Source organism: Elephas maximus, chromosome 15, assembly GCF_024166365.1.
Source record: "Elephas maximus indicus isolate mEleMax1 chromosome 15, mEleMax1 primary haplotype, whole genome shotgun sequence".
Lineage (NCBI taxonomy): Eukaryota > Metazoa > Chordata > Mammalia > Proboscidea > Elephantidae > Elephas > Elephas maximus.
Genome location: NC_064833.1, coordinates 44,556,986 through 45,602,778, shown reverse-complemented (window position 1 = coordinate 45,602,778; position 1,045,793 = coordinate 44,556,986). Strand labels below are relative to the sequence as shown.

Genomic DNA, 1,045,793 nt, shown 5'->3' with positions numbered 1-1,045,793 from the left:
CAAACCACAGGAAATGAGGTCTGTTGGCCTTTATAAGAAAAAAGGAAAAGAAAAAAATTGAGACTGAAGAACCAAAACATTGCATTTTCATGTCTAAAGCATACACAATAGCCTTAATTACAGTGTTGAACTCCAGGCAGGGTTTATATAACGATGATCCCTACTGGAAATCTGGACTATAAACCTTACTGTTCCACTTGCCTGAGAAAGAGCTGCTCTGGCTCATTCTCGTCGATCTGACTGCATACATCATGGACTGATTAGGTATTTTACGGGTTTGACCTGGGAAGGACTTAAGAACAATCTCCATCTTTAAAAATGTTTAGAATTCTCCACCTTCTCTTGTTGTTAGGTGCCATTGAGTGGATTCTGGCTCATAGCAACCCCACGTGACAGAGTAGAACTGTTCCATACAGTTTCCTGGGCTGAAATCTTTATGTGAAAAGATCACCAGGTCTCTCTTCCACGTAGCCACTGGCTGGGTTTGAACTGCCAGTGTTTCGGTTACCAACTGAGCGCTTAACCGTTGTGCCACCGGTGCTCTTTCCATCTTAAGAGTGGAGAGAATCCAGAGCAGAGGAGATAAAAGTTCAACATGACAACTGCTCAGAAGTCCCAGACAAACGCATTTGAATACTGGGGTCCTTTGAAAGACCCCTCTCAGAACTCCTCCCCCTCTCGTCCCTGATGGCTCCTCCCTGACTCCTTAGCTGGCTTTGCTACTGAGCCAAGCACCCGGAGTGGCATTTCCAAATCCAAGGGAAAGGGCGTCACTGAGACCCTCCCCACTCTATACCCAGTGATGTATTACATACGTTCCACTTGAATCCTGTGAGTTTGCAAGTGTTAGCCTCATTTTACAAAAACGTGAAGCATGGGGAGGTTGAGTACTTGACCCAACATCATGCAGCCAGTAGGTGGCCGCCATGTCAGCACAGAGCCTAACGTTCTTTCTCCCGGTCCAGGCTCCTTGATTCAGTACTTGTGCACACACTTTTTTCCCCATTACCAGATCAGTGCCACCATGTATCTCCACTAACCTGGCTCCCAGCCAGCCTCCAGTTAACCAGTTGCTGTCAAGTCAGTCCCAACTCATGGCAACCCCATGTGTATCAGAGTGGAGCTGTGCTCCATAGGGTTTTCAGTGGATGATTTTTCAGAAGTAAATCGCCCGGCCTTTCTTCTGAGGCACCTCTGGGTGGACTCAAACTTCCAACCTTTTGGTATTGGCACCACCCAGGGACTCCCCTGGCCAGCCTCAGCAGCTGTTAAATGGATGGTGAAGAGCCGGTCCCTAGGTGGCGGCTCCGTTTGTGTGTCCCACTCTCCCTTTAAAGGAAACCCACCTGACTCAGATCTCAGGCTCCCACTTCATTAGAGAGGGCTGGACCTCCACACCCCTCTCCAGAGGTTAGTTCCACACATGATTGGCTGGCCGCACCCTCTGTGGAAGGCATAACTGACGTCAGCCCTTGGTGCCTCTCATGTCTTGCGACTGGAAGGACTCTGGCCTCAACATCCCTTTTTTTTTCCTGCAACCTCCTACAATGAGTCAAGATGCCATCCCTTGAAGCTGGGTCCCTGCTCTCCATTTGGGTTCTCTTCCTGGTGTGCTGATGTAGTCTGCAAATTGTTGGAAGGCAATTCCTCTTGCTTGTAGCAGCTCCCCCTGCCCTCAGGAATCTGATTTACGATTTGGTGAGGCCATAAACCTCTGCTCCTCACTTCTGAAAAACAGCAAAGTATGGGAAAGAATGTAAATTGTAAATACCGAATTCTTATGGTCAGCAATAATGTAATGGCCTGGGTTTTCCTTTTTAATATGTTATGCATATGGTTTTAATTTCTAAGGGGTTGGGTACCCTCCCCCCATATTTCTAGGCAGAACAGATAACAGTGAAATGTTCTGCTGAGATAGTGTTTTTCCAAAATGAGAAATAGCCTTTTTCTGATGACTCACTGGCCAAAATACTTTGAAATGCCACTCTTCACAGAGAGGGATGGGACACTAGGTGATAGTGACATTCCTGGAGTCACTCTACCCCAAACCAACCCCCATGTTCTGTTCTCACTTAGCAAAATCCTCAATTTTAACTTCCTAAGACGAAGTTTTCCTGTAAGGTTTTTAAAATTCTCTTCCTGTCCCTCTTATCAGTCAAGGTTCTGCTGACTAACTGGGAGCAGCTTCTTACTGCCGCTGCAAGCAGTAAGGACAGCCGCAAAGTCATCCTGAAGACCAAAAAAGGTGGCGTAAGTTGGAATTTTCGTTCCAGAAGTGGGTCAGCTCCAGGCTTAGATTTCACAAACTGAGCAGAAGCAGCGCCCTCGCTCTGCTGGGCAGGAAGGAAGGAGCCACTGGCCGCCAGTGAGAATTCCCGCCGCTGTTCTTTTCAGACCACAGAATCCCAAGCTTGGTATTGTTGTGATGGTGTTCAGCATTTTTCCCCTTAAACCCAACCTCACCCCAGTTCATAATGATGGGGGAAAGCTGAAAAACCACCCTGGGCCTCAAAGTTCCCAAGCTATTGTTAGTGCAGCCCAAGGCTGCCAGAGTTTTAACTAAAGTCAGTAGGGTTGTGTTGTTCTTTGTGTGGCCAGAAGTATACAGACGATGGAGCCACATGCACATAGCGCATTCGAATATGACGCTTAAAATCACAAACGTGTCCACCCACAGAAATATACAATCTCGCCAACACCTATTCACTCACACACGCCCAACCCTTCATGACTTCCTGTCATTTTCTTTGGACCACCCTGTACTCACAAAATGCTGGGCTCAGAAGAAGTGGGGGGATGGCCAGACCACACATACATAGGGCATGCTGGAGAGGGTGAAGGGTCTCAGACATGTCCAGGTGGATGTGTTTGGTCCGGCCACCTGGATAACCTCAGCTGTAGGCCCACTCCTCAATGCTGTCTCTGCCAGAAGTTTCTGTTTATGCACATCTAAGTCATTTCAACAGAAAGAGGAGAGAAGCCCATCAGCGATACCCACAGAAAATGTATACATCAGCTTTGTATTTAGACTGGGATCTGTAAGTTAAATTTACAAAGGGATATGACGAAATCAGTTCTTGAGTAATGACAGGTCCAAAATGTAATTGCTGACATGTAAATTAACTTGTAGCGTCACTGTTTTGTAGTGTGAACGGCACAATTGCTTTCAAGTTTAGAACAATGGTACAAACACAACTTCTGGTATGCTGCTTCAGAGCTGACCAGTGTCATGAAATCTCACCCAAAATGGGTGCAATAAATACAAGTGGCCTGAGAACAACACCAAACACCTATGTCATATGCTAGACTCACTGCCTTAACTTTTCCCATTTGTCCTATTCCAACTCTTGATTTTTCATAAAATTATTGCCAACATTTAAAGTCAACCTGTGAAAGCCAGAACCCATGTCAGACAGAAACCTGTCAGAGAAGGAAAACTCAGATATTTTCCACTAAAACAAGTGATAGAATAATGGTAAGACTGTACCCTGTCAAAGTCAGAAACCTTGTGAAACCTGGAAAAACAAGGCAGTCCCATCGAGTCTCCTGCCCTCCCAGGTTTCACTGTGTCTTGTTTGAGGAAACTGTAAATGTCCAGCTGCTTGGACCGGGAGAGAGAAAAGGAATATTTAGGTGTTCAAATAAATTTCTTTATGTGATGTGTTGACATCACCTCTCTGCTGTTGAGGTGCCAATATGACTAGTGAGTGGTGCTTTTTGCCCTATTTGGCAAAGTGATTAATACTAAAAGCTGACACTTACTCAGGCTAACCATGTGCCAGGACTAAGGGCTTTCTGTGGATGATCTACCGAACCTATTCCTCACAAGAGCCTCATTGGAGTTGCCTGTTTCACAGACAGGGAAACAAGGTTTAAAGAGGTTAAGAGACTCAGGTGATCTAATTTCAGAATGCAAATTGTGATCCCTCTGCCTAAAAGGCAATAACATAAGAACTCTGGCTCACATGGCAGACTTCCCCAGTTCAAATCCTGCCCCCACCGCTTAGAAGTTGTATGATTACGGGCCAGTAATTTAATCTCTTAGTTTCATCCTCTATAAGATGGGAATGATAAAATCTCATGGAGTTGTTACCAAGACTTAATAAGTTTGTTCTTGTAAACGCACTTAGGACAGTACTCAGCCTACAGTAAGTCCTTGATAAACATAAACTGTTATCAGTGTTAGCCCTAGCGTCCCAGTGGTTAAGAGCTCAGCCACTAACAAAAGGTCTGAAGTTCGAATCCATTAGCCACTCCTTTGAAACCCTATGGGGCAGTTCTCCTCTGTCCTATAGAATCAACTCCATGGCAACAGGTTTGTTTGTTTGTTTATCAATGTTACAAGGAACCCTGGTGGTGCAACAGTTAAGTGCTCGGCTGCCAACCAAAAGATTGGCAGTTCAAACCCACCCAGTGGCTCCATGGGAGAAAGACCTGGCAATCTGCTCCTGTGAAGATTACATAGTCTAGAAAACCCTATGGGGCAGTTCTGCTCTTTCTACTCTCCTAAATCTGTCTGTTGTGAATCAGAATGGACTCAATGGCACCTAACAACAACACATCAATGTATATTGATGGCCTCTTTAGAGGCAGGGGCACATTTAGGAGGTGACTGCAATAATCTAGGCAGGAACTAGGGAGGACCTGAACTAGGGCAGCCTTAGGATGGAGAGGAGGCTATAGTCCCAAGAGACCTTACAGAGAGAAACAGTGGGACTTGATCCCGATGAGAGAGAGGAATCCAGGATAAAACCCACACTCCTTGGCATGTCAAGAGATCGCCATGATCTGACCCAGCCATGTGTCCAGCATCATCTGTTGATCCCCTGCACCCCCCTCACCCCCCGCCCCTACCAAGTACACCACACTTTTGGGCTCCTCAGTGTCTCTGACATGCCTGATGTCTGCCCCTGGCATCTGCCCAGCCAGCTTCATACATCCTGCAAATCTCAGCTGAAACGCTCTAAACTCTGGGTTGTTGTTGTTTGAGGATGCTATCAAGTCAATTTTGACTCATAGTGACCCCATGGGACAGAGTAGAACTGCCCCATAGGGTTTTCTAGGCTATAATCTTTCCGGGGGAAGACTGCCAGGCCTTTCTCCCATGGAGCTGCTGGGCGAGTGTGAACTGCCAACCTTTTGGTTAGCAGCCGAGCGGTTAACTGCTAATCCCTGATGCACGCAGAAGTGCTCCTTGCCCTGTGCTCTGCTGTTCATCTTTTTGATAGCAGCACACCTCCCCACTCAGACCGTTCATCCCCCGTACCTAGCACACCACGTGTGTTCAGGGAATGCTCTCTGAATGAGTGAATGGGCCAGTGGTTTGATGGACAGAGGCCACAGGTGCACCCTTCCAGGACATGACACTTTGTGGATTGCTCTGGTTCCCCTGGATTCTGCAGAAATCCTATACAGGGTCTTCTGGCCCAGGCTCACCTTGGCAGTGGGTCCTGCTGCCTCCACTTCTTTACCTGGCACACTTTCCTGGCTCCTTGGGGCCCACACTCTGGTAGTTCAGAGGGCTGCTGTGCTTACTTGTTTCCTGTTAGACTGTCACTAACAGTGGAAATTGATAGACTGCTCTTTGGGGTGTTAATCAGAATATACCTTATAATAGTTTCTTAGAACACTCTTCGTTCTTTGAAGGCAATGACTAGGAGCCACTTTTTACTCATCAGTGCTATGGCTGGGGCAGGTGTCAAGACCGTCTACTTCCCTCCCTTCCATACCTATTGTGATATTGCCAGATCCTAAAGGATGCTACTACTTTCTCCCTCCACCTGCTGGCCTGTAGTCTAGTTAATGGCTGTAACTCAAACTACAGGTTTTATGGGGCCCTCCAACTGGCATTCACAATTCTGAAAGTCCATTCTAAGAAAAATAATATAAAAATGTCTTACTCCTGAAAAGTTTACAAAAACAAATGGTATGTGGCCCCACTGCTGGGCTACCTCCCAGAGTCTTGGATGAAGCCCATGCAAGTGAAGGGAACTCAAAAGCTTAAGGTTCATTAACTTCCTGGTAAATCCGCCTCTAACAGAACCAGTATAACTCACTTCACCAGCCTGGGGTTCTAATAAGCCATATCTCGTGTTTTCCCAAGTAATTGTTCAAATCCCAAGATGCCATTATCAGCGAGCCAGAAGTATAGCATTTCTCCCTCTCCCCCAAGGCCATCTTCTGTCCCACCCAAACTCTAAGAAGGCTAAGATTTATTCCCTCCGTTGGGGTCAGAGAACTGGAAAGCCCCACCAACCCTGGAGCACTGGGACTCAGACTCTGCCTCCTGGCTCTGCCCAGGGTGGTGAACATGTCCGCTCTGCCATGACATTTATTTCCAGCCCCAATCCCACAGTAGCAGTGTCTCAGCTTGGCCAGTGTCTCCGTTTCCCAGGGCTTCCATAACAAAATACCATAAAGTCAGTGGCTTTGAAGAGAAATGTATTTTCCCACAGTTCTGCAGGCTAGAAGTCCAAATCAGGTATTGGCCATGTTGACTCCTTTCGAGGGCTGTGAGGGAGAAGCTGTTCTATTCCTCTCTCCCAGCTTCTGGTTTCTGTTGACAATCCTTGACATTCCTTTGCTGCTTGCAGAGGTATCTTCACATGGCATCTTCCCCTGCATGACTCTGTGACCACTCAGAAGGGATTAAGACCCACCCTACTCCAGTATGGCCCTGTTGATTTAAATGGTAACATTTTCGAAGAGAGATTCCATTTCCAAACAAGGTCATGTTCCCAGGTACAGGGATTAGGACTTTAATATATCTTTTTTGGGATTGACACAATTCATAAAAGGTGGCTAGGTGACACCATGCACAGATGTCATTCCCAAAACACTGTGCAAGGGTGGGGAGTCCACTGGAGGTTCAAACCTCAAACATCGTCAGCTCCAGGCCCAGCCTGTCTTCATTTCCTGGTGCTGTTAGAACAGAAATACCACAGGTGGGTGGCTTTAAAGAACAGATATTTATTTTCTCACCATTCTGGAGGCTAAACATCCAAATCAGGATCTCAGCCACGTCTATGCCTTCCTATGCCCTAGGAGTTCTATGGTGATCCTCACATGGCATCTGTTTTCCCCAGCATGTGCGTGCGTGCGTGCGTGTATGTGTGTGTGTTCCTGTGTCTATGCTGCTCTTTATACAACTAGAAGTGATTACATTTAGGATCCACTGTCCGCTCATATGACCTCAACTTTTTGGCTATGTTACATTAGCTTGTACAGTGGAAGGTGATTACATGAGATTAGATTAGATTACAACCACAGGTATAGGGGCTAGGATTCCAACACATATTTTAGGAGGACCATAATTCAGTCCATAACGGGGAGTCTGTTGGAGGTTCAAACCACAAACACAGTCTGCTCCAGACCCAGCCTTTCCTGCACATAGAGCCCAATTTGCCAGCCCAGTCTCCCCCTTCCTTCACGATGAGTACTCGTTGAGGACTTCTGTAGCCATTCCAAGGAGCCCTAGTGGTACAGTGGTTATGCACACAGCTGCTAACCAAAAGATTGGTTCAAACCCATCAGCTGCTCTGCGGGAGAAAGATGTGGCAGTTGGCTTCTGTAAAGATTACAGCCTTGGAAATGCTATGGGGCAGTTCTACTCTGTCCTATAGGATTGCTATGAGTCAGAATTGACCCAAGGCAACAGGTTTGATTTTGGGGTTTCTTTTTTTTTTTTTATCCATCCCTATCACAGCGATCCTAATCCATTCAGGAGACTCCCATAAGGGCTGCCTCAAGAGCAAAGAGGTGGCACTCTTAATTTCTTTCCTCCTCTGACAGCCTCTGGCCTCGGTGGATTTGTCTACCTCCTCCCTGGAACAGCTTGCTTCTAGGGGTGTGGCAAGTGGGTGCCTCGCAGGCCACAAAAGCAGAGAGGGCTAAAAGTGCTGCTGCAGCAGACCCCCTATCTCCCAGTTTTATGGTTCTTTCCTCCCAAGACGCTGGCTGGACCCACTTCATAGGATTTGATAGTTTACAGAAGAGTTCCTGCCCCCCATATAAGCTGCTTCCTTCCTGCCAGGCTCTCAGCCCTCTGGTTTTCAGCTGGTGACAGCAGTGTTTGTGGGGGATCTTTCGGAGCTTTGCTGAGCCACAGGGTTTGGGCTGCCAGGGGCCACGTCTGCTGTGTATCTAGAGAAGATTTTCTTCCTTACGTATCTTGTGAGGCCTGGTTACCACTTTAATGAGAAAAGAGCTCCAAAGAAAAGGCACTTCCACTGGTGACTCCCCCCAAGTGAATTATCTTTCATCCTGCTAACTTTATCCTGCTGTGGCCAGTTTAGTTCAGGGAAGCGATTTTTTGCTTTTGAACGCAAATGATTTTTTTTTTCCCTCTTGCATCTGCTCACCATAAGCTTTCCAGACGAGCAAGGATGGACCATGCTCCTCCCCTGGATAAAACACTTACATGGTTTTGAAAACACATCTCTCCCAGAAAGCCACCCCCACATGCAACATCCTCATTTTCTGAACAAGTGTCTGTTAATCTGATTTCTCTCTGGGGTTAAGCGAGCCAACAACTAATTACTTACTTGGCTGCAGGGAGAGGCCGACCTGAAGTTCTGCAAGATTTCAATCCCGTAATCAGCCTACGGATCCCTTATGCTGATTGAAGCCATAAGTCTGGGCTGTATGAAAAGATGGCTGAGGAAATGAAACATAATAACACATTTTCACTCCCTTTCCTAAGCCAAAGAGAGTTGCTCCCAGATGTTGCTTCTACAGTTCAGCTTCTGACTCTCCAGCCATTCAAGAGGGAGGTTGTGGCCTGGATGGCAAAGAGCCCTGCATGACATAATCATCCTATTGCAATACGCACACTTGCAGACAGAAGAAACAAGGAATCATGAGAAGTTTGGAGGAGGACGGGCCCAGGGTCAGCCTATGGTTGAACCCCTACATCTCATAAGTCAAGACACTGGCCAGGCTCACACAGCTGGCTGTACCAGAGGCAGGGTTCAGGCTGCCTCCAGATGCCCACTCTAACGTGCCTGTCCTTGGACCCCATGTCCACCCACAAGCCACCAAAGATGAGCCCTGTGTTGCTTGCCAGCCTGGGCGGCTTCATGCATTTGGGAATTTGTCCTTTCTACCAAACAAGTTTTCCCTTCCCCATCACTGCACGTTTCTCACCTTCGGAACCCAGCTCCATTCTCTGAAGCCTTCTATCACTGCCTAACACATTCAGAGCTTTAAAGGGCATATACAAAAATAGAGAGCACATAACCAAGGAGGCTTATAAAAAAAAATGTGGCAGAAACACCGTGAAAGTTGAATATCAGGAGTGGACAAGGGCCTGGAGTGATTTGAGGTTTTTGGAAAATGCTAAGGACAATTTTTAAAAAAGGAGGTGAGGAATGCTTTTGAAAGCCCTACATAGGACAAGGGAAAAGAACAGAATGGGCATCCACTGTTTGGACAAAGCATGGTGGTCCAATCTGATTATGTCTTTTCCTGTTTCAGGTCCTTCTGTGATTTCTCTTGGATCTTTCCCATAGCTCAACTGTCCACCTCTGGGCCTCCGGCGGACCCCCCAGCCTCTTCTGTAGCTCTCTCCACCTCATCTCTGTACTCCAGCCATCCTGGCCTATTTTGATTACTTCATCAGGGTCTTTCGCGTCACAACCCACCCCCTAGTATACTCTTAGTAAAGTCATTTGTTGTTAGTTGCTGCCTACTCAGCTCAAACTCATGGTGACCCCATGTACAACAGAAGGAAGCATTATCTGGCTGTGCACCATCTTCACCGTTGTTGGTATGCTCAAGGCCATTGTTGCAGCCACTGCATATTTTAGTGCCTTCCAACCTTGGTGGCTCATATTCCAGTACTATATCAGACAAAATTCTGGGATGCTGCATGCATTTTCGTTGACTAATTTTTGAAAGTAGATCGCCAGGCCTTTCTTTCCATTCTTAGGCTAGAAGTTCTGTTGTAACCTGTCCACCATGGGTGACCCTGCTGGTATAGCTTCCAGCATCATTGTAACATGCAAGCCACCACAGTACCGCAAACTGGCAGATAGGTGGAGGAATAAACTCATACTCATCTTTAGCGCTCAATTGGAAGGAACATCACTTCTGTAGAAAGACCTTCATTGATACCCAGACTAGCTCATCACCTCGCAGCACTATCCATCTCTTTTTGTAACCCTAGCTCCTGCTCAGTGCCTATCTTCCCTGCTACATTTCTAAATCCAAGACTGTAGTTTGGTTTTTTCACTCTCAGATACCCAAAACCTAGCACAGTGCATGATACACAGTAGGTACTCAGCAAATACGTGTTGGGTGAATGAATTAGTGCATAGAAAATAGAGAAAAGTCAATACATGCGTAGCAAATGAATAAACAAAGAGAAAGATGTTAGTCAAAGAAGACTTGAATGAAATGAGAGATCAGCCAGCTGAGTCTAGAAGGAAATGAATACAAATTAGCAAAGAGAAGTCAGGAAGGCAATGGGAAGCAGTGGGAGCAGCATGAAAGTCAGGGTCAGTTAGGAATCTGTCTTGACCATTGAGGCTGAATTATTTAGATTTTGCTTATATGTTTTCCATCGAGAAGAATGATATTGAAACTGGAAGGCAGCACTACATTGGTAGGTGGAAACGGAAGCCCAAGGCAGCCCCTGAGTTAAAAATGTCAAATGGCTCCTGGTACAGTAAATATCATGGTGCTGAATTTCAGAGTCATTTGCGGGTTAAATCCTGAGAAACAAGAAAGTGTCGAATCAGGGGAGATGGAGGAAGAGGTGGATTTTGAAAATTGCACATCTAGAATTTACTGTGGATTGGTATTAATCCACAGTAAATTCTACAGCAGATTATTAAAGGGTGCTCTGTGACCATTGAAGAAAACATTGATCACTTACAGAAGAAAACATTGATCACTACGCATTAACAGAGGTTCGCTAAGAACAGTCTTGCAAGGGTAATGTCATGTCCTTTTTTCACAGGGCTGTCAGGTTGGAAGATCAAGATAATAATGCAAACCAATAACCTCAGAGCCCAAATCCCACCTAAACAAAAACAAAACAAAACTAGACCAAAAAAAAAAAAAAAACCCTCAACCGTGAGGGGGAGTTTGAGAAACTCGGTATGCAATAGTTTGCTCTTTGAGATTCACAGCACAAATTAGCACATTAAAGGCCCTGAGAAGTCCTGCACCAAAGAAACTTGTTGGACATTATTCAATTGAACTAGTGTTCCACAGAGTACAATTTGAGAAAGGATGTTTTGGACATATTTCAGCAATGCATTTTGCAAAGGCTTTTATTATACAAACTGTGAAAGAAGTGGAGAAATGTGGGGTTAAAAATAGCTCACTGGAATCACAGCTGGGTAGACAGCTGTACCTAAAGAGCATTAATTAATCGATTAACAACCCCCCATGAGAGGTTTCTAGTGGGACGTCTCAAGGCTCTGCCCTTGGTCCTGGTATGTTCAACATTCATATCAGTGACTTGTACCACAACGTAGAAGACCCGCTTTTAAAATTTTTAAATACCTTAAAGCCAGAGAGGCAGCTAATATGCTATAAAACAAACTGAAATACTATCTCAAAACCAGCAAATGAATGCAACAGAGATTCATTATAATCAGTGGTATAGGTAAAGGATAGATGAAGCCTGATTTAAAACTAAAAAAAAAAAAAAAAACTAGCTTGTTAAAAAAAAGAGACCTGGGTTTGTAGTTACACAAGATTCAAAAAATCTGTTTCTGTTGATTTGGGCTCAATGTGACCCCATTTGTGTCAGAATAGAACTGTGCTCCATAAGGTTTTCAATGGCTGATTTGCTGGAAATAGATTGCCAGGCCTTTCTTCTGAAGAGCCTGTGGGTGGACAGAAAGCTCCAACCTTTTAAGTTGGCAGCTGAGGGCATTAACTGTTTACACCACCCAGGTAATCCCACCAGGATCACCCCAGCCCAAGTGTGTGATAAGGGCTCCTTTGAAAGCTCAGCGAAGTCATCCTAGGCAGGCAAGAGGTCCTGACCACTGCACTGGTCCAGCCACACTGGGCATGGTATTCTGCTCTAAGATGCTGCATTTTGAGAGGGACATTGACAAATGAGAGCATGATGATCTCCAGCATATCAGAAGAATTCTGGAGAGCATGTCTCCTGAGCAGAAAAGTCTGAAGTAACCAGGGATATACAGATGGTGTGTAACAGAAAAAGTATGGGGGCTTGTTGATGATAACTAGCTTTAGGGGGCAGTGTGTTATTGTTGTTGTTAGCTGCCATCAAGTTGGCCCCTGACTCACGGTGACCTCGTACACAATGGAACAAAACACTGCCTGATTCTGCACCATCCCCATGATTGATAGCAGATCAGACCACTGTTATCCATAGGGTTTTAATTGACATTTTTGGAAGTAGATCACCAGGCCTTTCTTCCTAGTCTGTCTTAGTCTGGGGGCAGTGTGGTATAATAAAAAAGAGGTGAGTTTGTGCTCAAATCTCTGCGCCAGCACTTTTAGGCTGTGTGATCTTGCTGGACAAGTTACTTAACTCCTCTTAGCTTCAATGTCCTTAGCTGAGAAATCATGACTGCTATTTAGCAGGGTAAGTGGTCAAGACCACAGGAGCTAAAATATGACCTTGAGTATGTTGTTGTTGTTAGGTGCCGTCGAGTCGGTTCCAACTCACAGCAACCCTACGCACAACAGAACGAAACACTGCCCGGTCCTGCGCCATCCTTACAATCGTTGTTATGCTTGAGCTCATTGTTGCAGCCACTGTGTCAATCCACCTCGTTGCGGGTCTTCCTCTTTTCCGCTGACCCTGTACTCTGCCAAGCATGATGTCCTTCTCCAGAGACTGATCCTTCCTGACAACATGTCCAAAGTATGTAAGACGCAGTCTCGCCATCCTTGCTTCTAAGGATGGTTCTGGTTGTACTTCTTCTAAGACAGATTTGTTTGTTCTTTTGGCAGTCCGTGGCATATTCAATATTCTTCGCCAACACCACAATTCAAAGACGTCAATTCTTCTTGGGTCTTCCTTATTCATTGTCCAGCTTTCACATGCATATGACACGACTGAAAATACCATGCATGGCTTGGGTCAGGCACACCTTAGTCTTCAGGGCGACATCTTTGCTCTTCAACACTTTGAAGAGGTCCTTTGCAGCAGATTTGCCCAATGCAATGCGTCTTTTGATTTCTTGACTGCTGCTTCCATGGCTGTTGATTGTGGATCCAAGTAAAAGGAAATCCTTGACAACTTCAATCTTTTCTCCGTTTATCATGATGTTGCTCATTGGTCCAGTTGTGAAGATTTTTGTTTTCTTTATGTTGAGGTGTAATCCATACTGAAGGCTGTGGTCTTTGATCTTCATTATTAAGTGCTTCAAGTCCTCTTTACTTTCAGCAAGCAAGGTGGAAGAAAGGTGGAAATTATAGAACAATATCATTAATATCACACACAAGCAAAATTCTGCTGAAGATCATTCAAAAATGGCTGCAGCAGTATATCGACAGGGAACTGCCAGAAATCCAGGCCAGTTTCAGAAGAGGACGTGGAACCAGGGATATCATTGCTGATGTCAGATGGATCCTGGCTGAAAGCAGAGAATACCAGAAGGATGTTTACCTGTGTTTTATTGATTATGCAAAGGCATTTGATTGTGTGGATCATAACAAACTATGGATAACACTGCGAAGAATGGGAATTCCAGAACACTTAATTGTGCTCATGAGGAACCTTTACATAGATCAAGAGGCAGTTGTTCGGACAGAACAAGGGGATACTGATTGGTTTAAAGTCAGGAAAGGTGTGATACTGATTGGTTTAAAGTCAGGAAAGGTGTGCTCCAGGGCTGTATCCTCTTACCATACCTATTCAATCTGTATGCTGAACAAATAATCCGAGAAACTGGACTATATGAAGAAGAATGGGGCATCAAGATTGGAGGAAGACTCATTAACAACCTGCGTTATGCAGATGACCTTGAGTATATCCCACCTGAATTTGAAGGTCATCTCAAGAATAGATTTGACACATTGAACACTAATGACTGAAGACCAGACAAGTTGTGGAAGGACATCCTACATGAAGAAAGCAAAAGGTCATTAAAAAGAAAGAAAACACCAAAATGGATGTTAGAAGAGACTCCAAAACTTAAGAGCGGAACAGAAAATTCCAAAGGCAGCTCGAGAAGACAAAGCAAAATATAAGGAAATCTGCAAAGACCTGGAGTTAGAAAACCAAAAGGGAAGAACACCCTCGGTATTTCTCAAGCTGAAAGAACTGAAGAAAAAATCCAAGCCTAGAGTTGCAATTTTGAAGGATTCTATGGGCAAAATATTGAGTGGTGCAGGAAGCATCAAAAGCAGATATAAGGAATACACAGAGTCACTGTACCAAAAAGAATTGGTCGACGTTCAGCCATTTCAGGAGGTAGCATATGATTAAGAACCGATGGTACTGAAGCAAAAAGTTTAAGAAGCACTGAAGGCATTGGTGAAAAACAAGTCTCCAGGAATTGACAGAAATACCAGTTGAGATGTTTCAACAAAGGGATGCAGCATTGGAGGTGCTCACTCCTCTATGCTAAGAAATTTGTAAGGCAGCTACCTAGCCAACTAACTGGAAAACCAAAAAAAAAAAAACCCAAACCCACCGCTGTTGAGTTGATTCCGACTCATAGCAACCCTACAGGACAGAGTAGAACTGCACCATAGAGATTCTAAGGAGCACCTGGTAGATTCGAACTGCCGACCTCTTGGTTAGCAGCCGTAGCACTTAACCACTACGCCGCCAGGGTTTCCAACCAACTGGAAGGGATCCATATTTGTGCCCATTCCAAAGAAAGATGATCCGACAGAATGCAGAAATTATTGAACAAATAAAATTTTGATGAAGATCATTCAAAAACGGTTGCAGCAGTACATTGACAGAGAACTGCCAGAAATTCAAGCCAGATTCAGTACAGGATGTGAACGAGGAATATCATTGCTGATGTCAGATGGATCCTGGCTGAAAGCAGAGACTACCAGAAAAATGTTTACCTGTGTTTTATTGACTATGCAAAGGCATTCAACTGTATGAATCATAACAAATTATGGATAACATTTTGAAGGATGGAAATTCCAGAACACTTAATTGTGCTCATGTGGAGAGGCAGTCATTTGAATAGAACAAGGGGATGCTGCATGGTTTAAAATCAAGAAAGGTGTGTGTCAGAGTTGTATCCTTTCACCATACTTATTCAATATGTATGCTGAGCAGATAATCTGAGAAGCTGGACTATATGAGGAAGAATGGGGCATCAGGATTGGTGGAAGACTCATTAACAACTTGCGATATACAGATGACACAATCTTGCTTGCTGAAGGTGAAGAGGACTTGAAGCAGTTATTGATGAAGTTCAAAGACCGTAGCCTTCAGTATGAATTCCACCTCAACATAGAGAAAACAGGAGGGACAAGTCCCTAGAGAAAAACATAAAGTAGAAGGTCTGTGAAAAAATCAACTAAATGGATTGACATAGGGCTGCAACAATGGGCTCAAACATAGCAACAATTGTGAGGATGGTATAGGACCGGGCAGTGTTTCGTTCTATTGTACATAGGGTTGCTGTGAGTTGGAACTGACTTGACAGCACCTAACAACTACTAACAACAAGGTGATCAACACATGCTTTTCTTGCATTTCTCCATGTGAAGGATAATCATTGAGATAAAGGAGACCATCTATTTTGTGTAGATCCAGGGGAAAAAAACTGGGACCAGTGGAAGAATTCTCCAAAGGGAGGTAGATTTGACTGATGGAAAGTAGGAACTTTGTAATAATCAAGAGCTGGAAACAAAGGAATGGGCTCAGGGATTTATAGATAAGATCTCTGCTTTGGGTGGGAGGTGGGATTAGATGACTCCTAAATCCCTTCCAACTCTGAGATTTCATGATTCAAAGATTTAGCTAGACTGTTTATTGTCCTCATCCGTATGTAGTCAACTCACATATACATTTAACCCTCATTCACATATGCTGAAGCAATACTTGTACTTATTTAAAATTATTCTTTTATCATTCCTTATTTTTTTTTATATATCACTTTTTGCTCCCCTATTTTGAGATTTTCCTCATTATAGCCTAGTTCAGGGATTTGTCCACAGTGCACCTTTAAAAATGTTGATGAACTAGTAAGAGATATCTATGTGATCTAATGTCTACATGCTCCCACTTTGGACTCATAAAGACATGTGTTCAAATTCTAGCTCTACTTCTTGGCAAGTACTTGGGCACATTATTTAACCTTTCTAGGCCTCCATTTCCTTATCCATAAAATGAAGAGAGTAATAATAGCTTTATGAGATAAAATTTAATAGCATACTTTTAAGTCATTGGAAAAATAGTAAGTGTACAATAAATGGCAGATATTTTTATAGTTGTTGTCAGAGTGAACTTAAATCTACTTAATACTTACATACGGATTTTCTGGCTATGCAGCAAGAGGCTTAGGGATGATTTGGTTCTTCCTGCACCTACTTATTTCAAAATATTTTTTCCTAAAAAGTGTTTTTGCTTATCATTCCCCAACGCCTACCTAGGTCTACTCCCTTGGTTCTTGAAGCATTTACGGTGGGGGAAAAAGAGGAATTAACTGAAAATGAACAAAAGGGAGACCCTGAAGTGGTGGCAATTTGGGCCTGACCAGAAAATCTATGACAAGACCAGAGCTGGTCTGAAACTCCCTCACCTGGCATGCAGTCTGCCCATGCTGGGGACCAACAGAGCCTCCAGCTGTGGCCACTTGGGGAGTTGTTGTGCTCTATAGAACAGGGCCAGTGTCCAAATGGGCACACCCTGGTGGGCCCTGTGAGCTCCTCTGGACAGGGTCTACACCGTGGTTAGTGCCTAGCCCAGCTCAGCCATGGCCTGGACTTATAGATACTTGACCAGGAAGGAAGGGAGGTACAGAACGAGGAAGGAAGAAAGAATAGAGAAGAGATACTTTTTTAATGACACAGGAATTAAGAATACGGAAGAATGAAGGAGGATATTTGGGGACACGAATGTATAAGACAAAGAAGCAACTCAAAAAAAAAAAAAAAGAAGAAGACTTATGCCCATCAATGCTGGTCTTGAAAGGAGACCAGTGACCAGCTGACAAAAAAATTGTTAGTCATGGATCCTTGAGCTGCAAAAAACAGAACTCACTCAAATTAGCTTAAAAGAAGAGAGGAACTTAATAAAAGAACACAGGGGTGTCTCATGGCACCCAAGGCTAGGCCTCAGGAAAGACCGGAACCAGAAATGGGGGTCAGGAACCAAAATTCCTCCGTTCTCTCTACAGAACCCGCGTTCCTTCTGTCAACAGCAGCCACAGTTCTAGACTGTTTTACCCTAGTAGGATGATTAATAAGCAGTTAAATAAACAAGAAATTTCTAAAGCAAATTGTAATGGATTGAATTGTGTCCCCCTAAAATATGTGTCAACTTGGTTAGGCTATGTGTGGTTGTCCTCTGTTTTGTGATTGTAATTTTATGTTAAAGAGGATTAGGGTGGGATTGCAACACCCTTACTAAGGTCACATCACTGATCCAATGTAAAGGGAGTTTCCCCAGGGGTGTGGCCTGCACCACCTTTTATCTTATCTTACAGGAGATAAAAGGAAAGAGAAGCAAGCAGAGAGTGGGGGAGCTCACACCACCAAGAAAGTAGTGCCAGGAGCAGAGCCTGTCCTTTGTTTGCATCTGGGGTCCCTGCATGGAGAAGCTCCTAGCCCTGGGGAAGATTGATGAGAAGGCCGTCAGAGAGAGAGAGTCTTCCCCTGGAGCTGACACCCTGAATTTGGACTTTTAGTCTACTTTACCATGAAGAAAGAAATTTCTCTTTGTTAAAGCTTGTGTTATTTCTGTTATAGCAGCACTAGATGACCAGGACACAAATGTTGTGAGAAAGACTATAACGGCAGTGGGAAGTGGGGCTGGAACCCAGTTTTGTACAGGTTGGTCACTGATTACTCCTCTGAGGAGGCAACACTGCAACTGCAACTGGAAGGACGGGGAAGACGCCAGCCGTGTGAAACCGCAGAGGAGCGTTCCAGGCGGAGGAAGTGGGGTGTTTGAGGAAGTGGGAGGAGGTCCCTGAGACGGGGAGGAGGTGAGTGAAGGGGGCGTAGTGGTTGGGAAGGAGGGCAGGCACCAGATAGGGCAGGGCATTGTTGGCCATGGAGAGAAATTTGGATTATTTTCAAGTGCAATGGAAATCCACTGACCAGTTTGAAACTAGGGAGTGACACTATTTGATTTACATTTCCAAACGATCCTTCTAGTGGTCAGGTGGAGAGTAGACTGGAGAACGAGAAGAATGGAAGAGGAAGACCAAGTGAGAGTCTTATAGGTGGTGGGTTAGGCCAAGGTAGAGACAGTGAAGGTGGAGAGAAGACATACTTGGGAGGTAGGGTTGACAGCATCTGTTGCAGGTTGGGAGGAGGAGGAGGATGCTCTGGTCCCTACTGCTCTGTGCATTTGCTTCATTCCCCTTTCTCTCTGGAGCTGGGCTTCTCTATTGGCTTTCTCTCCACACAAGGAGAACAGTGGCTGTCCTGGGGCTCACTCTGTGCTCCATCCAGCTCCGGGGCTTATCCAGTTGGAGTTTCTGTAATTCAATCTCAAGTCCCCAGGAGAGTGTTGGTCAGTGCCAGGGAAGCAGAGTTGTCTAGTCTTTGCAGCCGGGTCCCCCTTAGCAGGGCTGTGCAGAATGAGCAGTCCTGCTCCTCACATGTTGTTGTTAGGCACCGTTGAGCTGATTCCGTTTCCTAGTGACCCTATATGATGGAGTAGAACAGCCTAGGATTCCCTAGGTTGTAATCTTTACAGGAGCAGATCGCCAGGTCTTTTCTCTCAAGGAGCCACTGGTGGGTTGGAACCATCTACCTTTTTGTTAGCTGCCAAGTACTTTAACCATTACTTCACATGGGCTCCTTTCATATGTAATAGATGTTTTTTTCCAGAGTTTTTAGATAGAACCAGCATTTAATGTGCACTGTCCATGTGCCACATACCATGTCAGCTGCTTTCACAGCCCTAACCCCATTTAATCTCTTATCTCCATGGTATGCGCTGACTACAAGAAAACATTCTCCATTGGTCTCAACTTGTGGTGTATGCATAAAGTCACGTCAAGGCCACAACTGGTAAAATCATCTACCCGAGGGTAGGAAGAGGCCTCCTTGAAATGGGATTATCAGCCACACAGTCTGGTTACTAGAAGGCAGTGTTTTAACTCACCAAAAACACAGGACTCACAGTTACTGGTTGCTGAGCTGTGTTAGCCAATAGAGAGATGCTTCTGGAAAGTGCTTTAAAAACAGTCTGAGAGGAAGAAAATCTGTTACAAAAAGCAATTGGGGTCCTAAACATAGGTAATCTGTAAATTCCCTATTTAAACATTCTCCCTGCCCTTTGGTTATCCAACACTGCCCTTTAGAAAGAATGACTTAGCTTAGTGCTTGCACATAAAGGCGGGGGGATGAGACTCAAGGAACATCCATATTCTTTAACTCAATCAGCATTTGTGGAGTAGACAGAATCCAAATCCAAACCATATTTTCCAAAAAAATTTCCCCTCTTAATTCTTAAATCCATGTGTATTATGAGAAATCTAATCCGTATGTTTCTTACTCATTTACACATAACTCATCAAAGCATTTCCTCTGAAGAACTATTTGATGTCCAAGGAGACTTTAGAGTCTTTTTGCTTTTAACAAGCCTTTATTCTTAGAAATAAAGAAGGTGCTGAAGTTGTATAATCAAAGAATAAACGAACTTGAACCCCATAAAGGTTAAACTTTGTTTCAAGTAAGTTCTATATTTGGAAGGAAAAACTTTGGGAATGAGCTTTTTTCTTTTTAATTTGTAAATATTTTGGCGGGGCGGGGAATGCAAATTAATGCTTGGATTTTCATGCCAAAACAATTTGTTCTTTAGCTCTTGGTAAAAAAGCACTGTTAAACCAAAAAACCCAAACCCATTGCCATCAAGTTGATCCTATAGGACAGAGTAGAACTGCCTCATAGGGTTTCCAAGGAGCAGCTGGTGGCTTCGAACTGCTGATCTTTTGGTTAGCAGCCAAGCTCTTAACCATTGCACCACCAGGGCTCTAGTAGGCACTGTTAGGGGGAGAAAATCCATCTCTTTAATTCACATGGAGGTGGTCTTCAACTTTTCAGTCAGCAGAGACCCCACCTAATTTTGACCACTATCTGAGAATCTGTGGCAAAAGAGCCCTTCTTCTGAGATTCCATCATGTGCATTGGCAAGAACAAAACTTCTTGATGGAAGGAGGGAACCACCGGTTGGCAACCTCACCTGGCCCCTCAATCAGGACCATGTCTGAGCCAGCTCAGAAAGCTTATAACCTCTCTCATTCCCCATATTCTGAAATTTCTTCAACTTGCTAGCATTTATCTCTATCCTTCATTCATGTAATGTATTTTATTGTGCATCTCTGTCTTAGTCATCCAGTGCTGTTATAACAGAAATACCACAAGTGGATGGCTTCAACAAACAGAAGTTTATTCTCTCATAGTCTAGTAGGCTGGCTACAAGTCCAAATTCAGGGTATCAGCTCCAGAGGAAGGCTTTCTCTTCTCTGTCAGCTCTGGTGGAAGGTCCTTGTCATCGATCTTTCCCTGGTTTAGAAGCTTCTCAACGCAGGAACCTCAGGTCCCTCTGCTCCTGGCACTGCTTTCTTGGTGATATGAGGCCCACATGTCTCTCTGCTCCCTTCTCTCTTTTATATCTCAAATGAGATTGGCTTAAGACAAAATCTAATCTTGTAGATTGAGTCCTGCCTCATTAACATAACTGCCACTAATCCCATCTCATTAACATCATAGAGACAAGATTTACAACACATAGGAAAGTCACTTCAGATGACAAAATGGTAGATAATCACATGGCCTAGCCAAACTGCTACACATATTTTTTGGTGACACAATTCAATGCATGACAATCTCGTAGTACAGCTTTGTCGAGGGGCTGTGAGGGGAAGAAAGAGGTAGAAGACGCTGCCCCCACCCCTGCCCCTAAGAGTTTCATAATTTCACTGGGAGGCAAAGCAGCCCAAGTGAGGTGTTCATCAGATGTGTGCTTGGTGGTTATTCTAGGATTCCCAAGAAGAGAAGGACTGATCCCAGAGCAGGTGAGTGAACTTGTCCTGATCTCTGAAGGATCCTGGGGTCTGGGTACAATGGCCTAAGTAATGATGTAGCCAAACCCAGAGGAAGGCACAAAGCACCCTGGATTGGCGTCAATTTGATCCTCCTTCAGATTGATGTGTTCAAAATATTTGCTTGATCCACTCCTAGGAATATACCCAAAAGAACTTGCAAGAAGCAAAACAGGGATTCAAACAGGTACTTGTACACTAATGTTCAAATCAGCATTATCCACAATAGTCAAAAGGCAAAAACAACCCAAGGGTCTGTCCACTAAACAGCATCTATACCCGTTAAAGAAACCCCAGTGGCATAGTGGTTGAGAGCTACCGCTAACCAAGAGATGGCAGTTCAAATCCACCAGGTGCTCCTCGGAAACTCTCTGGGGCAGTTCTACACTATCCTATAGGGTCACTGTGAGTCGAAATTGACTCAATGGCAATGGGTTTTTTTCTTATACCCATTAAACAAGGAGCCCTGGTGCCTCAGTGGTTAAGCGCTCAGCTGCTAACTCAAAGGCCAGCGGTTTGAGCCCACTAGCCACTCCACAGTAGAAAGATGTGGTGGTCTTCTTCTGTAAAGATTACAGCCTTGTAAACTCTATGGGGAGGTTCTACTCTGTCCTATAGGGTTGCTACTAGTCGGAATCAACTCAATGGCAACTTTTTTTTTTTAAATATCCGTTAAACGGATGAATGGATCAACAAAATATGGTCTATCATACAGTGGAATATATATGTATATAAACATATAAACCCAAAAAAAACCAAACCCGTTGCCATTGAGTCGATTCCAACTCATAGCGACCCTATAGGACAGAGTAGAACTGCCCCATAGGGTTTCCAAGGAATGCCTGGTGGATTTGAACTGCCGACCTTTAGGTTAGCAGCCGAGCCATAGCACTTGACCACTACGCCACCAGGGTTTCCTATAAACATATATAAGTGATATAATGGCTAGTGGCTACCGTGTTGTACAGCAAAGATCTAGATAATAGCTAACACTTGTTGAGCAGACCTTAAGTGCCACGCACCGCTGAGGGTACTTTACGTGGAATGATTCTGTCAATCCTCACAACAGCCCTCTGAGATAAACCAGTAACCAGTTGCCGTGAAGTCAACTTCAACTCATGGCAACCCCACATGTGTCAAAGAAGAACTGTGCTCCATCGAGTTTTCAATGGCTAATTTTTCGGAAGTAGGTTGCTAGGCCTTTCTTCCAAGGTGTCTCTGGGTGGACTTCTACTGCCAACCTTTTTGTTATCAACCAAGTGTGTCAGCTGTTTACACTACTCAGGGCAATTATCGTCCTTGTTACACATGAGGAAACTGAGGCACAGAGAGTTTGAGTTGTGTGCCTGAGGTCTCAAACTGTCGAGGGGTTGAGTGGAGAGATGAACCCAGATGTTCTAGATCCAGAGCCAGTGCCTTAACTACTACGTTATGGGAACCTTATGTAAGACTTTTCATTAGGACTTCTTTTCTGGCCAGCAGAGGGTTTGCACAGCTCTCTTCCCAAGGGGAGGCTAAGAACTTGCTTCCATAGGCCCAGGCTGGCAAAGGCCTGGCCAGGCAGGCTTTTGGGCAGCAGGAACCTGGCTGCCACACCAGGGAGCCATTTAGTCTTGTCTTTCCCACCAATTCCTGAGGAGCATGATAGAGCAGGGCTTCACTGCCCAGTTCAGTCATGGTTGATGAAGCAAAATCACACCACGATAACTGGAATGGGAAAAATTACAGATTGAAGCCCTACTAGGAACTTAATCTCCTTTTTAGAAAACAGGGCAGCATCTGAGTTGCATAGCAACCAAAAACCTTGCCCACTGGATTTTGAGCACAGGTGGAAACACTGATGCCCCACTCAAAGATGGCAGCTGCCCATGCCACATTGAATGTGTGTCGCTCTCCACAGTTCTGCCAATAATCCAATCAGACTCCTGAAAGGGCCCACGACAGCTCTTCTGAGTCTCCCATTCCAGAGCTTTGACCCATAATTTTTCCTGTTCTGGTTATCGTTCCAAGTAAAAACCCAAACCCATTGCCATCAAGTCAATTCTGACTCATAGTGACTCTATAGGACAGAATAGAACTGCCCTATAGGGTTGCCAAGGAGTGGCTGGTTGATTCAAACTGCCAGCCTTTTGGTTAGTAGCCTGAGCTCTTAACCACTGTACAAACAGAGCTCCTGGTTATCATTTCGGTTCACCCAAATTTTGGAAAATTTGGTTCTCTTCCAGTTTCATTTCATCAGCTATGACTGAACCAGCTCGATCCAGTTCAAAGCCCTGTGATAGAGGTATTGACAAACCCTTCTGAGTGGCAGAAAGAAACCTGTGTTTGATTTCCAGCCCCCTGCAACACCCTGGTGGCATAGTGGTTAAGAACTTGGCTGCTAACCAAAAGGTTGGCAGTTCGAATCCACCAGTTTCTCCTTGGAAACCCTATGGGGCAGTTCTACTCTGCCCTATAGGGTCACTATGAGTCAGAATCAACTTAGTGGCAACAGGTTTGGTTTTGGTTTGGCAATACTGTCTGTATTTCCATGAGGAGAGGTAATGGGCCTGGGCCAATCAAGACAAACCACAGATGGAGCAGAAAGACTCTGCCCCAACACACACATCTACTAAGGACTGGTGCTACCAGGACCTTGCTGGTGAATTGTGCACATTCCTATACATTTTTCTCCTGGGTTTTCCTTAATAAAGATAGATTTCTTCATTTCCTGGGGCTTCCTCAAGATTATACTGACAACTCCTTCATTAATGATCAAATTATGCCCCATCACAAAGTGATTACATTTGCTTCCTATCTAAACACCTCTCCTCATTTATGAAAAGTCTCATTTAAACGAACATGCTTTTAACTCGCTTAATTTCAACACCTCCATAGAGCCTACTAATGAGCTGATGCTTTGCCCAGCTGGTTCCTTGGCCCCTCCTTGAGTTCTCTGTTCCAAGACCAATTTAGATCTTGCAATATAGGGAAGAGGAGGACTTGCCCTTTGGATCAGATGCTTGGAAGAAGCCATTTTGAGTGATGTGTCAACATAAACAACTGACCTTGAGACTGAGCCCCCACAAAAGTGAGACTCCACTTGCTGCTTCAAGAAACATGAAAATTACCGAAGACTGGAGCCATGGGAGCAAAATAGCCTCCAGTTTCGACTGGGCAGCTTAATGAATAAGATAATTATACTGAGATTCCCTTTACAGGAGCCTCTTTATTATTATTTAATAAAGAGATGATTCCAGCCTGTAACCCGCAAGGCTGGTGGCATTATAACCATGGAGCTGAAGATGTGCTTCCCCCCAGATGTTGTCCTTCTCTGGCAGGGAGACAAAGATATTTTGAAAGGGCCTCTCAGCCCTGTTTTATGGAGAACATCATGTGCAAACAACTCTCCTTGGCTCTGTCTTCTCTGGGGTGTCAGATGGGTCACTTAACTGGAGTGCTGTGAATCAGGTCAGTCTGTTCCTCTGATTAAGCCTGATCTCATTCTATTGGCAGCAGGCAGTAGCCTGAGGCCCTGCTGCCTTCCGAAGGCTGTCCACTCGTGCCAGGGCTACTGGGAACAGGAAGAGATGACAAAGCACACACCATGAGCCAGGCTCTTTCTAAGTGCTCTCAACGCATTGTCTCTTTAAGTTTTCATTATACCCCTCTCTCCATTTTACAGGTCAAGAAACTGAGGCTCACTTGGCTATGTACTTTATTTGAGGTCATACTAATAATTGGGAGAGCTGGGATTTGAACCCACGTCTCTCTGACTCCAGAGCTTGAGGACTTAATTCTGTACTATACTGCTAGGGCTAGCTGAGCAGTGAGAACATTGTTTGGACTATATTTCAATGGTCAGCACTTTAGTGGATTTTCTAAGGGCCTCCACTTTCATCAATATTGATGGAGCATTATGCTATGATCCATGCCCAGTGGCATATACAGACAATCATGGTGCCCCATTCTCTGTCCCAGTCATAGTGATTAGACCAGGGATTGGCCCGTTATTCAAGCCAGACCAATAGGAGGCTTCCCCTAGGATTTTTCAAATTGAAAAAAAAAAAAGAGGGGCCTTTCCCACCCTCGTGGTGTAACTGGGTTGATGGGCGCCCCAAGCAGCCACAGGTCATGGTCCAACCTTATAGAGAAGAATGGAGAGATAATTAGGGACAGTAGAAAGGGAGAATTTCAATGATATTTGAGCCCCTGATTAAAAACCCTGGAGTGCAACTCTTGTAGTTCCTACAATGAGGTTATGTAAGCCAATAAATTTCTCCTTTCACCCAAGCTCGTTCTACTTAGGTTTCTATCACTTACAATCGAAACAGTTCTAATACACCATGCTGTGGAATTTAGTCTACTAAGGCCAATGGGGAATCTCTAGAGGATTTTAAGTAGAGTATAAACAAACTCTAATTTGTACTTTAGAAAGGTAGCAGAGAGAGTGACACTGGAAGTAGGAAGACCAGCAAGAAGTTTCTTGCAGTGTGGGCTGTGGCAATGGTCCAAAGAAGAGATGATGAGGGTTGGAGGCAAGGCAGTGGCAATAGGGATGGAGTCAAGAGATATTTAGTTAGCAGAAGTTTTTAGACTTGATGGCTAATTAAAATTGGGGAAATGATATTGGAAGCATCCAACTATCTCCAGTGATTCCCAAGTAGAGGGCAATACCATTAGCAGAATAGGAAACACAGGTGGCAGAGCAGGGTCAGAAGTGAGTGAAGGAGCAATAGGTAGTAAGCTTGGCCATGGACAGTAAACTGGTGTCCAGCTGGGTATGGCTCCTTTGAGTTGACACAGTATGTTCCAGTGCTATGGTAGCGGTGTGCTTTGGCAATAAGCCACTGTTCACCACCCTAGTCCTGAACCACTCATCCTAACCAGCTCCTCACACCCCTTCCCATCCTGCTGTCAGCTCTCCTAGCTGCCAGGTTGTCTTATTTTTGTCATTGCATCACTCTACACTTTTGTCAGGACTGGTATTGTCTTCCTGGTAGACTTTGGGCTCCTTTCCATGGGATTCTGCTCCTTCCTGCTGCTCAACTGAATTGAGCTACATTGGCTACCTCTCTCCCTGGAGTGGCAGGAGAGGATGGCTAGCACTGTTAAAAACAAGCAAGGAACCATGATGCAGAAAACTGACTCCATCCAATTTGGCTGCTTAGAATTATTAGGTTCTTTTTTCAGAATATCTATAGGTTACCACAGTTAAAAGGAGATAAGGATTATAGATCTCCTCTACCATGACCTCTAAGAGGTAGTCATACATTGCAATGGAAGCAAGACTCAGACTGAATTCTGCTATACATACATTTACTAGTAAGCAAGCACTATAGCCATACACACGCTTTTCTTCTAAGCTTGATAAAATCTTTGCTCTCCGTTCGACACACATCTTGCATGAAAGGTTCACTTGAAGCAGATTGAACAGTACTCTAGGGGAAGAATTCAGTTGATCTATAGTCAGAATCAGGCAACAAAACCACCTGTTAGGTAGCCACACCTAGGACTAGATGGAGTCTTAGGCTTGGGGGCCATTATGAAGAGTGTAAGTTGCCAAATTCTTACACTTTGTTCATGCAAGCAAGGAAGGCCATATCGTACTTATAGCCATCCACATATCTTGTGCACCACTCATTTCATGAATGAGAAATCATATCTAAAACCATTATACAAATTAACAAACCCTCTAGTGCTAATGGAAGATAAAGATCACTGAATCTCTTGGAGAAGCTGCCTTGGAAGTGTAGATTCCAGTTAGAGACTTTCAAAGCTAACTAAGCACTCTGGAGGGTGTATTCCTGACCATGGTACTTCAGATGTCAACAAATCACTCCTAGAGTGTAGGTTAAGACTAACACACATATCTCTTGGTCTACGCTGAAGTATTTTAAAATAAATTACATGCAATATAATTCATGCCATGCTCTTGCCTCAGAACCTTTGCATGAGCTGTTTCCTGCATGGGATGTATTCATCAGCTTCTCACCCATTTGCCTGAGGAACTCTTTTTCAATATTCAGGACTTAGCATGGCTGTCACCACCTTCAGGGAGCCTTCCTTGGCCCTCCTTGCATCAAGGCTGAGCTGAGTGTTGAGCTTGCCAAATTCTTACACTCTGTTCATGCAAGCATTGAAGGCCCATATCATATTTCTAGCCACCCACATATCGTAAGCACTACTCATTTCCCCAGTGGAATGCTTTTTGGTGATGGATGTTCTTATAGCATATTGTGCTTACTTCTCATCGGGTGTGTAATTCCCAGTGCCTGTATCCCTGTGGCACCAAGCAGAATACCTGTCCATTAATAGGTGCTCTACTTATTTGTCAAACTGAATTCAACTCAAAGGAGACCAGCTTTGTTTCCTTCTTCCATGCTTCCCACCCATGTATTGGAAGAGGAATCAACAATCTGTGTGGCTGGCCAAAGATGTATAGCTGATGAGAAGGGGACGAGACACAGCCCTGGATAGATCATAAGTATCAGAATAATTGGAAAGTGACCAAATGTAGAAACATTTTTAGTTTGTTTTCTCTTTAAACGCTCCAAGTCTCAAATGATTTTGCTCTTTGGCGAAGCTCTGGAACTGGAGTAGTGACAAGGGTCTTCTGTACTGGCTGATCTATGATATTTATCCTGGAGAGAAGAAAGCAACCAGGTGCTTTAGTTGCCTGATGTTTCCCTATGAGTCGTGCAATCCCTAGTGGAGGGAAGGTCAGCAAGGTTTTGGCAGCCAGACAGGAAGCCCATCCGGAGGCCGCGAGCCTCGTATTGTCCACCGCCGTCCAAATACACAGGCTTGGGACTGACATTTGTCAAAGCGTGTCTAAACAAGTGGCGGTGAAATAATGCTCCACCCATTCAACTCCACGTCACCGTGGCTGAATGGAGTTTTCAATGCTAGAAGATAGACTCAGCAGGAATACTGAGATAGGTCATTTATTCGGAGGTACTTTCCTTTGCAGCTCTGAATCCACAATTTTAAAATAAGACCAGGCCTTTGTCTCATTGAGCACTAAGTCACATTTAAATAAATAATGATGAAGGAAGAGAAGATGGTGTGAAATTTAAGCATTCAAAATATGTAATATTCATGGTTTTGGATTTTGCCAAAAATACTGTGAGCACATGATTGCGGTCCCCAGGGGTTCTAGGAAAGGAGTGGAGGCCGGGGAGGGCCATGATTCCCGTTTCTCTTCCATATCTTTAGCCACAGTCCTGACATCCTCCCTCACCCCCAGCCCCTTAGTCCTGTAGCCACAACACCACAAAGTCACACCAAAATCAGCATTCTGAGGCATGGATAACAATGCAGGAAAGTTCTATAGCACAGAGTTGAAAACCATAGTTCTAGGAAATAGACCGGGCTTCTAAGAATGCCCATTAGAGCTCCAGGCATGTATGGCCCAGGGCTTGTTATTCTTCCTCAAAGATGAACAAGGGATCCTCTGAAAAGTTCTTGGATAAAGGTTCTTTAAAGGAAGGTCACTGTAAATTAAATCTGGAGTGTTTGTATTCTTTGCTCTGGGAAACTGCAAAAATGGTTAGAAATAATCAGGAAAGGCCCACAGCCCTCATGGGGGGGAGGTGGGCACTTGTGTTCTAGAACTCAGAAGCTTTCTAACTGTAGAAAGGCAGCACAACAGTTAACTAACTCCCCAGTGGAGTCTGAGGCAGCACCCCAATAAGTCATCACATCAACATTTCCGCAGTACATGCGTGACTATTCATCCTAAGTGAGGCTACCATGATGACTACACTCACATCAGTTCTGGTCAGGCCAGGTTCTGCCACCAAATGAATTACGAGAAATCTTTTGGTATGCAGAACTGAAATTCAGAGTTCCTGGAAAAGAGAACAGGTACTTGTAATAGTATTTTCCTTACGGGCTATTGCCCAGCTCGGTTTTTTTGAGAAGAAATGTTACGATCTCCACTTGCCCACTTAGGAAGCCCCAAACCGGCCTGCAGCTTCGGGCTCAGAAGCCTGATACCTCCAGGTGAAATGGTAGAAATTGCCAGCCCCCAGAAGTTCCTTCCCAGATATTGTATGGCTCTCTGTGTGTTTTCATTTTTTTATTTCTTTCTGCATACCGCTTAAGGGAGTGTTAGCTTCATCCCTCCCATTGATGCCCAAGATGGTAAAAAAAAAAAAAGGAAGAATAGTTAAGGGCAAAAGCTTGTGGTCAGAGGGAGCTTGGTTTAAATTAGCTGTTTGTTGAATTCTGGGAAGCTGCTTAACTTCTCTGAACCTCAGCTTATGCAGCTATAAATTCTCTTGCAGGGTTGTCATAAATTCTCTTGCAGGGTTGTCATGAGACTATAAAAATTGTTGGCATTTATGGCATGATTGCTCTGCACCAAGAACTGTGTTAAGAGTTTTGCATAAAGGATTATTTTACCATCCCTATTTTATAGATGGGGAAGCTGAGGCTTTGAAATGTTAAGTAACTGGAGCCATATTGCTATTATGTGGAAAAGCTTGTATTCAATGCCACTTGGTCTAACTGAGCTACCTTTGAGTTGGAGGGAGAGGGGCACGGTGCTCTAGGCCCTGCCCATCCGGGGACAGAACAGTATTTATTTAGTATATTTACTAGACAAGTGCTAATATTTGATTAGATGTGAAGGATTCAGGAAGTCATTCCAAGAACAAATCAACATCACAGCTCTCAAGTTCTCTGATCCAGTCTATCATCGCCCCCACCCTGAATGCCAAAGGCTGAATGCCTTACTTTCCTTCATTATCTACCTTTCAGATATGCTCCCTAAGTCTTCTCTAAGCGCCTTTTATGTTACTGCATATCCCAGGAATTCACTCTTGGTATTATCTCTAGTGACTTCTCCCTCTTCCCTTCTTCCAGTTCCATATTGTTTGTTCATAACTGTCATGTCTCCGTTTATAACTATCAGAATTTCTCCCCATTCTCAATCCCTTCTTGCCTTTGAGAATTAACTCCTCACCTCTTGACCATGATGACCTTCTGGCCTCAGCTCCTCCTACCTTAGGTGTCAGGATCAGTGGTGGTGGTGTCAACAGTGAAGAGTGACTTCAGAGTGGTTCTAGGAAGTTGTGGGGATGTACTGGATGCTTGGTTGAAGGGCAAGAGACCTTCAGAGTGGAGGACTGAAAGGCAACCACCCGCTTCTAAAAATCACCTGTGTGAAGGAATAGAAAGACACAATGGTAGATCACAGATTGCTACTTTGCCAGGGATTTAGCTCCTACAATATCCCATAGGAAATTAAAAAAAAAAAAACCCTATTAATACCACACTTAGTCCTCCAAGGTTGGCAGTGGAAGAGGAGCCTCTATTTGGATAAGGTACCCAGTTCTCAAGGCCCTGACTCCTGGGGGAGTAACTGCCTCTTTGACCTTCCTGCCCAAATCCTGCCCATAATTCCTCTGTGTCCAATTCATCTAGTGGAACAATGTTGGAGAACAGACTCCCCTTAACTGTAGCATTTAGACTCCCAGAAGCCTGGATTCTCCTGCTGTGCGGCCCATAGCACCAGTACCTCCCCATTCAAGGCTCTCACCACCAAGAGTGTAAGTGGCTATTGCAGGTCTGCCTTCCCTGGACTGTTATCTGTGTCATTTTTCTCCATATTCCAGATCATAGCTCACTAACTGCCACAGGATAAAAAAAAATAAAACCAAACTTATTGCCATTGAGTTAATTCTGACTATAGTGACCCTACAGGACAGAGTAGAGCTGCCCCATAGAGTTTCCAAGGCTGTAATCTTTGTGGAAGCAGACTGCCACATCTTTCTACCATGAAGCAGCTGGTGGGAGCCACTGACCTTTCGTTAGCAGCTAAGTGCTTAACCACTGCACCACCAGAGTTCCTTTGCCACTGGATAGGACTCAGTAAATTTTTGTTGCATGAATGAATGAATAAACTTTGCTTAAGTCTCAGGGATAGCAATAGGGAAACCAGACCCAGAGACCTAATTGTAACTAAGGAATTCAGCTTACAAACTTAAATTTACTCATCTTCAGCTTGTGTTCCTCTCCTGTCTAGCTCTTGGGATATCTCCACATCTGCCTCTACGCACCTGGTGGTACTCCAACATGGCTAGACTTCCCAAGACAGACTTGAAGATGAGAGAAGCTCAGGTGATCCCTCCCAAGATAGTCTAAGGGCAGGGGTGGATTAGCTAATAGGCAAGGTAAGCACAGTGTTTACCTTGCTTACCAGATCATCTGTAGTGAACAATTTCACATTTTTTCACCACATCAGAGATTCTGCTTCTAAGTATGGCTGACATCTGACCCTCTCCCAACCCCACAGCACTTTCCTACAGAATCAAAGCCTCTTTTCAAATTTATAATCCCTGACAGAGGAGAATGACCTAGTAAGCAAGGTAAGCACAGGCTTTCTCACACTTATTCACTGCATCAGGTCATTATAGATTAGTAAGTAAGCACAAGTTAAGACTGTGCTTACCTTGCTTACTGGGTAATCTGACCCTGTTTAAGGTTCACTCTTTAGGTTCCAAATTTCTATATGAAGTGCTATATCTTCCTTGGGTAATAAATTCTGAGAATGTCCACCTCTCTAAAAGTGTGGTCTAAATCTAGGTCAAAAGAGCAAATAGCTTTCATTTCCCTTGCCAATGTTGGTCAGTTTCTTCCTAAAGTACTCTACCAAGAATTAGCAGGGAAGAAAAGGTGGGCAATTAGCAGGGAAGAAAAGGTGGCACTGTCTTAGTTATCTAGTGCTGCTGTAACAGAAATACCCCAAGTGAATGGCTTTAACAAAAAGAAATTTACTTTCTCATAGTCTAGTAGGATAGAAGTCCAAATTCAGGGCGTCAGCTCCAGGGGAAGGCTTTTTGTCTCCTTCAGCTCTGAAGGAACGTTCTCCTCATCAATTTTCCCCTGGACTAGGAGCCTCTCCTCGAAGGAACCCCAGGTCCAAAGGAAGTGCTCTGTACCTAGTGTTGCTTTCTTGGTGGTATGAGGTTGCCAGTTCTCTGCTCACTTCCCTTTCATCTCTTGAGGCCACACCCCAGGAAAACTCCCTTTACATTGGATCAGGGACGTGACCTGGGTTAAGGGTGTTACATCCCACCCTAATCCTCTCCAACATAATCCAATCTTGCCTTGCTAACCACACAGGCAGAGATTAGGATTTACAACATACAGGAAAATTATATCAATCACAAAATGGAGGACAACCACACAATACTGGGAATCATGGCCTAACTATGTCAACACATATTTTGGGGGGACACAATTCAATCCATGACAGGCACAAACAGTTAAGCATTCAACTACCAGCCAAAAGGTTGGCAGTTTGAACCCACCCAGAAGCACCTTGAAAGACAGGTCTGGTGATCTTCTGAAAGGTCACAGCCTTGAAAACCCTATGGAGCACCTCTACTCTGCACATATGGGGTCACCACGAGTTGGAATCAGCTCGACAGCAATTAACAACAACAACCATGGGTGTGGGAGGGAGAAAATATAGCGTTTATGGAGTGTAATTTGCCTGTGACATATCTAAAACTGTGACTTATTTTAAAGCAACTGTTTGAAAATTATCAGAAACAGGAGCAGATACAGACAGGCTCCCAACTTTCAAATACGGAAAGAAAGGATTTCTCCCTGACTCAATAATGTGACCTGTTCATCAAAACAAAGCAAACTTCAATACATCACCTTGCTCAAATGTCTTATCTTCCTGCAGGGTCTTCAGCTGTTTATCAGATTTAGGTTTTTTTTTTTTTTAATCTTTCACTATCTCAATGGATAGTATAACTGATCTGAAGGCAAAGAGCAGCCTACTGTTCAACAGGAAAAGATTGAATAACTAGGAAGTATTTATTTTATTACTATTAAAGGGATGAAAACCCTGATGTGGTAGTGGTTAAGAGCTATGGCTGCTAACCAAAAGGTCAGCAACTTGAATCCCTCAGGCACACCTTAGAACCCCATGGGGAAGTTCTACTCTGTCCTATAGGGCCGTTATGAGTTGGAATTGACTCGAGGGCAGTGGGGTTTTTTTTTTTTTTTTTGTATTAAAGGAATATGTTTTGCAAAAAATATTCATATTCTTTGTTTTACAGCAATTTTCAGGGTTAGTGGAGTAGTTTATTCATGTATCCATTTATTGATGCTAGTTTTTCTCAGTGGGAGCAGATAAAGATCTGCAGTATTACTACCCAATAGCACTACAACTCCCCAGGGGATTTTGGGAAATTCGTGGAGATGTTTCTGGTTGTCACCATGACTGAGGGGAAGACTACTGATATTTATCTAGTAAGAGGGCCCCAGGGGTCCTAGGCATCCTGCAATATAGAGATGAGCCTGCAGAACAAAGAATTGATCCATGTCCCACATGGCTTCCTAGTGTCCCACTGGATATTCAAGTAGATTTTTAAAAAAGATAAAAAAAAAAAAAAAAAAAAAGAAGTTCTTCATAAGTATCTGAGCCTACAACCCAATTTCTCTTTACATATAAACACAAAAGAGTTTTTGCTGAGCTCTTATATGTACTGGATTTTCCAGGAATGCACCAGCTGTATAGATTAAGGGAAGATCGTACATTGTTTTGTTCACAATTTTACCAAGAGTTGTTGACCATTTCAGGAGGGGGAAGGGCATTTCAATTACTAATAGAACACACCTGTTTTTAACTGCATTTAAGGCCATCGCCTTCACATGATTCTCCACATTGGAATAAACATCCCATGTGTCCTTGCGTGGACATGCCTGAGAATTTATGTAATGGAAATCACAACACTTTATTATAAATTATTTTTCTTTTATTTCTCTTTTATGACAGGGCATTATATTTGTGGCAGAAACCGAAAAGATGCACACCAAAATCCATGCTCCTCTCTCTCCTGGGTCTCCAATTAGGCTATTTCCCAGGCAACCTTGCAGTTAGTTGTGGCCATGTGATGAATTCCAGGCAACAGACCCTGAGCAGATGTGAGGTGTGCCACTTCCAGACCCGCTCCATGAGAACCTCCCTCGTACACTTCTCTATGTCCACTTGTCCCCACTGATTACTTATCTGCTCAGTCCTGTTATAGGAGCGAGAAATAAACTTCTACAGTGTTTAAGCCATTAAACATATTAGGGTCTTTTATTATAGCAAATAGCTTAGCCTAACTGGAACGGTAGGTGCAACAATAGACTCAAACACACTAACGATAAAGAAGATGACGCAAGACTGGGCAATGTTTCATTCTGTTATACATAAGGTCGCCATGAGAGCTGACTTGACGGCAACTAACAACAACTAGTACAATGGGATTTTTTAAAAATTATGTATGAATTTCATTTTAAGATAGTAAGAAGAACATTACAAAATATTAGTTATAAAAGGGGACTTGGGTCTGATATCAATGGATAAGCACTTGGCTGTTTGAACCCACTCAGCAGCTCTGTGGGAGAAAGACCTGACGATCTGCTCCTGTAAAGGTTCTGTTGCTGTCCAGTGGATTCTGACTCACAGCGACATCACTATAGGACAGAGGAGAACTGCCCCATAGGGTTTCCAAGGCTGTAAATCTTTATGGAAGCAGACCGCCACATCTTTCTTCCACAGAACAGCTGGTGGGTTCAAACCACTGATCTTTTGGTTAGCAGCCCAGCACTTAGCCACTGTGCCACCAGGGCTCCTACTATAAAGAATACAGGCTGGAAAACCCTACAGGGCAGTTCTACTTGATAGCGCCTAACAACAACAGATCTGATAGGTTGAGAACTGCTGACTCAGGCTGTGGAAGGTGCTGTAAGGACTATAAAGAACAAGTGATAAGTAATTTGATAGGCGGGTGAGTGAGGCCCCTGGTGTGCCAGCCAGTCTCAAGGGGCTCTGCCCTTTACAGGGTCTTCTTGTAAAGGTCAAAAGACCACCCCCCTTCATACACACCCCACGTTCCCCACCATCTTCACACACCTGGGCCTGGTCATGGATGGAGGCAGTATTTCTGGGGCGAGCTCACCTGCCTTCTCTGACACGTGACAGTTACTCTTCCTAGAGCACCCCCCTTGGCTAGGTGCCAGGGCTTTCTCCTAAGTAGGTAACCCCTGAGAGAGCCTTGCGCCAGGGGGCAGCAATCCTGACATTCCCTTGGGAAACCAGGAAAGGTGGATGGTGCTGCTCTCCCTCTGACCTGCCTCTGTGTACACAGCCAGAGGACAACAGGTTGACTTGGTCTCAATGTCTTCAGAGCCAGGCCTCTAGTCTCCTAAGGCCTTTCTCCTTCAGCAGTTATGCCTTCTTGTGGAGAAGTCCCCTGTGGCCAGGAAGCTTGGCTACTGCCTACCTCAAAGGGCACATCCCAGGGGAGGTGGACTTTCCTCTTAAAAGACAGAAGCAATTCCACCCGCCTTCTTGTTTTCCAACAGGCACCCTTGGGTTTCTGGCTAACTCACATTTTCCTGTTGGACTCCTGTGCTGCCTCTGAGGCAGAAATGGGGCCTAGGTAGCCTCAGGCACCACACATCTGATTTTGGGAATAAGGCAAGGTGGGAGCTGGGTGTTTTACTCCAGGAAGGAGCGGGTTGTTGCTTGGAGAGGATGTCACCTCTGGCCATGGAGAGTGTTTGGGGTCAGAGCGACCTATTTGGGTCCAGTGTGAAGAATCTGTCCAGGCAAGACCATAGTCAAACCTAGTTGAAAAGCTGAGGTTTTTTTTGGAGGTTGGGCCATGCAAGTTTGTGTCAGGCCAAATACCTGAACATTGGAGTTGGATTCTGGTTGGGCCTGAGTCCTGGCCTGGCATTTGCCACCTAGGGGCCCCTAAGCCATCATCTTCAGTTCTCTGAGCCAGTGCTTTATCTATCACCTTTAAGATATTGATCATCATGACAGAGACCTCACTTTGGAGACCACTAGCCTAACCAGAAGTCCCCTATGGGCTCAGAGGAGGGAAGGGTTACTGTTAGATGTGACCAGCTAATGCTGAATAAGGGGACCAGTGTTCCAGATGAAAGATATTACAGGAGTATTGAAATGGAGACAGACGCCTGAATAGTGTTAGGAGACAGTGAATAAACCAAGGCAGCTAGAAGTGACAGAGATTCTGAGCCTCAATGTCAGGAATAATGACGGAAGTAAGGTCTCCAGGAGAGAAAACCACTCTCGGGAATAAAGATTAATGATTTAGCACGAAGAGAGGACGTCCAAGTGGAGCTAACCTTGGATGAGGTAAGCACAATGATAACTGGGTTGTATTTATTGCCAGCATGGGCAAAAAACAAGACAAGATTTGGATAGGTGCCACTTAAGACTGACCTTACAAGCCAGATGTGGTGTAGTTCACAGAGAACATGTCAGAAGTTCTTGCTCAAAATATCTCCTTGACTACCTATCACAGGGTCTCAAATTTCTCCTTTGGAAAGTAATTCCTTTAGATAAGGGACTGAAGGGCCCTATTAAAATGCAATTACCCTTAAGAGAAGTAACATCTTAATTTCTTTTAAGTTAATACAGTAAGTCCCCAGGTAATGAGCATCCCACTTACAGACAAATCATATTTGCCCTTTAATGTTATGTAAATTTGTCCTCACTTTGAAACCACTGAAACAGTCCCTACTCACAACAAAGTCTTGATCACAATCACTCTCACTTGCTGCACGTGCAGCTTTTAAATCATTGAAAAGGCTTTGAGCCTTTTCTTGCGCTAAGTAAGGCTAACTAAGAACCTTATGCACCTGTTCTGACTTCCCTACAAATTTGACTTAAAGACACAGTTAGGAATGGATCTTGTTCCTAACCTGGGAATTGCCTGTACTTCAAAGAGGGCAAGTTGCTGAGAGGAAAGTCCTATAAAAATATAGTGGAGAAATTCACCCACCTATGGTCAGCTGATCTTTGACAAACAGCCAAAGTCCATTAAATGGGAAAAAGATAGTTTCTTCAACAAACGGTGCTGGCAAAACAGGACGTCCACCTGTAAAAAAATGAGAGGAAACCCATACCTCACACTATACACAAAAACTAACTCAAAATATATAAAAGACCTAAACCTAAAACTATAAAGGTCATGGAAATAAAAATAGGGACAATACTAGGGGCCCTAATATACAGCATAATATGCACAAACACCAGAAGATAAACAGATAACTGGGATCTCCTAAAAATTAAGCACTTATGCTCATCAAAAGACTTCACCAAAAGAGTAAAATGAGGACCTATAGGCTGGAAAAAATTTTTTAGCTATGACATATCTGACAAGGATCTAATCTCTAAAATCTATAAGATACTGCAACACTGCACCAATAAAAAGACAAATAATCCAATTAAGAAGTGGGCAAATGATACCAACAGACACTTCACCAAAGAAGACAACAGACACATGAGGAAATGCTCTAGATTTTTAGTCATTAGAGAAATGCAGATCAAAACTACAATAAGCAAGTGTAATCCTCCCACATACCAGAAGGAGATGGGCACTAAAGTCTCTACCACATTAAGGTTAATGATATGATTGACAAATTGCTTTTCTACAGAGTTATACCAATATGCGTGACTATCAATTTGCATAAGAAAGTTCTTTTTACTACTCTCATTGGATATTGTTCCTGTTGTTCACTGCCATCACATCGCCCCCCAACTCACCGTGACGCCAGGCACAAAAGAACAAAACACTGCCCAGTCCTGTGCCATCCCCAAGATAGGTTGCTGACTTTTAGATCACCAGGCCTTTCTTCCTGCACTGGATATTACTCTTAAAAAAAATACATTTGCTAGAGTGATGGGCAAAAATACTTAATTTTCATTCTTTTGATTACCTTGATATTGGCTTTTGTGCAGAGCCACCTAACTAGTTCCGACCAGTGGGTTATGAGCAGAGCTGGCATGTGTCACTCCTGGGCTGAAGCATTTAAGAGCCTTCTTCTGAAGGTGGTCAGAAAGACCCTAACTGCAATGGCAGAGCCAAAAGACTGAACAGCTTGAAAAGCCAAGTCACCCCATGGAAGACAGCAGCTCCAAAGAGTAACCTGAACCCCAAACTGATTTGCATGAGTAAGAAGTCAACTTTTGTTTTGTTAGGTCATGGAGACATTGAAGCTGCTCATTACCATAGCACACCTAGCCTATTCTCATTAATATACTTACTTAATTCTTCCAGTGAATATTTATTGAACTAAGCACTTACTATAAAACAGACTCCAACATTCCATTTATGAGGAATAAGGAAATAGTTCTAAGTATGGAAAAACTGTTTACACACAAAGATGCTCACTGTAGGGTTATTTTGAAAACCAGCATTCCCACAACAGAATAGTTAATTGCTAAAAGAATCCATAACAATTCACTTAGTGGATATTTATAAAGAAGATGTAATAACATGAGAAAATATTTATGACTGTCATCCCCATAAACTTCCTATACACACGAAAGAAAGACTGAAAGGAAAAATACCAACATATTAGAAAGTGGTTCCGTTTGGGTAATTTTTCCTTCTTATTTCTTCCTACAGTTTTGAATTCCTCAAATCTGTAAAAATAAATTGGTACCAACATTTATAATAAAAGCAATGCTTCTCTCTCAGGCAATCTTTTTTTTTTTAAAAAAAAGAAACATCAAACAGGTCATTTTATTATCTTATTGGTAAGATGTTTTCTTAATCTTTTCCAAATTGCTTCAAAATCCAGGTGATGGATAATCTTTATGTTTTTTGCAGCTTTTTTTTTCTTTGTACACATCCAGAAAATACAAATTTTAAATAAGGTATTTTTATCCCTTCCTCTCTTTTAAAGAAAGGCATTGCAAACTACCTGTTGATGTTTTAAAATAGGGAGACTCTGATGTTCAACAAGGCCCTCCCCGGTCTCGAGCCCATTGTCCTTATCTGAACAATGAAGGGTTGAGTCTAATGATCTCTAAGACCCCTTCAAGCTCTAATACTCTGTGATTTTATGTTCAAATGGAACAAGAAGGTAAGAACTTCTTATGTCAGAAGTGTCATTCAGCCAGGTCTTGGGAAACACTTGTCTCATTAGTTATTTGTGAGCAGGTATCTATGGAAACAACTTATATTTACACTCAAGAGAGATAATCATTTAAGAATTTATCTCTGTACAACCTTCACAAAGCTAAGTTGTGCCCAGGCTGGCTTCTTGGTGTATCTTCGCCACGAAGATGCAGTTTTACATGCTTCTTAGTAAATCAAGTAAAAATCATCCTGACAAACCGAGATACTACCAGAGTTTCAGAAACTGGAGGGTGTATCTTGAAAATATATTGTAGGGATTAGGAGAGTCACAGTGCTCAGCAGACACAATTTTAGAAAGTTTGAGGAAAACGTACTGGGATGATGGAAGAACTAGCCAAGTAATCACGCACAGCAGGAGAGAGAAATTAGATGCAAGCAGCTTCATTTTTTAGTCAACCTGGGTCAATTTTTCCAATCATTCCGGGAATGACCAGCTTGTTACCTAATTAGCTGCTTCTCCTTTCCGAGCTTGAGCTTCTGCATGTATAAAATGAACATTGACTAAATGATGACCAGATGATATCTAAGATTAGATGATATCTAAGGTCCCTCACTGGAAACCCTGGTGGCGTAATGGTTAAGTGCTACGGCTGCTAACCAAGAGGTTGGCAGTTCAAATCCACCAGGCGCTCCTTGGAAACTCTATGGGGCAGTTCTACTTTGTCCTATAGGGTCACTATGGGTTGGAATCGACTTGACAGCAGGGGGTTTGGTTTGGTGTTTTTTGGAAGGTCCCTCGAGGAAACCGTGGTGGCGTAGTGGTTAAGTGCTATGGCTGCTAACCAAAGTGTCGGCAGTTCGAATCTGCCAGGTGCTTCCTGGAAACTCTGTGGGGCAGTTCTACTGTGTCCTGTAGGGTTGCTATGAGTCAGAATCAACTTGACGGTACTGAGTTTGGTTTGGTTTTGGAAGGTCCCTCGCAGCTCCAATAATAAGATGATTGAACTAGTGTTAATTTTTGCTATTATTTGATATCCTTCAGCACCAACTTTAAAAAAATAACAAACCAAAACAGGTGTCTGTGTGCAAGTAGGCACTTTTGTGTCTTGATATTGTTCTCATCTCTCAGGACTGATAAGCAGAACTGATTTCCTCCAGCTAACCATTTTCACCACTCCACCCTAGCTGCATTGAGTACAGCCTAGCTTAAGTAGAAAGGGAGGCACCGACTCACATAACCAAATCACTGGACGGGTGTGGATTCAGATGGTCAGAGGACAATGGATTCAGGGACTCAAACGCTGTGAGGACTCTCCATACTCTTGTCTTGATGTTAAGGGCTCAGACCAGTTTCACCACGTGGTGGTGAGCACGCTTGTGGGCAGCTCTGGACTCGCTTTCCTGCAGCTTATGGGCAGGGAGGAAAATGAGCACTCTTCCTCAAGTTCAAGTTTGAAAATTCACAGGTAAGGCCACTTGTTGTGCTGCCGTGTGTCACATGCCCAACCCCAGAACCCATGCTCAGAGGCATGAGATATGATGATTTGCCAGTTTGGTCACATGCCCAATCTCTATTGTCAAGAAGATTTGAGTATATTATCAAAAATGTGCAGGGAAAGTGTGCTAAGCAGGGAAACAGAACAGCTGCTTTATTATGTTTCTACCGCTGTGTAACAAATTACCACAGACTTAGTGGCTTAAAACAACACCCATTTATTAGTTCACAGTGCTGTAGGTCAGAAGTCCAGGAGCAGCACGACTGGGTTCTTTGCTCAGGATCTCACAAGGCTAAAACCAAAATGTTGGCTGGGTTGCATTCTCATCTGGAGCTTGGAGTTATCTTCCAATCTCACGTGGTTATGGCAGTACTCCGTTCTTTGTTGTAGGACTGAGGTCCTCGTTTTCCTGCTGTCAGCCGGGGACTGTTCTCAACTTCTAGGGGCCGCTCACATTCCTTGGCACATGGCCCTCTCCATCTTCAAAGCCAGATATGGAGAATTCCCCTGTTTGACTCTGTATCACATTTCAAACCTCTTTTAAAAGGAAGAGCATAGTTCCTTTTAAGGGTTCACTCGATTAGGTCAGTCCCATCTCCACCCCCAGAATAATTTCCCTGTCTTAAGGTCAGCTATTTTGGCACCTAATTGTATCTGCAAAATTCCTTCACAACAGTACCTATCTTAGTGTTTGACTGAGTATCTGGGAGAAGGCGTGTGTGGGAGGGGTGCTGATGAGAGGAGATATTGGATACCATTTTAGAATTCTGCCCAACACAGCTGCTATACTAGCCATAACCAAATCCATTGTCTTCAAGTGATTCCAACTCATAGCAACCCTATAAAATAGAATAGAATGCCCCATAGGGCTTCTAAGGCTGTAATGCCAGGCTTTTTTCTCCATGGAGCAGCCGATATGTTTAAGCTGCTTGTCTTTCGGTTAGCACCCAAACACTAACCACTGCATCAGGAGGGCTCCTTTATACTAGCTTAAACCCACTGCCATTGAGTCAATTCTGACTAATAGTGACCCTATAGGACAGAGTAAAACTGCTGCTTAGGGTTTCCAAGGAGCAGCTAGTGTATTTTGAACTGCTGACGTTTTGGTTAGCAGCCAAACTCTTAACCACTATGCGACCAGGGCTCCTCCTAAACTAGCTATATACACTAGCTCAGGAAGTTTAAATTGCCAGATATTCAAGCTGGATTCAGAAGAGGATGTGGAATGAGGGATATCATTGCTGATGTCAGATGGATCTTGGCTGAAAGCAGAGAACACCAGAAGGATGTTTACCTGTGGTTTATCGACTATACAAAAGCATTCAGTTGTGTGGATCATAACAAATTATGGATGATATTGCAAAGGATGGAAATTCCAGAATGCTTAATTGTGCTCATGTGGAACCTGTACATAGACCAAGAGGCAGTCATTTCAACAGAACAAGGGGATACCACGTGGCTTAAAATAGAAAATTTGTGTGTCAGCCTTGTATCATTTTACCATACTTATTCAATCTGCATGTTGAGCAAATAATCCAAGAAGCTGGACTATATGAAGAAGAATGGGGCATCAAGATTGGAGGAAGATTCATTAACAACCTTCAATATGCAGATGACACAACATTGCCTGCTGAAAGTGAAGAGGACTTGAAGCACTTATGGATGAAGATCAAAGACTATTATTACCTTCAGTATGGATTACACTGCAACATAAAGAAATCAAAAATCCCCACAACTGGACCAATAAGCAACATCATGATAAATGAAGAAAAGATTGAAGTTGTCCTCAAAAAAGGCAAAGCCATAGAATCTTCTTAGATACATCCAAACTCCCCGAGGAACCGAATTACTGGACTGAGGGCTTAAGACCAGGTCTCAGGGACATCTAGCTCAATTGGCATAATGTAGATTATAAAGAAAATGTTCTACAGCTTACTTTGATAAGTAGCATCTGTGGTCTTAAAAACTTGTGAGTAGCCATCTAAGATACTCACTGACCCACCCAGTTTGGCACAAGGGAGAATGAAGAAAACCAAAGACACAAGAGAAAACTAGTCCAAAGGACTAATGGACCACAACTACCACAGCCTCCACCAAACTGAGTCTAGCACAACTAGATGGTGCACAGCTACCACCACCAACGGCTCTGACGGGATCACGATAGAGGGTTCCGGACAGAGCTGGAGAAAAATGCAGAACAAAATTCTATCTCACACGCATAAAAAAGTCCAGACTGCTGGTCTGAGAGTGACTGGAGAAATCCCAGGAGTATGGCCCCCGGACAGCCTTTTAACTCAGTACTGAGGTCATTCCTGAGGTTCACCCTTCAGCCAAAGATTAGACAGGCCCATAAAACAAACAATAATACACGTAGCTCAACCATGTATACGATACTAAATTGGCACATCAGCCCAGAAACAAGGATGAGAAGGCAGGAGGGGACAGGAAAGCTTAATGAATGGAAATGGGGAACCCAAGGTCAAGAAGGAAATAGAGTGTTAACAGGTCATGGGGTTAATAACCAATGTCACAAAACAATATGTGTATTAATTGTTTAATGAGAAACTAATTTGCTCTATAAACCTTCATATAAAGCACAATAAACAAATAAATCATGATTTAAAAAAAAAGACTGAAGTTGTCAAGGATTTTATTTTACTTGGATCCACAAACAATGCCCATGGAAGCAGCAATCAAGGAATCAAATGACATATTGCACTGGGCAAATCGGCTGTAAAAGACGTCTTTAGAATGTTAAAAAGCAAAGATGTCACCTTGAGGACTAAGGTGCACCTGACCCAAGCCATAATATTTTCAATCGCCTCATATGCATGTGAAAGCTGGACAATGAATGAGGAAGACTAAAGAAGAACTGATGCATTTGAATTATGGTGTTGGCAAAGAATGTTGAATATACCATGAGCTGCCAGAAGAATGAATAAATCTGTTTTGGAAAAAGTACAGCCAGAATATTCCTTAGAAGGGAGTGTGGCAAGACTTCCTCTCACATACTTTGGACATGTTCCTAGGAGGGACCAGTCCCTGGAGGACATCATACTTGGTAAAGTAGATGGCCACTGAAAAAGAGGAAGACTCAATGAGATCAACTGACACAGTGGCTGCAACAATGGGCTCAGACCTAGCAAGGATTGTGAGGATGGCGCAGGACCAGGCGCTGCTTCATTCTGTTGTACACAGGGTCCCTATGGGTTGGAAGCCACTCACTAGCACCTAACAACAACAGGAAGTTTAAATAAGTCTAGAGCAGATGTATTTTAAAAGGTCAGTCATCTCAAGACTATACCTAACTCTTGAGCAATTACTGTGTCTATCTATCTACCTATTTATTATTCTGTTTATCTCTTATCTATTTATTTAACTGGTTGCTTGACTCATGTAATCCTGATAAACTGATTCAAAACATTTTCTTTATTATTGTGAAAATGAATGCACCAGAACATACACCAATTCGACATTTTCTACATGTACAATTTGGTGACATTGATCTCATTTTTCAAGTTGTGCAACTATTCTCAGCACCCTTTTCTGAATCACTCCACCACCATTAACATAAACGCACTGCTCCCTAAGCAAAAACTTGCCCTTTCCCCTCCTTCTACCTCTGGTAAAAAAAAAAAAAAAAGGGTAACCACTATTAATTTTTCATTTCCATATATTTGGTTATTTCAGATAAATGAGATTATAGTGTTTGTCCTTTTGCAACTGACTTATTTCACTCAGCATAATGTTTTCAAGGTTCATCCATGTCTTGGCATGTGAATACATTTTTTATTATTAATCTGATCTTACTTTCAGGAAGATAGAGTATAATCTAAAAGTCAGAGCTCCCTGTGCTGAGGGCAGTGTCACCACACAGTAGGTGTTCAGTCAAAGTGGAAGGAAAGGAGGCAAGACGGTAAGAAGAAAGGGAGGGCACCATGCTAACTAAGCCTTTCAAAATATCTTATCTGGCTTGTGTCGTTTCGACTTGATTAAAGCAGACGAACGTTTCTCAGCATTATAATCCCAAGAAAAATTGTATAAGGTGATTTAATGATTTCAAAATTGTTATTGAAAACTCTGAAAGCTTATGGAGCACAGTGGGCAAAGGGCTCGCACACCAAAGGCCGGCATTCACTGCACCCAGAGAGCGTATATTTGGCTGGGTTCCGTGACAAAGGACTGGCTGCCTGGTGCTGATCTCTGAGATTTTTTTTTTTTATCTCTGCACAGTCACCTGGCCACTTCAGGGCTCAGTCTTCACAAGTGAAGTGTGCTTGGATTCAGCCACTCCTGTAGAAAAGCAAATACACTCATCTCCAGGCCTGCGTGAGACTTTAAAAGCAGACAGGCTGGAAGACAACCCTGATTCACAGACCTGGGACTGACTACATCGTTGTTAGCTTCCATGAAGTCGGCTCCAACGCATGTACAATAGAACGAAATGTTGCCAGGTCCTGTGTCATCTCCATGATTGTTGGTATGCTTGAGTCCATTGTTGCAGCAACTGTGTATTTTGAGTGCCTTCATACCTAGGGGAAACCCTGGTAGCAGAGTGGTTAAGTGGTATGGCCACTAACCAAAAAGGTCAGCAGTCGGAATCCACTAGGTGCTCCTAGGAAACTCTATGGGGCAGTTCTACTCTGTCCTATAGGGTTGCTGAGTCAGAATCGACTCGATGGCAATGAGGTTTTTTTTGGTCATATCTAGGGGCTCATCTGGTACTATATTGGACAAAATTCCGTTGTGACCTATAGAGTTTTCTTTTTAAAAAAACTGTTGTAAAGATATATATATATTTGCCAATTCAACATTTTTCACATGGTCAGTTTAGTGCACTTAATTGTTCTCATGAGGACCCTGTACATAGACTAAGAGGCAGTCATTGGAACAGAAGAAGGGGATACTGCATGGTTTAAAATCAGGAAAGGTGTGCGTCAGGGTTGTATCCTTTCACCATACTTATCTGTATGCTGAGCAAATAATCTGAGAAGCTGTACTATACGAATAAGAACGGTGCATCAGGATTGGAGGAAGTTTCATTAACAACCTGTGATATGCAGATGACATAACCTTGCTTGCTGAAAGTGAAAAGGACTTGAAGCACTTACTGATGAAGATCGAAGACTATAGCCCTCGGAATGAATTAAATACACCTCAATATGAAAAAAACAAAAATCTTCACAACTGGACCAATAAGTAACATCCTGATAGATGGAGAAAATATTGAAGTTGTCAAGGATTTCGTTTTACTTGTATCCACAATGAATGCCCATGGAAGAAGCAGTCAAGAAATCAAAAGATTTTGCATTGGGCAAATCTGCTGCAAAAGACCCCTTTAATATGTTGAAAAGCAAGGATGTCACCTTGAAGACTAAGGTGTCCCTGACTCAAGCCATGGTATTTTCAATTGCCTCATATGCATGCGAAAGCTGGACACTGAAGAAAGAAGACCAAAGCATTGATGCATTTGAATTACGGTGTCGGCAAAGAATATTGAATATACAATGGCCTCCAGAAGAATGAAAAAATCTGTCTTGGAAGAAGTACAGGTAGAATGCTCCTTAGAAGCAAGGATAGCAAGACTTGGTCTCATGTGCTTTGGACATGTTATCAGGAGGGATCAGTCCTTGGAGGACATAACACTTGGTAAAGTAGTGGGTCAGTGAAAAAGAGAAGACCCTCAATGAGATGGACTGACACAGTGGTTGCAACAATGGGTTCAAGCATAACAACAATTGTGAGGATGGCACAGTACCAGGCAGTGTTTTGTCCTATTGTATTTAGGGTCGCTATGAGTCAGAATTGACTCAGCAGCACCTAACATCAACAACAATTTAGTGACACAAATTATATCAATCATGTTGTACAACCATCACCTATAACCACTGCCAAATTTTCCATCACCATAAACAGAAACTCAATGCTTCCTAAACAATGATTCCCTTTTTCTCTTCCTCCTGCCCCTGGTACCCACTATTAAACTTTGATTTCTATTCATTTCCCTCTTCTAGTTGGAATTGACTAGGCGGCAGTGGGTTTGGTTTTGGTTTTGATAGGTATTTCATATAAGTGAGATAATACAAAAAACCAAACCAAACCCATTGCTGTTGAGTCCATTCTGACTCGTAGCAACCCTATAGGACAGAGTAGAACTGCCCCATATGGTTTCCAAGGAGCAGCTGGTGGATTCAAGCTACTGACCTTTTGGTTAGCAGTTCAACGCTTAGCCACTGTGCCACGAAGGCTCCAAGACAATATAATATTTGTCATTTTGTGATTGACTTACTTCACTCAGCATACTGTCTTCAATGTTCACCCACGTCGTAGCATGTATCAGGACTTCATTTCTTTTAATGGCCGAGTGATATTCCATTGTACGTATATACCACATTTTGTTTATCCATTCATCTGTTAATGGGCAGTCAGGTTGTTTCCACCCTTTGGCTATTGTGAATATTGCTTCATTGGCTAATTTCCTCAAGTAGATTGCCAGGCTTTTCTTGTTAGTCTGTCTTAGCTCTGCTGGAACCAGTCCACTGTTGGTATTTGAAATATCTATGACATAGCTCCCAGCATCATCACAACATACAAGCCACTGTGGTACAACAGACTGACCGACACATGATGGGGGACTAAGTATAGGAAAGGAGATTTCTTAGAATGTCTGGGGGATCAATAATTACTTACATGTTAACTATACCACTGACCCTGGGATTCTAGCTTTGGAGAAGGGCTCAAGCAGTGATACCCCTCAAAGAAAAAAAAAATGTATTCTAGGTCCAAAATGGTGGTAAAAATTTAGACTATCATCTCTGAAGGAAATTTAGGAAATATCTTCCAGGGCATTGTAAATGGCACCGTGTTGGTCTTCCCTGCCAGTTCCTTCTCAACCTCCTCTCTCCCCCACCCTGGCCTTGATTGTAACCTCAGCTATCTCTTAACCTTCTAATTGAAAGTGTGAACCATTATAAGTATGTCCTCCTACCTAAGTGATGGTACTGGCCTCCTTCTTCTTTCTCTGATGCATCAATGGCTGCAGGAGGAAGATATTCAAAGACCCTGGATCGAGTCAGTGGTGGGGAGATACAACTGGGGAAAAAGTGTTTTGAAAGCTAGTTCCACCTAAATGTTGCCCAATCCCAGTCCTTTCTCTCTCATCACTTGCTTATATCACTGCACCTAATTGTTCACGTGATGACAGATTCTCTCACTTAACGGCAGCTCTTCATCTTTGCTAACCACAGGTACCTGAATGTATAAATGCTTATTACATGTTTGTTAAACCTCAAATTCTGTTTTAAGGGGTTTGGGTGTGATCAGGCAATGGGAACCAGTGAGAGTTTTTGAATGGAGGAGCTGTGTATTCTTAAGAAATGATTTACTTTGTACAACCTCAGATTTCTGGTAAGTGGGATTAGACTGCACCAGGATGAAAAGATGTGAATGTTCTTTGAACAGCATAATTCATGGCCCAAATGTAGGACACAGCCGTGGGATTTAACGTGCCCCTCTGCGTTCCACTCAAGGGAAGGTGACCTGCTAAAAGACCACTCTATGAAGTGCTAACTCTGTTTTTGTTTATTTACAGTAACCTTGTGACCGAGTGATTCTTCCTAACTCTGTGCTATTGCAGCCTAGGAAGGGAAAGTGTCCAAATATGGAGCAGATTTTAAATCCTTTATTATGGGAAAAAGGAGCCCTGGTGGTACAGTGGTTAAGCACTTGGCTGCTAACCAAAGGTTTGCAGTTCACACCCACCAGCTGCTCTGAGGGAGATAGATGTCGCAGTCTGCTTCCATAAAGATGACAGCCTTAGTTGGAAACTCTATGGGGTAGTTCTACTCTATTCTGTAGGGTTGCTATGAGTCAGAAGAAACTCTATGGTAACAGGTTTGGGGTTTTGGGGGGATATTAAGGGAAAAATCTCCTATTATGCCTTTTAAGTTGACTTCTAGGCAAATAAAGATTCCTTTTCAAACACTTACAATTCACTTTGCTATCCAAGAACTACTGAAGTGATAAAAAAACAAATAAACTAACAACAACAAAAAACCCTTGGGTTTAAACAACTTGTCTAGTATGCTCTGGCAGCTATAAAGATTATTTACACACACGCATACACACACACATACACACACACTGTTTGCTGTTGCTGTCATTTCATCCTTAGGATTACTTAGCTTATAAAGACCACCATCGGTAACCACTTCCTATAAAATGCCCTAGCCGGGGAGTTAGCAATGTAATAAAGATTTCCATATATGGGAGTGTGACCAAGAGCTGAAAGAAAATGTGGCAGTGCAAATCTTGGATAATTCCCCGGAGGGGGTGGGGGCAGGATAACAAAACCTGTGGTGCACAGGAAATGCCTGGCTAACATAACGGCTGAGGACATTTGTGTGAGAAAGTGTACAGGCTCCTGGTGGAAAGATGCCCTTTAAAATGCACTCTCCCTATTTTTACCCTTTTCAGATGCCTAAGAGCTTCTGCAGGGACTTTTGAAAAAGAACTTGGCACTTTAGGCCAGGACATTTTGAACAGCCTTTCTCACAGGCTTAGCTCTATGTTCTTTGCAAACTGCTAAATCCCTCAAACTCTAAATTTTGTTCTGAAGTAATAAACTTCTCTCCAGGCTTCTTGGTTTTCAGAAATCAGCACAGCATGTTTCATTTGTGAACAACTGGAAGAAAGTGACTTTACAGCCAAACTAAAAAAAAAAAAAAAAAATGTTTTTTTAAACTTTCATTGGATTTTAATTTTACATGAAGTTATACACTGTCTGCCAGATGTAGTTAAGGCCAGTAGAATTAAAGGAGTTTAATCCCCGGAATTGCACTGCTATCATAGGCCAAAAATATCTTTAACAGGCTGAAATGTTGGGCTGAATTAACAAAATGTAAATTAGAAGAGATGAATGTAATGTCCCTGCTTAGCTTCAAAAAGTCAGCAGCACAAGTGCATGTTGGGGGTGATCTACTTGAAAGTCTTGTGGTCCTTGCTCCATTTCCATTCTGCCACCTCCAGCCCACATTGGTGACACTGGTGAGGTAGCATCAGATGGACCTGGGTGACAGTCCCAGCCTTGCTCCTTACATAGGCATGTATTTTGGGGCAAGTCACTTAATTTTGCTGAGCCTCAGTTCAGGGTCCTCACTGGTGTGATGGTCAATGTTATGTGTCAGCATGGCTAGGCTATGATTCTCAGTGGTTTGACAGACATGGGACTGATTGTTTTTCCATAATGTAATATGTAATTACCTCCATGATGAGATCTAATATAATGTAGCCACCTCCATGATGTGATCTGCTATGAGCAGCCAATCAGTTGAAAGGGGAGTTTCTTGGGGGGGGCGTGGTCTGCCTGCACTACATAAATGGATGTTTCAGCAAGGCTCACTCTGGATCTGGATCCTGCATCTGACTCCTCATCATCTGACCTCCAGTTCTTGGGTTGTAAGCCAGTAACTTGCCATCAGACCTGCTGATTTTGGGTTTGTCAGCCCCTGCAACTACATGAGTGAGGAGAAGCTTCCAGCCTGACACCTGACCCATGGATTTGGGACTCACCAGCCTCCACAACTGTGTGAGCCATTTCCTTGAATTAAATCTTTCTATATTTTTTATGTATATTTATATATATTTACAAAGCCCTCGTGGTGCAATTGTTAAGCATTCAGCTGCTAACCAAAGAGATGGCAGTTTGAATCCATGAGCCACTCCTTGGAAACACTATGGGGTAGTTCTACTCTGTCCTATACGGTCACAATGAGTAGGAATTGACTTATACATATTGCTTATACATATACATTTCACTAGTTTTGCTCCTAGAGAACCCTGCCTGAGACACTTGGAAAGTGAAGATAATAGGAAGCCTCTACTCAGAGACAGGTGAGGATTAAATGAGATGACAAATGTGCAGCATATCATAGTGCCTGGAGCATCTCAAGCCCTCACTAAATAAAATTTTATTGTTATTAGGGTTTTTTGCCTCTGTCTGGGACCCACTTTAGAGGACAAATTCATCTGTAGGTTCCACCAGTTTTTGAGATTTTTTATATAAATCAAAGGAGCCCTGGCGGTGCAGTGGTTAAATGCTCAGCAGCTAAGCAGAATGTCAGTAGTCCAAACCCACCAGCTACTCTGCTGGAGAAGGATGTGGCAATCTGTTTCCATAAAGATTACAACCTTGGAAAAAATATGGAACAGTTAAAAACTACAATCTGAAGAACTTTGAAATCATCTACATGGCAATCATTGACTACATATATGTTTAATACACCAGTCAATACCCTCCATCATCCTCTCTGTGTTGGCCCTTTGTTCTCTCTTGACGAGTCTCAAGTTGAATCTGAGTCTCCACCCACACTGGTAGGTGTGTGACTAGAGGCAGCTAACTGCCCAGGTAGAGTTGCTATTATGGGTTGAATAGTGTTCCCCCCAAACATGTGTTGGAATCCTAATTCCTATACTGGCAGGTGTAATCTAATCTAACGTAATCACTTTCCATAATACAATCTAATGCAATGTAATCAATCAATCAGTTGGGGTCACAGAAGTATAGGGTGGATCTTAAACCTAATTACTTCTAAGTTATATAAAAAAACAGCATGAGCACAAAGACGGACACAGAGGGAAGATAGATGCCATCTGAGGATTGCTAAGGAACCAGGGAATGCCCAGGACTACTGACAAGGAAGCAATCAACACAGCTGAGACCCTCGTTTGGACTTTTAGCCTCCATTAAAAACAAATGAACAAACCAAACCCATTGGCATCAAATTGGCATCAAGCCGATTCCAACTCATGATGACCCCATGTGTTATAGAGTCGAACTGAACTCCACAGGGTTTTCTTGGCTGTAATCTTTATGGAAGCAGATAGCCAGGGGCCTTTTTTCCACAGCATTGGTAGGTGGTTTTAAACCACCAACCTTCAGGTTAGTGTAGCTGAGTGCAAACTGTGCCACTGAGGGCCTTTGGCTCCCAGAACAGTGAGAAAATAAATTTCTGTTCTTTAAGGCCACCTACTTTTTTTTTTTACTTTGTGCTATTTGTGCGACAGCAACACTAGGAAACTAAGACAGTTGCTCTTACGTTGGTGCGGTGTTCCTTGGCTACAAATCCTCCTCTTAAATGCCCCTTCATGTCTGTTTTCTCCTTCCTGTTTCTGTTAATTCATATTTCTTTTCTTTCTTTTCCGGGTTCTCTCTCTCTCTTCTTTTTGAGTATCAGACACATTAAGATTTCAGACTAATGCTACTACTACTGCACTTCCTCCTTAACTAACAAATCCTCTGTTAAACCACTTTACCTCTCTGTTCCTCCATTTTCCCAGCTGTAAAATGAGTGTAGTAATAGTCCATCCGCCTAAGTTTGTTATGAGAATTAAGCAAGTTACTATGTGTAATGCGCTGAAGATAGCTCCTGGCTCCTACTGGGTGATACAGAAGTCCTGGCTATCATTCTGCCTCCCTGTGCAGCACCCACGCTCATATGTCAGCCTCATCCTGTTGCCCTGGACTTGGTCTGCTCTCGGTGTCTGTCGAATGACAGAAATCAGGAAATGAAATCTATTTTCTGGGGTGAGTTTCTTCTACTCTTTACTTTTCCCACAGGAAGAACTTATGTATCTGTCTTTCAGGAAACCCAAGAAAATACCAGCTTCCTGACAATGTCAGGAAGGGCGATCTGTTTATGCTATGCCCAAAGGCTGGGTGCTGCAGTAGAAAGAGTAAGAGTTTTGGACTGAGAGAGGGCTTGGGTTCAAATCTTAGCTCAACCAATTTCTAGCTGTGTGGCTGTGAGCAGTTACTTTATGTCCCTTGGCCTATTTCCTCATGTGTAACACCAAGTGGCAGGCTCTGCTGTTGTGTGCCTCATGTCCATTCTCCCATGTGTCTTTACTAAGAAAACTTCAGTTTTCTTTGGAGCTGACACGTGCCTAAGTGAAAAATTTCATCTTGATACAGTTCTGGCCAATGAGATAAAAGTAGAAATCACTAGGTACCACTGGTAGGAAGCCTGGTGTTTTTTTTTTTTTTTTTTAAAGGACAGCCTGGGCTGACATAAACTTCTTCCTTTCCATTTTTTGCTTCTTTCCCACCCCTCCCCCACAATGAAACTTGGACATGATGTCTGAAGGGGCAGCAGCCATTCGATAACCACGAGGTGACAAACCTGAAGATGAAAGTCTACATGCTAAGAATGGCAGAAAAGAACAAGGGAAAGACCTGGTTTCTGATGGACACACAGAGCTCAGTGCAAGCACTGGGTTGCCTACACCCAGACTTCTTGTTTTGCAAGAAAATTCACCCCTATCTTTTAAGCCTTTATTAGTCATGTTGTCTGTTATCTACAGCCAAGCTCATTCCAAACAAATTCACATGGGAACTAAAATAATACCTCCTAGGGCCCTTTGTGAAGCAAAAAGACATTAGGTATGTGAAATAATTAGCTTGACCCCTGACACAGAGCAGACTTCCAAAAAATGCTAATTCCTTTCCTTTTCTGTCTTCGCAACAATGAATCCTCCTTGCTACAAATAAATACCAGGAGTTTTGCTGGTCGCCTCAGATATTTTGATTTGAATGTGTATTAATCCTTAAGTGTGGGCTGCCAACTTGATGTGACTTCAGTCCTATGTGACTTACCAAAGCAAATGTATTTGTAGACTGCTGCTTAGAGCAGAGTCACAGGAGAAGGGGACTACTGGCCACTAGTATGGGGCATTACAAGGTTTATGTTGAATTTTGATCCCACATTTCAGGGCTAACATCCCTACCTAGAAAAGGGTCTGGAAACTACTGTCATATTGGCTACCATTTCCTGTTTCGCTTAGAGGAGAGAAAATTTAACGTGAAAGTGGCAGCTTTCTTCAAATATCACTTGGGACCCTGGGGAGGCTTTGCCAACTACTAGCTGTGTGGTCTTGGAAATAGCAGCATCTGAAACTCCTTCCAGTTCTAGTTGAGGTGCTTTGTGGGCCATGATCTTTGACAGGCTGGTCATGATATATTCTCAACAAATATTTAGTGACTTGGTTAATTAATTAAAGACCTTAATGTTTAGCTCTAATGCTTTTTTCCACCATCCATTTGTCACTTTGTCGTGTTGTGGTTGCTTGTGTGTTGCTATGATGCTGGAAACTATGTCACCAGTATTTCAAATGCCAGCAGGGTCACCCATGGTGGACAAGTTTCAGCTCAGCCTCCAGACTAAGACAGACTAGGGAAGAAGGCCTGGCAATCTACTTCTGAAAATTAGCCAATAAAATCCTTATGCATAACAACAAAACATTGTATCTAGGTATTGCATTGGGTGAATCTGCTGCAAAAGCCCTCTTTAAGGTTCTAAAAAGCAAAGGTGTTACTTTGATGACTACGGTGCATCTCACCCCAGTCATGGTCTTTTCAATTGTGCCTCATATGCATGTGAGAGCTGGACAATGAAAAAGGAAGACAGAAGAATTGGTATATCTAAACTGCTGCATGTGAGAGCTGGACAATGAAAAAGGAAGACAGAAGAATTGGTATATCTAAACTGCTGCATGTGAGAGCTGGACAATGAAAAAGGAAGACAGAAGAATTGATGTATTTAAACTGTGGTGCTGGTGAAGAATATTAAATATACTATGGACTTCCAGAAGAATGAACAAATCAGTCTTAGAAGAAATACAACCCAGAATGCTTCTAAGAAGTGAGAATGGCAAGATTTTGACTCACTTACTTTGGACACAGTATCAGGAAAGACCAATTGCTAGAAAAGGATATCATGGTCAATAAAGGGTCAGTGACAATGAGGGAAACCCTCAATGAGATGGGCTGACACAATAGCCCAAACAATGGACTAAAACATACCAACAATCATGAAGATGGTGAGGGCCAGGCAAGGTTTCATTCTGTTGTTTATAGGGTTACCATGAGTCAGAATTGACTCAACAGCACCTAAGAACAACAATGCTCCTTTGGGTAAAGAATGTTGGAAGTTATGCTACCCAATACCCAACTTACTGGTAAGAACATTACCTTGTGAAATGGGGTCATGTGATTTTGGGGTCATCTAAAATCCAGCTTTACCTTTCTCTTCCTGAAGATCCCCTTTCTGGGAATGTCCAGGAAAGACTACTTTAAGAGGCACAACCTGCCCCACGCCCAATTCCAAAAGCAACGGCTATACAACTAGAATTGCTAAGGCCAGAAGAATTGGTTTATGCAAAAATCATTTTTATGAGCATCTTGTTTTATTTTGACTGAGTTAGCACCACCCATGTTTGGCAGCTCCTCCAAGAGGTCTATCAGTCTGCCAGATGCATGCGAAATGGAGCCTGAGCTTTTGGCAATGGCATGTTGACTCTATTTGATGTTATTAAATCTTGAAAGAGTGGGAAAAAAATGTCATAATGCTACCAGTGGAAAAGAGAAAGCATGCACAAAATCTACTAATGTGAAGACAATATGTTGGGAAATGAAGCAAAAGGGAATTTTTCATTGCTTGTATCTGGGTTTTACGTTATAGTAAAAAGTATCTGGCTACTATAGCTTGTTTTATGTACACCTAGTCTATAATACCTAAGCACCCCATTGGGCTAAAATTCAATCAAATATTATGGTTTCTAGTTAGTAGGTTTGTGGCAAGCATCAATGATAAAAAGAAACAAAACAAACAAAAAAATCACCACCTGAAGTATTCCCACCTTAGATTTAATAAATGTTCCCTGCTCAAAGTCAGGTTGAAAAGAAGAAATTCTTTGATGGAGACCAGGGAATGAGTTCTCTCACTTTCTATTTTTCAACTTACTTAGACAACACATTCATTTTATTGGGGACTCTTGGCATTAAATTTGAAGTTTCAAAGCATTGAAACTCATTTTTGAGGTGTTATTGGAAAACAACATCACATCATTTTAATGAGTTTTTTCCACTATCAATAAAAGTCGGCTGAAAGTTTTCCCCTCTTTCTTCACTCCTACACCCTGCCCAACCTTACCTTTCTATTCAAATCTACCAAATTTCAAGTAAAATCCTCCTTTCCAAATTATGAGAAATTTTTACAAATGAAATTAAGCCACACGACTTTGGCCATAAGGGAAAAGATGGGGTCTACTTGCATACTTTCATTATGGCTTATCTGGATCATATAAAAAGCCCTATGTTTTTATATCTGTTATTTATTTAAACCCTGTACGAATAGACAACATTTGAGAGCCTTTGAGGAAGGCAGGAGGAAGCCTTGTAAAAATTAATTCTTCAAGTGCACAGCTGGAGCCTTCTGCCAGCCTAGCAGGGTCTGTAACCTAAGTTTCCTGGCTATGCAAGTAGAGCAGTGGAAAGTTCAGATGAAGGAGGAACTGGTTGCCTTGATAAGTTCCCCCTCTCATTCTGCTCTGGCTACACTGGACTTCTTCCTATCCTTCACACCATTCACATTCTTTCCACCTCAGGGCCTAGAATGCTCTTCCATCCCCTCAGGAAGTCAGGTTGCCCATCACTCTCTCTCTCTCTCAGAGCTCTGTTTCCATTCCTCCATGACACTTATCTCCACTCACAGTTACATATTTGTGTAATTATTTCACCAAAGTCTGTCACAAAACTATAAGCATCTTGAGGGTTTTGCTCTGTGCTCGTTTCCAGCATCCAGCACAGGATCTGCCATTTAGTAGGTGCTCAAAAAATATGCACTGAAGGAATAAATGGCTTTGTAGGGACATTTTCAGAATAGATTTTTATGTGGCTTAGAATAGAAGGTGGGACTAAACTTTTTCCAAGATCCCTTCCTTCCTATGCAATGATAAAGAATAACAGTGATCCCACAAAACATCTCATGATGTGGATAAATTTGGAGGACATTATGCTGAGTGAAATAAGTCAATCACAAAAGGACAAATATTGTATGAAACCACTATTATAAAGAAACAAGAAAAGGTTTACACACAGAACAAAAAAATTCTTTGATGGTTACCAGGGATGGGAGGGGAAGGAAGGGAAAATTACTAAATAGAAGGCATGTGTTAATATTGGTGAAGGGAAAGGCAATATGCAACATGTGGGAAGTCAGCAAAACATGACCAAGGGTATGGGAGGACATTGAGAGGAACATAAGAACAAATGGCAACAATGGTAATTACTATAGCATAGACAATTCTGCAACAATAATATTAACAAATGCTAATTTACAAATGGATACACAGGTTGATAGGTATGCCCAGAGGTGTGGGAGGGTGTGAGGGAACACACCCACCTGCAGATATAGGTTTGGCGGTAGATATTTCCACACACATAACTATAGGTGCTGTTAGATATTAATATAGACAATAGAGCACACAAGGGCCATGGTCAGGTCAACTTCTTAGACATAATCCAGCACCTCATGGGACAAAGTTCCTAGGCTCAAAGGTGAAGGACCATAGACTTGGGGAACATCTATATCAATATAGTTCACAACATATTTCATAAAGACAAAGTTCTGCATCCTGCTTTGATGAGTAACATTTGGGGTCTTAAAAGCTTGTAAGCAGCCATCTAAGTTACAACTATTGGTCTCCTCTTGTCTGGAGCAAAGAAGAGTGAAAAAAACCAAAGACTTAAGAGAGTAATTAGTCCTTAAGAGAGTTATTAGTCCAAAGGACTAATGGACTACATGAACCACAGCCTACATGACCCTGAGACCAAAGAACTAGGTGGTACACAGCTACCACCACTCTGATTGGGATCACAACAGAGGGTCATGGACAGAGCAGGATAAAAACTGTAGAACAAAAAATCAAATTCACAAAAAAGACCAGACTTACGGCCCTGACAGAGACTGGAGGAACCCCCGAGACTATGGCCCTAAGGCACTCTTCTGAACTGGAACTGAAGCCATTCCTGGAAGCCACCTTTCAGCCAAACCATAGACAGGCCCATAAAATAAACAAAAACACCCAAAAGGAACAAGCTCCTTTGAAAAATCAATTATATGATCAAAAGGGCAACATTTGACCAAAGCAAAGATGAGAAGGCAGGGAGGAGCGGAAAATCAGGACAAAAGGAAATGTGGAACCTAGGACAGAAATGGAGAGAGAGCTGACACATTGTGGGGGAATGAAACCAATGTCGTGGAACAGTTTATGTCAAAACTATCAAACGGGAAATTAATTTGACCTGTAAACTTTCACCTAATTCACAATAAAAAAATTTTTTTTAAAAGATCATTTCCTTCTCTGGGATTGGATGATTCTATGCTTCTTGCATATCCCTCTGGCCTACTCCCTACTCCAGGGACATCCTACTACTTAGAAGAGGTGACGGGAGCCTTTCAAAACATTTCTTGTGGTCTTATAAACAAATTGTGTCCAAGAAGCAGAAAAGGAACCTTGAACTGAGTACTGTGCAAATTCCCACCCTGACATTATCTTTACCTCCTATTATAAATTGAATTGCATCCCCCAAATAGCTATGCTGAAATCCTAACCCCTGGTACCTGCGAACATGACCTTGTTTGGAAACAGGGTCTTTAAAGATGCTATCAGTTAACATGAGATCATACTGGAGTAGGGTAGGTCCTAATCCAAACTGAGTGTTGTCCTTATGAAAAAGAACAGGTGTGGAGAGAAATACAGGCCGAAGGTGGCCATGTGAAGGTTTATCTATAAGCCAAGGAACACCAAGAAATGCCCGGGGTTACCAGAAGCTGGAGGAGACAAGGAAGAATCTTCCCCTGGAGCAGACAGAGCATGGCCCTGCAGATAATCAAAATTTGGACTCCTACCCTCCCTACATGAGTAAGGAAGACTGAAAAAGAATTGATGCCTTTGAATTACAGTGTTGGCAAAGAATATTGAATATACCATGGGCTGCCAGAAGAACAAACAAATCTGTCTTGGAAGAAGTACAGCCGGAATGCTCCTTGGAAGCGAGGATGGCAAGACTTCGTCTCACTTACTTTGGACATGTTATCAGGAAGGACCAGTTCCTGGGGAAGGACATCATGCTTGTAAAGTAGAGGGTCAGTGAAAAAGAGGAAGACCCTCAATGAGCTGGATTCACACAGTGGCTGCAACAATGGGTCCAAGCATAACAACGATGGTGAGGATGGCACAGGACTAGGCCGTGTTTCGTTCTGTTGTACACAGGATAGCTATCAGTCGGAACCAACTCGACAGCATCGAGCAACAACGCAACCGTCCCTACAGTACATTTTTGTTCTTATAAACTACTCAATTTGTGATATTTTGTCATGGTAGCTCTAGGAAAATAATACACTTTCCCACACAAAGACAGACGCTTACTAAGGATGTGATTTAGGACAGATTAACATCTCTGAGTCTCTTTCTTTATTAAAAAAATTATTAGCATTAGTGGACAGTTCAGCTAAAATGCTGGATATAAGTTCAACATACGCAAAATAAAATTACATTTCTTTACACCAGCAACAAATAGTTTGAAACATAACTTCAAAAGATGTTATACATAATAACAGTGTGAAATATAAGGTATCTATGAATAAGCATAACAAAAGCTATATAAGATCTTTTTGAAGAAAATGCTAAAGCTTTATGAAAAAACATTTAAAAAGAGGACTTAAATAGATTATATATTTATGGACCAGAATACTTGATTTTCTTCAAATTAATCTATAAGCTCAATGTAATTCCAATCAAATTCCTGTCATGCATTTTGATAAGCTGGTTCTGGAAGTCAGATGTAAGAGCAGTGGACCCAAAGTAACCCAGATGATTTTGAATAAGAATCAGGAGGTGGTAGGATAGAGCAAACTGGGCGCCCTTAATTGCCTATAGCAATTAAGATAAAGTGGTAGTGGCATAGGGAGAGACAAACAGAGCAATACAAAAGAACTGCAAGCTCACAAATAGACTCTCACATATATGGAAATAATATCTGACAGAATTAAAATTAAAGATCAAAGAGGAAAGGATGTTCTAATCAATAAAACTATGCTGGAATAATTGGTTATCAGTGTGGGGGAAAAAAACAATGAAAATAGATTCCCACTTCACTCATACCCTAAAAGTAATTCCATACAGATTAAAAGTAAAAAGCAAAACTTTGAAAATTTTAGAAGGAAATATAGAATAAATATTTTTATGAATGATTTCTAAAACATGGCACAAAATTCAATGCATAAAAGAAAAGACAGATAAATTTGCATTAAAATCTCAAACACTATTTAAAACTGAAGAGATAAGTTATGAGAAAAAAGTGTCTTCATGGTGAATATTCACAATATATGCAAATCCGTATGAATAAATAGAAAAAGACAAACAAGGAAATTAATGACCAAAGGCTATGAGCAGACCTTTCACAGAAGAGAAGAGCCAAATGGCCAATAAATATGTACAAAAATGCTCAAGCTGACTAGTTACCAGGGAGCTGTAAATTAATGCTTCAATAAGATATCGTTTCACATCCATCATATTGACAAAAATTAAAATGTCTGACAATATTAAATGTGGCCAGAATATGTTGGTAGGAGTACAAATTGGTATCAAGCACTTTAGACAGTATTCTGATAGTATTTTCTGAAGTTGAAGATGGCCAGACCCTATGACTCAGAATGTCTGTTCCTACGTAGACATCCTAGAGAAACTCTTGCACTCCTGCCCAGCACAAAGCAGTGATTAACACAACAAACAAGCAAAAACATAATAACCCAATTCCAACTGTTCATCAACAGAAATATGAGTCAATAATTCTATTATAGTTATACAACGGCACATACTAGAGCAATATAATAAATAAATAAATAATCCAGAACTAACCAAAATTAATACAAGCAAGTCTTAGAAGGATATATACCATAAAAAAAAACATACAACACACACACACAAAAACCCAGTTGCTGTCCAGTCAACTCTGACTCCTGGCAACCCCATGTGTGTAAGAGTAGAACTGTGATCCATAGAGTTTGCAACAGTTGATTTTTTTAAAAGTAGATCAGGCCTTTCTTCCAAGGTGCCTCTGGGTGGACTGGAACCTCCAACCTTTGAGTTAGCAGCCAAGCACATTAACGGTTTGCACCACCCAGGGACTCCAAGTATATTTTCTATAATCCCATTTAAATAATTTTTTCAAATAAGGGAAACAATAAGGTGTGTTGTGTAGATAAGTTGTGTTTAAGATGTTTACTTTATCTTATAAAAATAGATGTAATAAAATTATGACACTGTCTAAACATCAAACCAGTTCAGCAGCTACCTACAGAATAGAGGAAGGACAATGTGATCTGCGAATGGTACAAGGAGCATTCAGCCATCATGGTAATATCTTATTTCTTAAGACAGATGGTTGGTAAATTGCTATTCATTATAGTAATCTCTCTACCTTTTTGTATATGTGAATTACTTCATAGTAAAAACTTTTAAAGAGTATATTTGGAGTGGATGATCCCATCACCACAGCAGCAGCAGCCAAATAGGGCCCTGGTGGTGCAGTGGTTATTAAGTGCTCGGCTATTAATCAAAAGGTAGGTAGTTCAATCCTACCCAGTGGCTCTGCAGGAGAAAAGACCTATGGATCTGCTCCCTTAAAGCTAACAGCCTCAGAAACCCTATGGGGCAGTTCTACTCTGTACTATAGGGTCACTATGAGTCAGAATTGGCACACAGCAACAACAATAACTGTACATAAGCTAAACGTATGCTAAAATTCGGTTTTCTCTCCCCACTCTGGGCTCAAAAGTCATTCAAATTCTGGGCATCCTAGCTGGGCCTCCAGTTCCCCTACCTCTCTTAGCATAGTCTCAATAAACCCTAATAAGCATTCAGGCAAAAAAAAAAAAAGATGTCTTGCTGTTAGCCCTGGGCTCCAGGAGGAACTTTAAAACTCCCGTAGGGAGCTACCAGGAGAAAGGACTGAAAACACAAAAACCGAGCAAATAGCCCCAAACTTTAGCTCTAAGGTAGGCATTGTTGTAGATTAACTTTTACTATTCTGGCCAGAAGGAACACCAGGGCTTTTGGTGTTTACATGAGGCATGCAAATAAAACCAATTTACACACTCCACCCCAGGAGACCAGCGGGCAAAAGCTGCATTGCCTTTTATTTCCCATCCACACCATATACAATGCACCTGTCTTTCAGCATCTGCCAAGGGGGAGGGAATGTCATCATAAATCACCTGGGCATTTTATTTGCCTCTTGATAAAAAAAAAAAAAAATTTTTTTTTTTCTTGATGTCAAGCTGTATAATAAGATGTCAACATAAGGTCTACTTCTGAAATCTACCACCACCTCGGTGACCTGCTCCTTCTAAGGAAGAATGCAGACAAATTATGGAGTCACCCTGCACAAGAATAGCTGCTACGCAGGCATGGCTAATAAAGAAAACAAGCATAAGCCAGTGACAGGAGGAGAATGACCTTAGAGTTGCCAAGCCAGCCCTGGAAGGTGCTGCTGGCAGGAAATTTGTTGAGCTTCTCTCAATTTGAACCCCACACCCAACCAGCATCCCTTATAGATAAACCTCAGCTGCTCTGGTCTCCTCACCATTCTGACTTTAACACCTAACACTACACGGGTCAAATCTATTCCTACATTTTGGCAAGTCAAGACCAAGGCTTGGTTAGGATGCCCTTAGCTTGGCTGGTTTCTCCTTCGGTGCCAAGGTTGCAGGAGCCCATTGTTTGGAGTGGGAGGCAGGGGCTGCAGGCCTGACTTAGATGAATCACAGTGAGAAACAAAGGAGAGGGAGGCCAAGATATTTAGTGGACAGTGTGGAAGGCACTCTCCTCTATTACTTGGTTTCTATCTTTTTTGGGCCCCCTAGCTGTTACACTTCTGATTTTGGGGCACTATCTCTTCAAGCTTCCAATAAAGTTTGTGTCTTCTAGGTTACAACAATTCTAAGATGATGCAGGGTTTCCAGCCTGTTCTTGAAACTGAGACCACCAGTCCTTACAAAACTTTAGACCAGATAGGGAGAGATTTCTACTGTATCAGGCAGGACAGCACCCATTTGCCAGCATGAAGAAGTTACAGAAGAGACCTTCACTCACGTTCCCTTTAAGAATAAAGAGTATGAAACCTCTCAAGGGGGATTGAGACAGATAGGCTTAACTGTGCGGGTGGCTGAACAAAAGAGCTTTTAAAAGATCATCATCTAGAAGTTGGGTAAACAGGAAACACACCCTATCATGAGATAGATAGGGTTAACTGTGCTGGTGGAACAGAAGAGCTTTTAAAAAGATTACCACCTAGAAGTTGGGTAAACAAGAACACACCCTGTGAACATGAGGTAGGATGGGGGCAGCCTGTCAATTACTACCTCCTTCTTAGTGTCTTTCTAGTCCCCTCCTTTGCAGGCTCCGCACGCGCAGAGGACCAGAGGGTGACTGCTGTTTGACCTTCCTCAGCCCTCCGAAGATGGTGATGTAGTGGCGGAGATTAAGTGTGCTCATGCTATATCCCATAATAAGTGATGCCAAGGGCTGCCGAGAGGACTCCATCTTGAATATTGGCAGGTTCCATCTTAGATTCCAGATGCACGAGCAACCTAATTAACAAACACCACCATTCTGAGAAGTACCCACCCCTTGAAAGAAGCCCACTAAATATTCATTACTCTATTGTCTCCCCCGAACCCATATAAGCCCTAGCCTTGCTTCCCTTTTTGAGTCAGTCTTTTGGAGAGGCTTAGATTCCCCCTGACTCCTTTTGCTTGACTCAAGCAAAATAAAGCTTGCTGAAGATAAAGTTCATCTTTCGCATGTGTTCTTACTCGAGAAAAGACAAGGAAGGACCCTTTGTGTCAGATTGACAATTGGTAACGACAGTAGTTATAAGGTTCATCACCTAGGCCCGGTTTCTGCCCTGACATTGTATGACCTGTAAAAAAATAGTAACTCACAGGGAGATTCACCCAAAGCCTGTGCTAGTAAGAGTTTTCTTCTCATTCACTGTCTCAGGCAGTCCCAACTCAGAGGTGAGAGGATCAGAAGGAGTTTGAAAGTCAAAGTGAAATAGAAAGTGGAAAGGGTGGGGGGGAGGGTGCTGGGGAATGAGGAGGGGGCAGAAACAGCTGCTCTGCTGCTGCTGCAGGAGGCAGGAGGTTAGCTCAGCTCCCTCTCAGGCCTGTGTGGCCAGGCCCAGGGAGAAGCAACCTTGCCCAAGACCCTCACTATGTGGGAGGGCTTACACTTTCTCTTTCTGTCTCTCTCACATGCATATACCCTCCCTCACACATACACACGTACACACACACCTCTCACACACACATCTCTGACACATATACACACCTCTCACACACATGCACACACGCACAAACATCTCATATACACAAACTCTCCCACACAAGTACACACATCTCTCCCTTTATCTTTCTTTTCTCACACACATACAAGCACACACACACCCCTCACACATGTACACACTCATACATCTCATATACACAATCTCTGTCACACACACCTACCTCTCTCTCACACACGCGTCTCTCTGTCACTCTCTTTCACACACACACACAGCTCATATAGGAGCATGGGATCTGGCGCCACATTGCCTGGATTTGGATCCTGGCTTTGCCACTTACCATCTTGAAGACCTCAGGAAAGTTATTAGGCCATTGGATGCCTCAGTTTCTTCTTTCCACAAAAAGAATGATAATAGAAATGATGGTACCTGCCTCAGGGCTTGTCAGGAGGATGAAATAAGTTAATACAAGAAAAGTCCTTACAAGAGTACTTGGCACAGAGTACCTGACATCATTGTTGCTTAACCAATCACTGAGGTATCTGACTCCTCATCCTCTCCCCACTTGTGCTGCCTCAACCCTGTCCCAGTAAAACTCCCAAATAGCCAGGTGCCTGCAGGCTGCTTTACCCACCTCTCCCCAAGGCCCGGAGAAAGGTGGGTGGGCTGGGGGTCAACTACCCCTACCTTCACAACCAAGGTTAAAAACCATCTTGCCAGAGGAGGAAGGCTCAAGACTCTCCCACTCTGCCTCAGTCACCAGGTTTCTCTACATTTTACTTAGGAGAACTGAGTGTGAGGGAGACATGGTAGCCTTTGACCATTGCCTGTTAGCCTGTACCCTCTTGTTCCCATACCCCACATTTGGGAGAGGGCAGGTTGGGATCGTCCCTGTTCCCTCTTACTAGTACTAGGATGAAATTTCAGAAATGGCTGTGTCTGACACTCTATCTCTTCCCTGCAGTCTTGATCGGGGCCCTTGCCCCATTTCCCCCAGAAACGTGGCTAACGCTTATGGAGTGATTAATATGCTCTGGCCCTGTGCTAAACATTTGACATTTTTATTATCTCTTTTAATCCTTCCATGAACCCCATAGTACTATACCCATCTCATAAATGAGGCAAATACGGCTTAGGGAGTTTAAGTGACACAGCAAGGTTTTACCTCCTCTTATACCTATTTTTTTTTTTTTTTATACCTATGGAACTTGCTTGAAGCTGTTGTCCCTTGTTGGTTATGCAGGTCACTCTAAGAGGGTATGGTTGTTTTCCATTTCCCTTCTATTTGTCTTGGCTTCCTGACAGCGTGTAAACTGTTTAACACACAGCCCAGTATATAGCAACGTTAGCTATTGCTAGTATAGAACACTTATTGAATATACTCTATTGGACACTGGGGGTGGGCAAAGAACAGAAGACACAATTCCTCCCCTCCAAGTGCTTATATCTTAGTATCAGGGTGAATGAGATGTGAAAAAGAAACTTACACAAGAGCACATTGCAAATGTATCCAATAACTGCTAAAATAGAACAGCTGGAGAAGAGATACTCAGGGGCTGACGTGGTCCAGGAGACTCCCGGAGGAAGTGGGGAGGATGGGGAAGATTTCAGAGAGATGGTGATTGTCTGCAACAGAGTACATGAGAGATGAAGGCATTTCCCATGAGGGCCTCTGTTCTCAGAGCCTCAGCAAGTCCCGGCGGGTTAGAGCTAGAGCAGAGAGGGCATCCCAGAACTGTGATCGAGCAGTGTTGTCCCTGTGTGCCAGGCCTAATGACAGCACGAGGCAGCACTTGGCTGTGCTAGGGGGCAGGGCTTTGGAGTCAGTCTACCTGGTTTACAAATGTGATATTTATTGGCTGCATTTCATCACGTAGATGCCCCAGTATATTTAACCATTCATTTTTATTGCGCTTTTAGGTCGTTTCTCAATTTTTATCAACTATTATAAATAATGGACCAAGGTAGAATGATAAGAAGTATTAATTTGACAGTCAAAGAGGCTTGGGTTTGGGTTTCCTCTTGGCCATAAACAAGTGTTGTGACCACAGGTGCCTCAGAAGAAAGACAGGGCGATCTGCTTCTGAAAAAAAACAGCCATTGAAAACCCTATGGAGCACAGTTTACTCTGACATATTAAAAAAAAAAAAAAAAGTTGCTGTTGAGTCGATTCCTGTTCATAGCGACCCTATAGGACAGAGTAGAACTGCCCCATAGAGTTTCCAAGGAGGGCCTGGTAGATTCGAACTGCTGATTTTTTGGTTAGTAGCCGTAGCTCTTAACCACTACACCATCAGTGTTTCCAACATAGAATATATAAGCAGTCATATATATTTAACTGCTTATTATATGTCACTGTTCTAAGAGCATTACATTTTAATACGTATGATTTTCCACCATTAAACCAGTTGCTATGGACCTGACTCTGACTTATGGCCACCCTATGTGTGTCGGAGTAGAACTATGCTCCACAGGCTTTTCAGTGGCTGACTTTTTGGAAGTAAATTGAGGCACCTCTGGGTGGACTCAAATCTCAAGACTTTTACTTAGCAGCCGAGGGCGTTAACCATTTGCACCACCCAGGGACACCGTATGATCCTCAAGGCTACCTTATTGAGAAGATACTCTTACTAATACCCTCACGATCAATGTAAGGGAGTACTTCAGGGACTTGCCCTAGGTCACTAGCCAGAATGAGGACAGATTTAAACACAGGAGCCAAGGTGGCACAGTGGTTATCAAGAGCTTGGCTGCTAACCAAAAGGCCAGCAGCTGAATCCACCAGCCCCTCCTTGGAAACCCTTTGGGGCAGTTCTGCTCTATCCTATAGGGTCATTATGACTCAATCAACTCTACAGAAATGGGTTTGATTTTTGGTTTTAATCAGGCCCCAGATTCCACATTCTTCACCACTCTTCCACGTGGCCTGTTGTCTGGCACAGAGAAAGCACTCAGAAAGTGCTAGTTGTTACTGCTGCTACTATTCTTATGTTATTACTGGCATTGTGACATGGTCTTTCTAGTCCATTTCTGTTTTTTTAAGCTGTTGGCATAAATGAGGAAATGCCAAAACAGGGTAACAAAAATGTTGTTGCCGTTGTTAGGGGCCATCAAGTTGGTTCCTACTCATAGTGAACAGAACAAAACACTGTCTGGTCCTGCACCATCCTCACAATTGTTGCTATGTTTGAGCCCGTTGTTGCAGCCACTCTGTCGGTCTATCTCATCAAGGGTCTTCTTTTTCACTGACCCTCTAATTTACGAAGTGTGATGTCCTTCTCCAGGGACCAGTCCCTCCTGATAATATGTCCAAAGTACGTGAGATGAAGTCTCCCCACCCTCTCTTCTAAGAGTGTTCTGCCTATACATCTCCCAAGACAGATTTGTTCATTCTTCTGGCAGTCCATGGTATATTCAATATTCTTCACCAACACCATAATTCAAAGGCATCAATTCTTCTTTGGTCTTCTTTATTCATTGTCCATTTTTCACATGCATATGAGGTAATTGAAAATACCGTGGCTTAGGTCAGACACACTTTAGTCCTCAGAGTGATATCTTTGCTTTTTAACACTTTAAAGAGGTCTTTTGCAGCAGATTTGCCCAATGCAATACTTGGTTTGATTTCTTGACTGCTGTTTCCATGGGCTTTGACTGTGGATTCATGTAAAATGTAGCCCTTGACAGTTTCAATCTGTTCTTCCTTTATCATGATGTTGCTTATTGGTACAGTTGTGAATATTTCTTTTCTTTCTTTCTTTCTTTCTTTTTTTTTTAGCAAATGTTTATTTAAAAATATGTCTTCAGGAACAATAGCCATGAGAGATAAGCCACTGGCTGAGTTTCCCACTGGAGGCTGCTCCGTAACTCCTACCCCCTCGCCACACATATCCCTAGGATTTTATCTAGGGGAAGAGCAGCTTTGAGGCCAAGGGCTTGGATGGGAGGTGGGAAGCTCACCTTAGAGCTATGGAATATGAGTCAGTCTTCTGCAAGCTGGTTTGAGAGAGAGTATGAGAATGACTGGTCGGACTTGGCATGCAGAGTAAATGCTGACCATTCATAGTGTGAACATAACATTTTACCATCCTGGAAATAATGCCACCATTTAATTACAAATGCACACTCATCTAGCTGGCTGTTATTTAAAAATTTTTGAGCAGCTGCCCATCTTATTTGTTCTTGGGTACAATGCTAAAACCACTACCACCTCTCCCAGCTCTTTCCAAATGAGGGCACAGAATAGAAAATAGTAATCATTGATTGGGCACATCCTATATGCAAAGTCTTGTGCTTGGGGCTGTTTGTAACAAGCTATTTTCTGAGCACACATTCTGCTCCAGGGTAGGCTTAGTGCTTCCCATACATAATTTTTATTAAACCTCACAACAACCCTATGAGGCCAGTATATTATCATCATCACCATTTTATAGAGGTGAAAATTGAGGCTCTAAGAGGAGATCTATCAGAATCTAGGTCTGCTGAAATTTTGTTCGGTATCTGCTCCTTTTAAAATTGCCCATGTTGATGGGGCAGGTCAAACTGTCTCTTTATAATTGACTTTTTTTCATCTGTAAAATGGGAGAATTAGACCAGATTATTTCTAAGGTCCTTTCAAAGTTCTAACTTCCTCTCTATCAGAGGAGTAGTAATTTCATATAAAGTAGAAGTTTGTCTTTCAAGTTATACTTTCCCACAGACTTCTATTTTTCTAACTTTTGTAGAAGTTTACAACCTACATAGAGGAAATCGTATACATCTTGGTGAGTGAACAAAATGAACGCCCACATGTAACCAGCAGCTACATCAAGAAACAGAACCACAGTCCTTTCTTTTAGCTTCACAGATATGTTCCCATTAGTTGATTTGGTCATTTAACTAATACTTTTGTAGTCTACACTGTGCTACAAAAAGGATGTAGAGGAAAAGTCAACAGTAGGAGACAGTGGTTCTATCTAGCCTTATCACTCTGAGACCTGGGACAAAGTACTTAATCCTTTCTGGAAAACAAAGAAATAAGGTGATAAAACACACGCCTCTTTTAGCTCTAGATAGCATATAATAAGAATTATATTCAGGAACTTGAATCATTCCACAAAGCATTGTGTCTTTGTCAACCTGAATCCTCTTTATATTTAATTTTCCTCTGTGACTATGTCAGGAGAAGTGAATCAGATTGTAATTATATCGTACGACCTTTCTACAATTGTTAAGGTACAGGGAGCGCAGATTCCAAACAAAATCGTGAAGGAAGCAAACATCTCCTTGTTGCCCTCAGGTTCTTGTTTTTTTCTCTTTTCTTTTTTCCTTTTTACCACTTCTATCTCCTGGGAGCCTTGTACTCTTTCCTCCTGCTTTATAAAAGCCTGCTGGTCAGGAAGGAGTCCCTGGGTGGTGCAAACAGTTAACATGCTCGGCTGCTAATTGAAAGGTTGGCAATTCGAGGCCACTCAGAGGTGCCTCAGAAGAAAATACTGGTGACCTACTTCAAAAAAATCAGCTACTGAAAAGCTTATGGAGCACTGTTCTACTCTGACACACATGGGGTCAACATGAGGAGAACTCGATGGGACAGCAACAGGAAAACTATTAGGAGAGGCACTTTGTGGTCATCCTTGACAGCCTGTCTCTGGCTGTGAGGAACCAATATGGCTCCTGGGTATGCCCTGATGGGCTCAGACTGGGCTCTTTAGCAGTACCAGTTGTATGGGTATCTGTTTCCATGTCTCGCTCTATAACTGGACTCTAAGTTCCTTCACAACAGCAGCCATTATTTACTCTGAGCTGAGACTCAGTTTGTAATTTTGAATAAACCATTTCACATCAAAGTGTTCTTTGCTGATGAAGCCTATTTTGTTAGCCTTCTCTGAAGTATTTGTGCTTTATGAGGCAAAAAGTTCTCAATCTCTTTATGGAGACCTTCAGACCATCATAAACAAGTGGGTTTATTCAGTCAAAAAACAAGGTAGAGGGAGTGCCCGGTCCTGGTATCCCTGAGATCATGCTCTCCCCTGTGTCCACAGTTAAAAACATTCCTCACAATTGTCCCTGGTACATTTTTCAGAAAGTAAAAACAGTCCCCAGGTGTCTGATTGCTTTCTAGCCTATGATGTTACTATGGGAACTCTAAACTTCATAGTAAAGTAAAAGTTAATTGTTTTCAACATTTAAACTCTATTTTAAAAATCATTAGTAATTTTTTTTCTTAATTTTATTGTGCTTTAGGTAAAAGCTTACAGCTCAAGTTAGTTTCTCATTCAAAAATTTATACACATATTGTTTTATGACATTGGTTGCAATGCCCACAATGTGACAGGATTCTCCCTCTTTCCGGCCTGGCTCCCTGTGTCCATTCGTCCAGTTTGTGTCCTTTCCTGTCTTCTTGTCTTGATTTTGGGTAGGAGTTGCCATTTAGTCTCAGATATTTGATTGAACTAACAAGCACATTCCTCAGGTGGTGTGTTGAAGCCTCCTACTATTATTGCTGAACTGTCTATTTCTCATTCCAATGCTGTTAGAGTTTGTCTGATGTGTTTTGGAGCCTCAACCAGGGGAAGATTGGTGATGGGGTTCTTCCTCCAGCCAACAGAGAGAAAAGGCTTTCCCCTGGAGCTGACACCCTGAATTTAGACTTACAGCCTACAAGGCTGTGAGAGAATAAATTTCTCTTTGTTAAAGCCATCTACTTGTGGTATTTCTGTTACAGCAGCACTAGATGACTAAGACAGGTCTCCTCTGTAGGTGACTTTTTTGTTTTTCCCTAGGTGCTGTCAGGATTCTTTCTTTGTCTTTGGTTGGTAAGTTTGATTATGATTCGTCTTGGTGACTTTCTTTTGGGGTCTATCCTGTATGGGGTTCATTGTGCTTCTTGGATGGATATCTTCTCATCTTTCATGATATTAGAGAAGTTTTCTGCTATCAAATCTTCCAACAATTCTCTCTGTGCTTTCCATTATTCACCCCTGTTCTGAAACTCTGATCACTTAACAGGTTTTTCCTCTTGATACTATCCCATATGCTTTTCTTCATTCTTTTTTCTGATTTTTTTCCTCAAATAATTTGGTGTCAAGGGATTTGTCTTCAATCTCACTAATTCTGTCTTCCATTGTCTCAATTCTGCTCTGATGCCCTTCTATTGAGTTGTCTAATTCTGAAATTTTATTGTTAATCGTTCAAATTTCTAGTTGCTCTTTTTGTATGGTTTCTATTTATTCTGTCATTTTGTTCTTGTATTGTTTTCCTGAAATCTTCTATTGTTTTGTCTGTGTGTTCCTTGGTTTTGTCTGTGTTTTCCCTGATCTCTTTCTTGATTTCTTGGAGAGCTCTGTATATTAGTCTTTTGAATTCTTTATCAGGTAGTTACACTGCCTTATCTTACTCCAGAAGGATTTCCATTTCTTTAGTCTGGTTGCTTGCTGGAGCCATCTTGTCCTGCTGCTTTATGTGATTTGATATTGACTGTTGTCTCAGAGGTATCAAGAAGTTACTATATTTATTTATTTATTGTATATTTGTTTACTGCATCCTGAATTTTTTATTTGTTTTGTTTTCACGTATCTGAGAAGACTGGGTGTATGTGCTTCTCTGATTGCTAATCTGGCCATGCTGAAGCTCTCACCTCTTGTCTCCAGGTACGCAGAGTAGCTACTAGTTATGTGACCATGGAACTCTGTTCACTGTTCGTGCAGAGCTGCGTTTTTGGGAAGGAGATGTATCTGTTCTGCTGGTCATCTGGCCATGGGTGCAAGGGGTGTTCTCCCTGGTCTTTGGGTTGGATGGTGTGTGTGCAGTCTGCCATTTGCCAGATGATCAGGGTGAAGGTACCCAGGTCGCCAGTCACCAAGTATGTCACATTGAGACCGTCTCCTACAGTCCTAGGTGGGCAGGGCTCCATGGGTGTATTTGAGCAGGAACAAGTCTCTGGTTACTGTGGGGAGCAAAGTGGGGGGCAGGCATGGGGCTGTTGCCTGCCTCCACGTGCCCAATTAGAAGGTGTGCACCTGTCTGCTAGAACGTGTAGTGGGGGGATAGGGGTAGTACAGCCAGTCAGTGGGCACCCAGTGCTGTTGGATAGCAGGATTGGGGGACTTCAATGATCCTCAGGCCCCCATCATGGGTGGCTGGATAGAGTAGGCAGTACCACCAGCCCTCAGGCCCCTGGCATGGGTGGATGAATACCCTTCTTAGGGGGTGGGGTGGTGGTGAATGCCACATGTCTGCAGCTCCCACTTGGCTGCTGCAAGTGGGCTTCAGTTGGGAGCCCTGCCCACCCTGTCTTAATGAACACATGCTATGCCAGCTTGGCCAGCAAGGCACTGGTATGGGTGATTGGAGGGGGAGGAGGGTGCTACAAGCCTGTGGACCCCCTGCATCAGTGGCTGGGTGAAGGGACAGCCACCTCCAGACTGGGGGCATGAGTTCCTGGCTTAGTGGGTGTGGTGATGTTGAATGGCGCTGGATTGGTGTCTGAGTGGGGAGTGGGATGGATGAGGAGGAGCAAGTGCTCCTCAGGGAGCTGTGGTGTGTGTGATGGGTTGGGTGCATGCACTTAACTTTCACAGATCTGGTATCACTCCTGTTTGACTCTGGCAGGCAGAGTCACTCCCACTTAGCTGCACCAGATGGGGTGGGTTTGACTTGGGATAGTGCTGCTTGTCTCAATATATCCACGCTGTGCAAGTTTGGCTAACAGGATGCCAGTGATCTGGTGATCTGTAATTCTCCATTTCCACTGTTTTTGTTTTATTTATTTCTTATTGTGATTTAGGTGAAAGCTTGCATAGCAGATTAGTTTCTCATTAAATAGTTAATACACAGATTGTTTTGTGACATTGGTTGCGAACCCCACAATGTCAATACTCTCCCCTTCTCCATCCTAGGTTCCTGTTTCCATTTGTACAGTTTTCCTGTCCCTTCCTGCCGTCTTGTCTTTGCTTTTGGGTTGGTGTGACCATTAGTCTTGTATACATGATTGACCTGTGAAGCTCATTGGCCTTACAGAGCTGTCCGATCTTTGGCTGAAGGGTGAACCTCAAGAGTGCCTTCAGTGCTGAGTTAAAAGTGTGTCCAGGAGTCATACTCTCAGGATTTCTCCATCTTCTGTTTTGGAATTGTCTCTCCTTCCACATGTCACTCAGTCCGATCCTTCAGCTTTAACTTTGATGCTTAGGGCTCCTAGATTGTTGTATATATCAGATTCACTTGTTTTCTTGGGTCTTTGTTGTAAGACGGACGACACAAAGAGTTTGACTATTACACCATCTTGGCCCTGCCTCCTGAGTAATTGGTTTTTTAAAGAACTTATTATGAGAAAAACTAAACAACCTTCAAGTATACAACACTCGAAATTTGGAGTCTTTATTAAAGATTAAAATACAATTAAGTATTAAAATGTAAATTGTATGAAAGCTCCATAACTCATTGTTGTTGTTGTTAGGTGCCGTTGAGTCAGTTCCAACTCATAGTTTCCCTGTGTACAACAGAGCAAAACACTCCCCGGTCCTGCATCCTCACAGTCGTGGCTATGTTTGAACCTTTTGTTGCAGCCACTGTGTCAGTCCATCTAGTTAAGGGTCTTCCTCTTTTTTTGCTGACATTCTGCTTTACCAAGCACAATGTCCTTCTCCAGGTATTGGTCCCTTCTGATAACGTGTCCAAAGTATGTGAGATGAAGTCTTGCCACCCTCACTTCTAAGAAGCATTCTGCCTGTACTTCTTCCAAGCTAGATTTGTTCATTCTTCTGGCAGGCCGTGGTACATTCAATATTCTTCGCCAGCACCATAATTCAATTCTTCCATCTTCCTTATTCATTGTCCAGCTTTCACATGCATATGAAGCAATTGAAAATACTATGGCTTGGGTCAGTTGCACCTTAGCCCTCAAAGTAGCATCTTTGCTTTTTAACACTTTAAAAAGGTTTTTCCTAGCAGATTTGCCCAATGCAATAATGCTGCTTCCATGGGCATCAATTGTGGATCCAAGTAGAACGAAATCCTTGAAACTTCACTATTTCCTTCACTTATCATGATTTTGCTTATTGGTCCAGTTGTGAGGATTTTTGTTTTCTTTGCATTAAAGTATAATCCATACTGAAGGCTGTGGTCTTTGATCTTCATCAGTAAGTGCTTCAAGTCCTCTTCACCTTCAGCAACCAAGGTTGTGCCATGTGCATACCACAAGTTGTTAATTAGTTTTCTTCCAATCCTGATGCCACATTCTTCTTCATTTAGTCCAGCTTCTCAGATTATTTGCTTAGTCATACAGATTTAAATAAGTATGGTGAAAGGATACAATCCTAAGGCACACCTTTCCTGGTTTTAAAGCATGCAGTATCTCCTTGTTCTGTTTGAGCGACTGCCCCTTGATCTATGTACAGGTTCCTCATGAGCACAATTAAGTGTTCTGGAATTCCCATTCTGCACAATATTATCCATAATTTGTTATGATCCACACACTCAATTGCCTTTGCATAGTCAATAAAACACAGGCAAACATCTTTCTGACATTCTCTGCTTTCAACCAAGATCCATCTGATAGCAATGATACCCCTCATTCCACGTCCTCTTCTGAATCCGGCTTGAATTTCTGGCAGTTTCCTGTTGATGTACTATCCAACTGTTTTTTAATCATCTTCAGCAAAATTTTGCTTGCATGTGATATTAATGATATTGTTCAATAATTTCCACATTCAGTTGAATCACCTTTCTTTGGAATGGGCACTAATATAGATCTCTTCCAGTCACTTGGCTAAGTAGCTGTCTTTCAAATTTCTTGGGATAGACAAGACTATGAGGTAGACCATTATAACCTTATTTTACAGATGTGGAAACTGAGGAGGTTAAATCCACGTTAAGAAAAAGGCAGAGCCAAGATTCCATACTGGGGGTGTCTGGCCCCAGTGACACTGCCTCTGGCTCACTGGTGATGTACCCTGGCTCCATGGAACTGAATGTCTCATAGGCAGGAGCTTGTGCCATTTCTGTAAACATTTCCTAGAAGCCACCAGCTACAAAACTAGGATGTAGACTCAGCTTCACAAGAGTTCCAAATTACTTTTTCAGTGACCTTTCCCCAAATATTCTGCTGAGAGAGTAAAAGTCTCCTTGCTACTTATTAAGGACAGCACAGCTATGCAGGAGAGCATTTTAAGTTTCCATGAGAACTTAGGCAAATCTTTCTTTTCTGAAAGTGCATGGAATTGATCTAACACACTCACTCCCCTTGACTTTTTATTCTAGAGATTCTGTAAGCAGCCATCTAGGAGTATAGGAGCTAACTGAGCCCCTGGGGGTTCATGACATTCACAGAGTATAGAGTTGCAAAAGCTGCAGTTTCTTTTATGTTTTGTTTCAGCAGTGCAGAAGCAAGATGGACCGATAAATGCCTTTTATTGAGAAGCCCAGTGATATAAACCAGACTCCCTGCTCAAATGGGTTGAATGGCCTGTAAAATGATTTTTCTGTGCCAATCTTGGAGCACACTATCTCCATGTCTGTGTTCACACTGTTCTTCTTGTCTAGATTCTCACCTCCTTCCTCACCATCCATCATCACCCACTGAGCACCTAATACGTGCAAGGCATTGGGCTAGGTAATGCTCACACAAAGGTAACTGTCTAAGTTTCCCCCCAACGGTGAAACCAAAAGTTTGGTGATAGAAAAAGACAAGTTTATTACAATACTCTTAACCAGTAAAAGCTATTCATTCCTTCATTCATGGAACGAATATTTATTGAGTACCTACCATGTGCCAGGCATTAAGGAAGTAAAAAATAAAAAGGCATCTAACACAGACTAGGAGAGAGAGGGCAGGTAGCTAATGCTTCTAGAGGTGCTACACATTTTGCTTAATCTGAAAGATGAATGGGCATTAGCTAGACAGAGTTAGGAGAAGGCTTTCCAGGCAGTGGAGTAGCTCTGTACAGCTGGGTCTGAGGGAACCAGGTGAGTGCCTATAGATGAGGCTGGGGAGTTAGGGCCAGAACTTGAAGGGGCTTGAAGGCCACATAAAGAATTCCAGACTTCATCTCAAGCAGGAAAAGAAGCTCTTGAAAGATTTTTTTTCCTTTTTTATAAAGAAAAGTTTATTTTCATCGTGGAGTCCCTGCGTGGTGTGGACAGTTAATGCGCTCAGCTGCTAACTGAAAGATTTGAGGTTTGAGTCCACCCACAGGTGCCATGGAAGAAAGGCCAGGTGATCTATTACAAAAAATCAGCCATTGAAAACCCTTTGGAGCACAGTTCTGTTGAGACACACATGAGGTCACCATGAGTTTGAATTGACTCAACCTAACCAGTATTTTCATCACAAGAAGCACATGGATTTTATAGAATAGAAGTGAAAAAGTGCATTAAATGCATCCTGTAAGTTCACGGTACGAGAGTTCTTACCTTTTAAACATACATATATTTAATATAAAAAGAAAGAAAACAAAAATTTTTTAAAAACTGATGTGAACTGTATCAATATCAATTTCCTGGTTATGAAATTGTATTGTAGTTATATGTTACCATTGGGGAGAGCCAAAGGACAAGTATTATTAGTATTATTTCTTACAACAGCATGTAAGTCTACATTATTTCAAAACAAAAGTTTTTTTAAAGTACATGCCCACACACAGAAAATAAAGCCAGAGAGATGTGCACAAAAACATTGATATGGCAGCTTCTGAAAATCAAAGACAGCTGGTCATCTTGTGGAGGTTTGCGCATGACTGGAGGCTCAATGGTGGGTTTGTAATCTGTATTTCATTGCAAAATGGTGGGGCGCACTCAGGAAAGAAAAATAGAATGACTCAGATGGTAATGAAATTCTGTTAGAGAAAAGTGTGTGATTGGGGGAATGGGTGGTTGCTGGGCTGTGGTTCAGAGGTAGGTCTGAACTTGCCTATCCTCGCTTACTAGCAAATAACATTATGTTCTTTCATTGGTTATCATGGTATGTTGTACCAGCCAGTGTTTTCCTCACCTGCAGGAAGTGCCAATGCTGTTTCTAGCAATGCTCCTTGGATACTTACAAACACACAAATAAACTTGTATACTAGAATAAACAAATCTGGAGTCGGCATGCTCAGGCCCTAATATTCAATTCATAAGATAAAGCTTGCAATGAGAAAAAATTAGAGTTTAATACAGGCAGTCCCCAGGTTACGAGCGAGATCGGTTCCTGAGTGTGTCTTTAAGAATTTGTAGGTAAGTCAGAACAGGGGCATATGGTTCTTATTTAGCTAGCCTTACTTTAGTGCAAGAAAAGGCTCGGAGGCTCGAAGAGTTTTCAATGATTTAAAATCTGCACATGCAACAAGTGAAGTTGATTGTAAGGAAGAATTTGTCGCAAGTAGGGGTTGGTTCAATTGTTTCAAAGTGAGGGCAAATTTACATAACATTAAAGGGCAAGTAGGAGTTGTCAGTAAGTGGGACATTCATAACCCAGGGGCTGCCTGTAGTTTCTTGAAAGGTTTTTAACAATGAGTGTGAAACTGATCAAATTTGTCATTTAGAAGATTCTTCTGGCAGCAGTATGGGCAATTTATTGAGGGAGGTAAAGAGTCGTAACAGAAACAGTAAGAACTTTTCCCTAAGGTGATGGAGAGAAGGTGCATTTCCGAATTATTAAATAGAAGAAAATCACTATCTTAATCAACCATAAGAGACCCCAGTATAGCTTGGCCCCTGAATCTGTTAGAATTGAATTTGGCTGTGGGAACAGAAAACCTAAAACAACAATAGTTTCAACAGGATTCAAAGTTTATTTCTCTCTTATAAAAAGAAGTCCAGAGACAACATTTCAGGTCTGGTATGGTGGCTCCAGAGTCATCTTGTCTTTCTGATCTACCACCTTAGCACATAGCTTCCAACCTTAAAGTCATCTCATAGTCCAAGATGGCTGTCAGAGCTCATCCATCATGTCCACATTCCAGATAGCAGAAAGGAGGAAGGGAGAAAGGGTGAATTAAGAACTTACTTCCTCACTTTTTTTTTTCTCCTCACTGAGCTAGCAACTATTTTTGTTTTATTGAGGCAAAAATATATATAACAAAATATTTACCAATTCAACATTTTTTACATGTTTAATTCAGTAACATTGGCTACATATTGATCATGTTGTACAACCATCACCACTATCCATTTCCAAATTATTCTACTGCCATGAACAGAAACTTAGAGCACCCTAAGTGATGGCTCATCCTTCCCTCTCCTTCCTATCCCTGGTAACCACTAATAACTTTGCTTTCTATACATTTGCCTATTGCATATAAGTGGGATCATACAATATTTGTCCTTTTGTGAGCCAGCAACTTTTAAAATGCCTTCCCAGAACTCCCACACAACATTGTTGCTTATATCTCATTGGCCAAAATACTTGGCCACATCTAGTAACAAGGAAGGCTGGAAAATAAAATATTTTAGCTGGGTGCTTTGCTATTCCCATTGCAAAATCCGAGAGGGATATCTGATGGATAATTAGCAGTCTCTGTCTCAGCCACCTATCCAGTGAGGCACACAGGAGGTAAGAATATCCTAGTACTCCTTGCATGAGTCAAGCCTTCACTGTGAGCCCCTTCAGGGACTGCTCAGCTGCAGAAAGCCTCCTCACCCAAGCACATACCCCTACCCTAGATAAGCCACATTCAATGACTGTTGATGTGGAGAATGTAAATGCCTGGCCCTCTTGACCCAGGTGAGGACAATCCTGAGGAACCATTTTGATTCCAGAGTTTCCCATGGAATTGCCAAGGCTTTTGTTGGGCCACATCGCAGCTTGACTTGTCCCTCTGCCCACTCCTGCTTCCTCCCCGTCCTGTTCACATATTGATCTTGTGGTTACTCTTTAATAAAAATCCTGTATGACAACCAAAATGTTCTTTAGAAGCAAGGATGGTGAGACTTTGGCTCGTTTACTTTGGACACATCATCAGGAAAGACCAATCGTTAGAAATAAACATCATGTTTGGTAAAGTAGAGGGCCGGCAAAAATGAAGCAAAACCTTAAATAAGATGGATTGACACAATAACCAAAGAATGAACTCAAACATACCAGCAATCATAAAGATGTCACAAGACTGGGCAATGTTTCATTCTGCTATACATAGGGTTGCCATGAGTCAGACCCAACTCAATGGCAACTAACAACATCAATGCTAAACTCCATCTCAAAGTCTGCTTCCCAGGCAAATAAACCTGTGATGAAAAGGGGGAGTATATCTAACTGGAATCAGGTGTCAGAATCTCCAGGAGGAGGGGAAATGTTCATATTTATCAAAAGAGGATTGGGATGAAAACATGGAGAAACACCACTACATGTGCATTTCTGTTTTTCTATCTCCTGCTTGCCTATCGTGACTGTCACCTTGCCTGTCAACAAGCATCCTCTATGTCCCTTAAAATCAGGAATGCTGTGCATCAAGGTTGTATCCTTTCACCATACTTATTCAATCTGTGTGCTGAGCAAATAATCCAAGAAGCTGGACTATATAAAGAATGCCACATCAAGATTGGAGGAAAAGTCATTAACAACCTGCAATATGCAGATAACATGACCTTGGTTGCTGAAAGTGAAGAGGGCTTGAAGCACTTACTGATGAAGATCCAAGACCACAGCCTTCAGTACAGATTACACCTCAGCATAAAGACAACGAAAATCCTCACAACTGGACCAATAAGCAACATGATAAACAGAGGAAATATTGAAGTGGTCAAGTCTTTCATTTTACTTGGATCCACAATCAATGCCCATGCAAGCAGCAGTCAAGCCATCAAACAACATTTTGCGTTGGGCAAATCTGCTGCAAAAAACTTCTTAAAGTGTTAAAAAGCAAAGCTGTCACTTTGAGAACTAAGGTGTGCCTGACCCAAGCCATGATATTTTCAATCGCCTCATATACATGCGAAATCTGGACAATGAATAAGAAAGGCTGAAGAAGAATTGATGCATTTGAATTATGGTGTTGTTGAATTATGAACTGCCAGGAGAATGAACAAGTCTGTCTTGGAAGAAGTACAGCCAGAGTGCTCCTTGGAATGCTGAGACTTCGTCTCACATACTTCAGTCATGTTATCAGGAGTGACCAGTCCCTGGAGAAGGACATCATGCTTGGTAAAGCAGAGGGTCAGCGAAAAAGGGAAAGACTCTCAATGAGATGGATGGACACAGTGGCTGCAACAATGTGCTCAAACATAGCAACAATTATGAGGATGGCGCAGGACCAGGCAATGTTTCATTCTGTTGTACATACGGTCGCTATGAGTCAGAACCAACTCATCAGCACCTAACAACAAAAACAACATGTTCCTTCCAATGAACTACTACCCATCTGTTGCGGGTTTGGAAACCAGATACTCAAACTTCTTAAAACTGTGTGTAAAGAAAAGAAAACTGGTGTTGGATGAGAGCTGTGTCTTCCTAAGTATGAGTGCCCATGCCATTGAACTACCCTTTCAAGCTATGCTTAGAGGCCTTTTTGGTTTCTTTCTTGGTTCTTGGCTTGGCTCCAGATAGGTGAGATGTGACCTTAAATGCAATGAGTTAAGAGGGAGGAAATTCCTCTAATTTAATGGCATTTGTTGTTCTAACTTAGAAGCCAATTTTCCCTGCTCTTCCCGGTGCTTACAGAATTTAGCCTCATGACAACCTCTCTTCATAGACACCCTGTCCTTTGCCACACCATCTGCACAATTTTGAAAAGCTTGTCCACATAAATGTTCACTCGGGATAGAAAGAAATCACCTGACTCCTAGGTCGGGGGTGAGGGGTATCCTTGACACAAGGATGTACCAGGACTATATCACCCAACTTGCAGACTGGCAGGCTTTCTCACACAGCAGTGCCTCCTGCAATAACCCGCAAACATTCAACTGCACTAAACAGTTAATTATTAGGAATGGTTTTTCAACATTTCCATGTCTCAGAGAAAACTATTTATATAGTATCTGTGAATACACCCAGTTCTGAGGGCAGAGAGGGGAAGAGAGAAAGAAATCTGTGGCATCCAATTCTTTGAGGATTTCATATTCTGGGTTTGTGAGCAGCACATGCTAGTGACACAAGCCTGCAAGCTATGTGACTTTTGAAGCTTTCCTGTTCACGGATCCTTTGGCTTTTCTTACTTGTCTCTGTCAAAAATTGACACTGCAGTCTTTATTCACCTGGATTTTAAAAAATTGAATATGTGATAGCACCTTTATCACAAAAGCATCTGTCAAGGCAGATATGCCAAGGGGCAAAGTGAAGCAAGCAGTCTATAGCAGCTTTCTCCTGGTTTATTTTAGGGGAAAAAAATACAAGGAAAAAAAAATCATCTTCATTCAAAAAAATTAACTAAACTCTCATAAGTCTGTGAATACATCAACACAGTGACTTCTCTTCATTTTTGAGTCTTCTAGTGCCTGCCAGCGGGAGTATGGCAGGTACAAAGAATTTATTGGATCAAGGAATGAGTGAGTGAGTGAATGAATGAATGAAGTGAGGAAGTGAATAATTAAATTACTTAGTGAATAATTGGACATGGGCTCAAGAAGCTCACTGATGGGAGGATAAAATAAGTGCACAAAAGATATAATACAAGAAAAACTGGATGTTATAAGAAGGTGGGAAGGAAGGATCACACCAGATTAGGTCATTGGTTCTCAATGCTGGCTGCATGTTAGAGCCACCTGGGGAGCTTTAAAAATCCCAGTGCCCAGGATGCACCCCAGACCTATTGAATCAGAGTCTTTAGAGTGGAGCCAGGCACTGATATTTCAGCTCCTCAGGAGATTCCAATATGCAGCCAGGGCAGAGAACCACTGGGACAGAAGGATCAGGGAAGGATTCATAAGGGAGATGGTTTTTGTGAACACCCTTTAAAGATGGTGCTATGGACTGAACTGTGTCCCTCCAAAATATGCGTCGAAGTCCCAAACCCCTGTACCTATGTAAATATGACCCTGTCTGGAAACAGGGTTTCTTATGTTAACAAGGCCATACCAGAGTATGGTAGGAAATAAACCTAATTTCCTACACCATGCGAGGACTGTCTACAAGCAAAGGAATGCCAAGGAACTCCTGGGGCTACTGACAAGGAAGGACCCTCCCGTAGACCCAATGTCTTGATTTGTACTTCTAGCCTCCAAAGCTGTGAGACAATAAACTCCTCTTCTTTATAGCCAACCACTTATGGCGTTTGTGTTACAGCAACACTATGTAACTAAGCTCTCATGCATCTGTCAGTTTGTTGTACTGTGGGGGCTTGTGTGTTGCTGGAAGCTATGCCACCTGTATTCAAATATCGGCAGGGTCACCCAAGGCGGACAGGTTTTAGCTGAGCTTCCAGACTAAGACAGACTAGGAAGAAGGACCTGGTAGTCTACTTCTGAAAAGAATTAGGCAGTGAAAACCTTGTGAAAAGCAGCGGAACACTATCTGATATAGTGCTGGAAGATGAGTGCCTCAGGCTGGATGGCACTCAAAATATGCCTGGGGAAGAGCCGCCTCCTCCAATTAGAGTCGACCTTAATGACGTAGTTGGAGTCAAGCTTTTGGAACCTTCATTTGCTGATGTGGCATGACTCAAAAGGAGATGAAACAGCTGCAAACATCCATTAATAATCAGAACATGGAAAGTATGAAGCATGAATCTAGGAAAACTGGAGATCATCAAAAATGGAATGGAACACATAAAAATTGATATCCTGAAATGGACTGGTATTTATCATTGTGAATTTGACAATCATGTGGTTTACTATGCTGGGAATGACAACTTGAAGAGGAATGGCGTTGCATTCATTGTCAAAAAGAACATTTCAACATCTATCCTGAAGTACAATGCTGTCAGTGATAGGATAATACCCTAACACCTATAAGGAAGACCAGTTAATATGACTATTATTCAAATTTATGCACCAACCACTAAGGCCAAAGATGAAGAAATTGAAGACTTTTACCAACTTCTTCAATCTGAAATTGATCGACTATATAATCAGGATGCACTGATGATTACTGGTGATTAGAATGTGAAAGTTGGGAACAAAGAAGGATAGGTAGCTTGTAAAATATGGCCTTGGTGATAGAAACAATGCTGGAGGTTGCATGATTGAATTTTGCAGGACGAATGACTTCTTCAGTGCAAATACCTTTTTTTCACATACATAAATGGTGACTATACACGTGGACCTCACCAGATGGAACACACAGGAGTCAAACTGACTACGTCTGTGGAAAGAAACGATGGAAAAGCTCAATATCATCAGTCAGAACAAGGCCAGGGGCCGACTGTAGATCAGATCATCAAGTACCCGTATGCAATTTCAAGCTGAAACTGAAGAAAATTAGAACAAGTCCACGAGAGCCAAAGTACGACCTTTTGAGTATATCTCACCTGAATTTAGAGGCCATCTCATGAATAGATTTGATGAGTTGAACACTAATGACTGAAGGCCAGATAAGTTGTGGAATGACATCAATGACATCATCCATGAAGAAACCAAGAGATCATTAAAAAGACAGGGGAGAAAGAGAAGACCTAAATGGATGTCAGAAGAGGCTCTGAAGCTTGCTCTTGAATGTAGAGTAGCTAAAGCAAAAGGAAAAAATGATGAAGTAAAAGAGCTGAACAGAACATTTCAAAGGGTGGCTCGAGAAGACAAAATAAAGTATTATGATGACATGCACAAAGACCTGGAGATAGTAAACCAAAAGAGAAGACCACAGCCTTCAGTATGGGATGCACCTCAACGTAAAGAAAACAAAAATCCTCACAACTGGACCAATGGGCAACATCATGATAAAAGGAGAAAAGATTGAAGTTGTCAAGGATTTCATTTTACTTGGATCCACAATCTACAGCCATGGAAGCAGCAGTCAAGAAATCAAAAGACACGGTGCATTGGGTAAATCTGCTGCAAAGGACCTCTTTAAAGTGTTGAAGAGCAAAGATGTCACCTTGAAGGCTAAGGTGGGCCTGACCCAAGTCATGGTATTTTCAATCACATTATATGCGTGTGAAAGCTGGACAATGAATAAGGAAGACCGAAGAAGAATTGACACCTTTGAGTTGTGGTGTTGGTGAAGAATATTGAATACACCATGGACTGCCAAAAGAATGAACAAATCTGTCTTGGAAGAAGAACAACCAGAATGCTCTTTGGAAGCAAGGATGATGGTAAGACTGTGTCTTACATACTTTGGACATGTTGTCAGGGGGTATCAGTCCCTGGAGAAGGACATCATGCTTGGCAGAGTACAGGGTCAGTGGAAAAGAGGAAGACCCTCAAGGAGGTGGATTGACACAGTGGCTGCAATAATGAGCTCAAGCATAACAACGATTGTGAGGATGGCTCAGAACCGGGCAGTGTTTCATTCTGTTGTGCACAGGGTTGCTGTGAGTCAGAACCGACTAGACGGCACTTAACAACAACAGCCTCATAAATTGTGAAAAAATAAATTTCTGTTTGTTAAAGTTACCCACTTGTGATATTTCCTTTATAGTTGCACTAGACAGCTAAGAGAAGAGAAAAATTATTTAATTGATTTTGGTAATAAAATCTATAAAACATCGAGGAATTTTGAAGTACAGAACTATGTGGTAAAAATTATGAAAAAAAGAATGAAACAAAATCTGACCAAATTTTAACACCATGCAATTGGTTTGGAAGAGTCGATATCATAAAAAATTTTATTCTTCCCCAAAATATAAATGTACTGCAATTTCAATTATAATCCCAACAGGCTCTTCCAAGTTAATTTTGTATTGAAACATAATTTAAATACGTTAAAATGCACAAACCATAAATGTGCTCATGTAACTATATGCCCAATAAAGAAATACAACACAATTACCACCCAGAAGCTCTCCTCATTCCCCCTTCCAGTTCCTACCTGTTTTGCCTCCAACAGGTTATATTTTTTAATTGACTAAAATGTACTTAAAATTTACATGCAGGAATAAATATCTAGAAAAGAAAAATACATATATGAATAAAGGATAATAGTGAAGAAGGCTGAATTATCAGATATCAGATCACTACAAAAAGCCATTGTAATGAAATCACTGTCTATTAGTACAGCTCAGGAACAGACCAACAGATGAGTGGAAGAGAAAAGAGAATGAAAAAACACAACCCAGCACATGTGAGCATGTAATATATGGCAGAATTCATAATGCAAATTGTTACCAAGCCTGAGAAGGTGGGTCCTTGCCTGGCACGCTCAGACCTGCCAATAATCTGGACACCAGTCTTTGAGAAAGAGGAAGTAACTTTATTGCAATGTACAGAGCAAGGAGCCAGCAGGAAGTTCCTCAGATCCGACTCCCCGAGCTATGGGGAAGTAGAGCTTATATGTTATTTGGGCAGCAAGATGACAACTGTGGAGGTGTACTAGGAAGGGAATTTCTAGAAGGCAGCCAGGAAACAGGAGGTGATGTGGCTCTTGTCAGACCTCTCGCTTTGGAATAGGGTCCAAGCGATGATTTTCCTTCTGATTTGTTCCACCTGTTGCTGTGTCTGCTGCTGAGGTCAATTAGTGGTCACAGCTGGCCCTTCCACACATGCAGGGAGGGCCAAATCAGGCTTGGGCTAGTTTAAGGACTAATGGAAATTTACTGGCATTCATAGGGTCAGGTTACAAAATCAGTATGGAAAGGATGATACTGGCTTAACTTACTATCTTCTGGAAGAAAAAATTGGACCCCATCTTATGCCATATATACAAGAACAAATTCTAGATAAATAGCTTAGAAAAAAGTGTAGGTAACTATGGGTTGGGGAGACATCTTTATCAGAACAGGAAATTCAGAACCTCTGGGGAAAAAAAAGGCATTTTATTTATTAAAACTGATAATGCTTAGCAAAGATAATAAGTGATAGATTTGAAAAAAATGGTTGTAGTACAAATAACAGATAAATGATAAACATCAATAATATAAAAAGAGCCCCTATAAATTGACGAAGGAAACTATAATAACCCAGTAGAAAAATGGGCAAAGATTATGAAGACATAATTCTCAGAAAAGAAAATCCAAATGTCCAACAAACAATTGAAAAAATGCTCAAGCTCACCAGTAATCAGCAAATCGCAAATTAAATTTGCAATGAAATATCACTTTGTGATGATCAGAATGGAAAAAATCAAAACAAGAGTGATAGCAACTGTCGCTAGTAGGGATGTGGTTAAAAAATACTCTTCAAATTTTATGGCTGAAAATATACGTTTCAGTCCTTTTGAAAGCAATCTGGACATATCTAATAAATTAAAAAATATACATCGCTTTCAACCCTGGGAATCCATTTGGTATAAGTAAGAGCACCAATATTAAAGAATTATGAACAAGAACGCTTATTGCTTTATTGTTTGTAAGGCAGAAGCTTAAAACAAAGGAAGTACCCATCAATAGAAAAATGATTGGATAAATTATGAAAGAGCCTCATCATGGATTATTATGTAGCCAATACAAAAAACTAGAGCAGTACCAGGTGACTGAGAGGAATTTCCATGGGGTAGTTTTGGGAAGATACAGAGAATGTATGATCCAATTTTTCCAAAGCAAACAATGAGCCTCCCCAAACCCTAAATATGTGGAAATATTTATGTTTATGCATGTATAGATAACTGCATATCATTAGACAAGCATGGAAAAAGTTAAAAGGCATCTGGTTATCTGGGGGAGGGGAGAAGAGGCCTGGGGGAGAGAGATGGGGTGGACACTTGAGAAGGCAAAGAGACAGGAAATTTCAGAGTGTTTGGAAGACAGTGAGTAGTTCAACTTGCCTGAGAAATATTTCTGGAGTTCTGGGTATACGCCAAAACTGTCATCTTCCACGCAGGAGACCTAAGTTTGATTCCCAGCCAATACACCTTGTGCGTAGCCACTACCTGTCAGTGGAGGCTCATGTGCTGCCCTGAACCTTCTAGACTAAGATGGACTAGGAAGATAGCTTCTAGACTCAGACAGACTAGGAAGGTTTACTTTCGAAAATCAGCCAATGAAAACCCTATGGATCACAACAGTATGATCCACAACTTGCCATAAGGATGGCAAGAGGACCAGGCAGCATTTCGTTCATTTGTACATGGGGTCACCATGAGTCAGGGTCTACTCAAGAGGCGGGTAATAACAAGATTACACCCAAAGCTCACATTCTAAGGTTGCTGGTGGGCCCTCTCTCTGAGGATCTTCAGGCCAGAACTCTCCTTAGAGGATGTGGATACAGGACATATCACAGAGTGTGCCTTCCCTCCTGCCTCACATATGAAAAAAATATATATATATATATTTTTTTTTTTCATGTGACCCAGGGGAAATTAGATTATTATGAACATCAAGGGCATTGCAGGGAACCATAATCAGGAGAAGTGCAGGGCCTGAGGGTGAGGTGGATGAGGTGCTCCTGTCTCCTACCCCGGGGGACACTGGGGTAATCACGGGATGTGTGTGGAATCCAAATAAACGCCAGGGCCCACATGCCTCAGTTTTGGTAGGAATGACACCTACCGAAGGCTACAAGTCAAAAGTTATTAAGAATAAACCCCAGTGTTCACATACATCTCTTGAAAAACATTAAGAGATCCAGCTCCTAAACCACATCAGCACATTTTAAAACACCCTTTCTCTCATAGCCTAAAACTACTTGTGTATCTTATTTTCAACCCTACCAAAAGCGCTCCTCAAAGCCCCAGCCCACTAGCCCTTGTGCATTTAGTTCCTCTCTCTACTCCCTCCTGTGCTTCTCGTTCTGCCTCTCTGTACCCATTCTCCTTATCCTGCATCTCAAAATCCCAGGAGGTGGGTTGGCAAACATGGAGTTCTCCATGTGGGCAAGAAAAGAGGGAAGCTAAGTGGGAAAAAGACATGTTTTCCTTTAACAGGTGGTGGGGATGGGAAAGGTGAAGGCTGGTGTTACTCATGAATAAATTCTGCTCCTTCCGCTTATGTGAGTCTAAGGTATTTTTTGGGCCCTCCGCCCCCAGCAGGCTGTGCCTTCCCCCACACTGAGTCACTGCCCTGTCCTGCCACAACAGCTGTTCTTGGCCCCCCAAGCCCAAGGGCCTGTGGCTGGGAGCCCCTGAGACTGAATTACTGTTGAATAAGGCCAGGGTATCTCTCACTGATGTGTTCACTCTCCCCTTACCCTGCTGAAGTCCCCTCCAGACCTCCTTCTGCAGACTCTGGGGAAGGTAGGGAGGGGTGGGAGAGCTTGATGCTTGCCAGCACCCAGTCTTGCAGAACAGGTGGTTTTGTTTATTTTTCTCCATTAGATTGACAAAATTGTACCCTTTACTAAAACAGCCTCAGGGCTCAAGCACAACAAGTACAGGCACAATGAGATGACATTTAATTAAAATACAGAAATATAAGCAGCAGACATCACGATGGAGCAGCAGAAATTGCTGCAAAATAAACATTCAAGCAGCCACCGCCATTTGGCTGCTCAGCAACTGAGAGAACAAGTGTCTCCTGCTTGGCACTTCTCCCTGCTCACCTACAAGATGGCAGGAAGGCCAGCAATGGGGCTAGCTTGTAGTGGTTGGACCCTGAAGGGTCCAAAATACCCCTCCCCCACAAATGTATACACCATAGACTCTACTGCCCTCCACTGTTCTGGGTCGTGTTGCTTAGGACCACAATCCGCCCTCTGACTTTTAATAAGGGCGGATTTCCCTGGTTTTTTTTTTTTTTTTACTCTGATAGAATCATGACCTGTCAGTTTGTCATGCTATGGTGACTTGCATGTTGCTACAATGCTGGAAGCTATGCCACTGGTATTTCAAATACCAACAGAATCACCCATGGTAGGCAGGTTTCAGTGGAGCTTCTAGACTAAGACAGACTAGGAAGAAAGGCCTAGAGATCTACTTCCAAAAATTAGCCAATGAAAACCTTATGGATCACAACAGAATATTGTCCAATTCATTTGCTTTGGGCACATCATCAGGAAAAATCAATCACTAGAGAAGAACATTATGTTTGGTGAAATAGAGAGCCAGCAAGGGCATGGGAGGCCCTTGATGAGTTGGGTTGGCACAGTAACCAAAACAACGGACTCCAACATGCAGGCGGTTGTGAGAATGATGCAGAACTGAGCAACATTTTGTTCTTTTATACATAAGGTCACCACAAATTGGAGTCGATTTGATGGTGGCTAACAACAACAACAACATTCTGATAGGATCACCTTGTTTCAGAGAATCAATCTACTTGTATCAAAGAAAACTTCTGGAAGTCACTATGGTACAATAGAAAGACTAAAAAGCTTTTGAGTCAAATAGATCTGGGTTCAAATTCTGGCTCTGTCACTTACCAGCTATGCTAACCTTATAAAAAAAAAATACACACACGTAAATCTTAGGCTTTGATTTGCTCATCTTTCAGGCAAGCTTGTTGGTCATAATGATATAATTGATTTATTGGGAGTCTCAACTCAGTGAAGCACAAACATGAAATGTTTTTATATTTTCTGTAACTGTCCCCAAACTGTGCTCATGCCAAATTCCCATTTCTCACTGGGTATGAGTCCTTTTAATGACCTATCAGCCCACTACCACAACTTTTCAGTCACTTTTTGCTGTTAAACAGTTAGTTACTTTTGGTACTTAACCCTCAAGCCTATTCAGTGAAAATTTTCAATTTCATTTCCATTTCAAATATGTTTCCTCCCCTCCTATTAACTGCCAGACAAACTAGAGAAAGTCCAATGAAATTAGCATTTTAGATGAACAAATAATTTTTTGGTATAAGTATGTCTAATATAATATTTTTATTTGTATTTATTAAATCTGGCAATTTTATACCCTCCCCTAAGTGCAGGCTACTCCTTTGGCTTTAGAGAAGTGGCTTTCCACCCTGGCTGCTCATTAAATATTGGAATGCCCTGGTTCCACCCAAGAGGGGTTAAATCAGAGGATCTAGGCATATCAAGATTTTTTTTTTTTTAAAGTTCCCCAGGTGATTCTAACATGCAGCCAGGATTGAGGTTACTGCTAGGGTCTTGGAGGATGGTCTGGCTTCCTCTCATTCTATCAATACTTCCTCCTTGCCAGCATGCATTGCTTTGGTGTTGCGGGTTGGGGGAGGAGAAAGGGAGGCAAGTCTCATTTCACTTGACTGCCTGCTGTAAGTTTGTAATCCTCTCTGTTGGTCACCATAACTCCTCCATTTGACACCACCAGGCCATTTGTTCCCAGTGTATGGCAGGTGTCCAAACATGGGCTGTCCTGTGAAATACATTTGTTAGTTCTTCAGAAGGCCCTGTCAGGGTCTTCCTCCTGCCTAGTCCCTGGTGTGATTAGCCTTCAGCTTACCCAACTCGGCCCTCTGCAAGAGGTAATCCACCCAACAGCCTCTTGGTGCTGATGGTCCCCTCCCAAACTAGGCACGCTTCCAGGGAAATACGGGCAAGATAGCTGAAGCCATGTCACCTTCTGCAGGGCTCAGTTGACCACTAGGACCTTCAGGTTTCCTGGTATACCCAAGTTTGGAAGAAGGACTATACTCATTCAGGTCCCTCATCTCTCTCTCTCCCCTTTCTCTGCACTCTAGCAGTTTTAGAACCTCTGCTGGCAACTTTCCCATGACACTTGTGCTGTTACCATCGAGTCTGTTCCAACTCTTAGTGACTCCATGTACAACAGAACAAAACAGTGTGTGGTCCTGTGCCATCCTTGTGATCATTGGCATGTTTGAGCCCATTGACGAGTGCCTTCTAATCTAAGGGGCTCCAGCACTATATTGGGCAACATTCTTTGTAACCCATAAGGTTTCCATTGGATTTTCAGAAGTAGGTAACTAGGTTTTTCTTCCTAGTCTTAGTCTGGAAGCGCCACTGAAGCTTTTCCACCATGGGTGACTCTGCTGGTATTTGAAATACTGGTGGCTTTAGGCATCATAGCAACATGCCAGCCACCACAGTACGAAAAACTGACAGATGGGTGGTGGGACAGACAATTGTTGTCCCCAAATTAGTATAGGCAGGGGTTCAGTACAGATGCCTCTCCCCCCTTTAGGAGTAAATTACACATTCCCGCCTTGCTCCTCTACCTCACAGAGACATGGGCAGAGGAAAAATCTACTCTTTGCAAAAACACAGAAACCTTTCTCCTTAATCCCAGTCTACCTGGAGAAGACAGCTGGGAGGGGAGGCAGGGTTTGTGGAGCTGAAATTGGAGTTTCTCAGCAAGCCCTGGAGGGACCCAGACAAAAAAGCCAAACCTGTCGCCTTCGAGTCAATTCAGACTCATAGCAATCCTTATAAGACAGAGTAGAACTGCCCCATGTGGTTTCCAAGGAGCAGCTAGTGGATTCAAACTGCAGACCTTTTGGTTAGCAGCCAAGCTTTTAATCACTGTGCCACCAGGGCTTCTGCAGGGACCCAGTTGTCCTCAAACCCCATAGTTTTCTGAACTTCTAATATGAGTTACTAACAAAAAACCAAACCCATTGCCATTGAGTCAATTCCAACTCATAGTGACCCTAGAGAACACAGTAGACCTTCCCCATAGGGTTTCCAAGGAGCTTGAGGTGCTAACCACCTCTTATTCTTAGGCAAGGGCCTTAGTTCCTTTTTTTTTTTTTCTTATAGGGTCGCTATGAGTCAGAATTGACTCAGTGGCAATGGGTTTGGTTTTTTTTGGTTTTCTCTCTACTCACCACCATGTTACACCCATAATAACTATTGTTTGTTGAAATTTTCTATGTGTCAAGGCACCATGCTCAGCTATTTCATATACTACCTCCTTTAATCCTCAAACAGGGCATGGAGAGAGGAATCATTTTCCTTCTTGTTGGATAAGCAAATTTTGGTCAAGAGAGTTTAAGTAGTAATTTGCTGAAGGTCACATGACAAATAAGATCAGCGAAGACTTAACTCTAAAGACCTTGCTTTTGCCATTATAATTTATAATACTTCCTCCCTCTGTGATATAATTTATGAATGAAACTTATCTTGGTGTCTAGTACACAGCGGGAATTCAACAAATATTAGCTTTCTTCCAAGATAACTCTCAAATTGGAAAATTATCAATAAGAAAATTTTATCATGTTCCATCCAAGTTACTCAGAAACAATTTAATGCCTTTGTTTCATCATCCCCATGTGTTAATCTATTAACCAATTCACTCTTTCAAAACACCAAATATGTCCGAGGCACTGTGCTACTTAAAGATAAAAGATTTTAAAAATTGTACTAGTTTTCTAAGGCTACCATAACAAATTACCACGAACTGCTTGGCTTAAAACAACAGAAATTTATTCTCTCATAGTTCTGGAGGCCAGAAGTCCCAAATCAAGCATGCAGCAGAGCCATGCTCCTTCTGAAGTCTCTAGAGAGGAATCTTACCCTGCCTCTTCCAGCTTCTGGTGGCTCCTGGCATTCCTTGTCTTGTAGCTGCATAACTCTAACCTCTGCTTCTATCTTCACTGGTCTACTTCTCTATGTCCATCTTCTCCCTTTATATATATATATATATATATATATATATATATATTTTTTTTTTTTTTTTAATAGTATTTTATTGTATTTAAGGTGAAAGTTTGAGGAGCCCTGGTGGTGCAGTGATTAAGAGTTCAGCTGCTATGGTCTTGGGGGACATCTAGCTCAACTGGCATAATATAGATTATAAAGAAAATGTTCTATATCCTACTTTGGTGAGTAGCATCTGGGGTCTTAAAAGCTTGTGAGCAGCCATCTAAGATACTCCATTGGTCTCACCCGTCTGGAGCAAGAGAGAATGAAGAAAACCAAAGACATAAGGGAAAGATTAGTCCAAAGGATTAAAGGAACACAACTACCATGGCCTCCACCAGACTGAGACCAGCACAACTAGATGGTGCCTGCCTACCACCACCGACTGCTCTGACAGGGATCACAATACAGGGTTCCAGACAGAGCTGGAGAAAAATGCAGAAGAAAATTCTAACTCAAATAAATAAATAAATAAGACCAGGCTTACTGGTCTGACAGAGGCTGGAGAAATCCTGCAAGTATGGCCCCTGGGCACCCTTTAACTCTGTAATGAAGTCACTCCCGAGGTTCACCCTTCAGCCAAAGATTAGACAGGCCCATAAAACAAAATGAGACTAAATGGACACACCAGCCCAGGGGCAAGGGTATCGGTTACATATTTTACAATGTGTCATCATTCTCATTCATTCCATTCTGGTTGTACCATTTCCAGGACTGTAGATTCTGTGCCCCCTTACCTTCTCATCTTTGCCTTAGAGTAATTTTTGACCATTCGGTCTCATATAGATGATTTTTTAAATGAGCTTATTACTCATGGGTAATATTCTTTATTTTATGAGTCAATCTGTTATTTAGCTAAAAGGTGACTTCAATGGATAATTTCAGTTTAAGGGTTGAAGAGTATCTCAGGGTGATAGTCTTGGGGAATCCTCTATTCTCAACCGGTCCAATAAGTCTGGGCTAAGAATTTGAGCTCTGTTCCACATATTTATCCCGTTTTTATCAGAATGCATCTATTGTGGCCCTGATCCGAACGGTTGGTAGTGGTAGCCGGGCACCATCTAGTTCTACTGGTCTCAGGGTAGATGAGGTCCCCTTCTGTCTTTTATAAAGACACTGGTCATTGAATTTAGGGTCCACTCAGATAATCCACAATAATCTCATTGCCTGATTTAATTACATCTGCAAAAACTCTTTTCCCAAATAAGGTCACATTCACAGGTTCTGGGGGTCAGGACATGGAGAGGGCCTGATTATCCAATAAGCAAGGTACACAATAGCCCAATTGTGCCTTCCCACCAATCTGCAGTGCACAATTTCACCTATCCCCCACCACAGCCAAGACATGGTGAAACCCGTGTGAAATTAATTACCAAAGATTATCAAGTAAATACAATTAAGCCTGTACCTTGCTCAATGCAAGCTGGTGCATATCATGCTTACTGGTTAATCCTCCCCTTGCCATAGTCATGAAGCCCTGGTGGTGCAGTGGTTAAGAGCTCAGGCTGCTAACCAAAAGGTCGGCTAGTTCAAATCCACCAGCTGCTCCTTGAAAACTCTACAGGGCAGTTCCACTCTGTCCTATAGGGCTGCTGTTAGTTGAAATCTAATTGACGGCAGTGGGTTTGGTTTTTGATATGGGCATATCTTTTGGGGGGCCACTGTTTAACCTACTACAAAGACATAGAATGAAGTGTTGCAAAGAGCCTGAGTTTGGCCTTCAGAGTCAAAAGACATGGGCTCAAATCCCACCACTGTTACAAACTCTCTTGGACATGTCTTCAAATTTTCTGATGTGTCAGTTCAGATCCTTCGAGAAGCAGACATCACAACTGGATTAGATGTACAAGAGATTTATTGGAGGAAAGGCCTGAACTTCTTAGATTTCATAGACCAGTAATAATAATAATAGTAGTAAATAAATTTAATAAATCTAAAACTAATGCTATTATTATTATTTTGAGGCCCAACATTGAACTGCCAACTTCTTGTTTTTCAAATAAGGATTTTTTTTAAAGATTTTTTAAGATTCCTATTATTTTATTTTGAATAAAACATATTTCCACACCAAAAAAATATGAAGGACATAGTGTCAGAATAGAGGTGAGTTCATTATTTTAAATAAATTTAGACTTATGGAGACACTTACTGGAGTGTCCCTGTTTTTACTTTGTCCTGTAGAGTGGTAAAAATGTCATTAGCATGTATAGAGTGACAATGGGAAACTACAGTCTAGGAAGAATCAAAGGTGGCCTGAACAAGAGCTGCAGAGTGGGGCGGAATAGGACAGTAGGGCCTCAATTTGAGAGGTTTCTCTGATGTAGAATCAACAGGGTATAATGGCTGACAGGATATGGATCTTGTAATGGATTGAATTGTGTCACCCCAAAATATGTGTCAACTTGGTTAGGCCACGTGTGGTTGTCCTCCATTTTGTGATTTTCCTATGTGTTATAAATCATAATCTCTGCCTGTGGTTAAAGAGGACTAGGGTGGGATATAACACTCTTGATGAGGCCACATCCCTGATTCAATGTAAAGGGAGTTTCCCAGGGGTATGGCCTGCATCACCTTTGATCTTACAAGAGATAAAAGGGAAGGGAAGCAAGCAGAGAGCTGGGAACCTCATACCACCAAGAAAGCAGAGCCGGGAGCAGAGCACATCCTTTGGACCTGAGGTTCCTGTGCTGAGATACCCCCAGACCAAGGGAAGACTGATGACAAGGACCTTCCTCTAAAGCCAACGGAGAGAAAGCCTTCCCCTGGAGCCGGCGCCCTGAATTTGGACTTTTAGCTTACTGGACTGTGAGAGAATAAACTTCTTTTGTTAAAGCCATCCACTTGTGGTATTTCTGTTACAGCAGCACTAGATAACTAAGAGAGGTCTCAAAGGCAGGGAAAACATCTAGGATAATGTCTAAGTTTCTGTTTGGATGATAGGGCAGATGGTATTATCTTTAATAGAGCAAAACAGAGAAAAGAAAAACGTTCAAAAAGCTAGAATCTCTCTCTTAAGGAGCAAAGGGGTTTGTGTTTCAAAAACATCTTGATCCATTAATTGGGGATGGAAAATGAAACATAGGAAGGAGAGGACACGGCAAAGGAAGGCTCAACTAGTTTGCAAAGGAAATGAGAATGTCTTGGGTTTGCAGAAAAACCAGACAGGAAAAGGACGAGAGACCCAAGAAGATGGGGGAAATAAAGAAGATGCAAGAAAATTGGGGTCCGAGCAAGGGTCATTGAGGATGATGGTGGAAGCTGCCACCTCAGGGGAAAAGAGCCAGACTGGAGGAGTAGAAGAGAGAAGAACAGGCTGTCTTACACTGTCTGCTGTTCTGTGTGGTATATAACCACCTCCACTATCCTCAACTTTCAGTAAACATGTGCCACATACTCTGCCTGGTGTTACTGGTTCTTTGGGAAGGTAAGTCTGAGAAAAAGAGTATCTTGTTCATCTAGTGCTGCAATTACAGAAATACCACAAGTGGATGGCTTTAACCAAAGAGAAATTTATTTTCTCACAGTCTAGGGAGCTAGAAGTTCAAATTCAGGGAGTCAGCTGCAGCAGAAGGCTTTCTCTCTCTCTGGGCTCTGGCAGAAGGTCCTTGTCATCAGTGTTCCCGGGTGGAGGATCTTCTTGGTGCAGGGATCCTGGGTCCAAAGGATGCGCTATTTTCTTGACTCTTTTTTCTTGGTGGTATGAGGTCCCCATGTTTCTCTGCTTGTTTTTGTCTTCTATATCTCAAAACAGATTGGTTTAAAACACAATTTAATCTTGTAGTTTGAGTTCTGCCTCATTAACATAACTGCCGCTAATCCCATCTCATCAACATTATAGAGACAGGATTTACAACACACTGGAAAATCATATCAGATGACAAAATGGTGGACGATCACACAACACCGGCAATCATGGCCTAGCCAAATTGACACACGTATTTTGGGGGATACAATTCAATCCTTAACAAAGAGATTGAGTACCTTTATAGACTCAAGGTAGGGAGGAGAATGGTAAGTGAGATGCAAGAGAACTCTTTCCCAACTCTTAAAATCTTGTACTTTGCAAGATTGAAAATTATGAACCATGCCTGTGGCCAGAGGAAAGCAAAGTGCTGATGGGCTCAGGCCTTGGTCACTCCCAAGCTTCAAAACACTCACTGTGACAAAGAAGGGAGGTTACACTGACACCAATCTGGACAGCCTTGAGGTTGGAGTTGGAGTCAGCCCCTCTCAAATCAACAGCTTCTACACAGAAGGAAGGCGAGTGCATGAATGCTGGGGAGACCACCAGTGTTCACTACAAGAGTTTGAGCCAGTTTTTACAATATTAAAGGCTGAGAGCGCTGGGGATACCCAGGATGCTGATACTTAGGTTATACAAGGAGGAAATACTAAAATCCAGTAAAAGGGGGAAAAAAAAATGCATATTGGCTTGATGGTCTTTGATGATAGTGTTTGGGCATTTTCCAAACATCCTAATTGCCACATACAATCGCAGACTGCCTGGGTTCAAAGCTCAGCTCTACCTCTTACTAGACCTATGGCCTTAGACTAGTTATTTAATCTGTGACTCAGTTTGCTCATTTGTAAAATGAGGGTAATAATAATTCCTGCCTCATAGGATTGACAGGAAAATTAAGTGACTTAATATCTATAAAACTCTCGGAAAAGTGTCTAACATACGATGTTGGTTAAATTAGAGAAAAAAAAATTAACTAAAAGCATCTGGGATCTCTAATGGTCTCCAAAATTTTATCCCCCTTCTCAGACATTCATCTGCCTCCTTCCTCTCCTGAAACATATCAGAGTCTACCAAAATAGGAAATGCAATCAGTTGACCCTCCCTAATCTCCACAAAATAGATTTGTCTCTGGGGACTAAAAATAAATAATTGGCCTGGTATTGATTAGGCTTTGGAGTCACTCTTTCTTTCCAGTAACTAAGTTGTTCTATTTAGAACACTAAGCAGTCAGTGGTTTATAAAATGGTTTTCCAGTCTTGAAAAGAAGAAATATTCTCTATAAAACAGCAAAGTTAATAGAACAGCAATCTTTTTATATATATAATTTATTTTCTTCTGTTGTTGTTGAGAATATACACAGCAGAACAAGCACTAATTCAACGGTTCTTATGTGTACAATTAAGTGACACTAATTGACATTGATTACATTCTTTGAGTTGTGCGCCTTTCTCACCCTCCTTTTCCGAGTTGTTCCTTCCCTGTTAACACAAATTCACTGCCCCCTAAGTTTCCTATCTAATCTTTTGAGTTGCTGTTGTCAATTTGATCCCATATAGATCGATCTTAAAAGAGCACAAGGCTGAAAGAAGACATTGTTTTCTAGTTAAGCTAAATTATTGTTTAATTTTAAGACTTCAGGGAATATTTTTGGTTTAAAGTTGAAGGTTTCAAGATTATCTCAGGGCAGTAGTTTCAGGGGTTCATCAGCCTCTATGGCTTCCTTGAGAAATTCTGGATTCCTTGAGAATTTGAAATTCTGTTCTGCATTTTCCCTCTTTTGGTCAGGATTCTTCCATACAAGTTTTGCTAGGCAGAATCTTCTAGGTTATTCCAAACATTTAAAATCACATCTAATGAATCTGTCTTAAATGCTTGGTTGAAACATTTTTCTTAATCAAAAATTCAGACAATGTACTATGTTGTTTAGTACAATGTAGTTTATAATAATGAAAAACTGGAAATGACTTAAATGTCTAATAATAGGGGTCTGGTAAATAAATTATGGTACAGCCATATGATTAAATATTACAGCCACCAAAAATCATATTTTCAAAGAACTTGTAGTGATAATTCAATGTTTATGGTACAATGTTAAATGAAAAGAGCAGGATACACAATTGCATAAACTGCAGGGTCTCAACTTTGTTAGAAATATACATACTGTCTTAGTTATCTAGTGCTGCTATAACAGAAATGCCACAAGTGGATGTCTTCTACAAATAAAAGCTTATTCTCTCACAGACTAGTAGGCTAGAAGCCCAAATTCAGGGTGCCTGCTCCAGGAAAGGCTTTCTTTCTCTGTCAGCTCTGGGGGTAGGTCCTTGTCATCAATCTTCCCCTGGTCTAGGAGCTTCTTGTTGCAGGGACTCCGGGTCCAAAAGACATGCACTCCTGGCTCTTGTAGCTTGGTGGTAATGAGGTCCCCATGTCTCTCTGCTTGCTTCTCTCTTTTATATCTCAAAAAAGACTGGCTTAAGACACAACCTACTTGTAGATTGAGTCCTATATCATTCACATAACTGCCGCTAATCCCGCCTCATTAACACCATAGAGGTAAGATTTACCACACAGAGGAAAATCACTTCAGATGACAAAATGGTGGACAATCACACAACACTGGGAATCATGGCCTAGGCAAGTTGACACGTATTTGGGGGGGACACAATAAAGTCCATGACACATACTTATTACACACATTTATAGGAAAAAATGTCCGGAAGAATATGTATCAAAAGCATAACAATGATTGTCTCTGGGAAATAAGATATTGGGTAGTTTTAATTTTCTTCTTTATATTTTCCAAGTTTTCTATAATTCACATGAGGGAGCTATTCCCCCCCCCCCCCATTAAACATTTTTCTAAATTAACAGAAAATCTCTCTTTCTTTCTCTGACTGTAGGTAAGTGGTACTATGAATCAAACACCTCTAGAGGTTTGCAATTACCCTGGTTGCAACCCTCTGGACCACAGCCCTCTACAAAGAAGGTCCACAGGTTCCTGCTGCTAAGATCCCCGAGCTGTTTTGGATTCTTTACACCGTCGTTCTGGTCTTCAAACTCTCCATCTATTTTGTATGACTCCCTTGTCTCCACCCAGTAATTTTCTCTTTTTGTTCAAGAGGGAAAAGCTGGTTTCTGTTGCTTACAAATAAAAGAACCTTAATTAATGTTGTTGTTGTTAGATGCCATCGAGTCAGTTCCAACTCATAATGACCTTATGTATAACAGAACAAAACGTGGCCCAGTCTTGTGCTATCCTCACAATAGGTGCTGTGTTTGAGCCCATATTGTTGCAGCCACTGTGTCAATTCATCTCATTGAGGTTCTTCCTCTTTTTCAATGACCCTCTACTTTACCAAGCATGATGAGCTTCTCCAGGGACTGATCCCTTCTGATAACATGTCCAAAGTACGTGAGACAAAGTCTCGCCACCCTTGCTTCTAAGGGGCATTCCGGCTGTACTTCTTCCAAGGCAGATTTGTTCATTTTTCTGTCAGTTCATGGTATATTTAATATTCCTCACCAACATTGTAATTCAAATACATCAATTCTTCTTCAGTATTCCTTTTTAATTGTCCAGCTTTTGCAAGCAAATGAGGCAATTGAAAAGACCATGGCTTGCTTGGGTCAGGGTCACCTTAGTCCTCATCTTTGCTTTTTAGCACCTTAAAGAGGTCTTTTGCAGCAGATTTGCCCAATGCAATCAGTCATTGATTTCTTGAGTGCTGCTTACATGGGTGTTGATCATTGATCCAAGTAAAATGAAATCCTTGACAACTTCAAAATTTTCTGTTTATCATGATGTTGCTTATTGGTCTAGTTGTGACGATTTCTGTTTTCTTCATGCTGAGGTGTAATTCAAACTGAAGGCTATAGTCTTTGATCTTTATCAGTAAGTAAGTAACACCTTCAAAAGCCAGATCCTGTATAAGGAGGAACCTATCAGAGAAGGAAAACTCAAATATTTTTCACTAAAACGAGCGATAGAGGAGTGGTATGACTGCACCCTGTCAAAGGCGGAAAACTTGTGAGACCCAGAAAAACAAAGCAGTCCAGTTGAGTTCCAGCTCTCACAAGTTTCACTGTACTTCAAGTTCTCTTCACTTTCACCAAGCAAGATTGTGTCACCTACTTATCGCAGGTTGCTAATGAGTCTTCCTCCATCCCTAATGCCGCATTTTTCTTCATATAGTACATCTTCTTGGATTATTTGCTCAGCATACAGGTTAAATAAGCTGAAAAGATACAACCCTGGCACACACCTTTTCCAATTTTAAACCACACAGTATCCCCTTGTTCTGTCTAAACGACTGCCTTTTGGTCTATGTATAGGTTCTGCATGAGCACAATTAAGTGTTGTGGAATTCCTTTATTAATACTATACACTAATGGACTCACATACATAAATTTTATAACCTCAACTAAATTGTAAGATTTTTGAAGCTAAGGACTATGTCTTTTACTTTTCTCTATATCCTTCAGAGCAGAACTAGTAAGCCAGTTCTAGGTCCATTCAAAACCAACCAAGCGTCGAGTCGATTCCAACTCATAGTAACCTTGCCCCATAGGGTTTCCAAGGCTGTAAATCTTTACAGAAGCAGACCGCCACATCTTTCCCCTGCAGAGCAGAGCAGCTGGTGGGTTCAAACTGCCGATCTTTTGGTTAGCCCAGCGCTTTAACTATTACACCACCAGGGCACTCTAGGTAAATAGGAACTCAAATACATGGATTTCCCTCAAATAGGTGGGGAGGCCAAAGAGGCCTATAACAACTCCAGAACAATACAGGTCACTAAGAGGCCTAAGGTGTGGTGAAGGTGATATAAAATCTCCTATCTAATCAGCAGTGGAGGCACGTGACTAGGGCTTTTCAAGAGCAGAGCTAGCTTTTAGGAAAAGAAAGTCTACAAGTGCCAATCCTTTTATAAAAATCATTCTCTTCACTGCTAGTCATTAACCTACAGGCCCTGGAGAGAGAGAGAGAGAGAAAGAACAAGCAGTGGAACCTAGCTGCGGAACCCTCCCCAATCTGATTAGAAACCAACTAACTGAGGCTGAGTTTGGCATAAACAAAGGTCCTGAGGACATTTCAAGGGATCTTTCATACTAAAACCTTGTGGCCAGGTGTTTTTTTTTTTTTTGGTAATCAAACAATTTCATAGATGATGCCTATTTCATGTACTGAGTTTTTTGCAAGCATTATGCAATGTCCACCCCGCCAAGAAGGAAATTTAGGTGAGGGTAAACCTCGCTGCCTCTACACTGTGCTTGGTGGTATGCCCCTGGGGTCTGCCCCTGAGGTCAGTGTGTCGCTCTCTGCTTGTCTTTCCCCCATTCCCTTTTGGGTCTTGGCCCTGCTCCTTTTACCAGGATTAACCAACCAGGTGCCGTGGAGTCGATTCTAACTTATGGCAACCTCATGAGTGTCAAGTACAACTGTGCTCCATAGGGTTTTCAATGGCCAATTTTTCAGAAGCAGATTGTCAGGTCTTTCTTCCAAGGTGCCTCTGGGTAGACTCCAACCTCCAATCTTTTGGTTAGCAGCCAAGCAACCGACTGTACCACCCAGAAATTACTATGCCCATATTCCTTCCTGCCATCACCTGCTAAGACCTACCTCCTCTTCTGCTTAGGTACCACAGAACCTTCTCTGATCCTACTCCTAACCCCTATACTACCTTCACTCCCTCCCCCACTCCAAGACTGGGTAATAGGCTCCTCCTGTGTGTTTCCTTAGCACCCTGCTCACATGTTTGTGGGGTGAAGATGAATGTGGTCACTTTGAACCCCAGCATCATCACAGAGAGGTACTATAGCTTAGAGAGGTGGGGCTCGCCCTTTTACCATGTGGTGCAGGTATAGGAGGATGAGGACATGTGGTGCTGCCGCCTATGCAGCAACATGGACAAGCTCACCTGAGTCAGGTGCACGCTGGATCACTGAGCCGCCACAGGCCGTGTACTACTTCCCCCGAAGTACTTGGTCAACACATTGCACCAGCAGCCCAGCTCAGGTGTGTGTGCCAAGCTTATCAGCACCAGCCTCATCCTGGCCATGGTGGGGTCAATATCTTTGAGAAGGTGTGCCTCTTCAGTTTCTCAGCCTTCCCCATGAGCCCTTCCAAGTTCTACATCACTCACCACTACGATGACAATGTCAAGTCCAACCTGGCTTCCATGCTATGCCCTCTGAGACTCTGCAGCAGCAGGAACAGCATGTACAAAGGATCTGAGGCAGGTGGCATTATAGTGCATTGGGGGACCTGGCTGGATGTAGAGAGCAACAGGGACACAGAGGTTGAGGGGCGGGCTGGAGAGGTTGGTAGTCGATGACTGTTGGATGAATCAATGGATCAATGAATAAGCAGCACAGGACTCATTGAGTGAGGTGTGGCCTCAATGGGCATTTGCCACACTGGGTGGGGATGGTGTCTTCTTCAAGCAGGCATAAGTCTCCTTGCTCTCAGTGTTTGTTTCCTCTACCAACTTGCTGATATTTGCTGATTTATTCCAGTTGAAGGGATAGTTCATGGATGTGGTCCCCTGGGGCCTGGCCCCATCCCACGATCTCTTTCACGTGCACAAGTAACAGGCTCCTTCCTCACACCTGTGGTGTTCTGCTGCCTCCTGAATCCCCTTGTCACATACGCTGCAATACAGAGTGACATCAGGGAGCCGGGATCTGTGAAGATGCATGCAGGAAGCTTGATCCATATTTGTTATGCTACAACAACAAACCCTTTTGTTATTAAAATCTCTTCCCTTATGAAAAACTAAAAAACTCTCTTTAGTATGACAACACAAATTTTTCCTTGAAGGAGTTAATGTAATGCTTCTGAAACCTATCTTGTACTTGTTGGAAGAAATCAGGGAGCTTTTTACCTTGTTTCTCTGTTTTAAATGTCTGTTTTACATATCAAAGAATGTCTAGGTGCTGGAATGTTGCTGTTGTTAGGTTCACTGCCTGGTCCTGCACCATCCTCACAATCATTGTTATGCTTAAGCATATTGTTGCAGCCACTGTGTCACTGAGGGTCTTCCTCTTTTTTACTGACCCTCTACTTCACCAAGCATGATGTTTTTCTCCAGGGAATGATCCCTCCTGATAACATGTCCAAAGTATGTGGGACGAGCTCTTGCCATACTTGCTTCTAAGGAGCATTCTGGTTTTACTTCTTCCAAGACAGTTTTGTTCGTTCTTTTGGCAGTCCATGGTATATTCAATATTCTTCACCAACACCACAATTCAGAGGCATCAATTTTTCTTTGGTCTTTCTTATTGATTATCTAGCTTCCACATGCATATGAGGTGATTGAAAACACATGGCTTGGGTCAGTCGCACCTTAGTCCTCAAGGTAGCGTCTTTGCTTTTAAACACTTTAAAGAAGTCTTTTGCAGCAGATTTGCCCACTGCAATGAGTCTTTCTATTTCTTGACTACTACCTCATGGGTGTTGATTCTGGATCCAAGTAGAGCAAAATCCCTGAACCATCAATATTTTCTCTGTTTATCATGTTGCTTATTGGTCTAGTTGTGAGGATTCTGGTTTTCTTTAAGTTGAGGTGTAATCCATACTGAAGGCTGTGGTCTTTGATCTTTATCATTAAGTGCTTCAAGTCCTCTTCACTTCCAGCAAGCAAGGTTGTGTCATCTGCATAAAAAAAAATGCAGGTTGTTAATGAGTCTTCCTCCAATTCTGATGCCTTGTTCTTCTTCATATAGTTCAGCTTCTCTGATTATTTGCTCAGCATACAGACTGAATAGGTATGGTGAAAGGATACAACCCTGACGCACACCTTTCCTGACTTTAAACCATGCAGTATCCCCTTGTTCTGTTCCAACAACTGCCTCTTGATCTATGTGCAGGTTCCTCATGAGCACAATTAAGTGTTCTGGAATTCCCATTCTTCACAATGTTATCCATATAATTTGTTACGATCCATACAGTCGAACACCTTTGCATAGTCAATAAAACACAGGTAAACATCTTTCTGGTATTCTCTGCTTTCAGGCAGGATCCATCTGACATCAGCAATGATATCCCTGGTTCCAAGTCCTTATCTGAATCTGGCTTGAATTTCTGGCAGTTCCCTGTCAATATACTGCTGCAGTCACTTCTGAATGATCTTCCGTAAAATTTTACTTGTGTGTGGTATTAATGATATTGTCTGATAATTCCCACATTCAGTTGGATCATCTTTCTTTGGAATAGGCATAAATATAGATTTATGGCCAGCCAGTTGGCCAGGTAGTTGTCTTCCAAATTTCTTGACATAGACAAGTGAGCACTTCCAGTGCTTCATCCATTTGTTGAAACATCTCATTTGGTATTCTGTCAATTCCTGAAGCCTCGTTTTCTTCACCAAGGCCTTCAGTGCAGCTTGGATAGCCTTCTTCAGTACCATCGGCTCTTGATCATACGCTACCTCTTGAAATGATTGCATGCTGACCAGTTCTTTTTGGTACAGTGACTCTGTATTCCTTCCATCTTCTTTTGATGCTTCCTGCGTTGTTTAGTATTTTCCGCATAGAATCCCTCAATATTGCAACTCGAGGCTTGAATTTTTATTCAGTTCTTTCAGCTTGAGAAATACCAAGCGTGTTCTTCTCTTTTGGTTTTCCTGTCTCCAGGTCCACACAAATTTTATTATAATACTTTATTTTGCCTTCTGGAGCCGCCCTTTGAAATACTTCTTTTCTTCCTTTCTCTTTAGCTACTTGCTGTTCAAGTGCAAGTTTCAGAGTCTCTTCTGACATCGATTTTGGTCTTTCCTTTCTTTCCTGTCTTTCTAATGACCTCTTGCTTTCTTCATGTATGATGTCCTTGATGTCATTCCACAACTCTTCTGGTCTTTGGTCATTAGTGTTCAATGCCTTAAATCTATTCTTGAGATAGGCTCTAAATTCACTTGGGATATACTCAAGGTCATACTTTGGCTCTCGTGGGCTTGTTCTGATTTTCTTCAGTTTCAACTTGAACTTGCATATGAGCAATTGATGGTCTGTTCCACAGTAAGCCCCTGGCCTTGTTCTGCCTGATGATATTGAGCTTTTCCATCATCTTTCTCCACAGATGTAGTCAATTTGATTCCTGTGTGTTCAATCTGGTGAGGTCCATGTGTATAGTCACCTTCTATGTTGTTGAAAAAAGATATTTGCAAGGAAGAAGTTGTTGGTCTTGCAAAGTTCTATCATGAGATCTCCGGCATCATTTCTATCACCAAGGCCATATTTTCCAATTACCAATCCTTCTTTGTTGCTAGCTTTCACATTCTGATCACCAGTGATTATGACTGCATCCTGATTGCATGTTTAATCAAGTTCAGAGTGGAGAAGTTGGTAAAAATCTTCATCTTTGGCCTCAGTGGTTGCTGTGTAAATACTGAAAATTAATTGTGTTAATTGGTCTTCCTTGTGGGCATATGGATATTATCCTATCACTGTCAGTGTTGTACTTCAGGATAGATCGTGAAACGTTCTTTTTGACTATGAATGCAACATCATTCCTCTTCAAGTTCTCATTCCCAGCATAGTAGACCACATGATTGTCCAATTCAAAATGGCAATACTAGTTGATTTCAGCTCACTAATGCTTGGGAAATCAATCTTTACGCATTCCATTCCATTTTGGATGATTTCCAATTGCCCTAGATTCATACTTCATACATTCCACTCCACTTTCCTATTATGTGATTTAATATTGACTGTTGTCTCTGAGCCATCTATAGGTTATTGTATTATTTTATTTTTTTGTTGTTGTTTGTTTTATTTTATGTTTGCTTACTGTGTCCTTTTTTTTTTTTTTTTGGATATGCCCAAATAGGCTACTTGAGTGAGCTAGCTTGATTATTTGCACCTTTGAATCTCTAACGTCCTGTCACCAGATGGCTAGAGCTGTTACCAGGTATATGAGCCTAGGAGTCCATTCACTTTTCTTGTATGGATTCAGCTCAAGTGTCCAGGTAGTTGGTAACCAAGTTTGTGGTGCAGGCTCTCACCTACAATCTTAGAGGAGCTGGGGTGATTGGTATAGGCACAGGCATGTGGTTGCAGCAGGGGGTCACACTGTGAGCAAGGCAGGGGGCTGACAACTGTCCCCCAAGTGTCTATGATGAAAGTGCATCCCTGTTCCCTAAAGCACACAGGTAGGCAGGCTCTGCAGCTTGACCATGGGTACTCAATGCTTTTGGCTGTAAGGACTGGAAGGCACCATTTATACTTGGGCCCCTGTTGCAGGTGTCTAGGTGGTGTGGGTGGAGCCACCAGTCCTCAGGCCCCTGATGTGAGTAGGTGAGGACCCTGTTTAGTAGGCAGAGTGGTGTCAAACATCAAAAACCCATCTCTCCACCACACAGGTGAAGTCAGACCTCAGGCACATATACCATTGTACTCTGCCAACAAGGGCCTAAGCTTCCCAAATGGGCCCACACGGGTCCATGCAGGGGCGAAAGGCATTCAAAGCCCTAGCCACTTCTACCCTGTGTTCCCAGCTTAAGGGAGCCAGCAGATTACTCTTTCCCCATTTGTTAATTTGTTCCTTCTCCAGGGCTAGAAGAATGGCTCAGAGCATGCAGCAGGACCTATCTCAGGCCCAGCAAAATTGACAGCCACTGAAACTGAATTGGGGGCTCGGGCAGACAGAGGAGGGATCAGATAAATGGGAGAGAGTTCTTTTGCAAGAATTGCTTTTTGATTCACATGGTAAATTAGACACAAGCACTTATCTTTTGCTGAGAGCACTGTTCTTTATTGATTCTGGAGGCATGAATAGACTCTGTGGGGCTCACTCTTTCTCCCTGAGGAAACTGTGTCCCGAACGCTACCACCAGCCCCACCACAGTCTTGCCAGGGGATCATGCTTGAGGGGCGCCAGTTCCTGCTGAGTCAGGTCTGGCAACTCCTCACCGCTTCTGAACCATCTCTCCCTTCCCCTGCCACTCGGTCTGATGTCTAACTTTGCCTTTGATGTTCAGGGCTCCTAGCTTGTTATATATATAATCGATTCACTTGATTTTTTTTTTTTTTTTTTTTGGTCTTTGTTGTAAGAGGGATCACTGGAAGCATCTGACTACTCTGCCATCTTGGCCCTGCCTCACCACTTTCCTGTTATTAATGGATGTTTGCAGCTGTTTCTTCACATTTTGAGTCATGCCACATTACCAGATGAAGGTCCTGAAAGCTTGACTCTATTCACGTCATTAAGGTCAACTCTAATTTGAGGAGTCAGCTTTTCCCTAGTCACATTTTGAGTGCCTTTCAACCTGAGGGGCTCATCTCTTGGCACAATATCAGACAGTGTTCTGCTGCTATGCATAAGGTTTTCACTGGCTAATTCTTTTCAGAAGTAGACCGCTGGGTCCTTCTTTCTAGTCTGTCATAGTCTGGAAGCTCAGCTAAAACCTGTCCACCATGGATGACCCTGCTGGTATTTGAATACCAGTGGCATAGCTTCCAGCATAACAGCACACACAAGCCCCCATAGTAAGACAAGCTGACAGATGTGTGGAGGCAGTGCTAGAATAGGCTCTAGTTATTTCTTTGCTCTTCCTTTCAGACTCACAGGCTCGTGGTAGTGGAACAATTCACACAGGAGTGTATGATCCCTCACTCCTCACCATCTCTGAAGTTCAGGAAGAGGTAACAGAGGACAGTAAAGAAAGCAACAGCAATCTGAACACAAAAGAGAAAGAGATTAGTGTGACAACAAAGATTAAGAAGTTATAGATCAAAATGCACAGCAAACAGAACGCAACTGGGTAGTGAGGAATGAACGTGCCTGGGCCAACACCCTTTGAGCACCAGAAAGGTTGCTTCTGCTACAGATGGCTACAAGGTGGGACACTGATCAAGTGATGACTGGGCAAAGATGAGATGGCTCCAATCTAGGTTGTGTTTGAAAGCAGAGTCAGGAAAATCATGGATATTGGACATTAAGAGATGCAGACACTGAATGATGACGAGAGAGCATGACTTTCTCAAACGGGAGACATTTCTAAGAACTTGCCTACCAATGGATTTCCACTAAGGTATCCTAGGTCTTCAAGAAGATACTTGGTAATTAGAGACCAGGCTAAAATGGAACGGCTGAACAGACTGGTGTCTTCATTTTTATTTTTAAAGGTATTTTTCTGATTATAAAAAATGGCATATACAGAAAAGCATAAAGATGAAAATAATCTAATCCCATCACCCAGAAAGTACATTAAAAGACCCTTTGGGCATTTCTTTAAGTCCTTTGTTGTATCTGTGCATATATTATGTGTATATAAGCATGCCCGAACTTTTTTTTACCCAAAGTAGGGAAGAATATAGCATATTCCATTTGTAACCTGTTTTTCTCACTTAAACACAGTTTCATATCATTTTAGTGACTAGATTAGTATTCAATCATATGTTCATAGACTATTTAATTCTCTATGGGTTAAAATTTATCTCTTTTCATTTTTTAAATCATTATAAATAATATTACAATAAATATCTTTGATGATAAAGCTCAGTACAAAGCCAGGATAATTATTTTAGGATAAATTCCTAGAAGTAGAATAGCTGGAACAAATGGCATGCATGTTTTTAGAGAATGTGGATAGTATTCCAAATTCCATTTCATAAAGGTCATGCCCGTTCATACTCCTGGGTCCTACGAGCAGCGTATAAGGGTTTCCATCTTCTCACATTCTCAGTAAAATGTGACCTTATAAGATATTCCACCACCTGTCTGTCAGTTGACCGTATTGTGATGGTTTGTGTGTTGCTGTGATGCTGGAAACTATGCAATCAGTGTTTCAAATACCAGCAGGGTCACCTATGGTGGACGGGTTTCAGCAGAGCTTCCAGACTAAGACAAACTAGGAAGAAAGACCCGTCAATCTACTTCAGAATATTAGCCAATGGAAACCTTATAGATCATAACAGAGCATTATAAAACTTGCTTGCTTTGGACATATCATCAGGAAGGATCAACAAAGGAGAACATCATGTTTGGTAAAATAGAGGGCCAGTGAGGGTGTGGGAGACCTCAGCAGGATGGACAGGCACAATAGTGGCAAGGATGGACTTGAACATGCTAGCAATTGTGAGGACGATGCAGGACCAGGCAATGTTTCATCCTGTTGTACATTAGGCTGCCATGAGTCAGAGTCAACTTAATGGCAGCTATCTATCTATCTAAGGAGCCCTGGTGGTGCAGTGGTTAAGCAGCTTGGGTGTTAACTGAAAGGTTGGTGGTTCAAACACAATAGCCACCCCGCAGGAGAAAAGACCCGGTGATCTACTCCTGTGAAGATCACAGCCAAGAAACCCTCCGCGGCAACTCTATTTTATCACATAGGGTTGCTGTGAGTTGGAATTTACTTGACAGCAACAGAGTTTTTTTTTTAAATCTATTTGTCTATCCATCTATCTAACTGTCTCTCTGCCTGCCTATCTATCTATCTAAGGTATTGATTCAGGGAAACACGAACTATGCTAATTATGCAGATTTGAAGGGAAACATACATCAAAACTTTATCATTCCAGTTTTCTTCCATAGCCCTTCTCACACTCCCCTGCTTTCTTCCCTTGTTTTCTCCTTGGCGTTATTTGGGTATCCATCTATCTCTCGTTTTAAAGTCTTAGCTAGTTTGAGGGTAGGGAAGATGTCTGATTCCATTTTATATTCTTCTATACCCCTTAGGACCTAGAACAGAGCTTCATTTGTGGTGGATTTGTTCAATATTTATTAAAGAAAGTAAATTAACTCAAATTAAATATTCAAATGTATAATTTAGACTCAGAGTAACTTGGGAGGTAGAATGTGACACAGTGTAGAAAAATAGCATTATGTAAATCATGAAGAGAATAGAAATGACTGCTTTGTTTTGAAGTCCGAAATCTTCTTAGCAAGAGTCCTTACCCTCAGGTTCCAAACAAAATCCTTGCCAGCATTGTCCATGGTCAATGCACTCATTTAATTATTCATTCATTTATTCAAACTCTTATTAGGAGTCTATTGAACACCAAGCACATTAGTGAAATAAAACACGGTTGTTGCACTTAATGATTTTATGATGGAATTGGAGAGATGAAACAAACACTGTGATTCAGCAACATTTAATAATCACTCACGAACTGCCAGGACCCAAGAATATAGAAACAAGTAATATCTAGTCTGTGACCTCTAGGAGCTTACGATCCTACAGAGAAGATTCTATATCCTTTAGACAATTTCGCCATAGAGTGGTTAGTGCTACGTATGTCACAGTACTGTGCAAAGCAGAAGTACCACAGTGTGGTAGAAAAAGAGTGGGCTTCAGAATCAGGCAGACCTGGGTTTGAATTTATTATTTTCTGCTTTCTAGCTCTGTGACCCTGCAGGCCAAATCAAACTTCAGTTTCCTTATACCAGATGTAATGTGCAAATTAATGAAATAAGGTATGCAAAGGGCCCTCAATACGTATAGATTCTCAGTGAATGGTTGTTGTCAGAGGGGCATGGTCGAGGAAGAATTCGCAGAGGAGGAGATGCTGGAACTGGACCATGAGAGAAAATGTGACATTACTGGGCACATAACATCAAGAAGGGCATTCCAAGCAAGGGGAACAGCACACGCAAAGGTTTGGGGGCATCAAAACTACTTGGCCTATCTGGAAAATGATGGGAGTTATGTGAGGTTGTAGCACAGAAAAGGAATAGGGAAGGGCAGGAGACAAGGAGCAAGAGGGAGGCAAAGACAGTTCAATAGAGGGCTTTGCAAATCATGGTGAGGGGCATGGACACAATTCTCTACAGCTAGCTCTCTAAATGGAAGCCCTGGTGGCTTAGTGGTTAAGAGCTATGGCTGCTAACCAAAGGTTGGCGTTTGAATCCACCAGCCACTCCTTGGAAACTCTATGAGGCAGTCCTACTCTGACACACACAGGGTTGCCATGAGTCGGAATTGACTGGATGACAATTGGTTTGCCTTTTTTTGTTGTTTTTCTAATCCAGGAACCCTTGTGCATAAGAATATGGGGCAGCATGGTAGTGATGAAGAGGGCTGTAATACACCACTGAGGACATTAATTAACAGTAACAAATCACCCCTATATGCTGCTTTGTTTTGTAAATGTCACATGCTTCAAGAGGACCTGGGCAGTGACTGGGGTGACAGAGTCAGGGGCCATTCTGCAAGGACCAGCAAGGAAGGCTGACCTCTTCCCATCCTGTGCTGAGGGGCAGCTCTGCTCTGGAGTGTCCCCGTTTCATTTCACATCAGGAAAGTGATTAAACTAATTGCTTGCAACCAGTTCTGCATTTCATGTGCATAATACCCATAATTTGGGGTTTGAATACAATTGCAGTAAATTATACTAATCACAGGAAAACTTCATTAAACTAATAGAGATTTATTCAAAAGTGTAGTTTTAAGCAATCAGTATTCCCCAGTTGAAATGGTATCTTATTTTGTAATAAAAATACCGCATACTTCAAAATTCTATTAATTGGGAGTCCATTTTTTTCTAGTCTTTACTGTTTTAAAATAATGGGAGATTTTAGAAAATGTTACCCCCTTTGGAGCTATGGTCACTTTTTAAACCCTGGGCCATAATGTTAGAAAAACAAAACAAAACAAAAAACTTAGAAGCAATCTTAAGTAGAAAGAGTCTTTAGAACTTAACTCTCTATTCTGAATATTTCTGGACTTCTAGGACAGGGCAAAGTTTAATTTATGCACTTCAAATTACCTTAAATAACATGAGCTGGGGCAGAGAAAATATCTACCACTTGCTACACAATGTCAAATACACACACACACAAATATGCACACCTACATGGTTTATGGAGGAATCAGTGGCACACTCAAGTAGGGTAGTTGAGGATTGTTTAATAAAATGATCATTTACAATAGTGTAAAAAAAATAGTGTAGGTAGCAGTCTGGGCTGAGCAATAAACCCGAACCAAACCTGTTGCTGTGGAGTCGATCTGACTCATAGTGACCCTATAGGACGAGTGTAGAACTAACTGCCCCATAGAGTTTTCAAGGAACGCCTGGTGGATCTGAGCTGCCAATCTTTTGGTTAAGCAGCAAATTCTTAACCACTACGCCAGCAGGGTTTCTGGGCTGAGCGATTGCTGGGAGCTATTAACACTTAGGGCAGAAGGGGGAAGGGGAGAGGACACTTACTGAAACTCTGAGAGGGTAGCTGCAAGAGAAGCCTGACCATCAGGAGCTTTGGTTTCTGGAAAAGGGATGCAGCCAATTTACAATGACCTGGCAGGAGGAGTTGACAGAATAAAAATCCCAGTTCACTCTCCTTCCTCCCTCTCTTCTTTTATGGTACCTCCTATTGGCCAAACCCAAGAGGAAGCCAGAGGGTAAGGGAGCCTATTGCTGCAGTCCATTCAGGGGAACTTCCCAGGACACAAAGCAAGGTAGACAAGGGTGGAGAGTGGATCCAGAGGAGCAAATGGAAAATGCCCAGCACTCACTTCCGAACATATACACAGTTATACACAAACACATATCTTAACATTTTGAAACATCTTCAGTTAGTAAGTACTTTAGAATATTTTTCAAATATACACCTGGTCCATAGCAAGCACTCAATATATATTTATTGAATATATCAGTGAAACATTATCTGCAAATGAACTAATTTGTTATTCTCGAGAATTAGATTTCTTTATAAATTTATTTTATTTTTAAGTGACAGGCTTCTTTTGTATCCAAAGACTTGTGGAAGGTGAATGGTATGTAAACGTAATAAAACAAACTTGTTGACCTCGAGTCAATTCTAACTCATAGCGACTCTATAGGACAGAGTAGAACTGCCCCATAGGGTTTCCAAGGAGCTGCTGGTGAATTCAAACTGCTGATGTTTTGGTTAGCAGCCAAGCTCTTAAACACTACCAGGGCTCCAAATGATAAGTAAGATCAATTAAATGGTACGAAAATTTTCTTAATAGTTAAGGTTAAAGAAAAAAAGATCAATATGAGTCTATCTAAAGAAACAGTGAAACCAGTAGTTAATTCAAATATTACTTGAAGAATACTTGAGGAAATCACTTCCTATTGACCAACTTGATTGATCATATTGTCCAGGAAGTTGATCAATTTTTCACTTCAGTTTGCCTATGGAGGTGCCAATGCCCTGATGGCATATCCTTCCTTCTCAAATGATGAAATAAACATTTTCAACACCCAAGCTTTGCCAATAAAGCCAAAATAAATTTCCAAAACATTTTGAGCAAGTGTGATTTCACAGTCTCAGTTCACTTATTAATGGCAGATGTGAATTCTAGTCCTGGTTCTGCTATTCACTAGTTGCATGGATGCAGGCAGGCAATCTGGGCCCCCTTATCTATAAAACAAGGAGGCTGCACTTTGATCCCCAAGGCCTCTGGCAGCTCTAACGTCCCCATGACTCTAGGCTCTGCCTGCAAACCTCTGAACCCTTCACTGGGAAACACTCTCAGTCAAAGTACATCAAATATCTAAACACACAGTGTTTACCCTTCTGATCAAATGGCCAGTGTGTAATTTGACCCTTTCAACAAATCATAGAGATGAGAGTCAATGTTCTGTGCATGTAAAGCACAGTTGGGGACAGTTGTCATTTGAAGAAACAAGGAAACAAGATTCACTTACTGAGATAGTTTTCAAGGGGAATTTTTAAGTAGATGGAGAGGCTAGTTCTGACCAATTGCCAGGAGTACGGTTTTCCACTTTGGAGCTGGTAGACTGGCTCTGATCCATCCCGACTCTGCCACCTGGTTTCCTTGGTAACCAAGGGCCTAGATCTGTGAGATGTTTGCAGGACATCTGGCAGGATTAAGGTAAAGATTATTGCTATCAGAGATCAAGTCCATAAGCTTGGCCTTTGTAGACCCCACGCTAATTAAAAGTCACCAGGCAGGGACATGGAACAACCAAAAACTGCTGGTGAGTCAGGTTAGCACAGTGATTGAGAAATGTAGACTCTGGAACCAGACTGCTTGAGATCAAATAGCAGCTCTGTCCCTTGCTAGTGGCAGAGCCTCAGGCAATTTAATTTGCCTTGCCTCTCTGGGCCTTGATTTCCTCTTCTGCAACGTAAGTTTAATAAAAGTACCTTTCAATCACAGTTGTTGACAGGATGAAATGCACTAAAATACTGAAGTATACAGAGCCGTGCACAGCTACCTCTCAATGTGAATTAGCCAGTAGTAGTAATAATATGATGATTATGTAACACATAAAAAAGAAAAATAGAGATTTTCAAGAATATCACACATAGCATTGTTTTAGGGGAGATCCACCACTCGTCTGTCTATGGAAGCTTACATGTCGCTATGATGCTGAACAGATTTCAGCGGAGCTTACAGACTCAGACTAGGAAGAAAGACCTGGTGATTTACTTCCAAATTAGCCAGTGAAAACCCCAAGGATCACAACAGTCTGATCCTGTTGTAAATGGGGTCACCATGAGTCAGGGGCTGACTTGATGGCAGCTAACAACAACAACAGCAAAGATGGTGGGACTTTAAAAACGTGGTTTGAAAATCCTCCCCTATGTTCCCATGAAAAGTATGCAAAGTTAGACTCTCAGGGGCAGGGCTTGAGCAGCAGCAAAAGATTGTGAAGGTTAAAATTATGGGCTTCAGCATCAGGCAGATCTGAGTTGGAATCCTAGCTCTGCAGATTAGTAGTTGTGTGAACTTGAGTAAATTAACCTAAGTCTTATTTTCCCCTAAATGTACAATGGGGATAATAGCAGAATTAGCCTCAACGGTTATGGTGATGATTAAATAGACAAAGCTGAAAAAGTTCTCAGAACACTGCCTGGAACATAGTGAACCATCAATAAATATTAACGACCATTAGTAGTTCCGATCATGCCCCATATGGCCTGTTTTCTCCAGTATCCCTAGGTTTATTCAATTGCTCTTTTATTTCATCTGTCAAACATGTGCCCTGTGCTAGCTTTGGGTCTATACCAAATTGGATATCAGGGAATTCAAAAGAATCAGGAGATGAGGTTCATGCCTGTCTTAGTTTCCTAGTGCTGCCAGAGCAGAAATACCACACCTGGTGGCTTTAAAGAACGGGAATTTACTTTCTTTCAGTTTAAGAAGCTAGAAGTCTGAATTCAGGTCATGGATCTAGGGGGATGCCCTTCTTTGTCTGTTTCAGCTTCTAGTAGCTGCCAGCTTCCTGGGCTTAGACATGCACCTGTCTCTGTCGTCTCTCCCCACCTCCCCACCCAGCCGTGTGGGTCGCCATGCCTATTCTACTCTTTTCTAAACTCAGAAGTGATTAGGTTTAGGATCCACCCTGCTCTGGCATGGCCTCATTAATATAGCAAAAGAAAACACCTATTTCCAAACATGGTCACACTTACGGGGTGAGGATTTCAACACATATTTGGAGGGGGGCACAAAATTCAATCCATCATAGTGTCCCTAAGTATTTGACAGTCTAGCCTGGAGATGAATCACAGATACACCAGTAGGAGAGCCTCCACAGAGCGGCCCATGCTCAGGTGGGAGATTATAAAGAGGGGAGCAGTGGGAGGCAGCGAGGCCGTTCAGGTCTGAAAGAGACGATTGGAAGATGGTCTTGACGGCTGAGGAGAGGTTGTGTGGTTTAGTGGTGAGAGATACAGACCCAACAGATACCCCACATTCACAGTCTCTGATCTGCCACTATCTGGCTCACGTGATTTTGATTAAGTCACTTCACCCCTCTGTGCCTCAGATTCCTTAGCTATAAACTGAAGAAAATAAAAATACTTACCTCACAGAGTTAAAACATTGAACAGCGGCTGGCTCAGTAAAAGTTATGGTGTGGGTATGAAAAAGGGTGATTTTTCAGGGAGGCAAGCTATCAGGCATGCCGGCCATTGTGAGGATGATGCAGCACCAGGCACGTTTCATTGTGTTGTACATGAGGTCACCATAAGTTGGGGCCAACTTGATGGCATGTATGTATATATGTATGTATATACAAGTTATCAGGAGCTTTTGTTTTAAACCAGAGATGCCCATGTTACCTGCCACTGTGCCCTTCAAAGGCTAGAAAGGTAGATGCTCTTAGCCTATCCCCAAGAAGGGCCAATCTTACGCATGGCTTATCAGAAACACAAGCTGGTCTAAGTATTTCTTTACTCTTCCATTTGGGCTGCGTTTCAGCTGGTGCTGACTCAATATTACGTGGAGCACAGAAATCTTTTCTTCTTGGCCTCCTGACCTCCTACCTTCTCCATTCTCATCTTGCCAGGGTCCCAGTTTCATCCTGTCATTGCCCCTGGACTGGAGCTGGTGGGTCCCATCTCTCAGGGGCCCCATGATTCCTTGACTGACATCCTATTTGGCTGTGTTTTCAAACTCGCCTACCACATAAGCCAACCTTTCTTGCTAAAATGATCACCTTCCATAACATAATTTCTATATATTTTATGCCAAATTACCACCTCCGTACTAAGATAGAACCAAATCCACTACTGTTGAATTGATTCAGACTCATAGTGACCCTATAGGACAGAGTATAACTGCCCCACAGCATTTTCAAGGCTGTTTTTTTTTTAATCTTTATGGAAGCAGACTGCCACATCTTTCCCCCTTGGAGTGGCTGCTGGGTTCAAATCACCAACCTTTCAGTTAGCAGCCAAGTGCTTTGACCACTGCACCACCAGGGCTCCTTTCAGACAGACCAGGGAGGGATAATTGGAGTGAATACAGCATCCAACCTACAGAAAATATATTCAGGAATTTTCTACTTAATTCCCCCCCTCCGAGGTCTGGCATACTGAACATTTCCTGGTTTTCTTTATAAGGTCAGCCAACACCAGGCTAAGCCCCTGGGGCTAATTTAGGAGGGATAAGAAGAATTGATGCCTTTGAATCACGGTGTTAGTGAGGAATATTGAATATACCACAGACTGCCAGAAGAATGAACAAATCTGTCCTGGAAGAAGTACAGCCAGAGTGCTCCTTAGGAGAGAGGATGGAGAGATTTCATCTCATGTGCTTCGGACTTGTTATGAGAAGGGACCTATCCCTGGAGAAGGACGCCATGCTTGATAAAGTAGAGGGTCAGCAAAAAGAGGAAGACCCTCAATAAGATGAATTAACACGCTGGCTGCAACAATGGGCTCAAACGTAGCAACGATTGTTTGGATAGCGCAGAACCCAGCAGTGTTTCGTTCTGTTGTATACACAGGGTCACTATGAGTCGGAACCAACTGAATGGCACCTAAAAACAACAACAAGGGTTTAACAGGATTCACATTGCCTACGGCCAGCTGGATAAAAGCATCATCCCCTCCCCCACTGGGATTCTGATTCCAAGAGCGTAGAAAGTCCCATCATCTCCTGACTCAGGCCCTGGAAATGCTCAGCAGTGACTCTGAGCATCCGGGCTCACAGTGAGTGTCACCACGACTCTCATCACTAGATGCATTTGGCTTAGCTGCCATATGGCGATTCGGAAGAGCTCTTTTGTAGTTTGATGGTCTGGAAACGACTGAGGCTGTCTTTACATTCTGTGTTGCTGGCTCATTTCTGTTTAGGAAGAGAGGAGACTGCTGGGGCATACCTTAACCTTGATGCCGCAGAAGGAAGCCTTATGAACAGACTTTTTTCATAACTCAAGCTGGAATATTGTGTTAAGGTAGGTGGGTAAGGATCAGTAGTTTATAAGCATTTAGCAATTAGCAAACAATATTTTTTGAACAACTAATGATCCAGCAGCTGTTAGCTGCTGGGGATACAGGGACACATGAGACAAATGGCTCAGTCTAGTAGGAGAAAGAGATGAGGAAAATAGCCACGATAACAGAGTGGGAGGAGACATAAGAGAGAGATATGTGGGAAGTCATGGGAGATGAGAGCCAGAAATAGTTTCCAGAAAAAAGCTCAAGCTGTAAAAGAAGAGTATATTTTACTGAGCAATTAATAAGCCCAGGTTCTATGCTGGATACTTTACTTGTGTTATTTTAATTAATTCTCTCTCCAAAGTCACACAGCTAATAAGTAGTAGAGCTGAGGTTTGAATCTAGGTCAGTTTTAACCAAAACTCATGCCATTCTAGTCAACTCCATTCCAGTCCATTCCACTAGGCAGGTCTGGGCAGGTGGATGCAGGAACGGAGATTTCAGGCCAAGAGAATAGCCTGCATGGTGGAAAGAAACAACCCAGTCTGGTGCTGAAATTTCACTATTACCTATAGGGGAACACTTGTTGACTCCCCAAAATCCAGACTCCAAAATGGCACTGAAAGCTTAGCAAGAAGTGCTCAAAATTGGGCCTCTGCACTGAAAACATAACTGCTGAACAGATTCACACCAGCCGCTTGCTTTGTTCTCTTTAATTAACGCGTTCTGAATGGCGTTAAGGAGAAATGTTAAATGCTGCCCAACTTTGGTAGAAGACATTTGTGTTAGCTTGAACTAACCTGGAACATTACTCTGATCCAGTCAGAACTTTAATTAGAAAAACCTGCAGTGTTTTCTGCCTCAACAGTTTCTGAGCGCTTGGCTGATGTTTGACGCCCAACTGGATTAATCTCCATATCCCATAAAGAGGAACAAGTATTTCTCAGGTAGGTTTTTTGATGGCTGCAATATCTTTGTAATATCCTTCCAGGGGCTCCTATGGGCTTCAATATATGATATTCAAAATAGTAATATGTACATGAATTTCTATCCATTTCATTGAGGGAGTTGTTTTTTTCCATTTGTGATCTTTTTTTTTATGATTTGATTCTTCTTGTGGAAGCGGAAGTAGGAAGCGCATTCAGGCCATCTTTGTGACCTTGGGATCCACTCTCTGTGATGAAACTGGAAGGAAATCCCAGATGAGAACCTCAGTTGTTCCAGAAGAACAGTGCAGAGCCCAGTGCTCCTGACCAAGTTGTCACACACACAGCAGAACCTTCAATGGGAGCAGTACAACACCTGTTGCCTGGGTAACTATTAATCCACTAAGCCAGCCCTGAGTCATGAATGGTGTAGGTCTGCCAGGGATAGAGGCAGTACAAATACTTCTCAACCTGCCCCACCTCCAGATGTGGCCTAAGACTGCCAAACAAGGCTGATAGAAGTCAGACCCCTATGGGCCTAGAAGGCCCTCCTTTCTTCAGCCTTCATCCAAGGATTCTTAGACCTCCACTAGTCTTATCACAAAACTACCTCGAATTCTTACCATTGCTTAGGCTTAGCAGCACTACTCAAAAGACCAGTCCGCTGACTGGTACCAAATTGTTCACATCATCATCTGGTTCCTGGACCACACTTTTAGTAGTACTGGACTAGAGTACCTGCTCCTTAGAACTGCTGTGCAGCCCATCAGGGCTCACACGCTTACCTGGACTTGCACGTGGGACTGCAGTGATGGGAAAACCTAGTATGTCTTCTCTTTTCGAGTATCCCATCCCATCCAAGACGCTACACACAAATTTAGAGAGAAAAAGCAATAAACAGGTCTTCATTGACCAACTCTCTTCCAGTTCTCTAAAAACACTTTTTATTTAAAGAGTAGTACAAAAAAATTTACAAAAAAGAAAACATTGGACCCAGCACCCCAAACCAAATACTATTGGCATTATGTTGTAGTTTATTTTCCTTAGTAATAATTTATAGCGTATATTTAACTCACATTTTATTTTTAAACTTAATATTATTCCCAAAGATTTAGCTATTTTACATATACTTCATGAGCTTAAATTACTGGTAAAATTCTCTTGATATGTATATTTTTAATAGCTTTTTAATATTATTGCACTAGTTTATACTGGAATCCACAATGTATGAAAACATTTATTTCATCTACATCCTTGCCAGTGTTGACTAGCATTAACTAGTCTCCTAAAAAGGATAAAAAAGTATTACAAGATTGTTTTAATTGTATTTTACTTGATTGTTAGTAAGGTTGTCACTTTACCATTTTTTTTTTTTTTTTTTTTGAAATAGCAAATAAACTTTTGTAGAGACTTTGAAGCTTTGTCTTCATTCAAGTAGATAGTAGCTATTCATCATTGTTCTGGAGGGAAGATGATTTAAAAGACTATACTAGACATGAGCTGTGTTATCTTATGCTGTTGTTGTTGCCCTCAAGTTGATTCCGATTCATGGCGACCCCATGTGTACAGAGTAGAACTGCGCCCTAGGGTTTTCAAGGCTGTGACCTTTGAAAGCAAATTGGCAGGCCTATCTTTTGAGGTGCCTCTGAATGGGTTCAAACTGCCAATCTTTTGGCTCGTATTCGGGCCCTTAAAGGTTTGTGCCACTCAGGAGCTCCGTATCTCATGCTAAAACAAACAAAAAACCAAACCCATTGCCATCAAGTCAATTCCAACTCATAGTGACCCTATAGGACAGAGTAGAGCTGCTCCACAGGGTTTTCAAGGAGCAGCTCGTGGATTCACACTGCTGACTTTTTGGCTAGCAGCCAAGCCCTTAACCACTGCACCACCAGGGCTCCAAATCTTTATGGAAGCAGACTGCCCCATCTTTCTTCTGTGGAGCCACTGGTGGTTTTGAACTGCTGACCTTTTGGTTAGCAGTCAATAGTTTTACCCACTGCGCCACCAGGGCCCCTTATCTTACACTAAAAAACTAGCCACAGTTTAATTCCTCATCTTCAAAGCGGGAATAATATCTTTTTTTTAATTTTATTTTAGTTTTAGTGAACATATACATAGTAAAACCTCCTCCCATTCCACAATTTCTAGACATAATTATCAATGAAACAGTCTCCTTATTTCTGTTCTAGTTGGGTCACTTCCATTTAGTTGATATCCTTGCTTCCTAACCTTCTCATCTATGCTTTAAAGTAGCTATTGATCTGTTGGTCCTATGTAGATTTTTTTTTTTTAAAGAAATGCAATGCTCAAGAGTGACAATCTTTACTCTTTGGGTTAAACTGTTGCTTAATTTAAAGGTGTTTCAGAGAATAGTTTCAGTTCAAGGTTTGAAGGGTAACTCAGGGCCATAGTCTTTAGGACTCCTACAGCCTCAATAGATCCATTAAGTCTGGATTCTTTAAGGGTAGTAATATCTCGATACTTGGCTGAAGCCTATGAGGATCAATAATGTATGGGAAGGCTTTTCATAAACTGTAGCACTATATAAATGCTAAGAATTACTATCTAGTATCAGTGAATGCATGATTGTGAAATGATAAATATGCATTGTATTTCATCAATATTAAAATTTTTTCTTTTAAAAAATCATTTAAAATAATGAAAGGATAAGCCACAGATTGGGAAAATATTTGCAGAGAATAAATTTGATAAAAGATATATATATATATATATATATATATATATATATATATATACACACCTACTGTCATCGAGTCAATTCTGACTCATAGCAACCATATAGGACAGAGTAGAACTGCCCCATAAGGTTTCCAAGGCTGTAAATCTTGACAGAAGCAGACTGCCACATCTTTCTCTCATGGAGCAGCTGGTGGGTTTGAACCGCTGACCTTTTGGTTAACAGCCGAGCACTTAACCACTGTGCTACAGGGCTCCTGAAGGATATTATATGTATTTAAAACCAAAAACCAAACCCACTGCCGTCAAGTCGATTCCAGCTCATACAGAGTAGAATTGCCCCCAAGGGTCTCCAAGGAGCACCTGGTGGATTCAAACTGCTGACCTTTTGGTTAACAGTCATAGCTGTTAACCACTATGCCACCAGGGTTTCCAAAACCTGTTGCCATTGAGTCAATTCCAACTCATAGTGACCCTATAGGACAGAGTAGAACTGCCCCATAGAGTTTCCAAGGAATGCCTGGTGGATTCAAACTGCTGACCTTTTGGTTAGCAGCCATAGCGCTTAACCACTATGCCACCAGGGTTTCCATGTATCGAATACATGATATAATATATATCATGTATATTTGTGTCTCTATAAAGGAGCCTTGGTTGTGCAAAGGGATATTACATATATATATATATATATATCATGTGTATGTGTGGACTATATGAAGAAGACTATACGACTATATGTGGACTATATGAAGCAGAATAGGGCATCAGGATTGGAGGAAGACTCATTAACAACCTGTGTTATGCAGATGACACAACCTTGCTTGCTGAAAGTGAAAAAAACTTGAAGCACTTACTAATGAAGATCAAAGACCACAGCCTTCAGGATGGACTGCACCTCAACATAAAGAAAACAAAAATCCTCACAACTGGACCAATGGGCAACATCATGATAAATGGAGAGAAGATTGAAGTTGTCAAGGATTTAATTTTACTTGGATCCATAATCAACACCCATGGAAGCAGCAGTTGAGAAACCAAAAGATGCGTTGCATTGGGTAAATCTGCTGCAAAGGACCTCTTTAAAGTGTTGAAGAGCAAAGATGTCACCTTGAAGACTAAGGTGCACCTGACCTAAGCCATGGAATTTTCAATCGCATCATATGCATGTGAGAGCTGGACAATGAATAAGGAAGACTAAAGAGCTGACGCCTTTGAATTATGGTGTTGGCGAAGAATATTGAATATACCATGGACTGCCAAAAGAACAAACAAATCTGTCTCAGAAGAAGTACAGCCAGAATGCTCCTTAGAAGCAAGGATGGCGAGACTGTGTCTTACATACTTTGGACATGTTATCAGGAGGGATCAGTCCCTGGAGAAGGACATCATGGCTGGCAAAGTACAGGGTCAGCAGAAAAGAGGAAGACCCTTAACGAGGTGGACTGACACAGTGGCTGCAAGAATGAGCTCAAGCATAACGATTGTAAGGATGGCGCAGGACCGGGCAGTATTTCGTTCTGTTGTGTACAGGGTCGCTATGAGTCGGAACAGACTCGACGGCACCTAACAACAACAACGTGTGTCTCTATAAAGGAGCCTTGGTTGTGCAAAGGGATATTACATATATATATATGCATGTATGTCTCCTTTATATACACATATATGTGATATATATTATATGATTTATTTGATTATATATATCAAAATCCAATAACAATAAAACCTAAAGGACAAAAGGTTTGAACAGACACTTCACCAAGGAATATATAGATGACAAATAAGCACATGAAAGGATGCTCAACATTATCAGGCATTAGGAAAATGCGAATTAAAACACATGCATGTACACATACATGCACACGCACAAATAGTATAATACAGATATAAGCAGCTTGTCTCTAATCATTAGGATGAAATTAAAAAAAAAGGATGAAATAGTTGAGAATAATCTAAATTTACAACTCTACATCAAAAAGGAAGAAAAATATTTGGAGATGGGTTCTTACTGGGGAGAAAAAAGTGTAATAAGGGAAATTTTAGGAGTAAAAATTTCTAAAAAAAAAAAAAAAAAACCCCAAACCCGTTGCTGTCGAGTCAATTCCGACTCACAGTGACCCTATAGGATAGAGTAGAACTGCTCCATAGGGTTTCCAAGGAGCGCCTGGTAGATTTGAACTGCCAACCTTTGGGTTAGCAGCTGTGCCTCTTAACCACTATGACACCAGGGTTTCTGAAAAAAAAAAAAAAAAGCTTTGTTTATATATTGGGATTTTTGTGTGTATTTATTTTCAAAATTTTTAATTTTATTTATTTTGTCATTGCTTTGTTGATAATATACACCAATTCAACAGTTTCTACATGTATAACTCAGTGACATTGATTACATTTTTTGTGTTGTGTAACCATTTTCACTGTCTTTTTCTGAGTTACTCCTTCCCTAGTAACATAAACTGACTCCTCCCTAATTTTTCGAGTTGCTGTTGTCAATTTGATCCCATATAGACAGTTCTTAAAAGAGCATAATGCTCAAGGCTGACATTTTTTAACTAGTTAAGCTGAACAATTATTTGGTTTTAAGAAGACATCAGGGGATATTTTTGGTTTAAGGTTTAAAGAAGATCTCAAGGCAACACTGTCAGAGGTTTGTTCAGCCTCCATGGCTCCAAAGACTCTAGAGTCTATGAGAATTTGAAATTCTGTTCTGCAGTTCCCCCCTTTTGATCAGGATTCTTCTATAGAACCTTTGATCAAAATGTTCAGTAGTGGTAGCCGGCACCATCTAGTTCTGGTCTCATGGCAAAGGAGGCAGTTGTTCATGGAGGCAATTAGCCACACATTCTATATCCTTCTCCTATTCCTGGCTCTCTTTCTTCTGCTGCTGCTGCAGGTGAATAGAGACTAATTGCTGTGCACTGGGATTTTAACATTGTACAAAATTATGTCAGGCAGAAACAGTCACTGAATCAGTGAAGCCCACCAGAACATAATGTTTTACATTCAGCCTGGACTGGATTAAGTTTTTTTCTCACTGATTTTTTCCCTTCCTACCTTTCCAGTATCATTTTTTGCTGCCTTCCCTTCCCCGACCCCACCCTGCACTTCATGCTTTAATAGCAGAACATTGAACAGATTTACCTTTCTGCCTCTTGCTTCTGTGCCTTTGCTCATATCATATTGTTTGCCAAGATGGTCCCATCATTTGCCCCCACCCCACCCTGGTTAACTCCTACTTGTTCTTTATACCTCAGCTCTGATACCACCTCTTCCATAAAGACCTCTCTGAAGAAGGAGAATACTTAAAGATCCATCCCTTAAAATCCAAGGCACAACAATTGGTCTCTATTTACCTAGAGCAACAGAGAAAGAAGGAAAGTCAGGAATAGGAGGAGGATATGGAATGTGTAGCTAATTGCATCTGTGAACAACTGCTTCCCTTGCCATTAAACTAGAAGAACTGGATGGTACCTGGCTACCATTACTGAATATTTTGATCAAAGATTCCATAGAAGAATCCTGACCAAAAAGGGGAAAATGCAGAACAGAATCACAAAACATCATAGACTCCAGGCTTCCTGGAACTATGGAGGGTGGATGAACCTCTGAAACGACTGTCCTGAGATAATCTTTAAGCCTTAAATCAAAAACATACCCTGAAGTCATCTTAAAACTGAACAATAGTCCTGGTAGCAAAATGGTTAAAGTGCTCTGCTGCTAACTGGAAGGTCAATGGTTCAAATCCACCAGTAGGTCCAAGGGAGAAAAGACATAGTGGTCTCCTCCCATAAAGACTGTAGCCTAGAAAACCCTAGGGGCAGTTCTACTCTGTCACATAGGGTTGCCACAATAGCACCTAATAACAACAACAACAGTATAAAATGTCAGCCTTTAACATTATTCTCTTTTAAGAACTATCTATATGGGATCAAATTGACAAAAGCAACTTGAAAGATTAGATAGGCACCTTAGGGGGCAGTGAGTTTATGTTAATGAAGGAGGAATAACTCAGAAAGAGGGTGAGAGTGGTTGCACAACTCAAATGCAATCAGTACACTAAATTATATGTGTAGAAACTGTTGAATTGGTGTATGTTTTGCTGTGTATATTCTCATCAACAACAAAATAAAATTTAGAAAAGAAACAAAAATCCATATTTGTAAACTCAGGATGCTTACTGCTTTTTGGCCTTGTCTTTGGGTGTTCAGGGAAGGCTTTCTCTTTTGATTGCTACTTAATTCTGGAGCACAGGCCTGAATGAGACTGAAATGTTTTCTATAATTTCTGAGACTTTGTGGAACTGTTGGCGTCCTCTGTTGTCATTATTCCACAGGAAGCAGATTTGAAAGACTGTAGCAAATGGGTGTTCGTTTCTCGTGGGTACTCCAGGAAACACTAAGGAAGCCTTTAGAAAACAAAACTCCAAACCGTGGCAGGTGGTGTTATTCCAGAGATGGACTTAGGGTTTAACAAGGATGGTAACGCTAGAACCAGATGTGTATCTCCGCTCCGTGTTGGCGAGCTGCTGGGAGGATGCCAGGGTATTGCATGGACTCATCTTAGATTCTCTACATAACATGGAATTGGATCCCAAGAGGCTCTTTAAGGCCAGGTGAGGTTTGCTAGCCATAAAGCTCTTCACTAGAAGTGAAAAACCATGTAAATGTTGATTCTCCCTGGAGCTCGCTATGGTAGAGGATGGAGAGAGAGCAAAGGCTTTAACAGAATTTAACCTGGCAGCTGGGCAGCCATATGTGGTGTGAGTCCTTATGACGAGGCATTAAAACTATCCTTTGAGACAAGAACTCTTGAACTGAATACTGTCCTGCTTAAATGAAACGAACGATAGCAGAAGGCTGTGTTTGATAAGATATTAAGTGAAAATTAAAGTAAGCAATAGAATACTATATTTAATGTCACCTTGTCTTTGTTATTTAAAAATTGGATAAATGCTGCTGACCAAAAAACGCTGTGAGAAGAGTCATCAACATTTTCACAGTGGTTATCTATGGGTGAAGGAGCCCTGGTGGTGCAATGGTTAAGCGCTCGTCTGCTAACCAAATGGTCAGTGGTTTAAACTCACCAGCTGTTTTGCGGGAGAAAGATGTAACAGTCTGCTTCTGTAAAGATTACAGCCTCGGAAACCCTTCGGGCAGCTGTACTCTGTCCTGTAGAGTTGCTATGACTCGGAATTAACTCAACAGCAACGGGTTTGGTTTTTTTATCCATGAGTTTTGCTTCTTTGCAGTTTTTGGTATTTTATATATTTTCTATGTTGTTGTAAGCTGCAATCAACTCAGCTCCCAACTCATGGAGTTATCATGCACAATGGGATTGGATTGTTGTGATCCAGAGGGTGTTTACTGGCTGGTTTTCTGAAGGAGATCGCCCTTCTGTCTAGTCCATCTTAGTCTGGATGCTCCACTGAAACTTGTTCAGTGTCATAGCAAGATGCAAGCCTCCATTACTAGATGACTAATTGCTGTGTTTGAGGTGCTTGGCTGGGAATTGAACCCAGTCTCCTGCATAAAAAAAAAATACTGAACTCGTATTATTGCTTTTAAAATGGAAAAAGTAGTAAACTTGATAATAGTAAATTAACAATAGCAAAGTAAAACAGGAGATTGTGTGGGACAGGAAGAGGGCACTGGCTAGACCCGGGGCACTGGGATTAGTCCAGTCAAGCTGTGAACTTGCAGAGTGAGGGCATGAACAAGGTCATTTCTTATTTTCTGCCAATTTGATAAATAAAAGACAGCATATAAAAGACAGCATCTCAGCATTGTTCAATTCTTATTTCTTTGGATGCCAGTGCGGCTGAACAATTTTCTTTAGGAGAAAGCACTCAGACATGTGCCATCCTAAGAATGCCTCATCACCTCAGCAAAATTCCTAATAATATCATTAAGTGGAACAACCTCAGAGTTCTCTGCACACTCAAAAGTCACACTTTCTAGCCTTGATGAACCTAAAAACTGTGGATGAACTGCCAGTGAACAAGTAAGTAAGGTTTGTGAAAGCCTGCATTCCACTAGAGAATTATTAGCCTCATGTAGGAAATTTTACCTCAGAGCAGTTCTGTGGGGGGGCAGGGAAGGGGGTAAGCTTTCGAGAAAACTGTGATAACACAAAGGATGGAAGGTGGTCAGTGGGTATACATGCCACACATAATTGAGGTCCTGGGTACCTCCAGCCAGCCTTTATTGTTCCTCCACTCGACCAGGCCCAGCCGGCTACCGGGCCACCGGGTACCCGGTAGCCAGCAGTGCCCAGGTTTCAGAAACAGGGTCAGCCACTGATGAGGAGTCAGAATTTGATTAGAAAGTGACAAGTAAAAGGAGATGCACCAAGCCTCACAGCATTATTTCTGTGGCTTTCACTCTCCTGTGCAGACCTATTGAGAGCCCTCCCATGAAGCAAAAAGAATCCTTCAGTCCTTCAAAGTTACATTGATGTGTCACTCTGGACATGCACAGGATATCCTTACCACATTTTGAGCCATGACTTGCTGACTTTCATGCCAAGGAGAGGAGTTACTGTTAATGATGTCTGTTAGGCTCTTCCTACACGAATGAACCATTGAGAAAGGCTTTGAAATTTCGGAACGCTGCTATCATAATTAGCATCATCATCATCATCATCATTGCCATCATTATCACCTGCAAGTAAATTGACTGTGCAATCTTCAAAGCATTTGTTAGCTGTCGTTTGCTGAACTAATTTTCTGAACAAAATCTCCCTAGTCTGACCACAGGATTAAATGAGATTTCAGAACCCAGCAAAGGACAGTTGGCATGAACTCAGTGGGAGGTTTATTAGAGTAGGGGAAGTGAACACTAGAAATACAAAAAATAATTAGAGACCAATCAAGGACAACTGTTATTTATATAATAGACATTCAATGATATCAACATTTCTTATATCAATAACCAGTTTTTTATTTTATTTTATTTTTTAAATTACCATAAAGTAAAATTGACTTTTTTTGGCATACACTGCTATGAATTTTAACATGTGTGGATTCGTGTAACCACTCCCACAATCGGGATGAAGAACAATTCCATCTCCCCAGAAAACTCCCTCATGCTGCCCCTTGCAGTCACACCCTGCTCTCATCCCTAACCCCGGTCACTGGTAAGTTCACCATCTCTATAGTTTTGTCAAGTCCCTGGGTAAAACAAACAGTAAGCACTTGGCTACTAATCAGAAGGTTGGCAGTTCAAATCCAGTTGGAAGAAAGGCCTGGTGATCTACTTCCAAAGATCACAGCCATTGAAAACCCTGTGGAACACAGTTCTACCCTGAAACACTTGGGGTCGCCGTGAGTTGGAATCAACTCAACAACTGTTATTTATACCGTTAGTTTTTTTTTTAGAGAATGCCATATAAATGAAATCACACAATAGGTAATCGTTTGAGATTGACTTCTTTTACTTGTATAATGTCTTTGAGAGTCACCCAAGTTGTTGCATATATTAATAGTTTTGCTCCTTTTCGTTGTCGAGTAGTATTCCATTGTACACATATGCCACAGTTTATGCATTCATCTCTTGAAGGGCATCTAGATTGTTTTCAGTTTTTGGTGATTGAAAATAGAGCTGCCATAAATATTTTTGTGTGAACACAGGTTTTCATTTTTCCAGGGTAAATACGCAGGAGTGGGCTTGCTGAATCATATGGTAAGTCTATATGTAACTTTATAGAAAACTACCAGAGTGACTGTACTATCTTCCATTCCCATTAGCTATGTATGAGAGTTCCGGTTGCTCTTCATCCTATCAGCACTTGGTATTGTTAGTATTCATTTCACCCACTTTGTTAGCTGTCTAGTAGTGTTTCATTGTGATTTCAATTTGCATTTCCTTAATGGTTAACGATGTTGAACATCTTTTCATGTGCTCATTTGCCATCTTTATATCCTCTTGGGTGAAGTATCTGTTCAATTCTTTTGTGTTTTTTAATTGAGTTGTTTTCTTACTGTTGAGTTTTGAGAGTTCTTACATATTCTAGATATAAGTCCTTTGTTTAATATTTGATTTGCAAATATTACCTTCCACTCTATAGCTTATCTCTTCCTTCTCTTAACAGTGTCTTTCACAGACGAAAGCTTTTAATTTTGATTAAGTCTAATGTATCGATTTTTTTCTTCTATGGGTCATGCTTATGTGGTGTAATGTCTGAGAACTAACAAATATTTTCATTAATTTACAAATATTTTCTCCTGTGTTTTCTTCTCAAAGTTTTGTGATTTTAAGTTTTACATTTAGAGCTATGATCTATTTTGAGTTAAGTTTTGTATAAGGTGTGAAGTAACGTCAAGGTTCCTTTTTTTTTTTTTTTTGCCTATTGATGTCCAATTGTTCCAACATCAATTGTTGAAAAGACTACCTTTTCTCCACTGAATTGCTTCTGCACCTTTGTCAGAATAAACTGGCCATACATATGTGGGGCTATTTCTAGACTATTCTGTTGCATTGATCTACGTTTCTATATTCCTTTGCCAATTCCTCACTATTGTGATTACTGCAGGTTTATAAACAAACTAACAAAACCCAAACGCATTGCCATTGAGCCGATTCCAACTCATAGTGACCCTATAGGACAGAACAGAACTACCCCATAGGGTTTCCAAGGAGCAGCTGGTGGATTTGAACTGTTGACCTTTTGGTTCACAGCTGAACATTTAACCACTGTGCCACCAGGGCTCTTCATATAGCAAGTCTTAAAGTTGAGCAGTATGAGTCCTTCAAGTTTATTCTTTCTCAAAATTTCAACAACTAATTTTTAGCGAACTTTTGCTGTAAACTCAACACAATGTCAAACACTTTACATGAATTATTTCATTTAACCTTCATGACAATGCTTTGAAGGTATGTGTAGTTCATGTCTTCCAAGAAGCAGATGTCAAGGGGGAATTAGAAGTGCGATTGATTTATTAAGGGAAATACCTGTGAAGGATGAAGAGGAGGGGGAGCAAAAGTAAGCAGATTGTGATGCCGGTCTGACACCTGTGAGGTGGGTGGGCAGGAAGAAGGCCTGAGTAGGAGAAGACTCAAACTGTAGTGTAGATCTGAGAAAATCTCAGCCAGGGTGATGGGGAACCTTACCGCAAAGCTTGCCTGCTACAGGAGTTGCATGTAGAGCAGGAATCACCAGGCTCCAGTGGCCCCACCATGCACAGTTGCTGGCCAGAAGCAGCCTGGGGAAACTGCCGCCTTGGCATGAATACTACAAAAGACTTGAAATCCAGAGCTATCTCACGCTAACCGTTGTTATTATTTCCCCAAATGTAAATTTCATCTCATGGCTAAATTTATTTCTAATATTACAATCATATAATTTGAACCCTCCTCTGCTTAAAAAAGACTATCTCAACATTGATTGAGTTAGAATCATTAGAGCGGTTTTCAGCTCTGGTGAGACCCACATTTTAGCAGAGTTCAATGTAGTACTTTATATGTCCATTTCCCTGGACAGAGCTAGGGAACTGGACTTAGAATCTATTTCTTGCCCTGGCTTCCTGTTCATTGATGTTTCTTCCCTTAATATTGTTGCTCCCTTTCCTTCTCCCTCTCTTATTCCTCTACAAACTTCTTCAGAGATGAACATCACTATCCACTCATTTTCTCCTCCTTGCATACGGAGGCCTGCTGTCTTCTGCTCTGTTAAGACATCACAGTTAGTATCTCTTTAATTGATGCTCCCATTTAGCATTTGTAATAAAGTGCTAAAAATGAGGAGGCCTCTGTGCAGTGGTGGTGCAGTGGTTCAGTACTTGGCTGCTAACCAAAAGGCTGGCGGTTCAAACTCACCAGCTGCTCCACAGGAGAAAGATGTTTCAGTCTGTTTCTGTAAAGATTTACAGCCTTGGAAACCCTGAAGGGCAGTTCTACTCTGTCCTATAGGGTCACTAGGAGTTGGCATCAACTCGATGGCAATGGGTTCGGTTTTTGATTCTATGCAATGTCTATAATGACTGGGAAACCAATCACTGGACTTTTATACTCTAGGTGTGTCCCCCTTGAACATTTTAGAGCATCTCAGCTTGTTTGAGATGTTTTTAGTGTGTAATTAAACGTGCCTATTGACAAGCAGCTGGCATATCGAGAACTTTTTCTCGATGGATTTTCCACTGATCTTTCTAATCTTTCTAAGAAACTGTGACAAATTTAACAGGTATTCTTTGTAGCAATAACAATGATAGCATCAACTTAAATGCATACAGTTCTCTTTATTTTGGAATGTGCTTTCTACTTTTAATACTTAAATATTTCTGGGAGGGGGGAAGGGAGGGACATCGAGCGATATCACTCCCATTTTACAAATGAGAAGTGTGTCCTAGAAAGCTGAAGCGACATCCAAGGCAGAGCTGTAATGAAAATCTAAGTTTTATAACTTGAATCACATGCTCCCTTCTCTACACATGAAAGTCTGTTCACAGCATCATAATATGTAAACATAGAAGATATACAAACCTTTAAAAAAAAGTAAATAGTTGACAGAAGGTTTGCAGTGTTTGTGAACACGGTACATGCCAGGCATACACATGTTTATGTACGAACCCAGTCACTCATGCTAATGAGACAGTGACTCAGAGAAGGGTCAGAGACAGTTGAATGAATGAATGAAGAATGAGGGCCTGCTCCAGCCCCAGGCACAGCAGTCGCTGCCACATAGAGACTCTGAGGGTAACCACAGGGTTCCGCCTCTCCAGAACATCTCCTCCTGTGTCATGATGTCACATTTCCCTCCCTCTTGCTCTGACAGAAGTGCAGTGGTTAAGTGCTCAGCTGCTAACTGAAAGGTCGGTGGTTTGAACCCACCAGCCGCTCCATGGGAGAAAGATGTGGCAGTCTGCTTCTGTAAAGACTGCAGTCTTGGAAACCCTATGAGGCAGTTCTACTCTGTCCTATAGGGTTGCTGTGAGTTAAGAGTCAACTTGAGGACAATGGGTTTGGTTTGGGGCTTTTGCCCTGAAAGCCCTGCCACGCAGCCTCTGGAAAGAGTCAGACAGCCAGGGTAGACTTTTTTCCCCAACCCTGGGTAAAATGCACTTTCATGATTTGGGAGGAAATGGAAATGGTGGGTTAGTCCTTGCCAGTTAGCAGATTTATACCCATTCAGTTCATTCAGAAAATATATGTATTCTCCTCCCACCATCACCACCTCATCATTTAACTTACCGCACTATGTCTATCTCCTCTGTTACTGTGTAAGCAACATGATGTTGGCAATGTGTTCACTCACTCTAAAGTGCCTATTACAGTTCCCTGTATAGTTGCCACTCATTAAGTGATTGTCCAAATGAGTGCTCAGCATCAGGTCTAGGTTTTCTTGCATTTAGGTGATGACGATGATGATATTAGTTAACATTTATCAGTACTTATTACAGTACTTTTACACACACAATCTTCTTTAATCCTCATACCAACCCTTATGAGGGAGGAATTTTCACTAGTCGCTGTGAAATAGCAGTAGTGGCAGCGTCAGAACCTGTCCAACTGCAGGGAGGATAATGAGAATCAAGATCAGCACAAAGCTGATTCCCATGAGGTGAAGGTCAGACATACCTCCACTCTCCAACCTTTTTACCAGTTTTGACACCGGCCATCCCTCTCATTGCACTCTACTTTTCTTCTGGGTTCGAGAATTCATTGTAATGGTCCACAGAGCTCCCAGACCACACTTACAGTTAAGTGGTTTATTAAAGAGGGAACAGGCTACAGCTCAGGATCAGGATCAGAAAGTATACATAGGTAAAGTCTGGAAGGTTCCCCCAAAGTAGAGAGCACGTCCCTCCCTCCCTTTAGTGCAAGACAGCTCTCTCAGCTCCTCTAGGCCATGGCATTCTCTCTGCCATGCATGCCCCCTCTTAGCTGTGCAGGCCTTCTCTCAGCCCCGAGGACAGGCTTCCCCTCAGCCCCATGAGGACAGGCTTCCCCTCAGCCCCCTGAGGACAGGCTTCCCCCCAGCCCCCTGAGGACAGGCTTCCCCTCAGCCCCCTGAGGACAGGCTTCCCCCCAGCCCCCTGAGGACAGGCTTCCCCCCAGCCCCCTGAGGACAGGCTTCCCCCCAGCCCCCTGAGGACAGGCTTCCCCTCAGCCCCCTGAGGACAGGCTTCCCCTCAGCCCCCTGAGGACAGGCTTCCCCTCAGCCCCCTGAGGACAGGCTTCCCCTCAGCCCCCTGAGGACAGGCTTCCCCTCAGCCCCCTGAGGACAGGCTTCCCCTCAGCCCCCTGAGGACAGGCTTCCCCTCAGCCCCCTGAGGACAGGCTTCCCCTCAGCCCCCTGAGGACAGGCTTCCCCTCAGCCCCCTGAGGACAGGCTTCCTCTCAGCCCCTCGGGACAGGCCTCTCTTCTTCCCACCTCTCCACTGGGAACTGACCCAGTTTATAGCCAGTGGAGCAGTTTTCTTCAGCTTTCTTAGCTGTATTCCTAGCAGCAGGTTTCTGCCATCACCGCCGGCTGCTGCAGGGTCCCTTCAAGGGCCTGTTGCTGTCTTCAGTATCACAGCCCTTGACCTATGTTATAGCTCTTTTAGGAGGCTCCGTATCTCCTCTCTCTCTGCCTCTTCTCTCTTCTTTATTCTTTCTGCTTCTGTCTGCCAAGCTCTGTGGGGTTGGCTGCATATATAAGCAAACTGCTGACAATTTCAAGGCATGGCCCTCCCACCAGGGCCACGAACTGACCAATACCCTCTTGGTAGGCCACAGTCACTTCATATGGATAGTCTATGGACCAATCTCTGCAACCTATTGCCACCGAGTTGATTCCAACTCACAGCGACACTGTAGGACAGAGTAGCACTGCCCTACATTGTTTATAAGGAGCAGCTGGTGGATTAGAACTGCCGACCTCTTGGTTAGCAGCCATAGCTTTTAACCATTGCACCAGCAGGGCTCTAGTTCCTGCAAGGTGCATATTAATCACAGGTCAGTCTGCAGTCCAGAGCCAGACAAAAAGTATTAAACTGCAAACTGTTTACAGTTTACCCAGGAAATGTCAACCAAACTGGACAAAAGTAACAAACCCTCTGGGGTAGAAAAGTAGGTCAGAGGTAACTCCTCAGGGTTTGGGGAAAAATCTCAATCTGTTTTTCCAAAGAACCAAGGCAAAAGGACATATTAAGGAATTTATTTCACAACAGTCACAAGCAGATTAGGAAATCGAGGCCTAGTAGGGTTAAATAATCTGCCTAAGACCACACGGTGAGTATGTGGCAGAATCATGACTGTCAGACTTCAGAGTGAATTGTCTTAACTTCTGAACTATTCCGCTGGCCATACCACCTAAGCCAGGAAGCCAATGCATGGTCCAGACCCTGGTCTTTGAAAGAGGATAGAACAGATTCCCTGGAAAATCTGGAAACCAAGTTGCCTTAGCTATGGGGAAAATGTAGAAGCAGAATTCCTTCTTCAAGGAGCTTACAACTGTAATAAGGAGGTGAGACCGACACACGTGAATGAGAGAGTAACCAGACACACAAAACTGTCTAGACAGCCACTCATTCATTCATGCCATACCTCCACCAGTTGGTGACTGTGTGCTATGTGCTCCACACTATGCTAAGTGCTTTACACCTGTTGTCTTAATCATTCTTCTTGGCTGCTAATCAAAAAGTTGGTGATTCAAATCCACCCAGCAGCTCCATGGTACTATTGAGACAGGACTAGGCTGGAGCAGGGCCGGTTGCGCCCACCTCCCACACGAACATAGGCCGGGAAGAAGTCGAACAGGACAGAGAGTGGAATAAACAACATGGTGCAACCATAACGCACCTCCAGGAGAGTAGAAGAGAACGCACAGGCCCTGTAGGGCAAAATGTTCCTGCTGTGGCGTGGAACAAACTGAAATGTTGCAAAGAAACTGCTAATGCAGATCTTGCAGGACTCCACAGGTACAGAGCAGACACAAAAGAAGTAAAAGGGACCACTGTTTGTCCTTCCCGTGCCCGCCAGAGGGGGCAATGTGACAAGGAGAACTAGTGCGCCTGCGTCACATCCCATAATGAGTTATGTCAAGGGGAACCAAAGGACTTCCATCCTGAAGAAATCCTGCCTGTGTTTCTGCATTTGCATAACCCAACCCCTTTTCAGAAATCTCTGCCCTCCCCCCAAACCTCATGAATAAATATCAAGACCCCACCTTGTTGAAATCCTTAAATACTTGGCTCTTAGGCAAATCGGAGAGACAGTCTCTCTGAAGGTTCTAGCCCTTACTGTCTCCTTTTGCTAGCGACTGACAAAATAAATTTTCTTGTGTGACTCCAGGCTGCCTCAATAGTCTTATGGGGCGGCGTGAATCCAGTTGGGTTCAGCCGAGGAAGGGGCCCTCGGTAACACTATGGCTATACAAATGTCATAACTCACATTCATTCATTTAGCAAACATTTACTTGCCACCTACTGTGAACTGCTGTGCAAGAGAGAAATGATCCTCTGTTGTGTTTTAGCCATTTTACATTTTGGCGTCAGTTCATTATTGGGATCTAGGCTACCCCAACTAATAGAACTAAGTTTGAGAATGAAACTTTGAATGTGAGCCACAAAAGGTAGGTTACTAAAGGGCAAGGTGTCTTCTGTCCAGCAGATTCCTTGTTACTTAGGTTAGATCATCTGTTATGCTTTCAGAATCTAGGAGCCTTCTCAACAGAAGGAGAGCCCCGCAGGTTCAGCCTCTCCCCACCTTTTTTTCCCTCCACCTCCCATTAACCCTCCCCACCAACTGCATTCTAACTGAAATGGCACATTCAGGTATTTAGAGGATAGTTGAATCGAAGCATGCATGAATGCGAACATAAGGCAAATAAATAAATAAATAAGGCTTCACTAGTACTTTTCCCACATATTTTGGTGCGCCATATACAAAAAACAAATCTACAAAAAAATCAACAGGAAATATGGGTAATAAAGGGTTTCAATATAAGATATAAAGCTAAAGTTGGCATTAGAAGACCCAAAATAATACTCATTACTCTGAAGATTTTTTATCTGCCTCATGCTGAAGAACAGAACACAATTTTATAGCTGTGTTATGATTACACAAAGCTTTTGAGTCTATTATCTCCAGTAGAAGACCTATAATTTATACCTTTTAGCTATTAAAAAGATGTTTTTCAGCTTTAACAACAACAACAAAAAAGTCTGTTTCAAGAGCCAGTCTAGGTCAGAAAGAGTTGTTTTATCACCATAAAATTAATGAAGCTTGGATTTTTATTAAAAAAAAAAAGACTATAGTGCTTCACTTTTATGTATTCACCCTGCAGAAACATTGGCAAATGTATACAAGGTTGTATGAACAAAGATGTTTATTGGAATGTTATTTATATAAAAAATAGAAATGTTCTAAACATCCAACAATAGGAAAATGGTTATATGGACACCTCATTAAATCCTCATGACTGGCTATTAGGTTGTTCGCTGTCAACAAATACAGGTTGAATGAATGAATACTACATTAACTAAACTGGGAATTGCCTTTATTTAACTTAACGATATGGTTGGAGATATTTCAAGGTGAGGACACAGTGACCTACTACATTCTTTTAAATGGACACACATTATTCTGTAGTCTGGATACCCACCCCACTGCTGTCGAGTCGATTCTGACTCATAGCGACCCTATAGGACAGAATAGAACTGCCCAGTAGTCTGGATATACCCTGATTTATATAGTGAAACCTGTGGATTGATATCCTCTTGTGTAAATTGTGAATAAGACCAGTACCTAACTCATCAGTTATTAGGATGATGAAACGTGTTTAAGTGAAGGGCTTATAACAGTGCCTGGCATATACTATAGAAGTATTAGCTATTATTGTGGTTACTCTTAATTATTATCACCTAAACCATGATTAGTCCATACTGGCAAACCCTGTGTTTCAGTTATAATCCATGCAGATTTCTGCCCAGTAGGCCCTCACCCCAAACTGTGGGCTGTCCCTGGACTGGCTGTATTTCAGTTAATTTTGCTCCAGAAGGCTCCCCGAATTCTGGAAACACAACGTTGATTCCTGTACCCATCTGAATCAGAAGGTGCTGGTGCCCCACCCAGACCCCTTGAAATCCCTTTTGCCTGTTTGTTGGTGTTAGGGGCCGAATGGTATCTCCCAAAAAGATATGATGAAGTTCTAACTCCTGGTAGCTGTGGTGGTGACCTTGTTTGGAAGCAGGGTCTGTGAAGATATTATCAGGTAAGTTTAACACGAGGTCATAGTGGAGTGGGATGAACCCTATTCCAATAGGACTGCTGTCCTTATAAGAAGAGAAGACACAAAGCAAATGGTCCTGTGACCACAGAGGCAGAGATTGGAGTTATGCTGCCACAAAACAAGGAACACCTGGGGCTACCAGAAGCCGGAAGAGGCAAGAAAGGATTCTTCCCTAGAGCCCCAGAGGGAGCCTAGCCCTCCCCGGACCTTGGTTTCTGACTTTTAGCCTCCAGAACTGGGAGAGGATAAATTTCTGTTGTTTCGAGCCATTCTAGGTTGTGGTACTTTGTTATGGCCGCCCTGGGAAACTAACACAGTTGGTTTGCTTCCTCCCCACCTCCAGCTTCTGTAGCTGCCTTGGCTGATGGCTCCTCCCTGCAGTCTCCTCCAAAGGATTGCCCTTGGGCAATGGAAGCCACTTTGCCCAGATTAAAATCCCTCATCCATGGCCTGAGTTCCTGAGTCATGCAAACTGTTAATACCCTCGGCTGCTAACTCTCACACGTCAGTCTACCCAGGGGCACCCTGGAAGAAAGGCCTGGAGATCTACTTCTGAAAAACCAGCCACTGAAAAGCCTATGGAGCACAATTCTACTCTAATACACATGGGGTCACCATGAGTTGGAGTGGACTTAATGGCAATTGGGTTTTGGTCACCCATGTTCAATAAACCCCTGGACTAGGGTAGGAAAGTCCCGTTCCTTTGTCTCAAAGCAGGACAGAGTACTCTACAATTTATGCTCCAGAGTACAAGAGGATGCAGTGGACGCCACATCATTCTTCCCTGTCCTGCTGCCTTTATTACCTACAGGTTTTTCCTGAAAAAACACCCTCCATATATCACGAGCACACACAGTCTGGTGTTACAATCTGTTTCTAGGGAGCCTGAGCTAAAACATGGTCTCAGTACAAAAGACACACAGTGCGGGCTGTTTAGGGTGCAGGTTAGGAGGCCTGGGACATGCCTATAGAGCCGTGGAATTGCAGAGGAAGGAGAGGTTTGGGCTGGAGGGCGCAGGGAAGGCCCTCGGAATGGGCTGAGCCCACATTCAGCCTGCAGGCACCTAATCAAAAAAGCATACGTTTAGGTTGAGCTTTGTTCTACCAGCCACCTTCAGATGTCATTGAGTGCTGTGCACACAGAATGTGTAATGTGTAGTTGTCAGAAAGTCAATTTTTTTTTCCTCAAAAGCAATAATATTTCTACCCCTTAAGGCCTCCTTATGTCCTAGATCTTAAAAGTACAAACTTAAAAGCTCAAATTTTTGGCGCACCTAGAAACTGAATAAAAAGTTTCTAAGGCACAATTATGTTTGTAGTTTTCCCTTAAAAGATTAAAAAGAAAAGATCAAATAAACCATTAGATTTTGAAACATCTCAGCAATCCATACTATTATTTTTTTGTTTTATCTTCCCTTTAGGGGATATACTGCTTAATATGTAAGCATTTATCACTAGAGTGTCTCAGTATTTTGATTTTTACTTCATTACAGTTTCCGTAGTTTTCCTGTTTATGTTCCTTTCTGACTTCCCCACTGCCCAAGACAAGCCCTACCGTGTTTAAATTCTCTCTCACAGCAATCATACAGCCACCTTTTTAAAAACAAAAGAACTATGGCCACTGGCAAGCTACCCTGGGAGCTATGGGAACATCATTTGGAGTCACTGAAAAAGACACTATTTGCTCCATGGAGCCCTGGTGGCAAAGTGGTTATGAGCTCGGCTGTGAACCAAAAGGTCGGCAGTTTGAATCCACCAGCCACTCCTTGGAAACCCTGTGGGGCAATCTGTCCTATAGAGCCGCTATGAGTTGGAATCAACCTGACAACAATGGGTTTGGGTTTTTTGTTTTTGTTTTTAGCATTTATATGCTCCATGGAGTCCCTGGGTGGCATAAACAGCGTGCACTGCTGATGGAAATGTTGGTGGTTTGAGTTCACCCAGAAGCACCTCAGAAGAAAGGCCTGGGGATCTATTTCTGAAAGGTCACAGCCATTGAAAAGTCTGTGGAGCATAGTTCTACTCTGACACACATAGGGTCGCCATGAGTTGGAATTGACTCTACGGCAACTGGATTGGTTTGGTTTGGTTTTTTTGATATCTCCCATAGAGGACGGAGGAAATAAAGGTGAAGCACAGCGTCCTCCCCAGAACGTAAAAGTGTTCAATGAAAGGAGCAGCCAACAATGACCAATCATTTGAGGCTGCATAGGACAAGAAAAGGATAATCAGTGACTCTCCACGCCCATTTGCTGCTTTATCTCCTTCCTTCTTATCCATTCTCTTTTCATTTTTCCTGGTGCTAGAAACCAAGCATGAACCAAAGTGTACTGTGGGAGCTGATTCAGGGAGCAAGGCTCTCCCAGCCCTGCTGGCTGACTGGAGACTATAGGCCTGTCCAGAGAGGCAGGGTTAGACAAGTCCCACTGGAAAGGCCGCAGGTCCTCCCCTGGACCAGAGGTGCTTGCACATCAAAGTTAAAACTTTGAAGGGAAAGAACGAGAAGGTACTCTTTACCTGGTCCCTCTGTTGACTTCTCACTTAGAAATATGCTGGCTCTTTCACATACAGAGATTACAATGTAATTCTCTGATTTTTGCTTTTTTAGAGTATAAAGTTAAAACTTGGAAGGAAAAGTCAGAGAAGATACTTTCACTCCTTCATCTCATTCTTTCTTAATAATACACAGCCGTATATACTTTGATACTTTCATATAGAATGTCTTTTCTATAATCTTTTTTAGTTCGAAACCAAGAATAGTGACAGACCCGAACCCAGATGTCCTATTGATTACTTCAAGGTGAAATGAGGAATCATGCTAGTAAACACAGCACATAGTAGCTAATGGCATTGAAGTATTTTTATTTCTCACAAAAGCCTTGTAAAGTCTGTTGGTAATCTCCATTTAACAGTTAACAAAAACATGAAAACAGAATGATTTGCTCAACATTCATCAAGTTTCTGGAAGACAAAATGCAAGAAATCAAAAACTCTTTGATCTGAAACCAAAAGAGCTTGTATAGCTTCTAGTTCAGTAGAGGGAAAAGTTGTGAGTAAACATCTTTGAATACAAAACAAAAACAGAAATAAAACTTCCAGTCAATTTACTTATTCCCAAAGAAGACAGTCTCCAGTTTTTAGAGTTTAAGTCTATTTCAACGTCTGAATGGTTTCAGAACCAGCTTCAATTAAGCCTTTGTTTAGATTGCTTTAAGCAATGTTAACATATAATTTTTTTAACTAAATAGAAATTAAATAGTTATATATCTTCTCCCTGTCCCAACCCCTAAATGTGCATTGCTATCCCCTATTGTACATAAAAACAATAAAGCCATCATCAACAACTTCTGCCTAAAACTGATGTATGTCTTTGTGAGTTATCTCTTAGATATCTATCTTGAGATCACCAAGGTTGTACAGAAGAACCATAACTCAAACTCTACTCTTAAAAAAAGAAATATTCCTAAGCCTATGACAAAAGATCTACAACAAGAATGTCAAAGGCAAGCAAATACAGAGGTATCAAGAACAAAAATTTTCCAAGGAAGATCATCAGAATATAGTAAGAAGAGGTAAAATAATTTATGGCCCTCACAATTATCATGTTAGGGTATGAGTCCATAAAAACTTTTACCAGCCTAGAAAGCATTTGCCTCTCTTCTTGACCATGTCATAGCATTGCTGTGCTGATGGTGGGGATCACTAATAACATCAGGAAGTACTGGCGGTTGCTTTTTCTCTAACTGAAAAATACTGCATTCAGTTAATTTTATGTGAGTCCAATTCAGTTAGTTTGTATTTTATTATTTTTTTAGCCCTGTAGGGCAGAGTAGAACTGTTCATAGGATTTCTAAGGAGCAGCTGTGCCTTATTTTTTCTTTAATACTTTACAAATAAGAAGACCATTAGCTCTTCTACTACTGGATAAAAGAACTATCTAAAAGTGTAATCATGTATTTGAATTATAAGAAGGCCTTTCTTGTTTTTCCATTTTCATGTAATTTTTGCCTTTTTTCCCATTATCTAAAGAAGTTTAAAGTGGGATGCAGACCTCAAATTCTCATAAAAAGACCAGAGTTAATGGTCTGATTGAGACTAGAAGGACCCCAGAGGTCATGGTCCCCAAACTTTCTGTTAGCCCAAGACTGGAAACATTCCCAAAGCCAGCTCTTCAGAAAGGGGTTGGACTGGACTATGAGACAGAAAATGATACTGGTGAGGAGTGAGCTTCTTGGCTCAAGCAGACACATGAGACTATGTAGGCAGCTCCAGTCTGGAGGGGAGAAGGCAGAGAGGGGCAGGAGCTGGCTGAATGGACACAGGGAATACAGGGTGGAGAGGAGGAATGTGCTGTTTCATTAGTGGGAAGGCAGCTAGGGGTACATAAAAGCAAGGTGTATATAAGGTTTTATATGAGAGACTGACTTGATTTGTAAACTTTAACTTAAAGCACAACAAAAAAAAAAGAAGTTTAAAAAAAACTGATAATTAAATTTGTTTGTCATGCATCTTTGTTGTTGCTGCTGTTATTATTTAAAACAATTATACTTTCTAACTCCATCAGTATATTTATTCCCTTCCCCTAGTTTCACCGGAGCCCTGACGGTACTGTGGTTAAGAGCATGGCTGCTAACCAAAAGGTAGTCAGTTCAAATCCACAGCTGCTCCTTAGAAACCCTATGGAACAGTTCTACTCTGTCCTACAGAGCTAAAAAAAATAATAAAATAAAAACAAACTGAATGGGACTTACATAAAATTAACTGAATGCAATACTTTTCAATTAAGGAAAAAACAACCACCGATACTTCTTAATGTTATTAATGATCCCTACCATCAGCACGGTCAAGAAGAGAAGAAAATGTTTTCTAGGCTGGCAAAAGTTTTTATGGACTCCAGTTTAAAACCTATATCTGCAATGCTAATTTAAACTAATTTGGGCTTATGATCTTCAGGGAGAGTTGTGATCCACCTACAAATTATTATTACAATAAATGATTTTCCAAAAGGAGTCAGTACAAAGGAAGTAAGCATGATTCTATGGGTAGGCAGAGGGGAGACTTCCTAACAGAAACAAACAAGGGTTGGAATAAGAAATCCTTTCTTAGAAATAGCTTAAAATGAGTCAGTCACTTATTTATCTTGAGTGATTTAGTTGCAACTTCTTTGGAGGCTGGATGATGCATTATGTAACTCTAGAGGCTCTTCTCATCCCTACAATCCAGTGATAAATCTTTCGGTACTACTTTAGACTAGTGTTATCACAAATAAGTGACATAGCCTTCTCCCTCTTGACACCAATGGAAAAAATATATATGCCTTTAGACATTTTCTTCTTAAGCTCTCTGTCACTCTGCTTACCTGAAGGCAATGATAGTTTCACCTTGGCAAGAGCTCTATGATCAGGCAATTGAAAAAGCAAGTCTTTACACCTTCTAAGTCCAGTGTACACGTTGCTTTTACTGCAGTTTTTATGAACCAGTGAGTTAACTATACTTTATAAAACATTTTCCTTCCTATTTCTTTTTCAAACAGGAAAAAACTAATATGAACTTCCGAAGCACACCCTTGCTCCACAACAAACCAAATCCTGGACAGGACATACTCCGAGACATCTCTAGTTGCCAAAAAGGATGAGAGATCAACAGGTACCTACTCACTTTCCCTAAAAAATAAGCTATATATATGTATATACTGGGCCCAGAGCCAGAGTCCTCAAGCCTGGGGTTCAGCCTAAAGCCAGGGAAGGATTTGGGGCTGGTGTGTCTGGAGTGGAGACCTCCGAGGTTGGGAACCTGGTCTAGATTAGAAGAAAGTCAGAACAGCAGGGAGCCTGCCTGGACCTGCAGACAGCCAAGAGGAGTAGGATTCCTTTAGGGTCAGATTCATAGGGCAACACTGCCGTGGAGTTACTCAACCTTGAAGGAGTTGGGAATCTAGACCCCAAACTTTTACAAGAGGCAGAATTGGTCTAGGTTTGACCATGTTCCCAGGCTACTGGAAGACGTAGCCTCTGTATGGGAAAATTTACCAAGTTAGGCACACAGCAGTCCCAGGTGATAAGATCAAGTAATGAGCTCATAGACAAAGATTACAAACACACCAGAAGGCAATCCACTTTTGAGTGAGAATCAGCAGAAACAGAAAATAATACAGACCCCCAAGAAAGGCAGACACTGGAACTGCCAAATACAGAACATAGAATCGCTATGTAAAAAAATCAGAAAAAATAAGAAATGCAATTCCAAAGATGTGTATACAACAGAGGTTGACAAACATTTTCTGTATATGGCCAAATAGTAAATATTTTAGGTTTTGCAAACCACATGTGGTCTCTTTAACATGTTCTAGGAACCCTGGTGGCACAGTGGTTAAGCGATGGACTGCCAACTGAAAGGTCTATGGTCTGAATCCACCAGACACACTGTGGGAGAAAGATGTGGCAGTCTGCTTCCATAAAGATTTACAGCCTTGGAAGTCCTGTAGGGCACTTCTACTCTGTCCTACAGTGTTGCTATGAGTCAGAATTGACTCAATGGCAGTGTGCAGGAACATATTCTTCTTTGTTTCTTGTTTTTGTTTTTGTTTCAATCCTTTAAAAATGAAAAATCATGTTACTGCAAATTGCAGATTCAAGCCGCCGCCACAAAGCCAATACCGAGACAGGAGGAGGTAAGCAGCAAGAGGGCTTTATTGAATACTGGTATCCAAGAGACAGACGGGGTTAAATTTCTCCTAAATTCTAATTCTAAAGAGCTAGCCGGTGAGTTTTATAGGGGGAAGGTCAGGGTTACCGAATGTTTTTGAGCACATAGCCCACAGATGGTCTCATACATCACAAAACAACTACAAGAAACTTTTTATTAAACTAAAGATATGCATGTCAGACATCTGGACTCTAATCAGTATATTTGTAACAGGCTGAAAAAAAAACTCACATAAGAATCTCTCGGCTAGTGGAACTGTTCTGCCAAGTCCACTCTGGCTGAGATAGGGAGCAAAAAAGAAGGTTGCAGATTAAAAATGTCAGGAGCCTTTCTGCTGTTTTGCAGGCTGGAAGCCATTTCTCAAGAGAACAAAAAAGAGAACAGAGACCAAGGCCACCGGAGCTGAGAGAGTTCCACACCCCTTTGGTAGAGACCGGTGTAGCTGGTACAATAAAAAAATGTTTAGAGATTACTTACAGCATCGTTATGGCATTAGTTATGTCAAGCTCTCAATCACTCATTTTGAATAGGAGAAAACATGTTGTAAGGTATTAGGGTGTTTGTTATGTTTAAGAGAGGAACAGGCTGCTCAGCTATATCTTGAACAGAACCTGTGCCATTTTCAAAAACTAGAGATTAATCACAGCTTTACAGCTATACTAAAAAAAAAAAAACTAGAAAACATATTCCCTCTACTTTAATATTTAAAACACTAGAGAAAATGTATTTTCTCTACTTCAAACATTCCCAGTTCACAGGCCATACTAAAATGAGTTTCAGGCTGGATTTGACCAGTGGAATATAGTTCTCTGACTCCTGGCCTAAAATAAGGAATAAGCATATTTAAAAAAAAATAGAACTTCTAGATATAAAAATATTAATTTGAATGGGTAAAACAGCACATCAGACACAGGTAAAGAGAGGATTCATAAACTGGAATCTATAGCCAAAATTTTTTGACAGAATACAACAAAAAGAAACAAGAAATCAGAAAAAATGGAAATGAAATGTGAAAAGAGATTAAGACATAGTGATGATAAAATGAGGGGATGTAATATACATCTAATTTGAGTTTCAAAAAAAGACAATAGAAAGCATGGAGAAAAGGCAATACTTAAAGATACAATGTCTGCAAATTTTCTGGAACTGACAAAAATATGCATCCAAAGATCCAAGAAGTACAATGTATCCCAGGAAGAAAAAGTAAAAAATAAACCACTTTCAGATATTTCATTGTGAAACTGAAGAACATCAAAAAGAGCTTGAAAGTACCCAGAGCAAAAAGTCACAGATATAATAGAGTAACATCTGACTTCTCAAAAGCAAAAACAAAAGCCAGAATTCAGTGGAATAATACCTACATTTTTTTTTTTAGTGTTAGAGAAAATAAGTGTCAACCTAAAAATGTGCTCTCATAAAAACTATCTTTAAAGAATACAGTCAAAATAGGTATTTGCAGATAAAAACTGAGGGAGCTTACCACCAAACCATCTGTTCTAAGGAAACTTCTAAAGGATGTTCTAAGAAAAAGTAATTCCATAAAGATGATCTTAATTGCAAGAAAAATGATAAACAAATAAAATGACAAATATTGTAGACAAAGCCAAACACACTGTCTTTATTAGAAATGTGTTTATTTGTGGGGTTTTTAAAAGATAGAACAAAAAAATATCAGATAACAGTAATAGGTAACTTAGTAGGGAAAAGGTTAGAACTAAAGTGTTCTACTGTTCTTAGATTGTTCAGAAGTGCAGTCAAGATATCACTTAATTTTAGACTTGGTTAAATGAAATGTAAGTGACAAAATTTGAGTTTAACCATTAAAATAACAGAAAGAGAATGAATAACTTCTAAACTAGTAGAGTAGAAACAGAGGGGTAAGAAAAAAAAATAGTAATAACTACAACAAAAAGCAATAAAAAAGTCAAAAAAGGAGAAAATAATTTAAAAAGCAAGACAAATAGAAGTAATAAAAATAAGATGTTTTAATCAAATCAAAATATTTCAATATCTACTATATGTGTAAATGGACCCAAACTCAAGAGGTAAAAGACAGATATTGTCAGATTGTAATTTTTTAAATTTAGCTATCATGTTTATAAGAAACACATCTAAAGCATAAATAGTTGGAAAATTTGAAAGCTTTTTAAAAGGATAGAAAAATATATATATATCAGGCAAATGCTGACTCTTACCCTCCTCCCAAAAAAGCTCCTGTGACTGCATTAATACCAGACAAACTAGACTATAAAACAAAAACATCAATAGACATGATCACAACATAATAATATAAGTTTAAATTCACCAAGAAGATATAAAAATTGTAAGCATATATGCATCTGCTACTGTACATAAAACAAAAGTTGGTAGAGCTATGAGGGAAAAATGGCAAATCCGTTATCATAGTGAGATATTTTAACACGCTCTTCAATTATTGATATGTGAAGGAGACAAAAATTAACAAAGATACACACAATTTTAATAACATAACAAGCTTGGATGACAATTAGAGAGTACATATTTTTCTTAAGTAGATATTGAACATTTACAAAAACAGATTGTGTACAAGGTGAATAAGAAAATCTCAAGGAATTCCAGAAAGAGAGCATTATATAGACCAATGAATCTCTTATCACAATAAATTCAGTTAGAAGACAATTTTTGAAAGAAATGATAACTTTAAAAGTCTCTATATTTGGAAACTGAAGAGTACACTTCTAAATAACTCATGGGTCAGAGGAAAATCTTAATGGAAAAAAATTTTTTAATGCTTAGAAATGAATGATAATGAAAATACTACATGGCCAAACTTGTGGGAAATAGAGAAAATGGGGATACTTCAAAGGAAATGAATACCTTAAATGTTTATATATAAAGAGAGAAAAAAAAATCACTTAATGAAATGTCTAACTTGAGAAGCTAGGAAAATTACAACTAAATGAAGACAAAAAAAAAAAGGTAGAAGGAAAAATATATTAAGGGCTGAAATTAACGAAATAGTAAGCAAACAGAAAGATTTAGAGCAACAGATGAGTGAGAGGACAATGGCAAAAGCTGGGTTTTTGACAAGACTAACAAAACAGTTAAATGAGATTAATTAAGGAAAAAAAAGAGAAGACACAAATAAATAATATTCTGAAAGAAGGACATAAATACAGAGCAAGATTTAAAAGATATGAAAGAATATTATCAACTGCTTTGTGACAACAAATTTAAAACTTAGAGGAAATGAACAGATATCAAAAACATTTAATTTACCAAAGCTCACTCAAGAAAAACAGAAGAAAACACCTGAGCCAGGTGGTTTTATAGAAAAATTCCACCAAATTTTCAAGGAGCAGATCGCTTAAATTATTCAAATTCTTCCAGACAACAGAAAAAATGCATATTCCTGACTCATTGTATGAGGCCAATATTACCTTGACACCAAAACCTTACACAGATAGAAGAAAGAAAAAAGCCGTATGTCTCATTTATATATGATGATAGGGTCGCTATGAGTCGGAATTGACTCGATGACAGTGTGTTTGCCTTTTCGGTTTTAAAGACAATACACTATAAACTATAAACAAGTTAAAATGAGTGAATGATTTAATATTAGAAAAACTATGAATATGACCTTATAAAGAAGAAAATACATATGATCATCTGGACAGATGAAGAAGAAGCATTTGGTAAAATTCAACATTCATTCTTGATTTAAAAATTAAAACCTTTCGTAAAATAGGAATAGAAAAGAATTTTCTTAAACAGATAAAGGTCAGCTACCAAAAATCTACAATAAATATTTTAAATGGGAAAACATTAGGAAGATTCCTTTAAAAACAAAACAAAAAAAACAGGTAGTGCACTATCACCACCTCAAGCCATCCTTGTACCGGAACTGGAATACTTGTTTATTGTGTCAGACTGTTGGCATTGAGCCCCATTCCTTCCCCCTTCTATGCTCTTCTCCGTATTGAGAAGGTTAGAAGTCTGAGAATTAATTTCCCAGAATCACTTGCCAGGAGGGTTCCAGTTTAGATTACATTAAATAAAAAGGTATTCACGGGAGATTTGGAAAGTTGAAGGCTTCCTGCAGTGAAATGCAGACTCATGGGTTCAGGAAGATGTGAGATTTTGCAAGGTCTCTGGACATTTCCTTGGAAATCAACCACTTCTGAGTTCCAGGCAGTTGTGATCACTGATGCTAGTTTCTGGCAATTTCCAACTTGGGAATTGCCAGAACAACTGTAATTCTGTAGCAACTATAATTCTTTGTATTAAATCCCTTTGTGCTCAAAATACCTAGAGTTTTTGTTTCCCTGATCATACTCTGACAGATACAGTTATTTATTAAAAAAGAAATTGAGTTCCTACCACATACCAAATCTGTCTTGGAGGAACTACAACCAGAATGATTCTTAGGAGCAAGGATGGCGAGACTGCATCTCACATATTTGAACATGTTATCAGGAGGGATCAGTCCCTGGAGAAGGACATCATGCTTGGTAAAGTAGACAGTTAGTGAAAAAGAGGTAGACCTCAACAAGGTGGACTGAAACAGTGGCTGCAACAATGGGCTCAAGCATAACAATTGTGAGGATGGCGCAGGACCAGACAGTGTTTTGTCCTGTTGTGCACAGGGTCACTTTGAGTCGGAACCGACTCGATGGCACCTAACGACAACCACACACCAAACACAGAATCAATTCTAAATGGATTAAGGAGTTAAATGTCAAATGCAAAAATTTAGAACTTCTAGGGCTCTTATGTGAACATCTTTCTGAACATGTATCTTTTAAACAATATATCTTTAAAATAAAAGATTAATAAATCCTCTGCTCATCGAAAGAGACTTCAAAAAGTCAAAAGATAAATCACAAACTGAAAGGAAGCATTTTTAACACATATAATGATGACTTATTATCAAAGTATATAAAGAATGCCTTTAAGTTAATAAGAAAAAGACAAATAATCCAACAGAAAAATAAAACCCGTTGTTGTAGAGTCAATTCCGACTCACAGTGACCTTATAAGACAGAGTAAAACTGCCCCATAGAGTTTCCAAGGACTGCATGGTAGATCTGAACTGCTGACTTTTTGGTTAGCAGCCTTAGCTTTTAACCACTACGCCACCAGGTTTTCCAACAGAAAAATAGGCAAAAGAAATAAACAGGCATTTCACAGAAGAGGTAACACACACTGGCAAAAAACATTTGAAGAGGTGCTCAGACTTATTAGTAAACATGGAAATAAAAATCCACACCACAATGACATACCATTTTATACCTACGTGTCATGGATTGAATTGTGTTCCCCCAAAATATGTCAACTTGGCTGGGCCATGATTCCATACTGTGTGATTGTCCACCATTTTGTCATCTGATGTGATTTTCCTATGTGTGGTAAATGCTATCTCTATGATGTTGATGAGATAGGATTAGTGGCAGTTATGTTAATAAGGCAGGTTTAAATCTATAAGATTATGTTGCGTTTTAAGTCAATTTCTTTTGAGATATAAAAAAGAGAAGTGAGCAGAGAGACATGGTACCTCATACCACCAAGAAACAAGAGCCAGGAGAATAGCATGTTCTTTGGACCCACGGTTCAGGACAACTCTCATGTTCTCCTTGGAGAGTCCTTTCTCCAGATTGAACATCTCAATTCCTTCAGTAATTCCTAAACATTGGTTTTAGTGCCTACTCTCTATTATCGTTAGTTTCTCTGACTTTATTCCAGTTGATATAGCCTTCACTAAAAGCTCCCTGACCAGGGGAAGATTAATGACAAGGACCTTCCCTCCAGAGAGGGAAAGCTTTCCCTGGAGCTGACACCCTGAATTTGGACTTGTAGCCTACTAGACTGTAAGTGAATAAATTTCTCTTTGCTAAAACCATCCACTTGTGGTATTTCTGTTATAGCAGCACTAGATAACTAAGACACCATTCAATTGGCAAAAACTAAGGAAGCTAACAATACTAACTATTGGAAAGTATGTGAATCAACAAGATCACTTCTACATTGCAGGTAGGACTGTATATTGTTATATTCACTTTGGAAAACAATTTGCATTATACTGCAAAGTGGAACATTCCCAGATCCCATGACCCAACAATTCTACTCCTAGACATGTATTTATACACTACCTGAACATTCATATTGTGGGGAATAGCAAAAAACTGTATGTCCACATTAGGAGAATTATTATTTTGTGGTACATTTCTATAATGGAAGGAATGAACTATAATGGCCCACAACATGGATGAGTTTTAGTAACATATTGAATGAGAAAAGCAAGTCCAAGATATAGAATAAGCAAAAATAAACAACATATTGGTTGCACATATATTTTAAAAAACAGTTTAAGTACAAAATTCAGGATGGGGTAGTTTCTTGGGTTAAGAAAGACAATGCATAGGTAAGGTTAAGTCTTGGGATAGTTCTAGCTTTTTTTAGCTCTTGGGTCGCATGGCAGGTTTGCAGTTTTCATTAAATAATTAAACAAAAACAAATGAACAAATAAACTAATGAAAAGGTAATATTCTTTATAGACAGTGTTTTGTGAATCAAGGATTATGATTAACCAGATTCTGCACCTGAATCTGCAAATAATCAATAATAACTAGTGCTTTCACAATTGGTTCATTTGTGGTTTTATAATATACCAAGGATTGCAAAGTATTTTACAAATCTAAATTCATAGATTCCATACAATCTAAAGTCTCCCCCCCCCCCCCCCCGCCTTCTGTCTCTTCTTACAGCTTTTGCTTTTTGGCTCATAGTTGCAGAAAAAGATAAAAAAGACAATGTGTAAATGTTTTTCTCAAAAATCAGTAGTAAGCCTAGAAAATATGACTTCCTTGGCTTTTATCTCTACACCCAGTAATTCACCAGTGCACACTTCACACTAATAGCAGCAAATGACATGCATAGTTCTTTGAGCTCTTCCTTTTTGCCCGTGGGGCTACTTGGATTTCAGCTTGTTTCCTCCAGGCTCCGACATTTACTATACCACTGCAAATCAAAACGGTCTCTGAAAGGGGAACTGTTGGGGCAAGTAGCTTCAGAATCCTGTGTGGTAAGTGAGTGCAGCTTGGCTCAGACCAGCCTTTCTGAGGATTGTTGGGGTCCTCAACTTCGCAGTTCTGATGTTGCCAGTGTACAGTCCATGAACCTCCAGCAATGGATGTAAAAGCAAGCACCAACCAGGCCTGATTCATAAATGCAAGGAAAACCCCTCTTGATGAATGACCTAGGCAAGGACACCTTTGCAAGGAGCTGAATAGTCCTGTGTCAGCAGGGGGCTAAGTGCAGTTGCAATTTGGGCACTATCTTTAATGTGACCATATGAATAGTCACAAGCTGGTGAAGTTTACCACTGCCATTGACTCTGCAACCCTATAGGACAAGGTAGAACTGCACCATAGGGTTTCCAAGGCTGTGTAAGACTGTCCACATCTTCCTCTCGTGCAGGAGCTGGTGGGTTCAAACTGCCAACCTTATGGTTAGCAGTCAAGTACGTAACCACTGTACCACCAGGGCTCCAGTGAAGTTAGGAGATCCTAATTGTAATCTGTTGTACCAAGATCTGTTCTGTAAGTTTTTTTTCTCATTTAAACTTTTACTTTGAGATATTTGCAGATTCAGGTGTAGTTGTAAAATGTAATATAGAAAGATTCTGTGCTCCTTTTACTCAATTTCCTCTAATAGTAACATCTTACAAAAATATAGTACAATATCACAATGAGCATATTGACATTGATAAATTTGATATTGATAATCTGCAACCTTATGCAGATTTCCCCAGTTTTACTTGTACTCTTGTGTGTGAGTGTGTTTTAGTTTTGATTTATTGGATGCACTTTTAAAGTCTGGAGTCAAATATTAGAAATCTAATTGCTTATCCTTCTGACAGTTCTGCTAATGTGGACAACTCTCATGTTCTCCTTGGAAAGTCCTTTCTCCAGACTGAACATCTCAATTCCTTCAGTAATTCCCAAACACTGATTTTAGCGTCCACTCGACGGCACTGGGTTTTGAGTTTTGGGTTCTCTGTTATCATTAGTTTCTCTGACTTTATTCCAGTTGATACAGCCTTCACTAAAAGCATGTCACCCACACTTGTACAACATATTTCAAAAGTGGCTACAATGGAACATGGTGGGGTTATCACCTTCCTTAATTCAGAGACAATGTTTGTTAACATAGCCTGGATCTCATTAGCACCACTAATGGCCCTACTACACTAGTGATGAAAACTTTTCATTCTATTCTCTCGTGTGTTGTGCCTACATTATACTTCTCTTATTACATGCTGGTATGCTTGTTGTTGTTGTTGTCGTTAGGTGCCATCAAGTTGGTTCTGACTCATAGTGACCTTGTGTACAATAGAATGAAATACTGCCTGATCCTGCACCATCCTCACAATCTTCTTCCTTTCCTGATGTCCTTTGAAGTAATACAATATTTTTAATTATTCCATTTTAATTTTTAGTGGGATTTTTAGCTATTCTTCTTCTTCTTTTTTTTTTTTTTTTTTTTAGTGTTTGCTTTGAGGTAAGGTGATAAACCCTCCTGGGAAACACACAAGTCTCAGGACAGGAAAATCATAAGACTTGGTCACCCTCAGATCACAATACGCATTCTTACCTTATTGAAATCGAATTCAAATTAATGTTGTAACACTTCAATAACTGTAAGAACCTTACAAAAGCATAATGGTACTTATTACCCCCTCCATTCTTTTGCTATTGTTCTCATAGATTTCACTTCCACATAAATGATAAACCCCACACTAAAAATGTAATTACTTTTGCTTAAAATACATTTTTTAAATTAAAAAAAAACATTTGAAAATATTTATACATAGTCACTATTTACATTGTTCTGCATTCCTGCCTGTAGATTTGAGTTTCCATTTGCCAGCATTTCCATTTATCCCTAAGTACTTCCTTTAATATTTCTAGTAGTGCATGAATTCTCTCAGCTTTTGCTTATTGGAAAATGTCTATTTCCTCCTCGTTTTTCAAAAATATTTTCACTAGATATAGAATTCTGAATTGACAGGTTTCTTTTTTCCCCTCTATCACTTTAAAGATCATTTTCTACTGTTTTCTGGCTCCCAAAACTGCAGAAAAGAAGTCAGATGATACTGTCATTCCACGGTGCCCAATGTATCATTTATTTTTGGCTTTTTAAAGATTTTCTCGTTATGTTAATTTTTATCAGTTTGACTATGATGTGTCTAAGCGTAGGTTTCCTTGTATGTATGTGGTATTTGCTGAACTAGAAAGACCAAAACAATCAGATAACCTTCCGGTAGAAGAAAAGGCAGTGGAACTACCTGATATGGAATTCAAAAGACTAATATTTAGGGCTCTCCAAGAGATTAGGAAAGAGATCAAGGAAAATACAGACAAAACAAAGGAAAAAACAGGCAAACCATGAAAACTACAGACAAGACCAACAAAAACAGTCAGAATCAAGGAAAACACAAACAAAGCAATAGAAGAATTCAAGAAAATAATACCAGAACAAAACATCAAAATAAACAAACAATTAGAAATTGTACAAAAAAGCAACTAGAAACCCCAAAAATAAACAAAAAAATTTGAGAAAGGACAATGCAATAGAAGGTTTTAGGATGCAAATTTGAAACAACGGAAGACAGAATCAGCGAAACTGAAGATAAATCCATGAACGCCACTTTGAGGATAAATCAGAGAGAAGAAAGAAGAAAATGTAAGAATTACGGGGGACATAACCAAGAGCAAAATTTTGCATGTGTTTGGAGTTCCACAACAGGGGAAGAAAATGGAAAACACAGAGAAGATTATTGGAGATTTTCTAGCAGAAAACTCAGATATCCTGAAAGACTAACAGCTGACCATCCAAGAATTCATTGAATCCCATGTAGGATAGACCCCAATAGAAAGTCACCAAGACATATCATAATCACACTTCCCAAAACCAAAGACAAAGACAGAATCCTGAAAGCAGCTTGAGAAAAATGAAAAATCACTTACAAGGGGAAAACAATAAGACTAAGCTTGGATTACTTGGCAAGAACTATGCAGAGAAGAAGGCAACATATATAAAACCTTAAAAGGAAAAAAAAAAGCCAACCAAGAAACTCTCTCTCAAATATGATGATGAAATAAGGACATTTCCAGATAAACAAAAATTAAGAAAATTTGTAAAAACCAAACTAAACTTACAAGATATACTAAAGGGAGCCTTTTGATTAGACAGCCAGCAACATCAGACAACAACCAGAGTCTAGGACACAGAACAGCACCAATGAGATACCAACCTAGGTAAAGAACTCTCAGTAATAAAGCAAAGCAAAAAACCTAAAACAGGAGAACACACATGTCAATCTATAAATGACAACAACATCAGAACAATAAAAAGAGGGATAAATGGCATAGGTCTAAAACTTTCAAATGAAGAGGAACTCAAGGGGATATCAAATAAAATATTGGTTCAAACTTAGGAAGGGTAAATTTCAAGGTAACCACAAAGAACATTAACAAACATATTCATCCAAATAAAAAGGAAGAAAAACACAAAGACTCAGTAAACACAAAATCTATAATAACAAAAGAAATGAAAGAAAATCCACAAACAAAAGAAACTCCAAATAGGAAAATAAGAGAAATAAAGAAAATGCCAGCACCATAAAAAAAAAAACAAACAGCAATAAATTCAAACCTATTGATAATCACACTGAATGTAAATGGCTTAAATGTACCCATAAAGAGACAGAGAGTGGCAGAATGGATTAAAAAAGAAAAAGCAACCCATCAATATGCTGTCTACAAGAGACAGACCACAGACGCAAAGACATAAATATACTAAAAATCCAAGGATGGAAAAAAAATATATCAAGCAAACAACCAAAAAACAGCAGGCATGGCGATACTAATCACAGATAAAATAGGCCCTAAAACAAAACCCACCGTAAAAGAAAAGGAAGGACATTATGTAATGGATAATGGGACAGTCCACCAAGAAGAGATAACCTTAATAAATACCTACGCACCCAACAAGAGGGCTCCAAAATACGTAAAAGAAACTCTAACAGCACTGAAAAGAGAAATAGACAGTTCCACAATAATAGTAGAGACTTCAACACACCACTATCAGTAAAGAACAGAACATCTAGAAAGAAATTCAATGAAGACATAGAAAATCTAAAGGCCACAATCAACCAACTTGACCTCATAGACATATATAGAACACTCCACCCAACAGCAGCAAAGTATACATTCTTTTCCAATGCACAGTGAACACTTTCCAGAATAGATCACATCTTAGGTCAAAAAACAACACCTTGATAAATCCAAAACATTTAAAATAATGCAAAGCAATCTCTCTGATCTCAACACCATAAAAATTGAAATCAGTAACAGGAAGATCAGGGGAAAAAATCAAATAACACCTTGCTTAAAAACAACTGGATAATAGAAGAAATCAAGGATAGAATAAACAATTCCTGAAATCAACTGAGAATGAAAACACATAACACCCAAACCTTTACGACACAGTAAAGGCAGTGCTCAGAGGTCAATTTATAGCAATAAGCACACACACCTAAAAAGAAGAACGGGCCAAAATCAAAACATTAGCCCTACAACTTGAACAAATAGAAAGAGAACAGGAAAAGAAGCCCACAGGCTCCAGAAGAAAGGAATTCATAAAGACTGTTTTTGTTATTAGGTGCCGTCTAGTCACTTCCGACACATAGTGGACCCATGTACAAAAGAATGGACACTGCCTGGTCCTGCACCATCCTCACAATCATTGTTATGCTTGAGCCCATCGTTGCAGCCACTGTGTCAATCCACCTTGTTGAGGGTCTTCCTCTTGTTTGCTGACCCTCTACTCTACCAATTCCCCAGTCATCTTTTGAGTATCTTCTAATCATAAAGATTAAAGTGGAAATAAATGAAATAAAGAATAGAAAAACAATAGAATCAACAAAACCAAAAGCTGGTTCTTTGAAAAGATCAATAAAACTGACAAATAGGTGGCAAAACTGACAGAAGAAAAACAGGAGAGGAAGCAAACAACCCAAATAAAAAGTGAGATGGGGGATGTTACAATAGACCCAAAGAAATAAAAAAAGTTCATAACAAAACACTATGAAAAATTGTACACCAACAAATTTGAGAACCTAGAGGAAATGGGCAAATTTCTAGAAAACTCTACCTACCTAAGTTAACACAAACTAAGATAGAAAATCTGAATGGACCCATAACAAGAGATTGAAAAGGTTAAAAAAACAAACAAACAACAACAACAACAAACTCCCCCCCCCCCAAAAAAAAAGCCCTGGCCTATACGGCTTCACTGAAGAATTCTACCAAACATTCAGAGAAGAGCTCATATCAGTACTATTCAAATGATTTCAAAGCATAGAAAAGGAAGGGATACTCCCAGACTCATTCTATGAAGCCAGCATAACCCTGATACCAAAGCCAGACAAATACACCACCAAAAAAAAAAAAAAAAAAATTACAGACCAATATCTCTTATGAATATAGATACAAAAATTCTCAACAAAATTCTAGCCAATAGAATTCAGCATCATATCAAAAAATGATACACCACAACCAAGTGGGATTCACACCATGTATGCAAGGATAGTGCAACATTAGAAAATCAATGAATGTAATCCACCACATAACCAGATCAAAAGAATCACATGATCATTTCAATTGACAGGGAAAAGGAATCTGATGAAGTCCAACACCCATTCCTGATAAAAGCTGTCAATAAAATGGGAATACAAGGGAAAGTCCTCAACATAATAAAGGGCATCTATATGAAACCACAATATTCCCTTGTTGTGTTCCAATGACTGCCTCTTGGTCTATGTACAGATTCCTCATGAGCACAATTAAGTGTTCTGGAATTCCTGTTCTTTACAATGTTATCCATAATTTGTTATGATCCACACAGTCCAATGCCTTTGCATACTCAATAAAACATAGGTAAACATCTTTCTGGTACTCTCTGCTTTCAGCCATGATCCACCTGACATCAGCAATGATATTGCTTGTTCCATGTCCTCTTCTGAATTCAGCTTAAGTTTCTCGCAGTTCACTGCCCATGTACTGCTGCAACGGTTTTTGAATAATCTTCAGCAAAATTTTACTTGTGTGTGATATTAATGATAATGTTCAATAATTTCTGCATTCTGTTGAATCAGCTATCTTTGGAATGGGCACAAACATGGATCTCTTTCAGCTGGTTGGCCAAGGAGCTGTCCTCCAAATTTCTTGGCATAGACGAGTGAGCGCTTCCAGCTCTGCATTCATTTGTTGAAACATCTCAATTGGTATTCAGTCAATTCCTGGTGTCTTGTTTTCCATCAATGTCTTCAGGGCAGCTTGAAGCACCAGTTCCTGATCATATGCTACCTCCTGTAATGACTGAGCATTGACCAATTCTTTCTGGGACAGCGACTCTGTATATTCCTTCCATCTTCTTCTGATGCTTCCTGTGTCTTTTAATGTTTTCCCCACAGAATCCTTCAATATTGCAATCCGAGGCTTGAATTTTTTCTTCAGTTTTTTCAGCCTGAGTAATGCTGAGCGTGTTCTTCCCTTTTGATTTTCTATCTCCAGGTCTTTGCAACATTTCATTATAATACCTTACTTTGTCTTCTCGAGCCGCCTTTTGAAATCTTCTGTTCAGTTCTTTTATTGCACCGTTTCTTCCATTCACTTTAGGTACTCGATGTTCAAAAGCAAATTTCAGATTCTCTTCTGACATCCATTTTGGTCTTTTCTTTCTTTCCTATATTTTTAATGACCTCTTGCTATCTTCATGTATGATGTCCTTGATGTCATTCCATAACTCGTCTGGTCTTCGGTCATTAGTGTTCAATGCATCAAAGCCATTGTTGAGATGATCTCTAAATTCAGGTGGGATATATTCAAGGTGGAGCCCTTGTGGCACAGTGGTTAAGAGCTCAGCTTCTAACCAAAAGGTCAGCAGTTCGAATCCACCAGCTGTTCTTTGGAAACCCTGTGGGGCAGGTCTACTCTGTCCTATAGGGTCACTATGAGTTGGAATTGATTTGACAGCATCAAGTTTGGCTTTTTTGAGAGTTTTTTTATACTCAGGGTTGTACTTCAACTCTTGTGGATTTGTTCTAATTTTCTTCAACTTCAATCTGAACTCGCATATTAGCAACTGATGGTCTGTTCCACAGTTGGCCCCTGACCTTGTTCTGACTGATATTGAGCTTCTCCATCATCTCTCTCCAAAGATGTAGTCGATTTGATTCCTTTGTATTCCATCGGTGAGGTCCACGCATAAATAGTCGCTGTTTATGTTGGTGAAAAAAAGTATTTGCAATGAAGAAGTCATTGGTCTGGCAAAGTTCTATCATGCTATCTCTGGCATCATTTCTGTCACTAAAGCCATACTTTCCAACTAGCAGTCCTTCTTTTTTTCCTCCAGCTTTTGCATTCCAATCCTCAGTAATTATCAACGCATCTTGATTGCATCTTTGATCAATTTTATACTGCAGAAGTTGGTAAGAATCTTGAATTTCTTCATCTTTGGCATTAGTGGATGGTGCGTAAATTTGAATAATAAGTTGTATTAACTGGTCTTATGAGTAGGCATATGGGTATTACCCTGTCACTGACAGCACTGTTTTTTAGGATAGATCTTGAAATGTTCATTTTGACAATGAACGCAACCACCATTCCTCTTCAGTTTGTCATTCCCAGCATAGTAGACCAGAACAAGAAAATACCGTGTGGTTTAAAGTCAAGAAGGGTGCTCGTCAGGGTTGTATCCTGTCACCATACTCATTCAATCTGTATGCTGAGCAACCAATTTGAGAAGCTGGACTATATGAAGAAGAATGAGGCATCAGGATTGGAGGAAGACTCATGAATAATCCATGATATGCAGATGATACAACCTTGCTAGCTGAGAGTGAAGAGAATTCAAAGCACTTACTAATATAGATGAAAGAGCACAGCCTTCAGTATGGATTACACCTCAACATAGAGAAAACAAAAATCCTCACAACTGCACTAATAAGCAACTTCATGATAAATGGCGAGTAGACTGACGTTGTCAAGGATTTCGTTTTACTTGAATCCACAATCAACGGGCATGGAAGTAACAGTCAAGAAATCAAATGATGCATTGCATTGGGCAAATCTTCTGCAAAAGATCTCTTTAAAGTGTTAAAAAGCAAAGATGTCACTTTAAGGACTAAGGTGTGCCTGATCCAAGCAATGGTGTTTTCAATCGCCTCATATACATGTGAAAGCTGGACAATGAACAAGGAACACTGAAGAAGAATTGATGCTTTTGAATTATGATGCTGGAGAAGAATACTGAATATGCTATGGACTGCCAGAAGAATGAACAAATCGGTCTTGGAAGAAGTACAACCAGAAGGCTCATTAGAAGCAAGGATGGCGACACTTCATCTCACACACTTTGGACATGTTATTGGTAGGTACCAACACCTGGAGAAGGGCACTAAAAAAAAAAAAAAACCAAACCCACTGCTGTCGAGTTGATTCCAACTCATAGCAACCCTAGAGGACAGAGTAGAACTGTCCCACAGGGCTTCCAAGGAGCACCTGGTGGATTTGAACTGCCAACCTTTGGTTACCAGCCATAGCTCTTAACCACTACACCACCAGGGTTTCCTGGAGAAGGACATTATGCTTGGTAAAGTATAGGATCATCAAAAAAGAGGAAGACCCTCAACGAGATGGATTGACACAGTGGCTGCAACAGTAGGCTCAAGCATAACAATAATTGTGAGGATGGGGCAGAGACCAGATAGTATTTCATTATGTTGTACATAGGTTCGCTATGAGTCGGAAGTGACTCGATTGCACCTAATAACAACAACAACAATACAAAACCAACAGGCAACATCATTCTCAACAGAGAGAGGCTGAAAGCATTCCCCCTGAGAATGGAAACAAGACGAGGATGCTTTATCATCATTCCTATTTAACACTGTGCTGGAAGCCTCAGCTAGAGAGGTAAGGTAAGAAAAAGAAATAAAGAGCATCCAAATTGAAAAGGAACAAGTAGAACAATTCATATTTACAGATGATATAATGCATAGAGAACCTCAAAGAACCCACAAGAAAACTACTGGAACTAATAGAAAGATTCAGCAGAGTAGCAGGATACAAGATCAACATACAAAAATCTGTTAGACTATACCTCTCTCCACGCACAAAAACTAACTCAAAATGGATCAAAGACTTAAATATAAAATCTAAAATGATAAAGATCATGGAAGAAAAAACAGGGACAACGTTAGGAGCCCTAATACATGGCATAAACAGTACAGAAAACATTATAAAGAATGTAGAAGAAAAACTAGATTAACTGGGAGCTCCTAAAAATCAAACACTTATGCTCATCCAAAGACTTCACCAAAAGAGTAAAAAGACTACCTACAGATTAGGAAAAACTTTTTAGCTATGACATTTCTGATCAGCACCTGATCTCTAAAATCTACATAATACTGCAAAAACTTAACTGCAAAAAGACAACCCAATTAAAAAATGGACAAAAGATATGAATAGACACTTCACTAAAGAAGACATTCAGGTAGCTAAAAGATATATGAGGAAATGTTCACGATCATTAGCCATTAGAGAAATGCAGATCAAAACTACAATGGGATTTCATCTCACTCCAACAAGGCTGGCATTAATCCAAAAAACACAAAATAATAAATGTTGGAGAGGCTGTGGAGAGATTGGAACACTTCTACACTGCTGGTGGGAATGTCAAATGGTACAACCACTTTGGAAATCGATTTGGCACTTCCTTAAAAAGCTAGAAATAGAACTACCATACGATCCAGCAATCCCACTCCTTGGAATATATCCTAGAGAAATAAGAGCCTTTACATGAACAGATATATGCACACCCATATTTATTGCAGCACTGTTTACAATAGCAAAAACATGGAAGCAACCAAGGTGCCCATCAATGGATGACTGGATAAATAAATTATGGTATGTTCACACAATGGAATACTACGCATCGATAAAGAACAGTGAGGAATCTGTGAAACATTTCATAACATGGAGGAACCTGGAAGGCATTATGCTGAGTGAAACTTGTCAGTTGCAAAAGGACAAATATTGTATAAGATCACTATTATAAGAACTTGAGAAATAGTTTAAACTGAGAAGAAAACATTCTTTTGTGGTCACGAGACGGGGGAGAGAGGGAGGGTGGGAGGGGGCATTCACTAATTAGATAGTAGAAAAGAACTACTTTAGGTGAAGGGAAAGACAGCACACAGTACAGGGGAGGTCAGCACAAGTGGACTAAACCAAAAGCAAAGAAGTTTCCTGAATAAACTGAAATGCTTCCAAGGCCAGTGTAGCAGGGGCAGGGGTCTGGGGACCATGGTTTCAGGGGACACCTGAGTCAATTGGCATAATAAAATCTATTAAGAAAACATTCTGCATCCCACTTTGAAGAGTGGCGTCTGGGGTCTTAAATGCTAGCAAGCAGCCATTTAAGATGCATCAACTGGTCTCAACCCACCTGGATCAAAGGAGAATGAAGAACACCAAGGACACAAGGTGATTACGAGCCCAAGAAACAGAAAGGGCCACATGAACCAGCAACTACATCATCCTGAGACCAGAAGAACTAGATGGTGCCCAGCTACAACTGATGACCACCCTGACAGGGAACACAACAGAGAACCCCTGAGGGAGCAGGAGAGCAGTGGGATGTAGACCCCAAATTCTCAGAAGACCAGACTTAATGGTCTGACTGAGACTGGAGGTGGTCATGGCCCCCAGACTTTCTGCTGGCCCAGGACAGGAACCATTCCTGAAGCCAACTCTTCAGACACGGATTGGACTGGACAATGGGCTGGAGAGGGATGCTGGTGAGGAGTGAGCTTCTTAGATCAGGTGGACACTTGAGACTATGTTGGCATCTCCTGCCTGGAGGGGAGATGAGAGGGTGGAGGGGGTAAGAAGCTGGCGAAAAGGACAGGAAAAGAGAGAGTGGAGGGAGAGAGCAGGCTGTCTCATTAGGGGGAGAGTAATTGGGAGTGTGTAGCAAGGTGTATATGGGTTTTTGGGTGAGAGACTGACTTGATTTGTAAACTTTCACTTAAAGCACGATAAAAATTATTTAAAAAAAAAAAGAATCTGTTAGACTGCTATACACCAACAAAGAGAACATTGAAAAGGAAATCAGGAAAACAATACCATTTACAATAGCCCCTAAAAGGATAAAATACATAGGAATATATGTAAGCAGGACAAAAAAGATCTACACAAAGAAAACTACAAAACACTACTTCAAGAAGCCAACAGAGACATACATAAATGGAAAAATATACCGTGTTCATTAATAGGAAGACTCAACATTGTGAACATGTCAATTCTATCCAAAGCGATCTACGGATATAATGCAATCTGGATCCAAATACCAATAGCTTTTTTTAATGAGATGCAAAAACTAATCAGCAACTTTCTCTGCAAAGGAAAGAAGCCCGGATTAGCAAAACATTACTGAAGAAAAAGAACAAAGTACGAGGCCTCACGCTACCTGATCTCAGAACCTACCATACAGCCGCGGTGGTCAAAACAACCTTGTACTGGTACAACAACAAACACCTAGAAAAATGGAAGGGAATCAAGCACTCAGATGTAAATCCACCCATGTATGGTCAGCTATGAGTCAGAATGAATTCGATAGCAATGGGTTTAGTTTGGATGTTCAGCTGATCTTTGACAAAGGACTAAATTCCATTAAATGGGAAAAAGACAGTCTTTTTATCAAATGATGCTGGCAAAACTAGACGTTCATCTGTAAAAAAATGATATAGGACCCACACCTCATACCAGACACAAAAACTAATTCAAAATGGACAGAAAATCTAAATATAAGGCTAAAATGATAAAGAACATGGAAGAAAAAATAGGGACAATGCTAGGGGCCCACTACATGGCACAAATAGAATACAAACCATAACTAACAATGCACAAACACCAAAAGATAAACTAGATAACTGGGAGCTCCTAAAACTTAAACTCTTAAACGCTCATCAAAAGACTTCATCAAAAGAGTAAAAAGAGAGCCTACAGACTGGGAAAAAGTTTTGGGCTACAAATATCTGATAAGGGTCTAATTTCTAAAGTCTGTAAAATATTTTAACACCTCAAGGACAAAAAGAGAAATGATTCGATTTAAAAAATGGGCAAAGGATATGAACAGGTACTTCACCAAAGAAGACATTCAGTCAGCTAACAGACACACGAATAAGCTAGAGATCATTAGCCATTCACCCACTGCCAATGAGTCGATTCCGACTCATAGTGACTCTGCAGAACAGAACAGAAGTGCTCCATACGGTTTCCGAGGCTCTAGTCTTTATGAAAGCAGACTGCCACACCTTCCTCCTGTGGAGTAGCTGGTGAGTTCAAACAGCTGACATTTTGTTAGCAGCCTAGCGGTTTTAACCACTGCATCACCAGGGCTCCATCATTAGCCATTATAAACCCATTGTGGTTGAGTTGTTTCTGACTCATAGCAACCCTATAGGACAGAGTAGAGCTTTCACATAGGGTTTCCAAGGAGTGTCTGGACCCGGAGATTCCTAGCACCAATCAAAAAAGCAGAAAAATAATAGATGTTGAACAGGTTGCAGGGAGATTAGAACTCTTATGCTCTGCTGGTGGGAATATAAAATGATACAACTACTATAGAAAATGATATGGTGCTTTCTTAGAAAGCTAGAAATTGAAATACTACGATCCAGCAGTCCCACCCCTAGGAATATATTCTAGAGAAATAAGAGCCACCACACCAATAAACATATGCACACCCATGTTCATTGCAAATTACAACAGCAAAAAGATGGAAACAACCGAAGTACCCATCAACTGATGAACATATAAACAAATTATGGTACATACACACAATGAAATACTACCCAATGATAAAGAAAAATGACCAATCTGTGAAACATCTCATAACATGAAAGGATCTGGAGGGCATTATGCTGAGTGACATAAGTCAGTCACAAAAGAACAAATACTTTATGACAGCAGTATCCTAAAAACTCAAGGAAAGGTTTACACACAGAAAGAAACAATCTTTGATGGGAGGGGAAGGGTGTGGAAATAGCAGACAAGCATTAACTTTTGTGAAGGAAAAGATAACACTCAATATGGGAGAAGTCAGCACAACCTGACCAAGCAAAGTCATGGAAACCTCCCAGATACTCGGTCCCTATCTTCCTTGAGGGACATAGTTGCTGGAGCTGAGGGCTGGGGACCATGGTCTCGGGGGACATCTAGGTCAATTGGTATAACACAGTTCATAAAGAAAACATTCTACATTCTACTTTGGTGAGTAGCATTGAAGCCACAGCCAAGGCTTTCCCCGCTCCGCTGTAGTTCCCCCCTCCTAGCCCACCAAGCCCTGGTTTCTAACTGTGGCTTGGCCCGACCATGTGGTGGGCCCTAAACACTGTTTGAATTTGGTGCCGAAATCCCGCACAGGTGCAAACTCAGATCTCAGTGCATGCGCAGGACATGAAGAGCCGTGGCCCATAAATTAACCCTAGATCTGAACTTCACAGGACAGGGAGATGTTTTCCAGCACACAGCTAAACCACAGGCCATTTGCAAAGCAAAAGTTCCCTTCTTTTGCAAGTGACTCAGTACCTGGACCTCCAAATATGGACATGGGAGGGACCAGGGTGTCGGATTTTGGGCATCAATCCTGCCCCTTGGGGACTAGAGGGCATAAAAGCTCAAAGCTCCCCTGGGGCAGGGAGCACATGGTCTTGTGGCTGCTAGGCCCCACGTTGTTCCTTGTTTGCACAGGCAATAAATTTTCACTTTCTGTTTCCCTTGCAACTGGTGGGGTGGCATCCGTCTTATTTCAATCGGCTAATAGGACAGGACAAGAACTCTTGTTCAGTTACAGGGTCTGGGGTCTTAAAAGCTTGAGAGTGGTCATCTAAGACACATCTGTTGGTCCCATCCTGTCCGGAGCAAGGGAGGATGAAAAAAACCGAAGACACAAGGAAAATATTAGTCCAAAGGACTAAAGGACCACATGAACCACAGTCTTTACCAGAAGAAATACATGGTGCTCAGCTACCACCACCAACCACTCTGACAGTGATCATAATATAAGGTCTTGGACAGAGTAGGGGATAAATGTAGAACAAAAGTCAAATTCACAAAAAAAGACCAGACTTACTGGTCTGACACAGACTGGAAGAACCCCCGAGACTATGGCCTCTGGACACCCTGCTAACTCAGAACTGAAGCCACTCCCAAAGACCACCTTTCAGCCAAAGATTAGACATGTCTATAAAACAAACAACAACACATAGAAGGAACATGTTTTTTAGTTCAATCACGTGTATGAGACCAAATGGGCAACTCCTGCCCAAAAGCAAAAAAGAGAAGAAGGCAGGAAGTGACAGGGAAACTGGACAAATGGACAGGGACAACACATCGAGGGGATTGCAACCAATGTCACAAAACATTTGTGTATGAATTTTTGAATGAGAAACTTATTTGTGCTATAAACTTTCACCTAAAGTACAATAAAATTAAAAAAAAAAAAAAACAACTGGAAACCCCCTCAGTGAGGTATTGATGAAATTTGCTTAAGCCTTTAAAAATGTAACAGGTATCAAATGCCTCCTATTCCTGACCCAAGGAGAATTTATGGAACAGATTTCAGAAGACTTTTAAAAGCTCCAGACACACTGGGCTGGGAATTTTGGATTTAAAGCTTACTAGTTGGGTCAGTTTGGGCAAATAATGGAAACTTCTGAGCCATGGTTTCTAATCTGTCAAATGCAGACATTTCTTAGTCTGTCGGAAGTTTTCCCTGAGATGTTCACCTTGCAAAAAAAACTGCTATTGAAACCTTCTCTATTCTGACTTAATGAACTTCAAACTGACTTCTGTCTGTTTGACTGCATAGGCTTTTCCAGCCACTCTATCATACATAGTTCATTAAAATATTTACTTTTAGAAAATACAAAACAAATAATAGCTTAGGAGGGCCTACAATAGTGCTAGTTTTGAGTATTCCTCCCTATCATGTACACCCTTTCAGGGTGAACCCAGAAGAGAAACGTGGGCCACGGAGTACATGTGAAAACAGAGGGCACTGCTAAGTCTTCCTGATGCTCTGTGCAAAGACCAAGAGTTGCCAAGTCTTCCTGCCCTTGAGACTGGGGACCAGCGGAGAGGGAGGCTTCCTTCAGGTGACTCAGCAGGGAGGCAAGAGAGCCCATGGTAAGCCTACCTATCCACACAGGAACACCTGAACAGATACCCTGTGCCTTCTACCTCCTGTGGATTCCCTTTGTAAAGACACTCCATCAATTACATCTGAGACCAAAAGAGCTGAGTAAGAAATGTAACACTCCATCTGACGACACTGAGCAGCCAGAGAGACAAAGAACAGGGAGAACAATTGGAACACACATCCGGGGAAATGAAACAGAGAAGAGGAGACAGACGAAAACAGAAGTAAAAAACAAAAACAAAACAAAAAACCCAAGCACTTAAAAAGCCCGAGTGCATCTGCAAAACACGCACACGTGCGCGCGGACACACACACGATTTCCTAATTAAAAAAATCCAAAACGTGAATTAAAGGAGAGGATGGTCACTGCTGTTAAGATCTGATTCAGTGATCTGGAAATTAAACTTTGCATGCAAAAACTTGAGAAGATAAAAATCTTGACAGAAAAGATAAAAGATTTAGAGAATACATTCAGGACATTTAACCGACAAACAGTAAGAGTTCTGGAAAGGGGAGGGGAATGATGGACAGGAAACAATTCAAAAAGAAGAAAAAAATACAAACAAGAAACCTTCTAATAAGGAGAAAGACCTGAGTCTGCAGATAGAAAGGTCCACTGAGGAGAAATAGTAAGTGCACAGGCACATCCTAGTAAAACCCCTAAATGCTAAGAATAATTGGAAGATCTTACAAGCTCCTGAGCAGAAAGAACAAATTACCTACAGGGAAAAATACATAGCCTTAAATGCTTGTACTGTTAAAGAACCAAAACCAAACCAAACACGTTGCCGCGGAGTTGATTCCGACTCATTGTTGCTCTACAGGACAGAATGGAACTGTCCCCAACAGGGTTTCCAAAGCTGTAATCTTTACAGGGAGCCCTGGTGGTGCAATGGTTAAGTGTTGAGCTGCTAGCCAAAAGGTTGGCAGTTTGAATCCACCAGCCACTCCGTGCAAATCCTATGAGGCAGTTCTGCTCTGTCACTGTGAGTTGGAATTGACTTGACAGCAGTGGGTTTAATCTTTAAGGAAGCAGGCTGCCACCTATTTCTCCTTCGGAGCAACTGGTAGGTTGAAACAGCCAAACTTTTGATTAGCAGCTGAGCATTTAACCACTGTGCCACCAGGGCTCCTACTATTAAACAACAACAAAAAAACCTTGCCATCGAGTTAATTGCAACTTATAGCGAACTTAGAATTTCATTTAATAAAGTATAAAGAGATCAGTTTAAAAAAAAAACCAAGGTATAGGAGAGAATTAACAAAAATAAAAGAGAAAGTAAGCCCCAAAAGAGTAAAGATAAATATATATAAAAGCTTCTTCAAAAAAGCTTAATAATAGTGGCAAATCGCTCAAGGAATCTGATTCCAAAGAAGTGAAAGACAAAGAGGTAAGGTGAGGTAGGAGAAAAGAAACAATCAAGATGGGCCCCCCAAAAAAACCCAGTGCCGTCGAGTCGATTCCGACTCATAGCGACCCTATGGGACAGAGTAGAATTGCCCCCTAGAGTTTCCAAGGAGCACCTGGTGGCTTCGAACTGCCAACCCTTTGGTTGGCAGCCGTGGCACTTAACCACTACACCACCACCGTTTCCAATCAAGATGGAGGAAAGATTTTAAAAACCATAAGAGAATACTAAAAGCAAATTTATGACAACTAATTTGAAAACCTAGAAGATAATGATTTTCTTGTAAATTACAAATAAAATTGACTCAAGAAGAAACAGTAAACTTGAAAAGTCGAACTATGACAGGAGAAATAGTGGAGAGCTACCACAGGCACAAAGACCAAATGGGTCTCTAGAGTGGGTGCTCACATCTAAAAAAAAAAAAAACATCTAAAGAACTGATCATTTCAATGTTACTCAATTAAGTCCAGGTCAGAAAAAAAATATAAAAAGCTCCCCAATTCATTTTACGTAGCACAATTCTAATATCACAGCCTGATTTAGTATAAAACGGATTGCGAAAATTACAAACCTAATATCACTTTCAAGAAGGAGCCCTGGTGGCTCAGGGGTTAAATGCTTGGCTACTAACAGAAAGGTTGTTGGTTCGAAACCACCCAACAGGTCCCAGAGAGAAAGACCTAGAGATCTGCTCCCATAAAGATTATAGCCTAAAAAAAAACCCTATGGGGCAGTTCTCTTCTGCCACCTGGGGTCACTATGAGTAGAAATCGATTTAACGGCATCTTAACAACAACAACGTATCACTTTCAAGTAAGATGTAAAACAAAAATTTAAATAAAACTTTAGCAAATGGATTTCAGCAAAGTCTCAAAAAAAAAAAAAAAAGATGCACTAAGATCAAACAAGTCTTACTTAAGGAATGCAGAAGTGGCTTGCTATCAGACAAGCACTCTCAGAAAACATCGACACGATGTATTACATTAATAAAATAAAAAATAAAAACCAATAAGATCTTATCAATAGATGCTGAAAGGGCTTTGAGAAAACTCAACAACCATTTCTAGTAAAAATAAAATAAATAATGAAACATTTTTGATCAACTAAGGACGATCATCCAAACCAATCACAACTAGCATTCTAAATGATAAAACATAATACAGTAAACCATTCCCATTAAAATCAGGAAATAGATTGGTATGCCTTGTTGTCATCATTGTTGTTCAACATTTCTGTTGTTAAATAACTGGCGTGGACAGAAAAGATACTAAAAATACCTTTTTTGCTGATGATATAATTGCATATCTTGAAATCCAAGACACTCTAGACTAAAGAATTTGGTAAGGGGACATATACAAAATAAATATTAAAAAGTGGACAGTTTTTTCTACTCTTGCAAAAAGTTCCTAAATGAAAATAGGGGAAATTCTATTTATAATAGCAACACAATCTATATAAATCATGGGAATATATTTAACAAGGAGTTCACAGGATCAATAGAAAAACTACAAAATCTCATGAAAAGACATGTAAAAAAAGATCTGAACAAACTTAAACAGAACACTTTCTGGTGTGAGATGACTTAATACCACAAAAATGTCAATTGTCCCCAAACCAGTATATAAATTTAGTGCAGCTCCAAACAGAATCCTAAAATGGTTTGTTTGAATTGTCTTAAATATCCTTAGAATTTATATAGAATAATAAATGCCAAAAAATAGCCACAAAAAGTGTAAAAAAAAATAAGTGTGTGTGTTAGTAGGGAGGGGTAAGGGCAACAGAGGAATTGGCTTTGCAGATATCAGAAGGTACAACAATATGGTATGACATGGGAACAGACAAATAGATCGGTGGATAGGCTACAGCCTTGGAAACGTTCTTGTTGTTGTTAGGTGCTGTCTAGTTGGTTCCGACTCATAACGACCCTACAGCAGAAGGAAACACTGCCCAGTCCTGCGTCATCCTCCAACCTGAGGGGCTCATCTTCCAAGCACTTATCAAACAATGTTCCGCTGCTAATCATAAGGTTTTCACTGACCTTTTTTTTTTTTTTTTTTTTCAGAAGAGATCTCTGTTAGTCTGAAGGCTCTGCTGAAACCTGTCCACCATGGGTGACCCTGCTGGGATTTGGAAAACTGGTAGCATAGCTTCTGGCATCACAGGAACATGTAAGCCACCACAGCACGACAAACTGATAGATGAGTGGTGGAGGCTTGGAAATAGATACTGGTATATTTGAGTCTAGGAAACCCTGGAGGCATAGTGGTTAAGAGTTTGCCTGCTAACTAAAAGGTGGGCAATTCAAATCCCCCAAGCACTTCTCGGATACCCTATGGGACATGTCCTGTAGGGTTGCTATGAGTCGGAATCTACTCAACAGCAATATTTTTTTTTTTTAAATATATGAGCCTGGAGTCCTAGTGGTGCAGTGATTAAGAGCTCAGCTGTTAACCAAAAGGTTCGAGTCTACCAACCGCTCCAACTCTGGGGCAGTTCTACTCTGTCCTATAGGGCCGCTATGAGTTGGAATCGGCTTGACAGCCGTGCTTTTTGCTAATATATGAGACTATATGTGAGAAGGATTAATAGCATAATAATATTAATAACAGCCATACAGGAGCTTTTACAAGAAAAAGGGCCTATTACTCTGTAGAAAAATGGGGAAAGGATATGAACAGACAATTCACAAAAGACCAACTCCAAATATCACAAACATATGAAAAGATAGCAATGAGCTATCATTTTATACTTATCAAACTGGCAGAGAAGAAAGCGAGCACCTGTCACACTGGCCAGGATGTGGAGGAAGGAAAAAGATACTCTCAAACATCTTGTGGAAAACAGTCAAGCACCACCTAATAAAATTTCAACTGTTTATACCTTTATACCCTATAACCCAACAATCACACTCCTGGGAATCTATCCCATAAAAAGAAAATCACCAGGAATTAAGGAAATGTGGAGAAGGATATTTCCTGCAGTGTTATTTGTAGTGGGGAAAAAAAAGACTGGAAACAAAGTGAATGCCCATTACAAAGACTGGATGAAGTATTAAATATCCACGCCAATGGATAATATGCAGCTGTTAAAAATAAAAGTTCTCCCAGGTGACTTGGAGTGATTTCTACAAGACAAAGAAAGGGTTTAATGCGATACCATTTTTGTAAAATAAGAGGAAAAAGAGAAAAAAAAAATTTTTTTTTAAATAAGAAGGACCACAAAAAAGGAAGAAAGGAAAGAAAGAGAAGGGAGGGAGGGAGGGAGGGAGGGAGGAAGGAAGGAAGGAAGGAAGGAAGGAAGGAAGGAAGGAAGGAAGGAAGGAAGGAAGGAAGGAAGGAAGGAAAAGAAAGAAGAGAAGCCCTTGTGTGTATGTATGTGTGTATCCATATAGGGTTATATGACTAAGAAGGGGAAAAAAAGTGGGACAATCACATAAGTCACCTTCGGGTGTTGAGGCGTGCCCAAGGTGAGTAGGAGCAGGACAGGCTTTTACAGTGCAACATCCTGGAATGCAATCTGCAGAGAATTCCCGTTCCTTTGTCATCTGTGTTACTAATATTAAGCAACAAGAAAAAGAAGAGCAAAAGCGGATTTTAAGTTCTGATGCCAGGATAGATTGTAATTTTTTTTACTTCCTGGAAACAGCATTTTCCTTATTTCTTCCTGAATTCAAAGCGGTGATATTTAAAAAAAAAATTCAATTATCTTTAATTTTATTTCATAACTTGCAATTTTATATTCTTTCTCTGGGCTTTTATTTGGGTTTAAAATTGTTACGGTGCATATTTTTTAAAAGATAGAATGACGTGCATTCTTGTTTCCACTGCTCTTCCTAATGCTATTCAGCTTTTTGTTTGTCCTTTTAGCCACGACAGATCATGCTTCAAATTCTAAGTAAATGTTATAATGACTCAAATACTGTATCTTACGTATAATTAAAGGAACCCTGGTGGCAAAATGATTAAGCGCTAGGCTGCTAACCAAAAGGTCGGTGGTTTGAATCCAGGAGCGGCTCCGCAGGAGAAAAAACCTGGCGATTACACCTAGGAAACTCTGTAGGGCAATTCTACTCTGTCACACGGAGTCATTCACCATGAGTCCAAAATCAACTCGATGGCACCTAACAACAGCGAAAACAAAGGTATAATTAGTAGGTGAGAATTAAATATATTAAAGCTCTGTTATCTAGTCTAGGGGGGTGGTAAGGTTTCCTGGAGGACGTGTACAGCACGTAGTAGGCACGCAAATATTTGCTAATGAGGTCAAACTGACATTTAAAGGGCAAGGAGGAGTTAGCCAGTCAAAGGGGGTTGGGAGAGGAGATAGGTTATTCCACGCAGAGGAAATACTAATTATGGAATTTATTGAAAGTTCGCTGTGTGCAAGGCAACTTGCTAAGTACTTTTTACATGCACTTTTTTTTTTTTAGCTCATAGACTCCATGCATTAACCCTATTCTCTCCAATCTACAGATGAGGAAACCGAGGCTCAGAGAGTGGTAGAATCCCGCTCCACTGTCAAGGCTTCTTACAACACAGGAAAAGGTAGGGCTGGTATGCAAGCCTCAGTTTGTCTGTTGGCAGAGCCTTGAGCTTCCAGCCACTACTGCACAGCCTCCCCTAACTGCAGGTGGAAGCTGCTGCATTATGCCTCCTTAGAATACTGGGTTACATAACAACTGAGGTGTGACCTTCTACCTGCTTCACATTTATTACCTGAAATAATTTAGTAACATTTTCACACCTGGACATTTGATTGTGCACTCTGTCTTCTAGACTTTTTAAGGAAATGTTTGATTAAACAATTTCCAGCCTTAACCTGTATGTGAGCCCTATATTAACATTATTTTATTCCCCTTTTAAAGTTTGTAAGGTACAATTCTATTGACCATGGGAAACATCTTCCCCATCCCCAAGGTAATTCAATATTTAAAGCAAATTTTTCTTTAATTTTTTTTTTTGAAAATCTAAATAATTTTTGTATTAGTTTGCCTTCACTAAGACTGTTCTTTGACTATACATACTTCATAAAAAATGGCAAGGATTCCATCCTATTCAGAGTCAAGATAAGGTAATCAAAATTTTTGCCTCATTTCCATCTCTGTCTTCTTCTGGAGTCATTTGTCAGTAACAGAACCTTTCTTAAATTATCTAAAGAAAAATGAGGATTTTACCTTAAGGATACCAGAGTATCTCACAGATCCTAAAGGAAGAAAGTCGATCTGGGTCTCAAAGGAAGTGAAAAAAATCAGGAACCAACGTTATTCTGGAGCCACATGTCCTCTATTTCTGCTTCTTTTTGTTCACCTGCTGTATTCTTTCCATTGTAGTTCAACCTTTTGAATTTCAGCACTCAAGGACCCCTCTGAAGCTTTGGATGACTCCCAAGTCAATGCACAATAGAGCTGGACTCGAGTTCCTTGGTTCAAACGATGTGAAGAGTCTGACTGGCTACTGATTCACTAATATACTGCCTCCCCCACATCAGTTGTCCAGTCCTGGTCCACATAACTGTGAACAAGAAGGTGTGGGACCATTCGGTCTGTAGGGCTCCCCTCTAGGGCCTTGGGATAGAATGGCTCTCTAAGAATAGGGAATGGGGTTGAGGCTAACTGCCATGAAAGGAGCAGCCAACAGGGAGTTTGTGAGGCATTGGTGGTTCAGTGGTAGAATCCTCGCCTTCCGTGTGGGCAATTCCAGTCACTTTTTTTTTTTTATACCTTATGTGCAGCCACCACCTGACTGTTACTGGTAGATTGAGTTTTGCTATGATGCTGAACAGATTTCAGTGGAGTTTCCAGACTAAGACAAACTAGGAAGAAAAGCCTGGTGATCTGAAAGTAGCCAAAGAAAATCCTATGGATCCGTGTTATGTGGGGTTCCTGTGAGTTGGTGGCCAATTCCATGGCAGCTAACAATAACAACACAGAGAGTAGGAAATAAGAATAGTACCATTTTACATAAAATCAGCCAAAAATAGGTTTTCCTGCCTAATGGTATATACACAAGTACAATGCAGGTAACTTGAAGATACCTCTGTGATTCCTTCCTAAAATCATATATCCAAGTATGTCTCTTAAGAAAATATTATGTGAGGACTAGGAATAATATTAATATCACATTCAAGCAAAATTTTGCTGAAGATCATTCAAAAGTGGCTGCAGCAGTATATCGACAGGGAACTGTTAGAAATTCAGGCTGGATTCAGAAGAGGACATGGAACCAGGGACATCATGGCTGGTGCCAGATAGATCCTGGCTGAAAGCAGAGAATACCAAAAAGATGTTTACTTGTGTCTTATTGACTATGCAAAGGCATTCAACTGTGTGGATCATAACAAATTGTGGATAACGTTGAGAAGAATGAGAATTCTAGAACTCTTAATTGTGCTCATTTGGTATCTGTACATAGACCCAGAGGCAGTTGTTTCAACAGAACAAGGGAATACTATGTGGTTTAAAGTCAAGAAAGGTGTGCGTCAGGGTTGTATCCTTCCAGCATACATATTCAATTTGTATGCTGAGCAAATAATCTGAGAAGCTAGACTATATGAAAAAGAACCTGGCATCAGGATTGAAGGAAGGCTCATTAGCAACCTGCGATATGCAGATGACACAACCTTGCTTGCTGAAAGTGAAGAGGACTTGAAGTACTTACTGATGAAGATCAAAGACCACAGCCTTCAGTATGGATTACACCTCAACAGAAAGGTGAGGTGTAATCCATAAGAAAACAAAAATCCTCACAAATGGACCAATGAGTAACATCATGATAAACGGAGAAAGACTGAAGTTGTCAAGGGTTTCATTTTACTTGGACCCCCAATCAACACCCATGGAAACCGCAGTCAAGGATTGCATTGGGCAAATCTGCTGCAAAAGACCTCTTTCCAGTGTTAAAAAGCAAAGGTTTCACCTTGAAGACTAAGGTGCACCTGACCCAAGCCATGGTATTTTCAATCACATCATATGCATGCGAAAGCTGGACAATGAATAAGGAAGACGGGCATTTCTCAAGCTGAAAGAACAGACTCCTTTGAATTGTGGTACTGGAGAAGAATATTTAATATACCATGGACTTCCAAAAGAACAAACAAATCTGTCTTAGAAGAAGTACAACCAGAATAGTCCCTAGAAGCAAGGATGGTGAGACTAGGTCTTACATACTTTCTACATGTTATCAGGAGGGGTCAGTTCCTGGAGCAGGACACCACACTTGATAAAGGACAGGGTCAGCAAAAAAGAGGAAGACCCTCAGCGAGATGGACTGACACAATAGCTGCAACAAGGGGCACAAGCATAGCAATTGTGAGCATGGCGCAGGACCGGACAGTGTTTTGCTCTGTAGTACATAGGGTTGCTATGAGTCTGAACCAATTTGATGGCACCTAACAACAACAACGTAGAAAAAAAAAAGTTTTTTTTTGTTTTTGTTTTTCTTTAAGATTTTGTATCTGATTTTAAGATGAAATTAGCCATGTACCTTAGTCACAGTCTTATGACTTGAAAACAACTCTTCATTTAAGAATGTATAAAATCAGATGTGTTTCAAGAAAATTCATGTGCCTACCCAGTGAGTAAGGAGCCCTGGTGGCAGAATGGTTAAAGCTCCCAGCTGCCAACCAAAAGGTCAGCGGTTCAAACCCACCAGCCATTCCGCCAGAGAAAGATATGGCAGCCTGCTTCTGTAAAGATTTACAGCCTGGGAAACCCTATGGGGGAAGTTCTACTCTGTCCTACAGGGTCACTATGAGTCGGAATGGACTCGACAGTAATAGGTTTGGTTTTGAACTCAACGAGTTACCTGACAAGTGGCAGGCCAACCATATATGTTTGTTGAATGAATGAATGTCAAGTTTCTCCAGCCTTTCAAGGAGCCCTGGTGGTGCAGCGGTCAAAGTGCTCGACTGCTAGCCCAAAGGTCAGCAGTTTGAACCCCCAAGCCATTCCACGGGAGAAAGAGGTGTCAAATTGCTCCCATAAAGATCACAGCCTTGGAAACCCTATGGGGCAGTTTTATTCTGTCCTATAGGGTCACTACGAGCCGAAATCGACTCAAAGGCAATGCGTCTGGTTTTTCAAGAATCATACCATTCTACTTGGGAAACCTACATAAGCATTTTGATTCCTGTTTTATTCAGGGGATAATTTATATATTATACAGCTCCTTGACTTTCCTGCTATGCAAAATGTGGCATTTATTCCAAAACATTAGCACTGTATCAAATTATGAAAATAAGGGAGCCAAAACGCAAATCAGTCAAATCCCCTTGACAGAGGTAAGTGAAGAGAACAGTTCAAAGTTTGAGGCTAAAAACAGATTTTTGGATTGCCTGTAGATTTTCACCATGGCCTTGGCTCACTTGACATTTATCATTAGCATGGGTAATTAATATCTGGCTGGCTGGATTTCCTCATACTCTCAGGTTCTACCATCTTTCCAGCGAATTTAGTCAGGGTTAATGCTACCAAATGAATTTCTTGCCTATACCCCTGCTAACATTGCAGGGAGTGGCAATGGAAGATCAACTGAGAAAAATGAAGTGGCTTCTTTTCACCACTGCAGTTTCCCCTACTGACACCTTGGAACAAACCACCTGTTTTGCCCACGTCTATTTTTTATAAAGTGATATCATCAGATTCCGTGACAGGAGAGTCCAATATGTCTGCTTAGGTTTAAAAAAAAAATCAGAAAATAGCTGTCTTCAGTAGCTTCTATTTTCATTTTTCCTGATTTCTCTGTAATTCCCATTTTTTCACATTTCTGCATCTTAGTCTCTGTATTTCTGTTCATTTTTAGTATTCAGAGATTCTTCAGGTAGGGTATTTGTTCTTTTATCAATTGCTGATTTGTGAAGTGATTGGTTAAGCTATTTTGCTTGGCATGTCCATCAAATCACAGCCCTCAAACTAGATAGCCTGAAAACATGTGTTAGCAAGAGACCTTTAGGCTCTAGCCACAAATATATTAGATGTACTCTACAAAATTCTACAGAATTTTAGTTCCCACCCACTAACAAAAACAACAAAAAATAAGTCCAATTAGCAAAACAGACAAAAAGGTCTTTGTTGTCTCCAGGTTTAGACATACTCCTGACAAACACTAGCAGACATTTCCTGCCCTCGAATCCCACCCCTACTCAGCACAGATTATCATTTTTGCCACACCTGCCATTAATGCCTCTGAACACAAGTCCTTGCACAGTTATGTGCTATCTATACCAAAATCTGAGATTATATGACTCTCAAAATCGTACCTTACTTTCGATTTGTCACGCTGCATTATCATCTTAAAAACAAACAAGTCACTGGGAATCTCATAAACGCCAAGGGCCCTGGAGTATGTCATCAGGTGAACAGACAACCAGATCCCTTCAACAGATGTATCTGATTAATTCATTTTTACCATTGCCTGCCCAAGCTGAATCAGAGAGCGGTCACCTTGCTCCTTGCTAGGTGAATGCCCCAATAAAAAGCAATCGTCATGGGAACCAGTGAATGAGTGCATTTTCCCATTTTATTGGAATTCTAACTTATTTGATGGATTTCTGACTGTTGGGAATAATGGGAGTGTGGCTTTGTCTGAAGGCTGAAGAGCCAACTAGGTCCCTTTTGGGAGCAGAGGTGACATTTTATGGTTCTTTCCGTTCCTCCCACATTGCTCATCTTCCCCTGAAGCCCCCTCTCAGAAGCCTCCCCATCTTGTGAAACTCATCAACTTACGAAGAATCCATCTTAAAAATACGGCCATAGTTCACTCATTCAAAACCAAGTGGAGCTCACATTGGGCACAGGTGCGAGCTCAGTTTCTGTGGGATCAGAATTATTCAATACTACAACTTCCAGCCTTGTCTGCCCCCCACTTTTCTTTCTTCTTTGTCTACTCTCTTATTTCTACATATTACTTTTTAGTCTGCCAAAGCCTTAAATTTACTCACAGGCATGTGTAACTTGGTAATTGGCACTCAAAACTCTCTGACTTTGAGTTGTAAATCTCTAGTTCTTCACATTTCTTTCTTTGAGACTTATTATGGTGATGTGTTACAAAGACGTTGCAACACTCATTTAGGGTATATTTTACTTTAAGACTATGTTCAAAATTACTGTGGGTGGCATAAATGGCTTGTACTCGACTACTAATCAAAAGGTTGCTGGTTCAAACCCACCCAAAGGCACTGCAGGAGAAGGGTCTGGCACTCTGCATCCTAAAGGTTACAACCAAGAAAACCCTACAGAAGCCCCCATGGAGCAGTTCTACTCTGTAACACCGGGGGTTGCAGCAACCAGTTAATTTTTTTTTTTTTTTTTTTAGTATCTATGTATCTTAAAGGCTCAGAACTCTTATGTGGTAGAGGCTGAGTTTTAGAGCAAAATTTACACAAGAAATATTTATTGTGTGTCCTTTATGTGCCAGGAGTGGGAATACAGGGTGAACAACACCGAAGGGTCTCCTGTAGTGGCATTCTAGAAACATAATGGTTCTATATTTCCTTTTCTCCATAAATCACAGAGAAAGATAGTGGTAGCAACTGGAAGGGAATATACATCTGCCAAGTTGCATAGGAGACCACAGACATTGAACTGAAAGGAAAAAAAATAACTTCACAACAAAATATTTCATATCAGTTGCTTCCATTCAGGAAATACACGCTCATTATTTTCTTCAAACTAGAAATTACTTTATCCCTCTTCTCTTTGAAGTTCTCTTATATCTGTTATTATTCAAGGTCTCTATCCAATTTCTCATCAAACTGCCCTATTTGTAGCTTCCAAACGTTGACATCTCTGTGCTGAAACGGAGCCTATAAAATGCCTTAGGGCTTAAACTGTGTGAGGTAGAAGTGGTATTTAAGCACTTAATGAAATTATGAGCTTTGAAATGGTTGCATTTTGGGTTTATAGGAGCCTTCTTCCACTTCTTTTTTTTTTGGGGGGGTGCCGCTGGGGGGTAAAGGGGTGGTGAGGATGGGGGTGTGGATGTAGGGGACGGGTTGTGAGTGGCTGGGGCTGGAGTAGGTGGGAAATACTCAATGCACATTTATTTTCTTCTCTTTTAAAATAGAATTTTAATGAATTCGCGATTTATGAACACTTAACATTGCCTGGAGGCATCTGTGAACTTTTTTTTTTTTTTAACTCTTAAAGCGGTTTTCTTTCTACTGGTCTAATTCTCGCAGGCAGGCGGAAAGTTAAATATGCCTCTCATTTCTTTCATCGATCTTTCTAAAGAAAGACAGAAGTGAAGAAAAAGAAAAATAGAGAAGAAAAGAGCGTTGAGGTAGAAAGAGGAAAAGCGGAGATAAGGGGAAAGAGGGAGCCCTGGTTTGTGGAGGAACAGACCTTCAGCAGGCACAGCGCAGAGCCGCCGGCGCCTACTGGTCCTCGGAGCTGCCAATCGGAACGTAATCCTGTAGGAATTTCTCCCGGGTTTAACTGGGAGTCACACTGCCGTCTTCTCTCACCCAGACGCCCGGAGGAGCCCGGAGAAGCAGGCTCGGGAGGGAGGGAGGCAGGGGGAGCGAAAGAGGAGGAGGAGGAGGAGGAGGACCCGGGAAGGGAGGCGGCGGCGGCGCGAGGAGGAGGGGCACAGCCGCGGAGCCACTAGCCAGGGTCGGACGCGCATCTCTCCAGATACTCCGGGAGCTCCGGCCGGGCAGACAGGGCGCCCCAACCGCTCTGCCCCCAAACTTCAGCTCCATCCGTATTTCAAGCCATCGAATCTATTCCTTGAAATCAGAAACTAAACCGCGATCCGAGGAAGGAGTCCGCGGAGGAATAAAACAACAGCAGAGAAAGGGCTACAAATACCAATCTCCCTAGAGCCACAACTCCGCGTCAGAACTCTAGAAACCAACAAGTGAGAAGGCGCCGCGTTCCGGGGCGCAGCCGCGGGCGGCAGGATCAGGCGCAGGAGGAGGAAGCGAGCGCCCTCGAGCCTCGAGCCCCAAGACCTCGCCGCGCTCGTTGCGGCTGCTGGGCTCCGGATCCTTGTGCGCGTTCTGCGCCGATCACCGGGCAGGAGCCTTCATTTCACCCTGGTTGCAAGCGGCGGCTGTGAGCAGCTGGTCCCCGGGGAATATGCGGCGCGCGTGGATCCTGCTCACCTTGGGCTTGGTGGCCTGCGTGTCGGCGGAATCGGTGAGTGGGCCAGGCGGGGGACGAGCGCGGCGTTCAAGGTGCTCGGGGCCTCAAGGAGAGCCCGCGGCGTCCCCGGGGAATCGGGACGCGCCACCTGGGGGATCCCACCCCTAGACGCCGCGCTCGGTCTTCGGGGAACTGCTGGAACAAATGCGCTCGCTCCTGCACTGCTTTCCTCCTTTCCCTTGCCTCGGAAAAGCTTCGCTCGCTTGCACTGCCCTGAGGTCCCCGGGAATGGGGGGGCGGAAGTCTCAGTTTTGTCCAGTTGTGGAGGCCCCAGAAGTCATTCCCAGCTTCTTTGGCCTCGGGGGTGGGGGTCTTGCTGCGTGGCCCGAGAAGGACCGAGGCGGAGGAGACTGGAGTTCGAGTAGGGCCCGCGAGGAAACGGGTTCGCTTCTCGCTCTCCCCGAGACCTAGGGAAGAGCTGGAAACTTTGGGGTTCCTTCCTCCGCACCCCCAGTCAGCTTGCCTGCTCTACTGAGTGCAGGTTCTCGGGAAATGGGGCCCAGATTGAAGAAACCCTCAAGTGCCCGGAGAGGAAAGTTTGCAAAAGTTCTTTTGTTTGATTTTCCCTCTGTCTGGGGTGAAGTAGCCGACACTACGTGGACACGCTGCCCTCGGAGGCGCAGTCCGCGGTCCTGCTGCGGGACGCTGGGTTGGGGGTGGTGGTGGTGCGCGTAACGCGCCGGAAAATGCCGGGGCGCTCGCGTCTGCAATCCGAGTCCTGTGGAGACCACCTCCCCCTTTGAGGGGCGGAGGGCGGTTCGCTGTGCCTTAGGGGCTGGAGGACATTTTAATACAAATTGCCTTGGAGTGTCGAATGATGAAAGGAGGCGGGGTGCGTGTGAAACTTTGCTTGGCCTTCTGGTCTTCTGTCGTTCGCGAAGGGCCACGCTGACTCTCTTGGGCCATGGAGGGGGCGCTTCCCGCACCCGGAGAGGTCTTCTCGGGCCGGGGCCCGGTGCGGGCATCGAGCCTTCCTATCAGGCTCCGGCAGTGGGAACTTGATTTCTCCTCGGTTCGAGTAGCGTTTCTGGAGCTGGATCTTGTTTCCCTACGTCGCCCAATAAGCGCTCCCTAAAGGGAACTGCCTTCTTGTTGTCCCATCGTCGGTGGTGGCCCCTACCTGGGATGCCGACCTGAGTTTGGCCAAGCGGAAGCCCCAGCGCCCCAGTTGCTCCTGTAGCCTCAGTGCCGCCCGGGGTCTCGGTTAGGGAGTGCTGCTGTTACGGTCTCTTCTAGTTGCCCATGTCCTTTCTCTTTGCCCATTTCTAGTTAACTGAACTCTCTCTCTCTAGAAAAATTACATCACCATGAGGTGGTTTTGTGAGCTTTTCACCGTCTTCCCCGTTTTTGAGCAGAGGCAATGTAGGCTTGGGAAACCTCTTAGCAGCAGATGGGCGTTTTTGATGAGCGTTGGGACCTCTGTGTGTGCTAGCAGGTCCTCAAACGTTACCGGGGTTGGAGAGCACGTAAAATTGTAAACTGTACAGAACAGATGAGTATTTGGGTGTTCAGGCTGTGAACTAGAGCTCTGAGCCTTATCAGTATTTCTCTTTAGCAAACGATGGTTTAACTCGCCCAGCGAATTATGAACTTTGGCATGTTGTACATAAAAAGTGAGGGATTGCACATCTTGTTGCCAAACAGGGCAGAGGGAGAGCATCATCTGAAGGTGTCAAGAGAAGTCTGCCTAAAAAGCCGTGCTGGGCTGAGGACCTTGCCGCTGAGTCCTGTTCAGTGAGGTTTTGGGAGTTTGTTAGGAAATGTTACTGTTAGGGGATTCTAAAGAAACAATGTCTCTGTCGTGTGTTACCCTGGGTTTTTGTATAAATCAACATTTCTCCTTCAGGAACCTTTTTGGCTGAATTGTATCTGTCCAACTCCCTGGTGACAGCTTTCCTCTGAAATCTATGTCTTTGGTGTTTTCATATTTATTAATATGTTCTATTTATTCAAATCAAAATTGGATGCTGTCGGAGTGAGCTGCTTCATTGTGATGGACTCTGTTTACAGTAATTGGGATAACATCCAAGAGGGTGATTAGAGACTTAAAATGTCAATTTTGGGATTCTAGCAGAGTCTTTGTTGGGAAATGAGTTGGTCTTACAGAAGCTGTTTCAAAGCCCAGGTTGTCTAATAGTCTATTTAAATTATTCTTCAGTCCATAATTGTTTCATGTATGTAGACATAAATATAAACAGAGTTGAAACTCTTCACTAAAAAAAATTTAGCCATATAGCACATTATTTTGAGCACCTTGCATTTTAATTTGAAAACTGCAGCTATTTCCTGGTATCTAGCAGTAGTGATCAGCAGAGCTTAAAACCTCTTTAAAAGGAAGAAAGGAAAAAAAAAGTCTGCAGTTAGTGAAGTCTTGAGTTTTATACCTCGTTGGGGGCGGGGAGGAGGGAAGATTCCCAGGAACTAAGTGTCAAGCGGTCTGTGAAAAGGACCTGGTGGCCCTTCCTTTACGGATGCTAGGGGAAGAGCTGTGAGGGCTTTGTCAGGGAAAGCCTATTCGTGGTGATGCATTCATAGTTTCCACCGGCAGCTAGGACTTTCACTGCTGGAACATGGTGTAAGGGAAAAGATGGACTGAGTGTGGCGGTAGTGATATGCTGCTGTTTCTCTACCCACTTTTTTTATATGACTGTTTATCTTTAGAAATAATATATTGCAGACTGCTATAAACACGCAATTTGCACTGGAAATATGTTTAAGAAAAGGAAATGTTTTGAACTAGTGGAATTTTATACACATGTTTGGATGTCTGTAAATTAAAAGAAACTGTGAAGGCATTTGGACCCATGCATTACCTCTCAGTGTATTGTGAAGTGCAGGCTTTGAAAAGTTTGCATTAGAAGGAAAAATAAAATTGTCATCATGCATCCTTTGGCAGTTCTTTAAAAGATAAATATTTTGGCTGTTAGAGAAGAGCAAAACAGTTTACTTTTCCTAGGGATTTTATGCAAACAAGGGCTCTTCCTCTGTCAAATGGATATTAGCAGGAGGTAGCTGTCATTTAAGAAGGAAGGAAAGCTCTCCTAAGGTCAAGTTTGCAGAAGGTGGGTGTCCAAGAGGGAATTTGAGCATGCTCCCAACTCCCACTTCTGGGACCTAGTACAGCAGTTTTGAAGGTGCTTACCATTCAAATGGCAGCCTGCCAGGGACTGTATAACATGATCACTCAAATGGCACCTTGGATAATCATTAGTTTGGGAGGGATTTCAGAAGATGTTTTAGTTTTTCCCAGGGTGGAACTACTTTTAAACTTTATACAAAACCAGATTGTGTGTGTGCCTGTGTTCATGTGCGTGGTTTTATCTCACTTAACTATTTGAAAGCATGACAAGTCTCATATAAATTATCAACTCTCCAGGAGCCCCCAGTGTCCCGACTGGCCAGTTGGAGGTGGAGTGTCTTCAGGTTGGCAAGGCCCCTGAGGCTGACTCAGCCACACAGAGACCAACCAGCTCTGTCCTTAAGGTTTATAGGGAGTCCAGTCAAACCACTGTGCCACTGGCATGTCTGCTGGCAATGGTCCAGTAGGTCCGGTGAGAAATGTCATCTGAGTTTAGAGCCTCAGTGGATTTTCGCTCCTTCATTGCTAAAGATCAAACTAAAAAATCTCACCCATCCTTCTTTCCAAGTAAGAAGACCTGCTACTCATGCTACTGTCAACAGTATGTTCCAGTGTCTCAAAATCACCTAATTCTTCCACAGACTAGAAGCCAAAATAAAGTTTTAGAGAAAAGCAAAAAGTAATGGAGAAGAGCCTTCTCTGAAAATAAGATATTATTATGTTGCTTTTTTGGTCAGCTGTGCCAGCAGTGTCATCTTAATGCTAGTCCTTTGACCTTGAATCTTGAAATCCTTGACTCATTCCTCTTTGTTGACTTCCAACACCTCCTAGGTGCTTGGGATCTACCAGTTGCCCTAGAGTTGATTCTGACTCACGGCAACCCCGTGTGTGTCAGAGTAGAGCTGTGCTCCATATGGTTTTCAGTGGCTGTGACATATCAGAAGTAGATCACCAGGCGTTTTTTCCAAAGTGCCTCTGGTTGGATCTGAACTGCCAACCTTTCGGTTAGTAGCTGAGCATGTAACCATTTGCACCACCCAAGGACTCCTACTCAGGACCTAGCAGTGAGCAAATCAGGCAAACTCCCTGCCTTCTTGGCGTTTACGTTCTAGTGATCCAGATAGTATTCCCTGCAGATTTCCATTTTTTAGCTTTGCTAGCTCATGCCTGTGTTATGTCAGCAGCCTTGTAGTTGCCTTTCCTGGGCCGAGATGCCTGCCTGCTGTTTGGTTTATGCTCTGCCACTTTGATCATGTTCCCCATGGTCCAGAAACTTTGTGCTTCCTTGTTATCATGCTGTGGAGTGTACATACATGTATCTGCCAGATTTATAAGATAGTCTGTGACAGGGCTCCTTCCTAGTTATCATCTACCAGTTGATGTTGAGTTGACTTCGACTCATGGCAACCACATGTGTGTCAGTATAGAATTGTGCTCCGTAAGATTTTTAGTGGCCGATATTTGGAAATAGATGGCAAGGTCTTTCCTCTGAGGTGCTTCTGGGTGGTCTTGAGCCTCCAGCTTTTTGGTTAGCAGTGGAGCACATAACCATTTGCACCACCCAGGGCCTCCCCTTTCCTAGTCATCCCCACTTTATTAGCCACCTCGTCAGTATTTCTACTTTTAAATTCTGTTGATATAAGTCCAAGCTCTGGTTAGCTTTTCATGACTGATCCAGCCCTTGTTTTTATCCTTCTGTAAATAGTAAGGTGTCCTGATGACCAGAGTCACCTGGGAAGCATATAAAAATAAGGATTTCAGGGCTTCATCCCAGACCTATTCAATCAGAAGCCTGGAAGTGGAGATGGGGAATCTGTGTTTTTAAAAATCATCTCAGATGATTTCAGTGAACCAGCCATATTTGGGAACCATAGGTCTAGATACACTTTAACCCTTAATTACATGCTATTTTGTGTTACAACGAAAGCTCTCAGCAGTAGGTGTGTGACCCTGGGGACCAAGGGTAGAGCATAGAGAGCTTGGGTGGTAGACAAATCTGGGTTCAATGCTGGAACTTTGCCACTTAATGTCAGACCATAAACAAGGTACTGAAATGCTGAGTCATTTAAAAAGTGTGTGTGTGTGTGTGTGTGTGTGTAAAATGGACCTAAGAATACCATTATAACATGACTATTGTGAGGATAAAATGAGGGGATGGTGCTTGAGGCACAGAAGGCGTTGTTTCCCTTCAGCCCGTGCCTTTTCTTTTTGTTGGCCTCTGTTTTCTTGGCTATGAAATGAGGAACTAGGTAAATGGTTCTGTAAGGATAAATTGCTCTTGAAGTCTTCGGAGCCCTGGGGGACACAACAGTTAAGTGCTCAGCTCCATACCGAAAGGTTGGTGGTTCAAACCCACCCAGTGGCCCTGCCGAGAAAGACTTGGTGATCTGCTCCTGTGAACATTATAGCCCAGAAAACCCTGTGGGGCAGTTCCACTCCGTCACATGGGGTTGCTATGTCGAAAATCAGCGCCTAACAACAACAACTCCTGTTTCGCCTCTGGCATTTTAGAAAGCTGAATCTTTTCTCCCATGCCTATCTGAGGGGAGGGAGGGGTGTGTTTTCACACTTTCAACACCGCACAGTGCTGAGCCCACTGGAGCTTGGTAAACACTTATTGATGCTTGGTATTAAGTGCAGGTGCCCTTGGGCCAGGACAATCTAGAGCCTAGGGTAGATCAGTACTCAAGCTGAAGCTCGGTTTTGCACCGGCCACTGGAGGCAGTGTGGTACTGGGTCAACTGAATACAAGAGACCAGAGTGAATCTGGGCTAGTTTGTCAGCTTTGACTTTTCTAGACAAGACATTGATGTAAAGTCCCGGCACGATGTTAGTGTACATTAAGGTTGCCTACTGTTCCCCTTTGGCTGGATTGAAATCCCAACACCCTGGATGGTCTGTTGAATACTCTCAGGCTGCTGGTCATCTGGAATGAGGAGGCAGGGTTGGTGAATGAATGTTAGGGGAGATGGAGAGAAAAGAAGTATTTTTGTTAAAAGATAAAAATGCATGAAATTTCCTCCTTTTGGCAATTTGAGCTTCGGTTCTTACTATTAAGAATCTCAGTTGCATTTTGACAAGTCTGTTTTTAAGACAGCTTTAGCTTTTGCAAGAGGGCTCGAGGGTGGCTCTGCCGCTGAATAAGAAAGGACACTATTGAAATAGAATGGTGAGTGTCGGTTTTTTTCAGGTATCTCAAGGAATTGTTAGGACAGGGAAAGGGAGAGAAGACTTGAAGTCTGGAGATTTCCCACTTGAATTTTTTTTTTTAAATTGTGCTTTAGGTAAAAGTTTACAGCTCAAGTTAGTTTCTCCTGCACAAATTTATACACACATTGTTATGTGACCTAGCTGCTATCCCTATAATGTGAATGTATGTTCCTCCTTTCCATCCCGGATTTCCCGTGTCCGTTCAACCAGCTCCTGTCCCCTTTCTGCCTTTTCATCTCGCCTCTGGGCAGGAGCTGCCCATTTAGTCTCGTGAATCTACTTGAACTAAGAAGCACACTCTTCATGAGTATCATTTTATATGTTATAGTCCGGTCTATTCTTTGTCTGAAGGGTTGGCTTCAGTAATGGCTCCCACTTGAATTTCACATCAGCAGAGCAAAGCTATCTAGTATGTGATGGCCAAGATAGGTTTTTGCTTTTTTTACCTTTGATGTTGAATCTGACTTATGAAAAATGTTGCAAAGGTGCAGTAAATGTGCCCTTTACAAAGCATTTTGATGTTTATTTTCCTATGATTATACAGGTGTATTAAATATAAAAAGTACTGATAATTTATGGAGCATGGAATTGTAGTAGAGAGTATTTCTTTATATAACTTAGTTTTATGGTAAGAGTGACACGTGGAACAAGACATCCAATTATTAAAGGAAAAATGTTTTTTTAAGTTCTTACCCCAAAAAGGGAAATAGTTAAATATGTGTTTTTGTATAATTTGTTATTAGATATAAAAAATATATATATAAAAAATGTTTAAATACCTGTAAATATATTTTTATAGGAGGTATAAATATGTTAATATTTAAAATACATAAATACAGGAAATGATATAAATATATTAATTGTATTAAAATGAATATTAAATATAAATTTAGTACCATATTAAATATATTAAAATACAACATTTTGGGTTGGGGCAAAAGTGAGACTTGGCACACATATCATTAACTATCTTAATCCCCGTGGGACTTCAGTTTCTCCATCTATAAAATAATGGAGTTTAGAGGAAATTTCTGTCTTTAGTATTTATTTTGTTTGTGCTTCAAGGTGTGACTGAAGAAAATTTAAGATTAGCCTAATTAATCAGTTATTATTAAGCTCCTCTGAAATGTTTCTTATTTTATTATTGAAGCAAGGACCTCATTCGCATTATAGAAAGGTAAGTCATTTCTGATAGCTGTTGGTAACCGTTTAACTTCCACTGAGTGTTAGGATTATATACATTACTCTGAATATTCAGGATCTTAATGTCTGATGTTTTTTCACACATTTTCTAATATAAGCTGGTGTAGCATCAAGACCAGTCGATATGGTGGAATCTACCTTCATTTTAGGTGGAAGACAACATGACCTTTTGATATAATTTAGGCAGCTTTTTAAGGCATGTATCACTGAACCATCTCCTGCTCCTCATTTGGTTTCTGGCCTGGACCTGCATTCCAGAGAAGAGCCTGTAACTGGTGCATTTCATTTGGTTCTACCCATAGGATTGACAGTCTAAGTGCTGTGGAGAATGTAAATGAGCAGGCAGTATAGTAGAGTGGTCCTTAGCACGGGCTGTGGAGTTAAGACTGCCTAGGTTTGAGTCCACTTACCAACTGTATAACCTTGGGCAAGTTTCCTAACCTCTCTGTGCTTAGTTTTCTTATTTGTAAAATGGGGGATCCTAAAATAGATTCTTAGGATGATGTGAGACAAAATAGGCAAGAGCATTTAGCACAGTGGCATGTCCATGTCCTATGTCAAATGTTAGTCTTTGTTATTCTAATTCCTAGTTTCCTGCCTCCCTAAAGCACCATAGTGGGGACTTGGCACATGACATGGGCTCACCTGAGAAGCTCCAGACCAGAGAATGTCCTAGCACATACATGGTAACATCTGTCTTTTCATAGCTGTGCTCCCTGCCTTGTCTTGGGGATATGGTTTTGGTCAGCTTTTCCTCTAAATGTGGGTGATGTGAGAGATTGTTTCCGGCTGGGGAAAAGTTCCTTCCAGGGACTGGATGAATCCATAAGCGGCAAGATGTAGAAAGCCCATCTTGTCTAGCATATTACCTCGAGGAATCTACCCAAAGGAAATAATCATAGCCAGGTAAATATTTTTCACAAATGTATTTATTGAAGCCTTATGTGTAACAATTGAAAAATGGAAACAACCAGAATATACAGTAATAGAGGAGTGGTTAAATAAAAGTAATTCATACGTTAATAATCATACAGCTGTTGAAATGTATTTGAAGGATATCTATAACTTGGAAAATGTTTATAATGGACAAAAAGCAGGATATAGAACTATAGTAAGATCTTGGTTATATAAAATACATTTTTGTGTGTGTGCGTTTACACATAGACACAGAGAGAGAGAAAAACCCACTGCCATCAAGTCGGTTCTGACTCACAGCGACCCTATAGGTCAGAGTAGAACTGTCCCATAGAGTTTCCAAGGAGCACCTGGCGGATTTGAACTGCCGACCTCTTGGTTAGCAGCCGTAGCACTTAACCACTACGCCACCAGGTTTCCAGAGACTTGAGGAAAATTATAAATGAAAGCCGCGATTATTTCTGATTTGTAAGGTTCTGAATGATTCTCATTGCCTTCTTAGCACTTTTTTATATTAAGTTTTCAACAATGAACATAACTTTTTGGGATTACGAATGTGTTGATTAGAAAATAAATGAATTAAACTTTTAATTATAGATGTTAGAAGAAGAGTGAAATAAATTCAAAGAAAATAGAAGAAACTTAGCATAAGTGTATGTTAATGAAATAGAAAACTAGAGTGTCTGTCCAGAACTGATGATCATAAAAACCAAATCTGATCTTTTGAAAAGATGAATAAAATAGATGAATCTTTAGCTAGTATAATCATAAAAAAGCAGTTGCAAATAAGCTACATTAAAAATAATGGAAGTAATTAAGTTGCAGAGGAGATTAAAAATTATGATAATATATACTGCTTTGTGTCAGCACATTTTAAATCAAGTTGAAATGGATTTTTTTTTTTTTTTTTTTTAGGAAAAATATAAATTACCAAACTGGCTCAAGAAGTAAAAAAATCTGAGTAGGAATGACCAGAAAAAACAATGAAAAAGGAGTCAAGAGATTTATGCTTAAAAATGGCACTGGATTCATAAAAGAAAAAATTGATAAATTGGGTCACATCAAAATTTTAAATTTTAATGAGATCCAGTTTATTGATACCAGAGAGTGAAAAGTTACGGATTGGGAGAACATACTCACAAACCACATGTCTGACAATATTTAGAATATATGAAGAACTCTCAAAATGCAACAGAAAACAAACGGTCCAATTAGGAAATGGGCAAAAGACATGAAGAGAGATTTCACTGAACGGGATCTACAGATGGTAAATAAGCACATGAAAAGATGTTCAGCATCATTAGCCATCAGGGAAATGCTAATTAAAACTACAATGAGATAGCATTATATACCTATCAGAATAGCTAAAATAGTGACACCAGCAGCTTCGTGTTGCTGGTGAGAGTGTGGAGAAATTGGATCACTGATGGGGAGGTAGACTGGTACAGTTACTCTGGTAAACTGTTGGATACTTTTTTTATAAAACTAAACACGCAGTTACCATATGACTTAGCAATTACAGATTTTTTGGGCACTTATCCCAGAGAAATGAAAACATGTTCACAAAAACCTGTACACTAAAATTCATAGCTTTATTCATAATAGCTCAAACGGGATACAGCTTGGATGCCCTTCAGGGGGTGAACGGTTAAACAAACTCTGGTATAACCGTACCATGGAATACTGCTCCACAAGAAAAAGGAAGGCATAGTTGACACAATAACCAGGGAATTACACTGAGTGAAAAAAGCCAATCTCAAAAGGTTGCCTACTGTATGAGTCCATTTATATAACATTCTTGAAATGATAAAAGTATGGAAATGGAGAACAGATTAGTAGTTACCGGGGATTAGGGGATGGGTGGTGGGGGAATGACAATAGGGATGTGGACGTGGTTATTAAAGGGCAACAGGAGGGAGCCTTGTGATTGAATGATTCTGTATCTTGACTGTGGTGGTTGATACACAAACCTTAACATATGATAAAATTGTATAGAACTAAGTGTACATACTATATATATGTATGCATGTGTACACACACACACACACATGCACACACACAGATGAGTACAAGTAAAACTGAGGAGTTCTGAATAAGATGGGTGGGTTGTACCAACGTCAATATCTTGGTGTAGTGGTAGGGTAGTATAGTTTTACAAAGTGTTACCATTAGGGGAAACTGGGTAAAGGACAATAAGAGGTCTTGTTAGTGTTTCTTATAATTGCATGTGAATCTACATTTATCTCAATAAAAAAATGGCACCAGGCCCAGATGGTTTACAAGTAAATTTTGCTAATCCTTCAAAGAACAGATAGTTGTTGCTCTAGAGCTTAGAGAACAATATAAGACTGTCCATTTCATTTTATGAGGTTAGCACTACTCTTTGTCAAACCTAGAGAAAGAGAGCACCTAAAAACAAATCTATAGGCCAGTATCACTTACGATCTTACGTGCCTAAATTTTAAAGAGAATACTGTCAAACTGAGTAAAGCAGCTTATTAGAAGTATAACGGTGAGCACAAGTAGGGTTGATGGAAGGAATGCTTCAACATCAGAAAAGCAGTGCATTTATTAATAGTTTAAGGGAGATAACAATATGATCATCTCAACAGAGGCAGAGAAAGCATTTGATAAAAGTATATACAAATACCAAGATAAAGGTCCTTAAATTCTGGTTAACTGAAGGTTTACTATATTAAGGTTACTACATCTGTGCTAAGGGCTCAATTCACTTGATGTGTTTAGGAACCAAAAGGCTAGTGTTTACTGAGTTGTTAGGCAACAGTCTCCAGTTACATGGGTAACAGGTGTGTGGCAGTGCAATAAAGTATGGGTCGTAGCATATATAGATTGTAATTCATATGGAGATGTGGTTCTGGCGTTGCCAATGTTCAGTTGTATGCTATCCCAAATTAAGTTACTGTAAGGAGATGATCTTGAATGTTTTGGAATCAGATAAATAGAGGTTTAGTTTCTGGTATTACTACTTTAAAAGCCCTGAGACCTTGGAGAAGCTTCTTATCATCTCTGAGCCTGTTTTTTCAATGTAAAATTCGGGATTATGATTTTTTCTTTTTGGTTATTTCAAAGATTAGCCTCAATAATGACTGAAAACTTCTGAAAAAAATTGACCCATAGTAGTATTTAGCCACATTTGTTTGTGTTTCCTTTCAGCTTTAGGTTTTGTGATTCTGGGATATATTATGTGTGTGTATGCATACGTTTCTTGTTTCTCACTTGCATTCTTATCCTTAACACCAAGGGACATATGTTTTCATACATACAAAAGATGACCAGTTTATTTTTTACCAGGCAGGGGTGATGCTGAATTACACTTTTTCTTTCCCCCGTCCTCCACGTCTCCTGAATAAACACTCAACTAAAGCTCAGAATAGACTTGCTTAATTTGGAAATTAAGTTAAGAATTAAAAATCTATGGTAGTGCTTGGGATTGTAATTTTAAAATGCTTAAAGAACGCCAGCATTGAAACCTTAAATTGTAAACACTGCCAACTGTTAAGTTTACTAACGAATTAAAACCTTAACTTGATTTATGCTCCCACTTCTGAATTTATTTAGGTATTAGAATGATAAGTATTTTGATTTGATTATATTTTGTAATTGTCCTGATTAGATATTGAATTAAGTTTTACATTTGGTAAGTCAGTCAGATAACATATATTGCTACGTGTCTACCAAGGAGAAAGTTCTTTGCTGGTCTTGAAAGTTAAAGAGAAATTATGACATGATGCCTGCCTTCAAGCAACTATTACCTTTAGACTACTTAGGGTAATTGAAGATGATTTGGGCATGTATTTAACATATGCATTAAATGAAAAGTAAACATCACCTTGTTTTTGTCTCAATCTGGTCAGATATTTCTAGCAATCAGAACGGCCAAAGAACTAAAATTAAGAAGGATAAGAAGAGCCCCTTGTGGGACCATGGTCTTGGGGAATATCTAGCTCAATTAGCATAACATAGTTTATAAAGAAAATGTTCTACATTCTGCTTTGGTGAGTAGCGTATGGGGTCTTAAAACCCTGTGAGCCTCGGCCATCCAGGATACTCCACTGATCTCACCCCTTTGAGAGCAAGGAATAAAGAAGAAAACTAAAGATATAAGGGGCAGATTAGACCAGAGGACTAATGGACCACATCTACCATGGCTTCCACCAGACTAAGTCCAGTATAACTAGATGGTGCCCTTCTACCACTACTGACTGCTCTGACAAGGATCACAATAGAGGGTCCCGGACAGAGCTGGAGAAAAATATAGAACAAAATTCTAACTCAAAAAGAAAGACCAGGCTTGCTGGCCTGACAGAGGTTGGAGAAACCCTGAGAGTATGACCCCCAGACACCCTTTCAGCTCAGTAATGAGGTCACTCCTGAGGTTCACCCTTCAGCCAAGATTGAACAGGCCCATGGAACAAAACAAGACTAAAGGGGCGCACCAGCCCTGGGGCCAGGGGCTGGAAGGCAGGAGAGACCAGGAATGCTGGTAATAGGGAACGCAGGTTTGAGAAGAGAGAGTGTTGACACGTCATGGGGTTGTTAACCAATGTCATAGAACAATGTGTGTACTGACTGTTTGTTGAGAAACTAATTTGTTCTGTAAACTTTCATCTAAGGTACAATAAAAAAAAAAGAAAAGAAGAGCCCCTAATGGAAGAGAAGTCCACTGCTTTCCTGGAAAAAAAAAAAAAAGCAAAAATAAATCAAACAAAAACCTTCCACAAAGTGTCACAGTGTGTTGGTAGAAAATCAGAATTCTGTTGATGATTGTAGGACACTTGGTTTTCTTATTTTCTCCTCTGTCCCACCTACCCTGCAAAGGACAAACTTCTGAATAGTAAGATGTACGAAAGACACAATCAGTGAGAAATGGTGTAAGATCTGAATAATCAGTCAATGTTTATACTAGGGGGGAAAGAAACCTTACATTTCATCCAGCCTAATTCTCCATACTCCAATGATTTGCATTTAAGCTTTGGACTCTTAAAGGTAAGACTGGAGCTTACATGATGTGTTCAGTTAAGATCAAATAGCTCATGAATGAAAGGAGTACGAAAGCACTGGGATGATTCTCATTGTGTTCTTTTAGATTCTGCTTCTGCAGTCGGTATGTAAAATTGGATTTTTGAGCTGGAATTGACTTTAAAAAAGGAAACGCATCTACAGAGACAAAGTGATTTGTCCAAGATCACATAGCTAATTAGTGGCAGAATAAATAACTTGAGTCTAGGCCATCTCGTTTATTAGTAGTTTTTTCTTCCCATGAAACATTGCCTTTCTGGCTCCTTCTCCCTCATTCCCCATATCAGTGATTAGCACTGAGTACACTGACTTCTTGTACGTGTTTGTTGAATAAATGAAATAATAAATGGAATATACTTTATGTGTTACACACTGTGTCGTGTGATTAATGGAATGTATGTTTGTGCAAAATGAATAAGGTGATGTTTAAATAATGCCTCAGTTTCCATCAAAAACTATGCTCAAGGTATTCTTTTACTTGTGAACCGTCTGGCTAATTACGGAAGGAAAGCTGAGAGCACTGGGATTTGGAAGACCCAGAGAGATCAGGGACTGATATGAAGTTGATTTGTAAATTTTAGAAGGTCACTGGGAGGCATAAACTTTGCACTTGTCTACTAACCTGAAGGTTGGTGGTTCAAACTCACCTAACAGTGCCATGGAAGAAAGGTCTGGTGACCTGCTTCCATAAAGACTACAGCTGAGAAAACTCTGTGGAGCAGTTCTACTCTGTAACACATGTAGGCACCATGAGCCTGAATCTACTCAACAGCAATGAGTATAAATCTAAGGAAGATTTTGGCGATTTGTAGGCAGAAAAGGAGATAAAAGCTTCCAGGAGATAAGAATCTGGACCTAGACACAAAACCTGCCAAAGAACTACAACTGGGACTGGGGTCATGATACTACACTCTTGAAAGAGATCAGTAAAAGTGTTTAAATGTATCATGCTTTTTAATATATCCTGATGGATGCAGCCCTGAATAATGAAGTATCAGATCCTTTATTTGCATTGCTTGACGCACAACTCTGGCCCACTGATACTCTGATTTCTTTACCAAAGTTTAACATATTGCTTTGATGGATTTGCTCCACGAATACCAATCTGGTAATGGAAGAGCTAAGGGGTAGAATTGATGGGAACCTTAAAATCTCAGCTGTGCTGATTTCTGGCTGTGTGACTTTGAGCAGGTTACTTAGCCTCTCCATGCCTGAGGCTTCTCATCTGTAAAAAAGGAGATTAGTTATCCAGTAAAGCTTGTGAAAACCAGAACCTGTGTAAGGCAGAAACCTGTCAGAGAAGGAAAACTCAAACATTTTTCACCAGTAGAGAGTGATAGAAAAGTGATAAGACTGTACCCTGTCAAAGATGGAAAACTTGGAAGACCAGGAGAAACAAGACAGCCCCATCGAGTTCTAGCTCTCACAGGTTTCACTGCAGTAGCTGCCTTATAGAGATGCTGTGAGGGTTGTTGAGTTAATGCATGTCAAACGCTTAAAACAGTGCCTGATACCCCTTTGAAGATCCAGTTACTTTCTGCTTTGAATTCTTTGTTGATACCATGTGTTCTCATTAATGGAAGGCATGCTGAATCAAGGAGCATTTCTGAAACTTTGTTACAAAATGTGGATTTTGGTACATGTTTTGTGGGGCACATATGTCCCAAAAAACATTAAAATTTTCAACATACACATTTGGTTACATTGGGCATCTCAAGTTTTGCAAGTATGACACACACGCCCACAAACAAACCCACCAGGGCTCCCTAGCTATCACTCGAAGCCATAAATATGCTTACAAGGGTTATTTAACTATACGAAAGCCAAAAGAAACAAAAGTTTGATCTAATTGCGTTTCCTGCGTGTACTACCTTGTACCTAAGCCTTTTGTGTATTTTCGCCAAAGAACGTTTCTTTGATTTTTCACTGTTACACAAGCCCCCACTGGAAGGCAGCATGTACTTTTAGTGGGACACACGGACTCCCAAGAAACCTGAGAAGCTGAAAATAGCGGATGCATTCAGTCCCAAGAACTATGAAAGGGTTAGGGTCAACACTAGCATCCTGATGATGGTGATGATTGAATTAGACAGCCAGTTGGATTTTCTCCTCAAAGAAGGGGTTGTCTTTTGAAGCTTTTGAACCTGACAGTAAGGAGAATGATGGGAAAGTCAAAAGGAGGATTTGAAGTTTTCCATTTCTTCTTGTGGTGGTTGTGTTTTGGTGAAAGAAGGAGGCATTTTAGCCTCTCTAGCTCTTATTCCTTGTCTGTAGTTCTAGATCAGCGGTTCTCAAGCCTTTCTGCACATTAAATCACCTGGGAGCTTTTAAATGTAAATAATATCTATGTCTGGGCCCCACCCCAGTTGAATTAAATCAGAATATCTGGGGTTGTGGCCCAGATGCCTGTCTTTTGTAAAAGCCCCTCAGGTGAGTCTCATGTCCAGAAGGTTTGGGAATCACTACTCTAGATTACTTCTAGGTTCCCTCCAGGCTATAGGAATGCATAGGAGGTAGACTTTGTATTCGTAAAGCTTGTGTGCTGTTGTTTGTGACCAAGCCCCATGGGCTGCGATGGCTTTACAGGCTTTACATCTGATTGTCACAGTCTAAATCTGTGTAGAATTGGAAAATGCTTGCTCCTGTCCAATATCCCCCACTTTTACCCTTCACTTCTTTTTTTGCGGGCTCATACTTTTCTGGTAATTGTGTTGGTTTATGATACATTTAAGAGCCCTTCAGACAAAAGATTATATAGGTATAAGTTAAGTTTACCCAAGGATGTCTTAAAAAAATCGAAACATTTCCCTTTCCAAAGGAAAGCTTTCCTAAGTGCAGCAAAGCCTTGTCCTCTTGGTCTAGTTGCAGAAAAGCATGTTTGATCAGCTTATTAGATTTGCTTGAGTTGATGCTTTGAATAGAGAAATCCTGTGTTTTACTGATTGGAAATGTATCCTAGGACTTGTCTGAATTTACTGATCATGTATAAGCTTTACACACGTGTCTTAATGATGGCCCTCTTGTCTTAACAGAACTTAAGTTCAGTAACTTGGATCTGTGTCAACTCACATTAATTCCATGGAACTATATTTTTTTTTTCTGATTGAAGTAGGGAAGAGAGAGTGCTTTAGGCTGTCCTGTGAATAAGACATCTGAGTTGTCTTTAGTTCTTGCAAAAGCAAAAAAGCAGCAGCCCATTATCTAGTCTATTCATAGTTTACTTTGTTCAGATATCTAATTTGGGAGCACGTTTGCCCTCACTCAACTCTGAAACACAATTTTCTGTCCGTTGAATGAAAGGGGGTATCTTTAATTGACTTGGGGAAAAAAACCTTGTTTAAGAATCCTAGATTTTGCAAAGCTTTTAAAAAATGCTCTGCGGGATAACATTAAAATGCTGACCTTTTGGAAACTGTCACTCAACATGTATCTGTTCTACCATAGAGTTGGAAAAAGAATTATTCTTAGAAAACTGCAAAAATGAGCCATTTACTAGGATTCATAGACTTTTAAACCCAGTAAGTCTATACTACCTATTGAAGTTGTCAAGGATTTCATATTTTACCTGGATTCACAGTCAACAACCCTGGGAGCAGCAGTCAAGAAATCCAACGATGTATTGCATTGGGCAAATCGGCTGCAACAGAGCTCTTTAACGTGTTGAAAAGCAAAAATGTCACCTTGAGGTCTAAGGTGCGCCTGACCCAAGCCGTGGCGTTTTCAGTCACCTCATATGCATGCAAAAGCTGGACAGTGAAAAAGGAAGACCAAAGAAGAATTAATGCATTTGAGTTATGGTGTTGGCAGAGAAGAGTGAATATACCATGGACTGCCAGAAGAATGAACAAATCTGTCTTGGAAGAAGTACAACCAGAATATTCCTTAGAAGCAAGGGTAAATGAGACTTCCTCTCATGTACTTTGGACATGTTATCAAGAGGAACCAGTCCCTGGAGAAGGACATGATACTTGGTAAAGCAGAGCGTCAGTGAAAAAGAGAAAGACCTTCAGTGAGATGGATTGAGACAGTGGCTGCAACAATGGGCTCAAACAGCAATGATAGTGAGGATGGTTCAGGACTAGGCAGTGTTTCATTCTCTTAAACAAAAGGTCACTGTGAGTCGGAACTGGCTTGAGGGTACCTAACAGCAACATCTAGAAGAAAATTCATCATTAATGTTTACTATTACAGCAAATGTGTCTTAACAAAGCATCAGGTATTTCCTTGGAATAATCTTAGAATTTAAAAGTATAAATGTGAATTCTCCCCCTAACCTCCAGTGTATCCCAGATAGATGTTCTAGAGCACTGATGTATTACAATTTGTGGATAGAAGTATTCTTTCTCAGTGAAAATTGGTCCTATTACAAGGAGTCAGTAACTTTAGCATCAGTCCGGTGCTTCTCTTAAGTGTGGTCCCCAATCAGCACCCATCTAAATCACCTGGGAACTTGTTAGAAATGCAGGGTGTCACCCTTACGAGAGACCAGCTGCACCAGAAACTCTGGGGGTGGAGCCCATCAATCTTAAGTTACAAAGCCCTCCAGGTGGTACTGTGCAGGCTAGAGTTTGGGTACCGCTGTAGCACTACCTAGAGCATTGGTTCCTATCTCTGGCTTCAAGGAACAGTTGAACAAAAATCTCTGGTTGTGGGGCCCAGATATCCGTATATGTATATTTTATAGCCCTATAAGTGATTCTTATATGCAGTTGGGCTTGCAGGCCTGCTTTTGGACAACCTTGCTACTCAAAACGTGGATCCACACCAGCATAGGCCTCACCTAGGAACTTACTATGTAAATGGAGAATCTCGAAATTCACCCAAGACTCCCCGAATCATACTTTGCGTTTTAACCAGATTCCCAAGCACATGAAAGTTTGTGAAACACTGCTTTATAGAAACAGTGACTGTCTTCATAGAAGTCAGTCCGTAGAATACCCTTAATTTAAAAAGTTCTGTGAGGAGCCAGAACAGCTGCTTTGGCCTGTGCTGGACAGTGACTCAGAGAAGCAACCGTAGTGGGGAGAAAAGAATGGCTCCAACAGCTACTGGGGAGAAGACCTGAGGCCATCAGGCGTAAGAGTAGCATGTAAGCCATCGTCAAGTGAAGGATATCAGCTGAGACCCTTCCAGTAGTCAATTAAAAAAAAAATGTCACCTCAGATTGGAGTCAGCAATAAAAAGGAACTTTTTGGCTCAGATAACGGAAAAGCCCCTGAGTGGCACTGTCTTCAGGCCTGGCTGCATCTAGAGGCTTAAATGATGTTATCAGGCTTCATGTTTGTATCTGTCTCAGCTCAACTGTCTTTTTAGATTCACCCTCAGGTTTTTCAGGCTCTATATTAATTAACAGTGAAACTGCTGTTAAAAAGAGATTCCTAAATATAGTGGCCTGAAAATAGAGGTTTTATTTCCCTTTGGCATAGCAGTCCAAAGACAGGGTTGGTGAAATAAATAGCTCTGCCATGCTCCTGTCCAGCTCTCATCTGTGGGTCCAACATGGCTGTCTCCACCAGACAGGAGAAAGGGGGAAGGTCAAGGGAAGGCTGTACCCATTCCTTTTAGGGCCACAAACTGGAAAAGGAACACATCATTTCCCCTTACATTCCATTGGTCAGGACTTAGTCATTTGGCCATAGCACATTGCAATGCAGACTGGGAAATGTAGTCTCTGGATAGATGGCTGTATGCCCAGCTAAAATCTGGGTTATTTTATTAAAGAAGGGAAGATTTTAGATATTGATGACAACCAGGAGAGTCTCTCCCCTAGTGTGGCAAGATGCAGACTGGCAACTCCAGGTTAATAGTCTTTCTCTTAGCAATTGCAGTAGAAAGAGCTTTCCAGAATAAGCCTCTCATTGACTGTTGATTGGCCTGGGTCACATACATCATCCCTGTAACTACAAGTGCAGGAAGCTTCAGCCGAATCACATGGAAGTGGTTGCCTCCCCAAAGAGAAATGGAGGGGCTTTTACTGGAGGGAGGAGAAATGTCAAGGCCAGGTCGATTTTCCTTCCTTCCGCCTGTGCTCTGGCTACCACTTTGTGACTTTTCCCTTTCAGATCGTACCTTAACTTTACCTGATTTTGACAGTATAAAATGTTTGGCACACTCAACAATTTGTGTCAGGTCCCACACTCATCATTTTAGATACGGGTTCAAGCATCACTGTGTATCCATGTAAAAGCTGTTCTATATGTGTATATGGTTTGGTGACAGATTAAATAGTAGGTATAGTGGGCTGAGTTTAACCTCACTCATGTTACTTGGCGTTTGGTCCTAGAAAAGAAAGGAAGTGGAGAACTTGGGGATGCTAAACCAAAGGCTGGTCTACTTACTGTCAGCCTCACTGAAGGGGGAGGTGGTGGTTCAGTGGTAGGATTCTCAGCGCCTTTTTTTTGCGGGAGACCCACGTTTGATTCCCGGCCAGTGTACCTCATGTGCACCAACCACCCATCTGTCAACGGAGGCTTTTTTATTGCTATGATGCTGAACAAATTTCAGTGGAGCTTCCAAACTCAGATGGACTAGGAAGAAAAGGCCTGGTGATCTACAATGGAAGTCCTATGGATCAAAACGTCCCATTGTGCATAGCGCCGACTCAGTGTCAGTAAACCACAGTAACAGCAACTTAGTTGAATGTAAAATATTTGAAGATTATCAGCATATTAGACAAAAAATATTTAGGAGAAAATTAATTTGATGTATTTAATAAGTATAAGAGACTGTAGACTGTTTTGTGTGTCTGTGTGTGTGTATGTATGTATAGTGAAAATACACCAAAACATTCACCAGCAAAACTTCCATATTTACATTTCCATGAGCAATGCACTTTTGACCTTTTATCTTAATGGTTGGTAAATTGGAACAAAGGGAAAGATACATTTGCTTATCTTTGATTAGTAATGTTAGTAATGCCTTTTTTTTTTTTTTGACATTCCAAATTAGATGGTTTGGATTTTTAACTGCTAAAGATTGTATAAATAGAGGCCATTAGCCCATTAAATAATGGTTAAGTGTTACAAAATTGTGAATTGTGCTTGTGCCAGCTTTCTAGTTCTCAAGGTTTTGTTTCCTTTAATGTAGTTTTTTTATACCTTACTTATTGCACAAAGAATTTGAGGTGATCTTCCAAAAAAAGTTTTGACAGTCTTAAATGGTGAAAAATAATACACAGTATTGAAAATCGCCTGAGATTCCCAAGCCTCTCAGCTGAATGCTTACTGTCCTTTTAATAAGAATGTGGATTGCAGGCTTATCTGATGTAAATGAATTAAAATTTCATTTTGCGCAGAGCATTGTACATTGCATTTAATAATGAGATTTACCCAAAACACTGTTGTTGGCTTAATAAATATTAAGAGAGCATTTGTGAGATGCCTCCAAGCATTTGGTTTTTCTCTCCTTGGGCATTAACTGCTCTTGTGGCTCTTTACCAGGCTGCTTTTGTTGTTTTGTGCCTCGAGGTATGTGTAGAGACAGACAACCCAGAAGATTCAAGCAGATTCCATACCATAAATTACTTACAGATGGTGTTTGGTATTCACTCAGTCGAGCATTTTAGTTTATTTTAATATAAAACTCTTTTCTATTAGCATTCTGCGTGGTTAGGAGTTCAATTTTTGTTTTACTGGAAATTTAAAAAACAGCAATAAAAAGGTCTCCTGGAAGTATCATTATCCAGTAACCACTGAAAGATATAATGTAATGAGTTTCATCTTACTGGTAGTCTTCCTGGATCTCATATTCTTCTGGACAGTCAGGAATGAAGGGGGTAGAAGCTTCCAAGAAGACAGATTTTGACTGAATAGGAGGAAAGCAGTCAAAGATGCAATAGGCCACCTCAGAAAAAGTGAGGGCCCATGTTTGGAGTTAAGCAAGCATGTGTTTGGTTGGCCATTTATTTGGGATTTTTAGGGAGGAGATTTAAGAATCAGCTTGCTGGGGAGATTAGCTGACCTTTAAAGCTTTCTCCAGGAGCACTGGTAGCACAGTGTTTAAGCACTCAGCTGCTAATTGAAAGATTAGCAGTTGGAACCCACCAGCTATTTTGCAGGAGAAAGATGTGGCAGTTAGCTTCTGTAAAGGTTTAGCACCTTGGAAATCCTTTGGGGCAGTTCTACTCTGTCCTATAGGGTTGGTATGAATTGGTATCCACTCTTTTCTATGGCAATGGGTTTGGTTTTTTTTTTTTTTTGGCTTAAAGCTTTCTTCTAACATTGTTAGTGGGTGGAAACCCCAGGCTTTTGCTTGACGTGACCTGTGTTGGCCAATAAACGAGAGATCAAGGTGGGAGAACAGGAAAGCCACCTTTATTTTGTCGTATAAGATAAAGGAGTCAATTGGAGCTGCTGCCGCCAAGATTGCTCGCCAAGGGCAGGCAGTCAAGTTACTTTTAAAGGAGTTTACAAGTAGAGGGAAACCCTGGTGGTGTAGTAGTTAAGTGCTATGGCTGCTAACCAAGAGGTTGGCAGTTCAAACACACCAGGTGCTCCTTGCAAACTCCATGGGCAGTTCTGTTCTGTCCTGTAGGGTCGCTATGAGTCGGAATCGACTGGACAGCAGAGGGTTTGGTTTTTACAAGTAGAGAGTTCATACAAGTTATGTCAGCAACATTCTTAATCATGCTAAGCAGGCTCAATGGGCTTTACATATAACCTCCAAGCAAAGCAGGATTCAAATGCAAAGCTGGGGTAGGGGGAGGAGTCCAGCAAAGGAAAAGATTTTTCAATACAGCATTGTAGAGGAGGAAGCCAGGTAAAGAATACAGCACTGTGGGGGCCCTGCCTCTACATTAGGTAATATGGTTCTTATAGTATCTGGAAGTTAGGCTCTGGGCAACTTAAAATTTAATTTTATTTCCTTTTCTCACAACTCGATTTGACTGACTAGACATCTTTTGTTGGCCTTAGTTGAAACAGTATGGTATCCTGGGACCAACTTTCTGTTAACATAATGATAAAATCCTTGATTTACCAAATTTAGGGGACAAAGTAACCATTGAAATCTGACAGTGCCTCAAATTTCAAGTGATTCTGACAGTTACTTTATCAGGTGGAATATCCCAGTGGACTGTCTAATGTGAGCCAGAGAGGTGTGCACCTGGGAGATCAGATAAAAACAAGAAACAGTGTGTTCCAACGCATATGGAAGGACTTGGGGCAGAAAGAGAGCCACCACAGGTGCAGAGACAGAGGGTGCAAGCCAACACGAAGAGTAAAAAGGGAAAGGCGGCCACTCTCCCAACCTGCTGAGTGTGAGGGAGGTACTCTTAGCTTCCCAGGTGTTCACTGCACCCCTTTGCTGCATGGACCAAGTAGCTTAGACTGACTGGGTGAAGGCAGACATGCTGTGTCATGATGCATGGTCATAGTTCAAAGCTTGCCTCTTGAGGCTTATGTGACCAGTGTGAAAAACACCATTGAAACAAATGGTGCACTGAGGGAGTCCAGGTTATAAACCATTTTTCTATGTCTTGTCTTTACCCAAAATAGCACCCACTTCCATGTGTCCTTTATTCTGGGTGAGGCAAGAAAATTCTGGGCAGGTAACCAGAAGACCTGAGTTCTTAGAGACTGACCTTTCTCTGACACTCAACAGCTGTGACCTCCAGCAAATGAATGAACTTCTTTTACCTCACTTTCCCCATTTATAAAATTATTTGATCTCTGTAATCAGGCATTGTGTGGCTCTGTGATGACTACATGTATATGTATATGTGTGTGTATATATATACATGAAACCCTTTTTCTGCTCTCTCCTTCCTGCCTTGGGGGATAAAGTTTTTAATATTCCAGCCCAGACTTTAAAATTGTGCTCTCTTCTCCTCTCCTTTGCCAGCCAAAATAAATTGGTTACAGTTGTCATTTAGAATGCAGTAATCTTTCATGACTAAACCATTTCCTCTCTTAAAGATGTCACTTCATCTAGCTGCTGTAGCTCAGGTTTCTTCCTCCCAGATAGGAGGATGGAGTTTGCTTTTAAGCATGGGAAATAAAAGTTGGAATAGGAGGTGAAGTTCTCACAGCAGGGGAAAAATGTTGTCCACCTGTTATAGGAAACAACTGGGGTGTGAAAGCCAGCTGTCCATGTTCTGTGGATAACAATCCCCAGCAGATATTTTTCTGTATTTTAGGCTCAGAGTATTACACGCTGGATACGTGGTGGTGTTTTCCTGAAGTCTAACAGTTTCTCTTAAAAGCTGGGCAAGCTAATGTTTCTGAGAAAAGGTCATGAGGCTGCAAATGGCTCAACTGTTGTATCCTGTGGGCCCCAAGGAACTGAAGAACCTTGTCTTCTGAAGGCTAAAATTTCACCTAACATGATCTATCCAGAAATTTTTAAATTGGAAAATCTCCTGAATGCCTATTAAGTTGATGGCAAGAATTATTATGGGGCAGATAAAAACGCTGCCCAGATGTGATTAAGACACACCCACCAACTTACAACTCATTAGCACCAGGACTGCATGAAGACCCCAGTGCTGCCCTGGAAAAGGAGTGTTTCCAGACTCCTGGGTCTCCATACACCACGTGTTGTTCTCACACTGCCTGTGTCAGAGTCATTTTGGTGGGGCAGGGAGAGGAGGAGATTTTTTAAAAATGCATATTCTTGGGAATCATCCTAGACCCTGAATTTTAAACAAGTTCCCCACCCATTCCCACAGAGTAGATTCCAACTCATAGTGACTCTGTAGGACAGAGTAGAACTGCCCCATAGGGTTTCAAAGGCTGTAATCTTTGCTGGAGCAGACCGCCAGGTCTCTTCTCCCACTTAGCAACTTGTGAGTTTGAACCACTGACATTTTGGTTAGCAGCTGAGTGCTTGACCACTGCGCCACTGGGATTCCTTCACAATTTCCCTAGGTGTGTCTAAATATACTCAGGTTATAGAATCACTGCTTTAGGCTGAGAGACAGGAAATCTTGGAATCACTTTCTGTGGACCACACCTCTTTGTTAACCTTTTGGCATTTTTTTAAAATTCCACCCCTAAGGGAATGCAAAATTCGACACTGAACTTGGGATCAAAACATACCTAGAATTATTTGTAAGTTACTTATTTTAAAAAACAGAGTAGTTTATTTGGTCACACAGTAAGTTAACTCAGGCAATGTTGTTCCTTTTATGCTACTTGTAGTTGATGTACATATATATACATACTCTTAACAGCTTTGTTCAGACACGATTCACATACCATAAAATCAATCTGTTTAAAGTGTACAGTTCTTATATTCACCAAAAAATGAAATTTATAGAGAAAATAAAGTGTATAGTTTAGTGGGTTTTACTACAGGGTTGTGCAACAGTCTCCACAATCCAATTTTAGAACATTTTCATCACCCCCAAAAGAAACTCTACCCATTAGCAGTGAGTACTCCCCCTCGTCCCCAAACCCTGAACCAAAAACCAAACTCGTTGCTGTTGAGCGGATTCCAGCTCACAGCGACTGTATAGGACAGAGTAGAACTGCCCCATAGGATTTCCAAGGCTGTAAATCTCTAGAGAAGCAAATTGCCACAGCTTTCTCCTGTGGAGCAGCTGGTGTGTTGGAACCACCAACCTTTCGATTAGCAGCTGAGTGAGTGCTTTAACCACTGTGCCACCGGTGCTCCTTCCCCAAGCCCAGGGCAACCACTAATCTACTTTCTGTCTCTGTAGATTTACCTCTTCTGGACATTTCATGTAAATGAAATCATGCAATGTATGATCATTTGTCTGGCTTTTTTCACTTAACATAATGTTTTCTAGGTTCGTCTATGTTGTGGCATGTTTCATACTTTATTTCTCTTTATTGCTAAATAATATTCCATGGTATGGACAGATCACATTTTGTTTATCCGTTTGTCAGTTGATGAATGTGTAGGTTGTTGCCACCCTTTCGCTATTAGGAATAATGCTGCTATGAATATTAGTGTACAAGTTTTTGTATGGACAGATGTTTTTCTTTTCTCTTGGGTATATACATAGGAGTGCCATTGATGGGCCATGTGGTAGCTGTGTATAACATTCTGAGGAACGACTAAGCTGTTTTCCAAAGTGGCTGTACCATTTTACATTCCCACCAGCAGTGTATGAGGGCTTCCATTTCTGTACATCCCGGCTAATACTAGTTAATGTGCAGTTTTGGTTATAGTGATTTTGATGGATGTGAAGTGTTAATCACATTGTAGATCTGAGACTTTGTCTCACATATATGTTATCCGGAGGAACGAGTCCCTGGAAAAGGACATCATGCTTGGTAGAGGGTCATCAAAAAAGAGGAAGACTCTCAGCAAGATGGATTGACACTGTTGCTGCAACAGTGGGCTCAAACATAGAATGATTGTGAGGTTGGTGCAGGACTGGGTAGCGTTTTGTTCTGTTGTACGTAGGGTTGCTATGAACTGACTGGATGGTACCTAACAACGAGGAGTAGAGATGTTGAGCACCTTTGCATATTCTTGTTGAAAATTGGCTCATCTTCTTTGGAGCAATCTCTATTCAAATCCTATGATCATTTTTATGTTGGGTTGTCTTTTTATTTTTTAAGAGTTCTTTCGATGTTCTGAATACAAGTCTTTTATCAGATACGTGATTTGTATTTTCTCCCATTTTGTAGGTTATCTTTTCACTTTCTTGATAGTGTCCTTTGAAGCACAGTAGTTTTTAATTTTGATGAATTCCAACGTATCTGTCTTTTATTGCTTGTGCTTTTGGTGTCATATACGAGAATCCGTTGCCTAACTCACGTTCACAAAGGTATACTCTTATGTTTTCTTCTAAGAGTTTTATAATTTTGGTTCTTAATTTAGGGCTATGATCCATTTCGAATTAGTTTTTGTGCGTGTTGTGAGTAGGGGTCCAACTTCAATTTTTTTATTTTCTTTTTTTTGCATCCACTATCCAGTTGTCCCAACACCTTTTGTTAAAAAGACTGTTTTTTCCTGATGGAATTATCATGGCACACTTATTGAATATCAGTTAACCATAAATGTAATGATTTATTTCTGGCTTCTCAATTCTGTTCCATTGATTGATGTGTCTGCCCTTGTATATAGTATGTGTACATATTTGTGTACACAAATATGTGTATATACATAGAAAACCAAACCCACTGCTGTTGAGTCGATTCCAACCCATAGCGACCCTGTAGAGCTGCCCGATAGAATTTCCAAGGAGTGCCTGGCAGATTTGAACTGCTGACCTCTTGGTTAGCAGCTGTAGCGCTTAACCACTACGCCACCAGGGTTTCCATATACATAGAAAGGAATCGTAAAAACAATTTTTGGTTTTGGTCTATATTTCTCCTTTGGCCTTAGTTTGTGTGGTTAGGAAAATGGGACAGGTTAAAAGGTAGGAATTTAAGAAGTTATTGGAAAGTGGAAATAGCCATTAGCAATATCAGGAGTTTTGGCCGTGAAGTCCTTTCTGCCTTAGTTGAACCCACGTGCCAAGGGTACAAAGAGTAGCTGTTAGATTTTTTTTTTTCCCTTCATCTCCGAGCTGGAATGCGTTGTGGAATCTTTTGGAGTGGAGCATATTTTTGTTCCCGGTCCTTGGCTCTTGCCCTGCCAGTAAGGACTTGGCTAAGTGACCTTCATGAGCTCCGAATGACCTCTACCCTGCATGTAGATTCTCTGGGCCCAAGTTTCTTAAGCTTTAAGATGAAGCATCGTGTATAAATTATTTCCAGTGCCTTCCCCCAGTCAGCTCAAAATTGTATGATTCTTAGTTGTATTAACTTCAGTTGGTAAAATTCATAAGCACATAGAAAAACACAGACTTGGCTATGACACTGTGTGCTTCTGCTTTGTAGATATAGACAGCCTTAGCCTGGGAGTTGTTGACTACCGGATAAATAGCTAAAATTGCCTTCTCAAATGTCTTAATTTTATTTTAGGGTCTTTGGGAATCTAGAGAGATAGGTTCTTAATTGTTCACAGCTAGAGTGGTAATAATGATTAGTAATAATATGGTTCACCTCTTAAGCTGTTAGCTTTAAATGTCTTTGATCTGAAGTTTGGCAGAGTCTTCGAGTGGAACCATTTGGAAGAGGTCCATCCTAGTTTGTGGTCAGCTAGTGTAAGGCTGCCTTGTCTTGCTAGTTTTCTTACAATGATGTTAATGATCTTAATACCTCCCACCTAAAAACACACATACACACACACAGGAAATCAGCCCAACCCATGCCAACCTACTGCCATTGAGTCAATTCCAATTCATAGTGACCCTATAGGACAGAGTAGAACTGCCCCATATGTTTTTCAAGGCTGTAATCTTTACAGAGCAGACTGCCACATCTTTCTCCTGTGGAGCAGCTGGTAGGTTCAAATCACCAAACTTTCAGTTCGCAGCTGAGCGCTTTAACCACTGTGCCACCAGGGCGTCTTGAAACCAGCCCACACTCAGTGAAATCCATACAGACATCCTCGCTACACAGCACTTGAGCAGAAGTAACATGGATACTAAGCCCGTATCAGATGTTTAGAGCAGAGGTGGTACATCATATAGTAAACTGTATCCAGTGTGTACAGAGAGCTTGCAGCCTCTTTTACGTTTCTCTGCAGTTGTCAGGTAGGATTCCTACCTGTTAGGAGAGACCTTTTGCTTAAGGCTGTTGTGAATGGAGGTGGGACCAAAGTGCCACTCACTGCTTTTTTGGGATAAAAATCATAAAGCTGATTTTTAAAGCTATCACTTTGCTTTTTGTAAAGTTCTCAGAACCCGAGGTAGCAATAAAATGTATTGGTAACCTGCGTGACACAACGATTTACAATTGGCTGCTCACCTAAAGGTTGGCGCTTTGAACCCACCCAGTGGTTCCGTGGAAGAAGGGCCTGGCAAAATGCTTCCGTAAAGATTACAGCCAAGAAAACCCTATGGAGCAATTCTATTTTGTAATACATGGGGGTCACCACGAGTCAGAATCAACTCGATGGCAACGGGTGTATTAGTAGAGTTTACTTTCTATGGTTTCTTCATCTTCATAATAAAGAGAAAATTTTCAAAATGTTTCAAAATGGGAGATTTTTGTTAGAGAATAGTATGAAAAGAGAATGAGTGTTCTTACTCTTGAAGAGTACTTTGGATGGAGGTTGTATTCTGGGGAGCTTTTAGTAACAACAAAATAGGTGTGGTATGAGAACATGTAATGACAGAACATTATTAAAAGAGCCTTTTTTTACCTTGGAAAATCCTAAATTTACATTTCAAATTTGAAAACAAAATTTTTAATCTCAATTAAATTTACTATTTTTAAAAAAGTATAAAACCAATTGTATGCATAGGTTGATAGCTTCTTATAGCTTATGCTGGCCACGCATTTGGCTAATTTAGTAAACAGTCATTATTTGGAATTATGTGATTCTTACAATACATCATCTTCACCTTTATCACAAGAATTTCTGGAACAAGATTACTCTTTCCGGGTACTTATAGTTCATAGAAGAATCCAGCCAAGAAAACTTCCTAATGACAACCTTTTTACTTTTAAAAGTACACATGGTAGAAAGCGCTCTTGAGTCTATAAATAGAATCCATTTTACTAAAGTTAAGCTATTAGTCACATTATATTTCCAAGAAAACAAGGTATAAATTGTTTTCACTTTAGGAGTCCAGTGAATTGAAGGTAAGAGAGGCTGTGACTAAATGGAAACAGTAGTCCGTATTAGAAATTAGTGTGACATCCACATATTTCACAGTTCCTGAATTTGTGGTTTTTGCTGCCTTATTTTTAATATTTCATGAACACACTAGTTTCTCAAAGTGGATACAGGAGGAATAATAATTCCATGAACAGGGAATCCTACATCCCTGCCCCTCAAAGAGCCTTTTTTCCCATCCCGATCTGTCCATGTATGATGTTCAATGTGTGGACATTGTGCATGCTTATGTTTTAAGTATTTACTTCTGGAGAGCCAGCTTGAGAAAGCAAAACAGAAAAAGCCGTTGGCATTTTGAGAATTAAATCCACAGAAGATGTTGTTTGCAATGTGCCGAAAACATAAGGTCCAAACAGCCGGAACAGGCCTGGTGCCAGGCCGTTTCACTGCAAGAGAAAGAGGAGTTCTGAAGCAGTCCTCTAAGGATTATCTCCAGCTCTGCAGCTGCTGTCTGAGTGCGATTGTGCACTTTCTGCTCTGGGAGACCTGCATTAACCCGAGGGCCCCTGGGGCACCTCAGGGCTGTCTTTTAAACAAAAGACTCTTCCCAGGGACACCCAAGGGCAAAAGCCAAAACAAAGTGGAGGTTAAAAGAACGCGGAGCTCTTGGAGGTTGGATTGGAGAGAACAATCTAGGAAGGAAACTAACTGGTAGCTGCCAGTGACTTCTTATAGATGGGGAAGCTAAGGCCCAGAGATGTTAAGTGTCTTGCCCAAAGAGAAACAGCCAGAATCATATAGAACAACTAAGAACCAGCCAGAACTGAAATCTAGGTTAGAGCTGTTTCATATAGAGCTACATGCCTGATGACATGATGATTCTCACGTCAATGTAAATAATATGTTGTGTTTTTTTGTCTGTTTTTAAAAAGAGCCCTGGTGGCGCAGTGGTGAAGTGATACAGCTGCTAACCAGAAGGTCAGCAGTTCAAATCCACCAGCCGCTCCTTGGAAACCCTACAGGGCAGTTGTACTCTGTCCTCTGGGGTTGCTGTGGGACAGAATAGATTTGATGGCAACGATTTTTTTTTTTTTTTTTAATTGAGCTGAGAGATAAGAAACTTAAAGCATTTTGGAATTATGTGTGAACCACCTTTTATAGACTGTTCAGACATACTCCCATTTTTCTTTTAAGGGATAGCATTTTGTTGTTATTAGTTGCCATCAAGTTGATTCCGACTTATGGCGACCACATGTATGCAGAGTAGCACTGCTCAACAGGGTTTTTAAGACTGGACTCTTTCAGAAGCAGATAACCACTAGGCCTGTCTTCTGAGGTGCCTTTGGGTGGGTTCAAACCACCAACCTTTCAGATGATAGTCGAGCAGTTAACCGTTTGCCACCTAGGGACTAGTAGCATTTTATGAGTGTGAAAATCTTAAGGAGTGACCAGTAAGTTCCATGTATGATTCTTAAAGGCAGAAAAGGCATATTGTGGAAGTATTGGAAGGGAAAGCTTGAATCTAGCAACACTACTCTGAAAACCAGGAAGGATGTTTATGTAAGAAACACTTTTGTTCAACTGTGTCTGGAACAGGGCTGCAGGGTCTGAGGATTTATGGCCTCCAGTCTGGAGAGGGTAGGTGGGCTCACATTATCTGTGTTGAAGAATGTGTGTGGGGTCTTTAAGCCTAAAGCCATCCACATAACAAAAGGCTTTGTCAAAGAAGATGGCTATCTGGAGTTCTTTGAGAGTAATGTGTTCTGTGTATTTCACATCTGTGTTGGGTATTGAGAAATTTTCCCTGCTTTGTGGCTGTAACAAGATCTCCAGTTTTTTTCTTTTCAAAGCTTGGGAAGCTAATTTCTTGGAGGAAATAACACATTAAATCCAAGGATATCATTAAAACGTGGGTGCTTTTTCTTCTTGCCCAATTAAAGGATTTAGCAGTTAGGGTTTTGTTTGATATAATGGAACTATTTACCATTGTTGACCTAAAGGGTTTTGACTAAGCAAGAGAGAAAAATTAGGATGGACTTATTCATTGAAATTCTAAGGGGACTTGGAATCTATTTTTATACTTCATAGTGGGATTTTTAATTGCTTTATTCGTTTGCAAAGGTTATGTTGAGTGTGTATTTTTTTCCTGTGGCCCTACCATCCTTTCTCTAGAGCTCGAAAGAAAATGCTGTGTTTAGGATACTCTTTTGGGATACAGTGGAATGTCTTTCTTTGTTTGCATTTATTCTTTTGCTAAAATTTTGGTGATACATATAAAGGGAAGAGGGGGGCTGGAATGATAAACCTGTAAAACCAAACCCATTGCCCTCAAGTCGATTTTGACTCATAGCGACCCTATAGGGCAGGGTAGAACTGCCCTATAGGGTTTCCAAGTAGGGCCTGATGGATTCAAACTGCTCACCTTTTGGTTAGCAGACATAGCTCTTAACCACTACGCCAGCAGGGTTTCCAGAGTGATAGATGAGATGTCCCAAATAGGAAGACCTAAGAGGCTTCTCTTTCAGAGCTATGCCTTGGGAAATGTTTTTTTATTGAGTGGTCTCATCAGGACATGATCATGCCTATTTACTGCTTTATTTATTGATTGATTTGAAGTACCTGTTGCCTGAAAGTGAATTTTTCAAGTGGTTACCTGATTTTTTCCTCTAGCTGGAGAAAAGTTAAGGCAGGTGGGAAAGCTATATATTATTTTTGTTGATCTTTACCGAAGACACAGGTTTGGGTACTTTGGAAAAAGAACCCACCCCACCCCACTGCTGTGGAGTCAGTTGTGACTCCTAGTGACCCTATAGGAAAGAGAAGGTATCCCAAAGTTGTTAATTTTCTCCTCCTTTGTTTCTGTTAATTGATAGTAGTGGCTCTTCACCCCATTGAGAAGCACTCTCTTAATGGTATTATTATGCTGTAAGATGTCAAAGGAGGCAGCTGAAGTGATTTTCTTTGTAGGCAATTAGTTTGTATGATGTATTGTAAAACTTGGGGGAAAACTGTTTTGAATTCTAAGGTAAGAGAAATAGCTTAAAAGGATGTCTGATCTATAGTTGAAATAGTTATTTAGCTATCTAACTGGATTTTTGGAGAGCAAAATGAATAGTTTCAGGATGTAACATGTAAGATAAGTCCTATATATGTACCACTTCCAAATTGTCACCCTGACCAGAAGTAACATTCCCCTGGTGGTAGCTTTATCTAGGAAGGAGATATGTTTATTTTTTCTGGATGACTCTTACACAAATAAAGTGTTATTTCCCACCTGCTGCTTTTTTTTTTTTTTTTAGCTTTTGCCTGGGGTTAGGATTTTTCCTTTTCATTGCTTGTCCCTTGGTGTTTGGATAGAACTGTGTCCTTCTTTCTGAGAGCCAGAAGATTCCGTGTAACTCATCAAGAAAAATTGCTTCAAGGAGTCATTGATTCAGTTGTTCCGTAGTAAATAGCTCACACTGCATGATAAATTTGATCTCTCTTTAAAAAATTTTTTTTCGGAAAAATTGCAAGCAGCGGCTTTTCTAGGCAGCTAAAATCCTATGTTGAATAGCACTGTCATTCTTCGTAACTCCTTTTTAGAGGATTTGGTGGTGTTTTGGCACTTAAACTAAACCACGTTAACATGAAGTTCAGGCTTTTGAACTATAGAAGTAGTTCAGGAATCATAACGGGGGATCCCTTAGGTTTTCTTAAAGAAGGAAGATGAATGCATGGTAAATATATGAGAATATAACATGGTTGAAAATGTTAATTATGAATTTTGTGTGTGAGTTAAGCTTGACCCTGGTGGACTGGGCCTCTTCCAGGATAGCACTGAGTCCTGGGTTGTTGGAGAGGAAACTTCCGTTCTCTCCATTCTGGGAGAGATTTACATCTTTAAGCTGGATAAAAATACATGAAAAGGTGATTAGTTTAATTGGCCTTCTATTATAGTTATTCGGTAGGAGGTGACTGTGGGACAGCTATTAAAGCGCAAAGTGCCTGGTAAGAAAAGGCAGGAGATTCATTGAAAAGAGCAGCAACACTATAAAACCTTGGTTTAAACATGCATTTAATAACAAATTACCCTGGCACTTGAAGAAGTGCGGAGGAATTCTTAACTATCTGGTACAAGAATCCATGCCAAAAAAAAAAAAAATGCAGTGGGATCCCCCCCCCCCGATAATAATAGTGGAAAATTCTACTAATTAACTTCTCTTCCCTTAAAATATTATATGAGGTAACAGAATTTAGGTCGATGTAAACTCACTCAAAGTGTTTGTAGTTTTAAGAATGTCTGTTCTAAAGTTGTTGCTGCGGGCACGCAGGGTGGCCGCAATGGTGATGAGGTGTTTGCTGCTTTCAAAAAAGCAGTCCGGTTGAGGCTAATGTTGTAAAGTGGAGTATTTTTCTCTCACATCAAAGGGCAGAGAATGTTACACAGGCGGTGAGCTAAGAAGTAGGAAGCAGGCATTTTGGTGCTTGCTTTGGGAAACTATGTGTGGAATGTAATCGTTCATGGACCAGAGACCCTGAAGTGAATCCAGGTGCCTGCACTGTGCTAAGTTTTCCCAGAGTGAAATGACTGGAGGCAGAAATTGCAGCCAGATGGATGAAAAACAAAATTGATGGCTTTATTGGACATTCTTTTCATGAAATTTAACTTTCTAATGTGCACATATATTACTCTGGGGATGTCATTATAAACGGCTGACCTTTTGTTCAGGGGAGCTGCAGCTCGCTGTCTGTACAGCTAGACTCAGCTCGGCTTTGATTCTGTCCCACATCTGTTGAGCATGTGATATATATGTGTGTGTGTGTGTGCAAATATATACATATACGTGTAAGTATATATATATGTATAGCCTCTGAAGCGCACTGGCAAATGGCTAAAAAGATTTAGTGAAAATCAGTCAGAACTAATTTCAGTTAGATATTCCAGTTCAGGATGTCAGCTCTTTCGGATTCAGATGTAGAAGTTACGGCTTGCGAAAAGTCTTTGTGGAAGGCAGCATCAGGAAGTCTCCTTGGGCAAGAGCCTTGGTTTCTTTGTCTCAGCTACCCTCACTGCTGCCCGGGGTTAATGACTGCAGAGTGCTTGGGAATAATGAACCAATGCTGCAAAGCTTGTAGTCAACATGCTCAAGTAATATTTAAAAATAATTCCTCCTCCCTGTTCCTTCTTCCTACTAGAAGTCAGAACACTGCTGTGATTATGCCTAATAAATACTGCAGACTTCATTGGGCTGCTTAATGCAGCTTAATGTCGAGTCATTGTGCACTTCAGTGGGTGGTTCTTATTTTTGTGCTGTCTACTGACTGCTCAGTCTCAGTCTTGCCATGATGTGAGATTTGAGGACTTTCCAACAATTATGGATGGTCTCTTAAGGAATGAGAATTTATGTGAGACGAGACTTTGGCCATTGTTTAACAGGTAACATAGATTGCCATATGGGCTTTGGAAACACCAGAGGAACTGGGTCACAATTATGACAGCTGTAGTACTCTATGCTTAGAACTAACTCCAGAGACATTATTGGAAGCCTTGCCCTCCTTCTCCTCTTCCTTCAAATCCCAGTCATGATTTCAGCCTCTGCCCAAGTATTCCTGAGTGTTCAGGGCTCTCCATTCCCCCCACCCCATGGTATTCTTATCTTTTGACAACTTGGAGGGAAGAAATGGTGACACTTCTGGCAGTGTGTGATATCACATAGTGCGGGACATGCTATTCTCTCGATCCTGGTTATCCTGGAGAAGCTTCTGCCCTCACCTCGGAAAACCACCCTTCTTGGTGTGGCTGTAGCTTCCTTTCCATTCTTCCAACTGCTGGCCTCCTTCATGTGTTGATTGCATTGGGAGGCCTTGTTCCCTATAGCACTGGAGGTAGTAACCTTAGGTCCATTGGACAAGTTTCTTCTAGTTTGAGTGAGCCTGCACCCCATCCAGAGTGCAATGTGATTCAGTGGTAGAATTCTTGCCTCCCATGTGGGAGATCTGGGTGTGATTCTTGGCCAGTGTACCTCAAGTGGAGCCACCACTTGTTTGTCATTGGAGGCTTGCGTGTTGCTATGATGCTGAACGAGTTTCTGAGGTACTTCCAGACTTAGATGGAGTAGGAAGAAAGCCCTGGCAATCTACTTGTAAAAATCAGCCAGTAAAAACCCTATAACTCACAACAGTCCAATCTGAAATTGATAATGGGGATGATGCGAAACTGGGCAATGTTTCATTCAGTTATGTATGGGGGTTGCCGTGAGTCAGGGGCCAACTAAGTGGCAGTTAATAACAAGCATCCCATCCAGTCATTCAGCAGCCTTGGTGGGCTACCCTTGCTCATGAACAGTTTAGGGGCAGGGAGAAGGTTCTGTCCCTGGGGGCTGGGAGTCAGGCCCCATTTCTCCAGTCTTTATCTACCCCTTAAAGCTCACTTGTGACAAACCCTTCCTCAGCTAGTCTAATTTCCAGGCAGGTTAGTTGAACTCAGGTAAGAAAACTAGTGCTTGGAAGGGTTAGAGGACTTGTCTAACACAATACCTTACTGGCAGGCTGGACTCCCAAGTCTCTATTGATTTCTGAGCGCTTTCCCTTGATTTGTTGTGTTCCCCCCAACCCCCACCGACCCCGCTCCCACCCCGGAAGAAGCACTGCTTGGCCTCAGTTTCTCCACAGGTAAAATCAGGATAAGACCACTAACTCATGGAACCGATGGTCTCCTGAGGAAGAAAGGGTCTGGTATGTTTGCGTAGCACTTTATAATTTATAGAGCATGTTCCACATTATCAAGTACAAGTTCTCAAAGTAAACCTGTGGGGTAGGTATTATCGACCTCACTGTGCAGGTGAGGAAAGTGAGGCCCAGAGAGATTAAAGGGGACACATCTCAAAACTGAGCATTCCATGTGAAGTTTGTTAAGCATCAAATGATGTAAATAGTCCTGGCTTTGGACTTGACTGTCAGGCAGTGGTAGGTATGCCTTAAAAACATATTCCCTGATGTTTTGGTCCAGTAGGCCTTCCCGAGTGATTTTGTATCTATTTATGTTATGGGCTGTGGTTCAAGGAGGTTATAATTCTGTGACTGTACTAATTATTTGTGATTATGGATTTAACAAAGGAATGTTTAAAGGTAATGCCAATTTTAAGTTTTGTAGAAGACACAATATCAAAAATAATTTTATATAGGCAAAAGAGAAAAGTTGAAATTGACGCTTGATATAGAGAGCTGATTTCCCTAAAGCAGTTGATAAAAACCAGTTATATAATAACTTTTGTTTCTTGTTATGTGGCATATTATTAGTAAATGGAATGACTAAATACTTTACAGTTAACAAAAATTTCTTCTCTTCTTTCCTTGAGGTTAAAAAGGTAGAACAGATATTTCTAAACCACTTTTCAGTGAGATAGAGGAAGGCCTTTCTAGATTTCAGGAGTGCCAAGGGGAGTGGGTTCTGGCCCTGAGGGGTCGAGTGAGGGAACCAAGAGCTGGGTCTGTGTTGACCACCTGTGTAGCAGTGGTCAGGACTCCTGATTTCCCTCTGTATCTGTTGCTCCGTCTATAAAACAAGGGCAGTGTTTCTGATGCCTAGTGCCTTGAGGAAGACTCACGAGTGCCCTAGAACCTGGGATGGGGAGGCTGAGATCTGTAGGGGAGGTAAGGGGCCTTCCACAGGGCCTGGAGTGGGGAGGCAGGGGCCCTCTGGGAAAATACTTGCTGGTGACTCCGTACAACATTCTCCTGATGTCTGGGGTCACTCTATTTCCCAGGATTCAGCTCTGTTTTGTGGATGTCAGATACATACTCTTATTCATTCTCCATGTCTCATGCTGATTTTTGGCACTGACCCATTTAGGATTTATTTCAGCAGCTAGCACAGTGCCAGACCCATAGTGGGTGCTCAGTTAATATTTGTTGAATGATTACACACCTCAGGGGGAAAAGGAGAGGTGCATCCTGCCTATCGGCAGGATGGGGAGAGAGACCATGCTCTGGGAGAGGTTGGTGAGCTTCATTAATTCTGCCTCTGGAGTGTTTGAATGCGTCCTCTGTAGCAGTAAGATCAGTACTGAAGTATCATAAATACCACTTAAATCATTCTTTGTTCTTTATCACCCCTGTCATTGTCACTACTCTTCCAGAACAGATACTGCAGCAGACTCCTGACTCTTTTCCCTGCCTCTTTCCAGTACTTTTATACTAACCTGCCTTAAAACTCTCATGGTATCTCTCTAAAGGAGAAATCTGATTGTGTCACTCTCCTATTTAAATGTCCTCAGTGGCTCCCCATTGCCTTCAGTAAAGTTCATACTCATCACAGCATGGCACACAGGTTTCTGTGTGATCAGCCTCTGCTCGCCTGTTATGTCAAATCCCAGGGCGCCATGTGGGGCTCTGCAGGCTGCTCAAGTCGAGGATCATGATCTACCAGTTGGAGTTTGATTTGTCGTTGGATTTCAAAAGAAGACTGCTTTGAGTTGAGTCTCCAAATAAGTGGAGACTCAACATAATATTTGGGAGAGCCTTTAGGATGCATTTTTTAAAAGGACATCGAATGTTTGGAATAATGTGTTAAATAACCAGAAAAAAAACAAGGTATTAAGGGATGTTTGCATATGTTGTTGTTAGGAGCTGTTGTTAGCTTCCAAGTCATAGCAACCGTGTGTACAACAGAATGAAACACTGCCCAGTCCTGCATCGTCTTCACAATCATTGCTATCTTTGAGCCCATTGTTGTAGCCAGTGGATTAATCCATCTCGTTGAGTCTTCCTGTTTTTTGCTGATCCTCTACTTTACCAAGCCTGGTTTCCTTCTCCAGGAACTGGTCCCTCCTGATGACGTGACAAAGTCTTACCATCCTTCCTTCTAAGGAGCATTCTGGCTATACTTCTTCCTAGACAAATTTGTGCATTCTTTTGGCAGTCCATGGTATATTGAATATTCTTCACCAACACCATAATTCAGATGCATCAGTTCTTCTTCTGACTTATTCATTGTTCAGCTTTCGAATGTATATGAGGCGATTGAAAATACTGTGGCTTGGGTCAGGCACATCTTAGTCCTCAAAGTGACATCTGTGCTCTTTAACACTTTAAAGAGGTCCTTTGCACAGATTTGCCCAGTGCAATATATTGTTTGATTTCTTGACTGGTGATTCCATGGGCAATGATTGTGGATCCAAGTAAAATGAAATCCCTAACAACTTCTTTATTTTCTCTGTTTATCATGATATTGCTTATTGGTCCAGTTGTGAGGATTTGTGTTTTCTTTTTATCGAGGTATAATCCATACTGAAGGCTGTGTGGTCTTTGTTCTTCATCAGTATGTGCTTCAAGTCCTCTTTGCTTTCAGCAAGCAAGGTTGGGTCATCTGTACATTGCAGGCTGTTAATGCATCTTCTTCAATCCTGATATGCCACTTTCTTCATGCAGTCCTCAAAAATCATCAATTTAACCAAAATTCCATTTTTCAACTGATACTGTAATTCATCCGGAAGAATAAATATATATTTTTTTTAATTTCAGAAAAGAAAAAGAATGGGTAAGAGCTTAAAACGTATTATAAAGCTGTGATAATAAAAAGGATGATGTGGGTATAAAATATACAAAAAATTGAACAAAATAGAATCTCTTAAATATTTTCAGTGTATAGACTAGCTTCATTATGTGGTAAATTATTGGGGAAGAGACAGGTTATTTGGTAAAGAGGCTGTAAAATTGATAATTAAAAAAAATCAATCAGATCCTTGCCTCAGGTCATATGGCAAAATATCATTCATGTGGATTGGAGTTAAATACATTTTTTTAAACCCTAAACTAAAAGAAAAATTAGAAGCTATTTGATCTCCAAAACAGCCTAAAAGCAAGAAGCTGTAAATGGTTGCTCATCTTAAGTACACAAAATTTTTCATTTTACTGAAGAGCTATAAATGACTAATAATGATCACAAGAATAAAAAAATGCAAACCCAAATAAGTATTCATTTTTCTGTCATCAAATTAGGAAAGATTTATAAAATGCAAGTACTCGTAAGGATTTGGTTAGACAGTCTTTCTAGAAAGGAATGTGATTTAAATATAAATTATAAATAAAATCTTTTCAAGTGATTTGGTTCTTTTTACATATACTGGGGCAGCTGGGTGGGGCAACTTACTATTTAAAAGCTGGAGTGAATTATTTCAAAGTGAAAATTTCTCCAATTTTAGTTTCGTAACTTTGGTTTTTAATCTTTGTTTTTTTTTTTAAACAAACTTTTAGTCTTTGGGATTGTCAAAGAGATAGTTGTAATTTACTAACCTTCATCATATACTTCTCCATATAAAAAATAGCAAGAGAGATAAAGTAAAAACATGCCCTCTAAAGGAGTTTTAAGGAACCCTGGTGGTACAGTGATTAAGCCCTGGTGGTGCAGTGGTTAAGCCCAGTGGGAAGATCGGTAGTTTGCACCCACCATCCAGTCTACCGGAGAAGGATGTGGCAGTCTGTGTCTGTAAACATTTACAGCCTTGGCCATCATCATGGGACAGTTCTACACTGTCCTATAGGGTCACTATGAGTTGGAATCGACTCGATGGCAATGGGTAAAGGGGTTCTGTGGTCCTCAGTATCCTGGAAGAAGACTATGTTAAGGCATCCTATGTGAAAGAGAAGTCATACTAGACTCCAGTTCCCGAAGTGCTCAGATTCTGCTTAACGTAACATCACTAATTCAGTTGTGTGACCTTGCACAAGATACTTCACCTCTCTGGGTCTCAATGTTATCATCTGTAAAATGGAAGGGTTGGATTAGATCACAGTTTCCCAACTAGGATGTCCTGGCACAGCTGTACCAAGAGAACAACGCTCCTCAACCCTCATGCAGCCAGGCAGAGCCTGGGGCGGAGGCCCTAGGTTGATCACCTCTAGCCAAGAATAGACCAAGTGAGCAGTGGACCAGGTGAACTGTACAGGTACTACCACATGACACTTAACACACAAAACCTGTATGCAAAGAGCTGTTTCACTCTTAAATACGAGAGGTTAAAGCTAGGTGGACAAGGAGATTAAAATGTCGGCTACCACAATGAACCGCTCATCTTTCTACTCAGTATTCAATAACTGTTAAAAAATGAATGGAAAAACATATCAAATATTATCAGTGATGATCTTTGGTGGTGGGCTTATGGGCAATTTTAATATTCTTATAATTTTTGTATCTTTCAAATTTACTATGTTAAGAATGTCCCAATTTTAAATTAAGAAAAGTTGTTATAAACCAATGGCATTACTTGTCCCCATCTTTACATTCCAAAACTCCATGAGTACAAGTGGCCCGTGCCTGTCGGAGTTGAGAATGTAACAAAAAATGAAACACCAAATGGAACAGAGTTGAGATTTCTTGTTATGTAAGTCTCCTGGCGCATTTTGATCCCAGGATTTTTTGCCCAGTGTTTTATTTTCTATACTAGTTTAAGGCATGAGAGATAACCTTTAGGCCAAATGCCCTGTCTATAGAATGTGTTAGAGGCTTTTCTCCTGACTGGGGGTAATTTATACCAAAAGCTGCCCTCTCCTCATCACGCTACCTTAATGCTTTCTTCCCTCTCTTTTCCCTTCCTTATGATCTCTGGAATCACTGAGTAATTCTTTCCTTTCTTTGTTCTTCTCGATCCCCTGTGTGTATATATAGTTAGATTTCCCTTGTGCCTGCTGAGCTAAGCGATGGAGATTCTGTTTTTAACGTGTCCCTCATGCCAGTCCCTCTTGTTCCATGGTCATTATTGTTTTTCCTCTTCTAACTCCCTCCTGCTTGTTTACAACTTTCTGATAATGAGATGCCTAGAACTTTCCAACCTATTAGTTTGAAGCAGATTTAAAAAACAGTTTTTTTCCCTGCCCTTTCTTTTCTTTTTTTTAATTGTGCCTCAGGTGAAAGTTTACAGTTCAAGTTAATTTCTTATATAAAAATTTATACACATATCGCTATATGACACTAGTTACAATCCCTGTAATGTGACAGCACACCTCCCCGCTTCCACTCTGGGTTTCGCGTGTCTACCCAACCAGCTCCTGTCCCTTCCTGCCTTCTCATCCTGCCTCTGGAGAGGAGCAGCCCTTTTGGTCTACTGTATCTGCTTGAACTAAGAAGCACACTCTTCACAAGTATTATTTTATGTTTTATAAACCCGTTGCTGTCGAGCTGATTCTGACTCATAGCTGCCCTACTATAGGACAGAGTAGAACTGCCCCATAGAGTTTCCAAGGAGCATCTGGCAGATTTGAACTGCCGACCTTTAGGTTAGCAGCTGTAGCACTTAACCACTGTGGCACCAGAGTTTCCTTATGTTTTATAGTCCACTCTAATCTTTGTCTGAAGAGTGGGCTTCAGGAATGATTTCGGTTTTGGGTTAACAGGACGTCTAGGGGCCGTGGCTTTGGGGACTCCTCCAGTCCTGGACCATTAAGTCTGCTCTTTTTATGTGAATTTGAGTTCTGCTCCATACATTTTTCCTGTTCCATCAGAAACTCTGGTGTGTTCCCTGTCAGAGCAGTCATTGGTGGTAGCTGAGTACCATTTAGTTCTTCTAGTCTCAGTCTGATGGAGTCTCTCGTTGATGTGGCCCTTTTGTCTCTTGGGCTAATATTTTCCTTGTGTCTTTGGTGTTCTTCATTTTCCTTTGCTCCAAGTGGGTTGGGACCAATTGATGCATCTTAGATGGCTGTTTGCAAGCTTTTAAGACCCCAGACGTCACGCACCAAATCCTGCCCTCTCTTGATTTTGCTTTACTTTGAGGAATAAAAGCCATACACATTAAAACCCTATTTTCTTTGACTCCTCACATTTCAATTTTCTGCAAAGTGTGATTGTTTTGTCTATACGGTGGAGGTAGAGTTGGAGGGCACATGGGGAATTAGGAGAAGTACCATTATAATGCTTCATCAAATTTTTAGAATCATTAATAGCTGGGTTAGCATGTCATGTAATAATTACTTATAAAAATTATGGTATGTTACAGTATCTAATTTATACTGAGTATAAAACCACCACCAACAAATATAAATGAGGGTCCCTTGGAGGTACAAATGGTTTGCACTCGACTGCGGAAGATTGGTAGTTTGAGCCCACCCAGTGGTACTGCAGAGGATAGGCCTGGTGATCTGTTTCCGTAAAGATTACAGCCAAGAAAACCCTATGGAGCAGTTCTATGGTATAACACATGGGGTTGTCATGAGTTGAAATCGACTCCACAACAGGTTTGGTTTTTTGGTTTAAATATAAATTAGTTTTATAACACTTCAGGATCCCACAGTATGCATCAACCTTTTGACATGGATAATAAATTAAGATATTAAAAAATAGAAATTTCCACTGGACAGAATGCCAGTAAACAACCTTGTAATATACATTTAATTTTAAAAGTAGTGTTGATTTCTTACAGTGATGCCTTTAATATTTGCCATTTCAATTTGAGCCATGGTAACAGATTTTTGAGTGCCTACTAATTATAAGTCAGGCAGATGATAGAACCATATTCTGCAATGAGTGAAATCTCACAAAGACCTGTCATCTTAGAGTTACAAAATGTCAGAGCTAGAATGGACCTTGAGGTTACCTAATCTAGTGTTTCCCAACCATTTTCATATCATGGAACACAGAGAAAAAGGTAGTATTTGCACAGTTCGCTGGGTCTGCTCAATGGACCTTGAGGCCACCTAATCCAGTGTTTCCCAACCACTTTCATATCACGGAACACAGAGAAAAAGGTAGTATTTGCACAGTTTTCTGGGTCTGCCCTTGGCTGGAGGCAATGGACCTGGAACCTCCCGGGCTCTGTTCAGCTGTCCTGAGGACTAAGGGACGTCAGAATTTTCGCACAACTGTGCAGGGGCATCCCAGCTGAGAACAGTGATAGAATCCAGCCCTCCCATTTTATAGATGAGAACATCAGGACCTAAAGAGGTCAAGTACCTTGTTCAGGGTCACATAGTGAGTTAGTGTAGTGTTGCGGTAAATAGAATTGAAGCATTTCAGAAACTGGAGTCCAGTACTCTTTTACATAGAATGGTGCCTCATTATGACCTTCTTCCAGGATATTAAGATATTATAGATAAGTTTTTCCAAAAGGTTTATATCTTTGCCATCTCTTAAATGCAGAAGTCTATAATTAAGAGGTCCTACCCTACTTTGCGAATCTCAGACCTTTTATAAAAATAGCAGTTGCCTAACAGATTTCTTGGGGCACCAAGGGCATGACTATTGCCAGAAGCCCTGAGTCTCTGCCTACTAAAGTGGCTTGTGTCTGGCTTTCTTCTTTGGGGGAAAAAGAAAATGATGGTGATAGCCTACCTCCTGGAACATGGATAAAATACTGTTTTTTGCCTTAGTTCCTATTAAATTCTGGTCATCTTTTGCAGAAATGTCATGGACCAGAACGGAGGAACAAAGACTCCAACTTTTGGCTTTCCTAGGCTGCATGTAATGAATACATGCAGACAGCATGGTGCTTTCTCAGTCTTGTGCCCCCAAAAAGTGTGAGGAAACAAGCAAGAGCTTTGAATTCAGGCAATCTGGGTTAGGATCCTTGCCCACCACTTAGTGGCTGGATCCATTCCTGGGCAATGCCTTTAACTTCTCCCATCACGCTAAAGATTGAGCCACCTTATAGTGGTGGTGTAAGCGTGCCAGGAGTATTGTGTAAGAGACTAGCCAGGTGCCTGGAACACACACTGTGCACCTAAGTGTGTGTTCCCTTTTCTGAGTAAGCTTTGCCAAAGTGATTTTTTTTTTTAAAGTTGGAGAGAATTATTTTGCTTCATATTTGGGGCAATTTCCTGTGTGGTGGCCCATGTTAAGCTGTTTCTAGCCAGTTGCCTTTTCAGAGTGACTTTAGATTAATGATTTTCAGGTTCCTTCCCCTCCCCCACAGACTCAGATAAACACTAAATAATTTTTACCATAAGTTTGCACCATGTAATATTTAGGACAGATAATTTTTTTGTGTAAGTATGCCCCATGCAGTATTTGGGATGTACTGATGCTAAAAAGTATTTGTTGTTTGTCTGAAATTCAAATTTAATTGTGTGTGCTGTATTTTTATTTGTAATTCTGACAGTCCTATGAATATCCCTACCAGTTATACTGTTGTAACTTTTATCCGCCCGGCAGCATAATTTTAGCCTTAGGAATGCCAAGGAGAATAAGAGAGGGTTTCCAGGTACTTGCTAAGGTCTTGTTTTGACTAACTTAACCCTTTCTCAAACCAGTTATTTTCTGCTTTGAATACATTGTTGATACCATGTGTTTTCATTAATGGAAGCATGCCCAGTCACTGAATGTGTCTGAATTTTTGGTAGGTAGTATGGATTTTAGTTGTTGTTGTTGCCCCTTTCTACAAGCTTACCCTAAGTGTGTAGTGGTATATATGAAATACCACCAATTATAACCCAGTGTCCCTACTGGGGTCTGTTGGTACATATGTGTAACAAATTAAAAATTTTCGAAATTTTTATTTTTCTTACCAAACATTCAGACACCTCATACAATACTCTGTAAAAACAGTAATTTACGGTACATGCCCATCTCTTCGGTTTCCAACAGTCGTAGAGGCTCTGCCTTATGGCAGCATGGTGGAGCAGCAGAAAGAGGCAGAAAAAGTACTTGGTCCCTAGAGGTACCTGTGAGCATGAAAGGGTTAAAAAGAAAATGCTTGCAGGTTAATAGGAGATTCTGACAATTAGTGGGGAATTCTGTGATTTTGGGGCAGGAGACATGAAACTACTTTGATTTGAGAGATCACGTAGCAAATGGAAGGGTGTCTGTATTTTACCATTACGGTATTTTTCCCCCAGACTTTGTTCTGCATTTGAAACAGCAGTAATAGTATTTGAGCATCGCCTGAAGTCCCAGCAGTTCCATGAGGCACAAGTAACACTTGAAGATGTATTTTCAAAAAGTAGTATGTGTCTTTGGTACTTTGTAGCCACTTAGCTGAAATGCACCTGGGCACTTAACTTTTGATAAGAGAAATAGACAAGGCTTACGCAAGCGATGTGCAATTAACAACTAACCTAAAGGTTGGTGGTTTGAACCCGCCCAGCAGGAGCACGGAAGAAAGGCCTGGTGAACTGTTCCCATAAAAATTACAGCCAAGAAAACTGTAAGGAGCAGTTCTACTCTGTAATGCATAGGGTCACCATGAGTTGGGGGCCAACTTAACAGAAGCTCACAAAAGCAGCAGTAATACTCAAAAGTTTACTATCTTATAGATGAGAAGGCAGGAAAGGACAGGAAAACTAGATGAAAGGCTGTGGAGAACCCAGGGTGGAAAGGGAAAGGGGAGAGTGCTGACACATCGTGGGGATTGCAACCAACATCACAAAACAATTTATATATAAACTTCTGAATGAGAAACTGATTTGTGCTGTAAACTTTCACTTGAAACACAATAAAAAAAATTTTTTTAAAGTTTACCATCTTGTAACACGTGGGTGTCAGTCAGTGAAAGCTTTGCTGGCCCAACCAGGATGGACATGGGCTATAAAAAACTGGTGTTAATGCATACCAGCTAAATGTTAGCCCTGGAAGTAGGTGAAAGTTAACAGTTTTTTATCCATCTGCCCCTTCCACCTCAATTCAAAACTTTGGAAAATCTCATCTTGTATACATAATTCACAATCCTAGTGATCAGACATTAAGCAAACAGAGCAGAAAGTCGGCCTTGGAGGATGCTGTCAATGAGTTTTCAGGATCCGGACTTGAGATGTGATATAAAAAGATGATCCTTCACCAGTTAAGTATTATATTAGGCAGTTTGAAAAAAATAGAATGGCTTTTTCATGCCTCTCAGAGGCATGATGTTAAAGGGGAAAAACCAAAGAAAAATGATTTGTGTTTGTCAGCCCAATAACATTTATGGAAATGCCCATGGGTAATACTGAAGTAATCAGATGACATGGATTTACTCCTCAAGGAATTTAATTTATGGGTGAGAAATTTGAAAGTAGAATGGCTTATACTCGATGTTCTTTTTCTTCCTTTTGTTTTTCTTTTAATATTTCTCTCCTGAGAGACAGAAATAGGTCTGCCACGCTGTGGATAGAGATATCAAGTGAAGGTTAATAATAGCACAGATATTCTCAGGTAGAGGTGGCACACATGGTTCGGTATTTTTTATTGAGTACCTTCTGTATGTAGATCATCATTTATTTGACAAATATTTATTGAGTGTTTTTTTGTACCCCCACGGGATTCTAGGAGCTGGAGATGCAGCAATGAATGAGACAGGCATAGTTCTGACTTGTGTTCTATCATGGTGGGTAAATTGAGAAATATAAAGCTATATCAGATGGGGAGGGGATCCTGGCCTCTAGGTGATGTCTTAGAGTTACTACCCGTGCTCTTTCCCTCTGTGGTGATTAGAGAAACAGTCTGGGTACCTGAAGATGTCGTGCATTGTTGTTTGGAAAATCCAGAATACTGGATACCTGGCAGATGACTGTGCAGTATTGTTTGAAAAGCTCATCAGAACTTCTCAGACCCCAACCAATTTCATAAAATAATATGTGTACTAAATGTTTAATGAGAAATAGTTTGTTCTCTAAACCTTCATCTAAAGTACAGTAAAATAAAATAAAATTATTTCTGAGACCCCTCATAACTATGGTAATTTGATCTGAGAATCACATAGCAAATGCAAGGGTGTCTGTATTTTACCCGTAGACTATTTTTTTTTTTTTTCTCTGAAGATCTTATTCTGTATTTGAAAGAGTAGTGGTAGTATTTGAGCATTTCCTAAAGTTTAAGTTACATGAAGCCACTGTTGAGGCAGCTCTTTGAGGAGCCTTATGCCAGAATCTTCAGTAGTCAGTCCAAGCTGATAATGCAGACTTTAATAAAAATAGATAATCAACCAGCCTATCTGTCTAATCAATTGATCAGTCAGTATCTGTCTTATCTGTCTACCCATCTACCCATCTGTCCGTCTATCTACTTACCTATCCATCTGTCCGATTTATCTTATCTATTCAAGCCTAATGAAAGCATATCCCATCTCATGTAAGATAGAATGCCTTCTAATATTTGGGCATTATCAGTGCCTTTGCCTGGATTTGGAGGACATCTACCAATGTGAAAAACAGTAGAACTTGATTAATTCTAATGGCATTTTGATAAATTTTGGGAGGGTAAAAGATTGTACTATGACAGTAACATTTTTTTTTCTCCTCCCTTACCAAAAGAATTTATAAATGGCATTAATAAAGAATATAAGTAGAAGAATAAAAAAAGTTTAGTGGTTTTGGCAGTTCTGATTTTCTGTTTTAATAATAAGAGAAAAATTAAATTTTAAAGTCTCTTGGAGTTTAGACTATCTTGCCTGAGTTCTAAAAATGTCGAGTTGGTTGGGATTCCCAACGGGAAGTTTGCAAAATCTCGATGTCTCAGTATCTCAGAGCTGTCACACAATTCTCAGAAAATGGTAAAACCAGTGTACCCTTTAGTTTACCCTAAGAACAAATGCATGCCGTAGAGTACTCTTTAGAGATAGCAGAGTTTTCTGTTGGGGAAAATAACAAATCAGGCAGTAACCATGTCAAAGAGGCTACATAGAAATCAGTGGCTTTGTATATTCCAGGAGGTTAAAAGGAATTAATGACTTTTCTCATTTCATATTTTTCTTTGGAATATTTTGGTTATTTTTACTGGTTTCAAATACCATTTCAATAAGCCCAGTATTTTGTAGTGTGGGACCATAGCATACAGCCATGAATTTTAATGACAGCTTAGAAAAAAGTGGTCGTTCTTGCATTCTTAAGGACTAATGCACCTAAGAATATCTGTCAGTTTTGTCCTTGAAATCTTTTTATTTACAAGTGACCCCTGACTTCAGTCCTAATTGATGCCTGAGCATATAGTTTTGAGGCATGACCCCAGACAGGCCTTTTTTTTCCCTCTGGACTGTGTGCTATATAAAGCCTATCTTACATATTGGGCTTGCATTCATGGAAGCCTGTTTGATAATATAAAAATACCAGAGTGGGTACGAAAATATGTCAGAAACACAAATACACATTTTTTACAAATATTCATTAAATAATTCAAACCAACAATAATAATAATAATAAAACTTTGTTGTAGATGTTAACTTTTGGGCATTTTTTTCTGCATAGGCTGAATTAACTGAAGTTTGTAAGAGTCTAATGCTAAATCTCCCTAAAGAAAGCGTAGGTGTTTTTTCCCACTGTTCCAAGGACTTTAAATTTTTGTTAAAAAGTTAAGGTTACCTGATTCAAATTCTGTTGCCTATTAAAAGTAGAGAAATGACATAAAATTTCTTAAGTGCTAAGAGTTGAAGGAGGGGCAGTCTCCATGGCAACTTCTTTAGCCTTCTTGTGTTCTCTTATTTCAGAAGGATCTTCTTTGCTGAGCTGTGAAGGAAATATGGAGAATTCAATCCAGTCTTCAGGATATGAAGAGCATTGCTATAGAAATTCATTTTCCCCAAGCACAGTTAGCTAAGTCTGTACTGTCTCCAACTGACTCAGCCTTGCTGGTCCACTGAACAAGATGTTTACTTTGGGCAAAATATACATAGAGATCCACATCAAGGAAATGGCGCATCCAGTTGTAGAGGCTGAAATGTCCCAAGTCTGTGGGTCAGGATAGAGGCCTCTACTGATTCATGTAGTTACAGGGGCTGGTGAAACCAAGGTCTTCAGGTCAGGGAGCAGGGCACTTGCTCACAGGCTTCTAAGATTGATGAATCCCAAAATCAGCAGGCAAGACTGCAGACAAGCTGCTAGCTCAAGTCCCAAGAACTGGAGGCCAGAGGAGCAGGAGCCAGCTGTAGGATCCAGAGCGAGCAAAAACACATGAGCCTTGTCAGAATGTCCACTTATATTCAATGCAGGCCACATGCCCAAGGAAACTCCCTTTGAACTGACTGGCTATTCACAACAGATCCCATCATGGAGATGACCACATTGTATCAAATCTCATCATGGAAGTGTCCACAACATCATACGACTGCCAAACCACTGAGAATCATGGCCCAACTGAGTTGGAATACAATCTTAAGCATCGTAATCCACTCTCTGTCAACTTGGCACCTGTGCACATCTCCTTAAACTATACATAATCTCTGAATAAAGACAAGTATAAAGTTACACTTGCACCAAACATGATACAACTAACACACATACAACCAAAAATGCACTAGCCCTGTTTACATGGTATATTTTATAAGTGAAGAAAACAAAAATATTTGATGCACACATATAACAATTACAGTCCCAGTTTGTGCAACTGGTCACGTGGTTGTAACTAGTATTTAGAACTACCTTCTTCCACCACCCATTCCGTATTCCCTTTGCCCTCAGCAAGGACCTCCGCTGGTTGTGGTTCTTTGCGTGGTGGGGTGATCCAACCCATCACTCCTGAAGGGTCTGGGTCATTAGTAGTCATGTCGGAATTGGGCTGCTGTAGTTTTCCATTGACTTTAATCACAGGGCATGGCACTACTAAGAGATGCCCTAAGAGATCTGCATTCCAGATACACTCTTCTTTATCTTCATTATGAAATATCAATCCTATTTCCTCTTGGTAATCAAGATCAGGAAACCCTGGCGGTGTAGTGGTTAAGTGCTACGGCTGCTAACCAAAGGGTTGGCAGTTCGAATCTGCCAGGCGCTCCCTGGAAACCCTATGGGGCAGTTCTACTCTGTCCTGTAGGGTCGCTGTGAGTCAGAATCGACTTGACGGCACTGGGTTTGGTTTGATTTTTTTGATAATCAGGATCAATCACACCAGCCACCAGTATGGTAACTCCCTCTTTGCCTGTTGATCCAGAGGCATAAAGGAGCCCAAAGTGGCCAGGTGGCTTTCCTAGCTTCCAGTTCAATGGAATCAGTGATTTGTCTCCAGGTGGGAGCATTCCTCCCTTTGGAACTAAGACCTCTAGACCTGCAGAGCATAGGGTCATGGGGACAGGAAGCAAAAATCTTGCAAGTGGGTCACTAGGGATAATAGTGAGTGGTGCCGCTCCCATTTCCACCTTTTGATTCTTGGACCCGTGAATTCTGGCTATAGGAGAAACAGCACCATGTATTGGTTGCTGGTTTAGAGCATATACAGCCTCCTGGAGAATATAGCCCCAACTCTGCAAGGTATTGCCACCTAGCTGGCACTGTAATTGTGTCTTTAGAAGGCCATGCCATTGTTCTACCAAGCCAGCTGCTTCAGGATGAAGGGAAATAAGGTAAAACCAGTGAATTCCATGAGCATGGGCCCACTGCTGTACTTCATTTGCTGTGAAGTGAGTTCTTGATCTGAGGCAATGCTGTGTGGGGTACCATGACGGTGGATAAGGCATTCTGTAAGTCCATGGATGGTAGTTCTGGCAGAAGCGTTGCATGCAGGGAAGGCAAATCCATATTCAGAGTAAGAACAAAACGCTGCCCTTTCCATGACGGAAGTGGTTCAGTGTAATCAACTTGCCACCAGATTGCTGGCTCATCACATCAAGGGATGGTGCCATATTTGAGACTCATTGTTGGTCTGTGCTGCTGGCAGATTGGGCACTCAGCAGTGGCTGTAGCCAAGTCAGCCTTTTTGAGTGGAAGTCCATGTTGCTGAGCCCATGTATAACCTTCGTCCCTGCCACCATGGCCACTTTGTTCATGAGGCCATTGAGTGATGACGGGAATAGCTGGGAAAGAAGATTAGTGGTTTCCACTGAATGCGTCATCCTATCCACTTGATTGTTAAAATCTTCCTCTACCAAGGTCATCCTTTGGTGAGCATTCACATAAGACACAAACATCTTCACTTCTTTGGCCCATTCAGAGAGGTCTGTCCACATACCTCTTCCTTATACCTCCTTGACTCCAATTTTCCAATCATGTTCTTTCCAAGTCTCTGATCATCCAGCCAAATCATTGGCCACAGCCTAAGGAAACTTCTTTCAACTGGCTGATTACTCACAGTAGATCCCATCATGGAGGTGATCACATTATATCAGATCTCATCATGGAAGCGATTACAATATCATGTGGCTGCCACAACACTGAGAATCATGGCCCAGCCAAGTTGACACACAACCTTAACCATCACAGTGGGTTTTGGTCAATCCTGTGAGGATCTTATGAGAAGCAATAGCAAGTTAAGCTATCATTGGGTGGGGATTGCTGTCTGCATATTATTAGGGTTATTGGTGGTGGTGTTATCTGCCTTCAAGTCAGCTCCAACTTATGGTCATCCCATCTACAACAGAATGAAATTTTGCTGGGTCCTGCACCATCCCCCTGATTGGTTGTGGATTGGACTACTGTGATCCATAAGATTTTCACTGGCTGATTTTCAGAAGTAGATTGCTAAGCCTTTCTCCCTAGTCCATCTTTGTCTGGAAGCTTCACTAAAACCTGTCCATCATGGGTGACCCTACAGGTACTTGAAATACCAGTGCATAGTTTCTGGCATTGTAGTAACACCCAAGCCACCACAGTATGACAAACTGACAGGTGGTGAATCATGAGGATATGGTCCTTTAATCTGTATGTGTTTAGAAGTGATTTTTTTTTTCTTTTTTTGCTTGTTTCAAGAAATTAAGAAAAATACAAAATTCAGCCCTAAGACCAAGTTTAGGCTATAATCATTTTGTGTTTTTTCTTTTAAATAAGAGATACAACAGGCCCTGGCATTATCTCATAGTAACCAATACTGACCATACAATTTTGTATGTCTGAGCCTACATGAGCCATTGGAGTTCCTCCAGAAATGACATTAAAGGAAGATCTTTTATCTCCCATGTTTTCAAAGATGAAACACATCTAAGCATGAATGAGATGATACAGAAGTATTTTCTTCAAACATTACTGGGTACTTAGTTTTTTTTACTGGTCCTTTTGACTACATTTTGTGCTTTGTAGCAGGGCTTTGAACCTGTTCGGTCCAGCTTGAACCCCTTCTGAGAATTTGCATCTCTAACAAGTTCCCAAGAACTTATATGAAAGAATCACCTGGGGGTCTGCTTAAGTTGTAGGTTCTGATTCCGTATATCTGGGGTGGAAATGCATTCTTAGCAGGAATTTGAACTGGAACGAACGGGTTTGAAGTCCTACTTTGTAGGATCGCATATGTGGTAAAACACTTAAATATTTCTGGATTCATGATATGTCAACTCTGATTTATTTTCCAGTTGAATTTATATTTAAAAAAATTGGATTATATTAAGAAATGCAACAACAATCTTGTATTATTGCTAATAGTCAAGTAAGTATCAATTTATACACATCAGCATGTATTGAGTATCTGCTATTTGCCTTAGCACTCTGCTGCAATACAAATGTTTGACATAATCCTTGCTCCCTTTAAGTTGCCTGGTCTGATTCCCTGACCACGTTCAGGTACTTTAAAATAAATAGTTAAAAAGCAGTATGACATGAGTTTAACTAGGTTTTTACTACCACTCAGCCTGCTCACATTTTTTCCATTCATTCTGTTTTCTTAGATTACACTTCTAGGATTCTTAGTCTTGGCGGCCACTCTTCTACACAGGTTTTCTAATTTTGTAAGGTACAATTTCTGGATGCAGGTATAATTTAACCCTTTTCTACCCTTAGGACATCATATGATAGAAATTAACAGAAGCAGTTTCAGCCACTTGGTTGGAAAAATGGGGCCTTGTTAACAGGAAGAGTTGACCAAAGAGATTCTTTTAAAGCATTATATTTAGCTTTATTAAGATAATTAGATCAAGTTCCAAAAAAAAGTACAGTGTTTGTTAATGTGGTTATTCCTTTCTGATGTCTGTTCAGAATCCCTAGATTCAGGTAGGAAGGAAAATGAAGTCCCTACATGTATAGTGGAATTCCTGAGTGGTGTAGATGGTTAATGTGCTGGGCTGCTAACAGAAAGGATGCAAGTTGTAGTCTACCCAGAGGCTCCTTGGAAGAAAGGCCTGGCAGTCTACTTCCAAAAAATCAGCCATTGAATACTCTATGGAGCACAGTTCTGTGACAGACATGAGGTCGCCATGAGTCAGAGTCAGCTGGGGGGCATTTTTGGGAGGTCGGCATTGTGGAGACTGTGGCTACCCAGAGACCACCCTCTCCTCACACTTTTTTCTTAAGACTTCTGTGGATTATGGAAGTCAGGATTTGAAAAGACTCAGCAATGTTTATTCATTCAGTCGTGGCTTTCTCTTTCCTGTTGAAGAGGCTATTCTCTTGGCCTTCATGAAAATAGGTTTTACTTTACAATACTGAAACGGAAGCATTAAATACAAGCTGATGAAAGCAAGGCAGTTACCAGAAGAATCTCAGTTCACACAGGCCAAGTTGGTTATTGAGTCCTGCATTCGCCGAGTGGTAGAAAATAGAAGAGAGCCTGAGGGGGGGTGGTTCTTAGTATTGTCAAAATTATCGATGTTCTGCAGTTACAACCAAGTTGTTTGCTTGTTTAATTGCCACCTCATCTGTTTCTTTAAGAATTTTTGAATATTCTAATCCAAGAAAGAGACTTGAAATTCTCTCAAATTTTAAAAAGGTTTTCTTTGTTCTTGTGTTCTATCTAGTCTGTTAAGTATAGTTACTTCATTGATTCAAAAGCTATTTATTGACTACTTTTTTTTGGTGCTGATTATAGTGCAGTTACTGACACAAAGCCCTGCTCCTCTGCCTGAGGGAACTTACTGGTGAGTGAAGGGTGAGGGCAGAGTGCTGTAGGGGTAGAGAACAAAGGGTCATGCCGCTGTAGTTAAGGGTGCTTCAGTCCTAAATTCAGGTGAACCTGAACCTCGCCCTGAAAAAGGACCGGAAATGGCTCCATTTGTAATTCTCACTTCTGCTCAGCTCACTCACCTTCCGCCCTTACAGCTTCTAGCACTGCTGCATTGCTGCATTCCAAGGCCAGTGGGTGCAGTGGTTGAGAGCAACGGCGTGCTATGGCTGCTAACCAAAAGGTCAGCAGTTCAAATTCACCAGCTGTTCCTTGGAAACCCTATGGGGCAGTTCTACTCTGTCCTATAGAGTCACTGTGAGTCGGAATCCACTTGATGGCAATGGGTTTGGTTTGGTTTTGGCTATTTCTTTAACTAGTTTGCCTTCTACTGTTTTCCTAAATCCAGCTTTGCTCTTCTTCGTTGGCCTGCGCTTTCAGATTCCTTATTTGATGTGTGTGTTTCTACCATTTTCTAGCCCACATCATTTTCCATTTTGGACTGTGAATCCAGAGAGGATGTGGGCAATGCACTTGGACCTTTGTGGTACCCAGCCCAGTAAACCGTACTTAATGAATGTTTTGGATGAGGATGAGCCTCTGAATTTGGAAGCTGGCGTTGCTAATGCCTATTTAATTGAAGGTTGTTAATGACTCTTTAGTGGTGAAGGATAGTCTGTTTACAGCAGAAAACTAACAAGCCCTCAAGCTCCTTTCAGTGGTGCTGAAGAATTGTCAGTCAAGTATTGTCCCGGGAGATACTGACCTGGACCTAGTGTCCCCGAAAGAACACAGAAACAGTTGGGGCCGCTTCCCTTGGAAGAGAAAGGTCTTCTCGTCTTTGTGCATGGTTCAAAGACAGGAGTTCAGGGCTGGGATAGGTCAGAATATTTGTGTAATAGTTCAGCTTATTGAATAAGAGATTTTCCTTCTCTTCCTTAGTGAATGGACTTTTCCTTCTTTCCAGCCAGGCTAACAGTAAATAGGGTAACCATATGTTCCAGTTTGTACCTGTTTTCCTGGTGTAATTATTAATAGATCACTCTTTTACTCTGAAAAGTGCCTTGGTTTGGATGATATATGTATCTCTCTCTCTATATATGATATGTATTTGCTACCATATTTATATATGATATATACATATTTGCTGCCATAGTTGTTGGGGGAACATATATATATTTGCTATATATGTCATATATATATGATATGTATATTTGCTGCCATAGTTATTAGGGGGAACATAGAGATAATCAGGTGTAAGAGGGAGGTGGGAAGAAAGAGGAAGGGAAACAGAGGCTGCTAGAAATTCTGGAATTTGAGAAGTAGCCCTGTAGTCTTTGGATGGAAGAAAAATTATTTGACCTTTAAATTGTAACCATGCTAATCTGTTAGTTTGAAAGTATTGAGGACTGCATGGGATCAGAGGAAGATTTTACTTAGTTGTAGTATAGGATCTTTTAGTGCATGTTAATAGGTCAATATGTTTAAAGCATTAGCTTCAAACATTTTGATGGCTATTGGTAAAAGAGTTCATTCTAATACACATGTGTATGTATCTGGCATTTGTTTCTTTAGCTATGAAAAGGAATTTTGGTCTGTTAAAATTCTGTTTTGTATGAGCATGTGTTCAATTTAGATAATCACATAGTAGGCACTCAGTATTCATGGGCCTTCCAAAAAAAACAAACCTACTGCTGTCAGGTCGGTTCTGACTCATACTCTAGAGGACAGAGTAGAGCTGCCCCATATAATTTGAAAATCTGTAATCTTTATGGAAACCCTGGTGGTATAGTGGTTGAGACCTTCGGTAGCTAACCAAAAGGATGGCAGTTCAAATCCTCCCAGCACTACTTGGAAATCCTGTGGGACAGTTTTGCTTTGTCCTTTAGGGTCACTATGAGTCGGAACTGACTCAGTGGCAACGGGTTTGGTTTTTTGGGGGTTTGTAATTGACTCCACGGCACTGGGTTTTTTAATCTTTACGGAACAGATTGCCACGTCTTTCTCCTGCGGAGCAACTGATGGGTTTGAACCGCCGACCTTTGGGGTATAGCAGCCTAGCACTTAACCATTGCACCACCAGGGCTCCTTAAACATTAAGAAAAGCCAAGGAAATTGGGTAGTACCAGTATTAATTTCTTCGTATTTGTTAAGGGAACATCATATATAATTGGGAAAATAAGTGTTTTATTCAAATATCATTTAGGAATTTTTATGTTGCAAGCTTCAGTTTAGACCAGTTTGAGTGATTTTCTGTTAAAGGGATTTATCAGTTTAAGTAAACAGAAAGCCTAGATGTAGGGTGCTTTCAGGGTTGGGTAATCCAGCAGCCTAACAATCTGTCACAATCCTGTTCTTTTTCATTTCCCTGTTCTGACACTGCTGGTGTTTACTTCCACCTGAGCCTAGCTCCCCTTGCTCTAGAGAACCATCAAATTGTTTGAATTTCTCATTGTGATAATATGTGTGTGAGTGTATATTGTGTTTGTGCTTCTGTGTAATTTATGTACATAAAAATAAATTTTAAAAAATATTTCCAAAACTTATTTGGTAATTCAAAGCCACTGCCATCAAATCAATTCTGACTCAGAGGGACTGTATAGGACAGAGTAGAACTGCCCCATAGGGTTTCCAAGGCTGTAAATCTTTACAGAAGCAGATTGCCGCATCTTTCTCCTGAAGGGTGGCTGGTGGGTTCAAACCACCGAACTTTCAGTTAGCAGCCTAGTGCTATAACCACTGCACCACCAGGGCTCCCTTATCTGGTAATACTGCCTTATTTTGAAGGAGCTTTATGGTTTTATAAAGGACCTTCACATACATCCCAGCAAACAGTCTTACACGGTAGAGAAATTACCGTTTTTATTTTGCATGTGAAGAAACAGAAATGTAAGTGATTTACTCAACTCAAAGTGTTATAGCTGGTGGGACAAATGTAGACCCAAACCCATGTCTTCATGCTCTGTGTCCATTGCTCTGTCCGTGATGTATCCCCTTACTTCTTCTTACCTCGTCTTGCCTAGGAATTTGTCAGTATATTTCAGAAAGAATTTTTATTTTCAAGTTTCTTTTTCATTTAGTCCAGTTTGAGATTGTGCCACACTATTCCTTGTTAGGAAACAAAGAATTCTGGTGCCTTTGTCCTAATTCGACATGGTTTGCCCATCAACAAGGTGACCTTAAAAGTGGTTGTTATTGTTAGGTGCTGTAGGCTGTTTCCAACTCTACATACAACAAAATGAAAACTGTGTGATCCTGCATCATCCTCATAATTGTTTCTGTGTTTGAGCCCATTGTTGCAGCCAGTGTGTCGATCTGTCTCCTTGAGGGCCTGGTGCAGAATTATGGTACTGATGAGTAATTATTGACACCCTACGGTTATAACCAGGACAGGTGAGGGGTTTCAGTTCAGACTCATTTGACAACTCTGACTCTTATATTCCTGTAATAGTATGCAAAACCAAGCCAAACCCATTGCTGTCGAGTCGATTTCTACTCATAGCAACCCTATAGGACAGAATAGAACTGTCTCATAGGGTTTCCAAGGCTGTAATCTTTACGGAAGCAAATTGCCACATCTTTCTCCCGTGGAGCAGCTAATGGTTAGCAGCCGGGCAATTAACCACTTCGCCACCAGGTCTCCTTTAGCGTAGTACACAGGGGCATTCTTCCATCCTTTCTTAGTTCTTGCCTTTCCTACTTGCTAATAAAAAAGTAAAAAAAACTTTTTTATTAGCTAATACATTCTATTTATTCTAGCTTTCACTTCACAGACTTCTGCTCAGGTTTCAGAAACCAGGTGAAATTTGGCCACCTTAATGATGTTTTCTCTATTTCTTCTAATAATTCTTCCCATTTTAAGTTCCTGTAGTACCTTGAATTTCCCTTATTCTTATCACACATTACCTTATAGCTATTTGTCTACATTATGTTCCTCCCTATGAGACTGTGGTGAGCCCCTCAAGGTGTCACCTCAACGTTTAGTGCCATTTCTCTAGTAACAGTGCAGTTAATTTTTTGATAAATGAATAGGTTTAGGTTTGGTTATGCCTACTTATAAGCTATGAGGCAGTTGCAAATCTTTAAGGCACGTTAATATTGTAGGGAACCTTATCTTGGTATAATTGTCACCTGGTTTGTACATAATTAAAAATGTAATTGTATATTTGTATGCAGTAGTTTATCATGTACTGTTATAAGCCTGAACTACTTTTTGTGGGCTACCGTTAATTACATTGAATAGGTGCTTTGGAGAATACTGCTGTGAAGAAGGGGGAGGGAAGGTGTAGAGGTGAGATCCTTTTTTGAAGCTCAGTGAGCTGGCTTCTTTTGCTATTGGTATATCCTGTTAGGCTAAGCTGTGGCACAGCTGTTCCCACTTGACTAGCTCGTCTTTTGCATTGCATTAGCGGAGAGAACAGGTTTTATGATTTTAACTCTTCTCTGCCTAGCCTGGTTTTAGAAATATCTGAGAGGATTTTTGGGAAGACTCAGTAGACAGGGATTTTGGTGGTTTGGGGAGTTCCCTCTGTCTTCTATGTACTGTTGGGGTACAGCCCCAGCAAGGAAAGACCCTGTCTGTGCGTCCTGGCAGATAATCTGCAGAACTGACACACAGCCCTTTCGAGATTCATGTGTTCAGGAAAACTTACTGACACGGGCAGCAGCTGCTCTCCAGTGGCGGCCAGCTGGAGTATTTTCTGCTACCACCTAGCAAGGGACCCAAGCTTATATACCATTCCACCTGGGACCAAGGCTCATCGTTTTTCCCCCACGTCCTTGGGCAGTCAGTGTTCCCAGGGACTTCATGTCCAGGCCCAGATGTTTTCCTTCTTGTTGCCAAGGCATTCTTCGGCCTTGGCTGCTGGCCTGGTCATGCCCTACTCCTGGCCTTGTACCTTAGCCTGAGTCCATCCCAAATTCATCCCCAGCACGCTTTGGGGAAGAGCAAAGCTGATTCCATTAGAGAGGAGATGCATATAGCTGAATACCATTACCCTACATGTACCTTTTTTTTTTTTTCTTAAATGTTTATATTTCACTCCAGGTTCTTCCAATTCAGTAGATCTTGGATCAGCCCAGGAATTGACATTTTTAAGAAGCCTACCCCTCACCAAAGTAATTCAGCATGTATTGTCGGAGAAAAATTCACTTTGAAGAGACACCAGAATAGATCAGTACTGGAGGAATGAAGGACTTTGAGGTCTTCCAAAATGGATAAGATTTAGGCAGGTGGAGAGGAGATTATTTCCATGTAGGGGTAAACAAAGTCTAAGGGTGAGAATGAGTACCTAAAATTGGAGGAAAGAACAAGGAGGATCCTGACCAGGCTTTAATGGAAGATAAAATCCAGTGGGTCTGAAACTGTGGGTGTAAGAAGCGTCCAGTGAGCTTGTTAAGCATTCTCATATCTGATTCTACCCCTCCCTTGAAATTCTGTCAGTTTGGGTTGTTCTATAGCTTTAGGATGAAGCTTGGCATCTGGCTGGAACTTGAACCCACTGAAGTGATGAAACCCCTGTATATGCAGTAAGAGAGGATAAGCTGATAGGTTAGCAGGGGCATCATTTTGGAGTCATTACATTTTAGGGTTTAAGTAAGGGAGACTAGGGCTGTAACAGGGAGATCACTTAGAAGGCTAAGAAATTGCAGAGAAACCCTCCACTTACATAATCTGTTAAAAATTTTTAGAAACATAACCTTTTGAATCCACCTTTCTAAAGAAGTGACTCACAGCCAACCAAAGTGGCCAAAGGCCAGAGATTGGTCTAGTCTGTCAGCCCTGGATGGATTTAAGGGCTTAGGGAACCAATTCCCTAAAAAAAACCTGTAGAATTCTGTGATGGTCTCAGTTTACTGGGGAGAGTCCATAGTCTTGATGGCATTCTCAAAAGAGGCCTTGCTTGGCTGATTAGCTGGCTAGCTTTCTCTCTGTGCTGTCTTTCTCTCCCTCTCTGCTTCTGTCTCTGTCTCTCATCTCTCTCTGTCCTCTCTTTTTAAAAAAAAAAATTTGAAGGCCAGACCAAATTCCCATTAGTGAAAAAAATAGCAGGAAGAACAAGGAAGGCCCCAGCCCATATGATGATGGAGACTTTGACTTTTCTACAGAAAGAAAACCCTACTCTTGTTTTCAGGTTGGGTGGGTTTGCTATCATTGATAATAAACTGGGGGGTGGAGCTGGGGCAAAGAGAATGGGGAGCTCTTTGCAGAATGTATGATGAATTTTTCTGTCCCTTTTGGAGCAGTTTCAGTGATCTGAGCTGAACTACAAAGAGAAAAAAAAAAAAAACAGGGACTGTTTAATGGTGGGCAAGGAGGTGAATTACTAGTTGTTACTATCAAGTTTGGAGCTGAGGAAAAAGCTGGTGTGTGAAACAGGGCTACGTGTGAGTGGATTTCTCAAGTCTTTCGTTAAAGATTTGTCAGAACAGTTAGCCTTCTAACCATTCTGCAGTCTCTGGCTTCTGATCCCTTGGTTGGAATTAAAAAATGCTTTTGGGAAGAGGGGCTAAACAAGCTTCTTGTTTGAATTTCCATATATTGATGGATAGACCCAGCAGAGCCTCCTGCTGTGAATTCCCTCTGCTGATAGTAACCATCACAATGAGCAAAGCTTCTCCGAACTTGCACTTTCCTTGAAGCCTGTAGAGTCTCTTTTGGGTGTGACAATTTTTAAAAAGCCACAGGGCTGGAATGAAAATGGGCCATTTCTAAATGGCCTACTGATTTGCAAAACCTTTTTGTGTCATGTTGAATGGTCTCATATCTTGAGTTAAGGGAAAAGATGCAGGCTGTTTTCAACTTATTATTGTATTTTAAAGGTTGAGTCAACAACATTTCTGTGATGATGATTGTCTCCTGTTTGAAGGTCTGCTTGTATCTGGTTCGTTAACTTATACTCTAAAAGACTTCTGCAGCTCCCCTGTGAGTCACAGTTAGTAAATATGGCTCTAGAAGGGCTAATTATGACTCAAGCTCCCCCATAAACTTGGGGACCATCTCCCCACCAACGCTCTCCACTGGGCTATTTATGGAGGAAGCCACCTAGGAATTGTTAGATGGCTCAGCGTGCCTGGAGGACAAGATCTGTATTCATTTGCCTCATCATAGTGTTCAGTGTTGAGGCTAGTTTGGTCTCTCCATGAGAGTTACCAATACAAACATCAGTTGCCATCGAGTCAACTCTAACTCCTGGTGACCCCATGATTTTCAGGGTCACCAATGGCTGATTTTTTCAGAAGTAGAACCAGGCCTATCTTCCTAGGTACCTCTGGGTGGACTGGAACCTCCAACCTTTAGGTTAGCAGAGGAGCACGCTGTTTGCAATACCCAGGGACTCCATAAGAGCTACCAAACTAAAAACCCCTTGCTATACAGTCCATTACAACTCATAGCGACCCTATAGGACCGAGTAGAACGGCCCCATAGGGTTTCCAAGGAGCTGCTCATGGATTCAAACTGCCGACCGTTTGCTTACCAGCAGTAGCTCTTAACCACTGCACCACCAGGACTCCTGTAAGAGCTACAGTTGGCAATAAAACATGTCTGGGTATACCTGGTAGAGTATATTTTTATGGGCCGATGTTGGATATCAGGGTGACTCTGGGTGAAGGCTCTGAAAATATGGATAAGCTATGTGAAAGTGTGAGATCTGGGTTTAAAGGATGTTTTTTCTTTGTCGTAATACCTGGACTGCCTTGGTATGCGTTCTGATTCATTTTTTGAACCATCTAATACAGATTTTGTAGATGTTTACTACTTCCAGTAATAATAATAGTAAAAGGCTTCCAAGAAGTCTGTTCTTTGCTGGGTATTTCCTCCAACACAAAGGGTGAAGGAGAAAGAAAGAAAGCTCTTAAGAATCGCAGATGCTTTTTGCTGCAGATATGTGCTGTTGTACGTAGGGTCGCTATGAGTTGGAACTGATTTGATGTCACCTAACAGCAACAACAACAGTGTGATGTGACTCATCTTGATGGAGGAATTCTCATCTTCAGAGACTGGGATGAGCAAGGTGCCACCCTTTTAACCTGTTTTTAGCCTGTTTACCCCATCACTTCAGTGCCTTCTTTTTTCTTCCTGATGTGGCATGAATGTTAGTGGAAGGTGCGAAGCTGCAGGAAGTAGTTATGACTGGATATGGACCAGTGAAATTCCTGGTCCGAGTCGTCCATTTGAATTCCCAGTTGTAACATTGAGAATCTGCTTTGCAGTGAACATGAAATGATGAATTATCAGCTTTGAGGACTGCCCACTTCACCGTCTTGATGGCAGTTTTGGTGGTAAGGAGGGACCACAGCAGTAAAATAGCTCTGATCACAATTCTACGTTGGAGCCAGAACTTCCTAGAGCGTCCTAGAAAACCTTTAATGAGTTTTTGCAACATAATATATGTTGTGCAAAATTCCCTCTTAACCCGTGTTCTAGTAAATTGAACTCAAATGTGGCTGTGTACCTTTTATCTTTTGTATGGCAAATTATATCTGTCACAAACATTTCTTGGGTCATCTAAGTGTAGGAATCTAAAAACTGAGCATTCAACAGAACACTTTTGCACTAAAAGTGAGATTCCTACTTCCTCAGGAAAACACGTTATTTAAAAATAATCTTGGTCATTTCCAAACTTTTCCCCTGTGTTTCCTCCCGGAAATCTTGGCTTGGGGAAAAACAAACAAAGTGTTTGTTTTCCAGCATTTACCTGTGTTTCCTACTTTTGCTTTGCAGTCATCTCTGAGTCACTCTGGTGTTATCAAGGTTCTCCTGCAGGGTGTGGGACAGACAGACAGTGACTGGCAAAAATCTTTGTTGTACTGTGATGGCTTGTGTGTTGCTATGATGCTGGAAGCTATGTTACCAGTATTTCAAATACCAGCAGTGTCACACATGGTGGACAGGAAGAAAGGCCTGGCAATCTACTGAAAATTAGTCAACGAAACACTGTGGGTCACAACAGAGTATTGTCTGATACAGTGCTGGAAGGTGAGGGGAGCCCCCTAGGTTGGAAGGCACTACACAATAGTCCCAACAATGAACTCAATTCAACAATCATGAAGATGGTGTAGGCCCAGGCATCCTTTCATTCTATTGTATATAAGGTCGTCATGAGTCATAACTGACTTTACAGGAACTAACAACAGCAACAATAATTATGTATCACTTTCTTACTTTGTACCCAAGGTACCTATTCTAAGTATTCTACCTATATTAAATCATTCAAAGCTCGCAACTGTCTTATGAGGCAGGTACTATTATCAGCCCCAGTTGACAGGTGAGGAAACCAGAGGGTCATAGAGTAGCTAAGTAACTTGCCCAACGTCACCAGGCTGGTGGATCCAGGCATAAACCCAGCCCATCTGGCTTCAGGGCCCTGCTCTTAACTTTTCTTCACCAAGTGCATGAAAAAGAATCCACCTCGTTCAGGGTGGTTAATTTTTGAGTCTGATGGGCTTTTCAGGTGATTGTGTTTGATCAGTTATGAGAGCCAACCCAAACCAAATCCACTGTCATCGAGTTGATTGACTCATAGTAACTCCACAGGGTTTCCAAGGTCGTAAATCTTTACGCAAACAGACTGTCACGTCTTTTCTTGTTATGAGAGCAGACACGTCCTTTTCTGAAAATGCAGAGAAGATATATCAAGGAAGAGACCTCACTACCTCAGTGCTTTTGGCAAGCCCAAGAACTCTGGAACTTTCTCTGCCTCCCGTATGACTCCACCAGCCCATTAACTTGGGCTCCAAGCCCTCTGCTGCCCATTTCTTTCTTCTTGGAATAGTTTTCCTCATATCTCTCCACCCTCCTTCGAATCTGTCCTTCCTCCTTCCTTTCCCGTAAACAAGATCAACCTGTGTTTACTCTTGGAGGCAGGGTATGTATATTCAGGAGTCAGGGACTTGATTGGCAGGAGAAAGGTGCCAGTTCCTGTGACCTTGCTGTAAGACAGGGAGCAAAGGCCCTGAGATCGGAGGGTGCCTGTTTGAGAAGTAGCTAAGAGACTGGTGTGATTGGAGGAGAAATAGACTATACTATCAGGGAGGTAAGAGGGGGTTGAGAATAGGACCTGGAGACTTAGTAAGACAAGGAACAGATGGGCCCCCAGAGTAACAAGAAATAAGCCAGGGCACAGAAACAAAGCCCTTTTCCAGAACAATGGGGCAGGGTATCTAAAAATAGCCCACAAACTTCTTTAAAGTTGCTTTTCAGAAGCAGCTGGAGAAAACCAGGCTCAGGGACTTCGCAGAGCATCCACCTGTGACCGCTGTGTGACCTTCCACCAGGGGCAGTGAGGGACTACAGCCCCAGCCGGGGAATCGAACCCAGAAGAGTGGGAGACTGTGCAGGCGTGACACCCCATAATAAGTCTGCTACGAATCCCAGAGGCCTCCAGGACAGGAGCCATCTTGGAAAGCTACTGCTCGTGCACCTTAGTTAACAACATATCCCCGCCTGTGCCTACGAATAAACATGAATCGTTTCCCAAGAACTTTTAAAAACTCAGGCCAGTCTTTAGTTCTTTGAGTTGAGGGTGTTGCTCTAGGCCCTCCTCCTCTCGGCTTGCAAGCCTCTTCAGTAAGGCTTTGCTCCTGTGGAAAACTATGTGCCTTACCTGCTCATTCTTGACCAGTGAGAGGCAAGAACTTTAATTCTGCTAACAGCTGGACTGCAAGAACGTCCCATTCGGGGACAGTAACAAATCACATTGTTGAACAGAAGGGGCAGGTTGATGTGTATTTGGCTCACCTCTGATTCGATGTTGCCCTTCTCTCACTAGGCTTGGCCAAAACCCCTGCTTTATGAAAATCTTGTTCGAGTTAATGTCTGAGCCTCCAGGTGAAATGAGGAATGAAACAGATTTTAGTATCTAATATAAAACTGTAACTTGTTTGTACTCTGAGCTCCGTCTTGGGACTATATTTTACCCAGAGGCTCTGAGGGGCTGCTTTCCCTCTTTTGTTTTGATATATTAAAGTTCTTGAATTATATCACATATTATTGATCTTGGCAAATGTGGGTTTCACAATTGAGTGAGAAGTGAATGGTGCGGTGTTGTAACCTTATATACGGCTGTATTCTAGCTTCTAGAGGAAAGAGATTGTGTCAAGCCACCCCTCTTTTTAGCATAAAATTAGTTTTTGCTTGCCTTTTTAAAAATTGATTGATCCATTCAATAAATCTGGTGACTTTATTCTGATTCAGTATCATTGTGAGGTTCTAAAGTTTACTTCAATTTATTTTTTTTAATAGCCCACTTATAGTCTTTCCCTGCAATCAAGACTGAAGGGACGAAAAAGGAGTTTTTTTTAATTTGTTGGTAATTTATTGTAAGTAGTAGTTTTATACTATTTTGAAGACTCTCAGTTTTGTTTCTTGGTTATCTTGTTCTTTATAAGAAATAACTTTATGATTTTTTACATACTTTGTATACATAAATATGTAGTTAACTTTTCACAGAAGTATCCTTCCCCACACATGTGAGAGGACTGAATGATGAAAATTCCTTCGGTGTCATGAAGGATCTCAGCTTTGTTAGGGCTTAATGTTTCTCCAATTCATTAAGCTCATAAGAGTTTTCTGGTGTTGAATGAAAAAGAATTGTAGGTATTTCAGGAATGCCAAATAGCTATTTTATAATCAGACTGAAGAAAAGAAAGCAGTTCGGGGGCAAGTTTTAAATTTTGTAAAAATATGACACCCTTATTTTGCAAACTGCCCTTTTATATTGAATGAGGAATTGCTAAAAGGTAAAAAGTTTCATTGCATAAATATTTGAAAGAGAAATGTGTTTTGAATAGCATCACTTTTTAAATAGACTCAAGCCTGGTAAGCCATTATTTCTATTGGTACTCACTTCAGAAAAGATTAATTACAGACGGTCAGCTTTGATGGCTAATCTGTAAATACTCTATCTACTCTGGTTGTATATGAAAAGAATGTAGTTTTACCACTATTTTTATTGTTTTGATATTGTAAGTAATTTTTGAAGGTACCTGCAGTGTATTGTAAATGATCTACAAGTTGTATATGTTTTTAAAATAGCCTAGTGAGCTTGTGGTGGTGGTGGTGTTTGTTGTCTCCTGAGTCCTTACTCAGTAGTGATGCTAAGTTTGATTGCTTTAGTATCTTCCTTTTAGGAGGAGATAAGAGTAGTGGGAAGCTGTAAAGAGAGGCTAGCCTTATGCCAACAGCAGTTTTAGAACAGCTTGCTCTTTGTTGTTTACTGTAATTTTTTTAGTAGCAAAAACTGCACACATGAATTATATAGCAGATAATACAGCCATTTATCTATTAAAAAAACACAAGTATATTCTCTTCTTTCTGCTTTATTACTTTACTTCAAAATACACTTATGCTTCAACTTATTTAATTTTATACAAAGATAGATTTAATCTGTCTGGCTTGGCTCTAACCTGCCTATATTATAAGGAAATTGATTGATGACATACATTTCTGGATTTATGCCAGGGATGCTTTTTTCTAAGAAGGTTTATTTGGTGATTAGTTAAAATATAAGATTCTGGTGTATTGAAATATGTATTTGAGCAGCCTGCCATCTGTAAAGTGTTACAATCCAGGTTAACTTCTGAATTTTAAAGTCTCGAATTTTGTGAAAATCATTCCCTTTGATGAAGCTCAATTATTAGGATATTACTCTTTTTGAACTATTCAGTCTTTGAGCGTGTGTTTCTTAATTTGCCTTTGGTTTTAAAAGGAAAAAGTAGGTTTTACACAGGTCGTGGTTTATGTTCCAGCATTTAATAAAAATTAAAAAAAAAACTGTAATCTTAGAGTGCTGTTAATTTGCCAAACATTTTATCTTTACAAAGCGATTTCACATCCTTTAATATAATTCATTCCTTACAATGACGATTGAGATAGATGGAAGAGATTGTGCCCAAGGCTGTATAGCATCCACCAGTGTAGAACCAGAATTTGGGACTTGGGTTCAAGTTTTCTGATTTAAGGTCCATTCTGCTGTCTACTGTGTCACACGAAAGTTTTTATTTTCCTTTTCTTAAATTGTAGTTGCATATATATAACAGGAAATGTAAAACATAAAATTTTCCATTTGAACCATTTTAAGTGTACGGTTCAATTATGTTAATTATATTCACTACAGTTGTCCCTCAGTATCCTCAGGGGATCAGTTCCAGGATCCCCGCAGACACCAAAATCTCAGGATGCTGAAGTCCCTTATATAAAATGGCGTAGTATTTACACATAACCTATGCACATCCTCTGATATACTTTAAATCATCTCAAGGTTACTTACAATATCTAATATAATGTAAATGCTATGTAAATAGCTTTTAGGTAAGTAGTGTGGAGTAGATAGATACGCAAACATGGGTTTCAATGCTGTGTAAACAGAATTTTCTCCCTCCCCCCCCACCCAAATATTTTCGATTCATGGTTGGTTGAATCCCATACAGAGGGCCAACTGTGCGTTGTACAGCAGTTACCACTATTATTTCCAAAAGTTTTTCATCACCCAAACAAAAATTCCGTACTCATTAAGCAGTAACTCCCCATTCCCTGCCCTAACCTCAGTATGTGTGTATGTATCAGAACTTCCTTTCTCTTGGTGGCTGAGCAATACTCCATTGTGTGTATGTACCATGTTTCGTTTATCCACTATCTCTTGATGGACACCTGGATTGTTTCTGCCTTTTAGCTGTTGTGAATAATGCTGCAGTGAGCTTTGGTGTACATGTCTGCTTGAGACCCTGCTTTCAGGTCTTTTGGGTATATACCTAGGAGTGGAACTGCTGGGCCGTATGGTAATTCCATGTTTAACTTTTTGAGGAACTGCAAGCGTGTTTTGCATCCCACGAGCAATGCCTGAGAGTTCCAGTTTCTCTATATCCTTACCAACACCTGTTTTCCATTTTTCTGTTAACAGCCATCCTAGTGGGTGTGAAGACATATCTTGTGGTGATTTTGATTTTTCTTCTTTTTAAATATTAAGGTAATAACAAAATCCTTAAAAAGGCCTACAGGTTGCCCCAGGTCTGGCTGATACCTACTTCTCCACTGCCATCTCACCTCACGTTGCCTTCACCCCCTGCCATTCAGCAGCGCTAGCTGCTTTTGCATTTTTCCTGCGGTGTCAACTTTCTTCCTCCAAGGGCTTTTGCATAAACTGCTATTTCTGCATGCAACTCTCTTCCTTCCTTGCCCCTGTTCCTTCCTTTCCTTCTTCTCCTAGTTAAGTCCTAGTCATTTTTCAGACCACAGCCCAAGTCTTTCTTGACCCACTTTCTCTCTCCCTCCCCACACACTATACAGTTTCATAACTCTACTTACCTTTCGTGAAAGCACTTATATCTATAGGTTATTTTTATGATAACCCGATTGTCTTTCTCATTAGATCATTGTCCAGTTTTGCACCCCATTCGTTTTCTCAGCCCCATGGTGCCTCGGCAAAAAGATGTGGCAGTAAGTTTATGTGAAGATTTATAGCCTCAGAAACCCTAATGGGGCAGTTCTACTCTGTCCTGTAGGGTCATTATCAGTTGGAATAGACTCAGTGGCAATGATTTTGGTAAAATGGTAGTGGTTGGAGCCCTGGTGGCAGAACGGTTAAGTGCTCGGCTGCTGACCTTAAGGCTGGTGGTTCAAACCCGCCCAGCGGCTCTGCAGGAGAAAGACCTGCTCCTGTAAAGATTACAGCCTACCCTGTGGGGCAGTTCCACTCTGTCAGATGGCGTCACTGTGAGTCTAAATTGACTTGACAGCAGCTAACAGCTTGGTGCCTTACACATAAGAGGTACCCATGTATTAGGTGAACGACCGAATGATGCAAAGACTCAGCAGTTATACAGACTTTGTCTCCATTCTTACATCGTGAGAATCATGGGGATTCAGTCCATTAAGGGTAGCTGGTACAGCTCTTAGCTGGATTTGAACAAAGTAACAATACTTCATTTTTTTTCAGTTCCAGCTTCAATCAATTAATCGATATTTATTTAGCACAAGGCAGGGCCTCAGAATCTGTAGCTCTGTCGTTTTATTTCTCCATCTTAGAGTTTCTGCGTGTTTACCTCATCATTCAAGTAGCTGTTTGCTAGCCACTAGGTAAAAGTGTGCAGATGATAAATAACAGTATCATGAGAGCTACGCAGACATTTAAACACAAATGGTATGTCTGTCATTGGTGGCATTTAATGAACTAGGTTAGGTATAAAAATTTTCTCTTTGGTGTATAATACCTCACAGTTTTGAAAGTGTTTTAAAAAACGGGGCTATTTCTTGATTACTCCTTACAAAACTTTTACCTGAGATTTAATAGTGTTTTCTGCACCAAAGTCCTTTCTTTGTCTCTCAAACTCCCTGGAAGTTGAGGCAAAACTTACAAATCCATGTACTTAAAACTTATTTGCCTGCTATAGGGAAGGTTTGGGGTAGGGTACATTTTCTCTTGGTCTAAAAGTAGTATATTTCCAGCTTGAGCTATGTAGTAAGTTGTTAAACTTGGTGAAGACTAGAGATCTCAACTTCCTCTTGAGCTAGATGGTTAAAATGTAATTTATTTGGAGTAAATTCTCAGAATATCACATATACACACGGGCAAAGTGGTTAAATGGCATACTTGAAAGTCAAAATTTAAACTGAAAAAGTTTACGGTTTGGATTATTTTTGTAATGTTATTTCAGATTCCCCACCTAGATGTTCTCCTCTTTGGGGCTGATAATTGAGAGGTTAACTACATATAAACAAACCAGCTTTAGTAATACTGTAATTTTATTAGGTTTAAAAGAAAAAGAAACCAAACATAAGAATTATTCTTTCTCCTTGGCCTCCCCCACCCCCCGCCCCAACCACGTCATATTTTGGAATTGCATCAATTAAATATTTTGCTGTATGTCTAGACTGTTGATGTTTTTATATAAGAACAGTGCTGTTTCTTGAACAATATTTTTATCTTTTTGTCACCTTGCACCTAACCCAAGAATGCAGTAGTATAGTAGGATGGTCCTCGAAGCCAAGGCTAAGGATTTTTTTTTTTTTTTTTTTAAAGAAGATACATAAGTACAGGAGAAACACAAGTATATTTAACTGATCCTAAGGATAAATCTGTTAGGGCGTGTCCAAATTGTGTCTACATTTGGTGTACTTTGTAAATAAAGCCCGTAATTGGTCTGCATGAGTAGTTAGAGCAGTTCTAATTGTATGAAACTCGTCTGAGAGAAGGATTCATTCTGTTCTTGGTGGTTGAGGAGATTATAAGTGTAGGGTAGAACTGTGTGTCCTTTAGAGATGGTTTGCTAGGGTTCAGGCAGGCTTTTCTGGTGGGTGGAGATGGGATGAGGGGAATTTGCTCTGGTTTTGGGGATAGTTGAGAAGGGGAGTGGTGATTCTCGTTTGACATTTGAGTGACCAGGAACAATGCTTAAGCAAAGGCAGTGGATAATAGAAGCTATATGGCAAGCAACCAATAGGATTTCTTTGATAGATACGTTGCTGTGTAGGTGCTTGTGTTGGTTGTTGTCTGTAGTTACACTCTTGACATATAGTGAGGAAATGTTTTCAAGGTAAACATCAAAGAATTTCTGGATTTCACCTCTTGATACTAGCTTAGTAGGTGTCTAGAAATTTTTGCTTAATGAATTCATGAATGTGATTTTTAAATGATGTAAGTCTGTGTAAATCAAATATCTATTTCTGAAGCATTTTAACAAAACAAAGCTTTGGAGAACCGGTTATTTACCGTGTATGATCGTGTTATAGTGAACTAAGTGATATACATTATTAGTAAAGTACCTCAGTGAAAAACTCTTATCAGACAGTATCTTAAAAGTCACACGTAAGGATAATTTCTAGATTATTTCATAGATTACCAGTGGAGAAACTGGCTTATTTTTAGACTGTTTTTGCATGACTTACTGAAATTGGGTGGTAAAATGAATTTTTTTTTAATTACAGAAACTTCAAGTAAGTTATCTACTTTATGCTCTGTTCTGGGCTAGATGCTTGCTAGGTGGACCCTCCCCAAGGAATAATGGTGGAAACAAGGTTGCGATGTTTGACACAAGGGGAAATAGAGACTAGGTGGAATGTGATGATGTAAAAAAGGAGCATCAGGGCAGGAATGGCCAAGAAGGAGGTGAAATTTTAGATGGGGCTTGAAAGATGTAGAATTATGACAGCTAGATCATAGAGGAGGCAAGAAGGGATTACTGGAGAATCTCCATTAACTTGGAGATGGAGCAGAGTATGGAACTTGCCTGTTGGTAAAAGGTGGAATAAGGTAGAATTGGCCAGGTAGAGGAGTTGAGATTTAATAAAATAAGTAATAGGAAGCCATTAATGATTTCTGGAGAGGAGTAGAAGAATGAATTCACGTTGAAGGAAGCTTGATTTGCTGAGTTCTTTTGTACTTCTTGTGACATTAGAATAATTTGCTGTTCATGTAATCGTATACTAGATGTTGCCTGTAGTAAGTATTCCCTCTAACCTTTTAGCTTAAAGTGATTAAATCGGAATGATTTATTCATTAAACTCTTGCAAGCATTTCAGTTTTTATACCTTTCTAAGTTAGAGTGCAAGTAAGTATTATAACCCCCATTCTACAGAAGGGGAATGGAACTCAGGGGTTTATCACCAAGTCTGAATTCATCCAGGAATAGCAAACCAACTTGCCTATTCCACTTACAACTCAACTTCCTAACGTTAAATGAATTGTAAATACTTGGGGAAACAAGAACATCTAGATTTATATGAATCATAAAGGGCTTCATATAGAACAAATGTTACCTTTTGAATTGGTATTAATTTTGATCTTAAAGATGTCAAAATACCAAAAATTAATTTTTTCCTTCAATTCCAGTTGATATATTTAAGCAGCTCTATTGTGATATAATTCACACACCATAGAGTTCATCCATTTAAACTGTGTACAATTCAGTGGTCTTTAGTCTGTTTACAGAGTTATACAACTATTACCACAATCTAATTTTAGAACTTTTTCATCGCTCCCTCCCCGGAAAAAACTTGTATTCATTAGCAGTTACTCCCTGTCCCCACTGCCTTGCCATTCCTCCCTCTCCCTCCTAAGCTCTAGGCAACCAACCACTCATTTAATTTCTGGCTTTGTAGTCCAATTGGTTTTGTTTTTTTTTTTTTAATCGTAGTGAAAATGTATACACCAAAATGTTCACAATTGGTACTTTTTTAAACTAGTATTTTATAGAATTTTACCATGGATTTGGTCAACAGAAGAATAAGTACTATGAACTTGAGAAAATTTTTTAACTTTATATAGCCTGTTTCCATATTTCTAAAACATGGATAATATCTACTTCACAACTTGTTTGTGAAGATTAAAGGATATTTATTTAGAAGTGTTTTGTTAAGTGTTATAAGAGTTAATTGTTCCACAGGGACTATAACTAAATAACTTTATTATAGGATTTCAAATATTAATTCCTTAAAATAGTGGAACATATTAGAATGCATAAAAATGTTTGGGTATGAAAGGACAGACTTTATGCTTTAAGGCCATGGTTTTATTATTTATGAGACTTTAGGGTTTGACTTTTAATATGGAAGGAATTTTCTGGATCTTTCTGTGGAATCTAGTACAGTAGTACTTATGTTATTTTTGGATTATAAACCCATTTGAGAGTCTCATGAAATCTATACCCATACACTTGATTTTATGAAAAATATCAGAAGGTTCATAGATCCCTTAAACCGTTCCTACACTCCCTATATCTCAGGAAGTACCCCTTGATCTAAAAAGAGATTAAAGAGCTCTTCAAAGCTGGGGTGAGTGGCTCCACATATTGTTAGAGAAACACAGCCATCAGCATGAAGTGTGTTTATTTACCCTCCAGTTTTTAATATCCGTGTAAAGCGTGCCCAGTGTACTTACCTAAGCAAGGTAAATTTTCTTGTAGGTATAAAAAGGTACTTGCATCTCACAAAGAGAAGAAAGGAAGCATAGTACCTTTGAAAGGCAGAGGTGGTAAGAGGAAGAACAAGCACACAGAGTACCTTTCATATTGAAAGTAGTACCCCTTGGGCTTTTACATTTTAGAACCCTTATATAAACAGGCACTGGATTCCCAAAGCACCTGGGGAGATGGGAATTCACCACAGCCCTACCGTACAGGGTATGTGGGATGGCCTTGACTGAGTTTATTCTCTAGAGAGCTGTTACACACAGGCCACTTGATACCATTGTTGTTTGTCACATAGATGCCCAGCAGTGTGACATCCCTCAGTAGGTTTAACAAAGATGTTCCTGCCCTTTTTAACAAGCAGATTTCTTTTTTACCAAATCTATTTTCCCAGTTACTTCCCCTAATTTAAGATGCATTATTGTGGGAAATACTTGAGTAACAGTGGCAAAGGAATCTAAGAACAAAGCCCAGAGAGTTGGGAAAGGGAGACAAGATGAGGTGACATTCAAATAAATACCGGTAAACACGGAGTGCCATCACCCATCTGTCACTTTGAAGTACTGTGGTGGCTTGCATGCTGTGTTGCTGGAAGCTTTGCTGCTGATATTTCAAATACCAGCAGGGTCACCCTGGTGGACAGGTTTCAGTGGAGCTTCTAGACTAAGACTAGGAAGAAAGGCCTGGCAATCTACTTCTGAAAATTACCCAGTGAAAACTCTGTGAATCACAACAGAATACTTACTGAAATGGTGCTGGAAGATGAGCCCCCTAGGTTGGAAGGCAGCAATGGAATCAAGCATGCTGAGATCATGAGGATGGCTCAGGACTGGGCAGTGTTTTGTTCTGTTGCGTATGGGGTCGCCATGAGTCGAAGCTGACTCAGTGGCAGCTAACAACAACAAACACAGAGTGAGTGGATTGACCCCTCCAGGAAGAGGGAAGTCAACATGCCACACAACCTTTTAGTGACTTAAACAGAAAGGGGCATCTTTCTTTGGAGCTGCCTCCCTTGCTTGCCCTAGGCAGGAATTTTTGAAGACGATGGTCAGCCTGGGAAGTCAGGATGGCAGGGAGGAGGCATGGAGGGGACTCCCTGGAGGTCTTGGTAGCTTCTGAGGAAAGGACTCCTTGCTATCAGAGCAAAAGTGAGAGGCATTGTACTAGTGAAATAACAATGAGCCCTTTCCTCATTTTCTCCATTTCTGCAGGCTCCTCATCCCTAAATTCGGTTGTTCTGCCTCAAACCTCTGCTGAGAATTTGCATTTCTAACAAGCTCCCTGCTGAGACTTTGCATTTCAACCCCAAATATATGGAATCCGAATCCATAGTTTTAACAAGATTCCCGGGTGATTCTCCTGGATAATAAATTTTGAGACCCACTGCTCCACTAGGGGTTCTCAGAGTTAGTCCCTAACCAGCTGCATCAGTGTTGTCCGGGAACTTGCAAATTCTCAGCAGGGGTTTGAAGCTCAAGGAACCCATTTGAAGCCCTGAGTAGATCTGGGATGGACCCTGAGAGTTTACATTCCTAAAAAGTATCCAGGTAGTGGTGATGCTGATGCTGCTGGCCCAGGGACCTCACCTTGAGAATCACTTTTCTATGCAGTTTTCAAAGCCAGTGTGGACGTATCATGGTCCATAATTAAACATTTTGGTTACAAGATAAATTTAATTCAGGAGGCTTTCAGTTATTCAGGAGCCCTGGTGGCACAGTGGTTAAGAACCCGGCTGCTGAGCAAAAGGTCAGCAGTTTGAAACCACCAGATGCTCGTTGGAAACTGCTCGGGGTAGTTCTGTTCTGCCCTGTAGGGTCACTGTGGGCCAGAATCAACACCACAGCAACAGGTTTGGGCTTTTTTGTTTGTTTGTGTTTGTTTCAGTTATTCAAACCTGTGCATTTGAGTTTATGTACAACATTGAGTTATGTTGTACTTAACATTATGTTTTGGACTTAAAAAAAAATATTTTGAGCTCCTACTTGTGCTAAGTGACAAGCCCTTTGTAAAAGCACTGTTGAATTGAGGATTCAACTTCTGTCGCTCTCCACATATTGGATGAGGACACTTGCCGTATTGAGATGCGGGCCCTGGATGGCTACGCTCTGTCATTACAGACCAACAAGTCCTACAGCCAGTCAACTGCCAGTTACCAAACTACAGACCTATGTATATTCTGAAGGTGGTTTAGCCAAGCTTACGCCAGCATCTCGCTTGTTTCTTCTCTTACCAGGCCACAGGCATAGCCTTGTAACTTGGTAATTATGTCTTTTTAAAAACTCAGCTGTCTCCAGTTGTACTGGTGAGAAGGTATTACCTTTTAGTCTTGCTGTTGAATGTATGGGCTGTTCCCTTGCCTCATTCAAAATGGAAGCATACGCCACCTGTACAGTCAGTGGTGCTAGGGAAGGAGGGGTGGGAAGGGGCTGTAGCTATATAGTCTTTTAAAGGCACTTTAGTACTTTGGGGGACCTTGCGTGGCACAAATGTTTTAGTGCTCAACTGCTGACCGAAAGGTTGGCAGTTCAAACCCACTCAGAGGCATCTCAGAAGAAAGGCTTGGCGATCTGCTTCTGAAAGACCACAGCTTCGAAACCCATACGGGGTGCAGTTCTACTCTGGAACACGTGGGGTCACCATGAGCGAGAATCAACTCAGCAGCAATAGGTTTGGCTTGGTTTTTTGGTTTAGTTACTTTGAATTTGCAAGGGGATGTCTGAGGGCGAGTGCCATTTGAGTAGGGCAGTTGGAACTCCGTAGACAGTAATCAGTACCTAGTCACAGATTTTCTCTGCTCTTTGAAGTTGCGTTCTGCTGGTCTGGACTGTAGCCTTTTGAGGGTAGAGCTGCATGTGTTGGTTGCGTGTAACCTACTGTTGCACAGAGAGGTAAGGAACCTCTGTTTAAATGGGGTTTCTCTCTTGAAGGATTCTAAAGTGAAGGCTTGAACAGCAGCCTCCGCTGGCGAATGTACCGAAGATGTTTGCTTTCCACATCTCTCTGGTCTTTTGATATCTGACCTGAGATAAATCTTTCCAAGGAAATGCCTTGAAATTCCAGGTTTCTTTCTTCACTTCATCTTATAAGTTTTATTACCTTCCGTGGGTAAGTGATTAAGTCAGCCCAGGCAATGCTTTGGGTAAACGCCTTGACCATTGTTTTGGGAATCAGACTTCCGTTCCTTTAGAAAATGAGCTTACTTGTCTGCTGTCACATTTTCGTCATTCTCGGTGCACTCTTCGCTGTGCTTCATAAACTTTGATGAGTTAGCAGTGGAGACTATCCCTTCTTGACAGGTGTGTTTATTCTTTAAAAATTGTACATTGAGGAAAGGAAAACAACTTTTAGGAAAATTGCAATGTGTTAATCATATGCATCGTTGTTAGGTGCCATCAAGTTGGTTCTGATTTATAGAGACCCTGTGTACAATAGAGTGAAACATTGCCCGGTCCTGCACCATCATCACAATCATGGCTATGTTTGAGCCCATTGTTGCAGCCACTGTCAATCCATCTTGTTAAGCGTCTTCCCCTTTCTCACTGACCATCTACTTTACCAAGCATGATGTCCTTCTCCAGGGACTGGTCCCTCCTGATAACATGTCCAAAGCACACAAAGACAGACTCTCCATCCTCGCTTCAAAGGAGCATTCTGGTTGTACTTCTTCAGGACAGACTTGTTCATTCTTCTGGTAGTCCATGGTATATTCAATATTCAAACACCGTAATTTAAAGGCATCAATTCTTTGGTCTTCCTTATTCATTGTCCATCTTTCACATGCATATGAGGCAATTGAAAATACCATGGCTTGAGTCAGATGCACCTTCGTCCTCAGAGTCACGTCTTTGCTTTTGAACACTTTAAAGAGGTCTTTTGCAGCAGATTTGCCCAGTGCAACGCTTTGATTTCTTGACTGCCGCTTCCATGTAAAATGAAATCCTTGACAACTTCAATATTTTCTCCATTTATCATGATGTTGCTTTGTGGTCTAGTTGTGAATATTTTTTAATTATATTATGAAATATATCAAGTATTTTAGTTTATTACGAGAGTGAATACAGCAAACTACTATGAAGTTTGTTTTGGAAATGGGATGTCTTTTATTAAAAAGTCTGCTTAAGTCAATCTGTATTTACTGTTTATGAATTATCAATTTTTTTTTAAATTAAAACCTGTTTTTTTCTAGAGGTGAAAGTTTTTAAAAACATGATAAAAACATATTAGTCCAGTCTCTAATTTTTATAGGTATTTTATAGATAAGTACACTGCGATCCTGATACTTGCATGCTGTTCTCTGAAACCATACTGAATCTGATTTAATCCTTAATTCAGGAGGTATCTCAGTGTTTATAGGGTTATCATACTAAAAAAAATCTTCCTTGTTTAATAGTCTGTATGCTGAACAAATGAATTTAAGTCATGCCTTCATTCAATAGGATTTTGGATAAGTAAAGTTTAACATGCAGAAATCTTAATATTATATACAAATATGTTCTCGTCTGTTAGGGTATGGTTGAGGTGGAATGTGGATGGGGCAGAGTAGGGATGGGAGTACAGGACTGAAAAAGTGACACCAAGTAGCATTGCTTCTCTAGCTATAGTGTTTAGAAGGTAGCCTTTGTGGCCCTGTCTCCATTTTCCCTGACACTGGTCATATATATGTCACACACAGATTGAGAAAGACTGCTTTTCTTCCCTCAGCCCTAGAAATGTCTGACTGGGAAGGCTGCATAGGTCATTGCAATACAGAAATTGGATATATTGAGTATAATGGCATTACCCCAGGGGTTGGAGGTGAAAGGCCCAGGAATAGGATAGATGGAGTAATCAGCATCCTGAAAGTTGAGGAGTTGGAGCTGGGCAGCCATTTGAAGTCTCTGGGTGGATGTTACCCCACAGAGGATTCACAATGTAGTGAAGAACTACCGTGGACCTGCCACTCAGAAGACCTGGGGTTGGGTCTTCCTTCTTTCCCCACCCCCTTACGCCGCCACCTAGTAGCTGTGTGATCTTGGGCAAGGCCTTCAATTCACAGTCCTTTTTACTACCTGTAAAATATTGTTGATGATGACCACAGCCTGGTGCAGTGAGCACTAACTACTGGAAGGATGTGTGAAAGTGCTTCATAGAGGTAAAGCAGCAAACCAAAGTGTCTGGTTGTTTATCATGATTATTGTACTTGTTGGCTGACTTCTTCGTGGGTTTCTCAGATGTTTCCCTGGGAGAAACTTGAGATTTTAATTTAAAAATGCACTTCATATCAGAACATTGGAGTTGACTTTGCTAATTTTATGACTTGAAACATTTAAACTCTCTCATGGCCTTTAAATATTTCTTGATTACTTAGGAGTGTTTAATTCATCCTAATGCAATGGATGTATACAACCATTAATGGCTTTATAGCTCTGAAAGCAAAGATGACAGCTAATTCATTAGAATGATAAGGAATATTGTGTAAGGGTTTTCAAGCATTCTTCTCACAACATTTCTAGGAAAATAAACTATGAAACATAATAGTACTATCTGAAATTCAACTAGCAAGCATATATACTATACCAAGAAATATTTTTGCAGCTTGTTCTTATTTCTTTTCCAAAGTCATTCTGACCTTGTAATTTGAAAACATGGGCACTATTTATACTTTAATTCCATTGTAAACATTTATATTTAGCAAGGGGTATATGTGTGTGTACTCGAGTATATCTTTGTTTTTTAAAGTTTACACAAGTGATGACTTATCAGCCCTAATGGCTGTAACAGTTTCTATCGAATGCCATTACGGCCTGACTCCAAGAGTCCTGGCAGCAAAAAGAGAGAGAAGAATGCTCATTTCTCAGTTGCAGTTGGAGGAGAAAATGGCATATTCTGCCGTCCTTAATCTGATTGAGAGGTCACAAGAATCATTTAGTTGCTATACGTAGTTTTTTCTAAACTTTTTTTTTAAACCATAAAAGCCTCATTGCTCACGTGTATTCTCAGAAATGGAGTGGAAGTAATATTTACTTAGCAAGTACTATGTGCCAGGTGGAGCCCTGGTGACTTAGCAAGTACTGTGTGCCAGGTGGAGCCCTGGAGCCCTGGTGGCACAGTGGTTAAGTACTGGGCTGCAACCTAAAAGATCAATGGCTCGAACCCACCAGCTGCATCACGGGAGAAAGATGTGGCAATCTGCTTCTGTAAAAGTCATAACCTTAGAAACCATATGGGGCAGTTCTACTCTGTCCTATAGGATTGCTATGAGTTGGTATTGACTAGACAACAATGAGTTTTTGGTTTGGATGTGCCAGGAACTATTAGACACTTTATATGTAAGCAGTCATTATAACCACTAGAAAAAGTAGTGGTATTATTTTCAGTTTTTAGAAGAGGAAATTCCTATAAAGTGGTGTCATTGAAACCCAGGTCTGCGGAACATGGGGAAAGTCCATGTTTCTCTCACTGTTACCTTATAGAGGTATAGTTACTGGCTCTTTACCTATTATGCAGCAGTGAAGCTTATTTCTGTGTTCTGTCTTTGATAAACTTGAAGGAGAATTGCTTCAGTTTTCTTTGTTTTGCGTTACAAAGTTAACACAAGGTATGAGCCAGGTAGACCCTGTGTCGGCAGCACAGCCTGTGGGTTTTTTCTGTCTCAGAAGTTCTTAATTACCCTTGGCACATCTTGTGGTGAAGGAATACATCTTGTGGGGGTGGAAAATGAAACGTTAGCTGTAGTAAAATTGTTGGCCAACTCAAAGAGTTGGTTTAAAAAATGGGCAGGGAACAACTTGAATGAATTTGCTTTTTATAATGTACCTTTAAAATATAACCCAAACTGTTGGAGATACTAAAGAACTTGCCAGTCACTAAAATGGTTATATTAGTGCCTGGTGGTAGAGACTTGAAGCTCTGTCTGCATTAGCTAGACAGGCAAGGTAGCTAGTTGAGTGTGGGTCAGAGAGGTTCGCTGACTTGCCTAGGGGAAAACCTGTGGTTGGCACTCTTGCTTGGAGTTCTTGATTCATGGTTGGAAATAAATACCACAGAGACAGCTAGTACCATCCTTTCTTGTAGCTGCAGGTTTGTAGACTGTGAACTGATTAGATACAGTAAATTGAGCATGGGTCTGCCGAAACCAGGAGCTGGTTACTACAGCACTGGTCTAAGACCATATCTCAGGCTGCCATTTTGCAAGTGTGGGTGTTTAGTCATAAGGGAAGCTAGAGGAAGAGTGAATTCATTCAGTGAACATTTATAGAACATTTTCTGTGCTTATTGGTGGTGAAATAGATGAATAGGAGAACTCTCCATGTGCTTGGGGGAGAGTCAGATGGTAATGCAAGTAAAAGGTATAAGCTTCATATAATAGAGGTAATGAACAAAATTTTTTGGAGCAGTCACCCATGCCTGGGGGAGTCAGAAGTCTGCAGGAGAACAGGATGTTTCTCCTAGGGCTAAATGATGTATAGTTTTCTAGGCAGAAAGAGGAAGAAAGCCTTTTTGGGCAAAGAGAACAGAATGAAATAGACCCACACATAAATGCTTAATTCATTTTTCAACAAAGGTCTCCAGGCATTTCAGTGGGGGGGAAAGCAGGTCTTTTTAATAATGTTATATTACCTGGATACCCATGTGGGGAGAAAATGGACCTTGACCCCTACCTCATACCCGTTGCTGTTGATAGTACGGCCCCATCGAGTTCCTAAGACTATAATCTTTGTGGAAGTAGACTGCCATATATTTCTCCTGTGGAGCAGCTGGTGGGTTCAAACAACCGGTCCCCTGGTTAGCAGCCGAGCACTTAACCACTGTACCATCAGGGCTCCTTTACCCTGTGTACCACACAAAAATTAATTTGAGGTGGATCATAGACCTAAATATGAAAGATAAAACTGTTAAGCTTCTAGAACAAAACATAAGAGAATACCTTCATGACCTTGGGTTGGGCAAAGGTCTTTCAAACAGGACACAAAAAGTAAACACTAATAAATTGGACTTCATAAAAAAAAACTTATGCCCCTCCAGAGCCACGATTGAGAAGCCAAAAAGTCAAACTGCAGGTTGGGAGATAATATTTACAATGCATGAATGTGACAAAGGACTTATATCTGGCAAAGTACTTACATCAATTAAACAAAAAAAAATCCGTTGTTATCAAGTCGATTCCGACTGACCCTGTAGGACAGAGTGGAACTGCCCCATAGGGTTTCCAGGGAGCGCCTGTTAGATTCAAACTGCCAGCCTTTTGGTTCACAGCAATAGCTCTTCAAAACTACGTCACCAGGGTTTCCTACTTACATCAATAAGACATATATATATATACACACACACGTAATTTCTATTGTTGTTGGTTGTTAGGTGCCATCAAGTCAGTTCTGACTCATAGCAGCCCTGGGTACAATGGAATGAAACACTCCCTGATCCTGCCCGATCCTCGCAATCGTTTTTATGCTCGAGCCCCTTGTTGCAGCCACATCAGTCCATCTCGTTAAGGGTCTTCCTCTTTTTCGCTGACCCTCTGCTTTACTGAGCATGATGTCTTTCTCCAGGGACTGATGCATCTTGATAACACGTCCAAAGTATGTGAGACGTGGTCTTACCATCCTTGTTTCTAAGGAGCATTCTGGTTGTACTTTTTGCAAGACAGATTAGTTTGTTCTTTTGGCAGTCCGTGGTATATTTAATCTTCTTCACTGACACCTCAATTCAAAGACATTAGTTCTTCTTCGATTATCCTTATTCATCGTCCAGCTTTCACATGCAACATAGTTCCTATGCTCAATAAAAAAAAAGACGAACTACCCAGTATTTGGAAACCCCTGTGTTGTGGTTAAGAGCTATAGCTGCTAACCAGAAGGTCGGCAGTTTGAATCCACCAGGCGCTCCTTGGAAACTGTATGGGGCAGTTCTACTCTGTCTTACAGGGTCGCTATGAGTTGGAATTGACAGCAACAGAAACAGGACCCAGTATTTTAAAAATGGGCAAAAGGCAAGTACAAAGGCATGGAATAAAGAAAAGTCATTACGTAATCAGGAAATGGCAAGAAGTTTCACGTGGCTGGTGCTTGGGTTAGAATGGTAGAACTTTCTTTCCTGCTCATCCTTCTTCTTCCTTCTTGTAGTCTTAGCCTAGATGTCCTTTCCTCCATGAAATCCCTTCCCCAACCCCCACCCCAGGAGTGGGTTAGATTTGGCTGTGTGATTCTAGCACAGTGTACAGCCCTTATCAGAACATCTAACCCCTGGATTATAACTGGCTCTTACCTGTTTCTGCTCTCTGACTATAAGCTTTTATAAGAGGAAGAGCCATATAGACACAATGCCCAGCACAAAGTCGGTGATTAAATATTTGCCAAATGAATTAAAATGAAGCTATTAAAATATGCTAAATGAAAGAAGTCAGTCACCAAGGACCATATATTTCCATTGATTCCATTTCCATGAAATGCCCAGAATAAGTAAGTGAACATATAGAGACAGAAGGGCCCCCCTGCTGGTTGGCACAGTGGTTTACAGTCAACTGCTAACCTAAAGTTTGGCTGTTTGAACACCCAGTCGCGCTGCCAAAAAAAAAAAAAGCCTAGCAACCTGCTTCCATAAAGGTTAAAAAACCAAACCCACTGCCGTTGAGTCAGTTCCGTAAAGATTATAGCCAAGAAAGCACTGTGGAGCAGTTCTACTCTGGAACACATGGGATTGCCATGACTTGGAATTGATTTGACAGCAACGAGATAGAGACAGAAAATAGATTAGTGGTTGCCTGGAGCCTGGGGCGGGGAGGAATGAGGGTCATGGCTAAGGGGCATGGGGCTACTTTATTGTGGTTATGAAGATGTTCTAAAATTGTGGTGATGGCTGCACAACTGTGTGAATTATACTGAGCCATTGAATTGTACACTTAAAATGCGGGGATTGTGTAGTGTATGAATTGTATTGCAATAAAGCTGTTTAAGAAATGAAGCTATAAAGGTAGATTGGAGTTCAGTTGTGGAGGGCCCTGTGATAATAAGATATTTATTGAGTGCTTACTGTTTGCCAGGCACTGTGAAAATTGTTTTGTACGCATTGACTCATTTCATTTTCTCAACAACCCAAAAGGTTGCTACTCCATTTTAGGGATGAAGAGCCCAAGGCACATGGAGTTCAGTGTCTTCTCAAAGGTCTCACAGCTGGTAAGTGGCCAGAGCCCAGGCTAAACCACAGCAGTGTGAGCTGGAGGCTTGCTCTCACTCACATGGTGCCCTGCCTCTTACTCGCTGGGTTTAGACTTGCTTCTGGAGGCAGTGGAGGTTGTTTGTGCTGTAAGCAGGTGTGTGTGTGTGTGTGTGTGTGTGTGTGCGCGCACACACACATGTCCTCTGGTAAAGTAGTCCTGGCATTACTTTGAACTGTGCAAAGAAGAGAGATGCCTGAAGCAGTGTAAAGCCATGGCTGAAGCGGCACTGGCAAAAACATTACTGTGATTTGTTGATCATACAAGCACACAGAGCGCTGTGTGCCAAGCACTCTCTCAGTGCTTTATAAGTAATACCTGATTTAATGTTCATGGCTACCCTGTGAGATAGGCACTATTACTGCCGTCCCCATTTTATAGATGAAGAGTCTGAGGCTCAGAGAGGTCCCACAGCTGGTGAGTGGCAGAGCCAGGCAGGTGTGGTTCCAGGCTCTTCACCATTTTATCATTCTGCCGCTTAGTCTTGTGCACAAACAATTGCTAGCAGTCTCCGGTGAGATTTCCATTCCAGACAGTGCAGAATATCAGTGATCTTCTGTGGAGCACATCCCCCCATTTCCAAAAACATCTGCTTTAAAAACATGCCTAGCCCATATTTCTGTAACTGTACCCTATTTAGTATAAGTTTGGTTTAAAATGGAAAAAAAGGCCCTACCCTTGGAGTGCTTGGATTGTGCTGGGAGGAGATAGAAAAACATGCAGGTACATAAAGAAAAAGATGATTTCAGATACAGAAAGGTGAATGAAGAAAATAAAACAAGGTAATATAATAGACCTGGTGGTGCAGTGGTTAAGAGCTCGGCTGCTAACAAAAAGATCAGCAGTTGGAATCCAGCAGCCACTCCTTGGAAACCCTATGAGGCAGTTCCACTCTGTTCTGTAGAGTTGCTGTGAGTTAGAATCGACTCGAGGGCAATAGGTTTGCTTTTTTTTGGAATGTAGTAGACCTGAGCTGTCCAGTACAGTAGCCACTGGCCATATGTGGCTTTCGAGCACTTGAAATGTGGCCAGTCCAAATAGAGATGTGCTCTAAGTGTCAAATACACACGAAAATTTGAAGACTTAGTATTAAAGTATAAAAATCTTACTAATAATTTTATATTGGCTACATGCTGAAACTATTTCACATCTATTGTCTTAAATAAAATTATTAAAATGAATTTCACCTTTTTGGCTCACATTGTATTTCTTTTGGACTCTTATGGGACAGAGAGTGATGACAAGAAAGGCCTCTCTAAGGAGGCCCCATTTGAGTCCTATGAAATGGGAAGGAACTGATTACACAGAGGCTTGAGAGAAGAGTTTTAGGGAGAGAAACTGTGCAAAGGCCCAGAGGTAAGAACAAGTTTGCATGTTTCAGAAACTGAACTGTTGAACAAGGGGGAGATGGAGTGAGACAAAGATAGACACGGGGCAGGGCCCAGATCATGCAGGGTCTTAATGGACTATGGCGAAGAGTTGGATATTTCTCTTGCCCAGCATTATACTTGGAAGTAGAAAGACAGCAATAAAAAATGCAAATTTCTGTATAGGTTGAACCATATGAAATTATTGATATTTTTGACCTACAAAATGGCGATTTTCATATGATTCAACCTAGTTTTTGTTTGTCGTTTTGGGATTTAATAATTTCACCAGTGATTGGTTGGCCTACTAGCAAAGAAAGCACCTCCTTGTTTTCTAATGGTTCCTTGGTGAGTACCTCAGAGACAGCACCATGTCCTGTTGGCCCACATGCCCTGCGGCTAGCACAATACTTGATAACGAATCTTTGTTGAAACGGAAGCCAACCTAACTGGCGACAAACTAAAACTGTCACAAATAATAAAAAACCCTGAAGCAGTACCTTGACCATTTCCTATTTTATAATAAACCTTGTCTTTGTCAGCTTGGTGGCTTTTTGGAACCCAGAGGGAGAGAGAATTGTATCCTTAACACCTTCGGATCTTGGCTCTGTCAAGTCAGTGGGGGCATTTATTATTATTGCACAGGTAGACTTTTCCTTTTGGAAAGGTCTTGGCTCAGGACAAGTAAATTGAGGGGTTGGCTTTCTCAGCAGGGAAGGGTCGTTAGCATTTGTTTATATATTAAAGGCCATCAGCAGCTGGATCAGGTAGGCTCAGTAGGCTTATGGCCATGACTGCGACCGCATTCTATTTCTCCAGTCTGCTTTGCTGGCCTTCCCTGGGTTAGGGGCCAGGGAGAGTGAAGGCGACCCCACAGGAGGTGCTGCGGAACAAGTATTTTTCTTAATGGTTTTTGACTCCAGAGTCCCTGGTGGGAAATGTTTGTTCTTATTAAAGGGAAAGATGGTTAATGCCTAGAATTTTTCATTTTGTGAAAATATTTTCTGGGCTTTGAAACATGTTGGGCCACCTGCTGAGGACCAGTGAGTCCAGCCAGCAATGATGATTACTGCCTCATGCTCTGGTTCTTTTGTGGAGATACTCAGCATCATATTTGAAATCCTTGAAAAATGGTTTCAGTGGCTCTCAGGATCTCAGGTGGTATGAGTAGAGAGGTGTCTGCCTTTTCCCCAAGCTGTTTTGAGCTTAAAGGTTGACTGGATACTTTGTGTTCTCCAAGGATTACTAGATATCATTTCCTGATAGCCTAGGTGCAGTGTAAGATAATTTTCTAAAAACAATAAAGGCCTGTTCTGCCTCTCCACCCACACCCCCCTCCCGCCCTCATTGTGTAATTATTGATACCCGAGCCACAAACCAGAAATCTATGCCCAAAAACCATCATGAAATTTCTAAAAGATTTCTCAGCTGTGTACATATTATGGTTCATTTCTGTGGGGTCCCTGTTGTGTCATCTGTTTACTATCAGTCAACTAATGTAAGTCATTAATGACATTAATTGAATACTCGTAATCTGGTACGAAACTCCTCATTTCGGTAGGTTTATATGGAAGAGCGCAAGGAGCCCTGGTGGCTCAATGGTCAAGTGCTTGGCTCTAACCGAAAGGCTGGCAGTTAGAACCCAACCAGCAGCTCTTCGGGAGAAAGACCTGTTGATCTGCTTCCATAAAAATTACAGCCTAGAAAAACCCTATGGGGCAGTTCTCTGTCACATGGTGTTCCTATGAGCCAGAATTGATTCAAGGGTTGTTTTTGTTGTTAGGTGCCTTCAAGTCGGTTCTGACTCATAGCAACCCCAGGTACCACAGGATGAAACACTGCCCGGTCCTTCGCCATGCTCACAGTCGTTGTTATACTTAAGCCCATTGTTGCAGACACTGTGTCAGTCCATCTCGTTGGGGTCTTCCTCTTTTTTGCTCACCCTGTCCTCTGCCAAGCATGATATCCTTCACCAGGGACTGATCCTTTCTGACAGCATGTCCAAAGTATGTAAGATGTAGTCTCGCCATCCTTGCTGCTAAGGAGCATTCTGGTTGTACTTTTTCCAAGACAGATTTGTTCATTCTTTTGGCAGTTCGTGGTACATTTCATGTTTTTCACTAATACCACAATTCAAAGGCATCAATTCTTCTTCTTTGGTCTTCCTTATTCATTGTCCAGCTTTCGCATGCCTAAGATGCGATTGAAAATACCACGGCTTGGGTCAGGCACACCTGAGTCTTCCAGGTGACATCTTTGCTTTTCAACACTTTAAAGAGGTCTTTCCCAGCAGATTTGTCCAACACAGTGTGTCTCTTGGTTTCTTGACTGCTGCTTTCATGGCTGTTGGTTGTGGATCCAAGTAAAATGAAACCCGTGACAACTTTAATCCTTTCTCTGTTTATCATGATGTTGCTTATTAGTCCAGTTGTGAGAAGTTTTATTTTATACAAATAAAGGTACAATCCATACTGAAGGCTGTGCTCTTTGATCTTCATCAGTAAGTACTTCAAGTCCTCTTCACTTTCAGCAAGCAAGGTTGTATCATCTGCATAATGGAGGTTATTAATGAGTCTTCCTCTAATCCTGATGCCCGTTTTTCTTCATACAGTCCAGCCTCTTGAATTATCTGCTCAGCATATAGATTAAACAGGTATGTATGAAAAAAGGATACAACCCTGACGCAAACCTTTCCTGACTTTAGACCAATCAGTATTCCCTTGTTCTGTTTGAACAACTGCCTCATGATCTATGTACAGATTCCTCACAAGCACAATTAAGTGTTCTGGAATTCCCATTCTTTGCAACGTTATCCATAATTGGTTATGAGCCGCACAATTGAATGCCTTTGCATAGTCAATAAAACACAGGTAAACATCCTTCTGGTATTCTCTGCTTTCAACCAGGATCCATCTGACAATCAGCAATGATGTCCCTGGTTCCGTGTCCTCTTCTGAATCCAGCCTGAATTTCTGGCAGTTCCCTGTCAATATACTGCTACAGTCACTTTTAAATGATCTTCAGCAAAATTTTATTTGTGTAAAATTAATGATATTGTTCGATAATTTCTGCATTCAGTTGGATCACCTTTCTTGGGAATGGGCATAAATATGGATCTCTTCCACTTGATTGGCCAGGTAGCTGTCTTCCAAATCTCCTGGCATAGACAAGTGAGTATTTCCAGCACTGCATCCATTTGTTGAAACACCTCGACTGGTATTCTTTCAGCTCCTGGAGCCTTGTTTTTCCAAATGCCTTCAGTGCAGCTTGGACTTCTTCCTTCAGTACCATCGGTTTCTGATCATATGACTGAAGAGTACCTAACAACAATATATGAAAGTGGGATTAGATTTAGACTTAGCAACAGTTCCTTTCTTCATCTGTTTTTCAGCCCTGAGCAGCTTCTTTTGTTTGTTTGTTTGTTTTGTGTTGTTCATGTCAAGATTAGCCAGATCACTGTGACTTCCTGGCCTAGTTATAACACAGACTGAGAAAGCTGTGTGAACAGGGCCCCTCCACCAGGTGGCTTGAGTTCAGCGAACACTTTTTTTTTTTTTAAACGTAGCACCCTACCTTGCTAAAAGTGTGAATTGTTTTACACAAATATAATTATTTTTATAGTTTTTTAAAGTTTATATTAGCTGTTTTACACATTTCATCTTTTTTAATCTCCATATGGACCCTGGGAGATCGGTATGACTATTTTTCTTGTTTTTACAGATAAGGAAACTCAATCTCAGAGTTTAAATTCAGATGTGTTGGCTTCAGGTCAGATTCTCTTTTCACCATACCTCCCAACTACCGTGTTGCCTAACCTTCCACCAAGTGGCCAAAAGGACTACAAAAATCAAATCATTTGACATACGTGTGGGAAACTGTCATCTGCCAATTATCATTTCTGAGTCTTACTTTAGTAACTCCTGTTGGCACATCCTTCTTGCTCATTCTTCAAGCTCCTCATGTCTCAAGCACAGTTTACTGTCTCAGCCTGACCAACATGCTTCTCCTGTATTTGTGAGGTCAGTCAATTTCCTTGCTCCCACTGAGGGGCCCAAATCAGAAAACCTGGGTGCTGTTCTTAGATGGGAGCCCGGCTAGCACAGTGGTAAAGAGATTAGCTGCTAACCAAAAGTTCAAATCCACCAGCCTCCTTGGAAACCCTATGAGGCAGTTCTTCTCTATCCTATAGGGTCACTGTGAGTTGGAATGAATGACAACAGGTTTGGGGTTTTTTTGTTTGTTTGTTTTTTATTCTTATACTTACTATATGGGTAATGGCAGGCAAACCACATGACCTCTAAGGTTCAGGTTCCACAGCTGTAAAATGGGGATAATAATGATACTCATTGGATAGAAGTATGTTAGGAGTTCCTGGGGGGTGTAAACAGCACACTTGGCTGCTACCGGAAAGGTTGGAAGTTTGAGTCCAACCAGAGATACCTCAGAAGAAAGGCCTGGCAATCTACTTCCCCAAAATCAGACATTGAAAACCCTAAAGAGCACAGTTCTGCTGTGACACCCATGGAGTTTCCATGAGTTGGAATCAACTAAATTACAGCTGGTAAATGGTATCTCTATGTTATAGTCATTTCTTTGGAAGTGCAAGGAAACCCAGAAAACTTATGCATTAAATGTGTGCTCTAACTAGAAAGGCAAGCCTTTCTCCTTCTTGAAAACCATGGAGGTTGGCTTTGCTCCCATAACATGATAACCTTGTTAGATACATTTTGAGAGTGAGTGGTGACATCTCTTTGACATTCGTGCTCAGATACACAAGTAAATGCGGATCTGTATACCGTGGCTAGGGGTAAGGGTTTGTTCTCTAAAACTCGGCTTAGTCTCTTTTTGTTTGTTTATTTTAGTCAACTTTTTACTGAGTATAACACAGTCAGAAAAGTGCGCAAATCCTACGTGTGCAACTTGAATTTTCAAGTTGCTTTCAATGTGTTAATATATATTAGATTAATATTTTAGGATTTGAGGCTACCTTCAGTATCTTGTTTAATTAAGGGTGGGTGAGGCTGGAGATAGGAGTGAAGTTCTGAATTCTCCTAACACTGTTTAATAATCTTCTCCTTACTCAAGGAGGCAAAGTTTTGTTAATATTTGGGCCACTCATAACCTGTAACTTTCACCTTTAATCGGTTTCTTTAGCCTTTTAAATACATACATGAATTCTACTAAAGCCACCCGTATGTACTTATTTATCCAATGAAAGATGCCGAAGAGTTTAATTCCGTACGTTGTTCTGATACAGAAGCTCCTCACCATGATTGCCTCTCTTGCCAACCCTTACTTACATCTTCCCCCTTTTTGTCTTCAGAGGTGGAAACACTTTCCCTTTAGGGCACTGGCCTGTCTGCCAAGTTCATAGCTGTCATTTCTTTTGGAAGAAAATTATCTGATCACTTCTGTGCTAACCTCAGTGGCACCAGTTAGTTTAAACCAACAGGCACAGGCTGATAGAAATTTTTAATGAAGTTCAGCTCACTTTTCCGCCTGGTACGGAAACAGAGCTTTCTTGTCCAATTAGTGTTGAACTATTTGCCTATGATTAGCTTCAGTGTCACTTGAAATTTTTCTCCTGGACTTTTTCTCCCCCAACTTTTTAATTATGAAAATTCTCAAATACACAGAAGAGTCCAAAAGAGTAGTACAATAAATAACCATTTATCTTCCACCTAAATTCAACAGTAATCATATTTGCTTTATTCTCAAATAGATAAATTTTTTAAATTTTGGCCATCATAACACTCCAACCCTGGGTACTTTAGCATTCAGCATCTGTCCCCTATGAATAAGGACAATACCTTACATAAACACAACCTCACCTAAGAATATTAATAATAATTCCATAATGTTTTCTTCTAATACCAGTCTGTACTCAGATTTCTCCAGTTGCCCCAAAATGTCTTTTTTTTTTTTTTTTACACCCAGGATCTACTAGTGTTTTTGTCCCCACAATTTATTAATGCATCGGAAAATATCCCAACAATTGTGATGGCTAAGTGGATGGAACTCATGGTGCAGCATCGTTACTTGACGCATGTAGACAAATGATCCATTTTCCCAGGAGGAGAGTGTGCTTTCCTATCTTCTTTTGATAGTTCCCTTTCTTGCTTGATGCAACAGTGTAGGCAAGAATGAATGAACGGGAGTGAATGCATAACACTTGTACTGGGTTGAATAGTGTCCTCCAAAAATTGGCATCCACAGTGAAGGGAAATTCAAGACATAAAACAAAGAAAAGATGATGAGTTTGAAGGTAAAGCAGAGCTAGGGACTTGAGCAGACATCTGGTTTAACCCCCCAATTAGGTGGTGGTAGGAGAGCAGGGGGTGGTAGATGAGTGGGTGGGTGAGGGGATGGGTAGGTAATTTCACGGAACCTGTGAGTGTGACCTGATTTGGAAACAGTGTCTTTGTAGATGGAATCAAGTTAAGACGAGGACATTCTGGATGAAGGCGGGTCCCACATGCAGAATGACAGATATTCTCATAAGAAGAGGGAATTTGGACACAGAGACACGTAGGCAAAGCTCCATGTGACAATGGAGTAACATGCCTACAAACCAAGGAACGCCAAGGATTGTCAGCAACACCCAGAAGCTTCCCTAGAGTTTTCACAGGGAGCTTGGCCTTGCAGGCACCTTGCTTTCAGACTTCTAGCCTGAAAACTGTGAGGTAGTTAAGTTTCTGTTGTTTTAAGCCACCCAGCTTTGTTACTGCAGCCCTAGGAAGCTATACAACATCCATTACAACTGTGAATGAGCTTCTTACAATGTCTACCAGTCCAGGAATGCATCATTTATTCAGTGAAGTTAACTGAGTTTGATGCCACAGTGAGCCAGCCAGATAAACTCATTGCCAGCAACCAGGAACTATTTATTGTGTGCTGGTTTGCCAAAAACCCGTGTGGTGTAGTGGTTAAGAGCAACGGCTGCTAACCAAAAAGGTGAGCAGTTCTAATCCACCAAATGCTTCTTAGAAGCTCTTTGGGGCAGTTCTGCTCCTAAAGGGTCTCAATGAGTCAGAATCGACTCGAAGACAATGGGTTTGGTTTGGTGTTTTAGTTTTTAACACTCCAGAAGGAAGGGAGCAGAGCCCAGGGCAGGATATATGGGCTCGCCTAGTGAGTTCTCCAGGGATTTGAACTTCATGTGGTTCAGGATAGTGATTTGCTTACTCAGATTTGGTGACCCAAGATTTCTTCCCCCTCCGCCTTTTGTTTTAAACTTTTAAATAAATGACGGAACATTTCAGCACATAGGAGGTATTTGATAAGGTGCTTGTTAAATGACCTAGCCACTTCTAATCCTTAATTTTTCTGACAGGTGTGAAGTGGTAAGGGAGAGCCCTGATGGAAAATGCGATGAAGCTGTTAAGCACTGACTTCTGCTGATGTGCAGGAGAGCGCATTTGGCCCCCCACAGTGCTTAGCCCAGCAGAGGTAGATGGCTTTGATGTGCCCAGGCTTCCAACGATGATTTGAGAATTCTCTCTGGAACAGCACTGTTCAATATGGTAGCTACAAGTCACATGCATATACAGTATATGCCAGTTGCCATCAAGTCCGTTCCAACTCATAGCAACTCTACATGTGTCAGAGTAGAACTGTGCTCCACAGGGTTTTCAGTGGCTGCTTTTGCCATGCCTTTCTTCTGAGGTACCTCTAGGTAAACTGAAACCACCAGCCTTTCGGTTAGCAGCCAAGCATGTTAACGATTTGCACCACCCAGGGATTGTCACATGACTATTTTAATTTAAATCGATGAGAAATAAAAAAAATTAAAAATTCAGTTTCTCTTTTTCACTCACCACATCTCAGTTGCATGTTAGACACGCGTGGCTAGGGATTAGGGGCTTGCATTTTGGGCAGCACAGATAGAAAACATTAACATCATGGCAGAAAGTTTTGCTGGACAGCCCTGATCTCTGGAGCATTCAAAACACAGAAGGTTAGTTTACTATTCTGATTCTAGTTTCTCTTTAATGCTTAGCTATTTTGTGCTGCAACAGTTTTACAATGGAAGAGATGAAGCCTAGCACAGAGATGTATTTGTTGGCAAAAAGTTGCTTAAAATAACTTACGGGGGATAAAAAGACTACCCAGGCCAGTGGGGCTGTGAAACCTGCCAAGTGTGACAGCCCCAGGAGGTACGATTTGACAAAGATGGAGGCCCTTGATCAGCTAATGTTAAGGAGTTTTACAGAGCTCTCTCAGTCTTTGCTTATTTAGGCTGATAAAAAAAAGCAGGGGCCCTGTCTAATTTGAGGGGCTGGGGTAGGTGTGGAGAGGGAGTTAAATTCCTCAACTAATACGTGTACAAATTGTACACCCATCACTTCAGTAGACTCCTTTGGTTGTTGGAGGCCAGGAGCATGGAACATGGATAAATATCACGAGTCGTAGCCCACGCCCCTGAAGTGGAAATTATTCTTATTTGCAGCAAAGCAAATAGAAGTTAAGTTTTTTTTGCCCTTTTTTTTTTTTCGCCAGCTCTTTGGACATGACCAGATTTAATTTCATCCATGTGTTAGATATCCACCCTGACACAAAGTATTATGGGCTGTCAGTCTACATGGCTTTTGGTTCTGTATTAATTTTATGTATGGCATTTTAATAAAGTCTTTTTATTTTTTTCTTCTAAACAGAGGTGCAGATAACAGACATTATGTTAAATTGTGCTTTTCCTTAATGTCTAACCTGGAAATTGGCTGTTGACGCTGGTGAGGATTTTTAATGTGATTTTTAAATGAAAATGCTAAATTGCTTTGTCTGCACATTGTAGCTTTAAATACTGACTTTCCACCTTTAGAAATATTTCGGTTTTAAGAGGAAAATTTGACAGAATAATACATCTACCGTAGTTGCTGTGAAAAGACTTAAAATGTTCTGGTATTTGAAAGTTCAGTCAGAATGTGAGCGTTTGGAACCATGATAGGAGTATATGCAAAGGCTCAGATTGATAGCTTTCTTTAAGAATAGGCACTGAGAGAACGGCATATTACCTTGCAAGTTAAGAACTGGAAACGCCAGATCTCACATGAAGACAGATTTCCCTTCCATCTTTAACCTAGTGTCACCTGCTCCACAGCTCTTACAAGAATTGCTGATGTTTAATCAGCGTTGAATAATTATTGAATTTGTTCAGCCGACTTTTGTTTCAAAAACAAACATGTCCTAATATGAAAGGCAGAATAACAGGTGGGTTTCATATATCAGCCTGTGGTTTTTATTTAATTTAAAAAACATTAATATAGATACTGTTTCATGTTAGCAAAGTCTAGAAAAATTGATTGTTTCTTAGCATGCAATCGTTTCTTAGCGTGGAATTTTTTCCTGAAAGCCGTGAAAGGGAAAAGAATCAATATTGGGGCTTTCCGAGTGGCAGATTTTTACAGAGCCCCCCAGCACGATTGATTACAGCTGCTTTTGTAAAGGATTTAAAAAGAACAATCTGTATTAAAAACATCATTCTTTGGTATGAGCTTGAACAGTTCCAAATGGGTTTGTTTCCATGGGGGCTGCCCTGCAATGTGACCACTTGAAAGGATTGCAGTGATCACCAGTGGGCCAGGGCAGCGAGGCAGAGGAAAGGCTATTAGATGAGGAGTTGTAGCCATGCATGCCAAAGAGATTGCCCTGGCAGCTGCAGTCACTTAGCTGCATTCCTCAGACTCCCAAGGAGGAGGAGCGAAAAGCAAGTGATTTTTCTACAAGGCATGTGTGAGGTGAAACAGCAGGAAGGGAGAGTCCGAAGTCTGTCTTTGTTACAGAGCATTGGCCAAAGGCAGGTAGGTCCAGTCGAGTTTGGGGTAATAGAAGCTGATAGCTCCGCAGTCTGGGGATCCTCAATTATTGTCTTGAGGCCTAGGAGGAATGGACATGTCTTCATTTGGCATCTTCCACATGAACACCATGACCAAGCTACTGTCCAGCTGCATGCTGATCTTATACCAATTAAACGATAAACTCCACTCTGTAGGCAGAGGCACTGTCTGGAGGCGGGTGTGCCTGGAGCAGTTAAATGTGTTAGAAACTGGTCCCATCATCCAAGGCATGTGACAGAACCCAAGTGAGAGACCATTAATATGGACAGGGCTCCCTGAGTTTAATTCTCTGTAAGACTCTGCAATTTCTAGGAAATTAAAATATAACAGGTAACCAAGGTGGTTTTCATCCTGAAAGGGGGCTTTTTAGATAGACCTTGCCCTGATTGATTTAGAGAAGCCCTAGTAAGAATAGGATGGCCCAGTAATTTGGGAGGAAATGAAGATCCTGGGGCAAGTAGAAATTTGAAGAAAATAATGTTAAGTTTAGCATCATCGATTTTTATTTAGCATCCTTGGTACTAAATAGCCACAGAGGCATTTGGTACAGCTTGCTTCAGCACTAGTGAAATCAGCTGGTAAATTTTTTTATTACCGAACTACTTGGAGAAGAAAGTTTTTTGGGACGGTTTAATAAGTATTTGTTCTTCATCTGCCATATTTTTAGAAAACTAAGTTCTGTGTCTCTTATGAAATGATGCTCATGAAAATGTGTGTTCCAGCTGAGACTTTTAATTATCACTAGTGAATTACCATAAATGAGCCTCATTTGGTGACAAAAAAAGTCATAACAGTATATACTCTGTTCAATATATTCTCAAAAGCACTTCTTATATATTACTATTTTTAAATTATTCATCTTGTGAGTTCCTCATCCTCCTTGACCCTCATATCATACCAGTAAGAGTCAAGGATTCCATCAGCAGGATTTCAGAATGTCCTCATATGTAGATGCTGATGGAGGTAGATCAGAAAGCCAGAAGGCAGCGCAGGAATGGGTTAGATTACCTTTTGGGGTTTTTAAGGCCTTGGCCACATGTTGGTTTGCACAGCTGGTAAAGTATTTGATCATCATTAGTGGGGAAAATATTTCTGTTCCTAATTCTCCTTTGCTCCTCGTCTGACAAGACTGTTAATGTTATCTGGGGATAAAGTACTTATATGCAATATGGTAGCATACCAACAGGAGCTCTTCCTACGCTGTGCTTGCTTAGAGATGGTGCTGAAGGCTATAAATAAATAAATACCCTCCCTGTAAAGCAGATAAATGAGACTGGGAGCAGCTTGTGGGAAGCTCCATTTTGGGGGGAATTACTTCATGAAGAGTCCACGATGGATTTCATAATGGACTGTGGTACCTTTAAATCTTTTCCTGGTTTCTCTATCAAGGAAACCATTTATTTAAAAACTGTTTGGCACTCATGGTTTATTTTACTTGGTTAAAAAATTTGGTCAAGAACAGTTCCTTTATATAGAAAAAGAAATACAAGGCCTGGGTGATGAGTTTTGGGCAGAATCAGGGTGTTTTTACAGTGGCTAAAAGGAATGTGGATGTGGGTAATCTTTTCAATATATTGTATTTGATATACAGTGACTTGATAGAAGATATTAAAGCCAGCCAGCCAGTTGCTGTCAAGTTGATTCCAACTGATGGCAACCCCACGTGTGTCAGAGGAGAACTGTGCTCCATAGGGTCTTCAGTATCTGGTTTTTTGGAAGTAGATTGCCAGGCCTTTCTGATTAGCAGCTGAATATATTAACTGTGCACTGCTCAGGGACTCCAGGTACTAAAAGACCCTCACAATCGCAAAAAAAGCCTTCCATTTGGAATAGTTTTTTAAACTCCAATTTTGAAATCACTGTTCTTTACAACGTTGGGTTTATCCCCTCCATTCTAGTTTTATTGCTTTTATTTGGATAAGTGTTGGCACATTTTCCGTCTTCCAGTATAAGGAACCAGCTGCAAATGTCATCTTTTTCATTTTAAAAGCCCTCCTAGGTCAGGTAGTCCTTTCCTGTAATCAGCAGCCACGGAGCGGCAGAACGAGAGGCTCCCATTACACCCTACAAGTGTAATAGAACAGATGGATAAAACCAGGGAGCAATACTAAACATTTGTGGGGCTAGTTGGCCTTTCAGCCCTGCAGATCTGTTAGGGGCACAGCCCTCCAAGGTCAGGTATTGGCTCATGTTGATCTGAGCCAAGCTGGTAGGGAGCTTGTTCACTGGGCAACTGAGTGAATTACCTTGACCATTCTTCAAAGCATCACAGGGAGTAGATTCCTAGCTTTAAATAACCCAGGAACAAAGAGTAGCTAATGAAATGGGTAATTAGACCCAGGAAATTTTAGAACCTGGAACGATGCAATTAAATATCCATTTTTACTAGACTTTCTGCCTGGTGCCCGCAGATGGAATGGAACTGGAATAGCCCAAGCGCTGGACTGTGATTCTGTGGCTTTTTAAACGCTTATCACTTAAACACCCCATTCTTGCATCAGGCTTTCTTCAGAGCCTTTATAGATACCTATATGAATATGTTTGAATATATTCCCTATGAAACAATAAATACGTTTGTTTCAGAAGCTCATTTGTCCAGTTGATGTTCGGAAGCTTCACCCCTGGCTATCTGTGACCATGACTCATTGGTCTTGTGCTTTCTATGCTGTTGTTGTTGTTAGGTGCCTTCGAGTCGATTTTTGACTCATAGCGACCCCATGTGACAGAGTAGAACTGCCTGGTAGGGTTTCCTGGGCTGTAATCTTAATGAGAGCAGATCACCAGCTCTTCCTCCCTTAGAGCTGCTGGGTGGGTTCAAACTGCTGATCCTTCGGTTAACAGCCGAGCATTTAACTGTTGTGCCACCAGGGCTCCTTTCTGTGCATTTAACACCTTACAAATATATGTACTTACTGCAAAAATGTAACAGTAGTGTCAATTGGGAAAGAAATCAACCACAAACCTATCACCCTAACCAGTTAATTCTCTTCTTTTTCCATTTCTCCTTCTAATGCTTGGCCAAAGTATTTGACATTTTTATATAGTTGTAATACTAGAAGAAGAAAAAAAAAAACACACCTTTTAAATTTAATGTGTTGTCATAAACACTTTTCCTTGTTGCTATTGGTCTATAATTTTTAATGGTGATGTTGAGTATATTAACGTGTCATATGTTGTTATACGTATTTACTCCCCTGTAGTTGGCGTTTAGGCTGTCTCAGTGATTTTGCTTTAATGCTGTAGTAAACACCCCAGCTTTTCTCCTTTTTAGACCATTTCCTTAACATAATTCCTAAGGGGAGAAATATCTGTCAGATGGTATAAAAGATTTTTATGGCCTCTGAAAACACATTACCAAAAGGACTGTGTCAATTTCTGTTAGTTGTTGTTAGGTGCTATTGAGTCGGTTCCCACTCATAGCAACCCTGTGTACAACAGAACTAAACACTGCCTGGTCCTGCACCATCCTCACAGTCATTATGCTTAAGCACATTGTTGTTGTCACTGTGTCAGTCCCATCTCATTGATGGTCTTCGTCTTTTTCACTGACCCTCTACTTTACCAAGCATGATGTCCTTCTCCAGGGAGTGATCCCTCCTAAATTACATGTCCAAAGTATGTGAGATGTAGTCTCACCGTCCTTGCTTCTAAGGAGCGCTCTGGTTGTACTTCTTCCAAGACAGATTTGTTCATTCTTTTGGCGGTCCGTGGTGTATTCAACATTCTCTGCCAACACCACAATTCAGAGCCTTCAATTCTTCTTCCGTCTTTTTCATCGTCCAGCTTTCACATGCATATGAGGTGATTGAAAACACCTTGGCTTGGGTCAGGAGCACCTTAGTCTTCAAGATGGCATCTTTGCTTTCTAATGATTTAAAGAAGTCCTTTGTAGCAGATTTGCCCAATGCAATATGTTGTTTGATGTCTTGACTGCAGCTTCCATGGGTGTTGATTGTGGGTCCAAGTAAAATAAAATCCTTGACAACTTCAGTCTTTTCTCCGCTTATCATGATGTTGCTTTTTGGTCCAGTTGTGAGGATTTTTGTTTTCTTTATGTTGAGGTGTAATCTATACTGAAGGCCGTGGTCTTTGATCTTCATCAGTAAGTGCTTCAAGTCCTCTTTACTTTGAGTGAGTAGGGTTATCTGCATAAGGCAGGTTGTCAATGAGTCTTCCTCCAGTCCTGATTCATGGTTCTGTTAGCTTCTTTTAAATAGTTAAGGCTTCTCTTTACAAGCCAACAGTAGTGTCCCATACTCTTTTTAACATTCATACTCAATTCTAATTAAAACAAACAAACCCCATTGCTGTCTAATCAGTTCCAACTCATGGCTACCCCTTGTGTCACAGAATAGAACTGAGCTCTGTAGGGTTTTCTTGGCTGTAATCTTTATGGAAGCTAATTGCCAAGTCTTTTTTCTTCAGTGCCGCTAGGTGGTTTCAAACCACCAACTTTTAGGTTAGTAGTCCAGTGCAAACCGTTTGCACCACCCAGGGACATAGTTCCATTTTAGGCCGCTGAAATACAGGCTGACTTAGAAATTCCATCCATCAACTATGACAAGCCACAGAGCCCAGCTTCTTGCTCTGGCATCAGCTGGAGTGAGCGTGGCTGACGTGGCCGTTGAGAGCATGATCGGCCCTTTGGACCTGTGGACTTTCCTGTTTTCCTGTCCCATATGCTTCCTATAGCATATATGTGGTTGTACCTTGGGGCTTAGAATTGTAGTGGTTAAAAAACCCTTAGAGCAAATTATTAAATTTAAACCAGAGTCTTTGGTTTTCTGTGCTTGACTTGGAGCCTGTTCCATTTTGTTAGTTTTTTAAAAAACGCTTCTGAATAACAAATAAATTCCAAATATCTTTTCCCCTGTTTCCTGCCAAACTATACCAGGAAACAGAATCTTGATGCTTTAGTTAGAATATATTAATGCTGTCCATTTCCAGCACTTGGAACTTTTCAGGTTAGGCTCACACAGCTTCTATTTTTACTCTAGTGTAAACTGTGGTCATACGGATAGCAAAATAAATACTGGCATATTCTAGTTTGGGAGAGGTTGAGCCCGCAGAGCTTATAATAACATGGCTACAAACGTACTCTTGCTTCCCTGTTTGATATTCCAAAAAAGGAAGAAAACACGGGTTGGAACACATCTGTAACTGATGAACATTTTCTTTTTGTGTGTCATGCATATTCAGCATAATCCCACTCAAAGGCTTAGGCGTTGTTTTAATATACATTGCTTCATAAACCAAACCAAACTCACTGCTGTCAAGTTGGTTCTGACTCAGAGCGACCCTACAGGAACAGAGTAGATCTGCCTCATAGGGTTCCCAAGGCTGTAAATCTTTACGGAAGCAGACTGCTACATCTATTTCCTGTGGACAATCTGGTGGGACCTTCAATATTTTCTCCATTTATCACGCTTATTGGTCTAGTTGCAAGAATTTTTGTTTTCTTTATGTTGAGGTATAATCCGTACTGAAGGCTGTAGCTTAATTAGTAAAGAACATCTGCCTTGAGCGTTGTGCTCTTTCAAGAACTATGTGAGATAACATTAACAATAGCAACTTGAAAGATTAGATAGGAAACCCAGGGGCAGTGACTTTATGTTAGTGGAGGAGGAACTGTTCGGAAAGGGAGGATGAGAATGGTTACACAACTTGAAGAATGCAGTCAGTGTCACTGAATTGTACATGTAGAAATTGAATTGTTGGATGTTCTGCTGTGTATATTCTCAACACCAGCTACAAGAAATAAATTTTAAAAAAAAGAAAAAGGAAGAAAGAAAACCCCGTAGAGCACAGTTCTACTCTGACGCGTATGGGTAATTGTGAGTCATAGTAAACTCCACGGCAGTTGGTACTGGTTACTTATAACTTGTGTTTATTTGGTCATCATGCTTGTGTGGGAGACATGTGCATCATTCCATTAAATAAGCATACAAGATCTTTTTGGGTCATCATGTGTGAGATGCTGTTGTAAATTTACCCAACAAACCACTTTTTTTTTTTTTTTTAATTTTTATTGTGCTTTAAGTGAAAGCTTACAAATCAAGTCAGACTCTCATACAAAACTGTATAAACACCTTGCTATATACTCCTAATTGCTCTCCCCCGGATGAGACAGCACACTCCTTCCTTCCTCTATTTCTTCTTGTGTCCATTCGGCCAGCTTCTGACCCTCTTATCTCCCGTTCAGACGGGAGATGCCAATGTAGTCTCATGTGTCTACTTGATCCAAGAAGCTCATTCTTCACCAGTATCATTGTCTATCCCATAGTCTAGTCCAATCCCTGTCTGAAGAGTTGGCTTTAGGAATGGTTCCTGTCTTGGGCTAACAGAAGGTCTGGGGACCATGACCTCCGGGGTCACTCTAGTCTCAGTCAGACCATAAAGTCTGGTCTTTTTACGAGAACATTCTGCATCCCACTGCTCTCCTGCTCCCTCAGGTGTTCTCTGTTGTGTTCCCTGTCAGGGCAGTCATCGGTTGTAGCCAGGCACCATCTAGTTCTTCTGGTCTCAGGCTGATGTAGTCTCTGGTTTATGTGGCCCTTTCTGTCTCTTGGGCTCATAATTATCCTGTGTCTTTGGTGTTCTTCATTCTCCTTTGCTCCAGGTAGGTTGAGACCAATTGGTGCATCTTAGATGGCCGCTTGCTAGCGTTTAAGACCCCAGAGGCCACTCTCCAAAGTGGGATGCAGAATGTTAATAGATTTTATTATGCCAGTTGGCTTAGATGTCCCTTGAAACCATGGTCCCCAAACCCCTGCCCCTCCTACGCTGGCCTTCAAAGCTTTCAGTTTATTTGGGAAACTTCTTTGCTTTTGGTTTAGTCCAGTTGTGCTGACCTCTCCTGTATTGTGTGTTGTCTTTCCCTTCATCTAAAATAGTTCTTATCTACTGTCTAATTAGTGAAAACCCCTCTCTCTTCTTCCCTCCCTCCCTCTTCCCCTCCCTTCCCCCTCCCTCCCTCCACCCTCTCATAACCATCAAAGAATATTCTGTTCTCTAACCACTTTTTGAGCCAAGTACTGTTCTGTAGAATCAGTAGACAAACGCTGTAGGAAAAATAATTTTCCAGTACCGGGTACACAAACGTACACACAGTGAGGCACCTTTTCTGGAAATGATATTGATTATATTGAATCATAAATATAAATTTAAATGAGCCAAGTAGTCCTCAGGCAAATATATGTATATATTTTAATGTGATGTGCCAATTTTTGAGTTGAGCACTTTATTAAACAAAGATTTTATTTAAGCTTTGTTGGCCAGGAAATCTTACCTGCCTTGAATCAAGTTCAGTTCTTTTTAAACAAAGAGCAATATTTCCACTCTTAATTGCTCTAACTCGGTGTTACTTTTTAAAATGCTTTTCAGCCATTTAAATGTTCTCCAAATTCTAGTGCTCTGCCTGGTTTGATGGAGGCATTCTTCATGAGTTGGCAGTTTCTTCTGAGGTCACGCTTACCTCTCCTGGCAGTTCTCCTCACAAGTGTAAGACTGAATTCCAGCTTGCACCTTTTAAAGAGACCAGTTAAGAGAACACTGACGGATCTTTCCCAGATGTAGTGTAACTAGGTAGCTCCTTTAGAAGGCATAATTGTTCCTTTCACCAAATGGTTTAAAGCTTGGTTTCAACCCTTCAGAAAAATTTGACCTCTTCTACTGTTTGTTGTTGGGGAGCCTTGGTGTCACAGTGATTAAGTGCTTGGCTGCTAACTGAAAGAGAAGTAGACAGTTCTAACCCACAGGCTGCTTTGCAGGGGAGAGATGTGGCATTCTGCTTCTGTAAAGATCTACAGTCTTGTTTGAACCTTATCAATCAGTTTTACCCTGTCCTATAGGGTTGTTATAAGAGCTCAGCTGGTAACTAAAAGGTTGGTGGTTCAAATCCACCAGGCACTTCTTGGAAACCCTGTGGGGTAGTTCTGCTCTGTCCTGTAGGGTCGCTGTGAGTTGGAATAGACTGGAAGAAAACTGGTTTGGCTTTGGTTTGGTATGGAGTTGCTAAGAGTCAGAGTTGATCTATGGCAATGGGTTTGGTTTTTATTGTTTTGTTTGTTTTTTAACTATTTGTTGAAGGAGCACAACAGCTAAGCATTTGACTGCTAACAGAAGGTTTGGTGGTTCAAACCCACCCACTGGCTCCGTGGGAGAAAAGACCTGCTTCTCTACTCCAGTAAAGATTGCAGCCTAGGAAACCCTAAATCCTGTGGAGCAATTCTACTCAATTACATGGGGTCTCTGTGTGCTGGAATCAACTGTGATGGCACCCAACAACAGCAACTGTTTGTGGAGCCTTTATCATATGCTGGTTCCTAGAGCGCTATGATATATGAGTTGAAATCGACTCGATGGCAATGGGTTTGTCTTTTTTGTTGTTGTTGGTAGAGCACGATAATAGACATGTTAGGGAATGGAGAAAATGTATCAGACCTGGTGCTGATTCCTGGACCTGGCACAGGAGGTATATTCTAAGTGATGAGATAAGACTCCCATTCTGTACTGGACATCCGGCAGGAAAATCCAACTGCAGTTGTAGTTCCAAGTGAGTGGTTCAAACTTTAAGGATTATAAATAAATACAGTAGAAGGTCTGTCATCTCCCAGGCTTTCATTTGTTTCAGAAGCTTCATGGAACCAGTCAGGTTACTCAGGAGTTCTTAAGTAAGGGACTGAAGGATTTTCTCTTATGTGTGACCTTACCTTTGACCTCGTGGCTTTTTTCCATGAATGGTTTGTATATACATGCCAGTTCATAGGGTAAGCCTGGACAATTGTTAGGTACCAGCTAGTTTTCTGTAAACACACCCTTGAAATAAGTGCTTGTAGATACAACAGTATGTGCTTATAAACTCACATAACTCAGTCATATTTCATACATTCAAGGACAACATATTTTTTTTTCAACAATAAACATACGATTCTTTTGTTACATTTTTAATTTGAGTGGGGCACCTGATTGTTGGAGATGAAGGTATTACTAAAAATGAATGAAGGAGATCAGCTCGACTGGACCAAAAGCAAAGAAGTTTCCGGGATAAACTGAATGCTTCAAAGGTCAGCAGAGCAAGGGCGGGGGTTTGGGGACCATGGTTTAAGGGAACTTCTAAGTCAATTGGCAGAATATTCTATTATGAAAACATTCTGCATCCCACTTTGAAATGTGGCATCTGGGGTCTTAAATGCTAACAAGCGGCCATCTAAGATGCATCAATTGGTCTCAACCCACCTGGAGCAAAGGAGAATGAAGAACACCAAGGTCACACGACAACTGAGAGCCCAAGAGACAGAAAGGGCCGCATGAACCAGAGACTTAAATCATCCTCAGACCAGAAGAACTAGTTGGTGCCCGGCCACAATCAATGACTGCCCTGACAGGGAGCACAACAGAGAACCCCTGAGGGAGCTGGAGATCAGTGGGATGCAGACCCCAAATTCTCATAAAAAGACCAGACTTAATGGTCTGACTGAGACTAAAGGAATCCCGGCGGTCATGGTCTGCAAACCTTCTGTTGGCCCAGGACAGGAACCATCCCCGAAGACAACTCATCAGACATGAAAGGGACTGGACAGTGGGTAGGAGAGAGATGCTGATGAAGAGTGAGCTAATTATATCAGGTGGACACTTGAGAGTGTGTTGGCATCTCCTGTCTGGAGGGGGGATGAGAGGATAGAGAGAGTTGGAAGCTGGCAAAATTGTCACGAAAGGAGAGACCGGAAGGGCTGACTCATTAGGGGGAGAGCAAGTGGGAGTACGGAGTAAGGTGTATATAAATTTATATGTGACAGTTTGACTTGATTTGTAAACGTTCACTTGAAGCTCAATAAAAGTTAATAAAAAAAAAATGAATGAAGGACTATTGGTGTGTATGGCAGCAAAACTTACAGAACATGAGGCAGAGAAGAAACTGGTAAGCTAGAATTCTAAACCCAACACAGTTTTTTCCCAATCCGTGATGCCTATAACACTAGTTCTGGAAGATGTTAATAAGTACAGTAAAACCTATGAAAGCCGGAAGCTGTGTGAGGTAGAAACCTGTCAGATGGAAAACACAAATATTTTCCGCTAAACAGAGAGTGATTGAAAAGTGATGACTGCACCCAAAGGAATGAAGCTTGTGAGACCCGGAAAAACAAGGCATTCCCACCGAGTTCCAGCTCTCACAGATTTCACTGTATTTTGGGGGAAGAATTTCTATAGCCAAAATTTGAAGATGGTAGAATAAACCAAGTTTTTCATGATCCTTCATTGCAGTTCTTCCCAGGGCCTTTTAATGTGATTACAACTGAATCACAAAAAAGAGGAGGTGAGGTAGACACAGGTCTCTGGGTGGTGCAAAGGGTTTGCACTCAACAACTAACCTAAAGGTTGGTGGTTCAAACCTACCTGGTGGTGCTGTGGAAGAAAGGCCTGGTGATCTATTTCTGTAAAGATTACAGCCCAAAAAGTCCTATGGTGCAGTTCTACTCCATAACACGTGGGGTTGTGTGAGTTGGAATTGACTTGACAGCAACAGGTACGGGAGGTGGATATAGCACAGTGAACATTCTCAATAAGCACAGACTCCAGAGTCCCCACTGCTTGGCTGTGTGACTTGGGACAAGCCTTTCTTCATCTGCAATGGAATTTGTGTTGTGATGATTAAATGAGCTGGTGCATATAAAATGCTTAGCATGAATGCTGTTGAATAATAAACTCTTAACAGCTACGACAAATCCTTTTGAATTTGAGGCCGATCGATTCTGTTGTCCTTCATGTCGCGGGCATTATGGTGCAGCAAAAAGGGCTCAGAATTAGGTATTGGGAGCGTTGGGCATCAGTTTAGCCATCAACTGCACAGGATGGTTTTGAGCTACTTTGCCACTATGGTGTTCTTTGTACTCATTTTTGAAAAAAGTCAGTCATCGTGGCACCTATAACATCCAGTCGGATTCTAAAATTAATACAATCTTTTGGGGTCTACCTAGGCCAGAATTTGCAAGTTCATTTTAAGGTCAGCTGTATCATCTCTGAACGACTATGCTGGAGAAATTTTTAGCTCATTATTGTTTCATTTACATGTGTGTCAGCTAGTAATAAAATAGTTTACTAAATCACCTATGGAAAGATAAGCTAAAATGACAGCCAATTTGGCACTTTGTAATCATCATAAAAGTTAATATGCATTTGAGTCTCAATTAGGGCTGGATGAGTGAGCCTTTATCCTCGAACTAAGGTGGCATCATCTTGGTGTTTATTTTCTGTGGCATGGCACAGAAATGTAATACCAGGCCATATAGACACTTTCATGTCCAAAGTTGATTTTCTGAGTGTTGGGTCTGGGGCTGTGTAGTGTCCTTAAAATTTACTTTCTCACATTAGTTATCAACCTAAATTTAAACTACAAAGTGAGGTTAACTCTCACTGCCTTGAGCTTTAATGATCTTGACCATTGTTTTTTGCATTACTTTAATGTATTTGGAGGGCATTTACCTAGTAGGTAAGGCAGTGAATGTTTCTAGGAAGGCCTCAGATTTCTAAATAACAGATTTCCACACTGGTGGTTTGAAACATGGTATTTGTTTAATGGCTTTATTTACCTGAGAAAAACCAAACAAGTAGGTGTGTTCAGTTGCCATCCCACAGATTTTTTTAGTTGAGAAAATGGACGGGTTTGTGATGTTTCTCACTGAAACCAAAAATGGTGCACTTATTTGGGGGTCTTTTATGCATTGAATCAACATTTTTTTCTTGTTGTTTTCTCTACGAACACCACATAAGTTTGAGCTGAATCGTTTTATCAAAATTTAGTTTTTATTGTTATTAAATATGTAAGGCCTAGATCACCATTACTTCCCACAGTTTTCCATCTTTAAAGCAATTTACTTCCTCTCAAGGGTTTTATATAAAGGAAATTAGTGTCATCAGATCTCTTAAACCATTGCGGTCAAGTTGATTCCCACTCACAGCGACCCCATAGGACAGAGTAAAACTGCCCCAAAGGGTTTCCTAGGCTGTGATCTTTACAGAAGCAGACTGCCACATCTTTCTCCCACGGAGCAGCTGGTGGGTTCGAACCACCAACCTTTCACTTAGCAGCTGAGAGCTTTAACCACTTTGGCACCTGGTCTCCTCCCAGATCTCTTAGTAGTGTCTTTTGTCCTGGAGCCTGGGGTTTGGGTAGAGTAAGTGGCAGCAGCAAACACTGGAAATACAGGCGAGGCCTTTTGGAAAAATAACTTCCATTCAGACTTAATGGTCTAAGACTGGAGGAGCCCCCAAAGCCACGGCCCCCAGATGCTCTGTTAACCCAAAACTGAAATCATTCCTGAAGACCACTCTTCCGACAAAGATTAGAGTGGACTATAAGGAATCAACTCGATGGCAGTGGGTTTGGTTTTTTGGTTTTATAAAACATAAGGAAACCCTGGTGGCATAGTGGTTAAGTGCTACGGTTGCTAATCAAGAGGTCGGGAGTTTGAATCCGCCAGGCGCTCCTTGGAAGCTCTATCGGGCAGTTCTGCTCTGTCCTATAGGGTCACTATGAGTCTGAATCAACTTGACGGCAGTGAGTGAGTGAAAGGGTTTTCATGGACTCATTTTTGGAAGCAGATCACCAGGCTTTTCTTCCTCATCTGTCTTGGTTTCGAAGCTTCACTGAAACCTGTTCAGCATCACAGCAACTCATAAGTCTCCACTGACAGACAAGTGGTGGTCAAGGTCAGGAATCGAAACTGGGTCTCACACGTGGAAGGCGAGACTTCTACCTCTGAGTCACCACTGCCCTCTATGGGATTTAATGAAGGCAATTTGGTGCTCAGGTTCATGGTGTAAAGCCAGAACCTCCATCTATCTGCAGTAGATTGTCCTCTTCATCGTACCCGGTTGCTTTCCACAACTTCCCTTTGCTCTCATATATTCACATCTTGCATCAGCCAAGGGGGAAAAGGTCTGAAAGACCAGCTTTGTTTTTCTTCCAACTTGTACTCTGAACCCTGTTAGCCAACGGTACTGGCGCTGCCTCACAGAAATAGTCCCAAATTAAACAGCCCAGTTATAAAATCCTACAGTCAGGCTGCAGTTTTGGGTTTTTGGTCCGTGCCTCTGCACATTTCCTCCCAGCCACTTTTGTCCAGTGGCTCTGTCCCATTGAGCAAGTGAGAGCACTCTGAGTATGGCCATGGGTTTTCTGTTCCACGAGACAGACTTCATTTGGCTAGGGTGTAAAATCAGTAGTATAGAGATACACAGGTCCCCAGAGAATGTTGGTGTATAATTCATTTCCCTCTCCAAGCATGTTAACTTGCAAAAATCTTTTCAACAGAGAGCGGAGTCTTCAGAAAAGGAATTTATCATATTTGGAAAGCTTTTGTTTTACGGTAGACAGTGGAGGTATTCTTTGAGCGTTATCTGCTACAGCGAAAAGAACCCTGCTGATTAAATTGGACTCTGTGGAAGGACTTGGTAATTCTTCTGATGCACTTGTTAGTTGCCCTTGAGTTAGCTCCGACTGATAGCAACCCCATGTATACAACAGAACGAAAGCCGCCTGCTCTCCCACCATCCTCATGATCACCAACATGGTTGAATCTATTGTTGCCTTCTAACCTAGGGGACTGATCTTCCAGCACTGTATCGGACAATATTCATTTGTGATCCATAAGGTTTCCATTGGCTGATTTTTGCAGGTAAATCACCAGACCTTTCTTCCTAGTCTGTCTTAGCCTGGAAGCTCCAGTGAAAACTGTCCACCATGGATGACCGTGCTGGTATTTGAAATACCAGAGGCATAGCTTCCAGCATCATAGCAACATGCAAGCCTCCACAGGACAACAAACCGATAGATAGGTCCAATGTACTTGGTGTCCCAGATATCAGAGTGGGAGATAACTTCTAGTTTGATGTCAAAATAATGTGCACCACCATGGATGACAGAGAAACATGTACTTTTAGCCATCCTTAAGCACATGAAGGAACACCCTGGTGGTGTAGTGGTTAAGAGCTACGGCTGCTAACCAAAAGACTGGCAGTTCAGATCCACCAGGCACTCCTTGGAAACCCTATGGGGCAGTTCTACTCTGTCCCGTAGGGTCTCTCTGAGTTGGAATCAACTTGATGGCAACGGGTTTGGTTTTTTTTTTTTTTTTTTGGAAGCATGTGAAAACATCCTGTCAGCCTCGGAACCACCCTGGAGCCCTGCAGACCTCAAGTGACCGAGGGCAAGCCAACTCTTCAGATACACCCTCATCTCCACCAAAGTCTCGTAGTTATACAGACCTGACAGTTTCTTCCTAAGGAGTCGATTTTCCTGGGGCAGTCGGTTGTCAGACTGCCCGGGGCAGTTGAACTGTGAGGTGGCCAGAATTCTCTGGGAGACATTGTTGGCCCATCTGCATGTTAAGGTGAGAGATATGTCAGTCTGGACAACTGGGTTATCTAATGAATAGAAATCCAGTTTACACATAGGGATTAAGTACCTTAATGTTACTCTTGCCTCATCAAACTTCTTTGACAGCGCGAAGAGGAAAATGAAAGTCATTTCAGTGTTAAGAAAAGGAAGACAGGTTTTTAAATATGTAAAAAGATCTTTTCCTTGCTTTTAAAACTCTAGGTCACTTAGCGGATACGAAGGATGGTATAGGAGGTTGCGGGCAGATGGTCTCTAGGCTTGAAATTTAGAAATTTTTAATGGTGGTGATCCTGGTGGTGTTGTGACATGTGTGAACTCTGAAACCCGAGTCACAGGCCAGTTTGTTTAAGTAATCTCAGTTGACAAATACTTACTGAGTCCCTACAGCATGCCAAGCACTTGGAGCAAGGCAGGGCATACAATCAAGACCCACCTTCAATGAGTTGCACTGTGCTGAGGGACAAGACAAACATATATGAAACCACTGAAGATAACAGTGTTTATGTCTTAAACTGTTCATGTGGTACAAAATCCAAAACAAGGGGATGTAAAAGGGCTGGAGAAGTCAGAGCTAGTTTCCTAGTAGACAGGATTGGAGAAGGGAAGTGAGAGGGTGCTCTAGATGAAGTGAATAGGACAGTTTAATACAAGCAGGACAGAGAGTGGTTTTTATGTGGGAGCACAAATAGGTCAGCCTGTTGATATTGTTTAGCCCAAGCAACATTTACTGAGCGCTTACCACATGCCAGGCACTATTATGGGCGAAGATGGGAAGATTAAAGATGGATAAGATGTGGCCTTGGAGCTCGAAGGAGCTGAGCCTAATACCCATTGCCGTCAAGTCGGTTACGACTCACAGGAGCCAGTTAAGGTTGATGGTAAGGAGTCCCTGGGTGGTACAAAGTCAAGCTCTTGACTGCTAACTGGAAAGGTTGGCGGTTTGAACCCACCCAGAGGCACCTCAGAAGAAAGGCCTGGTGAGCTACTTCTGAAAGGTCACAGCCATTGAAAACGCTATGGAGCACTGTTCTGCTCTGCAACCCATGGGATCACCATGAGTCAGAATTGACGCGACAGCAACTGGAAAAAGGTTGATTGTAGAACTATGGAATGCAGGGCTCCCGATGCGGTTCACAGGCTTTGGGAATTAGGCCTGGAATGGTGAGAGCCTTGGGAACGGGTGTCACGCAGGACTGCCTCAGATTGCAGAGTTAAGCTCCAACCATTCTGGCAGAAAGTTCCAGCATGTTGTTGGCTCAAGGTTGTTACTCGATGCCTGAAAGCCAGGCCACTAGAAAACCAATCCCTCAGGTTTCAGTCCTGAGAATCTGCCAGTGTGATAGCTCACACAAAATGGGTTCCCATACTTTGGCACTGCAGCCCGGTGGGGAATGTGGGATCAGGTTTGCAATGCGTCAGCCTCTCTAGCCAGCTGCTGAAACTTGAGAGAATAAAGTGGCACTGTTACAGAGGACTGTACCTGTCTGTCCTCCTGGAAGGTCCCCATCACAGTGACTATTGGAACAGAAAGTTTTATTCTGAGAGGAAATCTGATGAAAGCCAATGTGGTAAGGGAAAAATTTTTTATAACGCCTGTTAGGAACAAATATTCAACTTGATTTTTAAAAATAGGACAATAATAAGTGCTGCCCATTTCCGAACAAAAGTCATTTAAGAGTTGGCAGTCTGCTTTGTTTCTGAGCTTTCATATAATAAAAAAGAAAAAAATACTAGCGGTAAAACATCAATTTTCTGAAACCATTTTTTAAGATAATATATTTCCACTCTGCCTGCAATTCATATGGGTTACACTTGGCAGGATTAGGTTGAATTTTAATACTAAAACTCCTACACTGAATAGCTAAGGAGCTGTGGAACTGGTATACTTAGTGAATGATCCTTCTCTGCATTAAGTGTGGGCTTTGCTGTTACCAAGTGCTAGTAATACAATAAGAATGTGCTTGTGTGGGTATATCTGTGTTTGTCATTAAGGCTCTGCTAAGCCAGTGAGCCCCAGAAGCAGGTGCACAGTGGGCCTTAGCCCTTGTCCGATGAGCAGCAAAGCTATTGCTCCAAGCAGGGTGCCATGCCTGGCATTGGCTTGGATGCGGGCTGTGGTAGAAAGCTCTGGAATGCTGAGACAACTGGGGGCTCTTGTCTGTAGTGATAAAGCTTCCAAGCATGGCCAGGCCTGCAAAGCATTTGGTGGGCCTTGATGGGTCCCTGGTTGATTATTTAGTCTAAGCACCACAAAAAATAAAAACAAACTAGTTGCTGTTGAGTCGATTCTGATTTGTGATGGACCCCATTTGTTTCAGAGTAGGACTTCTGCATAGGGTTTTCAAGGCTGTGACCTTTCAGAAGCAGATCACTAGGCCTTTTTTCCAAGGCAACTCTGGGTGGGTTTGAACCACCAACTGTTTGGTTAGTAGCCAAGTGCTTAGCCATTTACACCACCCGTAGACTCCTTAAGCATCATAATATCTTTGTATATATCCCCAAGAAATGATTATTTTTTATTATGCTCTCGAAAGTTTACAGCTCAACTTAATTTCTCACACAAAAATTTATACACGTTATTGTTATGTGACATTATACTTGCAATCCCTGTAACGTGACAGCACATTCCCCCTTTCTACCCTGGGCTTCTTATGCCCATTCAACCAGTCCCTGTCCCTTCCGGCCTTCTCATCCTGCCCCTGGACAGGAGCAGCCCATTTGGTCTCGTGTATCTGACTGAACTAAAAGCACGCTTTTCGTGAGTATTATTTTGTTTCATAGTCCAGTCTAGTCTTTGTCTCAAGAGTGGGCTTCGGGAGTAGTTTTAGTTCTGGGTTAACAGAGTGTCCGGGGGCCATAGTTTGGGGAGTTCCTCCAGTCTCTGTCAAACCATTAAGTCTGGTCCTTTTATGTGAACTTGGGTTCTGCTCTGCACTTTTCTCCTGCTCCATCCAGGACTCTCTGTTGTGTTTCCTGTCAGGGTAGTCATTGGTGGTAGCTGGGCACCATCTACTTCTTCTGGTCTTAGGCTGATGGAGTCTGGTTTATGTGGACCTTTTGTCTCTTGGGCTAGTATTTTCCTGTGTCTTTGGCATTCTTCACTCTCCTTTGCTCCAAGTGGGTTGGGACCAATGCATGCATCTTAGATGGCTGCTCTCAAGCTTTTTTTTTTAATGTATAATTGTGCTTTAAGTAAAACTTTACAAATCAAGTCAGTCTCTCACACAAAAACCCATATACACCTTGCTACACACTTCCAATTACTCTCCCCCTTCCGACTTGACAGCACTGTTTTTTTTTCGGGGTTTAGTGAGACAGCTTGCTCTCTCCCTCCACTCTCTATTTTCGTGTCCGTTTCACCAGCTTCTAACCCCCTCCACCCTCTCATCTCCTTTCCAGGCAGGAGATGCCAACATAGTCTCAAGTGTCCACCTGATCCAAGAAGCTCACTCCTTACCAGCATCCCTCTCCAACCCATTGTCCAATCCAATCCATGTCTGAGGAGTTGGCTTCGGGAATGGTTCCCGTCCTGGGCCAACAGAAGTTCTGGAGGCCATGACCACCGGGATCCTTCTAGTCTAAGTCAGACCGTTAAGTCTGGCCTTTTTATGAGAATTTAGGTCTGTATCCCACTGCTCTCCTGCTCCCTCAGGGGTTCTCTGTTGTGTTCCCTGTCAGGGCAGTCATCGGTTGTAGCCAGGCACCATCCAGTTCTTCTGGTCTCAGGCTAATGTAGTCTTTGGTTCATGTGGCCCTTTCTGTCTCTTGGGCTCATAATCGTCCTTGGTGTTCTTCATTCTCCTTTGATCCAGGTGGGTTGAGACTAGTTGATACATCTTTGATGGCTGCTTGCTAGCGTTTAAGACCCCAGATGCCACTCTTCAAAGTGGGATGCAGAATGTTTTCTTAGTAGATTTTATTATACCAATTGACTTAGATGTCCTCTGAAACCATGGTCCCCAGACCGCTGCCCCTGCTACGCCGGCCTTGGAAGCATTTCAGTTTATTCAGGAAACTTCTTTGCTTTTGGTTTAGTCCAGCTGTGCCGACCTCCCCTGTATGATGTGCTATCTTTCCCTTCACCTAAAGTAGTTCCTATCTACTATCTAATTAGTGAATGCCCCTCTCCCACCCTCCCTCCCTCCCCCCTCTCATAACCACAAAAGAATGTTTTCTCAGTTTAAACTATTTCTCAAGTTCTTATAATAGTGCTCTTACACAATATTTGTCCTTGTGCAACTGACAAATTTCACTCAGCATAATGCCTTCCAGGTTCCTCCATGTTATGAAATGTTTCACAGATTCCTCACTGTTCTTTATTGATGCGTAGTATTCCATTGTGTGAATATACCATAATTTATTTATCCATTCATCTGTTGATGGACACCTTGGTTGTTTCCATCTTTTTGCTATTGTAAACAGTGCTGCAATAAACATGGGTGTGCATATATCTGTTCATGTAAAGGCTCTTATTTCTCTAGGATATATTCCAAGGAGTGGGATTGCTGGATTGTATGGTAGTTCTATTTCTAGCTTTTTAAGGAAGCGCCAAGTGGATTTCCAAAGTGGTTGTACCATTTGACATTCCCACCAGCAGTGTAGAAGTGTTCCAGTCTCTCCACAGCCTCTCCAACATTTATTATTTTGTGTTTTTTCGATGAATGCCACTCTGTTGGAGTGAGATGAAATCTCATTGTAGTTTTGATCTGCATTTCTCTAATGGCTAATGATCGTGAACATTTCCTCACGTATCTGTTAGCTACCTGAATGTCTTCTTTAGTGAAGTGTTTATTCGTATCTTTTGCCCATTTTTTAATTGGATTATTTGTCTTTTTGTTTTTGAGTTTTTGCAGTATCATGTAGGTTTTAAAGATCAGGCGCTGATCAGAAATGTCATAGCTAAAAGTTTTCCCAGTCTGTAGGTAGTCTTTTTACTCTTCTGCTGAAGTCTTTGAATGAGCATAGGTGTTTGATTTTTAGGAGCTCCCAGTTATCTAGTTTTTCTTCTACATTCTTAATAATGTTTTATGTACTGTTTATGCCATATATTAGGGCTCCTAATGTTGTCCCTACTTTTTCTTCCGTGATCTTTATCGTTTCAGATCTTACATTTAGGTCTTTGATCCATTTTGAGTTAGTTTTTGTGCATGGAGTGAGGTATGGGTCTTGTTTCATTTTTTTGCAGATGGGTATCCAGTTATGCCAGCACCATTTGTTAAAAAGACTGTCTTTCCCCTATTTAACTGTTTTGGGGCCTTTGTCAAATATCAACTGCTCATATGTGGATGGATTTATGTCTGGATTCTCAGTTCTGTTCCATTGGTCCATGTATCTGTTGTACCAGTAGCAGGCTGTTTTGACTACTGTGGCGGTATAATAGGTTCTAAAATCAGGTAAAGTAAGGCCTCCCACTTTGTTCTTTTTCGGTAATGCCTTATTTATCTGGGGCCTCTTTCCCTTCCATATGAAGTTGGTGATTTGTTTTTCCATCTCATTAAAGAATGTTGTTGGGATTTGGTTCGGAATTGTATTAAATGTATAGATCGCTTTTGGTAGAATAGATATTTTTATAATGCTGAGTCTTCCTATCCACGAGCAAGGTATGTTTTTCCACTTATGTAAGTCTCTTTTAGTTTCTTGCAGAAGTGTACTGTAGTTTTCTTTGTATAAGTCTTTTACATTTCTGGTAAGATTTATTACTAAGTATTTTATCTTCTTGGGGGCTACTGTAAATGGCATTGATTTGATGATTTCCTCCTCGGTGTTCTTTTTGCTGGTGTAGAGGAATCCGACTGCTTTTTTATGTTTATCTTGTATCCCGATACGCTGCTGAACTTTTCTATAAGTTTCAGTAGTTTTCTGGAGGATTCCTTAGGGTTTTCTGTGTATAAGATCATGTCATCTGCAAAGAGAGATACTTTTACTTCTTCCTTGCAATCTGGATGCCCTTTATTTCTTTATCTAGCCTAATTCCTCTGGCTAGGACCTCCAACCCAGTGTTCAGTAAGAGCGGTGATAAAGGGCATCCTTGTCTGGTTTCAGATCTCAATGGGAGTGCTTTCAAGGCTCTCTCCATTTAGGGTGATGTTGTCTGTTGGCTTTGTATAAATGCCCTTTATTATGTTGAGGATTTTTCCTTCTATTCCTATTTTGCTGAGAGTTTTTATCATGAATGAGTGTTGAACTTTGTCAAATGCCTTTTCTGCATCAATTGATAAAATCATGTGATTCTTTTGTTTTATTTATGTGGTGGATTACATTAATTATTTTTCTAATGTTGAACCATCCCTGCATACCTGGTATGAATCCCACTTGGTCATGGTGGGTTATTTTTTTGATATGTTGCTGAATTCTATTGGCTAGAATTTTGTTGAGGATTTTTGCATCTACGTTCATGAGGGATATAGGTCTATAATTTTCTTGTGGTGTCTTTACCTGGTTTTGGTATGATGGATATGGTGGCTTCATAGAATGAGTTTGGGAGTATTCCGTCCTTTTCTATGCTCTGAAATACCTTTAGTAGTGGTGGTGTTAACTCTTCTCTGAAAGTTTGGTAGAACTCTGCAGTGAAGCCATCCGGACTTTTTTTTGTTGTTGGGAGTTTTTTCATTACCTTTTCAATCTCTTCTTCTGTTATGGGTCTATTTAGTTGTTCTACCTCTGTTTGTGTTAGTTTAGGTAGGTAGTGTGTTTCTAGGAATTCATCCATTTCTTCTAGGTTTTCAGATTTGTTGGAGTACAGCTTTTCATAGTAATTAATTTTAATTTCAGTTGGGTCTGTTGTAATATCACTCCTCTCATTTTTTATTCAGGTTATTTGCTTCCTCTCCTGTTTTTCTTTTGTCAGTTTGGCTAGTGGTTTATCAATTTTGTTGATTTTTTCCAAAAACTCAGCTTTTGATCCTATTCTTTCAATTGTTTTTCTGTTCTCTATTTCATTTAGTTCAGCTCTAATTTTTATTATTTGTTTCCTTCTGGTGCCTGTGGGTTTCCTTTGTTGCTCTCTTTCTGTTTGTTCAAGTTGTAGGGATATCTCTTTGCTTTTGGCCCTTTCTTCTTTTTGGATGTGTGCATTTATTGATATAAACTGGCCTCTAACCACAGCTTTTGCTCTGTCCCAAAGGTTCTGATAGGAAGTGTTTTCATTCTGATTGCATTCTGTGAATTTCTTTATTCCATCCTTAATGTCTCTATAATCCAGTCTTTTTTGAGCAGGGTATTGTTCAGTTTCCAAGTGTTTGATTTCTTTTCCCTGCTTTTCCTGTTATTGATTTCCACTTTTATGGCCTTATTGTCAGAGGAGATGCTTTGTAATATTTCGATGTTTTGGATTCTGCTAAGGCTTGCTTTATGATCTAATATGTGGTCTATTCCAGAGAATGTTCCATGTGCACTAGAAAAGAAAGTATACTTGGTTGTTGCTGGGTAGAGTGTTCTGTGTATGTCTATGAGGTCAAGTTGGTTGATTGTGGCATTTAGATCTTCCGTGTCTTTATTGATCTTCTCTCTGGATGTCCTTACCTTCCCCGAAAGTGACGTGTTGAAGTCTCTTACTGCTATTGTGGAGCTGTCTTATCTCACTTTTCAATGCTGATAGAGTTTGTTTTATGTATCTTGCAGCCCAGTCATTGGGTGCATAAATATTTAATATGGTTATATCTTCTTGGTGTATTGTCCCTTTAATCATTATATAGTGTCCTTTCTTATCCTTTCTGATGGATTTAACTTGAAAGTCTATTTTGTCAGAAATTAATATTGCCACTCCTCTTTTTTGATTGTTGTTTGCTTGATATATTTTTTTCCATCCTTTGAGTTTTAGTTTGTTTGTGTCTCTGAGTCTAAGGTGTGTCTCTTGTAGGCAGCATATAGACGGATCTTGTTTTTGAATCCATCCTGCCACTCTCTGTCTCTTTATTGGTGCATTTAGTCCATTTACATTCAGGGTAATTATGGATAGGTGTGAGTTTAGTGCTATCATTTTGATGTCTTTTTTTGTGTGTTGTTGACAGTTTCTTTTTCCCACTTAATTTCATCTAGTGAGTAGATTTTCTTTATGTATTGTCCTTTCCTCATATTGGTTGTCGTTGATTTTGTTTCTGCTGAGTCTGTATTTTACCCTCGTATTTTATTTTGATGAGTAGGGTAGTTTGTCTCCTTTTTGGTTACCTTATTATTTACCCCTATTTTTCTAAATTTAAAACTAACTTTTATTTCTTTGTATCATCGTATCTTCCTCTCCAAGTGTATGATTACATTTCTTAGTCCCTCTTTATTATTTTAATGTTGTTTTCTTTTATAGAATAACATTGCCGTTACACTGTTTGGGGCTTTTATATATATATATACACACACACACATATATACATATATATACACACACACACACACACACACACAATCTTGCCTTTTTTTTTTTGATTTCCCTGCCAGGGTTGACTTCTGGCTGCTCTGCCCAGTGTTCTAGTCTTGGGTTGATACCTGATATTATTGATTTTCTAACCAAAGAACTCCCTTTAGTATTTCTTGTAGTTTTGTTTTGATTTTTACAAATTCCCTAAACTTGTGTTTATCTGGAAATGTCTTAATTTCACCTTCATATTTAAGAGAGTTTTGCTCGATATATGATTCTTGGCAGGCAATTTTTTTCCTTCAATTTTTTAAATATGTCATCCCATTGCCTTCTTGCCTGCATGGCTTCTGCCCAGTAGTCCAAGCTTATTCTTATTGGCCCTCCTTTGTAGGTGACTTTTCATTTATCCCTCACTGCTCTTATAATTCTCTCTTTATCTTTGATTTTGGCAAGTTTGATTATAATATGTCTTGGTGACTTTCTTTTCGGATCTACCTTATGTGGAGTTCGATGAGCATCTTGGATAGATATCTTCTCATCTTTCCCAATATCAGGGAAGTTTTCTGCCAACAAATCGTCAACAATTTTCTCTGTATTTTCTGTTATCCCTCCCTGTTCTGGTACTCCAATCAGTTGTAGGTTATTTCTCTTGATAGAGTCCCGCATGATTCTTAAGTTTTCTTCATTTTTTTTAATTCTTTTATCTGATTTTTCTTCACATGTGTTAGTGCCAAGTGATTTATCTTCGAGTTCCAAAATTCTGTTCTGCTCCTCTATTGAGTTGTCTAATTCTGTAATTTTATTGTTAATCTTCTGAATTTCTGATTGCTGTCTGTCTATGGACTTTTCCATCTTATTAAACTTTTCATTATGTTCCTGAATAATCTTTGTAATTTGTCCAATTCCTTTATCTGTGTATTCCTTGGCTTGTTCTGCATATTGCCTCATTTCCTTCCTGATGTCATGAAAGGTTTTGTATATTAAACTTTTGTATTCTGCAATTCCAGGGATGCACTTTCATCTAGAAGATCCCTGGATTCTTTGTTTTGAGAGCCTGTTGAGGTGATAATGGTCTGTTTCTTTATATGACTTGATATTGACCGGTGTCTCCGAGCCATCTGTAAGTTATTGTATTAGTTTATGCTTGCTTACTATATCATGGCTACTTGCTTTGTTTTGTTTTGGTATTCCCCTATGGGTTGCTTGAGTGAGCTAGCTTGATTGTTTTCACCTTTGGAGCTCTGGTGTCCTGTGTCCCCAGCTGGCTAGAGCTGTTGTCAGGTATATTAGTCCACGAATCCATTCAGTTTTCTAGTATGAATTGAGCCCAGGTTTCCAGGTAACTGATCAAGTGTGTGGTACAGGCTCTGTCCTACAGTCTTAGAGGGGCAGGGGTGATTGGGGTATATACCGGTATCTGATTGCAGCAGGGGTCACGCTCTGCACAAGGCAGGGGGCTGAGAACCAACCCCCGAGTGTCTCTGAGGAAAACGCATCCCTGCTCCCTAGAGCGTGCTGGTGGGTGGGTTCTGTAGATGGACCATGGGCACCCAAAGTTTTTGGTTGTAAGGACTGGGAGGTACCAGTTATCTTTGGACCCCTGTCGCGGGTGACTGGGTGACCTGAGGGGAGCTACCAATCCTTAGGTCCCTAATGTGGGTAGGTGAGGACCTTGTTTAATAGGCAAAGCAATGTCAAACATCAAACACCCACCTCCCCACCGCACAGCTGAAGTGGTTGGAATTCGCCAACAAGGACCTATTCTCCCAAAATAGGCCCACACAGGTCCATGCAGAAGGGAAAGGTGCTCAAGGTCGATGGACATTTTATGCCTGGACAGGAGCTGCTTCTGTCCTGAGCTCTCCTGGTTAATGGAGCTAGCATATTATCTTTTCCCCCAGTTGCAATTTTTTTCTTTCCCCTAGGCTGGTAGGATGGCTCTAGGTGCTCAACAGGGCCTGTCTCAGGCCCAGAAATTCAGCCGCTGAAACCAGCTTGGGGGTAGGGGGGGTTTGGTAAAATATACGCAAGTACTTAGCTTTTGCCTAGAGCGCCGTTATTCTCAGGTTCTGGAGGTGTGAGTAGGCTGTGCGGCTGGCTGCTTCTCCCTGAGGAAACTGCGGCTGAATGCTAGTACCAACCGCTGCCACTGCTGCTCCGGGAATGGTGCCTGAGGGCTCCCTGCAATTCAGGTCTGGTAACTCCTTTCCACTCCTGAGCGGCCTCTTTCTCCCCCTGCCCCTTCAGTTCATTGTCTAAGCTTGCCTTTAATGCTCAGGGTTCCCAGCTTGTCACAAATGTACTCATTTCACTTGTTTTTTCGGGTCTTTGTTGTAAAGAGGGCTCGCCAGAAGAGTCTGTCTATTCCGCCATCTTGGTTCCGCCTCCTGTTCCCAAGCTTTTAAGACCCCAACTGCCGCTCACCAACGTAGGATGTAGAATGTTTTCTTAATAAACTTTGTTACGCCAATTGACCTGTATATCCCGCGAAACTGTGGTCCTCAGACCCATGAAATTCTTAAGTGATTTGGAAGTCTGTAGCATTTCCATTACGGAAATCTCACAGTGACTTAGTGACAAAGAAAATGCCTGCTGTGGTTTATCACTAGTATTGGGGGGATTGAAATGCAGGCAGGTTTAGTGGGATGTAACACAATAAGCCCATGATGGGCACTGCATCTCCGAGCTGTCTTTATCCTACTGGGTTAGGCTGTGTAGGCTCCCCTCGGGGGAATTAGCCTGTGATCAGCCCTTGACTTAATTCCAACTGTCAAAGTGTCCCGAGGAAGGGTAGGGCTAGAAATAGGGACTTAGAGGAACAGAGGAGTAGGCAGGATCAGTCACATGGTGTAAACCTGAACAGTAAGGTACATAAGCGTGTTTCTTAATCTCTTACCATCCTGAATTCCCTCTCCTCCTCTTCTCAGAGAGCAGAGCTGACATCTGATAAAGACATGTACCTTGACAACAGCTCTGTTGAAGAAGCTTCAGGAGTGTATCCTATTGATGACGATGACTACGCGTCTGCCTCAGGCTCAGGTAAGGCTACCTCCTTCTGAACACTCGCCTCCATTCTCCATGTACACGCATGCATACTTTACTGGAATTTACTTCAAGGAGACAGGCAGGATGCACAGTGATTGATAGCATGTCTTTTGGAGTCAGAGTCAAAGTTTGGGTACAAATTCCAGCTCTACCACTTAACAGCTGTGAAATCTTGAAGAATTTATAACTTCACTGAGCCTCAGTTTCCTCATTTGTAAAATGGAGGTGGGTAATAGCACCTGCCACATAGGGCTGTTGTGAGAATTTAAGGAGTTGGGGCTTGGCACATAGTTAGTGCTCTTCAACATTAGCTTTTAATTTTATTATCAAACCTATCAACGAGTGTCATGGAAACCAGCCTTAAAGAAATCTCTCAAACGCTAGCTTCATAAAAACCCCTTGTCTTTGGTAAAGATTATATGTAAGAGCAAGAAGAGTTTTCCTTTCTTACTCCTAGCCCCAAGCCCATTGCCATCGAGTCGATTCCAACTCACAGCAACCCTAAGGGCAGAGTAGAACTGCCCCATAGGGCTTCCAAGGAGCACCTAGTGGATTTGAACTGCCAACCCTTTGGTTGGCGGCTGTAGCACTTAACGACTACACCACCAGTGTTTCCCTTGCTCCTAGAGTATTGCTCAAAAGTAGGAGGGAAGATGTAGCAGCCAAGTAAAAAGATTATATAGTGATGTCCCCAACTCCCCTGGTGTATCAGCTATCTATTACTACGGTAATGCTGTATGACAAACCACCCCAAAACTTAGCTGCTTAAAACAACAACCATTTTTTTAACTAATCCTGCAGGTTGGCAGTTAAGGCAGGACTTAGTGGGCTCTCCCACAGGGATCAGCTGTAGGATGGATGTGCAGCTTTGCTGATCTTGGCTGGGCTCTGTCCTAACTCTGGGGTAACTGGGCTACCTTGGCTCCGGTCCTGTCATCCTTGGCTCCGACAATCTGTCATCCTCTAGTAGGCCAGTCATTGGTTAACAAGGATTAGACAGAGATCCCGAGCAAGTAAGCAGAAGTATGCAAAGCCTCCTAACACTTAGGCTCAGAACTGGTGCATCATTACTTCTACCACATTTTATTGGCCAAAGCAAGTCAAAAGGCCTGCCTAGACTCCATATCTTAATGGAAGGAGCTATAAAGTCAAGTTACAGAAGATGTGTATGCAATGGGGAATAAAGGATTCTAGCCGTTTTTGTAACCTACCATATTTGGTAAATGTTTCTCCTGTGCCAGGAGTGGCCCCTGAGAAGCTGAGAGTGAGGAAGTACCTATATTTAATTAATGGTTGGGTCAGGAATATGTTGTCAACAGAATGCTAGAAAAGTCTTCTTCAGAACTTTCTTGCTTAGGGTTTTCATTGTAGATTCAACAGATGTGAAAAGTTATGCTGACTGTAGAAACATGGTTGATGTCTGATGATCAGATTGGCCTGGGCTTCAGAGTGACCCAGAAACAAATTAAAGTCAGTTGTGTCTTTGGTAGATCTCTAGCCATGTAAGAGTGAGTGTTTTAAGTCGGAAAACAGCAAATCTAAGAAAGACAAGAGAGGTGGTGGTTGACCTAGTAACGGTAAGCCTACAATGCAATCCTAATGTAAAAATAACCCTAGTTATTCTTGGGAGAGTGATATATATCGCACACACAGAATGAGTGTGAAAAGAGTTGTTCTCCGTAGCCACAAGTCTATTAATATCTTTCATGCATGGTGCCTTTTTTTTTTTTTTTCAGCACCTCAAAATTGCTTTGTAATTGTCATTGTCAAAGAGCCTCAGGAAATAATAAATATGGACACTTTCTTGTCCCCATGTCACAGATCTTAGGATCCAGAAGTTGGAGGGCATCTGTAGAGGTTGGCCAAGTCATCTTGCTGACTTCTGCCAAGATTGTCCTTAAGTTTAACTTAAAAAAAAAAAAAAAAAACAGGTGCACAGTCCTGCTCCCCTGTCTTCCCTCCTCATCTAGAGGAATGAGGGTTGGTGTGGCTCACTTGAAATCCTAACCCACTAATTAGAGAGATCAAGCTGAGGCTTAAACGTGGGCCCACGCAGCTTCAGTCTTGGTTCTACACTTGATCTGATTATTGCTAAAAAATGGAAGAGCATCATTCTTGACTTTGGAAATTCCCTTGCACTGCACAGGGGCATTTTTCAACTTAAAGGTAGTAGTAGCTGTGACTAAAATACGTGAAGCACTTACTGTATATCAGGCACTGTTCTCATTCTTATAACTTCCCTGTAAAGATAGGTTCTATCACTAGCTCCGTTTTTCAAATGAGAAAAACTGAGGCACAGAGAGGGTGAGTAACTCACCCTAGATCACAGTTAGGAAGTGATACAGGTGGGATAGGGACCAGGGAGTCAGACTTGAGAGAGCATTCTCTTTCAATCCATTGTAGTACTGCCTCCTGTGTCATAAAACTCTGTTCTGGAATTAAAAACTGATGCCCTGTCCTAGCTGGAGGCACTGGGATTCCCCGCAATTTTGGCCAGTGTTCCCTCTGTCCTAGCTACCATGAAGCCATCCAGTAAAATACCATTCCAGGGAAATGACAAGGCCCAGAGGCTACTTCAGAGGCAGGAAGATGGCACCATGTTACATATGTGAACTTCAGTGTGAGCATTAGTGAAATGAAAACCTCTAGCCATTCACTTAAACATTCCATAGGCATTCGCTGTGAGCCAGGCACTGTATGTTCTTAGGACATAGAGATGAGAAGGCCTTGGTCCCTGTCCTCAAGGGACCGGGATTCTGTTGAGAAAAATGCAGAAATGAGAAAATGTAACTGAAACACAGTGTAAAAGGAACGCTTACGGTACTTTTCACATTGTGTTACAATTACTTTTTCTCATTTCTACATTTTTCTCGTCAGAATCTTGGTCCCTTGAGGGCAGAAACCAAGTATTTCTCATCTCTTTGTCTCTCATCTCTGTGTCCCAAGAACATGGGCAGCACCTGACAACAACAGCAAACACAATGTGATGGGTGCCGTAACAGAGGAATACTGCTGTACAACAAAAATTTAAGAGTTAAATATAGGCTTTTGGTTAAAGAAGACGGATTAAACATACATACCTTCTAAAAAAACTAAATTGACAATAAAGGAATGGTCATAAACTCATAAGGACAAACAGAACAGAAGAGGAGGGCAAAGCCACAAAGTTTTAAAAGATGGAAAGCAGAGAGGCTAGTAGTAACAGGCTGAGCAGACATGACAAGGCTGAGTTAGCCAGCAGTGGGGAAAGCAAGAAGCAACCTGATTAACATAGCAGAATCCCCTTTGTACCTGGGAATTGGTGGCACCAAACAGAGTGTAAAAGTGGACACTAAGTGCAAGAGTATTGGTTGAAAGTTTGTTTAAGAAACAATTATAGTCCCAAATTCTTTCTCTGTTTCATGCAGCAAAGAAAGGGACTGATGCTCCTCAACCTCAGAGGAAAAGTGAGGGTTTAATATATCTGGAGAGGGTAAAACAGAGGGTCTCTGGGTTGCCGAGTACCAGGCACAGATGGGCCTGGGGTCTCCATATTGAAAACAAGGGGAATGAGTTCTTAGATTAAGTATTATTTAATGCTGAGGTGTCCCCCCAACCTGTTTTCTATCAGTCAGTTCCCAGAAAACTGGCACTCTGGCCTTTATCCCCTGAGTAGGGGATTGGGAGGCTTGTCTCTGGGGAACTGGACTAACTCGATAGAAAAAACTGAAAGATACTAGCAATGAGAGTTCTCTAACAAAACACACAGCTGTATCTTAACTGATGATGCCCACATTTGACAAAACTTCTCCCACGTACTCAGAGCGTCTAGTCAGCTTTTGGTATTTCCCTCCAAGATATCAAAGGACAACCAAGGTTTCCCAGACATTCATGAAAAACTTACAACAGGAAAGACAGAAACTCAGAAATGGGGAGAGGGGAGAGATGTACAGGGAGAAGAGAACTTATAGAAAAACTTGGAGAGATAAGAAAAGATGCTTTAACTATGAAACAAGAACAGGATGCTATGAAAAAGGAACATTCTAAGAGCACAAGAGAGCTCTTGGAGAGTGAACTATCATGTCAAAAATGAAAAATTTATTAGAAGGTGAGAAGATAAAGAACGTATTTATTCAACAGATATTCATTAACACTCACTACACGAGGGAACAGGTACCTTTCTAAGTGCTAGGAACACTTCAGTAAATAAAATAGGCAAAAATACAGTAATGCTTTCTCTGGTAGTAGGATAATTTATTTCTTTGTGTATTTTTATATCTCCAGATTTCACATATGAATGTGTATTTTTTTAAACATGTATTCTCTTTGTAAATAGAAGAAAATGTTATAAAAGAAGAGGTACAATGAGCAGTGGGAACATAGGAAGAAACAGCTCTGTATGGAGAGATCAAGGATGGCTTCACAGAGAGGGGAGGATGGCATTGATGCTGGACAAAATAGCATTAAACAGGAGTTTTCCAGGTGGATTGAGTAGGATATTTCAGGCAAAGAGAATGGTGTGATCCAAAAGTCAGGGATGAGGAAGAGGTACTTAAGGGGCTCCCAGCTTTCTGGTTTGGACAAATGAACTAATCTTTTTTATAAAGATAGTTGAAACAGTAGGAAGAGCCATTTTGGGGAAGTAGATTACTCATTTGTCTCTAACTTAAGAAGTACTAGCTTGAGAGAGAATTTTTCCACTTTACAAATTTCTTTGCTCTCGCAACAAATTCTCCACACCCATGGTTTGATGACTCGTATCTGTCACTATTGTGCACAAGGGGGTCTTGCAGGCCCTTAATTGAAATTTTTATTTCTCATTGATTTTATTCCTTGTGAAAGAATGATTCATTTTAGGAAGAAATCAAGCATAGTTAAAATATGTAACAGTTAAATATATGTTAATAATGTATGTCAAACTTTGATAGAAAATCAGGCAGGCTAATATAAAAGAGTAATGTATTTCTGGAGCTGTCCTTATTTATGAGTTACATTTACATAACTTTTGGTGTACAGAATGCTTTTAAATAGATATCACATTTGAGACTCTTAAGAGCTCAAATGTGACATATTATTATAACATACTATTATTCCCATTTTACAGATGAAGAAACTAAAATTCAAGCATTACTAGCTCAAGATCACAGAGCTAATGAGTGCCAGAACCAGTACTAAGTTTGTTTGGGTTTTTTGAATACCAAATCCTGTATTTATTCCAATATACCCCACCATTTCTTCTCTGTGTAATAAGTATATATGTTCTGAAGTTAAAGGAGATAGTTGGCATATTAAAAAATGGACCAAAGTAATATAGCCATTGCACTATTTCAATCATGTTACCTCTTAACTTTCTAAACCGCATATTATATTAGTATGATTCTGTGAAAAATACTTTCTTTTAGTTGAGGAATTTGCAAGTAATTCTTCTAAGGTAATCAGAAGGACTTGGAGAAAACAGGTTAGTTTAACTTATAGAACTTAAACTTGAATTGTTATACATTTGATGAATGATCAGCTTTAAAATAACATTTAAGTGTCAGAAATTCTTAAATGTTACTCTGGTAAAAAAAAAAAATAGTACTCAGGTGGAAAGTTGGTAGTAGTCACTTACTGAACAAATACCAAATCAGTCTGTTGTGTGCTAGCCACTGTGTTAGGTGCTCAGGGAGCAAAACAGATGAAATCCTTTTCTTAAGGATCTTCCAGTCTAGTAGGGGAGACTTTAGTCTGTAGTTACACAAAGAACACATAATCTCAAACTTGTGATAAAAACCATTAGAGAAAGAAGGATGGTATTAAAAAAACATTTAAAAAAGGACTCTGACCTAACATATTTAGGACCAGAGGTGATCTTCTTCACGATATGACCTTTGTTGAGGTCTGGAGGCAGGTTAGGAATTAACTAGGTTAGGGCTTCTGGCAGAGGGATCAGGAGACCATGGCTGAAGCACAGGGAATAATAGGGAAAATAGGGCTCAAGGAAGCTGGAAAGGTAGGCTGAGGCCAGACCATGTAGGGCTAGGCTGAGGCATTTTATATTTATCCCAAGAGCAGAGGGGCATTGTAAGTGTTGTAAGCAGGGTGTGGGAACCACAGCTAATTTGTGGACCAAGGAGTGACACGGGCTATTAGGAAGAAGGCAGTTATAATAGTTCATGTGACAGTGGTTTAATTTAGGGTGGTCACCCTTAGAGGTGGTGGCTTGGATTCAGGTGTTAGAATGCAGGATAACAGGATATTAAGAAGATAAAATCAGCGGCACTTGGTGATGGATTCAATATGGAAGTGAGGAAGAGAAAGTTTTGGTATGTAGGAATGCAAGATGCAAGAATACAAGAGCATAGTGAGAAGACCAGGTCTGTGAAGAGAAGGGAGGCCAATATCATGAGCTCCATTTTGGACATGTTAGGTTTGTATAGTGCCTTTGAGACATTAAAGTGAAAATGTCAAGTAGGCCATTGATACGTGGGTCTCAATTTCAGAGGGTGATACCATCTATATTTAGATTGTAATTGATGGGTGTGGATGAGGCAGAAAGTGTGCAGCAAGAAGAGGCCTACGGCTGAACCTTAAGAAGCTCTTCATATTGTTTGTCCAGATAGAGGAGGATGAACCTGCAAAGAAGACAGAAATAGCCAGAGAGGAGAGGAGAAAGCCAGGAAATCATAGAAGCCCAAAGAAAGAGGGCATTATCAAAGGAGATGGTAGTAGACAGTGCCCAGTGGTGCTAGTTTCGGTTAGAGGAGGAGCACTCTGAAAAATGCCTTTGGATTTGGCATCTCGGAGGACATTGGTGACCTTCACAAGACAGTACCAGTGGTGTGATGACAGTGTCAAAGAGTGAAAAAGTGGCTCTGTAAAAGTAAAAACAGAGTTTCATTGAGGGTGAGAGAGAAAGTTCGAACCGGGAAACACAGAGTACAGATCAAAGTACCAAGTGTCCTAACATACCAGAGAGAGGCGAGCCTTTTATACAGAAAAGTGGGGGAGAGAGTGTGTGACCACAGTCATGGGGGCTTGGGGTCACACATGGTAGCAGGACAATAGCAAGCTGAAATTTTATAAAGTTAGCTAATCCAACTTCTAACATAGGCTTTCTGAAGTCAACCTAGTAAATGATTTTCTGAAACACTTACATGTACATTCTCCCTGGGGTATGTTGCTTTTCCTGAGACTATCTTGACAAACCTTTCTTGACAAACATTTCTTCACAAATTACATATTTGCCCTTTCTACTGTTTGCTGAGGGTGGTTAAAGTTTCACAGGAGGTTACACAGTTTCCATTCTTAGAAAGGGGAACTTAGGAGAGACAGGCTAAAAGTGTAATTCAGAGAATGGAGCTCACAGTGGGTTTCTCAGGGAAGTATCTAGGCAGCAAATTTCTAGTGACTAATTATGTAACTGAAAAAGAAGAAAAACAACAAAATGGAGCTTGAGCTAAAGTAACCATCAGCCATTTTAGTCATGTTAAGCTAGAGTTTCAATACTCCTTGTCAACAGGGAGAGTCCGATTGGAAGAAGAGCAGAAAGTCGAGTAGAGGGTGAGGAAAGCATGAATTAAAGGTTCAGCTATAGGAGAGTTTTCTTTTTTGTTGATTGTTTTAATGTGTTTTTTTGTTATGTTAATAGTTTTGTTTGTTATGTTGTGTTTTTGTTTGTGTGGAGAATGGAGCATGCTCCCGTGTAGATAGGAGGAAATCTTACTAAGCAGGACAGATTGAACATATAAGTGAAAGAAGAGCAGATTGAGAGTGTTTAGACTAATAATATTGTAGAAAAATCACCAGGCTACGCAGAGATCCCCTTTGAAATTATTTTTGCATCTCAGTGAAGACTGAAGGAAAGTTTGTGCTTGAATTCTCAAGGAGCAGATAAATGTGGAAAGAACATGGCTTCTGCCGGTATCAACATTAGACAGTATTGTCAGATAATGTAGAAATCTGCGTCGTGATTCTTGTTCTCAGCTCATCTTTGCTTATTTTTCCAGGAGCTGATGAGGACGTAGAGAGGCCAGAGATGACAACATCTCGAACACTTCCAAAGATACCGTTCACTAGTGTTGCCCCAAGAGTGGAAACCACGACATTGAAAATTCAGGACAAGATACCTGCTCAGACAAAGGTGTGTTTCGTTTTGTATTATATTATCAGGTTATTGTAAATGCTTTTCAGGTTATATTTTACAAAATAGTCCTTTTAAAAGATTCCGTTTTAAATTATGGAAGGACAAATAGTCTTTTCCTTATGTTATTGTAAATGACTTTTCCTTATTCTTTATGATCGTTTTGACTAATTTACCTACCTGGTACTTTTATCACGCCAAACCTACCTTATATACAATTATTTTTGACACTGTGTTCCTTCTTAAGGAACTCACAACCCAGTTAAGAAACAAAATCTTTTCAGTTTATTAAGCTTAAGCCGAGAAAATTTATTTTTATTTCATAAAGGAGGTTTTAAGTTAAAACCATTGTGAACTTTACGTACTCCACAGGTTCCAGGATAAGGAGATTCCAAGTCACGTCTTGAGCTGGAAATAGTCTCACTTAGTCTTTTCTTTGAGTCTCCTCACGTCTACCATCAGTAGGATGTAAACTTTGAACTCTTTTAATGATAATGATGAATCTAGGTGCATCTGGAGGCACAGTGGTTAAGTGCTCAGCAAGGTCTATGATTTGAACCCACTAGCTCCTCTGCAGGAGAAAGATGTGGCAGTCTGCGTCTGTAAAGATTTTCAGCCTCAGAAACCTTATGAGGCAGTTCTACTCTGTCCCGTAAGATTGCTATGAGTCGGAATCAACTCAGCAGCAGTGACTTTGGATTTTTGTGTTTGTTGGGTGTATCTGTTTGAGAGCTGACTTATAGGTCTTTGGTCTTAGAACAAAGCAAAGCTACCAGCTAATGAAAAATATGAGACTCATGATTTTGGGCTTGTTAACATAATATTGCAATTAGCTGACCATCCACTAATAGGTAAGCTATTTAAGTTAGAAAATGCCTTAGTCTGAAAAAGACCTAGGTTGCAAATCCTGGAGCTGGTCAAGTTTCTCAGCTTCTCTGTATCCATTCCTTATGGGCCGTTGAAAAGATTAAACATGACAGCATGTAACACAGCACCTGAGACCTAGTAAGCATTCCATAAGCCTTACTTGAATTTGGTGGAGCGGTAGAGGCCAAACCACTTCACCTGTGTTCAGTGAGCCTGTGTAATACCTGCAGTGGTAGACTTTGTAGATGGTTGAAGGGTAGCACACTGCCTGAGAAACTTAGAAGTGTCCCTTTTAACAGAGCTTACCCCCATCTGTTGATTAGAAACCAGATGCTGCCAAGCCTTAGCAGCAGAAAGGATGTGGAAAGTTATGTCATGAATATAGTGAAAGGTCTCCTCTGGAGGAAGAAGCATCTCTGTAGACAGGAGCACATGTGGGCTTCCTGCTCTTTCTTCCCTACCCTTATCAGAATGCCTTTCTTCTTCCTCTTCCTCCTGGTCAGTCTTTCTAGTGCATGGGACCAAGATGCTGGGTTTCTGCAGATTTGGAGCAGCCAAGAGGTCACCCCTCTCCAGACTGGTGTGCTAAGAAGAGTCAATTAGTGTTAAGGATAGATTGACTTCACAGGCCAGGCGGTAGGAAGGAAAAGAGAAGCTCCAAGAACTGAGGCAGACATACTTAGCATGTGCTGACTCCATGTGTGGTAGCCACTCCGTAAATGTATAAGTTGAGTAAATGAAGGGAGAAGGGGAGCAATGAAAAGTAGATGTAATTGGTGGTAGGTTGTCTGAGTGCCTCACTGTGTTTGTGACACAGTTACCCAGTGTAGCTTTTGAGAGCTGTGTTTGGCTTTTGCCACATTTTATCTGACTCCCTATCATGGCTGAAGCTCCTGAAGTCAGTAACTGCTAGGACTTGGTTGCTTGAGGCAAGAAGCTCTCCTGGGTAAATTTTTGTCTTTAGTGATAAAGAATTGTATCCTAAGCAAAACCTAATTTGACGTCGAGTTCTGGTCTGGTGAAAACAACGTATTGAAAATTGATTTAAGGTTTTTAAAAATTGCCTTGAGGGAGTAATTGCATCAGTTCATGATGAAGAAGATAGGCATTTGGCAGATGAGCGTCTATTCAGGAGAGATTAAGTGCCACTGAATGTCGCACACTGTTCTAGGTACTGACAATGATAATATTGATCACCAATAGCATTTACTAATAATAGTGATTAAATTTTCCATTTTGCAGTTACATGCTACAGTTGAATTAAACATTGCCTCTAGGTTAACATTAGTGTAGGTTTTGCTTTTGAGTAAGTCTCACAGTGACATTAATGTCACTGCTGAAGATATTCTAACTTGTAAATTTATGTGACAAAAAAAGAGAATGGTTATTTGTTCAAGCAGCACGTTGTTCATAACCTGTTCCCTCCGTTACATTCCCATGGCATCCAAACAAGCAGACATGTTGTGGCATTTTTAATTGGCTTCATTAAATCATTCCTGTTGCCATTTTGTAATTTCATGTTACATATGTATACAAGAGTTAAGGTATTTCATATTAGCTCTTTACTGTAGAATGATTTTTCTTTTAGTCAAACCCCTGCTTCTGTACAAGAAAACTTCAGTTTAAAAAATGAATGTGCCTTTCAGAGTGCCTTGAAGCTTGTGCTGGGTTTATGCACCAAGCCTATTGTGGATCATTCATCTAAGGGCATGGTGGGCTCAGCTCTGTGGAGACCTTCTGTGTCCAAACTCCCAGACCCCTGGAATTCAAGCTTCTGCCTCCTGCTGGATCAGAAACTGAATTAAAGGGAACTGAACAATGTCAAGAACTCTCTCAGATGATTTTAGGGACTCAGGAAACCTGAAGTGAAATCACGTGACTTGCCATAATATGGGATGAAGATGACATGGATAAACTTGATCTCTAATATCACAATAGCTGTTTATGTCTATCTCCTTCCCCGCCAGAACTTGTTTACCTCTCTCTAGTCACCAGCCTGAATGTCCAGTTCTTTGAGTTTCCTCTTCCCTTTCCGGACCTCTGATAACAGTTCTGGGGCCCTGGTGGTGCAGTGATTAAGAGCTCAGCCTACTAACCAAAAGTTTAGCAGTTCGAATCCACCAGCTGCTCATTAGAAACCCCTATGGGGCAGTTCTACTCTGTCCTATAGGATCACTATGAGTCGGAATTGACTCGACGGCAATGGGTTTGGGGTTTTTTTGATAACAGTTCTAATGAGCAATGAAAAGATTCCTAGACTAGAACCTGGATAATCCATTCTCTGATCTGTTGAGTTGTCTGTCATTCTACCAATTACTGATGGACTTCGCATGAGAAGAATGGGAAAAGCTCAGACAAAATACTGCCAATGAGTTTTCTCTCTTGTGCTTCGCTTTGGTACATGAAGGCCTGGAAAGACCTTTCTTATTTTCTTTCTATCACATTAATGTAGACAACAGTGCATTTGGGGTATATGTTGTATAAGATAATTCCTCTGTGGCCTGCTGCTTCTTGTAAACCATGTCAGATTGAGGTTTAAGGCAGTACAGGGTTTCTTGGGGCTAAAGAAAATGAGACAATTATTCTTTATCACACTTTATTACATATAGTCTTCAGTTGCAGCCTAGTATTCTGTTCATTGAGGCAGAGACCCAGCATACCCTGGAGTTCATATGGATCTACCTGGTTTAGCTTGTAGTACTTCTAGAAACAAGAGAGTCCTTAAGGCACCGCCTGGAGGTGAGGTTTTTCCTTCTTAAATTTAACTCTCTAGGCTGCCATTTTGAATGAACCCCAGCCTTCAGAAAGCAATCAATAATGGTCCCATAGTGCAATAGACTTTATAGAGTCCTAGGAGCCCTGGTGGGGCAGTGCTTAAGCACTAGACTGCTTCTGTAAAGATTTATAGCCTTGGAAATTGTATGGGGCAGTTTTACTCTGTCCTGTAGGGTCACTATGAGCCAGAAACGACTCAGAGGAAGTGGGTTTGGTTTAGTTTTTTGTTTGGTTTAGTGGGGGTGGTTACATGTTCTTAGGGAGAGCAGTAGAGCTAAAAAGGATTGTCGTCTAATGGAGTTGGCAGTGTTTTTCATCAATAGTGTTGGCCAAGAAGAACTTCAGTCTGATAGAGAATAGTCGATTCATTTGAACTGAACTTCTCTAACCCAGTGGTTCTCAAACCATAGAATTGTCTGGAGAACTTTAAATAAACAACAACAATAATCAATGTCAGATTCCACCCTAGACCAACTGAAATAAACTCTCTAGTGGTAGGGCCCATATGTATTTATTTTTAAGCTTTCTAGTCAGAGTTGGAAATCCATTGCTGTAACCTTGTGTCACTGACCCAAGGTGGTTAGCATTAGTGATGAATATTAGAAAGGCAGTGGATGATGTATGTGTTGGTCTGGTAGACTAAAAAGTATTCTGGGGGTTTGGAGAGGTGAACAATCAGGGAGAGCTTTATTAAGGACAAATGGGCAATGAAAGAAGTGAGTTATTTGGATTGGGGTTAGGAAACTTTCATGAACCAAGGCACAGATGTTAAGAGCCATCTTTGTTAAGTAATAGGCAGTGTGAACATGACCTGGCAGGGTTTTTTACTGGGATGTTAGAGGTGGGTTGGGGTGGGTGGGATTGGAAGCCAGCAAACACATGCAGTTACGAGGTTGTTGCAGGAACTTCGGTGTAATGTGATCAAGACCTGGAAATGAGAATCCAAGGAAGGAACTTAATTTGAGAAAAATGGGGAAAGATAGCAGTACCATTAATGGAAATAGAAAAGTGGATCGATATGATTTGGTGGTGAATTACCTTTTAAATTTGACATGTAGTGTTAAAGGTGCTACAGCCAAGAGTTACTATCCTGTAGTAGACCACTGGCTGGGTTGGCATGATGCTGACTGGAGATGAGTTATTACTGTAGATTTATACTTTAGAATTGTAGAATGCCCAAGAACCTTAAAGTGCCCTCGGTTGCCAGATGAGGAAACCGAGGTCCGGAAACATGCCATGACTTGGTCAGGGTCCCAGAGGTCTTAACTGCAGAACCCAGGCCCCCAGAAGAAGCCCTAGCCCAGGATTCTCTGAAGGTGTGAGAGTGAGTAAGCAGAGTGAAAAATTACCAAGTAGGCCTGAGCAAGAGTACTCCCTACACAGTAAGAGGAGGGAGGAGCAGTCAGGTGTGGGGAATACCCTGAAAGGAAGCGGTTATCAGCGGTGCCATGTGTAGCAAAGTGACAAAGGCATAAGGGGAACTGGGGCAATACTTTTGGATTGAAGCAGTCAGAGGAAGATGGTGGCCTGAAGTCAGAAGCTGTTGTTGGTTGCCACTGAGGTGATTCCAACTCACGTGACCCCGCGTATGCAGAGTGGAACTGCTCCATGGGGTTTTCAAGGCTGTGACCTTTCCCTAGCGGAGCGCTAGCCCTGTGTTCTGAGGCGCTGCTTAAGGGGTTGGAACCGCCTACCTTTCAGCTAGTAATTGAGCACTTAACTCTTTGCATCACCCAGAGACTCCCTGAAGTCAGAAGAGTGATGAGAAAAGAGAGATCTTATGAAGTAGTGACTGAGCCTAACCGTGTCATTAGGATTATTGTGCACTCATTAAATATCCACCTTGCATACACATTTAATGAAGTGATATACAAAACCAGGAACTACATAAATCCGTCATGGAACTCAGTTCGCTGGTATAAACTTCACCCAAAGTAATGGTTCCAGTTTATTTCCTAAATTCATGGTATGAAGAAAAGGAATGTTGGAGTATACTCATCTTATTATGTCTGCTTCCCAATACATTTTTTTTATCTATGTAATCTTTCCCCGTTTCCCATACCAGTCATACGAAGAAATCGATAAGGAGAATGTTCAAGTGTCAGACTCAGAAAGGAAAATGGATCCAGCAGAAGAGGATACAAATGTGTATACTGAGAAGCACTCAGACAATCTGTTTAAACGAAAAGAAGTCCTGGCAGGTGAGTAGCAGGGTGGGGCTCAGGTGGGGAGGTGGTCCTTACCTGGGCCTCTAAAGTGTTACTCAGGTGTGTGTAGGCAAAGCTTGCTGAATGTCACCTTCCTACTGAAGGCAGTCTTTACAACCCTTCTCATTCCAGAATGAGGGGCAGGAGGTTAGCAAGCATTGGCTTTATTTTCTGCCAGTCCTCTGGGCCTGTTCTTTGGCCAGCCCTTAAGTGGGGTTGGTGTGGTGATGGCCTGGAAGAGGAAAGTTAAGATCTGAATTGGTCCTAGACAGTTTGGCTGGGAAGGGTGTGGGTAGAGAAAGGTGTGTGTGAAGAGCCATCAGTCTTGCTCCAAGCCATCCCTGATTTCAAGGGAAACTTAAGAAAAGGAAAAGATCTTTTGTGGGGAGGGGAAGGGGAGGGGAGGGAAGGCATACTTTACACATATAAGCCCATGGCTGTAAGAATGTAGTCTCTAATTGTAACTTATCTAATGGGCGCATTAGCATTTGATTTTAAGGGGGAAGATTTGTAAAATTTAAGAGCACCTGATTTTTTTTCCACTTTCTTTATGATTTTTTTAAATCATTTAATTTTTTGTTGTTATTGTTGAAAATGTACACAGCAGAACATTCACCAATTCAACTGTTCGTACATGTACAATTCAGTGACAATGATTAAATTCTTTAAGTTGTACAAACATTCGCAACCTCCTTTTCTGAATTGTTCCTCCTCCGTTAACATAAACTCACTGCCCCCTAGACTTCTTATCTAATCTCTCAAGTTGCTGTTGTCAGTTTGACTCCATATAGATAGTTTCTTAAAACACGATGCTTAAGGCAGATATTCGTTATTAATAAAGCTAAACTACTATATTTGGTTTTCAGGAGACTTTGGGGTGATATCTTTGGTTTAAAGTCTATCTCATAGAATAGCTTTGGGGGTTCATCTAGCCTCAGTGGCTCCAGAAATACTGGATTCCAAGAGAAGAAATTCTGTTCCATATTTTGCCCCCTTTTGATCAGGATTCTTCTATGGAATCTTTGGTCAAAATGTTCAGTAATGGTAGCCAGGCACCATCCAGTTCTTCTGGTCTCATGGCAATGGAGGCAGTTGGTTCATGGAGGCGATTAGACATACATTCCATTTCCTCCACCTGTTCCGGACTCTCCTTCCTCTGTTGCTCCAGGCAAATAGAGACCAATTGTTGTTCCTTGAATAGCTACTAGAGTGCCTAATTCTTGATAGTCTTGAATCTAAGACTAGAAAGTTGCATGTTTTTTCATATTTATGCTTAAAAATTTTAAGTCAATTAAATCATGTTTTATGTTTGCACTGAAAAAGCAATTAGAAGATTAGAAAATGAAATGTGAGTACTGAAAAGACTAAAGTATTTTAAAGTATGGAATTAGTTGCGGTCACAGCCAGATTTTTCTTGCTGAGGCTTTGGGTGACATTATTAATACCAATCAAAGAAAGTATTGTACCTTCCTGAAGAATGTCAAATTTGCATAATTACCTGGTTGCTTCATTGAATCCAGTTTTTTTTAAGTGAGGGTTTTCAAATTAAGCCTTTTATAAAAGCATAAGTGGATTGAGCTTGACAAAGCGAATTTCTGTAACCCTGGAATCCTTTCTAAAAGCAAGCTTCCTTTTGGTGTGTTTCAGCTGTCATTGCTGGTGGAGTTATTGGCTTTCTCTTTGCAATTTTCCTTATCCTGCTGTTGGTGTATCGCATGAGAAAGAAGGATGAAGGAAGCTATGACCTCGGGGAACGCAAACCATCCAGTGCTGCGTATCAGAAGGCACCTACTAAGGAGTTCTATGCATAAAACTCCCACTTAGTGTCTCTATTTATGAGATCACTGAACTTTTAAAAATAAAGCTTTTGCATAGAATAATGAAGAGCTTTGTTTTTTGTTTTTTCATTAAAGAGCCATTCTGGCACCTTAATGATAAAATCCCATTGTATTTAAATTTTTTCATGTATTTCTTTAGAACCACGTAAAATTAAAACTTAACATCTGCAGTGTTCTGTGAATAGCAGTGGCAAAATATTATGTTATGAAAACCCTTGATTTTCATGGAATCGTTTGAAACCTTATGCGCAAATACGAAGTCATTGTTTTTATCCTAAGGTTCGAGGATAAAAGCTGTTTAATTTTTGTCGGCATGTCTCAGATTGACCCTACCAAGCTGGTTGTCATTAATTTATCTGTTGCTTCCCTCTTCTCTGTCCCCCTCCCTTTATGTCCCCTTCAAAACAAAGCAAAACTCTATGCCTTTTGTAGCTCTCATGGTGCAATTTGTCTTTGGATAATTCAGATAATGGTAAATTTAGTGTATATGTGATTTTCAAGTATGTAAACTTTAACCTCCACTTTGTATAAACTTTTAAGTGTCAGACTTTCCATTTTACACTTGCTTTTTCATTACCTGTAGCTTTGGGCAAATTTGCAACAGCAAATTAATGTGTAAAATTGGATTATTACCACAAAACTGTTTAGTCGTATCTATCTAATCAGATCTTCTTCTGGGAGGATTTGATGTGAGTTAACTGAGAAGCCTCAGCAAACCCAAAGATGCTAACAGTATTTTGAGAAGTTGCTACAGATACCTTTGGCCACTGTATTTGTTAATTTCTTGCAATTTGAAGGTACAAGTAGGGGTTTAAGGAAAAATCAGTTTTTGTTCTTAAAAATGCATTTAAGTTGTAAACGTCTTTTTAAGCCTTTGAAGTGCCTATGATTCTATGTAACTCGTCGCAGACTGGTGTTAATGAGTATATATAACAGTTTAAAAAAAAAGTTCATATTTTATAAGCACAGACAAATCTAATGGTAACTTTTGTAGTCTTATAAATAGACATAAATTGTTAATTTGGGAACATAAAAACTACTGAATAAATCATGTGGCCTAATATTGAAAATGTCACTGTTATAAATTCTATACATTTTCGGTCAAATGTACATCTCCCCTTTGCTAATGATTGACTGGTCTCAAGGACGCCATGGATTTGATTTCTGACTGTTCCACAGTGTCTGTAAATCAAGACCAAAGAGACTGTGGATAAGGCTGTTTATTACCAGATTTGCTTCTGAATTGGCCAGAGGAAATCTGGATGTATTGTATTTGTGTGTGTGGGTTCAGGTTCTGGAAGGCTGCCAGGGAATTGCAAAGTTTGCAACCTTGATGGGATAGCTGATGGCAATATTGAGACAGATGCCCACTTTTGCAAATAAATTATAAGACTATAAATTCCAAAGAACTGAAGGGGCTTTCCAGAAGTAGGTATCTAAAGCTTAATCCTATAGATTGATTTACCTTTGAAACTTCACTCCAAATCTTCTGAAGCTTAACGGAAGAACAAATGGATGGAATACCATAATTCATACCACAGGGAGGGAGTGAGGGTAGGGCAGGAGCGGCTCTGCATCAGGAGGGCCTCCCTGCTTACAATGGAAGTTGCTCGAAAGCAGTAATGCCTAAGGAGGATGTAGAGGCAGGCAAAGACCTGGCTAGGTACTTCCTTCTGCCCAAGTATTGTTCTCTTTTTACCATCAGAGTCTCTGGATGGTGCAAATGGTTAATGCGCTCAGCTGCTTATCGAAAGGTTGGAAGTTTGAGTTCACCCAGAGGCCCTTGGAAGAAAGGCCTGGCAGTCTACTTCCGAAAAATCAGCCATTGAAATTCCCACGGAGCACAGTTCTACTCTGAAACACATGAGGTGGCCATAAGTGGGAATAAACTTGATGGCAACAGGGTTTTGTTTTTTTAAACTGTGAGTTGCCAAAGTAGGAAGAAAACAGCAAAAAGGAAACTTTCCCAACATATAATTTAATAAAATATAAATGCTTCATTTAGAGAACATTCCCTGGAATTGTCACAGAACTGCTTTAAATTTTTTTTTTTTAAGCGATGTTTGGAACCATGTTTACTTAAATGCTTAATGGCCTTAGTTCTCGAATTCCTTTCCCATCACTTGCAGAATCAGTCCACTTTTGAGTGATTAAAAGGAAGTAATAGCACCTTCTAAAGTCACACCATATCCCTCAATCACAGAGGTTCAGAATGTAGTGGGTATACCTCTAACTGTGCAAAGCATAGTGAAATTCAATTCAGAGAACTGCTTGGAATATCTGTGCCAGGAAAAGAAAATTTCTGGCAAATATTTTGTCACTGCTGTAAAGCAAAATATCTGTTAAAGTGCCAAAATAAAGTCTGTCATGCCGAAAGAGAAAATTCCTTGTGTAGACTGACATCCAGTTTTCTTCAGCTGTATGTTTTCTCCTTAGTTTTTTCTTTTTTTTAAGATACAGCAAATACTATAAAAAGTGTTAGTGATGTTACTCACTTCAGGAAATTTTTAGTAAAGTGTAAATATTAAAGCTGATGAGAAAATTTCCTGTTTCTTTAACCACATGTAAATGATTTCCTTTGTGTGAATATGGTGTTTGAGACTTGGCAATGTATTTGAACTGTCCCATATTCAGCATATGGGGGGAAATGGGATGAGTTCACTTTTTTTTTAAGATTTAGCCGCAGGTACTTAGTACTTAGAACGTCAGAATTATCGTGGTGGTGGTGGTGTGCCGTCAAGTCGATTCTGACATAGTGACCCTATAGGACAGAGTAGAACTGCCCCATAGGGTTTTCTAGGCTGCAGTCTTTTAGTCTTTACGGAAACAGATTGCCAGGTCTTTTCTCCTGCAGAGCTGCTGGTTGGTTCAAACCACTAACCTTTTGGCTACCAGTTGAGCACTTAACCATTGCACCACCAGGCCTCCTTACCTCAAAATTAGGACCTGGTTAATAAAACTGAAGAAGATTGTAAAAATTACCACCTATTCATGTTAAAAATTGATAAAGTTTTATGTCAAACATTTAATGACTTGGTCTCTTGTTAATATGCTCCTTTTTTGCAGATTAGGTAAAATTTTCTTGCTTATTGAAGATGTAATCTGCTTAATATAAGGGCTAGGAGAATAAGCTAAATACGGAGAACATAGCTACCGTATCCCAGTGACCTTAAAGAACTAATATGTCCTACAAAGGGTGTTGATTCCTGCAGGAACAGGCATGATAATAACTTTGTACTTTTTAGGAGTTTATTTCTTCAATATCTTAAACATTTTGAAACCTCCCGGAAAATTTGTAAGTCAGAAGCAAAAGTATAAAATTTAAAAATGTACTGCATTGCAGGGTTCTTTTTGGAAGCAAGATTTTCTTTAAAGCTCTATGATAAAGTATCAGTGGGGTGGTTCTAGAAAAAAAAATTTAATATATTCGGTTTAAAAAGGCAATGACTTGAAGCAACACTAAATCTCCAACATGAGTTTATAAGCTCTAAGCCTCTGGCAGACAACAGTGAGACCTAAAAGGCTTTCAATTAAAATTAATCAAACCAGATGATAAATGGACTAGTCCGAGTTGAATAATCACTGAAGTTCTTTTCAGTGCTGATATTTTATGACAATAGTGAAATGTGAGACTAGGCTATTTCTGGGAAATGAGATTGAACGGCCACAGAAAACTTTAAAAAAGGCTAGAACAACATCCGTCTGCCTTTTAGCGGTAAAACAGTATCAAAATGAGTTCTGTCTCACTCTGTCTCAACTCTGGGTGACTTGAACTACGATTTATGGTTCTAAGGTTCATTTCTTTTTTATCTGCTATATATGGTCTTTAGCAGAGCCTGTTCTGACCAAGGAATCCTGGTGGCTTTGGGAGAAATTTGGTTTCCTGTGAATTAGCTGGATGCATGTAACCCAAGTCATAGTTCCAACCCACAAATAGGAGAGTGAAGCTTTAGGCATTGGTGCTTTAGATGCACTGAGCACAAGACACATTTATTCCAGTTTCTTTGGCAAAGTAGCATTCACACAACAAATACTTGTATGTGCAAAGCAAAAGGGGTTCAATGAACAAGTATTTGCATACTGACTAAGCACCAGACACTCTTCTAGGAGCTCTGGGTAATAGTGGTGAAAGAGATAGAAGAAGACCCTTCTCTCCTGGTACATGGAGCTTCTTGGGGGAGCAGTAGGGCAAGGTACATGGAGCTTCTTGGGGGAGCAGTAGGGCAAGGTACATGGAGCTTCTTGGGGGAGCAGTAGGGCAAGGACATAGTGGAAACAAAACTAACAATTCGGATTTATCAGGGAGTGATTTCCATGCTGGGCATGACAAAGGTTGATGTAGGAGACCAAAGGACTGTATCAGGATAGGCTAAGTGTGCTGCAGTAATCACAAGATCTCAGCAACTTACATCACAAAGATTTATTTCTTGCTCACACTTACATGGGCTGGTGGAAGGTTCTCAGAATAATTGTCATCCTCCAGCTCAGGCAAGAGTAGCCACTATCTGGAACACTGCCAGCCATAGTAGTAGAAGGGAAAGAATGGCAAAGCACAGAACAGCTCTGAAAGCTTCCACCCATTGGCGACGTGTCACTTCCACCCACATTTCATTGGCCGAAGCAAGTCACATGGCCACATTGAACTTCCAAGGGGCGGAGAGGTCCAATCGTACCTTGTGCCTAGGAGATGATATTTATGAACAGCTATAATGACTACAGGAACCCCTGGTGGTGTAGTGGTTAACAACTGTGGGTGCTAACCAAAAGATCGGCAGTTCAAATCCACCAGCTGCTCCTTGGAAACCCTATGTGGCAGTTCTACTCTGTCCGATAGGGTCGCTATGAGTCAGAATTGACGGCAACGGTTTTTTTATTATTATTATTATTTATAATAACTACAACAGCATGGTCAGTAAACATCTCAGAGATATGCAGCCATTTCTGTGACAATCTGGGTAAGATCATCCCAGGCTATGGAAGGCCCTCAAGAGGGAACAAGCTTGGAATGTTGGAGGAATAGCGAGAAGGCCAAGTGGCTGCTGGGCAAGGGGAGAGAAGTGGAAGAAGAGATCTGAGAAGAGTGTAATTGCTTCCAAACTGGTCTTCCTTCCTTTACTTTCGTCCCTTCAAAATTTATTCTTAATGAGGCAGCTAGACTGATCTCTTTAAGATATAGTTTGTTGCTGTCTTGCTTAAAACCCTTCAATGGCTCTTACAGCACTAAGAATAAAGTCTCTGCTCCTTACTTTTGCCGTTAAAGCCTATAGGACCTGACCCAGGACAAATGCGTAGTAAGGGGATACGGTGGAATTAGCATGGCCAGTTAAAAAAGGGGATTATTGTTATCTAGGGGAAAAATGGAAACCCTGGTAGTGTAGTGGTTAAGAGCTACATCCGCTAACCAAAAGGTCAGTAGTTTGAATCCATCAGGCGCTCCTTGGAAGCTATGGGGCTATTCTACCCTGTCCTAGAGGGCCACTATGAGTCAGAATTGACTCGATGGCAACGGGTTTGTTTGTTTGGTTTTATAGTTATCTAGGGGAGAAATAGTGGCTTGGCTAAGGGAGTAATGATGAAGACGGAGTGGTGTGGAGAGGACTTGTTTTTGGACATAGAATCAACGGGTCTTGCTAAGTGATTGGAAGTTGGGTATAGGGAGTAAGGAAAACATGGAATCAAAGATGGCATCTATGTATTCTGCTGACCATGAGTCAATCATGTACTGAGAAAGTGAATACTAGGTGCAAAGGGGTGGGGGGTGGGCTGGTAAATCAAGGGTTCTTTTTGGATCACATTAAGCTAGCGAGGACTATTAGACACCCAAGTGGAGGTGTCAGGTAAGAATTTGAGTATAAGACTTCGGAGCTCAGAGAAGAGGTCTGAGCTATTAATTTGGGAGTTGAGTTCGTTATTTTCATTTTAGCACTCTGATTCATTTCCTGCTCTTCCCTGCTCTGCTCTATATGGAAGGGAGGGAGTAGTTGATCCATGCAAACTACATTTCCCAAGCTTCCTTGCCAACTGGCTTCTAGGAAGGTTTGGCTAATGGAAGGCACTGGCAGGAGCTGGCTGGTTAGGAGAAGGAGAAAAGCCAGAGTATTTTTTTCCTCTCTTTCTCTGCTTTGGGCATCATTTCTAGCAGTAGTGCATCTCCTCTGTGGTTTGAACTCCCACTAGGCAGGCCCCCCTCCATCGTCCCAGCTCCCACTATTCTTAAACTGTCATAACCCCACTTTCTCCTTTATTTTCGCCAGCCCTAGGGAGTGTAGCAGCTGTCCTGCTATGGCTATTCTCTGGGTAATCTTATCCTTCCCAGATTGCCTTTATAGTTCTCGAGCATCTTTGTAACAAATTCCCTGAATTCAGTTCCCTTGGATATGTTACCTGTTATGAGTTCTAATTTCCTTCTTGTATACCAACTGATGACACAGGAGCGAACAGCATATAGATAGTATCAAAAAGCCATGGGACTAGATGAGATTGTCTGGAAAGACAGTGGCTCTTCCAGCCAAGTCTGACTATGTCTTGGATGAATCACTACCAGATTCAGTCTTTAACACTGGTCACTGGATTGGGTGCCATTTTGGCAGATGCTTATCAGGGAACACAATCTTTACGTGCAAGTAGAAAAAAATCCCTGTAATGCATCATGGAAAGCTCGTTTTTGAGAAAATTAATAAGCGTGTTAAAGTATCCACTTCTACCAGATCATTATTAACACACAATATTAACTGATTTTATACTGAAAAAAAAAAAGTAACCGGGCAAAAGAGTAAGAGCTATTTGAATATTCAGGAAATATCTCTATTAACTGTGTGTACAATAGGAAAACATCAGCAAACAAAACAGTGTGTAATCATCCCACTTGTAACCTTGTCCTGGGGCCACTGAAAGCAGGATTTTTGCCTCCTTAATTACATTCTGCTTAGGTGAATACCTCTGTCCAGGCCAATTGCAGGAAAAGGTAGTAAAAATGTTTAAAAATGTAGATGGATTTGACTTTACCGAGACCAGAACTGGAAATCGTGTATTTTCCTTTTCTGATAATCTCACGTCTCGGTCCTTTGCTTTTTTTCACTATCTGTTACTGTTTTTTTTTTTTTTTACTTAGCTAATTTTTTCATGTGTAAAATAAAGATGACAATAATAATTGGCTTGTTATGGGAGTTCAATGAAAAAATAAAGGTGAAGTGCTTAGAACCTATCTGGCATCTAGTAGGCCTTCAATACAGGATAGTTTCTTCATTGCTTTAACACGTGTCCTGAGCACTCACTATGTGCTAGGCATAGTTCTAACCACCCCCCCCCCCAAAAAAAACCCCAGCGCCCTCGGAATACTGGAGCCAACAAAACAAAGCCCTGCTCTCATAGAACTTAACATCCCAGTGGAAAGAGATAGATAATAACAAATATGTAATGTATTAGCAAGAAGGTGACATTGGAGCAGAGACAAAGGTGGTTTGGGATTGATGAAGCTATGGTGTGGGAAGCCTGGAGGGCTGGGGAGCATTCCAGGCAGATGAACAGCAAGTGCCAAGGCCTCGAGTGTAGCAAGTGAGCTAGAAAGTAGAGTCCTGGGCATCGGTGAAGTATCCACGAGCCAGATGGTGTGTGCACGGTCTTGCAGCTGTTGTAATGACTTTGGAGAGCCATGGCAGGATTTTGAGCCAAGGAGTGAAGTGATCTGGTATACTTAAACCTGGTTCTCAAACCTTAGGAGGCATCAGAATGCCCTGGAGGACTTGTTACAACCCAGATTTCAGGGCTCCACCCTCAGAGTTTCTGATTCACTAGGTGGATAGAACCTGAGAATGCGCATGCCCTAGAAATTTCACAGGTGCCGCTGCTGGTGCTCTTCCAGGGACTCCAGCTTGAGAACCAGGGCTTCAGAGAGATCACTCTGATGGCTGTGCTGACAATAACTGGTCGGTGGGGGCAGCGTATGTGGGCAAAAACACAAGCTGGGAGACTCGTGAGGCGATTGCAGTACTCAAGGTGGTGGAGATAGGGAAAACTGGTTGGATCTGGAGAGTCAGGTGGCCAAGAAGTCTGGAAACTTAGGTTTATTGATATTATATTAGAATACATGATAACATAACACCCATGTCTCCCTACTTTATGGCCATCTCATATTTTAAAAATACAGCCAACAAGATTTGCTAATAGGATGACACTTTCTTTTCCAGATATCCACAAGCTCTGGACTCCTCCATTCTCCTGTGACATCAGGAACCATTGGCATTATCCAGTCCCCCAATCAAACTCACTCTCTTCATTCCTATAACTCTCAGCATATACCTTTTTCTGGCCTATTGTTATATATACCTGCTTCTCCCTTCAGTTCTATGCACATTGAGGACATTACTAAGGTCTGGTTCATTTTGTCCCCCCTCTTACTACCTAGCCCAGTTCCTAGCCTTGAATGATGGGTAAATGCATTTATGAACAGATTTCTGTGTTACTAGCCTCAGACTCAATTCCTCTGTAAAATTTGGTTAAGGCCCTATACAGTCGAGGACCTTCAGCCAAAAAAAACAAAAACAAAAAAACCTACATTATGTCAAAAGTCTAAAACAAAATTGATGCAGCTAGCTGTTCACAGATATTTGTTAAAATCTTGGGCTTGGGTTTCACCTACTTAAAACACAGAAAGGGCTCTGATGGGTTGATGGTTTTCTTGCAGCTAGATTTTAGTATTTTGCAGATGAATATATAGCATTTACACAAGGAGCTGATTAGTGTTTCCTGCCTTTGTTCTTTCAGTATTTCAGTTATTGTGTCACGTAATTACCATGCTGTCCTGAGATCAAAACCTACCCTTTTTATGACCCTCTCTCCCATTTCTGTGAAGGAGGCTGGGTTGTAAACACGGTATGAAAAAAATTCTTATATGCCATCTTGATTGCTAACATCTGTTCGAATTTCCATTCATAAATTTAAAATTCAGGCTCCTGCAGCCATCTGTTTTCTCGCAACAATCTGAAAAGAAGAAAAGCCCAAGGCAGATGTGTAGGTGGGAGAAAAGCGGCCGCCTGGCTTAGCCAACTTTCCTGAGTTTTTACTTGGCTTTCTTTTTTCTCCCTTGCAGAACAGGCATGACTTTTCTTCCTTCAGGGTGGGACTTCAGTCCCCGTGTCTCAGTTTCCTGTTGTACAGGAGAAGAGACTAGGAAATGGCCAGAGTCATTTTTCTCCTCACTGCTCATTTTAGTTTATGTAGTCATGTTAACCCTGTCTTCTGTACAACTTAGAATTTTATTGCTCATTTTAGTTTTGCTTCCAGCTCTCTCTCTACCTCCACCCCATCTGTCAGTCTTCTCCTACACACTCACGCACACTAAATATGAGCATCACTGAAATTGTTCTACTGACTTCTTCAAAGATACCTGGAAATCTCGGTGATGCTGGAGAACTGGAACCCGCTGCTTCGACGATCACAGGCAATTTTCTAGCATGTTGGGCCACTCGGCCTCTCATTGGGAATTTCTCCATGGATTATTTTGGCATGGTTAATGGATATGATTTGGCAGCTGCAGGACCCAGATGCCAAGCTGGGCAACGGCCCTCTTTTATTTTGCTCTTGGCAGTGTCATCTATGTCTAAGAGACTGGGCTGCTTCTAAAGCTGCTTGGCTTTGTTCCAACGGTGCTGTTAACAGCAACTGCAAAATGCCTTCAAAAGCTGACATGACGTTTGGGGGCCTGCTGGGCTATAGTCCTCTCTGAAATGTGACCAACTTGGGACTCACTTTTAGCTTTACATACATATATGTGTGATATATATATATATATTTTTTTTTTTTTTTCCCCTCCCTGGTTTATCTTGAGAAGCAAGACCTCAGCAAACCACATGCAAAGTCTATTTTGCATCTTAAAGACCTTCTCTGTAAACCTCGGCAGCATGAGCGAGGATCCACCCATCCCAAACCTTTGTTTAACAGTCCTGTACATAAGCTGGTGGTTTGTGGGATCATCTTGCTGGGTTATGTGTGCTCATTTTCATTCTACTCTGACATTGCTTTTATATATAACTCATGACTGGTTTTCTGGGCATCACTGTGGGACCTGGAATGAGTCATTTAACCATTCTGGGCCCAAGTTCTCTAAATGCCAAGGGAGTAGGAGATGTCAATGTCTTACCTTCCTTATACTTGCTGCTGTGTGGATCATTGGGGTGATGTTTGCAACCTGTGAGGAAGGGCTTGGCAGACATTGCTTACACAGGAATGCTCGACTTATAAATTACCCATACTTACGAGCAGCTGTTATCGCCTCTCAGAGCCGTCCCAACCATTGATTTCACCAGGCCCTCCCACACTGTCACTGAAGCCTCTACTCGGTTTCTGCCCCGTCTCTCTGCTCTCAGAACCCCTGGCATGCTCCCTTCCCTCACTCCCTGGACTTTTCAGGCTCAAGATCAAGGGGTACTCAGAGATTAGGTGGCAAGTCTTAGTTTATAGCTTAATGCCAGGGTTTAAAAGGATGCAGTGCAGTGGTTAAGTGCTCAGCTGCTAACCAAAAGGTCAGCAAGTCAAACGCATCACCCGCTCCATGGGAGAAAGACGTGGCAGTCTGCTTCCGTAAAGATTTACAGCCTTGGAAATGCTATGAGGCAGTTCTACTCTGTCCTATAGGGCCGCTATGAATGGGAATCAATTCGACAGCAATGGGTTTGGTTTGGGGGTTTTGGTATGAAGATGGGGAGGGAGCCCCTAGTAGTGCAAATAGTTAACATGCTCAGCTGCAAATGAAAAGGTTGGAAGTTCAGTTCCACCCAGAGGTGCCTTGGAAGAAACCCCTGGCGATCTACTTTCAAAAAATCAGCCATTGAAAACCCTGTGGAGCACAGTTCTACTCTGACATACATGGGGTCGCCATGAGTCAAGTTGACTCAACGGCAACTGGTTTCAGATGGGAGGTGGCAAATATCTGGCTTTGGGGCCTCTCTTACTGCTTCTCCACTCATGGCAGACATCATTAATTGATCCTAGTACACTTATCCTGCTCAGGCCAACCTCAGGATTCTCCTCCAGATGGTGCTCCATGCAGCCACTACTAATCTACAGAAATTGGTTGGGAGATGAAACCTATTCACCATCCTTTGCCTAGAGGGATGCTGGCCTTGAAGCCATAGCTGTTCTTAATCAACTATGTTGTGAGTTGAATAGGTTTGGACTATTTAAATAGGTTTGCATAAGAACCGAACTTCATTTGTAGTAATGCTTGGGGGGAAATGCATTTGGAACTTGAAAAATTAGCTTCCAAGTGGACTTTTGGGAAGCAATGTGTACATAAATTGGAGTTTGCCTGTATTTGGTTATGTGATTGATTGTTAACAGCGGCAGCATGGGTTGAGCTAGAGAGCATGGCTTCTGAACCAGACAGCCTGGTTCTAATTCTGGCCCCACTTCTTACTAGCTCTGTGACTTTAGGCAAGTTAATTAACCTTTCTGGGGCTCACTTCCCTCAACTATAACATAGGGAGAATAATAATTGTTACCTCCTATGATTAAAAATTTATTATTTATAAAGCACTTAGAGCAGTGTATGGCATACAGAAGGTATAATATAAGCATTTATGAATGAAAATAAATATTAAGTTCCAATCTGAACTGGGAGACTCTTCATGAAATAAATAGAGATGATCACAAATTTTTTATTTATGTAAGTGTTGTGCTGCTGGTATTTATTATTTATTCAACACTTTTCAGGTATATTGATTCATTTAGTCCTCCAGTAACCCCCTGAGACAGGGTATTATCCCCATTTTACAGGTGAGATAACTGAGGCATTTCTATGTGGTATTAAAATTACTGATCCAGCCATACAAGCCCCTAAGGCAAATTTGGTTTTTAAAAAATCATTTTTTACTAGTATATAAACAGGGGCACATGCATTGTCACATACGAGAAAATAAAGACAAGCAAAAATGAGAAAATAAAGACAAGCAAAAATAAGAAAATAAATTTTTTTTCTTCACTCAGCAAGTACCAGTGTTAACAAGGATGGTACACATCCTTGAGATCTTTAGTTGTATTTCTGCTTTTTAGCCAAAAATGAGACTACATGATGCATGCTGTTGTCCTATACCTGCTTTTCTTCTTCAGTCAATGATCTCCACTTCTCCATTTCAGCACGTAGTTTTCAGTATATATAGATAGATAACATTAAGAAGCATAAATGTAAAAGTGTTAAAGTGCACACACACGCACGAGCTCTGTTTACTGAGAGGCGACACCATAACAGCATTGAACATACTGAGGGCCTAGATTTGTGTTTCTAAATGTCATTCTCCAATAAAAGGCACCAGGGATCCTTGGATAAATGGTTGATTCCAGAGCTGAGGCAGGGGAAGTATGAGTTTGAGACCTTTTTTTTTTTCAAACAGAAAATAAGAAAGTTCTCAAGTAATTTAGAGATGTATCACATCAAAAAAAGACACAGGAGCCAGCATGAAGGGACTCCTACTGGCCAAAAATATGGAACAATGTAAGTACTGAAGATAAATAATGATAGTAATGGATTATAGCCCACTGAGTATAATAGAAATCCTTGAGCCTATACTGATATGAATAAATAAATGAACAAGTCAAATGTATGATGAGGAACAGGGTATTTACATAGTCTCAAAGTACCTCCCCACAAAATACAAGTTACAAAGGGCAAGAAGCCTGGAAGACTCCACGGTAGTCAAAATTTAATGTTAACATCATCATCAGTAATCAGACAAATAAACATCTTATCCTGATAAAATGCAATAAGAAGAATATAGCACCAGTTCTGTGCTTTGCCAGTGATGTGTAACCTGAATCTAATCATGAAGATACATCAGTCAAATCTAAATTGAGGGACAGTCTACAAAATAACTAGACTCTAATTTCCACAAGCGGAAACCCTGGTGGCTTAGTGGTTAAGTGCTACGGCTGCTAACCAAAAGGTCGGCTGTTCAAATCCACCAGGCGCTCCTTGGAAAACCTATGGGGCAGTTCTACTCTGTCCTATAGGGTCGCTATGAGTCAGAATTGACAGCAACGGGTTTGGTTGGTTTGGTTTTAATCTCCACAAGTGTCAAGGTCATGAACATCAAGGAAAGATAAAGTAATGTTCTGTATTGAAAGAGACTAAAGATACATGACAACAAAACTGAACAGGTTATTCTGGACTGACTCCTTCTGCTAAAGGACATTCTTGGGGTTTGCTACGGGGCTCACTCCAAGAGACAAAACGAATCAGTGGTCCTTGCTTTCAAAGAGATGTCAAGTTCCAGGGGTCCTGGGATAGGTGCAGAGATGGGAGACACTGGCCCATGGGGTAAAGAGGATGCTTTGTTGCTGTTAGTTGCCCTTGAGCTAACTCCAACTCATGGCAATCCCATGCAATCCCATGTGTGCAGAGTAGAACTGCTCCATAGGGTTTTCAAGGCTGTGACCTTTCAGAAGCAAATTGCCAGGCCTTTCTTCTGAGACACCCTGAGTGAATTCACACTACCAGCCTTTCAGCTAACAGTTGACTGCTTAACTGTTTGTACCACCCAGGGACTCCCAAAGAGGGCACAGCTCAGGGTTTTTGAAGACACTACATTCAGAGTGAAACTGAAATACAAGTCCAGGCTTGATGTACCATGAGCTGTCAATCTAAAGATCTCTAGGTACCAGGCCACGGGAGAGGATAGAGATAAGGAACCAGAGCAAGAGTTTCTGAAGTGGGAAGTACAAAGTGGAACCTGGAGCAATTTTCTGAGCCACTAGGATGTAACTATTGGTGTTTTTTATAGGTCTTCAACCGTGGGTGATGAGGTAGCTGTCAGGATAACCAGACCAATTCTCAGGCACTCCATATAGTCAGAACTCATTAGGAAGCAGATTTCAGAAATTTTAACTCAAATAAGCCTAAATTAAAAAAAAAAAAAAAAGTGTGTGTGTGTGTTGGGGGAGGGGGAGGGTTTATTGATACATATAAATGAAAAGCAGTGAAATCTAGCATCAGCACAAGTAGATTTGGGGCTTATCATCGGCACCCTCCATCTGCTTTCAGCTCAACTCTGCCTCCTTCTTTGGGTTGTCTGCATTCTTTCCCTACTTAATGACTTTTCTGGGGCTGGGAAAGATACCTGTAAATAGGACAACTTCCATTGTCCTTCACATGTCCAGAAGAATCCATCTTCTCTTTTCTACTGTCCATATTGAATTTTGATTCTCCTACGAGTCGGTCAGTTTATCATACTGTGCGGGCTTGTGTGTTGCTGTGATGCTGGAAGCCATTCCACTGGCATTTGAATACCAGCAGGGTCACCCATGGTGGACAGGTTTCAGCTAAGCTTCCAGACTCAGACAGACTAGGAAGGAGGACGCAGCGGTCAAATATGCATTGCATTGGGCAAATTGGCTGCAAGAGATTTCTTTAAAATGTTGAAAAGTAAAGATGTCACCTTGAGGGCTAAGGTGCACCTGGCCCAAGCCATAGTGTTTTCAATCACCTCATATGCATGTGAAAGCTGGACAATGAATAAGGAAAATCAGAGAAGAATTGACACCTTTGAATTTAGGTGTTGGTGAAGAATATTGAATACACCATGGACTGCCAAAAGAATGAACAAACCCGTCTTGGAAGAAGTACAACCAGAATGCTCCTTAGAAGCAAGGATGGCAAGAGTGCATCTCATATACTTTGGATGTGTTATCAGGAGAGATCAGTCCCTGGAGAAGGACATCATGCTTTGTAAAGCACAGGGTCAACGAAAAAGAGGAAGACCCTCAACAAGATGGATTGACACAGTGGTTGCAACAATGGTCTTAAGCATAGCAACAATTGTGAGGATGGTGCAGGACTGGGCAGTGTTTCATTCTGTTGTGCATAGGGTCGCTATGAGTCAGAACTGACTCAACGGCACCTAACAAAGCCGACAACAGCAGTGGTTATGAAATTATGTTTTGACCAAGGTAGTGTGAGCTGAGAAATGCAGACAATTCCCAGGTCGTGTTGTTTAAAGAATCTCCCTGTTCTCAATTCTTTTTAACCCCTTCCTATAAATTTTTTTTTTTTTATAGACTGGAACAAGCAGACATGCTGGAGGTCCAGTTTCAACCACAAGATAAGAACTACTCTCTAGGAGCCTTTCTCAACTGGAGTTCCTGTAAGAAAATTCACCCCTACAGAAACTGATTTGAGTAGCTTTTATCACTATTATTCCAAAAATGGTACAAAGTTCTACCATTCTAGATACATCAGGTAAAAGTTAATTTATTACCACAATGGATGCTTTAAGGCACTAAAGCTTAATTCTTTTCAGAAACCTTCACTGAGAAGGTCTGTTAGAAGATCTTGGAGCAACAAGAGAGAAGGCGCCTAGCTTCCTCGGATGTCCTCATGGACCATAGCCTCCAACTCATTATAAATGACTTCCTGCCTACCTCTGAACTATGTGAGAGAGAAATGAATGTCTGTCTTATTGAAGCCACTGCATTTTATTCATTAAAAACCCTAGGAAACACAGTTCTACTCTGACACATATGGGTCACCATGAGTCAGAATTGACTCAATGGCAACTGATTATATACAGCAGATTAGCCTGTTGCCTATCTGTTGTTGTCGTTAGGTGACATTCAGTTGGTTCTGACTCATAGCAACCCTATGCACAACAGAACAAAACACTGACCGGTCCTGTGCCATGCGTACAATCGTTGTTATGCTTGAGCCCATTGCTTCAGGCACTGTGTCAATCCATTTCGTTGAGGGTCTTCCTCTTTTTCATTGACCCTGTACTTTATGAAGCATGATATCCTCTCCAGGGACTGATCTCTCCTGACAGCATGTCCAAAGTATGTGAGACGTAGTCTCGCCATCCTTGTTTCTAATGAGCATTCTGATTGTACTTCCTCCAAGACAGATTTGATTGTTCTTTTGGCAGTCCATGGTGTATTCAATATTCTTCGCCAACACCAAAATTCAAAGGCATCAATTCCTCTTTGGTCTTCCTTATTCATTGTCAAGCTTTCACATGCATATGATGCTATTGAAAATACCATGGCTTGGTTTTTGGGTCAGGGGAAAACTTAGTCTTCAAGGTGACATCTTTGCTCTTCAACACCTTAAAGAGGACTTTTGCAGCAGATTTGCCCAATGCAATGCATCTTTTGATTTCTTAACTGCTGCTTCCACGGGTGTTAATTGTGGATCCAAGTAAAATGAAATCCTTGACAACTTCAATCTTTTCTCCATTTATCATGATGTTGCTTATTGGTCCAGTTGTGAGGATTTTTGTTTTCTTTATGCTGAGGTGCAATCCATACTGAAGACTGTGGTCTTTGATCTTCATCAGCAAGAGCTTCAAGTCCTCTTCACTTTTAGCAAGCAAGTTTGTGTCATCTGCATAAGGCAGGTTGTTAATGAGTCTTCCTCCAATCCTGATGACCCGGTTCTTCTTCATATAGTCAGCTTCTCAGATTATCTCCTCAGCATACAAATTGAATGGGTATGGTGAAAGAATACAACCCTGATGAACACCTTTCTTGACCTTAAGCCATGCAGTATCCCCTTGTCCTGTCCAAACAACTGCTCTTTATCTATGTACAGGTTCCTCATGAGCACAATTAAGTGTTCTGGAATTCCCATTCTTTGCAATGTTATCCATAATTTGTTATGATTCTCACAGTCTAATGCCTTTGTATAGTCAATAAAACACAGGTAAACATCTTTCTGGTATTCTCTGCTTTCAGCCAGGATCCACCTGACATCAGCAATGATATCCCTGGTTGCATGTCCTCTTCTGAATCTGGCTTGAATTTCTGGCAGTTCCCTGTAGATGTACTGCTGCAGCTGCTTTTGAATGATCTTCACCACAATTTTACTTGCATGTGATGTTATTGTTATTGTTCGATAATTTCCACATTCGATTGGATCACCTTTCTTGGGAATAGGCATAAATATGAATCTCCTCCAGTTGGTTGACCAGGTATCTGTCTTCCAAATTTGTTGGCATAGATGTCTGAGCACTTCTAGCACTGTATCCGTTTGTTCAAACATATCAGTTGGTACTCCATCAATTCCTGGAGCCTTGTTTTTCACCAGTGTATTTTCCCCAGGTGTCTGTCAGTTTGTCACACTGTGGGGGCTTGAGTGTTGCTGTGTTGCTGGAAGCTATGCCACCGTTATTCAGATACCAGCAAGGTCACCCATGACAGACAGATTTCAAAAAAAAAAAAAAAAAAAAATTTTTTTTTTCTTCCAGATTAAGACAGACTAGGAAGAAGAAGACAGCAGTCTACTTCTGAAAAGAATTAGCCAGTTGCCTATATGATTTATACCAATAGAAGAAAGAACATTGCCATCAGACTCAAGAGGCGTGGACTCAAAAAATCTGTGTGATGTTGGGCAAGTTGGTCTTAATCTGAGAAGACAAATAGGAGACTTTTGGCATGGTGTTTGGCATAATCCTATAGCCAAGAGAGGTCACATGGACAGAGCAACAGCTGCAGACTTGGAGAGAACATCTCTGAAGCAATGCCAGAGGGCACTATGTCTATTTGCTTTCTGCCCAGCTTTGTCCCTGAACTTCCTGGGGTAAATATCTCTCTTATCCATGAACCAAAAATTTAAGCTACCAAGGAACAAAGTGGATGTAGAAAAGAACTCTCAGACCAAAGACATATTAACAGGTGGTTTACTTCTCTTCTGGGAGATACAAAAGCTGCAGTTGCAACCAGAGGAGATGTTAATACACAGTCCCTTTGTGCATACAGACATTCTGGTGAACACTATACTCTGAATCCTATTGGGTTTTTGTTTCTTTCCAATACGGTGACTTCGGTGACTTAGCAGCACCAAAATACAACCATTGCTCTCCCTCCCCATGGCTCTTACTAATAGAATCAAGGCACGTTGTGTATAACTAGTAGTCAGAGGGTCCTAACTAGCATTAGCACTCTGGCACAGTGAAAAGTCCATGAAAAATATTACATGCAATTCCTATAATCACTTAGAAGGTGGGAAGATGTCAATTTAGATTTTATAGATGAGAAAACTGTTGTCTTAAGGTTTAAATAACTCATGAAAGGTCACAGAGTTATTAAGTGACAGTGATTATTATGTGATAGTCTATCTAGCTCCACAGCTGATACCCTATTATGCTATGAAGTTTCTGAGTACTGAGGAAAAATGACCTCTGTTAGATTTAATTGTTGCCCCAGTTTTTCACCTCTCCCAGTATCCATACATTTTACAAATGAATCTGTAGTACCTTTCACTAGAGGCGGAATGTACTTCCCTGCCTCTTGTCTTCGGACTTAGCTATGTGACTTGCTTTGGCCAATGGAATGTGGATGGAAGTCACCACATGCCCATTCTAAGCCTAGGCCTTAAGTGGCATCATGGTTTCTGCTTGCTCTTTTACACTTCTGCCATTGCCATGAGAAGAAAATGTCCAGATAGTCAACAGGTCCAAGAAGGATAATAAGAATGCCCCTTAGGTAGCTCCTGCCCCTTTAGCGTGAGCCCCAGAATGAACACACATGAGCTAACCTGAGTCCAATCTTTGGCAAGGAACTGAAACCAGACAGGCATGCAGACTGAAGCAGAGCAACCCAGCCAAGGCCAGCCTAGATTAGCCCTGACCAACCTGCAGACATGTGAGCAAGAATAAATGAACATTGTTTTAAGACACTGAGTTCTGGGGTGGTGTGTTATGCGCCAATTGCTGGCTGAGACAACTTCTTGAACACTTTTCAACCAACTGTGGAAATATCATTGCACTGTTCTGAAACTGGGCTGGGAAAGATCATGTCACTCTTCTTCTTATAATTTTTGAATGCTCTTTATAGCTTTTATGTTAAAGTCTAGACTCTAATTGATCTCTAAACGCTCCTTGGATCTGACACCTACCTAACTGTATAGTTCAGCAACTCCCCTACATGTCCACTTCCCTTCGGCTACATTGCATTACTGTGGGTTGCCAGACAGGTCGTGCTGTTTTACACCTCCATGTCTTTGTGTACTGAGTTCTGTCTGCCTGGAATGCCTTCCCTCCTTCTCTGTCTAATTAGTTCTAATCATTCTTCAAGATGAAGCTAAAATGTCATCTAACCCAGGAAGTTCTTTCTGTTCTCCAGTGTGATGTCCCTTAGATCTGTGTGGTGGCACAGTGGTGAAAAGGTCGGTATTTCAAATTCATCAGCTGCTCCTTGAAATCCTTATGGGGCAGTTCTATTATGTCTTACAGGGTCCGAATGAATCAGAATTGACTCGACAGCAAGGGTTTTTTGGTTTAGATGTGCTTACCTTTAGCCTACTCTCAGGGACTGATTCTTTGATGTGGTGAAAAACTGGTGAAATTGTGCACCACAGATTAGTAAGTAAGCACAAGTATACCCGTGCATACCTTGCTTACTATAAGCCTGTGCATACCTTGCTTAGTGGTTAATTCACCCCGCCTACTCTTTATGACACCATATTAAAACTACTGTTTACATGGCTGTTTCTTTCACCCCCCTGTAGGCTCCTTAAGGCACAGTGTTTAATTTATCTTTGATTCCTGGCATCCAGTGCAGTGCCTGGCACAGGACAAACCTAGTAATGTATGCTAAACAAAGCATAACATAACAAGCTATTACTTAAAGCCTTCTCAAACTTAGAAATCCATCTGCACCTTTTCTTTACTCCAAGAAAAGACTCTTTTCTCTTAATAAAAGAAAGGGTTTAACTATGCCCAGTCCCCCCTCACCCCATCTTCTTTGCCTACCAACTATTTAAGGGCTGTCCCTGGGTGACACAAACAGTTAAGAACTTGACTACTAGGTTGGTGGTTTGAACCAACTCAGAGACACCTCAGAGGACTGCTTCTGAAAGGTCGCAGCCTTGAAAAACCTATGGAACAGTTCTACTCTGCACACATGGGGTTGCCATGAGTCAGAATCGACTAGACAGCAACAGGCAATAACAACAACACTATGTCTCAAATTGGTTCTTATTTGGATTTATGGCATATTATCCATAGAAAATTTTGAAAGGAAGAAGAGTAATGAAAATAAGCATTTGTTTGTTCGACCAGGACCTAACTGAAATCATTTGCAGAGATTATAATGAGAATCATACAACATGCTTAAAACAAACAAAACACCTGTCGCAGGCTGGGTTTCCCAGGAAGTATGTATTTTTTTTAATGAAGCATTTCTTAGGTCCTTTATTTGCTAATGCACGTCATGGATCTCCAAGAGAAACTTCTAGTATACTCTTCCCAAGCTATTTTTTCCCCTACAGACTGTTACTTTGAAGCAAACTCATTCTTCAGCGAACATCTTTAGAAAGAAGACTTTAAGATAAACATTAATAATGCAGAAAGATTATAAGGAGCATTAGTGAGATCAGCACCTATGGAAATAAAGGGAAAGGAAGTAAGCAGGGTTAGATGGAAGCTTGGGGAGCCCTAAAGCTGGGATGGCTTTTCAGAGTTGTCCTACCTTGGAGGGTGGTCTTGGAGGGGGCAAATTTTTTCAACTGAGGCAATACCTGAAAAAGCTGATGGTTGAGGGCTATCTGTCAGCAACACTCCCAGCAACTGGGAGGAATAAGCCCTTCAGCCCTGAAAGGGGATCTGAGTAACACACCCCAGTGTCCATTACAGTCTACCTTCGTGCAGCTCAGATCCGCTTCTTTGTGTAAGTTATGGGAGCACCTCCTTCAAGATTCCTCTTTTCCTGGGAGAAACTTATAAGTGGAAGGTTAGTGGGATAAAGTATAACCCCTTGCAACTGTAGTTGGTCTTGGAGATACAATTAATATACATCATCTCCTTCCTCTACTCTCTATTCTAGACTTCTTACAACTCTTGGTGCTAAGATCTGTATATTGTACCTACTGGGCCATTAATTTAGAGTATATACTGCATCCTGCAGGATGATGCCCCATCTTCACAAGGTATTGCCTCCAAGCTTCAGGTGTGTATTTAACAGGCTGTTTCACTGCTCTTCTGGATGGAGAGGTAGGTAGTATAAACGATGGTGTCCTAGCATGGACTTATAACATGAAACTTGCCTCCAAAAATTGAGGGTGCTGAGAGACCAAAGAAAGAGGTGGGCAGGTCCAGGGTGGCAGCAAAGGAGTTTATTAGGGAGACTTGCATATGAGACGGGTCCTGGGTGGCAGCAGGACTGAACAGATCTCTGTGCCCCACAATAGGAGGACAGAGGTTTTATAGTGGAGGTCAACAATAGTGGCTACATGCCAGGGAGGCTTCTAGGCTTACATAATAAGTCCGTCTCAGAAAGAATTAAAGAATGACATGGCAAACAGCGGGAGTTAGCGAACAGCATGAGGGAGCTCAAGTTTGGCCTTCCAAAGCCTGCTTCCCTTTCAAACAGATTGCATGGTTTTGTGCCACTTCCATACTACCTTTGATATCAAGTAGGTCCCTGGATCTGACACAGTGATAGTGTAATCCCACGCCAGTGAATTAAACATTCTGTAACCTTTGGATAGTGGTTCTGGTGAAGGCTTTGTGGGAAAGAAAGACAAATTCATACCTGTAATATGTATATTCCTGTCAAAATAGAGCACTTCTCCTTCTGTGATTGTAGGGGCCCAATGTGGTCAATTCACTATCAAGGGGTTGCTTTGTTCTTGAAGAGATGGTGCCATATTGGAGATATAGTGTGGCAGAGTGGGCATTTAGGAGTGGCAGTGGCCCAGTCAGCCTTGGCAAGTGGGATTCTATGCTTTTGGGCCCATACATAGCCTCAATCCCTGCCAATATGGGTTTGCTCATGTGTCCACTATGCCAGCGCTGGGGTCCTGATGACATAGGCTGGCTGATACCAGTTGGCCAGGCCATTTTGTTTGCCTAGTTGCTTAGTCCTCTTCTGTGACAAATGTTTTCTGGAGGGCATTAACATAAAATATGAAAATCTTCCCACTTCCAGCTCACGTTCATATGTCCATCTACATGCCTCTACCACAAACTTCCTTGTGATGAATTTTACAATCTTCTTTCTTCTAGGCTCCTAACAAACTGGACAAGCCATTTGCCACTGCCCATGAATACACATATATTCTGATTTTGGACCACTTGTCTTGCAGACAAAGTGGATTACCAGATGCACTGCCTGTTCTGGTTATCTAAAAAAAAAAAAAAAATCTGGTTATCTACTAACACATAAAACTTAGTGGCATAAACAACGACAAACATTTTATTAATATCTCTCTCAGTTCTGGAGGGTTTCAGCTCAGCTAGGCAGTTCTGGCTCTGGACCTCTCATGTGGTTGCGATTACACAATTCCAGGGAGTCATCTTGAAGGCTTCCTTGTTCACTATCTGGCGGCTGATATTGTTTATAGGCAGGAGATCAGCACTGTCAGCTGAAACACCTGTATGTGACTTCTCCATGTGGCATGGCTTTCTCACAGCATAGTAATTGGTTTCTAAGTGTAAGAAAACCAGATGAAATCTGTGTTCCTTTTTATGTCCTGAACTTGGAAGTCACTTAGCACTTCTGCTGTAGTCACAGGTCCACCCAGATTGAAGGGAAGGAAGCATAGACCCTACTCCTCAAAGGGAGGAGTGTCAAGAGCATATGGGGTTGAGAGGTCTTGAAGCCATCTCGGAAAATACAATTTGCAATGCTACATTATGCTATGCCCATTGGGAAGAACTTCCCTTACTGGAGTCCTTCAGGGCCACCCCTGAGTAGGGCTGTACTGTAGCGACAGTCAATTTTTGAATCACACTAACACACCAAACTGGCAATCTGAACAAAACTTGGGCTTTTCCTCTTCCATCAGCTGGTCTTTTAGGATTCCTCATGTAGCAATGGATGTGAGCTGAGGGAGAGGTGCTGGTGCAAAAAAGTGGTAGATGGGTCTGGAATGGCTACTTGTGCCCCTTCTTTTACCATACAGCCATGTTCATGCTCGATTTTGAATGCACCATGCCTATCTTGTGACAGGTTGTTGCTGGGATCTCTAGACCTTATAACTTGGTGCATCTGGAAAGCCCAGCTAATAAGAGGCAGCTCTGGCTACATGTTTACTTGGTGTAGGCTATGGTCAGGCATTCCATATTTACCAGAACCCAGAAGCATACTAGAGCCACTTTTTAAAACATGTATTATATTTTGCTGCAGATGGCATGGACTTGCTCCAGAATCCTAGGGGACTAAATTGTGATTCTTCCATTGGGGCTTGCCATAAATTCTATAAAGTGCATTTTTTCACCACTGATGTCTGCTGAGTTATGTGGCCCAACTTCAGGGCTGCCACTCAAACCTAGCAGTCTTTTGCATCACTTAGTATACAGGTTAAAGTGGAATTTCCAGGTGTGGAAATCCTAACTCCAGAAACCAAAGAGGCCCACCCAGCATTGTGCTTTTTCTTTGTGATGGAAAGTGCAAGATTTAATGACTTTTATTTTGGAGGGATGTCCCAGCGTTCCCCAGACCACGCATCCCTAAATATTTTACTTACATAATGGGACATTTCACATTAGTTTGGTTTATCTGCCACTCTCTGGAGCTCATCATGTATCTTATTGCTACTTCCTTTGTTTGCTCATTCATTCTAATTAGCATCGTGTAATCAAAATAGTTAGGAGCCCCAGTGGTGCAGTGGTTAAGTGCTTGGCTGATAGCTGGAAGGTTGGTGGTTTGAACTCACCAGCTGCTCAGCAGGAGAAAGATGTAGCAGTTCGCTTCCATAAAGATTATAGCCTTGGAAACTGTACAAGGCATTTCTACTTTGTCCTATGGGTTGTTATGAGATGGAATTGACTCAACAGCAATAGATTTGGTTTTGTGGTTTAATCAATATAGTGGACCACTGTAATGTTCTGTGGGCTATCCAGGTGGCCCAGGTTTCTTTGCACTATGTTGATAGAGGGCAGGAGAGTTCACATAGGCTTTGGGCAAGATAGTCCATTCCAAGTGAATGTGAATTGTTTCTGATCATCCTTTCTAATAGGAATGGAAAAAAAAATTTACCAGCTAGGTGGCTGTGTACTATGTGCCTGAGGACATGTTAATCTGCTCTAGCAAATGTACCACCACATGGACCAGCAGCTGCACCTGGGACTACTACTACAGGTAGTCCCTGTCTTACGGCAGGGCTCTGTTCTTATTACTCTGTTGTAAGTTGGTGCAGACAGAAGTTGAATACCTCATTTTTTTTAGTTTTCATTAGTATTGCCTTTTATTATCAGTATCTTTGTAAGTCTGATCTTTATTTGCTTTTAGGGGTTGGAGACATGAGATATATACATATACATACATAAAAAATACACAAATCAGAAAAATTTACTCTGATGACGAAGAAGAGTTGGCTGATGTTAGCATTTTGTCAGTTGTGGTAATAACTCCACTTGTGGAAGGTTCTGGATCATCTGGATTATCCCTGGGAATGGAGATGTCGTTTATAGTCAGAAGACGAGTGAGAGTTTTCTGTATGGCCCTTCTTTTTTTTTTCTCCATTATTAGCAAAGAGGTCAGCATTTGGTTCCATGTTTCCAAGCAACTGAATTAGTTTAGAAAAAGCTCCAGCTAATCCTTTCACTGTAATTTTTTTTTTTTTTTTTTACAACTTCTCTCCTTCCTCTTCCCCATTATTTCTTTCTTCTTCAGCGTTTTTTTTCCTTTTCAAAATTCACCAAGTCTTGATCTGTCAGTTCTCCTCCTTCATGGTCTATGAGTTGTTCCACATCGGCGACAACAAGTTCTAAAGTCAGTGGTCTTACCACATGGACGATTTTCTCACCGGTCTCTTCCATCATGTTATCCTGATCAAATGCTTGGAGTGTGTTCATGTAACTTAGCAATTTTTTCCATATCCCCTGCATATATTTTCCCATAACTTCCTCCCAGGAAGATGTACTAACAATAATATGTATTTTTTTTTTTTTAAAAAAACAAAACTACGTTCACTTAAAGCTCAATAAAAATTATTAAACAAAAAAACTGATGGTCCTAAGTATGGCTCGTTGTAACTCGATATGTCATAAGTCGGGGACTACCTGTATTAGGTTTAGTTCATCTAACTTCTAAGCTATGTTTGTTTTTTGGGAGGGGTCCAGACTGGTAAATTCAGATATGATAGAGGCCACCGCTCATGCATCCTATAGATCTTTAAATGTCATTCTGATCTTTCTCTTACCATTGTTACATTGCAATACTTGTACCCACCTTCTGACATTCCATCACTGCTGCCTGGTCTCTATTATTTTGATACTCTATCATCCCTACTTAAAAAAAAAAAAAAAAAACCGAACCTATTGCTGTCGAATCAATTCTGACTCATAGTGACCCTGTGGGACAGAGTGGAACTGCCCCATACAGTTTCCAAAGAGCATCTGGCAGGTTCAAACTGACAGTCTTTTGGTTAGCAGCCATAGCTGTTAACCACTACGCCACCAGGGTTTCCATCATCCCTACAGCACTCCCTACCATCAGCACTGGCCCAGAGTGGACAGTTATCTCTGAGCTTCGCATGATGCTAATGCCTCTCACTTGTGCATCCTTAGTGCTTTGGTAAGTGGAGGGTTCCCTGGGCCCTCCCATGGTTGGTTGATGGGTTTTCTAGCCTTAGCTAATCTATCTCTTCTTGTTTCCCCATCTCTCTGAACCTTTTTATATCTCTCTCTACCATCTGCCAGGAAAGTTCTGGCATTTGTACTTCATTTAGTGTGGTGGTATCACTTTTTCCAATTTTCCAAAAGAGCTAACTTAGCGGCATATTAGCATCATCTTCTGAGGTCCTTGCCAGGGTGTGAAATCCTGTATCAGGGGGAATGTGCACCCTTATTCAAATTTCCCCATATTCAACTCCTTGATCTTGCACCTTTAGAGACAGACCCATAAGGCTTTCCAAGCTCCTGCTGGTACATGTTAGCCAGACCCTGCAGCAATTTTGGGTTATTATCCCCTTTTGGCCTCTTCAAACCCAGTACAGCCTCAACCAGAGCCCTAACCTTGGCACAGCAGATTTACCCAGGTTGAGAATTTTACCTTTTTTGAAGCTCTACTCTAATGATTAAGGAAGGCCCTCTGCTTTTTTTCTGTCCTCCTGCTGCAAGAGATGAAAAGCTCTTTATGTGTCACCAAGGAAGCCTTCTGGCTTTCATAGTTAGCTTTTGATTGCCCATTAATCAGCCTAAGCTGCTGTTGATTGCCTGAGCACAGCCACTCAATTTCAGTGTTCTTATAGCTTTGATTTTTCCCATGTTCCTCTAATGCACCACACCCTTTATTTTGTGCCAAAGAGCAAGGAAGTACTCAATGAATGAGGCAACCCTTCAACAAAGGAAATTTCAGAAGAGGGCTAACAGCTGAGGGCTGGCTATCTGCCTGCCAGCAGTGCTCCAAGGAGTTAGTAAAATAAAGGCAGGGAGGCATGAAATACTATGGCATGGTGGAGGAGTATAAGCAGTTTAGAATTGGGCTAAAGCTGGATCCACATAGTCAGCTGCTAGGTGGTAGTAGAGTCAGAGCCCATGTCATCTCTGTGTTAGTCCAGTTATTTTACTGTAACAAGCCACCTCTCTGAGGCCAAATAGTGTCCTTGTTGATACTGAGGAAAAGCCATTTGCCTCTTCTGGTTTCTAATACCACCACCCTTTATCACAAAGAGGTACAGGATAGGGGTCTTGGCAGCATACTCACGTAGTTGTTAGGTGCTGTGGAGCTGATTTCTACTCATAGAGGCTCTGTGTAACAGAGTAGAACTGCCCCATAGGGTTCCCTAGGCTGTAATCTTTATGGGAGCAAATAGCCAGGTCTTTCTCCTGCAGAGCCACAGGGTGGGTTTGAACCACCAACCTTTCAGTTAGTAGCCTAGCACTTAGCCATTATGCCACCAGGGCTCCTTAGCATACTCATATTCCAACATTTTGGGGATCTTTCAGCATGAATCATTCATTGATGCTTCCTTGATGCCCTATCCACTCCCTACCCCACTCCATTCCAGGTTCCTATACTAGCCAGTCTTTCAGGGAGACAAGAATGATGTCACTGACTAGTGACTTCTCCTCTCATCACCTCTTTTAAGAGATTCAGAGGACACAAGGAAGCCCTACCTTCCATTTCTAGAATCATCACTACTTATCTTCTAACAGAGACACGACATTATTAAAGGGTTTACTCAAACTTTGAAATGATTCTAAAAGACACTCTGTTTGAGGAATTTAATTTTTTTTTCAATGTAAAAGTAACCTTTAGAAAATTCGAAATTTCATACAAGGAGAAAGAAGAAATAAACACATTCATCCCACCACACAAAGACAACCACTATTAACATTCTGGTACATTTAATTCCCATGCTTTCTATGATTTTTTTTAATGCAATTATCGTATAAGCATTTTCCTGCTTTAGAGTTTAATATTATATCAGTAGCATTCTTCCAATGTTTTAATCTCTGTGAACGTAATATAAAATGGAATATTATGCAACCATCTATAATTATTACTAAATGATTCTCTTGTTGGGTAGATAAATGATATATATGACGAATATGTACATTTGTATAATTAAAACACTATAAATATGGTTCTGTATTCTGCTTTTTATTTTAAATTACATGCTAGTATTTTTCACGTTGTGAGAAATTATTTGTAAGCCTAATTTTGAATTATTGCATTATACCTCACTATTTTTTATGTGGATGCACCAACACTTATGAAATAGCCCTGTATTTTCAGTTATCTGAGGTATTGCCAATATTTTGTTATTCTAAATTAACCTGCTGTGTTTATGATAATTTCCTTAGAATGAATTCTAAGGAATCGCAATCACTAGGTTAAAGAGTATGACAGAGACTGCTAGTTGTTCAGCAAATTTGTTGCCTTTTCTTCCTGGACACACAACTAGACTACATTTCCCAGTCCCCCTTGCTAGCCAAATGAATGTGAGCTACGTCCAAGCTTGCCCCATTAAAACTTCACGTGCAAACTCCTCTGTACTCTTTCCACTTCTGCTGACACGATGCACATACCCACCATGACCCTGGACATCTCTACTGAAAATGGACAAGGTTCCTGAATGACTGTATAGAGCAGAGTGTATGTGCGTGAGTGAACGTGTGCACACATACCCGTGAGACCTGAAACAGTTTAGGACAATTATATGAGGAAGAAACAAACTTCTTTTTTTTTTTTTCTGAGCCGTTATGCATTTTTGGGTCAATGTTTTAGCAGCTAGTGCTACCCTAACAAATAAAAATATTACGTATTTTAAAATTTCTCTATACATACGTTTCTGTTATTTTTTGTATTGTATTTTTTTGTAAACTACAGTCTAGAAAGGTATTGCTAATGTATAGTCCCATTTGCAATGCATGAGAAGCCCACACCATCATCAGAATTAAAAATATTTTTGCCACCTTGCATGAAGAGATTTCTCATCTTTAAATTTGGCTTTATTGATTACTAGTGAAGTTGAATATTTTTCTGTTTATCAGTCATTTGCATTTCATGATGTGTTTTTCAAATATGAAAGTTGTATAATTTTTTTGAAAAAGCATTCAAATATATCTCTTCTTATGTGATGCATTTCATTGTTCTAACTCTACATGCTTACAAACACTTTGAAATTAATACTCCATTGACCTGAAAATTCAGATTTAATTTTTTTGGCTACTATTTTAGAGGATCCCAAACCATCATTGCATTTTAAAGGTATAGTAATATCTCTGGAAACATTAGACAAAAAAAGCTGGTTTTGGTCTCGCAATTCTGTAAAAACTAAACTGTTAATTGGAGAATTGCAGAATAGCACATTCAAAATAAATACCAAGCAATTCCTTTGAAACTCTGGTGTTGGAAAACAGGGCCACCACCTGGAAGATTCTATATTTATTTGGTTTTGGAGAGTGTAATTTGGCTGTAATTCATTATAATTAGGAACAGTATTATGTCGTTGTTGTGTGTGGTCGAGTCGATTCCTGACTCATAGCGACCCTGTAGGACAGAGTAGAAGTGCTCCATAGGGTTTCCTAGCCTGTAAGCTTTAAGGGAGCAGATTACCAGGTATTTTCTCCCACAAAGAGTATTACAATGGGGTTTATATCAACTCATATAATGGCTTTGAATTAGGTGACATATGTTGCCATCTTGGGTTTGTTACATGAGCTGAAAGTTTTATTCCAAATGTAATTTTCCTAGTGCTATTCTCAGCTGGGAAGGGAGTTGGGGAATGGATGGTGACCAGTTTTCTGCCAGTCCATTCCTCTATATTTACTTTTAGCTCTCTCTTCTCATATGGCTCTGCAAGTTACTTTTATTTTATCCTCATAGCCATTCTGGTTAGCTCAGCTTCAACTATTATCAGGAACTGTACTGTAAATATCTACTGGATGCCTACTATGTGTCAGACATTGCCCTAGATGCTGGAAATATAGTAGATGAACAAGGAAAAAGCTAACATCCCTGCCCTTGGGGAACTTACAGACACTATACAATAAACAAAACAAATAAGTACTATTACATAGTACGAAACCCTGGCGGCGTAGTGGTTAAGTACTACAGCTGCTAACCAAAAGGTCAGCAGTTCAAATCCACCAGGTGCCCCTTGGAAACTCCGTGGGGCAGTTCTCCTCTGTCCTATAAGGTTGTTATGAGTCGGAATCGACTTGACGGCAATGGATTTTTTTTTTTAATTACGTAGTATGTTGAAAAATGATAAGTGCTATGCAAAAAAAAAAAAAAATTAGAACAGGGTAAGGGTGGTTAGAGTACTAGGGTGGAGTGCAAGGGCTGGTTACAATATTAAATAACTAATTTTTTTTTTAGTCAAGTTTGGCTACACGGAGAAGATGTATCTTGAGCATGGACTTGAGGAAGTGAGAAAGAAGAGTTAGTAAATCATATGTCTAGGGAAGAGGAATAGCCAGGACAAAGGTCCTATGGTAGGAATGTCTGTGGAGTGTTTAGGAAACAGCAAGAAGGGAGATCAGATGATAATGAGCTGAATATGTGATCCGGAGCAGAGCAAAAGCCAGTGAGCTTTGCCAGAAAGTCCATATATATTAGATGCAGACTACACCCCCAAGGAAACTCCCTTTCCTCTGATTGGCTGCTCGTAGCAGATCTTATCATAGAGGTGATTACATCATTACATAACTGGCAGAATGATCATGGGGAAGAGAGATGGAGATGGAGGCTAGATCATGTAGCATCTTGTGGACAATTATAAGGACTTTGGCTTCTACTTTGGGTACAGTGGGAACCATTGGAGGATTTTGAACAGAGGAATGACAAGATCTGACTTTCACTTAATAGGATCTGTTCCAGGTATCTATTGATGAGGAACAAATCACAAACCTTAGTGACTGTGATGGTTAAAGAAGTGTGTCAACTTGGCTGGGCCATGATTCTCAGTGGCTTGGCAGTTATGATGTAGTCTGGCGGTTATATAATGATGTAATTACCTCTATGATAAGATCTGTTATGAGCAGCCAATCAGATGAAAGGGCGTTTCCTTGGGGGTGTGGTCTGCATCCAATATATACGGACTTTCTGGCAAAGCTCACTGGCTTTTGCTCTGCTCTGGATCATGCATTCAGCTCATCACCAACTGATCTCTGGGTTCTTGGGACGTGAGCCAGTAGCCTGCTGTCTGACTTGCTAATCTTGGGTGTGTCGGCCCCTAAAGCTGTGTGAGTCAGGAGAAGCCTCCAGCCTAAAGCCTGATATGGACTTGGGACTTTCCAGCATCTACAACTGTTTGAGCCATTTCCTTGATATAGATCTCTCTCTCTACATATATATGTTTCACTGGTTTTGCTTCTCTAGGGAACCCAGCCTAAGACAGTGACTTAAAACAATTTTTTATTATCTCATAGTTCTGTGAATTGAATTGACTGGACTCAGCTGGACAGTTCTATTTTTGTTTGTTTTTTTAACTGGTTGGTAAACATTTACTAGCACACCACTGTGTCCCTCGTATATTTTCCTAACACTCTATACACCTTTTTTCTATACACCATTTTTTTCATGCAGTCACTGAAAGTTTACTGACTGCCTACCATGTGTCAGGCACTGTACTATGTGCTGAGGATATAAAGGTAGGCAAGTAAGAACCCTGCCCTCATGGAGCTTACCACTGATTTGAGGAGATTGACCTTAGTCACATATTCACACAAATAAAATATAAAATGATAATTGTTATGAACTAAAAATATTTTAACAACGCATAATTGTGTTATTTAGCCAGGTCTAGCAGGGTTTTCCTGAGTGAAGATTTGTAAGGGTGATTTTGAGTTAAGGAGGGAACAAAATGAAGGAATGGCATTCCGGGCTGAGGGAATAAGATCTTCTGTTGTCAGAAGGAACATGACTCCCAGGAGCAAAGGAAAGAAGACAAGTGTGTGGAAGGAGCTGGGAAGCTTAGTGGGAGATGCAGTTGGAGAGTTAAAGATTGATTTAATTAATAAATTTATTATGGTTAAGAGGAATTGCTCTGTTTCACAAAGATAACTGTTTATATTTGATAATGGTTTGGTTAAGCAAACTAACTTAAATTTATCAAAACAAAAAACGCTGGAAATACGTGAGCACATACTTTGTGGTCAGAAAGGCATGCCACTTGTTGAGGTAAGTGACCCCAGATAACCAGATGAGTCTCCTTTCTTTTTGGGCACTCTTATCCGGGAGCAGATTACCTAAGAAACAAGGTAAGTACAGGTTTACTTGTGCTTAGTTCCTAAACTGTAGTGAGTAATTCCACATGAGTTTCACTGGGTAATCTATCCCTGTCAGGGAAGGTAATTTGAAAAGAGGCTTTGATTCTGTAGGAAGGTGCTGTGGGGTTGAGAGAGAGACAGATGCCAGCCATACCTCAAAGCAGAATCTTTGATGTGGTGAAAAAATGTGAAATGGTTCACTACGGATGATGTGGTAAATGAGGTAAGCACCGTGCTTACCTTGCCTATTAAATAATCCACCCTGTTTGGGTCACCCCTCCGTCTTCCATCATCATTGCTTTTCTAACAACTGCAAGGGCAAAATGGGAAAATAAGGGTTTAATAATCGCTACACGTGGGTGGTGTCTGACAGCTCACGAAGCATAGTTTCAAAAGACGCCCTGCTTTGAGGACCAGCTGCCTTTGGCCAGGTTCAGAGACAGACCAAAACTTTTCACGTTTTCTTTTCAGCTTCACAATCTCGTTCTCCCCTACCTGCTCTGCCACTACACTCTTTAAAGCATATGGCACCTCTGACTACTCTTCATCTTCTCATGCTCCTGCTGCAGGCCAGACTGGAGGCTGCAGCTTCTGAAATACACCGTGGCCAGAAGCCAGGCCGTGAGGACTAGGGGTCTGACGCCGACGTCCGAGTCTCTTCGCCCCTATTTAAAGAGGCCAGGTCAACTGGCCCAGGACCCTGGGTGTGACACTAACAGAAACTAGAACCCAGAAGGTGAGGAGCCATCCGGTCGACCAGTGGCCCTAAGGTCGCCCAAGTCTGGGTGAGGCCCCGACGCCCCGCCTCCAGCTCGGGCATCCGACCTCTCAGTCGGGCCTTCCCTGCGGGGCTTCTCAGCCGGCTGCGCCGAAGGGAGTGGCGGGGGCAGGGCCGCGGTCGCCAGGCGGAGCGAGGGCGCGGGCCACTTCCAGGGTGTGGCCGCCGCCCCGTTAAGGCCGGGCCGCGCGCCTCCCCTCGGGCGCTGCCTGCGCGGTCACCGCCACCGCCACCGCCACCTCCTGAGCGCCGGACCAGGTGCGTTCCCGAAGCCGGGCGGCCCCGCGGTGGCTGAGCCGAGGCCCCGAAGCCTCCTTGTGGGCGGGCGGGCGGGCTGAGGCCGGTGCCGGCCTGGGGACGTACTTCCTGCGGCGCTCATTTGTGGGAGCGATTGATAGACGGGGCTGCGAAGCCACTAGGAGACGGGCAGGGCCTGCGCGGCTCCCGTGACAAGGCCCCAGAAACGGGGAGGCCGTGCTCGCCGCGCTCCGCCGGGAGTCGGAGGATGCTGCGATACAGCTGCTCGGCCTTTATCCGCCCTTCGCCAGGAATGCGGCTCCCCTTCCCACTTCGTCGCCAGGGCCCAGTCCAAGCCCCCAAGAAGCTTCCCTCATCCCCCATGTGGAAACAATGCCTCCTTCCGCTGAGCCTCCATGGCGCTTTATCTGGGGCTTTTTTGAGACTCCTTTAGTTTTTACCTTATACTTCTGCTTTCTGTGTGCAAGGCTAGGCTCCCCTTCTAGACTTTAAATTGCGTGAGGGCGGTGCCCGCGTGTGACTCGTCACTCACGCGGTAGTATTCAATAAGTAATTGAATGAGCACATATGAAGTAGAGCTGAATGAACGAACACATGAATGGATATAAATACATGTGAAGTGGGGGCAGTGGAGACACAGGGTTACAACTCTTATCTACTGTCCGGTAGTTTTCCAAAAAGTTGTATAAATGTTAAAAACCAAACCAAACACAGTGCCGTCGAGTCTATTCCGACTCATAGCGACCCTATAGGGCAGAGTAGAACTGCCCCATAGAGTTTCCAAGGAGCGCCTGGCGGATTCGTACTGCCGACCCTTTGGTTAGCAGCCGTAGCACTTAACCACGACGCCACCAGGATTTCCCATATAAATGTTACACCTTTGCAAATGGAATGATTCTGATTGTGGCCACTTAAAAGGTGTTCTAGTCTATGCTCTTGTTAAAGAAACTAATCACCAGAAACACTGCCTTTTATTTCCACTTTGGATATTTTATAAATGTACATTTTTCATGTATGGGTTTGCTTCATTCAAAATATACTTGTGGCTTTTTCTTGTTATACTTTGTTCTTTCCTACTTTGGACTCAAAAAGCCATTATCACCATAATATTATTTAGTGTATCTCTGAAAGGTAAGGGTGAATCTAGTCCCTGAGTGGTGCACTCATCTCCTAAAAGTTGATGGTTTGAACCCACCAAACCACACCATGGAAAAAAGGTCTGGCGATCTGCTTCCATAAAGGTTGCAGCCAAGATCACCCTTTGTAGCAGTTCTACTCTGTAACACATGGGTCACCATGAGTCAGAATTGACTTCAGAGCACGAATTTGGTTTCGGTTTTTAAGGGTGAATCTAAAGGCACACCCACATGACTGGGCATTGGTAACTTTTTTGTGGAACCCGGCATTTCTCTTGAATTCAAGACTGTGAAGAATACTGCCTGTTTTCCTCAGACAGGTGCTGGCTGACTTGTAAGACTGGTTATGGTCCACAGAAGAAGAGAGACATTTATCTGTGTGTGAACACTTTGGAAGATACCTAGGTTGAGACTGCTTATAAAAGTTGGTCATTGCAGCAGTTCTAGATATACAGACCCAGGTTCCGGAAAAGCCGATGACCTTGGACTTGTCACATGTTCTCCTTAGGTCTCAGTTTCTAGTGAAGAAGTTTAGCTGTGGCCCCTTCTTGAATTAAACTTCTGGGATTCTATCAGGGTTAGAGGTTAAATTTTAGATGATTTCATGGAGTTCTGTTCACTTAAGCTGCTCTGCTTAGGATTCTGTAAAGAGTCTTGTCCCTACTTTCTTCTCCGCAAATTATATAGCTTATCCCCTTTCCTCTACACATTTGCTATAAGAGGACCTAGGAGCCTGAGATGAGAATTACGGGCTGTGGGCTGGCGGGTGGAGAGGAGGGCAAGAATTTACTCTGCATTGCCCCAGGCTTCTGGATGTGGGTCTAACTTGTTTCAGTGCAACCCAGTCTGACAATACCATATATTTCCAGTATATCTGGGGAATTTTATATCACTATTAATTTACATACATTTGAGATTAGTTACCATAAATCAAACATTTTGAATCAAGAAGGGCCTTAGAGACTTTTTACAGGCACTTAAAAAATCACTTTGCATACATATTAAAAAATTTTTTTCATGCTACATTTAACAAACACAAAGTCCCAAACAAGTAAAATAAAACTAGTGTTACCTACTTCAGTTATTTCAGGTCTGTTGGGAGAAGTGGAGCCAATGTGGTGCTTGGTGAAAAAGCCTGACTTGGACTCTTTTCCCAAAGAACCAGTTTTGGGGTTATGGGTGGTTCATGCATGGAATGTGACAAAGCTGATAGTTATGGGGCACTGACCACATACCAGTAGCCCTGATGGCACAATGGTTAAAGCACTGAGCTACTAACTGAAAGGTCGGTAGTTTGAATCCACTAGCTGCTTGGTGGGAGAAAGATGTGGCAGCCTGCTCCCATAAAGATTTACAGCTTTGGAAACCCTATGAGTTGGAGTCAACTTGATGACAAGAAGTTTGACCACATACCAAACACTGTTATATTTAATGTTGTTACTTAGATTGCCCCACTTAATATATAAACCTAAGAGTTTGGTACTATTGTAATTCGTATTCCTAAATAGAAACAATGCTTAACAAATGTGAAGGTCAGGTAGTCAAAACACAGGCAGATGGACGCAGGGTTTCTCAAGTAAACATAGACAGTTTCTGCCAGGAAAATCTTTGTGACCTGGGAGAATGTCATGTCTGTGTGTGTTCCAGGATGTATATAGACTCTGGAGCATTGCGGCTAAGAGATTTAGGATAGGAGCCCAGGGATAGAACGATTAAGACTGAATTACAGAGAGATTGTTGTTTTATCATTTTGAGAATTATTGATTACCATCGGGATACTAGTAAACTCTGATACTTTGACCTACATGCACGTATATCATAAATTTAAACATGTTCAGACTTAACAATTTAGGGGGTTTGGAATGGCTGACATCAAGAGCTGTCATTAGTGAATGATACTTAAAGGCTTTGTCTTTAAATGTCTGTGAACAGTGAGGACCAGCTGTGTTGTTTCTTGGGCTAATTTCATGTCCTTGGTAGGGTGCTGCCTGCCAACCTCCTTTGTGAGAATGACAACTCTTAGTGCAGGCATACTACAACACCTGCATCCCTGTAAATCCAGGGTCAAGAACACAGGATGAGTTTCCAGGACCTTATAATTAATTGACGAGAGAAAAAGAGAGGCCCATAAAGTAAGTGGAAAGTTATTTTGTTTCTTTTTTGTCAGCCAAGTTTAGCCCCACTGAAGGCAGAGACCAATTGCTGCCTCCCAGAGAAACTGAGAGCTGATGCCAGTTTGATCTAGCTCAGGAGGCTGAAACATTCTGCCCTAAAGGCTGGTGTGATGGAATAGACCTTCCCATTGCTCACCATATTATGAAAAAACATTAAAGCAACAATTTTTATTACTTGCCCTGGAGCTAGAGCTTTAAAATGTACTTTCTTCTCCTCCCACCCTCCCTAAACCACTTAACTTTTAAAAACAACAACCCATTCATGTGTTTGCTACAGTCAGATTATTATTTCTCTCCCTTTTTCCCTGGGTCCTGTTTCTTTAGACAAGGAGTAGGACAGGTGTACTTCTCAGTCTCTGCAATTTTTCTTTAGTTACTATTTTATTAAGCAAATATTAATTTTAATAACCATTTACTGAGTGTGTACTATGTGTCAGGTAAAGATGAATGAGCTAATCAGTTTAAGTAGCCTATCTAGGAGAGTGACCCTTCCACAGATAATTGCACTACAGGGTGACGTGGAAATAGTAGCCGCTCATTCTCTTGGGACATGGCTGACGTTGGAGTTTAGGAAGACTTCACAGAGCAGGTGAATTTTGAACTGGGGTTTGAAGATGGAAGGCCAAGAGGAGGGAGAAAGGTATTCCAAGCAGGGGAAACTGCAGGGGCAGGGAAAAGGAGGTGAGAATGAAAGTGGCATTCCCAGGGAGAGATTGGGGCGGGGGGTGGTTCAGTGTGGCTGCAGTGGAGAGGTCTTGTGAGGTTGGGGTGAGATAGTGGCGGTCCTTAGATACCATGGAATTTAGACTTTATCATAGCCTATATAACATTTTCTGGAGTTTTGTAAGTTGAAATTGGTAGGTAGAAGAGTGATGTGATTGGCTTTTCTTTAGGAAATAGCTCCAGCAATAATGTGGTGAAGGAATTGGAGAGGGGAGAGCCAGGAAATCAGAAGAAAATAAGGAGGCTATTGTTCAAATGAAATAGGAAAACGGTCTAAACTAAGATAGGCTTTAGAGATATTTAGAAAGTAGAGAGGGCAGGATTTAATGACTGGCTGGATATGGGAAATAAGGTTGAAAATAATTTCGAGGTTTCAGAATTGCTTGACTTGGTGAATAGAGGTGCAATTAATGAGTATAATAAATATGAGATGAGAAAGAAGTTTTGGGAGAAAGACAGTGAGTAGAGGTAACTGTGGAATATCCAGGTGGAGATTCCCAGGATACAGCTTTGACTGTCGCTGTACTGTGATGCCAGGTAGTCGGTACCTCTCCCAAACATTACGACTGGTCCTCAGTCTAAAAAGACAATTCAATTTAACAACTTGCTTAAAAAGAAGAAAAAAGATAACAAAAGTACAACAACAACAACAAAAACAACACATTAGACTTGGATAATGACCATTGCATCATATTTCAGGCAAGACCTTAGAAGCCTAAATCTTACATAGTTTCCATTGAGGGAAAAAAGACTGGGGAGACCCAAACAATGAAGAGTTATTACAGGTCCCCTAAATAGAAAAACACAGACAGAAGGGGTTCAAAAGATCATCAAAGATAAGCAAATGGCAGGAGTATAGCAGAAAGCAGGGACTGTTAAAAGCAGAGTTATAGGCAGATTTGCAGTACAGAGAAGAAATTGGAACTGATATTCCAAATAACTGGACTTCTTTAATGGTAAGAATATCACAAGCTTTGATTTCTCATCTTATTCATTGTCAGGAACAGACAAGTAAAAAAAAAAAAAAAAAGGTCGTTAAAAGGTGTGGGGGCAGAGAAAACGGATTGATCTTATTTTGCAGAGAAAAGTGTTGGAAGACTTTGAACTGAGAGAAGAATAACAGGGAGAATAAGATAAAAATGAAAAGGATAATGATTTAGAGGAATTTTTTAGAACAGTTAACAAATTCTATGACAAATAGTTGGTAACAAAGAAAAAGGCAGGTGGATGCAGTGTTCTCTTAGAGCTGCGATACTAAGCTTCCTTGGGAAAAAAGTATGCTAGCATAGCGCCTTATATTTAAAAAGCTCTTGCTTTGCCTTGGAACTTGACCTTTTGCAAGGTGCCCCCCCACATCCCACCACGGTTTCACATTACATTAAAGTGGAACAGATGATATTTGAAGGCAATAGAGCCAAGATCTCTGTGGAGAGAGGCAGTGATGGAAAGGATTCTTAGCATCAACTTTGCTATGCGTAGTAGGAATGTTCACGAGGGGTTGACTAGAGAAAATGTGTGGACATCAAATGACACTTTGAATGCAACGGGAGAGTCTACAGTACAAAACAATCTTGTGATTAAATTTTCTATGAGGTATATAAATCCTATATAAAGTGAACAATCAGTCATTCCTTAATATGTTTTATGTGCCACCAAGTCAGTTCCAACTCATAGTGACTCTGTACGACAGAACGAAACACTGCCCAGTCCTGTGCCACCTTCACAATCGTTGTTATGCTTGAGCCCATTGTTGGAGCAACTGTGCCATTGTTGCAGCAACAGTATCGATCCATCTCGTCAAGGGCATTCCTCTTGTTTGTTGATGCTGTACTTTACTAAGCATGATGTACTTCTGCAGGAACTGGCGCCTCCTGATAACATGTCCATAGTTCGTGAGATGAAGTTTCACCATGCTCACTTCCAAGGAGCACTCTGGCTGTATTTCTTCCAAGATAGGCTTGTTCGTTCTTCTGGCAATCCATGGTGTATTCGATATTCTTTGCCAGCACCATAATTCAAAGGCATCAATTCTTCTTCGGTCTTCCTTATTCAATGTCCGGTTTTCTCATGCATATACCAAAACTAAACCCGTCTCCCTGGAGTCAGTTCCAACACACAGTGACCCTATAGAACAGAGCAGAACTGCCCAATGTTGTTTCCAAGGAGTGGCTGGTGGATGTGAACTGCTGACCTTTTGATTAGCAGCCATGCTGTTAACCACTGTGCTTCTAGGGCTCCAACTTATGAGGCAGTTGAAAATATCATGGTTTGGGTCATGCACACCTTAGTCCTCAAAATAACATCTTGCTTTTCAGCACTTTAAAGAGGTCTTTGGCAGCACATTTGCCCATTGGTTGATTTCTTGATTGCTACTTCCATGGGCATTGATTATAGATCGAAGTAAAATGAAACCCTTGACAATGCCAGTCTTTTCTCCGTTTATCATGAGATTGCTTATTGGCCCAGTTATAAGGATTTGTGTGTTGTTTATGTTGAGGCGTAATCCATATTGAAGGGTATAGTCTTTGATCTTCATCAGTAAGTGCTTTAAGTCCTCTTTGATTTTAGCAAGCAAGGTTAGGTCATCTGCACAGTTAAGGAGCCTTCCACCAATCCTGTTGCCACATGCTTCTTCATATAGTCCAGCTGCTTGGATTTATTTGCTCAGCATACAGATTGAATAAGTACAGTGAAAGAATACAACCCTAATGCATAACTTTCTTGACTGTAAACCATACATTATCCCCTTGTTATGTTCAAATGACTGCCTCTTGGTCTGTGTACAGGTTCTGCATGAGCACAATTAAGTGTTCTGGAATTCCCATTCTTCGCAATGTTACCCATAATTTGTCATGATCCACACAGTTGAATGCCTTTGTATAGTCAATAAAACACACGTAAACATCTTTCTGGTATTTTCCACTTTCAGCCAAGATCCATCTGACTTCAGCAATGATATGCCTCTTTCCACATCCTTTTCTAAATCAAGGTTGACTTTCTGGCAGTTCCTTGTCAATGTACAGCTGCAACCGCTTTTGAATGATCTTCAGCAAAATTTTACTTGTGTGTGATATTAATGATGTTCAATAATTTCTGCATTCTTTTGAATCACCTTTCTTTGGAATGAGAACAAATATGGATCTCTTCTAGTTGATTGGCCAAGTAGCTGTCTTTGAAATCTCTTGGCATAGACCAGTGAGCACCTCCACCATTGCATCCGTTTGTTAATTAAAACATTTCAGTTAGTATTTATAATTTCATTATAATACTTTACTTTCTCTTCTTTAGCTGCCCTTTGAAATCTCCTGTTCAGCTCTTTTACTTCATCATTTCTTCCTTTTGCTTTAGCTACTCTATATTCAAGAGCAAGTTTCAGAGTCTCATCTGACATCCATTTTGGTCTTTTCTTGCCTGTCCTTTTAATGACCTTTTGCTTTCTTCATGTGTTACATCCTTGATGTCATCCTACAGCTTGTCCGGTGTTTGGTCATTAGTGTTCAATGTGTCAGATCTATTCTTGAGATGGTAGCTAATTCAGGTGGGAGATACTCAAGGTTGTACTTTGGCTCCTGCAGACTTGTTTTAATTTTATTCAGGTTCATTTTGATCTTGCATATGAGGAACTGATGGTCTGTTCTGCAGTCTGTGCCTGGTCTTGTTCTGACTGATGATATTGAGCTTTTCCATCTTCTCTTTCCACAGATGTAGTTGATTTGATTCCTTTGTATTCCATCTGGCAGGTGCATGTGTATAGTTGTTGTTTATGTTGGTGAAAAAAGGTGTTTGCACTGAATAAGTTTTTGGTCTTGCAAAATTCTGTTATACGATCCCTGACATCACTTCTGTCACCAAGGCCATATTTTCCAAATGCTGATCCTTTTCTTTGTTTTTAACTTTTGCATTCTAATCACCAGTAATTATCAATACATCTTGATTGCATGTCTGATTGATTTCAGGCTGCAGAAATTGGTAAAAAAATCTTCAATTTCCTCACCTTTTGCATTAGTGGTTGGTGCGTAAATTTGGATAATAGTCGTATTAACTGGTCTTTGTTGTAGGTGTAGGGATGTTATCTTACTGCTGTCCTTCATATACAGTCTGAATAAATCAAGACTTTATTATATGTGAAGACTTTTATAACCATTCTTGGGTATTGAATATGAAGATGGGGATCTGGAGCTGGATTCCTTATGTATTGGAGGCCATTTGAAACATATTGAACGTAATGATTTGCTGTTAAATCCATCTAGCTACTTTTACACTTACAAATAGTGCATTGGTTGGGGTGAGGCACAGCTGGGAGATGGAGAGACAAGCCCAGCCTCAGTCTTTTGGTGGGACCCACAAGACGTGGTCATGAATGTAAATCCATCAATGTAGAGGGCTTGGGTGGGGAAACCAATCACTCTTAGGGTTTTTGAGTTTTACTTCAGGATTAAAATGAAACCAAGTGTTGTTCAAAGCAAAGAACATTATTACCAGATCCAGAGTTTTTTGTATTGACAAAAGATAAAATCTATAAGGAAGATAGGGTAGCCGTGACTATGGGTTGAACATTTAAAAATATACATCTTCAAAATCTATAAAACAAATGAATAGCTACAGGGTCTGCTTATGTACAACCAAACACCTCATGGGATTTGGTTTCTTGGTTTGGACATTTGGGTCATGGTTTCATGGGGCATCCCAGTTAATTGGCCAAGTGGTTCTGTTCTACCTCCTAGTTCCTTATGTAGTGCTTGGTGTCTTAAAAGCTTGCAAGTGCCACCCAACACACAACAGTTGGTCTCTATTTGCCTGGAGCAACAGAAGAAAAAGGAGAGTCAGGAATAGGGGAAGAAAATGAAATGTGTGGCAAATTGCCTCCATGAACAATTACCTCCTTTGCCATGAGACCAGAAGAACTGGATGGTACCCAGCTACTGTTACTGAAAATTTTAATGAAAGGTTTTATAGAAGAATCCTGATCAAAAGGGGGTAGAATGTACAAGGAATTTAAAATTCTCGTGGGATCTGAATTTTCTGGAGCCATGGAGACTGGATGAATGCCCAAAAGTATTGCTCTAAGATAATCTTTAAACATTAAACCAAAAATATCAAGGTCTTCATAAAATAGAATAGAATAGAAAAAATAAAATATAAAACCAGAACAATTCTTTAACTAGTAAAGAATGTCTGCGTTGAGTACTGTGAACACCTACTGCCATAGAGTCGATTCTGACTCATAGCAACCCTATAGGACAAAACAAAACTGTCATAGGGTTTCCAAGGCTGTACTCCTGTGGAGTGCCTAGTGGTTTCTATCATAGAGTAAGAATGCTCACTCTGTTAAAGTAAAAACAGAGATTTATTGAGGATAATACACTTGGCATATTGGAGAGACCCAGGTGAGTGAGGAATCTACCAAGTGCCCCAACATTCCTAGGGCGAGGCGTGCTTTTATAGTAAAGATGAGGAAGGTGAGTGAGTGATCGTCTCGTGGTTACAAAGTGGGTACATCATCGGCAATTCTGTTTTCAACTACCTTCTTCCTGGAATATTTTGAGTAAAGTCATTCTCCTACAACCACATTCCTGACCCCCACTTTTATTTACTGTTGTGTTAGGTGTCATCGAGTCAATTCAGACTCATAGTGACACTATGTACAACAGAACAAAACACCGCCAGGTCCTGCGCAATCCTTACAATAGTTGTTATGCTTGAGCCCATTGTTGCAGCCACTCTGTCAATCCACCTAGTTGAGTGGCTTCCTCTTTTTCACTGACCCTCTACTTTACCAAGCATGATGTCCCTCTCTAGGGATTGGTCCCTCCGGATAACATCTCCAAAGTATATTAGACGAAGTCTCTCCATCCTTGCTTCCAAGGAGCATTCTGGCTGTACTTCCATGACAGAATTGTTCATTCTTCTGGAAGTCTATGGTGTATTCAGTATTCTTTGCCAACATCATAATTGAAAGGCATCAATTCTTCTTTGGTCTTCCTTATTCATTGCCCCATTTTCACATGCATATGAAGTGATTGATAACATCATGGCTTGAGTCAGATGAACCTTAATCCTCACAATGACATCTTTGCTTTCTAATGATTTAAAGAGCTCTTTTGCAGCAGATTTGCCCGATAAAATACATCATTTAATTTCTTGACTGCTGCTCCCAGGGGCTTTGATTGTGGATCCAAGCAAAATGAAATCCTTGACAACTTCAATATTTTCTCTATCACCCTTATTTTTGAGGAGCCCTGGTGGTACAGTGGTTAAGAGCTCGGCTCTTAACCAAAAGGCCAACAGTTCAAATCCACCAACTGCTCTTTGGGAACCCTATGGGGCAGTTCTACTCTGTCCTACTGGGTCACTGTGAGTTGGAATCAACTCGAAGGCAATGAGTTCTTATCGCCTTTATTTAGTCCAAGCCCAAGCCCGTTCTTGACCCCTCCACCCTTATTCGCTAAGAGTGGCTTGGGGCAAGAGTGAGGCCGGTTAAAGAAGGTGAATGATAGGGGGCCTGAGTCTTCTGGTCCTACCCAGCTAGAGGCCCAAGGCCGTATGCATATGAATGGGAAGAAGTCAAGGTTACATTCTCAGTAATGCAGAAGCAGGAGCTTAGAACAAAATGGAGTTTTGATTCAGTCCTTATGTCAGCCATTTTATTATGCCAAGTGCCTCACTTTTAGAGGTTTGCTATCACAGTTCGAACCATTGACCTTTTGTCTTTGGTGTTGGCAAGTTTGATTATAATATGTTTTGGTGACTTCCTTTTAAGATCTACCTTATATGGAGCTTGATGAGCATCTTGGATAGATATCTTCTCATCTTTCATGGTATCAGGGAAGTTTTCTGCCAACAAATCTTCAACAATTCTCTCTGTATTTTCTGTTATCCCTCCATGTTCTGGTACTCCAATTACTCGTAGATTATTTCTCTTGATAGAATCCCACATGATTCTTAAGTTTCTTTATTTTTTTGAATTCTTTTATCTGATTTTTCTTCAAATATATTGGTGCCAAGTGCTTTATTTTCAAGGTCACTAATTCTGCCTTCCACTTGCTCAATTCTGTTCCTCTGACTTTCTATCGAGTTGTCTAATTCTGTAATTTTATTGTTAATCTTCTGAATTTCTGATTGTTGTCTCTCCATGGACTCTTGCAGCTTATTAAGTTTTTCCTTATGTTCTTGAATAACCTTTTTAATTTCTTCAGCTGTTTTATCTGTGTGTTCCTTGGCTTGTTCTATGTATTGCCTGATCGCCTTTCTGATGTCTTGAAGAGTTCTGTATATTAATCTTTTGTATTCTGCATCTGGTAATTCCAGGAAGGCACCTTCATCCAGAAGATCCTTTCATTCTCTGTGTTGAGAGCTTGTCGAAGCAATCATGGTCTGTTTCTTTATGTGGTTTGATATTGACTGTTGTCTCTGAGCCATCTATAAGTTATTATATTAGTTTATTTTATGTTTGCTTACTGTATCCTAGTTTCTTGCTTTGTTTTGTTTTGATTTGCCCAAATGGGTTGCTTGAGTGAGCTAGCTTGATTATTTTCGCCTTTGGAGCTCTGACGTCCTGTTACCAGATGGCTAGAGCTGTATCAGGTGTATGAGCTTATGAGTTCACTCACTTTTCTTGTGTGGATTCAGCTCAGGTGTCCAGGTAGCTGGTCATCAAGTGTGTGATACAGTCTCTGTTGTACAGTCTTAGAGGGGCACGAGTGTTTGGTGTAGGTACCGGTATCTGATTGCAGCAGAGAGTCATGCTCTGAACAAGGCAGGGGGCTGAGAACCATCCCCTGAGTGTCTCTGAGCAAAGGGCATCCCTGTTCCCTAGAGCATACAGGTAGGTGGGTTCTGCAGACGGGCACCCAATGCTTTTGGTTGTAGGGGCTGGGAGGTACCAGTTATCCCTGGACTCCTGTTGCGTGTGGGTGGGTGACCTGAATGGAGCCACCAGACCTTAGGCCCCTAATGTGAGTAGGTGAGGACCCTATTTAATGGGCAAAGCGGTGTGAGATATCAAACACCCGCCTCTCCACAGCACAGCTTAAACAGTTGTAGTCTGCCAGCGAGGACCTATTCTCCTGAAATAGGCCCACACAGGTCCATGCAGGGGGGGAAGGTATTCAAAGTCCACAGACCGCTTATGCCTAGACAGGAGCCACTTCTGTCCTGAGCTCCCCTGGTTAGTGGAGCTGGCAAATTATCTTTTCCCTGTGATGTGCATTTATTCCTTCTCCAAGGCTGGGAGCATGGCTCAGGGCACTCAAATGGGCCCATCTCAGGCCCATGGAAATCAACAGCCACTGAAGCCGCTTTGGGGGCGGGGGGTGCGGTAAAATATACGCAAGCACTTAGCTTTTGCTGAGAGCGCCGTTCTTCTCTGGTTCCAGACGTGTAAGTAGGCTGTGCAGCTGACTGCTTCTCCCTGAGGAAACTGCTGCCAAATGCTACTACTGGCCCACTGGAGCCACTCCTGGGAGTAATGCCTGAGGGCTCCCAGCGATTCAGGTCCGGCAACTCCTCTCTGCTTCTAAACCGCCTCTCTCTTCCCCTGCCGCTCAGTGCATTTGCTAACTTTGCCTTTGATGTTCAGGGCTCCTAGCTTGTAATAAATATAATCATTTCGCTTGATTTTTCGGGTCTTTGTTGTAAGAGGGAGTGTCTGTCTATTTTGCCATCTTAGCCCCACCTCTCCCCATCGACCCTTTGGTTAACAGCTGAGCTCTAAACCACTGTGCCACCAGGGCTCCTTATAAGGGTGGATAGGAATCTCTGAGTTATTTAGTGTTGCTATAACAAATACCACAAGTGAGTGGCTTTAACTAACAGAAATTTATTTTCTCACAGTTTAGGTGGCTAGAAGTCCAAATTCAGGGTGCCAGCTCTAAGTGAAAGCTCGTTCTCTCTGTCTGCTCTGGGGGAAGGCCCTTGTCTCTTTTCAGCTTCTATTCCTAGGTTCTTTGATGATCATGTGGCATGTATCTTTGTCTCTGTCTGTGCTTGCTTGCTTGCTTAATCTGCTCTTTTGTGTCTCAAGAGATTGATTTAAGACACAACCTATACTAATACTACCTCATTAGCAGAGCAGCAAACCCATTCCCAAATGGACTTACAACCACAGGTTAGGATTTATAACACATTTTTGGGGGATGGAATTTAATCCATAACAAGGTATATAGAAAGTTTTGATAACATAAAAATTTGATGTTAAATAGTGCAGTTGTTTATATTGAATATGTACGCACATATGGCCATGTGCATATATATATATACATATGCACATAAATGTACTTGTGAATATGTATGTGTATTATTTAATTATATATGTACATGTGAACATATGTGTATATACATCACACACTTGTACATTAATGAAAGATTGATTGTAAAAAAAGTCAAAGATTTTAGTGATTCCAGGACCCTTTTGCTCTTACTGGCCCAATGCCTCAGTCTTCTGGTTAATTCCATATATTCAGCTAGCTTTGCAATAGTTTTAAGTGATAAAAAAAAAAGGAAATTTTTGTTGTTTCATGAAGCTGTCAAGAGACTCATATAATTTATCTTCCACCTTCATATGCATATATCCTTTTATGCCTAGAGCATGATTTTGAAATTCTTTTCCATCATCAAAATAAATTGAATCTACTTAATGACTAATCTGAAGCTATATTTGTTACATTTGATTAAGTGTTCTAAATCACTAATGCCATGTGTGTTGAAAAACTTACTGTCCAAAACATCTGGTTGTTCTCTCATAGGATTTTTTTCCTTGGTTTTTCTTATCTGAAGCTTAAAGAAAACCAGGGGACTATAGGAAAGCTAGAAATTGAATAGCAGTATCACAAAACCCAATTAAGTTCACTTGAGAAGCAGATGGCAAATCGTGAAAATCAGCACTATTCTGACTTCATTTAATTGCCTACTCAGTCCAAATTTTAGAGTTTACAATTTAAACTGAACGCATACTAGCACACTATGTTCTCTGTAGTTCAGTGGTTAAGAACATGAGCTTTGACTCCAGCTTCCTGGGTTCAAATCTCAGCTCTGCCACTACCACCTCTGTGACCTTGGGCCAATTACAGAGCCTCTCTGTGACTCAATTTTTTCATCTGTAAAGTGGGGAAATAATTATAACTGCCTGTGGTAGGCAGAATAATGCCCCTCCTCCCCTCCCCCCCATGGTGTCCATGTCCTAGTCCTCAGAACCTGTAAATATGTTAGATTACATGGCAAAGGGAAATTAATGTTGCAGATGAAATTAAGATTGCTAATCATCTGCCCTTAAAATAGAGAAATTATCCTGTTTTATCTGGGTATGTCAATGTAATCACAAAAAATAAAAAAAAAACCCAAACCCGTTGCCTTCGAGTCGATTCTGACTTGTAGTGACCCTATATGTAATCACAAGGGCCCTTAAAAAATGGAAGAGGGAGGCAGAAGAAGGAGTCAGAGAGTCAGGGAGATGTGGCTATGAAAGAATGGTAGAGAGATGGAATGTTGCTGGCTTTGAAGATGGAGGAAGAGGAAATCAAGGAATGTGGGCAACCTCTAGAAGCTGCACGGGCGAGGAAACATGTTCTGCCCTGGAGCCTCCAGAATGGAATGCAGCCCTGCCAACACCTTGATTTTACCCAGTGAGTCCACTGTCAGACTTCTGACCTATAACACTGTAAGATAAATTTGTATTGCTTAAGCCACCAACTTTGTGGTAATTAGTTATAGCAGCAATAGAAACTAACATACTTCTCTGTAGAATTGTTGTAAGGCTAAGTGCTCAGTCAGTATTGTTGTTGTTAGGGGCAGTTGAGTCAGCCCTTGACTCATGATGACCCCGTGCACAGCTGTTGCCCGATTCTGTGCCATCCCCATGAGTGATTGCCGATCGGACTGTTATGATCCATAGGGCTTTCATGAGCTGATATTTTCAGAAGAGATTGCGAGGCTTTCTTCCTAGTCTGTCTTAGTCTTGAAGCTCTGCTGAAACCTGTTCAGCATCATAGCAACACGCAAGCCTCCACTGATAGACAGGTGGTGTCTTTGCATGAGGTGCACTGTCTAGGAATGGAACCCGGGTCCTCTGCATGGAAGGTGAGAATTCTACTACTGAACCAACACTGCCTTCCCGTCAATGTTAGGTGCTATTATTATTCATTGGTATTTTAGTTTCAGTTTTGCCCTTGCCCCTTTGCTCATAGTGGTTACCTAAAAGTGAGGGGACCCCTCCAAGACTGTGGCCCTAGGAGTTTATAACTCTCGTGGTAGTCCACACTCAGCCTCCAGCAGTTTTCCAAAATTACCGTGTAAGTGTTCCTACTAGTTTATGGCTCCAGGTAAGATCTCAGATTTGACTCTGGATTTGCCTCTTTCCAGATCTTGGGGTGGCAGTTTGCCCTGCAGCCTCAGTTGTCTGATGAGTCCAAGGCCAGTCATTGATTTTCAATTTGTTCAGGGTTTTTGTTGTTGCTGTAAAGACAGGAGAGATGACTTCCAAACTCTACATGCTGGAGCTAAAATTGGAAGTGAGGGCAATTCCTTTCCCCCTTGGCTTTAAGGATCTCCTGTTCACTGATGAGATCATCATCTCTACATTTGACTTCTTTCTGGTTTCTATTCTTTGGTTTCCAACTCATTCCAATTTCATTCCCAAATATGCTTTTTTTTTTTTGGTTTCTATTTTGGTCAATGGCATCTCAATCTATGGTATAGTAAGTGATGTGATGCGTTTGGAAGATGGGGTGCAAACCAGGCTTAAAACCTGGGAGGTTATCTTTAACTCTCTGCTTTCCCTCATCCTCCAAAATTAAGAAATGTCCAAGTGTTGTTTTGCTTACCTGTGATCACTTCTGAAATTTTCTTTTTTTCCCATCCTTCAGTCAGTCATTTGCCCTAGTTCTACTCCTTATTGTTTCTTGCCTCGCCCTGGCAAACCCAAAAACCCATTGCCATCGAGTGTGTTCCAACTCAAAGTGACCCAATAGGACAGAGCAGAACTGTCCCATAGGGTTTCCAAGGCTGTAAATCTTTATGGAATCATACTACCACATCTTTCTTCTGTATAACAGCTGGTGGGTTTTAACCACCGACTTTTCTGTTAGCAGCTGAGTGCTTTAACCACTGTGCCACCAGGGCTCCTTCTTGGCCTGGAAGAATCTTTTAAATCATTTCATTATCTACATTGCATTAAGAGTTGGGCCATAGGCTGGATCAGCTACTTCCCTTCTCAAAAGACCTGAATTTTGAGAAATTACCTGTAGAATAAAGTCTAAACACATAATATGACATTTAAGGTTAAGGATCTGGTATTAAAATATATTTTTAGGTGAATTTACCTACTATATCCCTCCATGTATTCTACGCTTTTGGTTGCACATCAGATCATCTGAGAAGCTTTTCAAAAATACTGATTCCTGAGTCCCATCCAGCTCCCGGGAGGTTCTGCATCGTTAGGTCTGAAATAGGGTGGGGATATGTTTGAGGTGTGTATGTGTGTGTGTTTAAACTTCTCCTTAATGCCTTACAACATCCCGGCTTCCCTAGACACTTTACCATTTCTGGAACATATTATAAATGTTCATACCTTTGCTCATGGAAATAGCCTTCTTGTCATACAAATATGGAAATTCATTCACCCTGCAAGGATGAGCTGAAGTACTGTCTTCTTTGTTGTTTCTTCCTTATTCTTTCCAGATTTAATCCTGCAGTATTTTATCATGACTTTATTATAAGTACTTATGGATTTATTTCCTTTTGCTTTGTATAATAGTTATTTGCCTTTCTCTTTCACTAGCTTCCTGAGGCCAAGGCTGACATACTGTTTATTTCTGTATATCTGAAGCAGTGTAGTCTCTCTGAACATAGTTGATAATTAATAACTGTAACATTAATAAATGAATAAACCCATTAATAAATGCTATTAATTTTCTTATGGCATTTTATACAGTGGAGACCAGCAGATTAAAAAAAAGCTTACCAAATGTAAAAAGATAGGCAACACTTTTATTTATGAATCTTTTCTTGAATTAAGTATCCTTAACATGAATCATGAGCAATGTTGTTACTGTACACTTCCAATTTAGGACTTTCTGCATTTTAAAATTTCTTTTGGAGACGTTATGTGATAATAAGAGAAGGACAAAGTGAGGGCATCATAATTTGTGATAATGGGCTCTTTCTCTGTGTTGCATTTTTCAAGGCAGAGTATTGATGGCCCAATTCTTAAAGATGACTGGATTCTCCAGTGTCCATCTGTAATATATCCTTGTTTACCCTCCGAATCAAGAACTATTTCCTTATATCTGATATATTAAGATGGACTTGTTTATTAGCTGAGCTAATAAGCTACATCCTCCTAGGTCGATGAGTAACAAAAATGACTCTTGAAATCATTAACCAAGGTCCAGTTTCTGAGCAGGGACCTGGGGCTTTCCAAAAGCTACTAAAACTTTCTAGAGATGGAGTAATCACCTCTCAAGTTGTTTCTCCAAAGGGTTTTCTGAACCAGGGCAGGCAGTAACAGAGATTGACAGGGGACAGACTGATGTCTACTCACGAGGGAAGAAGGATTGTACTTTGAAAACACATTTGAGCTTTTGGATGTGGAAATTTACAAGGCTCGGGGAAGCCTGAAACATCTTTCAAAGCTGAGCCCAGCAGAATAATGGGAGGCTGTGTGCTGGCTTGGCATGGGCGCCTGTCTGGCACAAACTACACTGTAAACAACTCCTCAGACATTTGCATCTGCATCCATGACATTAGATTCTCAAAATGTCCAATTAAACACTTGTCAATGGAAGAAATGTTTGTTTCCTCAGCTAACCGGGTGTCAGCTCTGGCCTGTCTGGTGGGCAAGTGCTTCAGCCTATACTGTTGCATGCTCTTCCTTTCTGGGTTCGATCTTGTCTCTCTTGTTCAGACAAAATTCCTCTTGAAAGCTACAGAGGCTGTGCTAAGCTGTGGACCATGGGATTAGGTTAGGTAGCTAAAGAAAAGTCTCCAGGCTGTGAGTGCTTTTGAAAACCAAGAAAATCTACTCAGAGTTTTAGTTTTTTTTTGCACAGTCCTCAACAGCTAAGTGTCTGGAAAATTACAAAAGTGACAGCAGCTGAGAAAAACAGCAAAGGGCAATGTTGGTATTTTTTTAAAACATACTTCGAAGGATTGAATTCATTTTTTCAACATTTTAACAAACATTTATTGAACAAGTATTAATAGTAGTGTTGTGTGTGTTCCCATCCTAGTTGACAAAGAAACAACCAATTATAAGTCCCTGATTGCAACAGTAATGATGATTTTGACAATTTTTAAAAGAATTGTGCTTTAAATGAAGATTTACAGAGCAATTTAGTTTCTCATTAAACAATTAAAACACATACTGTTTTGCGACATTGGTTGCCAACCCCATTACCAGCTTTCCTATCCCCTCCTGCCTTCTCGTCCTTGTCCCTGCGTTGGTGTGCCCATTTAGTTTCGTTTTGTCTTATGAGCCTGTCTAATCTTTGGCTGAAGGGTGAACCTCAAGAGTGACTTCAGTACTGAGTTAAAAGGGTGTCCGGGGCCATACTCTCGGGGTTTCTCCAGTCTCTGTCAGATCAGTAAGTCTGGTCTTTTTTTGTAAGTTAGAATTTTGTTCTACATTTTTCTCCAGCTCTGTCCGTGACCCTCTATTGTGATCCCTGTTAGAGCAGTCAATGGTGGTAGCCGGTACCATCTAGTCATGCTGGACTCGGTCTGGTGGAGGCTGTGGTAGTTGTGGTCCATTAGTCTTTTGGACTAATCTTTCTCTTGTGTCTTTGGGTTTCTTTATTCTCACTTGCTCCAGAAAGGGTAGGACCAGTGGAGTATCCTAGGTGGCCACTCACAAGCTTTTAAGACCCCAGATACTACTCACCAAAGTAGGATTGAGACAGTGAAATAGGACTAGGCTGGAGCAGAGCCAGGTCCTCCCCTCTCCCACCAACCCTCCACCCCGCCCCCGGCCCCGTGCTAAGAAAGACTGTATGGATAAAAGGGATAGAGAAATTTTGTGATGAGGATGGAGAAAGCCAAGGCATCTCATGGCCATAATATTGTTCCCTTGGTTATATAGAAGAGGAGAGATTTTACTGAGCATGAGGGGAGTAAGGGTGGAATTTGGGGCTTACGGAGAGTGGAAAAATTTTGTAGCAGCTGCTGTGGGGAATTTGATAGGGGTCAACTGAAGATAAATATAAGGGTTGCCCAGAAATGCAAGGACCCAGCCGAGGTCAGATAGCTTTAATGTATAGTGGAAACATTTGGCATGATTATTTAAATGTGGATGGTGGTATTCTGCACCCTGGAGCAAATACACAGAAATTCGAAATTAGTATTGAGGAATAGGCAAGGAGGTAAGGAAAAAAGGCAAAGACAGCCTAAGGTGCTAATGAAAACATTGTTTAAATCATTAACTACGAAGTATGGTTGCTAGCCAAGATTAATCTGAAATGGTGAGTTGGACAGGTAGAATTTCGGACAGACTGGAGGTGGGGAGGCCCTTCATTTATACAGCCAATATCAATCTAGCTGCTACTCTATGCCACACATGTGGTGAGTGATGGGGATACTAAACATGAAGGAAACACAATTCACTTTATCAGTTCAAAAGCGTTCATTAAGTTCCTGCTATATACTAGTCAGATGATCCCTATGACATTGATCTTTCCCTTGAAAAGTTTTAAGCCTAGTGACATAATTTGGATAATTTTAATTCAGATTGTGATAAACTTTGAAAGAGGTAAGTAAAAAAAAAAAAAAAAAAATTATAAAAGATGTTAGGAAATCATAGAGAGGACATTCAACACAACCTGTGGGAAGAAAGGGCCAGACCACAAAAAGTATCCTGGAAGAGATCTTGCCTGAGCTTTATAAAGAAGATTGAGTAGGAGAGTAGGGTAAAGAATGGCAAAAGGGGAAAGGAACACGCAGAACAAGGGGATTGATTTGGCCAGGGCATATAAAGAAAAATTTCAGAGAGAAGGTGATTATTGAAATGAGTTAGATATGATACTATTGCTAAGTGTGAGAGAGAAGGAAAACTGGAATTGAAGCAGTGAAAATTTTATTGGTAGGGAGAGAAGAAAGAAATATGAGGAGGATAGAATGATGAGATTTAGTGACTGACTGAATATGTGGAGGAATGAATAGATGATTTTGCATTTTTAGGCTGAGTGACAGGGATAGTTATGCTGTTAACTGAAAGAGCAAAACCCTGAGTTAGAGATTTGGGAAGGTGATGACTTTGAAGATGTTGAATCAAAACATTTGGTTGAAAGTGAATGTAATCCAACTGTTATGGATTGATTTGTGTCCCCCTAAACTACGTGTACTCATTCATCTCATAGCGACCCTATAGGACAGAGTAGAACTGCCCTATAGAGTTTCCAAGGAGCGTCTGGCGGACTCCACAGCAGTGGGTTTTTTTAAACTATGTGTTGTAAATTCTAACCCCTTTATCTGTGGTTATAATCCCATTTGGGAATGGGTTTTCTTTATCATGTTAATGAGGTAGTATTAGTGTAGGGTGTGTCTTAAAACAGTCTCTTGAGATATAAAAGAGCAGATTAAACAAGCAAGCATGGATGGAAGGGAAGATACACGCCATGTGATTGTCAAGGAACCTAAGAATAGAAGCTGAAAAGAGACAAGGACCTGCCCCCAGAGTGAATGGAGAAAGAGAGCCTTCCCTTAGAGCTAGCACCCTGATTTTGGACTTCTAGCTTCATAAACTGTGAGAAAACAAATTCCTGTTTGTTAAAGCTACCCACTTGTGGTATTTGTTATAGCAGCACTAGATAACTAAGGCACCAATTAAAATAAGATTAAAACAAATGAGGTACTTTGTAACTTTCATAATTGGAGAGTTCAAAGGTACAGCAGGCTTTAGGCTTTGCTGGATGCAGGGATCAAATGATGTGATATGGCTCTATTGCTATCCCTGTTATCTTCTTCTTGGCTCAGCTCGTACTGCATAGTTTCATTCTACAGACAGATCTCAGCATATGGTAGGCAAGATGGGTACCTAAAGCTCTAGATTTACATTTTAGCAGAACTTTTCTTTGCAACATCCAGGTATCAATACCAGGGAATATTATTGTGGTGGGCTTTACTTGAGTCATCCCATCTCTATAGTTTGGATGTAGGGTATGGGGTGAGGGATGATACTGTGATTGACAGCTAACTTAGACCGGGCTATGGGGCTCAGGGTGCAGCACCTTAAAGAAAAAGAAAGCAGGAGGTGGGAAAGTATGTTGGGAAGCCAAAAACTATAGCTACGATCGTCTATTACAGGTGCCTGGAGCCATCTTGGATGAGCTGACCAGGTTGCAGTTCAAATGTAGTTGTAGATGTTTAGACTCCAGTGAGGTTAAGGATTACTGTTTTAACAGCCCTTATTGCACAACATTCACTGCTTGTTGCCTGGCTTGATACCTTTCTTTTGTCCTGTGCTTCTACAAGCCTAGAGGATATAGTTCCTGAAACTCAGTGTTCAAAAACAAAATTATCGTTATTGTTTTCCAGTTCACTTGACTAGGTAGCAATGTTTTCCTCAGTGCCTACAATAGAAGCCCTAGCTTTCTCTTTTGACTCCTTTCCTCCCATCTCTATTAAGTCATCTATCTTCTTTTGAGATATCGCCCAGATTTACTTCTTCCTCACTCATATTCACTGCTGCCTTTTTAGTTAGGATCCTAACCACCTCTCTAGTCTCTTCTTTCCAGCCCATTTTTCTTAACATTGCCAGGTTTATATCACTGGGGAAAATCATGTTTCTTCTCTCAAAAAAATAGTTATTCGTAACATTACAGAGAGAGAGAGGATGGTGTGTACATAGCACAAGGGTGAGAGTCTAAAGACCTATATTCAAGTCACTTCAGGTTCCTCCTCTGCATTTCATCAGAGATATTTAGAGATAAATGAGATAATGCGTGTTCGAAAGCCCTTTGTAAACTGTGTTGTAGTTCAGATGATGGTGATTTCTTGATTTCTCATTCAATGACATCAATTCCAAACTTTAATGTTCAGCCTTATCTCTTATTGCTATGTGAATTCCTTTGTTCTCACACTTACGACAAATTTGTTTCTATCCTTGCATCTTTCTATATTATCCCCAATCCTGAAATGCCCTTGTTTTTGCTCTCGTCTTTGCCTAACTAAATCTTAACCATCCTTCCAAGCCTGCCAGAAGTCCTGTTTCTTTCATGAAGTGCCCTGTGATTACCCGGTCACTAATATTCTCTCCTTTTTTCCTTATACTTCAGTTTTACTCACTGTTTATACTATACCATACAACATTTGATTATTTACTCTTTGATTTTTGCTTATCTTTTATTCTCCACAATATGTGTTATACTTCTGAGGGCGGGACATCCTAATTTTCACATCTTTTGTACTGTGCATGGGCCTGGGCATACAGTTTTAAATAAATAATTGATTAATTGTTGATTTGGAAAAAAACACTAATCCTCAGTAATTGCACTTTGGATATATTTGTGAGCATCTCTTCCCCATGGCAACAAATAATTGTGGATTGACTAGGCTGACAGATGTTGAAACAATTCAGTTCTATTGAACAAATCCTTACTGAGTTCTGGAACATATGGCTAAGGACTGAGTAGATGTTAATTTGTTTATTTATTTAGCTAACAAATATTTATTCAGTGCCCATTATGTATCCTGTATTATGTGAGTAATAATATTTATTATTAGTCATTTAGATGTTCAGAATTCACATATGAATCCAACATGGTCCTCATTCTCAGTCTCCTTCTCTTATAAAAGCAATGGTGAGACCGTTGGATGATGATAAAGCATTACAGAAGAGTAAATTATGTGCTATGGACACATAAAGGAAGGAGTAATTCATTCTGACGTAGGTGATTCAGGAAAGGATTTACAGAAGAGATGACATTTGGGCAAAAGTGAAGCATGCAGGGAGGTAGCATTGACACTAATGCTTACTTTGGGAACATTTTGTACTTTATACAGTGTGCTCTTAAAAATTAGCATGTCAGAGAGCTTTTGCTTCCGGGAGATGGCATAGACATACTTTTTCCTGTTCCTCCCACCAGGTATAACTAAAATATGATTACCTTGGTTTGTGATATTGTACTATAGTTTTGCAAGATATTGGGGGAAACTCAGTAAAGAGTATGTGGGATCTTCCTGTATTATTTCTTACAATTGCATGTGAATCTACAATTAGCTCAAAATAAGAAGTATAATTAAAAAGTTAGTGTGCCTTAGTGTAGCTTCTGGAATGAGATTTCTAGACATTCCTTCCATCCCTGTGGTTGACAGTATTAGAGCAAATCTTTCTGTCAACCAGTGAAACACTGGTCTGCAAATATTTATTCTGAGTTTCTGCTTTGCACCCAGCATTATGCTGACTGGAAATATTAAGAATACAATTATAGAAGCATAAGATTTGGAGTGCATACAAACTAAAATGTATGTGTGGGTCTGTGTGTGTGCAAAGCATGTGCTGGTATGTCTGGGAAAGTGGATATAACTCCTGTCTTTCAATGTTTCTAATGTTTCATTGTAAATTGTAAGAGCTACAGTGTAAAGTGGCATCTGTAATCCTATTCAACTCTTAACTTGCCAAGAAGAATATCCTCTCTCAGGATACATAGCTTCACTACAGTACCAACCATTGTGTTGTCAAATCCATATGAATTATGAAAAACAAAAGGAAAACAAATGGCCTTGCTAAGGTTTGGCAGCTGCAACAAGGAACTTATCGACTTGAGGTGTGCTGTAATGTGTTACATTTAAAAGAATATTCCTCTAAGTAATCACAGTGCTTGGAACGAATGAAGAATTGTATGAAGAATCAGCAACTTATTTCCAAAAGTTTGAAGAAAAAATTCTTTTCAACTTTTCCTTGGTTTGTATTTATGAAACATATGAAAGTTTAACAGTTTAAATTCTTTCCTAATTGTCAATGAATGTGTGTACAGAATCTCTCCTAAGAAACGATTTTCACAGTTCTCTGAATTTGAGGAAAAAATTTAAAACTTGAGACAACCAAGAATAGTGTTTAGCTTGAGTGATAGTTCACTAATATGGTTTTCAAGGGGTTTGGCAGAAAAATACTAGATCTCCTGGTTTAGAGGAATTCTTACAGATTTAGGTGAAATTGATAAGGGTTTCCGCTTTTACAGAATCAAGTATTCTCTCTATGCTGTACCTAAAACCAAAAAAACCAAACCCGTTGCCATCAAGTTGATTCTGACTGTACCTGTCACCTGCTTATTACATATGAAAAACGAAACCATAAAGGCAAAATGGAGTAAAAAAAGAAATCTCCTTGGACTCCTTAGAGCATTTGTGATGGCTGCTGTATTACAGATCACCAGGCAGGTAGTCAGCAAACACTGAGACACTGACAGGGGTGCATCACTCCAGGGCCATGTGGATGGTGTCGTCTGGAGCTGTGTTTGTGCAAGCCTGCCAGACTCTGTGCCTGACCTACTGTATGCCCTAGCAGTGTTCTAGGGGCTAGAACTACAGTAGTGAACAAAACAGACAAGAATCCCTGCCTTCATGGAATTTCCATTCTAGACTGGAGTTATGGACAGTAAGCTAAATAGGTTAAGTTACTGCTATAGCATGTGCAGGTGACACGTTCTATGGAGAAAAACAGAGCATTGAAGGAGGAGTGGGATTACTGGGATGAGGGGGTTGTTGCAATTTTAAATACGGTTGTCAAGGAAAGACTCACAGAGAAGGTGAAATTTGAGCAAAGACTTGATAGTTCTGTGTTCCCCCTGGGGGCAGTATTCCAAGCAGAGGAAGCAGTTATTGCAGAAATTCTGAGGTGGGGAGATGGTACTTCAGCGAGGAGGCCAGAGTGGCTGGAGCAGAGGGAGGAACTGGTAGAGATGCGGCCTGAATGTAGCAGGGGCCTCCTCAGCCGTGTTAAAGGCTTTAGCTTTTACTCCGAGGTGGAGAGCAGCTTGAGGGCTCTAAGCAGGGAAGTGACATCATCTAACTAGATAGAAAGCAGTTCAAATACATTGAAGCAGTTCCAATGAAATGCTAAAATTAGGGCTGCAACTGGGGAAAAAAGTCGTTACTAAAACCAAACCCGTTGCTATTGAGTCACTTCCGACTCATAGCAACCCTATAGAGTAGAACTGCCCCACAGGTTTCCAAGGCTGTAAATCTTTACAGGAGCAGACAGCCATACCTTTCTCCCGGCGGAGCGGCTGGTGGGTTCGAATCACGGACCTTTTGGTTAGCAGCAGAGCGCTTAACCGCTGTGCCACCAGGGTTCCTAAAAAAGTGGTTAGAATGGGAAAAGAATACAAAAAAAATTGACAAGACTTCCTGTTACTTTGAAGAGACTAGAAATAGAGGAATGGGGAGATACTGGCTTGTAATAAAAATGTATACTTTTTTCTAAAAAAGTAGTTGTTCAAATAGAAACAATGAACTAGCCACAGATCTTTTTCAGGAGGTAATGCAATACGTCAACCATTATCATGGCTTCTGAAAATTTTCAACATTGGCAAAATACTCAAAGCTGGCATTACGGTTTGGATTCCTCCCAGTGAAAAAAACAGTTGGAAACAGAAAAGATTCTGAAGAGGAAGATAGTCTGAGAGGCAGAAGGAACCGAAATATGTGTATTTTTTTTGAACTTTTTATCCTTTTCTTAATGGTAGCTTGAGGCTCTAAGCAGGGAAGTGATATCATCTAACCAGATAGAAAGCAGTTCAAATACATTGAAGCAGTTCCAATGAAATGCTAAAATTAGGTCTGCAACTGGGGAAAAAAGTCGTTACTAAAACCAAAGCCGTTGCTATTGAGTCAATTCCGACTCATAGCAGCCCTGCAGAGTAGGTACATTCATTTTTAATAGGTACATTCATTTACATATCATTAATGTTATATCTGCATGGCTGAATAGCATAGTTTTTAAATTTGTAATGTCCAAGACTTTATAAGCTAAGTAAACTTTTGTATTGCCCCGAATTCGTGTTTTTAGGGATATCAGTTTCCATAATGCTTGAGGGACCTTTAAGATAATGAAAAATCCCTAACTCACCTGGCTAAGAATCATTGTGTTACATTCACATTTCTCTAGATAAAGGTCTGTCAGCACATCCATTCCAGCCACATATTTTCAGGTTGAAACTTGGCCCAGCAGTTCTAAAGAGGAAAGAGATTGAAACAAAACGTGAACAGAATCTTCCTTTCTCTTCTTTTGTTTGAAGAAGGAGACATTCCCTTCTTGCACTGATCTAGCTACATCTTACAAAACTTTGGGAATCTTGGTTTTTATTTGTGCTTTTGGTAAAATAAGAAATGCCTTTGAAAAATGGTTTATCTTTGCATGTAAAGGTAGAGAGAAACCTTTTGATGTTTGGCAACAGTTTTGCTTAAGAACAGGAATGATTTACAGGCTTTTAAAAAAAGAACCAGTGTTGTCTTTTTTTTTTTTTTCTCCTACAGATCATCATCACACAGAAAATTGAAACACTGATACCTTTAAGGGCTAAATTTATCATGCCTGTCCCCGGAACAAAACAAGAATACCCACAAATATGACACCCTCTTTGGGCGGATAGACGCTAAGTGCGTATTTGTTGAGAATTTGAGAAGATACCTGAGTCTGATAAAAGAAACTATATAAAAAAGCCTTTAAATTTTTTAAAAATAGTTTTTTGGTAATATATGCAAGTGGAACACAACTCAAAAAGAGGATATAGAGTAATGTAAGCTTCCCTCTTCATTCTTGCTCTGAGCCACTGGGCTGCCCTCCACAGAGGCAGTGTTACCAGTGCGTATCCTTCAAGAGAGCATATTCACACACAAGTGTGTGTATAGGAGATTATATATATATTCTTTTTTCTTTTTAGTTAAATGGTAGCTTACTATATATTTTGTTCTGCACCTTGGTTTGGTCTCCTGACATTACATCTTGGTGGCTGTTCAATATTTGTCCATAGAGAACCACTTCATTCTTTTTAATGGCCTCATGGTCTACCTTACCTATTATATGTGGACATTTAGGCTTTTCCAAACTTTTGCTGAAATGGCAGCAGTGGTTCAGTGGAAGATTTCTTGCCTTCCATGTGGCAGACTTGGTTTGATACCAGCCAGTACATCCCAAGCACAACCATCACTTGCTTGTCACTGGAGGCTTGTGTGTTGCTATGATGCTGAACAGGTTTCAGCAGAGTTTCCAGACTAAGACAGACTAGGAAGATAGGGCTGGCAATCTACTTCCAAAGAATTAGCCGATCTGATCCTGTTATACATGGTTTTAGTTCTGTCATCATATCTTCTTTTGCTGTTGCTGTTATTGTTAAATTCACGGTATAAGCTATATTTCTGCTTTGTTGGGTGGGGCATGTGCATTTTCTGATAATTCGGAAGATTTGCATTTTTGTTTTGGCAGTTACCTATAGAACTCTATGTAGATCTTTCTGCTGCCTCCAATGAGCACTGATGGAGTTGGCAATTTTCATGTCCTTCACCTTCCTCCACCCAAAGATCGATGATATAATTTCTTCTTCATGTTTACCTCTTTACATTTATATATATATATGTATTTGTGTTGCTTGGTTTATCAATTTTAAGCAATCCCTTTTGACCTCTAGTATATCAGAATATTTTCATCAGCAAGTAACTGAAAACCCATCTAATGGTTGCTGAATTAAGAAAGACACTTGTTATCTCAATAGTAAGAAGTCCAGAGGTAGAGTTGGTCTAGCATCTCAACCTTGTCATTAGGACCCAGGTTCTTCCGTCTTCTCACTCTGCGATCCTCAACATGTACGTAGGCTTTAATCATCATGGTGTGTCTTCGTGGTTATATTTAGAGGCATTAACTTACCATAAATATGTGGCAGGAGAGCACATTTCGCATTTCTTCATTAGAGCAAAGAAACACAGGTCCCCTCATGTCCCACTGGCCAGAGCTGAACCACATGTGCATGCTAATATCAGTCATTGTCAACGGAGACGGGTTTACCAAGACTGGCTCACAGGGTTGTCACCTGGAACTGGGGAGAGGCCTCTCCTAGGGCGTCCTTTGGCCCGGGGGTTCCTGCTTGGAGAAGCTTCTGGGGGAAGATTGATGAGAGGGCCAACAGAGACAGACTTCCCCTGGAACTGACACCCTGCATTTGGATTTATAGCCTACTTTACTGTGAGGGAATAAACTTCTCTTTGTTAAAGCCATCCTCCTGTGGTATTTCTGTTATAGTAGCATGAGATGACTAAGACACATATAGTTTCGGGGGACCCCAATTCAGCCCACTATACTGGTGTTTCTTTTTTGTGTTACCCCTTCTCATACATTTGACAGATGTTTACAGAGCACTGTCTTTGTGAATAACAGTGTTCCACAGTAGGGACTGTCTTGTCCAAGAGATGTTTATAATTTAATTGAGGACTCAAGAACTACATTTGAAAAATTACGAGTTAAAACAAAAAACAAAGTGGAGTCATCTTGACTATAGGTGTGAGGATTCCTTTGCTGGGAAATAAGCCTCTCTTGAGAAGATGCTTTGATAAGCTTGGGTAGAAATTAGCTCCAGGGCCTGGATGGTTCTCAGATTTCTGAAAGAAGAGGGAACTTAAAGGATGGGAGGGTTACTGATAGTGGTATGAAGGTGGCTTTAGGGAGCAGCAAGCTTAATGGAGACTTTTTATGTGAAATGCTGTGTTCTGTGCAATGTGGCCCTTCCACTTTATGGTACAGATATCAATAAAACCATAGAAATCACAATGAAGATTGGTTGAGTGGATTCCCTCTGGAAAACAGTGAAGGAGCTGGGCTTTATTAAAACACATGATTACACATGATTAAATGCAAGACGGTAATACTTTTAAGTCCTGTAATTTTGCAGAAAGCCAAAGTCTCTATGATTGGAGTTGTCTCTGGAAAATGGGTCTTGAGCTGAGTCTTAAAGGCTAGGTAGGATATTATTGAGTGAGAGAGAATTCCATGCAGTGAGAATGACATTACTAACAGGATGAATGTGCCTAGAGTGAACTTGAGACAGCAAGTGGGTGGTCTTGTCTGGTGGGACTGCTGTAGAATTTGGGTAGAAGCACAAGATTGTGAAGTCAGTTTTTGCTTGTAAGTAATAGAAATACTCTCAATAAAGTCGTAGATCTTAATAAAGGGTAAGACTTCTATAGCCTTCGAGTCTTTATCATCCTCCACAGTTAGGATCACCACTCATTTGGTAGTGCCACTTGCTTTAAAAACACTTGGATTAAAGGAAGGAAGGAGCCAGGGAAGAGCCTGTGAAGAGTACAGAGAAAGAGCCACCAGTGGTCGATTGATGCCATTGAAGCCAAAGTAGGAGAACATTTTGAGAAGCATGGTTTGATCAATCAAACCAAACACTCCAGAGAGGTCAAAGAGCAGGTCCATTTGGTAACTGGGAGTCGCTGTGAATGTTAATAACACATTCAGCACTGTGGATATGTGATTGGCTAGGGAACACTGAAAGTTACATTGCAGAGAATTGAGCAGGAGGGGAGTGATGAGGAAATGGAGACATATTGAAATGTATGGTAATAAGTGCAAGGAAGTTACTAGTTATTTGAACAGGCAAGCCAGTCAAGTAACTGTGTTACCAGGTGAGAAAGATTTGTACCTACTGGGTGAGAGAGGGGAAGGAAGCAATTGAGAGACAGGGACTAGAGATGCAAGTGTGAGCAGGGCCATGATATTGGAGGAGGTGGGCAGGATCTGGACCACTTGTCAGGAGGAGAGACATTCTCCTTCAGGTTCTGTGAATAATAGGGCCAGGGAAGGGGAGAGCAGAGCCTGGACCCCCAAAACCAGCAGTTACGGGTTCAGGGTTTTCTGTACTCTGATATACAGGAGAGGTTTAATTTTCGAGGAGATGTGAATTCTGGCAAAAAATAGAGACTGAGCAATATATTAAGGGATTAAATGGGTTGGATATATTTTGATTACTAAAGCTCTGAGGTAGGAATAATTGAGTAAAAAAGCATTTGCTGAGGCAGTAGGCAAAGAAGAGATGCCATGAAAGGGATAATCAACAAAGGCCTGATGAATTGGCAATTATTACAAAATTTTTAAGATGCTGTGTGGCTAAAACAAAAATGCCCATCGGCAATCTTGGCCCCTGGAATACCAGTTTACAACCCCTGTTAAAAGAGGGCTGAGAAAGCCTTTCGCATGGTCACTTGGCCTTTTGATGGCTGGCTTTTATTTGGAATTGCCACTTATGATGGAGAGTAGGTACATTTCTCTTCATCAGTTTCAATCTGAATGATGTTTTTTCTGACTCACTGACAAATTGACAACATTGAAATAGAGTTTTCACTGAATTGTTGGACTTTGGAAGTCTTTTGAAATAATTCAGAACCACTGTTTCATGTTTATACTTCACTAATGGTACTTATGGGATAATTAGGCAGAATTTATGTTACCATGTATTGACCCAGACTTTTCCTGTTACCTTGGGATTGGTGGTTAGAGCCCAAGATGAGGAGAGAGTCATTGATGCTAAAATTAGCTGCAGCTAACCTCCCTCAAAGCTCAGTAAGAGGTGATCAAACTGTTTTACTACTTTAAACTATCATTCCCAACCTCCCAATTTATGAGAAGATACAGGGTAGAGAGGAGAAAGAAGAAGACAATGTTACAATCATGAGTTGTGGGCCAAATGGTCAATGTTGGGCTTTTACTTCCCTTCCCCTGGGTGCTGCCTGCCTACCTCAAAGCCATGTGAAAGGTGGATTACAAGAGAAGAGCCTGGGGTTGTCAGCTGGATACCGGCAGCTCACTCTTGGCTAGATATTGGTTAAGATGAGGCCTCAGAGGCCCTGCTTGGTCATAATCATTAGCATGGAGTAGAGCTCAGTGAGGTGAGGGAAGGGGAGAGATTGGCATGGGTCCGTGATGTGTTAGGGCATTTGTGAACTTCAAAAACTGGTGCCCACTTCTTGTTGAGGGATCCTGCCAAAGCCAATAGAGAAGTGACCACAGGATGAGGTGTCTGAGAAGAGAGAGGAAATACCCTACCCTGCCTGGAAGGCCTGGAAGAGGATTATAGTGGTTCCCATGGCTTCACAGAGGAAGTATGGATTGTAGAAGGCAAGTCATGAGTTTTGGGGTAGATCAGGTTGCATCTAGTAAGGAGATGCTCCATTTGAAGAGAAGATTGGGGGCATGGATCATGGCAGAGACAAAATGGAGACATAGTTTGCCCCTTCTCTGAGAGCATTTTCAGCCATGGTCTGAGCTGGAGTGAAGTTGAACATCTTTCCAAGTCAACTGAATGCACCATTGCCATTGAGTCAATTCCAGTTCATAGAGACCCTTTAGGACAGAGTACAACTGCCCCATAGGGTTTTCAAGGCTGTAATCTTTATGGAAGCAGACTGCTACACCTTTCTCCCATGGAGCGGCTGGGAGGTTCAAACTGCTGACCTTTTGTTTAGCAGCCGAGTGCCACGAGGACTCCTTTACCTTCTGTGTAAAGGAGTCCTCGTGGAAACCATCAGCAGTTGAGAGAGCCAGACCTAGCTAGGATGGAAACTTGAATGCATAGCCAGCCAGCTTCATAAGACAACCCCCCTACTCCTTGGATTTCACCCTCCCTGCTCCAATGCACTGGGGAACTTAAAGTCTGGAAGAGGAAGGAGGGAGGAGGTGTACTAGTCAGAGAGTATATCTCCTGTAGTGGGATGAATAATGCCACCCCCTCACCCCCATCCTGACCAAATTCATGTCCACCCAGAACCTCAGCGTATTGCTTTATTTGGAAATAGGGTCTTTGCAGGTGTGATTAAAGATCTTGAGATAAAACCATTCTGGATTAGGCTGGGCCTTAAATCCAATGACTAGTGTCTTTATAAGAGAAAGGAGAGGAAGATTTAGACATAGAGAAACAAAAACACACAGGGAAGAAGACCATGTGATGAAGGAAGCAGAGATTGGAGTGATGCAGCTACAAGCCATGGAGTGCCAAGGATTGTTGGCAACCACCAGAAGCTAGGAGAGAGGCATGGAATAGATTCTCCAGAAAGAGCCAACCCTGCCAACTTCTTGATTTTGGACTTCCAGCCTCCTGAACTGTGAGGGGATAATTTTTGTTGTGTTAAGCCAATCTGTTTAATTTGTTACGCAGCCCCCGAATACTAATAAACCTCCTTTCCACTTGAGGTGGGGAGGAGGAGAAGAAAAGACCCATCCACCTGATCCCTCCAAGTCCCAACCCAGAGCCCTGCTGGCCTTGGGGAGAGGGAAGGGGAAGAACTTTACATTGGTTGTGAAAATGGAATTTAAAAAATTACTGGGATTGAGTCTTAATTACTGGAATGACACTCTTCTAATAACTGAAAGTGATTTGAAAGCTCTGGAATCAGCCCAGATGTTATTAAGGAATAGTAAAGTATGATTCAATGTAGCACAGCTGGCAGCCATGATTGGAGAAAATAAAAACATTTCAAGTTCATATACCACTGAGGGCATACCATTTAATAACCCGGTTATATATAATAGAGTGGAAAGAATATAGATATTAAAGTCAGATTGACTTGGGTTTGAATCCTTTCCACATGATATTTAGCAAATTACTTCCCCCCGAGTTTCCTTAACTATAAAATGGGAATGGGTGGTAACATCAACCTTCTAGGGATTTTGGGAGGATGAAATTGAAACACGGATCAAGGAGTCTAAGGCACCATGCATCTGTCAGTTTGTTGTACTGTGGTGGCTTGCCTGTTGCTGTGATGCTGGAAGCTATGCCACCAGTATTTCAAATACCAACAGGGTCACCCATGATGGGCAGATTTTAGTGGAGCTTCCAGACTAAGACAGACTAGGAAGAAAGATCTGGTAGTCTACTTCTGAAAAAACTTGGTGAGTGAAAACCTTATGAATAGCAGCACAACTCTGTCTGATACAGTGCTGGAAGATGAGCCCGCCAGGTTGGAAGGCGCTCAAAATACAACTGGGGAAGAGCTGCCTCCTCAAAGTAGAGTCGACCTTAATGATGTGGATGGGGTCAAGCTTTTGGGACCTTCATTTGCTGATGTGGCATGACTCAAAATGAGAGGAAACAGCTGCAAACATCCATTAATAATTGGAATATGGAATGTATGAAATAGGAACCTAGGAAAATTTGAAGTTGTCAAAAAAAACACATAAAGATCGATACTATGGTATTAGTGAGTTGAAATGGACTGGTATTAGCCATTTTGAATCAGACAGTCATATGGCCTCCTATACCAGGGATGACAGCTTGAAGAGGAATGACATTGCATTCATCATCAAAAAAGAACATTTTAAAATCTCCTGAAGTACCGTGCTGTCAGTGATAGGATAATATCCATATGCCTACAAGGAAGACCAGTTAATACACCTATTCACATTTATGCACCAACCACTAATACCAAAGATGAAAAAATTGAAGCTTTTTTTTTTAACCAACTTCTGCAGTCTGAAATTCATCAAACATGCAATCAGGATGTCTTGATAATTGCTGGTGATTAGAATGCAAAAGTTGGAAACAAAGAAAAAAGACCTGTAGTTGGAAAATATGACCTTGGTGATAGAAATGATGCCAGAGATCGCATGATAGAATTTTTTAAGACCAATAACATATTCATTGCAAATACCTTTTTTTCAATAAATAAATGGCAATTATACATGTGGACCTCACCAGATGGAAAACACAGTAATCACCTCAGTTACATCTGTGGAAAGAGAAGATGGAAAAGCTCAATATCATTGGTCAGAACAAGGCCAGGGGCCGACTGCAGAGCAGACCATCAATTGCTCATATGCAAATTCAAGTCGAAGCTGAAGAAAGTTAAAACAAGTCCACGAGAGCCAAAATATGACCTTGAGTATATCCCACCTGAATTCAGAGACCATCTCAAGAATATATTTGAAGCATTGAACACTAATGACCAAAGACCAGATGAATTTTGGGATGACATCAAGGACATCAAACATAAAGAAAGCAAAAGGTTATTAAAAAGATAGGAAAGAAAGAAAAGACCAAAATGATGTCAGAAGAAACCCTGAGACTTGATCCTGAATGTACAGTAGCTGAAGCAAATAGAAGAAATGATGAGGTAAAAGAGCTGAACAGAAGATTTCAAAGGGTGGCTCTAGAAGACAAAATAAAGACCTGGAGTTAGAAAACCAAGAGGGAAGAACATGCTCAGCATTTCTCAAGCTGAACGAATTAAAGAAAAAATGGAAGCCTACAGTTGCAATTTTGAAGGATTCGATGGACAAATATCAAAGGATGCAGAAGCATCAAAAGAAGATGGAAGGAATACACAGAGTCACTGTACCAAAAAGAATTGGTCAATATTCAACCATTTCAGGAGATTGAATATGATCAATAACCAATGGTACTGAAGGAAGCGGTCCAAGCTGCATTGAAGGCATTGGCAAAAACCAAGGCTCCAGGGATTGGTGGAGTGCCAACTGAGATGTCTCAACAAATGGATGCAGTGTTGGAGGTGCTCTCTCGTCTATGTCAAGAAATTTGGAAGACAGCTACCTGGCCAGCTGACTGGGAGAGATCCATATTTGTGCCCGTTCCAAAGAAAGGTAATCCAACAGAATGTGGGAATTATCAAACAATATCATTAATACCAAACACAAGTTAAGTTTTGCTGAAGATAATTTAAAAAACGTTTGCAGCAGTGCATTGACAGGGATCTGTCAGAAATTCAAGCTGGATTCAGAAGAGGACGTGGAACCAGGGATATCATTGCTGACGTCAGATGGATCTTGGCTGAAAGCAGAGAATACCAGAAAGATGTTTACCTATGTTTTATTGACTGTGCAAAGGCATTTAACTGTGTGAATCATAACGAATTATGGATAACATTGGGAAGAATAAGAATTCCAGAACACTCAATTGTGCTCATGCAGAACCTGTGCATAGACCAAAAGGCAGTCATTCGAACAGAGCAAGGGACTACTGGTTTAAAATCAGGATAGGTGTGCATCAGGGTTGTATCCTTTCACCATACTTATTCAATCTATGGCGAGCAAATAACCTGAGAAGCTAGACTATATGAAAAAGAACATGGCATCAGGACTGGAGGAAGACTCATTAACAACCTGCAATAGGCAGATGACAACCTTGCTTGCTGAAAGTGAAGAGGACTTAAACACTTACTGATGAAGGCCAAAGACCACAACCTTCAGTGTGGATTACAGCTCAACATAAAGAAAGCAGCAGTCCTCACAACTGGACCAGTAAGAAAAATCATGATAAATGGAGAAAATATTGAAGTTGTCAAGAATTTCATTTTACTTGGATCCACAATCCAGGCCCATGGAAGCAGCAATCGAGAAATCAAAGGACGCGTTACATTGGGCAAATCTGCTGCAGAAGACCTCTTTAAAGTGTTAAAAAGCAGAGATGTCACTTTGAGGACTAAGGTGTGCCTGACCCAAGCCATGGTATTTTCCATCGCCTCATATGCATGCGAAAGCTGGACAAAGAGTGAGGAAGACCGAAGGAGAATTCACTCATTTGAATTATGGTGTTGGTGAGTAAATATTGAATATACCATTGACTGCCAGAAGAAGGAACAAATCTGTCTTGGATGACGTACAGCCAGAGTGCTTCTTGGAAGTGAGGATGGTAAAATTTTATCTCATGTACTTTGGACATGTCATCAGGAGAGACCAGTACCTGGAGAAGGACATTATGGTTAGTAAGGTAGAGGATCAATGAAAAAGAAGACCCTTGATGAGGTGGCTGCAAGGATGGGCTCAAACATAGCAACGATTGTGAGGATGGCGCAGGACTGGGGAGTGTTTAGTTGTGTTGTACATTGGGTTGCTATGAGTTGGAACTGATTTGAAGGTACCTAACAACGACAAATGAAATTAATTCTAGGATGTGCCTCATGATTCCTGTAGCATAGATCTTTGACAGGGGAAGTGATTATTTTTACAACTGAAGTTAGATTTTGTAAATGAAGTACTAATGGCCAACGTAGCTATCAAATAGAGTTTGTTGTAGTTAGATGTGTCGAATCGTGTAAGTACTTGATGTTTTCTAAATCCCAAACCATCTTTTTCAATAAACTCAAGTACATTGTACACTTTCAAAGTGTTTTGCTGCTTAATTTGAATGTTTAAATGTGTCTAACTGGAAGCTGGTGCTATGAAAACCATGAGAAAGACAGAAAAAGGGCTTCTTGTTCTGATCAGAAAGATGAGGAAGCTCTGAAGAGAAGATCTGAGGCAAGGCTACCGCCAGCCTCAAAATGTGCCACTCACATTTCACTGGGAAGACCCTCTGAATAACATACTCTTGACCATGGGAGCCCATTCCTTGGCAACCCTGGCCCTGTGAGTTTGGCAGGGGGCAGTTTTCGTGTTGCCAGCTAAAGCTCTGCCACTCTGGGCTGGCTTAGTGTCTGCTCCCGACCCCTTCCCCATCCCCAGCTGAAGGAACTTTTGTTTGTATAATAACCATTGTATCTCATGTCTTCTCACTGGCTATGGCCCTGACTTCCTCTCCTATTCTCCAGTTCAGACATGTAGGAGGGAGATTGGCTTTGAGAAGACCCCAGCTTTAGCATAGCTAGTTACTCATCTGGTCCTAATCTTTCTCTTTCACTTTGTCCAGAGACTATTACTCTACATTTTAAGAAATATGTGATTGAACCTGGGAATCAATATTTTCTTTCTTTATAAGTAAGCCATAAGACCTTGTAACAAGTGTAGCAACCAAGTTTTTCCAAGTTGATTTCTAGATGATTACATAATATTTGTTGAACACTGGCTATTGAGATTTTTGGAATGGAATTTTACATAGTTTGCTGTATAAATTGTTTGTTGTCATTAGTTGCCATCAAGTCAATTTTGACTCATGACGACCCCATGTGTTACAGAGTAGAACTACTCCAGAAAGTTTTCTTAGCCCTAATCTTTATGGAAACATATCACCAGGCCTTTTCTTCCATGGTACTGCTGGATTGGTTCAAATCGTCAACCTTTAGTTTAGCAGTTGAACACGAACCATTTGGGACACCTTGGAATCTTATATATTGTTTAGTTTCCCTTAATTTTGCCTGATAAGATTAAGGTTCATCTGTGTCGTATGAATGGGGCCCTGGTGGTGCGGTGGTTAAGTGCTTGGCTGCTGACTGAAACGTCGGTGGTTTGAAACCACTAGCAGTCTGCTCCTGTAAAGCAGGGCTTTGAATAAATTAGTTCCGTTTCCGACCCCTGCTGAGAATTTGCATTTCTAATAAGTTACCAGGAAATTATACATAATGACACCTGGGGGATCTTGTTAAAATATAGATTCTGATTCAGTATATCTGGGGTGGAAATTCAAATTCTCAGCAGGGGATTGAAGTGGAATGAAATCTTATGAGGCAGTTCTACTCTGTCCTATAGGGTTCTTATGGGTTGCATTCAACTGGACAACAATGTGTACAATGTTGTATGAGAGTGAATTGTTTAGTTATCAAGAGCACTTTGATAAACAGGTTATCAGCCACTTGTGTGGGTACTCTATACTCTGTTATCTGTAGTGAAGATAAGAAGTCAAGAATTAAGGGTTTTTTGTTGTTAGGTGCCGTCGAGTTGGTTCCGACTCATAGCGACCCTATGCACAACAGAACGAAACACTGCCCGGTCCTGCACCATCCTTACAATCGTTGTTATGCTTGAGCTCATTGTTGCAGCCACTGTGTCAGTCCACCTTGTTGAGGGTCTTCCTCTTTTCCACTGACCCTACCAAGCATGATGTCCTTCTCCAGGGACTGATCCCTCCTGACAACATGTCCAAAGTATGTAAGACGCAGTCTCGCCATCCTTGCCTCTAAGGAGTATTCTGGCCGTACTTCTTCTAAGACAGATTTGTTTGTTCTTTTGGCAGTCCATGGTATATTCAATATTCTTCGCCAACACCATAATTCAAAGGTGTCAACTCTTCTTCGGTCTTCTTTATTCATTGTCCAGCTTTCACATGCATTTGATGTGATTGAAAATACACCTTAGTCTTCAGGGTGACATCTCTGCTCTTCAACACTTTGAAGAGGTCCTTTGCAGCAGATTTTCCCAATGCAATGCATCTTTTGATTTCTTGACTGCTGCTTCCATGGCTGTTGATTGTGGATCCAAGTAAAATGAAATCCTTGACAACTTCAATCTTTTCTCCATTTACCATGATGTTGCTCATTGGTCCAGTTGTGAGGATTTTTGTTTTCTTTATGTTGAGGTGTAATCCATACTGAAGGCTGTGGTCTTTGATCTTCATTATTAAGTGCTTCAAGTCCTCTTTACTTTCAGCAAGCAAGGTTGTGTCATCTGCATAACGCAGCTTGTTAATGAGTCTTCCTCCAATCCTGATGCCCCGGTTCTTCTTCCTATAGTTCAGCTTCTCATATTATTTGTTCAGCATACAGATTAAATAGGTATGGTGAAAGAATACAACCCTGATGCACACCTTTCCTGACTTTAAACCAATCAGTATCCCCTTGTTCTCTCCGAATAACTGCCTCTTGATCTATGTAAATGTTCCTCATGAGCACAATAGATTTGACGCATTGAACACTAGTGACCGAAGACCAAACGAGTTGTAGAATGACATTAAGGACATCATCCATGAAGAAAGCAAGAGATCATTGAAAAGACAGGAAAGAAAGAAAAGACCAAGATGGATGTCAGAGGAGACTCTGAAACTTGCTCTCGAACATTGAGCAGCTAAAGCAAAAGGAAGAATTGATGAAGTAAAAGAACTGAACAGAAGATTTCACAGGGCCTCTCAAGAAGACAAAGTAAAGTATTATAATGACATGTGCAAAGAGCTGGAGATGGAAAACCAAAAGGGAAGAACATGCTTGGCATTTCTCAAGCTGAAAGAACTGAGGAAAAAATTCAAGCCTCGAGCTGCAATAGCAAAGGATTCCATGGGGAAAATATTAAATGACGCAGGAAGCATCAAAAGAAGATGGAAGAAATACACAGAGTCATTATACCAAAAAGAATTAGTCGATGTTCAACCGTCTCAAGAGGTGGCATATGATCAGGAACTGATGATACTGAAGGAAGGAGTCCAAGCTGCTCTGAAGGCATTGGCAAAAAACAAGGCTCCAGGAATTGATGGAATATCAATTGAGGTGTTTCAACAAACAGATGCATCGCTGGAGGTGCTCACTCATCTATGCCAAGAAGTATGGAAGACAGCTTCCTGGCCAACTGACTGGAAGAGATCCGTATTTATGCCTATTCCCAAGAAGGGTGATCCAACCGAATGTGGAAATTATTTAACAATATCATTAATATCACATGCAAGCAAAATTTTACTGAAGATCATTCAAAAACGGCTACCGCAGTATATTGACAGGGAACTGCCAGAAATTCAGGCTGGTTTCAGAAGAGGACGTGGAACCAGGGATATCATTGCTGATGTCAGATGGATCCTGACTGAAAGCAGAGAATACCAGAAGGTTGTTTACCTGTGTTTTATTGACTAGGCAAAGACATTCGACTGTGTGGATCATAACAAACTACGGATAACGTTGCGAAGAATGGGACTTCCAGAACACTTAATTGTGCTTATGAGGAACCTAAATTAAGGGTTTAGAGAAGTAGATTCTGTGAGGGGACTCTGATCCAGAAAAGATTTTATATATGCCTGGGGACCTATAGAAGTTGATATTTTTGTTTGTTTATTTAACAAATATTTTGAAGATGTACTATGGATATCGTTTATAATAAAATAGACATGATTTACTCAGGATTTAATAATATTCTTGCAGAATTAGTACCTTTCTTCACCATTTTCTCTTCTGGAATTCATTATTCCATATCGTATATTTTTATCTTTGGTAATGTGGTTCCCGTAGCCTCTTAGATAATAGATCCAATGATAATGTGACCAGTTTGTGAAGGTCAATGGACCTTCCTCTCCTCCCCATCATTCCACATCCTGCTGGGTGCCTCTGCTAAGTTAGGCTGCTATCCTTGTGTTTGGAGATTCGTTCTTTTTTCTGGGCTGAGGCAAAAAAGAAAAAAAAAAAATTGAAATATTACGGCTTTTGCTGTCAGCTGCTGATCCAATCCTTGTTGTGTGGATTCTGCTTTAATTCATGACCTTTCCTGCCCAAATTTTCTTTTTTCCTGGACTTACTCTTTGTTCCTGACCTGTAGATTTTTATGCTTACTTGAACTGTGGAATTTTTCTTGTCTCTGGTTTTGAACCAATGACTCTGTTATTTTAAGACAGGTACTTTTGTTTCAGCCTGTGTCTATTACCTTTTGTGCAGCCTGTTATATTTCACATCTTCAAGTGACTGGCTGACTGGGCATTTTGTTAGCTTTGGGGAAGAAAAGCATCATTATAACCTGCACGTGACTGGGGATGAGTGGGGCTTAGCTCAGTGTTGGGGGTGGATACGTGGAAGGAATCAAGATTGGAGAGTCAAATCATGCCTTTTGTCTAGGTGACATAGGACTAAGTTGGAGGAAGACTTTCAACCAAGGAAACCTCAGTGATTTCAAATCAAGGTGAAAATGAAGTTCTGTCTACCTGAGCAAAGATCAGTTTTTAAAACATTTGAAGGCATACATTTGAAATGACAGCTTAATGTTAAAAGGGGAAGTTATGATTCACAAACAGTAGTATAATTTTGAGTATCATGACCTTATTCCTTGAGACTAACTGCTTTACATCTTCAAGTTTCTTTGTATTAATACTGTGAATAAAACCCAGGAAGGTTATAGAGGAGGAAATTATTTAGAGTTTTTATTCAATAGCCATTACTTCTATCCTTTTACATTTTTGCAAATTTTAAGTTGCAGTAATGATCTTGCTATTTAGTTTTCATGTTTCTTACAACTATAACCCTCTGGAATAGCCACAAATACAGGAGTAAGCTGAAGTAAAAAGCCTTTGAGCTCAATGAAAAGACTTTCTACAAAACCCACGGCTTGACTCAGTAAAGCCAGTATAGCATCTCTTTTCTTGTATCAGGCCCAGAGCTTATTTGATTTAGTTTTAACTTGACATTTTATTTATTTCCTCCTGGAAACACATAGCATTTACTTTGTTCTAGAAAAGAAAAGGAGACTTGGAGCTACAAAAATAGCCCCATACAAAGTAATAGGCCCTAAGGCATAATTAAAGAGAGATACTGAAGAAATCAGTGCTGTCCAATGGAAATATCTGTGATGATGGAAATGTTTGCAGCGTTCAGTACAGTAGCTGCTAGTCGTAGGCGGCTATTGAGCACTGCAAATGTGATTATTGTAACTGAAAAACTGAATTTTAAATTTCATTTAATTTTAATTAGCTTAAATAATCATGTGTGGCTAGTGGTTACCATGTTGGATAACACAGTTCTTGGTCATTGTATTAGCATCCTATTGCTACTATATCAAATTACCACAAACTTAGTGGCTTAAACAACAAAATTTATTATCCTACAGTTCTTTAGATTAGAAGTCTGATATGGGTCTCCCTGGGCTAAAATTAAGGTGTTGGTAGGGCAGCTTTCCTTTCTGGAGGCTCTAGGGGAGAATTCGTTTCTTTGTCCCCTTTAGCTTCTAGTGGCTGACCACATTCCTTGGCTAATGGCCCCTCCTTTCATTTTCAAAGCCTGCAATGTTGTATCTCTCTGGGCCTTTCTTCCATAGTAACGTCTTTCTCTAACTCTCTTATTCTGCCCCTTCTAGCCACTTTTAAGGACCTTTGTGATTACATTGGACCCACTTGGATCATCTAGGATAGCGTCGCTATCCTGAGATCAGTTGGTTAGGGACCTTAGTTTTATCTGCAACCTTACTTCCCCCTTGCCATGTAATATATCATATTCACAGGTTCCAGGAATTAGAATTTGGACATCTGTGGGGTGCCATTATTCTGTCTGCCACGTCATCTTCCAAATCTGGGACCATTTAGTGAAAAGGCAGGCTAAACCTTATACATCCTTCTCACATTATTTGTTGAAATACTATCCCTGTATTTTGTTCAGCTCGGTAATGGGGATCTCATAGTGACTCAAGAACATTAGAGTTTTAACTTTAAAAGAGGACTTATATTTTACCTCGTCTCCTAACCCATACAGTATTATTCTCTTCTGTGGAATCTTTTATAAAACCTAGAGTTCATTTAGTTTCTGTCAGTAGTTTCCTGTGAAGGGTACTCCTTACTTAGTGACAAAGTCAGATAAATTTTTATGCAACTCTGATTGTTCTAAGTGATCCTATCGTCTGGCTCTTTATAAGTGCAACACAGTGGCCCTCTGATTTGGACTTTTAGAATAATGTAAACCTGTTTATCTCACTAAACGGTACCACCACCGCCCAATTGTCTGAACAAACTTTTTGGGAATCACCTCTACTTTATCACCCATATCCATTTACCAGTGTTGAATGTCCTAAATATATAACCCTTAAAATATCCCTGAGGTCTACCAACTTCTTTCATTTTAGTTATTGTACTTTTCAGTCTCAGAATCTCAATTTGGTTCTTTTTTACAGTTTGTTTCTCTGCTGAAATTATGATTTGTTTATTAACACCATGTTTTTCTTTAAATTAGAAGTAAATAGACAAGAAGGTTTTTTTTTTTTTAAATAAAAAAATTCACAAGTATTTTCTTTTAAAATTAGGATCCACTGGTTGTTTAAAATTTGATTTCATTTTAAACATTTAGTTGACAAAATATGGTTATCATGCAAATTAAATGAAATACTGCAGTTTTTTTCAATCTTCCATTTTACTATTGAAAAATAACATGCAAAAGTGTTTTAAATAAGAGGATTTTTTTCCCCCATGATGTGGCCATTTGATGTTTAGAGCAATGTTGTGGGTCAGGTCCTCATATCAGATAAATACTGCGGTGTTTTGAATGCCATAAAAGGATCTCCTTGACACAAGAGGATATTTTATGAACCTTTACATGTCCAGTGGCACTGGGTTTTTGTTACATGTAGAGTGAAAACTTATCCTATCAATAGGGTGTCATGATTTAGAGTGGTGGCTTTTAAGCCCCCACATCTTTTGTTTTAAGCGATAGAGCCCTTTCAGCAGATGAAATCTTAGGGGGAAGTTCAATTTATGAAACACATAAAAGGGAGGTGCTGTGGTTGAAGAGAGCTGGTTTTGGAATCAATCTTTCTTTTACTACCCCCATTTCTTTTTCCTTAAATGGACACCTTTGAAAATAATTGGTTTCTACTGGATCAGAGTTTGAATTTTAGAATCACAGATTTTAGCACTCAAAGGGGATTTAGGGATCATTCTGCTATTATTTAGTAGGTGTTGGTTAGAAGCCTTGGAAGTACAGGATAACAAACAACTTCTGTGCCAGATCTTCTAAAGAAGTTTGGGACTCCCCCCGTAGCTCTAAAGTCCTGAACATGTTATTTATTCCCAAGAGAACTTTTATGTGGGGGAAGACCATATTTCAAAGGGCATTTTCAGGATCTGTAGTTTTCAATTTAATTTTATTATTTTAATTTTTGATAACATAGTAAGTGCTCAAGAACCTATCACCTAAAACAAAAGTGAGGACGCTGACAGTTATCCATTTTTATACCTGACCAAGCTATCCCCTTTTCTACCACTACCAGAGTTAACATACTTCTTAATTTTATGTTCATGTTTCATTGCTTTTTTAAAATATAGTTATATTGTCTCTACATGTACCCCCTTTTCCCCCAATTATTTTTAACTTAAAAATAGGGCACCATGATATTTGTAATCTTTTGGGATTACTTTTTACTTTTCAAATTCTGTATTATATTGCTAAGAATATTGTTGCATATCATAGTCATTCATTCATTTTGACTTCTCCGTAATATTCTATTGTGTAAAGCTTATTCATCCACTCTCCTCTTGGTAGAAATTTGGGGTGTTTCTAGGTTCTTGTTCTTGTTAACAGTGTTGGCTATGAATGTCCTTGTACATGTCTTTTTGTACATGTGAAATAGTTTCTTTTGAATATGTATCTAGGAAGTGAATAACTGAGTCAGGGGTGGATTTACCAGTACGCAAGGTACACACTGGCTTATATTAAGCAAGGTACACATTAGCTTCCTTGTGTTTACTTACTAATCTGTAGTGCACAGTTTCACCACAATTTCAACGATGTAGTTAAAAAAAAAAACAGGTGAGATCGTGCACTACAGATTAGTAAGTAAACACAAGTAAGCCCATGCGCACCTTGCTTTATTGGGTAATCCATCCCTGAACTGAGTCATAGGGAATGTAAGCTTTCTACTTTAGGAGGTAATGCCAAACTGTTTCCTATCCCTTTAGCCAGTATATGAAGGAAGCAACGGTAATTATTTCACTCTTCTCATGAAATAACAGCTATTTATGACTGCCTCTACAATTTCCATTCCCTTTCTTCTGCTGGGACCTGGATAAAAATACTTCCGAGGTCGTCTAATTTTGGAAACAAGTATGATTCATCACCTGCTTTCACTTTTGGGGTATCCTCTGTCTGGTTAGCAGTTCCTGCTCCTGACATAAGGTATAAAAACGCTGTCATTGCCTCTGAGGCTTAGTCTCAGTCCTCTGTTTGGTGGTGCTGCCATCTTGATTTTCCTAGCTTCTTGAGACCTCACAGTTCTTTCACATCTCACCTAGCTTTCTGGTTGCAAGATCCTTAGCTGAGGAAATGTAACTCTAAGGACTCACTGACTTTAAGACCCCTGGTCTTCTTCTCGCCTTTGGCAGCTGAACGATCCTTAAACCAGGATGACACATTCAAATGTCTAATTGGCCAGAATGGGAACACTAAGGACTGACGGAGGATTAGTATAATACAATAGGGAGTAGTTGCGACTGTAGCCTCTTCTCAGGTAAATCATTATCTTTATGTGAACTCTTCTGACTCTTTAGTGTCAATAATTGATTTGACATTTGGAAAAACACTGTTCAGTTCAAACAAGATATATCTGACCTGGATTCAGTTCACGGATCACTCGTTTATGGCCTTTGGTTTAAACTTTGGCTTGTTGTCAGGGATTGAATTATGTCCCCCCCAAAAATGTGTGTATCAGTTTGGCTGGGCCATGATTCCTTGTATTGTGTGATTTTCCTATATGTTGTAAATCCTGCCTCTATGATGTTAATGAGGGAGAATGGGCAGCAGTTAGTGAAGCAGGACTCGACCTACAAGATTGGATTGTCTTGAGGCAACCTCTTGAGATGTAAAAGAAAGAAGTGAGCAGAGAGACTGGGGGACCTCATACCACCAAGAAAGCAGTGCCAGGAGCAGAGCACATCCTTTGGACCCGGGGTTCCTGTGCAAAGAAGCTCCCAGTCCGGGGGAAGATTGTTGAGAAGGCCGACAGAGAGAGAAGGCCTTCCCCTGGAGCTGACACCCTGAATTTGGACTTTTAGCCTACTTTACTGTGAGAAAATAGACTTCTCTTTGTTAAAGCCATCCACTTGTGGTATTTCTATTACAGCAACACTAGATGACTAAGACACTTGTCTACTGTTTGCTTTGGCTATTGCCTAGTCTCTGCCCACGTGTGGCTGTTTCTACCGTGGTGTCATCCATTCTCTGGGGTGACAGTTCACTGAGAGTTCTGTCAGGTTGTCTTTGACTTCCAAGTGATCTGCTACTGAGAGCAGGCAGGGCAGTGTCTGATTACTTAGCCTTTCCCTCACCGCTTGCTTTAAGAGCTTCTACCAAATGCTCGTGCTTGGGAGGCCTGATTTGTTTTGATCATTTTAGTCGAAGAGAAATGTTATATGGAAGGTATTTTTTCTAAAACTGTTGAAAAAGTAAGTATGACAAAAGTTTAGCATTTTATTCTTCAGTGGCTCTGAAATCTGTTTGTACTTTAGGGTTTCTCTTGTTATTCTTGCTCAAATCAGGTGACCCCAACTTTATTGGAAGCTATATCTTTTTTTTTTTTTCTTATCCCAATAGGCTGGTGGGCTAAAACAATAGTCAAGGTCAGTTTTTTGTTTGTTTGTTTTTTGTAAATACATGTAACAAATTGTCATTTCAACATTCTTCATATGTACAATTCAATGACATTAGGTAAGTTTATCATGTTGTTCAACCATTACTGTTATCCACTTCGAAATTTTCCCATCAAGACTTAGTTTTTTGATCAAGAAAAAAAAAAAGGTCTTTGACTTTCCCACCATCTTAGAAATGTTTACCACCTTTTGATGTGCAGGTTCTAGGCTTTTGAGCATTTTGAGCGTAGCCTTCTTGAAACAGACAACCTTTTTTTGCTGGGGATGATTTGGCACGTTGTAAGGTGAATGTGGTCAGTATCAAGTCGGTAAACCAAGAAATCACTTCATAAATCACACGGTTTTCTCTGCATTTGGGTCAGTATCAGACATAGATGTTTTCTGAGCCAGTCTTGCTGGTCTGCCAGGTGTCGCATTCTAGATGTGGTTTCTAAGATTGAGCTTTTGGGGTTAGTTAGAGCAAGGTGATAATGAACACAAGATCTGTTAACTTAGCCCAAGGAGGGACTCCTGGCTCAGCCATTCTGGAAGATGTATGGTATTAGACCCAAGGAGCATTAGATTAGAAAGTGAACAAACCTCTCATCATTAGCAGAAAAATGAACACAGAGCACCTGTTCTTTGGATGTGATAGGTGACGTCACTTGTGGGTGGAGTCAGTACGTATATTACCTACATATAGGGAGAATATTTTTGCCCCATGAATCTCCCAACATATGTAATTACAGGTGCACTAGTTGGAAACTCTGGTGGTTTTCAGAAAAATCTGGCAGAACTGGGGGAGTCTTATTGTTTGCGGAGCTGGGATAGAACCTCCAAGGCCAAGTTGAAACTCCATAACTGTGCCAAAGAGCTTTGTGTGAATTCTTGTTTGGTATGCAGCCATGCTCATGGACCCCAAGACAACACTCTCTTCCTGTGGAAGATGGTAAAAGGGCAGAGAGAATTGTGTGTGGGCCTGGGGTTATAGATACTTGTCCTGTTGGCTGCCTTATGTACCTGTATATTTGCCCACTCTGGTTTCACATTTCTTGAGTATTTTCCTATAGAAATCTTCATTATAGGAAGGCCAGTATTTTCCAGCTGTATCTATTTTTCAAGGATGAGGTTTAAAAATTTTTATGAAAATTTTCAAAGTAACGGGAATAGTATGATGAACATCCATATACACATTATCTGAACTTAATAGTTATCAACATTTTGCATGTTTACATCATCATTTTTTTTGTTAGTGTAATGTCACTCTAAATATTTCTCTAATAAATAGCAATCTCACACAAAATCACAATACTATTATCACTCCTGTTAAAAATAATGATAATTCCTTAATATCATCTAATACTTGGTTCATGTTCAAATTTCCCAATTGTCCCCAAAGTATCTTTTGCAAGTGGTTTGTTCAGTTCAGGATACAGTCAAGGACAATGCATTTCATTTGGTTATTAACATCTCCTTAGCCACTTTTAATTTAGACCAGTCCTTCCTCACCCCGGCTTTTTTTTTTTTAGGATTTATTTTATTTTATTGTGCTTTAAATGAAGGTTTACAGAGCAAATTAGTTTCTCATTAAACAATACAGATTTTTTTTTGTGACATTGGTTGCCAACCCCACAACGTGTCAACTCTCTGTCCTTCTCAACCTTGGGTTCCCCATTGCCAACTTTCCTATCCCCTCCTGCCTTCTCATCCTTGCCCCTGGGCTCGTGTGCCCATTTAGTCTCGTTTTGCTTTATGAGCCTGTCTAATCCTTTGGCTGAAGGGTGAACCTCAGGAGTGACTCCAGTACTAATTTAAAAAGGTATCTGGGGGCCATACTTTCAGAGTTTCTCCAGTCTCTGTCAGGCCAGTAAGTCTGGTCTTTTTTTGTGAGTTAGAATCTTGTTCTACATTTTTCTCCAGCTCTGTTCGGGACCCTCTGTTGTGATCCCTGTCAGAGCAGTTGGTGGTGGTAGCGGGGTACCATCTAGTTGTGCTGGACTTAGTCTGGTGGAAGTTGTGGTAGTAGATGGTCCTTTAGTTCTTTAGGCTAATCTGTCCCTTGTGTCCTTGGTTTTCTTCATTCTCCCTTGCTCCAGATGGGGTAGAACTAGTAGAGTATCTTAGATTGCTGCTTTTTTTTTTTTTTTTTTTGTGGACATGTGACTTTGATTTGTTGAACCGTCTGGCTAATTATCTTGTACCATCTCTCAACTTCTGGATTTGTCTGATTTTTAAGGATGAGTTTTTTTGAATGCTTTGCATTTAGTATGGAAAATGGCCTTGGGGCTGGGAGACCCTGTACATAGAGGGCCTCCAGTAGTGATGGAGTAAACATCAGTAACGGCAGTGGAGTGTTCCATGTTCCTGTGTCCTCTTCCTGGGGGGGGGGGGCTGACAGACACAGACTCACGTGGCCATAGTCCACAGGGCTTGAGGATATAATGATACTATTGAAAATGTATTTTGAATAGTGTATCCTGAATAAAGCAAGATAAAAACCAAGAGAGAAAAAGGAAACTAAAACTATGAGAAGGTCATAGCAATTTTCAGTGGCTTGACGACTTGAGTTTGTTCTTGTTTCCTGAAGTCTATTCATCTCTCTTGAGGGTAGAGAGAACCCAAAGTTGAAATAAACAAATGCTGAGAACCAAGTGTCTGGGGAGATGATGGCAGACATTAAGGGTAAGACTTGGGAAGAAGACAGAAGTAGAAGGGAGGGCTGCAGACAATAAATTGGCGGGTCCAGGTCATCTCTTTTCTCCTTCTCTCCAGAAGACTTGGGGTTGTTAGGAAGCCTGCGAAATCCTTTCTGGTCAAAAACCTTTAAAGGTTTTTGGAAGATTAACTCTATCATTAGCATTCTTAACCTGGAGCAGGATACTGGAACTTGAATGCACATTGGAATCACCTGGGGAGCTTTAAAAAATACTGATGCCTGGGTCCTACTCTCAGAAATTCTGAATATGTTGTCTGGGGTGTGATTTGAACAAAAAGATTTTTGATAACTCCCCACATGATTCTAAGATGCATCTAAGTTTGACAACCACTGTCACAGAGTAATGATTTCCAAGTCTTTTTATTTTTTATTTTTAAGATGCCTCTCCCACCACTCTCTGATTAAACCTTATGGAAGCCTAATGCATAAAAAAGATAAAGGTTGAGGTGCTTTAGCTAAGAGGTCCTGAAACCTTGCCCACTGGGTACAATTTACGACCTTCCATCCCCCATTTTTTTCCAATTCTCTCATTTCCTCCCTGTAGCAGCCTCTTCATTGAACTAGGCTCCTGAAGAGGACCATTTGAAAAACCATTGGTCTAGAGTTTACTGGATTTTAACCATCCAGACCTGGGTTTGAGCCCTGGCTCTGTCACTTACCTTATTCGCTATGTGGTTTTTGGGCAACTATACCTAAATTCTCTGGGCCTCAGTTTCCCTGTCTCTTAGTTGGGGGTGATACTTATTTCATAGGTTGTAATGAAGACTACCCCCACACGTCTGTCATTTTGTCGTACTGTGGGGGCTTGCGTGTTGCTGTGATGCTGGAAGCTATGCCACCGGTATTCAGATACCAGCAGGGTCACCCATGGAGGACAGGTTTCAGCTGAGCTTCCAGACTAAGACAGACTAGGAAGAAGAACCCGGCAGTCTACTTCTGAAAAGCATTAGCCAGTGAAAACCTTATGAATAGCAGCGGAACATTGTCTGATATAGTGCTGGAAGATGAGCCCCCCAGGTTGGGAGGCACTCAAAAGATGACTGGGGAAGAGCTGCCTTCTCAAAGTAGAGTCGACCTTCATTTGCTGATGTGGCACGACTCAAAATGAGAAGAAACAGCTGTAAACATCCATTAATAATCAGAACCTGGAATGTACGAAGTATGAATCTAGGAAAACGGGAAATCGTCGAAAATGAAGTGGAACACATAAACATCGATATCCTAGGCATTAGTGAGCTGAAATGGACTGGTATTGACCATTTTGAATTGGACGATCATATCGTCCACTGTGCTGGGAATGACAGCTTGAAGAGGAATGGTGTTGCATTCATCGTCAAAAAGAGCATTTCAAAAACACAATGCTGTCAGTGATAGGATAATATCCATATGCCTACAGGGAAGACTAGTTAATATGACTATTATTCAAATATACACAGCAACCACTAAGGCCAAGGATGAAGAAATAGAAGATTTTTATCAGCTGCTGCAGTCTGAAATTGATCAAACATGTAATGAAGATGCATTGATAATTACTGGCGATTGGAATGCAAAAGTTGGAAACAAAGAAGAAGGATCCATAGTTGGAAAATATGGCCTTGGTGAGAGAAACAATGCCGGAGATCGAATGACAGAATTTTGCAAGACCAACGACTTCTTCATTGCAAATACCTTCTTTCACCAACATAAACGCCAACTATACACATGGACCTTGCCAGATGGAACACACAGAAATCAAATTGACTACATCTGTGCAAAGAGACAATGCAAAAGCTCAATATCATCAGTCAGAACAAGGCCAGGGGCCGACTGTGGAACAGACCATCAATTGCTCATATGCAAGTTCAAGCTGAAACTGAAGAAAATCAGAGCAAGTCCACGAGAGCCAAAATATGACCTTGAGTATACCCTACCTGAGTTTAGAGACCATCTGAAGAATAGGTTTAACGCATTGAACACTAGTGACCGAAGACTAGACGAGTTGTGGAATGACGTCAAGGACATCATACATGAAGAAAGCAAGAGGTCATTGAAAAGACAGGAAAGAAAGAAAAGACCAAGATGGATGTCAGAGGAGACTCTGACTTGCTTTTGAGCCTCGAGCAGCTAAAGCAAAAGGAAGAATTGATGAAGTGAAAGAGCTGAATAGAAGATTTCAAAGGGCATCTCAAGAAGACAAAGTATTATAATGACATGCGCAAAGAGCTGGAGATGGAAAACCAAAAGGGAAGAACACACTCAGTGTTTCTCAAGCTGAAAGAACCGAAGAAACAATTCAAGCCTGGTGTTGCCATATTGAAGAGTTCGACGGGGAAAATATTAAACTATGCAGGAAGCATCAAAAGAGGTTGGAAGGAATACATAGAGTCACTATATGAAAAAGAATTTGTCGACATTCAGCCATTTCAGGAGGTAGCATATGATGAGGAACCGATGATACTTAAGGAAGAAGTCCAAGCTGCACTGAAGGCATTGGCAAGAAACAAGGCTGCAGGTATTGACTGATTACCAACTGAGATGTTTCAACAAACTGAAGCAGCACTGGTAATTTTCACTCTTCTATGCCAAGCAATTTGGAAGATAGCTACCTGGCCAACCGACTGGAAGAGATACCATATTTATGCCTATTCCCAAGAAAGGTGATCCAACCAAATGTGGAAATTATAGAACAGTATCATTAATATCACACCCAAACAAAATTTTCCTGAAGATCATGCAAAAACAGCTGCAGCAGTATATCGACAGGGAACTGCCAGAAATTCAGGCCGGTTTCAGAAGAGGATGTGGAACCAGGGATATCATTGCTGATGTCAGATGGATCCTGGCTGAAAGCAGAGAATACCAGAAGCATGTTTACCTGTGTTTAATTGACTAGGCAAAGGCATTCTACTCTGTGGATCATAACAAATTATGGATAACATTGTGAAGAATGGGAATTCCGGAACACTTAATTGTGCTCATGAGGAACCTTTACATAGATCAAGAGGCAGTTGTTCGGAGAGAACAAGGGGATACTGATTGGTTTAAAGTCAAGAAAGGTGTGCGTCAGGGTTGTATTCTTTCACCATACCTATTCAATCTGTATGCTGAGCAAATAATCCAAGAAGCTGGACTATATGAAGAAGAATGGGCCATCAGGATTGGAAGAAGATTCATTAACAACCTGAGTCATGCAGATGACACAACCTTGCTTGCTGAAAGTGAAGAGGACTTGAAGCACTTACTAATGAAGATCAAAGACCACAGGCTTCAGTATGGATTGCACCTCAACACAAAACAAAAATCCTCACAACTGGACCAATGAGCAACATCATGATAAAACAGAGAAAAGATTGAAGTTGTAAAGGATTTCATTTTACTTGAATCCACAATCAACAGCCATGGAAGCAGCAGTCAAGAAATCAAAAGATGCATTGCGTTGGGTAAATCTGCTGTGAAGGACCTCTTTAAAGTGTCGAAGAGCAGAGATGTCACCTTGAAGACTAAAATGCACCTGACTCAAGCCATGGTATTTTCAATGGCATCATATGCATGTGAAAGCTGGACAATGAATAAGGAAGACCGAAGAAGAACTGACGCCTTTAAATTGTGGTGTTGGCAAAGAATATCGAATATACCATGGACTGCCAAAAGAACGAACAAATCTGTCTTAGAAGTAGAGCCAAAATGCTCCTTAGAGGCAAGGATGGCGAGACTGCGTCTTACATACTTTGGACATGTTGTCAGGAGGGATCAGTCCCTGGAGAAGGACATCATGCTTGGTAGTGTCAGTGGAAAAGAGGAAGACCCTCAACAAGGTGGATTGACACAGTGGCTGCAACAATGAGCTCAAGCATAACGATTGTAAGGATGGCTCAGGACCGGGCAGTGTTTCGTTCTGTTGTGCACGGGGTCGCTATGAGTCGGAACTGACTTGACGGCACCTAACAATAACAACAGTGGAGACTAAACTTGAGTATAAGGAAGCGTATAGTGGACTTTCAGTTGAGCTTAGCTCCATGGAGAGTTCAGGTTTTCCTTGAGGCCACTACAAGCGTTTGGGTCTGTTCTGGGATGGAACTGATTAATTGGTTTGATTTGAGAACCTTTGGGTGCTTTCATATTGTACTCTAGGGCAATCAAAGATTTCCTTTACCCATGTAGAGGGAATCTGTGACTACCCAAGAGTACAATATGATTGTTTCAGGAATTTTAGGAGGAAATAGGGTAAGGGAGGGAGGTTGTTGTTCACCACTGAGTGATGAGAGAGAGACCAGGAGCGTCTGTGAAAAGCCTTGGAAAATGCTGTTGTAACTCAGATGAATTGTGAAATTCACAAGAGGGAACCAGGCAAAAGGCCATTTCCATGAGAAGGAATGTAGGAAAGAGTATAAAGGTCAATAATGGTGGTGGGGCAGGGGCTAGGATTTGAGGTGCGAAGGCATTATCTGTGGACCATAGGAACAGGTTCATGAATGAGAAGTTTTTTTTTTTTTTTTAAGGATAATGGTATTTTAAGTAGGCATGAATAAACACGAACATATTCCTTCGCATTTTGGTGTTCCAATATGGTTAAACAAAACTCCCAGATAAAGCAGAAACCTCACTTTTCCCTTATTAATAATTTAACTACCGGTGTTGTTAAATCAAGTTTACTTGACTGGTATGACTTTAACTTCCTTCTTCTTCCTGTTTCTACCCAGACATTAGTAAGTAGTAAAATAGCTAGAAAAGTTAGAGGCTTGGAGAATTATAAAGCTAGGTGATCGGTAATTGAATAATGTTGAGTAGAATACACAAATCAAATGTGATCTAGAATCTAATAAAGGAAAACTCCTTTGGATCTGGCCTGTGATTCAAGTGTAAACATGGCGATAAGTGGTATTTCCTGTTTATCTTTTACAAAGCTGGCATCAATTTCCATATCATGTTCTTTTTTAGGTTCTGCACACCCCAGCCTCTACAGAATAAAAATGTTTTTTTTAGTTACCACAGCATTCACAAGGAGGAGCATTCAGAGAAACCTTTTTTTTTTTTTCTTTCAGGTGTCTGGGTAAATGGAGAAAGAACACTGAGGGGTATGTGTTTGGAACAGTTAGAATGTTCGGTGAGCTCAGTGGGAATGATACATAGTCTTTAAAGACTTTTTTTTGGAATTATCTTATTCATATGTGATTACCCAAAATACCTTCACTGTCGGTTTAGTTCCTACTCTACTCTAATGTAGTAGCTGTACTTTTTTATTTTCATTCTTAATTTTTTTTTTTTAATAGACAGATGAAAAAACAACAAAACTCCCAAGAAATAAAAAGTGATTGTCGTAGTTATCTAGTGCTGCTATAACAGAAATACCACAAGTAGATGGCTTTAATGAACAGAAATGTATTTTCTCACAGTTTAGGAAGCTAGAAATTTGAATTCAGGGCTCTGGCTCTAGAGGAAGGTTTTCTGTGTCTGTCAGCTGTAGGCAAAGGTCCTTGTCTCTTTAGCATCTGTTTACTGGTTCCTTGGAGATCTCTATGTGGCTTGGCATCTATCTTCCGCCATCATTGCTAGCTCCCTTGCTTGTCTAACCTCGTCTATATTTCAAAAGAAATTGATTCAAGACACATCCTACACTAATTCTGCTTTATTAACACAACAAAGAGAGCCTGTTCCCAAATAGGATTATAACCACAGGCATACCCTTTGCCACTGAGTTGATTCCAACTCATAGCAACCCTATAGGACAGAGTAGGAGTGCCCCATAGGGTTTCCAGGGGGCAGCTGGTGGATTTGAACTGCTGACCTTTTGGCTAGCAGCCCAGCTGTTAACCACAGTGCATGTTGTTGTTAGGTGCCTTTGAGTCTGTTCTGACTCATAGTGACCCTGTGTACAACACAACGAAACACTGCCCTGTGTCATCCTCACAATCATCATGCTTGAGCCCATTGTTGCAGCCACTGTGTCAGTCCATTTTGTTGACGGTCTTCCTCTTTTTCACTGACCCTCTACATTACCAAGCATGATGTCCTCTAGGGACTGGTCCCTCCTGATAACATGTCCAAAGTACTCAAGATGAAGTTTCGCCATCCTTGCTTCCAAGGAGCACTCTGGCTGTACTTCTTCCAAGACAGATTTGTTCGTTCTTCTGGCAGTCCATGGTATATGCAGTGTTTTTTGTCAATGCCATAACTCAAGTGTGTCAGCTGTTTGGCCTTTCTTATTCATTGTCCAGCTTTCACATGCTTATGAAAGGTGATTGAATATACCGTGGCTTGGGTCAGGAGCACCTTAGTCCTCAAAGTGACATCTTTGCTTTTTAACACTTTAAAGAGGTCTTTTTTTTTTTTTTTGCAGCAGATTTGCCCAATGCAGTACATCTTTTGATTTATTGACTGCTGCCTCCATGAGCGTTGATTGTGGGTTCAAGTAAAATGAAATCCTTGGCAACTTCTTTATTTTCTCCATTTATCATTGTTTCGCTTATTGGTCTAGTTGTGAGGATTTTTGTTTTCTTTATTTTGAAATGTAATCCATACTGAAGACTGTAGTCTTTGATCTTCATCAGTCAGTGCTTCAAGTTCTCTTCATTTTCAGCAAGCAAGGTTGTGTTATCTGCATATCACAGGTTGTTTATGAGTCTTCCTCCAATCCTGATACCTCATTCTTCCTCATATAGTCCAGCTTCTCGAATTATTTGCTCAGCATGCAGATTGAATAATTATGGTGAAAGGATACAGCCCTGACACACACCTTTTCTGACTTTAAACCAAGCAGTATCCCTTTGTTCTGTTTGAATGACTGGTTCTTGGCCTATGTACAGGTTCTGCACGAGCGTAATTAAGTGTTCTGGAATTCCCATTCTTCGAAATGTTATCCATAATTTGTTAGGGTCCACATAATTGAATGCCTTTGCATAGTTAATAACACAGGTAAACATGTTTCTGGTATTCTCTTCTTTCAGCCAGGATCCATCTGACATCAGCAGTGATATCTCTCGATCCACATCCTCTTCTGAATCTCGCTTGAATTTCTGGCAGTTCCCTGTCAGTGTGCTACTGCAACCACCTTTGAATGATTTTCAGCGTAATTTTACTTGTGCATGATATTAATGACATCGTTCAATAATTTCTGCATTCTATTGGGTCACCTTTCTTTGTAATGGGCACAAATATGGATTTCTTCCGGTCAGTTGGCCAGGCAGCTGTCCTCCAAATTTCTTGGCATAGATGAATGTGCACCTTTAGTGCTGCATCCATTCATTGAAACATCTAATTGATATTCCATCAGTTCCTGAAACCTTGTTTTTTGCCAATGCCTTCAGTGCCTCATGGACTTCTTCCTTTAGTACAGTTGGTTCTTGATCATGTGCTACCTCCTGAAATGGTTGAATGTCAACCAGCTCTTTTGGGTATAATGACTCTGTGTATTCCTTCCATCTTCTTTTGATGGTTCCTGCTTTGTTCAATATTTCCCCTGTAGAATCCTTCAGTATTGTGACTTGAGGCTTCAATTTTTTCTTCAATTCTTTCTTTCAGCTTGGGAATTGCTGAGTGTGTTCTCCTGTTTTGGTTTTCTAACTCCAGGTCTTTGCACATTTCATTATGATACTTTGTCTTCTTGAGCTGCCCTTTGAAATCTTCTCTTTAACTCTTTTACTTCATCATTTCTTCCTTTTGCTTTAGCTACTCTGCGTTCAAGAGCAAGTTTCAGAGTCTTTCCTGACATCCATTTTGGTCTTTTCTTTCTTTTTTATTTCCTATGTTTTTAATAACTTCTTGCTTTCTTCATGTATGATGTCCTTAATGTCATTCCACAACTTGTCTGGTTTTCAGTCATTAGTGTTCAACGCATCAAATCTATTCTTGAGATGGTCTCCAAATTCAGGTGGGATATACTGAAGATCATATTTTGGCTCTCATGGACTTGTTCTAATTTTCCTCAGCTTCAACTTGAACTTGCTACCATAGGCGTAGAAGTTAGGAATTGCAACGCATATTTTGGGGGGATACAATTCTGTCCTTAACAATGATACTTATTTGGGATAATGCATCTCTTCTTACAATTTGAAATTGAGACCAAGGCAATTTCCACACAAAATTGTTGCGCTTTCTCTACTGCTGCCTCTTTCCTATATTATTGTCCTACTGTCTAGTACACCTGCATTCACATCCAGGTGCTAACCAAGGCCCCCAAGTGGCTCAGTAGTCATCAGAGTTTGTTTGTCTACAATGTCCCATTAAGAGCCCCACTCCCCCCAAGTCTATACCCAAAAATTAAAATTTAGCATCTTCCTGTTTTCTCATACCCCAAGAGCCTTTGCCTTCAATTAACAAGTGAGTTGTCTGAGGAAAGAATTAGTTAAAAATAGTTTAGATCAAGGTATGTAGAAACTAACCAATGACTGGACTCAAGATATTATCCTATATAGGAATATATACATTTCAAAAGGGGTTCCCTAAAAACCTCAACTATTTCTCATCTGTTAACAAAGGTGTTTTCAGGTATAGATTTGATGGGCAGACTGATGCATAGAGTCTTTTAATAGACCCTTCTCAATTTTTTTTTTTTTCCCTCAAATATCAACTCATAACTTCTATTTCAAACCTTTTGTAAAGACAGGCCCTATTTAAGTTTTACCTTAACATCGCTGAATTCCCTTTTTCTTATACACCCCCCCTTCCCCAGGACATTGAAACCCTGTGCTGCTAACCAAAAGGCTGGCAGTAACAACCTGCCAGCTGCTCTGTGGGAGAAAGATGTGGCAATCTGCTTCTGTAAAGATTACAGCCTTGAAAACCCTATGAGGGGGGCGTGGGGACAGTTCTGCTCTATCCTACAGGATCGCTATGAGTCAGAATTGACTAGATGGTAATGGGTTTGGGTTTCGTTTCATTCTTACCAAAGATCAGACATAGTGACATCTCAACTCCAGCAAAAAAATCCTGCCAGATTGTGACTTAATTTTCAGTATTGGTGAATAGGTGGAATTTGTGGAGTAGGGATTTCAGTCCCTCACTTTGCATTCAGTTAACAAATGACTTCATTTATTATGACTCTGACTTTTTCATTTCAAGGCATGTCTTTATTTCCTTTTCACCAGTTTTAACAATGAACTTTTTCAAGTTATTTAATAAAGACATGGTTAATAATGAAGACGTGGTTCAGTTATTTCTTAGAACAAATGGCCCTATCCAATAGAAATATGCCAGTCCCATATGCAATTTTAAAATTTCTAGTAACCGCATTTCAAAAAAAAAAAAGAAACACATGAAATTAATTTTAATAATATATTTTTATTTAACCTAATATCTCAAATATGATACTTTCAATATGTAATCAGTATAATTTATTAATGAGTTATTTCATAGTCTTTTTTTTTTTTTTCCCCTGCAGTTAGTAAAATGGGAAACCCTGGTGGTCTAGTGGTTAAGTGTTTGGCTGGTAACCAAAAGGTTGGCAGTTCGAGCCCACCGGCCTCTCTTTGGAAACTCTATGGGGCAGTTCTACTCTGTCCTATAGGGTCGCAATGCATGGGAATCGACTTGTTGGCAACGGGTAGTGGTTTCGTGAAATCAGGTGTGTTTTATACTCCAAGCATACCTAATTTTCAAGTAGGCACATTCCAAGTGCTCAATAGCTAAATGAATAGCTAAACCATATTCAGTGCAGACTTAGAAAGTTTCTAAGTAAGAAGAGTATAGAGTCATGAGCCTGTACTTAGTTTTAATTAGACTGCCTTCTTTATGAAAAATGTTAAAATTAAACTAATAATTTTTCTCCATAAATCTGCTTCTCCTCTAGTGTTTTCCGATTCAGTAATTGTCACTGATAGGCCTGCCATATATGGTTTTGTAGGTAGGACATCGCAGACCCCTAAGAGGTGGTGTTTTCAATGTGTACGGCTGTATGCTGGGGTGCTGTTTCAATAATACTACCTAGTTGTCCCTGCGAGGAAGGGAATTATTTATAACAGTTCATCTCCTTCATCCCCAACCCTATCTTCTCCAATCCTGACTCACTGAATTCTGTTGTTTCTACACCCAAAGTATATTTGGAATCAGACCATGTCCCTCAATCTCTGCTACCCTGTCTTTACTACAGGCTGCCACCACCTGGATTACTGCAATAGCTTCTACCTGGCTCCCCACCTCCACTCTGCCTGGTCTCTAGTTCATTCTTCATGCTGTAACCTGCATTTTAAAAGGCAAATCCTAGCAGTTTACTCTGAAGGATTTCATAAATTTCACCTAAAGGATTTTATAAATTCTCTTATTTAGTTTTTAATATCTATTGCATCTGTAGTTCTGTCTTTTTTTTTTTTTTTGTAGTATTATTTGTCTTTCTTTTTTTCTCATTCTCTCTTGCCAAAGGTGTGTTAATTTTATTGGTTTTTACAAAGAACCAATATTTGGCTTTGTTGTTTCCCTTTATTGTATATTTACTTTCTATTTTATATCTGCTTTTATCTTTATTATTTCCTTCTCAATTTTTTATGTTTATTTAGGTATTCTTTTACTAATTTATTAAGTTGGATTCTTAGCTTATTAATTTTTCAACCTTTCTTATCTCCACTTATAAGTATTTAAGACTATAAATCTGCCTCTAGCTGCATCCCACAAGTTTTGATTAATAGTATCTTTTTTATCTTTCAGTTCTAAGTATTTTGTAATTTCCATTCTTTTACAACCTATATGTAATTTAGAATTATGTTTTGAATTTTTCAAATATATAATTTTTAATAGTTCTTTTTGCTGCTGATTTCTAATTTAACTATTGTTGTCAGATAATGTAGTATCTGACAAGAGAGATGCATTTCAGAGATGCTCACTCTATAATTTGTTAAGATATATTCTATGGCTTGGAATGTGGTTAATTTTCATAAATATTTCATGTGTGCTTGAAAAAAATGTACATTATCAAGTTGTTAGATGCATTGTTTTATAGATATATATTGGATCAAGTTTACTGTGTTGTTCAAATTTTTATCTACTTGCTGATTTTTTTTTTTTTTTGGTTGTTTGAAATGTCAGCTACTAAGGAGGTGTGTTAAACTCTTTTATTATGTGGGTTTACCAATTTCGCGGTAGTTCAAACTTTATCTATATTTGAATCTATGTTATTAAGTGCATATATATGTAAAATTGTTGTATCTTGCTGGTAAGTTGAGCTTTTTATGTAGTGATCTTTTTTATATCTAGTTGTCCTTTTGCCTTTAAGTTTATTTTGTCTGATATTGATACATCCTTAGTAGTATTTTGAGTAGTATTTTCTTAATATGTCTTTTATCACATTCAGTTTTTGTGTTTTAAGCTTTAAATGTGTCTTTTGCAAATAACTTGGGTTGTATATTATTTTAAAATCCAATCAGTGGTATTTGTCTTTTAGCCAGATAATCTAGCCTATTTACATTGGTTAGGATTAATGTTATATTTGGATTCATTCTTCCATCTTGTAGTAGTTTGGATTAAGGTGTCGATCTGGATTGTTTCACATCCCTGGGTTGGAAGATGTCCCAACCATTGAATCACCCAGTCACTCATCCATAGCCCATTACATTGGACTATCCCTATGGCACTCAACAGTGTCATGGTTTGGGATTAAATGGCCCCATAAAATGTTGTGAGAACTAGAGATAGATAGCAGGGTAAAGAGCAGTGTCAGGAAGGAAAAAGCTCAGCAGCATCACATATTTGAAGGACTATCATATGCATATAAACGGGGGATTAAAAATTTAGCAGCAAATGATAGTGCTAGAACAAATGGGTAGAATGATACTTTCTTCATCAAGGAACTGTTACGAGCCAGGTAAATTTCTAAGTACTTTTCACATATAGCTTAATTCACATAATAAATAGAGGTAGGAGTTTATTATCCTCATTTTAAAAAATACACTTTATTTCTTAGAGTTGCTTTAGGTTTACAGAAAAATTACACAGAAAGTACAAGGATTTTCTATATACCTCCTTCCATCCCTCACAGTTTCCCCTACTATTAGCATTTTGCATTCATGTGGTATATTTGTTTCAATTAATGAGCCAATATCGCTATATTATGGCTAACTATAATTTGTAGTTTACGTTAGGGCTCATTCTCTGTGTTGTACAGTTCTATGGATTTTAACAAATGCCCAATGTCATGCATCTACCATTACAGTTCCATGTAAAGTAATTTCACTGCTCTTAAAATGCCCTGTGCTTCACCTATTCATTCCTCCCTCTTTCCCCCTGAACCCTGAAGATATTTTTGAAAAGGTCTTCTTTGTGGTAAAATACATATAACAACAATTTTGCCATTTTAATAATTTTTAAGTGACAATTTAATGACATTAATTATATTCACCATGTTATGCAACTGTCACCACTTTCTATTTCCAAGAGTTTTTCATCTCCCCAAACAAAAACTCAGTACCTTTAAGCAACGTCTCCACATTTTCCCCTCTTCTAGCCCCTGTAACCACTAATAAACTCTATGCATGTCTATTCTAGATATTTCGTACAATTGGAATCATACAATATTTGTCCGTTTGTGTCTGACTTATTTAACTGAACTAACATAATGTTTTTAAGATTCATCCATGTTGTAGCATGTATCAGAACTTCATTTCTCTTCAGGGTTGAAGAGTATTTCATTGTATATATATAAAAAATAAATGTATATACCACATTTTATTTGTCCATTCATCTGTTGATGGATCCTTGATTTTTTTTCTACCTGTTGTCTATTGTGAATAATGCTGCAATGAACAATGGCGTACAAGTGTGTGTTTGAGTCCCTGCTTTCAAGTCTTTTGAGCATATACCTCGGAATGGAATTGTTGGATCATATGGTAATTCTATGTTTAACTTCTTTTTGAAGAATATTATCCTCATTTTTATAGGTGAGGAAACTGAGGCTCAGAGACTTTAAAGAAGATACTCGAGGTCATACAACTAGTAAGTGACAGAATTGGGAATCCTACTTAATTCTGTCTGACTCTAAAACCCTTGTTCTTTTTGCTGACTTATATCACATGGAAGAGAACTGGTAAATAAATAAAGGAAGAACTCTCTAATAATTAAAATTGTTAAAAAATGTAGGAACTATCATTTGAGTTACTGCGCATCACATCACTGGATGTTTCCAAACAGAGACAAGGTGGTCATATGTCAAGAGTATTATAGGGAAAGTTTTATTTTGAGTAGGAAGTTGTACTTTATAACAGATACTTAGATTAGATAATCATTAAGGTCTATTTCAGTTTCCATCAGCGTATTGAAACCATGCCAAAGCTTAACAAGTGTATGCCTTTCACAGCTCTCCCTGCTTTCTGAAAGTAGCCGCAATATGAACTTATCCTTTCTTTACCCAGTTTCCTTAGTGCAGGGTTACATGATGTGCACATGTGGAGCTTAATAAAATGCTATTTGATGATGATGTGATGATGGTCTGTTTAGATAGGAGAGAAACAAGTCATGTGTGTTTTACAGAGTGAAAACACAAGTGCAGCTTAAGGTTAGTTAATTTGAAGTGCTGGAGCCGAGAAATGCAAAAGCTGAGAGACTCCATTTACTATCAACATGCCACATATTAAAAACCTTACTTAACAATAAATTTGTGCCTAATTTTAAGTATATACAATGTTTTAAAATGAAATATTATTTTAGAGCTAGGTGAGAGCATTTAGAAGGTATCCAGAATTCAATGGAAAAATAAAAATTTTATCCTTTGTGTCTTGCTTTGTTGGCACATTATGTCTTGTGAAGGTCAAGAGCCCATAAAAATAAAAAATTTGTTCTGTCAGCAGTCTCTTTAGGCTAGCTCCGTGTAGACCTGCTTCTGTCCATCTTATTTTTTTTATCCATACTATCATTCCATCAGCAACCACTGCCCCCTCTTTAAAAGCCCAGCCAAAAGCATATTTCTTCCAGAAGCTTCTGTTGATTTATACCTCACTCTGCAGGTATTCAGTAGTGGCAGCTGAAGCATACAAAGAAGGATTTCACACATTCCTTACTTTCAGGTAGTCCTTTTAATCCTTGTAAAAGCAGTTTCACGACTAACTGCTTCCTACGTCTCTCTGAGGTGAAGGGGAGAAATCTCATTATAGCTTTTTGACGTATGAAGAAACAGGCATAAGGAGATTGTGATTTGCTAAGTAGTCAGTGGTAGAGTTTTAGCATCCTTCAGCTCCACAACTCTAATAGTCAAATGTTGTGTTCCAACATATTTCGCAGGGGTTTCTGACTCTTGGGTTATAAGTTATATGACATGGCTAATACCTGGAAATTGGCATTTTGCGTTTAACTGGGCTCATTATTTGAATGGACCAATAAAGTGCTGCCCAGTGCATAGAAAGAAGAATGAATTTTAAAAGCTACTAGAGTGTGAACAAATATAGAGAAAGGCCTTCAGCGAATGTGACGTCACCTGCTATGTGAGGCCAACAAAACACCCAAGAAAAATTCTTGCTTTCAGAATTGGGCCATGTGTCTCTATTGATTGGTTATTCTGGTTTCATCTTGCTGGACTCAAGTTGATTCTGGGTTGTTTGGGAAGTCAGAGCAGTATAGTGTAAAGATTACCAGTACTGGGGATTAGGAGCTCAAGGTTTAATTCTGGAACTGCTCGAGATTAGAGTCATTGCTTTTATCTTCCTGGCTGTTTTCTTATCTGACACTTGAGGGACTTGCACTAGATCAGTGATTCTCAGAATACAGTCATTGGATCACATGCATCAAAAGCAGCAGTAAAGTTTGGTAAAAATCTGGTTTCCTGGACTCCACCCAAACCTCTTGAATAGGAATCTCCCAGGGTGGGACTCAGGTACCTACCTTTTAAAAATCTAAGTGATTTTTGTGTGCACTAATTTGAGCCTCTCTGGATGAGGTAAACTCTAAGGTTCTTTCTACCTCTGATGTCCTATGATTTTCTGAGTGAGAGAGATGAAGGGAGACAGCAATTACGGATTTCATTTTGGCAGAGATTTCTTTATTCTTCTTCTTTGATGTCAGAGCCTATAATGGGCTTAAATTTGCCAGAAATGAACTAATTAGCATGTGATGACAATATACTATTTTCATTAGCTGTGTCTGCTTCTCCTAGCTTATCTGTTTTGGTCCAGTTTTGTTTCCTGCATTACTACAGTTACTTCAGTCTCTTCTCAGTCAGGTCCATCCTTTATGCAGTCATCAGTTGTTTGTTTTTGGTCTATAAAACAACAAACACACATACAAAATTCCACACACAATTGATATGTTATTTCTTTGCGTTAAAAAGCCCCTAATTTCTTAGCGGAGCTTTTTAGGCCTTTCCAAGTATTGCATCGTAGTTTATCTTTATAGTTTTATCTCCTAAATTTCCACCCTCATTCACCCAGGCATCCTTTGGTTCTCAAACTGCTTTAGGTAGCCGATTACCTAGCGTTATTTATTTTTTTTGTTTGTTTTTTAAATATAATATAGCTTTTATTTTACTCCATTGAATGATGTAGGGACAATCTTATTCATAAAAAAAAAGATGAAACCATAAGCATGTATTAATAAAAAAAACAAGCACTGAATTTAGTTTGCCCCTTTCTGTGTTTTCCCTTAATGTATTTATTTTTTATTGTTTGCTAATAATTCTTGTTATTAGAAAAGTGAAAACAAATATCAAAGAAATATTTGTGTAAGAATTACTTAAAATTAAGAAAATTTTGTATATTACTTTTTCAAAAACAGATTTGCCACAGAATGCATCAACTTGCCATTATGTGACTTGAACAGGAAAAAGCCTTGATTCAGTTTGTGGAACACCCAGTGTTTTCTGTAAGCGGCAAAGTAACAGGGCCTATGTCCTTGTGGTTCTCTCTGTCTCGAATGCCTCCAAAACTTCATCTTCTGAAAAACTACTTATTTTTCAAGACCCAGTGGACTTGTCACCCTCTCTGAGAAGCCTTCTCTGACCCCAACAGAATCAACTACTCTTTCCTTTGATGTTCCATGTTACTTGGTACATTTGTCTATACTTTAAAAAATAATTCATATTGAACATAATAATAACAACACCAATAATAACAACAATAATAATATCAATAACATCAGTAGTTATTATTATGTTTTTGCCTTTCTTGCTGGGTTATGTCTCATTCAGTTTTATATCAAAGTGCCTGTGTGGGGCCAGACACAAAGTTGATGTTCAATAATTGATGTTAAATCAAAGTCTTGTTTTGACTAAGATATTTGTTCCTCAAGAACCTTATCCTCCTTACTTTCTTCTGTAGTCCTTAAAAAAAAAATTTTTTTTATTTTTTATTTTTTAGTACTTAGGACACAGAATATTATGTGTTCCTATTTAGTGATGACAGGCTGGCCAAGTGATCTGACTACCCTCCCTGCTCTGGGAAGCTAGTTCAACACTGTCAAAAAGCAGCCAAGAAAAACTCATCTGTTGAGAATGATGTGTGGATGGTTATTTGAAAAGCTTGCAACTGTCTTTTTGGATTAATAGATTTGTGCCTGTCCAAAATCTGGATTAGGGCCAATGCTTTGATCTTTCAGTCAGCAAGGATCAGAGCTCAGGAATTCCCAGTCTTCTATTCTGATCTGAAAATTGTTGAAATGGTTTGTCAATAAACAACAAAGACCTTTTAGGGCTAGATGTCAAAGAGAGGGAAGGAGCCTGTCGCTTGAAAGGAGTGCTCTTCTCCAACCTGAGACTGGGGACTGTGAAAAAGCCTTAGCTCAAAGAACTAAGAACTTAGCAGGCAAAGAACTTGTTAAGTAGGGAAATGCAAGGGCACAGTAGTCAAGGAGGTACCACAGTACTGGGTGCTGTCTAGGGTCTGAGAAAGCAGACGCTTGACACTATTGGTGAGGAAGATAGAAGTGTAAATTAGTACACCTTTCCTGGAGTAGAGTTTTGCGGTGCATGTTAAAATGTTAAAGGTGATTTAGACTTTCTTTTCCTACTAATTTCACTTCTAAGAATTTTTCTTAAGGATATAATCTGACAAGTGTACCAAAATGTTTGTATGAGGGTATTTATCTGGAATCAATCTAAAAGTCCAAAAACAGGGCACTAATCAAACAAATTGTCTGTATAACAAAGTGTCATGCAGGCATTGAAATAATGATATAGAGATACATGTATGAAAAAGGACAGAGACACATGATACATTGTCAGATTTTTAAAAAAGCAATCTATGAAACCATAGGTAAATTATGACTAATTTTGGTAAAACATATATATGTATATATGCACCAATTACTGAGAATTATACACTGAGCCGTTTTTCTTTGATTTGTCTTTATGCTCCAAATTTTGTATAAAAAAACCCAAAATCTTGCCGTTGAGTCGATTCTGACTCATAGCAACCCTATAGGACAGAGTAGAACTGCTCCACAGGGTTTCCAAGGAGTGCCTTGTGAATTTGAACTGCTAACCTTTTGGTTGGCAGTCGAACTCTTAGCCACTACACCACCAGAGTTCCCAAATTTTGTATAGAGACCATGTAAAACTTAAATTATAAAGAAATAATAATGTTTTTCAAAATTATTAGCTCTATAAAGAATGGAACACTGGTGGTGCAGTGAGGAGCCCTGGTGGTGCAGTGGTTAAGAGCTCAGTTGCTAACAGAAAGGTCAGCAGTTTGAATCCACCAGCTGCTACTTGGAAATCCTATGATGCAGTTCTACTCTGTCCAGTAGGGTCGCTATGAGTCAGAATCTACTCGACAGCAACAGGTTTTTTGAACAAAGGATAATTCCTTCGGACTGGAAATCTCAAGGTTGAACAACAGGTGGAACAGAGTAAATGTGCCACATGTGTTTGCAAATTTAATGATCAAATAGGCAGACAATGTTACCACACACTTGGTGCTATTAGGTAATATTGGGCAGAGATTTTGAACTTTACCCATTTGTCATCTTCCGTTAGAACTGCTTTTGGGGGATAGCTGCTTTTTGATACCTGAGATCTTTTCTCGCCTTTTTCACTTTTCAGACAATGTGGCATGAGATTAGTAGTCCCTTCCTTGGTATGAGGTTGTGTCCCTTCCTTCGTTGGAGTGCTGCTGGTATATTTCCGATTGCTCATTGTTTGTGCTCGTTTAGTTAGGGTCTTGAGAGTCAGGTGTCATGATCCAGTGCCATTCCACCATTTTATCCTGCCAGCCCTCCCAGTGCTATTATGTTTAGAATATTCTTCCTTTCAAAAATTTGACAAATATTTACCTATTCTACTATAAAAATATATTTTCATTTAATTCTGGAATTCATTTTTTGTATCTTGTAAGGTGAGACTATCACTAATTTTTTTTTCCTTCCAAAATACTTAGTTTTACACTTAACTGTTCATCGAGCTCTCCATTTTTTTCGTTTTGACTAGTGGTGTGTACTTTCCTATATGTTAAGTTATAATGTACACAAGGGTATGTTTCAGGCCTCTTTTGTTGCGTTGATCTGATGATTGATTCTCACACCAGCATGATACTGTTTTAATTACTAAAGAATTAAAATACAGTTTAATATCTATTTTGTGTACATTTCCCCTCATTTTGGTTTATTTTTTTAAATTTAGCTATTCTCACGCACAGTGTTTGTCGAAACGTACTTGGCACTACATCAAAAATATATTTTGGGAATAATTGACGTTTTCTATTATTTAGCCTTCCCCTCCAGCAACATATTTTATGTTTTTCTTCAAGTTTTCTTCTGTGTTTTGCAGTAAAGTAAGATCTCTCAAGATTTTGCTTAAGTAATTTTATAGTTTGTTGGGACTGTGAGTTGGATTTTCCCTATCATTACATTTTCTAACTGGCTATTGCTACTATACAGGAAAGGAATACATGTTTTAGAATTAGGTGTTTTACGGAGTTTATTATTAGTTTTAATAGTTTTTTTGGTTCGTTCTCTTATATTTTCTAGAAAAACAATCATATCATCTTATATGAAGAATTACAATTTCTATCCTCTTTTTTTTTCTTGCAGGTTAGTATTGATTCTGGACATCCTTACCTTCCTTTTATTTTAAGGAGTGTGGCTTTAGAATTTTGCTGTTAAGAGGTGTTGGGAATTGGTCTAAGAAAGATTAGGAAATATGCTTTTCTTCCTAGTTCACTAGGAGACTTAAAAATAAAAATGATTTTTGTGTTTTCTGATAATTATATGCTCTTTCTTATTTCACCTAATGATGTGCTGCGTTATATTAATCTATTTTCTAGTAATCCTTGCATTTCTGAGATAATTTGTACTGGATCCTGCAGGCTTATTATTTCAATATATTTTGACTTCATTTCACTGGTTCCTTATTTAGGATTTTCACAACTATATTCATAAATTTGACTGGAATAGCATTTTTTTAAGTGTATTTTAAGAAGGAATATTATGAGAAAAAACCAAAGTGGTTCCTTGGTCAAGTATATTTGGAAAAAAAGGTGAATTAAAACATTTTAACAAATTTCATTGCTCTTTTTTTTTTAGTCTCTCAGAAACCTTATTATGCTAACTAATGCATGCTGTAAATCTCTGAGACGGTGTTTCCCAAACTAATCCACAATAGACTTTTCCCTTACAGAAAGTGACACTAATTTCCACAGATGGGAAAATATTAGTCATTGTCAGAGTTTGGTATCAGGGTAATACTAACCTCATAAAGTGAGTTGGGATAAAAAAAAGCTTTCTCTAATTTCATATGCTCTGGAATAGATGATGCAATATGGATGTTATCAGTTTCTTGAAAACTTGAAAGGCTTTGCCCATAACATTGTCTGGTCTTGGAACCACTTTTATCATTCCTTGATAGCATTTGCAGTGTCTTCCATGATTATTAGTCTATTCAGCTTTCCTATTCCATCAAATCAATTTTATTAATTTACAGTCCCAGAAAATTATTCAGTTTTTTGTGATTTTTAAATTAAAAAAAAAATAATTATGGATAGAACGCTCTTAAATTCTTAAAATACATATTACCTATCTGTTAATAAATAGAATCAAATGAGATGATCTATGCCAAATGCTTGAAACCTAAAAAAAAAAAAAAAAAAAAATGCGTGGCTCTTAGTAAATAAGGATGGCTTTTAGCTCTTATTTCCTATCTTTTTTCTAATTTTGTTTCTTTTCTATTTAGACTTGTCAGAGGTTCACTGATTTTTAAAACTTTTTTTGAAGAACCACCTCTTCTTTCTTTTCCCTTCCCTTCCTTCCTTTCTTCCATCCACTCATTCATCTGTCCGTCTATTAATTTTATTGTTTTAAAATTGTTAGCTTTCTGCTTAGATCTTTATTATTCCTGCTGTCCTTGCAGTTGTTTTTTCTTTCTTTTCTAGCTTATTGTGTTGATTGAATAGTTCATTTAAAGCAACATTTTTGGTTAGTAATGAAAATATTTAAGTCTATCAATTTGATGTAAAAATAGTTTTGTATTTTGTGGCCCTTTATGCACATGACACAAAATTTTAAGTACACAAAGAGAAAAGTAAGTCTGCTTCCTTCCCCTGCCTCAGTTTTCTAGTTCCTCACCAGGAGGTAACCAAAGTTACCAGCTGTGTATGTTTTCTTCCAGAGCTATTAAAGGTGGATTTTGCTTTTGAGTATAGTTTTGTCAGGAATCCATACAATTTTACTTACTTATCATTTGCATTATTTTAAAGGAGCTTTTACTTATAATTTAGATTTCCTATTTGATACTTTTATTAGGAGAATGGTTTTAAAATCCTTGTTTGTAGAATACTAAATTATTTTGTTATTAATTTCTAATTTTATTGTATTACGATTGGACAATGCAGTCTACAATTTCTACGCTTTGGAAAGAACTGAGATTTATCATGTGATCAATTACATACATGGTTAATTTTTATAAATATTTCATAGATATTTTAAAAATATATAGCCTCCATAGGGTACAAAGTATATTAATTCAAAATAATTTTTGTTTTTGTGGTTTATTTAATTTTTTATAGAGAATGGTAAATAAGTTTTCTTCTAAAATTGAATTTTTCTCAATTTCTATATATGTATTTCTGTGTGTTGCAGTGAATTACTTAATATGGCCCTTCTAGCTATATAGCCTTTGTAACTCCCACTGGTTGAGAACTATGCAAATGAGGTGCCATGGCTCACCAAGGGGATTGGATAGCTTGCTAATATAAATAAGGTGCATAGTGCGCTTGTGGGATTGGACCAGGCAATGTATGAAATCCTAACAAGGGGATTAGTCAATTTTGCCATCCTGCTAGGCTTAAATGAGAGTCAACCCCAGAGCTAAGAGGGACCTACTACTACCAAAAAAGAAAAACTAGGAATGGAGAACATCCATTGGAGCCGGGATCCCTGTGCTGAGACCTCCTAGACCCAGGAGACAGACAGAGAGCTGTAACATCGGAGACAGCGAGAGATGGCGAGAAGCAGCAGCAGAGAAATGGTGGCAGCAGAGGCAGCTGAACCAGGAGACTGTCAGGATACGGCATGGTGGGCTTTCTAGCCCATGGAGAAAGGTGGTTACAGTGGGTGTGCTGACCCACAGAGCGAGAGAGCTGAGTGCTTTCAGGCGGGAGGCTTCCTGGTGAAGTTGAATGCTTCCGGGTACTTGGCGGGAGAGCTAGGCTCAAAGCAAGAGAGCTGAGTGCCTTTGGGCTGAGGCTTGCTGGTGGATTGGGATGCCTTTGGACTCTTACTGGTGGAGCAAAAAGAGCTTCATAACACTTGTCTGAGCAGGGCACAGGCCAGGCTGAGGGGCCGAGGAACCTAAGGGCCAAGAAGAGGTCCGCCTGTGGCACAGCTGAGAAGAGGCTGTCCTGATGGAACAACTGTATCCTGAGTATTTCCTGAACCTAAATTGTAACCTGTTACTTCCCTAATAAACCCCATAACTGTGAGTATGGTCTGTGAGTTCTGTGTGGCCGTTGCAATGAATTATGGAACCCAGCAAAGAAGTAGAGAGTACAGTGGGAGGGACAGTTGGAATCAGAATTAGTACAAAAAAGCTGTTGGAGAGAGGAGGCATGTTTGACCTTCAACTTATAGCAATCAGCCCTGGGCTGTTGAAGCTGATAATGGTTCTTCTTCCTTGTGAAGTTAGAGGAGGTTAGATGATGCTTCTGTGCCGTTTTTACATTCTGATAAATTTTTTGTTTGATATCTTATGCCATTATATTTGGCACATGAAGTTTAATGGTTTTCATTCCATATTTCTGGATTGTAAGTTTTAGTTCTTAAATACAAAATCCTAGAAGTAATACCGTACATGAAAAGTAAAATCTTTCTTCAGACTTCCCTCCTCCAATCTCATGCTTCAGTGGTAATTGCTTTTGAACACTTTTCACTATTTTTATTTCTTTTGGTAGTTACCTCTGTAACTCTAAATAGTATGTTTGTATCTTTCATTCTTAGTTTATTAACTGTAAACAGTACCTATTGATTCTTCAATATGAAAGGTTAATATTTAACTTAAACTACCCTTACCTAGGAAGCCCTGGTGGCGTAGTGGTTAAGAGCTATGACTGCTGACCAAAAGGCTGGCAGTTCGAATCCACCAGGCACTCCTTGGAATTCTACTCTGTCCTGTAAGGTGGCTATGAGTTGGAATCAACTTGATGGCCCTGGGTTTGGTTTTTTTGGTTTACCCTTACCTCTCCTTTTCAAATTTCTCCCAGTTTTCACTTTTTGTTCTTATATAAGTGACTTTTATAATTTGTAAAAATACTTAAATCTCAGCTTCTTGATTCATCAACTTTAAACATTTTTGACCCTTTGTTATTTTAAGATATTCCTGAACCAACCTCTATCTACCTTCAAACTTTTTTTCCGCAGCTTCCTCACCTTTCTCGGTCTTCATAGAATCGAAGAGAGTTAGGGCCTACTTTGGATTAGGCTTTGGCTTAAGGGAAATCATCCAGACCACTAAAACTTTCTCCGTATCTGCAATAAGGCTATTTTGCTTTCTAATCATTCATGTGTTCACTGGAGTAGCACTTTTAATTTCCTTCAAGAACTTTTCCTTTGTGTTTACAACTTGGTTAACTGTTTGGCACAAGAGGACTAGCTTTCAGCCAATCTTGGCTTTCAACATGCCTTCCTCACTAAACTTAATCATTTCTAGCTTTTGATTTAAAGTGAGAGACGGGGGACTCTTCCTTTCACTTGAACACTTAGAGGCCATTGTAGGGTTATTAATGGGCCTAATTTCAATATTGGCACCTCTCAGGGATTTTGAGGGCGGGGAGAGAGAGAGAGAGAGAGAGAAACGGGGGAATGGCTGGTCAGTGGAGCAGTCAAAACACGCACAACATTATTTGGGCGTGGTTCGTGGTGCCCCAAAACAGTTACAATAGTAACATCAAAGATCACTGATCCAGAACACCGTAACAGACATAATAATAATGAAAAAGTCTGAAATATTGTGAGAATTACCAAAATGTGACACAGAGACAAAGTGAGCATATGCTGTTGGAAAAGTGACACCAATAGATTTGCTTGACTCAGGGTTGACTCAGGGTTGATACAAACCTTCAACTTGTGAAAAATGCAATATCTGCGAAGCACAAAAAGTGAAGCACAATAAAATGAGGTATTCAGTGGTTAAGGGCTCGGCTGCTAACAAAAAGGTCAGCAGTTCGAATACACCAGCTGCTCCTTGGAAACCCTACAGGGCAGTTCTCTGTCCTATAGGGTTGTTATGGGTTGAAATCAACTTGGAAATGGGTTATGTCTGTATTTGTACTCATTCCAAAGAAAGGTTATCCACTAGAACGTGGAAATTATTGAACAGTGTTATTAATATCACATGCAAGTAAAATTTTATTGAAGTTCATTCAAAAGTGGTTGCAGCAGTACATCAACAAGGAACTTGCAGAAATTCAAGCCAGATTCAGAAGAGGATGTGGAATGAGGGATATCATTGCTGATGTCAGGGGAATCTTGGCTAAACACAGAGAATACCAGAAAGATGTTTCCTGTGTTTTATTGACTTTGCAAAGGTATTCGACTGTATGGATCATAACAAATTATGGATAACACTGCAAAGAGTGGGAATTCCAGAACACTTAATTGTGCTCATGTGCAACCTGTGTATTGACCTAGAGGCAGTTGTTGGAATAGAAAGAGGGGATACTGTGGGGTTTAAAATCAGGAAAGGTGTGCGTCAGGTTATATCCTTTCACCGTACTCATTCAATCTGTATGCTGAACAAGTAATCAGAGAAAATGGACTATATGAAGAAGGACATAGTATCAAGATTGGAGGTGGACTCATTAACAACCTGTGATACGCAGATGACACAACCTTGCTTGCTGAAAGTGAAGAGGGCTTGAAGCACTTACTGATGAAGATCAAAGACTGTAGCCTTTAGTATGGATTACACCTCAACAAAAAGAAAACAAAATCCTCACAACTGGACCAATAAGCAATATCATGATAAAGGGAGAAAATATTGAAGTTGTCAAAGATTTCATTTTACTTGGATCCACAATCAACACCCATGGAAGCAGCAATCAAGAAATCAAAGGACGTATTGCATTGGGCAAATCAGCTGCAAAAGACCTCTTTAAAGTGTTAAAAAAGCAACGATGTCACTTTGAGGACTAAGGTACTCCTCACCCAAGCCATGATGTTTTCAGTTGCCTCATATGCATGCAAAAGCTGCACAATGAATAAAGAAGACTGAAGAAGAATCGATGCCTTCAGATTGTGGTATTAACAGAGAATATTGAATGTACCATGGACTGCCAAAATAACGAACGAATCTGTCTTGGAAGAAGTACAGCCAGAATGCTCCTTAGAAGCAAGGATGATGAGACTTCACCTTACATCCTTTGATATGTTATCAGGAGGGACCAGTACCTGGATAAGGAAACCATGCTCAGTAAAGTAGAGGGTCAGGGAAAAAGAGGAAGACCCTCTGTGAGATGGATTGACACAGTGGCTGCAACAATGGATTCAAACATAGCAATGATTGTGAGGGTGGTGCAGGGCTGGGCAGTGTTTTGTTCTGTTGTACATAGGGTCGCTATGCGTTAGAACCAACTTGATGGCACCTAACAACAGTTAATATACTCTTAATACGACTTTTAAAATGTTTGAAACTATAGGGTTACGAGCAGTTTGCAATTATTTAATTAGTGTAAAGTGTTAACAATACTCTCTGCCCTCCTAGAATGTGAGTTCCTGTGGTCTTTGCTCCAATTTATGAAGCTTTTTATTAAAAACTGCTTCCACTCATACTCATTTTCTTGCTAAATTTGGAAAGCTGAGGTCTCTTAAGCAAAAGTAGGGTGAGTAGAGCTCATGGGACTGGAAGACTTGTGCGTAGAAGCCCATGACTGGTAGAAAGAGAGTTCCCATGAAACTGGATAATGTTCACTATATTTCTGACCACTGCAGCCCCAGTTTCCTCAAGTTCGTTTGCCTACATTCTTTGAGACCATCCATTCTGTTCTTGTTGTGAGGATAAAGCATGTGATGTACAGTCTAAGAATGCACTTTCTAATCCTTTCCCACTGATGCTGTATTAAATGGAATTCGTACCCCCACAGTGAACTATCCTACCCTCTGATCTTTGACTTTTTGTACTTTGCCAGTGGTTGTGTGTTTTTGTGTTTGCATGGTTTGTATAATGAGAAATGAGGACCAACCCTATCATGCCCATCCAGCCTGCTACCATATGAAGAAATCCAACAGTTAGTTGGTTACTGATTTTTAATGTGCTAAGTGTATCAAGAAGTCCCTGGATGGTGCAAGTGTTTAATTGCTAGACTACTAGCTGATAGGTTGTTGGTTCAAACCCATCCAGAGATGCCTCGGAAAACAGACCTGGTGATCCGCTTTTGAAAGGTCATGGCCTTGAAAACCCTATAGAGCAGTTCTAGTCTGCACGTGTGGGATCACCATGAGGGGAATTCAATTTGACGGCAATTCGACAACTAACAACAAAAAGCGTGTCAAGTGGCCTTTTTGTTTTTCTCTTTAGTTATTTTAATTTTTGCTTTTCATGTTTTGTCTTTATTTTTGTGTTTTTAATTCTTACTAGGGAATTGAAATCTCTCTCGCTAAACTCATCTTGGGTACTCTCCCAATCATTTTACCCCTGAGTTCCTTTATGAATCTTCTTATTGCTACCACATTCTGGTTTATCCCTTGCATCGATAATTCTCTCTGGTACTGTATCACCACTTAGATTGTGAGACACTTTCTTGAAGGTGGAAGCCAAACCTTACTCCTTATATTCCCCATATAATAGATGTTGAATGCATATCTACTGATGCTGGTCAGCTTCGTGAAGGAGAGAGGAGTCAGCTCTAACTCTTCTTTTTTCTACCAGTGCAAAATCTTGGAAAAGGAAAGGATTTGAGTTCTATTTTTCAAGGAGGACTTTGAACCCAAGTGTTTACTGAGGAGACCTCATTCCCTGGTTTCTTGGTCTCTTGGCAGGGGAAATAATGTGCTACCTAGTCTTGTCTCCTGGGACTATGCCAGCAAACGTCCTCCTTGAGGCCTCTCCAGGATGGAACCACTCATCTTGCTCCATCCCTGCCCTGTTCTTTATCTGCTTTTGGGTGCTCAACTTATTCTCGTCTCTGCTTTCTTCCCTTCCTTGTAAACCTCCAATGAGAGAAGAAGGGATTTTAGTATTAGGAAAATGGGCTGTTGAATACCAAAGTCAGAAACAGACCACATAAATATGTATGAAGCATTAAAACCCTTCTTTGTGATTTTCAGGTTAATGGATGCTTCTGGGTTGATATATATATATATATATATATATATATTATTATTTTTTTTTTTTGTACTCGGTTAAGCCCCATTAAGACTAACTTGCTTTTTAGATGAACTTTAAGAACCTTATCATTAGCATTTGTATAATATTTTGTATTGTAATAGTAATAAAAACCCATTGTTGTGGAGTCAATTCCGATTTATAGTGACCCTATAGGACAGAGTAGAACTGTCCCATAGGGTTTCCAAGACTGTAATCTTTACGGAAGCAGACTGCTACATCTTTCATGCATGGAGTGGCTGGTGGGTTTGAACTGCTGACCTTTCGGTTAGCAGCTGAGTGCTTAAACCACTGCACTACTAGAGCTCCTTTGTAATTACAATGCCTTTTAAAATTTCTGGACTATAACTTCCATTGAGTGCTTTTATAACCATTATTTTATTTGATACTCCCAACAGTGCCATGAAAAATGTTGGGAGTATTAATATCATTCCTATTTTATAGATAAGGAGGCTGAGGTGCGAGCATTTTAGTGACTTATCCAAGGTCATGCAATAAGTAAGGTGGCTGCATATTGACTAGGAGCCATGTCTTGGTTAGTATGGGAAGGGCATGTTGCCTATCATTATTGCTAACGGTAATTAACGGTTGCTTACAGTGAGTATTTACAATCTGCCAGTTACTGGGCTAGGCCCTTGAAATGCCCTAAAAGAAGGGACAAAGTGGGTAAACGCCACTTTTGCCATGGACTGTGCGGCAAGGATCAGGATGAATCTAATTCCCGGCTGGAAATGGATCCAGGCCTCACCTTCCCACATCTTCATTCTGTGTCACCAGCCACTTCACATGACATTTTCTCTCTGACCCTAACCACCCAGAGTTAGGTCAGACTTCATCCCTGGCACCCAGGATCAGGTCATTGTGTACCAGCCATAAGTTCAGGAGTCTTCACAACTCCTTGCGCTTCAGACCACCTGACCCCTATTTCTCTCTCTAGTCCTCTGGGAACAGGTCACATGCTAGAAGGACTGTATCCTTTTTCATCAACTGCCCATGCAGCCTGTCTCTATCACCCAGCCACCTAGAGCTGAGTCTTCAGCCCTGCTGGCTCATTGCTAACTGTAGGTTCGTTAATTCTCTGTAACAGCTCACAAAATTCATGGAGGCTATTACCTATACTTATACTTAACCATTTATTATAACCAGAAAGGATACAAGCAAAGAGACACATCGGGCAATGTCTGGGAAGGGCCTAGGTAAGAAACTTCCATTGTCCCTGAGGACTTGATACGCCCTTTCCCATGCATAGATGTTCTCACCACTCCAGGAAGCACCAAACGAAGAAGCTCCAAGGTCTAGGTCCCTTAGTCATTGGGACCTCAGTGAATATGCCAGACTGGGGCCTTAATGCATAGTTAATGATCAACCCAGTCAATGAATATGCATGACTGCATCATGCCCTTTCTCTTCCTGAAGTTAGTTTGCCAGGTGTGGGGTCTGCGTAGCCTACATGCTTGGCTATTTTGGAAAACAAAGTCATCTTCATTGCTTGGGTTATATTCAGGAACCAGAGACAAAAGGCCATGCTTAGTTCTTTATCCCACAGCCCTTTATGTACATTTTATCATTTAACACTCTATTTTTTTTTATAACCCTAAGAAAAAAGGCCTGGCAACCTACTTCCAAAAATTAACCAGTGACACCCTATGGATCACAACAGTCCGATCTGAAACTGATCGAAGGGGTGGTGCAGGACCAGGCAGCATTTTGTTCCTTTGTGCATGGGGCCCGCTGTGAGTCAGGGCCCTCTCAGTGGGCAGCTAACAACAACAACAACACTATATGCCCAGTGACTGTTACAAATCTGCCTTTCAAAAACTCTGTGAGTCTAGTATTATCATTCCTACTTTGTAGAGGAAGGAAGGCAGGTTTGAAGAGGTGAAGAAATTTGTTCAAGCTTGTAAATGGAGGAGTCAGGATTTTTATCCTGGTCTATCAAACACTAAAGCCTATAAAAAAAATCTCCTATATGCCTCAGTAGCACCCAGCTTCAAGGCAGTGTTACAAGGGCTAATGAGAAGGGGCAATGTTGTTAGGGGTCTAAGGAGACTTCAATAAACGGAGATGAATTTAGGCCCTGCCGGTTATAAAGCATTATAACTGGTACATTGGTGCCCCATAAAGAATGTACAGGCAATCCCTAAGTTACGAACATCCAATTTATGGTCAACAAATACTTAAGAATGGACTGCCATAAAATCTGTTATATTAAAAATTTGAGTTAAATACAATGGTTCATAATAATGAGCACACATTCTGCTTTGTAATGATCATGAAAATATTGCATGGTTTGGAAGTGTTTCTTAAGTATTTTATATACGTAGAAAGGTAAAATATATACTTTATAGTAAGACAAAACATGTGGCCTTGATGACAGAAATAATGCTGGAGATCACATGATAGAATTTTGCAAGACCAACGACTTCTTCATTGCAAATACCTTTTTTCACCAACATAAATGGCGAATATACACATGGACCTGGTCAGATGGAATACACAGGAATCAAAATGACTACATCTGTGGAAAGAGACGATGGAAAAGCTCAATATCATCAGCCAGAACAAGGCCGGGGCCAACTATGGAACAGACCATCAATTGCTCATAGGTAAGTTGGAGATGAAATTAAGAAAATGAGAACAAGTCCACAAGAGCCAAAGTACAAGCTTGAGCATATCCCACCTGAATTCAGAGACCATCTCAAGAATAGATTTGATGCATTGAACACTAATGACCTAAGACCACATGAGTTGTGGAATGACATCAAGGGCATCATACATGCAGAAAGCAAGAGGTCATTAAAAAGACAGGAAAGAAAGAAAAGACCAAAGCGGATGTCAGAGTAGACACTGAAACTTGCTCTTGATTGTCGAGTAGCTAAAGTGAAAGGAAGAAATGGTGAAATAAAAGAGCTGAACAGATGATTTCAAAGGGCGGCTCAAGAAGACAAAGTATTATCATGACATGTGCAAAGACCTGGAGATAGAAAACCAAAAGTGAAGAGCACACTCAGCATTTCTCAATCTGAAAGGAACTGAAGAAAAAAATCAAGCTGGGTGTTGCCATATTGAAGAGTTTGATGGGGAAAATATTCAACTATGCAGGAAGCATCAAAAGAGGATGGAAGGAATACATAGAGTCACTATATGAAAAAGAATTTGTCGACATTCAGCCATTTCAGGAGGTAGCATATGATGAGGAACCGATGGTACTTAAGGAAGAAGTCCAAGCTGCACTGAAGGCATCGGCAAGAAACAAGGCTGCAGGTATTGACTGCATACCAATTGAGATGTTTCAACAAACTGAAGCAGCACTGGTAGTTTTCACTCTTCTATGCCAAGCAATTTGGAAGACAGCTATCTGGCCAACCGACTGGAAGAGATCCATATTTATGCCTATTCCAAAGAAAAGTGAACCAGTCGAGTGTGGTTCAATGATATTGAACAATATCATTAATATCGCATGCAAGCAAAATTTTGCTGAAGATCCTCAAAAGCAGCTGCAGCAGTATATTAACCGGGCACTGCCAGAAATTCAAGTCGGATTTAGAAGAGGACGTGGAACCAGGGATATCATTGCTCATGTCAGATGGATCCTGGCTGAAAGCAGAGAATATCAGAAAGGTGTTTACATGTATTTATTGACTATGCAAAGGCATTCTACTGTGCGGATCATGTATCACAAAGAATGAAAATTCCAGAACACTTAATTGTGCTCATGAGGAACTTGTACATAGATCAAGAGGCAGTCATTTGAACAGAACAAGGGGATACTGCATGGTTTAAAATCAGGAAAGGCGTGCGTCAGGGTTGTATTCTTTCACGATACCTATTCAATCTGTATGCTGAGCAAATAATTCGAGAAACTGGACTATGTGAAGAATAACACGGCATCAGGAGTGGAGGAAGGCTCATTAACAACCTGTGATATGCAGATGACACAACCTTACTTATTGAAAGTGAAGACGAAGCACTTATGGATGAAGATCAAAGACCATAGCCTTCAGTATGGATTACACCTCAACATAAAGAAAATAAAAATCTTCGCAACTGGACCAATAAGCAACATCATGATAAATGGAGAAAAGACTAAAGTTGTCAGATTTCATTTTACTTAGATCCACAGCACCTGTGCAAGCAGCAGTAAAGAAATCCAGAAATGCATTGCATTGGGCAAATCTGCAAAAGACCTCTTTAAAGTGTTGAAAAGCAAAGATTTCACCTTGAAGGCTATGGTGCTCTGGAACCAAGCCATGGTGTTTCAATCACCTCAGATGCGTGTGAAAGCTGGGCGATGAATAAGGAAGACTAGCATTTCTCAAGCTAAAAGGATTGACCTCTTTGAATTGTGGTATTGACAGAGAATATTGAATATACCATGGACTGCCAAAAGAATGAACAGATCTGTCTTGGAAGAAGTACAGCCAGAATGTTACTTAGAAGGAAGGATGATGAGACTATATCATCATACTTTGGATATGTTATCAGGAGGGATTAGTTCCTGGAGAAGGACATCATACTTGGTAGAGAGCCAGCAAAAAAAAGGAAGACGCTCAACCAGAGGGACTGACACAGTGGCTGCAACAATGGCCTTGAGCATGACAATGATTGTGAGAATGGTGCAGGACTGGGCAGTGTTTCGTTCTGTTGTGCACAGGGTGGCTATGAGTCGAAGCCTACTACAGGGCACCTAACAACAACAAGACAAACATTTGACTAACTGACGCTAAATAAGAATGCTATGTACCTGTTTCGACTTACCTCCAAATTCAACTTAAGGACAGACTTAGGGTCGGATCTCGTTCATAACCCTGGGACTGCCTGTAATGAAGCAACTCATAAGAGAACCCAAAGAGAAGAAAAACTATGGCAAGTTTTAGGCTACATTGCTGAGCTTGTATCATGATGCCAGCAGGTCTTTGAGTGAAAAACACAGGAAACTGGAATTTAACTAGCAAAAGCACATTGGTAAACATCATAATGACACACACATTTAGGAAAATGGTGTTTTTAATTTTAAATGCTATGCAGCCTTGCCTTATATAGTCAATGTTGGGAAGTTGTGGTATACCAGGAAATGATTTACATTTTAGCCTTAGGGCAAAAATATGGAACTTGTAATTATGTCAGAGAGAGGCAAAATCTCCTAACTGGAGAAACTGAAACTGTAAAAGTCTCAGGATGTTTCTCCATTAAACTGGTATGTGGCTGAACATTTTGCCTGAAATTTCATAGGGAACGAGCTAATAATGAGTTTCAGGTAAAAATCTCTCTTCTAAATCTTCAAAGTGCTATTGCCAGAATAGTTGTGTAGAAGTGCAGAACTCGTGGGTAACAAGCATTTTCCTTTTCCTTCTAAGGCTTTCCTTGCCCAAGGTGGTTTTGAGCCCAGAAGACTGGCCCAGCTGGTTTTTGGCTTGTGGGAGGAAAGCTATACATCTGCCCCTGAAGCACACAAGTTGTTCTGAACTCAGTGATGCTGATCAGATACAGATAAGCTGCCATGGCCCCAAGCTGCCTTGCTAATGGGACTCTGCTGCCTCCGGGGCCAGGGCTTTCCTGCACCTGTGATCCAAGCACCCCTGTTTTCTTTCTCTGGAAGCCCTGTTTTGACTTCTGCTCTCTAATGGGGAGCTCCCTCTGAAGGGTCAACCAGGTTGACTAGGGAGTGTTTGCCCTGCAGCAGGGAATGAGAGTGGGAGTTACAAGGGTAGAGAGTGGGGGGTTACATGGTAGAAAGTTTTACAGTTTTTCTTTGCTCTTTCTCTCCTTAAGAGAGACGATAGGATACAGGGTAGTGAAAAGAACCAGCTCTGCAGGCACAGATCTGGGTGTAAATTGTGGCTCTGCCCCTCATTATGCTGAGAAATTGACACCATCATTTATCCTTTCTAAGCCTCTTTCTGCATCTTAATTGTGGTAATGTTTTCCTGGATGTAAACCTATGTCAAAATTTATCAACTTGTGTATTTTAAATATGTGTAACTTATTGTATGTTAATTATACCTCAATAAAGTGGTTAAAAAGTGATTGAAAACTTTTGGACCAGTCGTACGATGAATCAAAGAAAAAATACAAGAGTATTAGCTAATCAGTTTTCAGGCCCATTAGAATTTCTGTTATCCCAACGGCATTTGAGGGGCTTTTTTTTTTTTTTTAATTGTGCTCTAAGTGCAGGTTTGCAAATCAAGTCAGTCTCTCATATAAAAACTTAGACACACTTTGCTATATACTCCTAAGTGCTCTCCCCCTAATGAGACAGCAGACTCCTCCTCTCTACCGTGTATTCCCCATGTCCATTCAACCAGCTCCTGTCCCCTCTGCCTTCTCATCTTGCCTCCAGACAGGAGCTGCCCACATAGTCTCATGTGTCAGCTTGAGCCAAGAAGCCCACCCCTCACCAGTATCATTTTCTGTCTTATAACCCATAAAACCCATTGCCGTCAAGTCAATTCCGACTCATAGTGACAGTATAGGACAGGGTAGAACTGCCCCATAGGGTTTCCAAGGAGTGCCTGGTGGATTTGAACTGCTGACCTTTTGGTTAGCAGCCATAGCTCTTAACAACTACACCACCAGGGTTTCCTTCTGTCTTGTAGTCCAGTTCAATCGCTGTCTGAAGAGTTAGCTTTGGGAATGGTTCCAGTCCTGGGCTAACAGAGGGTTTGGGGACCATGACCTCTGGGGTCCTTCCAGTCTCAGTCAGACCACCAAGTCTGGTCTTTTTATGAGAATTTGAGGTCTGCATCCCACTGTTCTCCTGCCCTGTTGGAGATTTTCTGTTGTGTTCCTTGTCAGGGCAGTCATCAGTGGTAGCCGGGCAGCATCTGAGGGGCTGTTTTTCTTGTATACTTCAGGAAGTGTCCAATCCAGGAAGCCAGAAGACTGAGTAGAGACACTTCACAGTGTTGGTAGCTCTAAAATACATTGCAGAGCCATACAACTGCCAAGGCAAATTGAGAAAGGTTGAATTTTTTTCATAGGGTTCAGTACCTTTGAATTAAATGTATGCTCAACTTTGGTTCTAGTTGCTAGAGGCTACTTTTTTCAAGTGCACTGTTTAGCGCCAAAGGGTATTGAATTCAGTAAAACTAGCCCTTGGACATGCCTTTGTTAGAGCCTATACCTAAAAAAAAAAAATTTTTTTTTTTTTTTTATACCTAGATGTGTTTGGAACAAGAGAGCAAAGTAACTAGAAGCAGATTCACTGCAGTCTGGACTTAGTTGTTTGGCTGACTTTTTGGTGGTTTTCTGGGTTGATTAGACTTTACTAGTTGACAGTATTTCAGGGGTGATAGTTCAGGCAGCCGCCCTGCTCTGGACTTGGACTTAGTACAAACATTCCTGGTGGTCAAGTCATGCATTTTCTACTTTGGAAACATGCATTGGAATGGAATTGCTGTTAACAGGATTGCAGGGTTCTCTGGTGCAGAAACTATAATACTTCCAAAAACAGGGGCTAAGGTAATTTGACTCTCTTTTCATTCTCATCTCTAAAAGAAAGAACTCATCAAACTTCAGAGCATCTTAAACATTTTGATGTTGTGACACTGTTGGACTCTGAGGGTGAAAACAGGGCTTACCAATCAGTGCTGCTTGTTACTAAAAGGAAAAAAATCTGGAAAAAACCTATAGTCAAACATTTCAGCCCAACATTCATTCTCAACCAGGGAATAGCGAGTACTGTATAGTCACTTGCATTTAAATGCCCTGTTTTACAAGCCCATAACCATGTTCCACATAGTAGCACTGGTACCATGGAGACTCTACAGTAGGGTGTTGAAAGTAGGGCAAGCTTAGTCTTCTTACCATTCCTTTTCATTTCACTAAGCATTTGGCTAAATTAAAATTCTCAGCAGTATTAGAGACGGTATGAACTCATTGGCTATCATTTCTTGCCCAGCATTCCTCAAGCACACCTAGGCCATGCATTGTACTTAGCATTGAGGGATACGGAGGTGAGAGAGTCTCTGCCTTTAAAGAGCCTTCAGGTTAGAGGAGGAGACTGAGCAATAAACCAGCAATTATAATGCAGAACGATACGTACTTTTAAGAAAGTAGGTAGAACAGAATAGTACTGGGACTTATAGGACCACCCAGCCCAAACTGTGGGGGTCAGGCAAGGCTTCTTCCAGGATGAGTCAGTGTTACCCTGGGAACAAGGTAGGGCAAAGGCAACTACCTCTTCCTACCTAAGTGACAATAAGCCAATCACTTAGGCTCTTTGAGCCTCCATTTCAGAAGTAATAATATCACTCATTGGTTGCTTATGAGGATTAAATCAGATGACATATATGAAAACACTTAGTCACTTGCTAGCAGCAAACTCAGTATTGGTTATCTTCCTTCCCCTCTCCCTCCCCTTCTGCCTCCATCAAATGAGGAGTGTGACTTCCAAAGCCAACTACTCAGAGGTAACATTTGGAGGATTTTCAGTCGTCGTCTCTGTGACTTGGTGTTTATCGTCTTATTTCCAGTTCGTTAGGGTCTTGTCCCTCTGTTGCTGGTATGGGTCATGCTCATGTACAGCACGGGGTCTTTCATGTGCTGCCTGGGACACTTCATTAGGGGAAGCGGCTGCCCTCTAAGCAAGTGACAGAGGCAGAGGGAAGATGGGAAACAAATGCAGCTTCCGTAGGGTCACGTTGACCAGAAGACCAGCATGGCCCTGTGTGTGTGAGGGGCAAGTAGCTTCCCTCATCTGTCCCCGGGCCACGTGTGTGGGGAGCTGTGAGGGAAGTTTGCGTTAGCAACTGAGTGGAGAGAAGCAGAAGGCGGAAAGCATTCTCTCAGGGGAGGACAGATAGAGAAGAGAATCATCTCCAAGGATGTTGTGGTTAGCTGCCACCTAGCGGGCCCCCAACTCCTGGCGACAGTTGGATCCATTGCACGTGGGGTCGCCATGAGTCATCTTCAAAGATAGCTCAAGTTTACTCTGTGTCCATACATCTTGTAAATACCACGTTATTCCTAATCTAGGCCAGCCCTGACTGCTATAAAAGTGAATGGTGTCACTGTGTTTTGGAGGTGTTTTGACTGACCAGAAGGTGTTTCCCATGCAGGGATCCAGTGCAGCAAACCACGCAGCAAGCTGGACACACTTTGCTCTCTACCATCCTGTGTTTCCTTTTGTTCACTTTTCTGTACTCTCTCCTCCCTAAGAAGACTTAGTGTTTTCTAAACCCAAATCACCTTCTCATGTTGCAAGTCTACCTAACCTTCAGACTGTTTTTCCTGCACAGCTGTCACAACAAACTTCCCTCATCTGCTACTAAATGTATCAGACGCTGTTGTGCAGGCTGCAAGTTGCCAACTCATTACCCGAGGGCTTTCCAATAGAATCTGATGTTATCCAAAACTTCTCATCTGTTTCAAAGGGTACAATTTCCTGCATTCTCTGGAGGGAAATCAAACGCTCTACATTGAGGAAATAGGCCGATCCTTCACAGATGTAGTAGACCTCTAGGCAATTATGGGTGATTATTCCAAACTTAGTGTTTCCTCACCTCATTTCCCATAACAGTGACTTGAGTGACCTGACTCTGGGCTTTTCATCTTTCCAGTGAGACATTGGGAAATAAATCACAAAAACTGAGAAAAGCAATGGTACCTTTGATTTCTCTCTGCCCTTCTCCCAACCTGTTTTGTCTCTCCCTGGAGGTAACCAGTTCTGTTTTCTTTTTGTTCTGCAGTCTCTACCAGGGATCCAAGAATCATCTTCTTTAAGCCCATCTTCATAATCCCTTAAATCATATCCCTAGCCTCCCAATAAATGTAATTCTCCTTCTACAATAGGGTCGCTATGAGTCGGAATCGACTCGACGGCACTGGGTTTGGTTTTTTTGTCCTTCTAGAAATGACTTTTGGATTTAGAAATTACCCGTTGAATTATTTAGAAATTACCCTCTCTCTAGTTTTTCTCCTTCCCTGATTTTTGTTCTACACTCCATACTCCTCTCTCTCCAAGCATCTCCCTAATTCTTTTTTTTTTTTTTCTTTAAATTTTTAGGTTACCTTCTAATTTCCTGCTGTCAAACATCTGCTGTCTTACCTTGCTCCCTCTATCTCCTAGAATGCTTGTTTGGTGAATGTTCTGTCTCCTCAGTATAATTTGGCTCGCTGTGCACTGAGGTAGTGCTACAGTGGTTTTATTTTACATTGAGTGATTAAACACTTTGAATAATTGTTTCAGCTCCATTATTGTGAATCTCTTTGGCTTAATACTTTCCCTTTGCCACCTTTGATAAATGTCTGACCTTTGGAACAGGGAGGAGCTAGCTCATTAACTTCCCCTTGCCAATGAAAAGTGCTCTTTTTCCAGGGCAAGAGCCTGAAGCAACAGATGCTCAGAGCACCTCTTTGCAGCAGGAGGGGACATGCAGTGTTGCAGAGTAAGCCTGTGTGTGTATGCTCGCAGCCAGTGTTTGCTAATGCTGCTGTGTGGCAGCCGTTTCACCGCAGAGAGCAAATGCTAGGATTAAGGGAAAAGTGTACTGGCCTATCAGATTTTTGAAACGGAATGGCGAATCTCTGTAGAGTTAACAGGGTGTAGCTGGATGGTATTTTCTTTTTAAGCTCACGAAACCTAACAGCTGTTTCATGAAGCATTCTTTTCATCTATGTCTGACAGGTTTAGTAGCAAATTTTCTAGTAAATGACATGCTGAACAGGCCTCCCTGGCTTAGGCTGTAACAGGAACTGTGTTTACAGCAAGATTCGATGGGGGTCTTTCTGCTTTTGTGTTTGGGAGGTGGGTGAGCCAGGCTAAAGTGAGGGAAATGGAAAGGTACAATCCAAAGGAATTTACTCGTATCTCTACTAGAATGTTCCTCGGAACTTGTTCTTAACCAGTTCAGGGGAAGACACATGGGGGAAACATGCTGTTTAGCAATAAAAACCCATTAGTACAGTCAACTTACTGAAACCCTAGAGTGGCAAGTGGTAATTAAATCTATATATCTCCAGCTTTATAGTTTTCTGCAGCTGAATCTCTGGAAGCCTCCTGTACTTTGTCTGATTCAAGGAAGCCCATATTCTCTCCCCTGCCTCTGGAAACTTGCAATAGCTTTTTAATATTGCCAGATCGAAGACAAATGCTTCGCTAACTTTATTGGCAGAAATAAAGTACTTCCTATTACTTTTGGGGTTTTTTTTTTTTTTTTGGTATTACTCTTGTATTGGGGAGTCCAAGTCCTAGGAAACTAGGACTTTATGAGGCTGTAATCCTATTTCCTTTCTTCGGTTCTTTCAGATCATGGGACCTCAGGATGGGTAGTGCCTAGAGTTACCCACTTAGTACTTGGACCCAAAGTGTATAAACTGCATTCTTGATGATTTAGCTGTGATTTTATTGACTGTGTGTGCTTGGCATGTGCACATGTGACAGAATCACAGATCATAGACCCCAGCTCTCAAGGATAGGCACCTTGTGGTCAGCCCGGCATCCTCAGCTAACAAAGGAACTATGGGCTGTCTCACATTCTCTTTGGATTTCAGCGAAGATTTTGCAAGCCAAGAATACAAAATGTGCCCTAGAGCTCGTGGTCAAATTTCATTTATTGGAATTTTAATCATAATGTTTCACTTAAGCAGCATGTAACGTAGCCTCATATTTATTTAGCTCAGTCCGATCTTGATGTAGGTCCAAAGCCAGTTACGATCAACTCCATAACAGCCTATTTTTGAACAGTAGGAATTTAAGCTTCTTTGTTTTATACATTCAAGAACCTTGAACAGGATAAGGAAATCTTAATTTTCTAAGAAGGCAAACTCAAAACTGCTCACTTGTAAACAGTAAAATGTCAGGGACACAAAATGAGTCAGGTTGCTGACTCATGCTGGTGGGATGAGGAGGGAGGAAAGAGGAGGTCACTTGCTAGCAGCAGGGAGTGGGGCCACGAGTGATTCAGTGTGGCTAGTGGGGAGGAGAGGAGTCTACTGGTGGACCTCTCCCAGCAGGCTATTAGCCCCACACCTCTGACCTAGCTTCTGGGATTCTCTCTGGGAAGGGCACTGAGAGTATACAATCTGCCTTGCTGTCATCACTATTGTGCTAATTCTTGAACCTGTGGGAGGAGAAAGGGAAATGTCACAAACTGGCCTCTCTACCCAGCTGTTAGGATTCTCCTCTCTTCATTCAACCCTCCTTCCCTTTTGTCTCTACAATTCCCATTCCTTATTCAGGATGTTGTGTTCAGTGGCAAAGCTATTTGAAATGAAGCCTCCTTATCACGACTCTTAGGTGAAGTTATTGGACACAGGTGAATACTAGTCCAGAATGGTAGGAGAGATGGGTCTGGGACAGTTCTCTCCCTATCCTGGAATCTAATAAGTAGGGACATATAAGGAGGAAAATGTGATAGAGCATAATAAGAGATATTCATAGAGGTATGAGTAAGGTATGTGGGAGCACATGGGAAGTGCAGCTGACTCAGACCAGGGAAGTCCAGCAGAGGCTCTCAGAGGAGATGAAAGCTAAACTGATGAGTCTAGGATTGCAAAGGGTGTCTTAGGAACTCTAAGACAAAGGATCAGCTGGAGAAGGGTATTCAGGCAAAGAGATCAGCACATATTAAGGTTCTGAAACTTAAGAAAGAGCATCATTTTTGGGGAACTTTGGGTTCATCTTGGCTGGACTATAGTATATAGGATAAAGAGGCCTAAAATATGAACCTGGGAAAAGAGACAAGGGCTTGAATGCCAGGAAAAGAGTTGGGCTTTATCCGGAAGGCAGTAGGGAGCTGCCAGTAGGGATTTGAGCAGAAGAGAAAAGTGACCAAATTTCTTTTGAAGAAACATAACTGCTGTAGAAAAGAGAAGGTATGGGGGAAGAGGAGGCTGGAGACAGAGAAAACAGGAGATTGTTAAGGTCATTCAACTTAAGGTAATATGACCTGAACCAAGGTGGTGAGGAAGCCCCAGGGGAGAAGGGATGGCTTTGCGAACTAGTTAGAAGTTTAATTTGACAGTATTGATGATTAATTGGCTGAGAGGTTTAAAAGAGAGAGAGAAGTATTCCTAGTCCTAGATGATGGGGTGGTGGAAATGAACCAAGAATAGGAATTCAGGGAAAAGAGCAGCTCTGGAGAAAAAGCATGAGAAAACTTTGGATATGTTGAATTCTAGTTGCCTATGGGACATCCAAACTGAGAAAGCTCATCAACCTATAGATGGTAAATGAAGCCTTGAAGTGGATACATCGCCAGGAAGAGTGTGTAGTAGTGGGTCAAGAAGAGAACCCTAGGCGACAATAAAACTTAAAGGATGAGTGAAGGAAAGAGACCCTACAGAAGAGATAGGGAAGGAGAGTAGAGGTATAGGAAGACAAGTGTTTCGAAAAGGAGAGGCCATCAACAATGTCAAATGTTTCAGGTGTCAAGTATGATAGGAATTAAAATGTTTTCATTGGATTTAGGGATAAGAATGTCCGGAATGACCTTCATGAGTTTATTTTCAGTTGCCTGATGGAAGCAGAAACTATAACCACAGATTGAGTACTGATTTTATATATGAAATAATTAAAAGTTTGTTATAAGGTGATTTAGTCAAGTGCCAACATGGAGTGTAAAGAAAAGTATGATTGATATTAAATATTTAAGGAAACCCACAATAGAATGTTAGAGCTGATATCTAATCCCTTATTTTATATGTAAAGAGACCCTTCACAGAAATTGTTCAAGGTCACACAACTAAAGAAGGACAGCCAGGAACAAACCCCAGGTCTCTTGGCTCCTTTTATAAAAAGAAGTTGCAAATGTGCTATAGTTTGAAAGAGCAAACTAATGTCTGATGCAGGAAAAGTAATCATTAAAGTGATGAATCAGAACAGTATACTTCTATTGTAAAATATAACTACTTGTTCAATGAATTTATTCATTTATTCTATAAATGTTTATTGATAGGTGTTGTGCTATTTGTTTGGTATATGAAGACAAATAAAACACATTCCTTGCTGAGAGCAGACTTTGTGAATAGTATAAAAGTAAAATATTTTATAAAAGTGACGTATAGCCTAACAGGGTGACAGACACAGAAACATTAGTATACAGTGTGCTCTTGAAGAGGCAGTGAATGGTTCTGCCTAGGAGTTGGTGACAGATAAGCTGGACCTCGCGTGATGGTCATGACTTCGCCAAATGGAGGAAGAATGAAAGGGCATTTTCGGCAGAAGGAACTGCGTGAGCAAAACCAGAGAAGTGTAAAGAGCATTCCATAAAGTCCATTACTGGTAAAGAGCCTGGTGGGGCTGGAATGTAAGGGGAGTGGGGAATGACAGGGAATGATTGTGAAGACTAGAAGCCACAGATTTTAAGTCAAGTAGTCATTCGATTTGGGTTTAAGATAAATCTGCTGGCAATATGGAAGATAGGTTGGTAAGGGACCTGGGTTTAAGGCAGGGAGATGTGTGAGGAAGTGGTTCAAACAAGCGATGGTAGGTTCTAAACTAGGGCAGAAATGGCAAGGGCAGATAGCAGGGGAGTTAGGAAAGAATTTGGAAGTGGAATTACAGGCAGGATTTGCCAGCTGTTCACCTGTTCTCCCTGAAGGAGAAGGCTGAATCCAATAAAATGTTACAGTTTCTAACTTACTGACTCTGGTGGGGAGTAAAGGAGGAACAGGTTTGGAAGGGAAGATTCTGAGTTTGGTGTTGGATATTTAGGATTTTAGGCATGTGAGAAATCTAGGTACGCTATACATGAGTTCCTAGGTCTTGCTTGTGTTAATTAATATAAGCAATATATCTAATTATGGACCCCCAAGAAGCCCCTAAAAGTAGTGTATCAGTTAGGAATATATTCACAGGTGCAAGTAAAAGAAAATCTAATGACCAGTGGCCAAAACAAATGGAGTTTATTTTTTCACTAATAGTGAAGTTGGTGATGCTGGCGTTGGTTCAGCAGCTCAGGGCTGCTGCTCAGGGCTGATTCTCTTGGGCTTTCCCCCATGGTTATGGAATAATTGATGCAGTTCTAGAATCGTGCTCATCTCCTTGCCAGCTGCTTCTGTTTGGGTCTCTGGGTAGAACTGAATCACAGGGCCTCCCCTAGGTGAAAGGGAGGCCCCAAAAGTGAGGAAGAGAAATATCAGATTCACTTAAACCAATAGTTCCCCTAGCCTATTATTTTCTCCTATTTTTATAATGCTTACTTTATTATCTTTAAATAAAAATCATAGCTAACCTACTTGTGCACATTTTCAAAGAAAAGAGTATGCTATTCTAAATGTAATATAAAGGGGCAATTAAAGGAAAGTAATTTATAATAAAATATTTTAAAATGTAAATTCCCAGCTGTGAGTGCACTAGATAACATAATGAATTAGGGAGATGATTTTGTGGTAGATCTGACAGCAGCAAATGCAGATGGCACAGAGGTACAAAAATGGTGCCTCCAAGACCATAAGCAGCATAGTCATTGGTGTTTTTACTGGAATGGTGACCAACTCTTCTTTGTAAAGTTCTGAACAAAACAAAGTACACTCTTCCCTTCATAGACATAGTAGTTGCTTCCTGAAAAAGCCAGTGTGCACTGAAACTGTAGAAAGACTATTTTGTATTTATATGTACAAGAGAATAAAGTTCAAGTCTTAGATAAGTTATTTACATTTTAAAAACTGTATGGAAGGTAGGACAGTTCTTGGTACATAGAAACGACACCCATACAGCAGTATGTTGATTGTCCTGGGTCTATGCCAACTAATTAACCAGTTAAAAAAAAAAAATCGTTGCCTTTGAGTTGATTCCGACTCATAGCGACCCTGTAGAACAGAGTAGAATAGCCCCATAAGGTTTTCAAAGAGAGGCTGGTGGCTTTGAACTGCTGACCTTTTGGTTAGTAGCAGAGCTTTTAACCACTATGCCACCAGGGCTCCAAAAATAACTTGACCTGTTGCTGTTGAGTCGATTTTGACTCATAATAACCCTATAGGACAGAGTAGAACTGCCTTGTGGGGTTTCCAGGGGGCAGCTGGTGGATTTGAATTGCTGACCTTTTGGTTAGCAGCCAAGCTCTTAACCACTGCGTCACAGAGGCACCCACAAACTTTATTACAACCAAAAATGCTCCCCCCACCACATGTTCAAAACACCCCCTTGGGGTAGTACTGCTCATATTGAGAACAACTCACTTAGATTAATGGGCACTTTGTACTCCAAACGAAACTGAGGTTCGGTTAGCAGGGAAAAGAGGGAATGGATGTTGAACAGGTAATTAACAGTGTCTGTTAAAAGTAGGAACTGGGTCTTGGTTTTTTTTGTATCTTCCTTAATTTTTGCACAATTCCCAGCATAAAGGAAGTATTCAAAAGCTTTCTTAAGTGACTGAATGAATAATTGGAATATAAGCCATGGGAAGTGGAAACTCAGTATTATTTGCACTTTGAGCTTAATAAAGGCAAGTATCTTCCCTAAGATGGTTAAAGGGATAATTATTATAAATCCAGGAATACTAGCAGAAGTTGGAAGTGAACTTCAATGTGCCAGTGTCTATGCTAGGATTTAGCATTTCTGATCTTTTTATCTGTACAGGCTCTGGGCTGAAGTCTTTGAGAGTTAAATGTATATCAGTAAATGCTGTTCAGCAATGGAAGGTTTAGGGGAAACAGTTAAGTTTTCATGTATGTAGTATATTCTGTCTTTAGAAGAAAAAAGTAAATGGCAAAATAAAAATCAATAAAAATTTCAACCCTTGAATCTTCTTTCAACATATTCTGGTTTCATTGTGCCCTTTTGCACTTCAGTTAGTCTATTCATTCTGGCATTTTTATCCTAGCCTGAGATATTTTCAAACAATAGTATTTTAGGAAAAATATTTAGAAATAGAAGTAAAGGTTTTTTTAATTTCCTCAAAATATAAACCTATTCTTAGAATATAATTCACAGTAGGAGAGTAGTTGGTTTTGCTTTAGTTTGCTTCCAGATTTCCCAGTAGAAAAGAATGAAAATGATATTATAAAGAAATTTATCTTTTGTGTGTATGTGTGTGTGTGAAAAAGATAATCTATAACTATGGATTGTATATGAAAAGCAAATCTGTTTCAAACAGCGCTCCAAAGTTGCCTTTGAATATATAACTTTATGAATTCAAAGGCATGATACAGCATAGTTCTTAAAAATAGTTGTTTAACGTTTTGAAAGGTGTAACATTTAATATTTCCATAGTTTGAATTCAGCTATGAATGATGACTTCAACCTTTTGTGTATAAGAATAAAGAACATTTTAAAAAAATGTGCAGTGTAAGTTTAGACATTTTAAATGGTCCTACAATTGCTTGAGAGAGCTCTAGACTTTTTCGTGTCAATCAAGTTATTAATATTTTAAGCATTTTAAGTGGAAGAGTATCATGAACGTGTAAATGAATTGTTTCACTCATGCGTCTTTTGTAGCACAGGTTAGTTTTCCAGCATTATTTTCATTCCTCTTGAAAAATTCATGGAATAATGAGATCTGTAACAAGTAGTGGCTTATTCTGGACACATCTGGTTTGAAGATGTTGAGGAACTTCATATGCTGTCCTTGTCCAACTGTGGTATCTGGGTGGATTCTTTGTGCTGAAGAGACAAAAGACAGTGAAGATCAGAGAAGGGTGATCTTTCCTTCTCCCAGCTGTATGAGGGGGTGGGGAACTTTCATTCTGTCTTCTGTCACAGCAATCCAATAGCATTTTTGTAGTGGATATGTTGGAGCTCCATACAGTAGACAGTTTCAGGCAAACCCTGGGTAATAATTCCTTTCTGTTGCTGTGATGTCTTCCGCCATTCTTACCCACTCACCATGCAGCTATTTGCCGTTCCAGCATAGGCCATGTTTTGTAAAGCTTCTAAGTCTTTGTGCAGGTTGTTTTCTCTGTTTAAGCTACCTTTTCTCCAGGGCCACCCCCATCTTCTACACATGCCCATCAGTAACTCCTGCTTATCCTTTAAATCTTAACTCAAACGTTATGTCTTGCAAATCCCCCCTCCTCTCTTTTCCAACAGAACCTTGTAACTGTGTCTATTACAGGGGTTTTCACATGGTCTGTTTTTCTGCTATACACAGTAGCTCTTTGAGGGTATACATATTATCCTGTATATTTGTGTCTTCAATGCTTGGTTGTTGTTGTTAGCTGCCATTGAGTTGGCCCCCAACTCATAGCGACTGTACGCATAACTGAATGAAATGCTGCCCGGTCCTGTGCCGTCCCCATGATTGGTTGTGATCCATAGGATTTTCAGACCATTGTGATCCATAGAATTTTCATTGGCTGCTTGTTAGAAGCAGATCACCAGACCTTTCTTTCCAGTCCATCTTTGTCTGGAAGCTGTGCTGAAACCTGCTTAGTATCATATCATCACGCAGGCCTCCACTAATGATGGGTAGTAGCCAATGCTTGAGTTGCACTGGGTGGAAATTGAACTCAGGTTGCCTGCATGAAATGCAAGAATTAAATTTCTGTTGAATGAGTGGAGAGAGAAAGTTATGAGCCAACACAAAACAGAACACCTTTTACAACTGAATGGAGAGAAAATGTTTGAGATGAGTAATACTATTTGTCTTTGTTGATCATATTCACCGTGGAATTATTTTCTCCCTTTGCAGACTGTGGAAAAATACCATTGTAGCTTGCTTAATTTTATTCTACTGAAATGTATTTCTGAACTAGGACAGAATAATAGTCTTTCAGATCAGGATATCCTCCTAGAAATACTGTAGAGAGCTTTACTTGGGTCAGTGTGGTTCCAGTGCTTTGTGGTATATCTGAAAGGGTAAGACTTCCAATGACTGCTCATTCATAATTTTTTCCTCAGTTTCTCTTTTAGGTAAATGAATTCCATCACTTTATCATTCACTGTGTGAAGTTGTACATTTTGATTTTCCTAAAATTAGCTCTGTACAGTAAAATATATCTGCTTTTGGCCTGTGTCTTTTCACACTAAGGAGGGCTAATGTTTTTAGGCCCTTCATGCAAATAAGCTGCCCCCTGCCTTTGATCATCTCCTTTGGACCGACTTCAGTTCTAGAACAAATTTCATGATTTATAGTGACTCTAAATCTGTGTTTTAGGAGAGAATTTCTTCAAGTTGTCCTTGATTATAGGCTTTTATTCGGGCTGTATAATTCAGTATTTTAATTTTTATGATACATCTTTATTTCTTGTTTAGAATATATAAATTATGTATCTAATTGTAGTCCCTGTGTTTTAAAATTGCATCTTACCAGGGTTTTCTCAAGTGGAATATGATCTGTAAATATCCTGTTCCACTTTTGTTACCTCTCCAAATGTAAACAGTTAGTAATTATTATTATTTTCTACTATTTATTAATAAAAAGCATCCGAGTTGGACTAATGTGCCCTTTTAAAAACAATAATAATAAAAGATTCTAGTAGTGCTCTATTGGAGAGATATATAATTATTTGTTCTAGCCAAGAATTACATGAGTAATTTTTAGATTATGTTCTAGGGAAAACCAGATTTAGAATCAACTAAGATGTGTTTAGTGTTTACTTATGTCAAGCTTTCTATGTGATTTTATATGCAGTACATTATCTTGCGCTTTTGGTCTCAGTAAACCTTCTAAAATGCTGATGTTACACTCAGGCAAAAACTGATCCACTGAAAGATGACAAACCAGCATCTTTTAAATACGGCTACTTTTAAAAATAAGTGTTATATTTATGAGATTTGCAGATACACTCTAGCTAAGGTAATCAGAATAAGGTAGCCACTGGTTTTTTTTTAAAGTAATTATATCATTTCTCAGTGTGAAAAATCAATTTAACTGACAGGAGGCATTGAGTATTATTATCACAAAATGGCACATTATCTAGTAATGCTATTGACATACATGCAGAAAGATGCAAAAAGGTACCGCTGTTGTCTGGACTTATCTTTTCACTAGAAGGTGGAGGTAAGCATGGTGTTTCAGCGGTTGCACTGGCAGGTTGCGATTCCCTCCCCTCTGCCCACGGAGCTGTTCCTGGAGACCCTCTTCAGAAGTTATGTCTTCTCTGCGGTGTTTCCTGACCCCTGCGTTCTTCCTCGTTCCCGTGATACCCTTCATGAGTCTACTTGAGTACACGTATTGTGTTACAGTTACTTGCTTCTCAGACTGCATTTGGTTATCCTTCACTGGGTTTCAATTTTATGTAAAAGCGTACAGTTCCTATGAGAAAACCGTCTGTGATCCTCTGGGAAGCCTGTGCCAGTCCATTCGGTTACCTGGTTGATTGTAGTTGCTGGGGCTTATATGCTGCGTGGGGATTACAAAACAGGCCTCAATGAACTTTCTGCAAAACAAGGGTATGAACTGGGGATCCCTAAACTTTCCGGAATCTCCACAGTGCTGTCATTATATGATTCTAATCCATCACCAGAAATGTATTGTGAAATAGTTAATTAATGTTTGCAGAATGCTTAGAAATTTTTTTTCAATTGTGCTTTAGATGAAGGTTTGCAGAGCAAATTAGTTTCTCATTAAGCAATTAATGCACTTCTTGTTTTTTGACATCGGTTGCCAACCCCAAGATATGGCAACCCTCTCCCCTTCTGGACCTTGAGTTCTCCACTACCACCTTTCCTGTCCCCTCTTGCTTTCTCATTCTTGTCCCTGGGCTGGTGTGCCCATTTAGTCTTCTTTTATTTTATGGGTAGAATTTTTTTTTTTTTTTTGCACTTTAAGTGAAAGTTTACAATTCAGATCAGTTTCTCATACAAAAACTTATACACACATTGTTATGTGACCCTAGTTGCTCTCCCTACAATGTGACAGCATACTCTTTCTCTCCACCCTGTATTTCCCATGTCCATTCAGCCAGCTCCTGTCTCCCTCTGCCTTCTCATCTCACCTCCAGACAGGAGTTGCCCGCATAGTCTCATGTGTCTACCTGAGCTAAGAAGCACATTCCTTGTCAGTATCATTTTGTGTCTTATAGCCAGTCTAATTTTTGTCTGAAATGTTGGCTTTGAGAATGGTTTTAGTTTTGGGCTAATAGAGAGTCTGGGGGCCATTAAGTCTGGTCTTTTTACTAGAATTTGAGGTCTGGATCCCACTTTTCTCCTGCTCCATCAGGGATTCGCTGTTGAGTTCCCTGTCAGGGGAGTCATTGGTGGTAGCCGGGTACCATCTAGTTCTTACGGTCTCAGGCTGATGGAGTCTCTGGTTTATGTAGCCCTTTCTTTCTCTTGGGCTCATATTTTCCTTGTGTCTTTGTTGTTCTTCATGCTACTTTGCTCCAGGTGGATTGAGACAAATTAATGGATCTTATATGGCTGCTTGCTAGCTTTTAAGACCCCAGACACCACTCACCAAAGTGGGATGCAGAACATTTTGTTAGTATACTTTGTTATGCCAGTTGACCTAGATATCCTCTGAAACCATGGTTCCCAGGCCCCCACCCCTGCTACTCTGTCCCTCGAAGTGTTTGGATTAGTCCAGTTGTGCTGACTTCCCCTGTATTGTATGTTGTCGTTCCCTTCACCTAAAATAATTCTTGTCTACTATCTAATTAGTGAATACCCGTTTCCCTCCCTCCCTTCCCACCTTCATAACCACCAAAGAATGTTTTCTTCTGTGTTTAAACCTTTTCTTGAGTTCTTATAATAGTGGTCTCATACAATATTTGTCCTTTTTCAAGTGACTAATTCCACTCAGCATAATGCCTTCCAGATTCCTCCATGTTAAGATATGTTTCACGGTGGGTAGAAAATTTTTAATGAAGAGTAGGTACTTGTGGTTACTATTAATGAATTGATCAACTGTGAACCTTTTTTTCCCACCAAAACATATTGGAAAAATATACTTTCAAAATAAATTGGAATCTGATAAAATATTTTGATTGGTTTAAAACATTTAGCTTTTTCAAAACAAGCATCGTTATGCTGGGTATAGAAAACAAGAGCCTCTCTAAGAAAATAGTTTTAACAAAAAAGACAGTAGCAGTAATATATGGTTTTCATAATTCTTCAAAATATGTTAAATATGACAGAAGATTTTTATTCCTACAGATTCTTTCAGAAGGAGACAAGACAGATACTTTCATACCCCAGCAAGGGAAGACGTAGAATGGTTAAAAGCTCATTCATTCCTTAAATAAAAATGTATTGAGTGCATATGTATGTGTATATATATGAATATGTATAAGGAGCTTTGGTGGCTCAATGGTTAAGCACTTGGCTGCTAACCCAAAGGTTGGTGGTTTGAACCCACCAGCGGCTCCACTGAAAACTCCTGGCCATCTGCTAATATAAAGATTACATCCTAGGAAACAGTATAGGGCAGTTCTACTCTTTCCTACAGTGTCACTATGAGTCAGAATCAACTCAATGGCACCCAACGACAACAACAACATATATGTGTATGAATATGGATTGAGAGTGCAGTGATGAACAATTTACTTGCCCTCAAGGATAGGGGAGATAGATTCATAAACAAATACACTGACTGAACAATGTTGGCTCTCAAAGGCTGAGTGGAGGCATTTGCTAGAAGAAGGGGGGCAGGGTGAGAAGGATTTTGCAGTAAAAGGGAATGAACATATGTAGAGACACAGAGTTATGAAGGGGTCTGGGTATTTGAAGAATAGTGTGAAGTTCAGTGCAGCTAGAATACACTGTCCAACAGAAATATAAGGCAAGCCACATACGTAATTTTAAATTTTCTAGTAGCCACATTAAAAAAGTAAAAAGAAACAAGTGAAATTAATGATAATATATTTTATTTAATCCAATATATATAAAATATCTATGTTCTTTTTTTATACAAAGTCTTGAAAATCAGATGTATTTTACACTTCTAACAATCTCAATTGGGCTAGCCACATTTAAAGTGTTCACTATGTAGAAGCTTAGGGGTGTGTATGTGTGTGTGTGCAAGAGAGAAAGAGATAGAGGGAGAATGAAAACATATGTGCACTCTAGAGAAATGAAGTGATTGGTGGAGCTATATTTTGAAAGGCCATTTCTGCCAGGCTGAATTTGAAATTTATCCTTATAATATAGTAGTTTATGATTGTGCTTCTCAAATGATCAGTAGGGAAGGATCAGTTCTGAAATTTCTAATTTGTTGCAGGCTGATACCTTTTCAAAATACAATACAAGTGAATTAGAAGAAAAATGAAAAGACCTACAAAATGAATACCATTTTTATTATCGTTAGATTTGACAGATGTGCCATAACTCTGCCAGTCGTCCATAGAAGTGTCTAAACCAGTGCTGTCCGATAGAATGTAGTGTGTTCATGGAAATGGCTGTGCTGCCCAAGATGATAGCTACTGGCTGCATGTGACAATTGAACATTTGAAATGTGGCTGGTGTGACTGAGAAATTGCATTTTAAATTTTATTTACTTTTAATTAATTTAAATTTAAGTATCATACGAGGCTATTGGCTACTGCATTGGACAGCACTGGATACATTCACTCTCAATCTTTGTATTTATCCACCTCAGTTTCGTAAAAAACTTTGCAGACTAGCATTGGTCTGTAATCCATACTTTGAACAGCACTATTTAGAACATGGTCTCTAGAGCTAGAAAGCTTTGTGTCTTGGGCAAATTACTTCATCTCTTGGCTCCCCAGTTTCCTCATTTGTAAAAAGGAGAAAATATAGGTAGTCCCTGACTTGTAATGGGGTCCTGTTCTGATGACTTCATGGTAAGTCAGTTCTGATATACGTCAAGTACCTCTTTTTTTTTTTTTTTTTTAGTTTTCGTTATTATTTGCATTTTATTATTAGTATTTTTATAAATCCGATCTTTACTTGTCTTTGGGGGCTGGAAACATTACATATAAACTTACAAATATATTTTAATACATACATAAAAAATACACACATCCATAAAAATATGCACAACGTTAGCATTTAATCAGTTGCGGTAATAACTCTACTTGTGGAAGGTTCTGGATCATTTGGATTATCCTTGGGATTACAGATGGTGTTTTTAGTCAGAAAATTAGTGTGAGTTGTTTGTATGGTCCTTTTACACTCTGCAACATTGTATGTAGTACATATTACTAATGATAATAGCACCAAAAAAAACCCCAAAAAACTGAGACGGTAATAAGTGCAGTTCATTGTAACTCCTCCAGTACATCGTTAGTCGGGGACTACCTGTAATAAGAAACTGCCTCACAAAATTATTGTGAAGATTAAATGAGCTAATGAATGTAATATACTAAGAACAAGGTCTGGCACTATATGAACAAACAAGTAGCTGGCTCCTGTATTTCTTATTGTTATTATTATTTTCAGTATTGTCTTGTAAACAATGAGGTGTCACACAGATAGATGGTAACAGAGCCCAATCTTTTTGTTATTAATTCTCTGCTTTTTTGTAGTAGCTTAGATTTTTTCCTTCTAATAACCCACTGAAATCCCTGACATATAGTAAGCTTTCAGTAAAACACCTTTTGAACATAAGCATAAAATACTCTTGGGGCACAGATGAAGAAATACTTCTTTTCAGTGGAAGGGGGGTTAGGGAAAGCCTTTTAGAAAAGACAGCATCTGAGAGGGCCTCAAAGGACAAGTTCAATAGGCAGAGAAGAGGAAAGAGCATACCAGGCAGCAGGGACACTGAAACCCCTTTGGACCTACCCTAAGAGGGCAGTGCAGCAGATTCCACTGCCTTGACCCTATCACAAGGAGCCCTGATGGCACGGTAGCTAAGCGCTCGGCTGCTAAGTGAAAGGTTGGTGGTTCAAACCCACCATCCGCTTCATGGGAGAAAGATGTGGTGGGTGGTCTGCTTCCATAAAGATTACAGCCTTGGAAACCCTGTTGGGCAGTTCTCCTCTGTCCTATAGGGTCTCTGTGAGTCAGAATCTACTAGATGGCAATGAGTTTGGGTTTTTTATTTTAACCCTATCACAGGAGCCCTGGTGGTGCAACAGTTAAGTGCTCAGCTGCCAACCAAAAGGTTAGGGGTTTGAGCCTACCAACTGGCTCTGCAGGAAGAAAGGCCTGACGATCTGCTCTTTTAAAGATCATAACCTAGAAAACCCTATGGGACAGTTATGCTCTGTCACATGGGCTTCCTATGTGTCAAAATTGACTAGATGGCACCCAACAACAACGACTGTATCACAGTTGTCGCTACTGCCACCACTACTTCTCCTTTTCCTGGTCTTCTTCTTCTTTTAATCTTTTGGCGTTTTTAAACAGAATTATTAGATAACATATGATTTTGTGGTTTTAATAAATACGGTATCTTCAATATGGCCAACCACTGTCTCTTTACTTGTCCATTCCTGGAAGTGATGATTACTGAATTTGATGGTGGAGGTTGGGGAATGGTCCAGAAGGGGAGTGCAGCTGCCCTTGCAGCACAAACAGCAACCCCTGTGTTGTGGGAAGATGGCTGTGACATTTCCTCACCCTAAAACATAAATGGTTTCTTATGTTGATTATTTTAGGAAGAACCAACTGGAAAAAAAAGAAAAAAAAAAAATGAAGTTCCTTTTCTTCACATTTGTTGTCGTCGTTCACCTTTTTTGCCTGAGCTCTGGGAAAGCTATATACAGAAATGATGTCTCTCAGAGCGCTTTTCAAGAAATAAAAGAAGAAATAGCCAGCTATGGAGATGTTGCTAAAGCCATCATCAACCATGCTGTTTATGGTAAGGCCCAGAACAGATCCTATGAGCGATTGGCACTTCTGGTTTACGCTGTTGGACCCAGACTAAGCGGCTCCAAGAACCTAGAAAAAGCCATCCAAATCATGTACCAAAACTTACGGGAAGATGGGCTGGAGAATGTCCACCTGGAGCCAGTCAAAATACCCCACTGGGAAAGGGGAGAAGAGTCTGCTGTGATGTTGGAACCGAGAATTCAAAAGATGGCTATTTTGGGCCTTGGCAGTAGCATTGGGACCCCCCCAGAAGGTATTGTTTGTCTTTTCAAGTCAATTTTCTATATACTTTATAAAACTAAGATCACTTAGCACAATCAATTACAATATGCGTGATTTACATTATAATTTGGATGATAAAAGGAAAACATAATAATTTCTTATTCCACTTCTTAATGAGTTCTCTACTCTTAGTTTTTCTTCTTTCTTTCTTTTTTTAAAAAAGATTGTGTGGTGTAACTTTTAAAAGGGACAACCTATAGCTATTGGTCAATGACACTTAGCCTTATTACTTTAGTTTCTCTGTGGAGAATTAAAATATATGTAACTAGGATGCAAAAACTATCTTCTTCCAAGTGGCCTCGATGTGCAGAATTTTTTGAATTAATGAAACAGGGAACACAACTTTGCACACTGAATTGACTTAATTATTTTTATAAAACCCAAGGCCTCTAATCCATGAAATTTTATGCTGGAGTTATGCTTTTATTTATTAGCGTTGTGACTCAACTTCATCAGACAACATAAATGTTTACAGCTGGAATTTATAGCCAGTCAACAGTGAGCTAACAGTCAGTCTTGAATGTATTCATGGACTAATCTCCTATGGCAGAGAAACAAATTTCTCTTCTTTTGTTCTTCTCTAATGCCAGGAGGAACACCCAGCAGAGAAGGGACAGCCAGTTTATTTTAAAACATCTTTGTAGAGATAAAATTTATATACTACAAAATTCCCAAAATTGAAACGTACAATTCTGTAGTTTTTAGTATATTTACACAGTTGTGCAAACATCAACCAATCTAAACTATTTTCATCATCCCTAAAAGACACCCTGTACCCATTATCAATCACTTCCCATCCCCACCCCCATAGCTCCAGGTCAAAGCCCTAGGCAACCACTAATATACTTTCTTTCTTTATGGATTTGCCTATTCTGGAGATCTCATATACATGCAATCATACAATGTATGATATTTTGTTACTGGCTTCTTTTATTTAGCGTAATATTTTCCAGGCTAATTCATGTTGTAGCATGTATCGGTCCTCCATTCTTATTTATGACTGAATAATATTCCACTGTATGGGTATACTTTTTGTTTATCCATTCATCAGTTGATGAACATTTGAGTTTTTTCTGCCTCTTGGCTATTATGAAAAATTTTGCTATAAACATTAATGTTCAAATTTTTGTGTGGACATTTGTTTTCATTTTTCTTGGGTATATACCTAGGAATGGAATTGCTGGGCCAAATAGGAACTTTAACAGTTTGAGAAAATGCCAAACTGTCTTCTAAATTGGCTGTACTATTTTACGGTGTTATAAGCAATGTGTAAGATTTTCAATGTTACCACGTCCTCTCTAGCACTTGCTATTGCCTGTCTTTTTGATTAGTACCATTGTAGTGGGTGTGAACCCTGGTAGTGAAATAGTTAAGTGCTCAGTTGCTAACCGAATGATCAGCAGTTTGAACGCACCAGCAGCTCCTCAGGAGAAATCCCAGGAGACCTGTTCCCACTATGAGATGGAAATTGATTCAGTGACACACAACAACAATAGGTGTGAAGTGGTGCCTCATTGTGGTTTTGATTTGCATTTCCCTTATGACTAATGATGTTGAGCATTTTTTTCATGTGCTTATTGGCCATTTGCATATCTTCTTTAGAGAAATGTCTATTCAATTTTTTTGCCACCTCTGTTGAGTCTTTTATGGCCATGGCACAATGGTCTGCACTCGTCTACTAACCGAAAGGTAGGTGGTTCGAACCCACTCAGTACCACCATGGAAGAAAGGGCTGGTGATCTGCTTTTGTGAAGATTACAGCCAAGAAAACCCTATGGAGCAATTCTACTTGGTAGCATGTGGGGGTGCCATAAGGCAGAATCCACTTGACGGCCATGGGTTTGGTATTGAGCATTCTAATGAATTTTTTATTTCCATTATTGTACTTTTCAACTCCAGAATTTCCATTTTGTCTTTTTTATAGTTTCTCTTTATCAATATTTTCTATTTGATGATACATTGTTGTCACACTTTCTTTAATTCTTTAAGTATAATTTCCTTTAGTTCCTTGAATGTATCTATAATAGTTGCTTTGAACTCTGCTATGTTCAACATCTGGGCCCCTTCAGAAGCAGTTTCTATTGCCTGCTTTTTTTTTGGTGTATAAGTTACAATTTCCTGTTTCTTTTTATGTCTCACATATATATATGCATATATATATTTATATTGCTTTTTTTTAAATTGAACTTTAGATGAAGGTTTACAGAACTAGTTTCTCATCAAACAGTTAGTACACACATTTGTATGACATTGGGTAACAACCCTGCGACATGTCAGCATTCTCCCTTCTTAACCCTGGGTTCCCTATTACTAGCTTTTCTTGTTCCCTCCTGCCTTCCAATCCCTGCCCCAGGGCCGGTGCGCCCCTTTAGTCTGTTTTTTTTTTTTTTTTCCCATGGGTCTGTTCAATCTTTGGCTGAAGGGTGAACCTCAGGAGTGGCCTCATTTCTGAGCTGAAAGGGTATCTGGTGACCATACTCTCAGGGTGTCTCCAGTCTCTGTCAGTCCAGCAAGTCTGATCTTTCTTTTTCAGTTAGAATTTTGTTCTACATTTTTCTCCAGCTCTGTCTGGGACCCTCTATTATGATCCTTGTCAGAGCAGTCAGTGGTGGTAACCAGGCACCATCTCATTGTAATGAACTCAGTCTGGTGGAGGCCATGGTAGATGTGGTCCATCAGTCCTTGGGACAAATCTTTCCCTTGTGTCTTTAGTGTTCTTCATTCTTCCTTGTTGCCGAAGGGGTGAGACCAGTGGAATATTCTAGGTGGCCGCTCACAGGCTTTTAAGACCCCAGACGCTACTCACCAAAGTAGAATGTAGAACATTTTCTTTATAAACTCTGTTATGCCAATTGAGCTAGATGTTCCTTGAGACCATGGTCCCTATAGCCCTCAGCCCAGCAATTCGGTCCCTCAGGGAGTTTGGATGTGTCTATGAAGCTACCATGGCCTTGCCTTGTACAGGTTGTGCTGGCTTCCCCAGTATTGTGTACTGTCTTACCTTTCACAAGTTACTGCTTATCTATTGTCTATTCGGTGTTTTTCCATCCCCACCCCTCCCCTCCCTCGTAACCATCAAATATTGTTTCTTTTTGTATGTAAAGCTTTTCATGAGTTTTTACAGTAGTGGTTTCATACCATATTTGTCCTTTTGTGATTGACTTATTTCACTCAGCATAATGTCCTGTGCTGAGTTCCTTTTGTTTGTGGATTTCTTTTGTTTTTATTGAGATTTTATGTTTTTTTCTTTATTTTGATGTGTAGGTTTGTTTACTTTTTTGTAGTTACCCTGAAATTTACTCTTGTCTTCCTAGGTTTGAACCAGTCTATTATTACTTGGTATTGCCTTGCCTTCCTCGGTATAGGTATATACCTATACTGGTTATTCCCTCTTTTATTGTTCTAACGTTGTTGTCATTTACAGATTAACCTCTCTGGTTCCCGGGTGCAATTGTTTTGGTTTTGGATAGTCCTTCAGAGTTCATTACCTATGTTGGTATCTGGCTGGTACAACCTTGTGTCCTAGGTTCAGGCTGTGGTCTGATGTTGTTTGTTCTTAGACCGAAGGACTCCCTTTAATAATTCTCGTAAGTTTCGTTTGGTTTTTACATATTCCCTTCATTTCTGTTTATCTGGAAATGCCCTAATTTCACCATCATATTTGAACTAAAGTTTTGTAGGATACATTATTCTTGGTTGGCAATTTTTTTCTTTCAATGTTTTATGAATGTCATCCCATTGCCTTCTTTTCTGCATGGTTTCTGCTTAGTCTTATTGTTTCTCTTCTCTATGTGACTTTTTTTTCTCGAGCTGCTTGCAGGATTTTTTGTCTTTGGTTTTGGCAAGTGTAATTATGATATGCCTTGGTGTTTTTCTTTTGGGATCTATCTTATATGGGGTTCGTTGAGCTTCTTGGATGGTCAGCTTTTCATCATTCATGATATTAGGGAAGTTTTCTGTCAGCAATTATTCAGTGATCCTCTCTGTGTTTTCTGTTTTCTCTCCCTGTTCTGGGACTCCAGTCACTCGCACATTTTTGCTTTTGATTGTATCCCACATAATTCTCAGGGTTTCTTCATTCTTTTTTCTGACTTTCCCTCAGAGTTGTGGCCAAATGTTTGTCTTCAATTTTGCTAATTCTGTCTTCCATTGTTTCAGACCTGCTCCTCAGCCCTTCTATGACACTGTCCATTTCTGAAATCTTGTTGTTTATCTTTTGGATTTCTAATTGTTGTTTTTGTATGATTTCTAGTTGTGATTTTAATTTGGCATTTTGTTCTGGTATTACTTTCCTGAATTGTTCCATTTTTTTGTCTGTATTTCCCATGAATTTGTCTGCTTTTTCCAAAAATGTCTTTTCTTCCCTCATTTTTGTTTGCTTTTTACTTCAACTCTTGGATTGCTCTGAATATTAGAGATTTGAATTCCCTGTCAGGTAGTTCTAGTGCCTTTTCTTATACTGGAAAGTGAACTGGTTCTTTTATTTTGGACACCTACTGGACCCATCCTGTCTTGTTTTTTATGTGTTGATATTGTCTCCTGTCTCTGGGGCATTCAGTAGGTATTTTCTTCATTTCTTGATTGTAGATCCGTTTGTTCTGTTCTGCTTTTTTGTTTTATTTGGTTATGTCTGAGCAGGTGGGCTGTGCATTCTTTGTTGTTTGCTCCTCTGTAGTCACAATATTTTTCACCTCCTTGTCCAATGGGCAGGGCCAGCTGAAAGGGAGGGGCTGGGATGGATTGTTTGTGGTACCTACTAAGGCCAATAGGGCCAGCCAGGAATCAGTGCTGGGCAGGTTCCAGTAGGCCATGCCTGTGCTGCTCGGGGGTGTGATGTTCAGTGCACGGTTTAGGTAGGCAGGAAAGAGGGGGTAGGTTGTGCTGTGTGGAGCTAATAGGGGTGTAGGAAAGAGCAGAGAGAGGAGAGAAAAACAGGCGCCAAAAACAAACAAGCAAACAAAGAAAGAGAAAAAAAAAATAGTGCTAAGGGAGCTTGCCTTTGGAGTGGAGAGATGAGAAACCAAGAAACGGAGAAAAGCAAAAAAAGAAAAAAACTAGATAAAAATTTGGAACCAAAAAAAAAAAAATTCCTCAGGAGTCCCACAGTCGCACCCGTGGGGCTGCTAAGACCGGGGAAGGGGCTCTCAGGCTGCTCAGTATAGCCTGGCTAGAGGGGGTATAGATGTCACACAGCACCAGGTATTCAGGAGAGAGGAAAAGAAGGTAAGTGTAGCAAGACGAGAACTGAGAAATGAAGATAGAAAGGGAAAAAGAGAGAGAGAAGAAAAAAAGAAATGCCCCCAGGGATCCTACCTCGGTGGCTGCGCAGATTGGGTGAGTGGCTCCTATGCCATGCAGTGCAGCTCGGCTAGAAGGGGGTCCCAAGCTAGGAAAAGAAAAACAAAATAAAACAGAACAAAGCAAAACAAGGGGAAAACAAAGCCCCAGGGATCCCAGCAGCATGGTGTTGCAGGCAGGGGGAGTGGTTCCCCAGTTGAGCATGGCTTCACAGCCTTTCAAGAAGAAGCAAAGATAGCACATGGAGCCAAGTGTTCCAGAGAACGGAAGGGGAGGCTGTAGGAGGCACAGAAGAAAGCAAAAGAGATGGAAACAACCAACACCAGCTCAGGGGCCCCGCCAGTGTGGGCAGGGCAAATCCAAGCAGCCTGAGGCCAAAGTGTTGCCTCCTGGCCAAGAGACTGGCTGGTGGAAAGCAGAGGAGGTCAAAGGTGGGGGGAAAAAGGAGGGGGGGCTAGGAAAGTGTATATTGCTAATTACCGGGTGCTCTGTCTCCTGCTGGGAACCTTGTGAAGCTGCTTTCCCATACTCCCTGTCTGCCGATCTCTGATGTGGGTGGGGTGAATTCAAGCAGCCCAGACACTGTACTTCCTGGCCAGCCAAGCCACCACAGCCAGCCTGGAAGCTTGGAGGTAGAGAGCAGGGGGGAGAGAATGGGGGGATGGGAAAGCATGTATTGCTGGTTACTGGGTTCTCTGTCTCCTGCTGGGAGTTTCGTGACGCTGCTTTCCCGTGGTCCCTGTCTGCTGATGCCCGACTGGAGTCCAAGATAGCGGATCCGTGTTAGCTGATGGGGCCATCTGCATGTCTCTCTCCTCGTTCTCCATCCTCTGTCAGTTTCTTATTCCATTAGGTGCTTGGCTGAGTTCTCTATCTCTTCATTTGGTACTTCAGGTTCTAGGAATAATGTTTGTCTCTGTTTTACTTACTTTTTCAGGTCTTTGCTGTGGAGGGACGGCGTAGTGCTTCTGTCTATGGCGCCATGTTGGCCGGAAGTCTGTATATGTATTTTTTTATTTTGAAAATTGAACATTTTAAATAATATATTCTAGCAATTCTGTATTACTGATTCTTCCTCCTACCTCCACTGGGGGCTGATGTTTTTGTTCTTTGCTTGGTCACTTTTTTTTTTTTCCAGTAACTTGGCTAGGCTCCATGAAGTCTGTTTATCCTACAGTGTGCAGGTTCTGATGTCCCTGCTTAGATTTAAAAAAAAAAAAAAAAATCTTATTTTTAGATTCTAGCCTGGCTACTTAGGGGTCACCCTTGGGTCAGCATAAGCTACTTATTGGTCAAAGATTGTGCTTTACCCCCTTAGCCGGTTAGATTTTTACCCTCCATCATTGCATAGCGTCACTGTGAGTCCGAATAAGTTCAGAGGCAACGGGTTGGGTTACCATTGCATGCTTGTGTGGCATGGAGTCTCTTAATCACAGTTCAGGGAGTTTATGTTTTTGTTCCATGTTCAGCCAGGGACTAGTAGCTTGAAAGTTTCCTCTTCACTCACTCTTGAGAGGGTGAAGCTTTGAATATGCAGTCTTCCCGACAGCCAAGATGCATGTGATTTTATTCTTAAGCTTGACTTAATAGTAGTTGCCCCTACATCAAAGTAGCTTATTTTTCAGCCGATGTTTGGTCAGAGGCTATGCTTAAGCCTGTTGTGCTAGTGAGGCTTTTGCCCTTTGTTGGAGGATCTGTATGTGGGGATGTTTTCAAACCTGAACCATGTCTTCTGCTAATTGCTCCTGAGTGAGTTCAGCCCAGCGCATGTGCATAGGCTTTCCGATCCCAGTTTACTGTGATCCCAGGAGGGCTCTTCTTGGCTGTTTCTTTCTCTGTTAAACTTCTGGCTGCTCTGCCATTTTGCTTGCTTTCGTCGGTGTCCTGGACTACCAGTACCCTCACAGTTACTCTCTACCAAGATCTCCAGCGTGTTCAAAAACACCTTTGGGCTTGGATTCTGTATTCTGTCTTCCAAATAAAGTCAGTTTCCTCAGGAAGAGCTGCAGAGCTGTTTATCCCTATGGCCTGGGCAGGCAGCCTGTACCACTGCATAGGAGATAGGCATGCTTCTCTCAGAGTGACACCTCTCCCCTATGAGCAGGCAGGTGCTAGGGAGTAGGGAGCTGGTAGCCTGTGGTCTCCTCAGCTTGGCCCCTCAGCATGGAGTCTCCGTCTTACAAGCAAGCTGGGGCAGGAGCCATGGAAGCTCCATTATTATTGGTGCCTGTTCCTGGGGCAGAGTTTCTGCCCTGTTAGTTGGTTCTGAGTGGGAGAATGGGACCTCACTTCTGTCAACTAAGCTTGCCTGGAATACAGCTTTTGCAATAAGGGGATGCAAGGGGGATGAGAAAAACCAGTGGCTTGCCCCTGCCAGGGTGAAACTATACCCCTAGACTGAGCGCTAAAGGCAGCTCCCCTCTTCTTGGCTACACCCATCCAGAGTAGCCAGAATAGAGTTTCTGCAACACAGAGTTGGGGGCAGGAGAAGAGAGCAGGTCGTGGCTTCAGTGCCATAGACTGTTGCTGTTCTTACTGATATTTTGTAGGTTTTCTTGAACGAATATTTCTCTGCTGCATGCCCTTAGGACAATTTTGAGAGACTTTCAATAATTAAAAAAAAAATTTTTTTTCCAGCAGTTGAATAGTTGTTTTGCTGTGGAGAGGATCTTCCGACCTCCCCAATCTTCTATTCCAGAACACTCACCGGGATGGTCAGTTTTGATTGCTCTGATGATGGCTGAATCTAAGGTAGTAGGGAGCCCCTCAGCCCAGATTCTGTGGTGTCAGGTGGGAGTTTTGTTTAATTCCTTTCTGTTAAGCACTATGACACACCAGCTTTTGACAAGCATTATCATTTTAAGTCCTCCTAACTAAAAAAGAGCTGAAAACTGGTCCTTTTTCACAAATGAGAGAAACCAGACTCCAAGAGGTTAAGTAGTCTGCCCAGGGTTACATAGCTAGTAAGAGACCAAGTTTGGAAATGATCAAACTTTAAAATTCCAGAGTTGTGCTTTTAGTCACTAGGCTACACTCCTCCATATATTGGATATTTTTCTGGTACTTTTATTTATAAGATTCTTCTTTTTAGCATTTGCCTGAAAGAGATCTGTTTCAAAAGCTGCTGATACCTATACTGTGATGGCAGAATATATTGATTTCTGCATCTTCTTTTTGGATCTGTTTTCTCATTCCGCTTTCTTTCTTATCCTCATGTCTCATTCTGTAGCTGGGCCTGCTCATCCCTGGATATATGCCTGGTATTGCAAACTAAGCCAACTTACTGATTGCTCCTGGGGCCTTTAAAACCCAGGGGAAGTGAGTTTTACTCACTGGAATCTATTTTGGTGTTCCAAGACCACTTTCACACCATCCTTCATTCCATGGGGCTCAAAGCAGATAAACAATTGTCTGGCAACTGGGCTATTTTAAGCTCTGAGGAGACTAGAGAGTTGGGTTGGACCAGGTGTGAAAAAATTCCCACAGGAAATAGTGTGAAGTCAGCATGAAAGGATCTCTAGATGCAGGTAGAGTGGTGCAGAGTTCCATCTCCTAGCCTCTGTCCCAGGAAGCCCGTGTACTCACCCTGGCTTAGCCACTTACTAGTTGTGCTACCTTGATCCAACCATTAAATTTCAAAGGGCCTTAATGCCATGACCTGTAAAATGAGAGAGGGCAGAATATGAATCTGTAAGTTCTCTTCCAGACTGAAAAGTGTGATTTTGAGGATTATACACAAGGGACCAGTGAAGCTAGAGTTCATGAGAGCAGGGTTCTCCCAGGCATATGCTATGGAGTAGATTCCTTATATAACCATCAAAACCAAAACCAAACCCAGTGCCATTGAGTCGATTCCGACTCATAGCGACCCTATAGGACAGAGTAGAACTGCCCCATACAGTTTCCAAGGAGCGCCTGGTGGATTTGAACTGCTGAACCTTTGGTTAGCAGCCATAGCACTTAACCATAGGTGATTTTTTTTTAACTTTCCAATTCTAGACTTGAATATTACAATATGTGTTAGCACCGTGAGGTCTCTGGAGCTGTAACTGCAAAGTCGAAGGAAAGCACATATATGGGCAGGCTGAGCAAGATGAGATGCCGAACAAAACTTTGTTTCAGAAGTAAGACGAGAGGAAATATAACCTTCAACCAATCCTGGGATAACACAGCACACTTTAGATTTGAATGGACCAAGTGCAAGGATGAGAATCAGCAGTCAAACCCAGGACAGGCTGACATATGGGCAAGAAAGAGGACCTTGGACAGAATGTTGTGGCTCTTCCTCAACAGACACAACTTTGTGGGTCTTTGTGGTGTGGTCTCTAAACCCAGCACAGTAGATCATTGGGTACTAATCAATCGTCCATGGAGACTAACATCTCCTTAGAGATACTGGGCTTTCCCAAAGTATAAGTTATATGTATGTTTTCTACTAGTTTGGGAGCTCCTGAATGAGGACTAGATTGAATCTTGTCCGTCTCTCTACCCTCAGTACCTAGCACCATTCTCTTAGTACATGGTAGTTACATATTCAGTATTTGAAGAACAATGAATTTCTTTTATGTAGCTCATTTCTCTGGGCATTATTTGCTTGTAATAGAACAAAAATGCTTCCTTCTACATAATGATGATGTTATTGATCTGTCTTCATTTGCCTAGAATTTTTTTTGCTTATAAAATTAATACTTGCTCATTATAGAAAACATACATAAATATAAAAATAATAAAAACCATCTGTTATCTTTTCAACTGGAGTTATTACTAACATTTTAATTTTTTCCTCTAATCTTTCCATATGTATGTATGTATGTATATGTATATATATTTTATAAGTTTGAGTTCACACTGCATATAGTTTTGTTCTTTTTATCCATATATCATAAACATTTACTCCTTAAAAATAAGTTGTAGTTGTTCCACAATTCAGATATATAATAATTAACATAACTAAGGTTCTCTTACTAAAATCTAGATTATTTCTGTCCTTTTTTTCCCCCATTTTAAATAGCATGGCTATAAAAACCCATTAATATAGAGTTAGATTAGTGTAGAATTTAATATAGAATAGATTTTTAAAAGGGAAGTTCTTATATTTTTGATAAATAAGATAAAAAAGGAAATAATTGGGATATTTTAGGAAGACTTAGGAAGGTAGCAAAAAATAGTTTGTAAACTGCTCCTATGGTTGTAAAAAAATGCTATAAAATCTAGAAGTATTTTTCTGTTAATATTTTTGAATTAAAAAAATATAAAATGTTATATATGATACAACATAAACTATAATATAATACAATATGTACTATGTTTTAACCTTTTAAAATATTAATATAAATATTGATATTTTTAGGCTCTTGATAATTTTTCCCAGAAGAATAGTACACATTTATCCTCCTATCAATAATGTCTTAACGTTCTAATCCCTGCACCTTCATTTCTTTGGGTATTTTTTTCCTAATCTTTGCCAATTTTGATGAGCAAAATGTGCTATTTCACTATTATTTTAATTTGCATTACTTTGCTTATTGGTGAGGTTGACATTTTCATGTTTATCGGCCATTTGAGTTTTTCTTTTTTAAATTACCTTCGCCCTTTTCTATTGGTGCTTTAATCATTTTCTAATGATGTGTAAGAGTTCATTGCATAGTGTTGTGTGCCGTCAAGTTGATTCCAACTCATAGTGACCCTATAGGACAGAGTAGAACTGCCCCATAGTGCTTCCTAGGCTGTAATCTTTATGGAAGCAGATCACCAGGCCTTTTCTCCTGCAGAACAGCTGGTGGGTTCAAGCTGCCAACTTTTCGATTAGCAGCCACACTCTTAACCATTGTGCCATCAGGGCTTCTCATTACATAGTAAGGGTTTTAATTTGATTATCATATTTGATTCAGAATGAATTTTTAAAAAATAAATGTTAAGATGGTAATTAGCATTGATCCATCACCCTCTCTTTTATTTCCTCTAAACATTATCTATTTCTCATATTTGTAGGATGGCTGGCTGGCCTTGGCATGTGCTTAAGAGGCTGCAGAACAGCCAACTTGACTAATATACCCTTCCTCTGCCCTATAAAGTGCTCTAGGAGACTGTGAGCAATTTTGCTCAGTTTACCTTGTCTTTGGAACAGTAACCTCATTGTTTGCAGAGTGGAGGGCGTCAGGCCCTTGAAACTGCACTTAGAAACTTAAGGTCCCAGGCTTGGCTGGATTTGGATTTTGAGCTTTGTGTATTTATTGGTACTTTTGTTGGTGCATTTCAAAGTATGTGTACCTACCTCATGGCTTTTCTTTATGGGAGTAATTTAGGAATGGAAAAAATAGGCAGAGAGAGAGAGCGCTAGACTGGGTTTACTGCATAGAGTTGACTGGCTAGTTAACGTTCAGTTGCAGAGAATAGAATCTAGTTTAGCTGACTTCAACAGACATAGGTATATTGCAAGGTTTTAAATGCTTATAGAATCATTGGGAAGGTTGAGGATGCAGACTCTTGGCTGAGTTTTTCAGGAATGAATTTGGAAACTGTTCGGTAGAGCCAGGCTACGAAGGTTGCTACTGCCTTTCCTAGATTAAATAATGGCCTTTACCAGAAAGCTGCTGTACAAAATTCAGGCATTCCCACAATGATGCTTGCTTTGAAACAGTAGAAATAGCAGAAAGCATTCTACCTAACTCTGCTTTCCAGATATTGCTCTAGTGGAAAAAATTGATGATGCTTTAAATTACTTCTAGAACTCTAGCTGCAGGACAGTCCTAGAAATGTTGTTCTTAGGTGTTCAGACTTTACAGACCAACACATTTTCAGGAAGTCAGAATGGGTGTTGAAAGCGAATTGTCCACATCAAACATGGTGCTCATTTCATTATGCGTCCTAATCAACAATATGATATGAACTTATTTTTGTTTACTAAATAAACAAGTAAGAAAGATATCAGCCGTTGGTTATATAGTACACCACTAGTAGCATTTTGGTCCTCTATAGCTAATGGGTTATAGTGGATTTGATGAGACTAAAAGAAATGTAGAGAAAGTAATCATAAAATGAAAGAACAGATCTCCCTAGTCATCCTGACAGACTGGAGAGAAATTGTTCTAGGCTGTTTGTTAAGTTTGCCAAATAAGTTTAAGTGTGTTCTCTTTCACCTTTTCTACTGTTCTCCCCCTGTCTATTTTGCATGCTTGTTTTTCATGGACCTCATCTAAAATTTTGATGTTCTCAAAGGTTTTTATCTTCTGCCTGTAAACATTCTTCTTAAGAGATATGATCAAGTCCCATTGCTTTAAGTACCACCTATATATTTATGACTTCTAAGTGTGTGTATATATGTGTCCCTGACTTCTATCTGTGCATTTCCAAGTACCTTCTAGATGCCCTACAAGCCCCCAAAACTTAGTGCCCTGCTTCTCCTGTGTTTCTCACCTTGGTCAATGACATTGCCATCCACCCAGCTAGAAGCCTCAGAGTTATAATGTCTGTTATGGTAGCTTGCTTTAATGTTTTGACCCTTTGCCTGGAATGCCCATATTTAATGATTCAGCTCAATGTCTCCTCCTCTGTGGAGCTTTTTAGCTTGCTTATCCCCAAGAAGTATCGCCACTTTCTCCTTTCTGCATCCCTGTACATGATTCTCTCCTAAGCATTTTTTTTTGCTAAATAATAAGGTTGATTTTGCTCCCAGGGGAAATTTGACCATACCTGGAGACATTCTGATTGTCATGACATGGGGGTGGTGCTACTTGCACCTAGTGGGTAAAGGCCCAAAATGGTGCTAAATATCCTACAGTGCATAAGACAGCCCCACAACAAAGGAGTGATCCAGTCTAAAATGTCAGTGGGTGACCCTGCTGGTACGTGAATACTGGTAGCATAGTTTCCAGCGTCACAGCAACACAGTATGACAAACTGACAGACATGTGGGGGAAGAGCTGACTTCTCAATGTAGAGTTGACCTAAATAACGTGGATGGAGTCAAGCTTTCAGGACCTTCATTTGCTAATGTGGCACAACTCAAAATGAGAAGAAATAGCTACAAACATCCATTAATAATCAGAAGGTGGAATGTATAATGTATGAATCTAGGAAAATTGGAAATCATCAAAAATGAAATGGAATGCATAAAGATTGATATCCTAGGCACTAGTGAGTGGAAATGATCTGACATTGGTCATTTTGAATTGGACAGTCATATGGTCTACTATGCTAGGAATGACAACTTGAAGAGGAATGGCATTGCATTCATCGTCAAAAAGAACATTTCAAGATCTCTCCTGAAGTACAGCACTGTCAATGATAAGATAATATCCGTATGTCTACAAGGAAGACAAGTTAATATGACTATTATTCAAATGTATACACCAACCACTAGGGCCAAAGATGAAGAAATTGAAGATTTTTACCAACTACTCCACTCTGAAATTGATTGAACATGCAATCAGGATGCATTGATAATTACTGGTGATTGAAATGTGAAAGTTGGAAACAAGGAAGAAGGATCTGTAGTTGGGAAATATGGCCTTGGTGATAGAAATGATGCCGGAGATCTCATGGTTGAATTTTGCAAGACCAACGACTCCCTCATTGCAAATACCTTTTTTCACCAATGTAAATGACTGCTATAGACATGGACCTCGCCAGATGGGATACACAGGAATCAAATCAAGTACATCTGTGGAAAGACACAATGGAAAAGCTCAATATCATCAGTCAGAACAAGGCCAGGGGTTGACTTTGGATCAGACCATCAATCACTCATATGCACATTCAAGTTGAAACTGAAGAAAATTAGAACAAGTCCATGAGAGCCAAAGTATGACCTTGAGTATATCCCACCTGACTTTAGATACCATCTTGAGATTAGATTTGATTCTTTGAACACTAATGATTGAGGACCAGCTGAGTTGTGAAATGACATCAGGGACATCATACATGAAGAAAGCAAGAAATGATTAAAAACACAGGAGAGAAAGAAAAGACCTAAATGAATGTCAGAAGAGACTCTGAAACTTGCTTCTGAACTTCGAGTAGCTAAAGCAAAAGGAAAAAATGATGAAGTAAAAGAGCTGAACAGAAGATTTCAAAGGGTAGCTCAAAAATACAGAGTAAAGGATTATTATGACACGTGCAAAGACCTGGAGATAGAAAACCAAAAGGGAAGAACACGCTCGGCATTTCTCAAGCTGAAAGAACTGAAGAAAAAATTCAAGCCTCGGGTTGCAATAGCGAAGGATTCTATGGGGAAAATATTAAATGATGCAGGAAACATCAAAAGAAGATGGAAGGAATACATAGAGTCACTATACCAAAAAGAATTGGTCGATGTTCAACCATTTCAGGAGGAAACATATGATCAGGAACCAGATGGTACTGAAGGAAGAAGTCCAGGCTGCACTGACGACATGTATGAAAAACAAGGCTCTTGGAATTGACTGAGTACCAACTGAGATGTTTCAACAAGCAGATGTAGTGCTGTAAGTGCTCACTTGTCTAGGCCAAGAAATTTGGAAGACAACTACCTGGCCAATTGACTGGAAAAGATCTATATTTATACCTATTCCCAAGAAAGGTGATCCAACCGAATGCAGAAATTATGGAACAATATCATTAATGTCACACACAAGCAAAATATTGCTGAAGATAATTCAAAAGCGGCTCCAGCAGTATATTTACAAGGAACTGCCAGAAATTCATCCCCGGGTTTAGAAGAGGATGTGGAACCAGGGATATCATTGCTGATGTCAGATGGATCCTGTCTGAGAGCAGAGAATACCAGAAGGATGTTTACCTGTGTTTTATTGACAATGGTATTCTAAGGCATTTGACTGCATGGACCATAACAAATTATGGATTACATTGCAGAGAATGGGAATTCCAGAACACTTAATCGTGCTCATGAGGAATCCGTACATGGATCAAGAGGTAGTCATGCCAACAGAACAAGAGCATACTACGTGGTTTAAAGTCAGGAAAGGTGTCCATCAGGGTTATATCCTTTCACCATACCTATTCAATCTGTATGCTGAGCAAATAATTTGAGAAGCTGGACTATATGAAGAATGGGGCATCAGGATTGGAGGAAAACTCATTAACAGCCTGCGTTATGCAGATGATACAACCTTGCTTACTGAAAGTGAAAAGGACTTGAGGCACTTACTGATGAAGATCAAAGACCACAGCTTTCAGTATGGATTACACCTCAACACAAAGAAAACAAAAATCCTCACAACTGGATCAATAAGCAACATCATGATGAATGGAGAAATGATTGAGGTTGTCAAGGATTTCATTTTACTTGCATCCACAATCAACTCCCATGGAAACAGCAGTCAAGAAATCAAAAGATGCGTTGCATCAGGCAAATCGGTTGCAAAAGACCTCTTTAAAGTGTTGAAAAGCAAAGTTGTCACCTTGAGGACCAAGGTGCGCCTGACCCAAACCATGGTGTTTCCAATCACCACATTGTATGCGGGAGCTGGACAGTGAATAAGGAAGACTGAAGAAGAGTTTTGTGATTGTAATTTTATGTTAAGAAGATTAGGGTGGGATTGTAACGCCACCCTCACTCAGGTCACTTCCCTGATCCAAGGTAAAGGGAGTTTCCCTGGATTGTGTCCTGCGCCACCTTTTATCTCTCAAGAGATAAAAGGAAAGGGAAGCAAGCAGAGAGTTGGGGACCTCATACCACGAAGAAAGAAGCACCGGGAGCAGAGCGCATCTTTTAGACCCGGAGTTCCTGCTCGGAGAAGCTCCTAGTCCAGGGGAAGATTGACAAGAAAGACCTTCCTCCAGAGCCAGCAGAGAGAGAAAGACTTCCCCTGGAACTGACACTCTGAATTTGAACTTTTAGCCTAATTTACTGTGAGAAAAACTTCTCATTGTTAACCACTGTACCACTTCTGTTATAGCAGCACTAGATGACTAAGACAACGAACAGTCTTGGAAGAAGTACAACCAGAATGCTTCTTAGGAGCAAGGATGGTGAGACTACATCTCACATACTTTGGATGTGTTATCAGGAGGGATCAGTCCCGGGAGAAGGACATGATGCTTGGTAATGTAGAGGGTCAGCGAAAAAGAGGAAGATCCTCAGTAAGATGGATTGACAGTGGCTGCAAGAATGGGCACAAGCATAGTAACAATTGTGAGGATGGTGCAGGATGGGGCAATGTTTTGTTCTGTTGTGCATAGGATCGCTATGAGCCAGAATCAACTCGACGGCACCTAACAACAAAATGTCAATGGTGCCAAGATTGCGAAATTCTGCCCTAGCCCTTATTACAGTATCTAACACATAGAAAAGTTTTAAGAGGTATTTGTTGAATAAATCTTCCCATTTATCTTAACTCCAACATTCAGTTGGTCACCAAACCTTGACCATTCTATATCTTAAGTGTCATATATGACTCCATTCTCCCATCCTTGCTCTCACTTCAGGGTTCAGGACCTAACACCTCCTGCCTATAGTGTTATAATTAGCTCCTAACTGATCTCCCTGACCGCAGTCTCATTTCAGTGTGTTGATATGCTGGTACCTTAATTCTCTTTGTAAAATATGAATCTAATTATGCCACTTCCTTTCTTAAAATAATTTTATTGTTCAGCATATATTTTAAATTATTACGACCTTTTTTTTTTTTTTTCAAAAAGTGACCAGGCTGTGTTTCTGGGCTTATGTCTAGTTCCTATACCCTGTGCCATATACCTAGCTGTATACCTTGTGCTTCAGTCACATGGGCCTAACTGCTCTTCACTCAACATGTCCTTACCTCCTTGCCTTAAGAGCTGCTTCCTGGCTATCTGGCTAACCTAACTCTAACCCTTACCCTAACCCTAATATTACCTCTAACCCGAACTCAACCCAAATCCTTTCTGCCTAGTAAATTCCTACTCATTTTTCAAACTCCCTTAAGGTGAATCTTTTCTCTGACATCTTGCTTGAACCCAAACCCAGATAAACTTAGGTGTTCTTGTGCTTCTACTGTCGTCTGTGCTCTTTATAGCACATTGTTTGCCTGTATTATAGAAATGATCACACTTTATGGTAGTTGATTAATCACATGATTAACTTTGAGAAACTATGTCCTCCTCCATGGTAAATGCCATGTCTGACTTATCCTTATATCTTCTCAGCACTAGGCTCAGTGCCCGGTATGTAATAGATACATATTCAACATCTGCTGATTAAATAATGAAATGATTGTGAGAAAGAGCACAGATTTAAAAAGGTAATTGAAAGTTCATTCATACTCAAACAAGCTTCCTTTAGCGCTATGTGATTTCCATAGGTATTTAACGTCCTGGCCATATCCAAATAACAGTGAATTTAAGTTGGCATCCAAGGCAAAGACAAATAGGACAGAGGAGGATAAATAAGTATCATAGCATCAAGTCAGATAATGATTAGGTTGTTTGCCACAGTTTATTCTTTTGGAATACTTAAGCAGTATGGATCAGAAAGTCTGGAAAGCTACAGCTAAATTTTATTTCCAAACTTTGTATTCATTTTGTAGGAACCTAAAATAGCTTTCCTGCATACTCCTCACACATCCACCAAAGGAAGATGTTCTACAGCCAATACTTTCAATCCATTTCTTAACAAGGTGCTAACTAATTTAGTCACAAGGTCCCACCACCAGATAATTAGTTATTTACACCTGCTGGCTTCTCTTCTTTTGGTCTCATCAGGGAAACAGCACTTTCATTGTTTTTTCAGGGCTTAATCTCTGTCTGATAGCTAATTGAAGTATGAGCAGAAGTGCCATGGAGACCCTGTCACCACAGTTGATGCTCTGAATTTGAGGGGACAGGGTCAGCTGAAGGATCTGATTCTAAAGTGTCAATGGTTGGAAATTCTGTCTGTGTCAAGTCGGGGGTGAGAATAAGGAGGAAAAAGGCAAGGGAACTCACATTTATTGAGTGCATTTTTTTTTGTGTGTGTGTAGTATGTGGAAGCCATTTTGTAGATTCCTTTGCCTACATTGTCTTTTGGGGTAGGTATTGCTTTGCAGATGGCAGGTTTTTAACTTTGGGAGGTTAAGCACCTGTGTGAGGTAACATAACTAATAAGTGTCAGACTCTTGCCTCAAGGTCATGCCTTTCCAGTAGCCCGTGATACCTTCCCTCTTTCCCTTGACGCATGGGGGAGTCTTTCTGCACACATCTTTCAGGTATTTCCATCGTCTTCTTGGCTGTTTCTCTAAGAATGGTGCCACAACACCAATCTCATATGCTCCTTAGTACTCTCACACAAACACAACCTAAAAAGTGAATTTGATTGCATCAGAATTAAGAATTTCTGTTCAACAAAGAATACCATGGACAAAGCTATAGATGGTAAAATGGAAGAAAATATTAACACTGTATAAAATTGTTGGTAGATTAATATGCAGGCTAGAAAACTACTGCAAGCCATCAAGTAAAAGGCAGTAATCCTAATAGAAAAATAAACAAAAGCTTTGGGTAGGAAATTTAAAGAAGAGGAAGTCTAAAAGCCAACAAGCATATAAACAGATGTTCAACCCATTAGTAATCAGAACAATAAAAATTAAAAAAGGAGATTATTTTATAGCGGGGATATAAAATGTGTTGACAAGGCAATGAGGACGTAAGAATCGTCATGCACTGATCAGTGGGTGGGAAATATCATGTCACCGTTCTGGAGAGCAATCAGTTAGTACTTAGTCGAATTAAATATATTTGTATGCTCTATTTTTTTTTATGACTCAGCAATTCCCTTCCTCGGTTTATTTTCCTAAGAAATTGTCGCACAGGTTCCTGTACCAGGGTATGTGTACAAGGATAGTTGTTACACCCTGTAGGTGGGGGCAGAATCCATCTGGGAGTTCATCACTGTAAAATGTAGTGAATGTTCCCCATGGAGTATCACGCAGCAGTTGAAAACAACAGACAAATTATGTGTATAACAATAAGGATGGGTTAAAAAAAAAAAAAACAGAATAATACAAGTGCATATATATAAATAAAATTTTACATGCATACAGAGTAATGTTTCACACTTTGCAAGAAGATACGTAAACAAAAGTTTCACATTAAGCATTAAGGTTGCCTATTTAGGGCATGGTGGAGAGAGAAGTGTGAAAAACTCCATGAAGAATAGGACAAGTAAATATAGTAAATAATAAATAAATCAAGAAACTCTGGTTGAGCAGTGGTTCAGTACTTGGCTGCTAACTGAAAGGTTGGAGGTCCGAACCCACCATTTGCTCCGTAGGAGAAAAGACCTGGCAGTCTGCTCCCCTAAAGATTATAGCCTAGGAAACCCTATGGGGCAGTTCTACTCTGTCCTATAGATTCGCTATGAGTCGAAATTAACTTGGTGGCACACATCAGCAAATAAATTTTAAAAACAAGTGAATAAGATAAAGAGATTGGTCTTGCACGAGCTGATAGGATGGTGTGCTATGAATTAAGAGATAACTAACTGAACACTCTGCATCTGATATTAAAAAAGAAAAAAAAAATCCACTTGCCCATGGGCGATGAGGCTACAGTAGGAATTTGGGCTAATTTTTAAATTTTCTCTGAGAGGAAAGGAGACCACCTCTCTTTTACGTCTCTCTTTAACATTGGCCCAGTTCCCTCTTCACTCACCATCTTGTGACTTTTGCTTATACTATGTAAATTCTTTACTTTTTATTTGTTTTTAGAGTTTTCCGTGTTATGTATAGCTTTATCAGTGTCGTCTTCTTAGTTTCAAAGCTTCTGGGGGCAGGGTTGATATCTCTTTTTTTTTCTTTTGTTTTTTATAGTTCTTAATGTAGACAAATCTTTAGATCACATTAGTGTTAATTCCAAAGTTTAATTGTGGAAAATCTTCGAGGTGGTGGTTTTCTTTTTGAACTTCGACAAGTGTGGATAATGCTCCCAGGGGATGTGATGATGAAATAATGTAGGCTGATGGCACTCAGGCATCCTTCTTAATAAACACCCCTATTCCAGGCTGTCCTCATCCCCACCTTCCCACCATCTCTTTGACTCCTTTTTCCTGCCAGAAAATGTCATTGAAAAATAGCTATGGATTATTAATAACTTCTGTTGTGGGTGGATTTAAGCAATAAAGTTAATAATTAGGGGGATACAATAAGTTTATTTTTTAAAAAATTATTGTATATTATATAAAAAACATATAATAAAAATATTTAAAGTTTGCCATTTTAACCATTTTTAATTGTACAATTCAGTGGCATTAATTATATTCACCATGTTGTGCAACTGTCACCACTATCCATTTCTAAAAGGTTTTTTTATCGCCCTAAACAGAAACTCAGTGCCTCTTAAGCAATAACTCCCCATTCCTCCCTCTACCCCCAGCCTCTGATAACCACTAGTAAACTTTTGTCTCTATGCATTTGCCTATTCTAGGTATTTCATATAAGTGAGATCATAAATATTTGTTTTGTTGTGTCTGACTTATTTTAATATAATGTTTTCAAGGTTTATCATGTCGTAGCATGTATCAGAACTTCATTTCTTTTTATGACTGTATAATATTCCATTCTATGGCTATGGCACATTTTGTTTATCCATTCATCTGTTGATGGACATTGGGGTCGTTTCAACCTCTTGACTAGTGTGAGCAATGCTGCAGTGAACATTGGGGTACAAGTATCTGTTTGAGTGCCTGCTTTCAAGTCTTTTGGTTATATACCTAGGGGTGGAATTGCTGGGTAATATGGTGTCTCTGGAAGCCCTGGTGGTATAGTGGTTAAGAGATCGGCTGCTAACCAAAAGGTTGGCAGTTCAAATCCACCAGGCGCTCCCTGGAAACCCCATGGGAAGTTTTACTCTGTCCTATAGAGTCATTATGAGTTGGAATCAACTCAATGGCAATGGGTTTGGTTTTATTTTGGTTTTATGGTAACTCTATGTTTAACCTTTTGAGGAGCCATCAAAATGTTTTCCACAGTGGTTGCACCATTTACATTCCCACCAGAAACACCAAATACACCAGAGTTTCAATTTCTTTGCATCCTCCGTAACACTTGTTATTTCCATTTTTCTGATAATAGCCATATTATTATTATTAATTACCGTCAAGTCATTTCTGACTCCTGGCAACCCCAAGTGTGTCAGAGAGAACTGTACTCCATGGGTTTTCAAGGATGTGACGTTTCAGAAGTAGACCACCAGGCCTGTCTTCCAAGGCGCCTCTGTGGATTTGAACCACCACCATTTCAGCTAGTAGTAGAGTGCTTGACTGTTGGTGCTGCTTAGGGACTCTTTATGGTGATCCTAGTGGGTGTGAAGCAGGATCTCATTGTGGTTTTGATTTGCAGTTGCCTAATGACTAGTGAGGAGCCCTCTTGGCACGGTGGTTAAGTGCTCAGCTGCTGATTGAAAGATTGACAATTAGAACCCACCAGCGGCTCCACAGGAAAAAAGACTTGATGATCTGCTCATATAAAGATTACAGCCTGGGAACCATATGGGGTAGTTATACTCTGTCCTATAGGGTCATTATGAATCGGAATTGACTCAATGGCACACAGCAACGACTAATGACGTTAAGTATCTTTTCAGATACGTGTTGGCCATTTGTATATTTTCTTTGGAGGAATGTCTCTTCAAGTCCTTTGCCTGTATTTGAATTGGCCGTTGAGTTGTAGGAGTTCTTTATATGTTCTGGGTATTAAACTCATATATATGTTTATAAAATATTTTCTCCAATTCTGTAGGTTGTCTCTTCACTTTCTTGATAAAGTCCTTTGGTGTACAAAATTTTCTTATTTGGATGAAGTCCAATTTATCTGTTTGTTGCTTATGCTTTTGGTGTCATATCTAAGAATCCATTTTCAAAAACAAGGTCTTGAAGCTTTACCCTTAAGTTTTTTTCTAAGAGTTTTGTGGTATTTGTTCAAATATTTATTCACTGATCCACTTCAGTTAATTTTTGTATATCGTGTGAGGTATGGGTCCAACTTCATTCTTTTGCATGTGGCTATCCAGTTGTCCCAGTACCATTTGTTGAAGAGACTATTCTTTCCCCATTGAAGGAACTTGGTACCCTCATCAAAAATCAATTGGCGGGGGGCGGGGCCAAGATGGCGGACTAGGCAGACGCTAACTTGGGGCCCTCTTACAACAAAGACACGGAAAAACAAGTGAATCGATCACATACATAACAATCTACGAACCCTGAACAACAAACACAGATTTAGAGACGGAGAACGAACTAATACGGGGAAGCAGCGATTGTTTTCAGAGCCTGGAGCCAGCATACCAGTCAGGTACGGCACAAGCACAGAGAGCTGCTCCAACCCCCTGAACTAACCCCGGGAGGGGGACCAGCCAGTTCCGCGGGCGGCGTGGGACGCAGCTGGTAGAAGAAGTCCCCGGGAGGCAGTGACTGGTCTTGGAACGAGGAGAGCAGCGTCCCAGCCAGGGAACCATCCTGCCGGGATTTGGACTGGACGCAGGTACGGCATAAACACGGAGAGCTGCTCCACCCCCCTGAACTAACCCCGGGAGGGGGCCCAGTTGGGTCGCGCGGGCGGCGTGGGACGCAGCCGATAGGAGAAGTCCCCGGGAGGCAGCGACTGGTATTGGAGCAGGGAGAACAGCATCCCAGCCGGGACACTCGGTCACGGCACAAGCACGGGGAGCTGCTCCACCCATCTGAACTAACCCCGGGAGGCGGCCCAACTGGTTCGCGGCGGCGGCACAGCAATGCGGCTGGAGGGACGAGAAGTCCCCGGGAGGCAGCGACTGATTTTGGAGTCGAGAGTGCACCGTCCCAGTAGGGGAGCCTTGACATTGGGCGTGGGGCTGGAAGCGGAGGATCTGACCTTGACTCCAGCGGGCCAGACCCCCCGGGGGCAATCTCCACACAGCCAGCACACACAGGCGACGCGCCCCGCGGGAATCTCAGATATAATAGTCATTCCAAGCAAGACAAGCAACTCTGGCTATATTCTGAGGTGCTACTCTCCTATCTCTCTGTTCCCTCCCACACCCTCCCCAGGCGGCTTCATTAACATCCGAATAGCCTGAGCCAGAGGGAGAACTCTGATAGGGATCTGACTGCATTTTTTTTTTAGCGGATTTTCTGGAAAAACTAGTTTCCCAGTGATGGCTCGGAGACAGCAGTCCATATCAAACCACTTAAAGAAGCAGACCATGACAGCTTCTCCAACCCCCCAAACAAAAGAATCAAAATCTTTCCCAAATGAAGATACAATCCTGGAATTATCAGATACAGAATATAAAAAACTAATTTACAGAATGCTTCAAGACATCACAAATGAAATAAGGCAAACTGCAGAAAAAGCCAAGGAACACACTGATAAAACTGTTGAAGAACTCAAAAAGATAATTCAAGAACATACTGGAAAAATTAATAAGTTGCAAGAATCCATAGAGAGACAGCATGTAGAAATCCAAAAGATTAACAATAAAATTACAGAATTAGACAACGCAATAGGAAGTCAGAGGAGCAGACTCGAGCAATTAGAATGCAGACTGGGACATCTGGAGGACCAGGGAATCAACACCAACATAGCTGAAAAAAAATCAGATAAAAGAATTTAAAAAAATGAAGAAACCCTAAGAATCATGTGGGACTCTATCAAGAAGGATAACCTGCGGGTGATTGGAGTCCCAGAACAGGGAGGGGGGACAGAAAACACAGAGAAAATAGTTGAAGAACTCCTGACACAAAACTTCCCTGACATCATGAAAGACGAAAGGATATCTATCCAAGATGCTCATCGAACCCCATTTAAGCTTGATCCAAAAAGAAAAACACCAAGACATATTATCATCAAACTCACCAAAACCAAAGATAAACAGAAAATTTTAAAAGCAGCCAGGGAGAAAGGAAAGGTTTCCTTCAAGGGAGAATCAATAAGAGTAAGTTCAGACTACTCAGCAGAAACCATGCAGGCAAGAAGGGAATGGGACGACATATACAGAACACTGAAGGAGAAAAACTGCCAGCCAAGGATCATATATCCAGCAAAACTCTCTCTGAAATATGAAGGCGAAATTAAGATATTTACAGATAAACACAAGTTTAGAGAATTTGCAAAAACCAAACCAAAGCTACAAGAAATACTAAAGGATATTGTTTGGTCAGAGAACCAATAATCTCAGATATCAGCACAACACAAGGTCACAAAACAGAACGTCCTGATATCAACTCAAATAGGGAAATCACAAAAACAAACAAATTAAGATTAATTAAAAAAAAAATACACATAACAGGGAATCGTGGAAGTCAATAGGTAAAAGATCACAATAATCAAAAAGAGGGACTAAATACAGGAGGCATTGAACTGCCACATGGAGAGTGATACAAGGTGATATAGAACGATACAAGTTAGGTTTTTACTTAGAAAAATAGGGGTAAATAATAAGGTAACCACAAAAAGTATAACAACTCTATAACTCAAGATAAAAGCCAAGAAAAACGTAACGACTCAACTAACAAAGTCAAACACTATGAAAATGAGGATCTCACAATTTACTAAGAAAAACGCCTCAGCACAAAAAAGTATGTGGAAAAATGAAATTGTCGACAACACACATAAAAAGGCATCAAAATGACAGCACTAAAAACTTATTTATCTATAATTACGCTGAATGTAAATGGACTAAATGCACCAATAAAGAGACAGAGAGTCACAGACTGGGTAAAGAAACACGATCCATCTATATGCTGCCTCCAAGAGACACACCTTAGACTTAGAGACACAAACAAACTAAAACTCAAAGGATGGAAAAAAATATATCAAGCAAACAATAAGCAAAAAAGAAGAGGAGTAGCAATATTAATTTCTGACAAAATAGACTTTAGACTTAAATCCACCACAAAGGATAAAGAAGGACACTATATAATGATAAAAGGGACAATTGATCAGGAAGACATAACCATATTAAATATTTATGCACCCAATGACAGGGCTGCAAGATACATAAATTTTAACAGAATTGAAAAGTGAGATAGATACCTCCACAATTATAGTAGGAGACTTCAACACACCACTTTCGGAGAAGGACAGGACATCCAGTAAGAAGCTCAATAGAGACACGGAAGATCTAATTACAACAATCAACCAACTTCACCTCATTGACTTATACAGAACTCTCCACCCAACTGCTGCAAAATATACTTTTTTTTCTAGCGCACATGGAACATTCTCTAGAATAGACCACATATTAGGTCATAAAACAAACCTTTGCAGAGTCCAAAACATCGAAATATTACAAAGCATCTTCTCAGACCACAAGGCAATAAAACTAGAACTCAATAACAGAAAAACTAGGGAAAAGAAATCAAATACTTGGAAAATGAACAATACCCTCCTGAAAAAAGACTGGGTTATAGAAGACATCAAGGAGGGAATAAGGAGATTCTTAAAGAAAGCAACGAGAATGAAAATACTTCCTATCAAAACCTCTGGGACACAGCAAAAGCAGTGCTCAGAGGCCAATTTATATCGATAAATGCACACATACAAAAAGAAGAAAGAGCGAAAATCAGAGAACTGTCCCTACAACTTGAACAAATAGAAACTGAGCAACAAAAGAATCCATCAGGCACCAGAAGAAAACAAATAATAAAAATTAGAGCTGAACTAAATGAATTAGAGAACAGAAAAACAATTGAAAGAATTAACAAAGCCAAAAGCTGGTTCTTTGAAAAAATTAACAAAATTGATAAACCATTGGCTAGACTGACTAAAGAAATACAGGAAAGGAAACAACCCGAATAAGAAACGAGAAGGACCACATCACAACAGAACCAAATGAAATTAAAAGAATCATTTCAGATTATTATGAAAAATTGTACTCTAACAAATTTGAAAACCTAGAAGAAATGGATGAATTCCTGGAAAAACACTACCTACCTAAACTAACACATTCAGAAGTAGAACAACTAAATAGACCCATAACAAAAAAAGAGATTGAAACGGTAATCAAAAAACTCCCAACAAAAAAAAGCCCTGGCCCGGACAGCTTCACTGCAGAGTTCTACCAAACTTTCAGAGAAGAGTTAACACCACTACTTCTGAAGGTATTCCAAAGCATAGAAAATGACGGAATACTACCCAACTCATTCTATGAAGCCACCATCTCCCTGATACCAAAACCAGGTAGAGACATTACAAAAAAAGAAAATTATAGACCTATATCCCTCATGAACATAGATGCAAAAATCCTCAACAAAACTCTAGCCAATAGAATCCAACAACACATCAAAAAAATAATTCACCCTGATCAAGTGGGATTTATACCAGGTATGCAAGGCTGGTTTAATATCAGAAAAACCATTAATGTAATCCATCACATAAATAAAACAAAAGACAAAAACCACATGATCTTATCAATTGATGCAGAAAAGGCATTTGACAAAGTCCAACACCCATTTATGATAAAAACTCTTACCAAAATAGGAATTGAAGGAAAATTCCTCAACATAATAAAGGGCATCTATGCAAAGCCAACAGCCAATATCACTCTAAATGGAGAGAACCTGAAAGCATTTCCCTTGAGAACGGGAACCAGACAAGGATGCCCTTTATCATTGCTCTTATTCAACATCGTGCTGGAAGTCCTAACCAGGGCAATTAGGCTAGACAAAGAAATACAAGGTATCCGGATTGGCAAGGAAGAAGTAAAGTTATCACTATTTGCAGATGACATGATTATATACACAGAAAACCCTAAGGAATCCTCCAGAAAACTACTGAAACTAATAGAAGAGTTTGGCAGAGTCTCAGGTTATAAAATAAACATACAAAAATCACTTGGATTCCTCTACATCAACAAAAAGAACACCGAAGAGGAAACCACCAAATCAGTACCATTCACAGTAGCCCCCAAGAAGATAAGATACTTAGGAATAAATCTTACCAAGGATGTAAAAGACCTATACAAAGAAAACTACAAAGCTCTACTACAAGAAATTCAAAAGGACATACTTAAGTGGAAAAACATACCTTGCTCATGGATAGGAAGACTTAACATAGTAAAAATGTCTATTCTACCAAAAGCCATCTATACATTTAACGCACTTCCGATCCAAATTCCAATGTCATATTTTAAGGGGATAGAGAAACAAATCACCAATTTCATATGGAAGGGAAAGAAGCCCCGGATAAGCAAAGCACTACTGAAAAAGAAGAAGAAAGTGGGAGGCCTCACTTTACCTGATTTCAGAACCTATTATACAGCCACAGTAGTCAAAACAGCCTGGTACTGGTACAACAACAGGCACATAGACCAATGGAACAGAATTGAGAACCCAGACATAGATCCATCCACGTATGAGCAGCTGATATTTGATAAAGGACCAGTGTCAATTAATTGGGGAAAAGAAAGCCTTTTTAACAAATGGTGCTGGCATAACTGGATATTCATTTGCAAAAAAATGAAACAGGACCCATACCTTACACCATGCACAAAAACTAGCTCCAAGTGGATCAAAGACCTAAACATAAAGACTAAAACGATAAAGATCATGGAAGAAAAAATTGGGACAACCCTAGGAGCCCTAATACAAGGCATAAACAGAATACAAAACATTACCAAAAATGACGAAGAGAAACCCGATAACTGGGAGCTCCTAAAAATCAAACACCTGTGCTCATCTAAAGACTTCACCAAAAGAGTAAAAAGACCACCTACAGACTGGGAAAGAATTTTCAGCTATGACATCTCCGACCAGCGCCTGATCTCTAAAATCTACATGATTCTGTCAAAACTCAACCACAAAAAGACAAACAACCCAATCAAAAAGTGGGCAAAGGATATGAACACACATTTCACTAAAGAAGATATTCAGGCAGCCAACAGATACATGAGAAAATGCTCCCGATCATTAGCCATTAGAGAAATGCGAATTAAAACTACAATGAGGTTCCATCTCACACCAGCAAGACTGGCATTAATCCAAAAGACACAAAATAATAAATGTTGGAGAGGCTGCGGAGAGATTGGAACTCTCATACACTGCTGGTGGGAATGTCAAATGGTACAACCACTTTGGAAATCTATCTGGCATTATCTTAAACAGTTAGAAATAGAACTACCATACAACCCAGAAATCCCACTCCTCGGAATATACCCTAGAGATACAAGAGCCTTCATACAAACAGATAGATGCACACCCATGTTTATTGCAGCTCTGTTTACAATAGCAAAAAGTTGGAAGCAACCAAGGTGTCCATCAACGGATGAATGGGTAAATAAATTGTGGTATATTCACACAATGGAATACTACGCATCAATAAAGAACAGTGACGAATCTGTGAAACATTTCATAACATGGAGGAACCTGGAAGGCATTATGCTGAGCGAAATTAGTCAGAGGCAAAAGGACAAATATTGTATAAGACCACTATTATAAGATCTTGAGTAATAGTAAACCTGAGAAGAACACATACTTTTGTGGTTACGAGGGGGGGAGGGAGGGAGGGTGGGAGAGGGTTTTTTATTGATTAATCAGTAGATAAGAAATGCTTTAGGTGAAGGGAAAGACAACACTCAATACATGGAAGGTCAGCTCAATTAGACTGGACCAAAAGCAAAGAAGTTTCCGGGATAAAATGAATGCTTCAAAGGTCAGCGGAGCAAGGGCGGGGGTCTGGGGAACATGGTTTGCGGGGACTTCTAAGTCAATTGGCAAAATAATTCTATCATGAAATCATTCTGCATCCCACTTTGAAATGTGGCGTCTGGGGTCTTAAATGCTAACAAGCGGCCATCTAAGATGCATCAATTGGTCTCAACCCACCTGGTGCAAAGGAAAATGAAGAACACCAAGGTCACACGGCAACTAAGAGCCCAAGAGACAGAAAGGGCCACATGAACCAGAGACCTACATCATCCTGAGACCAGGAGAACTAGTTGGTGCGCGGCCACAATCGATGACTGCCCTGACAGGGAGCACAGCAGAGGACCCCTGAGGGAGCAGGAGATCAGTGGGATACAGACCCCAAATTCTCATGAAAAGACCAAACTTAATGGTCTGACTGAGACTAGAGGAATCCCGGCAGCCATGGTCCCCAGACCTTCTGTTGGCACAGGACGGGAACCATCCCTGAAGACAACTCATCAGACATGAAAGGGACTGGTCAGCGGGTGGGAGAGAGACGCTGATGAAGAGTGAGCTAATTATATCAGGTGGACACTTGAGACTGTGTTGGCAACTCTTGTCTGGAGGGGGGATGGGAGGATAGAGAGAGAGAGAAGCCGGCAAAATTGTCACAAAAGGAGAGACTGAAAGGGCTGACTCAAGAAGGGGAGAGCAAGTGGGAGTAGGGAGTGAGATGTATGTAAACTTATATGTGACAGACTGATTGGATTTGTAAACGTTCACTTGAAGCTTAATAAAAGTTAATAAAAAAAAAAATCAATTGGCCGTAGATGTGTAAGTTTATTTCTGGCTTCTCAGTTCTATTCTATTCATTTAGATGTCTACCTTTGTAGAAGTACCAGACTGTTTTCATTACTGCAGGTTTATAGTACATTTTGAAATTGGGAAGTGCAAATTCTTCTTTTTCAAGATTGTTTTAGCTATTTGAGAGCCCTTGCAATTGTGTATAACTTTAGGATCAGCTATTCATTTCTGCAAAACAAGCTGTAGAAATTTTGGTAGGAATTGCATTGAATGTGTAGATATTCTGTTTATTTATGTCTTCTTAATTTTTTCAGCAATGTTTTATAGTTTTCAATGTACAAATCATTCACCTACCTGGTGAAGTTTATTGCTAAGTATTTTACTCTTAGGTGTTATTGTAAATGGAATTGTTTTCTTAAATTGCTTTTCAGATGCTAATTTATGGTGTATAGAAGCACAACTGATTTTTGTGTGTTGATCTTGTACCCTGCAACTTTGCTGAATTTGTTTATTAATTCTAGTAGTTTTCTTGTGGATTCTTTGGAATTTGCTATATATAGGATCATGTCTTCTGCAAATAGAGATAGTTTTATTTCTTTTCTGATTTGGATGCCTTTTATTTCTTAATCTTGTTTAATTGGTCTGGCTGGAATTTCTAGTATGATGTAGAATACCAAAAACCAAACCAAACCCATTGCAGTCGAATTGATTTTGACTCATAGTGACCCTACAGGACAGAATAGAACTGCCCCATAGGGTTTCTAAGGAGTGGCTGGTGGATTCCAACTGCTGAACTCTTAACCACTGTACCACAAGGGCTCACAATGTAGACTAGCAGGGATGAAAGTAGGTATCCTTGTCTTATTTCTGATCTTAGGGAGAAAACTTTCAGTCTTTCCCCATTAAGTATGATGTTAGCTATGATTTTTTCATAAATACCCTTTATCATGTTGAGGAGTTTTCCTTCTACTCCTAGTTTGCTGTGTGTTTTTATCATTAAAAGGTGTTGAGTTTTGTGAAATGCGTTTTTGCGTCAATCGAGATGAGCATGTGGTTCTTATCCTTTGTTCTATTATTGCTGTGTATTACATTGATATTTTTATGTTGACCCACTCTTGCATTCATGGAATAAATCCCGTTTTGTCATGGCATATAAGCCAATTTTTTTTTAACAGTTTCTACATGTACCGTTTAATGACATTGATTACATTCTTTGAGCTGCGCAACCATTCTCACCTTCCTTTTCTGAGTTGTTCCTCCCGCATTAACATAGATGCATTGCCCCCTAAGGTTTCTATCTAATCTTTTGAGTTGCTGTTATTAATTTGATCCCGAATAGATAGTTCTTAAAAGATCATAATGCTGAAGGCAGACATTTTTTGCTAGTTAAGCTAAACTATTGTTTGGCTTTAAGAAGACTGCAGGGGATATTTTGGTTTAAGGTAAGCCTTTTAATATGCTGTTGCACTGTAAGTTTTGAATTTAATCATGTAGAACTAAGAAATTTAGCTATTTCTTTTTGACAGTTGTGATTCTCTATATCTCTGTCTTTCTGTTTTTCCCTTTGTTATTTACTCTGCTTTCTCTTTTTCTTTCTACCTCTCTCTACTTACCATATCTTTCTGTCTCTGTTTTTTTTGCCCTTTCCTTCATTCTCTCTTGTCTCTTTGTTTTAGATTCTGTCTCTCTCTCTCTCTCTTTTTTTTTTTTTTTTTGATCTCTTTTTGTTTTCTACCTCCTAGTTTCAGGTTCACGGTCTCACCAGCAGTGTAATCCAATACCAATGTATTTGCAGCTATGTCCAGGCTCTTGCTCTAGATCTAAGTAGAAACTTCTGTCTGGTTTTTAATCGATAAAAGTCCTGTTTTACAGCCTTATTGCAGTTTAGAATTACAATTATTTAAGCTGGTGAGTACATACTTTGTACTTTTACAACAGAAAAGAAAAATTTTGTGATACATTTTACATTGGAAGTGGGTTCCTGAGAGTCAATGCCATTTAGAAGGTGCCTGGAAAAATGCATTAGTAATATTAATTAGCTGAAGGCATTTTGATTCTCCAGGAGAGTGGAATAGGCTAAGTCCTTATAGTACATCTTACATTCTTGATTTTCTTTTTCTTGAAAACTTGTATGCAAAATTTTCAGGAAGTTTGAGAACTTTGTGTCATCAAATTGAAGCATTTTGCTGAGAAAAAACATTAAGAAAACATGTCTTCTTTAGAAATAGATGGCTCAGACTGTTTGGATCAACTACTGGGTGGAAAGTATCAACGTATTGGATGTTCAAGGCTTTTTTAACAAAGTAGTTGGTAGATAAACCATTGAGACCAGATGACATCCACCCAGTATTTATATTTTTGGCCATAGAGAATTTAGATTTATTTATGATGTATCACTGTAACTTTTAATTTGTTTTTGTTGCCATCGAGTTGATTTTGACTCATGGTGACCCCATTTGTGCAGAGTAGAACAGTGCTCCATAGGGTTTTCAAGGCCGTGACCTTTGGAAGCACATTGCTAGTCCTGTCTTTTGAGGCACCTCTGTGTGGCTTCAAACCACCAACCTTTCAGTTAGTAGTCGAGTGCTTAACTGTTTGCACCATCCAGGGACTCCTAATTTTTCATTTAGACATGCACATTTTTAATGTTTTCCGGGTTCATCCATGTAGTAGCATGCATCAGAACTTTATCGCTTTTATGGCTGAATAATTTTCCACTGTATGTATGTGCCACATTTTATTTATCCATTCATCTGTTGATGGATGTTTGGGCCATTTCCACCTTTTGGCTATTGTGAATAATGCTGCAGTGAACATTGGTGTACGCCCAGTATTTTTGAAGTAACTTGAGAATGAAATTTTCGAAACTTGGTTAAATTGTGCCAACCTTTGTCAATTGCCACTGTGCCCGTGAATTCTCAGATTTTCCATAGGACTACCTTCCATGGAAATTCTGTCAAAAAGGTCTTGAGAAGTGTATTTTTTGGTGAGCCTCACCTCTTTATTTCATTTCTTTATCCGTGACAATGAGTAGGGTATTTCTGAAAATGTGTATACAAGACATGTGGGAGGGAAGATGGCACCTGAATAATGGTCGAAACAAGACAGAGCGAGATCTGATTTATAGTCAGTGGGAATTATTACACGCTTATAAATAGGGGAATGTTTAGATAAACTTTTTTGAGAAAGCATTTTCTTATCTCTGTGACAAATGGTTTTTAGTAGAAAAACCATAATGATATTATAGAGTGAAAGAGGACAGTTAGGGAGGAAACTTATTGAAGACAGTGGATAATAAGTTTAGTTTTAGAAACACTGACTTTTTGAGGTTAATGCCTTAGAAAGCAGTCAGTCATGTTGTCTTATACAAATGCCCCCAAATGCCACAAAATGATAAAAATGGACAAGAGTGATGACTGATCCTACCCCTGTGGCATCTTTTATTTTCTTCAGTTAAATTCTGCAAACTATTGAGTCTTCTGCTGACACCACCACAACAGTGATTCCTGCTTACTTTTCTGTCCGGTCAGGATTGATTGAGACAAGGGCTGCCTGTAACCTCTGTATCTCTAGCTCCTAAGGTGGCACACACCATGGGAAGGTACTTAGTAATTGGTTATTGCATTGGCATCCACTGAATGCCCTACATAGGGTTAGGTGGCGAGAATATATAGATGAACCAGACGGGGACCTAGCACTGGTGTAAGTAATGTGAAAATATGGAGGAGGGTGGGATTAATTCTGTGTGGGGGTTCAACAAACATTAAAAGGGACATGACCTTGAAGGATGAAGGATTCACTGGGACCGAAAAGGGAGAAAGGATTTTTTGGGACAGGAAATAAGAAGAACAAAGGAATGAGGGTGTGAGACTGAATGATATGTTTGCCTAGTGACTGGGAGAGTAAGGCCATGGTGTGGAGAAATAAGTGGATGGTGATAGGACTGGAAAGGTAGAAGGGTAGACTGTAATGAAGCCTTGCTAAGGCCGTCTTATGTATTCTTACATTTCTTAGGATGGAAATTATTTCTAGAGTAAGGAAAGAAGAGGAGGGAGATTACATGGTAACCTAATTTGATATCTTTTAATAGAAGGGTAAGGAACTAGGATTAAAGAGTTTTGAGTTTTAATCTTTGCTGCTAACTAATGTGACTGTGACAAAGTTATTAAAATTCTCTGAACTCTCTGGGCTTAGTTTCTATGGGACTTATAAAAACTATTATAATTTGTATTTGATATGGAAATTCCTGAAAGCTTCCCCCTCCCATCTTTTAGCAATATCTCTAGCTTTTATATTTTTTAAAAAATCTAATCAACCAAACTACTGTTCATACTCTGTTTATCACACAGGCATTAATGAAATAATTTCCAGTCTTGTCTTCACAGGCGGCTCTGAAATAAAGAGGTGAGGCTCACCAAAAAATACGCTTCTCAAGACCTTTTTGAGAGAATTTCCATGGAAGGTAGTCCCGTGGAAAATCTGCAGTAAACTATCTGTCCATGTCAGTCTTATTATGATCCAAATGACTCTAAAGCTAATGCGGCTTTTAGTAAAAGAACTAATTATTTGCAAAATGTCTTTTTCTTCCTTTTTTTTTTTGTATTCAGGCTGCCATATAGTGCTACTCCTGAACCTTAGCTTTCAAGCGTATTTTCTATACTAATTTGGGGAAATTACCACAAAACATCCAGTGCTTTGTTTTCTGAGAAGGTTCTCGTCTCTGTCCCTCAGTTCATGGAACAGGACATTTGCCCTCAGACTGTGTTATTTTCATCCTGAAGAGCATTTATTAAGCACTTACTTTTGGGCAAGATGGGTTGCTACACCTGGTCTGAACAAATAGCTAATGATGTGAAAGCAGAAAGTATAAGTTCCGTACAGTCTTTAAAAATGGTATTTTTCGTGATTATAAAAGTAATACATTTCCAAAGTAGAAATTTGAAAAATACAGAAAAGCACACTTGGGGGAAAAAAAATCACACAAAACCCTATTGCCCAAAGGTAAAGCTATGAACGTTTGGGTATATCTGCTTCTTCTCTTTTGTTGTATGTGTTTGAAGACTCATATACATTGGCAATATACTGCAAACATTTCCCCTCTTTTTTGCTGAGAATACAGTATAGTTGTTTAGAACTTGGCTATGAGGTTGAAATCTGATGCAATCACTAATTGGCAATGTGACCTTCATCAAATTATTTAACCTTTTAAAGGTTCTGTTTTGTTTTCTGCAAAATGGGGATAATCATAGTGTCTACCTCATAGGGCTGGAGTGAGTTAAAGCACTCAGTGCCTGGTACATAACAAACAAGTGTTAGCCTTGTTATTCCATTGTAGGAATATAATAGTTTATCAGGTTAATCATTCCCTCATTATTGGATATTTTAGTTATTTCTGGGTTTTTTTTTCTTCTGTGTGTAATGTTTGCTAAGTTATGCACAGTCACTTCCATCAAAATCATTATCATTCAGCTATTGACCTGTGTGTCAAGCTCAATTTAAAAAAGAAGTGCTGAGTCAGACTTCCCTGAGTGAAAATTTTTCCACTGGTTTCTGAAACTCATATGAATTTAGTCTCATAAAAGACCTCACTTTATTGCTGTCAGGTTTATTTCTGTAAACAGTCTCTCACATGCCCTCTACAGTAAGACTTGGTGGGAACAAAGAAACCTGGCTGGAGAAGGTTGGTTATCAGAATTTGGTGAGTCTAGAGTCTGAATGAGAGTCCCCTCTGGCCACGGGGTCAGCAGTAGGATTTCTTGTTAGTGGTCGATACATTGCTTTTAAGCAGAAAGAACCAGGGGGCTGAACTCTGGGGACAGAACCACGTTGGGATTTAGGGTGGGGAGTTAGATGTCACCAGCATGTGGTAGGGCAGATGAGGGGGGATGAGGCAGGAGCCACTTTAATGAGTTCTGCTGCTTTTTTACCTGATGGTATTGACTCAGCAGCACATTTGTCTTCTAGTGTCTTGGTGATGCCTTAGACACTCACACTACTTCCATCCCCCAACTTATTTATTAAAACATAGTAAAAATTATAAAATATTTAAGTTTAAGAGAAATTTAAAAGTTTGACTCTAGCAAAATGTGGAGGAGCAGGACTCTTAAGTGCTACTGGGAGTATGAGCAGTTGTTACAATAGCTTTGGAGAGATGCTAAATGCAAGTGAGCACATCCTGACACACACCCCTAAGTAAACCCTCACACCATATTTAAAGGGACAGATATAAGAATATTTATTGCAATGTTGTTTATACTAATAAATTATTATTACAGGAGAGTGGATAAATAATTTGGGGCAGATTTACATTACACGAAGCCCTAGTGGCACAGTGATTAAGGGTATGACTGCTAGCCAAAAGGTTGGTGGTTCGAATCTACCAGCCACTCCTTGGAAACCCTATGGGGCAGTTCTGCTCTGTCCTGTAGGGTCACTATGAGTCAGAATGGACTGTACAGCAGCTGGTTTGGTTCTTTTGGTTTTACATTACACAGTCAAATATTAGATAGCAGTTAAAATGGATGAGCTAGAGCTGTATGTATCAACCTGAATTAATTTAACAAATGATGTTGAATTTTAAAGAAGTGAGTTGACGAATTATATGTATAGTATTATGCAATTTATGTGAAATTAAAGAACATGTAAAATAATACTGTAAATGATTTACAGTTACATTTATCTGTAATGAAAGTGTAAATACATGCATATGTCAACACCAAATTTAGATAATAAGTCTTTTTGCTGGAGAAGGCAGAGAATGTGATGGGGGAAATAAACATCATGTATTTGTATTCTATGTATATTTACTTGAGAAGAAAAGAACTGAAGCAATATGATAAACTATTAAAAGTTAAGGTGGTTGAGATATGTTCTATACTATCTCTTTTTCATATAACCAATATATTTTATGATTTTTTGAAACGGAGATGGGGAATAGAAGAAATTAATATATGACCACAGTAAGAGAAATTCTAGCAGCGTGAGGGAAAGTAAGTCTTCATCCCATTCCTGATCCCTGGCCCCCTTGTTTCCCTTGCCAGAGAAACCACTCTTAAGGGTTTCCCATATGTCTTTCCAGGGATAGTCTATGATATAACCATAGCGTCTCTAAAGTTCAAATGTGAAATCACTGATCTGGAATATATAAGATCAGTTTTGGATACTAAGTTGTGAAGAAAGGCTGTGCTCAGACCCAGACCAACCTTGAAAACAAAATATGTCAATGTTCATATTTGAAAGGCTCTTTGGCCATTTCAGTTTGTCAAGCAGTTGGCCATATTAAGCCTAGGACCAGAGACAGTGTCAGGGTGAGCATAGATAGGAGAGGGGGTCACACCACTCAGAGGAAGGCACACCCTTCACCCTTCACGGCCTTGGGCGAAGCTGCGATTCTGTGCTGTTGCTGCTTTTACAACTCATCTTCTGAGACCACAACTGCACCTTGGGGCTGTGGTTGAATCCAGACAATGCTAATTTTGTCCTTGTTTGTATTCCATTCTGTTCTAGCAAACAATGTTTATTAGTTGGTGATTTTAGGAAGGTTGTTAAGATTGTGACAATATAGCTATGTTTTATGGAAAGTGGAAGAAACATTCCCTTTAAAATACCTAAGGCTTTTTCTGAGAGAAAGAAAGAAAAATAAAATCCTTGAAGTAGTGAAGTGGGACTTGGTAGTTGAGCTGTAGCTGCCAGGTAGCTGGGCTGGCTCTGGGGAGAGCTTGTTATGGGATCGCAATGACCGTGGCTACACAGAGCGTGAAAAGTCCCTGATCCTTGTCATCACAGAGCTTGGCTTATAGCTCTCTCCTCTCAAAGATGGAGGCTTCTGGCATTTCTGATATTGTTTTCTCTACCTGTCACTCTGTAGAGAGAAATCCGATGCGTTTTTGTTAAAATTCTCTAGAGTTGAATTTGGGAACATCAGGGGAAAGGCTTCTCATAAAAGGCCTGTGGGAGGAAAGGTAACTTCTTTATCACTCTGATTATATTTAAAGTATGCTCTTCACCCACCTGTTTACTCCTTTGTGGTGCCCATAAGACACGGAAAGGCAGGCGCTTCAGAAGTTCTGGGTAGTATGCTTTTGCAGGGCCTCACAGTGTACACGTTTCTTAACTTCTTTGGGCCTTGGTTTCCTCATCTTCAAATGCGGCCAATAGTACCTACTTGAGGAGATGATATTCAAAGTATCTGACAGTCAGTGTGGCCTGGCTGTCAGCTAATCAGAACAGATACTGTAAGTACCTGGTGAGGTTGTCCCTGACACTTCCAGCTGATTGTTCACCACACCTATTTTGCAGAGTTGCTGGAAGGGTAAAATGAGATCATGCCTGTGAATGTGGTTTGAAAATTGTAAAACAAACAAAAACCTGAATCCGTGGCCGTCGAGTTGATTGTGACTCATAGCAACCCTACAGGACACAGTAGAACTGCCCCATAGGGTTTCCAAGGGGCAGCTGGTGGATTTGAACTGCCAACCTTTTGCTTAGCAGCCGTAGCACTTAACCATTATGCTACCAGGCTTTCCATGAAAAAATAGAAAATCTAATTTTGAAAAAGAAGAGAGAAACATTCTATCGTAAATCAAAATAGTTCTTCTTTATAGTTTATATATTTCTCTTTAAGCTTTTTAATATTGTGGTGGGTATATATATATAACAAAAATTTTGCTGTTTCAATAATTTTTCCATGTACAATTCAGTGACATTAACTATGTTTATCGTGTATAAGCATCACCACTACCCAGTTTTTCAGCCTCATCTCTTACATTGAGTGAGCACTGGTCTCTAGTAACACTGAACTCTAAGCAGCTGTCGTGGATTGCATTATGTCCCCTCAAATATGTGTGTATCAACTTGGTTAGGCCATAATTCCCAGTATTCTGTGGTTGTCCTCCATTCTGTGATTGTAATTTTATGTTAAAAGGATTAGGGTGGGATTGTAACACCACCCTTACTCAGGTCACCTCCCTGATGCACAGTAAAGGGAGTTTCCCTGGGGTGTGGCCTGCACCACCTTTTATCTCTCAAGAGATAAAAGGAAAGGGAAGCAAGCAGAGAGTTGGGGACCTCATACTGCCAAGAAAGCAGCACCAAGAGCAGAGCATGGCCTTTGGACCCAGGGTCCCGGCACCTGAGAAGCTCCTCAACCGGGGGAGTTTGAGGACAAGGACCTTCCTCAGAGCTGACAGAGAGAGAAAGCCTTCCCCTGGAGCAGATGTCCTGAATTTGGACTTGTAACTTACTAGACTGTGAGAAAATAAATTTCACTTTGTTAAAGCCATCCACTCACGGTATTTCTATTGTGGCAGCACTAGATGACTAAGACAGCAGCCTTCCATACGCACTGTATTTTTTTTCTCTTTGCTATCATTTTCTTATGCTGCACGCTTGCCTGGAATAGCTCCCTCTTTTTTTTGTGTGTGTGCTTTAGGTGAAACTTTATCCACCAAATTAGTTTCTCATTCAACAATTTATACACAAATTGTTTTGTGGCACTGGTTGCAGTCCCCACAATATGTCAACACCCTGGTTCCCCATTTTCAACCGTACATTTTTCCTGTCCCCTCCTGCCTTCTCATCTTTGCTTTTGGGCAGGTGTTGCTCATTTGGTCTCATATACTTGATTGAACTAAGAAGTGCTTTTTCATACGAGTTATTGTTTGTTTTATAGACCTGTCTAATCTTTGGCTAAAGGGCGAACATAGGGAGTGGCTTCAGTTCTGAGTTAAAAGGGTGTCCAGGGGACATAGTCTTGGGGGTTTCTCCAGTCTCCGTCAGACTAGTAAGTCTGGTCTTTTTTTGTGTTTGTGTGTGAATTTGAATTTTGTTCTACATTTTTCTCTTGCTCTGTCTGGGACCCTCTATTGTGATCCCTGTCAGAGCTGCTGGTGGTAGCCAGGCCATCTTATTGTTCTGGGCTTAGGCTGTTGGAGGCTGTGGTACTTGCAGTCCACTAGTCCCTTGGACTGATATTTCCCTCGTGTCTTTGGTTTTCTTCATTCTGCTTTGCTCCGGATGGGATGGAACCAGTAGCTGCTTGCAAGCTTTTAAGACCCCAGACGTTACTCACCAAAGTTGGATGTAGAATATTTTCTTTATGAAGTGTGTTTTGTCAATTGACCCAGATGATCTCCGTGACCATGGTCTCCAGCCCTCAGCCCCAGTAACTCAGTCCTGCAGGATATTTGGATGTGTCTATGAAGTTTCACTTTGCCTTGGTGAAGTTGCACTGACTTTCCCTATATTGTGTACTGTCTTTCCCTTCACCGAAATTAACACCTAACTACTATCTAGTTAGTGATTTCCCATCCCCACCCCTCCCCTCCCTTGTACCCATTAAAGATAATTTCTTTCTGTGTGTAAACCTTTTCTTGAATTTTTATAATAGTGGTCTCGTACAGTATTTGTCTTTTGTGATTGATTATTTCACTCACCATAATGCCCTCCAGATTTGGCCATGTTGTGAGGTATTTTGAATTTTCATCATTGTTCTTTATTGTTGCATAGTATTCCATTGTGTGTATATATCATAGTGGGCTTATCCATTTATCTGTTGATGGACAGTTAGGTTTTTTCCGTTTTTTTTTTTTTTTTTTGCTATTGTGAATAATGCTGCAATGAACATGGGTGTGAATGTGTCTATTCATGTGATAGCTCTTATTTCTCTAGAATATATTCCTAGGACTGGGATTGCTGGATCATATGGCATTTCTATTTCTAGCTTTTTAAGGAAGCATCATGTCATTTTCCATAGTTATACCATTTTACATTTCCACCAGCAGTGCATAAGAGTTCAGATCTCCCTGCAACTTCTCCAGCATTTGTTATTTTTGGTTTTTTTGATTTGTGACAGTAATGTCGGGGTAAGATGATATCTCGCCATAGTTTTGATTGCCATTTTTCTAATGGCTGATGATCCTGAGCATTTCCTCTTGTGTCTGTTAGTCACCTGAATGTCTTCTTTGGTGAAGTGTCTGTTCATATCCTTCTCCCATTTTTTAGTTGGATTATTTGTCTTTTTGTTGTTGAGGTGTTGCAATGTCTTACAGATTTTAGAGATGAGACCTTGTCAGATATGTCATAAAAAAAATACCCAATTTTTTTTTCTCAGCCTGTAGGTTCCCTTTTTACTCTTTTGGTGAAGTCTATTGATGAGCATTAGTGTTCAATTTTTAGGAGCTCCCAGTTCTCTAGTTTATCTTCTGGTATTTGTGTATTGTTAGTTATGATTTCTACCCTATTTTTGTCCCCATTGTCCCTATTTTTTTCTTCCGTGATCTTTATAGTTGTAGTTACAGTTTTTGTGTATGGGTCCTGTTTCATTTTTTTACAGATGGACATCCAGTTTTGCCAGTACCATTTGTTAAAGAGTCTTGTCATTTCCTCATTTAATGGACTTTGGGACTTTGTCAAAGATCAGCTCACCAGAGGTAGATGGATTTATGCCTGCATTCTCAACTGGAATAGCTCCCTCTTCTGTCCTCTCCTGAGACTTCTGCTTCCTCCCTCCCTCACCTGGCTAACTCCTTAGTCTTGAAGATTCAGTTTGGGGTTGACCTTTTCCAGGAGGCTTTCCTTAACTTCTCCCCACTCCATGCACTTTGGGGTACCTTTATGTATCCCTGTGCAATCTTCATCACTACACTTGCCAGGTTACATGATAATGATCTCTTTTTGGGTCTGTCTTCCCTGAAAGACTATATTCATCTAGAGGTTAGGTACCACATCTTACGCATCTTTTTACCCCTAATTCCAGTGCATTATCGGTGGTCAATAAATGTGGAATGAGTGAATGCAAGTGGCTCAGGGAATGGTGATGAGGCAGTGTGAAATTGTAGAAAGAAGAGAAGGAAGGGAAGATTGGATCCCAATCTGTCATAGTGGTTAGAGTTACTTTGGATAGGCTGTGTAATGCATCAACCTCAGCTTTCAGATAGAAAATGAGGGAAATAGTCCTATCTACCAGATAGGATAACTGTGAGATATAAATAAAGTGTATGTGAAAGCACTCTGTATATGATAATGCAGTGTGCATACATTAGTTATTACTATACCGTTGGAAAAGTATAATTTCTCTTTTTTTATGATATAGTGATGCAGAACCAGATGAAAAATACTGACACATTCCACCTTCAACTGTTTAAGCATAGCCTTAGCATTGCCGTGTTTATCTTACTCCTTAATGGCAATTAGTTAAAATGTTTTTTTCTGCTTGTGAGAAACATCTATAGTCTTATGAAATCAATCCCACTTTTTTTTTTTCTCACTGAAGCAATTGCTAACCAGTCTATAAAATTTTCAAAGACATGGACCTTGTCTGTGGATCTGCTACAGTATATAATACAGTACCTTGTGCTCAGCAATATCTGCTATTTGTTAAAGTAGTAAAACACATCCTGCCCTGTAAAAGTGGCAAACCAAGTAGATCTTAACCAGAAGTCTAGATAAATGGAATACAGTTTTCTTTAAGAAGGCTAAATTTGAAAATCAAGTTTTAATTGCATCTCATTTTCAGAGTCTGTTAGAATAACTTTGGGTCAACAAATAAACTTTGCAAGCTTAAGCTAATAAAAATATCTCGGCTCTTTGGAAGTCTACCGATGTCTTTATTTAGAGCTTTCTGGGACTAAAGAATTTCACTGTATCAAAGATTCATCGTTCACAGGTCTTAAAATCTGAGTGACAGCATATTATCTTTGTGGCATTTATACTCACATTTCATAGGCATTTTATCTTACAAAAATAAATATTTTCCCTTCGTTATAAAAAGGAATGCAGTCTACAGGAATGCCCTGTTTTTAGGTAATAGAGGAAAAGCTAGCCCTTGACCTGCTCTGATTGGCTCTATTCATCATTATTTTTAGTTTCTACTAACTTCTTTGATTTTATTTGGCACAAAGTAGAAAACCTCATTAGTTGTATAAATTTTGAACATTCAAATTTGTTTATCACAATAATGTAGATAAAGTGACTATTTCAGACTGATTAAAAACAAATGAAATCAACAAAGAAATGTGAGATACTGAAATATTTCACTGGTATATAGTATTCATGCAAACATTTAAATTTATGAGATAGAATTACAATAGAAAGCAAAAGAATCCTCTATTATAGCAATTTTTAGTAAGTGAATTCCTCATTTAAGGTGATACAAACCTATATTTTAATCTTAGTAAGAATTTAAAAATAATTTGCTGACTTAATTGATTTAACCTTTCAAGCAATATGCTAAAGGCTACTAACTTCTTGCAGCATGTATAGATAAATATTTGAATGTGTTTTTGGTTAGGATATAAAAATATTTGGGGAATAAATCCAATACTTATGTCCATTTACTTTGCATAAATTGGAGTTTCCCATGAGTGACTTTATAAATTGGAGAATGTGGAAAGAACTTGAAAACAAACCAGTTGTTTGTTTATGAGCTTTATTTAGAAATCCACATTAGTGACTCTTACAGCTGAGATATTGACCCAATAATTCCTTTTCTTTGTGGATTATTGTTTTATATACAATTATATATTCTTATGAGGAAATTCTCTTTGGAGCATCCAGAAGAGAAATACTATATTTTTACCAAATGAGTTCTTTCCAAGGGTCTAATCCAGAGCTCTTTGCATTTAACAAAACTACTTTATTCCAGTATAGCTTTTTCTACACAGGCATTTTCCTGTTCACCCTCTGTACTCCCCCACCCGCAGATGAGCAGCATCATGACGTCTCAGACATTTGTTTTCTTTGGAGATTGTTTGGTGCCCATACTGGGTTATCCTGCCATAGCAAAGGTGTTTCCCAGCCACTCATCTTTAATTACATTTGAATTTAACATTAATTTTTAAAAAGCTTAAGACTACCTTCAAAAATGTTATGCCTATCCACTAAGCAGCAAGTATTAATTTATAGGACTGCTTATTAAAAAAAGTGCTATTCGACGTCTCTTGCCTCATGTATAATAAGGAACTTCTCATTTGAAAGTAATTGCTGTAAAATGTTGCTGGACGGATCAGAAATTAGTGTGATTGGGAGGACATGCTCTGTAACTTTGCCCTGAGGCAGGCTGTTTTGAGTGTTTTAGGTGTAAACATAAAATTGGATAAGAAGAGTTGAAGTAGCAGAATGATAGAGTGGTTTGAAAAGATCTTTAGATCATGAAGTCCTTAATAACAGGGGTCTCCCCAGTCTTTTGTCAAAATCCTTGCAGTGCCTGGTACAGCTGCATTCACATAGGAGAAAAGGATGATATTAATACTATAACAACTAAGAGATAAATAAGGTTGATGTTAGGAAATGCCGAGCCCCTCTGAAGGGTTTTCCCTCAAGCTGAACTGGTGTTTGGCTTTCTTGATAATATGTTATTTCTTCCTTTTATAAAGAAGGATCAGCATTCCCGTTTCAAAGAAAGCTAAAATGCTTGTCATCAAGCCTGTCCTGGTTTGAAGAGAGCACCCTCCCTCCAAGAGAGTGAGAGACTTCTTCCTGTGATTTTGGTCCTGTGGGGTTAAAAAAAAAAAAAAAAAAAAAAAATTTTTTTTTTTGGGGGTGTTAGGTCAGAGGGTTGTGGTTATAAGATAAACAGTGATTTTATTTTTTTTTGTATTCTACTGAGAAACCTTCAGTGTTCCTCCCTTCCTCATAGTGACTATATGAAAAGGCCCAAACACCTCAATGTGGCAGGTGAAGGCCTTCTAGAATTTGGCTCCAGTGTAAACATAAATTTTACCACTTTCCAACTTGAACCTCAGCTCTAGCAGAAGGAAGGAGCAAGCTAAAGCTGGAGGGGTGAGGCTTAGGGAACGCTAACAGGGGCTAGTAGCCAGATCATTAAGTTCAGAGGGGCTTAGAGAACTCCAGTACTTTCCACACGGTTGTTCTAAGATGTCTTTCCAAGGTGAGGGAACAGTGCCTGTATAGATGGCTGTGTTCAAAGAAAGTGACATTTCTTGATGCCAGACTGCCATTTCACTCACAGATTTAGGACACGTTCTGTGAGCTGATGTATTGGATTCTGGAAGGATGAGTCAATCTCAAGTGACAGGTAGGAATTAGATGAGTAACTCAGGATACCAGACCATCAGTCTGATGTTCAGGGCTGGACTTGAGGAAGTTACCATGAAAACCAGGGCTTGAAGGATATGTAGTCAGACTGGTTTCAGAAAGTGAGGGATGTGGGTAAGGCAGGATCCCCCTTCTTTGGGTTCTTTTAACATGTTTTAGAATTATAATTCTTAGAGCATGGTAGCCTCTTTATGGTATTTGGGTGGCAATATAAAGTGCATAAAATTGTTTCATCTCTCCCGGTTAATTTGTTATTTCAGACTAAGAAATGTTTTATATTCATTCTTAAATTCTCATTACATCTTATCTAAGTATTAAGCACTTTTTGGATAATAACATTTTTGGGCATTATTTCTATCAACTTATTGAAACCGAGAACAAGACTAAACAGTAAACCCAAGTTCATATAACTTAGTTTTTAAATTTTTTTAGTGGAAAGAAAATAATATTTGGTTTCCTTAAAAGTGCGTGGACTTGCACGCTCTCTCTGTCCTTTCTTCCCCCCGTCAACGGATCACAGAACTACAGGGACTCTTATCGTTTAGAACTAGGATTGTGCATGCTGTGAAAGGCAACTAAGTGCTCTTTTTTTCTGATTATTTTAGAAACAACAAATTTCTCACTAGAAAGATTAGAAGCTGGAAAGTCGGGGAATTTTGGCACAAAACTGAAGGGAACCTGGATGAGGAATGTTCCAGGGAGCTTTCATTCCAGAAGAAATTCAGTACACAGTGAAGGAAACAATCTATTCATCTTGATAAAAAATCAGTTTAGGCAGTTAATAGTACTGTCTATGGGTCAATTAGTAAAATGTACTAATTTGAATCTAGATGTTTACATTTCTCTAAGTCTTGTCCCCGGCATATATATTATTTCAATAAAGGATTATTGAACCTCTCTCATTGTTTCATCCATTCAGTGGACTTCTACTGCACACCTCCTATATGCCAGTTGGGATGCAGGTGCTGTTGACAGAGAAGTGAGTAAGACACAGCTGCTGACCCCAGGAGGCTCATGGTCCTTGCTGGCATCATGTGAGTGCACTGCAGGGAACACAAAGATGAGTTCTTAAGCACACCCAGTGTCCATCAACTCATGAATTGAAAAACAAAATGTGGTATATTCCTATAATGGAGTACTATTCAGCAATGAAAAAGAATAAAGTTCATGAAAAACACCACAACATGGATGAAACTCAAACATTACACTGGGCTGGAGGATGGAAAGGAACAAGGAATGATTGCTAATGGGGACAAGGGTTTTCTTGGGGTGATGAAAATGTTCTAAAATTAGATAATGGTGATGGTTTCATAATGTTATAGATATACTAAAAACCGCTTAGTTGTACATGTTAAAAGAGGTGAATTTTATAGTATATGAATTATATAGAGATGTTATATATATTTTTAAAAGGAAATGGAAGACGTAAATAGCTCTCAAGAAAATTTCCAATGATGGGAAAAAGGGAAAGAGAAGATGGTAAAAGGAATTTATTTCTATTTTGCATATTTTATTTACATGATAGATGATAGGTAGGTAGGTAGGTAGATAGCTTCCATTGAGTCATGTCCAACTCATGGAGGCATACTGTACAACAGAATGAACTGTTTCCTTGTCCTGTGTCATCCTCATGAACACTGGCACGTTTAAGTCTTTCTTTCTTTGATCCTATTGTGCCAAGCCATCTCTTCTCCTTCATCCTTCTTGGCCCTCTACTTCACCAAACATGATGCTCTCCTTAAACTACTGATTCCGCCATGTGTCAGACATTGTACTGTTGTGATCCATAAGGTTTTCATTGTCTAATTTTCGGAAGTAGATCACCAGGTCTTTCTTCCTAGTCTGTCTTAGTCTGGAAGCTCCGCTGAAACCTGACCACCATGGGTGACCCTGGTGGTATTTGAAATATCTATGGCAGAGCTTCCAGTCTCACAGCAACACGCAGGCCACCACGGTATAACAAACTGACAAACAGGTGGTGGAATTTATACAATAGTTTCTGTGGATTTGTTATGTATGATTATCTATTATATAGATAAAGGAACTGAAGCTTTTAGAGCTCGAGCAACTTGCCAAAGGACACACAGCTTAATAAAAGCAGATTGAAGAATAAAACTCTCAAGTTAAAGGGTTGACTCAGAATGGAAGGATGTAAATCCACTGAGGTTGGAGGGAAGGAAGAAAGATAAATATTGATGAAGGTATAGACACTTTGGATTATTTGAATTCCAGAAGCTCTTATATTCCAAATCACACACTTCAGCACTGCTTTCTTTTATCCTTTTGTAGGCTAGTGAATTAAGCCAAGTAAATTATTTACATTTTTAAATCCCTTAAGCATAAGAAAATGTCCACTCATTTGCCTGTGTTGCCCAACTCTATTCTGAGGAAAATCGAGCTCTGCCGCATACTTAATTGGCTACCAATCAGTGTAAGTATGGTGGACATGGATTTGGACATGTGTCCTCATTAGCTGTCTTAATTTTGCAAGAGGATATCTGCTGTCTTGTGCATATGAATTGACAACACAGAATGTATTTTCTCTCCAAGTTTTTGACAGAGAATTCACCCTCGATCTCTTTGTTATTCAAGTTTCATCAAATGTTTCATCCTTCTTCCTTCTTTCTCATTGCACTTCCCCTCCCTGCCCTGATATAAAATCACTCAGCAGGATTCTCTCTCTAAAATATGTTGAAAATTTATCCATTTCTTTTTTTCTCTGCTGCCAGGTCAGGCCAGGCCACCATCATCTTTGTCCAAGTCTTTTTTCCCCATTGGTCTCATTGCTTCAAGTCTTGCCTTCCTCTGCTCCTTACTGTAAGACCTATCTTCTTAATATGCAAATTCTACCACATGGTTCTCCTCCAGGTCCTTCTGCCTAGAAAAATTATCTTCACACAGAGTTATCTTTTAAAATACACAACAATTCACCCAGCAAATATTTGAGGGCCTACTATTTGCCAGAGTGTTCTTTCATTGACTATAGAACAAATTGTAACTCCTTACCGTGACCCACAGGCCCTCCAGGACCCAGTCCCTGCCTTTCTTTCAAACTTTATCTCATGTTCCTCTTTCCCTTTGCTCCCTACACCCCAGGCATAATGGTGTTACTTCAGTTCCTCAGAAAAGTTTTCCTGCCTTAGGTTCTTTGTATATGCAGTGACCTCTGCAAGGAGCTCATGTCTCTACTCTTCTCAGGGGGGATAGCTCCTTAGCATCACCTTTCAGTTCTCAGCTTAAATGTCTCCTTGGGAGAGGTCTTCCCTGATCACCAGATCCAAATGAGGTGTCTACCCCCTTTGTTCCTCAGTTAGTTATGAATGAGAGAAAACCCCAAAATAACATTGGCTTAACAAGTTTCTTTCTCTAAAACTTAAAATCCTAGATAAATATACGGTATAGGGACCCATAGTCTTTCTGCTGAGATGTTCCTTTCTAGGTCTACCTCATGGCCCAAGATGGCTCTTCTAGATCCTGTCATCACATCTGTACTTGAGCCATCAGGAAGGAGAAAGAGGAGGATAAGGACATGCCTCCCATATTAAGTAGCATGGCCACACCTAGCTATGGAGAAGCTGGAAAATGAAGTCTTTTTTTTCCCTAGGCAGTCATTTTCCCTGCAAAATTAAAATGTTCTATAACTGAGAAAGGAGAGAGGAGGGGATGGATATAAGGGAAGAGGAATTATGTCCTTACATGCAGTACTTATGATAGGGATGGAGTCTTATCCATTATATTACGTAACATTTTCTTTAAGATGACCCCCCGAATAACTCTTATGGTTCTCATTACCAGGAAATTTGTGTTTTTCCTGAGCAACTGCTTTGTTTTCCTATTATGGACACTGTTAATCTTATGCTTGATTATGTTTCCCTCTTTGCTTATTTGCTAGGCAGTTCTTAGTTAAATTTATGGTCCTCTTTAGGAACTGCGCTAACCATAAGGCATGTATTTTTTTTCTTTAGCGTTAACCTTGAAATTATTTTATTTTACTATTCCTATTTTCTTTACTGCCTTTCCTTGTTTATTTATTTAGTTAGATATACTTTTGCAAGTGTCCTTAAACTCTTTTGGTAATAAGTCAGGAAATAAGTAAAATACATTATAAATAAATAAAATATCCTGTATTAAATAAGGATAATAAAACTACCTACGTCATAGGGTTGTTGAGAGAATCAAATGAGTTAATATATTTAGAAGAGTGTCTGACTTATTGTAAGAGCTATATAAATGTTAGCTTAGTATTAATTTTTGTAATTAAATCTTTACTGACATGACCAGTAAATAAGCCTGCTTGAAGAAATAGTCTTACTAACACTCATGAACTGTGTTAAATGAAGAGGGAAAAGATAAAATCATGCATTTAAGGTCCACTCATCAACAGTTATTCTGTGTCTGCAGATTATAATCTATGTAGCAGCTAGCAAATGCATAGTGCTATATAAGATAATATGCTAAAAATCTCAGTAGAGATAGCCTCCAAGACATTTGATGCATTTAGTACTTAGGCATCTTGTGGATAAAGCATGTAGGTGACTAACTGGATCTAATCACCAGAAGAACTGTTGCCCTTTCTCTACCTTTTTTCGTGTTAGCAATAGTTGGTCTCTATCAGATTTTTGGTCTCTATTTTTTTTTTTTATCAGATAGGCCTGGGTTTGAATCTTAGATCTATAACTAACAAAACTAGGTCAGGTCTCAATTTTCATGTCAGTAAACAGGGGCAGCAATTGTACCTACCACATAGGGACATAGAGATTACAGGGAATAATGCATGTAAATGGCTTTGGTACAGAGTATGCATATCATTGTTATTCTAGTTGTCATGAGTTTCATGCAAATCTTTTCAACTAAAGAATGATTACCTTTTTACCTCTTGGATTTACCTGATATTTTTCTTTAAAACTCTGCCTTTCAATCTGATAGAAATTCTACAGGTGCCAAATTTTTACTTTTTTCATCATGAGCTTATATAGAATAGTTGTTTTGCAATTATGGTTCAGGAATCACAAATGGTCCACATGGATTTTTGGGAACTGTGTCAGCTCCGGACTCTCGTAGCATTAATGTTTCTATTACCATAGCATTTATGCTTAAGTTTCTGGTATGGATTAATAAACTATTAGTGGTATTAAGCAGATGTCTGGTTTTCATTAATTGGTAGCTCATCAAAAGCTCATCCAAAATTTCCTGTTCATTTTGTTGAGTTCACGTGGTTGAGGGTAAATGGCCTAAGGATTTTTGCCCTGACAAAGCAGATCATGAACAGTAGGGTCAGTTTAATTCAATTTAACACATATATCCTGAATTCAGAATATGGGGAAAGTGCTGTGCTGCATATCGAGGCAATATCAAGGGGTGGTGGCCATCTGCTGCTTGCTACCCAACATCCACATCATTTCCATCCAGGAACTGCAGACTTTGCCAGGTCCCAGCAATGTGGTTTGCATGCGATTGACCTTGTATTCAAGTCTAGGGATTGGCCTTAATTGGCTTAAGGTAGTCAGTACATCCCATCCCAGTGATCTTAGTGCTGGATTCAAGAGTGGTCATATGACCCAATCAGAAACCATGAGTCTTGAGCAGATGTTTGGTGGGATTCCTGGGAAAATGAAGCTTCCTGTCTTTCTTGTGGGAACTGCTGGAAGAGACACTCTCTTCTTTCCCCGGGCAGTGCAGTTAGGATGTGAGGTCTGGGAGAATCTGGAGATGTGAGGGAGCAGAGCACCCCATAGACATGAAGATGACACTAATGCCATGGAGGGCAGTACCAGGAATCAGGAGCTGCCTGAAGCCAGCCCTACCACTGGTCACGTGAGCCAATACATTTCCTTAAACCAGTTGGAGTGGGGTTTTGTATCACGTGCAAGTGTGTGAATCAACATGTTCTTTGATCAGTAATTAGAAGAGAATTTATGATAGCCATAACTCAATTGTTTCTATATTCTAGAACACTGATTCATATCTGTAATAAAGCTTGACCCAGAGATTAATATTATTTTGGAACAGAATTAACCAATGACAAAGTATTTATTTGAAAGGCCTTGAGAGAAGGGATGATATCTGTCTTAGTTACTGTTGAGTCTGTTAGGGTCATCCCTAGCACATAGTTAAGCTCTCAGTATATGATGATTTGATATGTCAGCTCAACCTTATTCTTGTTGTTGTGTTAGTTGCCATGAGCCGATTCTTACTCATGGTGACCTCAAAGGTGCAGAGTAGAACAGCACTCCACAGGATTTTCAAGGCTATGACTTTTCCAACACAGGTTGCCAGGGCTTACTTCCAAGGCTCCTCTGGGCGGGTTTGAACTGCCAGCCTTTCGGTTAGTAGTCCAGTGCTTAACCATCTGTACCATCCAAGGACTCCTAAACCTTATGCTAGGTTCTGTGTTTCCCATGTACAGGAGATGTTCCCCATGGGGCATTCCTGATGACAGGCTTTAGTGGATTAAGCCGCAATTTTTTTGAACAACTTATATATTTCCTAAATTGCAAAATAAGTTGTGTGTGTCTGTAGTAATATCGCGTTGTGCTTTGTTCACTGGAGGACAAGATATAGGATGCATGGAAAGTGCAGCACCCCCTGTGCCCCAATTCCCTCAAATGGAGTGAATTGTTAAATATCTCAAATTTAACAGAAAAGTATCCTCCACCCAGATTTAATGAATGTTGAATTTTGATTATATTTGCTACGTGCATACACACATTTATGATTTTTTTTAAAGAACTTAGTTATTACTTACACAGTTGAATCTCCCTTTGGCCTTTTCACAAATTGTATTGCCTTTCCTTTCTCCCTTCTGGTTAGTAACGACTCTGAAGTTGTTATGTATCTCTCTTCTGCATTTTTTAAAATTTACTTCTACTGTGTATGTATGTGTCATGAACTATATGTAGTATTGTATTCTGTGTGTTTTTAAATGCCACAGAAGTAGAATTTTTTTTTTTTTTGGCTTAACTTCAGTTTTTTTTGTAGGTTTACAAAGCAAATTAGTTTCTCATTAAGCAATTAATACACATATTGTTTTGTGACATTGGTTGCCAACCCCACTGCATGTCAACTCTCCCCTGTTCGACCTTGGGTTCCCCATTACCAGCTTTTCTGTCCCCTCCTGCCTTCTTGTCCTTGCGTTTGAGCTGGTGTGCCCATTTAGTCTCCTTTTGATTTATGAGCCTGTCTAATTTTTGGCTGAAGGGTGAACCTCAGGAGTGATTTCAGTACTGAGTTAAAAGTGTGTCCGGGGGCCTTACTTTCAGGTTTTCTCCAGTCTCTGTCAGATCAGTAAGCCTGATCTTTTTATGTGAATTAGAATTTCATTCTACATATTTCTCCAGCTTTGTCTGGGACCCTCTGTTGTGATCCCTATCAAAGCAGTCAGTGGTGGTAGCTGGGCACCATCTAGTTGTGCTGGACTCAGTCTGGTGGAGGCTGTGGTAGTTGTGGTCCATTAGTCCTTTGGACTAATCTTTCACTTGTGTCTTTGGTTTTCTTCATTCTCCCTTGCTCCAGAATGCCTGGGACCAGTGGAGTATCTTAGATGACCGCTCACAAGCTTTTAGGACCCTGGACGTTAAGATTAGTAGAATTTTAATGCACAAATTGTTCTGAAAATTCCCGTTGTTTTTATGATTTATCCATGTTGATACATATGAATCTAGTTCATTCATTTCAATAACTGTGTTCTTTTGAACTAATATATAATAATTTATGTATTCTTTTCCTATTGATGAACATTTAAGTCATTTCAAGTTTTATTCAATTAAAAACAATACTGCAACAAACATCTTTTATACATTTCTATGGTGCATATATGGAAAGTTTCTTTAAGACAATGTATCAGTATCAAATTGTTGAATAGGACATCTTTAACTTTATTTGATATTGGTAAATTTCTCTCTCTTTTGTTTGTACCAATTTATATACTACCACTAGCCAACCCTTGGTATTGTCAGACTTTAATTTTTCTTTAGTTTAATGGGTGTCAAATGTTATTTCACTTTGGAGTAATTAGAGGTTAAAACTTTTTATTTATTGGTCCTTTGGGTTTCTACTTCTGTCAGTTTCCTGTTTATATGTGCTGACCATTTTTTTACTTGGACTATTTTTTTTTTTAATTGATTGCCAGGATTTCCTTACATAGTTTGGATTGTTGTTGTTAGTTGCTGCTGAGTTGATTCTGACTCGTGGTGACCCCGTGAGTAGACGGCTCCATAGGGTTTTCAAGGCTGTGATCTTTTGGAAGCAGATCGCTAGGCCTGTCTCCCTAGGTGCCTCTAGGTGTATTTGAACTGCCAGCCTTTCATCTGGTAGTTAAGCGTTTAACCATTTGTACCACCCAGGGACTCATAATTTGGATACAAATTCTTTACGAGTTGTATGAAGAGCAACTATCTTGTCCCAGTCTGTGACATCTTAACATTGTTTGTTAGATGTTTTTTTCAAACGAAAGTTTTTATATTATTACATTTCACTGTAATCAGATTTAACAAACTTTTCATTGTGTTTCGTGTTTTTTGTGTCTTAGAGAAGAGTTTGCTTCCATACCTTGAGATTATCAATATCTGTTCCTATAGTTTCAATATATTTCTATAGTTCCTATAAATGGGTTTTTGGTTTTAGATATCTATAGTATGATTCAGAGCCCTGGTGGCACAGTGATCAAGAGCTATGGCTGTTAACCAAAAGGTCAGCCATTCGAATCCACCAGCCACTCCTTGGAAACCCTCTTTCATATAGAGTCGCTATGAGTTAGAATCGACTGGCTGTCAATGAGTGTTTTTTTTTAATAGTTTCTCTAACAACTTTTAAAGCTTTGCTTTTATTGTGACTTTAATTTGCCTGGAATTAATTTTTCTGTATGTTAGAAGGTAGGAATCAAGTTTTATATTTTCCTGGGATCAGTCATTGTGAATTTATCATTTCCCCATTTGTCTGGAATGCCACCATTATCATGTACCAAGTTTTCATATATGGGTGGGCCTATTTCTGAACTCTATTCTTTTCCATTTATTTTTTTGTCTTTTCATGCAGTGATACCATACTTCTTTTGTTATTAAAGCTCTAAATAAGTGCTGCTAGCTGGTAGTGCCCTCTCTGTTTTAGTATTTGTTATTGTTGGTGATATATCCCTGGCTCCCTTTGGCCCTCTATCTATGAACTCAAGGTCAATTTTTTAATACTGTATTTCCTAACTTTTTAAAGTTAACTGATGGTTTCTGTTGCTATTAATAATGGAACCCTGGGGCAGCAAGTTTGTGTTAATGGTGGAAAAATAATTTGGAAAATGATATCAGGAAAGGTGGTACTACTTGAGGAAGGTAACCAGTGCCACCTGAATTGTACATGTAGAAATTGTTGAATTGGTATATGTTTTGCTGTATCTATCTCACCAATAAATAAATAAATGAAATCAATGATGTGATACATGGATAAATATTTTTCTGGAAATCTATTTTTATTAATGAGAATTTTGAAATAAAATACCTTTTCATGCAAAAAAAAAAGTGATGGAATCTTCTTCTTGATTACATTTTCTAACCAGAGTTTTCCTGGTATATGGGGACATTTTGATTTTTGTAATACTGGTAGTTTATAATCAACATAACTGGGTTCTCCTACTTCTCAGATATCTTCTCTGCATATTTTCTTGGATTACCTACCTAATCATGTCATCTACAAGTAAGGACAACTTGTCTCTTTCTTTCCAGTCCTTAAGTATTTTATTTCTTTTCCTTGTTTTAGTCCCCATGAGTCAGAATCAACTTGCCGGCAACTACCAACAACAATAACTGTATTGGTTAAGACTTTTAGTACAATGGTTAATGAGGTAATAGTGAACAACCTTTTCTTCTTCTGAGTTAATGCTTGAAACATAAAATTACAACACCACTGTCATCTTGAGTGAAGTCCTGTAAAATCTTTAAAAACTTAAGGTGGGTTATGAGTCCTCCCACTAAAAACCTTCTAGTTGTTTCCAATTGCCTGTTAGATAAATACCACAATTCCTTTAAGTGACTTATAATGTCCTGACTAAACTGGCCCCTCCCTACCTTGCCATCGTCATCTGGCATCACTCTCCCACTCTACCTTGACTTTCATTCAGTTCCTTGGAGTTAATTCCACCTCAGGGATTTTACATGTGCTATTTATTCTGCCTGGAATATTATATATCTCCCCTCCTTCATCTGCTGCAACTAGTTAAATTCTACCCATTCCTCAGGTTCTTTTTTTTTTTTTGCATTATTTTTTTCTGCGTTTTTTTTTTTGTTACTAATTTTTATTAAGCTTCAAGTGAACGTTTACAAATCCAATCAGTCTGTCACATATAAGTTTACATACATCTCACTCCCTACTCCCACTTGCTCTCCCCTTCTTGAGTGAGCCCTTTCAGTCTCTCCTTTCGTGACAATTTTGCCGGCTTCTCTCTCTCTCTATCTTCCCATCCCCCCTCCAGACAAGAGTTGCCAACACAATCTCAAGTGTCCACCTGATATAATTAGCTCACTCTTCATCAGCGTCTCTCTCCCACCCGCTGACCAGTCCCTTAATGTCTGATGAGTTGTCTTCGGGGATGGTTCCTGTCCTGTGCCAACAGAAGGTCTGGGGACCATGGCTGCCGGGATTCCTCCAGTCTCAGTCAGACCATTAAGTTTGGTCTTTTTATGAGAATTTGGGGTCTGTATCCCACTGATCTCCTGCTCCCTCAGGGGTCCTCTGCTGTGCTCCCTGTCAGGGCAGTCATCGATTGTGGCCGCGCACCAACTAGTTCTCCTGGTCTCAGGATGATGTAGGTCTCTGGTTCATGTGGCCCTTTCTGTCTCTTGGGCTCTTAGTTGTCGTGTGGCCTTGGTGTTCTTCATTTTCCTTTGCTCCAGGTGGGTTGAGACCAATTGCTGCATCTTAGATGGCCGCTTGTTAGCATTTAAGACCCCAGACGCCACATTTCAAAGTGGGATGCAGAATGATTTCATAATAGAATTATTTTGCCAATTGACTTAGAAGTCCCCGCAAACCATGTTCCCCAGACCCCCGCCCTTGCTCCGCTGACCTTTGAAGCATTCATTTTATCCCGGAAACTTCTTTGCTTTTGGTCCAGTCCAATTGAGCTGACCTTCCATGTATTGAGTGTTGTCTTTCCCTTCACCTAAAGCATTTCTTATCTACTGATTAATCAATAAAAAACCCTCTCCCACCCTCCCTCCCTCCCCCCCTCGTAACCACAAAAGTATGTGTTCTTCTCAGGTTTACTATTACTCAAGATCTTATAATAGTGGTCTTATACAATATTTGTCCTTTTGCCTCTGACTCATTTTGCTCAGCATAATGCCTTCCAGGTTCCTCCATGTTATGAAATGTTTCACAGATTCGTCACTGTTCTTTATCGATGCGTAGTATTCCATTGTGTGAATATACCACAATTTATTTACCCATTCATCCGTTGATGGACACCTTGGTTGCTTCCAACTTTTTGCTATTGTAAACAGAGCTGCAATAAACATGGGTGTGCATCTATCTGTTTGTATGAAGGCTCTTGTATCTCTAGGGTATATTCCGAGGAGTGGGATTTCAGGGTTGTATGGTAGTTCTATTTCTAACTGTTTAAGATAACGCCAGATAGATTTCCAAAGTGGTTGTACCATTTTACATTCCCACCAGCAGTGTATGAGAGTTCCAATCTCTCCGCAGCCTCTCCAACATTTATTATTTTGTGTTTTTTGGATTAATGCCAGCCTTGCTGGTGTGAGATGGAATCTCATCGTAGTTTTAATTTGCATTTCTCTAATGGCTAATGATCGGGAGCATTTTCTCATGTATCTGTTGGCTGCCTGAATATCTTCTTTAGTGAAATGTGTGTTCATATCCTTTGCCCACTTCTTGATTGGGTTGTTTGTCTTTTTGTGGTTGAGTTTTGACAGAATCATGTAGATTTTAGAGATCAGGCGCTGGTCGGAGATGTCATAGCTGAAAATTCTTTCCCAGTCTGTAGGTGGTCTTTTTACTCTTTTGGTGAAGTCTTTAGATGAGCATAGGTGTTTGATTTTTAGGAGCTCCCAGTTATCGGGTTTCTCTTGATCATTTTTGGTAATGTTTTGTATTCTGTTTATGCCTTGTATTAGGGCTCCTAGGGTTGTCCCAATTTTTTCTTCCATGATCTTTATCGTTTTAGTCTTTATGTTTAGGTCTTTGATCCACTTGGAGTTAGTTTTTGTGCATGGTGTAAGGTATGGGTCCTGTTTCATTTTTTTGCAAATGAATATCCAGTTATGCCAGCACCATTTGTTAAAAAGGCTTTCTTTTCCCCAATTAATTGACACTGGTCCTTTGTCAAATATCAGCTGCTCATACGTGGATGGATCTATGTCTGGGTTCTCAATTCTGTTCCATTGGTCTATGTGCCTGTTGTTGTACCAGTACCAGGCTGTTTTGACTACTGTGGCTGTATAATAGGTTCTGAAATCAGGTAAAGTGAGGCCTCCCACTTTCTTCTTCTTTTTCAGTAGTGCTTTGCTTATCCGGGGCTTCTTTCCCTTCCATATGAAATTGGTGATTTGTTTCTCTATCCCCTTAAAATATGACATTGGAATTTGGATCGGAAGTGCGTTAAATGTATAGATGGCTTTTGGTAGAATAGACATTTTTACTATGTTAAGTCTTCCTATCCATGAGCAAGGTATGTTTTTCCACTTAAGTATGTCCTTTTGAATTTCTTGTAGTAGAGCTTTGTAGTTTTCTTTGTATAGGTCTTTTACATCCTTGGTAAGATTTATTCCTAAGTATCTTATCTTCTTGGGGGCTACTGTGAATGGTATTGATTTGGTGATTTCCTCTTCGGTGTTCTTTTTGTTGATATAGAGGAATCCAAGTGATTTTTGTATGTTTATTTTATAACCTGAGACTCTGCCAAACTCTTCTATTAGTTTCAGTAGTTTTCTGGAGGATTCCTTAGGGTTTTCTGTGTATATAATCATGTCATCTGCAAATAGTGATAACTTTACTTCTTCCTTGCCAATCCGGATACCTTGTATTTCTTTGTCTAGCCTAATTGCCCTGGTTAGGACTTCCAGCACGATGTTGAATAAGAGCATAATAAAGGGCATCCTTGTCTGGTTCCCGTTCTCAAGGGAAATGCTTTCAGGTTCTCTCCATTTAGAGTGATATTGGCTGTTGGCTTTGCATAGATGCCCTTTATTATGTTGAGGAATTTTCCTTCAATTCCTATTTTGGTAAGAGTTTTTATCATAAATGGGTGTTGGACTTTGTCAAATGCCTTTTCTGCATCAATTGATAAGATCATGTGGTTTTTGTCTTTTGTTTTATTTATGTGATGGATTACATTAATGGTTTTTCTGATATTAAACCAGCCTTGCATACCTGGTATAAATCCCACTTGATCAGGGTGAATTATTTTTTTGATGTGTTGTTGGATTCTATTGGCTAGAATTTTGTTGAGGATTTTTGCATCTATGTTCATGAGGGATATAGGTCTATAATTTTCTTTTTTTGTAATGTCTTTACCTGGTTTTGGTATCAGGGAGATGGTTGCTTCATAGAATGAGTTGGGTAGTATTCCGTCATTTTCTATGCTTTGGAATACCTTCAGAAGTAGTGGTGTTAACTCTTCTCTGAAAGTTTGGTAGAACTCTGCAGTGAAGCTGTCCGGGCCAGGGCTTTTTTTTGTTGGGAGTTTTTTGATTACCGTTTCAATCTCTTTTTTTGTTACGGGTCTATTTAGTTGTTCTACTTCTGAATGTGTTAGTTTAGGTAGGTAGTGTTTTTCCAGGAATTCATCCATTTCTTCTAGGTTTTCAAATTTGTTAGAGTACAATTTTTCATAATAATCTGAAATGATTCTTTTAATTTCATTTGGTTCTGTTGTGATGTGGTCCTTCTCGTTTCTTATTCGAGTTATTTGTTTCCTTTCCTGTATTTCTTTAGTCAGTCTAGCCAATGGTTTATCAATTTTGTTAATTTTTTCAAAGAACCAGCTTTTGGCTTTGTTAATTCTTTGAAATTGTTTTTCTGTTCTCTAATTCATTTAGTTCAGCTCTAATTTTTATTATTTGTTTTCTTCTGGTGCCTGATGGATTCTTTTGTTGCTCACTTTCTATTTGTTCAAGTTGTAGGGACAGTTCTCTGATTTTGGCTCTTTCTTCTTTTTGTATGTGTGCGTTTATCGATATAAATTGGCCTCTGAGCACTGCTTTTGCTGTGTCCCAGAGGTTTTGATAGGAAGTATTTTCATTCTCGTTGCTTTCTTTAAGAATTTCCTTATTTCCTCCTTGATGTCTTCTATAACCCAGTCTTTTTTCAGGAGGGTATTGTTCATTTTCCAAGTATTTGATTTCTTTTCCCTAGTTTTTCTGTTATTGAGTTCTAGTTTTATTGCCTTGTGGTCTGAGAAGATGCTTTGTAATATTTCGATGTTTTGGACTCTGCAAAGGTTTGTTTTATGACCTAATATGTGGTCTATTCTAGAGAATGTTCCATGTGCGCTAGAAAAAAAGTATATTTTGCAGCAGTTGGGTGGAGAGTTCTGTATAAGTCAATGAGGTGAAGTTGGTTGATTGTTGTAATTAGATCTTCCGTGTCTCTATTGAGCTTCTTACTGGATGTCCTGTCCTTCTCCGAAAGTGGTGTGTTGAAGTCTCCTACTATAATTGTGGAGGTATCTATCTCCCTTTTCAATTCTGTTAAAATTTGATTTATGTATCTTGCAGCCCTGTCATTGGGTGCATAAATATTTAATATGGTTATGTCTTCCTGATCAATTGTCCCTTTTATCATTATATAGTGTCCTTCTTTATCCTTTGTGGTGGATTTAAGTCTAAAGTCTATTTTGTCAGAAATTAATATTGCTATTCCTCTTCTTTTTTGCTTATTGTTTGCTTGATATATTTTTTTCCATCCTTTGAGTTTTAGTTTGTTTGTGTCTCTAAGTCGGCAGCATATAGATGGATCGTGTTTCTTTATCCAGTCCGTGACTCTCTGTCTCTTTATTGGTGCATTTAGTCCATTTACATTCAGCGTAATTATAGATAAATAAGTTTTTAGTGCTGTCATTTTGATGCCTTTTCATGTGTGTTGTTGACAATTTCATTTTTCCACATACTTTTTTGTGCTGAGGCGTTTTTCTTAATAAATTGTGAGATCCTCATTTTCATAGTGTTGACTTTATGTTAGTTGAGTCGTTACTTTTTTCTTGGCTTTTATCTTGAGTTATAGAGTTGTTATACTTTTTGTGGTTACCTTATTATTTACCCCTATTTTTCTAAGTAAAAACGTAACTTGTATCGTTCTATATCACCTTGTATCACTCTCCATGTGGCAGTTCAATGCCTCCTGTATTTAGTCCCTCTTTTTGATTATTGTGATCTTTTACCTATTGACTTCCACGATTCCCTGTTATGTGTATTTTTTTTTTAATTAATCTTAATTTGTTTGTTTTTGTGATTTCCCTATTTGAGTTGATATCAGGATGTTCTGTTTTGTGACCTTGTGTTGTGCTGATATCTGAGATTATTGGTTCTCTGACCAAACAATATCCTTTAGTATTTCTTGTAGCTTTGGTTTGGTTTTTGCAAATTCTCTAAACTTGTGTTTATCTGTAAATATCTTAATTTCGCCTTCATATTTCAGAGAGAGTTTTGCTGCATATATGATCCTTGGCTGGCAGTTTTTCTCCTTCAGTGTTCTGTATATGTCGTCCCATTCCCTTCTTGCCTGCATGGTTTCTGCTGAGTAGTCTGAACTTATTCTTATTGATTCTCCCTTGAAGGAAACCTTTCCTTTCTCCCTGGCTGCTTTTAAAATTTTCTGTTTATCTTTGGTTTTGGTGAGTTTGATGATAATATGTCTTGGTGTTTTTCTTTTTGGATCAAGCTTAAATGGGGTTCGATGAGCATCTTGGATAGATATCCTTTCGTCTTTCATGATGTCAGGGAAGTTTTGTGTCAGGAGTTCTTCAACTATTTTCTCTGTGTTTTCTGTCCCCCCTCCCTGTTCTGGGACTCCAATCACACGCAAGTTATCCTTCTTGATAGAGTCCCACATGATTCTTAGGGTTTCTTCATTTTTTTTAATTCTTTTATCTGATTTTTTTTCAGCTATGTTGGTGTTGATTCCCTGGTCCTCCAGATGTCCCAGTCTGCTTTCTAATTGCTCGAGTCTGCTCCTCTGACTTCCTATTGCGTTGTCTAATTCTGTAATTTTATCGTTAATCTTTTGGATTTCTACATGCTGTCTCTCTATGGATTCTTGCAACTTATTAATTTTTCCAGTATGTTCTTGAATAATCTTTTTGAGTTCTTCAACAGTTTTATCAGTGTGTTCCTTGGCTTTTTCTGCAGTTTGCCTTATTTCATTTGTGATGTCTTGAAGCATTCTGTAAATTAGTTTTTTATATTCTGTATCTGATAATTCCAGGATTGTATCTTCATTTGGGAAAGATTTTGATTCTTTTGTTTGGGGGGTTGGAGAAGCTGTCATGGTCTGCTTCTTTAAGTGGTTTGATATGGATTGTTGTCTCCGAGCCATCACTGGGAAACTAGTTTTTCCAGAAAATCCGCTAAAAAAAAAATGCAGTCAGATCCCTATCAGAGTTTCCCTCTGGCTCAGGCTATTCGGATGTTAATGAAGCCGCCTGGGGAGGGTGGGGGAGGGAACAGAGAGATAGGAGAGTAGCACCTCAGAATATAGCCAGAGTTGCTTGTCTTGCTTGGAATGACTATTATATCTGAAATTCCCGTGGGGCGCGTCGCCTGTGTGTGCTGGCTGTGTGGAGATTGCCCCCGGGGGGTCTGGCCCGCTGGAGTCAAGGTCAGATCCTCCGCTTCCAGCCCCACGCCCAGTGTCAAGGCTCCCCTACTGGGACGGTGCACTCTCGACTCCAAAATCAGTCGCTGCCTTCCGGGGACTTCTCGTCCCTCCAGCCGCGTTGCCGTGCCGCCTCCGTGAACCAGTTGGGTCTCCTCCCGGGGTTAGTTCAGGTGGGTGGAGCAGCTCCCCGTGCTTGTGCCGTGACCAAGTGTCCCAGCTGGGACGCTGTTCTTCCTGCTCCAATACCAGTTGCTGCCTCCTGGGGACTTCTACCAGCTGCGTCCTACGCCGCCCGCGCGACCCGGCTGGGCCCCCTCCTGAGTTTAGTTCAGGGGGGTGGAGCAGCTCTCCGTGTTTATGCTGTACCTGTGTCCAGTCCAGATCCCAGCGGGATGGTTCCCTGGCTGGGACGCTGCTGTCCCCGTTCCAAGACCAGTCACTGCCTCCCGGGGACTTCTGCTACCGGCTGCGTCCCACGCTGCCCGCGGAAACGGCTGGTCCCCCTCCCGGGGTTAGTTCAGGGGGTTGGAGCAGCTCTCTGTGCTTGTGCCGTACCTGACTGGTACGCTGGCTCCAGGCTCTGAAAACAATTGCTGTTTCCCTGTATTAGTTCGTTCTCTGTCTCTAAATCTGTGTTTGTTGTTCAGGGTTCGTAGATTGTTATGTATGTGATCGATTCACTTGTTTTTCCGTGTCTTTGTTGTAAGAGGGCTCCGAGGTAGCGTCTGCCTAGTCGGCCATCTTGGCTTCGCCTCCTCTTCCTCAGGTTCTTAATGTTTCTTTCTCTTGGAAGATTTCCAAGACTCTGTCAGACTAGATCAAGTTCCAAGTATTCTAGTTTTAGAACATCATGTATTTCACTTACTACTGATTATTGTTGTTGTTAACTGCCATTGAGTCAGCTTCGACTTCTGGTGACCTTATGTATAACAGAATAAAATATTGCCTGGTCTGCGCCATCCTCATAATTGTTGGTATATTTTCTTTTCAGCCATAAGTGCTGACCTTCCAGCACTGTATCAGACAGTATTTTGTTGTAATACATAAGGTATTCGTTAGCTAATTTTTGGATGTAGATTGCCAGGTCTTTCTTCCTAGTCTTTCTTAGTGTGAAAGCTCTGCTGAAACCTGTCCACCATGGATGACCTTGCTGTTATTTGAAATATTGGTGGCATAGCTTCCAGCATCATAGTAACACTCAAACCACCACAGTATGACAAACTGACAGATGGGTGGTGGATTAGAGACTGTAGATATATATTAATATGTTTACGGTTTTTGATTGATATCTGTACTCCTCACTAGAATGTAATCTTCATTAGTGAAATGACTCTATCAATTTTTTTAACTCTACTATATCCCTAGGACTTTGGACAGGCCTGGCATATTGGAAGGGCTCAAAAATTTGTTAATAAATAATAATTTTAGGTGAAAATCTCTTTTAAAATGGAAATACCACCACACAACCCCACTTTAATGTCAATTATTTTAGCTGAATCTAGACTGAACTACAGTAAGTTGAATCAAATAGATATTTGGCTGAGACTAGAGGGATGGGATGTTTATAGAATGGCTAGGGCCCAGGGATAGAAGAGAGGAAGCAGGGGATAAGCGGCTTTGCATATCCTGATACAAGGCCATGGCCTCTGAATATTTGAAAAGTTCAGTAAATGATACTTACTCATTGTGAAGCTTTAGAACGTCTTTGCCCTTCCTTTCCACTTTCTGAATCCAGGATTTGTGGAATAAGACAGGATGTCTGGCTCCTGTGAACATCATTGGCTACCCGAGGAAAGAGTACTGGAAGTCATGAGTACATGCTGAAATATGTTAACTAGGAGGGGAGCTATATGGGATGAGACAAGGAGAGCATGAATTTGGAGTCAGTCAGACCTGGATTTAAATCCAAGCACTTTCCTGTGCCTCAGTTTTCTCCCCTATAAAGTGTAGCTAATGCCCTTACTCCCTCCTCTTTAAACTATATGGTGTTGGCTTTTAATTGTAATAAGGTTAACATCAATATTTGGATTTGTTTCCTTCCAGTCAATGGGGTTTAGTACTATGATATCAAGGAAATGTTTGTGTAAGTCATATGGTTCTGATATTTCCATCATGTCTCTAAAATCTTCTGGTGGCAAATTATGTGTCAGACTGAATCGTGAAACTGAGCCATGTTTCTTATTATTTGGGGGTAGATATTCTGTTTTGTTACAGTATTTCCCTCTAAGTTATACTTTTCGAAGAAGTACATAGGACATTTCACATTTCAAAACATAGCTAAATAATAATAATAAAAAAAAACATTTTAGAATGCCAAGCTGTCATAGAGTTATTTTATCTCTCTGATATAAAACTGTAGTAACATTACTTTGTACTTGACACAAACATAAGCATACCATTTCTGTAATTTTTGGCCTTGGCTTTTGAAGATGAAATTTAGAGAGAAAATACATTTGGAGGTGAAATATTGAAATTTACTGAAAGTGTATAGAATTATTTAACATTACCACAGGGCTGTTCATTTATTTTTGGAATGACAATGGGGTGGGTTTGCTAACTGAAGCTGCCAAAACTCTGTATTTTAATGATCTCTAGGGTGTTTATCTCCTACTTAAAATTCTTTGCTATTTAGTGTGCATGTGTTAAATCACTAACACTTCCTAAATTCTCATATTTGTTTGTTTTCTGCTGTTTGGTGTTCATCATTTGATCACTTTGATGTGTGATAGGAGGAGAAAAGTATTTATTTACTTTTCACTAAACAATCTTCCTGGAAGGTATCCAATATATTTATTCTATGTCTGATCTCCACCACTTGTCTGTCAGTTTGTTGTACTGTGGTGGCTTGCCTGTTGCTATGATGCTGGAAGCTATGCCGCCACGATTTCAAATACCAGCAGTGTTACCCATGGTGGACAGGTTTCAGCAGAACTTCCAGACTAAGACAGGAAGAAGGACCTGGCAGTCTACTCTTGAAAAATTGGCCAGTGAAAACCTTATGAGTAGCAGCAGAACATTGTCTGATATAGTGTCAGAAGATCAGCCCCTCAGGTTGGAAGGCACTCAAACTACGACTGGAGAAGAGCTACCTCCTCAAAGTAGAGTCAGCCCTAATGACGTGGATGGAGTAAAGCTTTCGAGACCTATATTTGCTGATGTGGCACAGCTCAAAATGAGAAGAAACAGCTACAAACATTGATTAATAATCAGAACATGGAATGTATGAAATATGAATCTAAGAAAATTGGAAGTCATCAAAAATGAAATGGAATGCACAAAAATCGATATACTAGGCTTTAGTGAGCTAAAGTGGACTGGTATTGGCCATTTTGAAAAAGACAGTCATATGGTCTACTATGCCAGCAATGACAAATTGAAGAGGAATGGTGTCACATCCATCATCAAAAAGAACATTTCAAGTTCTGTCCTGAAGTACGCTGTCAGTAATAGAGTAATATCCATATGCCTACAAGGAGGACCAGTTAATGCGACTTCTATTCAAATTTACACATCAAAAATTATGCCAAAGATGAAAAAATGGAAGATTTTTACCAACTTCTGTGGTCTGACATTGACCAAACATGCAATCAAGATGCACTGATAATTACCAGTGATTGGAAAGCAAAAGTTGGAAACAAAGAAGGGGGATTGGTAGTTCCAAAATACAGCCTTGGTGATGGAAACAACTCTGGAGATCGCTTGATAGAATTTTGCAAGACCAATGACTTATTAGTTGCAAATACCTTTTTCAATAATATAAATGGTGACTGTATATGTGGACCTCAGCAGATGGAAAGCACAGGAATCTAATTGACTACCTCTGTGGAAAGAGATGATGGAAAGACTCAATATCATCAGTCAGAACAAGGTCAGGGACTGACTGCAGAATAGACCATCAGTTGCTCCTATGCAAGTTCAAGTTGAAGCTGAAGAAAATTAGAACAAGTCCATGAGAGCCAAAGTATGACCTTGAGTATATCCCACCTGAATTTGGACACCATCTAAAGAATAGATTTGACGTGCTGAACACTAAAGACTGAAGACCAGATAAGTTGTGAGATGACATCAAGAACATACATGAAGAAAGCAAAAGGTCATTAAAAAGATCTGAAAGGAAGAAAAGACCAAAATAGATGGCAGAAGAGACTCTAAAACTTTCTCTTGAATGTAGGGTTGCTGTTGTTAGGTGCTGTCGAGTCTGTTCCAAATCATAGCGACCCTATGTACCACAGAATGAAAACACTGCCCGGTCCTGCACCATCCTTACAGTCATTGATATGCTTGAGCCCAATGTAGAGTTGCTAAAGTGAATAGAAGAAATGATGAAGTAAAAGAGCTGAACAGAAGATTTCAAAGAGTGGCTGGAGAAAACAAAGTAAAGAATTATAATGAAATGTGCAAAGACCTGGAGTTAGAAAACCAGAAGGGAAGAACATGCGTAGCATTCTCAAGCTGAAAGAACTGAAGAAAAAGTCAAGCCTGAAGTTGCAATTTTGAATGACGCAGAATATTGAACAATGCAGGAGCATCAAAAGAAGATGGAAGGGATACACAGAGTCACTGTACCAAGAAGAATTGGTCGATGTGCAACCATTTCAGGAGGTAGCATATGATTAAGAACCAATGATATAAGGAAGGAAGAACTGAAGGAAGAAGTCCAAGCTGCACTGAAGGAATGGACAAAAAACAAGGATCCAGGAATTGATGGAGTACCGATTGAGATGTTTCAACAAAAGAATGCAGCATTGAAGGCACTCACTTATCTTTTGCAAGAAATTTGGAATACAGTTACATGGCCAACCAAATGGAAGAGATCCATATTGTGTCTGTTCCAAACAATGGTGATCCAACAGAAGGTAGAAATCATCGAACAATGTCATTAATATCACACAGAAGTTAAGTTTTGATGAAGACAATTAAAAAAGTTTGCAGCAGTACATCATCGGGGAACTGTCAGAAATTCAACCTGGATTCAGAAGAGGACATGGAACAAGGGATATCATGGCTGATGTCAGATGGATCTTGGCTGAAACAGAGAATACCAGAAAGATGTCTACCTGTGTTTTATTGACTATGCAAAGACATTTAACTGTGTAGATCATAGTAAATTATGGATAACGTTGCAAAGAATAGGAATTTCAGAACACTGAATTGTGTTCCTGTGGAATCTGTACATGGACCAAGAGGCAGCTGTTCAAACAGAATAAAGGGATACCGTGTGGTTTAAAATCAGGATAGGAGTGCGTCAGTGTTGTATCCTTTCACCATACTTATTCAGTCAGTATGCTGAGCAAATAATCTGAGATGCCATACTATATGAAGGATTCAGCATTAGGACTGGAGAAAGACTCATTAACAACCTGTGATATGTAGATGAGAATTTGAAGCACTTACTGATGAAGGTCAAAAACTACAGCCTACAGTGTGGTTTACAACTTAATATAAAGAAAACAAAAATCCTCACAAGTAGACCAATAAGCAACATCATGATAAATGGAGAAATGATTGATGTTGTCAAGGATTTCATTTTCCTTGGATCCACAATCAACGCCCAATTGAAGTAGCAGTCACCGACATATTGCATTGGACAAATCTGCTGCAAAAAATGTCTTTAAACTGTTAAAAAGCAAAGATACCACTTTAAGGACTAAAGTGCACCTGACCCAAGCCATGGTATTTTCAGTCGCTTCATATGAATGCAAAAGCTGGGCAATGAATAAGGAAGACTGAAGAAACATTGATGCCTTTGAATTATGGTGTTGGTGAAGAATATTGAATATACCATGGACTGCCAGAAGAATAAACACGTTTGTTTTGGAAGAAGTACAGCCAGAATCCTCCTTAGAAGTGAGGATGGCAAGACTTCATCTCTCATACTTTATGCATGTTATCAGGAGAGCCAGTCCCTGGAGAAGGACATCATGCTTGGTAGAGTAGAGGTTCAGTGAAAAAGAGAAAGACTCTCTGCCACAGATGGATTGACAGAGTGGCTGTAGCAGTGGGTTCAAACATAGCAAAGATTGTGAGGATGGCTCAGGACTAGGCGGTGTTTCTTTCTGTTGTACATGGAGTTGCTATGAGTTGGAACCAAGTCAGCAGCACCTAATAACAGCAACATACTTGATCTGTTGTCGGCCACAGATTGTGAAATCCTATGCAGTAAAAAAAAACTGAAAATCTAACCCATTGCTGTTGAGTTGATTCTGACTCATAGTGACTCTATATAGGACAGAGCAGAACTGCCCCATATGATTTCCAAGGCAGTAATCTTTATGGAAGTGGACTTCTACCTGTGTAGTGGCTGGTGGGTTCGAACCACTGACCTTGGCAGTAGCAGCTGAGAGCTTAACTGCTGTGCCAGCAGGGCTCCTTTGGAAACGGTATAATAGAAACTATAAATTCGGGGCCCTTTCTTTAGGCAGCTCTCACTCATCAATGCTGTGGTAATAAATAACCCCCCAAATTTTAGAGGTTTAGAATCACAAAAATTTATTTTTTGTTCATTTTATATGTATTGACTTCCTGTTTATAGTGCCTTTACTCCTGCCTCAGGTATCTTTTTCATTCCAGGACCCAGGCTGAAGAAGCAGCTCCTATCTGGGAGGTGACATTCTCATCCCTGAGGGAAAGAGCTCTTAAGAGGCAAAACCAAAACTTGGAATGGCTCTTAAAGCCCCTGCTCAACTGCGACCACACTCATCATGCCTGTTCGCATTCCGTTGGTCAGAGCAAGTCATGTGGCCAAGCTCAGTGTCAAGGGCAAGGGATTCTGTTCTTCCCACAGAAGTATTTCAGTCTACAAGACAGTTGGCAGGGATGTGTTATCCTTTTGTAAGGAAGGGGAGAGGGAATGACAGAATATAACACAGGTCTGTTTGCACACATGAATCGCCATGAATGAGGATTAACTTGAAGGCCACTAGCAACAACATATTTTATATAAGGCCAGCATCATCTGTCATCTTTTTTCTCATCTGCCCTGTTCTGCTGCTCTTTTTTCTCCAAAAAGGCCCTTCCCTCCTATTGTGGATTTAAATTGTTTCCCTCCAAAATATGTGTTGGAATCCTAATCCCTGTATCTGTGGGTATATTCCTGTTTGAATATAGGGTGTTCATGAAATCTGCTCAGCTTCTCTTCCCAGCTTGATTTGGGGTCCTTATGGTGATTAAGTTATTGTTTTAGTAAAAACTAACAAGAATTAAGCCAGCCTCTAGAGGTAACTGATGTAGTAAGGAATAGCTCTGGCCTGAGCCAAGTAGGCTGGATATTTGCTGAAGTCATATTCATTCTTCTTTTTGTTTTAATCTTAGTAATTTGGCTTGAAGTAGAATTTTAAATAAAATAAGATAATTACTGCTTATACTTGTTCAATATATGTCCAGAACCTTACATACTTTAAACTTACTATCTTTCGGTACTTTATAATGTACAGAACAATTTTACCGCTACCATCTCATTTGATGCTCAAAGAAGCCCGGTGGTGCCAATATTATTGTGATTCCCACTTTACAGGCTGGGAGAAGTTAAGCAACTTATTCAGGATCAAAAGGCTAGTGAGTTAATAGCCGGTATACATGCCAGGGTATGAACTGATGAATACTTCTTGTTATTGATGTAGAAATACCCTGTTTTAACCATATCTTCAAGAATGTATAATACAAAAAATTACCTTTTTGTAAAAAAAAAAAAAAATGTTATGGAGTAAGATGGCTGCTTGTTTCACCAAAAGGATACACCATAAAAAAATTTCAAATGTCTTCTTCATTTTGAATGATCCAATTGGTAAGTTTCAGTTCATATACAGCTTTCCCTAGGAAAACAATCATTATGTAGATTGAGCAATAGTTATTAAAGTACAAAACTTCATGCCACCAGTTTTTGCATTGCAGTAAATGGTATGCCATCCATTCTTTTGCTCAAAGTGGTCCACCCTGCTTTATCTCCATTGCCCTGCTCAGGTATAACTACCATCACCTCTCACCTAGAATATCTTGTAAATAGTCCCTCATACCTTGTCTTCCCTCCTTTAAACTTTTTGCTACACTAAGCCTAGTGGTATTTTCAAAAGGTTAGATTAGACTTACTGGTCTGACAGAAACTGGAGGGACTCCCATGATTGTGGCCCCCAGACGCCCTGCTAACTCGGAGCTGAAGCCACTCCTGAAGTTCACCATTCAGCGAAAGATTAGACAGATCAATAAAACAGACAATAACACACATGAGGAACATGTTTCTTAGTTCTGTCATGTATATCAGACCAAATGGAGAACTGCTGCCCAAAAGCAAAGACAAGAAGGCAGGAACGAGCAAGAAAAATGGATGGATGGAAATGGGGAACCTGGGGTGGGGAAAGAGAGTGTGTTGACACATTGTGGAGATTGAAACCAGTATCACACAACAATTTGTACATGAACTGATGAATGAGAAACTCATTTGCTCTGTAAACTTTCACCTAAAGCACAATTTAAAAAAAAAAAAAAAAAAGGTTAGTCTGAGTTTGCTTGACTTCTGTATCTCCACCCAAATTTCCTATAAAGCTGTAGGGCTGCCATGTGATCTCACCCACAAACTTTGCCAGCCTCGTCTCACATTGTTTTCTCCCATCCTCTTCCTCCTCTCCCTCCCTGCCAGTGTCCCCTAGTCCATTAGCATTCACTTTTCAGATTCCATCTTCCCAGGAAAGCTGGCGGTGAACCCCAGACAAGGATAAAAAACTAGTTGCCTTTGAGTAGATTCTCGCTCATAGTGACCCCATGTATGTCACAGTGGAACTGTGGTCTATAGGTTTTCAGTGGGTGATTTTTCAGGAGATCACCTAGCCTTTCTTCCATGGTGCCTCTGGGTAGACTCGAACCTCCAGCCTTTCGGTTCACAGCTAAACTTATTAACCATTTGTACCACCCAGGGACTGAAACAGAACAAAACAAAAAAAATCAAACCCATTGCCATCAGGTCAATTCCGACTCATAGTGACCCTATAGGATAGAGTAGAACTGCCCCATATGGTCTCCAAGGAGCAGCTGGTGGACTCGAACTGCTGACCTTTTGGTTAGAAGCTGAGCTCTTAACTACTGTACCATCAGGACTCTGGCAATGGACCCATGGATTAGACCATGATAATTACCCCTGATTTATTCTACTGTAGCCGGAAACTCAACGGACACCCTTTAAACATTTCTTTTCCCAACCTTTGTCTCCCACCTATCACTGAGACCTGTGGATTTTACTCCTTAAATACTGCTGGAAGCTGAGTGATGTGGGTAGTACCTTTCTGGTGCTCACTTTAATAGATACGTTAGATGACCATGGTTTTTGTGAAAGTGCTTGCTCACCAACGCCAGTCATCATTATAAGGAAATACTTAGTGGCTGAGGAGAAAGCAGCCGTGTTCAACCATGGTTCAAAAACAATCGAGAGTACATACACTTCATGTTTTAGAGTATAAATGCTTCTTGTGATAATTACTAAAAGTAATAATAATAAAAAAACCCAAAACCAAACCCATTGTTGTCAAGTCAATTCTGACTCATAGCAACCTTATGGGACAAAATAGACCTGTCCCACAGGGTTTCCAAGGATTCGAACTGGTGGATTTTAACTACCAACATTTTGATTAGCAGCCGTAGCACTTAACCACTACACCACCAGGGTTTCCAAAAAAAAAAAAAGCAATCAAGGTAGTACCCAAAAGTCATCGTGCTCATGCTGCAGCAATACCAGCAGAAGCAGTTTGAAATCTGAGGTCATCAACTTCCTGAGGACAAGTCTGGGCTCTAGGTTTAGTGCTGCCACATGTTGCTGAGTTGGATCCCTGTAAAGCTTGAGTGTCTTACGTTACATGTTAAGTCAAATATAACGGTCCTGTGGTAGGTGCCTCCCCATTAAACAACAAAGGTCTCTCTGTAAGTTCTTCATTTTAGAGGTCAGAGTAGATGAGTTACTTCACTTGCGGCTTGTCCTTAGGTATCAGTATGATGTGATGGCTTGTGGCACACTGTTCCATGGGGCTGACAGCTGCCTCTCTAGAGATGATGATTATTTACTGCATCGTGGAATTTGGTGCAGTTGTGTCTGGGCTCACTCGCAAGGCTGACAGTCCAGGTTTATTTGGAGCCAGCTCCCTGGAGACTTGGAAAGATGGGTCATATGCCTCTTGCCAACATTCAGAGTTGTGCTTTGCTCCTTGCTCTTGTAACTTTCATTCAACTAATAGCTGAGTTTTGAAATTTTTCCTGCAAATTGCATCAAGGACAATGTTTACCTTCCATTCCTGGAATTTGTATAATGAGGACGGGGTCCATAAACGTCATAGTTATTAATTGGAGGATTTTAGGGAGTTTCACTGTCTGTTTTAGGACTTGGCAGGAATCTGAGTATTTGCTGTAAATGACAATAGTTGTTTCATCTATTTTTGTCTTTGTTCTTTGCCTGGGAATGCCCTTTTCCTCATTTTCAGGCTACTGAAATCCTTCAAGGCCCACTTAAAGTTTCCTCTCACAGGGAATTTCATGGGTTTCTCCCAGTCAGAGTTAATGTCAATTTATATTACCCTTTCATAACATTTTGCTTTGTATCTTCATTTGGTACCTATGACATTCTGCATTCCTTTTGAAGTTATTGTTTACCTTTTTTTCTCCCCAGATAATGATCCGATGGGTAGGACTGGATCTTGTTCATCTTCTTAATGTCCCCAGTGCCCAGCATGAAGCCAGGACCAGTGGGAGGGCTGTAAATGTGGTGAATTATTTTGAATCTTTAAGGCTTATACTTCCATGAAAAGAACATTGCAGTTATAATACTCTCCCCAAACTAATGAACCCTTGGAAAGGACTGCTATGATGTTCTTTTATCTGTCTTGCCATGAATTTTCAATTTCCTTACCACTTTAGGCCAAAACACTTGAGTTGCCAAGAACAACTGTTTCCCCTTCTCCATGACTATGAGTTCAGGAAAAGGCAGTCATTCCATCCATCCTAGTTATATAGTACATGCAGGTGATGTAAGACTAAGTGGGAAGAATAAGATGCTAGGGCCTCCTTCTGGCTAGGGGCTGGAGTATTTCCTATTTGGGGGGGTTAAGTCTTCAACTGAAACCAGAATCAATTTCCGAAAACATACCACATTAAATTGAGACCCAGAGACAGTTTTTCTGTCTGTAGTCTCTTTTCTATTCAATAATAGAAAACATTGTAAAATTCTCACTTCACGTTCTTCCCTGTCTTAGCTGTCCTTGGGAGGAATAATGGCAGAAGAGTTTGTAACTGAAGTCTGTCAGGTCCTCCGTAGAATATGTGATATGAGCCAAGCCACAGCAGTTAGCATCTGCTGTCTCCTTGAGGAGACAGCAGCAGTAATTACACACAGGCAAGTTGCTCAAAAAATAAATTGATCAGTTTTGAAAATTAGATATGGAGGATAAAAAGAAACCTGAGGATTTTAATGCTATTTTGTGTGGTATAATAGGTTGTAGTCAAAAGAGAGTCACTTTGTAATATGAGTATATTTAGCTTCAGTCCCACATTCTCTTCAGAATTAACTCCCTTAATCCTTTTCATTACTCAGAGTCTGATGACTTTTGTCCTAGAGTGAAGCACCCCTCCCAGAACCCTTAGTAACTGATTGGAACTGAATGTGATAGCAGCACCCTGATTGCTGAGGAATGTCCTGGTTAGACTAAGGAAAATAACTGATAACTTGTTGTTAGGTGTCAACGAGTCAGTTCATTACAACAGAACAAAACACTGCTCGGTCCTGTGGCATCCTCACAATCCTTGCTGTGTTTGAGCCCATTGTTGCAGCTACTGTGTCAATCCATCTCGTTAAGGGTCTTCCTCTTTTTCGCTAACCTTCTACTTTACCAAGCATAGTATCCTTCTCCAGGGACTGGTCCCTCCTGATAACATGACCAAAGTATATGAGATGAAGTCTCACCATCCTCACTTCAAAGGAGCATTCTGGCTATACTTCTTCCAAGATATATCTGTTCGTTCTTCTGGAACTCTATGGTATAATCAATCTTCTTTGCCAACACCATAATTCAAAGGTACCAATTCTTTGGTTTTCCTTATTTATTGTCCATCTTTCACATGCATTTGAGATGATTGAAAGTACCATTGCTTGGGTGAGGCGGACCTTAGTCTTCAAAGTAACATCTTTGCTTTCTAACACTTTAAACAGGTCTTCTGCAGCAGATTTGCCCAATGCAATGTGTCATTTGATTTATTTCTTGACTGCTGCTTCCATGGGCATTGATTGTGGATCCCAGTAAAATGAAATCTTTGACATTGTCAGTCTTTTCTCCTTTTATCATGATGCTGTGTATTGGTCCAGTTGTGAGGATTTTTGTTTTCTTTATTTTGAGGTGCAATCCATACTGAAGGCTGTGGTCTTTGATCTTCATTAGTAAGTGCTTCCAGTCCTCTTCACTTTGAGCAAGCAAGATTGTGTTATCTGCATAACACAGGTTGTTAATGAGTCTTCCTCTGATCCTGATGCTGTGCTCTTCATATACTCCGGCTTCATGGAGTATTTCCGTAGCATACTGATTGAATGAGTATGGTGGAAGGATACAACTCTGATGCACACTTTTTCTGATTTTAAACCACACAGTATCCCCTTGTTTTGTTCAAACAACTGCCTCTTGGTCCATGTGCACATTCTGCAGGAGCACAATTAAGTGTTCTGAAATTCCAGTTGTTTGCAGTATTACCAGTAATTTGTTATGATCCACACAGTCCAATGCCTTTGCATAGTCAATAAAACACAGGTAGACATCTTTCTGGTATTGTCTGCTTTCAGCCAAGATGCGTTTGACATCAGCAAGGTTATCCCTCTTTCCGTGTCCTTTTCTGAATCTGGCTTGAATTTCTGGCAGTTCCCTGTTGATGTACTGCTGCAACTGCTTTTGAATAATCTTCAGTAAAAGTTTACTTGTGTATGATATTAATGATATTTTTTGATAATTTCCGCATTCTGTCGGATCAGCTTTCTTTGAAATGGGCACAAATATGGATCTCTTCCAGCCAATTGCCCAGGTAGCTGTCTTCCAAATTTTTTGGCATAGAAGAGTGAGAACCTCCAGCGCTGCATCCATTCGTTAAAACATCTCAATTGGTGTTCCATCAATTCCTGGAGCCTTGCTTTTCATTAATTCCTTCAGTGCTGCTTGGACTTCTTCCTTCAGTACCATCAGTTCTTGATAATATGCTGCTTCCTGAAATGGTTGAACATTGACCAATTCTTTTTGGTACAGCGAATCTGTGTATTCCTTCCATCTTCTTTTGATGTTTCCTGCGTCGTTCAATTATTTTGCCCATAGAATCCTTCAATATTGCAACTCGAGACTTTAATTTTTTCTTTAGTTCTTTCACCGTGAGAAATACTGAGCATGTTCTTCCCTTTTGGTTTTGTAACTCCAGGTCTTTGCATATTTTGTTATAATACTTTGTCTTCTTGAGCTGCCCTTCGAAATCGTCTGTTCAGCTCTTTTACTTGATCATTTAGGCACACTTTTATATGCCTATTTATTTTTCCTTCTTATTCCTCTTAAAATGGAAGTCTTGAGGTTTCGTTTTGATATATTTTGCGTTTGTGAAAGAAGATAGCAATGCATTTAATAGGAAGAACATGAACCCCGGATTCAGACAACCTATGCTTCAGATCTCAGCTTCAGCACTTAGTAGTTGTGTGAACTTATTTCACTGAACCTCATTTTTCTTGTAACTGCTTTGCATTGTAGCTGTGAACATTAGTGTAAAAAATAGACACTCAAATGTAGCTATTATTACAATAAAACCTGGAAAAGCTAGAATCTGTGTAAGGCAGAAACCTGTCATGGAAGGAAAACTCAAACATTTTCCACTAAAATGAGTGATAGAAATTGGTGAGACTGCAACTTGTCAAAGGCGGAATACTTGTGAGACCAGAAAAATGAGGCAGTACCCTGGAGCTCCGGCTCTCACAGATTTCACTATATTATCAATTATTCTGTCCTACAGAAACATGTAAGTCCTTGGAAGTGTACATTTTTTAGAGGGTAATTAAGGATAGGGTTGTTGTTGTTAGGTCCCATCAAGTTTGTTCTGATTCATAGTGACCCTGTGTACAATAGACCAAAACACTGCCCAGGCCTGCACCATCCTCACAATCATTGTTATGCTTGAGCCCGTTATTGCAGCCACTGTGTCAATCCATCTCATTGAGAGTCTTCTTCTTTTTTACTGACCCTGAACTTTACCAAGCTGATATCCCTCTCAAGGGCACTATGGATGGAGTACTAAATATTTATTTTGGTTTCCCTTTATTCTGTGTGTGTGTGTGTGTGTGTACGGACATACACACACACATATATATTCATGCACGTATCTAATAGTATACACTAAATAGTATATGTAGTGTGAATAGTATACATTGAATAGTATGTGATATATATATATATTTATTATCATACATATGTATATATAAAAAGCCAAAGCCACACCCACTACAGTCAAGTCGATTCCGACTCATAGCAACCATATAGGACAGAGTAGAACTGACCCGTAGAGTTTCCAAGGCTGTAAATCTTTACAGAAGCAGAGTGCCACCAGTGGAGCAGCTGGAGGGTTTGAACTGCCAGCCTTTTGGTTAGCAGCTGTGCATTTTAGCTGCTCTACCACCAGGTCTCATGTATCTGCATATATATATAAAAAAAAAAATTTTTTTTTTTTATGTGGGTTATACATTACACATACTATACATCAGATAATATTTCAGCAGGTACTTGGATAACATTAGTGACTAAAACAGATAAAAAAATTCTACCCCCATGGAGCTTATATTACTATAGGAGGAGACAGTTAGTTGGAAGCTGATAAATGCTGTGGAAAAATGAAGAAAGATGAGAGGATAGGAGGAAGGGAGTGGATTGCAATTTTAAATAGGGAGGGCAGAGCTGGCCTTATTTTGAAGATAACACTGGTTTTCTCTTATTAGCTTGCACTATCTTCTGGCATGGGAGGATGGGAGAAGGAAGATGAGAGCAGAAAAAAGAATGGGAGCCTGCTGATTTGAAGGCGAGCATGGGAATTCTCTTTGGTGTAACACGTGCCAACATAGAAACTAATTTAGAAGAGTGAAGCTTTCCAGATGACCTTGTTTTATTTTGTTCAATTTCAGCAAAAATCTTCCTAAAGTGTTTGTACACACCCTGCCTTCCTGAATGTTGGATATTGAGTACAGTCTCCTGGCCTGTGACTAACGCAGGAGTCATCACCATACGGTCCCATCTGTTACTGGGCTGTCATGGAGCACAGTCCTTAGGGCCACTTTCAGCTGTGTGCCCTTACATGCTGGCCTGAACCTGAGTGATTGTGAGTTCTTTATAGTAGCCACTATACACAAATAGCTGTTTAAATCTAAACCTAAATTAATTTAAATAACATTAAAAATTCAGTTTCTCCATCATACTAGTCACATTTCAAATGCTCAGTGGCCACATATGGGTAAGGGCTACTATGTTACCACAGACAGAACATTTTCATCATTGTAGAAAGCTCTGTTAATATTTGTTATTTTATGGTGTTTCTGTCATTTATTATACATACATACATATACATACATGTATACCTTTATGTATAATTTTTGTGTGTGTGGTGCTCCCATCAACTTTCTGGCTTATCTTCTCCTTTTGATTTGTTGTTTCTCATAGTTTACAAGTTTAGGCACCAGTTTAAAATTTTATATAAAAGAGGGCCAGAAGAGCCTTCATATAAATCAGATACCTGAACTTTAGTACTTGGAATTTATATTTATGTTCTCATCGCATGAAGGCCTTTTGTTCTTGGCTATTGCTTTGCAGCTGTGCTCTGGGTTGGTAAGAGAATCAGACCACTGAGTTACTGTGGGAGAAGTGCTATCAAACTTTAAAGGTAAAATTGCACATCCGAGGAAATGCTTTAGATCCAGTCAATGATCCCTTATTTAGAGCAATGGCATTCAATGAGTATTTATTGACTAACTGCCTAAACGGAGGCCAAGCACTGTGTTAGGCCCTGGGGATACAAACAAAAATGGACATGGCCCTAAGCCCTGAGAAGATCATAATTGCGAGGGTGAAGAGAGCCATAAACAGGTAGAGTTTCACTTATTTAGTGTGAAGGAAGGCCCAACAGGGTGCCCTGAAATTCCAGAGGAGGGTAGTGCGTGACCTAGCCTGACTGGGAGTGGGCTAGGGGGATGGGACATGAGGCAAGGGGCCAGGGTACACTTCCCAAAGAAGTGGTTCTTGAGTGGAATGCTAAGGGATAAATATGTGGTGTTAGGTACATGATAGGAGTCCCTGGGTAGCACAGACAGTTAAGTGCTCAGCTACTCACTAAAAGGGTGACGGTTAAACCCACACAGAGGCACCTTGGAAGAAGGGCCTGGCAATCGGCTTCTGAAAGGTCACAGCCATTGAAAACCCTATGGAGCATAGTACTACTGTACAACACATTGGGCCGCCTTGAGTTGAAATCACTGGACTGCAACTTTTTTTTTTTTTTTAAGTCATATGATGAAGTTGGGAGAATGTCAGCAAGACATGATATACCATAGTGTACAAAGACACTGAGGGGTGAAATAGCATGCATGGTGTTGAGGGGGACCATTAAAGTTTAGTAAGGTTGAAGTTTAAAATAAAAGGGATCCAGTGTCTATAGAGTTAGATAAGCCTGAGTGGTACGTTGAAGTGTTGGATTTTCTGCAGAGGTAGGAGTGAGAAGGTGGTGACATAGGCAGATCTGACCTTCCAGTAGTTCAAGTAGATCACTCTGGAAGCACTATGGAGATTAAACTGGGGGAGCTGGGCTTGTGGCTGGGATATCAGTGGTGATAGTGTTACAGGAAGGGACTTGCAACCATCCAAAAGAGAGGTAATGAGGGCCCCATTTGAGATAGTGTAATGGGATAGAATGGGAATGTGGTTCAATCAATGTTTAAGGGTAAAATCAGCAGCATTTGGGCATTGATTAGATGTGCAGGATAAAGGAAAGAGAGGAATCAAATATCACTCTAAGGTTTCAGGAAGAAAAATAATTTGAGCTCCTCTTCCAAGTTCATGGTGGTAAGTTTTTACCTGTCAGTGCTACTGGTGACTGTCACTGGCAACTGTGGTCTCTAGGTTAGGGCTTGGCTCTGCAGGACTCCATCCCTCTCTCATTTATTAAAAGAACTTGATTTGAAGCTAGACCTTAGTGAGGTACCAGCCTCGTATGCCGTTAATTTTGCAGTGGCCTATGAAAATTTATAGAAGTATGGCTTTATTTTTAGTGGCTCCAATCTAGATGCCAAAATTATCCCATCACTGGGACATCCCTTGGGTGGACCACTGAACGTGTTATTCATTAAGAACAGCTGACAGCCATCAGAAAAATTCCCATACTATGCCAACAATAACCCCAGTCAAATTTCAAGGTAACTTCAGGTATCAGAAAGTTACGAATCTCAAAATCTGTCTAGCCAAATCCTTATTTGTATTTTTACACACGCGTCTCATGGGAAAAAGATAGTGCCTTTCTTACTTTCTATAATTGCAAATTACCTTTTTTGAGATTATAAATTAAGTTTTGAGTTCTGAATTTTGGTGGAGACATGCTTATAGATCTGTAGCCAATCACTTTAAAGTAAAAGTACAAATTCAGTATGAGGAGGTGGAACCAGAAAGAAGTAGGAGAGGAGCTAGTCCAAAGGTCTGTTATGGTGGAGCTAATACTGAAACCAAGAATTCTTTCATACTTGTTACACATTTAAAAAGGATTTTCAACATAACAGTTAACATTTTTATTACATTCGATAAACTTTCAGAATTCTTCTCTAGTTTGTGAGATTAAGGAAGTAATACCAAATATGTGTCGATGTTTTGGTTTTTACTGATGTATTTCATGGCTGCATGGCTGAAGCCACGAAACAGCAGGTGCCTATAACTTTGTTTTAGATCGTTACATTTAGCTACTGCATCAGGCCTTTGTTGCTAAATATTTTTTACTTGTCATTTTAACTACTCTATCAAATTGGATTTTCGGTGGCCTGTCAGTTGTTGAATGACTTCTTGGAAGATGTGAAACCCTGCTCCCTAATCTAGAAGATCTGGGCAAGTCTTCTGGTGCAGAAAGATAGCGTATTTTTTCTAAGTGAGACAGCAGGATTATAGGATATTTACACAACGTCTTCAAAATATTTTTATTTGAAAAATGGTGATGTGTTTGGTGATGAATGAGTAGTCATGTGTCACTTAACGTCCACAATACTTTGTGTGAGATAAGACATTATGTGATTTGGATGTTGTGTAAACACCATGTTATATACAGGCAGTCCCTGGATAATGAATGAGTTCTGTTCCTAAATCTGCTTTTAATCAAATTTGTACATAAATTGTACATAAACGTTGCAAAGTAGCTCCCATTTTTTATTACAAACCATTGTATATGCCTCAAATTTTAAATATAATAGACTTTATGGGGGTTGGTTTGTAACTATGAGTTGCTTGTAAATTGGTTGTTCATAACCCTGGGACTGTCTGCCTAACCTTATGGGACCACAGACTGTATTGATGGTATTGTAAATTGAGAAGCTTGAGAAGTTTCCATGTCTTTAAGAGTGTTTTGTACAAAGAAGAAGAGAAAACAAACTCTTTTTGTGGCTCTTTGGAGAGGTTACGTTAATTATTTGCTAAAAGTTGTATTTATGAAAAATGTTGGCTTTGAAGAGCATTCTTCACAGACTGCCATCCTTTGTGTTATGTCAGTGTAGGTTGTTTAGCAACATGTTAAACTAGTTTTATGAAAAGATAAATATGTGTTTAATTAATCCCAAGGGGAGCTTTCTGAAATGCATTTTCTTTATAAATAATTACTGTCATTCTGTGAAATTCATGACTTTTTAGGGTGGGAAAGAAGAAGAGAAAAACATTGTCTCTTCAAACAATTTGTGATTTAATACCAGCTGGTCAAGTGAGTTGAAAAACCTTATGAATCATATGTTATATTATCTTGAATGCTTTTTCTGCCTCTTGGGAAACTGGGTAACCTCTACAATCTTTCTCCCATGATTCTAAAACTTTGATCTTCTAAAACCAGTTTGCCAGATGTGGCGAATAGAACACGTGTGACCTTTTGTGTGCCAATTTAACCTGGCTGATCGGAAGCCATAAATTAATCTTGTATGACTTTTATTTCTAGGCATTACAGCAGAAGTTCTGGTGGTGACCTCTTTCGATGAACTGCAAAGAAGGGCCCCAGAAGCCAGAGGGAAGATTGTTGTTTATAACCAACCTTACGTCAACTACTCGAGCACGGTGCTGTACCGAGTTCGAGGAGCAGTGGAAGCTGCCAGACTGGGGGCTGTGGCATCCCTCATCCGATCAGTGACTCCCTTCTCCATCTACAGGTTAGTCATGCTGTTCATTTGAACTCCTTCCAAAAAAAACCAGGATTGTCCATGAAAGAGAAGCCTTAAGAAATAAAAGACCATTCAAATGAAAATATTGATTGTGCATGGAATTTTCCCCGTTCCACATTTGGTCACTTGTTTATAATATCTTCCTTAGCCTTTTCAGGATTCCAAACAACATTTTTACCTTCCTTTAAAAAAATTTCTACATCCATGATGATCCCATAACATTCCTTATTTAACGAATATGTTATATATTTTCATGGAGAGAGAATTAAATTCACGTCTGTGTTTCATCAAATATTCCTAATGGCTTCAGAGGAAGCCAGACTATTTTCCATTGTTGTGAGAGAAGTGAAATAAAAATAGAGTAGGTAAAACGATTGGGGGTGGGGGTTGGAGAGTGTCTATAGTGTGATGGAGAGAGTTTAGGGATCAGAGGTCCTGGGATATATAGACCTCAGTCTGCCACCAAACAGCTATGTGGTCTTGGGAAAGTTTCTTAAACTCTGTGGACTTCAGCTTTCTCATCTGTTAACCGGTGATGAGGAAGAATAATAAATATACACAATTGTTTTAAGAATAAATGAGATAAATTCATGAAAGATAATTAACTACAAAGGTCTGTATAAAGGTTTGGTAGTGTTGCTTGCCACCATGTGTCTGTCAGTTTGTTGTACTATGGTGGCTTGCATGTTGCTGTGATGCTAGAAGCTATGCTACTGGTATCTCAAATACTAGTAGGGTGACCCGTGGTTGGCAGGTTTCAGCAGAGCTTCCAGACTAACACAGGCTAGGAAAAAGGTCCTAGCAGTCTACTTCTGAAAAAAATTGGCTGGTGAAAACCTTATGGATAGCAGCAGAACATTATCTGATATAGTGCTGAAAGATGAGCCCCTCAGGTTGGAAGGCACTCAGAGTATGACTGTGGAAGAGCTACTTTATCAAAGTAGACTCGACCTTAATTACATGGATGGAGTTAAGCTTCTAAGACCTTTATTTGCTGAGGTGGCATGACTCAAAATGAGAAGAAACAACTGCAAACATCCATTAATTGAAATGTGGAATTACAAAGTATGAATCTGGGAAAATTGGAAATTGTCAAAAATGAAATGGAACATAGAAAGATTGATAATCTAGGCATTAGTGAGGTGAAATGGACTGGTATTGACCATTTTGAATCAGACAATCAGATTGTCTACCATGTCAGGAATGACAAATTGAAGAGGAATTCATCATCAAAAAGAACATTTCAAAATCTATCCTGAAGTACAACACTGTCAGTGATAGGATAATAACCACATCATACAAGGAAGACCACTTTAATAGTACATTAATACTATTATTCAAATTTATACACCAAACAAACCAAAACCCAAACCCGTTGCCATCAAGTCAATTCCAACTCATAGTGACCTTATAGGAACTGCCTCATAGGGTTCCCAAGGAACACCTGGTAGATTCGAACTGCTGGCCTTTTGATTAGCTACCAAGCTCTTAGCTACTGTACCACCAGGGCTCCTCACATGTTATACTGAAAAAAAAAAAAAAGCCCCATTGCTGTCAAGTAGATTCCGACTCACAGCTACCTACAGAACAGAATAGAACTGCCCCGTACGGTTTCCAAGGAGCCTGGTGGATTCAAACTGCTGACCTTTTGGTTAGCAGCCGTAGCTCTTAACCATTACACCACCAGGGGTTCATACACCAACCACTAATGACAAAGATGAGGAAACCGAAGATTTTTACCAACTTCTGCAGTCTCAAATTGATCAAACATGCAATTAAGATGCATTGATAATTACTGGCAATTGGAATGCAAAAGTTGGAAATACAGAAGGATCTGAAGTTGGAAAATATGGCCTTGGTGATAGAAATGATGCCAGAGATCACATGGTAGAATTTCACAAGACCAACAAATCATTCATTGCAAATACCTTTTTTCAATGACATAAATGGTGACTATGTATGTGGACCTCACTGGATGGAAAACATAGGAATCAAATCGACTACATCTGTGGAAAGAGAAGATGGAAAAGCTCAATATCATCAATGAGAACAAGGCCAGGGGCCAACTGTGGAACAGAACATCAGTTGCTCATGTGCAACTTTAAGTTGAAGCTGAAGAAAATTAAAGAAGTCCATGAGAAAGAGACCATCTCAAGATAGATTTGATGCATTAAACACTAATGACTGAAGACAAGATGAGGTGTGGGATGACATCAAGGGCATCAAACATAAAGAAAACAAAAGGTCATTAAAAAGACATGAAACAAAAAAAGACCAAAATGGACATCAGAAGAGACTCTGAAGCTTGCTCTTGAACGTAGAGTAGCTAAAGTGGATGAAAGAAATAATGAAGTAAAAGAGCTGAACAGAAGATTTCAAAGGGCAGCTTGAGAAGACAAAGTAAAGTATTATAATGAAATATGCGAAGACTTGAAGCTAGAAAACCAAAAGAGAACACACTTGGCACTCTCAGGTAGGTTGAAAGAACTGAAAAAAAAAAAAATCAAGCCTAGAGTTGCAATATATTGAAGGATTCTATGGGGAAAATATTGATTGACACAGGAAGCATCAAAAGAAGGAAGGAATACACAGAGTCATTGTACCAAAAAAAAGTAGTTTACTTTCATTCATTTCAGGAGCTAGCATATGATCAAGAACTGATGGTACTGAAAGAAGTCCAAGCTGCACTGAAGGCACTGGTGAAAAACAAGGCTTCAGGAATTGACGGAATACCAATTGAGATGTTTCAACAAATGGATATAGCACTGGAGGTGCTCACTGGTCTGTGCCAAGACATTTGGAAGACAGCTCCGTGGCAGCTGACTAGAAAGTTCCGTATTTGTGCCCATTCCAAAGGAAGGTGATCCAACAGAATGTGGAAATTATGGAAAAATCGTTAACATCACAGCCAAGTTTTGCCGAAGATCATTCACAAGTGGTTGGAGCGGTACATTGACAGGGAGCTGCCAGAAATTCAAGCTAGATTTAGAAGAGGATGTGGCACAAGATGACTAAGACAGAGGGATATCATTGCTGATGTCAGATGATCTTGGCTGAAAGCAGAGGATACTAGAAAGTTGTTTGCCTGTGTTTTATTGACATTTAAAGGCATTTGACTGTGTGGATCACCTGCTTTGGACATGTTATTAGGAGGAATCAGTCCCTGGAGAAGGACATTATGCTTGGTAAAGTAGAGAGCCAGTGAAAAAGAGGAAGACCCTCGACAAGATGGATTGACACAGTGGCTGCAACAATGGGCTGAAACAGCAATGATTGTGACAATGGCGCAGGACTGGGTAGTGTTTTGTTCTGCTGTATATAGAGTCACAATGAGTCAGAATTGACTTGATGGCACTTAACAGCAAGTATTGTTTGAGGACATTGTAAAGTTTGTTTTATTCTTTGTTATTCTGATTTTGGTAATGCCTCAGTGCTTTACTGATTGCCATTCTGAAGATGAAATTCAGTATCTCAGTGTATAAAAAAAATCTAAAATTTGACCTGCAGACATTCAACCTAGTTTAATAGCAATATATGGTTTTATCACATATTAAAGATAAAATATTTGAGGAACATGGATGAAAAGCACCATCTAGAGTTAGAGGCGTTAACCAAGAGGCTGGCAGTTCGAATCCACCAGGAGCTCCTTGGAAACCATATGGGGCAGCTCTACTCTGTCCAATAGGGTCGCTATGAATGGGAATCAACTCGACAGCAGTAGGTTTGGTTTTTTTTGATTTTTGTGTCGTAGCCTGGTTTCTCTGAGATAAATATATATATATATACATATATATATATATATGCAAAAATATTTGAAGATAGAGTTTACTTGGGTCTCAAGATTGGATTTTTTAGTATCTATTGTGAAGGGGAAAAGGAGCCTTGGTGGTGCAGTGAGTAAAGGGATCAACTGCTAACCAAAAGCTTAGAGGTTCTAAACCACCAGTGGCTGTGCAGGAGAAAGATGTTGCAGTCTGCTTCTGTAGAAATCTATAGCCTCGGGAACCCTATGAGATTGGTATGAGTCAAAATTGACTTGACAGCAGTGGTTTTTTTTTTTTTTCTTTTCTTTTTAATTGTGAAGGGAAGTTTATTTATTCTGCACAATTGCTGTTTGGAACTGGAGACACAGCTGCTTGACCTTAATTAGCACCCTGCGCCATTTTTTTAAATTGTGCTTTAAGTGAAAGTTTACAAATCAAGTCAGTCTATCATAAAGAAATTTATACATACCTTGCTATGTACTCCTAGCTGCTTTCCCATAATGAGACAGCACATTCCTCCTCTCCACCCTGTATTCCCTATGTCCATTCAACCAGCTTCTGTCCCCCGCTGCCTTTTCATCTCATCTCCAGACAGGAGTTGCCCACATAGTCTCATGTACCTACTTGAGCCAAGAAGTTCTGTCTTATAGTCCAGTCCAATCCCCGTCTGAAGAGTTGGCTTTGAGAATGGTTCTAGTCTTGGGCTAACAAAGGGTCCGGGGACCATGACCTCCAGGGTTCTTCTAGTCTCAGTCAGACCACTAGGTCTGGTCTTTTTATGAGAATTTGATATCTTCATCTTATTGTTGACCTGCTCCATCAGGGGTTCTCTGTTGTGTTCCCTGTCAGGGCAGTGACCAGTGGTGCTGGGCATCATCTAGTTCTTCCGGTCTCAGGCTGATGTTTTCCCTGGTTTATGTGAGCTGTTCTGTTTCTTGGGCTCATCTTTACCATATGTCTTTGGTGTTCTTCATTCTCCTTTGCCCCAGGTGGGTTGAGACCAAGTGATGTGTCTTAGATGGGCACTAGCTAGTGTTTGTGACCCCAGACGCCTCTTACCAAAGTGGGATGCAAAATGTTTTCTTAATACATTTTGTTATGCCAGTTGACCTAGGGAAACCCTGGTGACATAGTGGTTAAATGCTGGTAGCCAAATGTCAGCACTTTGAATCCACCACATACTCCTTGGAAACTCTATGGGGCAGTTCTACTCTGTCCGATAGGGTCGCTATGAGTAGAAAATGACTCGACAGCAGTGGGTTTTGTTTTCCTTTTTTTTAAAATTGACCTAGATATCCCCTGAAACCATGGTCCCCATACCCCTGTCCCTGCTACTCTGGCCTTTGAAGCATTTGATTATATTCAGGAAACTTCTTTGCTTTTGGTTTAGTCCAGTTAGCACCCTGCACTTTTGAAAGTAAAATGACTGAGGAGGAGACATCAACAACTAGGAAACCCAGACAGGCGGAGTTGTCCAAAGTGCAGAAAAAAGGAGAGAGACATTTTTCTTTTATAAGGATAAGATGTCTTCCCATGGGAGGAAGATGGGGCATGCTAAAACCACTTGTTAGAAGTTTTATGAGAGAAAAACTCATTACACTGATGTCATAGTGCAAAAAATAACGTTCTTTGTAGTCTTCAAAGGTTTCATGACTGGTGAAACAATGGTTGGACCATATTCCTTTGGATGGTTGACTCTTTCCAGAAGGGAAGTCCTAAAATGGTTAACTTACTTCCCAGAATACCTCACTTACCCTTTGGTATAACAGACCCAGCAAGCTGTGGCCATTCGCCGTGATTTCACTGTCATGAGATCTAAATTATAGAGTTAGTCTGTTGTTTGGTGAAACTGGGTGACTGCCAGAAATCTTTAGTTAAGAACTACCACTCATAAAGACTGATAAATTCTCAGATGACTTAATGTACAGTGATCTGCCAGCGTTTGTTGGCTTTTTTTTCCCCCCTCACTGGCCTAATGAAGATTAAAAAAAAAAAAAATTTTTTTTTTTTTTTTTTAATGAAGATATCTGGAAACTCAAGCCACAACCTGGGAGCACCAGAAGCATTTTTTCCAACATAAACCCAAACCCAAACCCAAACCCATTGCCGTCGAACTGATTCCGACTCATAGCGATCCTATAAGGACAGAGTAGAACTGCCCCATAGGGTTTCCAAGGCTATAAATCTTTACTGAAGCAGACTGCCACGTCTTTCTCCCATGGAGTGGCTGGTGGGTTCAAACCACCAACCTTTTGCTTAGCAGTGGAGCCGAGGTCTTTAAGCACTGTGCCACCAGTGTAGGACTTAAAAATTTGTTATCTGCTAAGGTTTTGTGGTCAGCAACTTGTGCTGTATATTAAATGGACATTTTTCTTAATATTTCTAGTCCTAGACTAATTTTTTTCTTTGATTTTATAGCCAACCATTTTTCACTGGACTCTTAACTTTTGTAACTCCATTCTTTCAACATGTATATATATAAAATAACATTGTCCTTTTCAATCTTTTACATATGTTATGCTAATTTGTTTTGAAAACAACCCAATAGGCCAAGTAGAAGGGTCACGATAGGGAAATAGAGAACTAGAATGAGCAACTCAATGTATCAACATATTTAAGTCTTTTATGTTGAAAAATAAAAAAACAAAATGAAACAAATTCTGTCTCTTTGACCTCTTTTAGCTAATTGTTTTTACAGCCAAGTTTCCTTAAAGAACATTCTATATTTCTATCTCTACTTCCTTGTTCTCATTCATTCTGCAGCTCATTTTAACCTAGCTTTTGCCAATACTGAAATGGAAATTGTTAAGGTTACAAATAGCTGCCTAGTTGTCAGGTATGATGGATGCTTTTCAGGACGTCATCTTACTTGATCTTTTTGAAGCAATTGTCATTATTGACTGCTTTCTCAATTTTGAATCCCTCTTTGGTTTCCACGAATCGTTTCTTATAGTCGCTTTTGTTCTCTCATTTCTCTCTTTCCCCTTCTCTCTCTTTCTCCCCTTCCCTATTTCTCTGATTCTTACTCCGATTATTCTGTGTGAGCAATCCCACCTGCTTATGGTTTCAGTTGCCATCTGTACCACGGCAGTTTTCAGACCCAGCTCTCCCGTTCACACCACGGCCGTGAGCTCCAGGACCGTGTCCCTAACTGCATACTGCTGCTTCTCTTGGATGTCTCATAGTGACCTCGGTTTCAGTTTGAAACTGAATTCATCTCATCCTTCCATGTATTTCTTCTGCATTTGCTATCTCAATGAAAGTGATGCCCTCTCTTCTGCCTTCTAAGTCAGATGGCCTTTGATTGTTTTTTCTCTTCCTTTATCTGTCATTTTTAGAGTTACTAAGTCTCTTAAGTTCCACTCTTTATCAGTCATTACAACAAGCACACATTGAGCAGTTCCATTTCTCAACATCCTCCATATTCCAGTAGTCAGGAATCACACTCCCTCAGTGTACTACACTTCCTAAGAGTTCCATGACTGCGTATGATTTCTCATCTACTGCTCTCCATTCCCTTCCTCACCATCACACACTATCCTTCAAAGTTCATCTCACGTATTTCTTCTGAGGAGGCCTCCCTGATACGCTGCTCCTGTCCAGGCGAGCTTTGGTAATCCAATGGCATCTGTGCATACTCTGTATCACAATGATTGGAGTTCGTTTTGGTTCATGCTTCGGTAGGGTAGACTAACTGCTGTAACAACCTCAAATCTCAGTCACTTAACAGAATATGAGCGTTCTGCATGCATTTCACTGTCTTGTTCACATTGTAGTTTCAGGGGAGTATTTAGCAGATGGCCTTCCACACAATAATTCAGGGACCCAGACTCCTTCCATCTTGTGGCTCCATTAACCCTAAGACCTTGGAGTCCTCTGCAGGGTCCTCTGCATTTAGCTAGAATACAAGGAGTGGGGGAGAAAGAGGGAGAATATGAATATGAATGATCAAGAGGAAGATTTTTCATGGCCTGGATATGGAAAACATCACTTCTGCTCGCATTCCACTGGCCAGAATGCAGTCATGTGGAGGCTAGGAAATTGGTCTGTCTTTATGTTCCTGGTGAAAACGTTATGGGTTGGATGAAAAACTGGGCAGTCTGCCCCAGTTGCCTACCTCCACACTCTACTATAAGTTCCAGAAAGGTATGGATTATATATATATTTTTTACCTCTGTATCCCTATCATCTAATACAATGTTTGATATACAGTAGTCACTCAGGAAATGTCTGTTGAAGGAATGAACTTGTCTGAGGTTGTATAGTAAATTGTGACAGAATTCTTATGATTAACCAAGTGGCCTGATTGCACTCATGATCAAATGCTGTAGTCTGTGTATATTAAGTTCAAAACCACTTTCAGTTTAAGGGCATTTTGCTCTGTATTTGAAGGAAAAATAAGGAGGACTGGTATCACAGTGGTTAAGCACTAGGCTGCTAACCAAAAGGTTGGTGGTTTGAACTCACCAACTGCTCTACAGAAGAAAAATGTGGCAATCTGCTTCTGTAAAGATTTCAGCCTTGGAAACCCTATGGGGCAGTTCCACTCTGCCCTATACGGTGTGTATGAGGAGGAATTGACTTGACGGCAACATGTTTGATTTGGTTTTTTGTTTGGAGGAAAATATCCAGATGTCTAATATGCCAGATTATGTATTTTTTTCTGCTATGGCATTCATGAACAATGATGTTTTGAGTTACTAACTGAAGAAAATAGCTCCCTTCTCGGACAGGCATTTCACCCATAGCTCTATGAAAATGGGTGATATTGAGTTCTATGTAGGAATGTTGTACAAGTCACAAACATTAGCTAACAGAACATATATTTTAAGTTGTTACTGCTTGGCTTCAAAATTAGAGACTCCCGTAGAGGGTAGGAAATGGGTTTTACAGCTTGATAATTGTCAGTGTAATTATCAGTGTTTGTTAGCCATTCTGGAAGCACAACAGTCACACGGGCATATGACCAAAGGCCGTTGCGGTTGAGTTGATTCTGACTCGGAGTAGAGCTGCTCGGAAACAGACTGCCACATCTGTGTCCCGCGGACCGGCTGGTGGGACAGATACTGCTTGTTGCCAGCATCATCCCCAGGTTCATCGTTATTATTTCTCTGTATTGCCAATATTAATGTTCTTGTGTTCAGATTTACTTCAAACACTTTTTCTTTATCGATGCTTTTATAATGGCCCTTCTTTTGTTCACCATCGATTATCAACTGTGACCACCGTTAGATCTTTTTCAGTTTTTTTCGAATGTAAAATGAGGATAATGGCATTAAAAAAAATTTTATTGTGCTTTAGGTGAAAGTTTATACAGCAAATTAGTTTCCTATTCAACAATTAATATACAAATTATTCCCTGACATTGGTTGCTATCTCCGCAATGTGTCAGCACTCTCCCTACTTCCACCGTGGCGTCCACGTTTTCATCCCTCCAGTTTCCCTACCCCTCCTTGCCTTCTCATCTTTGCTTTTGGGCAAATGTTGCCCATTTGGTCTCATTTAGCTGATTGTTCTAAGGAGTACATTCCTTACGATTGTTATTGTTTGTTTTATAGGCCAATCTATTATTTGGCTGAAGTGTGACTTCTGGAAGTGGCTTCAGTTTCAGGTTGAAAGGGTTTCTTAGGGTGCTGGTTTTGGGGGTTCTTCCAGTCTCTATCATTTCAGTAAGCCCAGTCCTTTTTTTTTTGTGAATTTGTGTTTTATTCTACATTTTTTTCTCTCATTCTAACTGGAACTTTCTGTTGTGTCCCTAGTCAGAACAGTCAGAAGTAGTAGCCAGGCACCATCTAGTTCTTCTGGTCTCGGGTTAGAGGAGGCTGTGGTTCGTGTAGGCCATTAGTCCTGTGGACCAATTTCTTCCTTGAGTCTTTGGTTTCCTTCACTCTCCTTTGCTCCAGACAGGAAGAGACCAAGAGTTGTAACGCAGATGGCCGTTTGCAAGCTTTTAAGACCCAGGTGCTACTCACCAAACTAGGGTGTAGAACATTATCTTTATGAACTCTGTTATGTCAGTTGAGCTAGATGTCCCATGAGACTATAGCCCTTATCCTTCATGCCTAGTAACTCAGTCCCACAAGGTGTTTGAATATATCTAAGAAGTTTCTATAACTGTGCCCACTATGTGTTCTATTATATATTTAAATACGTATGCAGCATATACAAATATGTATATACAATTACTCACAACTAACCCATGTAAGGAACCCTGGTGGGGCAATGGTTAAAGTGATCGGCTGCTAACCAAAAGGTTGTTGGTTTGAAACCACCAGCGGCTCTGTGGGAGGAAGATGCGGCAGACTGCTTCTGTAAAGACAGCCTTGGAAACCCTATGGAGTTGGAATCCACTCGATGACAGTGGGTTGGCTTATATGCATGTATGCATACACATGCACTCCCTTATGCCCTTCCACCTTTCTATAGCGTGTATATCTACCTGTGTAACAACACACAGATTTTAGGTTGTTATCACTATTGTTACAGAATTGTATATAGTATGTATAGTTGTTACCATAAAAAAAAAAATAATATAGTTGTCCTTTATTCTTGCTTACCTCTCAGTGTCTTCATTTGCTTTGGTCACATTATGTTGATTTCCCCCATAATGTGTATACTCTTTCCCTTCACCAGAGTTGACACGTGTCAACGATCTAGTAAGTGATTTTCTCTCCCTCCCCCTCTCATCCCTTGTAACCATCAAAGAACGTTGCTTTTTGCGTGTAAACCTGTTCTTAACTGTTTATAAAAGTGGTATCATACAATATTTGTCCTTTTGTGATTGACTTATTTCACTCAGCATACTGTCCTCCAGGTTCATCCATGATGTAAGATGTTTCACGGACTCATCATTATTTATTATTGTTGCATAGTATTCCATCATATGTATGTACCACATTCATACAATGAATTCAGGAGTATTCCTTCCTTTTCTACACTCTGGAATAGTTTGAATAGAATTAGTGGCAACTCTTCTGTGAATGTTTGGTAGAACTCTCCACGAAGCTATCTTGTCATTTGGTGCTGCTATAACAGAAATACCACAAGTGGATGGCTTTAACAAACAGAAATTTATTCGCTCACAATCTAGGAGGCTGGAAGTCAGAATTCAAGGTGCCAGCTCCAGAGGAAGGCTTTCTCTGTCTATCGACTCTGGGGGATGATCCCTGTCATCAATCTTCCCCTGGTCTAGGAGCTTCTCAGCACAGAGAACCTGGGTCCAAAGAACGCTGTAAGCTCCCAGCACTTCTTTCTTGGTGGTATGAAGTTCCTCTCCTCTCTGCTTGCTTCTCTCTTTTATATCTCAAGAGATTGACTCAAGACACAACCTATTCTTGTAGATGGAGTCCTGCGTTACTAGCATAACTTCCTCTAATCCTGCCTCATTAACATCATAGAGATAGATTTACAACACATAGGAAAGTTACATCAGATGACAAAATGCCCTAGCCAAGTTGACATACATTTTTGGGAGACACAATTCAACCATGACGGAAGCCATCCGGGCTGGGGTTTTTTGTTGTTGTTGGGAGTTTGTTTTTTTTTTTTTTAATAACATCTTCAGTTTCTTCTTTTGTTATGAGTCTACTTAAGTTTTCTGCCTCTGCTTGTGTTAAAAATTTAGGTAGATAATGTGTTTCTAGAAATCTGTCCATTTCTTCTAGGTTTTCAAATTTGTTAGAGTACAATTTTTCATAATATTCTGTAATAATCCTCTTTATCTTGGTTGGTTCTGTTGTAATGTCATCCATTTCATTTCTTATTTTGTTTATTTGCATCTTTTCATTTTTTTCCTTTGTCAGTTTGACCAGTGGTTTGTCAATTTTATTGATCTTCTCAAAGAACCAACTCCTAGTTTTGCTGATTCTTTCTATTGTTTTTCTGTTCTATATTTCATTTATTTCTGCTCTAACCTTTATTATTTCCTTTCTTCTGGTGACTATGAACTTCTTTTGCAGTTCCTTTTCTGTTTGTTCAAATTATTGGGGTAAGTTATAGATTTTGAACCTTTCTTCCTTTTTTGATGTGTTTATTGCTATGAATTTTCCTCTGAGCACTGCTTTTGCTGTGTCTCAGAGGTTTTGCTATATTGTATCTTCATTTTCACTTGATTCTCAGAATTTTTTAATTTTGTTTTTGATTTCTTCTGTGACCCAGTTTTTGAGTATGTTGTTAATCAATTTCCATGCACTTAATTTTTTTTCCCTTACAGTTTCTTTACTAATTTCTACTTTTATAGTGTTATGTTTAGAGAAGATGCTTTGTATTATGTCAGTGTTTTTGTACTTTTTGAGGCTTGCTTTGTGGCCTAGAATTTGGTCTGTTCTGGAGAATGATCTGTGTGCGTTGGAGAAGAACGTGTACTGTGCTGCTCTTGGGTGGTGTGTTCTGTATATGCCTATGAGGTCCAGTTGGTTGATCACATTATTTAGATCTTCTGTATCTTTATTCAGTTTCTTTCTAGTTGTTCCCATCCATTGTCAAGAGTGGTATGTTAAAGTCTCCTACTATTGCAGGACTGTTTATTTCACTTTTCTATTCTGTTCGAGTTTGTTTTATGTATTTTGGAGCTCTGCCATTGAGTGCATAGTTGTTTATTATTGTTAGGTATTCTTGGTGGATTGATCCTTTAATCATTGTATAATGCCCTTTTTTATCTCTTATGATGAATTTTGATCTAAAGTCTATTTTATCTGAAATTACTAGAGTCTTTTTGTATATGTATTTTCTTTTCCTATATATTGTTGTTATTCTTGTGTTTACTGAGTCTTTTTGTTTTTCTTCTTTATTTTCGTGAGTAGATTTATTAATTTTTTGTGCGTATTTACCCTGGAGTTTACCTTAGTCCTCTTAAAATTAAAAGAACCTGTTATGTCTTGAAATCGTGTTGATTTTGTCCCTGTATGGAAGTTCTATAACTACATCCTTTATTCCTCCTTTCTGTTTTGATGTTGTCCTTCATAGCTTAATTCCTCTGGTTCCCTGTAGTTGGTTTTTAGCTTTATCTTGCTTTTGTGAAGTCTTTATCTGGGTTGGTATCTGGGTGTTATTGTTGTTTATCTTTATTTCAGGTTATTTTCTGATGTTGTTGGTTCTCTATCTGAAGGACTCCCTTTAACATTCCTTATAAGGCTGATCTGGTTGTTAAAAATTTCCTTAGTTTCTATTTATCTGGGAATGTCTTAGTTTTGCCATAGTTTTTGAAAGACAGGTTTGCTGGGTATATGATGATTGGTTGCCAGTTCTTTTCCTCCAAGATTTTATATATGTCATCCTGTTACCTTCTTGCCTGTACAGTTTTTGCTGCGAAATCAGCACTTAGTCTTATTGGTGCCCATTTGTAAGTGATATTTCATTTTTCATGAGTTGCTTTCAGAATTTTTCTTTTTTTGGGGGAAAGCTTGGTTATGATATGTCTTGGTGATTTTTTTAGGGGGGTATCTATCCTGTATATGGAGCCTTGGTGGTGCAGTGGTTAAGAGCTCAGCTGCTAACCAAAAAGGTTGACAGTTTGAATCCACCAGCTGCTCCTTATAAACCTTATGGGGCAGTTCTTTCTGTCCCATAGGGTCACTATGAGTTGGAATCAAGCCTATGGCAATGGGTTTTTTGGGTTATCCTGTATGAAGTTCTACGAGCTTCTTGGATAGTAACCTTCTCACCCTTCATGATATTTGGGAAGTTGTCAGACAATATATCTTCAAAGATCCTTTTTATACTTTTCTTTTTTTCTTCCTCTTGTGGAATTCCTATTACATGTAAATTATTCCTCTTAATGGTGTCCCACATAGCTCTTAAAAAAAAAAAAAAAAATAGGGTTTCTTTATTCTTTTTTTCTGGTTGTTCCTCAAACAGATTAGTATCTAGGGATTTGTCCTCTGTTTTGCTGACTCTTTCTTCCATTGATTCAATTCTACTTTTGTGTCATTCCATTGAGTTATGTATTTCTGATATTTTATTATTAATCTGGATTTTAATTGTTTTTGTATGGCTTCTATTTTGTCATTTTATTCTTGTATTGTTTTCCTTAAATTTTCTAGGGTTTTGTCTATGTTTTCCTCAGTTTTGTCGTGTTTTCCTTGATCTCTTTGAAGATCCTGTACATAAGTCTTTTGAATTCCTTATCAGGTGGTTCTATTACCATTTCTTACTCAGGAAGGTTTTCTGCTTCTTTATTTTGGTAATTTATTTCAGCGACCTTATCCTGTTTCTTCGTACAATTTCTTACTGTCTGTTGTCTCTGAGGCATAAAGGTATTATTTTATTTACTGATTGTATGTTTGTTTCATCCTGATTTTTTGTTTTGTTTTGCTATATCCGAGTGGGTGGGTTAGGCATACTTTGCTGATTGCTTGTCTGGCGGTACAGAAGCACTTACCCTGTCTCCAGGTGGGCAGAGTAGTGGTAGGTAGGGCGAGCTCACCTTACTGTTCAATGAGTGTGCGAGACGGCTGAGGGTGAGATGGGTGGGTGCTGGCCACTGTTTGTTATTGGTCCAGCAGCATGGGGACACCCACAGTTGCTCACTGGGTGGGCGGGGCAGTGGCTGGGGTGGGTGTGGTGGGTGGCTGGGAGCACCAGAGTGCTCTATTGCCATGTGGAAGTTCAGAGGGGTGGGGTGGTGGATGGATGAATGGGTGTACTGGGACACTCTGATGCCACTCAGTGGGTAGTGGGCAGGTGGCAGCTGGGCATGCTGGATGCTCTCAAGCCTTTTGGTGGATCAGTGGGGGGTGTGGTGGATGGGTAGATGGACATATCAGAGCACTCTTGCACCACTCGGTGGGTCAGCGATGTGGGGTGGTGGCTAGATGGCTGGGATTGCTGGAGTACTCTCACTCCACTCCACTCCACAAGTTGGTGGGGTGGGTGGAGGCTGGGCATACTGTGGTGCTTTCATACTGCTTTGCAGGTTGGTGGGGGGATGGCAGCTGGGTGAGTAGGCATGTCAGAGCACTTTTGCACCAATCAGTGGCTTGGCAGAGCGAGTGGTGGACAGGAGTGCCAGAGGGCTCTTGTACAGCTTAGTGCGTTGGTGGTGGAGAGTAGCAGGCATGTCAGAGTACTCACACTATTCAGTGGTCTGGAGGGAGTTGTGGTGAACTGGAGCACTGAAGTGCCACTTGGCAGCTTGGTGGTGGTGGTGGATGGGCTGTTGGCCATGCCATAGCACTGTTGTGCTGCTTGGTGGGTTGGTGGGGGATGGTAGATGGAGCTGGGTGCAGGGGGAGAGGTACTGTGTGCTTGTACTCTGGCCCCCCACAATCGAGGCTTCAGGAATGGGGGAGTTTGTGCTGCTAATCACTGAGAGAATGGGAGAGGAGAAGCGTATTTCTCTGGTCACCAGGCGAGGGTCTTTGAGAATTTCCTGTTGGCTGCAGCCAGCAATTGGGACCTGTCATCAATTAAGTGTGGGGGGGGTGCTGTCCATAGTCGGGTTAGGTGGGGAGCCTCCTGTTGATACTCTACAGGTCTATTACTGAGTGTGTGCCACCCACCCCACTGGACCAGGACCGCCTCTGGTGAGTAGCCCTGCCTCTGGGTCCTAGCTCTATCCATGCTCTGTGGCCACCATGATCCCTGGAGTTTTCACCATCGTTCCTGTGCCTTTTCTCCTTAGATCTGGTTCATGTCCTTGCTTCACTCCGGTTATGTCTACACAGTTTCTCTGCTTTCCTGTGCTTCTCACCTGGGATTGGTGCTGGGTTTGTCTCATAATGACCCTGCTGTCAGGGCATCTCCACTTCATATATCTCCTTACTTACTTTCCATTGTTTTCTTCATCCAGTTGGGGTTTGATCTAGTTCTTTATCATTTCATTTGTTGCTCAGGGTTCCAGGATTGTGATCTGTATCTGTTGCACTTGGTTTCTTGGGTCTTTGCTGTAGAGGGATGGCATGGTATGTCTGACTAAGCTGCCATCTTGGCTCTCCCCCTTGGATAATGGCCCTTTGCTAAGTGCCTTTGTCATGGGAGATTTTTAAGTTTTAAGCATAAATATAATTATTAAGAGGTTTAAGTTCTGCAGAGGAAAGCTTCTCTATGGAACCGATTTGTCTTACATCGTTTCTCAAATTAATCATATTTTTAGTAAATATTTGTTGAGAGCTTACTACTTGCTTAGAAGTTATGAAGATGATTTAGGGTTAGGAAGATGATTTAGACATGTTTTTTTGCTCTTCAGAAATACTCTTTCTAGCTAAAAGAGACAGGGGTAAGCTTAAAATAAAAATGACTAGTATATTTTATATTTAGTGCTAAATAAACTAGCCCTGGTGGTGCAGTGGTTAAAGCTTTCAGCTGTTATCCAAAAGGTCAGAGGGTCGAGGCCACCAGTGACTCCATGGGAGAAGAGTCCTGGTGTTCTGCTCCCCTGAAGATTTATAGCCTAAAAAACCCCATGGGGCAGTTCTACAGTGTCCTATAGGTCACTATGAGTCAGAATTGACTCTATGGCACACAAAAACAACAGTGCTAACTGCGTGATTAGGAGAAAGGGATGAAGGAAATTAACATTTATTAAGCACTTACTTTGTACCACACTTGTCTAGAGGCCTCAGTGGTTTCTTTCAATTAATTCTTTATGCAGGCAGTGGGGGCAGATACTGGTAACTGTCTGTTACTGAAGGAGAAGCAGATTCAGAATAGTTAAATGGCTAGTCAAGTTGCACAGTGGAAGAATTAGGATTCAAACTCAGTAGTCTCTCACTCCAAAGTCTATGCTCTTTAGATTGTATCAAGCAGCCAAGCAACCTGGAGAACTAATGTTATAGGAGCCTAAGGGAGATAACAGAAGTCTGATTGAGTCTGGTTTCATTGAAGATGTGGGCCTTGAGCTGTAATCAATGAAAAGGTGGAAGTTGAACAAGAGAAAGAAGGCGAAAAGATATTCTATGCGTGATCAAGGCATAAAGATGGGAATGATCCATGATTAGATCAATTTGGCTAGAGCCAGAAGGTTCCATAAGGGAGCAGAGAAATGTAATTTTGGAGTGAGGGGAAGAGATCACGTTATAAAGAATCCAGAGTACCAGACTGAGAAGTTTTGAGTTTAATGTGCAGGAAATGGAGAACCATAGAGTGTGTTAGTACTGTGTGGTGATGTTTCAAAACAGTGATTTTCTATGTGTGGTCTCTGGAACAGCATCACCTGGGAGACTGTTGATACGCAAATTATCAGGCTCCAACTGAGACCAGCTGGGTCAGAAACTCTGGATGTGGGGCCCGCCAATATGTGTTTTAACAAGCCCTCCAGGTGATTCTGATGCATGCTAATATTTGAGAACTACAGTTTTAAAAGGATGAATCTAGTGTTTGTGCATACTGTGCATTGGAGAAAGAAAGACAGGATATTGCTATAATAGAGAAGAGATGAAATAATGAGGACATAGAAATTTGCAGTGGGAATGGGAAGAGACAGTGGGAGGGATAGTATGAAAAAAAGTTATCAGAACTTGGAAACTGTTAGATTTGAAGGGAGGAGGAGTCAATGTTGACAGTGAGAGAGCTTTTGCTGAGGGTGGCACTGATTTTATGTTAATGGTGGTGTCATTTTATGTTAATCAAAAACTTTGTGATGAATCTGCATTTAGCCCAATATTTAAAAATCATGAGTTATATAAAAAATAGGGGTTTGGTCTGGGGACCATGGTTTCAGGGGACATCTAAGGCATGATAAAATCTATTAAGGAAACATTCTGCATCCCAATTTGAAGAGTGGCATCTGGGGTCTTAAACGCTAGCAAGCAGCCATCTAAGATGCATCAATTGGTCTTAACCCACCTGGATCAAAGGAGAATGAAGAACGCCAAGGACACAAGGCAATTATGAGCCCAAGAGACAGAAAGGGCCACATGAACCAGAGACTACATCATCCTGAGACCAGAAGAACTAGATGGTGCCCAGCTACAACTGATGACTGCCCTGACAGGGAACACAACAGAGAACCCCTGAGGGACAGGAGAGCAGTGGGATGCAGACCCCAAATTCTCCTAAGGCCAGACTTAATGGTCTGACTGAGACTGGAAGGACCCTGGTGGTCATGGCCCCCAGACCTTCTGTTGGCCCGGGACAGGAACCATTCCTGAAGCCAACTCCTCAGACATGGATTGGACTGGACAATGTGTTGGAGAGGGACGCTGGTGAGGAGTGAGCTGCTTAGATCAGGTGGACACTTGAGACTATGTTGGCACCTCCTGCCTGGAGGGGAGATGAGAGGGTGGAGGGGGGGTTAGAAGCTGGTGAAAAGAACACGAAAAGAGTGAGTGGAGGGAGAGAGCAGGCTGTCTCATTAGGGGGAGGGTAATTGGGAGTGTGCAGCAAGGTGTATATGGGTTTTTGCGTCTGAGAGACGGACTTGGACTTGATTTGTAAACTTTCACTTAAAGCACAATAAAAATTATATATTCAAAAAAATAGGGGTTTGTAGTTTTTAAAGAAAATCCAGATTTGATGACATCTGCTATGTTCCTTAAGGCAAATCTCAGCCACAGTGGATCAGCCACCAGGTCCTTTTGGTTGATGGGATGTACACTCTTCAGTTTTCCACAGTGTTCCCCCACTCCTTTTATTCTTCATTCATGTATGTTATCTGCCTGAGTGCCATTGGCATTTGACCTCATGACCCCTTCTCTTAGGCTCTGAGCTTGGAAACTGGAGAATGATGACAAATGTAGAAATTGGGCAAGGGAGCTGGTTTGGAGGTATAAATGACCACTTTGACTTTCAGACATCTTGCGTTTGAGGAGACTGTGAGATAGTCCCATAAATCTGGTTTTTATATTGTGTAAGAAAGAGAATTAGTTAGGACTTTCCTGTCTCTATTATCCACTTTTTTAGATCACCGAAACCAAAAACAAACAAACCAAACCCATTGCTGTTGAGTTGATTCCGACTCAACAGCAATGGGTTTGACCTTATAGGACAGGGTAGAATTGCGTCATAGGGTTTCCAAGGAGCAGCTGGTAGATTCAAACTGCTGACCTTTTGGTTAGCAATTGAGCGTTTAACCATTCTAGGCTGACTTCTTTTGCAGTACAGTACACCTTGGGACTTCCACCTCTTGCTTTCTCAACCTGCAAGCTCAAGAATGCAAAGTCATTTTTATATTAGCCCGAGGAAAATATGGTTCAGACGGAAAATCTACTGAGGTCATAGTTGTCTATTGTACTCCCACTGCCAAATATACATTTTTTCCTAGTTATTTTATCCATTACCCAGATAATTGAATACAGATTCTAAGTTTCAATCAGCTACAGAAGCTAAAGGCTCTTCTTTACTGTGAAAATTGCATCACCGCACTGGTAAGAATCCATTGAGGTGGGAATGAGTTGTTGATAGCACTTGGCTTTGTAAACACTTCTGGCTCATTTTATGTCACTTGTCCTTTGTGTACTGTGTTGCTAGAGTACGGTGAAGAGGAGGAAGAGGAGCAATTGTGTTTGAGGATGACTAAGATCTGATTAAGCATTCAGCTGGGGAGAGAGATAAGTGAATCCAGGTGATGTTTATGGAGTGTCAGAGAGGGAGAATGCTGTACCATCTGGTGAGGGAGATGTGAAAAAGTATATAAATCAATCTCTATAATGATACTTAATCAATACAGAGTCAATAAATGATATAATTGAAGCCCTGGTTGAGCTACATCATACAGTTAAAGAGCTTCAAAGAAGGCCCTGATTAAAGCCATTACAATTTATAAAACATTCTGCATCTTAAGGAAGCATCTTGATGAGATTTAACATGAACATTTTTGTAATCAGAGGGCCAGCTTAAAACCTTCAGAGCAGAGATGAAATATCTTAAGAGGTCTATTTTGGATGATTTTTGAAAGCCGGTTATTCTCAGAAAGTAAAAAAACTCATCCTCCCCTCCCCTTTTTTTTTTTAAACGGGGAAAAAAATGAATACCGTGTAGTTCATACTTAGACTGTCTTGGATTTTTGATGTAACGGTGGTTTGGTTCTTTGGTGTGACCTTAGGATAATTAGCTATCAAGCTTGATTTAAATTGTTTTGAAACAGTGTTGCAATTTGGGGGGGGGCAGCACATGTGCCTGCCGTTGATTTAAAAATTAAGGAAAATACCACCGTGATGCAAAACGATGCAACTGGGCTAGTGTTGATTAGTAGGCTCTTTTCCTCCTTTATTTTGTTTTTGCTTAATTCACTCTGAGGACCATAACAGATGCACAGTAATCAAGCAGAATGCCAATTTTCATCATTTATGCAGGTGGAGGGCCACTGTGTTCCCAAGGGGGGAAACCAGAGAAGACCTGCATTGAACATTACATTTTTTTCTTCTCATCATCCATTTCTTACCCCTTCTCTGATATTTGAAAAGCAGATTCTTTGTTTAGAAGGCCTTTGTTAGAAATTCTGAAACATTCTTTAATCACTGAATTCTCCTTCTTGCTTCAGGTAGTGTGATATGCATCCTACCTTGAAATGAATAGAGCCAGGCAACATACTTGGAGCTGGGGTTCTGTAGCTGCAGTGCCTGGGTCTTTGTTCAGCAACTTGCCAGATATGTGACCTTCGCAAACTGTGGCACTGCTGTGTACCTCAGTTTCGTCTGTACCATGGGGGAAATAATTGTACCTTTCTTCTGGAGTTTGGGAGGATGAAATGAGATGATGTTATTATAGCCTGGTGCATAGTAAGTTTTAAATGCATGGAAAGTGCTTTCATTATATGGTCTTGCTAAATAATGGCCAGATATACTTATTGGATAAAAAAGGAAGGGAAGGAGGATGAGGGAGGGAGAAGGAGAGGGGAAGGAAAGAAGAATTTAATTAATTAAATTTATTTAATCTCACTATTTTTTTTTTTTTTAATCAGGGGTAGTGGCAGTTCAGTGGTAGAATTCTCACCTTCCATGTGGAAGACCCAGTTTTCATTCCCAGCCAGTGCACCTCATGAGCAGCCAACACCCATCTGTCAGTGGAGTGTTGCTATGCTAAACAGGTTTCAACAGAGCTTCCAGACTAAGACAGTCTAGGAAGAAAGGCCTGGAGCTCTACTTCTGAAAACCAGCCAGTGAAAATCCTATGGATCACTAGAGTGTGATCCTGTTGTACGTGGTGTAGCCATGAGTCAGGGGCCAACCCAAAGACGGCTGACACCACCACCAACATCACTATTATAACTGGTGAGTTATAATTGCGATTATCTGTTTAGGAGATAAACCCTCATATCATATTACCAGCTTGTTTCTCTCTGTTTAGTTTGTCCAGACTCTGCTGGGGTTGTTTCCTTGTCTGTTTCCCTGTCTGGATTGGAAGTTTTCTTGGGGACACATTGTGTGTCTTCTTCATCTTGGTGTCCCCAGGGCTGTGCACAAGGCCTGGCAAATGTAGGGATGGAATGAGTGAGTACAAAGAATCGGGGGCAGGCTGGTCTGGTTTGCTAACATGTAAATTCAAGGTGTCACCATTTCACATTCATAGAAGCTGAATAATAATAATATAGATGAGGTGACTAACCTTTTGAATTGCTACTTATCAAAAACAGAATCTCTGAAATCTGAGACTATATAGTTATGTAAATTTTGGTAAAGTATTTCAAACAGCATATTACTCTAGTGCTTTTCGGGGCTGCTATAATTAATGGTCTGTTTGCATGTCTAGTACGGACTGTCATTTTTCATCAGCTTATGTAAAAATTTATTCTTGATATAAAAATTTATTCTTGGCTGCTATTTTGCATTCATAATTTTAAAATATATATAAGTGTTCACCTTCTATTTCTCAGCCTTCTGATTATCGAAAGCACAAGCTTAAGAATCATATCACCATGGCATGTTTTTCAGAATCTCTAGTAGTAAAAAGGAATTGATGCATTTTGAATTCAGATTTCAGGATTATGACAATATTGTTTGCTTATACAGTACCCTTTGAAAAATGTCTAGGGTGGCATATGAACCAAAAGAGTCTTTAGTAACCTCAAGCCAGTCTTTTACTATTGCATATGCTTTTGTTCTCTCTCTCTCTCACTCTCATTCTCATCAAAGTAAAGAGAACTCTTACTCTTAAAGTGCTCTGGCATTCAAATGACCCTTTTGGCTTTCCATAGAAAGTACCAACCAGAAGGCCCTACCAGGGAGATTGGGAGATTACCAAAGGTAGCAATACAGAAAGTGGGAGTGGGATCAGATAGACTTGGATTGGAATGCTGGCTCTGCCACTTAGAAACTGTGGGACCTTGTGCACATTACTTAACCACTTTGAGCCTATCTTCTCAACTCTAACATTGAGGGGAAGACTGCTTACCTTGTAGAGTTGTTGAGAGAATTAAATGAGATTCAGCACTTGACACAGAACCTGACACAATACAATCAGTAAATCGTAGTTGCCATCTTTTCTTGATCACGGTCATTGTTTTAGGCTGGGCCCTCAAGAGGAGCAAAAACAGTGAAGGATATATATAAATATATATGGAAAAATTTATTTCAAGGAAATGGCTCATGCAGTTGTGGAGGTTGGCAAGTCCCAAATCTGTAGGTGAGCTGTCAGGCTGGAGGCTTCTCCTGACTCATGGTGTTGCACTTGGCAAATCCAAAATGTGCAGGTCAGATGACTGGCTAAAGGCTTCCCCAAGAACTGGAGGTCAGACTACAAGTATAGGATTGAGAGAAAGAGAGTGAGATTTGTCAGAGCATGCATATATATTTCATGCAGGCCACACCCTCATGGAAACTCCCCTTCCAACTAATTGGCTGCTTACATCAGATCACAAAATGGAGGATGATTACATAATATCTGCCAAACCACTGAGAATCATGGCCTAGCCAAGTTGACACATAACATTAACCATCACAGTCATTATCATCAGATAATGATACAACTAAGTAGTTAGGTTGACATGAGGTGACTTATCTTACAAATCAGCATCTCAGGACTCTCTTCAATGTGGGCTCCAGTTCATTGGTTCTGTTTACCTCATGACTCTAGGTACCCGTTCTCCTAACTCTCCCTCAGACTTTGCTTCAAACTGTGTTCCTTTGTCCTTTCCACCCTTTTGGCCTCATGGTGAATGCTGGTTGCTGATTTTGTGCATGCCGTGAGTTGGAATCAACTGAACGACAGTGTGTTTTTTTTCTGGTTTTAGTACCGAAGATGTGGTGACCTAGACCAGTGATCGGTGGTCAGCTGACTAAGATGCAGCAACTTTTCTATTTTAAACAATATTTAAATTTCTTTCTACTTCTGGCCTCTCAACTCATTGTTGCTTCTGTCTGGAATGCTATTTCCCTAGCTTTTTGCATGGCTGACTCCCTTTCAATCTTCAGATCTCCACCAAAAGTTTAACTTTTCTGAAAGGCCTTTCTTGACTATCCTAAATAGAGTAGCACTCTACCTCAAATTTGCATTCATAGCACCTTCCCTGTATGTTCAGAATTCTAATAATAGCTGGTAACTTCATCTGTCTGTCTATCTATCATCTCTCTCTCTCTTTCTCTCTCTTTTTCTGTGTATCTGCCTAGCTATCTATCTACCTATATACTTGTCTGCTGTTTTGTATCTATCTCCCCATGAGAATGTAAATTCCATGAGGTCTTTCTTGTACACCACTGTTATGGATTGAATGGTATCCCCCCAAAACATGTGTTGTAAATCCTAATCCCTATACCTGTGGGTATAATTCTATTTAGGAATGGGTGTTCTTTGTTATGTTATGAGGCCATATCAGTGTAGGGTGTGTTTTAAGCCAGTCACCTTTGAGATATAAAAAGAGCAGATTCTTACAGAGAAGGAAGCAGAGATGGGGAAAGATAGATGCTGAGCCACATGGAAATCACCAAGGAACTGAGAATCAGATGAGGACCTAGAGCTATCACCTTCAATTCAGACTTCTAGCCTCCTAAGCTGTGAGAAAATAAATTTCCGTTTGTTAAAGCCACCCATTTATGGTATTTCTGTTAACAACAGCACTAGGTAACTAAGAAAACCACTATATTCTCAACACTAAAGAGATTGCCTATTACATGCAGATGCTCAATAAATATTTGTTAAATGAATATTTATTCAAAAAATCCTTTAAGATCAAAGAATTGAAAGAGACAACTCTAAATGGATACATATTGAATCTTGGCTAGTTTTTGAGGCCACGTTCTAAAGTACGACAGATTTTTCCCCACATTTTTTTTTTTTTTTTTGCAAAAATACCAATTTATGGTAAAGCTGGAAGAATAGCAAATGACTCATGTACTCTTTATAAAAAAAATTGCTTTATCTTTTTCCATAGGGCTTGTACCATTTTACAGTCCTACCAGCCATTTGCGAGACCTCAGGCTGCTCCACATGCTTACGTAAATTTTGTGTTGTTGGTCTTTTTAATTTTGGCCATTCTGGTAGGTGTGTCTGTATCTCACTGAAGTTTTGATTTGCATTTCCTTGATAACTAATGATGTTGAACACACTTTCATGTGCTGACTGGACATTCCTGTACCTTCTGTTGAAAACAGCCTGTTGAAGGCTTTTGCCCATTTTTAAAATTGGATTGTCTTTTTATTATTGTATAGTACGAGTTCTTTATATATTCTAGACCCAAGTCTGTTGTCATGTATGTTTTATAAATATTTTCTCCTAGTTAGTGGCTTGCCTATTTGCTTTGCTTAATAAGTGCCTTTTGATGAGTGGAAGTTTTAAATTTTGATGGAGCATAACTTAATCAAATTTTTATTTTGTGGTTGTTACTTTCTGTGTTCACCCAGAGACCCTTCATCTAGATTCACTATTTAACATTTTGCCATATTTGCTTGCTCTCTCTCTGTCTCTTTTTCCCCTCCTCTTCCTCTGTTTCTCTTCTTCCCTCCCTTGTTTTCTGAGTCATCTGAAAGTAAGGTACAGACCTGTTGACGCTTCACCCATAAATACATTAACATGTATTTTACAAAAACTAGGACCATCTCTGTCATAACTGTAATATTATTGTACAACCTAAGAAATTTAGCATTGTTATAAAAGTATTATATAATGTGAAGGCCAAATATCCCCAGTTGTCCCTCCCAATTAATGCCCCTGCAATTTTCTTTTTTTAAATTCTAGGATCCAGTCAAGGACCTGCATTACATTTAGTTGTCTGTAGCTTTAGTCTTTGTTTTAGTTATCTAGTGCTGCTATAACAGGCATAACTTGTGGATGGCTTTAGCAAACAGAAATGTATTCTCTCACAGTTTAGGGGGCTAAAAGTCTGAATGCAGAGCACCAGATCCTGGGGAAGCCTTTCTTTCTCTGCTGGCTCTGGGAGAAGGACCTTGTCATCAGTCTTCTCCAGGATCTAGGAGTTTCTCAGTGCAGGTCCCAAGGATACACTCCGCTCCCAGCTCTTCTTTCTTGGTGGTCGGAGGTCCTGCTCTCTCTGCTCACTTCTCTTTCCTTTTATCTCTTGTAAGATAAAAGGTGATGCAGGCCACACACCAGGGAAACTCCTCTCACTTAGGATCAGGGCTATGACCTAAGTGTGTCGTCCTATGTGTTATAAATCCTAATCCTCTTTAATGTAACCTAATCTCGCCTCATTAACCACAGATAGAAGTTAGGATTTGTAACACATGGGACAATGACATCCACTCACAAAATGCAGGACAACCACAAAATACTGGGAATCATGGACAAAATACATATTTTGGGGGGACACAATTCAATCCATGAGAGCCTCCTTTAATTTGGAATTGTTCTCTAGCAGTTTTAGTATTTTATTACACCGACATTTTTGAAGAATCTAGAGCAGCTGCTTTGCAGAATGTCCCTCAACTTGAAGCTGTTGACTGTTGCCTCATTATTAGATTTAGTTTAAATATTTTTGGTAAAAACTACATATGGATAATATTTTGTCTCACCTATTGTATTAACAATGGCAGGGGGTTTGGTTTTTTTGTTGTATTACATAAGGGGCAAATACTGTTAGTTTTCCTAATTTGTCAGACTATGATCACTTGTCTAAGGCAGTATTTGCTGAATTTCTTCACAGAAAAAGTACCTCTTCACTTTTGTGGAGGGAATATATTGTAGCTAATATACAATATGCTTGAATTAAAAGTGTGGAAAGGAATTCACTTTTTTTTTTTTTTTAATCCAAAAGGATCCCAAACTACCCCCAGATAAGTCAGCTAATTAGCAGTATGTAATCAATACCATTTCCTCTGAACTTTCTCATTAACAGCATGAGCTTTAGGGTAATAAGTCCTGAAGTTATTTTTAGAGTTAACCATTATCAGTGTATACTGTGTAAGCCATATGCAAATGAAGATTCTTCACCCCATACATAATTGCTGTTCATTGTTTAAATGACAGTACAAAAATCTCAAATCCAGAAATTGCTTCTGTGTTTCTCTAGAATTTTTTTTTTTTTTTTTTTGCTGTGTAGTCCTGATGTTGAGAAGAATGTGTTTTCAAAGGGCCATTTGTTTGTCTAGAATTTTTTTTTTTCTATGTAGTGATGATGTTGAAGAAGAGTGTGTTTTCAAAGGGCTGTTTCCAGGAGGATCTCAGTGTGGGTTTATGAAAATGTTTCTTTGGTGTGAGTGTCCTTCGCATATACAGTGTAGTATAAAAAAGAATACATTACCCACCTCTCTCTGCTACTGAGTCGACAGTAATGGTGTAATATCCTCCGCCATTCGTCATATGGAAAGGCCGGCTGATGTTAAAAGAAGCTGGGTGAACCTCTGTTGCTGTACTGGTTGTTGTTCTATAAATTAAATATTTGAGATCTTGGAGAAGAATTTAATTTTTAACATTTTTCAAATTCATTTATTCATTTAATATATGTATTGTTTATTAAAACAATAAAATTACTGTCTTCTATATTCCAGGCCAGGGAAGGACTCAAATTTTGTAGGGCTTGATGCTTGTGTAATTTTGGGGCCTGCTTTAGGAAAAAGAGTACAAAACTACAAATACAAGTTTAGACATAAAGCCAACGTTTATTTAGGATAGGAAAGAAATGATAAATTACAAATATGAGAAAGCTGCCAAATGCTATAAACTTTACAAAATTGAGAAAAAATATAATATTTTTCTTAAATAACTCCCTATTGAGCTTCTATATGTTTCTACATTTTTCAGTTGCATACTCCTTTTTTTAAACAATATTTTATTGTGTTTTCAGTGATGGTTTACACAGCAGTTTCAGTTCCCATTCAAGAATTTCTATATAAATTGTTCAGTGACGTTGTTTACATTCTTTACAGTTCCTGAACATTCTCAGTATTTCCGTTCTGATTGTTCCACTTCCATTAATCCAGTTTCCTTGCCCACTTACAGTCTTACGTTTGTTTTAGAGCAATTGTTGACCATTTGGTCTCACATAGATTGTTCTTTTAAAGAAGCACAGTACTTCTGGGTGATATTCTTTATTTTGCGAGCTAATCTGTTATGTCGCTACAAGGCGACCTCAGGGGCGAATTTCAGATCGAGGTTTAAAGAGTATCTCAGGGCAATAGTCTTGGGAGTCCTCCTGTCTCAACTGGTCCAGTAAGCCTTTTTTTTTTTTAGGAATTTGAGGTTCTGGTCTACATTTTTTCACGGTCCATCTATTGTAGCCTTGATCAGAATGGTCTGTAGCCGGACACCATATAGTTCTTCTCGTCTCAGAGTAGATGAGGCTGTCATTTGTGTAGACGATTAGTTCTGCAGACTAGTATCTTCTTTGAGTCTTTGGTTTCCTTTTTTCTCTTTTGCTCCAGATTATTAGAGACCAATAGTTGTATCTTAGATGGCTGCTTGCAAACTTTTGAGACCCCAGACACTACATACTAAGCTGGGGATAGAGAAGATAAACTTTACCAACTATATTATGCCAAATGACTGAACTGTCCCACAAGTCTATGGTCCTAGTCCTTCAAACCCAGGAAACCAATCTCGCAAGATGTTTGGTGGTTGCATACTCTTTGATTGCTCTTTACATGAGAATGCTTTTGTATTATGTTTTCTAAAGACGGAAGAGGAAGAGAATTCAGTCTTTTCGTCTAGTTTGGTCAAAATTCAGTTTTTTTATTGGTAGTTTGGAAAAGTTTAGGCCTTCCAACTTTTTATTAGTAATAAATCATATATATTTTTAGGACTGTTACCAAATTTCAGAAAGCTGTTACCAAGTTTCTTTCATGTATGAGCTGTAAGATCTGAGGGCATCAGAAGCTTTCTTGTGCAGTGATTTTGAATTGACAACATTCAAGCCAGTTTGTTGTCTATATCCTCGTTTTAGTGGTGTATTATCCTTTATGTTACCTTTGTATTTGTCAGTATTTTGTGTCAAATCAACAGGAAATTTAAATCTTTTTCCAAGGTGATCTGTTGTTTTTAGGTGCCTTTGAGTCAGTTCCGACTCATAGTGACCCCATGTGCAACAGAAAGAAACACTGCCCGGCCCTGTGCCATACTCACAGTTCTTGCTGTGCTTGAGCCCATTGTTGCAGCCACCGTGTTAGTCCACCTTGTTGAAGGCCTTCCTCTTTTTCACTGACTGTCTACTTTACCAAGCATTATGTCCTTCTCCAGGGATGATCCCTCCTGATAACATGTCCGAAGTATGTGAAATGTAGTCTCGCCATCCTTGCTTCTAAGGAGCATTCTGGTTGTACTTTTTCCAAGACAGATTTGTTTGTTCTTTGGCAGTCCATGGTATATTCAATATTGTTTGCCAACACCATTATTCAAAGGCATCAATTCTTCTTTGGTTTTCCTTACTCATTGTCCAGCTTTCACATGCACGTGAGGCAAGGTGATCTGCTCTTCATTATTTGGATTATTAAATAATCTAATTGACTTTCCATCATGAAGACTCAAAGTACATCTCTTCTCAATAAATTGTTATTTTTGGTATGCCTCTTGCCTGGAATTGCTAGACTTTGTCAGAATAACATGTGTTATATATGCTAACATGCAATCCAACATGTTGAGATGAATAAACCTGTAACTTCATACATAGATGCATTCGCCTTTTATAGTGCTTTGTGTCCTGCAGACGCAGGGATTTTAATAAATTCCATTTTTCATGATTTCCCCCCAAAAGAAAAATAAAATACAAAATTAGAGGTTGTGCTAGCAAGAACTTAACTCTACATGGAAACAACTGTAAGCATACATTACCCTAAACCCAAACTAGAAGTCCCTGGTGGTGCAAATGGTTAACTCTCTGGGCTGATAACTAAAAGGTTGGAAGTTTGAGTCCACCCAGAGGTACCTTGAAGAAAGACCTGGTGATCTACTTCTGAAAAGCAGCCATTGAAAACCCTGTAGAGTACAGTTCTACTCTGACACTCACGGGGTCACCATGAGTTGGAGTTGACGGGACAGGCAACTGGTTAAACCCAAACTAATATATCCCAAACTCAATTTATTCTTAGCTGAATCCTCAAAATGCCTGAAGTCATTCTAGTTTTATTCAATACAGTGGGGAGTAGGCTAGAGAGGAAGTCAGAACAGATTAAGAGCTGACACGTGTAAAGTGCTTGGATCAGTTCTATACTCCTAGTAAGGCATCCATAGCTGTTTTAGTTGATAGTATCATTCCCATCCTCCCCATCATCATTTCTACACATCTTTTTAGTACAGTCTTTTTTTTTTTTTAGTACAGCCCATAGCATATGGCCTTGACTAGTTTTTGGTGATTTGGCTCTTGAAATTCTTGATAAGTAGTTTCTTCCTATTTGTACTTCCTTTTGCTTTTAGAATCTAGATTTCCAAAATGTTAGAGCTGGATGAGCCCTTAGAGAACATCTGTTCCATGCCTTCATTTTACAGGAATTTGGGGTACTGAATAAAGAAGAGGAGGATGGGAACAAGGACTGGCAGAAACAAATGGTCGCCACAGAAATACAACCAAATTGGGGGTGAAGGCCACTCAGCCAGTTAGTGGAAGAACAAGGACACACGTCTTTTAGTCTTGATACCATGTTTCTTTTCTCTAAAGTCTCATGGGTAGATCTGTATCAGACTACACCCAGCCTCCCAGGATTAAGTGTAAATTAGTTTAGGCTTGCATTATTTAATCTCTGTGGATTTTTTTTTCCACGATTGATATTTTTAAGGGCTGGAACATTCAGTGGGCTTCTAAAATGCCATATAATAGTATTACTTTGCTTATTGTGGTAGGACTTTTTGCAAAGTGAGCCATAGCATGAACACTTCCTCAGGAAATGGAGACTCACCTTGTGAAAAGGTAAGCTTTCATCAGACTTTGTGTTTTTCTTTCCTCAGCAGGGGAAGAGCATATGTGTCAGCTGCCTAGCCTTTCTCTGGGGATTGGTTTTTAATCTCCAGGGAGGCCAGGCAGACAAAATGTCATCTCTTCGCCTGCTAAGGAAAGAAGCTGTGAAATAAATCTTCGTTGCTTACGTGCCTCAAGTTGCTTAGCACCGGCTGTGTGCATAGCACCATGGTGTGTTTAAAATACTGCTCTATTGGAATAATTTTTAAAGAGACTTTGATGCTCATAAATGCCTCATAAAGAGGCATTATGATGTTACACCAATTTTTATCTCTAATTGGATTTGTTCCCCTTCAAATCTTAAGTTTACAGATGTATGCCTAAATATTGCCCAAGCTCCATATTTGGTAGTTCATTGATCTGGATTTTTCTGCTATAAATTCTAGGAATCTCTTAATTCAAAGAAGGGAAAAAGAAGAAGAAGAAGAAGAAAACCCTATTATAAACTCAACAGCTTCTAAGTATTGGGTACTTTGTAAATAGCATCTCAGTTGATTCCTTACAATCCAGTGCTACTTGAGAGACAGGAAGCTTTAGGCACATTTACATTTGAGTAACATCAAGATTCTATCCTAGGACATTTTGAAAAACATGTTTAGATTATTTGTTTTCCAACTTCAGAACTGATAGTCTTGACATGACTAAATTGGAAATAAAGGAAAAAATACTGATATAAACAAAGTTCTTTGTCAGATCACTTTACTAATGGTTGCATAAGAGACCAAACAGTATGTTCCAATTGAGCAGACCAGGTATTTGGAATAAAGGGAGGAAAACTGCGAACAAATTCACTAATACCAGCAGATTTGAAGAGGCTTCTACAGTCTTGGGCCCCTTTTTTGGGAATTTCTTTTTGAGGATTTTGAAAGACGTGTTTGGTTGTATTTTCTGTGGCGACCATTCGTTTCTGCCAGTCCTTGTTCCCATCCTCCTCTCCTTTATTCAGTACCTCCCTGTGGCAAATAACAGTTACTAAATTAGTTAGAGTCTCTGTTACCTTCCAACTTGAAAGGCAAAGGCCCAGGCTGTACCCTCCTGGCAATTATTTATGATATCTTTCCTTCCAGAGATCTGCCCTGTGGCAGCTTCTATCCATTATTATCACTTCTTTTGCCCACATTGGCAGCTTCCCAAGACCGAGGGAGGAAAAAGCAGATCTACAGATATGCAAACCTGAGAATCAAGATTTAGTTAATGAAATCACCCCTCTGCCTGCCCTTGCCTGTTACTGAATCCTGTTCCAGCTGGGATGGAAAAAGAGCATTGGTCATACTGTCAAAAGCAGATCAGATTTCTCCATTGCTATTTCCTACTTCTTAAAACAAAACAAAACACTGCACCACAAACAGACCAAAAAAAAAAAAAAAAGGCACTAGATGAGGGTGAAGGTGGTTTGTACTATTTTCATATTTCGTGTGTTCAATCATATTTCCCTTAGCAAATATGGCTGGAAGTGGTGTTTTTCTTTCCTTTCCCACCTTCTAGCATTAGATTTGTAGGTAAATATAAAAATACACTGAGCCCTCCAAGAAAGCAGTCTTTCTGCTTTGCGTGCATACCTCCTTCTTGCCCTCTTCCTCCTGCTCATCTCTCTCTTTCTCCCTCTCTGCTCCCCTCCCCCTACTTCCTCAATTCAGGGCTTAGAAAAATCTTTAACTCTTCTTTTGAGAGGTGTTGTATAGACAGTACCAGCTCATTTATGCTGAACTAAATTTGTTCAGGAGAACAGCAATTTGGATGACAAGTGCCAGGACACACCAGATGGCACGACTTATCAGACTCCCTGCTCACGTTCCAGGTGGCCACTCTGTCTCTCTCTTTCTCCCCTGTTCTTATTTGTTCTCAGTTGACCCAATGGAGACCTTGAAATACAAATGAAGTTCCTCTTGGAAGATGCCGAAAAAAAAGTTGATAGTGACTCAGCATAAGATGCTCACATTCCTTGAAAAGAATAGCCAGGACTTACTACTGGCACTTTCCAGACCCATTTGGGTACACATATGAAGAAGCCTCAATTTTGAGCCTTGCTAGTTATTTAATGAACAGATCTGTTACCTAAGCTACAAAAAATTTGACATTTTGGATAGTCCCCGACTCCGGCCAAGGCCTGGCAGTTCTCACCATCGTATGAACAGAAGTATCTTCAAGCATTTTTCCACACTTGTCACACAGCCTGATTTTGTTGGCTCTCCTTTGCTGAGGCATTGGTGAGGTGGATTAGCTTCCAAGCCATGGAAATCATTCATACGATCATTCTTTCAATTTTTCATTCAGGCCTCCACTCAAATATTTCTTCCTCAGAGAAGCTTTCCCTAAACACTATCTAAAGTCATCCTCTCAGTTTTTCTCACTCATTCATTCATTACCAAAAAATTTATTTAAGGCCTGCCCTGTGAAAGCCCTAGGGACTCCACAGTGACCCTGATAATGGACAACATTCCTATCCTCGTGCTTCTTACACACTAGTGGGGGCAACCAGAAAATAAATAAGGTAATTTCAGATAGTGATAAATGCTATAAAAATAAAATGGAGCAATGTAGTATAATGTTGACATGGGGAGAGGGAGTGGTTACTCTAGCTAGACTGGTCACAGAAGAACTATCTAGAAGATCATATGATCAGCTTGGATTTGAATGGTGAGAAGGAACTGTCCATTCAGATATCTAGGGAAAGAGCCTCTTGGGCAAAGATAACAACTGGAGTGAAGGCTCAGCAGAGAGAGCCATTCCCACCGTTCGAGGAACTAGATGAGAGCTGATGTGGCTGAAACAGGTAGTCAGAGAGGTTGGCAGGGCCAGATCTTCATAGAAGGTTGTATTAGGCCTTGGTTCGGAGCTTACATTATATCTTAATGGAAACAGGTCTTAAGTAGAGGAGTGATGTAGTCTGATTTATTGTGAGGAAGATCACTGACAGCTGGGTAGGACAGAGATTGTGGGGAGCAGGAGTAGGAGAAGACCAGACATTTAGGAGACCGTTGCAGGAGTCCAGGTGAGAAATGATGATGGCTGGATTAGGGATGTAGCAATGAAGACCACGGGCAATGTTTAGATTTGGCCTTTTGTAGGCAGAGCCTTCAGAATATGTTGATAGATTGGATATGGAGAATAAGGGAAATAAAGGATTCAAGGGTAACTCCTAGGTTTTATTTTCCTAATAGGACTTACTTTCATTTGAAATTATTTATTTACTTGTGTACTTGTTTTCTGCCTGTCTCCTCCCATCAGGCTGTAGGTACAGTGAGAGAAGTAACCTTGCTTATCACGTTCACTGCCTTATCCTCAGTGTCTAGAACAATGCGGTGCCTTGGATGTGTGGATATATAGTATATTTACTGAGTACTTAGCATGGACCAGGCTTGTGCCAATGCTGAGATACAAAGGAGAGCAAGACAGAAAGGACCCCTACCAAGGTCATGGAGCCTACATTCTAGTGGAGCAGGTAGACAATCAACATGTCAACAAAGTTGCTTCGTATTTTGATATATGCTGTGTTATAAAAGGATAAATATGGTGTGGTTAAGGGAAACATCTCCTCTGGTTGTTCTGTTGTTCTGCATGTGCTCAGTAGATCATAACTTCTCTGAAAGCAAGGACTAGATCTCACATTCTTTGTACAGTGCTAAGCAGATCATATATGCCCAGGCGATTCAAGTGGGTGGTCATACCTAGAAGCCATGCTTCCTGGTGCACTTTCCATACTTGTTTTGGCTTCTGTGTGATGTGACCTAGGAATATTGACCAAGCCCCTCTTTTCTCACATAGGTTGGCCATGAGTAAACCTGTGGGCCCACGTTGGGCCAGCCTATAATTTAACTGCCTCCCTGGCCATGGGTGTTAATAGGCATGGACAGCCCACCTATGGATTTGTGTACCCACACATAGCCTTCCTGCAAATTTAGCAGCAGATAGTGCCTCAGGGTCACTGGGGAAGAATTAAATCTGCTGTAAGGGGAATAAATTTAGGCCAGGAAGCAAGGGGTGTCAGAAAGCAGTGCCCAGATGGGTCTGAGGAGCACTGAATTTTTATTAAACAACAAAAAACTGCCTCCTCCTCCTCGACTTAAGGAACACATTTAGACATCCTCTTATGAAGTCATTTCTTCCACGGCATCTGGTTTGAACAGAAGATTTTCAAAAGAACTTTGTTTCCACTTAAGCAGTTTTATTCTCGGATGAGGATGAACGATCAGGGGGAAAATTTCACGGAGTTGTTGGTCAAAATGAAAAAAATCTTCCCTCACTGGAGTAAATTTGGGATGATTTGGTAGCACAGCAGTTTTCAGTTGTCCTTATGAAACTACTGTACACATTTTAACCAGAAGAGACTTTTTGGTTGTCAGGTAGTCAGTCAATGAATATTTATTGCATGCTTCCTGTAATTTTTTTTTTTTTCCCGTATACTGGGACTCCACTGGGAACTATTCCTCAAGTTTTGCCTGCTTGTTAACCTTTCTTCTCCCTGTGTTCCCCATAGATCAAGACCCTGATCCATTTATCACCTTTAGGAGGAAAAGGAAAGCAGAAAGCAGACTGGAAGAGACGAGTCTTGACAACATTTTTGCTGGGAAAGACTGAGTTTAGTACCTAGCATGATACTAAGCAGATAGTAGATACTCAATTAATAATTCAAAACTGATTGTTTCAGTGAATGGTGCCCTGCAATGTAGGTGCCAGTCCATTTTCTTGCTGATAAGTCCCATAGCCAGTGGTCTCTTCAATTTGGATTATATTACAACTGTATGTAGACTGGTTGCTATGTGAGGGTACTCTATTAGAAGCAGGATTGGATACTGAGATACACCCAACACAGTTCTGTCCCCTGGGGGCTAAGCGGTAAGTGAGGCTTGAGAAGAGGTGTACAAGAAAGCTGTATCTCAAGGCAGAATGTACTAAGATTAACAAGAGAAATATGAGGTCCTGTGAGGACGCAGGAGAAAGAGATACTAATACTCTTTGGAGGAATCCAGGCTTTACTGGGGATCCTTCTGCACCCTTTTGTCCAGATCCTAACTTTGAGCATTCCTCTTGAATTACTAATTTTCTCTGTTCTGTGGCAGGCCTCATTGAGATTGGTAGCACGTATGCCTGCCATTTTTTTTTTTTTATAACTTTTATTAAGCTTCAAGTGAACGTTTACAAATCCAATCAGTCTGTCACATATAAGTTTACATACATCTCACTCCCTACTCCCACTTGCTCTCCCCCTCTTGAGTCAGCCCTTTCAGTCTCTCCTTTCTTGACAATTTTGCCGGCTTCCCTCTCTCTCTATCCTCCCATCCCCCCTCCAGACAAGAGTTGCCAACACAATCTCAAGTGTCCACCTGATATAATTAGCTCACTCTTCATCAGCGTCTCTCTCCCTCCCGCTGACCAGTCCCTTTCATGTCTGATGAGTTGTCTTCGGGGATGGTTCCTGTCCTGTGCCAACAGAAGGTCTGGGGACCATGGCCGCCGGGATTCTTCTAGTCTCAGTTAGACCATTAAGTTTGGTCTTTTTATGAGAATTTGGGGTCTGTATCCCACTGATCTCCTGCTCCCTCAGGGGTCCTCTGCTGTGCTCCCTGTCAGGGCAGTCATCGATTGTGGCCGCGCACCAACTAGTTCTTCTGGTCTCAGGATGATGTAGGTCTCTGGTTCATGTGGCCCTTTCTGTCTCTTGGGCTCTTAGTTGTCGTGTGGCTTTGGTGTTCTTCATTTTCCTTTGCTCCAGGTGGGTTGAGACCAATTGCTGCATCTTAGATGGCCGCTTGTTAGCATTTAAGACCCCAGACGCCGCATTTCAAAGTGGGATGCAGAATGATTTCATAATAGAATTATTTTGCCAATTGACTTAGAAGTCCCTGCAAACCATGTTCCCCAGACCCCCGCGCTTGCTCCGCTGACCTTTGAAGCATTCATTTTATCCCGGAAACTTCTTTGCTTTTGGTCCAGTCCAATTGAGCTGACCTTCCATGTATTGAGTGTTGTCTTTCCCTTCACCTAAAGCAGTTCTTATCTACTGGTTAATCAATAAAAAACCCTCTCCCACCCTCCCTCCCTCCCCTCCTCATAACCACAAAAGTATGTGTTCTTCTCAGGTTTACTATTTCTCAAGATCTTATAATAGTGGTCTTATACAATATTTGTCCTTTTGCCTCTGACTAATTTCGCTCAGCATAATGCCTTCCAGGTTCCTCCATGTTATGAAATGTTTCACAGATTCGTCACTGTTCTTTATCGATGCGTAGCATTCCATTGTGTGAATATACCACAATTTATTTACCCATTCATCCGTTGATGGACACCTTGGTTGCTTCCAACTTTTTGCTATTGTAAACAGAGCTGCAATAAACATGGGTGTGCATATATCTGTTTGTATGAAGGCTCTTGTATCTCTAGGGTATATTCCCAGGAGTGAGATTTCTGGGTTGTATGGTAGTTCTATTTCTAACTGTTTAAGATAACGCCAGATAGATTTCCAAAGTGGTTGTACCATTTTACATTCCCACCAGCAGTGTATGAGAGTTCCAATCTCTCCGCAGCCTCTCCAACATTTATTATTTTGTGTTTTTTGGATTAATGCCAGCCTTGCTGGTGTGAGATGAAATCTCATCATAGTTTTAATTTGCATTTCTCTAATCTGCCATTTGTTTTTATCGGATTACCTTCTGCCTACTTTGAGTTTATGCTTTGCTTTATGTTTCTCTAATTCCTTGTTTAATTTCTAAGTTCTTTTGCACAATAATGTCAAATGTTGTGATAGTTACTCCTTTGGTTTTTTCCCCCTGCTGAATAATCACGAATATAAAACTTGTGTTAACAAAATGGGTATGATTAAAATCACCACTGCTGGGGTAGTTAATGAGCAGAGATTCCCCACTCCCTCTACTCCCACTGGCCTCTCTCTTTCTCTCTTGTCTTCTCCAAGTCAAATGGGGTGCTGGCTCTCTAATCTCCCAGCTGTTGCAGTCAGTGCCTCCTTTCCTCCGATGCGGAAAGCTATGTGTATCTCCCTACCTCCAAGGTGATGAGCCATTTAACTAGTTTTGATAGTTAATTACTTAAAAAAAATTGTTTTTTAAAAGGTAAATATTTCCCTTGACTATCCCCTACTGCTCTGTTTCAGTCAGTATCCTCAGATGTAACCACCAATATGAGTTTGAGTATATTTTCAAAATCTTTTTCTATGCATTGACATATGAAGGTATGTACATATATAGATGTGCAGCTTTGTATTTTCTTTCCCTAACAACTCAACTTAGAAATCTTTTTATATCAGAATAAATAGTGCTATTTCATTGTTTTTGCTTTTTGCTTTTGTCCTTTTGGTTGTCAATCATGTATTTCTAACTTTTCTTATGCCTCGTAATTTTTTTGAGTTCTGAACATTGTTTTAAAAAGCTGTAAAATCTCCACAGTTTCACTTTTCTTCTGCTAGGCAGGTCAAGTAGAGGGACTGATCACCTTAATCAAATCACAGACTAAGTTACATCAGTATAGGTTACAATTTTATTAAGACTTAGGCTACTGGACCTCCCTATTACTGGATCATGGCTCTCCAGGGCTTTCATTTGAGAGCCTGGTAGGTCTTTATCTGGTCAACACTGGGAGATTATAGAATCTCTGCTGTGCTTTTGAGAGATTTTGGCTTAGCTCTTTAGCCTTTTGCCCGGTACAGCTTCAGAACTTGGCAAATAACTTGATGGGAAGCCATCTCTGTGTTTAAGCTCCCTCAAATCTCTGGTTTTATCCCTGAAAAAGAGTTGCCATTGAGTCAGTACTGATTCATGGTGACCCATGACCCACAAACTAATCTCAGGAAGTTTACTTTCTTTAGTCCTATTTCTTCAATAGTTCTCTAATGTCTTTAACTATATAATTTTTATAGTTTATTCAATAGCAGTGTTGGCCTTCCATGAATGACTTCATTCTACCAAAGTAGAATTTGTGCCTCATTGTTTTTAGTCCCTGTAAATTATTCCATTGCATGATATACCATGTACTATAGTTTGGCCAATAACTGAAAGGTTAGGGGTTCAAGTCCACCCAGAGGAGCCTTGGAAGAAAAGCCTGTTGATCTACTTCTGAAAAATCAGCCATTAAAGACCCTATGGAGTACAGTTCTACTGTGACACACATGGGGTCCCCATGAGTCGGTATCCATTCAATGGCAACTATTTTTTAATAGTTTATTTAGCCATCTCCCTGTTTATAGACATGATGATTGTTTCCAATTTGTCATTGTTACAATCTTGCAATGAAAATTCAAGTACATGCATCTTTTTGCACATTTTTCATGACATTTACTAGTATCTGGAATTTCTGGATTAAAAAATAAGCATTTTAAATTTTAATAGAGACTGCCAAATTGTTCTCCAAAAAGGCTTAAATTTAAATCTCAGCATTGTGCTCTCCTTTCATCTGGGCCAATACTTTTTAGGTCTGTGCCTGATCTAGTCATTTGACACTAATACTGCATAGTTCTACCAGGGGAGGCCTGTTTGTTAAGTGTTCGAAAGGTTGGCCATTCAAAACCATCTGCTGCTCAGTGGGAGAAAGATGTGGCAGTCTGCTTCTGTACAGATTACAGCCTTGAAAACCCTCTAGGACAGTCCTATTCTGTCATACGGGGTTGCTATGAATAGAAATCAAAGGTTATTAACTTTTTCAGGGGGCATTGGTGGTTCAGTGGTAGAACACATCTACCACCCATATATCAGTGGAGGCTTGTGTGCTGCTATGATGCCGAACAGGTTTCAGCAGAGCTTCCAGACTGAGACAAACTAAGAAGAAAAGCCTTGTGATCTACTTCCTAAAAATCAGCCAATGAAAATCTTATTGGTAGCAGTGAGATCCTGTTGTGCATGGGGTTCCCATGAGTCAGGGCCAGCTTGGTGTCTGCTAACAACAACATTAACTCTTCATCGACTCTGGGACACACCGAGGGCTTATCTGCTCTTTTGCCCCTGCTGCCTTCCTAAGGGCACATTTACTATCTTTACAAAGTGTTAAATGATCATTCAATGGGTTAAGAGTTTAACACATTCTCTCAGACACCGCGGGAATGATGTAGACACTGAGGAGACATTAAGTAGAAAATAACAAATTCACCAAGAATAGCATATTTTCAATACAGGCAATTTCCCAGTTGAAAAGGTTAGATATTCTTGCATTGAAAGAATGCTGGCTATACCTTCAAAGCTGTGGGGCCTGCTCTTTATTCATATCAGTGATTTTCCCATGTGCTTGCTATAAAATCAGTCCTTTGGATGGTTTGCTCAGTGTATTTGAATACCTTTCAGTTTCTTTCAGGCTTCTTGGCCTGAAAGCAGTTACTTTTCTTGCCAGGCCACGGGGAGTGGGAAGGTAGCTTTTTCTAGGTAGTCATTTATTGGTATTGAGCAGTGGGAAGGGCTGGAGCCTGTGAACATGGGGTGTAAAAATGCATTCAGCTATAGAACTTCTTTTAGTTCTTAGGGCGAATCTGGTAGAATAGTTGTCTTGAGTCTCCTTTCACTCTGGGGTAGAATTAAGCTCTTGGCTGAATAGGTAGGTGGTAGGATAACTCTTAGGCCTCTGGACACTTAACCTAACATCCTAAAGTAAAATTCCTTATTTCTCTTTTCCTTTGTAGTCACTTAGCTTTAGGCAGCATTAATATAATCTCTATCCTACTGAAACAAGAAACTATAGTGCTTATTTTTAAAACTAGTAAATGGATTTCCAGTGTGAGTGTCCTGGTAGTAAACACTGATTTATTCTGAATTTTGATTTTGTGCTGCCAATTTCACCCTGAAATATAACGGGGGAAAGAGTTAGAAACAAAGCAGTCTTTCTTCTGGACTCATTCATTTATTCTGTCTTCATTAAGCAGTTGTTAAATCCCTACTATGCGTTAGACATTAGACTTTGCACTAGTGACAGAAAAATGAGTAAGAATATGATACCTTGTTGTTGTTGATTCACATAAATTGTCTAGATTGCAATTCTGAACCAGAATGAGCATTTTAGAATATAGTAAATAGAAATCAAACAAAAATCCTCCAGTTAGGAGTAAAATTGTATGGCCAGTTGTATGAGAAAGTACTTTGCTTTTTTTTTTAACTAGTAATTTATAATCTTATGACAAAGACTAAGCAGAAAATTGCGAAGAGCAGTGGAAAGGGCAAGAAGTTAATGGAATGAGGTCAGAGCTGAGAGGACAAAATTTGAACAGAAGGAGGAAAAGCAACAACAAGGATTGAGGAAGGTTATTCAGATCACTAAGTGTACAAAGATCTTCTGTTTCCCAGTGAGTACGTTGTGGCCCTGATGGCGTAAGTACATGATGAGGACATCACTGGGGTGTGACAAATTCTTCATGTTCTCACTTCCCTTTACTAATTCTGGCATCATAACTTGTTACAGAGCACATGCTCAACAGTGAGTGGAGATATATCTAAAATAGGTGTGCCTATTCTTAAGCAAACTTGATATGTTTAAATTCAGATTTATTCACTCAGCAAAAACTAGATTACTACCTAAATGCCTGACACCCCATGCTAACAAAGTGGAGAGGCACATGACAAGCATACAGGTTTCTTTCAGAATCAGCAGCATAGCATGAGGGCAGGCTGGGTAGAGCCAACCATGATATATATATATATATATATAAAAACCCAAATGGGATACAGTATAAGTGAAACCTGAAAGGGAATACAGACAAAATATTGTGGGTACTCAGAGGGGGAAAAGTACTTCTTGCTGTTGGAGGCAGGGGTAGAAGAAAGGGCAAACATATCAGAGAAGCTTTCATGAAGGAGAGAGTATTTTTTTTTTTTTTATTGTGGTTTAAGTGAAAGTTTACAAATCAAGGCAGTCTCTCATACAAAAATTTATATACACCTTGCTATATACTCGTAGTTGCTCTCCCCCTAATGAGACAGCACACTCCTTCTCTCCACCCTGACTTTCCATGTCGATTAAGCCAGCTTCTGCCCCCCTCTGCCTTTTTATCTTGCCTCCAGACAGGAGCTGCCCACATAGTCGCATGTGTCTACTTGATCCAAGAAGCTCACTCCTCATTAGTATCATTTTCTATCTCATAGTCCAGTCCATTCCCTGTCTGAAGAGTTGACTTTCAGAATGGTTCCTGTCTTGGGCTAACAGAAGGTCCAGGGACCATAACCTCTGGGGTCCTTCTAGTCTCAGTCAGACCATTAAGTCTGATCTTTTTACTAGAATTTGAGGTCTGCATCTCACTGTTCTCCTGCTCTTTCAGGGATTTTCTGTTGTGTTCTCTGGGAGAGAGTATTTTTTAAGAAAATAAATGTATTGATTTTCTTTCTCATTTTAATTTCCTTTCTTTCGTTATTGTTGTTAACTGCCTTCGAATTGATCCTGACTCATGGTGACTCCATATGTGCAGAGTGGAACTGCTCCAAAGAGTTTTCAAGGCTGTGACCTTTCAGAAGCAGATTGCCAGGCCTTTCTTCTGAGATGCCTCTAGGTGGGTTAGAACCACCAACTTTTCGGTTAGCAGTTGAGCACTTAACCGTTTGTACCACCCATGGTGATATTTTAACAGATCATGGAAGTTGGTTTGAATGTTAACAAATGATGGGATCTCAATAGGGAGGGAAGAGACAGGCATTGTGGGTGAGTTAGCAACACTAAGCAAAGCCATGGAAAGAGGGAGCTCGTTTGATGACTGGCAGTGTGTTACCTGGGGTTGGGCACACAGAAAAACGTTGCACTTTGGGATCGTGCAGATGTGCCTTCAAATCCCAAATGTTTCACTTATAAATATGGTACTGTTCTCAGATTATTTAACTTTTCCAAATATCAGCTCCTATTCTTTAAGATAGGGAAAATAATATTGATTTTACATTTTTTTCTGTGTGTGTGTGAAGATAGGTCAGAATCTATGTAAACCCTCTGGTGCTTAATAAATGGATGCAATTATGGTAAGTAGTTAGACTGTCTCAGTTTTGGACAACAGTATTAGATAAGACTAGCAAAGTAGTTTGTGATCAAATTTTGGATGGTCTTAGGATCTAGTTAAGGAATATGAACTTTCTTTTATGCCACTGGAGAGCCATTGAAAATTTTTGACTGGGTAGTGATATGATTAAGGCTTAGAAATGGAAATTTTTTTCTGATAACGGTGCAGGTGCCAGATTCATTGCAGAGATTAAATTTAATGGATTGGAAATTTTTTTCTGATAACGGTGCAGGTGCCAGATTCATTGCAGAGATTAAATTTAATGGATTACAGGAATTAGATATGGAGCATGGTGTCAAACACTGCTAGTGATACCCAAGTATCTATTCTTTCCCCTTTCATAGTAATAAATCCCCTGATTCTTAGCTATAAACATGGTCATCTAAAATAAAGACTATATTTCCCTACTTCTCTTGCAGCTAAATATGATCATGTGACTATGTTCTGGCCAGAAGTATCATGTGACTTAAAAGATGGCTAGCACACATCCTTTACGTCTTTCTTCTTTGTCATTTCCTCCTCCCTCCATCCTGCTAGATGATCTGCCATCTTGCTTTAGGTCTGGATGCTAATTTGAACCCTAGGAATAGTGGAGGGGTGAGCTGGAAGGACCCTGAGTCACAAAGGACTTCATGGAGTAGAATTGTCTTACCAGCTCTAGACTAAATTCCACCAGACTTCTACACAAGAGAGGAATAAACTACCTTGCCCTAGCCACTGGGGTATTGGAATTCTATTACTTGTAGTAGAATGTAATCTTAACCAATTCAAGGATGGAGGAAATACATAAGTAGTTTAGTTTCTAGGATGTTAAACCAGTAACAGTTATAGGAATATAAAGGAAACATGCCTGGATCAGGAGAAGAATGATTTTGGTTTGAGTGGAAAAGTCAGGTGACTGGAAACCCATGATAGGAGCCTGGAGGAGAGGTCTAGACTCAGATGGGGAGCAGGCCTCTAATGGCTTGATAGTTGAATGTATGGGAGGAGATGAAATTTCTGAGAGAGAGAGAAAGACTGTAGTAAACAGAGTGCAAAGTCTGAAGGCTGAGTGGAAGAGTTTGGTGGTTCCTCAAAAAAAAAAAAAAAAAAAAGTTAAATAGAATTACCAAGTTGTTGTTCTATGCCGTCGAGTTGATTCTGGCTCGTAGTGACCCTACAGGACAGAGTAGAACTGCCCCACAGATTTTCCTAGTCTGTAATCTTTATGGGAACACGTAGAAGATGTGTACCCAGGGATCTCATTCCTCGTGCCAGACCAGCTCAGCAGGATCCTTCCTGGTGTCTGTGGTCCCTAGGTGACCCTGTAGACGGGTGGCCGTTTATTGAATTCCTATTCACTCAACTTGAGTTCATTTCATCTTGAAGGGTTTGCAACATGCTCCTGTTTCTTAAGCTGAGCTTTCTCTGAAGTTGGTGTGTGACTGATTCTTTGTTAGACTTAGTTAGAAATTTAGATGATATTGATTTTAAATAGACCCATGGAGTTTGAGAGCAGTTAGAGCTCAGACAAGAAGGAGGGGTTAAATTTTTCCTAAACTGAAGTCGTCAGTATTAAACCCATCATCCCCCAGTGATGGACATAATAATGGAAGTAATAATCCATCTTTTTCATTCATTCGTCAAACATTTATGAAGAGCCCCCTGGGTACTGGGCTATATACTATGTGCTGGAAATATAGAGATAAATGCATAAACAATGCCTGACCCAGGGAGTGGGTTGGAGAGTGTGAGGGTGGCATTCCCACTAGTCTGGAAAATAATTATTCAACAAGCTTTTGTTAATAAAGTGATTTTTTTCCACAAGGGAATAGGAACAGCATTTGTTTTGTTTATGGATATAGCCTATCTTCAAAGCCTGGCACAGAACTTGGATCAACCAAGTTCCCAGTAGATTTTACTTGAATCGACTTAGTATTTCTAATTACATTATCAAGTGGCCACAATGGGTTAATTTAACCAGTGAGTCCTTTTAAGTCTCTTTTGTGGGCTAGGAAATTTTGGTTGCCAAAATCAACCTGTTAGCCAAATGTTTAAATTCTGGTATTGATGAATGTGCTTAGTCACAGGTTTTATGAGTGATTTATTTTTAATAAAAGCAGTAGGCTCATGACAGGCTCAGCAAGTCTGTTGGCGGTTTTAAGGAGTTACACCAGGTAGCTTAGGAAAATTTCTCAGCAAATGAGACCTTTTAGATTATATAATGCTCCTCCAAGGCAACTAGGAAAATAACACTAAACCTTACATCTATTTTGCTATTTAAAAGCAACAATTACCTGGAAAGGGAGCAGATTATGGGGAATTAATTAGATACTTGATTTTTTTTTTTTAATGATTCAGAAACAGGTATAGATGTTAATCACAAAAGTTGAATTATAATTCTAAAAGTAGAAATGATCATTTCCATTTGATTATTGATTTTTTTACGGTTGAATTTCATCTGTATTTTGATGTTTTACCTCAACATACCATAACCAAAAACCAAACCCATTGCCATCAAGTTGATTCTGACTCATAGCGGCCCCATAGGAAGGAATAGAACGCCTCATAGGGTTTCCAAGGCTGTAAATCTTTATGGAAGCAGACTGCCACATCAGTCTCCTGTGGAGCAGCTGGTGGGTTCAGACCAAGGACCTCTCAGTTAGCAGCTGAGTGCCTTAACCACTGTGCCATCAGGGCTCTTTTACCTTAACACAGTGTTTATGAAATGGATTCAATCTTAGAGAATATTCCCTTGCAGTCTGAAATCACAGCAAGTACTAGAGTTTTTGTGTTTGAAAAGTGTTTTAATCAGTGATGGATTTGGAATTATTGCCAGCTGATTCCTGGACCTTTAGGCCTAGGTCTTAGGAACACATTATCTAGATGTTTATAAAACGCCATTTCACTAATGTCCTGTTTATACTTTGAGTTTGTGGTACAAAAATATATTTGCCTACTTCAAAGTACCAGATGAAAGTATTTTACATCAACTAAATGTTACACTTGAGCTTCCTGACAGCCCTTTACCCCCACCCCTTCTGCCTTCAAGGGACTTGTTCCCTATCACCACCTATTTTCTCCATGGCACATGATGAAAATCCAGCCTGTTCTGTGGAATTTCATGTGAATACTAAGACCTTGGCCATGTTTCTCATACCTTCCCTTGCTCTTCTGTTTTCCCTCTAAAAGTACTCTCTCTTTGAAAGAAGAGTTTAATTTCTCAATTTTATAAGTTAGATTATTAATTCACATTATACAAAATGGATGAAAGAACACCCACTAATCCCTCAAAACTCAGCAGCAGAATCTAATTCTTTGAAAAATCTGTCTGCTTAGCTCATAACCATTAATCAATTTAAGATGACTTGGAAAGGTGTATTGGGAGAAAGAAATAGAAAGAAGGGGAGAATAAGGCAATATTAAAAGCTGACATTTTATGTTCAGATTGGGAGAATAGTTAGAATAGTATTTTCTGATTTTTTTCTTATATAGTATTTACTATTCTGTAATCAGAAAAAAATAAAGCATTTTAAAACTAAATACAGCATCAAACTATTATAATGTTCTTAATTTAAAAAAATGAAAGTTAAAAGTTCAACTGTATTTTCACCCTCCCAATCTGAATATAAAATGTCAGCTTTTAATATTGCCTTATAATATTTATTCTTCTAAGGAACCCTGGTGGTACAGGGGTTAAAGCGCTTGGCTGCTAACTGAAAGGTTGGCAGTTTGAAACCACCAGCCACTCTGGGGGAGGAAGATGTGCACAATTTTGTAGCATGTTTAAGCATTCTCCTTGTGTCTCCAAATATTCTTCAAAATATGGTTTTTAATGGCTGCAGAGTTACTTACTATGACTTTATCATAATTTATGTGGTCTGCCCTTTCCTTTTATGGTGCCCAGTCTCAGCCTCATGATGACCCAGTTCATCCTCTGCCTTCACAGAGTACCTCTTGGCTCACTATGGTGACAGTTATAGTCGATATTGCTGGCTCTTCACCTTCTGCATGCAAAACAGGCCTGCACTTCCTGTCCCTTTCGGGCTTGAGGGAGGCCATGGGACTCTTTCTGGCTAATGAGATGAGAGTAGAGCATTTCATTGTGGGTGATATAGCCGCCAGAGTGTTTCCTCCTCTGCCACCAAAACCGGCTGTGTTTCGGGGAGTGCTGCTTCACTAGTCTGCATCCCAGAGTGACGGTAAAGCCCAGCTGAGCACTCAGCCGACCTGGGTGGGTAGGTTAAGTGAGCCAAAAAAACAAACCTTTATTGTTTTAAGCCAATGAAATGTTAGGGGGGCTGCTTGTTATCATTGGAGACCTTGGTGGCGTAGTGGTTAAGTGCTACGGCTGCTAACTAAAAGGTCGGCAGTTCGAATCCGCCAGGCGCTCCTTGGAAACTCTATAGGGCAGTTCTACTCTGTCCAATAGGGTTGCTTTGAGTCGGAATCGACTGGACGCAGTGGGCTTGGTTTTTTTTTTGGTTTTAGTTTTCTGTCATAGCATGACTTAGCCTATCTTGACTGACACATTGATTATATGTATTTGTATGAGGAATCTTGTGATCATCAAGTGGATCCGTGCTCACCTTCGTTTCCATGAATTATATGCCAGATCACTGTACACACCTTCAAATTCTCTAACAATTAGTGAATATTGCCACTTAAGTAGCTGTTTTCAAGGTGGTGTTTTCGCTAACTTTAGGTATATTTGGTAACTCATACCACATACGTATATACTTATTCATACCTTCATTCTCTCTCATAATACTTACGATTCCTAAAAAGCAAAAAACCAAACCCACTGCCATCGAGTCGATTCCGACTCATAACACCCTATAGGGCAGAGTAGAACTGCCCCATAGGGTTTCCAAGGCTGTAAATCTTTACGGAAGCAGGCTGCCACATCTTTGTCCTGTGGAGTGGCTGGTGGGCTCCAACTGTGACTTTTTTTTTTTTTTTGGTTAGTAGCTAAGTGCTTTAACCGCTGTGCCATCATGTATTTCAGTTGTCCTGGCAAATGTCAATAGCAGCTTTAAAGATTGATTTTTTTTGTTTGCTTAAATTTAGTGGTTGCATAAAAATGAGAAAGTTCAAAAGAGAAAAATTTTCGCAATTCCACCGCCATTCAAACCTATTTCCATTATCCCATATTTCCTTCCATTCCTTGTGGATAAAATCGTATCATGTTGCTTATCATAGTTTACATACAAATGGACATTTTCTCTACATTCTACCAAAAATTTTCATGTTGTTTATAGCTGTCATAATTAACATTTTAATGGCTGCAAAATAGTCTGTTGAAATTGAGCACTATAATTTACACCGCAGTCTCCTAATTTCTGAGCTTTAGGTTGCTGCCAGTTTTTCAGAGATAACTGCCACAATAAGGAATTTTTTAAAACATTTTAAAAATAGATATACTAGAATGTGTACATCTGATCAGTATTATTGTGTAAATTCCTTCTAAGCCTGAACATATATTCTGTCACTGATGCATAGGTAGATGCAGACATTTCTTATGCGTCTCTTTGACACTGTCTTTAGTGCCAGCTGATAAGCCACATGTCAAAAACCCGTCTCATTATTTTATAACATGTCTTAGTGTAGAACCCAAATTATTGATTCATTTCATTCATCATCTTTTGTCTCCTTCCAAAAATCAATTCTAACTTTAAAGAATGAAATTTTGCCTCCATTTTGACCATTTGGAAGGCTGCCAAATGCTTTGGAGGCGACTTCAGAGGAAAAGTTCCAAAAATGTTTAGAGTAATGGTCAATCCCCGGAATAACTGCAGCCTCCCTCAGTGGCGGCTTCCGGGGAACAACGGTTCTTTTGTTATGTGAGTTTGGGTAGGTTTGTTACCAGGTCCACTAAATCCACGGCTCTATAGTCATATTTTGCATAAACTTAACGTACCAAGTGGAGCCGTGGTGACCCAGTGGTTAAGAGCTCAGCTGCTAAACAAAAAACTCAGCAGTACTCACCCCCCAGCTGCTCCTTGGAAATACTGTGGGGCTGTCTTACTTTTTTTATAGGGTCGCTATAGGTTTTTTTTTTTTTTTGATAGGGTCGCTATGAGTCGGAATTGACTCAATGGCAACTGGTTTGGTTTTTTTCTTTTTTGGTTTACTGTTCCATATAAATGTTGTTCCTTGAGAGCAGGGACTGATTCTTTCACAGCACACCCATTAGTGTCTTGCACATATATGCACGTGCCTGTGTGTGTTTGTGATCGATTCTGTAAACGTGACTGCCTTTTGAGGGCAACTCTTCTGTTGACAGAGACCTTATTCTAGTGAAGGGTTGATTTCTCCCGTACTTTGGACCAGCAGGATCAACATCACCTGGGAATTTGTTAGGAATGCAGATTCCCTAGCCCTACCCATACCTACAGCATCAGAAATTTTGGAGGTTGGGCCCAACAATCCACATTTTAACAAATGCTCCACATGACTCTGACACATCATACATGATCAGTAAGTGTTAAGGTTTGCCTGGGGAAAAACTGGAAAGGGAGGTCAAGATGGTGATTCTGTGATGAGATAAAGTTGTGGTCAGAGGCTAGAGGTTAAAAAAAAAAAAAAAGAGGTTAGTAAAGTTTAATAAATTTTTTCTGAACACCTATTAATGGCCCAGAAATTATGCTGTAGACATTGGCTATATAAAAGTGAAAAAGGTAATGTCTTTTCCCTCATGGAGCTGACGGTCTGGCAGAGATAAATGGATGTAAAATGTGTAAATGAATAAATACAATGGTATGTGATACTTTCAACATAGAAGCATATAGGTGATGAGGACGATGTTGTTCTGTGCTGTTGAGTCAGTTTTGACTCCTAGTGACCCTACAGGACAGAGTAGAACTGTCTCATAGGGTTTCCTAGGCTGTAATCTTTTATGGGTTTTGCCAAGTCTTCTCCTGAGGTTTGAACCACCAACCTTTCAGTTAGCAGCTGAGCTCTTGACCACTGCGCAACCAAAGCTTCTTGATGAGGATGATAGCTACGATTTATTAACCACATGTTGTCTGTCAGGCTCAGTACAAGTGCTTTCCATTACAATATATTATTTCCTTCAGCCTGCCCATCAGAAGTAATATAAAAGATTAAAAAAGTCCTGGGTGCCTTGAGTGGGTTCCCTTGAATCCAGAACGAATATAAACATGGTCTCAAAATTGATCATTTCTTGCCCAGAGCACTCGACTTATTGAGGGATTCTATTTGCCAGTTCATTTTGGAAATATATTGGAACTTGACTCAGAATTAACATCCCTGGATAGCACAAATGGTTAAGTGTTTGGCCTCTAACCCACAAGTTGGTGATTCCAGTACACCCAGGGGCACCGTGGAGAAAAGGCCTAGCAATCTATTTCTGAAAAAAATCTGCTGCTGAAACCTTCTAGACCACAATTCTCCTCTGACACGCATGGGGTTGCCATGGGTTGAAATCGGCTCAATGACAACTGTTTTTTGTTTTTTTTTATCTTATAATCACTTGCAGATTAAATAAGGGAATATATGAAGTTGCTTAGCTCAGCGCATGTCATAAGTATTCAATTGTTGTTAGATGCCACTGACTCGGTTCCATCTCATAGCAACCCTTTGTACAACAGAACAAAACACTGCCCTGTCCTGTACCATCCCACAATCTTTGCCATGCTTGAGCCTATTGTTGCAACCACTCTGTCAATCCATCTTGTAGATGGTCTTCCTCTTTTTCACTGACCCTCTACTTTACCAAGCATGACGTCCTTTTCCAGGGAGTGCTCCCTTCTGATAACATGTTCAAAATACAGGATACGACGTCTCACCATCCTTGCTTCTAAGGAGCATTCTGGCTATACATCTTCCAAGACAGATTTGTTCATTCTTCTGGCCGTGCATGGTATATATTCAGTATTCTTTGCCAACACCATAATTCAAAGGCACCAATTCTTCTTCGGTCTTTCTTACTCATTGTCCAACTTTTGCAAGCATATAAGGTGATTGCAAATACTACTGCTTAGGTCAGGCACACCTTAGTCTTCAAAGTGAAATCTTTGCTTTTTAACATTTTAAAGAGGTCTTTTGCAGTAGATTTGCCCAAAGCAATGTGTCATTTGTTTTCTTGACTGCTGCTTCCATGGGTGTTGATTGTGGATCCAAGTAAAATGTAATCATTGACAATTTCAGTCTTTTCTCTGTATATCATGATGTTGCTTATTGTTCCAGCTGTGAGGATTTTTGTTTTCTTTATGTTGAGGTGCAATCCATACTGAAGGCTGTGGTCTTTGATCTTCTTCAGTAAGAGCTTCAAGTCCTCTTCGCTTTCAGCTAGCAAGGTTGTGTCATCTCCACATCGCAGGTTGATAATGAGTCTTCTTCCAATCCTGATGCCCCGCCCTTCTTCATATAGCTCAGCTTCTCTGATTATTTGCTCAGCATACTGATCAAATAAGTATGGTGAAAGGATACAACCCTGACACATAGCTTTCCTGACTTTAAACCAAGCAGTATCCCCTTCTTCTGTTCGAACAGCTGCCTCTCGCCTTTGTACAGGTTCCTCATGAGCACAATTAAATGTTCTGGAATTCCCATTCTTCACAATGTTATCCATGATTTGTTATGATCCACACAGTCCAATGCCTTTGCATAGTCCATAAAACACAGGTAAACATCTTTCTGGTATTCTCTGCTTTCAGCCAAGATCTGTCTGACATCAGCAATGATATTCTTTGTTTTATGTCCTCTTCTGAATCTGGCTTGAATTTCTGGGAGTTCCCTGTCGATGTCCTACTGCAACTGCTTTTGAATAATCTTCAGCAAAATTTTACTTGTATATGATATTAATGATATTGTTCAATAATTTCTGCATTCCTTTGGATCACCTTTCTTTGAAATGGGCACAAACATGGATCTCTTCCAGTCAGTTGGCCAGGAACCTTTTTTCCAAATTTCTTGACATAGACGAGTGAGCGCTTCTAGTGTTGCATCCACTTGTTGAAACATCTCAGTTGGTATTCTGTCAATTTTTGGAGCCTTAGTGCAGCTTGTACTTCTTCCTTCAGTACCGTCAGTTCTTGATCTTATGCTACCTCCTGAAATGATTGAACGTCAGCCAGTTCTTTATGGTACAGTGACTCTCTGTATTCCTTCCATTTTCTTTTGATGCTTCTTGCATACTTCAGTATCTTCCCCATAGAATTCTTCGATGTTGCAACTCAAGGCTTGAGTTTTTTCTTCAGTTCTTTCAGCTTGAAAAATGCCGAACATGTTCTACCTTTTGATTTTCTTACTCCAGGTCTTTGCACATTTCATTATAATATTTTACTTTGTCTTCTTGAGCCACCCTTTGAAATCTTCTGTTTAGCTCATTTACTTCATCAATTCTTCTGTTTGCTTTAGCTACTCTGCGTTCTAGAGCAAGTTTCAGAGTCTCTTCTGACATCCATTTTGGGGTTTTCTTTCTTTTCTGTCTTTTTAGTGACCTTTTTCTTTCTTCTTGCATGATATCCTTGATGACATTCCACAACTCATCTGGTCTTCAGTCATTAGTGTTCAGTGCCTCAAGTCTATTCTTGAGATGGTCTCTAAATTCAGGTGGGATATGTTCAAGTTTGTGGCTTTGATTCTCATGGACTTTAATTTTCTTCAGCTTCAACTTAAATTTGCATATGAGCAATTAATGATCTGTTCCACAGTCGGCCCCTGGCCTTGTTCTAACTGATGATATCGAGCTTCTCCATGGTCTCTTTGCACAGATGTAGTCAACTTGATTCCTGTGTGTTCCATCTGATGAGGTCCACGTGTATAGTCAATGTTTATGTTGTGGAAAAATGTATTTGCAATGAAGTTGTTGGTCTTGCAAAATTCTATCATGCAACCTCTGGCGTCCTTTCTATCACTAAGGCCATATTTTTGAGCTACTGATCCTTTTTTGTTTCCAACTTTTGCATTCCCATCACCAGTAATTATCAATGCATTGTGATTGCATGTTTGATCAATTTCAGATGCAGAAGTTGGTAAGAATTTTCAATTTCCTCATTTTTGCCTTAGTGGTTGATGCACGAGTTTGAATAATAGTCATGTTAACCGGCCTTCCTTGTAGGTGTATGGATATTATTCTATTACTGACAGTGTTGTACTTCAGGATAGATCTTGAAATTTTTTTTTTTTTTTTTAATGATGAATGTGAAGCCACTCCTCTTCAATTTGTCATTCCTGGCATAGTAGACCATATGATTGTCCAATTCAAGTGACCAGTATCAATTCATTTCAGTCAACTAATGCTCAGGATGTCAATCTTTATGTGGTCCATTTCATTTTTGACAACTTCCAATTTTCCTAGATTCATACTTTGTACATTCCATGTTCCAGTTATTAATGTATGTTTCCAGCTGTTTCTTATTTTGAGTTGTGTCACATCAACAAATGAAGGTCCTGAAAACTTGACTCCATCCACATCATTAAAGTCGACTCTACTTTGAGGAGGCAGCTCTTCCCCAGTCATATTTTGAGTGATTTCCAACCTAAGGGGCTCATTGCTATTCATAAGGTTTTCACTGGCCAACTTTTTCAGAAGTGGACCTCCAGGTCCTACTTCCTAGTCTGTCTTAGTCTGGAAGCTTCACTGAAACCTGTCCACCATTGACCCTGCTGATATTTGAAATACTGGTGGCATTAGCTTCCAGCATCACAGAAATACACAAGCCATCACAGAATGACTAACTGACAGATACTAAAAAAAAAACCCGGTGCCGTTGATGCATGGGGAAATACTCAATAGATAGTAATTATTTTCTTATTGTTATTAACCGTAATCATCAAAATAATATTTAAAAATATTGTCACCACCATGGTAAGTGGGAAACCCTGGAGGTGTAGCGATTAAGTGCTACAGCTGCTGATCTACCAGGCACTCCTTGGAAACTCTGTGGGGCAGTTCTGCTCTGTGCTGTAGGGTTGCTATGAGTCAAAATCAACTCGACGACAGTGGATTTATGGTAAGCGGCAGTAAGCTATAGATTCTATGGATGTTAAGAGCATGGAATGGAGCCATACTGCTGCGGTTAAATGCTGGCTTTGTCAGCTTCTAGCTGTGAGATTTCCTCATCTGTAGAATGGGGACAATTAGAGTCCTTCATAAAGTTGCAACTACTGGTAACTGAATGAATGCATATAGAACACCCAGAACTATACCCGGTGTCATGGATTGAATTGTCCCCCCAAAATATCTGTCAACTTGGCTCGGTCATGATTCCCTTGTGTGATTGTCTACCATTTTATCTTCTGATATGATTTCCCTGAATGTTGTAAATCCTATCACTATGATGTAATAAGATGGATTAAAAGCGGCAGTTATATTAATGAGGTCTACAAGATTAGATAGTGTCTTAAGCTGATCTCTTTTGAGATAAAAAAAAAGAGAACTGACCAGAGAGACATGGGGACCTCATACGACCAAGAAAGCAGTGCTGGGAGCAGAGCACGTCCTTTGGACCTGAGGTTCCTGCACTGAGATGCTTTCAGACCGAGGGAAGACTGATGCATCACAAGGGCCTTTCTCCAGAGCTGACAGAGAAGGCCTTCCGCCTGGAGCAAACGCCCTGAATTTAGACTTCTAGCCTGCTCGACTGTGAAAGAATAAACTTCTCTTTGTTAAAACTATCCACTTGTGGTATTTCTGTTATAGCAGCACTAGATGACTAGGACACCAGGTGTACTTGTGAATGCTCAGTAAGCATTAGATAATGTTGTCATTAATTTCTCTAGAATATTCTAGGGACCCCTCTGTCAGAAAGACTAACATTTGTTTCTGGTATTTTGTGAATTTGATGGAATGGCATATGCCTTGGGAGTCCTTGGAACAAGAGTATCACCCTTTCTTAAATTTGTTTGGTTCAAAACTAGCTAATTACGTGTGTAAAGTTTTTTTCAAGTTATCTAAAAATAAGAAAAAAAAATAAACTGATACCAAATTAGAGCTTAAAAAAGGCCAAGGGAAGGGAGAATTTAAATCAAAGGGCACCCATTTTTATTTCATTCAAATGCTCTATTTAAGCAAATATACTGATAATGATGCCCAGATGTTGTTTGTATGCATTATTTTCCTTCTTTGAAGTAACTAAGTGCTGTTTTCTTATCTGTGCCAGCAGAGTCTTTTCAAAATTAATTCTGTGCCCTCTAAGTCATTGTGTGGGACAGAGATCTCATATACAATTTTTCTAATGATTAGAAGACTAAAATATGTATCTATTGCCTCAGAGGCTGAGAAGATGTATGCAATGTGGATAAACAGTTAAAACACTACCAGATGTATAGGAAGCATCCTTGAACACAAAGTGATTGACATCAAGAAAATATTAGCTTTGTAATTCTGCCTAGATGGTACATTGATGGACCAGACTGCAGAAGGATTCAGCTGCAAGTATTTCATGGAATTGATGGTGGAAGAAAGAACATTTCAACAGACATTTTTTCTATTAATTTGCCACAGGTGCTCAAATGCCTGTGACCTAGGATTTCAAAGATTCAAATTGCTACTGTGCTAGCTTCAGGCTTTGCCTCCAGGTTTTCCACAGATTGTGGCACATACTTCTGAGAATTTAATTCTGCTTGTTGGTAATGCTGAAGTTCACATGGTAACAGGATGACTAGTTTTTCAAAGAATCAAGTGAATATTAACTCAGTTTGTTTTTGTTGTGATTGTTAGTGTTATTAGGTGCTGTTGTGATTGTTAGTGTTATTAGGTACCGTTGAGTCGGCTCTGACTCACAGTGACTCTGTGTACAACAGAATGAAACACTGCCCTGTCCTGCACCATCCTCACAATCTTTGCTGTGCTTGAGCCCATTGTTGCAACCATCGTGTCAATCCATCTCATTGAGGCGCTTCCTCTTTTTCACTGACTGCCTACTAAGCATGATGTACTTCTTGAGGGACTGGTACCTCTTGATAACATTTTCAGAATAAGTGAGACATATTCTAACTCATCACTAGTTTATCTACATATTTCTATTTATTCCTTTTGGCCATTTTCTTGCCATTCATGTCCTCCATTTCGCTGCTACCTCTTCTGAGGTTCCTCTACTGGATTTTTTAGATTTTCATATTTATACACAGAAATGCGGAGAACTTTTCTGTATAAATTATTTTCACTCTTTTATGGTATTGCCAAGGAGTTTGTTCTCCCAAGAAGAATAACCAGGAGAAAGGAAGTAAGTATTTTTATAGTTCTTGCTATATATCGGGAGATCACACTCTAGAAAGAACAAACCAATTTACAGTGCCACCAGCAAAGGATATATATACACTTACCCCACAACTTACATGATGTTGAACTTTATTTTGATTTACGTATGTAATAGCTCCTTACAGTAATTATAATTTTGATTTCTTTAACTGATATGAAGCTGTACATTTGTAAAAGTTTTGATTTAGTACTTATAATTTTTAAATGTATAATGCACTGATTTATTTCCTTTGGTCATTGTAAATATTGGGGACGTATTTGGCTGAAAATAAAATTTGACTAATTGTGGCTTACAGAATTAGCAGTTTATTTACCATACATAATGGTAAATCAGCGGTGGGCTTCTGATCAATGATGCTATCCGAGTCCAGGCTCTTTCTATTTGTCTGTTTCTCCATCCTCAGTAAATATGCCTCATCCTTACCCTGCTGACTTATGGTCACAAGATGGCTGCTGCATCTCCAGGCTTCACATCTTTGTTCTAAGTGGAGATGAAACGGGAAGGGCAAAAGAGTGAAAGCGCTTTCTTCTCCAAGCCTTTGCTCAGAAGAAGCCCTGGTGACAGAGTGGTTAAACACTTGGCTGCTAACCAAAAGGCTGATGGTTTGAACCCTCTAGCTGCTCTATGGGAGAAAGATGTGGCAGTCTGCTCCTGTAGAGACTGCAGCCTTGGAAATCCTATGGGGCAGCTCTACTCTGTCCTATGGGGTCACTCTGAGTCAAAATTAACTCGTTGGCAATGAGTTTTTTTGGATGCTTCCCAGACACTTGCACCTCCATCTCTGTGAGAACCATATCACATGCTCAAACTCTATTTACAAGGGAAGCTGGTGACTGGTCATATAGCTTTTCAGCCTCAATATAGAGGAGGGCAAGGGTGAAAGTGCTTGGGAATGGTGTTAGATGAGCCACTTGAGAGTGACCTATCGCAACCTCTTACCAAGTGGAATATGGGTATAATTTTCGTCAATTATTTTCAAAATAGTTTCTATAATAGTTTTTAATTAGCTACATATATCACATTCTTTCTACATGCTATTATGTTATCTATTATTATTTTAAAATTCTTTTAAAATCACATTGTATTTTGAAAAAATTAATTTGAATTCATCTCATTTATTCTGTCTCTGCTTCTATCTTGCATTTCTTTAATATTTGGAAATTTATTTTTCTTCACAGCTGTAACAAATGTTACAATGTTAATTGTTATTATTTTTTTTTTTTTAGTGTTCAACACTGACCCTTCTGGAATTTATTACAATGTAAAATATGGATCCAAACTGATTTTTCTCCATAGTGATATGTAATTACATTAATATTTATTACATCATTATTTTTTCCCTTGTGAATTTTCTAGCTTTTCTTATAATAATTAATTTTTTTTTCTGGAATCTGTATTCTGTGCTATTGGTTATAATACTACCTGTTTTGATTATTGGTCTTTGTAATATATTTTAAAATCTGACACGGCATCATCATTACCTAAAAAAAAATTTCCTTGACATGATTCATTACTTATTCTTTGGATATATTTCATTATCAAATACACACAGCATTTATGTATTTATTAACCACTTAAAAATATGGTAGAAACTCTAAGTTCCTAGGATACAAAGAAGAAATAGACAGGCCTTGACACCTGAGGTGCTCATATCTAGTATTCAAAACCAAAACCAAAGCTGTTGCCCTGGAGTCAATTCCGCCTCATAGCAACCGTATAGGATAGGGGCAGGGGGAACTGCCCCATAGTGTTTCCAAGGAGTGGCTGGTGGATTTGGACTGTCGACCTATTGGTTAGCAGCTGAGCCCTTAACCACTGTGCCACCAGGGCTCCATATCTGCTATAGGATATTTAAACACAGGATTACAACATAAAGTAATAAGGGTTATAAACAGATACAGAGGAGATAGCTGTAGTATACAAGGGAGCAAGTCTCCAACTCTACCCGAATGGTTTTTGGAAGCCATTACAGAGGAGAGGCCATTTGAATTGGACCTTGAAGGAAAATGTGCTCAATTTGAGGGAGGGAATGAACAGCCTAGACAGAGGCAGCAGCACGTTATTAAAGAGAAAGGCATCTTCTGAGAGTGGTAAGAACTCAGTATGGGTGGAGCGTAGTAGGGCTTCTGTGGGGACAATGGCAGGAGATGGGAAAAGAAATGAGTCAGAGCCAGATTATAACGGACGTTATACTCCATTCTGATGTTTGGAATTTACTTTCTGACAATGGGGAGCCAGTGGAGATCTCTATACAGGATACATGGGAAATGCTATTGCTAGCATTGTTCTAATAAACTCTACCGGGGCAGTTACAAACTGTATTTTTGGCTTGGTCTTCCTTAAAGGATAGTGAATCAACATTTCACGAACTGTATTTCTTAAAACAATGGATCTATGAGATAACTAAAGTGGTATACAAAAAAGGGTTCTGTGGTCAATTAAATTTGGGAAATGCTAAATATCAAATATGTTTCATTAGACATTACTTCTCAGAGGCTGCCACAGGTCATGACTCCTCCAAATGGGGAAATAATAACCAGTGTTTCACAAATTTATTTAGCCACAGAATCTATTTTTCTTTATGAGGTTTCTTAGGCTTACTGTTCTGTGGGATGCACATTGAAAAACATGGTTCTAGTGTTTTTCCAAGGAGCCCTGATGACACAGTGATTAAAGTGCTTGGCCACTAACCGAAAGGTCAGCAATGTGAATCCAGATAACCTCTCCATAGGAGAAAAATATTGCAGTCTGCTTCCATAAAGATTACAGCCTTGGAAGCCCTATGGGGCAGTTCTACTTTGTCTTATAGGATCAATATGAGTCAGAATGGACTTGATGGCACACAACAACAACAGCAGTGTTTCATGTGTTGGAATCAACTTGATGGCAACTAGGAAAAAAAAAAAAGTGTTTCTCCATCATACTTAGCTGATGCTTTGTCTTAAATATATTCTCTTCTTGTCAAAAAAAGAAATCGATCATTCCTATTTTTTTCCAGAGTTCTAGTCCAGAATGAATGTTAAAATTTTCAAAGGTCTTTCTTCAATAAATGTCATTTCCAATAAAATTGCTATGTGCTAACAGGAGAATGTTGGTGCTATCAAGGTAGTAAGAGAGTGTGGCATCGTTTAACAGAGGTAATTTTAGGAATTTAGGATATTTCTGAATGAGAAGACAATCATCTGATTTAGATGATCCTTAAGTACATTTCATTTTAGTTAATCAATTAGAATTATTTTCATTGGAGGATAAACTGAGAACAGTACTTAGTTGGTAACATGGACTGAGCATTTCATTGGTTAAGGTTACAATCTATGTTTACCAAATGACTTTTATTGTCATTAGCTTTATCAAACAAATCATCCATTTTTAAATATGTTTGTTGTTCCCAGGTGTCTACTCAGTGCTGCTATAACAGAAACACCACAAGTGGGTGACTTTAACAAACAAAAATTAATTTTCTCACAGTTTAGAAGGCTGGAAGTCTGAATGCCGAGTGCCAGGTCTAGGGGAAGGCATTCTCTCTCTGTCAGCACTGGGGGAGGGTCATTGGAGATCTTCACGGGACAAGGCATCTGTCTTCTCCCATCTCTGCCTAATCTGCTCTTTTTGTATCTCAGAGTGATTGGCTTAAAACACATCCTACACTGATATGGCCTCCTAACATAACAAAAAAAATCCATTCTCAAATGGGATTATAACCACAGATATGGGTTTTTTTTGGCGGGGGTGGGGGTGGGGGTTAGAATTTACAACACATATTTTTAGGGATATGATTCAATCCATAACACAAAAATCCATTTTGCTTAATACTGCTACACATAAACACATCTTTCTTTTATAACTGTAAAGGTTTGAGGAAAAAAAAAATTACAATGGTGATCAAACAGATAAGTAACTTGTAAAGAACAAGGTCAGGAAGGAAACAAGGGAACTAATATATTTTGTGATGTTTACTTTGGGTTGCAAAATATGTAATAGTAATAAAAACTAATATTTATGTAATGCTTTCTGACAAAATATTACATGTAAATTTTTTAGCTTTTATGCTTTTTTATCTATATTTATTTCTTTATATCTTTGAATCTTCTTTATATTTTTGTGTTTTAGAGAAAAAAATCAAAGTCCTTCTTGTAGAGTATGGACTTACATGGACATTATAAATCAAATGATGTTATTCCCCTTAGCATTTGGCCATCTTCCTTCTTCCTTACACTCTTGTGGAGTTGGTTGCCCGTCTTTATTTTGGAAGAAGCAGTATCTCCCTGATACCGTGTTTGTAGCAGCCTCCTTACTGAAATCTGCCCATGAACATAAGATGTGAAACATGTCAGTTGAGTTTTGGTCATGTGGAGTCTGTCATCAATTATTGACTTTTCCTCACCTCTCTTCTGCTATCTCAGATGAATCATAGAAATTAGGAATAAAATTTAGTCCTATCTCCTTATACTTCAGCGTGTTAGTTACCTGTGACAGTTGAAAATGTTTGAGTGTTTCCCCTTTGTGAAATTGTGGTGTGAATGAATTGTTTTGCTTTTGTGTTGTTAATGACAGTATAAAAGTCTTAGGTAGTTTACTTTTATTGTTGTTAATGACAGTATAAAAGTCTGAGATGAATTTACTCTTGAGGTGCTAGAGCTGAAACAGAAATTTTTAATGAAATCAATTGTAATTTTTTCAAGAGAGTTACTTTCAAACTGATGTTTCCATCAAAAAAGTCTTTCTAAGAAGCAGGATAAGTGCTTTTTTAACCTTGCCAATAAAGAAGCTGAAAATTCATAGCAACAAAAGACTAGCTTCAAAAGCTCACAGTTCTCATAACCATTTCCATTTCTTAGACCTTTTAGGAGACAGTCCCAGGCTTCATTGTCTTTATTGTGTTGTGAATAATTTGTATTTTTGTCAATGTATTATACACCCCTGTGTATGTGTATGTATAAGTCCTCTTGCTGGGTATTTACCATATAAGCTAATATCCACTTTTAAAGGTTGATTTGAACTTTTCAAATTTTGAAATACATGGAAACGTAAAAGACCACTATCTTTATAAAGAACCAGTCAGATGTGATTAATTAGCATTACAGGAATTTGATGTGTGGTAATCAGGTGAGAAATTTTTAATTTATTTGTTCAAACACTGAAAAATATACAGCTGACTTCAAGTTATGTCATTTTACACAAGATACACAGGAAATTTAATAAAATTTGAAAAAGAAATTTAAGACATATTTTCGCATATTCTATTTATGTTTTGGGCATACTATCTTCCAAGGGAAACCCTGGTGGTGGTGTGGCTAAGAGGAGCTACGGCTGCTAACCAAAAGGTCAGCAGTTCAAATCCACCAGACACTCCTTGGAAGCTCTATGGGACAGTTCTACTCTGTCCTACAGGGTCGCTATGAGTCGGAATTGACTCAACAGCAACAGGTTTTGTTTTATTTTTTTTAGTCTTGCAAGTAAAGGGACTAGCAGATTTTGTTTTTATACATTTCATAATTTAGATTCATGAAAATATGATTTTTGGATGATAAAGATGCCAGAATTTTCACTATAATAAGAAACCTGGAAGCTTAAGATCCTTACTTTGATTTTTATAATAGAATTTTTATTGAGGTATAATGTGTATACCATGAAATTCACCCACTTAACATGTGTAATTTATTGGTGTTTAGTATTTAGTGGTTTCACAGAATTCTGCAACCATCATCACCATCTAATTTTAGAACATTTTGATCACCCCAAAAGAAAGGCCTATGCCTGTTAGCAGTCTCTCACCATTTTTCTTTCCCCAACAATCCTAGACAACCACTAATCTACTTTCTATCTCTATGAATTTGCCTATTCTGGATATTTCATATAATTGGAATCTTACAATATGTGACGTTTGTGATTTTCGTCTTTCACTTAGCATAATGTTTTTAAGGTTTATCCATGTTACAGCATATATCAGTACTTCATTCCTTTATTGCTGACAACTATTGCATTGTATGGATATCCTACATTTTGTTTATACATTCATCAGTTGATGGACATTAGAGTTCTTTTCATCTTTTGATTATTATGAATAATCCTGCAGTTACCAATTGTGTGCAAGCTTTTGTGTTGACGTATGTTTTCATTTCTGTTGGATATATATATATGTATGTACAAGTGGAATTGTGGGGTTATGTGATACTTCTGTGTTTAACATTTTGAGGAATTGCCAAACAGCTTTTCAAACTGGCTGTACCATTTTACATTCCCACCAACAATGTATGAGGCTTCCAGCTTCTCCACATTCTAACCAATACTTGTTTTTACCTGTCTTTTTGTTTGTAGCCATACTAGTGGGTGTGATGTTGTATCTCATTCTGATCTTGATTTTCATTTCCCTAGTGACTAATGATGGTGAACATCTTTTCATGTTCTTCTTGCCCATTTATATATCTTATATGGAGAAATATCTTTTCAGATCCTTTGCCCATATTTTAAATTGGGTCATTTGTCTTTATTATTGAGTTTTAAGAGTCCTTTTTATGTTTTGAATACTAGACCCTTATCAGATAGATGATTTGCAACTATTATTTCCCATTCCATGGGTTATCTTTTTCCCTTCTTGATACTGTCTTTTGACATACAAAAATTGTTAGTTTTGATGAAGTACAATTCTTTTTTTATTTTTTTGGTTATGATTTTGTTATTGTATCTAAACAAGTTTCTTTACTCAAGCTCCTGGAGATTTACTCTTATGTTTTCTATTATGAGTTTTGTAGTTTGATCTCCTATATTTAGGCTCATGGTTCACTTTGAGCTAAATTTTGTATCTGGCATGATGTGGACCCAACTCATTCTTTTGTATGTGGATATCCAGTTTTTCCAGCACCACTTGAAATAGTGTTCTATCCCCATTGACTTGTCTTAGTTATCTAGTGCTGTTATAACAGAAATAACACAACTGGGTAGCTTTAACAAATTCATTTTCTCACAGTTTAGGAGGCCAGACGTCCAAATTCAGAGCTCTGGCTCTAAAGCAAGGCTTTCTTTCTCTGGAGAAAGTTCCGTGTCTGTTCCACTTCATCTCCCTGATTCTTTGGACATCTCCATGTATCTGGGCATCTATCTTACTCCATTGCTGCTTTTTAGTTTGCTTGTTTAATCTCTTTTATATCTCAAAAAAGATTGACTCAAAATACACCCTACACTAATCCTGCCTCATTAATATAACAAAGACAACCCATTTCCAAATGGGATTATAAGACATAGAAGTTAGAATTTACTACACATATTTTTGGGAGACATAATATAATCCATAACAGAACCTTTGTCAAAAATTAGCTGACTATAATTATAAATGTTTATTTATGGACTCTCAATTCTATTTCTCTATTTTTATGCCAGAAGCACAGTGGCTTGATTACTGTAGCTTTGTAAGTAAGTCTGAAATTGAAAAGCATAAGTCCTCCAACTTCGTTCTTCTTTTTCAAGATTATGTTGGCTATTCTTGGGTCCCTTGCTTTTCCATATGAATTTCTTCAAAAAAAGACAGCTGGGGTTTTGATAATCATTGAAATGAATCTGTAGATTACTTTGGAGAGTATTGCTCTCTTAACAATATTAAGTCTTCCAGTCTATGAATATGGAGTGACTTTCCACTTATTAGATCATCTGTAATGTCTTTTAATAATGTTTTCAATGTACAAGTCTTGTATTCCTTTTGTTAAGTTTATTCCTATTTTATTATTTTCATTGTTACTGCAAATGGAATTGTTTTCTTAATTTCCTTTGGACATTGTTCATTACTGCTGTGTAGAAATACAATTGATTTTTCTATGTTGATCTTGTATTCTATAACCTTGCTAAATTTATTAGTTCTAATTGGAAAAGTTTGTGAGGGATTGATATTAATCTTTAAATGTTCTTATTTTGATTTTTGATGGCTTCCTTTGATGCTTACCCTTTGCTGATGTTAAAAGGCAGGCAGGGCCTGTAAATGAAGCAGAAAGGTGGTGTTTATGCTGATTGTCCCCTTTAGGACAATTGACTTCTATTAGAGTGAAAGTGAATGACTCTAAATGAAAGTGTTGGGTCTTCACTTTGCTCACTTCTACTAAACAATGATGAATGCCCCACCACTGCAGTACATGCTTAACTTTGAAACAAATTCAAAGGTTTTTATGGCTTGAATTCAGAACTATAGTTGGAAGATGCCTTTCAGAACAATCTGTCTCAATGGAACCCTGGGTGGGTGCCTGGCTCATTGCCCTCAATAACCTGTAACATACAAATTAGTCTAGAAACATCATTTAAAAGAGCCTTGTTAAGAAGTGTTATTCTGACCTCCTTTTGAGTAAGAGAGTTTGAGAACAAGGAGAGTTTGTTGAATCCCAGACATCACGTAAGGTAATACGAATAATAAATATTTAGTTGTCTTCCTACATGTTTCAAGGTACTTTTTAGTCATTAACCACTCTGCCAACTCAGTGGGGAAAATTAGCACTAAAAAATAATAATAATAGCTAATGTTGACTAAGTAGTTAATACGTGGCAGACACTGTCTTAAATCCTTTATATTTGTTATCTCCTGGTGGCGTAGTGGTTAAGTGCTACAGCTGCTAACCAAAGGGTCAGCAGTTTGAATCCTCCAGGCACTCCTTGGAAACCCTATGGGGCAGTTCTGCTCTGTCCTATAGGGTCGCTATGAGTCGGAAGCGACTTGACAGCACTGGGTTTGGTTTGGTTTGGTCATTTCCCTTAGCAATTTTATGACATCATTATTAATATTATTCTCCATTTTATTAATGAGAAAACAGAAGCAGAGAGGTAATCTGAGTTACTTAGTGTCATGCAGGTAGAGAATGGTGGAACCAAGATTTGACCCAGGTTATGTGGCCCCAGAGTCTGCCCTGCCAGAAGTTATAGAGAATTAGTTATATTCTTGAGCATGGATTCACATTCCAGGTCCCTGTATTCCAAGTTCCGGCTATGGGGGTCAGCTGTCTCTCTGTTAATGAAGAAGGAAATTTTCAATCAACATTTAAGAAATTTCCAAAAAAAGTGTACTCAAATTGTTATAAGTACCTCAAGTACTAAGGTACTAAGGACTTGAGATTAGACAGTCTTTCTCTGCAAGCATAATATCATATTACAAGTTAATGAAATAAACATTTAGAATTTATTGAATGCTTACTGTTTGTCAGGGTAAGTGCTTTACTTTTTCCAATTAATTGAATCTTCAGAAAAACTCTATGAAATAGGTATTATTATTAATATATTTGCCATTTATAGATGAAGACACTGAAGCAAGGATCTGAGTGATTTGCCCAAGGTCACTTAGCAATAAGTGGCATAGTCCTGACTGGAACCCGTGCAGTCTGTTCCAAAGTTCATGTCCTTAACCATTTTGCAGCGGAGTTTCTCTAAGTAAACAAATAATCACCTGAAATATGGTCACAACAGTGACATCAAGAATGCAGTGATAGAATCATTGTGCTTGTGCACGTGGAGGTTGGAGTCACTTCTGTATTGACTTATTTGATTTTGATGTGAATGTAATTTTTTACTTTTGGTAAAAGTAATTTGGAAACTTCAATTTAATATGGCACCTAAAAACAACAACATTGAAAACATCACATGGGTTTATTTTGATGGTTTAGATAATCCCCTACAGTTCCAAAATGCCTCAAACTCTGAAGGAAATTGGGAGTGCCCTCATGATCAAAGGTAAACACATCTGTATGGGGAGACCAAGGCAGCTCTGGAGTCCACCAAGGCTGCAGACAAGGCCTACACGTCAGGAGGAAAACTGACCCAGATAGAGCCGCTGTAGGGTTGCTGACCTGCACTGGACTCACTCCCATCCCACCCAAACACAGAGGTCTGAATACAGGAGCCCCACATCAGTAGTAGAACACGGTGTAGGAAACCTGTAAAACACTGTTCGAAGTAAAATGCAGAATAAACTCAGGGCAATGTATTTACTGCCTCAAGAAAAACAAACTATTATAATTTTGGTAGTAAAAGAGAAACATCACCCTGTATGGTTAAATTTTTCCTGTTATTTTCCAGATGCTTGTTGTTGTTGTTAGGTGCTGTTGAGTTGGTTCCGACTCATAGCAACCCTATGTACAACAGAACGAAACACTGTCCTGTCCTGTGCCATCTGCAAAATCATTGCTATGTCTGAGCTAGTTGCTGCAGCTACCATGTCAAACCATCTCATAAACGGTCTTCCTCCTTTTCACTAACCCTCTACTTTACCGAGGAGGACGTCCTTCTCCAGGGACTAGTTCCTCCTGATAACATGTCTAAGTATGTAAGACGAAGACTCGCCATCCTCACTTCTAAGGAGCATTCTGGCTATAGTTATTCCAAGGCACAACTGTTTGGTCTTCTGGCAGCCAACAGTATAATCAATATTCTTCACCAACACCATAATTCAAAGGCATCAATTCAATTCTTCTTCAGTCTTCCTTATTCACTGTCCAGCTTTCACATGTATATGAGGCAGTTGAGAATAAAATGGCTTTGGTCAGGTGCACCTTAGTCCTCAAAGTGGTATCTTTGCTTTTTAACCCTTTGAAGAGGTCTTTTGCAGTAAATTTGCCCAATGCGTCATTTGATGTCTTGACTACTGCTTCCATGAGTGTTGATTATGAATTCAGGTAAAATGAAATCCTTGACAATTTCAACGTTTTCTCCATATATCGTGATGTTGCTTACTGGTCCAGTTGTGGGGATTTTTGTTTTATTTATGTTAAGGTGTAATCCATACTGAAGGCTGTAGTCTATGGCCTTCATCAGTAAGTGCTTCAAGACCTCCTCACTTTCAGCAAGCAAGGTTGTATCATCTGCATATCACAGGTTGTTAATGAGTCTTCCTTCAATCCTGATGCTGCTTTCTTCTTCATATAGTCCAGGTTCTCAGATTATTTACTCAGCATTCAGATTGAAGAAGTATGGTGAAAGGACACAGTCCTGATGCACACCTTGTTTTTAACCATGCAGTAACTCTTTATTCTGTTCAAACAACTGCCTCTTGATGTATGGACAGATTCCTTATGAACACAAGTAAGTGTTCTGGAATTCCCATTCTTCACAATGTTATCCATAATTTGTTATGATCCACACAGTTGAATGTCTTTGCATAGTCAATAAAACACAAGTAAACATCTTTCTGGTATTCTTTGTTTTCAGCCAGGATTCATCTGACATCAGCAATGATATTTCTCGTTCCATGTCCTCTTCTGAATCCGCCTTGAATTTCTGGGAGTTCCCTGTCGATGTACTGCTGCAACTGCTTTTGAATGATCTTCAGCAAAATTTAACTTGTGTGTGATATTAATGATATTGTTCTATAATTCCTGCATTCGGTTGGATCACCTTTCTTTGGGATGGGCACAAATACTGATCTCTTCCAGTCAGTTGGCCAGGTAGCTGTCTTCCAAATTTCTTGGCATAGTGAGTGAGCACTTTCAGCATTGCATTCGTTTGTTGAAACATCTTAATTGGTATTCCATCAATTGCTGGAGCTCTGTTTTTCCCAAATACCTTCATTGCAGCTTGGACTTCTTTCTTCAATATCATCAGTTCTTAATCATATGCTACCTCCTGAAATGCTGAACATTGGCCAATTCTTTTTGGTACAGTGACTCTGTGTATTCCTTCCATCTTCTTTTCATGCTTCCTTCAATATTTTCCCCATAGAACCCTTCAATATTACAACTCAAGGCTTGAATATTTTCTTCAGTTCTTTCAGCCTGAGAAATGCTCAGCATGTTCTGCCCTTTTGGTTTTCTAACTCCAGGTCTTTGCACATTTCATTATAATACTTTACTCTGTCTTCTTGAGCTGTCCTTTGAAATCTTCTGTTCAGCTATTTTACTCCATCATTTTTTCCATTTACTTTAGCTAGTCTACACTCAAGAGCAAGTTTCAGACTCTCTTTTGACATCCATTTTGGTCTTTTCTTTCTTTCCTGCCTTTTTAATAACTTTTGCTTTCTTCTTGTATGATGCCCTTGATGTCATCCCACAACTCACCTGGTCTTTGGTCATTAGCATTCAAAATTTATTTTTGAGATGCTCTCTAAATTCAGGTAGGATATACTCAAGGTTGTACTTTGGCTCTCATGGACTTGCTCTAATCTTCTTCAGCTTCAACTTGAACTTGCATATGAGCAACTGATGGTCTGTTCCACAGCCAGCCCCTGGCCTTATCCTAACTCATGATATTAAACTTCTCCATTGTCTCTTTCAACAGATGTAGTTGATTTGATTTCTGAATGTCCTATAGGTGAGGTCCAGGTGTGTTGTCGCCATTTGTGTTGTTGCAAAAAGGTATTTCCAATAAATAAGTTGTTAGTCTGATCCTGAAGCCATATTTTCCAACTACCTATCCTTCTTCTTTGTTTCCAACTTTTGCATTCAAATCACCAGTAATTATCAATGCATCTTGATTGCATATTTGATCAATTCAGACTGCAGACATTGGTAAGGATCTTCAATTTCTTAATTTTTGACATGCATAAATTTGAATAATTGTCATATTAACTGCTCTTCCTTATAGGCATATGAGTATTATCATATCACTGATAGCACTATACTTCAGGATAGATCTTGAAATGTTCATTTTAAGGATGAATGTGACACCACTCCTCTACAATTTGTCAATCCTGGCATAGTAGACCATATGATTGTCTGATTTAAAATGGTCAATGTCCATTTCAGCTCACTAATGCCTAAAATATCAATCTTTATGTAGTCCATTTTAGTTTTTTACAACTTCCAATTTTCCTAAATTCATACTTCATACATTCCATGTTCCAATTAGTAATGGATGTTTGTAGCTGTACCTTCTCATTTTGCGTCATGCCATATCAGCAAAGGAAGGTGCCAAAAGCTTTAATCCATTTGTGTCATTAAGGTTGACTCTACTTTGAGGAGGCAGCTCTTCTACCACTTGTCTGTCAGTTTGTCATACTGTAGTGGCTCGTGTACTGCTGAAAGCTATGCCATTGATATTTCAAATATCAGCAGGGTCACTCATGGTGGACAGTTTTCAGAGGAGCTTCCAGATTGAGAAAGACTAGGAAGAAAGACCTGGCGATCTACTTCTGAAAAAAATTGGACAGTGAAAACCTTATGAATCACAGCAGAACACTGCCTGATACAGATGCTTCTTATACTACTAGAAACAGCTGTACAGTAGTTGACATTTGGATTAATTTACTGTTGATTTAGCCTCTGTACCTGCTAATCTAGTTTATTGAAATAATTTTCTAAAACTGCTTTCTCAAGCTGTCCTTTTCGTCCCTGAGTTAGCTCTCCAAACCTCCGAAACCCCAGTTCCCTCAGGACCCAACAACCATGGCTTCTGAGTGCACACCACATCCCACTTGTCTCTTCCCTCTTCGGTTAAAGCATAGCTCAAAGCCTCTCTTTTAAAACTAAATTTTTAAAAATATTTCCATATTTGTTTCAAGTTGTCTCATAATACAAAACAGCCTTTCTCCTCCTTTTAGCCACAACACATTTTTCTTCTTGTACAGATGATAGCTTGGTGCTTCTCCCCCACAGAAGTGACTCCAACCTCCACGTGCACAAGCACAATGATTCTATCACTGCATTCTTGATGTCACTGTTGTGACCATATTTCAGGTGATTATTTGTTTACTTAGAGAAACTCCGCTGCAAAATGGTTAAGGACATGAACTTTGGAACAGACTGCATGGGTTCCAGTCAGGACTATGCCACCTTACCCATCATATGCAAATAAAGATCATTGAAAGTCAAGTGTCAATATACAACGGATTTTTAAAGATACTTTTGTTGTATTTTCACTTTCAAGGTAACCTGTTGGCTTCTTTTCTCAAGTCCTCACACAGGCATTCAGGAATACCAGGATGGTGTGCCCAAGATCCCAACGGCCTGCATTACAGTGGAAGATGCAGAAATGATGTCAGGAATGGCGTCTTATGGAGCCAGAATCATCATTCAGCTGAAGATGGGGGCAAAGAGCTACCCAGATGCTGATTCCTTCAACACTGTAGCAGAGATCATTGGGAGCAAGTACCCGGAGCAGGTGAGTGAAGGGGAGGATGGATTGTCTGGGAAGAGGCTGTTCTGGTCAAGTTTCAGTTTTCAGAGAAAGTTTAGGAAAGACAGAACATGAACCTGCAAAGCTGGTCCTTATAGACTCATTATATGCAGAAGCTTGATAGATAATTTTTCCTGTGAAAACTTTTGCTCAGTTGACTTGAGAAGGGCAGGACTAATTGAAGGGCAGAGTAGGATCCATTGTGTGGAAATCTAGCCCCTGAATAGTTGAAAGCTGTATTTGTATATATAAAAATATATACATTGTACTTATTCCATGCGGAGCACCTTGGCGTTTGAGATAATATTAGTAGCTAATAGTTGTGCTTATTGTGTAAATTATCACATTTAATCCTCTTACAGCTCAATGAAGTAGGATCGATTGCCTTCGTTTTATAGATGAGGAAACTAACTTAGAGGGGGTAGTTTCTTGCACAAAGTCCACACAGCTAGTAAGTGGCTGGGAAAAGAGTTTTGAACCCAGGACATCGTGACTGTTAAACCAAGCTTTAAATCACAATTTATGTGCAGCTTCCAGAGAACTTTTATTCTTGCTTAGTCAAGCTTGAAAATTAGATAGACCTAGAGGTAAATCTAAACTCTGTACTTTGCTAGTTTAATGTTAAATAACTTGGGCAGGTTAATTATAGAGTCTTAGTGACCACCTCTGCAAAGAGAAGGATGATATATGTAACTGACGGAATTATCGCACATCCAATAGTCCAGTACAGTGTTCGGCACATCACAGACACTACTGAGTGTAAGTTTACTTCATTCAACATCAAGTGGTAGGAAACACATCTCTTCTATAAAGTTTCTGTACAAATCTCTTGTATTAGTAGTTTTGAAATTCTGAAAATAGAGCTTGAAGGTAATGATATTCAGGACTTGTATTTTGTTTGAGGATATCAGTGGAACTGAGAAAAAAGTAAATAGCGATGGACTTTGTCCCTCCAAAACAAAACCTTCTGTATATATCTTGAGTCAGGACCTCTTTTAGACTTGAGGGCTGTGCTGCCATAAAAATTCTTGTAAGTTCAGGAGCCTTTTCTCTCTGGCATACATCAACCCTGTGGTTGTGGCCACAGAGATAATGAAAATGCAAGATCTCAGGAGGACCATAGGCCATTAGATAGCTGTGAGTTGAGATCAACTCGATAGCACACAACGACATGGATAGACCACAATTTGTTTACCCACTCAGCAGATGATGGACATTTGAATGGTTTCCAGTTCTTGACTATTAACAAATAAAGCTTCTGTGAACGTTTTTGCACAAGTCTTTCTGTGGACATATGTTTTCATTCCTCATGGGTAAATACCTAGATGTGGAATTTCCAGGCCAGCTTGGATTTTAAGCACTCTGATCTTTGTCAAGATGCTTGACTTTCTGTATTCTGTAGGAGTCGCACCTTGTCCGCATGGATAGATGAACAATTCCAGAGAGGTCTCAGGACTCAGGATTAAGTCTTTCACCTCTAGCATGGACTTGTATAGTGCTCCAAGAGTTGGTCATAAATACCAAGATGTAGGAGCCCTGGTGTCATAGTAGTTAAGAGCTACAGCTGCTAACCAAAAAAAAAAAAAAGGAAGAAAAAAAGGTCAGCGGTTCGAATTCACCAGCCTCTCCTTGAAAACCCTACGGGGCAGTTCTCCTCTGTCCTATAGGTAGGGTCTCTATGAGTTGAAATCAATAGCAACAGGGTTTTTTTTTTTTTTTGGTACCAAGATGTGAAAGGTAGAAGATTAACAAAAGTTGTCACACAAAGAAGTGACAACATAACTTCTACAGAAGGACTTTCAATGAGCGCAGCAAAATAAAGTTCATGTGGCTGTGTTTTTAGGGAGAATCTGCCTTATAATTGGCCTGGAAGCACAGGGCAGGCCCAGCAAACGTGTAGTCTCCCTCCAGGTGTTAAGTTAGTTGTGAACTTGAGTAAATGCAGTCTATCCCGGACCTGATAAATGCTACCTCTCCCATGAAGCCTCCTCTGGTAACCCTTACCTCATCCTAACCCACAGCACTTTGTACATTGTTAGGGTGTTATCTCCCACCCCACCAAAAAAACCAAACCCACTGCTGTCGAGTCGATTCTATAGACCCTATAGAACAGAGTAGAACTGCCCCATAGAGTTTCCAAGGAGTGCCTGGCAGATTTGAACTGCTGACCTCTTGGTTAGCAGCTGTAGCACTTAACTACCACCAGGGTTTCCTACCTCCCACTAGAGCTCATACATGCCCTGAGAGCAGGCACTCTGTTTCTGTTATTTTTGTTTGTTTATGTGTTTTCCCTAATGCCTAACCCAGGACTTAGCATGAAGTAGCTTGTCAATAAAAAAGAGGTACCTTGTTTTCAGTGAAATAAAGAGAGATAGTAAAGGAGTAGACTAAACCGAAAAAAAAAAAAAACATGGGGAGCCCTGGTGGTGCAGTGGTTAAGAGCACAACTGCTAACCAGAAGGTCAGCAATCTGAATCTACCAGCTGCTCTTGGAAACCCTATGGAACAGTTAGTTCTACTGTGTCCTATAGGGTCACTATGAGTCAGAATTGACTCAGTGGCAGCGGGTTTGGTTTTTTGTTTTTGTTTCATTGCCATTGAGTTGATTCTGACTCATAGTCAACCCTGTAGGACAGAGTAGAGTTTCTAAGGAACAGCTGGTGGGTTTGAACTGCTGATCTTTTGGTCAGCAGCCAGTCTATTAACCACTGTACCACCAGGGCTTGTTGGGGAATTTTCTCAATTTTTATTTTTTTTTAACTTGGAATTTTTTCAACTCATTTAGAACACTAATTGTTCTGTCGGCATTTTGAATATCTTCCCTGAATGCATCTCAATTTCAAAATGTCCAAACTGAACACATCAACTCCTTCCTACATGATCTGCACCTTCATTTCTTGTCTCTATTAAGTGAGCCATATTCACCTGTCAGCACAGTTAGAAAACTTCAAGTTTATCTTTCATTTCCCCTCTTTATCACTGTCGTATAGCCAGGCACCGTGTCCTGTTCAGCCTGCCTTTAGCAGACCTTTTAAAAATCTGCCTACCTCACCTTTCCCACTATTGCTGTCCAAATACAGGCCCTTGCCATTTCCCTCCTGATTTTTATTTTCCTTCTGGTCTCTCTCCTGCTTCTGATTTTTGCAATGCAGCTGAAAATTATCCTTTAAAACAGTGATCTTGACATGGTGTTCCTCTGCTTTCAGGCTGCCCTCCCCCATACCCTATAAGATAAAAATTGTGATAAAGATAAATGATGGGGTGAGTGATTAGAGGTTAGCAGAACACAGGAAAAGGGAGGGAGGATAGTTTGGGAGGCTTGGATGGCAGGCAGTTACAGTTAAAAGGAAGCTATATGGTATTGTTCATAAATGAAGATGAAGTGGAATGAAGAAAGGGGGAAAGGAAATGTATGTGGAGATTCAGTGCCAGCTGAGACCTGTTCTTTTGTAGGCAGTGTCGGCTTCAGCTCTCCTAAACTCTGGCAAACTTTCCTAAAGTCATTCAACTTTATTATTAATTATCAATAGTGCTGACAGTGACATAAATTTGGCTTTGATGGTTTAGATTGACTTCCTTATCTCTGACACATCCTTTGTAACTTGTTCCATACCGTATTAAAGATTAGTGCTACAAATAAGGCTGAACAAATTCGTTGCAGTAGAATTTCTAAAAAAAAAAAGAGGGTGTGTCGAAATTACCGTTGTTCTGCCTACGGGTTGAATATGCTGGGGAGACATGAAGGTAGGCAGAGGGGAGGAAGGTGGGCTAACACTCAGGCTGTGGCTGATAGTCTTTACCGATAATAGCACAATCCCTTACCATCTCGTTACGGAAGCTGCTACAGCAACTCAATAAAGACAAAGAAGTTAGCAAGTAAAGCATCATTCAGTTTTGGCCCAGGAACCCTAGATCAAGATGTGGTGAATTTCAGCTCTAGAAAAGTGTACATGTGATTGATGCAGCATTGATACATCTCAAAATCCCATTTCATAGAAAATTTGGCAAAGGATATAGGTGATGGTTGTACAACGTGATTATTGTAACTGATCTCACCGAATTGTACAAGTGAAAATGTTTAATTGGCAAATGTGGTATTACATATATCTTTACAACAATAATAAAACAAAAACAAAACCCAGTTTCATAATCTAGTCATAAGATTGGGCCAAAGTAACAACAGATGTTAAAAAAAAATGCCGATACACAAATAATTTGTTAAGTTCAAAATATGTGAAAGTGGCAGAGAGGGTAACACAAACAACAAACCAAACCCATTGCTGTCGAGTAGATTCCAATCCATGGCTACCCTGTGTGTTACAGAGTAGAACTACTCCACAGAGTTTTCTTGCTGTAATCTTTATGGAAGGAGATCACCAGGCCTTTTCTTTCACGAAGCCGCTGAGTGGGTTCAAACCACCAACCTTTAGGTTAGCAGTCAATTGCTAACTGCTTATGCCACTTGGGCTCTATATTGTAGACATTAAGTCCTGTCCTCTCCCTGAATAACCCATGGTGTCACGTTTTGGCTTCTCCACGCCAAGACTTCTCTCTCCACTGTGGATCAAAATCTGCACTCCTCCGTAATTTGAGCATGTCGTGTAGAGCTCAGCAGACCTCGAACGCATCAAGAAGTGTATTTCATTGGGGAAAAAGCAGACATCGGGAAGCTCTGACATTAGGCCTCTGAAGTCCTTTCTCTCAGACAGCTTTATCCCTGAGAAACCAAATCATATATGAGGCCCATCCATTGTTGAGAATGAGTCTGACAGAGTGGGAAGAGAGTTCTTTGACTTCCGAGCAGATACACCCTGGCACTAAGATAGGGATATTATTTCTAGTTCATTAAGGAGCTAATTTGTGTTTTAAAATTCATAGGAGACTTGTTGCCAGCATGAATAGCTCTTTATTAATTCAGCAGAGGTCATCCTAATACTTAACATAGTCATAGACAGAAGTACCCAAAGTAAAAACCAAATTCATTGCTGTTGAGTCAATTCCGACTCATAGTGACCCGGTAGAACAGAGTTAAACTGCCTCATAAGGTTTCCAAGGCTGTAAATCTTTATAGAAGGAGACTGCCGTATCATTCTCCCATGGAGCGGCTGGTGGGTTTGAACCACTGACCTTTCAGTTAGTAGCTGAGTGCTCAACCACTGTGCCACCAGGACTCCTTAGACAGAGATAGAGAGGTAGGGATTTTAGAGATATAATACCAACGGTGAGGATGGCGCAGGACCAGGCAGTGTTTCATTCTGTTGTATGTAGGGTCGCTATTAGTAGGAACCAACTAGACAGCACCTAACAACAACAACAAACCAATCCCCTGGCTCTCATATGAGGAAACTGAACCCAGGGGTGACTTAGCCAAGGGAACACAGCAAATACATGACAGGAACACATCTGGGACATGACTCCGTATTTCCTGACTCCCATTTCTTTTCACCCAAAAGAGATTCCATTATGCCTGGACACACATTAGCTGGGTATTTATCTAGATCTGTGGGACATAGATTGATGCAAACTCGGGATACAGGTAATGCCATCCCTACCAAGTCATTGCATAGGAGAAATTGTGTCTTCACGTCATGCTTTTTCTTCTGACATCTCTTTCCTAGGCACAAAGAGCTTTCATGTATACTGTCCCTTGTTGTCTCAGAGTTTCCCCAGAGCATCCATGAAAGGGCATTACCTGGGAAACCAAGGCATGCTTGGTCTTGTTCTTCTCATCCTCCTTCCATAAAGTCTTTCTTGGCCTCATTCCTTTTTAGCTCCTGGTCACTTTGGAAGAGGAACTCAAGAATATATCACTTTTGTGGTGTTAATGACTCGTTATGATGCCCTGTTGACATGTTCCCCTGTCCCGTTTATACCCCCTTACCCCATCATCAGGTAATCAGATGTTTCTCTTTTAGCAGAGGACCACAGACATAGCCAAAATAAATCTAGTACCAATCACATCATTTACAAAGAAAAACAAAACAACAGCAACAACAAAAAAAACAAAAAAACTTCTAATTTTGAAATAATTCTAGGCTCTCAAGAACTTGCAAAGATAGTACAGAGAATTGGGTATACCCTTCACCCAGCTTCCCCCAATGATAACATCTTACATAACCATAGTTCGTTAACCCAGTAGCAAACTGATGGGGAGATACTGAGAGAGAGAGAGAGAGAGAGAGAGTGCTGCTTTATAGGTACCTCCCTGTTATGCAGTCAGGGCTGATGGGCATCTATGACAACAGAAAACAAGCCAGGGTAGAAAGCAAGAATGGCTTCGTGGGCACCCTCTGTGTAGTCCCGAGTGCAGGGCAGACCCTGCCTGGATGTTAGCCCAGGTAGTACTTTCCTGTGCTTAGTTTATGGTGCTTCCATGGCTTTACACACTGAAAAACAAACAAAAAACAGAAGGAAGACTGTGCTCAAACTGACCCGACTAGAAGCAAATTGACCTTAAACTAGGCATTTATTGCACCTGTAGGAGAGATTCTCACTGGTTGTAAATTCCCTTATGTTGACTCTGGGGGCTGATTTCATTTCCTTTGATCACCAGTGATTTCCTAGGCTTTATTATGAAGTTTCATTTAGTAGTGCAGTATGTTAAAATGCTAATGTATTCAAGAATTCTTTTGAGGGGATAGTGAGGAAAAGTGCTTTGATTTTTTTGGTTAATAACACCCAAACCCATTTTGATAAAGCCTTAATGAGGGGAATTGCTTTTTCAAACATACTTTTTCCCTAAAGCAGTTATTTTCATGGATTCAAAGAACAATTTCAGTTGCGTATACTAGCATCATTTCAAATATAATGTAGCACTACATAGGCAATTTGAGCACATAGAGATGAAAACCATAGTTGTTACATTGATTGGGAAAGGACAATTTACTTTTCCTTCGTGTGGGGCAGGCTTTCTCAACATCAGCACTATTGACAGTTTGGGTCAAATAATTTTTTGTTGTGGGGGCTATCCTGTGCATTGTAGGATGCTTAGTAGCATCCCTGGCCTCTACCTGGTAGATGCCAATAGTATCCCCTACCCCAGACATGACCATCAACAATGTCACCAGTCATTGCCAAATCTCCCCTGGGAGGCAAAAATCGCCCGAGGTTGAGAACCCCTAGTGTGGAATAATGGAAGAGGACTGGGTGGTGTCATGAGGCCTTGGTTTTGGCTTTGTTTGTGCCACAAATGTGCTGAGTGACTTTGGCACAATTAATACTTCATCTGTAGAACGCGGGATTTTGGAAAAGCTCTAAGGTCATTTCCAGGCCTAAAATGCCATTATTTTAAAAATACTTGAAGATGAAATTTACCACAAGGTTGGTGGTATACCCTCTGTACTGTTAGATGGTAACAAGTCTTAGTAGGAGCTCTTTGTAAAGCTAGTGTTGGAGCAGAGCATTATTTCATAGGGAAGAGCTGTTGGTAGGCATTTACAAAAATTCTGTGTTCAAATACAGTTACGAACTCATCTATTCAAAAAGTTAAAGAGGCTCCTTTTCTGTGGCACTTCGTAAGCCTTTAATGTGCTCATGTGAACTGGGAATCTTTACGAAGGGCTTTGTAGTACTCCCTAAACTGTTGGTTATGGAACTCTTTTTTCGTAGAGTATCTTAACATGGGAAACGCTGGTGGCGTAGTGGTTAAGGGCTATGGCTGCTAACCAAAAGGTCAACAGTTCGAATCTACCAGGTGCTCCTTGGAAACCCTATGGGGCAGTTCTACTCTATCCTATAGGGTCACTATGAGTCGGAATTGACCTGACGGCTGTGGGTTTATCTTAACATGAAACACATTTTGAGAAACAATAGGATAGATGCAGAAGATCCATTGGGTAGGTTATGTATTAGAGTTTTTATCCAATTATTAATTCAGCATACATTTATTGAGTATCTGGTATGTGCCAGGCACTAGGGCTTTAGCAATAACAATGGGTGTATGGGCAGTATAGCAGTTTGGTTAGAAACACAGCCTGTAGGATTCAAATCGTGCCTCTTATATTTTGTCTGTAGGTTATTTTAACCTCTCTGGGCCTCACTATATATTAGCCTTCCATTCAGAGTGGAGAAATAGGAAGAGTTCATTAGAAGGGATAGACCACAGAAGGCCTAGCATGCCATGTGAAGAACAGGGGCTTTCTCTTTTAGACAGCAGGAGAAACTGGAGGGCTGTAAATGGTACATTTGCATTTTATATCACTCTGTACTATATTTGGAGGTCTGGTGGCACAGTGGTTAAGAGCTTGGCTGATAACTAAAAGATCAGCAGTTTGAATTCACCAGCCACTCCTTGGAAACCGTATGGGGCTGTTCTACTCTGTCCTGTAGGGTCACCGTGAGTTGGAATCGACTTGAAGGCAATGGGTTTTGTTTTGTTTTAGTATTACATATGGAGCCCTGTGGCACAATGGTTAAGAGCTCAGCTGCTACCAAAAGGTCAGCAGTTAGAGCCCACTAGCCACTCCTTGCAAACCCTGTGGGGCAGTTTCATTCTGTCCTATAGGGTCACTATGAGTTGAATTGACTCCATGACACTGGGTTTGGTTTGGGTATACTATATATGGTGCCTGGGTGGTGCAAACAGTTTGTACTTGACTACTAAACTAAAGATTTGTGGTTTGAACCCACCCAGTAGTGCCATGGAAGGAAGGCCTGGTGATCTGCTTCTGTAAAGATAACAGCCGAGAAAACCCTATGGAGTAGTTCTACTCTGTAACATGTGGGGCTGACTTGAGCCAGAATTGACTCAATGGCAACTGGTTTAGTTGTTAAAGTTGTGTGTCAAGTTGGCTGGGCCGTGATTGTCAGTTGTTTGGCAGTTATGATGTAGTGTGGCAGTTATGTGATGATGTAATCACCTCCATGATGAGATCTGCTATGAGCAGAGCAGCCAGTCCGTTGGAAGGGAGTTTCCTTGGGGGTGTGGCCTACATCGAATATATAGGGACTTTCTGGCAAAGCTCTCTGGATTTTGCTCTGCTCTGGATCCTGGATTTGGCTTGTCATGGTCTTACCTCCAGTTCTTGGGACTTGAGCCAGCAGCCTGCCATCTTACCTGCCAATCTTGGATTCATCAGCCTCCACAGCCCATAAACGAGCAGCCTGCTGTCTGACCTGCTGATCTTGGGCTCATCAGCCCCTGCAGCTGTGTGAGTCAGAAACCTCCAGCCTGACAACTGACCCATTAACTTGGGACTTGCAAGCCTCCACAACTGTGTGAGCCATTTCTTTGTTATAAACCTGTCTGTCTCTTACTCTATATATCTATGCTTCACTGGTTTTGCTTCTCTAGAGAACACAGCCTAAGACAGATACTATATACATCCGAGGAGACAGGTTCTGAAATTCAGTCAGGAGATAATGAAGGCTTGACTGAGGCAGTTGAGGACCTGGTGGCACAGTAGTTAAGAGCTTGGCTGTAATCAAAAGGTTCGCAGTTTGAATCCACCAGCCGCTCCTTGGAAACCCTATGGGCCAGTTCTACTGTCTTATAGGGTCACTATGAGTTGGAACTGACGGAATTTCAATGTCAATGAGGCAGTTGAAATAGTGGAAAAGTGGGGAAGGAATCAGGAAATGTTTAGGAAATAAAATTGGCAGGAATTGCTAGACATTAGATATAGGGGAGAAAAAGAGGGAAAAGAAAAATTGGGGTGCTAAGCAGAATTCATTCATTCATTCTACAGTTCCTACTATAAAAAAAAAAAATTTTTTTTTTTTTATAGTTCCTACTATAGGCTGGGTGAATCCAATTGCCCTCACGGCACATGCGGTAGAGTGGTGGAGATCAGCAATTAAACAAGGAACAGTAATAGAAAGTGGCAAGTGTTGTAATATGGCAGCTACACGGTATGGTGGGGGGCTCATCTCAGGGTCGTCCATCCTGGTCAAGGAGGCCTAGGAAGGCCTTTTGGAGAGAGTCATCTTATTCCTAAAGCATGAGTAGGAGTTAAGAGTTAAAGGGATGGGGTTAGGGAGGGAAATATTCCAAGCAGAGGGAGTAGTATATATGAAAATTTGTAAAAGTAGTCTTTTTCTTTTTTTTTTTAAGGAATGTGATGCTACTTCCCGTAATTTCCAAATTCATTTGATTATGAACTCTGTTTTCATAGAGTTATGCCGTAAAATAACCTAAAGAAAAGGCATGGCCTATTTCATGTATATGTGTTTTTACAAATAAATTATTAAAATGCTCAGCAATCCCTTTGGAAACTGCTTTAAAATTGATGCTGTCAAGACCCTTATTGGAGAAATAAGCAAAACCTGATTGACCTGGTGGACAAACTCATTCCATACATAATTGAATAGTTAGAGGCTGCTGAGCAAATGCAGCTTTGCCTTTCATCTGCATATGTAGTCTGATGATCTGTAAAACCTTCTTGATGGGTACAGCAAGCTATTCTGCCTGGGTGGGAGCCTTTCTACTAACTTACGCAGCTGTTTAAACTTTCATAAGCAAAGTAATTATTAAATCTTTCATGAACATATTGGTTGGAACATTTGTTCACATCTTAACCTTGAGTTGGAAAGTTTTTGGGAGTGGGGTTAAGAGTTTTAAGCTGGCAAATTTAATTCTTTTTTTTTTTTTCTTTCTTTCTTATTATAAACTTTTTATGGCTTAGAATCAGCCAACCTAAATCACAGAAGGAAAAATACATGTGTGGCAAGCATGAGACATTTCACTGTTTATTTTTCACATTTCTGAAATGTGCTCATAGCTGTGCATGCCTCTGGGCCCGTAAAGGCAGCAAATGGAAATAGCTCAAGCCAGACGGGCTGCTTTAGATAGATAGCCACCCAGGTAGGCAAGGCGAACCTTGGAGATTACTCTTTCCTGGACTTAGTAAGTCATCCTAGTGAGTCACAGTGGGGCTTGCAATCTTTCATAAGTTTGAACACCTTACCTTCATTAATGATGGATCCATTTAATAAAAATCATAATCCTAAGATGAATAATCATATACATTTAGGAATACTTACTGTGTAATAGGGACGATCCTAGTACTTCTTATGCATGATCTCCTTTAGTCTTGGCTATGATCTTGTCAAATAAGCAATGCTCTTATCCCACGTTAGACAATTTGCTGAAGAGTTGATTCCAGCTCATGGCGACTGCATAAGACTTTCAATGGCTGACTTTTTGAAAGTAGATCACCAGGCCTTTCTTCTGAGGTGCCTCTGGGTGGACTCAAACTTCCAAACTTTTGGTTAGCAGCATTAGCCATTTGCAACACCCAGGGACAGCCCTATGTTACAGATGAGGAGACCAAGACTTAGATCACAAAGTTCCCAAAGCTTCTGAGTAGTAGAGCTGGGCTTTAAACTGAAGCTGGTCTTTTCCCAGACCTTTACTCTTTTTTTTTTTTTTTTTTTTTAATTTTCATTGTGCTTTAAGTGAAAGTCAGTTTCTCATATAAATTTATATCCACCTTGCTATATAGTCCTAGTTGCTTTCCCTCAATGAGACAGCACACTCAGTCTCTCCACCCTGTATTTCCATGTCCATTCAGCCAGCTTCTGTTCTCCTCTGCCTTCTCATATCCCCCCCAGACAGGAGCTGCCCACTTGAGCCACAAAGCTCACTCCTCACCAGTATCATTTTCTATCCTATAGTCCAGTCCAATCCCTGTCTGAAGAGTTGGCTTAGGGAATGGTTCCTGTCTTAGGCTAACCGAAGGTCTGGGGACCATGACCTCTGGGGTCACTCTAGTCTCAGTCAGACCATTAAGTCTGCCAGACGTTTACTCTTAACAATTCATTATCCTGTACTTCTCAGTCTCTTTCTGTTCTATATTGTGAAATGCCACCACCTAAAGAGTTTCCTCTGTTTTACCCTAAAAAAAAAAAAGCCAGGACCACTGTCAGCATCTTAAGCAACAACAACAAATGCTTGCTGAACACCTACTATGGACTGTATGTTACAAATTTGGGAAATATTCTGAGGCAGAGAGGAGGGAAGATAAAGGGACCTTTGCTTTGTAGGTATAAGTAAAGCATGCAGTAAATTCTGGAACTCGGACTGTACTAGCTCTAACATAGGGCTTGGAGTACCACATCCTGGCTGGCCCAGCCCTAATGTATATATGTAATACTTTACAGTTTGCCTTGTACTTCCTATATAATCCCACATAATCCTCACAACAGGCCTTACTATTATGATTCCCACTTTAAAGATGTGGAAGCTGAGATTCATAGGGGTTAAATAATTTGAAGTCAGATGCACAGCTAATAAGTGGGAGATAAGATTCAAAGTTTGATTCCCCTCTATAACTTGCTATGGTCACAGGTAGAACCCTGCAGTTTTATATAGCATAAAATAAGTGCTTTAAGGATGCCTCAAAATACAACCTAAAAAATGAAAACATTTAAATAAATAATTGTAATTTAATGCAAGAAGAACAATTTTAATGGTTTTAAAATATGTCCATAGGTTCTTTGATCTCCTTTTAAGAGATTCAGCTTGATTCCCTTTTCCTAAGTATGGGTTGTACTTAGTGACATCTGAGTGAATAGAATGTGGCAGAAGTGATGGGGTGTGACATCCAAGATGATAACATAAAAAGCAATATGGCTTCCTCCTTGCTCTTTCTCTTGGATCACTCACTCTGGTGGGAGCCAGCTGCCATGTTGTGAGGACACTTAAGGAGCTCTATGGAGAGATCTACAACAGAGGAACTAAGGTGTTCAGTTAACAACCAGCACAAGTCAGTCAGGCATGTGAGTGAACCACCCATCAAGTGGATCCAACAGCTCCAGTCAAACCTTCAGATGACTATTGTTGTTGTTAGTTACTGTCAAGTTGGTTCTGACTTGTGGCAACCCCATGTGTGCATAGTAGAACTGCACCTCACAGAGTTTTCAAGATTGTGATGTCTCGGAAGTAAATAGGCCTGTCTTAAAGAGCCTCTGGGTGTGTTCAAACTGCCAACCTTTGGGCTAGTAGCCAAGCGCTTAATTGTTTCCACCGCTCAAGGACACTCTGGCCAACATTTTGATTGCAACCTTATAAGGGATCTGGAGGCAGAACCAACCAGCTAAGCCACTCCCAAATTCTTGGCCCACAAAAACTGTGAGATAATAAATATTCATTGTTTTAAGCTACTAAGTTTTTTTTTTTTAAATAAGATTTTATTGTGTTTTAGTTAAAAGTTTACACAGCAAAATTAGGTTCCCATTTAAAAATTTTTATACATATTTTTTCCATGATATTGGTTATAATCTTCACATTCTGTCAGCATTCTCATTGTTTCCATTCTGTTTGTTGTGTTTCCATTGACCTGGCTTCTCTTCCCCTCCTTTTCTTCTCATCTTTGCTTTTGGGTAAATGGTGACCATTTGGCCTCATCTAGTTGATTGTTTAAGAAAGCACATTACTCACAGGTAATATTGTTTATTTTGTAAGTCAGTCTATTATTTGGCTGAAAGTTGACTGTTATGGATTGAATTGTGTCCCCCAAAAATGTGTGTTGGCATGGCTAGGCCATGACTCCCAGTATTGTGTGATTGTCCACCATTTTGGTCTGGTGTGATTTTCCTATGTGTTGTAAATCCTACCTCTAAGATGTTAATGAGGTGGGATTAGTGGCAGTTATGTTAATGAGGCAGGACTCAATCTATAAGATTAGGTTGTGTTTTAAGTCAATCTCTTTTGAGATATAAGAGAGAGGCAAGCAGAGAGACAGGGGACCCATACCACCAAGAAACAGGAGCCAGGACAAGAGTGCATCCTTTGAACCCAAGATCCCTGTGCTGAGAGGCTCTTCGATCGGGGAAGATTGATAACAAGGACCTTCCCCCAGAGCCAATGGAGTGAGAAAGCCTCCCCCTGGAGCTGGCACCCATTATTCGGACTTCTAGCCTCCTAAGTTGTGAGAGAATAAATTTTTCTTTGTTATTTTCTTTGTGTTATTTCTGTTACAGCAGCACTAGATAGTGACCTCCAGAACTAGCTTCATTTCTAAATTCAAAGGGTATCTTAGGGCTTAGTCTCGGGGTTTCATCTAGTCTCTATTAGTCTAGTATGTCTGGCCTATTTTAGGAATTTGAGTTTTGTTCTACATTTTTGTCCCATTCTATCCAGGACCTTCTATTGTGTCCCTGGCCAGAAGGGTTGTTAGTGGTAGCTGGGCACCATCTAGCTCTGGTCTCAAGTTAGAAGAGACCATGGTTCATGTGGGCTGTTATTCCTGTGGACTAGTTTCTTCTTTGAGCCTTCAGTTTCCTTCTTAACTTTTGCTTCATACGAGTAGAGACCAATAGCTGTATCTTAGATGGCTGCTCGCAAGCTTTTAAGACCCCAGACTCTACTCACCAAACTAGGATGTAGAACATTTATCTTTATCAACTATGTTATGCCAGTTGACTAAGTTGTCCCCCAAGACTATGGTCCTAAGCTGTTTAACCCAATAAACCAATTCTGTGAGTTGTTTGAATATGTCTAGGATGCCTTTGTAACTATACCCACTGTGTGCTTTGTTGTGTACACGGATGTATATGCAGCACACTCAAACGTATATATGCCTACAGATACACCTATACATGCACGTGCATTTACTTGCATATGCCTTCCTATACACAAATATACATAACATAAAATGTTGTTTTAACTATTTCAAGTGTGCAATTCAGTGGCATTAATTATATTTACACTCTATTACATCTTAATGTAATAACTGATGTTCTAAGAGTTGACTTCGAGTCTTCAAGAAGTTAAGTTTCATATGGACCATTTAACAAGATAGGAAAGCAATTAAAAGATTGTTTGCAATATTTACTTCAAAAGTAGTACTGTGTAAATCTTTTAAATCTTTAGTTAAAGTGGAGTCCAGTCTACCCAGAATGGATTCTTCCTGAATTGTTACTTCACCAAATTGTCTGCATCCATGTTTTGAAAACTTTTAGCTTAAAGTTAGGGCTAAGGAGTAGCTAATGAGGGACACCTGGATTTTCCCCAGGGTTTCATTCCAGCAGCTCTGCTACAACAATTAGGTAGAAGTTAACATTTTATAACCAACTATGTGTTTTGCTTGGCATCATGCTAACCGACTGATTGTTTTAAAAAGAAACTTGCCCAAATTGTCTTGTTATTCTATGCTGTACCTCATTCATTGATTCACTGTTTATTGAGTGCTACCCATGTGTTACCCATTGTGATAGGCCCATAAACCAAACCTTTATGTTTGTATTGAAAAAATCTCTTTGCATCACAGTTTCAGCTCTACTGTTTTCTAAAGTTAGTAGCCATTCCTGGTAGAAAGACTATGTTTATTGTTTAAATTGGGTTTTTAACAAAATATCTGCTCATTTGAAAGACTAGAGAAAAGAATAATTTTTACTTGGAAACACATTAACTTAAAGACAATTGCTATTAACATTTTGCTGCGTTTCCTGCACTATCTCCTCTTATACGAATATTTTTATATAGTTATATTTTATAGATATTGTCAAATTCTAATTTTATATATCTTTAAGTTATCCTGACAAATGAGTATTTTGTAATTAACCTGTTCGATATTTTGGCTATACACAAATCTTTCAGTAAAAATAATGTCACATCTAAATAAATTTATAGCTAGGATATTTTGAAGTTGTCTTTTAGACTGTTTATACTTTGTGATAATGGTGTAACTTTAAGTAATAATCAATGGGAAGCTTAGGAAGAGGTTAATATGGTTTCTCTCCCCGCCAAAAGAACTGCCTTTGGAAAGTTCTAAGATGACTGTTGGGGCCATGTGCTGAATGTGCTGTCATAGTCATGCTGTTAGTTAAGTTAAACATGAATGATTGAACGAAGAACATTATTATTCTGTGCACTCTCTTGATCCTTAATTTAAGGTTAAACTAACTTAATTTAATGCCATGTGAATTTTTAGCAGCAATTATGGGCAGTTAATGCATGCTCTTCCTTAGTCATGCCTCCAGTCTTTGCCAAATTACAATATTTCATTCCAAATTTATTCTGACCAGATTTTTAAGTAGCACTGTCTTCTTTTTTTCCCTCAGTGTTTATATCAGAAGGTTTTTGAGTTTATACTATAAACCAGAATATATGTATTTTCGTAATAAACCGCCAAGAAGTGGGCCTGAATGCAAAGTCATAAAAATCAATGCAAATCAGTTTGCTGGACCCAGTCCTAGCTTCATCCTCCAGAGGATATTGTGTGGGCATTAGAGATGCCATCTTACCATCTCTGTTCCAGTATTTTCCCTCTCCATCTATCTTGCATACCGCCACCCAACCAGTATTCCTTCAATATGCCTCTATGTAAACGTATGTCTGTCAGTTCAGTATTTTAAAAAGTCAATGGCTCTCTGCTTCTACAATATAATAGTCGAAATTCCTTAAATCTGGCATTGAAAGCCTTGCATCCACGAGATATTATACTAGTCATACCTTTTCCTACAAGCAACCTGTGATCCAGGAGCCCCAGATGACTCTCTGTTCCATGTGTTTGATGTCACTTCCCTGTCTTTGTGCCTTCCCCGTGCCAATCCACTATTGAAATCTTGCCTACTCTTTGTTCATTTATTCATTCATTGATTGAATGGTTCAGTGACATTCATTTGTTGTTGTGGTTTTTAGTTGCCATTTAGTCAATTCCAACTCATGACAAACACATGTGTGCAGAGTAGAACTACTCCATAGAGTTTTCAAGGCTGTGACCTTTTGGAAACACCTGTCTTCTGCGGCACCTCTGGGAGAATTTGAACCACCAACCTTTTTGCTAGTAGTCAAGCACTTAACTGTTCACACCACCCAGGGACTCCTGACATTCATTTATTTAATAAATATTTCCTGAACACCATTGGATGCCAGACACTTTTGAAGGGTCAGGTCAAATGCACCCCCTCAAGAACCCATTCCTGACCACTTCAGCCAGATGCAATGTCTCCCTCTTCAGTACAGGTTGTTTTTATACTTCTCTTTTGTCACAAGTCATATACTTCATTTCTGTGTATAAAATAGGTGCTCAAGAATGCTTTTTGAATTAAGGAAGAAATGAATGAGTGGATAGATGGATGACCTAGTGAATAAAAGAAAAATTGTGCCTTTTCTTCTTCATTAACACAAGTTAATGATCAAAATAAAATGGTTTAACCAGAATGGACACTTAAGATTGTTATGGGTTTTCAAGTCTATAAAGTACCCTCAGTTATGGTTTCCATATTAGATTATCCCAGTAGAGAAGGATATGAAATCCCCACATTTGATTCACAGATCAATACTTTTTTTCCACTGTGCTTTTATACCGTATCCTATCTAGAAATTGAAGTCAAAGGCAGTATTGCACTTTTTCACTGGTTTTCAGTATGAGCCATAGTGATTTAAGGACATAAATGAATAGGGAGATACTACTTTCAGAATGCCAGTAGCTTATTTTAACATTCAAATGAACCTGAGTTCAGCATAGCAGATGAAATAATTTTGAAAAGCTATCTATTTTTAATAATAAGTAAGAGTTAGGGACTTTGATTAGTTCCTAATAGAAGTGAGGCACCAAAACAATAATAATAACCATTGGCTCTGCTTTTGAGTGCTTGCCTCGTGTCAAGGTCTTTATTGTCCAATTTCTTACTTAATCCCTAACAACCCTATGAATCAGGTACTTTGATTGTACTCATTTTACAGATGGGGAACTGGAAGCTTAAGGAGATTAGGCAACTTGTCCATGCCCATCGGGCTAGTATGTGTGCAGACAGGCAGGATGGAAACTTCGTCATTTAGTCTCTAAAGCCCCATGAGCTCCACCTCTGTGCTCTTCTTTATTCAAGAGGTTAGAAAATGTGTGAGCTTGGACAGTGGCACTATAAATTCCGGATCCTATTACTGCAAATGATTTTTATTTACATAGTTGTTTCTGTGCTAGCTCTATGAAAGATAAATCAGACTCTGTGGTTGAATTTTGTTTTTGTTGTTTTGCTCAAAATGTTGAAGCCACGAAAGAGGAGGTATCTCAAAAAATTATGCTGCTTTAAGTGGTCAGAGGGTCTCTTTTTTATCAGTCAAGGTTCTACCAGGAAAATAAAACCAATAGAATGTGTGTGTGTATAAAAAAAAAATCATGCAAATGGTTAATATTCTTGGCTGCTAACTGAAAGGTTGAAGATTTGAGTCCACCCAGAGGCACCTTGAAAGAAAAGCCTGGCAAAAGGCCTAGCAATCTACTTACAAAAAAATCAGCCATTGAAAGCCCTATGGAGCACATTTCTACTCTGACACACATGAAAAAAAAAAAACATGAGGTCACCATAAATCGGAATCAACTCAATGGCAACTGTTTAGTCTATAAAGGAGCCAGCAAGCCAGTGGCCAAGTCCCTCTTTTAATGAATGCATGGGTGGTGAGAACTTCAAAAGTGAGATAGTGTATATTAGGTTTGATAATAAGAATATAGAGAATTATAAATGAAATACCCCGGAAGCACCTGTATTAAGGAAATCTGGGACCAAGACTTTGTATATTCTAACTGATGAAAGGTTGTGGGTAAAATTAAAGGGCTCTGGCAGAAAAAGAAAGGATCCTGCTGGCTGGAGGAACACTGATATGAACTGGGAGAGTTTTGATCATGCATCTATCTTTGATGTTTAATATAGGAACCGGGAGAGAGTATTAGGAGCTATAGGTGCAGCTACGTACCTACTTAAAATATAACTTTTTGTTATATTATTTGAAGTTGAACAAATGGCAACTTAATAGCAGTTGTACAAAAAGTAGGTTATTTGAAATTTGGAATGCATTTCCACATAGAAATAAAGCTGCAAATGACTGTTTAATTCATATTCTACTACTAAGTGTACCAGAAAAAGGTAAGAGGTTGTCTTAATTCCCTAGCAACGCTGTAACAAAATACCACTAGTGGGAGGCTTTGATGAATAGAAATTTGTTTTCTAACACTTAAAAAAAAAAAAAAACACTTTAGGAGATTAGAATTTCGAATTCAGTGTCTAGAAGATAAGCCCTCCGGTTGGAAGGCACTAAAAATATGACTGGGGAAGAGCTACCTCCTCAAAGAAGAGTCAACCTTAATAATGTAGATGGAGTCAAGCTTTCAGGACCTTTATTTGCTGATGTGGCACGACTCAAAATGAGAAGAAACAGCCGCAAACATCCATTAGTAATTGGAATGTGGACTGTAAAAAGTACGAATCTAGGAAAATTGGAAGTCATCAAAAATGAAATGGAATAAATTAAAAAAAATGAAATGGAAGGCATAAAGATCAATATCCTAGGCATTAGTGAGCTAAAATGGACTGGTATTGGCCATTTTGGATCAGACAATCATATGATCCACTATGCTGGGAATGACATATTGAAGAGGAATGGTGTCACATTCGTTGTCAAAAAGAACATTTCAAGATGTATCCTGAAGTACAATGCTGGCAATGATGGGATAATATCCATACACCTACAAGGAAGACTAGTTAATACTATTATTAATTCAAATTTATGCACCAAACATTAATGCCTAAGATGAAGAAATTGAAGATTTTTACCAACTTCTGAAATCTGAAATTGATCAAACATACAATCAAGATGCATTGATAATTAACAACTTGCGATGGGAATGTGACAGGTAGAAAAAAAGAAGAGGGATCGGTAGTTGGAAAATAAGGATTTGGTGGTAGAAATGATGCTGAAAATCACATGATAGAATTTTGCGAGACCAATGACTTATTCATTGCACATGCCTTTTTTCAACAACATAAATAGTATTGACGTGGACCTTTCTGGATGTAATACACTGATGTAGGAATCAAATCAACTGTATCTATGGAAAGGGACAATGGAAAAACCAGAACACGGCCAGGGACCATCAATTGCTCATATGCAAGCTCAAGATGAAGCTGAAGAAAATTAAAACAAGTCCACTAGAGCCAAAGTACACCCTTGACTATATCCCACCTGAATTTAGAGACCATCTCAAGAATAGATTTGACTCATTCAACAATGACCGAAGACCAGACAAGTAGTGAGATGACAAAAAGGACATCATACATGAAGAAAGCAAAAGGTCATTAAAAAGACAGGAAAGAAAAAAAGAAAAGACCAAAATGGATGTCAGAAGAGACTCTGAAACTTGCTCTTGAATGGAGAGTAGCCAAAGCAAATGCAAAAAATGATGAAGTAGAAGAGCTGAACAGAAGATTTCAAAGGGTGGCTTGAGAAGACAAAATAAAATATTTTTAAAATGAAATGTGCAAAGACCTGGAGTTAGAAAACCAAAAAGAAGAACACGCTCACCATTTCTCAAGCTGAAAGAACTGAAGAAATAAATTCAAGCCTTAAGTTGTAATATTGAAGGATTTTATGTGCAAAATATTGAAGAACATGGGAAGCATCAAAAGAAGATGGAAGGAATGCAGAGTATCACTGTACCAGAAATAATTGGTTGACATTTAAACATTTCAGGAGGTAGCACATGATCAAGAACTGATGGTATTGAAGGAAGAAGTCCAAGCTGTACTGAAGGCATTGGTGAAAAACAAAGCTCCAGGAATTGATGGAATACCAACTGAGATGTTTCAACAAATGGTTGCAAAGCTGGAAGTGCTCACTGATCCATGCCAAGAAACTTGGAAGAGAGCTACCTGGCCAACTGACTGGAAGAGATCCATATTTGTGCCCATTCCAAAAAAAGGTGATCCAAAAGAAAGTAGAAGTTATCGAACAATATCATTAATGTCACACCCAAGTTAAGTTTTGATGAAGATAATTCAAAAAGGTTGCAGCAGTACATTGACAGGGAACTGCCAGAAATTCAAGCTGGATTCAGAAGGGGACATGAACAAGGGATATCATGGCTGATGTCAGATGGATCTTGGCTGAAAGCAGAGGATACCAGAAAGATATTTACCTGTATTTAATTGACTATACAAAGGCATATGACTGTGTGGATCATAGGAAATTATGGATAACGTTGTGAAGAATGGGAATTCTGGAACGCTTAATTGTGCTCACGAGGAACCTGTATATAGACCAAGAGAAAGTAGTTCAAACAGAACAAGGGGATACTCTGTGGTTTAAAATGAGGAAAGATGTGCATCAGGTTTGTATCCTTTCACCGTACTGATTTGATCTGTATGCTGAGCAAATAATCTGTGAAACTGAGCTGTATGAAGAAGAATGCGGTGTCAGGATTGGAGGATGACTCATTAACAACTTGCATTATGCAGATGACACAACCTTGCTTGCTGAAAGCAAAGAAGACTTGAAGCACTCACTGATGAAGTTCAAAGACCACAGCCTTCAGTATAGATTATACCTCAACATAAAGAAAACAAAAACCCTCACAACTGGACTGATGAGCAACATCATGATAAATGGAGAAAAGCTTGAAGTTGTCAAGGATTTCATTTTACTTGATTCCACAATCAATAGCCATAGAAACAGTAGTCAAGAAATCAAATGACGTATTGCATTGGGCAAATCTGCTGCAAAAGACCTCTTTAAAAGTGTTAAAAAGCAAACATCTCACCTTGAGGACTAAGGTGCACTTGACCCAAGAGATGGTATGTTCATCACCTCATATGCATCCAAAAGCTGGGCGATGAATAAGGAAGACCAAAAAAGAATTGATGCATTGGAATTATGGTGTTGGCAAAGAATATTGACTATACCATGGACTGCCAGAAGAATGAACAAATCTATCTTGGAAGAAGTACGGCCAGAATGCTCCTTGAAAGTGAGGATGGAAAGACTTTGTCTCATGTACTTGGTTGGACACATTATCAGGAGGGATCAGTCCCTATAGAAGGACATCATACTTGGTAAAGTAGAGGGTCAGTGAAAAAGAGGAAGACCCTCAATGAGGTGGATTGACACAGTGGCTGCAACAATGGGTTTAAACATAGCAACGATTTGTGAGGATGGCGCAGGACCTGGAAGTGTTTTGTTCTGTTGTGTATGGGGTTTCTATGAGTCAGAACCCACTCGATAGCCCCTAACAACAACTGGCTCTAAGGGAAGGCTCTTTCTGTGTCTGCTCTGGGGGGGATTCCTTGTCTCAGCTTCTCTAGTCCTAGTGTTTCTCAGTTCCTTGGTGATCTCCATATAGCATCTGTCTTTTCCTGATTTGTGTTTCCTTGCTTCTCTGCCTAATCTGTTCTTTTTATATCTCCAAAGTCATTAGGTTTAAAACACCCTAGACTGATATGGCTTCATTAACATAACAAAGAAAACGCTATTCCCAAATAGGATTACATCACAGATACAGGGGTTAGGATTACAACATGTATTTTGGGGAGACCCAATAGAATCCATAATTAAGAATAAGAAAAACTCAGTATGAGGGGCACAGGATGTTTCTGCTGAGCGTCTATCTTGTTCTTGTATTTCATTTCAATGAGTAGGATTGTTAGTCTCCTTTGTGGTTACCTTAATATTTACCCCTATTTTTCTAAGTTTAAGCCTAACTTTTATTTCTTTATATTGCCTTGTCTTGCTCTCCATATGAAAGATCTGTGACTACATTTCTTAGTTCCTCTTTATTGTTTTAATGTTGTCTTCTTTTACCTAATAACATCGCGGTTTCCCTGTTTTGAGCATTTTTTTATCTTGATTTGCTTTTGTGATTTCCCTATCTAGGTTGACATCTGATTGCTCTGTCCAGTGTTCCATTCTTGGGTTGATATCTGATATTATTTATTTTCTAACCAGCGTACTCCCTTTAGTATTTCTTGCAAATTTGGTTTGGTTTTTATAAATTCCCTAAACTTCTGTTTATCTGGAAATGTCCTAATTTCACCTTCATATTTGAGAGTCAGTTTTGCTGGATATATGATTCTTGGCTTGCAGTTTTTTTCCTTCAGTGCTTTATATAAGTCATCCCACTGCCTTCTTGCCTGCATGGTTTCTTCTGGGTAGTCCAAGCTTATTCTTATTGACTCTCCTTTGTAGGTGACTTTTTGTTTATCCCTAGCTGCTCTTAAAATTCTCTCTTTATCTTTGGTTTTGGCAAGTTTGATTATAATATGTCTTGGTGACTTTCTTTTTAAGTTCTACCTTACGTGGAGTTTGATGAGCATCTTGGGTAGATATCTTCTCATCTTTCACTATATCAGGGAAGTATTCTGCCAACAAATCTTCAACAATTCTCTCTGTATTTTCTGTTATCCTTCCCTGTTCTGGTACTCCAATCACTTGTATGTTATTTATCTTGATAGAGTCCCACATGATTCTTAAGATTTCTTCGTCTTCAACATCATCAACAAACTTGCAGCCTACATTTTCTAACGGGAAGAATTGTCTTTATGATAATATTCATTAAGAATTCATCCATCTTAACTAGCAAAATTCGAATATGCACTATGTCCGAGATAATGATATGATAGTAATGTTAAATTATATATTCAAATCTAATATAATCTAATTTTAATGTTAAATCTAGGTATTATATTGTGGTTATGTAAGAGAACATTCTTATTCTTAGGAATCTACCTGCTAAAGTACAGATCTCCATATTTATGGAGAGGGAGAGAGAAATCAGCTGTGGCAAAATGTTAATAATTGTGAATTTTGGTAAAGGGTATATTGGTTTTCAGTATACTATATATATGTAACTTCTTTCTAAGCTTGACATTTTTTCAAAATAAAAAGTTAAAAAAATACATTCATCCCATTCAGTCATCCATTTATTCACAAATATTTATTAAGCACAAACAGTACCCAGTATGTGGTAGATACTTGGTGCATGAAGATAAATAGGACACAAGCCCTACCCTGAGGTGGCTTATATTCTACTGGAAGAGATTGACATGAAAGCATAGTCTTTTACAGTTAATGCTGGAGTTACATATAAGGAACTAGGAAAACACAGAAGAGGCAGAGCTCAGCCTAGGGGACAACAGCATCCTTGGGGAAGTTTCTCTAGGAAAGTGCTACTTTAGATAATTTTGTACAATAAGTAGGAGCTCACCAGGAGGAACCAGGTAGAAAAGGCATTCTAAAAAGGTAACAGAATTTGTGAGGGCCAGGATATTTTCAGGTGGAGGGTTATAGGATGGCATGTAGAGGATGGGTCAGAGGAGGGGGAGATGAGAGTCATGGAGAGCAGTGAGGAATCTACTGCAGTAGTCTAGGCAAGAGATAGTGAGTGCCTGAACTAAGGAAAAGACAGAGCAATAGAGAAGAGAAAATGAATTGGAGAGATACTTGGCACTTAGAGACCCATTCAATATGGAAGTAAGAGAGGAAGCAGAATGGAATTAACATTGGTTGAGTACTTACTGTCTACTCAATACTTTGCTAGTGTTTTATGTATGTTATTTATTTTAGTTGCAAAACAACCTGATAAGGTAAGAATTATCCTAGTTTTATAGTTGGGGAAAACGAGGCTCAGAGAGGTTTATATAACTTGTCTGGGTTCATATAATAAGTAGAGAAAGTTTCATAATCAAGTATGCCTTGCTCTAAACCCCATGAGCTCCAGATTTCTGGCTTGCAATGTTGGTGTTAATAGTGCCACCATTAACACATTCCAATAAGGGAATACAGATTGGAGTTGGGGTGAAGGTAAAGGAAAGATGAGCTTGGTTTTAGATATGTTGATTTTGAACTGCCTTTTTTTAAGATAGCCATGTCCAACTGTTTGGTCACAAGAGAAATCTTGGTTTCCCGCCTAGTGGTGAAGGTGGATTAACTTGGAGTGCTTCATTTGCTACAGAATTAGTAGAGGCTAAATAAGTGGATACATAGACTACTAAGTAGCTAGCTAGATGGGTGGTTGGTTGTTGGTGCGTTCGGTGTTTTTAAGCTGGGAAATATCTGCAGTCATTAGCTGTTATTGCTTAGCAACTTTATTTTCTCATGTAGCCATGACAAATGGCACTTCCATATTTATTTTTTGTGCCTTAGGGCTGATACTATTGCCTATGAATGATGCATAAGTGACAATTTTGTGTTATGAACATTACTCTGACTCTTGGAATCATAGAATCTCAAGGGTTGGAGGGGAGCTTAATAGTCTTTCTTAGATTTGTTGTATATTCAGACATTGCTTTACATCTTCATGAGATCCTTACTGACACATTCCAGTCCTTTTTTAGATAATCCTCCCTATGTAAAAGTTCTTACTTTTGAGGTAAAGTCTTCCTCTCTGTAAGCATATATTCACCACTTATTCCTAATTCTTCCTATAGAGGACCAGTCCCAGTATTTCTTCTACATGAGAATTCATCACATATTTTGAAACAGCTGCCATGTCTCTCCTGATTTTCTCTTTACTGGGCTGAGCTACCATCTCTTCCATGGTTTTTTGAGGGACATTTTCCTTTGGGAAAGGCTGCTGGTTCAGATTCTGAGAATGCAGTCAGCAGATGGCCTACAGTGTAATCCCCTTCAAAGATTTGTCTCACTGGCACAGGGCTGCATCATCCAAGGTCACAACCTTCACACTCTTGCCTGGTGTGGTCCACATCCAATGATTGATTCAGGTGGGTGTATAAAAGCCCAGTTATTTTGCTCCAATGTGTGACAACTCGGACAAGCCATTTTAGTTTCGGAGCTCTCCATCTGTTCAGCCGAGGCTTTCCTGGGTGCACTGCAATTTGACTTCTCTTTCTGTCCATTTTGCTTCCTTCCTCTCCTTTCCTCAGGTATTCATCCTAAGGGCATCAGCATTCTACACGTCAGGCTCCAGATGAGTCAGCTTCTTGGGGAGGCCAACCTGTAATACGTGGCTTCACATCTTTTCATGAAAACATTTTGATTTATTTATGGACTTGGGTAATTTGATAGACTTCTGGAGTATATGGGTACCTAGGGTTAATCTCCTACATAATCATATTTGAAGAATATTTTAAATTGAGTTTCATTGCTATGAATCTACCTCCCACGATATAGAGAGAAATTTTTGAGTGGGGATGTCTTAACTTAGCTTCCTCCTCAAAACAAATCCTCATGTAGGTAAGTAGTTTATTTTGGAAAATTATTCCAGGAAACGAGAGTGGGAGACTTGGAGCAGCAAAGAAGGGAAAGCCAATCCAAGGGTTCGTTACTGAGGTACTTACCACTGTCAGCAACTGGAGGTCATTCCTACTTGGGGCCTTCTGAGAAGCTGTGTAGAATTATCCACCAGAGGATAGAAGAAGAGAATGTTTCTCTACTAGCTCTTGATTTCCACTGGTCAAATGTTGTCTCTTGAGGTGTTAACTCCCTGGCTTTTCTGGTTTCTGTGTGCCTCAGAACAGCTGAGTGGGTACCTGTTGACACCCCAGGAACAGGGTCAGAGAAGTCCTGGGGCAGAAAATAAGAGAAACCCAGTGCAGCTGAGGCAAAGTGCTGTCAGGTTACCTCTGTGCCCAGTGGTTGCTGCAATAATAGTGGGAGTAAAAAGTTGAGCTGAAAAGATGTAAGCCAGGGCACCAGATAGGGCTGATACAGAGAGATTGCCATAAGTAACAACATGTGTTTCTAGTAACTTGTCTTTTTCATGGATGGAGAGTATATGGGTTTTATGAAGGACAGAGTCCTATTGGACTGATTCTCCCCTAACAAGTCCATGGAACTATTGCCAGGCTTCTCTTCTCCGATCAAAAGAGATAGAGAGACTTTCTAATGAATTATAAGTAGTGAAGCAGATATGTGCACTCAAGAATAAATCACTTATCTTGGCTAGCTGGACTTCCCAACAGTAACATATCACAAAGAGAAATTGCAAAAAACACTATAGAAAAGTCTATATACCCCTTGTGCTTTTCTAGCAACTGTGGACACTTACTACCAAGTATTTTTATAATGGTTTATCTAAGAGTTCCTTGAATGTCTTTGATTTAGCTGTTCTGTGTCCATTGCATATAAAATGTAATTTGACTCTGATCAGCCATGCAGTATCTTATTGTTAAATTGGTCAAAGAATGAGAGACCTGGGAGGTAGACCTCTGGTAAACAACTCTATTGTGTGAACTAAAGCACTGTTATAGCATCATATCTTTTATAGGAACTGCTGCCCCTTACGTGTGAATTAGCCACTAGTGGCTCAGACCTAAAGTGGTTCGTCGCAATAATCCCAGTCATGTCACAGCCATAGTTTTTCATTGGCAGCTTCCTCATGAGCTTATCTTGGCAGTGCCAGAGCTGTGGGTTTTTTCAAGATATTTAGAGATGTAGTTAGACAGCCAGTTAGCATTTTTATTTAATTTGGGAGAGCTTTGAGTTCTGAGACCTGCATGAGATTGTCTATAGTACTTGCGCTGTCTAACAAAACATGTCAAAAAATTCATCCTTGTCATCTTAAGAATTTGGCAGTAATAGGACAGAGCAGACCAGGACTGAGAGGTTGGTGAGAAAGGAGGGATCTGGTGATGACTACACATCAACAAGACCAGATATCCAGGGCATAGAAGGAAGAAGGTCAGTTAAGGCAAAGAGGGATAGACTGGGTTAAGTTCAAGAAGGTCATCTCAGAATCAAGAAGAAGGAAATGAGGAGACAAGCCAGAGAGCTGAGGAAATTAGATGTCTAATTGTAGACCAGATGTCTAAAATAGCAAATACTCATTATTTGTCACACATTAGGTGTCAGGTGCTGTTCTAAGCATTTTATATGTATAAGTAACTTAATCCTCAAAACAAGCCCGTGAAGTAGGTACTATTATCAAACCCATTTAACGGTGAAGAAACTGAGGCACAAAAACATCAACTAACTTGTCCAATGTCACATAGCTAGTAAGTGACTGAACCAGGATTCAAACCTATGTAGTCTTTTCCCAAAGTTTATATTCTTTTGAATATAGCTTGTTGCTTACATACCTGCTTCTGAGGTAGAAGATTCTTCTATATTATAAATTTCCTTGATGAAAAGCCAAGACTGGTTCAGAATGTGGGGGAGCGGGGAGGAGGGTAGAGGAAAGTGCTGTATCAGATACACATTTTGTATGCCTCCTCAGATCCATGTGTGTTAATGGCATCCTGGATTGCTCAGCCCAGGGAATCGTCCAGTCACTTGCCCTGGAGGGGCTGGGCCCACGCCCTTGGCTGCCACCATGCAACGTGGCCAACCAGGCCCATGCCTGGCTCTTTCTGCCACTTCAGGACTTGGATGAAATGCCAAACCATGGGACATAGGAAATGGATCCATGAATGTTGGATGATATAACCCAGAAGTGAGGGGAGTTAATTCCCTCTAGAGTGAAATTTGAACAGAGGACAGCAAGAGGCAGGAAGGCAGCAGCTGGATAAAATTCCTTATCTTCCTCTGTCCCATCAACTACTTTGAGGCACAGGTTTTCCTCGTAGCCCATCCAGAGAAGTCTCTTGTGCTGAAGGACCTGTTGTGTGTCTTTGTGGCTTATTGAGAGACCAAAGCTAGCATAGTGATTCTTCACTTGGCATTGCTCGACGTCTTTTTTTTTGTCCCACTTTTCTTCTTTCTAACCTTTGCTTTCCTCCTAGGGCTCCCCCACTCCAAAAAAAAAAAAAAAAAAAGGCATTAAAACCTAAACGAAGAGAGTCTGGGCTAAACAGTAGAAACAAGTAGAGTAATGGACATAGTTCTTAAGACTTCATTGTTCATAGACAAGAAGGACATAGATTCTTTGAAAAACAAGTTTAGTGTAAGGTGGAAGTTGATATTATGATTAAAGGGTAAGTTTCAGTACTTAATAAGAAGTTGATTTTACATAATGTGAGCATTTGTAAAGAAGGAGAAGGGACTTTTAGGAATGAAGAACATTGCCAGGGCATTCCTTCCCTGATTAGGCTGATTGCAGATCAGATTTGTTTGACTGCCTGTCATGCTTTCATCATCTCCTCTCTTGAAGTTACCAGTAACAAAAATAGCCACCATTTTCTAAGCAAATACATGCCTGGCATCATGCTATGTGCTTTATGTACATTTTCTCATTTATGCCTTTGAGGTAGAAAACTGAGATTCAAAGAAGAGAACTGTTAAACAGCTAATGAGTGTTAGAGCCAGTATTCAAACCCAAGTCTGCCTAACTCTGAAGCCTATACTCTTAACTGATGCCCTTTACTGTCTTCTGCCAAGTTTTTTTTTTTTTAAAGGAAGCTATTTGGAACAGAGAAAAGCCACATGGAGAGAAAATGTGGTATGAAAGCATCTTATTCCCTTTATTCTAATATGCTCCAAAAGCAACTTCTGGTGGAGGTAGCTGCTGGTGTTTGCAGTATCTTGCCTCCTAGGAGGAGGTGCCCCACTCATGAGTAGCAAGCTATCGATACTTCTAAAACCAAGACTTCCTGCTATTGTAAAATAATACATGGGCCCTCTGGCTCCTTGATCAAGTTTTCATGTATTGGATTGGCATGAGTCAGGTCTTTTAAGTCTGCCTGGCAGAACCAAACCCTGAATTATGGTGACTTAACAAAGGTCCCCCTGCCTGTAACAGCCAGCAGGACTGATCCTTGATAGCTTCTTTAATAGGCCTTTCATCACCTATGGGATAAACAGTTGCCCACCAATGTTTTCTGCCCCTTAGGTTTATTAGGAAGCTGCCTTCCCATTGATAGTGCATGCTGCTGCAAGGCAGGGGCCTTTATGACAGTTTGAAACTGAAAAAATGGGCACTTGCTGCAAATTGCTGTTTCTATAGGGTATTGTATGAGGTGTGTGCATTTTTGGTAGGAAAACTAGAAATTCAGAAAAATTTTATTTGGTACACATATGTACCACTGGACTCTGGGTGGCCTCTGGTGTACAATTAATGGGACACCATATGTCCCACTGGTGTCTAAGGGTAGGCTTGCGGGAGATGGCAAGAAAAAAAAAATCCATATTCCCTACCAGAAATTCAGACACTCTCAATGATTCAGCTTGTTTCCATTAATGAAAACATAATATCAAAAAAAATATTCAAAGTAGAAAATAATTGGGTGCTGAAAGGGATAGGTGTCCTTAGGGGAGTCAATTTTTTTAAAAAATTATTCCCTTGAATCTAAAGTTCTCATCATTCCAACTTTCTTTGCTCAGTGCAGCCCCAGAGTTTTGTGCTTGTGCTATGAATAGGGCCACCGTTGCCATAGAAGGAAGCCATGGGGCAGGTGATCTATGACTGTGGAAGGTAGGAACACTGTTTCATGTTTGACTTTGAGATGCCTCATACCATTTTTTATCACCCTAAGTAATGTTTTTATTTGTTTGCTTGCTTTATTATTATTATTTTTCCTGTTGTTTAAATGGTGGTGGCAAAAGACCTTTATTGAAGAGTCTTGAGATGTGGGACCTGATTGCAGCTTTGACTTACCAGCTTCGTGTAGTTGTGATGTGTCATCTAATCCTTTGGAGTTTCAGTTCATTCACCTTCAAAATGAGAGAGTTTGATGAGATTATATCCCCAAACCATGTTCATCATCAGAATCACCATAAATGCTTTTTTAAAAAAACCTCATTCCAAATTTCCTGAATTACAAATCAGGTGAAGGAAGGAGAAAGAAAAGTGTAGAAGGAAGGAAGAAGAGGCCTAAAATCTATAATTGCAACAAGCCCCACAAGGCATTCTGATGCACAATTTGGGAACCACTTTATGCAGTCCTGCTAGTTGGGCAACACTAACCGGCACCAATTGCCTTGTTCGAGCACCATGGATATACATGGAATACAAGGTGAACAGTACCTCCTGGAGTTGTGTAACACAGCAGCTCTGTACAAGCAGATCTCTCAGAGGGTCTTTTCCAAGCATGGCTATTCTCTGACCTTATGACAGTAGAATGGAATGAGATACTAAGTGAACAGTGGCCCAGGAGCATGTGGTTAAGTAAAGATGGAGACACAATAGCCATGACAATAAGTTAGGAAAGGGGATGGCAGCTTAAGAATAGCTAATGAACATGGCTCACAGGCAGCTGGCTATGAAATTGTCCCCCACATTACAGCTGGTACCCACATGACAAGAGGAATAGATCTATGAAGAAAGTAGAACATTGAAGGTAGCTGGCCTGAAAGATGGGCCTTGAGTCAGGGTTCCCCAGACAGGGTTGGAATGAAGAAGAAAAGCAAGGCTTTCTTCCAGTGAAGACAAGCTTTTAGTTGTCAGTTATCTTCTTTGCTTTGGGAGTTCTTTGGCTTTGTTTTCCCTTTATATATTGTAAAATGCTTAAAAAAAATTTTTAAGCCTTGTCTCAACTGAATCAAAGTGCAAGTTTTAAAGACTAGTTTACACTTAAGCCTGTTTAGAGGTATCATAGTAGTTCCCAGAAGTCAACTATGCTGGAAAAAGATGGAAAAAGAGTCGTGCTTACTAGGGAAGATAAAAGGTTAGAATTCCAGGAAGAGAGTTAGGATGCACTTGGGATTAAAGGGTAAAAAATAAAACTTCTTCTCACAAGTTAATAAGATGCTGCTGAACTTGACGTGAGATATGTCCATCGTCAAGAACAGTGCTTTGCTTAATTTGCATGAGAATCATTTGGGGCTCTTGTCATAAATGCAGATTCCTGCCATGTCCCCAACCAATTCTGATACAGTAGGTGTGGAGGGGAGACCTGGGCTCTGCATTTTCCATGAGTATTCAGGGCCAAGACTCTGAGAACACTGTCCTAGACAGTAAGAGGAAAGATGGTCAACTTTGTCTTGGACTAGATTTGTGTCCCTAGGGAATTGTATTAACTTTTTGGAGCATTAGTTTCGCATCATGTAAGAGGCATTGATACTTTCTCCTACCAAAATCACAGGTCTCAGAAAAGTATTTCAAAATAAACTGTGTGGATAAAAGAGATGGTGCTGGTACTTAGAATAGAAATCTACATAAATGAAAGTTTATGTTACAGACTTTTGTAAACTCCCCTGCCTCAGCGCTTAGTGTAGGAATAGGCATATAGAAGGTACCCTATTATACGTTTGATAGGGTCACTATGAGTTGGAATCCACTTGACAGCAACAGGTTTAGTTGTGTTTTTTTTTTTTTTTTTTTTGGAGTTTGCTTAGGAACTATTGAAAGATTTCTAGAGTATCAAAGTGACAGAACCGCTATTAGTCATGTCTCTGTGCCTATTAGAAAATAGAATCCACCAAAAAAAAATGCAGAAGGAGAATTGCTAAGGCAGTTTGAGAGAGAAAGCTCAGCAGAAAAGGAAAACAAATATTGAACAATGAATTATATTCATAATGTATTTTGTTCCTATTTGGGAAATGTATTGGTTGGGGAGGAACCCTGGTGGTATAGTGGTTAAGAGCTAAACTGCTAACTGAAAGATTGGCAGTTCGAACCCACCAGCTGCTCTGCAGGAGAAAGATGTAGCAGTCTGCTCCTGTAAAGATTTACAGCCTTGGAAACCCCATGGGGCAGTTCTGCTGTGACCTACAGGGTCATTATGAGTTGGAATGGACTTGACGGCAATGAGTTTGATTCATTTGTTTTTTATCAGTTTGAATAAAGTCTAATCTACTGTTGCAAAGAGACCTAATAATATAGTGGCTCAAATACCAAGGAAGCTTGTTTATTGCTCATGTAATAGTTCCAGTCTGAATGGTCCAGGTCTCTTAAGAGCTGTGTTCCTAATAGTCATTCAAGGATCAGATTCCTTCCATCTTGTTGCTCTGCTATCACCTATGCCACTGTCATCATCTGCATTGCAAAAGCTGGTTTTTAACAATTGTAATGGGATAGAGAATGTGGGACATCTTAAGACCTGGAAGTGGCACATTTCACTTTCATTCATAGACCGTAGGCAGAAGTTTAAAAACCCCACCATGCCTCAGTGAAAGGAATGCTGGGAAATGCAGTCTAGCTGAGAAGCCGTATGTATACCCAGCTATAACTCTATTATTAATGCTATAAAAGTAGGGTAGAACAGAATTTGTGACTAACTAGAGTCTCTGCCACAGGAAGGGTATATGGAGCTTTGAAAATGGAACTAATCACTAACTTTTATGGCTTCACTAATTGGCCAGAGCTGTTGCTATGATGTGGATTATCAGTATTTCTTTTGAGGAGCTGTTCCCAGCTTGTCCAAAGCCTTATTCCTGATATCCAGCTAAGCCTAAGAATTGTTCTGGGTAATGTGGGTGCTGTACTCCCTTTTCTCAATTTTAGGGTTCTCCTGCTGTAGCCTGTGCAGGTTATGAGAAAAGACTTGTTAAACCCTATCACACAGTTAATAAATGTGCTGGTTGGAAAATGTTGGCAAAAGTGCTAATGTGAATTGTCTTCCATTTGCTTTTCCAGCAGTTGTGACATACTGAATCTCAAGTGTGACTATTGTCACATAATCGAAGGCTCTGAACACTAAGAACCTTTTCTTAAGGATCATCCAGGCAGAAAATGAGTTCACAGATTTTCAGCATTTTTACAGATGGTTCCCAAGACTCCACGTGTCCCTGCATTCTCTTTATTCTATACTACTTCTGTATTTGATTTTTTTTTCTGTGTGTGTGTGTTGGGGATTGGGAACAGAATGTTCCACAAGTACAAAGTATTTTAGAATTCTTAGGGTTCGTTCCTCAGTAGTCTGTGATGTACATACAGCACTATTCGTAACAGGAAGACCTTATAATTAGCTGCCTTGGGATGGTCTAAAGGTGAAGCCACTCTGCAGCCTTGCATCTTGTAAGATTAGTGACTTAGACTGGAGGTTGACAGTTGACAGAAACTGTTAAGGAGGATGGAAGCAGACTGATAAGTGTTAGAGCTGCCACCTGGATGAGTGTACTGGTTTAGAGAGTGACCTCCCATCATAGTAATTGGATCCCTATGAAACTATCGGATGACTCCAGTGAGAGGAAATTACTTCAAAGAAGAAACTGAAGGCAGGTTTGAGGGCTGAGAAATTGTTTAGGAAGTTCAGATTATTAAAGGCAAAAAAATTTGTGTGTAGATGTGGGAGAATGGGAGATAGGTTACTTTCCTAAGAGCTAGTTGATGTTATCGTTAAAGTTTATTTGATTGGAAAAATTACATAGCCATTTCTCTCTCTCTGTCTCTCTATGTATGTATATATTTGGAGGGAGGAAGGGTTTTGTTTTATTTTTATATCATGTTTTAATAGCTCCTTGTATTTTCCAGGGGAGTCTGTGAGTGGTGCTAACAGTTAACATGCTTGGCTGTTAACCAAAAGGTTAGAAGTTAGAGTGTACCCAAAGGTGCCTTGGAAGAAAGGCCTGGTGATCTACTTTCAAAAAATCATCCATTGAAAACTCTATGGGCCAACAACAACAACAAAATAAAATTAATAAAAGTAAAAAGAAAGTCCTATGGAACACAGTTCTACTCTGACACACATGGAGTTGCCATAAGTTGGAATCAACTCACTAACAACTGGTTTGGTTTTTTTAGTATATCCTCCAGGAGAGCTGGGTTGTTGGCCACATTACCATAGGATTCTAGAATTCTTCCCTCTACTGTTAGCCTGCTCCATCACCTAAGTGTGATTTTAGTGTTTCTCTAGTGTCTCACCAATTGCATTTCCATAGCTTGGTGAATTTTCCATCTGAATTTCATGTTTTGACACTTGTGGTGGTAACTTATAATAAAATCAAGATGTAACCTATTTGTGTCCAGCAATGGAATGTTGGAGTCTGCTGTGATGTGCTTTCAGTGAGGGGACAGCTGTGATATGAATGGATTTGAGGGGAAAGAGAAGCATTTAATTTCTCTTCCTTTTTTCCCAGGGATATAAAACTTTGTTATGGTAAACTAAACCTCTGATATCATATACAACTGCTGGCATTCTAGATTGTTTTAATGACCACTCCTTATTGCTTAATCCTAAGCATTACCATCTGTTTCTTTCTTAATTATAAATGCAGCAGGAATTCACAATTACATCAGTAGCAGTGGAAATAAAATGGAGTTAGGGGCATTGTACTTAACACAAGGCAGCTTTCTCAAATGCTTTTCTTGTGGTACAGGCCTTGGTCCGAGAGGAGACCTCTTCAGTGGTTTTCTCCCCGCTCCTTTTGTATTGTTACCACGAAAGTACCATGCTATATATTTAGCAATGTTCTTTCAGTGAGAGGGAGAGCTGTGTTTATTTTCTGTCCACAGAGCTGGGGATGTGTGGGCAGCTCTTTCTCACAGTATTGGAAACCAGTGGTGTGATTGTCCTCCTGTTGTTGGCCTGTGTTTTCGTGAAAAAAGAGATGACTTCTGTGAGCCCAATGAGATGAGTCATGTCCATCCCCAGAGAAGAGCTGGGAGTGAACATCTAAAGAACTTTGATCAGCCCACTACTAGCCAGCCTGCCTGTCTCTGAAAAACAAGGGAACGTTGTGGAGAGAGGCCATGTAGAAAATGAAAATTTATTTAACTCTGGATTACTTGGACTTTTATTTTTCATTAAGTAGAAAAATTCATCAAATTTTAAACTCATGGTGTTTTAGAGTTAAAAGAAACCCTTAGAAATCACCTCGATCAAAGCCACAGCCACTGTTTTTCCCTTTGTGTGGTGCTCGACCAGGTTGAGCATGGGGTTTGGAGTCAGCGAAATTAACTTGACTTTTGAGCCACCACTGTGTGCTTTGAGACATGTTTCTTAACCTCTCACTGTCTCATTTCTCTTCATCTGTGGCAGTAGATGTCATAATGCTTCTTGTGAAGCCTACGGTTTGGATTAAATGAGAGAGAGAGTATGTAAAATCCTAGCCCATTGTGTGGCCCATGGTGTTTGTTCCTTCTTTCCATTCACATTTATGAGACATGAAGAAATGTTGATCCAGAGAGATTAAATGACTTGCCCAATGTTGTATATCTAGTTAAAGGCAGACCTGGAACTAGAAGTAGTGGTTTCTAAGATCCTATTCCAAGACATTTTTTTACTATGGTATATCTAGATCTGGTGCTACCTTTCTCATCCTTGTCACTCATGGTAGTTCTGCACAATAAACATAAAAATTATTATTTGTATAATATTTTTCCTCTCTGAAATACTTTGTAAAATGCATATTCTCAGTAAATATGCAGTAGGTGAAGTACGTAGTGCTATAATTTCATCATTACTCCTCTTTTACAGTTGGGGAAATGAAAACTCTGAAAAGCCAGATATCTTGTTGAGGCCATACTGAAGGCTGAATGAGGACTCGAATTCGGGGTTGTGAGACTGCAAATGTGTGGGCCTCGCTCTAGTCTAAGTGGACTCATTGTTACACCCGCATGTGTGGGAGGGGTCTGCGAGATGAAACAAAGATGAATCAATATGCTTATCTGTAACATTGTAGTTGTACTTAGGGATTTTTTAGGATGAGGATGTTATAAGAAAACCAAAATAGTTTTCTTGAATTATATTAATCTTTTAGTAACCCATGTGCTTTCTAACCACCAGAAGGTTCTCATGGGTAAGTAAAGAGATGGAGCCAGAGGCAGGAGGTTTCCATCCAGAGTGGTTACAAAGCAAACAAAACAAAATATACAAGATAACAACCAGAAAAGGCCCCTGTTCCAACGTGCAAATGAGTAGTTTACTACTTCAAAAATGCAGCTCATAAATGAGAAGACCACCTGAGTCATTTGTTCCTGGCAATGTCTGGTTCAGGTTCAGGCCAGTAAGGGTCAAGCTAGCGCATGTTCTCAAATGGGGGTCTGGAGCTGAGCTGGCAGAAGAGAGAAGAGGCTGTGGGCCTGTGCTTGCCTCTTTGCTCAGTGCTCTCATCCCAGTGAGGAGTCCTCTGCATTTTCCCAGCTTCTCGGCCATGTGGTACATCTGTTCCTTCCAGTGTGGTTTAATGATTCTGGGTGATAAAGACATTGAAATGAATCTCACTTATATCCTGTTTGTCCTGTGTTAGTCCCTGCTTGTCCTGTTATGCTGAATCGCCCAAACTTCCAGGCCAGCTATATAAAAAGTAGGTTTCCTGAAAAGTAGTTCTTTCCGACAATAAAACTAAATCTTTTAATCTCAGTGGCCCTACTATTGACCATGTGTAGAAAACCACGCAAATTTAAAAAATGTAAATATTGACATTCTGAGGTTTCCCTATGTAACCTGATTTAGTCTGACTTCCTCGTTATTTCTGCTATTTCTGTGGACATTTTACAGAGTTCAGGTTTATAAAGCAGCACAGGGGCTGCATTGTTCAGAAGGTAAGAATGCAGGCTTAGAGTCAGACAGGCCTAGGGTTGAGGTCTGGCTCTGCAGCTTTTTAACTGTGAGACCCTCTAGAAGTTCTTCCGAGCCTCCCTTCTGCATCTGTAGAGAGACAATGCTGGCACAGGTACCCACCGGCTGCCGCTGTGAGGATCAGATGAGCAACCGCCTGTGGAGGACTTAGTGACACAACAGCGTTTTGCCTGATCTCGCGCCCGAGAACCAAATGAATGATTCAGTTGTGATATTTTTCCCTCATTAGAGAGCCTTAACTAGACAAAGGTCAGTCGGGATTCTTTTAACATGTGAAAGGCATTTATTTTATTGAAAGAGATAAGAAATACTTTTTAAAGTTTTGTACCTTACTTTAAAAGCCAAGCCTTTCAATATTAATAAGTTTTCACTGGAGGTTACTTTCATTTCTTATCCTTTCACTGTGAGCAAGGCGGTACGAAAAGCATTCTTTTTGTTATCTTGCATATGAATGTGAAAATATACTCTATGTGCCAAGTACATGTCTGTGAACATATTGTTTGTTTCAATCTAGCCTTTTAATGTCAAGAAAATCTCAAAGTTCCAATATAATAATAATGACAAAGATGCTTATTAAAAAGCATATTAAAAGATAAGGCTATTTTGAGGACTAAGGGCATATAAACAGGTTATTATTTTTGCACAATTGCATTAAATCAGGCATGCACTAGCCAAATTCTAACTTTATATGGGTTTTTTTTTTTAAGAGTTTTATAGAAATAATACTTAAATAAAGGAATGTGAAATCCTTTGCCAATTCTTTGAAGGAAACGGTAGAACCTGACCTACCGCAAAGGAGAATTAAGAGAAACAACCCAGTTATATTGCTGCGGGCTTAGAATCTTTAAATAGTCTCAAAGATCAAATTGACCTCAGCTCCATAGACTGATTCCATATGCTCTCCTCAGAGACCTCTCCTTATCTCTAAATGGGAGGAAAAGCAGTGGAACAGAAGTCTTCCGCTGGGGAGCATATGCAAGGCACGCACATGCCACACACAGCTGTCTCTTGTGAAAATGACATCCTCCTTTACAGAGAAGTCAGCACTGCCCGGTTTTCCTCTGCTTTCTCCTTGCGCAGGGTCCCCCACTGCCTGCACGTGTGATTAAGCGTGTGTGCACAAATATACGCACACTCTTCTCTTGGAAATGAGAGACTTAAAAAATTATATACTTGGGGAAGAGGTATCATGAGTCTCTGATATGAAGAGAAAAATTTTTAAAAAAACCATCACTGTTGAGTTGCTTCTGACTCAGTGACTCTGTAGGATAGAGTAGAACTGCCTCATATAGTTTCCAAGGAACAGCTAGTGGATTCGAACTCCCGACCTTTTGGTTAGCAGCCAAATTCTTAACCACTGCACCAGAGGAATCTGTTTTAAATTCTTTAATTCTACTAAATATGCAGAAGCATCGAGCAAGGCAATCAGGCAATGACATGGAGTACCAGATGTGCCTTACATATGGGCCATTGTCCATATTACTGGTGGGGCTGGCATCATCTTAAAAAAATGGTCATAACACATATGGTCTCTTGCTCTTTGCTCTGGTTTCTGAAGTCTTGCTGATCCAACCACATTGTCATTACGATGCTTGCAGGCTAGCAGATACCTCCCTCCTCTTGAGTTGTCAACTCCATGTGCTTCCCTAGTACAAGGTGATAGTTAATTTTTCAGTGAAAGTAAAAGACAGGGAGCTTTGCCATAAGCCTGCCCTCGCAAGGAAAAGAGGCATGTATTAGATGCAGGAAGAGGGAATTAAGGGGAACTGGACTTTCTCTTTGCAGTGTTTTGGACCCAACTCATTATAAGCTTTCGAGTGTTATTGAATACTAGTAATTCCCTTTCTAGCCAAGACTCCAAGGTTTGATTTCAGAATGGAGGGTAAATTCTTTGTGTTTTACAAATGTCCTATTTCCCTTCTCTCGGAAGAATCCCTCAGCAGCCAACATTTTCAAGGAGGCAATTGAAAGAAAGTTGTTTTGGTTGTCCAGCTATTTATAAAATATTATTATTCAGTCTAAAGTCTTGCTGATTGCTGAAAACTCTACAACAAAAGATATTGTGGTCATTTACTTCTCAGACGTTGCCTTGCTGTTTATGCACCCACATGATCACCTTGATCACCACTTTAAAGAAAGTGCAAAACAAAGCTTGCTAAACGCAATTGGGTTTACGAAGTGACTGTAAGTGGCTTTTAAAGAAAATAATTCATATTCCTTTCATTGTGTTCACGCTACCCTACGCGATTGTGTCACATGAGTATTGGGGGATTATAGTCGTAAATTGGGAATGTAGTTGAAACAAATTTAATCATTTTATAATCCAAAAGTCCATTGCCTGCAAATTGATTCCAACTCATAGTGACCCTATAGGACAGAGTAGAACTGCCCCACGGGGTGTCTGAGACTGTAAATCCTTATGGAAACAGACTGCTGCATCTTTCTCCTACAGAGCAGCTGGTGGGTTCAAACCACCAACCTTTTGGTTAGCAGCCAAGCGCTTAACCACTGCACCAGCAGAGTTCCTTCGTTTTACGATAGACAACATTATGTTAGTGGTGCTGATACTCTTGCTTTTTAATTAATTTGACAAGCATTTATCGAGTACCTGCGATGTGTCAAAAGGAAACTTCACCTCTTTCTGGGGACTTGCTTTTTGCTTTGATTAATTTTGTGAAAGGAGACAGCAACCCAAGACTTTGTAGTTAAAAAGGCAGGGGCAGGTACTGTCTACAACCTAGATATGAAGGAAAAGTTTTGCTTCGTTCCTTGCTTGCTTCCAATCACAGAGCAGTTCATAGCAACAGCAGTAAGACGGTGAAAGCAGAAGTGCAGGGCCCTGTGCAGGGTTCAGGAATTCTCTTGTGACACTTATGGCAAGTATTGGTGGTAGAAAATTAATAGATATCAACGCAATGAGCTTGGCTGGCATTTTACCTATCCTTCGAACAGGTTTAGGAAACATAATTGACTTGTGCTCTGAAATCTGAATTACAGTTTTTGTACTAGTAATTTTTCCTGTAGCTTTGACATTTTCCTTCTTAGTTTTCTGTGAGGGGAACACAGCCCTGGCCCTGCTTTGTCATTTGGGGATGATTTATTTTAAAATTATAGTAAGGGATTTTTGGTCAGAATTCCAGCAGGCTAATTTAAAACTGGGTTTGCTGACTCCAACCAGCCATAAATGGTCCCCACCTCCAGGGTACAGAACAGGAAGCGGTATACTAGGGTGCCAGGAATAAGGTGATTGCACGGATGGAATAACACTTGGCAGTTTGGAGGAATTTGTTGATGTCAGCCCAAATCATAGGTTAGAGACTGGCTTGTGGGATGTGTTTCTGCCAACCATGGCCTATTTTATAGTCAAAAATGGGAAAAATTACTTACTGCAGCTGGCTTTTTGGCATTGAAATCACCGATGGAATAATCAGAGGGAAATCTTCTAAGTTATCAGAAAAGATGGATTGTGGCACAGGGTGCTGGTTTTCCTGGGTTATCAGCTTTACCTCCCTCACATGACCTGAAAGATTTTTAAGGGAGGAACTAAAGGAACAAGAAACTGTTAAGTGTTCTTTAGCACTGACTTGCCCAATGATAACTATTGTCTGCAAATCCCGTTTCTGTCCTGCCATTTCACAGCCTTATGTTTATTAAGAGACGGGGCCTTGGGAAGGTTCTTTTTCAGTTCTCTTCTGTGTTCAAGGCTCTTTGCACATAGGGGAGGTGGAAGCAAGCTCCTTGAAGTGTCTGTAACTTCCTACTCTAGGAACATGCACGTTGTTCCCAGAAACCTGCAGCTGAAATGCCAAACATCAGAGTAACTCTCGCTGCTCATTGGAAGCATGCCTAAGACTAGACATACTTTTTCTTTTTGTTCATGGGTTGTGTGCATGTTCTTTTAAAAAAAATCACTCTAAAAATGAGATTTTTGAAAGAGGAAACAAGAGAAGATACCACCCACCCATGTACACTAAATGGGGTACTCTATTCATTGATGAATTGTAAGTCATTTGGGTTTTTCTGTACTTATTTCTAATTAAATGCTTCTACCCCAGAACACCTGCCTGTTGTTGTGTGACTCTGTGTTCTCAATCACAGTGCTTCCAGTACTGAGGAAAAACCTTAATGATTCTTCTCTTGAGGGGCCTACCTCCCTGCTTTGTAATTTTCTGCCTGCGTCTTCTATTTCAGGATACTTGGGTTCAACTACCCTACTGACTCTGACCTTTTTAGAGTGTAAATTCCTTTAAGTTCCTTAAAGGAACTTACTGTGTTCCTTGAAGGAAACAGTACTTAAGTTCTTCAAGAGAACTCACTCTCCCCCTTTGCATGAAGGCTAAATGACACCCAAGTTAAAATACTGTATCTCCTCTGGCCAGGAGATAGACACATGACTCAAAATAAGCTACCCAGATTCTCCATCTCTGTTCTGAGAAGCTGAGTTTTGAGCAAAATCCTGCTAGGGTGGAAAACAGCTGGAGCTGATTCCTCTCAAGGGAGTTCTTTGAAGAGAAGATGGGAAATCTTTTTCTAGCCTTCATGCTATCTGCTTCTCATACTTTATGAGGCCTAGTTGGGTTAGCTTTACCTTAGATTCTTTGTATTTCCCCATATCTTTCCAATAAATACCTTTATTTTGAATAAACTGTCCAAAATTCATTATTGATTGTTGAGAAGAGCACTCTGATACAGTCTGCATTTTAGTGCTTATTAATCTGCCGTAATGGCTTGCAGCATTTCAAAAGCATAGTGAAGGTTGTTGCTTAAAGCTCAGAAAGTTCTGGAATTTAAAGGGATCATAGATATGAAGTAAACCAAGTAATATTATTCTCCCTTATATCACTTCAGTTTTTCCTAAAGTTTTAGCAACTTTGTAAGTTTAGAATGGAAAGTTAGAGTACAAATTAACTGGAAATTTATGACCACTATATATTTTTTAAATAAACTTTTTATTTTAGAATAGTTTAAGATTTACAGAATTATTGTGACGGTAATACAGGGAGTTTCTACATAGCTCACACCCAATTTCTCCTATTATTAGCATCTTACATTAGTATGGTACATTTGTCAAAATTAATGAACCAATATTAATAATTATAAACTAAGGTCCATACTTATTAAGATTTCCTCAGCCTTTCGCTAATGACCTTCTTCTGTTCCAGGATTTTATCCAGGGTATTATACAGCGTTTAGAAGTCGTGTCTCTGTACATTGTGATAGTTTCTCAGCCAGTCCTTGTTTTTGATGGCCTTGACAGTTTTAGGGATTACTGGTCAGATAGTCTGTAGAATGACCCGCAATTGAGATTTGCCTAATAGTTTCCTCATAAATAAGCTGAGATAATGTGGTTTGGTAAGGAAGATCCTAGAGGTAAAATGCCATTCTTATCACATCATGTCAAGTGTACATCATTTTCACTTAATACTATAGATGTTAATTTGATCATCTGTCTGAGATAGTGTTTATCAGATTTCTCCTCTGTAAAGCTATTCTTTTTTTCCCTCACTTTACATACTGTACTCTTTGAGAAGTCACTAGGTGCATCTCACACTTAAGAAGCCTTAGGGCAGAGTCTCTACGTAAGTTATTTTAAATTCTTCTGCACGGGAGATTTACATATTTTCCTCCATGTATTTGTTTATTCAATCATGTATTTATACCAGTATGGACTCACAGATATTTATTTTATACTTTAGGTTGTAATTCAGCTCTACTTTATTTTGTTGCTCAAATTTTTCCAGTTTTAGCCACTGGGGGCTCTTTGAGTTGGTTTCTGTATCCCTTTGACATTGTCCCATCCTTTCGGGTTTTTGTTTGTTTGCTTTTTTGTTGTTGTTGGGTTTTTCTTTGTTTTTTGAGCACATGCATACTTTCTGCTACTACAAGATGCTCTAGACTCATCTTGTCACTTTCCTGCCCCAGTGCTAGAATCAGCTATTTTTCCAAGGATCCCTGATTCCTTTTATTGAATCATAGTATTAGAAACCAAGATCTGGCACTAGGTATACCCATTAATACTGGTTTGGCATTGCTTTTAGGCCCTCTCAGCTGACAGAGCAAGGAGATATATATCTGTATATACTATAAATATTTCTATAGTATGACCATTTGTGTATATTAAATGAAACATGAGTTCATACTGATGTCTCCAACATTAATCCATTGCCATATGGATCATTCTAGCCTCGCCCACTTGTTTTTCTATATCTTCTTGCTCCAACAGCGAGAAGCCTGGTTCCTACCATCTACCATCCATTTACTTAATTGTTCAATTCCGGTAGACATGTATACTGGTTTCAGAGTTGTTAATCCATACCCCAGTCAAGGGTGGGGTGAACTTTATCAACTGGAGTACAGTGCTTAAGTACAGTTCATTTTGTCTTTAGTCTTACAGACTCCACTCACTTCCAAAGTTACTTAGATTAGGACCTTGTTCCCCTACTCCTTACAGTGAAGTTGTTTCTTAGAGTCATCTCTTTTAAATTATGTTTTATATTTATCCAGTGGATAAATAACTAGCTAAAGATATTAAATAGTGCTGAAAGGCTTACAGTAATACACAATACTACCCTCCTCTCACTCTACCCTGACCTGTTTACTAGAGCAACAACTTTTAACTTTTTTAGCTGTTTGCACCCATACATCTAAATGATACACTTCAAGATTATCTCTTGAGACATTAATTTTGAATATTCTCCATTGATCTCATATTGTGTACCTTTTATACCTCCTTACCCAGACTCAAATCTTCACAAAATAATTATTTCAAGAATTTTGGTTAGAGCAATATTCAATGTTTATATTATTTACTTTCTTGTTAATATTTGAAAATCTCAGAATTAATAATTTATTCTTTGTAGCTGTTGCTGTCTCCTACCCTACAACATTTTTTTTTTTCCAGGTAACTTACTCGATAATCTGCAGTTCCCTCTCAGACCTCATCCCACCTCCCGAGGCCCTCTGTCTTCTTGGGCTACTTCATTGAGAATAAATATGTAGAGCCAGGAATAAGACTGCTGTTATCTGGAAGCTGCAGGTGGAAGGAGATTGAGGTCTGGTTGTTCTGTATGTAGGCTTTCACTTAACCTCCCTATTCTCAGATTGGTGCCATATCCACGTTATGCTGCACCCAGGTGACTGAGTCCCAAATGTTTCTGATTCAGTTTCTGTGAGACTTAGACTCCTGTCTGCTGTGGCTTGGAGAATTTGGGGTACAGTTGCCTGGGTGGGTAGGGAATTAGGGAGTCTATGTGGTTCTCATACCTACTTTCAAGCCAACATCCTGCTTTCAACTCTGCCTCACCCTTGCTTTTGTGGTACCTGGTACTTTTAATTCCTGTCCCTTCCTTAGGTTCTTTGCTATAATACAGGTTGTTTCTCTTAGATATCCCCTTTGCAAACACATAGGTTGTTCTCCTTACTTTACTCTGACAAGTCAGTAAGATTCTGTTATCTGCTTTGCATCTTCACTTAGTGTAGTTCAGTGTTAACAGATGTCTTTAAGTTTCACCAAAGATGGAGTTCTTGTTTGTGTTTCTTATGCTACTGGTTGTTTGGGGGTGTTTTCAGAGAGAAAAAGAACCCCAACTTAAACCAGAAGTCACATGGCCAATCTACGTTCACTATGACCTACATTAGACTCATCTCATGTTATCTCTTTGGAGAAGGCATTCCTGAGACCTCTAAGCAAAGTAAGTTACTTTGCCCTTGGCCTCCACTTCTGACTGTAGCTCTGTCAGGGCACTGTATACAGCTGGTCATTTTTCTCACTAGCCTATGAGCCCGTCTAGGGCAGGGAACACAATTAACTAATGTGTGTGCACCATGAACCTTGCACCGGCCTACCTCTGGTAGGTGCACTCACTGTAGCTTGTTTAACCAAAAACAAGTAGACAGCACTGTATTTGATGTATTAACTTCAAGCAGGCACTAACATCTCTGGGATACATTATAGTTGCTCAGGCACCATTTGAGAAGTTAAGTGGCAATGTTGGGCTGAACTAGAATATCACATTCCTGTCTTAACCCAGTTTCATGCCCCAAAACTATGTTGCCTCTAGAAGATATTCTTGGAAAAGAATTGTAGGAAATTGAGGATATTGTAACTTAGGAGTTTGTCTAAAGGACTTGACTTTTCTAATGCAACAGATGTATCTCTTGTACTTTAATTTCAGATCTGGGGAGATTTGCTGTGAATTGGCTGTGACCTAGCCTTTAGGAATAATTTCGGCATGGAGGTACAGTTAGAGTTAGGATAAGAAGGCTACACGAGGTAACAACTAAGAATATGGGCTTTAGAGGTTGATCTGTGTTTGAATCTTAGTTTCCCCACTTTCTAACTGTGTTATGTTGGGCAAGGGACTTAACTTCTCTGAGCCTCAACTTCTCAATATCAAAAATGGAATAACAATATACATGTTAATGGGTTGTTGTTGTTGTTAGGTGCCGTCGAGTCGGTTCCGACTCGTAGCGACCCTATGCACAACAGAACGAAACACTGCCTGGTCCTGAGCCATCCTTACAATCATTGTTATGCTTGAGCTAATCATTGCAGCCACTGTGTCAATCCACCTTGTTGAGGGTCTTCCTCATTTCCGCTGACCCTGTACTCTGCTTAGCATGATGTCCTTCTCCAGGGACTGATCCCTCCTGACAACATGTCCAAAGTATGTAAGACACAGTCTCGCCACCCTTGCCTTTAAGGAGCATTCTGGCCACACTTCTTCCAGGACAGATTTGTTCATTCTTTTGGCAGTCCACGGTATATTCAATATTCTTCGCCAACACCACAACTCAAAGGCGTCAACTCTTCTTCGGTCTTCCTTATTCATCGTCCAGCTTTCACATGCATATGATGTGATTGAAAATACCATGGCTTGGGTCAGGCGCACCTTAGTCTTCAGGGTGACGTCTTTGCTCTTCAACACTCTGAAGAGGTCCTTTGGAGCAGATTTACCCAATGCAATGTGTCTTGATTTCTTGACTGCTGCTTCCATGGCAGTTGATTGTGGATCCAAGTAAAATGAAATCCTTGACAACTTCAGTCTTTTCTCTGTTTATCATGATGTTGCTCATTGGTCCAGTTGTTAGGATTTTTGTTTTCTTTATGTTGAGGTGCAATCCATACTGAAGGCTGTGGTCTTTGATCTTCATTAGTAAGTGCTTCAAGTCCTCTTCACTTTCAGCAAGCAAGGTTGTGTCATCTGCATGATGCAGGTTGTTAATAAATCTTCCTCCAATCCTGATGCCCCGTTCTTCTTCACATAGTCCAGCTTCTCGTATTATTTGTTCAGCACACAGATTAAATAGGTATGGTGAAAGAATACAACCCTGACGCACACCTTTCCTGACTTTAAACCAATCAGTATCCCCTTGTTCTGTCCGAACAAGTGCTTCTTGGTCTATGTAAAGGTTCCTCATGAGCACAATTAAGTGTTCTGGAATTCCCATTCTTTGCAGTGTTATCCGTAATTTGTTATGATCCACAGAGTCGAATGCCTTTGCGTAGTCAATAAATCACAGGTAAACATCCTTCTGGTATTCTCTGCTTTCAGCCAGGATCCATCTGACATCAGCAATGATATCCCTGGTTCCACGCCCTCTTCTGAAACCAGCCTGAATTTCTGGCTGTTCCCTGTCGAGATACTGCTGTAGCCATTTTTGAATGATCTTCAGCAAAATTTTGCTTGCGTGTGATATTAATGATATTGTTGTATAATTTCCACATTCAGTTGGATCCCCTTTCTTGGGAATAGGCATAAATATGCATCTCTTCCAGTCAGTTGGCCAGGAAGCTGTCTTCCATATTTCTTGGCATAGACGAGTGAGCACCTCCAGTGCTGCATCTGTTTGTTGAAACATCTCAACTGATATTCTGTTAATTCCTGGAGCCTCGTTTTTTGCCAATGCCTTCAGAGCAGCTTGGACTTCTTCCTTCAGTACCATCAGTTCCTGATCATATGCCATCTCTTGAAATGGTTGAATATCGACTAATTCTTTTTGGTATAATGACTCTGTGTATTCCTTCCATCTCCCTTTGATGCTTCCTGTGTCGTTTAATATTTTCCCCGTGGAATGCTTCACTATTGCAACTTGAGGTTTGAATTTTTCCTTCAGTTCTTTCAGCTTGAGAAACACTGAGAGTGTTCTTCCCTTTTGGTTTTCCATCTCCAGCTCTTTGCACATGTCATTATAATACTTTACTTTGTCTTCTCGAGATGCCCTTTGAAATCTTCTGTACAGTTCTTTTACTTCATCAATTCTTCCTTTTGCTTTAGCTGCTTGACGCTCAAGAGCAAGTTTCATCAAAAAGAACGTTTCAAGATCTATCCTGAAGTACAACGCTGTCAGTGATAGGATAGTATCCATACGCCTACAAGGAAGACTAGTTAATATGACTATTATCAAATTTATGCACGAACCACTGGGGCCAAAGATGAAGAAATAGAAGATTTTCATCAGCTGCTACAGTCTGAAATTGATCGAACATGCAATCAAGATGCATTGATAATTACTGGCGATTGGAATGCGAAAGTTGGAAACAAAGAAGAAGGACCAGTAGTTGGAAAATATGGCCTTTGTGATAGAAACAATGCTGGAGATCAAATGACAGAACTTTGCAAGACCAACGTCTTCTGCATTGCAAATACCTTCTTTCACCAACATAAACGGTGACTACACACATGGACCTCGCCAGATGGAACACACAGAAATCAAATTGACTACATCTGTGGAAAGAAACGATGGAAAAGCTCAATATCATCAGTCAAACAAGGCCAGGGGCTGACTGTGGAACAGACCATCAATTGCTCATATGCAAGTTCAAGCTGAAACTAAAGAAAATCAGAGCAAGTCCACGAGAGCCAAAATATAACCTTGAGTATATCCCACCTGAATTTAGAGACCATCTGAAGAATTGCTTTGACGCATTGAACACTAGTGAATGAAGACCAGACGAGTTGTGGAATGACAACAAGGACATCATCTTTGAAGAAAGCAAGAGGTCACTGAAAAGACAGGAAAGAAAGAGAAGACCAAGATGGATGTCAGAGGAGACTCTGAAACTTGCTCTTGAGCATCTTGCTTGAAATTGGTTGTGTGAGAATTAAATAAGAAAAGTATATGTAAAACACTGAGCGTTATGCCTGGCATGTGGTAAGCTTTCAATAAATGTTATTTGTTATTATCTATCATGACAATTAATATAATGCCAAGCAAATATTTAATGATTGTCAGAAATAACTTGAAGGAGTTTAGGGAAAATTTTTAGATAAGTGTTGACTGTCGGGTATACAAAATTTGGCAATCTAGAGAAGCAGCGGTACTTCCTTCACTGAGCCCTATTAAATTGAAAGATTGTGTTCTAGCAGCCAAGGAAAAGACCAGCTATACGAATCATTTCTTATGATCTAAAGTGCATTAGCTACTCCATTTAGTTGTTAATGTTGTGAGGCCATTGGTGTAAATAAATGTGTTATTTTGGTAATGGACTTGGTTTCTTAACAATTATATTGTTCTCTCCAAATGCTATAATTTAACTCTGGCATTCTGCTAATTAGTCAGCCTATCAGCTTTCAGCATTGTTTCAATATCCTATCTGCCCACCAAATTTTGGGGCTTTATATTAAAGCTCATATTTAGTTGACATCAGGAACAAAATTTAGACTAGTATTTTTAATTTTAATTTATACCTTGTAACCAGGGATGTACTACCCAATAAGCAAGGTATGCAAGGGCTTAACTGTGCTTACTTACTAATCTGTAGTGTACAGTTTCACTGATGAGGTGAAACTATGGATGCACTACGGATGTGGTGCACTATGGATTAATAAGTAAGCACAGTTAAGCTCATGTGTGATGAAACCCAGGCAAAATTGTGCACTGCAGAGTATTAAGTAAGCATAATTCAGCCCATGTGTACCTTGCTTACTGTAAGCCAGTGTATACTGTGCTTACTGGTTAATCCATCCCTGCTTGTAGCCCTAGTGACTCAGTATTAAGTGCTTCACTGGTAACAGAAAGGTTGTGTTCAAACTTACCAGTGGCTCTGTGGGAGAAAAGACCTGGCGATCTTTTCCTATGAAGATGACAGCCTTGAGACAGTTCTACTTTGTCCTTATGAGTCAGAATTGACAGCACATAACAAGTTTATAAAGCACTTATTATACACATCTTTTGAACCATACCCAGACCTATGAATTCAGTGTTACCATTAAGTCCATTTTACAGATGAAGCAATTGAAACTCAGAGAGTTTACACAAATGCATATCTACTCAGGGCAGGTAGATTTGAACCCAGGCTATTTTGTTTAAATCCTTTGCTCTTTTCACTTCACCAGTGTATCTCTCACTTCTCTTTTCCCCTTACCGTTAGTGTGTAGTTTAGGCCTATTCCTTCCACCTGTAGTTTATGCACTTGATTTGGAATGAAGTAGTTTTGAATATCACGGAGAAGAAGACTCCAAACCTTATTAAAGTGAAACAGAGGATTTATTAAAGCATTCAAGGGACCATTCAAATGGGGGCTTATCAGATCTCAACAAGTGAAACCAAACAAAACCCACAGGATTCATCTTAACATGTGTTTAAAAAGGCAAAAACCACAAGCAACTGAGGTATCTTCATTGGTCAGGAAACTAGAGGTGGGCTACATCAGAAGCAGGGCTTGTGGAGGTGGGCCATGTCAGAAGTGGGGCTGGGTCTTGAATAGGTTCATCGCAGGTATGTGATTGGAATGGGCTGACCATCTACTGCTTGGCTGACCACAAACTGCTCGTGGATTTAGCTGTTTCCTGTAAAAAAGAATCAAAAATAGTCTACCAGTACTTCTTAGTTTGCAAAGCCCAAGGAGGAGGGGGGAGGATTTTTCAGAGAGCTTGTAGTCGAATCAAGATGGAGTCCCTGTTGCTCCCTTGACATGAGTCCAGGCCAGGCCAAAGGTCTGGTTTTGAATGGTTCCCTTTGTCTTTCCCTCTTTTTGATCAAGAAACTTCTTAGGAATTCATTGATCACTATTATAAGTCTTCTGCATGGACTTACTTTCCTTGAATTGATTAGATGGCTGCCTATGTTAGATAGGCTCTTAAAACCACAGACTCCATCTTTAAGAGAATAGCCTGGGACCATCTGTTTATGTCTATCTTGCCATATCTAGGGTTTCATCTTCAGGGTGAGCAGGTTTCATGTTGCCCAAAAAGGAGTAACCCATCTTCTGGAAGGATTTAGGTAGTTGTATTTGTAGCCACTTACCTCACGAAACTGTTTAAGTCTCCAGATGTTACCAGACAGATGGAAGGGTTCAGATATCATCAGACAGATAACCAGGCACCGCTGCAGGTGTTTTCATCATGCTGCTTAAAACTATAGAGGGCTGACTGGAAGGCCAAATTAAAAAGGGAACGAGTTAGCCTAGGTAAGGATTCAAGTCAAGTAACAGGTGAGTCTACAAGGGTCTCAATAATTTCTTCAAAGTACATAGCATGTTGGAAACTCGATTGCTTATTAGCAGCCACAGCTCTTAACCACTGTGCCACTAAGGCTCCAGAACCAGACCCACTGCCGTCGAGTCGATTCCAACTCATAGGGACCCTACGGTACAGAGCAGCACTGCCCCATAGGGTTTCCAAGGAGCAGCTGGTGGATTCAAACTGCTGACCTTTTGGTTAGCAGCCATAAACTCGCCGTACTCTTAACCACTGCACCACCAGGGCTCCTCAGGTTTTTGAGTGGGGATGAGTATTCAGATATCAGGTTGGGCAATGTGGAAAAGGAAACATTTGATTAGGCAAAAGAAAATAACCGTTAAAAAAGTGTAACCAGCCTAGTTTTTATGAAAGAGCTGACCCAAGATTTGATACCATTGGGTAACCAATTGAAAATGTCATATCAGTCACTAGGGTCGCTAGTGTCTTCTGTGTGAAGCCAGGTAGCTTTCTTGTGAGTTTTCCTTATGCCTTGTTCTACCTTTCCGGTGGTTCTTCCCAGGTGCAACGAGAAGCGTTAGTGGTGGCACATACTCCACCTTGTTGTGCTAACAGAAAGTCAAGGAATATTCGATTGTTCAAAACTACTTTAACTAAAGATGCCAGGGATTCTTGTTGTGCTGCAAGGTTATCTGCAATGTCATCAGCTAACTATTCCATAGTTGCTGAAATGTTTCTGAGAGCTCTCTCTAATTGGGCTACTCTGACAAAGGGGAAGAATGACCTAAGGAGTCTACATCCAAAACCAGGGTGTTTTTCTTTTCTTTTTTTTTTTAATTGAACTTTAGGTGAAATTTTTCAGAACAAACTAGTTTCTCATCAATTAATACACACATTGTTGTATGACATTAACAACCCCACGACATGTCAACGCTCTCCCTTCACAACCCTGGGTTCTCTATTACCAGTTGTCCTGTTCCCTCCTGCCTTCCAGTCCTTGCCTCAGGGCTGGTGTGCCCCTTTAGTCTTGTTTTGTTCCATGGGCCTGTTCAATCATTGGCTGAGGGGTGAACCTCAGGAGTGACCTCATTACTGAACTGAAATGGTGTCCGGGGGCCATACTCTCAGGATTCCTCCAGTCTCTGTCAGGCCAGCAAGTCTGGTCTTTCTTTTTGAGTTAGAATTTTGTTCTACATTTTTCTCCAGCTCTGTCCAGAACCCTCTATTGTGTTTCCTGTCAGAGCAGTCAGTGGTGGTAGCCGGGCACTGCCTAGTTGTACTGGACTCAGTGTGGTGGACCCCATGGTAGATGCGGTCCATTAGTCCTTTGGACTAATCTTTCCCTTGTGTCTTTAGTTTTCTTCATTCTTCTTTGTTCCTGAAGGGGTGACCAATGGAGTATCCTAGATGGCCACTCACAGGCTTTCAAGACCCCAGGTGCTACTCACCAAAGTGGAATGTAGAACATTTTCCTTATAAACTCTGTTATGCCAATTGAGCTAGATGTTCCCTGGAACCATGGTCCCCACAGCCCCTCGCCCAGCAATTTGGTCCCTCAGGGAGTTTAGATGTGTCTGTGGAGCTACCGTGGCCTTGCCTTGTACAGGTTGTGCTGGCTTCCCCAGTATTGTGTGCTGTCTTACCCTTTACCGAAGTTACTGCGTATCTTTTGTCTATTAAGTGTTTTTCCATCCCCACCCCTCCCGTCCCTCATAACCATCATATATTGTTTGTTTTTGTATGTAAACCTTTTCATGAGTGTTTACAGTAGTGGCCTTATACAGTATTTGTCCTTTTGTGATTGACTTTTTTCATTCAACATAGTGTCCTGTGCTGAGTTCCTTTTGTTTGTGGATTTCTTTTTCATTTCCTTTGTTTTTGTAGATTTTGTTTTTATTGAGACTTATTGTTTTTCTTCTTTATTTTGATAAGTAGGTTTGTTAACTTTCTTTGTGGTTACCTTGAAATTTACCCTTATCTTCCTAGGTTTGAACTAGTCTATTATTACTTGGTATCGCCTTGCCTTCCTAGCTATTAAAGAGTTCTATACCCATACCATTTATTCCCTCTTTTATTGTTCTGATTTTATTGTTCTGAAGTTATTGTCATTTACAGATTGACCTCTCTGGTTCCCTGTTGCAATTGTTTTGGATAGTCCTTGAGGGTTGATTTCCTAGGTTGGTATCTGGCTGGTATAATCTTGCGTCCTAGATTCAGGCTGTGGTCTTATGTTGTTTGTTCTCAGGCTGAAGGACTCCCTTTAATAATTCTAAGTTTAGCTTGGTTTTTACATATTACCTTAATTTCTGTTTATCTGGAAATGTCCTAATTTCACCATCACATTTGAACAAAAGTTTTGTAGGATATATTATTTGTGGTTGGCAATTTTTTTCTTTCAAGGTTTTATATATGTCATCCCATTGCCTTCTTGCCTGTATGGTTTCTGCTGTATAATCAGAGCTTAGTCTTATTGTTTCTCCTGTGTATGTGACTCTTTGTTTTTCTTGAGCTGCTCGCAGGATTTTTTCATTGTCTTTGGTGTTAGCGAGTGTGATTGTGATATGCTTTGGTGTTTTTCTTTTGGGGTCTATACTATATGGAGTTCGTTGAGCTTCTTGGATGGTCAGCTTTTGATCGTTCATGATTTTAGGGAAGTTTTCTGTCAGCAATTGTTCAATGATCCTGTCTGTGTTTTCTGTTTTTTCTCCCTGTTCTGGAACTCCAATCACTCGTAAATATTTGCTTTTGATTGTATCCCACATAATTCTCAGGGTTTCTTCATTTTTCTTCATTCTTTTTTTCTGATTTTTCCTCGAACAGTGTTGTATCCAGGTGTTTGTCTTCAGCTTTGCTGATTCTGTCCATCATTTCAAACCTGCTCCTCAGCCCTCCTATGACAGTGCCCATTTCAAAAATCTTGCAGTTTATCTTTTGGATTTCTACTTGTAGTTTTTGTATGATTTCTAGTTGTGAATTTATCTTGGCATTTTTTTCCCGTATTACTTTCCTGAATTGTTCCATTTTTTTGGTCTGTATTTTCCATGAATTTGTCTGTGTTTTCCAAAAATTTGCTTATTTTTTCCTCATTTTTGTCTGCTTTTTTGCTTCAACTCTTGGATTGCTCTGAATATTAGAGATTTGAATTCCCTGTCAGGTAGTTCTAGTACCTTTTCTTCTAACGGAAAGTCATCTGGTGTTTTATTTTGGATGCCTCCTGGACCCATCCTGTCCTGCTTTTTTGTATGTTTTAATATTGTCTCCTGTCTTTGGGACATACAGTAGGTATTTTCTTCATTTCTTGATTGTAGATTTGTTTGTTTTGTCCTGCTTTTTTTGTTTTATTTGGTTACGTCTGAGCAGGTGGGCTGTGTGTTCTTTGTTGTTTGCTTCTCTGTAGTCACAATACTTTTCACCTCCTTGTCCAATGGGCAGGGCCAGTCATTCAGCTATGGTGCATCAGGGCAGGTCCAGCTTAAGGGGAGGGGCTGGAATGGGTTGTTTATGACATGTAATAGCGCTGACAGGGCGGGCCAGGAATCAGTGCTGGGCAGGTTCCAGTAGGCCATGCCTGTGCTGCTCAGAGGTGTGATGTTCAGTGCATGGTGCAGGTAGGCAGAAAGGAGCGGGGAGGTTGTGATGTGTGGAGCTAATAGGGGTGTGGGAAAGAGGAGAGAGAGGAGAGAAAAACAGGAGCCAAAAACAAACAATTGGCATAATGCATCAATGTCTGGCAATATTTTTGACAAGTGGCTAATAAGAAATTGGAGTCGGTCCAAGCAGACCAATAGGGGAGAGCAAAAGGCCACACCATGACACAGATGTCACACAGCAGCAGGTATTCAGGAGACAGAAAAAGAAGGTAAGTGTAGAGAGACAGGAACTGAGAAATGAAGGCAGACAGAATGGGAAAAAGTGAAAGCAAAGAGGAAAAAAAGAAATGCCTCCAGGGAGCGCACCTACACAGCTACGGAGATTGGAGGAGTGGCTCCTAAGCTGAGCAGTGCAGCCTGACTTGAAGGGGCTCCCAAGCTGCAAAAAAGAAAAAGAAAACAAACAAAACAGAACAAAGCAAAACAAGGGAAAAAAAAGCCCCAGGGATCCCACCATAGTAGTGTTGTGGGCTGGGGGAGTAGTTCCCCAGTCAAGCGTGGCCTCACAGCCTTTCAAGAAGAAGCAAAGATGGCACATGGAGCCAGATGTTCCCAGAGAAAGGAGGGGGAGGTGGTTAGAGGCACAGAAGAAACCAATAGAGACGGAAAGAACCAACACCAGCTCAGGGGCTCGGCCAGTGTGGGCAGGGCAAATTGAAGCAGCCTGAGGCCAAAGCAGTTGCCTCCTAGCCAAGAGACTGCAGCTGGCAGGAAGCAGAAGTGGCCAGAAGGGGTGGTTAAGAAAGTATACATCACTCATTACTGGGTGCTCTGACTCCTCCTGGGAACTTCCTGAAGCTGCTTTCTCATACTCCCTGTCCACTGATCTCTGACATGGATGGGGCGAATCCAAGCCACAAACAAAGATAGAGGGGACAGTTTCATCTGGGGTTAGTTTATGTGGGCTGAATGGGGTTGACCTTAAATTCTCTAAAACCAAAGGAAGCACCTGAGTCCAAGGTAAACGTAGGGACAAGACAAGTTTAGCCAGCTGGGCCTTCATTATGCCATTTGTCCTTTTGACTAGACTGGATGATTGGCAATGGTGTGGGCAATGAAGCCTCTGGAAAACTGGAAAAACTTTATATAATTATTTCAAAACTTGGCCAGTAAAGTGTACCTCGATCACTGCAAAGGAGTTTGGCACCCAGGTGAGAATAATATTTTTCTAATATTTTATTAGCCACAAAAGAGACAGTTGCATTTGGGCAAGGGAAAGCCTCTACCCAATGTGAAAATCTGCAAACCATTACTAGTATGTACTTATAGCCATTGGAAGGGGGAAGTTGGATAAAATAAATTTGCCATTCTAACATGGGTCAGGTAGGCAGTGGGTACGTCCCAGGGGGTGGTCAATATGGCCAATCAATTGGGAGCAAATAGTGCAGTGTTTAGTTACATGCTCAGTGGTGTACCAGAAGTGTCCCTACCAGTGCTTAGATAGCCCATCTGTTAATTTATATCTTCCCCAGTGATTGTCAGCATGCAGTGTTCCAGCCCATGAAATGTATAGGGATTTTGGAAGGACTGTTTTCTACTGGGGAATCCAGACCTTTGAGAGGGTCCTTCCCAAACTCAGAGTTCCAATTTAATCAACATCCTTCCTTTTTCCAATGGTTCTTTCCTCCTGGGGGGCCAGGTTCTGGTGACTGGCAAGGTTGTGCAATACAGGCCCACCAGGCATATTGTCTTGTATAAAAATGTCCTCTTCATCACTTGCTAAGCTAGGCTTCTGATATTTGTGGCAGCTATTTTCACAACAGTTGTCAGAGACAGCCATGACTTGAAATTTTATGTATGCTGCTAGTTTTACAGCCTCATCTGCCAAATTATTACCCCTTATTTCTTCTGTTTGAGGGATCCTTTTAGATTGACGGGCTTGTATTTTGATTACCACAATTGCAGAGGGAAGCAATATAGCTTCGAAGAGGTCAGCTACTAAGGTGCCGTTTTTAATCTGGGCTCCTGATGATGTGGGGAACCCTCAATGTTTCCAGAGAATCCCAAAGGCATGTACAACCCCAAAAGTATACCTCAAGTCCATATAAATGTTTACCAACCCTCTGGAAGCTAACTTGCAGGCCTAGGCAAGTGCTATCAGTTCAGCCAGTTTAGCCAAAGTCACTTCAGGAAGAGAACTGACTATTGAGGACTTCAGTAGAAGTAGTCACAGAATATCCTCCTTGGTAATGAGCGATCTTAAGTATGAACCATCTACAAATAATGTTAATTCTGCATTTTCTATTGGGGTTTCTTGCAAATCAAGTTTTATGGTGACAAATGATCAGTTAACTCTATATAGTCATGGAAAGGTCCAGTGTCCTCATCTGATAGGAAAAGAAGTGTGGTGGGGTTGAACCCACTAACTATGGAATCTAATATGTGGGGCTACTAGCAAGAGGATCTCATAGTGAGTCATTCAGCTGGCAAAAGATGTTGGGCAGGGCCAGAGTTTAAAATAGCTGAAACAGTATGGGGAACAGACACATTCAAGGTATTATCCAGAACAGTATTTTTGATGGTTTCGATCAGCCAGCGATAGCAGCAACTGCTCTGAGACATGGGAGGTATCCTTGGGCTACAGGGTCCAGCTGGACACTGTAGTACCCTACCGGTCTCTGTTGTCATCCATGTTTCTGGGTAAGAACCACTGATGCATTTCCATTTACTTCATGAACAAAAAGTGAAAAATCCAAGCCAAGGCTGGGAAATCCCAAGGCAGGGGTTTGTAACCATGACTGTTTCAGCTTGAGGACAGGTGCCCTTCCTTCCTCAGATAGTTGAAAAGTTCAGGCTCTGAGGGTTTTAAGTACTGGTACAGGGGCTGAGCCATTAAGGAAAAGTTGAGTATCCGAGTGTCAGCAATACCTGCAAAGATCCAAAAATCCTCTAGGCTGTTTCTTGGTCTTGGGTAGGGGGAAGGCTAGGGTAGCTTCTTTGTGCTTGGAATCTATAGAGACTCTTGCTAAAATAATATGTCACAGATACTTTGCACATGGCTGTGCTAATTGTAATTTCTCCTTGGAAGCTTTGTGGCCCCTGTTAGCCAAATAAGTCAAGAGGTTGATGCTATTCTTGAGGCAAGCTTCTTGGGTTGGAGAGCAATTAATAGGTCATCCACATATTGGAGTAAAGTGGATCTATGGACAAATCACAAAGACTGCAAATCAAAATGCAAACCTTGAGAAAAATAGGTGGGAGACTCAGTGAAATGCTGGGGCATAACTGTCCAGGAGAATTGTTCGTCTTCCCAGATATTGGCTTTCCAGATGGACCAGGATACTTAAAAAAGTGCTGAATATACCTACTTCTGTGAAGCAAGTAGATTCTGGTGGCACATTGGACAAAAGTAAGTGAGGGGTTGGCACAACCATGAATCTCAGAACCACTGTGCTATTTATGGATCACAAATCCTGAACAAATCTCCAGCCTCAGTTGCCAGCTTTTCTAACTGTGAAAATAGAGATGTTGCAAGGGCTGGTATAGGGAATGATTAGTCCTTTGGTTAAAAAGTCCTGAATTATTGGAGCCAATCCTTGTTTTTATTCCTACTTACAGGATATTGGGAAACTCTCAGCAAGGGTTTAGAATGATCAGTTTGAGTCTTAATGGATTCAGCTGAGAGTATTCAACCAACATCTGGAGGAGGAAGCCTACAAAAATTCTTGGGCAGTGCAAAGTTGGCTTCAAAGGGGCAAGTAAAGGTGTATCAAACAAATTGAGGGCCTGTGCATAGCATAAAATCTCTTCCTGATATTCACTTGTGCTATGGGGAATTTCTGGCACATTCAAGCAAACTTTGCCATCCTCAGTATATTGTAAATTACATTTCCATTTCAAAGGTAAATTCCTTCCAAGCAAATTAACGGGAAGGATGTATATCCTCAATTGGTCCTAAGGAACTATTAATTGGCTGAAACTATGTTCAAAATTTTTCCTAGTTTTTCCCACGATTTTAGTAGAGTTGGTACTCTGGGGCAGAGGCTTTTGTAAACACATGGCATTTAAGGCTGACAGTGTGGTTACTGTATCAGTTAAAAACTTGCAGCATTCTCCATTAACATGTAGGGTGGTTTCCCCTTGAGAACTTAAAGCCACCGTAGGAAAAGCCTCAAAAAATCCCTGGAGCTTCTTCATTGGGATTTACCGGGTGGCACCCAAGTGCCCAGTTTAGACTTCAGTTTTAGACAGTCCTTTTTAAAATTCCAGGTTTCTTGCAATAAAAGCACATACCTGGCACCTTGGGCTGAGGGGTCCTTGATTTAATCTCAGGGAAACCTTGGACTCCTTTCAAGCTCTTGGTCTGTAGCTGCTGTAGTTGTAAAGCTGTCAACTTATTTTGTTTTAGTTTTTTGTTTAGCATCCTAAGCCTCTTGCCCAATGGTCTGAGACAATTTATGAGCTAAAGTAACAAGGTTGGTAGCAGGAACTGTTTCCCAATGTAAATTATGTCTTTTTACCCAATTGGATATGTTAGGGTAAAATCCATTAAGAAACAATGAGTCGAAAGCCATTTCAGTACCATTGTACTATATGGACATTCCAGAATGTTCATTAAAGTATTTAGTTAATCTAGCCCAGTAATTATAAATGCTTTCACCCTTTTCTTGGTTCAAGTCTGGACCTTTGCCCCCTCTATTTTTTGAAGAAGACATTAGAGATAGCTTTCAACAGCTGATGTTACACTTTTTTGGCTTCTTGCAAAAGTTCTCTGTCAGTTAAACCAGACCTGGCAAGTAGAGATTCCTCAAGGTGATACCATCCAGCCTCTTCCATCCATAAGTGAGCCTCTCTGGAGTCCATTAGCATATGAATGAGTGGGTAGAGATCCGGTAAGCCAGGTTGGTGAGTATAAGTAAGGATTCTAAATTCCTCACTGAATTTATGTGGATCTTCCCTAGGGCTCAGGAAGTCCTTTACTATGGCTCTCAACTCGGTCTTCATCCAAGGGGTAAAACTACTTATGGGTGAACAGGTGTGTGACCAGGTGGTTTCACCTTAAACGGCATCTCAAGGTGTGGTACACCTTTAGGCAGATCAGTCCTCAAGTCTTCTGAACAATAAAGAATTTCAGAGAAGAGGTTTTCAGGATATGGTTGGACAGGTGCATATAGGGAGGCAGCTGCCAGAGGAGTAGTAGGACAAGGAGGGGGAGCAGTATGGAGAGGAAGATTGGAAAGAGGAGAAGGCGGTGGTAGAATTGGCAGGGAATGAAGTAGAGTTGGAGAGCATGATAATTCCTTAACGCGCTTAGCTTATTTAGACATTGTATCTTGTGAAGAGGAAGTCTACTTATTGTATCTTGTAAAGAAGAAATCTACTTTCCATTTTCCTTTTTGATGTTCTCGGGACCAATTAAAATATGCTTCCCGCTGGTTTTGTTTTATTTGGGAAGATACAGCTTCCAATTTACTGGGCAGAATTAACGTATTTACATCGAAACTACTCCGTAAGGGCCACCGATGCTTGAGGTTCTTTTGTGTGAGTGCATGCCGGCAGCCAAGTATAGTACAGAATCCAGACCATAATGCTTAGCTATATAAGCCATGGAAGTTCCAAAAGGAGGGCCCACATGATCCCTTTGAACTGGCATTCCACATCTCACTCAGTTAATGCATGTGCTGATAGAATAAGGAACACTAAGCCTAATGAGCCCTCTGAAAAGAAAGAGTCCAAACTGAAATTGTATTCTTGGCTGCTAGATGGTAATCTGACGATACTGTTGAACACTCCTTGGAGGCCATCACTTAGCAAGGAGAACTCCTTTCACTTTTCTTTGAGTCCCAGATTATAACTCTAACCAGAAGCACTGTGGGAAATTTGCACTGTTTCGCCTCTCTTATGTACCTGTGTTGTGTAAACTTTTGCTTGCAACCAGCGAGCAGTCTAATGCTTCTGGCCCATCTCATGACCAGTTCATCCTGTCACAGGAGCTTTTAACTGCTTGAGGCAGCTGGCAACTGCCCTATCGGCAATTAAGTGGTCAACCTGGGCCTGAGATTGTGTTTACGGTTTATAGTGACTCAGAGCTCTTTGAAGCGGTTTATAGTGACTCAGAGCTCTTTGAAGCAGAATTACCTCCACAGCTACCAGGAGGGAAAACAAGCAATTATATACTCTCACAATGCTCAGATCATGAACAGAAACAAAAGCAAGAGCTTAATAAATCCTCAGAGAGCTGTGCCGCGAGATTGTGGGGCTCAATCTGGGAGTGCTTACCTCTCAGGCGAATCTGAAGGCCTCGGGGAAAAGAAAAGGGCACAAGGGGCTCGGATGCCAGCACCAGGCTCCGGTCCATCATTCCTCGGGGTCCACTGTAGTAAAGTTGTCACTGGATCCTGCCAACTACGCCAAAGAATGCCATGGAGAAGACGACTCCAAACCTTATTAAGGTGAAACAAGAGGATTTATTAAAGCACTCAAGGGCACATCCAAATGGGGGCTCATGAGATCGCAACAACTGAAACCAAACAAGTCCACAGGGTTCATCTTAACATGCCCTTAAAAAGGCAAAAAACCATAAGTAGGTGAGGTACAACTACAACTATCTTCATTAGTCAGGAAACTAGAGGTTCACTATGTCAGAAGCAGGACTTTGGAGCTGGGCTACACCAGAAGCAGGACTGGGTCTTGGATAGGCTCATTGCAGGTACGTGGTTGGAGTGGGTTGACCACCTACTGCTCGGTGGACCACCAACTGCTCGCGGGTGCAGCTGTTTCCTGAAACAAAGAGTCAAAAATAGTCTACCAGTATTTCTTAGTTTGCAAAGCCTGAAAGGGGGGTGGGGTTTTTCAGAGAACTTGTAGGTGAATCAAGATAGAGTCAGTGTTGCTCCCTTGACATGAGTCCAGGCTAGGCCAAAGGTCCAGTTTTGGATGGCTCCCTTTGTTATGAGTAAGTCTTGAACTCTCTACAACTAACAGCCTACCACCGGTGACTGAATTTTTGCTGAATGCTGGTCTGAGGAAAACAGCATACTGCCAGATCTGGAAAGAGGGCATTTTTATACTCAGCTTCCAGAATCTAGTGCCTTTCAATTTTATGTCATTGTTCCACTGAAGAGGAAGAATGGAATATTGATATACACATTGTTGTTTTTCTGATTTTAAGCCATTCTATGTGGTTAGATCAACTTTCAGTTGTTCATTAATTTCCTAAATATGTATTGAGCATCTGTTTTGAGCCCTAATTTTGGATGTCAGTTTTTGAGATAGGAGCTAGTGTGTTCAGCATGGAGAGATGGAGCTGAAGAGAAACCGTTGGCTCTTGAGCCAAGGAGGCTTCCCTTTTCCATAATGCATTGTAGCTTCTTGTCTGTTTAAAAATGTACTTCCTCCACCCCTAAATTAAACTTTCAATATTCTCCTTCATTTCCAGAAAGGTTTCTCTAGAAATTTGAAAAGTATTGCTTCCAAATATTACAGCAATCTCTGGCTTCATATAATCTTAGTTTATTGTCACAGTCACTCATAATTAAAGCTATAACTGCTCAGATGCAAAAGTATCTTGGGAGAGAAAGTGGATACGCAGAGAATGGACATTTAAGTAACAACTTTTATTTGAGATTTCTTTCCTATTATTTTCAGACTGTAATTCAAATAGGTTTGTATGTATTGTATTTTCTTTTCACCAAAAATTTTACTTCAAGAAATAGAGAATGCTCCTATTGCTTTTTTTCCTCTGAGAGTAGCAATGATTTTTAAAAAATAATAATAAAAAAAAGTCTTTTAAGTTTTTTAATCTTTTTAATTTCAGAGACATTTGTTGTTCTTGTGTGACAACACAGAGTATATAACTTTAAATTTCTGGCCATTGAATTAAAAAGATGTTTTCTAAGTATGATCAGCATTGGAATTGGTCCACAGCCAATATTTATAAAACAGTAACTACGACAACTCATTCTTCCTAACCAGGCTCAAGCCCTAAAACTTTCCCAACTGTCTGTTTTACAAAATGACATAAGTAGAGGTTTTAGAAAAAAAAATAAAACAACTTTGGATGATAAATACTTTTTACAAACAGAGCCTATAAAGCTGTTTGTTCAGCAGCATGTGATTCAGACTGTGGGAGTTCATCAGATGGCAAGGATTAAACCCCTAATTTGTTTCTGTTTTTCCTTTCAGAAGAGAATAGGCTGCCATGAATTCCATATACTCAGCCTGAGCTGCCAAGCATGATTGGAAACCATTTGTCTGACTAGTGACCAAAACATGAGGCAGTGACAATACATGGTTTTCCTGCTCCTCATAACTCTATGTAGTAAGGTTTTGTTTTGTTTAATATCTAAAAATATATTATAACTTTCACATCAATGTGTTCCTCAACCTGAAAGGCTTTTAAATATTTTATATTTTCTGATAGAACAGTGTGATGTTACTTGTCTGTAGCAATGTTAAGCAAAGTCCTTATAGTTATCTCCATCTCTAATGTAGAAACTCCTTTCAAATGAGTACTTTAAAGCAGGTCATAATGTACTTGAAGGGCCAATTTCTCTAGCATAAGTGCGTACATAATTGGTTTTGATTAGACCACTGTGGTATACAGAGGGGTCAGAGTGTCCAAAGGAGTGTCAGAATAATCCACCAGGGTTTGACTGGGTAGCGTATCCCGTAAGATGAACAGATCTTCAAAACTGAAGTAGTGACCAACCAGTTAAACTAGTTGGTGTAGAGTCAGCTCTGAATCATGGGGACCCTATGTGTATCAGAGTAGAACTGTGCTCCATAGGGTTTTCAGTGGCTAATTTTTTGGAAGTAGATTGCCAGGCCTTTCTTCCAAGGTACTTCTGGGTGGGCCCAAACCTCCAGCCTCTCCATTAGCAGCTGAGCTTGTTAACCATTTGTACCACCTAAAGACTATGCAATTGAGACCACTCCTTAACATTCACAACTCCTCTAAGTTCAATTCCATTGTCTCAGTAGGAATGAATTCCCTGTAGGGACAGGGGAGTTAGGAGAACTGTCTCTACCAGAACAGCCCCATCTTTCCTTGGGCCAGCGGTAAGTAGTAGGTCATGGGCTGCATACTGTTCAACCATATTTCCATGAACCCTTATCACTGCATGTTAGAGCCATCTTAGCTCAGCTACAGTGATAAGTACTTCTCAGTCATGATCATACCAGGCCTCTTAGTGGCATGGGACACACTTAACTATTCTTTTTCCTTGTCTTTCATACTATCATCTCCTGATTTTTTGTATATCAGCTCTTTTCAAATTGGAATTCTAACCTGAAGGGGAAAAGTAAAGCATTAACCTGAAGTTGTTAAGATCATGATGCAAAGAAGTATAAGGAAGCAGTATAAAAATGAAATTGAATCATCAGAGGTTAGATAGTTAAACACATAGCCTGGGTATTCAGTGAGTGGTGCCTTGTTAATGTGCTTGTCTCCCACCAGTCCATGAAACAACTCCTTTCTAGCCCTGCACTGGCATAGCTCTTCCACCAGAATCACTTGACTAGATCCTAGAATCTAGCTAATAGCAACAATTCTGTCTCCTTATTCAATTTCATTTTCTCTCTCTTTTCTGCAAGTGTCATTATTTCCCATGATGCCAGTTTTTATCTTCTTCTTATTTTATCAATTTTCTCCAGTAATACATTCTTATCTATCCATCCACCCACCCACCCACCCACCCACCCACCCACCCACCCACCCACCCACCCACCCACCCACCCACCCATCCACCCATCCACCCATCCACCCATCCACCCATCCACCCATCCACCCATCCACCCATCCACCCATCCACCCATCCACCCATCCACCCATCCACCCATCCACCCATCCACCCATCCACCCATCCACCCATCCATCCATCCATCCATCCATCCATCCATCCATCCATCCATCCATCCATCCATCCATCCATCCATCCATCCATCCATCCATCCACCCATCCACCCATCCACCCACCCACCCACCCACCCACCCACCCACCCACCCACCCATCCATCCATCCATCATCCATCCATCTGTCATTTGTTGAGTATCCACTATGTGCATGTGAGGCCTATTCTCAAAACATCATTTCTCTGACAAAGCTAGGAAAATAATGAAAAATGAGATGCTGGGAATTTTTTGAAAAACCTTGTAGAGCAGACTCAGAATTGTCCTACTAAGGGATGGAAAGTCTAGGATGTTTATCCATTGACTCCTGTCCCTGATTGATTGAGAGCTACCCTGTGAGCATTATATTCCTGTCATTTTCAGGATGTCCTCCCAGCATGCTTTGCAGGATTTAGTGCTCGAGAAAGCTGTCAGGTAGAAAAACAGAGAACAAGGTCATGTATAGTTTCTTTTCATCAAGGCTGCTGGTGAACTCAGAGGTGGGCCCAAAGGCTGAAGAGTGGGGCATCTATAGCATCTGCTTCAACTTCTGTGGCCATCCCAATTGCCTTAAATGGAAATACATGAGAATTTTCCATTTTCCAGTAAAGTTTACCAGAGTGAGCATTTATTCTGTTTCATGTGCAGATATATAGCGCTGTGTTTAGAATCGGACTTATTCATTTCCTGAATATATATAGCTTCCCTTTTCTCTACAACCTCTTTTCAGCAGATTTATGCAGACAAGAAAAATATTGTAACTGAAAGCACCACTGCAAATTCCCCTGTGCTGACATTAATCATGCCTATTTGATTTATTATCTATCATTTGAAAAGAACATTTTGCCATTCTTGTGCAATGATTTTTTTAAAAAAACTGGAAATGATTACATCCTTATAGCATAATTCTTCCAATGGCTAATGCAGCTTGCTTTATCATCCATTCATTCACTAATTATGGTGTGTTAGTAAGCAGACACTATACATGGAAAGTTGGGAGAAAAATATTTGATTCAGCCCATCTTTCACAAAAGAGGGAATGGATATAAAGCCAGACTAGATACCATGATTATTGAGTGCTTGGCTTGGTGGACTTAATTTACCAAGTACTATTGAACTGATTAGGAGCCCCGGGGGTGAAATGGCATAGCACTCGGGTGCTAACAGAAAAGTTGCCAGTTCACACCCACCAGCAACTCCATGGGAGAAAGACCTGGTGATCTGTTCCTGTAAAGATTACAGCCTAGAAAACACTATGGCCAGTTTAGCTCTGTCACATGGGGTTGCTATGAGTTGAAATCAACTCAATGGCACCTAACAACAGTAACAATATTGAAATGATTAAAAAATAAACTTTTGTGGCTATTAATATGCTCAAATGTCAAAATTTGAATGCCATCTACTTTAGATCCGTTAAAAAGATTTCACTAACCCTTTATATTTGAATTAATAACCTTGTTCTTTTTCTTAACACAGCCACCCACGATTATGTAAGTTCTACTCTTACTTCACTGGACTGAAGACAAAAGTAACTAAGTGATTAATACGTGGAATCTATTTATTGAATAAATAAAAGAAATCCACTTGAAATTTATCTCTAAGAATAAATTCCCATAAACTGTAAAAAATATGAATAAATTAAGTTTCTTTTCATTTATGGGTGTTCTATCCTATGTTCCAGCCAAGCGGGAATATACGTGTTTCTCGAACACGTACCAGGTTATGCTAGGAATGCCTCTCTCTTCTTATCTAAATCTTATCCAACCTTTAAGACTTAGGTATAAGTTCTTCTTGAATGAAGCTTCCCCCATTTCTTCCATTTCAGTGCTTCTTATACTTGGCTGTAATTAGGATCACTTGGGGAGCTGTTAAAACTCTCTATGCCCAAGCTATACCCCAGATCGGAGAGCCTCTGGGGGTGGGATTCAAGCCTTACGGTTTTTTTAAGTTCTCTGGTGGTTACAGTGCTCAGTCAAGGTTGAGAGCCACCATCCCACCTGGGTGTGATCGCTCCCTTCTCTGAAGAGCCAGGATACCTTGATTGAACCTCTTAATGACATTTGTAATTGGCCTTGTATTTTGGTTCAGGGTACTTTAAAGATCATCTAGCCTAACCACCCTTCCATTCCCAAATACCTCTACATTTCTGGTTGTCCAGCTTGAATATACCTAGTGACATGGAACTTATCCCTCAGGGCAGCCAAGTTCATCTTAGGGCAGCTCTAACAAGTTTAGATTCAGGTCCATCTCCTTGTAGCATCAACCTATTCTTCCTATTTCTACCACTTTGGAGAAAAACAAAAAAGCTTCCTGACAGGTTTTAAAAATGTTTGAACAATGCATTCATTCAATAAAATTTATAGAATGCCTGCTAGGTATTGGACAATGGGCTACCTCATTGGGAATTAAAGATTCCTAGGAGAATTTGACAGTCAGTGTTCATTTCTCTAAATAAATACTGGACTTTTTTTTAATCTGCCACATTACTTTACAAAAAAGATTATCCCAGGCTGGGAACAGTAAAAGAGCAAATAGGCTTAAGGCTACAACATGTGAAATTTAGGCAGCAGAGTGATGACTGTGAAGCCTTGGGAACAGTTTTGTTAGTAAGGTTGTGAAATCTTTCCTGGAGGATTTAAATATGACATATTTTCATGTGACTTTATTTATACACTGCCCTGAGGGCAGATGGTGATATCCTAGGTTACTGCTCAGAGCTCCTCCTCCTGAGTCATTCGGTGCCTCTAAATGAGGCAGCCCTGGGGAAGCCAGAGTAAATGATTAAGATACTTGTTTGACTTCCTTATGATGTTTTCTGGGGAAAGATAAACAAAATTGCTTTCCTCCCGTTATTCCCCACGATGTAAGAAGCCCGATGATGTCTCCTGGGAAAATCATTGTCCAGCAGTGCTTGGCTGTGCCAGTTCCCTGAAGTTGAAGTTTTGCTGGGAAACAAAGCACTTTAAGGGCAGATTTGGGTCACACTGGCCTTATATAGCTCCCCAAGGCTTGTTCAAGGAGCAGAAATGCAGGGTTGCAGGCCATCAGGACTCTAGGTCTAGTTTCCTGTTCAAACCCCTGCTGAGAATTTGCATTTCTAACAAGCTGCCAGGTAATGCTAATGCTGCTGGTTAGGGATCAATTCCAAGAACCACTAGTACAGCAGTGGTTCTCAAAATTTATTATACATAAGAATCACCTGGGAATCTTGTTAAAAATGTTTCTAATTCAGTATATTTGAGGTGGAAATGCAAATTCTCAGCAGGGGTTGGGCCGAATGAATCGTTGGAAGCCCTGCTTCAGGGACTCTGTTCATGTCGTTGTGCTTCTGAGGGCACAAATTCATAGACATAAAATGAAAGGTACACCCTGGAGTAGTGTAATGAGGTGGCACTGGGCACAGTGGGGATGAACACCATGTAAAAGAAGAAGTGGTGCTGAAGAAATGTTGAAAACTCTATGCTGCCCCCTCCAAGGGAAATAAGGGGTCCTAAGGACTTTTTCTTGGGAACAAGAACATGGTTTCATTTTCACCATCCTAGAAACACATCAGGGAGGCATTTTATACTCTAGGACTCAAGCTAGCTAAGATGTTTCCTCCATCCTCCTCTTTTGCTTGCTTAGATCATGGATCCTCGTTTCCTTCAAATACATGCAGCTCTGAGATGATCCGAAGTCCTTTGAATCCATCAGTGCACTGCTATTTGCACTCTGGTGATGAATTCTGGCTTCTTCCTCCACCATGCCATGCCTTATCCCGTGGCACAGATTATGCCAGGAGATAGTTGTGCCCTCTCCTGATTGCAGTTGCATCAGCATTAAAGCAGACACAGGACTGGAAATATGCAGGCCAGACAAGCAAGTCCTGTACAGCTCAAGTTCATCATGACGTTTTACAACCAACCAATTACTCAATTCATTTTATGGGTTGACTGAGCCCATCTCTTACTCTCAGGGAGCATTTTCTAATATCATAAGACCGGGAGTGAGGGAAAAGTGCTCTTTCAATTCTAAACCCTGGGGCATTTATGTACTAATAACCTTCCTTCTTTGTGCTTTTCAAAAGAATGTAAACCAAAGCAATTAAATTAAATGGAGTTAACATTGGCATGGTGGCATAAATCAAATGTCAGGAAATTCAATATTAAGGGGTTAACGTTTCCTTCTTTTGAGCTGCCTAGCATCTGCCTACTTGGAATTTAGACCAAAAATTAGGCCCTGGTATAAATGAGGGAATTCCATGAGAGAAGGAGAGAGAAAGAGGGAGAAGGGGAGAGAGAGAGAGAAGAGAGAGGCGTTGACCTTGTGTTTAGCAGCAAATAGGCGGCCTTGGAATTTGTGGGTGCATCTCGTTTATCGGATGTTTGTCTTTTTGCCAACTGCAGTCCTCCTAACCAGGTTCTCCTGCCCATGGTATTCTCCTGCAGACAAACACGATTAAGCAGTTTACCCTGTGTTCAAAAGTTCCAGAAGAGAATGCAAACAGCCCATGTGTTTAGACTGCACCCACCCGGGCTGTGCTTAGAGCTGCCAGACTCTTCACCTCTCTGACTCTCACAGTGAAAAACAGAGGCCTGTTCTCTATGTTAAGCCACTGAAAGCTGCTTGCAAGATGGACTTCTGAAGTTCAGACCCTGATGAAGGAAAATTATGCACCAGGTCTGAGGGTGGCAAATCAGAAGAAACAATTCGTTTGGATTTGGGTCTGATTTTAATTTGAGGAGTCAGGGGCCTGGAGGTTTTCTGCTGAGTCTGAAAACAAACAAAAGTCAGACTTCCCAACCCCAGTTGCTTTTAAGGAGCGGTAAATTATTTCAAATCTGTATTTTTATTATAACTTCTTCCCAGTGAGAAGATGCTCTCCTTTTCCAACCTCATTTTTGCACATGACTTTCTAATGAACTGTTAACAGGCATTTACATTAAGAGCTTGTGCAGGCTTTTTAATGATGGAAGTCCATTCGCATTTATATGAGTGCTAGTTTAAAATCCCAGGTTATTGATGACTGCCCTGACAGGGAACAAGACAGAGAACCCCTGAGGGAGCAGGAGAGCAGTGGGATGCAGGCCTCAAATTCTCGTAAAAAGACCAGACTTAATGGTCTGACTGAGAGTAGAAGGACCCCAGAGGTCATGGTCCCCAGACCTTCTGTTAGCCCAAGACAGGAGCCGTTCCCAAAGCCCAATCTTCAGACAGGGATTGGACTGGACTATGGGATAGAAAATGATAGTGGTGAAGAGTGAGCTTTTTGGATCAAGTAGACACATGAGATTATGTGGGCAGCTCCTGTCTGGAGGGGAGAGGAGAGGCCAGAGGGGGTCACAAGCTGGCCCAATGGACAGGAAAAGAGAGAGTGGAGAGAAGGAGTGTGCTGTCTCATTAGGGGGACAGCAGCTAGGAGTATACATCAAGGGGTTTATAAATTTTTGTATGAGAGACTGACTTGTAAACTTTCACTTAAAGCACAATAAAAAAAAAAAAAAATCCCAGGTTATTGGGAGGGGGACACAGGGAAGGGACTAAAACTCTAGAGAGAACTTTCAAAGGCAAAGGAATAAAATGTGCAGCATTCCATTCTGTCAGCATTATGAAAGCCTTATTTAGGTCTTGGTGAGTGGGTGCAATCCATTGTATTGGTTAGAGAAATACTGGAAGATAAGATAATTTGCTCTGATTGAATGTGTTTTTAGCAATGTTATAGGGCACAGGAGCCCTGGTGGTGCAATGGTTAAGTGCTCGGCTGCTAACCGAAAAGTCGGTGGTTCAAACCCACCAGTCACTCCACTGGAGACAGATGTGAAGATTACAGCCTTAGAGACCCTATGGGGCAGTTCTACGTTCTACTGTATCCTGTAGGGTAGCTATGAATTGGCATCAACAAAGTGGCAATGGGTTTAGTGGGTCTTTTTTTTTTTTTGATTTTATGGTAAAGAAGTTATGCTCATGATTCTTTACCTGCTTTATAAGATTAAACAAAAATTTTCATCTTCCTGGCCTTGTATGCTTTCCAAATGTAAATTCCTCAGTTCCCATGCTAGAGCAGTGGGGTTCAGTCCCCTCTCTTGTTGGTCTCCTTTGACTAAATTTCGGAAATCCACGTACATATTCTTGTAGTTTTTTTCAGCATAGTTCAAAGCATGGCATCTTACCAGTTCTGACCATCTCTCTGAAACACGCTTAAATTAATTTTTCCCCTATTGGTCCTTACACTGTAGAATTTGGGTTGAAAATGTACTTTCACTCTATTCTCTCACTCTTGGGAGTATGCATATAACATCTAAATGAGTTATACTTTGGGATAAAATTACTCATTCTTCTAACTGAAAGGACCTACTGAAAAATGTGGATAGAGAATTCAGCAGGTCTGTGTCTCAGAGTATTTCGGTAGGCAAAAGTTTTTTTTACAGTAATTGCTGTGCTTTGAAAATAGCCTTTTTGTGAGCTGAGAACTCAAGGGGAGCCGTGTTCAGGTCAAAGCTTGGGTTGAGGTATATCAAGAACGCTCCAGCTGGAGCAGTCAGAAACCAAGAGGGAAGAATCTTATCCTTTCTGAGCTTCACTGTTAGGAGATCAAGAAGGAGATACAGATTTCCTGACATACCTTGAGACACCATAGGTGTTTCTATGACAACAGAAAATGAAAAATGAATATAAAGTGCCATCTTCTTTAAGGATCCCTCAACTTCACATGAGCCCAAGATCAAGGAATCAAATACGTAGAACATCACATAGCAAAGAGGGACATGTGTTTCTTTTAGCCTAGTAGATGGCCAGGAACTGAAACTCCTTAGAGGGTGAGGACCAGTGCTTTTTTTGTAGAGAGACTTCTTTTGGAGCGATTGAAATGTCAATCCCGTTCATTTTTGCAGAAGTTGTTTGGAATAAAGAGCTTAGCTCACTTCCCAGCTTCCCTATGGAATGAAGTCTGTACGATTGTTTTTCCAGACCTTTGATTCTTTGGTTGGCTGTTTTCAGACTATAAGTCAAAGCCCCACAAACACTACTTCCCAAAGGTTCTAGCCCTGGGAGTGAGGATGGTATTCTTTGGAGATTTTTAGTTTTAAACCACACATTGTAAAAAACCGGAGGAATAATTTGCATGTACCCTATGGTTAGATGGAAAGCCTTCATTGCCCTTCTGGTTCTCCCAGTGATGACTTTTTTAGGTCTGCAGAACGCAGAGGACAGTGCCTACTCCATTCACCCATCAGCACCAGACATGTCATTTAAATGCCTAAAAACAAAAAAAGTATAGGGATTGAGAGAGTTATATCTGGCCGAGCTCCAAGATGAGGGAAGAATTTTTATATATTTTGTGTAAATAAATTTATATATAACTTTGATTTATATCTCTGTGTACTCGAATCTGTCAGCATCGTCAGGAGGGAGATGTTGCACAAAGAAACATTGACAGGGCAAAGATGCACATCAATGTGCTAAGTCTTAAAAACTTCCTTTGCACTGGTGACCTTAGCTGGTGGTCCCCAAGCATGTGCTGAACATCCAGGTCATAGGGACGAAAGGAAACCCCTCTTCTGTCAGTGGCTGTGTACACACCAAAGGTCTCATTAGCCTTTCATTAGATGTACGTGCAGCCTCTGACCTGCTCTTCCCTTCTTCCCCACAAAAGATATGTTGAAGCAAAGATCATCTTAGTGAATAGTAGGTAACTGGCTTCGCCTTATGGAGCATTTCAGGAACCAAGGCTATTGTCTGAAGTTGAGCAGTGCTGGGCTGGCCCTTTCATGTAATCGCTACAAAATAGGTCCAACAGTTTTGTTTTTGGCTTCCTTTGTTTTTACTTCTCTTTAACTTTTCTGTTGTGCTCCCAAAAAGGACAAGTAGGTGTCTTAAGTATCTAAAGAGTTTTTGGCAAAAATGAAGTTTTCGTCCTATAATTTTATTATGGACTGGAGAATTGCCTCTATAGCGTTGCTATGAGTCAGAATCAACTCGACGGCAGTGGGTTTTTGGTTTTTACTGCATCCTCATTGTTTTTGCTATAGTTTCATTCTTCCTTTGCACTTGTTTTATTTACCAACTTGGAATGCTAACTCTTCTGGGCCCTGTACAGCTCCTGCGATCACCCAGACTGTGTGTGGCTTCACCTTTAGAGAAGGAGTAGGCATAGCAGAAAATATGTGTATGGGGCTCCCACAGGCTTAGTTTGCTTTTGTGTGATCTCCCATTCTTTGACTGGAGTCCCTACCTTAAGCACCTACAACCATCCCCTAGCTTGGCATAGTTGAGCTCCAGGACTAGCAAGGCAGTGGCCTGGATATCTTTAGCTTTGGGATTACTGCTTTTCCCTCTTCATAGCCCCACACATCCTATTTCTCCCAGCTCTAAGAAAGAGTTCTGTGAGCAAAGTTGCTCTAAATCGAAGGCACCTCTTTTGATAGAACTAGGAGAAGAAAAGGCATCTGATTGCATCTTGGCATGGCAAAAGGTTTGAGCAGGTTAAGGTCTTCCTAAAAAAAAAAAAAAAATAGGCTAGGAAATCCTTTTTCCTTGAATGATAGTTATGGATCTATAGGGACTCCTTTCCTCCAGCCAATTGCTTACTTCCCCAGGGGGAAACTTGTGATCTTTTATTCTGGATCTTCTATGCATCCATCCCTAACTTTTCCTAATATTTTTTCTGTCTTTTACTATTTTTAATTTAAAAAATTTTAAACATATTTTAAAAAACTCAGAAAAAGACAAACACGTATATATCCACTATCCATGATTGAATAGATTGAGCAGATATTAGCTTTGCCACATTTGCTTCTGATTCCTTCCTAATAAAGAGAGAAAGCAAGGCTAGGCTTGGGGGGAGGGAGAGGAAGAAGGAGAAGTGATTAGAGAAAGGGGAAAAAAAAGAAATGAAAACAATACAGATATAGCTAAGTTCTACCCAGATTTCCTTGGTCTTTTTCTTGCCTGTAGAAATCACTCCTTGAAGTTTGTACATATCATTCTTAGGCATATTTTAGTGTTTTTATTACACATGCACATTTTCATAAATAGCATGTGTATTGATTTTTGGTATTAAAATTTTAAACAAGCAGTACTTAATATATGCACCCTTTTGCTACTTGATTATTTTTGCTCTATAAATATATTTATTTTTTTATATTATTATCGCGTTCTTAAAAGACTCATCCATGTTGATATATCTGACTCTAGTTCATCCATTTTAACTCTCTGAACCAACCACAGTTTACCAAATGTTACTGTTTCTCTGCTACTTTATTACATACAGCTCCTTAGGAACTTCCCCTACTCTTTACAACCTAGCCTCAACTTTCCTTTCCAATCATCGTGAATTACCCGTTCTTGGTCCCATTCCCCTCCTTGGTCCTGCTTTTCAAAAGAACCATTAGCTCATTTGATAATTAGTGTGTGCTTTGACCCCAGTGAGTACAGATAGCCTCATGAGCAACTCCTTCCAGGTAAGAGAGTTTGAGATACCAGGTTCCATTTGTTCACCATTGCCTTTCCAGCATCAGGGAGACTGTTTAATTCTAAATAGGTGTGCAATAAATAGTTGCTGGATGAATGTCTGCTTGCAGGAAAGTAGATGGCTATAGGATAAGGGTTTAATGCTGCAATTACGAATGCATATAAGAAAATATTAAGACCTTTGTTAAAAAACAGTCACATGACCCTCCTGAAACCATTGGTTTCTTGCTGGTTGGTTTATTCTTCAAGAATTGCCACAATAGATTTTTGTCAATTCTTTCGGATTATAAGCTCCTTCTGCATGGCTTACTGAGGAGAACTGGATGTTTGTAAAGAGCCATCAAAAGCTCTTGCCATGGGGAAATGGTGATTTGAAAGGTCTGGCAGATGTTATGCTCTTTTGCCATCTGTCTCTTGGAAGTAACTTTGATTTGGCTTTGACTAGGTCCCAGCAGGAAACCCTGGTAGTGTAGTAGTTAAGAGCTATGGCTGCTAACCAAAAGGTTGGCAGTTTGAATCTACCAGGCACTCCTTGGAAACTATGAGGCAGTTATACCTTGTCCTATAGGGTTGCTGTTAGTCAGAATTAACGGCAACAGGTTTGGGTTTTTTTGGGTTTTTTTAGGTCCCAGCAAGGTTATGAATACCGGATTTGGTGAGAAAATGCCAAGTGCATAACCCCAGCCAAAGGGAGACAGTTTTGCCCTTACACTGCTCTTCTCAGTAGCCCAAGACCAGTTTGTTCTTGCTCTGCCTGGAAGTGGATGTACCCTACTGTAACGAATGGCTGTAGGGGCCAGCGTGAAATGGAAAATGGTTCTGTACCATCAGCAAACGTTTTGTCCTCATTCATTCAATAATTATTTACTGGATAAGCAACTGACAAGACATTGTCCCTGCCCCCAAGTTGCTTCTAATTTAGTGGAGAAGATGGAAGGCTCATGTTTTCAAGGCAGTAGATAAATGCTAAAATAAGGAGAGGAAGCACAGGCTGGTTTAGGAGCACTTAGTAGGGACACCAGCATAATTGGTGTCAGGTGGTCAGCAAAGGCTTTCTGGGGAAAGTGATCTCATCTATAAAACTGAAATAATACCCACTTTGCTGGGTTAAGAGATTTAAAGTAATGCATTTAACTTGCCTGCTGCTTGCTAAGTAGTAGCAGTGATGTTAATGTGGTGTCTGTGGCAACAATGATGATGAAAAAAAAAATTTTTTTTTTGATGATAGAGAAGGAAAAAATGACTTCACAACTAAATTGTCCTAGTTTCAAGTCCTAGCTCTTCCTCTTCTTAGCTGTGTGATCTTATGCAAATAACTCAACCTCTCTGTGCCTCATTTGTAAAATAGGAATGTTGGTGTGTGTCTCCGGGATGATTGCAATATTATAGATAATGCTAATAAGGAAGCTAACAGTGCCTAACACAAGGGAGGTGCTCAATAAGAAGTGTGTCTGTGTGGGGGGGGCGGGGGGTGGGGGGACTGAAATGAACATTCAGTCAAAAGGTAACAGGAGCAGGAAGAGACTACAGCAGTAGGTATTGGTGGGTATGGAGGGATGAGCTCTGGATGTAGAGTCTGGAAACCTAGGTTCTCACCCTACTCTGTCACTGAGGAGCTGGGTGCTCTTAGGCATATCCTCTCTGGCATCCTCTGATGTCTCCCATCATGCAGAGAGGCCCATCCATAAATCAGGCCATTTCTAAGTGAGAGAATTGTACAACCAGTGATCTAGGATTAAGGACAATGGAGACATCACTGTGAATTGTGATATTATGGGAAGACTTCATGGAGGAGAAGGGCACTGGACTGGGTGCTGACGGTTGGGTAGGCTTTAGACAGGAAGTGGAGAGGGCATTCCAGGCAGGTGCATGATTGAGCTAAAGGGCCAACTCACACATCAAGCATGTCAGCTGCTTCCTTCATCTCCATACCTCTGGGGCAGCCTCACTCTGTGGAGGAGAATGGATAACACAAAGTTCTTGGCTTTGGCTCAGAAGTTTGTTTTTTTGATAGCCAGAGCTGGTTCTGGCAAAACTGTCAAGTCATTGAAGTTCGTCCACATGACCAATCATCTTTCTGTCAGCAACCTCACCTTCTTTCCTTGTGCTTTCCTGTCAGCTTGGCTAAACAGCCCCCACCCTCACCCCACCTTGGAAGTCTGCAGAATATGCCCTTTTTAGCAGCCCTTTTCTGATTCTCCTCCCTCAAAAACATACCTAGAATCACAGTATGTCAAAGCTCAAAGGGAATTTAGAGTTCATTATTATAACCCCTTTATTTTACAGTGAACAAACATGCCCAAGGTTAAATAGGGAAAGAAAAGGGAGAGAGCCAGATCTTTGTGATCTTCCAGTTATGTTGTTTTCTGCCATTATGCAGCCTGCACTTCTCTTCACCAGGCGTTCTGATTAATTTGAACTAGGGCATCGATGTTGTTAGCTGCTGAGGAGTTGACCCTTGACTCGTGGCAACCCCATGCACAATGGAACAAAATGCTGCCTGGTCCTGACCATCCCCATGATCAGGATCAAGTGGCATTGTAATCCATAGGGTTTTCATTGGCTGATTTGGAAGTAGAGCACCAGGCCTTTCTTCCTAGTCTGTCTTAGTCTGGAAGCCCCACTGAAATCTGTTCAGCATCATAACAACATACAAGCCTCCAGTGGCACATGGGTAGTGGCCGCGCATGAGGTGCATTGCCAGAAACTGAACCCAGTCTCCCTGGCGGAAGGCGAGAATTCTACCACTGAACCACCACTACCTCAGGTCAGAGATACTTACGTGTTAATCACAACTCTTGGAGTTCTAAGTGTCAGAAAATGAACGAAGTTGGTTTAATAAGAAGGTAATTCCTTAGCTTGTGTAACCGAAGAGTTCTGCTAGGCCTGGACCCAGCTGTCCAGAAGGCTCAAGCATTTGATTTCCCTTTGTAAGCCTCTTCTTTTCTCAATGTGGCTTTATTCTCAGGCAAGCTGCCTACAAATGATGTTCAAAAGGCCCTAACAGCTCAGGTTTCTGTCCTGTAGGGCTTTCATTGGTTTGACTTAAGTCATATGCCCACTTTACTGTGATGATGAGATTGTAGAGCTTTGATTGCCCAGGATTAGGTTAGGTGCCTGCCACTGGATCCAGGAGTCAACCTCACCCAAACCATGAACTGAGAGTGGGGAAGAGGTGGTTCCCAAAAGGAAATCAAGCTTCTGTTTTCAAAGAATAGGAAATGGATGTTGAGCTAGAGTGCATTCACCCAGACACAGCACATATACACACACATACAATCCACCTCAAGTTGAAAACAGTTTAAGATATTGTACTCTTGATATCATTTGCCTCTTGTGAAGGACTTTCAGTGTTTTAATGTATATAATGTGGGAATTTTGTGTACCATGGAAAGTGGTTTGAGAAGGTAGAGATTTTGAATTTTAGGGGTTTTCAGGCTCCCCCAAATCATAGCACAAAGCAACTGTCTACTCGTAAATCCTATCCAGATGGTGGCCAGGGAATCAGCCTGAGATGAAAAGACTTCCACTGATTAACCACGTGTGGGAAATTGGAAATTGATACTCATTAATTCCTCCAAAAGTGCTTCCCAATTTGGTCTACCTCTTTCTTACCCGACGGCACTGGTTTTGGGTCTTTCTTACCATGTATTGCTTACCTCAACAATGTCTCATGAGCCAATCAAGTAGTGAACATCAGATAGGAAATTATAACTTTGCATATATTCTTTCTCTCCTTTTCATGACCTTTTGTATAATTCTCATGTCCCTGGAGGAAACTCTGGGCTTGTGTGTTCAGAATTAAATGCTTCCATTCTCTCACCCTGATGTAGTATGGGGATGGGATTAGGTGAACATATATTATAAGGAGGTGAATCTCAATCAACTCCACAGAAGTAGGTTTTAAGGGTGGGGAGGGCAGTTAGAAAGTAGCATTGCTCACTATGGGTGGGACTAATGCAGTATTCCTGGGCTGGGTTGAATGGCATTTTTGCATAAGATCTCTTAGAAATAATTTTTCAATCTTTTTTAATTCCTAATGTTGCCCTGTGTGATTTCTGACTCATTTGCTTAATGGTGTCATTTGTGTTTAAAAAGGAACACCCAATCTTCATTATTTACTTTCCTTGATGCTTTTCAAATACCATAGAATTCTGTGAAGCCATCAGACAGATGGGGCGGGGGGGCGGGCAGTGTTAAATATATACTTTCGTTACTTTGGCAAAGGATTCTTGAGATAATTCAGCACAGAGGGACCAGTGCAGGTCCCTGATAGTGGTACCCAAAGCTAATTAATTCACCGTTACGGAGTCTCTTGAGGTATGTAGAAAAATATCTAAATACCCCCAAGATATCGGAGAGATCTTTGGAAACTATTTCAAAACATTTAGAAACATCGCACGTTTGAAAAACAAAACTTCCCACATATGCACGTGAGAGAGGGGAAGGAAGGATGGCCTGTTTTTTGTTTTTTTTTTTTAATTATATCTCTAGTCCCTAACACAGTGATTGGTGGAGAGGAGGGTCTCAATAACCCCATGATGAATCACTGGCTTTGCTTTTAAGTTGATTCGTGTGTTCCATGACTTTAAAGATCTGCTGCAAGAGACTTCTTTAAAGTTTTAAAAAGCAAAGATATCACTGTGATGTCTAAAGTGCATCTGACCCAAGCCATGGTCTTTATAATCCCCTCATATGCATGTGAAAGTTGGATAGTGAAACAGGAAGACAGAAGAACTGGTGTATTTGAACTGTGGTGTTGGCAAAGAATACTGAGTATACTATGGACTGCAAAAGAATGAACAAGTTAGAAGAAATATAACCAGAGTGTTCCTTAGAAGCGAGGATGGCGAGACAGCACCTTACTTACTTTGGACCTGTCATCAGGAAAAAACAATCGCTAGAAAAGGACATGCTTAGTAAAGTAGAGAATCAGTGAAAATGAAGCAACCCCTCAATGAGATGAATTGACACAACAGCCACAACAATGGACTCAAACATACCAATGATCATGAAAGTGGCACAAGACTGGGCAGCATTTCGTTCTGTTATACGTGGACTCATCATGAATGGGAGCCAACTTGATGGCAACTGACAGGAACAACAAAAAGTCATTAGAACAGGTAAAATAGGGTGATCTGTTTTGTACTGTCCTATCTATGGATCCAGCGGCATGTGGTTCCTTTTTTTTTTTCCCCTCTTCCTCCTTCCAACCATCCCTCCCTCCCTTCCTCTTTTCCTTCCTGTCTCCTTTCCTTTCTTCCTTCTTTTTCTCCTTCAAGCATTTAATGAAACCCTATTCGGTATCATAAGGTTTTCACTGGCTAATGCTTTTCAGTAGACTGCCGGGTCCTTCTTCCTAGTCTGTCTTAGTCTGAAAGCTCAGCTGAAACCTGTCCTCCGTGGGTGACCCTGCTGGTGTCTGAATACCGGTGGCATAGCTTCCAGCATCACAGCAACACACAAGTCCCCACAGTACAACAAACTGACGTCATGCTTGGCAGAGTACAGGGTCAGCGGAAAAGAGGAAGACCCTCAACGAGGTGGATCGTTGAGCTCCAGCATAGCAACAATTGTAAGGATGGCGCAGGACCGGGCAGTGTTTCGTTCTGTTGTGCATGGGGTCGCTACGAGTTGGAACGGACTCAGCGGCACCTAACAACAACAACAACAACTCAGTATCAGTGTCCCTTTTGATACAGAGGTGAATAGGGCTTAGCTTACAGTTTAGTAAACGGGAAATTTCAGTACAATATAATAAATATTACAAGAAGGAAGGTACAGAGTGCTATGGAACCATTTAAGAAGAGGACTTAACCCAACTCGTAGAATCTGGAAAGGCTTTTCAGAGAAAGTGACATCTAATCTGAGTTCTGATGGGCAAAAGCCAGACTTTGTTTTTTATGGCTAAGTGGGCCAGATAGGAGGAGCCTACAAAACCAACCAAACCCAGTGCTGTCGAGTCGATTCCGACTCATAGCGACCCTATAGGACAGAGTAGAACTGTCCCATAGAGTTTCCAAGGAGAGCCTGGTGGATTCGAACTGCCGACCCTTTGGTTAGCAGCTGTAGCGCTTAACCGCTATGCCACCAGGGTTCCCAGGAGGAGCCTAGGCCTGGATTTAATCTACCTACTGGGGTGAGGAGTCCCTAGGTGGCATAAATGGTTAAGTGCTAGAGTACTGGCTGAAAGGTTGATGGTTCAAGCCCACCTAGAGGCACCTCAGAAGATAAGCCTGGTGAATTCCTTGTGAAAGGTCACAGCCTTGAAAACCCTATGGAGTAGTTCTACTCTGCACACATGGGGTTGCTATGAGTTGGAATCGAGACAGCAGTAACAACAATGACAACAAAAACTGGGGTGAGGCAGCTGTGGGTAGCCACTTCCAGCTTTAGGTGTTCAGACAGAGTCCAGTCCAGCAGTCATAGCATGGTACCCAAAGGGCTTGGCCATAGAGGTCATAGTCCAGAGTTGCATCCAAACCCCAGGTACCAGGAGATGAGATAGTAGTACTAGAAGCCTGTCAGACTTTAGGAGACATGCTTGCATGAGCACAGTCAGGCCCAATTCTAATGCCCAGAGACCATGACACAGCTCAGCCTGCAGAGGGTCTGGGGCCTCAGCCATGGGACACGGTGCAGTCCAGGAGTCAGGCTGACAGGTCAGGTGTCACCTGCATCTGTAGTCAACAGAGGCCACCATTGCCCACACTTTGTAGGAAACTTCTGTTGAACTACTCTAGGAGGTTTTATCCCTTCCTTCTTATCACTAAACCTCATAGAAGTTTACCTGGCTTCTGATCAATTTTCAAAGGCTGAAGTTCACTGGATTACAGTATCAGCAGTCCTTGTGAGGATGTACTATGTGGCCAGTGCTGTGCTGGGCATCAGGATGTAGAGACAGCTAGGACTCAACTTGTTCTTTAACTAAGTTACCCAGGGTGTGCATTAACTTTTTTTTTTTTGTACTCTTAAAATTTTGTTTTGCCCAAATAATACATGAATACTTCCTCTTAGAAATCGGATAAACAATACAGAAATACAAAGCCCAAACATTAGTGTTTTCCCCCTTATTCCTCTAATTTTGGCTTCTCTCACCAGCATTAACCACTGCTAACCTTTTAGTATGTATCTTTCAAAGTCCTTATTCTATGCTTGTGTATCTATATATAATTGTACTAGTTGGGGTCCCAGCAGGAAACAGATGGCTCACTCCAATTAAGATAACTGAAGTTGAGTTTAATAATGGGACTATTTACAAGGTACAAGGAGGCTGTAGGGAAACCAAAAGAGATAACGCAGTGCCTTAAGGCTAGTAACAGCAGCCACCTTTACTATCCCTAGACCTGAGGAGCACAAGGCACATGGGAAAACCTGGACACAGAGAGGATGCAGTAGAAAGGACCCAGTGATGGGCACTGAGACCTTTCATGGAGGGATACAGCCAATTCTCAGGGACCGCAAGCAGGTAGCTGGGAATAAACACATTGACCTCCCTCTTCTTGGTCCCTCTCTCCCTACCTCCACTTTCCTGGAAAACTCCCCATTAACCAAACCCTTCAGGGATCCAGGGGGCATGAGAGCCCTTTTGGTGCAATCATACAGGTCAGCCTCCTGGGCAGATAATGGTAGAAGAAGGCAGGAGGTGGGTTGTAGGGGCAAAAGGAAAGTATCCAGTACAAATATATGCATATCATATAGCTTTATGAGTTTTTGCTTGTTTGTTTTGCTTATTATTACAGAAATGGAATTGTACTATGATATTGTTCTATGACTTTTTTTTAAGCTAACAATTTGTCTTGAGATCCTTCCATATCAGCACATATTAATTTTAATTCACTCATTTTAATGGCTGTATAGCATTTCATCATTGAGATATCAGAATTTGTCCTTTAGAATTACATGTATGTAATAGTTGATACATATAGCAGGATATGCACCATTTATGTAATTTATGAAGCCTGATAATAAAATGATTATTTGTAAATTCACCTCTCAGCTAGTACCATTGACTATACCTTGGGTCAGTCACCTATACCATCTCCTTGTGTCCCCTCACCCTACAAAGGCTAGTCTGGATTTTGTGTGTTAATCATTCCCTTATGTTTTTAAATAGTTTTTCTATATATGTATGGAGCCCTAGTAGTGCAGTGGTTAAGAGCTACGGTTGCTAGCTAAATGATCAGCAGCTTGAATCCCCCAGCCGCTCCTTGAACATGGTATAAGGAAGTTCTACTCTGTCCTGTAGGGTCACTATGAGTCAGAATCGACTCGATGGCAACAGGTTTTTTTTTGTTTTGTTTTATATACGTATGTATCTTAAAACATACATATCGTTTTGATTTTTATAAAAGCTTTATTAAAATGATATTTAAACAGTATATAGTCTTCCACAACTTTCTTTTTTTAAACGTAGCACCCATTTTCTTGTGCAGCTGTGCTTCTTTTATTTTCACAGCTTATGGTACTCCATTGTGTGAATATCCCACAACTTACCTCCCTGTGCTACTGTTGATGGACGTTTGGGTTGTCTCTGGTTTTTGCTATTACAAACAGTGCTGCTTATGAATACCTTTGTCTATGTCTCCTGGAACTTATGTGCAAGAGTTGCTCTAGGGCATATTCCTAGGAATGGTATTTTCTGGGTCATAGGGTTTACACATATTCAACTTTGCTAGGTAATATCAAATTGTTTTCAATGAGATTGTGCCAATTTACATTCCCACCAGGAGTATGTAATTCCTTGTCCTCCCCAACTCTTGGTATTTTCAGACGTCTTAATTTTTTACCATTAATATTCTTTTCAGGGATGCCAAGTGTATACTTAATGAGAGCCTGACTCTGTTATCATAATATTTTTAGCCTGCCTTTCCTAAAAAATGAATTTACTTTTCTCTATAAAATTGATTTCCCTTTCCTGCCCTCTTTTATCTGCCTCATTTTTTCCTTGAAGTTTATATCATCTACAAACTGTGACACAGTCTAAATTTAGTTAATAATTTGAGAACACATCTGCCAAATGGGTCTTTAAATTCTTTCCAACTCTAAAATAAATGTGATTCTGATAGGACTTCACGTGCAAATTACGGTTCATAAAAGCTAAAGATTGGGGTTGGTTCCATATGGAGGATACTGAGAAACAGAAAGCCAAACAGTGCTCTGAGGCCCCTTTTTACCAAACTCCAGGCCACCTTGACACTCACAGAAAACTGGATTGTGTGTCCTTTGAAAGGAATTGTGTTTCTTTGCTTCCCTCTATTCTTCTCTCCTCTTAATTTATCTGTTTTCCTTTTATGATTCATTCACTGACTAGCTCAAAATCTAGTGGAGAAGGAAATGAGTTATTATTATGTAGCTTATAAATGAAGGGGCATTAGTGGTTCATTGGGAGAATTCTTGCCTTCCATGTGGGAGCCCTGGGTTTGATTCCTGGCCAGTGCACCTCATGCATAGCCACCACCCCTCTGTCAGTGGAGGCTTGCATGTTGCTATGACAGTGAACAGATTGCAGCAGAGTTTCTACACTAGGATAGACGAGGAAGAAATGACTGGGATCTGCTTCCCAAGAGCAGCCAGTGAAAACCCTGATCACAACAGTCTGATCTGCGGCCCATCATGGGGATGGTGCAGGATCAGTCAACATTTTGTTCTGTGGTGCATGGGGTCGCTGTAAGCCAAGGGCCAACTCAACAGCAGCTAACAACAATGAACAGCAATCATAAGCTTTAAATGAGACCTTAAGGAAAGGATAGATGGCTTCTGGAGTGCAGAGGAGGAAACTTGACCTTTGTATCCTGAGTCCACTTTAGTACCTGGGATGGGGTGGGCTCTGCTGAGTGTTTGCTAAATGAGTGAATGAATGAACGTTTTCAAAATATTTTCAGTTCTTAACTCTTTTTTCTTATATATAGTTTAGGAAGAGCTCCATGGAATTGAATTCCCATCAACTAGCCCCCCCCCTTTTTTTTTTAATTGGAATTAGTTGTCTTTGGTAATTTAATACATAGAACACCTTATGTGACTTCTTGACTGATTCCTTCAGGAGATTTAAAGCATTCTACTAGTTTATTTTACTAAAAAATATATCTTTTGCATTCTCTTAAGCTATCTATCTCCGTCCTTTAAATCTTGAGTGCTGGCATCAGCTCCTTGCAATGAACCAGTCTTTTTTTTTTCCCCCTTCCATACAAGTAAGAGCTTGTAATCACCCAATGTTTCTCTGACCTAGAAAAGCTGAGAAATTCACATTAATGAAAACACAGGGACTTACAAAATTGCTCTCAACCCTCTCCCATAGAAGCGTGTCTGGCACTTGGTAATTAGCCGGGTGGAATTCGGGTAATGGGTGGAGTGCGGTGGTGGTTACGTAACTTTGAGATCAGAAAGCAGATACAGTGGGGGAGGGGAGATATGCTTTTAACAAGCTGCTGGGATTGGCTGAACTCATTTGTGCTGGGCTTGCACTCTTGCTATTATAACCTTGATGCCTTTCTCATTTGTAAACTTTATTTGCATTCCAGAGCTCAGATGAATTTGCCTGGATCTCTTCTTGTTGTTGTTATCTGCCTTGGAGTCGATTTTGACTCATAGGAACCCTATAGGAAGGAGTAGAACTGCTCCATAGGGTTTCTTAGGCTGTAATTTTTATGGGAGCAGATCGCCAGGTCTTTTCGCCCACGGAACAGCTGGTGGGTTAGAACCGCCAACCGTTTGGCTAGCAGCCGAGTGCTTAACCATTGTGCACCGGGCTCCTCCTGGGTCCCTGAACTAAAAATAAAACAAAAAAACCAAACCCACTGCCATTGAGTTGATTTCTACTCATAGTGACCCTATAGCTATGAGTCCTGGGTCCCTAATTTCCTTTAATCTTTTGTCCTAGCTGGCCTGCATGTAAATCAGCTTCACACTTTCAGCTGGCTCTGTATTGCCCCAGTTCACACTCTGTAAAAAGTCTTTCTTTGTAGGCTCCTGTCCAAAGCCCAGCAGTGTATCTTAACACCAAATAATGTGTTGCTGTTAGTAGTAATGAGTTGTTATTGCTCTTCAGTATGGTGCTGAGTAGATGGAATCACTGAGACAGCTCAGGAGTGAGGGTTTCCAAACAAATGTGCTGTGGTGGGACCCTGGGGAATTTGCCAAGCCACTCCAGGTCTCCTATTCCATCCCTGCAGAGGTGAGGTTTTCCTTTTATTACTAGGGATGTCACGAGCGTACCTGAGAACCCTGATTCTAAAATGGAAAGCTCGTAATATTACTCTGTGGCCTTACCATGTGAAAGCATTGTTATCACATCTTTACATACATTACACATCAATAGATTCTCTTCTCATACTTAGGGATCAAGTGTCATCATTTTTATTTTTTAAATATAGAAATGCAAGAAATCCGAATGGGTAAAGTGAGAGAATGGGGCAGGTAAGATTGAAAGAGGAAGATGTTTAGCCATTTAAGCAACCGCTGAAAACAGAGTTTCTTTAATGATGACATCTGTGCTAGACTGCTTTATTATCCCCACTCTTTTCCCTTTTCTCTAGAGAAAATGAATTTATTTCACAATGTCTAAATAACGGGGGCGGGGGGGGGAATATGCCGATTGATAATTTAGAGAAACCGTATGGCTACTCTTGTTAGCAGAACCTGAAAAAGCATTGTCCTTCCAACGACTGCTTGATTTCACAAGTAGACCACAAAAAAAAAAAAAAAAAATTGATACATTTTGCTATATTCTGTTTCCTTCTCTGACCCCTATAAGGCAGGGGGCTGAGTTAGTTTTTTGCAAACCTTACCGTCTAGGCCGAAATCCCCATGGTTATTTTTTAAAAGGAAATTAGATAATCTTGCCAGATGCCATGTTAAGGAAGTAATCCTGCAAAGACAATATTCTTGAGCTGTCAGAGAGGTGGGCCAGATGTCAAATAGCCTCTGGACGCTCTAGCTGATGCAGATTTGTGGCTCAGTTCCATGACCCGAGCCTAATTTCTTGGAGCTGTTCTTGAACGTCAATAGACATAGGCATCGTCTGGGTACTTGCTAAAAATGTAAATTCCTGACACCCATGCTCAGGTTCTTATTCTGTAGGTCTGCGGTGGGCCCAAGAATCTGAATTTGTACAAATGTTCCGGATGATGCCTGATGCTGGCTGTCTGAGGACCACACTTCGAGGAACACCAACCTAGTGCTTTTTCTCATGTCTTTCCTTTGGTGCTCTGCTTCTGCTTCAGGAATTTACTCTGAATATGATTTTTTTAATGTCACCACTTAGGGCTAGAGGCAGGAATTCCTGTGATGTACTTTAACATGGTTGAGCTCTGAGTGGACTTAAAATACATTACTTACTGGAGACTTGGCTTTCTGAAAGTCTCCCACTGGATCCATGTTATGTCCAGCGGTTTGAATGACAGGAAGCTGAAGGGAGCAGCTAGCCTTTCAGACCTACCCAGATCCTCTTCCTTTCAGAAGCCACTTGGCTCCTTAGTGTAAAGTAAGAGATTCTCCCAGACCAGAATTTAGGTGGGAGAGCTTAATGACCTGGAAGTAAATTCCAAAAATTTGAGAGGTTCCCCCATCTCTCATGGCAGGACCTATTTTCATACAATCTGTATAGGCTACTGAAATAATAAAAGTCATTTATTATTGCTTACTTGGGTAAGGCCTTGTTCTATATTATGTGTTGTTGTTAGGTGCCGTCAAGTCAATTCCGACTCGCAGTGACCCTATGTACAACAGAACGAAACACTGCCCAGTCCTGCACCATCCTCACGATCGTTGTTATGTCCAAGCCCATTGTTGCAGCCACTGTGTCAATCCATCTCGTTGAGGGTATTCCTCTTTTTCGCTGACCCTCACTTTATCAAACATGATGTCCTTCTCCAGGGATTCATCCCTCCTGACAACATGTCCAAAGTATGTGAGACTTAGTCTCGCCATCCTTGCTTCCAGGGAGCAGTCCGATCGCACTTCTTCCAAGACAAATTTGTTCCTTCTTTTGGCAGTCCATGGTATATTCAGTATTCTTCGCCAACACCACAACTCAAAGGCATCAATTCTTCTTCTGTCTTCCTCATTCATCATCCAGCTTTCACATGCATATGAGGTGACTGAAAACACCATGGCTTGGGTCAGGCACACCTTAGTCTTTAAGGTGATATTTGCTTTTCAACACTTCAAAGAGATCTTTTGCAGCAGATTTGTCCAAAGCAATGGGTCTTTTGATTTCCTAACTGCTGCTTCCATCGATGTTGATTGTGGATCCAAGTAAGATGAAATCCTTGACAACTTCAGTCTTTTCTCTGTTTATCATGATGTTGCTTATTGGTCCAACTGTGAGGATTTTTGTGTTCTTTATATTATTATATCCATACTGAAGGCTGTGTCTTTGATCTTCATCTGTAAGTGCTTTAAGTCTTCTTCACTTTCAGCAAGCAAGGTTGTGTAATCTGCATAATGCAGGCGTTAATGAGTCTTCCTCTAATCCTGATGCTGTGTTCTTCTTCATATAGTCCAGCTTCTCGGATCATTTGCTCAGCATACAGATTAAGTGTGGTGGAAGGATACAACCCTGACGCACACTTTTTCTGACTTCAAACCATACACTATCCCCTTGTTGTGTTCCAACGAATGCCTCTTGATCTATGTATAGGTTCCTCATGAGCACAATTAAGTGTTCTGGAATTCCCATACTTTGCAATGTTATCCATAATTTATGATCCACACAGTCAAATATATACTATGTGTATGTGTGTGTGTATATATATCCATATATATTCTGCTAATCCTCTTAACAACTAATACCGTATTATTATTATTGTTTGTTGTTGTTAGTTGCTCTCAAATCCGCTCTGACTTATGGTGTCCTTATATACAACAGAACAAAATATTGCCTGGTCCTGTATCATCTTTTTTAAAATTTTTTTTGTTGTTGTTGAGAATATACATAGTAAAAAAAATAATAATAAAGCATACACCAATTCAACCATTTCTGCATGTACAATTTACTGACATTGATTATATTCTTCAAGTTGTGCAATCATTCTCACCCTCCTTGTCTGAGTTGTTCTTCCTTCATTAACATAAACTCACTGCCCACTAAGGTTACTATCTAATCTTCTGAGTTGCTATTGTCACACTGATCTCATATAGATAGTTCTTAAAAGATCATAATGCTCAAAGCAGACATTCTTTACTAGTTAAGCTAAATTATTTTTGGTGTTAAAAAGACTTCAGGGGATATTTTTGGTTTAAGATTTAAAGGTTATCTTAGGGCAATAGTTTCAAGGGCTCATCCAGCCCCCATGGCTCCTGAAATTATGGAATCTGTGAGAATTTGAAATTCTGCTGTACATTTCCTCCCTTTCGATCAGGATTCTTATGTAGAATCGTCTATCAAAATGTTAAAAAATGGTAGTTGGGCACCATCCAGTTCCTCTGGTTTTGTGGCAAAGGAGGCAGTTGTTCATGGAGGCAATTAACCACGCATTCCATATCCTCCTCTTTTTCCTGACTCTCTTTCTTCCTGTCTTGCTGAAGGTGAATAGAGACCAATTGTCATGTCTTGGATGGCTGCTTACAAGCTTTTAAGACCCCAGGCACTATGAAACGAACTAGGAGGTAGAACGGAAGCACTGAACACATTATTAGGTCAAAGAAAAGGCAAATGTATAGGGTCCAAAATTTATGAGCAGTTACCAGGGACAGGAAGGAGGCAGAAAGGGGAGGGAAGTTAACAGTGATAGAAAAATTGCATTGATTAAGGGCAGGGTTTAAAAAAAAAAAAAGTTGCCGTCAAGTCTATTTTGACTCACAGCAACCCTATAGGACAGAGTAGAACTGCCCCATAGAGTTTCCAAGGACTAGCTGGTGGATTTGCTGACCTTTTGGTTAGCAGCTGAGCTCTTAACCATTGCACCACCAGGGCTCCAGGGTAGGGTTGCACTCCAACATGCCAACAATCATAAAGATGGCACAGGACAATTAACTGGTAATGTCCCATGACACCATGATCCTAAACCTCCAAACCAAGGAACCAAATCCCATGAGGTTTTTGGTTGTTCATAAGCAGCCTCAGCAGCTACTCTTTTTTTTTTTTTTCTTTGTTGTAAACATATTTATCACACAACTTTGGCCAGTTTAACTTTTTATAGGTGTATAACTTATTGACAGCAATTACAGTAATTGTCTGTGCAACTGTTGGTTCCTTGGTTTGGAAGTTTCGGGTCATGGTTTCACGGAACATCTCAGTTAATTGTCCTGTGGCATCTTCACAATTATTGGTATGTTTGAGTCCATTGTTGCAACTACTGTGTCAATCCATCTCATTGAGGGTTTCCTTCGTTTTGGCTGGTCCTCTGCTTTACTAACCATGGTATCCTTTTCTAGCGATTGGTCTTTCCTGATGATGTGTCCAGATTAAAGGAGTTGTGGTCACACCATCCTTGCTTCTAAGGAGCATTCTGGTTGTATTTCTTCTAAGACTGACTTGTTCATTCTTCTAGGAGCCCACAGTATCTTCACTATTTTTTGCCATGGTTCTATTCTATTTTTGTTTTCCTTTTTCACTATCCAACTTTCGCATGAATATGAGGTGATTGAAAAGACCGTGACTTGGGTCAGATGCACCTTCATCATCAAAGTGACATTGATTGTTGATCAAAGTAGAATGAAATCCTTGACAACTTTAATTTCTTCTCCATTTATCATGATGGTCCAGTTGTGAGGATTTTTGTTTTCTTCAAGTTCTGGCATAATCAATACTGAAGGCTTTAGTCTTTGATCTTCATCAGTAAGTGCTTTAAGTCATCTTCATTTTTGGCAAGCACGGTTGTGTCATCTGCATATTGCAGGTTGTTAATGAGTCTTCTTCCATTCCTGATACTGCCTTCTTTTTCCTGTAATCCAGTTCCTTGGGTTTTTTGTTAAGCATTTAGGTTGAATAAGGGAGGGAAAAGGATACAACTGTGCCACATGCCTTTTCCAGTATTCAGCCATGCAGTATCCCCTTGTTGTGTTGGAAAGCTCCTTTTATAGATAAGAAACTAAGGCACAGTGAAGTGAAGTAACTTTTGTAATGTTCCACAGTTAGAAAATAGTAGTCTGGTCTTCTTGATATGGCTATTTAAATGTGTAAGTTAAAATGAAACCACTGAGAAAGCTAGCAATCTGAAGAAGCCTCCATTTTCAAATGGGAAGGGAAATAAATACATGAAGGACATTATAGAGACATGACCACTTATAAGAAGTGGTATAGCTTTTTTTTTTTTTAATTTTAAAGTTTCTCATAAATGTATCAAGGTGTGGTAGCTCTAGCCTCTAAATGCATATTGGGGTTAATTCCAAGACTTTTATTGTCACTCAGGGTTTGACAATGTAATAGTTATTTGTGTCACTAAACCTATTAGGCTGGAGAGTTTTGTACATTAGTAGCTGTAAAAGATCTTACCGTAGAAATTACTGTCACGATTATGGAAGCCCCTAGTTTAACCCACATTGATCATAATATGTTCCTGGCATGGTCAATTTTTTTTTTCCTGATTCATTTTATAAAGCATCTTTAAAGGCTGTCCTCAATCTCTCTGGAGTTACAGAGCCTTTCTGTTAGTTGTGGTAGAATCCCTTTGGAAGATTTTTTTAGTGTTCTGCAGGGAAAAAGGAAGACAGTTGACATTTGCTTAGTACTGGATTCCAGAGTTCTGTCTATGATCAAAGTACCCCCCTGCCCCATCAACTTGTGGGTATAAAGACAGTCTCATTTATGCTGATGTCCAGTTCTGTATCCTATATCCCTGCTTGCAGAGCTGCAAGCCTCCTGGCCCCCCTACAAAGCCCCCTCTAGACATTTCTCAGAGCTACTGGAGGTGTCTCTCACGTGCTTCTGTTTCCTTGTTAGCATATCCCAAGAAAATAATTTCTTTTTTTAAAGGTGTTCTTTTTTAAAAAAATTTTACTATACTTTAGATGAAGGTTTACAGAACAAACTAGTTTCTCATTAAACAGTTAGTACACATTGTTTCATGACATTGGTTAACCACCCCACAGCATGTCGACACTCTCCCTTCTCAACCTTAGGTTCCCCATTACTAGCTTTCCTGTCCCCTCCTGCCTTCTAGTCCTTGCTCCAGGGCTGGTGTGCCCCTTTAGTCTCATTTTGTTTTATGGGCTTGACCAATTGAAACTGGACCAATTGGTCTGTGCCCAGCGTGCAAGAAGCCAAACTCTCAGACACTGGCTTTGAGAGGAAGAAAGAGTTTATTTTGCAGGCTAGCAAGTGGGAATTTAGAGGTAATGACCTCAGATTGAGTTCCCTGATCTGCGCAACCAATGTACAATTTATACTTACACATATTCATTTTGGGGTGGAGGGAAACAGTAGGCAGGATCAGAGGTTTTACCTATTTGTGGTTTCTACTGATTATTTACTACGAGGTGGGGCTAAGACTCCGTACAAACGCTTTTGAAATGGGCTCAACTATTGTCGATGATGCATTTCCAGTGATTTTGGTTCCTTGGCATGAGTCTTTTGGTTCCTTGACATAAGTTCTCTTGTGTTATCGAACATACGTGACAGCCCAGGGTCTTTTGTCGGTCATCATGGTCTGCTCTGCGCATGTCAGGCTACTCTAAGCCAGTTAGATCTGGACCCTTCCAGGGCTCTCGGAGGATCTGAAAAACAACTTAGAGGAAGCGAGTGACGTGGTAGGGAGGTGAAAAGGAGTGGCCTGATACCTGGTGAAGTACTAATTAATTAGGTGTCTTCAGTCTCCAGCGTCCCCTAACACGATCTTTGGCTGAAGGGTGAACCTCAGAAGTGACTTCATTACTGAGCTGATAGGGTGTCTGGGGGCCATACTCTCAGGGTTTCTGCAGTCTCTGTCAGGCCACCAAGTCTGGTCTTTTTTTTTTTTTTTTGAGTTAGAATTTTGTTCTACATTTTTCTGCAGCCCTGTCTAGATCCCTGTTTTGTGATCCCTGTCAGAGCAGTCAGTGATGGTAGCTGGGTACCATCTAGTTGTACTGGATTCAGTCTGGGGGAGGCTGTGGTATATGTGGTCCATTAGTCCTTTGGACTAATCTTTCCCTTATATCTTTAGTTTTCTTCATTCTTCCTTGCTCCCAAAGGGGTGAGACCAGTAGAGTATCCCAGATGGCTGCTCACAGGCTTTTAAGACCCCAGGTTCTGTTCACCAAGAAAATAAAATTTTGAGTATATAATCAGTGATGGTAAAGAACAGAGCCCTAGGCTTTACCATTTATTTATTTATTTTATTTTTGTGGTAAAAAATATATGTAACAAAACATTTGCCCTTTCAACAGTTTTCACATGTACGGTTCAGTGACAGTAATTATAGTCTTTATGTTGTTCAACCATTACCCTTAACTATTCTCGAGTTTTTCCATCTCCCTCTTTTTTTTTAACAGAAGCTCAGTGTTCCTAAGCATGTGTCTTCCTTTCCCCCTCCCTCCCACCAACTCCTGGTAACCAGCAGTAAACTTTGGACTCTATACACTTTCCCATACCAGATGAGGAGTGGTTTTGTTTTAAAAAAAAAAAAAAGAAGAAGAAGAAGAACTGGTATAACATTCTTTCTTCTAGAGGTGTGGAGTTCTTCATATGTCAACCAGCTTTAACCTTTTGAAGGTTTAATGAAATCAGCAAATATAATCCAATGTATGAGAGTGGATATGAATCAAGACTATTACTGTTGAACAAATGGCATTAATTTCCAGTGCACATGTGGACCTAAGTTTTAAAATATTTGTTTGAAAAATGTCAAGCTGCTCATTGTTTTAGAATATTTGAGCAGCTTGCCAGTACAGTCTTTTTAAACAGTTGTGCTTCTAAAAGGTTACAGTATGCGCATATTTACTCTTTTCAGCTTTAAAAATTCTTCCAGTGGCATGGGTAGTGGGGAAATACCTCAAATTCCTCCTTTAATGTATTGCATTTCCTAGAGAGTACAGAAAATCCCCTTCATTTTCAGCAGTAGCCTTAGGCTAGAGGACTCACTTTACACCCCAGTGCTTGTTATTCTCTTAATTGGGTGTAGGAATCATTTTCAGTGCAACCTAGAGGTTATATAATTAGAATGTGTATCATTAGATTCCTTAAAGCTAATAGAGAAGCTTATATTTCCTATGTTGTATTATTTTCCTGGCATTGCCATAACAAAGTACTACAAGCTGGGTGGCTTAAAATACAGAAATCTATCCTTTCATAGTTCTGGAGGCTAGAAATCTTCAGTCAAGGTGTCTGCAGGACCATGCTCCTTCCCAGATCTCTAGGGGAGGATCCTTCCTTGCCCCTTCCATCTTCTGGTAGGGCCGGATGTTCCTTGGCTTCTGGCAGCAAATCTCCAATCTCTTCCTCCATCTTCACATGGCCATCTTCCCTGCATGTCTCTTCCCTTTTACAAGGATGCCAATCATATTAGGACCTACCCTACGCCAGTATAACTTCATGTTAACAAATTACATGTGCAAAGACCCTATTTTCAAATAAGGTCACATTCACAGGTTCTAGGGGTTAAGACTTCAACATATCTTTTCAGGATACACAATTTAACCCAAAACAGATGTCCATTGTCAGTCCCTTGTGAATGCAAGGGCTCAGGGGATGTCTTAGCCTGGGTTCTCTAGAGGAACAAAACCAGTGAAATGCATATATAAATACTGTATTTTTACACAAATAATGGGTGCCTTCCTTTGTTTGCCAACCTCGCACTCCCCCAGTGAGATATTTTTGTAATTGTACCATGCTTAAAAAAAAAAAAAAAAAAAATTTTTTTTTTTTTTTTTATTGGCACAAAAATATGGTATATATGGAGAGATTTACTTGAAGGAAATTGCTCAAGTAATTGTGAGGAAATGGCTCACGCAATTGTGGGTGCTGGCAAGTTCCAAATCCTTGAGTCAGGTGGCAGATTGAAAACTCTGCTGACTCTTGGGGCTGCAGGGGGTTGGCGAATCCAAAATCCACAGGTCAGGCAGCAGGCCAGAGACTTCTGCAAGCTTACCTCCCAAGAACCAGCGGTTAGGCAATGAGAACAGAATATGGTTGAGAGAGCTTTGCCAGAACATCCATTTATATACAGGAGGCAGACCACACCTCTAAGGAAACACCCCTTTCAACTGATTGGCTGTTTACATTAGATCACATAATGGAACATAATTTCATTATACTACCTTTTTTTTTTTTACCTTATGAAAGGAAACCCTGGTGGCATAGTGGTCAAGTGATATGGCTGCTAACCAAAAGGTCAGCAGTTCAAATCCACCAGGCACTCCTTGGAAACTCTATGGGGCAGTTCTACCCTGTCCTGTAGGGTGACTGTAAGTCAGAATTGACTCAACAGCAACAGGTTTTTTTTCTTTTTTTTTTTTTAACATTATGAAAGAGCACCTGGTCCAGTGTCTGCCAAACCTCTGAGAATCATAATCTAGCCAAGCTGACACAAAACATTAACCACCACAGGGGGGAGTGAATATTTCTTGTGTGCTCTAAGGCACTGGGAATTCAATGATGAGCAAGGTAGTCATGGGCTCTATCATCCTGGAGCTCATGGTTACAGTGTAGCAGGGGTCAGTGTAGACAAAGGCGATAGTAGGCAGGGCAATGGTCCCTAAGATGTGTGTGGAGAGATCCATGAGGATGTAGGGAGAAAATATAAAATTTACAATGTTTTATAATGTGCATGGTATGTGATATAGTAATACATTTTATAAAATATTTGATTACTTTGTGCACTTTGTGCACACATACACAGATCTGTTTCAGGACTCTGTTTTGTACCATTGGCCTTAGCTGACATCCTTAAGAAATATTGGCAACTATATTTAAAAAGTCTAATCTATCTAATGAGAACATTAATTTAATCAGAATACCCCATTCCATGAATGATTTGATTGAGCATGTTTTTTCTCAAGAAGAAAAAATGCTCAGCATCATGGTTATTTTTTGCATTTTTCTACACTTTAGTGCTTCTTTCAAGTTAGCTTTGAAATTTGGAAACACTTATAATACATTTCTATAATACACTCTATTGTAATGGTGTGATAATACTTTCCTTGCTAAAATGTAAAACACAAACTTCCTCTTGTTCACTTGTCCCCATTTCATAATTGCCCCATGTGAATTCTTCCTAAACTGGCTTCCACTTGCCCTGGAACTACCTTCTCTTTTTGAGGAAGGTGCCCACACCAGTGGTTTTCTTTCAGATATTCCTGAGCTTGCTTTTTGCCAGTCACTGGTGACACAGTGGATTGTGGTCAGCCCAAGTGACTTCCAGGTGAATTGCCTTGAGCAGTGGCTGCTCATTTCATACATTGCAGATTTCTTGGGGTCTAAAAAAAAAAAAATTTTTTTTTTTTTTTTACTGATTGGTTTATGCTACTAGTACCACAGGCTACTCACATCACAGCTTCATTCTGTGAAGTTGGCCTTCTAATAGACTTTGTGAAAAGATGTATCTCTACTTATATTTCCTGGTTATTCCACTCCTCTTTCTTTTAATCCCATCTTCAGCACTCATGCCTTCCCCAAGTTTCTCTGGAAGATAGATTTTTTTAAAAAATTATCCATTTTGTTCCCTTCCACGGTACATCTATGATAATTTGATTTCATTTCCAAGACAAAATTATTTGATGACTGCCTATGATTAGAAAAATAATTTTAGAAAATCACGTTTTAGTATATAATATTGATCTTTCTTAGAACTTCTAATTTTTTGCATTTCACCACTTGAAAGGGATTATTATCGGTGTTTCCAGATGGATCTGTTTGTCAGCGTCTAGTTATTTCTCTAGTTTCTTAAATTATCATGCCTAACTATAATCCCCAAATTCAGATGAAGTCATTATGTCTGGTACCTCAGGTGTTTTCCAGTGGGGCTCCCTACTCTGCTGAATGCTTGCAAGTTTGTTGTGAAGAAAGGCTTGAGCGCTCCAACTCCTCCCCACCCTAGGGCCTTTGCACCAGTTGTTCTCTTTGGCTAGAGCTCTCTTTCCCAGAGATCTTCACGTGCCAGCTCTTACCGTTCTCAACTCAGACTCATCTTCTTGGAGACTCAGACAGACCACTCACATCATTTGGTTTTATTTTCTCATGGCATGTGTCACTGTCTTAAGTAATGTTGGTTCACTTGCTCATCACCTGTCCTCCCACTACAATGTAAATTCAGGAGAGCAGAGGCCTTGTAGATCCAATTCATTGCTCTATCCCCATTGTATAGGGTGGTTCCTGGCAAATAATGGTTTGATAAACGCTTGCTGGATTGCTGAATATATGGAGGAAACATTTTGTAAATGGTGTGTAAAACAAGATTAAACAAGTTTCTCTAGAGCGGGCTATACCAGCACAGTATTTCTGAAATATATTTGACTAAGAACAAACATGCACATATTTTAAAGCTCTATTTTTTTTAACATCTCCAGGAAGTGTCTTCCAAGAAGAAACACAGTTGGAGGAACATGGAAGGAATGAGATATGACCAGATTAACCAGGGTAATAGTGATTTACTGCAAGCATACAAGGACATATGGGGTGATAGGTACATAATCTTCATTTTAGCCTACAGTAATTAATGGACAGACCAGGAAGAAAGGCCTAGAAATCTACTTCTAAAAATTCAGCCAGTGAAAACCCTGTGGATCACAATGATCCAATCCCACTATGCATGGGATCACCATGAGTCGGAGACCAACTCAGTGGCAGCTAACAACAACAACAACATACATGTAGGACTGCATTACAAAGAGCCAAGATGAACTCCAGAGGGTGAAGGAGACTTCTTCCTCATCCACCCCCTCTCTAAGTATGTCCATAGCTTACTGCTATCCAATGTAACTCATCCCTTTTGAGTAGATTTTAGAGCCAAGCCAGGTCAGAGGTAGGCTTCCCTCATGTCTGATTATCCATGTTTCTTTGACTCGAGAACTAATTTTTGGTATAATTGTTTGTAGTCACGGTAGCAGAGCTGATTTCATTTCGTGTACATGGCAGGATCCCTAATAACTCTATGCAGAAAGAATTCCTTGAAGCTGCTTTCCTAAGGAGAAGCCTGTGGACTGGGCAGGCACATGCTGCTTCAAGGCTCCTGTTTGGTACAGGAGGCAAAATGAAACACAGCCCTGTTTTATCGCTGTTTTGACTTTATAGGTGGTCAGATATTCTACTGACAGTGTAATAGCGTATACATAAAAGAATAAGTAAAATTGATGCCTAAGGTACAATATTATTAGGCTTCATAAATATGAGTAGAGAAGCAGAAGGAGGAAATAAATTAGTGTGCCCATTTTCTGCTTAACACAATTCTTTAATCTTTGGGCAACAAGCTGGGAGTTAATTGACCCAAGTGGTATGTACCAAACCTATAGAACCTTCTGAGCATAATCAGAATTTTTGTAGATTTTATTTATCCATAGAGAATCACAAAATTGTATTTTACATTTTGGATCACAGTTTTTTTTTTTTTTTTTAATATGTTTATATGTTTCGAGAATGATGAATTTGCTTTATAATACTACATTATATAAATTAACTGGAATCTTAAACTCGCTTTTAGCCTTTATTATATATTTGTTTCTTAATTTATCTATTGAAACTAGAGAAAATTTTTGTATCATGTTTAATAATTTGTGTAATCTTTTTTGCATTGTGTTCATAAATAAGATTTTTCTAAAATTTATTTCATTATACTGTCTTTGTCTTGTTTTGGTATCAAGGCAATACCTTCACAAATTAGTTGCCTTAGTTTGAGGGTTATCTATTCCTTGAAGTTGGGTAAAACTCACCTGTAAAACCTCTTGCATGTGGTGTTTAATTTGTACCTGTGTGTGTTGAAGAGAGGAAGGCAGGTACTTTATAATTTTTAATTTCTTAATGATTTTTGATACCTGCAGGCTTTCTATTTCTTGTTGAATCAATTTTGGTAATTTTTTTCTAGACAATCATTTCTTTGAGCACCATAAGCATAGTTTTTAAAAGTTGTTATATGATTCTTCCATAAAATTAATTTAATTTCAAGTGGAATTTTTATGCCAGTTGTTGATTTTGTTGACATTTTTAACATTGTATTTCTTCATGTGTTTTGGAATTTTGGTTTGCTGACTCATTTTGAGTAGGATGTTTTTAAATTGAGTTTTTATTCTACTGTTTTCTCTCCCTCTGGGCTCACTGTTTGATCTCTAGAGGTGTTGTGATCACTTTTACCCGCCTACAATGCTTCCCATCCAGACCAAATTTTATTATGTTGTTTCCACACTCCTTGCCAGTGGTTAAAGTGGGCATATCACATATTCTGTCCCTAAGCTAGCAGGTGGCTTGCTTTAGTGCCTGGTTGCCATATCTTTATCCATTTCTCCTCCAAAGGCTCAACTTTTTATAAAGCTGTTGCTCTAAGCATGTTTTTTGTTTTGTTTTTATTCAGCCTCCTTTCATGAGCCCAACCCAGTGCTTGGCTTAGTTAACCTGGCTAAGGCCTCCTTCTCTCCAAAAAAAAATCCCCCAAAAACCAAACCTGTTGCTGTGGGAGTCAATTCCAATTCTGACTTATAGCAACTGTATAGGACATAGCAGAACTGCCCTGTAGGGTTTTCAAGGGTGTAATCTTTACAGAAGCAGACTTCCATATCTTTCTCCCATGAAGCAACTGGTGGAGCGGTTGGTAGGTTCAAACCTCCAACCTTTCAGTTAGCAGCCTAGCGCTTAACCACTGTGCCCCCAAGGGCTTCTTCAGTGAAGTCATTGTAGAGGAGGAGAAGACCCAGCAGTCAATGCTGGCTTCTGGATCTGGAGCCATGCAGGTCCCCTGGCTTTACCTCCATAAAATTCAAATCTGTCGCCATCACTCTTTGTGATTCAAACCCATTTCTGGTTTACAGAGGTGTTTATCTTGTTTTTGGAGCCATGCTATGATCTTTTGGTTTTTACTTTTTGAATTTCATTTCTACTTTCCAACATATTTAAAACAGAGGAGGCTCTTAAATGTATGAATTTGCTGTGCCTTGTTTACCATAAGTCTCATCATTGACTTTTAAACATTACTTCTTGGCCTAATTTGGTGTCCACAGCTCTGTAAGTTTCTGAAGAACACATTAAAGGTTAATCCTCTTTTAATGTACTCATTGTTTATACTCATAACAGAGAGAAAGTACGTTACATTATGTAGCAGTTGAGAATAAACTTTAATGGGTTTATGCAACTAAAATTTTAAAAGTCAAGGTAATTAATGGGAAATTCATTTTAATTGTACATTGATCACAAGGTAATATCATTTTCTTTAAGAGACTGAACTAGCTTTATTCTTAATCACGTTTTATTACTAAACAGAAACAAATCAATGCAAGTTGATTTGTTGATTCTGTACAAGCTGTGATGGTTAAGGTTTTGTGTCAACTTGGCTGGGCCATGATTCTCAGTGGTTTGGCAGTCATGACGTAGTTTGATATAGCAATTATGTAATGATGTAATTTGGCAGTTATGTAATGATGCTGATTAATTCCATGATGAGATCTGCTGTGGGCAGCCAGTCAGCTGAAAGGGAGTTTCACTGGGCATATGCCCTGCCTCCACTCTATAGATGGATGCGCCAGCAAGGCTTTTGCTCTGGATCTTGCATCTGGCTCATCATCATCTGACCTCTGGTTCTTGGGACTTGAGCTAGCAGCTTCCCTGCTGATCTTGGGATTCATCAGCCTCCACAGTCTATGAGCCAGAGGTCTGCTGTCTGACCTGCCGATCTTGGGTTCGTCAGCCCCTGCAGCTACGTGAGTCAGGAGAAGCCTCCAGCCTCCAGCCTGACCCACTGACTTGGAACTTGCCAGCCTCTGTAACTGCATGAGCCACTTCCTTGAGATAAATCTCTCTCTCTTTCTATATGTGTGTGTGTGTGTGTGTGTGTGTGTGTGTGTATATACTTCACTGGTTTTGCTTCTCTAGAGAACCCAGCCTGAGACACAGGCCTTGTGAGAAATATATATTAAGGAAGTAAAGGGTGTCGGCCATTAGGAATCTTCCAATCCAGGATTTCTCAGCTGAGGGGTGGAGATGGAAGATATTACCCTCACCCTGCCTCCCCACCTCACCCCTCAGAAGTGTATTAGAATCAGGAATGAGAGGCTTTTTTATTTTCTCTCCTTCCCAGCCTTCTACCCTAGGGAAGTATTTTCCTTGCCCACCCCTCCCCTGGAATTGCTTGAGAGTTACCATCAGAGAGAGCCGCTTTTACTAAGAAACTATGCCATATCAATTGGGTATTATGGTAACAATAAAACATAATTAAACAAAAAATGGATTAGGAAACTGGATCGATTGAGCATGTTCTGTGTACCAGGCAATGCATTAGGTACTTTCCTTACAATCAGTGTTGCATCAATGCTGTGAGGCAGTTGTTAGCATCTATTTTAAGATATACGGAAACGGTGCTTAGAGAGTTCAAGCATCTTGCCCAAGAGTTCCTAGTAAGTGGTAGAGGCAGGTTCAGATTCTGCCTGTCCACCTCTAAAGCCCACAGTCTTTACTCTGGTGCTATAAGAAGGACAAAGACAAGGCTGAAGCATGCTCTACCTTGCTGCAGTTTACTGAAGGGGGAGATTAAAATTCATAAATTTTTACAGTATAACCCCAGAACCCAGTGCTGTCGAGTCAATTCCAACTCACAGCGACCTTATAGGACAGAGTGGAACTGCCCCATAGATTTTCCAAGGAGCACCTGGCAGATTCGAATTACAGTATATGGTTTATATATTATATGATTACAGTATATGGTTTAAAAAATTAAATGATACCCTTCCGATAGATCATTTTTTTCTCTTTAAACAATGCTACAGTTAAACTTGTGTATAATAGAAAAAAAAATAGAAATATTTACCGCTTGTTATTCAGTCCCCATTATTAGAGATGTTATACCTTCTGTACAGAAATTGTGCTCAAATGTGATGTCAGGAGATGCTTTATGTCCCCAGCTTAAGCTCTTCATTTCTAAAGGAGATATGCCAGCATTTTGATGCTTTCTCCAAAGTCCTTTTCTAGAAAGTTCTGTGTAGTCAGGGCCCTCCTAGAGAGAGAGCTGCTCTCTGGCCAGTCTTGCCAAGTCTGTAAATGCAATTGATGGTACAGTCGTTCACTAGATTAGCTATTTTCAGGAAAAAACTCATCTCAGGTGCATGGGAAGCTTCAGTTCAAACACCTAAATTCATTTTCATGTGGTTCTACCTATTACCTAGTAACTACAAAGTTACTAAGAGAGGGCTGCTTCAATGGACTGACCAAAGCAAAGAAGTTTCCTGAATAAACTGAATGCTTCGAAGGTCAGCAAAGCAGGGGCAGGGGTTTGGGGACCGTGGTTTCAGGGGACATCTAAGTCAATTGACATAATGAAATCTATTAAGAAAACATTCTGCATCCCACTTTGGAAAGTGGCATCTGGGGTCTTAAATGCTAGCAAGCAGCCATCTAAGATGCATCAATGAGTCTCAGCCCACCTGGATCAAAGGACAATGAAGAACACCAAGAACACAAGATAATAATGAGCCCAAGAGACAGAAAGGGCCACATGAACCAGAGACGACATCATCCTGAGACCAGAAGAACTAGATGGTGCCCGGCCATAACCGATGACTGCCCTGACAGGGAACACAACAGAGAACCCCTGAGGGAGAAGGAGAACAGTGGGATGCAGACCCCAAATTCTCATAAAAAGACCAGACTTAATGGTCTGACTGAGACTAGAAGGATCCTGGTTTACCATGGCCCCTAGACCTTCTGTTGGCCCACAACAAGAACCATCCCCGATGCCAATTCGTCAGACATGGATTGGACTGGACAGTGGGTTGAAGAGGGATGCTGGTGAGGCGTGAGCTACTTGGTTCAGGTGGACGCTTGAGACTATGTTGGCATCTCCTGCCTGGAGGGGAGATGGGAGGGTAGAGAGGGTTAGAAGCTGGCAAAACTGTCATGAAAAGAGAGAGTGGAAGGAGGGAGCGGGCTGTCTCATGGCAGGGGAGAGTAATTGGCAGTGTGTAGCAAGGTGTATATGGGTTTTTGTGTGAGAGACTGACTTGATTTGTAAACTTTCACTTAAAGCACAGTAAAAATTATTAAAAAAAAAAAGAGAATTTTTGAGCTGTAACTTTTTTCCCCTTTGCAATCAGTTATTGAAATGAAAATGTAACTTAGCTATTTCATGGACTATGGGATGTTTTCAAATGGAATAAGTTCAGACTGTTTTAAATTAAGTTCACCAAACAACATTTTTAGAAAATTTGTCACATTTCTAAATAACATGTACTTGTGATTGATACCCACTCTAATTCAAACTGGCAGCACATAATACCCTAAACCTGTGCCTGCTGTAGCTGTCTGTATGAAATATACTGAAAGTCCCCAACTTCCCAAGTGAGTATTTCCTAGGGAGAATGGTACAATGTTTGAGACCATCTTAAGACAATTATGGTGTAATTAATAATGGCAAACATTGATAGAGTTCATGCGAATTGCCAGGGACTATGTCATCTCATTTAATTCTCACAACACACCTTAAAGGCAGGCTTGTATTATTATTTCCACCTTACAGATAGGGAAATAAGGTTTAGAGAGGTTAAGTAACCTGCCTGTGTCAAGCTGATACGGATAAATAGTTGAAAAACTCATTACTTTATGTATATAGGCAAGGAGTGGTAGATAAATTTTTAGTATAGTCAAGCGAAAGGTAATGCATGAGAGAAAAGCAAACAAAAGTAGGTTCTGCACCATCTTTTACAAAGCAGGCAGAGGGATATGATGAAAACAGCCCTTGGCTGTGGGTCAGAAGCCTTGGGTTCTGTTCTTGGCCCTTGCCACCTGAGCAAATCACTTCACCTCTCTCTGTAAAATTGTGTTTTACACGTGTACAAGTGTTGGCCATAATCTGTTAAGATGATTCTAGCTTTAATAGAGTGTGAACACAGAAGCCTGAAAAGGAACCCAGGAATCATTGTAGGCTTCTTAATTTATGCCATCCCATGCAATTAAAGAGACTGAGTAAATTCTGGGAACTATCAGTCTTGTACATTTAAGTAATAATGCACAAAATATTTTTGACTTCCATATATTACAGTTTTGGTTGCTACATCTCCAAAATCTGTTGAAATTGGAAAAAGTTTAGAAGGAACAATCAAAATGATATGATGAGGCTATTATAACAGGTATAGCAATCTTCAGCCTAGAAAGGAGAAAAAAGCCTTCACTTAGAAAAGTCTACAAAATCACGATTTTTATGTTATGTGCTTGAGAGAGGAGCCCTGGTAGAACAATGGTTAAGCAGCTCTCTGCTAACCAAAGAGTTGGTGATTCTGAACCTACCAGTGCTTCTGTGGGAGAAAAGACCTGTTGATCTGCTCCTATACAGATTACATCCTAGGAAACCCTGTGGGGCAGTTCTACTGTGTCCTATATGGCCTCTATTAGTTGGAATTGACTCGACAACACACAGTTACAATAACAACATTGTCTTAAGTTGGGTTCTCTAGAGGAGCAAAACTAGTGAAGCACATAAATATAAATAGAGAGAGAGAGAGAGAGATTTATCTCAAGGAAATGGCTTACGCAGTTGTAGAGGTTGGCAAATCCCAAATCCTGTGGAGCAGGCATCAGGCTGGAGGCTTCTCCTTAATCACATGATTGCAGGGGCTGATGGACCCCAAATTGACAGGTCAGGCAGAAAGCTGCTGGCTCACAGGGTTGCAGGAGCTGGCAAATTCCCAAGATCTGCAAATCAGGTGGCAGGCTCACTTCCCAAGAACTGGAGGTCAGAGAATAACAAGTTGGATGCAGGACCCATAGTGCATGAGCTTTGCCAGAACATCCGTATATATTAGATGCAAGCCACAACCCCAAGGAAACTCCCTTTTCAACTGATTGGCTGCTCACATCAGATCACAAAATGGAGGATGATTGCATCATTACACAGCTGCTAAACTACATCATTACATAACTGCCAAACCACTGAGAATTGTGGCCCAGACAAGTTGATACATGACTTTAACCATCACAAACATGTACTTGAGAAGGTAATTTTAGTATAGATACAGGTAAGTACTATTTCACATAACCCACTGCCGTCGAGTCACATAGTAGATGATAAGTTTACAGAGTTTTTTTTTTTTTTTACCTATGGAAGCTGTTATGAATTGAATTGTGTCCCCCCAAAATATGTATCAACTTGGCTAGGCCATGATTTCCAGTATCATGTGGTTGTCCACCATTTTGTGATCAGATGTGATTATCCTATGTGTTGTAAATCCTAATCTCTATGAGGTTAATGAGGCAGGATTAGAGACAGTTGAGTTAATGAGACAGGACTCAATCTATAGGATTAGGTTGTGTTTTGAGTCAATCTTTTGAGATATAAGAGAAGCGAGCTGAGAGGAGAGATTAGTGGGTATGTACTTTAATGCTTGCATTTCTTTAAATCTTGCTCTAATTTTATAGTCTATTAAAATATACTGTTTGTGCTAGTAAATACTAGTTAAACTAGTATTTACTAGTTGTTTTCATTAGCATTTTTGTTTTTTCAGAAAATGTACAACTTTATCCACTCTTTGTGGCAGTTGTTTTTAGATTTTCCACAGGTGTGTGATTAACCATTCGAAACACATGGCTACAACCAAAATTTAATCAATGAGAATATTATCTAATGACAAGTAAATATACTTAGGGCCACATGAGTATCGGCATTACAAATCTAAATCCACAACACGATAATAAATGTCAGAATATCCATTGATGATGAAAGTGCATATTCTTTTTTCATGGTGTTCTTTCAATTAATTGTATTTGGGGGAGAGGAAAGCTAAACTAGTCATTCTCCTTTGTGGTTTCTGTTAAGTTTGGAAAATTACCTTGTCTTCATTTTTTTTTTTTTAACAGCCTTTCCTCATAGACTTTTGGCTTCTAATAGGGCAAACTTTTTATTCATTTCTGTCCAGCAGGTTTGCCTTTTCAAACTTTATGACATTCAAGCTTCTCCTACTCCTTTTTCTTGAAGTTCACCTTTAAGAGGGCAGAAGGTGAGTTTTCTGCCTGTGCTAAGGGTGCCCATGCTGTAACTTAGCTTTAGACTTAGAATAAATCACTTGCAGGGTATTCTTTTTGAGTTGTGATGCACGAACATTATAAGGTTAATTAGCATTTTAGCTGTTATGGCTTTTGATTCTTGTGAGACTGAAGATTCTTACTTCTCTTCTTCAAGTTCATTTGTTATTTGACTGTGAATATTAAAGTTAAGTCTCAATTTATTATATTTTTAAATGGAAAAGAAAAGTTTTTCATTTTAATTTTAGGTAAATACATATAATAACGCTTTTTCCTGGATCTCATAGCATTCATAAAAAAAAGAAAACCAGTTCTCATAGATATCTATTCTCTCCCTTCCCCACCCCCAGGATGTATAAATTTCAATGAAAAGAAAAGAAAGAATCAAAGTTAATGGGAAAAAAATAATATTCTTTTGTACAAGAATACAAGAAAATGAAATTTTAATATTTGGAACACCCCCTTCCTAAAACAAAATGCCAATAGAAATTTGGCTTGTCCCCTAGAGTCTGAACACAGAGATTATTAACTGACCTAGCTGATTGTATGTGAGGTCAAGTTATAATGAAAGGACTGAGGATCAGGCGTACTGTGCCTGGATAGTAAGTATGCTGCTTATGTAAGTCTAGAGCTTTTCAAAGTAAGTTTGTCTCCTTGACGCTGTTCTAAAGCTAAAAATCAGATCATCAAGAAGTCCGTTAGGGCTGTCAAGAAAACTATTTGTAATATGCTTAGGCTAGAATTTATCCATCAAAATAAACGTTGTCTTCAAGTGTTGCCATCTCAGGAAGCCACGCAGCTAACCTAAAGTTCACTGCCAAGTGTTGGGACTTGGGATGGTTGATTTCTGTCTCATTACTACCACTGTGGTCCAGGGATATGGCAGGCAGGAGCCAACAGAATAACTTGGCTGTTCGGCGTGGAAATTCTCTTATTTAAACGACATAGGCAATTATTCTCAAAGCCATCTCTCCACTTCTCAGCTTCTCCAGCCTTAGCACCAACCATGATACATCAGAACACGGCAAACAACTTGTTTTAACTTTGTTATGTGAACCTCAGCAACTCCCAGGTCTGGGTGAACTTATTGACCTGGGTTTGCTTTCCCTTCTCTTCTTCTCGCTTTCCTGAAGCTGCTTTTCAACCCTTCTCCCTTGTAGTATGTCTTCCATTTCACTTCCTCTTTTAATGCTAGTCATCACTTTGCTTGCTCGCATTTCTTTCCTCCCTCTTTCCTTTCCTCTCTCCCTACTCCTCCCTTCCTTCTCCCTTCCTTTCTCCTTGTCTTCTCTCTCTCCCTTCCTTCCTTCCTTTCTTCCATCCTTCCTTTGATTCTTCCTTTCGTCCCCCCTTCTTCCTTCCTCCTTCCCTTCCCCCCTCCCTTCCTTTTGTAATCATTCGCAATCACAATTACTGGAAATCTCCTATCCTCAAACCTGACTCCTTGCTGTTGAGGAAGAGGTATGCAGAAGTAAATCCCCATATTGATTCATGTTAATTTGGCTTTCTCCTCATGAGGACTGGTGGTAGAGGTGGAATTATCATTGACTTTTGTGCTTTTCAGAGTGATGACACTCATTTAAATGGGTAAACCCTAATTTGTTGTTCATTTTGTTTCTCACGGCTCATCAGATATGCCCACAGATGGAGACTTAAGAACATTGTATAGACAGAAGTTTTTAGCTGATCTTGTCATACTGGCTTCTGTAGAGAGCATTCAGGAGACCACCGAAGGTTTAATAATTGGGAACGTTTCTATAATCAATAGACAAACAAGCCTAAAAAAAAAAAGTACTCTAAGCTACATATGCTTCTGGAATTTTAGAAACCATTAGAATCCAAGAAGAATCCTTTGGCTTGTAAATCTGAATGTCTGAGAAATAAGCTAAAGAAGATTTCTTTTGGTAGGAAGCACCTTGACCCCATTTTCTATAATGAAAGATTCACGATACTCCTATTATCTTCTTTAAATTGAACCATAAAAGAGCCTGTACTGTACCAAAATGTTAATAATGCTGCTTCTTTTTTTTTTTTCTTTTAATTCTATCCTATGTCTAACAAAAGCCATTCATAGTGGTGAATGAATGGTTGTAATAATAGAAAAGTTACAGGCGTGTACTATACCATACTTGGATTTGACCATGGGAAGGATGATCGCTATTGAGATAGAAATTGCCTAAACTCACAGTCACCCTTCCTTCTCCTCAGTAAGTTCAAATGCAATATTGTAATTCAACTCTTTAAGTGCTCCAGACTTCTCAAGTAAGTCAACTTTTCCTGTGGTTGCGTAGGCCAAAGGAGAAGGAATTCAGGAGCACGGTTCTTTCACTTAAAAGAAGATCATCTCCCGTTGCAGCCAGTCATGACTTCCGGATAAAACCCAATTGCCTCCATTTAATCAGAATGACCCCTTCCACAGACATTCTCTGCTGTGCCTCTATTCTCAAATCAATGTTTAATCAATTTCTGCCATTTCTTCCAAATACATTGCAATCACATTTTATAAATCTACCTAAGATTTGATTTTCCTGAGCCACAGATAAATTAGACCCCTTCTTGTTTTTTTATCCTCAGGTATCAGTCCAGTAATGTGCTCTGAGAATTCAAGCAGGAACAGGCATGATCTTCCTATTATGAAGCCAATCTGACTGCCCCACACTAGTAAGAGGAGACAATTTGAGGGTAGAAACTCCTTTCAGGAGCAGCTGTGATAACGCGTGAGCATTTGGTCAGATGGAGCATTTTCTTGTGAAAGCAATCTGTCTTCCACAAGCTATGAACACCCAACAGCTTCACTAAACAAAGCTTGAAGATAAGAAAGAAATCAATTCAAGAGGATCTCAGATATTTGCTAAGTTGTCTCTGAACACACTGTGTGAGTCAGGAGGCTTAGGTTTACTCTGTTGACCGCCTAGTCTGAATTGTTGGGGAAGAAAATATTTGTTCAACCATAGTCAGTTTCTTCTGTGCTGGGCAATAGCACGATGCCTTCAGCAACTGCCCACTAGAAGCCAAGACTTGGTCTCTGACAGGGATTACAAACACAGGTTTCTTGAGAAGTGCCTGCCCACTTGTGTTTAGATTCTGAATTGTGGGAGGATGCTTGGCAGTAAAGAATGAGGAGTTGCTTAGGAAAAAGTCTTTTGAGACTTTTCAAAGGGCAGTTTCCCCCTTTCAAGTAGTTAAAATAGAGGAATTCTTGAGAACTGTCATGGAATATTGTACTAGGTAGAACCTTGAAAGATATTATTTATCCTTTCTCTTTTAGCCTTCTATCCAAGATCTGAGAATGTATCCTATTTTAGAAACCCTCTAAGGAAGGAAATTTTCCACAATCTTTCCCCTGTTAGCCATTTTCTAACTTCAACAAAAGCTTTCCATCAGAAAATTCTTGCTTGCTTATATGACCCTAATGCTCACTGCTGTGGCCCCAGCCTGTTTTCTTTTGCTTTATCTTCTGTTGCTCATATTCTCCAAAGAGGAACGTGTCAGAACTGAAGCCCATTATTAGGTCACTCCTTGGCCCTTCTCTAAGGCTAAATAATGAGAATTTTTTCCCCTCTCTTTTTGTAGCTTATATTTTTCAACCATTTAATGATTTTTATTGTTGGAAGTTTGACTGGGGACTTCCTATGTCTGGAAATGAATTAGGCCTCGAACTTTGTTGCCCTAGTACTCCTCCTTCTACCTCTTTACATACACCAAATAAAACAAGACTGGTGGAATGAAGGAGCTACAAACGAAACAAAACCTCACAAAAACACAGAGTTGTTTGCCTTGTGGTTGTTGACTGAAGCATTTGTACAAGGACACATGCTCCATTGCCAATGTTAGCATGTGCTCTCTTTGCTGACGACTGGTCAACAGAACACGGTCAGGTTTAGAATATACCTAATCAGTTCCCCCAATTTAAAATGCAGAATGTTGAATCTATGCATGCCAAGAAGATAAGTGTTACCCAGCGGTGGCCATTTCTAGTATAGCTGATGTATATGTAACTTCTAGTTACCATGGACATTTGGAGACCACTGAACCATTATTGCCATTTTTATCCAGCCATTAATATGCTGTTGGATACAATTTCAGGTCTTTACAATTTTATTTGATCTCTAGTTGGTTTTTAGGGAGGGCACCATTGTTGTCAGACTTTAGTTTTAAGATTATGATAGCTTTGTAAGTATATTTTTCTTTGCTTTGGAACAGTTGAAATAAAATTAGGTAAATCCAGCCTTTCAGGTTTGGTTGAACTCATTTATACAACTCTTTGAGCCCCATACTTTTCTAAGGCAGGTCTTTGATAACTCCTGCCATTGCTTAATATGGCACACATGCAAAATACTTTCATATCTGTAAACAGTCTAAAGACCAGCAACACATGTTTTCACGACTCATTTTCAGAAAAAGAACACTACCGGTGCCTTAGAAGCCAGCTGTGTGCCCCTTCTGATTATCTCCTCCTCTATGATATCCTAATTTTTGGTTTACTATTAAAAAAAAAAAATTTTTTTTTTTATTCCTTTGATTTTTTCATGGTTTTACCATTTTTGTAGGGATTGCCAAAGATTATATTATTTAGTTCAACTGAATTGTGAATGGAATCCTACTCTTCTGTTTCTTTTGTGATTTTCTTCTCCTATTTTTTTGTTTGTATTTGTTTTGCAGGTGGTTGTGTACCACTGCCAGTCTAATTCCTCATCCTAGAGAGTTTTCACCCAATCTGCCCCTGCCCCAGTGAGATGACTGCTTCCTCCTGCTTCCAAGGTCCAAGTCTCTGGTAGTTGAAACTAGTGTAGGACCTGAAGAAGTACAGTTACCAGCCACACAGTTATCTGCTGTTTCTTCCTATCATTTGTCTGTCCCGACTCCCTGTCGCTCACAAATAAGAAACTGTACATTTTAGTGCGCTGCCAGCTCCCGTTGTGCCTTCCTAGTTGTGTTGTGGTGGCTGCTATTACTGTTGCTTTTGCTTTAATCATTTGTACTCTTTGCTTGCATCTGGAGGAGATGGTGGTGGAAAGGAAGTTGGGGTGGTGGCATGGAATCAGTCAGTGCTCTGCCCAATTCCAGGAGCAACACAGGGAGGAACAGATGAATGGGCACCACTTCTGTGCTGGTCTCACCCATGGTATTGCTCAAGAGGCTCCACACCTAGCAGCACAGGCAATGGAGGGACTTTGCTATTTCCTATAAGATGGTTCTTTTTTGTGAAACTGGAGTTTACTATATGCCTGAGTAGTTTGTTTTGTTTGCTTAAATCAGACCCATCTGTATTATAATTAATAGTCATTCCTACCTGACCCTGACATGAGGAGAGTTTTCAGTAGTGTGGTGGGTTTGTATGTTTTGCTGGGTTAGTTTTTTGTGAGACTGCATTAAGAAATGCTAGCCAGACACCATTTTGAATGAGATTTTCACTGCCATTTTCAGTTTAAAAAATACTGTTGAATTAGAAGTAGCTTTTTGTCATTACCTAGTTTTTAAATCAATAGATATTAAATTAGAACTAGTATTTTACTTTGGCTCTCAATATTTTTTTTTTTCTGGTTAAAAAAAATATTAAAATAAGTTCTCATAGTCCAGAAGGTTTGCAATTATTCTTCCATAACACTGTGAAATGACCATACCCTAGGGATATATTTTAATTTCTAATCATTCAAAACCATTTTTTCCACCCATTCTGGATTGGAGAATGGGGATATTTAAGAAAAAATAAAGAAATATGGTTAAAAAAAAACCCAAAACCTCTCAATCGTCCTTAAGGAAGTCTTAAGTATAAAACAGTACCTGCCTTGATTTACTTACCTTTACATGTTATCTGAGTAAGTGTTCACTGAAAAAACATTTTGACACTTTTAATCCACTGGCACTTTAACTTCATCAGGAAAATGGTGCTGAGGTTGGTGAGAAAGTTGACTGACTAATTGGGCTCTCGGTCCCACATGAGATTACGCCACTTTCTGAATCAGAGTTTCCTGCTATTGCAACATGTTTTTTCTTTATTCTTCTTTTTTCTCCTTAGAAACAATCCATTTGGGTCTATTACATGAACATTTGTTGGGCTTGTTTGTGAGTACAATGAAGTCATACTAGGCCGGGCCTGTATACAGAGTCAACAGGAGATTCTGCAGCTGCTCAGTGAATCAGGTTGTGCAAGTGGTCACCCTGATACTGTAAAATTCTCCTTTCCCAAAGTCACGAGGCATTTTTATTTTAATCATCAGGAAGATTGACTCAGCTTTGCTTTGCTTCCTACATGCTATACGTAGACATCAATCTTTTGAACTTCTTTGTTGTTGTTAAACCAACTTCTTACTGAGCTCTAATAGATGTGATAATGTAATATACTCAGAGAAAATGCACACATCCTAAATGTATGACAAGATGACCCTTTTCAAACTGAGCACACGTGTGTAACCAGCACCCAGAGCAGGAAACAGCATGACCAGAACCTTTGGATATATACCTAAGACTGGTAGGTAATAAAGTTTACATCCACCACTTGTTTGTCAATTTGCCGTGCTGTGGTGGCTTGCGTCTTGCTGTGATGCTAGAAGCTATGCCACCTGTATTTCAGATACCAGAAGGGTCACCCATGGTGGGCAGGTTTCACTGAAGCTCCCAGACTAAGACAGATTAGGAAGAAGGACCTGATGATCTACTTCTGAAAAAAAATGGCCAGTGAAAACCTTATGAGTAGCAGCAGAGAACCGTGCAGTGTTTCGTTCTGTTGTACGTAGGGTCACTAAGAGTCAGATCTGACTGGACGGCGCCTAACAACAGCAGCAACAAAGGGTATGCATATGTTCATATTTAGTAGATGTAGCCAGTTTTCTGAAGTAGTTTATGTACTTATACCAGCAATGTTGAAGAGTTCCAGTTGATCCATTTCCTCACCAATATTTAGCATTTTCTGTCCTTTTATTTTAGCCATATTACCAGATATATTGTAATGTGGTTTAATTTGCATTTCTCTGATAGTAATGAAGCTGAGCACCTTTTCATATGATTGTTAGTAATGTGTATATCTTTTTTTGTAAAGTGTCTGTTCAAGTCTTTTGCCCATTTTTCTATTAGTTGACTGACTTTTTATTATTGTTTCATAGGTTTTCTTTATGTAATCTGGATATGAATCCTTTGTGTATACATGTATTGTGATATTTTCTCCTTCGAGAGTTACCTTTTTACTTTCTTGTTGGGGTCTTTTGATGAACAGATAACTCTAATTCTTAAAAAGTCCAATTTACTACTTTTTTTTTATGGCTTATGCTTTTTTGCCCTGTTTAGGAATTTTTTGCCTACTCCATATTGATGAAGCTGTTCTCCTAAGCTTTCTTCTGAAATTTTTATTTAGATCTACAATCCATCTGCCTTGATATTTATATATCGTATGACATAGAGATCACAAACTTTTTTATCTGTATGGACATACTATTAACTCAGCATCATTTTACTTGGCTTTTAACTTGCTGAAAATGTGTCCATAAAATTTGGTTTCAGTGAAATATGTTTTATATTTTCCTGGAGATAATTACTAATGCTTCTTGAAAAAGAAGAAACCTATGGTAATTTAAAATTTGTAATATAATCTCTAGCTTTATCAACACTATTGTAAATTGAAATCTCTCTTCAAAGTCCTTCTGTTCACTTAGCCTCTAGTTTGTAAATCCAGCATATTTACTTATTCAACACCAAAATGATTTATGATGCACAAAACAGCCATTTGAAAAAAAATAAATTATTGTCTTTTTTCATTTGAATTCAATTCAACACATGTTTACTATGTGTTTACTGAAACTTGGGACAGTTCAGAATATGGTTGAAGTTTTGAGCTCCATTTTTGTGTAATTTTGGTTTTAAGCCATATAATAAAGTTGTCAAACATCTGTCAGTAATAAGCCATTTTTCTCTAGTACTCATAATTAATAAAGAGAGGTACAAGGTGAGAACTTTTATTGCTTTTAGGATGACCTTAGACCCATTATGTACTGTCTAAACTTTTTCCACTCATAGTGACACATATTTTTTAAGACATAAAAATAGAAAAGGAAACATAAAAGTTTCAGTTCTGTATTTGGAATGCCTATGAATTCTTCCTCTTTGATGTCATTCCTTAGTTTTATTTTTTTTCTTTTCATTATTTGTTCTAGGTTGTACTTGTCAGTGGACATCTGGACAGCTGGGATGTTGGGCAGGGTGCCATGGATGATGGCGGTGGAGCCTTTATATCCTGGGAAGCACTCTCACTTATTAAAGATCTTGGTAAATATTTAGAAAGTCATTAACCGATGGGTAAAGGTCTTCGTAGTGACATAATTAACTCAGCATACAAAATGCTTAACGATTTAGCTAGTTTGGTATGTTCAATGATCATCCTGAGTTCTATAATGCTTGTCAGTTGATTCCCAGAACAGAAGTAATTTATCCCTCTAAAGAAATAAATTTTTGTTCAAGTGTACTCCAGACATCCAAAGTAACAAATATTATGATCAGCCACTGGGGAATATGAACAAGCAAACACAACTGAAGTAAATGCAACCATACTAGCTGGAGATATGTAAGGAAACTAAGAATAAGTGCAAAGAAAAATCAGCAGGGTCCCCTACTTCCTTTTCCTTGCTCATCTCAAAGACAATATCAGACTCGGAGGATAGCTTTGGTCCAGTTGTCTTCCCATGGTAGTCAAACAGAGCAGCCTAGGACTGAAGGAGTGATTCCTTTAGCCACAATAAGGAATCAGGCTAAAATTTGGGGGTTCCTAGATAAACCTAAACACGGGGAAGACAGGCATAAAAAGGAGGGGTTAATAATGATAAGAGGAGCCCTGGTGGCACAGTAGTTAAGCACTCAGCTGCTAACAGAAAGGTCAATGGTTCAAACCCACCAGCCGCTTTTCAGAAAAAGATGTGGTAGTCTGTTCTGTGAAGATTTACAGCCTTGGAAACTGTATGGAGGCAGTTCTACTTTGTCATATTGGGTCTCTATGAGTCAGAATTGACTTGACGGCAACAGGCTTGGTTTTGGTTTAATAGTGGTAATGGAGTCCCTGGGTGCTGCAGGTAGTTAACATGCTCAGCTGCTAACTGTAAGGTCGGAGGTTCGAGTCCACCCAGAGATGACTCGGAAGAAATGCCCGATGAAATAGTTCCCAAAAAATAGTTCCCATTGAAAACCCTACAGAGCACAGCTCTACTACTCTGACACATATGGGGTCACCATGAGTTGGAGTCTGTTTATGAGTTGGAGTAGGCTCATAGTGATAGCTTATTTTGATGAGCATATTTGCAAATTAAAAAAAAACACACTGCTTTTGTGCTAGTCAAAATGGTGAATTTTGAGTGAGGTTTGAAATAATTTGTTTAATTCAACAATGAAACAGTCTGAAGCAAGAGTTCTTTGTTTGAATCAGACCAGTGGTGGTTTTTAAATGCCTCATCAGCAGAATGTTTTGTATTGAAGCTATGGCATAACCTCAGTTTCTGATGCAGTAAAGACCAGACCATTCTCTCTGGTGAAGGCTTTCCATTATCACTTAAGTACACATACATTTAAATTTATGCTTTTGCTCCTGCATTTAGTGAACTCTTCTAATCCTGTAAATCAAGCCATTAAATAATTATGTTCATCTTCTTAAAAGTAGATTACTGAGGGGGGCCAAGATGGCTGACTAGGTAGACGCTACCTCGGATCCCTCTTGCAACAAAGACTCGAAAAAACAAGTGAATCGATCACATACATGACAATCTACGAACCCTGAACAACAAACACAGATTTAAAGAGTTGACCAGAGTGACAGAGACGGAGAACGAACAACTACGGGGAAGCAGCGACTGTTTTCGGAGCCTGGAGCCAGCGTCCCAGTCAGGTAACCTTGGCGCCAGGCTTAGGACTGGGCCCAGGGGAGCTGAACACAACATCTTGTGACGGCGCAAACACGGGGCGCAGCCCTACCCCCCTGAACTGACCACAGGAGGGGGCCCAGCCAGTCTGCGCAGGCGGCGTGGCAACCCGGCTGGTGGGAGGAGAAGTCCCCAGGAGGCAGCGACTGATTTTGGAGCCGGGAGTGCAGCGTCCCAGCAGGGGAACCTTGACGCTGGGCTTTGAATTGGCAGCAGAGATCTGACCGCGGCTTCAGCGGGCCAGACCCTCGGGGACAATCTCCACACAGCCAGCACACATAGGTGACACGCCCCTCGGGAATCTCAGATAAAATAGTCATCCCAAGCAAGATAAGCAACTTTGGCTATATCCCGGGGTGCTACTCTCTCTTGTTTTTCTGAACACTCCCCTCCCCTTCCCAGGCGGCTTCATTAACATTGGAATTTCCTGAGCCAGAGGGAGAACGGCTCCGGCTCCCCGGCTTTGCTTCCGCCCCCCCTTTTTTTTTTGATCTTTTCCTAACCCATTCTTCCGGCCTGAGAGAAGCAACCACAAAAAACCCAGGGACCAAAAATCCTTCCCTAATTGGACTCTCAAATAGGGAAATCACAAAAACAAATTAAGATTAATTAAAAAAAAAAAATGCTCAAAATAGGGAATCATTGAAGTCAATATGTAAAAGATCACAATAATCAAAAAGAGGGACTAAATACAGGTGGCATAGAACTGCCATATGGAGAGGGATACAAGGAGATACAGGACAATACAAGTTAGGTTTTTACTTAGAAAAATAGGGGTAAATATTAAGGTAACCACAAAGAGGTATAACAACCCCATAACTCAAAATAAAAGCCAAGAAAAATGTAACGACTCAACAAACATAAAGTCAAATACTATGAAAATGAGGATCTCACAATTTACAAAGAAAAACGTCTCAGCACAAAAAAGTAGGTGGAAAAATGAAATTGTCAACAACACACATAAAAAGGCATCAAAATGACAACACTAAACACTTATCTATAATTACCCTGAATGTAAATGGACTAAATGCACCAATAAAGAGACAGAGAGTCTCGGACTAGATAAAGAAACACGATCTGTCTATATGCTGCCTACAAGAGACACACCTTAGACTTAGAGACACAAACAAACTAAAACTCAAAGGATGGAAAAAAATATATCAAGCAAACAATAAGCAAAAAAGAAGAGGAGTAGCAATATTAATTTCTGACAAAATAGACTTTAAACTTAAACCCACCACAAAGGATAAAGAAGGACACTACATAATGATAAAAGGGACAATTGATCAGGAAGATATAACCATATTAAATATTTATGCACCCAATGACAGGGCTGCAAGATACATAAATCAAATTTTAACAGAACTGAAAAGTGAGATAGACACCTCCACAATTATAGTAGGAGACTTCAACACACCACTTTCGGAGAAGGACAGGACATCCAGTAAGAAGCTCAATAGAGACACGGAAGACCTAATTACAACAATCAACCAACTTGACCTCATTGACTTATACAGAACTCTCCACCCAACTGCTGCAAAGTATACTTTTTTTTCTAGCGCACATGGAACATTCTCTAGAATAGACCACATATTAGGTCATAAAACAAACCTTTGCAGAATCCAAAACATCGAAATATTACAAAGCATCTTCTCAGACCACAAGGCAATAAAAGTAGAAATCAATAACAGAAAAACTAGGGAAAAGAAATCAAACACTTGGAAACTGAACAATTCCCTCCTGAAAAAGGACTGGGTTATAGAAGACATCAAGGAGGGAATGAGGAAATTCATAGAATGCAACGAGAATGAAAATACTTCCTATCAAAACCTCTGGGACACAGCAAAAGCAGTGCTCAGAGGCCAATTTATATCAATAAATGCACACATACAAAAAGAAGAAAGAGCCAAAAGCAGAGAACTGTCCCTACAACTTGAACAAATAGAAAGTGAGCAACAAAAGAATCCATCAGGCACCAGAAGAAAACAAATAATAAAAATTAGAGCTGAACTAAATGAATTAGAGAACAGAAAAACAATTGAAAGAATTAACAAAGCCAAAAGCTGGTTCTTTGAAAAAATTAACAAAATTGATAAACCATTGGCTAGACTGACTAAAGAAATACAGGAAAGGAAACAAATAACCCGAATAAGAAACGAGAAGGACCACGTCACAACAGACCCAACTGAAATTAAAAGAATCATATCAGATTATTACGAAAAATTGTACTCTAACAAATTTGAAAACCTAGGAGAAATGGATGAATTCCTGGAAAAACACTATCTACCTAAACTAACACAATCAGAAGTAGAACAACTAAATTGACCCATAACAAAAAAAGAGATTGAAACAGTAATCAAAAAACTCCCAACAAAAAAAAGCCCTGGCCCAGATGGCTATACTGCAGAGTTCTACCAAACTTTCAGAGAAGAATTAACACCACTACTACTAAAGGTATTCCAAAGCATAGAAAATGACGGAATACTACCCAACTTATTCTATGAAGCCACCATCTCCCTGATACCAAAACCAGGTAAAGACATCACAAAAAAAGAAAATTACAGACCTATATCCCTCATGAACATAGATGCAAAAATCCTCAACAAAATTCTAGCCAATAAGATTCAACAACATATCAAAAAAATAATTCACCACGACCAAGTGGGATTTATACCAGGTATGCAAGGCTGGTTTAATATTAGAAAAACCATTAATGTAACCCACAATATAAATAAAACAAAAGACAAAAACCACATGATCTTATCAATTGATGCAGAAAAGGTATTTGACAAAGTCCAACGCCCATTTATGATAAAAACTCTCACCAAAATAGGAATCGAAGGAAAATTCCTCAACATAATAAAGGGCATCTATTTTTTTTTATGCAAAGCCAACAGCGAACATCACTCTAAATGGAGAGAGCCTGAAAGCATTTCCCTTGAGAACGGGAACCAGACAAGGATGCCCTTTATCACTGCTCTTATTCAACATTGTGCTAGAAGTCCTAGCCAGAGCTATTACGCTAGACAAAGAAATAAAGGTCATCTGGATTGGCAAAGAGGAAGTAAAGTTATCACTATTTGCAGATGACATGATCTTATACACAGAAAACCCCAAGAAATCCTCCAGAAAACTACTGAAACTAATAGAAGAGTTTGGCAGAGTCTCAGGTTATAAGATAAACATACAAAAATCACTTGGATTCCTCTACATCAACAAAAAGAACATCGAAGAGGAAATCACCAAATCAATACCATTCACAGTAGCCCCCAAAAAGATAAAATACTTAGGAATAAATCTTACCAAGGATGTAAAAGACCTATACAAAGAAAACTACAAAGCTCTACTACAAGAAATTAAAAAGGACATACTTAAGTGGAAAAACATACCTTGCTCATGGATAGGAAGACTTAACATAGTAAAAATGTCTATTCTACCAAAAGCCATCTACACATATAATGCACTTCCGATCCAAATTCCAATGTCATTTTTTAAGGTGATAGAGAAACAAATCACCAACTTCATATGGAAGGGAAAGAAGCCTCGGATAAGCAAAGCATTACTGAAAAAGAAGAAGAAAGTGGGAGGCCTCACTCTACCTGATTTCAGAACCTATTATACAGCCACAGTAGTCAAAACAGCCTGGTACTGGTACAACAACAGGCACACAGACCAGTGGAACAGAACTGAGAACCCAGATATAAATCCATCCACATATCAGCAGTTGATATTTGACAAAGGCCCAGTGTCAGTTAATTGGGGAAAAGATAGTCTTTTTAACAAATGGTGCTGGCATAACTGGATATCCTTTTGCAAAAAAATGAAACAGGACCCATACCTCACACCATGCACAAAAACTAACTCCAAGTGGATCAAAGACCTAAACATAAAGACTAAAATGATAAAGATCATGGAAGAAAAAATAGGGACAACCTTAGGAGCCCTAATACAAGGCATAAACAGAATACAAAACATTACCAAAAATGACGAAGAGAAACCAGATAACTGGGAGCTCCTAAAAATCAAACACCTATGCTCATCTAAAGACTTCACCAAAAGAGTAAAAAGACCACCTACAGACTGGGAAAGAATTTTCAGCTATGACATCTCCGACCAGCGCCTGATCTCTAAAATCTACATGATTCTGTCAAAACTCAACCACAAAAAGACAAACAACCCAATCAAGAAGTGGGCAAAGGATATGAACACACACTTCACTAAAGAAGATATTCAGGCAGCTAACAGATACATTAGGAAATGCTCTCGATCATTAGCCATTAGAGAAATGCAAATTAAAACTACAATGAGATTCCATTTCACTCCAACAAGGCTGGCATTAATCCAAAAAACACAAAAAATTAAATGTTGGAGAGGCTGCGGAGAGATTGGAACTCATACACTGCTGGTGGGAATGTAAAATGGTACAACCACTTTGGAAATCTATCTGGCGTTATCTTAAACAGTTAGAAATAGAACTACCATACATCCCAGAAATCCCACTCCTCGGAATATACCCTAGAGAAATAAGAGCCTTCACACAAACAGATATATGCACACCCATGTTTATTGCAGCTCTGTTTACAATAGCAAAAAGCTGGGAGCAACTAAGGTGTCCATCAATGGATGAATGGTTAAATAAATTGTGGTATATTCACACAATGGAATACTACGCATCGATGAAGAGCAGTGACGAATCTGTGGAACATTTCATAACTTGGAGGAACCTGGAAGGCATTATGCTGAGCGAAATTAGTCAGAGGCAAAAGGATGAATATTGTATAAGACCACTATTATAAGATCTTGAGAAATAGTATAAACTGAGAAGAACACATACTTTTGTGGTTACGAGTGGGGGAGGGAGGGAGGGTGGGAGAGGGTTTTTTACTGATTAGTTAGTAGATAAGAACTGCTTTAGGTGAAGGGAAGGACAATACTCAATACATGGAAGGTCAGCTCAACTGGACTGGACCAAAAGCAAAGACGTTTCTGGGATAACTGAATGCTTCAAAGGGCAGCAGAGCAAGGGCGGGGGTTTGGGGACCATGGTTTAAGGGGACTTCTAAGTCACTTGGCAAAATAATTCTATTATGAAAACATTCTGCATCCCACTTTGAAATGTGGCATCTGGGGTCTTAAATGCTAACAAGCGGCCATCTAAAATGCATGAATTGGTCTCAACCCACCTGGATCAAAGGAGAATGAAGAACACCAAGGTCACACGATAACTCTTAGCCCAAGAGACAGAAAGGGCCACATGAACCAGAGACCTACATCATCCTGAGACCAGAAGAACTAGTTGGTGCCCGGCCACAATCGATGACTGCCCTGACAGGGAGCACAACAGAGAACCCCTGAGGGAGCAGGAGAACAGTGGGATGCAGACCCCAAATTCTCATAAAAAGACCATACTTAATGGTCTGACTGAGACTAGAGGAATCCCTGCGGTCATGGTCCCCAAACCTTCTGTTGGCACAGGACAGGAACCATCCCCGAAGACAACTCATCAGACATGAAAGGGACTGGACAGTGGGTAGGAGAGAGATGCTGATGAAGAGTGAGCTAATGATATCAGGTGGACACTTCAGACTGTGTTGGCATCTCCTGTCTGGAGGATAGAGTGAGTTGGAAGCTGGCAAAATTGTCACGAAAGGAGAGACTGGAAGGGCTGACTCATTAGGGGGAGAGCAAGTGGGAGAACGGAGTAAGGTGTATATGAACTTATATGTGACAGTCTGACTTGATTTGTAAACGTTCACTTGAAGCTCAATAAAAGTTATTAAAAAAAAAAGTAGATTGCTGAAATCGGCATGTTGGGACAAATCTTTTGGTGCACCATTGTGATTTATGTTTTATGTTTGAAAATGGAGAAATGAAGAGAGATGGCCGTGCCTTTTTTTATTTCCAAATAAGCCAGCGTTTCCCAGCCTTGTCACCATTGACACTTTGGGCTGGATAATACTTTGTTGTGGGGGGCTGTTGTGTGCATTGTAGCATATTCAGCTACATGCCTGGCCTCTACCTACTAGGTGCCAGTAGCATACCCCCCTCTCAAGTTGTGCCAACCAAAAATTTCTCTAGACATTGCCAGATGTCCCCTGGGGGGACAAAATTACCCCAGGATGAGAACCACTAAAATAAGCTGATGAGAAATCTCTAAGTGACCTGAATATAAACTCATTTTTTTTTAAAGAAAACTTAAGCTAATGAAATCACAGTGTATATACTTTTAACACCATTAAAAATTCACTGAGCACCTCCTGTGTGGAAGCACTTCATAAAAGCTTGGCCTAGAAGGAGGTTTAAGGCATGTCCTCTGTTCTTAATACCCTTAGAATCTAGTTGAAGATAGGCACACCCACTACACACACACTTATCATACAGGTGTAATTTCAACATCTGCTTTTAAAATTGGGTCATGATTGAAAGAAATTAAATATATGACAAATAAAACCAAAGAACACAAATTCCCTTCAGGAAAGGTCTGGGAGACTCAGTATGTGAATTCACTCCTTTTCCTCCTCCCCTTAAAAATGTTGCCTTGGGTATCTCTTCTGTCTTTCCTAACTTTCAGTCTAGAATGAAGTGGGTTACAGAGTAAAGCAGTCACATGTCAAACATTTTTTCTCATTTTGGGGGCACAGGTGTTTATTTTAGAAGTTGATTTGATTTCAGTGTTTAGCCAGCTTGGCTGGATACTTAGTGGTAGAGTGAAAAGAATTACTAGGCCCACGCGAACTGGATTGCAGGTCTCTTTGTGCACAAACTTCTTTTTTGGCCTCAGGCAGGTCATTTGAACTCTCTGGGCTTAATTTTCCTCATCTCTTTTCAACTATATGCTTCCTGAGTGTTTTATCTGCTCTAGATTAGAATAAATACTGTGTCTTCTCTAGGCTTTGAATCTCACTTCTTTAGTACTCAGCATGGTACCCTAAATCACTGTTAATTGAGTTGAAGTTGATTACATGGATAAATGTCAGACATCATGCAAAGGTGAGTTGAGTATCTTTTTTCAGCTCTGAAACTACATTGATTTCAGTTGTTTTTAAATCTCCCACAGGTTTCTGAAAACCTATGTAAACATGTTTTGAAGAAAACTCTAAAATAAAAAGTAATGTTTCATCTGAGTAGGTGTTAAGAACAGCCTGGAATACTGTTAAAAAACACAGGATTCTGGAGCCAGACTGCCCAGGTTCAAATCCCGAGACTGCAATTTACCAGCTATGTGACCTTGGGCAAATTACTTTCCTTCTCTGTGCCTCAGGTTTTTCATCTGTTAAATGGGGAAAATAGTAGGACCTATTTTTTAGGGTTGCTTTGAAAATTAAATGATCTATTCATGTTATGTACTTAAAACAGACTCAAACTAAGTATTCAATAAATGTTAGCTATTATTTTTTAATATACATGACTCTGAAAATAGCACTTTTTTGTAGGATAATATATATATATATTTTTTAACCCTTCCCCACTTCCTACACCTACTCACTTTATTGATTGCTTTGCCTTTTAATATGTGAGTCATACTGATGTAACTCTAGGGCTAACTGCTTTGGTATCCCTGAAATATTTTTTCCCCTTACTATTGAAGTCACCATCCCTTGTATGATGGAAACCCTTTGACCTCTCCATTTTTCACATTTTGGTAACATAAAGGGACAGCAAAAAAGAGGAAGGCGCTCAACAAGATGGATTGACATGGTGGCTGCAACAATGGGCTCAAGCATAATGATTGGGAGGATGGCACAGGACCAGGCAGTGTTTCGTTCTGTTGCATATAGAGTCCCTATGATTTAAAACCGACTGACAGCACCTAACAACAATACGAAATTTTCAAGGGTCTCATATTTCTCCTGATCCCTTCCTACTTCCATTTTCTGAGTAGGCCGAATGTCCAGCCTCCATTCTGCATCTCTTTCCTGCGATTACGCCCATTGAGTCTTACCCTTTAATTTTAAAAATCATTGTGGATTTCTATTTGTAGATTGCCTGTATATTTTAATATGAAGAGCAGAGGCCAACATGTGACACATGAGTTCTGGATGAAAATTACTGCTATATTTGAACAAAAAATAGCGCCTGGGCTACAGGCCAAGAAATTGATTCATAATTACATTATATAATTACATTAAGCCCAAACTTTTAATTGGTGAAATATGAAAGCTCTGAGGAAATCTCTTTTTCCAAGAAAAGTGAGACTCTTTTTGGATGCTGTCCCTTGGACAATATGTCATGCAGCATGTGTGTCAAAGTACCTCAGAGTGACTCGTTAATTTGAAGTGTAGGCCCAGCGGGGCTTTCCGATATTTGGAAATATTTTTCTCAGATTCATCCTTCTGGTCTCTTCTCTTTTGTCCTCCTCTTTCACCACTTTTATAGATTCACTCTTTTGCCCAAGCCATCAGCTTAAACTACATTCAATTAATCTAACAGAAGAGATATTTGTGCTTTGTAAATATAATCAGTCACTCCTGAGTAACTGTCAACAGAAGGCTATTTGCAGTGAAATGCTATTGAATACTTTTTTGTGTTTGTGGTTTACTGGACTTGAAACTGTTTATTTGAAGTGTCATTTCCTGGAATGTTCTGGTATCAGTGGACAAAGCCTATGGCCAAATATGTTATGCTTCAAAATGTTCATTTGGCACTTGAAAAATAAACCACCATCCATCCCAAAATTCTTCCAATTTATCACGTCTGCAAGGTTAAAATTTTGCATTTTCAGGCTTAAACAAATGAAGAGATTAGAATGAACAGTATTACCTGGTTGTTGATGTGGGCTATATAAGAAACATCTTTCTAGAGAAATCTAAGTGTGAGTGTTGTGATTGTGATTATTATATAGCTTGAAAGTTTAATTCTTAGGAAGTATTTTATTTGTGTATTTTTTTTACTTGTTGACTTAAATATTTATCATGCATTGGCAGTATTGCAGAGTGCCAGAGGCCTTGTACCAAAGAGAAATGAGACATGGTCCTTGAATCCAGTGGGAGAGACATTTATTTCAACAATGGCAATGCAGTTGTTGCAAGTGTGGAAATTGAAGTAGATACAAATAGCGTTGGGGACCTAGTGAAGGAGAAGCCAGCATTGCTTGTCTGGGTCAGGAAACTTCACAAAGGTAACACCTGAGCTTCCTTCTAAAAAGGTGAGGAGAAATTACTGAAGCGAAAGGGACAGAATGAAGAATTCCCAGCAGATTATAGAGCTTCTAGTTCTTTACATCATTAGAAATGATGAGAAAATTGTTGACAGTAGCAGTCTTGGGACTGAGGGTTGGGGGGATGTTGCAGAATTGCAAGAGATGCTTACTTTTTACCTGATATATTTATATAATGTCAGATTTTTATATAATGTGTTGCTTTAGTAATCACAGGAGCCCTGGTAGCACAACAGTTAAGCACACAGCTGCTAACGGAAAGGTTGGTGGTTTGAATCCACCCAGTGGCTGTATGGGAGAAAGATCTCTGGTGATCTGCTTCCATAAATATTAGAGCCAAGAAAATCCTATGGAGCAGTTCTTCTCTGTCACATGGGGTTGCTATGAGTCGGAATCAACTTAGCAGCACCCAACAACAACAACTTTAGTAGTCATGGGGAAAAAAACTCTCAAAGGCCAAATAAATAAATAAAAAGCCTCGTGGTATCTCCATTACCACAAACACTCTGTCGACAGGAACAATAGGGCAAAGGTGGGAAGCAGGAAGACTTGTGTAGGAGTCCACCAAGCTGTCCCGGCCCAGCAAAAATGGCCAAATGCATGCCCAAGCTTTGGTACAAGTTCCACTGTATAGCTAGAGCTTTATGCAGCCATTTCTAGTGCAGTGGGTTCTCTCCTAAAGTTGAGGACTGATCTGGAAAGAGGGTTTCCTTTTCCCAGCCCCTGATCATGTCTGCCTTGGAAAAGTCTGCGGAAGTCCAATCTGGAGTAACTGGGAAAATAATATAATCCAATGAAAAGGAAACTTGAAAGGTACAGCTAGAGCCCTGAAGCCAATTTGCTTATAGCCCAGACCTAGAAGGAAGTCTCATTTAGAAAGGGCCTTCCTCTGGGCCTACCCATACCTCTGGGGATGATAAAAGTACTAATAACAAACATTTTTCTGGCCACTGAAATGTTGTAGACATTGTGCTAAGTACTTGTCTCTCTTTTGCTGACAGTAACTCTAGGCAGTAGATACTCTTGTTGTATTTGTTACACTGAAAAGGAAATGGAAGCAGAGAAAAACTAAGTACTCTGCAGAAAGTCAAACAATTATTAAGTGACACATTTAAATTTAAGCCTGACTCCAGACCCTATACTGTTAAATACTATGTAATACTGCATACTTGGAATAGCATCCCCAGTCCGTTTTTCTGTTTGATGAGAGTCTAGGAACACTCATACTCAGATATCAATCAATGTTAGATGGAAAAACAAAAAAATGGTTCTATGGTCAAATAAGTTTGGGAAATTCTCTTGGTCATTTCTTTTTTCATCAAAAAATATTTGTTGAAGAGCCTTCCATGGATGCAGTGTACTATGGGAAACACTGCTCTTGGGCATTTTTGGTGGTGGTAGAGCTGAAGAAGATTCCAAAAATACTTGGTCAGATGCACTTCGTAGACTGAATACAAATGGCCTTGGATTTGTTTTCAGTCTAGATTTTCTGGCTACCAGTGGGAGTTCGAGGTTGCCAGAGTGATGACAAAAGAGAACCATGTCATGGTGCCATAATTGGCATGGAAAAACAGTTCTTGTATTTCTCCTTGAGGAGCATTTGTACCCACCCAAGTGCAAAGTCTACCCAACGACTAACCTCTTACCACATTATCTGAGACTATTTATTTTATTAAGATGAACCTAGTATCATTGAGAATATATGAAATATGCTAACGACTCTCTCAGCCAAGTTTTGCTGTGTCCCCAAATGAAGCTGACTTTTGTGGGATTTTTCTTTCCTTGACTTTTTTTTTTTTTTTCTTAAAACACTGCAGTAAATTACCTATACCCACTTTCGATGCTCTTTCTCCAAAATTACTTCATGAACACAGGAAAAGAGACTGATAGCCCTGAGAAAGGTATTCTCTCAAAATCTCTGGTCCTCAGTACCTTTAGGGAATAGCATATCTGCTTGTGAAGCTGACAAAGACACTAACTTGTTTAAAGTCTAAACAAAAAATTTCTCCCAATACCATTAAACTTTTTTTTAATTAAATTGAATTTTCATATTAGACAGTTGTTTGCTTTTATTTTTTCTGAACAAATTTTGATCTTGACTTTTTATAATTGTGTTTAGTAAGGCAAATATCTACAACAATAGAGAAATCAGAAACTTTGAGAATTTGCTTACTCTTCCTTTTTTTGTTACTTCTAAAAGCAGGTTTGTGGTCATGGGCATTTGTAGCTGCTTCTCATGTGGTTTTTAGCATAATCTTCTCATTTTTTATTCAGATGATGGTATTTCCTTTAGTGACAAGTTTTGTAGTGTCTGGCTTTACCATGAGACCTGTGGCAGATATATATTTTTTTCAGCTGGGAATTTCTGGAGGCTTTCTTGAGGTTTGAACACGTTTATAATTTTCATGCACATCTCATTTCACTGACACAGCCGTTCCCACTGGCATGTATAAAAAAAGGCAAACATTGGGTGTAGGTTGATCTGCTAAGTATGTCCATGAAATAAAGTTAAAATTGTTAAAAATTAATCACTTAGAATATGACCTACCTTTTAGTTCGAATGTAGTATGAGCCATTCTATAGTTATTTTAGAGCCTTACGCATATGAACATTGCCGTTAGCATTTTATCATTTAGTTACAGTATACTTTTCCATGTAAAAGGAGCGAAGGCCTGGACCTGGTGGCATACAGCTTCATGACCTATTCCTTCCTGCCTGACAGAGAGTCTGGAGGGGTTGCAAACTAATGCTGTGAGGAGAGCCTCCTGGGGTCCTTTTTCCATAGAGTGCTCAGCATCTTCCCCCGCATCTGCTTTGATTTGGCCTGTATGCCTTAGAAAATTAAGAAATGTGGTTGTAGTGAAAGCTTCAGAAATTAGTATTATTTATCCTGGAGAAGAAAGGTCATGGAAAGACTTAATAATGGTATCTTTAGTGCCCCAGTGTGTTTCTTCCCAACCATGCATGGGATCCATATAAGTCCAGGGTAGGGCCATCTGGAAAATCTCAGGCTACTTCATTAAAAACAGTTTTGCGCAATGCAGCTTACATGTGACTTCATGATCATCTATTTCAATAATTATTGAGTACCCACTTCATGCCAGGTAAATGAAAATAGATAGGACAGTGGTCCTTCTATCAAGGAGCTGACAGTCAGGTGGCAGTGGCTTCACATGAGCAGAGAAATTTGAGCTAAACCTTGAAGAGAAAACAGGTGGGAGAACAAAGGACAAAATTAGAGCTCCTGAAAGTATGTAGTCTGAGGCCTAGAGGATGTTTTTGTACATCTGGAGCAATAGGCAAGTGAAGAGAGGTGGAACGATGGGTCTGAAATGAAAGGTGATATGTTGCGAAGGGCATTGGAGGATGCAAATCTGAAGTTGGTACTTTAGGCAGTGGGAGCCATTGGAGATTTTAAGCAAAGAAATGGCATGATAAGACTTCTTGCTAAAGTAAAGATAACTGGTAGGTTATCCACTGAACCTGTAAAGCAGTGTGACAAATACAATACGACGCTGAAAAACTGAGGGAGGAGATCCCAGCTATACCGAGTCTGGAAAGCCACAGCTTTGGAGTTACTAAGCAAATTTTATGTGCTATGTGGCTGATGAGCCAGTGTCCAGCTCTCCATGCTAAATATACTACAGAGAAAGTGATGGGTTTTCCAGGGATGCTGTGTTGTTCTTCGCCTACACACTTCTCTGCATCATGCTAATGCTGTACTTTGCAAACACTGTGGTTTTCCCAGCTTCCAGTATTGCCTCCAAATGAATTCTGCTTCTATGAGCTTGCCTAAGGACAGAGGTCTGCAAACAAAGAAACAAGAAAATACACTATGAACATCGAATTGGACCTTTATGATTAACTGAGTTTTGAAAAAGGTCCCGGAAGATAAGGATTTAGTTTAGTCCTTTTTTAGGCCCCTCCAACCTGTGAGCATCCTCAAAAGGAAGCCCTACCGTCTAAGATACTCCACTGGTCTCACCTGTTTGAGAGCAAGGAAGAATGAAGAAAACTAAACATACAAGGGAAAGATTAGTCCAGAGGACTAATGGACCACATCTACCACAGCCTCCACCAGACCAAGTCCAGTACAGCTAGATGGTGCCTCGCTACCACCACTGACTGCTCTGACAGGGATCACAATAGAGGGTTCTGGACAAAGCTGGAGAAAAATGTAGAACAAAATTCTAACTCACAAAAGATCAGACTTAACCAGCCTGACAGACTGGAGAAACTTATAGCCCCTGGACAACCTTTTAGCTCAGCCAGAAGTTAGACAGGCCCATAAAACAAAATGAGACTAAAGGGGCACGACAGCCCAGGGGCAAGGACAGAAGGCAGAAGGGGACGGGAAAGCTGGTAATAGGGAACCCAAGGTCAAGAAGGGAGAATGTTGACATGTCTTGGGGTTGTTAACCAATGTCATAAAACAATACGTGTACTAACTATTTAATGAGAAATTAGTTTGTTCTGTAAACCTTTGTCTAAAGTACAAAAAAAAAAAAGAGAGAGAAAACCAAGCCCTGGGAACGAAGTTTCTGCTGAGTATGTGATGCAAATGACAGACTGAAGAAAAAATTGAAAGAAGCTGACTGTTATAAGATTATTTATCTGTAATTTTGCTAACCACCTCCTCATACTGGATGATCATCATTGTTGAGCCAATGTTCAGCCCATGTTCTTGCCTGACACCACATCTCCAGACTGCGAAGTGACTCAGATTCTTGAGTTTTCAGCCATTTAAATCCTCCTTTTTTAACCTGAAAAAAAAAAATTAACTCAAAATCTGGAGATAAATGAGAGGCAGCATGGATAGTAGAAGAAACATATACCCTATGTGAGCAATCTGGGTTCAAATCCTTCTGTGCTACCTAGCATCTATATTGTTCTGGAAAAATTATTTAACCTTTTAAATCTTTAGCTTCCTCTTCTTTAGAATAGGAGCAATTTATCTCGAATAGTTGACGGGATGACTTGAAATAATTTATGCAGTACCCGGCCCCCATTAGGCCATCAATAAATTAAAAAAGACAAGTTGCCATCAAGTTGATTCTGACTCAGTCACCTCATGTATGTCAAAGTAGCTTCATAGGGTTTTCAATGACTGATTTTTTTGGAAGTAGATCGCCAGGCCTTTCTTTTAAGGCACCTCTGGGTGGACTCAAACTTCCAACCTTTTGGTTACCAGACAAGCATGTTAACCAATTGTTCCACTCAGGGACTCCATTATTATCCTATTATCCCATCCTAATTGTGAAGCAGTTGGTGTAGATGTTCCAACTGAGGATATAATCTCCGTATCCACTTTAAGCTCTCAATTCTACATGTCCCATCCACATAGTTCAGCTGGATCAGGGCCATTCCCATAGCAGAGAACCCCTCCAAATAAACGAACAATAAGTGATTCTGAGGACCCAAACTCACAAACCGTCATACCAGTATAGCCACAATCAATGAGGATACATCAGGCTGACTCTTCGCCCATTGTTGTAGAGGATGCCACTTAATAGATGCTTCATATTTATACAGAATTAAAATAACACTCTCCAGGATTTGGGGATGGAGAGAATGTCATTTTTTCCCACCCCCTTTGCTCTCTCTGCCAATGTTCATAACTTAGGAACATTACATATACAAAGACTTTTAATATATCTAAGGAAAAAATTAGTAATAACACAGGAAATAGCTGTTAAGGGCAACTGAATTTAATAAGCTGAATTTGTAAACTGAGATACAGAAGAAAAATCAAGGCAGAAAAATAAAGAATTGAATCTAGTGCTTACTGTTTACAATTTACCTTGTCACTGAATTCTGAACAAATTTATTTTTAATATTGCCAAAACCCCAAGATTTCCAGCATTCTCAGAATATATTCATGCAGAGAAAGCCAAGGACTATGGCTAATGAAGCTTGTTTTATTGTCCTTTCTCTGTAATAATGGCGATTTTTAAAAGGAATATATTTAAAATATAATTGAAACTATTCTGAGTTATTACTTTGAATAATGTATGTGAGAAAATATAAGTCAGGAAGTGTTTCAAAAGCAGTATTTCTGTTCTCATCACCATAGACCAGATATCCATTTAGCCCTTCTGCGTTCACTTGTTTTAGGTAGCACGTTAGAACAAAGCAATGTTTTATAAAGTGCTTCAGACTGGAATTACACCTTTTCTGAAAGAAGGATGTATAAATTCAATTTTTATAGTTGAATAATTTTAGATGAAGTCATTCGAATGTCAGTTTTGGTCACAAATGAAGAGTTTGGTAGATGAATTTTTGAATGGATTACCTTTCTGGATACTTAGAATATGTTGTTGCAAAAAATAGTGGTTAAACTTATAAAGCCAAGCTTTTTGATAAAAATGCAAAATATCTGCCAAAGGACCTCAGGTCCTATATTTAGAAAACTGTTTATGAGTCTTCCTCCAGTCCTGATACTGAGTTCTTCTTCATATAATTCAGTTCCTTGGATTATTTGCTTAGTTTTATTTTATGTGAAAGGATACAAATAAGTATGGTGAAAGGATACAAACCTGATGCACACCTTTCCTGATTTTAAACCATGTAGTGTCCCGTTGTTCTTTTTGAACCACTGCCTCTTGGTCTATGTACAGGTTCCTCATTAGCACAATTAAGTGTTCTGGAATTCCAATTCTTTACAATGTTACCCATAATTTGTTATGATCCACACAGTCGAATGCCAGTGCATAGGCAATAAAACACAGGTAAACATCTTTCTGCTATTCTCTGCTTTCAGCTAAGATCTATCTGATATCAGCAATGATGTCCCTTGGTCCAGATCCTCTTCTGAATTGGTCTTGAATTTCTGGCAGTTCCTGTCAATGTTCTGCTGCAACTCCTTTTGAGTGATCCTCCATAAAATTTTGCTTGTATGTGATATTAATGATATTATTTGATAATTTCTGCATCCCGAGGATTACCTTTGTTTGGGATGAGCACAAATATGGATCTTTTCTAGTTGTTTGGCCAGGTACCTGTTTTCCAAATTTCTTGGCTTAGACAAGTAAACACTTCCAGCATTGCATCTGTTTGTTGAAACATTTCAGTTGGTATTCTGTCAATTCCTGGAGCCTTGTTTTTCACCAATACCTTCAGTGCAGCTTGGACTTACCACCGGGTCATGATGATGTGCTACTTCCTGAAATGGTTGAGTCAACCATGTCTTTTTGTTGCACCTTCTTTTGATGCTTCCTGTGTCATTCAGTTTTTTCTACAAAGAATAATAAACACATATTCTCCACCCAGATTTCATAAATGTTACCAACTTCAGATACTTGTTTAGATCTTTAAAAGAAATGAAAAATTACCACTACACTTGAAACCTATTTTGTACCCCTCCATAATCCATCCCCTTCTCCGACCTCAAATATGACTATGGTTCCTAGGGGATTTTTACATTATTCTGTACATGTGTATATCCAAAAACTGTTTAATATAGCTTTTGTGTTTTTAAATTTACATAAATTTATTTTTCCTTGGATTAATTCTTTTTTGAGGAACTACGGAACTGTTTTCCACAGTGGCTCTACCATTTTACATTCCTGCCAGCCATGGAGGAGAGTCCCAGTTTCTCCACATCCTCTCCTACGCTTGTTTTCCATTTTTTTGATAATAGCCATCTCAGTGGGGGTGAAGTGGTATCTCAACGTGGTTTTGATTTACATCCCCCTGATGACTAATTGGAAACCCTGGTGCTGTAGTGATTAAGTGCTACGGCTGCTAACCAAAAGGTCAGCAGTTCAAATCCACGAGGTCCTCCTTGGAAACTCTTCCGGGCAGTTCTACTCTGTCTATAGCGGTCACTATGAGTCTAGGAATCGACTCAACGGCAATGGGTTTGGTTTTTGGAATGACGAATGACGTGGAGCATCTTTTCATATGCTATATCTTCTTTGGAGCAATGTCTATTTAAGTTCTTTGCCCATTTTTTCATTGTGTAGTCTTTCTGTTATTGAGTTGTACAAGTTCCTTATATATTCTGTATATTAAACTCTTATCAGACATATGGTTACCAAATATTTTCTTTCATTCTTTATCAGTTTTTGAGATAAGGATATTAAAAATCTCCCACTAGGACTGCGATTTTATGAATTTCTGTGAGCTTAGCTTTATATAGTTTTAGGCTTTGTTGCTTTATATAGTTGAACCTAAAGACTTTCTTTGTGCTTAATAATGGTTTTTCCCTGCAAGTCTATTTTATCTTTTATTAATATCACACCAGCTCTTTTGATTACTCATTCTTTTTTCTATTTCTTTATTTTCAACTCATCTAGGCCATTGTGTTTTAGTTGGTTCTGTTGTAAACAGCATATAGATTTTTGAATATCAACTATGACAATATCTGTTAACAGGGGAGTTTGTTCTGCTTGTCATTATTGTGGTTACTTATATTTTAGTATTTTTTTTTTAGCATTTTTCTGTTAACGTTGCTATTTTTTCCTTTATCTTTTCTCATCTTTTGCTTTCTCTTGGATTCATTGCTTTTTCTTATTCCTTCCCACATTTTTCCCTCCACTATTTAGTTCTCTTTCTATCCTTTCAGTAGTTACTGTTAAAATGTAACATGCATATTTGTCTTAATTGAATAATTCAACAACCACAGATTGGATGTTATATCAATATATTTGCCCTTATTATATGTAATATATATTATCATATACAATACTAATTTTATTTCTGTTAACTAGTTTGTATTCTGTTGACTAGTACTTTATTTCTAAACCATCCCCAGACTGATTATTATTTGATTATTGTTATTTTTTGGTTTTGCAAGCTGCCTAAGTACTCTGTGCCTCAGTTTCTTCATATCTATAGTGGGGATTATAATAGTGTCTACCTATCGGTTTATTGAAATATTTAAATGAATTAGTTTGGCTATTGGCACACAATAACTGCTCAGTGAATTTTAGCTGTTATTATTATTTATAACCAGTATTTATTAGATTATCAACATGTTTATTGGTATTTTTTTTTATTTGTACAATTACCTTCTTCCTGAACTAAAACTCACAGTAATTCTTATAATAAAGTTCTGTGAGTAATCAATTCTCTCAGTTTTGTTTAAAAATGCATTTATTTTGTCCTTACCTTTGAACAATAGTTAGCTGGCTATGGAATTTTAGATGACAATTATTTTCTCTCAGCATTTGGAAGGTATTATTCTTTTTTCTTCTGGCTCTTATAGTTGTTCTTGAGACATAACTGCATGATTTGTTTGGGCTTAACTTTTTTTTTCAATTATCTTCTGCAAAATTTTATTTGCATGTGATATTGTTCAATAATTTCTGCATTCCGTTGGATCACCTTTCTTTGGAAGGACACAAATATGGATCCCTTTCAGCTGGTTGACCAGGTAACTGTCTTCCAAATTTCTTGTTATAGACAAGTGGTTACTTCCAGCATTGCATCTGTTTGTTGAAGCACTTCAACTGGTATTCCATCAATTCCTGAAGCCTTGTTTTTCACCAGTGCCTTCGGTGCACCTTGGACTTCTTCCCTCAATACTATGGGTTCTTGATCACTTACTGATGAAGATCAAAGATTACAACCTTCAGCATGGATTACACCTTAACATAAAGACAACAAAAATCCTCACAGTTGCACCAATAAGCAACATCATGATAAATGAAGAAAAGATTGAAGTTGTCAAGGTTTTTATTTTACTTGGATTCACAATCAGCACCCATGGAAGCAGCAGTCGAAAAATCAAATGATGTATTGGGCAAATCTGCTGCAAACAACCTCTTTAAAGGGTTAAAAAGCAAAGGTGTCACTTCAAGGACTAAGGTGCACCTGACCCAAGCCATGGTATTTTCAATAGTCTTATATACATTTGAAAGCTGGACAATGAATAAGGAAGACCAAAGAAGAATTGATGCATTTGAATTATAGTGTTGGTGAAGAATATTGAATATACCATGGACTGCCAGAAGAAGGACCAAATCTCTCTTGGAAGAAGCACAGCCAGAATGCTCCTTAAAAGCAAAGAGGACCAGACTTTGTCTTACGTACTTTAACATGTTATCAGGAGGGACCAGTCCCTGGAAAAAAACATCATGCTTGGTAAAGTAGAGGGTCAGTGGAAAAAGAGAAAGACCCTCAAAGAGATGGACTGGCACTGTGGCTGCAACAGTGGGCTCAGACATAGCAAGAATGTGAGGATGGTGCAGGACTGGCAATGTTTTGTTCTTTTGTTCATAGAGTCGTTATGAGTGGGAACCAACTCAATGGTATTTAACAACTTGTGTTTTTATTTTATTTTTTGCTCTGATTCTTTTTGTTCTTCAATCTGAAGACTCTTGCCTTTTTTTTTGGCTCTGTAATGCCATATTATCTCCTCAAATATTGCCTTCCTTCATTCTATTTTTCTCTTTCTGAATCTCCACAAGATAAATATCTCATTCTATCCTCCATGTTTCTTAATCTCACTTTCATACTTTGCATTTCTTCGTCTGTTGGCAGCTTTCTGGGTGATTTTCTCAGATCCATTACTTCAGTTCACAGTAGTTCTCTTCAGTTGTGTCTGTAATTCTATTGAACCCTACCATTGAGTTCTTAACTTAAACTACACATGGTTTAGTTATATATTGTTATATAATGTTTTGTAGTGTAGCTTTTCATTTACGATTTTATTGGATTCTTTTTTGTTTGTTTGTTTCCTGTAAGGGTGAGTTCTAAAGGTGCCTACACAGCAAATCCACACGTGGTCTGGCTTGATCTCTCTGAGTTTCAGAGATTACAGACCCGTGTTTCTGGTTACTCCCTCAGCTTGAGGTTTTCAAAACTCCAGGGGTTACTGTAGCATCAGCTTTTACTTTCAGCTCCAGCTTGAATTCCTTTGTTATTTCTGGTATCTGAGGGATTTCTGTCTTTCTCTTTCTTTCATCCCTCTCCTCCCTCCTTCTTGTCTTCCTTCCTTTCTGATTGAGTTATGCTATGCATTAAACAGTAGCTTTTAAATTTATGTTTTCTAAGCATTTTTACTTTTTTGTATGATAAAGGAGGCTTTCAATATCACCTTGATCAGTCAGAAGTTCTTCTAGTTCTTTTGTAAGAAAGCAAAACAACTTCCATTCAGCCTGGAGAAAACAAAAACTAAGAAATCAAAACAGTGACCTGTCTGTGACACCATTGGCATGGAAAAATGAGGAAGTGGGTGAGCAGAACTGTGAGAAACATAAATACCCAAGGCCAATGATCCCCAATCATTTTACTACCAAGTTTCCCTTGTATTTTTTTATCTTTGTTTGTGTGCTTTGAAAGATTTTGTCCCGAAAAAGCCCATATGCATTTTTGTTTACTGTTAATGATTTATTTTCCCCCGACACTATTGCCTGAGATAATCTTTAAACCTTAAATAAAAAATATGTCTTGAAGTCTTCTTAAAACTGAGCAGTGCTTTAGCTTAACTAGTAAAAAAAGGTCTGCTTTGAGCATTGTATTATTTTAAGAGCTATCTATATGGGATCAAATTGACAATAGCAACTTGAAAGATTAGATAGGAACCTTAGGCGGCAGTGAATTTATCTTAATGAGGGAGGAACAACTCAGAAAAGGAGGGTGAAATGGGTGCACAACTTGAAGAATGTAATCAATGTCACTAAATTATACACGTAGAGATGGTTGAATTGGTATATGTTTTACTGTATATATTCTCAATAACAACAAAATAAGTAAAATGTAGAAGAACAAAAATTAATAATGATTTATTCTCAAATTTTGTTAACTATAAAAATTTATAACATACTTTAATTCATTATGATATGACCAATGTTGCTGCATCAAGCTGATATTCTCCCAACTAAATTGTTGCAAATTTAGTTTAATGAGGCAGCTATCTCGCCCATAAAGGTATGAGTTCTTTTGTGCTTTTTAAAATGTTTGAAATTGGCTCATAGACTCCATTTCATGATCCTAGGTTTGGAAACATTGGCATAAAGGTACCGAGTAGAGCCCTAGAAATAAGGAAATTCCTCTTATCTATGTCCTTCCTCTCTTAAGGTTTAGCTGCTGCTGGTGGCATAGTGGTTAAGTGCTACAGCTGCTAACCAAAGGGTCGGCAGTTCAGATCCGCCAGGCGCTCCTTGGAAACTCTACGGGGCAGTTCTACTCTGTCCTATAGGGTCGCTATGAGTCGGAATCGACTCAACGGCACTGGGTTTGGTTTTTTTGGTTTATGTCCTTCCTCTCTTAAGGTTTAGCCGCTGCTGGCTGGTCCAGGACCTGCACCTGTAGCCACTGCTCATTCCCTTCTTGGCTTAAGTCACAGCACCTACAGGTAGTCTCCTGTAGTGGTCTAGGCATTATCATTGATTAGGTTTTGGGGGATGTTATTTGGACTATGGGGAAGAGTATCACACAAAATCATCTCAATGCCACCTTTGAAAAATGACTCCAATTTTCATATCAGATTAGAAAGCCCCGGACCATGAAAACAGATTTTTTGTGTGTGTGTGTGTGGCTTATCTAGAGGTCATTGGTGGTCTAGTGGTAGAACTCTTTCCTTTAATGTGGGAGACACAGGTTTGATTCCCAGCCAATGCACCTTGTGTGCAGCTACCATTTGTCTTTCAGTGGAGGCTTATAGCTTATTGTGGTGCTGAATAGGTTTCAGCGGAGCTTCAAGACTAAGATGGGCTAGGAAGAAAAGCCTGGCAATATACTTCCAAAAGTCAGCCAGTGAAAACCCTATGGATCACAACGGTCAGATCCACAACTGATCATGGGGATGGTGCAGGACTGGACAGTATTTTGTTCCATTGTACATGAGACTGCCATGAGTTGGGGCCAACTCAATGTCAGCTAACAACAATGACAATAACACGACTTATTTGCCCAGTTTCGATAAATGCAAGTTGTATAACCAGCCCTCGTTTAACAAAGATTTTCAGCATGGGTTTTTGTTTATTCTTTCAGAATTATACCTTTAAAAAATTTATACTGATTTTTCTTGGCAATTATTAAATAGATCTTCATATGCCATCCCCCAACCCTCAACCTCAGCATTGAAGAAGAAATGATTCCCTAATTCCAAGTCTAAGCCACTTCTGACACTCACAACTGGACTTACTCTGAAGCTGGCCTGTCATAGAAGGACAGCGGCCAAAGCACTAGTCACTGGATAGCCTGGGAAGACAGTGGGAGGGTGAACTGGAAGTTGTCAATAGGAACAGACCTCCCTTGGTTTTTTTACATAGTTAGAGAAAACATATATTTAGAATGGACTGAGCTAGAGGGATAAACTACACAGTTTTATTATCCAGGCTTTGAATCACACTTCTAGCCTTGTAATTTACCTGATTCACCCCTATGTACTATTCTTTTTTCATATGAAAAGACAGCATTAAATGAAAGATGGGCGTATTAATAATTATACTTAGGGCTACTGCATTTAAATTGGGGAATACGGGTAAGAAGACTGGCATGGGGAGTGATGGGATCAGTGTTGGTCACTGGTATGGAAGCAGAGGGGGATAGGACACTGAGAGTGCACGATTAGGGGTCATATGGGCAATGGACATATATGCATCCATCAAATCCTTCCACAGGGCCTGCTGCCTACTCTGTGTATTCAAGGGCATCTTATGTTAAGTTTATGTGCAGATTCCTAAATATACCATACTGTTTCACCTTTCCTCATTCACCAGGAAACCATACCTGTGGATACTCATTGTTTCCATTGTCAGAGTTGAGCTCTTTATGATAATAAGCATTACTTCTAATCTTTGCATGCCCAGAACCCAACTCAAGGTACCTACTCATATTGTTTGTCAGATTTAGCAGAACTGACCCCATTCAAATGCTTGAGTCCAGGAAAGTGAGAGAGTCAATCCCTAGAGGCCCTTGGTCTCCTACAGGAACACAGAAAGGGTAAAGAAGTATAACTGTGATTAAGGGAAAAGGAAAGCAGAGAGAGAAAGACGGAAAAGAGACACAACCAAGTAGAAGCAGAGTCTGGCTCAGGGAAGCACAGTTGAATGAGAGAGTGACGTTTGAGGTGCATATCATAAAGCCAGATGAGAGGGCCCTGTCTACATCTATTTGATCTGGTCACCATCATTATAGCCTTTACTTTTCATAATCATTTTTTTTCTGCCCTTCCTTGGCACTGTCTTAAACATCACATTAATGTTAAGTCTTTCATAAACTAAAAGAACTTCTTTTAACCTGGGCAGCGCCCCTGGTGAACCTCTTTTGGTCCTTTTTGATGTACACATGTTTAAAGTGGCAGTTATTTCCTCTTATGGAAGAAGACAGATCTCATTTAATAATGTGTTTCAAACAGGGAGATTAGTTGTGGTCACAGTGGCAAATTTTTCATAAGTCTCCAAGCGCTATAAAAAGTAACTTAATGGCATGAAGTGAATTCCCATGATGGGAGTTGTCCTGTCACTGTGAATTGCTGTGATCATTTTTGAAGAGATACTTCTTTCCACACTGTCTATCAGCAACTATGTAGGGTTTGTTTTAGATTCAAAATGTGTGAGATAAATTGAACTACATTCAAGGGGTTCAAGCATATTTTTGTTGTTTTTATTGGACCTGGTGTGGACTAGCCATTTGCTAGTTCATTTTAGGACAGTTTTGTTATGCTCAGTTGTCCTGAAAATTTCTACTAAGATGCTGTGTTTTTACATACTCTTTTTCTTTCCCTTCACTTACTGAAGAATGGCTGTAGAAAAAAAAGTTTTTTTTAATCTTTTTTCAGTGATACTAGCTTTATTACATTCAGCTTTTTAATAAGCCATAAACCTGCTACTCTATACAAGTCTTATTTCTTAAAATTTTGAGAGATATCTATCTCAAAATTATACAATAAAACCTGTGAAAGCTGAAACCTGTGTGAGGCAGAATCCTGTCAGAGAAGAACAACTCAAATATTTTCCACTAATAGAAAGCAATAGAAAAGTGGTAAGACTGCACCCTGTCCAAGGCAGAAAACATGTAAGACCTGGAAAAACAAGGCAGTCCTGTTGGGTTCTGGCTCTCACAGGTATCACTGTACCTAATCTCAAAATTCATATATATATGATTTTATGCATATAAGTAAATATATATATGACTTAAGACTGACCAGCATCTTCCCCTATCTATTGCATAGATACTGCATAGATATCCAGGACTTTTGTTTTCTTTTTGTATCTTCCAGACTGGGAAAAAAAATGTGCTATTTATAAGTGGATAATGTAATTTTGACAAATGCCTTTTTATTTTTCTCCCTCTGTGATTTACTGCTTGAAACCGTGAGAAACATTGAAGTATAGGCACTGCTTTCCAGCTTTGACAAAACCTTGGTGGCTGACCTCACAAACTTAGAAAGATTTATCACACATGATTCAATGGGGGAAGTAATAATATTAGCAGTCAAAACCTTCTAAGACACCACCAGGAAAAGGCAACTTTGGTCATTCTGCTTCTTGTTAAGAACAGCTGGCAATTTAAAAAGCAAACGCTTGCTAAAGGGGAGGAGATAAAAATGATCAAACAGAAATGCCTCCTCCTTTAGTTAAAAACAAACCAAAGATGCTGAATGGTAAATAGAAATAAAGTCAGAGTCTTGGCAGCTTCCCCTTGATGAGTGTGTGTGTATGTGCTTATTTTTATTTGGTCTTCAAAGATGAATTTTCTTATGTCTTTCTTCTTTTTAGGGAACTATATCTAGATCAAACTATTTCTTGCAGAATACTTGATCTATATAAAAGCCTGTTTAAGATACCATGTTTATCCTGGCTGTGTTGAGACACAGACAAGATTATCTGCTGTGTGAATTATGTCTACAAGAGATAGGCTCTTACCATGCCTTCTGCACAATTATTCTGCTCATCTGCCAGGGGGCAGAGGTGATTTCTGCCCTTCTGAGTGCTGCCCATAGAAGGCAGGGCCCCCCTCTGCAGTCCCCAGCACCAAGGCACCAGATTTCTTCCTTCTGGTTTAAGGAATTCGAGGGAGTCTCAACTGTGCTAAAAATAATAGAACATTTTTCTCTTTGTGGCATTGGCTCTCTGTCCCTCTGGACCTTTAGCCAGAAATTGAGATGCATCCTTTCTTTCCCAGTGGCTTTGAGAATCAAAGAATCTTAGTTGCCAGAGCTGGAAGGGGATCTCAAAGATCATCTAGTGGAATGATCTGGTTGTTCACGTGAATAAACTCAATCCCCGAGAGAGTGTGGTTTTGCTCAGGACGTGGACCAGAGCTTATGTGAAACCAAGAGCCAAGTTCTGACTCATGGTCTAGGTCTTTCTATACTATACCACAACAGCTGAATCCCATTTCTCTCCAAGACACATTCCCTGCTTCAGCCAGCTGGGTCACCTCACTGGGTTCTTTACAAACCACCCTCACTCCCTTCTGCACCTTTGCTGATGCTGTGTGCCCTGATTGGCATGCTCTTCTCCTCCAAATTCTTTGCTCAAATACATCACATCCTGCAATGCCCAGTCCATTCCCACTTCCAAAATTGACCTCTCCTCTCTCTAGACCTATTTGGGCCCTTTTTCACTCACTGTTTCATGTCGATCTCAATTTCTTATCCAGACTAAGCCCTCCAAAGTCAGGGTTTGTGTCTTCTTCACTCTAGTCCTCCACCAGGCTGGGTACAGAGCAGATTTCCAGCTTACTGACAGGCCTATTGAACAGCCTTCTGTTCTGGGCCCTTGAACTCTTGGGCAGATAAGGCAAGGAAAAGAGGCTCAGACACACAGAAATCAAACACACAGATGTTCAGTTCTCCTCAGAATCGGCCTCCACTGGTCAGATGTTTCCAACGCGTGCATCCGCAGCCACTTCCATTATCCTTCCTCTCCAGGGGCAGTTCTTGCCAGAGATATTTCCTACTGTGGGTAAGCTAGAAGCTTCCCAAAGGCCTTGCCAATATTTTAATTTCAAGAGTCTCGATTTCATCTAAAGCTTCCCTTTTGGGAGGGATGGAAACCACAGGGTAGGTATCCACATAGCCATCACCTTAGAAGTATTTTGTAGGTGGTCAGTGATCCCTAGAAAAGTCACAGGTATCCTGACGAATAACAGGAAGATTTTTCATAGGAACTAATGAGGACCATGGTTATCCTAAACAAAGGCGCTTCTTTGAATCATAGTGTAATCCATAGATATGCTTTCTAGCTACTGTTCTTAGCCCCTCCTGAAAGAATGGCCTTATGGTTTAAAACCAAGAAAGGAAAGGACTCAAGGTCATCTCCAAAGTCAATTATAATCAATTCGGCTCTTCCCCTCTTTGTATTCACCATATCCAACCCACAGTAGACTTGACGCAGAATGCCTTTGGTAGAAAAGGGTCATTAGTGACAGGCAGCCAAACAGCGTAGCAATGTAGAAAGAGCCCTAGGCTAGAAGTATAAATCCAAGTTTGTGGCCTGACTATGCCACTTACTGTGTCAACAACTGAGCAAAGCCTCTTTCCTCTCTCAACCTCAGTTTTCTCATCTATTAAATGAGAATAATGCCTGCCCTACATCTAGGCATTCTTATTTATTTATTTTTATTGTACTTTAGGTGAAAGTTTACACTCAAGTTAATTTCTCATACAAAAATTTATACACATATTGTTTTGTGACATTAGTTGTAATTCCCACAATAAAATATAGAACGCTTCACAAACTTGCGTGTCATCCTTGCATAGGGGCCATACTAATCTTCTCTGTGTAGTTCTAATTTTAGTATATGTGCTGCTGAAGTGAGCACCATCTAGGCATTCTTCACATATATAATTATTTAACATTTTACTTCCCCACTCATGAAGGCAAGGTTTATATGTGTCTTGTTTATTACTTTATCCCCCAGAACTTGACCCATAGTAAGGCATTTACTGTATTCATGGTTGGTTGACCAAGTGACAGAGAAAAAAAAAAAGTTCAGAGCAATTATGAGCAGTTATTATGATTCTTAGTATCTTTGATGTTGTTGAATTTAGGCTGCCTAGAGGGTTGTAGTTTGTAGTTTGGACTTCTCTTTTGCACTCTCCATGACTATGAAGTAGTTGAGACAGAAGACCCACAGTGAATCAACAGAGGCCCACTGCTGACCCTTGATCATAAGTGAGTAACTTCTAAAGTTCATGGTGTTTCTTTATAGATCCTTTACCAGTCTTCATACCTGGCACCCAAGGTGGATGAGTTTGATCTTTACTCAGTAATCATCAACAGCAAAGTGATCTTCCCTGCTTATCATCACTGGTTGCTTTTCTTTTGTAATGTTCTTGCCTTTGGTCTTTGATGTATGAGTATTTTTAATGGCAAAGATAAGCTTCTTATGGTACTGTACTAAATGTGGCTTCTGCCTGAGGATGCACTCATGTCTGCAGAGGATTGAGATTGTCCATGTGGGCACTTCTTTTAAATCCCCTCCTACAGGTAGGCTCGGAGGCACAGAGGAAAGAGTAGGGCCTTTGGCATCTGACAGGTCTCCTTTTAAAAGCCTCATGCAGCTAACAATCTAGCAGGGAAGAAAAATGTTAAAGAAATAATTATATGTGTGAAGAATGCCTAGATGTAGGGCAGGTATTATTATTCTCATTTAACAGGTGAGAAAACCAAGGCTGAGATAGATAAGAGGCTTTGCTCAAAGTTTTCAAGACAGTAAGTGACACAGTCAGGCCTACTTACTGAAATAATTAGGATAATAATAGTGCCTTCCACAAGAGATGTTGTAATGAATCAACAGGAAAATACATCAAGTACAGAATCTGGCCCATACATAAGTATTCAGTAGAAATGAGTTTCCACCCACTTTCTTTCCTTTTATTCTCTTTTCCATAAATTAACCTGAGATGAAATGTGGTAGAATTAAACTTCAGTTCTGTAACGGCTTATCCTTTCAATTCATCCATCTTTCAGATTGCTTGTTGTACCCACATTTCTTATTAACAGAAATTGGAGGGAGTAACATGACCTTCATTCGTTGACAGAGACACGAGTAGGCAGAACACAGTGATGAATGTCTCAGTTGAGGCAGAAATTGAATGTTGCCTGTGGGGTAGGCCAGCTCTGCTACCTGCATTGCCTATACATCACCCCTGGAAATTAACCCATCTTCACCATAGTCATTTAGATGGAAACAAGTGCTTGTCCATTGAACATCACCTTCAAATGGGAAGGATGAAGGCCCAGCGTGGTATATACGGTGTATCCACATGTATAATCATGTTTGTATTTGCATTATGCTAAGTCAACCACTTTGAAAATGTCTTAAGGTATTGCTTTGCATGAGTGGATTTGTGTATATACTATTTATTTCTTGACTACAAGCTGATTAGAAGCTAATAGTTTTACATGAAAGTATAATGATTACCAAATTCAGGAGTCAGTGTCATGTTTCACATCTGCCCTGGGATAGAATTATTTTCTCACTTTAGTACAAACTTATGCATCATCAGGCATGTTGATATATGAAAATATCGATGTGGACCCTCGTCTTTCTAGGTCCAAAGATAATGAGAGTCCTATGTCTTTGTAAATTCCAAGGCATTATCATTTACTAAAACATATAAGCCATTTTCATTTAAAGGAGTGATTAGATATATATATTCATATTTTCTTTTATTCTCTCCATTAAAGACATTAATCTTATTATTGAATCCATTAATTCAAAATAATATTTATCAATAGGTAGATGAGCTAAAGACTAAGCATATATGTAAAATTTTCTAGACGATAATACGCTTGTATACATACAAAATAAAGCCTATATTTCCACACTTAAGTGTGGAAACAAATTGTTAGTACTGCTTCATAAAATTAATATGTTTAGATTTCTACCATTATGTTTTATTTCACAATGTATCAACCAGAAGAAATAGAAACTAGGTATTTCAAACAGAAAGGAATTTAATTTGAAGAATTAGAGCCTATGGCAGAAAGAGTTAAGGTTCACTGAACATTTCCTTGTTCCTTTATCCTCTCTTGCTGTTAGGTTGGGACCTTATAACTGGTCCTGATGGAAGGACTGTGAAGGGTAGTAAAGTAGGAACTTTTCAGGGCCAAAATGATTAAGAGCTGATGTGCCTCTTCCAACCCTCACTTGTCCTGGAAGCAACCTTGGAAGCTATATGTCGAAATGAAAAGTGAAAAGATGGAAGAATCCTGGTTCTCTGAGTCACCAGATGGAAAAGAGCCCTCACCAACCTGCACTGGACTTTGCCTGTGCAAAAAAATCAATTTTTACTGTTGTAAGCCACAGATACTTGAGAGTTTTGTCTGTTGAGGCAGCTTACAAATACAGGGACTTTAAAATATCAGAAGCCCAGCAAGGAAAGATTAGAGAAGCAATTACTAGTATTTAGAATATCATGAAGCATAAGAACTGCAGGAGACTGCCACCAATAATCTCAGCTGCCTACAGCACCGAAGTGTGTGATTTGTAGGAAGATACTTGGAGGCTTTGGGTAAAAGCTCACATCCGCTGTCTGCCAAAGCCCCTGTGGCTACACACCTCATAGAAGTCATAAGGATTTCTGTTTCTCTTTTGCCTTTGAAATTTCACATGAATGAGTCTCATTGTTGTAACCTAAACCATAATCCTGCTGGTAAGACTTTAGGGATTGTAGTTCCCATGTTTCCAGCCCCTACAATATAGGGGGTAGTATAGAGGAGAAAATGGTGTTGGGTCACCAAAAAGCAATATGGCATAGGTAGTCCAATTATTAGGTTGATGATATGCCCCAGTTTTCCTGGGGGCACTCCTAATTTATTTCTATTGACCCAGAGTAATTATTGATAGTGCCCTGTTTCAATCTCAAAACTTTGTTTCTTTGGACAATAAATTTTATGGCCATCCTGTCCATTATTAACTTGATGGAAATACTTTATTCATTTTCTCAGAAAATACTTATTGAGGCTATATCAAGCTAATCATTGCACTAAGGAGCCTGGTGCCACAGTGGTTAAACAGTTGCTGACTGAAAGGTCGGCAGTACAAACCCACCAGCTACTCTGAGAAAGATGTGGCAGTCTGCTTCGCTAACATTACAGCCTTGGAAACTCAATGGCGCGGTTCTGCTCTGTCCTAAAGGGCTGCTGTGAGTCAGAACTGACTTGACAGCAATGGGTTAATCATTGTGCAAGGCACTGGAGACACGGGTGAACACATGATCCTGGACTTCATGGAACTTAGAGTTTCTGACTGATGAGGACCTAAACAAATGCAGTGGCTGTGAGGATAGAGCAGGGGGGAATTTATTTGAAAGAGTTGGAGGAAGTAAATTGCACACATCTTAATAACTAATTAGCATAATGGTTAATACCCTCAGGCTCTTTAGTCAGACTGCCTGGGTTTGAATACCAGCTCCACCACTTATTATCTACTAGCAACTAATCACTGCCTCAATTTACTCTTCTGTACAATGGGGATAATAATAATACTTACAAAATTGTTGTAAAAATTAAATGAGGTAAAAACTTATAAAGCTTATGAGTACCTAACATGCATTTGTTATGATCACAATAATGAAGATGATAATGATGTTTTCTTTTGCAATGGCTGAATATGAGAGAAATATCTAAGAAAACTCTCAGACTTCTGACTTGGATGGCTTTGTGGATGCTTCTGGAAAATAGTAAACACGGGAAGTTGATTTATGTGGGGAAATGATGCATACGGTTTGGATGGATCACTAAAAGAGTAAATGTAGGAAAAGTCAATTTATGTGAGGGAAATTATGCGCATGATTTGTATTTGTTGAGTTTGAGGGGCCTGTGGGATATTCAAATGTCAGTGTCTAATAATAGGCAACTGAATTTCTAGGTCTGAGAATCAGAGAGAGTTTGGAGATGAAATTGTAAGTCTTTAGGATCTATATGGTAATTGAAGCCATGGAAATGTGAGAGATCAACTAGAGAGAATGTTCAGGTTAAGAATAGAAAGGGCCAAGTTAACCGATCTCTGGCTGTTAACAGGCCGATATTTAAAGGGCAAAAGAAAAGAAGCCCATGCAAAAGACAAGAAGGAATATCTAGAGAAGTAGAAGAGAACTAGATGAGTGATGTGAAGGAAGTCAAGGTAAGAGAGAAAATCAAGAACAAGTTGTACAACAGTATTAAAAGGCAAACACAAATTATGAAGATAAGAACAAAAATGAGTTCCCTGAACTTGGCAGTTGGGGCTATTGGTGATTTTACCGAGAATTGACTTAATGGAGAAAGGAAGGTGAAAGTCTGATCACAAAAGGTTTAGGTGAGAATCAGAAGAGAGGACACATAGAGAGTGAGACATCTTATTCAGGTGACTTGATTGTGAGGAAAAGGAAATGGTCACCTGGTGGCTGGACGGTGCTTAAAAGCGGAGCCTACACAATCCTTTGCTCTCAGAGTTGCACAAGCGATTTGCAGATCAGGAAATGTTTTGGATTTCATGACCTTCAGAGTCTTTTCTGCCTCAAAGTGTTTATTATCCCATGTTTCTCTACTTGATAAGCTTAGATTCAGCTTTTATTTTCACAGGTTGACACCCGCAGACATGGCATAAAGTCTGTCTTCTCCTAACAAATTTAAGTTGGAATTTAACTTGAACTTACAAGTTCTTAGGAAAACATTTTTAGGAATCAAACATATACCCATGCATAGCTTATTTATGAATAGCATTCTTTATTTTTTAGCATCACAGACATATAATTCCTTTATAATTTATTTTGTAATTGGTACCTCCTTTAAATCAATTGCTTATGCTTATATGGAATTTAGTCTTTTGACCTTTTTTTTTTTTTTTTGTACCTTTGTTTCTAGCTTACCTCAAAGAGTAATTATTAAATCATTAGGTCATGCCATTGGATGAGATTTACTGAATGGCAATTATTTTTTAAAGACTTTAACGTTTGCCTGCAGAGCCTTGGTTAGTCTATTGACTAGAGCAAAGCAGTTAGTTTGCTACTAGTGGAATAAGGCTAAGCATCTGGAAATGTTCTACTAGGAGGAGCCAATGACCTTGTTTTTGAAAGGTCCCAGGTTTCCTATCACTCACCTTCAGTCTTGCTAGGGCATAAGAGAACCAGAATTTATGACTCTGTCATAATTCTGTACTACAACTTTTGTCTGGGATATTCTGTTTGGAAAGTCTCTTCAACTGTTTTCTTTACCTCAAGGGAAAATGTTCTCCCAGATACCTCAATTCTGATCAAAAACATTCACAAGCCCCCCTTCTAGCTTTTTCTCTGCCAATTAAAATCCTCTTAACTGGGTAGATTAAAGCTCATAAACTTGGTTCTACTGGTTTATTAGAAAACTCACTTTAGCTGTAAGAGTCAGAATTGTTCATATGGACAGACCCTAGGGAGCTAGGAAAAGGTTATTTTCCTTCAAAGAGTTCAAGCCCTTATAATTTAATTTTCCTCTGGTTTTGACCAAGCTCAGACTTTTGCCGACTTTATAGTATAACATAGCCTGTGCCTTTCAGTTAGGGATTGGTCTCTGTTGTTCCCATTTAATTAGAAATTTCTAATTTGTCGCCCTCATTTTATTTGTATTCATGCTTATGTTGAAAGCCTTTTCAAAATTATGATATTAATAGATTCTATTTCTTCAATTCCAAATAACATTAAAGATACACCTTTGATATAAGACATTTTCAAAAGGAAAAATAAATAAATAAAACTTTCTCAATGAATGTATGCACTGATCATAAAAAAAAAAAAAGACCGTTCTAATTTCAGAAACATTAAATGTGAATAGATGGATCTATCCTTCATCTATTCAGCCCATAGTTATTGAGAACAATATTAAGTCCCAAGCGCTTTTGTTAAGTAATGGACAATGAAGACAATGAAAACTTCCTGGGGATAGTTAGCATTTTGAATTTGTAAAGTGAGCCATTTATCATATGTCTTAGCCTAGCATATCTCTTAAAAGGATTCAAATGTCAGTGTTAATAGGCAGCTGAATTTCTAGGTCTGAGAATCAGAGTTCTGAGCTGAAATTGTAAGTCTTTAGGATCGAGTTGAAATCAACGCGATGGCACTGGGTTTGGTTTGGTTTTTTTGGTTAGGATCTATATGGTAGTTGAAGCCGTGGGGATGTGAGAGATCAACTAGAGAGAGTATTCAGGTTAAGAATAGAAAGGGCTAAGTTAACAGATCTCTGGCTTTTAACAGGCCAATATTTAAAGGGCAAAAGAAAAGAAGCCCATGCAAAAGACAAGAAGGAATATCTAGGTATCTTAAAATCCATTGTGAGCAAAATGAGTTATGTGGTGGCTTTTTTTCTTCTGCGTTTACTGTCCCCTCAGTCTTATATTCTCTTACACCATCCAGCAACCTGAGCTTATCTTTATTATAGCATACCATGCTATCCTAATCATCCTAGAGTGGCAATGTCTAGGATGGAAGGGACTTAAAAGTAAATACCTTTAACTTCAAGAAATCAGAGAGTGAATAATATCTACCAAACATGTAAGAACTGGAGTTTATGAAATAACTTAGTGCTAATGAAATCAGAACATGTAGATTAAAAAAGAACCAATTAAAATGATTGGAAATAAAAATGTATAAAACCAAAAACTTGTTGCTGTCAAGTTGATTCAGACTCATAGCAACCCTCTAGTACAGAGTAGAACTGCCCCATAGGGTCTCCAAGGAGTGGTTGGTAGATTCTAACTGCCAACTGTTCGGTTAGCAACTGAAGGCTTAATCACTGCGTCACCAGGTTTCCATAAAAATGTATAGTCATTAAAAAAAATTTTAAGTCTCAGTAGAAGAAATAAATGTTCAAAGACAGAATCTGTCAAAGACAGCATTTATGAATTGGAAGATGGAAATTAGAAAATTACCAAATGGTGTAAAAAAAAAAGAAAAGAGAATTAAAGATATAAAAGATTTTGAAACATGAGAAGTTCTATTATACATCAGTTAATAATTCTAGTGAGAGAGAACAGAGAAAAGAGCTGAACATTTTCTAGAATTAAGGAAAGACATGATTATTCACATTCAAAAAAGGACAGAGTGCCAAGTAAGATGAACTTTTTATAAACTTCTGTATTTGCATTATAGTGAATCTAAAAAACATCGAGGACAAACTGTTTGCCTTTTTGAATGGGGGGATATATTGCCTAAGCTTTCCTTCATTACCAGGGGTCTAAGATGTCAGTTATTTCATTCTACCTGGATCAAAAATCAACGTTCATGGAAACAGTAGTCAAGAGATCAAATTACATGTTGCATTAGGCAAATCTGCTGCAAAAAACTTCTTTAAAGTTTTAAAAGGCAAAGATGTCTTTTTGATGACTAAGGTGCATTTGAACCACGCCATGGTCTTTTCAATCATCTCATATACATGTGAATGAAAAATGAAGACAGAAAAAGAATTGATGCATTCAGATCATGGTGCTGGCAGAGAATATCAAATATACTGTGGACTGCCAGAAGAATGAACAAATCAGTCTTAGAAGAAATACTACCAGAATTCTCCTTGGAAATGAGGGTGGGGGAAGTTCAGCTTGCTTACTTTGGACATGCCATCAGAAAAGACCAATCACTGGAAAAAGGCTTCATATTTGGTAGAGAGTCAGCAAAAACGAGAGAAACCCTGAGATGGATTGACACAATAGCCACAAGAATGGGTTCAAACATGCCAATGATCTTGAAGATGGCGTTGGACCAGGCAATATTTCATTCTGTTATACGTAACATCACTATGAGTTGGAACTGACCTGATAGCAACTAACAACATTCTCTCACTCTGTTGTGATAAAGCTTTCTTCTGTTGATTTGGTTGTTTGTGTGCTGTCACTTTTTATGCAGTTGTTTTACTAGCCTCTAACAGTATTTATTAAGAGACTTATAATAAATAAGAGTAGTCTATGGAACAAAGACTATTAAAACATAATAATACCAGCATAACAGTAGCTCACATTTATAAGCTGTTTACTATGTACAAGAATTTTCTCATTTAATCCTCACAACAAATCCATGAAGCTGGTACTATTATATTATCCCCATTTTCCAGCTGGGGAGCCTGAGACTTGTTGGAGAGGCTAGGTCACTTGCCCAAGGTCAAGTAGCCAGTATAATAAGTGGTACATCCCAGATTTTCCAAAGTCAGTCTTCTTCCAGAGCCCAGATTCTTAATGACTATTCTATGATAGTTTCTTTCATCAGAAGCCTTTAGGAAAGCGACAGGTACCTTCAGCAGTCTTTCTCAGTGGCCTTTCTCCTATGGGGTTGTATTCTGGAACGTTGAGATTGATGGAATTCTGACCTATAGGCATGTGATTAGTTGTTTTATAGATTTTTCTCTTTTTCAGATTGACATGTAGCCGACCATCCAGGCTGCAAAATCATAAGTAATCTGTCAGCCAGTCTAGTTACTCCTATGATATACTTCTGGGGAAGCAGAAACTCTTCAGGCTCCTGAGGCATAGACTTTACCTGGTTTTTAAAGAACCCTAAGAGTCTTCTCTTGCCAGAAGTTGAAGGCCTTCCCTGATTCTCTTGAAAGCAGATGCTGGGTCTACTTTTGAATTTTATAACGTTGTAGAGAGAAGTCAGGTTGAGCTTTCTGTCGAGGTTGCACAGGGGGCACCCACAGAAGCTAGACTTCCTTAGTCTTTAGACAAGTCCTTTAGACTATGGACAAGCTTCCCTGATAATAGCTACCCCAATGCAGTCTTCCATAGAGTTTTCCCTAAGTCAAGAGTAAACAGCTGAAGTCACGCTGAGGGATAGATGAGGAAACATATTCACGAAAGAAGCTCTTTGTCCCCAAATTTCCACTGAGCTCATGGAGGACAAGGTAGTTATTTTTGTTAGAGCCATGTAAACAAAGGTTTTAGATATGGTGAAATTTCTGGAGAAACTGAGAACCTGTAATTCAGCCTGAGAAGACAGGCTATAGCAAGCCTAGGAATTATTGAATGAAGACTCAAAGTTGACTGGTCTCACAGTCGATTAATCTGATGCAGTTTTAAAGCTTTGTTATTGTGGACACTACATAAACTTCTGTTGTCTTGGTTGCCATATCTATAAACTTAATATAATCATACACACTACATTTTTGGGAGGACCAAATGAGAAAATGAATATGAAAAGCTTTTGAACCACCTCAAAACACTGTGCAGTTTAGTTATTAATATGAAGTTTTTGTTTTAGATGAATGAGATCTGTCTGCAATTATTTTGACTTAGTTCCTAGCACCCTACACATGATAAGCCCCTAAATATGTCTCTTGAAGCCTGAAAGTTTTGGCCCCTTCTTAAGCTGTAACCAGCTTTGCTGCACTTCGAGATCCCATCACTAGATTCCCACTGTGGTGTTACTTTTGCTCCCGTTCTGTGGTGGTCTGATGTCATCTAACTGAATCTGTAGTTATTTCTGCTCTTTGACAAGTGAATTTGACAGCCAGAGGGTTCAGTGAAGACCTAAAATAAGCATGGGTGCATATTGACAACCTCTATTTGGAAGATGTCTTTTTAATTGCACTTCTTCACTATACCAAGCAAAGCCAGGAGGAAAATAAGTCTCATTGTCAGGAGGGACATGTATGGAGCATCATTATCATCTAGGATATATGCTTCTGTCTTTACTGCTCAGACTTAGGGAGAAATTTTGGGGTATGGTAAGAAACGGTAATATTGAATTTATAACCTTAAAGATGGAATGAATTTTGAATTCAAATACTCTGACTTTTAAAAAAATTTTTTCTAATTCATTTTTACTATACTGAAATCTAAGGTTATCCTTTGAAATGTTAGCATAAAGAAAGTTCAGGGATTAAGAAGGGCAGATTGTAAAATCACAAAATTTAATACAAAATATATGAAGGGATCCCAATAAAATTATAACCAATAATATCCTTAATAAATAAAAAATTCAGATCAATTAATAAGAAAAGAAGTCCCAGGACTCAGTAAATAAATGAGCAGAGGACCAAAATGTGTGATTTGTAAAAATTAAAATCCCAGTAGCAAATACATGCAATTCAGAAGAATGAAATAACATTCTTAGCCTCTTAAATTAGTGATTAAAAAAACAAACCAAAACAACAACAACTGAGAATACAGGTAAAAACACAAATGGAAGGGTATTTTCGTATACCACTTATGGGGCTGGGTAAAAGGCCTCCACAAACGTTGCTTGATTGGGTAGGCTTATGAATTTTTTCACTAGCAGTTGAGTATTATCATGAGAACTCATTTAAGGTCTACTTTGAATGAGCAGCAAAGATAGTTTCTCCTAAGCTAACACTTAAGAGCGTGAAAAAGATAACCAGAAAAGTTGAGTCATAGCTTAGGTCCTAAATTATGCTAAGCAGTTTTTTGATGGACTTTTTTAAACATGGTGCTGATTATAAATGAGCCTTATCTCTTCATTAAGTAGTTTATCAGTTTAATGGGGTGAAATCTACATGTGTGAGTGTGAGTATATATAGTAGTTGTTTGTTTTGAGTATTCAGATCTCAGTTTGTAATCATTCAGGGCTAATCTTCCCATTCCAGAGGTATTTTCCCCCATATATGCATGCATTGCTGTACCCAGTAACAGGAACGCAAAATAAAGATCACGGCCTATTTCACATGTTTCTTAAAAGTGTTGACAGTAACCACCCTTGTCCCTGGTGCCCTCTGCAGCTTAGAATCCTGAATACTTTCCCCAGACGTGTATGGGGAGGGAAACAGTCTAATCAAGCTGAACAATGCAGTACACTAACAGAGGCCTTTTGGTTTAGGTCAGCCGAGTGATAACAAAGAAGCCCCCAGAATTTCAGTAAAAGTGAGAACGCAGGAAGACTGTTACACTTTGCATAAGGAATAAAAGTTGAGATTGAAATAGGGGAGAAAAGAATCTAAAACTGGAGTTGCCTTTTCTAAGAGTTTCCTCCCGTTGCACATGTCCTACTCTTTCTTCCTTCTAAACCGAAAGCAAACCCACATGCTGTCGAGTGGATTCGGACTCATAGCAACTCCATAGGGTTTCCAAGGCTGTAAAACTCTACCGAAGCAGACTGCCACACCTTTCTTACGCTTCCTTGCATCCACCCAGACCTGCCCCAAAGAGTGTCAAAAGGTTGAATCCAGCAGACAGGCTCCTGGGGAACTGTTACCCCACTACCCCTTTTATAGTCAGTGAATAGGCCAGTGGGGAATTGCTCAGGCTACAAAGAAGTGTGAGGGAAAGAACACATACACAAAACACCTTGGCAGCCTTCTAAATATTTGTCTCATTTGAAAAATTCCAGCTCTGATTTCTTAGTCTGAATTGCAGTTCACTGAAGGTAGCTGATTCTATCTCATATGAGTTAGTTATTACCGTGTCTTTCCCTTAGAACCATCGAGAACAGACAAGAAAAAGCAATAAAACAAAATACTTATTAAAATGTAAATACAGCCGCTGGACCCTTGATGGGTAACGCTGACAACCATTGCTGGTCACCTTGGAGGGCCCAGGTGTGCCAGCAGGACTCATCTGGTCACAGAGCCGCAGGCCTGGAAACCGACAGCTCTGAAGGAAGCCTTTTGTTACCTGACTTCTGTGGCAGGTTGCTGGCTCCTTCTCCTGAGTGGAAAAGTTGAAACTTGTCTTTCAACTAAATAGAATACATAGGGGCAGAGATTCCTTTTTAGTTTGGCAGCCTAAGTATATTGGCGGGGGGGGGGGGGAAGGCCACTGCAAAATAACAGAACAGGAAGGCATGAAAAATGCTTTATGAAGAAACATAAAAGAAAACCAGAGGAAGGCATATTTAGCCTCAGTCATTAAAGGCACACTACTGCTCCCAATCCTGCCTGCTCCCACTGCCTCCCCTAAAGTTTGTTTGTTTGAAGAGTTTCCTCTGTAGAAATCTGAAGAATCCCCAAATATACCAATGCCTTCAACAGCTGGTCTGGAATGAGAGGGGCTTCTGTTACGAGAGACACCATCTCCCATTTCGTGAGGGGTTTAACACAATGGTTTTCTGTGTGGCTTAATTTTTGGCATCTGACTCTTTTAGCAGAAGCCGCGTGGTGGTTTTTCAGCCAGATCTTTGAATGCCCGTGTCCTCCCACAATGCCCCTGGCAAGTGATAAAAGTAGGCCCACCCTGCAGAAAAGCCACAGGTACTGCCTGGCATACAGTGACACACGTGTCACTGAGAACTTGTTGGCATCCTGCCTCATATTTGCATTTCAGTAAAGAGCCTGCGTTCAAGGCTGACAGTGTCTGTAGCCTGGTAATTGAAGAAAATGATTAGCATGCCAGAATGGGAGTAATCATGGAGCCATTGACACTGTCCTTAGAAAAATACTTTACGTACTGAAAAGCCAGAGCAAAGAAATATTTCTAAAACAACAAATGTGTGTACATTTTCAAAGTGGATTGTGATTTCCCCGAAACATACGGGCAGCCAGAACAGTTATGCTTTAGTCTCAGGTGATCTAATTCTTTAAATAAAACTTCATAGTGGGGAATGGCACACCTTTTCTAGTTGTGAGGGGAAGTTGTTATTACTTATAATAAAGAATGGACTGTTTTTCTTATTTGGAAACTTCAGGGGGATGAAGTAAAGATTTTAATACTATAAAGAAGTGGGCTACGAAACACTGGGGTAAGTCATATTTATTTAACTGTTAATGCCCCTGGTACATTAGGTACGAAGAGACTAACTCTGGGGCTATTGTTTAATGCTAGAACAGTAAAACAGACTGGCTAAGATTAGATTCAGCAGTTGACAAAGTACTCAGGGCTCAAGGCTTAGAAATGAATAAATCAACATCGTTAGTGTACAGAGCAGATGAACATATATATGGTTGGGGGATGGTGGGTGGTGAATGGGCCCTCCCTCTTTAGGGTCCTGTGTGAAGACCAAGGTCTATGGAAATGACCTGATATCTTCATATCTTTAAATCTCTTTAATGTCAGTTGTCATTTGAAGAACTGAAAGACAAAATTATTTGCTTGGAACAATTTAATGCTTTGTGCTGTTGGTACACAGAAATACATTTAAGCAACATGGTGTGAGTTAAGCCAAGGAGAGCTGGGAAGCTGGGATTGATAGTCCAATAGTCTCTTTAGTAAGGTGTCAATTTATGCTTGGACATTTTAGGGTGTCTATAAATGGAGTCCCTAGGTGGTGCAAACAGTTAAACTCTCAGCTGCTAACCACAAGATTAGAGGTTCAAGTCCACCCAAAAGCACCTTGACAAAAAGGCCTGGTGACCTAGTTGTGAAAAATCAGCCACTGAAAACCCTATGGAGCACAGTTCTACTCTGACACACATGGGGTTGCCATGAGTCAGAATCACATTCCTTCCCACGCAAAGCACATAACTGCTTGGTCAGTTGGTTTATACAAATGTGTATAAATATACCTTCAACTTGTGACCAGCATCAGCCTAGTGCCAAGAGAAGAGCTCTTCCTTCCCCTGGGTTCCTCGTTTTTCAGTTTTGGCACAGAGTGTACTGTTTTCTTATTGGAGCCTTGTGAGTGTGCCTCTGATGATGCTGTGATCATCTTCATCACATGCCTGTGCCTGCCTCCCACCAGACTGACTTCCAAGTGAGTCAGCCCCAGTCCGCTGTGCTTACTGAGGGAGCGATATATAGCTTAAACCATGGACTTTAGGGTCAGAAGGTCAGGAGTTCAAGTCCTACTTCTGCTCCTTATGTGCAGCCACGAGTACCTCACCTCCCTAAGCCTCAGCTTACTGATCCGTAGTGGGGAAAATATAATACCTACATCCTTGGGTTACTGCAAGAATCAACTGAAAAAAATTAAAACAACTAATGCATCTACAGTGCTGAGCATACTGCCTGGCACATAATCCAAACCAAACCTGTTGTTGTTGAGTCGATTTCGACTCATAGCGACCATATAGGAGAGAGTAGACCTGCCCCATAGGGTTTCCAAGGAGCGGCTGGTAGATTTGAACTGCCGAGCTTTTGGTTAGCAGCTGAGCTCTTAAGCACTGTACCACCAAGGCTCCTGGCACATAACGTTGTTGTTGCTGTTAGGTACCACAGAACGAAACACTGCCTGGTCCTTCACCATGCTCACAATCGTCGTTATGCCTGAGCCCATTGTTGCAGCCACTGTGTCAATCCATCTCATTCAGGGTTGGCACATAATAGGCACTTGATAAATACTAACTTTATTTTTTCTTTTACCTCTTTACCCAACAGTTTTATTCTGTAGTTAGTGTTCTCCTTCCACATCAGGGTCAGCGTGACACCATAGAAGTCTGTTTTGTGTTTCTGTCTGCTGCTCACATGACTGTGTCTTCATTTCCCTACCTTGTTGGCACTGAGATCTTGGCCACTTACCGTTCTGTGCCCTGTGGCTTTGAATCTCATCCAGTTCTATGCACAATGCCAGGAGCAGACCCTCTTTCCCATCAGTGGCAGAATCTTCTTGATTCTTCTGCATTGGTGCCCCTGCACAGCCGGCTAATTGGGCTCAAGCTAATCAGCACCTGGACACTTGTTCCCCATCAGCACCAGCTCTGTTATACCTTCTAGCAACAATAGTGCACCTTCTGATCCCTCAGAGAGCCAGCTCAGACAGACACTTTTCACCTCTGGGATTCTTTGCTTCTGTTTGGCCAGTTCCAGTGTTGTTTCTACTTGGTCCCATGTACTTTCCACCTCATTTCCTCCATGTCACATCTGATTGTTCCTTATTGTAGAAGGTGGGTGCAGGGCCTAAGGAGGTGAGTGCTGTTTGCTGACAGCTGCCCCAGAGTGGTGTTTGCAGAAGGTACAAGGAGTGACAAAGTGCCTTCCTCTTTTCTTGAGTTTCTGACAGTGCTGTTTATGGCCACCAGTTTTTATTTGAGGAGCTATTCATCTAATGGAAAAAAGACATCCTTTGTTCTATATATCCTTTCAAAAGAAACGCAGGTTGCCGTCCTGGCTTTCGTCATGTGAAATGGGCCTTAAGAATGTCTGTATCATATCCATTTCCTGTATGTCTGAGTCATTTTGCTTTCTAGATTTTCTTAATTCTCGATTTTTATTCAGTCATATATTCTTTCTTTGATCTGTTAGTTCATTTGGTCACTCCTTTAGTCTGGTGAGGGGCACGACCTGTTGAATTATAAGCTGATGACTTTTATCAGAAAGCTGTGCATAGGGTGTGGTGGAAGAACAGGACAGAAGTGCCTCAGAACCTGTAGCTCACGATGTGATTTCTACAACCATTTTTCTGATAGTGTTTGATTTGCTTGTGTTACACTTTGTGTCTGCCTTTGTACTGCTTCTTTCCTGCCTCACACTGAGTTTATCTCAGTCCTCATTTCCTGGGGAAGATTGTACTGGAAACTTGAGGAGGGGCTTGAGGGTGGGGCCATAGTGGGAATGAATAGGAAGACTTGAAAAATGGCCCTCTCTTCTGCTGTGATGATGCACTGTGACTTAACACTGATAACACAATTTGTCTTGGTCATCTGGTGCTGCTATAACAAAAATACCACAAGGGGATGGCTTCAGCAAAGAGAAATTATTCTCTTATAGTCCGGTAGGCTGCAAGTCCAAATTCAGGGCATCAGCTCCAAGGGAAGTCTTTCTGTCTCTGTCGGCTCTGGAGGAAGGTCCTTGTTATCAATATTCCCTTGGTCTAGGAGCTTCTCTGTGCAGGAACGTCAGGTCCAAAGGACGCGCTGTGCTCCCGGCACTGCTTTCTTGGTGGTATGAGATCCCTGACTCTCTGCTTGCTTCTCTTTCCTTTTATCTCTTGTAAGATAAAAGGTGGTGCAGGTCACACCCTGGGGAAACTTTCTTTACATTGGATCAGGTATGTGACCTGAGCAAGAGTGTGACATCCCACCCTAATCCTCTTTAACCACAAGCAGAGATTATGATTTATGACACACAGGAAAATCACAAAATGGAGGACAACCACACAATACTGGGAATCATGGCCTACCCAAGTTGACACATATTTTGGGGGGACACAACTCAATCCATGACACAGTTCTTGGCTGATTTAGTAAAATATATATTAGAAAGCAAGTCGTTTTACTTCCACATTTTTGTTGGAGCCTTTTACCTTCAACCTCTATGGTCTACCTGTGTCACCAGTGTTTGTCCTAAATTATTTTGATCTTTCATATGCCTGAGAATGTTCTCAGGGTAGCAGAATGAACAGGGTAGTCTAGTTGAAAAAGCACAGATACTAGGGTAAAAAAAAAAATCTGAATTCATATCCATCTCTGCACTTACTAGCTCTGTGATATTGTGCAAGGCACTGAAGTTCTTTCAGCCTTTGTTTCCTTATCTACAACTTGGAAATAATATCCCCTGGTATTATAATACTCCCATATATTATAGGATTGTTTTGAAAATTAAATGAGATAATATCTGGAAAGAACCTAGCACAGTGTCTCGCAGAGTGGTAAGTACCCAGTAAATCTTGGTTTCTTCTCTCCTCCAGCTCCACCTCCTTTATGTTGGCCAGCTGTTTCCAATACAGCATCGGTGGTACTGTAAATACTTTCACTAATATGTAATGACTCTCTACCAATCCTCTCCTTGATCACTTTTCTGCCCTTCCTCCATTTTCACTCCTAAACTTAATTATGATTCTCTCGCTGGTATAATCTCCACCTCTGAAACTTGGTTGTCGAGAACATCATTGTTTCCTTAGAAGAACTTAACCTACAATGTCATTGTGAGTTCTTGTTTTCTGACAGAATTTATCGTTGGCAATAAAAATTAATATATTTATATTTGGAGCTTATTTTTCACAATCTTGGTGGTAATACTTTTTTGATTTTTGAGGAGCCTGTGATTTTTGCGTACAGAAAGTACATTTTGTTGATTTGTCTCAGTGGCTTATAATTGTTTTAGATTAGTTTGGATTTTTCTGGAGCTCAGTCCCCCAAAATGCAAGTGAGTCTTTAGTAACCCATCTGAAAGATAAGTTATTCTCCTCTATCCTCTACTTATTTAAGGTAAGTGATGTTTTTGGGACTCAACAGTGCAAGTCTTTTGTCATCTCTGTTGCTGTAAATTTGATTACTTCAAGCTCCAATGTTGTTCAGCACTTGGTTGTTTTAGGGATTATTGCTTATTTCCATCAGTCTAGGAAATGCCTTTCTTTGCATTGGTTCTCAGCTCTCCCACTGACCAAACACATTTACCTAACCAGCTGTCTAGAAACCATATTATTGTCACATTGTCTGTTTGAAATTGGACACTTTTAGATGAAATTTGAAGGTGCTAATGTGGGCCTTTGAGTAACAGGGACAGGTATGAGTAGATTTGCTAGATTACATTCTCTAATGTGAGAGCTTTGCTTAAAAAAGAGACAGAAGACGGTAGAGGTTGTACAGGACCGATCCAATTCTTTCGTGCAGCGTATCACTTGGGAAGGCCATCACATGAAGTGGTTAAGAACCAGATTGGCATCAGACTGTCTCAGCTCTGCCACTTATTAGCTGTGTAGCACTGGGCAATTTCTCTACCCCTCAAGTTTCATTATTTTATAAAATGAGAAGGCAGTATTACTTGCTTTGAAGAATTAAATGAGGTAGTGTTTCTAAAATTATGAGATGTTGTCTGGAAACACCTTAGCACAGTGTCTGGCACAGTACTAAGTACCCAGTGAATCTTGGTCCCTTCTCCCCACATCGTCCTCTTAATGTTGGCCATCTCTAAAATCACACTGGTGTTGGTACAAATATTTTCACCATTATTAATTGATATCCTCCAATCCTTTATTACCTTTCTGCCCTAACTCGCAATTCTATTCTTGACCTCAATTTTGACTCTTTTTTGTTGATGCAACCTCGCTGTCCAGAACAATGATAACAGTTAAAAGAAAAATCGGTTTTTTTAGATGAATTCAACAATGATGATGGTAAGGGTGATGATGATAAAGATAATGTGGGAATTTCTTACTCTCTTTAATTGTCTAGATTTTAGTTTCCACGAGGTCAAAGAGCATGATTGTCTTCTTGAGCCCTAAGTCTCTCAGTTCCTAGAACAAATGTTTGTCAAATGAATGAATCTACTATTTTGAGTAGGTTATGATTGTGCCATTTAATCTTTTTTATTGCACTCAGTTGGCCCAAATGCCTATTTGTTGATTTGTGGGTTCACTTCTCCCATTACAGAATTTTAGTTTCTTTTTTTATGAAATAGAATTCTTAAATGTATACTGGATGTCCAATATGGACATTGATGATGTATTTTAGTGTGTTAAAGGTGGAAATTAAGCATAAATAAGTTAGAATGTAACAGGAAATAGTGTTCTTGAAATATTAGTGTCTACACAGGGGAAAAAATCTAGATTGATTTTAAGATTTAAGGAGAGGTTTAAGGAAGGCGGTCCTGGGAAAAGCTCTGAGAATGGAGGCATCAAATCCCTTCCCACATGAAGCACATAACTTTGCATAGATTTGGTTTCATTTCAAAAGTGTTGTGTTCACAGAATCTGAACACACACTGTACACTCAGCGCTAGGAGGGCAGCAGATAAACTTGGGGAGTCTTTCTAAGAGAACAATCCCCTGAGGTTTTAAGTAAACTTTTACAATCTTCTATAAATACTTTTAACAGACTATGTAAAATTTCTCCCTTACCCTAACAGCTTTTATATATAAGATGTGACAAAATGACCCAGAGAAGCAAAAGCTCCATAAGGTCAGATGATCCATTTCCTTTGCAATGTAAGGTTCATAAATTCTGAAGCATTGACATTTCATGTAAACACTCCTGGGTTTACTCTAAGTATACTTTTATCTATAGGACACAAATGTGTCTCGAAATTCCCATAATTGAGGACTGAGAATGTTTGAGATGAACACACTTCTCCTGGGAAGCCAAACGCTTCTTTTGAAAAAATGCTAGTCCCATGTCCCTGTGGACACTAAAACCAAACCCCCCCCATTGCCATCAAGTCAATTCCAACTCAGCGACCCTAGAGGACAGAGTAGACCTGCCCCATAGGGTTTCCAAGGTTGTAGTCTTTATGTTTAAAAATGTTCTCTGTCCAAAAGTTTCTTTTAGTAGACCTAACATAAAAAAATATATATATATCTGTCTTATTGCAGCTTAAAGCAATTTCCATTAGCTGTGCTAAGCAGTTCATCAACAAATATATCTAGGGTTCTTTTGATTTACCAGGGGTTATGTATGGAAGCCAAAAGCAGAAAGTACATTAAACAAAAAAAACAAACCCAGTGCCGTCAAGTCAATTCCGACTCATAGCAACCCTGAAAAGTACATTAGTCATGATTAATTGTCAAATGGGTGGAACAGAAGATAACAGCTTTGCAGTTCAGAGGAAGGAAAGAGTGAAGCAGGAGAAATCTGAACTGGGTCTTGAAAGATGGTTGCAATATGGGTAAATTGAGACAAAATGAAGGGCAATCCACATAGGATAAATGGCATGAGGAGAAGCATGAAGAGATAGGAAGAAAGTGAAGAGACCAATTGACCTGGAAATGAAGTTTTGGTAAGGGATGTAGTTGGATAGGTAACTCCGGAGAGGCAGATTGAAACTGGTCTTCGTAGGGCCTTGGGTGCTATGCCAAAGAGGATGAACTCTATCCTATAGACCAGGGACCTCCAAAGCCAGGGAGTGTGTAGGACAATCCATTTGTGTACAAGAAATACTTACCCTTTTTCTAGAAAAAGAAATAAATTAATTTTTACTATATTTATTACATGAATTAATAATATTGTACATGTCATTTTTACATAAATATACATACGTGGTAATGTATGCTCCATATTGTTTTACTGATAGAGATGCATGTTCAAAACAGTCTAGAGACAGACTACTGTGGTAGATGATGGGGAGTGGTTAATGGCTTCCTTGCAGCCAGTGACATGTTCAAAGCAGTATTTTAATATGAATCTGCCAGCAGTTGTACAGAGAAGATTGGAGGAAGCAGTTATTTGGTGATTGCAACAATTCAAAGGGCCTAAATTGTAGCCACAACTTAAAAGGTTTTAAATTGTAGCCACAGTGGGAATGGAAAGGAAGGGGAAAGTTCCAGACATTTTGAAGATCTTGTTCTTTCATGGTGAAATTTTTCCCTTAGTAAAGGCATTTAGAATCACTTTGGGGGCTGAGAATAGAGCAGTGCTCAAGATGAAGCTTTTTTTTTTTTGCTTCAAAATTGATTGGAAAATGTATTGGTACTACCAAATGTGGTGTGGTAAGTGTCATGGATTGAATTGTGTCCCCCCAAAATGTGCCTCAACTTGGCTAGGCCATGACTCCCAATATTGTGTGATTGTCCACCATTTTGTCATCTGATGTGATTTTCCTGTGTGTTGTAAATCCTATCTCTATGATGTTAATAAGGCAGGATTAGCAGTAATTATGTTAATGAGAGAGGACTCAATCTACAAGATTAGGCTTTATGTAAAGCAAATCTCTTCTGACATATAAAAGAGAGAAGCAAGCAGAGAGACAGGGGAACCTTATACCACCAAGAACCAAGAACCAGGAGAGTAGCGCATCCTTTGGACCCAGGGTCCCTGCACTGAGAAGCTCCTTGGCCGGGAAAGATTGATGACAAGGACCTTCCCTCAGAGCCAACAGAGACAGAAAGCCTTCCCCTGGAGCTGGCACCCTGAATTTGGACTTGAAGCATCCTAAACTGTGAGAGAATAAAAGTCTTTTTGTTAAAACCATTCACTTGTGGTATTTCTGTTATAGCAGCGCTAGATGACTAAGTAAGACAACTTAAACTTAAATGGATCTGATAATTAAAAAAAAAACACACAATTAATTACTGGCCAAAAACAAATGTTGATAACTTCATAACTAATTTATACATAAGGAAAATCTTTGAAAATGCAGATAACATCCTCTGCACCATAACCACAAAAAGCACTTGAAAGAGTTAACAGAAGTAGCTTCATGATGACTCTTGTATATCAAACAATTTGTGGCTACCTGCTGTTTAATGTTGAAAGGGAATCCAAGAAATTTTCCATCTCAGTTGCTTGTTGGAGATACATTACTTTTTGATAATCCCTGATTCCATTACAAACACATTTGTTTTTCCTCGCAGAGCTCCATCTTTTCAAGAAATAAAATTTAAAGAACCCTATTGATGAGTGTAAATTTGTAGAACAAAGCATCGTATTTGTACTTGATTTACTATCATTTTCTTAAAAAATTGTACTGTATGTTTAACGCCTTACCATTTGATGTTTCTGCAGGATAGAATTCTTAACAAAAGTGTGATTCGGAGTTCAAATCTGTTTTTAACCAGCTATCTCAATTTCTCCTTGGAGTTTAAAACACTGTAAATAATGATAGGGAAAAAGAACTAGTATGTTTTCAAATCAACTAGAACTAGTATGTGATCCATACGTGATACTGACAGTATCTTAGAAACATGTTGATGAAAGAGCCCTACTATCAGGCAATTTAAGTGAGAAAAACAAATTCACGTATTTTAACTCTAGTCAGGCATCAGATATAAACTTAACATTTGTCTCTATCAAGTTAGAATAGACTATAAATTGTGTGTGTGCCTGCATATGCATGCATGTATGTGTGTGTGTAATAATTTTTTGCTGAAAATAGGTGGAATATACAGAAAAATAGATATAACCTATTGGCTTACAGAAAAACAAAGGAGATAAGATTAGAAGTTCCACGTTAACTAAAAGTGACTATTCTCATACACTACTGGTGGGAATACAAATTGGTAACCGTTCTTTAGAGCAATTTGGTGACGTACGTCAAGAACCTTAAAAATGTTTATACTATTTTGAATCAATATTACTACTTTTAAGAGCATACCCTAGAGATAAAAACCTTAACTGTCCAACAGTAAAAAGAATAGCTAAAAAAAGTAAGACTCATTTTCTTGAAGATTATTTATTATAATAGGGAAAGACCATACATGCTGTGATTTTAAGTAGAAAAGTAGTATAAAGCTATATATATATCAATATGTTTACATATATATACAAATATATGCATACAAAAATTATAAATAAATGCAACAATATGCTTATGGCTTACTTTTGTTTTCTACTTTTTAATTGTTTTCCTTAGTTTTTAATTTAACAATGGGTATATTGTTATACCAGAAAAATTATCAAAAATTAAAGAGATATCAGTTGAAAATGCAAATATCTATAATTTAATTCAGTTATTGAATGAAAAGATTTCAGTGATCATAATCTATTTATTTGTTTAATGACTAGACCCAGATGTTCTGCAAAAGTAGGTAAATCTAATAGCAACTGAAGCAAAAGTCAAAATTGAAACACACCTAGTTATATTTGCAACTGGAGTGGTTTCGTCTGAATTATTTGGGCTTTGATCTCACAAAAATAGCTTATCTTATCATCTTTCTAAATTCAGGCAGCACCATCATGTTTTAAATATTTGTATGTATATATAACATTATGTATGTATATATATGTTATAGGTGTGTGTGTGCATATATATGTATATATATGTCCTGGTGGCACAGTGGTTAAAGTGCACAGTGGTGCGAACCCACCAGCCGCTGTGTGGGAGAAAGATGTGGCAGTCTGCTTCCATTAGGATTTACAGCCTTGGGGCTATATATAACCCTATGGGCTATTCTGCTCTGTCCTATAGGGTTCCTATGAGTTGAAATCAATGGAAGTGTATTTGGGGTATACACATACACACACACACACATATATATGTAAGTATGTATGTATGTTGTTGTTGTCAGGTGCCAATGAGTCAGTTCTGATGCATAGTGGCCCTATGTACAACAGGATGAAACACTGCCCGTTCCTGTACCATCTTCACAACCATTGTTATGCTTGAGCCCATTATTGCAGCCCCTGTGTCAGTCCATCTAGTTGAGGGTCTTTCTTTTTTCCCTGACCCTCTGCTTTACTAAGCATTATGTCCTTCTCCAGGGACTGATCCCTGGAGAAGGGATGTGAGATGTAGTCCAAAGTATGTGAGATGTAGTTTCGCCATTCTTGCTTCTAAGGAGCATTCTGGTTGTACTTCTTCCAAGACAGATTTGTTCGTTCTTTTGACAGTCCATAGCATATTCGATATTCTTTGCCAACACCACAATTCAAAGGCAGCAATTCTTCTTTGGTCTTCCTTATTCATTGTCCAGCTTTTGCATGGGTATAAGGTGATTGAAAACACCATGACTTGGGTCAGGTGCACCTTAGTCTTCAAGGTGACATCTTTGCTTTTTAACATTTTAAAGTGGTCCTTTGCAGCAGATTTGCCCAATGCGATGCATCTTTTGATTTCTTCTCTGTGGCTCCCATGGATGTTGACTGTGAATCCAAGTAAAATGAAATCCTTGAGAACTTCAGTCTCTTCTCCATTTATCATGATGTTGCTTATTGGTCCAGTTGTGCGGATTTTTGTTTTCTTTATGTTGAGGTGTAATCCATTACTTGCATATGATATCATTTGATAATTTCTGCATTTAGTTGGATAACCTTTCTTGGGAATAGGCATAAATATGGATCTCTTCCAATCATATATATGTGTATATATATATATATATATCATACATATGTATGTATTAATTTAGTCATCAGTCAGTAAGCCAATAAGTCAATAAGCATTTATTCAGCACTTGTTAAACTTTAGGCACTGGACTTGGATCATGAAAAAAAATTGAGTAAGACTCAAAGAATTAATAGTCTAGTGGGGAGATCAACATTTAAGTGTGGTTGAGAATGAAAACAGAGATATGTATGACATTCTGGAGGAACACATGAGAAAGGAGCAGTCAGCCTTATCTTGGAGTTAAGAAAGCCTTTCCAGAGAAAGTAATATTACAGCTGAGCTTTGGTTGAATGAATAGGAGTTTGCCGGATGGAAAAGGTGAGGGGCATTTCAGATAGGATGAAAAGCATATGCAAAAGGCCAAAGATCTGATACGGTGTGGCATGTTCAAGAGCTGGTAGGAAACATGGTATGGCCAGAGTATAGGATGAGAGGCAGGAGTAGGAGATAAGAGTGGAAAACCAGGTTAGGGCCAGAAATGGGCTTCACACACTGGTAGTCACAGTGTTTCTACTTCAGAAATGATTAATAGTGATTTTCCAGGCTAATAGAATCCTAATCATTATAATGAGGTAGGACTGTTTCCTATGAATTATGGAAATTATAACTGTTAGGACCTGTTCCACAAACACAGGTTATAAATATGATTACACCTCTTTAATCTCCTTTACAGTTAATCACCCACGCCTCCACATGTTTTATTAGCAGGAAGCCTAGTATCTCTGCTTGAGTTCTCTCCCTCCCACCCTTAAATTGTTCATGAATCGAGGGACTTTACTCAGCCCCAGCAGACCAGTCCTCCTTGGGAAACCAGTAACTGGACCCACCTCTGGCTGCTGCATGGTATCACTTATCCCGTACATTGAATGAAGTGCTTCAGGTCCAGGCCTGGCTTAAGCCAGAATGGTACCCACTTTGGGCAATAAGGTTGTAGGCTCCCTTTGTTTACATTCCCATCCTCAGCCATTGTTCCCTAAATCATAACAACTGTGCAGGGACAGATTAAAGAACAAGGAAGGTATGTATGGGCTTACTTGGCGCTTACTTACTAATCTTTGGAGCCCTGGTAGCATAGTGGTTAGGAGCTTGGCTGCTAACCAAAACATCAGCAGCTTGAATCTACCACCTGCCCCTTGGAAACCCTATGGGGCAGTTCTACTCTGTCCATAGGGTTGCCATGAGTCAGCATTGACTCGACGGCCAAGGGTCTACTAATCTGAAGTGAACAATTTCATCGGTTTTTTGCCACAAAGATGTGGTGAAGCCTACGTGAAATTGTTCATGACAGTTTAGTAGTAAACACAAGTAAGCCTGTGCATACCTTGCTATTCAAAGGCATTTGACTAGGTGGATCATAACAAATTATGGATAACATTATGGAGAATGGGAATTTCGGAACACTTAATTGTGCTCACGAGGAATCTGAACATGGATCAAGAGGTTGTTGTTCAAACAGAACAGATGAAGCTTGGCTGAAAGCAGAGAATGCCAGAAAGATGTTTAACTGTGTTTTACTGACTATTCAAAGGCATTCAACTCTGTGGATAAATTATGGATAATATTGCAAAGAATGGAAATTCTGGAACATGTAATTGTGCTCGTGTGAAACCTGTACATAGACCAAGAAGCAGTCCTTTGAACAGAACAAGGGGATACTGCATGCTTTAAAGCCAGGAAGGATGTTCGTCAGGGTTGAATCCTTTCACCATACTTGTAATACGAGAAGTTGAACTCTATGAAGAAGAACGCTGCATCAGGAATGGAGGAGGACACATAAACAACCTTTATTATGCAGGTAACACAACCTTGCTTAAAGTGAAGATGACTTGAAGCACTTACTAATGAAGATCAAAGACCACAGCCTTCAGTATGGATTACACCTCAGCAAAGAGAAAACAAAAATCCTCACAACTAGACCAATAAGCAACATCATGATAAATGGAGAAAAGTTTGAAGTTATAAAAGATTTCATTTTACTTGAATCCACAGTCAACACCCATGGAAGCAGCAGTCAAAAAATCAAACGGACGTATTGCATTGGGCAAATCTGCTGCAAAAGACCTCTTTAAAGTGTTGAAAAGCAAAGATGTCTCCTTGAAGACTAGGGTGTGCCTGACCCAAGTCATGGTGTTTTCAATTACCTCACACCATGCGAAAGCTGGATAAGAAATTACGGTGTTGGCAAAGAATATTGAGTATACCATGGACAGCAAGAAGAAGGAACAAGTCTGTTGTGGACAAAGTACAGCCAGAATGGTCCTTAGAGGCATACTTCATCTCACATACTTTGGACATGGTATCAGCCAGGTCCAATCCCTGGAAAAGGACATCATGCTTGGTAAAATGGAGGGTCAGCGAAAAAGAGGAAGACCCTCAACGAGATGGACTGACACAGTGGCTAGAATGGTCCTTAGAGGCATACTTCATCTCACATACTTTGGACATGGTATCAGCCAGGACCAATCCCTGGAAAAGGACATGATGCTTGGTAAAATGGAGGGTCAGCGAAAAAGAGGAAGACCCTCAACGAGATGGACTGACACAGTAGCTACAACTATGGGCTCAAACTTAGCAACAATTGTTAGGATGGCACAGGACCAGGCAGTTTTTGGTTCTATTTATTGTACATAGGGTTGCTGTGAGTTGGAACCAAGTTGATGGCACCTAACAACAACAAGGACAAGGAAAAGGAATGAGGAATATGCATTCTTTCCTAGTTCTGCCATGTGATCTACCTGGAACTGATTGTTGGTAAAGACCAAAAGTTGTCTGATTGATGTAAAGAGAAACTAACAAACGGTTCTTGAGAACCTACTATGTGCCAGGCACTGGGCTTGATACATATTTGCCTTGTTTCAATTTTCTTAACAATCTTATGAGGCAGTTATTATTTTCATGAGTGTGTAGATAAGGAAACTGAGGCTCAGAGAGATTAGGCAACTAATCCAAAGTCACAGAGCTAGGAAATATCATTGCCAGGCATTAAACATAGCTTGTGTTCAGACACCATGGCCAGTCTATGGACTTAGGTGGCCTAGTGGCCTGAACTGCACACTAGGTTCAGGGTATAGTCAATGAATGCAATCCCATGCATTTCTCTTAGGGTCAGGGACAATGAGTATATCAGAGTGGGGAGACTTCAGAGTTCAGTCGAGTATGTGCTAAACCACTGGTTCCTACTGCTTCCATCAGGCCCTTAGCAGATCGTTTTACAGGTGTTGGTGTTCCATGCTGACATGTATTGAGCTTCTCAGGGGCTTACAGGAGGTTCTGTTGATCTGTTTAGGGCTAGCTATACACCAACAGCTATGCTGTCATGGCTTTGAGGCCTGAGGATTTCTCACTTCAAACCGATTACTTCTTTATTATCTTAGCATGACATCATTGGCCATCTGGTTGATTTGAAATGTGAAGGACCCTAATCCTGTGCAATAATGACTTTCAAGTGGAACACCAAATCTGTAGGGATATCCAAGGCTTTTGCTCTGAAAAATAGGAATTTTCTCTAGCCTGTGCTAACTGTCCATTTATCCATATTTAGAGAATTCCATCATTTTAATAATTTGGTACCATTTTGCTCGTAGGTGCAGATATATTTAATAAGAAAACATTTTTCCCTTTCTTATGGATTGAAAAATGTTTAGAATTTTCATTTGTAGCATGTAAGCAATAGTACTTTATCCTTTGTTATTTTTTCAATGTTACAAGCAAAATGACATTTGATTTAAATTGACTCTAAGCACACTTCTTTTAGAGAAATGAAGGATTGTGATCCTAAGCCACACTGATTAAATTTCATTCTAAGTCAAAGTTTGTTAAATTTGTGCGTGCATGTGAGCAAGTAGTTTGATTCTGCAGAGAGGGCAGTGGCACACCAGGATTCTTCTTCCGCTCAAAAGCCTTTGTAAGAATTCCTCTTCTCTCTGGGGGTCAAAGTATATGCTCTGTGCCTGCATATCCTTTATGTAGTTGAATAGTTCATTCATTAATACGTGCCAGGTATGGAGCGTTTTACACACGTTATCACATCTCATTTAATCCTCACAGCCACCCCATGAAAAATTGTGGCACAGGCATCATTATCTCTACTTTTCAGGTGTTAAAGTTTAGTGATTGCATAGCTGGGGACTAATAATGGCAGGGTTCACCGGGTCTATCTGCCTTTTCAACTATCATACCTTGCCTGGGGGTGAGTTAAGAGAAAAGTTTTAGGAGATGAGGCTAGGGAGGTAGTGAAGGGCCTTGTATTTTATTCTCAGTATGACACTGGATTTTCATTCACTCATTCAGTACGTAAGTATTGAGCACCTACTATGTGCCAAATGAGAGCAGTGGTGGCTCAGTGGTAGAATTTTCTCCTTCCATGCAGGAGACACTGGCTTAATTCCTGATTTCCAGCCAATGCACCTTAAGCACAGCCACGACCCATCTGTCAGCGGAGGCTTGAGTGTTGCTATGATGCCGAATAGGTTTCAACAGAGCTTCCAGATCAGGACAGACTAGGAAGAAAGGCCTGGTGATCTACTTTCAAGAAACCAGCCACTGAAAACCCTATGGATCACAATTGTTCGATCCCATTATGCATGGGATCATCATGAGTCAGGGACCAATTAGAGGGCAGCTAACGACAAAAACAGTGCTATGTGCCAAATAATCTAGGTAGTGGAGACATAGCAGTGAATTAAAAAAAAAAAAAAAAAATGAATCCCTACCTTCCAGAAACCTATATCCTAGGTTTTGAAGGTATTGAGCAGAGAAATGGCATGATCTGGCTTGGGCTTTACAAGGACCCTCTAGCTGCAGTGTGGAGCCTCTCCTGCAGAGGGGCAAGGACTGAGGCAAGGAGAACAGTTTGGAGGCCACTGAAGCAGTCCAGGCAAGAGACGATGATGTCTTAGACCAGAGTGGTAGCAGAGGTGAGAGCTTAGATTCTAGATCTACTCAGAGGGAAATGCCAATGGGGTTTGCTGAAAAATTGCATGTGGAAATTGCTTTTCTAGGCTTTAATTCCAACTAGGGTCATCCTGTATCCTAAGCCTGCATTCTTTTAATTATGTATGCTAAGATGCTCAGTTTAAAGGCAGTTTAGTTTAGCTCCTCTTAAGCTCCTTAGGGCTGGGCTTCTCTAAAGAGGATACCTGTTGGTGCTGGAGGAGGCAGGATGGATCTCCATCATCCAGGCTGCGACTGACCCGTTGTCCTCCTCAAAGGCCATGCACCTCAGTGGCAGCACTTGGGTGGTGATACTTGACATTTGTAGTGTATCCCGGCAGGAGGATGGATCCTCTTAGTAAGATTTAAGCCCAGCTTCATGCTTCTCTGCCTTTGTTAGTTCTCAGAAACAACATCCTCAGGTCTGAAATCAAAACATTTTAATTCTTGGTACTTTTAACATACAGTTTTATGATTATTATTATTTTTTTAAGTTTGGGAAACAAAGCTTCCTTGTAGTTAACTTTCACAGAGCAGACATAGTCACTAAAAAAGGGTTCTAACTCTAGGACACAAATTTGTATTTCCCAAGTCAATGTAATTGCCACCAAGTTGTTTATGCAGTAGCAAGACAAATAAAATGTATTATCTTCGTTCAATTAATTTTCATTGACCTTAAGTGAATGACCTTACATTTCCAAGTAGGAGAAGAGAATGGCCATGGGCAGTCATGAGGACAGCATGGGTGGCTAGCTATAGAATTAGACTAAGAAGTAATCTGCTATGCACTCTTTCTTGAAGTAGAGGCAAACCACTGGCTTTCAGTTATCTGCCTGAAGACTACCTAACTGCCTCTTTTGGACACCATCTAATATTCCACCAAACTTGGCCCATCCACTGGGTCTTGCTGGACAGGATGTTCAGTTTAGGGTGTGATTTAGAAGCTCTCCCTTCCCTTCCTGCAGACAGCATCTGTTACAACCCCTTCCTCCACTAACCCGCCCTGGAGATCAGCCCTGAGGCTGCTCCTTTGCTGTGTCAGCTACTCTGAATCAGGTAGCCATATTGGCCAGTGATGAGTACCTCTGATTCTCTACTTCTTCCAGAATGCAGAGGAGGGGTTCTGCCAGCTTTTTTATATCCAAAATCAACTTAAGTATCAATTATACTTGTTTTATTATTTTTCCTAGGACTGCGCCCAAAGAGGACTCTGCGCTTGGTGCTCTGGACTGGGGAGGAACAAGGTGGAGTCGGTGCCTTCCAGTATTACCAGTTACACAAAGTAAGGGCATGGATTGCTGGGCATTTACAAGTGTAAACCAAAAGCATTGGTGCTTTTGGTTTAAAAATTTCTTCTATTATCCCATTTAACACCCACAACAGTACTTAGAGGTAGGCTGACCCTGGCAAACACCCCTTGCAAAAGCTTTCCTCATCTAGCCCTGTAACTGAGAAGGCACAGATGAACTGAGAGTGCTATGGTATGGAGCAAAGGGCTTTTCTCTTTCTACATCATGGTCTGTGGCCTTAAAAAAGCCCAACTGTCATGCTGCCATTTTCTTAACGTCTCTTTACTTGTGTTACACTCATGTATGCTGGTGAAATAGCAAGAGGTAGACATTTCCTCTTTCCACCAAGCCCATCCCCATACTTCAATGCCCAAATCCTCCTGAAGACCCCGGAATTTGAGAGCCAAGTCCTGAGACCTTGCATTAGCCAGGAGTGTTGCCATAATGGCAGTGAAAATGGTAGCAACCAGAGACCTCAGACCTGGGGCTGCGGAGGACAGCCTGGCTTGGTACTATGAATAGGCAAGAGTGAAGCTTGAGGTGAAAAGGTGATGGTGGAGGATCCTGATTAGAAATCAAGATCATATTTTAGATAGAGGATCAGGAGCTTAATGTCATAAATAAACTTTGAGGGAGCAAAATGTATAGCTCAGAAATGCTCTGATTCAAATCCAACGTTAGTTCAAAGAGGACTCCCAAGTCAATGGTTGTGCTGCCGTTGTTACTGTTGTTGCTGGGATTGTTTTCCCTGCATCTCCAGATTAGAATAAACACATGTTGCAAATTTAAATTATCAAAATCAGAGAGGGGTTAATTTGTTTTGTCAATCATGTTTATATCATTTTTGATCCTTTTACACTTTTTTTTTTTACACAAAATGTCTTTAATACCCTATTTCAGTTATTTAGAGCTTGAGAGTAATGAGTTCAGAGTTGTAAATTTGGTCACTGAGTGTAGTTATTTACTGTCCAGAGGAAAGCCTGTGCCTGTTGGCCAACTCTTTCACTACTTCAGTTCTTTTGGCCTCAAGGGTTAAGATAATTCAAGACATATGTCTTTTGGTTGATGGGACAGTACCATTATCATCTATCTGTTGTGGTAGACTAGAACACCAGATAGGAGTTCTTCTTGATTCAGCAACATTCAGTTAATATTTTCTGAGCATCTACTATATTCCATACATTATATTAGACACTTGGTTTAGCTTCATTAAAAAAGATAGACCTGGCCTTATGGAGACTGAAATTTAGTAGAGAAGACCAACCACTAAACGTCAATTACAAAATAATGTGTTAAGTGTTCTGATAGAGAAGTAATAAGGTTTTGATGGAACACACAGGAAGTTCACCTAGCCTGGTCTTGGGTGGTGAGGGGGGTCAGGATAAGCTACGTGAAGGAAATGACATCCAAGCTGAGGTCTGAAGACTGAGTAGAAGTAAGGCAAGGAAAAGGAGTTGGTAGGGAGGAGGTGAGTATTCTTCCTTGGCAGGGGAAACTATTCGCAAAGGCTGGAGGTCCAGAGAGCACAGCGTGCAGGAGAAACTGGAAGTACTTGAGAGTGGCTGTGCACAGAATGCCAGGTGCACAATGGTGGGAACAGAGAGTGGAGAAGTAGACCAGAGCCCAAACGAGAACTATAAATCATGTTTTGAAGTTTGGACTTTATCCTAAGGGCAAGAGGAGCTTTAAGATTCTGTACATCTTGAACTCTATAGAAAATACAATACTTAAAATAACTGTGTTAAGTTCCTTTATTCTCTATAATATACTCTACTCCAACAAAAAAAAAGTTGGATTTAAACTGTAATATATCAGACTTGAAATTTCATTGACCACTAACATTCCTTAGATCTGAGAAAAGAAGGTTTATAGCTATAGAGTTCATAGCACTATAGCATGGGTGCAGCCAGAAATTACTTGATTTTAAATTTATAAGAGGTTGGCAGGGATATATACGTCCAAGGGAAATGTAATCACATTAACAAAGCTGGTTTATCTTGATGGTATCCATGTTGCCTTCATACAAATGTGTATAGAGATTGGTGGCTGGTGTGTATTGCATTTTCAGGAATGGAAAAAAGAACTCTCACAAAGGGAAGATAGAGTGTTCTTATTTTAGGATAGCTCTTTTTCTTACCTTTAAAAAAACATTCTGCATGTTTTACATGATATAGCCAATTGTGAAGGACTTATTCTGGATTCAGTGGAGTCAATGATTACCATATCGATAGAAATGTTGTCAAGAGCGTAATCATTTCTGGAGTGGCTGAATTTAACTTAAAAGTTAAATATAATAAGCAAGTCACAAACCATAGCATTACTTAATGCCAGAAAACAAACAATGTCCAGTTCATTCTAGTCACAACAGAGAGATCTTCTATTCTGAATAAGGTAATGATAACTGCTGAAACAAATAAACCCTAAAATTTCAGTAGCTTAACATAATAAAAGTTTATTTCTTGCTCACTTAACATCCAGTTGGCAAAAGGGCTGTGCTCCACAGAGTTATTCAGTAATCTAGGAGAACAGACTCTAGAGATAATTTTTAATATTACCTTGAGCACCAACATCCAGTTGACAGAGAGGGGGAGAGTTGTATGTGGGATGTTTCTATGGGCCATTCTGAAAGTGGCTCACATTACTTTCACTCACATTCCGTTGGCAAGAACTAGTCATATAGTCCAACTACATGAGAGGCTAGGAAATGTAGAACCTGTCTGGGCAACCACTTGCAAGCAATAACTCTATACTGCAGAAGGGGATCACACGTCTTTGGTGGAAAGCTGGCCTTCTCCAGGGTCTTTCTGTCACTTTATGTCCTGGCTCCCAAAACACCTCCAGCTACCCTGAGGTCTTTACCTCCATGGCTCTTAGAGATCAGCTCAGAGATGAGCTGCCTAAAAGAACTCACTACCACCATTACTACCAGGAGGCCTTGCCAATCAACCGCATAAGCACACACACACACCAAAGAAAGCTGAATGCCATTGTCACTGGATATTTAGATTGCCTGTAAATCCTAGCTATGCGAGCTATGTTATCCATGTGAAACACACCACTAAAGAAGGACCAAACTTTTTCCTACACTTGAAGAACAGAGTCACCTCAAATCATATGCCTATTCTTGAACTCTATATCAATTGAATCATACGGTATGTACTTTGGTGTCTGACTTCTTTCACTAAACAATATGGTTTTGCGATTCATCCATGTTGTTTCACTAACAATAGTGTGTTCCTTTCTGTTGTTGAGTAGTTTTCTATTTGTGAAGTACCACAATTTCTTATCCATTGTCCTGTTGATGGGCATTTGGGTTGTTTCTAGTATTTACTGTTATAAATAAAGCTTCTGTGAACATTTTCGTACAAATCTTTTGGTGGACATATACATTAGATACCTAGGAGTAGAATTGTTATGCCATATGACAGGTGTCTGTTCAGCTTTATTAGAAACTGCCAGTTTTCCTAAGTGGCTGGACCATTTTACATTCTCACCAGCAACATACCTGGTAATACATGGTATTATCAGTCTTTCTGTTTATTTTTTTTAATCATTTTTGTGGCTGTCATATTTTTATATTTTTCAAGGTAGAGTCACAAGAAAAGTTCTACCTCCACTTCTAATGGCCTTTGTTCTTTCACCGTACTCTGCTTCCATGTCTTGAGACTACCTTCACTCAGCGTTCTGCCTTATGATTTCAGGGAGGCCAAAGGCCGTTGTACCCTGAATAAGGTTTGTATGCTTGTGAGATAGCAAGAGGTAGACATTTCCTCTGTCCACCAGTGGTTGGAGTGACCCTGTTTCATCGTGGAGCACGGTGGCACAAGCAGGACACAGAAATGCAGCCTTGCTCATAAACACAGCTGACTCCATGAAGCACAGACTTTAGATTGCCGCTGGAGGCTGCTGGAGTCCAAAGGGGGGCAGAGGCAAGAGTGATCCCCAAAAAGATTTAGGGAGGGAGATTTCTCTTATGGCCAGAAAAGAGGTTATTCTAGAAAGGGATAAAAGACTTCAGAAAATGCTTTTGTAATCTTTCCTATAGATTTTATAAAATATTTGATTTTTTTTCAACATGAACTTCCCTCTTGGTGAATGACATCCAGCTTACCTTCACCCAGAAGGAAACGTCACCACACACAGAAGGGTGTTACGGTGCTCCAGTAATTTTTCAGAGTTCGTGGGAGTGGAATTTAGATTTAGAACTAAAACGTATTATAGATATTTTATTGAATCTTCACATTGGTGAATAACATGAGGATTGTCCAGATGCCATTTGCCTAATCTGCTTTTCATGGGAACAGTGTTTTTTTTCTCTACTCTTGGAGGGAGAGCAGCATGGCATTTCTCATGTCCTGAAATGTACAAAGGAGGGGGAGGGGGAACTAGCATAATTTCAACTGGATTGCTGCCTTTTTTTTTTCTTTTAATCTTTTCAATTTTAAGCAAAAATATGACCTGGCATAATTATAATGAGTAAGGTAATCTGCCCTTGAGAAAGCCTCATTACACAAGGTAATCAAATAAAATAGATTGATATGTTCTATTCTGGCATGAACAATATTTTAACCTTTTCCTGATTTATTACACAAACTTCTAGCAATTGAATTACAGGCATTATGAACACTGCTGTGTTCTGTTAGTCATTAATAAATGCATATTTTAAATAGACTTTATTAAATGCGGGATGGGATGTATACTCATTCTAAATGCATAAGCTTATCTTAACTCTGGCCAAGTCTAAAACAGAAAAATGTAAAATGAGTATGTGGAATGTTTTGTCAGAATTTCCTCTGTTGCCACGTTGAGGGAAAAAAATTATTTTTACTTATATAATAAATAATAATGCTAGTCTCTGTTAGTAGTGAAGTTCTTTTCAACTTCCTAACCCACACTAGATTTCTTCCTTCACTCTAAAATAAAAGAAGGTATTAGAAATGCTTCTTCATATTATCTGAGCAAATGGGTTTCTTTGGCATTTTTATTTTCCCAACCCTATTGCCTCTACGTAATCTTAATTTAGCTAGGGTGACACTGCTAGGGTTGGAACAGTGTTGTACTCATGCACAGCTCAAGATGTAAAAATAATGGAGCTGATATACCCATTCGGCATAATTGTGTCTGGACTGTCTACAGCACTGCCTTCCTTATATCTTTAATGTTCCGTGCAGTGTAGACACACTAATCAGAGGTTATTGTCTCAGTCGTTACTGCTGGCTTTTGTGCATCCGGTGTTTTTCTTTCAGATATTTGCATTAGTCTGTCGAGCCCATCACGAAATTGGTTTAAATTGCATTTATCTCAGTGTGTTCTTGGTTTCGAGCCCTTGTAGTTCCAACATTCAAATAATTTCTACAGTACACCCGAAAGCTCTTTGGGGTCCCAGTGGAATATGTGGATTTTATTTTTTAAAAAAGGCGGAGGAGGCAGGGGAAGGGCTCTCTTCTGCGTTGCTTTCTCCTGTGTAGAATTTCATTATGAATGTGGGACTTCAGCATCTTACGTATGTAGAGTAATTATATGTAGTTCTGCCTGGGCAGAGCTAGCAACACATTCCCTTTGATATTAAGACCATCACATTAAGCTGCCTTGTGAATGAACATGACCAGGCTTTGACTCACTTCTTTCCTTTATCTCTCTTTAGAAGAAATCCTTCTTAACTGGCTTCCCCCCACCCCCCGCCCCCATAGAAGAGAATAGAAATAGTTTAAAGGGAAAAAGACTGGCTGTGCTGACTAGAATGAAATCTTTTCATGCTCCTGAGGTGGAAAGACCTTGTCTAGATTTATGGGTAGTATTTATCACACAGCACCTTATGGTTTCAGATACTGGTGGTTTTTCTTGAGTGCTTGTTGCAGGCCAATACAGTGTTTTGACGTTTCTGCTCTGATTTTAAAAAAAAAACCACTGCCGATTATTATAATTGCTGTCAACAGTTGTACACCTGTAAAAAGTTGAATTGGCAAAAGTTGTGTGATATATTTACAATGACAAAAAAAAAAAAGCTGCTGAGGCTGCTTATGTACAGCCAAACACTTCATGGGATTTGGTTCCTTGGTTTGAAGGTTTAGGGTCATGGTTTTCTGGGACATCCCAGTTAACTGGCCTAATAACGTGTTTAGTGCTTCTGTTCTACCTCCTAGTTCGTTGCACAGTGCCTGGGGTCTTAAAAACTTGCAAGCAGCCATCCAAGGTGCAACAATAGGTGTCTGTTCTCCTGGAGCAACAGAGGAAGAAGGAAAGTCAGGAATAGGAGGGGGATGCGGAATATGTAGCTAATTGCCTCCATAAACAACTGCCTCCTTCACCAAGAAACCAGAAGAACTGGATGGCGCCCAACTACCATTACTTAACATTTTGATCAAAGATTCTGTAGAAGAACCCTGATCAAAAGAGGGGAAATGCAGAGAGAAGAATTTCAAATTCTTATGGACTCCATACTTTCTGGAGCCGTGGGGGCTGGATGAACCCCTGAAACTATTGCCTTGAGATAATCTTTAAACTTTAAACCAAAAATATCTCCTGAAGGCTTCTTAAAACCAAAATAATAGTTTAGCTTAACTAGAAAATAATGTCTGCCTTTAGTATTATGCTTTTTTAAGAACTATCTATAGGGGATCAATGTGACAACAGCAACTCAGAAGATTAGATAGGAACCTTAGTGACCAGTGAGTTTATGGTAATGGAGGAGGAACAACTTAGAAAAGGAGGCTGGGAATAGTTTTGCAACTTGAAGAATGTAATCAGTGTCCCTGGATTGTACATGCAGAAATGGTTGAATTGGCGGATGTTCAGCTGTGTATATCCTGAACAACAATAAAATAAATAAAATTTAAAACAGAAAATAAAAAACCAAACCAGTTGCCATTGAGTGATTCTAACTCATGATGACCCCATGTATTTCAGAGTACAAATACACTCCATAGGGCTTTCAATGGCTCTGATTTTTCAGAACTAGATCATGTGGATTCAAACTGCCAATCTTTTGGTTAATGGTTTGCACTACCCAGGGACTCCAACTTTGCTACCATTACTAACCCAAATAAAGCAAAAAAACCAAACCCGTTTCCATGGAGTCGATTCCTCATAAGTTTGGTTCTGAGAAGATTGTGCCAGAACACTGAAGTTTATTATGAATTATCATGGCTGGCATTTTATCTCATTTAGTCTCCATTTCTGAAACCATGAACAAGGCCTTGAGTTTTATTAACTTGCTAGAGGTTGCCTACTAGGCATGGATGGTTTCTGCCTCATTACCTTCCTATTCCCAACCAGCTTATGATTTGACCTGGAAGGACCTATGGCATATCCAGTTTCCATAGTGCATGAACTTTCTAAGGAAATCAGGTAGGCACGCCAGGATATACAAATCCAAACTGAGATGTCATGCCTTGGGCTCACAAGTGACCTATATGGGTCAAAGCCTTTGGGTCTAAATTGTTCCATCACATGTGCTTGGGGCTTACTAAGTTAGAGAGTCAGCAAACCTCTTTTTGAATCATCAGCACTATTTTAATTTGCCTAGAGCTATCGTCTTTCCTCATCTTTACTCCATCTTCTAAAGCAGGAGCTGGCACATTTTTTCTGTAAAGGGTCAGATAGTAAATATTTTAGACTTTGCAGGCCATGTGGTCTCTCTACTAAACTCTATCATCATGTAGTACAAGAGCAGTCATAGACAATGCTATACAAATGAGCATGGCTCTGTTCCAATAAAACCTTATTTATAAGAAAAGGCAGCAGGTCAGATTTGGCAAATTACCCATTGTTTGCCAACCCCTGATCTAAATAAACTGTTATTGAGCCAAAGTTTAGAAAATTTTCTTCTGAAGCCTTTTCCAATCTCAATCATACCTTTTAGTGGAACAAGTTTGTAGTGCATAGTGGAATTCTAAAATTTAGAGCTTGTGTCTTGGTAGACTTCTAATATGACTGTGTATAATGAGCTCAGCACTCAAGAAGTTCCAACTGTTACCCTTTAGGTATTTGGACAACAGAATAACCATTGCCAAGTCAACCCAATGCCTTAGTGATCGCTGAATGAGCCATACCGTAGCCATAGTTACCTGGTTGGAGGAAGGGGATTACCATACTTTCCCAATATTCCTTGAAACAAGAGCAGAACCCTTTATTGTGGTAGCTAAATGTAATAATATTAAAAACTATATTTCAGGGGTATAATTTTTAAGCCTATACATATAAAAAAAAAAAAAGGGTCTTTTAAAGAAACTCCAGTACAACTTACTTGACAAATTTCTTACTCTTCCTTAATGATTACCATTCTCTGTTTAATCACATCCTGGTCTTATCCATAGGATGGCCTACAGCCTTTCTTTATTAAACCTGAGTTATTGTCTGTGAATGAGGCTCTTCTCAGGAGATTCCAAGAACACCAGGTGTTTCAGTAATCGGTAGCCCTGCTGGAAGTTTATCCACCACTTCTGACCATTGTGGTTTTTCTGTGTTTCTGCTAGACTAATACGTAAGCATCAAAGAACCAACTGGCAGAGATGGCTTGAGGAATGAATGGGCAGAATGATACTGGCAAGCTTGCAAGGTCAATGCTAGAAAGCAACTAGTGGGTGATGAGTTCTGTTGTGCTTTGAAAAGTAGTGACCAGAGGCTACACATGGGTAGTACTAAAGCTATGTCTACCTTGGGACTGAGAATCAGGCAGGAGAATGAGAAGCAGAATCTTAGAACACAGTTATGAGGGAAACCTGAGAGACTTCCTCCCTGGGACTCATTTTCACAGGCCATTCCTATAGGTATTAACCCATGTCCTGTGGTATCTTAAGGTGCCACTTGTCACCTGATAGCATTGGTCTTGGTATGGTTTTCTAATTTCCTTGTTGTTGTTGTTAGGTGCCGTCGAGTCAGTTCCAACTCATAGCGACCCTATGCACAACAGAATGAAACACTGCCCGGTCCTGAGCCATCCCTACAATCGTTGTTATGCTTGAACTCATTGTTGCAGCCACTGTTTCAATTCACCTCATTGAGGGTCTTCCTCTTTTCTGCTGACCCTGTACTCTACCAAGCATGATGTCCTTCTCCAAGGACTGATCCCTTGTGAGAACATGTCCAAAGTATCTAAGACGCAGTCTCGCCATCCTTGCCTCTAAGGAGCATTCTGGCTGTTCTTCCTCTAAGACAGATTTGTTCGTTCTTTTGGCAGTCCATAGTATATTCACTGTTCTTCACCAACACCACAATTCGAAGGCATAAATTCTGCTTCGGTCTTCCTTATTCATTGTCCAGCTTTCACGTGCATATGATGCCACTGAAAATACCATGACTTGGGTCAGGTGCACCCTAGTCTTCAAGGTGACATCTTTGCTCTTCGGCACTTTAAAGAGGTCCTTTGCAGCAGATTTACCCAATGCAGTGGGTCTTTCGATTTCTTGACTGCCGCTTCCATGGCTGTTGATTGTGGATGCAAGTAAAATGAAATCCTTGACAACTTCAATCTTTTCTCCGTTTCATCGTGATGTTATTTATTGGTCCAGTTGTGAGGACTTTTGTTCTTTATGTTGAGGTGCAATCCATACTGAAGGCTGTGGTCTTTGATCTTCATTAGTAAGTGCTTCAGGTCCACTTCACTTTCAGCAAGCAAGATTGTGTCATCTGCGTAACACAGGTTGTTAATGAGTCTTCCTCCAATCCTGATGCCCTCTTCTTCTTCATATAGTCCACCTTCTCAGATTATTTGCTCAGCATACAGATTGAATAGGTATGGTGATAGACTACAACCCTGACACACACCTTTCCTGACTTTAAACCAATCAGCATCCCCTTGTTCTGTCTGAACAACTGCCTCTTGATCTATGTAAAGGTTCCCCATGAGCACAATTAAGTGTTCTGGAATTCCCGTTCTTCACAACGTTATCCATAATTTGTTATGATCCACACAGTTGAATGCCTTTGCGTAGTCAATAAAACACAGGTAAACACCGTTCTGGTATTCTCTGCTTCCAGCCAGGATCCATCTGACATCAGCAATGATATCCCTGGTTCCACATCCTCTTCTGAAACCACCCTGAATTTCTGGCAGTTCCCTGTCGATATACTGCTGCAGCCGTTTTTGAATGATCTTCAGCAGAATTTTGCTTGTGTGTGATATTAATGATATTGTTCTATAATTTCCACATTTGGTTGCATCACCTTTCTTGGGAATAGGCATAAATATGGATCTCTTCCAGTCAGTTCACCAGGAAGCTGTCTTCCATATTTCTTGGCATAGATGAGTGAGTACCTCCAGCGCTGCATCTGTTTGTTGAAACATCTCAACTGAAATTCCATCAATTTCTGGAGCCTTGTTTTTCGCCAGTGCCTTCAGACCAGCTTGGACTTCTTCCTTCACTACCGTCGGTTCCTGATCATATTCCACCTCTTGAAATGGTTGAACATAGACTAATTCTTTTTGGTATAATGACTCTGTGTATTCCCTCCATCTTCTTTTGATGCTTCCTGTGTCATTTAATATTTTCCCCATGGAATCCTTCAGTATTGCAACTCGGGGCTCGAATTTTTTCTTTAGTTCTTTCAGCTTGAGAAATGCTGAGCATGTTCTTCCCTTTTGGTTTTCCATCTCCAGCTCTTTGCAGATATCGTTATAATACTTTACTTTGTCTTCTCGAGCCACCCTTTGAAATCTTCTGTTCCCTTCTTTTACTTCATCAATTCTTCCTTTTGCTTTAGCTGCTCGACGTTCAAGAGCAGGTTTCAGAGTCTCCTCTGACATCCATCTTGGTCTTTTCTTTCTTTCCTGTCTTTTCAATGACCTCTTGCTTTCTCCGTGGATGATGTCCTTAATGTCATTCTACAACTCATCTGGTCTTCGGTCACTAGTGTTCAGTGTGTCAAATCTATTCTTCAGGTGGTCTCTAAATTCAGGTGGGATATACTGAAGGTCATATTTTGGCTCTCGTGGACTTTCTCTGATCTTCTTCAGTTTCAGCTTGAACTTGCATATGAGCAATTGACGGTCTGTTCCACAGTCGGCCCTTGGCCTCGTTCTGACTGACAATATTGAACTTTTCCATCGCCTCTTTCCACAGATGTAGTCAATTTGATTTCTGTGTGTTCCGTCTGGCGAGGTCCATGTGTATAGTTGCCTTTTAGTTGGTGAAAGAAGGTATTTGCAATGAAGAAGTCGTTGGTCTTGCAAAATTCTATCATTCTATCTTCACCATTGTTTCTATCACCAAGGCTATATTTTCCAATTACTGATCCTTCTTCTTTGTTTCCAACTTTCACATTCCAATCTCCAGTAATTATTAATGCATCTTGATTGCATGTTCTATCAATTTCAGACTGCAAAAGCTGATAAAAACCTTCTATTTCTTCATCTTTGGCCCTAGTGGTTGGTGTGTATATTTGAATAAGTCATATTAACTGGTCTTCCTTGTAGACGTATGGATATTATCCTATCACTGACAGCATTTTACTTCAGGATAGATCTTAAAATGTTCTTTTTGACGATGAAGGCAACACCATTCCTCTTCGAGTTGTCATTCCCAGCATAGTAGACTATATGATTGTCTGATTCAAAATGGCCAATACCAGTCCATTTCAGCTCACTAACGCCTAGGATATTGATGTTTATGTGTTCCATTTCATTTTTGATGATTTCCAGTTTTCCTAGATTCATACTTCATACATTACAGGTTCAGATTATTAATGGATGCTTGCAGCTGTTTCTTCTCATTTTGAGTTGTGCCACATCAGCAAATGAAGGTCCCGAAAGCTTTACTCCATTCACGTCATTAAGGTTGACTCTACTTTGAGGAGGCAGCTCTTCCCCAGTCATCTTTTGAGTGTCTTCCAGCCTGGGGGGCTCATCTTCCAGCACTATATCAAACAGTGTCCCGCTGCTATTCTTAAGGTTTTCACTGGCTAATGCTTTTCAGAATTAGACTGCTGGGTCCTTCTTCCTAGTCTGCCTTAGTCTGGAAGCTCAGCTGAAACCTGTCCTCCATGGGTGACCCTGCTGGTATCTGAATACCAGTGCCATAGCTTCCAGCATCAGAGCAACACACAAGCCCCCACAGTATGACAAACTGACAAACACGTGGGCGCTAATTTCCTTATCAATTAGGTAACATCTATAATTCCTCTGAGCTTTTCTACTCTCTATTTTGTGTAGAGAAACACAGTCACATATTTTTTAAAAACAGAAAATTAGGACTTTTCTTCCTTATTTCTTTCAGAAGACCTCACTCTTGCCTGCACTTATCAAATTCTTGTCTTGCATTTGCAATGACTCATTCTAGAAGCTGTGGTTGCCCCTAGCAACCAGTAGTTTGTCTAAATGGCTCTAGTTTCAGAGTTCTCTTAAAGGAGAGTTTCTTAGAATAAATTTCTAAAGAGCTTTTATATCCCACACAGCAAAACATATATAAACAACAATTCAAATTTAAAAAGCTTAACTGGGGTTTTCAAGAAAGGCTTAAAGTGGTTTCATTACATGAGTTATTTTGAGATTAGGCAGAATTTCCATTACTAGTTAAAATAGGAATATAATTTGCTTTTATGGATTCCTATAGTTTCATTTAATAAAACTTATCAATGAGATGAACCACACCATGAAATCAGAAACAGTGCTATGGTAAACACTTGTAAATGTGTTTTGGGGAGCTCCCCAGGTATCAGCTGAGGACTGGGAGAATGTATGGCATACCTCCATCCCCCATCACTGGCATAGCTGGGTGGTTCCCCCACCCCCGACACAAAGTTCTGGAAAATACTATATTATGCACTGCAGAGCCAAATGGGAGGCAATCAAGCTGTTTTGTCATTTGAATTAGGAAAGGTCAAAGGGAAGAGAACATAATAGTAGACAGAGGAAAAGTGGTTTGTGAAAATTGCCCATTTTTCCATATAAGGGAGAGTAATTTGTTCCTTTTATTAGATCTAAATATCTAGTACCCTACTAGAGATTTTTTTAGATAGAATTCTATAGAGAAATGAAACCATCAAGAATTTTGAAAAATCCCATTTCCCAAACAGATAAGTAACAAATTCTTATCATTTATAAGATACCACTTTAATCCCTTGCATCTATGTGATTGTTTATAAATTAATTTTTCACAGACATCATCTGATCTCATTGTAGTAATGACTCTGGTACTTGCCAGACTATGTCTGTTTTCCTTATTTCACAGATGAGAGAGCAGAGGCTCAGAAAGGTGAGGAATGTACCCAAAGTTGCACAGCACAGCCCGCTAGGTACAGAGCCTGAACTTAAACCTTGCTTTTTTGTTCTAGACTTCAGTCATAATAACTCCTGTGACTATGTACTTCTCTGCCACCCATCTCAAATATAAGTGCCTATCCACTAGACCACAGTCTGAAGAACGTACATACCAATATATGTATGCTTGCTGGATAATCAATTATACTTGAATGGATGAATGGAGAAGTCACTTCAAGGTGCTTAGTTTAAAAAAACATGTAGCATAAAATCATATTCTACAAAATTTTGGAGTATAAGATTGTGTAACTGTGAGGATCACTGATAATTCTCAATGTTTTGTATTTGTATGCTCTCTGAAGAGTCTAAAAATATATGTATTTGTTAATGAAGTGAACTTAAAATCCTGCTACAATGGTTAAAACAAAAACACTTCAGTCTTCAGTGTAGTTTTATCTTAGATTGGGGCATTTTCTCTATAATAAAGTTTTAGCTGGACAATGGATAAAATAAAAAATAAAAAAATTCAAAGAAATCTTTTAGTGATATGAAACCCTTTCACACACTGATAAATGTTTGATCATTCCACTATTAAAAAGATTGTCTTTAGATCAGAAGCACCCTTACAACATTTCCCATTGTCTCTAACCTAAGAGAAAAGAAAAATGAGACCAGAACCCTAATCCCTGAGAGATGGAAATAGTACGTGTATATATCTGTTTAAATCTTCTCTGTATGTAGAGAGCTTGGACACCTAGGAAAATATATCAGGACCCTCCACAAATCCAGTCCTCCTTCCAGAGTGACTGTGTCTGATACACCAAGGACAGACATTTACCAGGATGGATCACTGCTTATGCTATTTTTAAAGATTTCCAAGGACAGAGATTTCACTTGTCTGTATTTTTTTTTTTTAACATTATCAGGCAATAAACATATCCCAGGTCAGGTCCACTTAGTGATACCTTAGTTTAAGGGTGCAATTCAGAACAGTGAAGGAGCAATTATGAAAGAAGGTAGCTGTCAGGTCTCCAAGAAGTATACTTTAATCCTACCTGCCTTAGTAGTTCCTATGTGAAAACACTAAGGAAGGATAAGTGACTTGGAGGGGATATGAAATGTGAATTGCAAGGGAGAAATTTAGTCATTATTTGCAAACTAAACTCAAAGCACAAAAGACTAAACACTTGTTGTGTTTTGCTTTTGGTTTTAAGAAAGTGGGCTCTAATTTAGTCTTTCCTTGTTTGGTTGATAAGTAATTCATAACCTTAAACATACTCTTTTCTTCCTAATTGAGGGCTCAGTTTGTTAGGACATTCTCTGGCAAACTGTTTTCTGAATGTGTTAGAAAATTGCACTTGCCAAAATGAATTGGTGTTTGCTCTTCTTAAATGAAAGGTGGTTGTGATCAAGAGCTGCCCCTCTTGGATAGTTCAGCCTGGCACAGGCCAGTACAACTGAAGTGGAAAGGAAAAGGTGAATGAAAGGCATATTCAAGAGTGTAACAAATAGCTGGAGCCTAAGGCGTAGCCCAATGGCTTCCAGAGAGCTTGGCAGAAAGGCTTTGACCACCCATGTGATTATTATTGTCTCATCTTTTTAGGCAATTATCTTAATATGGCACACTGTAGTGATGGCCTCCATTGAAAGGCTCTATTTAAACATGTTTTTGTGAATCACCGAGACAAGAATGGAACAAAATGAAGAGGAAGAAAAAATATTCCCTCATACACAAAGCTGCTACCTTCGGTTCTCTAAAACTGTAGTGAATGCCTAATTACACTGACATTCCTATTGTGCAAAAATGTTAAGAATGCAAATATAATTTCCCAGCTAATTATTTCATTATAGGGAAGTGACACATATGAAGTAATAAATTAACATCGTCTTCATAAGAGCCAGCAATTGTGGACTTTAATATTGAATTTTTCAGCTGGAATCAAGTGTATTCTTCTGATGACCACTGTGATGAGGTCAAAAATTGTCTTCTATATTTGTATGTATAATGCCACCTCCTCCTGTTAGGAGATATTTCACCGTTAAAATAAGGTAATAAGATTTATATGAGTAAATTATCACTGACAGGGCAACCAAGGATGTTACAGGGTGTGGTACCAACAGCTGCAACAATCCAGACTGACTGAAAGCATGGTACAACCAGTTGACGTGTGAATAGTGGTGAAAGAGATTTACTTTTACTTTAAAAAAAAAAACAATGACTTAGACCTCTCCAGCCTGAACAACAGATATCAGATATTGTATTCTCAAGTTTTAAAGTCGAAAATAACGGTGGAGCCTGAGAGAACGGGAAGTGAGGAAAAGCTGAAGAGTGATAAAGTAACACAGTTAAAAATAATATAATTCTCCATTTCTTTGATTTAAAGATTGTCAATTGTAAGGAGTACTATTAGGGTTAATACAGCTTTTCAGAAAAATAAAACTATATTAAATGTATAGTGCTCTGAAACTGGCAGTAGTATACAACACCTAGCATTTCGTTGCCCCCAATATCTAACACTTTTGTCCTTAATATCTAACACTTTTGTCCTTAGAATCACAGTCTATGTCTGAAACATCTTCAATTCAGAGTCTAGAGATTGCTCCGGATTTATTTTGGTCATTAGCAAAGAAGCCTCAATACCAGGGTGAGAGCCGCTTTGTGTAGCCTGTGCTCTTTGTTTGGACATCTTTAGCACATTTAGGGCTAATGGTCTAATTATGAGGCATATTGAATATAGGCTTTCCTCCGTATTTCCAATTTGGCTAAAAATTTTGTTTTGTTTTTAATATTTCTAAAAGCCATACAGCTTCTCCTGAAAGTCCAAAGGAACTTTTGGCAAACTGTTCAAAAGGGTGGGAGGTCACCATAATGTGGGATTGGTTACACCAGTCTTTCCCAACGTTGAAAACTGTAGGATCTTCCCAACCTTGAACACTGTAGGATCTCTTCTGAAGATTTTGCAAAGTCTACTACCTTTAATTATTTTGACTCATATATGAAAATCAATCTTCCATGTACTCCAAAACTTTTTGAAGAATTTGAATCAATAATTAGGGATTCAAATTTAACATTTAATAATCTGTGTTTATCACATTGAAAATAACACAACTGAAGGGTAAAATGAGTTACCAGAGAGACCTTCTCTGCCTGATGAAGTTTGCACACGGACAAGTAATGACTCGTAATATATGGCACAATTTGTTTCTTTCCTTGTGTCTTACAGAGTGCCTCAATAGCAAAATGCATTCCAATTTCCAGAATGTTAAAATGGGAGAAAGACATCATTCTTATAACCAAGGAAATATGGTGTTTAACCATTCAATTTTATAGTGGCATACATAGAAAAAACCAAAAAATCAGAAATTAGTATTGAAGTAGCCTACTGATTTCTGATTTGCCTGAGAGAGTCCAGTTTCTACCCATTTTCCTGTCGTAATTATTGATAGTGCCCCTTTCACTGTATTAGGTACTCTTGTTTATGATAATAATAATTACTCTTAAAAGAGAACTAAATAGTTTGAAATAAGATATACTTCAAATACATTACCTCATATAATCCTTAGACTCCTTAGATTTTAGGTTGTTCTGGAATCCTTAGAATAATCCCTTAAAACAAAGGGTCTTTGCTTTATTGAAGAGGAAATGAAGCTCAGTGAGATTAAATGGCCAAGGTCATCTAGCTACTATGTGACAGAATTAGAATTCAAAGCCAGGTGTCCAGGACAAACTAATTCTGGTGAGTTTAATAATGATAATAGGAATGATGATGATGGTCATAATAATAATAATAAAGCTAGCATTTACCCAGTGGAGGTTCTTGACCTTTTTTTGTGCCATGGGCTGCTTTGTCAGTCTGGTGAAGCCTATGGACCTCTTCTCAAATAACATTTTTGAATGCATAAAATAAGACGTGTAGGATTACAAAGAAACCAATTCTCTTCCCTGCCCACTCTGTTGGCAGTTCAGTTGTTCTTGCCCATGCCCTTCTCCTCCAGAGTATGATGTCCACTTTATTTTGGCGAGGACCTCTTCTCAAATAACATTTTTGAATGCATAAAATAAAACGTGTAGGATTACAAAGAAATCAATTTTAGCAAAATACAGTTATCAAAACTTATAAAATTAAATTTGTGATGTAGTCATATGTTTTTAAAAAATGCATTAAATAACAAGATCTTTCAGTATTATCTGATTATTACTGTAGTTTCAAAATAGTAAGGAACTTAAAGATTATTTTGAGATTTCTGCAGTAAGTCTAAGGTGATAGGAAAATATCTGTGATTTCTATTGGTAACAAAGTGATAGAGTCTGCTAATACTATTGTGGTTCATTGCTTACATTCATAATTGAAGGCAATGCTAAATTTCAGTTAGAGTTTTATAATAATAAAGATATAATACTTTCCTATTCAAGTTCACAGACTCTTAATGCTATCTCTGAACCCCAAAGGAATCCCAGATTAAGAAATCCTGCTTTAGAATAAACCTGCAAAATAACTATTATTATCCCCATTTTATAAGTAAGTGAACTGAGGCCCAGAGAAATTAAGTGATTTGCCCAATATATTTTACAAAATGGCCAAGAAATGGGTCAAATGAGATTAGCGTCTGTATGTCAGCTCCTCTTGCTCCCAACTGCAGTCTGAAGTGGGAATCGGAGTATCACCCCACTCCAGAGCCGGACAGCTCCCTCAGGATTATCACCGTAATCACCTGTGCATCCTTCAAACACCACTGATACCACTGGTGAGGAAGGCAGATGGCTAATGAGAAATTTGGGGAGGGGTCTGTGTGCCTGACTAACTGCTTTTATTCATCTTGCCTTGAGTATTTCTCCTCTAAGTGGACCTTAGGTGGCTTTCCAGAATGATCATTATTTCCAACATATTCAATGCTATTTTCTACCTTAGTTATTTTCCTCTTCTACTTTTTGGTGATTACTGCTATTGCTTATTGCTATTCTCAGATGAGGAAAATTGTTTTTCTTCACCCTACTTAGTTCAATGCAGGTACCTATTTGGATTTTTTTCTGTAATCGCTACAATTCCATAGCCTCCTTTTATCTAAACTATACCTATTAAATTATCTTAACTCTTCTGGAAGCTAAATTGCCTTATCTGTTTATTATTTTCCTTTCATTTTCTCTTAATACTTTAAAACTTACAAAGTATGTGAAGTGATTGTTAAAGCTTTAAGTAGTCCCAGGATACATTTATTAGTTTCTGTAATTGAGTTTTACCAATTACACCATGTATTATTAGCCCCATGTTATACTAACTTTAGCATAACCAACTTTAGAGGATTTGTTGTTGTTTTTTGGAAAAACTATTTAAAATTCTCTTCCCTGCCCACTCTGTTGGCAGTTCAGTTGTTCTTGCCCATGCCCTTCTCCTCCAGAGTATGATGTCCACTTTATTTTGGTGAGCCTTGCACATTGGAGGTTCTCATCTTTAATCATGAAGATGATGACAACATAGGGTCTCCTTAAGGATGTATTCAGCCCTGATTTCACCTGAGGAGACAACTTTTGCCACACACCCTCCAGAATAAGGGTTTCTTGTTTCATTATTGAAGGGACCTTAGATGTTTCACTTGTATTTAGACAATTTAAGGCCAACTTTTCATTGATATCAATTTATATAGTCTTCTGGAAAGTATCTATTTTTAACACTTATAATGGATATTGTAAAATCTTGTATGTTTTTAAGTACTTTATACAATACACTCTAAAGATGCAGCTTACAACCTTAGCTGTTGAACTCTATGCTTTCTTGAGAAAAAAAAAAAAAGGAAGGTGAAAAACTGATGTTTCCTTATCACCAACAACCACAACACCATCATCATCATTATCATTTCCACCACCACCATCATCAAAAAGAGCATGTAGAGGAAATGGTCACAATCATTAGCCATTAGAGAAATGCAAATCAAAACTACAATGAGTTTCCATCTCACTCCAACAAGGCTGGCATTAATCCAAAAAACAAAAAATAATAAATGTTGGAGAGGTTGTGGAGAGACAGGAACGTTTATACACTGCCAGTGGGAATGTAAAATGATTCAACCACTTTGGAAATCGATTTGGCGCTTCCTTAAAAAGCTAGAAATAGAACTACCATACTATGCAGCAGTCCCACTCCTCGGAGTATATCCTAGAGAAATACGAGCCTTTACACGAACGGATATATGCACACCCATGTTCATTGCAGCACTGTTTACGATGGCAAAAAGATGGAAGCAACCAAGGTGCCTATCAACAGATGAATGGATAAAGTATAGTATATTCACACAATGCAATACTACTCATCGATAAAGAACAATGATGAATCCATGAAACATTTCATAACACGGAGGAATCTGGAAGGCATATGCTCAGTGAAATTGGTCAGTTGCAAAAGGACAAATATTATATGAGACCGCTGTTATAAGAACTCGAAAAATAGTTTAAACTGAGAAGAAAATATTCTTTGATGGCTACAAGAGCGGGGAGGGAGGGAAGGAGAGGGGTTTTCATTAATTAGATAGTAGACAAGAACTATTTTAGGTGAAGGGAAAGACAACACACAGTACAAGAAAGGTTAGCACAACTGTACTAAAATAAAAGCAAAGAAGTTTCCTGAATAAACCGAATGCTTTGAAGGTCAGCATAGCAGGGGTGGGGGTTTGGGGACCATGGTTTCCGGAGACATCTAAGTTAATTGGCATAATAAAATCCTTTAAGAAAACATTCTGCATCCTACTTTGGAGAGTGGTGTCTGGGGTCTTAAATGCTAGCAAGCAGCCATCTAAGATGCATCAATTGGTCTCAACCCACTTGGAGCAAAGCAGAATGAAGAACACCAAAGACACAAAGTAATTATGAGCCCGAGAGACAGAAAGGGCCACATAAACCATAGACTACATCAGCCTGAGACCAGAAGAACTAGATGGTGCCTGGCTACACCCGATGACTGCCCTGACAGGGATCACAACAGAGAACCCCTGAGGGAGCAGGAGAGCAGTGGGATGCAGACCTCAAATTCTCGTAAAAAGACCAGACTTAATGGTCTGACTGAGACTGAAAGGACTCCAGAGGTCATGGTCCCCAGGCCTTCTGTTAGCCCAAGACAGGAACCATTCCCAAGGCCAATTCTTCATACAGGGATTGGACTGGGCTATGGGATAGAAAATGATACTGGTGAGGAGTGAGCTTCTTGGATCAAGTAGACACATGAGACTACGTGGGCAGCTCCTGTCTGGAGAAGAGATGAGAGGGCAGAGGGGTCAGAAGCTGGCCGAATGGACACGAATATAGAGAGTGGAGGGAAGAAGTGTGCTGTCTCATTAGAGGAAGAACAACTAGTTTTTGTATGAGAGACTAACTTGGTTTGTAAACTTTCACTTAAAGCACAACAAAAATTTTAAAAAAAGAGCATGTAGTTATGTGCTTGCATAGGTTTGCATGCACACATATATACATGTGTATTTAAACACATATATGTATTCATTCACAGAACACATGTTTATTGAAAACCTTGTTTATTTAAACAGCTCCAGGCACTGTTCAACGGCCTGCCTTCCTCTTGCTTACATTCTGGTGGTTCAGGACTGATCACTAGACGTAAGTAAAATAGAAAAATATAGCTGCTGAGTAGTAAAATAAGACAGGGAACAGAGATAGGATATGTGTGGAGAGAGTTGTTTTATTTTTAAATGAGGGGACAAGGAAGTCTTCACTGAGGTAATAATATTTGAGTGAAGACCTGAAGAAGACAAGGAAGTGACCTATATGGATGTCCGGAAGAGCGCTTTCTACCAAGTGGAGAGCTTTTGCAAAGATGCTGATGGGGAAGCATGCTTGACATTCATGGAAAAGCAAGGAGGCTATTGTCCTTGAAGGGGGGCCAGTGTGCTTGAAGAAGGTAATGAAGTTATCAATATAAAGTAGCCCAGATCATGCCAGGACTCATGGGCCATTTTCTGGGGGAGATTGGAACCATTGGAGGCTTTGAGTAGAGTAGTGGCATGATCTTAATGAACATTCTAAAATGACCCTGCTGAGTAGAGAATAGACTGAAGGGGGACTAGAACTGAAGCAAGGCAATAACCTAGGTGAGAGATGGTGGTATCTTGGACCAGGGAGGTAGCAGTGGAGAGGGTAAGAAATAGTCAGACTCTGGATATATTTTAAGGAAACAGCCAACAGGAGCTGATGGTGGATTGTATATAGAGTGTGAGAGAGAAAAGTCAAGGGAGATCCCACAGTTTGGGGCCTGAGCAAGTGGAATGGGAAGCATTGGGTGGGGAGGCAGAGATCAGGAGCTTAGTTTTAGATGTGTTAAGTTTGAGATATCGACATCCACCTAGAGAGGTAGAGTAGGCAGCATGGTAAAAGTGCCTTGAATTCAGGGGAGAGTCTATAGATATTCAGGAGCATGTAGTTTTCTCCATATAATGCTCCATCTACATCAACAGTTTAACGCTTACCCTCCTCCCAACACCTTTGCCTCTTATTCAGTAAAAGCTCAGCTTCTGTGCTATCAACACCTGGGATTGTTGCTTTTACTCTCTGGGAGATATAGTGTGCTTGGTGGCCCTGTCCCTTCATCTTGAGGATCCTCTCGTTCCCAGGGTCAACATTCTCCACAGACCTCCTTCATGCCATCTTCATGAACTTCTTTTCCCATGAGGTCTCTGGGCTGTTCTCTTCCCACCCCTGATTTCTCCATCTCACCTCTCTTTACCCTATGGCCATTGTAGCCACTGGCCCCCAAAAGCCACCGGATCTGCCGTCTTTCTATTCAACAGGTCAACTGATTTAGTTGAGTGGCATGATTTTTGTGGCTAATTTGTTCAGACTTCTTTGAGGTTCAATTCAATATTCTGTAGATAACTTGAGGTTTCTTTAATCATAAAACCAAATAATTTATAACTCTTGCCCCCAGATTCTTCCCAGCCAAGATCATCTCTTCCATTCTTTTGGTGAAGAGTTCTGGGAATTCAGTTGAGTAGATATTCAGGCATTTCAGCAGATGCTAAAGTGCTTCTTGAGAATGGTTTTGGCTCTGAACATAGAGGTGCTCCTGAAGCCACCTCCACAGAGGAGGGAGAATCTACCGCATGACACATGACTGTCCTTCAAGAAATTACACAGAATGTTCATTTGACAAATATTTATTGAGCACCTGCTACAAGTTCTTGGTGCTGTTCCAGGCACCAGACCCCCTGTCATTAAGGAGCTTATATTCTTCCAAATATTGCATAAGATACAGTTATACTAAAAAAAAACATTCATTGTTTATCTAAAATTCAAATTTACCTGGTGTCCTACATTTTATCTGACAACCCCGGTCAGTGAGGCTGGGTTGTCAAAGATGGCCTCACTTACATGTATGGAAGTTGGGGCTGGCTCTCAGCTGAGCCACTCTCCCCATTTGGTACCTCAGCCTCAAGGAGGCTAGCCAGGCTTCTTCACATATCAGACTTAGGGCAGCAAAGATCAACGTGGAAGCTGCAAGGTCTATGTGACCTACACTCAAAAGTCACATGTGACCACTTCTGCCATAGTCTATTGGTCAAAAAAGGTCACAGGCCAGCCCAGATTCAGGGAGTGTGGAAAGACACTGTTCCTCTTGATGAAAGTAGCAGCAAATTCACATTCCAAAAAGACATTCATCCAGGGAAGGGAAGGATTTATAGTCATTCAATAATCTACCACAAGTAGTAAACACAAATATAAAAGGCCCTGCCATCAGGGACCTTACATTCTTCCAGAAGGAGATAGTAAGTGTTGGGAGGGAGTGTCTTATTCTATATGGGATGGAAACTTTCCAAAGAGGACATTTCAGCAGAGCTCTGAACAAAGTGAGAGCTATTCAGAGGAAGAGTGTTCCACGCAGAAGAAGCAAGTGCAAAAGCTCTGTGGTGCAGGCACAATTGAAGAACTGCATAGTGATTGGAACAGAGACTGAGATGGAGATTAATAGGAATGAAGTCAGAGATGTAATGGGAGATCTGACCCTGTAGGGCTTTACAATGTTAAGGACTTCATCTTTTACCACTAGTGAGATGGAAGCTACAGAGAGGTTTGAGAAGAGGAGTAACATCATCTGATTCACACTTTTTAACAGGATTACTCTGGCTTCCATGTAGAGAACAGGCTAAAACATAGAAAGGGTTGAAACAGGGAGACAGTTATGAAGCTACTGCAATACTCCAGGCAAGAGGTAATGGTGGCTTAGACTGGGTGATAGCAGTGGAATTGGGGAGAAGTTGTTGTAGTGTAGGTATATGTTGAAAATAGAGCCAAAAGGATTTGCTGAGAGATTGTATTTTGGGTCTAAGAGCAAGAGAGTGGTCAAAAATGACTATCAAAGTTTTTAGACTCAGCAACTAGAAGGATGGATTGACTTGTTTACTGGGTTAGAGCCTTATAAGAGGGAAACAAGAAGGTCAAAGGAGACAGAGGTGATATGACATTGGAGGAAGGGAGAGGAAAGGCAATTTATGGTGGGTCATGAGCGTAGAAGCCTCTAGAAGCTGGAAAAGGCAAGAAAATGGAATCTCCCCTAGAGCCTCCGGAAGAAACATGCTCTGCCACCACCTTGATTTTAGCCTTGCAAGACTCATTTCAGACTTATGCAATCCAGTAATTTGTGTTTTAAGCCACTAAATTTATGATAAATTGTAACAACAACCATAGGAAGCTAATACATCATTAGACATCTAGGTGGAGATACTGAGTAGCCGTTCAATATGAGTGTGGAGTGCAAAAGAAAGACACAGCATGGAAATATGAATTTGGAACTCATTGCCATATAGATTTATTTAAAACCATAAGACTGGATGAGATCACCAACAGAGTGAATGTGGATGGAGAAAACAAGAGGCCTTCAGACTGTTTTCCACCACCCCGATGTCCATAGGTCAGAAAGAAGTAAAAAAAACAGTAGCTTCCTTCCCTTTTTTGTGTATATCTCATTCACAGAACAGCTGAGTATTGCTTCTGCTGGTACACACTGCTTCCTTAGAGAAGCAATCCTACCTTAGTCATCTTCGTATACAGATTTCTTCCTAGGTAGACTGGCAATATGGTTTATTGTTCAAACCGGTAAACTTTTGTGAGAGAAAGCAGGCGTTACTAATAATTGCACCAAGATAATGGATGTAAACTGGGACTGCCCCTGCAAACAGGGATGTATGGTCACCCTATTCCTCAGTTTCTGTCTCGATAACTGTTTGTTGAATAAATACATTTTGCTCCCTGAAGAAACACATTTACTAAAATATGACTTAATATTTTGTTTTTTGCTTTGAGGACCAATATGTAGGAAATAGTGTTCGGCAAAGTGTTTCTGCCTCCTTGGTAAAACCATTATTGAGGACTCCGTCCATTGTTTTATTCAGTGTTTCTCATATGAAGACCCATGTAATAATTCCTCTTAGAATTGAATGCAGGAAAAATAGTTACTTTTTTCAAGGAGCTGGTGGTATGCTTTCTTTTCCTAGGTAATGAGAGCTCAGTAATACATTGATCTTCCCTCTTCCTTGGCATCCGCAGATAGAGCTAAATTATGTCCTTAAGCTGCTGCTGGGATATTATGTCAATTTTTCCTGGTTATCACTCTCTCCTCAAACATTTATTGAGTACCTACTTTGTGCTGAACTCTGCTATTTAAGCTGGGGAGATCCACACAGACTTGATCCCTGCCTTCATGGCATTTTCTTGGTTCGTGATAGTTTACCTACCGTTTTAATGTGGCATTTGGATCTTTCTTGTAAGAAGCCTTGAATTCTCCCAGGATCAAGGCAGGTGTAGAAAACAAACTGAATAAAGTTCAACAGCACAGTGTGTTAGATAGTGGTGTGGTGTGTTAGGCGTGGCAGGCTTGGGCATGGGAGCTAGGGCATAAAACCACTGAGGACACCAACAGCTTTGCAGCTCCTATTTGAGTAATACTATTTTTCATGAGGCTTCAAACCCATACTGTGCTTTTGAGAGAGAAGATGGAGAAGTGCACTTAAGAAAAGAAAATCATTTCTAAAGCTGTGTTTAGCAGCTTTACTATATTAGTAAAGGGATGCTTGATCAAATACAGTATACGGGACAATATCATAATCCAAGAATGCTGTAGGTGCTTGACTCTAGGCTATATAGATAAAGGAAATTAGTGAATTGGGTTTTAATATGATATGCCTCAGGATTGAGTGAATATTTGGGTTTGAGCAGTTCTACTCTGTTATATAGGGTTGCTATGTATTAGAATTGAATCAACAGCACACACCAGCAACAACAGAGTACAGAGTAGCCTATTTTTGCAGGACAAGCAAGTGAAAAGTATTGCATCTTAAGAAGAAATAGCCTGTATGCTTTTAAGAAGGTGAACTCAGTAGTCAGTTATATATAACCTTGGAAAGGGACTTAACGGGCCGCTGCAGTCTTCCCAGCCAATAGAATATTACTCATAACCCATTGCGTTGAGTCCATTCTATTTGGACTCATAACAACCCTATAGGACTTTGAGTCAGAACCAACTCAATGGCACCTAACAACAACAACTGGACAAGGTAGAACTGCTCCATACGGTTTCCAAGACGCTGCTGGTGGATTTGAACTGCCAACCTTTGGTTAGCAACCATACCATGCGGTACCTCTTAACCAACCAAGAATCATTGTGATTCTGGAAATACACTACCACCAAAAACAGTTAGCATATCTTTATGTTTATTTAGCATGTCACAGTGTTAAAGAAAGAGGGTCAACTGAAGGAAAGGCTCCTCATTTAGACAATTCAGTTCTTGCATTTTAAGCTTGGGGAATGATGGGAGTATGGTGGGCATAAAAAAAAAGAATGATAGGGAAAAAAACCTGGGAGAGAGGGGAGAGAGAGAACGACAGACAGAGAAGGCTGCTTTCACAAAGCCAATGATGTTGGAAGATGTCTCTTCTGCAGTTGTAAGTTGATATGAATATGAAACTAGTAACATGAAACACTTGACCAATATATTGAGAGCCAGTTGCTGTCAAGTCACTTCAGACTCATGGTGATCCCACGTGTGTCAGAGTAGAACTGTGCTCCATAGGGTTTTCAGTGGCTGATTTTTTGGAAGTAGATCACCAGGCCTTTCCTCCTAGGTGCCTTTGGGTAGACTCAAATCTCCAACCTTTCAGTTAGCAGCCAAACACTTTAAGTCATTCACACCACCCAAGGACTCCACAATGCATTAAAGGAATGAAAATTTGATCCTGAGATCTTGAGTCTCACTGATGCTATTAATTATGGCCCTCATCATGCAGGAATAAAATTATAAACTGAGATAGACATTAAATTTCCATGTGAGCCTTTTGAAGTCTGTTCACCAAATACCCTAGATATTGCTTTCCTTTTTTTTTCTAAAAGAAATGTGAACACAGTCCTATTTCCTATATAATATAAAAAAATTATGTCTTTTAGCCTATGCTTGTGCCATCTTTTCTGTAGCCTCCTGGTTCACCATCATTACCATAGTGACTTTATAGAGAGATGATGTGTTTTCAGGAAGTTTAAGGGCTGCCTATGGACCTTTTTTTTTTTTTTTTAATGGACCTTAACCAGCACAAGAGGAGAATTCACTGAGATTGGGAGTGCCTCAAATGACATTGTAAAAATTGGATTGCCTGAAAACATGGGTTTGTCTCACAACAGAATCCCTCTGTGCACACACAGAGAATGATAGGGCTGGAAAGGGAAATCTAGAAGCCATTTATTCCATTCCCCTGTCTCCAGGCAGAACAGTGGCTAAACCGCAATAGCTGTCTGCAATTTTAGTACTAATGTAACTTACCCAAGACTGCCCATTTCCCCAAGCTGCAGCCAGTTTAGCTGTCAAATAAAAATAACTTATGGTACTCCACCTTGTCATCATCCCTTTCCTGGCTGTCCCTTGGGTCCCTGAGACTGTTCAAAATGGAATGCTGGAGACTGTCAGAAATAAAAGTCTCAGCTTCAGAGTAGAGCTGACCAGAAAGTAATGCCTATTTGGGCATTACACAACAGGGCGAAACCTCTCCCTGTTTGAGCTGAGGCTCTGTGAGGAATCTCCACCCTCCTCCCACGCCTTGACCTGGGAATTCCAGGGTACTGCCACAACTGGAAAAGATGACTGCAGCAGCTCAGTGCACATGTCATAAGGAAGTTTGCTTTGGAGAACTTGCTTTGAGCCTACCACCTGACTAAACAGAATCCCCACCATCATCTGTAAAGTATCAACATTTACCAGGGCAAGAAAGTGGCACTAAGGTTGATTGTCCTGCATCAGAGTGGACTTTACTTCTTTGAAGATTGAATCGAGAAGGATACATGATTAATTCAAAAAATTAGAAGTCTCCTTTCTCTTCATTTGATTTTGGGATTTCAGTGTTCCTTTAGGTCAAAACCAAAGGCATGTCACCTTAGTTATCTAAAAACTTTAAAACAAAGAAGAAGCTGCCAAATTTGGGGAGAGAGGCTACGCTGTTGAACTTGGGTCTGTATTTCTGAAGAAGAGTCGCCTGGAATTTTCTAAAAGCAAAGCACACACACGTCATCCTTGTGTTTATGTTAGGAAGTAAGAATTTATAACGATGTATATTTTCAACACTTTCCTTCTTTTTAATCATTTAAAAATGCTAATGGTTACCAAATTGTCCTTTGGCAGAGTGAGCTGACCCTTAAAAAAAAGAAAACAGAAAGGAAGAAATGTTACAGGATGTGATTGTAACATAAGACCAAGTTATGAACCCAACCTGGGAGGTTACTGGGAACCATTTCCATACATTTCATTATATACATTACGTGGCAATGAAGGACAGTTTCCCTGACTTCTAATAAAGAGATGTTTCTCTTTATTAAGAGAGAAAAGGGGGGGTACAGATAATATCTGAGCTTATCAGTGAGTTGCCTCCTCCACTGTATGTCTCAAACAGTGGTGATTATCACAGCAATAAAGTACTCAGTCTCTAGAATTATGTTTCTTTCTATACCCTGTAAATAAGAGGACAAGTATCTTGGTTCATGCTAAAATGGATTAAGTGAAACAAGCATGACTCTGCTGTGCTGTCACTAGCTGTAACCAACTTTTCAAATGTACACTGAGTGTCCCCAGCAACTCATTGTGTAGTAAGAACCACCGATGCTTGTGAGGATACACTTGGAAGAAGCAGCAGCTCTAACAGCCCAGTTCAACTTGTTTATTCCCGTTTCTTTGTGCAGAGACATTTTGTTTACCCAACTCCTTCACCGTGTTCTAACAATTAGACAGTGACTCCATAAATGAGGAAAAAAGCGGTGTCGTGGACAGTGGGTGGTCTGTTTTCTTAGCCCTTTATTGAAAATATATAGAGATGTTTATATATATAGAAAACAATAGAGGGCTGCCGTTGTGTTAACAGTGGCTAATACAATTTTACGTGAATAGAAATCAAATATTTCTCTACCTATGCCAGAATTCTGGTTTACCGATATCCACACATCCTGTCTAATTTGGCTTAAAAAGATGTTTTATTATTTTAGGCTTTTTATTCCTAGTTGGAAGAAAATTGTGGAGCAAGAATTTGTTTGCTTTTCTCTTCCTCTCTTTACTTAATCAAATTACTTTCTTTGAAGGGGCAATGAGGTCTGTCCAAGTTGACTTTGTGTTATGATATGGAAAGTAATTTTTTAAATCTATACATTTGTTCTGCTACAGACTCTGTATTTTTTTTAATCAAAAGTGAGGACTTGTGGTTGACAGTTGGAAGTGACCTTACAGGAGACAGGGTATTGGAGGGGTTGGGAGCACAGGCTGGAGAGGCAGACCTCTGGGGTTTGAATTCTGGCTACACCACTTACTAGCTAAATAACCTTGGGAAAATTAGCTAACCTTATCAAACCTCAGTTGCTTCGTCTTTGAAATGAGAGCTATAATAGCACTTGTGGAATGATCGTGAGCATTCCGTGGGATAAGCCGTAAAGCATTTTGCATGGTGTCTACATGTAGGAAGCACCCCAATAATTCTACCTATCATCATTATAAGCTGCTAACAGGATCCTCTATACTGCAACCCTCCTTAAAAACCTTGAAGGTATAGCTGCCTAGTGCTAAGAGCAGTAACAAAAATAATGCCGCTGTTTAACAGCTGTTAATTACATGGTGGGCTGTACATCCAGGATGTCCAACAACTCCACCATCTGGGTATCAGTGTCATCCCCATTTCATGGAGAAGAACAGAGAACTTACACAGACTGCCCAAAGACATACAGCTAATATTGGGTAGTCGATCAAGCCCACTATAGATAATTCCAAAACCCATACTCTATCTCTGCTAAACTGGCTCTCACATAGATAGCCTACCACACTTTTGAAAGCTCCTTTATTTAAATGTCTCTACGTGCCTATCAACATTCTGTGACATTGCACAGTGGCACTCACAAACTGTCGAGTCCCCTGTCCCTAGGATATCTGTTCACTTGCAGTTGGAGAGGGCCAGGAAGCCCTGAATGAATATTTATATAGCCACTTTCACGTTGGTCTACGAAGGTCTTTGCTTTGAAGGAGCTCAAAGCTTCATATGCACAGGCTTATTATGCAAGCTTTTGAAAAGGGCATGTGTTCTAGCCTACAAGTGGAGAAGCCAAGGACCAAGGTGACATGACTTGGGAACAGAGGAAGAGGCCAGTCACTCCCATCGGTAGCCCAGCATGTCAGTTGCTGAGTTGGGAATAGAAGACAGTGGGTCCACGGTTGTGTCCACCTTACCAGACAGCTCATTAGTGTTAGCACTGACAGCCACAAAGCTAACTAGCTCCACTTTTAACCTAAACAGTGCATAATTAGGGGCACTTTGCCTAGTTTTCTTACTGGAAGGATAGGATCTGCTTGCAATATGGGAACCCTCACATTCAACATTACCCAATTCTGTTTCCATTTGTGAGATATATTGTGATTTTTCTTTTCTCCTTTCTATAGGGGAGGGAGAGAATTCAGGCTTTTTGTTTTGTTTTTTTAATATATGGGAGGGAAAGAATTCAGGGGTAAGGAGTAGGGGTGGGTAGCAGAGCATATAAGGGTAGAGGGTAAGGACTACCAAATTAGATATCAACCTGCTGAACTAGCATCAATATGCTAGTTAAACAAGCCCTGAATACAAGACATTAATGCAAATATTTAGCATATTATTAACTCTAATGATGCTAGCGCCATACAGTAGCCACAGCTGAATACTGAGGTGGCCTTTTTTTATTATAAACACCTTAGGTCTTTCTCTGAAAATCACCATGAAGACAGAAATTCCTTAAAAGTGAGAGTGGAAATTTGAACAGACTGCTGCCTTATAAAAGCAAAGATGTCACCTTGAAGACTAAGGTGCACCTGATCCAAGCCATGGTATTTTCAATATGCATGTGAAAACTGGACAATGAATAAGGAAGACTGAAGAAGAATTGATGCCTTTGAATTCTGGTGTTGGTGGAGAATATTGAATATGCTGTGGACTGCCAAAAGAATGAACAAATCTATCTTAGAAGAAGTACAACCAGAATGCTCCACAGAAGCAAGGATGGTAAGACTGTGTCTTACATACTTTGGACATGTTGTCAGGAGGGATCAGTCCCTGGAGAAGGACATCATGCTTGGTAAAGTACAGGGTCAGCAGAAAAGAGGAAGACCCTCAACGAGATGGATTGACACAGTGACTGCAACAATGGGCTCAAGCATTAACAGGGATTGTAAGGATGGTGCAGGGCTGGGCACTGTTTCGTTCTGTGGTACGTAGGGTCGCTATGAACCAATTCGACAGCACCTAACAATAACAACCTTCTCATCATTAACAATTTAAAAAAAAAGTGCTGGTATCCCAGGGCCACAGCGTTTAGTCCTGCAAATGCTGGCAGCGTCCTTCTTTAGAACAGCAACTGCACTTGCCCTTGTAACAACAGTACATTCCCACGGCAATTAGTTAGGAAATCATTGTAAAATGGAATCTGTTTTAGAAAAAAAAAAAAATTCTTATGCAACCCTCAAATAGTTATATAAGTGAAAAATCATTATAATTCAGGACAGGTGTTACTTACTACTTCAGTCCCATGCTAGTGACAGCAGTGCAGAATTTTGGAAAGCATAAGATTTCAGGTCCGGCTCTACCATTTGCCAACTGTGTGGTTTTCAGCAAATCACTTGACCTTTCTCTCTGATCCAGTTCCTTTTCTATGAAACAACATCAGTAATAAAACTACTTTTTCTGCTTTACGAGGTTGTCAAAGAAGATCAAAGAAGATTGTAAATGTGAAAGCTCTCTGGAAGCACTATAGAAATGTCATTATTGATTTTTACTGGATAAATCATGAGGAATGATTGGCCGTACATGTCCAAAGATATTTTGGGAATAACTCAACCAAGGGAGTAGTTGGTCATTTTTCAAGAAGTGTATGGCTTCTGGAAAACAGATGGCTTTGCTAGCCTGAAGGGCTCTCAACTTGCAAGGCCCAGGGCCAGGTAGCAATTCAGCCATGCAACGTGGCAAGAGCCTCTTACATTCTAAGCTCTTGGAGTGACAATGTTAGCTACACATAACCATTGTGTGCTTTCTTACCAGATGTTATTTAGTAAGAGTTTACAAACCAGTGCCCTGGCAGAGTTGCCTGTTGCTAGTGGTGTGGTTTTACACCAGGGAGAGCAGCATTTCATGTCTTGTTCTCTTACCTTCCTCCTCAGGGATTCAACAGATGGAACAACAACAAAATCAGAAACCCCAGACAAGCCTGTCAGTTTGATGCCTGTAAGCTTCGGCAGAATTCACAATTGAAATGTGATAGGCTGTCTATTTAGAGGGAAAAAGTGCAGAGAACCAGGTTCATAGGGCATACCTTCTTTTGTCTGAGCATGAATAACACTATTGGATCTCCCACCATAGAGGAGGAACTGTGTACTGGTATATAGTAGGCATTTAAGAAAAATGGTTGAAATAATATTATTGTTAGTAGAAATAATTGAGCAGTTTTAATATGGGGTGTTCTGTTTCTCTTTCCTTATATTTTTGAATCCTTCCAAGTCAACTCTTGAGTTTGATGAATTCCAGGATGAGTAATTGTGCATCTCAGGAGGGCTAGGTAATCTGCAGACCAGACCCTAAGTCTGGCAGAGCAGCATGTGTTTTAGTAACAGCTTGTAAGGAAGTGAAGTATTTGGTTATGGCTGGTGTTGTCTGGTAGTTCCCAAGGAGAAAGCAAAGAAGTGAAACAGTATGAACCAAACACTTTTCTCTTTTGTTTAGGCAAATATTTCTAACTACAGCCTGGTGATGGAGTCAGACTCAGGAACCTTCTTACCTTCTGGACTGCAATTCACTGGCAGTGACAAGGCCAGGGCCATCATGGAGGAGGTCATGCGTCTGCTGCAGCCCATCAATATCACACAGGTCTTTAGGAATGGAGAAGGCACAGACATTAACTACTGGATCCAAGATGGAGTGCCAGGTAAAACTAAAAGACGAACTTGTATAAGGATGGTGTTCCTTATATACTGCCACCAACTTAAAATGAAATGCCTATTCTAATATTACACAGTGACACTGATAGGCCAATTAATGCAGGGAGACCCTCAGCTTTTGTCTGTAAGGTATAATTTAATGACCTCCAAAATCGAGGTACTAATACTTCATATTTGTTTACCCATTTGTCTTTCCTTTCTAAATTCTAAGCTCCTTATTCCCGGCAATTCTGATTTAATGATCCTAGGATTGGGCCTAGAAATCTTTTTTTCAACAAGTACCCTTGGTGATTGTGACACAAGTGATTTCATGAACTAAAACTTGAGAAATGCAGTAGCATGCAATTATTACTACTAATAACCTTCTATTCTAGTCTTTTGCTTGGAAATCTTCTCTGACCCAAATAGTTCCATACCCAAATGCAGTGGTACCTGAAATTTTACCATTAGAAATTTATTTCTTGAGTGTGAGGTACTTCCTGCTGATCGTTTTCCCTCCTTAATGTAGAGGCATGTGGAAGAAGTTGGACACAACCTAATTTCCCTTGATCAGTGATTTACCAGGTTGATATCTTTAAGAGAAGTCTTAAGAATCTAGGGGCAGGGATGAAATTATGGAATGGGAGTAGACCTGGGGTGGTTAACAGGGATAGAAAGTGAAACAGTCTAAAGATGACAAATTCATGCTACTTCACAAGTTTTCCTAAAACTGGCCATGGAAAAGAGTTATTGATGATATTAAGTGTCTATGACCCAAAGCTGTTCCCTCAATACCATTATATCCATTTAAAAAAAAAAAAAAATCCATCTGCAAATTGTTCTATATTTGTGTTAATACAAACAAGAAGTCCAACTTTTGAATAATTTTCACATTACTATTTCCAGAACTATTTTTGTGGCAATAAAACATTTCATAGGTGTATTTAAAAAGTGTTTTTCTAGACCTACCCCACTCCAGCTTTTTTTTTTTCAGCCCGCAGAGTAGCTTTTATCAACAGCATACTACATGGATTTAAGATTTTTAAAAAGCTTATTCTTGAGAAGTCACAGATTTTTAAAGCATATTTTAGGCTTTAGGTTTTCAATAATGTGTCATAACTAAAAATAGAAGGAACTTTCTTTTATTCTAATACTAGGACCCAGATTCCCCATTTGGTCTGTGTATATTTTAACCATATTTTGAAATTATCTTAAAGCAATGTTTCCATTTACAGTGCTATACATCATCTGGACAAATCCCAGACTCTCTACATATATGTCACTGATAAACATGATCAAGGTCAGGGGGTGGGGGAAGTTTGACCTTTAAGTTGTATGGAATAATTTGATTTTTAGATTTTTCCTTAGCCTTTAATTTGTCAATAAGAATCTTCTCGAAATTTGAGAAAATCTAAATAAGCTGCTTGGTGGTAGCTGTGAGGAAAGAATTGATGGTGAATTAGAGTAGAGACTAATCAAGCCAAACCAGTTGCCTTGAGTTGATTCCGACTCATGGCAACCCCATTTGCGTCAGAGTAGAACTGAGCTCCATAGGGTTTTTAATGACTGATTATTCAGAAGTAGATCACGATGCCTTTCTTTCAAAGTGCCTTTTAGTTAGCACCCAATTGCATTAACAGTTTGCACCACCCAGGAACTGGAGGTGGTCAAAGGGAGGTAAGAAGGTGCTAAAGCCAAAGATAGAGCCAGAATGAAAAACCTCTCATCCCCTCTTCTCAGGTATTTCTTGCTTTTGTTGCTTTGGATAATTGAGAATTGGCTCTAGTCAGTGTTCCATAGGAGCTCTGGTGGCTCGGTGGTTAAGAGCTTGGCTGTGAACCAAAAGGTTGGCAGTTCAAATCCACCAGCAGTTCTATGGAAACTCTATGGTTACTCTGCCCTATAGAGTTGCTATGAGTTGGAACCAACTCAATTGCAGTGGGTTTGGTTTTATGGGTTTAATGTTCCATTAAGAATGGTTCTGTTAGAAATTAACAAGTTGATTTAATTGTCTTCACCTGAGGAAAGAAGACCTCTTTCCCCCATTGCCACAGAGAGGTCAGATTTGATTTCTACCTAGTGAAATGAATTGGGGAATTTGAGCCCCCTTAACTTGGTGGCATAGTGGTTAAGAGCTTGGCTGCTAACCAAAAGGTTGGCAGTTCAAATCCACCAGCCACTCCTTGGAAACCCAATGGGGAAGTTCTATCCTGTCCTATGGAGTTGCTATGGGTCAGAATTGATTCAATGGCAGTGAGTTTGGTTTTTGGGGGGTTTATGATTGCTTAAGAATTTATAAGAGTCACCATCCATTGAGCTCCTGCTACTTAGAAGGCAGTTGGTTAGGTCTTTTGCACACTCTCTTGTTTAATCTGTACAACCATTGTATGGAGTAGGTTTTGCAGATGAAGAAATGGAATCAGAAGGGTTAAATGACTTGCCCAGGCTTATACTGCTCTTAAGTGCAGAAACCCCACCCAGTGCTGTCAAGTCAATTCCGACTCATACCGACCCTATAGGACAGAGTAGAACTGCCCCATAGAGTTTCCAAGAGCACCTGGCGGATTTGAACTGCCGACCCTTTGGTTAGCAGCCATAGCACTTAACCACTATGCAACCAGGGTGCAGAAGTCATCATGAAAACAGGACATTTTGGCTCCAAGTCTCATGACCTTTTCCCCATAATATGCAACAACACATGGTTGTCTGGAATGCTGTGATGGTCCTCAGAATCTATGACAATGTCTAAAATGTTTATGTTACTCGGCTCTTGCTTGTGTAAAGCATTTCAATTCATTCCTGTTCCAGAATAATTTACCCATGGGAGAAAGGAGTTTATTATTGTAAATAACTACTTATTCCTTCTCACATTCCTTGTTCCACTCCCCTCTCTCCCTCTGTAGATCAGGAAGGTTTATATAAAGTCAAAGGTTCGTTCAGACAGTGACGAATGTTTCGTGAAATTCTTTTTTATTTCTTTTAGAGTACTATGAGATGAAACCAAATTATTGCAGTCTTCCCCTTATTGCTTTTGAACTACCTTTTGATATTCCAAATTTGGGCTATTCCTGGAAGAAATAATGGAACGGTTTATGTTATAACTCTTGCTAGTTACTAAAAATTTCATGACTTTAAGTTGAAGAACCATAGGTAATCTAAAACAGAAAATAAAAAATATACCAGTTGTGCACTGTGTATTCTTGAGTACCTGGCAAGTTATTGTGACTTAAACCTAAGGATTCAAAATATTAATTATGATTTAAATAACCACTCACCTAACTTTTGAGAAATTAATTAGAAATATTTCCAAGTTCTACCCACTCTTTCTCATTTTCCTTTTTCCTTCCGTTCTTCCACGTACTTAGTAAATATTAGTATCTTGGATGTACTTTCCACATAAATTCTCTGTTCTAGTTCTTTATACTACAGATCTCTCCCATTGCCACCTCTTACCAGACAATCATGTTTCCCCTGGAAATTCTAAATGTTCTTCAAGGCCCACTCCATATTTATTGGTCTTCAAGAATCCTTCATTCATAGCCCATGGTGCTATACTGCTTTTCTAAATTTCTAAAACACTTTTAATGTGTATCCCATAATGGGGCACTCGAATTGTACACGATGATATTGTTCTTGGATTGTGTCGTGGTTTATGTGCTTCCCACCTCCTATCCCCAGAGGTCAGTTCTTTGAGGTTAAGGTCAATGATTTCTACTTCCTTGCCTCTTCCTTAGCTGTTAGCTTAATTTTGGGAAACATATATATTCTTGTAAAACTGACTTTAGAGAAGAAAATAAAATATAGAAATAATTCTTTTCTTGACAAGTTTCTGGGTCCCTCAGGTTAAGAGTATGGAGGAAAATGAAGGATGCTGAGAAAAGAGCCATAAAGGTATAGAAAACATTGCAAGAATCATATAGATTAGGAAGACTAGAGCAATTAAAGAGTAGTTCACTTAAAGGAAAGAATACTGAGAGGACATTGAATAATGTCTTCCAGCACTTTAATGATTTTCATACATAAGATGGTGAACAATTTGTTCCTGACTGTTTCAAAGACAATACAAGAATAAGATTTAAAATTGTATAAGGGGATTTAGGTTAGCCTGTATTCACTCCAGACAGACCGAGGAGGCCTTAAATCTCAAATTTTTGCCTTTTTCTCGGATTATGAGCTTCAAGTTAGAATGGGAGGAATCTGTATCATGCTGAATATGTCAGCAATGAGGTATAACCCATGATTCTCAGATTCCAAAATGCATCCTTCTTGAGCATTTTTCTTAAGAAACTTCCATAAAATATACACTAATAAAAACAATTAGATGCCCTCTGTTATGGATCGAATCGTGTCCCCAAAAAAGTTATGTTGAAGTTCTAACCCATGTACCTGTAAATATGACCTTGTTGGAAGTAGGGATTTTATTTTGTTATGTTAATGAGACTACACCTCACATACTTTGGACATGTTATCAGGAGGGATCAGTCACTGGAGAAGGACATCATGCTTGGTGAAATAGAAGGTCAGAGAAAAATAGGAAGACCTTCAACAAGATGGATTGATACAATGGCTGCAGCAACAGGCTCAAGCATAACAACGATTGTGAGGATGGCGCAGGACTGGGCAGGGTTTCATTCTGCTGTGCATAGGGCTGCTATGGGTCAGAATTGACTCAAGGGCACCTAGCAATAAAAACAACATTTTATTGAGCCATACTGGAGTATGGTGGATCCAAAACCAAATCCCTTCTGGGTGGTTTCTTATAAAAAGGGAAAACAGACATGGAGAGATGCACACACAGGGGGAAGATAGACTCCATGTGAAGATCCCTGACAAACCAAGAAATGTCCAGGGCTACTGACAAGGAAGGACCCTCCGCACCCCCAACCCAGGGTCAGTGCCCTGATTTGGACTTCTGGCCTCCAGAACTATGAGAAAATAAATTTCTGTTCTTTAAAGCCACTCACTTGTGTTATTTTTCGTTAAGCATTAGGTACTAAGACACCTGAGAGAGCCCACTCTTATTCCATATCTGCCAATAAGAGTTTCTTCCTCTGCTTCAGAATCTGAGATTCAGCCTTTTACTGATGTTGTTGGCATATAGTAGAGAGTGTGTTGGAAAGAGAAGATCTGAGTGTGTGTTCTAGCTTCACAACTTCCAACTACATGTGCTGTCTTAGACAGATGACAGTTTTTCTAAGCCTTATTCGTTTATTATTAAGCATTCTTATTAATCATCTACTTTGCATCACTGGGGAATCAGTGATAAAGAAAATAGGCAAGATTATTACCCTCACAGGCTGTACAGTGTAGTGAGTGAGACTTGGTTATCTCATCTGCAAAGTGGGTCTGGTAACTTACTAGGTGTTTTAGTCATCTAGTGCTGCCATAACAGAAATACCACAAGTGGATGGCTTTAACAAAGAGAAATTTATTTTCTCACAGTCTAGTAGGTTACAAGTCCAAATTCAGGGTGTCAGCTTCAGGGGAGGGCTTTCTCTGTCAGCTCTGGAGGAAGGTCCTTGTCCTCAATCTTCCCCTGGTCAAGAAGCTTCTCAGGTGCAGGGACCCCATTTCCAAAGGATGCGCTCTGCTCCTGGTGCTGCTTTCTTGGTAGTATGAGGTCCCCAACTCTCTGCTTGCTTCTTTTTCCTTTTATCTCTTGAGAGATAAAAGGTGGTACAGGCCACACCCCAGGGAAACTCCCTTTTGGATCCAGGCAGAGATTATGATTTATAACACATACGAAAATCACAAAATGGAAGGCAAATACACATGGCCTAAACAAGTTGGCACATATTTTGGGGGGACACAATTCAATCCGTTACACTAGGCATCATTTCTACCAAGCCTCTTTCCCTGTCCTCTACCTTATTGACTGCCCCTACCATCCAGAAACCTCAAAATCATCTGGGACATGCAACCCAATGATCTCAAAGTCCTGTTTATTCCAACTTCCTCCTATTTCTTAAACCCATTCCCACCTGTCCACCCTGCAGAACTTCTCTCATCAATACACACTGATTCCTACCTCAGCCTCCTACTAATACCCCAACCTGCATTCTTAGTCCCCTTACACCTAATTGGCCCACTGCTTTCAGAGTGAACTTTCTAGATTGAAAATCAGTGTATCAATTGGGATGCTTTTGGCTGCAAAATAAAATAGAAGACCCAATTCAGAATGGCCGTAAAGGTCTTTGTTAAATAACATGAGAAGAACTCTGGAGTGGGCAGTTACAGTGTCCTTAATTTAGTCATCAGTCACATCAAGGGCCCAGATTCTTTACATCTTTCCATTCTGCCATCCTCATCATGTTGCCTTTTGTCCTCAGACTTGTCTTCTGGTGGTCCCAAGATGGCTACAGCAGTCCCAACCAACACATTCTCATACATTGTTCAGTAGCAAAAAAGAGAATGTCCACAATTTATATCCTTTTTTAAGAGTGAGGGAATCTTTTCCAGACCTCCAGACAGATTTCCCCATAGTCTCGTTGGCCGTAATTATGGCATAGGCCTGTGCCTGAATCAAGCAGTGGTCATGGAGTGGAATTACCAAGATGGCTTAAATTGATCAAATTTTACTTCCTGGGCCTGGGGCGGGACCCAGTCTCCACTGGAAAACCTAGCCTCCCGCTATATGGGAAAAATTGGGGTTCTTTAGGAAGAAGAGGGTATTTCAGTTGGGTAAACTACTAAGAGTATCTTCAATATCTGGTCATCTCTCCTCCTTGCTTAAAATCTTTCAGTATCTCCTCATTGCCTTTAGGGTGCCATCTATTACTAAAGTCTTAGTGTGGAATTCAAAACCCATCTTGTTCTTCCCTTTGGCTCTTCTCTCAGGGCTCCTCCACTCTTTTCCATCCATTCCTCGGTCATACAGCTCTACTGAAGTTCCTGGCACCCCCTCGTACTCTCCCTCTTTCTTGCCATTGATCTACCCGTTGTATCTCTTTAACCAGCAAATTCCTAATCATCCATCACTATTCAGCTCCTGGTTCTCCTCCTCTCCCTGATGCCCTACAGTCTGGGTAAGCGTTCCTGGGGTATGTGCCCATAGCACCCTGTGTTCACCTCTCCTCATAGTACTTACCCTGCACTTATAACTGTGATCAATTGTGAACTCCTCAGAATTCCCGGTGCCTGAGAAGAAGTTCCCAACCTTCAACAAAATGTCCATGGATCAAATGCTGAATAAGTAGGGTCTAGGGTCACTATGAGTCAGAAACGACTCGATGGCAATGGGTTTTTTTAGGGTCATGGGAAAGGAGCCCTGGTGGCACAGTGGTTAAGAGCTCTACTGGTAACCAAAAGGCCAGCACCAGCCACTCTTTGGAAACCCTATGGAGCAGTTCTACTCTGTCCTGTAGAGTCGCTATGAGTCGGAATCCACTTGATGGCAATGAGTAGTAGTAGCAAGGTCGTGGGAAATGAGCCCTGGTGGTGCAGTGGTTAAGCACTCAACAGCTAACTGAAAGGTCACCCATTTGAGCCCACCAGCTGCTCTGCAAGAGAAAGATGTGGCAGGATGGTTCCCTAAAGATTACAGCCTTGGAAAATCTATGGGGCAGTTCTGCTCTCTCCTATAGTGTCACTGTGAGTTGGACTCGACTCAATGGCACACAAAACCATGGCAATGCTAAAACATAAAAAGACCTCCTCTCACCAGGGCGTGCTCAGCAAATGCCTGCAAACCCTTTCTCTCTGCTTCGGCAACTCGTAGGACCTCAGTGCAAGATGAGCATTTTCTAGACTCATACACATTGTAAAAAAATCCCCCCTGCTGTCCAGGAGACACTGCCTTTGTGACACTGTCTGAATTGCAGTATCACACCTCCTTCCTGGTGCAGCCATCTGTGATTTGCTGTTTAACCTTTCCACATCTGCTTTTATGGAGATTACACTCATTGAGTATTTGTGGACTGTCTAATTACTATGTGTTATAGGTGCCAAGGGGTCTAAGAAGACAATAATAATAATACTGTTGTTAAGTTTCTTTTTTTCCTCAAAATACATTTTTAAATGTAAAATAATATAAAATAATACTATTGCAGAAAGTTTGAGAAATAGGGATAAAATAAATCACTATGACCGATCATCCTGGGACAATAACAGCTACCATTTTTGCATATTCCTTTCCACTGTTCTTTCCTATGTCATGAGAAATGTTAGGAGCACACTAAAAGTTTAATTTTCAGTTTATTGAAGTAGAAACTAGAGCTTAGTACAACAAGACAATAGTTGTCCGAAGCAGACCTGGCTCATACGCTGTAGGATAGTTATGGACTCGAAGGCGACGAGGGCGCTGTTTAAACATCAGGCAGCTAATCATACCCTGCCTTCTGGAAAAAAAAAAAAAAAAAAAAAATTTTTTTTTTTTTTTTGAAGTCTCATAAATTTCAGGCAAGGCAGAGTACAAGGAAGTAAGACTTTAAAATATATTTCCTCCCTGTTAGCTATGTAAACCTTGTCTCTCACTGCTTCAAATGATGAGAGAATGTAAAATTCAGTTCAGTCTGTTTCGTTATATAAAAGTATTTTGAAGTATGGTTTTTAAAAAATTTTATTAAAGAAAATTTTGAATACATACAAAAATAGAGAGAATAATATAATGACGCTCCATGTATCCCTCACTTAGCTTCAACAATGTTTCACTCATGGGAAGTTTTATTTCATCTCTATTCCAACCACTTCCCTACACACACAGATTATTTTGAAGCTAATACCCAATATCATATCATTTTTGTTTGTAAATATTTCAATTTGTATCCCTCGACTCGACAGCACTGGGTTTGGGTTTATCTCTAAAAGGTGAGGATTCTTTTTTGTACATAATTATAATACTATTATTCTACCTAAAATATTTTATAATAATTCCTAAGTATAATATTCAGTATATGGCCAGGTTTCAAGTGATCCTAATTGTCTCCAAATTTTTATTTTCTAAAAAAAAAAAATTTTTTTTTTTCAGTTTTCTGATATAAACTAGGATTCCAGTAAAGTCCAAACAATTAAATTGGTCGATATATCTCTCCAGTCTTTTAATGCATAAATTTTACCTTCATCTTTTTTCCCATTGCCATTTATTTGTTAAAGAAACCAAATAATTTATCCTGTGAAATTTTCCACAGTCTCAATTTTGGTGTGTATTAGTTTTCTAGGGCTACCGTAATAAAATATTGCAAAGTGAGTGGTTTATAAGAACAAAAATTCATTTGCCTCACAGTTTTGGAGGCTAAGAGTCTGAAATCAGGACGTTGGCCTTGTTGATTCCTTCTGAGGGCTCTGATGGAGAATCTGTTCCTCGCTTATGGTGTTGGCCAGCATCCTTGGGGTTCCTTGGCTTGCAGATCAATCTCTGCCTCCATCTTCACATGCCCACCTTCCCTCTGCGTGTCTCTCTGTGTCTTGTCTCCTCCTTTACAAAGGATACCACTCATGTTGGACCCACCCAACTCCAGTCTGACCTCCTGTTAAATTAACTGATAACATCTTCAAAGACTCTATTTCCAAATAAGTCACATTCACTGGTACCAGGGGTTAAAACTTCAGCATATCTTTTTGGGGACTCAATTCAATCCATAACAAGGTGGTTCCATTCCCATAGCATCATTTAACATAGTCCCTTCCCCCTGTATTTCCTATGAGTTGGTAGTTAGATTTACAGGCTTGATATGGACTCAAGTTTGATTTTTTGTTTTGTTTTGACAAGAATACTTCCTAGGTGTTGCTGTTTGTTTCTATTAGGAGTAATATCTAATTGACTCTTTTTATGATGTCAGTACTCATTAAAGATTGTTGCCGAAATCTATTATTTCATTGGGGGTACAAAATGGTATATTCTAATTCTATTATTTCTTTTTTATTTTTTAGTTGAAATAATTCTATTCAAAAGTAGCTTTTCCCTTATCAACTATTAGATTACCCTAAGGTACTTTTGTATGAGAAAGGTAGGATAAATGTTTCATTCTTTCCCTATCACTTTCCCTATTATCTTCAAAAGTTACTGATTTTTTTTTTTTTTTAGTATCATTATTAACTAATAATTTTAAAAGTATTTGATGTGCTTTGTTCCATTGTACTAATTATTTTTCACTGATGCCCAAGGTCCCATCTTTGGCCAGTGGGAACCTCATTAAGCTAGTTACCAAGTCCTTTTGGCATGACCTTCATAGTCATTGATAGTTTCCTAGCTTTCTGATATGACAAAATATTTCAGGCCATCTTGTACATTTCCTGCCTATCTGGAATCAGCCACTTCTCCAAACAGTCCAGTTTCTTTTACTAAACTAAACCAAACCCATTGCTGTCAAGTTGATTCCAACTCACAGCGACCCTATAGGCGAGAGTAGAACTGCCCCATAGGGTTTCCAAGGAGCAGCTAGTGGATTCCAACTGCCGACCTTTTGGTTAGCAGCCAAAAGCTTAACCACTGTGCCACTAGGGTTCCTTTCTTTCACTAACCAAAAAAACCCAAACCCACTGCCGTCAAGTCCATTCCAACTCATAGCAACCCTATAGGGCAGAGTAGAACTGCCCTATAGAGTTTCCAAGGAGTGCCTGGTGGATTCAAACTGCCGACCTCTTGGTTAGCAGCCGTAGCACTTAACCACTACACCACCAAGGTTTCCTTCTTTTACTAGGTCATGGTATTTAGAGGCCACAATCTGAATACCTGAATACCAAGGGTTGTTCATTGTCCATTTTGGGGGTTAGTCATTGTTTCTAGGCCTTTTCAGAGGGCGGAACTAGGAAATATGTTTTTTTTTTTTTTTCTTTAAAGAGAAACTATATTATGGATTTTGTGGTATTTCCCATTCAGTTCAGAACTACAAGGTTTTTAACTTAATTTCACCAATGTTATATCTGTATCTCCATTTTCACTTGCCCCAAACCCTGGTTCTCAGTAGAACAACAGAATCACCTGTTTGCTTTGTCTCACGATGCACACACAATAATCTCAGAATAACAATACCAACAAAATCACCAACAATATGTTTATTTTAAAAGTGGCTTTGTGCGTGTGTGTGTGGTTCTTTTTGTCTTTAATATGTATATTCCACTATAGATGTACACATTTCTGTTAACCCGTAATGCAAATTACTCTGAATGTGATATAATTTCCATCTTTATTTTTGCTGTAAAAACCAAAGCTACTGATTTATAAATGTTTATTTCTGATTTTCTTTATAAAACAGGAAAGAAGTTACAGGTAGGAATCATTATGTAAAACATAGTTGAATCCTCAGGATGACTACTGCCTGTTCTTACTTCTTAGACCTGACTGAGACAAGTTCACAATTTCATTTATTTATTCAACAGATACCTAGTAATTGCTATATGACATTCAGGCAAGAGGAATAAGGAGGGAATTTAACATGTGCTAAATTCACTATGTGTCAAGTATTATGCTAGGTGCTTTACATATATTATCTCATATACTTTCATGAGAACCTTTTACAGTATACATTGTTACTATAACCAATTATCAGATGAGGCATTTGGGGCTCAGAGAATTTATCTTGTCCAAAGTCACACAGCTATTAAGTAGAGAAGCTAGAATTAGTATATATGTCTGTTTGATTACCAGAGTCATATATAAGACAGAGGAGTTAAAGGAGAGTTTAGACAAGGAAGAACAAAGTACAATGGAACTTCAGGCAAGAGATTTATGAAACTCTCTGAAGCAACAGAAAAGAGGTAGCATTCCATCTGATTCTGAAGAAAGAATATAGTTTTTTTGGGTGGAGAGGAAGTGCATTCCATGTGGAAAGATGGACATGAGAAAAATTCTGTAGCTAAAAAAATAAAATGCATTTTTTTAAATGATGAGTAGTCTTGCTTGGCCAACGTTTAGATTAATATAGAGAAATAATCAGAGATAAGACTAAAAATATTTCTTGGGACTCCAGTTGGGACCTGAATGCTATCCTGAATATTTGGGACAACTAGAAACTTTTGCTGGTTTTGAACAGGAGTGACACATCATGGCTAAAGTCTAGCCATTGAACAGGTTCCATCTAACCCAGATCCTCTTCCTTTAATTAAGGGATTCAAGGCAAGACCTAGCTTCATAGATCCACAGATTTGTGTGCCTTCTGGAAACTTGTTGCTAACATTGTAATTTTCTTTGATGTTGTACTACTTGAAGTTTTGCCAAATTAAGCCTTCCAAGTGGAGAGACAGAGAGTAGTCTCACAAAGCGCTGTAATCGACAGTGGCTGTACTGGATTTCTCAGGGATCAACAAATGAAGTCTGACTCTAACTGGACATTCTTAATCCACTTGTGAACCTTCTTTGATTAAATAAGCTGTAGAGTTTTGTGACATTTCACCAATTTCCTATAAATGCTTTGCTAAAAATATATTTTTTGATTTAATTACTTTAGTAATTAGGGGATTATGAAAGCAACATCAAAAAACATCACAATTCAAGAGATACTGATGAAATTGAATTCATATTGGCCAAAGCACTTTTTACTGTGGGAATGAGTTATACTTCAGTCATATTCAATATATTCCTTAGCTTGGGCAATTTTGTTGGCTTATGATCCTGCTTTTCCTCAGTATTAAAGCTCAAAAATGACCACTTAACCTGATATTCTTATACAAACCTCCTTGTGGGAATCTCAAACACAGTGGATGAAGTATCTCTATTATTTCATTTTTATAAGTGTGAGACTGCATAATTCATGATAACTAAACTTTTCTATATAACATGACATTTGCTGTCTTAATTGTCCTTCCAGTCCATAACGTACAAATCAAATAGTGGTTGAGATCTGTGAAATCTATTGGTTATGGGTCTTTTGAGACATGAGTTGGCTGTTGTCTGTAATAGGACTAGTTAGTGAATTATGAAGTGCTTCCTTGGTATTCTTTCATTTTTTGCTTGTAATGGCTGAAATAGTCTCCTGACAGGTGAGAGAACAGAAGCTTATGTAAAGATAGGGCATTGGCTTTGGCAATACTCAAAACTCTCTAATCTTTGAAGGTTTAAACTGAAGTGGAAAATTTTCGCTAGACATTATCTTTACAAAATCCACACTTTTTTTCCCAATAGAGTTAATCGTTGGTAAAGTCATATTTAAAGAGCGAAGTTACTCATAGATATTGCTTTAATATCTTTAGTCAGTACGGTACTTTAAAATGCAGTGTCTAATCAGAGTAGTTATCCAGATGGGTCCGTGATTACACACTCACTATTTCTCTCAGAAGATTTTCATCTGAGATACTCTGATACCTGTGGCCACTTGGCAAGTTAGCTCCAATTGTCCCCTGAGCTTTAATTTTTCATTTTCATGGTAGTGGAGACCTAGTTTAAAGCCCATATTAACCCTAGCTTTTACGGTTGTGGTTCTCACCCTTGCCTACACTTTAGAATCCCCAGAGGAGCTTTTAAAACCATAGCAATGCTAGGACCCCACTCCCAAAGATTCAGATTCAATTGGTCTGGCTTTAGGACCGCAATAGTTGCACAAGTCTGGGAGGAACCATTTACTGAGATTTTACTCTCCCTTTTTTTTTTTTCTTCTTATCCCCCTGGAGCACTACTCCATTATATTCTACATGAATGGTAGTTGTGCAGACTTGGAGGCCTTGAAGATAGGGCTTAAACACTCCTGTTTTTAATAGCTCCCAGCTGGCTTTAACATGCAGCCAGAATTGAGAACCCCTGGGGTGTAATATGGAAACCCTGGTGGTATAGTGGTTAAGTGCTACGGCTGCTAACCAAAGGGTCGGCAGTTCGGATCCGCCAGGCGCTCCTTGGAAACTCTATGGGGCAGTTCTACTCTGTCCTTTAGGGTCGCTATGAGTCAGAATTGACTCGACGGCAATGGGTTTTTTTGGGGGGTGTAATATAGACATTAAGTGCACAGATTAAGGGACCGTATAGAATTGGACTCACAATCTATATATCTACTACTTACTAGCTGTGTGATCTTAGGAAAGTCATTTAACCTCTTGGAACCTCAATTTCTTCATAAATAAAATGGTGATAATAATACCTGCCTTATGAAATTATATTGAAGAAAAAATAAGACAGTGTTAGTGAAATGCTTGGCATAAAGTTAATGCTCAATAAACCACTGTTATTATTTCAGTTATTAAGGCAAGATCTCTGTATTAGTCCAGACTCCTTCGTTACCAAGTGACACAAATCCAATCAAAATACCTGAAGCAAAAATGAAGAATTTAATCAAGCCCCAAGAAGGGTAGGGTTGGACTCTCAGATTTTGACATTTGAGTGCTGTTAGGACACACACTCTCTCTCTGGTGCTCGTCTCAATTTATGTTTTCATGGTGGTTTTATTCTTGCAGACCAGCTGCCTCCTTAAAGACTAAACTACGATCATGTGCAGATTAACGCTTATATCTTCGTAGCCTCATGAACCCAGAAGAGAAAAATACTTCATCCTTTCCGATTAAGTTGGAAAAATCCCAGAGAGGAATTCTGATTGGCCTGGCTTGAGTAGCATTCTCATTCCCTGACCTTATACTGTGACCAGGTTATTGAGGTTCTAAGTGGCCCAGCCTGAGTCCTCTGTCCAAATATCCTGAGCCCTTAAAATGGGGAGAAGGAGAACTGTGCAGATGAGCACAACAACCACTTTTATTTTCCCTCTTGAGACCTGATGAAAAATATACAAAACCCTCTGCAGTCCTAGGGCATATTGGCAGATAAGGAAGGACAACATTAAGGTCCCAGAAGCAGTAAAGAAATCCCCTGAATTTAAGATGCCAAATCACTCTACTCTTTACCACCTATGTGCAGTAATCAGACCCTAAGATGAGTTTAGGACATGAAAAGCCTCTCCAGTCCAGTTTACCTGAGACACTCAGATTGAAAGGCAGATGATGTTACACAAGTTCAAGCCACATTCCCAGCTCTTGGCATTATCTAACACCTGAAGTGTTGTCTCCTCCAACTCCCACCGCACAGTGTCTCCTTACCTGTATAGATGGGAACGCACAGCAGAGTTATTTATGAGAAACTCGCCACAGCAACTCTGATGTGTATATTACCCAAAGGGAAGAACAATCACAAAAGACCTCGAGCCTTTAACCTCTGAAGTGTTGGAGCCACTTACCTACCACTTGTGGTGGAGAAGCAGCAGGTGCCATGAAAAAGGAGCAGGATTCATCTCTGTAGAGCCGTGTGCTTTTGATGAGTTGCTTAACCTCTCTGAGCTTCAGTTTTCTGATCTGTAAAATGAAGGCAATGATATTTCACAGAACTCTTGTGAGGACTGAATGTGATAATGTATGTAAAAGTCGATTGGGCCCTATACAATTGACATTCAAAAAGTGGTTTTTTTTTTTTTCAGGGTTTTGGTATAGTTTCCTATTTTAAAAATTATTGAAGAGGCCTTGCTGTGAACATGCTCTCTTGTATTTAGACCCAGTAGAAAGAATTATTGGGAGGATACTTGAATATCTCAAGAAACGTTGGCGAAGATTCACAGGTATTGTTCGTACTCACTAACCTTTGTGACCACTTGTGGTTGCATAAAAGAGTGATGTTGTTGCCGCATCCACTCTAAACCATCTGCTACTTTAACCATTCAATAGCATTATTTAGGAAAACAGCTTGACTCATTTCACCATTGAAATAGTGCAACATAGACCTCAGAGAAGGAAGGAAAGAAGAAAGTAAAATATCAATAACATTAATACTTTTCTATTCTATATGATGCTGTGGGGATTTTGAGGCCTTCTTTATGGTTCCTGTTCAGCCAAAGTGAAATGATTATGGGTTGATAAGTGTTGGTGGGAGGATTATATGAGTGAGCGTGTATATACCAACTAGCATGTGGCTGAAGATGCAGACAACACTCTGACTCTCATGGGCAGCATCAAGTTGTAGATCGTCTAATATGGACAGGTATTCTCTATTGGCAAGGAGCCTCATCCCAGACAGTGATATTGAGATAATATGTATCTTCTCTGACCTGAAAATCGGGCAGTTACCCCTCTAAGCCCCCTCTAGTGTTAAGACTCTATAACCAAAACCCTAATTTTTCCAGAGGTGAAAATTGCTTTCGATGTAAAACAGGAGTGTGTGAATGAAGGAGCAGTCTACTAATGAACCTCTACCATTTAGGAAGCAAGAGATGAAATAGCACAAAATTTCCAGTATCAAACAAACATGAATAAAGGTCAGCTATGGATTTTAAATTATTTAAAAGATTGGTACTTCATCATCACTAAAATGGAGGGAGAAAACTGGTGCGAATATCTTGGCAGTGAAGGAACATGTTTTTTTAATTTTTTTTTTTAAATATCTGGTCTTGGTGCCAATTTTTGTTTCAATTTCTGCTAATATAACCACATAAATACCTGATTTATACAGTTTAAGTATCCCATGGCAACGTGATCTTGTGCTTCTCTCTTTCATTTCTTTCCTACCCCTCCCCTCTGTTCCTCTTGAGAGCATCAGGAAAAGATTTCCTATTTCTCAACTGTTCAATCTATTTATGAAAATTTGAACTAAACTAGTTTAGCACAATTAAGCAGGATGCCTTATTCATCACCCCTTCATTTTTCCAAGACTCCTGTCCTGTCAGTCACTGGAAAGCACGTGTTAAGTGGAAGCTGTGCATTCCATCAGTTGGCATGCCCCATCTGTGGATGATTACAGAGGCACACACGATGCCATTTATTATATGGCATGTTCCTCCCTGGGCCTTGGTTCACAGGCCCTCAGGGACATTTACAAAGTGTGTGCTTTTAACTGTCCTGGAACTAAAGGGTTTAATTTTGCCTGAGAATGTGTTTATGTGCCTTGTAAAGGAGCTAGGCATTCTCTTTTGTATTCTTTTACCATGTGCGTGCGTACGAGCACCAAAGAACCAAGCCAAGTAATAAGCTAAAGACTTTCTTCTATCCACTCGCAAACCTTCCTTGTAAGTTGCTGCTTTTACTTTTTTATTCATTCTTTTGTTAATAGCATATCTCATGGCTTCTTTTGAATTTTGTCTGTTTTTTGAATACTACTTAGTCCTGATTTTATATGTTCATGTTCATCAGTTAAGATGAGTCATATTTTTTAAAAGTATAAGCTATGTCTTCCTAAGTTACTGGGACTCTCTCTGGAGCTGTGCCCTCTTTCTTTTGGATCTCTTCCTGACCTGTAAGTATGTACCTACCATTTTTCATTCCATAAGCAGGTACATACTTACAGGAAGTATCTACCCAAAAAACTCTAGTACCTAGAAAAGTAGAGTTACAGCTATATCTTTGCAGGTTATCTATGCAGGCATTCTATCTAATCTTAACACTGGAAATATTCAGAATATTGCCTTTTTTCCTCTTTTTACCCAAATATTTAATATTCGGTATGCATTACCACAGTAACATCATTTTTTTTTTTTTAATTTAAAAAAGAGGTACTTCTTTTGCACATTGTGGGATGAGCATCTCTTATTAATACTGTTAACCTGACTATAAAACCAGAAACCAGACCTGTTGCTGTGGAGTCAATTCCGACTCATAGCAACTCTATATAAGAGTAGAACTGCCCCATAGGGTTTCCAAGGAGCAGCTCGTGGATTCGAACTGCTGATCTTTTGATTAGCAGCCAAGCTCTTAACGACTGTGCCACCGGGGCTCCAACCTGACTACACTCGGCCTAAAATGGAGCCACTTGTGCTAAGCCCCACATCAGCAAATCTAGATGTAGCTAAGTTTCTGTTTATTATAAATGCCTGACCTTCCCAGCAGCCAAAACCCAAGTTAAGCAATTGACTCTCCTGGAAACTGAAACATAAGCTAACCATTTATAACTTGCCTATGCATTTAAGCTAGTTCAAAATTACTGCTTATTCAAAATAAGGAAAGAAAATTCCTGCCAGCCAATCCAAAATTTGCCCAGTATAAGCTTCCTTGTTACCTTTGCCTTTGTACCCAAGCTTTGGAACTCTTGTCTGACTTCCAGTTGATGAATTGAAAAATAAAGCTTATGAGTCTGTACACAAAATTAATATTGTGAAATTTTTGTTTTTAACAATATTACAAACAATTAAATGAATTTTAGAAGAGCTACTTAATGGCCTTATTTAAATGCTGAAAGAAGAACTGGGAGGAAAAGAAGTTGAGACTGACGGTAATGCCAGTGGTGGTTTCATCCATGGTGGCTAATGATGTTTCTTATCTTTAAATATCAAGTGTGTTGTAGTGCTTAATCACTTTTAATATCTAAATGAATGGCCACCATAGTGGAGAAAAGAGGAAAATAACCCACAAATACTGTAGTGTTTGTTGAAGAGGAGAGCATCTTGAAGAGCATCAAGAATTCGGCAGAAGGGAGACCAAAAAAAAAAACCCAAATGTCGCCATGGAGTCAATGCAGACTCCTAGAGACCCCATAGGACAGAGTAGAACTATCCCACAGGGTTTCCAAGGCTGTAAATCTTTTTTCTCGAGTGGAGCGGCTGGCTGGTGGGTTCTAACTGCTGACCTTTCAGTTAGCAGCCAAGAGCTCTTTCACCACTGCACCACCAGGGTTCCCCACAGGAGAGAGGAAGCTGTAAAATTCCAGGCTTCCACCTCCATCAAATGGGGAAAACAGGACGCGTGAGCGTGCCTTTTCTACAGCATTAAATTTTGCGTCCGTTTGGTGTTATTAAATTCAAGGAGTATGTGAAGGAAGCAATTTTAATTGCTTGGCACTTAAAAAGCCTGCTCTACTGTTCAATGGATTAGAAATATTTTGAAAATTTAGTTGCATTAGAGCCACGCAAATTTACCTGTAATAAAAATTTGGTTGTACTCCTAAATAAACTAGAAATGTTCTAGAAATGAACATTAAATGGAAGTATAGAAGGCTCAGGAGAAAACTCAAACCGAACCAAACGCATTGCTGTTGAGTCGATTCTGACCCTTGAAGACCTACAAGGTGCCAAGTGCATTACATTCAGGGTCGGAATACCCAATTAGCAAGGTACTCACGGGCCGTACTGTACCTTCTCATCAGTCTGAGGTGCACAATTTCACCTCTCTCCCACCACAGCAAAAGTGTGGGGAAACCCTCGTGAAATTGCTCACCAAAGATCAGCAAGTAAATAGAATGAAGCCTGTGCAGACCAGTGCGTACCATGCTTACTGGCCAATCCATCCGATCACATACACTATTTTATCAAGGCCACTGAACGGCTGTGTGAGTAGATATTGCTGTTTCCTTTTACGGGTGAGGAAACTGAAGCTAGGACAGGCCAGGAACAATTACCAAAGTAGTATGGGATGGATTACTGATGTAAAACTTGGCTGTGTTTGACTACAAAGTCTGTTTAGCTTTTCTGTGGTCTTTGCGTCCCTGGCATTATGTTGAAAACAGTAAAAGTGGCAGCTTCTTCGTTCATTTAGGCTTTGCACTTGGCACAGCCTGGTTCACTGAAGACAAACAGGCAACCTCACACACATAAATCTACTTGGGGCTTGACCGATGTGGATTGGTGTCTAAATCATCCTATAGATCAAATAACGCTAGACCCTCTCTCCAATTTCTGCTTTGTTAAAAAGTAGCCAGTTTAAAATGCCTCAAAACTCACAGGTCCCTGAGGAATACTAAGAATGTTTTCTTATGTTAATTATGTGCTGTCTCATATTAATTAAATTTGTGGTTCCTAAATCAAGAATCCTTCAGGTTGGGTAGTGAAGCCTGCTCTACCTCTGGCATGAGAAGAGCTGGGTTTGAGATCTTTCCCTACATGGACGGAAAGAAAACTACTAGCAGGTATTCAGAGCCTTTTCAACTGACCCCCAGACAGAAAAAGCAGAAGCAGAATCTAATTTTCCATGGACGCTTTTAATAAACCTCATTAGTTGACAATTAGTCAAATAGCTAGGCAATGGCGTTCCTTCATTACTTATTTTTCCGTTTATGCTTATATTTTACCGCTCTTTTGATGATGTTTGCCCCCAAGGTGGTGATAAATGGCCACAACTGCTAATAGGCTGCCTGCTGTAGGCGCCTGCTAACAATTGCCTCATAAATATTCAACAGGGGCATTCTGCACCAAGGGCTGAGGAATTAGGTGACCTGCCAAGTCTTTCCACTTCTAATATCTATGGTAATGGCTGCAAATTACACTGGACTGGAAGGAATGGCCTTGCACTGTAAAAAACCTAAGGGGAATCTAGACACCCTGTGGCTTGTGGCTCAGGCAGGCAGCTGCCCTGGAAGAATACACCTCTCCCAGGAGCCGGCTGCGGAGGTCACGGCCTCCGCCTCTGCCTAAGGAGCAGCCCTTCCTGGCAAAGTCCTCACCACTCTGGAAGAGCACTGCAGGCTCTTCTCTTTATTTTAAGCTTTTTTAAAAAATAATGATAATTAGCATTACATCTTGAGTAGCAAATTAAGAAATCCAAAACAGAATTTTAAATTTAAAAACCTTTTCCACTAGGAATCCAGTTGCATTAATTTTGTGGACTGCGGTAAGCTAAATTAGCCAAGTTTGTGCATTCATTACCTCAGTCTAATCCCGAACATCACAAATGCAAAAGGCTGTCATTAAATCTGAAAACTGACAAGAACTGGAATTTCTCAATATGAGTGTTGAAAGATTAATGTGAAAAGACCTCACTAAAAAACACAAAAGGTTATTGCTAACATGGGATATTTTATATTCATATTCTGTACCTGGTAAAAATGCGTTTTCAGTACTTGGTTAAAAAAAGAAAAAGTATGCATTTTAGAGCACTTGATCATATTTTAAATTGAAATGTCTGTAGTTGTTATTTCGTTCTGGTGATTTGCAAGCCCAGTTTATAATATTGGAAACTTTTTTTTTGTCATCAAAGGATATTGACTTCCAGTAATTAAACATTTTACGTCTAAACAGAAAGAAGTTAAAAGCAAAGAGGGAAAACAAGAAAAAGAGAATGAGTTTTTACTTTTCTCCTTTTTTCTCATGTTTTCCTTTTTTCTCATAATATGTTTTCAAAAAAGAAAGAATCTGCTTCTTTAATAATATTTCACACTTTGTTTGCCCTAAAAATATTAAGGGTGAAGGAGAAATGATAGTGATAAAAGCAGAAAACAAACAAAAACCCAAACCCATTGCCGTCAAGTCGATTCCAACTCATAGCAACCCTAGAGGACAGAGTTAGAATTGCCCCAAGGCTGTAATCTTTGTGGAAGCAGACTGCCATGTCTTTCTCCTGCACAGCAGCTGGTGGGTCCAAACTGCCAAGCCCTTAACCACTGTGCCACCACTATTTTCCTAATGAAAGCAGAGGTAATAAATTTCATTGTAAGTGTAGTTAATTTCCACTAAACTAGTTGTCAAGCTGGTAGTGGGGTAAAAATATAAATGCTTCATCTTTGATCAGTGGAATTTTAATTTTATAAATAGCTGTAAGCCTTGATTTATACATCTGTAGCACATTTTAAACATCTGCGTTCAAGATGACCATTGAAGAAAAGGAAGCTAAAACTTTCATAGGCTTCATTTAATTCACGTTGTTTAGTTCTATATAATTCATTCAAGTCCCAAATGAGACTTTTTAAAAAAGAAATTCTACACCAACTTTAGCAAATGGCTTGCCTTATTGCAGACTGTGTAGTCTAGAATGGCCTTTTAAAAATGAGAACGTGTGATTTCACTGTGAGTTTTTTAATGTTATGCAATTGTGTGTGTAATTGTAGAAGAACCGAAACTTATCAGTTGCAACGGTGAAAATAGAGTAATTGAGATTTAAAGCCAGAGAGGCTGATGGTTCTCTTAGAGACTGTGCTGCCGCTTGATTCTTCGGTCCCTTATGTTGCCTTTATTCATTCGTGGGAGATTTTTTCATTCAGAACCTAGAACCTGGTTTTTCTTTTCTTTTTTTTTAATGCTACTTTAGGGTAATTAATGGTTTTAGGATTATTTTGATCAAACGTGGTCAATTTTTAGCCATAGGTAGCTTAAAAGAACAGCTTGATTAAAAACCGTCACACCTACAGGAAGAAGTAGACTGCCTACATCTTAGCTGTAAAATAACAAGCTCAAGTGATGCTTAAAATAACTTTTATAGGTGACCCTTCTATTTAAAAAAAAAAAAATTATAATAAGACCATTCCTAAAATCCTCAGGTAACCATTGCTATTAAGAAAATTGCATTCCTTCTATGTATCCCTACTATGTGTTTGCATCTTTTTAAAAAACTGCAGGCCTGGAAGCAACTCTAATGATCCAGGGTATGGTCCCTAGTTTCCCCTTCAGTCAAGAGCAGACCTAAAGCCACAGATCCTGCTAGCATCAGAATAGCCTATTAGTTTGCTTTTATCTGCTATCAGCATACTTTTTTTTCTTTTTGTCTTATGGGCACAAGAACAGCAGCTTTGTTAAAAAGGACCTGAAAAACTCTGATCCTTTCTGCTGGGGATCTGTTTATTTTGTTGTTGTTAGGTACCATTGAATCGGTTCCAACTCATAGCGACCCTATGCACAACAGAACGAAACACCGCCTGGTCCTGAGCCATGTTTACAATCATTGTTATGCTTGAGCCCATTGTTGCAGCCACTGTGTCAATCCACCTCTTCGAGGGTCTTCCTCTTTGACACTGACCATGTACTTTGCCAAGCATGATATCCTTCTCCAGAGACCGATCCCTCCTGACAACATGTCCAAAGTATGTAAGACGCAGCCTCGCCATCCTTGCTTCTAAGGAGCATTCTGGTTGTACTTCTTCCGGGACAGATTTGTTTGTTCTTTTGGCAGTCCATGGTATATTCTTCACGAACACCACAATTCAGAGGCATCAATTCTTCTTTGGTCTTCCTTATTCATTGTCCAGCTTTTGCATGCATATGATGCTATTGAAAATGCCATGGCTTGGGTCAGAGGAAACCTTAGTCTTCAAGGTGACATCTTTGCTTTTCAACACTTTAAAAAGGTCTTTTGAAGCAAATTTGCCCAATGCAATTCATCTTTTGATTTCTTGACTGCTGTTTCCTTAGGTGTTGATTGTGGATGCAAGTAAAATGAAATCCTTGACAATTTCAATCTTTTCTCTGTTTATCGTGATGTTATTTATTGGTCCAGTTGTGAGGATTTTTGTTTTCTTTATGTTGAGGTGCAATCTATACTGAAGGCTGTGGTCTTTGATCATCAGTAAGTGCTTCAAGCCCTCTTACTTTCAGCAAGCAAGGTTGTGTCATCTGCATAACTCAGGTTGTTAATGAGTCTTCCTCCAATCCTAATGCCCCATTCTTCCTCATATAGTTCAGCTTCTCGGGTTATTTCCTCAGCATACAGATCGAATAGGTGTGGTGAAGGGATACAACCCTGACGCACACCTTTCCTGACTTTAAACCACTCAGTATCCCCTTGTTCTGTCTGAACAACTGCCTCTTGATCTAATGTAAAGGTTCCTCATGAGCACAATTAAGTGTTCTGGAATTCCCATTCTTCGCAACGTTGTCCATAATTTGTTATGATCCACACAGTTGAATGCCTTAGCATAGTCAATAAAACACAGGTAAACATCTTTCTGTATTCTCTGCTTCAGCCAGAAACCATCTGACATCAGCAATGATATCCCTGGTTCCATGTCTTCTTCTGAATCTGACCTGAATTTCTGGCAGCTCCCTGTCGATATACTGCTGCAGCCATTTTTGAATGACCCTCAGCAAAATTTTGCTTGCCTGTGATATTAATGATATCGTTCTAAAATTTCTGCATTCAGTTGGATCACCTTCCTGGGAATAGGCATAAATGTGGATCGCTTCCAGTCAGTTGGCCAGGAAGCTGTCCTCCATATTTCTTGGCATAGACAAGTGAGCACTTCCAGCGCTGCATCCATTTGTTGAAACATCCCAATTGATATTCCATCAATTCCTGGAGACTTCTTTCTCACCAGTGTCCTCAGTGCAGCTTAGACTTCCTCCTTCAGTACCATTGGTTCCTGATTATATGCTACCTGTTGAAATGGTTGAACATTGACTAATTCTATTGACTATTTTGTAGTCAATAAAAACTAAGAGGACCCCTTCTGAAATCTTTGCTCAGTAACTCCTAATTTAAACTTTTGCCACTTTTTCTTTTCACCACTATTCCCTATGTGTATTGAAGTCAGTTTAGGGTGGGAGTAGGGTAATGTTGATTCTCTCTTTAACTTTGAGTAGCCTTTTGGAAACATTTACCCCTAGTATTCAAACAACTATAGTTAAGAATCTTTTGAAAACCTTGCTGAAAGTGCAGATTCCTGAGTCACATTCCCAGAAACGCTTACTTAGAAAGTCTAGGGTAGACCTGGAATCTTCATTTTTAATAAATTTCCCTATAATTAAGATGCAAGGGGCCCAGGAAACATCCTTCAAACAGCAGGATGGGCTCTGGATTCATGGTTACTTGTTCACACAGAAATTACCTGCTATGGCTGCCTAAGAATTATGTGATCTAGGCAGTGTTTTCCCAGGTTTATTAATAAATATGTTATTTGGTTTAGAACCAAAAGCATACTGAAGTAAGATTAAATACACACACGTATGTCTCACACACGTGTGTGTGTATTTGTGTGTGTATGTATGATATAAGGGTAACAATTAGGTTACTTCACTTGGACAGCAGCTTGGTGGGCCCTGAGAGTCCTCTGGAGTAGGAAGGATTGGGTGAGTTCCAGGGCTCTGCTGATGACACTGTACAAGTTATTACCACAACTCAGTTTTCTAGTGTGTCAGTAGAGATAATCATCTACCCACATAATACCAATCCTCTGACAAATGTCGAGACACTACTTGTAAAAATAAGCTAATTTCTAGGTTTCCAGAAACCAAGCACCAGTAGAACACCCAGCATTTTCCTTATAATACTTTTCCTTAGTTTTAGATGATGGCTTTTTAAAACCACTTCCTCAGAGACTTTCCCTAGAACTTTCTACTTTACCTTCATACTGTCTCGATTAATTTCTATAACAATATCGAGATGCCAGGTTACATATCACATTTCTAAGCCATCTTCAAACCAATGTCCTTGGAAATTTTATATTTCCCACACTCAGAACCTAGAAGGTCAACCATGTTTGACTCCCTGAGAATAAGAAACGGCTGCTGAACTAGCCTGGGATATTGTATGGGACAAAAAGTCAGATTAAACCACAAAGCCCTCCCCAGTAATGAGTCAGTGTGTGGGTGCCTCTGTGTTATACAAGATCTCATGCAAAAGCAGAAGAAGCTGAGTGAGGGAACGCTCTCTCTCGCGTAGTTCTTTTGAAAGCCCCAATGAGATGGATTAACACAATAGCCAGAACAATGGACTCAAACATACCAATGATCATGAAGATGGCACAGGACTAGGCAGTGTTTCCTTCTGTTGTACATAAAGTTACCAAATAACAGCAACAACAACTGTCGGGAGGGCAAACTAGATCAAAGCTAACACTGTAATTAGTAGAAGAGCAGCAGTCACTCATACTACCCAGAAGAGGGAAATGTTTGGTGTTTTGTGGTTTCCACAGTGACTTTATTTTTGTTGGGGCTTAGAAAAAAATTACGAAGTGGCTTGTTTTGACTGACTTTGTCACAGCCACAGAATGATCTTGTCTGATGCTGGTGTTCTGTGAGGTTGTTTATGTCCAATAGGAGAACAAGATGGTCGAGCTTCTTTAATAACACTGACACCTAGCTTAAGTCGTTAGGACAGTTGCTGGATGCCAGGGACTACTTTTTTTCTTTTTCAGATCAGATGTCTTTGTAACGTCAAATCAGTTTTAGGGCAGTATGACTTTTTGTGGTGAACATTTCAGATCTTTTTGTAGGTACTACTTTTAAATTAACCTTCAGCTTTGCTATTGTTCATTATGATCAGTTGATCTGATCTCAAGATGCATGCCCCTAGCACCAAGGGATTTAGGAACAGTAAGAAGACTGAAGAGAGGCTCCTCCCCATGAAGCAGTGGGTCAGTAGGAAAATTATAAGGAAGAGTAATGGGAATGAAATAGTTGCCAAAGTCTACTCAAGTGAGGGGTGTGTGTGTGAGAGAGAGAGCGAGAGAGACAGACAGACAGACATTAAGCCCAACTGAACTCACTACCCCAGAAAGCTACAATTAACTTGACTACGTCTAGAGCCAATAACCAACAAAACACATGATTCCTACCATTTTATTATGTACATGTGTATATATGTATTGCGCCTGGTGTTGACACACAATGCTAAAATTATGCAAAAGAGCAGTTAATGTTCCAAGAGACTTTCTTGCTTCATAACTAGAGGGAAAATATGGGGAATGAAAACTCTAGTAGAAAACTATGTGCAACATTTAGTTTTAACACCCACTGCCTTTGAAATCTGTCAGAAATTGGTTGTCAGCTTTAGTTATCCTCAGAATTATAAGGTTTAGCACTTACGAAACATTGATTTTCATAGAAACATGGAATAGAATCAGGTTCTGGAGTGGGAGAGTCATTCTTTTTCCAACGAGTACTTCTGCAGAGCTACCCAGTTGAGAGGGATGCAGTAGAAAGGTATGGGGAGGAACCCAGCTGTGCCACATGGGTGCTGTCTAGGGAGACTGAATGCACATCTGATGCTTGCTGCTGTGGTCAGTGAACACAGTGGCTGCTCTTCCTTTCTCTGTTCTTTGTAAGGAGTAGGCCTGTGAGAGGTTAAACCACCAATCAGAATGGAATCTTTAAGGGAAGCCATTTGCCTGCAATTTTTTCTTTACATTCTACTTTAAATCTAAAGTTTTATCATAACCAGTATCCAGAATCCCTGGTACTATTGTGATCAGAGTGGAGATATGATAGTCTGCTTTCTGGTATCATAAATGTACTGAATTAATATTTATTTATATTATAATATTTATTTATAATAATTAATATTTATTGTGTGAGTCCCATAAGGTCTGTGGCTTCACAAACCAAGGTATGGAGTGCCCTTGGTGACAATCTCTTTCTCACGTTGGGGTACATGAAAGCCTCCTTGCTCCTTTTTCCCCTCTTTTCCTCAGAAGGAGCATTCTGAGGAGAATAAAACTCTTCTCTGAGAACTCTTGTAAGACACTTTTGTGCTCAGCTCTCCAAGGATTAAGAATTGGACGCATAATTCTCCATTCATTTCTCAAGTGTCAAGAGAGAATTGAGTTTAAAGGCTCCAATTCTCTTGCAGGTTACACTGTCTATCTAGATGAATTAGTATTCAGCACAGCTTTGGGAACATCTCAGATGATTTGCAGGTTTGCAAATTGTTCAGTCTCATAATGAAATTTCAAGCTGAGTAAATCACTAAACAGTTCATGAGCATGCGTTTTTCCCCAGATGTCTGGACACTTTGGATCAATTCATTCATCTGCCTTCTCTGCCCTTGTTTATACTCAACAGCCAAGGGCTACTTGAGAAAGTCACATAAACACTAGCTTGGTGCCACGGCAGATTCATGACCCCCAACCTTAGCTGGGCTGTCAATGAGCCCTCCTAATCCTGCTGTGTGTCCTCAGTCAGCTCCTCTTCCAAACTGTCACCACTGACCTCATTCTCCCACCTGCTTTTTCCTCCATTGCTCAGCAAAGGGCATCCATTCTCCATCCATTTCCACTCTGTATTTTGGATACAGTAAGACATGTGTCCCTCTTCTTATCCAGGGCTGTGCTCCAGGTCCTATACCCTCCTACTTCTCAAGCACCTCATGCCAGCAATCATTTTTATCCTATATCTTGAGTTCTCTTCATTAAAGCTTTCCCTTCAGAATATAAAATAGTCTCAAGTCTTTTTCATTCCAAAATATATAAACACCTTCACTCGACTCCATGACCTCTCAGCTCTCTATTTTCTTCATAGCCAAGCTTTTTCTCCTCTCATTCATTCCTGTTCCCTGAATTGATGATAACTACATTTATTGAGCTTCTATTATGTGCTGGGCACTTTCTAAATCCTTCATATGTGTAATATTATTTTTAGTATCATTTAATGGAATAGAGAACTAAAGCTAAGAGAGGTAACTACCTTGCCCAAGTCACACAGCTATTTAGTGGCAGTGTTGCCAGGTGGAAATTCTGGTTTTGCTCAGTGCGACTTGCCTCAGCCAATAAATGACAGGTGGGACATCAGAAAGGCATTTTTATTTCATTGAGCAAGGAAAGCAACAGTCAGGGCTGCTGTTGCCAAGACTGTTCAGCAAAGGTGAGAGGGAAGGTTACTTTCATGGGGTTTACAAGCAGGAAGTTCATACAAGTCATGTCAGCAACATTCCTAATCATACTATGTGGGCGCAGTGGGGTTTACGTATAACTTCATGCATCACATGAAAATGGTGGTTAAACTCCACGCAGAGGTGGGGAAGTTACTATGTATGAGGTACTTAATGAGCTGAATGGTTATCCAGAATGCCAACATGGAGCCTAAACCAGTTTCTGTCGATTTCCTCTAGTTCTGGGCAGCAGTAAAGGAAAGGGGAATCAGGATATTAATGTAAAGGTACGGGACATGTCAGGCAAGGGAACCAGGATGTTAATGTAAAGCTATGAGGCACGGCAAGCAAGCTGCTGGAGGCAGTGGAATTTTATGCAGCCTGGGAGCCCCTGTCTTAGCAGAACGAGGATTTGAACACATGGAGTAGTAAGGACTCCAGAGACCAAGCTCTTAAAGAAAAGAATAAGGAAAATATGGTCTATGTCCTGATACTAACCTTATTCCATCCTTTTCTCTACAAGAGAGAGCCTGGAAAATCAATCCAAAATATTTAATATGCGTCTATTTGTATAAGGTCCCTATGAGTCGGAATCGACTGAACGGCAATAGGTTTTTTTTTTTTTTTTAATCTATTTGTGTTGGATTGAGTTAGATCTTTAATAAAGTATAACTTTTCCCTCAAATTTACTATCTAGAAAGGGAAATAAGATATGAATATACCTAAATAACTAGACAAAATATTATAAATGCTAAAACTTACAAGTGTGAAAATTGAAAAGAAAGTTCATACCTAGTTGAGGAAGTCAGGAAAGTCTTTTTAGATGCAATGACATCTGATAGGTGCCTGAGAAGTTAAGTCCTAATAGGTGGAGATAGCAGAGAAATGAAGAGTTGACGGGATTAGAAGGGTAGTTCTAGGGAACAGAACAACCACCTCTTATCACCCGCTTTATGGCAAAGTAGTAGAATAAAGAGGTCTTGGAAAAATCTTTCTCCCTACAAGCAGAATAATAAAGGAGTGTAGTCTATTGATTCTTGAATGAGAATCTGTTGGTTGGTGCTGTAGGCATCTATGGAATCAAGGAAGTGAGGCCCAGGAAACTTTAAACTGATACATCTTTCCCTCTGAGAACTCAGTCCATTTCCACATTAGCTGGGGCATTCTACCCATACCCGCCTCCCTGGGCAATGAGCTGGGGCTTTTTGATGGTACATTAACAGACCAGCAGAGGATTGAGCAACCAGAGGTCTCCGTTTTGAGTATAATTCTTGTCTTGAAAAGGTTGTCAGTGCCCTTTTCACAAACTACAGAGTTGTGCTGCTTCTACCCAGAAAGCGGCCTAGGGAACTTGGACCCTACTCTGTCGACTGCTCAGGAGACTATGAATACTTTTACTAAATAGGTCCATTCTATTTTTTTTTAGTAAAGTCAGAAAACTATTTTATAGATGCTAAGTTTTTCTCAGGAAAAATAGCTAAGGGTCATAGGCAACCTGAACTTGGTAATGGACAACTCTGACATGGCTACATGATAAATTTGTCAACCTTTGACTCTCTTCTGATACTTTATCAGTGCACAAAGAATCATTCTGAAATGCCTGACTTGCTATTTTGATTATGGAAGATATTAATAAATTCCATTTGTGATTTAGTGTACATATATGCAAATATGTATGTGATCGTTAACCTTCATTTTCCAGTCCTGCTCTCTGTCAGAAATCAGAGAGATCAAGACTCCTATAACTACCACAGAATTCAGTGGTATCTGTATTGGTCAGAGTAAATAATGCAAGCAGTGACAGCAACCCTATGTCAATGGTTTAACAAAACAAACATTTATTTTTTGTTCATGTCACAGTCAATTGGGAACTGGTGTGTGGGAAGAGTGTGTGAGGGTTGGCTGTGCCCCACAAGTTATTCAGGTAGCCAGACACCTTCCATCTACTGGCCTTGCTGTGCTCTAAGGCCTCAGAGCCTTGAAGTCTCCACTGGAAACTGTGCATCTGGTTGATTAGATACGCAGAAGAAGAGAGAGAGAGAATGCACAATTGCCAGAGAGGTTTTCAGAACAAGGCTTGGAAATACCACTCATGACTTTTACCCAAATTCCATTGGCCAAAGCAAGTGACATGGCCGTATCTACGTGCAAAGGAGCCAGAAAAGGTAGCCTTCATGTGTTTCCAGGAGAAAAATAAAATGGTTATTTTTATTTTAACAAATAGTATCACAGCCTTTATTCTATTTATTCTATCAGTTGTCCTGAATAGTTTGAAAGTGTCTACCTCCTGTCAAATATTAAGGTGGTATCTTGGTTATCTAGTGCCGTTATAACAGAAATACCACAAATGGATGGCTTTAACAAAGAGAAATTTATTTTCTCACAGTCTAGAAGTCCAAATACAGGGCATCAGCTCCAGGAACCCATGGTCCAGGAACCCCTGGTCCAAAGGACTCACTCTACTCCTGGTGGTATGAAGTCCCCACTCTCTACTAGCTTCCCTTTCCTTTTATCTCTAGAGAGATAAAAGGTGCTGTAGGCCACACCCCAGGGTAATTCCCTTTACATTGGATCAGGGATGTGACCTGGTAAGGGTGTTATAATCCCACCGTAATCCTCTTTAACATAAAATTACCATCACAAAATGGAGGACAACCACAGAATACTGGGAATCAGGAATTAACCAAGTTGATACACACATTTTTGGGGGGATGTGATACAATCCATGACAGGTGGAAAGATCTGGGGATACACAAAAAATACAGTCTTCCCAACTTGACACTATCTACTTTTTCCATGATCGTGACTTTCTGCATCTGATTCCCATTTAGTTTGGTTCAGGACTATTGGTTGAGCTCCTACTGCATGCCAAGCACTGTACTGGGTATGGTGAGTCAGTGATAAACCAGACAATTTCCCTCAAGATGTTCACAGTCTAATGGGAGTCACTCCTATGGAGACATATCAAAAAATCAACTCCAAAATGCTTTTCCAGTACCTTTCTACCTCTCAAACTGTTCTAGGTTCTTCAGAAAGAGGGCATACTCCTCTCCACACCAGCTCTAGACAGCAGCTCTCTGTAGGAGATGCTCTGTCTTTTCAAGGAACTTCTTCAAAGATGCCTAGAATTCATTTTGAGAGATAAGTCTAGAGAGCATAACCCAGTGCCATACCCCTGCTTCTTCCTAAGCATGTGGTTGTATCGTGAAAAAAAAAAAAATTTTTTTTTTTTTTTTATGCCTCAAATTCACTGATGTTTCCTGGCAGAGGGTGACCTTTCATAGTTCCTGAGTGGATCTGACTATATTGGGGGTCCCAGCACAGACCACCACTTGCCTCTGGAGGAAGTCTGATCTCAGGTACTAGAAGAATCAGCAGTGGCTCCAAGTTCCTCTTCACATGTTTTCCCATGGGGAAAAGGGTATTTATACAAATCAAGTCCCAGAAACAGCCCTAGGTAGCCTATAATTCCCCAAGGGGTGAATTCAAACTAAACTCCATAATAACTGGAGGTTGTAGATATATGCATATTATTAATTTCTGGGGAAAACTGCCTTAGGCCTGTTTAATATAACACAGCCACCAAGTTTTTTTTTTTTTAACCAAGCTTTTAAAACATTCAAGATGTCAAGTTTCCCAGGAAGAATTCTCTGGAAGTGGTCCTAAAACTCCCTCTCTGATCACTTCTATCACACTTGGGAGGGGCAGGTGTTTGTTTTAGTAGATTCAACTCCACCCTTGTTCATTTTGGTTACAGCAGAAATTCTTAAAATATGTTTTTCTTAGCAAGTGGTTTCTCCTACTGCTAAATTCTTACCACCCTGAAATGTTGTAAGAACAGCTCTAGTTGTCCCCAAGGAAAAGATCAAAGAAGAGAAGAATATATTAATGAGCACTATAGTTCAAAACCTCTTAAAATGTTGTTCCCAAGTGTGGTGGGACTTTCTGGGCATATCTCTGAGAAATGAACATTTTGGATCTTTAACATTTTGGAACATACACAGGAAACCGGTCCCCAGGCAATTCCTCCTTACAATTCTTTGCAAGTGCCCTCCTAAGAATTCCTAGAATACATTACTCAACAGTAATGTAGATTTCCTACCATTATAAAATTATGGGAGAATTGACTGACCTGCTATCTCAATGACATTTATTTGTCTAGTCCTCTGACATTAGCCAGCTATATACTTAAACTACTAACACAACCACTTTATTAATGTAGTGATAAGCTGTATAACAGTGAAATTATGTCACTCTTTCATAAGAATAGGGAAAACACAAACATGGTTTCTCTTCTCAAGGAGTTTAAAAATCTAGATGTGATGATTCCAAGCAGGAGCCCCAACTGGAGTGTGATTTCTATGAGAGCCAGACATATGTACTGCTAAATCCTTAATGCCTTGAGTGGTACATGGCCTGTGGTAGTTACTTCAAAAATTACTGGTTGAATGAATTAAAATCAAACAGCATAGAGCAAAATATCCTCAAATATTAAAACTGGAAGAGCTAAAGGAGTTCATCCAGAATAGTAAACCAGCAATTCTATTCCTAGGTATATACCCAAAAGAATTAAAAGCAGGAATGCAAAAAAATACATGCCAAAGTTGATTGCAGCACTATTCACAACAGCCAAAAAGTGGAAACAACCTAAATATCCATCAACAGATGAATGGATAAACAAAACATGATATATACATGCAATGAAATATTTCTCAGCCATAAAGAAAAATAAAGTCCTCATACCTGCTACTACGTGGATGAGCCTTGAAAACGTTATGCTAGGTTAAATAACTCAGTTATAAAAGGACAAATATTGAATAATCACACTTATATGAAATATCTGGAATTTGGCAAATGTATAGAGACCAAAGTTTATTTGGGAAGGAGGGGGGAAAGAAGAAGTCATTTCTTAGGGTGTCCTGAGTTTATGTTGGAAAACCTGGTGGCATAGTGGTTAAGAGCTATGGCTGCTAAGAAAAAGGTCAGCAGTTCAAATCCAGCAGGCACTCCTTGGAAACTCTATGGGGCAGTTCTGCTCTGTCCTATAGGGTCACTATGAGTTGTAATCAACTCAATGGCAGTGGGTTGGGTTTGGTTTTGGAGTTTATGTTAAGGGTAGTGGAAATTTTTGGAAATGGATAGTGTTGATGGTTGTACAACATGGTGAACATAATGTCAGTGAATTGTACATGTAAAAAAAAAGGCAAATGTTTTGTACCATGCACACACACACAAAACAAACAATAGCAAAGATTTCATGAATGATGGTGGAGTTGAGTTGAGCCATGAAGGATTACAGATCTTGAAAAATGGGCAAGAGAGGGGCAGGTAGACCAGTTGTCTTAGTTTCTTAGTGTTGTTATATAGAGATACCACAACTAGATGTCTTTAATGAACATAAATTTATTTTTTCACAGTTTTTGAGGCTAGACATCTGAATTCAGGGCATCAGCTCTAGGAGAAGGCTTTCTCTGTCAGCTGTAGGAGAAGGTCCTTATCTAATTTAAACTTCTGTCCTCTGGTTCCTTGGCAATGTGGTGCAGCATCTATCGTTCCCCATCTGTTTTTGCTTCTGTGCCTAATCTGCTCTTTTATATCTCAAAAATGATTGTCCTAAAACACACGTTACACTGATATGGCCTTATTAACATTACAAAGACAACCATATTCCCAAATGGGAGTACATTTACAAGTATAGCGATTAGGATTTACAGCACATAATTTGGGGGGACACAATTTAATCCATAACACCAGGCAAGAAGAAAAGAAAAGCAATAGAGGAAGGAGAGATCAAGGTGTAGTAAGGAAGTGGGCTTGGGTCAGAGGATTCACATGGTGGTGTAATAGTCACCAGGCGGGTAATATGGATTTAGTCAAACCAACTGGGTTTATGTCCTGGCTCTGCCATTTATTCACTAACTGGCTAAATAACCTCATTTAGCCTCATTTAACATCTGTAATATGGGAATCATACCATAGGACATATATCAAATAAAAATCAAGAAGATACTATAGGTGGAAAACTTGACAAGCTATTTGAAAAGTGGTATTATTATTTTTATTATTAATAAAAACAATGCTCTGGGTGGCCTTTTGCTTATGATGATTTTCTTAGAGTGGGAAAGTAGTTCATAGAATAGCTCCTGGATGTGTGCCTGGGAAGAAATAGGTTTAAAAAAAAAAAAAAGATAAAATCTATTGATTATTTATTGAATAATTTCAAAAGAGGGCAGGTAAAAAATTATTTTTAAGATTCCTAAGTAAGAGGCAGAGCGAATATGGCAGCTTAGTCACATGTTCTATAATGTCCTCCTGCACCAAAGACCCCAAAAACAAGTGAAACAGAAGGAAACAAAAATCCAGAAACCCTGAATATCAAAAAACAAGGTCTAAGAACTGAACCGAACACCGACTAGAAGGCAAAAAATGAGTGAAAGCAGTGAAAGAGGAGTAACACAGAACAGAGTTGCTCAGCCAGCTGTCCCAGCCCGACACAGCCATCTTAGGACGAAGCCAGCAGCAATCTCAGGTAAAGAAACAACAAGGCACTTCCCAAAAGGGAGAGAAAAACTCCATAGACACACATGGAAAGAAGCAGAGGCAGGGAAGGAGCCAGGATCCAGAACTAGAGATACTCAGGAGCGGCGGCCCCTGACCTCAGGGGTGAGTGGCGCGCACAGGCGGTGGACCCGCAGAGCATCAGCAGGCAGTCTTCCAAGTAACCAGTCTCCAGGTAGCCTTCCCTTCTCACACTCAAGAGGTGACAGTCTCACTTGCTGGCTGCAGTGGACATGTACTCCAGCACATGCATATCCTAGACAGAGGGATACACTCCCTTCATTCCATTCTCTGATCAAGGCAGCAGAGGGTCCCCTATTCCAACTGCCTCACCTGACTGAGGAACCACAACATGAGCCTATCCTTTTCCTCCCACCCCACCCAACACCGTCCACCACTACCTTGCTCCTGTGCCACTGAACTAAAGACAGACAGAGTCCAAGGCCCGACCAACCCACCCTCAGCCACACTGTAAGACCGGTAAACAGAAACCAAGCTCCCACACCTACCCACCGCCCTGCTTGCACAGAGACAAGTAGGGAGTGCTCCAGCATGGCAGGTCCAGCAACCACAGCACAACATCAGTCACACCTGCAAGGAATCATTAAAACAAAACAAAGCAAAAAAACAGGACTCAGCAAATAATTAAAGCTCAAAAAACTCAGTGCCGTTGAGTTGATTGCGACTCATAGCAACCCTATAGGACAGAGGAGAACTGCCCCATAGAGTTTCCAAGGAGCGCCTGGCGGATTTGAAATGCTGACCCTTTGGTTAGCAGCCGTAGCACTTAACCACTACGCCACCAGGGTTTCCAGCAAATAATTATACAATTAAAAAATAAATACAGGGAGGCGGAGCCAAGATGGCAGACTAGGCAGACGCTACCTCGGATCCCTCTTACAACAAAGACACGGAAAAACAAGTGAATCGATCACATACATAACAATCTACGAACCCTGAACAACAAACACAGATTTAGAGACGGAGAACGAACTAATACGGGGAAGCAGCGATTGTTTCCAGAGCCTGGAGCCAGCGTACCAGTCAGGTACAGCACAAGCACAGAGACCTGCTCCACCCCCCTGAACTAACCCCGGGAGGGGGACCAGCCAGTTCCACGGGCGGCGTGGGACGCAGCCGGTAAGAGAAGTCCCCGGGAGGCAGTGACTGGTCTTGGAGCAGAAAGAGCAGCGTCCGAGCCGGGGAACCGTCCCGCAGGGATTTGGACTGGACGCAGCGGATTTTCTGGAAAAACTAGTTTCCCAGTGATGGCTCGGAGACAACAATCCATATCAAACCACTTAAAGAAGCAGACCATGACAGCTTCTCCAACCCCCCAAACAAAAGAATCAAAATCTTTCCCAAATGAAGATACAATCTTGGAATTATCAGATACAGAATATAAAAAACTAATTTACAGAATGCTTAATGATATCACAAATGAAATTAGGGTAACTGCAGAAAAAGCCAAGGAACACACTGATAAAACTGTTGAAGAACTCAAAAAGATTATTCAAGAACATACTGGAAAAATTAATAAGTTGCAAGAATCCATAGAGAGACAACATGTAGAAATCCAAAAGATTAACAATAAAATAACAGAATTAGACAATGCACTAGGAAGTCAGAGGAGCAGACTCGAGCAATTAGAATGCAGACTGGGACATCTGGAGGTCCAGGGAATCGACACCAACATAGCTGAAAAAAAATCAGATAAAAGAATTAAAAAAAATGAAGAAATCCTAAGAATTATGTGGGACTCTATCAAGAAGGATAACCTGCGGGTGATTGGAGTCCCAGAACAGGGAGGGGGGACAGAAAACACAGAGAAAATAGTTGAAGAACTCCTGACACAAAACTTCCCTGACATCCTGAAAGACGAAAGGATATCTATCCAAGATGCTCATCGAACCCCATTTAAGATTGATCCAAAAAGAAAAACACCAAGACATATTATCATCAAACTCACCAAAACCAAAGATAAACAGAAAATTTTAAAAGCAGCCAGGGAGAAAAGAAAGGTTTCCTTCAAGGGAGAATCAATAAGAATATGTTCTGACTACTCAGCAGAAGCCATGCAGGCAAGAAGGGAATGGGACGACATATACAGAACACTGAAGGAGAAAAACTGCCAGCCAAGGATCATATATCCAGCAAAACTCTCTCTGAAATATGAAGGCGAAATTAAGATATTTACAGACAAACACAAGTTTAGAGAATTTGCAAAAACCAAACCAAAGCTACAAGAAATACTAAAGGATATTGTTTGGTCAGAGAACCAATAATATCAGATATCAGCACAACACAAGGTCACAAAACAGAACGTCCTGATATCAACTCAAATAGGGAAATCACAAAAAACAAACAAATTAAGATTAATTAAAAAAATACACATAACAGGGAATCATGGAAGTCAATAGGTAAAAGATCACACTAATCAAAAAGAGGGACTAAATACAGGAGGCATTGAACTGCCATATGGAGAGTGATACAAGGCGATATAGAACAATACAAGTTAGGTTTTTACTTAGAAAAATAGGGGTAAATAATAAGGTAACCACAAAAAGGTATAACAACTCTATACCTCAAGATAAAAAACCAAGAAAAACGTAACGACTCAACTAACATAAAGTCAAGCACTATGAAAATGAGGATCTCACAATTTACCAAGAAAAACGCCTCAGCACAAAAAAGTATGTGGAAAAATGAAATTACCAACAACACACATAAAAAGGCATCAAAATGACAGCACTAAAAACTTATTTATCTATAATTACCCTGAATGTAAATGGACTAAATGCACCAATAAAGAGACAGAGAGTCACAGACTGGATAAAGAAACACGATCCATCTATATGCTGCCTACAAGAGACACACCTTAGACTTAGAGACACAAACAAACTAAAACTCAAAGGATGGAAAAAAGTATATCAAGCAAACAATAAGCAAAAAAGAAGAGGAGTAGCAATATTAATTTCTGACAAAATAGACTTTAGACTTAAATCCACCACAAAGGATAAAGAAGGACACTACATAATGATTAAAGGGACAATTGATCAGGAAGACATAACCATATTAAATATTTATGCACCCAATGACAGGGCTGCAAGATACATAAATCAAATTTTAACAGAATTGAAAAGCGAGATAGATACCTCGACAATTATACTAGGAGACTTCAACACACCACTTTCGGAGAAGGACAGGACATCCAGTAAGAAGCTCAACAGAGACACGGAAGATCTAATTACAACAATCAACCAACTTGACCTCATTGACTTATACAGAACTCTCCACCCAACTGCTGCAAACTATACTTTTTTTTCTAGTGCACATGGAACATTCTCTAGAATAGACCACATATTAGGTCATAAAACAAACCTTTGTAGAGTCCAAAACATCGAAATATTACAAAGCATCTTCTCAGACCACAAGGCAATAAAACTAGAACTCAATAACAGAAAAACTAGGGAAAAGAAATCAAATACTTGGAAAATGAACAACACCCTCCTGAAAAAAGACTGGGTTATAGAAGACATCAAGGAGGAAATAAGGAAATTCATAGAAAGCAACGAGAATGAAAATACTTCCTATCAAAACCTCTGGGACACAGCAAAAGCAGTGCTCAGAGGCCAATTTATATCAATAAATGCACACATACAAAAAGAAGAAAGAGCCAAAAGCAGAGAACTGTCCCTACAACTTGAACAAATAGAAAGTGAGCAACAAAAGAATCCATCAGGCACCAGAAGAAAACAAATAATAAAAATTAGAGCTGAACTAAATGAATTAGAGAACAGAAAAACAATTGAAAGAATTAACAAAGCCAAAAGCTGGTTCTTTGAAAAAATTAACAAAATTGATCAACCATTGGCTAGACTGACTAAAGAAATACAGGAAAGGAAACAAATAACCTGAATAAGAAATGAGAAGGACCTCATCACAACAGAACCAAATGAAATTAAAAGAATTATTTCAGATTATTATGAAAAAATGTACTCTAACAAATTTGAAAACCTAGAAGAAATGGATGAATTCCTGGAAAAACACTACCTACCTAAACTAACACATTCAGAAGTAGAACAACTAAATAGACCCATAACAAAAAAAGAGATTGAAACGGTAATCAAAAAACTCCCAACAAAAAAAAGCCCTGGCCCGGACGGCTTCACTGCAGAGCTCTACCAAACTTTCAGAGAAGAGTTAACACCACTACTACTGAAGGTATTCCAAAGCATAGAAAATGACGGAATACTACCCAACTCATTCTATGAAGCCACCATCTCCCTGATACCAAAACCAGGTAAAGACATTACAAATAAAGAAAATTATAGACCTATATCCCTCATGAACATAGATGCAAAAATCCTCAACAAAATTCTAGCCAATAGAATCCAACAACACATCAAAAAAATAATTCACCCTGATCAAGTGGGATTTATACCAGGTATGCAAGGCTGGTTTAATATCAGAAAAACCATTAATGTAATCCATCACATAAATAAAACAAAAGACAAAAACCACATGATCTTATCAATTGATGCAGAAAAGGCATTTGACAAAGTCCAACACCCATTCATGATAAAAACTCTTACCAAAATAGGAATTGAAGGAAAATTCCTCAACATAATAAAGGGCATCTATGCAAAGCCAACAGCCAGTATCACTCTAAATGGAGAGAACCTGAAAGCATTTCCCTTGAGAACGGGAACCAGACAAGGATGCCCTTTATCACCGCTCTTATTCAACATCGTGTTGGAAGTCTTAGCCAGGGCAATTAGGCTAGACAAAGAAATAAAAGGTATCCGGATTGGCAAGGAAGAAGTAAAGTTATCACTATTTGCAGATGACATGATTATATACACAGAAAACCCTAAGGAATCCTCCAGAAAACTACTGAAACTAATAGAAGAGTTTGGCAGAGTCTCAGGTTATAAAATAAACATACAAAAATCACTTGGATTCCTCTACATCAACAAAAAGAACACCAAAGAGGAAATAACCAAATTAATACCATTCACAGTAGCCCCCAAGAAGATAAGATACTTAGGAATAAAAGACCTATACAAAGAAAACTACAAAGCTCTACTACAAAAAATTCAAAAGGACATACTTAAGTGGAAAAACATGCCCTGCTCATGGATAGGAAGACTTAACATAGTAAAAATGTCTATTCTACCAAAAGCCATCTATACATTTAACGCACTTCCGATCCAAATTCCAATGTCATATTTTAAGGGGATAGAGAAACAAATCACCAACTTCATATGGAAGGGAAAGAAGCCCCGGATAAGAAAAGCACTACTGAAAAAGAAGAAGAAAGTGGGAGGCCTCACCTTACCTGACTTCAGAACCTATTATACAGCCACAGTAGTCAAAACAGCCTGGTATTGGTACAACAACAGACACATAGACCAATGGAACAGAATTGAGAACCCAGACATAGATCCATCCACGTATGAGCAGCTGATATTTGACAAAGGACCAGTGTCAATTAACTGGGGAAAAGATAGCCTTTTTAACAAATGGTGCTGGCATAACTGGATGTCCATTTGCAAAAAAATGAAACAGGACCCATACTTCACACCATGCACAAAAACTAACTCCAAGTGGATCAAAGACCTAAACATAAAGACTAAAACGATAAAGATATGGAAGAAAAAATTGGGACAACCCTAGGAGCCCTAATACAAGGTATAAACAGAATACAAAACATTACCAAAAATGATGAAGAGAAACCCGATAACTGGGAGCTCCTAAAAATCAAACACCTATGCACATCTAAAGACTTCTCCAAAAGAGTAAAAAGACCACCTACAGACTGGGAAAGAATTTTCAGCTATGACATCTCCGACCAGCGCCTGATCTCTAAAATCTACATGATTCTGTCAAAACTCAACCACAAAAAAACAACCCAATCAAGAAGTGGGCAAAGGATATGAACACACATTTCACTAAAGAAGATATTCAGGCAGCCAACAGATACATGAGAAAATGCTCTCGATCATTAGCCATTAGAGAAATGCAAATTAAAACTACGATGAGATTCCATCTCACACCAGCAAGGCTGGCATTAATCCAAAAAACACAAAATAATAAATGTTGGAGAGGCTGCGGAGAGATTGGAACTCTCATACACTGCTGGTGGGAATGTAAAATGGTACAACCACTTTGGAAATCTATCTGGCGTTATCTTAAACAGTTAGAAATAGAACTACCATACAACCCAGAAATCCCACTCCTAGGAATATACCCTAGAGATACAAGAGCCTTCATACAAACAGATACATGCACACCCATGTTTATTGCAGCTCTGTTTACAATAACAAAAAGTTGGAAGCAACCAAGGAGTCCATCAGCGGATGAATGGGTAAATAAATTGTGGTATATTCACACAATGGAATACTACGCATCGATAAAGAACAGTGACGAATCTCTGAAACATTTCATAACATGGAGGAACCTGGAAGGCATTATGCAGAGCGAAATGAGTCAGAGGCAAAAGGACAAATATTGTATAAGACCACTATTATAAGATCTTGAGAAATAGTAAACCTGAGAAGAACACATACTTTTGTGGTTACGAGGGGGGGAGGGAGGGAGGGAGGGAGGAAGGGAGAGGGTTTTTTATTGATTAATCGGTAGATAAGAACTGCTTTAGGTGAAGGGAAAGACAACACTCAATACATGGAAGGTCAGCTCAATTGGACTGGACCAAAAGCAAAGAAGTTTCCGGGATAAAATGAATGCTTCAAAGGTCAGCGGAGCAAGGGCGGGGGTCTGGGGAACATGGTTTGCAGGGACTTCTAAGTCAATTGGCAAAATAATTCTATTATGAAATCATTCTGCATCCCACTTTGAAATGTGGCGTCTGGGGTCTTAAATGCCAACAAGCGGCCATCTAAGATGCAGCAATTGGTCTCAACCCACCTGGAGCAAAGGAAAATGAAGAACACCAAGGCCACACGACAACTAAGAGCCCAATAGACAGAAAGGGCCACATGAACCAGAGACCTACATCATCCTGAGACCAGAAGAACTAGTTGGTGCGCGGCCACAATCGATGACTGCCCTGACAGGGAGCACAGCAGAGGACCCCTGAGGGAGCAGGAGATCAGTGGGATGCAGACCCCAAATTCTCATAAAAAGACCAAACTTAATGGTCTGACTGAGACTGGAGGAATCCCGGCGGCCATGCTCCCCAGACCTTCAGTTGACACAGGACAGGAACCATCCCTGAAGACAACTCATCAGAAATGAAAGGGACTGGTCAGTGGGTGGGAGAGAGACGCTGATGAAGAGTGAGCTAATTATATCAGGTGGACACTTGAGATTGTGTTGGCAACTCTTGTCTGGAGGGGGGATGGGAGGATAGAGAGAGAGGGAAGCCGGCAAAATTGTCAAGAAAGGAGAGACTGAAAGGGCTGACTCAAGAGGGGGAGAGCAAGTGGGAGTAGGGAGTGAGATGTATGTAAACTTATATGTGACAGACTGATTGGATTTGTAAACGTTCACTTGAAGCTTAATAAATGTTATTGAAAAAAAAACAAAAAATAAATACAATAATCCCTTAATGTCCCAGAGACAACAGACAATAGCAAACCACCTAAAGAAACAGGCCAAGATGAGCCCAGCAAGTGACCAAAATAAAGAACCAGAAATCCTCCCTGAGGAAGAAAAGGTAATGGAGCTTCCTGAAAAGGAATTCAAAAGACTTATGTATAGGGCCCTCAAAGAGATAAGGAAAACACAAAGAAAACTATGGAAAACACGGACAAAACCAAGGAAAGCACAAACAAAACACTGGGAGAATTGAGGAAAACAATACAAGCACAAAATAAATAGACAATTGGAAACCATACAAAAACAGCAACTAGAAATCCAGAATTTTAACAATAAAATTTCAGAAATAACCAACTCAATAGAAAGTCATAGGAGTATAATTGACACAATGGAAGACAGGATCAGTGGAATACAAGACAAATCCCTTGACACTAATCTGAGGAACAATTAAAAAAAGAATGAAAAAAGATGAAGAAAGCCTAAGAGTTAGATAGTATCAAGAGGAATAACTTACACATGATTGGAACCCCAGAAGGGGAGGGGCCAATAAAAAGCACAGAGAGAACTGTTGGGCATTTGCTGACAGAAAACTTCCCTAATATCATGAAAGATGAGAAGATAACTATTCAAGAGGCACAATAGACCCATACAGGATAGATGCCAAAAGAAAAACACTGAGACATATCATAGTCAAAACTTCCCAAAACCAATGACAAAGAAAGAATCCTGAGAGCAGTTTGGGAAAAATAAAAGATCACCCACAATGGGGCGTTGATAAGACTAAGCTTTGATTCCTCAGCAGATACCATGCAGGCAAGAAGGCAATGGGGTGACATATATAAAACCTGGGAAGAAAATCTGCCAACCAAGAATTATATATCTAGCAAAAGTGTCCCTCAAATGTGATGGTGAAATTATGACATTTCCAGATAAACAGAAATTAAAGGAATTTGTAAAAACCAGATCAGCTGTACAAGAAATGTTACAGGGAGGTCTTTGGACAGAAAACCAACAACACCAGGCAACAACCTGAGATTAAAACACGTGACAACACCGGCCAGATATCAACCCACATAAAAAGAAAAAAACTCTCAAAAATAAAATAAAGCTAAAAGATGAAAAATAGGGAACCAGGGATGATGTCAATATGTAACTGACAACCACTTCAAAACATAAAGGGAGAATAAAGGGCATAGGTTTAGAACTTCCATATGGAGAGGAAGTCAAAACGATATCAAGAAATAAATTACTGCTTTAAGCTTAGGAAAATAAAAGTAAATTTCAAGGTAAACAAAGTTAACAAACCTACTATCAAAATATAATATAAAATTTTAAATATAAAAGAAGAAAATTGTAAAGATTCAGTACATGCAAAACCAACAACAATGAAGGAAATGAAATGAAAGAACAAGCTAAAAAACAAACAAAAAAAGCACTGAAAATTAAGCACAACAAACTGTCAACACAACAAAAAAAGGATATAAAATGACAGCAGTAAACTCATACCAATCAATAATCACACTGAATGTAAATGCCCTAAGTGCACCAGTAAAGAGATAGAGAGTGGCAGAGTGAATTAAAAAACATGATTCATCAATATGCTGTTTGCAAGAGACACACCTTAGACACAAAGATACAAATAAACTAAAATTTAAAGAATGGAAAAAGATATATCAAGCAAACAACAACTAAAAAACAGCAGGAGTGACAATATTAATCTCTAATAAAATAGACTTTAAGGGAAAACCTACCATAAAAGACAAGGAAGGACATTATATAATGATTAAAGGGTCAATCCACCAACATGGTGTAACCATAATAAATATATATGCACCCAATGATAGAGAAGCCCCAAAATACATAAAACAAACCCTAACAGCATTGAAAAGAGAAATAGACACTTCCACAATAAAACTAGGAGACTTTAACACACCAGTCTTGGTGAAGGACAGAACAACTAGAAAGAAACTCCACAAAGACACAGAAGATTTAAATACCACAGTCAATCAACTAGACCTCATAGGCATATACAGAACACTTCACCCAACAGTGGCAAAGTACACTTTCTTTTCCAATGCTCATGGATCATTCTCCAGAATAGACCACATTTTAGGCCACAAAGCAACCCTCAACAAATTCAAAAACATCAAAATAATACAAAGCATCTTCACTGATCACAACACCATAAAAGTAGAAATCAATAACAGGAAGAGCAAGGGGAAAAATCTAATACCTGAAAATTAAATAACACCCTGCTTACAAACTACTTTGATAGAAGAAATCAAAGATGGAATTAAAAAATTCCTAGAATCAAGCAAGAGTGAAAATACAACATACCAAAACCTTTCAGCAAAAGCAGTGCTCAGAGGTCAATTTATAGCAATAAATGCACACATCAAAAAAGAGTAAAAATTAAAATGTTAACCTTACAACTGGAACAATTAGAAAGAGAGCAGAAAAAGAAGCCCACAGTTGCCAGAAGAAATTAAATAATAAAAATTAGAGCAGAAATAAATGAAACAGCTACCTATAGACAACTGATCTTCAGTAAAGGACCAAATTCTATCAAATGGGAAAGAGTCTACTCAACAAATCATGCTGGCAGAACTGGATATCTATCTGTAGAAAAATGATACAGGACCCATACTTCACACCATACACAAAAATTAACTCAAAATGGATCAAAGACCTAAACATAAAACCTAAATCTATAAAGATTATGAAGGAAAAAAATAGGAACAATGCTAATTATGAAGGAAAAAATAGGAACAATGCTAGGGGCCCTAATATATGGCATAAATAGAATACCAAACATAACTAAAAATGCACACACAGAAGAGGATGAACTAGATAAATGAGGCCTCCTAAAAATTAAACACTTATGTTCAACAAAAGACTTCCCCAAAAGAGTAAAAAGAGAGTCTACAGATTGGGAAGAAAAAAAAAAACTTGACTACAACTTATCCAACAAGGGCCTAAACTCAAATTTATAGAAAACTTGAACACTTCAAAGGAAAAAAAAAAAAGACAAACCAATTAAAAACTGGGCAAAGGATATGAACAGACACTTCACCAAAGGCATTCAGACTGCTAACAAACATGAAGAAATGCTCACAGTGATTAACAATCAGAGAGATGCAAATCAAAACTACAATGAGATGCCATCTCACCCCGACATTACTGGCGCTAATCAAAGTACCAAAAAATAACAAATGTTGTCCAGGTTGTGGAGATATTGGAAATCATACACTGATGGTGGAAATGTAAAATGATACAACCACTATGGGAAATGGTATGGCACCTCCTCAAAAAGCCAGAAATAGAAATACCATATGATCCAGGAATCCCACTCTTAGGTATATACCCTAAAGAAATAAGAGCAGTGACATGAATAGCACACCCATGTTCATTGCAGCATTATTCACAATAGCAAAAAGGTGGAAACAACCTAAGTGCCCAGCAGGAGATGAATGGATTAACAAACTGTGGTACATACACACAATGGAATAATATGCAACAATAAAGAATAATGATGAATCCACGAAACATAACATGGATTAATTTGGAGGACTTTATGCTAAGTAAAATAAGTCAACCATAAAAGGAAAAATATTGTATGGGACCCTTATTATGAAGTAACAACAAAAGGTTTACGCCAGGAAAAAACAAAAACATTCTTTGAAAGTTACCAGGGATGGAAGGAGGAGGGAAGGAAAATTACCAAATAGATAGTAGACATGTTAATATTGGGGAAGGGAAAGGCAATACACAATGTGAAAGAAGTCAGTACAATATGACCAAAGCAGGACAGGACACTGAGAGGGACGCGGGAATAAAGGGCAACTACAGTAACTACTATGACATAGACAATCCTGCAACAATAGTATTAACAAACAATAACTTATAAATGGATACATAGATATGCCAAGAGGTGTGAGAGGGTGTAAGGCAGCATACTCATTGGCAGATACAGGTTTGGTGATGGATATTTCTGAGTACATGACTATAGGTGCTTCTCATATATTAATATAGAAAATTAAGCACGCAAGTGGCACAGTCAGGGAAACCTCTCAGACATAACCGAACATCTCTCAGGATGGACTTCCTAGGCTTGAAAGCAAATGACCACAGACTTAGGAGACATCTACATCAGTTGGCACAACTTAGTTCATAAAGACAATGTTCTACATCCTACATTGGTGAGTAGTGTCTGGGGTCTTCAAAGCTTGTGATCAGCCATCTAAAGTACAACTGTTGGTCTCTTCGAGTCTGGAGCAAAGAAGAGTGAAAAAAGCCAAAGACTCAAGGGAGCAATTACTCCAAAGGACTAATGGATCACACGAACCACAAGCCTACAGTATGAGATCACAAGAACTAGGTGGTGCCTGGCTATTACTACCAACCGCTCTGACTGAGATCACAACAGAAGGTCCCAAACAGATCGGGAGAAAAATGTAGAAAAAAAAATCAAATTCATAAAAAAATTTTTTAAAAAACCAGGAGGAACCCCTGAGACTATGGCCCTAAGACACCTGTCTGACCTGGAACTGAAGCCATTCTTGGAGACCACCTTCCAGCTGAACAATAAGCCCATAAAATAAAGAGTGACACCAAGAGGAATGTGCCTCTTAGAAAAATCAATTATACAAGATCAAAAAGGCAATATTTGCCCAAAAGCGAAGATTAGGAGGCAAGAAGGGGTGAAAAATCAGGACAAACGGAAATAGGGAACCCAAAGTGGAAATGGGGAGAGTGCTGACACATTGTGGGGAATGAAGCCAAGGCTGTGAAACACTTCGTGTACAAACTATAGAATAGGGATCTAATTTGTTCTGTAAGTTTTCACCTAACTCACCATTAAAAAAAAAAAAAAAAGGTCCCCATTTGATTGTTAGAAGTGACTTAAAAGTTAAATTTGTGTAATAAAATTAAATTGTATGCATTTGTTTCAGAAAGCGAAAACGTGGGATGTGAACTGTGGGAAGTAAAGATCCCTTCATTCACTGAGTCAGCCAGCAAAGGAACTTGATTAGAATAATACCCAACTGCACTTGTATTGTTAACGAATATTAGACAAAGTTTTGTTGTTGTTAATGATATTTGACATGTATAATATTCCTCATCTTCAGAGAACTTGACAAACATTGATTTAAGTTTCTTTTCAAATATATTCTTGAATTTAAAGTTATTGTTAATATGTCTAGAAACATAAAGTAAGATTTGTTGGTTGTCACATTGAAGAAACTATTGAAGAAGCAGAGGTGGAAACTGCATATTCATAGAGTAGAGAGAGTTCTTGAGATGTTTGTATTAAAATAGATTTGGGCATTATGTCTACGCACAGTTGATCAAATTGTATGGACAGATTCAGCAACTGTATAATACTCCTATAACTCCCCTATTCTGAGCCCATGGCAGACATCACTAATCAATCCCACATTCCTTCCAGCTAAGCCTTGAGTTAGTCTATCTCTTTGCCATAAGGGTCTCTAGACAGTTAATGCCAGTAGATCAGAGTTGGCATAAGCAAATTGAAACTTATCATCCTGGAGTAAAGTATGGCTCTAAAAAGTTGTCAACAAACAAAGAATCCCCTTTATCACTGTTAATGGCCTGCAAGTGTATATGATTAATAATACATAAATGCAGAAACTAATGTCTCCACCTCACTTCCCACGTGTTGCTTTCTTCATTCATTTGATCTGTCGTTATTAATTTACTTGATTGGTGAATCAACTACTTACTCCCTCTCCCTCCCCCTCTCTCTTCTCTCTTTGTCTCTTGTTTACTTACAGCCCGCCTTATGCTGGGTGCTAAAGAGAAAACAATAGGTATGTAAGACTCACTTCCTGTTCTAGAGGAGCTTACTATATAGTATGGGTATAGAAACAAGATCTAGCTATGTGAATCAGTCAAATGCTATTCCTGTTTAAAATGAATATGATCATTTGAGCTTTTGGTTTATTTTAAAAATGAAAACGCACTCAAGCTAAAAATAATAAAGATAATAATGTGTTTCTTTCCAGTTTGGCAAAGCCACTTTCGATTTCAGGAAGACTTCTGGGGGAACTTTTTGTTGGTTCAACTCTGATAGAAGCTAGAAGCTAAGAAGACCTTATAAAACAAAACACATAATTGCTAAATTATCCTTGTCCAACCATGCCTACTGTTCGGGTTAAGCCGCCCTTTTGCAGAAACATAGAAGGGACAGGGAAGACGTTTCTATAATGGGAAATAGGACGAGGACCAGAGTGATTTGTATTCAACAGGAATATTGTATATGTTGCTGTTTCTCTTTATTCAACATATAATTGAACAATTGAGGGAAGAGCATTCCAGACAGACTGAGCAGCCAGCACAAAAGTCCTAAGTCAGGAGCATGCTTGACATGTTCCAGGAACTGCAAGGAGGTCCATGTAGCTAGAACTGAATGAGCAAAGGAGAGAATGGTAAGAGACGAAGGAGATCTAGAGAATATAGAGCACTGAATACTATTAATGACTGGATTTTACTCTAGTGAAATGAGAAATATTTGCAGCATCTTGAGCAGAGGGATAACATCATCTGTCATATTTGAAAAGTATCACACTGGTTTCTGTGTTGATAGACTGGAAGGAGGCAAGAGTAGTGCCAGTGGACCTGTGAGAAGGCCATTGCAACAGTCCAGGTAGCTGATGACTGGAGTTTGGACCAGAGTGTGGTAGCAGTAGAAGTGGTGAGAAATGATGTGTTCTGGATATATTTTGAAAATAGAGCCAATATGCTAAATTAGAAGAGTAAGGTATAACTCCAAGGTTTTGGGTCTCAGCAATTAGAAGATGGAGCTGACATAACTAGAACATGGAAGGCTGTGGTTGGACCAGGTTTAGGAATGAGATCAGGAGTTCAGTTTTGAACATGTGTAAGTTTGAGGTGTCTATTAGATATCTAGGTGGAGATGTCACATAGCGTGTATGAAGATAAGGAAGAGATTGGGCTACAGAAAACATTTCGAAATCATCAACAACATAGCCATGGTGCTGGATGAGATCACAAGGGAATGAATATAATAAGAAATGAGAAGAGGTACAAGGACTGAGCCCTGGCAATTCTAATATTAAGAGGTTGGGGATAAGGTGAAAGAAGGAATCAGCAAAGAGCTGTGAAGGAGAAGTTGGTAAGGTAGGAGGTAAATCAAAACCAAAAAAAATCCAAACCCAGTGCTGTTGAGTTGATTCCAACTCATAGTGACCCTATAGGACAGAGTAGAACTGTACCATAGAGTTTCCAAGGAGAACCTGGTGGATTTGAACTGCCAACCCTTTGGTTAGCAGCTATAGTGCTTAACCAGTCCGTCACCAGGGAGGTAAATCAAAAGGGTATGAAATCCTAGAAGCGAAGTGAAGAAAGTGTATCAAGGAGGAGGGAGTGATCACCTAGGTCACATGCTGCTGATATATGAAGTGAAATAAGGATCTAGAACTCATCATTGGATTTAGCAAAGTGAGTTATTGGTGACCTTGACAAGCGCAGTTTTAACAGATGATGAGAAAAAACCTGATATGAGTATGTTTAAGAATGAACAGGAGGAGAGGAATTGGAGATATTGACTATACAGTATTCTTTAGTAGAATTTCGCTGCAAAGAGGAATTAAAAAAAATAACAATAAAAGGACTAGTAAGTGGTGCATTCCTAACATTTGTGAAGTCCAGGGCAAAAGAACAAATGGATACCTACATACAATATGTAAAAATTACATACCAAGCTAACAAACCGTACAATAAAATATGTTCTTTCCATTACATTGAAAAATATACCTTCTTAAAAAGCTGGAAAGCCAGGTTCAAGTCTAGAATTCTTGGGCTTTGGAGTTCCAGTCAGAACTTGCTGGCACTGGGAAAGGGCCTGTGGTCCGCATGCCTTCCCTTTCAAACCCCAGCTCCATCGTATATTGTATAGGACCTTATGTGCTTGTGTGTGGACATCCAGTGTGTGTCCAAGCTGTGGCTCAATCTAGGGATTATGGACCCAGAAAAGAGGAATGTGCAAGCCTTGGAAGGGGCTAAGGACTATTTGGGCATGGAATTCTGGGACCAGGGTGCCCAGAGTATGGTCTAGAGAGCAGAGAGTATCAGCTCTGGATAAGCACTCATCAGACTCTTCGCCCCATAGGGACATACGTGACTGGAGAAGGGCCAAAATGGGGCCCTATGAGGTGCAGGGCCAAGTTCAGGGGCCCTCTTGCCTCCTCTCAGGGCAATACTGAGCTGGGGGGGAAAATGGGTAAAGGGAAAAAAAAAGTTTTAGATAAGATTAATAACAGCATGTTTATTTGCTCGTGAAAACAATTCAGTAAAGAGGAAACATAGATGACATGAGAGAATTATCAAAGCAGTTCTCTGAGCGGGCAGAAGGGAAGAGGACCTAGTGCACAAGTGTGAAAATTGGCTTTGGATATAAGCTTAAATAGTTCTTCTATGGTGACAGGTAGGAAGACAGAGTATGTGGGCGCTGATGCTGATGAGGGAGTAGCTGTGGTCGTGGGAGGATGTGGAAGTTTGCCTCTGGTTAATCAGCACTCATTTCCAGAAGATCCCAGATGAAGAATGCCTTGCCAGAATGCTATTTCAGTTCAAAGTTGACTTTTTTTTCATTAACTTAATCTCTATTTGTTGTTGTTGTTGTTGTTAGCTGCCATTGTGTCAGTCCCTGACTCGTGGCAACCCCATGCACAGCTGAACCAAATACTACCCAGTTCTGCACCATCCCCTTGATCAACTGATCATGGATCATGGTTCATGGATCTGACTGATGTGATCCATAGGGTTTTTAATGACTGATTTTTGGAAATAGATCTCCAGGCCTTTCTTTCTAATCCATCTTGGTCTGGCAGCTCCAGTGAAACCTGTTCAGCATCATAGCAACACAATCCTCCAGTGACAGATGGCTGGTGGCTGTGCTTGAGGTACATTGGCCCGGAATAAAACCCAGGTCTCCGAAGTGGAAGGCAAGAGTTCTACCACCGAACCACCACTGCCCCCATAATCTCTATTTAAGGACTCACTAATGATTCACTGTTTTTTGAGTACCTTAAATACTTATACTCCACAATGATTCACTGTTTTTTGAGTACCTTAAATACTTATACTCCACATTGTATGGCTCTGTCACTTTCACAATTTCTCCATAAGGAAACTGACGCATAGGGAAACAGTGATTTGTCGAGGGACGGTAGCCAATAAGTGGTAGAAACAGCCCTGCTGCCATTTCTTTCTGATTCATTATGTATCATGCAGATCCCACTGGCCTTTTGAATATATTCCTTGATATAGAACTCTGAGAGTGCCTAAATAAGGATTTTGATTTTTAAAAGGTTGAAGAAATTATTTCAATAACGAAATCAATAAAAGAACTGGAAAGATGAATAAGTACAAAACAACTCCTTTCTTCTTGTAAATTTCATTTTTTTTTAAGTGTCAAAACACACAACTTCTTTTCAGATACCAAAACCCGTGACATTTTGTGCCCTTTGTCTAATGCAATCACTCTCTGAATAGTCAAGTGATTTCAGCAATTACCTCCATGCATCCAAATCCTATCCTGATTGGAAAGAAGGCAGTGGGAGGGGGTGGGGGAGATGAGGCACTGAAGTAAGTTTCCTCATTTATAAAATGAGAATAAAAACCACTTTTGTGTCACTCAGAGCCTTGACTGAGATCAATTTTAAAACATACCCTTAAAGCATTTTGAACTTCATAGAATAAAAAAAAAATAAAAAGGATCAAATATAGCCAGTAATGTAGTATTTAAAGTATTATTTTGTAACAAAAGCTCAGGTCAACTCACATTTCACTTACAGAAGGATAAAAACTTGTAAGTGGGGACACCACCATATTTTCTCAAGGACTTCAGTCCTTGGCTCACAGTTTGCCTCCCGCCACATCGTTTGCCATCATCCTTAGTGACTCCAACTATCAACACTGAATGTTATCGCCATTCAAGCTATCCATCGGCATACCTCAGAATTCATCTTTATTTAACTGCTCTCCTTCAAACATCCTGAACCCTAAAACTCCCTTCACTGATCAACACTACCTTGTACTTGTCCATTTTCCTGTGCTTCCCAAACCTATACTTCTTCCTGACTTCCACACCTTTGACCTCAATCTAATCTCCATGGGCCCCACCCTATCTCATTTCCACTGCCAGCTATTACCCATTTCAAATGTGTTCTCAATAACCGCCCTGTAGTTCCACACTCCATGCCTTCCAGACCCAACCTTGGTAATTAGCTCCATTATCAACCCTCAATGCTGTATAACTCTCTGTGTCACTGTATAATTTTTCCATCCATCTCAGGCAAATCCCCTTTAAAATGCTCTACACTACCTGTTATGAACCCTTTTTCTGCACCTCAGGCCCCAGCCCTACCTCTTCCTTGGTCACTGTTCCTGGAGGCCTCTCGTAGTGCTATACTGAGACATTAAAGGACACGCATCGTGAGCTCCCATGATTTCCTTCTACCCTGTTCTTCACAAGTTCACTCTGGCCTCCCTGTTCTTTCTTGACTGAGAGGTAGCAGGTCCCTCTTCCTTCCCAGGGGTGACTATCCATGTCTACTGGAACCTTGCTCTAGAATGATCTCCTCTCTTCAAGATCTCTTCCTCAATGATTCTACCCTTTGGCCAATAAACATTTAAAAAAAAAAAAAACTTCTTTAGGTTTCTCAACCGCTTTAAATTACTGTTTCCCTTCTTTTTCTTGGGAAATCTTGTCAGAAGTATAGTCATGCTTTAGGCTGCTACTGCCTCGACCGTTGATATGATCTCAGCCTACCTTTCTGGCTTTGTCTCACATTTCCCGTATATGCCTCATATTCCTGAGACCCACAGTACACTTTCTCAACTCCTGCTTTTATCTCCCTGTTTATCTAGCTGGATTGCCTTTCCACTAATCAGTCATTTTTTAAGGATCCCCTTCCAGGAAGCCTTCTTGAGGCAGCACTTCTACAAAACCTTTATCCAACTTCTTTTTATACTTTTTAATGAAACATAATTGACGTACAGTAAAGTGCACCCAGTTTGATAAGTTTTGATAATAGCGTGCACCCATGTAACTACCACCCAAATCAAGATGTAACATTTTCATCACCCCAGAACATTTCCTCATTCTCCCCTCCATTCAGTCCCCACCCTTACCCTCATCTCCAGAGACAGCCACTATTCTGATTTCTGTCACCATAGATTACTTTTACATGCTCTTGAACTTCATATAAATGCAATCACAGACAGGGCACTGTGTCATGTTTTCTTTAGCTCTACGTCCTGTTTCTGAAATTCATCTATGTTTTTGTATTTATCAGTAGTCATTCCTTTTGGTTGCTAAGTACCTATTCCATTGAATGAATATACTACAATTTGCTTATCCATTTCCTGTTAAATACACATCCATGTATACATAAAGCTATTGTGTACCGTCTCATCGAAGCCTTTGCTACCAGCAGTGTTTGAGAGTTCCAGTTGTTCCATGTCCATCTCTTACTTCCATGTCCTCATTCATGCATTTCAGTGACACTTTTGCCCTATACTATTAGAGCATCTTATCTCCTCCTCCACTCTGCAAGTTTCTTAAGGACTGCAGTTATGCCTCAGTCATCTTTGTACACCCACAGTCGTCTTCCTTAGAGTTGACTCCCTCTAAATCTGTATAGAACAGAATAAAATGGAACCCAGTAGAAGAGCCAGGGACTCTGGGAATTCAGTGCAGACAGCCAAGTGCCCAAGAAAATCAATATGATCTGACTCACCCGGCGGTGTATTACAATTTTGCAGCTTGAGTACGGGGCTCCTGTGGCCATTTGTTAAAGTCTTTAGGAAAGGCTATTTATCAGATTCATAGCACCAAGTGAGACAAATTATTGGATTTCTTTTCCAACATAAAAAATACCTATTTGCAGCCTTTTGAAGCTGGGTAAATGAGCCATTGATCTTACCTGTGGAACACTGCGGGGTGTTTTTGTCCAGTCTTAGCTTCCAATATTCTTTGATGGGAGCCCACCTCTCCAGCCAAGTTGGTCTTATCATTATTCCCTGGGTGTACCTTGTCCATATTCTTCACCCTGCCTTTTCCCACAATATGGAGAAAATTCTTACTTGGAATGCCCTCTCTTTCTCCCTCCTAGAAGCTAAGTCTTCAAGGCCTGGCACAAATGCCAGTATCTCTACAAAACTTTCCCAGCTTCTTTATTCCAAAATAACTATTCTCTCCTATGAATTATTATTATAACATTCTCAGGATGGGATGATGGCCCCATCCTAGTTTCCAGGGCTTTTAGGGTAAAAGGTCATCCCAGGACCAAAAAGCTCCTCAAAGGGCAAGAATACAGCAGATGCCTGTTGCTGTGTCCCAGAGGGCCAGCTGCTGCTCGAAACCTCTTTTGATGTCCCTTGCTCAAAATGAACCACTCTGCTCCTAACCAGCACTGTCTGCCTCCTGCCATCATCTTGAAGCAGTATATTGCTTCAGACCATGTTTTTTATCACTCACCCATCAGTCCAGAACTCGAGCATTCAAGAGCACATGTTAAAGCATTCAGTTCTCGGGGTGTGCAGGAAGGCTCTGCCTTGTACCATCAGTACAGGGCTGCCATTTTCCAAGGGAGACATAGAAACATTTGGCTTAAATTTGGCAAATATCTTGAACAAGACAAGAGAGGGGTCTAACAGCCCTCCTGGTTTTCTTCTTTCTTGTTCTGTCTTTTTTCTCAGAAAAAAAAAACAATACCCTGTCTGCTCCTCCATATGCTCTGGGCAACTATTCCTTAATGAAAAGAACAGATGTGTTCCTGAAAGACAGACTGGAAAGCAGAGTTTATGTCTTCTCCTTTGACTCCCATTGTCTATATTGGGCTCCAGAGAATTTGGATCTTTAACAGTGGAGCTGGAGTACCTAGGAATACCACCTTCCCATGCTTCCTTGTTTTGCTCTCCTGGTCATCTCCTCAGCTGGTTATGGTACTCTGTGACTGCCCCATCTCCCATTCCCTACTATTTATTCGTTCAAAAATATTTAACACCTGTTTTTTGCTAGGCACTATGGTAGGGATTGAAGCCCTGGTGGCCCAGTGGTTAAGAGCTGAGCTGCTAACCAAAAGTCAAAGTTTGAATCCACCAGTTGCTCCTTGGAAACACTATGGAGCAGTTCTACTCTGTCCTATAGGGTTGCTATGAGTCAGAATCAACTCGACGGTAATGGGTTTGGATTGGTTTTATAATTGTAGGGGTTAGAAAGTCCAACGATGATCAAGATGGAAACTTATGTTTTAGTTGGAGATACAGGCACACAAAGAGACAATGACAAAACATTACCACGACTTTCAGGAGGCTATAGGGACAATGAGAGAAGCACTGAGTCCAGGCTTGGTAGGTCTGGGAAGACTTCAAAGGAGAGGTGGTATTTAAGTTCATACCTGTGGTAGGTGTGGATTCAAAGGGCTTTTTAAGATGAGAGAAACATAAACAGGACTTTGATGCTATCTAGAATGAGGTAAAAGGATGAATGAATGAAATCCGTGGTGAGGCAATTGTAGGATATTACAATTGTAGTCAAATAACAGGTGGGAGAATATAGGCATGCTATTCACTGCTTGGAAACCCTGGTGGTGTAATGGTTAAGAGTCCAGTTGCTAACCAAAAGATCAGCAGTTCAAATCCACCAGGCGCTCCTTAGAAACCCTATGGGGCAGTTCTACTCTGTCCTAGAGGGTCGCTATGAGTTGGAATCGACTTGACAGCAAGGGGCTTTTGGTTTTATTTACTGGCTTAAAAAATTGATAATGGCAAAACTCTGGTAGTAGGCTCTTATTTTTAAATAAGAATACCCAATTTGCAAAAGGATAAGAGAAATGAGTTCTATGTGGTAGGGGCAGCAAAGTGGGCAAACTCTGGAGTCAGTCCCTGAGTTCCATTCCCAGCTACGGTGGGCCTTGGGCAAGTTACCCATTCTCTCTGTCTGAAGTGGAGATAATGGCACCCACTTCTGAATCTTGTACAGATTCAATGTGAGAAGATCTATAAAGTGGCACACATAGGCAAGTGCTCACAGTGACCCTATAGGACGGGGTAGGACTGCCGCATAGAGTTTCTAAGAAGTACCTGGTGGATTCGAACTGCCAACCTTTTGGTTAACAGCCGTAGCGCTTAACCACTATGCCACCAGGGTTTCCCAATAAATATTAGCTATGATCATCTACTGAAGCCTACAGTTACAGGGAAGGAATTTATCTGGTACCTTCTCACACAAACTGCTAAAGATACTGAAAAAATGTGTCCTTGTGTCCATTGGGAAACCCTGGTGGTGTAGTGGTTAAGTGCTATGGCTGCTAACCTAAAGGTCGGGAGTTCAGTTCCTCCAGGCTCTCCTTGGAAACTCTATGGGGCAATTCTACTCTGTCCTGTAGGGTCGCTATGAGTTGGAATCCACTAGACGGCAATGGGGTTTTTTTGTGTGTGTCCATTGTTTTCTAAGTTGTTGAAATCAAGCCTGTCCTCCAGAGCTGGGCCTGTTCTAACACATTGCTGTGTTGCTTGGCTCCAGAATAACTGCAGAAGTGTTCTTCATGAAGGAAGATGTGCAAAGTCAGGAAATCTCTTTTGGGCCCTTACCCTGCCCTTTTTTTTTTTTCCCCAAAGCCTTTCTTCTGGTTTTCAAATGAGATTTCCCTGTTCAGGAGGGGTGCCAGATGCTGGGGATTTCATAATATTCCCAACGGCAGGAACCAGATTTGGATAATTGCAGTGGTGGAAATCTGAATTGTCTTTTAAAGAGGCCCCATGCTGTTTGCCTGTCAAATCATCTCCATGTTGGTGGAGCTGAAATTACAGACGAATATGACGCTATGTTCCAAAGTCACTGGCACATGGCTAGTGATCCATAAGTACTGGTTTTCTTTCTTTTCTTCCTTTCTGGAAGGTATTGAGACTGTGTTCTCATCAGGCAGCATGGAAGGGTAGAAGGCATAATGAGATTTGCCCTCAAATCTTGTTTCCTCTGTTGAGCAGCTATGTGAACTTGGGCTATTTACATCTCTTCTTGGGCCTACTTCTTTCCTCATGTGTGAACCAAGACTGATGATACCCACCACATCATTGTGTTTTAAGGATTAAATGTGACAATGTTTGTGGAAATATCTGTCAAGCAGTAGGTATTTATCTTTTTCTTTTCCATTCTCCATGTCCCTGTTTTGACTACTAGGTAACCACTCACAAATCTGATACATTTCTTCACTTCAAGTCAATATATTAAGTATTTGGTCACACCTTATCCTAATGCATTAAACTCTCAGCGTGGAAGTTACACCATTACCAAGACTAACCACAATCTTGTCAGACACCAGCCGAGTTTTGTGTGGCTGCAATAGAGATATTATTGACAGTTGTCAGTATTGAAGTGATGCACTCCTTCATTCTTAAATGAAACCCGCGCAAGCATTTTCTTTCTTCTGGTTAAAAACAATCAACTTTAAAAACAAGTGCCACGTTTTGCTTTCTCTCTCCAACCTGCCTCTTCTTCTGCCTCCCAGCCTCCTAACCCCATCTTGTTTCTCTGTGTTATTTGCTTAATGGGCAGTTTAATGAGTGTAGCATTTCCATTTTGAAACGCACAGAGCACAAGACAGAAATTGGATTTCTTCCTGGACTGTTTCCATCCCCCTTCCTCATTTAGCTTTCTCCCTTTTTTTCCCCCATTGTGCAACACAACTAAAATTTGCTGAACCAGAAAGGGGAGGAAGGAGGGATGAAAAGAGAAGCAATCTGCCTTCTTATTGTTTCAGGAAGAGCTTATTAGTGCCCTGCTCACTGGAAGAGGCCAAGTCCTCTAAAGATACTCTGGATGCCTCTTCTGTTTCCACAAAAGCCCAGAAGCCCTGAGTACACAGTGCATGGCAGAATCTAATTACCAACGTAATTACTGCTACCTGGCCTGTCCAACTGTAGTGTTTTGTAATCAAAAGCTATATTGGCAGGTATGAGTCTGATACTGCAGAAAACTCAGGAAAGCAATTGAAGGCTTATCAACCCAAGGCAATTTTACTCAAGTTTGTAGCCTGTGCTGCCCAGATTTCATGTTAGCAGAATGTTTGGGGATCTTGCAAATACACTCGAACATTTCAGCCAATGCATAGACATCATTGGCCCTGCAGGAATATCCTCAGCTGACTTGAGTACTCAGTTTCCAAAACTGGACTTCGTAGGAACAGTATAGTAGCATAGCAATTTCAAGACTTGGTGCCGTTTTTTAATTTGTTCTCTTATAATAGTTCATCAGCACCTGACTTTGACAGCTTTCATTTGGCATTCAGTGCAAGAGAAATTGATTTTCTCTGGGCACAGACAAGCTGCATGTATTTGATGTGTACAGTGTGTGCTAAGCTGGATAGAGATGGTGGCATAGTGGTTAAGAGCTGCTGTTACTAACCAAAAGGTCAGCAATTCAAATCCACCAGATGCTCCTTGGAAACTCTATGGGGCAGTTCTGCTCTGTCCTATAGGGTCGCTATGAGTTGGAATCAACTCAACAGCAATGGTTTTTTGTTTTTTTTTCACCACCCGCTTCATATTCATCGTGGCACACAGCTACGTATTGGCTTTCTGTGACCCATCTCAGCCAGTTCTAGTTCGTTTATGTTTTCACCTCTCTGCCATAGCACACCAATGGAATGGTGTTTCTGCTTTAAAAATCAGCCTTAAAATCACCTTATTAAAAAAAAAAAAGTGTTTCTACTTTAAGAGTCACATTTCTTAAAAATAAAGCTACATGATGATAATTGGTTTTTAGAATGCTTAAAGAAATTCCAAGTGGAAAAAAAAAAAAAGTGGAAAGCAGGGGATAAATTGCAAAAGAGGAAGAGAAATTAGGTAATAAAGACAAGGACACTTAAAAAGAGAGAGTAACATAACAAATAAAAATGGGTGAGGTTGACAGAAGATGTATTGGAAAGGGAGAAGGGGTCAAGGAAGAAACAGGAGGGAAGAAAGGAGACAGGAAAAGAAATGCTAGGAGTTTAGTAATGGACTCAAGGAAATAGAAAAAGTGAAGGCCAAAGTAAGAAATATGGAGAGAAACATCAGAGATACCCAGGTCCCAAAAATTATAGGTTACTGGTGGCCTGGAAGAAAGTGGGGAGGGGCTAGATATATCCCTAATGAAGTTAGGTGTCTGCATTCCTTGGGACAGCCTGACAGTCAGGGAGAATGTCCCCTGCATGTGTTAATTCAGAGTCTGAAATAAGAGCCAGCCAGACTCAATACTGGGTTTGGCCAGCCTGTAATAGCAACAGAATTCACTGATGCATATTTAAACTGAATTTTTCTAACCAAGGGCTTAAATAAACAGTCACAGACTATAACTGAAAATTAGAATAAGGCTTTCAGTGATGAGTATTTCTGTAGGAAAAGTCTAAAAATCATTCATGTTGCTTTTTCCAAAATTTTTAGTTATTTGTGGTTCTTAACCCTATCTAGAATTTTTTTTTTTTTTTTTTTTTAGTATGTTAGCAACTGTTCCATTGCTGGACTATGTGACTCCTTCTAGTAATTACTTCTAACATTCAACAGGGCAGGGTTGAAGGACTGACACCTATGGTGTAAGTGAGGCCCCGTGGCAGGAAGCTTAACTCTTTGAATAACAAAGGAAACTTTAAGAGACTTGGACTCTAGTGGGACCATCAGGGGCTCTGATACGTGGTGAGGGATCCGAATACACATCTCTATCCAGCTTAGCACACACTGTACCCACCAAATACATGTAGCTTGTCTGTGCCCCCAAAAATCAAATTTTCTTCCATTGAACACCGAAGCTGGGAAATCCAGAGCAGGTCTTCTCAGCTAGCCCAGAGTTGCAACACCAGAGTTGTTTGAGGCAGGTGGAGATGGCAGGAGGCCTAAGAGAAATCTCAGGAAGGTGTCATTTGGCCGATGGCCTCAGTTCCGCAGTCAGGAAACTTGGCACAACCTTTCAGACTTGCTGCATATATTGTGCTGGCAACTGAATACTCCACTGAGTCCAGGAATTAATGATCACCAGTAGCTTTTTTTTTTTTTTTTAGTAGCTTACAGATAGTTCTCCACGTTAGCACTGACTTCTGTCAAGCCCTTTTAGGTAGCTTCTATGATGGCTGGAACTAAAAGCCCTCACTGTTTACATGTTTCTTAGGTTAAGTGATAGATTATACAGTTTTCACCAACGAGTGGGAAATGTAATAAAAATCCAAATTGATTTATATTTGTCTTTGGGCAGGTTTTTCATATATATGCCTTGATATTTCAATGTAGTCGGGTCTGGTTTTCTACAAAATCGTGAGGCCCATTTATGCTCAAGTGCTACTATGAAGCTGTATCCACCCCCACCCCCCCAACCTTTGCTGTATCAATTCCACCTCTTAGTGACCCCATAGGGCTTCCAAGGCTATAAATCTCTTCAGAAGCAGGCTGCCACATCTTTTTCCCACGGAGCCTCTGGTGGTTTTGAACCGCTGATCTTCCGATTAGCAGTCCATCAGTTTGGTTAAAGTGCACCATCAGGGGTCCTTTGAAGCTGTACATCCCTTCTGTTTTTATCTCCAATGCCCTGGTCCCTGTTCCAGGTGAGAATCGTTACCTCCAGGGCTAGCATTATGGTTAGTGGTCATTAATCCATCAAATATTTATTCAGCAACTAGGGTGATAGTTAAAGCCAGGAAATCCGCTTTATCAATATGTATTCCTTTTGTTTCACGTATGTCGTAGGTTGGGGAAGATAATTAAGTGCTGTGGTTGAAAATGTTATCTTCAGACTGAAATTGGAGAATAAAATTTAAAAAAGGTACTGCCATGTGCCAATAAGAATTTTATAATCCAGATTGAGACTTGAAAATTAGATATTCAAAAAGATAAAGTGAATTAATAATGATTAATTTTGTATCTGGAAGCCGCTTGGCACATCAAAGAGACCATGTGTAAAATGGTATCACTTCAGAAAGTTGAAAGAATGAAATATAACAGACATACCATCATTGTGCCTCATTATACCTTTTTTTACTGGAAAATGTTCACAATAATGTGAAGGGATAGAAGACCAGCCTGGAAGCCAACAGACAGTGGTTCAAGTCCTGACTCAGGCACTAATAAGCCACTGACCCCCAAAGAAGTCACTCAACTTTCCCAGGTCCTTGGATTTCCTTCTTTGAAAATGAAAGTGTGGTAATAATTTCCCATGGAACAACTAGCAGGAGAGAAATATTAGAAGTCAGGAAACCCATGTTGTAGTCTTCACTTTTCATTTACAACCATGTGGACTTAGCCAGAAACCCAGTGGCCTTACACATGTGAATTAGCTTCTCAGTTTCCTCACATATAAAACGGAAAATCATTAACAGCAGGGTTCTTGTGAACATCGAATGGTAAGCAGCAAGGACCAGCATCCCATTCTGCTGTCTTGCAGTAATCCTGACAGCTAAAGGTATCATTTAGCATACACCATGACTTATTACAAGGGTTGGCAAACCACAGCCCATGGGCCAAATCTGGCCCACAATCCTATTTCTGTAAAAAAAAGTTTATCAGAACCAGCCATGCTAATTCCTTTGTATATTGTCTGTGACTACCTTCAAGCTACAACAGAAGAGTTTAGTAGTTGCAAGAGACTTTTGCCCAAACCTAAAATGTTTAGTGTCCAGTCTATTACAAAAATTGTTCACTGACCTGATCTAGCAGAAGGCTGCAAGACTGTTTGTTCCAAGGTTCTGGATTCCCTTAGTTTCTACATCACTGTGCGATCTCAAGCAAATGTTTTAATCTCTCTGGTTCTATTTCTCATACATTTAAGAGGGGAATACAAATCCAGCCCTCACAGAAACTCATAGAAATGTTAGGATAGATAACCATAGCATGGATAAGAAAATAAAAAACATTAATCTTTTCTGTAAAAAAGATTATTTAAATTCAAAGGGTTACTCATAAGGTAGATGCTGTTGGGTGAGTCAGAAATGATGACTGATGTGTTATTGTTCTCTGATATTAGTCCTCTCAAGTACATCAGTGGAATATTACTTACATCAGTGACAGCATATAGACCCCTTCACTGTGGTACTACATCAAAAGCTAAAATAATGCACCAGAATATAATTTAATCGCTGTATGCAGTCAAAAGTGTGGGCTTTAATTGCTTCTTTATCCCTTTATCCTCTGAAGACTGTCATTAAACATTTACAAGACATGAACTTCAGATCAGGCCAACATCTCTGCTAGGGTCATCTGGCAGCTGGCCAGTTTAGTCCAGGACCAAGACAGAGAGGCCTTCCAGGCAGAGGAGGAAGGACTACTTCCCAGACAGCAGAACAGTGGTGGTGGTGGCACATGGGCTGGTTTGCAGAGCAAATACCAAAGATGTTTATTTATGTTAAAACTTTAATTTGTATTTGATTCTTGGACGCATGATTGATGATCCATGCTGGTTAAGCACATACACATGTGATTAACAAACCTTTGCCTAACACATGTAAATATTAGGACCTTCTCTTACCTAAGAACTCTCTCAAAGCTCCAGGGAGGATCACCCTACAGGAGCAGCTCTTTATATAATTGAAAGCAGCCATCTAGGGAAGCTAAGCCTGGTCTTTGAAAATAACATTGGCTCAGGTGCAGCCCATTTACAGACCCAACATACGCAACTCCAGATTCATGGCATAGATAAATTAGTAGGACAATCCTTTCGTAAAAGGATTTTTCACTTTACAAGCAGATTCACTGCTGTGTTCCCTTACTGATCTATTGCCACTAGTGCAGTTCCAATAAAATTCCACTGTTACAATGCAGTACACATATACTTTTTTCATTGCTAACCTGGATGGAAAGATAAAGAGCAGGTTGCACCTATAATTCCCTTAGATTTTAAGATGTAGCTTTTGTCAAAATCTTTTGTTCTCAGCCTAGGAGTTTAATGTTAGTTATTATTTATGATAGGCTGGGAGAGATGGGGTACATACTGCTTTAAAATGATAACAGTGAAACGATCTTATGTGATTTCATTGACTAATACACTATCTTCATCTGCCTGAGGTTTCAAAACAGAAAGGAAGGAAGGAAAATCAGTCATAAAGGAATAAACTAACTAGCCTTTTGATGTTAAATAATAATGCTGTTAATAATAGCTACCATATTGAACATTACCATGTGCCAAGAAGCATTCTAAGTGTTTTTCTTGCATTAACTCATTGAAGTCCAAACAAACCTAAAAGGTAGGTACAATTTTTATCATTCCTGTATTATAGATGAGGACGTAAAGGCACAGAAAAGTAAAATAACCTGCGACAAGATGGTAAGTGCGGAGCCAGGATTCAAACTCAGCAAGACTACCTCTACAGTTTGTGCTATTAACCACTGTGCTATATTGACAAGTAAAGCAACTGTCAGGTGCTGAAGTGTAGGGGTAAGGCTAGCATATGACATGTTTTCTATCTTCAAGAAGCTAATAAGAATTTCTGCTTTGGGCCATTAGAGAGGAACTGGTATTAGGCACGTCCTTTGTCATAAAAAAAAAAAAGCTAGAAAACTGAACAAAATATATCAAATAACTGATTTCATACATTAGACAACATGAAGTGAGGACTGTGATCCCTGAGATAAAGGAAACAAAAGATGACCCCTATGATTGTCCCATTTTAGGCCATAGAGCAGGGAGGGGAAACCTAAGTATAGCACAATGATCTCATTAAATTGCAGAGACAGCAATTAGAGTTCAGGTAGTCTGATGCAGCTATGATTTGTAGGACAGAATATCAGAGAGGAGGGAGTTACACAGAAAAAGAGCTCCAGGAATTTGCATATAGGTCCTCTTGAGTCTTTAGCTGAATAGTAGCTAAACATGCATAGGGTGAAATTCCACAAGATTTAGCAAATAACAACTATTAGGGAGGTGTAGGCTGAACAATTCTCAGAGCCCACAGGGCTGGGAAAAGTTGAGTTCTGATCAGCCAAAATGGAGAGAACTTTTTGACTATGGCATGTTCAGTAGGGACCACAGAAAGGTCACACTTTAATAGTAGGGCTAAGTAACCCCTGTATCAAGACTACTCTAGAATCACCCTAACAAAACTTAAAAACAAGTCTTGAAAGGATCAAGCACATCTATATTGCCAAAGCAATATTCAATACTTTTGAAAGGAAGTCAAGAAATACAGATACTCAACGATATAAAATTTTAAATGTCCACCATTCAGTAAAAAATAACTAGACATGTGAAGAAGTAAGAAAATGTGACCCATAACCAGGAGAATACTCAGTTAAGAGAAATAGATCCAGAAATGATATTGATGATGAAACTGGCAGATCAGGAATATAAATAGCTGCTATAAATATTTTCAAGAATTTAAAGGAAATCAAAAACATAATGAGAAGAAAAATGGAAATTATGAAAAGAATCACATAAATCTATAACTGAAAAATACAAAATATTAAATTAAAAATTCACCAAATGAGCTCAATAGCAGATTGGATAATGCCAAATAAAAGATTAGTAGACTTGAAAACATAGTAACATAAAGCAGTGTAAAATATGGGTAAATGTAATCTCAGAAAATGGTGGTGAGTGGGGAGTAGTAGAAAAAAAGATTAAGGAATTAATGGCCAAAGTTTTCCAAATTTAATGAGAACTGTAAACCTACATATCCAAGAAACTCAATAAAACCCAACCACAAAAAATAATAAGAAAATTGTTAAAATCAACTTGCTGAAAACCAGCAATAAAGAAATATCTTAAAAGCTTCCAAAGAGAAAAAACATATTACATAAAGGGGAAAAAATATAAGAATAATCACTGATTTCTTGGGAGGAACAATACAATTTCTTGTAGAAGACAATGGAATGACATCTTCTAAAGTGTTCAAACAAAAACCTGCCAAACTAGAATTATATAATCAGCAAAAATATCCTTCAAAAATTAGGGTGAAATAAATATTTAGACAAACAAAAGCTCTTTCCCAAGACTTGGCAGTACTATAAACTTTTTTAATAAATCAGAGACTTTGCACACACTAAAATGGCCAAAAATAAAATGACAGACAATGCAAGTGTTAGTGAGTATATGAAGCAACTGAAACTCTCATACTTTATTGGTGGAGATGTTAAATGGTATAACCACTTTGGAAAGCGGTTTGGCAATTTCATATACAGTGAAACAAATTCTTACCAATAGAACACAGTAATTTCACTCCTAGGTATTTATCCAAGAGAAACGAAAACATAGGTCCACACAAAGACTTTGAATGTGAATATTCATAACAGATTTATTCATTAGACAAAAATGGAAACAATCCAAATGTCCATCAACTGATAAATGAATAAACAAATTGTTTTTGTATTCATGTGATGAAATACTGTTTAGCATTATAAAAAGAACAAATATGCAACAATATGGATAAATCCCCAAATTGTTATGCTAAGCAAAAGAAGCCAAACACAAAAGATTTTATATTGTATGATTCAATTCATATGTAATTCTAGGAAAGGCAAATCTAACCTACAATGACAGGAAGCAATCAGTGGTTCCCTATGGCTGAGGGTGGGAGGAACTAAAAAGGGTATGAGGGAACTTTTAGCAGTGATAGAAATGTTCTACACCTTGATTGTTGTGGTATTTACAGTTGCGTATACATTTGTCAAAACTTATCAAATTGTACACTTAAAATGACTATATTTTATTGTAAGTACATTGCATCTAAATTGATATGCTAATAGTTTTGTTGGATAAGCAATACTATTAACACTTACTGCTAACTCTTTCCCAAGGCTTTGCAGTACTATGAATTATTTTAATCAGAGAATTGGGAAATTAACATGGGCCCTCTTGGTCTGATTGGGCATCACAATCGGTAGTGAGCTTTCCCTGTCACCTGAGTTCTTACAGAACTTTGAACCTCATGTTCTAGCTCTTGGTGTGTACCTCCTAGCTCTTCTAGTAGTGCCTCCTCAAGGGCAGGGGCTTGGTATGACTACCACATGATTTACTTAAAACTTTCCACTCAGCTCATTTTATTAAGGTAGTTAATGTTGAATGAATGCATTGCTAGAGAGAAATTGGAATGGGCTACTCTTGAAAGTACTGAATTTCCTGTCAACACGGGTGTTCAAGAAAAGGCTCAGCAACCATATACACACACTCCTCATTTGTCAACATGGCTAGGTTCCAAAGACCAGGTTGTTATGTGAGGATCAGCATTATGTGAAATGGAGGATGAACATATCAGATCACAAAATGGAGGATGACTACATTATTACATAACTGACAAATTACATCATCACATAACTGCCAAACCACTGAGGATCATGGGCCAGCCAAATTGACGCAAAACCGTAACCATCTCAGCCAGCATCATTCTTGCCTCGTACCTCAGCATTCCTTACCGCCAGATATACATCACTTATAAGCAAAATAGTCAGGTAGCAGATTTTTTACTATTGTTGTAAATGTGAAATGTCAGATACCAATATAGTTGGTAAGTAGGGAGTAGGTTTATTCCGAAAGTTATGAAGTATTCCAAACGTTTGATAATGATTAGACTAGAGAAGTTCTAGCCTTGAGATTGTGTGGGAAAAAAATGAAGCTTTTCTTCACAGAGAGAAGTGATCCTAAAAGCTAGGAGGGACAGTAGCCATTCTAACAATCCACTGACCACAGGCAGCTTGGGGTTCACCCCCAAACCAACAAAATGGGGTGTATCCCCCACCGAACAAGCACAGTGGGATTAGACATCTGTTAATGAGCAAGTGGAGTTGAATTAGAAGAGAAGGATCTAACTTTGGAAATGTACACATCAGACATAAAGTATAATGGAAGGAATTTCAAAAAGCACAGATTTGTCTGAGAAGTTCTCTGAAAACCAAAGAGGGCAAATGACGCCAGCCTCTGTCATCTGAGGATGGCAGCTCCATAGAACTGCCCTACTGCTTCACTCTGTGTGGCCACCTTCTGTGGCCTTATCCTTCAGATGAAAGAATGAATTCAGGACAAGTTTGAAAGATTGAGGTGTACGGATCCTATCACTAGACTCTTGCTTATAATTATCATTATTCCCTTCAAGCTTAAGTTTACTCATCTGTAAAATGAGGCTAATAATAATTATAGAATTGTTGTAAGTATTTAATTAGATAATATATGCCAAATGTTTAGTACTGGTCATGGCACATAGAAAGTACTTAGTAAATCTTGACTATGGTTATGATTATGATTTTGTTACTTTTTTTTTTTTATTATTAAGCCATATGTCATTGTGCTCCTCACAGTGAGGAAACTTCAAGCAATGTGAGATGGTGCCTTTTGAAGGCTTGTAACAAGTTGGGGAGGTAAGACTCTCCCTCAGTACAAGTGCCCTAAGGGTCTTCAGTAAGTTTGTGAAGAAACTCAGAGAAAGGAGAAAAACCATCGTTGCACCTCAGTACTCTATCGGGAAGAAAATCAGTGGTTGCCTAGGGCTGAGGGTGGGAGGAACTAGAAAGGGGTATAAGAGAACTTTTAGCAGTGATGGAAATGTTCTACATCTTGTTTATTGTGGTTTTTACACTGATGTTGGAAACCCTGGTGGCGTAGTGGTTAAGTGCTATGGCTGTGAACCAAAAGGTCAGCAGTTTGAATCCACCAGGCGCCCCTTGGAAACTCTATGGGGGCAGTTCTACTCTGTCCTGCAGGGTCGCTGTAGGTCAGAATTGACTCAATGGCAATGGGTTTGGTTTGGTTTTGGTCTATGCATTTGTCGAAACTCCTGATGGTTGGTTGTAGTATACCCGGTGCCGGGAGGTGAGAGTCTTTCTTGAGAGAAGAGCCCACCCTTTCCTTTGTAAATTTTATGCTTGATGACAGCCCCAACCTATTTCTATCCTGTACTCTTCTTCTCAGCAATGCTGTACCACAACCACATAACCAATACCCCAGAGACAATAAGTTGGAGTGTTATGTCCCAACTTCTGTACCATGCCCATAGTGAAACAACCTATGTCATCCAATAACACTCCCATTAAAAAAAAAAAAAACCCTCTACTGTGTCAGGAACTTGGGGAGAATGAGGCTTTCCTCTTTTTAAGCTTCATCTGCAGAGTCCCCATGACTTCCGGGGCCTCGTTTCTACAGAGGTGTACTCCACTGGACTGAAAATTCTATGAGAGCAGGCACCTGGTCACTTATGCCCACCCTTGTATCCCCAAGGCTTAGCAAGGTACTTGGCACTTAGTAGGAGCTCAGTAAATAACAGTTGAATGAACACGTTATCTTCTTTCCAGATGCCTCTTTTGCAAGTCAAGTTTGAAAGAATTTTTAGTGGCTGCCTTGCTGTGCAGCCGAGTGAAAGGTCAATACATTGCAAATGTAACTGTGATCATTCTGAGTAGTCACCTAACCTATTTACAGCAACTAGAAGATTATTACTCAGCTGTGTGAAATTAAACAAATAATTCATGCTTCACATTCCGTATCCTTCATAATAAGGCCTTTTTACTAGTTTAATTAGTTAGTGAAGGACAGCATACTTTCCTTTCCATCTTTTGTCAAGAATTCTAAAGGCTTTAGAGAAAAATGACTTAGGAGGTGAAAAAGCAGGACTGCTGATGTTATTTATAAACTCTGTGCTGGAAATCATTTCAGGGTCTATAGCAGGGGATCTCAAACAGCATTTACCTGACCCCATAATTCTAGAGTATGAGTATAAATGATGGAACAGTTCATGACATGTTACCCCACAAAGTAGCATTAAAAAAAAAAAAAAATTAGCTTCCTTTATATCATCATCAGTCTTTTTTCTTTCTTTCACTCTCCTTTTTTTTAAAGAACACACAGAAATGTGTAAATTGCAATTTATCTTGCCACAGAAGCATTTAATCAAATGTACTATAATTATATTTTGGGTGACTACTGAGAATAATCACTGTTTCTTCATTACAAGGATTGTCCTAAAAATTACATTAATGAGTGCCAACCATAAATAGCATTGAGAGTTTAGCTACATTTAAATATTAAATTTGCATCCCAGCCTTGTAGATTCCCTGTAAATGGATTGCCACGGGTCAGGATTTTTTCATTGGCAAAAAAAAAAAAAAAATTTTTTTTTTATTGACATTTAATGAGTATTCCTTGAACCAAATTTTACTTTAAGTGAAATGTATTTTCATTAAAAGCATATGCATTTCACAGGCTCCTTCTTACAGATTTGTTTTCCTTTACTTTGGAATTCACAAGACTTTTCATGTTTAGCTCATTTATTCCCTCACTGCATAATGGTTTTTGGAAAGTTATATTTTAAAAGATTTAGTGTCAAAAAAAACCTTCACATCAGTTAGAGGAGCCACATTTAGCTGCCAAGTAGGAAGCTGCCAGGTAACTAAGAAAAAGGCTATTTGCGTAAGTAAAATGAAAGCATGTCAGAATAACTGAGCCAACATTCACCAAAATTGTTCACCATTGTCAACACCTAACTTTGGAGTTAGAAAACCAAAAGGGAAGAACACACTTGGCATTTCTCAAGCTGAAAGAACTGAAGAAAAATTCAAGCCTTGAGTTGCAATATTAAAGATTCTATGGGCAAAATGTTGAACGATGCAAATCAAAAGAAGATCGAAGGAATACACACTCACTGTACCAAAAAGAATTGGTCAACATTCAACCGTTTCAGGAGGTAGCCTATGGTCAAGAACCCATAGTACTGAAGGAAGAAGTCCAGGCTGCACTGAAGGCATTGGCAAAAAACAAGACTCCAGTAATTGACAGAATGCCAATTGAGATGTTTCAACAAACAGATGCGATGCAGGAAGTGCTCACTCGTCTATGCCAAGAAATTTGGAAGGCAGCTACCTGGCCAACTGACTGGATGAGATCCATATTTGTGCCCATTCCAAAGAAAGGTGATCTAACAGAATATGGAAATTATCAAACCATATCACACAAAATTTTGCTGAAGATTTTCAAAAGTGATTGCAGCAGTACATCGACAGGGAACTGCCAGAAATTCAAGCTGGATTCCGAAGATGTGGAATGAGGAATATCATTGCTAATGTCAGATGGATCCTATCTTTTTATAGTAGTAAAATTTTATTCTATAAATGTATCTCCTATTATCTGTGGTACTTCTTGTGATCTTGACAGTGCTGGTATCCAGGAATGAAAAAAAGCCCACCTTGACTCAGATTCTTATTCCGTCCAGCCCATAATTAAACTTCTGACAATGGGCCCAAGAGGAATTTCATGGAGGGCTTAACTGCCTACTTTGGCATCACCCCTAAAATTATTGGGTGCACTGTCTCTAAATGAATCCCATTTCTCTTTATAACCCAGTACAGCTTAATCAGTCATATATTTGTACTAGAGCCCTCTCAAAGGATAATTTTAGCCTGTCCTACTTCTTGGGAGGTGTCTTACTTATCTAGTGCTGCTGTAACAGAAATACCACTAGTGGATGGCTTTAACAAACAGATGTTTATTTTCTCACAGTCTAGTAAGCTAAAAGTCCAAATTCAGGGTGCCAGCTCCACGGGAAAGCTTTTTCTGTCTGTAGGCTCTGGAGGGAGTCCTTGTCATCAGTCTTCCCCAGGGCTAGGAGCTTCTCAGTGCAGGGATTCCAATTCCAAAGATGCACTCTGCTCCTGGCACTACATTCGTGGTGGTATGAGGTGCCCCCCTCCCCACCCCCTCTCTCTGCTTACTTCTCTCTTTTATATCTCAAAAGAGATTGGTTTAAGACACAACCTGATCTTATAGATTGAGTCCTGCCTCATCAACATAACTGCCTCTAATCCTGCCTCATTAACATCACTGAGGCAGGATTTACAACACATAGGAAAATCACATCAGATCACAAAACAGTGGACAACCACACAATACTGGGAATCATGGCCTAGCCAAGCTGACACACATTTTGTGAGGACACAATTCAAAACATAACAAGGGGTAAGGGGGATCTACAGAATTTTAAAACCAGAACGAACTTTACAGATTCTCAAGACTGATTCCAATTCCAAATAATGATACCAATCCTTAGGTGGACCTTCTTAATGAGAAATATCTGTTGCTTCTGTTCTTTTTCTCATAGCTAATTAGTTCCCTATTTACAGCGAAACATTTCCTTCAACCTGTAACAATTCAACCTTTCTGATGATTAGTGTAGTTTTTTTTCAAAGTTTCTTTTTTTTTTTTTTAAATAGGTAAATCATCCTTTCTCCTTGCCTAGCCTTTTTTTACCCTTTCAAAGAGTGTAAAGAACTGGTCACCAAGGCTTCCTCCTAAAAAAGCCATGTCCTCTGTTTTCCTATAGAGTATGTGTTTAAGTGCTTAATAATAAAACTTTAATTTTATAAATCCATCAGCCTGACCATGTAGAAGTGGGATTCACTGATCAGAGGTTCATAGATCCTCTCTCATGATCTCTCTAATGGATGGGCATATTCCTAACTATTTACCAGTTCCCCTCCAATACCATAATCATTTAATGATGACTGATGAAATTGGGACTTGGCTCTACAGTGTTACTTGGGCATTCCTGCAAAGCTCCTGCCAACCAGCCTTGCTGAATTACTCATATTCAGTATGGGAATTAGGTCTAGAACAGCATGTCCATGTAATACTTCCAACTCATTTGATTCCTTTGTTTTTGCTTGCCAACAGAATGGGAGGTGGGGAGTGAGTGGGTGGGAAAAGAAGGATAAGTTCAGATGTCATATCTGTTAAAACCTGTCTTTCATTGCACTGTGACTTTGTAACCATCTTGTGTCAATAGCTAGAAAGAAGAAAAATCTGTCAATTTGAGCACAATTATGTAAAACTATGATAATTATAAGACCTTTATTATAAGCTCCACGCTGGAAAAAGACTTTAGAGTCTTTTCGAGTCCAAACACCCATACACATTGAATGTTCTGACAGTCTGCTATGTCAGAAACAATTTTTACTGATGTTTTCTTGTAAGCATCATTCCCTAGGTGTAGAGAGAACTGCAGAAAGGCATTTACAAGGAGTGATGCTTGCTCAGAGTCCTGGTGGCACAGTGGTTAAGAACTTGGCTGCTAACCAAAAAGCTGGCAGTTTGAATCCACCAGCCACTCCTTGGAAACCCTATGGGGTGGTTCTATTCTGTCCTATAGGATCACTAGGAGTTGAAATCAACTCGAAGAAAACAGGTTTGGTTTTTTTCCTTTGGAATGCTGGCTCAGATAGGAAGAGAAGAAAGGAGTCAGCAAAAAGTTTTGTGTGGATAAAGTAAGAATGATAAATTGAGATTGATATATAAACATGAGTGTGATTCAAAATCACTCTTCACAGAGGAAGTGTATCACTATGTTATATAACAAGAGAGAAGGAGATTATAAACAATTATAAACTCAAAGATAAAGAGCCTAGAGTCAGAGGAAAGGTGTAAGGTGGGTCAAGGGAGAAATAAAGGGTATCAAGGAATGTATAGGAATTCAGGAAGAGTGAAATTATATTTATGCATTACATATTTTTACATACACGTATACATATATGTATTTCTCACTGTATACACACACACAAAATATAGGTAGTATATATACACACACGTGTGTGTGTGTATTATTCATATATATTTTCCCCCAGTCTTCCTCGTACCTGAAGACCATCCAGTACCATACAGGGAAAAGGCAAACTTCCTACCCGAAGACCAGCGCTTATGTTGGTGACCACTTTGCCCAGTGATCTTGCTCATTGGGGCAATCATGGGTGAAATCATGGATGGAAACTTTGTTAGTCGCTTACTTTTTGTAAAGAAACATATGAATGTGATTGTTCTTTGGAGGTTTGTAAGTGGGTGGTGTTAAGTATAATTTTTTAAAAGGTAAAATCATGACTCTAATGTAAATATAAAATGAGCATATGTCAAAATTTTATTTAACCCATTAATAAATGATAGGATTAGTAAGATGGGGAACACCAATTCAAAGAACATTTGAGGACCTAAGTTTATGCAATTTCATAAAGAAATATTAGGTTAATATTGCTGGTTAATGTCTTAAAAAACCAATAAACTGTGACCTTTGTGATTCATCTCTATTAGACAAAAATCTACAAGTTAAAATGTAACTCCACTACATCTAGAACCTTTAATCAATAGTAAGCAGTAATTCAAACTGTACATTCCCCTAAATAATGCTTACATGGCCTTTGCCCCTGAATGACATTGGAAGGATGTGCTGCCCACCTTTTTCCTTTATTTCCAAGTTTGATTAATTTTCATAATAGTGGTAGGAGGTATAAAAAAATATTAAGTAGTACTTTGTATGCAGAGAGTTTTTTACCTCAGTTTATGCATGTAAATATCCTGCATTTTTTGTATGGAGCACCTACTTGTCATTCTCCAAGGCAGGAACCAAGAGAAGAATCCTCAGAAAGGGGGATTTACTTGCCAAAAGTTCCTATAGAGAGGGAAGAGGAAGCCGATATTTATCTTTGCTTTTGTCCCATTAGATAGTTAATAATTCATTCATTTATCCATTCATTGGGTCAATAAATATTTATTGAGAACCTACTACATGCCAAACATTGGAGAATGGGGATATAGTTGTAAATAAGACAAAGTCCCTGCTCTTATGGATGTTACATCCTAATGGGAAAAATGGGCAACAAATAAAACCAATACAAGGATAATATGGTTTCAGGTAGTAAAAGATGCTATGGGGAAAAAAAAAAAAAAGCAGGGTAAGGGGGATAATGCATGCCCAGAGGGGAGAAGTAGGTTTTTAGATAGGCTGGTCAGGGACTTCCAGGAGGGGTGGCAGAACCTGCAGAGGGTGCTCAGTAAGAACAGCCATCCATCTTCTGTTGAGAGTCTCAGGCTGCCTGGACTCACTCAAGTCTTCACTGTTTCACGTCCAAGGAAACCTTCAACCTGAATTTCCATCTCCTTTTTTTTTCTTGTGAGGTTTTTTGTTTTTTTTTTTCTTGTGAGGTAGAAATGGAGGTGGAGGACCAGAGCAGCCAATGGGGCAAATCATGCAAATAATTTCCCACTGGGGAAAAGGCATTCACAGATTTCCTGTAATAGGGCAGTGAGAGATAGTATATAGCACAAATTATTAGGGCATAGTTTTTGATCAGAGGTACCTGGGTTTGAATCCTGTCTCTACCACTTAGACTTTAGACAAGAAACTTAAATCTTTTTTTTTTTTTGGTATCTATAAATCACACATGATAATCACTTTCTTGTGGGATTATTGGGAGAATTAAGTGAAATAATGTCCAAAAATCCCTTAGCACACAAGAAGCACTCAGCAAATGGTAATTATTATTCTTGTTATTCCCACATATGGATAGGCTGTAGTACTATCTTCACGTAGTAATGATTAACCAGTCTTAATGCCACTGTACAGCTCTTCAACTTTATGGAAAGATGAGTTGTTATCACATAGCTTGTGTACCCTACGAACTGGAGGTCCATCAGGTGTGTTAGTGTTGACCCAAACTATGTTGTTCAAATTATCCCAACAACCAATCCAAGTTTTCCAAGAGATGGAGGTACAGGGGCTTAGTGGAACACCTGAAACTTCTTAACACAGGCTTGGAGATTCTTGGAGTATACTGATTATTAGATAAATTGAGAGTTTAGAAACTAAAATTATAGTACTTTTCATGGAGTTTTGATCAAGGATTATTTTCCCCTTGCCTTCCTTTCCTTTCCCTTCTCTCTTATGAGTTGCTTTCTCTTCTGAGGAGCTATGGATTAGGAAGCTATTAATTAGTTGTTTCTGACTCTGATTTCAATGAGATTTAGTATAGTAGAGGTAAAAGTGCCTTTTTGAAAAGAGATTAAATGTCTGCAAATTCTGTGAATTGGTTTTCTAATCATTTTGGTAATAAGTTTTTTTCATTTGATAACGTTGCTGAAAGAAATAATTTTCATTAAATCTTAAACATATTTTTAGCATTTTATGGATTCTAAAGAAACAAGTTTTCTTACAGGGAATAGGACCATAACGTTCTTCTCTAACCCCATAATTATTATGATAGGGGAATGTCTGTAATACATTCCATTGCAGTTAAATTATGTACTCCAGACTGTTCAAGATCTGTTTATAAAGAAAAAAATGGATTTTCTACAGCTGCTTGCCTGTGAGTATATCCATAATGCAACATCACTGCAGCCAATGTTTGCACTGAAATAATAGACTTGAATTTAAACTTCATAGCTTTCAAATGTCTTTCAAAAGCTTATCATATACAAATTGCTTAGTTTTTGTGCACTAAAACCCAGTGATTACATGTAAATAAGAGTCGGCTCCAAGAATCTTTGTATATTCGCCTACCCCACTTTTCAGGAACTAGGATGCTTTCAGTCTTGTTCTGATACCCTCTACAGACCACAGTCATTGCTGGAATCTCCCAATGACGATCTGGGACCTGCTGTGAGCAACATGGGGCAGGTGGGCATTTCTTATAATATTATTGGACTGTCTTCACCTAGTCACAAAGCTGGAAAATATTTTCTGTCTACAAAAATAGATTCATAAAGGGAGAGGAAAAGTGGAGGGAAGCAGGAGGAGGGAAAATAATCCAAACCAGGGTCAAGGCAGAAATACAGAACTCATAGTCCAGTGGTTCCAGCTTTACACATAATCATTAGAACTTGGATTTATTAAATCAGAACTTTAAGTTTTCCAAGTTGACTTAATTGATCATGCTGCAGTGAATAAGTTGGATCATCTTTGTGGCTATATAACAGCCATAAAACCAAACCCGTTGCGGTCAAGTCAATCCTCACTCGTACTGACTGTAAGGTAGAGTAGAACTGTCCTGTAGAGTTTCCAAGACTGTAATCTTTACGGTTTGATTTGATTGTTTTTATGGACAGGAAATCAAATGATGTATTGCATTGGACAAATCTGCCACAAAAGACCTCTTTCAAAGAAAGTGTTGAAAAGCAAAGATGTCACTTTGAGAATTTTTAAGGTGCACCTAAACCAGGCCATGGCTTGTTCAATTGTCTCATATGCACACGAAAGCTGGATCCAAGAAGAATTGATACTTTTGAATTATGGTGTTAGTGAGGAATACTGAATATACCACGGACTGCCAGAAGAATGAAAAAGTCTGTCTTGGAAGTATAGCCAAAGTGCTCCTTGGAAGCAAGGATAGTGACACTTTGTCTCACATGCTTTGGACATGCTATCAGGAGGGACCAGTCCCTGGAGAAGGACATCGCATTTGGTAAGGTAGAGGGTCAGCAAAAAAGAGAAAGATCCTCAACAAGATGGATCGACATAGTGGCTGCAACAGTGAGTTCAAACAGCAACAATTGTGAGGATGGCACAGAACCAGGCAGTGTTTCATTCTGTTGTACATAGGGTTGCTGTGAGTCAGAACTGACTCGAAGGCACCTAATAATAACAAAAACAATTTTTATAGAAATGGACTGTCACATCTTTCTCCCACAGAGTGGCTGGTGGGTTCAAACCGCTGACCTTTCAGTTAGCAGCTAAATGCTTAACCGCTATGCTACCAGGGCTCCTTTATAACAGCTATAATTAAGTATTCAGTGCCTACAGCCCTCACAACCATCTTGATTTGGGTATCATTAGCCTCATTTTACAACTGAGGAAACAAAGACTGAATGACTTTATATTATTTCTCCAAAGTCATTGAGTTATTAAAGAGGAGCATTTGAATTTGAACCATCTTTTATTTTTTTTTTTATCTGCCTCTAAATCTCATTTTCTCTCAGCTGTAACTCCCTGCCTACGTCCGACTTCTCCTTTGCTGACATACTCAAGGATATGTCATTTCACGTTCCAAACCTCCCTTTGGAAATAATTCCCTAACAATGAACTGCTCTAATAACGATGCTACAGTGTTTCCAGGGCTGAATATTGGCCTTTGGAGCAGGCTTGTTCCTACTGTCTATTTCTAAAAAGCTTTTGATGATCCCTTGTTCAGAGCTCATCTACCTGTCAAAAGATACTGTGAAATTTATCCCTAGAGGTACTTAACATTCGCATGCCCTGCGATCTCAGGTGCTCTCAGAAATTGAAAAGCAGGATCTTTCTCAGTGCTGGTCTTTTAGATCAGTAGCTGTCACTGATAAAATGTCTTCTTAGAATTGCAGAGACAAAACTGCAAGGCAGCCAACAGGTCCGACCCTCATATCCCCTGTGGTTAGTTATCAGCATTTGCATGGGCGATATCTGATTTTCTGAAGTTATTTTAGTTTTATAAAATGTTTGTAGGAACTTAGAAGATCTCTGAGGAAATGCCTTCCTTAAGCCTCTAATTCTGAAGGGAGGCAGCCAAATTCCCACCCATCCGGCACTCAAGTTGCTTTCAGTCTGGGAGAGAAAGGGAAGGTCAGAGGCCCAGAGAGGGCATGCACAACTGTTTTTTTTTTTTTTTTTTTTTTGCCTCTATTTTTTTCAATATGGAATTCGGAGCCTTTGGGACAGGATTTTTTTTTTTTTTTTTTTTTTTTTTTTGTCATCCCACCGTGTGGTGTCTGTAAGAAGCTCTGGATGGGAGAAAAACTGCCCCAAGCTAGTCAAACTCTGTCTGCTGGAATTAAATGCCTCTTCCTGTTTCCCGATGTTTGCAATTCTGATTTCTCCTCTATCCACCCTCAGTGACTTCCATTCTTTGTACCCTGTGACTCTGTCCTTAACTTGTGCACTGGATTTGGCATTCACCGGATGCTCTCTGGAGTCCAGAGCATATGCTCCCCACCAGTTTCAAGTAATTCTAAAATGTCACTGTTTCTGTTAAAATGCTTCTAGCTACTACCAAAGTAAACAGGCAGATTGTCCCTCCTGGGTGTGCTGTGAGCTCATCACAGAAAGAGGCTTTTGGTTTTAAAACTGACTTCTGGCGTTTCTACTAGGAAGAGTGGTTAATCTCATCCACCACGTACCTTCCAGAGAATTCCAGAGGTTGGAATGCCATCAGGCCCTGGTCCTTGTTGCTCCCCACTCCCACCCTGACTATACCTCCTCCCCAACTGTCTCCTCACCGCCAGGGCTGTTTACACACCTTTACCTCCACATTTTGTAAGAGCATCCTCCCATGGTACAGCTCCAGTCACACCTGTCCTGCCCATTGGCCCCCAGTGGCTCCCCATTTATGAACAACATTCAATCTGTTTTTAGGCAGACATGTAGAAGCTTCCACTGTTGGTCACCAACTTTACTGCCAGTAATTAACCCAGGTTACCTTTATGTCAACCAAACTGGAATACACACAGGCTCTGTTGCTTTCACCTGGAATGCCAGTACCCCCTGTCTGTCTGCTGACACCTGAGTGCCTGTGTTGGGTGTTCCCTTTTACCAATCCATACTATTCTTTACTTTCCTCTTTCCTGTACTGTCCTGGGGCTAACTTTCATGGACTACATTAACAAGTCACCTTACCCTCTGGGTTTGGGCAATGGGAGGCCCAGTAGGATATTGGGAGGCACCATCAAGGATTCTGATCCCACTGGCTCCTTTCTCTGGCTTCTGCCACCAACAACCACAGCTTTTCAGGAAACCCTAACCTATAGCTGTAAGTGGGTTACAATAATCATTCTCTCTCTCTTTGCCCTTTCAGGTCTAAAAGTGTAATGGTTCCACATTGTTGTTAGCCCTGGAGTGCTTCCCCTTTCCTTTTTGGTTTTACTTAACCCTGACCACTCTTGGTAAATAATCCTTTCATTATATTCTCCAAGTTACCTTCTTAGAATGTCCCATCTATATCCTACAGGGACTCTGACAGTACCCTCAAGGCCCAGCTGTCTCATGAAATTTGCTGATTTCATTAATTCATTCAACAAACACACCTTCAGCATCTATTGGGTGCTACATTATAGGCACCGGTGACATAGTGGGGAACAAAACGGAGGTTCTGCCTTCAGAGAGCTTGCAATACAGTATGGGGAGGGGAGGGGATGGGCACTAAACAAGCGAGTACAGACAGCAGAATAAAGGGACCTCAAAAAAATTTTTTTTTTCTTTTTTTACCTAGTCTAGGGGTTCCGGAGTTCATTCAGTTACATGAGCTACCCACTACTTTTTTGTCTTTTTCTCATGACACGCAGCTCATTCAGGCTGTGCTGTTCTTATGTACACATTTTGCCCTGCACAGTAAGATTTTGAGAGCGGAGACTGTCTTTTTTACTTTAATGTCTGCCTCAGCGTATAACCCACTGTCTAGAATATTATAGAGACTCAATAAATGTTTCTCTAATTGAATTAGATTGAATCTTTAAAACATTTAGGGCCTCAGCTGCAGCCCATGCACTGAAGGTTTTATGTTATCAGTCTGGACGATGGTGACATCCCACCCTTCTGAGCTACTGGGATAACAGAAAATATGTTTTACTAGCTTAGAAAGAAAATCATTGAGGAAGAAGAAGCCTTCTATACACAAGTTAAGGGTTTGGTAGACATTGAAAGCTTAAGGCAACCTGTTTTGGATATTTGCTGACAGGCATTGGAGCCATTAATTGTCAGGTTTGATGTTGAGCTTTCTCTTATACTTCTTTTTTGCCTCATGGGCTTGCATTGTGTTTAACAGCACCAGGGCTGAACTTGGTATGGCATATGAATGAATAAGAGAAATCAAACTCTCCTCCAGAGCCAGGGCCTTGGGAGGATACCAGTCCTAATTTCTGTACAATGGACTCCTCCAGAGCCAGGGCCTTGGGAAGATACCAGTACTAGCTTCTGTACAATGGACTCCAACTCATAGGGACCCCATGTGTGTCCGAGTGGAACTATTCTCCATAGGGTTTTCAATGGCTGATTTTTTTGGAAGAAGATCACCAGGCCTTTCTTTCCAGGGCCTCTGGGTGAACTCGAATCACCAATCTTTTGTTTAGCATCCAAGCCTATTAACTGTTTGCACCATCCAGGGACTCCTTTGGGAGGATTAAAAAAAAAAAAACCCTTTGCTGTCAAGTTGATTCCGACTCGTAGCGACCCTTGAGGACAGAATAGAACTGCCCCATAGGGTTTCCAAGGAACGGCTGGTGGATTTGAACTGCTAACCTTTTGGTTAGCACTTGTATCACTTAACCACTGTGCCAGATAAATAGGGGAAAATCTTGGTATAAGGTTTAAAAAAATTGGGTTAGGCTTAGGAGAAATATAGACAGCATCCAGAGGTAAGGGAGGGCTCAGGAATATTAAAAATCAAAACCAAGCCCATTGCCATCGAGTAGATTCTGACTCATAGCAGCCCTATAAGACAGAGTAGAGCTGCCCCATAGGGTTTCCAAAGAGTAGCTGATGGATTCAAACTGCTACCATTTTGGTTAACAGCTGAGCTCTTAACCACTGTTTCACCAGGACTCCTCAGGACTAATAATAGGACAGAAAGTAGAGGTTTGGGAGAGAAGAACCCTGGCAATGTGGTAAAAACCACCCCTCTGAAAAAAAATTGTTGGGTAAAATAATAATTGTTCTTATTCCCATCAAATCAATTCTGATTCATGGTGACCCATGTGTTTATCTTTTTATAATAAATGGCTTAGCAAGTAATTCGTCAGATGTGAGAAATGATAAAATAAGGATCTATAAGAGGTAAGGAAACTCCGTAGCCTGGCATTTGTCTGACAGGATCTGCCAATCCCTGTTTGCCTGAAGCATGGGCTTTAATGAGCAATAAGTGAACCTGAGACGGGGACAAAACTTGGGGGTCTCCAATGTCCTTATATAATATATTTAACTTTGGACTTAATAAGATAAATATTTGCACTATAATTTCTAAGATCTCTGCTTAAAAAGAGTAGAAATAGAGTGCGTAACTTCCACATGCTAAAAGAATAGAAATAGTTTAACCACTAAACTAACAGGGTGGAGGAAAAGGTATGAGAGGAGAAAAAAAAAAAAAAAAGAATCCCAAAGAAGGCAATAAAGAAAGAAAAATAAGAAATCTAGAAAACAAAATGAACAAATAGCAAAAACTAAGATGGTCCAAATGAATTCATTTGACAATAATCACAATCTGCATAAATGGGTTATACTCTCCAGTTAGAAATCAAAGATTGTTAGACTACATTTTTAAAAGCCAACTCTAAACTATAAGAGAATCCAGAAACATAAGAACAGAGGAAGACTTCAAGTAAAATTATGGTAAAAGGGTAATACTCTGCACAAGGAAGCTGGTGTGGCTGTATTAAATATTGAAAAAATTTGACTTCAGGACTGAAAAGGATAACTACATATTCAAAAATGTTCAAATCACCAGGAAGATATGGTTCTAAATTTGTATACCTCTAATAGCATAATTTTGGAATATATAAAAAAGGAATTACTAGAGCTACAAAAAAATAAAAATATCCAAAATCACAGAGGGACATGTTGACATATCTCTCTCCAAATTACTAGATGAAATAGACAATAAATCAGGAAGGAGTTAAAAGATATAAAGAACACAATTAACGAGCTTGCTCTAATGGACATGCACAGAATACTGAAAGCACATGATGTTCAAGTACACATGGAACATTTATAAAACCAAACTGTATAATAGGCCATAGAGAAAGTCTCAACAAAATACGAAGAACGTGTTTCGTATAGGCCAGAATCTGTTAATTCTCTCACAGTTAAATTAGAAATCAATAGTGGAAAAAAAAAAAATGAAAGAAACCACGTACTTTTGGAAATTAAAAAACACATTATAACTCATGAGTGAAAGAAAAAGTCAAACCAGGAATTAGTAAATATTTAGAAATGAATGATATGAAATACTAATCAGAACTTGTGGGATACAGCTAAATCACTGTTGGGGGTAATTATAGCCTTACCTGTGTATGCTAGAGGAAATGTGCAAAGTAGTACGTTGAGCATTCAACTCAAGAAGTTAGAAAAAGAAAAATGAAGAAACCCAAAGAAAGTAGAAGAAGAGAAATAATAAAGAGCAGAAATAAATGAAAGAAAAACTGTACGATAGGAAAGATCCCAAAAACCCATATTTGTCATCATTTTTTAGTTCAAAAGACTAATAAATCTGGTAAAATGCTGGCAAAATCAATGAACAGGAGAAAAGACACCAACAACCAACATCAAGAATGAAAAAGAGGTATCACTATAGATGCTGCGGACATAATTAGAGATTATAACAGGGTATTATTGACAAGTTCATACCAATTATTCCAATATTGTGGCAAAACCAACAAATTCCCAGAAAAATACAATTTCCAACATTAATTCAAGAAGAAAAACAAAACGTGAATAATGGTTTTGTGAGTTCTACAAAGTAACCAGGAAATAAATAATTCCAATCTTACACAAACTATTCTGTAGAGTACAAAAAAAGAAAGAACACTTTCCATTTTATGAATCAGATATATCCTTGACACTAAAATCAGACAGCCACAAACAGAAAATGCAAATTTAAAAAATATATATATATATAATTTACAACAGCAATGGAAAATATAAGTCATCTAGGGAAGAAAACTAACAAAATGCATGCAAAACTGTATTACAAAACTTTATTTAAAGACACTGAAGAAGACTTATATAGAAACACATCATGTTCATGGGTAAAAACAATACCCTAATATCATAAAGATGTTCTCCCAAAATGATATGTAGATTAACACAATTCCAATCATGTTTCATGAATATTATTTGTAGAATTTAAAATGATTCTAAAATTTAAATGGTAGAACAAATGGTCAAGAATCACCAAGACACTCCTGAGAAGGAAGAGGAGGAAAATAAGAAGAGAAGGTGAGAGAACTTGCCCAGCCAGCTATCATGGCTTAGAAAGCAATACTAATTAACTTAGTGTGATATTGCCACAGGGATAAATAAATAGACCATTGGAACAGAATTAGAAAGCCCCAAACAAACCTACAAAGATAAGGAAACTTAATGACAAAATTGATACCACAAAACAGTGAAGAAAGAGGATGTACTTACTATTGTTGTTGTTAGGTGCCATCAGGTTGGTTCCAATTCATAGTGACCGTATGTACCACAGAACGAAACGTTGCCCAGTCCTGTGCTGTCCTCACAATCATTGTTTGAGCCCATTGTTGCAGCCACTGTGTCAATACATCTTGTCAAGGGTCTTCCTCTCTTTCACTGACCCTCTATTTTACCAAGCATGATGTCCTTCTCCAGGAACTGGTCCCTCCTGATAACATATCCAAAGTGAGTGAGATGGAGTGTCTCGCTTCCAAGGTGCACTCTAGTTGTATTTCTTCCAAGACAGACTTGTTCATTCTTCTGGCAATCCATGGTATATTCAATATTCTTCACCAACACTGTAACTCAAAGGCATCAATCATTCTTCGGTCTCCCTTGTTCATTGTCCCGCTTTCGTATGCATATGAGGCAACTGAAAATATCATGGCTTGGGTCAGGTACACCTTAGTCCTCAAAGTGACATCTTTGCTTTTCAACACTTTAAAGAGGTCTTTTGCAGAAGATTTGCCCAATGCAATACCTCATTTGATTTCCTGACTGCTACTTCCATAGGTGTTAATTGTGGATCCAAGTAAAATGGAAATCCTTGACAACGTCAGTAATTTTTCCATTATCATGATATTGCTTATTGGTCCAGTTGTGAGGGTTTTTGTTTTCTTTTTGTTGAGGTGTAATCTATGCTGAAGGCTGCAGTCTTTGATCTTCATCAGTAAGTGCTTCAAGTCCTCTTCATTTACAGCAAGCAGGGTCGTGTCATCTGCATATTGCAAGTTGTAAATGAGTCTTCCTCAATCCTGGAGCTGTGTTCTTCTCTATATAGTCCGTCTCCTCAGATTATTTGCTCAACATACAGATTGAATAAGTACAGTGAAAGGATACAACCTTGACACACACCTTTCCTGACTTTAAACCACACAGTATCCCCTTTTTCTGTTCCAACAATTGCCTCTTGGTCTATGTATAGGTTCCTCACAAGCACAATTAAGTGTTCTGGAATTCCCAGCATTACCCATAATTTGTTGATCCACATAGTCGAATGCCTTTGCATAGTCAATAAAACACAGGTAAACGTCTTTCTGGTATTCTCTGCTTTTAGCCAAGATCCATCTGACATCAGCAGTAATATCCCTCATTCCACGTCCTCTTCTGGATCCCACTTGAATTTCTGGCAGTTCCCTGTCGATGTACTGCTGCAACCACTTTTGAACGACCTTCAGCAAAATTTTACTTGCATGTGATATTAATGATATTGTTCAATAATTTCTGCATTCTGTTGAATCACCTTTCTTTGGAATGTGCACAATTATAGATCTCTTCCAGTCAGTTGGCCACTTACCTGTCTTCCAAATTTCTTGGCACAGACGAGTGAGCACCTCCAGCACTTCATCTGTTTATTGAAACATCTCAATTGATATTCTGTCAATTCCTGGAGCCTTGTTTGTTTGTTTTTTGCCAGTGCCTTCAGTGCAGATTGGACTTCTTCAATACTATCGATAAATTTTCTGGGACAACTGAAAAATAAAAATAGAAGCCTATCTCACACCCTATGTAAAAATCTGTTCCAATTATAAATAGATGAAGCACTTAAAATTTAAAAGCAAAACTTTAAAAATATTAGACTAAAACATCAGAGAATATCTTTATGATATTAGGGTAGGGAAGGATTTCTTAAAACATCAAAAGTCAAATCATAAAGGAAAAATTCATAAATCTGAGTATACTAACATTAACAATGTCTATTCATCAAAAGACATGATAAAGAGAATAAAAAGATGAGCCACAAACTGGGGAATTATATATACAAACTTATTACCAAAAATAATTAGTATCTAAAACATATTAAAAAACTAAACCAAACCAAACCCATTGCCATCGATTCCAACTTATAATGACCCTATTGGACAGAGTAGAACTGCCCCATAGAGTTTCCAAGGAGTGCCTGATGGATTCGAACTGCTGACCTTTTGGTTAGCAGCCATAGCACTTAACCACTACACACCAGGTTTTCCTAAAATATATCAAGAACTCCTATAAATCAGTAAGAAAAAGACAAAACGGGTAAAAAATGGGCAAAAAAAAAAAAAAAACATGAATAGGATATTTGGAGAAAACACATATATTTAACATGAGTAATCTCATTAATAATTTTAAAAAATAAAATGAAGACTATACTTGGAGGACATTGTTGAGTGAAATAAGTCAATCATAAAAAAGACAAATATGTATGTTCTCACTTTTTTGAAATGACATCAGTAGGTAAATATACAGAGACTAATGTTCATTAGTGGTTATTTGAGGTGGAGGGAAAGGGAAATACTCCCTAGGTAGTAGTCACTTTCTGTCTATAGTAGTGGGAAAGGTGGCACCGAATATGGGTGAAGTTTGCACAGCGTGACTGATGTTATCAATGTCAGTAAGTTGTACATAGGGAAAAGGGATGAATGGGCAAATGGTAGGTTGTGTATGGTTTTGCAACAATAACAACAATGAAAAAAGTGGCGGGGTGGTGGGAGGTTACAGATGCCAATACTAATTAGATATAACCAATCACCTCATGGAGTTAATTCTCTTGGTTGGAGGGCATAGGGCCATGGTCTTGTGGGGTAGTCCAGTCATTTGGCATAATATAGTTCTTAAAGTTTATGTTCTACCTCCCAGTATGGTGAGTAGTGTTGTCTGGGGTCTTAAAAGCTTATGAGCAGCCATCTAAGATGTAATTATTAGTCTCTCTCTATTTTTTTTTTTTTTATTCATCTGGATTAAAAAAAAAAAAAAGAAAGCCAAGAATCAGAGAAGGAACTAGACTAAAGGACTAATTGTCTCCATGAACCACTGCTTCCTCTGCCTTGAGGTCAGAACTAGATGGTACCTGTCTTAAAAAAAAAAAAAAACCACTACTGAATGTTCTGATCAGGGACACAATAGATGAATCCCGATAAACAGGGAGGGAAATGTGGGTCAAAACTTCAAATCCTTAAAGAATCCTGACTTACTGGACCTATTGAGTCTTGGGGGAGTCCCTGAGATTATGGCCCTGAGTTGCTTTTCAAACCTTGAATTGAAACTATCCCCTGAAGTCACCTTTAAACTAAATAACAGATTAGCTCAAAGAGGAAAGATTGTCACCCTTGAATATTGTGTTTTTGTTTTTAATTTTTATTGTGCTTTGGAAACCCTGGTGGCATAGTGGTTAAGTGCTACTGCTGCTAACCAAAGGTCGGCAGTTCGAATCTTCCAGGCACTTCTTGGAAACTCTACCAGGCAGTTCTACCCTGTCCTATAGGGTATTGTGCTTTAAGTGAAAGTTTACAAATCAAGTCGGACTCCCATACAAAAATTTATAAACACCTTGCTATATACTCCTAATTGCTCTCCCCTTAATGACACAGCACACTCCTTCCCTCCACTCTCTTTTCATGTCCATTCGGCTGGCTTCTGACCCTCTCTACCCTCTCATCTCCCCTTCAGACAGGAGATGCCAACATAGTCTCATGTGTCTACTTGATCTAAGAAGTTCATTCTTCACCAGTATCATTGTCTATCCCATAGTCCAGTCCAATCCCCATCTAAAGAGTTAGCTTTAGTAATGGTTTCTGTCTTGGGCTAACAGAAGGTCTGGGGACCATGACCTCCGGGGTCATTCCAGCCTCAATCAGACTATTAAGTCTGGCCTTTTTATGAGAATTTGGGGTCTGCATCCCACTGCTCTCCTGCTCCCTCAGGGGTTCTTTGTTGTATTCCCTGTCAGGGCAGTCATCAGTTGTAGCCAGGCAGCATCTAGTTCTTCTGGTCTCAGGCTGATGTAGTCTCTGCTTTATGTGGCCCTTTCTGTCTCTTGGGCTCATTATTACCCTGTGTCTTTGGTGTTCTTCACTCTCCTTTGCTCCAGGTGGGTTGAGACCAATTGATGCATCTTAGATGGCCACTTGGTAGCGTTTAAGACCCCAGACACCACTTTCCAAAGTGGGATGTAGAATGTTTTCTTAATAGATTTTATTGTGAGTATTGCATTCTTTAAATATATATATATATGAACAAAGCATCCACAATTATTTTAAAGCATAGATGAGAAGGTTGGGGGGCAGGGAGTTTAAGTAACTGGAAGTGAAACAACTAAAACAGAAATAACATGTATGTTGACACAATGTAAAGAATGTAAACAATGTCATTGATCATTATGTCTAAAAACTGTGGAATGGGAACTGGTTTTGCTATGTGTACTCTCACCAAAAATAAAATTAAGACCGTACTGAGATAACATGCCATACCCATCAGATTAGCAAAAATTAGTTGACAATACCAAGAGTGGTAGAGGATATGAAGCAACAAGAAGGCTCATATACAGTGGAAGTGTAAATTTAAAATTACTTTGGAAAACAATTAAGAATTCCGTGGTAAAGTTAAACACATACCCTGCAGTCCAGCAATTCCACCCCTACACGCAGACACTAGAGAATGTTGATTGTTGTTAGTTGCCATTGAATCATCTCTAATTCATGGAGACCTTATGTATAACTGAACAAAACATTGCCTGGTCCTGTGTCATCTTCATGATAATTGGTATGTTTGAGTCAGTTGTTGTGGTTATTTGTCCACCTGTCTCACTGAAGGCTTCCCTCATTTTCATTGACCTTCTACTTTACCAAACATGATGTCCTATTCTAGCGATTGGTATTTCCTGATGATGTGTCCAAAAAAATGAGTTGAATCCTAACCATCCTTGCTTCTAAAAAGCATTCTGGTTGTATTTCTTCTCAGACTTATTTGTTCATTCTTTTGGTAGTACACGGTATATTCAGTATTCTTTGCCAACACCACAGTTTGAACACATCAGTTCTTCCTTTGTCTTCCTTTTTCATTATCCAACTTTCACATGCATTTGAAGCAATTGAAAAGACCATGGCTTGAGTTAGGTGTACTGTAGTCACCAAAGTGACAGCTTTGCTTTTTAAAACCTTAAAGAGGTCATTGATAGAAGCATACAACAGAAAACTGGCAACAACCTAAATGTCTATTGTCAGGAGAATGGATCAATAAATATAATAAGATAAAGATGATAATATAATGAATAAAAAATGAAAATACTACAGTTATACACAATAATGGAGCCCTGGTGGCACAATAGATAAGAGCTCAGCTGCTAACCAGAAGGTCAACAGTTCAAATCCACCAGCCACTCCTTGGAAACCCTATGGGGCAGTTCTACTCTGTCCTATAGGGTCACCATGAGTCAGTACTGACTCAACAGTAATGGGTTGGTTTTATACACAATAACAAATCTCACATATGCTCCAGTAGAAAAAGCAAGTTACAGAAATATATCTGGAGTACATGGTTCAAAGAAGGCAATATTAAATAATAAATCATACATATGTATGTACATGTATGTGGTAAGGCTATAAAGAAAAGCAAGAAGTGATTAACAGACAAGCAGGACAGGACAGGATAATGGGTACCTCTGGAGGGAGGAAGGGGCTTATAAGATGAAGGGTCACATAAAATGGGCCTCCAATACTGGTAGTATCTTTCTTGCGTTTAATCATGGATATATATGTGTAATTTTTATATCATCACCCCTTATAATATACATTTATATTTTCCACATTCTTTTGTACACATGGTATATTTCACAGTAAAACAGGAAGGAAAGAAGGAAGGCTAGCCAAAGGCTAAAGAACTGCAACTGGAACCCAAAATATGGGCTATATAAGCTCCGAAGGATGAATAAGAGAAACAGAGAAGTTTTCCTGAGACCCTGGTCCAGGGCTGAAACTACTGCAAAGCTTCACTCTTGAGTATGAAGAAAGCTTTTAAGTGGGGCAGAGGCTCCTGCTGATGCCCTTGGAGGTTGCTGGGGGATTTCATGGCTGTGCGAACTAAATGAGTGATTTGAAAAGGACACTTTGGCAAAAGAGTGTTGACTTTCTTTTATATCCAGGAAGATACATAATCTACACCCTTGTGAATAAATATGAAGATATCTTTATCAGTTACTTAAACAAATAAGATTTTATTTTTCCTCATGTAACATAACAGAAGTAGGCAATGCAGAGCTGGTTCAGTGAGTTGGCAATATTTCTAAATCCAGGCTCCTTTTGTCTTTCCACTTTGCCATTTTTAGTGTGTGGGCTTTTTGCTCCACGCAGCTCCAAACTTCCCATCTATCTTTAATGCAGCACTAGGAGCATCTTCTCAACCCTTTTGTCAGAAAAGTAAAGGCTTTCCTAGGATTCTCCCACAGCCCACCACCCACGTCCTGGTGGTCAGATGATGTCTCATGGCCACTTCTTGCTGCAAGGGAAGCTAAGAAAGTAATTATTTTGCAACTGCAGTCTGTACAGTAGGAGCAGGCAAGACTGAAGTGGGGAGGGGTGTCAGTGGGTTCCTAGCAGCAATCCAGCAGCATCTGTCAAGCACTGCACTAAGAATTCTCCCCCTTTTCTCCCCAGGTGCCAGTCTTCTTGATGACCTATATAAATATTTCTCCTTCCATCACTCCCATGGAGACACCATGACTGTCATGGATCCAAAGGAGATGAATGTTGCCGCTGCTCTTTGGGCTGTTGTCTCTTACGTCGTTGCAGACATGGAAGAAATGCTGCCCAGATCCTAGCAAGAGCAAGAAAGAAGGCATGTTCTTTCTTTCCAGCTAGGAGTCTTCAGCCTGCAGATTCAGGAAGCCCATCCTCACCTAACAATCTAATCTCATTTGTCTTCAAGGCATGACTATTTTTCAGATTTCTGTTACTATCTTTCTTAATATTTTCTGAATTGTCTAGAATAAGAAATGATTCCTGCCTCCGCTTATAATCAGCAAATGACAGGGATCACAGTGGGGGCATTTCTTTACACCACCTGTGAAAAATAATCTTCCTATTTTGCAAGTAAGCACTGAATAAATCTTTGGAAGACCTTTAATTTTTATGTTTATTTATTAAATCAAATACAGTGACATCAATGTTTGTGTTTAATGTCATATATTGAAGTTGTAAAGGAGCTGCACAATTGTAGTATGATTTTAATTGAATGTATGTAAGAATTTTAGTACATGTTTATATTGCTTCCATTCTTTAAGATACGGATTTTTTTTTTTTTTTAATTAACAGAAAAGTTTTTCACCAATTGGAGAAAAATCTAGTATGTATAATCCAATTGCCTTGTTAAAGATGAATACTAGGGTCTGCAATTAGATAAATGATAATGCCATTTTACATTTCTGTTTTAGATACTTCACACAACATCTGTGTGGGTTTGGGGCTTGTTCACATTTTGCTGATAATAAGGTTAAGGCTCAGATAGACTGAATAACTCTTCACGGGATTACAGAGCAAAAACAGTGATCACCATCCAAGGCCCTGAAGCAGAGTATATCAAGGACAGATAAGCTAAGAAGGGGTATTTGCCTAGAGCAACCTGAGATAATGTGGATTCATTATGATTCAGGAGGGACTGGATTCATAATGAAAAAGCCAAGGTCATAACTAGGATGACAAAGACAAGTGTTGAGGCGAGGTGAGGCTGGAAGAATCAAAGAAGTGTCAGCAGTCAAAAGGGTCTGAGAAAAGAACAGAGAGGGGTGTACCCCTCAGCTCATGGCAAGCAATTCAGCACCAAGACTGAACTGCAGAGCAATGCCTTTGATGTGGAGCCTACTGTTCTATATAGGGGAGAGCTGATCATGCAGAGTAGCTAGAGAAAAGGCTTCATGATGGGGACATGGAAGAGTGAGACAAACTATAAAACAGAATCAGATGCAAATGCTAAAAAAAGTAAAACTACAGTGTCAGTGATGATTAATTTCTTGGCTGGACTTAGCAGACTGGACAAGGCTGAAGAAGGAATCAGTGAACTTGAAGATAAATAAATAAAATATTTTCAGACTGAAATACTAAAATAAGAGTTAAAACAAACAACAAAAAAAACCAGAATGGAATATCAAAGAGTTGTGAGACAATGTCAAATGGTCTAATATACATGTAATTGGGTTCCCAGAAGAAAAGTATCAATTTTATTAATGGTAATAATTAAAATGATTGAAGGATACAGTAGGGACTTTTATTTCTGGCAAGAGAGCTAATACTCTGACTGACCCTCCCAGTGAAAACATTTCAGAAACTAAAAACCCTGCCTGAATGACATTTTAGAAACACTTTTCTAAATATATTAACGAATTGGTTAAAAGGTGAAGAGTAATTAGACAAAAACACTAAGCAAAGGCATGAATCGAGAGATATGCAGAACATTAAGTCAGCATTCTCTTTGAGGAAAGCTGCAGAATTTGGTGAACTTAAATTCCATTTACTGTATTTTTACGCAAATAATGCATGCGTTCTAAGTTTGTGAACTGCGCTCTCCCCCCACACTTTAAAACCAAAACCAAACCCGTTGCCATGGAGCCGATTGAGACGCATAGTGACCCTATAGGAGGACAGAGTAGAACTGCCCCATAGGGTTTCCAAGGAGCTCCAGGTGGATTCGAATTGCCGACCTTTTTGTTAGCAGCTTAGCTCTTAATCACCATGCCCACCAGGGCTTCCAAGCACACTGTAGTATGCCAATTTTTTTTTTTTTTTTTTTTTTTTACAGCATGTAAAACAAACGTAGAACCGCTTGCGTAATTTTTGCAAAAATAGGGTATACAGCATTGCAGGGCTTAAGGGACTAAACAAGGTCAAGGGCCTTCCAAAGTTAGGGATACTACAGAATCGCAGTAAAATTGGGACCCTTCAGGGCTATACCTCCGTACAATCGTGAACTGGAAATAACTCCGAGGAATGCAAGGAAAATTACCTTTATTGAGTAAATGCAGAGTGGAGGTGAAAGACTCACCTGAGAATTCATAACCACCAGCCAGACCTCATGGAAGACTTCTGCTCAAATTTACTTTACTTTGATGCCTTAAAAAACCTTCAATATGAGGATTTAGTTTAATTTGGTCCCAAATGTACAGTGCTTCCAGGCAGCTGGCAGAAGCAAAAGTAAATATTCTCTGGAGAAGCTTTCCTCCCATCACAGGCTCCAAAGAAGTTCCCACAGATAAAGTTACAAAAAATATGAATTCTTAGTCAAAAGTAAAACAAAGCAAAACAATCATCACCAAACCAACCAAGCAGCAAACAGGAAAACAGGGGACATAAATAGCATTTTGAACAAGAGCAAACCAAAAAAGTGAACAGCAGCATTAAACCCACAATGTCCTCTAATACAGGAATTTTCAGATTGAAAATTTTTTAGAACTCCAGAAAAGAGAAAATGGGAACAAATAAATATCTGAAGAAAAAATAAATAAAAATTTTCCAGAAATAATGAATATGCTAACCCACAGAATCAAGACACCCAGTGAATTCCAAACAATGAATGAAAATAAATCCTCCCTAAAACATAGAGGAACTATAGACCACAAAAGACAAAGAGGAGATCTTCAAAGCAAGAGATAAGAGGTGGGTTAACTAAAAAGGAATAATAATTGGACTTCTAAATAATAGCAATTATGCAAGCCAGAAGACAGTGGAATGATATCTTCAGCATGCCAACACTTACCAACCTAAAAACTCTTTGCTGAGCAAAAATATCTTTCAAGAACAAGGAGAAACTAAGGATATTTTCAGAAAAATGAAAGCTGAGAGAGTTTACCACCAGCAGATCTTCACTATAGGAAATTTGAAAAGGCGTACTCCAAGCAGAATTAAAGGATCCCAGAATGAAGACTAATGTACAAGTGAGAAGTTTAGCTCCAGGCCAGAACTCTATGTCTGATCTTTCAGGCCCAACTGTAGGTAAGTACAAAGGCTTCTCCTGCAAGGCTTCCTGGAGGAAAGCTTCCCTCTTCACACCAGATTTGGAGGACGTTACAGTCAAGGAGTCAGATCCCATCCCATCCTCCACCCCTTAACAGCCACGCATATATGCACAGCTGCATTCCTAGACCAGAGCCCTGGTGATGTAGTGGTTAAGAGCTCAGTTGGCTAACCAGAAGGTCAGTAATTGGAATCCACCAGTGGCTTCTTGGAAACCCTATGGGGCAGTTCTACTTTGTCCTGTAGGGTTGCTCTGAGTTGGAATTGACTATACCGCAAAGGGTTTGGCTTTTGGTTTTTAGTATTCCTAGCCCAGGTTCTTCCATTCAGAAGCCTCCTTATTACTTTTTTCCACTCTGGCTCAGCACTTTCCACTCCTAACCTTTCCCTTTCTCCCTTCCCCAAGCCTCTCCAGATCCATAAAATGGCAAGAGACTTTTGTCCAGGGTTCCTCAGCAATGGGAGGGTTACTGCCATCAGTGCTGATCCACCTGGCCCATCCCAGTGCTGTTCGGTGGGGAAAAGTGGAACAGCAGAGAGCTGGTGCCTATTTTTGCCCCTTGCTTACACTATAGAACTAAGTGAATGGAGGATTGTTACTGTCAGTTTGGCTCATTGTCCTAATTGGCCACTTGTGATGGATTGAATTGTGTCCCCCCAAAATATCTGTCAACTTGGCTAGGTCATGATTCCCTTGTACAATTGTATGATTGTCTACCATTTTATCTTCTGGTGTGATTTCCCTATGTGTTGTAAATCCTTGTGGTGTAATAAGATGGATTAGTGGCAGTTATACTGATGAGGTCTGCAAGACCAAATAGTGTCTTAAGTCAATCTCTTTTGAGATATAAAAGAGAGAAGTGAGCAGAGAGACATGGGGACCTCATACCACCAAGAAAGCAGCACCAGGAGCAGAGCGCATCCTTTGGACCTGAGGTACCTGCACTGAGATGCTCCCAGACTAAGGGAAGACTAATGACAGGAACCTTCCTCCAGGGCCGACAGAGAGAGAGGGCTTTCCCCTGGAGCCAGCGTCCTGAATTCGGAACTCTAGCCTACTGGAGTGTGTGAGAATAAACTTGTCTTTGTTAAAGCCATCCATGTGTGGTATTTCTGTTATGGCAGCACTAGATGATTAAGATACCACTCAACGACCAAAACGACCACCTCAACATCAGACAGGTTGACAAAAGAGTAAAGAAAGTGATAATAGTGATATACAAGCATGGACTAAATAAGATAATAATAAGGTGGTATTTAATAAGACAACAACATAGAAAATACATAACTAGAATAGAAGTAAAGGAAGGTACTAGAATTAAAGTATACTAAGGTCCTTGTTAGTGACTCTAAGGCAATGGGTTTGGTTTGGTTTTTAGCTTAAGGTCCTTGTAGGAGCGCTGGTGGTGCAGTGGTTAAAGTGCTCAGCTGCTAACCCAAAGGTTGGTGGTTTGAATGCACCAGCAGCTCCACAGGAGAAAGATGTTAACAGTCTGCTTCCATAAAGATATACAGCCTTGGAAATCCTCTGGGGCAGTTCTCCTCTGTGCTGTGGGTTTGGTTTGGTTTTAAGGTTCTCGTATTGCTCAAGAAGAGGATAAAGGTATTATCTAACTTTTGGCTTTGCTAAGTTCAGTATGTTAAATTTTCTAGGGTAGTCATAGCAAATATACGTAGGGTATATAACAACAAAATGACTCAAAAAGGCAAAATGGAAAAGAATGAAGCTGGAATAAAGACACTTTTAAATATTTACAGAAGTAGAAATAAAGCTGTCTAATAAGCATTTTTTTATTAAACTTTTTTTTTAATAAACATATGAAAAAAATCTCAACTTCAGCAATAACCAAGTAAATAGAAGTTACAACCAGTAAAAAAACAAAAAAAAACTGCATGTGAATGTTTATAGTGGCCTTATACACAGTCTTCAAATGCTGGAAACAATCCCATGTCCTTCAACTGGTGAATAAATAAACTGACAGAGTTGTACAAGGAAGTCCTACTCAGCAATAGAGAAGAGTGAACTATTGATACACACGATAGCATGGATGAATCTCCAATGCTTTATGCACTGTCGAAGAAGTCAGACTCAAAAAGGCTACATGCTGTACGATTACATTTGTATAACATTTTGGAAGAGCCCAAACTGTAGCAATGAAAAACAGATCAGTGGTTGTCAGGGGTAAGGGAGTGGGGGCATAACTAAAATGACTGAAATGGGACAGCGCAAGAAAAATTGGAGGGATGATGGCACTGCTCTGTAGCTTAACTGCGGTGGTTTTAAGACTATATGTCTTTGCCAAAACCCACAAAACTATACACCACAAAGAAGGAATATTTTCGTATGTAAATTATAAAATAAAACAAATAAAAACTTCTCCCTCTGGAGCTTTAAAAAAAATGTAAAAGAGGCTCAACAAATTTAATGCCCTATTCAGTGATCACAGTGCAATTAATCAACTAAAAAAATCTCATGTGTTTGGAAAATAAGAAGTGACTTAATAAAATGAAGACATGACTACTAAGTAACACCAACCGTAGAAGGAATCACAATGGAAATTAGAACATATTTACAACTGAGTAATGGCACAAAAGAAAATTACTCCAGATCAAAACTCGTAGAATGCAGATAAACTGTATTGAGAGGCAAATTTACGGTTCTAAATGCCAAAAATAAAAAGGCCAAAAATTAAGGGGAAAAAATTTCAATTCAAGAAGATAGAAAAAAATAATGGCAGAATAAACGCAAAGAAAAAAGTAGGAAATAAGTAATAAATATAAGAGTAGAAAGCAGTGAAACAGATAACATTCAATAGAAAGGATCAACAAAGCCAAAAGCTGGTTCTTTGAAAATATTAATTAAAGTACTTACGAAAAGCTTTACACCAATAATTTGGAATCTTGAGTAAATGGACCAATTTCTAGCAAAATGTAAATTACCTACATTGTCTGACAAACAGAATATCTTATTAACTCTATAGACATTAAATAAATTGAATCGCTAGTTTAAAATGTCCCTCCAAAATCATTTAGGCCAGTTTTACAAACTAGTTCTGCCAAAATTTGAATATGTGTTTAAAAAGGATGAATTCCATGTCATTTTATGAGACTAGTGTATAAGCTTGATACAAAATCCCATGAAAGACAGTTTGGAAAAATCACAGGCTGATTTCACTCAGAATTATAGCTGAAAAAAAAATTAACAAACTGTACCTATTACTGAATAAAAAGATAATACATTGTGACAAAGTTGGTTTTATGCCAGATACACAAGATTGGTTTATCATAACATGCAAAGTACATTTATGACAAAAATTAAAGAAATATTCTTAGCTTAATTAAAAAAAAATTTTTTTAATAAAAAGCATCTACAAAAAAGCTAAAGAAATATAATTAATGGCAAAATGCTGAAAATGTTTCCTTTAAGATTAGGAATAAAATAAGGGTGCTTGCTGTAGCCATTTCTATTCAGTAGTATCTTGGATATCCTAGGTGCCACAGAAGGGTGGGGGTGGGGGGTTGGGGAGAAAGAATAAGCTATGGAAAGAAGAAAGAAAACTGTTATTATTTGTAGATAATGTGATTGTCTATGGAGAAAATTTTTTAAAACTCTACAAAAAAAAATTGAAAATTAAAAATAGAGTTCGGTAAGGTTGCTCAAAGGGAAAAAAAATCAGCAAGTAAAAATCAGAAGCATTTCTATATATACACTTAGGAAATGCAACCCCAAAAGAAACCATTTACATTAGCATCCAGTAATATAAAATGTCTAGAATGAAATCTTACAGAAAGATGTAAAAGATTCTTTTATGGAGAAAATTATAAAACTTTATTAAAACATACTAAAGTAGAACTAAATTGAAGAAATATACCACGTTCATGTTTTTGATACTCAATATTCTCCCCAAATTTATCTACAGAGTCAATACAATCTCACTCAAAATTTCACAACAGAATTTTTGGGTTTGCATTCTTGTTCTTTGCTTGTCTGTTTAATGTGTCAAACTGATTACTATATAGAAGTGAGTGTGAATGACTATACAGTGTTTTAGATAACTATTGTCGTATAACAAATTACTCCAGAATTAGCAGCTTAAATCAATGCATACTTATTATCTCATAATTAGGTCAGCCTCTGTAGGGTACAGTTTAATGGGTCCTCCAGATCAGGGTCTCTCACAGTGCTACAATCAAGGCATTGGCCAGAACCACAGTCATCTCAAGGTTCAACTGGAGCAGGATCCACTTCCAAGCTCATACGTAGTGGTTGTTGGCAGATTCAGTTCCTCAGAGGCTGTTGGGCTGAGTTTCAGTTACTTTCTGGTTATTGGTGGACGCTACCCTCGGTTCTTTCCATGCAGACCTCTCCGGTGTAGCCTCTTGTTTAAAGTGAACAAGCTGAGAAGGCAAGAGAGTGAGAGCTCTAGCAAGATAGATGTCCCAGTCTTTTCTAACCTAACTTCTAAGTGACAGCCCATCACTTTTGCCTTATTCTATTCATTAGAAGCAACTCACTAGGTCCATCGCCCACACAAGGGAAAAGGGATGAATACTAGGAGGTTGGATCACTAGAGGCCATCTTAGGAGCTGGCTATCTCACACATGAGTCTCAGGAGCATCTTACGGAATCAACGGACACAAAAAGAGCTCTTAACAGAGAAATATTGATCAACCTATAACATGCAGGTTACAAGGTGTTGTCTTTCACCTTGGGCCAAATGACAGTCACTTTCAGGTCCAAGCAGGATTGAGAGACCTAGCAAGTCCTGACAATTTAACCAAGCTTTGTTGTTGTTGTTGTTGTTAAGTGGAACTACAGCAGCAGTTAGTCTAGGGCTGATTTTTTCCCACAACTGAGGCGAGACCCTTTAGAGTTCTCAATGTCCCATGGATTATGAGGTGTTCTGCTGACTTGTGTGAGCTCCTGGTATTATTTTCTCCATTCCTTTGAGTTAGTTCTTTCTTTAGCCTGAGTAGTTTCCTCAAACACATGGTCTGATCAACACTCAGCTGAAGACCTGGGGGCGGGGAGATCCTCTGCATATCTCTGGCGTTCTCTTGTTGTATAGCTCTCATCTCTTCAGGACTGTGCTCTTTGAATTCTAGCTGCCTTGGCCTCCCTGGACTCTCAGATTCCTCCTCAACTGGTGGAAACTTCTGGGCTCTATTTGGGTTTTCCAACCAGAAATTCTCTCCAGATAGTAAACTAAGGCAATCATAGGGATCACCTCATTTTTTTTCAGACTCTCGGGCGTCATTATCCTTTGTTTCCTAATGTCCAGTGTCTTGAAAACTGTTGTTTTATATATTTTGTTTTTGTTTTGTTTGTTTTTTTCCTTTATAAGAACAAATCTCATCCCTGTTCCTCCTACATGGTCAGAATGGATACCATCTAATTAATTTTTGTCTAATATATACATCCATATTGTTTTTACATTTTGAGTCAGTCTTTTCTCACCACTTAATTCCAATCTGAAAATATAGATTCTTGGGGATTTTATTAATGTTCCAAAGACTGAGTTAAAATTCATGACATCTATGAATTATCAGAGTCTAAGGATAATCTATGGTTTATCTAGTAATCTGTTTTGGGTTTTGAGGATTATTTTCTAGAAAAGATGTATCCAGTTTTATATTTAGCTTTAAAATCTCTTGGCTGTTCGGTTGCCGCCTTGTAACTCCCTAAAACGGAGTGTTTGTACCCTCTTGGACTAAGTTTCTTCCAGTTCCATGAAGAACAGCAGAGAAAAACATCTCCATAGGAATACAGACACTCATAAGCTCCAGCTCCCTCTGACTTGTGGCTACTTTCTGTTTCACAGACCTGAACAGCATCTTTAGATCATCCCCAAAGATGGTGCAGCCTAAAGGAAGTTCCTTTTTTTCTCTCTCTCTCTCTCTCCACTCATTGCCACCAGGACACCCCCATCCCATTCCAGAATTTTAAACTTCAGAGCAACTTCGAAAGAGAATACCTGTCACAAAGTTGTTTCTAGCCTGAAATTCCCACCACCTAGCAAAACTGTCATTTTCTCCCCCACCAGCTTACCTCCTGAGTCAGTGCTTACCTGCCTAGTCCCTCTAGGAAACTAGACCCTTTCTCTCCTTCTACATTCTAGAATACTAATGTATTCTAGAAGTGGCTCTAAGGAAATGGAATAAGACTCATTGCCTCTCCTCATAAAGACTATCTCCCTGGGGAGAAAATAATTATATGGGGCCCTGTCTTAGGATGGACTCTCCAGAGAAGCAAAACCAGTAAAGTGTATAAATATATATAGAGATTTATATCAAGGAAACGTCTCATGCTATTGTAGAGGCTGGAACGTCCCAAGTCCATGGATCAGGATAGAGGCTTCTTTCGATTCACATAGCTGCAGGGACTGGCAAACCCAATATTGGCAGATCGAGGAGAGCAGGCTTTTCCCTACAGGCTATGAAGATCAAGGAACCCCAAGATCAGCAGATAAGCTGATAGCTCAAGTCCCAAGAGCTGGAGGTCAGATGAACAGGAGGCAGCCACGGGATCCCAAGCAAGCAAAAAAGCCAGATGTTGTTGCTAGGGGCCATTGAGTCAGTTCCAATTCATAGCAACCCTATGCACAACAGAACGAAACACTGCCCAGTCCTGCACCATCCTTACAATCGTTGTTATGCTTGAGCCCACTGTTGCAGCCACTGTGTCAATCCACCTCATTGAGGGTCTTCCTCTTTTCAGCTGACCCTGTACTTTGCCAAGCATGATATCCTTCTCCAGAGACTGATCCCTCCTGACAACATGTCCAAAGTATGTGAGACGTAGTCTCGCTATCCTTGCTTCTAAGGAGCATTCTGGTTGTACTTTTCCAAGACAGATTTGTTCATTCTTCTGGCAGTGCATGGTATATTCAATATTCTTCACCAACACAGCAATTCAAAGGCATCAATTCTTCTTTGGTCTTCCTTATTCATTGTCCAGCTTTCACATGCATATGATGCGATTGGAAATACCATGGCTTGGGTCAGGTGCACCTTAGTCTTCAAGGTGACATCTTTGCTCTTCAACACTTTAAAGAGGTCCTGTGCAGCTGATATACCCAATGCAAGGCCTGTTTTGATTTCTTCACTGCTGCTTCCATGGCTGTTGATTGTGGATTCAAGTAAAATGAAATTCTTGACATCTTCAATCTTTTCTCCGTTTATCATGATGTTGCTAATTGGTCCAGTTGTGAGGACTTTTGTTTTCTCTATGTTGAGGTGCAATCCATAGTGAAGGCTGTGGTCTTTGATCTTCATCAGTAAGTGCTTCAAGTCCTCTTCACCTTCAGCCAGCAAGGTTGTGTCATCTGCATAACGCAGGTTGTTAATGAGTCTTCTTCCAACCCTGATGCCCCGTTCTTCTTCATATAGTCCAGCTTCTCTGATTATTTGCTCAGCATACAGATTGAATAGGTATGGTGAAAGAATACAACCCTGATGCACACCTTTCCTGACTTTAATCCAATCAGTATTCTCTTCTGTCCAAACAACTGCCTCTTGATCTATGTAAAGGTTCCTCATGAGCACACTTAAGCGTTCTGGAATTCCCATTCTTCCCAATGTTATCTATAATTTGTTATGATCCACACAGTCGAATGCCTTTTCATAGTCAATAAAACACAAGTAAACATCCTTCTGGTATTCTCTGCTTTCAGCCAGAATCCATCTGACATCAGCAATGATATCCCTGGTTCCATGTCCTCTTCTGAAACCGGCCTGAATTTCTGGCAGTTCCCTGTTGATATACTGCTGCAGCCATTTTTGAATGATCTTCAGCAGAATTTTGCTTGCATGTGATATTAATGATATTCTGTAATTTCCACATTCGGTTGGATCACCTTTCTTGGAAATAGGCATAAATATGGATCTCTTCCAGTCAGCTGGCCAGGAAGCTGTCTTCCATATTTCTTGGTATAGATGAGTGAGCACCTCCAGCGCTGCACCTGTTTGTTGAAACATCTCAATTGATATTCCATCAATTCCTGGAGCCTTTTTTTTCACCAACGCCTTCAGAGCAGTTTGGACTTCGTCCTTCACTACCATTGGTTCCTGATCATATGCTACCTCTTGAAATGGTTGAACATCAACTAATTCCTTTCGATATAATGACTCTGTGTATTCCTTCCATCTTTTTTTGATGCTTCCTACGTCATTCAACATTTTCCCTATAGAATCCTTCACTATTGCAACTCGAGGCTTGAATTTTTTCTTCAGTTCTTTCAGCTTGAGAAACACCGAGCGTGTTCTTCCCTTTTGGTTTTCCATTTCCAGCTCTTTGCACGTGTCATTATAACACTTTACTTTGTCTTCTCGAGCCACCCTTTGAAATCTTCTGTTCAGTTCTTCTACTTCATCAATTCTTGCTTTTGCTTTAGCTGCTCGACGTTTGAAAGCAAATTTCAGTGTCTTCTCCGACATACATCTTGGTCTTTTCTTTCTTTCCTGAGTTTTCAATGACCTCTTGCTTTCTTCATGGATGATGTCCTTGATGTCATTCCACAACTCATCCAGTCTTTGGTCACCAGTGCTCAATGAATCAAATCCATTCTTCAGATGGTCTCTAAATTCAGGTGGGATATACTCAAGGTCATATTTTGGCTCTCATGGACTTGCTCTAATTTTCTTCAGTTTCAGCTTGAACTTGCATATGAGCAATTGATGGTCTATTCCACAGTCGGCCCCTGGCCTTGTTCTGACTGATGATATTGAGATTTTCCATTGTCTCTTTCCACAGATGTAGTCAACTTGATTTCTGTGTGTTCCATCTGGCAAGGTCCATGTGTATAGTTGCCATTTATGTTGGTGAAAGAAGGTATTTGCAATGAAGAAGTCGTTAGTCTTGCAAAATTCTATCATTCGATCTTCACCATTGTTTCTATCACCAAGGCCATATTTTCCAACTACTGATCCTTCTTGTTTCCAACTTTTGCATTAAAATCACCAGTAATTATCAATGCATCTTGATTGCGTGTTTGGTCAATTTCAGACCGCAGCAGCTGATAAAAATCTTCTATTTCCTCATCTTTGGCCCTAGTGGTTGGTGGGTATATTTGAATAATGGTCGTATTAACTGGTCTTCCTTGTAGGCATATGGATGTTATCCTATCACTGAAAGCATTGTACTTCAGGATAGATCTTGAAATGTTCTTTTTGACGATGAATGCAACACCATTCCTCTTCAAGTTGTCATTCCCAGCATAGTAGACTACATGATTGTCTGATTCAAAATGGCCAATGCCAGTCCATTTCAGTTCACTAATGCCTAGGATATCAATGTTTATGTGTTCTATTTCATTTTTTGACAATTTCTAATTTTCCTAGATTCATACTTTGTACATTCCAGGTTCCGATTATTAATGGATGTTTACAGCTGTTTCTTCTCATCTTGAGTCATGCCACATCAGCAAATGAATGTCCTGAAAACTACTCCATCCACGTCATTAAGGTCAACTCTAGTTTGAGGAGGCAGCTCTTCCCCAGTCATCTTTTGAGTGCCTTCCAACCTGGGGGGCTCATCTTGAGCACTATATCAGACAATGTTCTGCTGCTATTCGTAAGGTTTTCACTGGCTAATGCTTTTCAGAAGTAGACTGCCAGGTCCTTCTTCCTAGCCTGTCTTAGTCTGGAAGCTCAGCTGGAACCTGTCCTCCTTGGGTGAACCTACTGGTATCTGAATACCGGTGGCATAGCTTCCACCATCACAGCAACGTGGAAGCCCCCACAATACAACAAACTGACAGACACGTGGGGGAATAAAGCCAGAACCTCTGCTTATATGTGAATACAGGTCACACCCCCAAGGAAATTCCTTTTCAACTGATTGGCTACCCATAGCAGATTCCATCATGGGAGTGATCACATATAAACACTGAGAATCACAGACCAGCCAAGTTGACACACAATCTTAACCATCACAGGCCCCTTTACTGCTGTCTTACTGGAGGAGGCATATGAGAGACTGGGTCAGGAGGACAATGTGAATATGCCCAGGTGTGTGGGGGGTGATGTCGTTAACTGTGGCTATCTCAGTAGTGCTAATATTATGGCATAGAGAAGTATTGGGGGTTGGAAAAAGAGGTGGACAGAGAGAGAAATATAAGAAAAGAGAGGGGTATATAGAGTCTTTCTAATGATAACTCTACCTACACATCATGATTGCTTAGGTCTACCAGGCAGCCTCAGAGCCTGCCATGTGTTATTGGGCAATGATAGCTATGGGCGCCCTTAAGCACAATTCTCTTATTTTCCAAGAAGCTCTATGAAAGGAGCTCTCCATCTGCTAAGGACTGGAGTATCATTTGAGTGATGGCCTTGTTCTTGTGTGTGCAGCCGTTTTCCAATTTGACTTTAGGTCAAGTCGCTTTTCTGATTCATTTGCTGAGTAAACTTAAGTGCAAATTGAGATGAGAAGCCCATTTAAATATTATATAATGTGAAAAGGGTGAATTCTGTAACAGAAAAAGGAGGAATTAGAGAGAAAGGAGGTCAATTGCCCAAGTCTTCCCTTGACATTGTGTAGGTGAGGCTTTGTCTCTGAATGAGTTGTAATTTAAGCTCCGCTGAGTGTTTCGCTTTCCTCACAATAATTACACTAATGACACCAAGAGTATTTTGAAAATCCTCCTGTGTCTCACTGCCTACATTGCCACATGGTCGTATTTGCTCTGTATGTTCCCTTCATAATGATTTGAGATGCTTTCCATTTACCTTGAGTAAATATCGAACTGATCTTGATATCTATATCTGTCTCATGAAATATACATTCTCTCTAACTGTGCCCAAATGATTAATTTAATGCTATGTGATGATTAGCATAAAAATCTCATCACAACACAAAATAGAAATGTTATCGCTAATTGCCATTTGAAGGGAAGAATGTTTTCTGCATAGAAATTAATGATGCATACTTACTTCTCAATTCTCTGTTAAACCAGAAAACCCAACACTGTTTTTGGAGCAGGAAGAAATTACCTTTGAAGTTTTTTTTTGTTTTCCCTCTCTCTCTCTTTTCTCTGCCTTGGATGATCCTCAGTTAATTATAGGAACGGTGAAATGTAATGGTTAATAGAGCTTTGTACACAAAATGAAACAGGTCAACCCAGGTCTCATCAAATCAGCTCTTTGCCCTCTTCCAATCAATGGATTCCTTGACTTTCTTAGTATCATTGGTGGTCATTCGGGTCTTCTCAAGTAGCCACATAACTATCTATGAGTTTGCTTGTACCTCAGAAAGCCTTGTTTTATTTTCCAAATTTAAAGAACAATTAGTTCTCTTAATACTAGGTACCAGCCAGAAATTATAATAGATCATGACTTTTCCCCCAAGCTAGGCTTCTCTTACGCTCTACCTTGCCATCCAAATCATTGTCACCATTATCTACCTACCAATTGTTACCTGTGCCAATTATTCTGCTAAGAGTTTTATACTTGTTTTTTTTTTATTATTATTTAATCCTCACCCAATGCAATGAAGTAGATACTATTTTAATCCCCATTTTAGAGATGAGAAAACCTGGGTAAACAGCTCAGAATTAACTTTTCAAGGTGTCAGAGCTGAAAAAATATGGCTGGAAGCTAGAAAATTCAAACCAAAATATCCCCCTCAGAAAAACATGAAACTCTGGAGAGGGACTCTTCTGGCCTTCACTGTGCAGATAGATCTAGTCTAAATGGTGCATTTTTAATTCTGAGGAATAGCAAGTAGGTCTTGAACAGTATCATCCTTACACCCAGGAAAGAGGGTCCCCTGCCCTGGGCCCTGTGCTTTTTAGCAGGACCCACATACCACAAACATATACCAATAGTACATTTTTTAAGGAACTCATGGAAGCCTCCGTCACCAGACATCTGGCACTCAGGGATGGACAGCACGACCCATAACTCTAAGCATCCATTTTCAGGGTGAGGCCAGTTAGGCTCCAGAGAAAGGCCTCTCTTCAGGTCCTGCCTTTGAGAAAAGACCAGGTCAGCATGTTTTAAGGACAGACACTGTTTCAGAGCCTGAGGAGGAGCTGAGGAACGTAAATACTCAAGAAGGAGAAAAGACAAATCCATTAACTTGTCAAATCTTTCAGACAGCATGAAAGCAATAGACTCTTGCATAATGAAGTATTATTTGCCAGCCATTTTAAGCATCTATTTTCTTAATTCTCATCATGTTCCAATTTGTGGTTCTGGCAGTACTCATGAATTAGCATGGTATTCAGCCAGTTGTATATGGTGGTGTTTGCATTGCTAAGTATTTGCAATATTAAATAATTGGTATTCCTCATAAATCTGAATGTGTGTTGGTCTAGGCATAACACTTCTGGAAAGTAATATTGATAATTTACATTGGCATCTAGATGGACATTTTATGCTAGAATTGTAAATCATTTCTTCAAATAAAATTATCTAATAATATTTATCAAACATGTAAAAATTTAAATAGAAAATGTTCATTTTATTTAAATGCTTTTATTTATAATTTTGGAAATCCTGGTAGCAATGTGGTTAAATGCTAATTTTTTTTATTTATAATTTTGATATTAATTGGTTATAATTTATATTTTTCTTTAACTTAATAGCTAATTTTGAACATTTTAGGAGAAAGCTAATCTAAATGGTTTAAATTTTTTTTTACATTTACTTTAATTTACATTTTTGTTAAAGGTATTCAAATTTCTTACACTTTGAGTAAAAATACATTTTATAGTTTAATTCTTTAGAACATTACTTTCAATAGAATACAAATTATGTGAAAATCTGGACTATAAGAACAGAATATGTGATTTTGCTGAAATGAAGACAAGAAAAATAAAATTTATCAAATAAATATATAAAACTTTGTGAATTGATTTATAACTTCTACATATTTAGTGTATTTAAACCTTTTTTCTCACATTCAAGGAGCCCAGGGAAAGCCAGCACCAGGTAGTCTGGTGCACCCTGCTCTCCTTGCCTAGGGGTTAGAGGAGTTAGGGACAGGCCTGCATTTTAACATGCAAATACAGTAGACTTCTGAAAGTTTTGTATACATAGGAAGTTACTCTGAGAAGCTAACCCCTCCCTAACTACCCAACCAGTTGGTCTTCAGTAGTTTCTGACTCATGGGGAACCCTGTGTGCTTAAGCATAAAACTGTGCTCCATAGGGCTTTTAATGGCTCTTTTTTGGAAGTAGATCACCAGGTCTTTCTCCCAAGGTGCCTCTGGGTGTACTCGAACCTCCAACTTTTCAGTTAGCAGCCGAATGCGTTAACCATTTGTACTACCCAGGGACTCCATTCAGACTTTACAGATCTGATTATGTGTTCACCAGCTTAGAGCCCTTCAGTAGCTTCCCTGTGCACTTGGGATAAAGTTCAAAATATATAAGGCCCTGCAAAAAAAATTTTTTTTTTTTTATGGTCTAGCCCTTGCCTTCCCTTCCAGTCTACCTTTATACCACCTTCCACCTCTTCACTATGGGCATATTGACTTTTTTTTTTTTTTTCCTGATGCTTCCAACATATTTCCTCTTGCCCCAAGACCTCTGCACATGAGATTTCTTCTCCTTATGGTATTCTCTCCTTATCCCTTTCTTTGTCTAGTTAACTCCTGCCTTTCCATCGGACTCAACTCCAATTACTCAACTCTCCTCTGGGAAACTTCCTTTGAATCTTTGGGCTTTAGATGGATCTCAATAATAGCCATAATAATTATTATTATTTTGGTAATATATAAAAGCTTTTTTTTTTTTTTTAATGTAGTGGGTTGAATAAAGCAAAAAAACCAAACCTGTTACCATCAAGTCAATTCCAACTCACAGCGACCCTACAGGACAGAGTAGAATTTGCCCCACAGGGTTTCCAAGGAGTGGTTGAAGGATTTGAACTGCCAACCTTTTGGTTAGAAGCTGAGCTCTTAACCACTGAGCCAGGGCTCCAGTGGGTTGAATAAAAAAAAAGTGCTCCTCAAAAATCAATGTCCACTGGGAACCTCAGAATGTGACCTTATTTGGAAATAGGGTCTTTGGATGTGTAATTAGTTAAGTATCTGGAGATGAAATCATCCTGGATGTGCACTGGGCCCTAAATGCAACAGCTGGTGTCCTTATATGAAGAAAAGACAACACACGAAACACATAGAGAAGAAGGCCATATGAAGACAGAAGCAGAGACTGGACTTATGCTGCCAGAAGTCACGAAACACTTGGGGCCTCCAGAAGCTGGAAGAGTCAAGCAAGGATTCTTATCTAGAGCTTTCAGAGGGAAGATGACCCTGCCGACAGTTTGATGTCTGACTTCTAGCCTCTGAAACTGTGAGAGAATAGATTTCTATTGTTTTAAGCCACTCAATTTGTGGTAATGTGTTACCGAAGCCCTAGGAAACTAATACAGCTAACGTTTATTAAGTGTTTGGTATCACCCGGGCAGTGTGCTAAACACTTCACATGTATTAACCCTTTTTATTTTCACAGAAGACCTCTCTTCCATTTTTACAATGAAGAGACCAAGACTTAGACAAGTTATTTGCTCAAGGTCACATTGTTAATAATAAGCAGTGGAGCTAAGATTTTAATCAAAGTTATCTAACCCCTCAAAAAACCAAACCAGTTGCCATTGAGTCAATTCTGACTCATGGTAACCCTGTGTATCAGAGCATAACTGCACTCCATAGGGTTTTCAAGGCTGTGACCTTTCAGAAGCAGATTGGCAGGCCTTTCCTTCAAGGTGCCTCTGGGTGGGTTCTAACCACCAGTCTTTGGGTTAGTAGCCCAGCACTTAACCATTTGCCTTACTCAGGAACTCCTGTCTAACCCCCATTATAATCCCTTGCCATCGAGTCAATTCTGACTCATAGCAACCCTATAGGACAGAACAGAACTGCCCCATAGGGTTTCCAAGGAGCAGCTGGTGGATTCAAACTTTCGACCTTCTGGGTGGCAGCCAAATGCTTAACCACTGTACCACCAGGTCCTGTGATAGAGTAAGTGAGGAAGAGAAGTAAGAGAAGATGATGTCTTTGAAAAGGTAAACTTTGAGCTGAGACCTGAAGGATGATGAGGCAGAGACAGCTAACTGTCCTTCGGATCCATTCCACTCATTTTTATGGTAATGGAACGCATTGCCATGGAGTCAATTCTGACTCATAGCGACTCTATAGGACAGAAAAGAACTTCCCCATAGGGTTTCCAAGGAGTGGCTGGTGGATTTAAACTGCTGACCTTTTGGTTAGCAGCCAAATGCTTAACCACTGCGCTACCACAGAACTCCTAAATTTTAGCTGGAGTAAGGATTTTTTTTTTTTTTTTTCCCCTACCCATTTTGTAATTAGATGTAGCCATGTCACTAAGTTCTGGCTAATGGGTTAAAACTGGAAGTGACGTGAGAAGCTTTGAGGAAACTTCCAGAGTTTCAGGAAGTTTTTTTAGGGAATTTTAGGAGGATAGACATACACTTCTCCCTATTCTCCTTCATTGCTGGAAGGTTGGAGCAGCAGAGGCAGACTCAGACCATGAAGTGAACTTGGGAATGGAAGCCACACTTAACAGAGAAGCAAACTGGAAGGAATGTGGCTCCCTGATACTGTGGGATACCACACCAGCCCTAGACCCACTACCCCTGGATAAAACTTCTTAAAGTCGTGCTTCCTACTGAAGGGCAACTGGCCTTAGGCTTCTAAAGATTTACTGTTTCTACTCATGAAGTGTGGCGCCCTGGCGGCACAGTGGTTAAGTGTTTGGCTGCTAACCAAAAGGTCGGCAGTTTGAATCCACCAGCTGCTCCTTGGAAGCCCTAAGGGGCAGTTCTACCCTGTCTTACAGGGTCACTATGAGTGGGAATCAACTGCACAACAATGGGTTTTGGTTTGGACTTGCTAAGTGTAAATGACAAGCTTCATGCACAAGCTTTCAGCTACAGTAATGATTGATTAAACATCCTCAGGAAGTCATTATAGACCCCTCTCGCTGCCTCTGACTTCCAATCAAAAGAAATGGCTGGTTTTTCTTCCTCTTTGGCATGCATTTGGAAGGCGTTTGGCATGCCGGAAGAACCACTCACTTGATCAGATGTGACCTGACACGCTGACGTAGATAAAAACTGCCACAATGCAGATCTCTGGGAAATGCCTCCGTGACTGACACACTAGTGATTTCACCAACACGTTCAACAGCTCAGATAAAGCTTTTGATGTCCCTGATCCCTGCACTTCCAAATGGTGGCTGAACAAACAGAAATGGGTCTTCTTAGAAACCCTTCAAAGCGGTCGCATTGCCTAAATCAGTTTGTTGACTATTCCCTGACTTCCGAGGTCAGGGAAGGTTTTCTGTTTGTTCATCCTTCCAGAAACACTGTCATGTTCTCTTCTAGTTACCTCTGTTCTAGGAAATTTAAAACCATCATTTATTTGTTTGAAACACAATAAAATTTGGGCAACATTCCTAAAGATGTTGAAAATTATTATTCTCAAAACAATTGTATAAGCATTCTATCACCCAAACCAAACCCACTGCCGTCGAGTCGATTCCGACTCATAGCAACCCGACTCATAGCAACCCTATAGGACAGAGTAGAACCGCCCTGTAGCGATTCCAAGGAGCGCCTGGAGGATTCGAACTGCCAACCTCTTGGTTAGCAGCTGTAGCACTTAACCACTATGTCACCAGGGCTTCCAAGCATTCTATTAGGAAATGGTAAATAGAACCTACCAGCGCAGATGTAAATCAGTATGGGCAACAATTGATTTTTTTCACCCACATACTTAAATACGTCATCACAGCAGAAAATTCTGTGTAAAACCCAGTGTGCTGAAGTTGTTACATTACCATTTGTATGAATTAGGGCCTGGTCATTGCCATACCCACCCATTGCCATAGGAAGGATATATGATCTGTTTTTTTTCAACAACATTTAACAAAGTAACCAGGATTTGAGGATGACTTTCAGTGTGGAATGTGCCATAGGACTCACCAAATGTGGAGACAACTTAAGAAGCCGATGCTTTGGGGTCTTTTCTGTCATTATGATCAGGACTCTATCAGTAAGTGACAGCCATACATTTAAACTAACTTTAGCCCAAAACGGAAATGAAATGAAAAAATACTGAGGTAGCACATGAACGCAAGGTCTGGCATGTAGCAGGGCCTCAGGAACTGAATTGGAGTTCAGCAGTGTCTTCCAACCCTTTTTACATCACAAATGTTATATAAAATGATGATATTTGTATGGCCCATGGAGATAAAGTGATAAGGCTGCTTCATACAACTGAAAATAACCAGCTCTGGACTTACCCCTTGGCGCACTATATTCTCCCAATTCCAAAATTCTTAGGAAATAATAATCACCAGTATTTACGGAGCTCCCATTGTGTGCCAGGCATTGTTCTAAGTACCACACATGCATTTCATTCACTCGTTAAATCTTCACACATTTCTAAGAGTTAGATATTATATTTTCCCATTTACCAATAAGAAAACTCCGGTAGAGGCTAAGCAATATTCGTACCGTCACATGGCTAGTGGTGGAGTCAAGATTTGAATCCAGTTTGGCTACAGTTCACCCTTAACCCAATGCTATAGAGCTCTATTGGGAAGTAAAGCCAGCTATAAAAAGAAGTGCACTGATTGGCTGAGCTTGAGTTAGATGCCTACCCCTGGACCAATCAACTATGAGAAGGGGGTGGGATCACACTATACAGAGAAACACAGCTCTCCTGGCGCACCCCAAGGAAGGAGAGAGGGAAGGGTGGATTCATAGGAAGGCGTGCTTGACAGATAATGAGAAAAGCACAGAGTCATTTTGTTCCTCTCCCTCCAGCTCCCTCAGAGGCCAAAGGCTGACTTACTCATTCCCTTTAGTACACAGCACACAATTGTCATTGATGCAGCATTTATTTTACTTATTTCATCGTCTTCCTATTCTGCACCCCCATTCTTCTCCCCACCCCAAAGGAAACCCTTCTACTTTGATAGGACTCATACCATTTAAATGGGTTGTAAAATGTAAATCGTTTTGTGTTCATGTTTTTTTAATTTACATAAATGACACTGTACTGTGGGTCTCATTCCATGTCATCCTCTTGATACTCGGTCCTGTGTTTAGAAGACCTATCTGTGTTGCCCTGGGCATATCCAACCCATTGCTTCTGGCCACAGCCTATACTCTATGAAGTGCCTGAATCAGGCTTTACTTTTCCCCCTCCCTGTATCTTGTCCAGTCATGCACTAGTGTTGGCAGAGGTAAAAGGACCTCTCTTTTCAGGTAGATGCCCACTTACTCACAGTTTTACATTTCAGGGGCAAGTCTTTCCCACCTGCCCTCTCCTAGCTGGAAATCCACCTCTTCTGGGAAGAACCTTCTCTCCCTGGTGCACTCGGCTGGGTTGAGTGCCCCTCCTCTGTGCTCCCCAAGTACCCTGCCCTTGCTGCCGTCAGAGAGAGGCAGCTGAGCAGGTGGATAAAGGCACATTCTCTGGGACCAGACCACCTGGACACAGAATCCTGGCTCTGACACTTACAGGCAAGTAACACAGCTTCTCAGTGCCTCCATTTCTTTGCAAAGCATTATTAACCAAAACTGCTCATAGAATGCTGTGAGGATTAAATGAGAAAAGTCTATGAAAAGTACTAAGAACAGTACCTGGTACAAATTAAGTGCTATTCATAGCTATTATAATAACTTCTGTTACATATATTAGAATTGTTTGTTTGTCTGTCTCAACCCCCAGAGCATGAAATCCTTGAGGCCAAAGACCTCAGATTTTCTGTCTCTGATTCCGAGAACCCCACACATTACAAGATCCCAGTTAGTGTTTCATGAACAATGCTCTCTCCTACTCATCCCTGGTTCGACAAGACTAGAGGAAACAGACTTAATTGAGGAGAGACTCAGATAGGAACAGCCTGAAGACATGGGCTGAATAGGGAGAACTTTCCTGGAGCTGTAGTGCTATGCAGCAGAAAAGATAGCATTAGCTGCACATATAGCCAGGCGTGTCACCCAAGACTGGCCCAGAGAGGACGCCTTTAAGGACCAGCTGTAAGAATGTGGCTGGAAGCTTGGATCTGGAGTCCTCTCCCCAGCATGTCCCACCATTTACTATCTGACCCCATGCTCTTTCACCTCAGTGTCCTCATCTGTAAAACAGGGATAGTAGAGTAGCATCTGTCTCATAGGATTCTCCTGAAGATGATGTAAGGTAACGATTATCAAGCACTTAAAACAGTGTCTGGCATGTTCTCAATCAGCAGTAGGATTATTATCAACAAATCGATTGATGCCCACACTCATTCTCTTTCTTCTTTCAGGATCCTAGGCTTTTTGTTTGGTTTTGTTTGTTTATTTGGAGTTGTGGCAGAAATCATTTGTTAGCAGGTTATCTGTTGGAAGGTTCCAGCCCTTTTCCCCCTGCCTCAAATAAATGTGTTTTATTTAAAGAACTCATAGGGAGGCAGTATGGCTCCTCTCTTCTTTGAGGGCTTCCTAAGGACAACGTCACTGTCAGGTTGAAATTCTGAGAAGTCTCAGCTTCCAGCAACCCACAGCCAGATGTTCCCAGGAATAGGAGAGGGAACTGTTTGCAATCACAGGAGATGGTTAAATGGGGATGAACTTGATTGGTTGTTGTCAAAAAAAAAAAGAAGAAGAAAGAGAAAAAAGTGTAAGAAAGTCAAATTCAGGTCCAGAGGGACTATCCTCAGAGTAATAAAAGCCTTTCCCATTAGCTTTCTAAGCAAATTTTAGCCGCTGCTATGCCACAGAAAGACTCTTTAAAAATGCTTTCGTTTCATTCGTGGAAAGAAGCCCTCAGGGTGAATTACTGGCTGCCCTACATTAGAGGACTAGCTGCAAGAACCATTAGCTCTAAAAGGGAGGTTAATTACAAGGAGAGCTTCATGCTCTAAGTCGAGGGAGTTACAGCGATTCACAGGAAGAGGGCTAATCAGGTAGCCACGTTTGGTGGCAACAACCGTCTCCTGGGTCAGGGCTTAATGGAAGAGTACAATACTGTGTGCAACGTTTGGACTTGTGTGGGGACAAGAGGCCTGTTGTGTTGGGGTTCTTTAGCTGTGGGGATTATTGCCCATGGGGACTCATTAATAGTGACAGGGTATAAAGGGGGCTAGGGCAAGATGAGGAAACCCTGGTGGCATAGTGGTTAAGTGCTACGGCTGCTAACCAAGAGGTCGGCGATTCAAATCTGCCAGGCACTCCTTGTAAACTCTACGGGGCAGTTCTACCCTGTCCTATCGGTTCGCTATGAGTCGGAATCGACTTGATGGCACTGGGTTTGGTTTTGTTTTTGGTCTAGGGCAAGATGAGTTGGTGTGATGCAGCAGATCCCTCGTTCTATAAACTTGAGATCTTGGTGGACTTCAGACAGACTCTTGCCGAGAGCTAGTTCCCTGGTCAGCCTGGCTTGGGTGCTAGGTGAAGACAGCATTTTCCAAGACTGTTCCCAATGATTCTGCATACAGCCGTACCCTAAAGTACCATCTCATAAGAGGCACTGGATTTCCAAGGAATGAGATGAGATTGTTTTCTTTTTATAGGCCCTTGAAAACAAAGCATTGTGTTTTGTTAAGCAAATTTGGTTTTGAACCAATAAAATCAGGAATTCAATTTCCTAACTCACCGTCACCAGCATTCTGAGGACAAATAGGATCTAGGATGGATAAAACTTAGGAGCTCAGCTCCTGAAGGGATATTTTGACAAAATGTATTATCCACTTCAGATTCCACTATCACTAGTTGAGCACCTACTGTATACCAGACACTAATCAGAGCATTTTCCCTTGCCATATTCCTTAATTCTCACAAGGCCCATAATTTCCTGGTACAGGCTATGGTCACCAGTAGATGAAGACATTGAGATTCAGGTTCACAGACTTACAAAAGATCACACAATGAGAGCAGAACCAGAATTTGCATTTCAGTTCTTTACCTGAGTTTGGTCATTTCCTATTCTCTGCCCTGCCTCAACAGAGTAACTCAAAGAGTTACTTGTCGTGGAAGTTAGAATCATTGTCATAAGCATTCATAAGCATGTAGCTCAAAGGAAGGAATGTTAAAATGTCTACCTCTGTAGATATCTGAGTGTGACATTCTCTAATCTGACCCACACTATATATGTTTTTGTACTTTTTTTTTTTCACATTCTCAACTCTGAAGTAAGAGTGTGAATGTTAACCTTGTGAAAAATACCAGGTAAATCTGAAGTGGTTGTGTGTTTTGATGCTCCATTTTTATTATATGTTTTTGATATCTGTGTAGATAACATTTTTTCCTTATAACACTTCAAAATCTAATTATCTTTTAAGAATATCTACTTCGTTATTCTAACACTGGATGACATTCTACCATTTTGAACTTCTGCGCTTTGTGCCGTATTGCAATTAGGATAGTTATATGACATCCTACTCAACAATGGTCTTGTCTCAGGTTAATATAAATTAACACACTTACACCTTCACTCTTTGATATCTTACCAACATTCAGCCTAAGCAATTTTGGTTTTCAAATATTTTATATTTAGCAATATTTACAAGGCATTTCCACTTGAGTTCAACCAAAGCAGTATGCAAATGAGGGGAAGACTGTCCTGGAAAGCAGCAGAGTATAGTGGCTAAGAGCATGAATTCTGGAGCCCCCTTTACTGAGTTTGATTCCTGACTATACCGTCACTTCCAGCTATTGATCTTGGTCAAGTTATTTAACCCATTTGCATCTGTAAAAATGAAATTAAAAATTACCCCTACCTCATAGGGTTGTTTTGAAGCATTAATTTACATAAAGTGCTTAGAATAGTGCCTGGAACATAGTAGCTCTAAGTGATTGCTGTTATTATCATTATTCAGCAAGAACAATTAATAAGAGCTAAAACTTTTGGAAGGCAGCTACAAAGAAGACAGGAAGCAGGATTCCAGCGTGTTAGGCCTCACCCCATAGCCTTCAGGAACTGAATTACTCAGAGCACTAAAGCATTTATGACACATTCATGCTTCCTCCCCTAACTCACCTAGCAGGGTGTGCCCTATGAATGTTTGATTCTTTTAAATGAATTTCCTATGTCACAGTTTGTAAAACATAGGCAAAACATTTCAATATGTTTTATGTGTAGATGAGTAGCTAGTAAGCGAAATCTTTGATCGCATGGACTGAATTCATGGGATGTGTTAAACATATGTAGAGCACATATGTGTTAAACACAGATAGAGAGGGATGGGAGGACCAAGACATACCTAGTATTTATGGTGCACCTGAGAACTAAATATTAATAATGTACTAAATACAGAAACCCTGATGGCGTAGTGGTTAAGTGCTACAGCTGCTGACCAAAAGGTCAGCAGTTCGAATCCTCCAGGCACTCCTTGGAAACTCTATGGAGCAGTTCTATTCTGTCCTGTAAGGTCGCTATGAGTTGGAATCGACTTGACGGCAGTGGGTTTTAGGTTTTGAGTACTAAATATTAATAACGTACTAAATACACATGAAACTAAATATAAGAGGCACTGAGTATACATGAACCTTTAATATTCCTGGTCTCCATTTGGCCACCAACTAATGACACCCAGCTGGTTTCATATGCCCTCTGCCCAAGAAATGAAAATAGAACTCATAGAAGCGAGTCTGACTAATTGGCAATCTACAGCTGTGGCCAGGTGTACTTGTCCTTATGACTCTCTTGTAAAGCAAGTATGTAACATTGGTGCAGGCTCCTGTGTCAGGGGTCCCCAAGACCATCTTCAGTTTCAGAGATTTTCTGGGACTCACAGAACTAAGAAAATTTGTTATACTCATGGTTATAGTTTATTACAGCAAAAAGATGAAAATCAGCAAAGGAAAAAGAGACCAAATGCAAGCTTCCACTTATCCTTTCCCAGTGGAATTGTAAGGAAAATGCTTAATTCTCCTACCAACATTATTCGACACTACTTGCACAGTATTGCCAACCAAGGAAATTCAACTGAGCTTTGGTGTCTACAGTTTTTATTGGGGTTCAAACACATAGGCATGGGGCCTCTACATGATTGACCTTAGTTATGCAGTCTCCAGCCCTTCCAGAGGTCATACTGATACAGCACGGTTCCAGGCCCCCACCATAAATCATATTGTTAGTATAGACTATATGGCATGGTCCAAGGCCCCAGATATACAATGACATTCTTATCAAGAAGGATATTCCAAGGACTTAGAGGTTATCACTTAGGATCTGGTCAAGGACCAGTCCTTTCTTTGGAATGTACAGGATTTGAACACCCCAAGCCCACTGAATTAACTCTTTAGTGCACAGTCCCTTTGTTCAAATCTCAACTCTGTTCTTCATAACCATAGAATCAGCAGGGAAAGCTGATGTGGCAGAGAGACAGGGCATGTGAACATTGTGCACCCCAAGATTCTAGTAGTGTGGTCCTTCCACCCCACTTTCCCCCTATCCTGAGTACACTAACTTACCCCATTAAGCTCAAGACATGCAGCACTTTTTGTGGGTAGGTCACGAGAAGTGATAAGTTGGCCAGCTTTTGCTAAGATATACCACAGACAAGAACAATACAAAAAATCTCAGTTGCTTACAATTACAATTCATGATTAATTGTGCTGTAGAAAGGAGGAGAAAGATAAAACAGATTCATACGAGTACTGTCATGACTTAGACCTTATTCATTGCCTCTAGGTACTGCTGACCACAATTTGCCTACAAAACAAAAAAAAACAAACCTGTTGCCATTGAGTTGATTCCAACTCACAGCGACCCCATAGGACAGGGTAGAACTTTCCCATCGGGTTTCCAAGGCTGTAAATCTTTACGGAAGCAGATTGCCACATCTCTCTCCCACGGAGCATGTGGTGGTTTCGAACCACTGACCTTTCGATTAGAAGTCAAGCACCCCTGCACCATAATTCAAAGCATGATGGGGCTGCCTCAGTTTAGAAAGATGGTAAGACATGCTGTTTTTGTGAAATGAAAGCCCAAGTAGTGCTGGCTTCTATTGAATGCTCACTACAGACCAGGCACCACGCAAACACTCTATATGAATTAGCTTATTTATTCCTCACAACACGTATGAGGAAAAGAAAAAAAAATTTTTTTGATGAGGAAGGAGGCAGCATTTATACCACCACCATTTTCTACATGAGTAAATTGAGGAACAGAGTCACTTGTATGAGGTCATGCACTTTGTCAGTAGTAAAACCAGAATTCAACCACTTTGCTAGGCAGCTGGGGCTCTGGAATTACTTTGTCTTAGTTCCAGGGCCTGGCTCAGAGTAGACAGACTTTCGTTTGCAAGGGACAGAAACCAAGTTCAAAAAGACTTAAGTGAAAAGAAATATTTATTGACCCACAAGACTGAAAATTCCAGGTGACAGGACTCAAACAGCTGGGTCCAGGGGCTCAACCATGAGTAAGGACTCAGCCTCCCACTCTCTCTCAGTCCTGTCTTGTTTTTTCTTTCCTGATCTCACTCTTCCTTCAAGTCTATTGGCAACTCAGAGCTGACATTCCTATAGCTTGGCAATCCCAGCTATATGAGAGATTCTCTCCCCCAAGAATTCCAACCCAAGGCCAAGGCATTGGACTGACTCTGATTTTCCCAATTAATCTAGTTACTGAGTCAGGAGAGTGGCCAGACCTTACTGCTAGTGCTGGGATCAGCCCCACTTGAACCGCATGGATTGGAAATGAAGGAGGGTGTTTTCCCAAAGGAAAGTGGAGCTGTTACCAAAAGAAGAGGAGAAGCTTCTGGGCAGGCAAAACAAATAGTCTCACAGGGTACATTAAATGTGTGACTATTGAGTAAATGGGTACATGGATGGATGGATAGGTGGATGAATAAATGAAAAAACACAAGGGTATCTAAAATGAGAAACTTATAAGAAATATAAGGAGCTCTGGTGGTAGAGTAGTTCAAGTGCTCGGCTGCTAACCAAAAGATTGGAGATTCAAACCCACCAGTTGCTCTGAGGGAGAAAGAAGTGGCAGTCTGCTTCCATAAAGATGAAGAGAACTCTATGGGGTAGCTCTGCGTTGTCCTGTAGGGTTGCTATGAGTTGGAGCACTCGACAGCAAGAGATTTTATGGGTTTATAATATATTGGTTATGCATATGAACAGTAAGAGGAGTCAAGGTTTGTGGTACCTTTGGTTCTCTTCTGCAAAAGACATAGCAGGAGAGTAGGGGGAGGTGGGCAGATGAAGACTATTGAAAATAGGTACATGCAACAAAGAATGAGAACATGGGGAGGAATTTCTCTAATGGAGACCATTACAGTTTTAATAGGACATCTGCCTCAAAAAGTGTGGGTTTCTGGTTGCTATTATTGTTGGTATATCTCTTTTTCTGGTGCAGTAAGTAGCCTGCAATTGTCATGGGCAATTACAACCCAGTTCACAAAGTCTCAAGTCTCATCTGGAGAGACCAGTCACCTCAACTGGCACAAGTCAGCAGGATCCTAGGGAAATATGAGCTTCTCCACGGGGCTTCTCAGATTCTCTTTAACTTCCTAACTCAAGTCGTTCATTTCAGTTGTTCTCTGGTTTTCAGCCTTGTTTGGGTCCCCTTACTGCTGCCATTTGGAAAGTTGATTTTTAGAATGGGATTTGGCAGAGCAAATAGAGCCCCAGTTGGGAGAGTGCATCTACCCTGCCGAGAAGGTTATGAAGGACAGGACGATAGATTCCAGCAGCAGGTTCAAGGAAAGAAAAAAAAGAGCCATGCACACACTCACATACATTAGTACCTTGAACTGCTTTTGTGCACAGCATGGGTTCAGCAAGACCTCAGCGTATTTCAGCCCCAAACCCTTGTCTTATTTTATTTTTCATCCTGTGCTGCATTTCAGGGAAAATGGAATCTGAATCTTTCTAATTTGTCTGTGCTTCAATTTTGTCCTTAAGATTTATTAACGCATCTTTTATTTAGTAACTCATATAGCTACTCTTGTATTAGAACTCCAGTCTTCCAGGGCTCAGTGGGCATTTATGTCTTTCATATTTAAACCATGGATTTGTGGAGAGTTTTTTTTGTCCTCAAGGAAGTGAAGTTTCTTCTTCAATCCAGAACTTTCTAAGCATCACAAGCATCTGGGTTGCCAATCTGGAGAGCTCAACTCCAAGGCGCCTTTTGAGGTATGATGCTTCATCCTTGTAGCACTAATATAGGACTGAGTTCGCTTGCAATCCAGGACCTAACATCTTGGCCATTTTTTTTTTTTTTCCTGCATCAGGACATGTGATGCCCATCTCAATTCCACTTAGAGTTAAATGTAAGAAAATGGTTTGATTAGAGAATTGGATTCACAAACCCGCAGTTACCCCAAAACTGAAATATGAAAGGAGAAAGAGTAAAGTGGGGTCACTTTTACAAACTTTTACCAACCTGCCTGGGTTAAAATGTTCCTGGGTGACACGAATGGTTTGCACTCAACTACTGACCAAAAGATTGGTGGTTCGAACCCACTCAGAAGCACCTTGGAAGAAAGGGCTGGTGACCTGCTTCCAAAAGATCACAGCCTTGAAAACCCAATGGAGTAGTTCTACTCTGTACACATGGGTGGGTGTGAGTCAGAATCAACTCAACGGCAATGGGTTTGGTTTGGGTTTGGGGGCTAAATGAGACACAAAGCAAACAATGTGGCTTTCTAATTGTGTATGCCTCAGTCAACAGAGGAACAGAAGTTCTGTAGGCATCTGTTATGGTTAAGGTTTTATGTCAACTTGGCTGAGCCATGATTCTCAGTTGTTTGGCAGTTATGACGTAGTTTGGCAGTCGTATGATGACGTGATCACTTCCGTGATGAGATCTGATATAATGTGATCACCTCCATGATGGGATCTGCTGTGAGTAGCCAATCAGTTGAAAGGGAGTTTCCTCAGGGGTGTGGCCTGCATCCAATATAGGTGGACTTTCTGTCAAGGCTTGCAGGCTTTTGCTTGCTCTGGATTCTGCAGCTGGCTCCTGTTTGTCTGACCTCCAGTTCTTGGGACTTCAGCTAGCAGTTTACATGCCATCTTGCCTGCCGATCTTGGAATTCATCAGTTTTCACAGCCTGTAAGCAAGGGTCCTGCTGCCTGACCCGCCAACCTTGGGTTCTCCAGCCCCTGCAGCTATGTGAATCAGGAGAATCCTCCAGCCTGACCCATGGCTTTGGGCCATTCCAGCCTCTACAACTGTGAGAGCCATTTCCTTGATATAAATTTCTCTATATCTATCTTTATACACTTTTCTGGTTTTACTTCTCTAGAGAACCCAGCCTAAGATAGCATCTCAATGTCACTACTTGGAAGAGCTGAAGGAAATGGGGACTCAGCCCACCCACTTAATTCCATCCATGAGGAAGGAATCTAAGCCTGGTGAGGTTAAGGCACTCAGTCAGTGGGGATGATGAGCCCAAAGTCAGGCCTCATCAGTTGTCCTCTATCCAGTGCCTCCTGGGAGGAGCATGTCTGAGACCTCCCGAGTAGAACTACACACAATTATGGAAAAGCAAGCAGCTTCCCTGACTTGTTCATGCTTTTCTCAAATGCATAAAGTTTCAACCCTACTCCTACATTAGAATCAATGGGGAAAGCTAAATAAAACACATAACAAAACAAAAGACAAAAATGAATGTCTGAGCCCAGCTAGACCAATTAAGTCAGGCTCTCGGGGGTGAGCCCCGGGCATCAGTATTTTTTTAAATCTCCCTGGGTGATTTTGAAGTGCAGAGTTTGAGAACCTAAGTACTCCTTATCTTGGCTGGAATGGATCTATCTGAGTGTTGTCAGCCAAACTGAAGCAGGAAAACATGTTGCTGGGGGGTCTAATGATTTAAGGCACAGACAGAGAAATAATGGCCCCAGACACTACTGAGGACTCCAGTAAGCTCGGCTTGAGCTCTTTCCTCCCGGGTGGTGGCGGGGGGTGGGGTGGGGAGGGGGGTGGGGGGGTGGTAAGAGTAGAGGACACAGGGAAAAGGGGTATCTGAAAGGTGTGGTCCACCTCTTAAAGGCACCTTTATCTTCTGCACCCTGGCGGAATGGATTCTTTGCACAGACAGTTATAAGCCTGCCCTTTCCCAGCATTTTCAGCTGGTGTGGTCTTCTGCAAGATTTTCTGCTGCAATTCTATTTTATCATCAACCATCTCCACTCATTCAAGTTTTGGCCAAATATAACTAACTAATGGCAACAAGGGCTTTCCAGCCTACAAAATTAAAATAGAAACAGCTAAAATCGTGTCTTGATGACAGAAGTAAGAAATATTTCCTTATAATTTGCCTTGCAAACAGCCTGCTACATCCATAACTGAGCATTTTCACTTGCAAATTTGGGACTTGACTTGATATATATGATCTTAATTGTGCCTTTTTGGGAAAGGCTGTCACATCTGAACTTGACTTCAGGAACTTCTACCCCATTCACCTCAGTACTGGTGGTCAAACTACTATTTTTTAAATGAATGCCCAATTGTATTTTTTCCCCCAGATCATTCATTTTGGATTCAGCTTGCATAGTCCAGACATTTGTACTGACAATTTAACTTAAAAAAAAAAAAAAAAAGTAGCCAATTTCGCACATACTGAAACAGATAACCCACTTTCCCAGATTTGATGAATTTAAGTGCATAACTTGGCCTTAAAAATACTCCAGCCGGTAGCTCAGACTGGCGAAAGGAAGTCTAGGGGTGGGCAAGTCAGACCGTGCAGACCCTTACAGACTTCGCTAAAGACTACGGAGTTCCCAGATGGCTCAAAAGATTATGTGCTGGGCTACTAACTGAAAGGTTTGTAGTTTAAACCCACCCAGAGGTGTCCTGGAAGAAAGACCTGACTACCTACTTCCAAAAGATCACAGTCAGGAAAACCCCACTGAGTGCAATTTCTCCTCTGAAACACATGGGTCGCCATGAGTCAAAATCAACTCGGAAGCAACTGGTTTATGGATTGAGAGGTTGACTGCAGGAAATAACACCACCAGAAAACCTGTCGCCATGGCGTCAATTTGATTCTGACTCATAGCGACCCTACAGGACAGAGGAGAACTGCCCCACAGGGTTTCCAAGGCTGTAATCTTTTCAGAAGCAGACTGCCACATAGTTCTTACATGGAGCAGCTGTTGGGTTCGAACCACCAACCTTTCAGTTAGCAGCGGAGCATTTAACCACTGCACCACCACGGTTCCTTAGAAAATGACTTACAATTTGAATTAATACCTCATCTTTTTTATTTTACTATTATTATTTTAAATTAGGGTGCAAATTCTTTTCTAGATGCTTTAAAAAGAGAGTGAATTGCCAGACCAGCAAGAACCAGATGTCATCGCTCAGAAGGCTGCTCACTTACAGAGAGAAATCGAGGGTTGCCATTTCATTTCAAAAACATCCCTCTTGGCAACTAGAGCCACCCGTGCTCTACCGAGCATCAGCATTGGTCTTGCCACAAAGGAAGGAAAGGGTGAGTGAAGTTGAAATTTCATTACGGCATCCATTTTTCCACAATGACTAAATGATACCAAACTTTGCTTTTTTATAAAACGTAATAGACCTTAAGAATGGTACTTCTGGGTGAATCTTAGCTGCCCTGGCCTCCCTGGCTTCTGCCTAGGACTTGCAATGCTTTGTCATTGAAAGGTCCTTGTGGCTTTGGTCAAATCATCCTCCCTTGCTGGCCTCATTTCCTCCTTCTGTACAATGAGGCTGGACAGGATGATCTCTGAAGCATTTCTCTGCCTTCTTATGTTTCTAAGCGCCCACTCTTAAATCAAGTTTCCCAATTAAGTGATTGATCTGTGAATGATCGAAGGAGGGCCGTAAAGGAATGGTTCTAAACTTCTCCTCCGCTATTGTTCAGAAGTGCTACCACATCAGTTGCCTCCTCCTTATCTAATATTTAATGTGTCCCCTACTTGCCTATTTCCTATGTTGGGTACAGGCCTTGCCTTCCTTTTGTGCATTCCATTATAATTATCTTCTTCTCCCTCCCACACTCAACTGTAGCAATCATTCATGTATTTGATAAACATTTATTGAGCGCCTCTATGTACAAGTCGGAGTCTCTGGCGGTGCAAATTGCTAACTGAAAGGTTGGAGGTTCGAGTCCACCCAGAGGTGCCTCGGAAGAAAGGCCTGGTAAACTACTTCCGAAAAATCAGCCATCGAAAACCCTATGGAGCAGTTCTACTCTGACGCACATGGGGTCACTGTAATTGGATGACAACTATTTTTTTAATGTACAGGGAACAGCAAGGTCCCAGTTTATCTTTAGAGAAGGGAAAGATAGTGACCAAAGGCTGAGAGTTCACAGGAAAAGGTGGCCACACAGCATAGACAGCTTCCCAGGAGGCGATAGGAAGAGCTAGGAAAGGAGTAGGAGGCACTCACAGAAACAGCCTCAGGGCAGTTTACAGGAAAAGGCTCCAGAATCTCTGTCTGCTTACTCTGCCTCAGCTTTGGCTTCTTACCTCTGGTAAAACAGGGAGGCTTGTAAAACCGGATTTTAAGCCGTCTCTCACTCTTTGTCTCCAAGAAATAAGTCTCTAGACCTCCACACACATATAGAAATGTTTTTTCACAAGGATTTGCCTTCTGAGGGATGGGAAGGAAATGAGATATGACAGGCCCCTCTGAAGTGGGGGGTGGGGAGGGAGAGACAACTAATGGGATAATAATCAGCTATCATTGAAATAAGGTTGATATGTAGGCCCCATCTCGAACACTAAGAACAAAACGATGAATTCCCACACAGACTGAATCTTCACAAATATTTCCGCAGGAAAGAGAGGAAGGAAGCAATCCCTGTTCTGATATTTGCAGGAAATATCTGAGTTTTGGCTGGGGAGGCAATGGAGCCTTGAACAAGTAGAGATCTTCCTCCTGCCCATCAAGCAAGCAGAATGCTTTCCTGCCCACGCCCAAAGCTGTCACTGGTGTGTCACTGTCCACCCTGCTCACTTCTGGGAGCCTCTAAGACCTAGGAAAGGACTTGCAATTGAATAGCGTTTCCTGGTTCACAGACCACTTGCATCCCACTTGCCGGGAATTCTGCTAAAAGTGCAGAGTTTGGCCCTCACCCAGAACCTCTGAATTTGAATCTGTTTCTGAAATTATCTTTGTATTTGTATATTTACTTGTTTGTCTGTTCTGTTCACTGATCTTTCTTCAGTTCCTACAAAAATACTTGGATCATAGTAGATGCTCAATTAATACGTATTGGTTCAATGAATGAATAGATGTATTACATTCCCTTGGCCATGGTGGTTGATTGAGGAATGAACACATGATCCAAGTCAGCCCAATAAAATTAAATTCTAGGACTTTTGTTGGGAATGAAAGTTCTTTTATTGCTGGCATTGATAAAAGAACTGTGGGATTATTTTTGCCTAAAAGTAAAGCTTCCTGTTCTTGTTAGGTGCCATCAAGTCAATTTTTGGCTCATGATGACTCATGTGACAGAGTAGAACTGCCCCATAGGGTTTTCTAGGCAGTAATGTTGATGGAAGTAGATCGCCACGTTCTTTCTTCTGAGGAGCCACTGGGTGAGTTCAAACCACGGCCCAGCATTTAATCGTTGCACCACCAAGGCTCCTTTAAAAATAAAGCTAACAAAGAGGAAAGTGGAGCCCAGAAATTGAGTGAGAAAGGCTGGGTCCTGATGACACTGAGCCTCTGGATCTAGCTGTGGCCTTCTCAGTGAAGAGAGACAATATATTTCTTTCTGCTGACTTCATGCTGACTTGGGTCTCTATCAGTCATGGCTGTAAGAGATCTCTCTCACCAAGTCCTAACTGCAGGCCTTTATTGACGGTTTTCTCTGTCAGGAACCACGTGCTTAGTTTGGGCTGCAGCATTTTAAGAGCAGAGATTATACCTCTTATTCTTTATCTACCTCTCTTGCCCCTCCCCTCTGCTCCTGGGTCTTTAGTGCGGGAGAAGACTTTTTTTTTTCCATCATTATAATCTTAAGAAACTTGTTTTTGGAAGTGACTTAAGAATTTACAAATCTTTGGTAACTTTTATCTCATCTCATCCTCACAACATCCTCTAAGTAGTTAGGGGAAGTATCCTTCTCCAGTTTACAGGGGAGAAAACTGACTCATAAGGAGATTAAGGAACCAGCCTAAGGTCAGACAACTACCATATTTTTATGCAAATAACACATGACTTCTGCATTTGTTTGCCAACAGTGCCCTCCCTCTGCAAGGTATTTTCATAAGCCTGCTATGCCAATTTTTTTTTGTTTTGTTTTACAGCAGATAATTGTTTGCAAACAAACATAAAAGGTGCCCGTGATTTGCATAAAAACACAGGAGTATGTGGCAGTACGAGATCAGGATTCTGACCACAAAGTCTCCTCTTTTCCACTTTGTCGTTACACCTCCTTTTCATGAAAAAAGTAGTAGACTTAGGTTCAAGGAGGTCTTCCCTAATGCATCTGTGACCTGCCACCACAAATGACTTAAGATTCTCTAGGCTGTGTCAGGTGTTACTGAGCACCACCATTGTATGTGGTACATGGAGCACCAACTCCAGCAAAACTATGCTCAGGCCAGGAGCACTCACTGGAGCTTTGACATACCTTATGGTGGGAAATCCGCTGGTGGGAATCTGTTGAGTCCGTGTTGATGCTATCTTCCCCATACCATTTCCTGTTACAGATGGTGTGGATCAGGACTACAGGACTGGAATGGAGACCATGCTGTCAGTGTGGAGTGTGGCAGAGAAATGACATGTTTTGGGACATGTGCCCCAACAACATCCTGAGATGCAAGAGACAATTCTGCCTCAGACGCCATCTCACTTCATAAATACCTAATACTCACTGTTCACAAACTAGTGCTGGCTTCAGCCTGGACATACACACCCACGCATGTACACGCAAATACCTAACAGTGACTACTCGGAAGCTGGTGCTGACTTAATCCCAGACACACATACACACATTCATTATTTATTTATTGGATTTTTAAAAACTATGTTTTATAGGATATGACTGTTGTTGTGGTTAGGTGCCATCGAGTTGATTCTGGCTCATAGCGACCCTATGCACAACAGAACAAAACGCCGCCCGGTCCTGCACCACCCTCATAATCGTTGTTATGCTTGAGCCCATCATTGCAGCCACCATGTCAATCCAGCTAGTTGAGTGGTTTCCTCTTTTCCACTGACCCTCTATTTTACCAAGCATGATGTTCTTGTCTAGGGACTGGGCCCTCCTGATAACATGTCCAAAGTACGTGAAATGAAGTTTTGCCATCCTTGCTTCTAAGGAGCGTTCTGGCTGTACTTCTTCCAAGACAGATAGATGACTATGGGATGAAAACCCTGAAATAAGATATCAATAAAAAGCAAATATAAAAATAATAACGATAGTACCGTAGCAAGATATTATGATTATTATCATATTTATATTTGCTTTTTATAAAGATCAGCCTAAAAATACCACCTTGTTGAAAAGTGTCAGTTGAAAGACATGGGTGAAAACATAAATGTTGGCAAGAAGATATTATACTGAAGGGGAGTTTGAGAATTCCGTAGGGTCCATCATGGATTTGAAAACTTGCCATTGGAGTCAGAGGCATATCCATAGAATATATATGGTCAGTTATTAATAGTAGCAGTGATGAGGAGGAGGAGTCCTTGGCTGGTGCAAATGGTTAATGTGCTGGGCTACCAACCAAAACGTTGTAGGTTCCAGTCTATCCAGTGCCACCTTGGAAGAAAGGCCTCGTGATACACTGCTGAAAAATCAGCCCCTGAAAACCCTGTGGAGCACAGTTCTGCTCTGACTCACATAGGGTTGCCATGAGTTGGAATAAACTGGACAGAAAATTTTTCTTTTTTGTAATGATGATGATAAACGTGTTATTACCTAAAATAAAAAATGAATAATGCTTTGTAGTTAGCAAAGATCTCAATCTCTGCATATTATTTCATTGGATAAAACAATCCTAATGAACACGTGGAACTCATCAACCATTGCCATCAAGTCGATCCAGACTCACAGCGACCCTATAGGACAGAGTAGAACTGCCCAACAGAGTTTCCAAGGAGCGCCTGGCGAATTCGAACTGCTGACCTTTTGGTAAGCAGCTGTAGCACTTAACCACTACGCCACCAGGGTTTCCTAAGGAACTCATCACAGGTAATTTAAAGACAATCCCACAAATTATCAACCGATATTCACAATCATAGGCTCTTAGAACAGCAAGGAATCACTGAATCCAGTTAATTGTTCTATGGATGATAACAATAGCCAACATTTATTGAGTCAAGTCCAGTACTACTCACTTTATATTTATTATCTCATTTAATCTTCACAATCCTCACCCCCAGTTTACTGAGGGGGAAACTGAGGCTTAGCAAGGTTAAGCCACTTACTAGTTAGTTCCTCAACTGGTAAGTGAGTCAGAATATGGGATTCAAAGGTGGTATCCTTACAGCTTATGGTACTCAGAGGGTCTAATCCTATACCTCCCCACATTCCCTATCCTGCCACCACCGCCCCCACCCCCACCCCCACAGTCTTACTAACAGAGAGCCAAAGTAATGACAGATTTTCTGCCTTCGAAGCAGAAGGTCCAAAAGAAGATAAATAGGAGTCAGGGAACCTGCTATTAAGTAAATGTTTGACCTTTTGAAAATCATAGTCCCAAGGCCTCATTTTCACCTTGAGAAAAGCCAGATGCTTACACTAAATGCTCTTTAAAGAATCATTCAGCTCTAATGTTCAATGATACCATGAAGTATATCATGTCTGGTGATAGACAAGGGTGGCAGGGAGGGAAATTCTGCTATTAACAAAAAGAAAATAGAAATGATCGTGGCCACTTCTGTATTCTAGGGAAGCCTCAGAAGTCTTCCCAGGGGACCTTTAGAAAAGCACATTTATTGAGTCTTTGAGTTGTTAGCGTGTCTCTTATAAAAGAGTCTTATGAGTCTTCTGGAGCCCATAACTGCCTGATCACAGCACTTCAGAATCCTTCCCTTCCCAACACCGGACCCCAAGCACCACCAATAAATGATCAAAGTGGGCATGCAAGATAAAACTTATGTACGTCCCTCCCACAGAAGAATATTTTTTTTTTTTTAAAAAGCCTGTGTTTTACAAGATTCTCAAAGTTGTACTGTACTTGTCAGATGGTAGATGGGTGGCTGCCTGTTGGACACATGCAGAGCCTGTTAATGTATTTGCCAAGGACAAGGTGAAAATGCATCCGAGGTGCCCAGGCTGTGGTCATCAATCAGACTGACAGCTGCATTCATGAACTCTCAGTATTAACACCTCTGAGGAGAGGAACGGGGTCTGTTTATTTTCAGCCAAATGAGAGAAAGAGCAGCTTCCCCAGAGGGCCCAGCACACCCGACTAAGGGAATTCCTCTCTGGGAGAATGGGCACTGCTCTCTCTTGGACAAAACATACCGATTTTCACACAGAGGAAAGCACCCTATCAATCTATTTCACTTCTTTTTCCTGTGGGAGTGAAGATGAGCTTGTGGGATCGAGGCAGCAAGCTGTAAATAATGGCAGAAGAGAAAAATGGCTGAGGAGAGGATGAAGGGCATGCTTCAGGCTGTTATTGCATTCCAGTTCTGCTTGCTTCAGCAACCACCACATCTCCACTCAGAGAGGCCTCTGGAAGGGAGCATATGTTCTCCTGAATCCTGTTTCTGCTGCACTTTACCTTCCTGTTTGTGCTGCCTTTTCTTTGTGAAAAATTGAATGATACAACCATGTTGTTGTTGTCAAGTCAATTTCAAATCATGGTGGCCCCATGTGTGCAGAGTAGAACGGTTCCATAGGGTTTTCAAGGCTATGACCTTTTGGAAGCAGATCGCCAGACCTGTCTTCTGATGCCCCTCTGGGTTTCGAACCACCAACCTTTTGGCCAGTAGTAGAGTACTTAACCATTTGGGTCATCTAGGGATGATATAAACAGCTGAGTAAAAACACAGCCTACAAATCAAGCTTTTTCTCAAAAAAGCAGGTACTCCCTGCAGAGGTGTAACTAGGATATAATGGGTATTGCACTGGCACTGGGCACGTGGAGCCACTGAGCAGTTTCTCTTAACCCGGTATGGCCAGTGGCATATCTACAGAAAATGGTGCCTATGGCAAGCACTGAAATTGTGCCCCTGTCTGAGCATCTGACACCCCTTTTAGATAACTTTACTATAATATCAGCTCAAAAATACAAGTCAAGCTTGTTAATCTTTTAATTAACACCTTACCATGCTTGAGGAAGGATGTTGGGCTGTACTGGGTTAATTGAAACTGCTTAGTGGTGCCACAAGCCCAGGACCAGTGCAATACCCTAGATATGCCACTGCTGAGGCCCTTTATTTCTCTGCGTATTTTTTTATGAGAAAAGAAAGTGATAACTCTTGAGATTCCAGTCAGGTGGTCAGTTAGCAAATGTATATTGAGTAACCACTGAGTGCCAGGCACAGGTGACACAAGAGAAAACAGGGGGATGTGGTCCTTACTTCATGGAAGGAGCAGTCTGGATAGGAAGATGGCTAAAATATATAATTATGTATGATAAAAGAAGTAACATCACATGCCAAGTTCTGTGAGGGAGGACAGTGTGCTAGGGAGAATGAAGCGGGACCCAACCTACTCTAGGTAATAAGTAGTGTAAGATCCTGTGCACTCACTAACATAAACATCTCCACAGAGCTTTGTAACCATAGCTACACCATTAGGCTCACTTCCTCTCTCTATCCATTAATCCCAGGCATTTCCCTAACACCCCAAATCTAGGGACAGACCATTTTTTTCCTAGCTTCTGGAAGAGACAGTGACAGTAGTTGCCTCAGTAGTCCAATGAATTTGGGCACCATTTCCCCTTTTGGTCCCTGCCTGAGGAGAGGTGGCAACTTTCTGCAGTTACTAATCTTTGGTTTCTCTTGTCCTTCCTTTTATGCAGTCCAAACCTTCCAATCAATTCCCTGATTCCATTTTCTCTGTTTGAGATCTCTAAAGTGTTATGGTTTTTTTAATGATTGGACACTGACTGATACCCAATGCCGTCGAGTCAATTCCAGCTCATAGCGACCCTATAGGGTGGAATAGAACTGCTCCGTAGGGTTTCCAAGGTCGTAAATCTTTACGGGAGCAGACTGCAACACCTTTCTCCAGAGGAGCAGCTGGCAGGTTTGAACCACCTATCTTTCAGTTAGTAGCCAAGTGCTTAACCATTGTACTACCAGGGCTCCTTACTGACTGATAGAGGGCACAAAGATGTATAAGAGATGGCTGTACCTTCAAGGTCTCGTCCTTCATGAGCAAGAACTCTTGGGTTCTTCTCTCATCTCTCTTCCCTGTGATTAGCAGAAAGAATAGAAACTGTCTTGATATCCCCAACTGAATGTGTCCTAGCATGACTTGTTGCTGTGGACCAAGAGTTTTCTCTAGGTAAATATAGGGTATGTGAAACCTTTGTGAAGTATGTAAGTAACTTAAAAAAACAGAATACCAGTGGGAAGCATGTGTTGGTGTAAACTTAGCTAGGTTACAGAGAAATATGAAGGGCAGCAGATCGCCAAAGGAAAGAGCTCAGAAGGTTAAAGACAAGCAGTAAACAAGGAAGAAAAAGAATTCCAGTTGGATAGGTCACCTTGGTTCGTTGCCTAATCTGGGTGTGATAAAGGAGAAGGGGAGAACTACATACCTGCTCAAAGAGTTAGGATATTTCTCCACAACCAACGTCAGCCTTATGCTGGGGTTATATCCACAAACAATATAACACGGTGGTTAAGTTGAGCTTTTGAGTCAAATCACACACTAGCTGCATGACTTTGAGCAAGTTCCTTTACTTCCTGACAGCTTAGTTTAAAAAGGAGAGTGGAGAGTAGTAATTCCTATTTTATAGAAGTGTTGTGAAGATAGAAATGAGATGATGTCTGTGAGGTGCTTAGGGCAGTGCCTGGTACACTGCGTTTAGTGTCAACCATGAGAACTTTGGTTCCTCACCCCCCGCCCCCACCAAGGACAGGGTCTGAGACCAACAGGCCCCCCACAGCCCAATGACAGATTAAGATGTCCGTGTCCCTGTAGTATCTGTGGTAGATCCAGGAAAGCTGGGTACAGATCCTGGCTCTACCAGGGACAGGCCCTGAACAGTCGTTTCACTGGAGTGAGGACAAATGAAGCTAGAACTAGACCCTAGGCCCCAAACCTATATCACATCCCACATTCCTTCACTGGGTCACCCCCATCCATGGATAGCACTGTACACCCATTTGGGAGAGAAAAGCAAGAACGTGCTTAGTCTCCCCGAGGCCTCTGGGATCAAGTTTACAACCCCAGCGATGCTACTGCTGGAAACAAACACCTCCCCACCTTTTCCTTACCCATGCTTTCCCAAGCTCAGAAGAAGCTACTGTTGAATGTAGCCTGACTGAACCCACAAGTTGACTGTAATCAGTTATAATCAGATTCTTGGTACACTCATGTGTTAGTTTCCTGTGGATACTGTAATAAATTGCCACAGACTTGGTGCTGAAAACAACAGAAATGTATTCTCACACCGCTCTGGGGCCAGAAGTCAGAAATCAAGGTGTCAGTAGGACCACACTCCTTCTGGAGACTCTAGGGCAGGATCCATTCCTTGCCTCTTCCAGGTTCTGGTGGCTGCTGGCATTCCTTGGCTTGTGGCTGTATCACTCCAACAGCTGCCTCCATGGATGCATTGCCTTCTCCTCTTCTGTGTCAAATCTCCCTCTGCTTCTCTTTTATAGGAACACTTATGATGGCACTTAGGGTTTATCCAAGTAATCCAGGATAATCTTATCTCAAAATCCTTAGCTTAATCTCATCTATGAAGACTTCTTTCCCAAAGAAGGTAACATTTACAGGCTTCAAGGATTAGAACCTGATATCTTTGGGTGGCCATTATTTACTCAACTACAGCTTGGTTCCCTGGGCTGTGCTAATGCCCTAAATCCTGGGGATTTTACATCATTCCCTGAGTAACAGCAAAGCCAAAAGTCCACTAAAAGGAAGAGAGGATATATTGAGACTGAAGGAATCCAGAATTTATTGCCTGGAAACAACTTTTAAGCCTTAAACTGAAACTATCCCATGCAGTCATCTTTAAACAAAAATTCAGCTCATTTAATAAAGGAAGAATGTTCACCTTGAGTGTTGTGCTCCCTCTTAGTTATCTAGTGCTGCTATAACAGAGGAAATCCTGGTGGTGTACTGGTTAGGAGCTACGGCTGCTAACCAAAATATTGGCAGTTCAAATCCTCCAGTACTCCTTGGAAACCCTATGAGGCAACTCCACTCAGTCCTACAGGGTCACTATGAGTCAAAATCGACTTGACAGCAATAGGTACAGGGACTAATAACAGAAATACCACAAGTAGATGGCTTTAATAAACAAGTTTATTCTCTCACAGTCTAGTAGTCTGGAAGTCCAATTCAGGGTGTCCACTCCAGGGGAAGGCTTTCTCTCTCTGTCAGTTCTAGGAGAAGGTCCTTGTCATCAATTCTTTCCCTGGTCCAGAAGCTTCTCAGTGCAGGGTCTCCGGGTCCAAAGGATGTGCTTTGCTCCCGGCTCTTCTTTCTTGGGGGTATGAAGTCCCATTCCTCTCTGTTTGATTTTCTCCTTTATATCTCAACAGGAATTGACTCAATATACAACCTAATCCTGTAGATTGTGTCCTGCCTCATAACTCCCTCTAATCCTACCTCATTAACATCATAGAAGCTAAGATTTACAACACATAGGATAAGCACATTAGATCACAAAAAGGTGGACAATCACACAATACTGGGAATCATGGCCTGGCCAAGTAGACACACATTTTGGAGGGACAGAATTCAATCCATAACATGCTCTTTTAAAGAAGTTTCTATATTAGAGTAAATGGACAACAGTAACTCTAAAACACAGACAAGAACTTTAAAGGGTAGAAAGTCTAGACTGAGGTGGTGAAACAATGTGAACAGAGACAGGGAGAATGGTGACACAATGTGAAAAGTGTAATCATTCAACGAGCTGTATATGTAAAACTTGCTGAATGTTTTGTGGTGTACATTTTCACCAAAAATAAAAATAATTAAATAAAAAATTAAACCCCCAAGGGGGAAAAGAAGAGAGGCTACCCAACGGGCATCCTTAGACAGCCAACTTCAGGACCCAGTGGATGAATGGGCATGTTTGCCTGAATGAAGGCATCCAACCCTTCACAAGGCTAACATTTTGGGTGCCTTCCAAAAGCATAGCCTCATCGGAAGAGGTGTTGGCAGAGCTCATTTTTCTGGGGGAAATGGGTAGAGGGAGGGACCACTGCAGAGTCAGCCCCAGCAGAAGTTCATACTGGCCCAGGAGTTCATTTGGGAAGAATAGTCTCACTACTGGACCACTTAAAAGGAAGACTCCAGAGGTTCTTCTTCCCCTAATCTGTGGAATTTTCCAAGCCAACAAAAGCAGCTTAATTTTTTCAACATAGCCAAAGTTTTTCTCCTGTGTCCAGTTCCACTTTCAAGGAGAAAACCATCTATCTTAATATCTTAATATCTACTAGCATGATATTCAGCATGAGAACATGGAGTACTTGAATTATTGAGGCCATCAGACAGTATCCAGTTTCCCTTTTTTTACAGGGGATGGGCAACAGACAAGAAAATTCTAGATTCCTGCTTTCTTGCTCTGGTCCTCACTCTGACACCTTTTGCCCCTCACTGAACTTTCCCTATAACTGTCCTTCTTCTTCTCTACAGCTTTGTTCCCTCTCTTTTCTCCTGCACACCCTCCTCCCTTCTTGTTTAGCCAGGGGCATCTGTACGTGTAAGATCATAACCTTTAAACCTTCACTTCCAAGGTGATTCTTCTGCAGCAGACGCTGTCAGTGCCCCAAGCCATATCCCGCCACCCACCGTCCTGAATTTAGCTAACTAATCAGTTGCCTTAGAGTCGAGTCTGATGCATGGCGATCCCACGTGTATCAGAGTAGAACTCTGCTCTGTAGGGTGTTCAGTGGCTGATTTTTCGGAAGTAGATCACCGGCCCTTTCTTCCAAGGCACTGCTGGGTGGACTTGAAACTCCAATCTTTCCATGAGTAGCTGAAAGAGCTAACCATTTGTACCACACGAGACCTCCCCTCATCACTTACCGTTTCTGAAAATGCTGGCCCAACTGTCTACTTCCAGCATCTGTGATGCTTTACCAAGGGCTTTCTCTGGCTGCTAAAGCCCACTCTCCCTGCCCTGCCCACTGGAGCCCACCAGAAGTCAAGGGTCACACCCTGTGTGGGAGAAGAGTTCTTGACAAGTGGCTCACAGATGGTAGACCAACACCCCAGCTCCGTCTGCCCTCACAATAACTCTAACCTGGCTCCCAGCAATCCTCAGTGGGATTAAGGCTTGTTTGTCCACAGTGACAATGTGCCTGATGAAGCACATTTAGTTGATTGCCTTCCCAGCTCAGGGAACCGTGGTGGCACAGTAGTTAAGAGCTCAGCTGCTAACTAAAAAGTTGACAGTTCTAACCCACCAGCCACTCTGAGTGAGAAAGATGTGACAGTCTGCTTCCGTCAAGATTACAGGCTCAGAAACCCTATGGAGGAAGTTCTACTCTGTCCCATAGGGTTGCAATGAGTTGGAACTGACTCGATGGCAACAGTTAAATGGTCTTCCCAGCTCAGACTCACTTCCCACCCCCTACCAGTGTTCCGTGCAGTCCCCCCTCCCCAAATTATTTTGCCCTGGAATGCTTGTCTCAGGGTCTGCTTGCGGGGAGGGGACAGAGAAGGGAAATCCAAGCTAGAACACTCTCCTATAATCTCTTTGGTACCACCTGTGTCTGACCTCCACCCTGGGGCACTGGCATAACTCCTTGGAAGAACAAACTCGTGAATCCACTGTTATGGGTGCACACCCTGAAATCTGGTCACTGTGGTAACAGTGTGACAAAACGGATGTGGTAAGACCCATCATTTCCTCGCTGTTCTTTGTCAGACAAGATCGCTCCCTCCCGCTTGCTTATTATCTCATTTTTACAACCTAGTTTAGCTTCTCCCACAACAAATACATACTTCCTTTCAGAGGCTATTCCAAGGTCAGCTTATGGTAAACCTCAAGTTTTTATTGCTATTTTGCTTGTTTCTCATTTTGTATCCATTTCTCTCTCTTTTTTTCTTAGAATAGCCCAGTTCATGACTTCTGGAACAATTCAAGCTCCCACTTGACCTTCTCCCTTACTCTCGAGCTAAACGTAGGGAAATGGCTCTCCTCCCTCGTTTACCTTCTCTGCAACTGTGTCAGTTCAGAAATTGGACTTCCTGAATCAGCCCCTTTGAAAGCTGTTATTATTTATCTTTCTGGTCTCCAAATCCCCTCAATTTAATTAACATTTTTTTAATGCGGACAGATTTGGATTTATCCAGGATGGCTCAGCCTCAGTTGACTTGCATCCTCAATGATTTCACCAGTAACAAGGCCTCTATGTCAGCTTTGCTCCAAAGCACTCTATGACCTCAGTAATTATTCTTCCACTACGGGTGTCTCTCACCACACGTGGCCATTGACTCCTGATTAATAGGAATGCTTGCTCTATGGGATTAAAAACGCAAAACCAAATTTAAAAAGCATTTCAGTTGCTGGTACTTTGATCAAACTTTCACAGTTACCCCCCAAAAAAACAAAAAAACCAAACCCCTTGCCATTGGTGTCATCGAGTGGATCTTGACTCACAGTGACCCTATAAGACAGGGTAGAACTGCCCCCGTAGGGTTTCCAAGGCTGTAAATCTTTTTGGAAGCAGACTGCCACATCTTTCTCCGGTGGAGCAACTGGTGGGTTCGAACTGCCAAGCTTCCATTTAGCAGCCCAGTGCTAAAACACTGTGCAACCAGACTCCTTTGATACCCCAATACCAAAACCAAAACCAAACCCACTGCCATCAAGTGGATTCCGACTCATAGCGACCTGCTAGGACAGAGTAGAACTCCCCCATAGAGTTTCCAAGGAGCATCTGGTGGATTCGAACTGCCAACCTTTTGGTTAGCAGCCGTAGCTCTTAACTGCTACTCCACCAGGGTTTCTTTGTTACCCCAATAAACCCAAGCCCAGTGCCATCGAGTCGATTCCAACTCATAGCGACCCTATAGGATGAAGTAGAACTGCCCCATAGAGCTTCCAAGGAGTGCCTGGAGAATTCAAACTGCCGACCCTTTGGTTAGCAGCCGTAGCTCTTAACCACTGTGCCACCAGGGTTTCCTGTTATCCCAATACGACCCCAAATATCTGGAAAAATCATTGAGGTGGGTTCAAAAAAGAATGAGGTCAGTTGATTCAGTGCTACTTTGCCTGTCCAAGTCTTCTTTACTGCCTACCTTATTGGGTTTAATATGTCTTTAAAGGATTACATGGCTGGTGGGCTAAAGGTAGCCATGGTGACTAGTGCAAAGCACCTGAGCTTTGAAATAAAATAATCCTAGGTTGTATTTCAATTATACCTCTTGCTCAGCATGTGACCCTAGATAAGTAGCCACTCTGAACCTCAGTTTACTTGTCTGTAAAATACGGATAATAAAACTTACCTTGCAGCAGCGTTGTTGTAAAGATTAAAAGGGATATCATATATCCGACTAATGGACCAATTTTGAGGAGAGTTGTGTTGAAATCTTTCACTATGATGGTGGATTTACCAATTTCTTCTTGAAATTTCAATGATGTGTATAGAGAACTGAGCACAGTGTAGGACTTCCTGTATGGTACAAATTGTTAACACATGTGGCTGCTAACTCAAAATTTGGAGATTCAAGTTCACCCAGGGGCACCTTGGAAGAAAGGCCTGGATCTACTTCTAGAAAATCAGTCATTGAAAACCCTATGGAGGACAGTTCTACGCAGACACACGAGTCAGAATCAGCAGACGGCTACTGGTGGTGATAGCCCAGTATAGGCGTGGAGTCAGTGCTCAAATATAACAGGGAGACCAATCTAAAGCAGGCAGTAAATATTCAAACTGAATGGTCTGACTGAGACTGGAGGGACCCCAGAGGACCATGGCCACTGAGCTCTCTGTTAGCCCAGAACTAAAACCATTCCTGAAGCCAACTCTTCTGACAAGGATTAGACTGGACTATGAGACATAAAATACTGGTGAGGACTGTGCTTCTTAGCTCAAGTAGACACATGAGATTATGTGGGCAGCTCCTGTCCAGAGGCAAGATGAGAAGGCAGAGGGGGGCAGGAGCTAGTCATGGACATGGAAATAGGGGGTGGAGGGGAGGAGTGTGCTGTCACATTGTAGGGAGAGCAACTAGGGTCACATAAGAATATGTGTGTAAGTTTTCGTATGAGAAACTGCCTTGAATTGTAAACTTTCACTTAAAGCACAATAAAAAAACGAAAAGAAAAAAAAAAACCTGATTTTTAAAACTCATTCTGCACCAGGCTCAGCCGACAATGACCGGTGGGCCAAATAGCTCACCACCTATTTTTCTACAGCCTGCAAGCTCAGACTGATTTTTTTACATTTTAGATTGTACAAATTAAAATTGTAAATTATATATTTTATATTTTTAATTTTGGGTACATGAAAATTGTATGGAAATTCAAATTTCGGTGTCCATAAGTAAAGTTTCATTGATATTCAGTCATGCCCATTCATTTACAGATTTTCTATGACTGCTTTCCTGCAACAGTAGCAGAGTTGAATAGTTGCAATAGACAATGTATGGACAACAAACCTAAAAATATTTACACTCGGGGCTTTTACAGAAAAAGCTTGCCAACCCCGGTTTAAGATCAAAGTTTTGTTTAGGCTATATTAACTCCAAAGAACACCTTCGAGTCACCTCAGGTAATAAGGATTTATTATACAGTCTTCCATTATGCTCCATAGTGTTTTCAATGGCTGATTTTTTGGAAGTAGATTGCCAGGTCTTTTTTTCGAGGCACCTCTGGGTGATTGCATGGTGTTAACGGTGAATTTAGCCAAGTGCATTAACTGTTTACATCATTTAGAACTCCTGACTCATGTGGGGTCACCGTAAGTAGGAATCTTATACAAATCTGCTGCAAACGACCTCTTCAAAGTATTAAAAAGCAAAAATGTCACTTTGAGGACTAAGGTGCTCCTGATCCAAACCATAGTATTTTCAATCAGCTCATCAAATTAAAAAAAAAAATGGTGCATATAACCAGTTACTAGAGATTGACCTATTTTTCAAAGAAGTAGCATAAATTGTATATCAAGCACAAATACAGTACCAAAAAAGATTAAAAAATAAACCTATAAACACAAATAATTAATTATGGGAAATGGTTACAGGATGCTGGTCTATGAATAATGACCAATGTGGGTACAGTCACAGACCAGGTTGGGGACAGTTTCCTTCAGTGAGGTTTGGTTGGGGCTGTCAGGGAACAGACTAGCCCGACAGAGGGCATAGAGACTTGATGGAGGGAGTCTGGAACCCAAGAACAAAAACCTGACTCTACAAATGGCAGGTACACCCAAAAAGCTAAGCATGAACTACACCCATGTTAATGATACATGGGGAGGGTTAATCACTCATTCTCTATTCCACCCTCACATATACTCTTTTCCCCCACCTTGCCCCCAGTTACAGTTCTTTCCAAGCATTCTTAGGACTTTGCTAGCTAAAATGATCTTTGCGTATCTTAATCCTGCATTTCTTTCTCTTTGATAAAAAATGGTGTCTATTGACAACACCCACTTCCTATTATCTGCAATTTGTTACTGTCCTGCTGTCCTAGCACAGTTCCTAGGATTTTGGTCATAGTTTTGCCACGCAGTGAGCACACTTTGGACCCTCTGGGTGCTTCATGGAAACCCTGGTGGCATGGTGGTTAAGAGTTATAGCTGCTAACCATAAGGTCGGAATCCACCAGGCACACCTTGGAGACCCTATGGGGCAGTTCTACTCTGTACTATAGGGTCTCTATGAGTCAGAATCTACTCAACAGCAATGGGTTTTTGGTTTGGGTCCTTCATGACACATAATTTTCACTGAGAAAGTAAGTTGGTTGTAGGGGAAGAAGTCAAGAATTCAGGTGAGTCTCCTGATTGTATATGGCAGCTCTGGACACAGAGGGAAACTGAGAGGCCAGGATGTGATGAGGAGTTCTGGGGTGGTGTGGAGCAATGATGACTTATCTTTCCCATACAATGAGACGAATCAAGAAACCCCACTTGTGAGTCCTGAGTGAAAGCCCAGGATGATTAAAATACACTGCCCCTGATGACAATTCTCCGAGGTGGGCATGGGTTATGTAGCCATTTTAACTTCATCCTATTCATCATCCCCCCCCCCTTTTTTTTGAAGGTATGTAAACTATTTAATAATAATAAAAAAAAAAATTTTTTTTTTTTTTGATGTATTTCCTCTTGACACACTCACAGTGCAGCCACAGTGGCCAGTGGTCTTGGTATGTTAGCCTCGGACACAAAGGACCCCAAAGTCCTCAGTGGACCCAAATCTTCTTTATTTGTTCCAGGTCTTCACAGAGCTTGTTGTCCAGACCACTGACCAGAACCTGACTGTATTTTCCATAGTTTGCATCTTTCTCTCTGTTCAAAAACCAGACCAGACTAGAATCTTGTACTGGTGTGAATTCTGCATAATGGTGACCACACATTTCACCACATCCTCAGTGATCTCTGCCATCTTCTTGGTGAAGTCAATGTCTGCTTTCCTCAATGTCACATGAGCATATCTTCACCCCATACCCTAATGGCAGTGGTGGCAAAGGCTATTTTCCACCACCAATCGATGTCAGTGTTCAGTACTTGCAAAAAGTGCTGGAAATTCTTGGAGATCACTAGAGACATGACAGTAGCTGTCATGGTGGCAAGTCGGCTTCCAGTGGAAGAGAGTTACTACCCATTTTTTTTTTTAAACTTTTATTGTGCTTTAAGTGAAAGTTTACAAATCAAGTCAGTCTCTCACACAAAAACTTAAATACACCTTTCTATATACTCCCAATTGCTCTCGCCCTAATGAGACAGCCCACTGTCTCCCTCCACTCTCTCTTTTCGTATCCATTTTGCAAGCTTCTAACCCCCTCTACCCTCTCACCTCCCCTCCAGACAGGAGATGCCAACATAGTCTCAAGTGTCCACCTGATCCAAGAACCTCACTCCTCACCAGCATCCCTCTCCATCCCATTGTCCAATCCAATCCCTGTCTGAAGAGTGGGCACTTGGGAATGCTTCCTGTCCTGGGCCAACAGAAGGTCTGGGAGCCATGACCACTGGGGTTCTTCTAGTCTCAGTCAGACCATTAAGTCTGGTCTTTTTATGAAAATTTAGGGTCTGCATCCCACTGCTCTCCTGCTCCCTCAGGGGTTCTCTGTTGTGTTCCCTGCCAGGGTAGTCATCGGTTGTAGCTAGGCACCATCTAGTTCTTCTGGTCTCAGGCTGATGGAGTCTCTGGTTTATGTGGCCCTTTCTGTCTCTTGGGCTCGTAATTGCCTTGTCACTACCCATATTTGAACACTTACTATGTCCCAGTGCTGTGCTCGGCAGAGAGTACGCAAAGATAAATAAGAACCCACCTAGCTCAAAGATAGGTCCTCAGTAAAATGTGTCAAATGGGTAAATGAATGAGTGAATGAAGACTCTGCCCTCAAAGTTTTCATACTCCAATAGAGGACACACAAGCGTGGAAAACTTTAGTCCTAAGACAACAAATATGTAAACTGGGAGCCATACTGAAACAAAGGAATGACTGATCAACTCTGCTTGGGTGGGTCAGCACCCTGTGTCTGGGTTTGGAAAGATGAGTAGAAGTTTTCCAGTTGTAACTCAGATAGAGAAAATAATAGATGAACAAGTATTGAGGTATAAAATAGCGTAACACACTTGGAAACTGCAGATGTTCGGTATGGCTAGAGAGGTGAGCACAGTAATTAGAAGAAAGTATCAAGACTGAGGAGTCTCTGGGTGGTGCAAGTGATTAAGCACTCAGCTACTAACCACAACTGGCAGTTCAAACACATCCAGAGGTGCCTCGGAAGAAAGGCCTGAAGATCTGCCTCCAAAAGGTCAAAGCCATTAAAAACCCTATAGAGTACAATTCTACTCTGAAACATATGGGGTCACCATAAGTCGTAAGTGACTCCATGGCAACTGGTTTGGTCTAGTTTTCATCAAGACTGAAAAGGTAGGAAGCCCGTGATTAGATCACGGAAGGCTTTATGTGTTGGGGGAGCCCTGGTGGTACAGTGGTTAAGAGCTATAGCTACTAACCAAAAAGTCAGCAGTTCAAATCTACCAGCCACTCCTTGGAACCCTATGGGGCGGTTCTTCCCAGGAGTATGAATTACCAGAGTGAGAAATGAAATTCAGGCAGAACCTTCCCATCAAGTTGGGTAGACACACACCCATGTCATTTCAGACCAGGAAGCCTTGCTACACATTGTGACTCAGTTGCTTTCTGGGGATTCTCAAAAGTGGGAGTGATTCTCGACCTGTCCTCTGGCACCCCTCTGGCACCAAGCAGTCCATGTGCGGTGGTGGGTGGCTCTTGGCAATGCCATGTCGTTTCTTCTACATCTTCTCTCACATTCAGTCTTGCCTTCAGGCACAGGCTGAGCGGAAATAAACCGTCACGGTTGGCCCCTCTCCCAGAGAAATTGTATTTAGGTCCCAAATGCAGCAGGCTTCAAAACATCATGGTCATCTCAGCTGAAAACGGCCATCCGGAAGAAGCTGGACGTGGAGGGCGGCAGGGAGGAGGAAGGGGCCACTTGGAGTAAGTGATTGTTACGTGCTGCAAGGGGTCCTGCTCTCCACCTAGTGAGCTGGGCCAAGTTAAAACAGAGGGACGCATGACATCGTACAGTCACAGGCAACCATACAAGCGGCCTTTCTATATGGCTCCAGGCCCAGAGCCAAGGCTGGCCAGGGCAAAAGTCACCCAGCTCCAAAAGTGAACTTCACAACAAGAAGAGAATTTGCTGTGCTATAATATCAAAGGCTCTCTAGGGCGATGGACATGAACAGGCCTTGAAATAAGGGAGTAATGAAAATGACAAACATATGTCTTTTAAAGTTTAACTTTCATAAAGAAATGAAATATAAAGCTCCATTTTTCACAAATAACTTTTAAATAAGTATAAACATTATTAGTGAAGATTTGGCAAATAGGTGCTCTAATGTAACGCTGAATAAATAAATCAGTAAAATAAGTTGCTGTCAAGTTGATTCCAACTCATAGCAACCCCATGGCTGGTTTTTCCAGAGGTTCATCACCAGTCCTTCTGCCAAGGTGGCTCTGGGTAGGCTCAAACCTCCAGACTTTGGGTTAGCAGCCGACTGTGGTAACTATTTCCACTACCTATACACACACACATTCTACTGGTTCTTTTTTTCTGGTGGAACCCTGACTGATACAAAAGAGAACTTTTGACCATGCAAAACAGCACAACATCTTTTTGGATACCTCTCCTTTTGTGCTGGAGTTAAGACCATGGGCTCTGGAGTCAGAGGATCTGGCCTTGAGCCCTGGTGTCACCATTTATAATCTGTGTCATTCCACTTCTCTGAGCCTCAGTTTTCCATCTGCAAAATGGGTATAATCAAGAGTAGCTGCCTCTGGCAGATGAGGATTAATGAGTTAGTTCTGGAAGACACTTGGACCAGCACCTGATTCAATTGAGCACGCAGCAAGCATTAGCCAATGATTTCCTCCTCCTTGTTTAAGGAGCCATACTTTTCACGTGGGCAGCCGTAGAATAAGTTTGAAAGAGACAGTGTGAAAGGTCACCAAGTGACAACATCCTGAGAGGGCACAGCTTACCTCTGAATGATGTCTGAGAATGGTGAGAGAGCCTATCCCCAGCCCCCTGACTAGCTGAGCCTGACTCAACTGTCATCAAAAGATAAGCAGAATCATGGAACTTTATTCACAATTGCCAGAAATGTCACTGATCAGTGAGCATTACATGGGCTGGAAAACGGAAATCTCCTGCCACTGAAACTCTGGAGGTAACCAGCCTCCCGGTGACACTTGTTACCCCAGCTGCAGCCCCTGGGATTTATCAGCCCGGATATGAAGTCACGTGCTCCCTCGTGCCAGGGGAACCTGCAAGCCGATGGAAGGGGCGGACAAGGTATGAGGAAGTGTTCCTTCTAAAGCCCTAGCTGGAGACAAGAATGCTATGCCACCGGGGACTGACAAAAGCCTAGATAAGACAGGGGTTTTGTCACTTCGTTTTTCGAGAGGGATGTTGTGAAATCTGAGTGGCCTCGAAACTCTGACATCCCAGGCTTGGTGGGTAAATTCGTTTTATAACCTAAGGCAAGCAATGTTCACCGAGTGGAGCTGTAATTGAGCGCTGCCTGTGGCTTAGCAAACAAAGTCTTCTAGAGTTTCTGCCTTGAGCTGGGAAAGAAAGACCCAGAAGAAATCAGCAGGACCTTGGCCCTACTGAAGATAAAGCTTCCTCTACACGGGCTGGTCTTGTCTTTGTAAAGGGCCGCAATTTTCAGTTGATCTGACCTTGACAGGGTTGTTCGAAGCAGAGGGACGCCACCACCAAGGGAGCTGATGCTGGTGCCAGCAGTAAGTGGATGGGACCTGCCCACTTTTGCTTATGTAGCCCTTCTGCCTACCAACTCCCTTCCCCAGCTCTGTAGCTGTGGGCTGTTGGAGTAAACTCACTGACACACCCATTATGAACACCTATTGGGCTAGCCCAGCATAAGACAGTGTTCAGGCATGGTGGAGGAAGGCACCTCTTAACTATCAAACAGCAAGACCGTCAGCTTCCTTCAAAAGTAGCAGCCAAGTCCGTGGTCTCTTCAGAAGTGTGAAGCATATGGAGGCTCTGCTCCCTGCATTTAGACTCAGAATTGCTGTTCACTGAGTACCTATTTGGTGCCAAACCCCTTTATCAAGCCACAAAGGGACCCTGTGAAGTCTGAGCATCACCACTTTGCAAATGAGAATTGAGGCTCAGAGAGGTCAAGTAACTAACTTGAGGCTGCACAGCAAGAATCAGAGTCAAGATTTCAAAGCAGCTGTTGGCCACTAAGGCAGGCAGTGCTCTTTCCTTTATGGTCTGGACTAGCATTTTGGGACTTGGAAAGGACAATTCCTCCTTAATGGGACTACCAGCATTACAGAAAGTTTATCATCCTGGCCCTCACATTCCAAGCGCCTGTAGCACCCCTTGTCATGAGGCAATCCAAGCCACTCTACACATTTCCAAACATCCCCACATGACCCGCTTGAGAGTTACCTGACTGAAACCTCTTGAGGAGGTTGAACATAACCCAGAGGCATTTCATCCCCACTTCCCCCTGGAACAAATCCATCTTGGAGGAAGTACAGCCAGAACATTCCTTAGAAGTGCAAATGTCTCACATACTTTGTACTTGTTGTCAGGAGGGGACCAGTTCCTGGAGAAGAACATCATGCTTGGTAAAGTTGAGGGTCAGTGAAAAAGAGGAAGACCTTCAACGAGATGGATTGACGCATTGGCTGTGACAATGGGCTCAAACCTAGCAAGAATTGTGAAGACGGCACAGGACCCGGCACTGTTGTACATAGATAGGGTTGCCATGAACTGGAACCAACTCGACAGCACCTAACAACAACCACCACTCTGGAGATACCCAAAAGTGTGATCAGCCTTTAGCAAAACTAAGAAGGCAAAGAGAAGACACTTCTCTGGCCGTCTACTCTCGTAAATATTACAACTTAGAAAACCCTACGGGGCAGTTCTACTCTGTCACATGGGTCACTTTGAGTCAGAATTGACTCGATGACACCACACAACAACAAAAAGAATGATGTGCTCTGGAAAATTGACTCCAATTTCAACTACGCTTCGAGTTTTAATAAAATGTTTTTCACGAGTAGGCAAGATCCAGTACCTGGAGGGCTCCAGCGACCTTGACCACAGGTCTCAGGGCCCGGAGGCATCAGGGACCTCAATACTCTGCTGAGGGGTGTAGACCTACTGCCAAACACCCCTGAAGAGTTGCACAGTCTCCCAGCTTTACAAGGGATAAGGACAGCCACCTTTCCTTATAAGACCCCAGGGAGCTTTCCTGGAAGCTCTGCTTCTCAGCCTGTCTGCTTAGCCACCAGCCTGAAGGAGCTGTGGTAATTTTGCTCTGCAATGGTCAGTAGGGTGGAGGGGGGAATCTTCTGCGGTGCTGACGTGACCCTTTTGTCAAAGCATGTTCTCCACTCAGGCTTACTGCACTTTGAGCTTGGAAGCACCCTGTGTCCCTGGGCACACATTGACTGCGGGCACACATTGACTGCAGCCACATGCCAAGCAAGAGGAACAAGTTAATCCAGCAAGTGCCATCTCCTGCCAGCATAGCCCTAGGGAGATGGAGCAGGTGGCTGCCGTGGTCCCTGGCAAGCCACCCCACTGGGACCTCTTCTTCTCTATTGCCATCCCCCAGCCATGCTTTAGCTTCCTTCTGAGATGCATGAGGTCCTTTCCAGGGCTAGATTCTGGAGCATTCTGGCAGTGCCCGGCCCTTACCTGTGACACAGCTCCTGGCACACCTGTGGCTACATAAATGCCATAGGCAAAGCAAGTGCCTCCAAGCTGCAGATCAGCTGTGTCTTCTGCCATCCCCACAGAGCACCTTTGACCAGGATCTCAGCTCCCCACCAGGGCCCCTCTAACACCACAATGCTTCATCCTGAGCTGGCCAACTGGGCATGGGCGTGGCTGATGTGGCCGTCGGAAGCAAACACTGCGCAGAAATGAATTATTTTACAGCCACTATCTTGAGTGCGACACTCATCCCTTTTCCAAAGCATGCACTGTTGGCAACTTCTATCTGAAATTCATGGGAAAGCATTTGGCAAATCACAGGGTGACATGTTTATCTTGTTAGCTGTCAAGATGAGCAAGTATGCATGCTGAATGCCATCATTCAGCCTCCACCAGGAAGTGCTACTACGCAAGAAATTCGACAAAATAAACACATATTCCAACCTGATTTGTCAGATTTATAGTAATCCTTTGTTCAGAACTTCTCGTGACTGACCTTAAACAGACCTATGATGACCTGGTGACTCAGAGACCTCGAGTTCTCACGTTCCTGATACATCACAGCCATGAGCTGCCAGAGGTATTTGATGGAGTAGCTAACCTGCTGGTGTCCGTATGTTTTACTTGTCTGTGAGTATCTGGAGCCCTGGTGGTGCAGTGGTTAAGAGTTAAAACTGTTAACCAAAACGTTGGTAGTTCAAATCCACCAGCTGCTCCTTTGAAATCCTATGGGGCAGTTCTACTCTATTCTATACGGCCGCTATGAGTTGGAATCTACTCGATGGCAACAAGTTTGTTGGTTTGTTTTTTAGTGTCTAATTACCATAAAGGAGTAGTGGAGAACCATACATTCAGGCTTTGCCACAATGCAAGTGAAAAGCCCTGGGGCAGGAGACATAATTGCTGCATTCTCAACAGTTCTGTCCACCTTTCCAGGCAGCCAGAGCCAAACTCTGAAGTGACTTCACAGACTGAGGAAATGATTGCTGTTTTTAGTTGCTGTTGGGTCCGCTCCAATTCAGGCTAATCTTAAATATAACAGAGCAAAACGTTGAGCAGTCTTGCATTATCTTCACGATTTTGGTACGTTTCAACCCATTGTTTTGGCTATTGTGTCAACCCATTTCATTAAGGGTTTCCCTCATTTTTGCTGACCCTCTACTTTACCAGCCATAATTGGTCTTTCTGTCTGTTCAAGGTAATTGAGCCTAAGGCTCACCATCCTTGCTTCTCAGGAGCATTCTGGTTGTATTTCTTATAAGACTGATTTGTATGTTCCGCTGGCAGTCCATGATATATTCAGTATTCTTCACCAGCACCACAGTTCAAATGCATTATTTCTTCTTCCATCTTTTTTTTTCCATTGTCCAACTTTTGTGTGCATATGAAGCAATTGAAAAGGCCACGGCCTGAGTCAGAAGCCCCTTAGTCATGAAAGTGACGACTTTGCTTTTTAAAAGTTTAAAGAGGTCTTTGCAGCAGATTTTGGGTATCAATTCTGGGGTTAAATATACTGGGAGATATTGAAAGACTTCAGAGCAGAGAAATGAACAGAACTGCCTGCACTCCTCCCCGTTGGATCATTTCTAGTCTGGCTTGAGGCACAAATCAATTGCTGACTCATCTGTGACTTTTTAGGAGTTCCACAGAGAGGACAAGTCTCTGCTCCTTCCCCATTCCCCAAGTAGGCAGTTTTCCTGGGAGGCAGCCCCTGTGTGTGTTTGCCTCTCCTGGTAATGTGAGACCAGGAGGCCAGGAATTTATTTATTAAGGCTCTGTGATGGGCCTGATGTGCAGATTTAAAAGAGCTACGGCTGCTAACCCAAAGTTCAGGAGTTCGAATCCACCAGCCACTCCTTGCAAACCCTATGAGGCAGATCTACTCTGTCCTGTAGGGCAGCTATGAGTCAGAATCAACTTGATGGCAGAGAGTATATGGGTAGAGGAGGGTGAGCTTACAATCTCAGGCCTGGAGTCTCATAGTCAGGCTCTGAAAGAGCGAAACAAGCACTGAAGCACGATTTTTTTTTTTCTTTATGGTGAAGGCTCCCTTTTTAATCTTTAAATTTATTTTAAAAATTTGTGTGATGTGCTATATTAAAAAAAAATTTTTTTATATATTTTTTAAGATAATCAAAATTCAAAACTCCCAACTCGTTGAACAAAACTGATTTTTCAAAAAAAAAAAAAAAAGTATCCTATTTATCCTGTGGTCTTCTGTGCTAATAATAGCTAGGATTTCTGGAGCACTTACTGAGCACTTAGGAACGTGCTAAGTAAGAGCTTTACCTGCCTTCTCTCCTTTAATTCTCACAACGGCTCTGTGAGGTAAATATTATGTGCATTTTGTAGACGAGGAAGCTGAGACTAGGGGAGATTACTTGGCATCTCACACAGCTAGAAAGAAGCAAAGCTAGGATTTGTGACTACCTAGATTTGTTTGACCACAAAACTGGTGCCATTGTGATTTATAGCCTTCTGCGACCTTATATGACAGAGTAGAACTGCCCCATAAGGTTCCCAAGGCTGTAATCTTTACGGAAGCAGACTGCCACATCTTTCTCCCTCAAAGTGGGTGGTGCCTTCGAACATCTGACCTTCCGGTTAGCAGCCCAGCACTTAACCACTATACCACCGGAGCTCTTTATTTTTTGTTTGTTTGCTTGTTTTGTTTTTACAAGTGTGACACACAGTTCTAGACTGGAGGACCACTTTCTTTCCTGATCAAGGACGGAATTTTAATGACCCTTCCCGACAACAATGACAATAACAGAAGCAATAATAAACAATGGCACATGCAAACCATGCAGTAAAGCTGTGGAGGGTCTACAACCCAGCTCCCCTTCCTCCAAGCCCAACGCCACCTCCAGCCATCCTCAAAGAGATGATCTGAGTTCAGTGTGAAATGCCTGTTCGAGAGGCAGTGGGAGAAGGCTGGCTGATGCTTTTCTCTTACAGAATACTGTCAGATACGGCTATCAGGAGGCTCCATAGTGAGTCCTTCCAGCATTTGGCCCATCCCATCACTCCCTCCTCCTTGACTGGCCTTCCAAGACACCACACTGTCTGGATTTTCCTTCTACCTCGTGGGCTACTTATTCTTAGCTCATCGCTGGTTCTTCCTCATCTCCCTGAATTTTACTCGTTAGAGATTCCCAGAGTTCAGTCCTTAAACCTCCTCTTCTCTAAACTATATTCGCTTCCTAGATCATTTCAGCTAGTCTCAATGCTCCAAATACTAACCATGTGTTGCTGACTTCAAAATTCATATATGCAGCGTAGACCTCTTTTCACTTTACTGCAGACTCAGAAATCCAAACCAACATCCGTTTCAGACTTGCCATATCCAAAACAGAACTCCAACTCTCACTCCTCACCTTAAAATCTATTCCTTCCAAAGTCTTTCTCATCTCCATAAATGGAAACTCCATCCTTCCAGTGCTCAGTCCAAAGCTTTGGATTAACCTTGAACCACCCCAGGGAGGGTGAGCTACGGGGGTGCAGGCTTAAGGTAGGTTTGGCCATGCAAGTACAACCTAGGGAGAGAGGCCAGGGAAATAAGACGTTCCCAAGAATTCTAAGCTAGGTTAGGAAGGAACTGAGAACACACAGAGAATGGTAGTTTGTGAAAACTTGGCAGGGTCAGCGGGTAGGCAGTCCCTGTGGATTCAAAGAGTTGTTCAGGGTTACCAGAGTAATTGAGGTAGTGGTCTGAGTAAGATACTTGAAAACAAGAGTTCAGTTGTGTGCAGTTGTACTTTATGGCGCTATGCACAACAGTATGGCTATGGGAGAAAGATGTTGAGGTGGGATGGAAAAAACAACACTGTGGTGAGGCCGCTAATATGCTGAGCGGCCAAGGTATTGACCGGATCTTCCCCATGATGTTGAAGGTGAAAATAGCCACAGTTCTGGTGCTCCCTGTATCATCCTGTTTTTGTTTACATCTCCGTCTCCCAGGCTAGAAAACAAGCCAAGCAAACACAGGAACCACGTCCCGTCCAGCACTTACCACAGAACACGGGACATTGGCAGCACTACATACATGTGTTTGGGTTTTTGTTTTTTTTTTAATCAAGATTAAATTTTAAAATCTGGAGGGGCAGGGAGATCACTGGCTGCAGGCCCTTCGCCTTAAAAAAGAATTTACCATTAAAGCTGACCTCGAGGCCCATGGACTCATAATCATTGGTCACCACCTAATCCAGGCTGCCTAGGGCTCCCTGGAAACCAGAGGCATCTCCCTATCCTGCATCACTGGTCAAGCTGGGGTTACAGGTGTCGGATCATTCTCACTGTTTCTTTCACAAACCTAAGCTCATTACAACCTGCATCGCTGAGAAAATATTCCAAATCCTGAGTTTATCACTGTCTTTATTCAGCATCCCAACAATTTTAGCCAACCCTACTCGCCAAGTCTCCCTTTTAATTCCTGTAATTTGAAAAAGGAACAATTTATTAGCTCGTTCATTCACCATTCATTCACTCATCCATTCATCATTTACGATCCAGGCACAGTACACACAGTCAAGCAGACCAGCAGACACGCAAAGCAACAATTACTATACTGCATGACAACTGCCAAAATGGAGGCAACACAAGGTTCTGTAGAGCATCAGCTGTTTGATGCCAGTGTTTTCATACATGTCTTTCTGTCTGTTTGAAATAATAAAAGCTAAGATCTACAAAGCACTTAACTTGCCAAGAATCATGCACAATTTCATTTTCCCCAAAACTGAATGTGATACATACCTGACATCGTGTTTGCCTCAGTTTCCTCATCTAAAAAGTTGAGGAGTCTCAACTTGCAAGGCATACACATAGCACAATTTTATTTTCTCAGTAACTGGAGGCAAGTACGCTGTATCACCTTTAGTCATTAAATTTTTTTTTTCTTTATTAAGATGCAATGTTTTCTATTCTGAAACTGCAAGCCCATATTTGGCTTTTCTTTTCCCCCGCCAGTGCTGACTGAATCTGTAGCTCCTATGATTTGAGACCAGGGCAGGGCTGGGTCACGGTCTGTTTTCTCACCACCCTCTGCAATGCCTCTTCCAGGTGCTATCCTTCTGGTCTTGTGGCTAGGAGGAGAAAAGAGGCAAGACATCTCCTTATGGGGGTGACCGTGGTGAGGTTGCTGTCCTCTATCCAACCTAATTCATTGACTCTAGACTTGACGATGGTGATGGTGCCACACAAATCCTGCTGACGAGCCTCTCTCCCCAGGCAACTCCTGACATATCAGTTGTTCACTTTTGAGATTCTTCCAGCAGAACATCCTCTGCGTTTCTGATGCACAAACCTCTCTGCCCAATTCTGGGGCAGCTCCCCAGGCTTGCAGTCCAACTAGGCAGCTTTCCAGGCATCTATTTTCTCCTATCCACCTAACTGTGAGCTCTCTTCCCATGTGCTGATGAAATAGAGGAGCAAGGCCATGAACCCACATTGGACTTGGCTGGGACCAAATCTTGAAAAGCTGGCATGCCCTATGGGATGGATTGAATTGTGTCCTCCCAGAATATGCATTGGATCCTAGCCCTATGCTGTGGAAGTAATATAATGTAATCATCTTCTACAATGTAATCTAATGTTATATAAATGAGGCCATACCAGTACAGGGTGTGTCCTAAACCTAATCACTTCTGGCTACATATTAAAAAAAAAAAAAAAAAAAGAAGCGGGTTAGACACAGAGACAAGCATGTACTGAGGAAGAGATGTCATGTGAGGATCACCAAGAACAAAGGAAGTCCCAAGGGTACTGACAAGGAAGAAATCAACATGGCCAAGGCCCTGATTTGAACTTTTAGCCTCCTGAACTGTAAGAAAATGAATTTCTGTTTTTTATAGCCACAAATTTGTGGTGCTTCTGTTACAGCAGCATCAGGAAAATAAGACACCCTACAGTGGAGTAATGCTTTAAGTAAAGTGAAGATGTTGAAGAATTTTGACATGATTAGATTTGTATTTTATTTCTATCTTTCTCACAGCACAGTAGCGAATGGTCAGGAGAGTGTGAGACCAGCATCAGGGAAACCAATAAGGAGCCAGATGCAATGTTTTCCAACTTGCATGTTGTTTGCCAACAGAGCCAAACTTGACAAGTCTTCTTTGGCATATGACATAGTCTAGAAGGTGATCCTGCATGCCTTGGGCAAGTTGATTCCTTCTCTCTATTAAAAAAACCAAAACCAAACTCATTGCCATCAAGTCAATTCTGACTCACAGCGACCCTATAGGACAGAGTAGAACTGTCCCATAGAATTTCCAAGGAGCGCCTGGTGGATTCAAACTGCCCCTTTCTTGGTTAGCAGCTGTAGTACTTAACCACCACACCACCAGCATTTCACTTCTGTATGTAGGGGGCCAAATAATTACACAACATTACAGCCAAAGCTAGACCAACCCCCTCATGAATCAGTTGAGGAAGCTGAGGCCCAGGAATGTGACATGACTTCCAGAAGACCACAGACGGTTCACGGCAAGCCCCATAGAACAGGATAGTGTGCTTCAGGAAGCAACTTACAGTTCACCTGGGTGTAGTTTCAGACACTTTCTTGGCTATTCCTTTTGACTTCAGAACCTCAGCTCCTGCTCAACCAGGTCTTTCTTTCATCCACCTGGCCACACCTCACCCAATTTTCTCCCTCTGCTTCTCCAGCCTGTACACCTGCCTGCCCATCCTGGACCTAACTGAACTCTGCTTTGGGGATCTCAGACTTGACATTTGCCCACATGCCCAGGTCTGACCCATCCCTGCTGCCAGCTCAGCCAGTCCAAGCCAATAGGCTTTCCAAGTCATTGGTGGGTTAGCTCTGGGAGAGCTCTCTCCAGCTTCTCAGCCTGAGGACATACTGTATTTGTCATTCTTCATGCATCTGTTTCCTACTGGTCTACCAGCTCCTTGAGGAGAGAGACCACACACTTTTCCAAATTTATCATTTTATACCCAGCACAACACCTGAACCGTGATGAGTGCTAAGAATATTTGATGACCTTATTAATTTAGTAATTTCTTTGAGATTGTTGTCATTGAGTCAGCTCTGACTCATGGCAACCTTATGTATAACAGAAAAAAAACGTTGCCCAGTCCTGTGCCATCTTCATGATCGTTGATATGTTTGAGTCCATTGTTGTGGCTATGGTGTCACTCAATCTCATTGAGGTTTCCCCAATTCTCGCTGATTCTCTACCAAGTCGCTTTACAAGCTGTCTAACATACCCCAACCCTATAGAAAGAGGTTTGAGAGAGCACTGCACTCAGAACACATGTGAAGTCCCTGTCCTATACAAAAATATATATGTAAATAATGCAAAATTCCCAAGTTATGGTTAACAAGTACTTCATTCAAAGAAAATATTTCAAGTTCAATTACGTTTGAGGAATGCTAAGTTTTAAAATGTTAAACCTCTTTATAACAGGACCTCAAGAGGTCTTTAATATGCTAATATGCAGCTATCTGAGATGAGTATCTGATCCACACAACATTTGACTTCTACCAAGTATCCCTCCTTTGCTGCTGAAGGAGATTTTGGACTCCTGGTAGATTTCTGTTTTGTTTTTAAGCAGAACATGAGCCAAAAGCATCATCTTGTGAGCTTTAAGTCTGTGCCAGCTTGTTTTAGAAGGGCCGACATGAGCCTAAACGTTACTGAATGTATGTTCACAACCCAGGTTTCTCCCTGCTCTGTAGCACCTCTGAGATCTAGCAGAGCCTTTTGCAGGGGAAAACAGGCACAGGAAATAGATTACTGTGGTGTAGTGTGGCAGTCACCTAGGAGACCAGCTTTACCTCTCAATTCTGAGTGCAGTCCTGAATGAACGAGGTTTATATGCATTCTCATATAGGGTTGCTATTAGTTGGGATGGAGCCCTGGTGGCACAGTGGTCAAAATGTTGGCTGCTAACCAAAAGGTTGGCAGTTCTAATCCACCAGCTACTCCTTGGAAACCCTGTGGGAGAGTTCTACTCTGTCCTATAGGGTCGCTGAGTTGGAATCGACTTGAGAGCAGAGGAGTATGAGTCAGAACTGACTTGGCAGCAACAGGTTTGGTTTTTTTGATTTTTGATATACATTCTAATGGAGGCGTGGTGGCACAACACTTGGCTGCTAACTGAAAGGTTGGCAGTTTGAACCACCCAGTGGCTCCATGGTAGAAAGACCTGGCAATCTGCTCCTGTAAAGATTATTGCCTAGAAAACCCTATGGAGCAGTTCTACTCTGTCCCATGGGGCCACTATTATGAGTCTAAATCAACTCAAGAGTACCCAACAAAAATATATGCATTCTAGTGAAGCAGTCAGAGTGCAGACTGCTAATTTAGCATGGGGGCCTGTTGGTAATGGGGAGACATTTAGCTCAGCCCTCTGTCTCTACCATTTTACAGAGGAGGAAACTGAGGCCCAGGGAGGTGACATGACATTCCCAACCTCACAGAGCCAGTGCTTTTTCTTTTTTCATGAAAACAGAAGTCTCATCCTGGGTTAACATCGTAATTCAGCCAGCAATCTTTAGGAGGTGCTATTTTTTTTTTAATTGTTCCAGACAGGCAAATGTAGTCAGGAGTCCTAGCATGGTTGTGCATTGAGACAGAGGGAAGGGGAGGAAGGTGACCACCATTTGCTGAGAGCAGGAGATCGACATGGAGCAGCAGAGCAGTGCAATTTGTTTTCCCAGTCCTCAGTGGCACTTGCCTCCTGTCACTCCCTTGCTCCTGGAGATTTGCCTGAATAGTGGGAACTGGTAACCCGAGGGATTTGGGAAAGACCCCTCCCTGTTCCTCAGAGGCCTCTGACTCCTGTTTTTAAGTCCCTGCAGGGAGGAGACCAGTGCTCACAGCTAGCAGGTACTGAGGAGGCGGAACTCAGGACACCCCCTCACCTCCTCTCAGAGGGCATCTCACCCCACGAACTGAACCTACAGCAGCAAGCCCAGCCTGAGCCCCTGTCTGGGGCCCTGCAGATCTCACCTCTGCCTCAGGGTATTTGCATTAAACAGGAACCTCTGCACCAGGGATACAAAGAGGAAGACAGTGCATGGTCCTCTACCTGGGACAGCTCACAGTCTAACCGGGACGAGAGAAAGTTTGTTCTCCCGTCCTTTCTGCTCAGCCTCCATCTGCCTTCCCTAACAAGGCCCTGATTTCTTTCTGGTTTTGGTCTTGCTGGGATGATTAATCCAGCGCCTGCCCTCCAAAAAGAGAAATCAAAAGCTTCTCCCCTAGAACAACAACAACAAAAAAAAAAAAACAAAAACCCAGTGCCCTTGAGTCGATTCCGACTCATAGCAACCCAATAGGACAGAGTAGAACTGCCCCACAGAGTTTCCAAGGAGTGTCTGGCCTATTCGAACTGCTGGCCCTTTCATTAGCAGCTGTAGCACTTAACCACTATGTCACCAGGGTGTCCTCTCCCCTAAAAAGGGAGATAAAATGCTTTAGGGGACACTGAGTTTCTGTTGGGGGGGGTGGAAAATTTGAGAATGGTTAATGGTGATCAATGAACAGCATAAGGAACATAATTAATGTCGCTGAACTGTACATGTGAAGATTGTAGAAATGGCAAATGTTTTGTTACCTATATGTTTACCACAATAAATTAAAAAAAAAACTCCTTCCCCAGAGCCTCTCCAAATGTCCCAGCGTTACAGGGGGCATGCACAGGTCTAAACTTAGTAAATAGATGCTTTTCCCCAACTCTGACTCTTGAGTGGGTGCCCCAGTGACCTACGATATGGCCGGAGCCCCTTGCCCCACTGGTGGCACCCCAAGTGCATGGTCCTAGTACAATACCACGCCAGTGGTTTCCCTTCTAGCCCCTAGGGCCACCTTACCTCCTGCCTGCTTCCTAGCCTGGCTTTTCATCATTCCTGTCTGTTCTAGTGAAGAGAACTTGAAGCACTTACTAATGAGGATCAAAGACCACAGCCTTTACCATGGATTGCACCTCAACATAAAGGAAATAAAAATCCTCACAACTGGACCATTATGATAAATGGAGAAAAGATTGAAGTTGTCAAGGATTTCATCTTACTTGGATCCACAATCAACAGCCATGGAAGCAGCAGTCAAGAAATCAAAAGACGCATTGCATTGGGTAGGTAAGTCTGCTGCAAAGGACCTCTTCAAAGTGTTGAAGAGCAAAGTTGTCACCTTGAAGACTAAGGTGTGCCTGACCCAAGCCATGGTGTTTTCAGTCGCATCACATGCATGTGAAAGCTGGACAATGAATAAGGAAGACCCAAGAAGAATTGATGCCTTTGAAATGTGGTGTTGGCGAAGAATATTGAATATACCATGGACTGCCAAAAGAACAAACAAATCTGTCTTAGAAGTAGAACAGCCAGAATGCTCCTTAGAAGCAAGGATAGCGAGACCGCATCTTACATACTTTGGACATGTTGTCAGGAGGGATCAGTCCCTGGAGAAGGACATCTTGCCTGGCAGAGAACAGGGTCAGTGGAAAAGAGGAAGACCCTCAATGAGGTGGACTGACACAGTGGCTGCAACAATGAGCTCAAGAATAGCAACGATTGTGAGGGTGGCTCAGGACCCAGCAGTGTTTCGTTCTGGTGTGCATAGGGTCGCTATGAGTCAGAACCGACTCAACGGCACCTAACAACAACAACAACATCTGTACTATGAGGGCCTGATCAACCTCTTCATAAACTCCCTTTTCCTTGGTTAACCTGAGTCGCTTTCTGTCCCTTGCAATCAAGGAACCCTAATGGTTACAAATTTGTGCAGAGATAATCCTCAGTGGGTGTGGTAAATGCTGAAGGTAAGCACTATGGGAGTAAATATAAAGAATATGTACTGGGGGGTAGGGATAGAGATCCAGGAAGCCTGCCAAAAAGGAGGAGACATGTTGGATTGGAAAAATCCCCATGGGGTCAGGAAATGACCTAAACTCTGGAGCAAGTATGAGGACAGGGATGCTTTGGACACAAGTGGAATAGCCCAAAGAAGGAGGGGAATGAGCAGAGCTTGTCCCAGGTGCCACCTCTGCTGCCTGCTTCTGGGTAACAGCCAGTCAGGTCTCTCCTGCTGAGCTTCCTCCCTGGAGCTAAGATCCAACACCAGCCAATGCAGCCAGGCCAAATCTGACACCACCCCCTTGCTTCCATCTCTGGCCAGGGGCCAGGGGAAGTGGGAGGGAGTTGCTCGGCGGTGACAGCAAAGCCAAGCCAAGGAGGGCATGCTCAGCAACCCGCATCCTCAACCCTCAACCAAGCAGAGTCTCAAATACCCAAGCCGAAACCTTCCACAGAACGCTTTCTGGGGACATGGCGGCTTTGGGGTCTAGAACCTTCCCCACCCCCCGCCAGCTTGCTGTAAAACATCCCCTTTCATGTTTACAGTTCTTCATTTCCCATTGGACTATACTGTACCACATCTAAGCTTTTTGCTTTCGTGGGGACTGTGCTTGTAATGCTCCGGGTTAATAATTTCCATAGATTTTTATTCTAGCAAAACAGAAAACCCAAGTGAATTAATTCTGACAAAAAAAAAAAAAAAAAAAAGGAAGAGGGCCTATCACATACTATAGTCTTAAAGCCCCAAACTCAGAGGGATTACAGCAACTCTCTGGTGTTCCCCAGGATCAGGGACAAAGGCAAGATAATGATTTTCCCTGATGTCTTTCTCCTTCTTAATGAGGGTATTGGAAATAAAGTCTGAGAACTATTCAAAGTTTGTGCTTTGGGCTCCTGGACAAGGAGGGATCATGGGGAAGAAACTTATAAACCAAGTGTAATGAAAATCTCTTTTCAATGGAAGATTTGCAGAACACGAAACACTATGCACAAGCGGTTTCGGATAAAGTCCCTGGTTAGGGAACTGAGAGGCTTTTGAATCTGAGTTTTCTCCCTGTTACACTTGAGAAACATCTCCTTTCATTTGGGATGTTGTGTCTGAGGTTTGGCAAGGAGGTGGCATTTCTTTAAAAGGGCACAAAAATACCTATTTCAGTGGCTATGGCTCAGGTAGTGTGTGTTCCCAGAGGAAACGAAAGCCTTTGAAAGGAGTGTTTGCCTCATTCAGTATAAATAATGTTGATTTGTTTGTGTCTTAACCTCTGTTTGGTGATTAATGAGCAAAAACATATCTTCTGAGACTTGGAATGCACTGGATCTTCTTTAGTGGGCCACGCTGGGGTAAACAAAGATGAGAAGAGAAGGCCGCTGTGACGCTGAGGAAATGTGCTGTTCTAACTCAATTAATCTGAAGTTTAGATGACTCAGGCTGTTCCTAGGGAAATATCACCTCTTTCATTGGTATTTCCTTTCCTTTTTTGCTTGCAAGTCATGACGCCTGGAAATTTTAAATTACTTCTTGGCGTTTGAAAAAAAGAAAATAATGATATAATTTAGTTTGGATATGGCATACTCCCATAGAGCTTGGGATCAGTCAAGTTCCTTGATTTGATTTGATTGCCAGCTCCAGTAGTTACTGGTTGCTGGATGTTGGGAGAGCCACCTTCCCTCCTATGTCTTAGTCGTGAAGCAGCAGATGTGAAGTGGGTGATTATACCCACCTCATTCATAAAGCTATTGTGCAGATCAGATGAATTGAAAGTGCTTTGGGAAGCGCAAAGCATGTCACAATGATACGAGGGGGAAGAAAAAGGAAGCCATGGTTTATTGTGCACCCAATTGTACCAAGCACTTTGCAAATGGACTCTGTTAATAGTTCCTTGATTACTCTCTATACCCCAAACCTTGCCATCCCCTCATCCCAAACCATCCCCTAAGCAGCAGCCAAAGTGATGTAAACCATTTCATGTCACCCCAGCTTAAAAATTCTTCAAGTATTTCCCACCGCAGTTAGAATGATATCCAAACTCCTTGCCACGACATGCCAGACCCTACTTGATCTGGCTCCTCCGTACCCACCACATTAGTCTTCCTTCAGTTCTTTGGCCATGTTCAGCTCCCTTCTGCCTCAGGGCTTTTGCACATGTCATTCCCCCTTTCTGTGAGGCTACTCCTCCTTTCTTAACCTGGCCAATCCTTTTCACCTTTTTCAGATTCAGTTCACACGTCATTTCCTCCCCCTCGGTCTAGCACATTGGCCAGACAGATTGGGCAACACACAACTCCAGGGGGTGCCGGTCACATGAACTACAGTCTGCACAGGGTGACCTTGTTCTCAGCTTCCTCCACGGCCACCCCCTTTCCACTCTTGACCTGTGCTGCACTTCTCCTTCACAGCAATTTGCGTGTGTACAGCCATTTATTTGTTAAATACCCATCTTCTCCACTAGACCCTCAGGGAAGTCACAGTGACTTTCCTGTTCACCTTTGAATCCTCAGCACCAGAACAGTGCCTGGCACATAGAACAAAACCAAAGCCATTGCCATAGCGTTGATTCCAGCTCATAGCGACCCTATAGGACAGAGTAGAACTGCCCCATAGAGTTTCCAAGGAACAGCTGGTGGATTCGAACTGCCAACCTTTTGGTTAGCAGTCAAGCTCTTAACCACTACGCCACCAGGGCCCCTGCAACATCGAAGGTACTCAACGAATGTTTGTGGACCAGCTTTTCACAAAGTATAAATGAGTGCATGTCATGCTGTCTCAATCCAGCATCACCGAATAAGCCTGAGCATTGAGGTTTGGCAAGTGCCTCAGCAGGTTAGTATTGTCCATCTCCAGCCCCATTACCAGCCTCAGGCTGAAACCTAACTAGTCCAGCACTGACCTGGAAACTAAAAGACCAAGTTCAGAGGACCCCAGAGAAGAAATAGCAATGGTGCCACTGAGAACTGAGCTCTACCTTCTCCTGCTGAGAGACACATCCTTGCCCACCAAAAGTATTTAGTTCCTCTTCTGGGTGGTGCAAATGATTTACACTTGACTAGTTCAGAAACCCTGGTGGCATACTAGTTAAGTGCTACAGCTGCTAACCAAAAGGTCTGCAGTTCAGATCCCCCAGGAGCTCCTTGGAAGCCTTATGAGGCAGTTCTATTTTGTCCTATAGGGTCACTATGAATCGGGATCAACTTGACATCAGTGGATTTGGTTTGGTTTGGTTAAGTAACTGAAAAGTTGGCAGTTCGAACACATCCATCAGTGCCTCAGAAGAAAGGCCTGGCAATCTGATTTCATAAAGATCACAGCCAAGAAAACACTACGGATCTCAATTCTACTCTGTAACTCTTGAGGTCATCATGAATCCAAATCAACCTGTTGACAACAGATTTATGGGTTTGGTTCCCGAAATGTATTATTCCAGGAAAAATATACGTGAGCAGAGACTTCAGAAGGAAGATCAGAGTGTTAATCTCATCTTATCAGGGGCTAGCTGGTGCTCACTGGCAAGTGCAAACTCAGGATTATAAACTCTGCTGTCTTTTATTCTTGCTGGAATCTTTTTAAATTAAACAAGGCACTTTATAAATAAAATCCTGAGCTCTAAGAAGAATGGTTTTTATAATGTGTGGTGTGGCGTTGTTATTTTAAGGAGCCCTGGTGGTGCAATGGTTAAGCACTAGGCTGCTAACTGAAAGGTTGGCAGTTTGAACCCACAAGTGGGGCTCCACGGGAGAAAGTCCTGGTCATCTGTTCTGGTAAAGATTACAGCCAAGAAAAAGGCAGTTCTACTCCGTCCTATAGAGTCCTATGAGTTGGAATCCACTTGAGGGCACATAACAAATTGTTATTTTACAGTTGATTAACAAACTTCTTTAAGAATACGGTTGTCATTGCTTCCCTCTAACCTTGTTCTTAGGCTGTAGCTATCTCTAGTCATAACTTGCTGATTAACCAACCACAAAGGGTTGAACAGCAGAAGGTGATACCCTCTTTGTGTTTTGCATGACATCAAAATAAGTAACACTAGTGGACTCAGGGTTGTTGTTTGGTGAGATCTCCTCTATTCACTGATTCTTAAAGCCAATGTTTATCAAAAGCTGTCTCTGCACCAGGAACTGTGTTATGTGTTGAAAAGAACGTGTTTCCTGCCTTTGAGGCCCTCATCAGCTACAGCCAGTGTTGGGAAGGAAGAGCAAACCCAGCATGCAAGCAAGCAAGAAAGTAGAGGGTAGAATTTGTGCTGATGGAGGTATGAACAGCACCCACGACAGTACAGTCGGAGGTGAATACACTCTGCCTAGGCCAAGGAGATGATTTTCACGCTTGCCTTCTCAGACAAGGCCACCTTGGGTCTGGCAGGGCAGAGAAACATCCTCAAGGGAACAAGGGGGAAAAGGCTTTTTATTCCTACGCCATAGGAACCGTTTGGATCCCTTCTGTCTTTTAGTGATTTGCTTCAAGACTCTTAGCTTCCTGACATCTGAGTGCATGCAGGCCCACTCTATCCCCACCCCAGGAAGGAGAATGAAGCGGGGAGCTGTTTGCAGAGCCTCAGCCTCTCATCGTCCACAGGTGGGCTTGTGGGTAGGAGGCTGTGGGCAGCAGCATGACTCCAAATTCTTGTTGAATGTCTGGGGTTTGGCAGGGGACACTCTGCCTGCTGTACTTTCTTTCATTTTTTGTAAACTTGTGCATTTCAGAGGAAATGCAATTCTTGGGTCTCTGACTTGTTTACATCCTTCAAAATGCCACTTTTTGTTCAAGGTACAAGAAGCCTCTAGACACCCCTTCTTTCCAACAATGCTGGATTTTTGAAGACTCAAAGTCGAAACTATAGTCTCCACCTCCAAGCCTGAGAAGTCGAAGTTTGAGTAAGACCCATTTCCACCTCTACCTCTGCAAGGCTTCCTACAGGGCTGGAGGTGAGATGGTATCAGGGTGCTGCGGACAGTGGGTTTTAGCTGAAAGCAGGGGTCCTGCTGTGATTGCCACATCCATGTCAGAGGGAAAAGCGCTGGCTTTTTGTGGACCTGACTGAAGCTCCATGGAGTTTCAGAGGAACTAGATAAGTAGGACTATATTTTGATAAGCTCCCTGAAGGAAAGATGAGAGCCAAGGAAGCAAATGAGATAGTTAAAGTTTCTTACCTTCGAAATGGACAGAAACTTGGGGAAAAAGGAAAAAGATAGTGTCGTGGATTGAATTGTGTCCCCCAAAAATGTGTGTATCAATTTGGCTACGCCTGATTCCCAGTATTGTGTGATTATCCACCATCTTGTCACCTGATGTGATTTTCCTACGTGTTGTAAATCCTATCACTATGATGTTAATGACATGTATTAGCTGCATTTATGTTGATGAGATCTCCAAGATTAGACTGTGTCTTAAGCCAATCTCTTTTGAGGTATAAAAGAGAGAAGTGAGCAGAGAGACATGGGGACTTCATACCACCAACAAAGCAGCGCCAGGAGCAGGGTTTGACCTTTGGACTCGGGGTTTCTTTGCGGAGAAGCTCCTAGTCCAGGGGAAAATTGAGGACAAGGACCTTCCTCTAGAGTCAACAGAGAGAGAAAGCCTTCCCCTGGAACTGACACCCTGAATTTGGACTTGTAGCCTACTAGACTGTGAGAGAATAAATTTCTCTTTGTTAAAGCCATCCACTTGTGGTATTTCTGTTATAGCAGCACTAGAGGACTAAGACAGACAGGAAGGAAGATGGGAGTAGAGCAGGGAGGACTAAGCAACATAGAGGGGGCCAAGGGGCTTTTAGGAAGAAGATTATATGACACTGTGTTCTGTTTCTGATGCTTCATCTTCCCAAATCTTCGGAAAACCTACACACAAAAATGCCTGTGCAAGAGGTTTATTTGGATGAAGCTAAGGGAAATGAGGAGCCCTGGTGGCACAGTGGTTAGGAGTTCAGGCTGCTAACCAAAAGGCTGGCAGTTTGCATCCACCAGCTGCTCCTTGGAAACCCTATGAGGGCAGTTCTACTCTGTCTTATAGGGTAGCTATGGGTCAGAATCGACTAGATGGCAACAGGAAGGGAAATATCTGAGTTCTACATTTGGGTTGAACAATCCAAATGGGGTAGTGAGACAATGCCTAAACTGAACTAACTTAGTGGATGCAGGAGTTCAGAGCCTAAGGTGTGACCACAGGGATGTAAATTTCCCAGAAATTCTCACAACTCTTGAAAAAGTAATGAGATGTTCCATAATCTGCAGACTGAGGGTTTGAACAATCTCCTTTAGCCTTGAAAGAGCAAGGAGACACTCAGCTAACACCTCCATTATACGTTTTTATTATCTCATTTGGCCATGGAATATAGTTATCCTTTTCATTCAAAGGAAAAGATAAGACCCAGAGAGAATACGTTATTTCCCCCAAATTCCATACCTAATAAGTAACAAATTTAGAATTTGAGCCCAAGTCTTCAGAGGCAAAATTTTTAACTCTTTTTTTTGAAATAATTATAGACTCATAGAAAGTTGCAAAAATTGTAGAGAAAAGTCCCGCGTACACTTTACCCAACTTCCCGAACTCTGGCTGACTTTGATGCTCTTCCCATCACCCAGGATGAAGAGTTGAGCTGCAGAGACTGGGATTTTGTGCTAAAGCAGGTTCTTTTAGGTTTGCAGATCATCAGATATTGGGCCTCTTGTGGAGAAACAGAGAGTAAGCAGGTAAAAACAGTTCAGGCATACATACGCCTATTCAAGGGGTTTCATGTAAGTGGGATCATGCACTATTCCTCCTTTCGTAACTGACTTCATTCGCTCTGCATCGTGTATAGAGAACAACGCTTATTAGTGGTTACCAAGGGTGGGAGGGAGGGGCAAAGAGGGCTTCACTGCTTAGGGGACACTGAGCTTCTGTTTAGGTGATGGAAACAATTGGAAATGGATAGTGGTGATGGTTGTACAACATGGTAAGCATAAATAATGTCATTGAATTGTACACATAAAAGGTGCTGAAATGGCAGATTTGTATAGGTATATGTAAATATATATATATTTGTTGTGTGCTGTTGAGTTGGCTCAACTTATAGCAAGCCAATAGGATAGAGTAGACCTGCCCCATAGAGTTTCCCAGGCTGCAGTCTTTATGGAAGTAGACTGCCAGGTCTTTTCTCCTGTGTAGCTGCTGGTGGGTTCCAGCTGCCGACCTTTAGGCAAGCAGACGAGTGCTTAACCATTGCACCACCTGGGATCTATATATACATACTTACCACAATCTAAAAAAAAAAATTAATTGGCTAAATCCAAAGAACTTAGTTTCTTAAAAAAAGAGAAAGCATTAAAAAAAGTTGATAATTATTGGAGTTGGGGGCTGAGGACACAAGAATTTATTACGCTATTCTTTTTATTCTGGTATATATTTGAAATTTGCCACAATAAAAAGTTAAAAAAAAAAAAAGTTCAACCTAAAGACATTCAAGCCTTAGAGGAATGGTTCTCCACCCTGGCTGCACATTTGAATCACCTGGAGAGGCTTTTGAAAATACCAATGCCTGCCGCAGCCTCAGGGGGCAGAGGTGGTTCAGTGTAGAATTCTCACCGGCCATGCAGACCCGGGTTCAATTCCCAGCCAACGCACCTCGTGTGCAGACATCAGCCATCTGTCAAGGGAGGCTTATATGTTGCTATGATGCTGAACAGGTTTCAGCAGAGCTTCCAGACTAATATGGATTAGGAAGAAAGGCCTGACAATCTACTTCTAAGAATCAGCCAATGAAAACCTCATGGATCACAATGGTTGCTCATGGGAACAGTGCAGAACTGGGCAGTGTTTCGTTCCGCTGTGCATGGGGTCACCATGAATCAGAGGCTGACTCATTGGCAGCCAACAACGACAACAATCCCCCCCTTAGATCAGATGTTCTAATTCAGTCAATCCAGTCTGGGGCTTAAGCATCAGTATTTTTGGAGGCCTTCCCCTCTCCACCAAAGTGGTTTCTAATATGCAGCCAAGGTTGAGAATCGATGGTTGAGTCATGAGCTCAATAGCCTCTAAAGAGATCACCCCTTCTCATCAGTCCCCAGGCCCACACCACCCTCCTTCCTAAGATCAAATCATGGGGGCCCTAGATACCTGTAAGAGGAACCTGTGAATTGGGAGCCTGCCAGGGTAACTCTCTGGGGGAAATTTCTCTGTTGTGTTTACTGCAGAGCTTTGCGGCCCTGCCACTCTGAGCTGTGCTTCCCTCCCTGAAATAGTAAATCAGCTCCGGGAACATCAAAAGCCATTATCATTCATCTGGCACGGGCTTTGTTTTCCGACAAATCTAAAGGAAGCAAGGCCACTTATCTCTGCAGTGCTTTCCCAGGGAGCTCAGGCGCCTGCTGTGTGGGGTCACTGTTCCACAATTTGCATCTATCACACCTTGGACAAAGTGGGGAGAAATTGGCTTGCTTTGTTTTCCGGCACTGGGGAAATAGATTTCTTCTTAAGCTTCACACAATAAATTGTATTAAATCCTTTCAGCAGGGTTTCCATGGCTATGTGAAAAGAAAGTCGTATGGTAATTGTTTTAAATAATACAGCAAGGCTAGCTGGAGAAAAAAAAAAAAAGAGAGTACATCTTAATTTTTGACATCTGTGTCGGGCCCCTGTCTGTATGGAAATGTTCCTCAAGCCAGGGAAAGGTTTCTGCATTCAGTGGGGGTTGCTTGGTGGCAAATGTACAAGGTCAAATACAGACTGAAAGAAACAGGCCTACTGGATCCCTCAGCCCTCTGCTCTGTCCATGTGAACCCGGGGAATGGTTTGCTTCTTTTAAGTGGAAATTAGTAGGGCATTTATCTGTTTGCTGCTTGGGGACCGAAGCTGACCCTCCCACTTTGTAAGTCTGGCTCCTGCTTCCTGAGCCTCAGGCCTCAATAAGGAGAGAGAATTGGAGGTATGCTCTAAGCAAGGTGGCGCCTGAGAGGAACTCCGAGTATGAATTCATCCCCCGATAGCTGAACTCTGAGGGTTGGGCCCTTCCAGCTGTCTTAGCCCAGACATCCACAACAATTTATCATGGCTAAGAGTCAGTCATCAGAATTGACTGTCCAATGTTTAGATCAGCTCCATCAACCAGGTTGTTGAAAGTTAGCTCACCTCTCTCAGACTCCATTTCTCCATTTGTAAAATGAGAATGATAATAACCACACATGAGCGGTTCTGAGTTTCAAATGAGAAGATGGATATAAAATGCTTATCCTAGTACCTCAAAAAGCATACCAGTAACCAGCTGCTGTCAAGTTGATGCTGACCCATAGCCACCCCATGTGTGTCAGGGTAGAACTGTGCTCCATAGGGTTTTCAAAGGCTAGTTCTTGGAAGTGAGATCACCAGGCCTTCCTTCTCAGGCACCTCTGGGTGGACTTTAACTGCCAACCTTTAGGTTAGCAGCTAAGCATATTAACTAATATGGGCTCAATAAATGGGAATAGTTTTTATTACCAATAGTTTTTACTACCATTACTATTATCTGGCTGTGACACCTACTAAGGTGAATCTGAGGGCTGTTTCCCGCCTGTGTGATATTCAGGTTGAATTCAACGAACACTACTGAGCCCCCTCCAGATGTCATGGGTTGAGTGCGATGGATCACTATTGTGTGGCCTTTCTCCCCATGGACTTGTAACTCCCACTGCCATGATTGGGTGGGACTGTGCAGATAGGGTAATTACAGCCCATCAAAGGGATTGGTCAGTTTTGCCATCCTGCTGGGCTGGAGGTGAGCCATCCCAGAGGTGGGAAAGGAGAAGACCCCATCACCACCAACGAAGAACAGCCAGGAGCCAGCACATCCTTTGGACCCAGGATCCCTGTGCTGAGAACTTCTAGAACCAGGTGACAGAGAGAGATAGGCTGTAATACTGAAGGCAGCAAGAAGTGGCTACAGAGAAGGCACAAACAAGGGACCCAGCCCTAGCCCCCGAACTCACTCCAGGAGGGAGCCCAGCCAGTTCGCGCGGGCAGTGTTGCGACACAGCCAGTGGGAGAAGTCCCTGGGAGGCAGTGACTGGTCTTGGAGCGGGGAGAGCAGCGTCCCAGCCGGGGAACCGTCCGGCCAGAATTTTGACTGGGCCCAGGCACGGCATAAGCACGGAGAGCAGCTCCACCCCCTGAACTAACCCCGGGAGGGGGCCCAGCCGGTTCGCCCGGGTGGCGTGGCGACGCAGCCGGTGGGAGAAGTCCCCGGGAGGCAGCGACTGGTCTTGGAGCAGGGAGAGCAGCGTCCCAGCCGAGACACACGGTCACGGCACAAGCACGGGGAGCTGCTCCACTCACCTGAACTAACCCTGGGAGGGGGCCTACCCGGTTCGCGGAGGCGGCACGGCGACGCGGCTGGCGGGACGAGAAGTCTCCGGGAGGCAGCGACTGATTTTGGAGTTGAGAGTGCACCGTCCCAGCAGGGGAACCTTAACATTGGGCGTGGGGCTGGCAGCGGAGGATCTGACCGTGACTCCAGTGGGCCAGACCCCCCGGGGGCAATCTCCACACGGCCAGCACACATAGGGAATCTCAGATATAATAGTCATTCCAAGCAAGACAAGCAACTCTGGCTATATTCTGAGGTGCTACTCTCCTATCTCTCTGATCCCTCCCCCACCCTCCCCAGGTGGCTTCATTAACATCCGAATAGCCTGAGCCAGAGGGAGAACTCTGATAGGGATCTGACTGCATTTTTTTTTAGCGGATTTTCTGGAAAAACTAGTTTCCCAGTGATGGCTCGGAGACAGCAGTCCATATCAAACCACATAAAGAAGCAGACCATGACAGCTTCTCCAACCCTCCAAACAAAAGAATCAAAATCTTTCCCAAATGAAGATACAATCCTGGAATTATCAGATACAGAATATAAAAAACTAATTTACAGAATGCTTAATGATATCACAAATGAAATTAGGATAACTGCAGAAAAAGCCAAGGAACACACTGATAAAACTGTTGAAGAACTCAAAAAGATTATTCAAGAATATAGTGGAAAAATTAATAAGTTGCAAGAATCCATAGAGAGACAGCATGTAGAAATCCAAAAGATTAACAATAAAATTACAGAATTAGACAACGTAATAGGAAGTCAGAGGAGCAGACTCGAGCAATTAGAATGCAGACTGGGACATCTGGAGGACCAGGGAATCAACACCAACATAGCTGAAAAAAAATCAGATAAAAGAATTTAACAAAATGAAGAAACCCTAAGAATCATGTGGGACTCTATCAAGAAGGATAACTTGCGTGTGATTGGAGTCCCAGAACAGGGAGGGGGGACAGAAAACACAGAGAAAATAGTTGAAGAACTCCTGACACAAAACTTCCCTGACATCATGAAAGACGAAAGGATATCTATCCAAGATGCTCATCGAACCCCATTTAAGATTGATCCAAAAAGAAAAACACCAAGACATATTATCATCAAACTCGCCAAAACCAAAGATAAACAGAAAATTTTAAAAGCAGCCAGGGAGAAAAGAAAGGTTTCCTTCAAGGGAGAATCAATAAGAATAAGTTCAGACTACAGAAACCATGCAGGCAAGAAGGGAATGGGACGACATATACAGAACACTGAAGGAGAAAAACTGCCAGCCAAGGATCATATATCCAGCAAAACTCTCTCTGAAATATGAAGGCGAAATTAAGATATTTACAGATAAACACAAGTTTAGAGAATTTGCAAAAACCAAACCAAAGCTACAAGAAATACTAAAGGATATTGTTTGGTCAGAAAACCAATAATATCAGATACCAGCACAACACGAGGTCACAAAACAGAACGTCCTGATATCAACTCAAATAGGGAAATCACAAAAACAAACAAATTAAGATTAATTAAAAAAAAAATACACATAACAGGGAATCATGGAAGTTGACATGTAAAAGATCACAATAATCAAAAAGAGGGACTAAATACAGGAGGCATTGAACTGCCATATGGAGAGTGATACAAGGCGATATAGAACGATACAAGTTAGGTTTTTACTTAGAAAAATAGGGGTAAATAATAAGGTAACCACAAAAAGGTATAACAACTCCATAACTCAAGATAAAAGCCAAGAAAAATGTAATGACTCAACTAACATAAAGTCAAACACTATGAAAATGAGGATCTCACAATTTACTAAGAAAAACGTCTCAGCACAAAAAAGTATGTGGAAAAATGAAATTGCCAACAACACACATGAAAAGGCATCAAAATGACAGCACTAAAAACTTATTTATCTATAATTACCCTGAATGTAAATGGACTAAATGCACCAATAAAGAGACAGAGAGTCATGGACTGGATAAAGAAACACGATCCATCTATATGCTGCCTATAAGAGACACACCTTAGACTTAGAGACACAAACAAACTAAAACTCAAAGGATGGAAAAAAATATGTCAAGCAAACAATAAGCAAAAAAGAAGAGGAGTAGCAATATTAATTTCTGACAAAATAGACTTTAGACTTAAATCCACCACAAAGGATAAAGAAGGACACTATATAATGATAAAAGGGACAATTGATCAGGAAGACATGACCATATTAAATATTTATGCACCCAATGACAGGGCTGCAAGATACATAAATCAAATTTTAACAGAACTGAAAAGTGAGATAGACACCTCCACAATTATAGTAGGAGACTTCAACACACCACTTTCGGAGAAGGACAGGACATCCAGTAAGAAGCTCAATAGAGACACGGAAGATCTAATTACAACAATCAACCAACTTGACCTCATTGACTTATACAGAACTCTCCACCCAATTGCTGCAAAGTATACTTTTTTTCTAGCACACATGGAACATTCTCTAGAATAGACCACATATTAGGTCATAAAACAAACCTTTGCAGAGTCCAAAACATCGAAATATTACAAAGCATCTTCTCAGACCACAAGGCAATAAAACTAGAACTCAATAACAGAAAAACTAGGGAAAAGAAATCAAATACTTGGAAAATGAACAATACCCTCCTGAAAAAAGACTGGGTTATAGAAGACATCAAGGAGGAAATAAGGAAATTCATAGAATGCAACGAGAATGAAAATACTTCCTATCAAAACCTCTGGGACACAGCAAAAGCAGTGCTCAGAGGCCAATTTATATCAATAAATGCACACATACAAAAAGAAGAAAGAGCCAAAAGCAGAGAACTGTCCCTACAACTTGAACAAATAGAAAGTGAGCAACAAAAGAATCCATCAGGCACCAGAAGAAAGCAAATAATAAAAATTAGAGCTGAACTAAATGAATTAGAGAACAGAAAAACAATTGAAAGAATTAACAAAGCCAAAAGCTGGTTCTTTGAAAAAATTAACAAAATTGATAAACCATTGGCTAGACTGACTAAAGAAATACAGGAAAGGAAACAAATAACCCGAATAAGAAATGAGAAGGACCTCATCACAACAGAACCAAATGAAATTAAAAGAATCATTTCAGATTACTACGAAAAATTGTACTCTAACAAATTTGCAAACCTAGAAGAAATGGATGAATTCTTGGAAAAACACTACCTACCTAAACTAACACATTCAGAAGTAAAAAAGTAGAACAACTAAATAGACCCATAACAAAAAAAGAGATTGAAACAGTAATCAAAAACCTTCCAACAAAAAAAAGCCCTGGCCCGGACGGCTTCACTGCAGAGTTCTACCAAACTTTCAGAGAAGAGTTAACACCACTACTACTGAAGGTATTTCAAAGCATAGATAATGACGGAATACTACCCAACTCATTCTATGGAGCCACCATCTCCCTGATACCAAAACCAGGTAAAGACATTACAAATAAAGAAAATTATAGACCTATATCCCTCATGAACATAGATGCAAAAATCCTCAACAAAATTCTAGCCAATAGAATCCAACAACACATCAAAAAAATAATTCACCATGATCAAGTGGGATTTATACCAGGTATGCAAGGCTGGTTTAATATCAGAAAAACCATTAATGTAATCCATCACATAAATAAAACAAAAGACAAAAACCACATGATCTTATCAATTGATGCAGAAAAGGCATTTGACAAAGTCCAATACCCATTTATGATAAAAACTCTTACCAAAATAGGAATTGAAGGAAAATTCCTCAACATAATAAAGGGCGTCTATGCAAAGCCAACAGCCAATATCACTCTAAATGGAGAGAACCTGAAAGCATTTCCCTTGAGAACGGGAACCAGACAAGGATGCCCTTTATCACCGCTCTTATTCAACATCGTGCTTGAAGTCCTAGCCAGGGCAATTAGGCTAGACAAAGAAATAAAAGGTATCCGGATTGGCAAGGAGGAAGTAAAGTTATCACTATTTCCAGATGACATGATCTTATACACAGAAAACCTTAAGGAATCCTCCAGAAAACGACTGAAACTAATAGAAGAGTTTGGCAGAGTCTCAGGTTATAAAATAAACATATAAAAATCACTTGGATTCCTCTACATCAACAAAAAGAACACCGAAGAGGAAATAACCAAATCAATACCATTCACAGTAGCCTCCAAGAAGATAAAATACTTAGGAATAAATCTTACCAAGGATGTAAAAGACCTATACAAAGAAAACTACAGAGCTCTACTACAAGAAATTCAAAAGGACATACTTAACTGGAAAAACATACCTTGCTCATGGATAGGAAGACTTAACATAGTAAAAATGTCTATTCTACCAAAAGCCATATATACATATAACGCACTTCCGATCCAAATTCCAATGTCATATTTTAACGGGATAGAGAAACGAATCACCAACTTCATATGGAAGGGAAAGAAGCCCTGGATAAGCAAAGCATTACTGAAAAAGAAGAAGAAAGTGGGAGGCCTCACTCTACCTGATTTCAGAAGCTATTATACAGCCACAGTAGTCAAAACAGCCTGGTACTGGTACAACAACAGGCACATAGACCAATGGAACAGAATTGAGAACCCAGATATAAATCCATCCACGTATGAGCAGCTGATATTTGACAAAGGACCAGTGTCAGTTAACTGGGGAAAAGATAGTCTTTTTAACAAATGGTGCTGGCATAACTGGATATCCATTTGCAAAAAAATGAAACAGGACCCATACCTCACACCATGCACAAAAACTAACTCCAAGTGGATCAAAGACCTAAACATAAAGACTAAAATGATAAAGATCAGGGAAGAAAAAATAGGGACAACCCTAGGAGCCCTAATACAAGGCATAAACAGAATACAAAACATTACCAAAAATGATGAAGAGAAACCCGATAACTGGGAGCTCCTAAAAATCAAACCACCTATGCTCATCTAAAGACTTCACCAAAAGAGTAAAAAGACCACCTACAGACTGGGAAAGAATTTTCAGCTATGACATCTCCGACCAGCGCCTGATCTCTAAAATCTACATGATTCTGTCAAAACTCAACCACAAAAAGACAAACAACCCAATCAAGAAGTGGGCAAAGGATATGAACACACATTTCACTAAAGAAGATATTCAGGCAGGCAACAGATACATGAGAAAATGCTCTCGATCATTAGCCATTAGAGAAATGCAAATTAAAACTACGATGAGATTCCATCTCACACCAACAACGCTGGCATTAATCCAAAAAACACAAAATAATAAATGTTGGAGAGGCTGTGGAGAGATTGGAACTCTTATACACTGCTGGTGGGAATGTCAAATGGTACAACCACTTTGGAAACCTATCTGGCGTTATCTTAAACAGTTAGAAATAGAACTACCATACAACCCAGAAATCCCACTCCTGGGAATATACCCTAGAGATACAAGAGCCTTCACACAAACAGATATATGCACACCCATGTTTATTGCAGCTCTGTTTACAATAGCAAAAAGCTGGAAGCAACCAAGGTGTCCATCAATGGATGAATAGGTAAATAAATTGTGGTATATTCACACAATGGAATACTACGCATCGATAAAGAACAGTGACGAATCTGTGAAACATTTCATAACATGGAGGAACCTGGATGGCATTATGCTGAGCGAAATTAGTCAGAGGCAAAAGGACAAATATTGTATAAGACCACTATTATAAGATCTTGAGAAATAGTAAAAACTGAGAAGAACACATACTTTTGTGGTTACGAAGGGGGGAGGGAGGGAGGGAGGGAGGGAGAGGGTTTTTTATTGATTAATCAGTAGATAAGAACTGCTTTAGGTGAAGGGAAAGACAACACTCAATACATGGACGGTCAGTTCAATTGGACTGGACCAAAAGCAAAGAAGTTTCCGGGATAAACTGAATGCTTCAAAGGTCAGCGGAGCAAGGGCGGGGGTCTGGGGACCATGGTTTGAGGGGACTTCTAAGTCAATTGGCAAAATAATTCTATTATGAAAACATTCTGCATTCCACTTTGAAATGTGGCATCTGGGGTCTTAAATGCTAACAAGCGGCCATCTAAGATGCATCAATTGGTCTCAACCCACCTGGAGCAAAGGAAAATGAAGAACACCAAGGTCACACGACAACTAAGAGCCCAAGAAACAGAAAGGGCCACATGAACCAGAGACCTACATCATCCTGAGACCAGAAGAACTAGTTGGTGCCCGGCCACAATCGATGACTGCCCTGACAGGGACCACAACAGAGAACTCCTGAGGGAACAGGAGATCAGTGGGATGCAGACCCCAAATTCTCATAAAAAGACCATACTTAATGGTCTGACTGAGACTAGAGGAATCCCGGCGGCCATGGTCCCCAGACCTTCTGTTGGCACAGGACAGGAACCATTCCCGAAGACAACTCATCAGACATGAAAGGGACTGGTCAGCGGGTGGGAGAGAGATGCTGATGAAGAGTGAGCTAATTATATCAGGTGGACACTTGAGATTGTGTTGGCAACGCTTGTCTGGAGCGGGGATGGGAGGATAGAGAGAGAGGGAAGCTGGCAAAATTGTCACGAAAGGAGAGACTGAAAGGGCTGACTCAATAGGGGGAGAGCAAGTGGGAGTACGGAGTAAGATGTATGTAAACTTATATGTGACAGACTGATTGGATTTGTAAACGTTCACTTGAAGCTTAATAAATGTTAATAATAATAATAAAAAGAAGTGGCTGCAGAGACCTGGCAGCAGGAGACGTGTTGGGCTTCCCAGCCCATGGAGAGAGAAAGCTGAGTGCCTTTAGGCAGAGGCTGAGGGAAAGGGAGAGGTGGGCCTGACAGCATGACTGGAAAGAGGGTGTCTTGATGGAAGACTGTATCCTGAGTGTTTCCTGAGCCTGAATTGTAACTGTTCCTTCCCTAATAAACCCTATAATCGTATTATCTGTGAGTTCTGTATGGCCATTGCCATGAATTATTGAACCCAGCAGAGAGTTAGAGAGCACCGCAGGAGGGATGGTTGGTGCCAGAATTAGTAAAGATGGTGGAGAGAGGAGGCATATCTGACCTCTACCTCATAGGAATCAGCCTTGGGTTTGATCTTGATTCTCCTTTCCCCTCGTGAAGCTAGAGGAGGCTAAATGCTGCCCCCGTGCCATTTTTACAGGGGTCTTTGGTAGGTGTTGGAAAATGGGAAAGAAGGTCTTGTTCCGGCCCTCAAGGAGCTCTCACACTAGAAGTGGATCTCTCACCAATTGATACAGATGAACATTACACTGGATCTGTACTTGACCATGGCCGGCCCATGTTTTGTGATTATTCAGGAGAGAAAGCAATTCCTGACTCAGGCTAGACAATAGTGGGATAAGGAAGGAGGGAGGTCTATACTCTTGCTGACAGGAATGCCACCTTGGGCTCCTAGCCCATGTGGACAATTCAACTTTCTAATAGGGACACAAGTCCCTCCACCAAGTCCCAAAAAGAGTTCAGGGTAAATTTCACCGACGGCCCAATCCTTTGACCACAGCTGATGTTGATGAGAACCTCATGTGGGTGGGAACCGGGGTGGGGGGCATGAGAGGAAGGAAACGATGGAGTGGGAGAGGCATACCCTCACCAAGTATGTATGAGGTCACTTGGTAGCCAAGCCAGCATTGGAAGGAAAAGAACATTGGCTCCAATCACAGTCTGCCATTTTGAACTCTGTAGAAGTTTATTTTAGCTTTTTTTAAAAAAATATTTTAGACCATGCATAATAAAAAGTAATAGAACACTTAAAGAAAAAAGATACACCCACATAAGTCATCTTTGGAGCCAAAACCAACATAGTTAAGATGCTTTGCTTTACATCTGTGCCTGTGAGAGATATTCCTTCTCTGCAGGCCCCACAGGAGGCCTGGAACAGACCCATCAGATTTCAGGAGTTGAGCCTCACCGAGGGCCATACTATAGCCTGCAGAGAGGCCAGCATGGGCTGCCTGTCCTTTGGTACCTCTGGTCCATTTGCGGCACCTGCCTGCAGCTCATTCTTGGTCAGTCCTGAGCCTGTCCTTTTTGAAGATACACCTCATGCCCAATTGCTGCTCCTTTTATAATTTGTCGTGAGGTGGAGCAGATTTGATGCCAGGACTGGGCCATTCTTCTGAGCTGCTACATTACCCTCTACTGGGGGACTTACCCTGTGGTTGTACTTCCTGTTTACTTGTCTGTCTCCTCCACTAGATCATGAGACCCCCATGCATCATGGGTCCACAGCACATAGCACTGTGTCTGGTATACAGTAAATGTGTAACACGTGGTTGTTGAGTAAATGCCATTCTGAATGAATGACAAAATTCTCACTGAAAGCATCGGTATGATGATGTCTGGAACATCAGTATGATGCTCCTTTAAGTCTGTCTGCTGGGGTTCGCACTCTTTTAGTTTGCAGTCACCCACACTGAATATCAGCCTCCCCATAGACACGTGTGCACACACACATGCACATACACACGCACATACTGGATAGCACCAACCTTGGCCTCCAGGAGACTTTAGAGCCCTCTCCTCCTGCCTGGGCTAGGAAGTCCACAGATACTATATGACAAGGACCAGATCTGCTCAATTGCTCGTTATTCACTTTTTGAACTAGATCTGCTCAGCCCATGTGGTGATGGTAACAGGGGTGGATTAACCAGTAAGCAAGGAATGCCTGGGCGTACTTGTGCTTACTTATTAATCTGTAGTGCACAATTTCACCTGGATTTCACCACAAAGTGAAATTGTGCACTACAGATTAGTAAGTAAGCACGAGTAAGCCCATGTATATCTTGCTTATTGGGTAATCCATTCCTGAATGGTGAGCACCATCTATGGAATCTTAACAGTCCCATTTTCAAATGGCTAAGTTGCTGTATTTCTTCTGACACCAAAATTTCTTTGGAACACTCCACCAGTGACTCAAAATTCCCTCCTGGCTTGTGGCAGATGGGAAGCAAATGCAAAGATGGTAATAAACTAACCTTACTCTCAGGTCCTTGGCAAACAACAAGGCTCTTAAATTAATTCCTGCCCCTAAGCTCCTCATCCAGCTTTTGGACAGAAGCAGATGACTCACACCTATTTACTAGCCATGATGAGCCACTCACTAAAAGCCTAGCACTGGGCCTGTTGCTCCTGGTTTATTTCCTCAGCATACAGATTGAGTAAGTATGGTGAAAGGACACAACCCTGAGACACACCATTCCTGACTTTAAACCATGCAGCATCCCCTTGGACACCCTGGTGGTGTAGTAGTTAAGTACTACGGCTGCTAACCAAGAGGTCAGCAGTTTGAATCCACCAGGCACTCCTTGGAAACTCTATGGGGGTAGTTCTACTCTATCCTATAGGGTTGGTATGAGTCAGAATTAACTCGACGGCAGTGGGTTTGGGTAGTATCCCCTTGGTCTATTCCAATGACTGCCTCTTGGTCTATGTACAGGTTACTCATGAGCACAGTTATGTGTTCCGGAATCCCCATTCTTCAAAATATTATCCATAATTTGTTATGATCGACACAGTTGAATGCCTTTCTATAGTCACTAAAGCACAAGTAAACATCTTTCTGGTGTTCTCTGCTTTCAGCTAAGATCCATCTGACATCAGCAGTGGCATCCCTCTTTCTATGTCCTCTTCTGAATTCAGCTTGAATTTCTGGCAGTTCCCTGTCAATGTACTACTGCAACCACTTCTGAATTATCTTCAGCAAAATTTTTCTTCCATGTGATATTAGTGATATTGCTTAATAATTTTCGCATTCTGTTGGATCACCTTTCTTTGAAATGGGCGCAAGCAGGGATCTCTTCCAGTCAGTTGACCAGGTAACTGTCTTCCAAATTTCTTGCCATAGATGAGTGAGTGCTTCTATGGTTGCTTCGGATTGTTGAAACATCTCAGTTGGTATTCTGTCTGTTCCTGAAGCCTTGTTTTTAGCCAATGCCTTCAGTGCAGCTTGGACTTCTTCCTTCAGTACCATCCGTTCTTGATCATATGCTACCTCCTGAAATGGTTGAACATTGACCAACTCTTTTTGGCACAGTGACTCTGTGTATTCCTTCCATCTTCTTTTGATGTTTTCTGCATTGTTCAATATTTTGCCCACAGAATCCTTCAATATTTCAACTCGAGGCTTGAATTTTTTTCTTCAGTTCTTTCAGCTTGAGAAGTACAAAGCGTATTCTCCCCTTTTGGTTTTATATTCCAAGAGACCCAGGCAAAAACTCCAAGTCTTCTTATGTCTTAATCTTGGGAGTCCAAGAACATCACTTCCATCACATTCTATTGGTTAAGCAATTCACTAAGGCCAGCTCAGATTCAAGGGCAGGAGAATTAGACACTACCTCTTGATTAGCAAAGGGTCAGAGAATTTGAAGTCATCTGTAATCTGCCACAGTCTGCCCTCTGGTTACAAACTATTTTTCTCCCTCATGAAAATACACTCATGCCTCTCAAAACCTCAAAATCTCAGACTGGAAAACAGGACGATGTCCTGACCCCACTTTAACTTAACTTAAACACAAATAATTTACATCCACTATTAACTGACGTGAACTCATATTCTCTCTGCCACAGCACTTGGGAACTGATGACATGGTTTTATGGTCAGGAGCTAGAAGTGGCCTCGAGAAGACACTGAAACATTCAGTTAACTACAGTCAGAAAGAACAATCTCACATCGGCTATGCTGAAGGGAAAATATTTGCATTGGAGAAGAAGCAAAAGACAAAATACTCCTTCCCCAAGCCCACAGGTCTCTCCTTCAGCTAGGAGAATGTTCCTTTGCAACCAGCTCAGTTGGTGGGTTTACTAACTGGCAGATGTGCTCAGAAGTGGACTTTCTAGAGAGACGAGACAAGGTTTTTGTGATTTTAAAGGGCAGTGCTTTTCATTTTCAGGCCAAAACCATCTCTTCTCTGATGTCTTAACCAGGTACTTATACTTTTATGTATTTAAACAAGCCTGCAAGTTCTATTTCAAAGGCAAACTTTGGCTCTACTAGCATTTACCCCCAAGACTGCCCTCTGACTTGCTGTACCACATATAGGAAGGCGAGAGAGGACCAACATTTACTGGGGACCACTTTCACACATGCCCCAGTATCCATCGTCTCTCCCTCCAATGTTGTTGTTAGGTGCGGTCAAGTTGATTCCAACTCATAGCGGCCCCATGTGACAAAATAGAATTGCTCTACAGTGTTTTCTAGACTGCAATGCACTTTTTTTGTGTGTGTCTTAGGTGAAAGCTTACAGCGCAAATTAGTCTCTTATTCAAAAATTTATACACAAATTGTTTTTTGACATTGGTTGCAACCCAGTGACAATATAATGTGTCAGCACTCTCTCCCTTTCCCCTTATACCCTGGGTTTTCTGTGTCCATTCGTCCAGTTTTCCTGTGCCTTCCTGCTTCTCTTCTATGCTTTTGAGCTGGCATTGCCTACTTGGTCTAGTGTACTTGATTGAACTAAGAAACATACTCCCCACATGTGTTATTATTTGTTTTATAGGGCTGTCTAATCTTTGGCTGAAAGGTGGACTTCAGGAGTGGCTTCAGTTCTGAGTTAGCAGGATATTCAGGGGCCATAGTCTTGGGAGTTCCTCCAGTCTCTGTCAGACCAATACGTCCGGTCTTTTTTTTTTTTTTTTTGTGAATTTGAGTTTTGTTCTACATTTTTCTCCCGTTTTGTCTGGGACCTTCTATTATGATCCCTGTTGGAGCGTAGGCTGTATTTTTTTTACAAGAGCCACTGGATGGGTTCAAACCGCTGATCTTTCAGTTAGCAGCCAAGCACATAACTGTTGCTCCATGAGGGTTCCTTTCCCTGGTAATAGGACTCTTGAGTTTTGACCGGGCTAAGGTTGCCAGATTAAATATAGAACACCCAGTTATATTTGAATTTCAGATGAACAATGAATAATTTTTTAGTAAAAGTATACCGTAAATATTGTATAGGTCATAGACTTAAAAAAATTATTCATTGTTTATCTAAAATTCTAATTTAACTGTGTACACTATAGGTTTTTGTTAAATCTGGCACTGAGCTGCCCTGAATAAAAGTGACAAAATTCTGGCCAAAAAAGGTATAAATAAATATTTTCTTTAAAGAAAGGGGTGTGCCCTCTCTTTTTCTCCTCCTACTTGCCTGCTGGAATGTGAATGTAATGCTAGAGCTACATCCGCCAACTTGGACTATGAGGTGATCTTGGGAATAGAAGCCATTCTTGGTAGATAGGAGCCTGGTCTCTGGTCTAGAACATAAGACAGATATAAATTTCTATCTTATCTAAGCCACAGTCCTTTGAGGCTTTCCTGCTACTTCAGCTGAAAGGAATTGTAATTAATATACTATGTCATTTTATTCTCACTCAATCTTAAGAGCAAGGCATATTATCCACATTTTGGCAAGTAGAATCTTGAGGTCAGAGAAGTTAAGTAACTTAGCCAAGGTGGACACAGAGTAATTGGTGAGCCAAATTTTGAAAGCCAGTCTGTCTGAAAGATATTCCAGGCTCTTATTTCTCTACACCACATTGCCTCTCTGGGTAAAAATTTTTGGTTAAGTTACTGTTTCTGTAACGATAGCAAATATTCTTCTGCATGTCTGGTTTCTAAAGCATTTTGCTCTCTCCCTCATCAAAAATACACAATATGGACATTTCTGACATCTGTCAGTGTTATTAACATCCAGAACTCCATCCCCATATCTAATATCTGACAGAGTTGCACCAGAGTACACACTACTTATCTCCTTCAAGATTTCTAAAGAAATTTATCTGGTCTGTATTATAATAGTTCCCTGCAAAAATGTCTTAACTGAGTTATGATTCAATATGAAGTCCTCAGCTTTTATAGGGAATCAGTATTAAAAGGTCTATTTGTAGAATATTTCTGTATCTTTTGAAACATATTGTTTTACTTGCCATTCCTTATAAAATACAATTTTCATGCAATAAATTTCACACAGAATTCAATGCCAGGAAAAAAGAAATTAAAAACGTCTATCCAGGTGCAATTCTATGTTTCGTTTTCACACCAGACATTGAGAGAATAAGAAAGCCTAGCAATTACTCATTTGCTTTGTTTCCAGAAATCTCGGAGCTAAATCTCGTATTCATTTCCTGTAATTCAATCATCCCAGATACCAAAATATTTATTTCTGTTTTTTTCTCTATTTTTTCCTTTCTTCCAGTTTTTTTTTTTCTTATCTCTTTTTTAATGATGCGTGTTAGGACACATTTTTATTATTATAGACCACCTTAAATCTCCCTTCAGTTTTGTGGCAAATGTTTATTCATTGCCTGTCTTGCACAAAGCAGTTACTAGGAAGAAGATGGGCTACAAGCTACAAATTCCTAACTAAGTCTTTGCTTGTAACTCATGAACGTTACAAACCTCTACAAATAATCTATTCTAGAACTTAGCTGAGGATCAACAGTAAACCTAATATTTTCCAAAATTTACAGTTTTTTTCCTGGTTTAAAAATTGAGACATGAGTCCTATCCCTCTATTCTTCTGAAAGAAGACGTAATTGTTGTTGTAGTTGTGTGCCATTGAGTCAATTCCAACTTGTAGCAATACCATATGACAGAGTAGAACTGCCCCATAGGGTTTCCTAGGCTGTAAGGTTTATGGGAGCAGATCACCAGGTCTTTTCTCCCAGGGAGCTGCTAAGTGAATTCAAACTGCTGACTAGTGCTTAACCATTGCCCCACCAGGGCTCCTTAGCTGCTACTTATTGCCAGTTAATCTACTTTTATACACAGAAATAATGTTAGACAGGTATCTAACCAAACCATCCAAACTCGTTGAGTCAGTCTTGACTCACGGCGACCCAGGTGTTATAGAGTAGAACTGCTTCATAGGGTTTCCTAGGCTGTAATTTTTACGGGAACAGATCACCAGGTCTTTCTCCCACAAAGCCGCTGGTGAGTTCAAACTGCTGACCTTTTGATTAGCGGCTGGTGCTTAACCATTGCACTGTCAGGGCTCCTTTAGCAGACAGGGAGCAGCCACAAATTTCAGGCACTATTAGCAGGACCAATCCCAGAGAAAACTCTGAAGGGAGTACTATTCTGACAGCAGTGTTTCTGCTCCCTTCTCTTTTTGCCATGGTGTCCTTTCCTGGCTTCCTAAACACTGAGCGCTTTTGAGCCTATCTTAGTCCTCTAGGGCTAAAAAAACCCCCAGTGCTAGTGCTGCTGTAACAGAAATACCACAAGTGGATGGCTTTAACAAACAGAAGTTTATTCTTACATAGTCTAGTAGGCTAGAAGCCCAAAATCAGGGTGTCAGCTCCAGGGGAAGGCTTTCTCTGTTGGCTTTGGAGGATAAGGTCCTTGTCATCGATCTTCCCCTGGACTAGGAGCTTCTCTGTGCAGGGTTCCTGGGTTCAAAGGACCCTAGCGCTGCTTTCTTAGTGGTATCAGGTCCCCCCATCTCTCTGCTTGCTTCTTTCTTTTATATCTCAAAAAAAATTGGTTCAAGACACAATCTAATCTTGTAAATTGAGTTCTGCCTCATTAACATAACTGCCACCTATCCCACTTCATTAACATCAGAGAGGGAGGATTTCCAACACATAGGAAAATCACATCAGATGACAGAATGGTGCATGATCACACAATACCGGGAATCATGGCCTAGCCACACTGGTACACATATTTTTGGCGGGCACAATTCAATCCATGGCAGAGCCCTTTTCTCACTGGTTTCTAGCCACCAACATCCTTCTCAAAGGGTGTCATATGCATTGTTTACATGTCTGTGTGAGCACTACTGTTTTCCTCCGGGCGATGGCATCTTAGGCCTTCTAGAAAATTATGGAATGAAATGCTTAGTCCTCATTAAACGAAATTCATACACTAGTGAACAGGACAAAAATGTGAAAAGAAGGCCTGTGGGTCTTTGAGGAAGAGGCAGGGCCTCCTGGTATTTCTGAAATCACAGAGTCAGGCGTTCACTGGGCCTGCGTGGCCCTGACTAGTGAAGAACCTGGCAAGTTCACATCTCCATGGTGATGCAGCCTGGTTTGTCAAATATCACTGAGCTTTGAGAGAGTGGAAAAAACAGCCACACAGATAAGTTGAGCATTTTTGCTAGGCAAGGGAGACCAGATTGGAATTTTGATTTTCTGGCTCTCATCCCAAGAACTGGTTGACACTACAGTCAATGTTGTTGTTAACTGCTGTTGAGTAAGCCCCTTACTCATGGTGACCCCCATGCGCAATGGAACAAAATGCTGCTCGGTCCTGCACTGTCCCTGCAATTGGTTGTAGACCTGGCCGTTGTGAGCTATAGGATTTTCAGAAGTAGATCACCAGGCCTTTCTTCCTAGTCTGTCTTAGCCTGGAAGCTCCACTGAAACCTGGTTAGTGTCAAAGCAACATGCAAGCTTCCACTGACAGACAGGTGGCACCTGTGCACGAGGTGCATTGGCTGGAGATCAAACCCAGGTCTCCCACATAGCAAAACAAAACAAAACCAGTTGCCATCGAGTCGATTCCAACTCATAGCAACCCTGTAGGACAGGGTAGACCTGCCCAACAGAGTTTCCAAGTAGAGCCTGGTGGATTCGAACTGCCAATCTTTTGGTTAGCAGCTATAGCTCTTAACCACTATGCCACCAGGGGTCTCCCACATAGAAGGTGAGAATTCTGTCACTGAACCACCACTGCTCCCCAAGTCGAGGATCACCTGAACTATTTGCTATTTTAAGCTGAAAAGAGACCAGCCAGGGTCCATATTCCTAAGAGTGTTCCTAGTTGTCAGGCATTGTAGGAATCCGCTTGATCCCTCCATGCAGGTTCACCACAAAGGTTCCATGAAGGTTCGACCTCCATGAAGATTCACCTCCCTCACATGTGGCCTGCTTTCCCTTCAGTCCACATTCTCTTCATGAAAGGTGGCTCCTCTGGCTCCACTGATCTCATTTCCTTCCAAGCTTCATGGAGACAGATAACTCACTCTTGTGTGGTGAGACATTACTGTTTACAGAGCACTCTCACTTGCAGGAATTCTTCACTCTGAGGTAAGTTTATAGGCTCTGCTTGACTGTTGAGGAAACAAGCTGAAGAAAATTTAGTGATTTGCTTAAGGTAAAAACAGGAGAGTTGGGACTAAGAGGCCATAGCTTTAACCCCAAGACAAGAATTACTTACAGTTCTCTTCAGCGAATGTCTGCCCGGCAGATCCTTTGCTCCATTCCCTCATGCTTTGCTCACACTTCTCACATTCTTGTTAGCTGTTTCTGGGTCTCCGTCTCTAGAGTGTGAGTTTGCCAATGGCAAGGACAGTGTCTGATTTCAAATCTGACTACCCCATGCCTATCACAATAAATGTTGAATGAATAAATGAACTTGGGACTAGGCCCTCACTGTTCACATCAACGTGTTAAGAGCACCCCATAGGAAAAAAAAATATATTTTTTTCTTGGTAAAGTCATCTCCCCTGCACCACTGCTGTACCCGCTGTATAAATGAGCTTTGGGAGCTGTGGGACATTTCAGCGTGAAAGGTTTAAGACCCTGAAATAACGTCTGCCTCATCAAGCCCACATCAGAAAATCAAACAAACCAGAATATGATCTTTTTTTCTGTTTTTGTCTTAACGGCTTTGGAACTGTGGTCAGTGGAAACAACATAGCTTGCAATAAAAATATTCCTGGCTGGCCAAGTGACACATCTGGTTAGTCAAGGACGAGGGAGAGAATGAACTCTTTCATTCCACAGCAGCCCAGGAGAAGGCATCTGGGTGGGTCTGCCTGAGAATGTTTGTAAAGTGTCATTTGAGTAACTCTAGGAGAACTGGGATGATGAATTTCATAACTGAAATCAGGAATCTGGTCCAGAATAAAGTTGGGACATTTTTATGAAATCATGGGATAGAAGAGATCCTAAGTGAGGCCAATTAATCTATCCCTCCATGGCTCCACAGGAAAACACTGAGATTAACCTAGAAAATTCTCTATCCTTTAAAAATTATTATTAAGTCTTCAGAACCAAAAACTCTTAAAACCTTCCTAGATGATCCCTTTAATTATCTTACAATCTTCATGGGAAGAAAAATTTTCCTTCTTTCTACTCAAATCCCGCTTGCTGAAATTCAAATTTATTCTCTCTTGTTTGAGGATCAGCCAAGGATTTAAAGCCTTGATCAATTTTCATTAATACATTAAATAAACCTATCCTTTTAAAAAAAAAAATGTTATGAAGTATGTCCATTAGTACCATTTGTTGCAAGTTCCAAATACCCAACTCAGAGTGACTAAAACAATAAACGGCGTGTACTGAGCCACATAAATGGCAAGTACAGAGGTAAGTTGAGCTTTGGTACCTTAATAATGTCAGTTAGGGCTTGGTCTGTTTTCTATTATCTGCTCTGCTTTCGATAGGGTCATAGTCATCCTAAAGCTGTTTTTTCACTGTGGAAAAAATAGTTGCAACACTTCCAGGCCTCATATCCTTACACCACATCATCCCTTCTAAGCAACGGTTCTGAAATTCACCTTGATGGGACCATGCTTGGACCTGGGAAAAGGGTCAGCTTCCCAGGAGCACTTAGGCTTTGTGGGGAAAAGGTAGAAAGCAAAAAGAAAATCTTGGTCTTGTCGGGGGGGAAAAAGGTGGCCAACTGAATACTGGGGAAGCAACCAAAATTACTCCTAATGTTAAAAAAAAATTATGATTTTCCATGCCTAACACACCTCGTGGGTAATACACTTCATCAGACGTGTGGCTGGTCCACATAGACCCAGGGTTTTATAAATCCCGTAGAGCTGTGTTTCTCATACATCCTTGATAATAAGAATCACCTGGGGCACATTTTAAAGTCACAATTTCTCCAGTCCCTCCTCTAGAGCTTCCACATGGTGAGTGTGGGATGGGGCCTGGGAATTAGTAATTCCTCACATCCTTCAGGTGATTCTTGTAAGACCACCTCGTATCCCCAACCAATCCCAGTGTCTGCTCTTCCTACTCCTAACAACAGGGGAAGTGCTCTGTGGCAGCCAAGTTCTTCAAGGTGAAGGGCGACACGCCCAAATTGTGACCATTCAAACACAGAAGAGACTGCAGGAAGGTTTTTCTGACCTGGTCATTGTGAGTACTGGCATGAGTCTCTGTGCAGTGAAGAAATACTCATGAACTCTTATTGCGCACTTAATCTGTGTGCTGAGTGTTTTGCGTCATTTATCTCCTGCAAGTGGTATGTTCCCTCTCTAAAGAATTTGTAGGCAAAGCAGAGACCACCGTCCTTCTAAAACAGTCTTATTAAGAATTAAGACAACTTAGTTTCTAGTAAAAAGACAAGACTTAATGGTTTGACTGAGACTAGAAGCACCCTGGTGGTCATGGCCCCCAGACCTTCTGTTAGCCCAGGACAGGAGCCATTCCCAAAGCCAACTCTTCAGACAGGGTTTGGACAGGACAATGGGATAGAAAAAGATGCTGGTGAAGAATGAGATTCTTGGATCAAGTAGACACTTGAGACTATGTTGGCATCTCCTATCTGGAGGGGAGATGAGAGGGCAGGGGGGTTAGAAGATGGTGGAATGGACTTGAAAGAGAGAGTGGAGGGAAGGAGTGTGCTGTCTCATTAGGGGGAGAGCAATTAGAACATAGCAAGGTGTGTATAAATTTTTGTATGACAGACTGACTTAATTTATAAACTTTCACTTAAAGCACAATTAAAAAAAAAAGATTTTACGCAAAAACATTAAAAAAAAAGAAGACAGCTTAGTAATGAATTAAAAAAAAAAAAAAATAAGGATCCTCCTCCCTGGGGGGGAAAAAAGCTACTTCTCAGGAAAACAAAAACAACAAAGAGATAAAATTTTGCCTTGATTTCTCCTCCCCGCCCCTGCACCCAAATCAGGATTCTCCATGTAATAATAGTTATACTTCAGTATCTATTGTCTGAGAAATTATGTAATATCAAGGAGTCACTGTTTTGTCAATGTTTCTTTGGTTGAAGTTCCAGAAACCAGTTTGAGCTATTTTAATCGATTTTTAGTGTATTGGGAGGATTCCTCCGACACCCAGAGTCAGCCAGCCCTCTGTGGAGGTAAGAAAACGAGAGCTGGAGAGCCACTGAGAACAGCTGTGCGCTCCCTCAATATCTGTTTCTCCCCATGGGTCTGCAGCACTCTCGCCCCTCAGCATCCCAGCTTTCCAGGCTTAAAGAAGGACCTGACGCTGCCCCAGCATGGGGCAGCGGTGCTTCAGTGATAGAATACTCACCTCCCACGTGGGAGACCTGGCTCACTTCTCAGGCAACGCACCTCATATGCAGCCACCACCCATCTGTCAGTGGAAGCTTGTGTGTTGTTACGATGCTGAACAGGTTTCAGCAGAGCTTCCAGACTAACACAGACTAGGAAGAAAGACCTAGTGATCTACGTCCACAAATCAGCCGGTGAGAACCCTATGGATCACAACAGTCCGATCTGCCACCGATTATGGGGATGGTGTAAGACCAAGCAGCATTTTATTCCTTTATGCATGGGGTCCCCATGAGTCAGAGTGACTGATGGCAGCTAACAACAACGACATGGAGCCCCACAGTTCCGAGCTACATATTACCTCAGGGTCAGTCTCCTTCACCCAATGACTGTCTTTGAGTCCTAATTCCAAGTTCCTAAAAGGGAGACTGATCGGCAGAGCTTAGGCAAGGTGTCTACCCCAGGCCCAGTGAGCTGTGACTGGGAAGAAGGGGGCTCACGTGGTACAAATATGGGGCAGAAGCCAGTTTCTACAGGGCAAAGGAGCTTAGCTCTTAAAAAAAAAAAAAAAAAAGTCTCTGAAAACTGAGAAGACGCTCCCAAAAGGTGGTTTATACAACTGTGAATTCCATACCTCTTAAAATGAATTTTTATTTTATTCATCCCAGAAGCATCGGGAAACATTAGAAAAATTATGGTGCATACAATGCTGGAAGGACTCAGAGCGTCCCTGAACAATTACAATAATCTCTCAGTTCTCCAGGGGTCCAAGGTCTACATGTGGGAGCTAGCGTTTTAGAGGAAGAGGAATAAGCTGGAAAATTCTTGGGAGTCCTTGGCCTCTCTGGTCACATGATTGAAAAGAAGTGGTAAAGAGAAAGCTTCACCTGCTAGAAATGATTGGAGGGAAGAGAGCCTTCCTCCCCCTTGGCTTCCCTCCAGGACCCTCCCAAGGGTCCCCTTCTCCACCCCGGCCTGCCTGGGAGCCAACCTGGCCACTGCCCAAGTGGCTGGTTGTAATGTTTCAGCCTCAGCAGCAGCAGATTGCCCACTGCTTGGCAGCTCCAAACTTTGAGAGACTAATAAAACAAGCCCTAATGAATGGATGGCTCTGCAGTAATATTGAACTCTCTTGGATTTATTCTTGTTGATAGTTTCAATGAAGTGGACCAAAGGGACTCTTAGCAGTATAACTAGGAGATAAAATTCTGATGAATGAAGCATTACCTTGTTGCTTAAGGAATCACGCATAATTAAGAGGGTTGTTGACCCTAATTGAAGTGATGTTACCAAGGTGAGCCGAATAGCAGCTCTGGACGAAAAAGCATTTCCAGCCCACAGTGGACTTTTCTAGAAGCGGAGGAGCTAACTTTGGTATTGATAAAGTCTAGAAATGTCATATTGAGCTTTGCCAATGGGTTTTTTTTTTAACCTGGATAGATAAATAAGAGGAGCACTGAGTATCGGATTCTGCATTATAGGGACCTCCTGGCTGAGAGGAAGGACCTAGACAGAATCAGGGGGTCTTTCCATTCTAGGCCTTTATTCAGGGTCTGCAGTTGTTCTGCTGGGTGCCCAGGTGAGCACGGCCGAATGAAGACCTTCCAAAAATCTAAGCACCAAAAAAAGTCTTCTACATGATTTAAAATAAATGTAATACTAAAAAACAAACAAACAAAAAACCTATTGCCACCGAGTCAATTCCAACACACAGCGACCATATAGGACAGAGTAGAACTGCCCCATAGGGTTTCCAAGGAGCAGCTGGTGGATTTGAACTGCCAACTTTTTGGTTAGCAACTGAGCTCTTAACCACTGTGCTACTAGGACTTCCTAAACTTAATTCCAGGAATTCTAATGATGTTCTAATTGTTCCCATGATGATGACTTCAATGCATTACTTAGAAATATCAAATTCTTCTTTAAGAAAAAAAAAAGTTTTGGGCATGTCTTAAGCATATTTTAGGCTCCCTCTTGGGTAAGCCGGAACTGTAATGAGTGAGAGAAAGAGCCAGGACCAACAATCAACAGACAGGGCTGGGATCCAGCCCTGGCTCTGCATCTCACCACCTGTGGGAACTTGGGCAAGTCACTTAACCTTTCTGGATCTCAGGAAGGTCATCCAGAGAATGACGGCAACTGTGAAGATCAAATAAAATGTCAAAGTACTTTGTAAACCCTGGAGCACTGTTTACACTGAGTGGCGAAAGGAAGCACAAGGTTTCATTTCACAAAAATTGTTCACTACTTAAGTATCGTATTTATAAAATTTGTCCCCACTTCAAACCTGCTGACAATTAGTATAAGCATTTATATCTGCCGGGAGTGGGAGGTCTGTCCTTTCCTGATACTATGATGCCCATAATATCTGGCCTTGTTTGCAAATGCAGTGCAAGTAAATGGCAAAATCAAACTGCAAATCTTGCAATAAATGAGGGACTTCATGAGGACAAAGAAAGTGATGTTGGAGGCTGGTTAATTCAATCAGCTAAGCCACTGACCAAGGAGTATGTACAAAGGTAGCCAGTTACCATATGAAGAAGTGATTTGTCGAAGAAAATTATCTGAATATCAAAGCTTTAAAAGAGAGTCTTGGGAAAATTGATAAAACTCAAGTATTTTGTAAAAATTACCCACTTGGATTGAGGTAAAAAGTTAAATGTGAAAAATTTAGTTATCAGGCAAGTGTATAATTTTGTTGGAAATTTTTCATACACACCACAAAACAATTTTTCATTCATTCTTTAAGAATTAACTGATAGTTGATATTATGGCCTAAATTGTGTTTAGCAGAAAGTACATAAACTTATTTTTATTGATTTTAGTTTCATTTTTAAGGTAACATCACAAACAAGCTGGGTTTGTGTGTGTGTGTGTGTGTGTGTGTGTGTGGTTTTTGCTGACTATTCACCAATGACCTGTGGTAAATGTTGATCTTTTGTTAAATGTTTTAAGTGGGTTCACTTTCGAGTGGCTTTTTTTCTGGATGTCAAGCAACATCAGACAATGACGACCTTTTAAAATTTTGAGTTATTATTGCTAATTTTGTTGTTATTTCCCAGACACCCTAAATGTGAGTGGTGCTAATAGTCTCCTCACGCCCAAGGGAGGGAAAGGAATGAGTTTCCAAGCCTTTCAGAAATGGGAAGGCCCCAGAGCGTTGGCTCTTTCAGAGATAAGCCAAAATGGTCTGGAAACAACCCAGTGAGAAGTGAGCCCAATTTTCTGGGCAGGATTGATGCTGGTGTGCAGGTCAGGTGCTGAGGGCTCTGGGAAAGGAAAATGGCAAGGACTGGATGACTGGATGTGAGGGGCATTCTGCTGTGACCTCTGTGCCCACGGACCACCAGGCTGGACTCCAGCTTGCTAGGCAGATCCTTATCCTCTCCAATGGCTCCACTGCTCCTTTCCCAAACTGAAGAGGACTCAACCTCAATAAAAAGAGTTGAATTTTCAGGACACCTTTGATGGAACTTTCATAGAGAACACAGATGCTGTGTCAGTGCCCCTGGGAAACAATAAAGTTCCACCTCACTGATGGGTTGGTTGAGGGATTCGCCATGACAAAGTTGTTGGTACTTTATCCCTGCAGGTCCCGGACCACCATTCGGAGAAAGCATACAGCCTGGGAGGTAAGATCTCAGGGTCCTACCAGGCAGACCTGGGTTCAAATCACAATTCTATCACCTTAGTTGTGCGATCTTGGACAAGTTACTTGAACTCTCTAAGCGTTGATGTTCCCTTCTATAACATGGAAAGGTTTACCAATAAGTCTATCTCATGGGGCTTGGTGCGTATTCTAGGTCAGATTCGCCAACACCGGACCCTGAGAGGAGCGCTCATGTGCAAGTGATTGACTGAGGACATGCTCCCCAGAAACACCAGTAAGGGAGTGGCAGAAGCAGCCAAGGACGGGGAAAGGCCAAGCAAGAGAGAGTTGCAGGTGAAGTCCCAGTCTCAGCCTGCCCCCTTGGGGCACACTGGAAGATGAGTCACACCTCATGGTTTGTCTCAACTCAGACAAGGGAGCTGTGCTTTCATACTCCTGCTCTGGTCACTCATTGGCTGAGGGCCATAGTGGGGAGGTAAACTTCCAGGCCCTCTGGCTCTGCACTGTGGGCAAAGAGGCTCCAGGAACCCCCAGGCAGACCCCTGGTGAGAGTCACAGGTACAAACCGTTGAGAGCATAACCAGTTGCTGTCACGTCAATTTCAACCCATGGCGATTCCATGTGTGACAGGGTAGAACTGTGCTCCACAGGGTTTTCAATGGCTAACCACCAACACTTTGGTTAGCAACACTCTGGTTAGTGTTACCTGTTTGCACTACCCAGGGACTATTTTAGGGCACTGTTTTTTTAATTGCCATCAAGTTGATTCCAAGTCATGGCAACCCTATGTGTTTCAGAGTAGAACTGCACTCCATAAGGTTTTCATGGCTGTGACCTTACAGAAGCAGATTTCCAGGCCTTTCTTCTGTGGCACCTCTGGGTGGATTCAAAGTGCCAACCTTTTGATTAGTAGTCACAACACTTAATCATTTGCACCACCCAGGGACTCCACGTTGAGAGCATAGTTATGGTAAAAAGGACCCAAAGATCTGGCTGGAAACATTACTGGTGTCTGGCACAGCAAGGATTAAATTATATAATTTATGTGAGACATCTAGCACAATATGTAGAAGACACGTGATAAATGCCAACTCTCGTTTCTGTGGCTGTATTTACTAAAAATATGACTGCTATCTTATCCTCTTAGGCATTGGATGCCAGGGAATTTACACTATGGTCTCAGTGGAGGAGCTGGTTGTGAACACCTCTGTGTGGGTAAATAAAACATTCTTATGGGCAGGAAGGAAGAAGGGGCACTAATATTTATTGAACGCCTACTGTTCAAATGTCAGGCACTGTGCTGTGCACTTTACAGGAGCTGTCTCATCTAATCCTCCTAACAGCATCATAAGGAAGGATTATCACCATCCTCTTTATGGCTGAAGAAACAGATCCAGAAAATCAGAATAAATTGCCCATTGTTACACAGCTAAGAACTAACGGAGCCAGGGTTCAAAGGCAGTTATGCCTAGATTTTAAAGCAATATTCTCTCCACCTAGCTGCAGCGATTGCTCCTTAAGAATGATGTGGCAGAGCCGGCCTACTATATTCTGAGCAGTGATGTGTCCAGCTAAAATGATACATATCTCAGTTTCCCTTGCAACTAGAGATGGTCAATAAAAACAAGTGAAAGTCATTAGATGGAGTTCCTTTACAGAGAATGGCTTCAACCGGGAGGCATTCTTTTTACCTTTCCTCCTTCTTTCTGCCTGGAACACAGATGTGATGGCTGGAGCTCTAGAGCTCTAGAAGCCATCTTGGACCATGGAAGTCAGGGGCCTATAGATGAGCTCTGGAGTGCCAACATCTGAACTTATTTCATATAGGAGAAAATAAACCTTTGTTTTTTAAGCCAATGTATTTTTGGTCTCTGTAGCTAGCAGCTGAAACTAATCCTAACTGACACAGACCATATGGTATTTATGAGTTCTTTTAAGACAACTTTACTATCTTGAATCAAAGTGAACCACCCACTTGTCCCAGGACCTCTGTTCTGGAAAAATGTGGAAGCATCTCCAAGCTAAAGATTGGACCCATAAAGACCCAACGTTGTTGTTGTTAGGTGCCGTCGAGTCGGTTCCAACTCATAGCGACCCTAGGCACAACGGAACGAAACACTGCCCGGTCCTGCACCATCCTTACAATCGTTGTTATGCTTGAGCTCATTGTTGCAGCCACTGTGTCAATCCACCTCGTTGAGGGTCTTCCTTTTTTCCGCTGACCCTGTACTCTGCCAAGCATGATGTCCTTCTCCAGAGACCCAATGTAATGCTTTCTAAACATTAATAGATAATGTTGGATAAACTGCGGGCAGCCTGAGGTTCCAGATTTTCCAAGGCAGATATGATTTCTTACCCTTTGAAACTGGAGAAATTGAGGCACATGCTCAGGTTCTCTGAGACCCCGGAATCACTACCAGCACCACCTGGGCCTCTATACCTCCCTATACATTACCCTGGCTTGGTCTTCCACAGAAGCAGCAGCGGCTTCCCCCTCGGGAAGTGACAGTGTTTTGGCCTGTATCTTGCAGTCCCCTAAACTTCCCACTATTCAGCAGCTTGTTTCTCAGACTGCAGTCCCAGGAAATGGTGCATGACTGCAGGCCTGATGCTGACTTCAATCTAGATTCTGCTGTTTGCACTAGCGGAGCCTTCACGGGCCAGAGCACAGTGGAGGGCTTAAATCATCAGGGATGCTTTGTCAAAGCAAATATCATATGCAACTGATTCCACCACCTTGACTCCCTCGTGGAATAAATAATCACCATACACATTTTGTTAGCTATGCCATGTTAGAGATGGAGTTTTGGAAATGGCATCCTGAAGGCTGTTTGTCTGTCAACGCTCCTTTAATGCATGATAACCATTCCAGATTGGTTTTTCGAAAAAATGAGACTGTTGCCATGGCCAGGTGTGACTTGTCATGGTAACTGGTGTTGCTGGAGCCAAGGACAGGGATGTGAAGGCCTGAGCTCACCTTCAGGACTTTCAGCTTCAAATGCTGGAGGGAAGCTGGAGAGAAGTGTCTTTGCAGAGTAAAAGCTTGATCAGAACTCTTCCAACGAAGGGTTTTGAATTCAGCATCATAAAATTTTCTGTTTCGAGTCACCTTATGTACCTGGGCCTTTCTTCTATGCATCTCTTCCCTCTCTTGCTCTTCAGCATATATTCAGCTGGTTCTGCTGGGACCGCTTCAAGGCAGCAAAAACACATTGGTGGGAAATAGCTCTGCCCTGGAGCCCTGGCAGCGTAGCGGTTAAGAGATCTGCTGCTAACTAAAAGGTCAGCAGTTCGAATCCACCAGCTGCTCCTTGGAAACCCTATGGGGCAGTTCTACTCTGTCCCATAGGGTCACTATGAGTTGGAATCAACTCAATGGCAATGGGTTTGAATTTGGGGTTTTTTTCCCCCCATGGGCCGCACTGAGGCACAAGGTGGAGAATGACTCTTTATGGGCCCCGCAGTGCTCTGACAAGGACCCTCTTGCCTTAAAACCTGCGGCCCCTCCCCACCACTTGAGAGCTGGGGTTGGTGAGGGAGTTCTTTATTCCCCAGAACCTGGTACATTGCAGCTGCTCAATACACACAAATTGAATTGGGTTGTCACACCCTCAATCTGGGCTTCTTCTAACTGAATAGTTTCTCTAGCATGAAAACTACTTTCCAGTTCTGCTCACATACATTCATAAATCTATACTCAGTGTTTCAGGAAGGAACATTCCAACTAATATCAGCAAGGCTGTGGGCAGAATAAGAACTGCTGATAATATTGGTGTCAGGAAATGGGATTACTACCTTCTTTATAGTCTAGCAAGTTATAACCTAAAAATTGCCCTGTCAGGGGATCCTGACTAATATCAAGATCATGTTATAGATGAGAAAACAAAGATATGGAGAGGTTACCTGGTCCTAGGGTTTATATAATCTCAAAATATACAGATTCTCATGGTTTGTGAACTCCAGATTTATCATAAGGCAAATTAAGAAATGCTAGCTTGTATCACAAAAGGATTCTTTGAATTTCCTTAAACTTGCCAACGGCCTTTGTTCTCATACAATGTAGTTATTAACAAAACATTTTTTATATATAGCTTTCAGCTTGGTCCAAAAAAGCAAAGCTTGTGTGTCTAGTGGAGCTTTGTCCTGGTCAATCTGTGGACACAAGGTTTGTCTTAGTGATCTAGTGCTGCTGCAACAGAAATACCACAAGTGGATGGCTTCAATAATAACACAAGTTTATTCTCTCACAGTCTAATAGGCTACAAGTCCAAATTCAGGGCATCAGCTCCAGGGAAGGGTCCTTGTCATCAATCTTCCCCCGGACTAGGAGCTTCTCTGCACAGGAGCCCAGAATCCAAAGGATGCTCTCTGCTCCTAGCACTGCTTTCTTGGTGGTATGAGGTCCCCCTGTCTCTCTGCTTGCTTCTCTTTTTTATATCTCAAAAGAGATTGGCTCAAGACACAATCCAATCTTGTCGATTGAGTCCTGCCTCATCAACATAACTGCTGCCTATCCCATCTCATTAACGCCATAGAGATAGGATTTCTGACACATAGGAAAATCACATCAAATGACAAATTGGTAGACAATCACATGATACTGGGAATTATGGCCTAGCCAAATTGATACACATATTTTGGGGGGACACAATTCAAGCCATGACAAAGTTGGAATACAGTTGGTTCCCAACTATTTCCAAACAGGAGCCTGGGGCTCAGCCAGGTATGCCATTAAAGGATCTACGGACCAGGTCCTTTAGATGAAAAACAAGGAACACAAGTCAGGATCCCTGATTCCTAGTCCCAGCTTTGATTCTAAGCTGATTGACTATTGACAATTCCATTGATCTTTCAGGGCTTTAGTTTGCCCCAGGGGGAAAAATGAAGAGTTAGATAAGACAATCTCCATGTTTCCCTTAGGCCCGATATTCTAGGATTCTCTAATCAGGAGGAGCAGAGGCAGAGAGGTGGGCAAGGTTAGAATGGATAGGAGCAGTCACCAGACACAAGAATAAAGTGGATGAAGACCTTTTACTTAAATCCCCACCAATGCCTTTCAAGTGACTGCAAGATTATCCATCAGAAAACACTAACCAAATGTTTTCCATCTAAACTCTTCTTGAATTTGAGAAGGGTAATGCTTTTGAAGCATCCATTTCTCAGCGACCATTTTAGGGAAGTGTTTCCATTATCTGTTTGGCTTCTAAAGCACCAAGGAGAGAGTTTCCTGTTTCAGAAGAACCAGCACCGAGGCTGGAAATTCAGAGAATTTCCAATTTCTATCCAAAAGTGAAGTTGCACTAGTTAATTGTTTTCTCCACTGAGGCCAACCTGCCAGCATTCAACAAGATGAACTGTGACAGTGGGCAGTGCTCAGAGAGTGGGGATCTACTGCAATAGCCGTTGACTTACACTCTGTCCTCTTAAAAAACAAAGGCATTAAGTTTATGGATGTGTCCGCTGAACGAGAGGAAAGATTCTAGGACATAAATAATGGCGGGTGACAGAAGGGCTCCAGGGATTCCTAACAAATGAGTGTTCCAATCTGTCTGCTCAGCTCACAGCCAGCTGCACACCTGTTCAGCTTTTCTTGGGAGCTGTGTCATTCCCAAAGCTCCTGGCTCTGATCCTGCAGGAAAGGAAGGAAGGAAACTATAGTGCAGGCAGGGAGAGGTGATGAGTTGTGATGGCCTCAGCCTATGGATAAAGAGCCCTACCACACTGGGCTCACCCACACCAAGTGTCCTGTCCTCCAGAGGATCTCTTTCCTTCTCCCCGTGATGACTCACACCTGTTACGTCTTGAGTAGGATCCCATTGAATGGAATGCAGATGGACACTCTCTATGGTTCTATCCTGCTTTCACTCTTTCTATGATTCCAAGGGATGCAGCAGGGCCACCATGTTGCACACTTCCAAAGGATTCCATTCACATGAATGACCAGGACGTGGTTTGGGGATTTTATTTTTAACCATTTGGAACCTAGCATATCACTGAACTTCAATCTACATTTTTTAATCTTAAAACCTGGAGATCTATTTGTCATCTGTATTCTTAGTAGGTAGGTTTGCTGGGCTCAGCTGGGACAGCTGGGAGGGCTGGGCCTCTCTTTCCGGTGGTCTTTCAGCCTCAGAGAGGCTACTCCAAGTTTCAGCAAACCCCAGTGTGCGAGCACTTGCCAAGCCCCCACTTGTGCTGTATTTGCTGATGTCCCATTGGCCAAAGCAAGCAGCATGGCCAAGCCCAGAGTCAGAGTGAAGGAGGGTTACACAAGGGTGTGAATTCCAGGAAGCATGACCCATTGGGGGCCAATATGGAGACAATCTTCCTCAGCTTCATGCTAATCATCTTCCCTACTCCGACTTGGGTCAAAGATAACTCTTAGATCCTGACTGATGTGGAATAGATAGCTTAAGCCTTTTATGCTGTATGGCTTTAGAGGAGGGAGACGCGAGACTTAAATATATTCAGAGCACTCAGAATAGAATGGCATTCAGGTTCCTTCAGTATTCCCCTTCTTCTAGACTTCCCATATTCAATTTAATTGGTTTTGTTCACAGATCATCTTGTTCTGGATCCAGAGTGCAATTTAATGTGAAACAGCCGAATGAAGGCATGGATAGGACTCAATAAAAGCGTAATCTTCAGAGCGTTCGGCTCTGAGGGCTTAGGATTTACTACCCCTGGCATTCCTGGGGAGTTAATCCTATAAGAAAGGGCTGCTGTCAAGCTTGATGACTTACCCAGGGCTTTCTCCCAGGGAGGCTGTGTTGAGAAAGTCTCCCACGGGCAGGGTGGCCTGGCAGAAGGAATGCCCATGAAGACACCTCATTAGGAGTGCACAAAGGACATCCACACACATTATCTCATTTAAACCCCAGGAAGTCGGTACTATTATTACTCCCATTTTACAGATGAAAAATGTGGGGGAACAGGTGATGCACTGCCCAGACCTTCAAAGAACAATTTGCTGCTGCAGCTGTCAACTACTTCAGGGTTTGCCTCTCTGAAGAGAGCTGCTTCGATCAAGTGTATGTCCTTCCCTATGTGTCCACAATGCTGTGACAGACCGTGGCAGGGGTATAAAGGCAATTTCCACCCACAAGGACAAATCTGGTCAGCTGTACCTGCTCCAGAGCTCCCCATAGTAGCTGATCAATCAGCTTCTCCCTCTGCCAGATTCTGTGCCTTTCCTATCTGGCCCACACGTTGATCCATAATAAATACCCTAGACGCCAAAGTCTGTCTCCGTTTCTCCTTCCAGAAATCCCAACCCGCTACAAAGAACCCGAGGCTTCTCATTGTTCCACAACAAGAACCTAGAACTCAGGACTGCCAGTGTCAAGGTCTGGGCTCCTTTCACCAGGTCCCACTGCCTTGTGATCTCCACACCCTCTGGGCAGGTGAGCTGTGAGAGTGCCGGTGATTGGCTGTATGGCGAATAGTTTTAGACACATCAGAAAAATCTCCCCAGAATATTCTACATCCATACAGAAGTGTGACGTTTCGTTAATAGGGGACGTGGATTGCAATTCTGACCCCTGTGAGCATGATACACATGGAGATCCTTTCCTGAGAGCATACACCAGTCCAACAGTTTTTACATGTACGTTCAATGACATTGATTACAATCTTCAGGTTGTCCTGACAGCAGGTGGTAGTGCCTAGAGGGTGGCGGGGGGCGGGGGGGATGGTAGGGTGGGGGACCAGCACCAGGTAGAAGGGAAAGGCACAGCAAGTAAAGGTAGAGAAGGGGGCACTGAAGACAAACCTCAGGCTCTGGTGCTGGGGCCAAAGCTTCCTGACATGACAGATGACCTGCTCCCCTGCAGGCCATGTGGAGGCTGTATGCCGAATGCCACCCAGAACGTTCTGAGGCCTTACTTCACTTGCCCATCCTCATTGCTGACCACCCCAGGACCCCCAGTGAGCCCACAGCACAATACCTTGTAGGCAGCCTGTGATGATAACAGGAGCCCTGGGCTACCCAAAACCAAATCCACTGCCATCAAGTCAATTTCAACTCATAGTGACCCTATAGGACACAGCAGAACTGCCCCATAGGATTTCCAAGGCTGTAAATCTTTACAGAAGCAGACTGCCACATCTTTCTGCCACAGAGTGGCTGGTGGGTTCGAACTGATAATCTTCCTGTTGGCCGCTGAGAGCTTTAACCACTGCGCCACCAGGGCTCCTTGTGCCCTGGGCAGGAGTCAGGAAATCTTTGCCGTCAGATAAAAGAGGGTTCAGCTGTGAGTCCCAGGACCCAAAGTAATGGCAGCTTAAACAACATAGATGCTTATTTCCTTTTATACATAAAAATCCAGAGGAAACCAGTCCAGAACTGGTATGGCGGCTGCATAAATTCTTCAGGAGCCCAGGCTCCTTCCAGCTCATAGCTCTGCCATCCCCAGGGTACAGCCCACATCCACAAAACAGACAGCAGGACGGAGGGAGGTGAAGAGAGGGGTTGTGAAGAGTGTGCACTGGCTATTTTTTAAGGAAGGATGCCACCAACACCTCTGCTTTACTCTGTCACATGGCTGCGTCTATCTGCAAAGGAGGCTGGGGAATGGGGTCTTTCTTCTGGGTGGCCACATTGCCTAAAAATCACCCATGAAGTATACCAAACTTGCAAAGCATGTGCAATGCGTGGATTTTTGTGGAAACTGCAGAAGGGCCTGAGTTTTGAGCACGGGCTGATGTAGAGGCAAAACAGGGACTGCAGTGCAAACTGGAGCTGGGAAAGATGAATCCACAAGTGTCCAGGTCTAAGTCCAAGGCATTCATTTCAAAATCACATAGTATTTTCTGGGGCACCAGAGGGCCTGAGCATTTAGCTGGGCTACATATTATTATTTCTATACTGTTGTTGGTGGCAGTGATTGGCCTCGAGTCGATTCTGACTCATAGCAACTCCATGCGTACAGAGTAGAACTGCTTCAAAGGGTTTCAAGGCTGTGACCTTTCGGAAGAAGATTGCCAGGCCTGTCTTCCAAGGTGCCTCTGGGTGGGTTTGAACTGCAGCCTTTTGGCTAACAGTCAAATGCTTAACCACTTGTGAAACGAACCCTCAGTGAAGTCAAGCTACTTGCTCAATCCACACAGCCAGTAAGAACCAGAGCCAAGATTCAAATTCATATCCGTCTTGTTGTTAAGCCAGTGTTCCTAATCACTATGCCATACTGTCCTTGCCTCTCTGCCCCTCCCCACCATCCCCTGCCTCAACTCCAAAGGTATTCTGCCATCCTCACATAGCCAAGTATAGCTTCTCTTCAGGTAACAAGGACAGCTGGGAGAAGGGGAGAGGGAGCTCAGTTGTCAGCCTACAGAAAACAGCCACTGGAGGATGGACATGAATGGGCCCAGTAGACAAGGCCCCCGGGCGCCTTCTATGGCTTCTCCCTTCACCTCAGCCCCTAGTAGTCCCTTACCCTTCCCACCCACAGCTGCACCCCCCCTCCGCCCCCCACCGTCAAGCAGGCAGACAGAAAGAAAATTCTCCACTGAAGAGAGGCAGGTGGAAAGCAGCAGTGTCTTCTTTCAAAGGCAGAGTGAATGGCAGATGCCCAGGACTGATCTGCAGTAACAGCCCTTGAGCGATGGAGCTAAGACCCAGGGCTCCATGAAAAGGAGCGGCTCACACAGGAGACAGAGGGGGATCTGGCGCTGCCAAGACCACACTCCATAAAAGGTGCCGGCCCACGGGCTTCGTCCTGAAAAAACTGTCCGTCTTCAAATAAACAGCATCGCAGAGTGAGAAGCTGCCAGCATTTCCATTATAAAGCCCTCATTTTTCGAGCTGAAAATGCAGCTTGCACAGTTTATTCCGGGTTGAGGCTTCTTCAGTGTCATCTTGGGAGCCAGTTTTTCTTGTGTTTTTCATTGATTTAGATTCTCCAGTGAGGAAGAACACCTCTGCCTGCTTTCCCCTCCCCCAGCCCCACCCACACACCCTTCCCCCCTAAAAAAAAAAAAAAAACCCTAGTTGTTTAAAATGATTTTACTTTTAGTTTTGGACTTTTTTTTTTTTTCTGTGCTATGGAAATTGGAAAAAAGCTTGAGAGAACAAATACTTCCTCTAGATTGAGCTAGAGAACTTTAAAGAGTGCTTTATTGTTTGGAAGTGTGGAGGTGAGTGGGTGGGGGAGAGAACCAAACAATAGCCCTCAGGCCTGGGAGGAAACAGGACAGGACCCCTGCCTTTCCCGTGAGGCAAGCTGAGCACCCACAATGGGCTAAAGGGGGCTACAGTTACCTAGCTACCCAGGGACCTTCTCCTAGCCACCACTACCTTACTGTAAGGGGAGGAGAAGATTTTGCTGCCAAGGCCTCTGTCCTGAGTCTTGGGCTTCCACGGTGGCCAGTCATTCTTCAGTACCCCTTTATTGCCCTACCTTGCCCTCCCACACCTGTTATCATACATCCAGCTCAGGTACAGAGCTAAGCTTGACCCGGGGCTTTGAACCAGTTCATTTGGTTTGAACCCCTGCTGAGAATTTGTTTTTCTAACAAGTTCCCGGGCAATGCTAATGCTGGTTAGGGACCAATTCTGAGAACTACTAGTAGAGCAGTGGTTTTCAAAACTTATTATACCTAAGAATCACCTGGGGATCTTGTTAAAATGTAGATTCTGATTCAGTATATCTGGGGTGGAATGCAAACTCTCAGCAGGGGTTCAAATGAGAATGAACTGATTGGAAGCCCTGGCTTGACCATAACTAAAAATAGATGAGGGAATTAAACCAGTTGTTGTCTAGTTAATTCTGACTCATGGCGACCTCATGTGTGTCAGAGTAGAACTGTGCTTTACAGGGTTTTGTTTGTTTGGAGCAGAATGGCTAATTTTTTCAGAAGTAAATAGTCAGGCCTTCCTTCCAAGGAGTCTCTCTGGGTGGATTCAAACTTCGACCCTTCAATTAGCAGCCATGTGCACTAACTGTACCACCCAAGAACTGCATGAGGGAATTTGAGGCATTCAAACGTCTGAGATCACTCTGCACAGTCTTCAGGGTCTCTTGCCTTTGGACAAGAAAGGCTCCCCTTTGTGGGTGGTCTCTGTTCCCTTCCTCTCTCAACCCTCACCCTCAGGGTGAAGGTTTCCTTCTTCTTTCACGCCCTGGTCATCTCCTTTGATCTCCTTCTGATTGTCCAGGGAAGAAGTCTTTCCTGTCAAGGTGCCATGCCCACCACTTAGACTCCCGGGTGAGATTACCTTCCCTACATAACTAGCCCATGCCCCTTCTAGGCCATGCTGCTGGGGCTCTCCTCTTCTCTTAGTCCCACCTCTGGTATCAAAGACTAAAATTGTCTTTAGTTCTCTCTCATCCCCCTTCTCACTGCAACCCAGAGAGGAGCACACAGAGCCCACCACCACCACCACTAAGTATAATTCATCTCTTTCTCTGACTGATGTTCTTCTCATATGAAGAACATCATGAAATTTGTCTCTCACGAAGCATCTTTTTCACCTTGTTATGAATTCATTCTAATTCTGTCTTGTTCTATGTCCTTGGGTAAATTCTGCTCTCTCTGAGCCTCAGGGACTTTATTGTTGTCGTTAGGTACTGTCAAGCTGATTCTGACACAGTGACCCTATGTACATCAGAATGAAACACTGCCTGGTCCTGCATCATCCTCACAATATTTGCTATGTTTCAGCCCATTTGTTAAGCCATTGAGTCATTTCATCTCATCGAAGGACTTTCCTCTTTTTCTACTGACCCTCTACTTTACCAAGTATGATGTCTTTCTTCAGGGACTGGCCCCTCCTAATAACGTGTTCAAAATACAGACGGTGAAGTCTCACAATCCTCTGTACTTCTTCCAAGACAGATTTTTTTATTCTTTGATTCCAACATACAGCCCATGGTCTGTCAGTATTCTTCATCAACACCATAATTCAAGGCACAACTCTTCTTCTGTCTTTGTTATTCATCGTCCAACTTTCGCATGCATATGAGGCAACTGAATATACCCGGGCTTGGGTCAAGTGCACCTTAGTTCTCAAAGTGACATCTTTGCTCTTTAACACTTTAAAGAGGTCTTTTTGCAGCAGATTTGCCCAAAGCAATACGTCATTTGATTTCTTAACTGCTGCTTCCATGGGCATTGATTGTAGATACAAGTAAAATGAAATCCTTGACAAATTCAATCTGTTCTCCATTTATCATGAAGTTGCTTATTGGTCCAGTTGTAAGGATTTTTGCTTTTTTTATGCTGAGGTGTAATCCACACCTAAAGCTGTAGTCTTTGATCTTCATCATTAAGTGCTTCAAGTCCTCTTCCCTTTCAGCAAGCTAGGTTGTGTCATCTGCACATCACAGGTTGTTAATGAGTCTCCCTCCAATCCTGATGCTGCCTTCTTCATATAGTCCAGCTTCTCAGATTATTTGCTCAGCATGCAGATTGAATAAGTGAAAGGATACACTCCTGATGCACAACTTTCCTGATTTTAAACTCCACAGTATCCCCTTGTTCTGTTCAAACAAATGCTTCTTTGTCTATGCACAAGTTCCACATGAGCACAATTAAGTGTTCTGGAATTCCCATTCTTCACAATGTTATCCATAATTTGTTACGATCTACATAGTGGAATGCCTTTGCATAGTCAATAAAACACAGGTAAATATCTTTTTTTTTCTTTTTTTAATTGAACTTTAGATGAAGGTTTACAGAACAAACTAGTTTCTCATCAAAAAATTAGTACACACATTTTTCTATGACATTGTTTAACAACCACATGACATGTCAACACTCTCCCTTCTCACTCCTGGGCTCCCTATTTATTAACAGCTTTCCTGTGCCTTCCTGCCTTCCAGTCCCTGCCCCAGAGCTGCTGCACCCCTTTAGTCTTGTTTTGTTCCATGGGCCTGTTCCATCTTTGGCTGAATGGTGAACCTCAGGAGTGGCCTCATTACTGAGCTGAAAGGGTCGTACTCTCAGGGTTTCTCCAATCTGTCAGGCCAGCAAGTCTGGTCTTTCTTTTTGAGTTAGAATTTTGTTCTACATTTTTCTCCAGCTCTGTCTGGGACCCTCTATTGTGATGCCTGTCAGAGCAGTCAGTGCTGGTAGCCGGGCACCATCTAGTTGTACTGGACTCAGACTGGTAGAGGCCGTGGTAGGTGTGGTCCATTAGTCTTTTGGACTAATCTTTCCCTCGTATCTTTAGTTTTCTTCATTATTCCTTGTTCCTGAAGGGGTGAGACAAATGGAGTATCCTAGATGGGCGCTCACAGGCTTTTAAGACCCCAGACGCTATTCACCAAAGTAGAATGTAGAATGTTTTCTTTATAAACTCTGTTATGCCAATTGAACTAGATGTTCCCAGAGACCATGGTCCCCACACCCATCAGCCCAGCAATTTGGTCCCTCAGGGAGTTTGGATGTGTCTACGGAGCTACCATGGCCTCGCCTTGTACAGGTTATGCTGGTTTCCCCAGTATTGTGTACTGTCTTACCCTTCACCAAACAGGTAATCACCTTTCTGGTATTCTCTGCCCTCAGCAAAGAGCCACTTGACATCAGCAATGATGTCCCTCTTTCCAGGTCTTCTTCTGAATCCAGCTTGAATTTTTGGCAGTTCCCTGTCAATGTACTGCTGTAACCACTTTTGAATTATTTTCAGCAAAATTTAATTGTGTGTAATATTAATGATATTGTTAGATAATTTTTGAATTCTGTTAGATCACCTTTCTTTGGAATGGGCATAAATACAGAACTGTTCTAGGTGGTTGGCCAGGCAGCTGTCTTCCAAACTTCTTGGCATAGATGAGTGAGTACTTCCAGTGCTCTCTTCATTTATTGAAACATCTCAATTGATATTCCATCAATTCCTGGAGCCTTGTTTTTCACCAATGCCTTCAGTGAAGCTTGGACTTCTTTCTTCAGTACTATTGGTTCTTGATCATATGCTACCTCCTGAAATGGTTGAATGTTGACCAATTCTTTTTGGTATAGTGACTCCATATATCCCTTCAATCTTCTTTTGATGCTTCCTGTGTCGTTCAATATTTTACCCTTAGAATCCTTCAATATTGCAACTCAATGCTTGAATTTTTCCTTCAGTTCTTTTAGCTTGAGACATGCCGAGTGTGTTTTTCCCTTTTGGTTTTCTAACTCCTGGCCTCTGTACACGTCATTATAATAGTTTGCTTTGTTTACTTGAACCACCCTTTGAAATCTTCTGTTCAGCTCTTTTATTTCATTGTTTCTTCCATTTGCTTTAGCTATTTGACATTTCAGAACAAGTTTCAGAGTCTCTTCTAATATCCATTTTGGTCTTTTCTTTCTTTCCTGTCTTTTTAATGACCTTTGGTTTCTTTATATATGATGTCCTTGATGCCATTCCACAACTTGTCTGGTTTTCAGTCATTAGAGTTCAATGGGTCAAATCTATTCTTGAGATGATGTCTAAATTCAGGTGGGATATACTCAAGGTCTTACTTTGGCTCTCATGGATTTGTTCTAATTTTCTTCATCTTCAACTTGAACTTGCATATGAACAACTGATGGTCTGTTCTACAGTTGGCCTCGGCCCTGTTCTGACTGATGACACTGAGCTTTTCCTTCGTCTCTTTCCACAGATGTAGTCAATTTGACTGCTGTGTATTCCATCCAGCGAAGTCCACATGTATAGTCACCATTTATGTTGTTGAAAAAAGGTATTTGCAATGAAGAAGCTGTTGGTCTTGCAAAATTCTATCATGTGATTTCCAGTGTCATTTCTATCATCAAGGTCATATTTTTCAACTACCTATCCTTTTTGTTTCCAACTTTTGCATTCTGATCACTAGTAATTATCAATGCATCCTGATTGCATGTCCAATCAATTTCAGACTGCAGAGCTGGTAAAAATTTTCAATTTCCTCATCTTTGGCATTAGCAGTTGATGTGTAAATTTGAATAACAGCCATATTAACTGATCTTTCTTGTAGGTACATGGATATTACCCTATCAGTGACAGTGTTGTACTTCAGGATAGACCTTGAAAATATTCTTTTTGGCTATGAATGTGATGCCATTCATCTTCAATTAGTCATTCTTGTTGCAGTGGACCATAATTGTTTCATTCAAAATGGCCAATACCAGTCCATTTCAGCTCACTAATGCCTAGGATATCAATCTTAATGTGTTCCATTTCATTTTTGACCACTTCCAGTTTTCCTAGATTCATACTTCACACATTTCACATTCCGATTATTAATGGATATTTGCAGCTGTTTCTTCTAATGTTGAGTGGTACCATATCAGTAGATGAAGGCCCCGAAAGCTTTACTCCACCCACATCATTAAAGTTCACTGTACTTTGAGAAGGCAGCTCTTCCCCTTATATTTTGAGTTCCTTCCAACCTGAAGGGCTCATCTTCTGGCATTATATCAGACAATATTTTGCTGCTATTCATAAGTTTTTCACTGGCCATTTTTTCAGAAATAAACTGCCAGATCCTTCTTTCTAGTTTGTCTTAGTCTGGAAGCTCTGCTGAAACCTGTCCATTGTGGTATTTGAAATACCTGTGGCATAGCTTTCAGCATCACAGCAACATACAAGTCACCACAGTATGACAAACTAACAGACAAGTGGTGGTCAATAGTGTCAATAAGTGGTTAGCCTCCACATACTGGATAAAGCCACATGCCTTCTCTTCACCTGTGTGGCCAGTCTGATGTCCATCCTTCATTTGGCACTGTACAGTTTTGGAAGACACCCATCCACATGTCCCTCTATCACCCATATTCCCGAGATGTGACCTGTGAGGGCTTACCCCCAAAGGAACAGGCCCACTGTGTAGAGAAGACAGGAAGAGCTACATAAGGTTAAGCCTAGAGTTTGGTGGGTACTCTGGATGCAGTAAGGAGGGACAAAGGGCAGGGTACTGGCCTGGGAAAGGGGGGAATGAAAAACTGCTAAACCTCTTTGAAGGTTATCAAAAACCCTGATGGCTCCCAGGAAAAAATTCTTTCTCCAGATTCTCTGAGGCATCAGCCTATATCATCTGGCTCAAAATAGCTTCCAGTGAAAGACCCTGCCTACCTGCCCCTGAAGACACCCTTTTCATCTGTCAATATTGGCTGAGAGTAGTTCACTTGTTTGAATTTGCAGCCTGACATGCCCACAGTTTGGATTATCTGTGGCCAAGAAGCACACCAGAAAATACAGGAAAAATACCAAAACTTTGAGAGAAAAAGGAAGAGGAGGAGGAGGAAAAGATAAAGGAGAAATTGTAAATAAGTTTGATGCCTTAGGAATTTAAAGCAGCACAGGTTGACTCTCGCATTCAGGCTGCACCATACATCTATAGTATAAAGATTGTCATACTGTGAAGAAAGGCAGTGTGGGTTATTGTTGGCACTTGATGTCGAACCCCCAGCCTAGATTCTTATAGATAACAGCACATTTTCCCTGGCCTCTCCCATTTCTGTATGAACAAGAATGACCTGGAAGTTGTTGACCTGGAAATGGCCTCTATTGTTTTTGCCTGCCCAGTATCCATCCCCTTTCCTCTGGTACTAGCACCATGACTTTGGAAAAACTCTTCTCTTCCCTTCAGGAGCCCTGGTGGCAAAGTGGTTAAAGCACTCAACTGCTAATTGAGAGGTTGCTGGTTCAAACCCACAGGTCACTCCACGGTAAAGATTTACAGGCTTGGAAGCTCTATGGGGCAGTTCTACTCTGTCCCATGGGTTTGCTATGAGTCAGAATCAGCTCAACGGCACTGGGTTTGGTTTTGTTTTGGTTTTCCCTCTTCTCAGCCCTTGCAGGTTGGGTGGGGCTGCCCCAATTCTTGACTCCAGGGCAGGGCAGTAAAAGGGATTTAGCTTATGATTCAAGGATGGGTAATGACCTAATGAACCAAGAGAGTCAATCCTAGGACTCTGGGGTTTTTTTTAACTGACAGGGAAAAAAATACATTTGTTGTTGTTGTTGTTGTTAACTAGGGTTGCTGAAAGGATAAGATTTGTGGGCCTAGAACACTGAACAGTCATCTTACTAACAGAAGAATAAAACCTGCCTTAGAACTAATATAGAGGAAAAAGAAGCTGAGAGGTGGAGAAAGATATCATTTGAGCCCCCGAATCAAGCCCTGCTTGAAACTCAGATTGCCTCTGGACTTTTCAGTTACACACAATAGTAGTTTTGGTTTTATTTATTATGCTAATTTGAGTCTTGTATTACTTTCACCTAACTCAATACTTTTGTCTCTTATATTTAGCTCCCCCCCAAAAACTCATTGCTGTAGAGTCGATTCCAACTCATAGAGACCCTATAGGACAGAATAGAACTGCCCCACAGCGTTTCCAAGGAGTGGTTGTTTGTTTTGAACCACCGACCTTTTGGTTAGCAAAACCATATTTAGCTTAGAGGAGCTAAAACACTTGCCAAGGTCTTGTTGCCAGAGCCTCTACACCTTTAATTAAATAAGGTTCTTGCCTCTCATTGGTCAAGAATGAACAGGTAGGGCATGAAGAATTTTCCACATGAGCAAAGTTTTATTGAAGAGGCTTGCAAGCAGAGATGAGGAGGGCCTAGGCAACGCTTACCCGTCTCCCAGAACAATGGATTTGAGTGGGTTTTTAAAGGTTTTTGAGTGGGAAAAGATTTATGTTTATTCATAGGTATAGGTGGGGCTTTCTGGCTAGTGGCCTGTCTGGGCGGGGATACGTTAACTACAGTGTGCACGGAGCAGCTTTCTAAGATGGCTTTAAGAAGGCTCCTGCCCCGGAGGCTTCTGGGATTCATAGCAGGACTTATTATGGGGTACAGTCTCTCACTCCTTGAGTTCGATTCCCCAGCTGTGACTGTGGCCCTCTGCTGCCCCTGGTGGAAGGTCATGTAGCAGCCAGAGGTGGATGTTCTGTGCATGCCCCAGGAACCAGATCAGGTCGCTCCTTCTGAAGAAGAGCTTACAAGGGAGTACATTCTTCCTTCCTTATCGCACATTCCAGGATGGGGGTTTTGCATTAGCCAAACACATAGTATTGTAAGTAAGTTGCAAGTTACAGGTGTTGCAGGGTTCCTTGACTAGGGGCTCATTCCCTGTTTCTTCTCTATGTCAGTCTCGCACACCCCAGCTAGTAACTTCCAGAGTTTGACTATAAACCCAGATATACCTGATCCCAAGTCTTAGCTGCCACACCCGTTATACTCCTTTCCCCTCAGTCTCTGGGCCTCAGACCTAACTGTGGTAAACATTTAACAGGCAACCAGTCCGGAACATTTGTTGTCACCACCAAAACTCAAAGCCTGGCCAAGATCAGAGTTCACACCCATGGCTTTTTCTTGGTTCCAGCTGGAGTTTCAGTAGTGGATGCGAAGGCCAGGACTTTCCAATGCAGATCTCAAGCCAGCTATAAGGGGAGCACATTCTGAAAGCTGCATTTTACCCTTCTTTTTTAGCCAAGAGAGCCACAAAATTTTCCTCAATTGTTTGTTGACCCAGAAGCCACAGGAGTACTCAGGGACAGAGAACTGCTCATGGATGACTGTTCGGCAGAGCCTTCTCTTTTCAGATTGGCTTGGGTCAGTGATGCTCCAGCTCAGCTAGGGCCAAGGAGCATTTTAAATACACAACAGGGTGGCGTAAAGCAGCAATACACTTACCATGAAAAAAAAAAAAAAAAACACCACTGCCATCGAGTGAATTTTGACTCATAGCAACCCTATAGAACAGAGTAGAGCCGCCCCATGGGGTTTCCAAAGCTCTAAATCTTTACAGAAGCAGGCTGCCACATCTTTCTGTTGCAGAGCCACTGGTGGTTTCGAATCTCCAACCTTTCAGTTAGCAGCCAAGTGCTTTAACCCCTGCACCACCTCTAATTAGAACAGCCCCTGAAGAGAGAGCCTAAGAAATGGATGGCCCATGCCATGCTGGGAGGGGCACACCCTCCCTACTCCCACCCCCAACCAAGAGGCTGGAATAAATAACATAAACTTTTCTGGGAGGATCATGTAACAAAATCCAAAGATAAAAAGAAGGTCTCCCAAATGGTGATTTTAACAAAGTTACGGGGTATGGGGCAAGTTCTCAAGCTTGATGTCTAGAAAATGAAAGCCCATATTCTGGATCAGCAATTAGGGATTTTTGGTTTCAAAAGGTAATAGACTACTCCTAACCAATTTATTATAGAATCAACACACAATTATCAGCAAAGTGTGTGTTTGTGTTTAATCTGCTCATGGGTTACTCTAGGAATTGGGGCCAGATTGAGAAGATTGCCTTTAATCAGGGGCCAAATTAAACTTTTGGCTGCTGCTCTGGCATTTTGCTATGCATTATTCAAATGCCTCAAATTTAACTGTTAAAATGAATGTGTGCTTAATTTGAATGTAAGGTGCCAATGTTTCATTTCAGTAGTGATTGGATTCACAGGGGGTCCCCCAAAAGCCAAAAAAAAAAAAAAAATCATAAAAAGTCAACCATACGAGATAAAGCCACAAAAACTGATACTTAAAATTCATTGCTGGTTCAGATCTCTTACTAAAGCACCCAGTATGTCTTTTAGGAGGCCAGCCATATTGTATGTAATACCAGAAAAATCATTTCCCTGGCCAAAATAGCCCCCAAATCATTGAAGTATATATGTATTTTCTTTGGAAGGAAATAAAACCAACAGATAGTATAAAATTAATCCTGCTGATTGAAAAGAGTTTAAAGTAATTCCATTCTGTCATGAATAGGACAAAGAGACTTAAAAAAGACTTCCAAGAAAATCTGCTGAAATGCCCTCTGATTTGGAGGCCACTTGACCTTTGCTGGCTTAAATTTTTGTTTCATGATTTTATTTAACTCTTCACTTATATATGTACTCCCTCCCTATTTAGACTATACAGTAAGGCAGGGTCTGTATCCTGTAGTCCTTAGACCTACTCAGGCCTGAGATCAGAGAAATTACTAAATAAGCATAAGTCAATGAATTCATAGTAAAGATCCTCAATTCTTCAAGGCATTCAGTTCTGTAGGTAACTAGGGCAGTCAAAAAGCCTCATAGCTTTATTATCATGTGGCAAACCTTGTTGGTTGCCTACCCAACACCATTTTCCATTCTACTTTGCAGGCAGTGAGCCAACCTGTGGGATCTAATCCTGGTCAGTCTAAGCGAATCATTGCAGTAACATTCCCTCTTGCCAGGAATTAGTCTAAGGAGGGATGTATATGTGAGTCTCATTTCTGGCCAATAAGATATAAAAAGAAAGTCCACTAGAAGACTTCAGGAAAATCTTTTCCTCCCCCATAAAAGAGAGGGTTGTACAAAGAGAACTCTTCCTTTTCCCTCCTTCCCAGTTTTGGGCACTGTCTTCCGGATATGGTACCTGAAGCTGAAGCAGCATCTTGAGACCATGAGACAAGTTCAAGGGCAAAAAGTCTTCACTGGGTTCATGCTGAAGTTGTTGGAGAAGGATGACAAGAATGAAAAGAGCCTGGGGGCATGATAAAATAATTGAGCAGCTAAACCAACCACGGGATCAACTACCACCAGATTTCTCATTATAGAAATAGTAACGGCCCTTATTCTTGGATGTTATTAGTCAGGGTTTCTGTTACCTGCAGCTGAAAACATATTAACTCATTGATATCACTCTCATGGAAACCCTGGGGGTGTAGTGGTTAAGTGCTATGCCTGCTAACCAAAGGGTCGACAGTTTGAATCCGCCAGGTGCTCCATGGAAGCTCTATGGGGCAGTTGTACTCTGTCCTATAGGGTTGCTATGAGTCAGAATCGACTCGATGGCACTGGGTTTAGTTTTTGATCACTCTCATTAAAATTAGAATTATTTCTTTTCTTCTTCTAGGAGAGACAGTATGGAGTTTTGGGGGTCAATAGACTCTAATCAGATAAAATTTTGGCTGAGTAACCATAAGCAAGTTTCTTAACTTTCAGAGCTTCAGTGTCCTCAGCTGTAAAGTAGGTAATAATGACCACCTCATAAACTTGTCGTCAGAAATAATGACTGTAAGAAAGTCACCTACTCTGGCATGCAAAAGGTGCTCAATAAATGTTAATTGCTTTACCTCCCTGACCCCCCCCCCACCCCCCCACCAGTCCCTGTGTGGAGTAGAGGGTCTGGTGAATTTTTTGTGAAGAGGAGCACGCACCCCAGTGGTAATGTTAATAAGGATTTTTCATCATCATTCTTTTTCAGAGACAAGAGCAACGAACGGCAGGGCCGGCTGTCTTTGTGGGAGGCTGCAGCTCAAAGAACAGCTTATGATCAGGAAGGCTTTCTGTTGCCTGTACACAAACAAATGCCCTCATTTATTAGCTGTTACTGCCTTTTGTTGAGCCTGGTGCCATCTGTGACTCAGCCTCCCTCTCATACCATCTGCTCAATGCCGCTCTTCAGAGGCCTCCTTCTCCCAGGGTACTTCATGCCAGGACTCTGCCTGCCCACAGCTGGGACTCCCTTTTTAGAACTCCATTACCTCAGCCAGTGATCCTGAGTGACTGGCCATCATGTCCTGGGAGCCTATGGTGCCGTGAGCCTGTGGGCCAGCAGCTGGCCACCTAACCCCATGGTCCATGCTCCACATTCCAAAGAGGACTTGCAGTCCACTCCTATACCCTCCCTGCAAGCACACCCATATATGGACACACCCTTCCTCTACCTGGTAAGTAGGCACAGGGATGGCCACCCTCTGGAAAACTGGGAGCCTACCTAGAGACTCCCTCATTTCTCATGCAATGGACACAATGATACCCCAGCCACATCAACACACACTGCAAAACCCAGCCTAAGAGGCAGTGTAGAATAGTGGTTAAAAACTTGGTGCCACCCCTAACTGCAGAAATTACAATTTATACAGCCTCGGGCTAAACTCTCTTGGGCTCTTCTACCTAATCCGGAAAAGAAGTATAATAGTAGGATTGCGGTGATAATATGTGTAAATGTGCTTAGCACTGTGCTTGACATGTCTGCACTCAAAGACTCTCCACGTGCTATCACTTAAATAGGAAGAGTCACCTCTTCCCGCCATGGGGTAACAATTCCATGGCCTGGTCTATCCAGCCTGCCATCTTACTTGGCCCTGGTTCATAGGACTAACATTTCCACTAAAAGTCGGCAGTTCGAATCCACCAGCCATTCCTTGGAAACTCTACGTGGCAGTCCTATTCTGCCCTATAGGGTCGCTATGAGTCAGAATCAACTCGACAGCAGTGGGTTTGGGTTTTTGTTTTTACCTCCTATGTGTGGGCAATGTGACCCAGCAGTGAACAAAGATCCTTGAGAGTTCATAGTCTAGGGGAGTAAAAAAACAGAGATAACATCATAGTCATGAACTGTGATAAAGCCTATGAAGAAAAAGGAGAGAGAGACGTTAGCAGGAATAAATAGTGGGAGTCAGGTATAATTTTACTGGGGAGTCAAGGTAAGACAAAGCTAAAACCTCTTGCTGAAAGAATGACACGTAACCATGTCGGAGCTCTGTGACCCTTATCACGTAAATGCTGGTTGGAGGAATAAATGCTCCCAAAGCCAGAGGTGGCACTGACAGCAAGGTGAGTCCTCAGGGTGGAAGATGAAGAGTCTCCCGTATGGCATCCTGAGGCCCTACAACCTTGCTCCTGAGGGACCATCTACCTCCTGATCATAACCTTCTCCAGAACATTATTGGGTTACAAACGCCGTGTCTTGCACCTTTCTTCCCCCTCAGTGTTCTGAATTTTCTCATAAAGTATCTGGTGCCACAGCACTTGGCAAAGCAACAGTGGGCTTTGATGACCATATTTACCTCATAACCTGGAATTGAGACTAGTTAGTATTGGAGCTCAGGGTAACTTTCCCCTAGATCTGCTCACTCTTTTCCATTCTGCAGGTTTAATCCTCTGTCTGGCTTGCTTTTCAGTGGTATCGCTTTTAGAGATTACCTCTGTTCTAACCTCATTTTTTGGAGTCATTTAAATCCCAGGTACCTCTTATGAGATCTCAGATTACGTACACATATCCATATAAAGAGAAAAATCCCCAGAGATGTTGTCATCCAGAATCACATCAGCTTTGCTTTTTCTTGTTTTCAATTACAGACCCCAAAGAGCTCGTGGGCTCTGGAACATCACAAAAGCACAGCATACATGGTACATTTCCAACATTCTTCATTTCCTTTCCTGCTCACTCCCATTTTCCTACTTGATTTTCAATATGCTGTGAGAGTAATTTGGTGCCACCAAGTTTTTTGCCTGAGGCTTTGGGCAGGTAATAGCTTCCTGCCTTTAATCCATTTATTAGGTTCATGCTTCTCCTTCACTTGAAATTATTCCCAAACTCTGCTCCTGGGAGCTTCTAAACTCTCTAGTTTGTCACCCAGGCCTTCCTGAATTTTTAGGGACCATTCGCCCACTCAGTGCTTAATGAGCACTTACTGTGTGTAAACCACTAAGCTACAAGAATACAAAAATAATTGACATGTTGTATGCCATAGAGTCAATTCTCTCTCAGAGCGACCCTACAGGACACAGTAGAACTGCCCCACAGGGTTTCCTAGGCTACTCTCTTTACAGATCACCCGGTCTTTTCTTCCCACAGAGGGACTGGTGGGTTTGAACCCTTGACGTTTTGGTTAGCAGCCAATTGCTTTAACCATTGTACCACTAGGGTTCCTTGATTAAGACAGTGCTTGCCACTGTTATTCTGTGACCTCAAGGATCTCATGGTCTGTAACCGGAGCAGCCAGGTAAACATGTAAGTACAAGACAGCATGTTAGGTTCTGTACGTTGAAGAGTGGAGAAAATATCGTGGAAATGAAGAGACTAATTCAGCCTTGAGTATCTGAACTGTATCTGAGTACCTGCGAGGGGCTGCAGGGCTTGCAGGTACAGCATGGGCGTCCATACCGCCTGGGGCACAGCACACAGGGGCAGTGGGGGAAAGTTAGTGACGAGGACAAGAGGAACTTGGTAAAAGTTAGGGCTAAAATGTGGGTTAGCTGGGCAGCCAATAGAAGGATGGCTATCATCAATTGTGAAACATTAGATAAATAAAAATCAATAAGTTCAAAGACAGAAAAACAATGCCCTTATCACTGGGTTTTTGGGTTTTATCCATCATCATTGGAGGTGGCTATTATGCCAACTTCTGATTCTGAAAATTGGTAACTAAAGGGAAGGAATTAAGCACTTACACTGCTTTTTTAAGAGTAACTGTAGTTGATCTGCACATAGTGAGGGAAAGGTCTTCTTTATAGGAAAATACCAGCTAAAATATCTAAAAGAAATGATAGCATTAGTCCAACAGGGCCTTGCCAGTCATTTCCCCGGCTATTTGATGTGTGGTTCACAAACCACCACACGTGCATCACCCAAAGTCCGTTAGAAATGTAGAATCTCAGGTTCCACCCCAGACCACTGAATCAGAATTCATATTATAACAGGAGTCCCGCATGATTTAGATGCACTCTAAAATTTGAGAAGCAGCAAGTCCCCATTGGAATCATCTAGAAAGCCTGTTAAAAACAAGACTATTGGGCCTCCCAGAACTACAAAATCTCAATCTCTGGGAAGGGCCCGGGAATGAGGCCCTTAATAAGCTTCTAAGACCATCTTTACATACCCTGTCACACCAGAATCTCAAGCTTGGGACTCACTTGTATCTAGGCCAATGCATATATCCCCTCAACTACCCAATCTCTGCTTAAACCACCTTCCCATTCTCTTTTGAAAATAAGAAATATAACAGATACAGGCTTTTATTTTTCTATCATGCATGTAAGCTTACAACTATTTACAGTTTAAGAATACAGAAATAATTACATTATCACCAAGGTTTCAAATTCTCCAGTAAGACAACCCATTACTGACTACTTCTGGGAGGTTATTTTCACAGAACACAGCAACATTTTCCAAATTATACTTCTCAGACAGGAGCTGTACTAAGAGAGACTAGGACAAGTTGATAACACTCCTAAAAGACAAAGAAGCCTCCATATTACACAGGAAAAAAGAGACTGATATTCTGAAGAAGGATCTCAACTAAGCGCCTGATCGTATCAAGAGTCTTCAAAGAATTTCAGAACAGAACAGTCTTTCTCTTCTTTTGTGGATGCAGGGGGGAGGGAGCATCTTCTTTGCCTCTTTTGGAGACTCTTTGTTAATTCTGAAGACTTGCGCTTTTAAGGCCCATCTCTGGAACTTCATTCCATAACATTAAAGGCAAAAGTCAGACCTGATGTGATAATAACAATACAACCCATCACTACCATCACCAAAACCAGTGTCCCAATCGCCCAGAGCAGTCACAGTTGAACTGGTACAGTGTCTTGGACTTTTGATAACCAATCCAGCACAGAGAGGGGGACACGGATGAAACAAGGTTGATCATACCTGATAACTGATGTAGCTAAGTGATGGGCACACTTCTGTGCATGTCTGAAAAAATCTATAATAATGAACCACAAGTTAAAATAGTTAAATTTTTTTTAAAAAGCAGACATGTATACTCTATTTTCCCGTTAGGCAAAAATGGAGGCAGTGGTAAGATTTTTACTTGGAAGTGAAATAAGCAGCATACAGCATTCACCTTCCACATAACAAGGCAACACCTAGAACAAGAGAAAAAGCACTCAAAACAACATTATTCTGTTTCTGGTTTGTTTCTGTGATTTACCAGATCCACTAGTGATGAGAAAGACTAGGCAAAACTTCGGGCACACCCTCTTCGAGGCATCCTATTTTAACCCACTGCCGTTGAGTCAATTCCAACTCATAGCAACCCTTTAGGGCAGAGTAGAACTGCCCTACAGGGTTTCCAAGGCTATAAATCCTCATGGAAGCAGACTGCCACATCTTTCTCCCGCTAATCTGCTGGTGGGTTTGAACTGCCAACCTTTCGGTTAGCAGCCGAGTGTTTAACCACCGTGCCACCTATTTTTAAGCACCTTTTAATTCTCTCATCCCAATCCTGGGAAGGCCTGTCCCTGTTCCATCACTGAGAGATAGCCCTGTACTCCCAGAAGCCTCTCAAGCCATTTCTATCCTTTCCCAGCCCAAGCCCCAGGCTTATTCCTGCCTCTACATTTTTTCTCTCATTCCCCTGCCTAGCACACCCTCTTTACAACTTTGAGTCAAGGCTTACCAGACCCTGAGGAACTTAGAATAAGGTCTTCCATAAGGAAAGGGAAGTTAGGGGGCAGGCAGGTATAGGTACAGTCCTACCTCCCCACCCTCAGGGATGAGAGGGAAAGAGGGCAGTCAAGCCTGGGCAGGGAGGGCCCAGCTCAGCTTTCACACCCCCTAGTAATGATCCTGAAGACACAGAGAAGATTCTGCCCACCCTTCTCCCCAGGTCCCAGAACAGAGCATTGGGACCCCCATACTGGAGACTAAGGCCTGTTCCTTATGGGTATTCAAGCAAAGAGAGCAAAAGGACTGCTGAGATTGGAGAAGCTGGGGGCTGAGGGCTCAGATGACCAGAAGCTACCACAGAGAACACTGCAGTGGGAGGCACCTGGGCTTAAAGGGCATACACACAAGAAAATGTCTGAACAAGAGTAAACATGAGCTCACAACACTGCTGCCCTGGGGTTCATAATTCTAACAGATGCATAAGCAGGCAAAGAATTTCCAGCTTCAGAATTGTGGATTGAGTCCAGGAGTCAGGACCAGGGTCTGACCACAGGCCACTTGGCCTTCCGGCTTTCTCCATCTTCTTTTAGCCCAAAGTCTGTGTGCAGAGTATGTGCGCGTAATGAGTCCAAGCTGTCCCCATACCTGTGTGTAGGGGAAGGAAAGGGGAGAAAGAGGGTAAGTCAGGAGGTATAGAGGTTGGCGATGAAAACAAGTAGAGACAGACCCACAGATCAGAAATACCACTTCCCTGGGACCCCACCATGGCACCCCGATTATGTCTGGGGAAGGGAAGGGGGAGTTAAGATATCTAGATTCTGTGTGGACCAGTCTCCACCCTCACCTGTATCCACAGCACGATGACAGCGATGACATGTCCACACATACCAGCCCACCCGTCTGGCAGCCAGTAAAATTTCTAGAAGGCTGGGGTGGATAGGTGTGTGTCTCATGCACTGGCAGGGCGTCTAAGTCCACAAGTAATTCCTGAAGTCCTTCTTGACCAGGAAGCCAACTGGGGATGACGGCAACCTAAACAAAACTCAGTGGCCTGAAAATGATGGGACATGGCACAGGTCTCAACAAAGGTTCAACAGTAGAAGGGGCCAGAGGATCAGGAAGAGGCATGATGGTGTAGAACACATGGCATACTGCTCCTCGCCCTTAACCTCATCCATGCCCAGCAGCCAAACACCCATTCTTCAGTGTCCAGCAGGGTGGGCAGCATGGACTCCTGGCCAAAGCCAGGTATCCAGTAGGTGGCAGCATGACTGCTGTCCCAGGGCCATGGAACTCTCAGTTCTGGCTGATGGTCAATACCATGTGCACTGGTTTTACTGTACAGCATTAACAGAGAAGCTTGCCAGAGATCGCATGCATGGCCAGCATGAACACCAAGGCCAGCAAGTCACTAGCCTTGATGGAACAGAGCTTGAGGATGTACTGGTCCTGCTGGAGGCTGACTCGTGAGTGTCTGTGTTAAAGATAGGTGGGAAAGGTGGGAACCAAGAACGGGGTCCAGGTGATGTAGATAAAGGCAGCACACATCTGAAGCACCATGGGCTTAGCATATAAACAGCATGTGAGATCACATAACATGTAACACTAATGTAAAAACGCATGAAGGCCACAGGAAGGCAAAAGAACATGATCGGAAAGTCCATATTCTTGTAACTAAGGGTAGTGAAGGTCCAAAGGGGCTATGGTGCACCAAGGCCAAACATGAAGAGACAGCAGATGGCCAAGTACATGTCATCAGCCAAGCACAGGTCCAGCAGGAGGTATGAGAATTGTGCAGGATCAGTTGTGCTGGTTTACACCTGGGAATTCCACTGCCTGCTTTGCTGGACTTCGCCTGACCTCCTTTCCTTTCTCTCCAAGAGCCCCTTCATTTGTAAAATAGTACTGCAGAGGATTGGGCCACAGATCCTCATTGATTATCTCAACAATTTTGTCAGACTCAATAGAGCTGTGGTTTGAAAACCACGCAAAAAAGCTACAGCTGTTGTCTGTGTTCCCCTCGCTTAGGGACTGGAGATCATGGCCTGGGAGCCATTGGATTGGAGTAGAACGACACATCACCTGACCTAAAGGGCCACACCCATATTCCTTGATGAGCACCTTATTTTGGAAATAGGGGTTGCTCACAAAGTAGAACTTGATCTTGTAGCCCAATCTGGCAAGGCCAAGCTCCTCCACCTCCAACCTGTTCATGTAGCAGAGTACCTCTTTATCTTGGTTGCTCAGAAAGGATGATAGCTGGGGGTGGTTCTGAAACACTTGCACCCAGAAGCCCGGGATATTCTGGATAAGGAGGTTCCTGCGCTCTAAGTGGTACAGTCGCAATCGACCAAACTTGCGCGAGAGGCGAAGGTAGGCTCTGTCCGCCTGGGCATTCATGGTCTCCAGCTTCAGTTGGACACTCTCCAGGGTGCCCATGCTACCGCCTGCGGCCTGGGGCCCTGGCCCTGCACCATTCTCCACCTTCTTCTCCTCCATCACCGAGGCAGAGGCACACTCCCCAGTGGTCCCTTTCTTCACCAGCCCACCAACTATCGCCTGGGGCCCCCTCCCCGCTCTGCAACAGGTTTCTGGGGCCTTCTTCCTAGCAATGCCACGCCGATTTCCAACCCGAGGGCCGTTTTTCGGCCTTGCCACAGTTCCCACCGTTCCCACGAAGACGGTGTCTCTTTCCAGGCGCTCCGAGAGAGGTGGGACCCTCTCCAGGTCGGCCCTGGGGGCGCCCTGCCCGCTACCCCCCGCAGCTCGGGCCCGCAGCGCGAGGCCACAGTCCGGGGGGAGCTGGCAGGCCCCCTCCTCCCAGCGGCGGCGGGGAAGCGCGGGCGCAGCAGTTTCCAGGCCACCCCGACCCGCGCCAGCCTGCACCTGTGCCTCCTTGGTTTCCTCCCCCTCCGTGCTTTCCTCCCGGAGCTCCGGGCACTGTGGAGGGTCCAGGTCGCGCGCAGCGTCGTCAGGAGCAGGGCGAACTCGGGCTTTGGCACGGGCTTTGCCCCGGCTTTTGCCACGAGAGGACTTTTTACTTCTACTTCGGCCGCTCATGTTGGCTGCGGAAGCGTCTTCAAAGCCACGCTGAGGTCCGGCCGCCCCTCGCGCCAGCTAGCGGTCCCTAGCGAGCGGGCTTCTCCATGGTAACCGTCGACGTCACCAATGTACGACTATACCTTCGCGCGAGGTCTGGCTGCGCCCGGTGATTGGCTCCGCCGCCTCTGCATCTGCGCATGAGCCCATCCTCATTGAAAGCCCCTACCGCCATCTCTCCCCAACTAGCTTTCACAGGAAGTTCTCTCTCTTGTTGTCCTGGATTTTGCTTGCCTTTAGTTTCTTCGCATTGATCTCAGTTGTGCCCTCAGACCATTGAATACGTCTAATTCCTCCAATACAAGACAACCTGAAGACAGCCATTACATCCATCCCTCCATCATCTATTTTCTTCTAAACATCTTCAGTTCCTTCGGCTATGTTTTGGACATCTGTCATAATGTAACTGCCATTGGACTCCGTGTCTCTCCGTGAAAGCCTTTGCTGAGGGATTTGCCCCGATAGATTAACTCCAGAGAGCCTAATCATGGGTGCCATAATGCCAGCCTAGGAAGTAATTGGATACATGGTGGGATGTTAATAATAAATATAAAAAATAATAGTTAATATTTTTTAAGTATCCCCATATACCAGGCACTTTATTAGATGCTTTATATGCACTATCTCAATTTATGAGGGAGGTACTGTTATCATTGCCATTTTCCAGGTAAGAAAACTGAGGCTCAGAGGTGCCAAGAAACATTCCCAAGATTTCACCGTCAGCGATGGAAGCAAATTCAAGCCCAAATCTCTCTGACCCCATTAAAAAAAGAAAAGAAAAGAGTTGCTATCGAGTCCAACTGCACTCCATAGGGTTTTCAATGGCTGATCTTTCAGAGGTAGACCGCCAAGTCTTTCTTCCAAGGCACCTGTGGGTGGACTCTGGTTAGCAGCAGAGCCCATTACTCATTTGTATTGCCCCCAGAGTCTTTGTTTTATATTCACAAGTGACAGTTTCTTCCTGCTCAGCTGCAAATGCGCTAGCTGTAATGAAGGCCAGTCTTGCCTGTTAATGAACAGGCATCGGTGAAGCACCTACTCAGCGTGGGTGCGTTGGCAAGTCCTTGAACTGCTTCAGACCTAGTTTACAAAACTGGGCTATCAGTATATATGACAAAAAGTGAAGGCCACTAGTCAGAGCTCCTTTCAGCTCTGTTGTCAAAAGGCTTAATCTCCCATCAGCATCTTCGTCACTTAATGCTCACCCATGGCTAAGCCACTGTAGGATTAACATAGGCCAGGCCACTGCCAGTGGTGTTTAATATACAGTCCGCAATGAGCAGGTTGTGGCAAAGAGATAAGCATTATGTGAAGGGAAACACCTTGTATAAAGGGACATACTCTCTGGCCCAGGTCACTCAGCCCCTATGGCTTCTGTACTTAAGAGGCTGGTCTCTGCTGCTGACTGAACTGTTGGTTTTCTGCTCAGGTATTAATATTTAATTTTATATGGGACGGTAACTTGGGTTTCCAATTCGATAGTAAACTATGTAGGCTTAGGGACTGTGTCTCTTTCTGCTTTTCTTCCTCAGAACACCTAGCAAGGGGCCTTGTACATATTAGTATTTCTAATAATAGAAGCTCATATTTATTTTGGACATTATATGGCATCATGTCTTAACTCACTTGATCGCCACAAGTACCCCATGGGGCAGGTGTGGTTATTGCTCACATCTTAGAGATAACGTTACTGCCACACAAAAAGATTCAGTAACTCACCCAAGATCTTACAGCTAATAAACCATTTTAGCCCAGGCAATCTGACTCCAGAACCCATGCTCATAACCACTACCTCATGATGTAACATTATAGCTTGAGAGGTTGAAATTCCAAACTCTTGTGGGTAAAATACTTTTCACACTTTTCAGAAATTTATATATATAAACCTAAAAAACCCAAACCCAGTGCCGTCGAGTTGATTCTGACTCATAGCGACTGTATAGGACAGAGTAGAACTGCCCCATAGAGTTTCCAAGGAGTGCATGGTGGATTTGAACTGCTGACCCTTTGGTTTGCAGCCATAGCACTTAACCACTACTCCACCAGGGTTTCCTTATATATAGAGACATATATATATATACACACAACACAGAGACACACACACATATATATATATCCCCCACACGTCTTTCAGTTTGTCATACTGTGGGGGCTTGCCTGTTGCTACGATGCTGGAAGCTAGGCTACTGGTATACAAATACCAGCAGGGTCACCCAAGGCAGACAGGTTTTAGCTGAGCTTCCAGACTAAGACAGACTAGGAAGAAGAACCCAGCAGTCTACTTCTAAAAAGAATTAGCCAGTGAAAACCTTATGAATAGCAGCAGAACATTGTCTGAAGTGCTGGGAGATGACCCCCTCAGGTTGGAAGGCACTCAAAAGACGACTGGGGAAGAGCTGCCTCCTCCAAGTAGAGTCAACCTTAATGGTATGGATAGAGTCAAGCTTTTGGGACCTTCATTTGCTGATATGGCACGACTCAAAACGAGAACAGCTGCAAATATCCATTAATAATTGGAACATAGAATTACAAAATATGAATCTAGGTAAGTTGGAAATCATTAAAAATTAAATGGAACACATAAACATCGATAGCCTAAGCATTAGGGAGCTGAAATGGACTGGTACTGGCATTCAACTGTCCAATGAATCAGACAATCATTTGGTCTGCTATGCTGGGGAATGACAAATTGAAGAGGAATGGCATTGCATTCATCGTCAAAAAGAATGTTTCAAGATCTATCCTAAAGTACAATGCTTTCAGTGACAGGATAATATCCATACGCCTACAATGAAGCCCAGCTAATACAGCTATTATTAAAATTCACGCACCAACCAAAGGCCAAAGATGAAGAAATTAATGATTTTTACCAACTTCCGCAGTCTAAAATTGATTAAACATGCAATCAAGATGCATTGATAATTACTGATGATTGGAATTCAAAAGTCAGAAACCAAGGATCAGTAGTTGGAAAATATGGCCTTGGTGATAGAAACGATGCCAGAAAATGCATGATAAAATTTTGCAAGACCAACGACTTCTTCACTGCAAATACCTTTTTTCAACAACATAAACGGCGACTATACACACGGATCTCGCCAGATGGAATACACAGGAATCAAATCAACTATATCTGTGGAAAGAGATGATGGAAAAGCTCAATATCATCAGTTGGAACAAGACCAGGGGCTGATTGTAGAACTTGCTCATAGGCAAGTTCAATTTGAAGCTGAAGAAAATTAGAAACAAGTCCAGAGAGCCAAAATACGACCTTGAGTATATCCCACCTGAATTTAGAGACCATCTCAAGAATAGATTTGACGCATTGAACACTAATGACCAGATGAATTGTGGGATGACATCACACGTGAAGAAAACAAGAGATCATTAGAAAGAACAGGAAATAAAGAAAAGACCAAAAGGGATGTCGGAAGAGACTCTGAAACTTGCTCTTGAATGTCAGGAAGCTAAAGCAAATGGAAAAATTGATGAAGTAAAAGAGCTGAACAGAAGATTTCAAAGGGCAGATCGAGAAGACAAAGTAAAGTATTATAATGACATGCACAAAGACTTAGATTTAGAAAACCAAAAGGGAGAAACACGCTCAGCATTTCTCAAGCTGAACGAACTGGGGAAAAAATTCAAGCCTCCAGTTGCAGTATTGAAGGATTCTGTGGGGAAAACATTGAACAATGCAAGAAGCTTCAAAAGAAGATGGAAAGAATACACAGAGTTACTGTGCCAAAAAGAACTGGTCGACATTCAACCATTTCAGGAGGTAGCATATGATCAGGAACCAATGGTACTAAAGGAAGAAGTCCACGCTACACTGAACGCTGCATTGGCGAAAAACAAGGCTGCAGGAATTGACAGAATACCAACTGAGATGTTTAACAAACTGATGCAGCACTGAAAGTGCTCACTCGTCTATGCCAAGGAATTTGAAACCAACTGGAAGAGGCCCATATTTATGCCTATTCCAAAGAAAGGTGATCCAACCAAATGCAGAAATTATTGAACAATATCATTAATATCACACACAAGTAAAATTTTGTTGAAGATCATTCAAAAGTGGTTACAGCAGTAGATAGACAGGGAACTTCCAGAAATTCAAGCTGGATTCAGAAGAGGTTGTGGAGCAAGGGTTATCATTGCTGATGTCAGATGGATCCTGGCTGAAGGCAGAGAATAACAGAAAGATGTTTTATTGACTATGTAAAAGCATTCAACTGTGTGGATCATAGCAAATTATGGATAACATTGGAAAGAATGGGAATTCCAGAACACAAATGTGCTCATGAGGAACCTGTACATAGATCAAGAATAGAACAAGGGGATACTGCATGGTTTAAAGTCAGGAAAGGTGTGCGTCAGGGTTGTATCCCTTCACTATGCTTATTCAATCTGTATGCTGAGTAGATAATCAAAAAAACTGGACTATATGAAGAAGAATGGGGCATCAGGATTGGAGGAAGACTCATTAACAACCTGTGATATGCAGATGACACAGCCTTCCTTGCTGAAAGTGAAGAGGACTTGAAACACTTACCGATGAAGATCAAAGACCACAGACTTCAGTATCAATTACACCTCAACATAAAGAAAACAAAAATCCTCATGACTGGACCGATAAGCAAAAGCATGATGAAGGGAGAAAAGATTGAGGTTCTCAAGGATTTCATTTTATTTGGATCAACAATCAACACCCATGGAAGCAGCAGCCAGGGAATTAAATGATGCAATGCATTCAGCAAATCTCCTGCAAAAGACCTCTTTAAAGAGTTAGAAAGCAAAGATGCCACCTTGAAGACTAAGGTGCACCTGACCCAAGCCATGGTGTTTTCAATCACTTCCTATGCATGCAAAAGCTGGACAATGAATAAGGAAGACCAAAGAAGAATTGATGCCTTTAAATTATGGGGTTGGGTAAGAATATTGAATATACCTTGGATTGCCAGAAAAATGAACAAATCTGTCTTGGAAGAAGTATAGCCAGAATGGTCCTTAGATGGCGAGACTATGTCTCACATACTCTGGGCATGTCATCAGGAGGGGCCAGTCCCTGGAGAGAAGTACATCATGCTCGGTAGAGGGTCAGTGAAAAAGAGGAAGACCCTCAATGAGATGAACTGACACAGTAGCTGCAACGATGGGCTCAAGTATAACAATAATTGTAAGGATGGCACAGGACTGGGCACATGTTTCAGTGTTTTGTTCTATTGTACATAGGGTAGCTATGAGTCAGAACTGACTGGACACCACCTAACAACAACATATACTTGGTTGTAATCTTTACAGAGGCACATCACCAGGTTTTTCTCCCGTAGAGCTGTTGGGTGGGTTCAAACCACCAACCTTTGGGTTAACAGCTGAGGGCTTAACCATTGTACCACAAAGGTTCCTTATTTCATCATTAGCAAATATTTACAAAAAACTCACAAAAACCCTTTTCAAAATATTTTGAATAACCTTCACTTTGTTCCCTGAAAATTGTGCTTCCTCATTTCCTTTTAAGGTCCATTTTCCTCAAACCATTGAAATGAACAACCTGGGGAAAAGACATTCCATCATCCAATCCATTTCCCAGCCAAGGGAACATTCCTCACAGTTTCTCGTGTAAAGCTTTAGGATCCCAGGCTGGACATATTTTAGTCACAGGGCTTTTCTCTTCTTTACTAAGAAGATACTTGGTTTTTTTCCATGACAGTGAGTATTGCTTACTGTGTGGAATTTTGCCAACCAAGCCTACTAGGTTATGGGAGGGCATAGAAAAGATGGAGTTGTCATAGGAAATATTTTAAAAGCTAACCAAACCCTTTACCATCGGATCGCTTCCAACTCACAGTGACCGTTAGTAGGGAAGAGGAAAAAAATCTGCTCTTTGGTAAATTTCAAGACTATTTAAAATTGATAATGCAAGAAATGTGCATAACTTCACCCCAGTTTCCCCCAAAAGAACAAAATTTTATAGTAAAACCAAAAAAAGAAAAAAACAAAACCTGATGCCATCCGGTCAATTCCGACTCATAGTGACCCTATGAGACAGAGTAGAACTGCCCCACAGGGTTTCCAAGGAGTGGCTGGTGGATTCAAACTGCCTACCTTTTGGTTAGCAGACAAACACTTAACCACTGAGCCACCAGGGCCCCATAGTAGATCACCTAAATCACTTAAGTCCATATAAGATAAGCAGCTATATTTCTAGATCTGTTTTTCCTTTTTACCTTGAAACGTTCTCCCATTAAAATTAGATCTTTAGGCGAAGGCTTTGTCCTAGAGAAGAGAAAATGCCAAAGAACCAAGCAAAAAGAATTCAGCAAGTCAAATTCTTTATTTTGAATTCCAAAATAGGCTCTTGAGAGGAGAAGATACAATAACATTAAAAGAGAAAAGATTTTTATAGTTCTTCAAAGGCAAATTCTGGAACTAAGAACATAGAGCTTATAATATAAATGTGTGATGATATAAGAGCTATTTCTCTACCACACAAAGGGGAGATAAGACTCTTTTCTGGGCTAGGGTTGAGGAGCTTGGAGAAGATTCAGAGTGAATAGTTGGTGTAATATCTTGAGAAAGGAGTTCTCACAGTGAGCCCCTACAGGAGTCAAAACCCTTGATAGAGACTACCTTCCTTGGATAAGATAGAGATCTGAGAGTAACAACCACTAGTTTCCAACTTGTTAACTAGAATTCAGACAAGAAGTCCTCTTAGAGAGCTCCACCAACATAGGCATCTGTCATTGTTGTTAGGTGCCATTGAGTCGATTCCGACTCATAGCGACCCTATGCACAACAGAATGAAATGCTGACCGGTCCTGAGCCATCCTTCCAATCGTTATGCTTGAGCTCACTGTTGCAGCCATTGTGTCAATCCATCTAGTTGAGGGTCTTCCTCTCTTCCGCTGACCCTGTACTCTGCCAAGCATGATGTCCTTCTCCAGGGATTGATCCCTCCTGACAACATGTCCAAAGTATGTAAGATGCAGTCTCGCCATTCTTGCTTCTAAGGAGCATTCTGGTTTTACTTCTTCTAAGACAAATTTGTTCGTTCTTTTGGCAGTCCATGGTATATTCAATATTCTTCACCAACACCACAATTCAAAGGCATCAATTCTTCTTCAGTCTTCCTTATTCATTGTCCAGCTTTCACATGGATATGATGTGATTGAAAATACCACGGCTTGGGTCAGGTGCACCCTAGTCTTCAAGGTGACATCTTTGCTCTTCAACACTTTGAAGAGGTCCTTTGCAGCAGATTTATCCAATGCAACGGGTCTTTTGATTTCTTGACTGCAGCTTCCATGGCTGTTGATTGTGGGTCCAAGTAAAATGAAATCCTTGACAACCTCAATCTTTTCTCCGTTCATCAAAATATTACTCATTGGTCCAATTGTGAGGATTTTTGTTTTCTTTATGTTGAGGTGCAATCCATACTGAAGGCTGTGGTCTTTGATCTTTATTAGTAAGTGCTTCAAGTCCTCTTCACTTTCAGCAAGCAAAGTTGTGTCATCTGCATAATGCAGGTTGTTAATGAGTCTTCCTCCAATCCTGATGGCCCATTCTTCTTCATATAGTCCGGCTTCTCGTATTATTTGCTCAGCATACAGATTAAATAGGTATGGTGAAAGAATACAACCCTGATGCACACCTTTCCTGACTTTAAACCAATCAGTATCCCCTTGTTCTGTCCGAACAACTGCCTCTTGATCTATGTAAAGGTTCCTCATGAGCACAATTAAGTGTTCTGGAATTCCCGTTCTTCGCAATGTTATCCATAGTTTGTTATGATCCAAACAGTCGAATGTCTTTGCATAGTCAATAAAACACAGGTAAATATCCTTCTGGTATTCTTTGCTTTCAGCCAGGATCTGTCTGACATCAGCAATGATATCCCTGGCTCCACGTCCTTTTCTGAAACCGGCCTGAATTTCTGGCAGTTCCCTGTTGATACACTGCTGCAGCCGCTTTTGAATGATCTTCAGCAAAATTTTGCTTGTGTGTGATATTAATGATATTGTTCTATAATTTCCACATTCAGTTGGATCACCTTTCTTTGGAATAGGCATAAATATGGATCTCTTCCAGTCAGTTGGCCAGGAAGCTGTCTTCCATATTTCTTGGCATAGATGAGTGAGCACCTCCAGCGATGCATCTGTTTGTTGAAACATCTCAATTGATATTCCATCAATTCCTGGAGCCTTGTTTTTCGCCAGTGCCTTCAGAGCAGCTTGGACTTCTTCCTTCAGTACCATCAGTTCCTGATCATATGCCACCTCTTGAAATGTTTGAACATCGACGAATTCTTTTTGCTATAATGACTCTGTGTATTCCTTCTATCTTCTTTTGATGCTTCCTGCATCACTAATGTTTCCCCATGGAATCCTTCACTATTGCAACTCGAGGCTTGAATTTTTTCTTCACTTCTTTCAGCTTGAGAAATGCCAAGTGTGTTCTTCCCTTTTGGTTTTCCATCTCCAGCTCTTTGCACATGTCATTATAATACTTTACTTTGTCTTCTCGAGATGCCCTTTGAAATCTTCTGTTAGTTCTTTAACTTCATCAGTTCTCCCTTTTGCTTTAGCTGCTCAATGTTTGAGAGCAAGTTTCAGAGTCTCCGCTGACATCCATTTTGGCCTTTTCTTTCTTTCCTGTCTTTTCAATGACCTCTTGCTTTCTTCATGTATGATGTCCTTGATGTCATTCCGCAACTTGTTTGGTCTTCAGTCACTAGTGTTCAATGTGTCAAATCTTCAGATGGTCTCTAAATTCAGGTGGAATGTACTCAAGGTCACATTTTGGCTCTCATGGACTTCCTCTGATTTTCTTCAGTTTCAGCTTGAAATTGCATATGAGCAATTGATGGTCTATTCCACAGTCGGCCCCTGGCCTTGTTCTGACTGATGATATTGAGCTTTTGCATCGTCTCTTTGCACAGATGTAATCAATTTGATTTCTGTGTGTTCTGTCTGGTGAGATCCATGTGTATAGTCGGCGTTTATGTTGGTGAAAGAAGGTATTTGCAATGAAGAAGTCGTTGGTCTTGCAAAATTCTATCATTTGATCTCGGGCATTGTTTCTATCACCAAGGCCATGTTTTCCAACTACTGATCCTTCTTCTTTGTTCCCAACTTTCGCATTCCAATCACCAGTAATTATCAATGCATCTGATTGCATGTTCAATCAATTTCAGACTGCAGCAGCTGATAAAAATCTTCTATTTCTTCATCTTTGGTCTTAGTGGTTGGTGCGTAAATTTGAATAATAGTCGTATTAACTGGTCTTCCTTGTAGGCGTATGGATATTTTCCTATCACTGACAGTGTTGTACTTCAGGATAGATCTTGAAATATTCTTTTTGACGATGAATGCAACACCGTTCCTCTTCGAGTTGTCATTCCCAGCATAGTAGACTACATGATTGTCTGATTCAAAATGGCCAATACCAGTCCATTTCAGCTCACTAATGCCTAGGATATCGATGTTTATGCATTTTATTTCATTTTTATGATTTCCAATTTTCCTAGATTCATACTTAATACGTTCCAGGTTCTGATTATTAATGGATGTTTACAGCTGTTTCTTCTCATTTTGAGTCGTGCCACATCAGCAAATGAAGGTCCCGAAAGCTTTACTCCATCCATGTCATTAAAGTCGACTCCACTTTGAGGAGGCAGCTCTTCCCCAGTCATCTTTTGAGTGCCTTCCAACCTGGGGGGCTCATCTTCCAGCACTATATCAGGCAGTGTTCCACTGCTATTCATAAGGTTTTCACTGGCTAATGCTTTTCAGAAATAGACTGCTGGCTTCTTCTTCCTAGTCTGTCGTATTCTGGAAGCTCAGCTGAAACCTGTCCTCCATGGGTGACCCTGCTGGTATCTGAATACTGGTGGCATAGCTTCCAGCATCACAGCAACATGCAAGCCCCCACAATACAAAAAGCAGACAGACACGTGGGGGACATCTAGAATAGGCATCTAGGATAGTCTAAAAGTGTGTATAGTCTATGTGTTGACAAAGGAAGTTTTGAAATGGCCTGCCCCACCCACCAAGCACCCAACTCCCAATTTCTCAAGGTCCTAGAATGGAGTGGAAGAGCATACATTCATTTCCCATGTTTACTGGAGAGAACATGGAGGTTGGCTAAGAGCAGGTGGGGAGTCCAGTCAAGCCTTGCAATGTAGGCACAGAGGATGCGGAATAAAGGACCTGGTGATTAGAGACCATGGGGGACATATGAAGCTTCAGCAGTAGACAAAATGGAAGTAAAAGTACATTCCAAAGACCAGGCAAGGCCAGCTAAACCTCAGCCAAGACCAGCAAAGACAGAAGACAAGATGCACACCAGACATCCATCCATCAGTGATAGGATGACCCTTAGTCCCCAGGGAAATGGAAAAAAGGAACAGGGAGGTTCCTAAATTGACTAAATTACCTAAAAAAAAAAAAAAAAAAACTGGAATTTAAAAATGTTAAGTGACCAAGTCACTTCAATTGGCAAGTTTAATTTCACCTTAATTCTGAAAATTGTTGTAACTATGAAAATTCATACTCACTACAATAGTATGACCAAGATTAGGCCTAGTATCTGATAGCTTTAGCCATACAACAACAAAGGTAAAAAAGCTTGAGATAGAGATGAGTTTAAAACTCCTTAGAAGAGAAGTCACATTGATAACTTCAGAAGATAGCAGAAGATATTTTAAAAATGCCTCAAGAGACATGGTTATGATTGCAAAAATCAATAAATTTTATCCATGAACCTCCCATCACCAAATTTGAGCATTTATTTTTACTACAATTTAGGGAGAAAATCCTAAAACAGAACTAAGCGACCCGCCCCCAAGAAAATCTTTCATGAATTGTCTATGGGACAAATTTAGAATTGTAGGTGCATCCTGTTTATTGCAATTATTGTTTTTAATACATAATTTAGTAATTTATCATTTGTATTCTTCTCCATTTGGGTTACATATACAAGCCTTTTATCTCCAACCAGATCAGAAGCCCTGTGAGGACAGGAGTTATATTTTATACTGACCATCCCTGAGTTACAAAGCGCAACTTGCTATTGTTTCATATATATAAGCTGCATAAAATCTTCTCCCTGAATTACACGAAAGCCACTCATGGACAACCAACCCTCATCTTTCCCAAACCAAAAACAAGCTGTTCTCAGTTGACACTACCACGTATTGTCTTAATGCAGAAAACAGTAGGATGAAAAGTCTCTCTCTTTTCTATTATCTTTTTTTTTTCTATCAAAGTTGTTCTGTGCTTTTTTTTTTTATTGTGCTTTAGGTGAAAGTTTACAGCTCAAGTTAATTTCTCATTAAAAAATTGATATACATAGTTTTTTGTCATTGGTTGCAATCCCCACAATGTGACAGCACACTCCCCCTTTCCACCCCAGTGTCTCTGTGTCCCTTTGACCATTTCCTGTCCCTTCCTGCCTTCTCATCCTGCTTTTGGACAGGAGCTGCCCATTTGGTCTCAGGTATTTGATTAAACTAAGAACCACTTTTCTCATGTATATTATTTTTTATTTTATAGGCCTATCTAATCTTTGTCTGAAGAGTGGGCTTCAGGAATGGTTTCAGTTCTGGGTTAACAGACTATCTGGGGGCCATTGTTTTTGGGGTTCCTCCAGTCTGTGTCAGACCATTAAGTCTGGTCTTTTTACATGAATTTGAGTTCTGCTCTAGAATTTTTCACCTACTCTGTCCTGGACTCTCTGTTGTGTTCCCTGTCAGGGCAGTCATTGGTGGTAGCCGGCACCACCTAATTCTTCTGGTATCAGGCTGGTGGAGTCTCTGGTTCATATGGTCCTTTATCCTTTGGGCTAGTATTTTCCTGGTGTCTTTGGTTTTCTTCATTTTCTTTTGCTGTACGTGGGATGTGACCAATAGATGCATCTTAGATGGCCGCTCGCAAGCTTTTAAGACCCTGGAGGCCACTCACCAAAGTGGGATGTAGAACACTTTCTTTATAAACTATGTTATCCCAACTGACCTAAATGTCTCCTGAAACTATGGTCCCCAGGACCCAGCTCCAGCTATTCCCTCCATCAGAGTGTTTGGATGTATCTAGGAAACTTCTTTGCTTTTGCTTTGGTTCAGTTGTGCTGAGTTCCCCTGTATTGTGTGTTGTCCTTCCCTTCACCAAAGTTGACCCTTGTCTACCACCTAGTTAGTGATTTACCGTCCCCCTCCCTCCCCACTCTTGTAACCATCAAAGAATGGTTTTTTTCTCTGTCTAAACAGTTCTTATAATAGTGGTCTCATACAATATTTCTCCTTTTGTGACGGACTTATTTCAAGCAGCATAATGCCCTCCAGATTCATCCATGCTGTAAGATGTTTCATGGAATCATCATTGTTCTTTCTCATTGCTTTGTATTCCATTGTGTGTATGTCATAATTGGTTTATCCATTCCTCTATGGATGGGCATTTAGGTTTTTTCCTTCATTTTGCTATTGTGAATATCAGTGCTGCAATGAACATGGGTGTGCATATGTCTATTCGTGTGATGCCTCTTATTTCTCTTGGGTATATTCCTAGAAGTGGGATTGCTGGATCGTATGGTATTTCTATTTCTAGCTTTTTAAGGAACTGCCATATTGTTTTCCAAAATGGTTGTATCTATTATCTCTTTTAATGTCACTCAGGAATGTTTGTTCATATCATACCCCTAGTTTTTATAGCTTTACTGTTCTCTTCCTGTAGGTACACCCCCTCTACTTTCCCAACTACAACTCATTAACAATACAGAAATATACTAGAGAAAGAAGTGAGGTTGGAAGATTTTCACTTGGAAGAATAACTTGGAGGAAATGATCCCAACACAAGCTAGATGTGAATCTTGGTCTATCCCAGAAAAAAGTCATTGAGAAAGGGCAACGGGGAAAACAGAAACTGGAGTCACCTCCACCTCGTATAGTCTAAGATCCTGCATGAATTACACGAGGATTTGAGAGTGAAGAGGAGAAGGCAGCCAGGGAGCTTCATGGAATTAGGGTCCCAGTAGGGGGCAGTGGTGATCCCTAGCATACTATCCAGCCAGGCAGCTATGGTGGTGAGAGGCGACAATGAGAATACTCCTTCCCATTATCAAGACCATCTCAACAAACCATTGATTCTCACAAAGGTAGGAATTTACATCAAGAGCATAGGAAAATGTGGACAAAACTAAAGTTAATTGAATTTTAAATTAATGAACAAATATCACGGGGTGAACTTTTTCAATTATATGCTGCAATCAACTAGTAAGTACTCATAAGCATGGGGTTTCATTCTCTCCATTTCATTTACCCAGGCCTGTTTAACTGAAGATACTCATCGCCTTCTAGAATTCGTGCCTTGGTTATTCATTCTGTATTTGTGTAACACCTGGTAGCAATAAGGCATTGTAAAAAATACTCAAATTAATAGTCAAGAAAAAAGAACAAAGGAAAAATGAGGACAGGAAAATTAGGAAAAAACAAAGCAGAGTGAAGTACCCAAATGCGTTCCATTGTGTCTCATACTTGCTAAAGGCAGGGTGCAGATTTGACTCTGACCTTTTATCCGCCAGTGCAAAAAGATATATTGGATGTGTTATAATATTTATAATGTTTGCAATATTAAAAAGGAGCCCTGGTGGCATAGTGGTTAAGCATTCGGCTGCTAACCGAAAGGTCTGCAGTTCAAACCCACCAGCCGCTCTGTGGGAGGAAGATGTGACAGTCTGCTTCTGTAAAGATTTACAGCTTCAGAAACCCTATGGAACAGTTCTATTCTGCTCTATAAGGTCACTGCAGAAACCCTGGTGGCGTAGTGGTTAAGTGCTACAGCTGCTACCCAAGAGGTCGGCAGTTCGAATCTGCCAGGCACCCCTTGGAAACTCTATGGGGCAGTTCTACTCTGTCCTGTAGGGTCGCTATGAGTCAGAATCGACTCGATGGTAGTGTTTTTTTTTTTTTTTTTAAAGTTCACTGTGATGATCAAGATTGTTTGTCAACTTGGCTGGGCCATGATTCTCATTGTTTTGGCAGTTATGTAATGTGGTTTGGCAGTTACACAATAATGTAGTTTGGCAGTTATGTAATGAGGTAATTTGGCAGTTATTAATGATGTAGTCATCCTCCATGATGTGATCTGATCTGATCAGCCTATCACTTGTAAGGGAAGTTTCCTCAAGGGTGTAGCCTCCATCCAATATATATTTGGATGTTCTGTCAAAGCTCACTTGCTTGCTCTGGATACTACATCCAGCTCGTTATCATCTGACCTCAAGTTCTTGGGACTTGAGCCAGCAGCTGCCATATTGCCTGCTGACCTTGGGATTAATCAGTCCCTGCAGCTACATGAGTCAAGAGAAGCCTCCAGCCTGATGCACAGATTTGGGACTTAGCAGCCTTTTCAACCATGTGAGCCATTTCCTTGAGATAAATCTTTCTACACACACACACACATATATACTTCGCTGGTTTTGCTTCTCTAGAGAACCCAGCCTAAGGCCCAGTCACTATGAGTCAGAATTGACTCAGCATTTTTTTTTTGGTGATATTAAAAAAGCAAAACTAAACATTAGGTACTCAGGAAGAACACATTTAGTCACAATACTACATCCAGAGAGATGCTGGGATTGACAATTCCAGTAGTATCCTAGCACTGCAGTCCATATCCTAATAAGGACAAAAAACAAACAAACCAATTGCTATCAAGTTAACTCCTCCTCTCAGCAACCCAATGTGTGTCAGAGTAGAACTGTGCTCCGTAAGGGTGTCGATGGCTGATTTCCAGAAGTAGATCACCAGGCTTTTTTTTTTCAGGCCCCTGGGTGGACTCAAACCTCCAACCTTCCAGTTAGCCATTTTACATCCCCCCCCACAAATGAAAAAAAGAAAAAAAACCTATTGCCGCCAAGTTGATTCAGACTCGTGGTGACCCCATATATTTAAAAAAATTTTTTTACAGACTAGAATTTCTCCGTAGAATTTTCTTGACCGCAATCTTTACAGAAGCAGACTGCCAGGCCTTTCTTTCGCAGCACTGATAGGTGGGTTTGAACCACAACTTTTAGGCTGGTAGTCAAGTGTGAACTGTTTGTGCCACCGAGGAACCATTTGCACTCCTCAAGGACTCCCATATGCTAATAGCACTCTCCACATAGGCTGGTGAGCAGGACAGAAAGCCACTTCATAAAAGCAGTTCCACAGAGGTTCAGATCCTAGAATGGCTTAATCTAAGGAAATAGTGTGGAGAATTTAGAGGTGAGGATGGACATATATCCCTAAATCAGTCTCTGCAAATACTGTCTTCTTCGGTTACATTATTCTCCCTGGCAATGCCAGGAGCCTGGGTATTGTCAGTGGTAGACAACATCACAATAGAAATGGATTGGTGAATGCCATTCTGTTCCCTGCTACCAAACAGGTACACAGTTGTCCAAGAGCCAAGCCTCCCTCTCTCATTCCTTCTTCTTTTTTTCTGCCCCCTCACTTTCTTTGCCCTCTTCACAAAATGATGTGGTTACCAAAACCATTCCAGTTGCTTTAAAAAACATTTTCCCAACTCAAGTCCTCCCCCATTCACATGCAGACTGAGTCCCAGTGGAGTTCAGATTGGTTTTTTCTCAGATTGACTCCTTGCCTTGGTTTCCCCATAGTTTCAGAGGTGGTTGTTCAGGTCAGGGTTCAAGTACAGGGTCAGGCAGTGGCCTAAGTGAACAAAGCAGGCCCATTGCATGTCCATAGCGAGTTGGGGAAAGGGGTGGGTGGAATATGACCCTTATAAGGGAGGTATGGTCCCTGGGTGGTGCAAAAGGTTAAGCATTCAACTACTAACCAAAAGGTTGGTGGTCCGGACACAACCAGAGGCATTTCGGAAGACAGACCTGGCAATCTGCTTCTGATAGGTCACAGCCTTGAAACCCTACGAAAAAATAATACTCTGTACACATAGAGTCTCCATGAGTTGGAACAACAACAAAACAGGCAGCCACTCAACTCCAACTGATTGTTGCCATGCAGAAATCCATATTTTTATGTGAAATTTCTCACTTTTCAAAATCCTGTGAGAGCCAGACCAAACAATTTTGTTTGTGGGCTTCCACTTTGCCACTCTTACACTTTGGTTTTTGTTTTTTGTTTTAACTGAGTGTTTAAGTGAAATTATGAGCAAATGTCTGGAAATTATTTGAATTCCTCCAAAGATGAGAGATTTTTGTTCCTGTCACTAGAGAGCTTTTGAAAATAAATAGTGGTAATATGACTCAAGGCAGCCCTCAGAGTGTTGTTAAGGCAAATGGGGAACTGTTGGTAAGTGGTAGAGAGTTTTTACTCAAGATGGGCACAAATAAGAGTTTATATTTTTGTCAAGCAAGATTTTTATCCTTTTTTCGTTTTCAAAGATGATGATCGCTATTTTTAATTGCTTTTATATATATATACACATAGGCCTCTCTACTACCTCTGATTTCTCAACATGAGTAATTTAGACTTCATAAACATTTTTATCTCCCTTTAATAGGAAGGGTTTCCATGACCAGCTTGGAGACACATGTGTGCTATTCACTGTCTCATTAGCAGCATCAGCAAAAATTTTACTGAGCAACTAACACCTTTCTGACGTAAATGACTGAATTGAGTGACTAACTATGCCTCTCTGAGTTTTTTTTTTTTCATACCCACCTTAATCAATATCTACATAATTGATCAGGTGGGCCATATGGTCCCTCTGATTCACAGATTAAGACAATTAGGATACCAGCCAGGTAATTGCTCAAGCTGGCATTTTTCATAACTAAGACAAAAAAAAAAGAAACCTCAAGCTTTGTCTTTCTCAAAAAAGGCAAACTCCATCTGGTCTTGGACCTGATTCAGTACTAATTCATACAATATCTAGCTAAAAATGTGTATAACCATATTTGGACAAAATATTGAATAAAGTGAATTACGTAGCAGCAAATTTGTAAGAGCTCCCAGCGGGAATCTGGATCAAAATAAAATAACAAAAATCTAACATGAGAATGAGTAGACCGAGTGTATCCTTGGATACCCACGCATGAGACGTTACCCACACTAGGAGGGTAGACGCTGGTCACTGGAGGGTGACTAGACTTCCTTTCTCTAGGACCCAGTCACAGAGAGATGGAAAACTCAGGGACTGGGGGAGTCTCACAGCTCTAAGGTCTAAAACAATGGAAAAGAAGGCCTGGAAACGCAAGACTGAGCAAGAGAAAAGATTTATTTTCTGGAGTCCAGCTTTATAGAGGGCACTCCTCCCATGCTGCAATCCTATTTTAATATGAAAAAAATAACTAAAGCTAAATAGCAGATCATGGTCGAGGAGATTTATGGAAAGCTAGATACTCCCAGCATGGGATCTGTGTGTCAGGAACTATTCGGAAGCAAAACAAGTAGAATTTTGAACAATGAATTATTATTGTATTTAAAATAGAAAGAGGATATTTACCCTTTTGTGGCTAAACATATGACCTATAGTTTGAGAGGCAGAGAGATTTATGCCTCCCTATGTGATTTTTTTTTTTTTTTTTATGTGACGTGTTATCTTAACTCCAAGCCCCAGGATCCCCACTGCATGAGTGATGGAAGAAGCAAGCATCATCAACCAGGAATAGCCTGGAAATAACAGTAGACACAGCAGTGTGTTTCCGCAGAAGATTTACAAACACAAGCGGGACCCCCGAAGTGCAGGGTGGCCTACCCACCACTAAGAGAAAAAATGAAATAAAACAAAAGTGCCTATGGGAAGGAGATGACAAATATTCCTCTTGTCTTCCATCATTCCAACCAATTAAAAAGTAAAACAAACTTACCTAGAAGAAGCAAATGACAATAATTAAACCTCCAAGTTTATAATCAAACAAGATTTTGGAGACCAATCTTTAAAAAAAAAAAATTGCTTCCATATGCCTCATATATTACTCTAGTAAATTAATACTTTCATCAAGAGAGTATATGTGACATTCTTTCTCTTTTTTTCCCCCACCTTCTTCAAAATGTGACATTCTCTAGATGATGAAAGAATTCGTTTACTAGAAATGAATTCTGCAAAAAATCATGTTAACAATCATGCTGGCATAATTCAGGTTTGTCTAAGGGCCTGGCCTTCTGGCCTAAATTTCTTCATTCAATAGTGACTAGAAAATATCGTGACAAACCCCCAAATTACACACGGCTAAGTAAGTAAAATGTTTTCTATTTTAAAATTAAATAGGAAAATCTCTTTTATGTTTTCGAGATTATGTACACACACATGGGATGGAATAGGGTGGGATGGTGGAATCAGAGAGGGCTTGGCAAGAAACAGTGGCCACAGGCAGGGGGCTAACCAATAAGTCAGGATGGGCTGGGGTCTTAAGAAATCCTACCCAGACCTTTATGATTTCAATCTTGGAAACATGAGGCTACCTGTTAGAAGCAGCAATGCTAAAATAAGAAAAAAGAAAATTTAGGTTTGTATTAGTTTCCTAGAAGTCCCTGGGTGACAAAAAGAGTTAAGCACTCAACTACTAGTCAGAAAGTTGGCAGTTTGAATGCACTCAAAGTCTCCTCAGAAGACAGGCCTGGCTTCCAAAAAGGTCACAGCCTTGGAAACTCTGTGGAGCACAGTTCTACTCTGCACAGTGGGGTCACCATGAGCTGAATTAACTCGGCAGCAACTAACGACCTTAGTTTCCTGTGGCTTCTGTAACAATTTACCACAAACATAGGGGTTTACAACAACATGAAATTACTAAGTTCTGCAAATCAGGAGGCCAAAATGGGCCATACGGTCCTAAAATAAAGGTGTCAGCACTCCTGCTCTTGGGGGAAATCTGTTTCCGTGCCTTTTTCCAGCTTCTGGAGGCCGCCATTTGCTTGGTTCGTGGCCTCGCATGCAACCTCTGCTTCCGTCATCACGTGTCTTTCTCTCACTCTGGCTGTTCTACCTTCTTCTTTCACTTATAAAATCCCTTGTGATTACATTGGCCCCACCTAGATAATCCAGAATAATCTCTCCATCTCAAGATCCTTAACTTAATCACATCTGCAACATCTCTTGCCCCGTGAGGCAACATATTCACCAGTTCTGACGATTAGGGTGCAGACATCTTTGCGGTTATTATTCTACCTACTACAGGGTCATAGATTATTGAGTATTGTTTCTAAAAGATAAGTGTTAGCAGATTTATGATCCGTTGTCATGCTTTATATTTGTCCATCTCTGTCACATATATTTTTGTTTCTTTTTTGTTGTTGTTTTTTGTCACATATATACAAGCACCTTTTTATTTCTGTGCCCTAAATCTATTTCATGATAATAATAAGAGGTAACTTTTCAGAGGGTTTTCTATGTACCAAGTACTCCATTAAGCAATTTACATGCATTTTCATATTTAACCCTCTCAATAACTCACTGAGGTAAGTGCCATTATCATCCCCATTTTATGAGTAAGAAAACCGAGGCTTGGAGAGGTTAAGAAATTTGTCTAAGGTCATAGAGCTGAAATTCAAACCTATGCCTGCCTGGCTCCTAACCAATAACCAACAACGCAAGTACACTGAGGCTTACGACATCATTGACATCGTGTACCCTTGACTGTAATCTTTACAAAAGGAGATCACGAAGTCTTTCTTCTACAGAGCCACTGGATGGGTTTGAACTGCCAACCTTTTGGTTACCAGCCAAGCACTTAACTGTTGTGCCACCAGGGCTCCTTAGGCTTACAATAGCAAAGGTTTATTTCTTACTTGTGCTCCCTGTCCACTACACATTTGTCTTGGGTCTGCAGCAGATCTGCTCCATGTTGTCATCATTCTGAAACCCAGAGTGAAGAAGCAACCCTTGCATGATATTGCCACTTTCAGATACTTAGCAGAGGGGGAAGAGAGCCTTATCTGAATCACTTCTGCTCACATGTCATTGGCCAGAGCAAGGTGATGGCTAAGCCAGTCATCCACAGGACAGAGAGGTATCATTCTCTCACTACGCGGGGCAGCAAATATTTTGGAAACAATAATACAGTCCACCACAGCTCCTTAACTACTGTGCCATATTGCTTATTTGAGATGAGAGGGGAAGTAATAGTTTATCCACAGCAAGTCAAAATGATTTGGGACCTGCTCTAGTGGCACACAGAAACCCTGGTGGCGTAGTAGCTAAGAGCAATGTCTGCTAACCAAGAGGTCAGCAGTTCGAATCCATCAGGTACTCCTTGGAGACTCTATCGGGCAGTTCTACTCTGTCCTATAGGGTTGCTATGAGTTGAAATCGACTCGATAGCAACAGGTTTGGCTTTTTTTTTTTTTCTTCTAGTGGCACACATTTATTTCCAGTTCAGCTGGACTACTGAGTCTATGCATAACAAGTCACTTGTGTAGTGGGAGTCCTCAGGGGCTGAACTGTCCTTCATCCAGGTGCTCAAAGTGTCTAACATTCTACCATTAGAAAGAAAAAGGTGTATCACCTCAGGATACCTATATGCTACTTCTATTATTGTCAAATCAATTCCGACTCATGGTGATCTCATGTGTTACAGGGTGGAACTGAGCTCCATAGGGTTTTCATGACTATAACTTTTACAGAAGCAGATCTCCAGGCCTTTCTTCTGTGGTGCTCCTGGGTAAGTTCGAATCACCAATCTTTCAGTTAATGGTCAAGTGCAAATTGTTTATACTGCCCAGGGACCCTATGTGCCACTAGGAGCTATGAATTGTTCTGCAGGGTAACTTTGTCCAACTAGCAGGAGTCTAGATTTGTGTAGATCTTCCTCAAAGTAGCAGGTGACAGCAAGTGTCTCCAAAGCTTCTCTCTAGTCCAAAGTCTTTCTAAGATTATAATTCAGGTGGAGAACAACATTCTCTGGGGACAGTTATTAGGACTCAAGGATTAGGAGTGATAAATAGCATCTCGTCCAGTGGTTCTCGAATGGAGTTCTATAAAGGTGTCTCAGAAATATCCAGATAGAGGGACACACACCCATACATGCCCTCAGCCTCATTCTTGGAGGCTTGGCACACACAGAAGTGAGGGCTCAGATAAGAAATGGCACTTTCAATAATGAGACTAAAGGTGGAAGAAGAGAGAGACTCCTCTTGATAAAATGACACACATGTTTGCTAGGAGAGCCTCTATCCTGGTGGTCTGGAAGATCTGTCTGTCAGGGCTTTGCTTCACCAGATGGTAGAAATGGTTCTGCTCCACCCCTACCCTGTATGGCCCATTCAGAGTGGATAGAACAGAATGACTGATCTTCTATATAGGAAACTAAGGAGAAGAGAGGACCAAAGGGAAGAGGAGTGGAGGGAGTTAAAAAGACAAGGCCAGGGGAGGAACAAGGAAGGGAGAGGATCCAAAGAGGAGGTTTGTTCTCTGTGACTCTGAGAGTGTAGCCATGTGGCCAAGCCCCATAACTCTTGGGGTGAGAATGGTTGGATGGAGGAGACGTGCATTTCTGACACCCCCACCTCCCTTTGAACTCTGTATGAATCATAAGATAGGTTTTGAACAGGTCATCCTTTGGGATAAGGGTGTGCGCTGGAAGTGCACCGGCTACCGGTAAGGCTGTTTAATAAAACACTGTCATTGCTACTTCCTTTCACAATACAGTAGTGCCGAGCTTGCAGACATAAAAGCCTTCTATTCAAGTTTGGGTTCGAATCTTTAAAACAAAGATTTAACTTAATCCAATCATCTTATTTCACAGAAAAGGAAATAGAATCCCAGATGGAAAGGCTTGTCCAAAGTCACAACAAGAACAAGTACAAAGTTGGAACAAGAACTAAGACTTTTGGCTCACATTCCAGTGGTCCCTCTCCTGTGGCCCTACAAATCCTGGGTTCCCTTCTTTGGTGCTCACAGCCCTATCAGTTAGGGGTGGCAACACTTTGCTTTAACTGAGTGACCCTACTTCCGGTTCACTTACAGGGGGAAATGGTTAGTCCTTTGGATCTAGCAGCAGCAGGATCCTGCTTTGAAAGGAACCAAACCCTCATCTTCCAGTGTTACTAGGCTCATCTGGAACCAGAAAAGCCAGGTTATGGGAGAATGTGGCTTCTTCCTTCCCCTGGGTTCCCGTCGCCCCTCATACCTCTTCCCTTGGGTTCGCCTCGCACTCCTTTGAAATGCCAAGCTGGCTGGCCAGGATGGTGCAGCCTCCTAGTTGGCCACCAGTTGGATTTTTCACAGCTTCGCCACATTGTAGTGACAGGACCATATCGAAGCCCAGATGCTTCAGCATAAATAAATAGCACATCTGGGACCTACAAGTGGTCCAACTGCAGATTATGGAAGAAGCAAAGGTGAAAATAGAGCCAAATGATACACAGCTGGAAACAGTTAAGTTAGGAGTGAGGGTGGAGCACCCATCTGGGAAAGAGAGAAGAAGAAAGAAATAGAAAGAGAGCAAAAAAGATCAAACCAGGGATTATAGTTGTCTGGAAGGCTGTGCATTATAATTGCTAAGAAACAGAACCATGGTTTATACAACAGTTGAAGTAAGAACATTCCTACCAAAATGATAGTTTGTAATAATTGACCTCAAAGCAAAGAGGCTGAGCAGAGCTGGGAAGCTTGACTCTTGGATGTCTGGCTGCCTGGAATGTATGGGGTTGGTCACCTCCCAGCTATTTGAACCTATAAATGGCTCCATGGTAAGCAGAGTGAGTGCTTCAGTCCTGCACTGCTGAGAACCCCATGGTTCCCTGCACGGATCACCTGGCAATGGGGAGGCTTAGTGAGTTCCCAGGCTCCTAGGCAGCCTCAGCTGAACACGCCTGTTCTGAACATAGAGATTATTCGAGAGGAGGCCCGGGAGAAGGAGGAAAATGTGCCGTTACATCACTCCCTCTGGGCCCTGAAGCCCAGGCTGATGACTCGCTGAGATGAATCAGCAATGGCTGCAGAGGGAGCTCTCACACCCACTCCCCAGGCCAGTGACTAAAAGCTACAATGACATCATCGAGAAGAGGAAGTTGAAGTAAAGGGGACATTAGGACAAAAAGAAGTGAGGGAAAAAAATCCTTTCCTCTCCCTCTTAATGGAAATCAAGTGCATGGATTACCTTCTTAACAGATGGCTTGATTTAATCTCCTGGATTAAAAAGTCCCCAAATTAAACTACCATCAAGAGATGCTAGGATGCAGGCTTTCCAAGCAAAGTACAATATTGTGGCACAAAGCTTTTCTCGTTTCCTCCAGGCCCCTTCTACCGCGCCCTCATCTCTGTCTTGTGACAAGAAATGTAAGGTGAACTGTGCTGTCCTAGGCAGGATCAAAGGCTTTTTCCAACCGACTTAGGGCTCAGCTGGGATGGTGGAAAGGTGCAGGCTTGTTGTTGTTTAAATAAAGCAGGTAATTAAACAAAGTGGACCTGCCTCCATGACCTGGTTTGGTTGAGATTCCAGGTTTTCTTCATGCACAAGGAATCTGAAAGGATAAATGACTTTCTTTGGGTCTTGGTTGGAAAAAGTTTCCATTGGCAATGATTATACTTTGGAGAACCCTCAAATTGACAGAACCATAACGCAAGAACTAGTCCTGTATTTTAATTGAGTTTTTAGGTTCCTAGCATTCTAGTGGAGGGGAGAAACCATATGCAAGCATGACTTTCACAATATCCTTTACGTTGTTGTTAAGTGCTATGCAGTCGGTTTTTGACTCGTAGCAACCCCTGTAACAGAGCAAAACTACTTCATAGAGTTTTCTTGACTGAAATCTTAAAGGAAGCAGACTGACGACAAGTCTTTCTCCTGCAGAGCCGCTGGGTGGGTTTGGACTGCCAACCTTTCAGTTAGCAGACAAGAGCTTAACCATTGTACCACCAGGGCTCCTGTATCATTTATAGTGATTCTGAAATTTTTTTTAGTAACGCATAAAACCAAAAAACCAAACCCACTGCTATCAATTCCCACTCATAGCAACCCAACAGGACAATAGAACTGCTCCATAGGGTTTCTAAGGC

At 40.5% G+C, this 1,045,793-nt stretch overlaps 3 protein-coding genes, 1 long non-coding RNA gene, 1 other non-coding gene and 1 pseudogene across 7 annotated transcripts; 3 read left to right on the top strand and 3 right to left on the bottom strand.

Annotated features, from left to right (window-relative positions):
- The first annotated feature begins 179,339 nt into the window (after window positions 1–179,339).
- Window positions 179,340–316,352, top strand: SDC2 (syndecan 2). The gene is made up of 5 exons (XM_049854573.1): window positions 179,340–179,921; window positions 299,597–299,708; window positions 307,682–307,815; window positions 313,523–313,658; window positions 315,312–316,352. Exons 1-5 carry the CDS (start codon window positions 179,862–179,864, stop codon window positions 315,473–315,475), a joined length of 606 nt encoding a protein of 201 aa, XP_049710530.1. The 5' UTR covers window positions 179,340–179,861; the 3' UTR covers window positions 315,476–316,352.
- A 44,198-nt stretch (window positions 316,353–360,550) lies between these two features.
- On the top strand, window positions 360,551–895,053 carry CPQ (carboxypeptidase Q). Of its 3 annotated transcripts, none has more exons than XM_049853887.1 (8): window positions 360,551–360,707; window positions 448,936–449,402; window positions 530,154–530,361; window positions 599,373–599,580; window positions 712,155–712,266; window positions 770,610–770,701; window positions 803,150–803,351; window positions 892,922–895,053. In XM_049853887.1, the coding sequence occupies exons 1-8, from the start codon at window positions 360,682–360,684 to the stop codon at window positions 893,083–893,085; spliced, it is 1,479 nt and encodes a 492-aa protein (XP_049709844.1). In that variant the 5' UTR covers window positions 360,551–360,681; the 3' UTR covers window positions 893,086–895,053. The 3 variants fall into 3 exon arrangements, with proteins under 3 accessions (XP_049709844.1, XP_049709845.1, XP_049709846.1); XM_049853888.1 differs by lacking the exon at window positions 892,922–895,053 and adding an exon at window positions 878,892–878,935 and having other exon boundaries at window positions 360,552–360,707; XM_049853889.1 differs by lacking the exon at window positions 892,922–895,053 and adding an exon at window positions 818,667–820,716 and having other exon boundaries at window positions 360,552–360,707.
- On the bottom strand, window positions 740,675–740,781 carry LOC126059103 (U6 spliceosomal RNA). Its single transcript, XR_007513365.1, has one exon. It is a non-coding gene; the product is annotated as a U6 spliceosomal RNA (small nuclear RNA).
- Window positions 895,054–942,597: 47,544 nt separating the features above from the next.
- LOC126058654 (40S ribosomal protein S18-like) lies at window positions 942,598–943,037 on the bottom strand (annotated as a pseudogene).
- A 20,700-nt stretch (window positions 943,038–963,737) lies between these two features.
- LOC126058655 (uncharacterized) lies at window positions 963,738–964,333 on the top strand. The gene is made up of 3 exons (XR_007513259.1): window positions 963,738–963,796; window positions 963,995–964,119; window positions 964,312–964,333. It is a non-coding gene; the product is annotated as an uncharacterized LOC126058655 (long non-coding RNA).
- Window positions 964,334–1,017,220: 52,887 nt separating this feature from the next.
- Window positions 1,017,221–1,021,889, bottom strand: TSPYL5 (TSPY like 5). The gene is made up of 2 exons (XM_049853890.1): window positions 1,019,594–1,021,889; window positions 1,017,221–1,019,394 (listed from the first exon to the last, which is right to left on the bottom strand). The coding sequence occupies exon 1, from the start codon at window positions 1,021,807–1,021,809 to the stop codon at window positions 1,020,550–1,020,552; it is 1,260 nt and encodes a 419-aa protein (XP_049709847.1). The 5' UTR covers window positions 1,021,810–1,021,889; the 3' UTR covers window positions 1,017,221–1,019,394; window positions 1,019,594–1,020,549.
- Between the last annotated feature and the right edge of the window lie 23,904 nt (window positions 1,021,890–1,045,793).

Excerpts from the sequence above, each read along its gene's own strand:
- CPQ (XM_049853887.1), top strand. The coding sequence starts at position 360,682 with ATGCCTGAGGGCTCCCAGCGATTCAG. Across the intron at positions 360,708-448,935 it reads GAGGGCTCCCAGCGATTCAG|GAAGAACCAACTGGAAAAAA; the intron begins GTCCGGCAACTC and ends TGATTATTTTAG. Across the intron at positions 803,352-892,921 it reads GATCCAAGATGGAGTGCCAG|GTGCCAGTCTTCTTGATGAC; the intron begins GTAAAACTAAAA and ends TTTTCTCCCCAG.
- SDC2 (XM_049854573.1), top strand. The coding sequence starts at position 179,862 with ATGCGGCGCGCGTGGATCCTGCTCACCTTGGGCTTGGTGGCCTGCGTG. Across the intron at positions 179,922-299,596 it reads CCTGCGTGTCGGCGGAATCG|AGAGCAGAGCTGACATCTGA; the intron begins GTGAGTGGGCCA and ends TCCTCTTCTCAG. Across the intron at positions 313,659-315,311 it reads ACGAAAAGAAGTCCTGGCAG|CTGTCATTGCTGGTGGAGTT; the intron begins GTGAGTAGCAGG and ends GGTGTGTTTCAG.
- TSPYL5 (XM_049853890.1), bottom strand. The coding sequence starts at position 1,021,809 with ATGAGCGGCCGAAGTAGAAGTAAAAAGTCCTCTCGTGGCAAAAGCCGG.